Source organism: Diabrotica undecimpunctata, chromosome 6 (assembly GCF_040954645.1).
Source record: "Diabrotica undecimpunctata isolate CICGRU chromosome 6, icDiaUnde3, whole genome shotgun sequence".
In the NCBI taxonomy this organism is placed as follows: domain Eukaryota; kingdom Metazoa; phylum Arthropoda; class Insecta; order Coleoptera; family Chrysomelidae; genus Diabrotica; species Diabrotica undecimpunctata.
Window position 1 is genome coordinate 45,415,381 of NC_092808.1, and position 986,821 is coordinate 46,402,201.

General features: G+C 32.8%; 7 protein-coding genes and 2 long non-coding RNA genes across 9 annotated transcripts; 4 read left to right on the plus strand and 5 right to left on the minus strand.

Annotated features, from left to right (window-relative positions):
• Positions 1–29,399: 29,399 nt before the first annotated feature.
• LOC140444326 (uncharacterized) lies at positions 29,400–34,811 on the minus strand. The gene has a single exon (XM_072536075.1). It carries the CDS (start codon positions 34,809–34,811, stop codon positions 29,400–29,402), a length of 5,412 nt encoding a protein of 1,803 aa, XP_072392176.1.
• Positions 34,812–121,507: 86,696 nt separating this feature from the next.
• On the minus strand, positions 121,508–126,916 carry LOC140444327 (uncharacterized). Its single transcript, XM_072536077.1, has one exon. It carries the CDS (start codon positions 126,914–126,916, stop codon positions 121,508–121,510), a length of 5,409 nt encoding a protein of 1,802 aa, XP_072392178.1.
• A 6,422-nt stretch (positions 126,917–133,338) lies between these two features.
• Positions 133,339–279,236, minus strand: LOC140442644 (uncharacterized). The gene is made up of 3 exons (XR_011951094.1): positions 278,838–279,236; positions 278,235–278,348; positions 133,339–133,642 (listed from the first exon to the last, which is right to left on the minus strand). It is a non-coding gene; the product is annotated as an uncharacterized lncRNA (long non-coding RNA).
• A 40,945-nt stretch (positions 279,237–320,181) lies between these two features.
• On the minus strand, positions 320,182–322,304 carry LOC140442645 (uncharacterized). The gene is made up of 3 exons (XR_011951095.1): positions 321,914–322,304; positions 321,552–321,861; positions 320,182–320,320 (listed from the first exon to the last, which is right to left on the minus strand). It is a non-coding gene; the product is annotated as an uncharacterized lncRNA (long non-coding RNA).
• Positions 322,305–344,008: 21,704 nt separating this feature from the next.
• On the plus strand, positions 344,009–344,518 carry LOC140444328 (uncharacterized). The gene has a single exon (XM_072536078.1). It carries the CDS (start codon positions 344,009–344,011, stop codon positions 344,516–344,518), a length of 510 nt encoding a protein of 169 aa, XP_072392179.1.
• A 66,513-nt stretch (positions 344,519–411,031) lies between these two features.
• On the plus strand, positions 411,032–418,013 carry LOC140443403 (uncharacterized). Its single transcript, XM_072534645.1, has 2 exons — positions 411,032–412,074; positions 417,522–418,013. Exons 1-2 carry the CDS (start codon positions 411,301–411,303, stop codon positions 417,948–417,950), a joined length of 1,203 nt encoding a protein of 400 aa, XP_072390746.1. The 5' UTR covers positions 411,032–411,300; the 3' UTR covers positions 417,951–418,013.
• Positions 418,014–436,234: 18,221 nt separating this feature from the next.
• On the plus strand, positions 436,235–449,059 carry LOC140443405 (uncharacterized). The gene is made up of 2 exons (XM_072534647.1): positions 436,235–437,078; positions 448,507–449,059. The coding sequence occupies exons 1-2, from the start codon at positions 436,305–436,307 to the stop codon at positions 448,933–448,935; spliced, it is 1,203 nt and encodes a 400-aa protein (XP_072390748.1). The 5' UTR covers positions 436,235–436,304; the 3' UTR covers positions 448,936–449,059.
• A 131-nt stretch (positions 449,060–449,190) lies between these two features.
• LOC140444329 (synaptogenesis protein syg-2-like) lies at positions 449,191–970,094 on the plus strand. The gene is made up of 6 exons (XM_072536080.1): positions 449,191–457,368; positions 812,717–812,858; positions 854,707–854,915; positions 937,720–937,833; positions 962,627–962,830; positions 969,916–970,094. The coding sequence occupies exons 2-6, from the start codon at positions 812,803–812,805 to the stop codon at positions 970,092–970,094; spliced, it is 762 nt and encodes a 253-aa protein (XP_072392181.1). The 5' UTR covers positions 449,191–457,368; positions 812,717–812,802.
• Positions 457,362–474,099, minus strand: LOC140443404 (uncharacterized). The gene is made up of 2 exons (XM_072534646.1): positions 473,139–474,099; positions 457,362–458,215 (listed from the first exon to the last, which is right to left on the minus strand). Exons 1-2 carry the CDS (start codon positions 473,910–473,912, stop codon positions 457,781–457,783), a joined length of 1,209 nt encoding a protein of 402 aa, XP_072390747.1. The 5' UTR covers positions 473,913–474,099; the 3' UTR covers positions 457,362–457,780.
• Positions 970,095–986,821: the final 16,727 nt, after the last annotated feature.

The following is a 986,821-nucleotide window of genomic DNA, read 5'->3' on the forward strand; positions in this document are numbered from 1 at the left end:
TGTCTAGGAGTACATGAATGTAGCCTATGTGGCTACATTCATGTAGAATGTCTACGTCCTCGTAGACACACCGTCTCAGGACTTGCAACTTCAACGAGTAGTCATATGTCGCCATGTTACCTAATCCAACGGTAACTTTAACATCATAAGTATTTATAAGATATAATGTCGAACAAATGTAACTAATTATTTGTTAACGGGTTTTTACCCATATATTTAGTGGCTACATTCATGTACTCCTAGACACCGATGATGGAATGATGTATTCCGAAAACGTTTTGTCTAACACAGCCCGTTTGGGTTTTTAAATATATACCTTTTACAAAGGATTTTAATTAATTTTTTAATATATGGTATACAGCCAAATACAGGAACTTAGATTCCTTGTGGAATGCATAAATAGGTTACAGTCCTTTGAAATGTGGTATTACAGGAGGATGCTTCGAATAGCATGGACACAGAAAAAAAACTAACACGGAAGTATTACGAGAAATGGGCAAAGAAAGCGAAATAATAAACACAATAAAAATAAGAAAGTTACAATATGTTGGACACGTAATGAGGGGACAGCAATATGAACTGCTAAGGCTGATAATATAGGAAAAGATAAGAGGAGGAAGAAGAGTGCCATGTTTGAAGAATTTAAGGGACTGGTTTAAATGCAGTTCTATAGAACTCTTCAGAGCAGCAGTAGATAGAGTAAAGATAGTGATAATGATATCCAATCCGATCATGAGACGCCACGTAAAGAAGAAGAAATTTGCTGTCGTAACCATGCATTTTGTCTTTTTTGGGGAAATTATCGTGTTAAATTTTCTGGAGGTTATATTAATGAGGTGCAGCATACTTTGTAAATCATCTTCACTTTATACGCATGTCTGGTTGATTATGAGAAAGCGTTTGATCGAGTACAGCACGCCAAGATGATGCAAATACTAAAAGAAACTTTGTTGAATTAACAACCAAGATCTGAAAATAATTAGAAATCTTTACTAGAATCAGATAGCTAATGTCAGAGTTGAAGGTAAACACACTGACTATATGTGAAAATCATGTGTGGAGTATGGCAAGGCTGTATTTTGCCTCCTCTAATCTTCAATCTGTACTCTTAAAGAATATTTATCGAAGCTTTGCACGAAACTAAGAAAGGTATTCCACTAAGTGGTTATAATATGGTATAGGATATACGTGTCAATAGAGGATATGAAATCGTCTCCGATCATTACTTGGTGGAAGCAAAATTAAGATAAAAGAAAATAATCCTATAGGAGACCTACAAACGGAAACAGAAAATAGATACAAAGTTCCTAGGCTCTGCAATTGTGGTCTTGCTTGGCCCGTCGTTTCCAGACGTAATTGGCTGAAGATTGTGCAACTCGATCTTCCAAATCTCCGGTAAGCGACTTTTAGTTATATTTGCGTTTGGGTGAACATTGTGTTTCATCCTTACCATATAAAATCATCCTAGTACAAACCTCCTCTCTAGTAGAGCTAGGAATCCATATTCGTTGGATCAGAAATACGAGCACTTTTTAGAGCGCGTACTCTGATTTGGCGAATAGTGATTCCTGATTGTACAGGGTGTGTCCGATTGGTAATGTGCACCATATTCAACGGTCCCTGTGGGATCCTTGACTCAACGCATCAGTGCAGTTACCATCCAGTCGGGTTTTCGAACTCTTTTAAGGCTGTACACCCTTTCAGGTTCCTCGAAGCCTAGTTTTTAGAAAAGCGTAGATCCCAAATTATCTAAGTGGTGGGTAAGTTATTTTTTCCTACTCATCCAGCTATTCTACTAACCATCGAACTAGATGGTCATCTGCTAACTGAAACAACAATGAATGAACATATAGATATTGAAAGCATATGGAAACTGTTCAAAAAAACAGTGTACCAAGTTTACTTTAGGTAAATTTGTAGAATTTAGTTTGTTGACCTTACGATAGTCTTTTCCTTCCTAGGCCAGACCCAGGCCTAAGAAGGAAAAGACTATCGTGGTTCAGAAACATCCGACAATGGACAGGGCTAAATTTTGAACAGCTAATAAGAACAGCTGAAGATAGAGAAGATTTTAAAATTGTAGTAGCCAACCTCCATTGAGGAGAGGGCACTTTAAGAAGAAGAAGACCTTACATTAAACCTTATTAACAAAAATAAAAGGCATTTTTTCTTTCCCAGAAAAGCCTAAGAACAAATACCTACAAAATTTAATTTAGTTTACAATTGGGACAGTACTAAAAAGAATGGGTTTTACAGATACGTTTGTGACATATACAACATAAAATATTAGTCTTGTTCATAGGTCATAGACGATTCACAGAATTTCCATCTTCTCTACTCGCTTCTGTTTATGTTCTTTTTACCAGTTCTTTTGAGTCATTAGTTCTTGGTAAATTTTTCCTGGAAAGGATAAGTGGTTTCACCAGTGTTTTTCTCAATCTCTCAAGAAAAATTCGCCGTTTTGTAAGTTTGTTGGTGTTCCAGTGGGGATTTATTGATGTCCATAAAACGAACGCGCTGTAGGCAGAAATGTTCAGTATATTATAAAAAACAATCATAGGCCAGCGATGTGTCTTCTTTTTACATGTATATGTACCAACAAGTTGATCTAGAGTATCCACTGCTCCCTTACTGGAATTGTAATCTAAAATAATTTGGGGCTTTTTATCATTTCTGTCACTAATAGCCTTATCATGATGCAAAGTACTCATAAGAATAACATTTTTTTTAGGAATATAGTTAACAACAGTGGTAACTTGCTTGAAGTAAAAAAGACGAACTATGAACTTCTTTATTTGTAATTTGTGCTGGAAGCTCTGGCTTATTTTTCTTATAGTCCCCAGCATTGTATTTTTTCTTTTTAGAAGAAGTTGTCCTAAATTGTATGATGTAAAAAAGTTATCACAAGTAATATTGTGGCCTTTCAAATCACCACACAAGTCGCACACACGCATTCCCTGATTCCGTTCCGGCGCGGCACCTGCTTCCTTTTATGTATAGATCTGCAATTTTAGAGTATATGAAAAAATGAACTTTTATTGTCACATAAAGCCCAGGTTTTAATGTCATATTTTGCTGGTTTGTTTGAATTTGAAAATGGAATTTACTGTTTAAAGGGACAGCAACTCTAAAGCTCCAAAGGCAACTAATTGCTCGTCGACGGTAACACTTTAATCAGGGTTAAAAAAATTTCTGTTAGATTTTCTACCCATTTTTTCCAAATTTTACGTATTGCAGAAAGTTTATTAGTATGTCTCCTATCCTGTCTAGTAGTCTTTTTAGCAAAACGTAATACTTGCGAAATTTTTGTAAATACTTCCAGGGACATTGTTGCTCGAAATACACTACGACCCGTTTCTTCATTCCACAAACTGATTTGCCATGGGACTTAAAAACTCCAGCTAACAATAAAAGAACAATGTATGCTTGAAAACCCATTTTATTCCAGTCTTTCCAATTGGATTCAAAAACACGCTGTCCTGCCATGTTGATCATATTTATAATTTGGTTTGCAACTATGTCAGAGAAGAGTGCGTCAAATGAATTTTTGATATCGAAAATTCGTGCACATATGTACTTTGTAACTCCTGTAGCATTATTTATAACATTGGCCGTGGAAAAATGACCACGTTGATAAGGAGGATCTAGAGACCACTGGATATTACCGTCTTTTGAACGACCTGTTACAGAAGGTTCTACAGGATGTTGTACGTAGAATGGAACAGCAGAAACATCACTACTTTCTTCCTCACTTTCACTACTTCTATTGTTTTCTGTTTCTGATATGCACTCATCATTCTCTGACACGTTCGCGAGCTCGCGAAGCTCATCTTCGGTTAGCGTTCTTCGATGCAATATTATCAACATGCAAACATAGACTGAAATTTGAAATGTACATGATTGCGCTTGGCATATCAGTGTCCTACCAATCTACCACTTGTCTATCACCCCCACTTCCTTCTACGTGACATGCCCTTCTAAATGACATCGTCCAGCTACACTACACATTTGTTACAAGTTTTAGCATGCAGAGACTTGTTTCTATTTATAGACGTACCTGACTGACAAACTGTTAGAAAATACATAAAATATTGCCCACTAAACATACGTACACAGGTAATTTTTAAAGGTTTAAATACGCGGGCCATATGAACCCGAACGTACTATGGGTAACAATTAATTTTTATCAAAAAAATCAGGAAGTTGATTTTTTTATCTCGTATGCAATTGAAAGACCTCATATTAGGTGATAAAGTCAATATTATATTACCAACTGTTTTCGCGAATGTAATGCCCTGTTATTTGTAGGTGATTTAAAATGCTTTAAATTTATAATTAAATACTACGATGTTGTCATAATTGCAATTAGAACAATATACTACCATCGTTTTTATGATCATCATTTTTAAAGCCTTCTTAAACTACCATCTACCCGTGCATCAAAAATAATTAGAAGTTACATTGACCAAAACTTAAATGAGAGCAAATAAATTGAACAGCAAAAAGCCCTTTTGCCTAATTATTGAAAACGGAAAGGTTTCCCACATGAATACTGGACCCTGACCGCTTAGGAGTTATAAACCAATTTAAATTATTTAATTGTTTTATAACTGGTTTCAGCAATAAAAGGGTCAAATATTGAGGGAAAATAAAAAAAATATGCAATGGTGTATATCGTTCGAGATTTCTCCATACAATATCCAGTATACAAGGTTTTTAAATAAATCACAAACATATTATACTCACGTGGCATTATTTAGCACATAAAAAATATTAAACAATCAAAATAATATTGTTTATAACCACTACAAAACAGTACAGGTAAGTATGGGAAGTATATCTAAGAGTATTTTAATATCCATAATAAGATTATCAAATATGTATCTTTAAAATTGCTATTGGAAACATTATTTTACTACACCAAACTTTCCATTTTTTTTTCTTTGTAACTTTGTAACTAAAAATCGGCTATTTTGTACATTATAAATTACGTCTTTAAATTGTCTAGCTATACTTAAAATCATCAGAACAACTAAGTTTTCCGTGATTTTTTTCTATGAAATTTAATATATTGTAACGATATATTTTGCCTACCGCATGGGTTATTACTATTAGGGGTAGAAAATTGGGGACAGAAACTATGGGGGCGAAGATAGGACAAGTAAAATAATCGTTACCTGTGCGAACGGCACTCAGGGTTTGTTAGGATAGCTGGGGTCGTGGATAAGTAAATGACAAGGAGTTTGGATTGGGGCAACTACAGAAAATATGAAACAAAAGGGCATAAATCTCTTGGGACAAACAAAACAAAGAAACAGGAAACACCTCCAATAATTTATAAAGAGCGTCACTTCGAGGTGCCTAATTATAACCATTACAACAACTAGTTGTAACTAGGGAAATAATTATCAGAAATGCAAAACATATCTTTTTCTTATTAAACTCGAAAAAGGTTAGTTAAAAAAATAAACAAAATGTTAAGGAACAAAATTTAACATTTATTCTTGTGTCACCACAAACATATACAAAATAGACAGTGCAAAAATGATACAACAAATAGTCGCAAAATACAAAAATACAAAAAAGACTTACATGTGTCATCTGTTTACAAATTCCAGGAGTTGGAGATACTATTATAAACTTACAAAATTTACCGCACAAAGATTAACCTTTTTTTAAAACAAACAAAACAAATAAATATCGAAAATAATAAAGCTAGCTGTCATATGTTAACATTAAATAAAAAAATTAAAATGACAGCTAAGTTAAAGCATAAAATTTACAACTTATTAATTATTACAAATCCTTTTTTATTATGAAAGCAATTAGTACTTTTTTAAAAAATGTCTGCTTTACTTTAAATTTACACAAAAAAATGTTACATGGATTTCACAATAACACAAAAACAAATTCCTGAGGTTGGAAACTGGAGTAGAACTCTGGACACGAACACACGAACAAAAGGACTGCTTCTCACACTGCGAATTAAACCGACCATTTGAGGCCGGAGCCGGCACTGGACACAAAACTTATTACTCTGCCTCTTAAAAAACAGGAACAGATAGAATTAGACTGCATTAACTAATTAACTGCTACTAAAATTGTTTCCCATAACGTAAGACGAAGATTTTCCTCAAAAGGGAAAAAGCAAAAAACAGAAAACTACAAATTCGACGTGAATTTGGACATAACGCTGGAGACCACCACTCTTCACCGCGGCTCCAACGAAAGTGACTAAATATTATCTTTAAAAATTGATCGCGTAAGTTAGAATAAACAAAGCACTTTGGATATAAACAAAACACAACAGAAATTAAGACTTAAATTATTAATGTGAAAACGCAATATCGGGCGGTTTGAACAAAGAAATATCAAAGAATTTGCGCCTGTGACATAAACAAACAATAAAATGATTTATTATCGACTTGGCAACGTGAAAAGTACGAAATATTATTTGGGTCTTAAATTTAAAGATACGAACTAAAAAACATTGAAAAAATTCTTCGTTATTATAATGCATATATAAGGGGATTTCATTTAATACATATACGAGGGGATTTCAAGAAATTTACAAATGCTACAATATATACGTATGTAGTCATTACTACATTACATTACTGGGTTTTTAACAAGGCAGCTTATTCTATTCATATTTTAAAAGGTTGAATTTATTGGTCGATAAAATTAAATCATATTATGATATTATTTTAAATATTGTCGACCAAGTCCAAACTACAACAATATATATATATATATATATATATATATATATATATATATATATATATATATATATATATATATTTAAAAACCTTTCTACCATATGATGATGTACGGTTTAATTTTTCGTGTCAACCTTCTTTTGTCTGTCAATGTCACTCCTCTTCTCTCCAATTACTTTATCCCATGTATGTCTAAGTCTCCCCTTTTTTTGTTTTTTAAATTCTTGGTTCTCACACTCCTCTCACTGGCACAGTGTCTGTCATCTGGTGTATATGACCTCACCAACTGAGCTGTCTTTCTTCTACAAGCTCTAATGTGGATTGTATAAAGCCTTTGACTCTTCTTGAAAACTTCATCTGTATAACACGTAGCTTGCTCTTTTGCCGTTCTCTTGGTATCCATGATTTGCTGCCAAAATTCAGGAGAGGTCTATATGCTGCTTTGAAAACATTGTATTCCACGATACTTTTTTTCTACATATAAATATTTTGTTTATAGTATAATACAGTTGTAGCGTTTTCTCCACTCTGCTATTGATTTCTGCTTCTAGAGATTCTGGTTTTTTCTATTAGTACTCCTAAGTATTGTAAGTTTCAACTTGTTCCATATTTGTTCCTTCAATTTTTACTTTTGTTTTTCTTTTGTTTCTCCTATCTGCATAACTTTTTTTTGTTAATTAACATCTTTATTTCGTTTTCAGTGAGTACTTTTTTCCATATTTCCAAATTATTCTAAAATTCTTTTTCAGTTTTTGCCATTATGTAGCCCCAGATCGCCAGCAAATACGTCTTCCAAGAAGAATTCTACTCTTTGCAGATTTCTATCACATACATTCAGTTTTTTACTTCTTGTTGTGCATCTCTTGATAATTTCGTCCATATATATATATATATATATATATATATATATATATATATATATATATATATATATATATATATATATATATATATTATAAAAGTGTTGGGCTAAGAGCTCTTTGTTGTCTTAAGCCTCCATTAATTGTAAACGTATCTGATGTTCTATTATCAGTAATTAGGGTATTGTTGTTCCAATTGTATATTTTTATTATCATTTTTGGTATCTGTCTTGGTACTTTAGCGAAGGCCTTTTCTATGTCAAGGAATGTTATGTACATTTTTTTGGTTCTCGCCTTTTATGGTATCTGTTTTAAAGTAAATATATGATCCTGTATACTTTTACCTCTTCTAAATCTACTGTATGTTCCTTTAATGTGTGTTCAGTCATCGTTTTTAATCGTTTGTTTATTATTTTTTCTAAGAGTTTCATATATGTACATGTACATAGCAACGTAAATCCTCTGTAGTTATTACATTCTCTTCTATCTACTTTTTTGTATACAGGTACTATTAGGGACACTTTCCAATCTTCCGGTATATCTTTATTTTTCAATATTTTTATAATATTTATGTGATAGTTGTTCTCCATTTTCCCCATGTTGTTTTATAATTACTGTTGTTATTCTTTTTACTCCAGGAGCTTTCGCATACTTCAACGTTTTTGATTGCTTCTTCTAGTTCTTTCTCATTTACTCAGTTTTCTGTATTATCTGCCAATATATTATTTTGTTTTTTATTAATGTCATCTTGGTTTATATCCGTTAGCAGTTCTTCGAAGTGTTGTTTTCGTTTTTTAACTATTTCTTTTGCTTCTGTTCTTAATCCTCCACTTTCATTTTTAATGCTGTATATTTTACGTTTTTTGTGTTTTTATCGTCTTCAGTATTTCGTAGCATAGCTTTTGGTTGCTTTTGCTATCTTCTTCCATGTTGTTTCCGATCTTTTCCCAATTGTGTCTCTTTTCTGCTTGTTCGGGGATCTATATTTATTTTAGTTAATTTAATATTGAATTTCTTTGGGGTTTTCTAAATTACATAATGCAAAATAAACTTATGTATTTAATTGCTTTCATTCAATTTTTATACATTCATAAAGAAGCGTCATATATTCTTAATTTTGTGCGCACACATCCTTACAATATTCAAGGGCATGCTTAGTAAGCAAACTTGTGACGCCTAAAAAGGTTCTGCTAGACAGTGTTATTTCTAAGGTTAGTGATTTGTGCGAACCAATTGAAAATATTTTTTTCTTTTAAATTCAATAATAATTAAAGCTTCTTAGTTGTTTTCATATTTTCTGCTGTTCTTTTCACTGCTGTTACCAATATTTCTACTTTTTTCAATATATACCAATATAAGTTTTATGGATCAGCTAACTGCCATCTTGTAGTTTTCTTTGAAATAAAGTTAACCTTGATAATTAATAAATAATTAAAAAAAGTTTACTATTTCATTTCGACATATAGTAAGTATCCTGTATATACTATATTATTTATGTGTGGTCAGTATATCCTGTTCTGTCATTTAGTACATAACCATTATTTTAAAGTCTGTTTTGTTAGAAGGTTAAACTTAATGTAAGATTTGTTGATAAATTTGATTATTTTTATTTGTACTAACTGTTTATGTAAAATAAAAATGTAATGTAAAAAAGAAAGAAAAGATTTGATTTCACGTTCAAAGCGTCTATGTATCTGTTGATACGTATTTCGACTTATTAAGTCTCATCAGAACAGTTATTCATAGCCGTTCTTAACGTGAAAAATAATCTTCTCTGTCTTATTAGGAAGCAACAATAAAATGGCTTCATTATGGACGCAATAGCGACATCTGATAGAAAAATCGGTAAGATAGTTTCGAAACAAATTCAGATTTCTGCTTAAATCTGGAGCCTTCTAAAAATTTCAAGGCATAGCCAGACGTTGATAAAGATGTTAATAGAGACATGGGGAATCTAAAATTTGCATTCCACGACATGTCTCCTCAACTAAGCAGAAATCCTTAACGAATTTGACTCTTGTACTTATACAGAGTAGATCCGAATAAAATGAAAAAGGCAGAAAAGATTTGATTTCACGTTCAAAGCGTCTATGTATCTGTTTATACGTATTTCGACTTAATAAGTCTCATCAGAACAGTTATTCATAGCCGTTCTTAACGTGAAAAATAATCTTCTCTGTCTTATTAGGAAGCAACAATAAAATGGCTTCGTTATGGACCCAATAGCGACATCTGATAGAAAAATCTGTATGTAGGAAATATATCGGAAAAAATAAGTGTAATGCTTCTTTTTACACCAGGAGTTTAAAAATTATTTCTTTTAAAAAGATATTTACCCTTGAAATTTTGTTAGAGAGAAACACCTTTCTTTCTTTCCAAGTAGTAAGAGACTTTGTTTAAATGGTGTCCTTTTTTAAATAGTTTAGAAATCTTCTTGCGTAGTGTTGCACAACGCATCTCTGTAAGTATTTTTTGATTTCTTTTTGGTAGTTAATATTCCAGTCCTCCCCAAATAAAAGAATCCTTATCCACGACTCAGCTCTCCAACCAAAACACGAGTAGCCATTCGCAAACGTTTTAATTTATTTGCTTACCCTATCCCAAGCCCAGTAAGCCCTTTCAATCTCCTATATGCAAAATATAAATTGTTACAATATACGATAGATGATTAAGCTTTGCCACATCAGTAGTATTATTTCTGATGCTAAAACCTGTGTCAGTTGAGTTCAATAGCGGTGATAGGCTACTCATCGCTAGACAAAACTACAGTGGACTCAACGAATATCTTTGGAATATGCCCAGGTTGACTATATATTATATTATTAATATTATATTATATCTTTCCTGAAAATAATTTCTCGGATTAAAAAAGGGTTATACTGTTTGAAAAATAATTCAATACGCTTTAATATGAGTATAACATTGTCATGGATTGCTTATCATTTATGTGCGTAGCAATCGATAAATACAGACAAGTAGTGTGTATTTGATGTTTGTAACGATACTAAGAAATTTGTCAAAATTTGTTGTTATTTCTTTTGCAACAAAAATATGCGTATTGTTCTGTTTTTCATAATTAAATAATGTTTAAGTGTTAGTTTGTAAGTTTAATCGATGCTACATTAGAGAATGCCGCCCAAGTTATTGCATTAATACATTAATAGAAAATGGTCTTAGTCAGCGAACTGTTGCTGTACAACTGGATATAACACGCTCAGCGGTTTGAAGAGTTCTCCAACTTTATGAGGAAACTAGATCCTTACGTAGACGTCCTGAAATAGGTAGAACAACTGCTTGTGATGATCGGTTTTTTGTATCAACAATATTAAGAAATCGTCACGTTAATACAGTTTAAGTGCAATAATAGCTGCGCAAAGTAAGAAAGTGGTTATTATTCAGTGGACAGTAAGACGCAGACTGCAGGAAAATAATCTGACCTCTCGAGTATCTGCGATTAATCAAAAACTTTCTGCAGCTCGTCGTCAAGCACGCCTGTGTTTTGCACTGGATATTATGAACTGGAATTTGGAACAATGGAGATCTGTTTTGTTCTCAGTTTAGACTAGAATATACCTCTATCGTCTTCTTTTTCTTCTTTTTCAGCCTTAAGTAATCCAACTTAAGACATAGGCCTTCCCCAAATCAATCCAGTGTCTTCTATTTTGCGCCACTTGCTTTCAGTTGTGTCTTTCGATCTTCTTAATGTCATCAGCCCATCTATGAACCAAACAGGAAACTGTGCCGAAGATGAGTAGAGCGATTTAGCATTGCGAGCATAGCGAGCATTGAAGAGCGTAGTCCTTATGGAGGTGGATCCTGGGGTGCAATTTCTATGAGGACACGAACCGACCTTGTTTTTATTCGTATGGCTAACCTTCTTCAGGAGCAAAGAGATTTAACGGGTGCTTGATATAGCGACAAGATTACATTAGCGAAGTCGGTTTTCTGATCATGAAATGTCCAGCGTGCAGTTTAGACTTCAATCTAGAACATTTATGGGATGTGCTAAAACAAGCAATTCGAGCTAGACTTTATACCCCAAACTCGATCCAAGAGCTTATTGACGCAGTAGAAGAAACATGCAATTAACATCCCACAAGAAACAATAGCGAACTTGATTAAATCTATGCCTAATCGTACGAGAAAAGTTATTAATGTAAGAGGAGGTCATACCCAATATTAAAACATTATTTATTAAATTTTTAATTGTCAAATGCTATTTCTGTGTTAATAATAAACAGGGCAGGCCTTAGATGGTCAGAGGGTGCGAAGAATCTCCCGGTGCCAAATAGATGATATCCAACGAATTTCAACATGGAATGTTAATAGTCTTTACGAACCAGGAAAACTACACAACCTTATAAAGGAAATGAATCGGCTGAAAATAAATATAATGGGAGTCAGTGAAGTCCGATGGACTGGATCTGGACAGTTTACGAAAGATAAAATTACTATGTATTACTCGTGTAGTGACCCAACAGATAGACATCATCGACATGGAGTGGCTATTGCTCTTGACAGGAAGACCAGTAAATCGGTGACAGATTTTGTTCCAATTTACGAACGAGTCATGTTGATCAAAATGACAGGCAAACCAGTAAAACTAAATGTAACACAAGCATATGCACCAACAGCAGATAAGTCAGAAGAAGAAATAACTAAGTTCTATAAAGATCTGGAAAAAGAAATAAGACTAACAAAGAAAGAGGACATAAACATAATAATGGGCGACTTTAACGCCAAGGTGGGTAAATGAAGATATGAAGACATAATTGGAGAGTACGGCCTTGGAGTTAGAAATGAAAGAGGCGACCTGCTGTGTGAATTCTGCCAGGAGAACGGTTTTGTCGTCATGAACACATGGTTTCAGCTCCCACCTCGTAAGTTATATACTTGGAAATCACCAGGAGACCGTCCAAATCGAATAATTAGAAACCAAATTGACTACGTTTTAATAAACAGAAGATTTCGTAACGCTATCAAAAGAATCGCAGCATATACAGGTGCTGATATTGCATCCGATCATAATCCGCTAATAGCAGATGTGGGGTTAAAACTAGCAAAAATTAAGACAACAAATACAAACACCGGTACGCCTGTAAATACAAGAGAACTGATGAGAGACGAAAATTTGAAGAAGAGCTATGCAAATCAAATTAATTAAAGAATGCGAATAATAGAACAAAATGATGATATCGAAGAGATGGTCAATGATATTAAAGGAACGATTCTGGCAGTAAACAGGGAAGTTAAAACACAGATCAGAAAGAGAAAGCATAACGAATGGATGACGGACGAAATTATGGATTTAATGGAAAAGCGAAGGCAACATAAACAACAACGTAATCAAGACAAATACAAACAGATACACAAAGAAATTCGCCAGAAAATTAAGAAAGCAAAAGAACGTTGGATGGTGGAAAGGTGCAACGAAATAGAACAATTGCAGGGAAAAGGAGATAGTTTTGGACTACATAAGAAGATCAAAGAAATATCGAATATACACAAAAGCCACCACAGAACAAGAATACGCAACGACAGAAACGAATACATAGAGTCAGAAGAGGAGATAGCAATGGCGTGGGAAGAATACGTAGAAAGACTTTTTAATGACGAAAGACCAACACAGCCAACGCGCAAACTTCCTTCCGAAAACTTATCAGGGCCATCAATAATGCGAAGTGAAATAGAATATGCAGTTAGAACCACAAAGATGCATAAAGCAACAGGTCTAGATGAAATTATTATAAAAGCAATAAAACTACTAGACGAGGAGAATATCGAAATCTTGGTAAAGCTGTTCAATAGAATTTATGATACTGGTTACATTCCGCGAGAATGGCTGCAGTCATCCTTTGTGATGATCCCAAAAACAGCTAATGCCACAAAATGCAATGAACACCGCTTAATCAGTTTAATGAGTCACCTGCTGAAGCTCTTCCCTAGGATATTACACTCAAGAATGTACAAGATACTAGAAGAACTTAGCGGGTCAACACAATTCGGTTTTAAGGGAGGACTAGGAACAAGAGAGGCAATTTTATGTTTGAACACTTTAATACAAAACTGTTTAGATCAACGAAAAGATGTCTACCTCACCTTCATCGACTACGAGAAGGCATTTGATAATGTTAAACATGATATCATGATGGAACTACTACATAGGGCCAACATTGACCAGAAGGAGATCAGAATTATTCAGAATCTATACTGGAACCAAATGGCGGGGATTGATCAAGACCAATATATCGATGAATTTAAAATCCGGAAAGGTGTCCGCCAAGGCTGCATACTCTCTCCGATGCTTTTTAATTTATATGTTGAAAATATGTTTGCGGAAGCATTAGAAGACACGGAATTAGGCATTAAGGTGAACGGCATACCAATTAGCAACCTACGCTATGCGGACGACACAGTGATTATAACTGATAAATTGGAAGATCAGCAGTTATTACTTGATAGGGTGAATAGCATAGGTAAAAAATATGGCATCAAAATCAACATTTTGAAAACGAAATATATGGTCATTAGCAGAAACCCTCCAGAAAACCCGATAATATGCATAGGTGACGATCGCATAAAACGCGTGAAAACTTTTAAATACCTTGGCACCACAATCAATGACCAATCGGATCCACAACAAGAGATAAAAACCCGAATACAAATGGCAAGACAAGCTTTTGTGAAATTCAGACCGCTCCTATGTAATCAAAACCTAAATTTCGAAATACGCTACAGAATGGTCAAGTGCTACATATGGTCCATCTTGCTTTATGGCATGGAAACGTGGACTTTGAAAAAAACATCTATCAACAAACTTGAAGCATTTGAAATGTGGTCATTACGAAGAATGATGCGCATACCTTGGGTGGATAGAGTTCGAAACGATGACGTCCTTAAGAGAGCCGGCGTGGAAAGAGAACTCTTTAAATTAATTAAAAAACGCAAGATTGGTTACCTTGGGCACATATTGAGAGGAGCCAAATATGAAATACCACAGTTAATCCTACAAGGGAAGATCGAAGGTAGGAGAGGAGCCGGCCGCAAACAATTATCCTGGTTAAGCAATATTAAAGAATGGACTGGAATACACAATACAGGCGAGCTGTGTCACGCCGCCAAGAACAGAATTCTAGTAATGAGATAGTCGCCTACGCACTTTGGTGTATGGCATGTTAAGAAGAAGAATAAAGAAAGTTAATTTGTCTCATGTAACAATTATACAATGTTAAACATAAGAAGTCGACATAAATTTTTTATAAATGTTTACTCATATTTAAGCACATTAAATTACATACTTTTAAAATGCATATCATATTTTTTGACTGGAGTAATAGTTTCCGAAAAATATATAGTTCACGTCAAAAGTTTTAAGTGGGCCTATTTCTATGCACGCTAGTTTATATGTAAAAAAAATAAACATAAAGGAGCTTTTCAATTTTTGGGCGTATTTCAGAACGATCTCTATTAGGAAAAGTAAAATGCTGGATTTTCCACTTAAAACAAGAATATTGAAACCGACACATGGTTTCAAAAGGTCAACTTGGGTGTATGCATCAGAATAGACAGTAGCCGCTGGAGGAACCATTTTAAATTTACATATAAATTGTATGTAATGCTTCCACCGTCAAAAGATAAAATAGACGTTGGACGCTTTGTTGTGAAATGATTTTGGTATACGTTTTTGATGTATTCCAAGCTACATTACATCACTCGAGAAAATTTCAGCTAAAGAAATCGATATGTTTGAAAATAATGTTCTAGCGAGGTAAATTATTCTTTAATGTGAAACCCTGCATAAGCTGCTTTCTGTTTTCCAGATATATTTTTAATGGAAGTATCAAAGTTTAAAAATAAAAGGCAGGTATTCCCTAGATAATGCGGAAAATCACAGCTTATGCAAGTTGAATCTTAACAAAAATTTTCCAGTTAATGTATACCTAGTTTTATATCTCCAGCATTTTTTTTTTAGTATTTTATAAAGTTCGGTAATATAAATCGGAAGACCTTTAAAATATTTTTTTTAACTTTCCATTTATTTACAATCCAATCACTTGTCATCTACAGTTAGTCATTAAATTTTTGAAAATATTAAACTTTTTGTATATAAACCATGTAAATATAAAGTATGGCCTGATATGGCTTTTTACTATATCCTGTATATGTATATATATGTATGTATATATATATATATATATATATATATATATATATATATATATATATATATATATATATATATATATATAATTTATATAAAGTGACATCACTTACATTTAAAATTTCCAGAACGTCAACCTTAGAGTTCAAATTTTTCTAACACAGCTAATAATACGAAACCCGTACGGAACTGCACGATCTTTCATAGGCGTCAACATGGTGTAATAATCAGAAAAATGTAATCATCATTATATTGGAAATTTTAGAATTATATTGATTAAATAACCAAAAACATTTGTTATTATTAATAATATAAATTTTATGAAATAACTCTTTAAATCTAATATTCCACAAAATAATAATTTTAATTAAATAGATTAGACAATTGTACGCAGCTGATACAGGAATACTTCAAATTTTACTGACAATTCAGCGTGTGGCAAAAGCGTATAAAGTGTTGCCCCTTTTTTAGAGTAAGAATTTTGTTTATGTTTTGATTTCTTACACAATTTGATCATAATATAATATATATTAATAAATTGTATTTATAAATACATAATAAATTTAGATTAATAGCTTTAAAAACTAATTATTGTTGTGTATTGTGATTATGCTATGCCAAAACAAATAAGTATTCTGTAGAAAGCTGATAAGCTTTCATATAAGATAGATTATTTTAAACAAGAAATAATGGCGGGACGTTTTTACTATTAAAAGAGTTCAGATTAAAATTTAGAATATACAATTTTGCATTAAAATGTTTTCTATGTATTTTAGTGTGTTCCAGTAGTCTTAAAACTAAGTTTATTTACTGTTTATATAATGGTTTGACAAATAGTTGACATTTTACAAATTCCTCACTTACTAACTATTCTTATGTTTTGGCAACGCGGTGGGGTTCTGACGTCGTAAATCTTGAATGACGTGCAATCATTTTTATATGAAAAATGATATATATATATATATATATATATATATATATATATATATATATATATATATATATATATATATATATATATATATATTGTAAAAACTACGACCGTCAATTTATATTTCTAAAGTATTCAACTAGTGAATTCAGAGGTTTAATCGGTCATTCAGGTTGGCAAATAAAAAAAGAAGTCAACTACTTCAATAAGTTTATCGAAGACGTTTCGCTTTATATTTCTAAAGCTTCATCAGTTCTCTAAAATAAAACAAATGACATAGAGTTTATAAGAAATACAGATGTTTATAGTTCATAACTTACAACTCAATATGTAGTATATTATCGATGTTATCATATATCTACTGTACACTTTACTCATTATTTAAAACTAACTTAACCAAAAAAAGAAAAAACAAAAAACAAAAAACAACACACAAACTTTGTCGAAAATAATGTTCATATTCATAGATATGAATATTTAAAAAATTTTAAACGAACATTTGGCTTCATTTAGATGGTTCTCCGCTGAAGACCAACAAAGTTCTGATTTATTGCAATCTAGCAAACAACTTGACGCGATACAGAAAATTTTTTTATTTAAGGGCCATGTGTCACCAAATTCCAAGGTTTGAGACAATTATGAACTTCTACAGGGGACATTGCATAATTAGTTGGACGGGTGGAATTTGTATGGCGGAAATATTTTGATATATTATTTTTAATTTAAAAATTTTCATTAAAACATAAATTAAAAATAATATATCAAAATATTTCACGCCATATATTCCGCCATACAAATTCCACCCGTCCAACTAATTATGCAATGTCCCCTGTAGAAGTTCATAATTGTCTCAAACCTTGGAATTTGGTGACACATGGCCCTTAAATAAAAAAATTTTCTGTATCGCGTCAAGTTGTTTGCTAGATTGCAATAAATCAGAACTTTGTTGGTCTTCAGCGGAGAACCATCTAAATGAAGCCAAATGTTCGTTTAAAATTTTTTAAATATTCATATCTATGAATATGAACATTATTTTCGGCAAAGTTTGTGTGTTGTTTTTTGTTTTTTGTTTTTTCTTTTTTTGGTTAAGTTAGTTTTAAATAATGAGTAAAGTGTACAGTAGATATATGATAACATCGATAATATACTACATATTGAGTTGTAAGTTATGAACTATAAACATCTGTATTTCTTATAAACTCTATGTCATTTGTTATATTTTAGAGAACTGATGAAGCTTTAGAAATATAAAGCGAGACGTCTTCGATAAACTTATGAAGTAGTTGACTTCTTTTTTTACTTGCCAACCTGAATGACCGATTAAACCTCTGAATTCACGAGTTGAATACTTTAGAAATATATATATATATATTGATGGCACGCTATATACTTAATAATGATGTGTCATATGCTACTATTAGGCTTCTTCTTCTTCTTCAAGTGCCCTGTCCGTTGCGAACGTTGGCTATTAACATGGCAATTCTGATCTTGTTTGCGGCGCTTTTGAATAGTTCGACCGATGTGAGCCCGAACCACTTCCTCAGATTTTGGAGCCACGAGTGTCTTCTCCTGCCTGGCCCTCGCTTACTGTCTATTTCTCCCTGGACAATCAATTGCAGTAGACGGTACTTATCGTTTCTCAATATGTGGCCTAGATATTCAAGCTTTCTTTGTTTAATTGTATTCACGATTTCTTTTTTTTTCCGATTCTTTGGATTACCTCTATATTGGTGACATGTTCGGTCCAGGATATACGAAGAATGCGTCGGTACACCCACATTTCGAATGCTTCTAGTTTTCTCGTGAGCGTCTCCGTCAGCGTCCAGGCCTCCACACCATACAGTAAGATCGGAAAAATGTAGCATTTAACTAGACGTAGTTTTAGGGGAAGAGACAAATCCCTGCTTATGAGGAGCTTTTTCATATTGCTAAATGCTGCTCTAGCTCAAATCAACGATTAGGCTAGTTGATTATTTTATATTCAGTCAGAGGCCTTCTCCATGTCAATAAAGCAAATTTACCTTATGCTTTATACATAAAGCAAATATGTCTATTATCGTCCATAGTGTCATGTTATATGTCGTATGTCGCTATATGTTCCTTAATAACGAAAATATTGTGTAGTGCCCTTTTGGTAGCCTCTTTGTTTGTTTTATCTATTTGAATATATTCTTTATATCCCTTTCATTTGCTATGCCGCATGTTAGGATTAGATCAGTTGTTTATTTTGTATTCAGCCTGAGGCCTTCTTTAAGTCAATAAATCAAAATTTGTCATGGTAAATATATTTCTATCCATTATCATCTCCATCACTGGCTCGACAACCCTTTTTGGGTCTTGACCTGTTCCAGGATTCTTCTCCATTCTGATCTGTTTCGTGCCTTTTTTCTCCAGTTTTTTATTTTTAAGGTTGTTATATCATTTTCTATTTGTTCTAAGTATCTTATCTTCGGTCTTCCTCTTGTTCTTTTTCCTACTGGCATCTGTTTGAATATTTTGTTTGGTATTTCGCCTTCTTCCATTCTTTCTACATGTCCTATCCAACGCAGCCGTCCTATTTTAATGAATGTTATAATATCCGGATCCTGGTATATTTCAGAGTTGTATCTTCTTCGCCATATTCCGTTTTCTTTTGTGCCCTTATATATGTGTCGCAAGATTTTTCTTTCGAAGGTAGCTAACAACGTTTCCTCTCTTATAGTGAGTGTCCAGGTTTCTGAGCCATATGTGAGTACCGGTCTTATTAGAGTTTTTTATATTTGGCATTTTGTTTTTCTTGCGACGTTATCTGATCTTAGTTGCCTAATTAAGTCATGGTAACATTTATTTGCAATAAATATTCGCCTCTTCACTTCTTCTGTAACGTTATTATCAGACGTGACTAGGGATCCCAACTATATAAAGTTTTTTACCCCCTCAATGTTGTATTCTTCTATTGTTATATTTTGTGGCTGCCTTATTTCTGCGTTTTTAGTTCTGCGATTTACAAGAAAACGGAGATTTGTTTCTGGAAATTGGAAATTCCTAGTGATGTAATTTGTGACGTTAAAAAAGTTGTCTACTAAATAAGTTAAAGTGTGATTGGTTGAAAATACTGGCGTGGTGTAAATGATGCTAGGTGATGGTTGGTCAAAAGTGAAAGAGTGGGACCTGAGAGACGCCGAGGGAGTTTTGCTGGCATGATAGCGACATTGTGTTCTGAAGAGTGGAACAAGTGGTTTGAAAGTTGGGCAGCTATAGACTGTAGTACCAAGAAAAAAAGGTTTACATCTGAATGATAATAATAATTATGCATATTGTTTTAAAGTGTCTGTCGAACGTACCTCAAGAAGTGCATAATAGTTCACAGGAAAGTTACAGTCTGAAAAATTATAAACCGGTATAGCATAGATGTGTAATGCTAATTGGGGGAGTTAAAGCCCTTTTAATTAGTAAGGAAGTGTGTCCTATGGTATAGGTTTATCCAGGAGGTATTGGAGATACTGTAGATGTGAGAGATTTTCAAACAGCTCAGGAGAACGGGATTTTTGCATAGCATCCAAAGATACAGCATCAAGCCGGCAGGACATATTCATGGAGCCATTAGGAAGAGTGTGGGAATTAAAAAAGATCAGTCTGATTTAAAATAGAACAAGGATTTTTAACCACATTCATAACGGTCACACAATCAATCTAAATTTTGTCATTTTAGTCAGTTTTTTTGTTTTCATAACAGATATAAAATTAATTTCTGAGATCTTCTTTTGTGTACGAATCAAAATTAATATTGATATTTGGTATATAAACAGTAAAGAATTTTAGATTTAACTATATGTACTAGAGCATAGGGCATATGTTTATGTTATAATTAAAATTTAGACTTGATTTGTTAATTTAATAAATGGTACGATAATTTATTTTCATAAACTTATTGAATTTCATTTATCTTCCCATTTGTTCATTTTTTTCTCAAAAGACACATCATATATATATTACTTGGAACCGGAAATCTTTATCCCTAAGATCATTAATTAATTAAAGCAATTTTAATTTGTCTTGCAAAATTAAGCCTTAAGCAAAATTAAAGTTTGTATACAAAACTGTAAAAAAGGGCACAGTTTGCAATTCATAATAATATAATCGGTATCATTAGAGTAACTCGTTATTTCTGCATGATCTTGCTTCGTCAGAGACTTGGGTAGATACAGACTGACACATAGAATAGCCAGCACATGTCTCTGCTAATTGCCTGCTGCCTGCATGGAACTGGATAGCTACAACAACTGACATCTATTTTAATGGCCGTGAATAAAACACAATTTAATAAAATCATTTGCTATCCTTTTGAGCTGTTCGAAAATTGCAAATATGACGTTTAAGCAAAAGCTCGTTTTCGCTTTGATAAATTAAAATCAAAATATGTATGGCGCAAAAGCACAATTCGTCAGGCGTTCTTTGTATGAATCGGTATCATTAATGTCTTATGACGCGTTATTTTTGCATAACTTTTCTTCTTCAGAGACTCACGTAGAACGTACAAGTAGATATAAACACTTACATAGAACAGTGTTGACAATTCTTTGACATAACTCTTAACCTGTTATATCTATATTTAGTTATGCTTTTACCTTTTAGCATATTTCATTACATCCGTTACTTACTTTTTAACGTTACGGTCCTGTCAATAGGGTCTTTGAGTATATTGAGTTTAGATCAATTTAAGAATATTCTATATAATTCATTTTAAGACAAATATAAAAAAAATAAGCTATTTGTATTTTTCAGAAGGTTGTTAAATTACTTTTAGAATAAAATTATCGCGGATAGTAAAATAGGTTATTTTAATTTATCTATAAAATCGTATTTTCAAAGAGGTAGGTAAATGCTTATTGAATTGAACACCATTTTCCAATTACATCTGAAAGTCAATTTAAAAGTTTCGTTCTTATCTACATCAGTCCCTGTTTTGCTTTTCTCTTTCAAACAGCGATAATATTGAACGAAACCCGCAAACAAACGAAAAACAATTTACATCTCAAAGTTCTCTTCTGATTAAAACAATAGAGTGCGATGTCTCAATCAATTGCTATTCTACAGAACGGGATACAAAACGTAAGATAAACTTCAATCTGCATCGAAAATTTGAATAGGGTTTACGTAAGAGGTACTGGAAAACGTAATTTTCTTAAAAGGTTCACACTTCTCGCATGAAGCGGCCTCTCCTAGTTATAGGGCGACAGCCTGTCAGCTGGATCTCCTCTTGTCACTACAGAAATGCCGATAAAGCATAAACCCGAAGGACGGCATTATCTGTTTTCTGCAAAGTGAACACTAAGTGTCGACCTTTTTACGTCGCTTTTTTTCTCTATTTGGTTCATCTTCCGACCCAAACTCTCTGCGGCAACGAGAACTTCATAATTGGTTTTATTTCTGCACAAAAACAATCATTTTTGTTATCGCCGTTGGACAGATGTAGGAATTATTTTTACTTAACATGTGGAGAAACTAGATGGCTTAAACGGACTTCAACTTGAAATTGTTGTTGTAATGAAATCGGAATTTTTTATCGTTACTGCAATTATGAGAAAATTGTAGCTCGGTCTCGGTCAAAGAACCTGTTGAATATTTTATTTCGAAATGGTAATTACGTACAAGTTTGTCCGCTATTTTCAGGAAAATATGATAATAACAAACATTATTAGATAATCGGCATGTAATTTAATGTGTTATATTACAGAGTTTTTGGACAATAAGTTTGGACGCATTGGTATTTATAACAAAACAAATTAAATCTACAAATAGTAAATTTATTTAAATTATTGCCTTTTTTGAAATATAACAAACTAACGTATGTTAGAATAAGTAGCTGTTATATTGGCCGAACAAAAATGAAACAGAGGCATTATTAGGAACTATGACAACATTTTTAAAAAACCCAGCGACAGATCAAGTTTGGTTAAAGGGGGACACAATTTTCCTGTATTTTTAATTACTATACCTTAGCCTCTAAGTCAGGGTAAAAATCAGACCAACATTTTTAATGGCAATGGACACAAATAAGATATCGTTTAAAAGCCCTTTCAATTTTTTGATTCTTCTTCTTCTTCTAGTTCCATGACCGTTATCGATCGTTGGATATCATGTTGGCTACCATATTCGCTATCGTGACTTTATTGATAGCAGCTCTAAATAACGATGTAGTTGATTTTTTATACCATTGCCTTAGAGTTTTCAGCCATGATGTTCTTCTTCTACCAGGACCACGATTACCTTGAATCTTTCCTTGAATGATCAGATGTAAAAGATCATATTTTTCAGGATGTCTCATAATGTGACCGAAGTATTCCAGCTTGCGTTTCTTTATTATATTGACCAGTTGTGTTGTTTGGTTCAGCCGTCTAAGAACCTCTTCATTTCTAACTCTGTCGACCCAGCTTATTTTCAGTAGTCGTCTGTATACCCACATCTCAAAGTCTGTCAAGCGTCTAAGGATAGCCTCAGTTAAAGTCTACAGCAAAACAGAAAAGATGTAGCAAGATGTCATTCGAACTCCAAGGTCAATGCTAAGATCGTGACTGCAAAGTACGTTTCTCATTTTTACAAAGGCAGCTCGGGCTTGTTCTATTCGGCTTTTAATTTCTTCGGTTGGATCCCAGCTCCCATTGATATTACTGCCAAGATACACGAGTTTCTCTACTCTGTCCAGTGTGGCATCTCCGACTTTTATACCGTCATCCTGTATATAATTTTGTTTGCTAACTATCATATATTTAGTTTTCTTAACGTTGAGTTTTAATCCATACTGATCACAAGTCTGTTTTATTTTGTTCATTAGATTTTGAAGGTCTTCTCCGCAATTAGCAAGCACTAAGGTATCGTCGGCATATCTAATATTGTTGACGGTTACTCCATTCACAATAATACCTTCGGTTGTCTCCATTAAGGTTTCCTTAAATATTTTTTCGAATATAAGTTAAAAAGTAAAGGCGACAATCTATAGCCTTATCTCACTCCTCTTTTTATATTTATTTCATCCGACAGTTCTTGTTCAAACTTTATTATTGCCACTTGATGCCAGTATAGATTTGTAATTATTCGTAGATCTTTATCGTCCAATCCAGCTGTTTCTAATATTTCTAGCATTTTGTTATGTCGGACTTTGTCAAAAGCCTTTTCAAAATCGATTGCACAAATGTACACATTTTGATTTATATCTCTGCATCTCTGTACTAGCACCTGTATACTAAACAAGGCTTCTCTTGTACCCAAGACACTCCTAAATCCAAATTGAGTATTGCTATTTTTGTCCTCTAACAGCGTGTAAAGTCTGCTGTGTATTACTCGCAGGAAGATCTTTAAAACGTGACTCATCAGACTTATTGTCCGATAATTACCGCATGTCTTAGGTATTGTGACAAGTGTCGACTTTAACCAATCAGTTGTTAATATCCCATTGTCATAAATTCTGGTAAAGAGATTACACAGAGCTTTAATTCCATTTTCTCCCAAAAACTTTAGTATTTCAGCACTTCATCGGGGTCAAGTGCTTTTCCATTTTTTCCGTTTGTATTGAACGTGTAACCTCACTTTTTGTTATAGATGGACCTGATATAGCAATCGGTGTATACTCTCTCATCTTCAAATAATTCAGAAATGTAGTTTTCCCATTCTTTTAACTGTTCATTGATGTCTAATATTCTGTGTCCGTTTCTGTCTTCTAAACTTTGGGATACTTGTTTCCGTTTGTGTGTTTCTTTTCATATTGTTTAATTTCATTACATTCTTTACTATTTAATTGTGTTTTCCCGTGTCTTATCTTCTGCCTGATTATTGCGTGGATCCTCTTGTATTCGTTTTTTTTTGATAATTATTTCAATTTAATGGAATTAAAATGACTTAAAACGAGAGGAATATTTGCTGCTGGAACTATTAGAAAAAATCGCATGGGAAACTGTACACTTCGTTCCAAAAAAGAACTGAAACTATCAGGAAGAGGAAGTTCACACTCGAAAATTACTTTCGATCAAAAACTGTTGCAGTTAGATGGTTCGATAACGAGGTCGTAAATATGGCCTCAAATTTTATAGGCTTAGAGCCTATTGATATTGATATTGTCAAACGTTGGGATAAAAAGACAAAAACATATGTACAAGCTGAATAATAGTAATATTTAAAGTCCAGTTTATCCAGTAATAATTAAACTTTACAATCAAAGTATGGGTGACGTAGATAAAAATGAATTCCTTGTGTCACTTAATAGAACGTTTATTAGAAGTAAGAAGTGGACTCTACGGGTAATGTTTCACTACTTCAAGGTGGCAGAAAGCAACTCCTAGTTAGAGTATAGTAGTGACAATCAAAATAAACCTAAAAATAACAAACTAGATTTATTGGAATTCACGTTTTACGTTGCAGACGCTTTAGCTTTCTCTAAAGCTCCACTGAGAACACCGAAAAGAGGTCGTCCTTAAATGTGTCACCTGGAAGTTCTCCTAGAGATTCCTCTTGAAGATATATATATATATATATATATATATATATATATATATATATATATATATATATATATATATATATATATATATTTATATATATATATATATATATACAATATATAAAAGAATTAGGGAAATAACAGGCACTAATATTAAGAAAAAATTAAACATACTGCTGGATAAAAACCGCAAAATAATTATAGATGTCGGTAAAAGGCTTAAAAGATGGCAGGAATATATTCAAGAGCTATTTAAAGACGAACGGACTAAGATAGTACTAGAGCAGGAAAAGTTCGACAACGACCCAGACATAACAGAAGATGAGGTATTAAAGGCGATAAAACGAACAAAGAACAACAAGGCAACAGGTCCTGACGAAATACCTGTAGACATGATACGATGAATAGAAGAACAGCAAATTGGAATATTGGTCGACTTATTCAATACAATATACAGTAGAGGAATCATTCCCAGAGATTGGCTGATGTCAACATTCATAACACTACCAAAAAAACAAAATGCAAAAGAATGACCAAGACCACCGGATAATAAGTTTAATGAGTCATACGCTCAAAATATTTTTAAAAATTATACACCGGATAATACACAAAAAGCTTGACCAAGACATAAGTGACACAATTTGGATTTAGAAATGCACTGGGAACGAGGGAAGCCCTGTTCGCTGTGAATGTACTTATGCAGAGGTGCATGGATGTTAATCAGCCAGTATATATGTGTTTGTTGGATTACAACAAAGCCTTCGATAAGGTCAGACATAACCGTCTTATCGAATTACTTGAAAAGAAAAACTTAGATAAAAGAGACATCAGGATCATGAGCGCTATGTATTATAATCAGATCGCCGTAGTGAAAGAGAACAACGTCTTTTCAAATGAAATACAGATTGAGAGGGACGTCAGGCAGGTCTGTGTCCTGTCTCGTACTCTGTTCAATTTGTATTTAGAGGAAATAATCCAGAAAGCACTAGAAGAACTAACTATGGGAATAAAAGTAAATGGCCGACCAATCAATAATATACGGTTTGCCGACGACACTATTTTATTAGCGGAATGTCTTGAGGATTTACAACAAATGGTTGACAGAGTGGTAGAAGTCGGTGAAGAAAACGGAGTGTCCCTAAACACAAAAAAGCATAACAATACATGGCAATAGATTAAGGCAAGAATAGGACAGGCAAGAAATTCTTTCAACAAACTGAAAAAATTACTCTGCAGCAGGGACATTTCAATTTCTTTAAAGATAAGACTTCTGAGATGCTACGTGTTCTCCGTATTATTTTATGGGTTGGAGGCTTGGACATTAAAGAAAGATGTTTCAGACAGATTAGAAGCCTTCGAGTTATGGGCCTACACAAGGATATTAAGAATAAGTTGGGTGGATAGAGTCACGAATGTCGATGTGTTGAGAGGGAAAAGATAAAGAGGTTTTAAATATAATTAAAGTCAGAAAACTGCAATATCTGGGACATGTCATGAGGGTCGAGTGTTATAACTTGTTGCAATTTATAATGCAAGGAAGAATACAGGGTAGAAGGAGTCGCAAAATAAGACGCATCTCCTGGTTAAACAATTTGAGAGCTTGGTTTAACTGCACTTGTGCTGACCTCTTTAGAGCAGCGGTATCAAAAGTGCGAATTGCCATGATGGTTGCCAACCTTCTTAGAGGAGATAGCACATGAAGAAGAAGAAGAAGTGAGATATGATGAAATTTCTCATTGGCCAATTCCTACAAAAGGTCACGAACAACCATGCGGTTTTCGAGGATGCAGCGGAAGATCACGCACGATGTGAGAAGTGTTACGTCTTTCTGTGCTTGTTGAAAGACAGAAATTCTTTCAAAAGTTATCATATAAGACGTCAATAAAACATAATATATTTTTATACATGCTTTTTCTGTAATAAAATATTATATATAATTTTATGTTTATTTATGCCTTAATAACCTCTTGGTGGCAGTTGCCACCAATTTGTAAAATGAAAAGTGGGGGGTCAAAAATTTTATAAAACATATTTTCCGTATTATTTAGATGTCCAATTAAAGAAAATATCAACAGAAAAACTTTATATATATATATATATATATATATATATATATATATATATATATATATATATATATATATTTAGGGATTCTACAGTATTCACTGCCTTCCCTCGCTCAACCGTTTCCATCTCTCTCTGTTGTTCCATTCTCCATCGTTTAGGCCTCTCTTACTCATGGCGTCGTCTACTTCGTTCCTCCAGGATTTTCGGGGTCGTCCTCTTTTGCTCCTTCCTATGGGGCTCCATTCGGTTATTCTCTTTATCCATCTGCTTTCGCTAGTTCTTCTTACATGTCCATACCACTTTAGTCTTTTTTGTTCTATATATGTTAGTATGTCTGTTTCTATTGATGTTCTTTGCTTTATTTCGTCATTACTTCTCCTATCCATTCTTGTTACTCTGCAGCATCTTCGCAGGCATTCCATCTCTGTTGCTACTATCTTACTGCTGTTTTTCTTGTTTATGATCCAATTTTCAGCCCCATATGTCATAATACTTCGCACTAATGTTTTATAAATCTGCGTTTTTGTCTTTATATTTAGGTGTCTATCCCACCATACTGAGTTAAGTTGTCGGATTGCTATTCTTGTTTGTCCTAATCTTTGTGTAATTTCTTCCGCTGTTGTTGCCTTTTTTGTGATTATAAACCCCAGGTATTTGAATTTATCCTTTCCTTTGATTGTTACGTTGTCATCAATCTGTAGATCTTCTATGTCTTCTTCACTTGTAGATAGGTACTCTGTTTTCGCGAGGTTAATATCTAGGCCAGCCTTGGTATATTCTTCTTGTAGTTTCTTCATCATGTAGCTGAGGTCGTTTTGGTCTTGTGCAATCACTACTTGATCGTCTGCAAAGCTAAACGTATATAGGTATTCGTTCCGTACTGGTACTCCCATGCCTTCACATTTTCTTTTCCATGTAGTCAAGGCTTTCTATCTAAGTATATTTTGAATAGGGTTGAAGATGTGAAACAACCCTGCAGGAGCCGTTTTATTGTGGTGAAGTCTCCTATGATTCTTGTTCCCATTTTATTGGACACTTTATTTTCTTTATACAGAGCTTTTGTAGCTTCTATGAGTTCCATCTGTATTTCTAATTTGTATATTGCCTCCCATAGTTCTGACCTTGGTACAGAGTCATACGCCTTTCTCAGGTCCACAAATGCCAAGTGTATATCTCTATTTTTGCTTTTTTCTTTTCCAACAGTTGTTTCAGTGTGTATATGTGGTCTATGCATGATCTTCCTGCCTTATCCTCACCGATTTTGCCTTTTATTGCTTGCTCTATCTTTTCTCGCACTATCTTCCCATATAATCTTCCTATTGATGATATTACGCTTTTTCCTCTGTAGTTTTCGCATCGTTTTCTATCTCCTTTCTTAAATATTGATGTCATATATGCCTCCTGGTAGAAGATAATAGCTGATACTATGGTTTAAATGGTTCCTCATCTACTCGCAGACGACCAACAAAATGAAACCAATTAGGAAGTAAATCTTCTTACCATTTAGAGCATCTTAAATCGTAATGATTTCCAACGTTGAAGGACCACCCACTTTACATGGGAAATAAAACCACAAGCGTTAACAATACTTAATTTAATGATTGATTTTTTACTACACTAAGTTGATATCTAGCCAAGGGTTTGTTATGTAAAGTTCTTTTATGTAAACCGCCCGTCACTGTTCAATCCACACTAGTCCGATAAACACTACACGAACACTGATACAATTTAGATTATACTAATACTACTTATTCTTTTGAACCAAGGATATTTCTGCCGTGCTAACCAAGTAATATGCTACAATTATTACTAAGCGGAGTTATACAGAACTCAAACTAACAAAGAATCGACCCATTGGGTCTTAAACTAAATTTGTAAGTAAAGCGTCCAGCTTGGCTGGTATACAACGTGACACTTTGAATATTACAACGATACTCCTGGATTGCCATGCCTAACTACCACCGAGGGGTTTGAGGGGAACCGGTTCTCGCTTTCTAACAGGGAATTAGTCGGAGAATTTATCTAGGTAGATTTTAAGAATTATTAGCTATTTAATGCCAGTGGCGTAGCAACGCTTGGATACATTTCTTACTGAAATTTATCCATACTGGGGGGCGCGCGGCTAGGTGAAGTATAACTTCAGCTAGAAATATCCTAAACTTACTTTTTAAGCACAACTACAATGCTACAGAAGACTATCGGCTTCCGACAATGGAAGAGGAATCAGCTTAGTGATAGGGCGAATATATTCTCCATCAGCAGTTCGAACACGGACAATTCTAACTTTTCCATCTTTGCTGCTTATTGATTCTATCACTCTTGCTAGGGGCCACCGTAACGGAGGTGTATTTTCACTTGTGATTAGAACTAGATCATTTACTTTAATATCTGTGTTGGGAAGGAGCCATTTTGGGCGATGTTGTAGATTATTTAAATAGTCAGCAGACCAACGTTTCCAAAAAGATTGCTGTATTTTCGAAATTTGTTTCCAGATAGAAAGTCTGTTAACAGGCGTATTTGTAACATCAATCTCAGGAAATGCGGTTAAGGGAGTACCGATTAAGAAATGCCCCGGAGTTAATGGTTGTAAATCATTAGGGTCATTAGATAATGCATAAAGCGGTCGAGAATTTAAAATAGCTTCTATTTGGGTTAAAACTGTATATAACTCCTCGAAAGTCAATACAGAATTACTCATTAAACGTACTAAATGAAACTTGGTACTTTTTACTGCTGACTCCCAGAGTCCACCCCAATGAGGTGATCTGGGAGGAATAAACTTCCACTGAATCTCGGTTTGAGCTAAATAAGCTCTAATTTTGTCAAATTCAGAATTTGATCTGAAGAAATTATTTAATTCCTTAAGTTGATTATTGGCACCAACAAAGTTAGTCCCGTTGTCACTATAGATAGTGTGAGGATTGCCTCGACGGGAAATGAATCGTTTGAACGTTGCTAAAAAAGCGTTAGAAGATAATTCACTAACCAATTCTAAATGAATGGCTTTTGTAGCCATGCAAACAAATATTGCAAAATAACATTTAAGCGTTTGCGCCTTTCGTAATCTAGAAGCCCTAATAAACAGAGGACCTGCAAAATCTACACCTACAGTGTAGAAAGCGCGCGAGATTCTAACTCTATCCAATGGGAGTGGAGACATAAGTTGTGATGCGGTTTGTGCATTGAATCTATAACATGTAAGGCATTTTTTGCTAATGCGTTTAACATACTTGACCCCACTTAAAGGCCAATATCGTAGGCGCAGATTGCCTAACACATTTTGAGGACCACTGTGTCCTAGTCTACAATGTTCCTTTTTAATGAGCAAAGAAACAACATGATCATTTGCTGGCAGCAATATAGGGAATTTATTATTAAAGTCCAAATCTGCATATTGCAAGCGTCCTCCAACACGTACAATTCCAGAGGAGTCTAAAAAAGGATTAAGAGGGAGCAATTTTTTGTCTACGACTAGTTCTTTTTCTAATAAGCGGGCTATATCGGTTGCAAAATATTGTTGCTGAATAGTTTTGATGATGAAATCATGAGCGTTCGAAATTTCTTTAAGTGTCAAAGTACCCTTAATTTTTTCATTACTATGTTTCATATTATACACAAACCTAAATACGTAAGCTACTGCGTTTTGTAATTTTGAAAAGTTTGAAAATCTCTCAAACATAGTTATCCAATTCTTTGGTGCATGATTAACAACTAATAGAGCTATTTTCTTTACTTCCGGCAAATTCTCAATTTGCTCAAAGGTATCAATTTCATCAAAATATATTTTGGGATTTAGCAAAAACTCAGGTCCATGAAACCAAAACGAAAATGTTTTTTGATTAAATACACCGCGGGACAAGAGATCCGCGGGATTTAATTGTGATTTAATATGTCTCCACTTTAGATTTTTACCAATATTCTGAATGTTGGCCACTCTATTCGAAACAAATGTATTATAATTATTAGCGGGTTGTTTAATCCAGCTGAGAGCAATTTGCGAATCTGACCATGCGTTTATAGAATTAATCTTTGCACGGTTTTTAAAGGTCGTTATAATTTTTTCAATCAATTTGACTAAGAGTTCCATGGCTATTAATTCGAGTTTAGGAATGGTAAGCTTGCTTTTCAAAGGTGCGACACGCGATTTTGCGGCAACAAGATTTGATGACAAGGAATTATTTGCATATCGTGCCACTATATAGATACAAGCACCGTATGCAACTTGACTTGCATCACTAAATCCATGTAAATCTATGCTAAGAATGTCTAAGTCAAAAAAGACGAACCGCGGAATTTTGATATGAGCGATTTGAGCTAAATTTTCATTAAATTTCTCCCACTGATCTATTATGCGTAAATTAATTATCGGTTCGTCCCATGAAACCTTCATCTGCCATAGTTCTTGCATTAAGAGTTTTCCCTTCACAATTAAAGGGTTTACCAAACCTAGAGGGTCAAAACAAGAACTAATACATGAAAGAATTTGACGTTTTGTAATGCGGTCTAATTTAGTAGCGTTATTTACATCAATTTTTAAATGATCCGTTTTTGAATCCCATTTTAAACCCAAAATTTTGCAAGGTGCATCATCCAAATTCAAATCCAGTTCCACCGCGTTTTGATCAGAAATCTTATTTAAAAAAAAAAGAAGCGAATTAGAAGACCATTTATGTAAAGAGAAACCATGCTGGTTCAATATTTGACTCAATTCTCCATAAAGTACTTCAAGCTCAGAAAACTGATCGGTTCCACCTAAGATGTCATCCATATATGTTTGATATAACAAAGCGCTAGCTGCTAGCGGAAATTGAGGGTTATTTTGTGCAATATCTTTAATGACGCGGGTGGCTAAAAATGGAGAACAATTTTGTCCAAAACTGAGACGGGACAATTCAATGCATTTAAAATCCTCAGAGGGTGAATCTCTCCACAATATATTTTGTAAATAGCGGTGTTTGGGTGACATTTCAATTTCTCTATACATCATCTTTATATCCGCAGTCAAAATAAATTTAAAAGTCCTAAACCGGCAAAGAATATCAAATAAATTATCCTGTACTTGATAACCTTTTAGTGTAAGATCATTCAGCGAATATCCCGAGGTAGATTTGGCAGAAAAGTCATATACGATGCGAAGTTTCGTGGATGTTGCCTGTTCTCTGATCACTGCACGATGTGGTATAAAATATTTTATTTTGTTAGTGACATTATCATACAAGTTTAAAGGTATAACTTTTGCGTGTTGTAGCGTTAGATACTCTTCAATAACTTTTTTATATTCATTATAAAAATTTTGATCATTTCCAAATTTTTTCTCTAAACGTAAAAATCTTTGTTTTGCAGTAACAAAGGAACTGCCCAATTTTTTATTTTCCAATTGCCGAAGAGGCATTTCCACTTGATACCGCCCTGAATCCAAAATCCGCGTGGTGGTTTGGAAAAGAGTCTCTGCAATTTTGTCTTCATCAATATGAGACTGCGTATATGGAAGTTCTTCGACTTCCCAAAATTTTTCTAGCATTGTGTCGATTTTTGCGTTGTTTTCTTCCTCTTTATCTCGAATATAATGCGTATTTTCTCGAGATAAAAAGGAGAAAGTTTGTGTTACAAAGGATGCGTTGGTATGACTTAGATATTTCTTTGATGTGAGTGGGCCCGCAATAACATATCCTAATTGAGTGTTCATTAGCGTAGGGAGATTAGCCCCTAGCGAGATTATTTCTCCTATTAAAAGTTGGAAATACAAATTCGCGCCAATTAATAAATCAATATTATTAGGTTCCCAGAAGTAGGGGTCCGCTAAATCGCCATTAAACTCTAGTGGAATTTGAAAAGACTGCGGATTTAACGGAATTTGTGGCAAATTTTCTGTGATTTGGTCTATTATTGAACAAGAAACATTAAATTTGTTGTAAGGGTGTACTCGCGAATGTATTTCTATATCAATAATTTCACTACTTTTGGTTACAATGTTATTTCCTATACCAGAAATATTTAACTTTTGAGATCTTGTGTCGTACTGTAATTTTTGGGCCAAACTTTTTGTGACAAAACTTTGCATACTGCCTGAGTCCAACAAAGCCTTAATTATTAAAGGTTGGTTGTCTCGCGTATAAAGTTTAACTAGTGCAGTAGGCAGAAGAACATGATTATTATTGCGATTCACAGCAGACAATGATGTAGACCTGGTTGGGTCCATCTGAAGATTAATAGGGGAATTTTCATTTGGAGTAATATTATTGGACACAATATTATGGATAGTGCTATTGGGATTAGAATTATGCCTATGTAAGTTTTCGCTTTGTTGGTGAGAACTATGTGGAAAATTAGAAGAAGCGTAGGTTCGAACTTGCGATTGATATCGCTGCTGACCGTTATTGTCTAAATGGAGTAAAGAGTGATGATTTTTCGTGCATACTTGACACCGGGACAACGATTTACAGGAAGACAAGATATGCAAACTACTCAAACAATTAAAACATAATGATTTGGCTTTAACAAATTTATGTCTTTCCTGTGGAACTAAATTTAAAAATTGTTGACATTTATATATCTGATGAGTGCGCTCTTTGCAATAATTACATGATTTACTATAAAAATTTGTGTCACGACGAGATTCAGCGGCGTTTGTGTGTAATGATACTCTAGATGTGTTCCTATCAAAATTACTATTATTATTACTTCTAGGTTTTGCGTTAGATTCAAATATGTTTAAATTATCTAATACATTATACCGTTTTTGCAAAAATTCAAAAAACCCATTAGTAGATGGCAGTTCGTTTGGATTGCGTTCGTTTTCAAAAGCGCGTCTAGTCTGATAATCTAGTTTTCTTTCTAAGATAAATACTAGCAATGTGTCTAAATTAATTTCAGCCGTTAAGTTTAAGTTTCTAATTAAATCTAATGTTTTTTTACATGTGATATGAAACGTCCTTAGTTCAATAGAATTACATTTAGTCATAGTTTTTTGATCGAATAATGTACAATACAAAGAATTTAAAAGCTTATTTTTGTCTTCGTAATTAGTTTTAAGCGTTGATATAGCAATTTCTAAATTTTGATTAGTCACAGATAAAGATTCAATTAATTGTAGCGGTTGACCTCTCAGAAGCGTTTTTAAATAATAAAATTTTTCGCTATCAGATCTTAATTTGGCATTATTTAACACAAGTGCTTGGAACAAATCGAAGAATGATTGCCATTCTTGAGCTTCACCAGAGAAGGGTTTAATATTAATATCTGGTAGCTTTACATTAGAAAAATGATTTTGAGAAACTCTAGAATCATCAGCGTGATTTATTAAATTTAATAATTTGGCCAAAATGATCTCAAAACGGTCGATAGTTTCCATTGCTGATGCCACAACTTCGTTTTGTGATGATACAGTATCATCAGTCGTTGAACCATCAGAACTTAACTCTTCCGCATGATCTAATAAATCTTGTAATTTCCTATAAGTTCCAAATAAACTATCATATTTTAATTGTATTAGCTGTTTATTATTCAAATCATCTGAATTAGTATTCAAAAAGCTTTCAATACGGGTCAATTGAGATTTAAAACCCCCAATTTGCTTGGTTAAATTCTGAGAAGTCATTATAGAAAATTTTACAAATTAGTACAATTGACAACAATAAAATGATTAAATCTTTTGAGTATAAAATTTTCTATGAAATATTGTAAATAATAAATTTAACGATACCAATAGAAAACAATAAATGTTGTAAACTTGCGACCTTCTTTGGAATTTCCTGGGAACAATAGGTCACCGCTGCTCGGTCCGATAAGAATACACAGGTATGCGCCTACAAGATGAATTCCTCAATGGCGTAACTTGATGGCTCACATATATCACTACCGACGCGGTTTAATTGTTTTTCAACGAAAAGTTCTGAAATTAAATATTTAGAGCGGCGATACACAACTTTGGCTAGAATGCGGAAGTCAACTAATTTAAATTTTTTATTTTTAGCGAAAGTTTTTCAATAAAAGTGAGATTTCACTTGCAAATAAATTGGTTCAAAATCCGGTCGAATGACCAACAAAAATGGTAGAAGATAATAGCTGATACTATGGTTTAAATGGTTCCTGATCTACTCGCAGACGACCAACAAAATGAAACCAATTAGGAAGTAAATCTTCTTACCATTTAGAGCATCTTAAATCGTAATGATTTCCAACGTTGAAGGACCACCCACTTTACATGGGAAATAAAACCACAAGCGTTAACAATACTTAATTTAATGATTGATTTTTTACTACACTAAGTTGATATCTAGCCAAGGGTTTGTTATGTAAAGTTCTTTTATGTAAACCGCCCGTCACTGTTCAATCCACACTAGTCCGATAAACACTACACGAACACTGATACAATTTAGATTATACTAATACTACTTATTCTTTTGAACCAAGGATATTTCTGCCGTGCTAACCAAGTAATATGCTACAATTATTACTAAGCGGAGTTATACAGAACTCAAACTAACAAAGAATCGACCCATTGGGTCTTAAACTAAATTTGTAAGTAAAGCGTCCAGCTTGGCTGGTATACAACGTGACACTTTGAATATTACAACGATACTCCTGGATTGCCATGCCTAACTACCACCGAGGGGTTTGAGGGGAACCGGTTCTCGCTTTCTAACAGGGAATTAGTCGGAGAATTTATCTAGGTAGATTTTAAGAATTATTAGCTATTTAATGCCAGTGGCGTAGCAACGCTTGGATACATTTCTTACTGAAATTTATCCACCTCCGTCCATTCCTTTGGGAGCTGTTCTCCATTTATGGCTTTCTGAAATATCCATTGTATCATCCGGTGTAATTTTTTTGATCCGTATTTTATAAGATCAAGTGAGATGCCTCCAGGTCCCGGTGCTTTCTTATTTTTGATTGCTTTTATGGCCGTTCTCATTTCCCTATCTGTTATTTATATTTCTTGTTAATAGTTCCTTGTAATAGTCCTTCCATTCTTTGTCCTGTAAAAAGATTTTTACAGGATTTTTACAGTAGAAAAATTTTACCTTTGAAAAAAAAATCAGGGATGAAAGGGTTAATAGAAACATTGGTCAAAGAAGAAGAGGAAGACCCAGAACAGGGTTCCTTGATTTCATCGACAAAGATTTGAGAAATATGGGAATATGTGCTTGTGTGTGGAAGAACGGCGATAGATAGGGACGACTGAAAAAAAATTCTTGAGGAGACTAGGACCCATGCAGGATTGTAAAGCCAGAATGATGCCAGCAACTATGGAAGATACCAAATTATAAAATCATCATATTCTGATCATGTCTATAAAATGCAGAAAATCATAATTTGTTTAAATTTAGATTATACCATTAACATTTATTGGCCGATCTCGTAACGAACTAAAATATCCCGTGCATCCATGAAACTAAATATTCGGAGCAAATTCAGATTGGAATCTATTATAGTAGAAACCCCTTAATTCAGAAAAGTGATTTCATAGTTTAAACGCCGAATATCCTCAAATTTAAATGTACACAGCGGCCCTCGAAAACTGCCTGTTTTCTCGATTGCAATTTGCGTTTCCTCATAAGAAAGTACAGAATATATAAAGTAGTATATTTATTTGTGCTTCTCTATAGTAGACTTGACCAGAAGTTGTCGTACAGTGTAGCCAATTCTTGTTTACAAGTAGTAGTTATGGTCATACAAAACCTGTATTCTTCCACGCAGCGATTATTACCGTCATAAAAATACAAAAAAACATGATTTTTTCAATAGTAAAAATTAAGCACAAAATTGTAATGAAATAAATTTTATTTTGTAACGATAAGACTACCAAAGAGAATTGAAGTACTATTGTAAAAATAATACCTCAATCAACCATGGGAGCCTATCGTCTATACCTTGCCTAGCTCAGTATCTCAAGGGTGAGTTCGTCTTGTCTTAAACTAGGGATTGAACCTGAGTTCTCACTTGATAGCAAATAAGACAAATTTTAACCAATCATATTTATTTAAATCAATAAAAAAAACAATAATTAACCCTGCCAAAGCTTAACAGTTATAAGTGTTACTTATTGCTTCGATGGGCGGCTTGTGTGTTCTAGCTGTTGGATCCTCCAATTAGAAGTTGTGGCTTCTGGAGAGCTGCAGTCACACGTGGCTGTATGTCCTGACTAAGTTTTGGTGTCCAATAAACCAATAAATTCAATAAATCCAATGAAATGTCCAGTAAAAATAAAATGTCCAGTAAACCAATAAGTTTTATATCTCCAATAAACTAAAAGGATAAGAAACAACTTGCATTAGAAACACATCAAAAAGAAAGGTTTAACTTCCTTGCCATCTTACAAAATTACACTTAAAACAAATAGCATATGGCAAGGATAAAATGAAATATGAATGTTACTACTTAGTTAAATTCTGTTAGAGTCCTAATGCATATATCAGAAAAAAAAATGTGCTTTGGAAAGAAAGTAAGGTTAGAAATATTGGAAATGTGGTCAGAATTATAGAATAAATATCACAATGAAAGTACTTACCCCAAGAGAAGTTGTAGACCATAAAAATGAGTCTTATAATAATTTTTGCCTTCTTTTATAAATTTCAAAAAGAGGCAAAAAATAATCCCACTACAGAAAAGTTGTTTTGACAGAAAGTGGGAGACTGAATGAAGTTAGCACAGATGTCATAGAATGTTGGTATAGATATCATGAAACTAGCTTGTCAGTCAACACAGAACAGAATAGTCTGCCGAACAAAAGTGAGAGGGCAAATATTTATTCTATGGGACAGAAAGAGAGAAAATAAAGACAGAGGAAGAAAAAAAAAACATTTTGTGGGCGCCAACTATTTTTATGAATAAAAAAATAGTAAAAATTAAACTAAAGATAAAGAAATTAATAAATTAATAAACAAATTAGAATGAAATAATTATTTAAATATAAATTAATAGAGATGTGACGTTTATAACGTTACAATTTATATGTTCCGTTTCGTTACATATTTAAATTTATAAAATAAAAATCGATATTTTAAAACATTATTTTTTAATCGTTTGGCAATGTTGGAATTAGCGAGGAAATTCCGTTTTACAATTCGGACCCAGACATGCCATAAAACTAGTTTTTATTATTTTTTCGCCGGAGGAATGGTTCTTTTACATGGGCGTTTCTATGGGTAGTGTATTTTGTGAGTATGTTTTATGTGATAAGTTTGTAAACTTATTGTTATCAATACTGTTTTAACAATACTGTATTGTAGTATTGATAAAACGTGTTATTGATAATAAGAGTGTTATAGTTTGTCGTTTTATAGTAAATTTTTAGTTATATTCTTATACAGAATTGTTGAAATTATTGTATATATAGTATATACACAGATTATTAAAATACAATGGACGAAAAACCGAGTTGTTCCAAGAGAAGACAACAAAATTCTGATGTTGATTCCAAAAATGAAAAGCCGCAAAAGAGACGGAAAATGTTAACGTCCGAAAAGAAGGTAATGATACGAAACGTTTATGAAGAAATTGTCGGCAGAAAAATGGCATTAAATGTTAGCCAAGCGGTCGACATTTGTAGAAGTTTAACAAAAGTATCCGTAAGCTGTATTTATCGTGTACTTAAAAATACATCGGAAAATAAAAAGCAAGTAAAAGGTAAAACTAGAGGTAGGAAAAGCATTGTTTTCGATGACGAGACAAGGAATATTATACGTCGAAAAATTCATTCATTTTATTTTCGGATTGAAATTCCAACACTGAAAAAAATTTCTCAAGAGCTCAAAAACGATGACTCTTTACCCAAGATATCTCATAGTGTCTTAATCAGAACCAAGCGCGAAATGAACTTTCGAAATGTAAAACGCAACAGAAAAAGTATGCTATTAGAAAAAAAATGAAATTATTCTGTGGAGAAGAAAATATTTAGAAGAAATACGAAAAATTCGCAGCACTGGATGCAAAATATATTATTTGGATGAAACCTGGATTAACGAAGGTCATACAGTTGGAAAAGTTTGGCAAGATTTAAATGTCAAAAGTAAACGCGAAGCATTTATAGAAGGCTGGTCTACAGGATTAAAAGCTCCTTTAGGAAAGGGACGGCGTTTAATCATCACCCATATAGGAAGTGATACAGGGTTCTTTGATGATGGTTTGATTCAATTTGAGTCGAAAAAAACAGGTGATTATCATAAAGAAATGACTTCCGAAGTATTTGAGCGCTGGTTTAAGAGAATCTTACCAAAATTGGAATCTGGGTCTGCGGTTGTTATGGACAATGCGCCATATCATAGCCGCAGACTAGAACAATTACCGACGACGGCATGGCGGAGAGGGAGAATTCAAGAATGGCTTACAGAAAAGGGGATTGCATACGAAGAATCAATGCTCAAAATTCAACTACTTGACATTGCACGGTTAAGGAAAAGTGAATATCTTAAATATGTTGTGGATGAAACTGCAAAAGATTATGGTGTCAAAGTTCTACGTCTACCACCTTATCATTGCGAACTTAATCCCATTGAACTTATCTGGGCGCAAGTGAAAGGAAAAGTAGCACGCAATAACAAAACGCTCAAATTAAACGAAGTTAAGGAACTTTTGATTTAAGCAATCCTCCATGTAACTCCAGAGAAATGGGCTAAATGTATAGGCCACATAATAATTAAAGAAGAATATCGTATGTGGGAACTTGACACTCATGTCAAAGTTTTACTAGAGCCAATTATAATTACACCAGGTGAAGATAATGACAGCGATAGCAGCACTGCATCTTCAGATTTAGACAGCGAATAATATTTTCTAATAGTTTAGTAGGCATCAGCATAAAAAAACCAAAAACAAAAAAAAAACGAGAAGAACATAGTAAGTGTGTATAGTGTTTGTGTTTAAATAGAATAGTACAATGTTTTGTTACATTAAAAATTATTTTTATTTTGTTTTTATAGAATTTTATTTTATTTTATAGGATTTAATTTTGTTTTGTTTTATACTGTTTAAGTGTTTTGTTTATTTTATTTTTGTGACGCGCCACAAGACATACCTCTCGGGTGGTGTGTAAACTGTCTTAAAATTTGTTTTTAAAAAATTTTATTGTGTAACTCTTTAAGGACGGGTCACGTCAAAAGACGTTTTAACGTAACTTCCGCGACAGCCTGGTGGCATCAGTAAGCTTTCTGCAAAATTACTTGTTTTTTATAGCTTTTTGTTTGTGGCATTCTGTATTTTTAGGAGACTGTATGGAATAAGCCACAAAATATTTATTTATAGGTTTAATTTACTGCTTTTTCGATCTCTATATAAAGACATCGTTTTCAAATATACAAGTGATAGTAATATTTATTTTTCTATGGCTTTTTGCTTGCCGTTCTGTATATTTAGAAATATTGTTGGGAATAAGTAACAATATATTTAATTGAAATGTTTAATTTACTGACGTTTCGATCTCTATATAAATCGATCGTTTTCAAATATACAAATGATAGCAATATTTATTTTTCTGTGGCTTTTTGCTTGTGGCATTCCGTATTTTTAGGGAGAATGTTGGAAATAAGCCACAATACATCTATTTACATGTTTATTTTACTGACGTTTCGATCTCTAGTACAGAGACCGTTTTTAAAGTTAAGAAAAAAAAAAGAAAATAATATAAGAATATATAAATATATAATAATAAACAAATAAAATAAATATAACTATAATTTATATCTTTGAAAACGGTCTTTGGATATAGAGATGGAAACTTTAGTAAAAACCTGCAGATCAATATATTGTGGCCTATTTTGAACAATAATATTTAAACAATATAATATAATTAACGTTGAAATAAAAGTGAGTGTACGCCACTGGATTTTCATACGTCTTTCCTCACTTCTACTCCTTCAAGCGTTGACTCACTCTCCCAAATAGTGAAATTAGAGTTTAGAGGTAATATCTATCACATTTCTCGGTTTTTATAAATGTAATGTTTCATTTAAATCGTATTTCATGTCCATACACTTCAACTAATGGTATTTGATCGTCATTTATTTATAAATCGGACGTGTAAATATTAAATATCGCAAAAAACATGAAAAATAAATGCTATGTTTGAAGTAAAAAATATTGTATATGTTTTCCAATGTAATTATTTCATATCTGCATAGGTGGAAATATCAAACGAATTACTAAAACCAATAAAAAGCCAAAGTTTTGTGTTGTTATGATTGCTCTTTAATAAATAAAAGGTGTAAAAACATATATGAAACAGTCATATACATCTAAAATTGAGGCTACATTACTGGAATTAGTGGAATAAAATTTTCATGTATAATATTTAATTTGACGGAAAAATTATTTTTAGATAAATATTTTAGACAAAGTTAGAAAATTATTGGTTATCGTCACCGTTACTCCAATAGGTCGTATGTCAAAATAAACGATATTTCAAAAGATAAAAAAAATAATATGAATTGTAGAACTTTCGTATTTTTGATCTGCTGTTTGGGACAGACTATACTTTTGTCGAATTATATTAATGTTATATTAATAGATCAACTAACTAGGGCTTAGAAACCCGTTTTTAATGACATAAGATAATTTGCTTGCTACCGCTTGGTTACATTTTTTGACATATGATGTATTGTAATCGGCACCTAATTGTATGATATTTAAATGTTTTATTTTCTTAAGTAATAGAAGGTAAACATAAGGCATAAAATACAAAAATATTTCTTTATGTAAGTGCAAAATTAAAACTTATTTATGCAACAAATTTTCATAAAATAATCTGCAATCTGCAAGAATAAACTCTTTTAGTTCTTGTAAATGGGCATACTTAGTACGCTGAAGATGAGGCATGACGACCCAAGTATCTGAGAACTGCAGTTTATACAAAATTTTTCCATTTGGATTGTATTGGAGAGCGCAGATATCGGTCACCGTTGGGTCTCCTGTTTTACGGCTGGCCTATAAAAATCTGTGTGCGTCAATTCAACTACCTAAAAAGGATAGGGAGTATACCTTGCTTTTTTCATAATACGCAAATAATCATAAGCGAGGTATTTCCTTTCTGCGTTTCAACTTTCGGTCTATTAGACTATGTACTGAGTCTACCTCCATTTGGGTATGCCCTACTTCCAGATATTTCTGCTCTTATGGTAACTGAATACTTTTTGAAAATATGGAGTAAGACGTTGGATAGTTTGATGTTTCTATTTTGAAGCAACGGCCATCGCTCCAAATAATGATCTTTGTAGGACACTGTTCTTTAATCGTGATTAATAAGGTGTTAGAAATTAAAACAGCATAAAAAGAAGAAAACTAGAATATTTGAATCACATAACCAGAGGAGAAAAATATGAGCTGCTGAGAATTATTATGCAAGGAAGGATCCAAGGAAGAAGAAGCATAGGAAGAAGACGCATCTCCTGGCTGAAGAACCTTAGAGAATGGTTTAACTGTAGTTCACTACAACTTTTCAGAGCAGCAGCTAACAAAGTGACCATAGCCGTTATGATATCCAACCTCCGATAGGAGATGGAACTTTAAGAAGAAGAAGTTATTCACTGAATACATATGATATATTGTTTCCCGTGTAGCTGATAAATGAAAATTCGGTAACACCCGATGGGCACCAGAATTCTTTCTTTTTTTTTTTCGCAACACTGGACCGTCCTTTATCCGTATAAGTTCGTACACAGTGGATCGTGGCACTTGTATAAAAAAAACCGTCTTTTTGATCGCTTCTGATTTAACCTTCGTCGAAAGAAGACCTAAGAAACAATATGTAATATTACTATTTTTTTTATGTTTGGTTTTTTTATAAAGTAATTAATCGGTAAATATGATTAACCTTCCTAATACCGGGTGGGGCGAATTCTTGCCCAGGTCTAACGTTTTTATTAATATCTGTAATTAAGTTTAATTAATCGCTTTGATGGTTTAGGACATTGGTAGTTGATGTATTAAGAGCACAAATAAGTAGCAAAACCTCAAAATACAGCGAACAGAAAATTAAATATTTTCGTCGGATTTCGCGGAAATGTATGTGGGGCGAGAATTCGCCCCACGTGGTATCGAGTATTTTCACGTTCTACAAATCTGATTTTATCAGTTTAGACGAAAGTTTTGGAAAATGGTTAATAATAACTGTACTAATTACTTGCCATGATGTGCATTCGCATTCTTTACATATTAGCAGTTGATTGTAATGTATTTCCTTTATCTTTGAAATTCCGTTCTTGCTATTACACATTATTATTGATTATAATATAATTGAGATTATATTATAATTGAGAATTTGTAAAGTGCAATTAGCCCTAAGTACGTCTGATCTCTGGTAACTGCTAAAATTACCTGTTTATTTGGTGAGTTTCTGAATGTGACTATCTTTTGTCTTTGATTTTTAATTTCTTGAATTGGTACTAAACAAATATACAGACAATAAAGAGTTAAAAAAATGGTAAGATTAATGTGATACATAGAATCTTTGCTCTTAAAAGTGAACCAAACTACTAGGGCGAGAACTTGTCCCACCTGGTACTGGTCATTTTAAAATTCACCCGGTATTAAGAAGGTTAACTAAAGAGTATTTTTAACGAGTACTTACCATTGTAAATGTTAAGCACGATTTGCTTTGCATCGTGTGTGAGATGAATATAACTAGAACGTTTTTCTGGTTCAGACTCGTCTTCACTTCCTGAAATAGTGGCAGGAATGTACAGAACATCGTCACTAATTATTTCTATATCACTTATATTTATAGTTATTACACTGAGTTATGTCTTAAATGAACGACAAAAGAAACATGAAGATCTTTTCAAATAAACTTTCTTCTCATAGAAGCCCATTTAGTGATAATTTGATATTAAGTAAACATTATCCTTTTACCTGAATAAAATTCCAAGAAATTTTCTAATCTCTTATAAACACTGGCTTTACGTACCTATATACTTGTAATTCTGAATTTCAAGTACAAATGCAATTGACTGATTAAATTTAAATAGGTACACAAAATTATGCTTAAAATTTTATTTACCAATCGTTAAAAACTCAAAATTAAAATACGTACCTGGCTACACCTAATTTGTATCATTTAGTAAAGTACCTTTAAACTTTGGATAGCATTTCAAATTGAACCTAATATAACAAAAGACTAAGGGTGACTATTCGTTACAGCATTAAGGGAGTACAGTCATTTTGTGTTTGATGTCGGCCCAGTCTCTTAATCTGTGGAATTCCATCCGAATTATCTCTCAACGGATAGTACATTCTTCTTAAACTTAATATAAATAAATAAACGTATTCTTTATTTTTCTGTAAATATTTCTTGAATATCCCGAATTTTTAGACAGATATCTTATGTATCCCGAGTACAGTACGTGCCTCTTAGTAGTGGGATACTAGCCACAATGTATTGTCTACTGGGCATTTCTTACAGTAGGGATACTATCCTATACAGGAAAATACAAGCTGGTGTGGGGTAATACTGCACTTTTATGGCATTGGTGGTGTGTTGGTTAAATCGTGCAAGATATGATGCTGATAGAAAAGTCATTCATGCATCAAAAGTGTGCAAATCTTTTCACGCTATAATAATAAAAAGGCATTCTTCAATGTAATAAAAATTATACTAAAGTAAATCAAACTGATCTTTCGTTCAGATTGCCAGGTGGGGACTATTTCATGGAGAACACCATGGCAGGTTAGAATTATTAGGATAGGATCGTGGAATCCCGTAACTCCGTTATTTTTTTTATATCGTGATATTCAAACTTAGTGCTTGGATTCAGCTATATCTTGAATTAAAGCTGATTGAGGAAAAGTATTTGGTCCAGCTACTCTAAAATTGTAAGTAATTATTTTATTTTTATGTGCAAGTCATTGTCAATACATGATTCGGTAAAAAAAAACGTGTGCATAAGCTTTAGCTTTTTGTTTCAAATTTCTTTTGATAAAAAAATTTTAAGCCATTAGCATGCAAAGATATATTCCTATCTAAAAAAGTGCAAAAAAGCTCCTAAAAGGCTCAATTAAAACAAGCGATTGACAATGGCGTAGTGCTGAGTGACTCGAAAAACCGAGCAGCAGTTTTTTAACCAGGACCTTTGCGATGCCTCGTTATCTTTGGGAATTCCAATTTCAACAGTGAACAATGTCATTTTTACCTCATTTTTGTAGATATATTGTAAATTTAACTTTTCGTTTAAAAGTATCTTAGGAAAAAAATATATCGAGATTTGCTACGACGACATCGTACGAAAAAAATGAAAAAAGTGTTGCCGATAACTAAAAAACAAATAATTAAAAATGTAACACTAGAGTATGGGCCTCTTGGGCGACCCCCCTCCACTCCCACCTGGGGATGGGGCTTGTGACATCAGTGGGCGGGGCTTGTGACGAGCCCCACTGATATCAAGCCCCATCCACCAAGATGGCGGCTGACAGCTGTCAACTGTCATGTCAACTAGACCATCTGTTTATAAGTCAATGCGGCTATTCAGAATAATACACTTTTTTAACAATAGAATACAACGAAGATAAGAGAAGTCAATAATAGAAAAACAGATTCTACATACTCACTTCACCTTCTAGATCATAATCATTCTTTTAGTGACGAATTTAAAATTCTTCACATTCAAAATAAAGGCCTTAAGCTATCTTTGTTAGAATCTATGGTAATCAACAAATTAAAAAACACAGATATAATTCTGAATGACCAACTAGAGACAAACAGTTCTCCCCTCCTCAACCTATTTCATTAGAGACTATAAAGTGTAAACGCATGCCAAAAATACCATTGCCACTTGAGAAAAGCAATCAGCCGAAACAGCTGTAGTGATAAGAGATTAAAATAAATTTTGTGGAAGTTTTGAAAACAAAGTTTTCAGTGTTTTATTGTTACATATTATGGGAAAACTTAAGCTAATATAATGTCATTCCTTATACTACAAATTTTCATTTTTACTTTTGTGTTATTTTTATATTATGTCACGTATCAATGATTTTATGATAATTTGTCTTATTAATCTTCTTAGAGGCTGTTAATTTTTATTCATATTCTCATGTTCAGTCTTCGTGAAAATTAAAAATTTTATTCTAGCATTAAAGTAATTAAAATCACCGCTTTAGTAACTTTTATAGATTTATTTTATTAAGAAAACCTTTTAGTTTTCCCGTTGAGATAAACATTGTTTTGCTTTACTCGACTTAAATGCACATAATCCTATCTTACTTTATCTTGGTAGTTCTTAAGACAATTAGAATAATAATGCATTTAACTAGAGTCTCGAATTCTAGTAGTAAACTAACTTAGCTATTCTCTTGTACTACTTCAATCATCGTTTTTTGTTAACACATGTAGATTTATGGAAATGTAACTAAAAGCACACAGAATACAGTGCAGTTAACATTTAACATATTGTTACGTAAAAATATGAGTCATAGTTTTTAACCTTTAAAACATGTTTTTATTCTAATATGTTGTAGAGATTACGAGAGGCCTCGATTTACCTGAGCGACCTTCCAGAACCAGTGCGAGGGAAATCCAGTTTGCCTTTACCGTTTCGCCATCGAAGGTTTTGGATTTTTCGAGATAACGGCACTGGTATATAATAACGGAACTTTATTTGGAAGGGACAGTTAATTCGGACGACGCGCTCGCGATAAAATGTTACGTTCGCTTTTTAATAAATTATGTATGTTTAGTGAAAATAAATAAATATCAGTCATTGTGCTTTTTAATGAATTAAGATAAGAACAAGACATTATAAATTAAAGACTTAACAATTAATAAATTCACAACAAATGGTGTCAGAGTGAGATCGAACATAAATTAGACTTATAATAATAATACAAGTGAATATAAAATAATTGTGAAAATGGCTACGATTTATGAGCTGACAGTGACTAATTTAAGAAGACATCTCGAAGACAGAGAATTAGCTTCTACCGGAAAAAAGGCTGAGTTAGTCCAACGACTAAAGAACGCTTTGCTAGAAGAAGGACTAGATCCAGAGACTTATATATTTGAAGATGCTGTCATCTCGTCGATTTCGAAATTAGAGAACAAAGTTTCCGGCGACATCGCATCATTGGAGAACAAAGTATCCGGCAACATCGCTTCTTTAGAAAGCAAAGTTTCTAACGAGATTTCTTCTCTGGAAAGCAAAGTTTCTGCTAACATCTCTAAAGTCACTTCAGAGATATCTGCTCTTGACGATAGAGTGTCTTCGTTAAAAAACCAAGTTGCTGCCGATATGTTGGCCTTCGAAGAAAAGATTAAAGAGATGGAAAGGAAGATGGAGGAAACAGGGACAGCAGAGAGAGGAAACAATCCAATTACAGTGGAGACAAAAGAAGAAGAGACGAAATGTAAGTTGGAAACACGGCCGAAATTTGAAGGAAGTGGAGGTTCTGTCCATGTGAAAGTCCCAACTTTCGATGGAAAATCGTCATGGAACAACTACATGAAACAGTTCGAATCAGCCGCAAGAGCAAATGGATGGTCTGAAACAGAAAAGGCGGTAAACCTGACTATCGCTCTTCGAGGAGATGCCTTAGATGTGCTTCAGACCATAGCAGTAGAGGAGACCGATGATTTCGAACAACTGAAGAAGAGGTTAAATATGCGATATGGCCACGAACATTTGGAGCATGTATATCAGTCGCAGCTTAAAAATCGTAGACAGAAGAAAGATGAGGCTCTTCAAGAATATGAGGTAGATATTGCCAGATTAGTACGATATGCTTATCCAACAGCTCCCGAAGACATGATGGAAAAATTGGCCGTTCAAACGTTTATTGATGGTCTTCGTGATCATGAAATTCAGAGAACACTACGATTAGCTCGTCACAAGACGCTGGTTGATGTCTTATCCGCCGCCCTCGAATACGAGTCAGCTACGCAGGCCTCTGGCGGGTACAGTAAAGTTAGGACTGTAAAAGAGGAAGGAGATGAAGATAAACTTGACCAGCTCGTTAATATGATGAAAAGCATGACATACAAGAAAACGAAGACCATCAGATGCTGGAATTGTGGCGAAATAGGACACGTACGAAGCTCCTGTAAGCACCCTAGGTACGACGCAAATCAAGAAACTCACCATCAGGAAAACTAGAACGGGTCAGCCTTAGGGGGGCAGCTTCGACCCAGAACTTTTCCAAAGACCCTCTCATACTAATAGCTTCTTTGAAATGTCGTGAAGATAGTGTATATGTAGATGGAGACATAAATGGTAAAAAGCATACGTTGTTGGTGGATACCGGAGCGACCAGAACCATTATACGCCCGACAGTTATAAACAGCCGAAAGAAACTGTTACCAACGAGGTTACGACTTCGGACCGCTACAGGTGAAAATGCCAACATTCATGGAGAAATCCAGGTACAATTGGGAATTGGAGCAGAAAAGTTCGTCCATACTGTTATAGTTGCTGACATCGAAGAGGATGTTATATTAGGAATGGACGTAATGAATATGCATGGATTCCAATTGGATTTTAAGAATAAGGTAATCAAAGTTGGCAACGAGGAGGTATTTCTCCATCCACATAATGACAACACTGTGCAAGCAGCCATTACAGAAGATACAGTCGTGCCTGCGAGAAGCGAAACGATCATAGTAGCGCGGCTACAGGGATTTGTGGACGAAGGGAGACCTGTTATGATGGAGCCTTGGAACCACGACGATGAGGTTGGCCGTGGAATCATAATTGGAAAGGAATTGGTGACTTCGGCTAAGGAAATTCCTGTGAGACTTATCAATGTCAACGACTACCCAGTGACCATAAAGAAAGAGACAAAAGTAGGAACTTGTGTACCTGTGACATCCATAATCCGTCAGGCGACAACATCTGATAATTCCAACGATAAATTCGACCAAATGGTTGCAGTTGCAGGACAGTCTCTAAATCAGATGGAGAAAAGGAAATTAAGGGAATTTCTTCGGCAGTATCGTGATATTTTCGTACCGAAAGGAGGAAAGACGGGAAGAACTACGGTTGTTAAGCATAAAATTGATACTGGTAATGCTAAGCCAATTCGTCAAACAGCTCGACGATTACCACAGGCGAAAAGAGAGGAAGCTGAAACGATTGTTCAGGAAATGAAGAAAGACGGGGTGATAGAACCTTCTACGAGCCCATGGGTCTCTCCGGTGGTTCTGGTTAAGAAGAAAGACGGAACGACGAGGTTCTGTGTGGATTACCGTTTGCTGAACAACGTTACCAAGAAAGATAGTTATCCTCTGCCTCGGATCGATGACACATTGGACACATTGGCTGGAAGTAAATTGTTTTCTACTTTAGATTTGAAGTCTGGATACTGGCAGGTAGAAATGGACCCAGTCGATAAAGAAAAGACAGCCTTCACCACAGGATCTGGATTGTGGCAATTCAACGTTATGCCATTTGGACTTTGTAATGCTCCTGCGACATTTGAGAGGCTTATGGAAAATGTGTTGAGAGGGTTATCTTGGAAAACATGCCTGGTTTATTTAGATGACATAATCGTCTTGGGGGAGACATTCGAAGATCATTTGAGGAATTTAGAAAACGTTTTTAATCGACTTAAAGCTGCCCAATTGATGCTAAACCCCAAGAAGTGCCAGCTATTTCAAGGTAAAGTCAATTATCTGGGTCATATAGTCAGTAAAGAAGGAGTGGCCGTGGATAAGGGAAAAATCGATTCCATTAAGGAATGGCCAAAACCAACTGACAAACATCAAGTGAGAAGTTTTCTTGGACTATGTACTTACTACCGGAGGTTTATTAAGAAGTTTGCAGATATCGCTAAGCCATTAACGCGACTTACAGAGGAAGCAAGAGAATACCGCTGGGATATAGACTGCCAAAATGCCTTTGAAACGTTGAAAAAGCATTTAATAACCGCACCAATTTTGGGGTATCCACTGCCAGAAGGAGAGTTCATCTTAGATACGGATGCAAGTAACGTGGGAATTGGAGGAGTGCTGTCTCAGATTCAAGGAGGACAGGAACGAGTCCTCGGATATTTTAGTAAAGTCCTTTCAAAACCTGAGCGGAATTATTGCGTCACGAGAAGAGAACTTCTAGCAGTAGTTAAATCAGTAGAGCACTTCTACCAATACCTCTATGGCAGAAAGTTTCTAATCCGAACCGACCATGCCGCCCTTAAGTGGTTGATGCAGTTTAAGAATCCAGAGGGTCAGATAGCCAGGTGGATCGAACGACTCCAAGAATACGATTTTAAGATTGAGCACCGGGCCGGAGTTAGCCACAGAAACGCTGATTCTCTTTCCAGAAGGCCATGCCCAGCAGAGTGTTCCCACTGCAACAAAACGGAATCCAAGGAAGCAGCAGTGCTAAGAACGACGATTGTCAACGACGACTGGACGCCTACTAAGATAAGGGAAGAACAAGAGAGAGATCCAGTTATACAGAAAATCCGAAAATGGAAAGAGGAAAACCGTCGACCACCTTGGCAGGAAATATCAAACCTATGCTCAGTAGTTAAGACGTATTGGGCCCAGTGGGACTCATTTATCATCGAAGATGGCTTGCTCAAACGAGTCCTGGAAAATGATGACGGTTCAGAGAAGAGAAGACAGTTGGTGATCCCAAAGAGCAGAATAGCCGAAGTACTTCGTCAGTTACACGACAGTCCATCGGGAGGGCATTTTGGTGTAAGGAAAACCCTTCAGCGAATTCGGGAACGGTTTTATTGGATGAACAGTTCCGACGACGTAAAAGACTGGTGTAAGAAATGTACTATTTGTGCTACGAGTAACGGGCCTCACCGGAAAAGGAGAGCTCCTATGAGACAATATAATGTTGGAAGCCCGTTTGAAAGAATAGCTTTGGACATTGCAGGGCCATTTCCAGAAAGTGAAAATGGGGGCAAGTACATGTTGGTAGTAATGGATTACTTCACTAAGTGGGTCGAGATTTACGCACTTCCAGACCAGAAGGCCGCCACCGTTGCAGATAAGTTGATCCAAGAATATATCAGCCGATTTGGAGTGCCTTTGGAGATCCATAGTGACCAAGGCAGGAACTTCGAAAGTGATCTATTCCAAGGAATATGTGATAGACTAGGCATGAAGAAAACAAGAACTACCGCGTATCATCCGCAATCGGATGGTATGGTAGAACGAATGAATAGGACAGTTGGCAAGTATTTGACAAAGATGGTGTCCGATCATCAGCGAGACTGGGACCAATACCTTCCGTTCTTCACAATGGCCTACAGATCTGCTGTTAACGAATCAACGGGCCAGACACCAGCCAGAGTCCTATTCGGACGCGAAATGCGACTACCTTGTGATCTAGAATTTGGGTGTCGACCTGGAGAAGATGTAGCAGGTGAAGATTATGTGATCGAATTACGAAGAAGAATGGACGATGTACATGAGTTGGTCCGTTCCCACCTTCAGATCGCTAGCGACCGAATGAAGAAACGGTACGATACACAAGCCGAAAAGGGTTGCTTTAAGAAGAACGACAAAGTATGGCTGTATAATCCCAAGAAGCGAAAAGGTTGTTCTCCCAAATTGCAGCAGTTTTGGGAAGGTCCATACCTCATCATGGAGAAGATCAACGATGTCATCTACCGAATAAGCAAGATTCCGAGGGGAAAACCGATGATAGTACACCATAACCGGTTGGCATCTTTCGAAGGTGACCACGACGTAGATGAAGAAGTGGAAGTAAACCAAGTCCAAGATGTGTCTGACCTCACGTTTGAGGAATTCATGGGTGCCTATGGAGGTACCGGTAAAGCGAGACATGGTGTTACCACTGAAGAAAAGCAAGATCTACTCGCGCTCCCCGATGACTACTCGCTGGCCCTTACCATCCCGGCCAGTATCAAAGACGCACCAGGGTTGGCATCCGTCTTTCGAAGGAAGTTTGGTCGAGTTGCAGAACTTCAATGCCAAGTGCCAGCTCCCGGTAAAACCTTGAAACTCCAAGATGCATCACGTTACCTTTTCTACCTGGTAACAAAAGACACTGCCCGTGACCAACCTACCTACCGAGATGTATGGGAAGCCTTACTTCAATTGAGAGGGCACGTACTAGAGTCCGACGTGCAAAAGTTAGCCATGCCAAAGTTGGAGTGCCGCCAATTAGATTGGAGAGTTATCCGAAATATGGTGGAGGAGATCTTTAAAGACACCGAAGTCCAGGTGTTAGTCTGTTGCAATCCGCATAGTTACTGGTGCGGAGAGAAAACCGTCCCTTGTCATTTTTATACAACTGGAAGTTGTAAAAGAGGGTCCAGTTGCCGATACCAGCATACCGTTCCAGTTCTAGTCCCAACAAGGTTCCAGGAGGAACCATCTTTTGAGAGGGGGGCAATGTTTCGTAAAAATATGAGTCATAGTTTTTAACCTTTAAAACATGTTTTTATTCTAATATGTTGTAGAGATTACGAGAGACCTCGATTTACCTGAGCGACCTTCCAGAACCAGTGCGAGGGAAATCCAGTTTGCCTTTACCGTTTCGCCATCGAAGGTTTTGGATTTTTCGAGATAACGGCACTGGTATATAATAACGGAACTTTATTTGGAAGGGACAGTTAATTCGGACGACGCGCTCGCGATAAAATGTTACGTTCGCTTTTTAATAAATTATGTATGTTTAGTGAAAATAAATAAATATCAGTCATTGTGCTTTTTAATGAATTAAGATAAGAACAAGACATTATAAATTAAAGACTTAACAATTAATAAATTCACAACAATATAAATCCCAAGAGAACTTAGCGTATATACAATCTTCTCGTTGGCTATTACATAAGCACAAGCGTATCTAACTGGGCTGTCAGTTTTAAAAAATATTCACATGAAGATTTTCCTCGAAGTTTACTCCGCAGGGTAAACTGTTTTTACGTTGCAGAGATTCACGATTAAGGAGCAGGAAATGAAATGTTATTGTAGGCTGGAAGAATATTAAGTTATTTTACGATAATCTTATACTGAATATTTTTTATAAATTAAAGATGAAGAGAATTGATTTCTTAACTATCCTTTGTTTATTACATATTATGAAATATATTTTTTTACGCGATCGTTAATTCATCAAAAAACTAATACCCAAATTTGAGTAGCCCCTTGTCGCATATATTCTACTATACATGTCTCCCGCTTACTTGATAAGTCAATTACACGACCACGATACACAAATACCGGTATGCTACTCAAGGAATAGAAATGTGTACTTCGACGCGCATGACGTCACCTGCGAAGCAACAGTACAGGGTACTACGGTGTTCGAGATGTATGATTCCCTGTCCCGGTAGATGTATATTTGTTCATCGTGCGGTAGATGAATTGTTTTTACAAATTAATCACCCCTGTGATAAGTCTTTAAATATTTTTGTTTCTGCAAGATTAAACTTGTCCGAAACAATGTAATTGATCACGGTTTTATTATTGACATTAAAATAATCAACAAGGATTACGTTGAAGCGCTACTAAATAAGTATACTACTAAATAAGAAAACTTCAGAATTGACAATTGCGCATAAATTCACACTACATCATCTCTATTTAAAATGCTGTGTGAGGCAAAGAGTGAGACCTGCAATTCAATTATTATCAAATTATGTGGCCAAAGCTATTAGTTATGCTGGAGAAAATGGACTTATACCAAAAGATAATTACTGAAAGAAGCTGCTGTGAAAGAAGATTTGTTCGTTACCAATTCTCCAACACGAAATGCATATAGTACAGATTAAGATTAGCAGTCACGTCTACTGGATGAAATGTCATTAATGGTCAATTCAATGCGGGTTGGTAAACATAACGGACTTATTCCATTTCAAAAAGGGTTATTGCTTACTAATAGATGTCTGAAAGAGTTACTTTCTTACCTACAAGCTAAATACAACGTTGACTATATTTTAACTTCGAGGTTAAATCAAGACGTGCTAGAGAACGTTTTTTCTTATATTCGAGAAATGGGTGATACAAATGATTATCCCTCATCAATAGATTTTAAATATAGATTAAGGTGGTACATTTTAGAAAAACATTCGGCAGCGAGCTACAGAATGTCGGAATATTATTAAAACTATGAATCCTGCGTAAGTAACAGCTCAATAGAAAGTCCTCAATTGTCAAGCGATATTTTGACGTCAGAAGATATTTGCTTGACACAAAAAATGTTGTCTAATTTGGTAGAAAAAATTGAAGGTTGGAAAGAATCTTACTATGAACAGGAAAAATACTTCAAAATACATTTATAGAAGCTCACTACTTGGAGGATCATATAATTGACGATGGCGTTTTGAAAGTCGCAGACAATTATGACATATATGGAACCAGATACAGACAATCTCTAGAGGTTCTCTTTTGTATCCAAATGAAGAATTATTGAAAGCTACAATTAAAATGAAATCATTGTTTTGTGTAATCCATGAAAGCTCGGGGCGTCGGGGGAGTGCCGACAGAAGTGAAAACTGGTTACAAAGTTAAGTTATATATGTATATATATATATATATATATATATATATTTATATATATATATATATATATATATATATATTTATATATATATATATATATATATATATATATATATATATATATATATATATATATATATATATATATATATATATATATATACACCAGTGATAAACATTTTTCTTCACGTGTTTACTTTATTTTCAGACGTCTAATAACAAATTATAACAATATATAATTTTTGGTAATTCACATTAATAAGTTAATTTTATGGCACAACATGTTATAGGTACTCAAATTAAATTAAATTAATCAAAAGAAACTGTATTATATTACACATATTATACTGACCTTTTGTAATTTTATGAAATGTACACCATCTTGAATGATTATACGATTTTGAAAACAAAAATAAGAATAGAAAAAGAAAAAACGTCGCTAAACAAGTCATCTGCGCAGTAAAAAAAAACGTGCTGTTTATACTTTTTGAATGACGTATACACTGCAGTAAAAGCACATTATATATATATATATATATATATATATATATATATATATATATATATATATATATATATATATATATATAGTAAGAAAAAGTAGTCCAAAGTTTTTTGACTAGTTTGGAAAAAATATATGTAAATACTTTTTTCTTTTTGGGTGTGGTAGTCAATAAAAAATAGAGCTTTGCTAAGGCGTACTATTTATTCTGAATCCAAGCTTTCGGTGGTTTTTTGCCACCTTTATCAAGGTCTACAAAGAAAATTACTATGAAGTAACAAACTGAATGGTGCCAAAAAGGCTGTAAAAAACTATAAAAAACTTACCCGAATGTAAGATTCGTGGCATAAACAACAACGTTAAATAACATGATAAAACTGAGGTTGCAACTAAACTTAAAAATGTTACTGTTAAAAAACACTTTAAAAATTACTAAAAACGTTAAAAGTTAAAAACAAAATGTAGGACGACATGTTGAAAACAGTCGTCGTTGCAGGCTTGATTTCAGTCACATTTCACGAGCAGAAAGAGAAAGTGAGTGGATAATTATTGTTTAAATAGTTTGGAGAAAATACAAAAAACAACTTTGAAAATAACGTCTAACAGAATACTGTTAGTGAATTTTTAGTACTGCCAACTGTATTACCAACTTGAAATTAAGCGGGAAATTAAAAATGTAAATTATAACATAAGCAATCGAAAGAAAATAGTATTTAGTAAATAGGTTTAGAAAAAACAACTCAAAACAAAACAAAACTGAATTAGTAATTGCAGTTTGATCGTAAATATTCAATTAATAATGATATTTCAAAAAAGGAAAGAACCAAAGAAAACTCTGATGCAAAATAGCTCAGTCAAAAGTCAATATAAAATTGTAAATTTTGCTAAGATTCTGGATCTCAGATCTCTTATTAAGATTGTTATTATCACTCTTGCTGATATGTACCATCTCTAAGAAAGTTCTCTTGAATTTATTTTTCTCTCTGGCTAATATTTTTACAGTTGTTAATAGAAACAACATACTTACTATGTCACAATCAGTGCCCTCAGCACAAAATATTTCTGCTCCAACAAGTGTGTATTTTTATGCCCTTCCATATATTCCGAAACTAACCGTTGAACTCACTAAGATTTTTAAAGACTTTAAGAATATCAAAATAGCTAACAAGAACATCAAAACCATACGTCAGCTGTATAGCAAAATAAAACAACCCCTAACCACTCTAGAGACTACAGATGTTGTTTATTGCATTCAATGTACTGAATGTCCATCCACGTACATTGGTGAAACTGGAAGGAATCTGTCTAGCCGTATTATTTCTCATAAGAGTGATTGTAGATTAAACAAACCTACTTGTGCTTTGGCAGAGCATACTATCGATCTAGACCATAAGATAGATTTCAACAATGTAAAAATATTAGCCAGAGAGAAAAATAAATTCAAGAGAACTTTCTTAGAGATGGTACATATCAGCAAGAGTGATAATAACAATCTTAATAAGAGATCTGAGATCCAGAATCTTAGCAAAATTTACAATTTTATATTGACTTTTGACTGAGCTATTTTGCATCTCAGAGTTTTCTTTGGTTCTTTCCTTTTTTGAAATATCATTATTAATTGAATATTTACGATCAAACTGCAATTACTAATTCAGTTTTGTTTTGTTTTGAGTTGTTTTTTCTAAACCTATTTACTAAATACTATTTTCTTTCGATTGCTTATGTTATAATTTACATTTTTAATTTCCCGCTTAATTTCAAGTTGGTAATACAGTTGGCAGTACTAAAAATTCACTAACAGTATTCTGTTAGACGTTATTTTCAAAGTTGTTTTTTGTATTTTCTCCAAACTATTTAAACAATAATTATCCACTCACTTTCTCTTTCTGCTCGTGAAATGTGACTGAAATCAAGCCTGCAACGACGACTGTTTTCAACATGTCGTCCTACATTTTGTTTTTAACTTTTAACGTTTTTAGTAATTTTTAAAGTGTTTTTTAACAGTAACATTTTTAAGTTTAGTTGCAACCTCAGTTTTATCATGTTATTTAACGTTGTTGTTTATGCCACGAATCTTACATTCGGGTAAGTTTTTTATAGTTTTTTACAGCCTTTTTGGCACCATTCAGTTTGTTACTTCATAGTAATTTTCTTTGTAGACCTTGATAAAGGTGGCAAAAAAACCACCGAAAGCTTGGATTCAGAATAAATAGTACGCCTTAGCAAAGCTCTATTTTTTATTGACTACCACACCCAAAAAGAAAAAAGTATTTACATATATATATATATATATATATATATATATATATATATATATATATATACATATATATATATATATATATATATATATATATATATATATATATATATATACATATATATATATATACATATATATATATATATATATATATATATATATATATATATATATATATATATATATAAAGTAGTGTTAATTACTGATTAAGTTAGAAAATAAACTTTGAGACTCTTTGGGTAAACACAGTTGAAAGAATAGGCTAAGTGTACTCTTGTTCCTTTATTATTCCAATATTTCGTCGATAGTCATCGACATCATCAGGGATGAGCTACAAATAGTTATACATGAACATTTGACAGTCTATTTAACTAAGTTACTTACGATTTGAGATTATCGCCGTAAAGAAAGCTGGTCAAAGTTATAAAAATTTTGTAAAAAAAGTTTTTTTTCAGAAAGTACATGTATTGTAAATTTACAAAGACTGGTACAAAGACAACGCACAATTATTACTGTTGTGTATTGGGCAGAAAGTCCTTTCTAGAGAGTTTTACATCTTTTTTTATTTAATTATTAATCTGAACTTTATGTCATGTAAGCCGACAATGTGGTTGATTTTGCAGGTTTGAAAACTCTAACCTCTAAAATCTTCTTCTTTCCTTGATGGTCAAAGTAGAATGGAGATTTTAGTGGTTTTTGTCTTCATTAGGTGTCTGAACCTGTATTTGATTAGAATCTCAAGTTGGAGCTATTTAAAAATTGAAATTTTTAAAGTGATTGAAGATCACTTTCACAAGAGTTTGATAATTAGATCTTGGTTAATTCCAAGACCTAGTTATTATGTAAAGGTTGAAGAGTAGTATCGAATGATGTTGTATTTAAAATTTTTTTGAAAAGAAAAGTTGATTTTTGTAATTGAATGTGTAGTATGACTTTTTACTTAAGAGTCTATTGTTAAACTATGTGATAATATGGTAACATAATAATCTTATTCTAAAAAGGAATCTGTTGATTTATTGAATTTCATATGCTGTTTGTCTACTGTTAAAAGAAAGGAGTAGATTTCACTGAGGTGGTGGATGTCTGTTTATTTATTTATGTTGTTCTCTGTTTGTGCTATACAAGCCATTTCTAGGAAAGTCTACTGATGATGTCTACTCGTCCCAGCGAAGTTGTGTGTACGTCTATGATCTTCTGTTATCGTGTAACTGTTGACGGCTGCACGTCTAAGGTACCCCTCAGTGATCGTCTGTGCCATTCTGTTAGTGGGTGTCTGATGATATCTACTAGACTCAGCGTGTCTATTCGTACGTCTATGGCCTTTTGCTCGGAATTCTGATGTGCCAGAACCTATATATATCTACTGAGGTCCCAATTTTAGTAGATAATCCTGAAGTCTTGCACCCTGAATGGAGCTTAAGATAACTGCTTGATCCTTGTTTGGATATTTGTAGACATGTTCGGAGACAGTTCTTGCATAAGATGCATTGGAGGTACTTGTATTATTCAAATTGGTCTATAATTGGTCTATATTGGACATATAATTAGTCTCCAAAACATGTTTATAACGCTGACCCTGCCTTTTTGTTGGAGTTCGCTAACCACCGAACGACTTTTTTGAGATAGGTGATTAATATTCGACTTTGTTTGGATTTGAAACCTCAAAATCGGATTATAAAGGCATTTTGGATGCCGTAAATATCAAAAATTTTAGTCGCAGTCGTTTTCTTAAAATACTTTCTTATAAAACTTAACTATTAAATGGTTTTAATTTAGCGATAATTTCGCTTAAATCGACCGTAAATTGCAAACGTATATTTAAAATCAAGTTCGTCAAATGACATAATATAATTTTAATATGTCACATTAGTTCGTTTATACTATTAGCATATTGTTAAATAATTTTAGAAAAAAATCATTATTTTAGTGTTCATTGATTGTAGAATATATCATTTAAGTTGAGTATATTATCTCCAATGAATGGATTTTCCCGCTTGAACTCTATCGACATTCATTCATGTCAGTAATTATGTGTCAGCATTAAGTAGTCAGCCACATATATATCTTTAATATATTAGGACGCACCTGCCCGCAACAGAAACCACCTAATAGGTAATTGTTGTGACTCTTCCGCAGTGATTAACCCCAAATTGGATTAACTTTTGGCATTACATTGAAGTTACGACGCCAGCTAAGACATTAAATTTACTGTTATTGTTATTATTTAAGTTTGCTTTTAGGAAATATAGCAAGGGCGCAAACGGATCATTAGCGTGGCAGAAAATATTATTATAAAGGATATATCATACAATGTTTTAAATATATATATATATATATATATATATATATATATATATATATATATATATATATATATATATATATATATATATATATATATATATATATATATATATATATATAATCATAGTAAGAAAAGAAAGCTTTTATTTTTGCAGCATTTATCGGGATGCCTCTCCGTTCCTAATGTTCACATAAATCATAGCAATTTGAACACTTTATTTACTGCTAAATAATACAATTACATACTTACTACATTTACATATTACATTACTTACAATATTATGAGACAAACACCAGTAGGAAGAAGGTCAAAGGAAAGACCCAAACTTAGATACATGGAACAAGTGGAGCAAGATCTGAAAACACTTAAGATTACCAACTGGAAAAACAAAGCAAGGAACAGAACAGAATGGCGGAAAATCCTAGAACAAGCTTGGACCCAGAAAGGGTTGTCGAGCTACTGATGATGATGATGATGATGAAATAATACAATTAGTTGGTTATCATATTAAATAAAGTTCTGGGATTTTCAGATAGAAAATTTGTTTTCATATGATCTCCATTCTGCTCTTCTACTTCTTACCCAGTGCTTGATGTTCTCCACCTTACATCTACGTTGTATATACTTCTAGCTCTGTACCATAGTATTTTACCATCAGTGTTTTCATCTCTGCTGTTTTAACATCCTTTTAGTCATCTTTGTGTCAGGTCTTGTTTCTGCCGCGTAAATCATTATTGGTCTGATTACTGGTTTGTAAATCTGCCTTTCATTTCTTTCCCGATATCTTTATTTCTCCATATGGTTTCATTCAGGCAACCTGCGGCCCTTTTTGCTCTATTCGCTTGATCTTACACTTCTGTTTCGAGTTTTCCACAGCTAAATAATGTGACGCCTAGATATTTAAAACCCATCACTTGTTCTATTATCTAATCTTCCAGCTGCAATCTATATCTTAGTAAATTAGCTGTATTAATCATGCATTTTGTCTTTTTTGACATACAAGATATCATAGGGCACTATGATTAAAAATAAATTTACTATAAGCAAATTTTGATTTACCGACTTAAAGAAGGCCTCTGGCTGAATCCAAAATAAATAACCAATCGAATCCTAACTTGCGACATAGCAAATGAAAGGGGAAGTATATAACAAATATATTAAGATAGAAAAAACAAACAAGGCGATTAACAAAAGGGCAGTAGAAAGTATCTTCAATGTTAATGAACGTATATCGGTAAACGAGATCATAGGTGATTTAAATAAAAATAGATTTACTATAAGACAAATTTTGATTTATTGGCTTAAAAAAGGTCTCTGACTAAATTCAAAATAAACAACCGATCGAATCCTAACATGCGACATAGCAAATGAAAGGAAAGGATATAACGTATATATTCAGATAGAAAAAGCAAACAAGGCGGCTACTAAAAGAGCACTATACAGCTTTTTTATTAATAATGAACGTATAGTGACATACGAGACATTATAGAGCACTATGGATAAAAATAGAAGACATACAATAAGACATATTTTGATTTATTTACTTAAAGAAGTTCTTAGGCTGTGTACTAAATAAACGACTAATCGAATTCTATCATGCGACATTGCAAATGAAAGGAGAGGATATAATGAATATATTCAGATAGATAAAACAATCAAAGTGGCTACCAAAAGGGTACTACACATTATCTTCGTTATTAATAAACATATAGCGATATATCACATGACACTATGGATGATAATATACATATTTGCTTTATAATATAAAGCGTAAGGTAAATATAAGGTAAATTTGCTTTATTAACCTAGAGAACATGCTCAATGCAAAATAAACAACTCGCCTTATACTAGTGTATGACACATTAAATCAAACGACGTGAGACGTATAGTACATGTTGTATACAGTCATGAGTGCATTAATAACCGGCAAAATAACGCAAAAGATAGAAAACATAATACGTTGTGAAATAAAAAGAGATGAAAGTAGTAGAGGTGGAAAATTATCGATAGAAACCTCTAATTTACATTACATTACATTAGGACTATCGATAGTTTCCCACCTTTAGACGTTAGCTTATGAGCTAGTTGACTTCAGTCATAATATTACAAGTATAACGTCAAACATTAACATTTTTTAAATTTCGCATAAAGTAAAAACTGATTAAAGGCTATAAAGCAAAGCTTAAGTAAACAGTTTAATTAGTAGTAATTTGATAATTAATTCTGTGTTGACGAATACAGAATAACAAGCTATGATAATTCTGTGTTGAGAAGAGTGTATGCGACGTCTCAAATCACAGTTTATTATTGATCAATACTTTAATTTTGGATAAAAACATACTCATACTTAAACTGTTTTTACTCACATAACGTAATACGTATTACTATGACTGAAGTCAACCAGCTCATAAGCTAACGTCTAAAGGTGGGAAACGTTCGATAGATCTTATGTAATGTAAAGTAAATTATAGGTTTATATCGATAATTTCTCACCTCTACTACTTGCATCTCTTTTGATTTCACAACGTATTATGTTTTCTATCTTTTGCGTTATTTTGCCGGTTCTTAAGGCACTCATCCCCAGAGATATAACAGCTATTGCTAGTATATTATATTACATATATTTATTTTAATTACATACATTCGTTGATTATGGCAATAGCGTATATAATTCCAATGCTGTTTATACTCAATATACGGTCGGTTTGATTACGATGTGTTTTGCCTGAAAAAAATTACGTTTTAATCATAATTAATTTTTAAGCCTTTTGGTAAAATGTTTACAAAGCAGGCATCGAAACAATAACATGGAGTAAAGTTTAATTAAAAAATACAATAAAATACCAAGCTTTGAATGAATATACGCTGCTGAAAAAGCTCTAATTAAGTTTAAAAAGTCGTAATAGCTAGACCACAAAAGGGTAAAATAAAGTGTATTTAAGGTGCAATTGATATATCAACTACAAATCTTTTAGTTCTTAAATGTTAAAAAATGACAAAATTATTCATCTACAAGCTTTTTAAATTTAAATATTAAAACAGGAATTTAGTTAACTACAACGCCCCTTTCTTTGGTATTAAACATAATCATGAACTACTTTTGTAATATAGTATACAATAAATATGAAATATTTTTATTCGTGAAATCGTTTATTTCCGAAGTTAAAATCAAAACGTCAAAATAAACTAACTTGAAGTAAAATTGCGGCTTATTTCCAAGGAAAATAATAAATTGTAGACAAAAATAAACATTTATATAGTATAAATGCCAAAAAAATACAATACCATGAAGGTCAAATATTTTTAAAACTATTTATTTATAAGTATAAATAATAATATTATTAATATTTGATAACATTAATAACATTATAAATAAATATGCAACGTCATTTTCGTTAAAATAATAATGAGTGGCTCCTCCTTCTTTATATTTTTTACACTCAGTCACTTTATGGAACATTGATTATGGTAATCACAAGTGGTAATGGATTGAGGTTTTGTCCTACCATATCCCACACATTTTACGTGGGTGATAAATCTGCTGATCTTGATGGCCAGTCCAAAGTCTTTAGATTCTTGTATGAAGTCCATGGTTTCATGGGGTAATATGAGATCTTATGTTATCATGTTGAAAAATTGCATTTGGTACGGTTTGTAGGTGGGAATGTAAAACTATTTGCAGTACGTCACCAATATATTGTTGAGCTTTCATAGTGCCGCTAATAAGAGCTAGAGGTGACCTGCTTCTCAAGCGTATAGCAACCCATACCACAATGCTTGATTGTCTTGCTATATGGCGTTCAACAGCTAAGTCTATATTTCGTCTCTCATCTCGAAAACGTCTTATCCTTATGCGCCAATTAGAGCTACCCAAACAGAATCTAGCTTCATCACTGTAGCAGATAAAATTCCATTGGCCATTTAAATTTTGCTGAGTTCTGTACCGTTCTAAGCGTCGAGCCTAATGCTGTGGTGTTAAAGATTACATTAAAGTCGGACGATAAATTCTTAGTTCCATTCCAAGCTTTCTTTGATTACCTTTTTTGCTTGAGACTACCGTTCTTGCAGCCAAATCATGGCCTTGCAATAATCTAGGACGTCCAGATCCTCCACGACGTCCAGATCCTCCACGACGTCCATAAGTCTCATCTTAAATAAACCAAAACCGGCCTCTTCCATGCCTACAATGTGTCCTTTTTCGAAGTCAGTTAAAGTACGAAATTGCTGACGACCGCGAACTCTTGCCATTTTAAATTTTTTTTGTAAATCAAAAATAAGAGAAAATGAATGAAAGTTACAAATAAACTACAGTTAAATTCACCGAAATAAGCTGTCTTATCTTTTGTGATTTTGCGAAAAAAAAAAAATTCAGTTAAAGAAATGATAGCGAGGTAAAAACTTTATCACATGCATATTTTTAGATAAAAGTTACAAATAAAAATTTTTGGTCCAAATAACTAACCAAAGTGTTGTATTTTTTTGGCCATCAGTATATTAAATAATTTTATATATAATGTGTTAAAGTAGCGAAAAGTATTGCATTTTTAATTCAAATGAATTATTTTGCAATAAAATTTAACAAAAAATATGAAAAATAGATTTTTCATAAAAGTTTTATATTTATCTAGTATATTCTCTTTTGTTGATTAAATGAGTTGGCCCTATCTTTCCAGCCTTTATGCTTCCACTGCTGCATGTATGTTTATTCCAATTGTTTATGTTATTTTAGTTTGACTTAGTGTAACAATATAATTTTTAGTTTGATTTAGTATAACTTAAGATCCCACATTTTGGACTTTTTCTTTATAGTATAGTTGATATCAAAATGCGGAGTTATAAAATTTCCTGTAAAAGTCTTGAACCAGTAAGTTTATCACGACGGCTAACTAGCTAACTTTTTCTTCTTAAAGTTTATGTTGAATTCAGACCGGAATGTATGTATCTTTATTTGCTACTAGCACTTCTACTCTAGAGGAGTTTTGGGTGTTATCAATGATTGATTCTCTTTAATTTAACGTCTGTTTTTATACAAGTATGGATCAAAAATTCTTGGCTTATATTGTAATATTAAATATAACTTGAAAGCAAAAGTAGATTATTATTTAATGTACTCTCCTTTTAATTGGATACGTTTATTACAACAACTGTTCAAACGCCTTTAGAACGTTCAAAGCCATTTTGATTTTACTCCGCTTCTATTGTGTCACCACTTCTCCATTTTAGACTTTTTTTCTAGTCTTTTTATGCCAGATAAAAGTTATAATATTAGGACGGAGCCAGATCTGGTAAATAAGGAGAGTTTTTTGGTAATTCGAACCTTACAGCACAAACTCTTTGCTCAGAAACATGCGAATTGTATGCAGTGGCATTGTTCTACAAAAAATGGTTTTAATAACTTTCTGCATGTGTCTTCTATCATTTCGTCTTGTAGAGTAATCAGTAATGTCGAATTATAATTCTTAGTTAATATTTTAACTTCGTCCACAAAATAAATTAGAGTTTCTCCAAAAAAACTTTTGCTGTATAAAAAAAAAGAGTTTAATCTTTGTATGTAGGTATATTTAAAAACCCTTAAAAGGGCTACATCCAAAAACACAAACGTTTTCGGAATAATAATTCCATCATCAGGTTAAAAAGCAGGTTAACATGCTTGAGCCACCAAAATATTAGGGTACAACCCTTTCAAAAAAATGAAGTTAGCAAAAAATGTACATGTTATTGTTTAAAAGTAAGTGATGTTTAATACTTTATTAGATTTAACTTCAGGCAACACATAACCATGCCTCACGTGAGTTCCAGAGTCCGGAGAGTAAACCTCTTCCTCTATTTTGGTGGCTCAGGCATGTTAACCTGCTTTTTAACCTGATGATGGAATTATTATTCCGAAAACGTTTGTGTTTTTTGATGTAGCTCTTTTAAGGGTTTTTAAATATACCTACATACAAAGATTAAACCTTTTTTTTTGTGATACATGGTATACAGCCAGCTGCAGAAATTTATTTTCCTTGTGGATTTTGCTGTATATTATTAAACACAAAATTTCTTAGACCTTTAAACCAGAGTTTCTATATTTTCATAAAAATCTTAGCAATAAGGTTCACAAGACCACAAAATAAAATTAGCAGATTGATGACCATCTTTTGCTTAATCGAAAAATATTGGGAAGATAAAGGATGCTGGACTAACAACATGATATAGGCCTAGAAAATAACCTTTTTAATAACCGTTTTATTTTTAATGAGCTATAAAATTCATTTGTTTAATAAAAACCGTGAGAAAAATATATCAAGGAATTTAGGAAAGAAATAATTAATTTTCTATTGCTCATGATAAATTCCTAAGCTATGGTATAAATCTGTAATAGTGGAACTACATATTATGAAAACGTGTCAACCAAAAAATCCAAAAATTTTGACCAATTTCTTGAATCTTGAAATGTTAAAATGAGACACCTTTTCTTGATTTTTTAACGAATTATACCTAATAAAATCTCTACCAGTATTTATGACAAACTGATTCCCGAATAAGCTAACTATAGAAAAATCTTGAAATCCTACTTTGATCAAATAATAAACCTTGTACAGGATTTCTAAAATAGGTTTGAATTAAAGGAAATAACTGTCTACTGCTACTTATGACACTATAAACTAACAAAAATTGTTAAATTAAAGTCTATATAAGCAGGGATTTAAAAATGTTTGGTTTTTTAAAATGCATTTACTGTACCTTGCCATATAAGAAAAGTTGATGGAGACATTAAAAAATGATCTACCTTACGGAAGTGCATTGACACTCCAAAGCAGACTTACTGAGCTGACCTGGAAGGAGACACTTTGTCTATGTTGATAAAACTAGCTGTCTAAGTAAAATGGTTCGAAGAAATAGAAAAAAAAATATAAGCTGCACCAGAAGAGGTAACAGAGTACTATAACAACAGATTTCTAAAACCAAACCATTTAAAAACAAAAATGATTAGAAAGAAAAAATTAAACATAATATGGGGAGATGAGCTATAAGTTCACATCAAAGTGATTGTTCAAAGCCGAGTTAAGTCTCGTATTCATACCCGGTTATAAGAAATGCTTTTCGGCTAAGAGAGTCATAGTTACGACAGCACCAGGGGAGCTTAGCCCCTCAAAGTTACAAATTTCAAATGTCCGATTTTGTGAGATGGATGCAATCAACATTCCAACTTCCAACTTGCTAGCAAGTCTGTCATTCCGCCCTTTTGCCTATTCAACCAAGTCCAAACTCACCTAAACGGCATAGCTAGATAGCGGGCATTGTAAGTCGGTATCTTCATTTGGATTACATTTTCAGGAGCACTATGACCCTTAAACAATACAAAATTTTCTGGGCTAGGGCCAGACCCGCTGCACGCATCCTGTGTTGGCAAGATGTATTTACGCAGCAAGCGGAATTCACAGTCCACAGAACCCCAAAAAAACCTGAATCCCATACCAATTATTAAGGAATCTGTATCAACACAAATGACGACCCGATAAGCCCTGTTTGGGTAGAGTAAGGAACGTAAAGGGTATGACCAGCATCCGAAAGGAAGTCTATCCTATTCTGACAGACAGACAGAACTATTTCCCCTGAAAGTCCATCTTTAGATCAGAGTGGCACGGTAGCCATACCGTGGGGCTCTCCACATTCCCTGCAGTACCCGTGTTGCTGTACATATACCTCCCCGTGATCCCTGCGAGATCAAACAAGAGCACGCAGGCAGTGCAGGCAGGCAAGTACGTTTGACAGGTCACCATCGAGAACCGTATTGAACTTGCGAAACCTCCCACAGAGGTTATGTGGAATAAAAGCAGAGTGGTCTCACATGAGCTCTTTTCGGATATTAGGAACATACCCCCTTGTCCAGTACAACTTATGAAGTCGTCTCACTTCTAGTAGCCCCCATACCGACTACCGATACCTCAAACGACAACCACATTACTGTTTCTACGTACGAGATGTAGGAACTACTTCGCGCTCTGTCCTCGTTGCTGCGATCCCGAAACCTCAAACGACGGCTCACCAATGCTTTATTTCATCCCATTAGTCGCCTCTTACGACTGGTGGGACCAGCACCCTAGCGTTATTCGTTTCGTCCTTTCGCTCTTAGGAATTTACCAGGACTCGGTTGCCACTAGATAGCCGTAGATTGCAACATCAAAAGATCCTTGGTTTCTGAAATTAAAAATAAAAAACAGCAAAGTACCATCGCACCATTTTTTGTTTGGTCAAACAAACACAATTAATGTTGAACAACGTTACCTTTAACTTTAGAGAGAAACTTGTTCTGTTGATTCCATATATCCTAAAAAGACTGGCTATGAGTTACGAAATATCTTACACCGTATGAAAATCCTTCAAGAGGCCCAGAAAAGTTAAATCTCTGGGAATATTTACAGAATGACGGATGTGATTTTTTGTGAAATATAGAATACTAAGTAACTATTAATTTGTATGTACTTGGGACATTTTAGATGACATGGAGATTTTAACGCCAAATTGGGATTCAAACAAGATGATGCAGAATCTGCTATGAGAAACTTTGGATTTGGTGAGAGAAATGAAAAAGGTAACAGGCTTCTTGACTTCTTATATCAGGAAAATCTCTTTGTGATGAACTTATTCTTCGGAAAGAAACCCCAACGTAAGTGGACATGGAAGAGTCCGAACCAAAGAACAAAAAATGAGATTAATTTCATAATATCAAATCGGAAAGATATTGTTCAGGATGTAACAGTATTGAATAAATTTTCAACACGGAGCGACCATAGACTAATTAGAGCAAAACCCACTTTTAACACTGAAGTTGAAGGAACAAAAATGATCCTCAAAAAGAAAAGTGGAAGGTGCCTGTTCCCAGAAGATATAACACTTTACGAAGAAAATATTAAGACTAGTTTGGATACACACGACTTAGAGAATATCAGCATCAATGAAATGAACAATAATGTTACTCAAATATTGAAAAAGCTGAAAAGAAATACTGTCCTCATCCAGAAAACAATAACAAAAAATTAAGCCACAACACAAAACATCTTCTAGAGGAAAGAACAAAACTTAGGTAAAATCAGAATCATAACCAAAATGAACTAAGAATTTTGAATAAGAAAATTAAAAAGGAAGTTAGAAAAGATCTGAAGCGATACAATACGATGGAAATAACTAGAGTAATAGAAGAAAACAAAAGCTTGAAAGTACTCAAAAAGAGCATGTCCATTGGAAGAAAAAACGTCCACAAATTAAGAAATGAACAGGGGCAAATCATTGAGGATAGAGTGTTCAAATTATGAACACGATAGAGAGTTTTTATAGACAACTATACAAAGAACAGCAATGTAACCGGAGTGGATCATTACCAAAGATAATCAATCAGGGATCTGAAATTTTACCGGACGTAACACCCAATGAATTTCGAAGATCAGTGCAAGAAATGAAAAACAATAAGTCCCCCGGAGGCGATGAAATAGTGGCATATGCCTTGAAAGTGGCTGGAAAAAGATTATGGCAGGTCCTTGGCAAACTATTCACTAGATGTTTGCAGGAAGCAATAACACCAACCCAGTGGTATAACGCAGAAATTATCATACTTCATAAAAAACGGGATGCTACCGACCTCAGCAATCACAGGCCCATAAGTCTACTTTCACATATTTATAAACTATTTACAAAAATAATTACGAAACGACTAGAAAATAAATTGGAATTTTATCAGCCTATGGAGCAGGCGGGTTTTAGAAAAGGCTATGGAACAAACGATCACCTACTGGTAATAAAATTTTTTATAGAAAAATGCACTGAATGTAATAAACCACTAGCTTTAATATTTGTCGACTGTGAAAAGGCATTCGACACCGTAAATCAACAAAAAATGTTGGAAGCCTTGACAGAATGCCGAATTGACTGTCGGTATATAAATATAATTAAACACATATACCAAAACGCAACAGCCAGTGTTAGAGTGGGTGATCGTCAAACCCAGAAATTCCCGATACAACGTGGAGTACGCCAGGGGGATACCGTATCGCCGAAACTGTTCACTACGCTTTTGGAATATATATGTAAAAGGGCAAAATTGACCGACAAGGGCATAAACATAAACGGAGAAAAGCTTAGCCATCTAAGGTTTGCAGATGATATTGTACTAATAGCTGATAGGATAGATGAAGCCAAAGAACTTTTAAATCAGCTCCACCTTTCCTCGCTAGAAGGGTGATTGAAAATAAATATATCTAAAACCCAGATGATGACAAATCTTGTAGTCAGCGAAGATATATGCGTAAGAACAAGATCCATAGACCAGGTAATGGCCTATAAATACCTAGATCATGAGATTCGCATAGGAAAAGATAACCAAACCGTTGAGCTTCTCCGTCGTATAAGACTGACTTGGGCAGCCTTCGGCAAGCTGAACCATATTTTCAAATCGTCTGATATACCAATATGCCTTAAAAGAAAAACGTTTAATCAGTTTGCCAGTGTTAACTTACGGTGCGGAAGTGGTGACCATGACAAGGAGAACAGTTCAAAAGATCCGTGTGTGTCAAAGGGCAATGGAGCGTGCTATGTTGAACGTTTCACTACGAGACAAGATCCCAAATCGCCAGCTACGACAAAGAACAGGAGTGGCTGATGCAGTAGAGAAAGTAGCAACACTGAAATGGAACTGGGCAGGTCACGTGGCTCGAATGACAGATAATAGATGGACAAAGCGGATACTGGAATGGAGACCAAGATATGATGCCTACTGAAGCAGAGGTCGTCCACCAACACGTTGAACTGACGATCTAAAAAGTTGTCATAGGAATTGGATGCAAGAGGCACAAGATCGAAATAGATGGAAAATTATGGGGGAGATCTATGTTCAGCAGTGGATAAGCGAAGATTGAATGATGACTTGGGACAAGAATGCAATCTGCTTGATTTACAGAATGGCAGCTAATCCTTAAGGCCACCCAAGTGACGAAGTCTTGCCAGTATAACGATGTGATCCGGATACAGAAAGTAAATAGATACCTGGAAACTAATTAAAAAAGATACTCTTCTTTATAAGAAGTGTTATCGTTATTGCTTTGGTAAATACTTAGATTTTCCTTTTTCATGTCTATGACTGTTAGTGCTTCAGTAAGTTTATATTTTAACAATATTTAAAAAAGCACCCGAAACACTACAAACATTTAAAATACACACATTGCCAAAAGTTTGGAATATGTACAAATAATATATCTACGCCTATGGTGGTTTTAAAATTGTTGTTGATATTCATTCTAGAACGTTTTTATATGAAAATGATAAAAAATTTGAATCGTTTTTGTATGATTTTGGCCACATTCAACTGATTAGCGTATTTACACATTTTTTCAGTCATTGTTGAAATTTGAATTGAACCGTTTAAAAATGCCTAGAAACGTGATATCTCATTTTAACAGATCTAGACTAGTTACTTTATTACAACAGGGCTTTATTTAAAGTTATATCGCGAATATTGTTGATGTTACTCAGAATGCTGTATCAAAAATTAAAAAAAAATTCAAGATACAAATGACGTCAAGGATCGTTCCAGAAGTGGTAGTGGAAGTCGATGTACAACAGCCGCACAAGACCGGCAAATAACATTGATAGCTCTTAGAAATCGTCTGGAATCTACAAGTGGTATATCCAGAGAAATTTCTAGGCTTCAAGGACTGAATATTTCACGACAAACAATAACATGCAGACTAAATGCGGTAAATTTGTATCGTAGAAGACCGCTACATGTTCCTAAACTAACCTACCAACACAAAATAGTAAGGTTGCAATGGACTAGAGAAATGGTGCATCATGGTCCTAACTAGAATAACGTGATGTTCTCTGATGAGTCAAAACTTGTCTTGGTATCTGATTCGCGAAAAACACTGGTTTGGAGGGCCCCAGGACGACAAGCCCGATTAAAAACAGCCCAACCGAGTGTACCATTTCAAGGTGGCAGTATTATGGTTCGGGGTGGTTTTATAAGTGGTACATGGACGCCACTGCTGGTTCTGAAGAGAAGAGTCACTGGTGCTGTGTACATCGAGGAAGTTTTAAATCCTGTCGTACGTCTATTCCAAGGGGCAGTAGGTGATGAATTTGTATTTATGTATGACAACGCACCTCCTCATCGAACAGCAGCAGAACAAAATTTTCTGGAAGAAGAAGGAATATCTACATTACAGTGGACCTCGACTTCCCCGGAAATGAACGTTATTGAACATGCTTGGGACATTCTCAAAACACGTATCAAGAAGCGAAACAATCCCCCTATTACACTTCGAGAACTAAAAGATGCTGCTCGTGAAGAATGGGAGAGAATTCCGCAAGCCCAGCTCGACCAGTTAATCGGCAGCATATCAAATCGCCTACATGCATGCATACAGGGCAATGGAGAAAATACTAATTATTAGTTTTATTAAAAATTATTTTTTTCTATACTAATTTATTTTTAAATGTAACTTCTACATTGTAAGTTTTTCACTCCAAGAGAATAAATCATTTTTCTGCATATCGTCTATCTGGTTTTGAGATTTATTTAGTATTGTTGAGAATTGAAACAAAATGATGTTTAACTATTCAGAAGAGTTTATATATAAAAATCAATAAAAAGATAAAATATTCCAATATTTCAAACTTTTGGACATATGTGTATATTTTGTTTGCTAGCATTGTCTGTTTATAGAATTAAATTTTTCATTAAATTTTTATTTGAATTTGGTATTAACAAAACTCAGTTAACAAATCTTCATGCCATACTTGTTTTTTTTACTTTTAGTTCAGTATTAAGGTACTACTACGGTTTATAAAATACATCGCTTGAAAACTGAAACAGAAAAATCAAACTAAAAAAGATTTTACAAAGGACAAACACTCTCATCACTTGTTAACATAATACGTTTAAAGTGCACCACCGGGAGACACCGAATATAAATTTAACATTTGTAGTAATAACAGCTGTGCATACTTCTCGTTCACAAATACTCACCTACAATCATTGCAATAGTGTTAAGCACACACCAATTCACTTTGCACCTCATGTCATTGCAGAATTAGTTCAATTAGGATCAGCGAAATTCGATTTCATGCATTTTGGCGACATGTTCTCTTAATTGTTAGATGTCCACTATCCACTACAATGAACACTCCTGAAATAGGCGGAGATATTATAGAATTTATCGAGATTAAAAGTTTGACTAAACAACATAAATACATGCGCCGAAGTTTAGGTGGTCCAGAATTTGTACGAACTTTTCCTATTATTTTCTTTTATGTTTTTTCAAAAAAGCAACAAAGTTGTTTTATAATTTTACCGAGTCCTGAGTAGACTACATCCTGAGTCTACAATGTCCTACAATCCCGATGTCATTAGTGCCAAACGTGTATATAATTTTTTTAAATATTTCAGTAAAATAATGTCGATAACTGCTATCAAATCGATAAAAGATTGTCAGGACGTTTTACGTGAAATAGAATAACAAAACAATCTTGCTTGTTTCAAAACCAACTTTTGTTTTATGAGGAAACAATAAAATATTTGGGGAAACAGCAATTTTGATTAGTTGAGTCGAACCAAAAAATCAACAGTTTTGAAAAAAAAAATGGAGAGTATCCCTGAAAAAATTTGGTCAGATAGTATTTTTTTTTAGTTACCGTATTGCCAGATTCCAGTAGAAGCCTAAGAAAGTATCCATTGAATAGACACCCTGGCATCTTTTGGCCAAGTAGGATAATAGGCCATAAGATCCAGAGTAGTGCCGGATTAACCGTGTTCCAGCTAAGACCTTAACCACCACGTTAACAGACGTTACAGAGAGGTGGCCTTGCACTCAATAAACAACTAAAATGAAAAATTAAAAACTTACAAATAACCATACCTATTACCGTAAATCAGAAAATATTTCCGTTGGACCATAAACTAATAAATAATAATTACCATAAATTTCAGATCTCGGGTTCAATTTACTTCTCTGTCCTCCGGTTCCTTCTTCTTCTTCACCCCAGAAATCGGACAATGTACTTCTATCCATTCTTTCTCTTCTCTCAACATTATGTTTACCATGTTTCTTCCATCCAGCCCGAAACTTATTCGCCTCTCGAAATCTCCCCTTTTATTTGCCCAACTCTGGCAGTTAAAAATGTGGGCGGAGGCCTCCGGTACCCCACAAACAGTACAGTCTACCGAGTCAGATTTGCCTATTCTATTTCTGAAGGTGTCAAAACTGCCATGCCTTGTCAAAAACTACGTCAGGAAGTAGTCTAGTTTACTGAACTTACATTTCCATTATGGCCTCAGATCGGGAATAAGCTCCTTCGTCCACCTTGCCTTCCCGCTATATTTCGCACATTCTCTCTGCCAGTCCACTATCGTTCTTTGTATCTCATTCTTATCTATTATATTTCCATCCATTCTCCTCGCATACATCCTCGCTTGCTCTTTGTACAACAAAACGATCGGTATCACCGCTCCAATGACATAAAGAGCATTATTTGAAACCGTCCTGTATGCGCTAGATACCCTGAGGAGCATTCGCCTTTGCAAGTAGCGAAATTCGGAGTATTCAGTGTGCTACACCACACGGGGGCAGCATAGGTTACCACCGACTGGAAAACTCTATTTAGCAACCTTTCTTTGGTGCTACCTGGACTTCCAATGTTTGGCATCAGCCGTATCAACTCCTCCAGATTTGAATTAGCCTTCTCTACCGTCTTTTGAATGTGCACTCCGAACCTCAGTCTTTCCGACAACCCGACTCCGAGATACTTAACCGATTTAACCGGTTCAATCTCCACACCTTCCACTATGAACCAAAGAGAGGATTTGTCCTGGCTCCCTTTGAGAACTAACACCTCAGTTTTTTGAGGCGCAAGCTGTAGATTGTTCTCTCTGATCAACAAACTAATACGACGCAGGGCTGTGTTAGCCGCATTAGCCATGTCCGTTTTCTGACTCGCCTTCACAACCAGCGCGAGATCATCGGCATAAGCTGCAAGAGTGCATTCACTTGGCATCTGTATCCTCAACACTCCGTCGTACAGAACATTCCACAGAATGGGACTTTATTCGGACTAGTCCAGGCTGAGAGCGTTCTGAAATTGTAACCAGTCACTTGGACACATTCCTGAGCAGTATGTCTGATTTAAAACTGGTATTAGGAATCTAAAAGTGTCATTATCTACTTTCGGTATAATTTTTAAATATCTTTAGTCCCATTCGAATAATACAACTGAATCCAGAAAACCAGAGATGCTAAAAAAATTGGAATAAGTCCATGGGATATACGAACAATAAAACTAACTCCAGAAGAAAATAAACAGATGAAGAAAAGCAGAGAGTCTGAAGAAATTAGAGTAATTTTTTAAAATTGTAAAAAAAGTTTTTTAATAAAATAAAAAACAAAAAATATTTACTTTAAAGTAAAAACTTCTTTTGTAAAATAGTATAAAATTCAATTTTTATATAAAATTAAAAAATATATATATCCATAACGGATTTATACATTTTGAGAACGTTTTCAATCCTATCGAATCATCATTAGTGAAAAACCTACAAATAGGTACTATTACTTAAAAATGAGAACATAAGGGTGAAATTTTTATTCTTAAATTAAAAATGGTATTTTATTAATAAAAATTTATTTTTATACCATCTTACAAAAGAAGTTTTAACTTCATAGTAAGTGTTTTAAAACTATGGTGTACAGCCAGCCACTGGTAATTTCCCTTTTAAATAAAAAAAAAGTTAGCAAGGATAGCTATGTCATTTGATTTATTAAAATAACGATCTTTCAAAAAATCTTTAGTCTCATCTTACATTAAATATCCTACTTAATGTAGTTGTAAAACAATTAATAGTTTTTATTTTGTTTCAGGTATGTATCAGCTGCAGTTTATTCGTAAGTTAAAAACTAAACAGGTTTGGAATTATAAGGAAATATGCTTTTCGAAGAAATAGGATAAAAACCAAGGTAAAATTATAATTACCTATATTGATATAGAGAAAGTATTTATTTTAGCTCAGAATAGGCCTGTAAAGCATAGGGCAAAACATATTTTTTTGTGTTTTTAAAATAAACATAATTTTACCTTTATACGTAATCCAATTACATAATATACATATTAAATTGTTTCCCATAAAGTAATTTCTTTATAACTTATGATGACTTCTTCTTAAAGTGCCTATCCGTTCCGGATGTTGGCGATCATCACGGCTATCTTTACTTTATTTATTGCAGCGCGGAACAGTTCAGTGGTAGTCGTGTTATACCACTTTCGTAAATTTTGAAGCCAGGAAATGCGTCTTCTTCCCGGTCCTCTCTTACCATTTACTTTCCTTTGGAGAATCAGCTGTAGAAGGCCTTAACGTTCTTGATTTCTCATTACATGTCCTAGATATTCCAACTTTTTAGTTTTGACGGTCATGAGAATTTCACATTCTTTCCCCATTCTACGCAGGACCTCCACATTAGTAACTCTGTCAACCCAGGATATACGTAAGTTGCGCCTATAACACCACATTTCGAAAGCTTCGAGCCGATTCATAGATCCAACAGTCAGTGTCCATGCTTCCATTCCGTAGAGCAGAACTGTGAATATGTAGCAGTTCAATAGACGGCATTTTGTTTTTAATGATATCTCTCGACTGTTGAAAATGGTTTTCATTCTAACGAATGCTGCTCTTTTGCTTTTATTATTCGCTGTTTAATTTCTGTTGAGTGGTCCCATTGGCTATTTAAATTGGTGCCTAGATATGTATATTGCTCGACTCTTTCGATATTCTGTTGGTTGATTGTAAGTTGAGCGTTTAGTATTGGTTTTTTACTAATTGTCATAAATTTGGTTTTCTTTATGTTAAGAGCTAGTCCGTATCTGTATCTGTATCTTATGATGACGTACATTATATTTATATTCTCTTATGTTTTGTGAGTTTTTCATCTATTCCTTTATTTGCAGGCAATTTATATCTTCTTTTACTTTTTTCCGTTATCTCTTTCTGAGCATTAAGTACATACAACTAGTCTTGTATGGCAGTTTTACATTGAGTGGGGGATATGGCTTTTCGTTTAAGAAGATTAGAACTTTGTTTAAGTTTAGAAACTTATGCTTTATACACTCAACTCTTATTTGCAACATGCGGGAGTTGAGAAAAATTATTTTTAAGTTGCTAAGCAATTTACGTTTATTGTGTGTCGCGATTTTGGCATAAAATGGATTTTTGCTATATACTCAGCTTCTTTAATTGTGTTATTTTCAATCGCCATTATTTTTTTATATTGTAATAGAAAAATAACGAATTTTAAATATTTTTGATGCTCTGATTTCAACACTGTCTTTTTTTTTTCATAGTAGTTTTTTTTGGAATCGATTGTATAATTTTAACTTCGCTCGAAAAGATATACACAAAGGCACCTGAAAATCACCTAACGACCTTACTGTAAATATGATAGATAATGCTATTGTAGACTCAAGACACCTATCGAAAATAATATTTTATACAAAGAAGAACAAAAACTAAACACTGTTTTGACGAATAATGTCAGATTATAACAGAAGAAAAAACAGAGCATATTTATTGATGCAACAGGGGCACACAATCTGACAAACAGAGGAAAAATATAAATAATTACGTAAAGAAGAAAGAAAATCCGCCTCAGAAAAAATTTTTGGATTTTTCATTTTATTCGGATCTACTCTGTATGAGTACAAGAAACCAATTCGCTAATGATTTCTGCTTAGTTGAGGAGACATGTCGTGGAATGCAAATTTTAGATTCCCCATGTCTCTATTAACATCTTTATCAACGTCTGCTTTGCCTTGCAATTGTTAGAAGGCTCAGATTAAGGCAGAAATCTGAATTGTGTTTCGAAACTATTTTACGGATTTATTATTTTTGAATTCACCAAGGACTTAGATTTAAGTTCAAACCTTGTTCTATTATTTTTCGATACGTATTTTGGGCCTGTTCTATTTTAAAACATTGTTTTTTATGAAGCGTTTATGACCGCACGGACGCTCCCTTGGACTTAGACAGTGACTTACTTAGTGCAGAATGATCCAAAAGATTCAAAACAAAGTCTCCGGGCCAAAAAAATTGATTGTTATAATTTGTTAAAAAATGTTTAATAAAATTTAAACAACTTTTCGTCTAGGCGACCTCTTCGATGTTATTTTGGGGTATCTTATAAAAATGTTTATTCAAAAAAGTCTCATAAGAATATTTTTCCGAACGAACCGGAGCTTTTTGGCTTGTCTAGATAGACTCGATCAAAACAAAATACAGACATATCGATGCTAGCACACATCTCATGTATTAGTTTAATATATACTTAAGATAAAAAAAATATATTACTATATACCAGTGTTTCCCAAAGTGGGGGTCGCGACCCCCTGGGGGTCGCCATGAGGTACTAGGGGATCGCCGAACATTTCCAAAATAAGACAAAAGCACCACTTTGTTAGATCATGTATTTTTATTTTAACAACGCCGTAAAAAGAAATTAACAATTAATTATCAGACGAAATATAAAACTAAATATTAAAGTCCGTAAAAATAAAAGAGTAAACAAAATCAAATAGTATAATCTTAATGAGAGCTATGCTCCTGTTTCTGTGAAACTAATCTTTCAAATCTAGGCTGTGTATTTGAGACACACACAATTATATCATTTTCAAGTATGAGACGATTTCTAACTCTTGTTTTAATGGCAGTCATAGACGAGAAACTTAACTCACACAAATATGATGTTACAAATGGAACTAAACATTTTACAGCTTCACTCGCCAACTGGGGGCATTCCTGCATCTTTTCGGTCCAAAATTGGTCCGAGTTCTGGGAAAAAAATTGGAGCTTCAACATTCCATCACTTGTAATTTCAATAAGTTTTTCTTTCATGTTTATTGGTATTTCAACATGCTGAAAGGAATCGGCTAAAAACGGATTTAGTATCCATCTGCAACTGTCGTAACTGTTTTGAATTTCTTCGGGGAAATAATCACAGAGTTGTTGTTTTAAATTGAGCAAAGTAACATGCATGTCAGCAAAAACTTGTTCAAAATTTGTAGCACTGTAATTGGATACATTTTCCATAATTTCCTGAAGGCACTGGAATAAATCGAGTTGTTTTTTGCCAAGTGAGGTCGACCATAAATCGATTTTTCTTAGAAACGCCTTAATTTTATCTGTGGCTGTAATTATATTAATGTCGCGACCTTGTAAATTACTGTTCAAAATATTTAATTGCTCGAAAATATCAGCAAGGAAACCTAGTTTCAGAAGCCAAATAGGATCGGAAAATAGATTTTCATATGGGGACTTCTCATCTTTCAAATACATTAAAAGCTCTGCTCTTAAGTGAAATACTCTTTTTAAGACGTTGCCCCTTGAAAGCCACCTTACTTCGGTGTGATAGAGAAGATTTTCAAATAAAGCACCCATGTCTTCGCAAATTTTTCTAAAAATACAGGTCTGCAAAGCTTTTTCTTTAATGGAATTTACAACTTTAATGATGGTTTTCATAACACAGTCCATTTCAGGAGGTAAAGCTTTGGACGCAAGAGCTTCTCGATGTAAAAAACAATGTCTCCATTTGGCATTATTTCTTGTAATTTGATGACAAGACCAGATTTATGTCATAGCTTTAGCGCCATCTGTGCATATAGCAATACATTTACCCCAGTCAATATCATATTTACTTGTACGTTTCACAAAAGTGTCGAGTAAACATTTTCCAGTGGTATTGGTCTCCAATGGGGAACAAAATAAAATATCTTCTTGAATGCCATTATTTGTATCATATCTTACAAACGTAATGAATTGGGCACAGTTAGATATATCTGTGGATTCGTCCATTTGAAGAGAGAAGTACGTGCATTTATTAAGATTTTCCACAACTTGCGCTTGAATATCTCCTGCCATATCAGTAATTCTTCTTTGGATAGTATTATTTGACACAGGTATTGTATTTAATTTTGCAGCCTCTCTTTCCCCACACATTATATGTACCATTTCAACAACTGCTGGAAAAATCAGATTTTCAGCAATTGTGTGCGGATTACTAGTTTTGGCAACAGGATAAGCAACTTTATAACTTGCTAATAATGCTTTTTCATTAGTAGTGGTTGCCAAGGGAAAACTGTCTTGCTGTTTGTGAAGGACGTTCAGCTTTCTTTCAAAGAATTCAACGGGCTTGTCTTTTTTATCTGGATGTTTGCTATTTAAATTTCGAAGTAACTTTGATGGCTTCATGCTTTCTTTTGACAAGACTTGTCCACAACTAACACATTGTGGTTTATTGGAAATAACGGTAAAACCGTATTTAAGATATTCATCAATGTAGAATCTGTTTTTCTTTTTATTGATGCTACTGCCACTTTCAGACGTAGATGGTTCTGCACTTCTTTTTAAAAACTTATGCATAATTTTTAATTTATCGTAGACGTAAATACGTAAACGGGAATACGTAAGTCGTAAAATATTTACTCATGGGTCATATTACTCAACACCGCGTTCGCCACCATAGGCTGTTTGGATTCGAACTGAGGTTTCGTTGCGCATCGCCGCTTATATAAAGCCAAAACGAGGCTACGAGAACGTTCCAGAGTGCCATCTAGTAGCGAGCGCTTTCGCGATTATCATGGAAGAGTTTTGCGATGTAGACACAAGCTAATATGTCGCGGTGTACAATGTGCAGTCGACTTCTTATTATTTATTTTTATTGTAAATGCTATTCTGGCAGAAGTACCTACTACTAATTACTAGTGGGACATATCGCAATCATTAAAATAATTGTATTAAAATAAAATAATTGTTTTTGATTTAAACTTAAACATTAAAATAAAATTAAATTTGAGAAACCATCAGATAATTGTAAATTAGGCACGCCATTTCTGTCAAATAATATTGAATAAATGTGTGGGGGGAAATTGGGGGGTCGCGAACAAATTTTTTAGCAAAAAGGGGTCGCGGTTTAGATAAGTTTGGGAAACTCTGCTATATACAACTGGTGACGGAACCAATTCATTTTCACGAACGTACAAATTGGACTATTTGCAATATACGAGAAAATATTTGCATATTAATATTTTGTAATAATTATTAAATGATAAGAAGAAATTTTAGAAGTTTGTACATTAAAATAAGTATTCTTAGATATTTATAAACACATATTCGCCCTATAGCTGTTATTCCAAATATATACATTCACATCATGCGAATTTATTTGCTAGCCGCCGACAGCTAGACAAATTGATTGTTGATGAAAACAAATGCGAATCCTACCTGTGAATATTTCGAATGTGACATTTGCAAATAAATAGCATGTATAAATAACAGAAGGAAAGGCAAACTCAAACTGAGCATCCGGAAATTTACTGTCAGAGGGAGACTTTGAAAGTATTGAAGGGTGCGACTAAAGGAATGACACGTAATCTTACACATTGCTTGACATCCCGATTTGAATACTAAATCTACGTGATTTGTATAAAGAATTATAAGAAAAATAACCTAATTTGAAAAGAACATAATATTTTCTTGTAACAATTTTCAAAACAAAACATGATTGAATTTTTTAATCTTTCTTTATGCTAGTTGCTAATAACGTTTTATGTCTTATATAATTTGATGACTTCAGTATACATTCAAATACAACACATTCAACATTATTTTTTTCCTTAACAGGTTCACTGTCCACTGACCACATATGGTCTGTGGACTAAAAGCACTACCAGTTTACAGACCATATGTGATCTGTTCGTTAATATAATTTTCAGGTTGTTTATAAAAGTGGACGTGAGGAGAATGGCCTTTATTAGACGTGGACTTGATAGAACATATCCCATATATTATAAATAGTGTTGGGGCAAAGAGAAAAAATGTGCAATTTTATCGTAATTGCGATAAAATGTAATATCAAAACTAAACTAACCTATATTTTATTGCGTTTTCACTTTTAGCTAACTAAATAATGGATATGTGAGATAAAATAATATACAATATAGTGAAAAGTAAATAGTTATTGAAAAAGAAAAAGTATCAAAAAAAGTTACATGTTCAATGTACATTTTGGAAACATTGTAGACAATACGGTTTGGTACAGATGTTGCATATTTCTGAAACTCTTTTAGCTCTATTAGTTGCAGCTGCTGATGTTTCTCCTTTTTGTCGAATTTCATTATAGCATCCGACACACCTACGTCTCGTAATTTTTTCATCTTTTCTATCCAGTGGTTTAGGCAAATGCTGTACTTGTGACGTGGACGGCATAGGTATGACAGGTCTCTGAACAACGTTTACACCCAAAAGTATTTTCACAAAACTCATTTGGGCCTGCAATATTGTACATTTATTTTTGCTGGTTCAATTTATTGAACAAATAAACTGTATTTATGATACCTACTCCAAACAGAACATCGACAGAGACTTTTTTGTACCATGTCAAGGTCTTGCGAATTGGTGAATAGTAGCTAGCCAATAAGTCAGAAATATCGATACCTTTTTTTTATTATTGTATTTCAATATCATATTAGGCTTTGGACGCGAATTTTGACCTGTACTCATCGTTTGTTTATCTGCGTGACAAGTAGATATCATAAGGACGTACCTCTTGTCCTTCCATTTTAGGAGCATCACATTATTTTTCTGTGCAGCAATTTGCTCTCCTCGCTTCAGTTTCTTGTTTTTGGCCAATAAAGGTAAGTTTTTACGATTTTTCTCAATGTCCCACAAAAGTCAGTTTTGCGTTGAAGCAAGTATTCAGCTAATGCAATACTGGTATACTAATTATCTTGCAACAAACAGAGGATATCAATTTTTACAAGAACATAACTGGACTTATGAGCACTTTTCAGTCTAAAATCTGGACAGTGGACCTGTTATTTATCTATTATCAGTTTATAAAAGGAGATTTTAAAATGAGCCAGGTCTGATGTTATATATTAAGTATTCTCTTATCTTACCCAAACACTTTCTTAAGTTTCTTATCCAGGACATTCTTGTATGGCCCGGATTCGTTTGTTCTCGCACTTTTCTACCTTATTCCTTTTCCCCTCATCTCCCTTCAGTTAATAAATCAAAATATTTGTTTCTATTTAATATTATTTTCGTCATGTGCCTATCCGTGACTAATGTTGGCGATCATTATGGCAATCTTTAACTTATCTGCAGCAGCGCGGAAAAACTCTACAGATCTTATGTTGAACTAGGTTCTAAGGTTCTATAATCATGATCTTTTTCTTCTTCCTGGACCTCGCTTTCCAAATATTTTCCCTGCAGTATGGCTTATAGGAGGGCATATATGGATTCATATAACTTTCGATATTTGATGGTGGTCAGTACTTCTCGGTTCTTTTTAATTCTTCTGAGGACCTCGTTATTATTACTGGTTCAGTCCACGAAATGTTAAGGATTCTCCGATATAGCCACATATCAAATGCTTACAATATACTGCACATATATCTTCATTCAATGTCCAACACCGTAAAAAAGAACAGAAAAGACTATTACTGCAGGATTCTGACATTTAAACCAAGCGAAAAATTGTCGCTTTAAGAAAAGGCCCCCACCAGATTGAAGGTGGATCTAGCTTTTCCGATGTGCACTCTTATCTCCTGGTTGTTGATCCATTCTTCATGCTGAGGTAGCTATAGTGCATCATTCTTTCTACTGGGATTTGGATGACGTATATTTCACTTTCTGTTATCTTTTTCTTTCTAATTATTATGAGCTTGGTCTTCTTTACCTTCCATAATGTTGACTGTAATAAGCGATTTTATTTATAAGGACTTCTAGTTTAGCCGATATCCATTTAGTTTTCATATATTCGGGGTGTTTACCTTTAACTCTGGGATTTGCAGTCTGACTTCAGTAAAGGTTTCTAATTATTTTTGGGTCTTGGTTGTTAATTTCTGCTTCTTTTGATATTTGCGTCATCTTGGCGTACTGTAGTCGATGAAACGCTTTCTTATAATCAATTAGACAAGCGTATACGTGGTGATTAAGGTCTCTGCATAATTAGAATAAGACTTGTATTGAAAACAAAGTCTCTCTCGTACCAACAGTATTTATAAACCAAAACTGGTTGGGGGAGATTTGTCTTTCACACAGCTTGTAATTTCTTTTATGGATTATCTTCAGGAACTATTAAGTAGATGACTCATGCTGCTTATCTTACGGTATTCTTCGTATTTTTTGGCTTTTGTTTTTTTTTGGAAGTGCAACCATTCTGTTGGTCATTCTGTAAAGTTGTATATATTGTTGAGTTTCTTTGTGATTATTGCAATTCCTTAGTTGTCCATTAGTTTCAGTTGTTTTGTTTGTGTATTACCGGGGCCGGCTACTTTGCAATCTTCAACCTTTTTTATTGCGGAACAAACTTCCTACTGTAATATTCTTGGTTATCATTAACCTTTTCTTCTAGCTCTAAGATGTTATCTCTTGTTATCTATTTGGTCTTTAAACAGTTTCTCTAGGTATTCTTTACATATTCTTATTTTACTCTGTTTATCCAAGGATGCTATTTCTGTTGGAATAAGTTATATTTTCTTTCTTTCTCCGTCTTAGTATACTTATGAGTTCTTAACTCTTCTATGTATATTGTGACTATCGTAATTTGACTGTAGAGTCTTAATTTCTTTACATTTTTCCATTGACTTTCTTTTGCATCTCTGATTTTCCTTCTTATTGTTATTTTTGTGGTTTTATATCTGTTTGTCATTTATTTTCGGCTTTTCTTCTTTTGTCCATTAGTTTCAGGATCTTATCTGTCATTCACGATTCTTTCTTGATTATTTTATTTGCCTTAAAGTGTTTATCCCCTACATTTTGAACTATTTCTGTAATCTGTTTAATCGTTTGTTCTTCATTCTTCGATTTGTATCTAATTGCAGTAACTTAACTTGCTGGTTTAACGTGAATTGGACCATCATTTTCGTATTAATGTCTTTAAGAATTCGTAGATTGTATGTAGATGGTGATTTTCTTTTCTGTCCTCTTTAGAGTTTAACTTAAAATACTCCCACCAGTAGAACGTGCTCTATCTCCAAGTCTGTTTTAGGATAAGTCTTGACTGATGTAAAGCGGTTTCAGAATCTTTTATTAACTAAAATGTAATTTATTTGTTCTTATGATTTTTACGGGTCTCTCTTGAGGGTATTTGGTGTACGTGTACAGGTTTTACGGTGGAAATTCTAAAAGTGTGTTGGGGACAACTAATTCGACGTCAGCAACACATGTCAAAACTTTATATAGCCATAGTCAGCGATACATTTCCCAAGTCTACAATACTTCATCTTAGCATTAAAATATCCCATTACTGATGAGCTGTATTCAATCTCGTTCTGATCACCTCTTCTAAGATGTTATAAAGTTTATCAGTTTCAAGAACAAAGTTAAAAAGAAAACGGTTTCTTTAATATAATTACACCAGCTCCGTAGCGGTGAGCTACGTTGTCGTTTCCGGCGTAGTGAAACACTCTGTGATTTTAAATAGAACATTTCTAGATCCTGTTTATTGTGTTTCATTGATACTCAATATGTCTTTCTTAAGTCACTCCATTTCCTGTACGGCGTGGTCCAATTTTCCCGTCAAGAGCAAACTTTTCATATTTCTTAATAAAAGAATTTCTCATAGTTACGACGTTGCAATATTTTGAAGTGTCTTATAAATTATTAAACGGTTTTAAAATATGGATTGTTTTATCTGTGTATTTATAAGAACAAATAGAGCGACATTTTTCAACTTGAGCCAATTATGTTCGGTTGAAGTGTTATTAATTACGAATTAATTTACATAACAATCGAAATAATAGGTTTATTTACCAAAAACTTACAAAGTGTATGACTAAATGAATTTAGTCAATAAAATGGGTTAGAACTGACCAAAGTAGCTCGAATTGCTGGGAAGTTATTTTCAAATACTAAATAAGGTTCATTATAAATTGGTCTACCGCTAATTATAAAGCATCGAGATATCCAGCCATGTCATTGGTGTCCTGTAGTAAAGCCGTGACTATTTTTAAGAATAAATTTATTTAAATAATTGTGATAAATTGTTTGCAACTGTGAGGTAAGAGGAAAAAAACTTACTCGCAATAGCTTTTACTGAAATCTAGACGACCGGCTTCAGGTTACAGTTCTTTAAACCAACTTTTTCTTCGGTTTAACCAATGATGTCACGAAAAATGATTAAAAATTTTACTAACGAGTATTCTCGTTATTTCCCGATAGTATTCCCGTTATTTCTCACCTAACATACCTAGGAGTAACAATTGATAAAAAATAAATCTGGACAGAGTACATAAAAACGTATTAATTTAGACGAGACAGTATTAAATATATTAAGAGCTGTAAGTTCTTACAGCTAGGGAGCCGATCCAGAAATGTCCCTGTTATTACACACGTCATTTATTACATCAATTTTGGATTACGGATGCTTTCTATATTCTAAAGCAGCCTCTAGTATCCTTAAAAATTAAGATAACTTAGTGAATAAATTGTCTTAGATTGTCACTTGGAGCCTTTAAAAGTACACTGTTTCAACTCTTTATGTAGAATGTTGCGAAATGCCTTTACAGCTAACAAGAAAATACCTCTGTAATATTTTTTTGTGAAACATTTTATTTAAAAATAGTAGTCAAGTTAGTAAAGATCACAACCTAATTTGTTTTATTAATAAGGGCTGGAAGAAAAAAATAACTGGTTTTATGTAAACCATATCAAGACCGGCGGGCGAACTTTCGACACCAAATTGTCTTTGTACCTGGGGTAATCGAAGGGTCAAATTTTATTATAGGAAATTTCGACACCGCGGCGTAAAGCAGGGCATGGACATTTGCACCCAAGCAGGACAAGCGGGTTTTCCCAATATTTATTGTCACGACGGGGGGCGTGGCACTTGTGTACTTGTGACTAAATTATTTCAGTTGTAATTTATTTCTTGTTTGACGTTGACTTGTGCACGTATACGGATATTTAAAAAATGAGTTTGATAAAAAGTTCCCGTGGTCGAAATTTATTAGTGGTGGAGCATCATTCGTTCTCGAAACAGAAAGTGTTAAAAAGCGGCGAGATATTTTGGCGCTGCATCCAAAGAAACACTAAGTGTTCTGCAAAAGTGTTTACAATAGGCTGTGAGGACCTCACCATCACAAGAAGTGATTTGGTACATAATCATGAAGCCGATCCAAAAAAGCTTGAAGTAAAGATGGTAACCAATGCATGTAAAAGAAAAGCCCAAGAGGACATATCGAAAAAGCCTGCCAAAATTACAAGAACTGCTGTTGCTGAGTGTGATGCCAATTTGCTGACGGTTCCTGACATAGCTAACATAATAAAGAACATTTACAACTGTCGTCGTAAACTGTTACCAGGTCCGTTACCAAGAAGCATATCAGAAGTCCATAACGCGGTTAGTAATTATTCTCCTAAAACCTGTCGCAATGAAAGTTTTTTGTTTTTAAATCATCCTGAATTAAATGTAATTGTATTTTCATGCGAGACAAATATTCGTTTGTTGTGTAAATTAAAAACTTTGTATATGGATGGTACATTTTCATACAGTACCAAATATTTTCTACAATTATTTACTATACATGGCTTGGAAAATGGACATTATGTTCCTTTAGCATACTGTTTGTTAAAGGACAAATTGTCAATGACATACAAAAATTTATTTTCTTTATTAAGGTCTAAGATTTTTGAAACATTTCAATTATCATTAGGGCCAACTGAAATAGTTGTGGACTTTGAAAAAGCAATTCACTGTGCTTTATTGTATATGTGGCCCAATGCAAAAATTAGTGGATGCCGTTTTCACTTACACCAAAACTGGTTTAAAAAAATTCAATCTTTGGGTTTGGTACAAGAATATAAGGATACAAATTCAGAAATTGGAAAATGGTTAAGGCATACGTTTGGTTTAACTTATTTAAATCCAGCAGAAGTTGAAGAATGCTTTCTTTATGATTTAATGTCATATAAACCTATAAACGCAACACTTGAGATATATGCAGATTATTTACTGGAAAGTTACATTTTCGATAGCGCTCTATTTCCACCACACATATGGTCTAATCAGAATCCGTCTATTGCGAGGACCACAAATGCCTGTGAATCCTTTCATTCGAGATTTAATTCTTCTTTTTATTCAACACATCCTTCCATTTTTATTTTTATTGAAAAGTTAAAAGAATTTCAAGTAGACACTTATGTCAAAATAAATAGTTTACATATACCAGCAAAAATCAAAGATACTACTGTTAAGGCTAAATTGGCATTTTTGGAGAAAATGATGGATAAACTACGATTTCAACAAATACGTAGGTTAGATTTTATAAAAGCTGTATCTTATCATTCCTATAATAGCAAATAAATCATTGTATACAAGTATATTAACGGTAAAATGTACAAAAATTAGGTACTAGTTGTATTATATTTAGATATTATTACAGTTATAAAGAAATAAAATGCACATTACTTTTATTAAAATAAATAAATTAATTAATTATGGTATTTTATTTATGTCGCAGCTATATTTATTTGGTGTCGAATATACCTGTAAGATAAAAACGGGAATTGGGGCTGGTGTCGAAAATTGCCATTAAATTTTAGTCGCTACCTGCTTAGTGTCAAAATTTCCTACGCCCATCAAGACTGCACACAATATAAAGACGATGTGTATAAAAACTGACTGTTATCGCTATACCAAACTAACTTAACTGATGTGCCTGAGATAAAAATACGCTTTCTTAGAGATTATTCTAATTCTAAGTCGTTGAGAAATGTGTAATGAGAAAGAATCCCCAAAAAAGATGCAAACAAGTTTACGACTTTTCCCCTGGGCTTCCCCTAAAACCCCCTCGCAGGGTGGTAAAAACGTAAAAAAATCGATTTACCAAGAATCTGTACACCGCAGAAAAAAAAGTTTAAAGCAAAAAATGTAGCTGAGATAATTTTAATCAAAAGTGTTTATTAGCATTTTTTGTGTAGAATGAACCGTTCTCTTATAAACAACGCTTGAAGCTACCGACGATTTTGCATACTAGTTACGAGCGCGAAATCAATGTTTAATAAAATTTTTATTAGCTGGACGATAAAAATTTGATATATTTTGATCCAAATGTCCTATCGACAAAAATTAAGATGCGTTTTAAAGACAAAGAGTGCAGCTTTCGTATTACTTACTTTACTTACTTAATCAGTAGACCAATTTGTACCTTTCGGTGTTGGGCCGTTTACAATACAATTCATTAAATTACAATATTTGACAGTCTTCTGAGGTGTCCTAGCTCTTAACGAACTTTCTCCATTCCTTCCTATTGGATGCCATCTGTGTTGCCTCCTGCCAAGTCTTACCCTTACTCAGCAGTATCTGCGAGATGTCACTGTTCCATTCTTTAATGGGTCTTCCTCTTCTGTTCTTCCCTATTGGTTTGGCGTCCCACACTCTTTTTACTTGTCTATTATTGTCCATCCGGGTTAGATATCCGAACCATGCCAATTTTTTCTCTTTGATTGACTCGAGTATCGGTTTGATTTTGAGTCTTTCTCTTATTTCTTCATTTCTGATTCTATCAGTTCTTTTTACTCATATCGTTCTTCTGAGGTATTTCATCTCTGCTGCCTGAATTCTGCTCTGATGTCTTTTGTTTAATATCCAATTTTCTGCTCCATATGTCACTGTAGGTCTATATATTGTTTTGTATATTGTCATCTTGGTCTTTGTTGATATTTCTTTGTTATTAAGGAATCCTCTATTTAGTGCTTGGAATAGTTTTCCTGTGTTTTCCATTCTGTTGTTAAGATCATCCTCGATGTCTCCTTTGTTGTTGATTACTGTTCCTAAGTATTTGTATGAATTTATCTTTATTATTTTTTGTTGGTCTATCATTACTTCTTTTTGATTTTCCGTCCCTTGTTTCCTTGATATTTTCATTATTTGAGTCTTCTCTTTGTTTACGTTTAAGTTGTATTTGCTTGCTTCTAGGTTCCATTTCTCTAAGTTGTATTTCAGTTTTTCTGCAGTTTCCGCAATTAATACTATGTCGTCTGCAAATATACACATCTCAGCATTTATCATTTGCATTTTGTTCCAACCGATGCAGTATTTCTTGAATGTTTTCTTACATTCTTTCACTATCTCATCTATTACATTTATGAATAGTACTGGGCTGAGACTTCCCCCTTGTCTAACTCCTTGGGTTGTTTTAAACGGTTCTGACTCTATATTTAACATTCTTACTGTATTTGTTGTTTTCATGTATTATTGTGATATTTAAAGTCTTGGTGCGCCAAGCAATAATTAGCTAATTAATTTGTTTTAATAATTAATATTATTTAAATGATATGATTATGACTCTATCACAATTTTTAATTCTTTTATCTCAGGGTTCAATTCGTGCTTCTATATCTATGCTATTACATGTGAAAGGTAAGGTCCAGAGAATACCGGAACAATAAAAAAACACATATGATCTAACACTATATATTGAAATAAAAATAATGAAATAATTCACACTCAAAAGTTTTCAATAAACAAATCTCATATAAGGATTCTCAAAATTTTGTTCTCCGTACGTGAACAATCAAAAATTAATGGTACAAACAATATTAATTGAAATCTCAAAATCCCAAACTATTCTAACTCTCCTAATCCAAATATTTATATCCTTTCTAAATTACGTGTAAAAATTGTGTTATCAATAAAAGAAAAAACTGCAGAAAACAAAATTATCTCTCCCTGATGATGAGTGGTCCAAATCCTTGTTCCTTGTAGATTATATTATCTCCTCTCAACCGCTCCCTATGTAATCAGCAATCTTACATCAGATTGTTGCAAATATATCGTCCTTAATGATCTCCTTCAAAAGCACAAATCATTCAAATTATGATAGCCTTTCTCCTCTCGATAAACTGAATCTCTCGTTGGCCCGAGTGAAAAATTGACTCTTGGAATATCTTCTCTTTACGATAAACTGAATCTCTCGTTGTCCTGAACAGTGACTCTTGGAATATAAGTAGAGAAATATGACTTACAATATTTTGTTGTTTCAGCTTCTGTCAGATACACTAACTCCACAAAAACTCACTAACATTCAACACTACTGCTTGCTACATTTCGGGAACCGACAGAGAACAAACACTGTTCTTTCTTGAAGACTTGGAAACCAACTTCTTATATTTTCTCTCTCCTCAATCTAGCTAAACTTTCCTTATCCCACCTTTTTCAATCTCCGCCAATCAAAACTCGTCACAATTCCCCATTTTTTCATTTCGATAACAAACAAATTTTTACCTATAATTATAAAATTTCCTAAAACTTATTTACAAATATTATTTTCTATAATTCTTAAAACTAACAAAAACTTCTTTCTAAAATATCTTCTATTGTCTTTAATCACTGCACTAATGTATTTGTAAAAACCCGTTTCAATTTGTCTTTTGTTTCACTTAAACTTATGCGGGTCAACTGAAATATTACAAAGAAATAATTTATGTAAAGCTTACTTTTTGTTTAGTACAGATAATCCAAGAATTTAATAACTTTCCTTCTTAGAAATGTTTGTTGGTTATACTTTCTGAATTATTTTAATTTTTTGTTGAACTTTGAAATATTTTAAACAAACCAATATTTTCTTGATTTTACATATCATAACAAATCCCCGCCATTTGATCTGCCGAAAACTCTTTGTTAAATTTTAAAATGACAAAAGTTTTCTAGGATCAAATTATTTCACTATGTTATTAAAATCTACTTATGATACTGACAAATGTCGTGAATGTTAAAATACCCCGTATATTGCCTGTCTTTATACGGGATTGGATATATTTTCGTTTTAAATTTTTCCAAGTATTTTCCCTTCAAAGAAAGTTCATAATTTTTAGCCACTCGGTTTACTTTATTAACAAGATCTCCATGGTTTCTTAAAATCTTCTCTATGTTTTCTCCACAATTTATTTTTCTTTCATCCTCCTTTTGTTCATATGTGTTCACTGTCCATAATACTTCTTCACACAATTCTGGATTCTCGTCCATTAGTGCCATTTTTTCTTCTGTTTTCCTTTTATCCTCTAATTCCCTTTGGTATTCCGAGCACCATGTTTCTATTCCTTTCATTTCTCTGATGATACTTTCTTTTTCTTCCTGCTTCCATTCTGTTTTATCGTCGGTTGCCGACAATTCTTCTGTACCTTCTATTTCCTGTTTTTCTCTGGTCTCCATCTTATTTTCCTGCTTTCTTTTCGAACTCTTCTTCTTTTTCTTCCTTCTCTTTTTCTCTTCTGTTAGATCTTGTTCTTGTACTTTCGGTTTATTCTCTACAGTCATATAGATTTCTTTGTGTTTTTCCTGTGCATTGATCCTTCCAGAATTTGTTTTCCTATCTGTTTGCTTTTCTTCTCCTGTGTTGTCTGGTTCTGCTCTGATTTCCATTTTATTTTCCGCAAAATTTATGGTGATATCTTTTTTCCTCAATTCATCAATTCCCGCTATCATATCATGATTTAAATCTTCAATCACCACACATTTCATAATATGGAATTTGTTTCCCACTCTTATCTGTACTCCCAAACCTTCGTTTACTGTCGTCAAATTTTTATTGTTTGCACCCACTAAATCAACCCTAGGAATCTTATACACAAATCTGTCCAAATTTAATTCTTTTACTAGTTTTTTATTGATTAGCGATATCTCCGAGCCAGAATCAATCACAATTTTAATTGCTTTATGTTTTATAAATGCATCTAAAAATATTAGATTAGAATTAGAGATTTGTCTTTCGTTTCCTATTGCTACATGATTCATCTCCCTTCTATTTTGTTGTTGGAAGCTCTGGTTATTTCTATCATCCCTTTGTTCGTTAGTATTCCTATTCGGAGTATTTTGTGCATCTCTATTCCTGTTGTGATTTTCATATGTTCTATGTTGTGTGTCATTCCTGTTATCGTAATTTTGTTGTCTATTGTAATTATTGTAATTTCTCGGCCTATATTCGTTTGTTGATCTGGGATGTCGGTTTCTCTGGTCATAATTTGATGAATACCTTCTTTCCGGTCCATTATATTGGTCATGTTGTCTTCTATTTCTCATTTCTTTTCTTTTTGCTTCTTTTAATTGAAGGAATTGGCACAAACTATCAATATCTTGATAGTTTCTCAAAATCACGTGATCTTCCAACGTTTCCTCAAAATGTCTGCTGATCATTTCTACCAGCTGTTCGGTAGAATATTTGTATTCTAGATATTTTGAATTGTTATATATCTGCAAAGCATATCTTTCTTCAGATATTCCCATTTTTTCGTGATATTTTCCATTCTGTAGCTCTTGGTTGATTTCTCTCTGTTTATTTTTCCCCCAGAAATAGTTGAGAAATTTATTTTCAAAATCTGTCCAATTTTCAAACTCATCTTCCTTGCTTTCATACCATAACGCTGCTCCTTCTTTCAAATGGTTTCTAATTGTTTCTTTGCAATCGTCAAAATATCTAATATGTTGTAATTTGGTTTTCAGATTTTTAACAAACGGTACTGGGTGTGTTTTCCGAATATCCCCGCCAAATTGTATTTTCGCCTTGCTTGTTCCATGGATGATAACTTCTTTTCTCTCTACCCCTCTTAGTTCAATTTCTGCCATTTGTTTTTCATTTTGCTTTAATCTTCTTTCTACGTCCTTCCTGTCTTCTTGTAGCGCCATTTCAAATTTTTCTTCTAACTGTTCTAATTCCTTTTTCTGGACCATCTTTATTTCCTTCATCGTATTTTGGATATCTTTTATCTCTGTCTCTTGTTTTGCATTCTTTATGGTTATTTCTTCTATCTGTTGTATCAGTTCTTTCTTTATCCCCTCAACACATCCTTTAATTTCTTGTTCATAGTTTTCCAAACGCTGCTCTATATTCCTGTTATTTAGTGCTATTGCTTGTCTTGTTTCCCGTTGGTTTTCTTCCATTGTTTGTTTTGTTTCCCGTTGGTTTTCTTGTTGATTTCTCTCCATTTTATCCATTTTCTTTGATGTTTCATTTTGGTTTTTCTCTATTGTTTGTTTTGTTTCTGCCATTGTTTGTGACTGGAGTTGCATTAGTTGTAATATTTTATCTATTCCTGATAGTTCTTTTCTCTCCTCAACTATTGTCACATTTCCTTCATTATCCGATACTTCTTCCAAAATTGTTTCATCTTCTCTGTTATCCTCCTTCCTTTCCTGCATTTTACTTTGTCTCCTTGTGACAGACATGTTGTTACTTTTTGTTATTGTTTTTGTCCCCGCCAAATGTGAAATTTTGCAACACTCTATATGTTTCAGAACACGACAATATTTCTCCCCAAATGTATTAAATTTTCACGACAAATATCAAATATGCAATCAGTAAAATTCAAATAATTCAAAATAAATATCAAATGTACGATTGGTAAAGAAAATAAAATCAAATAATTCAATAGCAGTAAATATCCACTAACTACGATCAATCAATAAATCAAATTTATATTCCCTGGAAAAATTGTCAAAATATTTTCAAATTCAAATTCCCTCAATGTTATATGTTTTTATCTCTGGATCACCTGTACTTATTCCAGATCTCTTTCCCTTCCTTCAAATGTAAAGCTGCGATATTTTCAAGCCCCACGTTTTGGAAGCCAGTTATTGTTTTTTAAAGTCTTGGTGCGCCAAGCAATAATTAGCTAATTAATTTGTTTTAATAATTAATATTATTTAAATGATATGATTATGACTCTATCACAATTTTTAATTCTTTTATCTCAGGGTTCAATTCGTGCTTCTATATCTATGCTATTACATGTGAAAGGTAAGGTCCAGAGAATACCGGAACAATAAAAAAACACATATGATCTAACACTATATATTGAAATAAAAATAATGAAATATTTCACACTCAAAAGTTTTCAATAAACAAATCTCATATAAGGATTCTCAAAATTTTGTTCTCCGTACGTGAACAATCAAAAATTAATGGTACAAACAATATTAATTGAAATCTCAAAATCCCAAACTATTCTAACTCTCCTAATCCAAATATTTATATCCTTTCTAAATTACGTGTAAAAATTGTGTTATCAACAAAAGAAAAAACTGCAGAAAACAAAATTATCTCTCTCTGATGATGAGTGGTCCAAATCCTTGTTCCTTGTAGATTATATTATCTCCTCTCAACCGCTCCCTATGTAATCAGCAATCTTACATCAGATTGTTGCAAGTATATCGTCCTTAATGATCTCCTTCAAAAGCACAAATCATTCAAATTATGATAGCCTTTCTCCTCTCGATAAACTGAATCTCTCGTTGGCCCGAGTGAAAAATTGACTCTTGGAATATCTTCTCTTTACGATAAACTGAATCTCTCGTTGGCCTGAACAGTGACTCTTGGAATATAAGTAGAGAAATATGACTTACAATATTTTGTTGTTTCAGCTTCTGTCAGATACACTAACTCCACAAAAACTCACTAACATTCAACACTACTGCTTGCTACATTTCGGGAACCGACAGAGAACAAACACTGTTCTTTCTTGAAGACTTGGAAACCAACTTCTTATATTTTCTCTCTCCTCAATCTAGCTAAACTTTCCTTATCCCACCTTTTTCAATCTCCGCCAATCAAAACTCGTCACAATTCCCCATTTTTTCATTTCGATAACAAACAAATTTTTACCTATAATTATAAAATTTCCTAAAACTTATTTACAAATATTATTTTCTATAATTCTTAAAACTAACAAAAACCTCTTTCTAAAATATCTTCTATTGTCTTTAATCACTGCACTAATGTATTTGTAAAAACCCGTTTCAATTTGTCTTTTGTTTCACTTAAACTTATGCGGGTCAACTGAAATATTACAAAGAAATAATTTATGTAAAGCTTACTTTTTGTTTAGTACAGATAATCCAAGAATTTAATAACTTTCCTTCTTAGAAATGTTTGTTGGTTATACTTTCTGAATTATTTTAATTTTTTGTTGAACTTTGAAATATTTTAAACAAACCAATATTTTCTTGATTTTACATATCATAACAGTATATACTCTTTGTTGCTTCTATCAGTTCTTCACTTTCGTATTAAAGGTGTTAAATAAATTAACGTGGCGCGATTTTTGTCATTTTTTACGATTCTGGTGAGATCGATAAAATTAATTACTTTAATTGATCAGTTGTAGTAAACTTTCCATTACTAAAAATCAATCTTTAAAACCTATGGCATTACATTACATTTACATTACAAACAATCAGACGTCATGAAAAATGCATTTAAAAAGACTGTTTTTTTTTAATGTAGATTATTGCAGTAGTTTTGTTGTTTTGAAAAATGTAATATTGTAATTGAAAAAGAAGTTTTAAATGGTTTAGATTGTTTGTTGTGTGAAAGTTTATAAATCCAACGTTTTAAAGCATATTTCAAATACCTCACATTTGTTGCCAAAACTCAAAATTCAAATTTCATGCCATAGAATTTTAACGCTCCAGTAATTAAAACTTTATAGTAGCCAGTTAATGAAAGGGATAGATTGTACTGATCTCGTGAAAATCATAAAAAATGGCAAAAATCGCGCCTCCTTTATTTATTTAACATCTTTATAAAATCTGAGTTTTGTTTGCGGAAAATACAAAAACTGCATACAAAAGCCAAACGCTTTAACTTTAAAACGCATATTAATTTTTGTCGATAGGTCACTTGAATCAAAAGATATTAAATTTTTACCGTCGAGCTGATACAAATTGAACATTGATTTCGCGCGCGTAAATGGCATGCAAAATAGACGGTCGCTTTAAGCGATGTTTCTAAGAGAAGTGTTTATTCTACACAAAAAATTCTTAATGATATTTTTGTTTAAAATTATCTTAGCTATTTTATTTAAAAAAATTTTTTCTACAGTTTACAGATTCTGTGTAAATAGATTTCTTTTGCGTTTTTACCCCATGCGAGGGGGGTTTTAGGGAAAAGCCTGGAAGTAAAAGTTTTTGCATCTTTTTTGAGGTTTTAAAATTAATAATCTCGGCAAAATTCAGCTTGTTCGTATGATTTTTAGCAGTGGCATTTTCGTCTCTGATGACTGAAGTACATAGAAAATGATTTTAAAAATAATTCTAGATATTATATTTACAGATGCATCTAAAAAAGGCGATAAAACGTCTTGTGCATTTTGGGACCCTATACAAAAATATTTTGAGGCTAAAAAACTTCCGACTGAATTTTTAAAAAATTCAGCTAAAGAACTGCTATTAAAAGTATTCAAATATATTAAAACTATTTTATTTCTGGATCAGCCTCTCTCCCACTTCCTGTAAGTTATTTGGTTGGATCGGTGTCGCTCTTAATCGCCTACCAAGGATATTCCACAAATTTTCAATCGGATTTAAATTCGGACTATGTGCTGGCCATTACATAGTGTTAATTTCTACCTCTTCTAGATAATTTCTGATGATCTGTGCAGCGTGAGGTCTGGCATTATCTTGCATTAGTAAGAAATTTTCACCGATATAAGGAGCGAATGGTACTACATGTTGCTCCAGGATCTCCAATATGTACCTTTCAGCTGTGACAGTTCCATTTTTTATGACCACTAGGTCCGTACGTGCGGTCAAAGAAATACCACCCCACACCATAACGAATCCTCCACCAAAAAATGTGGTGTGTGAGATGTTACAGTGAGCATATCGTTCGTTGGGTCGTCGCAACACACGAACACGTCTGTCGTTATTGTACAAACAAAATCGGGATTCATCAGTAAATAGCGCTCGTTCCTAGTCAGCCTCTAACCAATTAACGTGTTCTCTGGCAAAATGTAGTCTCCCCCTTCGATGCTCTGCAGTTAATAGAAGACCTCGGGTGGCAATCCTAGGTATTAAGTTGTATTCCCTAAGTCGCTGTCAAACAGTTTCAGTACTAATTTGTATAGAATGCACGTCTCGAAGCTGAATTTGTAGACTTCGATGTGTTACACAACGTTGTCGAAGAGCAGAAATTCTTAAAAATCAATCTTGAATAGGTATAGTTACCCGGTTTCGTCCTTGCCCTGGTCTGCGAGTATGATCCCCTGTTTCGAGGAATCTTTCTAACACCCGTGAGACGGATGTGTGGGACACATTTAACCGACGACCAATTCTTCGGTAACTCCAACTTTCTTCCGACAGTATCACTGCTTGGGCACATTCATCTCGGGTTAAATTACGTGATTGACGCTCCATAATAAACACAATTAACAATAATCAACAATTAAGCAGTAGCCGAATAAAATTCGTGAACACTTGGAAATTAGTATATTTATAGAATTAGTACATTTTTCATGGACATCGCATACCTCAAACGAAGAAGTGCTGCATAGAATAGGCAAGGAAAGAGAACTTTTTAACACAGTAAAAGTTAGAAAAACATCATACCTAGGCCACATACTGAGAAATAATAAGTACCAATATGCCCAACTTATAGTGAAAGGAAAAATCGAGGGAAAGAGAGGCCTAGGAAGGAAAAGACTATCGTGGCTCAGAAACATCCGACAATGGACAGGGCTAAATTTTGAACAGCTAATAAGAACAGCTGAAGATAGAGAAGATTTTAAAATTGTAGTAGCCAACCTCCATTGAGGAGAGGGCACTTTAAGAAGAAGAAGTACATTTTTCGCTTCTTTTTGTTTTGTTGCAAAAAAAAACTATAGCCATAAAACACAGTCAATAAATATAGAGTGTACGAATAGCATATACAAGGGGCTTGCAAAATATAACATTCCAATGAAAATTTTTATTAACGCTAATAAAATATTTTAATATTTCAAAGTGGTGCGTTAATTTCTTGGAGGAGTGTATATCTACTAATACACTTCTCCAAGAAATTAACGCACCACTTTGAAATATTAAAATATTTTTAGAGTTAATAAAAATTTCAATTGTAATGTTATATTTTGCAAGCCCCTTATATATGCTATTCGTACACTCTATATTTATTGACTGTGTTTTATCGCTATAGTTTTTTTTGCAACAAAACAAAAAATGTACTTATTCTATAAATATACTAATTTCCAAGTGTTCACGAATTTTATTTGGCTACTGTTTAATTGTTGATTATTGTTAATTGTGTTTATTATGGAGCGTCAATCACGTAATTTAACCCGAGATGAATGTGCCCAAGCAGTGATACTGTCGGAAGAAGGTTGGAGTTACCGAAGAATTGGTTGTCGGTTTAATGTGTCCCACACATCCGTCTCACGGGTGTTAGAAAGATTCCTCGAAACAGGGGATCATACACGCAGACCAGGGCCAGGACGAAACCGGGTAACTAACTACCCCTATTCAAGATCGATTTTTAAGAATTTCTGCTCTTCGACAACGTTTTGTAACACATCGAAATCTACAAATTCAGCTTCGAGACGTACATGCTATACAAATTAGTACTAAAACTGTTCGCCAGCGACTTAGGGAATACAACTTAACACCTAGGATTGCCGTCCGAGGTTCTCTATTAACTACAAAGCATCGAAGGAGGAGACTACATTTTGCCAGAGAACACGTTAATTGGTTAGAGGCTGACTGGAAACGAGTGCTATTTATTGATAAATCCCGATTTTGTTTGTACAATAACGACAGACGTGTTCGTGTGTTGCGACGATCCATCGAACGATATATTCAGTGTAACTTCTCACACACCACAAAAGGAACTAGTGGTCATACAAAATGGAACTATTACAGCTGAAACTTACATAATGGAGATCCTGGAGCAACGTGTAGTACCATTCGCTCCTTATATCGGTGAAAACTTCTTACTAATGCAAGATAATGCCAGACCTCACGCTGCACAGATCGTCAGAAATTATCTACAAGAGGTAGAAATTAACTCTATGGAATGACCAGCACATAGTCCGGATTTGAATCCGATTGAAAATCTCTGGGATATCCTTAGTAGGCGATTAAGAGCGACACCGATCCAACCAAACAACTTACAGGAAGTGGGAGAGAGGCTGATTCAAATTTGGAGAGAACTAGCCAAAATGAAATACGACAATTAATTTTAAGTATGTGCCAACGATGTGAGGCTGTTATAAGTAGTAGAGGTGAAAGCACTCGTTATTAAGACTTTTTTCATATTTTAGTATATTTTTGTTATCATTATTTTTTTAGAATTTTCCTTTTTATTTTTTTTTTCTCCTGTACTTCAACATGTTCTGATGATTAGACAAATTGTTATAATTACTAATAAAATGTAGAGTAAATCTGGTGAAGTTTTATTTTTTATTCTTTGCCTGTTTACAAATAAAATTAATTTATTGAAGTGGTGCGTTAATTTCTTGGAGAAGTGTATTAATATTAATTCTATCTTAACAAATATATTAACCAATTTTAAATACCTGTAAAATAGAAACGAATTTTTAAAGTAATTAATAAAAATATAAAATAGCGATGATGGTAGCCAACATCCGTAATGAATAGGCACTGCAAGAAGAATTTATTTTTTGAAGTCGCTGTTAAAGCTTTTATGGTTTTATTGAACATATTTTATTCTATTATTTAAGTAATTTCTCGTAACTGATAGGAGTTGTTATATAAAAATCCAATAAGTAATAATACACTTTTATAACATTAAAAAAACACTAGTTGAGCAATTGATAGGTCCCATAAAAATGTTTCCTCTGGCGATTTTAATAACTGAGATTGGATATGATCATATTCCGGAAACTGATCACGTTTTAGAATCTCATCTGTACACATGTTCAAGGATAGTGCACAGTGGCGTACAGGTTTATCAGTAAATAGCGTAACATATTTTTTAACTGTCTTAAAATTAATCGATATGAATATTATTTAAAAAAGTTAAAGATAACTGGACGGGGGATGTCCTCAACCTCGACACGGCACGTCCCATATGGCTGATAGGGAAAGTTCCTGCAGATATGCAGGACAGGTACGAATAAGGCATTGCCAAATAAGTACCCGCGGATCAACTGAAGATATAACATTAGGCAGCAGTAATGTCATTACTGGATTAAGGCTATGGGAACTAAAAATCCAGTAGGCTTAATTCCAGATACTCACAGGCGTCGCTCACATTATGAGTTAAGCGGCTGTGATACTGCGACAGCAGCAGCGTCTGACCCAGAGTGGGCGGCTGCAAATAGCGTCTGTTCCCAGAGTGGGCGGCTGAAACTAAAACCTTGCCAACACGCAGTGGCTCGCGTGGCATTGAACTTAGCCAAAAACCCTTACAAATGTCAGATTTTAAAACAAAACGGAAACTACCCCAGGTGAGTAGACACTCTCACACTAATTTACTAGTCTGTCCCAAGGATTCTGGGGGGGACACAAATTTGACAAGAGTATGCTTTAAAAAACAAACAGTTTTCAAAATTGCAACCATGAATACTAGAACTCTACTTTCTGATGAAAGCTTTAAAGAAATGGAAAAAGAATTAGAAAAGATTAAATGGGACATCGTCGGAGTTAGTGAAGTGAGAAGGCGAGGTGAAGGCCTCAAGACCCTAAAATCCGGTCACTTGTTTTACTATCACGGAGAACAACATAAGTCAGTAGGAGGCGTCGGATTCTTCATAAACAAACAGCTAGCAGGAAATCTAAAAACTGTCCAATCAGTGTCCACTAGAGTTACATATGCCACATTCAAAATAAATACTAGATATAATCTAAAAGTTATCCAAGTATACGCTCCAACAACAGAATATACAGACGAGAAGATCGAAGTCTTTTATGATGATTTAAGCACAGCCATCACAAACAACCGTACACATTTCACAGTTATATGTGGAGACTTCAACGCCAAAATAGGAACAAAACTGGATCCAGCAGAAACTGCTCTTGGAAATTTTGGAAGTCAGGGACGGAACGACCGTGGCGACACTCTTTTAAACTTCTTACTAGAGAAAAACCTATTCCTAATGAACAGTTACTACGACAAGAAACCTCACCGCAGATGGACGTGGAAGAGCCCAGATGGGAAGACGACAAACGAGATTGATTACTTTATCACTGATAAAAGATACATATTTACAGATGTGACAGTGCTAAATAAATTTGCGAAATCAAGCGACCATCGTATGATGAGAGCCACCATTGTGTTAAATACCAACTATGAACGACACAATATGATAAAAAAGAAGCAAATAAACATATGGACACATCCAAACAACGAACAAAATTTTGAAGATCATATCGGTAAATTCCTTCAAGAAAAATCATCAACAAATGATATTAACATCCTAAATGACATAATAGTAGAAGCAATAACAGAAGCTCAAAAGAAATGCTGCCCAAAAAGCGTGAAGGAAGAAAAAATTAGTCTGGAAACACAGAAAAAAATGGAACAAAGAAGAATACTGAGAAGCGACGAAAACTCTAGTAACGACGATATAAATAAAATGAACAAAGAAGTATCAAGAGAAATCAGAAAAGATCTAAGAATATACAAAGATGAGAAAATCATCAAAACTATTGAGGAAAATAAGAGTATGAAAATAATGAGACGCAAACTCACAAATGAAAATAAATAAATAGTCAAACTCAAGGATAGAAATGGCAACATCACATCAAACAGAGAACATTTGTTACAAATTGTGGAATCATTCTATGAGACATTATATAGCAACCAATCGACTCTAGATATAGTTGAATATCAGCAGAGGAAGGTTCAAAATCAGGGTTCCAAAGATATCCCAGAAATCTCCTTGGACGAAATTTACAAGGCTCTAAAAAAGATGAAGAATAACAAAGCTCCGGGGAGGACGGTGTCGTCACGGAAGCGATAAAGATAGGAGGCTCAGTACTGATACCAAAATTCAAAAGCTCTTTAATCTATGCCTATGGAATCAAAATATCCCAACACAGTTGAATAATCCAACAACTGTACTCTTACAAAAGAGTAAGGTTATGTTACTCATTTATGCTTTATTTTGATGTAAATCCCCTTTTCTCGTTGCATTAATTTGTATTTGGAAGTTGGAAACCGATAGAACTTGAATTTACTATTTTTTATTGTATTTTTACAATTTATAATACAGCATTTGCAAAATCCCATTTTCTTCACTAACTACTTATGAAATATGCTAACAAAGTTGCAAGATTTCACCACTAGACGCTTACGATCGTTTTTCGTATCCCCTCCAAGTACTTGCACCCAGTGAATATAGTTGAATTGGTATTGAAGTGGCGATTTCAATAAAGGTTCATAAAACAGTGGACTATATTAAAAAAAAAAAAACAAAATTTACTAATAATATCACAAAAATAGTAAATCTGGTAACTTTGCACATATGAAATGTCAAATTTTCATATTGCAAAATAAGTATATTCCTGTTTTTGTATAATTTGGACTATCCATTTAAGAGATAATTAGACGTTTTCAAACTCTTGGTTTATTTCGTTAGGTAATTTACTATTTTATTCATTGTACCCATTTCAATTCATTATTAATTTTGAAGCCTATACTACTATAATATTTTTCCCTACATCTCCAAACCCACCTTAAAAGAAAACCTCCCCACTAAGACGTAACAAGTTATTTAGCAGTCTCAGTAAAACACTAAAGAGACCCTTATAACTCCCTCTATGCCTTTGGCGTTTTTTCTCGTAATTTTTCCTGGGAAATGCCTCAACTTTGCGGTCAGCACGGTCAAATAGAGCCTTTTGTAATAATGGCATTTGCCTCTGGCAAAAGAGGAGTAATTCAATGTTACTCGACTTTAATGTTCAGTTTTAAAAGAGGCTTTTCCGGTGTATTGAACATAAAATAAAATAGTATTCTCTATCGTTTAAATAGGTTTCGATGAAAAATAGATTATTGGAAATACTAAATACATTTTATCTACGAATGGAGTTTAAATTTTATGTAGGAGTGAAGTAGGAGATTACCGCGTGTTGTTAGAAAGGCTTCAAACAACACAGAAATTAGAAAATACAGGGTATTTGATTAAAAATTAATGACTTACTGTAGTTTGATAATTACAGAAATGGCGTATCATTTGTGAACACTCTGTATTTAAAAATTTAATTAAGATATAAATTCCTAAAAGAACGTTACCTACTCTTTATGAGCAAAGTTTTTAAGACATTCCGATCGTAAATAGATGAGATAAAACCTTTAAAAATTTTGTCCCTGTCAAAATTAAAAAAAAAAGATGAATAACTCAAAAAATATGAAATTTTAATCCATGATACTCTTTACAAATTTTATCTAGAATCTTATACAGAATCTAACAATATAATAATATATAGGGTGTTTAATTTAAAATAATAAAGGGTATAACAAGAAGTGACATGCCTGTCAAAATATTTCCTTTAAGTTTGTTATAACTTAAATATAACTATAAAACCAATTTACATAAATATCCTGTAAGTAGTTTCCGATATATAGATAGTCTAAGCCCGACATGATACACCCCGTATAAAATAATCAAATAAAGTGATTAAATGGAGTAATTAAATATAATATCAAACATAAATAAAAACTAACCTAAATTTCCTTTGCAAATGATTAACTGTGAAAATAAAACAAAACATGCAGTAAAATGATTAATACGAAAAAGAACAGAATATTACTTTCGATTTAAGCATGTTTAGATAAGAGACTGTCTTTGAATATTAATTAACATTAAATATGTAATAAGGAATCATGAAATGTGCACTGTCAATAAAATGTGCACTGTCAACATAAATATAACAAAAGATTTAAAAAATTGCATAACTATATCCAGCCTTTTGCATTTTTATATAAACTTTATTCTTAACAACGTCTTGAACTTCGGTACAATCAAATTCTGTATGATAAGAGCTCCATACTTAGATTACTCCATACTGAACTCCCAAATATAAAAGGGTGCAAAAAATATCTTACCCTCAACAGGGGTCTCAAAAACATAAGTCAAACTTGACTTACATCTTGCACAGCGGAAAATGAAAAGGTATGTCTCGCTATAGAAAAATAATATTATCTGGATGGTCAGGATATTTTCTGTAAATTCTTTAGACGATTATGCGGTATGCCTGAATACTTGCAAACAAAAGGTGACGATATAGAAATCTTCCCAACTAAAGCCAAGTTATTCTAAACATAACGGGAATTTATACATACGCTTTGCAATACAGTCATAAAACGATAAAACACAGGATATATAGGTAAGGATTACACTGGGTGGTAACAATATATAACGGGAATTTTATTGACACGGTCAACAAAATAATTTCGTGAAAAAATACTTACAATATATACAGGGTGTTTTTAATAAAATTTAATAAAACAAAGGAAGTCGTTAGAACCTTCTCCATTAGAAGCTTTTGTATATCTTTTAACAAGATCCTTTATTTTATGTCATCTTAAAGTTTAAATTTTGATTTCATAATTCTACTTGCCTCACTCTCTCTCTATATATTTAATCTTGACCCACCAGAGGAAGTGTAGTGGTCATCGGGATGTCGTGTGTTGTCCGTCTCCAAAGATCTTGGTCTCTTGTCATTTCTTCTAACTCATGCATAGGTGTTTTGCATATTCCTGTAATTTGATCGATCCATCTTGTTGAGGATCTTCCTCGTGATCTTCGGCCTACTATTATTTCTTGCATAATAACTTTTTCCATGTTTTCTATGTCTGCTCTCATAACATGTCCAAATGTCCAAAGTATCTTAATTGTTGGAGAATGACTTTGCTGGATTGCCGTTTGCTGTTATCGGTCCAAGGAATTCGTAACATTCTTCGCCAACAGAACATTTCTGTGACTTCTATTTTTCTTCTGTCCGCTTGTCGTAGGGTCCAAGATTCACATTCGTATGTCAGTATTGGAAATATTAAGCAGTTAACCAACCTCATTTTTAGAGTTCGTGAAATTTGAGAGACCTTCTATATTTTGGCCATCGTTGCTAGGGCGACTTTTGCAAGATCACATCTACGTTTTATTTATTCCTGTAGTGACCCTATGTTTCTGATCAATGATCCCAGATATAAATATGAGCTCACAACCTCAAACCAGTAGTTATGCGTGCACTATTGTTATGTAGTCTATACACTATTATGATCTTTGTATTTAATATGTTTAACTGCAGACCAAATATTTGACTTTCGTTTTCAATTAGTTGTATGACAATCATCAATTAATTCTTCTTGACTATTGGCAAGGCTGTGTCGTCTGCAAATCGTAGATGGTTTATTTTTCGGCCATTTATGGAAACGTCTTTTTCCCATCCTTCGAGCGGTATTCTCATAATATGCTCCCCATACATATTAAATAATTGTGGAGACAGTATACATCCTTGTCTAACACCTTGTTCTAAATGAAATTCGTTTGAGAGTGTATCAAGCACTTTAACTGTTCCAGTAGTGTATTCGTATAGTTTAGTTATAATATAAGTGAAATTAAGTACTGTGGTACGTCTACTTCTTTTGGTATCTGCCATAAGTATTGCCATTTGACCCTGTCATTTGAATCATATTGAATTCCCTAGATTTTTCTATTATTTGTCTTATTTTCGGAATATGTTCTCGAGCACCTCTTCCTTTGGTAAATCCAGTTTGTTCTCGGGGTAGTTCTCTTTGTAGGAAAGTTTTTAGTCTCTCATTGATTATGTGTAACATTATTTTGGGCATGTGAGATAAAAGAGATGGTTCTATAGTTGTCGCATTTATGGAAGCTGCCTTTTTTATGTATTGTCGTGATTTTCGATTTTGTCCGGTCATCAGGCCATTGCTTGGAATGCCATATTTTGTTACAAAGCAAGTAAACAATTTTTTCATGGTTTTTGTTCTCTAACTTTGTGCATTTCAATTGTTATTATATCTAGACCTGGAGCTTTTTTATACTTCAGTTTACTGATCATATTTTATTTTTGAGTAGGTATGTTAGGTTCTTTTTCGATTTCTTCACGAGTTGTGTGAACAAGTTCCTGGTGTTGATCATCTTTATATAGATCCCGGCAATACAATATTCATGTCTCTGCTATGTCTTCTTCTTTGAGTGCCTCTCCTATCGGACATTGGATATCATTAGAGCGATTCTAATTTTATTTACTGCTGTTTTGAATAATTCGTTAGTGGTACAGCCAAATCACTCTCTTAAATTTCTCATCCAGGACTTTCTTCTACGGCCTGAATTTCTGTGTCCTTGGATTTTTCCTTGCATTATATTTTGTAGGAATGTGTACTTTTGTCCTCTCATTAGGTGGCCTAAGTATTCAAGTTTTCTCTTTTTTATATTCAGTATAACTTCTGGATCGTTATTTATTCTACCTATTACCTCTTGATTTGTAATAATATCCACCCAACTTATTTTTAGTATACGGCAGTAGCACCACATCTCAAAGCTTTCAAGATTCTTAACATTCCTTTGTTTAAGAGTCCATGCCTCGACACCGTAAAGCAAAGTACTGAATACATAGCATTTTAACATTCTAGTTCGTAGCTGAATACTAGTATCACGATTACAAAATAATTTTTTCATTTTTATAAAGGTATACCTGGCAATTTCAATATGTCTTTTTATCTCGTGATTTTGGTCACCTGTTTCATTGATGAGGGTACCCAAGTATTTGTATTCGTTTACTTGTTCGAGTTGGGTACCGTTTATTGCGATACTAGTGTCATGTATTGGATTCTTACTGAAGGTCATAAATTTGGTTTTTTTGACGTTCATCCGTTCATCCAATTATACTTTCAACTAGATGTTGTAGATCTTCCGCTGTTCTTGCCATTATCACAGTATCGTCAGCATATCGAATGTTATTGATAACTTCTCCGTTGACTATTATCCCTTCGTTTTCATGTGAGAGAGCGTCTTGGCATATTTGTTTGCTGTAGATATTAAACAAGAGCGGTGACAATATACCAGTACAGTGTACTAATAATGAGATCGAAGTTTGTACATTAAGTAACCTGGTGTTAGTAGACAAAATTCCTATGAAGACATGGAGGGTTTAAGCTGCTAAAAAATATTAGCTCTAATAGAAGACAATACTTTATTGCTTTATTCTAGACTTTTAGAAACAGATATTGATATAGGAGGTTTTTGAAGCATGTGTAATGGCTAAATGATTATATTGCAACAAAAAAACCAGAGATTCAGTCAAAATATACTTCTGAGGTTTCCATTCTACACCTTTAACAAGCTCTTTCAAAGAAAATTTATAATAAAAAAGTATAGTATGTAGTATATTTTGAATTATATCTTTTGTACCTGCTGACATAAATTTGCTTAATTAACTTATTTATTTTTTAATAGTAGTAAGTCACATCTTTGTAGATAATATCCACATTTATAATTTCAGGACAAGAATATCCTATAAGGGAAACAAAGTGAACTAAGCTTGGGTTTGTGCTTAATAACAAACTAATGCCTGCTCACATATAGCAATATGCATGCATCGCTTGTTAAAACTGAGCAAACACGGGAATTAAAGAGAAACGCAAATGAAATAATGTTATTTCGGTGTATGTGAATAACACGATGCGATACAGATGCTCGCTTTAAGCAAACTGTATATATTTTTTTAGGAAAATCAATCTACGAGGTGTTTTATTAATTATTTAAACAGGTTTACGAAAAATCAATAATGGTTTAGATTGTGTCATTGGAGAAATATAATTAATGTTTTATTATTTAAAATTAAAATTTAAGCATATAGTAACGAATTTTCAGGAAATGTTTCTATTAAGTCGATGATAGTGAAATTCTTTTTCACCATAACTGCTAAACTCCTGAGATGTCGACGATTAACATTTAAATATGACAACAGTGGCTAATTGTCAAAATACCAATAAAATCAACTTCAATTTGGTGATAATGGTTACGAATCTACAATTTTTTTGAATGAGAATGAAACCCAAAAAAAAATAAGAATTAAAAAGGTAGTTTAACGTTAAAATAATAACCGGTATATCTATGGTTTGTAGACATTAAGAAGGAATTTGACCAGGTCAAATTAAAGGACATTATCCTCCTATAAAGGTAAGCAAGAGAGACACATTTAAAAATAATCAAAACAATTCAAAATTTTTACCAAAACCACACAATATAAGTACAGTATACTCCCTCTATAACGAACACGGTTATTACGAGGTTTCGTTTATAACGAGATACATTAGATGTCCCGTGAAATTTCTATTGAACTATAACCGTTTATAGCGAGGCAAATTTGGTTATACCGAGAGAAAATAAGATGCAAAAACGTGTTTTTTACGTTTTTAGTCCGGTCGTGGCTATAAATAAATACCTTTTCAAACAGCCCCTCAATAAAATTAACTGCAGCCCGCAATAAACTTCTTTACAATGAATAAATACAACTGTTTCACATCTTTAGAAAATATATGATACAATGATACTGGACCATTTAAAGCAGTTAAAAATGACAGAGTTCTTAAAATTGCAGAAGCAATAGTTTATGTTATCCTTGAAAATACGATTTATACATTATGTAGTTGGAAAAAAATATAGGTACAGCTTTTTTGTTTTAACGTATATCATTGATAATAAAAGTAAACAACTCTTTTATGTTTTAATATATCTCATTAACAATACAAATAAATAAACTTTTTTTCAAAAACGCCATTCAAACAATATTTATTAGCATCTTATATTGCTCCGAATGGATTCACTATAGGAAGTTAATGGTTTAGAAAACTACAAATTCATATGTATGCACAGTATTATCATTGTCTGATATGACGAGATCGGCTTATAACGAGGTAATTAGTCTGTCATTTCAGTTCTCGTTATAGAGGGAGTCTACTGTAAAAGTAGAAGAAGAACTAACTGACCCTATTGAAGCTGACAATGGGGTAAGACGCAATACTACTCTCTTAAAGTGAAGATGATTAACAACGTGTGCTGCACTAATTTAATATAACCGCCAGAAAATTAAACATGTTAATTTCCCCAAAAAAGACAAAATCCATGGTCATAACAGCAAATTTATTAAGGTATAAATTGGAACTGGAAAGTCAGGTAATATAACAAGTAATGGAGTTTAAATGTCTAGGCATCACTTTATCTAGTTACGGAAAGCTCGAAACAGAAGTGGAAGATCAAGTGAATAGAGCAAATAATTCAAGTTACCTCAATGAAAGAATATGGAAAAATAAAAATATCGGGAAAGAAATGAAAGGTAGAATTTACAAAAACAGTCATCGGACCAATAATGATATATGCGGCAAAAACACGACATAATAAAGGACAAAAAGGATATTATGAAGAGCAGACATGAAGACACAGAAAAATTAATGAGAAAACACTATGGTGTAGAGCCAGAAGTACATATATACGACGTAGATTCAGTGTGGAGAACATCAAGGACTGAGTAAGAAATAGAAGAGTAGAATGGAACTACCAAATAAGCCCAATGAAAACAAATAAAGCAGTAAAGATGGCAATAGACGGTTCCCCAATAGGAAGACGATCCTAAGGAAGACCACGAAAACGATGGAACGTCATAGAGAGACTCTCACAGTACACACTCGAACGGAACAGTAACGCAAAACAGAGATTACTTACCGAAATAAGATATCATTCCGTTTGCGGTCACGTCATACGCGTAGGTTTTACCCCCAAGGTATACCAGTTTTATATTAACCAAAATACATAAGAATGTCTAATGTTTCGTCCACATGTTTTGTGTTGTTGTATACCTTTAACATATATATCCAGATCTCATAACAATGTTTATAAATAAATAATACTTAATACTCTAATACTCGTATAAAAATACTGTTCTTTACTTCGTAGAATAGAAGGGAATTGAGTTAGTATACCAAACTTGTGTTTATTTTGATAGTTCAAATATAGATATCAAATCATTTTACTTCAAAATAAATAACATTTCCGCTCTGTATGTCTTCAAAACACCCATTCCAAATATAGAGGCAAACAGTGCGGTATAATATTAGATTAAACTACCACTTTAGTTATTATATAGGGTGGTCGCTGGAGGGATGTATATGGATAATAAAAATATATAACTTTATTAAAATACATTTATGTATTGTATTTATCATACGGCAAGTATTTTTGAAAAAATTATTTTTATAAAGAAAATATTTAACGCGTTTTAAAAACTCTAAATTTTTTACGTTGGTACTATTATACTTTTTAGTAAAATTTTAATTTTTCTCATGTTCTTCTTCTTCTTCTTCCTACTTTATAAATACGCTTAATGACTGTTTTACTTCGGTTTTTAGCCTCAATTGACGTTGTCTGACCATCTTTTCCTCGGTCGTCCCAATGATCTTCTTCCATTTGGCGATTTGTCTCTTGCTATTCGTACTATTTTCTGTCATTCTTTTAATGTGTTGATTCCATTTCACTTTTCTTCTTTTGGTCCATGCGTTTATTTCCTCTATACCACATCTCCCTCGTATTTCCTCACTTCTTACTCTGTCTCTTAGAGTTTGGTTTGTTATTTTTCGTAAGACTTTCATTTCTGTTGTTTCCAGTAGTCTTTGTGTTTTCGCCGTAACTGCTCTTGTTTCCGCTGTGTGGCTGCTCTTTTTGCCATGTTCACTTGTTTCTGTACTTCTTCCACTTTTCCGTAGCTTGACAGTTTTATTCCCAAGTATTCAGTTTCCATCACTTGTTCTATTATTTTGTTATTTACGACTAGTTTACATCGTCTTGGTTCCGCTGATATCACTATCGTTTTAGTTTTCCCTGTTGAGATCTCCATTTTGTATATAAGTGCCGTATCTTCGAATTTTTTAATTAATCTTTGTAGGTCATCTTCATTTTCGGCTTTTATTATGGCGTCGTCGGCGTAGCATATTATCCTTATTTCCTTTTCTCCCATTCTATATCCTCTTCTTTTTTTAACTTTCTTTATGATTTCATCCATTATCATATTAAATATTAATGGGCTCAGCAAATCTCCTTGTCTAATGCCAGTTTCATATTTGATAGGTTGCGATAGTTTTCCTTTACATCTTACCATAGCTATGTTATTTTTATATATATTCTCAATGGTTTTTACTAAATCCATTCATATTCCCTTTTTATATAATAAATGTATGGCGTCCCGAATTCTCACTCTATCAAACGCTTTCTTCAAATCTATCAGACTTTTCTTTTATTTGTCTTGTTACAAAAACTGCATCCGTGCATGATCTTCCTGTCCAAAATCCTTGCTGTTCCTCTTGTAGAGATATTCTTTCGTTTATTTTTGTCGCTATTATTCTTGTTGCCAATTTGAGTGTTGTATTTAATGGATTTATTGCTCGATAATTATTGGGGTCTTTCTTATCTCCTTTTTTAAAGAACATCACTATGATCGCTCTCCTCCATTCATCACCCGTATTCTGTTCGTGGTGATTATTTTATTAATAAGAAGTTGCAGTTGTTGTACAAGGTGATCACCTCCATATTTTAAGAGTTCATTTGGTATTTGATCTTCTCCTGGTGACTTTCTGTTTTTTAATTTGTTTATTCCTTCTTTCACATAGTTTTGTGAGATTTTGGTCTTTTCCTCAGTTATTATATTTGGCGTTTCTGGTAAGGGTTCTTCGTTTTGTTTTTTAAATATTTCTGTCAGGAAGGCCACCCATGTATCCTCTTGTATGTGTTCTATTTCAACTAGTTCTTTCATTTCGCTTCTTTGTTGTCTTATGAAGCGCCATACTTGTTTCTGTTGTTCATAGAAATCCATCTCTAGTCCTTTTGTGAATCTTTCCCAGTAATCTGTTTTTGTTTTTCTTACCAATTGATGAGCTTCAGTTCTTATTCTTTTATATTCTTCATATGATTCATTCGTTTTTTCTGACATATATTTTAGGAAAGCTTTCTTTTTTTGGTGACATTTTTGTTTAACCTCTAGTGTAAACCATGGTGTTTTCGTTGACCACTTTTTGTTTATTATTTTCGTTCCAAGGGCTTCTCAGGCAGCATCCAGAATATTTTTTTTAAGTTTTCTCCAGCTAGTCTCTACATTGCTTTCATTTTCAATATTCTCCATTTGTATTTTCTGTTCTAGCCTTTTTTGATATAATGATTTTATGGAGTCATCTCTTAAATTTTCTATTTTTATTATTTCCTCTGCATTGGTTTGTTTAAGCTTCTCTTTTCATCTTTCATTAAATCTAATTTTATCAAGTACCAAATAGTGATCGCTTCCCACATTGGGTGACGTTAAACTTCTCACATCCACTATCTGTTTATGGTGAATATTTCTGTTTGTGACCACATAATCTATCATTGATCTATGTCCTCTTGTATTTTCAAAAGTGTATTTGTGTTGAATTTTATGATCAAAAAACTTGTTGGGTATCCTTAGTTCATTTGATGTGCAGAATTTCACCATTCTTTTTACGTTTTCATTGATAACTCTTTCATTAAACCTTTGTTTTATGCCTGGTATTACTTCGTTTCCTATTCTGGCATTGAAATCTCCCAATAATATAAGTAATTCATTTTGCTTCACTTTTCTTTCCACTAATGTTTGTAGCTCATCATAGAATTCTTCTTTATCGCTGTCAGGTTTGCAGTCTTCTGGTGCATATATCCCTATTATGTTAATAATTTTGCTGTTCGCCCTAATTTTTACTAAAAGTATTCTCTGAGATATGTACTGGCACTCTTTAATTTGATCTTTATATTTTGTTATGATCATTATTGCTCCACCTTCCTTTGCTCTTTCTTGTTTCGGAACCCCACTATATATTAGTAAATATTCTCCAAGCCGCGTCTGCCCTTTACTTTTCCTCTTTGTTTCCTGTAGGGCGCAGATATCTATTTGATATTCTCTCAACTCTTTTTCTATTTCTTGATCTCGGTGATTTAGGCTTTTTATGTTCCACGTGAAGGAATACAGTGAAAACTGTGGAAATCCTTGTATATATATATATATATATATATATATATATATATATATATATATATATATATATATGTTCCACGTCGCCACTCTCATTATATTTTTCGTTTTCCAGTTCGTCATCTTTTTTCTCGCCTTTGTCGTTACCATATTTTCTGTCCTTGGCCGAGGCTCGTCACCGGTTCTTTAAGCTTTTTTTTTTATTTTTATATATGGCAGGCTGCTAACCTAACCCTACAACCCTCCTCCTTTATCCGGGCTTGGGATCGGCAAAATCACCCACTAAGCTACTCGATCCACCTAGTAGGCAATGCAGGCGGAGTTTTTTTCTCATGTTATTCTGGTTAATTACTGGAGAGTGATTATCATAATGGCCAGTGTAACTTTATGAATTGCTCCTCTAAATTTTTTTACACTACGCTAAAAATTACAGCTATACCATTCACGTAAGTTCCGTAATCAAAATTTTCTCTTGAGCTGACACTCATTTTTCTTTGTGATAACTCGTTATAATGTTTACCAAATACGGAAGTATGCTTTTAATATTTGTTAAAGCCTCATTATTTATTAAATCACTATAGTGCCTCTTTTTCTATTAATCTCATCGTCCACGATGTTTTTAAAATAATACTACATTTCAAAAGCTTTAACGTTTTTATTTTTTTTCAGTTTTGAGGTCCATTCCCCAATACCATACAAAAAAGTAAATACACTTTGACACACTATCAATGAAAGTGATTAATTTTATCAATCTCACGAGAATCACAAAAAAATGACAAAAATCGCGCCACGTTTATTTATTTAAAACCTATATAAAATCTTAGTTTTTTTTTGCGGCAAAATATAAAAACTGCATACGAAAGCTGAACTCTTTACTTTTACATACAATGCATCTTGATTTTAGTCGATAGGTCACTTGCATCAAAAGATATCGAATATTGATTTCGCGTGCGTAACTGACATGCAAAATCCACGGTCGCTTCAAGCATTGTTTCTAAGAGAACTGTTCATTCTACACACAAAATGCTTAAAAACAATTTTGTTTAAAATTATCTCAGCTACATTTTTATTTACAACATTTTTTTCTACGGTGTACAGATTGTTGGGAAATCAATTTTTTTACGATTTTACCCCCTACGAGGGGAGTTTTAGGGGGAAACCCGGGGGTAATAGTGGTAAACTTTTTTGAATCTTCTTTGGGGTCCCAAAATTCATATACTCGGTAAAATTCAGCTTGTTCGTAAGATTTTTAGAGGTTCAGTGGCATTTTCATCTCTGACGATTGGAGTATTTAATTAACAGTTTAAATAGTACCAACTCTATTTCTTAATTAAGATTAAAGTTGATTGCTTTGTTTCAATTTTAATTTTATCCCTTGGTTTGTATTAGGTTTTTATTTTTTTATGTTTTTTTTTTATTTTTAGTTTTTGTTAGAACAAGACCAACTGTGGCCTGATAATGGGGCATATATTGTAAGCCTCATAAACCTAGAAATTTTACAACTGTAATAAACATAGTTAAGATTGTGACGATTGACCTATCTCCTCTACACTAGTATTATCGATTCACATTGACAATATTTTCATCATTTGATATCTGTCATTATTTTTTTTATGTACAAAGTGCAGTGCAGTGTTAGTGTTTTTTACGGGGTGTATAGATTGTAAGAAGAATTCAACATATTATTATCATATTTATAATAATGACCTAGGAAAATTTTAAATTTAATTTTTTGTTAAATAACATTTAACATTATGATCATTGTAAAGTATTTTTACCAGGCCATGGTGTTTTACCAAGGGTCCCCTTAACCTGAAAGCGTGTTTTATAAATAAAATCATAGATTACTCTTTCTTCTCCTTCTTTGTGTTATAGTTATAGCCTAAGCATTTTGTGTTAGAGACTGTCCGGTCATATTTAAAAAATTAGTTAAATTGGATGATGCAAATACTATTTTAATTGTTTCACAACATAATATAACATTTTAGGCTTAAAATGAATTGACTGGTTAATTTTGCACACAGGATATTAATTTAAAAGCAACTGCTATTACACATAATTAGGAAATTTTACAACACATCAACATTTAACCAACAACTAATTATATGGATGCCTAGTGGCTAAATGATAAAAGTTAATTAGATGTAAACATGTTCATTTTGAAAGTAACGATTTGTTCAGGATTCATACTGTGGTCTGCTGTTTGTCACTTTTATTTAGAATTTTAAATTAAAACAGAATTATTTTCTAATTTATGAGAAAAAACCTTTTTTATGTAATCATACGTATGAATCTTTCAAAAAATCTTGGTTTAGATAAAATAATTGTTATAAAAACTAAGTTTCAGATGCCGAAGTATCCATTAAATGTATCCATCTACATATTACTGGTTAAATATCTTCTTCTTTCTTCTTCTTCTTTCTATATAGACATGACTCTGTTTTTCAATGTGCCTCCAGTAAGTTGTTCCATCGCTTTCGTGGTCTTCCTACTGATCGTCTTCCTATTGGGGAACCGTTTCTTGCCGTTGCTAGAACTACCTGCTCTTTACTACTTTATTTGTTGTCATTCTGCTTATATGATCGTTCCATTCTACTCTTAACACCAATAAACGTACATGTGTATGCCAAGGGTCAAATAATAGAACAAGTAAATTCCCTAAAATATTTAGGAGCAAATATCAATAGTCAGTGTTATCCAAAAAAAGAAATTCTATCAAGAATCGAACAAGCAAGGAAAGCATTCATGAGCATGAAAACATTTTTTACAAGATGAGACATTAGTTTGTAGCTTAGAATCCGAATGATCAGTTGTTACGTTTTTTCTGTCTTACTGTATAACTGTGAAAGTTGGACAATGCACTCTGAAATAGAAAAAATAATAGATGCTTTTGAGATGTATATATACAGACGAATGCTAAGAATTCCATGGGTACAAAGAGTTGTACAATGTAGAAACAAAAAGAATTACTAAGAACAATCAAAGAGAGGAAAATGCAATACTTGGGTCATGTGTTGAGAGGCGAAAGATACGAATTACTTCAAGTTATACTAGAAGGAAAAGTCCAGGGCAAAAGATCAGTAGGAAGACGCCAGAACTCGTGGTTGAAAGACCTGAGGAGATGGTTCGACCTCTCATCCGCAGAAATGTTTCGCGCAGTAGTTTCCAAACCTACAATTGCCATTTGGATCGCCAACCTTCGAAAGGAGACGGCGCCATGAGAAGAAGATCCTTCTTTCCAGGTTTCAGGTTTATGATCTCCGTTCAAATATCTATAAAAAATTCGGTCAGTATGTTGCACCAAGCTTTGGTGTAGCATTTATTATATGCTAATAGTTCAGCTAGGTTCCCTATGATCCATAGGCTCTTTTATTTTTCATGGTTTCTATAAGCTTTGGCAGTTAGGTCGCCTCCAATGGTAATTTCTGGTCTATGAGTTTTGTATCTTTACTTTAGTAAAAAAGATGTTACCACTTTAATCAAGTGAAACTTGGGATAAAAAATATTTTAACAGAAGACGAGGCAGATCAAAGCTAATGTGGATAGACGGCGTAACACAGGATGCTGAGAAGATCAGTACTGCCAACAGAAAAATTCAAGCAGGAGACAGAGCAGAAAGTCACAGAAAGATTGAGAGGGTTAAAGCCCTTTAAGGGGGCTATAGCATTGGGATGATGATGATGATGAATTTTGTATTTTCTGGGTATTTAATGAAGATATTAAGGTTTGAATTTTTGTTGGTATTTGTTTTTTTCTTAAGGCATTATATGCCTTTAATTGCTTCGTTTAGCGAATCTTATATCTTTATGCTCTATGAGCATAAAGTATATATATGTTCCGTGGTTTATTTATGTACTATTAGGTCTCTGCTATAGTCTATTTTGATACAGTTTACGTGTAACGTCTATATTAAACTTTGTCTTTCAATAAGTAATGTTCCGATCTACATTGTGTACCCCTGTATACTTTGATATCTTATATTTTACTTCAGATATTTGCCTAACTTTAATATAGTCAATTACTGTTAAAGTAAAATATATTATACAAAAAAATCTTAACAGTACCTTAAAAGAAATAGATGCTGGGTGCGTATATTATAGATTCTAAATTCAATTATTTCTTTATTTTTCGTGTCTGTATTTTCAAATTTTTCGGCCCAGTATTGGACTACGGCCAATGCCTTGTGCTTTTTAAGCCATGAATCATTCAGGGTGCTATTATTTGGAAGTTAGGGTATGTCAGTATATATTCCATATTTTCTATTTCGATGAGTGTCAGGTGGTTAATTAATTTTCTGTTTGGTCCGTTAAATGAATTTCTGTTCTTTTCCGGGGCAACTAAGGCTAGCAAAACTGACGGCTCCATAGACCTTATCTGTTGGACTTCACTTCATACAGCCTGATGATAGTCTATTTTCTTTAAAAGGACATTAAGATGTCCGAGTAGTGTTTCTGGATACCACTTTTTTGATGAGTTTCCTTACAGTAATATCTATGGTAGATGTAGTAGATCTTTATTAATAAATTTTAGAATAAAATTGTTTAATTTTATTTTATTGATCAAGAATTTGAGTATAATAAACTTAATATAATTACATTATTATAGTGATAATAATCTACTGGATAAGAATTTAGTTTTGTACTTACTTTTTGATAAATTTTTGTTCCCTAGTCTGGATGAGAGCTGTCTATGACTACTGGATTCCAATTCTTTAAAGTTAATTTTTTTTGTCAGTATTTATAGCTTCTTACTTCTTCTATCTTTATTTGTATTACTGTAATTGTTAGTTTTTCTTTCATTAGCACGATTTTGGCACATGATTACTTCTCTCTCTCGCTAGTTAAAAATAGTTTATTTCACGAAACATTTTAGGAAGATGAGCAAAATGTTGAGTTCATTGAAATTATTATTAGATAAATATGTATTACAAAGTAAACGCTGCATATTCGTTTCGAGTGTATATAACATATTGCAACCTATATAATACGTATTATTTCTCTTTCGAACAATAGTTCAGCACAAACATAGTCATCCAGTAGCAGAATAATCAAGTTAATTACATGTAAACATTTCCAATTTTAAGGTAATGTGCCTGTATGGAACGTGGTGCGATTATACGCAACACAACAATTTTCATGGAAAATCCAAACAGTGAACGAGGGAGTTTGCTATATACACACATTTTGGAAATTTGAAACAACTAGTTATTCATGTGTATGTACCTGGCTTTAAGATGAAATTAACTATATATTTCTGTCAAAGCCTGTAAGTATTCAAGAGGTAAAATAGACGAAAAAAAGGACTTCTATTCTTTCATTTTGCCTCTTGAAAATGAGCTTACATTTGCAAATAGTACATCATTTTTAAGTATTGCCGAAGTATAAATCAAAACGTCAAAATAAATATATTCTTAACCGAAATAGTGGTTGATTTGCATCAAAGGTAGTAAAAAGTACTTATATATTATGATGTATTTTGAATTAACTTTATTCCCTATAATGAAAGAATAATGTTACAGGTGAAAAATCTCCCAATAAACATAAACATAATTCAAATTTATGCCCCAACATCAAGCAGCACTGATAATGACATAGATTAGTACAATATTATCAAGAGAAAGAACTAGTGATCACAAACACCTGTTATCAATTACCACCAGGGAGACTTTATACATGGTGTGCACCAAGAGACAAAGAAAATAATCTGATAAGAGACCAAATCGATTACATTCTCGTTAACGAAAGATTTAAGAATGGGATTAAAAGCGTGAAAACATATCCTGGTACTGATGCAGACTCCGACCACAATTTACTTTTTGACAACGTTAACAATAAATTGAAAAAACACCAAATAAAAAGTAAAATTGAGATTAGATTTGTCAAAGCTGTCAAAGATATTAACAGTGCTTGGAACGAAATGGAGGCGACAGTACTTAACGCTGGCGAAACATTAGTGGGTATAAAAGAACCAAGCGCCAAAACAGTTATTTATGTACCAAGGGTATTAAATAGATGTTTATGCCCAGAGGGCGACGATGTTACAAATCCGAGGGCCTCTGGCCCGAGCGTTTGTAAGTCGCCCGAGGGCATACGTCTATTAATACCCGCGGTGCATACAAACTTTTATATCATACTAGTTCGTTATAGCATGTATAAATAAACATGTTCTAAAAAATCTAAAAATTCTACTTCTTTTTGACAATATATTTGCTAGTAGACATTCTATCGCCGTGTTATGTTGCTACGCTACGGAAATGCTATCAAAAGAACTAAAGTAGAAACCCTCAATTTAGAAGAGTGATTTCATAGTTTAAACGCCGAATATCCTCAAATTTAAATGTGCACAGCGGCCCTCGAAAACTGCCTGTTTTCTCTATTGCAATTTGCGTTTCCTCATAAGAAATTACAGAATATATAAAGTAGTATATTTATTTGTGCTTCTGTATGGTAGACTTGACCAGAAGTTGTCGTACAGTGTAGCAAATTCTTGTTCACAAGTAGTAATTATGGTCATACAAAACCTGTATTCTTCCACGCAGCGATTATTACCGTCATAAAAATACAAAAAACATGATTTTTTCAATAGTAAAAATTAAGCACAAAATTGTAATGAAATAAATTTTATTTATATGTTCCGTTTCGTTACATATTTAAATTTATAAAATAAAAATCGATATTTTAAAACAATATTTATCAATCGTTTGGCAATGTTGGAATTAGCGAGGAAATTCCGTTTTACAATTCGGACCCAGACATGCCGTAAAACTAGTTTTTATTATTTTTTCGCCGAAGAAATGGTTCGTTTCTTCGGCGTTTCATTGGCGTTTCTATGGGTAGTGCATTTTGTGAGTATATTATATGTGATAAGTTTGTAAACTTACTGTTGTCAATACTGTTTTAACAATACTGTATTGTAGTATTGATACAACGTGTTATTGATAATAAGAGTGTTATAGTTTGTCGTTTTATAGTAAATTTTTAGTTATATTCTTATACAGAATTGTTGAAATTATTGTATATATAGTATATACACAGATTATTGAAATACAATGGACGAAAAACCGAGTTGTTACAAGAGAAGCAAAATTCTGATGTTGATTCCAAAAATGAAAAGCCGCAAAAGAGACGAGAAAATGTTAACGTCCGAAGAGAAGGTAGTGATACGAAACGTTTATGAACGAATTGTCGGCAGAAAAATGGCATTAAATGTTAGCCAAGCGGTCGACATTTGTAGCAGTTTAAGAAAAGTATCTGGTAGAAGATAATAGCTGATACTATGGTTTAAATGGTTCCTCATCTACTCGCAGACGACCAACAAAATGAAACCAATTAGGAAGTAAATCTTCTTACCATTTAGAGCATCTTAAATCGTAATGATTTCCAACGTTGAAGGACCACCCACTTTACATGGGAAATAAAACCACAAGCGTTAACAATACTTAATTTAATGATTGATTTTTTACTACACTAAGTTGATATCTAGCCAAGGGTTTGTCATGTAAAGTTCTTTTATGTAAACCGCCCGTCACTGTTCAATCCACACTAGTCCGATAAACACTACACGAACACTGATACAATTTAAATTATACTAATACTACTTATTATTTTGAACCAAGGATATTTCTGTCGTGCTAACCAAGTAATATGCTACAATTATTACTAAGCGGAGTTATACAGAACTCAAACTAACAAAGAATCGACCCATTGGGTCTTAAACTAAATTTGTAAGTAAAGCGTCCAGCTTGGCTGGTATACAACGTGACACTTTGAATATTACAACAATACTCTTGGATTGCCATGCCAAACTACCACCGAGGGGTTTGAGGGGAACCGGTTCTCGCTTTCTAACAGGGAATTAGTCGGAGAATTTATCTAGGTAGATTTTAAGAATTATTAGCTATTTAATGCCAGTGGCGTAGCAACGCTTGGATACATTTCTTACTGAAATTTATCCATACTGGGGGGCGCGCGGCTAGGTGAAGTATAACTTCAGCTAGAAATATCCTAAACTTACTTTCTAAGTACAACTACAATGCTACAGAAGACTATCGGCTTCCGACAATGGAAGAGGAATCAGCTTAGTGATAGGGCGAATATATTCTCCATCAGCAGTTCGAACACGGACAATTCTAACTTTTCCATCTTTGCTGCTTATTGATTCTATCACTCTTGCTAGGGGCCACCGTAACGGAGGTGTATTTTCACTTGTGATTAAAACTAGATCATTTACTTTAATATCTGTGTTGGGAAGGAGCCATTTTGGGCGATGTTGTAGATTATTTAAATAGTCAGCAGACCAACGTTTCCAAAAAGATTGCTGTATTTTCGAAATTTGTTTCCAGATAGAAAGTCTGTTAACAGGCGTATTTGTAACATCAATCTCAGGAAATGCGGTTAAGGGAGTACCGATTAAGAAATGCCCCGGAGTTAATGGTTGTAAATCATTAGGGTCATTAGATAATGCATAAAGCGGTCGAGAATTTAAAATAGCTTCTATTTGGGTTAAAACTGTATATAACTCCTCGAAAGTCAATACAGAATTACTCATTAAACGTACTAAATGAAACTTGGTACTTTTTACTGCTGACTCCCAGAGTCCACCCCAATGAGGTGATCTGGGAGGAATAAACTTCCACTGAATCTCGGTTTGAGCTAAATAAGCTCTAATTTTGTTAAATTCAGAATTTGATCTGAAGAAATTATTTAATTCCTTAAGTTGATTATTGGCACCAACAAAGTTAGTCCCGTTGTCACTATAGATAGTGTGAGGATTGCCTCGACGGGAAATGAATCGTTTGAACGTTGCTAAAAAAGCGTTAGAAGATAATTCACTAACCAATTCTAAATGAATGGCTTTTGTAGCCATGCAAACAAATATTGCAAAATAACATTTAAGCGTTTGCGCCTTTCGTAATCTAGAAGCCCTAATAAACAGAGGACCTGCAAAATCTACACCTACAGTGTAGAAAGCGCGCGAGATTCTAACTCTATCCAATGGGAGTGGAGACATAAGTTGTGATGCGGTTTGTGCATTGAATCTATAACATGTAAGGCATTTTTTGCTAATGCGTTTAACATACTTGACCCCACTTAAAGGCCAATATCGTAGGCGCAGATTGCCTAACACATTTAGAGGACCACTGTGTCCTAGTCTACAATGTTCCTTTTTAATGAGCAAAGAAACAACATGATCATTTGCTGGCAGCAATATAGGGAATTTATTATTAAAGTCCAAATCTGCATATTGCAAGCGTCCTCCAACACGTACAATTCCAGAGGAGTCTAAAAAAGGATTAAGAGGGAGCAATTTTTTGTCTACGACTAGTTCTTTTTCTAATAAACGGGCTATATCGGTTGCAAAATATTGTTGCTGAATAGTTTTGATGATGAAATCATGAGCGTTCGAAATTTCTTTAAGTGTCAAAGTACCCTTAATTTTTTCATTACTATGTTTCATATTATACACAAACCTAAATACGTAAGCTACTGCGTTTTGTAATTTTGAAAAGTTTGAAAATCTCTCAAACATAGTTATCCAATTCTTTGGTGCATGATTAACAACTAATAGAGCTATTTTCTTTACTTCCGGCAAATTCTCAATTTGCTCAAAGGTATCAATTTCATCAAAATATATTTTGGGATTTAGCAAAAACTCAGGTCCATGAAACCAAAACGAAAATGTTTTTTGATTAAATACACCGCGGGACAAGAGATCCGCGGGATTTAATTGTGATTTAATATGTCTCCACTTTAGATTTTTACCAATATTCTGAATGTTGGCCACTCTATTCGAAACAAATGTATTATAATTATTAGCGGGTTGTTTAATCCAGCTGAGAGCAATTTGCGAATCTGACCATGCGTTTATAGAATTAATCTTTGCACGGTTTTTAAAGGTCGTTATAATTTTTTCAATCAATTTGACTAAGAGTTCCATGGCTATTAATTCGAGTTTAGGAATGGTAAGCTTGCTTTTCAAAGGTGCGACACGCGATTTTGCGGCAACAAGATTTGATGACAAGGAATTATTTGCATATCGTGCCACTATATAGATACAAGCACCGTATGCAACTTGACTTGCATCACTAAATCCATGTAAATCTATGCTAAGAATGTCTAAGTCAAAAAAGACGAACCGCGGAATTTTGATATGAGCGATTTGAGCTAAATTTTCATTAAATTTCTCCCACTGATCTATTATGCGTAAATTAATTATCGGTTCGTCCCATGAAACCTTCATCTGCCATAGTTCTTGCATTAAGAGTTTTCCCTTCACAATTAAAGGGTTTACCAAACCTAGAGGGTCAAAACAAGAACTAATACATGAAAGAATTTGACGTTTTGTAATGCGGTCTAATTTAGTAGCGTTATTTACATCAATTTTTAAATGATCCGTTTTTGAATCCCATTTTAAACCCAAAATTTTGCAAGGTGCATCATCCAAATTCAAATCCAGTTCCACTGCGTTTTGATCAGAAATCTTATTTAAAAAACGAAGCGAATTAGAAGACCATTTATGTAAAGAGAAACTATGCTGGTTCAATATTTGACTCAATTCTCCATAAAGTACTTCAAGCTCAGAAAATTGATCGGTTCCACCTAAGATGTCATCCATATATGTTTGATATAACAAAGCGCTAGCTGCTAGCGGAAATTGAGGGTTATTTTGTGCAATATCTTTAATGACGCGGGTGGCTAAAAATGGAGAACAATTTTGTCCAAAACTGAGACGGGACAATTCAATGCATTTAAAATCCTCAGAGGGTGAATCTCTCCACAATATATTTTGTAAATAGCGGTGTTTGGGTGACATTTCAATTTCTCTATACATCATCTTTATATCCGCAGTCAAAATAAATTTAAAAGTCCTAAACCGGCAAAGAATATCAAATAAATTATCCTGTACTTGATAACCTTTTAGTGTAAGATCATTCAGCGAATATCCCGAGGTAGATTTGGCAGAAAAGTCATATACGATGCGAAGTTTCGTGGATATTGAATGTTCTCTGATCACTGCACGATGTGGTATAAAATATTTTATTTTGTTAGTGACATTATCATACAAGTTTAAAGGTATAACTTTTGCGTGTTGTAGCGTTAGATACTCTTCAATAACTTTTTTATATTCATTATAAAAATTTTGATCATTTCCAAATTTTTTCTCTAAACGTAAAAATCTTTGTTTTGCAGTAACAAAGGAACTGCCCAATTTTTTATTTTCCAATTGCCGAAGAGGCATTTCCACTTGATACCGCCCTGAATCCAAAATCCGCGTGGTGGTTTGGAAAAGAGTCTCTGCAATTTTGTCTTCATCAATATGAGACTGCGTATATGGAAGTTCTTCGACTTCCCAAAAATTTTCTAGCATTGTGTCGATTTTTGCGTTGTTTTCTTCCTCTTTATCTCGAATATAATGCGTATTTTCTCGAGATAAAAAGGAGAAAGTTTGTGTTACAAAGGATGCGTTGGTATGACTTAGATATTTCTTTGATGTGAGTGGGCCCGCAATAACATATCCTAATTGAGTGTTCATTAGCGTAGGGAGATTAGCCCCTAGCGAGATTATTTCTCCTATTAAAAGTTGGAAATACAAATTCGCGCCAATTAATAAATCAATATTATTAGGTTCCCAGAAGTAGGGGTCCGCTAAATCGCCATTAAACTCTAGTGGAATTTGAAAAGACTGCGGATTTAACGGAATTTGTGGCAAATTTTCTGTGATTTGGTCTATTATTGAACAAGAAACATTAAATTTGTTGTAAGGGTGTACTCGCGAATGTATTTCTATATCAATAATTTCACTACTTTTGGTTACAATGTTATTTCCTATACCAGAAATATTTAACTTTTGAGATCTTGTGTCGTACTGTAATTTTTGGGCCAAACTTTTTGTGACAAAACTTTGCATACTGCCTGAGTCCAACAAAGCCTTAATTATTAAAGGTTGGTTGTCTCGCGTATAAAGTTTAACTAGTGCAGTAGGCAGAAGAACATGATTATTATTGCGATTCACAGCAGACAATGATGTAGACCTGGTTGGGTCCATCTCAAGATTAATAGGGGAATTTTCATTTGGAGTAATATTATTGGACACAATATTATGGATAGTGCTATTGGGATTAGAATTATGCCTATGTAAGTTTTCGCTTTGTTGATGAGAACTATGTGGAAAATTAGAAGAAGCGTAGGTTCGAACTTGCGATTGATATCGCTGCTGACCGTTATTGTCTAAATGGAGTAAAGAGTGATGATTTTTCGTGCATACTTGACACCGGGACAACGATTTACAGGAAGACAAGATATGCAAACTACTCAAACAATTAAAACATAATGATTTGGCTTTAACAAATTTATGTCTTTCCTGTGGAACTAAATTTAAAAATTGTTGACATTTATATATCTGATGAGTGCGCTCTTTGCAATAATTACATGATTTACTATAAAAATTTGTGTCACGACGAGATTCAGCGGCGTTTATGTGTAATGATACTCTAGATGTGTTCCTATCAAAATTACTATTATTATTACTTCTAGGTTTTGCGTTAGATTCAAATATGTTTAAATTATCTAATACATTATACCGTTTTTGCAAAAATTCAAAAAACCCATTAGTAGATGGCAGTTCGTTTGGATTGCGTTCGTTTTCAAAAGCGCGTCTAGTCTGATAATCTAGTTTTCTTTCTAAGATAAATACTAGCAATGTGTCTAAATTAATTTCAGCCGTTAAGTTTAAGTTTCTAATTAAATCTAATGTTTTTTTACATGTGATATGAAACGTCCTTAGTTCAATAGAATTACATTTAGTCATAGTTTTTTGATCGAATAATGTACAATACAAAGAATTTAAAAGCTTATTTTTGTCTTCGTAATTAGTTTTAAGCATTGATATAGCAATTTCTAAATTTTGATTAGTCACAGATAAAGATTCAATTAATTGTAGCGGTTGACCTCTCAGAAGCGTTTTTAAATAATAAAATTTTTCGCTATCAGATCTTAATTTGGCATTATTTAACACAAGTGCTTGGAACAAATCGAAGAATGATTGCCATTCTTGAGCTTCACCAGAGAAGGGTTTAATATTAATATCTGGTAGCTTTACATTAGAAAAATGATTTTGAGAAACTCTAGAATCATCAGCGTGATTTATTAAATTTAATAATTTGGCCAAAATGAACTCAAAACGGTCGATAGTTTCCATTGCTGATGCCACAACTTCGTTTTGTGATGATACAGTATCATCAGTCGTTGAACCATCAGAACTTAACTCTTCCGCATGATCTAATAAATCTTGTAATTTCCTATAAGTTCCAAATAAACTATCATATTTTAATTGTATTAGCTGTTTATTATTCAAATCATCTGAATTAGTATTCAAAAAGCTTTCAATACGGGTCAATTGAGCTTTAAAACCCCCAATTTGCTTGGCTAAATTCTGAGAAGTCATTATAGAAAATTTTACAAATTAGTACAATTGACAACAATAAAATGATTAAATCTTTTGAGTATAAAATTTTCTATGAAATATTGTAAATAATAAATTTAACGATACCAATAGAAAACAATAAATGTTGTAAACTTGCGACCTTCTTTGGAATTTCCTGGGAACAATAAGTCACCGCTGCTCGGTCCGATAAGAATACACAGGTATGCGCTTACAAGATGAATTCCTCAATGGCGTAACTTGATGGCTCACATATATCACTACCGACGCGGTTTAATTGTTTTTCAACGAAAAGTTCTGAAATTAAATATTTAGAGCGGCGATACACAACTTTGGCTAGAATGCGGAAGTCAACTAATTTAAATTTTTTATTTTTAGCGAAAGTTTTTCAATAAAAGTGAGATTTCACTTGCAAATAAATTGGTTCAAAATCCGGTCGAATGACCAACAAAAATGGTAGAAGATAATAGCTGATACTATGGTTTAAATGGTTCCTCATCTACTCGCAGACGACCAACAAAATGAAACCAATTAGGAAGTAAATCTTCTTACCATTTAGAGCATCTTAAATCGTAATGATTTCCAACGTTGAAGGACCACCCACTTTACATGGGAAATAAAACCACAAGCGTTAACAATACTTAATTTAATGATTGATTTTTTACTACACTAAGTTGATATCTAGCCAAGGGTTTGTCATGTAAAGTTCTTTTATGTAAACCGCCCGTCACTGTTCAATCCACACTAGTCCGATAAACACTACACGAACACTGATACAATTTAAATTATACTAATACTACTTATTATTTTGAACCAAGGATATTTCTGTCGTGCTAACCAAGTAATATGCTACAATTATTACTAAGCGGAGTTATACAGAACTCAAACTAACAAAGAATCGACCCATTGGGTCTTAAACTAAATTTGTAAGTAAAGCGTCCAGCTTGGCTGGTATACAACGTGACACTTTGAATATTACAACAATACTCTTGGATTGCCATGCCAAACTACCACCGAGGGGTTTGAGGGGAACCGGTTCTCGCTTTCTAACAGGGAATTAGTCGGAGAATTTATCTAGGTAGATTTTAAGAATTATTAGCTATTTAATGCCAGTGGCGTAGCAACGCTTGGATACATTTCTTACTGAAATTTATCCAGTATCCGTTAGCTGTATTTATCGTGTACTTAAAAATACATCGGAAAATAAAAAGCAAGAAAAAGGTAAAACTAGAGGTAGGAAAAGCATTGTTTTCGATGACGAGACAAGGAATATTATACGTCGAAAAATTCATTGTTTTTATTTTCGGAGTGAAATTCCAACACTAAAAAAAATTTCTCAAGAGCTCGAAAACGATGACTCTTTACCCAAGATATCTCTTAGGGTCTTAATCAGAACCATGCGTGAGATGAACTTTCGATATGTAAAACGCAACAGAAAAAGTATGCTATTAGAAAAAAATGAAATTATTCTGTGGAGATGAAAATATTTAGAAGAAATACGAAAAACTCGCAGCACTGGACGCAAAATATATTCTTTGGATGAAACCTGGATTAACGAAGGTCATATAGTTGGAAAAGTTTGGCAAGATTTAAATGTCAAAAGTAAACGCGAAGCATTTATAGAAGGCTGGTCTACAGGATTAAAAGCTCCATCAGGAAAGAGACGGCGTTTAATCATCACCCATATAGGAAGTGATACAGGGTTCCTTAATGATGGTTTGCTTCAATTTGAGTCGAAAAAAAAACAGGTGATTATCATAAAGAAATGACTTCCGAAGTATTTGAGCGCTGGTTTAAAAGAATCTTACCAAAATTGGAATCTGGGTCTGTGGTTGTTATGTACAATGCGACATATAGCCGCAGACTAGAACAATTACCGACGACGGCATGGCGGAAAGGGAGAATTCAAGAATGGCTTACAGAAAAGGGGATTGCATACGAAGAATCAATGCTCAAAATTCAACTACTTGACATTGCACGGTTAAGGAAAAGTGAATATCTTAAATATGTTGTGGATGAAACTGCAAAAGATTATGGTGTCAAAGTTCTACGTCTACCACCTTATCATTGCGAACTTAATCCCATTGAACTTATCTGAGCGCAAGTGAAAGGAAAAATAGCACGCAATAACAAAACGCTCAAATTAAACGAAGTTAAGGAACTTTTGATTTAAGCAATCCTCCATGTAACTCCAGAGAAATGGGTTAAATGTATAGGCCACATAATTAAAAAAGAATATCGTATGTGGGAACTTGACACTCATGTCAAAGTTTTACTAGAGCCAATTATACTTACACCAGGTGAAGATAATGACAGCGATAGCAGCACTGCATCTTCAGATTTAGACAGCGAATAATATTTTCTAATAGTTTAGTAGGAACATCAGCATAAAAAAAACCAAAAACAAAAAAAAAAACGAGAAGAACATAACATAACATTTTACTAGTATTTTTAGTTCTTCGCTTAAGTCTTAATTAGTTAGTATTCTTTTTATGTTTGTAAAGAACATTCTCGCTTCTTTAATTCTTATTGCAATTTCATTCGTCTAGTCGTTCCTTTTATTCACATATATTCCTAGATAAAAATGTTTATTAACTTTTCTAATCTGCTCATTTTTAATTTGGAAATTGATATTATTAATGATTTTCTTCGATACAATCATATATTTAGTTTTCTTTAAGTTGAATATCAGGCCATATTCTTCTTCAACTTCTACTATTTTGTAAATAGCTTTTAAAAATCATTAAAATTTTTAAATGACATTTAAAAAATACCTTTTTGAATGACAAAATAAACAACTTTATATTACAAAAATCCATTTTTGATATTGTTTAATGCCCACACCTACAATTATTTCAAACCAAAATGTTCTAAAAAGGTTAAACTTTTCAAATGACTGAATATCCTTAAACTTTTAATTAAATGGGAATATATTTCATGCAAACAAGTATGCTTTCAAAAGTATTTAGAGTATTTTACAAGCTTTTATGTGCAACAACTTTAGTAAGTTAAATACTGATATTTCTGTAGTTATAACCGAGCTTTGCATGCTTGTAGCGTATTTTATTTAATTTCATTAACTACTAAACTTTATTTTTACAGTCAATTAAATAGAATTTCTGGTAACGGAAAAGTTTTTAAAAAACGTACAAAATGTTTTTAAATAAAACTAGAATAAGAAAGGTGCCAAGCAAAACGAACTATAAAAATATTATGGACACGAAACACAAAAGGATACCAAAATGAAAATGTTGGTAAAAAATATTTGTAGACATTTTGGAAAACGTCCAAATGGAGCTATCTAGATGAAACCAAATTTCCATGTCATTATATAAAACTTATTTCTCCGAATTTACTGCAAAGAAGTACATGGAATCATATGTATGTGTCCCTTATAGTGGAATTTGTATTTCCTTTCTATTACTAATTAATATTACTATTACTATAACTAATTTAATAGTATATTAAATTGCCTTCTATCTTTTATTTCTATTATTTATTACCGAAAGAAAGCAAGGGACCAATTCCTATGATTAAAAAAAATGTATAGTTTTAATATGATTTTTGGACTTACCATGAACCTTATCAAGAAACCAAAATATACGCATATCAGTTAGAATTCACACAAGATCGATCAACAACAAAACAACTTGTAGAGAATTATAAGACAGAGGAGAAAAGAAAAGAGGATACACAAAAGAAAAAAACGAAACCACTTAAAGGAACTGAAATATATAGAAATCCTTAATAAAGAGAAGAATTCAAAATATCAACAGAAAACGGTTCAAGGCAACCACAAGTCATTGCAGAAGTCAGAATGGTCATTTATTTACAACAAGGAAAGATTATAACAGACGAAGAAAAAAACCTCGAACACAAAAGAGATAAGGTAAGCGGAACAGACAAGAGGAAAGAGGAATCACTAACGATTTTTGAAGTTAAATACGCAATTAAAAACTAGTCAGAAACCAACCACCCGGAATAGATAATCTCCCAGATGAACTATATAAGGAAGGTGGTCACGATACCATAAGGGCAATACAGCAGCTCATAAAAGGAATATAGACACACATATCACTCCCCAGTAATTGGAATATTGGAATACTTTTTACCATACACAAAAAAGGAGATATCTTTGAATGCTCTAACAACACATGAATTACGCTTTTAAATGGAGCGTATAAAAATTTTTTACAGTATTATCATACCGTATGGCACCGTATGTAGAACGAATAGTAGGAAAATAACAGGCTGGTTTTGGAGATGGTAAATCAACAATTAATCAGATTGCAACCCTTAGACTATTTAAAAAAACACTGGCGTATGGTATAACTAGTCATCACATATTTATATAATAAGAAGTAGCCTACGACTCTGTAAATAGAATAGAAATGTTCAAAGGAATGAAAGAGCTAGGAGTACCAAATCAGTTGGTAAATTTAACAAAACTAACTTTTGAAAAAGTTAAATGTAGAGTAACAATCCAAGGGGAACTGTCTGAACCCTTTCAAACAAATAATGGGCTGCGCCAGGAAGACCCTCTCTCTTGTATACTGTTTAATCTGGCTCTGGAAAAAGTAATACGTATGTAAAAAATTTTATTCAAAACATTCCTTTATAAAAGGTATATTAAGATAAAAACCCTGTCGGGCTACATCGCAAAACGTTTTTGGAATAACTATTCGATCATCAGTGCTATGTGGATTTACATGTTTGAAACCATTAAATGCTTGGGTAAAAACCCTCTAAACCTAGTTAAATTACCTTTATTATATCTTTGATGTTTAAAACTAGGATGTTTAAGTTATAAACAGAATTAGCTACATGGTAACGTAGGCGTCCACTGTGGTTGCTAGCCTTTAGACGAAGTGTCTGTGAGTCTTTGACAACAATCATCTCTTGTCCGATGAATCAAATACACCATTTCAAATGAACAACACGAAGTTTATGAAATTTCTTATGCAGACTGCACCCGATCTTATATAGGCCAAACAAATCGTAGAATCCAAAATAGGATTTATAAGCATTCCATTTCTGTTCTCAATTTCGATTGAATTTTAGCTCTAGGTCAACACCATATCCATACGGTCTTCCTCGTTTTCTCTTTCGTTCTGGTTGTCACTTTAGTATTTCTTTTGGCATTCGTTGTTCGTCCATTCTTTGTATGTGTCCGAACCAGATAAGTTGTTTTGTTGTTAGTTCATCTGTGATTGTTCGTTTGATTCCCATTTTTTCTCTAATGCGTTCGTTGGTAATCCTTTCTTTTCTAGATCTTCCTGCGGCTCTTCCCCAAAAATCCATTTCCGTCGCTTTCAGCGTTGACAGTGTTCTTTCTTTCAGTGGCCATACCTTACAGCTGTATAAAGTGATACTTTTTACTATAGTCTCATATATCCTCTTTTTATTTTCTTTGCTGATGGATTGGTCCCATAAAATGGTGTTTAACATTGTGATGGCTTTTCTCCCTGACGTATTTCTCTCTCTTATGGCTTTGTCTAATGTTCCGTCTTGTGAAATAGTGATACCTAGGTATTTGTAGTCACAGCAGTGCTTTATCGTAGTGTTATCGTCTAATATGAGATCTTTTTGTTCTGCTCCAATGCACAGGTATTCGGTTTTCTTTTTATTTACTTCTAGACCCCATATATCATACTCTTCAATTAATTTTCGTGCCATATAGTTTAAATCGTCATAATCTTGAGCCAATATTACTTGATCATCTGCAAAGTTAAGTGTATATACCATAGTATTGGTGAGCGGTATCCCCATTGTCCTGCATTTTTGTTTCCATCTGTTTAAAGCGCTTTCGAGGTATATTTTAAATAAAGTGGGAGACAAGCAACATCCTTGCTTCATAACATCAATCCTTTTGATGTTATAAATGCTGTTGTTATTTGTGTCCCTGCTTTTATCTTTGTTATTGGTTGGTTGTATAGCACTTTGACGGCTTTTATTAATTCTATATTAATATTCGTGCTTTCCATAAATGTCTTGATTCCTTGCCATCTTTTTCTCAATTATCTGGGTTAAGGAGAAAATGTGGTCAATAGTGGATCGACCCGTACGAAATCCTGCTTGTTCTTCTCAAATAGAAGCACGCAAGTTAGACTTATTTTTCAGCTTCTCAAATAGAAGCAAGTTATAGTTCTCACGCTTCTTAAATAGAAGCAGTTTTCAGATAACTTATTTTATTAAATAGTTAATTAACCATATTAAATTCAGAGCCTGTGCATCAAATATGTAAGTACCTGAAATTATTCTGTTGTACAAAAGAGAATCTACAGTTTTGTGCCAACATTTCATAAATACCGGTCCGACAAATTACAGGGTTGCCGGATATACAACAAACAATAAACTTTCTTATTCTATAAATCGCATATATTTAGATTTAGGAACAATTAATACAAAAAGTTGTAAGATTTAAGAACATTTTATATGAACATTTATGTTTTATTATTATAAAGGGGTGATTTGTTGGCGATTCTGCTAGTTCTAATTATTTCTGTTAATAATATAATAAAAATATTTCTAGCTTAATTCTTATTTTAATTATTCTATTTTTAATTTTACTACTCACTACATTATTACTAATCCGCAATTTTGTGACCTATTGGTCGCTGGTCCTTCGAGGTTTTATTTATTTTTTATCTACCAAATGTAGGACGGTGGGACTATAATTTTTCAAATATTTACTTTTAAATCATCGAAGCAGCTACCTCATCCTTTCCCCTACAAAAAGAAAGACAGTTAAGATTTTGAGATGAAAACGGTTGAGCGAGGGAAGGCAGTGAATACTGTAGAATCTCTGAATATATATATATATATATATATATATATATATATATATATATATATATATATATATATATAAAAATACTGTAGAATCTCTGAATATATATATATATATATATATATATATATATATATATATATATATATATATATATATATATATATATATACAGTTAAGATTTGTTTTCACGTATAGTACCTGAAAATGGCTTCAGTATGGAAGCTATAGCGATGTCTGATAATAAATCACGAAAGTAAAAATCCGAAAATTTTTATCGACGAAACCAAAATCCAGATTTTTGCGTTAATCTGTGTCTTTTAAGAATTGTAAGGCAAAATAGACAATGCTAAAGATGTCAAGTGAGAAAAGGGGAATCTAAAACTTGTATTCCACAACATAGCTTCATAGCTTCGGTAACAGTCACTCTGATGAGTCATTAGGACGAAATACATATAAGCGAATATACAGAGGCACTGTACGTGAAATCAAATCTTAACTGTCTTTCTTTTTATTTCGATATACTCTTTATCAGTACAAGAAACCAATTCGATAACGAGTTTTGCTTAGATGTGGAGGTATGTCTTGGAATAAAATTTTTAGAATTCCTTATTTTCTTTCTTTACATCTTTAGCATCGTCTGTTTTGCCTTGCAATTCTTAAAAGGCACAGATCAAAGCAAATTTCTGGATTTTTGTTTCGTCAATAGAAATCTTCGGGTATTTTCGTGATTTACAAAATTAATAAATAAAACAAAAGTGGTATGTACAAACTGTCTTATAGGGATTGTAACATGATTCTTGTGGGTAAAACATTGAGAACCCTGACTTTACGAATCAAAGAACATCTTAATAACACAGATAAATCAATCTTTGGACATCATATCTAATTTAATAATCATTCATTTTATTGTCCTATTGTAGCATAGCTCTGAGTAATCTTATATATCTCTTAGATTTCTTTGTAAGCCGAAAGCGCTCATCTGGGAATTCAAATTTTTACATACTTCAAAAATACTTTTTTTTCACAAGGTTTCTTATGCAAAAGATTGCCTGTTATCTGTTACACTTCTTGTTTACGTAGTAGTCTATTAAATTTAGAAGTTATTTTAATCTAATTGTTTTAAAATTTAACTGATATATTTATTTTGGGGTTATGATGAGTAGCCTATTAGACGCATTTGCCAATCTTAACGGATTTGATATTTAAAAATTCAGCTGCATAGGTTTTAGATTTTGAACTTTTTAATAAAAATATTTTCGATCGTGTGTTATTTTCTATTATACCGAAAATAATCCTCAACTTTTTTATTCCATTTTTCTTCCACGTTGGCTCAAAGCGTAATCAATTATCAGTTCAGTGTCCATGTATAAGGAGCAAGTGCCAATGAAGAGAATTTTTTCTTTTTTGCATAGTTGGAGGTAAGTATCAATAGAATTTAGTAGAATTTCTAAATACCAGTCAACCTTTGCATTTAATATATCCGGATTTTCATTTTTCTGTCAGATTAGCAAACCTTAGCGGTGTACATGCATTTTATGGTCTTTACCTCTTACGGGATGAAGGTAAGCTAGTGATTAGTTTAAAAATCTCTCTAGGTCCATTTTAAAATTTGGTTTTATTGTGGTGATGAATTTGTACTATCTACCAGCGCATTTATTATAATTGGTAAAGAGTTTACCTGTACACATAGCCGTTTTGTATTGCTGCGTAAGTAAAACTTACGCAGCCTGAACATTGTAGCTTCCGCATCACAAATACATTATAATATAAATAAATAGAATACAACATTCATTTATTAAAAAAAATTGAAATTAAGTCCTAGACCAACTAAACATCATTAGAATAATAATACCTGAATACGTTAGTTTCAAATATGTACGGAATTGAGACTGTTATGTTCATCATTAGTACAAATCGCTTGTATTACGCGACAGTCTACACTATTAAGCTGTAATTTATGGTTACAACATCATAAAATTGAGACCATAAAATCTAAATCAGGCGGTTACCTAAAGAAACGGAAGAAATTAGATTCATAAGCTTCAAACGATATCACGTTCGAGGTCTCAAAATACTCGTAATATTTTAAGTGTCAATAAACTTGCTAACTCAATTAACTGATAAAGTAATAAACCGAAAACTGTGAAAACTATTTCGCTTTAAGGTAAATAACTGATAGTAGGCAACGAACTTTTTACGCTATATGGTATATTTATCATTTTACGAACTAAACCTGAAAGTTGCATGGGTAGGTATTTTTGTACAGGGTGTACACATTTTTATTATAATATATACAATACAACTATTTTATTAAAAAAATACAAAATTTGTTTAACAAAGATATATGACCCCGTAAATTTCATCGGATAAATCTTATTAATATGTTGATACGCGGATGGTAAAAAGACAAAGTTCGAACCCGAAGGAACATTACTTAATTAGAAAATTATTATATACAATATAGTATAGTATATTAAGTATACAATAACTTATTGTTATAAGACTTTAGTTGCCTGAAAATAGTCGAAAATAGGAGAAAATGATTCTTTAGGACATGATCTGTTTAATAATATATTTCATATGTTGTGAAGCAGACGTTTCTGCCTCGAATTAGAATTATTTAATTTTTTTATTTTTATTTTTATTTTTATTTTTTATTTTTTATTTTATTATATTTTTTATTTCAACCACTCAACCACTAAGGTTAATCTGCACCCCCCAACAGACAAACTACACATTCAACAAATTTGAAAAAAATTAAAGAGGTATATGTGATTATTAGAATTATCTTGACACATTCTGAGCAAACTTCATGTTTACGTTTTCGAAAAAACTTTTAAAAACTGCTTTTTTCCAAGTATAAAGCGGGAAAACCAAACATACAATTTTGTTAATTTTCTTACATCACAAAGATATAATCAATCCTAACAAATACTTATGAATTTTTTGAAAATTTTTTAATGTATAATTTTGCCACAATAGGAAAACATAATATGTTACGGCTTATAATAAAGCTAAATGTAGGAAACACGACAAAATTTTAATAACAACATAAATATGAAAATGTAAAAATGGAAAATATTTGCAATAAAACGTTGAATATTTTTTCCTAAACATAAAAAAAATCTCGTTAAACAAGAACTATATCTTTGAAATCCATTGACGTATATAACTCGAAGCTCGATTTTTTAAGATGTTAATAATTTAACATTGGAGCAGTGGTATGCAAGCGATTTTTTTTAATTGTTTTAGTTTTATATTCTACACATTTTTCAGAGAACCCGTTGCATCATTCAGTGGTCACACAACTCCAACATTATATTCTAATACAGAAGATTTGGAAATTCAAGTAGTGCAAGTACCGGGTGCGTACGATAATAAACTAAATAATCTTTCTGGAAGAAGAATAGTCGATATCAGCCACTTTATAGCCGAAGTGAAATCCTTAGAGAGCCATGTAAAAAAATTGGATACTTGGCATTTAAAAAAAAAGTCGCCAGGAGTTTAGATTCTTAATTTGTTTTCAAGTGTGCTGTAAACAAGATTGTAAACAAGATATTGCGTAAAGTTTGGAAAAAAAATGATAATTGCTTCAAGAACAGTTCTATGGAAACTAGGCTCAGAATAATGCGAATTTTAGGAAACTGGGGGTATGTCATTACTTTCATAATGTCTTCTTTAAAAAGTCTAAGATAAGTACTGTAGGCTATAATCTGGAATGTATTGAGTCTCTTATGATTAAGATTATCTTCACCAAATTGTTAGTAGTGTCGAGGATCTAGATCTTGTAATTTTGAATAATGGAGAGCCTACCTATCTTCCTAGATATGGTACGCAAAAATCGATGATTGACATTTCGCTCTGCACAGCTAATATAGCTAGTAAAATCACCTGGTCAGTTTTATCTGACACCTTAGGCTCCAATCGTTTTGCTATAGCTATGAACTTTTCAATAACCAACACATCGCAGGAAACAATTTATCCAAAAAGCAAATGGAATGTCAAAAAAGCAAATTGGTCCCTGTATACATGCTTAATTGAAAACATGTTTTCCAATAAAAGTAGCTCCCTTAATACTTATGAAAATTATAACTTTCTAATAGATTGAATTAATGATGCTGCTATTAAATCTATTCCTCAATACAAAATTTTTAAATTCAAAAATCGATCCCCTCCGCCATGGTGGGACCCAGAATGTGATCTGATAATTAATACCAGAAAAGAAGCATTAGCAGTTTATAAACGTTCACCAAGCCTTGATAATTATCTAAAATGTCAGAAAAATGTTGCTCATACTAAAAAGCAGCTGAAACAAAAAGCCAAAGCTAGTTGGATCAAATGGTGTTCTAAGCAAAAATACTTCTTCTAAAGAAATATGGTCACAAGCTACCAAAATGAACCGAAAATCACATAATAGTACAAAACCCTTCAATGATACTTTATTAGAAAACTTCTTTAATAGAGTATCTCCTCCATGGGTTCAACATTCGCCTAGACAGCCTACACAAAGTCATCATTCAAATAATCACTTTCTGTTAAAACCTTTTACATAAACTGAATTAGACTTCGCCCTTAAAAACCACATTAACATTTCTCCTGGAATCGATCATGTAAAATACTCCATGTTAATCAACCTACCAGAGGTTGCAAAAAACCATCTTTTACATATCTTCAATGATATCATCCAAAATAACAAAGTTATCGATTCCTTCAAAAATATCTTAGTCGTTCCTATCCTTAAACCCGGAAAGGATCCAAATATTGTGAGTTCATATAGACCAATATCCTTACTTTCTTGCGTATTCAAAACCCTAGAAAGACTTATAAAATTTAGATTAGATTGGTGGATACAAAAAGAGAATTTACTACCAGTAAACCAGTTTGGCTACAAAAGAGGTTTGGGAACTCTAGACGCTTTAACAACACTTGTTGTAGATATACAGAATAACTTAACTAGGAATAACTATTTAACAGCCCTATTCTTGGATATTGAAGAAGCATATGAATCAGTTTGTTTGTCAACCTTGAAATTCAAAATGGTAAATTTCTTTCATTTGCCAATTGCTTTTGTGAACACAATTATCGGTTTCTATACAGACAGGATAATCTACGTCAGAGACCATAATAACAAACTAATAGGACCTCGACACAACTATCACGGCATACCACAAGGTTCGGTATTATCGCCAATTTTATTTAATATGTACACTTCTGACATACATAATATGCAAATAAACAACATTCCATTTAAAATAATACAATATACAGATGACTTTTGTGTCTATACAGAAAGTAAGAAATATGAAAACAGTATGCAAAACCTAAGCAGAGTATGGAGTTTTTTTTTTCCATGGTACTTAGAGAACGGCTTAAATTTATCAATTGCCAAATCAGCAATATCTGTCTTTACAAGACACAACCTTTCTCTAAATCAAAATATACTTCTTGATAATCAATCTTTTACATTTAAAAACTATGTCAAATACCTGGGCCTTATACTGGATAAAAAATTGACTTGGAAACAACACATACAATATATGCTGGATAGATGCAACAAAGGTATTAATTTTCTTAGAATGACAACTAAAGTGTGGTGGGGTTGCGATGTTGAAACATCCTTATTGTTTTACAGAGCTTATATACGATCCATTATAGATTATGGTTATACTCTTTATGGTTCCGCGTCTAGAAATCTTCTAAGAAAAATTGACATTTTTCAAAATTCTGCCTTAAAGGTCTGTTTAGGTGCTATGAGATCTACCCCTATAGAACCACTACATGTTGAAGCTTATGAACCTCCTCTTGAAATTAGAAGACATTTATTAAGCGAAAAATGGTTACTCAAAGCCCACTTAACAAATCCCAAATTATTTTTCAGTATATGTCAACTTAACGAATCAGACCTAACTCACAAATATTGGATTAAAAAGCTATCTCCACCTTTGTGCACTGCTTTACAGAACAATTCTATTTTTTCAAAGAATTTGGCCAAAGTGGACAAAAATTTAGACTTGTTTGCTTTCTTCCATAAAACTGAAGTTATAATACCCACATATAGTGACAACATCAAATTGAGTAACAATATTCTGAGATCTGTTTTGAACTGTTATAGTGATGCCACAGTTATATACACGGACGCATCTAAATCAATAGAAGGGACTAGCTGTGCCTATTTTCTACCCTCAGGAGGTTCTGAATTTAAGTACAAACTTTCCAATGAGTTCTCAATTTTCTCGGCTGAATCATTGGCCATACTCGAAGCTTTAAAATATGTTAAAAACTCTTATATTAAAAAATCGTTAATTCTTTCGGATTGTCTTTCAGTTTTACAGAACATAAAAAATACTTGTTTGCCCAAAACATTTAGTAATCCTGATATTTTTTTAATAAAGGATCAATTAAAGCACTTAGCAGACTCTGGCTTTAATATAAAATTTATTTGGGTTAAGGCGCATATTGGATTCAAAGATAATGAATATGTAGATTACTTAGCTAAAACCAGTATAATATCATGCACATTATTATCATATTCTTTATGTGTATCAGATGTCATTGCGATTTTTAAAAAAAATCAGCTATCGACATGGAAAGATTAATGGAATCTTTACTGCTTTACAAACCCAACAAGATACACCACTTTACAACCAGTTATTCCAAAAACTACTTGGTTTAAGAATTTTAAATCTCCACGTAAATATATAACTACCATAAATAGACTACGCTTTGGACATGCTTGTTATCCAAGTCATTTATATAAAATAAATGTGATTGCAGATGATAATTGCAAACATTGCGGAAAACTAAGTGATCTTGATCACATCTTTTTTGAATGTCCTAAGTTTCAACAGCATTCAAACTCTCTCTACAAAAAATTAATTGAATTTAATATGTATGCACCATTCAATATCCAGTCGCTACTGGCTACAGGCTCACAACAAGTATATAATATCATTATAGATTTCTTGTCAGACACATGCACAGTTCTATAGAATTTGTACGCGAGAATGGAATTTTTCATGATCGTGTGGAAATTTAGATTTGTATCCTTTGTTTACCCTAAATGTTATAACACCTTATCCGTGTCTTGATGGGCCCCTAGACTAGAAGCAAGTGACCCTGTAAGTTTCCTTGTCGTATATTCTTCTATTAATTATCCGTTAATTTTCGATTAGGGATAGAGTTGTGTATTTGTCTGATTGGAAAATCAATTGCAACTGGCTGAATGACTAATGTCTATGCCATTAAAAAAAAAAGATTATCTTTAATAATAAACTTGTTATGCACCTTCTTATCATCTATAAACCAAACATTTCTTTTAGTCTCACCACATCAATGTGTGAATTTATTGAAAAAAATGTAGCAGTGAAAAAGAAAGTTTTTATTTATTTACTATTTGTGGATACACGTACTAACGCAAAGCTACGACCATGGCATAGCACTACACATATTGTTTATCGACTTTCAACAGGCATTCGACAGCATATACAGACAACAGTCATCAAAAGAAATGAAAAGGATGGAAATGTCAGCAAAGTTAATAAGACTGACTAGGATGACAATAAAGGACTTATCAGCAAGAGTTAAAACAACCGAAGGAGATACAAACGACATTAATTAGAACTTGACGTAATACAAGGAGATACTCTGCCAATGGCCTTGTTTAATATGATACTGGAAGGATTATTCAGAGATCCAGAGTTTGTAAATATTACATAGTCATCATTTAGAAATCTACAATTAAGTTAAAAATTTTACCACAGCAGCATCTCTAGGATCAGAAACAAATTAATTGAGGGTGCAGGCAGATAAACCTTAAACAGCTTTGCTTCAGCCTAGCAGTGGCTAACGGTTTTATTATTATTATTAACTGAACATTGTTTATTAACAGCCCCGTCTTCTTCCAGGACACTTAGGTTGGTAACAGTTAAATTGTCACTTAAAATTTCGAACCCTCTATACAATGTGTCACATTCTAACCCCTCTATTATTTATTTTAACATTAAAGTCGCACTGCTCGTTACATTATCAAAAAGCTTCATATAATTTTGTCATATATAATAGTTTTCATTTTCTCAAATTTCTAATCCAGATGTTGAGGCAAAATTTTCCTCCATCCATTCTTGTAGTTTGACACTGTAAGAGCAGCCCATGCACTAACTACATCCTAAATAGCATTCGCAACACTGTATCATTTCCAAAATGCATTTACAGGTTTTTGGTTATCAGATCAAAGTGAAATTGCATATAATATTTTATATAATTTTGTTTCATATTATCAAGTATGTCTTGGTCTATAGGCTAAAAATGAAATTGTATTTGCTTGAAGAGGGCACCTTATTTTGCCATTGTCACTTTTTTTTCACTATTGCAATGCAATAACAACAATGCTTTCTGTGGTAATTGTTTTTCAAAAGAGGCAAACCTTGAAGCAGGAACTGTTTTGAATTTGTTTTTCACTGTTTCTGAAACCTATATTACATATATGTGCGAGAGAAAAACCCAGTAACATAACATAACAAAATCTGCAGAAGTAAGATGAAGTCGGAAAAATTAAACTAAATACAACAAAAAATTTTTTTAACAGAAATAACAGAAATATTCGGCATACGATAAGAAGAAAGCTTATCTACAAGATTGTAGTAATCAAAATAACGTAATAATAACTAAACTGCAAAAGATGGACGACAATAAATATTTACCAGAGATTTATAAAAGACTCAAATTTATTATAAAACATAATAAAATTTTTACATAAACAAATTTATGAGAATTGACTTGCTTACCTATATACTGCAAAAAATTTTATTGTCATGTGTACATGTACATGTGTATGTATTTTTAAACTTAATAATAATTTAACACTTAAAAAATGTATTTACTCGTTACTCAAAAAAAGTGTCACTCAAAAAGAGTGATAACATATTGACAAAGGGTGGCTCCGTAAGTAGCCTGACAATAAAACTGCATAGGTGGTGACATATTGATGAGCACGGCTACTGAAAGCCAGCCTCAGCAAAAGCAACTCGCTTGATTGCGAGTTCTCGATCACACAAAAGTATTTAAACAAACTAATTATTTAACATCCGTAAACTAATTTTTGAAACCAAATTCAGATTTATGCTTTAATCCGTGCCTTCTAAGAATTGCAAGGCAAAACAGACGTTGATAAAGATGTTAATAGAGACATTGAGATCTAAAAATTGCATTCCACGACATGTCTCCTCAACTAAGCAAAAATCCTTAGCGAATTTGGTTTCTAGTACTCGTACAGGGTATATCGTACGCACCATTTTTTTGTAGAATTTTTTATTGGCAATACGTTAAATTTTTTTTAAATCTTTGCATTTTTTAACCAACCAGAAGGTATTCATCATTATCATGGCTTATTCACTCCTGGCGGAGTGTTTGCCGCCCTTTTGGGCTCTCTGATTCATTTATTGCAAAGAATCAGTCTGCTGTTGTTTTTTTTTTATTATTATAGCAGCGTGTGTGACTTGGCCCTGTCTACAAATTTCCTCCATTCTTTCCGGTCCTGACAGCCCTCCTTCCAATTGTAGATTCACAGCTTCTTTATGTCTCCTAAGACTTGATCTCTCCATCTTGTTTTGGGTCTTCCCTTTGGTCTCTTTGTTGTTGGTCTCCATCCAGTTTTTTGCTTTAGCGTAGAGTCTGAGTTAGCTCTTTCTGTGTGTCCCAGCCACCTGAGCCTTTGCGTCTTCACGAACTTGATTATGTCTTCACCCTCGATGACTTCTTTAATTTCTTTATTGGTTAATCTTCTTAATTCGCCTACACTTATCCTCACCGGTCCCATTGTTCGTCGAATTATCTTTCTCTCTAAGATTTCCAACCTCATTTCATCTTTTTGTGTTAGGCACATCGTCTCTGCACCATAGGTGATCACTGGCCTGATTGCAGTCTTGTAAATTTTTAATTTGGTTTTCTTACTAATGTGCTTTTCTTTCAGGAATTTTTGGTAGTTTCAGTAGGTTTTATTACCCAGTAGGATGCGTTTATTTATTTCATCCGTTCTATCATTTCTGTCATTCACCATCACTCCCAGGTATTTGAAACGGTGTACTCTTTCAAATGTATATGCACCAAGCTTAATTTCTTTCTCTATGTTCGAATTCTCTCTTGAACACTTGAGGTATTTCGTTTTGCTTTGGTTTATTACTAGCCCTCTCTTCTTTGCTTCTTTATCTAGTATTAATATATTATTATGTTCTGCATGGTTTTTAAATCTCTAGTAACCAGTGCAATATCGTCTGCATACGCTATCAGTTGGGCTGCTAACCAGAAGGTATTAGTGTAACTAAATGTATGTTTCTTTAATTTCCCAACTCATTTTATTTTTACAAAAACATTTTCCAAATATCCGACATTTTAATCCTTCGACACAACTTTATTTTTAGTGTAGTAATTTTATTGGTAAAATACTTTTGTGATCGAATAAATTAAAACTCGATTTTTTTTTAAACTAGCTGTATGTCCAGCGTTATAAAAATACAAACAAAACATTTTTAGTCCAATAAACAATATCATAGTTATCCAAGAATACAATAGATGTATGTGCGGTGTTGACTTACATGACATCGGCATAGCAAATTACAGCACTGCTCTACGAGAAAATAAATGGTGTTGGCCACTTTTTAAATCCGTTATTGATAGTTCCATTACAACAAGTAGAATCAGATTGTCGAAAAATAGCTTACCAGATAAAATACGAAAAGATGCAAGAAAATGGTGTGGGCAGTATTCTAACCATACTGATTTTGTTTTTGTCAAAATGCCACGTTCATTTACACTCTAAATGTGTTAAGACTTTTCGCGAAAAAAAAAAATTTGTGTATTTCAATTTGTATACTTAGTTCTGCCAAAGGTTCGAACATCGAAAAAGAACCATTTTTTTGTTGTAACAGCTGTCAGTATCAAGGTGTAAAACAGTATTTTTACGAATGTTTAAGTTTATTTACCCTAGTTAATAAAATATATTACATACTATTGCAGTATTCCTTTGATTGGCGGTTAATGGGTTAATTGCAGAAATACGACTGACTGTCTCTTGTACCAAAAAAAAAATATCGTGTCAATTTAAAATGGTGTTTGTAAGAGTAGGCAGATTAGAATGAAAATTATTGTTGTTAATTTGATACTTAAACATAATTTATATAGGTACGCTATATTATTTAACGAATCTTTGTATTTTTCTTTATTCGAAACCATTGTAGATACGTCCAATAAAATGTAGACTAGTTAACACGGTTTTTTTGCAAAGATAAAGGAAATCATAAGGTTCTATATATTATACTGACGCCCACATTTATGGTTTACGTTAGGTGTGGTCTAAATAAAAAGAATAATTTATTACCAATACAAATATCCTTACCCATTTTCGTAGAAATGTAATTGGTGCGATAAAACGCAAATTAGCATATACACGATATTTGTACAAGGTCATTTAGACAAGATATCTGACTGTTACATGAACAAAAATATAATAAAAAATAAACATACAATCACGTCTAAAACAGTCGCCGAATAAACCTAATAAACCAGATAGCACATTCTCTATCGCTGCTGTGACTTGTTTTTCCATTCCTCTTCGGACTTATCCCTGGAGATAAATAGTAAACGGCGGTAATAATTCGAATCCAACGATATAAAGTCGAGTGGAAGAAGACCACACCAATAAAGAACATGCACAATGGTTTGGAAATCGGTTTCTATAGCCGGCGTTCGATGAACGATCACCGAGGCCACTGATGCCGGGACTCCGGGCCCGGGACCCTCTTCCGTTTTCGGGAATTCGCACGATGATCCTCCGCCTCCCTCGATTGCCTTTATTTTCAGAATCCTCCCGCCCCTCTACTAGTGACCTTTAGCTTTACGTATATTATCGACGAATAAACATTTTTTGCTGGTACACGGGTGGGTATTGTTTTTGCGTATTGTTTCGCTTGACATAAAAGAAGTCGATAACGGCTTTTGAAATGAGCTGACCCCACTCTTTTTTTAATACATACCTTGATCAATGCTGTAATATTTTTTTTGTGTTCCTAGTTTCTTCAATGCATATATTGAACGATATGATTTATAGTTCAATTTAATATTGTAGTGTGATGCTTGTTTAAACTATTTATAAGTTACATGACAATATTTAAAAAAACTCATCTTTTACATATTTTATTAACTATAATATTAAAAGTAGGGCACTGTGCCAGTGGCAACACATTTTTTTTTTAATTGGACTTTGCTCCCTATCCTTTATTTTTTAAATTTCAAAAGTCACACAGACGACTTCCAATAGGTACGTCGGACTTAAAATGAATATGACAAACCCAAAAACAATGACTAACACAGACGATCTCAGACGTATAACTATAAATGGCAGTAAGATAGAACAAGTCCAGAAATATATCTACCTAGGCCAAATTCTGAAACTTGACAAACAAAATCAAAGTGCGAAAAAATCACTAGAAGAGCAAGACTGGCATGGGCAGGATTTGGAAAACTTAGTTGAATACTGACAAACCGCAAAATACCTCAATAGTTGAGGAGCAAAGTGTTCAACTAATGCATTCTTTCCATCATGACATATGAATGTCAAACCTGGACCCTAACTAAGGCAAATATGAATAAACTAGCCACAACAGAAAGGGCAATGAAAAAAACAATGTTAGGTATACGACTGTCAGATAAAAAGAGAAACGACTGAGTAAGATCAAAAACAAAGGTTGAGTAATCTCAACAAAAATTGCCAAACTTAAATGGAGCTTCGAAGGTTACACTGCTGGATAAAAAGATCAACGTTGGAACGCCACAGTACAACATTGGGGACCTTACAACGGCAGACGACCAAGAGAACGACCACAGATGAGATGGGTGGACGACATCAAAAGAATAGCCAGAAAAAATTAGAGGTTTGTTGGTCAGGATAGAGATCAATGTAAGAAGTTGGGAGAGGCCTATGTCCAAAAGTTGACAAGAGAAGCCTAAGAGGAAGGAAGAGGAAGATAAATATACTGAAGTTATCTACCATAAGTTTTCTAACGCAAGTAGTACGCTTTTTGCATGATCTCATAAAGATCTTTGCTAAGACCAAGCTGCTTGATGCTCTCTAGAAACTCTTAGAGGATAAATAGATTAAAGAAGAAGAATTAGAGAAGATAAATATAGATATTGTCTGGATAATTTACAATCTCCACTGTATATTTTTTATTGTCGATCTATGTAAAAGTGTTGATCGATAACAAGTGTAGTAATTAAATGGTAAAACTTTTTAGAAATTAAATAAAAAATATAAATTCTTCTAGTTTTTCGCTCCTACTCTCTAGTTCCATTCCTACAGCGCAGTAAGATGACAGCTAAATTTAAAGCGTCAGCTAGGCGACATTCTGAGTGATCTCAACCAGATAGACGGAGTTCTTCAGTTTTTTAGAAAAATATAATTATTGTATCATAAACTCTGAATTATGTTTATATGATATAACTTATTAGTACCTCTTTTAATGTTGTTTGTTATCGCCCTCGTGTGAGTGGCCATAGTTGCCGAGCACGTTAACGTAAATAAAAAAAAAATTATATAACTGAACTTTTTTCCAAACTTCATAAAGCACCTCTATAATTAGCATGGTGAAAATAAACAATTTTCTTTTAATTATCAACTTGCTAAAGCAGGTAATATATTTTTGTCCTGTGGCGTTTAATTTCATATGAATCCTTCAGAGTATATAATTGCATCAAGTGCGCTTGTACTATGCAATTTAATATTATGATCTAGGTATTCATTTACTATTTAGAAAATCTGTTATGGTAATATTGTTGACTCCAGACTTGTTATGACATAATGATATATTTCTTGGTTTCTGTAGGAAGTACTAAATAACTAAGTACAGTATTATTATCATACTGATGTCTTTGTTTTTAAAAATAAGATAAACTGAAAGTAATAAAGATTATGTTTCATTTATAGAACATGACAGTAAAAAGAGTACTTCACAGCGTACTTCACAGAGTACTTACTTAAAGGAAAATAAACAAAAATGAAGAAATAATTGGCCAGTTGTACCGAATAAAATGTTATGCCTATTAACAATATTAAATTGGGCAATATAAAAAAAAATTATCTTGTTTCAGTTTATTTAAAACCGTTTAGTAGAATAACACTGATACAATTTCTTATTTTTTTTTACCATACCAAAACCATGTATAATTTTACTTTAATTCGCATTATTCGGCTTTTGGATCAGATTAAGAAAATTTTGAAGAGAGAAACCTGTTACAGGCAATAAACTCGTTAAATCTTGTATTTTTAAACACAGGAGAACCAACACTTGTCACTAGACCAGGTCAAAGAAAAAGTGCTACTAATATTACGATATGCCCTTAAAATATCACTCAAATATTTCAGTAGAAGGCACTTCAAGATCCCGATGAGTCCAACCATTTGCCAGTACTTATGAGATGTCAGCTTAAAGGAAGCCCCTGCCAGAGAAGAGTCATAAAATATGGAAAATTAACAAGGCAGACTGGACGAAATTTGGGAGTTTCCTATATGAAAAAGCATTTAATGTAATCGACGATAGTTACGACAAATTATTAAAAGATATAAACTTGGGAAAAATGCAAACCATGGTGGAATAATGACTGCAAAAATGCGGTAACGAAACGCAAACAGTTATTTAGTAAGTATAAAGAGAATCCAAATTTGGATAAAATTCTTCTTTTTCTTCAGGTGCCATCTCCGCTACGGAGGTTGGCAATCATCATAGCTATTTTAATTTTTGAGGCAGTAGCTCTAAATAGTTGTTTTGAGCTGCATCCAAACCATTCTCTTAGGTTCTTGGGCCATGAAATTCGTCTTCTTCCTATGATTCTTCTGCCATCTATCTTTCCTTGCATTATGAGTCGCAGGATGTCATACTTTTCGCCCCGTATCACATGTCCGAGATACTGTAGCTTTCTTTCGTTAATTGTAAGTTCAACTTCCTTCTCTTTACCTATTCTTCTCAGTATTTCATTGTTCGTAACTCTATCTACCCAGGAAATTCTCATAATTCTTTTACAGGTCCACATTTCAAAGGCGTTAAGTCGTCTCATTGTGTCTAGATTTAACGTCCATGATTCCACTCCATGTATAGTACACTGTATACGTAACATTTTGTTAGGCGTACTTTAAGAGCTAATGTTAAATCTTTGCTACATAGGACCTTTTTCATTTTTATAAAACTAGAATGTGCTTTTTCGATTCTGACTTTGATTTCTGTAGTGTAGTCATTATTTTCTGTTATAAGTATTCCTAGGTAAGTGTACTTTTTTACTCTTTCGATCTGCTGGCCTTCCACTCTCAAGATTTCGTTAGTATTATGGTTGTTTTTACAAATTTTCATAAACTTCGTCTTTTTAATATTGAGCGAGAGTCCGTACTCCCTACTACACATTACTCTTTTACTTATGAGTCTTTCCAGGTCTTGTAAACTATCGGCTATTATTACTGTATCATCTGCATATCTGATGTGGTCAACTAAGACTTCATTTACTCTTATGCCGACTACTGTTTCATCTTCCAGAGTTTCTCAAATTAACTCTTCAGAATAAGCGTTAAATAATAGAGGTGATAGTATGCAGCCTTGCCTGACTCCTCTCTTTATTTCGATTTCTTCAGATGTCTCTTTTTCAATTCGTACTATTGCTCGCTGATTGTAATAAAGGTTTGTTATTAGCCTTAAATCTCTCTCATCTAGGTTTTTGTTTTTTAGAATCTCCATGAGTAGGTCATGTTTTACTTTATCAAACGCTTTATTGTAGTCTACAAAACAGACGTAAAGAGGACGGTTAACATCCAAACATCTCTGCGTCAGTACGTTGAAGGAGAATAGTGCCTCTCTGGTATCCATACCATTGCGGAACCCATATTGTGTGTCACTAATATTCAGCTCCAGTTTAGTGTGAATTCTGGCGTGGATAATTTTCAACAGAATTTTCCAGGTATGTGACATTCTTCTTCTTTGTCAACCATTTTCCATCCACTCCTGAATGTAGGTCTCTCCCAATTGCTTCCATCTTTCTCTATCTTGCGCTAATCTAATCCACTGTTTGCCTGCCACTGTTCTTATGTCATCTACCCATCTTTTTTTGAGGTCTTCCCGTGCTTCTTGTTGTCGTCCTTGGTCTCCATTCTAGAATTCTCCGTGTCCACCTGTTGTCATTATATCGGGCTACGTGACACAATATCTCTAATCTTCGTTCTACGTCTTATCTCGGTGTTTCTAATCTTGTCTCTTAGTGATATTCCAAGCATGATTCGTTCCATTGCTCTTTGCGTTGTTTCTAATTTTTTAGCAGATTTTTTGGTAAGGGCTACTGTCTCCAAGCCGTAAGAACAAACTGGTAGTATGCATGTGTTATACACCTTTTTCTTTAAGTTTACAGGAATGGAGGTGTTTTTCAAGATATATGCTAATTTGCCGAAAGCGCCCCATGCCAGTTGTGTTCTTCTTTTAATTTCAGCATCTTGATTTGGTTTTCTTAGTTTGATAACATGACCTAGATATACATAATGTTCAACATTTTCTATGGTATGATTTTGTATTGTTATATTTGTCTGGTCTCGGCTCAGTATTTTTGTTTTGCTGTAGTTCATTTTTAAGCCTACCGCTCCTGAAACTGCATTTAATTGTTGTAACATATCATTTAGTTCTTGGATATTATCGGCTATTAAAACTATGTCATCTGCGAATCGCAAGTGGTTTAAGTATGATCCGTCGACGTTGATACCCTTATTGTTCCATTCTAGTTTCTTAAAAATGTCTTCTAGAGCAAGGGTAAATAGTTTGGGAGAGATGGTGTCTCCTTGTCTTACTCCCCGTTGTAGTCTTATGGGATTAGTTTTTGTGCTTTCGTCCAGCTTTATCTGCATGGTGGCATTTTCATATATGTTTTTAATTATGTTAGTGTATCTTGAATCTATACGTGTATTTTCTAGAGATTCAAGCACTGCCCATAATTCGATGGAATCGAATGCTTTATGGAAATCGACGAACGCCATATGAATTGGAACATTATACTCGGTGCATTTTTCTATCAGTGTTCTTACGGTGTGCAAGTGGTCTATGGTACTAAAATGTTTTCTGAATCCAGCCTGCTCGATAGGTTGATAGAAATCGAGCTTATGTGTTAGGCGGTTGGTTATGATTTTAGTTAGTAATTTATACAGATGTGAGATCAAGGATATTGGTCGGTAATTCTCGATGTTTGCTTTGTCTCCTTTCTTGAATAGTAAAATGACTTCGGAGTTGTACCATTCTTGAGGAATCTTTCCTTCATCAATTACTTTATTAAATAAAAAGTAATGTAATTAATTAAGCTTAATGTGACATTAAGCTTATGGTTCGATAGTCATTGCACTCTTTGGCATTCACTTTCTTTGGTAAACACACAAATGCTGATGTCAAAATTTCTCTAGGGATGATTCCCGTAGTATAGATAGCGTTGAACAGTTCTACTATTATGTCTGGGTTTTTCTCGTTGACCAACTTTAATAGCTCGCTTGGTAATTCATCTGGACCAGCAGATTTTTTGGTTTTCATTGAGTTTAATGCCTGACTAACCTCTGATTTGGTTATCTCTGGGTCGATCTCCCGTTTGGCTATCTACAGATGTATTAGCTTCTCTCTGGTCATGAAATAATTCCTTGATGTACTCTTTCCATCGTCAAAGTTTTTGTTCTGTCTCCCATATATTATTTTCATTATATGGATAACCTTAATAAATATCAAAATCAAGATGCGATCGTTAAAAGAATTACAAATGATGTAAAAAGGGCTAGTTGGAAATCGTATTGCCAAAGTTTAAACAAAAATACTTCAATGAAAAACGTCTGGTCTAAATTAAATAGGTGCAAAAACAGAAAACAAGCAAATATACATTAAATGAAGTGAGGAGACTGGACAGAATATTTCCATAGTAAAATTTGTCCAAATTGGGTTAACGAAAAACCAAGAGAATTCAAAAATTATTATTCAAGTGAACATATGCTAAATAAACCTTTTACAATGAAAGAGTTACAACAAGCTTGTAAAAACAGAAATAATATGTCTCCTGGAATAGATAATATCCATTACCCAATGATTGCTGAAATCCCAGTTTTATAACTGAAAGCTGAAACTAAGCAGCGCTTATTAGATATTTACAACAATGTATATACAAACAAGAACATAGTACATACCTATTCCTAGACCTAATAAATCTAAAGATTTTCCAGACTCATACATACCTATTTCATTGGGATCTTGTGTTATGAAAACTTATGAACGACTTATTAAAAATAATCTTGGGCAAGATTTAATTAATAAAACTGTGTTCGATATCTGCCTTCATTTCATCAAAGTTTATTAAAAATAGGTTAAAACACTGGCTGGAAAAAAATCAGTTATTACCAATAGTCCAGTATGCATTCAGAAGAGGACGCTCGACTCAAGAAGTTACAGCATCATTGGTTACTGATGTACAATTAGCATTTACTCGAAACAATTCAGTATCCTGCTTATTTTTAGACATTAAGGGATCTTATGATGCAGTTAATCTATACATACTTACAGATAAATTATATGCCATAGAAATTCCAGAAGGTGTTATTGCGAACCTAATGAAATTGTACCGAGATAGAAACGTGCATCTTAAAATTAATGGAATGATAGGTATGTCTAAATCAACATCAGTTGGATTGCCACAAGGAAGCATCCTTAGTCCATTATTATTTATGTTATACACTGCGGATGGTACCAGGTCTATTACTGAAGAAACCAGATTACTTCAATACGCAGACGACTTTTGCATTTATACGGAAAATAAGTAGATCGAAGCTTCCATCAATGCATTAAGAAATGCCACGGAAAAAATTGTCGAATGGTCGCAAAGAGATAGATTCTGCATTTCTTAAGAAAAATTAGTCATGTATTCATTTACAAGAAGACGATATCAGCTTCCTAATCAAATTAATATAGGACCATTGACATTTCCATACAAAACATCAGTTAAATACCTTGGCATAATTTTAAATCAGAAGCTCTCTTGGAAATAACATATTCATCATTTGTAAAAAAAATGTGAAAACGCAATAAATGTACTAAGAGCTTTTAGTCATACAAAGTGGGGAGCAGACCCAAATATCACCAATCTTCTACAGAGCGCTAATACGTTCAGTCATGATACTATGATTAAGAAGTTAAGATATTGCATAAGTCGTGACGTAATTGGAGAGTTGCACGTTCGTAATGTCAGTTTTTTGTATGTGTTAATAAATAATCTTTAATAAATAGTTTGGAGATATTCTTTTGTATACGATTATTGTAATTATTAAACCTTTATTTAATATTATTATTTTGCTAATTGAATAATTTCATCACAGAATGCATAAAAATCCCATTTAACTTTAACAAGAATTCAAATTCTACTCTCCAATGACGGCATGCGCGAACACGACCGATTTTGTGCTACGGGAAGATCCTATCTTGTTAGTCATAGTATCATGCGTTCAGTGGTAGACAATGGATGTATCTTATATGGAAATGCAAGTTTGACTCAACTGGAGATATTAAAAAAAAATAAAAAATAAAAATAAAATAAGTGTTTACAACTTTCTCTTAGATGTTTAAGAAGCACACCAACAAATATTTTAGAAATCGAAGCAGCAGAGCCTTCTTTGTATTTTATACAACAATTTTTGTGTGATGTTTTTATGTCAAAACTCCTAGCACAAAAAAGATCTGACAAAATACAGGAACTCAATTCCAAAATAAATAGTTCCTTCTGGCGACGTGAAAACCATACAAAAGTGATAAACAGTTATCAGCACCCAATTCAATTTAGTAGAGAGTTTTACAGAAATGGCATTCTTCCCTCCTATTATTGTGATTATAATCTATTAGAATTACATATTTCCTACTATTATCTAAATATTGAATCACATGTAAATGCAATTAATATAAATGCGTTTATTAACCAAACAATTCTAAAAAGATGGCCCGAGTCAGACTGTATTTATACAGATGGATCCAAATTTGACAAGTCTACTGGATGCGCTTTTCATCATTAAAATCAAAATATATCCAAAAAATTCAAACTCCCAAGTCAAATGTCTATTTATACTGCAGAGCTCCTCGCAATTCTTCAGGCTTTGAGCTATATTAATGTCCATCACAAGAGGAAGTTTGTTATATTAACAGATAGCAAAAGTTCGGTAGACACAGTAATACAATTTAAATTATCAAGCTCTTCATCAGTATTGATTATAAGAATTTTAAAAACTGTCCATTCACTTGCAAAAAAAGGTAAACAAATTTCTTTGGCTTGGATTAAGGCCCATTATGGAATTAACGGAAATGACATAGTGGATAGACTAGCAAAGGATGCTACTACAACAGGGGAAACGATAGAAGAACCATTAATGCCAGTCACTGATCTACGAGAAATGATTAAGAAAAAACAAATGGAACAGTGGCAACAGGAATATGACATATTATTAAAAGGTATAAGATTTTATGATATCCAACCAAAAATTTATAGAAAACCATGGTTTTACGATATTACAAATCGGCACTTCATTAAGACCTTAAACAGAGCAAGGAAGAAACATGGTTTATATCCATCCCACAAAAATAAACTAGGGTTGGTTAATTCTCAAAACTGCACTTGCGGATAGATGGGTACATTAGAACATTGATTTTCGATTGTGCAAGCTTCCAAATGATAAACCCACGTTATACAAAAATCTACAAACAGCAGGAGCTACTCTCCCCACCAATTTAAATGCCATTCTAAGTACACGTAATATAATTTTTTACAAAATTGTTTATAACGATCTGAAAAATATAAAAATTGATATTTAAAAAAAAAGAAATAAAAAATAAAATTAAAATAAAATTAAATAAAAATATAATAAAAAAAATATATTTAAACAAAAATAAGAATAAAATAATTATATACAATAAAAAAATATATAAAAACAATAGATACAAAATAAATACATATATGAAAAACAAAACACAAAAAGAGCTTAAACCTCTGAGAGAGGTGCTGAATCGGGTTTAGGTTTTCAATTGTTTTTTTTTTTATACTGAATTGTATATTTTTATCTGTAAATTAAAAAATTTAGGTGAGAGTGGTATTAAAATTTCATTAGTACTAAGAACTAGTTGATAACGGAAAGCAAGTTGGGATATTAAACAGATTTCTTGGTCGTGTTATTGCAGCAATTTTTTAAAGCAAAAGTAACAGCGAGTACGGTGAGCTCGTGATTGTTTTCATACCATTAAGTTCTAAAATTGGAAGCCCGATTGGAAGAAGAAAGAGAGGAAGACATCGAAGGTCATTCAGAGATGAAATCGACGAGGCTATGGAGAAAAGAACCCTGCGAGATGGAGACTGGAATGACAGGGAAAATTGGAGAAAACGGTTGAGTGAAGGAAGACAGTGAAAACTGTGGAAATCCTTAGTAGTAGTAGTAAGTTCTAAAATGCATATGTTGCTGCTTTCCTTGAAGCAAAACACTAAGTAATGTTACATAAAATTCACAGAAAGTACTGCAATATTGTGGACATACTAAGGACAAAGGTGATGGACAAAATAAAAGTGGTATTTACAAATTGTCTTGTGGTGATTATAAAATGACTTATGTGGATAGAAAAATGGGAACCCTGGCTTAAAGAATCAATGAACATCTCAATAACACAGATAAATCAAACTTTGGACATCACAATAAACTTATTAATCATTCCTTTTCTCCTACCAAAAACTGTAAAATTTTACAGAACATTACAAATAAAAATTTTAAATGAAACGTTCTATTGTAGCATAGCTCAGAGGATTGCTTTGTAAGCCAAAACCGCTCAGCTAGGAATTAAATGTTTATACCGTTTAAAAATACTTTCCTTTTTCCATTATATTATCGAAACCATCTACGAAAATAATACGTTACTAAAGAAGCGGGCGCCGTAAGAACCTTGCTTGACAAAAATAGTTGTTATCCTAAACAAAAAAGTTGTTAAGGAAACTTACAATTAAGTGTAAAACTGTATATCTATGCATAAGTTGATATACTATAAAATATATATCCAAAAGTATTACCAAAACGTTTAAAACGTTTTTGATCCTATAAGACCATCACCAGTAAAAGTAAGTAGTTCCACTTTAATGTAATAAAAAAAGCATATATCGTCGGTATACTGCGAAAACCAGGTAAATGTCGGAATACCGAAATCGAGAATTCGTTCCTCCAGGATTTTCGGGGTCGTCCTCTTTTCCTCCTTCCTATGGGGCTCCATTCGGTTATTCTTTTTATCCATCTGCTGTTACTAGTTCTTCTTAGATGTCCATACCACTTTAGTCTTTTTTGTTCTATGTATGTTAGTATGTCTGTTTCTATTAATGTTCTTTGCTTTATTTCGTCATTACAATGTAGATATAAATATATTTTTTTAAAGAGTTGTGTATATCTCATGTTTATCAATTTATTCATATCATTGACAAAAACTGTCCAGCAACCAGTTTTAGCTTATTTTACATAACTTCTCTGATAATCTTGGTTATAGTTACATATTTAAAATAATTTTTTTGTGTAACATCTGATTTACTATCATTTGAAAAAATATCAGCAATAACATGCTGAACGTTCCTGGTATGTAATTTAATATGATACGATTGTATTATGTATTCATTACCTGTAAGTAGAAACTGTTATATTATTTTATCTTTAGTTCCTTAATGATATAGTAATCAATACATTCCTTCGTTCTTTTAGAAAAGGGTCGCTTAATATAATGTTATTATAATAATGTCTTCATTTTCCAAAACTAGGTGTGTCACCGTTTCTACTTAGTAGCTATTTTATTAATCAATTATTTTAATATTAGACGACTTACTAAAGCTCCTTTAGGGCATTTACTAAGTGCTAGGTTATTTTGAACTATTAAATTACACACTGTGCTTCCAAAGTTATTATTATTTATTTAATTTTGAAATTTCAAGCCTTCAACCGTATCAGACATACATAAATAATAGATTTTTTACAATTTATTCGCCCTCTTTCACGAGCACTAACAATCATTAACACTAGAAGCGCTGACATTTCTGCCAGTCCTATAAGCGCGAACGGGTCATTTTTGACCGTATGATCTAAGTCGAAAATGTAAAAGGAAACTTGCAACAAAATATCATACATTAATTTGATAATTAATAATAGTAATAAACAAAGTGAAAATCCAATAAAAAACATTACTAGATAGTGCTCTTACCTACATAATGAACATACAAAATATTGTGTAGAAGTGCATTTTTTACAGACTGTTTTTTTAGACTCATAGCATTTTACAAATGATTTGTTTCCAGAGCACTCTGATTTTATTTCACAACGTGTTCGCTTTTTTTGAGGTTCATTGATTTCATCTGGGATGGCAGTTCGTTTGACAGCAGCTCTAGTCCCTGCGTATTTTTCTGAGAGTTCTTCTCCTAGCTTTAGAATATAATTTCTGCGACTTATACAGTGATTTATATAAGATCCAGGCATTTATTCCAGCTAAGTCCAGTAAATTGTAAAATGTGTGAAGTGGCCAACGCCTAGACGATGCTTTCACTAAATACTTGCCATTTGATCTCATTATAAAATTTAATAGTATCAGGTTTCTTTTTTTCAGTGGATGCAATTTGTACATCCGAGTGCATTGTTCTAAGCATGACCAATTTTTGTTGCTTTTGGCCTGATAAACGGTTAATGAGATATCACCTGTCTTTAGAAGTATTGTAATGTATAAATTTTTTTTCGCGTACTTTACACAAGTCGGGATTTCACGTCGAGCTTTATTCATAGTACCAAGGAGACTAGTACTATTCGCTTTCAAAAATTCAGCCAATGATAGCGACGTGAAGAAATTGTCGCACGTAACATTTCTTCCTTTTTTTAAATATGGTTGCATCAAATTTTTTACCACATAATCACCGAGGTGCTCGTTATTTGGTCTCGCTTCGTCTTTCCTTAAATACGGAAAGGCGTTGACAATGTAGTTTGTGTCTTTGTCCACGGCCATCTAGAATTTTTGACCATATTTATCGGGTTTTAAGGCAATAAACTAAGTAAACCTACACTTTGATGGAAACAGTTGCTCGTCGACAGTGATATGGTCCTGGAACGTAGCTGCTCTGTAAATTTGCAATGAAATTGTACCAAATTGCTGTCGTCTTTCAGTCTTTGCGATCGTGTAGACCTGACATCGAATCTTAAATATTTTATTATTTCTCGAAATTTGTCGTGACATTGCCGCTTTTACAAAAGCATTGCCCCACTTCTCGGACCACAGCGAATCTAAATCTATACCTTTAGCACCCATGGCTCCTCGTACATATATTATAGCTATAAATGCTTCTAACTCTTCTATTGTTAGAGACCAAGTGTTTGAATGAACTTGGCGTGCTTCTTGAATAGTACAGTTGGTGATATGTTTTAAACTTTTATCGTGAATAAGAAATCGCCAAGCACTGTTACACGTTTCATCGACATGACGTTTGGCATATGGTTTAGGCCCGGAAATATCTTTGAACACGTTTTGATGTGCTCTTCTACGAGCAGATGCATTATACAATGCTTCGATCTTCCAAAGTGTACCATCAGGAGCTATAATTTCTGAGCCAACAGGAATTTGTGAAAGAATATCATAATTACATCCTTCTGCTCTGACCGGTGGTTGACTACGGTCACGTCTACTTCCACGTCTGCTTCGTCGACCACGTCCTCTGCTTTCTGTGGATAGGCTGTCGTTATTCACTGAAAAAAAAATACATTCTATATCAGAACGACAAAATACCTACCTAAAACTACGAAATAGTATCATCATCTTATCACATAAGAACATATAACATACCTCCAACAACGTTATTCTCAGACTGAGGCACTATCGGTTCCGTGTCGTCATCGGACGTAGAATCAACTTGGGCTGGTTGTTGCCACTCTTCATCAGATGAAGAGTATAATACTTCTTCTTCTAAGATCTTATTCACTGCATCAACAAGTTGTTGATGAGTCAAAGGCCGATTATTCTTGATCACGACACTTTATGTAGTCAATAAAAGTAAAAAAAGAGACGTATTACCACTTGACTGAACTCGACTTCACTGAACTTATTTAAACTCGACTAAACGGAACGACGCGAGATCGTGATGCGATGGACGATCTGGCGAACGTAAGTATGGTATCCCTTCCATTCAGACGGTATTATGTAATTCGACATTCTGATTCTATTGCCATTAGTTGTAAGTAGTAAATCCCTAAATTCCAATATAAATTAGTATGTATCAATTGTAAATAATTTATACTAATATAGATAGCTAAATAGTAAAGGGCCAAAGTACTGATTACAGGTGTGTCAGCCGCTGTATCTCAAACTTCAATTGGCTATATCTCTATTATTTTTTGAGCTACAAGAAAAATAAAAATATCAAAATTGTTGTTAAAAAAAAACTACATTTTGGTATGGAACCATTTTTACGTATCTCTTATAGTTTTAGATTTATTTTGAAAAAATGTAAATTTTTATATAATTAAAAAAAAGATTTTTTAATTTAAACATGATTTTTTCAAAAAATACGCATTTTAAACAGGCTAAACTTTTAAAACTTATAAATAACACTAAAAAAATTAATTGTAGAAGATATACGTTTAATTTCAACTCTGATCGAAAGAGTGTTACTTATACTGCTCGTTTTTTTTTAAAACGCTAGAGTAATTAAAATTCTTTCCTTCGTATTTCGCTTTGTTTTAATCGAAATGGCTTTTAACATAGCTCATTTTAAAGGTTTTTTCTATCTCTTTAAAAAGTGTTGTATGAGTTTTTATCAAAAAAGATGTCCATTTTCCGATATTTGATGTTAAATGCATCGAGTATAGTATCCCAAAAATAAAAAGTTATCTTCAAAGAATTATAAATCGCTTAGTATTGTACTTATAAAACTTAATAAAAAAAAATCTCTTTGTTTTTTTATAAGCTTTATTTTTGTTCATTACAGATTTTTCAATAAAATGCTTTGTTTTTGAGTTATTCGTACAAAATCATTGGAAAACATGTTTTATTTTGCGAAAAGTTTACTTTTTCAAGTGCGTATAACTCAAAAAGTATTGATTTAGCGAAAAAAATTTATATGACATTTTTTGTTTAATATTTGATTCTCTGTCAATTCCCGGGGTTATTTTGAGTTTAAAAAGTTCAACCCCTAGATGGAGTGCCAACCACCGCAGGGGTAGAAGCACACATCGGCACCATATAACTTATGTTTATTGAGTAATTTACTACCTACTGTAAAAATTTCGGATAAATCGGTGCAGTTATAAAAAATTTAAAGGGAAAATGCCACAGTAACTGGACTACATAGACTTTCAGCGTTTTTGTTATGAATGAGATTATTTAGTTTGTCAATAAGTCTTTTAGACTTTAGCGATACTGCCAAGCAGCCCAGGCGATTCGAATCTACTTTTTACAAGTAGTTTTTTGGTACAATATTCCATTTTACCATAAAAATTGAATTTCATCGTTTTTGCCGTGTGGGCTTCAGTTAGTTCTCTCAGTACTCCCAAGAGAAATCCTTATCAACAACCTTGCCCTCCAACCAATACACGAGTAGCCGTTCGCAAACGTTTCAATTTTTTTGCTTATCCTATCTTCAAACCCAGTCATTGTTTAGTCTCCTGTTTTAGCTCCAAAAAGCAAAATATAATTTTTACAAGTGTTGTTGTTTGTTCTTACCAACTTGAAAAAGGATCACTACGGGAGCAATGCAATCATTTTGTGACAATAATGTCAGAATATCTAAATTCAAGAGGCAACAACTAACAGATCCACCAACAAAGTTAAAGCTACCTGAGAAGAGAAACGCCTGGCGTTACATAGCTAAAATAAAATTTTATTTCCGCTATATTTAACCACGTATAAATAGTAATATATAATTAGCTACGGGTAAAAAAATGAAGTTTCATTGTCACATATACGGAAACAAATGGTGGCTGATGTGAATTAAACTGGAACTGTATCTATATTGTATTTCGTTAGGTCCCATTTACCCCATTAATGTCAATTCGTGTGCCAAAGTGGCTAGTCGGTTAAATTAGCCGGATGCTAGTTACCCAATTAAAGAATTTATGTAGTATCGGGATCGCTAAAACCACACAAAATAAATTGTTCATTACTTATTAGACTTCTTTGGTTTTGCAAACTAATTAAAATTAATGAGCTAAATAAACACAATAGGGAAAATTAAATTAGAAGTGGTTGATTAGATATTTTATTTGGTTATGGATTAAACCATTAAATTGGGACGTTATCAAATTATGATCTAGTTGATTCTTGGTAATATTGGATAAATATAGCAAAGCATATTAGTTGTGCATATTAAATTACGTTTATTAGTGTTTTGAACAGTAATTTGATGCAACTGGTACTTTGTGGTGTAAATGTATAACAATGAATTCATCAATATCTACGACTACATAATATTTACTATACTTCATTGTGAAAATAGTATACATTGCGACGGCTATGATATTATAGACTAAATATGAGATACAGTTATAGCAATAATAAAAATTAAGGTTTTACTAAAGGCAGTTCTATCTAATAATGTACGTAAGTTTAAAACATAAAAATTAAATGTAATTGATAACAAACTAATAAAAGCTTTTATTCATATAATTTATCAACTTTTGTTACCTCCTTTAGGAAAAATGAAATATATTATTTTCTTAGTAACAAATACTTATAATCTAGCAAAGAAATAATGAAATGAGTCATACGCGTGATATACGTAAGTTATTATTTTATTTTATTGGTCAAACTTGTACAAGCAGAATCCTTTTATGATGAAATTTTATGTTTGTTAAATGATAAACCATTAAACAAAAAATCCAGATTGCTTCATCTGTCTCCCATATTAGATAAAGGATTACGTAAAGTAGGTGGTAGACTTATCCTTTCAAGATTGCCAGATAATGTAAAAACACCAATCCTATTGCCGAAATTTTATGTATTAACCAAGTTAATTTGTAGACACTACCATGTCAGTTATATGAATCCTGGATCACAGCTTCTATTGTCATTAATCAGACAACAATATTGGCCTATTTCTTGCAAGGTATTAGTGAAGCAAATTGTAAGACAATGTGTTAAATGTTTTCGTGTGAAACCTCCTCACAATTGTGTAAAAATGGGACCTTTACCCAATGAACGCATTACCACTGCCTATCCTTTTGAAAATGTAGGACTTGATTATGCAGGTCCATTTCCACTGAAAGAAAAAAAGGGTCGTGGAAGTAAAATGTTAAAATGTTATGTTTGTGTTGTAACAAAAGCTGTACACTTGGAATTACTCACTGATATGACAACTGAATGTTTTTTATCACGAAGAAAAATTTTTACTAATGTTTACTCTGACAACGGTTCAACTTTTAGAGCCACTAGTAAAGAGTTAAGGACTATCAAAACCTCTTTATATAAAAATAAAAAAAAATTCATGATTTTGCTTTAACAAAAAATTTGATTTGGAATTTTTCCCCACCTTTTAGCCCAAATTTTGCGTGTTAATGTGAATCACCATCATCAGCCTCTCTCAATCAACTGCTGGATATAGGCCTCCCCTGTTTGTCTCCAAAATGTTCTATCTTGTGCTTGCTGTATCCAGTTTTTTGTTGTCTTTCGTAAGTCGTCTTGCCATCCTGTTGGCAGTCTTCCTCTGCTACGTTTATCGGCTCTTGGTCTCCATTCAATTAATTTGCGAGTCCATCTTCCGTCCTTCATTCTGGCAACGTGTCCAGCCCATTTCCATTTTAAGTTACAGCTTCTTTCAATGACGTCTATGACTTTGGTCTTAACTCGTAGATCTTCGTTTCTTATCCTGTCTCGCAGAGTGGCTCCTATCATTGATCGCTCCATTCTTCTCTGCGCTACCATTAGTTTTTTTCCTGTGCGTGTCATCACCGGTAGCACGCATTGGTCGAAAACTTTTTTCTACATATTAGTTGGGATGTTACTCTTAAAAACGTTCCTAAGAGCACCGTATGCTGCCCATCCTTGTATTATTCTTTTGGATACTTCCAGTTCTATTTCTTCATTTTGTATTTCAAGGTGTTTACTTGGTACTGAGTTCGCCATATATTTTGTTTTTGTTATATCCATTTTTAAACCTATTTTATAACAGGCTGTACTAAGTTCTTCCAACATTTTCTTTATTTGTCCCAAATCGTCTGCAATCAGGACTATATCGTCTGCGTAGCTTAGGTGGAGTAGCATCTCTCCGTCCACATTTATTCCTTTGTCACCCCATTCGAGGGTTTAGATCGCTTTTTCTAGAGCCTTTATGAAAAGTTTAGGTGACAACGTATCACCTTGTCGGATACCTCTTTGGATTTTTATTTGGTTGCTGTTAGCGTGTAGTTGTATCGATCTTGTCGCATTTTTATATATATTACATATTAGCCTCGAATATCGGCTATCAATACGGCTCTAGTTTAGTGCTTCTATAACACCGAGTTCTACTGAGTCGAATGCTTTGTGGAAAGCTACGAATGTTAAAACTAAGGGCTTGTTATATGCTATAGATGTTTCGATGAGTTGTTTTATTGTTTTTAGGTAATCGTTGGTTCCAAAGTTTGCTCTGAATCCAGCTTATTCTCTACTTTGATATAGGTCTAATTTCTTGTCTAATCTTGTGGTGATTACTCTCGTGAAAAATTTATAACGATGGTTTAACAGACTGATTGGTCGGTAATTTTCCAGATCAGTTTTTTCTATTTTTTTATGCAGAAGAATTGTTTTGGCACTATTCCATTCAGATGGTTTGGATTTCTTTGTCAAACATAGATTAAAGAGATCTTTTATTTTCCTCATTAGAGGTTCACCGCCAGTCTTACTAGCCTGGACTACAATTCCATCGTCTCCTGGTGATTTATTGGATTTCATTTTATTCATCGCTTGTCTAATTTCACTGAGAGTTATTTCTGGCATGAGTTCAGAGCCTTGATTTAATATTGGTTTGCTTATTGCATCTTTTAGCTGTGTTTAGTTCATCCGTCTGCTTTTATAAAGTTGTCCAGAGAAGTCTTCGACTATTGTTAATTATTTATTATAGTATTATAATAGTATATAGTATTATAGTGGGCAAATATTATTTGCCCACTATTATTATAAGGTTTTCATTTTGGCAACCCTTAGCATCTGTTTCGTTTTGTTGGTATCTTCGCGCGTATTTTTTCGGAAAAAATCACAATCGTCAGTAATGGGGAAACGATAAGAGAGAAAAAGAGAGATCCTTCGCACCTTGAAGTTCTTAGCTCTCCACTATGCTTTAATACTTTGCCCCATTTATTTTTATTGCGTAATTATATTGCTTTTCTAAGCAATGGCATTGACTGAGCATATTATTACACTATAAAAGTAATTCCCTAGCTAATAGAACACGCGCAATTTCTTTATTGTAATAAGCAATTTAATAGTTGCATTATTGATATTATCCACATCTGCTACAGGTTATCTTAAGTTGTGTTTTTGCTTTAGAAGTACATATACTTTTTAAAAGATCTGGGCAGGTTGAATTTTTTTATAAATTTGGTAAGGGATTAGTATAAATTTATAAAAGGGATGATAAAAAAGGTGTATCGTATTGAGAAGAGTATTCCTTCTCTTAATAATATTTTTAGTAATTACGGTGGCAATATTGGGAATATTAGTGATCAATAATTGGTTTAAAGCCTAATCTCTAAAGTAAATTAGGTGTATTTTCCAAAAATGTTTACCACTTTTAGCGAAATAAAAACGTATTGACAACTAGCGATGGATAAGTAAATGCATATTGTATCGGTTGGATATCGTCAGCGTTGATTTGTTATTTGTAAACATTGTCCATTTATCCTTTAATATTGACTATTTCGCTTTTTCCGCGACCAACGTTTTGTCCCAAACTGTATTCACCTGTCAATTCCGGCATGAAATGCATCCCATGTTTCGTGCTTTAGAGTAATTTCACGGTAAACCGACCACAATTTATGCAATTTAAAGTGGATACCGCGTCCGCAGAGAAGCGCATCGTTTTTGACAGAATCGCCAGGATCGCATGAATAAATGGCAGTTTCGAGGGCTGATGTCGAAACTGCAGACAAAAATCATGCTCGCAGACGAATTTAGTTAATTTGGAGTGAATGCGGTTTCAGTTGCAGGACGACGTTATGCTAATTGTTAGATCGTATGACACTGGAAAATGTTTACAGAAATTGGATCATACCAGAACACATGGCAGTAAAATCAACGTCGATGAGAGCTAAATCAATAACACAAACTACTGACTAGAGTCTGAGTATAGAGAGTTTTTAAGTTTTGTTGGTTTTTGAGAAGCATTAGTCTTATGTTAATTGGATTTGTGTGTGTATTTTTTAATCTTTTATCATTCTAAGTCACTCATTCGATAAAAATCGGGTACAAGTTTATTTTACGTGTTCAATATTTATACTTGGAGATGCCCTTTATAAAATAGAAAAGTTTTAATTGGCCGAGAACGCCAAACAAAAAAAAATTCAGGATATAAAGTTCAAAGACATACAAACCAATGAGTTAAAACATTTTTTAGAAACCATTGACATAAGTCAATGCTTAACAGATAATGAAAAAGAAGAAATTTTTTCTTAGATTACATACCTATTTGTGAACATTTTGGGATTTATCCGCAAAATCATTTAATTAAATATTTTTAAGTTCAATAAAGTTTTGTAAATGAAGACATGAAATAGATAATGTGGTAGGTGCCAAAAAATCTCATTTTTTATTTTATAATTTTAAAATGCTCCAAGTACAATAACCAACAACCTATACATATAATGCGCTAAGTCGCCGGGTTATTATTACATACTTAAAAAAAAGTCTCCGTTAAAAAATGTGGTAAGTGCCAATAAATATGACAGTTTCAGTACTGTTTTGATGTTGTATTAGAAAAGTTGTTATTGTTAATCTAGTTCTGTATAATCTTAAAATCATATAAGAATGAATGCTGGTGCTATTTCTAGAAAGGGCAATAAGCAAAAGGAAAGGCAGAAAAAAAATGCTGGAGAAGAGTACTATACAAAGAAAAATAAAAAAAAGTTCCTGCCCAGCAGCCTCCTGAAAATAAGGTTAGGGCAATATTGTTTTTCTTTTTGGGCATTCTCAAATTTTGTTTTAGATATTGTGCAAATGCAACTTCGAGTGTAAAGAAATACAATATGAACAAAAATTGAGGCTTTTTCACGAATTTTATAGTTCGAATGATAATGTGCGGCAAAATACGTATGCTATGAATTTTATCCATGTGTGTACTATCAAGAGGAGAAGGCATGGGAATTATAAGGGACAAGAAGATAGTAAGAGACAGGTTACGCTTTCCTTCACATCGTCCAACGGAGAAGGCAACATTTTACAGTTGTGTAGGAAGACATTTTGCGCGGTATTTGGAATAACTCCAAGACAAATTGAAACATAGATAAGTTGAAAAAAAAGGAGATTTAGTTTATAAGTATAGGAGAGGTAATAATCTGCAGTTTAGAAAGTTCATGCGAAAGATAGAGCATTGGTTATCGAGCACATAAACAAATTTCCCAAAAACGTGGGACATTACAATCATTTAAAAAGCGAGAAACAGTATCTGAGCTCCCAGATCTCAATATAAATAGGCTTTACTTGGCGTTTAAGGAAGCTCACCCTGATTCAGCAGTGATCTATCGTTTTTACTTTCAAATTTTTAAATAGAATTTTCCCATTGTAAGCTTTCTTAAGCCTAGAATGGATAACTGTGCTGCCTGTGATTTACTGTACACGCAAACAAAAGATCCCACACAGAAAGATGCTCAATTTAAGTTAAAACTTCACCACCGAAAAGTTGAAGCAGCTGTAGAAGCGATGAGAAAAGACCAATTGTCAGCAAACCACGAGTGACACCATGACAGTTTCTATGGATATACAGCAGGTCTCATCATTGCTAACTCTAACTTATAGTCAAATGTATTATATGCGACAGCTTTCCAACTACAACCTTTATGTGGTGCACCTAGGCGACAATAGCACTGGCTTCATGTTTTTGTGGCATTCGGGTATAACAGGACGTGGAGGGAATGTAATTGCGTCGTGTGTGTTGAAAGCATTCACGAATATACGGACACAAAAATGAAAAGTAATAATTTGGAGCGACAACTGTGCCGGACAAAATAAAAATAAAATGTTAATGTTTTTATGGATTTATTTAGTTTCCAAGGGGCATTTCGATGAGATAAATCACAAGTATCTAGTATCGGGTCATTCATTTTTGAGTTGCGACAGGAATTTCGCCCAAATTTAAAAGCGAAAAAAGCAAGAGAATTGTGAGGTACCTATGGATTTGGTAAGAATGATGACAACATTCTGTTACATTAATAAACCGTAAGGACTTCTTCTAGTACATCTAAGCTTCAAATTTACGAGAAATAAGATTCAAATTTACGAGAAGCAAAATACGAGAGACTCTGAGTGAATTGGACACTTGGAAATCAACAAAGGTTTTAAAGAGAAATGTTACAATTAAAACTATTGCAGAAATGACTCTTCCTAACTTGACCTGCCAGAGTAGAATTTCAGAAGAAAAAAAAACAAAACTTGTTGGCAATAGTTCCCTATTTGAAGAAAGAAAATAGAAAATTTTATGAAGACCTATTTAATCCCAATACTCCTTAGAACCTACATGTTTTGTGTTTTTCATTATTACTTAGGTACCCCAATATTTTATATTTTTGTGATGGCACTTAGCACATTCTAAGATTTTATAGATGTTTTATTTTTTTACAATTATTTTACAAAAAGTTCGCAAAATTATTTAATGCACAAAAACATAATTCACTTATATAAACCTATGTAAAATTTTGAGAAAGGATTTCTAATACATTCATTGTGGAAGAAAAAAATTCGATTATTTCGAAATAATGATTTTGGTACATAAAGTCTTCAAATATCTATGACTTTAGGAATATAATATTGCGTTATTGAGATAGGAATTTTTTATAGCTTTAACGGTATCTTTTCTTTATAATCATATTTATTTTTGTCTGTACTGTGCAGAAATAGATAAATACTTCCGGTGCCCAAATAGTTAAGTTCTGTCTTTTTTTTTATTTGTGTATAAATTCTCAAAAAACATCAAGTAAAACAAGAGTGGCACGAAAAATGTTTTCAAAATAAATTGCTAAGGATCTGGGGACCTCGAGTTTCTCGAGCACAAAACATGACAGCTTAAACATAAATAGAAATGTTAAACAATTGTCAGAACTACAATAACTTACTCAACCAATACATTATGCAATATAAATATCAAAATATTCACATAATATATAAAACAAAATCTAAAAAGATACAAAAATTATAGTCCAGTCTTTAGAGATTTGACTTTTAAAATGTATATCAACAAGCTTAATTTTGCTAAGAATGTTTATCTTGGGACCCCAAAAATAGTTTACCACTTCTACCCGGGTTTTCCCTAAATTCTCCTATCGCTCGGGGGAAAATCGACTGATCAATAATCTGTACACCCTAGAAAAAAATGTTTTAAATAAAAAATATAGCTGAAATAATTTTAAACAAAAATGTTTATTATCACTGTTTCTGTAGAGTGAACCGTTCTCTCAGAAACAACGCTTGAAGCGACCGGCGATATTAAATGTCAGTTGCGCTCGCCAAATTAATAATTTTAAATAAAATTGGTATAAATTCGATATCTTTTAATTAGAGTGTCCTATTGACAAAAGTCAAAATGCGTTTTAAAGGTGAAAAGTGCAGAATTTTTATACAAGTTTGTTGCGGTATTATTTGCCTACCACCTTGGCTATCACTTACAGGGGGTTAAAAATGGGGATAGCAATTACCGAGTTAAAGATAGGATGAGCAAACAAACCGAAACGTTTGCGAACGGCCATTCTTGGTTTGGTTGAAGAGCGGGGTCGTAAGTAAGTGAATAAAAGAGGGACTAGAAGGGGTAACTACAAAGAGAGAAATAAAAAAAACATACTTAAATAGATTTCCTGGGCAAGACACACAAGAAGGTTTCTAAACTATTTGAAAAGGGCGCCGTTTACAAGAATCTTCTCGCTGGATGGAAAGAAAGGCTTTTCTTTTTTAAATAATATGAAAAGGTGAAAATATTTTTAAAGAAAATAAACCTACAACTGCTGGTTTAGAGGAGAAAATTACATATTTATTCTGACTTCACATCAACAGTTATTACAAATTAAATTAACAAAATTTAAAAACAAAACTTACAATGGCGCTATTTATAATGATTTACAAGCACCAGACATTAGGGACACTATAGGAATTTAAATTATTAAAATGAAAATATCTAGATTTTTCAACGGAGCTTACATTGAGTTTAAACTTTAAACAAGACAATTCAAATTTATGGTTATGTAGCAAATGTCTGATAGGGATAATACTAACTGTTGTATAGTATGTCGAAATGAAATATTAATCCTTTTGGAAACAATAATTTTAATTATAACAGTTAACTTTATTTAAAGAAAACTAACATGATAATTAGCTAATCCAAACAACCTTGTAGTTTGTCATGAAAGCAAATGTTTTATGAATGAAAAATATCTATTTTTACTTGGAAAATTTTTTAACAAAAATTACCTTATAGCATTCTGGCTTATGTATTTCCTTTAAGAAAGTTTTTGGGATTGGGATTGGATCAAAAAACTGCAAAATAACACACAACTGTGTATGATCTGGAACGATATGGAACATAAAAATTGACAGATCTTGGGAAGTTGGACTACTGATTCGGGCTTCGGATTATCCTGGATGACAAAAAATTGCAATCTTCAAAACTCAGCCTCTCAAACGCTCCTGCTTAAAATCATGTAGACCTCTCAAACTGTTTTAACGCTGCTTTACAAATCTCCCACATAGGGCACAACACAACAAATCGATTATTAACTCAACAAAAACTGCCACATTGCCTTTTGAAGACTACACACGCCGAAATCTTTCTCCTTCAAAATCTCAATCCAAACTTGACTGTTTTCTTTGTCTCGGTGTTCTGGCCTTCTACCAACCTTCAGTATTTCCGATAACAAAAACGCATAATGAAAAACAATAACGAATTTGATAAAGAAAAATCTGCACTAAACAATGAACTGACCGCTTTAGCGATTCTTCGTAGAGTGATGTAATTCTCTTCCCCGCAATACTTTCTCACCAACCTAAGTGGATATTTATTTGATGCGCAATATTAAGCGGCATCACGATCAAAGAAATACTAAAGGAATACGCGTATGTGTTATATAAACAAACTTAAAATGTTTATATTATCAATCTCAGTGACGCTAAACGATTGAAAATATTTTTCGGTGTTACAATACATACAATAAAAAAAGTAGAAATGCTACAAGTTTTGTATTTAAGTTATTGAGTGGAAGTTGTAGATGGAGGTATGCAGTTTGGAACTTGTGGACATATGTAATTGAAAGGAAGCATTTTTAAAAGTTTTAGATCGTTTTTAATATGAAATTTTAAATTCAATGTCTTTTATGCATATTTCAATAATATATTTCGAAAAAAGTAATAAATTTTCTTGATTTTTGATGAGAATAGAAAAAATAGCAAAAATCGCGCAACGTTTATTAATTTAACACTTTTATAAAAACTCACCTTATTTGCGGCAAAAACAAAAAATTATAATCAGATGCTGCACTCTTTACCTTTTTAACTTAAACGCATTTTGATTTTTGTAGATAGGACATTGATCAAAAGGACAATATCATATTTTTACCGTCAAGTTAATACACAGTTTAGTTAAAATTGATTTGTTTCTGAGAGAACAGGTTACTCTACTCAAAAAGCGCTAATAAATATTTTTGTTCAAAATTATCTCTGCTACATGTTTTCTTTAAAATATTTGTTCTACGGGGTTTCTACGGAGATTCTTAGTAAATCGATTTTTCCGTTTTTGCATACCATGTGTTCTGCCAGTTATATCCCACAAATGTTCGATCGGGTTAAGATCTGAACTATAGGGTGGCCAAGTCTGAAGATTTACCTGTTGTAAATATAATGTTACAGTTCATGCAACGTGAGGTCTTGCCTCTTGTCTAATTATTACGAATATAAGGAGTGAAAGGTACAACATGCTTAGATAAAATATCAGTTATGTACCGTTCAATATTTAAAGAACTTCCACGTATAGGAACGAGATCTGTCGATCTATGTTGCACTAGACATTCCGCTTATTTGGTCGTCGGATTACTCTTCAACGTCGATCGGAACTATAGAGGCAAAATCTGGATTTTTCTTTAAACGGTTGTTTTCCCAGTCGTCATTATTCCAGTTTACGTGTGCTCTGGCAAATTTCAATCTGCCTCTGCGGTGGTTTGCAGTTAATGCTGGGCCTGTAAAGCTAAACCAATAAAAAATGTTCTATATACAGACTATGCAATAGTAATCTTTGATAACGAAGATTGTCTAGAGTGGACAGTATAAATATTAACGTAACCAGTTAAGCAACCAGCATGTCACACCAGACCACCAAAATCGCGATATAGCTGGCAGTTAACGTCACAAATACAATTACAGCCTTAAAATCTATCAAGAATAGGTTTAAGGATTAATATAAGAATAAAAAAAAACTTGACATTATTATACTGTTTTTATACTTTACTCCAATATGAGTTATATAAAGAAACTTAATTATTTTCTGGAATTTTCATAAAAAACGTTTCCCTAACGACCTTTATTTGCAGGGTTTTAAAATGTATACCAATTTCAAATAAATTAAATAAAAGTCTTTGTTACCGTAAAATAATAAAATGTTGACCACAAATTCGAGCGAGTTTGTACCGAAACAATAAAACGCGTGTAATAAGTTATTCCGATTGGAACGAATTCTCAGTAGATGGAGTTCAAAGGCAAAGGTAATTTTTATTTAACCTAACAGGCAATTTACCTCAATCGTCCCTTCATACTCGTCGATTTTTTTTCAAAACCCGATCAAGATTAAATAAACCTTTTCGGTTGTCGACTATATAGCAGCCTCTTTCTAATTCCGTAAATTAGATATTTTTCCATTGATCTAAAAAAGAAACGCGTGAACGAAGAGTGAGAAAACGGTCACCCACTTTGGACCTCTGCAACCTTTAGCAACTCTCCTTTATCTGATTTGTGCTAACTCGGTTCTCCAGCTCACTTCAAAGCCCTTCGATAATTATCTTTGTCTGGAACGTACACGAAGTGTGAAATGTAACTTGGAGGGACACAAAGCAAACGCAAATTGAACTGTTTAATAAAGTTCCTCTACCAATTTTATACCAGTGCAGAAAATGCATAATCATATTATTTTGCACCAATAGATTGCTAATTTATCGTCTTTGATATTTAGTTCAAAGGGTTTTTTAATAATATTTTATTGCAATATGTAGCATTACATTAAGACTAAAAAATATTAAAAACGTCAAATAAATGACTATGCACACACTCACACACATATATGTTCGGAGAAATTTCCTTGGTCAGGTAAATGAAAATTACTAAGTTTTCTGGAAGAACTGCGTTGCGAATTTAGAAATCGACGTTTCGGCACCAATTTTAGAGCCATTATCAAGAGTAATATGGTTCCGCTTGAGCTCGGGGTCTCAATCTGCCTACTCCCCTCACTCCTGACGTATCTTGTTTTGTAGAAATACAAAAAGCGTCAAACAGTACTGAGGTCTCAATCTGCCTACTCCTCAGGGTCGAGTGACAGTGTCACAAGGCGTGTCTGTGTTATTAATTCCTAGCCGCCATTTAAGCTAACGGACAGATTGTAATTGTCAGAAAACAAAGATGCAAAAAAGGGAACAACCAAGCTCAACAAGTGGAGAGAGATGACATATATCGCAAAAAGTTGAAATAGGTAGTGTATACTACCCCGACACTATGCTGCATACGACTATAATTACTTTAGTATGTTTAAAAATAATAATTAAAAAATAACTGCTATTATTAATTTTAAATAAAAATGATCTCAAACAACAAATAAATTGTCAGAGTAGTCCCAAGAAAGAGTACCGAGTACAGCACCCACTTCGTTCATGACCTCCATGAAAATGGTGATTTTTTAAATTTAAGTGTTGATTTAAAAATTGATTCAATCAAATTAGTGATTTTGCGAAATTACTAAAGTGTTTGCAGTTGAATAATGTGACTTACCCACATGAAATGTGTAACAGTGATGAACTGTTGGGGAACCGTCTCTTACTCTAAAGTTGACCTTGGAAGGTAAAATAAGTGTTGGTCATAAAATGTTTAATCAGGGATAAGTGATCTTGTTGGAGATTCTATTTAGTGTCCAGGATATTGAGGGTTTTATCTGTAGGATTATTTGCAAAAGTAAAATAATGTCAAAACATACTAGAATATCTGAGACGATGTAGATAGGATATTTTTAAAAAGATCGATACAATGTAAAGAATTTTTGACTAAAAAAGTTGAGTAACTTTCGCTAACTCAACTTATATAAAAAAGAATGAAAATAACTTTACAACATAAATATTACTTAAATTACAAAAAATACTTAACCGATTTACTATTAATCGAATTGAATCGAAAAATATTATGGACGGCAAACATTTATATTTTAATATCAGTCATAAGTACGAGCCTTTAAGTAGAAACAATAAGATACATACTTAGATAGATTACCTAACTAATAAAATGCTTATTCAACGAACAGAGGTAATGACAACAAATGATACATCTTCTCTAGTGCCAGATGACAAAATGACTGGGTTCGAAAAATTATTAAATAAAAACAATTACCTTGTTTGAATTACCATGACAGCGTTTACGTTCAACAAATGTTAAATTAAGACCGGGTGGTCAAAGAATATCACTGTACTCTTCCTATGCAGTAAATGACATCTTTAACGGGATCATTAATAAAAGAAATATGTCGATATAACCAAATGTACTAAATTAAACTATTAATGCTATTCCTGTGCGCTATTTTTGTTTAGCTGAGAAGTACAGTATCTAGAATACAGTCAATGTTATGATATGTATGAAAAGGCAAGGTTTTGAGCAATGTTCGCTTATTGTTAACTTGTGGTTAAAAAAGTATTATATTTACCAATAATCAGCAAGCTTTGATCCAGTCAATATTGTAATTAACGCAAAGGTACAAAGTTAATTGTAAATGTAATTATAAGAGCGGGAATATTAGATACTCTAGAGAGGATAGCACACATAAAGTGGAACTGGACATAATGAAGTAGCATCCAAGATTTCATGCATATAGAGGTAGGAGTATAACCTCTCCGACACGATGAATATGTGGTTATAAAGGGGTTTACACGAAACTGGCTTTACACGGCATAAGATCGGAAGCAGATCATTAAGGAATTCCTATACCTAACGGTGGCCACGATCATCTATATTATGGTATTGATGACGATTAAAAAAGTCAAAAAAACGGAATAAATAATTATGGTTATTCATTATTTACTTGTCAAGAATAAGTAATTTTGTGTGTGATTTAAAGAAATTATATAATAGATCGTAAAATCCCCCTCAAAATGTAACAATAAGTTCCAAATTCAGGTCCATATTTTGTCGAAAGATCCCTCTCCATGTTTCTCTTAAGTGAGAATTTGACATTATGAATGACACAAGACAAATTGATTCATCCTTAAACATATAGTTGGCTAATTGCAGTATTAGCGACAGTCCGGTGTTTATGCTGATTAGCTCAAACTCTACAGCTAACACGATTGGCCTTTACAACCTGGAGATGTCAGGCACGTATTCTGGGTCTAAGTCTATTTTATTGTAATTTTCGGCAGATGGTAGACAAACGTACAATGTTGCTAGTGCGTTTTCCACGTATCGACAATATTATATCACAAAAAACTGATTATAATGGTAAACTTTTACGGAAAAATGCTTCGTATTAAACATCGACATAAGAACAGGAATAAAACTGGGTTATCTTTAGTGATGAATCTCGATTCTATCTAGGGATATATCATGGTCGAGCCAGAATCAGAAGAGGCCTTGTGAAAGACAAAATCCACAGGTTTTGTCGAATATGCACCACACTGTTGACGTTATGGTGTGTGGTGCCATCGCTTATGGTTCAAGGTAACCTCTAATCTTCGTTAAAGGGAACATACAGCTCAGTAATACCCAGAAACCTTCTGGAATCTCATTTAGATGCTTCAACATCCAATTTTTCAGTAGGATAATGCCAGGCCACTCACTGAAAGAGTCACTATAAATTTCTTTGAACTAGCTGGAACCAATTTTTGCCTTGGCACTCGAGATTCTCAAATTTATTTCCAATTAATTCTTTAGATGTGTGACAAAAATGAGCCTAGGCGCATCCAAGAGTGTGTTGCCTACCGAGATGCATCAAAAATTATTAATTAAATTACCCCTCTAAGTTGCGTACAAAATTATTATAACTTATAATGTGGGTTCGGATTTTTATGTTACTTAAATAAAATTTTTGGCAATTTGTTATTACCTTCAATATCAAATTAATGTAGGCTTAACCTTTTTTATATCTTATATAAATTTTTTCATCTTGTAACTCTTTTTGCAGCATCAACCAATTGCAAATTTATTTCCATTGATCAACAAATCCCTTAAATATTTGTTTACTAGATATATTTCGTATCGGATACATAATATATACGAAAATCTTTGGAAGGACTTACTATATAATGGTCTCCTCCAAACAAACATGTTGACAGCAATATATGACCACAGCAGGAATTCCTGCTGTGTTTACCAATTACATGTACATTCTAAAACAAATAGCTCACGTTTATTTGCTGTCTGATATTTAAATGAATCCACATATATCTGGTAATGGAATCCTTATTGATGTTGTTTTCAATGAAACAATAAACAATTAATATTATTTTAAAGGTATCTTCTTGTGACATGTTAAAATTATTTACTATCTTGAATGAAAATAAACTACAGTTTTAGTTTAAAATACGTTTATTTTGACGTTTCAATTACCACTTCGAAAATCGAAATGTATTTTGTGAACGATTTCCAAAGTGGAAATTTCTGTTGAGTGATCCCGTTGGCTAGTTCGATTGGGGCCAAGATATGTATAATATCAGTCGGCATTATACTGCTTAATTATTAGTTGTAAGTTTAGGGTTAAATGTTTAGATGACCAATTGTCAAAAATTTTTTCTTATGTGTAGATTTAGACCGTATCTACAGTTGATATCAGTTAAGCTATTTTCTAAAAAAATCATGGTATCATGCATTAATTCAGCCCTTATTTTGGATGTTATTTTCATTTACCGTTTAAATTTATTTCTTTGTTCCAGCCTTCCAGAGCTTGCTAAAGAAATGTTCAGGATAAATGTTGAATAGCAGGGGAATCAAAATACAATCCCGGCATACTCCTTGTTTGCAATTTTATTAGTAAACTGATCTTCTATTAGGTTATTATGTCCAAAAAAGAGGTCTAACAGAAAGTCTAAAGTTAAAGGCTTTTATTGTTTCAATTCCTAAGTGTGAAAAAACCGCGGTGTACCATTAAAAGTGGGTCGTTTTTGGGTAAGGGTTGAATTAGTCAATATGCACTAGGGTGCATTTGGGTGAATTTTATGCACTTTTCGTACATATACATTTACAAAAAAGTAGTTCAAAATCAAATTTCCTATTAAAATGTCACCTCTAAACCTTTTTGACAAAAATATATTTAAAAAACGAAGAGAAGAAAATACGAAAACACGCGCTTTTTCTTTTTTGCCCCATGTTTGGGAAAGTATGTGGTATTTATTTTCATATTTTACATTGAATATTTTTGTTTTACTGTACTCTAATGCGATCTAGTTTAATTATATAAATCTAACGACATTGCTTTAAAATATATTGTTCCTGTATTCTATTTCGTAAAATTTAGTAAAATTGTTAAACTGACTTAAACACATGTCTGGTTTTAAGTACGGAGAACTTGACTTTCTCTTTTCTTATTTTGTGTCGCCAATATATACAAAACCTGTAAAGAGTTATCGCCAATCGGTATTAGAACCAGACAGCAACAGTACGTCTTCAAAATTTCAACGAAACAAAAGATTTCTCCATTAAAAAAGGAGTAAGGCAAGGTTGTATACCGTCTCCAATGCTGTTCAATTTATACGTAGAAAAAGCCTTCGCAGAAGCAGTGGCAGACTCTAATAAGGGTATTAAAGTTAACGGCATATTGATTATAAGTAGAAATGATTACCCCAACGCAAAGATATATGTCTCTGGAGAAGGAATCGAACAGGTCAGGCAATTTAAATACTTGGGTTGTTTGCTGAACGAGGGTTGGGACCCCGAGAATGAAATAAAGAGCAGAGTTGAACAAGCCAGAAATGCTTTTTTGAGGCTTCGTAAGCTTCTGACTGATCGAAAATTGGACTTCAACCTCCGATACAAGATGCTTAAGTGTTACGTGTGGCCTGTTTTCTTGTACGGAATGGAAGCATGGACGTTAAAGGCCAGTTCCATTAACAAACTTGAAGTGTTTGAAATGTGGTGCCTGCGTCGAATGCTTAGAATATCATGGACGGACAGGGTCAGAAATGAGGAAGTACTCAGAAGAGCGGGCTTACAGGATAGGGAACTTTTTAGTTATGTAAAAAGTAAAAAGACTGCATACTTGGGACACATATTACGAGGAGACGAGAGGTCTGGGACGTAAAAAAATGTCATGGCTGCGCAATATTCGACAATGGACAGGAATCCACAGCTATGAAATGCTTCGCAATGCTGCTAAAAACAGAATTATTTAATCCTGACTATTTAGCATCTCACCTGACAAGACGATGTACGGTGGACGCCTACGCAAGAAATGCACGGCACCTTATAAAGAAGAAGTGTAAAGTATCGTATTACCGTGACAATTAACTTAAATTATCGCCATTCAAAATCGCAATACAATAGAGTGATTTATTGGTATACCCTCTTGGTATACGGACCACCTTGAAGCGTGGCCAGCTTCAGGAAGTTAACACTAACATAATGATGACTTTTTAAACATGATTTTATCATTACATATTTTTTAGTAGATCGTATAGTGTTTCAATAAATCAGTAAATTGAAGATGAAATCAGTAGATCTACTAAAAAATCAGTAAAGCTGGTAACCCTGCGAGAGGTAGTAATGGGCAACGTACAGGCACCAAACATGGCGGTCAAATCGAAACTGGCTTCACTGTTCGAAGGTTTATTAAATAAGTGTTACCTGTCCTCTCTCTTTTCTTGTCTTAGCTTTTACCTTTACTAAAAATGCTGTATACACGAGTTCTGATGGCATGTAAAGTTAACAATTTGGGTTTAATACTAGTGGCTACTGTTTCGCTCATTGTGATGTAATAATCAGAATCTTTTTGGATACCTTTATGTGTCAGTCGTCTTACAGTTGGCAAAGAAAATCCTAACGCCTTAGCAATACGCTGAAATAAATAGTAGGTAAAACAATTATATTTTTTAGCATAATTTTAAACTTACGTTCTGAACGACAACTATAATTTTCACCCCTTCACACTTTGAAAGGATGCCCAACATGGATAAAGTTTCACGTCAAATGTTCGTTTTTGCGTACTTGATTGGGTTTTGAAAGCGTGCATTTTAAATGTTTATATTTATACAATATTTACTTATGTATGTAACGCTGCAATACTTTTGTGTTTAATCACGAAACTACCGATGTTTCTATCACCTTCAACTTAATGCGTTAGAAAGAAATCTAACAACTGTAACGCACTGAAACAAGGCTCTGAGAAGAGCTCTAAAACTGCGTAGAAAAAAGTTATAGAACAATATTTGCGAAAAAAATTTGAAAACGGCCAAAAAATGGTGTGAGGCGAATTTTTAATCTCAGATACTGTGACACCTAAGTACATCTGCCAAACCTTACTTTTAAGAGAAAGGATAGAAGTTTCTGTGTGAAGAAAAATCGCTTGTTTTTGACTTGTTTTGCTTCGTTTTTTGAATATATTTTTGTGAAACAAATATTTTTACGTAAATTACTATTTTCAGGATCTATTGCTTTACCTATTGGTATGTAATATATTAATCAAGTCATGTCGTACATCTTAAAAACTTTCTTCTACTTATTTCGTCCTATATAATAAGTATAATGAAACATTCACATTATTTACATTGACTAGTCTCTATAAAATCCCACAACACATACTAGACTATTAATTAAAAAAGGATAATGTCATTTACGTTCAAAAAGACGCCCACATTTTCCTCATATTATTTCTTTAAAATGTAGACAAAATCACTTTACGTCATAGCTTATTTTGGTTTTGGCTAGCAACCGCAGCTGCCGTGAACAGTTTATAATACATCGACGAGATCTAATGAGCGGTAGAAATAGGAGCCATTTAGCTTACTAATTTACATTGTAATTAACTTTAGCTGAGACGTTCGGGTTTCATTAATGTTCTAGAATAATTTGAATATAGGGACCTATTTTCTTCTGGAAAAGCACTTTCGCAGAGATTACCGACAGCTTCCCTGTGTATACTGACGGTGGAATGTCGTGGTGATTAATATCGAATAAATTTTGTTGTTCATATTGAAGTCTATATTAACTCGTGCTAATAAATATGTTTATTAATTCGTAGGTTGAGTTTTCTTGCCTTGGACATATTGAAGAGCTTTAAAATTTATACCTATTGTAATATTGATCAGAAGTGATTTATTCATATTTTATTCTTGACGTCTAAATTTCCAAGGTGCCAATCATTCTTAAAATAATATGTAACCAATAATAATAATAATAAGTCCACTGTGGTTCGGTCCAGCGTTGAACTCACTTCTGAGGTACTAAACTCAACTGACACAGGTTTCAGCATCAAAAATACATCTAATGTAGTGGCGAAGCTTAATAATCTTTTAAATGTGAAAGACTCACAACTATTAGCTTCATGAAACACTTCAAACATGATAAACAACAGTGATAGAGAGGTATGTGGTTTGATAATCAACTTACTTGGAAAGAACATATTAGACAATTAGTTTTGACTTGTCATAAGAAACTTAACCTAATGAGAACACTGTCAAATAGATATTGGAGCTCTGATCTCTCTACATTACTTACAATCTAAAGAACTCTAATTAGATCAAAAATTGATTGTGGATCAATCGCTTGCGCCTCTGCTTCCCCCACATTGTTAAAACAACTAGACTCTATTCACAACACAGCACTTAGACTCTCTCTTGGCGCATTTCGAACGTCACCGGTGGAAAGTTTATATTCTGAAAGTGGGGAGCCTTCATTATATCACCGCCGAATTTCCTTAATACTTTTACACGCAACGTCAATAGCCTCCAATGTAAACAAACCTCTATTTAATAACACGTTCACTAATAAATATATAAATCTCTTTACCAATAGTACCAAACATAAGCCTTACTATGAGCGAGTACGGTGTTACCTGAGATGTCTTAATATAGAATTCCCAATTACCTTTCCAATCAGTATTAAAAGCCCCTCTCCTTGGAAAATTAATACCCCAAATTTAAATACTTGTCTAACCCAATACAACAAACATATTAACTGTTACGCAGAGATTAAGAATAATCTAGATCTAATTCTCCGTCAGCATTACGAACATTGCTATAAAATTTTTACAGATGCATCTAAGTGTGATAAAGGAGTAGGTGCTGCATTCGTTACTCCAAGCGATACATATCAATTTCGTCTTCCAACCTTCTTTTCGATTTTCTCCGCTGAGCTCTATGCAATGTTTAAAGCTATCATGCATATAAATTATTATATTATATATTATATATTATATATTATATATTATATATTATATATTATATATTATATATTATATATTATATATTATATATTATATATTATATATTATATATTATATATTATATATTATATATTATATATTATATATTATATATTATATATTATATATTATATATTATATATTATATATTATATATTATATATTATATAATATATATTATATATTATATATTATATATTATATATTATATATTATATATTATATATTATATATTATATATTATATATTATATATTATATATTATATATTATATATTATATATAATAAATTCTAATAACATTCCTAACTCTGTTATCTTAAGTGACCCTTCAAACCCTTAAACAGATCTATCCTAAACGTCCCCTTGAGAAACTGATAAAACTAGAACTCATGAAGGCTCAAGAAAATTCTAGGAGTATCAGATTTATGTGGATTCCATCCCACATTGGCATTGTTGGCAACGAAAGTGTGGACCAGTGCACGAGTGAAATTGCTAAATGTGCCGATATAGAAAAAGCCGAGAATCGAAATACCGCGAGTGATATAAAAGCTTGTATAAAAAATCGAGTTTTGTGCAAGTGGAAAAACGAATGACAATCTTCTCAAACATCACTGAAGCAAATTAAAAATGACGTTACAGCTTGGCAACCCTCAACCAGGAACAGAAGAGAACAATTGGTGATAACTAGATTACGAATTGGACACACGAGACTTACTCACTCATATTTACTGTCCAAAAGTGATCCACGTATTTGTGAAACATGTAATGTACAAATAACCGTTAACCATTTATTAATTGAATGCCATATTATGCGAAAATTTGCCAATTTTCGTCTTACATTTAACATACCTAACAGTTTAGGTAATTTATTAGGCACTACTTTTTCAGTTAGTAATATCGTAAATTTTTTAAAATCTATATGAATATTTTATAAACTCTAATAACCATTAAATTAACCAAATATATGGCCTAGGAGGACAAATTCGTTAAACTTCCCGTGCTCGAATCGGTATCAATAAAATGTTATGATCATTTCGGCCTAGCCCAGCCTCATCAGACACTTTGGGCTGATACAAATTCAAACTCGGAAAGTCCAACGAATGTCTCCCAAAACTTCACTACAACAGTAGTTAGCTTACAAAGGCGCCACCTGCTTTGGCGGCCGTGAACGAAAACGATATGATAATATCGTTTTCTGTATCCTTTGCGCTATGCGAAATGTGTAAAAGATAAAATCTTTTAGCGAAAGCCGCTATCGCTTTATTAAATTGAAAACCAAATATATGGCCTAGGAGGACAAATTCGTTAAACTTCCCGTGCTCGAATCGGTATCAATAAAGTGTTATGATCATTTCGGCCTAGCCCAGCCTCATCAGACACTTTGGGCTGATACAAATTCAAACTCGGAAAGTCCAACGAATGTCTCCCAAAACTTCACTACAACAGTAGTTAGCTTACAAAGGCGCCACCTGCTTTGGCGGCCGTGAACGAAAACGATATGATAATATCGTTTTCTGTATCCTTTGCGCTATGCGAAATGTGTAAAAGATAAAATCTTTTAGCGAAAGCCGCTATCGCTTTATTAAATTATTATTATTATTAATTATTAAATTAATATTAATAATTTAATAAAGCGATAGCGGCTTTCGCTAAAAGATTTTATCTTCTAATAACCATTATGGTGGATGCGGCTGTAATTTCTAAAAAAAAAACAAAAAAAAAACATAAAAAAACATAAAAACATAAAAAAACGCATAATATATCGACGCTCGCAAATAAGGACATCGCAACTCTATATTCACAACTTTTCAAAAAAGTTGTTTTTATTGATACTAAGTTTCTATTGGTTTAAACGTAAATTTTGGTTAGAGCTAAAAGAAGATTCGTCGCCCTATGTCTATTAATTATGAAATTGAAAAAATACTTAAATATTTGTAAATTTTAACTTAAAAACATACGATGTAAGTATTTACTTATTTTGAAGTAACTAAAGGCGGGTACACATATGCGAGCAGCACTGTTCGCGAACCGTTTGTGAACGCTATATTCGTTAATTTGTACGACGGGACGAACCGCTTGTGAGCTGTTCGTTCGTTGCTCGTCAGGAACCGCGGCCTGTCGGTTTTTGGGACGAACACAAAGAATGTTCGCAGTTAAATTTGGACGGTGTTCGAGACTATAAATTGTTTCTGCTAAGTGTGCGATGAGATCATTCGGTTAAACAAAATTGCTGAACGAGCGCGGCTTATTCAAAAGTAACGAGAGAAATTAATAACAGATAATGTAAACAAAATACTGAAATGTTTAGAATAACGAAGTAAATTAATTCTCGGTTTGTTATTAGATACTTAGGGTATTTGATAGTCTGAACATAAACATATTTTCAACGAACTCTTCGCGAACAGCCAATCAGTCTTCCAATTTCTATCATTTGTTACTAACTGTTTCAAATCATATATATATATATATATATATATATATATATATATATATATATATATATATATATATATATATATATATGCAGGGATTCTACAGTATTTACTGCCTTCCCTCGCTCAACCGTTTCCATATCTCTCTGTTGTCCAATTCTCCACCAATTAGGCCTCTCTTACTCATAGCGTCGTCTACTTCGTTTCTCCAGGATCTTCGGGGTCGTCCTCTTTTCCTCCTTCCTATTGGCTCCATTTGGTTATTCTCTTTATCTATCTGCTGTCGCTAGGTTTTCTTACATGTCCATACCAATTTCGTCTATTTTGTTCTATATATGTTAGTATGTTTGTTTCTATTAATGTTCTTTGCTTTATTTCGTCATTACTTCTCCTATCTATTCTTGTTACTCTGCAGCATCTTCTCAGGCATTCCATCTCCGGTGCTACTATGTTACTGCTGTATTTCTTGTTTATTATCCAATTTTCAGCCCCATATGTTATAATACTTCGCACTAATGTTTTATAAATCTGTGTTTTTGTCTTCATATTTAAGTATCTATCCCACCATACTGAGTTAAGTTTTCGGATTTCATGATTATAAATCCCAAGTATTTGAAATTATCCTTTCCTTTGATTGGTACGTTGTCGTTAATCTCTAGATCTTCTATGTCTTCTTTTCTTATAGATAGGTACTCTGTTTTCGCGAGGTTAATATCTAGGCCAGCCTTGGTATATTCTTGTTGTAGTTTCTTCATCATGTAACTGAGGTAGTCTTGGTCTTGTGCAATCACTACTTGATCATCTGCAAAGCTTAGCGTATATAGGTATTCATTTCGTACTGGTACTCCCATTACTTTTCATTTTCTTTTCCATGTAGTCAAGGCTTTCTCTAAGTATATTTTAAATAGGGTTTGAGATGTGGAACAACTCTGCAGGAGAACCTTTGGTTGTGGTGAAGTCTCCTATGATTCTTGTTTCCATTCTTATGGACACTTTATTTTCTTTATACAGAGTTTTTGTAGCTTTTATGAGTTCTTTCTGTATTTCTAATTTGTACATTGCCTCCCATAGTTCTGACCTTGGAACAGAGTCATACGCCTTTCTCAGGTTCACAAATGCCAAATGTATATCTCTGTTTTTTGCTTTTTTCTTTTCCAACAGTTGTTCCAGTATGTATATGTGATCCATGCATGATCTTCCTGTCGTGAAGCCTATCTGATCCTTTTATAGCTTGCTCTATCTTTTCTCGCAGTATCTTCCCATTTAATCTTCCTATTGATGATATTACGCTTATTCCTCTGTAGTTTTCGCATCACTTTCTATCTCTTTTCTTAAATATAGGTGTCATATATGCCTCCGTCCATTCCTTTGGGAGCTGTTGTCCATTTACGGCTTTTCGAAATATCCATTTTATCATCCAGTGTAATTTTTTTGAGCCGTACTTTATAAGCTCAGGTGAGATGCCTACAGATCCCGGTGCTTTTTCATTTTTAATTGTTTTTATGGATGTTCTAATTACCCTATCTGTTATTTCTATTTCTTGTTGTGGGGATCTGCTTCGCCTTCGCCTGTTTTTTTTCCAATGAATTGTGGTCCTTGTTCTGTTAACAGTTCCTTGTAATAGTCCTTCCATTCTTTGTCCTGTATATTTCCCAATTTATTTTTTTCTTTCGAGTTTTGTTCCAATCCTCTCAGTAATTTTCATGACTCCGAAGTTCTTAATTAAGATAAATTAATTCAATAATTATTTTCGTTAATCTAGAGATAAATTAACATTGAGATTTGCAAAGCGTTTTAACCGGAATTGTACAGTTTTGTTAAAAACAATAAGTTTAACTATAATTTGTGGCTTACAACATGTTACCTGTATATGTTTCGAGACTCCATGTGGGATACAACATTTTTTTACTAAAGTACAGCTTTCCGTTATTTGAAACTTTTGTATTTTTAACAGTAAAAAAACATTTTTATTTATTGCTAAAATTCAGAAAAATAAAAAAAACATCAATCAAGTAATTAGTTCTGAATCTGTTGACTCATCATCAATACCATCCACTTTCGATGTACTGGAGTGTATTTCAAGGTATTCTTTATGATACCTTGAAAGAATTATCTTTTTTTAACATCATGTGGTTAAATCCTTTTTTTTTGCACCACGGGCAGTTTTACGTATAAATTTTTTTTACCATGTTCGAAGAATTACGCCTGCCTTGCTGGGCACGTACTGTTCTAAGAGTTTCAGCGTTGTCCTAGCTATTGTACAATAAAATTTGGATGCTACATCATTCGTACATTACGAATCCGGTAGGCTGCGCTAATACTTTCTTCTTGCACTGATTTCCAATTTTCAAAATTTTTATGAGTACGAGTGATCACCTCATAGGTTTTGGATTTGTTCTTTGGTTCGTAATAATTGTTTGTTATTCTGTGGGGGCTCACACAATTTTCTTTAAGTAGTTTGATTTTCTTATGGCATTCGTAGAATCGGCCGGTATGTAGGTGTATCTCGGAAGCAAATGGGTAAGATTTACTTCTTCCACGGTTTTAGATCCCTTGACAAAATAGTGTAGGATTGCCAGCATAAGGCAATTTTTATTTTGTCAAGGCAAGTATCTTAGAAGAACGATATTATCTTCATGTCAGGATTTCGGGTCTCTAATCTTTCAGATAATTATATACATTGTAGCATATTTCATTCGCTCCCTTCTTGCCATTAGATTCTCCCCATAAACAACAGAATCCATTACGTGTCCCGCTTTCGTGCAGTTTAAAGTTATACATTGCCTATTTCCTTGAGTAATACAAAAGCATATTGTCACCTTGAGGGGTATTCAAAATTGGTGGCCAATGCACTTAATTTCCAAATCATAATTAATAACTACTTATATATGTTAAAATAATAATTAATAAAGGTAAAAACATAACTAAAAACAGTTTTAGCAAATTATTATACGCGTAGGCAAAACAATATAAAAAACTTGTATTTTTGTAACCGGCACGGGACCATTATATAAATGAGGCGCACGTCATAGAGACTCGACTGATAAGAGGTTGTATCGCACTTACAACCTTTTACTTGTCATAATCTACAACTCTTGTGCCTTACAAGAGATAAAAACGTTAAATTAATAATTACTGCAGTTATATTTTGGCTACAATATTTTTCCAGTTGAAATAAGAATGAACAAGTTTATTTGGTATTTTAACCCATTTTACACGAATTGTGGGTTACAACGTTTTACTTTTCAACCGTTGATAGTCATCTGGCCCGCGCAGCTAGCCCCGCCCAAAAGGAGAATCCGTTTTAAAAAATTCGACGCTTGAAGAGGATACTAATCATCTGACACTTAATCTTTTTTCGTGTAGCACTATTTGGTTTTTACCTTAGAAATGTACTCGAAATGAATTAGGGTACCTAAACAATAATAACTGTGTATTCGTTTGGTTTAACGTGACTCTTCATTAATTGCACATCTTACGATTATGGGACTCCTGATTGGATTCGGCCGATTTCGTGTCTCATAATCATTGATTGATTGTAAAATAAAGGTTGCCACTTCAATCGACGCGTTGTATATGCGGACTGACTAGTTCTGAATACAAATTGCTAATTTTGGATGATCTCTCGTAGATTTTGCCTGTTTTCGGATTACTGGTCGTGGACTGAAATTAACTCATCCTGACATTTCATCTGCGAAATTTACTTGCAGGCTGATGCTGACCTTAAAGTTTTTCTTAGTGTCATTGTTCTCTTATTTCGTTATTTTTACTGATTTACAATATTTTGCTTCTCTTTTAATATTTATTTATTTCTTCTGTTGGTGGTTTCCCAATAATGTGTAGTTTGCATTGGTGAGACATAAATTCTTTTAACCTCAGATATTAAAATTATGAGACAAGCAGTTCTCTCCAACAACATTATGAGTCATTACTATAAGATTGTCACGTGTTTTATATATTGGTGAGCCATGATTCAATTGTGACTATTGGAGACTTATCAAATAGAGGCTAGGTTGGAATATTAAATGGAGCCTAGAATACCAATATCGTTCGTAACCTATTGTACTTATACGATTAAATTAAATACTAAGGTAAAATTAATCTTAAACACTCGCGATCATAAAATCCGGGCCACCTTGAAAATTTCAAGTTTCTGGAATATTTTTGCCTCTGGTGCAGTAATAACCTTTTTTTTAGGCTAACGTATTTTTTATTTGTCCTCAATGTTTGTTTTGAAAGAAAAAAAAACGGTTTTTTATTGTTTTTATTGAAAAAGCAGAAAACAAGCCAAATTGTTGATAAAACAGGCATAAGAAAAGAATGGAAAATACAGAACGTGTAAAATGTCAGTGAAATTTCAATGACTAATATCGTGTAATTCCTCCACTTGCCCTAATGACCTCTTGCAGACGACGGGGCATACTCTCAATGTTTCTCTGGATTACATGTTGTGGTATGTTATTCCACTCTCTCACTAACATATCCTTAAGCTCCTGTTCGTTATTAGGAGATGTTAGGGGTTGAATACGTTTTTTCAAATCGTCCCAGATATGTTCGATAGGATTCAGGTCCGGAGACCTAGCTGGCCAGGGTAACCTCGTAATTCCAACCTCGTGCAAGCATTGCATACTGATCGTGGCAACGTGCGTTCGAGCGTTGTTCTGCATAAAAACCGTGTGTTTTCTCCAAGCCTTGTCATGGTATGCATAACTTGTTCTTCCAGAATCTCCATAATGTCCCTTCGTGCAGTTAAGGACCCATTTTCGATGAAGGGTAATTCTGTGTGGAAGTCGTAAGATACACCTCCCCAAGCCATGAACGAGCCTCCACCAAATGGCAGTCTTGGAGCAATGCAAGCTTGTGAAAATCATTCACCGGTTCTCCTTTAAACTCTTACACGTCCATCGGATCCAGTTAAGCCGAAACGGGATTCATCTGAGAATAACTCTTTGCTCCAATCGTTAATTCCCCAATGCGCGTATTGTCGAGCAAAAGCTTGTCGTGCAACTCGATGCGCCAGGCGAAGTGGCGGTCCTGTAGCCATTACCCGAGATGATAGTCTAAAAGAACGAATTCTTCTCCTGACTGTTGCAGCGCTAAAATTGCGATTTCGTACTTTTTGTAGACGATTTCGATATATAATCACAGTTGAGGTCCGGTTTCGTAAAGCCTGAATCACAAGAAAACGGTTATCTCGTACCGTGGTCATTCTTCTTCGTCCAGAGCCAGGTCGTCTGGATTACAAACCCTTCTCCTGAAAGCGTTAAAGCACGAAGAAAGGCTTACGCCAACAGTTCTTGCCATTTGTCGTTGAGTGTGACCGTCTTTCACAAGCGCAACAATTTGTGTCATTTCAACGACAGTCAAGGGTATTTTTGGCAAAAAATAAACAATAATAAACACTAATAATGGCACTAATAAACACTAATAGTGGCAATAATAAACGTTTGTTCGTTGCGTTTGAACAGAAAGTCGAAGCACAAATGAGACATTTAAAACAAGCGGCAGTTACAGGTAAACTTCATTCACAATTATAAGAACTGACTTATGCAGAATTTAAAAGTATCCCGCTGATAAAGTCGAAGCCATAAAGGGATTTGCCTCTTCAGGTAAATAGTAAAAAGGGCCGGCTTAACGAATTTTATATTTTATTTGTCATTTACATTACATATTTAATTTAAATAAATATCTAGATAATTAAGGGAAAAAATACATAAACTGATGGAGTATTAGAATTAATTAATTATTATATTTTCTGTGTCGATTCTTTATTAAATATATCCAAATTTTGAAAGTAATAAACAGTTTTTGTTTTGTTAAACAAATTGCAAGTGAAATAATAAAATGGTGAAGTGAAAATTAAAATGAATTAATGTAGGTATATACATATAGCTAAATATGATTATATTTTATACTTCATGTAAGGGAAGTAGTTTTTCAATTGTTAGTAAGGTATAAAGTATATCTGAAAAAGTTGGCAACAGATGGGAAATTTCTTTATTATTAATTTCATGAAAAAAACTATTCTTTATAAACATTTCTGCATTGCATAGAAATCAATAATCAATAATCAACTTTATAAAATTTTAAGTGGTATACAGCGAAAATCAAAAATATTGATTTATGCTTAAAAGTGAAGTGCTTTTAAATTTAGGTGCAGCTTGTAGGAATTAAAAATTATTTTTAAATTTAGATGCAAAAGAATTTTTTTATTTACTTTTTACTTTAAATGTATTATTTAATTATTAGAAGGCCATGAATCTAAACTTTGACATAATTTTTAATACCTACAAACATTTTAAAATTAATTTTCTTGCATATCTTGATTTAAAATCACTTTTCTCTTCAGTATTAATTAATAATTTTGATTTTCCCTATCTACCACTTAATATTTTATAAGATTATCAATTAATGATTTCTATGTGATGCATAACCTTTAATGAAGAATAATTTTTTTTCGTGAAATTATTAATAAAAAAATTTCCCATTTTTTGTCAACCTTTTCAGACATGAAACGGAAAACTTAAACATAACAAGTCAACATGAATAAATATGAACCTTTTAAAACGAGTAAATCGGTACTCACCGAAGGGACCTCAGACGTTCAGATACAATTAGCGTCTCTTAGTAAAGACAATGAAGTCGACTTTACTAGAGTAACAAGACAGTTACTCAACACAGACACTACACATTACTCCCCTGAGTTAGTGATAAGTTATAGTCTAAAAAAATCATTATGAAATTGACTGGCCTGTGTGAAAACCAGTGCCAATAAAACACAAAACACACACACACAAAACATTTTCTTCGTTGAGACTTAAAATAATGATTAATAACAATAATTATGGGAAATTTGTATGTTTATAAAAAGAGTTTTTTGACATTATGCTTGAATGATAATATTTGATCTGATTATATGTACCTATATACAGTTGTGCTATGCTTGGCTATTATGCCGGTCCTGGCAGCTTTGGCAGCTGTGATAATTATACAACAATAGAGTATTTACAAGGGATTATTCAGTTTTACAGCTGTTATTAAAATAACTTTTATAATGAGACACTAAATTTCTGGATACAGTATACCGTTCATTTTGGGAAGTGTGCGCTTTCCCGCGAAATCGGCACTATTGAAATTCTTTGTTGCAAAGGAAACCGCTAAGCCGAAAACAATTCCCAGAAACATGCATTAGTTTGTATTTGTGTTATTATTATTTACGATAAAGCTCGTTAAAAATAAAATATCAGTGATTTTCAAGGTGTCCCGAATTTTATGATCGCGAGTGTATAATTATTAATAATAATTAATAAAATAAAGAATTTTATTAATAAAGAATTGATAATAATTCTTTAAAAAAATAATTCAAGACACTTCAGTACATAACTTCATTTTGGCATTTTCAAAACTCCCAGAATCACCTACATTTATCATGTTGCTGTATCTTTTAATATGTTTCCTTGTAATTAGTCAAGTTATTTATCTTCATGGAGTTAAGTTTTATTAGTAGAAAAGACTTAATGTGAAAGATCTAATTATCTTATTCTATTCACAAAATTATTTTTTTTTTAAATAATTGGCCAAACTTTAATCACTTATTTTTTAATTATTTCAGAATTTTAGTACAGGACGAATTTTAATACGAAGGTTTGGGTAGAAATATTTATGGCAAAGTACATTCCATGACCTATTTATTGCATGTTTCTATTTTCTTCTGCGAAACTGCTTCGTGATGGGCAGCGACAATTTGAAAGTGCTCTTAAGCTTTGCATAACGATGCGGCGCCGGCATTTGTCAAGGGTTGCAAAAAATTCGTAATGACGTTGTCGTCGTCGTTATTGGGAATTTTAGAGTTTAATAAAATCTCGAATATGTCTGAACACAAGTGGATGGTACGTCATATATAAATTGATTGCATGTCATTTAAAATATATTTCTGATTTGGATTTTATCTTATCAAGTAAGTTTTTATTTAAAAATTTTATTAAGCTAGAAATATATATAAGTTTTGTATTTATCATAGCTTACAGATTTATTCGTAGTTTTGTATAAAGATAGATCTGTAAGGCTGTAACAAAAGTCAATTATTCTCGGTACACCCTGTATGTTTTGCTTGCAGTTGTCTTTGAGCGCAATACAATCATATATCTACCATAAGGATACACTTTGAAATTAAATTATTAGAATGGTTTTGTATCTAGTTCTTTAGTAAACCGATTATTGTTTTTGTACTTATTAGGTAATTCTTACAAATTATTTCATTATTTAGTTTTAAATGTTTTAAATGTTTTTAAGTAATAATGTCGTAAAAGCTTTAAAAATGGATAGAAAACGTGAACTTTACAAATTACTGCTACAATTGAGAAAGGAATCATGTTTGGGAGAAAGATGAGGTCAAGACCGGACTTACTAAAACCAGCTACTGTAAATAAGGCTCAAAATTGAAAAATTGAAAATTTAGTTCTCAACATAGTCTTCTTTTTGTTTGATACTTTCCCCATGGACCCATTTGGACTGATTTTGACTGTTTGATACTTTGGACTTTGGAGATGAACATTAATTATATTAATGTTCATATATTACACTTTATTTCCGTTATATGTTTACCAAGAAGTGGAAAGTTTAACTTTAAGAGAAATGTCAGTGATAGTTGGATTACTTTCGATTAGTGGTTTATTTTTCACTGGATTCTGCTATTGGATCAATATCGACAAAAAGAGACGACAGATATGTTTCTGGGTATTATGTTGAGTTGAAGCCTTCGATATTTTATGCTTGCTGATTCGAACTCCAAGCAGGTCTTAATATTTGGAGCGATTGGAGTGATTCTCGACATAGCAACATTACAGTATGTCGGAATGCCTATTTTAGGTTTGCCATTAAGAGGAGAAACAAGTAAACAATTCTCTGTCATTAGTACATTAAGCGGCTGTGTATTATTGATAATTTTAATATTTGATATGACGTTCAAAACGTGATTTAAACTATTGGCTTTACTTTCAGGTACTTTACTTCACAGGCGCTGTCTGGTTTGCGAATTATATATATATATATATATATATATATATATATATATATATATAAAATATGATCCAGAATAAATTATCCAACTAATACGCTTTTGTAAATATAAGCTAAGTCAATTATTAATAAATTAATATATAATGTTATACCTACCTTTATTTTTTTCCATATTTATTATTGGAAATAAAATATAAAATGAGAAATAAATTTAACGGTTGAATTTGGCTACACGTTCAAGTTCATCCTTTTTTTTGATAGCATAAGAATTTGATGATTCCTTGGCTGCGTTGATTAATTCATCAGTCAAACACGTTATTAGTCGAAAAAAAAAACGGAAATAGTCAATATATATTATTTAAACCCACGAAAATTCACTGGCCTCTGAGTAGGACACGTGTTAAATCTCTAAAAACAGGTGTCCCTTTAGATGTAGAAAAAAGGTATATTCGCCTTCTTTTGCAAAAACATTGATAGAGGCGGTTGGTCTCGACATTGACAAAAGGGGGTGGTCTGTGTAACCCTAAATGAAAGATGAAAAAAATTACGATAAAGATTACCGACTTTATATAGACTCACAAAGGATAACTATTATCAACTCACCACATACATTGCAAGTTTTGTCACAACTAAACAGCACGAGATATTGGCTATGAATATGTGGCGTACAAAACCGAATCTATATAAAAAAATTACAAAATGTACCAAATATAAATCAGACGTACACCCGGAAAGAAAAGTACTATACGGTGACAGTCTGGGAATGGCTCGCGGCTAGACAAAACAGTGGAGATGGTCGTGAGGTCCAGAAAACAAAAAAAATCCGAAGTTATATCAGGGGCGCCAGGTAAATTGGCCCACAGCCTTCCCTACGTTACTATTCAATAAACGACCAACTTACCAATAGGTTTACTACTAAAATACTAAGTAACAGTATACAACCTGAATAAATAAAAAAAAATAAATGAAATTGTCAGATTAGAATTTAGTCAATTTTAATAAATGGATTCCCAAGATAGTTGAAAATAAATACAAATTACAATATTATTTAATTTTACCATAGGCTTAATAAAAAAATAATATAAAAATGCGGCTTCTACTTGCCTAACAAAAATTCATAAGTTATTTCTATTTAACAGAACAAAATGAAAGGTAAGACGTATCAAAAGTACCGGACGCTAAGGGGTGTGCGGTTCAATACCAATCAAAAAAAAAATAATTAACGCAAATAGGACACCACGTGAGCTCAAGTGCGTGCGCAGAAAATGATATAAAAAAATAAATCTCAAATATATAACCCCCCCTTAGACGCAGTTTACAAAATTAAAATAGGTATGTGTAAATATTTAATTAATAAAATAAACCGCAAATAATCTTTAAAAAAAATGTAAAGTATTTGTAAATATGAAACTAAAAACTAACAGCAAATAATCTTTAAAAAAACTATTGTATTCCGTAAACAAATTAGACGGCGCTTAAATCTTCCGTTGAAAATTAATTATCGATCCATACCTCGAATTTTCATATACTTCACCGCGTGGAATTCCAGTTACAGTTCAGCGTGTCTTCAATCCAAAATCCCATATGATTGCCGATGTACATAGACTTGTGTGACAATGTTGAAAAGTTGAAAATTACAGCCAGACGGAAAAATACGAAGAAGAAGAAGCAAAAAAAACAAACAAACCAACCCTGAAGCAAGAAAACATTAATTACCATCTGTGTCTAAAATAATTATTTGGAAATAAATATATTGATTTTAACACTTTGTTTATCTGCCTTTTGGTGATAATGGAGCAATACAAAAAAAACTTGTCTCCGAACTTGAATGTATGAAAACTGATAAAAATGTGAATAGCTTTTTAGAGATGGGATAAAAAAATAACTATAACTTTTTAATTAATTAAAAACGAAATGTTCTAACACTCAACCTTCTTAGCCAGATTAGGGGTTTGAAATATCCCAAATTGGACCGAAACGTAGTCGGCTATTTGGACTCGTGATTAAGGCTAATTTCTTGATCTAAATGCGACTCCCGGTATTCACGTGTACTGTAGATCCGCTTTTTTTAGCGAAATTGTGGATATTCCAAAAAAACCCTTCCAAGAAGGCAGCAAATCCCCTTGAATATCCACACGGTTCGGACTAGTCCAGATCCCACATGGAACAGCAGCAAAAAACAAAATGCCGTTTTTAATCTAGCCCAACCTTTCAGTAACACCGTCAAACCTAGAATCACTTTCTTTCCGTCGTCTTTCCGATCACTTGACAACTTGACACACGGAGGTCACCGAATAATACCGAGATTCAAACATTTCAATTTTATGATCCCAATTTTTCCAAGATGACTCTAGAAAGAACGATCTAAATTAGTTTCTTCACAAAAAAGAGGACGTTTTCCCTTAACTTCAGCACAATTTGCCAGACATTACCCCTATTTGAAAATTACTAATTTTATTTTCGCCACCTTGCTTATAATATATTATAGGCAACCGCTCTTACACGTCTTGAATTATTTAAATTTTGATAAAATAGAGGTGGGACTTTCTACTTTAAATTTGGAACGTAACAAATATGAATATCATAGGCCATTTTCGGCAGACAGCTAAGAACTAAGAGTGAAAATGGAAGTGGTATTTCTTTTATAACCTTGCCAAAGTTAATTAAAAAAAGAGGTGGTTTTCGTTCACATCTTAACTCTTTTAGCTTTAATTATGGACAAAACTAATAAAATTCTAAGAGTAATTATGTATAATCGCTCTGAGGTTGACTAAATTTAAGAGAGAACCGCGCAAGTTTGCATGGGAAATTTTAATACTCTTACCCTAAACATAATTTATTACCAAAAGAGACTTTTGAGTACACACTTTACGTATTCGAAGCGATAAAAATTTCAATCTCTAAACAGAAATCCGAAATCCGAAAATACAGTCTTGTCAAAAGTTTTAAATTCAAGAAACTCAAAATAAATTTAACATGATACACTATGGGACAAAAAGAGACACCAGACAAGGTCTCAAAAAAATTAAAATGACATTTCTGTCAGGATAATTAAACCAAAAATTAACAATGCGTCGGTTAAAAGTGTCCACTCTTTGGACCTTTTGTGATTTTTGCCTAGTCATAATGTAGATAATATTTCTCATTATATAGTGAAATCTGATAACTCCGTTTTGTTGATATTTTAGTACAATTTGGTCGCACGAAATTATGGTTAATATTGTCGCCAAAAACGTAAAGTGTAATTCTGACAAGTCCGCTGTTACTTAGTCAGTTTTTATGGTAAATCAATGCCGTACAGACAGAAGTTAGTGCATAGTGCAATAGTAAGGTTATAGCCATATTTTATCAAATTTATTATTTCAAAATAGCGTTCGTTGGTGTAAAATACTGAAACGTGAGTATTTCTTTCATAAAATAAAATAATATGAATATTACTATGATTTGTATTCTGTTATTTTACTGATTTGAACCACACGTGTTTGTGCATGGACTTGGTAGCTTCTATTATTTATTAATTTCTCATGATCAGAAAATGCATGGACATCGATAGTTCGTTTTCTAATTACTAGCTATACATTTTTTTGATTAAATCATTATAATATTGATATAATAGTTTTAAAATAAATAGAGTTTTCTTTTGGTTATAAATGTCTCGTAGAAAAAAAATTTTCGATTTGGTTACTGCTCTTCAAAATGATATTGACATCAATGAAGAATTTCAAGCTCAATCTCCTCTATTGTTAAATTCTACATTTTCTGTAATAGAAAATGTTGTAATTGAAGAAGTTTGTAATAAGTTTTTAACTACAAAATTGAGTAATGGCGAAAAGTTTTCTGACGAGATCTCAATAATAGAAGAAAACACATTAGTAGCTGATTCTAATGTTATCGGCAGTGATACGAGTTCATGGCATCAGGATACAACTGAGATTGAGAAAAACTTACGTATCAGTGACATTGAACATGAAAGTTCATTAAAACTGGTTCCATATTCAGATAGTTCTGATAGTGATTGCGTATTTGAAGGATATCCAACAAAAAGCCAAAAGAGAAGAAAAAGGTTTCAAGTAGATAAAGAAAATTGGGCTTCACAACAAAATCTTAAACTTAGGGAACATGGATCTCCATACCTAGGTCGAGGTCTTAAAAACGGTAAATGGATGTATAAGATAAAAAGAGAACCACATACCATAAAACCGAGTTGCTCCTGTAAAAAAAATACTGACCAAATGAAGTGCACATTAATTTCAGAAACAACTCGAAGAAGTATTTTTGATCATTTCTGGAGTTTGGAATGGGGAGCCAAAAAAACAATAATTGATGTCGTGTCATTTGTGTTGTGTTATTTTTACCAATTAACAGACCAAGAAATAGAAAAAATCGTGACACTTTCAAAAGATCTCAATCAATTCAATATCATTTAATAATCGATGACAATAGCCTAAGAGTATGCAGAACCATGTTCCTTAACACTCTCTCGATTGGTAGAATGACCATATTAGAATGGAAAAAGAAATCAAAAGAAGCTAAAGAAAATATAGGAAAAACAGAAAGAAACGCGAAAAGTAAGCCATTTGAACAGGAGCGGTCAGCGCTAAAAAGTTTTATAGTTTCAATTCCTAAAATGGAATCTCATTACTGTAGATCAACTAGCACTAAACAATACCTTTTACCAAAGTGACAGTCTTAAAAAAACTTATATAAATTTTATGTTGGTGACTGGTGTAAAACAAAATCTATCAAACCACTTTTTGTTACAACTTTCAATGAAGCATTAGATTCCGAAAAGATTTCTTTATTACGACCAAAAAAAGACCAGTACGAAAAATGCGCCGCATTCATAGTAGGGGATATATCTGAAGACGAATACAATTTACATCATATTAAAAAGAATGAGGCACGTCAAGAAAAGGATCACAATAAAGCTAATGAAACTCTTGTTTTCACTCTTGACTTACAAGCTGTACTGATGGCCCCTAAATCAAAAGTTTCGAGCCTTTACTATAAAACAAAATTCTCTGTACACGAGATTTGTTTCTATAACTTAAGGAATAAAGATGGAATTTGTTACGTTTCTAATGAGACGGAAGGTAATGTTTGTGCAGAAGAGTTTGCCACCATCTTTTCCGACTTTATCACCAACAAAATTTTGCCTACACTTCTTCGAACTACTCATTACGGAGACACAAAAATAATTTTTTATAGTGATGGCTGTAACTACCAAAATAGAAACGTAACTGTTTCAAACGCCTTACTGAATACAGCTGTGAAGTAAAACATTACTACTAAGCAAAAGTACTTAGAAGTTGGACACACCCAAATGGAGGCAGACTCCATGCATTCCACAATTGAAAGGTGTTTAAAGAGCAAAACAATAAACGTGCCAGCAGATTACGTGGGAATATGTCTATCTGTCCGAAAGATCCCCAAAAAATATAATGTAACTTATTTAAATCATACATTCTTTAAGTTAATGAAGAGACTTGAGTTCCTGAAAAGTATCCGTCCCGATATGAAAAAAGGTGACCCAAAAGTAAGTCTTCACAGGTATTTATTTTATGTAAATTCTTATTGTGTAATTATTTTAGGTTGTAGATGTGCGTGTGTTAAGATATAATGCAAACGGTCAAATTGATTATAAATTACGGTTTGGCGATGATTGGAAATTATTACCTCAGAGGCTCAGCTCCGAAATTGTATCTTGTTCATTACTTCAACTAGACCAACTTTATTCTGAAAGACTGGAGATTTTAAGTAGGAAGTATAATGACCTACAGGATTTAAAACATATTTTACCTAATGACTATCATACTTTCTACGATGATTTACCTCATGAATAATATTATGTAAAACAATAACGACATAATGAAAATGATTTTTAGTCAACAACACTCAAAAAGTGTAAATAAAAATTAATTGCGTTGATAAAATCGATTTATGGATATATACAGATATTACTTGGAATTATGTTTGATTTTATAAACATTGCTAATTAATAGAACAATGATTTTTCATTGCTGCTACAGTTTTTATGCTCTCCTGTAAAATCTGTTATAATGGACAGCAGATTTACACTCTTAACCGACGAATGGTTAAACATTCTCAAATAACTGTTCGTTTAGTCAGTATCGTATATTTTTATATAGTAGGTATACTTTTTTAAGTATAATTTAAAATAGTAACATTGGACTTTTAGTCCCGTTGTACCCTACTCGAATCTACTTTTGTCATTATATAATCAGTATTTACTGACTGCATTAACTTTTTCAACATTAAATAGGATTTATATTTGTAAACATTTTCTATTAACCATAAAAATGGCTTTCTTAGTTGATTTTAAAGTAGCCATAGCTTACATTTACCATCGCGAAATATTAAGAGAAATAAGCTTACATCAAAATCTTAATTTCGGAAATTTTTAAACCCCGTCTCTGCCATGCATTAGCGAATTAACGCAAAGTTACTTGAGAAGATTTTTTGAAAACAGTTTTTATATTAATTAGTTGCAGCTCCCGAGACTTTATCTTCCTCTTCATTTAAAAGCCTATTAAAGAAGGAATAACTAAAATGCATTAACGAATTTTTTCTTTTAATTTCCCATTTAAACTGCAATTTAAACTGAACTTACATTTTAGCTGGAGATGTTACAGAGTTAAAAAGTTTTAATAGTCAACCTTTGCTAGGAAAGTTTCGCAAATTGCATTTATATTCAACAGAGACTATGTTTATTTTTGTCATGTCGTATAAAACGGTACTTTATATGGTGCACTGTAAAATACCGCAATGCATCAGATGAAATAATTTTTATTTCGCTAGAATAAAACTCGCAGATTTGATGTCAATAAAACTTGAAACTGCACATTGAGGACTTGAATATTTCTGGAGATTTTTATTGCGGTTTACTCCCTCTATGCAATGTTGACTTTTAGAGTGATATATAAAATCCATAAATTTTAAATTAAGATTTGATTATATTGAAACTGATTTATTTCTGCGATCTAACATGTAAAATCTTCTTGGATGATACTATACCATATAAGATAAGTAGATTTCTAGTATTGAGGTAGTGGCTCCTCAACATATGATATAAATAAATAAATAATAATAAAACTTTATTCATCCTTGCAAATTATTTACATAATATAGGACATGTCAAAGTAAAAGGAAACGTTAAAGACTACCTATACAATATAAACATACACATAAATATAGAAACAACATACAACATATCTAAGACATAAATTCCGAGACACTATAAAAACATGACTCGATGAGATAAGTCTTCAATTTATTCTTAAATGCCCTATCATCATCTGCTTCACTTTTTAATTTGGATGGGAGCTGATTAAAAAACCTTACGCCGCTATAATCAGGGTTTTTTTCAAACATAGAAGTGTAATGTTTAGGAGTCCTAAAGAAATCTTTTTTTGTGGTACGATAATTGTGTACATCTAAATTCAATCTATTGATATTAGCTTTTGTATACAGAATACTTCTGTATATAAAAATTGAGGGAACAGTGAGTATTTGATATTTTCTAAAATGCTCTCTACACGTAGGTCTATATGGTAAATTAAAAATCAAGCGAATTATGCGCTTTTGGGCTATAAAAACTTTCGAGACATTTGTTGCACTGCCCCATAGAACAATATTATATGACAAATGTAAATAGATGATAGCGTAATTAATTTTCGAATATACATTATTAATATGTACTCCCAGCTCATATTACTGTTTAAATGTAAAAAACATACTAAAAACTTTGTAGTGTCAGATAAAGTGATAAAATCATTGTCGACTTTGACACAGAAATTTTCCTTTATTGGAGTTTTTATATAAAATTGCATACATACTGTTTTACTCGAATTTACTATTAAGGAGTTTTTTTTGCACCAAGACGTAAACTCATGGGCTAAGGTATTGAGTTTTAACCTCAATTCCTCAGCATTTTTTGCAGATGCCACCAAAGTCGTGTTATCAGCATACAAAAAAATATTTTCCGTACTCATATATTTAGGCATATAATTGATATAACAAAGAAATAACAAAGGACCCAGTATTGATCCTTGTGGAACGCCAAGATCAAGGTCATACAAATCTGATTGATAATGACCGACCTTGACATACATCTGTCGATATTCTAGAAAGGATTGTAACCATTTTAAAAAATTACCTCGAAATCCAAGTCCGTTTAGTTTACAAATTGCTACATTTAAATTTATAGAGTCAAAAGCTTTAGTTAAATCAAAAAAGAGGGCTACAACAAATTTCTGTTGATCTAATGAACTATAAATGAATTTAAAAAATGTTGTTGATGCACTCTCGGTTGATTTACCTGGAAGAAACCCATTTTGATATGAACTTATTATGTTATATTTACTAAGAAATGACAACATCCTTTTATGAATGCATTTTTCAATAACCGTACACAAGACAGTTGGTACGGTAATTGGTCTATAATTTTCTAACATAGTTTTGTTTCCTTTTTTAAATATTGGGGAAACGATACCAATTTTCAAATCAGTGGAAAAAATACCCATCTCTTCAGATTTAGTTATTAAATCAGTTAACGGTTGAATACTGTACACGCTCATATGTTTAACTAGCTTTGTGGAAATGCAATCATTACCCACTGAATTTACATCTTTTAAGGATGAAACAGCTTCGGCAACATCGCTATAGTCAATAGGATAGAAGAAGAATGTTTGGTTAACATTTAAGGTCGTATAGTTTTTAAATTGTGAATTTCCATATTTGGCATTTAATGCATTTTTTGAAAATGATGAAAAGAATACGCCGACAGCATTTGCCATCTCTTTTTTATCGTTTATGAACCTTCCTAAGTGTTCGATTTTTTCTATGTTTTTATACTGTCCTTTTTTTTCAATCTTGATATTAAATGTTTTCCAAATAAATTTTTGCTTTTGATGGTTATTTTTGTTGTGAAAAGTATTCTGGAAACAATGCTTTTTTGCTTCTTGAATTTTATCAGTATACTTCTTTGTCTTCTTTATATTTTAATTTTACATCAGGGCCTGTCGAATTTTTTGTCAACCAGAAAAGGTTTTTTAAATCAACTCCCATCTTTAAGATTTCGTTAGAAATCCAGTTGTTAGTATTATTTTGACTTAATTTTTTTACAACCATAGGACAACATATATCAATATGATGCAATATAGTATTTACAAAAACAGTATAAGCAGAGTCAATATTGTTGAGATTTTCATAAACAACCTTAAAATCCTCATGATTCAAACTTGTTTGCAATGTTGATATACTTGGTTCAGACAAATTTCTAAATGTTATAGCATTCGTTATGTCATTTGTGTGGTGATTTGCTATTGAATTTATATTTGGTATTATAAGTTCCAATTCACTATGATCTCCAAGATGAAAATCTTTAACTGTTTCCTCATATGGTAGGGAATAATTTGTAAGAAAATAGTCAATTTTAGATTTTGTTGTTCTGCCATTTTTATTTGTGAAAATTCTAGTAGGTTCTAAGTTTTGACATGTTAAATAAAAACTTTCAATAATGTCATTCAGTAAAGACTTTTCCCGAGACATACTCAGGTAATTAATATTAAAATCACCACTTACAATAACATATTTAAAATGATCATAACAATAGTTTAACGCTAAAAATAATTTGTTCATGAAAATCTCTACATCACCACTAGGTGCTCTATATATGTTTATCAAACAGTATGTACTTGCATTTAAATTGAAGGTTATACAACAACACTCGAAATTAACTTCTTCTGCTAAACTATTTATATACTTTGGTACTTTAAATGATATTAACTCTCTGATAAATATTAGGACACCACCGTGGATTTTTTCAAGTCTATTATATGAAGCAGCTTGACAGTAATTCTCAAAATTAATACTATTTACACTTAACTCATTACACCATGTCTCAGTAACATAAACAATATCCGGACAGTTACAATTTAAAATTAGCTCAAATGCACATGTTTTGTTTGTTATTGACTGTGAATTTACACAAATGATTTTAAAATGTTTGAACTCTGAACTAATTGCCGTTAGGTTTGCGATATAATTCGCCAAACGAATGCTTTTATAAATTTAGATTCTTGTTATTTCATGTCACATTATTTGTTGTCATTTTCATATTACTATAAAAAAAAAACGACTAAACATACATTACGAGCTCCCCAAAAAAATAATAGTGCCAACAATGGTGTAAATTTCAAATCACGATGGAATCCCACCGTTGCGTTAGCCGCCATCTTGAATTAAAAGGAGGACTGTTCTTGCTTATATCTCCACCATTTTCGACTTTTCGACAAAAACGGTTGGGACTAAAATTGTTGCAAATGCGATTTCCTCCTCCTTTTTTCTTTTAAGAGTGCCGTCTTACTACGGAGGTTGGCAAGCATAATGGCTTCTTTTATTTTTGAACTTGTTGCTCTAAAAAAATCAATAAATCTGCATTGATACCAATTTCCTAGATTCTTTAAGCAAGAATTCTTCCTTCGACCAACATATCTTCTTCCTTAAATCTTTCCCTGTATTATGAGTCTCAAAATTTTATTTGTTGGTCCCCTCGTCACGTAGTCTAGGTATTAATGGTTTATATAGTGTTGAGAGTTATGTTTTTTTACTACCCTCTCCAGTACTTCTTTATTTTGTTGTAATTCTATCAGTCCATATTATTTTTAATACTGTGTGACAAAAACGTAGTTGTAAAGCCTCAATTCGTTTTAAATTGTATTTTTTCAATGTCCAAGTCTCAGCTCCATATAAAAATATTGAAAATATACAGCATCGAATGGTACGTAGTCCGATTTCCAAATTATAATTTTTCATGTTAGGAGTGGCTTTATTCGTATAAATGCTGATATGGCAATTTCTATTCGCCTGTTTATTTCTGAAGTATGATCATTGGTTTCATTGATCAAAGCTTCCAAGTACTGATATTTTTCTACTTCTATCACGTTTTATTATTTGTCAATATGTGGTGTATATTTTGTCATCTTTTATAATTAACATGTACTTCGTTTTTTTAGGTTTATGGTAATTCCTATCTCAGTACCATTCATACTTAAGCATTCGTTTAGCTGTTGTAGATCTACTACAGATCTTCATTTTTTTGACTGTTGTCCATCAATTTGAACTATGGCATTTTGGTTCCAATATATTGTTTGGATTAACTTTATGATTTTACAGTCAACGTGCTTATTCATAAACAATGATAATAATTTTTCATGTGTTACTCTATCGAAAGCTTTTTCGTAGTCAATATAGCACAACTGTAGGTCAAAGTTCACATACCAACATCGCTGAATCAGTACGTTCATGGCAAATAGTCCTTTTCGAGAACCCATTTCATTTCGGAACTCAAACTGCGTCTCACTAATATCATCCTCTAATCTCCCCCTCCATATTAGGTATTATGTATTACTGTAATGCTTAATAAGTGGCGAGAGAAAGATAAACCAAAAACATATTCTAAACTTGCCGTAGAAGAAGCAAAAGCGAAAGAAACGGAACATAGAAATCACAAGGGAATAGTAATAGCCAAGGAAAAAGTAAGAGAATATTGCAGGTATTTATTTTATAATATAATAATAATAATATTGTGTAGTATTGGATTCTTACTGTGTGCTTTTTTTAGATGCAAATGGCACTGTTTCCAAAAAGTTTCTGTGGAAGAGCATAAACATATATTTACTGAATTCTATAAAAGGCATGAAAAAAAACGAGCAAGACGCGCACTTGACTGGTTTAATAACAATAAATCATAAACAACGACATAAAAAACGTTATGAAGGAAACAAACCGATTGTGCTGCATATTCTTACAAGCTGCGATGTTTTGGTATAGAAAAGTCTATTTGTCAAGCATTTTCTAGCATTTATGCAGTTACACTGCCTCGTCTAAAAAGAATTCTAGATAAAACAGGGTTGTGCACATAGAGATAAGAGAGAAAAACAGAATTGCCTACCTAGAATCTACAGCAATAAAGCTAAAACCCTCACAAGTCATCATATACATACATTTTGCTCCTATGCAGTCACATTAGTCATTGCGAAAAAAATCCGAATCAGCTCTAACTAGCATCAGAGTTAGCAGTAAAGATATGCACAAGGCCCTTCTGCAGGTCAAAAATTGAATATTAAGTTTGGATTTTTTTGTATCGACACATGTGCGGAATGTGTCAAATTTAAACATACCTTAAGCAACACGAATATTTCTGAGGCCGATGCAGCTTCTTGCAAAATACAAAAAGACCTTCATCTAATGCAACCACGCCAAAAAAACGCAGCTACAAGGAACAGGCAAGGAAAGTCGAAATTACTTGCATTACCTTTGATTTTATGCAAAATTTACCACTGCTACATATACCTTCCAATCTAGTATTTTTTGCAAGGCAGATATGGTGCTATGGTTTTTGAAATCCATGATTTGAGGAGTAATCAAGCAACAACGTGTATTTATAGAGAAAATGAAGTAAAAAAGAGATTACTCAATGTTACGTTGATGTTATTAAACTACTTTAATACCAATAAATTATGTAGAAAGTCGGGTTTGAGTAGTGATGGCTGTCCGGCCCATATTAAGAACTATAGAGGTAATGAATTTTCTAAACAGCTATGACGTTGTAAGTAGTTGCGTAGATCTAACTCTCAATGATGCACTGAAAAGTTAAAGTTAAAACTAAAAAAGTCCGACACATTTATGGTTCCGTATGATAGCCCAGGCAAAGTGGGTTAAAAGTAACATAAGAATTTAATTGCAAAAAATATTTTAATCAATGAGATATTTAATTGCAGAAGATTAAATTTGTGATTATAGATCAAATATAAAATTATAAATGAAATATTTCTAATAAATATATCAGGAATATTAAATATGATAAGAGGCATTGTCTACTACCAGTAAGCTTTTTTTCTAAACATTAGGAATGAATTTGTTTTAACCATTTTATAAAATTGGTGCTATTAATTTTGTCGAAGTGGTCTCCGCTGTTTGTCCCTGATTTAAAAATGATAAGTGCCCATGCACAGATTCAGCTTCACCGCCAGCATAAACAATAATAAGCCTTTGACCTTTAGCTTTAGGTCATTTGGAAAATTTATTATTTAGACCATTGTCCCACATAACATTTTTATTATTAAATTTAACAAAATACCATAAATCAAATTTTAATTTATTAAAAATGTAATAAAATAAATACATATTTTACTATCTAATGAATTATTTCACCAACCTAACAATTAAAACTAAAAACTATAACAACTAATTATGCTATTAGCTATTAAAAAATAATAACAAATTTTACTGCACTATTAAAAGATTTGGAGTAGAAACAACCAGTACTAAGAACCTGCCAAAATATGAAATTTAACGGCTCAAACTTTTAGGATAATTATTACAACTTATCTCAACTTGTTTTCTGCATCGATATGACTCACAACTCTTTAGAAAATCCATTACCTCTACCATGTTACACTTTATATATATATATATATATATATATACATATATATATATATATATATATATATATATATATATATATATATATATATATATATATATATATTAGTTTATGTGTTGAAAATGTTTGGTGCCACAACTTACCCGTTTCCTCTATTTTCCCAATGACCAGGGTTTTTCCCTTATTTCAAGAAAAAAGCGAAAAATCGGACGTGTTGTCCAGAAGGTTAGGATAACCTCATTTTACAATCAAGAGCTAAACCGTTTCCTTTTCTCGTTTAAGACTTATCAAAGTAGAAGTTTCAATGATTTTTGATATAAAAAGTGTAACTGATAAATTTTTCTTAAAATATCTAAAACCAGCTATTAACATAAAAAAAAGGAATGATACAAATCGAAAATAGTAACAAATTCATTTTTCTTAAAGATATCTATCGTGGTATATGGCGTTCATCACTTGTAGCATCAAAATACCAAAAAAAACGAAATAATTGCAGCATGCATATGCTCTACCAGTACCCATTAGGAAGACAAAACTGGATACTCTTGAAAAGCCTATTCCTCTTTTACATAACCTTATCAACAGAATATTTCATAAATACTTGCTAAAAAGCCAAAAGACTATTTATAGGACCCGACGGTTTTGATAACATGGTCGAAAACTCAGATTCATCAGTGGCTAACCAGACTAATTATGGTAGTAGTAAAGATTTTAATAGTTTAATAAGTTTGTATTTAGTTTTTAGTATTTGAATTCAGGACACTTGTTCGTTTTTCTTTAAAAACCTCACATGTGTACCTATGTTGTTTTAATTTTCTTTATATTCTTGTAAAAAAAATTTCGAGTGAGATAATACAAGCTATCTTATATTTTTATACCCCAACTATCAATAAAAGAATCTAATCCAAAATGGTAATGCAGGAGAGGTTTTTTCATTTGCCCAAATATGCTAATTTTGGACTTATGAGATTTTTCCGAGGAACGCTTCAATTTTTGTAACATTCGAGGCATCTGTCGCTGTCAACAACAAAACATCGATCATGATCCAAAAATGGTTCTTGTAAATTTTGGATGGATTCTCTCTTTTGTTATTTACAGCAAGAGATTAAATTAAAATATTAATTTTATACTTCAGCTATAAGGTAAATCCGGGTAACTTTGACACATCTTCACAAAATATTTTTTTTCTTGCATATGAATATACTTAGAAATTTGAAATTACGCATATTGTTAGGTTACCATATTAAGAGTAAATTGAGAGTAAAATTTTTATTGTAAGTTTAAAATTTTTATACACTTTTTTATTTTTGTAAGATACCCTATATTAATTATAAGGTTATTATATTCTTTATAATCCAATATTTATTAATGACTGAGTAAAATTTACATACAGTAAATTATTTTTGCACTGTTTTTTGTACAAAATTTATACAAAACTCAAAAAATTCGAAAATAATGAGAATAAAATTTAACAAACAGTGATCGCTTCTATTAACGCAAAATCTAAATTTAACACGTGCATCCCACGTCTGACTTCTTACTATATCTTTTAGCAAAACTGTGGCTTCGTCAGCAACGGTAGGAAACACAAAATATATTTCTTTCTTTCTCAGGAAACTAACTGCTACTTCAATACCTACGAAAATAATTTCTGTTACCTTTCCAATGTAATGATGGATTTCATTCCTACCCTTTTCAACTGTAAATTTTACCAAAACCCAAAAGTTAATCCCAATTTTGGTAGAATTGTGTTCTTTTGTTTTTGCCACTGTATTGGGAATAATATCTTCATTTTCCAATAGAGGCACATCTAAGTCTAAATCGTCATCCATTCATAAAATAACTTCGCTCTCAGAACTTGATTCAATTGTTTCTTTTTTCACCTTTATCAGCTTTTTACTGGTTTTTTTCAAAGTTCTTGCAGTGCTTTCTGAACGAATTCTTTCCAAAACCTCTGCGCTAGTAAGACATTCAGCAAATTTTCTTCGAACTCTATTCCGTTTGTGCTGATAATAATAAGAGTTCTAAGTTTTTTTCGGTATCATATCTTTCTGTATGGTGGCTAGACGTACTGGTAGAATTTGAATCATCTGACTTAAAGTTACAATTAACCTAAAGTTATAACTTTTCTGAAAAAAAAAAAATGGAGCAGCTCCTCCTTGTTGTAGATCTATAGTGGACGTGCTGATGACACTTTACATTATTATAATATACTATCATCATACCTACAAATCCGACAATTGCATTTGTTCTAGAGAAGCGTCGTATTACGACCAATATTTTAAGAAATGTAGGACTTGTAATTTTGTCTACATTTTTGCATTCCGTAGCACAATATTAATCTTTGCGCCAGGATTGCTTCACGCTTTTAAACGCTCCCACGTCTAAGGGTTGCAAAGCATTAGATGTGTGGACCGGTAAACAAAAAACTTTAATATTATTGACACAGGCGATTTCAATCAATGGCACAGTCAAGTGTTAATTATGACCATCAAATATTAAAAACTTAGAGCCTTCTGAACTGATTTCATCCATCCCGATGGCGAATGGTTAAATACAACATCTTCAGGGTCATTTTGGCACCAGGTAGAATACAAGTGTAAACCTTTATGATTTACAAACAAAGATAAATACTCTTCTATTGCACTACAGCAAAGCAGAACAGTGAACGTTGATTTTGTTACGATATCTAGAACTTTATATGGTTTTTTAGATACTTTTCGACATAAAATTTTTTGGATTCCATCGTCTGTTTGAAAGCCAGACTCGTCACAGTTGAATATATTTTGTGGTTTATTTCCTAAACCATTATTTTCAATAGTGTTTTTCAGCTGTCCATAAAATTCGCCTAACACTTCTGCTGAACATGCTCCAGCGCTCATCTTGGGAACGTTTTGAGCAATTCTACAACTTAACAGGTGCTTCCAACGTCTCTCAAACCCTGATATAAAAAACGGGTGTGGCAGTCCAGTGGGACTGCTGGTAGAAGTTACACTTCTATACACGCATTTGCCGTTACAAATTTATTTGGGAGTTAATCTGCATAATCATTACATATGTAATGCTATAGGTAAGACATAGCAGAAAGAGAAACAGAATTAATAACAACTTACTAACAATTAATAAACAACATTTGACCTGTAATAGGAGTATAGTAAATGAAGGATTGAATCAATATTTTGATGAAAATGTATATTTTTATTTTCATATATGTATGAAAGAAGTTACATGCAAAAATTTTTTTACGCATACTCTGCAGTAAAATTCATTGTTTATTTTGTTATTAATATAAAAATACAATACAATACAGTGCAACATAATTCAATATAACAATACAATACAAATTAAAATGCAATATTCATAAGTATTTAAAAAAGACAATAATATACATAACTTTTCTACTTACGAATATGTTTAATTTACGATGTAATAATATTAATAAAAAAGTCCTCCCCGACTGGGAATCGAACCCCGGTCTCCCGCGTGACAGGCGGGGATACTGACTACTATACTACCGAGGACATGACATAAACGTAGTTCAAAATTGACAGTTCTGGGTCATACAGTGATTTATTAAGATTATTATTTTGAAATACAAAAGACTAATATAATTATTATGAACATTTAATAAATAATACAAAACATATCACATAAATAATGACATTAATAAATATTATATATATATATATATATATATATATATATATATATATATATAATATTATATGTATATATATAATATATATACAAAAGGAACATTTTTATATTCGAGAGAGGAAGAGAGAGAAAATATTTCTTCTGCCTCTCTCACTCATTATCTTACATATGTAATGATTTCACAGATTCACTCCCATACAAATTTCCAACTTGGAGCGCGCGTATAGAAGTATAACTTCAAAAAAACTTGTTAAATTCACCTCAAATTCAAAACAAATATGTTACTAGCAATCCAATCTTTTCCCGGCAATCCGTTTTTAAAAGAATTTATTCTGTCAATGTTTTTCTGTCTGTGAAAACAGATTATCCGTTTTGGATAATCTTGAACACACATTTTTAAATGCATTCGATCAAATTAAATTCCCCGGTCTGCTCATTTGGTTAAGGCATGAACTATTAGTCGCTCTCCTTCTTTGATAAGTACAGTAGGTTTTTCAACATCTTTACTTTAAAAATTATTTACATGATTTAATAAAGTTTTCCCATTAATGGCATTTCAGCAGTTCGTTTTACGCTCATACCATGGTTCTTAACAGCACTTACGGCAGATTCAATCCTTTCTGTAGAGTATAATTTGTAGGATTTCTTTTTTTCCGACATTGCTGCCGAAAAAAAAACTTAGATGTAATCAAGTAGGTATTTAATAATATCAAGATTTTTGAAACTATACAGTAGTGTATCGTTCATATGGAAGTTTTCTTATAAATAATGCAAAATATAACACAATATTTTAATAAGTTCATTAATAAAGATTTAAAACAACTAACCTTATACAGAAAACGCAAAAATTCACCAGGATGACTAAAATTTAAAATACACTATTTAGCAACTTTTGCTTATTGTTACAAGAGGGCGACACTACATGTGTAATTTTAAAACCGTCAAACTTCCATTTTTCTTGGGCGTACAAAACCTAAGCGGGATATTTGAAACTGTGTCAATGTTTGCTCCTTGTCATGCTACCCGGTTTGTATTTTACTTATTTTATTTATATTCATTTTAGCCTTCTACGGTTAGCCGCTGAAAGATACCAACCTATATAAATTATTTGTACAGATAGTCAGTTAAATGATTGCTTATTTATTCATCAAATAGACTTTACACCAAATCACTGTAAGTACAAAAATATTGGATAAAGTACTTTAAGTTTTAAATTCGGTATATACGCTTTAGTGAAACAGGCGATATTAAGTGGCCTGCGCGATCTCCAGATCTTACACCTATGGACTTATTTTTTTGACCCAAAATTTGGATAAATTAAAAAACCGAATAAGAGAAGTCTATAATTCTGTTACAACAGAAACTCTTACATCTATCCGCAGAAGTTTTTATGACAGATTGGTGTACTGTTCAGCCGTAGAAGGTCAAATAATTGAATAATTTCTGTAGGGCATAAAGAATTATTTCTTATTTTATTAGGAATTATTTTTTATTTTCAATAAGAGTATATTTTGTGTTTTATCTATTTAAACAAATGCATTTTTAGTTTTAATTCAATTACAAAAAATTGTCCATTATGTTGATAATGGACAGAGATTAATCACATTCGCAATTGAAAACAGGATGAAGATAATGAGTACTCATTTTAGGAGAAAAAATATATATAAAGGACCGTGGAAAATTCCGGGGTCAAATGGAACTAATCAAATAGACCACATCTTAATACAAGAGAAGTTTGCGAATTTAATAACAAATGTGAAAACGTGCAGAGGGGCTGACGTAGACTCAGATCATTTTTTGGTTAGAATTAATATGAGAGAAGCAATAATTAAAAAGCATAAACGGAAAAAGAAAGTGCAACGTAAATTTAACTTTGAAAAACTTCGAAAATTTGAGGTAAAGCAGGACTAACAAAAGGATATACAAGAAACCTACGCCAAACAAGATAGTACTACTGTGAGTAACATACAACAAAAGTCCTTGAAAATGACAAACACTATAAAGAAAGCTACGTCGAAGAACATACCAAGAGCAAAAAGATTTAGAAAAAACCACTGGTTCAATGACGAATGCAGAACAGAGTTAAAAAAAAAGATCAGATTTGAGATTAAAAAGTTTACGTTCGCACGTACAACGAAAAAAAGTAAAGAGAATCCTAAGGGAGCGGAAACGAAAGTATATGGAGAATAAAATTAAGCGCATTGAAGAAAATTACAAGAAAAATGAAATAAAAAATTTTTATAAAGAAGTAAAATACATTCAAACTGGGTACCAGGGAAGAACGATGAATGTAAAAGATAAGCAAGGAAACCTGATAGTGGATGAAGACCAAATATGTGAAAGGTGGAAAGAATATTTCGAAGAGATACTAAATGACGAAGTGACTACTGAAGAAAATTGTTATGTTCCTAGACCTCAAATAGTAATAGAAGAAATACCAAAGCCCACAAAAGAAGAAATTGAAGAAATAATAAAAGATATGAAAAACCAAAAAAGTCCCGGGGAGAGCGGCATTGTGGCAGAGAACATAAAATATGGAGGAGAGGTTTTAATCAACAAACTTGGTGAGCTAATACTAGAAGTATGGGATGCCGAAGAAATGCCTCAAGAATGGAATAAGTCGATTATAATTCCTATACACAAAAAGGGAGATAGAACTGAATGCACAAACTATAGAGGAATATCCTTATTAGAAGTAATGTATAAAGCCATACTCGCCATACTAATTAAAAAACGATTAGAAATATATATAGAGAAGAATCTAGGAGAATACCAGGGAGGATTTCGGAAAGGAAGATCAACAACCGATCAAATTTTTATGCTAAAACAAATCCTGACCAATTGCTATGAATACAACATTTCAGCACAAGTACTTTTCATTGATTACAAAGCTGCCTACGATACAATAAACAGAAACAAGTTAATAGAAACACTAAAAGAATTCCAAGTGCCAGAAAAAATAATAAGATTGGTAAAAATCACAATTAGACAAACCAGTTGTGCTGTGAGACGCAACGGTACAGTCTCAGAAGAATTCGAAGTGAAAAAAGGTGTTCGCCAAGGAGACCCGTTGTCTACATTGCTGTTCAATATAGTTCTAGAAAAAATTGTAAGAATTAGTGGGATAAATAGGTCCGGTACTATTTTATACAAGGAGCACCAATGCTTAGCATACGCTGATGATGTGGTTCTCATTGCAAGAAATGGAAAAGAACTATCAAATATAAACAAAAAGACTGATTCGAAAAAGCTCTAAAATGGGACTGAAAGTTAATATTAATAAATCCAAGTACATGGAGATCTCGAGCAAAAAAGGAATAAGCACCAGGGGATCCTTTAAATTGGAGGTGGAGAATGGATCAGTTGTAGAATTCGAGAAGGTGGATGAATATATGTACTTAGGTACTCTTATTGATCAGACATGTAAAGAAGAAACTGAAATCAACCTGAGACTGACCAAGAGCAACAGGTATGGTGGAGCCATGAGCAAAATAATTAAGGCCAAAGATATATCTCGTAATACAAAAATAAGAGTATACAAAACTATAATTAGACCCAGAATGCTATACGCTGCCGAGACATGGACTATGAAAAAAACCGTACAGAAGCATGGGAAACAAAGATACTTTGCAGAATATTTGGTGGAAAAGTAGTAGAGGGAGAATGGAGAAGACGAACTAATGCAGAAGTGTATCAGTTGTATGCTAACCCTACAATAACAAAAGTGGTGAAAAAACGTAGACTAGAATGGCTCGGCCATCTAGAAAGAATGCAAGGTAATAGACTAGTCAAGAATATTGCTTGGAGAGTACCCGAGGGCAAAAAAAAGAGAGGAAGACCAAGAAAGAAATGGAGAGATGCAGTAATGGAAGATGTCAGAAAGATGGGAATCAGAGATTGGAAGCTGTTAGCTAAGAATAAAAAACGATGGAAATTATCCATCCAGCAATGGGCCTAAAAGGCCTGTTAACGCTGTACATACATACATACAAAAAATTGTTCATATTATTAAAAACTGATACAAAAGCACTGCCTTATAATTCTCAGTATATTTTTATCGAGTTTATGTTATAAGAAATGGTGTACGGAAGCAAAACAAAAATCTACGGAGGTAGATGCATATCCCTTGCATTGTTATGTGTTACTAAATGGTTTTCGTTTTCTGTCTAGAAGTCTAAGGCTAAGGTGTCACAGGGCATCAGAGAATTACAATTACCTCGTACGAGGTAATGTTGCCGATTTTAGCACTTTATGTAGTTTGCAGTATCTAATCCAAAACTTAACAGACTATATTATATTTGCATCTATTTTCTGACTCTAGAAACTAATAAGATATCGGAGAAATTTAATAAAGGTGGAAATAAATTATTTGAACAATTCCAAAATATATAAATTTAAGTAGTGCAAAGTACATCAACGTAAATCAGAATTTGGACCAAAATATATATACGAAGAAAATAATTCAGTTTAAATATATGACTGAATCTAAATAATGGGAAAAAAATAGGTGCATGACGGACAGTTAATCAGTTTAAAATGATGTTTTATATTTTTTATAAAACATAATTTTTCGATTTTCGGTAAATATATTATCTATATTACTTAAGAAACGGAAGAAGATTAATGGATTTAAAAGATATTTGGAAGATTACTTGAAATTTTGTATAAGTTTTATAAGTATTTATGTGCAGTACTTTTAACAATCCGAATAAAATTTGTGAAATGAGGAATGTACCTTCGGTTTTTCAAATCTTCACACATCATGCGTCCCGAAATCCTTTCCTATTGTTCGACCCTTATTTCGTATTAAGTATCACTACAAGCCACATTCAATTTATATCCTTAAACCCTTCAACTAAATAAAAGAACCACTCATTGATTAACAAAAGGAACACCTTTAGATTCGTAATGCCATTGGCGTAGCTGTAAATCAAAATAAATTATTTCCTCTATTACGGGAGTTTGATGAATAATGCGAATATGCTTCCTTTAAAATAATATATTTAATATTTTAATTTTAATGTGAATTACAAAGAATTTAAAAAATATTTTTCACCTGTGGTAGTTCCGTTAGGGGCCAAGGGGACGAATGGCTCGATCGTTGTCTTAAATTTAGTTATAAGAAAATTAGTTAATAAAGAAGATTTGTTTGCTTGGCAGTAAAAATCATTGTATGAGAAATAATATAAAAACAATACAACATATTGATTACAAGGAATAAATATTGAAATACAAAAAAGACATTTAAGATTTTATTTCAGTATAGTGCTTCCGCTATTCGCTCATACGCATTTCGTCCTATCATGACTCCTCAGAGGAACTATGTAGAAGCTTTAAATGTAAAACCAAATCTTTTTCGTTAAAAGAAGTAATTATTATAAAAATAAGTACATACGGACGCTATGGCGCTATCTAAACAAAATGGTCGAAATTTGAAAATTCCGTATTCCGATTCCGTATTATGCTTCCTGGTTGATCTTGCGAAGAGGTCCAAGTATATAAACGTCTAGGTGGTAGTTTGAACAACTTATTTAGTATTACAAATTCTTTCTCCTTTACAAATAATTTTATTCTGTCTTCCCTTTCATTTTTCTTCCCTAAACCAAAATCATCAATGAATTCACTGCTTTTCTTTTACCAAATTTTGCATTCAAGTCACCAATAATAATAGAATTGCTCTATTCCCGTTTCTGGTTTATCGCTGGTTTTTGGGGCATATACTTGTAAAGCATTTAATTTGACCGGAGTAGCATTCAGTTGGATTTTGATTATTCTTTCAGAAGCAGGTCCTGGGTACAAGAACTCCCACATGAAATACTTCTCCTAGTTAGGTTAGTTAGGGTGGAAAGCGTGAGGTGCTATAATCCCGCTATTATCTTAATTAATATATCATCATTTGGCTTTTGCTTACCTGGGCGCCTAGATCCCGCTCCGAACTTCTCTCAGTTCGACAACTCAGCCGAAGCCTTAAGCTATGTATCGGGGCATTTTCTCTATTTCCCTCTAGAATTTGTTATGAGCTGTTCGTTTCTTCCTGTCTTTCTGGCACATGTGTCTCCATGCGAGCGATGATTTTGTTTTTAGTTTGATCTTTGTTGTTGTTGTTAATTTACTTTTTCTTTCCTTGAGTCCTCTGATGGCCGATCTTGGTTTAAACATTAGGTATTTATTCGATATTATTCCTAGGTATTAGGCCTTGTTTTTTCATTCGATAAGTCTCTCTTGTACTATAAGCTCTTCATCTGGGTTGTCACTTCTCTTTTCGAAGATAACTGAGTTTTCTCTGGATTTATTACTATTTTCCATTAGATACACCAGTTTTCTATTGTATTTATTCCCTTATGTAGATTTCTCGTGGCTACATTCAGCTTTATATGTTTCGCAGCTATAGCAGTGTCGCCTGCAAATTGGCAAAGTAGATTTGCGGGTGTTCTTGGAACGTCAGCTCTGTATATGCTGTACAGTAGGGGTGACAACAATGTTCTCTGTGGTACCGGGGCCTTAAAAACACCGTGTTTGGACAGGACTTTATTTATCACGTCCACTGCAGGACATAGGTCGCTATGTGTTGCACAACACCAGCAATACTCATCCTTCTTCGCAGAAATTCGATTCTTATTCGGTCACGCAACGTCACTTCCAGCATAGACCGTTCCATTCGTATCTGTGTCACTCTCAAAACCGTAGTCTTGTTTAGAGTCATAGTTTCTGCCCTATAGGTCATGACTGGAAATACGTATTGGTTAAATACTTCTCTTTTGAGACTAGTTAGTATGTTGGCTCTAAGTGTGTCTGGCAGTTTTCCAAAGGCTGCCCACGCTAAAGTAATTCGTCTTTTGCATGCTTAGTTATCACTGCTGATTCTTATTTCATGACCCAAATACGTATACTTGTCCACCAGTTCTACCACTTTATCTTGAATAGTTAAATGGTTATTTAATAGTTAAATGGGAACCAAATTTGTCATAAACTTTATAACTATATAACTTTAATAAGTATAAGTTTATGACAGGGTTTGATTGACGTTATCAAATTTAATATTGTTGGCTGGTAACTTCAGATTGACCCAGACGTATTTGTCATTTTCAAGTAATGGTAGAGTAATATGTTTATTTTATTTAAAATCCATAATCATCAACATTATGTCATTAAATTTTATGTTCAATAACATTTTATATAATAAAATTAGGATTTTAAATGGTTTTGTAAGTGGCTTTTTACAAATGTTTAAGTCTCTCTGATAATATTTAATAAATTTAATATGCCAATTACATAATAAGTTTTATACGTCCTTGTATATTCTTTTAAATTATGTTACAGTTGTACACTGGAAATTTTCCCTTTATAGGGAAAAAAGTTTAAAAAGTATAATTTTTTTTTGTTTTTCCCTTTATTTTTTATTCTTTTAAATACGTATGAACGTTTATGATTCAATCCTTTAAATAAAACTCAATAGGTGGTACACAATACGATCTAAATGATTTAACACCAGTCCCGTTTATTCTAACCATTTGACATACCTGACAGTATTTGGTCGGCAGGGAACTAATTCTTTGTTTTATTCCTGTGTATTGTTCACTTCGTGTTTTAAATACATAATGAAGTACCCTCTAAATTTTTTGTATTTTGAAATGGATGTATTGTCCTTTAAAATAGCATCGGTTTGGAAATGAATGTTAAAAAATGTGAGTGGTTAAAAAATAGATTCGGTATAAAAATTTCAATATATGTATATTTAGACCAGAGAATTGAGGATTTTCCCATGACGCTCGTTAATAAATGTATCTAAAAACTGCTTTTAATAAATTTGGTAATAACAATATGTAATAAACAAAGTAGGTATGCAAAAGACTAAATGCCATTTTTCACTTATATACAATATATATAAACATAAAACTTATTTCATTTTGTTTTTAAAGCATGGAAATATAAAGAAATTATATTTTCATTTTTTCCAATTATGTGGAAAATTATATTTTTCATATAATTGGAAAATTATACATATTTTGTGTAGACCTAAAGGTGAAGACCGGTAAATTATATGAAAAAGTAACATAATTTTACTTAAAAAGCATAGAAAATCTTTTAAAATTAATATTTTTAAAGTTGTTTTTATTATTTCGTTAATTATTTATTGCAATAATTGCTTCAAAAGTTGATTTTTTGAAAATTATTAATACTTTCCTAGAAATGCACAAAAAACTTTTGATTTTGCTTGAGAATAAGAACAATATCATTAATATTCTGCTTTTAAAATTTTAAGAAGTTTTACTTAATAGTTATTGCAAAATTAAAATTGTTTATCCTTACAAGCTTTTATCTACAACGTTATTAAGCGTAAACTATTAGGTTTACATAAATTCTGAAAGCAGCAGATTGAAGAAAAAGGCTCATTTTGTCAAATGAAATCATTTAGTAATTTAAACGTTTATGTTAAATATTAAAAAATAAATTAGAAAAAGTACTATTATTTAAAGCTTATAAAGAATTTGTATAATACGCAGGAAGGTTTTTTTTTGTATTCGTTATGTTGGTATTTTAGACGAATTATAAAAAAACCTAATATTCTACTACCCTTAAAACCTGAGTTAGTCTTTTTCTTTTAAAAATTCACTGCGGCTTTGTTGATAGGTAATAGTAATGACATGTTAGAAATGTTCTCACTAACCCCCGCGCCAATTCCCGCGCCAATCACCACGCTAATCCCCATGCCAACGTCCACCCAAACCACGTCACCATCGATGGTATAAATGAATCGTTCTCTGTTCCCAGTACCAGTAATGCATTAGTTCGTGATTTATGTAGTAGTGTCTGGGGGCTTGGGAGACTGAGATCTTGAAAGCCCTAAAGAAGATACCGAAGAGGATGTCGAAAGCTCGGCGCAATGATAATCGACGCGGTTCAACCTGGAAGACTGTTGAGTTTAATATTAATTTCTGTAATAGTATTAATATTAGCCCTAATCCTCAGCAATCCCCTTTAATTCTTGCCATTAACACTACATCGTCCGCAAAGGCTAAAACCTGGCTTCTATTGTCATAACTCATACCTTTTGTTCGTACTCCTCTACTCTCTCTCATTATTGCCTCCAGCAAGAAACTAAAGAGAATTGTGGAGAGTGGAAGTGCTTTAGTCCCCTTATTAGTTCAAATTTCCCTAATAAACTTACTTCTATCCTAACTCTATTGTCGGTCTTCATTAAAGTCATTTTTACTGGTCTGATTATCTTTTCCGAAATTCCAAGTACTCTTAGGGCATGGTACAGACGCCTTCTTATCACAGAATCGTAAGCTTGTTTGAAATCTATAAAGAGGAGGTTTAGCTTCATCTGTTACTTATACGTACTGCTCTGAATAATTTTTAACGCGAATATTTGATTTATGGTGGATCTGTTCTTTTTTAATAGTCCATGATATTCACCAGCCTGCTTGTTTAAGTGCCTTTCTAGTTTACTGGCGAGTACCTTATATGTTACGTCCAGAAAAATGATACCCCTGTAGTTTTCGTACACTAATTTATCTCACTTCTTGTGAATGAAAAATACTATTGCCTCTCTCCATACTTCTGGTATTTTTTCTCGCCCTCAGATTTCCGTCAGCAGGCTACTACATACCCGCGTTATTTGTGATTCTCCCCCATTCTTGATTAGTTCTACAGAAATACCATTGCTGCCTGCACTTTTATTGTTTTTCGTACTATATATGATTTCTCTTATTTCTTCTGCAGTGGGAGTTTCTATTTTTTTTACTCCTCCTACCATTTCCACTTGCTCCTAATCATTTTCATCAAGTTCTTCATTAACCATCTCTCTAAAATGCCTTTGTCATCTATCTAGCTTCACTAGCTTATCTTTTATTAGATGCCCTTCTTTATTCTTCTAGTAATTCTGTTTTCTTGCACTTGAGTCACTTCACCTTTTCGTCTTATGGTAGAAGTTTTTCACATTTTTATTAATATCATGTTCTTCAATCTCTTGGAGCGTTTTATCTATATGCTTCATTTGCTTCCTCCTACACACTTTTTTCGCATTCCATCTCTCTGCTTCATATTCACATCTATTTTCATCACTTTATCTCTCCCTTTTTTTACTTGACTTCACCGGTGTCTTTCTTCCTTAATTTTTTCTTTTTAAGGTGCCTGTCCGTTCCAAACGTTGGCGATCATTCTGGCTATGATGACTTTGTTGGTTGCTATACGAAATAGCTGTGTTGAGGTCTTTCTATACCATGCTCTCAGGCTAGCAAGCCAGGATATTCTTCTTTGTCCTGGGGCCCTTTTTCCTTTAATTTTACCTTGCAAAATGCATTGGAGTAGCCCATATCTGCCTTGATTTCTCATTATATGTCTCAAGTTGCCGTCATATTTTTCGACTTGGTTGCGTGTTCTACCATCTGGAGCTATCCATGTTTCTTAGAGGATTTTCTTGCGATTAAAGTAAGTGCTCAGAATTCTCAAGTTTTTTTCTTGTCTCAAAGCCTAACAACAACTTCCCATTCTCTTTGCTTTCGTCATATTTGCCTTTAGCTCATGTAGTTTTTCGGTACGTCTCTTCATTCCCCACCTTGGCATTTAAATTACCTATTGCAATTTTAATATCATATTTTGGAATTTAATTATAAATATGTAAGTTTAATCTTACTATAGAATTTATTCTCTGAAGGAGCATGCACACTTAATATTTATTACATAGAGAAAATGTAAGCATAATATTTCTTTACAACATAATCTTTAATGAAAGCTAGATAATAATAAAGAAAAAATTTACACACTTGTTATATACAACAAAAGATTTTGGGTAATAAAGAATAATTTTATCATACCTTAATCTCGTTATTACACAACAATTAGTAATACAATTTTACTAAATGTTCTCCCAAAATTGAAATATGTTTTCGGCGGTTATGAAAATATTGAATATAAAATACAGCCGGAGTAATTTTGATTTTAAAATTCCCTTTAAAAACCTCTTCATAGCGAAAACCTTACGACATCGTTACCGGAAATTTCCTCTCGTAAAATAAATTTGGGAACCTTTGAGGCGCGCATTACAAGCCGTGAGAAAATCTAACAAATTTTGCCGCAAAGCAGAAATTCCATATCGGAAAGGTTACTTAGACTTTAATAAAGTCAAGTTTTAAAGTGATGATGGAAGCCGCAAAATCGAAGTAGAGTCGACCTACCGAACGGAGGAATTTGTTATGAGTAGTGATGGGAATACTTCGATAAATTAAATACCGTTACAAAATACCTCACAAAATTATCGTGTTTTTAAAACGATAAATAAAACAAATTTATGTTTTCACCACTTTATAATTTCGCTTTGAACTTTCCGGCTTATTTAAAAACTATAAAGAAAAATTTAAAACAAATTTTTGCATCTACTTGTTTTTCATTGTTTGAAACGCAGTTCGTTTTACATAAGATAAACATACCTAAATCCCACTCGATTATCAATAACTGTAATTAATGTTTAATCGCAAATTTTACTGTTTTTCTGTTGATTATTTTTTTCGATTTATTTTCACTTGGTATCATGTACATACTAAAAGTTGTTATAAATCGGTAGTTGAGCTGTTTTTTTGGTGGTTTTCAGGTGCACAGTTTGGGTTTGTCATGTCCAACCGTGTTTTCTAGTATCTCTATTTCGTCAGCCAATGTAAGTTTGGTGCTGGTTGTCTATACAGCGTTCCACGTTAAGAAAATAACATTGCGGAGATAGGGCTATGTATTTCTTATGGACGATAGAAGCGCAGCGATGCCACGATGAACACAAGCAAGATTCAGGGTTGTATAATTTTTATTTTCGTTTTTACAGATATGAATTAAATTAATGTTTTTTAACGTAATTGACCAAAAATTCCCATTTGAAACAAGAGATGAAAAGTACGGAAAATGATTTTAATTAAATAAATACCTACCTATTTACAAAAGATAATTTTATTTTATCTTATTTTAATTATAGTAACGACAGTTTATTTGTTTTTTGGTAAGAATATCATGAATTTTGGTACCATGAATCATAGAAATCAGTAGAAAATATTGCTTAGTTAAATCATGCACTTTGCCGGCTATTAAACATTTAAAAGCAAATAAACGGACCGCTTGGAATGCATATATCTAATTACTAATTGCAACTTAAAATAATACGGTGTGCGTATGTCAGCGATTTTATGTCGTTCCCTGAGATTACATAATGATAATAAGGCTTTGTGCTTTGTGGTTCTTCAGGTGTTATTCTGACTTTACAGTTAAATGTTAATTGAAAATGGAAATTCGAAAAATATATCGACAATCTAGTAAACCGCATGCCTGAGAGTTTTGGCAACACTGATCTCCATAAGCCTAATGTTATTTTCTTAACTTGGAACGCTCTATAGGTACGTTTCGAGTACAGCACCCAATGTAATTTCTCATTAATTTATGCAAGTTACATATTTAATGTAAGTTTTTATTTTTAGAAAATCAAAATTTTTGGTAAACAAAATTTGCAGAGAGGTGAAACGTATGAGTCATTTTTACGATGAAGTTTTAACCTATGACGAACAAAATTGTGATAATTCTGCTGAGTCTTATGCTGGCGCATCTAAATACAAAGATGTATTTATAACACATAGTCTAGATTAGATCTTTCAAACATCGAAAGTAACGTAAAATAATGTATTCCACAAGTTAGATCAAACTAATTACGAAATCCAACAACTAAGCAAGAAAATATTATAACGAAACCTCTTGGAGTTCTTCGTGGGGCCAAAAGTTGCAAAACTTCAAAAGTTTTTTAATGAAATAAGTCTGAAAATAATGATAATAAGTCTGAAAATGCCTAATTATCTCCTAAAGATGGATAGTTCGAGAATAATACACCTATTTTGCAATATGAAGATTTGAAATTTTATTTTTCCAGATTTACCATTTTTCTGATATCATTTAGTCTTTGGCTTTTTAAATAAAATACTCTGTATATTGTACCTCTAATAAAATCTTTGCTTCAATACCAGTTCAACTATATACTGTTCAACTATATACTGTAGTTCAACGAAAATTTGACCCTCCCACCCACAGAAACTCATAAACCAAGAGTTTCTTCAAAATTTAAGAAAAGACGTCAATTTGTATTGGACGGGGGGCGAATTTTTATGCAAAATTGATGCCCTCAAATGTAACCCCCTACTGGTTCCGCGTCAACCTGGTTCAAGTTTTTGAAATAGCAAGTGTGATCGAGTGACACATTATTTGAAAGGTAATTTTTCTCTACATGACACTTTTTTTTTGATAATACAAGATTATTTTGAATGTTCTTGTTGGATCTGGGTTAAATAGTGACAATTCATTGTCATTTGACATAAAAAAATTAAATTTTTAACAAAAAGTAGGTGTACTCATGGTTTGAAAGACGGTTTGCAAAGAATAATGTCGCGTGTATCAGATATAAGTAGAGAACACAGACTTGATCTTAATACGAAGAAAACAAAGTACATGGTAATCAGTAAGCGCGAAATATTAAATACACAGCTTTTGATTAACCAACATTAAATTGACAGAGTGGACAGCTACACATACCTTGGTACCAACATTAACAGCCAATGGGATCACTCCAGTGAAATAAAACAACGCATAGGAAAAGCGAGATCGGCGTTCATAATGATGAAGTCTCTTTTCAGAAGTCACGATTTACCACTTGCTACCAAAATCTCTCTCATTAGATGCTATGTATTTTCTACGTTATTATACGGAGTAGAGGCCTGGACACTTTCCGAAGCTTCTTTAAGAAAACTCGAGGCATTCAAAATGTGGTGTTACAGACGTATTTTAAGAATTTCATGGGTGGATCGTGTGACTAATGTTGAGGTCCTACGTAGAATAGGCAAGGAATGCGAGATTATTAACACCATCAAAGACCGCAAACTAAAATATCTTGGCCATGTTATGAGGAATGAACAAGGATACGGCTTGTTGCAACTGATTCTTCAGGGCAAGGTATTTGGAAAGAGAGGACCAGGGAGAAGAAGAATATCTTGGCTTCAAAACCTGAGAAAGTGGTTTAATACATCGACAACCGGACTATTCAGAATAGCAGCAAGCAAAGTTAGGATAGCCATGTTGATCGCCAACATCCGGAACGGATAGGCATCGTAAGAAGAAGAAGGTGTACTCATACGAGTACAATGGGCTGATCGGGAGTTTAAAATATAAAACATTGTGTAAAAATGAAAATATTCTATTTTCTTACAATATAGGTACATACTTGGGTATATCCTGTATTATAATCTAACTATAGTACATTTGAAAAATAATCTGGAGTAACTTCTCAGAATACGAATCTTCGAACCTCGAAATATATAGGCGTGCACATCTTCTAACTAAAACGTAATATTAAAAGAAGAGTTTGCGTTAAATTTATTTGGATATTTAGAACAAAGAAATTAATGCAATCCAATACTGGTTTAAAATATATAAATACACATAAAAAGAATAAAAATTCTATTAATTGTGAAACATACAGTTAATACAAAATAATAAAATACAATAAATTATACTGAAACGTAAAATACATACACAAAAACTGTGAGTTTTTATATATTCCTATTAATAATTATTAATATTCTTAATACTAATAATATTGGAAATAAGAATGAAAATTATATTAGCAATAAAAAATAAATAAATAAAAAATAAACAATGAAGTTGACGGTAATTAGTTCAAATGTAAAATAAACTCATATTTTGTTTCAGACGAAGTGTTATCCGATCCGGGATGAATTATTTTAGGTTCTATACTGCTATCTATTATATGATCAAGCTCCCACATATTTTTCTCAATATCCATTACGTGATTAATACATTTTTGCCAATGTTCAGTCTTTACTTCGGATATTGATTGACGAAAAAGACATTTCTCTGACAATTTAAGTTGTATTATTTCGAGCAACGTTACCTTTAACTTCGGCCCATACTAATTCAATCGGATTTAGCTCGCAATGATACGGTGGTAGGCGAAGTATTTCAATTCCTCGTTTTTTGGCTATCTCCTCAATGACATATTTTTTATAATTTTGTTTATTACTTTTAGCAAGCTCTAATAATTCCGCTTTTGTCATTGTATCGTCAAAGATTAAATTCTTAGAAGTTAACCACATTGCAATTTCATCTTTCCTCCATTGAATAGTTGGTAAACGTTCAACTAATCTAGAGTGGTAACTTGCATTGTCCATCACAATAACTGAATTTTTAGGTATGAATAATTATAAACAGATTTATATAAATATAATATGTTTTGAAAATGGTTTAAATATCTAATAAACCGAAACAAATAATGTAATTCCCTTAAAGTACGTTTATGACCAGTTGAATAATCCCTAGGCTACTGTTCTAACAATAGCAGGTAACTAAATTTTACGATAGTCCATGTGACGTGGAAAATTTTTTATCTAAATAGTCAAACCCAACGTAAAATGAGCTAAAATTTTGACGTTATACGAAAAGCACACCTACTACAATATGCTTAACAATTTAGTTTTTTTTTCTGAGAATTTACTCCAGCTTATTTTTCAAATATTCTATAGTATGAAATTGTACAAAACAATCACGTTCAATACACAGAGTAACTTCACACTGTATACAAATCCAACGTAGGTACTTTTTGATGGCATATGCAACATCGAAATAGTTGGTCTATTTTCTTTGGAAAATGACCGCTTCATCCATTTTTAGACTAATTGGTACAGAGCCTGCTAGTCGTTTTCTAGAATAAGTAGATTTCCCAAAACTTCTTAAATAATGACGTACATCTCGTTGAAAAGCCAAAAGATCCATTTCTTTATTTTCAGTAAATATTTGTAACCTCCACGAGTTAACAAGAGCTGAGTTGAGCATGTGGGTAAAAATGGGCCATCACCATTTTTTACCTTGCATACTGACTTAGTAGTTATTAACCGATTGGTCAAAGAGATCAACACCGCCTATTGAAAAGCATTGTATGATAAGAAAAGTTTTGATTGGGGTACATCAATTTTTCGTTTTGCAGCAGCACACCAACGATTCACTTTTAAAGGTGTTTCAATACTATCGTAATTTGATGCTATTCTTGTCCCTCCATTTTACAAAAAGTAGTAGACTTGTTTTGTCAAAGCAATATTTGAAATATCCCACGATTCTTCTTTTTCATTACAGCGGAAGGTAACAAAGGACATTATTTTATACGATTTTCTCTTGCTGTGCCTGTTGCCCTAAGGCCCTTCTCTTTCAGAGTTTCCATCAAATTGTAACTAGTAAAATAATTGTCAACAAATACTTTGTGGTCAGTAGGCACATCAACGACATCAAGCATTTTTAGAACAACTTGTGATCCTAAAGGCAACGCCGCGAGTTTTGATTTATCCATTGATGCTCTACAATATGTGTCAAAATTGTAGCAATAACCAGTTGAACTACAAAGCATCCAGTCCTTGTACCCAGATCTTACTAGATTTCCACTTATAAACTTTAGATGAGTTATGCCCAAAATACTTTATCACCGCTTCATCAATTGATAAGTCTTTGTGAAATATGCCAAATTGTTGAAATTTTTCATTTAGTTTGTTCATGAGAGGCCTCACTTTATGCATTCTGTCCCTTGTATCAATTTGCGAATTATCTGCCAAATGTAGGTATTTTTTAATTTCTTGAAAACGGTTCCTTGAAACTGCATTAGTCACGAGGGGAACCTGAAGATCCTCATCTAAACACCAATGGTTGCGCTCTCGTGGCAAGCTGTGTTATCCAGTAAAAAGTAAAATAGCCAGAAATATCTTTATCTCTTCCTGCGTTACATGAAATTGATGATTATTATTTTGAGCGACATATAAATTTGTCCGCTGTGTAATAATATATTCAATAATTTCATTGTCGAAAAATTTCTCAAATATTTCGATAGAAGATTTACCTCGGATTTGTTCTTTCATATTATCCAGATGACTCTCGTAACTCGTTAGATGTCATACTAATATCAGTAATTTCTTCCCTCCAGACAGATTTCTTGGTTTTATTTTGACCTTTCAGTAAATTTTCAAAAATCAAAAATATACGCCACTCCGCCTGCAGATCTTGCAGAGTTGCGACAAAGAATTGTGACAGAACGCCGATTATTAACACCGAAGGTATTTGCAAATGTACGAAGGGACTTTGAAAAGTGACAATATTGTTGTATGGAGGCCACAGGAGGTCATTTCGAACACTTATTTAGTTAATTTGCAAATTATGTGCAAAGTCATTCGGTTAATTTAAAAAAAAATAGAGTGTCGTGTAGAGAAAACAAATACCTTTTAAATGATGTGCCACTTGGCACTTGCTTTAAAAAAAAACTGGTGGTTGATGCGGGGCAGTAGAGGTTTACGTTTGAGGGCATGAATTTTGCATAAAAATTCGTCCCCCTCCCAATAGAAATTGACGTGATTTTTTAAATTTTGAAGAAACTCTTGGTTTTTGATTTTTTTGGGGGGGGCGTCAAATTTTCTTTGGAACACACTATATTGACAGTATTTCAAACGATGGTAGAATGCGTCTATTTATCTATATTTCTCTAGAAATGACTATGGTCTATGGTTTAGTTTTTAGTTTCTACCGTTTTTATATTCTACTGTTTAAGTATTTCCAATAAAATTATGTCCAAAATGAGTTTGAACTTCGTCTTGCTAAAACTATGTCCCATTAAAATGGGCTCCAAACTTAAAGTAGCGTTTCATAATTATTACTTGTTAAATTTTCTTTTATAGAAAATGGCCCAATTAGTGTTGCCCAAATGCAAGAACAAGACGAGACTTAGACAGTCTTGGTCTTGGTCTTGCGCCAATACACCTGGTCTTGGTCTTGGTCTTGGTATTGCACTCCCGGTCTTGGTCTTGGTCTTGGTCTTGCAGCAAGAGTCTTGCAAGTCTTGCAGTTACCCATTAGCCTATTGCTATTTATTAAACGTGACTAGGGGAGTTTGAAGCCACGATCTAAGCGATCCGTGCCTATGCTCTAACTAACCCAGCTATCTACGATGCCCCACGAAAGTCAATCAAACATGGTTAAAACACAAAAAAACCAAATTAATGACATAAACTTGACTGTATTTTAAAGAACATTTTCTGTCTAGAAAGGTATTGATAGACCTCCATCATATATGAAACGGAAATCTTAAAAAAGATTGGTACGTGGCAAAAATCCACATACAAGTATCAAGGGCACATATTCTTTAGGTGATAAGATAACAAACTATAATCTCCACTTATTAAAGCAACATAAATGTTATTAACAATCTTAGCTCTACTTTTATATAAAAAACTAACTTGAAAAAATAAAGAATGGGTAAGAAAGCAATGATAATCAAAAGAAGTTATTTTAAATCAAGGAGATATCTACTTAATAAATACATTCATTTACCAAAATAAAGTAGTAGGAACATTTTTTTAGGAACCAGAATTTTGGTATTTCAGGAAGAAATATTTGTAATTCTTTTTTGTGAAAAGATATTAGATGCTTCCTTAAACGTGAAGTGTTTCTGTTTTTCATTTTCATTTTAACCTTTCCATGTAGGCACAATTTAAACAAAGCAATTTGGGATGCATGAATTATTTCGAAAAACTCATCAAATTTGCTTTTAGGTCTTTTAGATCTATAATTCCAACACTCACTACTCCGACTAAAACTATTTGAATCTTTGTCCCCCATGTCAAATTGTAAACTTGTCAAATGAAGTTTAGTGATGTCAAAAAAGTAACTATAAAAATGTCCGTTACTTTCAATACCCTAAGTATCTAATAACAAACCGAGAATTATATATCGTTACTTTGTTATTCTAAATATTTCGGTATTTTGTTTACACGGCAAGCGACATTATCTGTTATTAATAAACGTTTGAATATTATCGCGCTCTTTCAGCAAATTTGGTTTAACCGAATGATCTCATCGCACACTCAGCAGAAATAATGCTTAGTCTTAGGCCGATAAGATTTGTTTATTTAGATTCCTCCTAACTAAATTATAATGGGAAAAAAGTTGAATTATTAAGTGGGTGTCCGTAATAATAAGTGTTATATTTTTTATTAGCTAAGGTGACATATTTTTAAAAAAATTCGATAAGATATTACTGTCGGCGTAGCAATGAAAGATTATTTTATGATTAGAGGGCGGCTATTCTCAAAATCTGGACAATTAATTTCAGAGCGAAGAAGTCGTATGCTGGAAAAAAATGTACAAAATATTTTATTTTTACATTGTAATTATGACCTCTGAGCACGTGTCAAATATGTTGTTTTTAATGAATATTTTGATTGATGATTTTCATGTATGTTTATTACATATTTTTTTGCATCTCATAGAGTCTTTAAGCATATACCCGAACTACAATACTCGCTAAAACGACACTCCGTCCTAACTGCAAGACGCAAGAGTCTCGCAGGCTTAGTCTTGTTCTTGCGTAAATCTTGCAGGGTCAGTCTTGGTCTTGGTCTTGCTAAAATTAGGCGGTCTTGGTCTTGGTCTTGGTCTTGCGAAAACGCAAGAACAAGACCAAGACTGCAAGACCAAGACCGATTTTGGGCAACACTAGGCCCAATTATCTAACTACCCGCTATATCCGACCATACATTTAGTTTTTGCGATTTTAGAGTATTTAATATATAATAATAATAATAATCTTATAAATTATTCAAATCTAGAAGAACATAGTACGAATTCTCCTCTTCCAATTAAACAATCGAGGAATTTTTATTTAATAGAAATCTTACTTATCGCAGGAGCACCATCATGTTGGAACCAACAATTTAATCTATTTGCTAACGAAAATAGATCGAGCAATGACAGTGGAAAATTGTTGGGTAGATGATTACATTAATATTTAATAATCCAGCCAAATATTTACCGAACATCTTATTTGGTGATATATTTTACATATTAAGTAAGGGTTTTGATTTCTCTTTATTCCTGCAAATTATGAGTACTTGTAACCCCTATCAGCCTAAATGTACACTCATTTCAAAACAATATACACACAACGCAAAAGTGTAGGGATATTTTTATAAATAGACGTATTTGGTTTATCTGTAATCAACTTAAAAAAGTAATATAAAATTTGTAGTTTAAATTGTTGTTTAATATGTCAAAAACCATAAATTGCAAAAAAAAACAGAAAATTGGAACAAAAAAAATATATTGCAAATCACCAATGATTCACGTACCACCATAAAATGTCAAAAATACGAAATATAAACTTAAAATAAAGTATGTCCACCACGTTGGTTTATCACTGGTCTACATCTACTGTTCATGCTCCGAATCACATTGTTAATGTCTGCTTCAGGTAGTTGTGTCCATTGTTCTCTCAGAAGCTCTTTTAATTGAAACTTATTATAGATATTGCCCATATGTGGAGTAATTCTTCGTTGGAGCATGTCCCATACATGCTCAATGGGATTCAAGTCCGGTGATTGTGCTGGTCACAGCAATACATCAATACCCTCGTTACCCAACCAGTTTGTTACAATATGCGCAACATGTGGTCGAGCGTTATCATGCATAAAGTAAAAATTTTTTTCAACAGCAGCTGCAAACGGGCGCACAACAGGTTCAAAAATAGTATCCAAATATTGCTGACTTGTGAGAAAGCCACGTGTCATTGTCAGTCCAATTCTGAAACTCTTGACACCAGGTTAATCTTGCAGCGCAATTGCTTTTAGATAGAGGTGGACATCTCAGTGGTCGCCGACTACGAAGATTGGCTTCATGGAGACGATTCCTCACAGTACTGCTGCTAATTGTTACATTATGTGCAAGCTGTAATTCATTAACCAGTTTGGGTGCTGCCATTGTTGGCTACCTTCTGGCATTTAAAATTAACTATCGGTCTTGAGCGACGGTTGTAGAGCGATCACGTCCTGGATGTTGCTCGGCTGGACTCCCAGTGTCTCTAAACCGACGCCACAAATGACTTACAACGCTTTGAGAGACACCCAGCTGGTCAGCAACTTGAGTTTGTCGCGTAACAGCTTGAAGGGGGCCCACGGCTCTATTCATCTCATTTAACGTTAAATGTTGTCATTGCATGGTAAAAAGACAATATCTTTAACTCACCTATTAAGAAAGAATGGTATAAAGCGACTAAAATTAAAAATAAACAAAACATAAAAATGTCGATTTTTTTGTCCTTTATAAAAAACATTCTAAAACACGTATTGCTATCAGTTTTACAATTTTGTTTTGATAAGAAGTGAGTGAAATTTCTGTCATTGGTATTGTCAAATTATTAAAATATCCTTAGACTTTTTCGTTGTGTGTATTTTTTAAAATGTATACCATCGTTAAGTTATCCAATAACTATCAACAAAAGTTATTCTAAATCTCGTTATAATCTCTGAATGTTTTATTAAAGTAATTTTTTTCGATGTAACTCGAAGACTGAAACAAAACCATGAATTTGCCCTTCTTTGACGACGTTGAGCGTAGGAGCCTAGGATGACATCGCCATTATAATATAGGATTTAAATTACCTACTTCCAATAATCTTTGTTCAACCCGTCGTATAGTTTTTGGATCAGGCTGCCGTCAATATGGAAATTTGAGTGCATATTCTCTAGCTGCAACACTGGCATTATCATAATACGTACCGAAATAATGTATTCATGATTAAGACAGATGCGAATTATCTAACGTATTAGATAACATGAATAACGTTTTATTTGTAAAACAAATAATCCATTCTAAACATTTGTTTTAAGATTAATTCGTTACTAAAGCTTAAAGATTAAATTTTGTATTTCTGATTTTTATTAATAATCCGGTGACCAAGAATAAAACACAAAAGTCTTTAAGTCTTTTGATTGAATTTAGTTTATTCCGCTGATTTATATTCGCAAAGGATGGGAGTCAATTTTGATATAACCTTAACTTTTTAACATGTTTCGTAATATTGTATCACCATACAGTTGTGATAATCACTTTATCAACAAACATTTGGAAATATCTTGACTTAGCGATGTGTTAAACCGGATAACGGTTATTAAATAATGTAGCCCATCGCTATCTGAAATGCATGTGCCATTTTGCCCCGACACAAAGTCACTGGGAAACTACTTTAAGGCAAAATTTCGGCAGAATTAGGTTACAGGTTTTTGTTGTGCCTTGTGGCGTGCAGAATTCAATTTTCCGCGTGGAAAATAAACATGTCAGACGTGAAAATGTGGTTTTCTATTTTTTCACTACTAATATTATAAGTTTGTTCTTATTTACAGAAATAGTTAATGTGTTCGTACTGAAGAATTTCTTATTCAAAACAATATAATATAATTCAAACAAGAATTTTTTGAAATTAAAACTTACACAGAATACTTCAAATAGCGAATGAAATGTCTATATAATAACTAACTCACTCTGGGCCAAAATTAATCGGCCACCTTAAAAATGGGTAAATTTTTATGTCTTATATTTTCTAAACCTGTTATCCGATTTAAATGATTTTTTAAATTTGTTATAGCCTTATTCCTGGACAATATCCCTATAATAATATTGTTGCTAAACATGTAAATTTTCATTGTATACCGGGTGTACAAATCAAACTGTGTTTTTTCTTAAAGTTTGCATCACCCTGTGGATATTCTAGCATCTGTAGAATATTGAAATTAAATCGTAATTATAGCCTCATGATTTCTCAACATTTTGTTTTTTGATTGATTCGCTTATGTTGGATAATACAAAAATTAGGTGCTTTAAAAACTATTTGTCCTTATTTGTTACAGTAAAAATCCAATGAATAAAATTTTCGATGACAATTCAAATAAACAATATTTTGGAAATCAAAGTCTAATTGGGTGTCAATAATGGGTGTTGACACTTCTAGCCCTTAGGACTTTTTGGAGCCGGTTTGGCAATATATTCATGAAATTCTGGTTATCAGATTGGGGGATATTATGCCACTCCTCTACAGCAGCTGTCTTCAGCTGTTCAAAGGATGCAGTGACTGGTACTCTTGCTCTTGTACGTCTTTTGATGTTGTTCCAGATATGCTTAATTGAGTTAAGATCGGGACTGTGTGCTGGCCATGGTAAAACTTGGATCCCGACCTCATTAAGGTACTCACGGGTAGATCTTGCTGTATGGCAAGGTGCATTCTCATGCATTAGTCTGAAGTTATCATGTCTGGAGGCATAATATGGTCTTGGAGAACTTCTTGCACGTATACTTGGGCATTCACACTGCCTCTACCGAACACAACAAGATCAGTACGCGCTTCGTAAGAAATACCTCCCCAAATCATTATTGACCCTCCTCGGTAAGTTACTGTAAGTTACGGTTATAGCGCCTGCAGCAAACCTTTTATTTTGACGCCTATAGACACGTTAGCATCCATCTAGACCTTTTAGGACTATTCTGCTCTCATCTGAGAACAATATATTCTTCCATTCCGCCATAGTCCGGTTAGCATATTCTCTAGCAAAATGAAGTGTAGCCCTACGGTGTTGTGGGAGCAGTGGTGGTGCGCAAGCTGGACGAAAAACCCTTAAGTTTATTTCTAACAGTCTTTTTCTAATTGTTTATCTACTTACACTAACGTTTCTCACCTCAAGAAGAGACCTACGAGCTTCAAGAGCGGTGCAAAAGCGATTTCTCAATACTTTGGTGACAATGAAGCGGTCATCTTGAACTGAAGTGCATCGTTTTCGGCCTTGACCTGGCCTTCGGTTGTACGATCCTGACTCCTGAAATCGTCTGATGGCATCTTGTACCGTAATTCTGGGTAGGTATATCGAGTATACCAGCGATATGACGTTGACTGTAACCAGCATCAACAAAAGCCACTGCCCTAGCAGCATCAGTTATAATGAGTGGCATATTTAAAATCACAAACAATAAATAAGCACTAAAATTTCAACTTAAATATTATTCGCTCACAATGATATAAAATTACAATTTTTATTGTTAAGTTTAATTACAAATTTAATTTTAATTACAAGTTGTTCAGGAATTGTTATTAACACGGAAACAAATTTGCAACAATGTCGTACAACGACTATTTATCAAAAATCCTTCGATGCCACAAATTTACGAAACAAACTGTCACAGGTAATGTAAACAAAACAATACTAAAGGTGGTGGGGTTAATTTTGCTGGTGAGTTAAATCGTCTGTATTGATGAAAAACATGGCTAGTTGTTAAACTAACTAATTTTTGTATTATTCAACGTAAGCGAATGAATCAAAAAACAAAATGTTGAGAAAACATGAAGCTATAGTTAGGATTTAACTTCAATGTTTTATAAATGCTAGAATATTCCACAGGGTGGTGCAAACTTTAAGAAAAAAACACAGTTTAATTCGTACACCCGGTATACAATAAAAATTTACCTATTTAGCAACCATATTACTGTAACGATATTGTCAAGGAATAAGGCTATAACATATTATAAAAATCACTTAAATCGGACGACAAGTTTAGGAGATATAAGACATCAAAAATTACCCATTTTTAGAGTGGTCGGTTAATTTTGGCCCAGAGTTTATGTATATATTATTTATAATAACGAAGAAACTACAATAAATAAACTGAAGGTTTTCACAACTTGCATCTGTTTTTATTTTTTCATATGGATTATCGTTATCCTTTACTTGATATTAAAGCTGCATTCTGTCTATTACTTTTTCTTTGAATGAAATCTGTGTATTTCCTCCACAATAAAAAAGTTTATACTATTTTATTATTCATTGCTTTTCATAAGCTCCTGTTTCGTTCTCTAGTGACCTTTAGCATTTTTAAGGTACAGTTTTTTACAAATTTTTATAGTTAATTTGGTTCCTTAAAATAGAATATGTTAATCAATTCTTTTAGTAAGACATCTTGTTGTGTGCTGTATAGTTTGATTTGTTTATCACTGTAGTTATTTTTCTTAACGTCTATCATGCGTAAAATGTTGTATTGTAAAAAAACCTAGTAAATAATATAAAATAACTCGTAAGAGTGATTATACCCTACAGTTATCACCAAATTATATATGGTCTAATTCAGTTCTTTCAATAAATATATTAGCAATTTTCGAGGTGGAAATTTTTTATCCACCCTTGGGCAAACATGGAAACATACATATTATTAATCGCTTAAGGATTAATGCAGGAGTACCAGGTTCAGTTTTATATCTGCTTTATCCCAGTGATATTCCGAAATGGACACATGGCACTTTAGCCTCCTTCGTAGACGACACTGCTCTCTTTGCCTTAGGCAAATATTACAACAAAGCAGCTAGAAATCTACAAACTTCAATTAATCAAATTAATGAATGGACTAAACTGCGGCGAATTAAGTTAAATGAAACTTTTTTTTTTCGTCTTTATAGAGGGGGTCTGGATTTTTCAAAAGACATCTCAGTCCAGGACGCCGTCTGACTGACCTTTGTGCAGGATTTGTTCTTCGTACTCCCGGCGATAGTTCCGGAGATACTTTAAAATGCCCTCTCGTCGCTGCGTTTACGCTGAACGCCTACCTGCTAAACTAGACCCTCCTCTGTCACCCAGCGATCCGAAAGCGGAATTCGGAAAGCCAGAATCCGAAAGGCTGGCATCACTACCAAAGCACTAGTGTAACTCATATAGTTTGACTCACTTTTCTACCTTCAACTTCCAGCATCGTTCACTTTTGGTGAACGTTGGTCCAGCTGTCTTTCTTTCTCTTCTATTTTCTTTATCAATGCGCGGATATAGTTGTGTACACTAGTCCAACCTGCTTTATTTTTAATAATTTTTTCAATCATTTCTCTCACTGTCACAAAATTCACACCTGTCTCTTTTTTCATTCTGTTCCTTTCTACTATCCATCTGTTGTTCTCTAACATCGTATATGTCACAGTGTCCGAGTGTACACAGTATATGCATTCATCTGAGTCAGCCTTTCCGAATCTAGAGAGGACATGGTCCTAAAACACCCATGTCTTGTAAACACCTGGGTTAGAAAATAATCCAGTCACCTCTGGCCATAGTCCACCCAATCTCTTATGTTTAGGATCAACATCTTTGTCCACTGTGTCAGATTCTCCATGTTGTTCCACTATTATTGCTATCTTTCGATTGACCTTTCCCTTTCCTGTCTTCCCTCGGCAATAGTAGGGTTTAGGTCTCTTCTCTCATAGAGCTCTTTTCTTTCCACCGCCAAAACATGCAACCAAACACATCCATTGATGGTCCATGAGGCTGCCGCAGACACATTTCTGTAGAAGTATGCAAATCGAAACAGTCTTGTTCTCTCCAATCGTGTCATAAGCCTCCCTTATTTCCCTAACACCGTCTAAGACCCAGACTGCACAAAACCGTGTAAATTAAATGAAGCTGAGTCCGTCCCTATTAAGTTTACAAAGAAAAATAAAAAACACACTCCGGTTAGCCTAAATAATACTCATATACATTATGCAAACACAGCCAAATATTTGGGTATCACCCTAGACGTAAGGTTACGCTGGAAGCCACACGAAAAGAAAAAACGAGAATAGCTCGGCTTAAGGTACAAGAAAATGTACTGGTTATTAAGAAAACATTTTACCATGCCATCCGCAATAAAATTATTTTGTACAAACAAATTCCTTAAGGACATGTGGACAAATGGTAACCAGGTGTGGGGTTGTGCCAGCTAAAGCAATATAGGCGTTTTCAGAATAATGTGCTGAGGAACATCGTTAATGGCCTTGGTATTTCAGACACAATGGCCTAAATAGGTCTGTGTAGTAGTGTAATGAGTTAGAGAAAAACTGCTTATTGATTTCTACAGATCAGATTGCAGTTATAATAAATAAACATACCACAAAAATTCTACTTCATTTTGCAGGATTTCTATATGCTTCTGACTTTTAAAAATACTTAAAATAGAAAATATACAAACAAATAAGGTTTGGCATTGAATAATCTCCTTTATGAGTTTTATGACAATACTGGTCAATATCTCTGGTATATATGTTAGAAAAGTAATATAAAGGGCTTAAAGTGCTTTACACTATCTTATTTTCTTTAAAATTGTAGCTTAGAAAGTCTGACAATTGTATACACAAGTTAGGTTATGTAATATTTATTTTGAATTCTTTCTGTGGAATAGATTAACTATCCAGAAGACAGAAAGTTTATTCCCAAACCTGCCCTAATTACATTTTTTTCAAAGGCGTTGTATTATTACTAACAAATCTAATTCTATTTTTTAACCAGTGCTAAGTTTTAAAAGAAAACAAATTAAAATTTAACTTTCTATTGTAGTGTAAATGAGCTTATATGCAATACATTTCTTTAATATTAACATTTCACATACTTTAAACTAATTAGTTTTTAGAAAATAATTACAAAGCGGCGATTTATTAAACTCTTTTGCTAATAAACAACATCAAAAAACAAAATTTCACTCAATTTTACCCACTTGAAAAGGGAGGTAGCTAAAATTTAATCCCAATTTATCTCCGGATCTAAATTATTAGTTATATTCCGGTTGTATTCTGATGGAATATTTTGCCAAAGCGGGAGCGGGCCTTTTCAAGGGCCCAATCCACTTTTGGGATTCACTATTATCCATGAGTTTATCCCAACAGACCCGAGTTGTGCATCGTACAAAAGAGACTTGACAAAAATGGCTGCTGATAACACATATTATGGCCCTAGGCAACCACTGCCGGGTCTTCAATAAAACGTTTACGTTACCCCTTTTTTGAATATATATTATACACTAAGCATTTCTTAGAGAGGAATAATCATGAGTGCATACGTTTGGGAATGTTTGGGTGAAACGAAGTTTATAAAATTAAAAATTCAACACTGTGTTGATAAAGAAGACCTGAAATTTGTTGATTATTTTTTCCAACATTAGATAATTTCTAAAGCCATTATCTTATGGCATGTTTTACATTAAAGACTATATTTTTTGAGACTTTAAGATACACTAGAATAAATGTAATTTTTTTTTATTTTTTTTTTAAGTAAAACTACAGCAGGAATCTTATGGTTATTGCTGTTTGATCAGTACTGCGATCAATAGGCAAGTTAGTTCTATCTTGCATTTAATGCTATGGAAGAGTGATCTAAGCTTATATTCTTCAATAGTCAGTAGGCTTAATGAATAATTACGCTATTAACTAAGGTGTACACTTAAGCCGCAACCAGCTCCAGATTTAACTTTTTTTAATCCTGTATAATATGCTTCCTTAAGTTTGACTTAAAATGATCTGTCGGATATATGTATAAGATTATAAAGGGTGTTTTTTAAGAGATGTAGAAATGTAAGTTGGTAACACTTTTTTAAATGGCGGCCATCTTGACAGCTGTCAATCGATTTATGTTAAGTTGGGTTTGGCATTTCAACATGAATATACATAACGACTAAACAACGCTACCAAATTCTACAACTTTAATTTGAAAATTGTGGTTCTGTTCGAAATACGTATCGCTCACTACGTTCATTTTATGGTCAACATAATAGTCCATCAGAGCAAGTAATTCGATGAACCATGGAACGTATTGCACCACGTTTATACTAACTGATAACATGCATTCACAAACACGTCGTACAGTGCGTACAGCAGAACTTGTTGCAGCTGTAGAGCATAGCATACAGGAAAACGCAAATTAGTCTATCTGCCATCGTGAATAGCAGTTAGATACGTGTCCATCCACTTTATGGAAGATTTTGTGAAAAGATTTATTTTGCGTGCTTACAAAATCCAACTCATGCAAGAATTGAAGGTATATAATCACCTAGCAGGGCGTAGATTCGTAGATTCGGTGAGTGGTTCCAAAACGAGATTGTCGTTGATTCCGATTTTCATAAGCGAATTTTGTTTAGCGATGAAGCTCACTTTTTGTTAAATGTCTACGTCAACAAACAAAACTGCCCTATTTGTAGTTAAGATAATTTTTAAATGTATATTGAAAGACTATTATATCCAGGAAAACTGACTGTTTGGTATGTTTTATGGTCTGGTGGAATCTTTCGACCATACTTCTTCAAAAATGAAGCTGTCCAGAACGTTACGGTTCATGGTGACCACTATGGAGCCATGATTACTGCCGTTTTTATTCCCCACTTGAACAACCGTAATGCGCACAAGCTGTCGTTTTAATAAGACGACGCAACATATCAGACAGCTCATGCCATAATTGATTTATTGAAGGAAACGTTTGGTAATCGCATAGATTCACGTTTTGAACCGTAAATTGAGCTTTAAGATCGTGCGATTAGCCACTGCGTTACTGCCAATATACGGCGACAAATATTGGAAAAAAGGGATCGAAAATTGGACCTCCAGATTAGACCACGTCCGAGACTGCCTTGACGGGGATATGCCAGAAATGATATTTAAATTGTAATGCCAAAAGGTTATATTTCGAATAAAGTCAGTTGCATGTCAATTTAAAAAATTGTCTTTGTTTTATTCCATTTCAAAGTTCTATACCTAGAAAAAACCATCCTTTAGTAGTTAAGATCTTGGTCGCCGGCATAAGGATATAGAAGGTAAGCGGAAACTGCTACATTAAAGATCCACATGGATATCCCTAGTACAATCATCATGGTTTTAGAAACTAATAACGGCGTCACTGATCATGGCCATCGGAAGACAAGATCCGTCAGGGAAGAAGAAGACAAGGACTCTTAGGTCGTTAATTAGCGAATTCCTTTTCAAAAGAAAGCAGATGATAAGATAAGACTGTCCAATACTAGAATAGGAACCTGGAATGTTCAGAGCATGTTTCAGTCTGGTAAAATGCACAATGTTATTAAAGAAATGAACAGGTTGAATATCAATGTACTGGGTGTCAGTGAAGCCAGGTGGCCCAACTCAGGTTGTTTTTTAATAGACGAAGTCACACCATATTATTACGGTAGCGAGAATAACCAACACAGATAGATACGGCGTGGCAGTAATAGTCAATAAAAAATCTAATAGAGCGGTGGAATGCTATTTCCCTATCTCAGAAAGGATAATGGTACTGAAGTTGGTGACATCTCATGCCAAAGTGAATTTGATACAAGTTTATGCTCCTACGGCGAATGCCGACGAAAAGGAAGTGGAATTATTTTACCGAGGTATCGAAGACGCACTTAGAATAACGAAAACAAGAGAAATCACGATAGTACTAGGTGATCTGAATGCAAAGATTGGAAAGGGACAAAGTGCAAAGTGTATAGGAAACTATGGTCTGGGAAATCGAAACGAGAGAGAAGACCGTCTGTTACAATTCTGTTAAGAGCAGAACTTGATTATTACAAACACAAACAGACGACTACATACATGGCGATCGCCTGCAGATACATCGGAGAAAGTAGTCAGAAACCAGATAGACTACATTATGATCAATGAAAGATACCGTAATGCTATTAAAGCCGTGAAAGCATATCCTGGATCAGACGTGGCCTCAGACGACAATCCACTTATCTCCAAGATTACACTTACCCTTAAAAATATTAAAAGACATCAAAGAATTCCTACAATAGACACAAGAAAACTTAAAAGACCTAAAGTACAAGAATGCCTCCTACATGAGCTGCATGTGAACATGTAAACACCAATGTTATTGACTAGTACTGAGATCGACTAAAACATTGTCTACTGCAACCCTATAAAGAAATACTAAAGACTTCCGCAAGGGAAAAAGAAGAATGGATGAATGACGAGATACTCAATACGATGGAACAACGGAGACAATTTAAAAATAAAGACAACAATAACGTCCGTTTTCTTTTTAAATTTCACAAGAGATGACTAGCGTATTAGCTAAGGTATTTACAGAATTACGTAGAGGTCAGGGCAGGCTCCTGTTTATAACCCATGCTAAATTACAAACAACATACGTTTTACTTTTTTAACAGTACCGTGTAAAATACCTTTTTAAGCGTATTAAAATATGTTTAACATACTTTAATTTTCAATTTTCTACTTAATGAAGGCAAAAATTAAACTAATCCAAAATTGCATTAATTTGATTAATAATTGTAATTGATTACGCGGAACAATTTTAGGGCCACATACCATACTCATCATATTAATATAACACATTAACACGATATTGGATATAAATTTTATGAATTTTACTTTTTAATATAAAAAAATTAAAACTATCATAACAAATTTAACTGTTTCCCATAAATGAGGATTGTTTCTCTGGAGGTTTGGTATTTTCGTTAAACATCCCTCAAATGCGTATGTTTTTGTGACGATACAGAAGTATTGTATACCTTACTTAAAAGGCAAGTAAGTTTTTCCTAGAAAAAGAAAGATAATTATGACCTCCAAAAATGAGATATGGGATAGAAGGTGCAGAGAGATAGAATCTTATATTGGAGGACGACAATGCACTGAGGCGTGGAAGTTTATAAACTCTGTTAAGAAGCCGACTAACGAGAAAGTGATTCTAAATCCCACAAATCCCGAGGATTGGACACATTATTAGAAACATCTATTAAATGAGAACAGAGACTAATTTAAAGAAGATATGAATTCATCAAGAATCGAAATTCTGGGAGAGCATATTACCATAGACATCAACATAGCTCAAAAAGCTATAGCAGGGATGAAGAATGGGAAAGCAAGTGGACCAGAGGGAGTAACTACGGAATTAATAAAGAATGGCTCAGAGAAATTACACAGAATGATCACGGTGATATTTAACGAATATATTAATGGGCATCCAACACCAGATGAATGGAAAACAGCATATATGACCCCAATATATAAAAAAGGTGACAGGAGAAATTGTAAAAACTATAGAGGGATATCGGTCACAAGTTCAATGAGTCGACTATACGGTCGAATACTACGAGACCTGATAGATGAAGATTATCAATCGTCTGAAGACGAAGAACAAGGAGGATTTAGAGCAGGTCGTTCATGTACAGATAACATCTTCTGTCTTAAACAAATTATAGAAAAGAAAATTGTGACAAATAGAGAGTTACATATGACTTTTGTAGATCTTGAGAAGGCATATGACACAGTCCCGCTAAATAAACTATGGGAAGTCCTGGGCACATCAAACATACATCAAACATTGGTTAGTGCTCTCAAAGATCTATATTATGGTTCAAACTTCCAAATGAAATTCGGAAACCTCTTAGCTGAAAAATTTGCAGTTACTAAGGGTCTCAGACAAGGATGTTGTATCTCTCTGACTCTATTTAAGATTTATATCTCTGCAGCTCTGAAACAATGGAAAAGGAAAGTCAAAGGAATGGGTATACAATTGAACGATCAGGATTACATATATACTTTACAGTTTGCAGATGATCAGGTGGTGATCTCAAATGACAAAGATGACATGGAATACATGCTTAGAAAACTAATTGAAGAATACCAGAAATGGCGATTAAATATCAATTTAGAAAAGACAAACTACGTCTCAATTGGAGCCGAAGCAGAACAACTCGATATCGATGACAATTAAAAAATAAATCCATGCAACGAATATAAATACCTGGGCGTCATCTTTGACCGTAGTGGAAAAGACGAACGAGAAATAGAACATCGAATTGTACAAGCACGAAGAGCTATAGCATGTTTGAACGGAATTCGTTGGAGTAAAGAAATATCAAAGAAAAGAAAATGGAACATCTATGAGACAATGGTTAAAACTAGCCTACTTTATGGAGCTGAGACATGGAGAATAACCGAAAAATATAAAAAGGTCGAAGCCACGGAAATGGATGCCATCAGAAGATCGATGAGAATATCAAGAGCCGACAAAATACGGAATGAAGTGATAAAACAACAAATGGGTATAGACGGCACTATAGTTGAGGATATTGAGAGAAAATAGCTCATATGGTATGGGCATATGAGCCGAATGGGGGACGAAAGATTGCCTAAAAAAACGATGATGTGGCAACCCCCAGAGAAGAGGAAACGAGGAAGACCACCACAGAGCTGGAACCTGGGAGTTAGGAAAGCGATTAGCGCTCGAAATCTGGACGAAAACCTAACTCAAGACAGAATACAGTGGCGTCGGACAACGTCGTAAGACGTTATAAAAAACCGAATAAATATATATATATATATATATATATATATATATATATATATATATATATATATATATATAAGTTTCTCCTAAATTGACAATAAACTTATAAGTTATGCCAAGGGCTTGCCCTATTTTTCGATTACGTATATTCTATAATGGTATTTATTATTTTAATTAATTAACCATCTAATTTTATTACTTATTCCAGTAATAATTAAAGTATTGGAATTCTTGTAACTTGGAACTCATAAAGAAATATAGTATTTCCGCTGTTTTATTTATTTAGTTTGCTGAATTATTCTATGTGATTATTTCTGTCTGTGTTAATTAATATAGATTATTATAAATTTACCTTCCCGTTACTTGTTAAATAGCAAATGGACCAAATGTAGTTAATAGATTATTTTTAACGTCCATTTTTCGTAATTTAGCTATTAAGAGTGCTCATTTGACCGATTTTAGTTTCCTTAGAGATTATACCTTAAACTATTAGACAATTAAAATGCCATCAACGCTGTGACTTGCATTATCCTCCGTTGACAGAGGATGCAGTATTTACAGTTCAATACACTTGCTTCCATCGAATTCAGCAGATAGAATTCCTAATATCAATCGATATACCAGTAAAGTCATTGGCGAGAATACAGTTCCATAGATTAAATTCTAAATACAGACTACTAAACTGAATTTGTTATTAAATATTTGTTATCCACAGGTTTAGTATCAGCTATTGTGTTGCATGCATTAAAAAGGATGACGGTATAATGAACTAAATGGAAAGGAAATCACAATAATAAAATTGATTTAGTAAGCGAACAATAAAAACCTGTAATGCTAAGTTAAAGAAATTATGTTTTTGATTGTCACTTATACAGGGTGTTTCAAAAAAAGCTAACCCCGTCTCTAGAGTAGGTAAAAAACTAAAAAATAATTGGGGTTTGCTTAATAAAAAATTTTTGTAACGCCATCCGTTTTCAAGATACAGGGCGTTGAAGAAAAAAAAATTTACGCATTTTTTACGATTTTGTCGAAACTACTGGCAACATTGTAATGAAATTTTATAAGAATATGTTTTGGAAGCTGATACATCCCATGAATTTGTTTTTATATCTGATTCTCATAGAGGGCACTAGTTACACGGATTGTACTAAGTATTAGTCAATATAACTTTTTTAAGAGTATAATTATTAATCAAAATTTCAAGTAAACTTCATTCAATTTTACACGAAAACGGTAGTCTTGGTAAAACTTAATACTGTGTACCGTTTTCGGAATATTTTGATTTGAAAATTATGAAGTAATAATTGATGCTGGTAGTAATGATAAAGTTCTAATAGGTATACCTCTATTTTCTCCAAGTGTGTCATGGAAATCTGATATCTATTGATTGTTATGACGATAAATCAACAATAATTAGAGTTTCGAAACCTTGTTATCTGTAAAATCAAATCAAAATGTACTCAAATGTTGAATACACTGACATGTTATTAACCTTAGGCGAATGTTTAGGATGTTCTAGTGCAGCTGTGACACGTTATGCAGAAAAGTGTCCTAGAAGAAACTTACCAAGTAAAAAAATATTTAGAGCCGTTGAACGACGTTGTCGAGAAACTGGGAATGTGAGACCAAATAAAATAAATTCTGGTAGACCAAGAACAACAAGAACAATTAATAAAGAAAATAATATTTTAAATTTACTTGATCAAGATCCAACAGTTAGCTTAAGGAATATAGCAAGACAAACAAATACTTCTTCTTCAAGTACTTGGCGGATACTGAAAGAACAGCAATTACATCCTTATCATTACAGACAAGTCCAAGAGCTCTTGCCAGATGATCTACCGGTTAGAGTGGATTTTTGTGAAACATTGCAACAAAGGACAGCCCACAATCCAAATTTTTTAAAATGCATTCTTTTTACGGACGAGGCCACCTTTACGCGACAAGGTATGTACATCCTTGTGTGCTTGTATGCTCCCATAATGCACACTACTGGTGTAATGAGAATCCACGAGTCAAAAGGGTATCACATTACCAACACTCATTTAAAGTTAATGTTTGGGCAGCAACTTTAGGTAACAAATTAATAGGTTATCATATTCTACCTCGAAATTTAAATGGTGATATGTATCTTGATTTTTTAAACAATTCCTTATTCGAGATATTAGAAGATTTAACGCTAAACGAGCGAAGATCTTTATTTTTTATGCACGATGGAGCTCCACCACACTTTGATAGAAGGTGTCGTAATTGGTTGAGTAATCATTTTCCGAATCGATGGATTGGTAGAGGTGCAGAAGCTCCGATTCATATGCGATTTTAACCCTTTGGACTACCCAGTTTGGTCGTATATTAAGGAAAAAGTCTATGCTACAGAGGTAAATTCACGCCAAGAATTGGAAGAAAGAATTCAACGTCAATTTAATGACATCATAGCTGATCCCCTACCGTTTAGCAGGTTAATGGAATCTTTAGAAAAAAGAATAGACTTGTGTATTCGCGAAAATGGAGGGCATTTTGAACACTTACTGTAATTGAATTTTATTTTATGTTCTTAGTCAATAATTTAATTTTCTTCTTGTGAGTTTTGTTTAATTACTATTTTATACCAGCATCAATTATTACTTCATAATTTTCAAATCAAAATATTCCGAAAACGGTACACAGTATCGAGTTTTATCAAGAGTACCTTTTTCGTGTAAAATTGAATGATGTTTAAGTTTACTTGAAATTTTGATTAATAATTATACTCTTAAAAAAGTTATATTGACTAATACTTAGTACGATCAGTGTAACTAGCGCTCTCTTTGAGAATCAGATATTAAAACAAATTCATGGGATGTATCAGCTTTCAAATCATATTCGTATAAAATTTCATTACAATGTTGCCAGTAGTTTCGGCAAAATCGTAAAAAATGCGTAAAATTTTTTTTCTTCAACGCCCTGTATCTTGAAAACGGATGGCGTTACAAAAAGTTTTTACTAAACAAACCCCAATTATTTTTCAGTTTTTTACCTACCCTAGAGACGGGGTTACCTTTTTTTGAAACACCCTGTATTTAGTAAAAAAATAGAGTTAAAAAATAAATGAAATTTAAATAAATCAGCAATAAATTAAATATATGACATTACTTAACAAAAATGTAACTTTTATAACGTTACAACCTTATTTTTATTAAATAAAATGAGTCATGCTCTAAAAAACTAATAGACACTAAAATTCAAAATTTCTTTATTTTTTATTTTTAAATGTTGTATCTAGAAAAATATACTCCACCACTGTAATACGGGATATAAAGATATATGCCGAAAGCAAACATTTCAAATATTATTAAATATTTGGTCAACGCATACACTTCTTCGATCGATCTTTCGTTGTGCTTTTAAGTATACTTTTGACGGAAGCCCAAGTTGACACATACTATATTTGCAGCTTTTTATTTCTCTCGGCGAACCTGAATTCAGCAGATAACGACACATTTTTATAATAAAACATTTTAAAACATCTTAGAGCACAAAACAGATTAAAACTAATTGTATTGAAAATATACTCTATAATGGAAATACCCGATTAAGCTTTTGTTATACATGTTATCTTCTCATCGGATCAGTATTTAGATAAATTGCGACTTAACGTATGGTCCTAAAGTTTTGGGAAAAATTTCACCTGGTCTGATTGAGAAGCAAAATGCATTTAACAAAGAAGGCCATGGAATTGAAATGTCATCAGTTATTGACATTTAATAAACAAAGCAGAATATTTTGGTCTGTGCTCTGCAAAATGTCTTATAAAATTGATATTCGTCGAGGTGTTTATAATATGGTTGGGCGAATATCGAAACGAGATATTGTTAATATTTATCGAGATCAAAACATAAGCAAATCGACAATTTATCGCACAATCAAAGAATGTGAAGAAGAGATACCATGTGTTAACTTGCGTAAAAGTGGCCGACCGCGGATTTTGAACCATATAAGAGTGGCAAGACTGATTGAAGCAGCTAAGAACAAAATTGGGGTCTCACAGCGGAAACTGGCCAGAAGATTTCATGTTGGAAAGACTACAGTATACAGAATCCTATCGAGTAACAATATTATCTACCGGAAAAGAAGGAAAGCTCCAAAATACACAGAGGATCAATTAGAGAGAATCCCGAGATGATGCCGCGCGTTAAGGCGAGTGCATTTCGTCAACAAGTCGAAACTTTACTTTACCTTTGTACCGAAAGCAGACAATCACCCCAACCTACCTCAGGCTCGTCCAATTGAAGAGTTCTGGGCAATATTAAGTCGGAAAGTCTATAACTTCGGAAAGTCAGAAATAACGGATGGGAAGCACAAAATCAGGAACAGTTAAGACGCCGCATATATACAAAAATTAGAGAAATTGACGCCGAGGTCGTCCAAAGGATGATACAACGTGTCAGGGGAATTATTAGGCAAATCGAAAATAATGGTCTCTTGTCTGTCATTTGAATTTTGATTTATAATAAGGATAGTTAAGTTAAATTGTTAAATAATTTAATAAAAATATAAGATTATTGTGGTCAGAGTTATATGCTTTTGAAAATTTTCCCAAAACTTTAGGACCATACGTTATTCTGGTTAAACCTAATATACGAATACAAGTACTAACTGTCTTCAGCTCTTACGCGCTTCAGAAATTTTTATGTAAACAGTACAGAATCTGTATAGAATCTGTAATACAGGTGTAGGCGGAGCATATAATAATTTTTTTTATTTTACATCAATATGATGTTTCCATTATAACAGCGTGATGTATAAAAACCAATAATCAATTTAATTCTAGCCTAACTTAACTAACAGAACCTGTTAATACCAAGTTACGCGCTTCAACATTCTTAGTTTTACAATAGTACACAACTTTACCTTGTACACTTTACACCGCACCTTTTCGCACTTTATTTTAACACTCACTCTGCCAGATCAAGTGGTGTTGTTCGTTTCAGTCGTCTAATCACTTTAGTATTGTCTAAAAATTGACCAACCTCTAGATTTACGTGCCGATAAAGCATTTTTTATAGAACTTAGCTTGTTTTTGTATTACCTCGTGTGACAGTTTCTACATTTCAATCTTTATGGAGGCTATCGTTACTAACATAGCAGGGAGCATCGACTATGTCTCGAAGTACTTTGTTCTGGAACCTTTGTATGATATTTATATTACTTTCACTGGTACATTCCCATAATTGGATACCGTAAATCCACATCGGTTTAAAGACTGGATCATAGATCAGGAGCTTATTATATACTGATAAGGTCAAATATCAACTCAATAACCAATAAGTCTTTTTTGTATTTCAACTTGAGTTCTTCTTGCTTTTCCTTAACATGTGTTTTTATCTTAATTTAGCGGCAAGTGTCATACCGAGGTATCTAGCCATGTTGACCTAAGGAATTATATATGATGATTGATATACACACAACCAAAGTTATATGAAATCATCTGGTATTTCCTATTATTTAAAGCGAATTTAAAAAAAATAATATACGGAGTCAAAGAATATTTATTTTAAAGCAATTTAATCACCAACATATAAAAATTAAAGAAAACGGTAAACTTTTGAAATAATAAACTGAAACGGCTTGTTTTAAGGTTAATAACATAAAAAATTTTAATGTGAAACAATTAATGTTTAGATTGATTTTATTAATTTGTGTTTTTTTTAGTAGTCAGTGTAATCACCCTTAACCCGTATGCAAGCTTTAATTTGTATGGGCATGCAACTAAACAACTTGCCAATATTTTGGTGTAGCAGGCTGTTCCATTCTTCAAGAGCAGCTTGTACTAACTGTGCAGTGTTTGGTGATTTCTCCCGGTGAGCTCTAATTCTTCTTTTATGCATATCTCACAATTGCTCTATAGAGTTAAGGTTGGGTGAGCAAGCAGGTCAGCCCAGAAGAGTAATATGTTTTGCTTCAAGTAAGCCTATAATCGCTTTGCTAATATGTGCAGCTGCATTATCATGCATCAAAATTAAATTTGCTCCCACTACTTCTCTCCAGAGCCTAACTACAGTTTCTAAAACCAAATCAAAATACCTACGAGCTGTCAGAGTTGATTGGATGAAATTTAAAGAAGTTTTTTTACTGATCGTAATGTTTCCGCAGAACATGACACTTTATCCTTTATATCTGTGAACAGATCTGTTAATTTCACACACGAATTCGTCGATCATCTGATTTTTCACAAATCCTAGTTTCGACTAAAAATAGCACATTTTGACAATTTCTAATGTTCCAGTTTTGGTGTTAAAGACACCAATTTAAGCGATCAATATTGAGCTTTCTGGATAACTCGTGAAACCGTAGCTATCTACTGCTATATAGTCTTTGGGTACGAAGTCTTTTTCTTATCATTTTAACTAAAAAATTTACACCTGTAGCTTCCAAAAGTTGCCTTTTGGAAGCTACAGGTGTGGGTGAGAAATTGTTGGGTCTCTGTTGGCCAATAAAAAAATCGTGGTGAGCCATTGATACTTTTTGACCACTTCGTCTTAGTCTATTCTTAAGCGTTACTAATTCCTGGTACCTAGCATAAGTTTTTGACACAACGCCCTGTGTCAAACCTACTACTGCCGCTATGTCCCTCTGAGACATTCCTTATTCCACAAGACCATTAATCTTTCCCATTTGCGCCTGCCTTATCACCACATAGTGCATATTTTCGTTTTTAAATGCAAAAGTAAGTTTATTTCTTTTCGTTTAATGTACAACTAAAGCAAATAATCTATAATTTTATAGATTATTTGCAATAATAATCTTTTTTGAAAAGAAATAAATATTGAGTTAAATAAGTTTGGAATACATCGTGATTCCATATAAGTTTGGTTGTTTGTATATGGGTATATGCTCAATATGTTTGTTGCTAAAATATATATGTGCTGATTTCAGTTCATTTAATTTAATACGCAATTTGTTTGTTCACTTCCCCACTACGGCATTTGTATGCTGTACTTAATCTGTTACTTAAATTACGTTGTCACCAACAGCCATAATTGCCGTATCATCAGTAAACGTAGCTACAACACTTTGCTCTGAAACTGGCAGGTCCTTAGTATATAGGAGATATAGGATGTAGGACGGGTCCCAGTTCACTCTATTTCTAGTACCCCAGCACTAATTTTCCTTAGTTTAGAATAAGAAGCTTCCTGTTTAATCTTGAAGTATCTCTGTGACAAAAATAAAATTAAGATCTTTGAGTATTGGACGGGAAGGTCCATTTTTATCTTATGCTTCAGACCTTCTCGAAGGCCTGTGCTACATGCAAAAATAATGCTAAACAAATTTTTTTTCTTCAGGTAACCTTCCGATTACGTTCGTGGACTTGATCAATTATAGAGAGCAGATTTCGGAATCCGAATTGGTGATCGGGGATGAGTCATCTTTCTTTGATAATAGTTACCTTCCTTAGTTGTGGAACATATATATTAAATATATTAAATGAAACGATGTGTTCATTAGATTGATAAGTTTAACCAGGTCTTTTCAAGGTAGCTCCTTAAGGACCTGCAGAGTTATCATATCGTAGCTGGAGTCCTTTTTGGGAGTAACGGTCGTGTCTATTTCGTTTTGAATCTCTTTTGGTGTAGTTAAATGAATAACCACGACATCATCTTGTCAAACAACTTCTGGGAGAGATTCATATGTCTACTATATGGTTGCAAAACACTTTCGAAATAGTTTGCAAATACAAATCCTTTTTGTGTGTTGTTTTTCGTCCAACTTCTTCGTTTCTTTCTGATAGGAGGCGTTTGCGTAATAAGTCTTTTTAAATTCTTTATGGTTTTGAATTTTTGAATATCGATCGATATTGATTTTTTTTCACCTCAGCCTCCAAGTCTTGAATCGTAAAAGATCTCAGACAAGATCATTTAAATCGGTAATATCGCATGTCAAAATATTGTAATTTAAGCAAAGTATAAGTAGATATTGTTGTAATAAGCAGATGTTAAATTTATAGGTAACAAAAATTAGCAACCATTTTAAATTTAGATTAAATTGTTTGTTCTAACTGGATAAACTTCTGTAAGAAATGTATCCAAGTGTTGCTACGCCACTGGTAGCAATTAACTTACAATTCTTAACTTCTACCTAGGTAAATTCTCATGAAAGTCGAAAATGTATTTAAAATATACGTTTACCCGTAGATTAACTTTCTCCGACCAATTCCAAAAAATTTATCTGTTAGACCAGAATTCAAAAGGTCGTTTTTTACCTACCTCTGTATAGAAATATCGAAGTTGTCCCCCGCCGCTTGCAAATCCCTTGCAATAGTCAGGTATTGAAAATCGGAATTTTAAGTCAGAATAATATTGTACCCCAGCTTAGCTGGTTGCTCGCATATTAGTTAGTTTTAGTTTCGACTTCGATATAATTCGACGCAATTTTGGTGTAAGAGTTTTTAGACTATCGCGTAATCAGTATACAATTGTATCCCAGCTGAGCTGGTCGCTTCTTGTTTTTAGAATTTTATCTCTCGCATTTTAGTTATCGTTACATAGCTTAGAGTTAAAAGCTGAACGCTCATTATTTATCAAGTTTATTCATATATAAGAAAACGTCCTTAGTTAAAGTGATAATTAGTAGTAACATTATTTTAATCTGTATCAGTCCTAGTGTTTGTAGTGTTTCGTGGACTAGTGTATAGACAGTGATCTGAGCTATTTCAATAAAGAACTTGCGCTAAAACTTTGGCTAGATATTAACTTAGTAGTAGTAACATTCAAATATTAAATTACGTATTGTTTGAACTGCTAGTGTTCTTATTTTTCACGCCAGTGGGTGATCCTTCGGATTGGAAGTAATTACAAGACTTAGTACGCTCTAAATGGTAGCAATATCGCCATCCTAATTTGTTGAACAAATGTCCGTTTAATTCTACCACTAACATGATAGTGGTCCTACACATTATGGCAGACCAGTGAGAATGAATTAAATTAAAAATTCCCCGACACTTGGATTGAAAGAGGTGGATCTGTAGTATGGCTTCCTAGATTTTCAGATCTTAACTCTTTGGATTTTTTCTACTGGGTTTTCTAAAAGAAAAGGTTTACTTCGAACGTATGAAGAATGCGAAAATATGAAGTCGCTCGTATATAAGCTGATGTGATGTTTATAGACGAAAACATGCTACAGAGGGTTCGGTAACCTAACCGGGTTTTATGTAATTTTAAAAAAATGAGGAATTAAAATAAATATATAATTATTTTGGATATTTAAGGTTATAGTTTACAATTTGGAATATAAGAGTAAGAGTATAATACTACTGGTCTTATATAATACATGAAACATAGATATATAATACAAATAAACTGACTTCTGTATACACTCGCGTTCTCTCAGTACGACAGAGAAAACTGACGCAAAGCAGTCCCTGCCTCTCTTGCTAATGAGCAAGGTTAATCGATCACGTGACCTTTTCATTGGTCACGTGGTCGATAAATCTGGCAAATTAAAAAGAGATGCAGTGACCGCTTTGAGTCAGTTTTCTCGCTGTCCTACTATAGGAACGGGCCTGTATTGCAACTCTTAGTCTATTTGAATTATATGTCTATGTACTGGTATTATAGATTCTAAGTTTTAGATTTTTTACAGTAATTTTAATTTCAGCATTTTATTTAAAGCTTCTGTTGCCTTATTTTCTGCAGTTATTCTGATAATTCTCTTTAACTTTATTGTTGGTATTCACTTGTATGCTCAAGTAATTGTAAGTTTTTAATCCCTCCAGATTGTCCTCGTCCATCGAAATCGAATTGTTATCCGAGTTATCCAGTTATCCCGGTATCTGAGACAAAACTATATTCATTGATACTTCCATGAATTTCGTTTTGTCTGTGTTGACAGTTCGCCAGCTGATAAATTTAACTAATGATACATTACCTGAATAGCTGTCTGAGTTTATTTTGCTGTCCATAATATTATTGTTATCAGCATAAACCAATATTTTTCCCTTGTATCCCTTTTGCTTTACAGAAGACCCATTCTAGTACAATATTAAATAAAAGTTGGGATATAAGTATTGTATATTACATTGATATAGTTCGGTTTATGGGAAAAAATATAAAGTTTTCTCATTTCTTGCCATCTAATAAAGCTTTTTTATCGATCAATAACAAGCAGCGTTTTCTGAGTACCTATCTGTTTTTTATTTGTATGTAATGGCATTTTTCTTTTATATATATATATATATATATATATATATATATATATATATATATATATATATATATATATATATATATATATATATATGTATATATATATATATATATATATATATATATGTATATATATATATATATATAATGAAAAAACAAAGATTTTAATTAGAGACCACTTTACCTGATAATTCCTACGTATTTATAATTGATTTTTATCCTAAAAATATTATAAAACGAATAGTGGTCTCATTACCATTGTTAAAAACAAGAAAAGACTGCGGTGTACTAATTGAGCTGATTAAAATCTTATTACGTAAGGCATAAACACTAAATAGGCATGTAGAGCCGACAAGTTATCAAAGACAATTGTAATTATATGTATAATGTCAGGAAAGTAGTAAGGAGCACGTTTTGCTTTAATCTTCCAAGGCTAATTAGAGCACTAATAGTGGCAAGATTACACATCGTCCTCTTGGAACTCTCAGAAGGCACTTTGTACCGATATTACTTTTATGTTACCCCAGTTTAAATTGGACTGTATCGCTTAAAAATTTTATAAGACGGTATTCACTTACGAGACACTTTGGTTAATTACATAATTGGAACAAAAGTACACCATATACATACATATATATATATATATATATATATATATATATATATATATATATATATATATATATATATATATATATATATATATATATCTAGCATATATTTCGACAAAAGCTTGCTTTTGATAGCTTTGATGAATTAAAAAGCCAAATATATGGCACAAGAGCACAATTCGTTAAACCTCCAGTGTTCGTATTATTAGAGTATTATCATCCCTGTTTCATCAGACACTCGAGCTGATACAAAAAAACACGAAAAGGCTAAAAAATCAAACACAAGAGATTTGACGAATTGTGCTTCAGCGCCATATATCTGGCTGTTCAATTTATATATATTTATATATATATATATATATATATATATATATATATATATATATATATATATATATATATATATATATATCCCAAACAATTGGGAAACACGCGATTTTAAAAAAATGGAAATACATAATATTATGCACGTGTAGATGTAAACTTCGTAGATGGAATACTTCGGTCACATTATGAGACACCCTGAAAAATATGATCTTTTACATCTGATCATTCAGGGAAAGATCCAAGGTAATCGTGGTCCTGGTAGAAGAAGAACATCATGACTGAAAAATCTAAGGCAATGGTATGGAAAATCAACTACATCCTTATTTAGAGCTGCTGTCAATAAAGTCACGATAGCGAATATGGTAGCCAACATGATATCCAACGATCGATAACGGTCATGGAACTTGAAGAAGATGTAAACTGTGCCAGTGTCTTTGAAATTGGTTATTATTATTGAAATATGTCAATTGTTTCTACAATCTTGTATAAGTATTCTCAAATATGAAATAATGGTTATTTATCAAATTATGCTTGGTTAAGGCTGTACCGTTTATTTTTTATTGTGTCTTATGCTCTTATTGTGTACAATAACTTGTCGGTGTAAACGTTGATGCGTCTGTCCAATATATGTTAAGTTACATTCCTTGCAATTTACTTTTGCAAATGAAGTTATAAAACTATATTTTTGTTTTTGTCGCAAACCATAGTTTCCAATGACTAAAGATAAATAATAAACTATAGCAGAATCGGTCAAACAAATTTAAATATTTAATTAATACTTTGTGGATGTAGGACCTAAAATGGCACAGCATATACAAAAAATCAAAATTATATTGAAAAGAAAGAATTTCAGCTTCTAAGTAACTTCATTTTCCCAACAACTAGATAAAATAAGTACCAAAAAGTATTAGGTGTAGGGTGGTTGACTAATTAGGGTGTAATAACATGAAAACACGATTGACACTCGGATACGGAAGTCAAAAAACGTATTAATCCGTCTTTATCGGACAATTCTCAAGTGAGAGGCAGACAAATAAATGAGTCTTTAATTAATTAGATAAAATTAAATCATGTATATTTCCATTAATATCATTTCCATGATTTCCTCTTTCTTATTCTATCTGGATCATTTATTTAGATTCAACTCTGTAGAAATTTATAAGCTTGACATATATTTAACATTTCTTGTTTTATTTTGGTGTTTTGGTAAAATGGTTTTTACGACTGGACGTTGCAAATAATTATTCATCTAATGTTATTGCTGTATTTATATTAATATTAATTTTTTTTTACAGGTAAGCTACATCATTCTAAAGTTTTGGAAAGTGGCAAGTACTTACGTTTATTAGTTTTCAACATTATTATTTAGAAAGAGAGATTCTGTTATCTCATTAATTGTAGCCCAGTTTAATTAAATAGTTTCTTGTTTATTCTATGACTAAATTTAACTTTTTAAGTAAGATACAAGATTAACTAGTTGGTAAACAGATTATAATTAAATCAAATGAAATGCTTTAAAATTTGTTCCAGAGAAAGTCAAATTATTAATTTAAAATAACTAATATATTTTAATGAAATTGAAGTTTGTTATATAGTATTTTTACGAACTTTAATTTTAATTTTAATATTCATAACTACTGTTGTAACGAAATATTTTGCCTACCACATAAGGTATAATTATAGGGGGATTCGAAAACTGGGAACAGAAACTATTGGAGTGGAGATAGGGCAAGCAAAATAAACGATACTGTGCGAACGGCACTCAGGGTTTGTTTGGAGAGCTGGGGTCGTGGATAAGTTGATTGGCAAGGGGTTTGGATTGGGGCAACTACAAAAAAATGAAACAAAGGGGGTTCTTACATAAGTCTCTTGGAACAAACGAACAAAAAAACAACAGGAAGGACCTCTAGCAATTTAAAATGGACGCAGCTTCGAGGTGCCGAATTATAGAATTATAACGATTACAGCAACTAGTTGTAACTATTGAAATAATTATTAAAATTACAAAAATGGTAAGAAGACTTTTCTAAAATAAAAGACAAAATTAATTTAGAGAAATAAATCAAATATTTATTGTTGTGTCACCACAAATAGTTACAAAAATACAGATGGCACAAAAAATTACATTATAAGTTACAGAGATTCATACCAAAATAAATAAAGAAGAAAAAAAATGGGAATTGCTACATAACTTACATATGTATATATATATATATATATACATGTATATATATATATATATACATACATATATATATATATATATATATATATATATATATATATATATATATATATATATATATAAGGGCTATAAACTTTGGCAAATAAAAAAATATTACAAGTAAAGAACTATCTTTAATATACTATCTTTTAAATAATGAAAGCAATTATTATTTTTTTAAAAAATGTCTATCTTGACTTTAAAATTTAAACACAGAAAAAGTTACCTGATTTCACAAAAAAAAGGGTGTGGCAGTCCATTGGGACTGCCGGTAGAAGTTTTACTTGTATACACGCGTTCGCCGTTACAAATTTATATGGGAGTCAATTTGCACAATCATTACATATGTAATGCTATAGGTAAGAGAGAGCAGAACGAGAAACAAAATTAGGTATATAGGTATATGGTGCATCGCTTGCTGTATATAAACAACAGTTGACCTGTAATAGGAGTATAGTAAATGAAGGATTGAATCAATATTTTGATGAAAATGTATATTTTTATTTTCATATATGTATGAAAGGAGTTAAATGCAAAAAAACATTTTTACACATACTCTGCAGATAAATTCATTGTTTATTTTATTATTAATATAAAAATACAATACAATAAACTGTAACATAATTCAATATAATAATTCAATACAAATTAAAATGCAATATTCATAAGTATTTAAAAATGACAATATACATAACTTACTTACGACTATGTTTAATTTACCATAATAATAATATTAATACAAAAATAATAATAATATTAATAAATATTAAATATATTTACAAAAGGAACATTTTTAGTCTCGAGTAAGAAAGAGAGAGAAAATATATTTTCTGTCTCTCCTCTGTTGAAACTGAATTGGAAATCTCTGAAAAGGAACAAGTTCATCTCCGAACTGCCAAAAAGCCTGGGATGACAACCAGGGAGAAACAAAACGAGGATGAGAACAACGATTCTTGTTCCTCTCCTTCTGGAACCTCACTTAAACTGTAACTATTGACAGCTTAATACTACACATTTAACTGCTACTGTCACTTTATACTATATTTCCATGACAAAAAAAGGAAAACGAAAAGATTACGAATTTGAAAATAAATTCGGACTCCAATAAAACTAGACACTCCTTTAACAGCGGCCAGCCTTAGCGAGAGTAAGCAATTATTTTTAAAAGTCATTCGCACAATCTTGGTATAAACAAAACACTTACAACAGTAACGGGAACGCAAAATATCGTAAAAGAGGCTTCGATCAAAGAATACCGAAAAAATACGCATCTTGTGAAATATAAACAAACTATAAAATGGTTTACATTAACTCAGCGACGCAAATAAAAGAAAGTTGAAAGATTGGGTGTTTTAACTTGTAAGAAAGGAAACAGAAATATACTAAGATTATTCTTTAATATTTTAACAAATACGAGGGGATTTCAATATATATCCAAAGAATTTTCAAATGCTAGACTGTTTTAATATTGTATATTGTTTGTATATAGTACGGGTGGCTATATGCCGTCAGGCCCTGGTGACATGAAGGGGGTGAAGAACGATATGGCCCATCTTACCTTTTCCTTACTAATCATCGTTCTGGCGAGATATGCCAATCATTCACTGAGGATATGATTGTTTCTTCAATCGAGTTTGGTGTTGTTGAGGCGCTAGAACTGGGAAAGTGTGTTTTCATCAGAATCTCATCACTTTCACAAAGGTTAAAAGACACCTGACAGTTCTGAATTTTATTCGATATTTCAGCTGTTGCTAGCTTTTGTAAAAGTTTGGATATTTGCAGACAGCCAGAGCTCTGGAGATAGGTTTTGAATAATACGGTGGGTGCGAAAGCAATGAAAAGTGCAATTATTTATATACTTTTCTCATTATTGCGTTGGATTTATTTTATTTGCCTTCAAAGTCATCGATATGTTCTAGACCGGTAGTAGCAATATATATCTTAGATCTAGCAGTTTCGTTACCGTGGAAGGCCACCTACATATAATATCATATAATATAAATAGTTTTTACAGAAACTAAATATAAATTTCGAAAGTTTTTCTGTGAGTAAATTTATTTACAAGTTTTAAACTTTCGTAAATGTTTTTTTACATCTATCAATTTCTTTCTACTTATCCTCTATAAAAAGTAACCATTATATGCACGTTTCGCCATCAATTCAACACATATACGCCCGCTAGTAAAAAAGTTTTTTCGCTGTAAAATATGTCCTGGGCTTCCAACAAACTTTATGAGCTCAGAAAAACCTTTTTATATATTTCTATTATAGGAGACTTCCCAAACACCTGAAAACGACAAAAAGCGCCCGAAAGTGGCGAGCGGTAATATAATAAAGAGTTTCTGTTTTTTTATTGACGGCGAGGGCAGAATCCAAACGATGCATGCTTTTTTTTCAATAGCGAGTAATATCGATACGTTCGAGATGTACACGCAATCATTTACTGCAAAGCGGAGTATTTTTTGATATTAGGTTTGCTTTTTACGGCTTCATCAGCAATAATAAACTCAATCGTAGGGTTATATTATCTAAAATAAAATTGAACTGATCTAAGTTTTCAAAATTATAAAGTGAACTTCTTACAGCGATAGAAGTCAATCAACCAATTAAAATAATATGAAGATGAATGTACTGGGTGTTCCAAATTGGTATGTTTTGCAGGGTATACCGAAAACTAGAGGAGATAAAAGCAGTTAAGATGTCATGACTTATTTTTTCGTTAAAGTAACGATTGTCCAATCAAATCATTAATGGCTCCGCTCATTAGCGAGATACAGGGCGATTATTGAAAAATGTCGAAAACAACAGGGTTAAATATCTTCTTTATTGAGGAAAAATTTAAAAAAACTTTATTGAAACTTTTGACAGATATATTATGGAAGTTCAGTGGCGTACAAGAATATTTTTTAGAGGGTCTCACTAAGGAAATATAATAACAAATTATGTTTTTTTATGTGGTACACCCTATATATTTTGACAATTTTCGTTTTTTGAAGCTACTATGCAAATAAAATGTTTGTAGTTGAAATAAAACACTCGCAACAATGGTAAAACATTTTAACATTTTATTATGAGGATACTTATCAGTTGACAGTTTCATTCAGCAAAATGTAAATACTTACTACCTACCTAACTTGAAAGTAATATAAATACTTAACTGTTTATTGTTCAAAGTGAATTATTATTTTTAAATTTAATTGCATATTTTATAAATAAAATTATTACGAAATAGAACACACTCTATTTTATTAACTTTTTCGTTTCCATTTATAATCTTTTATCCAATTTAATATTATTGCCCTTAATTTTTTTTTATTGTTGTTCTAAAGCTATTTTCATGTGACATCTTAATACAATTTACTATTTTTATTGGGGAGAAGCCACAATTTTACTTAAAACTAAGTTTATTTTCACGTTTTGATTGCCATAAATTGTATTATTTTCTTTATCTAAAATAACATTGCATTGTTACATTTTGTAAAAATGTTCATTTTGTAGAGTAGGTTATATTAAAAGGTAATAGGTAATAATAAAGGTAATAAATATTTAGCGATGAAGCTCGCATATACAATGCAGGAATATTTAACTGACACACTGAACTATATTGGATGGCTCCAATCCTCACTTAGTTCAGAGGATCAGGAGGTAAGGGACTTGGTTTTAACGTTAGTGTTTTGTCGTCCCGCCATTATTTCTTGTTAAAAATAATCTATCTTACATGAAGGCTTATCAGCTTTCTACAGACTATTAAGTTGTTTTGGCATAGCACAGTCACAATACGCAACAATAATTAGTTTTTAAAGCTATTAATCTAAATTAAAATGTATTTATTAATACAATTTATTATTATATAATATATTATGATCAAATTGTGTAAGAAATCAAAACATAAACAAAATTCTTACTCTAAAAAGCGGCAACAATGTTTAAAAAATTTTGCCACACGAAGAATTGTAATTAAAATTTGAAGTATTCCCGTATCAGTCGTGTACACTTGTCTAATCTATTTATTAAAATTATAATTTTAGTGGAATATTAGACTTGTTATTTCAAAAAATTTATATTATGAATAATAACAGATGTTTTTGGCTATTTAATCAATATAATTCTAAAATTCCCAATATAATGATGATTACATTTTTCTGATTTTTATACCATGTTGACGCCTATGAAAGATTGAGCAGTTCCGTGTGGGTTTCGTATTATTAGCTGTGTTAGAAAAATTTGAACTCTAAGGTTGACGTTCTGGAAATTTTAAATATTAGTTATCTATATCTATATTTAAGCGCACTGTAAGCTATCAGCTATAGTAGGATCGTTTGAACCTGTCGCATAAGTAATAAAAGTGTCTATTCAGATTTGCCTCAGGTAGTCAGCGGTTCTCAAATTAAAAATGTACGGTTTTCTTAATTTGATAATACGACATTAGGGATTTGTATTATGTTTTAACTTTGTATTATGTTTTATAAGAATTTAATATCATAATGTAAATTGATAAACATTGAGCATGAAATATACAGGGTCATTCACGCAACATGTGGGTTAAGAGTTTTCAAAGTTCTGGTCGTCACTGGTTTCTGCAAACTTGGAATAGTGGGTTTTGCAAAGCATTCTTCAGTTTTTAAATATTTGCATTCTTCTAGCACTTTCGGTTGTACCGAAAGTCGCCATTAAGTTTATTATTTTAAATAGAAACTGTACTTTTTGTTATTTTTTTTTAGAATCTACGTAAAATTCTAGATCGAATTTTTCATATTACACATGCAACTTCAAAAATTAATATTGTGGTTAATATTTATGCTGAAAAAACAAAAATTCTTTTTTAGCGTGTACTAAACGCTATTTTTATTTAAGCATAAAAAAATTTGCCAATGTTAATACTGGGTGTTCAAAATTTTGTATTATATTTTTATTTTTATATATTTTATAAATATATCTATAGAAATATATATCTATATAAAACAAAGACTTATTCCTACTTTCCACACACACCTTTCCAAACCCACCGAGGCAGGTTGTCCTCCTGCGGTACAACCAGCCCCGGCTTTCCTCCGCCCCCTGGTCTTTGGAGCCAGGTCTAGACTATTTCGCGGTATCCCCCGTCAGGCAATGGGAGATTTCCGTGTATTTACATTTAAGTGGTAGGTTAGCCCATTTGGCTTTATCACTACCGGTCAAAGCAATTGTTCGGCGATCTAATGATGGTTGTGTGTGCCGATACTTGCTTTCCCTTTTCTGCACCAAGTGCAGTCGAGAGCGAGCAAGCATCGAATCCTTTCATCCGTCGTCTAATACCCAGTCATTTGTCCAGTCATGTCCATCTACCTTACTTGCTAATCTAATTTTTGTGCCTCCGGCTCTTTCCTGCATGCGGTTTTTTTTTATTTTTTTTTTGTTTTTTTTTTTTGGTGGTTGGTACCCTTTTGTGTTAATTTTTCTATCTACGTCTTAATTTATGGACAGGTATCATCACTATCTGACTCGCTATCCGATTCATCTGAATTTTCATCATTACGAATAATTAAAGGTCTTACTTCATCAATAACTTGTTCTATTTCATATGACTCTAAATTTTTTTTTTCAGTATGCTCAATACATTTCCGCCATTGTTCCTCATTGACTTGGTTTAGTGCATCTTGCCAGAGTTGTAAAACGCTGGCTTCGTCGGTGGTCTTACATGCATGTTTATCATAGTAGTTTTTAGTGATGGCCCACAACCAATTCAATTGGATTGTACTGGCAGTGATATGGTGGTAGTCTTAGGACCTCATGACCATATTTTAGTGCCATTTGGTCAACGACAAATTTTTTCTCAGTAATGTGTTCTTTGCACTTATTTAATAATTCAGCTTTTAAAACTAGATGTTCGTGTTCTATATTTTTCTCCGACAGCAATTTTCTTAAGTCTTCTTTTTTCCAGCTGCTTCTGGGAAACTTTTTCTCCTCTCTGGTGTGATACGAAGCATTGTCTAAGACTATTAATGACGGATTTTCCAGATTTTTTAATAATATTTGCTCAAACCAATGTTCAAAAATATCGGCGTCCATATTTCCGTGGTAATCATCAGTTCTTTTTGTCGAAGAAAATATAAGACCAGCATTGGGTATAAAACCTTCCGTATTTCCTGCATGCAATATAATATATCTTTTGCCATTACTCGCACTAGTACTCGAATAGCATTTGGTAGAATCATCTTGCCAGGATGATTTGGTATTATTTTTCCTTTCGCAAAAATCCATGTTTCGTCAAGAAACACAAATTGTCTGGCAAATTCGGAATTCTTGTTTAAACAGTTTCTTATAAATTTCCACCTTTTTCTAACAACATTTCTAACAACTCGCACAACACTTTACGATTATTGGTTTTTTTTGTATCTAAAACCCATAGCTTTTATTACTTTTGATAAACTGGTCAAACTCATATCACAAAGTTCTCTGTCCTTTATTTTTTAAATAAGTGTCTTTCTTGTAACATGTTCTTTTGCTTTGTACATGTCATAAATAATATTTCTGATTGAGATTTTAATACCTTCGGGTGGCAAGTCGAGGGTTTTCGGATGCAAACGAATCCATTTATTTTCCTTACTTAATTCATCCACTCATTTTGCGAACTCTTTGCAAGGTCCGTTCTGAAATTCCACAAGCTGCACTTGTCCTTTTTTGAACTGCCAGCAATTGCCATGTTGATTTTTTCTAAAGTAAAATAATTTTCCACTTTCAACACAATTCGACGCTCACCCCAAGTTGTGGTTCAATAAGGGTTATATGTGTGATATGTGGTTATAGAGTTAATATTTACTATATTCTATCTATTTTTCTTGTAGTTATTTGCATCAACCATATAAGGTTATTAGGAGAATTTCGAAATCTAATTAAAGTTATATTTTTCTTAATTGTTTCTAATTTACTTAGTTTTTGATAGAAGTTTCAATATAGAATTGCTATTAATATAGCTAGGAGAATATTGTTTTATCTTTTCCTTATTTCAGTATATATAAATAAATATGAATAAATAATTACTTCAAAGTTTGGAGGCTCCAAACAGTATTATAGTATTTTTGGCTAAACTAGTTTATAACTTGGAGATTGAGATAACTAGAAAGCATCTGGCCTGTAAGTCAATTAACTGAAAATGCTGATGTCGCTCAGAGACATTCTCTATTACAAATGCTACATTGCAAACTATATAATTGCGATTTTCGTCGTGATACAGAAACTTCAAGCAACTCCAAGTCAATCGTTAATACCCATAATCCGACCTACAAAATAATTTTCCAACAAAATGTCAGTTTCCCGAAAGTTTGAAGTAAGTTTCCCTGTACTTCTATTTACGTACGACATACTCGCTCCCATCACACATGATTTGGAGAGAAACTTTAGAGTTTGTTCTCATCTGGGTGTTACACCGAACCTAAGTTGTTTTCAGATAAAAATTTCTTCAACAACGAAAACGTACACGTCCAGATAAAATGAAAATATTTCACGAATTCACAAAATAAAGTAAGTAGATTTTATATTTTATATAAAAACAATATTTGTTTAATTTAATAAAAATTGACCTGAAGAACTTCGTACCGCTATAGAATTAATAAATGTTTTGATAAATTATTAGGTGAGTTTTATTAATTTTTTTTTATATTAAGATTAAATTTATTATTATTTTTTTAATAAATAATTTGAGTCCAAAATAAGCTTATTTTGTTATTTCGATCTAGTAAATCGTTCCGAATTTTCTACAAACATTATTCTTCTTGTTCTTAGCCTTCTGTCGTCCATATTTGGACATAGGATTCTCCCAACTCCTTCCATTGGTCTCTATCCTGAGCAACATATTTCCAATTTGTTCCGGCTATTTTTTTATTACCATCAACCCATCTCATCTGTGGTCTTCCTCTTGGTCGTTTACTTTCGTAAGGTCTCCAATATTGTATTGTAGTATTCCAATGTTGGTCTTTTTGTCTAGCAGTGTGGCCCGCGAAGCTCCATTTATTATTTATGTATTTTGAGAACGATTTCCGAAGTGGAAATTAAAACGTCAATAAACGTATTTTAATCTTTAAAAAAAATAATAAAAAAAAATTCAATTTAGTTTAATAAAAGTTTAAAAAGCAGCTAATTGACGTAGAAGCAAAGTAACAATTAGCTGAGTGGGTAGCACTCATGACTATTTTAATTGAAATACCTTGTGACATACCATATTTTTCGTTTTGTTGCCAGGCGCGAAAATAAACAAAGTGGATGGTTTGCGTAACAAACTACGTACAATTGACGTATATTTAGTCGGCAAACATTAGAGGATTGGCCTTGTCATTTATTTATCGTTATGGCGGTTAAAGCAGATCGGATATTAAATTCGTTTTAATTCCAATGGAATATCGATTAATGTCATCGGATTTCTTGGAACGACAACTTTTTCATCCTTAAATTTTCCTTTCATTATCATCGCGTGTATTATATTGCCTGAGTTTTTATATCAACAAATGCGTCCGGTGGCTATAACGACCTTGCAAAATTTTAGTTGTAAATTGTGCAGCTGTAAGCTAAGTTAAAAGCTGCTAAAAGTTCTTTCACTTAACCAATTGTGATTTTTGTGTTTAGCGATGAAGTTCTGGAATACTTTATTAGTGAGTTCATCCTTCTTTGAGAGAACTAGAAAACTTTGGCGAAAACCAAATTAAACCATTCATTCAACGACACGGATAAGGCAATTACCGATAGGCATTTATTGCTTGTAGAGCTCTTTGGCAGAAAGATCGTATAGCAATGCAACTTTTATGTTTGTTGTCAGTTAGTTTCATTAGCTTATCATAAACTTCTTTTTAATATAGGGTTAACATTGGTACATTCGTTTGAACTAAATGGTTCAATTCATCCATATATTATCAATTCACGATTTGGCAATGGCATTTCTAACTTGAATAACAAAGTGCTGCATATAACGTAGTAAATGTCTTCGATCAAAAGGAAAGCCTGTTTAAGCATCTCCTTATTCATCTCTAGATTGGATGAATAAGGTAAGGTCATTGGGTGAATTCGATGTAAAATGTTATCTGACATGTCATGCTTGTACTTGCTCCACAGTTCACGTGGATTTGACGTAAGACATGCCAAAATAATGATCGCAAGCCTTATACCTTTCGCTTATGGTATTGTTTTTAACTTCGGATCGTTTCTTGGACTTCTCATCATATTCTTTAATAAATGAAAATACTGATGTTTTTGTACACACTTATGAGAAATCAAAGAATGGAAAAAGAAAAGTATTTTTAAAGTGTGTAAATATTTATTTTCCAGCTGAGCGCTTTCAGCTTACAAAGCCATCTTAAAAGCTATGGTCAAGTATTTACAGTATCACTACAAGGAGATATCCCATTTGGTAAACAATTAGAGAAATTTTTCTTTTTAAGCTGGTTTTATTACAAATTTTCCATTGAAACAACACAAAAAAAAACACAAACAGACTGTACACTAGACACCACAAAAAACATTTAAAAAATTTGGTTATGGTACTGTTGTCAGACCCGACCCTTTATTGGAGTTGAAGCAGCAGATAGAATCTATCTATATAGATACAATATTATATGGAATAGAGTCTATCTGCTGCTTTAACTCCAATAAACATTTGGGGTCTGACACCAGTACCATAATATATTAATTACAGGATATATGGTAAATTCGTCAGCTATCAACCTCCAGAACAGGCAGGTCTTCGCAAAGATTACAGCACTATAGAACACATTCAAAATACCTGAACATCGATACAAAAATAGGTACAACGATTACGAAGTCCTACTACATTTAGCCTTTATTGACTGTCACAAGGCCTTAGATTTAGTCAAACTGTTGGCTGTATTTAAAGCAATGGATAAATAAAAAATAACTTTAAAATATTGTGTCCGCAACGAAAAAATACGTAAAAAGACAAAAATATAAGATGTAATAAGTGGTCTTGTGAGTAGAACGTGTTGCCAGATAAGATGATACAAGGTGGACTCAACGCTTACGTCCAGGAATGGACGGTTAAGTTCTGTTAAAAGACGAGAACGAAAATACCCATTTAAACGATTTCCGAAATAGTATTTCTTCTTGTTCTTGCTTCTTGTATGCAGGCTTTAAAGCCTGTTTCTTCTTCAATGTTAGCCTCCTACATTGTTTAAATTACCGCACCATCTTTTTCTTGGTCGTTAAATACTTCTTCGTCCCTTTGGTGACTTACCTGATGCTATTCGTACTATCCTATCATCTGCCATTCTACTAATGTGTTCGTTACTCCTGTTTCCGTTTTGTCACCCATCCATGTACATCTTTTATATTTCATTCTCTTCTTATGTTTTCGCTTCTCTCTCTATCCCACATACTTTTCCCTGATATTAGTCGTATTTTCAGTATTCGTATATAAATATTTTCATCTCTGTTGTTTCTAGTAGTCGTCTCGTTTTAGATGTGTCAGGTCTTGTCTCCGCCGTGTGTGTTAATATAGGACTAATTGCTGCTTTATAGATTCTTGCTTTTGTATCTTGTCTTAGGTGTTTGTTCTTCCAGATTGTGTCATTAAGAGATCCCTCCGCTCAACTTGCTTTAAAGATTTATTGTCGTACTTCTTCAACATCTCCGTAACTAGTTATATCTATTCTCAGATATATAAACATTATTACCATATTCATTATTTTCCCATCAATTTCGATTTTACGTCATAGTTGGTATTAGATGTTGTCATACATTTGGTTTTTTCTATTGATATTAGTCATATTGTATTTCTTGGCTGTTGTATTGAAGATGTGTGTTAATGTTTGGAGCTCGTCTTTCGTTTCGGCGATTAATGCGGCGTCGTCTGCATAACATAATATTTGGATTTCTTTGTTCCCCATTCTGTAACCATGAAATTTACGTACTGCTTGTATTATTTTGTCCATTATTATATTAAACAGAAGTGGGCTTTACGAGTCACTCTATTTGACTCCGCTTTGTACTGGTATACACTGGTAAATATATAATTATGGCAGTAGATGTTTCAAAATAGTATTTAAAACATTAAAATATATGTAATTTTATTGAAATTCTAGTTAATCCCTGGAAATATACAGTACTCAATGTAAATTATGTCATCAGAAAATAATTTCACAACAATATTTATTTGGTTAACCTGTAAGAACATGCGTCGTACAGAAAATTTATAATCAATAGTAAACTAAGGATGAATTTAATAAATAAATAACTTAGAAAATTATAACTCTTTGGATGCCTAATTATACAGCAATACTATAATATAATAGAAACGTTTTATTTATTACGTCTGTAAATAAAATCTTTTCAATTTCTTAAATACTGATTAAGTAATACAAAATTGAATTGAGCTACCTGAGAGTTATTTCCCATTAAAGATGTGCACTTTAATCTCATTTCATATGCTAGACAAATAATCGTCCAGATGATAGTTATATTCAATAGGAGCACGTAGATTCCCTGATTCTGGAGGAATCCATTATACGCCAATTCAATTTGGCTTTGTTCTATGTAACTAAACACACATACGTGGTGTTTGCCAAGCTTACTTATCTCTCAGATTTACAAACAGGGATAATACTGCGAGAATTTTCGTTTAATCCGGGGCAAACAAGCCACTGCGAAAATTCCATAAATTGGGTAGTAAAACGAGACTTTCCAACCATGTTAATGCTTTTATAGACAACGTAATAAATTACTTTGCTAAAAGAAGATAATGCTGGTAGTTTGCCTTATACATGTTCTTAAATTACTCTAATTTGGTTTTAAATTATTGATTGATATAAATGTTTGCAAGTTATAAGAATACTTAAACTGCTTATGAAAATATGGCATATAATAATTAGTAAATCACTATTTAAATGGGAATAAGCCACAATTAAAGGTTAAAGTACGTTTATTGGCGTTTCAATTTCCACTTCGGATATCATTCACAAAATACAAACATTAGTAAATTAAACAAATTTTGTTTTTTTTGTTACTTAATGAAAAATTCTTTTAATTTAATTTTATCTGACTCATCTATATTGACAATTCAGACATACATTATACATTTTAAAGTAGACGATTTTAACATGATATTGCCAATATTGTTCAGTTGCGTTCCTGCGACGACTTTACTTATAAGATAGTTCATTCAATTACATGAAATCAACTTTAACTTGAGAATATCCGTCAGAAAAGATCATAACATGTAATTCGTCTTTAAAAAGACAAATACATGCCATGATGACAGTAAAATTCTCCTGTTAGTGATTCCATAGTAAATTATGAGGAAAAAAACCAGAAAAAAAACCTCATAATACTATCCCGACATGGTAAGTATTTGATCGTGCATTTAGTTTACCTTCAATAAACACCAAATTCCGATTTTTTATGTTTGTTATTTAAAAAACATAAATGATGTATCCTCTATATGTTACTGACTTACCAATACTGGTATTTTCCTTTTAATAACTTCCTCTTTCAACAAGGGTAACCAGATCCTACTACATTCTGCCAAGGAATTCGCTACACAATTGGTCTCATTTAGCATAAATAGAGCCGCTTCTTTGATTTTTTTCTTTTTACCATCCGTTTCTTTTAGGACTATATTTGAATCATTTCATTGAACCCTATGTTCATTATCCCATGCGTGTTTACATATTTGAGATCTATCAAATTCTCTATTTTTAATATAGGATTGATGTTCACTTATTCTAACATTTAATGGCCTTGATGTTTCACCTAAATTAAACTGATCACATTCACAAGGTATTTTATAAACGCAATTCCTTGTCCTTTCTTGTTCATTGTTATTATTATCACTACCTCTCCTTTTTGCAGTTGCCATATGTCATATATATGTATGTATATACATATATATATATATATATATATATATATATATATATATATATATATATATATATATATATGTATACTATATATATGTATACGACGTATATGTATAGTACTAGATCAGGCAACCAGATACCTCGACTATTAATTGATGATCTGGAACTGTAAGGTGTGGACACCTTCGTCTACCTGGGCTCGCTGCTGACCAAAGACAAGAATGTCAGCGAAGAAATTAAAAGAAGAATAGTGCTTGCCAATAAGTGGTAAGTATGGCTTGAGGAAACATATGGCCCCAAAACTACCCAGAAAAATTAAAGTTACCATATATAAAACACTAATAAGGCCAGTGTTAACATACGGGTCTGAAACGTGGTCACTTACACAGAACGACCAAGAATTGCTTAAAGGTTTCGAGAGAAAAATTCTATGAAAAATATATGGAGGAATCCAAGAACAGGGTTTGTGGCATAGGCGCTACAACTTTGAGTGATACAGAAGTTTTGGGGAACCTGACGTAAAATATATTAAATTAGCACGCCTTCGATGGGTAGGACATGTAATTAGGCGAGATAAAGATGCAACGATCAGAAAAATTTTCGAACGAAGAGGACCAGTGGGAAGACGACCCAGAGGAAGACCAAAACTTAGGTATCAAGATAACATAGAGGATAATCTAAAATCCATTGGAGTAAAAGCATGGAGAAGAGTTGCCAGAGGCAGGGGCGAATGGAAGATTGTTCTGAAGAAGGCTTTGGCTCATAACGAGCTGTAATGCCACTGATGATGATGATATGTCATTTATAATTTTCTTATTATATTTATTTTTGTATATTTAGAGTAATTATATTTCATTGTAATCACTATTTTAATGGGAATAAGTCGCAATTATTAAAGTTTAAAATAACTGTATTGACGGTTCAGTTTCCACATCGGAAATCGTTTTCAAAACACAAACATTAATAAATTAAACAAATTTTGTTTTTTGTTACTATGTGGAAAATTATTCTAATAATTTTAATTTTATCTGACTCATTTATATTGACAATTCAGACATATATTATACATTTTAAAGTGAGCGACTTTAAAACGCCAATATTGCTGAGTTGCCAAGATAGTTTATTCGATTGTATGAAATTAACTTAAAAATATCCGTCAGAAAAAATTATAGCATGTGATTCGCTTTTAAAAAAACAAGCACATGCCAAGATGACAGTAAAATTCTCGTGTTAGTGATTCCATAGTAAATCATAAGGAAAAAACACGGGAAAATAAAGCTCATAATACTATCCCGACATGGTAAACACCAAATTCTGATTTTATATGTATGTTATTTAAAAAACTTAAATAGTGGTATTTTTGTTTTATTAACTTCCTCTTTTAATATGGGTAACCAGATCTATTGCATTTGGCGTAGGAATTTGCGACACAATTGGTGTTTAGCATGATTAGAGTTGCTTCTTTGATTTTTCTCTTTTTACCAGCTGTTTCTGACTATACGTAAATCGTTCCATTTAACTTTATGTTTATTTTGCCATGCACGTTTACATATTTGAGATATATCAAAGACAAGATATTTTAGATATACTTTGTTCTTTTTTGTTCATTGTCAAATTTTTACCGTCGAATTGATACAAATTTAAAAAATTGATTTCGTAATTACATTTAAAATCGCCGGTCACTTTAAGAGTATTGTTTGTGACAGAACAGGTCATTCTACACGAAAAGTGCTAATAAATATTTTTATTCAAATTCAAAATCGAGTTTTCTCTTGTTTAAGGGTAGAGTCTGAGGGTAAAAGTAGAAAACTTTTTTGCATCTTTTTTGGGGTCTCAAAATTAATAATCTCAATAAAATTCAGCTTATTCGCCTAGTTTTTATAGATCAAATCTCTAAGACGACTGGACTAGAGACTTGTTTCTACTGATGGTTCTTTTGGTACCGCGAGTTCTGTTTTCCGTTTGTTATTTTAGTTTTTTAGCAGTTTCATTTCATTTTAAAATCTATGTTATCTTAGCAAATATGTTTATCATCTTTCAGTACTTGTTTTAATAATTCTTTGGATGTTTGTTTTTCGTTATCAGTGCCTGTGTCCCTTAACAGTCGTGTTAAGGTGATCTGCTCACTTATCTACTTTTCCTGATCGGAGAATTGTATTGCCGTTTTCTATTTCATTCATCCGGCGGATAATCGTCTGTATGTAACATTTTGGCAGTACGCCATTTTGCCAAGGAGATTTTTCTATCAATATAATCAGAATTACCTTACCTTGTATTTAATGTGTTTTTGTGCTGTTTTTATTACAGATTTCGCTGTTAATGTTAGTATTTTGATTTCTAAATTTGAGTTTAATATAGCAGAAAAATAAAAAGCAATATTGTTTGCTAACTTACAGCTTTACACCTATCCATCTTTAAAATTAGGAAGGTAAAATTTTAAGCAAGTGTAAGAAATAACTGTAGTCGTCCTGCAATTTGTGATCATGAGTAGTTCTTCTTCTTCTTTGAGTGCCTCTCCTATCGGAGATTGGATATCATTAGGGCGATTCTAATTTTATTTACTGCTGTTTTGAATAATTCGTTAGTAGTACAGCCAAACCACTCTCTTAAATTTCTCATTAAGGACATTCTTCTACGGCCTGGATTTCTGCGTCATGGATTTTTCCTTGCATTATATTTTGTAGGAATGTGTACTTTTGTCCTCTCATCAGGTGGCCGAAGTATTCAAGTTTTCTCTTTTTTATATTCAGTATAACCTATGGATCGTAATTTATTCTGCGTATTACCTCTTCATTTGTAATTTTATCCACCCAACTTATTTTTAGTATACGGCGGTAGCACCACATCTCAAAGCTTTCAAGATTTTTAACATTCTTTTGTTTAAGAGTCTATGCCTCAACACCGTAAAACATGAGTAGTTAAATTTGTTATTAACTGTGCAAGAATATCCACAATAGTCCAGTAAAAAATTGCAGCAAAGAACTTACTAAGCAAACCTACAGTTTTGAAATATTTAAAAAAAAAAGTAAGTGGTATCCGTACAAAGTTAATTTAGTTCAGGAACTCAACGAGGACGATTATGATCGAAAGACGAAATTTTGCAAAATGATGATGGTGCGATATAATAATGACATACAATTTGTAAAAAATGTAGTGTTTTCAGACGAAGCAATATTTTACTTAAATGGCATTGTTAATAGGCAAAAATGGAGATTAGTCTGATACTAATCCCCTTGGATGATGTAGGCGCATACGCAATATGAGTAAAAGTTATTGTTTGGACAGGAATTGTTGGCAAAAATATTTTGGGGCTATTTTTTATTGAAGGAACGTTTATCCAGATAACCAAAATCCAAATATGCCTAGTAATTTGATATGGTTTTTAACAGTATGGCACACCAACCCATTATGCGATGATAGTGCGTGATTATTTAAATACTGTTTTTCCCAACACATGGATATGTAGGCGAGGAGTTTAGAGTGGCCAGCAGGATCTCCTGATTTAGCCCCCCTTGATTTTATTTAAGGGGTTATCTTAAATCTTAAGTAGAAAGACAAGGGACTATTGAAGAATTAAAAGATACAATTTGAAATGAGGTAAGACCCATTCTCCCAAAAACATTAAATAGAATTTTTGAAGAATTTTAATACCGCCTTGGTTATTGTCAGGAAGTAAACGGCATACAGTTTCAACATTAACTGTAATTGTATGAGGTATTGTGTTACTCAAAATAAAAAAGATTTGATAAAAATTGTATAAAAATTGTAATAAAATTGTAATAAACATTTCCCTTTAATTCAATCTCTAACTCACGAACTTTTACTCTCTAATTCACTGATTTTAGACTATAAGTGTTTAATATTTTTAAAATCGTTTTTTAAAGCAAAATTCAAAAACGATCAATGAATATTATCGTTTCATTTGAAAAAACATCGATGAAGTTACGCAATCCAAAATATACTTAAATCGACCCATCCGAGAATTTCGTCAAAATATTTTTAGTTACAAAACTATTAAATTTTTGCAAACCTTTACATCCTCACTGTATACCCACTACAATATCCATAATTTTTTTCTCAAAATTCTTTGAAAAAATGATTATCATATCTTTTTTTTTTGATAATATTAAATCAAATTTCATATCGGAAGTGTATAAATCAAATCAGAATAAAACGAAAAATATCTGAAGGAATGTCATTATCTATTTTTAATAATTCAGTAGAGCATTACTTAGTTATCCATCCCCGAGAAAGCAACCGTGCTGGTAGCGAGTTCTTAGTTATTGGAGCATCCTCGAAAGTGCTAAGCAGTGTCTGCATTATTTAATGCTAAACGCGTCGCGAATTTTATGAAATATGCTACAGAAACGAGGCAAAATGCGTCGCTTTTCACATTCCTTTGCCCTATTTTATTGGGAAATATGCTTGAAAATTTAAAATGCAATTTCATGGAGTAGCTCGCTTCTCCATGTTGCATTGTTTTGAGCCGAAATCCAATGTGCTCTTCGAAATCGTGAAATAATAAAATTTGGAGTATAGCGCGTCAAGTTTAAAACAATTTTTTAGTTTGTTCAATGTATGAATTTGGCGTAACTGGCCATAATTACAAAGTACTGACAAGACTGGTTTTGAAATGAGTTTAAACTGCAGCTAAATTTTTTCCATATTTCATAAAATAAAATTTACTATTTTTACTAAGAATCAACCACAACTTTATTTTAAAATATTATTTATTTTGAGGTTTTAGTGTTCACTTGAATATCGTAGAGTAAGGACGTATTCCGCCGAGTGCGATAGCAAAAAGTAACCACCGATAAGAGCAATTAAAATCTAATTATTAAAATTCTAGTTATTAAAATAAACAGTAAAGTGGCAGTGGTGTACCAAATTCTTTTTTATACAATGAACAATTCATTGTTAACAATGAATTGTTAATGTACCCAACTCCCCAACAATATTCTCCACTAGAATACACATCCGAACATGCACCAAACCACATATACTGGCAACCCACAAATAACTCCTATATCAAACATTCCACAAAATCAATCCGCTCCTCCGCCACAACCACAACAATTTTCACCACAACCCCAACCAATTTACTACAATCCAAGCAACCCATCTACTGTAGGGCAGACCTCAAACACAAAGCTAAAATTTGCAATTACACATTCAGAAAACTCGTATATTGAGTCTAGCGAAGACGACGATCAAGAAACCCAAAATAAAAACTCATGGCAAGTAGTCAAAAAACGTAAATTTTCAAAACAAAATAACGATCCCAATTCTCCAAGCTCACCACCAACAAAAATACAAAATCGATACAGTGCAATATCAAATGCCGAAAGCTCTGAACAGCCTGAAACAGAAAAACAACAGAAAATGCCAAAACCACCTCCAATATTCGTATATGGCGTCAAAAACTTTAAAGATATGGTCGATAACTTTGCACAAATTGTGGAGGAAGAAACCTACTATACCAGAACTCTGCCTAACGACACTGTCAAGATTACAACATATACAATAGATATATACCGTAAACTGATAAGACATTTACGAGAAGAAGAAATTATTCACCACACTTACCAAATAAAGAAAGAACGTGCCTATAGAGTGGTAATAAGACATATCCGTCACTCAATACCCACAACAGATATAACAAAGGAACTAGAAAAAGCCGGCCATAAAGTTCGCAATATAACTAACATTCGACACAGACAAACAAAGGAACCCTTTTCTTTGTTTTTCATAGACCTTGAAACAGTAACAACAAAGACATATTCAACTTAGAATTCTTATGTCACACCAAAATAGCAGTCGAGGCACCAAATAAGAGAAACTCAATAATTCAATGTATGCGATGTCAGGCATACGACCATAGTAAAACATACATACTAAACCGCATTACTGCGTCAAATGTGGAGGACAACATAATACAAAAGATTGCAAAAAACCTAGAAGCACTCCAGCTAAGTGTGCACTATGCAAACAAGATCACCCTGCTAACTATAAGGGCTCTGTAGTCTACAGGGAACTAGTAGAAAACAGACATATGCAGAAAAGAGGAAACCAACAGCCTCAAAGACCAAGATTCAACAGCCCACATGTGTGTACTGAAACAAATCAACTAAACACCACTCTACAAAACCATCAAAGAACATATGCAAACGTAACAGCACATCAAACCAACCACGATTCAGACCCTAAAACTAATATAGAACAACAACTATTAACATTCCTAAACAAGTTTAAAAACATGTTCTCGCAACTCATGAGTCAAAATAGTATGATATTAAACTTACTAACACAAGTAATTAACCAAAGAAATTCTTAAACATACTTAGAGTTGCCACATGGAACGCTAATGGCCTGCCAAACCATAAGCAAGAAGTAATTACTTTTTTAAACTTGAATAAAATTGACGTTCTGCTTATTTCAGAAACTCACTTTACCGACCGAACTACATTCAATATTCCGCTCTATAGCACAGCACACCTCATGCCGATGGTACAGCTCATGGTGGCTCGGCGGTAATCATCCGCAGCTGCATATCACATCATGTATTGCCGAAATATGCAACAGAAAAAATACAAGCAGCAATCGTTCAAGTAAATGCAACGCCATGGCACTTTAACATATCTGCAATGTATAGCCCACCTCGTCACGCAATCTCCACAGATGAATACAAAGCCTACTTCCAATTACTTGGCAGCAAATTCGTAGCCGGGGGAGACTGGAATGTGAAACACATACACTGGGGCTCAAGACTCACAACAACAAAAGGTCGTAATCTTCTAAAAGCAATGACCGACAACAACTATGATTGCCACACCAACGGAATCCCTATGTACTGGCCGAGTGACCCCAGAAAACTTCCAGATCTACTGGACTACTACATAAGCAAAGGAGTGTCCAGAAACAACTGTCTAATAGAATCCAGTTATGATCTCTCATCGGATCATACACCGGGTATTATGAGCCTGAGTACCACAGTTATAAACAGCCCACCACCTCCTCGACTCACGTCAAAAAACACCAAATGGGTAGATTTTCAATCCTATCTAGAAGAAAACACCAATCTTAATCTGCGGATCAAATCTACACATGACATAGATATAGCAGCTCAATACTTCACCACACTTGTGCAAAAAGCGGCATGGCAATCTACACCACGAACTGAACGCAAACCAACACACACCACAAATGTTCCTCTGCACATTCGCCAACTCATTGCTAAAAAACGTCGTGCAAGGAGAACTTGGCAAAGATCTAGAAACAACATAGACCGACATATATTCAATAGACTACGTAGACAACTTGGAGTAGCCATCAAAGCTGCAAACAACAAAACCTTTGAACATTACATTACAAATCTTACAGCAAATGACCAGACGCTATGGAAGGCGACTAAGAAGCTTAAGAAACCATACACAACTGTTCCTCCCATCCGTAAACCAAATGGCGAATAGGCCTGTTCCAACAAAGAAAAAGCGAACGTCTTTGCTGAACATCTTACAAACATATGTCAAACAGAGCCAGCAGATCCCCATGAAGTCGAAGAACTAATTAGCGCAGCATGTCAAATGTCCCTCCCAACTCAACTCACGAAAGGCCCCAGGTTATGATTTAATCTCGGCACCAGTACTAAAACAACTTCCTTGCAAGACCATTACTTTGCCAACAGTTATATTTAACCGCATGCTAAGCTTATCATACTTTCCAAAAATATGGAAATTTGCTGAAGTCATAATGATCCTCAAGTTAGGAAAAGAGCCGAATGAAGTAACATATTATCGACTCATCAGCCTACTCTCAACCGTAAGCAAAGTTTTTGAAAGATTGCTGCTACAAAGGATATACGCAGATCATAAATTCCTAACATTACTTCCAAAACATCAGTTTGGTTTTCGGGAAAATCACTCCACTATCCAACAAGTTTATCGAATGATAAATGAAATATCAAAAAGTCTTGAAGAAAATAAATACTGCAACGCTGTATTTCTAGACATTTCACAAGCGTTTGACAAAGTCTGGCACAGAGATCTGCTTTGCAAAGTATCTACTATCCAGTAACTACTTCCTCCTACTTAAATCCTACATATCAAATAGATATTTCTCTGTAAAATTCAAAGACCAACAATCCAACCTCTGCCCTATCAACTCCGGAGTCCCGCAGGGTAGTGTTCTAGGACCGCTGCTTTTCTCACTCTACACAGCCGATATACCAGAGACTAATAATACTACAATCGCTTCCTTTGCTGACGACGTAGCAATACTAGCTGTAAATGAAGATCTCATACAAGCCTCACAAAACCTGCAACATCATCTGAACATACTCAGTGATTGGTATACGAAATGAAGAACAAAAGTAAATAAAACAAAATCAGCTGAAATAACATTCACCAACCGTCACAACATATGCCCACCTGTAAGGTTGGAAAATGTGAGAATACCAACAGTAACAGACGCTAGATACAACGTTTCACTTGGAAGAAACATATCCAGACCAAAAGAAGATAGCTCGACTTAAAATTTCGGCAAATGTATTGGCTTCTTGGACGTAAATCAAAACTTAACATCCAAAACAAAATTCTTCTATACAAAGCCATACTTAAACCTATCTGGTTCTACGGACTACACCTATGGGGCTGTGCAAAGCCAACGTCGCTAAATATTATTCAAAGATTCCAGTCTAAAGTGCTAAGATCGTTAGTGGATGCACCATGGTACATAAGTAATCAAACACTTCACTACGACTTAAAGATTCCTTTCATCAGAGAAGAAATCCATCGAGCCACGGAGTCACAAAATGAACTTACCATTCACCATAAAAATGAGCTAGTAAGGGAACTATTCAACAATGGTCCAGCCACAAGAAGACTAGATAGAACCTGGGCCCAAGACCTACTTCAAACCTAAACCAAAATAGAATAAGGTGAGACATCATTGGAAGTCTCTCCTTCACGCGCAAAACCTGTAACACATTTACTTAATACTCTGTAATGATGTAGATTGTAAATAAACATATATAATAAAAAAAAATTTGAGGTTTTAAATATTGTTCTTTTTTGTACGTATGTGTTTACTGAAACTTTAACAGCGAAGTGAAAACTTCTGTTGTAATCAGTATATATTTAATCCTTTTCTTGTTGTTCTTCTTCTTCTTCTTCTTTTCTTTATACACACATGACTCTCTTTTTCAATGTGCCTCCAGTAAGTTATCGTTCCATCGATTACATGGTCTTCCTACTGATTGTTTTCCTATTAATGAACCGTCTCTTGCCGTCTTTACTACTCTATTTGTTGTCATGCTGCTTATTTGATTGTTTCGTTCTACTCTTCTATTTCTTACCCAGATCTTGATGTTCTATACCTTGCATCTACGTCATATATCTGTATTTTTAGCTGTATCATAGTGTTTTACTATCAATTTTTTTATTGTTTTATCTCTGGTGTTTCTAACATCGTTTTTGTCCTCTCTGTCTCAGGTCGTGTTTCTGCTGCGTTTGTCATTATTGGTCGGACTGCTTTGTAAATTCTGCCTTTTATTTCCTTTCCGGTATTTTTATTTCTATATTGTTTTATTCAGGCAACCTGCGTCTCTGTTGGCTCTATTCGCTTAATCTTCCACTTCTGTTTCGAGCTTTCCGTAACTAGTTAATGTGATGCCTAAATATTTAAACTCCATCACTGTAAGGAAGTATTTTTTGCCTACATAGGGTAAGATTATAAGGGGTAGAAAATTGGGGACAAAAATTATGGGGGTCGAGATAGGGCAAGCCAAATAAATAGGAACGTATGCGAACGGCACTTAGGGTTTGTTAGGAGAGCTGGAGTCGTGGATAAGTAAATGGCAAGGGGGTCGGATTGGGGTAACTACAAAAAAATCAAACAAATGGGTTACTTACATGAATCTCCTGGGACAAATGAACAAATAGAACAGCAAGAAAGACTTCTAGCTATTGAAGAAAAAAAGAAAGGATCCTAAACTTGCTGGATGAAGGAAAAATGGCTCTTCCTTCCTAAAAAAGTAAACACAAAAAAAGTTTAGGAGATTTTTCTAAAATAAAAGACAAAAAAAATTGAGAAATGCAATGAACATTTATTGTGTCTCAAACAAACAGTTACACAAACAGATAAACAAATTACATGGGTTTATACCAAAATAAAATATAAAAAAGACTTCAAAACTATTATTAAGTTATTAATAACTGTGGCAGAAATAGATTACCTGTTAAAATTAAAGATATATCTTTTAATTAAAATAAAACTTCAGAAAGTTAACCTCTTCAAAAAAAAAAATAAATAAACAAACGTCATAGAAAATTTAAGGCTAGCTGTGATATGTCAACATTTATACTGACGACAAAGAACAAATAAATTGACAGCATAACCACACCCTTGATTTACAATATATAATACATATTACATTATTTAAATTGTTATGTATTAATTATTGTTATTTGAAAAAAATGTCTACTTTACTTTGAAAATTTAACACAAAATGTTACCTGGGTTTTTACATAAAATTTGGCACTGAAATTTCTGGCGTTGAACTCTCTGGACACGATAAAAAAACTGCTTCAGGAACAAAACAGGAACAGCGAGGTTGAAGAAGCACTGAACAAAAAACTTGAAACTTTTCTTCTTAAGAAAAACTGGGACAGGTAGAATTGGACTGCAATTACACATTAAATTGCTACTATTCACCGCTACTAAACTTGTTTTCCATAACGTAGGACGAAGAACAAAAGGACATTACATTACAAATTTGATGAAAAATTTGGACCCAAGCTAAAATCGACTACATCTGGTAGCGATCCTAGCGAGAATGACGAAATTATCTTTAAAATTCATTCACATAATTTGGAATAACAAAACACTTGACGGGAATTAAAATGCAAAATATCCTATTTCTATGACGCACAAAAATTGTAAGGCGGCTTCGAATAAAACATTAAAAGAAAATGCCGAGAAAATACACATTTGTAAAATAATAAACAACTCTTAAATGGTTTATATTAACTTGAACCGACCTAAGAAGCAATTGAAATATATTTCGGGTATTTTAACTTGTACGATAGGAACAGAGATACATGGAAAAAAATCTTCGTTATTTTAATACATATATGACGGAATTTAAATTTAATACTTATACGAGGGGATTCCAATATACATATATATATATATATATATATATATATATATATATATATATATATATATATATATATATATATCAAGGAATTTATATACCAAAGAATTTGTAAATGCTACATCACTTGTACTATTATCTGATCTTTTAGCTCCAATTATTTATATCTTAAGTAAATTTGCGGTTATAGCCATGCATTTTGTCTTTTTTGGGGCGGCTTCGAATAAAACATTAAAAGAAAATGCCGAGAAAATACACATTTGTAAAATAATAAACAACTCTTAAATGGTTTATATTAACTTGAACCGACCTAAGAAGCAATTGAAATATATTTCGGGTATTTTAACTTGTACGATAGGAACAGAGATACATGGAAAAAAATCTTCGTTATTTTAATACATATATGACGGAATTTAAATTTAATACTTATACGAGGGGATTCCAATATACATACATATATATATCTTCTTCTTCTCGTGCCACTCCTAGCGGAGATTGGAAATCATCATGGCCACTGCGACTTTGTTAGCAGCGCGCCTAAAAAGTTCAATCGAACTACACCCGAACCATTCACGTAGATTACGAAGCCACGATATTTTTCTTCTTCCCACACTTCTTTTGCCCTTAATTTTGCCCTGCATGATATTTCTTAAAAGTTCGTACTTTTCACCTCTCACAATGTGCCCCAAGTATTCCATCTTTCTAGTTTTTATCTCATTTAGAATTTCGCATCTTTTGTCTAAAGTTTGGAGTACTTGCGTGTTAGTGACGCGGTCCATCCATGATATTCTGAGAATGCGCCTATAGCACCACATCTCGAAAGCTTCGATGTTTTTTGTGGTCAACTGTTTTAGTGTCCAAGCCTCTACTCCATACAACAGGGTAGAAAAGACATAACACCGCAGCATTCGTATTCGTAACTTTATGTTGATATCACGATTGCAAAAGAGTTTGCGCATTCTATTAAAGACTGATCTAGCGATTTCTATTCTACATCTAATCTCTTTTGTTTGATCAGTATCGTCTGTGATCCAAGCACCTAGATATTTATAACAGGACACACGCTTAATCGTTGTATTGTCTATTACAAGATTAGCTCTGATGTTCTTGGATTTCGTGATTACCATAAATTTAGTTTTTTTCAAATTAATTTTCAAGCCGTAACTGTTACAATATATATTGAGACTTTGAACGAGATCTACTAGCGTTCCCGTTAGGAGAACCGTATCGTCAGCATACCTTATATTGTTGATCGTCTCACCATTTATTATCAGACCAAGATCTTCTTCCTCGAGTGCTTGTTCACAAATAGCTTCACTATACAGATTAAACAAAAGTGGCGACAAGATGCATCCCTGCCGGACTCCTCGACGGATTTGAATTTCTTCTGTTAGCCTACCCTCAACCTTCACATTTGCTGTTTGATTCCAATATAGGTTGCATATAATTCGAATATCTCGGCTGTCTATATTTTTCTTTATTAGAATTTGTCTTAGTGGTTCATGTTGTACTTTGTCAAAGGCCTTTTCGAAATCAATAAAGCAGGTGTAAATTTCTTGGTTCATGTCTAAGCATCTCTGTGAGAGAACGTTCATTGCAAACAGAGCCTCCCTTGTACCCAGCCCTTTTCTGAATCCCATCTGAGTGTTACTGATGTCTGCGTCTAATTTCCTATAGATCCTATTATGGATTATTTTCAGGAACAGTTTTAGAGCATGACTCATCAAAGCTATCGTACGATATTCGCTGCATTCCCTTGTATTTGCCTTTTTTGGCAGTAGTATAAAGGTCGAACGGAGCCATTCCCTAGGTATTATTCCAGTTCTATATATTGTGTTAAATAGATCTAGGAGTATTTTAATAGATTCATCGTCCATAAGTTTGAGCAGTTCTACGGGAATTTCATCAGGACCGGGGGCCTTACCACTTTTCGCTTGTTTGATTGTATAATCTATTTCTTCTCTGATTATATCAGGCCCTGTATCATCTGTATATTCGTTTGAGATTTCTTGTCTATCTTTGTCATCAAAAAGTTGTGATATGTATTCTGTCCATCGATTCATTTTTTGTTGTAAATCTGTTATGAGTATACCATCTGTATCTTTGATCTGTCCTATCTGTGTTGTTCTTCTCCTTCCTGTCATTTCTTTAATCTTTTTGTGTACATTAAAAAAGTCATATTTTCGCTCCAGTTGTTCCAACTCCTGGCATTGCTCACTTAGCCATCTTTCTCTAGCTTCTCTTATTTTCTTTTTTATCAGTTTATCTGTTTCTTTGTATCTTATCGGATTATTTGTTTTGTGTACCCTTCTTTCACACATCAACTGTAGTATTTCCTCATTCATCCATTCTTTATGTTTCCTCTCTTTCGGTGTTAAATTTTCTCTCCCTGCCAGCATTACGGCATGTTTAATATTTTCCCATTTTTGGTCTATGTTATCAGTATTTCTATTCAGTTTCTCTATATTTTGTAAATTTTCTTTGATGTTCACTATTGTTTTCTCTTTTATATGTTGTTCACTCAGTCTTCTCACGTCAATTTGTTTCTGTATGTGTTTTTGAATGATCTTTAGTTTTATTCTTAATGTGACTACTACAGGATTGTGATCCGAGCCTATATCTGCTCCTGGGTAGGTTTTAGCTGAGAGTATAGAGTTGCGGAATCTTTGTCTAATAAGGACAAAGTCAATTTGATTTCTGACTACTCTGCCTTTGGTGTCACTCGGAGATTTCCATGTGTACAGTCTTCTGTTAGGTAACTTGAAAAGAGTGTTAGCAACTACTAACTCCTCCGCTTGACAAAATTGTACCATACGGTCTCCTCGTTCGTTTCGTTCTCCTAATCCATAGTCACCCACATAACCGTCCACACATCCATGTCCAATTTTGGCATTAAAATCGCCCATTACTACTGTAGTGTGATGTTTCTTCATTGATTTTAGAATTTGTTCCAGATCGTAGTAGAAACTTTCAATTTCATCATCATCTTTATCAGCCGTAGGAGCATATACTTGTATAATATTTATAATTTGTTTATTTGACTGAAGTTGTAGTGCCATTATTCTATCAGAGAAGGGAGTAAAGCTTGTTACACAGTTACTGATTTTCTTTGATACCAAGACACCGACACCGTAACGATGAGTTGAACTGATGGTGCCTGAATAATAAAGTGTTCCACTATTATTCGTGCATTTTCCTGATCCTGGCCACTGTACATCACTTATACCTAGGACATCAATTTTAAGGTTTTCCATTTCAAGGGCTACATTAGTTAATTTACCTGCTGCAAAGAGGCTTCTTACATTCCACGTCGCTATTCTTAACATCTTAAGGTGATTGACATTACTTACACAGGGATTTCGCTGGTTCACGACCTGAGAGGCCCTATGGTCTGTCTGTGGTTTTCCTCTCCTGCCGGATCTTGGGTTCCGAGGTCCATGATCAGTAACATGAGTGATTGATGTGACATTTGCCATCATGATTATACTAGGGAATCTTAAAGATCATTAATACAGTGGTTTCCCGTTGCCTTCTGTATCCTTACACCGTTGACCATTCCTTGATTCATCCGCCTTCGAGACAGATTTCTCTGTCTCAGGACAAAAGAGTGCCCTACCACTTACCCACTCTTCCGCCCGAAGCCGTTGGTAGGTAAGTGGGGGATTGCTTATACCGGCAATCGCTCGGTGGAATTGTCGCCATATCTGGCTACCCTCACTTAGTTTAGCCTGCAGACCAATGCAGTTGCCCGGGGTGTGGCACGTGGAGCCATAAGTGAGAGTTAGTTGTCTTATGAGGACCAGTTATCAAGAACCATCTCCCGTCTATGACGCTCGATGTGGTCGTTCCGATAAAAGGTGCTACCTCTATAACACAACTCTACACCCTCTTATATATATATATATATATATATATATATATATATATATATATATATATATATATATATATATATATATATATATATATATATATATATCAAGGAATTTATATACCAAAGAATTTGTAAATGCTACATCACTTGTACTATTATCTGATCTTTTAGCTCCAATTATTTATATCTTAAGTAAATTTGCGGTTATAGCCATGCATTTTGTCTTTTTTGGGGAAATTAACATGTTAAATTTTCTAGAAGTTATATTAAATTGGTGCAGCATACGTTGTAAATCATCTTCACTTTGAAAGAGTAATATTGCGTCGTCTGCACAGCAGATTATTTTAAGCTGTTAATGTCAAATGATCTATTTTGAGCTGATGTGAATAGAATAAGATGGTTCAATGTGGTCGCCAACATCTTTAGAAGATAGTTATATTTAGAAGAAACATGATCTTTCTGACCTAAAACCTTGCTATTCTTTTATTTGTCATTTCGTTGGATGTTAATTTTCGTGTTGTGTATAATAAATTAATTCCTCTGTAATTTTCCGGGTCTAATTTGTCTCTCCCTTAAAAGAGAAGTATTAGGATGCTTTTTCTCCATCCTTTAGGAATTCTGTTTGGTTCTAGTATTTTTGGGATTAGTTTTAACAGTTGTTTGGTCAGATCGAATCCTCCGTACTTTAGGAATTCGTTGGGTATTCTGTCCGCTTCTGGTGATTTTGTATTTTTTAATTTCCTTAATATTTTATCCTTTTCCTTTACCTCCTCAATATTTATTTTTTCGTTTGTCGTCACCTCTGGTGTTGGGGGTTAAACGAAACATATTTCCTTCTAAATGTGTTTCGTTTTTATTAGTTTGTTCATCTCTTTTCTTTGTCCTCTGAACATTCTCCATATTTCTTTTTGTGTTTCGTAGAAGTCGTGTTCCATCTGTTTTGAGAAGTTTTGCCAGTGTTCCCTTTTTATTTGTCTAAGTAGCGTATCCGTTTCATTTCTGATTCGTTTATAGTGGTTATATGCCTGTTGTGTTTGTTGTGTTCTATATTAGAAAAAAGGATATATTTAAGTATATATTTAATTCAAAGCACGTGGTGTTCGTGTGTATTAAGGTATAAAAAAATTGCTTATTACAAGCTTAAATTTTTATTTTAAGAAGATCTTTTCGGAATAAAATCATTCCATCATCAGTTAACTAAAAGAGAGAGTAAAAATACCAATATTAAAAAACACAAGTTAAAATTTAAATATATAGAAATAACACGTTGGTTTTTTACTACTTACATAAAAAGTTGTTAAAAAACATTGTATGGCCACTTAAAAAAACTTTCGAAGGACATCCGTATTAAAATATAATCCTCATGGTTTTATCAAGGTAAATGCAATAGACTTAACTTATTGACTATTAAAAACTGAAGATGGGGGCATCTTACATGACCCCCTGTAGCTGGTGAAGTTTTTTCGACTTACATTACCTCTGATCTGTTCTGGAGTCTTGGGCTAACTGATATAAAGATGGTATGAAAAATCAGTTAGTACCCATCAATGTCAAGTGGAATGATGTAGTAGGAGCAAAAGTCATTGTGCTTAAGTTTGTGAATAGGCAGTTTTTAGTGAAGTATTGTGTTTTGTGTGTAGTAAAATCAATAGCAATTTTTGGTATTTAAAAGAGGTGGTAGAATGTAAAACAATGAGTGACTGTGATGTAAAATAAATTTGGTAGACCAGGGAAAGGCAAAATTTAAGTTAGGTAGTTGAAATTAATAAATTATTTGGAAGCGGTAAAGAGAATGTTATTACCTAATTGTTTCCTTGTATGAAGTAGATGTAGATAAAAGTTGGTTTGAAATTTGTGGAAGATGAGTCGAGGAAAAAGAAATAAAAGAAAGAGAAAGAAAAGGAAGTAGGAGATGAATGTAAAGATGTAAGCTGGGGATCTGAAATTGATTGTGATAAGAGATTGACAGATGTGGTGTGAGTATTTATAAGAAAATCTGTGTGATTAGTCAGATGGTAGTTATTGGAGAGGATGGGAAATGGGATATTGGAAACGGGATGTTAGTGTATTAATGGTGACAAGAATAGAGTTAAGTATGGCGGATTAAATAAGGTGATATTAAGATATGGGAAATTAGAAAGAAATGTAGAAGTAAGTAAAACTGGATGTGTAGTTAACAGAAAGAAAGTTAGATCAGGAAAATAATTGTCGATGAAGTGGAACAAAGTCTCTATTGATGCTGGTGTGACGATTAACACAATTGGGACTATTTTTCTTTTCCTTGACTATTTCCAAATCCTCAAAAAGGTCAAGTTTGAGATAATCTCTACCTGGGATGTTATGAAGAAGAGAAATATCATCTGGTACCTTGATTGTGTGATTGTGATATTTGAGATGATGGGAGAAAGAAGAAGTGTTATCTGACTTAGAATGTTCAATGGCCCTGGTTACTAGAGATCTACAAGTTCTACCAATATAAGTGGCATCACAGTCAGAACATTGAAGTTTATAAACCTCACTGCGTTTGCTGAAGTCAATAGAGTCCTTACTATTGCATAATGATCTACTCAATTTATTGTTAACTTTAAAGGAAATCTTAATATTTTCAACAGAATTCAGGATAGTGTTTTTGATTGATTCGGAAAGTGTTGGACAGTGAAATGGTAATGAGAAGTAAGATGGGGAATCTGAAGTAATGTTATGGTAAGCTGATTGTTGAAGCAATTTACGTTTCTTTTTATAAATGAGTTTATGGATGATATCTGGGTTGTAGCCATTATTGAAAGCAATCTGTTTGATTATGTTTAGTTCTTGGATGTAGTTAGTGTTGGATAATGGAATGGTTTCTAAACGATGAATGAAGCTGTTGAATGCAGATAATTTGTGTGAAATGGGATGGTTAGAATTGAAATGTATGACATGATCTGTTTGTGTGGGTTTTCTGTAGATGCTATAATCAAAGACATTATTAATTCTATTGATGGAAAGGTCTAAAAAATTGATGGAGAAGTTAGATTCTAATTCCATAGTGAATTTGATATTGGGGTGAATATTATTGATAGTGTTTAATAAGGAAAAGGCTGTATTTGAGTTACCTTTAATGAAAACTATGCAATCATCAACGTAACGGAACCAGTGTAGAATTGTATTGTTGGTCATGATTTGAGTGGATTCTAGATGATTCATGAAGAGGTCAGCTAAAAAGGGGGAAAGACAACTTCCCATGGCCAAGCCATCAGGTTGTTTATAAAAAATATTATTGAAAGAAAAATAATCTTGTGATAAACAAAAGGAAAGTATTTCTATTATTGGTGTGATGACTGAGGGATTAGTTGATTTAGATGTGAGAAGGTCATGGACTAACTGAATAGTTTCAAGTTTAGGTACAGAAGTAAAGAGATTGCTAACGTCAAATGAAAGCATAGTCATATCTGGTAGGAGTTTTATGTGATTGAGTTTGGATATAAGTTGGGATGAGTTTTTGATGGAAAAAGTGGGAGAAAAACCTGTTATGTCCTTGATTACCCTGAGTATGAATTTAGAAATTATGGAGACCGGGGTGTTGATGAAACTGACTACTGGACGGATTGGAATGCCCTCTTTGTGGATTTTTGGAAGACCATACAGTCTAGGAATTAATGGGTTACTAGGGATTTTGTAATATGGTGCATGAAAATCAGTGAAAAAAGTAGAATATTTCTTTAAAAATGCTTTTTGTTTATTAATGAATCTGTTAAGTGGGTCATGTGGAAGTACTATGAAGCCATTATTATTCAAAAAGGTGGAAACTTTGTTGATGTATTCAGTGTGGTCTAGAATTACTAAGCAATTTCCTTTATCTGATTTGGATATTATTAGATTATGGTTTTTTATTTTCTTTTTTATTGAATTTAAAGTTTTTAAACTATTATGATGTGGATGATGAAAATGTGAATTGGAAGTTAAGTTTTTGTATGCAGCATGAAGTTTTTTGAAACAATTATTTCTAATGACATTTTTTTGTTGTAAAGAAATTGAAAGTTTTTCTATGATTATGTCTATTTCTATGGAAAGTTCTTGTAGGTCTATTTCAGAGATGTCTGTGGGAATAGAAAATTGGAGGCCATGATTCAAGAGTTCTAATTCATCTTGTGAGAAATTTATATTGGATAAATTTTTGATTCTAGGGTGAAATTTGAAGTTAGAAAATTTGGATCTATTATTAGAAGAATTGGTGGACACTAAATGTGACTTCTGTTGAATGAGATTGTGAAGTTTATTATTAAGTTTGAAAAATTTAACTGAAGCACAATGGTTAACTTTGTCCTGTACATCATGCAAAAAAGAGGTTAAGTCTAGATTATCAAAATGTTGTAAAAGTCTATTGTACATTACCTTCATATTACAATTGATGTTATCTAACTTGGAATAATGTTTGCCTATTTCTTTCCTGAGGAGTTTGGTTTGCAGTTGATTAACATATGTACTGGGTACATTTTTTGATGTTTTAACTCTAGCGAATACAGGAACTACATTATTATTAATACATTGGTGAATAAACCATATGTCCAACTCTAATTGTTTCCTCCTTGTAGCCAGACGAATGTATTGGTTAGCCCAAATGACCATATCGTCAATTTAAAATTAAAAGTGAAACTGGAACAAACCATGAAGTGGAAATATCCAGGAGTGGCTAGTATACCTGTTGAATACAAAGCACGTGGTGTTCGTGTGTATTAAGGTATAAAAAAAATTGCTTATTACAAGCTTAAATTTTTAACCTCCTTAACCAGCTACAGGGGGTCATGTAAGATGCCCCCATCTTCAGTTTTTAATAATCAATAAGTTAAGTCTATTGCATTTACCTTGATAAAACCATGAGGATTATATTTTAATACGGATGTCCTTCGAAAGTTTTTTTAAGTGGCCATACAATGTTTTTTAACAACTTTTTATGTAAGTAGTAAAAAACCAACGTGTTATTTCTATATATTTAAATTTTAACTTGTGTTTTTTAATATTGGTATTTTTACTCTCTCTTTTAGTTAACTGATGATGGAATGATTTTATTCCGAAAAGATCTTCTTAAAATAAAAATTTAAGCTTGTAATAAGCAATTTTTTTTATACCTTAATACACACGAACACCACGTGCTTTGTATTCAACAGGTATACTAGCCACTCCTGGATATTTCCACTTCATGGTTTGTTCCAGTTTCACTTTTAATTTTAAATTGACGATATGGTCATTTGGGCTAACCAATACATTCGTCTGGCTACAAGGAGGAAACAATTAGAGTTGGACATATGGTTTATTCACCAATGTATTAATAATAATGTAGTTCCTGTATTCGCTAGAGTTAAAACATCAAAAAATGTACCCAGTACATATGTTAATCAACTGCAAACCAAACTCCTCAGGAAAGAAATAGGCAAACATTATTCCAAGTTAGATAACATCAATTGTAATATGAAGGTAATGTACAATAGACTTTTACAACATTTTGATAATCTAGACTTAACCTCTTTTTTGCATGATGTACAGGACAAAGTTAACCATTGTGCTTCAGTTAAATTTTTCAAACTTAATAATAAACTTCACAATCTCATTCAACAGAAGTCACATTTAGTGTCCACCAATTCTTCTAATAATAGATCCAAATTTTCTAACTTCAAATTTCACCCTAGAATCAAAAATTTATCCAATATAAATTTCTCACAAGATGAATTAGAACTCTTGAATCATGGCCTCCAATTTTCTATTCCCACAGACATCTCTGAAATAGACCTACAAGAACTTTCCATAGAAATAGACATAATCATAGAAAAACTTTCAATTTCTTTACAACAAAAAAATGTCATTAGAAATAATTGTTTCAAAAAACTTCATGCTGCATACAAAAACTTAACTTCCAATTCACATTTTCATCATCCACATCATAATAGTTTAAAAACTTTAAATTCAATAAAAAAGAAAATAAAAAACCATAATCTAATAATATCCAAATCAGATAAAGGAAATTGCTTAGTAATTCTAGACCACACTGAATACATCAACAAAGTTTCCACCTTTTTGAATAATAATGGCTTCATAGTACTTCCACATGACCCACTTAACAGATTCATTAATAAACAAAAAGCATTTTTAAAGAAATATTCTACTTTTTTCACTGATTTTCATGCACCATATTACAAAATCCCTAGTAACCCATTAATTCCTAGACTGTATGGTCTTCCAAAAATCCACAAAGAGGGCATTCCAATCCATCCAGTAGTCAGTTTCATCAACACCCCGGTCTCCATAATTTCTAAATTCATACTCAGGGTAATCAAGGACATAACAGGTTTTTCTCCCACTTTTTCCATCAAAAACTCATCCCAACTTATATCCAAACTCAATCACATAAAACTCCTACCAGATATGACTATGCTTTCATTTGACGTTAGCAATCTCTTTACTTCTGTACCTAAACTTGAAACTATTCAGTTAGTCCATGACCTTCTCACATCTAAATCAACTAATCCCTCAGTCATCACACCAATAATAGAAATACTTTCCTTTTGTTTATCACAAGATTATTTTTCTTTCAATAATATTTTTTATAAACAACCTGATGGCTTGGCCATGGGAAGTTGTCTTTCCCCCTTTTTAGCTGACCTCTTCATGAATCATCTAGAATCCACTCAAATCATGACCAACAATACAATTCTACACTGGTTCCGTTACGTTGATGATTGCTTAGTTTTCATTAGAGGTAACTCAAATACAGCCTTTTCCTTATTAAACACTATCAATAATATTCACCCCAATATCAAATTCACTATGGAATTAGAATCTAACTTCTCCATCAATTTTTTAGACCTTTCCATCAATAGAATTAATAATGTCTTTGATTATAGCATCTACAGAAAACCCACACAAACAGATCATGTCATACATTTCAATTCTAACCATCCCATTTCACACAAATTATCTGCATTCAACAGCTTCATTCATCGTTTAGAAACCATTCCATTATCCAACACTAACTACATCCAAGAACTAAACATAATCAAACAGATTGCTTTCAATAATGGCTACAACCCAGATATCATCCATAAACTCATTTATAAAAAGAAACGTAAATTGCTTCAACAATCAGCTTACCATAACATTACTTCAGATTCCCCATCTTACTTCTCATTACCATTTCACTGTCCAACACTTTCCGAATCAATCAAAAACACTATCCTGAATTCTGTTGAAAATATTAAGATTTCCTTTAAAGTTAACAATAAATTGAGTAGATCATTATGCAATAGTAAGGACTCTATTGACTTCAGCAAACGCAGTGGGGTTTATAAACTTCAATGTTCTGACTGTGATGCCACTTATATTGGTAGAACTTGTAGATCTCTAGTAACCAGGGCCATTGAACATTCTAAGTCAGATAACACTTCTTCTTTCTCCCATCATCTCAAATATCACAATCACACAATCAAGGTACCAGATGATATTTCTCTTCTTCATAACATCCCAGGTAGAGATTATCTCAAACTTGACCTTTTTGAGGATTTGGAAATAGTCAAGGAAAAGAAAAATAGTCCCAATTGTGTTAATCGTCACACCAGCATCAATAGAGACTTTGTTCCACTTCATCGACAATTATTTTCCTGATCTAACTTTCTTTCTGTTAACTACACATCCAGTTTTACTTACTTCTACATTTCTTTCTAATTTCCCATATCTTAATATCACCTTATTTAATCCGCCATACTTAACTCTATTCTTGTCACCATTAATACACTAACATCCCTTTTCCAATATCCCATTTCCCATCCTCTCCAATAACTACCATCTGACTAATCACACAGATTTTCTTATAAATACTCACACCACATCTGTCAATCTCTTATCACAATCAATTTCAGATCCCCAGCTTACATCTTTACATTCATCTCCTACTTCCTTTTCTTTCTCTTTCTTTTATTTCTTTTTCCTCGACTCATCTTCCACAAATTTCAAACCAACTTTTATCTACATCTACTTCATACAAGGAAACAATTAGGTAATAACATTCTCTTTACCGCTTCCAAATAATTTATTAATTTCAACTACCTAACTTAAATTTTGCCTTTCCCTGGTATACCAAATTTATTTTACATCACAGTCACTCATTGTTTTACATTCTACCACCTCTTTTAAATACCAAAAATTGCTATTGATTTTACTACACACAAAACACAATACTTCACTAAAAACTGCCTATTCACAAACTTAAGCACAATGACTTTTGCTCCTACTACATCATTCCACTTGACATTGATGGGTACTAACTGATTTTTCATACCATCTTTATATCAGTTAGCCCAAGACTCCAGAACAGATCAGAGGTAATGTAAGTCGAAAAAACTTCACCAGCTACAGGGGGTCATGTAAGATGCCCCCATCTTCAGTTTTTAATAATCAATAAGTTAAGTCTATTGCATTTACCTTGATAAAACCATGAGGATTATATTTTAATACGGATGTCCTTCGAAAGTTTTTTTAAGTGGCCATACAATGTTTTTTAACAACTTTTTATATAAGTAGTAAAAAACCAACGTGTTATTTCTATATATTTAAATTTTAACTTGTGTTTTTTAATATTGGTATTTTTACTCTCTCTTTTAGTTAACTGATGATGGAATGATTTTATTCCGAAAAGATCTTCTTAAAATAAAAATTTAAGCTTGTAATAAGCAATTTTTTTTATACCTTAATACACACGAACACCACGTGCTTTGTATTCAACAGGTATACTAGCCACTCCTGGATATTTCCACTTCATGGTTTGTTCCAGTTTCACTTTTAATATATTTAATTCAAAATTAAATTAAAATCAAGATATATCCCGATAGTTTTTGTTCAGAATGAACGTTTACGGACTTATTGGTCCATCTTCAGTAAACCTGAAAAGTAAGTAACCCCAATAATTTAAAATTTTGACTGTTAATTAAAAGTGTGAGTATGATTACTTAATTTAAAGTGCTTACGCTAATAAACCAAATGCCAACGAATATGGATTTAACTCTACGGGAGGAGTATGTCTAGGAGTTTGCTACTACAAATAGCACTTATATCAGTATTGATCTGTAATAGTCTGCCAACTGATCCAAGATGCCGGAAATATTAATTTACTGTTTAAATGATAATAACATTCAGAACGTGCTCGATAGTTTTTTTTAAGAAAATCAAATAAGTTGAAAGAGCCCATTTGTGGCGAGTAGCTCTTTTAGATAGCAGACTCAGTAAAACTCAGTTTTAATTAAAATAAAAATATATTTAAAATAAATAAATAACAAAATAAAACTATATCCGAGATAATATGTACAGAATTTAAATGCCAATCCTACGACGACCTAATGCCAATCCTAATACCGGTAAGGAACTGTCAATATATCAACATTCTAGCAAAGGCTCGGTGTAGTCCCACAAGAGCAGCACTCTGGAGAAACTCAATTCTCTCAAGCAAGTAATTTAATTAAACCCAACCTGTGAGACATGTTCACCCCTAGGAATTTTTTTTCGGGTGTAACAATTCATTGGAGTGAGGTGTATTAACTCGAGTAAAACAGGAGTCACTCCACCTGCTCCAATGCTCCAGACCATCCCTTTCCCCCCTACAGCACTCAGATGCGTGATAGGGGCACAACTATCAGCCAAATGCTCTTTATGTGGGAGTCCCGAGTAATAGAACTACAACATGGTTCCCTAACCAATTGAAATTCAGGACAACGTGACGCGCTTTGTTCCTGTAATCCTCTAGTGACTTGTCCGCGAATCTAAAATTTCTTACTTGGGGCTCAAATATCCACTCCAGACTACGTGTGCACCCTGGTGCTCAAGTGATTGGACCCTACAAGCCCCGGTTTTTATTTTTTGTTTATTTTTTTGGTTGGCTGCCACCTGTGAAGCCAGTTGGTATGGTTGTCCTTCCTTGTCACATCTTGGAAATTGAAGTCCATGATCATCATCATCATTCTGGCTTTATAACCCTATGTGGGTCCTAGCATCCTGAAGAATTTCTCTCCAGTCATCCCTATTCATCGCCTTCCTCCGTCAAGTACGTATTACCATATTTCTTATGTCTTCATCAATGGTATCAAGAAACCATGTTCTGGGTCTTTCTCTTCTTTTTTTTGCCCAATTATTCTATCAAGAAGCATTTTTCTAGCAAAGTTATTGTGTTCCGTCCGTATTACATGTCCTATCCACCTCAGATGCTCTATCTTAATATATTTGACGATATCTGGTTCCTAGTATATTATATAAAGTTTGAAGTTGTGTCTTCTTCTCCACACTCCATTGTTATTTACCATTCCACAGATTCGTCTTGGTACGTTTCTTTTGAAACATACTAACATGTTTAATTACTATTTGTTAGTCTAGGTCTAAGAACCATATTGGAGAGGATAAATTTATTACCAAACTTTCCACATTTAAGAGAGGCGTAGTTGAACAACTAATTACTTCAAAATATTTATTAAGGACCACTGAAGCAATAAAATACTTATTATTTAGATTAATTTATAGTGAACTTAAAGGCTGATTTTACATTGATAATTATCGCAATTCTGATAATACTAAAAAGAGTTATACAAATATCATCAGCTTTACAGTGCTAGGAGGCAGTAACAAAGATACAGAGTATTGAGAGCGACAAAACTGGTATACGGTTTAACACAAAACACCGGGTTTACAAGCGCATCTATCACTTACGCATCCCATCTTTACGCCCGTCTTTACTTGCCGAGAGGCAAATTTGCACTGTCCTAAGTTATATAATGCGGGGTGAAGAGATATTATGAAGGAGAGGGTCGCAAACTTATTAACACGAGAGCTGCCGATCTGAGCGCACAAGTTGATAAAATAAGTATATTACGATTACATTATAAATAGGTTGTTTTTACAACACATATGTTATTAGGTCTGGGCATATTATTGTTCTATGGAGTTTTGCCTTTAAACTTCTCGATATAATTAACGATTTAAGGAGAAAATTAATACAAAAATAGTATCTGTTGACCGAGAAAATTCTGCTGTTTAACTCTGCGGTAGTCTTATTTTCAGTGTTAGCGAATGCTCCAGATATACAAATTCGTTCACTGTTTGGATGACGTTGTTTTCTATAACAGGTGGCCGTTAGATTTGTGGTTGCGTACTTATTTTCATGTACTTTGTTTTGTTGGTATTTATTATTAAACCCATTTTTGTAGTCGATTCTTTTAGTGCTATATACGCCTCTCGTACAGCGTTTTCCGTTCTCCCAACAATATTGATATCATCAGCATAGGCACGGATTTGCACTGATTTGTTATACACTGAACCGGTGGCTGGAATTTGTGACATACGTATTACTTTTTGCAGAGCTAGATTGAACAGTATACAAGCGAGAGAGTATCACTGGTGCAGTCCGTTATTTGTTTTAAAATGTTCCGACAGTTTTCCTGGATTTGTATTCTACATTCAACTTTTTCAAAAATTATTTTGTTAAAATTATCACCTGGGTTTTGGTACTCCTAGCTCTTTTATTACTTTGAACATTTTTATTGTATTTACAGAGTCGTAGGCTGCTTTAAAGTATATAAATTTGTGTTATAAGTATCTAATGATGAGTGGTGAGGTCCATGATCAGTAATTTGTTATTTTTTTCATATGTCAGCGCTTATCAATGCCATTGCCATTTTTACTAGGAAAAAATATTAAAGTGGTTTTTCCTTGCCTTCATCATAGCGTCAGAGATATAAATTTTTATGAATCTCACAGTGCTTTTTGCTAGCTGTCTCATACATATATGTGAAGCATTTCCATATCCGCGGCTTGGAAAGTACCCAGTGGAAGACTAGCAATCCGACACGGGTCTTTAAAACTAAGATTGTTAAATAAACAAATGGAGGCTACGGCCTAATGCGACGAAAACCGAAGTGTGCTGTTTCCATCTAAATAATGCCCAAGCCAACAAAAAACTGTCCGTTCACTTTGAAGACAGACTACTAACTCATAACTCAACACCAAAATATCTTGGAGTGACTCTTGACAGAACTTTAAGTTTTAAAGAACACCTACAAAGAACGGCAGCAAAACTGAAAACGCGAAATAATATAATCCAAAAGCTATGTGGTACCACATGGGGGTCCTCAGCCTCCGTACTCAGATCATCTGCTATCGGACTTGTATACTCGACAGCTGAATATGCTTCCCCAGTATGGCTCAATAGCAAACACACGAAGATTATTGACACCCAATTAAACCAGACAATGCGAATGATTTCAGGTACAATTAGACCAACACCCAACTATTGGCTTTCCATCCTGAGTCACATTCCACCGCTGAAACTACGAAGAAGTCACTCCCTTCTCAGAGAATATCGAAAAATCCAGTCTAACCATCAACTACCCATCCACCATGATAAGCTTGATATCGAAATGAACAGACTGCGCTCCAGATATCCTGTCATGTTAAGAGCCACCTCCTTACATCAGGAACATTTCGACCTCACCAACGCTTGGAGAAGACAATGGGAGCGCGACTCACCACAGGAAGCACAGCAAATGGCCTGTATCGATCAGAAACCGCCAGGCTTTGAACTGACCCGGAGTAAATGGACAACGCTAAACAGAATAAGAACAAGAAGCGGTAGATGTGCTGACAGCTTACATAAATGGGGAAAAGCCCTTACTCCGGAGTGTGACTGTGGTGGGCAACGACAGACCGTCCGACACATTGTTGAAGAATGCCCCCGAAGGCGGTTCCCTGGAGTTTTTGACGAGTTCCTGAATGCGACCGAAAATGTTTTAGACTATATTAATGCATTAGATGTTCGTTTGTAATACTCCATGTAATGTTTTATATTGCTTTTTAAATATATGTTCTTATTGTATGCCATACGGTAAATAAATAAATAATGTTAAAAACCGTGAAAGAATTTTGTAAAGAAAATAGAACGTGTTTTTAAAACAATTTTAAATAGATTTTACACAAAATTGGCAAATTTGGACAAATATATTTGGAAAAAAAGAAATAAATATTTTAAAAATCAAAATGAGTGATGAATATGAGTTTATTTAATTAGTTTAAAATAAACTTTTTATGGAAGCATTGTTATGGCTTTCATAAACTACAATTTCAAATTTTTGATTAATGGGATATGACAAATTATTTAAATTTTTTGGTTTTGTTTGTAAATGTGAAAAGCGAGGCTGACATCAACTGCTAAAAGCAAAATAAACAACGTGAAAATAATAATAAAATTGTTTGAATATTTCAACAGATTTGGGTCAGTTTGGAAATGGAAGGTTCGCAGTGTTTTAGAAATTTTATAATTCGAAATTAGAAAGTTTGAAGGGTACAGAAAATGAATTTTCTAACGGAGTTAGACATTAATTATAAAACTTATCTCCCTAAACAGACCACTGTCAATCAAAAATATTTGTTCTTGCAGTTTTGGGTGTATTATATTTTCTAACCCTTAGTGATGATACCGCCTAAAATGCTGGATGAAGGGAAAGACCAAATTTTACAGTTAATTAAAAATTTGATTAAAAAGGAAGCTCTCAAAGGATTTAAGCTGTTCAAAGTATGTCATTAGTTTATTTTCAAAATGATGAACTGGTTTATTCACGCAAGAGGAGGACAACATATATTTTCTGATAAATTCAATAATCTATAAATACAAGTGTTGACAACTTATTTCTAAAGATTAATTTTACTGCATTTTAAGTAACTTTGGTCGGAGGAGTTAACGTATCTCGATCTACTACAGAAAAAGTTATATTAAATATAAATATGTAATTGTTACGGAGGATAAAAAGAAGATGAGCATGTTTAATATAAATCCATGTAAACTGTATAATTTCTCGTTATGTGCGTTTGATTTTAAGCCATTGTTGTGGCTTTGTTGCGAAAAAATTCACAATGTTACTACAAGATTAACATGTTAAGCGCCAGGGCTGGTAAGTTGGTAAAGTAGGTTTCTTTTTTGTTGGTGGTAGTTTTTCTGTAATAAAATATGATTTATTATGCAATTATTATTAAAGGTTAATTATAAAAATTGTGACAGCGACCATGAAATTATTTTTTCAGTTTTTGTGCTTGAGCCCAATTATTGGTGTGCACATATGGGCCAACATCTTTAACTCACAAGTCAACACAGTAACGCTGTAGATTGTTTTAAACTGTTTTTAGATTGTAAAATGGTAGATAAAATAGTTTTGCTAACAAACATATTTGCTAAGTTTTAGTTAGTAATAAAGATGTCATTACTTCATCTTAATTACGTTACTGAAACCTAATATGAATTAAAAAATAATTTCTTTGAACATTGGCGTATATTGTCATTATTAGTCTAATAAACCCATGTTTCCGATAATTGCAATTTTTTTAAAAACAAATTGAAACAGGTTTGAGTTATTGTCCAAAATGGGGCACTTTGGTGATAACTAAAAGAGCCCTGAAGAAGATTATGCTGCGCTTTATAAAAATTCAGCCGCTCATCAACATATTTGTTGAAAATTGTTAAGAAGTATACACACCTGGTCAGACATTTTGATTACGCATGTATATGACTACACATTAGTACCTTTTAGATGCTGTTTAATCATTAAACAGTATATACTTAGAATATGTGGAGAGCTACAAACATTTTTCATTGGAATGTTTTACAAATTACAACAAAAAAATAAACTTTGTCCCTGTTTAAATAAACTATTGTTTTTTATGTACTTTATTATAAATAAATAAATTTAGTTTATCTATTAAAAAATATTTTATTTTTTGTGGTTTGGTTAGGATATTTAAGATATTAGTATTGGCAAAAAAAGTCAAAAATTATTGAATTTTACATTTTGCTATTTATTTTATGTATTTCATTACATATAAAATAAGTTGAACTTTTAAATATTCTCCTATTTTGTGGTAAATAATATTAGCAGTAATACCTCAGTGTAAGTTTTGGGAGCAAAAGGGCGACAAAGGTCATAAGAAATATTTAAACTAGATGAAATAGCGGTTATCTGTTAACTTTTTTATTCTATAGGATGTGATGGCATAATGCTATTCTAAATGTTTTCCATGGGAAAACCACGGGAACCACAGCACATAATATTACAAAAATTTTTCTAGATAAGTTTGAACCAGTTTTATTTGTTTTTATCTAAAAAGTATCTCTTACCAATATTATCACTACCACTTTCTGAACCGCTTGAAAATTCACTTTCTTTTTCAGTTTCCACTTTTTCAGAATCGTCCCTTTTGTGTGCTGTCTCTCCTTGAGCATCTTTTCCTATCTATTAGTCTTTTGACTTTCTAATGCGGTTTGTTCTTTCGAAGATTCACTATCAATGAAAGATTTTTCCTATTCAGAAATAGTGCCAAACTCCGCCAATAAACGTTTTAACCTTTCCTGCTCTTGTTCGTAAGACACAATTATTGCATAATTTAGTATCTTACTTACTTACTCCGTGGCGTTACAACCCTTCGTTGGTTTGAGCCGACTCGACAACATGCCTCCACTGTTTTCTGTCTTGAGCAACCTCCATCTAATTCTCCACGTCCATAGTGCTTAGGGCTCCTGCTATATTATCTCGCCACCGGTGACGATGGCGTCCGCGTGGTCTCCTTCCAGTTGGGACTTCCTCCTACACCAGTCTTACTGTTCGTTCGTTAGAATGTCTTCTGAGGTATCCTGCCCGTTGGAGTCTTCTGAACTTTATTTCTTTTATGATGTTGGCGTCTGGGTAAAGTTCTTCGAGCTCTTTGTTAGTTTTTATCCTATATTGTCCTGATGCTTCATCCAGCACAGGGCCAAAGATCTTCCTTAGGATTTTTCTTTCCCAAACACATAGTCTCTTTTCGTTTGCCTTTGTTATCGTACACGTTTCGCTTCCATACATTACAACGGGTCGTATGATTGTTTTATAGACCTGTATCTTCGTACGTCTTGTTAGTTGTTTCGATTTTATAAGGTTTTGGAGGGCAAAAAGACATCTGTTGCCGGCCTGGATCCTGTTGTTTATTTCTTGTGATCCGTTATTGTCTTTAGTTATTGTTGTTCCAAGATACTTGAATTCTCTAACGCACTCAAAGTTAACGTCATCGATGGAGGACCGATTCTGTCTCTGCTTTGGTTATTGCGGCTCATATACATACATTTCGTCTTTAGTATCGCTAACAGAAAAATAAAAATCATAGTACATCTCGAAAAAATATAAAAAATATCATGTAAATTTACCTCTAGAAAAAAAAACAATTAAAAGTTACAACAGTAGTGTATCGCGGTATTTTTTTTAACCTATTCTCTATCCTTCCATTGATTGTTGGATGTAGGTCTCCCTGTAGGTCTCCCTGTTCTCTGCCATGTGGGACCTCCTTGTTTCCTGATGTCATCTTTCCACCTTATCTGTGGTCTGCCTCTTGATCTCTTTGCATTGTATGGACGCCACTTTCCAATGGCATTGTTCCATCGTCCGTCTTGGAGACGTTCATTGTGTCTAGCCCAGTTCCATTTCAGTTTTGCTGCTTGTTCTATCGCGTCTACTGTCTTTGTTTTGGTTCTGATCCACTGGTTACGTTTTCTATCTTTAAGTGATATACCCAGCATTTATCTCTCCATCGCTCTTTGTACCTTCCTTATCCTATCCAAATTGGCCTGTGTAAATGTCCAGGTCTATGCTCCGTAGGTGAGCACCGGTATTATACAGGAGTTATATACCTTGCTTTGTAAGTATAGAAGGATTGTTTGATTTTTTAGAACGTAAGAAATTTCTTACTCGTCTCAATATTTCAGCTGTTTGATTTTCTCTGTTAGCCCTGATTGCTTGTCCTAGATAGATATACTCATTTACCTGTTCTATTTTTTCTGTTTGTATTTTTATTGCCTCTTGGTCTTTCGTGTTCCGCGGTATAACACACCCCAACTGTCTTTGACCAACTCCTAATTGAAACTGAAATTCTATGTATAGTTGGCAACAAGGTTATCGCGAGAAATCATGTATAAACTATAGCTACTAGATGCTAGAAGGTACTATTTCACCTACTTTCGATAACACTAACCGAGGGTTAAATAAACAATACTAATTTATTGAATCATCAAAGTTAATATTGTATCAGTCATAGTCATCTGAATGTATTATTTAAACTTCGACGAAGGTAATGTAAATGTAGCAATAATTAATAAAATATGGCATTAAGGTACAGCAAGCATACATGAAAAATAATCTGTTTTTTAGGAACTTCAAAATGACAAAAAATATACAAGGTAACTATTTGAAATAAAAAAGTTTATTACATTTTCAGAAAAACTGAAGATCTGACAACAATGTAAATACCATCACAATATCTGCGTCATTGCAAAACCCCTGCAGACCAAAATACAGGGTGTCCCATAATTAATTAGGTAAAATGTTGCTAGGTTTCGTTCTACAGGTTGATTCATTAATATTGTTTTATATTATTTTTAGGGATATATTATTGAAAACTATTTAACCGATTTAAGTGAAATTTGGTATCATGCTGTATAAACATTCTAGGAAAAAATAGGAAATAACATTCAATTCTACACAAAAAAGGTATTCTTGTTTCAAATGAAAAAGTACACCGTTTTCGAAATAAACGTATTTTTTAGAAACGTGCATAAAATGAAAAACATTTACAAAAACTTAAATACCAGTAAATAATGTATTAGTAGTAGATAATTTTTGCAAACAAAATGCATATGATTAAAAAAAATATTATTTTAATTAAACCTTTTACACAGTAACAAATAAAAAAAAATCAGAAATTAAATTAAATTAAACAATGAAGTGAACATAAAACAATATTGACAAAGTGAATAATATAAAACACAAAAACGAAAAAAAATTACAATAAGTATTCAAAATGTTCACCATGAGATAAACTACATAATCTAAATCTGTTGTGTAAGTTTTGTCTTATTTTAAATAAAGAGTTTCTTTGGGCCCTAATTACATTAACTCCCTCTACAATATTTTACCATAACTCTTGATGGGTATTTATTTATTTTTTTATAAACAAGTGACTTTAGGTAGCCCCACAAGTAAAAGTCTAGGGGATTTTGTTCGGAACTGCGAGCTGGCCATGAGTATACACGACCTCTACCAATCCACCTTTGAGGATAAATTTCATCTAGATAATTTATAACTTCTAGGCTATAATGTGGAGGTGCACCATCATGCATGTACCAAGAGTTACGTCTCAAATTAAGAGGTATGTCTTCTAAAAGAGTTGGTAAATATTCTCTCAAAAAATTTAGATACGTTTCTCTGTCAAGCCTAGTTGGTAATTCGAATGGTCCTACAATGCAATACCCAAATATGCCACACCAGCTATTTATGGAAAACTCATGTTGAAAATAATGTTCTTGAAATGCATGAGGATTTTCTGTCGCATAGGTATGGCTAGTGCACCAGTTAAACACATCTCTTCTAGTAATGTGGCTTCATCGGTAAATAAAATTTTATTATAAAACATTGAATCGTCTAAATGCCGCCCTATAATAAACTGACTAAATCGGAGCCTTGCTGAAAAATCCTGTGGTAAAAGATTTTGTACTGGAGTTAAACGATACGGATACATATTTTCTGTCCGTATTATTCTTGACACCGTAGATTTGCTTATACCAGTGGCCGCAGAAACAAGCCTTAAACTGATTTCTGGATCTTCTGCAACACGCACAACAATTTCATCCTCCATATCCGCATTAATTACTCTCGGTCTTCCAGCATTTTTGTTTTTGGGATGAAATGACCCTGTTTCGCCTAATATGTCGAACAATGATCTAATAGTTTTATGGTTTGGCTGACTTCTATCGGGATAAAGTTCTAAATAGCGTTGAGCTGCTTTACGGGAACAAAAATTTTCCTGGGCATACAAACAGATCATATCGCGTATTTCTACATTAGAAAATTTACTATGACGTGGCATTTTACCTTGATCTTAAGTGGTTTATAAAAAACTTAATAGCACTTTGACAAATAATGATTCGCACTGCACTTTGACAACTAATAATAAATAAATTCGTAGTTACGTCTTGACGTTGCCGTTAAGTTCAAATCATACATGTTTTGCAAAATATTAAATAGAGACAATTAACAAAATACGTTTATTTCAAAAACGGTGTACTTTTTATGTGAAAGAAGACTGGGTACTTTTTTTGTGTAGAATTTTGTGTAGAATGTTAGTTCATGTTTTTGAAGTTATACTTCTTTAGGTGCAATTGGGAAAAATGTTGAGAGTGAATTTTTATAAAAATGACAGTATGCAGTACCTACGCGCTCACCGGCAGTATAAAGTTAGTTGCTAAATCTTTAAAGTTGCGTATGTATGAGTGCAAATAAAGTGTGAAAAAATAATATTTTATAATTTTTGTGTCTTTTAATTTGTCTTCGTCGGAAGTAGGATAATAGATATAATGAAAAGACGATTAAAAGGCAATCTTGATATTATTTGTAGATATAATCTGTCAAAATAATTCATTTTAGTAGATATGAATTTTACGGCCATAGCACACTGGCTTACACCAATTGTTGCTCCAAAACAGGAGAAAACAGTGTCGACCGGGGTCAAGCTGTGGATGGGTGTGAGTGACCTCTTAGGAACATGTCATGTTATTGCCTTGCTTTAAAATATATTTATTTCGTTGAAATCATATAAAAGAAGTATAATATAACTCCTTACCTGCGTACAAAGTACACACATATTCTTTTTTTTATAATAATAGACTCGCACTGCACTTTGACAACAAATAGTAAACAAACTCGTACTTATGCCTTGACTTTGCCATTAAGTTCACAGCATACCTAGGTACCTGCTGGTTTTGCGAAAATTTAAATACAGACATGCCTATCATTAACAAAATAAGTTTATTTCGAAAATGGTGTATTTTTTTGATTTGAAACAAGAATACCTTTTTTGTGTAGAACTGAATGTAATTTCATGTTTTTTTTTCTAGAATGTTTATATAGGGCGGACAAAAAAATTATGGCCACATTATTGAACTAATGTTATAGTAGGTGGCGCCCCCTAATGTCAATGGTAGATTAGATTAAGAGAGGTGGCCTTTCGGCCTATTCCACTGCGACCTTTTCAGATCTATTGTGGTCCTCGAGTCCTAGATAACATTCTCTAGCCTGACCCTTTTTATAAAGTCTAGTAGCTTCGAGACTGTACCTTTCATGTAGCTATTTGCAGGTGGATTTTCTTCTCCTAATGCAAAGAACCGCACATTTGCCAGACTGTCACACTGACATAAAATGTGCTCTGCTGTTTCTTCTTCGAGGTGACAGAATCTGCACAGGTCATCATCTGATAATCCCATCAGCTTCAAGTGCCTATTCAGCTTACAGTGCCCTGTTAGAAGACCTACTATGACCTTGACTGTTTTCCTGTCTTTGCTTATGAGGTCTGCCGTAAATTTTCGCGAATGTTCTGTAATGAACTATTTCGCCTGTCTTTGTCCTGGTGAATTCCTTCACCATTCCAGAGATTTGCGAGCTACCCACTTCCTTGTAGCCGTTCTTGTTACTGATTTAGCAACTCCGCAGAAGGGTTCCGGTCCAATGAATGGCAATGATGAGCCTTGTTTGGCCATTTCATCTGCTTTTTCATTGCCCTTATGACCCTCGTGCCCCGGTACTCAGGCTACCGTAACCTTGCTACGGTCTCCTAGTTTATTAAGGGCACACACGCAATCCCATACTAGCTTAGAATTGACCTCTACAGAATTGAGTGCCTTAAGCGCTGCCTGACTATCTGTGAAGATGGCAACTGAACAGAACGTTCTTTCCTGCCTTTCTATTTCTTCCACACAGTGATGGATTGCAGTTATTTCCGCCTGGAAAACTGTCACATCCTTAGATAGACTTAGCGGAAAATCTATACCTTGATTTGTCCCTACTATGCCGGCTCCCACACCCTCCGATGTTTTTGAGCCATCCGTGTACCAGGTAGCAGCAGCTTGTATGGGTACACCTTTATTCCAGTCTTCCCTGCCTGGTATCTTAATTGTGAACTGTGAAATGTCAATGGTAAAAATAATATCATTTTCATATTAAGCATACTAAATAATAGCAAGATACCAAATTTCACTTAAATCGATTGAATAGTTTTCAATATATCCTTAAAAATAATATAAAAAAACATTATTGCAACACCCTGTAGAACGAACACATTTTGCATACGCAATTTGAGCTCATACGCTTTATTTTGATGTCAGCTATCAGCCATTAGCTAATGTCTAACTAATTATGGGACACCCTATATTCTGTTATAATAATGATCGTGATGAATGAAAATTGATAGACGTATTTTCCTGCATTTATTTTACTTTAGGTAAAATATTAATGCAATGAAAAGTTTTTAGTGCACTTAGTAAACATATATTAAATATGAATAGAACAATCTTGTGTACTTTTGTTTAATGTTTCTGTGGTATTTGCTTGGTATTGACAAGACCAACAAAACTTGAAAAACTTTATGAAAAATCGTAAACCAATCCATGTCAAATAACATTTAAAAATCATACTGTGGAATAGCGGTAGGTCTATTTACTTTTTAAGACAAACATCGTTCGAGGAAACTTTCCAAAGTTTTAATTATACTAGAACTTATTGTTCCTTTAGAAAATAATTATTAAGATGTGTTCCGATGATTACTCGTAACAAAGGAACGTTTAAGGTGTTGAGGTGTACCCTTTGAAATTTAACTTATTTTAGGTAAAACTTTATTAATTTCGTTGTTTGTACCGGAGGTTGAAACTTTTGCTTACAGTTGGGAATTTTGAGAGTTTTAATACGTCTCTTACAAATTGAATTCGAGCAGAACTAAAGAAAATTTACACAAACCTACTTTAAAGCAATATAAAATTTAACTTTTGTACAGTTCACTGCTCGTATTAGGAAATTGAGAGAAGTAATACCGTAGTAAATGAGATCTTCCCAAATCTCTTTATTTTTGGTATATCACGTCTCTTCTATAAATCTTTAATTACACGTCAAAGATATGTATTATTTATTATCTTTAACAGTTTGGCTACCATATGAATCGTCGCTTTTATAGCGGCATAAATTTGCATAGACTTCTATCTGGTACCAAGCACACTGCTGCTATAGATTTATTCTTTGATTCATACACTCTGGACAACTTAAATATGATACCGGAATAACTTTTAGGTAATATTTGCTTGTAATTTCCGGGGATTCACATGGTATATGAATGAACCAGAATAGCAGATTTTTCGTGTTTTAATTAATTGTTTAGTTATTTCGTAGTGTAAGAGTGTTTTTATTGTAAAATATAGATCCTAAAAATAAACAAAAATTACTTCATAGGTACAATGAGCTGGAAGCAGAAGGTAATAAATTTAAGTTTATATAAATATATTTAGGAATAATATACGTACATTTTTTCTCTAGACCCAATTGTTGAAAGTGATCAGAGGGACATTTTTTCGGAATCGGAATACGAGCCCAGCTCTGAGTCGGAACGCGAGTCAGATTTAGCAATAATTAATGAAAATGACAATTAACCTACTACAATTTCGTCGAATATTGTAGATGGATCATGTTTTAAGCAATTTGCTTTTACTGATTCAGGCAGAATAAATGTTCCTTGCAATTTACGACCTGTGAAAATTTTCAGACTTATTGTTGATTCGGATATTTTAAAACTTACTTTCTTGGAAACTAACAAAAATGCTAAAAAGTATAAACCAAAGTAGAATGACGTGTCTTGTGAAGAAATCGGAAAGTTCTTTGCGATTATGTTGTTATTGAGACTAGCTAAATTACCTTTCCTCGCTAAAATAAGGATTATAAATTAATGTATCTAAAACTCAGATGATGACAAATGTTGTGATCATAGTTCAGGGAATGGCCTACAAATACCTAGGTCACGAGATTCGAATAGGAAACGATAACCTAACCGTTGAGCTTCTCCGTCGTACAAGACTTGGGCAGCCATTATTTTTTACATTATTTTACTTCCACTTTATTGGTTACTTTTCTTGTAGTTCTTGAAAAAGAATTAGCTTAAGTACTAAAAAATAGTCTTTTAATAGCTCTTTTATTGATTAGAAACCCATCTAAACTCACTATTGTTTTTCTCAAACGAGTCAACAAAGTACTTCTTGTTTCTTTATACACATATATATATATATATATATATATATATATATATATATATATATATATATATATATATATATATTGTTGTGATCTGCTTTATGATGTTAGTATACACTACCTCTACCAATCCACCTTTGAGGGTAAATTTCATCTAGATAATTTATAACTTCTAGGCTATAATGTGGAGGTGCACCATCACCTTGTTTCTTTATACACACATATATATATATATATATATATATATATATATATATATATATATATATATTGTTGTGATCTGCTTTATGTTTTATTATTAATTAACACTAATTTAATTAATCCAATTATTTAATTAATTAATTCACTAATTTATGCAGAGTCATACAAATCAATTACTATTAAAAATTCTCAGGGTGCCTTTTTAATTTTACTTTAATCAGTTTACTTTATATATCTCTTCTAGTGGGTTTAGTATCTCCTAGTTGCTCATAATCGGGATAGAACAGGAAACGGAACTAAGATTAAAACAACATACATATGCACACAAATTATTATTTATTTTCAATAAGCAATACGATGAATATTTATAAATAACTTTTGTGGGCAATTATCTTTCCCAACAAACTCCTATACTTTAAATTTAATTTTTGATTACAAACTATCTATTGATCTGTTTTATAATAATATCTACTAAAAAAATGACCATATAAAAATATAATTTATTCACAAAAAAAATAACTCTTTGAAACTTGGAATCTTAGTTCGTATGCTTATATTTGATTTTATCTTAAGAATATCTTAAAATTTTCTTTCATTCAAATTATTTGACTGACATTTATTTTTTTACACCAATGATGTCTCCTCTCGATCAAACCACAGTTCCTTCCTTGATTGATTATGTCCGGCTACCATCAAATCTTTCCCGTTTTCAGCATCGATCCAAACCGCATACCAGCAAACTACTCCTCCGAAAACACAAGCCCAAGCCTCTTTTGACCGGTACTCTATTCACAAATTCTCCTTTCTTTCTCAATTATATCTCGTGAACTATGCAAACTCAAAAGAGGTATTAATCTTCTCGATTTTGATCTGCTCTCAGCTTCCACCTTTTTCACTAACAAACGAAAACACTGGTACTCAGATTGACTACACGAAAACACGTCTTCTCTTCTGGTCTGCCGGTAACATAATAATCCTTTCCATCTCTCCCAGACAACCTTCTCAACTCTCTCATTCCCACCATTCCCTTTTAACCAATCATAAAATCTTTCCCACTTATTTTCGATTTAGAAAATTTCCAACATGATATTTAAAACAAATAAACTACTTTCACTCAAATTACTTTTCAGAAACCATTAACAATTTTGCCTTTTTCAACAGAAATAAGTTTCCAAATTCTTGTTATCTCATATCTAAATCTAATTCTTATTTACTTTCGAAAAATGCCCACCGCAAAATACAATTACAAGTTTATTCCTAAATCTATAATTATACGGGTTCCATTGTCCTTTCACTATTCACTCAGTCTTTCACGGAAAAACTCGTCAGGGTCCCGTCACGGAACAATGTTTTCTCTTATTCTAACTATTACAAATAAGTACAGGGTTGTATTTTAACTTATATGTCCGCGGTATATTAAAATAATAAAAAAACTCTTGATTCTATTTCTGATCGATAAACTGATCCATAACAATATATATATATATATATATATATATATATATATATATATATATATATATATATATATACATATATATATATATATATATATATATATATATATATATATATATATATATATATATATATATATATATATATTGTTATGATTGTTTATTTTGAGTTTAAACTTAGTTTATTGAGCCAATAAAAAAAATAATTATAACTTATTTGTTATCAAAAGTAAAATAATCCTTATATTTCCTGTGTTCGATGGATTCAAAAGATTTTCTAGTTGTCTTTTATCGGGTTAGAGAAGAAAAGGATAAGAATACAAATATATTATATTACGAAGATTTACGTTTCTTTATTTTATATGAACGAATAAAACAATTATTAAATTCTGTCGTTATCTTATCAATCAGCATACAAGAAAATAAATCAAATTACCATGATAATAAGATTATAAAGCTACATACATTTATATTACGTGAAAAACCAATTTTACTTAAAATTTTCTTTACTTGAAAAAAGAAACCACAAAACTTTAAACTTTTGATTAGCCTAACAAAACCTCAGTTCTTAAATTTGAATGCTAATGACCATGATGTCGAAACGATCCTTCACAGATATAAAATTCAATTGTACAAACACTTACAGTTTATTTTATTCTTGAGTTGTATGTTGGAACATACCCAGAAACGTCCAGTCTCCTCAAAGATGTGATCTCCCCTTTTTGGCACCTCGGCTCCTTCTTTACGTCTCTGCAAACCTCCTGCAGACTACACAAAAAACACCTGATTCACTTCTCCAAACTCCGCTACTTATTTATGACACCAGGACCTCTTTTTGTCAACTTGATGCCGTAAGAATACTTTCACATATACTTTATAAAATGCCCACGGTAGATACAAGGACCTCTTTTAATCTACTTGTTATCTCCTTCTTCAAACTATTCACTTCTTTTCGTTACGCCGGTATCCAAACTCACGAACCACACCCTATCTTGAGACACACGACTGTTTCCTTTCGATGACCAAAATATGACTAACTTCTCCTCTCTCATGATCGACTCACCAAATTCCCATTTAAAAACGACCGTCCAATCAAAAAGCTTAAATTGTGTTTACCATGATTTTGGAAAAGACTAATTTCGGTTTCAGAGAAAACTAAATAGCTTACTTTAAAATTGGTTTTTTTCAATACATCATTTATACATATTTCAAAAGATTAAAATATGGTCATTTAATACTCGACTATACAAACAATGAAAAGATTAACTTACAGGTAAAATGTCTTCTAATTCTAAACAAAGGTTTTTTGTTAATTTTGTTTGAAACGGAAAAGGTCGTTTGCCAAACAAATTTCTTTTCTTATCTACACTAAATCTTATCTTAAATTACTATATACAATTTGTTTATATTGATATCTTGAAATTTTATTTCGATGGATTTTTTTATTTATTTTTCTTTGGTTGGGAAAGAAGAAACATAACAATATATATATATATATATATATATATATATATATATATATATATATATATATATTTGAAATACTGAATGTCAAGATTTTTATTTGTGAAATCTTTTAATTTTTTTTACTCCTGATGAAGTTATCAAATAAATAGCGAAATATTGAGTGTCTTAGAAAAAGGAAAGATTTTTATTAGAGACCACTTTACCCGATAATTCCAACGTATTTATAAATTATATATATATATATATATATATATATATATATATATATATATATATATATATATATATATATATATATATTAATGTGATATTAAAAGTCAGAGGTGCGCCAAGCAATTAATTAGTTAATTAATTAATTAAACTTATTTAAATAATGCAATTATGATTTTATCACACTATTTAATTCTCTTATCTCAGGGTTATATTCGTGCTTCAATATCTATGCTTTAAATATGATAGGTAAGGTCTAAGGGATTTCGGAATAATAGTCATATATGATACAAAATTATATATTGAAATAAAATTTACACTCAAATATCTTAAACAAAAATATCTCATATAATGGTTATCAAAAAAATTTTGTTCTACGTACGTGTTATTAACATGTTAATCGTTTCTACAAATTCTTAAAAACTAACGGAGAAACATAATTTCTAAATTCTACCCTATTGTCTTTATTCACTGTACAAGTCCATTTGGAAAACCCGGTCGTATTGTTCAATTCACTACGTTCACTCAAATATATTTTACAAAGAAAATAATTTATGCATATCTTAAATTTTGTTTACTACAGGTAATCCAAAGATAATGGACTTTCATTTCTTTGAAATATCGTCTATAGTTTATCGGTTGAAATATTTTGAATTATTATATTTTATAATTTGAAATATATTACGAGCAAACCAATATTATTTTCAATTTTACATAGCATAACAATAAATATATATATATATATATATATATATATATATATATATATATATATATATATATATAATATATATATATATATATATATATATACATATATATATATATATATATATATATATATATATATATATATATATATATATATATATATATATTATATATATATTGTTGTGAATTTATTAATTGTTAAGTCTTTAATTTATAATGTCTTGTTCTTATCTTAATTTATTAAAAGGCACAATAATTTATATCAATTTATTTAAACGAATAATACACATAATTTATTTAGGCGAGCGTAACAATAAATATCGCGGCCGCGGGTCGTCAGAATTAACTGTCCCTCCATATAAAAATGTTGTATTTATATACGAAATCCTGATATACTAGAATAGTTGAGAACATCTAGTTGGAGGATTCACCATAATTTGAATCTAAATCCTTCGCCAAGTTTCTACAACAAAACAGAATTATTAGTCATCATATATTTAGGCCAGTACCTATATTTATCGTAACAATATATATATACATATATATATATATATATATATATATATATATATATATATATATATATATTGTTAAGCTATTTAAATTATATTATATTGCTTACTTAGGAAAAATCCTGTCTATATTTATTAAATGATCTAATCTCCAATTAATCACAATAAATCAGCATTAATTAATTACAATCTCAGGCTATTTAAATTGTACTATTTACCTTTGATCGTGAATTCAAAATATTTTCCAATTGGCTTCCTAATCAGGATAGGTAATATGACCTGAATAAAATACATAGAATTTCAACTGAACTATATGTGAGATTTCCTTTATTTTAATGAAATTTTATATAACAATCAATCCTGTAATATTTGCAATATACTAACTTTAAATATATGAGAAGTTGTTTTCTATCATGCACCCAAATGTTATTTTACATTGATTTTTAATATGTGTTATAACTAAGCTCTTTTTATAATTCTTTTTTTTTAAGTGATCGCAAAATTAACTGTCTCTATTATTTATTCAATTTATTTAATTAATAAATGAAAATCACACTCCGGCTCTAATGAAAATTGACTGACCTTTCCTTCTCTGCCGTTGCAATTCTATGGCCACGCCACAACAAAAAAATCCTTTCTCTGCTTCTGCTCCTATTGTGGTCCAGATGACGTACACCTTTCTACTATCTGTCCTTGTATCTGCAACCCAACAACTCGTGTTAGTCTATGCAGCCTCTTTTTGAGCCAATCTCCGCGCCTGTTTATAACTCCAAATGTTTCCGGCTTCGTCTGCTATTAATATTCTTATGCCCTTTGGTTTTCTATCTCTCTGTACCCCGTTCCTCACACTGGTCAGCTTTTACACCGCAAATAAACACACCCGGTAAATTACGTCTTCGGGACTTTAAACAAACACAAATCACAAAGCTCCTTCCTTCTTGGACGACGAAAACTGACTAACCAACCTTTTTTTCTCTCTCCTATCTCATAGCCAAAACCAACCTCCTTGCATTCAAAAATTGACCAATAAAAATCATCCCCCTCTGTGACGTATATCGTTACCAACCAACTCTCTCTATAAAACGTCATTCGGGTAATTCCAGAAAACAACCTTCTTTAATTATTCTAACTAAATCTATCTGCTTTACAAATATTTCTTACTAATAGCTACAAACGATACCTGTTTCTCAATTCAATGTCTTTTGTTAATAAACTTTTACCGATATAATCTTTCGGGGAGAAAAACCCCCGCAAATCCCGGTCTATTGTTCCAACACTTTCTATATACACTTTAATTCCGGGTAAATCCATTCCACAATAACCGACTTATTTAAATTTCTTATCGATAATATTTGAAAGTCTTGTCTCTGAGGCCTAATGAACAATTCTTCGAACAACTTAAAATACATATTTTGTCTTATACAGGATGTTTGAAAATTTATATGCCCGTGTCTTTATGAAATATCAATAATTTTAATTTTTATTTAAGTAATAAAATTTGTATATCGGTTTTTTATTGCTTATGGACATTCAAAAGTACAACAAATCCCCGCCTTTGTAATCGATAAAATTTATCAATTTATGCAACTAAATTTTCTCGAGGCAAACTAAACGCACTTCCTGTATGCTAGCTGTACTTATGCTACGTATTATCCTATCCTACTATCTACTTTATACAAATTTAAATCTTCATTCGTGATATTTATATACATCATGGATATTATAAATACCTCTGATCTTTTCAGAATCCATATGTTTCAACTCATAGCTGTTTACTCCATCTTCGTTGTTTACTATGTATGGCCCTTCGAAAACAGGCATCAATTTTGCGCAAATACCGGTCTGAAGATTTGACACTCTTAATGCTCTTACCATTACTTTGTCACCCTTTTGGAAAGTTACTGGTCTTCGTTTCCTATTATGACCCTGTCTCTGGATGTATTTCACATTGCTTCTTCTTAATCTCCTCTGAACGGTTTCTATAACCTGTCGATACTCTCTTTGTTCTGGATCTTCCCACGGTCTTATCGGCATGACGCCTTTCATGATGTATTCTGGTGTTTCTTTCGTTACTGTACTTGGCATGGAATTTAGGTACATCTCTATTTCTCCCAATTTTCTGTCCCATCGCCGATGTTGACCATCCGTTGCAATGCGAAGAAATTTCGTTACCTCTTGTATAAATCGCTCAGAAGGATTACTTTGGGGATGCCTGATGCTTACAAAGTTCGTCTCGATTCCCCGTCCTCTAAGCTGTCCCTTGAAACGATCATTTCGGAAGTACGTTGCATTGTCTAGTAAAATTTTTCTTGGGGTTCCTACCGTAGCGATGAAATTGTCTATTTTTCTCAATATTTCTTCCCCTTTTGTGGTGCGGCAACTATATAATTTTACGTATTTTGAGAACACATCCACCATCACCAGAATATGCTTGTTCCTTTGCGTGGTCACAATTAGATCGCTTAACATGTCGATGGCTATAATGCCCAGGTTGTTCCGGGATACAATGCTCTTTGCAATATTTTCGTTTTTAAAATTCCTGCTCTTGTATTTCTGGCATACTTCGCATTTCTGTGTGATCTCTTTTGCAATGCGGTAATCTTGTCGACTGATGTAGTTTTCCCTAAATACAAGCCATACCTTTCTACTGCCAATATGTCCATTTTCCTCATGTAGTTTCTTGATGATTCTTTCTGCCAATGTCGGTGTCACTAAATATAATTCCTTTCCGTCTATTCTCTTAAAAAATATCTCGTTTTCTAGCTCTGCTCTTCTCTTTTCTCTTTCTTCTAGGCCTTCCTGGTCGGTCCTTATCTCATTTAACGAAAATATCCCTTCGTCTTGTGTCAATATATTCAATCCCACATGTAATGTAATTGTCTCCTTTTTTCCTGTATCTTCGTCCCGTGTTAAAGCGTCAGCTATTATGTTGTCTTTCCCTTTGATGTATCGAAATTGGAAATCATACTCTTGTAAGAGCAGAATGCCTCTGTGTATTCTGTTATTTACCAATCGATTCTTCATGATGTGTATCAATGCTGCATGATCCGTTTCGATGGTGAATTTAGCTCCCAATAAGTAAAACCTTAATTTGTTTACGCAAAATAGTACACTGGCGAATTCCAACTCGGTGACACTGTATTTTTTCTCATGTGTTTTAGTCACTCGAGATATAAAACATATCGGAACCTCTTGGCCGTTTTGTATCTGCGACAACACTCCTGCAAATTTCTGTATCGACGCATCCGTACGGAGTATAAACGGCAAATTGTAAATAGGGTGATATATTTTTGTTCCTTTAGCAAATTCTTGTTTCAATATTTTGAAAGCTTCCTCCTGTTCTTCTTTCCAATTCCATTTTGTCCCTTTCTTTAACAATTTTATTAAAGGAATTTCTTTTTGGCTTAAATCGGGAATTAATTTCTTGAAATAATTTATCGTACCGAGAAACCCTCGCAATGTTTTTAGATTTGTTGGTCTTGGGTATTCGTCGATGAGCTTTACTCTGTCCTCGGCTAGACTTACAGTTTCGGTGTCAAGTTTGAAACCCAAATAAATCACTTCCTTTTGAAAAAATTGACATTTTTCAATGTTTAGTTTTAATCCCGCTGTGTCCAATTCTTTCAAAATTATTTTGATATGTTCCACATGACTCTGCATATCTTGTGAAAAAATTAATAAATCGTCGATGTAATGGACGATGAACTCTTCATGGTGATTCAAAATGGTATGCAAAGCTCGTACAAGTGCTGCACAGGCGCTTTGTAATCCAAACGGAACTACCTTAAATCGGTATACTATACCATCAATTGAAAAGGCAGTGTAGTTTCTACACTTTTCAGCCAAAGGTATTAACCAAAAACTATGCTTTAGATCAATTTTTGGGAAAATATGTGATCCCGTGATTCTTCCAAAAATGGCCTCGATATTTAACGGTGATTCATATTGTGATACTGTGTGTTGGTTGATATTTCGGGCATCTAAACAAAGTCTTAACTCTCCACTGCTCTTCTTCACTATCACAATTGGGTTAATATAGGGTGAGTCACATCTCTCAATGATTTGATCTTCCAACATTTTTTTGATTTCTTGCTTTACTTCTTGCCGATACTTATAAGGAATTGGATAAGTCTTCGATCGAAAATTTCCCAAGTTTTTCACCTCAAATGAGTGCTCGTATTTTGTGGCCACTCGGTTTTCCTCATTTATCAGCGTTTCATAGTCTCTTAAAATTATACACAAATCATTTTCTTTGCCTTCTCCACAAATCAATTTTTTGTCTCTCCCATCAAATTTTTCGCACATATTCACCGTGTACTCCGTGTCTTCTTCAAACACCACTGTCTCCATTGTGTCCTCTTCATTTTCCTTTGTTTTTTTTTTGTTGGGCTCGTCTCTTCTTTTGAGGAATCCCAAGTTTTGCTTTCATTTCTTGTCAAAATTTTTCCATCTTCTTCTCCTGAGCTCTTCTCATCTTTTGAGGAATCCCAGGTTTTTTTTTCTTTGATCTTTTTCAGACCTTTTCCCCTCTTTCTTCCTTTTCCTTTCTTCGTCGCCAGGTTGATTTCCACCGTTTGTTCTTTCTCTGATTCGTCCGTAATTTGTTTCTCTTGTTCCTTATCCTGTTCTTCTTCTTTTTCCTTTGTTATTTTCATCGTATTGGTTTTGAAGTCGATCATTACATGTTTTTCCGTTAATTCGTCAACGCCTACAATCATGTCATGTGACATATTCGGCATTATTACACATTGAAGTGCATACATATTTTTTTTCAATCGTACGATTACTCGTATACCTTCATTTATTGTTGCCAATGTCCGTTTATTTGCGCCCACTAAATTCACCCTAGGTATTTTATAAATTAGACTTGTTAAACTTACTTCTTCGATTAATTTTCTGTTGACCAGTGTTATTTCAGATCCTGTGTCTATCATAATTTTAATTGGTTTCTCATTTATAAATCCATCCACAAATTTTAAATTAACTCCATTTCTCTTTTCATTGTTTCCTGCCAGTTTAATAAATTCCTTGGGGTGACAAAAAATTCCTGTTTGTTTCTTCGTTTTTAGTGAGCGCCTTCTTGAAAACACGCCTGTTGTTCTTCTGTGTTTTCTCTCCCGTCATCTTCTCTCTCATATTCATTTTCTTCTCTTTGCATATTATTTATTTCTCTTCTGTTCTCTTTTGGTCTATCATTCCCGTATCGGTTACCGCGAGATTCCTGTTCATTCCGTGGGTTATTGTATCTGTTTCCTTGGTATGGGCGGTTATTTCTACTCTGATTTTCCCGATCCCTGTTTTCATTCCATCTCTGGGTTCTGGGTTCATAATTCTCTCTTCCGTTCGGTCTATTTTCATATCCCCGTCTAGGTATGAATTCTCGTCTTGTATAATCTCTTCTAAAATTTTGACCTCTATCTCTATATTCTTGGTTTTCTCTTTGTCTATAATTTTCTTGCGGTCTTCTTTCTCTTCTTTCATGCCTACGTGATTCTCTCATTTGCAAAAATTGACATAAGCTGTCAATGTCCTTGTAATTTTGGAGATTTATGTGGTCTTCCAAGGTATCTTCAAAATGTCGCGATATCAACTCTACCAATTGTTCTGATGAATAATTATATTGCAAATGTTTTGCATTATTATAGAGTTGTAATGCGTACATCTTTTCTGATACGCCCATCCTCTCATGGTATTTTCCATTTTGTAACTCTTTATTTACTTGTAGTTGCTGGATTTTTCCCCAGAAATAATTTAAGAATCTTCTCTCAAAATCTTGCCAATTGTCCAATTCTTCTTCCTTGCTGACAAAACAAAGATTTGCCTCTTCTTTGAGATGGTTTCTGATGGTTTCCTTTGCTGTTGCAAACGGTCCTATGTATTTGACTTTTTCCTTTAGGTTATTTATAAAAGGCACTGGGTGTATTTTCCTTATATCCCCGCCAAATCGTACTTTTACGTCTTCTGTGCTATGTACGATGACTTCCTTTCTTTCTACTCCCCTTATCTCCATCTCTGCAATTTGTTTAAATCTCCTTTCCGTTTCTTTCCGGTCTTCTTGTAGCGCATTTTCAAATTTTATTTCTAATTCCTCCAAATTATCTTTAATTCTCATTTCTTGTTCTTTCATATTGTTTTTAATTTCATTAATCTCTTCTATTTGTTGTATCAGTTCTTTCTTTATCCCCTCAACACATCCTTTAATTTCCTGTTCATAGTTTTCCAGACGCTGCTCTATATTGCTCATTGTTTGTTTTGTTTCCCGTTGGTTTTCTTCCATTGTTTATTTTGTTTCATCCATTATGTGTTTTGTTTCCAGTTGATTTTTATCCATTTTTTGTGACGATTCTTGTATTTGTTGTGTCTGTATTTGCATCATAGCTAATAATTTTTCTAACATCCCTGTTTCTTTTCTTTCCTCCATTATTGTAGCATTTCCTTCATTATCCGATCCTTCATCAATAATTGTTTCCTCTTCTATCTTATCCTCTTTCCTTTCTTGCGTTTTGCTTTGACTCCTTGTGGTCGACATGTTCGTTAGATTATTTATCCCCGCCAAATATGAAACTTTGAAATTTGTGCAATAATATCCCCGCCAAATATAAAATTCTACTGGTCTGTTGCAACAAACGGGACTTTTCCTGTTCAAATGTAATAACTCTTGAGTACGAGTATCAAATTTCAATATCCCACAAATAAATCAAATGGTAAAATATCAAATGTCAAAATCAATCAAATAATTCAAGTATGGTAACCTATAAATTGTCAATATCACGAATAAATCAATTATGGTAAATTGTATCTTAAAAAAAATATATAAATCTTTATGTCCTCAATTTTTACATATTTCACTTTATCCCCGACATATAAACTTTCAAATATCTGCTCGTCTACTCTTATCCTTTTAAATTTGCCAACTAGAAATATTTTTCAAAGCTTTACACGTTGGGGGCCATTTTGTTATTAAATGATCTAATCTCCAATTAATCACAATTAATCAGCATTAATTAATTACAATCTCAGGCTATTTAAATTGTACTATTTACCTTTGATCGTGGATTCAAAATATTTTCCAATTGGCTTCCTAATCGGGATAGGTAATATGACCTGAATAAAATACATAGAATTTCAACTGAACTATATGTGAGATGTCCTTTATTTTAATGAAATTTTATATAACAATCAATCCTGTAATATTTGCAATATACTAACTTTAAATATATGAGAAGTTGTTTTCTATCATGGACCCAAATGTTATTTTACATTGATTTTTAATATGTGTTATAACTAAGCTCTTTTTATAATTCTTTTTTTTTTAAGTGATCGCAAAATTAACTGTCTCTATTATTTATTCAATTTATTTAATTAATAAATGAAAATCACACTCCGGCTCTAATGAAAATTGACTGACCTTTCCTTCTCTGCCGTTGCAATTCTATGGCCACGCCACAACAAAAAAATCCTTTCTCTGCTTCTGCTCCTATTGTGGTCCAGATGACGTACACCTTTCTCCTATCTGTCCTTGTATCTGCAACCCAACAACTCGTGTTAGTCTATGCAGCCTCTTTTTGAGCCAATCTCCGCGCCTGTTTATAACTCCAAATGTTTCCGGCTTCGTCTGCTATTAATATTCTTATGCCCTTTGGTTTTCTATCTCTCTGTACCCCGTTCCTCACACTGGTCAGCTTTTACACCGCAAATAAACACACCCGGTAAATTACGTCTTCGGGACTTCAAACAAACACAAATCACAAAGCTCCTTCCTTCTTGGACGACGAAAACTGACTAACCAACCTTTTTTTCTCTCTCCTATCTCATAGCCAAAACCAACCTCCTTGCATTCAAAAATTGACCAATAAAAATCATCCCCCTCTGTGACGTATATCGTTACCAACCAACTCTCTCTATAAAACGTCATTCGGGTAATTCCAGAAAACAACCTTCTTTAATTATTCTAACTAAATCTATCTGCTTTACAAATATTTCTTACTAATAGCTACAAACGATACCTGTTTCTCAATTCAATGTCTTTTGTTAATAAACTTTTACCGATATAATCTTTCGGGGAGAAAAACTCCCGCAAATCCCGGTCTATTGTTCCAACACTTTCTATATACACTTTTATTCCGGGTAAATCCATTCCACAATAACCGACTTATTTAAATTTCTTATCGATAATATTTGAAAGTCTTGTCTCATGGCCTAATGAACAATTCTTCGAACAACTTAAAATGCATATTTTGTCTTATACAGGATGTTTGAAAATTTATATGCCCGTGTCTTTATGAAATATCAATAATTTTAATTTTTATTTAAGTAATAAAATTTGTATATCGGTTTTTTATTGCTTATGGACATTCAAAAGTACAACAATATATACATATATACATATACATATACATATACATATACATATACATATACATATACATATATATATATATATATACATATATATATATATATATATATATATATATATATATATATATACATACATATATATGTACATATGACTGAAGAGAAGCAAACACTACTTGGCTTGCATCCCGAGCAAAAAATCTATTAAAGTTTGAATTCGAAAAAATTACGCTTCAGTTAGTTTATGCCCAATTTGATAAGTTCTTTTAATATTTATACGAATTCTTTCAGCATGCGACCAAATTTCCAAAGAATTTTTCCATCTTTGACTACACACATTGCACCGTCCTCCGACCTGGAATTCATCCCTAAATACCTTGGAATGTGTTTACTGTTTAGAAGTTTTTACAAAATACTTACCTACTTTAAGCAGATATAACAAAGACAAGTGGTTTGTTTTTGTTATATTTGCATCTGAATACTTAGATATCTGTTGGTAAAGAAATATATGAAAATTTTAAGAAAAATAAGAAAGATACTTTTTTGCATAAATTTTGTAAAACCACCTTTGCCTTTTATTCTTTTATTTTTTTTATATTTCAGCCACTATTCATTGTTTTGTAATGTTGGCTTACGAAACCTTATAAATATTTAATTCAGTATAGGTCCACAAAAGGAAAAGGGAGGGAAGGTAAATAATTGAAAAAAAAATTGGAGCACGTGTTTTTATTAAGAGCGATTACAGTCTAAATATCATCTTATCGTCTTACTGGCTTTAATTAAAGACTTCCCTTTATTTAATGAACTGGATTATACTGACCCAAACAAAGGGCTTTAGCGACAACAAATTTCATTACAGTATACGGGTAGAGCTCCTTTCTATAGCATTTCATTTTGATGTTTAATTTAAGCATCTACAACAAAAAATATACAATTAGAAGAATTTTTTCACATAATTTTTAGATATTTAGCACATAATAGGTGGTAACAAGTCAAAATTAAAACTAATTAATTTTAATATTCATTATTGATAGTTACAATATACTTAATATTACACTTTAAAACAACAAAAAAGAACTGAATGGTTTTTAAAGACTAAAAAGACGACAATATTTTGAAAAAATAATAAATTACATATTAAACATGATTATAATAATATAATTTGATTTTAACACGTAGCGTTAAAAGCACATTAATATTAAGTTAAAAATTTAGAAGTAATTGAGTTAGTTAACAACAGATGAAATTTTCGTTATAAAGCAGCTAATGTATGTATGAAAATAGAGAAGCAAAGTTTCGCGAGGGCGAATAATCTTGATAGAGCTTATAAAAAATATTGGAAGAGATTATGTAGTGAAAATTGAGTAAAGCTAGATTTATAGTTTGACGGACGTAAACGTAGACGCACTGGAAAAAGATCAACATATAATTTTGCGTACTCTTATTTATAAGTGAACGTAAAGGCACGACAGAACGCAAGTGAGGCGCACTGGAACAGAAGAGTTGGCCAACTTTCATCTCTTACAGTGCGTTTCTTGCGTCTGGCCAATCATAAGAAAGAATTTTGTGCTGTCAACCAAAGTGGCCGGCCCTCCATTTTGTAAAGTTATTTCTCAACATATTCGAATTATGTTGATTATTTGTTACAATGGACGGTAAGTTAATAATTTATAAAAAATTAATAATAAATAATTAAAGGATATCATAGTACCATGGTAACCAACTCTAGCCACTGTTTCTACTCATGCGCAAAAATTCAAGTCCGTAGATTTATAAATTGAGATAATATTTAAAGTCCATTTGTTACGTCTACGGTGCGTTTACGTCTACAATCCGTCAAACTGCAAATCCATCTTAAGAAATCTGTTAAGTGTGAGTATGTGAATCTTATGAGGAATAAGTATGATGGAGTAAAAACTCGTGTTAGGACAGATATAACAGAGGCTAATATACTTTATAACAAAAGATTGCGTCAAGGTTTAGTGTTTGGTCTCTATTTGTTATTACTAATGGATTAAATATGTAATATATATATATATATATATATATATATATATATATATATATATATATATATATATATATATATATATAATGGATCTATTTGTTATTATTAATGGATAAAAATCTTGTTCTTATGCGTACATCCTTTGTGTAGGATTTTTGTTAAGAATGCTCCTGGTGTTTATAAGTCTTGTTGTGGCTCCATGTAAGAAGTATTTTGTCCTTTTTTTAGCCAGTGGTGTGTACTGAAGCCTTCCTTTGATGGTTGCATTTGTTCTTCACTCTTATCATGTTGACCCGTCAATTATTCTGTCATACGATGTTTCTCTTCTTTTAGTTTTTTCCAGTTAGTCTTTACTGTGGAACTTCATACTGGGACTGTATGTAGTAGTACCGATCTAACGTAGACCTGGTAAAGTTAAATTTTGTCGGCCTTCGATAGTGGGCAGACCTGAAAATTGAATTAGTTGAATTAGGTTGAATTAGTCTTTTTGCGACATTACCTTTTATCTTTATTTGTTGTGTGTTTTTTGTGAAGTTTAGCTTCATGTCGAATTGTACTCTTAGGTATTTGACTGAAGCTTCTGATGGGACGATGTTTCTTTTCATCGTAAGTTTGACTACTAGTGGATTATGCTACTGTGTGAAGATAATCAACTGCGTCTTTTCGGAGTTGATCTTAATTTTTCCTTTCTTTGTAAAGTCTGCAGTTCTTTATAATTGATTTTTTAGTATCTGGACAATTCTGTCATCCTTTTTTGATGCATACAGGGCTGATATCGTCTGCTTATAGGGCTATACTTTTTTTGCATCTGTTGGTAAATCTGGAACAATTATGTTAAATAAAATGGGCGATAAAATACTGCTCTGAGGCATCCCTTCTTGGATATCTTGCATACGGGACATCCTTTGGTAAGCTGAAACTTAAAAAAATGTTATATTAGTTATAGATTGCACTAAAAAATTGAATGTTTATTTTGCCTTCAATAATTTCTTAAATTGTTTTTATAAGTATAAAAACTTTCATCACTTTATTTTAAGGTTATCTATTGCTTGTCTTAATTTTTGTATTGTACTGGCCTAAATAATTTCACAAACCCGACGTATATAAACAATATACTACAAGTTGACATAAACTGTTTTTACTAAATTAAAAGTTCATTTAACTATTTTTACTATAAAACCAAATAATTTTATTTTATTTAGACAAGATATATACAAGGGAAAGATATACTTTTAAAGTCTTCTTCGACGCAAATAACATTTTGACCTTTGCTTCACAGTGAACTATTTAAATAAATGGCTTTTACTTATATTCTTTTTATCGAACACTCTAGATATATTGTTACCAAAAATGATTAATCAGCGATTTTGTGCATATGTGAATATTATTGTAAGGGACAAGATCTATGCGAAATTTTAAAGACCAACCTGCTGACAATCCGCTATTGATACCTATTGTAACACACATTCCTAGTTAGACATTACAGAGTTGTACTAACCTTTATCCAACATTCAAATAAAATTACCGGAGCAGTGTTGAATTTTGAGTTATTAGTTTGTTTAAGTGATTTAACAAATTGATGGGAAGAATGGTTTTTAGCAGTAAACAATCTCGCAATATAATATTAAAAAAATACTTGCGTTCATCTCTTTTCTAAACTTAGGACTGGCAAAATAAAATATTTTTCAGTTACGAAAATAAGTTTTGTGGACATTTTGTTTTGTGGTTTCGTCAATGAACACTAATTATTGATATACACAAAAAGAAGTAAAACTTATTCCAAATCATCGTCATTAAATATTTTTGTGAAATGTTGTTAAAAATATGTCTTTGTTTCTAACATTTAAAACTAAAAAATTTTTGTTATAAAAGGTATATAAAATAAAAAACCCAAAGTGGCTATGTCATGAAGACAAAACGTTTTCGGAATCCATATTCCATCATCAGTGTCTAGGTGTACATGTTTTGAGCCACTAAATATCTGCGTAAAAACCCGTTAAAAGTTATATGTTGCAATTTAGTTTACATTATTAAGTCTTATATTTTAGGATGTTAAAGTTACCAGTACGACTCCACATGACGTTGCTGGTCCTGAGACGAAGTGTCTACGAGGACTTGATGATAGCAAAATTTTTTGTGATACATGGTATACAGCCAGCTACAGGAACTTAGTTTCCTTGTGGATTTAAAAATAATTGAGAGAAATTCCTGCGGTTGACCTAAATACAAATTTACAAACAAGTTTATATTTCTGGTAATGGCTAAGCACTTAATAAGTACATTTTCGTAGAATAATTAAATGGGGCGGGATCATTGTCACAATATTTAAATAACGAAATAAGTCATTCTTAAGCAGTATATTTTGTGGTTCTTTCAGCCAGAGTTTGTCAAAAAAAGTGTTGTGATTAGTATTTATCAAAGAAAAATATGTGGTGGCCATGGGAAAGTGATGTGTGTTAACCTGACGAAAATGAACCCACGGATAACTTAGAAGATGAAGATGAAAGTGCGGAGCCAAGTACTCAGCAAAGGAAGAATTTGTGTGTAGCTGAGCAAAATATGGTGTTAGATATATTTAATGGACTTTCTAAAAAAATGACCAAATATAAAGCTGTTAAGCAAACGGCGGTTTTAACAAAAATTTCTTGTGCAACTGTGTACTGTTTAATAAAGACAGGTTCGAAAAATAGAACAACAAGAAAGGATTTGGGAAGCTCTATAAAGTGAGACAATATATAATATGTATGCAGCTAAAGTTATGCCTAACCTAAACAATATCATGGCAAAATTAAAAAAAAAACGTATTGTTGATGATTGTTCTACAAAGACTTTGGAAATATTTTTGACCAAAAATGGTTTTAAATAAAAAGCCTGAACAAACGGTACAAGAAATTGCCAAATAGACGTTCAATGTAAAATAGATTCAAGTGAATTTGCATATTACATTGCAGAGGACAACATGGATGGGTGAACGATGCGTTATTGTTGAGTTCCAAAAATATTAAAGACAGTTCTCTAGACTACCACCAAGACATCAGAGGGACGCTTTTTGAATCGTGGTTTGAGAATACATTACTCCCAAATTTAAAAGAAAATAGCATGATTGTTATGGACAATGTATCATATCACTCCAGATGCATTAAAAAAATTTCAACCAAACAGAGTAGGAAGGATGAAATTCAAGAATTTTTAATACCCGAAGACCTATATTTTGAGGACCATTACATCAAAGATCAACTAATCTAGGTTCCTCATACAAAACTCGTAACTAAAGAACATATAAAGAACATAAATTAGCCATTAACAATGGATATATGGTTTTAAGATTACCTCCATATTACTGTGTGTTGAATCCCATAGAATTGCTATGTGCTTAGTTAAAAAACGATGTTCGGAGGAACAACACATCTCTAAAAGATGCCCAAAGTGTCGAACTAATAAAAACAGAGTTCAAAGATATCAGTGCTCAAAACTGGCAAAATGCAATAGCAATAGAACATGTGTAAAGAAGATTGAAAAAGATTACATTAAAAGTGTCTCAGCTTTGAAGAAAATTATTATTAATTTGGCTGAGAGTGATGAAGTGAACGATAATGACGATAAGTTGGAGTAACTGTTAACTCTAACTGAAAGATCCCAAATTATTTTAAATTTCCAAAGTGGCTAGTATACCATTTAATTTAAAATAGTAAAAAAATCAATGCGTACCTTTTTAGGTCATTACATGTGACATGTTAAGTAAATAAACTATTTTTGAAGTTATACTTCTTTAGGTGCGATTGGCAAAAATTGATGAGAGTGAATTTTTATAAAATTCACAGTATGAAATACGCGCATATTCACAGCATGGAGTTAGTTGCTACGTCTAAATCTTTTAAGTTAGGTATTAATGCAAATAAAGTGTGAAAAAAAATATGTTGGTGTTTTTGTTAATTGGGTTATATTAGGACGGTGGTAGATATTTACTGATGATTTTTATATTGTATATGTATATTTTTGTGTGTAAAAATCGACCTGGTTCAGTAGTTTTCATCCACTTTATAATTACGTAGAAATTACATTTATCCATTACTTTATTACCTCACTGTATATCTAATATATTAATATTAAGTATTCATTGACGAACTTAGCACGGTTAATAAAAAAAACTTGGAAATCCGCCAACCACCACCAACTGAAAAAATATTTTATTTGCCAGTCTTCATTTTGAAAAAAGATGAATGTAAATTCTTCTAAGTACTATATTATGAGGTAGTTTACTTTAAAAATAATCAGTATTTCGATCAGTTGGTAAAATCATTTATTTGAATGTTGGATACAGATTAGTTCAACTCTGTAAATATCTCTGGGGGTCTGTGTTATAATAGGTATCAATGTCGGATTACCAGTAGGTCGGTTTTTAAAATTTCGCATAGATCTTGTCCCTCACTGTACAATACCATTTAAAAAAACTAACCCGAAACCAAAACCAAACCCAACAATGTAAAATAAAGATCAAATAATGATAACATTGATCAATATCTATATATAAATACCTTTTAGTGAATGTGACAATATCTGCGTGAAAAACTTTATAGCCACTAAACGAGCATGAATTCTATACCAAAAACAGAGAATTTTACAACAGATTTCTTTTTCTGGTAATTGAAATTTCCTAAATATAAAAATTGTTAACAATTTTATTTTAGGAATTTCTGTGGAAACGATTGTCACATTTCATTGTGATTTAGTCCCATGCATAAAATATTTAGTGGAAAAAGTGCCGCAAAAAATTTGTTCAGGTAAAAAAAAAGCTTATATTTAATTAAAATAACATCGTTTAAAAATTTGAAGTTAGAATTTTAATTCAAATTTTTTAATAGTGTAGTGGACGATACACGGCAGAATAGAAAAAGCACCGCATAGTCGACAAAGTCGCTGGCTCTGCAGTAAAAGCTCGACGAAACCTTTGACCCAAGCTGCGTGCGACTTTTATTGACTCGTTTTTGTTTGAAAGCTCAGGTAGACAACAGATTTCAAACGGTGTTAATTTTATTGAATGAAAATTGAAACTTGCGAGGTTATTGCTTTCGAACTTTAAGTGGTGTTTGCCAGTGGTGTCCTTATTAAACTAACGGTAAACGTAAAGGCATGCTATAGTGGTCTGGTTTCTGCTAAAGGAAGAAAAATGCAGAACTAATAAATCAAATTTATAGCCTTAATAGTATGTAATAGATAGAACACAGTAATACTCAGGTAAACCAGGATATCAATAAACAAGTTTGTCCATAATCTTAAATAATTAAGTATATCAAAATCATTGAATATATTATTAACAGAAATTATATTTCGTTGTGCAAAATGCTCACCATAGTGATGTAACCAATCTAACTAAAAATTATTTATACCATTAAATATAACTATATAATTCGATGGGTAATAAAGGATAAAAATATATTATTAATTGCTTTCATAGTTATCTAATATTTCGTGACATATTTTTTGATCTAAATATTGAATTTTCATCCCACCCGTAATCTAGATATCAAGCATTATTATTGCATTACAAATTTCGCACGCATTTAATGATATTTAAACTTTTTACAACCGCTATAAAATTATTCCTTCTTCACTGCTCGTGGTGGTAAGTAAATTTATTATTATTATTGTTTTTAAAAAAATAAGATCTAACTACTTATAGTCAAACCCCAACACAAACGTTTAGTTGATAGCTATGGAGAGGTTTCCCGGAACTAACATCAGATCATGCCGATTTTTAAACAGTTAAGGTAAATGTGATTTTTATGATACTATCTCGATTATATCATTGGTTAAAATTTAAATTAAGATTCCATTTAGGAAATGTCAAAATGTTGTAAAACATGAGTTTATTAATCTGCTACTCTTATACAATTATTAAACTTAGCATTGTTAAATTCTTGATGATATTTTTCTTAGATTTTTTTAAAAATAAACTAATAATGACTTATTAACCTTTAATGGGTGTCTTGGACTCTTCCTAGATTTTTATATAATAATTGGACTGTGAATTATGTGGCATCGTACAGTACTTACAAACATTTAAAAATCTACCAAAGCAATCGAATTAACGATCCAGATTTTAAATATAAAAGAAGTTGTTTATTAAACAAAATAGTGACTATAGTGATTCTACAAACTTATGATAATTCTATACATAGTATCGATAATAGTGAACGTGAACAAGAAGTAAATTTAGTAGATTGTCACTGAAATAATATTTAAAGTATATTTAACCTTCCATGGCTGACGCTTATAATCTGGACATTGCCGCTGACGCGCGGAGTATTTGTCCGCATATATTTTTGTTAAACCTAGTGGCTGTATTGGTATTATTGGGACCTACTGGCATTATTCCTGGTATACTTCTTGTTCTCACCTACGGTTCTCAAACTTGGACGTTTACAAAGGAAAACATGGAAAAAATAGCAAAGACCCAAAAAGCCATTGAAAGAGAAATGCTAAACATCAGGCTATCAGACAAGAAAAGAAATACTTGGATCCACAACAAAACAAAAGTGACCGATGTATTAACGCAGATAGCAAAAACTTAAGTGGGAGTTCGCTGGACATACCATAAGACAGAAAGACGACAGATGGAATAAGATGATTATACTGGAGACCATATAGTTACAAAATGAAAAAGAAAAAGGCCACAAACGAGATGGTCAGATGACTTAAAGAAACACGCAGGCCCGAAGTGGATACAAACTGCCTACAATAGAGAGACGTGAAAGAAGGAAGAGAAGGTCTATGTCCAAAATTGAAGAGCAAGGGCTGTACATTTTATGTCAGCTCAGGTACCCAAACTGAATTCCCTCAACATTTGAAATCAACAGAGAAAAAGCCAAAAATTACAGAAGATAAATGCCATTATCTAGTTGTTGCCAACTTAACCCCAATTTACGCCCCTGTACAAGTTGTTTACTTTATTAAAGAGAAGCTGGGTATCAAGAAATATGTTAGATGGTATGCCCTCCTTCAAGATTCCGACACAGCGAGTGGTTCCTCATTCAAAATAGGCATAAAATCTAAAACCTCCATTGACTTGGCCAAGGAAATTTGGCCATCTGGTGTAAACATTGGTGTACAAACAGACCTTCATCTGAGTCAAATATGAGTTCGAAGAACATCAGAAGCCCCGTTAGCTTGGAAAATCCAATTACCATTACCAACAACAAAAGTGAAGTGGAAAATACAAGAATAGTCACAGACACGCAAACCATCGAAATTTGCAAATCGAAGAATGTTTTACATTCTCATATTAACTTCATTAAGAAGGATACTTTGAAACCATCGATAAATCTGGATCGTTTGACCCCACCAAGAGTTAGATTAGCCAATAACTCGAACAGTCGATATCTTCTAGTAAGATTAAGGGAACCGAGTATCTTGAAAGCCATTAAACTTTATCTTGATTTTCTATACAACCAACCTGTTTCAGTATGTTACGAAGGATTCACCAATACAAGCGTTAAGCTCTTTTTGGCTTCCGAAGATCGGAAGACTCCCCACTAAGACTGAAGATCTACGAAAAAGCCTTCTAGAATTTAACGATGCCTATGGAATTGGTAAAACTGAGGTGGAAGCTGATCTTGCTGCTTTTAGGTGCTTTCTCACTTCGAAAAAAATTTTTCACCTACAAAAATGAAGGGAAAGTCACTGAAACTACTATGCCTCTCCAAAACCAAATTTTTAAATAATATGACGTGTTCTGTGGGACTAGAAACCTCACATTTTTATGGTGATGACAACTTTAGCATGGTTCTTATTAATATTCGTTCTATAAGATATAAAACAGATGAAATATTTTTGTTTCTGGAGGAATTATATTTCCCCGATAGTTTCGGTTACCAAACATTGGCTTGAAGTTAACGAGTCTTTTTTTGTAGAAAAATATACTACAATTGCTAGATATGATCGTCCAAGTTCATCTCTTGGTGGCATCCTTATTCTTTCTACAAATACTGATTTCTCTCCTATAACAAAATATGACTTCCTGTTGAATAAACCCTTTTTTGAGTTTTTATTGGTTTATAACAAGAATCCTAATCTATACAGTCTTTGCATTTGTAGATCACCTGACTTTTCTACGGAACTATTTTTTCAGAACCTATTAAATTTGTTAGACGATCTGCCCAATAAAAGCAGAAAGATTCTATGCGGTGACTTCAATATTCATTACGCTGTTGCTTGTGTTACCCAAGTACCCTTGGTCAATATATTCGAATCGTATGGTTTCACAATTCACGTTAATTCTCCTACAAGAGTTACTAAAACAACATCTACCATAATTGATTATATTGTCTCAGATTTCTCACCAATTGATATACGTTCTACAATTATTAATGCAGGACTCTCTGACCATGAAGCAGTATATACCAAGTTTAACATTTTTAACAAACAATCCTGGAAAACCCAACGTTTAGGTAGGATTTTTTCAGCCCAGAACTTTCGTAAATTCCAAAATTTTTGCTTGACTTCTGGATGGCACTTTCGCTCTGTGGACGTGAACTATAATATCAGTAATTTTTTAGATAAGCTTGTTTGTATTTTTAATAAGGCATTTCCTTTCATTAAAATTAAGTCAAAACATCACAAACCCTGGACTACCAAGAGTATCCGCATATCAGCCAAGAATATGCCTTCACTACTGAACATCAATAAATTTACTACCAATGTCGTTGTCACTGAATATATCTCCGAATACAGAGGAACCTATCTAAAAGTTAATAAAACAGCTAAAAAAATGTACTATGAGAATAGTCTGTTACGCTCTAAAAATGTTTCAAGGAAAACTTGGTTTATAATAAACGATGTTCGAAATAAAACTAACACAGCTCAAACATTTTCTCTTTCAAACCCTGAAAATCTAAATTAATACTTCATTAATGTGAGTAAAAATATAACACCAGCTGTTTTGCCACAACAAGATTCTATTTCCTGTCTTCCCAATTCAAAAAAGGTCTCGAATTAATTATTTTTAAGACCAGTTAATAAATCTGAACTGATCCAAACAATCAGTAGTATCAAAAGCAAATATTTTTGTAATACTGATGGACTATCCACAAAAATTCTCTTGAATCTCACAAATAATGTGTTGGAAGTCCTGGTCTCACTAATTAATGATTCCTCTGAAAAGGGTATATTTCCAAAGTGCGTATAGACAGCCATATTGTTTTTTTTTTTCATAAGGGTGGTGATAAATCTAATGTCTGCAACTGTAGACCTATTGCCTTACTACCTGTCCCATCCAAAATTATTGAGAGACTTATAAAAGCCCGACTTATGTCATTTCTCGTTGGAAACAACATTTTTACCAGCGATGCTATGTTTTCTATACTACATAAGGTATATCAAGCACTAAACAATAATCTTTATACTGACACTGTTTTTTGTGACTATGCCAAAGCTTTTGATTGTGTAAATTATGACATTTTGATAGAAAAACTAAATTTCTACGGAATTCGAGATATTTCATTGAATTGGTTCTAATCTTAAGGAATGGGAAACAACTAGTTCGAGCAAATAATACTGACTCTAGTCACAAAAGCATTGTATGTGGAGTACCACAACGTTCAGTACTGGGTCCTCTACTTTTCCTTATCTTTATAAATGACATCACTAACTTAATAATCGATGAAAAATTTTTCTTTTTGCTGATAATACCAGTATTACCTGGAAGAACTCTAATATTGCAACGCTTCATGCAATTATAACTTCTGATCTACTTAAAATAAAAACCTGGTCCGACTCTAATTTACTCTCTTTTAACGTGGATAAAACAGTAGCATTATCCTATAAAGGAGCTCTTCAACCCTTGCTTCTTAATAACGGTCAGATCAGTATAACTGATTCTGTAAAATTTCTTGGTGTTTTTATAGACAGCAACCTTAAATGATCCCTTCATTTTTATATATATTTGGGTATCACATGCAGCAGCTTAAACTTAAACTTATTCGTAAACTGGTACGTAAGGTTTTATTATGCAATTTACAATATAGTGAAATTTTGCAATGGATTGTATATTTTATGTTTTATTTTGTGATATTGACGATTTATGTAAGTTTAGTAAATTTTAATTGTTATTGTTATTATTACTTTTTTTTAACTTATGAAAGCTTTGTCAATAAAATTGTAAAATTTTCAGTGACAATAAAACATATTTCATTTTATTCTATTCTAATCAATTATTTGAACATGATAAACTTCTAAAGCACTTATTCTTAGTAAAATGTCACACTCCCGTTTAAATATCATTGTTTGTTATCTGTTTTCATCCAAACGGTGATATCATGCATTTTCAAATCAAATATTGGATAAAATGGGTGCAGTCAATCTATTTTTATCTCCAATATATGCATTTTATTTTAAAAGCTATTTTGCTATACATTGTATATCGATACACCAATTTAATCAGAAATAAGAGCACTTAATATTGAAACTATTACAGATAAGTGCTCAATGTATCCTTTACAATCTTTTAACACGGCAATTTTATTATTTTTTCGTGACGCCTGTATATAGAAGTACATTTTGACAAAAGTATCAAACTAGTCGATATGTGACACGGGTATAAAGTCTAATAAGAACGATCAATATGTCCATTGTCCATTCCATTTCACAGTTCGGACAATACTGCTGCATCAACCATTCCTCCTTGAAAACACTCTCCAAAGTCAATATCATAAAGCAAGTTGTTTTCATTGTCCTTATTGATTTCTTCTCTCTTTAATACTTTTTCCTCACTCGAGAAATATCGAAAGCTGGAGGTTTTTCTTATAGGCGACAGACGAAATGGATTGTACACAATGGTTTTTCCCGTCTTACTATTTTAACGCAGAGAATTCAGATTTGTAACTTTTTTGTTTGCCGTTTTTGTTCGTTACTTATATAAATCGGTAGAATTTATTCTTAGTTTTTTTTTTTTTAACGTAGACCTCTCTACTTAATTATTTTCATTACTGGTCTAAATCTAATAAATCCAAAACTACGTTTTGTATTAAAATTTGACTGTCGTCTTCTTTTCGATATATATATATATATATATATATATATATATATATATATATATATATAAATATATATATATAATACATATATATATATATATATAATACATATATATATATATATATATATATATATATATATATATATGTACCTATATAATGCAGTCAATTTGAGCTGATATAATTTAAATTTTTTGACTTTAGTAGATGTTTTGGAAATTTTGCTGTCTTTTTAAGACTAGATAATAGAAGAAATACTAAAAAATATACATCTTTAATGAGAGTATTTACATTTAGATAAAAGTTTAAAAAAACATACTCGTGGTTTCAAATTAATTGCATTCACTTTGATGAACGTCAAGATTTTAAAAGCATAACAATTCAACATAATACAGTTTTCACATTACACTAATAGACCTATGGGACATTTTTAGGCGGTCATTTAATCCAGCATGAATCATATAAAAACCATTACTACAGTATGTAATAACAGCTATAGAAACTATGCTGCCAAATCTTATCGGTACTAAAAGCATGGAGGTTTCACCTTAGATTTCTCACCACTATTCCAACCTAAATGTAAATTAATCTTTACAGGGGAGAGGCTCATCATTAGAATACAACAAACCGGCATATCTATGTTTCGTGGACCTTAAGAAGGCATTTAACTGGGTCAAATTAAAAGACGTTATCCACTTACTGTACGTAAGAGAGAGACCTCTAGGAATAATCAAAACGTTCGAAAATATCTACCAAAACAACACAATGAAAGTAAAAGTAGAAGAAGAACCAACCGACTTTATTGAAGCTGGCAATGGGATTAGACAAGGAGATTCTCTGAGTCATCTATTATTCAATATGAATATAGATGAAATAATAAACAAATAAAAACTAAAAAAAGGATACCAAATGGGAGAAAAATAACTTAAAATCATCTGCTATGCAGACGACGCAATACTACTCTCTCAAAGTGAAGATGATTTACAACGTATGCTGCTCCAATTTAATATAACCACCAGAAAATTTAACATGTTAATTTCCCCAAAAAAGACAAAATGCATGGTTACAACAGTTAGTTTACTAAGATGTAAATTGGAACTGGAAGGTCAGATAATAGAACAAGTGATGGAGTTTAAATATCTAGGCATCACATTATCTAGCTACGGAAAGCTAGATACTGAATTGGAAGATCAAGTGAATAGAGGAAACAGAACCGCAGGCTGCCTGAATGAAACAATATGGAGAAATAAAAATATCGGGAAAGAAATTAAAGGCAGAATTTACAAAACAGTCATCAGACCAATAATGACATAGGCGGCAGAAGTAGAATGGAACGATCATATAAGCCGAATTACAACAAATAGAGTAGTACAGACGGCAAGAGACGGTTCCCCAGTAGGACGACCACGAAAACGATGGAACGACAAAACAGGCAGGATCATGTCTATATTAAAAGACGAAGAATAAGAGGGGAGAGGCTTGTACCTTGGACAGAATTTTTTTAAACAATCGATTAAAATACAAAATTGAAGTTATCTTTTTAAAATTTAAACTAAGACAGGTATAATCTCTTGTATTACTTAAAATAAAAAGAACAACAGATTGTATAAGTTGGTTTTATTAAAAAAAAAAAAATTCTTGAGCATCTAGAATTGGATCAAGGTACAATAAATATGTATTTTATCTTGGGCCACCAAGTGTTGTACTTTGGGCCGTTGATAAACATAATTACTTAAACATTTATTTTAATAATTACCTGGACATGTTAAAAAAATAACAAACAGTTTAAATATCGTGAAGTTTATTCAACCAAATGCTTCTGAAAATTTAAGTTAAAAGTGTAAAAATATCCTGCTGATGGTTTGTAGATCCATCTTTCTTAGGAACTTCCACGAGCCTTTTAATAATGTCTTCCCTTTCAATTTCATGTGACTTTATATCACTCAGGCAGAAGTTTTCAGATAAGCGGATTCTCTTCAGGTAATTAACCATTATCGCTGAAGTTAAAAATACTATGTTAGCAAGATAAAAACGTATGGACCTCTTTCCAATAAGCTTTGTTAGGTAGAATCTGCCAATTTCTAGTGTAAACTTGTTCCTGTGTCTGGTTCGTTATTTTTAGACAGATATTCTTCAAAATCCATATTTGACTCATGCTCAGAAAAAGTATCCGAACTATTATCGTGAGTAATGCTTTCAACCTTATCATTATCATAAGATGATGAGTTTAGGTCCTTCGATTGGGGAAAGACTGGTCTAGTTAGTCTTGTTAATGTTCTGTCTGTATATTTCTTCTCTAGTTCTTTATTTCTGTCTTCTCAGGTGTATGAGTTAAGATTAGACACTTCCCTGTTTTACGACCTTTTTGTATGTTTGTTCTTGGTGGTGCCTTAGGTAAAGGGCGTACTACCTCTGGTGACTTATAGGGCAGCCTAGGTTCTTAAGTCTCAGCAGTTATTTTGGGATAATTAATAAGGCGTCTGAAAGAAAAGTCTTCGTTGTTATTATTAGGATTATCTCTATCACTGACCAAAGAAGGATATAACTAGTGTTCTTGAAATACATTATTATTTCTTGGCCAGATCCCTGAAACTCTAAATCCAAATTCAATATTTGTGCGGATAAATCCTGCCTGGCCAGAAATTTGAGCGACATCGTAAATAGATATGGTATTTTCTGGCTTTCTTATCATCCATTCGGTGCAAGCATTGTTATATGTTTTATATGGGCCAAAAACACTGCGATTATAAATAACGCACAAATACGTTCGGTCAAAAAAAAATCGTACCTCCTTAAGTGGTAAGTCTCTCTAACCTGTAACACACCTGTACCGATAAGAATTGAATTCTACCGATGAGAATATGGCATAGTTTCTGCAGTTGTTATTGCATATTGTAGTGTTCTTTTATAAGTGATTCATGCTGGATCAAATGACTCATTCAACAAACTAATATTTTGTTTTTTTTTTATTATTATATTTCTCCTTTGTTACTCCCCTATTAAAATTTATGTAATTAATAAGACAAAATGCTATTGTAAATGATACTTAAATTATTAATTTCAGATCTTTTATTCATACAATTTGATTTTTTTATCCATACCATTTCTTTAAATTCCCTTTTACGTATATTAATTTCCCTTTCCAGAATTTTTTCTTCTCGAAAAATGAAAACATGATTCTCATTGATCACATGATCTGGCAAAGTACGTTATTTGACATTTCTTGATATCACTTCTATGAGAAGTTAATCTAAGATAATACGTGAGGTCTACCCAAACAGTTACCCCACGTGCTAGACGGTATGGACTAATAACACAAGTTTTCATTTTTGGTAGTGTAATCTTTGTTTTAATTTACAAAATATTCACTTAATAAAGATACATTTTTAAAATGTCTTAAAAATTCAAATAAAATTTCCGAAAGCTCGACTAAGCTCAAAGATATTTACTCATATCAGCCCAAACAAATTGACCGCATTCCCCAAGAATAAAAAAGTTTACATAATTGTACAGTCACGACATAATCATATATGTTATTATCATCAAAGCCTTCTGCGTCCAAAGTTGAGCCTGGGCCTCCCCTAATTTCTTTTAGTTTAGTCGATCACGAGCTTTCTGCAGCCAAGTCATAGCGACTCTTTTGACGTGTTCTTTCCATTGTGTAGTTGGTCTATCTCTTCTTTTTCTGTCAACTCGTGGTCTCTTCACTGTAATTTTTTTGGATCCACCGGCCGTAATTCATTCTGGCCACATCGCTCGCCCAGTTCCACTTCAGCCATGCTACACGGTCTATGACATATGTGACGTCTGTCCTTCTTGCTATTTCTTCGTTTCTAACTCACTCTGTATGAGCGATCGTTCCATTCACCTTTGGGCTACTCTGAGTTTGGTTGCTGTAGCCTGGGTTAAGGAAAGAGTTTCGGTGCCATAAGTAATGACTGGAAGCACACATTTATGTTCAAATCAACTTCGTTACATCTAACTTCGTAAGCATAGTTCCAATCTCAACAATGTCGTCCGCAAATCGTAGTTGGGAGAGCATTTCACCATTTTCTGCAGTTTTCCTAGTTTGAACCCGCCTAGAATAATTATGGTTTTGAGAAAAGTCGTTGTTTTGACGAAGTTTCGGCAAAGTCGAAATTAGATTGTTAATTTAGTAATGTTTCTTGCTGTTGTTTAATGTAAACTTACAACTATTTTCTTACAACTTACATCCAACAATGGAAGAAACTTTCATTTTCGTTGAGGTAACAAACATAAACAAATAGCTTATCCCCAAAGTATCAAAAGTACACGGCGTCCTAGTACGTTGTCAATATTAAGCCTGCATCGAGCAATCATTAAAATAAAAATATAGTATAATATATAAAAATATAATATAATAAAAATATAATAATAGCGCGTGTACTAGCACGCTGTATGGTTGTAAGTATGCAAGGGTAAAAAGCCATTTGTTTATTGCTTTTTAAATCAATAAAAAAAAGTTTATTTAATTTTTTTCAATAGTAAATTGTCAAAATAAGTTTAAACTTTCTATTTATGTGCAGCTTTTAGAGAAATATGCACCATGTAAAAAGTTATAAGCACTAAAATTTTGTCTCAATCTCTCTTTCGTCTAAAAATTTTAGTTTAATATCTGACTAGTGTTTACACTGAATTAACGTTGGGAAAAATATAATAATTTGATTATCTTTATGAACTGAAACTAAACCCCTTGTATATTTCCATTTCACTTTTGCTATAGGACAATCCATTTGTCGTGATTCTATTGTATCTTTATAAAATCCCTCTTCTTTATTTACTTTTATTTCCGGTTTATTAAATAAACTTTTATTTACAGCAGACACTCTTCATATTTTTGGGTCAAAATACTTCATATTTCAGGTAACAAAGTGATAAGATTATGCCCGCCCGACTTGCCGGCCTTAACTTATCTCGGTCATAGAATCTTCCACCCTCATTGTAAACAAAAATTGAGTTTGACACACCTTCTGTTAGTCCAGGGAAAGATGTGTTTGGTTTGTTATTAATGACTTGTATTTTCTTTTTACATTAATTTTAATTTCATTAAAATCTTTTTCCAGGTCAAGATTTTTATCTTGGCTGTTTCTTCTCATAAAGTTCAGTTCAACTGTTTTTATTTTATTTCGTATTGTTGTTACCATTGCCCGTAATGATATCCATATTCACCACTATACTCTAAAAGATTTTTTTTTGTTTTCTTTGGTTTGAGTGTTGTTCCATATCACTCCATGTGCTATTTTGATTTTTATATCTTTCATATAAGTACCAACTGGGCTTATTATTGACCCCAAATTCTTAAAAGTCGTACAACTCTTAAACACGGTCTTACACATAATATATTTTGTTGTACTGGTATGTACATTATTCCGCATTTCTTATGCCATATTATCAAAGCCTGATCTACGAGCAATATATATATATATATATATATATATATATATATATATATATATATATATATATATATATATATATATATATGTATATATATATATATATATATATATAGATATCCGAAGTGTAGGTGATAGGTAATACCACCAGATATCTCATAAAAGGGAATACGGAAAAAATCTTATGGGAATATTTATGGGATTTAAGTACCGATCACGAAAGTCATAAACAATGGAATCTCTAAAAATACAGAAATCAATTTTGGACGATTAAAAAATCAGATTAAGAAAACAAGACCATGATGAAATCATTGTCTGGTTATCATGATGAAATTATGGTGTGGTTCATGAGACTTTTTGTTCCCAAAAATTTTGTCCTTCAGTGAGTTTGTGTTAGTTTATGTAATACTTGCTTTGAATTACACCACATAGTGTTTTTGCGTAGATTACAGAGCTTCCAATTGTGAATTTTCAAACTCTTCGTTGTTCTATCGGAAGCTCGGCAATTCTAAACTCGGAAGTATATTACAGAAAATGCGAAGTACAAATTTTTGCCAATTAAATATAATCAGTCTGAACTAGTTTGGAATAAAAAATCGCAATATTACTTTCTAGTCTAACAATGGAATCACGTTTTTCGTCTAACGAGGATTCGTTAGCAAGAGCACGGCTGAAGCCCAGTGGCGTCCGATATCTTAATTAAAAGTTTTAGCTACTTTGCGAGCTGTTTTTCGTCATAGATTTCTTATTGTTGCAGTGAAAAGTAGCGGAGAGAAGAACTTTGATAATTACGTTTTCCAACATTTTCAACATGTTATTTCTTTGGGTTCGGTATCAATCTGACTTTAATGAAACAAATTCAATAACGATGAGATGAAGTAAACTTTAGTAAAATATTTTTTAATGTAGGGATGCGTTGGGGTATTTTTAAACCCATCTAAATGGTTTACATCCATGTACTCAGTTCACGATGGAGGTGGAAACTGATTCTTCTCTACCGTTTCTCGATGTTATCATAAAGAAAAGCCAATCCCAACGTTTTCTTTACGCTGTTTATCGAAAAGCCACTCATACCAATCGTTATTTGCATGTCAACTCTCTTAATCCACCTTTACAAATTAATTTAGTCATGAATACCCTTGTCTCCAGATCAATACGCTTTTGCGATGAAGCAAGTTGACCGGCTGAGCTATCTATGTTTTTTATTAGTATTTGTGATTCCGTGCTTATTTTATATACTTCGTTTTGTTGGTGTTTATTATTAAACCAATTTTTGTAGCTGATTCTCTTAATCCTAAATACGCCTCTCGTACAGCGTTTTCCGTTCTCCTAACAATATTGATATCATCAGCATAGGTCAGGATTTGCACTGATTTATTATATATTGAACCAGTGGTTGTGATTTGTGACATATGTGTTACTTTTTCTAGAGACAGATTGAACAGTATACAGGAGAGAGGGTCTCCCTGGCACAGTCCGTTATTTTTTTTAAAAGGTTCAGACAGTTTCCTCTGAATTCGTACTCTACATTCAACTTTTTCAATAGTTGCTACTATTCCATTATCGCTACTGATATTATGTAGGCGATGCTTCTCTATCGTAGGCAAGAAAACTCGCTCTCCTCCTATTCTTGCATTCATGTCACCTAATAAGATCTTAATGTCAGATCGAGCATATCGACATATCGAGCATAATTTTTTTATTAAATCTTGCCCAAGTACTTTCGATCTCAGAGCTTCTTTAGGGGCATTTCGTCAAAAATGTTGGCTATCCAACACGCCAATGAATGTTATATACATTAAATACATTTACACAAAAATTAACACTAGACAAAGGATAACAATGTATAATTATTTTAAATAGATTATATAGATACAAATGTTTCTTAAATTCACTTTGAAATACACTGATTGTTCTTAAATATTTATTATTTATTATTTAAATATCTACAATCGACCTTTATCATATGATGTACGTATTTTCAATGCTTTCTATTAAGTTTGTTTCTAATATTGCTTTGTCATTTCCTTTCCGTGCTAATTTTAATTGGTTTTCTAACTTTGATGTTGTTGTTGACGTTGGTACATCTTACAATTACGATAAACAACTTAAGGATGTTTTAAGTATATTTAACTTTTCCAGTTCTTATTGTACTACCCAGATAGTTGAATTTATTTTAAGACCAAACTGTTACATTGAATATTAAATGAGAGCCACATTTTCACGCTTTAACGAATTTAATAACCGATGCTTTTAAACTGCGTATAAAATATTTTATATGATTTCGTAGTAACTGAGGTAAGTCTTAGTTTGTTCACACACTGTCAGCAAACGATTTAATTATTTACAGCTACATTTCTGTGGATTTGACGAAAATGCCCTCATGGGACGCTAGATGGCGCTAAGCTAACATAATCCTCTTGGTACACATTTTTTCAAACTTCCACAGTTCCTTAATCCCCCTTGTAACATTAGCGAGGTATACACGAAGAACTACATGAAAAATGAACGGGAAATTCTGGAATAGCATAAAAAGAGCGAAGAGCTCAGAAATCTCGGGAGTTTGTGAATAAAGTGAATAATTAAGTAAAAGGGTAAAATATTCATGTGAAGTTCTGTTCTCTTAGTCTATTTCAGAAGATTTGATGCCGATACGTTTTGAGAAATTCCCAATTTCTTATTTTCGTTTTGTATAAAATCTTAATTTACGTTCAAAATAATTGTATCGCAGATATTTTTTATAATGTTCACATCAGATCGTTATTCAATTATTTATAAAGCAAATATAATGAAAATGAAATGTACAAAATAAATTACAAATAAAACACCAACTGTCTTTAAAGTAGGTAAATTACAACTCACTATATGAGTGTCAATGCCGCATCGTTTTCGATTGAAGTATCTTATAAGTGATGAACTAATTAATAGTCGGATAGCTGAGCGATAAAAAATGTATGTTTTTGAAAGGCTAATTTTTTTAAAATAAGTTACAGTTGTGGCAAAGAGCAATAATCTGATGTCATTTTGTTATCTGATGTCATCAAGTTACGTTAGCGTTTGGAGGAAGGCGCTCTCAGATTTGTAAAATAACTGTATATGTCGCAACTGCTTTCTAAAATCTAAAAATTGATTTTTGAGTTCTATACTAACTAAAAAACCATTTTTCCACAGTCAGTCTTGCAACGGAGCTCGTCAGTCAACCGGAGCTCGTCACCAAAAATTTATATATCGTGAAAGTGCTTTCCAAAATATAAAATTCGGTTTACGAGTGAGAAATAATATTACTTCATAATAAAAAATATTCTTTTTCTTTTTCATTTCGTACCATGTCCTCTACCGAAGTACTGAAAGAAAAACTATATTGGCTATCATAATTTGATTTACCGCAGCTCCCAAAAGAGACAGCGAAGACTAATTAAACCACTCACGTCTTAAATCACTCAATCTTCGTATTTTTACGGTTTTTACTACATCGGGTTCTTTTAAACGTTGCAATACCTCTTCATTTGTCACTATCTTAATCCAGCTTATGCGTAACAGTCTTCACTAGACCTACATTTCAAGAACTTGAAGTTTATTTAGCGAGCGTCCAACTTTTAACTCTATACAATAATGTCGAGAAGATGTAACATTTGACAATTTTTATATCCAGGTTATTGTTAATATTTCGTCCACATAATACTTTTGTATTGGGAAAAACACTGGTCTGGCCTTTTCAATGCCCGAAAGAATTGCCTGGAAAATAAAATATCATCATCATTTTGGCTTTACAACCCTGTGTGGGTCCTAGCCTCCCCAAGAATTTTTCTCCAGTCGTCCCTTTCCATCGCCTTCCTCCGCCAAGCACGTATTTCCATATTTCTCATGTCTTCATCGATGTTATCTAGGAATCTTGTTCTGGGTCTTCCTCTTCTTCTTTGACCAATAGGTCTATCAAGGAGCGTTTTTCTAGCTGGGTCGGTTTGCTCCATCCGCATTACATGGCCTACCCACCTCAGACGTCCTATCTTTATGTGTTTTACGATATCTGGTTCCTGGTATATCCTATAGAGTTCGAAGTTGTATCGTCTTCTCCAGACACCATTTTCATTTACCGCTCCATAGATGCGCCTTAGTATTTTTCTTTCGAAACATCCTAACATGCTTTCATTGCTTTTTGTTAAAGTCCAGGTTTCTGAACCATATGTTAGGACTGGGCGTATTATTGTTTTGTAGAGTTTTACTTTTGTATTTCTTGATATAACTGTAGATTTAAAAAGGAGATTAAGCCCAAAATAGCATCTATTAGCCGTGCAAATTCTGCGGTTTATCTCTGCGGTAGTGTCATTTTCAGTATTGACGAGCGTTCCCAGGTATACAAATTCGTTAACTGCTTCGATGACGTCATTTTCTATAACAAGTGGCCGTAGTGTTTGTGGTTGCGTACCTATTTTCATGTATTTTGTTTTATTGGTGTTTATTATTAAACCCATTTTTGTAGCCGCTTCCTTTAATGCTACGTACGCCTCTCGTGCTGCGTTTTTCGTTCTCCCAACAATATTGATATCATCAGCATATGCTAAAATTTGCACAGATTTGTTATATATTGAACCGGTAGTTGTGATTTGTGACGTACGTATTACTTTTTCCAGAGCTAGATTGAATAGTATACAGGAGAGTGGGTCTCCCTGACGTAGCCCGTTATTTGTTTTAAAAGGTTCAGAGAGTTTTCAAGGGTTAGTTTGGTTAAACTTACCAACTGATTTGGTTCTCCTAGGTCTATCATTGCTCTAAACAATTCTCTTCTATTTACAGAGTCGTAGGCTGCCTTGTAGTCTATAAATATGTGGTGCGTGTCTACACCGTATTCCAGTGTTTTCTCTAGAATTTGTCTTAGGGTTGAAATCTGATGAATTGTTGATTTACCACCTCTGAAACCAGCCTGGTATTGTCCTATTATTCGCTCTGCATATGGTGCCATACGATGGCATAGTATATTGGAGAATATTTTATACGCTGCATTTAGGAGCGTAATTCCTCGATGGTTAGAGCATTCAAAGATATCTCCCTTTTTGTGTATGGTGCAAAGTATTCCAATATTCCAATCATTGGGAAGGGACTTCTGTATCCATATTTCTTTTATAAGCTGCTGTAGGGCTATTATGATATCGTGGCCACCTTCTTTATATAATTCCGCTGGGAGATTATCTATTCCGGGTGATTTGTTTCTGGCTAGTTTGTTTACAGCGTCTTTAACTTCCAGGATCGTTGGTGGATCCTCCTCCCTCTCGTCTGCTCCGCTTACCTCGCAGCTTTCGTCTTCCGGGTTTTCTTCTTCCTCTATATTAAGTATCTGGTTAAAATATTCCGTCCATCGGTTTAGTACGTCTGTTCTTGTTGTTAAGAGATCGCCATTTAAGGAAAATAAAATAATCAACGGTAATAATGAGCTTCCATCTTACATAGATATGACTGTAATAGATTAATTTTTTTTCTGCATTTATTGAGGGATATACCAGTGACGTTTGGAAAACATATCAAAACAAATTTTACAGGCTGTCTTAAAACAAAAGAATCGATATATTATAATAGCTTTTGACAAATATATTTCGCTTTGTATTAAAGAGATACAAGTGAAGAGCAGGATAACATTATTGGGAAATAGCAGACGTCCTGCGGATTTCAATAAAGAATAAAAGAACATAAAGCTCAACGAAGCATTGGTTCGATTTTTAGTCCAAAATTGTGAAAAAGCTGAAATAGCACCTTTTTTCTGTAATTAAATAGTATTTTTGAATTTTTATTGTTGCCATAAATATACTGTTAACCCCTTCCGCCCCATCGTATCCACGTATGGATATTTTTAGGTATGGCTAACTTTACCACGATATCCACATACGGATATTCATATAGAGAATAATAATGCACTCTGTATAAGTGGTGTAGGGCTCTGTAGATTAATTTGGATCGCAGTAGGACATGGATATCCATACGGCGATATTATGGATACCCTTTAAAAAAAATCCAGAATAATGTAAACGGCTCAAGCTCGACGTTTAGTCTGTTGGCAACCCAATGCAGCAGCAATATATTTATTTAGTGCACGTTTAGAGTTCGTGTTCTTTTTCTTGTCTATTGGGTACGTAATTGTGTTTCATATTAGTAAAAATGGATTCGGATCTCGAGAGTGAAAGTGATTTGTGTTATGAAATGTCTAATAGTGACTTCGAGAGCGATTCAGACAGCAACTATTCATCAACGGATGAGGAAGATGTCATTGATTTGACACAAATGAGCGACTGGATAGCCATTATGGATCCGTTTGATAAGCTTTCAACAGATATATCCGAATTTTGCTTTGACTATAACTTTCACCCAGCTATTGTCTTTCAAGATTGTATGGAAACTGTAAACTGTTTGGAGTCATTTGTAAGTAGCAGTATTGTTAAAAAACTATGCGAATGGACCGATCAAAGAGCTGATAAATATTTTAATGATAATCCACACACCGCCAAGAAAGTTTTTGGTCTGACTTCTAAACAAGTGACAACAGAAGAAATGTATGTATTTATAGCGCTATATTTTCTCAGTGGATTGACCAAGTATCCGCAAATTTCAGATTATTGGAGTACAGATAATATATGCACTGGTCCTTCAGTTTTCACAAATCTGTTATGAGCCGAAATCGTTTGTTGGCAATTCTTAAATTTCTTAGATTTTCACCACCAGAATTTGTCAAAAGTAATGCACCGCTTAGTAGACTAGGCATTTTTATGGCTCTTATTAGGGTTAATTGTCTAAACTTAGTGGACCCAGGACCGGTTTTCGCGATAGATGAGCAACTTTCATTTTATAAAGATTGACTCAGAAGCAAAAGAAGTCGATTTGGCATCAAAATATTTTCTTATGTCCCAGTGCGTCTGAACTTCGAGAAAATCGAGACAATAGTAGTTTATCTTTGCCAAAACCTACTGGACAGTAATTGTGAAGTGATTGTAGATAATTGATATACATCCGTTCGTCTTTGCGAGTTTCTATTGACACAAAGGACTTTTCGTACAGGCACTATTCGACCAAATAGAAGTGTTTCAGGAGAATTAACATTGTTTCCTATAAATAGGCAACAATCATGTTTTGTTCGCAAGGATATGCTCATTCTAGTTCGCTACAAGGACAAGAAAGACGTTTATCTGCTTACCAGTAAACATACGGCAGGATTTTGCCAAATAGAACGATATTTTGTAGGAGCAAATATTCTCTATTATAACAAACCGAGACATATTGAATTCTACAATCAAAATATGGGATCAGTTGATGCAGTGGACCAAGATGTTGAAACGTACAGTCCTTTGCGGAAATCCTACACGTCGTCCAAAATAGGTTTGCACCTTTTACATCTTATGCTATTGAACTCCAGAGTATTTTACAGCCAAACCCATCAAAAACAAGTTTCAATGTTTAAATATACAAAACTCTGCTGCCGGGGGATATTTCTGGAATATAGTAAAGGATACCAAGAAATGAATGATAAAAAAAAATCAACCTACTACATCTGGAAAATCGTTGCATGCAATGGTAATGGCAAAAAAGAGGGCTATACGAAAAGTTTGTGTAATTTTTAAAAGGCGTGGAGTACGTAAACTAACGAGAAAATGTTGCATTGCTTGCTCGGACAAACCTGGACTTTTCTCTTTGTCATATAAATTCAAATTGCTTCAAACATTTTTTTGTCCCCCATAGGTGAATATCTCTTCTATTATAAATCATAACTGTCGTAAAATGTATTTTTATTAAAAAACTTTTGCTGGTAGGCAAAGAGCCTATACAGTTCTCTACCTCAGAAAATGGCCTGAAGCGAAAGGGTTAAAAATGGCACGGTCATAAAAAACATTGAAGATGTTTTTTCATGCCCTTTACATGAAGCAGTAGATACAAAAATTGTACAACAAATTTGTAATTTGTAATTTGCTGGTAATATCTGCATCAAGTGCTTTGATACTGATATATTAATAATAATGTTTAGAAATATAAACAAATTAACGAGCAAAGTGAAGATTTGGATGAAATCTGGGGCAATGGCAACGCGTTACAATGTTTCAGAACTATAATATGCAGTGGTAAACGCGAAATCTCACACCGCAACAAGCTATCTTGGGCCTGTGTTGTTTGCTTATGCTGTCTCTTTGTTATAGTCATAAATATAGTACCTATTAATACCGCCAGGAGGTGAAGTTAAGGAGTTTACCAAAAATAAATAGGAAAATATTTGTATGCGGGCTTACAGTTTTTCAAGCAATCATTTAAAAAACCGGAAGATATATTTTTGCACTTATATTTCCTTACATTCTTGTTCACGTTGAGTTTTCTAATTTTTCACTATTATTTTGCAATGGAATAAAAATGCTGACTTTAATAAATATCATTCTCCTGTTATCTTTCGTAAGTTCAAAGTATAAATCGATGTGACTCTCGAAATCTTAGATCATCACTTAAGCTCCCCAACTTCATCAACCGGATATCTATGTGTCAGCGAACTGAAAGCGTGCTCTGCAAAATTTTATTTTATTCGGAAAGACTATGGGATGAATGTTTTAAAAATATTCACAAACTGATTAGTAATAAACAAATGTATAAATAAATAAATTTTAATACATCATTTTAATTCATCATTTTAATAAAATATAAGAAAGATGTGCGTATAATTGGACGATGAAGGTCAAATTTAAATGAAGTTTACAGTTAGTTAAATGTTTTTGGATATTTACGATCTGAATATCCATGGAAAATTGTCCACGAATATTCAGATTCACGGGGAACTATTATAATAGTTTGCATTTTTTAATTTATTTGGATTACCCGTGGATAATAGTTCGAATTTTTTAATGAATTTTTACTATTGTGATTATTAGGTGTGTGACTAAAATTTGATGTTTGTATATCAGTATCGTATGATAAAGCTTTATCTTTTACAATCATTAAGTAAGAAAGTATTAAGTATTGTTTCAGATAGATATATTAGGGATGGCAAAATTATTAAAAGTTTTATACATCAAGGATAATACGCGTATAGAGCAGGTTTCTCTATAAAAACAGGCAGTGCACCAACTCGTACAGAGGGTGGTGTATGTTCTGGAAAACCAAGGGGTGATGCTGGGTGTATTTCTCGATATAGAGGGAGTGTTTGCCAACTCCAGGGTGGTCTGAGAAGGTTGATGAGCCCACCCAATCCAAAACATTCTAATGTCTGTTTTTAAGAGACGTAAGCGATCTACTCGAGTACTTTTAGCAAAGTTACACCGCGCTTCACGTACTTAAGGATCCTAGCAGCACGCATTGGAAGGCGGTATCACTACTTGGCTTGCATTTCCAGGAGCAACTAGACTCTTAAACATTACTCAATTTTTAGGCTAAGTTACTGACCCACCACACGCATCTTGTGTTGACAAGACGCACCTGCATGGCAGGCGGGATTCAAAACCGGAAAAATCCAAGTAAATATAGACCCCATACCCACTTCAGGAATCCGTATCAACATGAATAGATTTTGACAAAGATTCCCCTCCCGAGTGGTGAAGCCCCGAGAATCCCTGAACGCAGACAACTTAACAAGCCCCGATTTGGGTAAAGCAAGACACATGTGAGTTTTGTCAATCGCCCAGGAGGTAATCTGTCCCATTGAAGACAGAACCAATACCACTACGAGTCCATCTTCAGATGAGGGTTCAAACCGTGGGGCTTTACTCTCCCGTTAGTATCTGTGGTGTTACACGAACACCCACTTATTATCCCTGTGACAGCTGACCAGTAAACGCAGGTGGAAATAAGGTCCCAACTTCGCACATTAGACAAGCCCCGTTGAGGAGCCTACTCCCCTACCACTCATCTTTAAATTGGGCACGTCTTATAAGCGCACGTTCAGCTTGGAACTAGACTATATAAGCTTGCGGTTCTCCCCACAGAAGTTATATGAACTGAGAGTAGAATGGTCCCACGTGAGATCGTCTCGGATAATCAGAGCATAGTTTGTTAACTAGTACAACTAATGAACTCGTCTCGCTTGTAGTGGCCCATATACCGACCAGCGACACCTCAAATTACGGTCATATTACTGTACCTATATTCATAGGCGTAAGACAAATCGCGTCCTGCGTTCGTTGCTGCGGTCTCGTTACCTCTTTGACGACGGCTCACCACCTTTGATTCTATGCCTCCTACGACAGCCAGGGACTAGCAGTATTCGGTTCGTCCGTTCGCTCGTAGGCCTAGGACTAGGACATGGCAGCCGCCACTATTGCAGCGGATCAATACACGAACTGCATAAATACGAACTGCATGACTACGAGGCTCTAGACCGCATAATGTAAACACTTTTTGGAGACTACCAAGTGAATCCAAAAACAAGTTACAGCCATACTTTAGAACTGTATAAGCTAGTACAGGTTTTCAGAATTCTAGAATGGTCATAATGAATTATTGGAAGATGTGCAATAACTCAATTGGCTTTCTATGACAGTTGAAGTATAATACGTTAAGGTTTTTTTTGACTAATACTTTTGTCTGGAACGTTTCATAACAAACACATAAAACAATCAGAATTTGATATCATCTTAATGGTAAATATATCAACTTCAGAATTATCAACTTAAAGTGTGGCTGTATGCCTACAAGATCGAGGCAAAGTTATAAAACAACTTGGTTATAAAAACACCACACCAGTTTAAAACATTCTTTTTTGATAACGATTTCCGCAGTTAAAATCGAAACGTCCAATACCAAGTATAAAATGTTATTTTCATTACAATGAATTGTGGATTAATCTCATACACATATAATATTTACCATGTTTAGTACAGTTTTATTATTGATAATGATTAAAAAGTTTGAGAAATATTATACTAAAATACACAGTAATATACTTCTAAATAAACTTGAAGGTACACAACGCAATTAAAGGAAAATATGTCGTACAAAAAAGTGTGATTATGGCTCCAAAAATTAATCACTTTCTTTTTCACTACACAAGCCGATCCGTGTTAGGTCATTTTCGCTGAACGTCACCCACAATTTGTCGTGTAGACGTCGTAAAGAGTCGCCTAAATTGTTCGAACAGAAAAAGCCGTGATTAATGAATTTAACAAAAATGGTCTTGATGAAAAAAGCCCGAAGGGATTACTAATTTTTCTGAAATTAATTGTCGTCCTAAATTTATTTCACGTTTTTTCAACAAACAAACCACTACACGGGTTATTCATACAGATGGACAGGATTGTGTATTATAATATTATTTTCTGCTAACGTAAATTTTTGTTAAAATACAGTTTAGAAAATATAAGTTAAACGAATATAACAAAAAAAAAACAAATTCAGCATGAAACTACATCAAAGAATTTTTTTGAATTTGGTGCCTAGACGACGAATTATATTTTACATTTTGTTCTGAAGGTGAATATCTTTTCCTGACTAGAATTACTGCAATTGTTTAAAAGGTCTTTTTGTGGGGACTCCATATCTCCGGACGATAGCGTTGTTCTGTTATATATATATATGTTATATATATATATATATATATATATATATATATATATATATATATATATATATATAGAAATGTTTCTTCAACGTCGATATTCCCAAAAAAAAATCTTTATTTCGAAAAAGTTACAATTTTTGAGAAATTCTACAAACTACTACATTTAATGATTTAAAGTTGACTATTGAAACATAATAATTACAATAATAATAAAAATATTGATTTCTTCCTATTTATAACGTCGGATATCGGAATTTGCTGATTCTTAATAGTAAGGGAGCTTATGGCTACATTTCTCCTCCCTCCATTGGTTGGGACTTCGTCCTCGAAGTTTTGGTTACTTCGGCTATCAGCTCGTCTAGTATCTGGATCTGGGCAGGATGCAATTTTTCTCCAAATAGGATTTTGGAAATTCGTTTTCTTTTCCTAATTAGGAAGATTATTAGGAAAGCTAAAATAGTTAAAAATATTATAACAGAAGTGGTGCTCAGTCCTATGGATAATCGGGGTAGTACTTCTATGGTATCTATTGGTTGAATTTGGCCATGTGTCTCTGGGATTGTTAATTTTTCAATTTTCATCTCATGGTTTGGTATTAATTTTATTGGAACAATTTTTGGAATGGAAATATCTTTAGACGTCTTTTTATTAAATTGGATACCTTCAATCATTATTGGTACATCTGTCGTCAAGAGGCTGGTTGAATTAATTTCTATCTGCTGGATTCTCATTGGGTGAACTATTCCTAGCAATATGACTTTGCTGGTTTCTTGGAAAAAGTTCTCTGTGATTAATGTTTTTGTGCAATTATCTACATTGGGTATGTTACATTTGGATTGTACATAGTTGGAACAAACTATGTTATCGCCTTGTCTTATACAAGTGTTGAACCATTTATTATTTGTATAGTAGCTTGCAGGTGGCAGAATCATAACATGATCTTTGTTTGGAATGGGATAGATTTTATAGGTAGTGTAAGGAGTTTCATGGAGTATAGGGATTTTAATTATTATGAGCATTGTATTTGAAGTTACACAAACTAAAGTTTTTGTTGACTCTATAAGTTCGTAAGGGTGTTCATTACTATTGGGAATTGAATTTCTGGGATAAATTTTGAGAAGGTTCTCTTTAAGGTCTATTATTTCCTTTAAAGTGAATAATTCTATATTAGAGATATTAAGTTCAGATAAAGTAATGGTTCTTATAAGTTTCATTAGAAATTCGTTTATATTTTGGAGATTTATTATCTCATTGTGTAGAATGATATAGCTGTCAAAATCAGCTGATAATTTGTTGAGTGCAGGTATGAGAATTGAATTATCAGAATTCAGTTTTTCTAAAAGTTTATCGAATCTCGTGTTAAAAGAGTTTCCATAAGATATTTGGTTATTAAATTTTTTTATGATTTCGTTTTGTTTATTTTCTAAAGAGATTATGTGTGATTTTAACAAGTCTAAGTCAGAGTCGTCTGGATTTCCAGTCACGTATTTGATGGCTGTACCTAGAAAATTAAAAAGTCCGCGTTTCTGTTTTCGCGTAATCTTGTGTAGATCGTCTTTTGTTTGTTCTTGTATGTGGGTGTATTGGGAGTACAGTAGCGAGAGAGGTGCATTTTTGAAGTGATCTTTGAAATAGCTTGTCGGACTAGCGTCAATACTGTCGGATAATTTGTCTAGTGGAATGTGAAGAAAATGTCTGTGATAGTGGGAGATTTCTCTTGATTTGCCTATCTCTTCAGCATAGTAACCATTATTCGGAATCTCCTGAATATTGAGTGGATGGACCAGGGCAAGGATTGTCCTGTGAAAAATTTGGGTCTTGAGTAGGTTTATCTACATGTTTTCGTATTCGTTTTACATATTTAAGGTGAGTGCTTGTTAAATTTTGTTTATCTGTTTTACCGATTATTTTTGTTTTGTCTTGCGTTTCTGGATGAATAGTGGAGAAAGGGGCTTGTAATTTGGACTTATGTTTTTTCTTAGAAACATATAGGGATTTTGTAAGGTCTATTTCCGGAATATCTTCGGCATTTTCGTTTTGTCTATCTAAAAGTTGTTGTCTTTTTTGTTTTTGTTTATTATATAGTTCTGCAATAAAGGGTTGGAGTTCTTCTTTATGTCTTTGATTATATGTTTCGTATATCGGAAGATCAAAGTCGAAATGTATTTCTTCTGCATAGGGTCCGTACAGAATTGAGAACGGGGAATAATCTGTGGAACTGTGGATTGATTGGTTGTAAATAAGAATGGCGTGTGTTAGAATGTCATCTAACGAATCATTTGGATTTTGGGCTTGTAAGGTCCTAAGTTTTTCAATAAGAGTTGAATGAAAGCGCTCTACTGGAGAGTTTGAGGAAGAATTGTTTACTGTTGTAAAATGTATTTCGATTTTGTGGATATTTAGGAATTCTTTAATGACTGCGGAATTAAATTCGGTGCCGCTGTCGCATACAATCTTTTTTGGGTAATTGTGGTGCGAAAAGTAGTGTCTTAATTTATTTAGTATCGAAATGGAAGTTTTGTCGGTGAGCTTATAGCATTGACCGTATTTGGAAAAAGAATCTATTATTGTGAGATACAGGTTTTTATTGCAGTGGGAATAGATCGATATGTAGTATATCAAAAGGTTTTTGACCTAACAACGGTCCTAATTGGGGAAGTTTATAAGGGCGTCGTTCGTATTTATTTTTTAGGCAAATTTCGCATTTATTGATAAAATTAGAAATAGTTGTCTGCATTGAGGGCCAATAAAATTTTTGTTTTAAATGTTTGTAGGTTTCAATTATTCCGTTGTGATTTTCTACGTGATATTTCTTTATGCATTCTATTTGTTGGTTTTCTTCTTCTATGTCCTGAAGTAGTATATTGCAAAATATTGCTTTGACTGTGGAATTTATTTTTTCTTTAAAATAGTTACAGATAAAAGGTCTAAATTCGTGAGGGATTGTTATTGCAAATTTTTGATTTGGTCTAAGGATATTTTGGAAGGTATTTGCTATTTCTGTTTTCCAATTATTTGTCAAAGTGACAGTGTAACGGTGTTTGTTAAAAATTCTTTTGTATTTAATTTCAAAATTATTTGACTCTGGTTTAAAAATAATTTGGTTTGAGGATAAATTAATTGGTTCAGGTGAAATCTCTATTCCAGTGCTAGGGTTCTCAACTGATGTATGTTGTGTGTTAGTACTGTTTTGTAAGTTGTCAAAATCGGCAAGGAAATCGTCTATGTCGAAATTGTCGGGTGGTTCAGCACATTCTGAATTCGGGGGTTCAGCACATTCTGAACTCGAGCTTAGGGCATTTATTTGGACTCGGCTAAAAGCATCAGCAACTGGATTCTCTTTGCCTTTTTTATATTTAACTTCAAAATCATATTCTTCTAGTTTAAGTCTCCATCGGGCTAATCTAGAAGTGGGGTCTTTAATTTTGTAGATCCATACGAGAGGATTGTGATCTGTTTCTACAGTGAATTTTTGGTTGTATAAATACATACGGAAGTGTTTACAAGAATCTAGTATGACTAAAAGTTCTTTTTCAATAGTGGAGTAGTTTCGTTCTGCGGAATTTAGAGTTCGAGAATAGTAGGCAATAGGGTGATTATTTTGAGATAATACTGATCCTATAGCTATATTAGAGGCGTCTGTAGTCAGTACAAAAGGCTTTTCGAAGTCTGGATATTGTAAGACTGGAGAATTAGTTAACAATTGTTTGCATTTTGCAAAACATTCTAAATAATTTGGATTTGTGGGGTCGATAGTTGCTCCTTTTCGAGTACATCTCGAAAATGGGGATGTTATTTTTGCAAAGTTGGGTATGAATCTTCGGTAGTAACCGATTAAACCAAGAAATGATTTAATTTCTTTTACTGTTTTTGGTAGAGGATATTTTTGTATAGCTTCGATTTTTGCTGGGTTAGGTTTGATTCCTTCGGTTGTCACTACGTGACCTAAGAAAGAAACTTCTTTCGTGAGAAACTCAGATTTGTCTAACTGAATTTTTAAATTATTTTTCCTGAAAGTGTCAAAAATAGTCGCAATATGAACTAAGTGTTCTTGCAGTGACTTGGAAAAAATAATGACATCGTCCATGTAGACGAAGCAAAACTTATGAATAAAGGGCCTAAGAATATTGTCCATTAACCTTTCGAATGTTGCTGGGCTATTCTTTAAACCAAAGGGCATACGTAAAAATTCAAAGTGGACCATGCGGAACTGAAAAGGCTGTTTTCCGAATAGAATCCGGATGAACTTCAATCTGATGGTAACCTTGAGCTAAATCTAATGTTGTGAAATAACTGGCTTTTCCTAAGTTATCCAGTATCTCATCTATCTGAGGAAGTGGGTAGCGATCACTTTCAGTATGATCATTGAGCTTCCTGTAATCAATTACTAATCTAAATTTTTTCTGACCTGAGGCATCAGCTTTTTTTGGTACTATCCAAACTGGAGCTGAGTACGGTGAAATTGACGGTCGAATTATCTTATTATCTAATAAATTATTTATTTGTTTTTTTATTTCTTCCTGCATTGCTTTGGGATGCCGAAATCCCTTAACATAAATTGGATTATCATCCTTCGTTTTAATTTCGTGTCTAACAGCTGACGTGAAAGTTAAATTTTTGTTTTCGTCGTAAAATACGTCTTTAAATTTTTTGCAAAGACTTATAATTTTATATTTTTCTTCGTTATTTAAGTGCGAAGTACGGATTTTATTTTCATTAAAATGCGTCGTTGGAATTTTTACTATATTATAATTACAAAAGTTCTCAACTTCAATTCTCTTATTAAATTTCATAGGCATAGGTAAGTCGAAAGTGTCTAGAAAGCCGTTTTTTGCAACGTGAATAGAATGGGGAATTTTGATACCTTGAAAGTGTCTTTCGCGCAATAAAACTTCGCCATTATGAACGCTTACTGGAATTTTTTGGTATAATGTTTCAAATGGAATGCTAACGTGAGGATTCTCAAAGGTTAAAGTATGAAATGCGTAGCTAATTGTGGCGTGGAATCTTTTCAGATCGTAAGTTCCAAGGAGGATATCAAAGTGTTGACTAAAATCGGCAACTTTTACGTCGAATGTTTGTGGAATTCCATATTCTAGGAATAGTGGCGTCTTAATATTTAAGTCGTGCTTGGAAGTAATTTTCATTGACGTTAGCGAAAAAGGTTTTCGATAAATATGATTTTTATCAAATAGTTTGAGAGCTCGCGGATTTAAAATTGAATGGGAACCGCCGGTATCGATTAAAACGCGTAGATGTGTTTTGGGTGTAACGAAGCAGGGTAACCCAGGGGAACTTTCAATATTATGTAGGTTTATACAGGGGGTGGATGATCGTCTAACGGGATGGCTTGAAAATCCTGATGATTTTCATCATGCAAATCGGGCTCTTGTTCGGATTCGTAATTTTCGAAATCATTTTCGAAATATTGGGTATCATTTGAATCTATGTGAAAATTGTGGCTTCTATTAGTTGTAATTGTCATGGGCTGATGGTTTCTGGTTGTGGTAGTTTGAACACCGCTCATTGGAGTAGCAAAATTTGGTTGGGGTCGAGGAGCTTTATATTTATTTAATCTTTGTTGGTTGTTTTTCGGAACATTGTTTCGTTGGAAGGATTGATTTTGTTCGTGAGAACTGAAATTTTGTCTCTGAGGAAAATTATAGTTCTGTTGTGGAGTGAAGTTAAAATTGGGCTCTGTGTTGTGAGTTGAAGGTCTCACATAATTTGAATGCGTGGGTTGGAAGTTTGAGTATGTGGGTTGAAAGTTTGTGGATCTTTGATTATTCGAAGATTGATAGGGTTCATTTTTGAGTAAGGCCTTTTTGTTTTGTTGGCTCTTTAGGAAGTTCATGTATTGTTGTTGATTTTTGTGGTTATCGTAGGCAATACACTTTTGAAGGGCTTCTTCTAGGGAATTTAATTCAAAATGCGATAAGTATTCGCAATAAGGCTCGTTGATTCCGGTACAGAAAGTTTTGAGGGCAATGTTTTTGAAGTATGGAGTTTTAAAAGTTACTGTCGCGGGATTATCGTTTAGGGTGATGTGTTGGAGTAAATCTTTCAGATTTGTAGTTATTCTCTGATGATAATTGTCGTAGGATTCACTATGTTTTTGGACGGTGGTGGATAGTTGTGTTACTAATATGTCTTCGGAACGTCTGTCTCCGTATTTAGTTAATAATGTTGGACGAATTTCTGTCCAATTGGTTTTATTAGAATAGTTTAAGAAATTTCTAGGTTCTCCTTTAATTCGAGATACGATATGGAAATTTAAGATAAATTCTTGGGACGGATTTAAATCTTGGGTGCCTAAGAAAACTATTAAATTATCTACTGCTTTGATAAAGGTGGAGAGGTTGTCTCCAGAAGAGAATTCGGGCAGAGTTGAGCAAAGGCTAGCAATATCGCTATTGGTCATCGGCATTTTGGAACGTAATTTAGATGCAGGCTTAGATTTAGAGGTTTGTAGATTTCTTTTTATTTTTAAATTTAAATTGTCGAATATTAAACTTAAATTTTCGATACTATTTTGGGAAATATCATTCAATGTACTCATAAAATATATGCAAAAATATAAATGCAAGTATATATAAAAATTCGTTGAAGTAAAATGTTATAAATAATATAAATTCAATAAACAATAAATAATAAATTCAATGTAAATGTTTAAGAATTCAATTAAAATAATAAATGCTCATAAACAATGGTAAAGAAAGGAAAAACTTACGCAAGGATGATCGTGTTTGATTTCCAATACATTTTTCTCTTTTACCAGGTTCTTCAGGATTTCATTAAACTAATGTAGACCAGGAAACGACTATGTTTCTGTATGAAATATCCTGTGGTTCGCAGCGCCAGAAATGTTTCTTCAACGTCGATATTCCCAAAAAAAAATCTTTATTTCGAAAAAGTTACAATTTTTGAGAAATTCTACAAACTACTACATTTAATGATTTAAAGTTGACTATTGAAACATAATAATTACAATAATAATAAAAATATTGATTTCTTCCTATTTATAACGTCGGATATCGGAATCTGCTGATTCTTAATAGTAAGGGAGCTTATGGCTACATTTCTATATATATATATATATATATATATATATATATATATATATATATATATATATATATATTAAATTTGCAAATTTACAATCTGCTATTACAAGCTATTAGTAAATGTGAGTCTTGCAAATTATCCACTGATAACACTCCCAATACTAACACTAACAAATTAAATTATTGTAGGAGTATAATTTGAAACTGAAATTGAATTAAATTAAAAAATTAAAATTTAAAATTGAAATCAGTTGGCCACTGTCTTCGTCTGACTTCTGGTTGGAGGTGTAGTTGTCTTGCTTCCTCGTTGGGGTGGGCTGGCAGATGTTCTAAATAATTTCATTACTGGATTTATTTATTACTGTGAAAAGTATGTTTAAAATCACGCTATTTTGATTTATTAGTTGTGAAAACATAGCTTTGAATTCGTTAAGGAAACTCTTCATCATCTCTCCAATGTCACTGTTTGTATTACTTACATGTGTTCCACTTGTTATTTGAGCGTAAGTTGCATGATTTTGGTTGTATGAGTTCATATTATTATGGACATTATTTACATTTGTTCCACCTGTTACTTGTGTGTAAGTCGCGTGATTTTGATTGCTTCGGAGTTCGGATTATTATGTACTGTATTTCTGTTACATTGCAGTTGATTGTTTGCTGCAGTGTGCGATGATACTCCTCTTGTTCTGTTTCTACTGCTAATTACCTCTTTATATACCATGCATCATTGTAATTTGCGGTGTGTGCTCCATTGTAGACAGCGCATATGGCAGGTGTGTCCCTAGGTTTTTTACAATCAGCTGACATATGGTCGCCTCCACATTTGACACAGTGATAAGGTCTATTACAGTATGTGTATGAGTGCCCATACAATTGGCATCTGGTACACTGGACAATATTATTCTTTTTATAGGGTGGTTCAATAACTATTTTCGCGTTGTTTATAAATTGAATTTCATATATTTTTTTATTATTTTGATAAGTTTCTACATCGACGTAGAACATCGTTAGAGGGTCCTTACTTTGTGTTTTATATTTACAATATTGCGTACTAAATGCCCATGTTTTTCTATTTCACTTTTTATTATATTAATGGGCACTGTATGATGTATATTACGAATTACAACTCTGTATGCTCTATCCTCTTTCATTTGGTACGTATAATGTAAAATTTTTTTGCATAATTTATATTTAAATGGGAATAAGCCACAATTAAAGGTTAAAATATGTTTATTGACATTTATTAACCTTTAATTGTGGCTTATTCCCATTTAAATATAAATTAATTTAAAATGCCACAAGAAAATAGCTTCAGAACAATAATTTTTTTGCTGTTTAAATGTCTTACCAGTTTTCGGGATATTTCAGTCCCGGAAGTTTATTTTTATTGTGTTGTTTTTTAATGCTGTACAATAGTATGTCTCTGTTTTTGTTACTTCCGATAGGTTATTAACCATTTTATTGCATTCAGTAACACCATATATAAAAATTGGTGGGGGTTTAGAGGTTGTTGGATTTTCATTGGTCTTTTCTGTACTATTATTGTTGTCGTTTTCGTTTTCATTTTGTAGAATCTGAAATTTATTGCTGGTTACTACCGTGTCTTCGTTTTCTGTTGGTGTCGGAGGATTAATTTTACGTTTTTTGTTACTATGTTGTATAGTTTGCCATTCGTGGATGTCCGATGACTCAATGTCGCTGATTTTCCCTGAAGATTCTTCACTTTGTAATGTATGTGTCATTTCACTAGAATCAGAAGCTTTATTTTGAGGTGTAGATAATGTGGGATTCATTTTAGGATTGTATTGACAGTTTAAGGAAGATTGTGATAGTACTTGGTTAGGAACATACTATATTGTTGTTATGGGGTTGTTTAAAATTTGTGCTGAATTTGGTTGAACATTTTTTGGAAAAAGGACATTTGGGCATTCTGGTTGAATTTGATGTTGCTGATATTCAATATTTATTTTTTGATATTAACAGTAGCAGTATAAAAAGGAACACTCACCGATAAAACTAGTGGAGCACTCATTTTATTTGTTAAAACTGTATATTTTAATTTTTAAATAGTTTATAAATAGTATATCCACTTGATACATGATAATGACGGTAACAACGAAGCTGGAGCCCGTTTTTAATCACTACCATAAACTTTCGCCTAATTCGTATCGATGTTTACAGATGGAGAGTCAAATGAATACATATAATATATATGCTACGGTTAACACGGTAAACTTATGTGTTTTAGCCATTCGTTCGGCATACCGATTGAGTTTCCAAAATATTATTTCATCGCCTTAATCGTATTTGACTTCATATATTGTTGTAATGATCTTCGTGAATTGCGGTCTTGTTTCAGTCAGAAGTTGAGAGTAATGTTCGATCCAAGATCTTTTTTCTATTAAGTCTATTTTACTTCTTTTTTTTTATTCTCAGGTCTTCTACCATTTTCCATGATTCTTGATCTTGTTGACAGTATATATTTCTTGAACTCTTCGCTTTTACTTTCCCAGAAAATATTTTTTCTTTAGTTACTAGATTTTATTCTTCTCTGTTTGACTTAACATATTATGCTATGTGGTTCATCTATCCGTCTATCATCTGGTTCATTTGTTGGCAGCCACTTTTAATATACTTGTTTCTTATTGTGTACTGCAATAGCGATGCCATTTTTCACACCAAAAACTACAAATAAGATTGCATTAAAACAATCTACAAACCAGTCAATAAAAATCAGTTCAATACTCAATTAAAGAACTTTACAGTAACTTTAAATTTGTGAATAAGAGAAATTACTTCAGTCGACCCTACAAGAGTTTCACAATTAATGGATAATATACGAATTCTTATACAAATAACATATTGTCAAATGCTGTAGTTTTATTCTTTTGATAATTCATGTATTAATATACAAAACACCATTTCCTTTCTCTCGCTTTTTCAAGTTGTTTAAAAATTGCATTTCCTTTGATATTAAATCACATTTGATGTCTAAGCACATACCACATAGCTTGACTTGTTGCTAACCCACAGGGGTAATTTATTTAGCAATAAATCTATATTCCTTCTACGTGGTCAAGTAGTAGATGCCCTTAGGGACGATTCGTCCGCGGCCGATATTGCCTCTTCGTTTCCCTCGATTTCCATAAGTGTCCTTCTGGATTTCCTATTATCGACCGGAAATTCACTGGAGAAACTATGGAAATCGACAATCTGACTCAATGACATTGCAACACTATTACAAACGACTAGTAAATTCAAAGTTATTATTGCCAACGCCAGGGTGACTTAATAAACGAGTGCTAGGTTGATGAGAATTACTAACCTATTAATTTCTGTCACTACACATTTTTATATATCATCATTTTAGCATAATTATTATGTTAGAGAAGGTATTTTTATTATTATAGTCTAAAAATATTTTTCGAACATTTCTTTTCTATCAACATCGTGTCCAGTATCATTTGGCCAACTTAACAACTGCCAACCTATATATTGTTGCCCGTATGCTACTTTATATGGTAATTATAAAAATATCAAATAAACTAAAATTCAAATTAAATAAATGTGTCTCATATTTTCAGCAACAGCTTCAATTGATACAAAAATTTCAAATACACATAGTAAACATCGTCAAAGAAAAAAAGTTATATAGTTCCGATGTGTACTTTTGCTCCAGTGATGAGTGACACCAATTCTCGGGAGAAAAATATTTAAACACATAATCGTCAATCTGTCCTTTAAAACTTTTATGCTTTCAGCTTTGTCACCTTGGAAACAAAAGGTGCCAACTGGAGTATCTCGGTAATAAAGCGCAGTTTCTTCACAATTGTACACTCACGCCGGTTTATAATTTTTAATTAATGAAGGTAAAACCCATCCATTATCCCTGTATTTGCGGCAGATACATCGGCACTTTTTTTTGAAGGAAACTTGTGAACGATTTTTCCATCTGCAAAAGCATTCGTGTGACGTTTTGAAGTTTGCATTACACAAATTTTCGGCTATTTCTTCAGCTTTTTCTTTTAAAACTTAACCGCTGATAGGAACATTTTGGGTGCTCTTCTTAGTAAACCATTTAGCTCATGACTGCTCGACCTCCTAAGTTTTTGCACTGCGTTTTCATTTTTGGGTTAATTTTAAATTAGCTCGCCAATCGTTAATGAAACTGTCTTATTTTTTAAAAGTTTGCTAACCTGAGCTTGTGAAATTCCAAACTCTCTAGATACTTGGAATGTTTTGTGTATTCAATAATTACATTATTTATTATTTTAAAGTTCGATCCTTTCTCTTACAATCTAACAATGCCATCATTTACTTGCGAACAGGTAAGTGAATTTGGGTGAATTGTAAATTAACATTTTTAGAAATTATAAATTAACATTTTGAGAAATTTTAAATTAACATTTACAATTTCTAAAAATGTAATAACAACAGGCAACGAAGTAGGTAGGCCATAGAAATTTTTAGAGAGTTAAAAAAGTGCTTAATGACCTGTGGATGTTTCTAGGAGGTATCGAAGTGGTGCTTAGAATAAAGTAATGAAGTATTTATTACCTGAGATTATTAAATTTTTAGGAAATTATGTATAAAAAGTTTTTCTTTTATCTGAAAAATATTCTCTTAAGCTGTAATATTTTATTAAAACGTGTTCCTATAAATGGAAAATGAGTAAAAGGAAACGTTTCGGGCCTCAAATTTCTATTCCTTAAACCAGGATATCTCTACAACCGGTATTCTAATAAGCGGGTTCAAATATACTAATAAAAAAAAACTTTGAAAATAACAAATCAACTGGCTATACATCCCGAGGTACAATCTCGAATAAATTTGAATTAACCTGCAATGGAAATTTTTATCATCAGATAACGTAAAAACAGGAAGTTTTTTAAAAATAAATGCTCATAATATTATTAAAAGTATTTAATGAAATTCACTAAAGTGAATCGGATAAAATACACCCGAGTTATTAAAAAAAAAGCAGAACGATTACTTCATTAGAAAAAAGAGGAATTAAATTAATGACTTAATTAATGAATTAATCCACAAAAAAAATCAGTTAAAAATACCTATGATTTGAAAACAATTAAATTTCGTAATAAATTAATTTTTGAAATTTAATAAGATTATTAGATTTTTCCAAATTACTCTGAAATAACGAATATATGACAATGTACGAATACGAAAATGTGGTATGTTTTTGCTGAAAATGTTTAATTTTTTTATTTTTATACTATTAAAAATAATTGAGATGTTGACGTTTACGTCAAGTTTGTATATATAAGTGTGGGAAGTTCCTTTTTTAAACCCCTTAAATCGCATGCTTTAAAAATCTAAATCTTTAAAAAAGTTTAACTTCTTAGATCTTTAGTGCTCAAAATTCCCTACAATATGAGCTTTGGATCAATTTGGAGATAGCGCTTGTTGATAAAACACCGGTTTTCTGTTATGCACGATTCAAAAAACCCGTTTATTCCCAAAAAACGATGTTTGGTTTTCTAATCAACAGGCAATATCCAATAGGTTACAATGTGTAACGTTATAAACGTCACACCTCTATTAATTTATATCTAAATAATTATTTCATTTAATTAATTTATTAATTTCTTTATCTTCAGTTTAATTTTTACTATTTTTTATTTACAAAATAGTTGGCACCCTCTGTTTTTATCTTCTTCCTCTGTCTTTATTTTCTCTCTCTCTTTCTGTCCCGTAGAATAAATATTCGCCCTTTCACTTTTTGTCCGGCGGAGTAGTCTGTTCCGTGTTGACGGACAAGCTAGTTTCATGATATCTGTAGCAACATCCTATGACATCTGTACTAACTTCATTTAGTCTCCCACTTTCCACTTTCTGTCAAAACAACTTTTCTGTGGTGGGATTATTTTTTGCCCCTTTTTGAAATTTATAAAAGAAGGCAAAAATTATTATAAGACTCATATTTATGGTCTACAAATTCTCTTGGGTTTATTAGCTTTATTGGCTCTATTGGGCACGTCAAAACTTTATTGGAAATATCAAAACTTTATTGGACATATCAAACTTTATTGGCTTTATTGGCATATCAACAACTTTATTTGGATTTATTGACCAGTTCAAATTGATTGGCCATATTGGATTTCAACAAGTAGTTAGTACATACAGCCACATGTGACTGCAGCTCTCCAGAAGCCACAACTTCTACTTGGAGAACCTAACAGCTAGAACACACAAGCAGCCCATCGAAGCAATAAGTAGCACTTATTAACTGTTAAGCTTTGGCAGGATTAATTATTGTTTTTTTATTCTTTTAAATAAATATGTTTGGTTAAAATTTGTCTTATTTGCTATCAACTGAGAACTTAGGTTCAATCCCTAGTTTAAGACAAGACGAACTCATCCTTGAGATACTGAGCTAGGTAAGGTATAGACGATAAGCTCCATGGTTGATTGAGGTATTATTTTTATAATAATATTTCAATTCTCTTTGGTAGTCTTATCGTTACAAATGTTACATTTACATTGCTCCTTAGTTTTCGATACACTATTAGAATCGATATCAATATTATCGATATCGATACTATCGAATGAATAATTATATCGATACCAAGATAATCAATCGATTCATAAACAGCAATTTTTTACCAGCAAATTTTATAATCTGGTGGAGCCATAATAAATTCTAAAATCACAATGTAGCACAAAAAATCCAATTCAGGAATGAAAATTTTAATTTAATAAAAAAAATATTGGTAAAAAATACAAAGTTTTAATAGTTTATTGTAATAAGTATTAATTATCAAAACCGTCTTCCAATTACAGATCAAAAAGAGAAACTGAAGAATGATAGTTCTTCTGATTAACACTAGAAAGTCGGGCTTAGCATACCTACCTAGAAAGCCCGAAGGGATCATTTTGGCCCCAAGTTCCTAAATCAATAAAAACCAAGTTTAGAATTAACTATTTATTTGGGAATAAACAAAGAATAAAATTAAACAGTTTTAAGAAATTATATAAACTCTTGACGATAGAATTTGATTTAATTTTTTAGTTTCATTTTAAACATTTGGAACACCATCCAGTTTGCAGTTTTTGGCATTTGCCACACATTGCCTTGTTACAGCCGTGGCACTCATTGGAAGTATGATTTCCTTTACAAAACATTTTTAACTGACATTTTTTTCTTTTTTGGCTAGTAACAGTGCTGGTGGTTGGTAAATCCGGTGGTGCTGGATATAGTACCAGATTTCGGGAGGCAAGGTATGGAGCCCGTAATTCTTCACACAGCTGAAGAATAAACTTACGATGACTGATTTTACTTCCAGTAACTTCTTTATAAATAATCCATGCATTTATTGCTCCTAAGTCAAGAATGTTATAAAACACGTGCATTGGCCATCGTCTTGAAGCAGCTTTTGTAGTATAAAGACGCGCCATTTGGTCCACTACATCCACCCCGTATTTTGTTTTATTATAAAAACTTACAGTTTGAGGAAGATTTTTTCCATCGACAGCAACATCTACTGATTGATGTATTGAGCTCAACAAAAGCACATTTTTGTGACTCTTGGTATGCAGTAAGTGTTATCTTTTTGTCGCTCTGGAATATATGGGTAACATATAATTCTCCATTTTTACTCTTTACGCTTAGAGGAACTTCCTTTCTGTTGCGATTCAAAGTACCCACAAGACTTGTTGATTTTTTTTGCAATGCCTTGGCCAATTTTAACGATGTAAAGTAGTTATCTGTCGTAACATTTTTGCCCTTTCCCAGTTGATTTTCCATTAACCGCAAAACAACATGTTCACCAACACTTGAATCTTTCTTGCGTAGATGATCAGTGCCAGTATAAGGGTAACCATTTACAATATATTTTGATTCCACGCATGTCAAAAGCCAAAATTGTATGCCAAACTTATCCATCTTATTTGATATGTACTGTGTGAACGGGCACCTGGCTTTAGAAGGCAGTAGTTGTTCGTCCACAGTAAGGTTTATTCCCGGTTTATAACATGCACCACTATTTTCTATAAATCCATTCCAAACCGCAGAGGCTAGAGCAAATTTGTCGGTTTTCAATCGTTCAGATCTCGTTTGCTTTATGTCAAATCTGAGATATTTTATAATATCCTTGAATCTGTCTCGTGGCATAGTTTGCCTAAAAAACTGAGGACCTCATACTGTTGACCACAAGCTGTTGGTTGGGAAATTTTTGGCGCCGTAGACTCCTATTGCGTACATAATAGCAAGGGCAGCTCCAGTTCTTCCAAAGTTATAGTCCATGTGTCATTTTTCAAACATCGATGTGCTTCTGCAATAGTGCATTCTTTTATATGACGTAACATGCTGTCGTTGATTATTAGATGCCAAGCACTTATCACACAATTGTTCCTCACGTTCCTTTTTGCATACGACGTAGGACCTGATTCCTCTTGATAAATGTTGTGCTGAGCGCGGCGTCCTGTAATGAATATGAAGATACTAAAAATCATAATCTTACCAGGTAGTGATCTAGAATCAATAACTTTCCACGTTGTTTCGTTTTTCGATTGTTCTGTGTCTCCGATTGAAATAGTTTTTCCTTGTTGACTTCTTTTTCTCTTGTGACTTGGCTTAGATGCACTTGGATTCACGATAAAATTAGCTGACTCGTGCTGTTGAGTTGTAGAAGCAGTGTTTACATAAATTGGTGAGTCTTGTACAATAAAACTTTCTAACTGCTCTGAAGCATCAGAGTCACTTGAATCATTATTTTGTGGTGGTACGTATTGTTCATCGTCTGACTCATTATTTTTTGCAAATTCAGATTCACCTCCCGAAACATCTTTTTGTATTTTTCGTATTTCTTTAAAAAGTTCAAGCTCTGATAGTCCACGACGAGACATCTTTACAGTCGTCTTGAATTTTCACAATTGAACGAATGTTTCAATATTCTAGAAACGAGAGTCAGCAGAACCTAATAAACCGCTCAATAAACAAAATACTTTCAAGGAACAAACAGTATGTAACAAAATACCTTCTAGGAATATAAATATAGGTATATAAACATAATTTTATCTATCCGACAGAAAGTTAAAAGAAATCGTCAAATTTCCGAGAAAACGATAATAATTAATACAGGGCCAGTTAGGCCCCTTCAGACTTCTATGGTAGGTTTGTTAGAAAATCCATTTAATAAATTTAGTAAACAATATTTTTTGCGTTAAATAAGACTTTGTATCAAAATATTAAAAGTAATAAAATATGAAATTATTATTGTGTCAAATAAAAGAACTACAATAACTTCAAATTGCAACAACTCCGACTTTCTAGTGTTAAAGTGAAACCCCTAAAAATTTATTACATTTATACATACCTCCTTAATTTTTTACCTTTATAGACGCTTTCATGTTTTTAGCTACAATACACAAAATATATATTCTTTAAATTTTATCTAGTAGTTTAATTTTTTTAGGGTGAAACCTTAAGAAAGGGTGAATCTTAGAAGTTGAAACAATGACATTTTTAAGCAATCATATTAACAATAATGAGGAGATAGGGAGCTTTTGAGTGATTGCACTCAAAACATTGTACAATTTGAAATTATAGTAAGCAATTTTTATACATAACTCAATAACGGGTGGTTTTTAAGTGTTCAATCAATGCATTATATTTCAAAATTAATTTGTAATTAGCAAAATAATTTTAATTTATCACAAATAGACCATTTAAACGTTTAAACCACCGATTTTTTTTTAATTTAAATATAAATATAAAATGCATTTTCATATGATAAACATTGTAGTTTTCACCCCTTTAAAACAAAAACCACACATTTAAATCATAAAACTTTTGAGCAGAACGATAAAATTTAACTTACTTGAAAAATTTCATAAAAATCGGTGCGATTCTTAAAAATTCTGAGGTTTTACAATATTTTACCGTGAAATGATGGACAAATAGTCAAATAATGCATATCCGCTAAATAGATTAGATCACTTTTAGTTACGTTAGAAAGCTAGTTACGTTGAAAAATTATTCGTTCAACATCGATTAAGGTTATAGAAATAATTTTTCAGGATCTTTTTCCTCCAATTTTTTTCTCCAATAATATTCTCTCATAAACAAAAATTCGCTATTTGATTAAAATCAATTTTTTTATATAAATGAAGCTTTTAGCTGGATACCATGTAAATTTTAGTTCTCAAATGAAATCATCAGTTTTTAAATATGCAAAGAGCTTTAAAAAAACATAGCTTTTAACTACGTTTCACATGCAGATATTAGTTCCCTATTTAATTATTTGTCGTTGAATATGCACAAAACTCATCGACGTCCATGACAAAACCTTTAAAAATATTATTAAGTACATTTTTAATTATTTAAATATTTATGAGAATCATTTTTTTTTAATTTTAAGCTTTTAACCATATGTTTCAAATTTGTTGATTTTGTTTTCTAAATATATATTTCTACCGTAAAATATATACATATAAAACTTGAGATTTTCATATTTGACTAAATAATTAGGGGAAATGTGTACAAAATGACATAATTTGGTTTTTGTGTCATAACTTTTTATTGGTAGTTCACAGAACATCCATAACATACATCAATCATCTTTGGTCCTTAATGTATTAAAGCTAATAAATATTGTTCTGAAGCTATTTTCTTGTTGCATGTTAGAGTAATTACAATTTAAATGGGAATAAGCCACAATTAAAGGTTAAAATGCGTTTATTGAAATTTCAATTTCCACTTCCGAAACCTTTTTGGGAAAATTGATTTCCGAAGTGGAAATTGAAACGTCAATAACCGTATTTTAAACTTTAGTCGTGGCTTATTCCCATTTAGATAGTAATAAATATTGTTAGCTAAAAATCTATAAAAAAATATTTAACTGATATAAATCATAATCCATTTTGTCCATATGCTTTGAACAAAATGGCATATTGCTAATAGATAATATGACATACACATAATAGCTTCTAAATATTGACATAATTCGCAAATTAAACGCCTCTTCTTGGAACATCAGCCCTAAAAGCGTGAGCCCAAATCGTACATGGTAAGCACCGTAGTCAGCCTTTTTAAGGCTTATATCTTGAATAAAGGTCGTTAGAGTAAATGCTAATACAGTCCTGTTGATCGCCATGAGAAATATTAAAAAAAAGTCTTACTCCTCATCATTTCCTTCAAATAATTTTTTGGTGGCATTGCGTTTTTTCTTTGTTGGAGGAGCTTTTGGCGAATTTTTAGATTTTAGTTCCAACCTTTCAGAAGTGCAAGTCAATTTTAACGGGCTCTGTCGAATTTTTGGTTTGCGTTTCCTTAAGCCATTAATTAAACATTCTTTTGACACCGGAGAAAGCAGCTTAATAGGAACAGCAAGAGTAGTAGACGATGTACGTTCATGGGTCATAGCAAAATCTAAAACAACTTATTGACCGGAATTTGTTGTTTTAAACTGAGATTAAGGGTCAGCTTGTGGTCATAAAGTGCTGTTATTTCGGCTGCATTATTTTCTTCATATAACAAATTATGCAATCTTGGCTGAACGGGGGGTAATGCAGCATCTACAGCGACCTGAGACGTATTTATCACAGGAACTGAATCATCGACTTATTTTGAAGGTTGTGTTAAAATCTGTTTAGACTTAACAAAGCTCATTACTGTTGCAGACTGAGGAGTCTGTTCATTGGAGTTGTCTTTCAGTGCTGTGTTTGTGGTTTCATGAGACATTTTATATGATTTCCGTGACATGCATTTTGTGTCGAAGCTGCCTTGCCATATACTTCTTTAAAGAAGCTGGCAGTCTAAAGATGCGTAACAGCACGTCCAGGATGTGCCTTTAGCTATTTAGCAATTTCTTGGTTAGACTGTATCTTTAAAGGCCTAAAAAAGGAAACGTCAAGAGGTTGCATACAATGAGTGCAGTGTGAAGATATAAATACCGTTTTATTTTGCATATTTTAAAGTTTCAATGCCTTTTTGACCTGCATGTTCATTAACAATTAAAATTACTTACTTAAAGTGCCAGGAAAATCTTTATCCATAAGTTAGTTTTTTATATTTTTCTAGAAAACATTACCATCGGCAGAATGAAAGTTGCAACGGCTTTAAAACAACAAACAACAATGATGTTGTCTCCCCATTAGTTATAACTTTGACTTGTTTCCTTCTCTTAGTAGCTAAAATCTTTTTATGTTTTTGTATTGCAGATAGCCCAGATTTATCAGCATTTTAAATACGGTGTAAAATATAGCTCAAACAGATTTTAGCAAGCTTCCGTTTAACCAAAATTTTTGGACTTGTGGTTGATTAAAAGCTGCTGCAAAGTTTTATTATTGCCTAAAACATGCCTGCTAGTTGCGTGAGAAAAACCAAATGTTTTTGAGGTCAATGTGTATATATATATATATATATATATATATATATATATATATATATATATATATATACATAGATCGGTTTAAAACGTTCTCCTGCGTCTTTCGATACCCAGTTGCCACTCCTCTCGATTCATCCATAAGTCTTCTTCTATGTCTCTGTCTTTCATTTCTCTATTGATACCTTCTCTCCAACTGTGGGGTCTTCCTCTTTTTTTTTACCGTGAGAGGTCCACATTAAGACTCGTTTTGGGAGACGTTCTTCAGACATTCTCTGTATAGGACCGTACTATCTGAGTTGTTGGGTACCAATATCGTCTACTATTGTATGTTTTACTCATAATTTCTCTTATTCTGTTGTTCGTTACTCTTTCTAGTTTTTTCTTGTATCTTTCCTTTATTTGCCATACTTTACTACTGTAGGTAATTATACTTTTAATGATCATGTTATATATCTTGTGCTTGTTATTATTAGAGATTGATTGATCCCAAAGGATACTATTGAGAAGGAAAATTGCTTTTCTTACTTGGTTGTTTTTCTTCTCGATTGTGTCGTCTACGTCGCCTTCTTTTGTTATGATCATACCTAAAAATTTATATGCGTTGCAATTTTTGATAATTTCTCCATCTTCCAATATGACGTCCTGTTATTTCCCGCCAATACACATATACTCGATTTTTTGGATATTATAGACTCAATACATATACTCAATATCTTCATAATCTTGTGCTATCACTAGTTGATCATCTGCAAATGACAAATTGTATATGCTATTGTTTTTAATCGGCATTCCCATATTTCTATATTTGCGCTTCCACAGTTTTAGAGCTTGTTCTAGATAAATTTTAAATAATGTCGGGGAGAGACAGCAGCCCTGCTTAAGTCCTTTATTCATTTGGAATCTACTTGACAGATTATTTTCAACTTTTACCTTTGAGTTAGCATTAGCGTACAGTTCCTTCGTCGTATTTATTAAATTCATGCTTATGTTTGTTTTCTCTAACGCTTCCCATAATTTATAATGTGGTACGCTATCATAAGCCTTTCTTAGATCTACATACAATAAATGTCCGTCTTGATTAAAGGCTATTTTCTTTTCAATAATCTGTGTAATTCAAAACATATGATCAACAGCAGATCTACCTGCCTCTTCCTCAGGCTCTAAGTCTTTATATTCGCTTTCTATTATGTTTTTAATTACTTTTCCGTATATTTTACTGATCGAGTTTGTCACAGCAGTGCCTCTGTAATTGTCACATTCATCCCTTCTGCCTTTTTTGTGTATAGTGGATATGATTGATGTCTTCCACTCCTCTGGGGTTGTCATTTCATTAATGCAGTTTTGGAACAGTTTCGCTAAACTTGCATTGTTTTGGTTGTACCGTGTTTAATTAATTCTGCAGGGATGTTACCTGGACTCGGTGCTTTGTTAATTTTTAGAGATCTACATACATCTTCCACTTCTTTCGTTGTTATTCGTATGGGCGAAGTTAAAATATTTACATTTTGTGTTACGTTGCTGTCTTTAAATTGTGGTCTATCTTCATTTAGGAGTTTGTCAAAATATTGGTCCCAGTCATCCATTGTTATTATTGACACTATGTCTCTCTTCTTATCTTTTTGTAAAGATTTTAAGACTCTCCAACTTTCTGCGCTTCTTCGTCCTCCTAGATGAGTTATCATGTTACACTTTTGTAACACATTCCAGAAAGTATAACATAAACAATATTAATGAATGCCCTGAAATCAAAGAAGGGAGACTAAAATAACCTCGCGATCATATCAAATTTATACTATAAGCAGCGATCAAAATTACGTGTTAATGAACAGATGTCACAGTAAATTTAAACTAGACGTCAGATGAGACGGGGATGCGTATTGTCGCCAATTCTTTTTATTACTAACTGGGAAGAAATTCTGAGAAAAGCTGAAATATTAAATATAAAGAAATCAACTTACCTCAATGAAGATTTAACGATGTAAATGAATGTACTAGCAGAAGTTCGCTTTTAGTAAGTGAAAAATAATAATAAAAAAAGATTCCCCTACTATATTGAAGTAAAACTGATATGACAGAAGTCAAGAGTAGCCAACTGTCGAATGGCGTTTGTAACAACTTAAGATCATAGACATCTCATGTACGAGTATATGGCATAGTGGCATATAATAGAATGGGTTCTGAATAAGAAAAATAGAATGTAGTAAATGAAAAACTGAACAGAATATTTAAATAATAGAAGAGATAATCGCCAACTATTTTTAAAATAAAATATAAAGTTAATGTTGTAAAAACAACCTGTATAATATTGTAATCGTATAGTTATTTTATCAAATTGTGCGCTCAGGTCGGCAGCTATCGTGTTAACGTGTGTGCGACTGATTTCCTAGATCAGGGACCCGTCCTCCCCTCGTTATGTAACTTAAGACAGACAGTGCCAATTTGCCTCTCGGCAAGTGAAGGCCGGGTGTGTGTGATCCCGAAAAGTGCGTGGTGCGTAAGTGATAAATGCGCTTGTAAATCCGGTGTTTTGTGTTAAAACGTATATAGTTGGTCTCTCTCAATTTTATCATTTCATGTATATCTGTTACTGCCTCCCCGCACTCACTGTAAAGCTAATATTTGTATAACTCTTTATGTAACTATCAGAATTGCGATAATTGTCAATGTTTGAACCAGCCCTTAAGTTCACTATAAATAAATCGAAGGAAAAATACATTTTAATTGTTTTATTGCTTCAGTGGTCCTTAATAAATATTTTGAAGCAATTAGGTGTTCAAATACGCCTCTCTTAAATGTGGATAGTTTGGCAACAAAGTTTACCCTTTCCAGTTAACAAAAGAATAAAATCCAAAGGAATTAAAATAAAATATTTATTTGAAGTCAAATAACAAATATGTGACATTTATAACGTTACAAGAGAAATCCCAAATACAATCAAAACAAGAAAATTTTTAATATATCGGACATGTTTCACGTGGAGAGACATACAACTTACTCCAACTAATTATACAGGGAAAGATCAAAGCAGAAAGAAATGTAGGGAGACGTAGAATACCATGGCTGTGCAACCTGAGGGACTGATATGGATATACATCAAATGAACTTTTTGGAGCAGCCGTCTCTAATGTCTGAATAGCCATGATGACTGCAGGTCTCCGTTGCGGGGATATCAGATAAAGAATATGGAGTTATCTAATAGTCCTTGGGCCCCAGTCTAAATTTTTTTTATGAACACACTCTCCAAACTTTTTCAGTTGTTATTTGGGTGGAGTCGGACAAATTTAGAGACTGGCGCAATATGGTAGTGGGGCGTTTGTCTGTGAAACTGTCAGGAACATGTTAATTTTATGTAAAAAAAATTTACGACCACATTGGTCATTTTATTTTAATCAATAGTTTTTATTATAAAAACACCGAAAAACATGCTGTCGGACAAAAGTAATGGGCCATTTGGCGCGTCGGACTCTCTAAACATGTCAAATTTATGAAAAAAAAATGTATTACCACACAGCTGTTTATAACACAATTCATCATAAAAACTGTTTAAAAAATTATGGCAACCTTGTCGGACAATTTTCACGGGGCATGTGCGCAGTCGGACGTGCCAAAGATGTCAATTTTATGCAACATTTTTACTTACAACCATTTTTCCGACAAAAAAAGGAGGTTGTAAGTAATTATATTTTAAACCAAAAAATCAAATTGTCTGACAAAAATATTGGGGCAAATCGATAGTCGGACAAAAAAACGGAATTTTTATTCGTAATTGATGTCGTTAATCCATGTATGGTTCGTGTATCCCTTATTTTTACAACCATTTTTCCGACAAAAGTAGGGGGTTACAATTAATTACATTTTTAAATAAAAAATCCAATTGTCGGACGAAAATATTGGGGCAAACGAACAAAAAAATAAATTCTTATTGGATATCGCCGTTCTTAAACTTAAAGGTGAGTTAATACATATTATTTTATGCATTCATATATAGTGAAAAAAATTTATTTAATGTTAATGTAATTAGAACAAAAATTCAATTAATAATTATCATCCTCATCAGACCTTTCGGAGTCACTGGCGGATAAATCCCCTATCTCTTCGTCTTCAGTTTCATCGGAAAATCTCTATTTGCCTCCCAATCATTCGGATCATTAGAAATGGATCCTGTAAATTAAACACTACATAATAAATTTAATGGAATCTTTTGAAAGTGATTCAACTGAAATAATTTTAAAAAATAACTTATTAGAAGTAATTGTTTTCATTATTTTTATTTTCTCGACAATTTCTCTATATGTAGAGTCATTTGCACTTTAATGTTTACACAAAAAACACTGCATTTTTAAATTATTAAAACCATTAAAGCCACTATACTTTACAACTTTTTTATAAAATATTAAATAATCTTGGAAACTAGAATGAAAACGTGCAAGCGTGAGAATCAATGGAAAAAAAACTAAGGTGTGCTCTATATATTACATGATACCTCGCAACAAATGCTCCGAAATGATATTGGAGAGAGGGCATTCATTTTGGAGCTACAAGGTTACGCAGCTCACCTGGCCTGTGGCACTTTCTATGTGTATAATATATTCAAATGCATATTAAAATGTATAGAAAACGTTGTGTACGTATCTGTGACCTTAGAACAATTGGTGCTTTTACTAATTTATATTTTTTGGAGATTTTAATTCTAAAATTTTTAAAAAATAGGTATTTAAACTACAGGGACAAGTAAATTTTATTACATATAATATGTATATAGAAAATCATAAGCATAAACTCACCTTTACAGTTTAAGAATGGCGATATACAATAAGAATTTATTTTTTTGTTCGTTTGCCCCAACATTTTTGTCGGACAATTAGATTTTTTTATTTTAAATATAATTATTTACAACTTCGTATAAGTGTCGGAAAAATGGTTGTAAAATTAAGGGATGCACAAACCCTGTGTAATTTAGACTGATGCATTTCTTTTTAAATTGTATCAATATGCCCCATTGTGTTTGTCGGACATTGATTAATATTAATTAATTGATTAATATTAATTAATAATTAATATTTATTAATTAATGACATTAATGAATTAATCAATAAAATGATTTAATATGCATTACACATGCAAACAAACAGAAAAAAAAACAAACATCTGTGGTAATAAATAAAAGAGTTTCATAAAATTGACATCTTTGGCGCGTCCGACTGCGCACATGCCCCGTGAAAATTGCCCGACAAGGTTACCATAATTTTTTAAACAGTTTTTATGATGAATTGTGTTAAAAACAGCTGTGTGGTAATAAATTTTTTTTTCCATAAATTTGACATGTTTTTAGAGAGTCCGACTCGCCAAATGGTCCATTACTTTTGTGCGACAACATGTTTTTCGGTGTTTTTATAATAAAAACTATTGATTAAAATAAAATGACCAATGTGGTCGTAATTTTTTTTTACATAAAATTAACATGTTCCTGACAGTTTCACAGACAAACACCCCACTACCATATTGCGCCAGGCTCTAAATTTGTCCGAGTCCACCCAAATAATAACTGAAAAAAGTTTGGAGAGTGTGTTCATAAAAAAAAAATTAGACGGGGGCCCAAAGACTATAAGGTCAAAATCGGGTTATTATCTTTAACAATCTATTCCAATAAAAAGAACGATTTTAATGACGCAAAATTATTATCAAGTTCTTACTATTTTAGAAAAGTAGCTTAGCTACAGTTTTATAAAAGTACCTATTTAAAATTGTATATACTGGTTCTTTGCGTAAACAAAAGCGCTTTGTAAATTTTCTCTACATAAAATCCATTACACGGCAACAACAGTTACTTCTTAAAATATTCAATAAAACATAAAAAATTATTGTTCCCCCAATATAATAAAATCAGCAATATAATGAAGATAAATATACCGTCCTACCTTTCTCCCTTTATGTAATCCAATTTAGCAATATTATTTCAGTACTTAAGTTAGAGTACAATTAAACGGTGCCCTGAGGAGCAAAGGCAATAAGGCCAAAAGTTAATAAAGCACTGACGACGTTATTTATTTATATCAAACGGTTTCTTGGCGAAGTGGAACGTCTTCTCATTAAAATGTTGCTTGTTACTCCGAACGTTTTCCTTAAAGAATAAAAAAGTAATCACGTTACATTAAAAAGCTTAATAAGTAATTTGTGAATTTTCTTTTACCTCTTTTTTATGAGCTAATTTTGATATATAAAAATTTATTAGGAATAAAAAATAATGATGGAACACTTCAGATACAATAAGTGTTTTGGTTTATCTCTAGAACGGTCTAATAAAACGGTTTTGGACTGTTTATCTACAGCGCAGTCAAAAAACATGTTATAAGACTATTAAATGTAAAATTAACAAAGCTAAATGCAAAATCTTATTGTGAATTTTTAGATTATCTTACCTAAATATCCACGTGTCTATCGTTGTTTTTGTTGGAAATATCAGAATAAACTGGTTAATTAATTAAGGTAGTAAATAATGAAATCAAATATAGGATTGTAAATAATAAAAAAAAATCGACTAGCATAACTCATAAATTACACAGGCCAACAATGAAAAAACTTTTGATAAAATTACCTCCATCTTATGTATTTTATTGTGCTGAGTCCGAAAATCATAAAAAAATGCATTATCAACCAGAATTCCTTCACAATTCAATATATCAAATTGCATAATTAAATTTTATTTTGTTTAACGAGCAGAGAGGTCTAATGTTACTTGGTTGGTAGCACTATAATTGAATTGTACAACACTCTTTGTTATTCTTCCTCTTCACTAACAGCCGTATATTCTTAGTTCCTTTATTCTGATCAACATAACCTCACTTTTGAGTTGACTCATACGCTTTTAATTATGGCTAGTCGCGGATGTAAAAACTATCCGACTACATTTTGTTACATATGTGGTGGTTTTAATATTTAAACACATCAGAGAAACATTACTGACATTGTAAAAAGGATGTATTTTGCATCTTTAGGTGTAAAAATTGGTGACCAAGACAAAGATTGGGCTTTTTGGAATCTATGTTATATTTGTGTTAAGGATTTAAGGAAGTGGTCGAACAAAGAACAAAAAGCTTTGAGATTTGCAGTGCCTGTGGTATGGAGAGAGCAAAAAAATTCAAATGATTGTTATTTTTGTACTGTCGATGTTTTGGATCTAACTCCAAAAATAAGAAAGTAATTGTTTATCCTAACCTTCCATCTGCTATCTGTCCGGTAGAGCATGAACCTGAACTGCCAGTCTCTGAGCCTCCTCTACGTATTGATGATATTATAAATACTAGTGAATTAGAATCTGATGAAAGTGGTCCAGGAAGTGATGGCGAATTTAAGTGTCCTTTAGAAAATTTACAATCACAGCTGTATACACAAGCTGAGTTTGATGGCTTAGTAAGAGATTTGGGTTTAACAAAGGAAAAATCAGAATTGGTTTGCTCAAGATCAAAACAAAAAAGAATTTGTTGTCGTTTGGTATATCTATTTACAAATAAAAGTACAGAGATCAACAGTTTGCTCAGTTTTTTAGACAGGAAGGGGTTTTGGCCTACTATCATGATATTATACTCCAATGAATGAGTTTTTTATTGAGTATAATAAGGATGATTGGAGGCTGATTATGGACTCTGCAAAAAGAAGTTTAAAAGCTGTACTCTTACACAATGGGAATACTTCTGCTTCACTTTCTTTTACTCATTCAGTCCATATTAAAAACACATATAAAAATCTTGACACAATTCTACAGAAAATCGGTTACTTAGCTCACAATCTCACAATTGGATGATCTATGTAGATTTAAAAGTTGTTTGTATGCTACTTGGTCAACAAAAGAGATTTACAAAAGTGTCCATGTTTTATTTGTGAATGAGATATTAAAGCAAGAGATAAACACTAGTCCACAAAACAATGATCCGTAAGAAATGTTTTAACACATAGCGAGATGAAAATTATGTACAAAACTTTGTCAGATTCAAAAAGATCCACCTTTTATCTTTACACATTAAGTTAGGCTTAATAAAAAAGTTTGTCAAGACTCTGCATAAAGATGGAGAATGTTTAAAATATTTAAGTGAAAAGTTTCTCCATCTATCAGAAGTCAAATTGAAATAAAGTGTTTTTATTGGACCAGATACGCTTAAAATAATGTTCAACTGCACGTTTGAAACTAAGATGACCACTTAGGAAAAATAAGCTTGGATTACATTCAAAAAAGTTGTACCCAAGATTTTAGGTAATGTGAAAGACCCTAACTATGAGCTTATAGTAGCTAATTTATTAGATAAGTCTGGGAGATATCAGTAAAAAAGAAGGCGAACGATTCCACCGGGATATCAAGGTGATCGAGAACCGATACCAGGGGCGTTGAAATACTAACATGATGGGTGGTTACTGTTGGTCACTTTAGCGGGAACAACAGAGTGCCTCGCATAGAAGAAAAAGCTAATTGAGAAGTTATACAGAAAAAGAGAGAAAATACAAAAGCATTGAGTCGTGAAATGATTGTACAGACCTATACTACTACAAGAAAAGAAGATCGAAGGAAAGAGAAGCGATAATTTTAAATGATTAGTAGTTGTTGGCATACTTCTACACTATAAGATGACATAATTAGCATTTTTATAATTTAATTAATTTCCTCTTACATTTATAAAAACTTTACATTTTCTTCTAAATGTGCCCATCTTCTAGAGATGTTGACAACCACATTGACCCATTTTATTCTATTCACAGCAACTCGAAATAGATCAGTTGATGTTAGACCAGTCCATTTCCTAAGATTATCCAGCCAGGATATACGTCTACTTCCAGGGCCTCTATTAGCCACATTTATCATTACGCATAATGTGGCCGAAGTAAGCCAATTTTCTGTTTTTTATGGTGTTAATAGTTTCTTTGTCTTTTCTTAGCCTCTGGAGAAGAGTTATGTTACTTGTGTTGGGTATATATAAGACCCTTAACATACCTCGATAGCATCATATTGCAAATGCCTCTAATCGCTTTATGGCATCTTCTGTAAGGCTCCAGCTTTCTACTCCATAGAGTAAAACACTAAAGTCGTAACATCTAAGAATTATTTTGCGTATATTGCTACTCAAAAGATAAGTTGCAGAGATTCTTCCTAAGGCTGTTTAAAAGAGCTTCTGGCTTTTTAAATATGAGTTTTTATTTCGTAGCTGTGATACCAAGTATTCTTAATATTGCAGCCCAAATAGCATATTTTTTCCACACTTTCTAACGGTGTATCGCCTATTGTAATTTGGGCGGTTATGTTGGTGTTCTTACTAATGATCATTATTTTTATCTTCTTGTAATTTAGTTTTACGCCGTATTTTTTACATGCTTTCACAACGTTATAAATTATCCTTTGAAGCCCCTGCGCACTATCAGCCAGCAACACTGTATCATCTGCATATCTAATATTGTTTATAAGTTGGCCATTTACAGCAATCCCATCTTCTGATTCGCTCAACGTCTCTCTAAAGATGTTTTCAGAGTATATGTTAAATAATGCCGGTTACAATATGCAATCCTGTCGAACTCATTTTTCGACTGTGAAGATTTCGGGCAGTTCATTTTCTAATCGTACTATTGCTTTTTGTGGGAGATATAAGTTTGAGATCAGTCTTATATCCTTACCATCGAGTCCTGATGTTTTTAGGATTTCGATTAGTTTACCATGTCGGACTTTATCAAATGCCTTCTCGAAATCAATGAAACATTCATAAACATCACAGTTGACATCCCTGGCTCTCTGTGTTACAACTTGCAAACTAAAAAGTGCTTCTCTCGTTCCTAGTCCTGCTCTGAATCCAAATAAAACTTCACTCAGGTGTTCTTCTAATTTGGTGTACATGCGCGAGTGAATTATAGAAAGGAATACTTTAAGTACATGGCTCATTAAACTAATTAATCTATGTTCTTTACATTTTCTGCCGTTTGGGTGGTAAATTTCGTAAAAACTTTACGATGGACTATAAATAACCCCCCTTGGTCCATTATGGAACTGACAATTATCTAGACTACTCGGTAGTTTAAGGCCCTTCTTCTTCTTCTTCTTCTTCTTCGGCTTTTCCCATTATGAGTTCGCCGTTTTCGTCCCCCACAGCACTCTATTCTCCCAGTCGCCTTCTCTGAGGTCTCTATCTGTCATAGCATTTCCGACGTATGTTTTCCATCTTGTAGTAGGTCTTCTTCTAAGTCTGCTTCCCGGCGGGTCCCAGTTTAATATTCTTTTCGGCCACCTATGCTCTGGCATTCTTTGTACATGCCCGTACCACTGCAGGGCTCTGTTTTACAACTTTTTTGTAATTGAGCATTTGACTTCCATTCTGTTCCATATTTCCTCCGTTCTTATTCTATCCGCTCTTGTGATTTGTAGACATCTTCTCATAAAGTCCAGTTCAACTGTTCTTATTTTATTTCGTATTGTTGTTGTCATTGGCCAAACTTCCGCTCCATATAGGGTAATATTCGTCACTATGCTTTGAAAGATCCATTTGTTTTCCTTTCCATCCTCTTTTTGTTTTCTTTGGTTAGAGTGTTGTTCCATATCACTCCAAGAAGTGCTCTTGTGGCTTGTTTTCCTCGTGCTATTTTCATTTCTATATCTTTCATACAAGTACCATCTCGGCTAATCATTGACCCTAAATACTTAAAAGGCTTACAACTCTTAATAGTCTCTTCTTTTAAACTTAAGTTCAAATCTGCAACCTCGGGTCCAATACATAAGTATTCGGTCTTGCACATATTTATCTTGAGTCCCCAAAGTTCATATTCTTTCTTTAATTTCCTTATCATATATTCCATATCCTCCCTGTCTTGTGCAAAAATGACTTGATCATCTGCTAAAAGTAATGAATGTAATATATTCTCTTGTACTGGTATGCCCATTGTTCCGCATTTTCTATACCATCTTTTCAAAGCCTGATCTATATATATATATATATATATATATATATATATATATATATATATATATATATATATATATATATATGTGTTAAAAAGTGTAGGTGAGAGACCACATCCCTGTTTGAGGCCTTTTGTTGCGGTGATTGTTTTTGTTATTTCATTACCTAACTTTATTTGAATGCGACGACGAATACAAAATTAAATCAGATATTAATATTTTTAATAATGAGACTAAGGGAGGTGTTGATACTTTAGATTACATGGCGAGAAAATATACGTCCTGACGGTACCATAAGAAAATGGCCACTATCAGTTTTTTTACTTTGTTGTATATTTCAGTCGTTAATGCGTTCTCTCTATTTATTCCTAATTTTACAAATTGGAACGAAAATAAGAGTAATCCTCGTCGTTTGTTTCTGCAAAAATTAGGATTTGCCTTAACGCTACCGCTTATTGAAAGAAGAGCTGAAAATTTAAATGGACCTCATCATTTTGTAATGAATGCTATGGAAAATATACTCGAATGCAAACTTTTCCAAGTTGTACCTTTAACATCATTATAATATGGAAAGGGATGATGCCATTCATGTTGCAAATTAGAAAAATCTAGAAGAGAAAAGACCAATAAGTTGGCAAAAACAACCATAGTTTGTTCAAAATGCCAGAAGTATGTATGCTAGGAATACTTTTTTATTTGTAAAAGTGATATCTTTAAATTACTTTTATTAAATAAGTACGTTTTTGATTAATATATATCTGGACAGTTATTGACCACTCTTGGTCCTTGCTGTTTCTAATAAAAGGTTCGTTCTGCAAGGGTTAAGGCATACGTTTGGTTTAACTTATGTTAATCCAGTGGAAGCTTAAGCATGCTTTGTTTGTGATTTTATGTCATATAAACCTAAAAACGCAATACTTAATATACATATATACAGATCATTTATTGGAAAATTGCGTAATCGATAGCGCTCTAATTCCACCACACATAATATGGTCTAATCAGAATCCGTCTACAGCGAGGACCTCGACTGTCTGTGAATCCTTTTCTTCAAGGTTTAATTCTTCTGTTTATTTAACGCATTTTTCTGCTTGTAGTCTTTTTTTAAAGAATTTTATATCAGCAAAAATTAAAAATATTATATTGGCATTTTTTGAGAAATGGTAGATAGCAACAGATACCTAGGTTAGATTTTATAAAATCTATATCGTATCATTAATATAATAGCAAATAAATCATTGTATACGTTTATATTAACTGTAAATTGTACAAAATCTACTAGTTGTGTTATATTCAGATATTATTTCCGCTCTAAAGAAATAAATTGTCTATTATTTTTATTAAAATAAATAAATTAACTGTTATATTATTTAATTAGAGCATTTTATTTATACTGCAGCTAGATCTATTTGGTGTCGAATATACCTGTAAGTTAAAAACAGGCCTTTAGAGCTGGTGTCTAAAATTGCCATTAAATTTTAGTCACTACCTGCTTAGTATCTAAATTTCCTACGCCCATGTTAATACCAAATTTAAAAATTGAAAGAATAGTTATAATTATAATACATAATATATCCAATTAGTTAAACAAATAAAAAATGCAATTACGAAAGTAATGAAATAGAACAAAGCTACTAGAAACCTAAATTTATACCATTTAAAATTAATCCATTTCAATTGAATTTTCTTGAATAAAAGTTGTTATCCATTATCTGTATATATTTCCTCCCTGATTGTATTACCCAATAAACCAATTATATACTTGGCAAAGAGGTCAAAAGTCAAACATTTCCATTAGCAAGCGCTGCTATAAGTCTTCTTTTATTTGCCGATGTTCTATTTTATTTGCCTGATCGGGTTTCGATTGTTTTTCTTCTGACCCCGGCCTCCTACAAATTTAATGTCAATCCAATTTTCTGGCTCATAGCTGATATCATTTCTGTTATTTTGCTTTTGGTATGTACATGTAACTTTGTTTGTAGAAATTCTACGGATGCTGAAAGCTAGGCTAACGGATGAATCCAATATTCTGGCTGTACATACACTGGGAATTGGATATTTTCTAAAAGAATATTACTGTAAACATTTCTCATCCTTCTGATTTTCTGGATGGAAGTCAAGTTTAAACTGACCGCTTGAACACAATTCTACTGATTTCCTAAACTATTTACTTTTCAAATATCTTCAATAATGCAGTCTCAAAATTCTCAATGTTAATTAGGACTGTTTATACAATATACTCGACGCACAAACGACAGACAACGTTACAATTTTTTCTTTATATATTTCATTTAATTTTTATTATTTTTTCCTACTTTAGCCAACAATGAAAACACCCTAAATAGTCCAGTCGTCAGAGATTTGACTTTTAAAAATCATACGAACATGCTCAATTTTGCTTAGAGTATCAATTTTGGGATCCCAAAAAATATGCAAAAAAGGTTCGTACTCCTACCACGGCTTCTCCTTAAAACTCCCTCGCAAGGGGGAAAATCGATTTATCAAGTAATAAATTTTATTGATCTCATGAAAATCGCAAAAAATTGCAAAAATCGCGAAAAATTTATTTATTTAACATCTTTATAAAAACTAACCGACAAAAAACAAAAATTGCGTACAAAAGCTGCACTCTTTACTTTTAAAACGCATTTTGATTTTTGTCGACAGGATCTCTTCTTTGTATTTTTAATTTTCTATCAAATATATCATTAATTAATTCCTTAACCTACTTTAAATTTTTAGGTTTCTTTTGGCAATGCTTGTTTTTAAAGAGTATCAATTTAAGGTGAGATGTAAATCGAAACTTAAATTTCCAAAACAATCTCTAAACAGGTCGAAAAAATCAGTTTAAGGTTTCAGTGTGACAAGTGTGACAATTCCTTAACCTACTTTAAATTTTTAGGTTTCTTTTGGCAATGCTTGTTTTTAAAGAGTATCAATTTAAGGTGAGATGTAAATCGAAACTTAAAGTTTCAGAACAATCTCTAAACAGGTCGAAACAATCAGTTTAAGGTTTCAGTGTGACAAGTGTGACAATTCCTTAACCTACTTTAAATTTTTAGGTTTCTTTTGGCAATGCTTGTTTTTAAAGAGTATCAATTTAAGGTGAGATGTAAATCGAAACTTAAATTTTCAGAACAATCTCTAAACAGGTCGAAAAAATCAGTTTAAGGTTTCAGTGTGACAAGGTTTTTTTTTATTTCGAAATATTTGTCTAGACTGCTAGTAGTTATTGACAAAGGTACAGTTTACGTTTATATTTACATTTTTAATACTTTTACATTGCGGATAATATTAGCTACAGTACACTTTTTGGAATACATTTTTTTTTTTAATTAAATTGTATAGCTTTGTATTTCTTAAACAGTTTAATACATTTTTGGAGTTGCTGCTGTTCGAAATAAGAATGTCTTTTAGGTTGTTACCAAGATTGTATTTACTTCTGGACGTTGGAGTATTTTGTTTTAGATCTGATGATGTTTGAATTTTTGTTCTTAAGTTTAGAGAACAGGATTGTTTTGCTGCTAGATCGACTTTTTCATTACCTCTAATGCCAATATGTGTGATGGAACCTACAAAATTGTTATTTTAATTCCAGTAGTTTGAAAACGATTACATATACTTTGAATTTCTTGAACTACTGTGTGGATAAAATGTAAGTTTCTTGTGGAGTGCATCGATGATAGAGAGTCAGTACAGATTACTATAGTTTTATTGTCGTTGAGTAGATTTTCTAAGCTTGTAGTATTCCATACAGTTCAGCAGTATAAATACTACAATTGCTAGAGAGTCGTCTAAATCAGTTAACATTAGTTGTAGCTGTTGTAACAACACAGCCACACCTTCTTTACTTTTAGATGCGTCTGAGTAAAAGATCTTATCGAAATTGCATTGATGTAGTACTTCATGGAAACTTTGTTTGATTATGGAAGGTGTTATTTTATTCATATTATATTTGGATAATTCGATATTAAGATTCGACCCTAAAAGGGATGGCGGACAACATAATGATATTATTTAAATAAGACATTGACATTTGTATAGTAAACGGTACCATTTCAGAATTATTGGTAATTTTTAATTGTCTATTATATATGAGATTTCTTGTGGGGTTTGTGAGATTTGCTGAAACTTTATCAAAAAACAGCAGTAAAAGTTTTTGTCGTCTTAGATGAAGTTCAAAACATTCTTTGTGAATGCTTTCCACCGGACTGAATCTGAATGCTCCTAGACAGAGTCGAGGAGAAGTATTTTGGACTATATTTAGTGAACGTAGTAGTCATTTACTTGAAGATATGTAGAGAACATTACCATAGTCAAGTTTGGAGCGGATAAAAGCTCGGTATATTTTTAGTAGTGTTTCCTCTTCGGCTCCCCAACTATAATGACCTAGTGATTTAAGGAGATTCATTTTTTTAAGCCAGTGCCCTTAAATTTTCGAATGTGTCGTCTCTAGGAAAGTTTTTAATAAAAAATATTGCCGAGAAGCTTTATTTCATATACTAGTTGGAGAAAATTTCCATTCTCAGAAATTATTGGAGATTGCATGTTTTGTCTTCTGGTAAAATGAATATGATGAATGAAAGGTTTAAAACTCTTGGTCTGCTGATTTTTCTTTCAATTAGTATATTTTAAAATTTTGCATACGCGTCTTTAATACTAATTCACATTGTATATATTGTATTCCACCTTATAGCTACATGATGTTTTAAAGGTACTGAGAGTCTTCTGCTTAACACAGAGTATTGTAGTAAGTTGAGAGTTGTTTTGATTCATTTACTACAACTGGTGATTCCGGAACTGTACGATAGCTTCCAAAAACATCGTGCATAACTAAATTTAAGTTATGACAGGTACCTTGCAGTGTCATGTAAGCCGGAAATGCTAGAACTACATTTGAGACTTTGTCTGTAACAATTGTACCTATATATACCTTTTAAAATTTTATCTTCAGCTTCATCTCCATAATTATTTTGATATGTATATCAATTTTAAATTTTTGTATGTTCATACTGGTGCTTTCTTCAAATTCGTGAGTTACAAGTACAGATTTCTAAGATACATAATTGCCATCGACAAAATTAGATACCGATAAAGTAAAAAACTACAATATATGACCTTCAACCTTTCGACATAAAACAAGTTTTATTTGTTACTATGAGATGATTTATGTATTGAAGAGTGACGAGTGAAAGGAGAGTTGGTAAATTCAGAGGTTTTATTTTTAAAGTTTTTATAATATATTATATTTTTAATATTATGCTATATTAATACCCAAGATTTTAAACTTGTAAAACAAGTTGAAAACTTAAAAGTAAAAAAAAATTGATGCCAGTAAAGTGAGTAGACTAAGTATACAATGTTAAGTAGGTCACTAGATCTTAAGGCAAATAAGATAAAACTAAAAACAGTATTTTTTTGTTTTCTTATAATTATTAGTAATTTTTAGTACCTAATTTATTTTATATTTTCTTTTACAATATAATCTGTCGCCACTGCTCTAATTTATATTTAAGCACATTTTATCTACAAAATATTAAATTGTCTATATGACCTAAAAATCTAGTTGTTTTCGTCGAAAAATCATTTATAATTTATTTTATGATGGGCAAAGCCAGTGCTTTTGTTCTCCACACTACACAAAACGCTCTATTCATCAAAAAAGATGGTCGACCAGATATTTCTGAACGTCATATATTTCTCCCAGTTTTTTTTCAGCCTTTGTCCGTTCGCTGACATTGATAAAATATCATTTATATAGTTTTTATGAGTTCATAAACAGCATCCGAATTAAAAATTCATTATACTGTGACAGATGGGTTTGAACTGACCAAATGGGATACTTAGCAATCAAATTCGTTTCTACACGCAAGAAAACAACATAATTGAACATACTTTACAATGATATAAGTGGTCCTACATTATCTTAAATATACGTATGTGTAAATATTATGCAACATATTAATATAGTTACATTTTATTTTTAAAAAATAAACATTTTCACTGGGCACTTTAAGGAATATTATTATATTAGAAACTTTGAAAGCTTCATTGCTAGGTAGAACGTGAACTTTTTTACAGAAAGTGTTTTTCGCTAAAAATTGACGTTGTATTGGCGGCATTAAGATATGTGTTCCTTAATACAAGTGAAAGTTGACAATGATTTAATGTAACAATTCGTTTTGTGTTAATTTATAGCTCGACTTTACCTTTATTTTTAATTAGATGAATTTCTATATCAAAAACAATAAAAAACATAACTTTTAGGTTTCTACATTAGAATCTACATTATTTCGATGTTGTTTTCTTTTTTCATTGAACTCTTTATCTACAAACAGTAAATGTGAGTGAATCTCATTTAAGTGGCTGATATCAAATGTGGTTTTCAATCGCTAATACATTGGCTTCTATCTAAATCATTTTGTGATCTTTTTGGTTAACGTGCATAGATAAACTACACCTATCTGGACATTTCTTCGAGTCACTCTTGGGGTAGGTAATACGGTCATTTAATCGCCTTGATGAATGGCCAATGTATTGAAAATTACAATTTGTGCAAGGATTACTATAGACTCTGTCAGACATATTATCTTTTAATGCTTTATCTTTGAGTTTAGAGAAGTATGAATTTAGTATAAAAACTGTTTTATTTGCAAACTTAAAGTCACCAACAGGGTTAAATATTCGTGTCAGTTTTGATGTGATATTTTGTAGTGTCACATTCCTCATTCACAGCTACAGTGTTAATAGAGGAATGATTTTGTGTAGTGTTATATGTTTCAGAGAGTGTGCTAAATAAAATTTTCTTTAATAGAACTGGTGGATAGTTATTATTTAGGAACAGTTGGTATAGGATTCTAAGGTTTTGTTGTTGTAGTACTGTATCTAAAATTTGTATGACCCTACATTTCATTTGTGTAACTAAGTTTAATTTTATAGAATGATTGTGGTAGACATATAATTAAATTACCTCCCTGAGGCCATAGATTTTCTGTACCAATGTACCAATATTTTGTTATGGTTTGAACGACTTAACTATGTCTAAAAGAGGACAGATTGTGATTCGTCTTCAACATTGGTTGTGAACTGGATGTACGAGTCATAATCATCAACATACCAGGTCATCCTCCTGCAACTTTAAACAGTTTTGATCTATGTGTCAAAGTTAAATTTTTGCTACGTTATACAACTAGCTCACTTTAACCGATGAATCAGGGAGTCATTAATACTCAAAGCTTATTACACCAGACGATTATTTGTACACCTACATGAAGTTGTAAGAAAAAACAACGAGGTCTTTGTTCAAAACTTTTAGAAACAATTCAATATTTTAGATGCAGTAAAAATCATTATACAATCTTGGAATGACATCTCAAAAAAAAAAACTTTCAGTGGCACCTGAAAAATCTGGGTCTTTTTTTAATTACTAACAATAAGATGAAATTGACGCCAAAGTCTGATGAAATCAGTAAGGTTATTACGGAAGTTGTTGATATAACCATACAAATAAATTTAGAAGTGGATCGTGATGACATTCAAGAATTTGTGGCTTTCCATAATTAGCAGCTGACGATTGATGAAATTATAAAAATGCATGAGTCAAAGAAAGATATTAAAGACCTGGATTGTTTGAATCCAGTTCAACTTAAAAAATATCGACTTTAAGAAAGAAAGCATTTCTTCTACAAAAAATTATTAGCCTGCTATGAAAAAATTTTGCAAGAAAAAAAAAATCTTTGGAATCGTCAAACTACTTTTTTAGATCTTATGAAACCTTCTACTTAATAAATATTTTTGGTATAAATTGCTATTTTCCCAACTTTTGGTCCCAATTTAAAATAATTTATATATATATATATATATATATATATATATATATATATATATATATATATATTAAACTTAGAGCTAAGATTAATATTATTATAAAAATTAATATTAAACTCACCAGTCTTCCGGGTTGAACCGCGTTGATATCTATTTTGCCGAGCTTTCGACATCCTCTCTGATGTCTTCTTCAGGGCTTCCGAGGTCTCAGTCTCCCGAGCCCCCAGACACTACTACACTCACTAGTCACTTCTAGTTCACTCACTAGTTCACTACTGTAGTAACTATCATATTAAACACATACAAGAACCACCAAACTGGCATTTTTCTATTGTGGAGCTCGTCGAAATATAATTATTACTTCCCGGCTGTCATTGAAGACTTTCTTATGAAATGCGACACCACGCCGAGATGTTCGACTGTTGACACAGTCTTTCTAGTTTGGTAGGTCGGAGAATTCTACTGATTCGACGCTATTTTTTTCCAATTGATGACATTGTACGTGCTGTTAATCTAAGCATAGCTTCAGATGGCATCCAACAATGTCCTGTGGTCAAAATATGACCGCCGCTTATTTATCAATTCATATTTTATTCTTACCTAGTTCTTTATTAGTATGTCCATCTTTTCATGTCGATTGTTACACTTATACTTTCAGCTGTTCTTAAAAACATTCGTTTTTGGAGCGGTAGAATGTTTGGGAAAGTATGTAGTATTTATTTTCATATTTTTACATTTATTTTACTTTCTTTTACTGTACTATAATATGATCTAATTTAATGGAATATTCTAACCACTTTGCTTTAAAATATATTGTTTCCTGTTATTCAATTAAATATCATTGTTAAACTGACTTAAACACATTTAATTAGTTCAAAGAATATTTGACTTTCTTATGTTATTTGTAAATTATGTCGCCATTCAAAAGCGCATTACAATAGCGTTGATTTATGGGATGCACTTGTTCCATGAACCACCTAGCGGTCAGAGGGTTCTTTCTGACTATCTCAAAAAGACACTTCATAACGAGACAGCGTACTGAAAACATTAAGTTTATCGGTTAAGTTCTCTTTTGAGCCTCGGCGCCGGGCGTCCCTTAACGTCGTGACGTCGTACTAACGCTAATCCATTAACTACGAATACATTAATATTCCAAAGGTAAGTCGATTCTTGTCATTAAGATAACAGTAATGAGTAAAGCTAGTTAATTCTCGTAATTTATTTACAATCGATAGTTGCTACTTTTCGCTAATATATTTATAGTCAAAATATTGCATTTTTTCTCCGTTATTAATCCCATATCATTTAACCAGCGACCTCAGAAGGTCGCTGGTTATAATAAGTTCCCTGCACTTGCAACTTTCTTTTCTTTTCTTTTTCACATGTCATTGTGAATTTTTTTAACAGTGAATAGAATATTAACATTAAAATTCTTGATCTTTAAAGATGAACTTTAAAGTTTATCTGTGTAAAAATATTTCTAGATTTAAAACCTAAACACTAAAAACTACAATCTAATTTAATTGTAGTAATGCTTTTTCGAATAATCTGATTGCCATTCAGCATATTTTTTAATAAAGTCAAAGTTATAAAAGACCTCAAATTGGTTTGAAATAAACCCTAAAGAACAAACCGAAGCAGACCGAAAAGGAAAATTTTCAGGACAAATAAATCATTAAAACTTTTTGCAACACAAAAAAGCTTTTATTTCAACAGGTGAAGTCAAAGATTCCATTAAATTTTCAGCCTCAATTGATACGCCTAATATTTCAAATTAAAAGAAAACTCAATACTGACGTCGCGGGAGCTTATCAATGAGAAACGTCTTTGTGGTGAGATAAAGGAGCCGTCGTGTTATCCATGACCATAATAAATTAATATTTTTGCAATAAGTTTAGTTGACAATCAACCACTTCTTGGTTTGTTTTTCTTTAAATATTTTTAAATAGTTTTATTTCCATTTTTTATTATAAATTGCAAAATAATATTTTTTGAATTTACAAAATACGATTTCAGTCGAAGATTTTTAATGTAACTTAAATTATTTCTTTACACCATCTTATACTTACATTTTATAAATATTTAAACATTTCTTGTAATTAATACGGTTTTGTTCTGTAAATATGTTTCCTTATGGGTGATTTTACATTTTAGATGATATTCTACGTATATCTTCAAATTTAAAGGAGATTTTATTATACAGGATGGCCGGACGAAAACAAAACAACATTATTATTTCAGCACTTAGTTTATACAACTATGCCATCTATCAGCAGAGCTCCTAGGGATTTAGTGAAAGTTTTGTAAATGGTGGAATTCTTTAATTTTATATCTTCCAATTTACAGTAATAAAATAAATTTATATTAGAAGATAGATGTGCACTAAATAGGGAAGGTATAAAATGACATTTGGTGATTGGTTATATTGAAGTCTATAAGTCTAAAAGTTTAGGAGCGAATTTGCGGACTTACTTAGACGAAAATAATTTATAGAAATATACTTTCAAGTGATTTGTTACTTACCTTTAAAAAAAAACATAAAAGACGAATGTTTAGTTTAAAAAGTCAGTAGCTTCAAATTCTGGGCTTAATTTGTCAGTGGGAAGAGATATTTCCATAAAAAGTGGCATATATTTGGAATACCAGATGGAATTTTTGTGTAATATGCATATCATCACTGTATTGAGATCTAAGTTCACTATCCATTTAATCGGAACGTTTATCCAGTTTTTAGTTTGAAAATTAAGTGTTTTCTTACGTAGTTAAGTTGTAAAATGTTATTCTGAGAAAAGTAAATAATTCTTTATAATATTGTTTACTGCTTCTAGCCATCAGGTAATATAATTCTACAACTGGTATCTAAGCAATATGTTCCTCACATTTTGTTTAATAAATATACTTTGTTTGGACGGTTTACACGACGGCCTTGTTGATCATGAATGTTGAATACAATGAGTTCCTTGAATATTAATTTTTTATGAATAGTATATTTTATCAGTCTTAATAATTCATTAGACACTAAAATATAAATAAATATAAGGTTGAATGCTCGAATAAATGAACTTTGATCAGATAAAAGGCATATATCGAGCACAGTTTAATTTAATCTTGCCCACGTACTTTCGATCCCTAGATCATCTTCAGGGGCATTTAAAATAAACCAAGAAACGTTTTTTTATAACCAAAGAAATTGATTAACTTCGATAAAAACTCGAAGTTTATGGTTGAAAAAGAGTTTTTATGTGATTAACGTTTATAGACTTACTTCGTCAATTGCGGCCTATCCGGCAAGAACAAAATGTCATTAACATATAAATGTACATCACACTACACTACAAAAGGACAAACAAACACTTTAAAATTATTTAAGAAAGGCTACATTACTTGCAGAAGCCGGAGACAGAATGGCTCCTGATCTAACGGAAATGTTGGGGTGACATGTGACAAATGACAACTTGGATGAGCAGTCACAATCATAGATATGTGATCTGCACCTTTTACAATTCTATGAAACTAAGTATTGACCAAAAGTCCAACTGACACTACTATAGGAGGTCACTGGTGAAATATAAAATTATATAGAATATTTTTTAAGTAGATTAAATAATCCAGATCTCACACTCAAACATGTCTGTAATAATTAAGGTGTTAGTTTGAGAGCAACTGAAATCGACGTAAAGTAAGAATGCAAGAAAAGGACTAAACAATATATTAGACAGTGGGTAGTTGACTACAATAAAATGGTCTACCAAGCACTATCTGTAATGTAGAAAGGAAGAGATCTGACTATGTAATTAAAATACTAAAAATTGAAAATCAAAATTGAAAGCAAAGTATATAAATGGGATGTAATCCAAGTAGTTCAGTTGAACCCACAGTCAATGGTATAACTATAAAATTAATATGGATGTGCTCAGTGCAGGAAGTCTAAACAGTCAAGCTGGGTCTCCTACGAGGTGAAGCTGTAATAAAGTTTTTAAAAATAGGTTTAAATTTAGTACAATTTAAATTAATTTGAGTATTAACACAGTGAGAGTTTTCATTTGTTTCCCTTGTAATCTCCAAATCTTCCAATAAATCCAACTCCATATAGTTTTTCTTTCTACTAATGTCATCTAAGATAGATGAACCAGTGTTGATGTTAAAATTGTGTTTACTGGATAATAAGTGTTGACCAAAACTTGAAGAGTTTGGTCTTTTCAAATGTTCTGAAACTCTAGTGGATAACTTTCTAATGGTTCTACCTACATAAGAGGCATCACAATCATCACATTTTAATTTGTAAATACCACTTTTGTTAAGTGTGTTCATCCTATCTTTGGTGTTGATTAAAAAGGAACCTAAGGTGTTGTGTGACTTGAAGGAAATTTTAATGTTATCAATTGTAGAAGTAAATAGTTTAGATATTTTATTGGAAATGCTGCTAATGTAGGTGAAGGAGAAATATCTGGTGTTATTTGAAGCAGTAGGTTGAAGAAAACATTGTGACGAATATGAAAGCTTTTCTGCAATTTTTAGTTTACCTCTATTTAGAAGCTTATAGATAATGTTAGGATCATAACCATTATTGAAAGCAATTTGTTTAAGAGTATTAAGTTCTGAATTAAAATTATCATTAGAAAGTGGAAATTTGAGTAACCTATGAATGTAACTGTTGAAAGCAGCCATTTTATGTTGTTAACTGCTAATATTAATAATATTTTTAAGGTACAATTTAATACAAAATAATTTAAAGTTTTATGTTAGTTTAGATTTAAAATTCTAACGTCACCTAGGAAAGAAATCTGAACAAATAAACTGGCTGATAAAATAAATTAAAATTATCTGACATATAAAATATAAAATATTTAAACAACAAGAGAAATCATACGATTTCCTACCTGGCGAAACTCATCTAAATCTAATACCGTCATTATGTTTTATAAAATATTTATTTGCCAAATAAATTACTGAATAAAAAGTTATCTGAAAAATAAATTGTGTTTATTGTAATTCATTATTATGTTGTGGGTTATCGCAAAATAAAAAATATAACCTAAATATTATTGTTTAGTGTAGGTTAGAGATACGGTTAATAGAAGGTTTAATGAAATCGGAGAGTATGATCAGTAAGATGTTTAATGTTTATAAACTTAGGGCGAGAATACAATATTTGATGCAGAATTGAACATTTTAATTTTTGTAATGATAAAGACTTTTTTAAAAGGTTAAGACAGTGAACTATATTCTGAGAATATGTTGTAAATAGTTGTTAATAAAAGTAGGTGTATACATATTTTCATTTACTTAGTTTAGGGACTCAATATTTTCATAATCTTGATAATTTAAAAAATAGATTAATTAACCTTTTTAAGAGATATTGGTGCTATTGATTCAATAATAGTAGTATCGGATTCCAAAATGAAAAATATGCACATAGTACCTAGGTTGTCACATTCTTTTGATAATTGTAAAATTCATTCAATTATACATAAAAAAAGACTCTGAGTAAGTATACAAAATATCCAGAGTGTAGTAGGAAATTTTCAAAACTTTCAATAAATCTGCTATATAATATACCTATATAGAATATTGATTTTAAATTCTGATAATTTCGTATTACTCCTTGAATATGTTTTTCTAGGTACCTACCAGGTAGAAATAAATGATTCTGTATTCTTAATAAGAAGTTTCAATGGAGATAATAGAAATGGGCTCTTGCAAGGAGATTCTAATTAAAGTAAAGCCATTTTTAAGAAGTCCACTAAACAATCCAATTTCTATAATGAATTTCATATTAGAACCAGATATGCAACATAACTTTTTATGTATAGAAGAGAAGGTTTAGGTACTATTTCATCCAGTGGAAGTGCTTGTAAGGTTGAATATGTTGAAAAATAATCTACAGCAACATTCTACGAGTATAACCTAGCGCGAGATCAGAATTAACCTATTTAGTGGGCAGAAATATTTACAGATATGTTAAATTCTTGTAACTGATCATTGGAAAAGGTATAGTTTGTTTCACGAAAAATAGTTGAGTGCTTAATAGTTACCTGAGTTGATCCTATTGTGTATACAAGAGTCTCTCAATATACTACCAAAGTGCACAGGGTCGCAATTCAGAAAGTTTGTTATTTAATATATTTCATTGGTAGCTGTGTAATACACGATTATAAAAATTTATTAAATTATTTCATATGGTATTTTCAGGTTGATCAAGTAAATATACTTGATAATTGAATAATTTTTAACATGAAAAAAGTAGTTTAAAAATGTACAGTAATAATAGTTCTATTAACAGTATATACATACAAACGAATACATAATGTACAAAAAATAGATAAATTGAAAAAAAAATACAGAAAAATATATACAAGTTAATATTTACAAAAAATATCCAAAATAACCAAAATATATTTATGAATTCCTAAATACCTAATTCTGTTTCGCTGTCTCTATCCTCTTCAAGATTAATAACAATTGGTTTAATTATGTGATTCAAAGTAACATATGAATTTTCTACGTTCATTACATGGCGTACTGAATTTTTCCAACTTTCTGGGGAGATATCATCAACACATTTCCTTATTAATTCGACTACACTACCACTTAAAGTTGGAGAAACATTTTGTGACCTAACATTTGACTTTAGTTGGTGCCACACATGCTTTATGGGATTAAATAAACAATAGTAGGGCGGAAGCCGTAACACTATATGTCCCATGTCCTCGGCCAATGCGTCAGAAACATATACTTTTTTAATAGAAAATGATTTTAACACTTCTAACAGTTCATTTTTCAAATAACTTTCTTCAAAATATATATCGTTTTCTAACAGGTAGTTTTGAATTTCAATTTTCGTGTTATTTGCACTTGGAGACTTATGTAATTGACGACTGTGGTAACTTGCATTGTCCATTACTATCACACTATTTTGAGGAAGGTTAGGTATAAGACAATTCTTAAACCATTGCTCAAAAAGCTCTGCCGTTGTATCCTCATGGTAGTCCACGCAGGAGTCTTTAATGTTCTTTGCAGAAAGCCATAAGGCATTTGGGACCCAACCATTTTCTGATCCTGCATGTAAAATTGTTATTCTTTTCCCTTTGTTTGATGGAGCTTTTGTTTGACACCTGTTGGAAGAATCGGACCATCCTTTGGATGGTGTTTCATGAGTGTCAAACCATGTCTCGTCCAGATAAATTATTGGTCGATCTTCTGTACGGTACTTTCTTATGGAAGTTATCTATTCAGTACGCCACTTTTGTAAACGATGGGACTCTATAAGAACATGCCTTTTGTCAATTGTACGATATCTGAAGCCCATTTTAGACAAAATCCTCCAAAGACTAATGCTCCTACAGTTTATTTGTGTATCATCATTAGTAAGCCGTTGTTTTAAAGCATCTAATGTAGGTATCCGTTTCTTCGTACATTGTGTAAATTTTTCGTCTTATTAAGTCCTTATCACTTTCGTCAATATATTTGGTAGAACCGGCATCCTTGGGCTTCCTTCTTGACTTAATGGGATTTGATGTAATTCTTTTCACTGTGGTTAGAGGTATTTTCGTTAAATCAGATATTTCACTGGCAGCAGTATTAGCAGTAAGTCTTCTTGTAAGTAAAGAACTATATATTGTTTTTACGATTTCTCTAGCGTCAGCAGATAAATACTTTTTCTTTGCTGGAACACTGGAAGAAGCACCATCAATGTTTTTCCACGGACGCCACATAATGCTGTTTTATAGGTATAAATAGGTATAACACTGGTAACACTTGTAACACTTTCAACTAAATGAAACAAAATGTATATTTAAAAATTTCTCATCGGTTTTATATACTTTTACAAATTATACAGAATAGGGGGAACCTGTATAATTAATTATTCCAGGAAATACTTAACGATCAACAAATTTATTGTGGTCATTAAAAGATCAACCATTGATAGTGAAACTCACTGTTAAAATGTTTACAACTTTATGAAATAAAATGTATTCTAATCGTTTTTATAATTTTATACGATTTTTAATCGTTTTTATATTACCAGGAATTTATTATATAAACAAGATAACTAAACATCGTTTTTCTGTCATCATTTGATAAAATATGGGTGTTTCTATAAGTTTGTTTCTTGATAAAACATACTGCTTTTGGGCTTTTGAATAATGGACTGCAGAAATAAAATTCCTAACAACAATTTTATTTCAGATGCGTTAGTAGGAACCCAGTCTCTGTCTCTAGCCCTTCTTTTCATATGTCCTTGGTCAGTTTTTCCCCGAATTCTATTTTATGCATACTTATTAGTTTCTGTTGCAATAATTTCTGCAAATTCGTCATCAATAAAATACTCATAAAATTCTAAGTGTGCTGTGGCTAACATAAGATCGTGGTGTACCCCCATATTTTCATTAAATAGGAACCTTTCCCTTTCATTTCCAGTCTCAGTCCATGTATCATTTTGCGTGATAGGGAGAATCAACTCTTGCTCATCTTCAGATGATTCATCTTCTGAGCTAGTAACTGTAGCCCTTCTACATCGATGTAGCCCTTCAATTAACCCTTCTCTAATAGTTCTCGGGACTGAATGTGCAGGGTCTTTCAATTTATCATCATCAGCTGAGTCAGAAAAAATATAGTCCGCGTCTCCTTCTGCATCGCTAGCTTCAGCCATTTGCTGTAACAGCTCTATGTCCCTCCCATCATCAAAACGAAATGCTCGCTTCATTTTTATGATTATTCAGTCCAATTTATCGAAAATAGAACACTTGTAAAAAAGTTTTTATAATTACCTACATAAATAAATTTATATCACTAATTGAATTTGTGGCCTTTTAGAAAAATAATATAATCACTTACATATCACGTATTCATTAGGTGCGAATAGAAAAGGCTTTCACTATGAACTATAAACTCACGATATTTTATAATTATGTTTTAAAACTACAATGAACGTAATAGTAAGCGAATACACGAAAAGACAATAGCTGTTACTATTTCTAGTTGTCAAAAAGTGATTTAAGTAAAATCTCAAAGACAACTTGCTGTTCTTGAGAATTTGTAAAAACTATAAAAATAGTACAGACAACGAAATTAATGAATTTTACCATGTATTAAAGCAAGCACTAAATAACACAAAAAAACACGAAATTTGTGTAATAATGGGAGACTTCAACGCTAAAGTAGGAGAAGACATAACTCCCGGAGTTACTGGAGGATTCGGTCTTGGGGAAAGAAACGAAAGAGGTGATAGATTTGTGGAGTTCTGCCAAGAGCAAAACTTTGTTATCACCAACACATGTTTTAAACAACCAAAAAGACGTCTCTATACATGGATATCACCGAGAAATGGCCATGGTAGTGTAATGCGTAACCAAATAGATTATATCATGATTAACAATAGATTTAGAAACTCATGTAAATGTACTAAGACATATCCAAGTGCCGACGCAGCCACCGATCACAATTTACTGGAATCTATAATCAACCTAAAATTAAAGACAATCAAAAAGCCTTCCATTACAAAGAAATACGATAGACAAAAACTAAAAGAAGAAGAATTTAAACATCACTTTGAACAGACAATGAATGAAAAAATTCGAGACAACATCACACAAGTATACAATGTACCAACAGTCGAAGAAAGATGGGATAACATAAAGAATGGTATCATCGATACAGCAACGCAAAGTGAAACTGTCACCCATTATAAAAAGCAAGCGTGGATGACAGATGAAATAATCGAAATGATGGACGAAAGAAGACAACTTAAAAATAGAAATAACTCAGAGTATAAACGAAAGCATAATCTGATTCGAAGAAAAATCAGGGAAGCCAAAGAGTTATGGATGCGAGCAAAATGTGAGGAATTAGAAGAATTGCAACGAAAACATGACGAATTTAACACACATAAGAAAATAAAAGAAGTTACAGTACACAAAAGAAATACACCCATAACATTAACGAATAATGAAGGTCATGCACTATCCCTAGAAGACGAAGTAATGGAGGAATGGGAAAACTACATTAAAGCATTATTTAAGGATAATCGAGGATCACTACCTAACTTAAGTGCAAATACAGGACCATCAATCTTAAACGCTGAAGTGGAAAAAGCCATACACCAAGCCAAAAACAACAAAGCCAGTGGACCAGATCAAATATACAGCGAATGGCTAAAATTACTCTCAAATGACAATATAAAAGAACTCACTGTACTTTTCAATCAAATATATGATACCAGTGAAATTCCATCGGACTGGCTAAAATCGATCTTTATTCCTCTACCTAAGAAACCAAACGTTAAGAAATGTAGCGATTGTAGACTCATTAGTTTAATGAGCCATGCCGTTAAAATACTGTTGCATATTCTTCTAAACCGAATTAACAACAAGTGCGAAGAAATAATTAGTCAAGAGCAGTTCGGGTTTCGGAGATGCCTTGGAACTAGAGAAGCACTATTTTCTATGCAAACACTCCTTCAACGATGTTGGGAGGTAAGAAAACCCGTATATATGTGCTTCATTGATTTTGAAAAGGCATTTGATCGCGTTCAGCATACGAGACTAATTACCGCCTTGCAGAGCATCCAACTAGATGAGAAAGACATCAAACTTATTGCCAAACTTTACTGGAACCAAACAGCCATTATTAATACCAACAACAGAGAATCAAAGCCAATCAGTATTGAACGAGGCGTAAGACAAGGCTGTATACTATCTCCCACCCTCTTTAACGTGTATTCTGAGAATCTATTTAGGGAAGTTTTAAAAGATCAAAAAGGAATTATCATAGGAGGAGAAATAATTAACAATATACGGTACGCCGACGATACTGTGATTCTAACTGAAAACATCGACGATCTGCATGAGCTAATCAATAGAGTTAACATGGAATGCACAAATTGGGGACTGTTGATAAATATCGATAAAACTAAATACATGGTGACCAGTAAAGTGGATATCGGCGCAACCCAACTGATATTAAACCAACAACCGCTGCAGAGAGTTCAGAGATTCAAATACCTTGGATGTTGGATTACCCAAAATCTAGATCCATCCTTCGAAATTCGATGTAGAATTGAACAGGCAAGAAACTCATTTCAAAAATTCAAGCCTTTATTATCCAATAACTCATTAAATTTGGAAATCCGTGAAAAGTTTACAAGATGTTACGTGTGGTCTGTACTTTTGTATGGATGTGAAACTTGGACTTTAAACGCCGATATCATGAATAAAATCGAGGCGTTTGAGATGTGGTTGTATCGAAGGTTACTAAAAATTCCATGGACAAGCAGAACTAGAAACGAAGAAGTTCTTCGAAGAATGGGACATCAACGAACTCTATTAAATATTACTAAGAGGCGTAAACTAGAATATCTTGGACATATAATCAGAGGACCAAGATATGAGTTCCTTCGGCTAATTCTCAACGGTAAAATCGAAGGAAAGAAATGGACAGGACGGAAGAAACTCTCTTGGTTGAGGAATTTGCGGCAGTGGACACGTTTGACAGCGGACCAATTGCTACACGTAGCGCAAGACCGAGATCAGTATAACAATATTATAAGCATGGTAGTCGCCGACGTTCCGTAGGGATATGGTACTCTAAGAAGAAGAAGATAAAAATATTCTAGTTTTGGGTTAATTTAGAGGATATATCCTGTATATTAATAAATATTTTCTTTGTGGTTTCTTTTCTCTTCTGTATGGTTTCTAATATAGCACATATATCAATTTGATCGGTGCTCAGCTGAGTGATTTGGGTTCGAATTCGGCCAAACCTCCAAGCAGTCACAGGCATTCAAATATAGCAAGTATCTCATTTTAAGTACTAAAACCGTATTCAATTAATAAATAACATGGTATCGATACCTTTTTGCCATAACATCGTAAGTGACAAAATTAGGGAAAACAGTTTTATTGAAGAATCGTATCTATCAAGCCGCCAGGCACCTCCCAGCAAAATTATCGTAAGGTATAATAGCATAGTCTTGGAGAAAAAACCGAATTTGCTGTAACGTAAGTCACATAAAAATGTGAACAAATCTATTTTGTAGTTGTGAAAACATCGCATGGTCACCAAAACATCGTAAGGTGCAAGTCACGTGGTACAAAAATTGCTACTTACGATGCAGCGAAGTGCGTTACGATCTATTAGTGCACTGTCTATAGCCGCAGAATCAGAACGTAAGTACCACAAAATAATTTTTTCGGTAATTATTTATGGTTTTTACTTTTGCTTTAGGCATAAAAGATAATAAAACGTCAAAAACGAGAGGCTGGAAGAAGCAGAAGACAATGTTCGTACAAGTATATAATTAGGTGGAATGATGTGGAACACGAGGTGTGCCAACAATTTTTATTGAAAACCTCGGATATTTCACAAATGACTTTGAGATATACGAAAGAAAACTCTACGTCAGCCTCATTTTCCAAAATAGATCCGAGAGGTAAGCATGTTCCACATAACAAGACTGGGAAAGAGCAGAAGCAGAATGTTTTAGATTTTATCACGTTGCTACCCGCTGTTCTACCTCATTATTGCAGAAATAAAACATCGAGAAGACACTTACCCACTGAATTTCGTAATGTATCATTCTTATACAAACTTTTTAAGAAGAAACAGTTAGAAAATGGCATAACTAAGAACGATATCGTTTCCCTGTAAGTGTTCTGAAAGATTTTTAAGGCAGAATTTAATATCGGATTTCACTTGCCGAAAAAAGATAAGTGCAAAGTATGTGAAGTGAGAAAAGACAAAGATTTTGAGGAAACAGAAGAAACAAAGCAATTGTATGAAAAACATTTGGAAAACAAAGAAAAATGCAAAGACTCATTTCTAGCTGATCAAAAAAAACTATCTTAGATTCAAAATTTTTATGTGCTAATTTCGACGTACAGAAGGTGTTAAACACACCACATGGAGACAATTTGCTCTTGTACTACACCAGAAAGTATGCTTATTACAATCTTATAGTTTACGAAAGTGGAACCCAAAATGGGTTTTGTTATTTGTGAGAAGAATATGACGGAGGACGTGGCAGTAACGAAATATCTACCATAATCTACAAATATTTGCAAGAAGTTGCATCTAATGATCCCGACTTTTCTTAGGGATTCTGTTAATATAACTTCAATCAGTGTGCGATACTTACTACCAGGCCATACTTATATGCCTGTCGACTCAGTTCCGCAACAATTGAGCGGTTTATCAAAAAACGCGTAGTATGGGCTCCATCAGAATGGTGTACATTGATATCCAACTCTCGTACCAAACCTAAACCATTTATCTGATGATGTACTTAAACCGAGTAAATTCAAATGTAAGAACGGAAAACCTATAAAAATCAGTGAAATTAAAAATGTAAAATTTGAGAAAGGTAACCCAGATATTATGATAGAGGTTGAATATTTAAATAATGGTCAGAACTGCATCAATTTCTAGATGGAATTAAAAGGAAAAAAAAACCATAATGGCTTTAGCCTCAAAAATTGTCCATTTCCGTTGCAAAGAAAAAAGACTTAATTGATCTCTGCGACTACAATATAATTCCTCTCAGGTTTCAAAAGAATAAAGAATATAGGCTAATGAAAACGTCAGCTACGCCAGATAAGCTAGCAGAATCCGATGAGGAAGACGAAAGCGATGAAGGGCCCCAAGATTAGATTTCTGCTGACTAGCTATGATTCACATTTATTATATCACATGCAATAACATTAGATATTATGACTATTTGTAAGTTTATGAGTAAAGCGATTTGTTGTTCAGTTAAATGCCTATTGTACTTTTTACTTTTCACAAATAAATTACCTTAAATAAATGATTTTTGGTATTTTTTTATATATATTTATGTTACTTTATGAGGCTGTGTCTAAACATACTTTTTATCGTAAGTGCTGCGCTTACGATAACAATCATAATGTGAAATTATTTCTGAATTTACCAAAATTATCGTAAGTGTTGGACTTGTATAAAACTACAGTAGCAAAATTATTTTTAATGCTTCCAAACTAACGTAAGTCCAACTACAAAAAAACTGAAACTATTTTAAAGAAAAATCATTACTTTACTTCAAACACTCATCATAATAGGTCCGGATGCCAATTTTCACTTCAATTGGACATTTCTAAACACGTTTATTGAAAAAACTGCCGTACTGTAAAATTTACTAAACGAGACTTACGATGTTATGGCAAAAAGGTATCGGTATGTACTTAACACAAACATGCTACTCAAAATAGCTTCATGGCCTGTGAGATTGATGAAGATAATAATTAATATTATTAAAATAAAAATCTGATCACCTACAAAACAAAACAATTATTTTACATTTTTTTTTTCACATGTGTACTTTGTATTCGTTTCTAAGTATTAGTAATTTTAATTTTTTTCTCAAGTAATTCAACTTTTCATTATTGTAGAAAAACCGATTTTATACTACATTAATTCAAAGGTCAAATGCTCGGTATGATAATTATGCTAATGTCATAGTCATCGGTTGGAATGTAATAATAATGTTATTAGTATTTTTATATAAACAAAATTATGGACTTTATATTAGAATCAATATTTAATTTTAAAAGTTTCTGAATTAGTACCCATTAGCTTATCATTTCTTATTGTCAAACATTTTGGACTAAGAATAATTAAATATTATGTAGTATAATTTTTTTTATTCTCCTTATAAAATTACTTTAAATGATACTTTGAACTTTATATACAACGTAATAAATAAAAAACATGTAACTAGATAGTAGTTAATTAGTTCATATTTGTTTTTAATTTGTTAATTACATTCATCCTCATACAAAAGGTTCTCTATTTTAAACGGTGTTGAAATATGTGATATTCTACTCTTATCTTTTGTTCTTGGCTTGTTCTTTTCCTGGATTTTCTAATTCTCATGTCCACTCAAATAGTAAAAAGTAGTAGGCTCAACCTATCTCTGTATTTAACTCATGTATCCATTCCATACTGAATTGATCTCATGATCCACTTTAGACTGGATGATCCTTGTCAAAATTTTGTGCAGACTTTGGATAACAGTTATAATTTTCATCGATACTTCGAATCGTTCTAGACATTTCCATATAGTCCTCTCGGATTATACGAAAAAAGACCTAACCTTGCATAGCGAGCTTCCCCAAATGGTATTATTCTAAACTTTGCCAGTAACAAGCCTAACGGGACACAAGCAATTAACGAATCCTAGTCTTGAACGTCACCACCAGCAAGCCATAAACGGATCGAATCTATGATCTTAAATATTGATTTTAGCAAAGAAATGGACGCAACGATGGAATTTAGTCGCAATTTTAAATTTACACTAATAATAACCTCACCTAAAGATTAGAACAATAAAATTTGGGGCTGCTCGCCATGCAAGGTCAAATGCTATCCCGACTGGACTAAGGTGATATCCCGAATATCTATGTTAACCTCAGCCGTCATGACTGTCAGCGTCAAAATTACTTTCTTTTGGTTTCTAGTTTTACACAGAATAATTTTATTATCAATTGCTTGCTTATCAGCTCTATATGCGGCTGCTTCTTGTACAGAGTAGTAAGTAAATGGCTACAATTCGACGAGTCCAGGAATGACTTTTGAAATTTTGCCCGTCCACGTAGAGAGCAATTCAGTGAAATAAAACTGTCTTGTCTCTGTTGGCTTGCTTAGTTCTTGTAGTTTTTAGATTTTACGTAGTAAGTACTTTATATTTCTGTTCTGCTGGTCGGGATCTGTTGCATCAGTAAATATGCCATGTTTTTCTTTCTGTGATAATTTGACATCTTTCATCGAACCAGTCAATGGTTCTTTTTCATTTTTGTTCACTTTTTGTCCCTAATACTTTTTTAGCTATTTTTCTGACGTTTCTGCACACTGTTTAGTCCTCAATTATGTTTTCATGTAGTCTATTTCTAGTTTAATATGTGTGTTTTAATTATATTCTCTATTTTTGTTCGTATATTTGGGTCCGTCTACATTGCATCGTTTATGTGTAGGACATCTTTCCTTGTTGATGTTTGAAATTCTAACCCTTGCAGAATCCTCATTTATCCTTCTCTTTGCATTTGATCGATTGTCAGCAAACGCGGCACCCATCGCGCGGATAGCTTTTGCATGTCCAAATGATGGTGAATGATGTTGTGTACGCGTTCGTAGGAAATGTTTAGGACCTCCATCAACTTGCCTAGGTTAATTCGACGATCTGCCATAATCATGTCATGGACTTTGTTGATCATTTCCGGCGTGGTGACTTCATTTGTCCTCCCGGGACGCTTATCATCAAAAACACTCGTACGACCACGAACAAATTCAGCTTTCCAAAATTTTACTGTTGCTAACGAAGGTGCAACCTCACCATAAACTTCGTCCAGATCGGCTTTGATTTTCACATTCGTTTTACCCTTTTTGTGGAGGAACTTAATCACCGAACGATACTCGATTTTTTCCATTTCTCCGAAAACACAAAATTTACTTGCTTTTGACGGCTGTAAAAACCAAACTAATTGTTTTTAAAACTTAAAATTTTGACAGACGTCATGTCGTGAATGGCAAATGTCAAAACTGAAACCAATTCGGTATCAAGTAGCGCCATCTATTAAAGGCTAGTGTAATATCAATCTATCCTCGTACTTGGGCTGGTACAAATTCATACTCGGAAAATCCAACGAATGTCTCCTAAAACTTAGCAATACTTAATTGTAAGATACAAAACGAAATTTTCATTAAACACCAAATTTTTCGACTTAAAATGACACACCACTCGTAGTTGCATTGGTTATTATTCGCACATTCCTTGTAGGTAATTAAAATAAACTTTTTTTTGTAACGGGCAAAGTAACACCAACATGCGCAAAGTAATCTCCAGTGTGGATATGTGGATTACATTACTACAATAACATAAATTTTTGGCGATTTACAAAATATGTGTCGATAACAAAGTTCTCGTCAATTACAATCTTATTCATCATTATCTCACTAAACTGTAATCTATGGTCGTAGTCATATTCAAGTAATTCTTGTAACGATTGGATTTAGTAGGGTTAAAACGAATTCTTATATAAACACGCAACAGTGAAGAACGACCTACATCATGTATTCGTGCAATTTACATAGTAATAACAATCGTAAAATTCTTACACTGCACCGCCATACAGTGTTAGTGTTATAAGTTCATTGTGAATCGAAGAAATAAGATCTGTGAGTACATATTTTATTATCAACAAAGTAATCCGAGATCACAATATCTTAAAAACATAGTGCATAAATTATACATATACATATACATAATGTATAGTACATAATTATAATATATGTATATATTATACCAGTTTTTATCATCAAAGGCAATTAGCAAAATATGAAGCGGAACAGGTCTGTATTTAGGATAAACAAATGGTTATTAAAAATGAAATTTGATGTTACTGAAAATAACAATGAATTATCTAAATCTACTTCACAGCTACCTTTCCCCTACTCAGCTGCAACCAATAAACAACAAGAACCAATCTATCCATCCAAACTACAAGCAAATGTTTTCAATTATTGTCAAGAATCACCAACAAGCGTATCTGTATTTATTTGTCAAGCAGACATTTCAAAGATAATTTTTTTTCAAACAATGGTGGAAGGTTTCATCATTGTAAGCAATATACAAATTTAAGTCCACAGACTAATTACTTCAAGAAAAAGAGTCTTAATATCCAATGTATCTTCCACTATTCCGCATAAGATAATAGAGAAAGAACTTTTATCTTTGGGGCTAAAACTAACTTCTTCAATGTCATTTTTGCAAATAGGAACAACCAATCTGGAACACAAACATGTATTTAGTTTACGTCGACATATTTACATATTATGTAATACCCACCTAATATTCCAATTCCCGATTCCATTGTTATAACGTATGATGACATTAAAAATCGAATTTTTTGAACGCTAGACAATGTATGTTTCCATTGCAGACAACATAGTGTTACGATAATTATCATGGCCTGAAATAACTAAATATTATGACTAATTCTGTTTTGTTGTAGAAATTTCGACGAAGGATGTAGATGAATCATCCGATTCAGGTAATGCCTACCTGACACACGATGGGTCCCCCTTTGTTATAAAAACAACGATTCGAACCTTCTGGACACGAGCCGATGTATATACCAGTTTTGAGAGACCATTTCGCCGCTCTGTCTAGTCGAGAGGGCCGTCGACTTTTCGAGTCTAACGGTACTGAGTATATAACAGGACATTTTATTTGGAAGAAGTTAGTTAACTCTGAAGACCCGCGGCCGCGATTTTAATTGTTACGCTCGCCTTTAAATAAATTATGTATTTTTAGTGATAAATAAATGAGTATAAGTTATCGTGCTTTTTAATAAATTAAAATAAGAACCTTTTAAATAAAGACACAACAGTTAAATAAATATCATTTCAATAGCCATATTGCCAGTAGCTGCTCAGTAACTGTAAATACCTTAGATACAGCCACCCCAACTACCACATTTTCAAACAGAAATAAATCTGCAACAGTATCTTTAGCAGCAAAGACTGCTATGATATCTTCAACAACGAGTACCTCTACACATATATCAAATATCTTAACGTCATCTTCAAAAACATTATCTACAACCCACCTAATAACGCACGATACATCGACTACAGTTAATGCAATATCAGTACTATTTAAATCAAATATATCCAATTTACCAACCATATCATCCCACACAAGCATTACTAAACAGTCTTCATCTTCCAGTCTACACAATAATTCTAGCTCTCTTTATGAAAATAAGGACTGTCCGGAACCACAAGAATTTAGCATATCCAACGAGGAAAATACATCAAAATCATTCTCCAAACGAACTATATCTGAAGCAATATCAGCCCCCATTGAGACAGCAGCTAGTGACAATATATTTTCAATGCCAACCCAGAAACAAAAAAACGTAAAAACAAAAACATTGACAGTGTCTTTAGAAATCCTAATGCAACTAATTATTCGATTCCGAAAAACAAATATTAACCTTTAAAGAAACAGTTGATTTATTTGAAAACATTCAAGGAGCTAAAGATGTTATCAGTGTTACAAATAAATATACCTCAGAAACTCAAGCATGTATATAACTCCTATCCAAAATCCGTTCATGTACATCCGAGCGTCCACTAAAATTGAAATGTACAAAGTTAAAAAAGAAACTGACGAAACAACTCAGAAAAATCAAATACGAGGATAAAGAATTCGACACGGATAGGTCGAGTAGGTTATCCCGGGAGCTCACCATTTAATTAAAAGCAAAATAAACATTCAATTTATTACAATACAACATATTTACCGATCCTTTTAAAAACTTATATACTGAAAATAGGAATCTGAAACCACCATTCTACGAAAGAGTTACCCAAACTCGCATGGCTTTACAAATTCCGATACAAAGTACTATTCCAACTGCATAAGAATTCTTCCTCCTAAGATAATAAGCATTCTTCAATACGATGCATCCTTAAATATCTTTAGAAAGAACGATACTTCCTACTCCTTAATAAAAATACCTCCATAAAAGAACTTACAAAATTTTCTAACTTCTATCACGTATACACAGATGCCTCTAAAACATCGACTGGACTTGGGGCAGCTGTCGTTACTTCCAATGTGACACTTGAGTATAAACTATCATCTTTAAGCTGCATACATACCGGCGAGCTACATGCCATCTACCAAGCTCTCACTCATATTAACTCCGGTAATATATACAAAGATCTTATAATTACCCATTCTCTCAGTTCCATCGATACCATTAACCAGCTTTATACAACACATCCAATTGATCTGCTAATTAAAATAAAAACTAGCTACAATACAAAACAGCAAACAAACTGTACAATTTATATGGGTTCCTGCACACATTTGAATCCAAGGGAATAAAGAAGCAGTCCGCAATTCCGCATTGCAAGAAGCAGTGAACCGCGAAGTGCTAAATGACTTAAAATATTTTTTTTAAGTGAAGGTTGAAACTTTGTGGCAAAACCAGTGTGACAGTTCAACTTCAAAACTTCGCAAAGTGAAAACATACGTAAAACCGTGGAAAGATCAAATTTCCAACAGAGCTCATTAGGTCGTTATTACTCGACCTCGACTAGAACATACCCGACTTACACATGGGCATATAATCGGCCACACTAATCCTACTTTATGTGACAATTGTAATGTTCCACTCAGTATAAGCATGTCCTTGTAGAATATCAAGATACCAGTTACAAAGACAGACCAACCACATCATCGGATTAACAAGTGAAAATTAAATCTAAAGATTAATTGTAATTTATAACAGTTTTTGGTCTACTTACCTGTTCGAATTGCCATCTTTACTCGTCCATTTTCCCCAACGCGCCTTACATACATTTTTTGTACCAATGCATTATGTGTATAAGAATGATTTGGAAAAGTATTGTTGAACAAGTTGGCTACTTAACTATAAGATCTTTTTCTATCGGATAGCCCCTCATCATTAAAACAGTAATTCGCTCTTTTTCATTAAAAACTATCCTTACTATTTGTAGAGCTTTTAAAAACACATAAAACAACTGCCAGCTTTAGTAGTCAGTACAATTTATTTTACAAAACTTTTTAATAAGCGTCAAGCTATTGTTAGTTTTATGAATTAATGACATAATCACAGCGTTTTATATTTACTGAATAACTTCAAAACTATTTGGTACTGAGAAGTTTTATTTACTTAATACCTTCGTTACTAGATAAAATACCAAGTGTTAAATATGGTTAAACTCGTATTGAAATAAGGATTACAATAATATTATAATATACAAAGTATTGTATTAAAAAAAAAACCAAAGCAATTAGTGAATTCAGAAAAATGGTTTTTTTTAATGACATAGACATTAGTCATTCAGCCAGTTGCAATAGATTCTCCAATCAGACAAATGCATAACCCTATCCCTAATAGAAAACTAACGGATAATTAATAGAAGAATATACGACAAGGAAACTTACAGGGTCACTTGCTTCTCGTCTAGGGGCCCATCAAGACATTCTTAGTAGACAAACAAAACTGGACCACGGATAAGGTGTTATAACATTTAGGGTAAACAAAGGATACAAATCTAAGTTTCCACACGATCATGAAAAATTCCATTCTCGCGTACAAATTCTATAGAACTGTGCATATGTCTGACAAGAAATCTATAATGATATTATATATTTGTTGTGAGCCTGTAGCCAGTAGCGACTGGATATTGAATGGTGCATACATATTAAATTCAACTAATTTTTTGTAGAGAGAGTTTAAATGCTGTTGAAACTTAGGACATTCAAAAAAGATGTGATCAACATCACCCAGTTTTCCGCAATGTTTGCAATTATCATCTTCAATCACATTTATTTTATATAAATGACTTGGATAACACGCATGTCCAAAGCGTAGTCTATTTATGGTGGTTATATATTTACGTGGAGATTTAAAATTCTTAAACCAAGTAGTTTGTGGAATAACTGGTTGTAAAGTGGTGTAACTTGTTTGGTTAGTAAAGCAGTAAAGATTCCATTGATCTTTCCATGTCGATAAGTTTTAGCTAAGTAATCTACATATTCATTATCTTTGAGTTCAATATGTGCCTTAACCCAAATAAATTTTATATTAAAGCCAGAGTCTGCTAAGTGCTTTAATTGATCCTTTATTAAAAAAACATAAGGATTACTAAATGTTTTGAGCAAACAAGTGTTTTTTATGTTCTGTAAAATTGAAAGACAATCTGAAAGAATTAACGATTTTTTAATATTAGAGTTTTTAACATATTTTAAAGCTTCGTATATGGCCAATGATTCCGCCGGAGGAGGTTGTGATGTATTATTTGATGATATGTTTTGATTTCTGCGCGTGACTACTTGTGTGGCAGCAGAAGGGGTTGAATTTTTTGTGAATGTTGGCAGGGGAGAAAAACTATTTCTGATATTTTCTAGTGTGGAATATCTATTCTGAGAAAACAATCCCGAGAAGGATGATTCACAGTAAGTTTTTGGCTCGATGAAAGAAGTATTTTGCTCAATTATTACGTTTTTGATCTTCTTCTGCAGTTCATATTTTGGACATTTCTTGGAAATGGATACATGATCCTTACTATTGCAATGGGTGCACTGAATATCATTATCCTGGCACGCATGATCTTTATTTTTGGTTTTTCTGCATTTTATGCAATGTGCCTGTGTACTGCGACATTGCTTGGAGATATGTCCAAATCTTAAACAATTATAACACTGAGTGACCTTGCCAATGTAGGTTTCCACAGGAAAAAATACACTTTTTATTGTAATGTAGCTAGGTAAAATAGTTCCCTCAAAAGTGACTATTACAGTCCTTTTCGGTACATAGTTAGTTTTTCCTTCCATGTCAACCCTTCTAAACGTTCGTTTGAAACCTAATATGGGGGAGGGAGATTCACTGTTATGTAACAAATAATTTTCATCGTATTGGGTATCAACATCTCTGATTAGATCTTTAATTTCTAGTAGATGATTAGGAATATAAGCTACCAAATTTTCATTTTTTAACTCTAAATTTTTAACCAAATTATTTGCATCAGAAATTGACCTTAACAAAACTTTAATTCTGTTTTTTCCAATGCCTTTAATTTCGATAATATTAGTAATATTTAACTTTTTATGCAAAATATGCGCGACAGTTAAGGGATGCAAACGGTCTATATTTTGATTGTTTGTTTTTTCTATGTAAACATAAACATTATTAAAATTGTACTTATCTGATTTGACGTTGAAAATTTTTATCGCTACTGCTTTTTGTATTGTTTCTGGTTCTTGCAAGGTTGTAGTACAGTCACTGGTTTTATTCGCATTTTTCGCAGTCGAATCATCAAAATTTTCGATTAAACTGGATTCATTAATATGCATTTCACTGTTATCACTAACACATGAAAAGTTTAAATCACCTATTGGCGTCTCTGGGAAAATCGCCTCCCCCATCGGGGGGTAGGGGGGGGGGTCGCTTATAGACTTATTCATTATACTGAGTTAATGTCAAATGTCGAATCACCTGTACTAATTTAAAATCGAGTTAATTAGTAGCAAAAGACACTGGGCGCTTATTATTGTCGACCTATCACTTCGGAAGTTCGAATAATACTGCAGAAAAATGGTAAATCTAACAACATTGTAGGTATCAAATTTGTAATCTCAATATTGCAGGATAGGCGTATCCTGGTTTGTGTACAATTCGGACCATCCATTTCAGAGATAATTAGACGTTTCCAGACTTCTGGTCCACTCTGTATAAGACGATTAATCTCTTCTGAATACTGCATTTAGGTACTTGTACCACCTTGAAGGTTAACCTATACATGTAATTTAAAGTCAAGTTTATTGGTATGTATTACAAACTGTTATCAGTTTCACAGAGTAAAATACAATATGATAATAGATAATAATTATATCATATCATATCAACATAAAAATATCCCACTACTTGCCTGAGTATAATACGGTATTTTTGTCTATAATTTTATCAGTAATTATTAAAGCAGTGAGCAGTTATTAAAATACTATTTACTTATAATTTAGTGAATATTACGCCATACAGTAAAATACACAAAGAAACGTACAATTAAATCAGGTGACACGCCGAACTGTGTTGTTAAAAATAATCAAACTTCATTTCAGCCTTGAGCTAGACGCTCTCAGTTCGATTATATAATTGCGTTCATTTCAAACACAGTTTAGTTATACACGTCTGTTTTTATTGTGTACTACGATGACTCTGCTTTCGGAGGATATTTGTGAATTAATTCAACAATGTTTTAAAGAAAAAATCGAAAATTTTGATATTAAATTAAACGAAGGAAACAAAAAAGGTGAGGGGTATATTGGAGAAATTATTTTTGCTTCTCTGGAAAATAAACTAAACGGCAAAGAAGAACATTTGGTTATAAAAAAAGTATTTAATAGTGAAATAGAAAAGACGCGTGAGTTTTTGTCATCGTCATATTTAAACGAAATATTCTTTTACAATGATGTGTGGCCTAAATTAAAGAAATTCCAGAATACGTTTCCGGAAGTTACACCTGTGGATGTCGCAGCAAAATGTTACGGAACGTCTAGTGTGAGGGGAAGCGAAAAAGTGATTTTGGAAAATTTAAAGTTCAAAGGTTATGAAATACACCCTAAACGGACGCCGTTAAGCAAGGAATTATTTGAAGATATATTTGCTTTATACGGAAAATACCACGCAACGTCTTTTGCATTCAAACATTATCATCCAGAAGAATTTCATGAATTGGCATCGAATTTAAAAAATAATTGGTGTGGTTTTCAAGAAACCGAACTCTGCATTACAGCTATTAAACACAGTTTTGGGGGTGTCAAAATGATTCTGGAGTTTACTAAAGAAGAAGATATTTTAAGAAAAATGGCACCTTATATTGAAAATGGTAGAAAGATTTATTCTGACAGTCTTAATTATGAAGGTCCAAATTCAGTTATAATACATGGTGATTGCTGGAGCAATAATATGATGTTTAAGTACAATGTAAGTATTATATACCTAATGAATAAATATTTTTAGTTGCACAATACCGATTGTTTTAGATTATAACGTTAATTTTTCTTTCTTCAAATTGAATACATTTGCTCTGTTTGATATTGTTTCTTAGTGGCATATCGTTTTTTTGTTTTCAAACATATTTTTTGTAACAAACCGAAAATCTAAAATAATTTATTTTTTGACGCTTCGAGTTCTAGACCAAACAAAAGTCCTAAAGTCTATTTTTAGATATATATCAACCTTACCTAATACTTCATTATGAATGAAAACTCCTCTAATCATGGGCGGCGTCAGGATTATTTTCAGGGAAGAGCATCTATATCTATACAGTGTGTCCGTAAAGTATGGAATAAATTTCCTAAATGAAAAGCCTTTTTAAAAAACTCTAAAACACGTCGATTTTTAAATTTAATGTTCTACATTTTACAATAAAATTTTATTATACCATATACATTGCAGTGATGACGTCATCGGCTCTTTTTTTAAATGTAACACCCTGTATTTTAGGACATTTTTAGATCGATAAAAATAAGCTGATTTCAATAAAGTGTAATACTTGGGTCTAATGGATATAATTTGAAAGATATGCGCTTAGAAAATAAATTATTTATTATCAATTGCAAAAAAGTAGCATACTTCTAGTTTTTGGTAAACTGTAATTATTTTTAGTAACGTTCAATAACAATTAAGTAGTACAATAATTGTATTAATTCGTGAATGTTCTGTAATATTGCTTAGCATTAATTTTAAGTAGAAATGAATTTGAGTGTAAACAAATAATTGAAATACTCATGATGATTGGGTATAGAGACAAATCGCGAACTCAGATGAAAGTGTGTAATTTATTTAATGATAAATATTCAGAAAAACCCATCACGCAGTCAACAGTAAGTAAGATTGAAAAGAAATTTCGAGAAACTTGTACGGTTGAAAATGTACGCAAATCAGGTCGTCCCTCTGTAAATTATGTTACATTAGATATTCTACTTGCTTTTAAAGAAGATGCGCCGCACACTTCTGTTCGTAAGGTTAGTAGTAATCTCGATGTTTGCAAAACAACGGTACACAAAGTACGTAAAAGTAAGTAAAGTAAGTAAAATGCACAGTTGTACAGGAATTAAACGAGGATGTTCCAGATAAGAGAATACAATTTTGGGAAATAATGATGGATAACAGCCACCGAAACCCTCTCTTGGTTCAAAATATTATTTTTTTTGATGAGGCTACATTCAAATTAAATGACGAGGTCAACCGTCAGAATTGTAGATACTGGGCAAAAGAAAACTCCAACTGGATGCGGGAACATCATACACAAGACTCGCAAAAGGTAAACGTATGGGCTGGCATTGTAAGAAATAAAATCATTGGACCCTACTATTTCGAAGGTAATTTAAACGGGCCAGCATACCTTTAGTTGTTAAGTGGGTATCTCGTACCTACTTTAGTTAATTTATTTCCCAGTACAATTAATCTTGGAGGTTTTGATAAAAGTTTATGGTTTCAACAGGATGGTGCGCCTCCGCATTATGCTTTAGATGTTAGAAGGTACTTAACGAAATTTTTCCGAACAGGTGGATTGGAAGACGTGGAGATATTAAATGGCCAGCGAGGTCGCCAGACCTCAATCTTTTGGATTAATTTATGTCTGGTCATTTAAAGAATATTGTTTATAAAACGAAACCTGCAAATATTGGAGACCTAAAAACAAGAATATTTCTCAAGAAAGCATAAACAAGGTTTTACAAGAATTTGTACAACGTTTGGGTTACTGTCAGATACAACAAGGGCTACAGTTCGAACATTTAAGATTAAGTCATGTATTAATTACTGGATTACTTTTAAGTTATTTATTATGATTTATTTATAATTTATTAATATTATAAATCAATAAAAATTTAATTTTTAAGCGCATATCTTTCAAATTACATCCCTTAGATCCCCAGTATTATACTTCTTTGGAATCAGCTCATTTTTATCGATCTAAAAATGTCCTAAAATACAGGATGTTAGAGTTAAAAAAAGAGCCGATGACGTCATCACTGTAATGTGTATCAACTTATATAATGAAATTTTGTTGTAAAATGTAGAACATTAAATTTAAAAATAGACGTGTTTTAGATTTTTTTAAAACGACTTTTCGTTTAGGAAATATAGAATTTATTCCATACTTTACGGACACACTGTATATACTACATACTATTAACCAATACAAAATATAGTGTATAGCTATGTACTTTTTTTCGGACAGAGGGTGCAATTACACCCCCTTGCACTTCGCTGCCGGCACCCATCCCACTAATAGTCATTTTCTCTCGTATATAATTATTCTATAATTTATTGCTCTAATGTTCTCAGATACATAATATACACTTCATCACAATGTGATACGAAAGTTATTAAACTACTATTCTCAAAAGTCCGTTTGTCATTGGTGTTGTTTGCCTTGTTTAATCACTTTTATAAGGGAATTTTTTGTTTATAATTCAAATTATAACAATATCTTTGTGTTGTCAAGGTATTGATGTTTGCAAATATTAATAAACTGTCCTATTCGAGATTATTTTCAAACGTCAAGTTTAATGTACGCCATCGCATTTGAATCAATATAAAATCAATTTTTTTATTTGTGCAATCTCTATCTTGACTAATACCATTATCAATTCTTGTCACAGAAATATCCTACCTTAGCATCTTCCTTAGTGTTCATTGGTCTGCCTCCTCCATTTCATCTATTGTATTTAATCAGTTCTCTTACTTTATTAAAAATTGCAACTGTTGTTTATGTGCGTTGCTTTGATCCAAACTGATTTTTTGGATATTTTAATTTCTTTATGTGTAACAATTATTATTTTCTTTATGGTATTGATAAGTTCTATTTCAAAATGCTACTAATTTATGTATTACTCTATATTTCTTCTTAGGTTGACCCACATTTACAATAATTATCTCCTAATATGACATAACTGCCATAGAAAGCTTATATTTTATTCCCACCTGCAGCGAATAACGGAGCATACTTATATACACAATTTTCTAAACAATTATAAATTTAGCTGAACTCTCCGTAAATGATTTTTGCAATTAGCAGTAACCAACAAAGCAAGGCTTTCCCTTTGGATATGTCCATGAATATGAGGAAAAGCATGGGGTATGAAACCAAAACAGATATACTGGCTACATATATAATTGTAATCAGACCTATAATTATATAGACGTATAGTGCACTAGTATGGTGATCTGAATGCCAAAAAAAGAGCACTAAAGAGAAGTTGAATAAACTTACACGACAAGCATGCTTCATCATGACAGGGGCAATGTCGATTACCCCGGCCCAAGCACCTTCATAGATGTTATATTTGACCTTCCTCAATGGAGATCATCCTAATATATGGATAGAGAAGGAGGCCAAGGTAAAAGCATCGAGATAGCGGATAAGACACCCGGAAGCAGGGTAAAACGATACCGTTATTAAATTTAATTAGACAATTAAAAATCACCCATAGTTTCAAATGATACCAGATAAAATGCAATCTAAATATAATTTTAAAAAGTCATTCTGTATGCCATTTCCAGGAACGGACTAATGAAAGTCGAATAAAATGAATCTCATAATGTCGGATCAATATTAAGTCAAAGCTAAGGTAATGTTTAATATGGAGATGAATCTGAATATGAATCTAATAAGGAGATGTACCTGTAGGAACTAATAAAGAGAGACAGCAGGGACAGATCGATAAAAACTATATCGGATTGCAAGGCGACATTAAAAGCACTGGAATCGAATGGGATTAACACCAAATTAATTTAAAACTGTCTTCAGAAAAGGATTCGTACCGAAAAAAGTAGCAAAGTACGTTCCATTTGGGTACTTGGACATATGTACTGGTGTTAAAGAGAACAAAGAAGCGGACCTATTTGCCAAAGGAGAGGCAAAGAAACATTCATTGGCCCAGAACCTTTTGTTGGAATAGCAGCAAGCACAGAAAAGAAGACAATATCGGACTGGCTGAAACAGATGAATTGTAACCACCAGTACGAACAGACAAAGTAAAAACAGTCAAAGGCTTTTATACATGAACTTTTGAAAAAGAGATCTACGAATTATCGAAAATCTCCTTACAGGACAATGTCGCCCCAACAGACCCACAAATAAATTCTTACTTACAGAAAGTTCCAATTGCAGATTCTTTCAGGTTGATGTCAAGAAGGCGAAACACGTTCTGTGTAGCTGCCTAGGGTTAAATAGGATAAGGCTCAATACATTTAAGCAATATCAGCTCGTGCACGACTACTTCGTAGAAGTGTCATCTAAAGTCATAATAGATTTTGTTAAAAAGGTTGGGCTGAAAAGACAAATTCAAGCTAGGGATGAACCACAACAGGCATCTTAGGTTGAGTGGAAGGATGATTAAATGCCGACTCATATTAAACCTTACCTAACCAGCAATTTTGTTTTAAGTCGACTCTACTATGTTAAAGATATTGTCATTACCTTTTTGTGCACAGTGAGCATAGGAGCATAAACTTTAACTTTAAGAAGAAAATTTAATCTATAGTCAAGGATCTATAGTCTATTTAAATCAATATCTGAATAAAATCTTTAGAAGAATATTCTGAAATAGTTATGATTCAATAATGGCATAGACATTAAATGATGTCTTTAGTTGACCATCAGGTGTTTCCATCCATTCTTTAAATAAATCAGATTGTCTGTATCATCCATTATTACGCACTATGCCCGATTGATGGTTTCTTCAAATGGTCTGTAATCTTGTTTGTAGTATTAACCAGTCTGCACTCTACTCAGAGGTTCTTCAATATACAAACTGAAACCACCACGGCAAAGAATCATAACCTACAAAAATATTTTTGGCACATAATTGAAGAAAAATAGTTATAATCATACAGCAATTGATAATTTATTACAATGCGAAAATTTATTACGTGGATGGTCAAATGGTCTTTCATATATAAATTCAAATTGTTTAGTTATAGACAAAACCTGAGAACAAATAAAAAATTTATAGCTGATAAAATTAGTAGTTCTTAAGTCTAATTCGCAAAACCAATAGAACACAACTGAACAGAGGCTTCTACGATCCTAAAAAGTAAATCTCGTCACGAATGACGATCATACTGTCTTTATAAGAAAAGAAGTATACAGTGAAACAGTAAAAAGTACAAGCAGTAGTATTAATAAAATAAATTATACGTTAAAAGTAGCCCTGCTTACCAATAGTATTCTGAACGAACTAATGATTTCGGGAGACCTCTCTTCGATAGCGAGTTAGGTGAACCCCAAATTCAAAGCTTCTTACTGAAGGCTATTGTTTAATAATGCTAAGAAACTATATTAATCAAAATATATCTTATGATTATTTTATTTCTCTATTTTTATTTTATTTATTTAATTACCATTTTTTCCATTTCAGGATAAAAAGCAACTCGAAGATATAAAACTAATAGATTTCCAAATGTCAACAGCATCAACTCCTGTATTTGATCTTACATATACATTTTACTCCGGGGCGGGTCCGGAGGAACTTAAAAATTGGGAACATTTTTTAAAAGTTTATCACAACAGCCTCAAATTATCGCTACAGCAGTATAACCTCGATGTTGATAAAATTTATCCATATGAAACCCTTAAAGCAGAATGGAAAGAGTATATTCAGTTTAGTTTTATTATGGGCATTTTGATTTGGGGTGCAAAGTTTGTTGAGGAGGACGAAATAATTGACTTGGATGTTACGGAAAATAAGGAGGAACGAACAAGCTTGAAAGCAAAAGAACAATATGCTTTTCATGTCTTAGCTTTAATTGAACATTTTTATTTAAATAACTTTTTCATTGAAAGTTGAGATTTTTTAATATGTTATATATTTTTATATTCAGAAAATAAAGACAAAGATTATTCTTCGGCAGTGAGCGTTTTTTCTTTTTCTTTTGCGATCGGATAATGCTTATTAAATATTAACCAACATAAAATGCATATAAGTGTACTCTAAATAGCTAAACGAAGCGAAAAATAGCAAAATTAAAAAAAAAAACAAGCAAAATTTAAAATATTCCATTTAATGCCAAGAACTTAACTCTTAATTAACTTAATTAAGGTCTTAATATAATTTAAAAGGAGAAGATAATTTTAATAAGTTTTACTAGATATTATAAAGGCTATGACATACACAAATTCAAAAACTGGACAAATTATCGAAAACTTTAAAGAATTTCAAATACCATTGACAGTATGTTTTGTATTCTTCTTCTTCTTGTTATTGTAGGACATGGTTCTGTTTATTCTATCATCCCAGAACTTGTAATGTTAATGTCCAACTGCTATACTACCTTTTCGGGGGTGTTCCTAGAGGTCTTTTTGTATATGGATTTATGTGTTTTGCTTATTTCGCGGTAACTTTTTACGTCCATTTAGTCGACATTATCTTAAATATCCTTAAGTCCAGTTTCACTTAATGTATCCTCATTCCGTATTAAATCTTAAAAAAATTTTCCCTATGGTTGTTAATACTGTCATTTCCGTAGTTCTCATTAATATTTTGTAAGAGATGTTTCAGCTCTTGTTTCCACTGCAGATGTTAGTACTGATCTAGCACATGCTTTATGTGACCAAATTTTGCTGTCTATGCGTATATATTTGTTCTTATTTTATTATAAATTTACCATTTTGTAGCCAATTTTGGTTTTATTTACGCTGTTTTATTCTACTATGTTTCGTAGACTATAAAAAAGTATGTACAAATATATATCCTTATTTTAATATCAATACTGTCTGTTTTTCGACGTTCCTCCAGAAAGTTGTCGCTCTTTCATTTCTTTCCCGATATTTTTATTTCTCCATATTGTTTCATTCAGACAACTTGCAGCTCTGTTTGCTCTATTCACTTGATCTTTCACTTTTGTTTCGAGCTTTTCGTAGCCAGATATTGTGATGAGAAGAATTTACATCTTGGTAAATTTGCTAGTATAATCATGTATTTTGTCCTCTTTGGGGAAATTAACATTAAATTTTCTGGCGATTATATTAGATTGGTGCACCAATCGTTGTAAATAATTTTTACTTTTAGAAAGTAGTATTACGTGGTCTACGTAGCAGATTATTTTAAGTTGTTTTTCTCCTATTTGGTATCCTTTTTTAGTTCTTACTTTTTTTATTATTTCATCCATAATCAGGTTAAATAGTTGAGGACTTAGAGAATCTGCCTGTCTGATTCCATTACCAAGTTCAATAGGGTCAGTTAGCTCTTCTTCTACTTTTACTTTTCTGTACCTCAGAGCTAAACTGTATTAACTTCCAAAATTTAAATTTTACAGGAGAGCAGATTAAAAGAAATATAACGAGTAAATTTTAAATATAATTTTTGTTTCTTTTTCTTCGAATATGTGATAAAGACCATTTGAGAGGTATAAATGATACTATATATTATTGTATTTGTTATTTAGTTAATACTGTTTAGCATGAAAACAATTACAAAATTACAACTTACAAGCAACAACACTTATTTTATTTAATTAAATGATGATACCAAAGCCTGGGAAACCCCCCAATGAGGTGACATCATATAGACCAATATCACTCCTACCTGTGATGTCCAAGGTGTTTGAAAAACTCCTCCTGCGAAGAATCCTGCCAATAATTGAAGAAAGTGCATAGAATAACTGCTATAATTGAAAGATCATTAGAGAAAAGAAAAGTCTGTTCTGCAACCTTCCTAGATGTGGCACAGGCGTTTGATAAAGTCTGGCATAAGGGTTTGATACATAAACTTAAATCATTCATGCCTAAACAATATTCAAATATATTACAATCATATCTAGCGAACAGACATTTTAGAGTTAAACAAGAAGATGCATACACTGATCTCAAGGATATTGAAGCAGGTGTTCCAGAAGGGAGTGTATTGGGTCCAGTCCTATATCTAATATACACGTGTGATATACCTGAAGTAGAAGACGACACCATAGCTACCTTCGCAGATGACACTGCTGTCTTAGCGGTAAGTGACACCGTCGAAGAAGCTACAGAAAAACTACAAAATTCAATAAATAAAATCCATGAATGGACCAAAAAATGGAAAATTAAGCTAAATGAGAATAAATCAGTCCATATAAATTTTACCAATAAGAGAATTAATAATTTTCCTATTAGAATAAATGATGTCCAAGTGCCTATTGCAACATCAGCAAAGTACTTGGGGATCACTCTTGATGCGAAACTTCGCTGGAAAGCTCACGTAAAGAAGAAAAGAGAAGAACTAGGCATCCGCTACAAGAAAATGTATTGGTTAATGGGAAGACAATCCTCTCTATCCATAAATAATAAACTTCTAATCTATAAACAAATACTGAGACCAGTATGGACCTATGGCTGCCAACTCTGGGGTTGTGCCAAGCCTAGTAACATCAAAGTAATCCAGACATTCCAGAATAAAGTACTGAGGAACATCGTAGATGCGCCTTGGTACGTTAGGAACAACGACCTTCACCGGGACCTCAAGATGGAAGACGTCAATCAGATAATCAAGAAATTTGCAGGGAGCCATGAACAACGACTCCATCATCATGTAAACGTCGAGGCTATCCAGCTCCTCGACAATACGAACCTAGAGAGAAGGCTCAAAAGAACAAAGCCTTTTGAATTGGTATGAGTGAGTGAAAAGCAGAGTAAAGTGTTGTGCGAGTATGCATGCTAAATTTAATGCTAGTTATTAGAAATAATAAGAAAGATACTAGTGAGTAGACACCTAATTTTAAGATCTCATTAGTAATTTAAGTTAGAAACAAATTGATAATTGGTCTTACTGACCAGATTTTAATGTAAGTACACTTCTGTGTCTTAAGTAAAAAAAAAAAAATTAAATGAAATAAACAAGTCATATCTATAAAACAAAATGAGTAAACAAAATTAACAAAAAACGAAACTCAAAGGATCATGACTGTTGTGCACTTAAAATTGTTTTGGAAAAATTTTATAAATCCTCGTCTACTTTAAGTGTGATAAATTTTTATAAAAATTATCAATTCACTTGGCATCCAGGTGATCGATCAAACTTTGCAGATGTGTGTATTTTTTTGTAGATATTTCCTTGGGTTATCGCGAATCACAGGCAGGACCACAGGAAACACAACATGCCTAGTATTTCTGTTAAGATTAACAGATTGGAATGTTTTCGAATTAAAATTAGTTTTGAATAAAAATAATCCTAAATTATCGCTGCGTATTTGCAATTGGACAACATCTGACACGCGAAAGTCTGTATTTTGCTGAGTTTTTTTCCTTAAATAATAAAAGGTGCAGTAATCTCACTTACATTTTTATTTATAGCTTCAGTCCACCTCAAAAAGCCCGAAGCCATTTCGTTTGCTCCACGTCCAGACTTTGATTCCTCTCACATCATGCAAGACGTAACATTACCTGAAGTGTCTGAAATCGTATAATTGTGTTCATAACTTGAGCTTATAAAAACTCTGCTGGTTACTTAGAACAGGCGTTGGCAGACATTTCTGTAAATCCTTTGTCAATAATTTTATTGTTCCACCACTTGTTGCTGCTCTTTCCTTATCAAGTCTTTTTAATTCATACCTGTTATTAGCCTCCAAAAGATGTTGTTGATAAGCTTATTCAATATATTCTTCTCCTTCTATCGTCTGAATTTTGGCCAAATTTAATCTGTCACATTCATTACACGTGTCATTGTATGGAAGTTTAAATGAAAGATTAAATTCTGTGTTAAATATTTCGGAATACATCCAAAGTTTAGCAATGTTTTCTTCGGATGTATTGCTTTCCATTAACTCAGATCTGTATATCTCATACATTCTTCTAATATTTAGTACACAACCAAGATTCTGAGAACGCTCTCTAGAATAATGCGAATCTATAGTTGGGAACTTGCTAATATGATCCCTAATGCCGTGTTTGATGAATTCGAGAATTTTATTGACAGGCTCACGTTTACCCCTTTGATCTGTATTAACTACTCCATATTCCTTTTTCTTCGCAAGAGCTGTTGTAACGAATACATATTTTTATAAAAGTATAGGGGAGTACCATTAGGACCACAACTCAATGTATTATTTTAATGAGAAACACCATCCAAGATTTCCTGTAATGTAAAATTTGTGAACGGAATATCAACAGACTATCTCATATTACTTACAAATTTCAATGGATCATTTACGTGATTACTTCATGAAGACAAAAAGTATTCAGTTAATAGTTTGGCAATGCTATCGTTAGTAACCTAACATATTCTTAAAAGTCATCACATTAAAAAGCCCAAAAATGTTTTTTTTTAATTACAAAAGTATTTAAGATCTAATTGAACACACCCATTAACCCAAAACAAATACATACCTCTCAGAATATTTTTTATAAATAAATTTATATATATATATATATATATATATATATATATATATATATATATATATATATAATATCTAAATCAATATATATATATATATATATATATATATATATATATATATATATATATATATATATATTTAAGGATTCTACAGTATTCACTGCCTTCCCTCGCTCAACCGTTTCCATCTCTCTCTGTTGTTCCATTCTCCATCGTTTAGGCCTCTCTTACTCATGGCGTCGTCTACTTCGTTCCTCCAGGATTTTCGGGGTCGTCCTCTTTTCCTCCTTCCTATGGGGCTCCATTCGGTTATTCTCTTTATCCATCTGCTGTCGCTAGTTCTTCTTACATGTCCATACCACTTTAATCTTTTTTGTTCTATATATGTTAGTATGTCTGTTTCTATTGATGTTCTCTATCTTACTGCTGTTTGTCTTGTTTATTATCCAATTTTCAGCCCCATATGTCATAATACTTCGCACTAATGTTTTATAAATCTGCGTTTTTGTTTTCATATTTAGGTGTCTATCCCACCATACTGAGTTAAGTTGTCGGATTGCTGTTCTTATTTGTCCTAATCTTTGTGTAATTTCTTGCTCTGTTGTTGCCTTTTTCGTGATTATAAACCCCAGGTATTTGAATTTATCCTTTCCTTTGATTGTTATGTTGTCATCAATCTGTAGATCTTCTATGTCTTCTTCACTTGTAGATAGGTACTCTGTTTTCGCGAGGTTAATATCTAGGCCAGCCTTGGTATATTCTTCTTGTAGTTTCTTCATCATGTAGCTGAGGTCGTCTTGGTCTTGTGCAATCACTACCTGATCGTCTGCAAAGCTTAACGTATATAGGTATTCGTTCCGTACCGGTACTCCCATGCCTTCGCATTTTCTTTTCCATGTAGTCAAGGCTTTTTCTAAGTATATTTTGAATAGGGTTGGAGATGTGGAACAACCCTGCAGGAGCCCTTTTGTTGTGGTGAAGTCTCCTATGATTCTTGTTCCCATTTTAATGGACACTTTATTTTCTTTATACAGAGCTTTTGTAGCTTCTATGAGCTCCGTCTGTATTTCTAATTTGTACATTGCCTCCCATAGTTCTGACCTTGGTACAGAGTCATACGCCTTTCTCAGGTCCACAAATGCCAAGTGTATATCTCTATTTTTTGCTTTTTTCTATTCCAACAGTTGTTCCAGTGTGTATATGTGGTCTATGCATGATCTTCCTGACGTGAAGCCTGCCTGATCCTCCCCGATTTTGCCTTTTATAGCTTGCTCTATCTTTTCTCGCAGTATCTTCCCATATAATCTTCCTATTGTAGATATTACGCTTATTCCTCTGTAGTTTTCGCGTCTTTTCTATCTCCTTTCTTAAATATAGATGTCATATATGCCTCCGTCCATTCCTTTGGAAGCTGTTCTCCATTTATGGCTTTCTGAAATATCCATTGTATCATCCGGTGTAATTCCGGTGTAAAATAAATTTACACTGTGCATTTAAATTTGAAAAAATATTTATATACCATCTACAGATCTATATTTTTCATATGCTTTTTTGGATTAAATATAACTCTTTATAAATTAGGGACACCGTAGGTACTTGAAATACTATTCCTTTGGATATTGTTTTCTGCTATAAAACAACTTTTATTTATACTGATTTGTTAAAAGGTTTCAACTGAGTTATATACATTACTTACAATAAAAAAATTCAAGAATAGAAAATTAAAATAATTAGAAGCTAGGGGAGAAAGACCAACCACAGAAATTAGAGAAGACCAACATTTTATTTTGAAATTTAAAATAGTATTCCTCAAATATTATAATGTTTAACTGGGTCTGTTATCTGTATATCTTTAATAAATAGCAAATAATAGCAAATAAAAAGCAGTAAATTAAAAGATTTGATAATAACTATAAATATAATCTATACAGAGTGAGTTTCAAGTATGGAACGCCTCAATTATTTAGGAAACGGATCACACGATTTTTATAAATTTTAGAGTCTGATGGAATTGAAATGCGGACTATATTATTACGATATTTACATTGTTGTTAGAATGTACGTTTTTCTGGAAATATGTTTTTGAAATACAACACTTGTTGTATTTCAAAAGTATCTCAGAAGGTATATTTTTTTGCTTTTTGTAGTCCTTAAGAAATACTGATTGTTATTCATGTCATGTTCCCTATACCCTAGATGCCATAATTTCGAAATTATTGCTACGTTGCATAATCTTTGCCGAAGTTAAAATAATTCATTTACAGCTTTCACTGTTACCGTAACAACTTATACATTTCAATAAATTAGTATTGTTGGTGTTTATTAAAAGTCACAATGGATCTTATACATTAAAAAATGAATTAAGATTTTAATGATAATCAGGATATGGTGATATGCGTAGAGGTCAACAAGAGATATGTAATATCTTTAATATTATATACTCTTTCCGAAATCCCATAACAATATCTACTGTCAGAAAATTGGTAAAAAAGTTTAATGAAACTGATTCAGTAAAAGATTTATTTAAATCAGAGCGCAGTAGAACTGCATCATCTGAAAACAACTCTTTAAATGTTTGGTCCTGTTAGAAGCCGATCCACACTTGACTACTAGACAAACATCCAGGAAACTTGAAATTTCTCAAACATCCGTAATAAAAATTTTACTTGAAAATTTATACCATTCATACAAAATACGGTTAGTTCAAGAGTTGTCAGATGATGATTTCGATAGACATGAAGAGTTTGCATACATAATCATGGAAAAATGTTACAATCAAAACAATCCAACTTTTTAAGTAATGCTATTTTTCGCAATGAGACCACTTTTTAATTAATGTCGATACTGGTTACTTAGCAATCCTCTTTGGATGCGTGGATACCACACGCAGTATCCAGAAAACCTAATGTATGAGCTGAAATAGTAGGCGACGAAATAAGCGACTTTTAAATTAAGGGAAATTTAAATGGTCCGCGTGCTTACATTCTACAAAGTTTGTGTTTACAAAGAACTTTATGGCGTAGGAGGTAATAATCACATTTTACCAAGGCATTTCTAGCCATTGCTACTCCTATCTTCACTTTCCGATTACAGTCCCACTTGCTGTTTTATGTAGCTCCTCTGTATTTATATCTTTCTATCCGTTCAACAGCTGTATTACTTCTATTTTTCATATAGAATTGTCTGCCGATTACCATATATTTGGTTTTTGCTAAGTTGACTGCCTAGACTCTCTTTTCACCCTTAAGATTCCTAACAAAATTTAATTGTTTGGGAAAAATTGTAAAAGTTTTATTTAAAAATCCTTTAAAAAAGGTATATAACTAAAAAAAACCTTTTTGAACTACATCACAAAAGTCCATCATCAGTGTATTACCAGGTGTACATGAGTAAAGCAACTAATGTACACGTCAATGTACTTTAAGTCTTGTACACCTGGTAATACACTGACGATGGACTTTTTAGTCCGAAAAGCTTCTGTGATGTAATCCGAAAGGGTCTTCTAAATTATATACCTTTTATAAAGGATTTTAAATAAAACTTTTGTGATTCATGATATACAGCCAACTACAGGAATTTTATTTTCCTTGTGAATATAAATAGTGTTTGATATTTGCTAACAACATTTTTAGCCAGTCGTATCTTACAGAAAATTCAATTATCGCTATTTTATTTTATTACGACTTTATTCCAAAATGAATCGTTGTAAAGTTATAAGATAAGCAAGGAAAGTAGAAAAAATAATGTTTGTAGTAATTTTTAAAAAATTGTTATTAATACTCCTGAGAGATTTGAGAGGGTCCTGCAAAAATCAGAATTCCACCTCACATGTCCACCTCAAAACAGATCCGCTCTGGTCTACTACACTTTTCTATCTTCCTCGTCTTGTGAAACTTCTTGATGTTACTTGCGTTTATTTAATTTACTATAGATGCGTAGAAATAAACTTCACAAAGCAGAAAGGTTGAGATTTAATTGTAATGAAGGTTCTCTGCCATCCGCTTATTTCGATCTTCTTTGGTCTCCATAGAGCGCCAAGTGCAAAAGCTCTGAATTCAAAAAAAATCTTTCCCGTCACAAAAGTATAACAATAATAATAATTATATATTACGTTACAACGCCACCTAATAACAAAATTAGTAGAAATCCGAAAATTTTTTACTTGGTGAAAGTAGAATACAAATATTTGTCTACTGCGTTGTTTACAAAATATTAAGCAGACATATTAATAAATTTATCGACAAGGGGAATCTACAATTATTTGCATTCTACAACCTGTCACCCACCATGGCAACTATCCTTCGCAAATTAGTTTATACTACTCTAAACATGAGTAAATAATCAAAGCAGAAAGAAGGTTGAGATTTAGTTTTAATGCAGGGCCTCTGCCATCCGCTTATACGTATTTCGACCTTCTTAGATCTCCTCAGAGAGACATATGCAGAAGCTCTGTAGTAATTAGTAGAAAACTTCAATTGTGGTTTATTAACTCTTTCACTGGGAACTGGAATAAACTTGGATCAGTCAAGTGGTAAACATTTTTTTGGGCAATTAGTTATTTTTACTAGTATAGCATAAAAATAATAATAATCACTATTATTTTAGATATATCTAACCGACTGTAAGTGCGAATGTAAAAAAAAGAACTCGAATCCGCGTCGTGAACACTGAGGTACTACTGGTTTCTACACATTCTCAAAGACGCGTTTCCGCGTTTTTAATTGTGTAGAAAAAAATGTACTGCATTTTCAGAAAATCCAAATTATTATTACAAACTAACCAATTATTGCAAATTATTATAAAATTTAGTGATATAAAGCAAAGCACTCTCCAATGCAAAGCCCAGGCCTATCTTAACATTTGGTACACTCGTACACCCTCGTACGCAGTATCTCGTCTAACATTTTTTGTCGCACAAAAACTAAGAGGAAATCTTTTTCTTTTAGTTTTACCTTTTGCATATTTTAATGGTATTTTAGTTGGAATATTTTAGTGACTATCTTCTGTTTTGGTTGTTACAGCTGTTTTGTTGAGTAGTTGTGTAATTATTTTTAAACGAAAGTCGTAAAATGGCATTGCGATGGCTTAACTTGCAAAGCGGCTAACTCCATTTTTTACCGAAATACAGGTTTTGGCGTTGTCGACTGCGTCTAGTTGTAGCTCACATTATGATCAATAAAATATCTCCCTAGTTTTTAAAATAACGGAGAAAACGGTGAACACGTAAAACGGTCAACTGCTAACACTAGCATAACAACACCGAAATGTGGCTAACTCCAAGGTCAACCGCCAGTTTATTTGTATTTGACAGTGAGTAACAAGTGCCACGTTTTCAGTGCGCGGTCTTTTTTAGAAAACTGTGAATTACCAGATAAAATAAAGTTGATTTGATAACGAAACAGTGTATAAGAGTGGCGGTAAGTAGTTTTAATCAAATAATATAACTTTTTGTGGCAATATCCTAGTTATAACATAAAAAATGTGATGATGGAGTTGTCCATTTTTAACGTAACTATTTACTATGTGAATTTATGAGTTATCCAATATACCAATTCTGTGATTTTACAGTCCTGTAGTCTATAAATTAAAGTTGTTGTTCATTTTTTACGATTTATAATGTAAAAAATAGTCCAGTGCATAGATACAAGTAAGATCTATACTTTTCTTCTTCTTACTTTTTAGAAATTCTACATATTTTATGTTTAATTAAAAATTCCAAGTTATTTAAAAATATGATAATTCTGTGTAAAGTATGTTTTTAGAAAAAGTAGGTACAATTTTAAAAATGTAAGAAGAAAGGATAGATATATGTGATTTATGTATACACTGAAATTTTTCCACATTTGAATTTCCAAAAACATTGCCCAAAGTAGACTACGATTACGACTGTATGCAAAAAATATAGTTTTCAAGGTAAATATTCCCCTTGAGAATTGCTATATTATTGCTCTGCAAATTGTTATAGTGAACGTGCTCATAAGTTATAGTGTAAAAAGTATATAAAATAAACGGTTCGGATGTTAATAAGATTATTGTTACAGATAGAGGATGTCGAGGGCAAAAAAACTTGTTGAAGCTGCACTGAAGCAAAACAATGAAAATTACTTAATTCTCACAGAAGAATCTATTGAAGATATGCCTATGATACTTTTTGCTGATAGTACGTCAACATCTGATACTCTAACAGGAAATATCATGGAAATTGAGCCACTTGCCAGTGGTACATCTGAGGCTGCCACAGAGGTGTTCATCAATACTGAGCCATTAGATATCATTACGCCTATATATAATGCTCATGCACAAGAGATTATGACTGTTGCGAGTCTCAATAATGATTTCTCTGTTTTCTTGAAATCTGTTACTGAGGAATGCTTAGCTCCAGTTACAACGTACCATTATACAGCACAGGAAGACAACAATACTGGCTTGATTGACAAATATTTAAGTGATGATAGCGACTGCATGAATGCACAACTTGTACCTTATTCTGGGCACTCTGATTCTAACAGTGAAGAAGAACGTAGTAGAATTAAGAGAAGAAAAAGGTGTCAGGTAAATAAAGCTACATGGACAGATCAAATGAACAAGCTTCACAGGGAAAATGGGCAACAGTATACTGGGCGTAAAAAAATTGAAGGGAAATGGGAAAAAACACAAAAAAATAAACGAGTTCTTAAACCTCGATGCAAATGTAGGACAACTAACAAAAGTGCTTTAAAATGTAGCAAAGTTTCAGAAGAAGAAAGGAAAACTATATTTGAGTTGTTTTGGAGAATGACTTGGGGGGAAAAAAAGGTTTTCGTGAATGGTCTTGTGCAAGAGATACCCACAAAATGTCCAAGAGACAGAAAGGAGCCATTATTAACAAGAAGAAAAAGCACAATGGTATTTAACTTAAACTTAACTAACGAATGCCGCGTAAGAGTTTGTAAAACGATGTTTCAAAACACTTTGTGTCTTACCAAAATGACTATCTGGAACTGGAAAAAAGGCAAAGAGAATATTTCTCATAAAACAAATCAACACGCAACAAAAAATCCCTACGAAGTAGAAGTGAAATCACTTAAAGATTTTTTGAACAATATTCCAAAAATGGAATCCCATTATTGCCGCAAAAGTTCGACCAAGCTTTATTTGTTGCCAGAATGGACATCAAAAAAAGCCTTGTACAATTTCTACACATTAGACTGGTGCACGCCAGGAATACCAAACCTGTTTCAATTGCTAAATTTAGCAACACTTTACAAATTGAAAATATATCACTGTTTAAACCAAAAAAAGATGAATGTGAAAAGTGCCTCTCTCACAAACTCGGAAATATACCTGACACAGAATACAGGAGCACATAGAAAGAAAGAATGAAGCTAGACTTGAAAAAGAACAGGATAAAAATACAGAAGAATTTGTATTCACAATGGACACGCAAACTGTGTTATTGGCACCCAAATCTAATGTGTCATCTCTATATTATAAAACTAAGATATGCACGCACAATTTTTGTATATTTAATATAAAAAATAAAGACGGATTTTGTTATCTCTGGAACGAGACCGAAGGTGGGTTATCCTCTGGCAATTACGCTACCATAATTGTCAAGTTTATCACGGAGAAACTTTTGCCGAGTATCCACAGAGAATCTGGACAGGATACTAAAATTATATTGTACAGTGATGGATGTACAGCACAAAATAGAAACGTAATATTGGCAAGTGCATTACTAAACGTGGCAACATTAAACAATGTCACAATTCAGCAAAAGTATCTAGAGGTACGCCATACCCAGATGGAAGCGGACTCGATGCATGCCACCATAGAGAGGAAACTGAAAAACAAAATAATTCATGTACCAGCTGAATATGCACAAGTTTGTGTTGGAGCTCGCAAACATCCTAAACCTTACAACGTATCTTACCTAACCCATGAATTTTTTAAATCCTTCGCAAGTTTACAGTTTTATAAGTCAATTAGATCAGGAAAAGCCATAGGAGATGCCAAGGTGCCAAGTTACTTTTAATGTTAATTTTGTTTGGTCTTCTACAGACACAGAAGACGAAAAAATTGTTAAATTATTAATGTTTTGTTTTTAGGTCACAGATATTCGTGCCCTACAATATAAACAAGGGAACCTGTACTTTAAGTTACGGTTTACAGATGAATGGCAGTTTGGCAGTTACTGCCACAACGATGTGATAAAAGGGTCTCGGTTAAACCTATTGAAAGCTTACCGAATCTCCATGAAAATCGGCTTAAAATAAGTAGTCGTAAATTCAAAGACTTACAACAACTAAAAAGTACCTTGCCGGTGGACTACGGGGACTACTATGACAATGTGCCACATGAAGACTGATAAATAAAATACTCTATGGTATAATAAAAATAAAATACTTGATTATAAAAAAAAATAAACAAAAATATACTTACATATTGATTTTATTTTTCTATAGTGGTTCCATAATACGATGCAGAGAAAAATGGGCAACTCCGATTATTTAATATTTTCTTTTAATTACAAACAGGGTAACTCCAAAAATTTAAATAATTGTTATTTAATCAAAATATTTTTTTATGCTTTTTAGTAACTTCAAAGTGCAAAATAAATAGACAACAAATAGATTTTTGGAATACTGATATTATAAGTATTAATTTTTTTAAGAAGTTTTTTTGTGTTCCTGTAAAGTTTTAAAAAACGGAGTTAGCCGCTCTGCAAGTTAAGCCATCGATTTGTCTTTCCCAAGAATTTAACAAATAAAAAATATGCGTTAAAAACCATTACTTGACATATGTATGAATAGCCTTTTGGACCATTTCACATTTTTCCTTTCACACGAAGAATAACCAAGCATCTGATCTTTACGATCAACGCCGCCCATATACTTATTATATTCTAAAATTGGTAAAGGTTTTGCCAAATTTTTACCCCTTATGTTTTCGAATAGGTTCATTTTGTTTTTGAATTCTGTGCACTCTTATTGGACTTTTATCTCTCCATTTTCCAACTAAAATATCCTTCTGGTATTTTCCAATTATAACACCAGGTTGAGCACTTTTAATTTCTTGAGGAATTCCTTGACTTTTCATGTTTAGGGTTCTAGTTCAGAAGGTGTAATTTATTATAAGTGCTTTGGCAAGTTCAAGTCCAGTATACAAGTTATCTACAAAAAGTGAGTGACCATATCCAAGATAATTTTTTATCAATTCACAAATAACTTTCGTTAAGTGACCTTTTCCACCTACGGAATCTTGTAATCCAGTATATACATGTATGTTTAAAACCATACCATCAGATTCAGTTAAAACATATAGCTTAATGCCATACTTATGTCTTTTGTTCTTGATGAACTGTCGCCCTAACCACAAAAGCATTGATTCATTGATCCAGAGATTCTTTCCAGGTTGATAAATCGGATGCATCCTATTATTAAAATAATTTAATATAAGCCGTAGCCTGTCCTGAATAACTTCACTATCAGCAGGATTTTGAACAAAATGTAGTGTTCTAAGAATAATTAAAAACCGATTTCGACCCATATTGTCATGAAAACATCTTAAATTAAAAAGCGGATCAGTCCTCCAATAATCATTAACTCCATTTGGTTTCCAGGTGCGCTGTGAAGCGCTCCTAGAGCAAAACATTGGTATGAACATTAACGGAGAGTTAATTAACAATATACGATACGCTGATGACACGCTAATATTAACAGATAACCTAGCAAATTTACAGTTTTTGATGGAAAACATAAACACCCATACCAAAAAGTATGGTCTAAAACTGAACATCAAAAAGACTAAATTCATGATTGTAACAAAGAAGCTGTACACCAATGTGAATTTAACCATAAATAATCAGCCAGTTGAAAGAGTTACGTCCTACAAATATTTAGGGGTTTGCTTCACTGATACTAATGACCAGAAAAGAGAAATCAAGGGGCGAATAGAGATAGCGAGACAATCGTTTGTCAAAATGAAAAAGTTTCTATGCAGCCGGGACATAAATATAAACTTAAGAACGAGAATGTTAAGGTGCTATGTTTTCTCCGTTCTGCTGTACGGCATGGAAGCCTGGACACTGAAAAAGATAAACATCAAAAACATTGAGGCATTCGAGATGTGGTGTTACAGGAGAATGTGGAAAATACCATGGACAGAAAAAGTAACAAATCAAGATGTTCTGCTGAAGATGGGGAAGGAATGCGAAGTCGGAAGGAAGTAGGAGGATTTCCTGGTTGCGAAATTTAAGGGAGTGGTATGGGTGCAGTTCAATACAGTTGTTCAGAGATGCAGCCAACAAAGTAAAGATTGCTGAAATGGTAGCCAACCTCCGATAGGAGACGGTACTGCAAGAAGAAGAAGGTTTCCATGTTCCCAAGTGGAGCAGTAACCCTAGAAATACTTTCAGTGCAGAAACTGCCATTGGTTTCTATCTTGTTATTTGAGATTGTTCATCACGTGGAGTCAAACATATTTGTTTGGCATGTTTATTTGTTTCATCCACAATCAAGTTAAAAACTCTCATCTGAAATGAGAAAAAAATAATCAATTGAAGTATTTTTTCTGGCCTTTCAGTTTTCTAGCCCTGAAAAAATTAAAAATTTTCAGGTTAGGTTCATCATTGTCCACTTAAATTCACGTTTTTGCCTATACCAACTTCTTCATTATTAGATTGATGTTGATCAATATTTTTTCCGTCATAATCGTTGTCAGCTAGAAAAACAATCACAAATTATAAGATAACTCGTCGCTCTGGTTGTCTTCTTGGGCCTCTACAAGTTTTTCCTCACTATCTTAGTGTGTAAGTAAATATTCAAGTTCTTCGTTTGTGAGACATTTTCATATTTCGTGAGCGATTTCCAGTAAGAAATTTTGGTTATTTAGCACGTGAACTTCCCGACTGATCGTCATCGGCCATTTTGAACTAACAGGAATACTCTCCCCAACATTATGCTAATTTTAGTAACGTAAAATGGTTTAGCTATATGCTCCCGAAATATGAAATAGACCACTTAAGTGCTCATCGCAGTGGCGGCTCGTGGCTTTAGAAACAGGGTCGGCAAGGTTTTTTTGTCTCTTCAAATAGGTATGCAATCATCACAGGAAACTTTTTTTTGGTTTTTTTTTGGTTTTTTTGTTTTTTTCTTATAAAGTTTGAACCTAAACATGTTTATAAATTAACTCTAGTCTACGTTGTTAGGAAGTAGCGAAATGGATTATAACGCCATCGTAAATTTTATTAGAGTTTTTGAGAGATTTAAAAGTTTTTTTTCTATTGACATTTGAGACAAGCTTGACATTCTCTCTTGTTTCATGGTGTTTGGAAAATACGTTTTGATTCTATTGAGGCAAGAGAAATCCCCTTCATTTGAGGCAGAAGTTGATGATAATGAGAGAATTAATGACAATAATTTATTGATTTAGATAACAGTTTGTTATGATGAATTGCAATATAGAAAATTATACATATCTTGTAACTTATCCCATCTTCGGAAAATATTTGGATCAGCTTATAAAACTTTTAATTCATTTTCTAATTTTATTTTAATAAAAAATAATGGATAATTTTTAATAAACTTTCCTAATAGATATCTTGAATATTCTTTAGCGACCCTTTAAAATTTTGAATCGTTAAAGAGGTCAAAAATTTGCAAATCTTCAAAATTCGAAGAACGAGAATCTATTTGCATAATAATAGTATCCAAAATTTCAAAATGTATTCGTTTTTCGAGATTACTATCCCTACGAAAATTAATGATTTTACGCGTATCCTGCAAAACTAAATTATTATATGCCCATGACAATCAGTAAATAAAGCTTGCGGTGCAATAGTTTTAACTTTTGCCTGAAGACCATTTAATTTACCGGACCATACGGTAGCGCCGTCATAAGTTTTCCCTGCCAATTTATTTTTGATATCAAAAATATAGCCTAATGGCTGTTACTCAAGTTTGTAAAACCTAAAAATCTCCCATAAATATTACCAAGTAACGCGTATCGAACAACCATTGATACTAATTGTGAATGACCTGATATATCAGTAGTTTCATCTACTTCTAGCGAAAAGTAAATGGTTTCCTGAATCTCATATTCAACGTTAGTCAAAATGTAACTAAATGATTCTATTAATTAATTTATATCAATTAAACTACGTGAAACTGCGTGATTATTTTTTACAATTTCGTTATGTTTAATAGCATATTCACGTTGGGCATTATCTAATGAAACACAGATATTTTGTTTTCCAAATAAATCTAGCTGTATGTATGATCTTTCGAAATATCATGTTTCTGTAAAGCCTTGAATAATTCTTTTAAATTATCGTAACCAGATTCACACCACCAATTTTGATGTTTGCCCTATTTGTCGAAAATAAAATGCAAGGCCAACAGGAAAGTTTGTTTTTTATTTCACTCCCGGTAAGCCATATAAGGATGTCCCTTATTTTTAATATCAATTTGTTTTTTTTTTATTTTTTATGGAATAGATGAAATTCCATTTTGCAAAATTTACCATATCAGATTTATCAGTGCCTACAGTTTCTAACATATCTTGCATTTTTTAGGTTAATTTACCTGAATTAGTTTACAGTTTAATTAAAAAAAAAACTTTAAATATATCAAAAAACCCTTTAACTATTTATGGCAACGATAACTTATCGCCGTTTTACTTATAAAATTAAAGTAGTAAACTAGTAAAAAATTAAAACAAATTAATACAAAATGAATCGATCGATACGGTCTCAGGAAAGCCAGTCAGTGCACTATCACTTCTCTACTTAGGTACTTATTCTTCTTATCCCGAAATAATATTTCATTTGCGGTCAATACCAATGAAGCATCGGCAAATTCAATTCTGCCGTATTCATGGCCGTACCTACCATTTAAGTGCGTACGGAGAGAAATGCATATTTGGTTGCCTATCGGCTAATATTCCCAAAGAAACAAATGACATCAACTTACTACCCGCGATAATTAATTATTGAAATACTGATTAAATTAAATATTAAAAAAATCTCTAATATCTCCAAATGTATGGGTAGGCACAGCCGACCCTGACCGGCCGCCACTGGCTCACCGTATACTGAAGTGTCATGATACTACAACAAACAGTATCATGCAGAAGTGTTAATTATGACAAAAACGCGGATCAGCGTCGTGAGCACTCAGCGATGGATCGGTAAAAGGCGGGACCGCGTTATGCGCAGTGATAGTGTTAAACCAATCGTTCTGTATTCATTAGATTTTGAGTTTTCTGTAATCTATAATAACAATATCTAGCTATCAACCTAACCAAAGATTGTTTTGTAGACCTACCTAAAAGTTATAAATCCGTACAAATATGTTTGGCCAAAACGTCTCCCCACCCCCTTGAGTGGTGAGTTTATCTTACCTGTACCGATAAGGATTGACGGTATAATTTTTTAAATACATTGTGTAAGTATTGATTTATATGTGATTCATTCTGGGTCAAATGATCCACTAAAATTTTCTCATGGGTTTTTAGTCTATAAGTATGGGCAGTGAGTGCGAATTTTTTATATAAATAAAAAAATAAGTATTTCTCATTGAAATACATTGTATCCTAATGACAAACATTTATGTAAAAACGCAACATATATTTTTTTAATTTATGTCAATAAAAGTTTAGGTATGTTGTTAACCTTGTACGCCGAACCTAGGGCAAGAAGACGAATGTAATCGACTGTATTACATAATGACTTATTATTATATATAAGTGGATTCAGCTTAAATGATTGGAAATGAATTCAGTACAGATTTAGTTAATAGAAGCGGCAGTTGTGTGTGCTTGATTAACTGTATACAACTTTTTTTTATAAAAATGACAAACTTACCACAAGATGTGTGTCAATTGGTCGAAAAGTCATTAAACCAATCGTTGGACAATTTAGATGTAACTATACATGTAGGAAATAAAAAAGGCGAAGGATATATTGGAGAAATAATATTTGCGTCTTTCAAAAATAAAAAAACATTGAAAGAGGATCATCTTGTCATTAAAAAGGTGTTTTCGAGTGATAAAGAAGAAACAAGAGCTTTTTTATCGCATTCGTATCTCAATGAAATTAACTTTTATATAAACATCTGGCCAGCTTTCAAAACATTTCAAAAATCGTTTATTTCGACAAAGCTTTTAGACGTAGTACCTAAATGTTATGGAACGTCATCTTTGAGTGGTAGTGAAAAAGTTATTTTAGAAAACTTAAAGTTTAGCAATTACGATGTACATCCGAAAAAAGTTGTAGTTAGTGATGCATTGTACGAAGAAATTTTTAAATTGTACGGCCAATTCCACGCAATATCTTTTGCAATGAAACATTATCAGCCAAAGGAGTATGAAAAACTGACAGAGCCTTTGCACAATAACTGGCTGGGATTCTTGAACACGGACCTTTGTACGAGGGGCATCATTGATACATTTAAGGCCCTGGAAAAAATTCTAGAATTAAAAAACGAAGACGATTTGTTGAGAAAAATTCAGCCATATGTCAAAAATGGCGTCAAAATATATGAAGAAGGTGTAAAATATAAGGGAGCTTATTCGGTTATTATTCATGGAGATTGTTGGAGTAACAATATGATGATAAAGTATAATGTAAGTTAACAGTTTTTACAACCAGTAAGTATTTTAGATTTTAGAATTTTCAAACACATTATCCTTTCGAATTGTGTTTTCTCGTCTTATCACACTCTGAGCTGGATTAGTCCTTTTTCTCTTTGTTTTAATTACAATCTTAAAGTATTTACTTACTTTACTTACTTTTACATGTCTGATTTTTAAATAGAGATGCAAAAATATTTAATCGGATCGAAAACAGTAAGTATTCTTAATGTATTTGAATTTTTTACTCTGAGGCTCATGCGCACAGCACTCTCGCGCACATACTTCTGGTTAACTAATTTTTGTGTTTGAGGGATGTTTGGTCATTTTAATTTGTCTGACTGATTAAATATAACTTTATTATAGTTCCATGAATAACATATTTAAAAATCAGACATGTAAAAGTAAGTAAAGTTCATTTAATTTTAGTGGAGCTTTAAAGCGTCTGACAAAAGTTCTGGTCCATGACAAGTGTCTGACACTTATTACAGTATGTTCAAAATAATATTCTACAAAATAGGTATAAAAATCAGTTATGTAAATTTAAGTTAAATAGCTCTTATTTTTAGTTACCTTTCTCACCTGGTACCTGCCCAGGTGTCATTCAGCAAGTTTCATAAATACGTAGGTATTCAAAGCACATTTGTCTCCAAGCTGCTCTATCCAGTAGTTTTTGTACCCAGTTCATTATTTCCAGTGTCCTTAAATTTCTTTTAACTTGGTCCTGCTTGCCTGTTCCTATAGTAGGTCTGTCTTCCTTTTGGTTTTTCTCCTTCTGGTGTCCACTCGGTTAACCTTCTTTATGTTGCGGTTTTTTAATTTCCTGAGAATATATTAATAACACATAATCCTCTGTACTTTTATTATTCTGACAATATTTTCCCTGTTCAGTATATAATGTATTTCAGAATTCATTAAAATTTTTTTTAATTTGGTTGTTTTTCTTTTTCTAAATATTCTAATAATTTTTCTTTTGTATATCTTTACAATTTCTTCTTATTTACCAGTGGGACTGATTATTCTCTGTCGTATTTATGTTCTTCCATTATGTGTAGTATTATTCCAAGGTATTTATCTGCTTTTATTTCTTTAAGGTAATTCTTATGGTAATTTTTTGAGTTTGTTCTTCCTCTTACAATGACCATTATGCTATTTTTGTTGCTGTTCCCATTTGGTGTAACAACTTCGTAATCGTTGACTTTTTCAGTCTATCTAAAGCCTGTTTGTAATAAATAAATAAATGTCGTGTGTTTCTACAGCATAGTCCCATAGTCGTACCATTTTTTATTTATTTGTTACATGTGGATAACGTCAGTCGTGGATTGTGCTCTTTCGTATCCTATCTGATATCCTACCAGCCTGTTTTTTAGAATTGTAAATAATATTTTATAGGTGACTTTTAATAATATAATAGCTCGGTGGTGTTTTCACTTAAAAAGATCATCTTGTTTAGTTACTGGCACCATTGTCTTATTCGTCGGCCATCTTTTCGTTCATCCATATTCGTAAGGTGAGATCTTATAAAGCTCCATTTTTAGTAATTTTGAATTTAAATAAACTATAAATAAATAATTCTTGAATGAAATTATTACTGTATAACGTTGAAATGTTGTTTTTTTTATTTAATTAGAAAATTGCATTGACCAAATGCCCATTAGCGAAAAATTAATGGATTACATTAGGTACAATTACTGCATTACAATTTGGTTTATTAAATATTGTGGTCCTTATTAATGTCTTTCAAGAAATTCAGAGTATTGTTAAAGTTACAGTCTGCACCTAGAGCTTCTAGAAGTGCTCCTGGTATCTTGTTGTTACTTCGTTGTTGATTATAGAGGGGACATTCACATAGTATGTGCATTATCGTAAGTGTCGTATTACACGTTTCACATCGCGGCGGTTCGCACTTTTTAATTAAGTAATTATGCGTTAACCTAGTATGTCCGAGTCTGAGGCGCGTTACTATTATTTATTGACTTCTTGACGTAGGTAACACATTCCATGTCTCTATGCTGGGTTTCACTTGTTTTAATTTTGAATTCGACACATTCCATTTATTTTTCCACGCACTTAAGATTGATTTTTTTATGTAAGCTTTTATATCCGTTGATACTGATGTGTTTACGATTTCGGAAACGTCACTCACTATCGCGTCTTTCGCACTATGGTCAGCAGTTTCGTTGCCTTTTATTCCTATATGGGATGGGATCCAGATAAAATTTATCTCATTATGATTGATATAAGCCTGAAGAAGGACCGTTTTAATTTTTATTAAAAGCGGGTTTTTTGGATACAGTTGTCCGATGCTTTGTATGGCACTAAGTGAGTCTTTTAAGATAATATATTTGCAGTTTGTTGTCAGATTGATTAGTTCTATGGCGCGATAGAGAGCATACAGTTCAGCTGTATATACTACTAACAATAGATAGTTTAAATTTAAGGAACTTCTCTTGAGTTACTACAGATGCTCCCACACCTTCGGATGATTTTGAACCATCAGTGTATATCTGGGTATGATTTTTATAATGACTAAGGATGTTTCTAAAATGGGAAATAATTAAATCATGATTAGTGAAGTTTTTGTCAAATGACGTAAGTTCAAAGTTATATGATCGTATGTTTTGAATCCAAGGTGGATTATGGTCATATGTGTATGGAAGACATTCAGGTATGACAATATCACACAGATGCAAATATTCTTTTATTCTTTTGTAGAAAGGTTTAACAGAACGGTGATTTGCATTGAGGTTTGGGAAATTATCAATAAAAATATTTCTATAGATAGGATTTTTTGCATTATCCTTAATTTTTGTTGCATACGTTAGACTAAGGTAAGCTCTTCTATTATTTAACGACAATTCATTTGCTTCGCAAAGTAAACTTTCAATTGGTGTTGTACAAAAGGCTCCCAGACATATTCTGAGTGCTGTATTGTGAATAGTGTCGAGCTTTTTAAGTACTGATTTCGATGCTGAGTCGAAAGTTATAGCCGCGTAGTCTAGTTGCGATCGTATAATAGTTCTGTATATAATTAACAAGATACTTTAGTCTGAACCCCAATTCTTGTGTGCTAGAATTTTTAGTAAATTTAATCTTCTGTAATATTTACATGTTAGATTATTGATATGTTCTTTTCAATTCAACTTTCTGTCAAAAGTAACTCCTAGCAATTTTAGCGAATCTTTTTGTTGTGGTGATTGGTTGTATAGATATAATGGGATTGGTGTACTGACTTTGTTTTTAGAAAATACCATATATTTAGTTTTAGTTATAACTCTGTGCAAGTTGTGAGAGGTTGTTTAAGTTTTTGTTTTGACCAAATATTACGAGATCGTCAGCATATAAGCGGCCTTTAAGTGCAAGTTTTAAATTTCGTAGAACATCATTTATGGCAATTATAAATAGCGTAGGACTTATAACAGATCCCTGAGGAATTCCATTTTCTAATTCCACTTTTGAAGACAAGTTACCATTTACTCTAACTTGCATATACCTTTTATATAAGAAGTTTTTTATAAATGCAAGGCAGTGTCCTTTAATTTCTAAATCGTACAGTAATCTGATGATACGGTGGCGCCAAGCTGTATCAAAAGCTTTTTCAATGTCGAAGAATATTCCAATACAGTTTTGATTAAGAGAGAAGGCTTTATGTACACTGCATTCTAGGTCTATAATATTGTCTAGAGTTGATCCATTTTGTCGGAAATGTTTGATAAAGTATTCGAAATTTTTTGACAATTTTGTTGTTGCACTGGCTAAAAGTAAATAATAAATTCGAGTTTAATCGATTCCAATATTAAAAATAACTATTTCTAAATATATTTATTAATTTATCTTGACAAACAAATATACGGATATACAGGGTGATTGATTACTGTGATATAACTCGGTAGGTCCATTATAATACTAGATAGCAATAAAAGGTAATGACCAAAAACTGTAGCCAACTGTGGGGTTTACATTACAAAATTGATTAGGGTTTCACAGGGTGTTTGACAAAATAGTGGCAGAACAAACTTTAGTTTCTTTAAATGGGACACTCTATATTTTATTCTATATTTAAAATATTCTTTACTTCCTATCACAACAATATAAAGTTTTGTTATGTGATATAGGGCATTTATAAAGTTGTAACCAATTTTCTATGAAAATGGTAAGAAGTTTAATAACAATGATCCATTTCTGCCATATTTTATTATTTATCGTCAAAATTTTTAAAAATAATTGATATTTCTAATTTTTTTTTATATCGAATACAGAATGTCCAAAGGCAAGTACATTATTTTATCCGTTAAAAGTTCCGTTAACATACTTTAATTTTTATTTTAATGTTCCCTATATCTAAAGTTATTATTTTTTGAGATATTTTCATTTTTCAAAGAAATTATTAACCCTCTCAGGACTGCAACTTGCAATGCCACACAGACGGCGGTTTTTAGCGTGTCTTATGGACGGATGGCACATATATCGGTCAAAAACAAAATGTTCGGATACATTTCCGCGGTCAGATTCTCGGGAAGAACCGCGTTAAGAATTTAATACTCGACGTTTCGGCACCCATTTTGGAGCCATTTTCAAGATGAATACGGTTTTGTTCGAGTTCGGGGTCTCAATCTGCCTATTCCCCTCACTCGTGGCGTCTATATATAAGTATCGTGTTCTGTATAAATAAAATAATCGTCAAACTGCACTGAGGTCTCAATCTGCCTACTCCACAGTGTCGAGCTACTCCATTTTTTTAAATTTTTTGGTAGAAATGTGCATTTGTTTTAAATTTTCTTTAGTATGGTATATCTCGAAGCATGAAACCACACACAAACCTACATCACATTCTTTACACATGTATCTCGATACCTTGTGTTTTTGTCCGTTTCTTTTGTATGCGAACTCACAACACATCTTCTAGAGGCAGTTTTTGTCCTTTCGGTTACTGAAACAAATGAAGAAAACTGCTTTTCCTTTAATCTAGATGTCACCACTGACATGGATGTTGGTTTTTTTCACTTGTTATTCATATCTGAAATTAAAAAAAACTATATTAAATGTAAATAAAGATTGAAAAACCAAAACTTACCTTTTAAAAATCTAATGTATAAGACTCAGTTGAAACTTGGCAAGCGGCATTGGCATAGTCTGGTTGGTCAAAAACAGCATGGGCATTTAGTACACAGATATCTACTGTGTGAAAAAATATTTTTTTATACCATTTTGTGATCTTCCTCATGCAATCAATGCTACCTATCATCATATCCGAGCGTTCGATTGACCACATTTGTTTATTGTACTCAATAACACAATATAGTTTCCTTGCTGATTCTTAAGTAGCAGGATCAATTTTGTCAAGAAGAACCATTTTATTTTCATGCATTGTTGTTATCATCGTAACATCTCTTCTACCTTTTAATTTAAACACCAAGCAAATGTCAGAATTTCTCCAATATACATTTTTCAATTTTTTTTTTTTGCAAAGAAGGCCTATGAAGTCTTTTAGATCTAACAGTCTTACACGAATAACATGACAAGATTAGACCGCTATAAAAATTGTCAATAAATAGTGAGTGGCCTTGGTTTAGATATGGTTTCGTAAGCAGATCCACAATATTTCCAGTGGCACGCAAACCTTTGATAGATTATTTGGTAGAATACGTATTCTTCCCAATATAAACAATAAAATCCAGAACAAAATCAGTCTCGCAGTCACATATAATATAAAGTTTTATACCAAAATCGTGGCGTTTGGTTTTTACGTACTGTTTAAAAAGGATTTTTCCTTAAATAATATCATACTCTTATCAATATTGAGGTTTCCAAAGGGATATAATTGTGACTTAACTCTTTGTTTTATTTGTGTCAAAACCTCCTTTATTTTATACAAGCAATCTCCAGCTTCTGCATGTTCATTGTTAGAGAAATGCAAATATTTTATAATTTGTAAATATCTGTTTCTTGACTTTTTTTGGTAAAAACTAAGGAGTACCAAAGAGGATTTTTTGACCTATTTTTCTTTACTTTAAGCTTTTTGTTTCTGGACATAAGCATAGTCAATCCAAGAAATGTAAAGAACTTATTTAAATAAAGATTTTTCTATTTTTATCATTTTTTTGCAAAGCTTTCGCAAATCTTTATTTGCATCATCAGGGTGCTACAATAAACAAAATTAGTACAAAATACAGAAAAGGAATTATTTTGCATCTTACACTAATTGAGGTTGGTTGGTTAATTTACAGGCAAGATACTCACACCCATCTTACGAGAACTTTTATTAACAAATTAGGGTATAAACTTTTAACTATTGAAATAAACATTAATCATAAACTAATAAAATCATTAGAGAATAAATTAAATACCCTTAAGTCAAATATAATTAGTAGTACTCGTGAACATATTTGTAATAATTTTATTCAGAAACAAATGAAACACTATAATTTTTCTTTTCATAAGATAAAAAATAGTAATATTAATAAATTCAACAATTTAAAATCTACTATGTTGAACAACCAACTTATTACTAAGGATGCTTGAATAAAAAATATCTCCCGAGTTGAAATTCCATCAAACGTTATTAAGTTTCTCTCGTTAGGTCCTAAGTTTAGCATTGAACCACGGTTAGGTATTGATTCTCCTATTAAACCGCTTTTATCAGATATTGATTTTATATCATCATTTATTCCGGATCCTGATTGTAGAAATATTGCAATTGCTAGATCGATTAACATAATCACTAATAACTCGTTTAAACGTAGGAGTTCCCCTTCTCTCCTACAAAATCTCTTTGAAGAAACTAAACGCTTCCTCAAATCTCACCCTGAGTTTGTAGTGACTCAATCCGACAAAGGTAATGTTACCGTAATAATGTTGAAAGATGATTACTTTAAACTTTCTCAAGAGATTCTTGATCAGGGTTCATCCTACATAACCCTCCCTAGTGACCCAACTAGTAATATTCAAAATAAATCTAATGCCATAATAAAACGCCTTTGGCAACAGAAACAAATTGATTTGAACACAAAAAAGAGACTCTCATCCTATAAAAGTGTTGTTGCAAAATTCTACACCCTCCCTAAAATCCATAAACCTAGCTTAACTATGAGACCTATAGTTTCCTCCATAGGCTCACCAACTGAACATATTGCAGGCTTTCTCACCAATATTTTGACCAAAGCTTATGATTCAAATAATGATTACTACATCAGAGATTCTTTTCAAGTTGTTGAGTTATTTAACAGAACTGTATTACCACATAATTATGTTCTCGTTAGTCTAGATGTGGTCTCCCTCTTCAGTAATGTTTACTTAAATGCCGTTCTCCGATCTATTCATAAACACTGGAATAAAATTTTACAAGTATGTAGCATCGATTACGATATGTTTATTGAGATGATAGAGTTCTTGTTTAATTCCACTTGCTTCTCTTTCAATAACAAATATTATAAACAAACCTTTGGCACTCCTATGGGAGCCAGTATCTCTCCAATTCTAGCTACATATGTAATGGATGATCTGTTGGATATTATTTTTCAGGTTGTTCCTTTCAATGTTTCTTTTATTAAAAAGTATGTTGATGACATTATTATGTCGTGCCCACAAGGTTTAGAATTTGAGCTCTTAGACATTTTCAATAGCTATGACCCCCACATTCAATTTACTCTTGAAAAAGAGGATCAAAACCAATCTGTTCCTTTTCTCGACACAATGTTTATTAGAGAACTGGATAACATCATTACAATTGATTGGTATAAAAAAAAGTGTAACTCTGGAAGATATCTCAACTACCACTCTTACCACAAGTCAAGCATGAAAATTAATCTAGTCAAACAAATGACTACACGAGTTCGTAAACTAGCTGACCCTGTTTTTAGAGAGAAGAATCTCAACATCCTTTTACAGTTGTTCCTAGATAATTCTTACCCCGAATCCTTACTTAGGAAAATCATCTTTAACACATCCTCTGTCATACTCAACACACAAGTAAACCCTCCCCAAAATACAGGTGCTATGAAAGTTAGCTCTGATTCCCACTCACAGACTAACAATATTTCTAATATATCTTTTGTATCACTTCCATTTATTAAGGACGTCTCTCCCAAATTGACCAGAATTTTTGCTCAATACCTACCAAATGTAAAAATTGCTTATAAAAGCACTCTAGTTGTGGGATCTTTGTACAAGTCATTGAAAGATAAAGTACCAAACTTAGATAAAAGTGATATTGTCTACAAACTTAATTGTTTGGGCTGTGAAGGTTCTTATATAGGTCACACCTCCCAAAAAGTTTCTAGCCGCTTGACTCTTCACAAGAGTGACATTAGGTTACACCCTGATAGATGTTCTCTAGCCACACATGCTAACACAACAGGGCACTCTTTCGATTTTCCAAATGTAAAAATCCTATCCACGGAGACCAATTATTTAAAAAGATTGTTTCTCGAGATGGCTTTCATTTTTCAAGAAAAAGAAACTATTAACAAAAAGACAGATACCAATAATTTAAGCAACTTATATTCATTATTGTTAACTTTGGATAAACATGAATCTACTAATACAGACAATTCATCATCAACAATATAAGTTTAATTATATATGATATATACAATACCTCTACTACTTCTTCTAAAATAAGTCTTTTTACCTTTTCTGTTTCAAGTTCAGCGTCTATCAGGTATACTATTACCTTTACATTGTTATCATTAAGATCTAACGTTCTATCGTTTTAAGTTGGCAGTAACGAATTCACAACCAATTCTTTGTTTCTGATAAGAATGTTTATAACCTAAATTTTATTTTATGACATGTTCTGTAATTATTTTAACATAATTTTATTTAAGTGTTCATGTATATGTGTTTTAAAGTGTTTTAAATATGTATTTGTTAAAGAACGTTTTTTAAAAAACAATTTTGGATAGTTTTCACCATCATTTGTAGGGGTCAAATGAGTTGCCCATTTCATTTGATAAACATCACGACAACCAACCTCAATTAGTGTAAGATGCAAAATAATTCCTTTTCTGTATTTTGTACTAATTTTGTTTATTGTAGCACCCTGATGATGCAAATAAAGATTTGCGAAAGCTTGGTTTACTAAAAAGAGTACTTCTTTGTCCTATCTTCCGCTGCACACCCAAATATTTGACTTTTGTATATATATATATATATATATATATATATATATATATATATATATATATATATATATATATTGATACGATTAGGGTTTATAGAAAATAATTTATAAGTTATATACTACATAATATTAGATATTTGGTTGTTTTAAATAAGTTATATACTAGAGAATTTAATAAAAATTATTTATGTGAGGGTATTTTTAAGAAATTATCATATAATAATTGTAAAAAGTTGTATTTTAATGTTGTAAATATATTTAAGTGAGCCATGTGCATAGGCAACCAAAAATACTCTCGAAGTGACAGATAGAAATTAAGAATTATAACGAATATAAAGTGGGGTTATAATAATATATTGTTTGAAATGTGTATTTTATTAAATTAGAGTGTTAGTTACTAATTTGAATGTTTATTCTGATCTGAAAAGCCTAAATGTCAACAAAATTATCAATGGAACATTAACGAATTCTCCAGAGTGAAGAGTGTGACCATTGTTTACGGTCGAACATTCTGGAATAATGATTATGTGGGTGGATGGAACAGATATTTTTTCGAGAACATCCATATCGAAGAAATAGAACGAAATTGGAACATGATATCTTACCAGATGGTTCTAGAATATCCAAAAAGATATAAATACCCGTGATTTGGATTCAAGATGGCAGTTTTTAGTCAGAAGTCAGGCCAGTTCATTATGAAAGTTAGTAGACACATTTAGTTAGTGAATAGTGAAGTAAATTGTTCAGAATTTTCAAGAAGTCAGTCAGAAAAGTTTAGTAAGAAATATGAAAGTTAGTTGGAGTCAGTAAATCAGGTACAAATAGTCAAATTGTTTAATATAGTGAGTTAAATGAAGATTAAAAATTATGCATATAATTTAATGCACATTTATAATTATACACAAATATTTATTGAAGATAAAAAAAGGTATATTGGAAGAAATTAAATTATATTATGGTTGGAGATTAGTATAAATCAACTTATAATAATTGGATATTGGTATATTGAAAAGAAGAATAAATATAAATGCTGTTTGCTGGTTTGGTTGGTGGTGTATAAATGCTGGTGAAGAAAACTATATCTTAAATTGGTAGAAGCTGATAATTGGAAAAAGTAATTTCACAAAAAACAAGGATAACTGAAGTACGAAGACATTCAGTGGTGATTAGAATCTATATAGTAGAAAACAGTTCATTTAGGCATTCAGTGAAAGAAAGGTACAAAATTTTGTTAATATAATTTAGTTAGTGTCATAACAATTTCAATTTTGAAGATAGTTTTGTTTAAATTTTAGATTGTCTATAGAATTTAATTAGTTTTATAAGAATATCAATTTAAAGATAGTTTATTTTAAATTTACATTGGCTAGGTTAGATATTTATATGTGTGTTTCATAATAGTTATAATAAAGATAATTTAAAAAAGTACTTACAAGCTAATTCTTTGAGAACCGCGATAAAAACCCTATATATTATATTATTAAAAATACTCATTGCTCATCATTCAAACAAAAAACACATCATAACAATATATATATATATATATATATATATATATATATATATATATATATATATATATATATATATATATATATATATATATATATATATATATATATATATATATATATATATATATATATATATATATATAATATGACCGTTTAATTTAATATAAAAAAATGTGCACTCGTAAGTGAATGGGATATTTTTGGTCAATTTCGAGATAAAAAAAGAAAAGAGTTGTGCTACTTTACCTTTTTATTGAATACGTTTCGCCCACTATTCAATGGGCATCATCAGTTCATCTTTAAAAGATCTGTAGCATTAAGATAATATTATGGTGAAGACACATCAAAAATTAATTTACTAAATAAATCAGCAAAAACACAGAATGCCGGAAGATTCCCAATTTAAGTAATTTTATATTAATTTGTTTTATAATTTTAATTATTAATTTTAATTTAATAAAGAGTTTAGATGTGTCCTAAGCTATTTTATTTTTTTTTAATTGCTGTTTCAAGAAATTATATAAGCAGGTTTACATCAATTATCAGGTTATGTAGTACTTAGTTATATTTATTTTAAATTAGTTGTATGGGAGTGACTAACCAACGAAAGGAGGAAGACTTATTCCAATTCTTGCTTTAATTTTATTTTGTTTATGATAATATAATAATAGTTTTTGTTTATAATAATGGTTAATTATGTAAATAAATAACCAGATAATTATTAACTATACAAATTAAATTATTACTTGTTTTTTGCAATCTTACTGTTTATCCTGGCCTTTTTTAGAGCTTAAAGAAAATAGAAGATATAAAGTTTATAGATTACCAAATGTGTATGTCAGCCTGTCCAGTGTATGATCTATCCTACAGTTTTTATTCCGGAGCAAGCAAAGAATCATTAAACAACTGGGAAAAGTATTTAAAAATATACCATAACTCATTGGAGAAATCCTTAAAGGAGTATAACCTGAAAGTTGATGATATATTCCCATACACAGAGTTAGTAAAGGAGTGGAAAAACAATGTACAATTTGGATTTATTATGAGTCTAATGATATGGGGTGCTAAGTTCGTTCAAGAGGATGATATCCGCGATTTGGATGTAACCGAAGGTGATGTAGATTTACGACATCTTAGTGAAGCAGAAGGCTATCAACAGGCTGTATTTAATTTAGTTAAACATTTTGATAAAAACGGATTTTTGGTTTCTTCTTAGTAGCTTTTTTTTAACAGTTTTTATATAAAAATAATTGTATACCATAATCCTATGTGATATTTTTAAACTGAATGTAAAATTGTATATAATTAAAAAATATGGAAGAATATTGTTTTTTTTTTCTAATAATAACCGGCAATCTACGATATTTTTTGCAATTAAATACGATGTTAATGGGGAATACGAGGTTATAAAACAGGTGAAATATTGTAAAAAAAAATATAAATTTTTTTATTGTTTATTTAAAAAAAAATTGGTTGATTCATATTTAAATCACTTCGCAATTGCAATACATACTACGAAAAATTAATTATTGTGGAATTCTGAAAAGCAGTTGTCCTTGTTAAAATATAATGCTGTCTAGCACTTTTTACACACAGCGTAAATGTAGGCATGGCGGTGGGGCAACCAAGTTAATTGTTGTGTTATTCCATTTGGGAAAATGGTTTTATTTGTCCACACTAATATCCAATGAAGACGGAGATGAGGTGTTAGGCTTTATTTTATTAATTTTAATTACTTTCTGTATATCCTTTCGCTGTTCCGGAAGTATATTGACACAACTGTAATATTTTGAAAAATGACTTTATTGTATTAGAGGAATCAAAACTGCATTTTCTATATATTGGTAAATGCTCATAATTGTACTTACAAAATCCTCTGTATTGCCGAAATTAGTAAGGATTTACAAATATTAGGATTTACAAATATAGATCTTATCAACTTGAAAAAAGAACTCAAGAACAAGAAGATTTAGTATTATTGTTAAAACTAAAAAATACTAGGTAATTCAATTTTGCAACATGTACCGCCATCTATCACTAAAATATTAAATTATATTAAAACATCAACAAAAAATACAAATTCTAGAAAAAGTGAATATAAAATAAACGAGCAGAAAATTGTCTTGGCTAACGAACCTGAAAAAAAAAACCTGAACAAAATATTGGTTCAAATACAAAACCGATAGGAGTTCCGAAAATTTTGTGGAATTGTTCTACAAGATACGCGGTTGTATTGGCAGTGTATAGATCGAGTAAATGTAACGATTTTAAGTCTTTTTTTTTACAAATTTCGAAAATTTATTAGGTTCCATTATAAGGCCAAATTTAAAAGTAATAGTTTTGGGAGATTTTAATATTAATTTTATTGCGATAACGGCAAATACTAGTGAGCTGACTTCTATAATATCATCATTTGGAATAAAACAAACAATCCATGACTATACTAGAATTACTGATACATCTGCTACTTGTATAGACAATATTATGACAAATGTTGAAGAAGATCAGTTTCGAGCAAATGTTCTTAAACCTTGTTTCTCTAATCATCGCGGCCAGTATATCAGTATAAGCTTAACATCAGTTCAGAAAAAGTCAAGTGTTTGTACTAAAGCTTTTATGCAGAAGGGTATCTTAAAAATGCGGAACTTTTTATCCGTGTTAGACTGGAACATTTTTAACGATAATCTTGATGTAAATTACCTAGCAAAATTTCTAATAGATAATTATAATCTTGCAGTATCGCAATATTTTCCACTTAAAAACTGGTTATCAAAGACAGAAGATGACCGGTAAACTGGACTGGACATAAAAGATATGAGAAATCATTTGCAAACATATAAAATACGTGCTGATTCTACTAAAAACCCAGTACATTACAGCGAACATAAAAAATATAAAAATCATTACAATGCTGAGTTGAAAAGAACGAAAAAGCTGGCATATGATCAATTGATATTAACTTCAAAGAGTAGATCCAAGACGTCTTGGAAGGTATTTAACTATGAGCGAAATAAAACAAGTGGTTTACATAATTCAACAACCAATATATCTTGTGACTCTTTCAATAACTTTTTTGTTGAAATTGCTGAGAATATTATAAAATCCCTTTAAAATACACCAGACGACACAATTTTGAACTATCAAAAATTTCCAGCTCCATTGAATTCATTTTTTCTATCTCCAACCAATCAACAAGAAGTATCCACAGTCATAAAAACATTAAAAAATTCAAATTGTTTAGTTACAAATGAGCTAAACGCATCTTTTATCAAAAGCACTAGCGAAATAATTACTAAACCTTTAACACATCTCATTAATAGCATTGTGAAGAAGTGTCTTATATCGTACTTCGAAACAAATAACTTTTTTACTAGTTCACAATATGGCTTTAGACAGGATCGTTCCACAACACATGCACTTTTAGATGTAATGAGTGCCATAGTTGATGGACTTCAGATGGCCGAAGTTTCTTAGTTTTGTTGTGTTAAATGTAGACGATGATGTTGATGGTTTATTAGATATTTGCTCTGCAATTGATCCTTGCTCCAGTCTAACAACATTAGCTTCTATTGTCTCTAAAAATTTTATGTATATTATGTTCTGCGACAGAATACATAACTTCATCGTCACTATTATCTAGCACATCTTTACTAATTTCATGAGTATTTTCACTCTCCTAAAATGTACTATGTTTTCAATGTAATCAAGTAATTTATTTTCATGAGACATTGTATGTATATTGTTTTCTACGACAGAAGAAATGAAGTCATCGTTACTATTATCTGGCACATCTTTATCAATTTCATGTTCTCATCTCCACTCTCATAAAATATGGGCATGCTTTCAATAAAATAAAATAATTCATCTTTATCAGACATTTTATATACATTGTTTTCTAACACAGAAGAAATAACGTCATCGTCACTATTATCTAGCACATCTTTATCAATTTTATGTTCATCTTTACTCTCATAAAATGTGATATGTTTTCAGTAGTAATATCCCTAGGACATTGATAACAGACGAGATAATTTCATGACAATCGAAAGCTCGTTCCTTGGTAACAGCACGAAGCCGAAGGCTGAGTGCTGTTACCAAGCAACGAGCTTGAGAAATTTGTCATGAAATTATGAGGCATTCATCAATGTCCCAGGGATATTCGGCGGATAATTTTTCGAAAAAAAAAATCATAACTTAACATAACGAAACATTTATTTATTAAAAGTACAGTTAGTGAAAGTACAATTATTAAAATTTAAGTTAACATTAGATTCGTTGCTGTTCTCTACTATAGAAGATCTATTACCACGCATAATATTTATAATCTTGTTGTGGTGTTCTTGATCGATTTTTTGACAACATTCTCATTGCCGAAACGTGATATTTTGAAATTTATTTGGATGAAGTTGTCAAACTCGATCGTGTTGTCAAAAGGATTGAAAATTGCACTAAATGCAATTATCAGTCTAATGTTGACCTGATTGGGTGAAATTGTTCCACATGACACAAAATGACGAAATTTGAATGGTTGTTAGAACAGTCGAAAAATTATCAATATAATCAAATACTTCATTTTCATCAGACATGGTATGTATATTGTTTTCTGCGACAGAAGAAACCACTTCATCGTCACTATTATCTAGCACATCTTCATTAATTTCATGTTCATTTTCACTCTCATAAAATATGATCGCCTCTAAATCCACGTATTCTGATCCTTTTTTTTATCTGTAAATGACATCTAAAAATAAAAAAAAGGTCACCATAATATAAAAAACATCAAATTTATTCAATAATATATATGTTTTCTTAAATTTAAATCATCGTCATTCTAGCCATTAATATCGTGGAACATGTGTTGTGGTTCATCATTGAGTTTTAACAGCATATAATTATATGTTTAAATATTACTTTCAATATTAATTTTATCTGACAAAATAATTAATAAGTACACTTAAATATGATTGAAAAAGAAAATTCACCTTACCTTGGTTTAAACTGAGGCAATTATTTGATCTCGTAACAGGAAAAAATGTTCAGAAGACTCACACTCAAAATGAACTGTCAATTTCGTCGATAAAACAGATTGAAAAGAACAATGTTTTTTTGTCAAATAAAACTGGTGCCGATTTTTAGAATAGTATTAGGAACGAAATTCTTAGATGTATTCGTAATTTTATTAGTGGGTAAGTTTTTCTTTTCGTGCTCCACTTATATTATCGAGGGTCTCAACGAAACCATCAGCGCTTACTTAGTAAATTAATTTTAATAAAAATAATTAGAAGACAAGCAACGCATGTTCCGATTAGATATAAATTTTTATTTAATGTCAGTTAAATAATTATAATTTTTTATATCTATTTTTTATGATGAAATTACCAATTGTTCAATAATTATTAATGTAACAAATTAATCATTTGTATCTCTTTTATACGATATCAGCCAAAACAAACAGTATAACATTTTAAAATTTTAAGAGCAAAAACATTGTTTTTGCAGGCTATAGTTTTTGCAATGGAGTATTATTTACAGTCACATGGATTTAAATGAACTAACGGAAAAAAATTAAAAGTAGTAGAAAAAAATATCAGTTATACCTTAGCGAAAGCTCAAAAAAAAATCAAAATACAATAATATAGTTACAAAAAATGCAATGATTTGCTTACGTAGGAATCATAAATATGACTGCCATCACTGCATATAAATGTTAAGAGTATTGCTCTAGAAAATAACTTAAGATTAATACAACTCAGTATGCAAGACACGCCAATAAGACGTAAACACATCCGGATATTTTAAGGATTAAAACAACAGGATCATTGAATAAATCTACAGATAATATACCTGTAAAACAAGATTTCAGTATAAGTTAACACTAAACAGATTGGCTCAAATCATAAAACGTGTCCTTACGAATTACACTAATGCTTTATAGGTTATACTGTGAAACTGCTTAAATCTAAAAATAATACAAACACAATAACACAAATCATATTTGAACAAATATCGATGCAAACCAGACCGGAACAATTCTGCAGTACCTTAAAAAGGTATATCGTGAAAAATATCTGAAAATGGGATAAGAAACTTTGTACATTCTGCTTTTCAATTTCTTCTTCTTAAAGTGCCCTCTCCTCAATGGAGGTTGGCTACTACAATTTTAAAATCTTCTCTATCTTCAGCTGTTCTTATTAGCTGTTCAAAATTTAGCCCTGTCCATTGTCGGATGTTTCTGAGCCACGATAGTCTTTTCCTTCCTAGGCCTCTCTTTCCCTCGATTTTTCCTTTCACTATAAGTTGGGCATATTGGTACTTATTATTTCTCAGTATGTGGCCTAGGTATGATGTTTTTCTAACTTTTACTGTGTTAAAAAGTTCTCTTTCCTTGCCTATTCTATGCAGCACTTCTTCGTTTGAGGTATGCGATGTCCATGAAATTTTGAGCATTCTCCGGTAGATCCACATTTCAAAGGCCTCCAATTTATTTACAGTTGATGTTTTTAGGGTCCACGTTTCAACTGCATATAGAAGAGTCGACCAGACGTAGCATTTTGATAAACGTAGTCGAATTTCGAGTTTTATTCGAGAATCACAAAGCAGAACTTAGCAGAGCAAAGCAGAAATTAGAACTGCAAAAATATGAAACGTAATTACAATCACTCAATAATGCCCATTCAGATATCGTCTTTCTCTCCAGAAGAGAAAAAACTGGTTTCAAACCACCAATTTGGCTTCAGAAATAAACAATCTACTATTAATCAAGTACATAGAATTACTAACATAATTAAAAAATCGTTAGAGGAAAAGAAAGTCTGCTCTACAATATTTTTAGACGTAGCTAAGGCATTCGATAAAGCTTGGCATGAAGGTTTACTGTATAAACTGAAATCATTTATGGCTAGACAATATTGAGAAATTCCACAGTCATACATATCTGATAGATACTTCAGAATCAAACAAGAAGACGTTTACACAGATTTAAAAGAAATTAAAGCAGGAGTCCCTCAAGGAAGTGTATTACGTCCGGTCCTCTACCTGTTATACACATGCGACATACTTGAACTAGAAAATGATGTTATAGCCACCTTTGCAGCTGATACTGCTATTCTAGCAGTAGGTGATACCAGTAAAGAAGCAGCAGAAAAGTTACAGTGGTCAATAGATAAAATCCATAAGTGGACAAAAAAATGGAAAATCAAACTAAACGAGTCTAAATCAATTCACGTTAATTTTACAAACAAAAAAATCCAAAACATTCCAATTAGAATAAATGATGCCCAAATACCGCACGCATCTACTGCAAAATACTTGGGTATCACACTTCAAGCAAAGCTTCACTGCAAAGCCCAGATCAAAAAGAAAAGGGAGGAACTAGGCATCCGTTACAAGAAAATGTATTGGTTGATGGAAAGAAATTCAGTTTTGTCCACACATAATAAACAACTGATATACAAGCAAATACTGAGACCAGTATGGATGTATGGTTGCCAACTCTGGGGCTGTGCTAATAAAAGTAATATCCAGATTATCCAGAGATTCCAGAATAAAGTACTAAGGAACATCGTTGATGCTCCTTGGTACATCAGAAACGTCGACCTCCACAAGGACCTTGAGATGGAATATGTAAATAAAATTATCAAGAAGATGGCAGGTAGTCACGAACAACGGCTCTATAAACACGTAAACATCGAGGCAATCCAGCTTCTCGATAATACTGGGTTAGAAAGAAGACTTAAACATACAAAACCATTTGAGTTAGTGTAATTAGTGTAAAAGCAGAGCATAGTAGGATAGTGCTGTGCCTAGTGTGTTGTGAATTTGCATGTTAGGTATTAGTGCATAACTATAAAATAAGAGGACGCCATAGGGTAAGCTCTTATAATAAATCCTTAATTAAATTAAAAATTGATAATTGGTCAGCGTTGACCAGATTCCAATGGTATAAACACGGTAGGTGTTTAATATAAGAAAAAAAAAAGATATCGTCTTTGTAAAATAGAAACAGTGAACAGAGCAACATGCAGATTATACCAACGACATATATTTAAAAAGTATTTTTTAAACGTAATCAGGTAACAAAGGTAACTTTGAAACGAATCATATGCTTTTTTATCAGTCTAAACCTTGAAAGAAGTTCAAGATGGAAAGACCTTCAAGGTCTATCCTTATCCTCATTCTGGCTTTGTAACGCTGCGTGGGTCCTAGCTTCCTCAAGAATTTCTCTCCAGTCGTCCCTATTCATCGGCTTCCTCGGCCAAGCACGTGTTTCGATATTTCTCATGTCTTCATCGATGTTAACAAGGTAGCTTGTTCTCTGTTTTCCTCCTCTTCTCTGACCATTGGGTCTATTAAGGAATTTTGTTGTATCAGCAATAAATGCCCTATCCACCTCAGATTTCCTATCTTAATATATTTTATAATGGTTTCTGGTATATTCTATAAAGTTCGAAGTTATGTCGTCTTCTCCACACTTTATTGTCAGTCAACATTCCATAGATTCGCGTTAGTACTTTTTCTTGAAGACATTCTAATATAACATATCATCCTAATATAACATATCATTCTAATATAACATAGCAAGTTTTAAAAGGCACAGTGGTAAAAATTTTAATTCCGTCTCGCCAGGTAGAAATCGTTTGATTTCTCTTTTTGTTTTTAGATGGCGTATATTTTGATAACTATTGTCTAGGACGGGAAAGATTTTTTTTTTTTGGTTCAGAGCAGTGGCTATACCGCTCTGAGAAGACTTAATGAGGTAGAAATACTTACTTTTTGTTAAAGTCTAGGTCCCTGAACGACGGTTTATCGTCGTTTTCTATAATAATTAGCCGTAGGATTTTTAGTTGCGTGCTTATTTTCATGAACTTTGTTTTGTTTTATGTACTTTGATACTTATTTTAAAAGGTTCAGACAGTTCCACTTGGATTCGTACTCTGCATTTAGCATTTTCAGAAGTTAATTTTGTTGAATTTACTAACTGATGTGCTACTCCTAGATCTTTCATTGCTTTGAACATTTCTTTTCTATTTAGGGTAGGCTGCTTTGTAGTCTATAAATATGTGACAAGCATTTACGATTTTATTTTAGTGTTTTTTTTTCTAAAATTTTTCTCTAGATTGTAATCTGATGAATTGTCGATTTACTGCCTCTGAAACCAAACTGGAATTGTTCTACTATTTTTGGGGAGGGATTTTTGTATCCATGTTTCTTTTATGAGCTGCTGTAGTGATATTTTCTATCTGTATCTTAAATTTTAAGAATCGTTGGTGGTTTCTCTTCCTCCTCATTGTTCTTCTGCGTATTTATTTCTTTCGTCTTTTAAGTTTTATTTTTTCCCTCAATATGTTTAAAACCTAATCAGGTAACAAACGTAGCTCTGAAACAAATCATGCTTTCTTAGAGTCTAAAAAGAAGTCTGATGTGGAAAGACCTTCAAAGTCTATACTTATATAAAATTGCAATAATATATTGTTTTTTGGACATACTTGACATTTTTGTTGCTATAATGAAATACAATGATATCTTACTGATTAAAATTTATCACTGAGTTAGCGATTAGTCATAAGTTATCTATCAAACTCACTTATTGAGACAATTCCGGCCATTGCAACATCATCTTTCTGGTCACTGCAGCAGCATGTGAGAAAAGGTCAGTAAGAAATAAAATATTTTTAGACTAGCAAGCCCGTAAAACCACGTATTACAAAATATCGGCCATGAAACGACTCCTTTATAAGATGTGAATTTGTTTAACTTTTCTTGTAAAACTTGTTACATTTTTCCTTTCGCGAAATTAGCAATTTTATAGTAAATAAATTTGTGGAGCGACAAATCACAGTCTAATGTTCTACAAAATTGCTTCAGTTATTTATAAAAATAAATGACAGATTAAAATCTTGTCATTTAAGCTCCAACTATTGCCTAAATTTGCCTACTTATTTTTACGTCCTTGTGATGAAATTTTAAGGACCTGTGAAATTTACAAAAATGTACACAACTTATATATTTGATTCTGTTTGTGTTAACTAATGCTATATGTTAATTATGTATTCTACACAGAATTAAGATGAAATAAAGAAATTATTTTCATTGAAATGTCTCACGAGGTTTAAAATAGCTTGAACATAATTTTGATTTGAGTAACACGCTTCCAGATCCATATATGCATCTACACCTGTAACTGCCAAGTTTGCCACATCACCTAGATCAAGATATTTACTACCCCAAATTATAATACTCATGATAAAACCAAACTGAATATTGTCCTTCCATTCCTTTTTAAGTGTCTCATAAGGATAAATGTTCTCTACTTCAAGATCATAATCTTTGAGGGATTTTGATAGACTATTATAATATATTTTTAAAAAATGCTCCCAATTATTTAAGGTCTCCTGGTCTGCTCCAGAATAAAATGCGTATGTCAGGTCGTATACTGGAGTTCCTAATGCAGCCATTTGAAAGTCAATTAACTTAATATCGTCTACTTCTTTTGATTCCTAAAAATAACGAAGAAAATAACATTAATAATGAAATCTTAAATGTACTCAAATGTTACAAAATTATTGACAATTCGAATATTCAATTTTATTCAATATTCTTAGAAATATTCAATATTCTTATAAATGGAGTATTTTTTTATTATACCTATTAGAAAGACAATTTTATTTAAAATTCTGAGAAACAGAGTATTTCTTATTACTAAGCGTCCTTCGGCTAAGTACTTTAATTGTCGATTTCTTTTAATTATTTTCTAGTACATCTCGCATTTACTACAAGTAAATTTTAAGATCAATGTTAGCTGTGTTACTAAGTTAGGAATTAAACTAGCGGACAAACTCGACATCGAGTTTTTTAAATGAAATTTTTATTTTGCGAGAAAAATATACAATATATACAATGACCGGAAGTAAAAATATTTTTATCAATAACTCAAAAACTATAAATGATAATTTCGTGAACTTACATTTTTGAACTCTACGTTGAATTCTCTATTGATTTGACTAATAAAAACGAAACCGGAAGTCGACCTCAAAACCGGAATGTAATTTTTAGTTCATCAAATGACATGTATATCATTTAGCAGTTAATTTTGCATGCTGATCACGAATCCGGTGTCAGATTTGCTCTATCTTGACGTTTTATGCGCGTTTCGGGTCACTTCCGGTGTCGGATCGCAACCGGAAGTACATATTTAGATTCTCGAAAGACGAGACCTTTCGATCCATATATACATTGTGGGGTCTAAAACTTAAAGTAAATTTTAACTTCCGGTCATCTCAAAACCGGAAGTGTATTTTTGTACCAAAAGTATATCTTGACAATCTCATACGTAATACTAATAATATTCCGAAAAAATATTTTAATTATCTAATATGGTTTTTGAGTAAAGTGGTGGACAAGAAAAGGGCTTAGCGTTTTAGTATATAAGATTTTCTTCGTAATAATAAACTGTTTGTACTATAATCCAGTGTTTCTGTATTAACCTGTTTTTGGTTTATTATCGTAAAATATAGAGCCTTCGAAGAAAGACCTAATCAAAGGAGTCTGCCACCTTTAGCCACCTTCATAGACTAATATTTCCTTAGACTAACTTGTTGTTTACCATTTTATTATAAAAATTTGAATAAAATCTGCTTATACACAGTGTTTATGTTAGGCTATTGATTATTTTGTTAAAAAGGTAAGTCTAAAAGGAACTACAACGTTAAAAGTATTTTATTCTTTCATATAATAATATGGGGTTCATACCCCAAAATGTGAAAAAACTGCAGAGTGCTACCATTTAAAGAAGTGCTTTTTTGAGAAAGGGGTGAGTTTGTCCCTCAGCACTAGAGTGCATTTGGTTGAATTCTATGCAGTTTTTGTACAAACACATCTACAGAAAAGATCAAAATTAAATTTTATATCGAAATATCACCTTTTAAGGTAAAAAAAAAGCAGAAACGCACGAGATTTTTCTTTTTTGCCCTATAACTTTTTTTCACGGTGGTAAAGCGATAGCTATTACTGCACACAAAAAAAAAACTTTTATCCTTTCTCTTTAAAATGGTGTTTGGTAAATGTAGTTAGGATTAACAGTATCCCAGATACGATTTTTTGGCACACTTTTTGGCCATTTTCCCTATTTTTTAGCAAACATTGTTCTGTAACTTTTTTCTGCGTAGTTTTAGTTGTATGCAGTGGTACATTTAATTAAAAGAAAAACTATTTACCTCAAAGAACATCAATAGAAACAGACATACTAACATACATAGAAAAAAAAAAGGCTAAAGTGGTATGGACATACCACTTTACATAGCATCGACATACCCGTAAGAAGAACTAGTGAGAGCAGATGGATAAAGAGAATAACCGAATGAAGCCCCATAGGAAGGAGGAAAAGAGGACGACCCCGAAAATCCTGGAGGAACGAGGGACGAACGACGCCATGAGTAAGAGAGGCCTAAACGATGGAGAATGGAACAACAGAAAGAGATGGAAACGGTTGAGCGAGGGAAGGCAGTGAATACTGTAGAATCCCTGAATATGTATATGTACTATTTACCTTTAAAATATACTCAGTGACATTAGAAGTGTTACACCCAGAAGGAATAATTTCTTGAACTTAATTTTTTGGCAACATGGTAGATTTACATCAAGAATGATACGATAACGTTGTCAAGAATTTTTATTAACAAGTAATCAAAAAAAAAATTAATAATGTGTTTGAGGACCCCGCAGCTGAATACACTCCTGTATACATCTAGGCATTGACAAAATGAGATGATCAATGTCTGCTTGTGGCACCTCGTTCCGAACAACTTGAACTTCATGTATTAACTGTGCCAGAGTCTGTGGAGGAAGGTGCAAAGTGGACAGTCTCCTTCCCATCATATCCCATGCATGTTCGATAGGATTTAAATCCGGAGCACGGGGCGGCTACGACAAAACATTAACGCCAGCTTCTTGGAGAAAGTCCATAGTTTGACAAGCAATATGGGGACGCGCTTTGTCTTGCTGAAAAAGAACGTCTTGACGGCCGTCGGGATAAGGCAATAAAGTGGTTTGTAAGATGTCATCATCATAACGCGCAGCTGTCATATTGCCTCGAATAAACACAAGTGATGATCGGCTACCATAGGCAATAGCCCCCCAAACCATTACTCCAACTGTCCTGTGTACATGCCTCTCAATAGCAAACCCGGTATCTCGTCGTTCTCCACGGCGGCGTCTTACCATGCTAACCATCATGCATTCCTAAACAGAATCGTGATTCATCGCTGAATGCTATATTACGCCATTCTGACACCCAATGATGCTGTTCTCTGCACCAATTCAAACGTTGATGACAGTGGTCCACAGTCAAAGGAAGCACTAGTCATGGGCGGAATGAAACCAGTCCAAAGGCTCGAATGTGACGGTATAATGTACTCATACTAACAGGTCTACCTACTACTCCAAACCATTAGTCAGCACTTTGACGCGTAGTAGCAAAACGGTATCGCAGAGCCAGTAATCTAAAGCGCCTATCTTGACGCTCTGTGGTACGCCTCGGTTGACCAGTTGGTCTTCTTCGTGTTCCTCTACCTTCGTTTTCCACACACAGCAGATACGCATAACCGTCATTGCCGTACAATTAACACGACGGTCAACTTTGCGATATGACAAACCCATATCTGTATACGCAATAATTCTACCCCTGTCAAAATCGCTAACATGGTGGTAATTTTGGTGTCTTCGAACTCGAGGCATTTTCTTACACTGAATACAATTAGACTGAGGAATAATAACTAAAAATTTCTATACGAACCGGTTTTTACAAATCAGTCTCTTCACAAAAAAATTTAAAGATAAAACTTTATTTTTACAAAAAGTAGAAAAGATAAAACATTGGTATTGTTATCATAGCATGTTTTAAATATAGTCATTATGTTGCCAAAAAATTAAGTTCAAGAAATTATTCCTTCTGGGTGTAACACTTCTAATGTCACTGAGTATAGTATAGCAGAAGGTTGTAAGACTAATTTTAAGATAGATATGGTTCTTTAAAGTTTTCTACTTTAAAAGATTTTTGCTACGTTTGACGGCTATTTTTTTAATTTATCATTATAATTGTTTTTCTTGTACATTTAAGTCTGAACGTTATTAAATAAAAAAGAAAACTTATTTTCTGTACTTTAAAAAATGACCTATTGAAAATCTTTTAAGACTAACGGTAACGAAGATTGTAGCATTTGTAAATTCCTTAATAACAATAACAATAATAAAACACCGAAGAGTAATTTCAGTGTATCCCTTTCCTTTCGAAAAAGTTAAAATACCGAAAAATAATCTTAGCGTCGCTGAGTTAAAATAAACCATTTTAGAGTTTGTTTATTATTTCACAGATGGGTATTTCCTCGGTATTCTTTGATCGTTAAGCCGCTCGATATTGAGTTTTAAATAAATATTCCCGTTTAGTGTTTTGTTAATACCGCTTTTTGTTCGCTTAAATTAAGCGAAGGATTTTTAAGAACTTACTCACTCTCGCTGAGGCGTTGTCAGCGTTGACAGCTGCTTCTAGTGTTTATCCAAATTTTTCGAGTTTGTCGAATTTGTATTGTTTCTTCGTCCTTCGTTTTTTTATGGGAAAATGTGTAGCAGTGTAAAGTGCAGTTTTTCTTTAGGTACCGTCTCCTCTAAGGAGGTAGGTAATAATCACAGCTATTTTCACTTTTCACAGCTCTGAACAAGTCGACGGAACTGCAATTATACCACTTTCTCAGATTGTTGAGCCAGGAGAACCCGTAAAGTGTAGAAGTAGTTCAATTAATTGTTACAGTTAGAGTGAAATTTTAAAGATAGCCACATGTTGCCATTGTGTTCAGTTGTACCTGTGCCAGTCTTTTAAGGAGACGAGTTTTCCAAAGTTTGTGTTCCAGTGCTAGCTTCCACCCTCATTTTCTTATCCTTGGTCGTTGTCCCCGTCTATAGATACAGTTTTTTGTGTGACAGTGAAGGTCCAGTTTCCAACCACAGAAATATGTTAAGTAAAGACGTTTAGTGAAATCAAGGTAACTTTTTTTTTGTTTAAATTTCAAAGTAAAAATCGACATTTTTTAATATTATTAATTGCTTTCAATAAAAGTTAAGAATTTGTAATAATTAAAATTATATTTCTTAGGGCGTGGTTAGCTGTTAGTTTAATTGTTCTGTTTTAAATTTAATGTTGACACATGACGCTCGTTTTATTATTTTTGATATTTATTTCTTTGGTTTTTTAAAGAAGGTTAACCTCTCTATGAATAGTTTTATTTTAAAGATATTTCTTTATTTGTAGTAGTTTTTTTTTTTGTAAGTTTTGTAGCACTTCTCACTTGTAAACAGAGTTTGTAAACGGATGGGACAAAGTAAGTGTTTCTTTGTTATTTTAGTATTTATCTCTGTAACTATCTATATAGTAATTTGTGCCATTTTTTTTGTAACTGTTTGTGGTGAGACAGTAATAAATGCTTGATTTATTTCTCTACAACATTTTTTTTATTTATTTAAAAAAAGTTTATAACTCCTTTTTTGAGTTTCATTTAAAAAGATCTATTTTGCATTTCTAATAATTATTTCAGTTACAACTAGTTGTTGTAATCGTTATAATTTGTCACCTTGAAGCGGCGTCCTTGTTTTAAATGGCTAGATGTCTTTCTTGTTGTTTTGTTTGTCCATTTCTTCCAGGAAATTCATGTAAGCACCCCTTTGTTTCATTTTTGTAGTTACCCCGATCTACTCCCCTTGCCATTCAACTTATCCACGACCCAGCTACTCCAAATAAACTCTGAGTGCCGTTCGCATAAGTTTTGTTTATTTTGCTTACCCTATTTCCACCCCAGTAACTTCTGTCCCAATTTTCAACCCCTTGTAGCAATACCCTATGTTGTAGGCAAAATATTTCGTTAAAAGATAAGGTTCGACAAATTAAGATGCTTGCAACGATTTGTATATATCTACCTAAATGTACAAGGAAAGAATACTCCAGTCGCAGTGGTCATAGCAAAAATGGCTGTGAATCTCTAAAAGACATACGAACAAGCTGAATTTTGCTGCGAATGTTAATTTTGAGATTCCAAAAAAAATGCAAAAAAGGGTTTCCCCCTTAATCCACCTTTCGTAACATCGAGAAACGAAAAACATCGATTTAGCAAGATGTTAGCCGTAAAAAAATATTTTAAACAGAAATGTAGCTGAGACAATGTTAAACAAATATGTTTATTAGCACTTTTTCAGTAGAATGGACTGATCTCTCTGAAACAACGCTTGAAGAGAGCGGCGATTTTAAATGTGTTACGCGTACGAAATCAATTTTTTAAATAAAATTTGTTTCAACTCGACAGTAAAAGTTCGATAGCTTTTGATCAGAGATTGACAAAAATAAAAATGAGTTGTAAAGATCAAAAGTGCAGCTTCCGTACGAATCTTTTACATTTTGCCGTAAAAAGGAAAAATCGTTAATGGTAGAAAACTTTGTAGAACCGTATTCTGCTTTAACTTAGCCCTAGGACCTTTTACTACAAACTGTGTTAATGATTTTTCTTCTAATCCAACACACCGTTGTATATACCTAAAACTGCAAAGAAAAGGGTTATAGAACAGTGTATGTAAAAAAATATAAATAATGGCCCAGAAATTGTGTGAAGTTCGAACTTTAAATAATTGTATCTCGGGTACTATGAATCGTAAAGTCTTCTGCCAAATGATATTTTAAAGAGAAAAGATAGAATTTTTGTTTTACTTTAAAGTAATGTCTATACCCTATACCTCTGTGGAAAAAAGTTATGGGGCAAAAAAGAAAAATTAGGTGTGTTCCTGTTTTTTTTTGGTTTGTTTTTTTGTTTTTTGAATGTATTTTTGACAAAAAAAATATTTTTGACTTTAAAAGGTGACATTGCGATAGAAAATTTATTTTAGACAACTTTTTATAGATATACATATACGAAAACAGTATCGAATTCACCCAAATGCATCCTAGTGCATAGGAACAAATTTATTTTAAATGGTAGCACTCTTCGGTTTTTTTATATTTGGGAGTCCGTTGAACATATGAAACAATAAAACTCATTTAACATTGTAGTTTCTTTTTACAGTACATAATCAATAGCCTATTGAGGATTTTTTAAAACTCTAAAATGCCAACCATCGAGATTTAACACTTTAGCTGCGGAAGTCGTCACATGGCGTCTTTTTATTTTTCAGTCTGTGTGGACAATGCCATTTGGCGTTATCTACGTATTACGTATACTATAAAAAAAATCATTACGCACAGGAGAACGTTCGGTAATAAAGTTTGGCAGCGAAAGTGTTAAGTGTTTTTAATTACTATTTTTTTCGATTAATCTTTACTAAAATTGAAATTCATCTATTTATTATTCGTTTCTTAATTGGAACTAAACAATGAGCATGTTTAAAAATATATTTAAAACTAAAAATAATGATTACTATAAAGAAGATCTTGGATTAGCCATGTGCTCTTCAGTATCTCCATTATTAGGAAATGTTTTCATGAAGTAATTAATGAGAGAGAAACTCTTTTTTTCATATCACTTATTATCGTCAGATCAATACCAGTATACACACAGCTCTTCAACCAATGAAGAAATTGTAGTTGAATTGAATGTATATGAAGGAAAACCAAGACCCAGACAAGAATGAAACATTCATAGTTTTACAACCTTTCATTACCACAGCCAAAATAACGATATCGAACATTCATATCTACTAGATATAAATCCAGGGTTGCATAGGATAAGGCTCAATACACTAAAACATTATCAACTCGAGACCTACGACTTCATGGAAGAATCACCATAATATATAAAGGCCATAACAGACTAGATAAAAAGGCTGGACTAAAAGGACAATTTTAATCTAGGGATGAGCCACAATAGACCTCTTAAATGTTACATGCGTAAATGATACACTATGATTTCACTGTATTATGCTAATGAATTGTGAAGACGAGGAAGTATATAGAGATTCTGAATTCTAAACATCTCATGGGTGAATTAAGTTTTCAAGTTTTAGCCATTGGAGTTTTAACCATGACCACCGTGAAGAAGGAAAAAACGTGTATATATATATATATATATATATATATATATATATATATATATATATATATATACTGTGTGTCAGCCAAATAGAATAAATTATCTAATAAATAAATAAGGGAGTATTACAAAAAAACTGTTGAACACGTCAATTAGTATTTATAGTTGCGCATTCTTTTCCATAAAAACTTTTTATACGGGGTGTATCAGATAATAGTGGCCAATACCAACTTGCATATTTTAAATAGAACACCCTGTATATTAATTCATTTTTAAATTTCTCTGATAATTTTAGATATTTTTTGAATAGAATGTCCTATACCTGTCTTTGATGGTTTTGGAAATATTAAGTAAAATGCAAAAATTCACATTTAGAAAAGAAAATTATCTATTTGCCGAAAGTCGCTACAACATATTCAAAAACTTTTAAATAATACAAATCTAAACAATAACGTCAATGTAGAAGATGTTTAAAATGCTCCACGAACATCTTAGCAACCCCCTAACCGTGAATAGAAATTTCTTCTAACGTTACTCAACATCTCAGATGTGATCGATCTACTCGCAAGCGTTATTCGTCTTCGTAAGTCAGCTAAGTCAGTGGGTTTAGTTTTGTATGCAATACTTTTCACATATCCCCATTAAAAAAAGTCTAACAGTGTCAAATCGGGGGATCGTGGTGGCCAATCCTTCGATCCTTGCCTCCCCCTATCCACCGATTTGGAAATATTTGGTTGAGGTACTGCCGGACATGGATTTGATAGTGGAGTGATACTCCATCTTGTTGAAATCATATTATATTCGCTGGAGTTTGTGGATTTCCTGGATAAGGATACAAGTTGGCCAACCTTGGCACTAAATTATTTTGGAGCAATGCTAAATAATTGTCGCCATTCAAATTGCTATCTATGAAAAAGAGACCTATGATCTGATCTTTAATAATTCCTGCCCATACGCCAATACCTTCTCAAGGTATTGAGTATTGCCTTCTCTCATTCAGTGAGGGTTTTCCATAAACCATTAGCGGCAATGTTGCCGATTAACATGACCATGAAGAATGAAGGTGCAATCATCAGAAAACAAAACATGTTCTTATTGGAACACATTGCTGTCTAACATTGCCATCATTTGTTCACAAAAATACGTTCTCGTGTCAAAATCATCTTGTGTGAGCTCCTGAGTGTGTATAATTTTATAGGGATGCAATTTGTTTTCTTGTAATATTCGAATAACCGATGAATAGCTAATATCGAGTACTGGGGCTGCTTTTCGAACAGATATTGTGGGTGTTTCTTAAACTTAAGTATAACAGCCAATTTGGTATCCTGACTTAATTGCATTGGCAGCTTCTTTTTTTACCGTCCTAATATGGCCCAGCTCATGGAATTGCTTCTCTATTTTACTAAATATCCCTTGAGATATGTGCGGCAAAACAGGAAATGCTTCGTAAAATAAACGAGTTACTTAAATTGCGTCCATGTTTTATCTGCATAGCGTTATCTGTATAATTGTAATTTTGTGCATTTCTGTTAAATGATCCATTTTTCTGGCTTGCGGTAAATGAAAATCAAACGACTTTAGCATTGACAACTATTTCTGTCATGGAACAATAAAACATTGGCGTTTTAAACCAAAACAAACAATTTTTGGAATGCTTAATTAGTTTTTGCTTACTTTATCATTACCAAGACCTAAATGGTCAAGAAGTAATAAAACAAATAAATAATTTTCTTTTCTAAATGTGAATTTTTGCATTTTACTTAATATTTCCGAAACAGTCAAAGATATGTATAGGACAGTGTATTCAAAAAATGTCTAAAATGATCTGAGGAATCTAAAAATTAATTAATATACAGGGTATTCTATTTAAAATAAGCAAGTTGGTATTGGCCACCGTTATCTGATACGCCCCGTATAAAAAGTTTTTAGGGAAAAAAATGCGCAACTATAAATACTAATCGATGTGTTTGACCGTTTTTTTAATACTCCCTCATTTATTTATTTATTCCATTTGGCAGTGTATATATATATATATATATATATATATATATATATATATATATATATATATATATATATATAAGAAAAAGGCAGATAATGCGAGATAATAGTAAAATAAAGGTAAAAGATATCGACATATATTTTATTATATATTTTTTTCTTTGTTGCGAGCTATGCCGATAGCTTTATTGTATATATATATATATATATATATATATATATATATATATATATATATAAATATACATATATATATATATATATATATATATATATATATATATATATATATATATATATATATAATATGTATTGGATATATAATGGGTGAAAAAATATCGCATCTTGCGGCTTATACTCTAAGTTAAAATATTAGGCAGAAAGAATATATTTAAGGTTGATCTTCACCCTCGATTAATTTGTTTCTGATCCTAGAGATGGCTCTACTGCGGCATACTACTATGGTAATTTTTTTAACTTAATCGTAGATTTCTACATGATGACTCTGTAATATTTCCAAACCCAAACATAAATTGCAGTTTTCTATCATTATATCAATTGGCTGAGTTGCCAAGTTGTGTAAAGTTGTGTAAACAGTAATTTTATCAAATACCTACGCTATAACTTATAATACTAGTAGACCAAGTAAGCAAAGATATCTTTAACACCATCTTTATGTATAATACTTTACTGCTCTGCTGTGTCACTCGGAATATAATAATTATCTAAACAGTTTTATCGACAAAGAAATTATTGCGGCTATATCTGTGAATATCATATTACCATTAAATTGGTACATCATATTATATTACATTTTTGTTGATATATAGTTAAAAATTAAATGATCTGGTATTATGTAATATTTATACTATCTCAGTCTTTATGGATTAATACACTTTACTATGTCTTCGTCTTCATCAAATTAGTTCATTTGTTTATTGTTTGTTTGTTCTTCATCAAATTAGGTCATTATTTTTAATGGGACTGAGTGTACTTTTATTTTAATTTTGTTTAGGCTTCTTAATACCATAGTGAAAAGTAATCACATTTTTATCTCAAAAAAGAAAATATTACGATCACATCACAGCTACAGAGGGAAATTAATTACATTTACTTTTAAGTAAAGTGCATACTCAATTTTTAATTGTAATTAATTTGTTCCCAGCTCTGATATCTAATAAAAAGTCTATATTGTACCAAAGTATCGTTATATTATACGCGTTGACAGTACACGCAAAAATTTTAACAACGCATACATTTGCCTTTAGGTACTGAACGTAAGAGAGTATGCAAAATATTCTTCATGAATACCCTAGATATTTCCGAGAAAACCATCAGATCTGTTGTGAAAAAGAACAATAACTGTACTGTCAAAGGCATTCAGGATGAAAATTTTAGAGGAAGACACAATAATCATCACCAGATTAATCCATCTCTACGACGACGTCAGGGATCATATTAACTCCATTCCGAGAATCGAGAGCCATTATTGTAGATCTCGTTCTAAACGCGAATATATAGAAGGCGGTCTTACCATTGCTGCTTTACACCGAAATTATGTTACTATTTATAAATGTGTTTCTGAGGATAAACAATATATTCCACACCAAATGCATGATCACATTTTTGTGATAGACTTTAATATCTCCTGTCAGCCCAAGAAAGACCAGTGTGAAGAATGTACATTCTCTAATAATGCTGACGATAAACCAAGTTTACAAGCGAAACAAAAACCAGATGAAAGAGAAAATTCTTTCAAAGTCAGAAAAAGAAAAAGACAAACAAAAAGTTACTGAGATATTTATAGTTGCAGTATATGACTTGCAGGCTGTAATGCCTTGTCCACAGGACGAGGTCTCTAGTGTTTATTATATTTGAAAGTAAATGTACTTAATTTTACAATTACCAGTTTGTGGCTCTTTTGTATTGAAGTAGCGATATATAGCGAGTATATTTTAATATACAATACATACAACACAATACAAAATATACAAAATAGGGGGGTTTTGGGGGTTACACCCCCCTTCCCCAGAGCATATAAAGTAAAAAATATATAAAGAATAGTAGGAAAATGTAACTTGTCTTTCACATACAATACAAAAAATTCAAAACGCTAATTGAATAATTAAATTACCACGTTAAATATGTAGAACATAATAATTATTGTATAAATACACAATAATTAATAATATTTTTTGTTATATTTAGATACAGATACTTAATATTAGGCTTATGACAAAAGTAGACAGGTCGTAGACATTGTGGACTATCACGGGTTGCGTTTCTCTGCATGTGCTAGCAGTAGAAAAGACACATCTCTATGAGAAAAGAGAGCATTTGACAACAGCTATAAAAAAAAAGAAGAAAGGGAAAGATCAATGGAAAGATGGCAAGAAGAGGAGAACAACAAGGCAGATGTTGCCCAGTGGACCAAGATGCTGATCCCGAGCCTAAGGAGACTGGTTAGATTGTCTGTTTTAGGGCGTATCTTCACAGGTTCAGAAAGACAGATACAGATAAACTCCTATACTGCGAATATTCCGACATTGTTACTCACACAATGCTGAAGTATAATAGATCTACAGTGGAGAAAAACAGAATGTATAACGAAATAGGTATAAACCCTGCGACCGTAAGAGAGATAATCGTGAAGATGACGGGAAGTACGGAGGGATGGAATAGTGTTCACAATTACATCCGAGCAGTCATTAAAAAGAAAGAAGAAGAATGGAAACACCAACCGGGCCAACGACTGGATTACTATTTTAATGGGAATAAGCCGGAAATGAAGGTTAAAATAAGTTTATTGACGTTTGAATCTTTGATCTTTGATCTTGCACTGATAACTTGTTTATACTCCAACAATTAATGGAAAAAAGAATAGTAGTTGGTACCAAAGTACATCTAGCCTTCATCGACCTAGAAAAGGCATATGATACAGTTCCAAGACTTAAATTGTGGCAAGCTTTACAACTACTCGACATTAGTCCATACCTTTTAGGAATAATTACAGAAGTATACAGCGATAACACTACTTACCTAAAAATCGGAAATAGACTCTCAGAGTCAATAAAAGTAACTAAAGGACTAAAACAAGGGTGCTGTATGTCACTCATTGCTAAGAACGGCTTGGGACAAACCGAAATTAAACACCGAATTTATCAAGGACGTAAAATTGTAGTATGTCTGAACTCCTTATGGTGGGATCTCAAGATTTCCAAAAGGAACAAAAAAAGAATAGGGCAAACCATGGTTGAATCAGTTCTTTGTTATGGCTCTGAAGTATGGACAATTAATGCAGACCTCAAGAGAAGATTGTTAGCAGTTGAAATGGATTATTTGAGAAGAAGTGCTAGAACATCAAGGCAGGAAAGGAAGACCAACGAATATATAAGATAAAAGATAAATGCTACAGAAACGGTCATTGACAGAATAGAAAGAAGAGGTTAAAAATGGTTTGGACACCTATTGAGAATGCCTGACGAACTTTGGCCCCAAAAACTTCACAAATTGAAGCCCCCTGGAAGAAGAAAAAGAGATAGAACTTGACGCTCATGGAATGAAGGAATTAGAAGAGCGATGGAATCAAAAGGTCTGGAGGAGGAGCATGCCTTAAACCGGCAGGATTGGCGGAGAAGAACGGGAATACGGCGATAGCTGTCTCCAAAATGGAGTATTATAAGTTGGATTAATGTCAAACATTAATAAACTTATTTTAACCTTCAATTGTGGCTTATTCCCATTAAAATAGTAATTACTTTAAAATGCCACAAGAAAATTGCTTCAGAACAATAGATAAGATTTAGATAACAGAAGGGAGTGTCCCAAAAAGTGAGTGTCATCAGTCTTACAGTGACCTCCCCACCTCTTTCGGAGTACGGTACGTGTCTCCACACTCCTTTCGGAGTACGGTACGTGCGACAGTCAAATGCACACAAGTAAGAGAGGGTGGTTTTAGTTGGTAGGCAGGATAATGAATACCTGAATCTTTGGCACTGCTATCTTTAGTACTTTAAATTAAACTAAAACCCAAATTTTAGGGACTCACAATGGAGGTAGCATAAAAAAATTTCAAAACCCAACCCTCAGAAAAATTGTGAGTACGCCACTGGTTATGCAAGGAGCACTATTGTTTATAAATACTAAAATAATTAACTAAAAACGCCTAAATAGTTTTGTAAAACTAAATAGGTTTTTTATAGATATATTACTTACGAGTGTAAATTTTATAATATCGTACTTTCAAAATAAAAGTTGCAGTATCTACTATTGTGTAACTCTGTAAGTTTCAGCATGACCGGTTCAAAATTCAAATCGATAACATTTATATTAAATTTTGTTATAATCTGCCAAAGTGTTGTACAAAGTAATTGATATGACAACCCTGTTAGTATGACGTTTAGTTTGAAGCGTTTCGAAGCCGAACGTAATGCTATCTATCGATGATAAATACTACCATTGTTTCAGATGGAGCCATCTCCCTACATTACAATTTGAAGGCGGTAGTTCAAGACATAATTCTTGTTTAACGCGATTTTTCATATGTTTAGGAAAAAATATTTAAGGTTTTATTGCAAATATTTTCCACTTTTACAGTTTTATATATGTTGTTATTAAAAAAATTTTCGGTTTCTTACCGGTAACTTTATTATAAGCCGAAACATATTATTTTTTCCTATTGGGACAAAACTGTAAATTCAAAAATTTTCAAAAAATTCATAAGTATTTCTTATAATTATATCTTGATGCTGTAAAAAAATTAACAAAATCCTATGTTTGGTTTTCCCGCTTTATACTTGGAAAAAAGTAGTTTTTTTGAGTTTTTTCAAAAACGAAAACATGAAGTTTGCTTAAAAGTTGCCAAAATACTTCTAGTTATCACATATACCTTCTAAAATTTTTTCAAATTTTTTGAATTTACAGTTTGTCTTTTGGGGGGTGCAGATCAACCTTAAATATATTTAATCCAATATACGGAATATATTTAATCCAATATATTAGGTACGGAAACTAAGGTGTAGTTGCAACTTTTTTTATTAGTATTCATTCATTCAGGATTGTACAGGGAGGAGACTTTTTACGCTCAGGGTTCATCAGAGCGACTTCATTATAACACACAAGACATAAACTACGGTTAGATAGGTGGGCAACAAATAGGTACACATACAAAGGAAATATCGATTCAAACGATCAAATTTTTCATTCACATCTTTATAGCTGAAACTTAATTAATAGCTTTAGAAAGCCGCTTCTAAAGTTAATATAACATCGATGATTAGACTAGATTATATCAAAAATGTTAAATTACTTGACTTAGTTAAGGAAAAAAGTAGGGAAATAAGTAAATATGGTTTTAACTTACATTATATTTTAACATCATGTTGTTGCTCCAGCAGTCTCCATGCACGACAACGGAATTTGGTCCTTTATAATGTAGACTACGTCGGAAAATTTCTACACCATTTTTAACATAGGGTTGAATTTTACTAATAATATCGTTTTCATTATTCCGCCGTAAAATTTCCTCTATCATAGTAAAATCGTCTACAATTTCTGTTTTAATTATTTCTAGACCTAAAAATCCTTCCCAGTTTTTGGACAAAGGTTTTACTAATGTGTGAAATTTTTCCTTTTCGTAATATTTAAATGCGAAAGAAAGGGCATGGTATCGACCATATAACTCAAACATTTTTGAGTATAATTCTTTTGAAACAGGCACTGTTTTTGGATGTACTGCATAGTTCTTGTATTTTAAATTCTCTAAAATAATTTTCTCTTTACCTTTTACCCTATATTCCCCATAACAATAAGCTAATATATTCAATGGTAACACTTTGGTAAACTTTTCTTGAAATGCCCTCAGCGTTGGCCATAATTCTGTGTAAAAATAAATTTCGTTCATATATGAAGACGACAAAAAGTCTATAGTGGTTTCGACTTCACTTGGCAATACTATTTTAACAACCAAGGGATCTTCTTTACCAGATATTTTGTGTTTTAGAGACACGAAAAGTATTTCTCCAACAAATCCCTCACCATTATCATTGGTACCATGCACTGTAACTTCAAAATTATCTATTTTTTCTCCTAGGGACTTTTGAATTAAATCACTAATATCTTCCGGGAGGTTGCTCATTGTTTAAATAAACTGTACCTATCAGTCGTAAACACGCAACACAACTGTACAATAAATGACCTTCACTCTGTGAGATTCGCAATCCCAAAATATGTCGGCAAATTGGTAGACTTATTTTATAATTTATTATAATGATATAACGCAGATTACGAAACTTAAATGTGAACGTAAAAATAAATGTGAACGGCCGCAGTTCAGGGTCTTTTTATTTAAGGTGACAGGTTATATTTATGTAGATAGTGCTATACTTTTGCTTGACAATATAGTTTGAAAGATAAGATAAAAGATATTATGAAAATTTATACAAAATTGTAACATTATTAAATTTAATCTTTTTGAATGAAACTTAATAAATATTTAAAAGGAAATTAATCTTTCAGAATTGATATGATAATCTATCTTAAGATGCAGGTGCATCTTTAACTAGAATATAACTTTTAAATCTTATTTTGACGTTTTCCAAATAAATATAAATATACTCTCATAGTCATAGTTTTAAAAACGTTTTCATTCAGAAGATCTTACGCTGCTGCGTTTTTCTGTAGATCTCAGAGAAATGAAAGAAAAATATCAATTATTTATTTCACTATCACTTCACTTTGGGTCTCTGCTTGGAGAAACATTATGGAAACAAATATTTGATAGACCTGATGAAGATGTACATAAGCAATGGAAAATGTTTATGCTAAAGTACTAATTATTACTTTTAATTATTGCTTTCAATAATAAAGGTGATATCTCATCGAATGAACGTAATGTATTATGACAGTATTGAACTGTATAGCAATGTATAACCTTTAATATTTTGATGTAGTTAGAAACGTCACCAATTGATATAATGCGAACTGGAGCTACATGGGTGGTGGAGAGCGAGTTGTGGGTTCGAAACTAACTTTTGAAATTGGTATCTGGTTCAACACAACAAATTACCACAGATAAGGAGAAAAAGATAGAAAAAGTGCGCCACTTAACTTTCTTTAAATAAAGGGAGAAAGTTAAGGAACCTTAGATCTTTAACAACTAACTTTGTTCTGAAAACCAAAAATGTAAAATATATTAATGTTGCTTAAATTTTGCCAACAGATTCTATAACTAAATAACAAATATTTTCAGTGGAAATGGTCCACACACTTACTTGTCGCTTATATAGTCTGACCTTTCTTTCTCTTTGTAATAGAACTATCAAATTGTTTGTAAATTTAATACTCAATCAGGGGACTTCTTGTTAGTAGAAAAAATAAATAAATTAGTTTAAAACACAAACAATTTATTTCACCAAATGGTTGAATTCAACTAAAAATAAAATAGATAAAAGAATTTATAGATTTTGTAGGTAGTAAAGTACAATATCGATGGAGAAAACCAGCGGGGCTCTGCGACTGCGGGCAGGTGCCTTTGCTAGCTACTCGTGGGAATAGTATGAAAAAAAAATTATTCCAAAAAACCGGTGGCAACCCGTAAAGTATAATAAGAAGATTCAATAGGGAAAGAGGCCGCAGAAACTCTCGTCCTGACAGCCTCGATGTTTCTAAGACTCCAGGGGCTAAAACTTACATAACTAGCCGAACTTAGACTCCAAATTATATATAAAAAGGAGAGTTTTGAATATCTATCCCTAATCGTAAGCACAGAGGTGCAGGAGAAATTGATCAAGGACCTCTTTAAATTAATTGTTGAGGTACCTAATACTCTCAATAAACTAAAAGATGTTGACCAAAGACTAAAGAGAAATGCAGCAATCTTTAAAAGGGAGTCCATTAGAAAGTGGTTGAAAAATTACACATTCGAAGCGCCAAAAAATGCTTTATGAGGTAGACGTGCATAATGAAGGTCATACCGTCGTGTCATGCGCAATTGACACAACGTGTCAATTGGCTAACAAAATAATATAGGCAAATCCAAGCCTGCCTGGGGGCAGGCATGAGACCTTTCAGAAGCGATACATAGGCGGCTTGGAGATCCTTTCTGAGATAACCACGGTTATTCTTCTACAGAGCGAGTACCTGCGCGTAGGCATGTTAAGCTGCAAATTATAAAAACGGTTGAGCGTGCTTAAATATCCCAGGTGTTGGTCTTTAGATCACACTCAGGATAACTGTAAGGGGCCGGACAAGAACGGGTCGTGTTTCAACTGCGGTGGAATGGGACACTAATCTAAATTGTGTAAGTCAACGGCTAGGTACGTCCTTTGTGATACACCGCATAGAGGTGGCACCACAAACTGCCTTAACCCTAGAAAGGTGGACTATCGTAAATTTGACGACGCTCCTCGGTTTTCGCCGCAGTTCGGGTGCAGTCGCGTAACCTCTGCCCATACACTTCTCAGTAGCTGTTTCTTTAGTCTTGATTTAACAGGCGGTGTGTGCGTTTCTCCACTACTGTATTTATGTATTAGATTTTTTGAGGGCACGTCGTCAATTTTACGAAAGTCCACCTTCTACGTTAGTTTTTTTCTCTCAAGTTTATTTGGACGCCGGTGACGTTTTTGGTAAGTCATTATCTAATTCTTTTTTATATTTGTAGTAAATATTATTTTATTTAATTGTATCACTATGTCATCACGAAAACCTTTAACGGCAAGTGAAATAAACGATGAAATACAGCGTATAATGAATGGTGAAGATAGTGAGCAGGAACCTTTTGAAGATAGTGGAAGTGACTGGGAGTTAGAAGAAGATGCTTTGGAGTTTGAATCGGACGATTCAGATGAAGAAGATGACTCTAAAAATAGTGATAATTCCAAAATTTTCCAGCCATCCAGTGTATCCAGTTCATCTGTAAATTTAATGGATGCAGATATAAAAGCAATAGTGGTGGAAAGCGAAAAATCTACAGAAGAAGTACCTGGAACATCAGGTGAGAACTCCACTGTTTCTCAGTTTATTGTAAATCCGGGAAAGGCTCTAAAAGGTAAAAACGGGCATAAGTGGTCAAACAAAATACCTTCATTGTCAAAAAGAAAGCTAGAAATATTATTCATTTTATAGCTGGTCCCAAAGGAAATGCCAAAAACTACACAAAAGTTGAAGAATATTTCTTACATTTTTTTTCAGAGGATATATTATGTCGTACTCTGTTACACTCAAATACTGAAATTACAAGACAATCTAAAAAATATGCCAGTCGTCCTAATATTTCTGACATGAGTAAAAATGAGCTACAAGCTTTATTGGCAATTTTGATAATGTCTGCAGCAAATAAAGACAGTCATCTATCTGTGAAATATATGTTTGACAGTAATATATCAGGAAAATTTTATCAGGCTTGCATGAGTGGTCAGCGTTTTAAATATCTCATAAACTGTCTTAGGTTTGATGAAAAAGAAACACGAAAAGAAAGGCAGCAAGATGATCCTTTTGCGCATATACGCGAAATATGGGACATTTTTATTACCACCTGCAGAGAATCATATACACCTTCATCCTATTTGACTATTGATGAACAGTTAGTAGGATTTCGAGGACGTTGCCCTTTTCGAATGTATTTACCTGATAAACCTAATTCGTATGGTCTCAAAATCGTAATGATGTGTGACAGCTCTTCGAAATATATGATCGATGCTATTCCTTATTTAGGCAAGAAAACCAATACAAATGGTTTGCCGTTGGGTACATATTTTGTAAAGGAACTTACAAAATCAGTTCATGGTAGTAACAGAAATATTACCATGGACAACTGGTTTACATCAGTTAGCTTAGCAGAGGAGTTATTAAAAGATCAGTACAAACTGACAATTATCGGAACTCTTCGCAAAAATAAAAGAGAAATTCCACAGGAATTGTTAAATGTAAAGAACAGAGTCCCCAATACATCTATGTTTTGTTTTGATAAAAGAAAGACATTGGTATCATATATACCAAAGAAAAATAAGGTAGTTTTACTTCTTTCAACACTTCACGAAGGTGCTGATGTTTCCAAAATAAATGGCAAACCCACTATAATAACTGATTATAATGGAACAAAAGGCGGAGTGGATACATTTGATCAAATGTGTTCGAATATGAATGCGGGTCGTAAAACGAGGAGATGGCCTTTGTGTATCTTCTATAATATGATAAATATTGCAAGTATTAACTCGTATGTTATTTACACCACAAACACATTAAAAGCAAACAGAACAGTTTTATCCAGATACGAATATATGGTTGAATTGGCTCGTCATCTCGCCGAACCCTGGCTGAGAGAACGATTGTGTATTCCAACTTTACGTCGAAATCTTAAGCAAAATATTAAAGATGTCCTCAAAATTTCCGAAGAAGTTGAACGTCCGTTACCTGAAAAAAAGAAACGCAAGGCATGTTTCCATTGTCCGAGTAAAAAGAGGCGCATGACTACCACATATTGCAACCAATGCCATCACGCTATATGTGGCGAACACCGAGGTAATATATGTACAATGTGTGCAAACGAGTAGTGTACATCGACTTTATTTATATGTGTACCACTTACTAATACTTACATTTTTTCTAATTTATTGTAATAAAAGTGTTTATAATTATATTTGTATTTTTTTTTTTCAATTTTTTGTTAGATGTCGTAAAAATTACGATAGTCCACCATAACTGTCAGTAAATAATAGTCCACCTTTCTAGGGTTAAATTCAGGATTGTACTTTACACTTATACTTATTGTTCTTGAGTCAAACAAAAACATTACTAAAAATAAAGATAGCCGATACTAACAAAGATGTTGGTATATACATAATGAATAAGAAAGTGTTCATAAATAAGATTGTCAAGAAAGAGGGGCACGTTGTTAAAATAGGAAGCGTGGCTATCATTGCCTGCTATATCTCACCTTACATCAACCTGATGTGCTATTTGGAAAGTCTTGGAACATTTCATGAAAATCTAATTAAAAATCGCCTAGAAGACGAATTACAGATAAACAGAAGTATATCTGACAAATAGAAGGGATTCAGGGAATTTAGATCTTCTGTCGATGCAGTAAAAGAACTAATTTACACTTTATAAAGGACAAGGAGGAAGAAATAGGCCACGCTCGTGATGTTTAATCTGAAAAATGCTTAACTCAGCTAACTGGGGTCACATCATCACCGCACTGAAAAAAGCAAATGTGTCAGATTATTTGATTAATCTAATTAAGAACTACCTTAGGCAGTGAAGATGGGTCAGTACACAATAATTCAACGATCGAACAAGTTGTACCTGATTACTGCTCAGAGGGTGCTTATATATTAGCAAATGCGTATATGAATATAATTTTCTAAATCAAAACATATTTAGATCAAAACTAAAACTAAACTTAAATTCATTTAACCGTTCAGTAGATAAAAATATTATTAATAATATATATATATATATATATATATATATATATATATATATATATATATATATAATAAAAATAATATTGGCTCAGATATTTTGACGTTTTTCGTTTGACAAAGAACCTTCCATTGTTACGGTGTTAGGTCTACAATAGGACTCTACGACTGATTACCCATTTTTCCTATTTTTCTAGTCTGTTTTCCAAACATTTTTTACAACCCATATCAACTTGGTTTTATTTTTACATGTCTTCTTGCTAAACGTCTGATACAATAGTTGTGGTACTCCAATGTATCTTGGAGTGAAACATCTAAACAGATACAACAGACAAATGTACTTGTATATGTTAAGTTTAGAGTGTCATTTTTACGCAAGGCTATCTATCGCAAGATCTGAGCTCGCGGCAGCCGCACTGCTGACTGATCAAGTCACTTTTGTCAAAGAGTCTCGACCAATCTTCATGCTTGGCCTGATTTGACAAGATTGGAACCCTTGGCAGCCGTATTGTTGACTGGACCAATAACTTTTGTCAAAGACTCTTGTCGAATCTTCATGTTTAGTCAGATTCGGCAATTGTGCTCACTCGAGCTAATTTTTCTACTTATAAATTGCCAATCGTATTAGACACATAAAAGAATATGTGCCTTTTAGTCAAAACTGCTTCGATTGTGCTAGTCGTATTTTAATACTGGCACAGTTGGTCCAATTTTTACTAAACTGCTCCTATTTTCGTACCGTGGAGCTCGTCGAAATATTACTCCCCAGCTGTTTTTTTTTCTTTTGACGCTATTCTTCTTATTGTCTGTCATACGCCACGGAATTCTTATAGAACAAGGTGCCAACGGCATTCTCCTTAACACAGTTTTCCTAGTTAAGTAGGTCGGCTTTGAACGCGTTGTTAATCTGAGCACAGTTTCAGATGACATCCAACAATGTCTGGTGTTCAAAATATACCGACGGCTTATTTGTCAATCAATAGTTTTATTATTACTTCGTTCTTTATTCTTATATCATCTTTTCATGTCCATACTTTACACTGACACTTCAAGTGGTTCTTAAAAACTTTTTTTTTGGGGGGAGGAAAAATTTTCAGGAAGTATTTAGTATTTACTCAAATATTTTATTTTTAATATTCTTTTTCTTATTATTTAATATTATAAATTTAGTATTAATTTTTAACATACTTTACTTACTTTCTGTGTCCGGAACACCAACAGCTTTAAATTTTGTGATTCCAGTGGTTGGCCACATAGATGGCCCTATCATTCGCTAAGAATAGGTCTTCTTCTGTGCAAGTCTCTCATTTTTAACATAATATGATCTGATTTAATTATATGGTTGAACTATTTAAATTATACCTTCATAATTTTAAATTCTTTCTGTAAATTGGCGTTATCATATGTTTTGAAGTTTTCAAGTTTAAGGAAATACACTTATCTTTAATTAACTGTTAGGCACAGAACTCTTAAAATATCAAATTTCTGCGGAAATTATATACAGAATTTGTTATCATAGCGGCAGAAGGTAAAAGTTTTTAAAACCTAATGTATTAGGTTACGTTTTCTTTAGACGTACTATCGGTAAGTGGCCCTTTCGTGATAACGGGGTCGCGTCCCCAATCCGAATACCAGAGACAAAGGTTGAAAACACATCGAAGCGTGCATATCTCAAGTTTTAACGTGAACGCCGACCATCCTTAGCGTCGCTGCGCGCGCTGATGCCAATTTTCTACTTACCGAGGGGCTCAGACGCTACTTTTCTACCCTAGCACAATTCATTCACCTTTTGACGAATAGAACCTCCTTTCTTTATACAAGATAACATTTATATCTAGTATACTCACTAAAGTATAATATAACCAGCATTTCTATCTCTGATTGACTTAAAGAAAGCGTTTGACAGAGAAGGACTCAAAGATGTAATAAAAGTTCTATATAATAGAAAAGTTCTTCTAAATATTATAAAAACTATCGAAAACATCTACCAAAACAACAAGATGGAAGTCAGAATCAATGAACATCTTACAGAACCTATAGAAATAGGAACAGACAATGGAACTCATTGAGCCCCATGCTCTTGAATTTAATTATGGATGAAATCACCAAAAGCGTTAAGAAAGAAAGAGGATACAGAATGGGAAATAAAAAAATAAAATTACTCTGTTATGCAGACGACGCAATATTGATAGCCCAAGATGATGATAGTCTGCAAAGACTGATCCATAGATTTCAAATTAGAGCCACAGAATTAAATATTATGACAATCTCATCTCAGAAAACTAAAACAATTGGAGTCAGCAAAGAATCAACCAGATTTAAAATAGAAATTGATGGCATCAGTATTAAACAAGTATTGAAAATAAAATACCTGGGAATTACACTGTCCAGCTATGGAGACCTGAACAAAGCAGTAAGAAATCAAGTACAAAAAGCAGATAGACTGGCAGGATGCCTTAATAACACTATATGGCAAAACAAACACATTAATACTGAGATGAAGTCAAGAATTTATTAAGCCAGTTTAAGACCAATAATGGACGTCCGAAACGATGACGTCCGTAAGAGAGCCGGCGTGGAAAGAAAACTCTTTAAATTAATTAAAAAACGCAAGATTGGTTACCTTGTGCACATATTGAGAGGAGCAAAATATGAAATACCACAGTTAATCCTACAAGGGAAGATCTAAGGTAGGAGAGGAGCCGGCCGCAATCAATTATCCTGGTTAAGGAATATTAAAGAATGGACAGGAATACACAATACAGGCTAGCTGTGTCACGCCGCCAAGAACAGAATTCTAGTAATGAGATAGTCGCCTACGCACTTTGGTTTATGGCATGTTAAGAAGAAGAAGAAGAAGACAAATAATGATATATGGCTCAGAAACAAGACCCGGCATAGCCACAACGCAAAGGATACTGGAAACGAAAGAGACGAGAAACGACTGAGAAGAATCACAGGAAATACGCTGAGACATAGAAAGAGAAGTGAAGACATTAGAAGAAAATATTATACAGTAAAATTATACAACGTATAAATAAATGGACACAAAATAGAAAAAAAAGAATGGAGTAACCACATAAGCAGAATGGCAAAAAAAGTAACGGACGTCCGCGAAATAGATTGAGTGACAACTTTCTATAGAGTCTATATATCCGCAAATAAATAGGTAAAATTGCTTATTAAGAGGAAGAAGAAGCAGAAGAAGAAGAAAAAGAAGATATTATTTATGACTTACGCTAAATATTTTTTCCTTATTATTTTCAATTGATTGCTAATTTTGTTCACAATCACCTATTGCATTTTTCGTTATTTTCAATTAAATATTAAACCAACGACCTCAATAAGTTTTACATAAACATAAATCAAAATTCATTTTTTGATTTATTGAAAATAGGGCAAATGAGTAATATGGTAGCTATGTAAACATTGAGTTTTTTTAATTTTACAAACCATGTCCATTAACATTATTCTTTTGTTTCGAAACTTGCTACACTTTAGTGCATAAATACGTCACAATATGTTTTTTAACTTACCGATTTTACCTAGATCAATAATTAGAAAGTATAGTCATAATTTGATCATCCGAATAATAACACAAAGAATTTCATATTGTGATTACTACTGACAACATCTGTTCCTTTGAGAGAACATAATTTTCCCAATTAAAGATATAGTCCGGTAAAATAAGGATGCAACCTCGGAATGAAAGATAATAAGCTGAAAATTTGCATACGTCTTTATTTTGATGGTATAAAACTTATCTGAAAAGTCTTATATAATCACGTGTCCGCGACTTAAGATATTTAAGGTCAAAGGTCACGAAAATGAGTTTTCTGCAAATATCTCGTTTCCCTTACACTTTATGACATTTAAGGTGGTAAGAAAAATTGTAGAATGGAAAATTCTCTTCAATTTTTGTCTCAAGTACTTTTATGTACCTTCAACCTTTCTTAAGATAGAGCGCAAAGAGTGGGGGACCGCTTACCTGTGTATACGGTAACGCGAAGTCAGCCAGTGGGATTCAATAAATAATAAGTTATATAGTTAATTATTCACTTAAAATACTATAATTATCATTAAATTTTTTTTATTTATTATTTAATAAACTATATTTATAGATATTAATTATAAAATATATATTTTTTATATAATATTTATTTTTAACAAACATACAATATTAAATGAAATATTTCAAATGAATTTTAATGATATTTTTAACAGCTGTATATACGATAAATTAAGATCAAGTGCAGACTTCAACAATAATCATTTTTATATTTAATTAAATACTGAAAAAATCATATTTATTATTTTTTTAAATTATATATTTATTTATTAATCCAATAATCGATTTATTAAAGTTACAAATATAATATATATATTCTTTTATTATGTATGGTTAATATTTTTGTATTAATTTTCTTCTTCATCGTCTTTTTCTTCTTCTACTTCTTCCTCTGACTGCTCAATATCGGATTCATCATCATCATTCTCGTTTATTAAAGTATCAGAATAAAAATATTCAAGAATATCAGGTGCATATTCACTTTCTTCATTAAAATCATCTGAAGTTGATGAAGCGTATAGACATGATTGTCCATTATACTGCCCACAAATTAAAGTACATTGCAATCCTGATTTCCTGCATCCGCAATTAGAACCACAACCTTTCTTGCAATTGCAAAATATTGTATTCAGCAGTTCTTCTGGTGCTGGCGGTATTGCAGCAATTGAATGTTTACTTATATACACTTTTCGACACTCAATATGCACTATTACATAAGTCAAAGTATTAATATAATACTTTGACTATATAATGAAGTAATAATTTATATGACCGTCATTTCTTTCAATACTTGCAGTTTTTAATGTTTGTAAGCCACGCACAACACTCACAGAGACACCTTCTGATATTAACTTGTTACAAATAAAACACAAATCAGCCATTGCAATTAAAAATATTCACTCAAATTTATACGTCTGTCGATGATAAGATGTTTTCAACTGAACGATAAAATAAATTTTTTTCGGTAAAGAAATTCTAACGCAGATAAATAGCTCTACCCTACCATTCCCATCATCAAGTGAAATATCCCTCCACCGCTATTGTGCGTATATACATAGAAGTCCCAAACTCATTCGCCACGGTGTGTAGAAAGTCATATTAAAAAAAAACCGGTTAGGTCATATATAACAAAGGAGCATCTGCTACAGCTTCGCAGAAACAGCAACCGCCGTACAAGAGATTTGTATTTCGAGATATAATATTCGTAGTAATATGGACGAAAAGTATTTTATTTAATATTGTATGTTTGTTAAAAATAAAATAAATATTATATAAAAAATATATATTTTATAATTAATATCTATAAATATAGTTTATCAAATAATAAATACTAAAAATTTAATGATAATAAAAGTATTTTAAGTGAATAATTAACTATATAATTTATTATTTATTGAATCCTACTGGCTGATTTCGCGTTACCGTATACACAGGTAAGCGGTCCCCCACTCTTTGCGCTCTATCTCAAGAAGGGTTAAAGGTACATAAAAGTACTTGTGACACAAATTGAAGAGAATTGTCTATTCTACAATTTTTCTTGCCACCTTAAATGTCATAAAGTGTAAGGGAAACGAGATATTTGCAAAAAACTCATTTTCGTGATTTTGACCTTCAATATCTTAAGTCGCGGACACGCGATTATATGAGACTTTTGAGGTAAGTTTTATACCATCAAAATAAAGACGTATGCAAATTTTCAGCTTATTATCTTTCATTCCGAGGTTTCCCCCTTTTTTTGCCTTATTTTACTGGATTAATAATAAAAAAAAAAATAGAAACATATTTATCGAGTGTCTGTGTAATACTCCTTTAATTAATATCGTAGATTGTGCTTAAACTATTATCACATTTAATGATATCAATTTTAATGTCGATTTCTAGTATTTTATTTTTTTTTATCAGTTGAAATGGAATGGAATTGTAAATTGGTTAATGATAACTTTCTGGTGACTTTATAATTTTTCAGAAACTGTTTTTCTTTATATTTGCAGTTAAATTTAAAACATTTCTCCAGTAACTTTTTTGTTTGTTTAAAAAAAATCTTTTAAAAGGGAGTCCTGAAGTTCCAATTCAATTAGAGTACGCAAGAAACTGATGAAAAACAAAATAAAACAGCTTAGACCGCTCTCATTAAAAGGTTAAGACTGGCAGATAATTAAGCCGGATATCAGTTGAATGAAGACAGAGTGTGAGTTATAGGGGGAAGCAGAAATCAATCGATATTTCGTATTTTACTTTTGGAAAGTCAAAAGCAGATATACAGAACTGTTCATCCCTGTGTAAATCCAGCGCTATGCTTAGAGCAGTAAATTGAAAAATAATTCACACAACCCTTTTGGTTGAGTGTTTATATTTATATTTTTTAAGGTAGAGTCTTTTACGCATAAAAGTAACTAATTTTAAGTTTGTTGCAAAGGCCTAAGAAAGATTATCTGCACATATATTTTTAAGTATCAATATATGCATAAGAATTCTTAGATGTTACGTCTTTAGTTTCCTCGTCTACGATCAGAAAGCTGGAGTCTTCCAGAACATGTCATAAACGGTTAAAGTCATTTGAAATGTGATTCTATCGACGTATGTTAAGGGTTGCATATATATACCACACAACTAACATAACTATTCTACAGAAGCTAGGAAACGACAAAGAAATATTAACACCGTAAATAACACAAAATTTGTTTACTTTTGCCACATTATGCGTCATAATGAATTCCGATTTCTGCAGTTGATCATACAAAGCGAGATTGAGGGCAAGGAAGGCCGTGGACGTAGACGTATATCCTGTCTGGTCAATCTTAGAAAATGGAAAACGTCAACTGATCTATTTCGAGCTGCTGTGATTAGGGTCCCATGAAATGGGTCAATTTGGTCTCAAACATCATAAGAAGAAAATTGAATGCAAACATTATCAATGTACAATAAAAACATTTTGGATAAAGAATATATATGTAAATGATATGAAATTGTATCAGATCACCATTGAGATAAGGAGAAACTGGCCTTCAGAGAAGATATGACACCTGAAGCAAAGAATACACCATTAGTTAGTAAATTGGTTAATTTAAAATTTTATTTAATTCTGTTTGTTTTACTTTACATACATATGTTTGTAATACTTTGGTATCCGTTGATTTTGTATGAATTAAATTAAGAATTTATCTTCATTAAAGAGAAATGTCTCAAAAACCTTTTTTATCCAGCATTTGTACTGTATGTATACAACACTATATTCGTCCAATCAATAAAACTCATATCTCCTTAGCCATATAACACAAAATTCCTGTTAATTAAAATCTTGTCAATCGATTACGGTTCATCAGAGACATTTTTAATTATATCCCGTCTAGCACTAACAACCAAAAACGAACCCTGTAATTATAATTGAAAATTAGCCCTTCTTTTAATTGTGTTAACTCGGTCCTTTTGTTGGTTCATTTTTTAGCGCTGCGTCGATGTATAATTGGCGGCATTGTTGGCTGGAGGTCAATATGTGTCAATAGAAGAGAATGAACAAAGAGAATGCTTTTGGTTACAATTAAGCTTTAGTAGTTTCAGTAATATTACTTTGAATTCGGAGTTTCGCATTTGACGACAAAGGTTGATATATTGCTACTCTTGAAATAATTGGCGAAGGGCTTTAAGGTGAAAATATTAAAGGTGCAAATAAAGGATTTCATTATTTTAATGTTTAATAAATAAATACGTTTATTGATTAACGTGTCTACTTATTGCTTTTGCAATAACATCCTCATTTAATTTAAGTCTCTTTCTATGTAACAAGGAATTAAGTATGATAATAATCCATCTTTTAACATTTGTAATGAGTGTCTCAGGTGGAATTATTAGATAGTTGATTTATTAACTATCAAAAAATAATAAATTAACTTAATAGACAATATTAAAATAGATAGAGATGAAATGACGATAAAGAAGACAAGATCGAAAAGTCACACCAAATGCACATACAGCTAGGGAAAAATAGTTAGTAATATAAAACTAGCAAGAAATACTAACAGAAATACTGAAATTATATTTCCACTTAATAGGCAGAGATCAAAATCACATTTCACTTAGTCTCTATATAATTTTAAAGTCATCTAGTGTACAAACAGGATATTTGGAAGAGAGAATAAATAAATTAAAGCGAATGCAGTATGAATACAAGAATGAGATAAGAAGACATAAGCGAGAAAGTTTTAGTAACCTGCTTCAGGATCTCTAAAGGGATATCTGAAGGCAAGGTTTCAAGATTGTGTGTACGGAATTGAAGGGGAAAAAGACACCCTACCCCCTGCCTGAGGATGAGAAACTCCGTTTAATACGGGAACTCTTTCCTCATGTGGAGGATAGGCGTGAAAGGGTTATTGGTTTCGTAGATGCAGAAGCTTTTACTGAGTTGGAACTCGACGAGGCTGTTGGACGGATGAAGATCCAAAATGCAGCTGGCATAGATGGAGTCATGCCGAAGACTGTAAGATACCCGCAGGTTTTCCTTGAATAACAGCAGTTTCCAACAATGTTGAAAGAAGCTAAGGTTGTCCTTATCCCGAAAGGTAGAGGTGAAGAGGAAGAGGTACGATTTCGACCAATTTGCCTTCTTAGTTCGATAGCAAAATTGTACGAACAGCTTGTAAAAGGCCGCCTTGAGCAAGAACTAGAAGAAAAGCATGCGCTGAGCGACCGCAAACATGGTTTTAGGGCCAAAAGGTCTACCATAGATGCGGTCACAGAAGTAACCTCTTTAGTTACGCAGGATACAAAGAGACGGTTGGCTCTTATCCTGCTTGACGTCAAGAATGCGTTTAACCTTCCAGCGGTCGCGCGTATGTGGTAGATACACGGGTAACAGATTTAGTATAATATCTATTACCTACGCTGCGCTGCGATCGGGTGCTTTTCGCTATTCCTACTCCATTACTAAAGCAACCTTCCAGTGCACAAATAACCTGTCAAGGAATAGTACGTTGCTGAGAATTTTGCATTTGTATTTCAGATATAGGCGCGACTTTTTAGGTAAGTTTTTTTTCTTATAGTGTACATTATTCTTATTGTAATATTGATAACATATTACGTTGAAAACTTTCTACGTTGATATAAGAGGTCTGTATCTGCATATACACGCGACCATTTGTGGCAATTAGTTCCATTTTGTTTATTTTATTTTAGTAATGACGGATAAGAAGAAGATTTAAAATTCCAATGATCCCACTGATATAGAAGTTGTTACAAATTTGATGTTTGCTGAGTCGGATGACGATATACGTATAGACGATAGCGATACACACGAAGAGGAACATATTTCGGAACGTGGTGACGATTCTGAGTCCGAATTGACTGAAGACTGAAGCTGCTAGTTCCAACGAGGTTTATATAGCTCATCTAAAAACAAATGGAAAAGTTTTCGACTCATGGATTTGGCAAAAAAATACAAACAAAAAAAGTAAGCGACCGCCTCGCAATATATTACTCCGTCTCCCTGGGGTCATTGGACCAGCTAAAAATCTCACAGACATCGTTGGTATTTGGAAGTGCCTCATAACTGTTCCTATGATTGAGAGCATCGTGAACTTCACAAATAAGTACATTAGTTCTGTAAGATCTAATTATTGTCGTCCAAGAGATGCCAGGGATACAGACAAACTAGAAATAACAGCCCTTTTGGGCTTGCTTTATTTGGCGGGCATTTACCATGATAATCAAGTTAACCTTGAAGAACTATGAAGAATGGATGATTTCAAAACAGTGATGAGTTGGAGAAGATTTCCATTTTTAATGAGAGCATTACGTTTTGATGACATAGCTACGAGAGTAGAACGTAAAAGAATGGATCGCCTGGCATAAGGAATATTTTCGAGGAATTTGTGTCTAATTGCCAAAAATGCTACTCGCTTGAGAACAATGTTACTATTGACGACAAACTAGAGGCATTTCGCGGAAGATGCTCCTTTATTCAATACATCTCCAAAAAACCCAATAAATATGGGATCAAAATTTATGCCATGGTTGACGCTCGCATCTTTTACACTTATAACATGGAAATTTATGCAGGGACTCGACCAGATGACCCATTCTCCATAAGTTACAAATCATGAGACGTAGTAAAAAGGTTGGTAACACCTATATTTAATACGGGGAGAACACTGACCACTGACAACTGGTTTTCTGGTTTTGATTTGATAAATGATCTTGACGAGACAAAAATTTCTTTTGTAGGAACGATGAAAAAAAATAAGGCCCAAATTCGCAATGAACTTAAAGTTACAAAAAAGCGTGATACCAATACCAGTATTTTTGGGTTTCAGAAGGACATGACTTTTGTTTCCTACGTACCTAAGCGCTATAAAAACGTAATATTAGTTTCAAGCCTGCATGATGACGCAGCAATCGACGCCGACGCCGAAACAGATGACCAAAAGAAACCCGAGATTATAACATTCTATAACAAGGCAAAGGGAGGTATAGATACAGTAGACAAACTTTGTGCTTCTTAAAATGTTACCAGGAACACCAGAAGATGGCCGATGGTATAATTATTTTCCATGTTAAATGTAGCCGCGATCAATAGTTATATAATCTATTCCACCAGTAAAAACGAAAAAATACTTAGAAGAAAATACCTTTGACTACTTTCAAATGCTCTTGTGAAAGGACAGGTCGAACGAAGAACACAATACTCCCTTCAAAATGAGCTCAAATAGAAAATTTCAAAAAGAAAAGCAGAATTAGGTGTCGAGACAGCAGAGGAGGCCACAGCAAGTAAAAGAAGATGTAAGCCTTGTCAAAATGATAAACGTTCAAGGATCACCCGCTTCAGCTGTGAAATTTGTCAGAAATTCATCTGTATGGAACATTCAAAGCATATTTGTCAAGACTGCAAAACTGCAATACAATAATATATGTAATGTGCAATATCTAGGAGACATCTGGGATTTATTACACCGTTGTTGTTTTTATTGAAATTCAAAAAAAAATTTAAGATATACAGTGTATTAATCTTCTACCGAATATATTTTGTATTAATATTATAATATTTCATTACCTACATCTTAGAATAACTAATTAGCGTTTAGCGTATCTAGGAAATACGCGCGACCATTCTTGGTTGCGTAGAAAGGCCGCGACCGCTGGAAGGTTAATACGGCTCTATGGGAAAAAATCATGTTCAGGCTGAGAGAATTGGGCATTAGTGAGTACCTGGTCAATGTAATTGACAGATACTTTACTGGCAGGTCCATAAGAGAAAAATATACCACCATCAATTCGTCGCAGGGTGTTCCGCAGGGTTCAGTATTAGGCCCATCCTCTGGAATGTCCTGTACGACGAGATGTTGAGGCTACAGATGCTAAGGGGATGCACTTTTGTAGCTTATGCCGATGATGTCGCACTGGTTGCGAAGGCGAGTCAGAAAACGGAGATGGCTAATGCGGCTGACACAACCCTGCGTGACATTAGTAGGTAGATAAGAGAGAACGATTTACAGCTAGCGCCTCAGAAAACGGAGGTGTTGGTTCTCAAAGGGAGTCGGGAAAAATCCTCTCTTCGCTTTATAGTGGAAGGTGTGGAGGTTGCACCGGTTAAATTGATTAAGTATCTGGGAGTCTGGTTATTGGAAGGACTAAGGTTCAGAGTACACATCCAAAAGACGGTAGAGAAGCTGAATCGAAATCTGGAGGCGTTGATATGGCTGATGCCAAACATTGGAGCCCAGGTAGCACCAAAAGAAAGGTGTTAAATACAGTTTTCCAGTCGGTGGTAACCTACACTGTCCCCGTGTGGCGTAGCGTACTAAACACTGCGAAATACGCTAAGTTAATGGAGACTTCACAAAGGCGAATGCTCCTCAGGGTATCTAGATATAGGACAGTTTCAAATGAGGCTCTACATTTCATTGGAGCGGTGATACCGATCGTTTTGTTGTGCAAAGAGCAATCGAGGGTGTATGCGAGAAGGATGGATGTAAATGTAGATGAAAATGAGAGACAGAACGATAGTAGAGTGGCAGAGAGAATAGGCGAATGATGGCGGAAAGGCAAGGTGGACGAAGGAGCTTATTCCCGATCTGAGGCCGTGGTGGGAATGTAAGTTCAGGAAACTAGACTACTTCCTGATGCAGTCTCTGACCGGACATGGTTGTTGCGTTCTGTACATACGATGACCTCAATATAACAATTGGGTCATCAGAAAGAGAGAGAATATATTCTGTTCAATCCAGAACTCGCTGGTTTCCCCCTTTCGGATTGGGTATGTATATTAAAATAAAAGAAATGAAAGTTTGGGGACTGTATAAAACTCTATTTTAACAAGAAGTAAAACCAATCATAGATATACATAATTACATACAATTATAACTAAAGAAAAATATATACAAACTTAAATATTAGTCAATACGAAAAACGACACACAAAAAGAGAACCATAAACAAAGAAAACTGTCGATTCTAAAAAAAATTACTGACCGAAAGCAGTAAAATAATTTGGTATATATACCACGTTATACAGAGAAATAATATTATAAAAAAAATAAAAATATGAATATATATGTCATATAAAAACAAATTAATAAACTCAATTCAAACGTATACTTATAATACACATTATGAGTTAATATATATAAGGTAATAAACTACACAACGCTTTGATATACATACAAAAATAATAGTGAAATTATTATAATCTAATAAATATACAAATCTCCGTAAAGGTAATAACGTTTAATGTTCTCAATAAAGTTCAAAAGTTCATAATCGCGACACAATATGTAATAATTGGGCACCAAATAAACGTACTTAGCCCATGCAGCAACAAAATTATGATGTATTGTAGCTTACCCAATGAAATTATTTCAGCCACGATGAGATTGCGAACCCTCTGGTTCGGTGAAAATTCAGGAATAAAAAACTCGCCTTTTTTACAAGACTTAAGCGAAGTTTTTGTGGTAGGATGCACAACCCTCAAACCAAAAAAACACGTGTCTGTCGATTGGGTGTTGCCGAGAGGGGGCATTTGGGCCTGTAGGACCCATCGCCGGCTCTTCGGGCTTCTTCCTATCCCCGGAATTGGATCGGGTATTCACCATCTTCGGTTTGTCGCTGGTAGAAAGGTTACCGCTGTTATAAATAACAGTTCCAGTGACAAATATCTGTTATAGGTAGCGGTTCCAAGGAACAGTTACAAAGTAACAGAGCAAAAATGGAAAACAGATAGGTAAAAATGATCTAAGTATTCCTTGACTTACGGAAGGAATAACTTAGTAAACAATTAAATTAAATGGTATAAAAATATAATGCAAAGAAAAAAATGTTTCTAAGTGTTTCTTGACTTACGGGAGAAACAACTTAGGACAGAAATATAGATAAATGAAATATGTAAATGTGAGAGTAAAATATGGAAATATTTCTAAGTGTTTCTTGACTTACGGAAGAAACGACTTAGAGTGGAAAAATAAAATACTCAAAATATAAAACGAGAAATGCAAAAATGAAACAGATTATAGAAATATGTCTAAGTGTTTCTTGACTTACGGAAGAAACAACTTAGAACAGTAAATAAACAAGAGAATCAAATATAGTAAAATAAATGCACAAATATTTATAAGTGTTTCTTGACTTACGGAAGAAACGACTTATAATAGAAAATAAGAAAAATCAAATATAGAAAAGATGTGAAAATATTGCTAAGTGTTTCTTGACTTACGGAAGAAACAACTTAGCATAAAATAGAAAATGAAAGAAACAAATGTATTAAGTATTTTCTTAACTTAAGAAAGAAAATATCTTAGATAAAGTATCGGAAATAATAATGCAACAATGATTATGAAAATATTTCTAAGAGTTCTTTGACTTACTGGAAAGAACTACTTAGACAAAGTACAAATCAAAATATAAAATAGAAAAAGCAAGATAAATATTTCTAAGTGTTCTTAACTTACGGAAGAACAACTTAGACACAAAATACAAGAAAAATAAACAATCAGTACATGAACAAATATAGATCAATGTAATATCCTAACCTGAAAAGGTCTGAATATACAATAATGCTAAAATAAAAAGGTATACAGAAAATCAGAAATAAAACTATAACTTAGTTGAAACAATAATAGCACCGACTAGGTCTACAGTAGAAGAGGCAAGCTCGACTGATCGATGAGAGAAAATCTACCTGCTTTTATGTAAAACAAATCCTTTGTTTTACGTAGCGAAAGTGGAATTTCCCTGCATCGAATCAATTAGAAATTTGGATTTGGCCAAACTTGGAATTCCCAAGTATTTTGACCGATATCCAAATTCCTTGATACGTCCGGCACGGCTGTCAGCTCCCGGCTGACACGCCTCCGGAGGACATGGGAGACAAAACTCGACTCACTTACATGACCGCAATGAAGTGTCTCGACGCGCTGATCTTAACTTCAAAAACACATACCCTTATATGGCATATGGAACTCGCCCTTGTTATCTCGCAGATGGCTCGTCTTGGAATGTTTAGCCCTTAAAACTGCTGTGCCCTTGTACACGCAAATCTCGTTTAAATATACTACGGGGAGAATCAAAACTAACAAAAAAAAGTCTGTTCATATTTTATAAATGTTTATACACTGTTGCGAAACTACAACAATGGTAGTTTCGGCACCTTCACAAATAGAATAGGCAAATCTGCCTCGGCAGACTGTACTGTTTGTGGGGTACCGGACGCTCCTGCCCACATTTTTAACTGCCAGAGAAGGGCAAATGAGAGGGGAGATTTCGAGAGGCAAATGGGTTTCGGGCTAGATGAAAGAAACATTGTAAACATAATGTTGAGAGGAGAGAAAGAATGGAGAGAAGTACACTTTCAGATTTACGGAGTAATGAAAAAAAAGGAGCTAGAGGACAGAGGAGGAAATTGAGCCAAGTATCTGAAATTTATGGTTAATATTATTTATTAGTTTATCGCCTAACGTCTAAAACATTTTTTGATTGACAGTAATAGGTATGGTTATGTATAAATTTATAGTTTTTTATTTTAGTTGTTCATTGAGTGGCAAGACCACCTCTCTTGATCTTCTGGCCTAGTATCCTATTCGACCGAAAGATGCCAGGATGTCTTGTTCCGTGACGTAGATGTGCAAAAAAGATTTTCCCCGCCGTTGCCTGTGAGAATTCAATGGATACCTTCTTAGGCTCTTACTGGAACTGTCGATATAAATGAGCCAGATACATTTAAAGTATAGTAAGAATTTCAAGTAAAAGAAGGATCAAAAACAAAAAAGTTTAATTTAGTAATATTTTTTAGAGTATACGCATAAAGCAAAATTGTGGCTTATTTCAAACAAAAATAGTTAGCAAAATTTAAATATTTAGCAAAACATAAAATGAAGATTACTGCGTTCACTGCCAATAGCACTCGATGTTTCACTATAATTGTGCGGCTTTCAATATATTTTATTTTTTTTTACAACACAATTCATACTATTAATACATTTATGGTTGATATAATAACAGAAATTAGGTTTAATACTGTTGAAGATATAAATAGAATTCATTTAATATAAACCCTTTATCATGTACCGAGTCTATTACTGCCTTAACGTTTGCGGTTTGACTGACTTTAGTTATAACTATGTAAACAGGCATAATATTCTAACTATATCGTCAGTAGAAATAAGCGGAACCTATTGATGTGAAACACTATACTTAATCCACATAATTGATTGAATCCTAAGCGGGATACTCACAGGGTTAATATTAGTTTGGGGAGATAAATATATACGTATATATTTGTAGTTAGATAAGATAGTTAGACAACTATCATCAAAGTATAAATTGGTGATTTGGCATTTACATTATTTGAATTACATGCTCTGTGCATTATGTTTATGCAGACGATGTATAAACAATATAGTAAGTTTTTCAAACTTGAGGGGTTAAAAGGTTTAGATTAAATATATAAGTACACAATGGTGGCGGTCCTGTAATTTGGTCATTCGGACGACGAAATCCTTAAAAGAATTTTTTAATTTCATGTAAACTATCAGAGTGGAAATTATCCCTATTCACTGTATTTAATCCGTATTGATCACAAATCTGGTTTATTTAATTTATCAGATAAGGAAAGGTGGGGGAATATCGACTACTTAAGATAACTTATAATATGGATATTTATTTCATTCAGTTAACCAATTACTGTTTCAAAAATATTATAAAATAATTACAAATATTTAAAAAATACATATTTTTGAAACTCAAAAAATTCGGGTAATACCGATCAATCGGGTAATATCGACAATGGAGATGGGTAATATTGATCTAGGATGGGAAATATCGATCACAGATGAACAAGTTTAATGGTTAAGTTTACTTATGTTTAAGTATTTAATGCATATTTCTTTAATTACATTTACAGTTTGTGCAAATATAAAGAGTAGCAGTATCCGCTTACGTGCAGTCTGCATGAGCCCAGAGACCATAGAGACGACATCTCCACCGTAATTCATTTGATCCAAACTCCGAATATACTGCATATAGTTTGCTTTCTCATGTTTGGTATGCTTTCACGCCATAAGGCCTCTTCGTGACTAATTTTTCAGTTTTTATCTTAGTAGCTCCAATCGTTCGTTTAACTTAACCTCATTCTTCTTTTGCTTTTTTTGTTCCTTATTTTCTAATTGTTCTTTTAACGGTGTTGATGTTAAAATGGTCGAGTGTTGAGTTTCATTAACTATCTAATTAGAAATTTAAAATATGTTCTGACAGAAAATCAGCTAATTATGATTTATTATGCACTCGTAGAGTCCAGGCTAAGATACGGGATGTATGTTTTTGGGGTATGTCTGGTTATGCAAATGGTATTTTCGTCATACAAAAGAAAATATTGCGTTGTGTCGCTGGTGTCTCCCGACTAACTAGTTGTAGAGAATATTTTAAAAAATATAAAATTTTAACATTGGCGTGTCTATACATTTTTGGATTATGTGTTTTTATTGTTAATAACTTACATCAGTTTAAAACGAGTGGTGATATGCATAATTTCAATACTAGATATTGTAATAAACTTTATATACCATTTTCAAAAGGTAACATTAAATTTAAATCGCCCAGGGTATACGGGCTACAGGTGTTTAATCATTTACCTACAAAAAGAGAAATCAAACGATTTCTACTTAGCGAAACCGAATTCAAATCTTAACCACTGTGTTTCCTAAAATTTGCGAAACAAACAGCTGGATGAATTAATCGGCAAGGGAATCTAAAATTGCATTCCACAAGCCGTTCATCCTAGTCAAAATTCGTAGTGAATTCAGTTTCTCGTACTTCCAACGAAGTAAATAACAAAACAGAATGACGGTATTAGCAGTGGCTATACCGTTCTGAAGAGACTTAAGGAGGTCGAAATACGTATCAACGGTTGTTGCTGCACTTTATCAAAACAAAAATCTAATACCGTCATTCTGTCATTTACCTACAGTTGTAAAGTCCACTAGTTCAATAAATGTATTTAAGAGGAATCTTAGGCAATTTTTATGTGAAAAAGTGTTTTATACAGTCGAAGAATTTTTTAGATCTTAGATATTAGCTGTATTTTATTTAGCTTTTAAATTCATTTCATGTCTTGTTTAGTCTAGTTTAGTGTTTAGTTTTTAGCAATGTATATTTATGACTAATTCTATACAAACTATGTTTGCCAGAAAGAAAATAAAGAATTTAATTTAATTTAGTTTAATTTAGTTTGCCTGCTTCTAGCAAGCAAGCAAGCAATTTAATTAAACCCAGCCTGTGAGAAATGTTCACCCCTAAGAATTACGTTCGGGTGTAACAATTCATTGGAGCGAGGTGTATTAACTCGAGTAAAAACAGGAGTCACTCCACCGCGCTCGAATGCTCCAGACCATCCCTTTCCCCCCTATAGCACTCTGATGCGCGATAGGGGCACAACTATCAGCCAAATGCTCTTCATGTGGAGATCCTGGGTAATAGAACCCCAACATGGTTTCCTAACCGAATTCAAAACTCAGGACAGCGCATTGTCGCTATATTCCTGTTATCTTAATGTGGCTTATCCGCGAACTAAAATTGCTTACTTGGGCCTCAAGTCTCCGCTCTGAGCTAGGCTCAGTTCGGCGACTTGGTGCTCAAGGGGTTGGGCCCTACATGCCCGAGTTTTTAGTGGTTTTTGTTAATATTTTTTTGTGGCTTGCGCCGGTTTTTGTTAGTAGTTTTTTGATTTTTTTGGTGGCCGAAGCCGTTGTTTTGTTGTTTTTTGGATTTTTTTTGTAGGATGCCTGAAACATAAAATCAGAATTAGTGCATATTTATATAATAAATTATCTACATAAAATTTACTGGGTCCACGCTGTACGTTGCGATTGTCCACAAGGGTTATGAGCTACGAACTATCTTCATTGTGCGTTGTTGTTGTTTTTTGAAGTGTTTTCTCTCTGGTGTTTTGTTTTCTCTCTGGTGTGATTGTTGATTTTCTCTCTAGTATTATGATTTTATTCTACTATTTGTTGTTTGGGTCTTTTGTGCTTCCATCTGTGGAAAGCGTCATACCTCAATATCTCTCGCAATATGTGGTTGGGGTGGTTCTCTATCTCCGCGAACTTTGTCCTAGCTTTTTCTTTCATTGTGTCGGTCACTCTGATTTGTTGTAGTTCTCTAAAGAGAAATCTTTCTGCTACGTATCTCGGTACGTTGACTGCTTCTCTTAGGCTGTTGTTATGTGCCGCTTGTATTTTCTTTTTTGATGTATTGCATATGTGTCCCCATGCGAGAGATGCATATGTTAGTATAGGAAGAATTATACAATTTATTAATCTTATTTTTGTTTTCAATCTAAGTTTGCTTTTTCTTCCTGCTAGACCTCTTATTGATGCTCTTGCCATGTTGGCTTTTTGTACTGTAGCTTCTACATGTTTGCTAAATGTTAAGCCTTTGTCCATGATTACTCCGAGGTATTTTGCTTCACTTTTCCACTCGATAGGATTGTCTTGCACAGTTACCTGTTCTTCTGGTTGTTGGTGCCTCTTTTTGAAAAGTACAGCCTGTGTCTTTTCGGAGTTTATAGCGATTTTCCATTTTAAACTCCATTCTTCTATGTCATCTAGCGCTGTTTGTAAGTTGTTTACCGCTATGTCTACATTTCTGTGTTTGGCCGCTATCGCTGTGTCGTCGGCATAGAGGCTTAGTAGTGTACCTGGTGTTCTAGGTATGTCTGCTGTGTATATCGTATACAGTAGAGGTGACAGTACCGCTCCCTGTGGCACTCCAGCCTCCGGGTTCCCGAGTTCGGATAGGACTTGTCCTATCCGGACTCTGAAACTACGATTGCCTAAGTACGAAGAGATTAGTCTTGTCATTGCTCCGCTGTAGCCGTATCGTCTCATTTTGTAGATAAGTCCTTTATGCCAGACTCTGTCGAAAGCTTTGCTTACATCTAGGAAGACAGCTCCTGTGAATTGTTTGTCATTAAATCCAGCTGCTATGTACTCTGTTAATCTGAGTACTTGTAGCTCACTGGAGTGTTCTGATCTAAAACCGAATTGGGCTTCGGGTATTATATCTAATCTGTCTGTTTCAGCTTGGAGTCTGACGAGTATTATTCTCTCTACAATCTTGCTGATTGCAGGTAGTAAGCTTATTGGCCTGTAGTTTTGCGGGAATGTGCTGTTTTTTCCGGGCTTTGGTAACATTATGACATGAGCCTCTTTCCATCTGTTTGGGAATTTCTTGAATCTTAGCATCGCGTTGATAATATTTGTTAGATATACTATGGCTCTCGCTGGTAAGTATTTTAGAGCCCTGTTCGTTATTTGATCAGGACCAGGTGCTTTTTTCGGCGAGCTATTTTTAATTAGCTCGTTTATCTCCTCCGGTGATGTAGGAGGGATGATTTCGTTCGGGTTTTCGGGTCTTCCTCTTTGTCTTTCGACTTCTTCTATGAAGTCGATGTCCTCATCTGGGTGGTAATTTAATGTACACTCTCTTTCGAGAGTACTCCTCATTACTTCTGCTTTTTCCTCTGTGGTATAGACTATTCCGTTTTCTCCATGTAATGGAGGGATTTGCTTTCTGTCGTTTCTCAGTATTCTCTGGAGCCTCCAAATATTTTGCATATTTGGTCCTTGCTCCTCCATGTCTCTTATGTGGTTTTCCCAGCTTTCACTACGGTGTTGTTGTAGTGCTGTTTTGACCTCTCTGTTTAGCCTATTTGCTCTATTTTTGTCTGCCTGGTTCCTTGTCCTTCTCGCTGTCTGCTTTGCTCTGTTCTTTTCCCTTATTAAGTCTTTTATTGCTTGTGGTATATCCTTAAATCTTCCCGTGTGCATTTCTACTTCCTCTTCTGTAGTGCTGTTTCTGAGTGCTTGTTGGATGATGTTTTCCAACTCTAGGACTCTGTCTTCTATTTCTCGTGGGTTGTCTATCACTGGAACTATGTTAATTCCAGTGCTCACGAGTCTTTTAAAGTTTGTCCACTTTGTTTTCTTTTTAACTCTTTTGATTGTACTTTCTTCTTCCCACGTTCCTAGTTCTAATAGGATGGGGTTGTGGTCCGTTGTGCCTTCGTTTAATGTTTGTATTTCTGTTTGTAGTCCTAGGTTTCTTGCTACTACAATGTCTATGTGTGTAGGAAGTCCGTTTCCTGGGTAATGCGTTGGGTCTGTGGGGCCCATTGCCATAACGTCGTCATTATTTTCTATGTATGTGTTTAGTAGTCTTCCGTTTCTGTTCGTAGCTCTGTCGTTCCAGTTTGGGGATCTTGCGTTTAGGTCTCCTATTATGATTGAGGGTTCGTTGTTTAGGAACATATTTAAGTCGTCTTCAATCAGTAGGTCTTGTGGTCTTACGTAGGCGGAGGTAATTCTGACTTCTCCTTGCCTCATTTGTACTCTTATTGTTGTTGCTTGCATAGTATTTAGTTGTGGTGTTAGAATTCTGATGTGACCTATGCCTTTTTTCACTAATATTGCTGTGCCACCTGATCTTGCTGTGTTGTCGTTCCTGTATATGTCGTAGCCTGGAAACTTGATGTTGATGTTGTTCGTGAGCTTTGTTTCCTGTATTGCCACGACGTCCATTTCATATCTATTGACCAGTTCGTCCAGTATATTCTGGTTGGTCCTTATGCCTCCTGGGTTCCAGGAGCCTATCCTCAAGTATCCCCTGTTTGCTTGCACTAGTTCAGTGCTAGCTTTATATCTGCAATCGCCTCGTGGACAATTCTAGTGACCAGTTCCTTAACTGAGTTCACTAGGCCGTCTTGCTGTTGTTTCGAGATCAAGATGGTGTTCTCGGTATTTTGCGCTTTTGCTGCCTGTGCGTAGGAAGGTCCGCTTGATGTTTGTTGCGGCCTTGTTTGCGGGGCTTGTTGTCTCTGTGGTTGTTTTCTTCCCCAGGTTGGGCATCTGGGGCATCCTCTGAAGTTTGCCGGGTGTTGACCCTGGCAGTTGGCACATTTTGCCTTTTGTTCTCGGGGCATTTGGCAGTTTCTTGTGGAGTGATTTTCTCCGCATCGTACGCATCGAGGTGTCTTAAAACACGCTCTCTGCGCGTGGTGGTACCCCTGGCAGTTGAAACACTGCGTGGGCCCAGTTGCTTTTCTGAGGTCTTCGATGTGAACCTTCATATGCATCAGATTAGTAATGCGCCTGGCTTTTTCCACGTCCTCCTTCTCCAGTGTCAGCACAAACATTGGTAGATTTCTTTTATCACTCTTTCTGGAAATCATATTCTTTATTGATTCACATTCGATATCATACTCTTCTTTGAGAGTATTGAACATTTCTGTAACGTCTGTGTTTGGAGGTAGTCCTCTTAAAACCATTCTTGGTTTTATGTCTTCCTCTAGTGGGAAGGCAATCCACTGTATAGGTGTATTTTGACTATACTCCTCTATGATTTTTACCATAGTCCTATAATCTTCTGGATTTTTCGCTTGTATTAACGTTTCTCGTCCACTTCTCGATAGTCTATTCGACGTTATCACCTTCTTTTTCTGAGCAATGTCTAGTATTGCTCCTGTCTGGCTGACGCTCTGTAATTTAATTACAGGCGGCTTTGGTTTCCACGTTGGTTTATCTTGTTTCGTGGTTTGTTCTCCGTCGGTTTCCATTGCTTGTGCTTGGCATGGAGTCGGAGGGCGTGGTGTAGCGCGCGCATCTCTTTCCTAATGACACTCTAGTTCTGTTGCACTAGGGGTCGCTAGTGGAGGGAAGTCTTCCTTCACGGCCTTCTTCTTGCTGTTTTTGGGTTCTTCTGCTTGTTTTCCCTTTTTTGTATTTTCTATTGTTGTTTTTGTCTTTGGGATTGTTCCCGTGGACTTTTCTGCGGTTGCTTTTGTCTTTGGGATTGTTCCCGTAGACTTTTCCGGTTTTGACGCCTTTTTGGCTTGGGTTTCCCAGGTATCTTCTTTGCTGCTCTCTTTTGAGACCGTTTCTGTTGTCTTCTTGGTTTTTTTATTTTCTTTTCCATTGCTAAGTTCTTGGAACTTTGAGTCAATGTGGCCAATTATTGTTTTTTGCGAGGTTACTATCGTATCCTGCAGTTCTTCAATTTTCTGTTTTAGTGCTGCTATTTCGGCGTCCTTTTCTTTCAATATCATCTTCATCTTTGCCAGTGCGGACTTTTCGTCCTCACTGCTCCTCTGTCTCATCCTTTTTGTAGTGGCTCGTTTTTCGAGGGGTACGTCGTCGTCAGTGGAGTACATTTCTTTTTCGCGGTTTCCCTCCGCGCGGTCTTTTGTTCGTTTTTTCTTGGACTTGGGGCGTTTGAAGTCCCCTTCGTGTATGTCCTCGGTGGGGAGATTTTCAAAGATCTCGTAATTTGTGTCCTGGTCTTCTAGGAGGGCATCATAGATATTATAGTTGAGTTTATACCTCGAACTATAACCATTGGGGCTTGGAGTGGCCTTTCGGCAGGGTGGGGATCGTGACCGATCCATAATCGCGTGGGGTGGAACTCCTAATCTTTGGAGGAAAGCTTATTTTTTTGACCGTCTGACCCGTTGTCAGCACGGCTTCTGGGTGCCACCCAGTACCTTTACTCGGAAGTTCACGCTCTAGGCAGAACTAGAGTGGGATCCGCTTGAATTTCTTACCTCCCTGACCTTGGGGCCGTGTCTGCCAGGTGTAATTTCTAAAATATTACACCTCACAGTGTCATCCCAATCGTAGTACAGGAAGTATCCCGACGGGCTAAGCCCGTTTACTTTTTCACTTGCCTATGCCTTGATTTTGGCCTCCGTGAAGATTCGATTAATACAAATCTCCCCGGTTCAGCTTTGTCTCGGCATAGGCTTTTGCCTCTAGTGGCCTCGGCCGCGGCTAACGCAAGTCTCCGCTCTGCCGTGCTTACATTCACGGCACAGACTGATAAGTCCGGCTTCGACTCAACGCTGCAGCTCCTCGGCGGTCTTCAGGTGTCGCTTCTACTGCACGTCCGTACTGTTCAGCGGCTGACGCTGAACTGCCTGCTTCTAGTTTTTGTATAAATGCTCACTGGTAGTGCCGGTAAAGGGCATAGTTCATAGAAAGATATACGGGATAAACTTTCATTTTTTAGCTGCACAAATTTATCCTTATCGTCGCTCAGATCAATGTCTGAAACTTTCTCTAGTTCTGATTCAAGTAAAGAATCTTCCAATGATGATGCTGCTTTTGGTCTCAGTTTTTTATTTTGGACTCCACTGGGCCCTGGTAGTTCATCTAGAGGAACTGGTGTTGGCGATGGAGTTTGATGTGCATCGGACAGAGAAGACGCGTTATTTGGATATTGTTCAACTACTGGTATGGATATTAATTCTTCTTCACACAAAACATCAGGATTGAAGGGACAGATCCTATGATTCGAAAACCCTTTATAGCCTTCTCAACAGGCGCAGTCCTAATAAAGGCATTTTTAACAAGTTCCGCAACGTCTGTTGTATTGATTTTCCCATTTTTTGTCTGTTTAATATACTTGTGACATTCTTGGTAGTACGTGATATCTAGAGAATGGAGACAGTGGGAGGTGTGCGGTGGCAGTGAAAGGAGATTTATTCTGGTGTCGCGACAAAAATTGTAGGATGCCAGACTTGAATGCGTTGACATTTCAAAAGTGGCTCTGTAATAGACGTAACGATACCTTCGTTATGAAGACCTTCTCGCTCTCGGAAGATGTTCTGTTTCGATTGTCTACTAATTCTTGCAGAGTGAGCCGAGTATACCCTACCTGTTTTACTTATATATTGATGAACAAAAATTACATCCGTTGTTATTCTAAAAATCATCAATCTCAAACTCTTCGTTATGAAGATGTGGTGAAATACAATCTTTTGTTTCGCTTACATCGGAATCCTAATCGTCATACTCAATGTCTGAATCACTTTCAATATTCTGTATCTTCTCTATTTCTAATTCCAACTCGCGTTCTAACAAACACTTGCTCATTTTAAATCAATTGCGTTCACTACAAGCCACAACTACTAAATATTATAGCGGATATAATTTGCCTACCACATTAGGTATCACTTATAGGGGGTTGAAAGGGGGGACAGCAATTACTGGGCTGGAGATAGGGTAAGCAAACAAATCGAAACGATTGCGAACGGTCACTCTTGATCTGGTTGGAGAGCTGGGTCGTAAGTAAGTGAATAAGGGAGGGACTAAATGGGGTAACTACAAAGAAATCAAAAAAATACTTACAGAGATTTCCTGGGCAACACACACAAGAAGGTTCCTAAACGATTTGAATTTGGACGCCGTTTAAAAAAATTTCTTTGCTGGGTAGAAAGAAAGGCTTTTCTTATCCAAAAGGAAATAATTCTACAACTCCTGGTTTAGAGAGAAAATTACATATTTATTATTACTTCGCATCAACAGTTATTATAAATAATATTAACAAAGTTTATCAACAAAACTTACAATGGCGCTATTTGTAACGATTTACAACAAGCTCCAGGCGTTGGGCGATACTTGTAGGAATTAAAATTATTATTATTAGAAATGAAAATATCTAGATTTTTCAACGGAGTTTACATTGAGGTTAACCTATAAACAAAACAATTCAAATTTATGGTTATATGTCATATATCAAAATGAAATATCAATTCTTTTTGAAATATTAATTTAAATTATTGTTTACTTTATTTAACAGAAGACTAATATGACAATTAGTTAATCCATAAAACTTATAATTTCATTTATTCACAATTTTTTTAGTTTTCATGAAAGCAAATTTTTTATAATGAAAAATGTCTATTTTTACTTAGAAAAATTTTAAGAAAAAGTACCTTATATCACTCTGGCTGATGTATTTCCTTTAAGAAAGTTTTGGGATTGGAATTGAACCAAAACAATGAAAACAAACACAACTGTGTCCCTCACAAATCATGGGACATAAAAATGGACAATTGGACCGTGGAAATGGCCAATTCTGGAAAAGTTGGAACTGATTTGGGCTTCAGATTTTTCTGGATGACAACAAACTGCAATTTTCATAACTCTGCCACTCAATTTCTTCTTTAAACCATATAGATCTCTCAAATGAATGAAAACGCCGCCTTACAAATCTCTCAGATAAGGCACAGCACCAAACAATCAGTGATTAACTCAACAAAAACTGCCATATCGCATTTTGAGTACAAATTCACCTTTCAAATTGAAAAGATTTGCCGGCTTTGAAGACTACACCCGAAAGCTATCTCCTTCAAATCCTAACTTTAACTGCTACATGCTACTAAACTTCACTATTTCCGATAGCGAAAACGAAACACGAAAAACAATAACGAATTGTTTTTTTTTTAATCTGGACTCAAACAATAAAACCAAACGCTTTAGGGTTTCATAGTTGAGTAAATCACTTTGGACTATATTTTCATGACAAAAACGAATAACGAACATACAATAACGAATTTGAAGAAAATCCGGACTAAACAGTGAAACCGACTCATATCGTGGTCTATAGCAGAATGACATCATTCATAAAAATCGTTCGCCCCTTGCATAACTTTCTCAAAAAGTTTAATTGGATATTTATTTGAAGCGCAATATTAGGCGGCATCACGATCAAAGGAATGCAATTTGTGTTAATATAAACAAAAAATGTTTCAATTATCAATCTTAGCGACGCAAATAGATTAAAAATATTTTTCGGTGTTTAAATACATACGAAAGGAAATAGAAATGCTACAATATATATATATATATATATATATATATATATATATATATATATATATATATATATATATATATATATATATATATATATATATATAATATATATATATATATATATATATATATATATATATATATATATATATATAAATATATATAACTATATACGATATAAATAAGCTTATATTCTAATTAAGTTTAAAAATTTTCGTTTTACTGTTCGTTTTGAGAATAAAAATTTCTGATAAAAAACTTTGATAAAAAGTTTTCCAATGTTAACTAAAGCATATATTAATGCTATATACTAAAGCATAATGCATCTACTGTTCCACTCTGCATGTTTACATTATCCTAATAGATAGTGATATTTTTTCAATTCAAAAATTTTCGTTGATAATTAAAATCATTCCCTATTGGCGATTCAAACAGTATTTTAGGCAGTGTCAAATTTGTAACTATTACTGCCAGGTTCAATACTGCAATTTTTGTAAAATAATACGATAAAACTCTATTGTAAGCTTATTATATTTATTAGAATTCCAAAAATTATTAGAGAAAAAATATTTGTGCACACACGCGTGCACGAATTCGTACTAGCATTAATCCTTACACTCTTGGCCGCTCGGCGGTACATTTTTTTTGTGGTGAAAAAACTGTTTCAATTGCTAATAGATTTGAAAAGTGACAAAGAAGTTTTCTATATGCTACAAAATCAAAGTTGTTCAAAATTTACCATAAACTTTCACTTTCACAGATTTAATACCCTGAATTATAAAAAAACGTTTTAACAATTCAAACTTTTGTTTTCGCGATCACCTAGAGAATTTTACCATCACTTAAGGTAAAGCTCTTGGTAAGTACTTTTATTATCTATATTGAGAAATGATGATAAGTATGATGATGATGATGAATATGAAATTGATTCAAGAATGCCAAAACTGCCGAGTACTTTGGCTTACTTTAGATGTATAATACTAGATTTTTCCAATTTTTGAAGCAGTTAGATAAGGTCAATAATGGCTAAAACACCAAAAATAAAGAGTTACAGGTTTTTGTACATATGAAAAACTATCATCACACCAAGTTTCGTTACCCTAAAAGTTCAAAGATTTTTTTGCTGCTAGCTTGAAAATTCGAAAAAACGCGATTTTCACGAAAATGATCAATTTTAAACAGCTCTAACTCTGAATCTACTCGATAAATTTTAATTTACCAAGTCTCATTTTAAAGGTAATAAAAAACTAAATGAAAAATGAAAAACCTTTCAAATAAGACTTATCAAAAGTATTTCTAATTACCCATTTACTATTTATGATTTTGTAAAAATAACCAAAATCTTTAAATTTCGTCCGCACTAATTTAGTCCCCGACAATGGATCTTGGGATCTAGGATTTTGAAAATTGTTTTGTGAATAGCTGACGTTATAACAAAAAAAATGAGCTATTCTAAATTAAAATCGGTTTATAGGACATCGAGATATAGCTTTTTGAATATAGGCTAAAAAGGGCCTTTTTTGGGCCTCTGAGAAGGGATTTCTCGGGCCCTAGTGTACCTAGAGGGCTGAAATTTGAACTGTAGTCTTATTTCATAAGGTATATATATTAAAGCATAACATATAAATAAGCAATAACATCTCCTACGCATTCGTACAAAACAAAGAAACGAAGCCTAAAATGCGCGCGACAACTGCAATTCTAACGGAGAGTCTAATTTTGTGAAAACCGGGGCAACTCGTAAACAAATTTCTGCCAACGAGAAATTATATAGAAACCTTTAGTTACAAATTTACGAAGGGTGGATATTTTGTGCCCATCCAAAATTTTATTTTTAAAAATATCGATAGATCCAAATTAACATTCAATAAAGGGCCGTTTGTTAACATTAAATAATTTTTGAAAACACGTACTAAATATGTTACAAGAGAATACGCATTAGGTGGACATTTTTTTACCCACGTTTGAGGGTTAAAGAAGTAGATTGTACACTTGTTATATTTATTCGTATTGCCCATTTAATTACTCTAAAAAAAACTACAGCTGCAAGTTTACTGCATACCTATCAAGGCACAAAAAATCTATTGTATTGATGAAAAATATTAATCTTAAGACATGTTAACTAAGAAATGTAATATTTGTCGTTTGTAATTAAACCCGAGAAAATTTTTAGTATATTCCGAGAAGGGTTTCTAATGACTTTTGACATATAAGAACCAACGGTTCGCTCTTTTCTTTTAAGGAACAACCGGAAAACTTAATTTAAAAGCTAAATTAGAATTCCACCTACTTTCTTGACTTTAAGTAAACAAACGACAAGATATTGCCTACTCTTTTAATGTAAAAAACTCAAACTCATTTTGATTAAGGTCATTGAGATGGAAAAAGCAATTCTGGAATAAAAAACAAAGTACTCGAAATATACGATTCCGAACTAATAAAACGTTATTAGAGATCGTAGCCTACACAGACGAAATAAAGTAACAACATTTTAGCGATTAATATATTGATATTTACTATGTGCCAATTCTTTTATACGTTATATCAGAACATAAAGTCCGTAATGTATAAATCGGAATATCCTAAAATTTCCACTGATTGGCTTTTTCAAAAAAATTTCTAAAATGTTCAGTGATCGCTTTTAAATGAGAAAATTCATAGGGTTGCTATAAAATCCACTTTACATTGCTGCTGCAAATTAGAGCGACTCTAAAATAGTTTTTACAAACCACTGTTTTGTATAGAGGCATTTATTTTTTTATATGCTCTTCTGCAAACTCGTGTACATATATGTATTTTTGTGCTTTATTTTCATCTGATATAAATTTTCAATTTGTTTGATACTATTATAAAAAATATTTAAATAGTTTTAATAATTTGTCATCTCATTAACGTTTTACGGAAGAACTAGAGTTTAGGATATAATTTTATTTCTTAAAATTTTCTCATAAATATAACGCCTACTAAAATCAATTTTTATTAAAAATTTGCATTTTCTGTTCGATTTCATGACGTTGCTGGTAAATCTGCATAAAGTTTGAGGTCCTGTTTTCAGGTACTGAGATATAGATAATAAGCTTTGAAAGACAATTTATTATCCTCAGGCTCCAGTTCGGACACTTTGGGAACAATCTTGACAAAAAATGAATAGACTAGGTTAAATCCATGCTTCCACTTTCATCTAATTTAACCATGGACATATGTATAATAATTTTTTTATCACTATGTGAGGAATATGCAAACAGACACCGGAGGTAAACATTTTTGATAGCGCTGGGTCGGTAAAGCTAAAAACCCCTTCAGAATGACGTCTACCAGCTTGGCCCTGAGTCAGACCTCCTTACCCTTTGTAACTCCGCTGTTGCCGGGATGAGCTAAACTCTACCCCTCTCATACTAAAGCATCGGGATTGTCCGTTAGAACATAACTTCTCTTCAATGTCCTTCTTTTGCCCGATTCTCAGTTCTTGTCATCACACATCGGATTTTGTCTCTCGCACTCATACGACCATCACGTCCGCGTCTACCTAACCAGATTTTCCCCTTTGCTTTCCTTCCTACGCTTACATACATACCTTCCGATCGTCGTTTTTTCAGCCTCATTGTGGCCCCGCCTCCAAGTAGAACGCAGAGCCGCTATAAGCTGTCCTGTGTGCTATTTGTAGTCGTCAGTCTCAGTCCACACTCACCTCATTCCATTTGCACTGTAGCTCTCTCATGCCTGACGCGATTTACCTCTGTCTCACTCTCTTATTCATATTTGCCTTTACCCCTATGTTATCAACCTCTTTCTCTTACTACCTCTGCAGGCCCAGTGTTGCCTCAGCAGTACCATTCTCACATAATTATTGATTTTGTTTCACCAGCGCTCATCCATCATCATCTTCTCTCAGCTATCTCACCCACTCAAACAGTTTCTCTATCTCATCATTTCTCTTACTCATCTGACACACTCTAAAAGGGTATGGCACACAGTGACCGAAGCCCCACAATATAGACAATTGGCCGATTCGGCCTTTCTGAACCTGTGCAGGTAACTACGGAAGCTGCCGTGTCATGTGAGAACTTGCGTCACATAGTAGTCCAAGCGCCTGTGTTGGAAGTCCAGCCAGCTTCGCAGATTCGGTATCAGTGACTTCGTTCACTGTGCCACATCCCTTGTTGCATTTTACGCATCCTGCCACATCCCAATGGATGTGTCCTTCCCCTCGCTTATAACGTTCTTCCCTTATATCTCCCCATTCTTCTTTGAAATATAATTTCTTTTTCTCTCACTAACACATAAGAGGATACAGCCGGTGATTATCTACGGGGCAGCAGCAGATACAATTTTGTCAGCACTTGCTACCCGCAGCAGACTAGTTCTGTTGCAACCCTCCTTTCACGTCCTTACGGATCACCTCCCGGACGTACTCCCCCTAACACCCAATCATATGTAAGACTATCAACAAGTACTTAAAAATACTTAAGAGTGATGTGCTTCTTCTTCTTCATGTGCCTTGTCCGTTCCGAACGTTGGCAATGAACATGGCTATTCTGACTTTGTTTACGGCAGTACTGAATAGTTCTGCAGATGACAATCCGAACCATTGCCGCAAGTTTTGGAGCCACGAGTGTCTTCTCCTCCCTGGACCCCTTCTGCTGTCTATTATATCAGCTGTAGTACTCTATATTTATTATGTCTCATAACGTGACCCAAGTATTCCAACTTTCTTTTCTTTATACTTATTCCTACCTCCCTCTCTTTACCTATCCGGCGTAGTACCTCTTCGTTGGTCACGTGCTCAGTGATCTGCGTAACCGCAAAATCAAACACAAATCTATCTCTTTTTCTAGTGCTTTTAAGTACTACCGCCTTAGCTTTCTCTGCCGCGAGACTCAAACCCTGGTCATTCATCCAGTCCTAAATCAGGACATTTGTTTACATATTCAGAACAAGAGTTCCTCCCTTTCCCACGCTGCTACCAGCATCGCGAGATTATCCCTAAATGCGTTCCACAGTACCGGGCGATGGACGAGCATCTGGGGGACTCCAGCCATAACGTCTATAACAAACTGTTTTGCTCTATATCGTGTATAAAAATGTATAATTTTTGTGTACTGTTAATATTATATATCCCATAAAAGAATACTGTTGGAATATAAATAAATATACTCCTACGTGTTTTTGACAAAAAAAAAATATTTTTTTAGCTTCATTCTGTATAACACGATCTAGAAGATAAAACCAAAGAAAAACAAATAAAATTCTTGAATAAATAAATGAAGTAAAAGGGTTAAACATATTTTTAACGCTACTCCTAGAATAAAAAAATAGCAAATTATCCTTTGACACTCATAAAATTGTTGACCCTTAGCATATAATAACGCTTAATGTAAACATGTATATCGAGAAATTAGTAGCTAATAGTTTAAAAATAACTCAATAATAATAAAACCTCATTTATTAGCTAACCTTTGATACTAATACGCACGTAATTTTGTGTAACATAAAATATTATCACTATTTAATTAATCTTTAGTCGACAAATTGAGAGTGGATTTTATCTTTTAAACTATAAAATAAAAATTTAAACAAAAGTAATACTGTTAATTTTGCTTGAATACTTAATACAGCAGTTTTAATTATGATTGATAAATGATAGATTTTATACAAACTGATGATAATGATTTTGAAACTTTAGAAAAAGAAGCAGAAAAAAATAAAAGATTTTACAGATACGAATGATAAAAATAGCAGAACATACGCGTACTATTTCACAATTAAATTTCAAAATATGAAACAAAATTCAGTGCCAAAAATTTAGTGTCAAAACATTTTAACAACGATAATATTTTTTTGTTATAAGTATGCGAATCTTTAATTAGCAACATTAAAAAAGATCATAGGGATATGAAACTATTAAAAATAAATTCAAATCAATTTTTTTAATAGTGATGTTAGTGACTCTCAATAGAGGAATTAAAATGTTATCAACAAGATTTTAACAATGCAGAACCGAAAACTGAAGTATTGCAATAATTTAAGACTTACTAGTAAACAAAATATTATTTCGCCTGAATCTATGTGGTCATTTATACAGGAAAACAATAATATTGCAACATTCCAATAAGCAATGCAAGCGGTGAAAGATCATTCTCAGTCACGATCAGATTAAAAAAAATTTTAGGATCCACATTAAGTTAACAGAAAAAGAGTAAATAACACCACTAATGATGACAAACTGATTAAGGAATTTGAGAGTGTATTGTTGTGAATTTATTAAAAGGTTCAATATTTATAACACTTACGGATTTAATTTATTTCTTTATTTATATTAACTTATCTAACAATAATTTATTATATCCGTACGTAACAAATTCGCAAGCGCGGGTCTTGAGAATTAACTGGCCCTCCATATAAAAATGTTGTATTTATATACGAAATCCTGATATACTAGAACAGCATCGAAAGATCGCATTGTCTTGCATCGAAAAATCGAGAAGCATCTAGTTGGAGAATTCACCATAATTTGAATCTAGAACCTCCGGCGAAATTTCTACAACAAAACAGAATATTAGTCATCATATATTTTACAGTTATTTTTAGGCCAGGATTTTTATCGTAACATTGCCCCCCTCTTAAAAGATGGTTCCTCCTGGAACCTTGTCGGGACTGGAACCGGAACTGTATGCTGGTATCGGCAACTGGACCCTCTTTTACAACTTCCAGTTGTATAAAAATGACAAGGGACGGTTTTCTCTCCGCACCAGTAACTATGCGGATTGCAACAGACTAACACCTGGACTTCGGTGTCTTTGAAGATCTCCTCCACCATATTTCGGATAACCCTCCAATCTAATTGGCGGCACTCCAACTTTGGCATGGCTAACTTTTGCACGTCGGACTCTAGTACGTGCTCTCTCAATTGAAGTAAGGCTTCCCATACATCTCGGTAGGTAGGTTGGTCACGGGCAGTGTCTTTTGTTACCAGGTAGAAAAGGTAACGTGATGCATCTTGGAGTTTCAAGGTTTTACCGGGAGCTGGCACCTGGCATTGAAGTTCTGCAACTCGACCAAACTTCCTTCGAAAGACGGATGCCAACCCTGGTGCGTCTTTGATACTGGCCGGGATGGTGAGGGCCAGCGAGTAGTCATCGGGGAGCGCGAGTAGATCTTGCTTTTCTTCAGTGGTAACACCATGTCTCGCTTTACCGGTACCTCCATAGGCACCCATGAATTCCTCAAACGTGAGGTCAGACACATCGTGGACTTGGTTTACTTCCACTTCTTCATCTACGTCGTGGTCACCTTCGAAAGATGCCAGCCGGTTATGGTGTACTATCATCGGCTTTCCCTTCGGAATCTTGCTTATTCGGTAGATGACATCGTTGATCTTCTCCATAATGAGGTATGGACCTTCCCAAAACTGCTGCAATTTGGGAGAACAACCTTTTCGCTTCTTGGGATTATACAGCCATACTTTGTCGTTCTTCTTAAAGCAACCCTTTTCGGCTTGTGTATCGTACCATTTCTTCATTCGGTCGCTAGCGATCTGAAGGTGGGAACGGACCAACTCATGTACATCGTCCATTCTTCTTCGTAATTCGATCACATAATCTTCACCTGCTACATCTTCTGCAGGTCGACACCCAAACTCTAGATCACAAGGTAGTCGCATTTCGCGTCCGAATAGGACTTTCGCTGGTGTCTGGCCTGTTGATTCGTTAACAGCAGATCTGTAGGCCATTGTGAAGAACGGAAGGTATTGGTCCCAGTCTCGCTGATGATCGGACACCATCTTTGTCAAATATTTGCCAACTGTCCTATTCATCCGTTCTACCATACCATCAGATTGCGAATGATATGCTGTAGTTCTTGTTTTCTTCATGCCTAGTCTATCACATATTCCTTGGAATAGATCGCTTTCGAAGTTCCTGCCTTGGTCACTATGGATCTCCAAAGGCACTCCAAATCGGCTGATATATTCTTGGATCAACTTATCTGCAACGGCCTTCTGGTCTGGAAGTGCGTAAATCTCGACCCACTTACTGAAGTAATCCATTACTACCAGCATGTACTTGCCTCCATTTTCACTTTCTGGAAATGGCCCAGCGATGTCCAAAGCTATTCTTTCAAACGGGCTTCCAACATTATATTGTCTCATAGGAGCTCTCCTTTTTCGGTAAGGCCCGTTACTCGTGGCACAAATAGTACATTTCTTACACCAGTCTTTTACATCGTCGGAACTGTCCATCCAATAAAACCGTTCCCGAATTCGCTGAAGGGTTTTCCTTACACCAAAATGCCCTCCCGATGGACTGTCGTGTAACTGACGAAGTACTTCGGCTATTCTGCTCTTTGGGATCACCAACTGTCTTCTCTTCTCTGAACCGTCATTATTTTCCAGGACTCGTTTAAGCAAGCCATCTTCGATGATAAATGAGTCCCACTGGGCCCAATACGTCTTAACTACTGAGCATAGGTTTGATATTTCCTGCCAAGGTGGTCGACGGTTTTCCTCTTTCCATTTTCGGATTTTCTGTATAACTGGATCTCTCTCTTGTTCTTCCCTGATCTTAGTAGGCGTCCAGTCGTCGTTGACAATCGTCGTTCTTAGCACTGCTGCTTCCTTGGATTCCGTTTTGTTGCAGTGGGAACACTCTGCTGAGCATGGCCTTCTGGAAAGAGAATCAGCGTTTCTGTGGCTAACTCCGGCCCGGTGCTCAATCTTAAAATCGTATTCTTGGAGTCGTTCGATCCACCTGGCTATCTGACCCTCTGGATTCTTAAACTGCATCAACCACTTAAGGGCGGCATGGTCGGTTCGGATTAGAAACTTTCTTCCATAGAGGTATTGATAGAAGTGCTCTACTGATTTCACTACTGCCAGAAGTTCTCTTCTCGTGACGCAATAATTCCGCTCAGGTTTTGAAAGAACTTTACTAAAATATCCGAGGACTCGTTCCTGTCCTCCTTGAATCTGAGACAGCACTCCTCCAATTCCCACATTACTTGCATCTGTATCTAAGATGAACTCTCCTTCTGGCAGTGGATACCCTAAAATTGGTGCTGTTATTAAATGCTTTTTCAAGGTCTCAAAGGCATTTTGGCAGTCTATATCCCAGCGGTATTCTCTTGCTTCCTCTGTAAGTCGCGTTAATGGCTTAGCGATATCTGCAAACTTCTTAATAAACCTCCGGTAGTAAGTACATAGTCCAAGAAAACTTCTCACTTGATGTTTGTCAGTTGGTTTTGGCCATTCCTTAATGGAATCGATTTTTCCCTTATCCACGGCCACTCCTTCTTTACTGACTATATGACCCAGATAATTGACTTTACCTTGAAATAGCTGGCACTTCTTGGGGTTTAGCATCAATTGGGCAGCTTTAAGTCGATTAAAAACGTTTTCTAAATTCCTCAAATGATCTTCGAATGTCTCCCCCAAGACGATTATGTCATCTAAATAAACCAGGCATGTTTTCCAAGATAACCCTCTCAACACATTTTCCATAAGCCTCTCAAATGTCGCAGGAGCATTACAAAGTCCAAATGGCATAACGCATTTCTACAACTACAACAAAACAGAATATTAGTCATCATATATTTTACAGTTATTTTTAGGCCAGGATTTTTATCGTAACAGTATTAACAGTGAGGGAAAAAGGCAATATAACTAATACACCAGAGTATATTTGTTTAGGTATTATTGTGTGTATTAATATGTATTTTTTTTTGTATTTTGTAATTTTTGTATATGTATATTATTGTTTTTCTTTTTTTTTTGATCCGATAACTAAATAGAATATATATATATATATATATATATATATATATATATATATATATATATATATATATATATATGTATATACATACATATATGTCTATGTGCCATCTCCTCATTGAAAAATAGGCCCGGAAGAGCAATGTTGCCTAGGCCCGCTTTAGCCTACCGCTGGGGTCTGAACTTTGTCCGATTAATGAAGGGTTAAATATATATATATATATATATATATATATATATATATATATATATATATATATATATATAGCGCTACAGGCCATGGAGCCAGTGGCTTCTATTTTCTTCGGGTCGTCATCTCTTCATTTTACCACTTATCTTCTCCACAAAGCACCTTTTTTACACAACGTTTCTCTGGCATTCGAGTGATGTGACCTAACCATCTGTCTCTCTGTGCTTTGACTTTTTGTACACTTTTTTGGGATTTTCCATACATATCCATTCCTCTTTATTTGTTCTTTTTCGCCAGTTTCCGTCTTCCGTCCTAAAACCACCAAAAATCATTCGCAACTCCTTCCTTTCTCAGGTTTCGATTTCTATTTTATCTTTCTTATTCATAGTCCGGTCTCACAGGCATACACTGCCACTTGCCGAATTACATATTCGCAATTTTGCTACCCTCCATCCTGTTTTTGCTTTTAGAATATTGTTTATTGAGCCCATTGCTCTACTTCCTTCTAATAGTCTCTTTTCTTTTTCTTCTTTCCCTACATTCGTTATTGTTACACCCAAATACTCGAACTGGCTAACATTTTCAATTTTGTAATCCTTTTCTTTCGTTTTAAATGTCATAAATTTATTGTGTTCCGTAAAATAGTTTCGAAACACAATTCAGATTTCTGCCTTAATCTGAGCCTTCTAAATTGCACGGCAAAGCAGACGTTGATAAAGGTGTTAATAGAGACATGGGGAATCTAAAATTTGCATTCCACGACATGTCTCCTTAACTAAGCAGAAATCATTAGCGAATTGGTTTCTTGTACTCATACAGAGTAGTAGATATTAACATCTTTATCAAGCTTGGTATTTATCTGTCTGCTTGGTATTTATCTACTATGCCATTCGCGTATTTTTTTAATCTATCGGGTATGATCTTTGCTAATATTTTGTACACAACATCCAGTAGCGCTATCCCTCTGTAATCTTCACAAAGGGTTCTGTCACCATTCTTATGTATTGTATTGGGTTAAATATGTTTTGTTAAATGTCTTTCATATTATCAATTTATTAATTTTGACAATGTGTTTGTTGTGTTGCAATAATGAATATACACATATACATAAAAAATATTAATTAAGAAATCTTAAGGTGCACTTGTCTATTTAAATTTTTAAAGCAATTTTTTTGATTAAAGTGTTTTAGGTAAACCACTATAAAGATAAATAGATACTTCCAAAAAAGTCCTTGTGACCCATAAGCATAAGGTAATATTAATAAATATAAAGCTCTACAAAATCGTGTGTTTTGTGTAAGACTTAATGAGGTCTCTGGTTAAGTGGAGATGTTTACAGTACGCTGTCTCGATTCAATGTATCTTTTCTTGGTATAAAATAGTCAAAAACTCTCTGACCAACCTTCTTAGGTGGTCCCTGGGTTAGTCCGGCAAGTGCATCCCCATAAATCAGCGCTATTGTAATGCGCTTTTGAAAGACGGTAATTTAACAAAATGGTTCACAGAAATGTAATATTTTGTAGCGTTTTTTGAACTTGCGAGGCAGTTAACAAGGACAAGTAAATTTCTTTGAACTTAAAAACAGATTACCTATGTTAGCCAGTTACAATAAGAATTTAGTGAATAGAAGAAAAATAATCTACTGTAATTTTTTAAAGTAAAGAAGTAATTAGAATATATCATTAAACAAGATCATATTAAAATACAATAGAAAAATACTAAATGTGAAATATATAAGTAAATACTAAATACTTTCCCAAACATCGTATATTAATGCAATCTTTATGAAAATCTACATAAAATGTGTAATTTATATCCAATTAATTAGAATATTTTTATTTTTTAGGTAAGAGATAAACGTAGTCACTTCTGGTAAGCTTATTCTTTATAAATATTACTCTTATTTAGTTCTAAATAAATAAAAAAAAATATTTTGTCGAAAATACTTTTATAAAACTCGATTATCGATCCCAAAATATATTCAAGATGTCAACATTAATTCTTGGGTTAGTATATCCAATTCTAGCAAAAAATTACTACCGAAAAACTTACCGCTGCAAAAAAAACATGTTCCCCAAAAAATTGATATTCAGATATGGCACATGATCCCATCGGGCTCCCGATATGTATATACAATGAGAAAGAACCGGGAATCATTTCAGCAACATTTCCCCAGAGGTTTTCTATCTTTCTTTCATGTCAGACTCGAATATTACGATTATGCGAAAGTAAGTCCGCATTTTACGCAGCTTTTCACGCATTAAATAAACGTTGGGGTTGTATCAGTATTTTTTTAAATCCAAGTTAATATGTTTGCTGTAACTCCGATTATCTCTACATATTTTTTTCTTTCTTTGTGCCGATTCTGCAGGATAAATGGGTTTCATATAATCAATGTGTCTTACAATTATTACCAAACTTAGACTTTTTTATATATTGCATTAGATAACTGTAGTTTTATAGTTACAATATCTACAATATTTAATTTACATTTACTAACTTAATGCTTAAATTCTTATAATTCTTCTTCAGTTTTTTATTTGCATTTTTGTAATTTTCACAGTATATGCTATTGTTGGTTTTGTTTCATCATCATCATCACCCAGCCCTTTGCGACCACTGCTGGACACAGACCTCCCTTTTACTTGTCCATTGTGCTCTATCCTGAGCACTTTTCATCCAATTTATTGACATTTTCTTGAGATCGTCAGTCCAACGAGTAGGGAGTGTTCCTCTATTTCTTTTGTCCAACCTTGCACCCCTCAAGCAATTTCTTCGTCCACTTTTCATCACTGATTCGGGCGACGTGTCCAGCCCAGTTCCATTTTTGTGTGGCAATTCGGAAAATTACATCGGTAACTCCTGTTCTTCATCTTAAGTTCTCATTTCTAACTCAGTCACGAAGCGATATACTTTGGCATTGACCTTTTCATTTTACACTGAGCTATTTGCAGCTATCTGGTTCTTTATAAGCATATTCTAGTACTGCGGTAAACAGTTTGGGCGATAAGGTATCACTCTGTCGGACACATCCGCCGATTGGGATATGATCCTTATTTTTATGTAGTTTCACCGACATAGTTACGTTCTTGTATGTATAGTAAATTAATCTTGAATATCGATAGTCAATGCTGCATGCTATTGTTTATTCTATATTAAATATCCTTTTATATGTACATAGAGTGCCAATTTAATAGCTTGATGCTCAATTTTCTTTATACGGGGTGTTTCAAAAAAAGGTAACCCCGTGTTTAGGTTAGGTAAAAAACTGAACAATAATTGGGGTTTGCTTGGTAAAAAATTTTTGTAACGCCATCCGTTTTCAAGATACAGGGCGCTAAAGAAAAAAAAATTTACGGACTTTTCCGATTTTGCCAAAACTACTGGCAACATTGTATTAAAATTTTATACGAATATGTTTTGAAAGCTGATACATCCCATGAATTTGTTTTTATATCTGATTCTCATAGAGGGCGCTAGTTACACGGATCGTACTAAGTATTAGTCAATAGAACTTTTTTAAGAGTATAATTATTAATCAAAATTTCAAGTAAACTTAAACATCATTCAATTTTACACGAAAAAAGGTACTTTTGGTAAAACTTGATACTGTGTACCGTTTTCGGAATATTTTGATTTGAAAATTATAAAGTAATAATTGATGCTGGTATAAAATAGTTAGTAATTAAACAAAACTCACAAGAAGAAAATTAAATTAATGACTAAGAACATAAAATAAAATTCAATTACAGTAAGTGTTCAAAATGCCCTCCGTTTTCGCGAATACACAAGTCTATTCTTTTTTCTAAAGATTCCATTAACCTTCTAAACGTATGGGATCAGCTATGATGTCATTAAATTGACGTTGAATTCTTTCTTCCAATTTTTGGCATGAATTTACCTCTGTAGCATAGACTTTTTCCTTAATATACGACCAAACTGCGTAGTTCAAAGGGTTAAAATCGCAAGACCGAGGAGGCCAATGAATCGGAGCTTCTGCACCTCTACCAATCCATCGATTGGGAAAATGATTACTCAACCAATTACGACACCTTATATCAAAGTATGGTGGAGCTCCATCGTGCATAAAAATAAAGATCTTCGCTCGTTTAGCGTTAAATCTTCTAATATCTCGAATAAGGAACCGTTTAAAAAATCAAGATACATATTTATCACTATTTAAATTTCCAGGTAGAATATGATAACCTATTAATTTGTTACCTAAAGTTGCTGCCCAAACATTAACTTTAAATGAGTGTTGGTAATGTGATACCAACTTTTGACTCGTGGATTCTCATCACACCAGTAGTGTGCATAATGGGAGTTAAACATACGTTGTCGCGTAAAGGTGGCCTCGTCCGTAAAAAGAATGCATTTTAAAAAATTTGGATTGTGGGCTGTCCTTTGTTGCAATGTTTCACAAAAATCCACTCTAACTGGCAGATCATCTGGCAAGAGCTCTTGGACTTGTCTGTAATGATAAGGATGTAATTGCTGTTCTTTTAGTATCCGCCAAGTACTTGAAGAAGAAGTATTTGTTTGTCTTGCTATATTCCTTACGCTAACTGTTGGATCTTGATCAAGTAAATTTAAAATATTATTTTCTTTATTAATTGTTCTTGTTGTTCTTGGTCTACCAGAATTTATTTTATTTGGTCTTACATTCCCAGTTTCTCGACAACGTCGTTCAACAGTTCTAAATGTTTTTTTACTTGGTAAGTTTGTTCTAGGAAACTTTTCTGCATAACGTGTCACAGCTGCACTAGAACATCCTAAATATTCGCCTAAGGTTAATAACATGTCAGTGTATTTAACATTTGAGTATATTTTGATTTGATTTTACAAATAACAAGGTTTCAAAACTCTAACTTCAATGCATTTTTCAGTTTTTTACCTACCCTAGAGACGTGGTTACCTTTTTTGAAAACACCCTGTATACACATTATTATACAGCTTTCGCAATTGCAATATTATTAATTTGATTTTAAAATATTTCATTTCTGTTATTTTGTTTACTAATTTAAATTTTGAATTATGTCGCAAATATTTGTAAAAATAGCTATATTTTGGACCACGTCTTTAGGATTAGAATAGGAACTAAAGGACATTAATGCATTCGTACTACAAGATAGTGTGGTAACAGCTCTATTGTAGCTGTTATAAAATTGTGATATCACTAACTTATAGAACTTAGATCATAACATAATATCTAGCTTTGGCGTGGAACGTGTGATGAAACTGGCGTTTAAAGATCGTAAGGACATAACAAGAAAACTGAAAAACTATGTATGTATATACGGGGTGCGCCAAAAGTCTAGTTTTCTTTTTACGGCTAAACTATGGAATATATAAAAAAAATTGTAATAAAACTGATGTATATCAAAGACATCTATAGTATGAAATTAATTTCGATTTTTAAATATTAATAAATTAATTATTTAATTAGTTAATTATAAATATTATTAAATAAATATAAAGAGGTTGTATAATGTTTTATTGGTCTCATTTCGAATTTTCGAAATGTCAAATGCTTCGACTCTCTTCAGTGATGCTTCAGTTAAAGTTCATGACTCCACGCCATATAAAAGAACGGAGAATACGTATCATTTTAATAAACGAACTTTTATTTCCAATTTTATATCGTGGCTGTTAAAGATTTTTTTCATTTTGACAAAAGCTGATCTTGCCTTCTCGATCCTTATCTAAATTCCCTCGATTGGTTCCACTGTTCATTTAAGTTTGCACCTAGATAACAAAAGTTGGTGATTTGTGTTATAGGTTGTTGGTTAACCAGTAATTGACCAGGTTGTATCCTGTTTTTGCTTATGACCATGTATTTGGTTTTTTTGACGTTAACATCAAGCCCAAACCTGCTACTTACTTCTGCCACCCTGTAGGCAAGTGTCTGCAGACCTTCAAGACTGTCTGCAAAAATAACAGTATCATCAGCGTATCTTATGTTGTTCAAATCAGTACATTCTAGTTGAGGGTAAACCACATATGAACAACCATGCACCGAAAAACTGTTCTACTTCGTTCTTTACATTCAAAGATTTTTCGATATTCTTTTGGGTAGAATACAAATTTGTTTGATAAACGTCCAAAATATTGTCATCTCTCAGAGTTCTAAAATACTGAATTGGAGTATACGGGTTTTCAGGTCCTGGTGGTAAATTACTTTTCCAAGGTTGAATTGGCTGTGCAGAACGACTACTATGTCGTTTCCACGTGATATTCTGATGACACGTCATTTTCGTCGTCAACCTTTTTTTTTTTCATTATTTTTTCCATATCTCCCACGCTCACTTCTTCCGAACAAACATTTTCTGAAATATGTAGGTACCACTGCATAATCGTCACTGTCGAATTCTAGAATGGAAGCTTCAGAGTCATATCCACAAATGTCTCTAATTAATTATTTCTTCCCATAAAATAATTTTACACAAATAGATTCTATTTCTGTTACTACCTGCAAAAAAAATTATGTAATAGATTATAGATTATTGTAACTTTAAAGTTACAAAACATTTTTTACTTACAAAATACCTAATATTTTATTATCAGCTTATTTGCTAAAATAAGAGTAAGAATGTACTTAGTTTTAGTTTTTTTTTTATTTCGTCAATACAGAAAGTACCTGAAATTGTGATCAAAGTCACCTATTACCACGCTGCAACACTATGCATAAAATATGACCTTGTGTATGATTGAAATGTTCTTTGGTAGACAGCTGTCTGTATTCTTATAGAAACAACGTAGATTTACGGAAAATATCAGGTTTAGAAAGTATTTTGTGACTCTTATTCAATATGTAATTTATGAGTTACAAGGGTTACTAGTTATATCTGTACCTTTTTAACTCTTTAACACTAACCCATATTTTTTTATATCTATTAGGCGTATAATCATTGGGTTCATATCGTTACTTTACAGGAGAGTATATTGTTTTGAGTGATTTCAGTTTGACCACTTTACTTGATGTTTGCAGTATAGTAAAGATTTGCATTTTTTGTAATAAGCTGCCAGTTGCACACAAATAAAGTATAGCAACCCTCTGTTTATATTACATTATTGTCCTATAAGCAGAAAAACTGTATTGTTTATGTCGAGCTAAGACAAAATACTAAGGTCACTCTCTTTTTTTATTATATAATAGATTTGGTTTAGCCAATTACCTATAGTTCACTCTTAAAAAATCCTTTTTAAATTACAAATGATTACTGACAACTATTTAATAATTTCAGTTTATACTGAAGTCTATAATAGAAATTTTGATAATACATTTTGGATTGTAATGTACTGCATATATGCCAGTAATAAAAAGGAACGTACTGTACAATGTACATGGAACACGTATTCAAGAAGGAGATATCAACCTCTGGTAGTATATGAGAATCGGGATATGTAAACTGAAAACGAAATTCCGTTCATTCATTATCCGAATAGTAGACATTTCTCCCCTGCGGCAACTCTCAGCCTGGCATCGACATTTTTACAGGTAAGGTATACGTAGGATTATTACATTTCTACGGAAACAGGAACTGATCCAAAAGCATACCGCGAAAGAAGTACGGTACGCGGTAATCAAATCAGATTTCCTTGAGCAGCTTCTTCACTCACCTAAAATGGCGGAAAGGCAAAGATGAAATTGAATAAAAATTTTCTTTTGTACCCTAATTTTATTTTCCGTATGTTGTCAACTAAAAAAGAACACACTATGTATAAGTAATATTTAGCTCGGCTTTTATTTTATCCTTCCATTAGGAATCTCTGACTTCTATGACCTTTAGTATGTAATCAGAAATTCAAAAATACTTTTTTTAAACCTGATAATATTCCACAAAGGGAAAATATGAATACTGTCTGTTTCACCCTTTTTGGCTCATTTGGTATTAAAAACCAATGAAGTACAATGAAACTATCAAAAGAAATATATTTTCAAAATTAAAATTAATCAATCGTAATTGATTTTTAAAACGTACAAATAACAGATGCTTATTTACAACTAGGTAATAAATATTTATATGCCAAATTATAAACCAAAAGCATGATTTGACATTTACAAACATTACTTCGGGACTATCACAATATTTTATTGGGAGAACTGTCAATAATTTCAGCTCTGGATAATTTGAGTATCACATGCAGCAGCTTAAACTTATTCGTATTTATTTATTTATTTAGCGTATGATGGCTCAATACATGGAGTAAACACAGTAATAATTGTAAAAAACGTAAGTACATAATTTAAAAATACAAACATAAGATTATATAAAAACGAGCATAGACAAAATACAGATAAAATACAAGATAATACAAACAGATAAGGTTATATCTTTAAGTCAAGTTGAGCTATCCATTCAAGGCTTGCAGGCGTAGTTTTGAAAAAGTCTTTTGGGTCCCCTCGATATTTCCTCAATTTACATGTCTCCACTATGTGTTGGATGGTTTGATCTGGAGCTCCACAGTCGCAGCTGAAGGTAGGCGGTTTTCCCCATTTATGTAGGTTGTGTGCGCATACTGCATGTCCCGTTCTAATTCGGTTTAGGCTCTTCCATATGTTTCGTGGCTGGTCGAAGCCATCAGGCTTTTGAACTGGGTGAATAAGGTTGGATACTTCAGGTGGGGCTTCCTCAGTCCACAGCGTGCGCCATCTGAGGGTAACATTAAAATCATCTACTTGTAGCTGTTGGGCTGTTCTTATGAATGGTTTTTTGGATGGGAGTCGGTTTGCTGCTAAACTCGGGATGTCTTCATGGATTGGTAGTTGCAAGTTGCTATTTACTTTCGAATACTCCGTTGTCAAGGCCTTTTGCCTTCCTAGAATAGGCGGAGGAATACGGCTAAGGATCAGAAGTCAATATAGTGGAGTAGTCTTGATGCAGCCGCTAATCATTCTCATTACCATATTAAGCTACGTATCAACTATTTTCACATGACGACTATTTAGCCAGACCGGTGCACAGTACTCTGCTATAGAATAAACAAAACTTAGCACAGATGTTCGTAGTGTGTCCGCAGATGCGCCCCAGTTGGTACCACAAAGGTTCTGGATAAGGTTATTTCTACTACTTATTTTTTGTGCAGTTATTTGTAGATGTTTTTTAAACGAGAAAGTCCTGTTCAAGGTAATCCCCAGATATTTTGAGTAGGGTTGGTAGGGTAATGCTACATTTTTCATGTTGACCTCTAATTTTTGGTTTGCTCGTTTGTTACTAAGGTGAAAACAGCTTACCTTAGTTTTATTTAAGTTGGGTACCAGGCGCCATTTTGTGAAATATTGATATAGTTTGTTGAGGTCGTTTGTCAGCACGTTTTGAGTAATTTTAAGCTGTTTGTATTGTACTGCTATTGCTAGGTCGTCAGCGTAGCCAAATTTATATATATATATATATATATATATATAAGTTGAAAAGCATCGGAGCAAGGACCAATCCTTGGGGTAGTCCATTATTTAATTTCCTCTGTTTGCTTATGTCATTACTGTGGATTACCTGGAAGTATCGATCAGAGAGCATGTTGTTTATTAGTTGCAATATTCTTTGGCATGAGATTAGTTTGGTCAGTTTATAGAGGAGTCCCTCCTTTCATACTGTGTCGTAGGCAGCTGTCAAATCTACAAAGACTACAGCCGTCTTTTGTTGCTTTTGGAAGCCTGCTTCTATATGCGTAGTTAGACTTAGAACCTGATCTGCGCAGCTTCGATTAGGTATGAAACCTGCTTGTTGAAGTGGGATATTTTCAAGAATTTGTGGGTCTATTCGGTTTAGGGTAAGTCGTTCCAGCAGTTTATATCAGCAACTGGGAAGTGCTATAGGATGGTAGCTTTCAACGTTGTCGTGGGGTTATTGGGTTTTAATACAGCAATTATTTTGCTCTTTTTTTGCTTTTAAAAGCTTGTGGTATGTTTCCAGTTCTAAGGATCAGTGAATAGAACGCAGCCAACCATTTTCTTGTCCTTTGACCGAATTGTAGTAGAAACTCAGGATGTACCCCTTCAAAACCAAGCGCCTTGCCAGTTTTCATGTCTCGGAGGGCTGATGTTATTTCTTCGTTGGTGAATTCGTGGGAGAACTTTGGGTTATGTCCAGCTGTTTGACGTAAGTTGTTGAGTTCCTTTTTTATATATTTTGTATGTTCTTTGTCACGTGGAGCCCTAGATGGGGTCACTATTCTGCTAGCTATTTAGTCGGGGGACAAAAAGTGGGGTTTTCTAACGAGCGGGGCACTTCCACCTAGCTTTCTAAGTAGGCTCCAAGATTGTCTGCTTGATCTTTTAAAGTCCATTTTCTCCGTTGTTTTTATCCATTTAAGTCTTTAGACTTCATTTAATGTTTGCAATAGGTCATTAGCTACATCTGGGTCACCATTCTCTATATAGTCATTGTAGAGTTCTTCACATTCATTATTCCAGCCTGGAATATACTGTTTGCGGTAACCTCTTGGTATACACTTTTTTGCAGCTGATATCCCTGAACCTACAAATCTATCGTAGCTTTCCGGTGTGGCTGGAACCCATCTAATAACTTTATCAAGTTCAATAGAGAATTTTTGCCAGTCTGCTTTCTTAAAATTCCATCTTGGTCTGGGAGTGGATCGGACTATCGGGACCTGGATACCTACTTTATATATTATTGGGCGATGTTGGCTGTGTGAGAAATTCTTCAAGACTTTTCTTGTTATATTGACAGGTTGATTTTGAGAGTTTTCGGTTGAGAAACAGAGGTCTGGGTTGTATTCCTTTCTCCACGCTGCGGATCTAAATGTTCCCCTGTGTTTTGCATTAAATATTAGACTAAGGTTGTTTTTTTTTGCCCACTCTACAAGTGCTTTGCCGTTCTGGTCATTGCTGTGATATTTTCACATCGTATGGTGGCTATTAAAATCTCCCATATGAACTGCCGGATGGCAAAGATGAGGCAATACTTCTGGAGGCCACTGGGTTTCTGGGGGCTTATATATAAGCAATTGTAAGTTCTTCGATTATTACTGTAATGATTTGAATGTTTCCGTTGGTACTGGTGTCCACTAGATGGGCATTTGTAATGTTGCTGCGGATGTATGTTATACAGCCGTATATATGGTGATGTTACACCAATAATTTCATATCCTGGTACTTTGCCCCTACGTTTTAGATCAGTTTCATCACCTACATGAGTTTCTTGAATGGTAGCCACGTCAGTGTTATTTTCTAGCAAAATTTTAGATAGCACCTCACACTTTGATCTACTAAGTGCCTCTATATTTAGTTGGCATATACGGAGGATTGGTCCAATGCTTCTTGTCATATAGTTCTGAGAAGAACTAGTTTTTGTAACTGTTTCCATGTATATCGATGACTAGGAGATCTTTAAGAGATAGACTAGTAGCCAATGGGTAATGCTAAATGAGCTAGCGCGATAGTTGGTAACTTATTCGTAAACTAGTTCGTAAGGTTTTATTATGTAATTTGCAATATAGTGAAATTTTGCAATGGACTGAATATTTTATTATGTTTTATTCTGTGATATTAACAATTTATGTAATTTTAGTAAATTTTAATTGTTATTGTTATTATTACTTTTTTTAACTTATATAAGCTTAGTCGATAAAATTGTACAATTTTCAGGGACAATAAAGCATATTTCTATTCTAATATAGCCAGCGGAGGAGTTGTTATGTATATAAGTCAAAATTACCAAACACTTTTTAATTTTATATTCATAATTACAATTAACCTTATAATATATGATCCCACTGCACTACGTTCAGTTTTGCATTTAAATTTTTTAACTTCAATGACTACGTTCATAACGTAGTTAATTAAACTCACATTTTTACATTTTGCCAGTAAAAAGTTACCGCAAATAGTTTTAATTCAATTAATGGTAATTTAAAAGTTTAATAATTAATTACCATTAATTAAATTCAAACTATTTTATATATTTTTTTATTATTAAATTGCATGTTTACAATCTACTTTATGCACAGAGTAATATGTAAATAGCCTGTAAGTAAATTATCATGAGTTAGGTTAGGTTAGGTACCGTCCAGTGACAGTTCTCTAAGTATTATTGCGGTAGGTCTTCTGGCCATACCCTCTTCAATCTTCTTTCGGCAAGTGGTTGGGTGAATAAGTTATTTGTTAGTTCGTTGTTGTGATAAGTGGTGCGATTTCTATATTTTATTTAGTGATTCTTTGTTATTTCCCTCAGTAATGGGATGTCCAGATCATTGTGAAGTATTTGGTTAGATACATATCATGTAGTTTTACTTTTGATACGAAGTATTTTGGATTGGAATGTTTGAAGTATCTTCGTATTTGGAGGTTTATTTCAGCCCCATAGTTCTATTCCATATGCCCAAACTGGTATGAGTATAGCTTTGTACAGAAGCAGTTTATTTTCAAGAAATAACCGAGACCTTTTGTTAAATAGCCAGTTTATATTCTTTATTTTAAGACCTAGTTATTTCCGTTTGGATTTAATGTGCGTTGTCCATGTGAACTTTTCATCCAGACGCAATCCTAAGTATTTGACAACTGGTTCTATAGGAATGAGAGTATTATTAATATAAACTTGTGGACATGTAGATTCTCTTGTTGTAAAAGTAATTTGTACGGATTTGCTAGCATTAACACTTATTGTCCATCGCTTAAGCCAGTTCTGTAATTGGACTAGATGATTTTGTACTTTTTGTGATACTACAGTAAGGTCGATATCCACTGCCAAGATTCCCGTGTCATCGGCTAAAGTAGCTAAGAAGGTATCATCGCTAGTTGGACATGCTGTAAATATCAGATACAGAAATGGGCCTAAAACGCTACCTTAAGGTACGCCAGATTGTATGATGTGGTAATTTGAGTAGCTGTCTTCAATTTTGACTTGAAAGTAATGGTCAGTAGGATACGATTTAAGTATAAAGTATAATTAGTATAAAATATAAAGTTATGTGTGATTTTAGTTTGTAGAGGAGATCTTTATGCCATACTATATCAAATGCCTGTTGTATATCTAGAAACACTCCAGCGTAAAAATTTTTCTCTTCGAGAGTTGTTTTAATTATATTTACTATTCTGTGGCATTGTTGGATGGTTAAGTGTTCACGTATAAATCCGAATTGGTGTTGTGGTATAATTTCGTTTATGGGAACAACTTGCTCGATTTTATGTAATAGTAGCCTTTCTAATACTTTCGACATTATTGGAAGTAGGCTTATAGGGCGATATGAATTTTCTTGCGTTGTGGGCTTACCAGGTTTTGGAATCCTAGTAACTTAAGCATTGTATTTCAATGTAAATTTCCATTGTATTAAAAAGTATTGAAGACGTAGTATGCTGCTGTATATTATTGTTAATAACATCACTGCTTTTCTCGGTAGCTTCTGAAGTAATTCTCCTGTTATCAAATCATAGCTTTCTTAGGCTTTAGCATTTGTTGTCGAACCTCCGTCGGAGTGAATGTTGTCAAAGGAAGAGATAGTTGACATTTAGTTTCGAGGTACATTCTTATATCATTATCCTTATCGTTATTCGTATCTGGTGCTGGGACTACAGTTGCTAAATGTTCTGCGAATACTGTTGTTTTTTTTGCATTTGTGCTGGCCCAGGTCATATCTGTTTTTCTTAAAGATGCATTTGTTATTGTCGGTCGTTTAAAGCTTTCTGTAGCTTTCCATATAGAGTTGTCTTCATGTAAGAGGTTTCACACATAAAACTGGAAAGAATCGTTTTTTTTTCTTTATGTATTGCTCTATTTAGTTTATGACTTATCCTGTTAAGGTACATTTTATTTAGTGGATTTCTCGTTTGTTGTTATATGCGTCAAGCTCTTCTTTTTTCTGCTATAAGTTCTCTTATAATGAGGGGATCTTATGGTTTTTTGCACACTTCTTGGGCGCTGTGGTGTTGGTGGACATCTTGATTTTCTTTTATCGTAATATCTATTAACAGTTTAATTCTTTAGTTGTAAGTTTGGGTAGTGGTGTTCTCCATATTATGTGTGTACTTAAAGTTATTACTATTTTCAGCTATCCCTTTTGTTACAGCAAAATCTACCAAATCTGGGATTTTGTTCGGGTCTGTAGGCCAGTATGTGAGTTCTTCCGTTGATAAATATCTTAAGTTATTTTGTTGGATGATATTCACTAATTCTCGACCTTTAGGCGTGATTAATCTGGCACCCCATGTGGTGTGTTTGGCATTCCAGTCTCCTGGTACTATTAAATTCCAACTATTTGCGGCCACTTTTTGACTGGCAACCTATTATTAGTGTATTCTCCTATTCTTAAATGTACGTAAAAATCTGAGTTTGAATAACTAATTTATGAACGTAATAATCGCAACCACCCACTACGGTTACACCAACGTTAAACTGACTCTATGGGAAAAAGAGATTGCTCAAGACTGTCGACAGCTCGACGCTTCTTTGCTTTTTCTTGTACAGAACCACCTAGATCTGGGGTTCTGTACAGTCGAATTTTTCAACCACGGCTATCTTTTGGTGCGAGTCTCTCGCGACACACAGAGAACTCAGTGGTTGCTTACACTGAACCACCAGCTTTGGGACTTTACTAAATCAGTTCGCGCCTCTAGGTAGTCTGAAGACAGACTAGTATTGTCATTATCATCGTTTGCTGTTAAATAGTTGATAGTTGAATAATCGCTGCTGTCGTCGGTACGAAGCGCATAGAGGTATGAGAAACTACTATTGTATTGCTATATGTATGGCTTTCTCTATCTAGATAAGCGATGTGGGGACTGCTGTTCGGTTGCTTCATTAATCGTTCGATGTAAACTGACTTTTCATATCTAATCCGCTCTATGCTAAGCTTACATACCTTCCAAGGCTTTCGCAACTATCAGAATATTTAGTTCTAAAGGCGCGTACAGACCTACAAACGCATGCGATGAGCAGCCACGAATACACATACGTGTGCAAATGTGGACGGCGCTTTCGTAACCTCTCGCCGCATGCGTTGCTTCTCGCGAATGACTTGAGCACACATGCTGCGAGTCAGAGTTGTGTCGGTTTTTTCGTACACATCAAAGAAATATACGTGTGGTTCGCGCTCAGTTTAGACGGATAGCGTGGGGATTTGTTGTATTTGCAAGACAAGTTCGGATTTATTGAGTTTTATTCATTTTATTGATTTATGTGTAAAATGAAGTGGTCAAATGAACAATGTTTGCAATTAATAGATTTGTATGAAGAAAACCCTATATTATGGGATTTTAGACTCCTGAGACATTTTTTCACGAATGGATGGGGCGCCTTGAGCACGCATACATATGCGGTGATTTCTAATTTCCACGAATGCTCTGAGCGCGAATGGTTTGAGTACGCACGCATATGCGTGTCTTCTTACCGCATGCGTGTGTTAGTCTGTAGGCGCCTTTAGGTTGGGTTATTGCCTAGAAGTAAGTAGATCTGATTTGAGCATCTTACACTGTTTTTTATTTAGATAACCATTATTGTCCTTTCTGCTGTTAAAAATGAAGCAAAGTTTCTTGAAATTGTCCAATTATTATTTGGCTTTTACCACGTTGTTTTCATTTAAAAACCAATAGATAATGCTATGAAGCAGTCATAATGACATCCTTACAAAAGCTATTACCCAAAATATAGGCAAAACTAACTTTAAAAATCGACCTGTCTCGGCATTTCTTTCTAATACGTCGCACTGCTGAAATATTGAAACTGAATCATTTTCAAATAAACACATTGTATATAACATTGCATAAGAAAAATATTAGATTTCTGCAATTTTGTTAAAATGCCTTTTAAAAAATATATATTTTATTACACAATTTCTTATTAAATTTTTTCCTTTACGTAATTGTGAAGATAACTATATTTTGCAGATAAATGAAAACAGTAGCGACCAAACAAATGAGGAACTTTCTCGTCTGGAACAATAATAAAAAGATGGTATTTTCCAACATCGGCTTTAAATGAAATGAAAGATATTCTTTTCTTCTGCGGTTATTGTATTATTCTGCTAGTTATTATTTACTAAGATATACTTTTAGATATATAAAAAAATAAGAGATAAAGAAACTTGCTATAGAGGGTAATTTTATGCACCAAAAAGAATAAGTCTAGCAAAATATATTTTTAAGCTTCTTGTTAACGGTTTAAAAAAAGTTAAATAAGAACATTAATAAGCATCATACCATCCGCTTTCAACAATGGTAATTGCAAGTAACTGTTTTATTACTACATAAAAAAAGCTTTTGAATCATATTAAAAATTAAAACTTCTATCTATAAACAAAAATATTTTATTTCAATTTTTTTATAACCACCGAAAGTAGTTAAATTATAAACTTAGTACTAATATGTACATATACACTCGCGATCATAAAATCCGGGTCACCTTGAAAATCGCCGATATTTCATTTTTAACGAGTTTTATTGTAGATAATAATAACACAAATACAAACTAATGCATGTTGCTGAGAATTGTTCTCGGCTTAGCGTTTTCCTTTGTAACAAAGAATTCCAATAGTGCCGATTTCGCGGAAAAGTGCACACTTCCCAAAATGGACGGTACCTGTAACTGCCGGTTGTTTTAAATGTCTCATTTGTGCTTCGACTTTCTGTTCAAACGCGACGAACAAACGTTTATTATTGCCACCAATAGTGTTTATTAGCTTCATTATTAGTGTTTATTATTGTTTATTTTTTGCCAAAAATACCTTTGACTGTTGTTGAAACGGCACAAATTGTTGCGCTTGTGAAAGACGGTCACACTCAACGGCAAGTCGCAAGAACTGTTGGCGTAAGCCTTTCTACGGTTTAACGAGTGCTTCAACGCTTTCAGGAGACGGGTTTGCTATCCAGACGACCTGCCTCTGGACGATGAAGAAAGACCACGGCACGAGATGACCGTTTTCTTGTTTCAGGCTTTGCGAAACCGGACCTCAACTGCGATTATGCATCGAAATCATCTACAGGAATTACGAAATCGCAATGTTAGCGTTGCAACAGTCAGGGGAAGAATTTGTTATTTTGGACTATCTTCTCGGGTAATGGCTACAGGACCGCCACTTCGCCTGGCGCATCGAGTTGCACGACTAGCTTTTGCTCGATAATACGCGCATTGGGGAATTAACGATTGGAGCAAAGAGTTATTATCAGATGAATCCCGTTTCTGCCTAACTGTATTCGATGGACGTGTAAGAGTTTGGAGGAGAACCGGTGAATGATTTTCACAAGTTTGCATTGCTCCAAGAATGCCATTTGGTGGAGGCTCGGTCATGGCTTGGGGAGGTGTATCTTACGACTTCCGCACAGAACTACCCTTTATCGAAAATGGGTCCTTAACTGCACGAAGGGACATTACGGAGATTCTGGAAGAACATGTTTTGCATACCATGGCAGGGCTTGGAGAAGACGTCGTTTTTATGCAGAAAAACGCGCGAACGTACGTTGCCACGATCAGTATGCAATACTTGGACGAGGGTGGAATTACGAGGTGACCCTGGCCAGCTAGGTCTCCGGACCCGAATCCCGTCGAACATCTCTGGGACGATTTGAAAAAACGTATTCAACCCCTAAAATCTCCTCCTAACAACGCACGGGAGCTTAAGAATCTGCTAATGAGAGATTGGAATAACATACCACAACATGTAATCCGGAGAAAAATTGAGAGTATGCCCCGTCGTCTGCAAGAGGTTATTAGAGCAAGTGGAGGCAATACACCATATTAGTCATTGAAATTTCACTGATATTTTACCACGTTCTGTATTTTCCATTTTTTTTGGTATGTCTGTTTTATCAACAATTTGGTTTGTTTTCTACTTTTTCAACAAAAACAATACAAAACCGTTTTTTTTTTCTTTCAAAACTAACATTGATGACAAATAAAAAATACTTTAGCCCAAAAAAAGATTATTACTGCACCAGAGGCAAAAATATTCAAGAAACTTGAAATTTTCAAGGTGGCCCGGATTTTATGATCGCGAGTGTATTTCCAAGAAATCCAAATTGCAAAAAGATAATAAAAGATATAATAAAAACTAATCAATACTGAGACGAGTTGCACATAAAATAATGAAAAATACAAGCCATGTAAATGCTAACTTCTATACAGGCCACTTAACAATCTAAGACTCTAACAAGAGTTTCAAGCAAATAAATAATGGAAAGATGGTAACAACACTTGAAAAATACACAACGTGGACCAACGCTCTGCAATCTTCTTAGGGAACGGTCCAAATTAAACAGTCAAAGGGATTTATATTTTGCAATATAAAGATTAAAAATTTGGTGTTTGAAGTGTTGTAGCAATATGTGCACGGTTTTTCGCTTATACTGGGTGACAATCGGGAGCCGAATGTTTTTAGAACGCATCGTACGAAGCTTAAGGGGATGCGAGTGGGACAAGGGCGGTATTACTAACCTCTGTAGCAGTGTGTCATTTTAGTGTAAACATGGAGCAGTGGAAGAACATCGTAACAAGGTCCGAATAGGATAGTAAGAACTCCTGTAAACCTACAGTGAGTGAGAGATGCCGTCGTCAGAAGCCTTACAAGGAAAACATGATATTGAGCTAAACATTAATCGGAAATTGTTTAGAAAAATGTTGCATAAGGACCTAAAATTTTACCCCTACAAATTGCAGATTGTCCAGAAATTAATGAAAAGAGATGTTGAACAACGTAAGGATTTCGCTACGAGAATGCAAGTTCTTTTGTAGGAGAACTTAGGTCAGCATCTTCTAATGAGCAACGAAGCTAATTTTCATTAGGACGGAACCAATAATAAACAGAATTACAGGTACAGATACTGGGCTCCTAAAAACCCACGAAATCTCCATGATCGTCTTTAACATTTTTAAAAAGTTACAGTGTAGTGTGCCATTGGTTCGACTGGCATTATTGGGCAGTTCGACTGGCATTATCTTGATGACAATATTTTCCATACTTAATTAGATTGTAAATGGCATAATATAAGCTTCATTTTAATGTTAATAACATAGTATTTCCTTGCAAATTTTTTGTGTACCATTTAGTTAAAAATCGTCCCATTGTCAATTCTCACCCGTTATATGAAGAGGTACAGTACGTTGTTCAACTAAGAATAAAAGGAAGTTGTACTTTGGCGTTGAAGTAGGTGTGTAGATACGTGTTTGATGATAGTTTTTAAATTAATGACATCGAGTAACAGTTCAGAAGTGAACCCCAAATAAGTATTTAACCTACGTAATAGTTGCAGACAAAGGTTTTCCTCTTCATAAGCATTTAATGAAACCGTTTCCTAAGACACAAACATTAGATGAGGACAAAAAATATTTAATTATAGATTAAGTAGAACAAGACGGGTTTCAAAAAATGCTTTTAGAATTTTAGTTAAGAAATTCCGCCTATACCAAATGTCCTCAGAACATTTGGATAAAGTATGTTCTAACTGCCTTCTCTCTAGAATGTGATGGTGTATCATCTTGCATGAACCACATATTTTGGGTTTTGAGCATTTTACAATAGAGAAAAAGTAATACAAAGCCACTATAGAAATTTAAGAAGCGATAGCAAAAGAAAATTGTAAACATGATGACGGCCGACGTCTGAATAAGGACACGGCACCTAAAGAAGATGAAATATCTTTTCTCCAATAAGACATTTAGCACCCATAACAAAGCTTTTTGTGATGTTACATTATCATCTTTGAGTTAGTTGTTTTAATAAGAATAAACTATGAATTATGCTTATCTACAGGTATTCAGTGCTTTACCGCACAAATATCAAAATAAGAATTATTGTGCAGCTGACTTATAAAATGCATTTATCTCGAAAATGCTTAAATTTTCAGGTTACTAACAAGTATACATTTTATTTGTAAACATATGTGTCCTTATTATTTTTTAACACAAATAGAGCTTACTTAAAGAGCAAAAAAGTTAAGCGCAAATTTACGCCACACATGTGGCATATGTGGCGCCCTCTATTAGTTACAGTAAAGAAAGTATAAAGATATAAATTATCCTACTCAAAAACATCCAACTGTAAATTTTTGTCCAAAAATGTTTACAAACGTAAAAGTTATAGCTAGTAATAAAATTTTAAATTTCCACTTTAACACCCTGTATCTCTCTTAATATCAACATTGTATTAAAGCAAGTTGGCTTAAATCGTAATATTTTAAAGTGCAGAATCTACGGTTTCTGTTTGTACAATTACTTAATTACTACCCTGTATATTATATACATTATGTCCTAAGCATATTTTTAATTTCCATACTCCAGTATTCAGAAAGTCTTCTTCCACTTGCTGTCTCCATCTCAGCTTAGGTCATCCTCTGGTTCTTTCTCCTGCTGGTATTCATTCCGTTATAACTCTTAATGGATAAATCTTTTTATTGTGTGTCCGTACATATATTTTTCTATGCTTTTATTGCTCTAACTATGTTCTATTGACCCACCCATTCTAGTATTTCATGATTAATCCGTTATCTTAAATCCTCTTCATTTTCTCTCTTTGGTCTCAGTATTTTTGTCATAATATAGTATTTCTCTCAAAAACTTTTACTTGCTCTTTTTCTCTTGTTGTTAATCTTTGAACATTTTAAACTCTTTGAAACTGTATGCGTGTATTATCAGTTCTGTCATTTATTTCTTCTTTTTCTTGCTTACGTTTATTTATTTTGTTGTATTTTCATTTATTTCCAGTCGGCTCAGTTTGGCTTCGTTTTCTATTTATTGGTAGGTTTTCTTAAATGACCTTTTATTTGTTGCTACTATGGTTATATCTTCAGCATATCCTATTATTTCTACTGCAATAAATAGTAACGTTGATAGCACATCTCCTTGTCTTACTTCATTTTTATTTTTTTTTTATTTTTGTTCTTTCTCTTCCGGTGTTTGTTGCTTGGGAGTTTCGCATTGTCATTTTTATAATTCTTATAATTTTATTTGGTGTATTAATCTCTTGTAAGTCTTGGACCATTTTTCTCCTGTTTTGTTTGTAAAACGCCTGTAAAACGATGTTGGCCAATCTGTAAGATCCAACTTCATTTATCGATTGTGTGTGTCTGTTTAATTAATACGTGGTGTTTTTCATTTCCCTCTAGACTTCCTGGTCTCATCCATGTTATTTTGTGAATGTCTTTGTGTTTATATCTCGTGCTACTTATGTCTTTCTTCATTATTGTTTATTGACTTATGTATTGAGTTTTCACCTACAACCTCTCTTTGCCTATTTGAGCGTTGGGATCTTCTCCCGGGATTTTCTCGGCGATTTATTTTAGTGTTTTATAAAATTATCACTAAACCTTTTGTTTTATAAAATTATCACTGTGTTCTGTGGGTGCATGAAATTGTTTAAAACAAGTTTTACACAAGGTTACAATACTTTTTTGACAATATATTAGTGATTTGGCTTTACAATTTTCTCGTATACATCGTATCATCGTCTATCTTTCCCATCGAATTTGATGTCCGTAAATAATTTAGATGTTGATGTTCTAGATCTTCCTACTATACTTCTTGTACTAAGAATTTAGATCAAGTTTAGGTAGGAATCTGCTACAGATCCACGAAAATCATTGACACAACGAAAATATTTTACTTATTACCTCGATTTAAGAGAAGCCATGAGTTTGTTAAAACCATATCAATCAGCCTTGTGAATATTGGCCAATAACACTTCTTAACTTTGATTTTAGTTACATAATTTCCAACAAACCAGTAGTGTTTATCCATGCCTCCTATGTATGTATGTTATACTTGCGGTCAAGAAAGAGACTTTGTCCTTTGAGTTTGTGGTTCCATCCACTAGCTTGTGCGAGAAGTTCCACAGTTTCAAAATTAGATGCTATGGTAACACACTTACTATCCTTTTATTATATCAAAAATGTTTCTCCATTTACATAAAATCAAACACCATCATGCCCCACAAGCTTATTTACTAAGTGTTTTTGTATCTTGTATAGGGCACTTCACTAATATATTTTCCCGCAAGGTTTTTGGTGTTTGGTATTCACATTTTTGTAAATGAAATTATAAATCTATGCTCGTAAATTAATTATTCAAACATACCCAGCGGCCTACAGGTTCAGAAATACAATTTAACATGTGTAGCTATTGTGTAGCCGAATCGAATAAGCTTTCCAGGTATAAATTGCTTTAATGAGTTATGTCTATATTATTTCACAACCATTTCATTTATTTCGTAATATTAGTTAATGAAGTGTCAAATAACTGTGAAAGTGTAAAAACGTATTTTAGATTTTTCAGCAAATTTGTAAATTTTGTGCAGTAATTATTAAGAGTTTAATTCGTTTAATTATAAATAGTTAAGTAATAATTATACGAAACACCAGTTAGTGATCACACACATCGTATTACTTAGTTTTGATTACAATAACGTAGTAAACTAGTTTTTGTAATTTAACAACCTTCAATAAGGTACGACTTCAGTTACATCCATTTTAGTTTCATTACCTTTTAATTACTAGTCAGGTTCGTATTATTTTTGAACACATATCTCGTGTTAAAATCAAAGATATAACCTAATATTCAGAGTCTGTCTGAGACACCACATGTATCACAATTACAGTCAAATACTAACAAAACTTATTCGTCAGCAACTTCTAGATAATTTTCCTCAAAATATCTAACAATTATATTCAGCGCTGAGCGCAAAATTACTTAATTCCTTCGGGCAATCTAATTCATGCCATAATATTATATTTTCCTCTCGAATATCTAATAAGCGGATTTTCATATACCGTGCAAACAAACAAATTGTTGACGAATTCATGCAACACTATGAATAAATAAAAATCCAGAGCAATATTGTACAAGCTGGAAGACTGATTTTGCCAGCGAAACGCATAGTTTTCTCAACGTATGTCCCATACTACCACACAGCCTGTTAGTTGATTGTTTACAGAAAATTTGAATTAAAATAGTTTCACCAGTCACATCTTTGAAAATAATTTCCAATCTTTCCAAATATAATCATATTTTTAGTTTCAGTAGACAAATATATGTTAGTTCTCATATTATCTCCTTACTTGACTCATTTACTTTAGACTTCGATAATACAACATATCAAATATTCATATTTTAAGAAACTATACATGTTATAACTGCAAACACTCTGAACATATCTCCACCAACTGTCTCGTTAAACTAAAATCAACAAAAAAAACAATTGATTCAAATAACAGTCAACCCATTTGTTCTTCCTCCCATAAATACAGGTCTTAATTTTTAGTTTCATTCGTATCAAACGAACACATTTCTATCGAAGACAAGTCAGAAAATAACTTGAACAATCTTAACATAAATTAAAGTCAACGATAAAGTTAACACCGTGAAGTAATTAAAATCGATCTTCAACCGAAACTTAGGATTAATGATTTTCTTACGTCTCCAAAAACAGATCATACATCTACAGCAACTTAATCATTAAGTTGCTGTATTTACATCTAAACTCAGAGTTAAAAAGGATAAAAACAAAGCGGAACACATATCAATAACATCAACAAAATATGACCTTCAGCTTGCTCAAAGTTTTATTCAAAATCGTTCACCCATATTTGTTCTTAATTACAACCAACTGAATCTACTTCTAACCAATGTTATCGGCGTATAAAATCCTTCTAATATAATTCAAGATTTTACTTCTGACCTACTGGGATTAGTCCATATTCTAACTAAAGTCCATTCACAATTCAAAGATAGATTAACCAAACGTTGTATCACCTCTTTAAGGAAGAAAATCTACCGACGCTTAGGTGACGACATCACTGAATCCGAGGTCAAGTCATTTCCAATGCATTCAAATGTGACAGAGAAGTAGTCGCTGCATTCGTTACCCCAAACTATAGATATCAATTTTGTCTCCCAACTTACTTTACTATTTTCTCCGTTGAGCTTTATGCAGTGCTCAAAGCTATCATGCATATAAATTCTAATAACTCAGTTATCTAAGTGACTCACTAAGCGCCCTTCAAACACTTAAACGTATCTATCCCAAACGGTCCTCTTTAGACACTGATAAAACTCATTCAGGCTCAAGGAAATTCTAGAAGTATTGGAATTATATGGATACCTTCCCACATTGTCATTGCATACAACGAAAATGAAGACCAATGCGTGAGTGAAATTGCTGTATGTGCCGATATAGAAAAAGCCGAGTATCGACATAACGCAAGTGATATAAAAGCTTGTATTAAGAATCGAGTTTTGAGCAAGAGGAAAAACGAATGGCAGTCTTCTCAAACATCACTGAACAAAATTCATACATACGAATATATACGAATTGGACACACGAGACTTACTTATTGTTCGACTTACGATTAGTGTACCGTGAGATATGGTTGATATAAAATACTATTTTATCAAATTAAAATAACATACGACAACAATTTTGATAGAACTTTTATTCACTAAGCTAAACGTGTGTACAGAACTGAGTTTCGAATGGTACTCCCAAAAATACATTACAAAGCGTCTAACAGAAGCCCCTAGTGGAGGGGAGGTCGTTTCTAAAAACTATAAAATTTTATCTTGGGAAAGCAAGTATTGTCCTTCTCAGAAATCCATAAATAGATAGGGATTATTATCTACAAATTTTCCCCAGAAATATGTAAAACTAATAAACATTTTAATCTTTTAATATATTTCTGGAAGCTAATTTACCCAAACTTTAAGAATTACAGATATCAATCTAAATAATAAAGTAAAATCGACAAACAACATGAAGTAAGTTATAATGAGACGGAACACTTATTCATATTTATTTTTTAAAAGTAATCCACCTATTTGTGAAACATGTACTGTACAAGTTACTGTTAACCATTTATGTATGGCCCTCGTTTGGTTAATTATCATGTCCCATTTAACATACTTACAGTATAAGTACTTTCTTGGGCACTAATTTGTTAGCAAATCTTATTGTAAATTTTTTAAAATCTATTAGTTTATAAATAAAAAAATATTAGTTACTTACGAAATAAAATATAAATATAAAACTTTGATGCAAATAGCTATAAATAAATGTAAAATAAAATTAAATACGACTTTTGTAAAACTCATTTTTAACTGAATACTGAAATACTGCACATTTTTATAATGTTAAGTACAAGTTTCCTATTTATAGGTCATTAAAATAAAACTCTTAATGGGAATTCAACAGTTTTTATTTCCAAGATTTATTCATGAATATAGTTTATAATAAACACTAATCGACAAGAATAATCCAGTAAACGATAAAAAAGTGCCAATATGAAACTTTTATTATTAAATGTGTAAATTTAAACGAAATTAGCAAACTTTTCGGATGTTTATAATTTTCTTATCGAAATGATATTACAAATATAATACAAAAAAATTAGTTTTGTTTACTACTGTCTAAAATATCTATGGGAAATTTTTCTTTGGAATTTTTGAAAATTTTTGAAAATTTTGAGCGTTGAAAAAAATTAAATTTTCAGTGATTTATAAATAAGAGACTGGCTAAAATATATTCAATAATGCTTTCGATATCTTCATAAGCAGGCTTAACTATATAAATCTATTAATTTATTTTTCCTTGTTTGAACTTTTTACCAATTTACCAACCCATATTATATAATGATGAGTTATATAACTAAAAATTTTAAATTTACTCAACTCCCCATCCGTAACATTGATTTATTATGTAATTTCAATTAAAATGATTATCATGTAAGTAGCTTGCCTGAACGAACTTTAATGTAATCGGGGTTGTAGGCCCATAAGGATAATGGGCGCTGTTAGAAGCAGGCATTGTTGCCATCTGGCTTAGTTGTTGTCCCTTTGTTTTCGATGGTCTAGAAGTGCTCATGATGATTAAATTACGCAGAGATCAACATCGATAACAAGCGATAATATATAGAGTTGGAATGTGTCTCTTCGTGAACGACTTTTTGTTTTTATTGGTTGTTTTGTTGCAGCTTTTATCGCCATTAATTTTTCATGTGTAAAGAAAGAAACAAATAACGTGTTTTGCCGGAGTGAAAAAGTGGGTCTTTGGAGAGTTCCATCAACTTCACTTTTATTTTCTCTGCTGTTTTTTACACACCTACTCATTTCAGGCTTTTAGGAAAAGTTAAAGCTCTTGCTATGTTTTATTTATTATTATTAACTACGTTAATTTGTTACGTAACAAATCAACAAACTTATGAATATTTGTATTATGTTGTGTTTATATTTACTTTTAAGTACAATTAAATTTCTTTTAACCCATAAATGTAAATCATGTTGCTCTGTATCATCTTCTGTAAAAATTTTAGTTTATCTCCACATGATATTTTGTCTCCCCATTTATTTTACTCCATTTTTTTCCACTAAGCTTTTGTTATAGAGTAAGCGTGTTTGCACCGTATAGTACTACTAGTAGAGGGTATTGAACAAACATTTTTTGTTCAAGCATTTCGCAAGTTCATGTTTAATAAAAGTTTCTTACAATATTCTACACGTTGTCCACTCTCGACCTCGATATTTATTTATTTATTTATCGTATGGCAATTACAACACATTTAGAACAAATACACAAATACTAGTAATAAGGTATTTGACAAACTTTAAATAGTTACAAACAAACATCAAGTGTATTGATATAATCAATTGACTCTGAAGTTGCAAACAGAAAGTCTTCAGGGCTACCGTTGTAGGATCTTGAGGGACACTCTTCAATAATGTGGTCGATGGTTTGGTTCTCCTCACAGTCACATTGAGGGGACGGGTTCTTTCCCCATTTATGTAGCATGTATGCTCATCTGCCATGTCTGGTTCGGGTGCTATTTAGAGTGGATCATGTTTTGCGTGGAAGATCAAAACCTGGTGGGTTGTGGGTAATGCAGGGTATGTTATTTTGTCATTCGTTTCATTCTTGGGACCATGCATTCGTGATATTGAACTCCTCATGTATCATTCTTGCCGTTTTCATTGATGATTTTCTAGAACGGAGATAGGTATATCATGCATCCTCGGTATCTTGGTGGATCGGCAGGTTTATATTTTTCATGATCTTTTTGTATTCACCTGTAAGTGCGTCGACTGGTCGTAAATGTGGAGGTGGGATGTGACTTAATACTGGAAGCCATTGGGTGGGAGTTGATTTAATTTTAATTGTACCAGCTATCATCCTTATAGTGCTGTGCAGATGATTGTCGACCTTTTTGACGTGTGGACTGTGTAGCCAGACTGGAGCACAATATTCAGCGGTCTAAAAAACAAGGGCTAAGGCAATAGAGCGGAGAGTGGAAGCCGATGCTCCCCAGGTGGTACCGCAGAGCTTCTGTATATGGTTATTTCTTGTGCTCAACTTTTGGGCAGTTTTTGTTAAATGCTCTTTAAATGATAGCGTTCTGTCTAGTGTTACGCACAGGTACTTCGGTGTTTTGTTGTGGGTAAGTGTGGTATTTTCAAACCGTATGTTAAGTTTATTTCCAGCAAGTTTATTTCCAGCAAGACACCACTTCCTAATTTTCTTAGTAATGACCATGCCTGTCTGCTTGATTTGTGGAAGTTTAGACTTTTTACTGTTTCGGTCCACTTTTGGCCTCTAGCAGCGTCTAGGCTGTACAGCAGTTCATCCGCTATTTCTTGGTCGCCAGTTTCAAGAAAGCTCTGATATAATTCCTCGCTATTTTCCGACCAGCCAGGGATATATTCTTTGCGATAGCCTCTTGGTATGTGTTATGTGTATGTTTTGGTTACACTTAGGACGGCACCAACAAATCTGTGGTAGTTTTTAATATTACTTCTACTTATTCTATTATTACTGGTGGATGTTTGTTGGCTGTGTGGGAAATCAGTTAGAACTCTTCGTGAAGCCCCTAGAGGTATGTCTTTGTTGTCGGTCGAGACGAAGCATAGGTCGGGGTGGTATTCCGGCCTCCATGCCGCGGATCTGAAGGTTGGTCGATCTTTGGCATCAAACAAAAGGTACAGGCGTTCGTCTTCTGCCCATTTTATTAAAGCATTCCCGTTCGCATCATTATTTTTGTACTTCCACTGTTCATGATGGCTATTGTAATCTCCAACGTATACGTAGCAGGTGGCTTGTAAATGTTGGACACGGTAATGTTAGCGATTTTTGTGACCACATTATAAACACAGTCATCAGTGGAAGTAGAGATTAGCGAAGCATTTTCAATATCTTCTTTGACATATGTGGCTGTGCCGTATGTTCGGTGGTAAGTTGCGTGTAATAGTTCATAGCCCGGTATTTTGCCCCTTTTTTGTAGTTGCTTCTCTGTTTCGCAGTGGGTTTCCTGTATAGCAACTAAGTCAATGTTGTCATCCTTTAATAGTTTTGATAAAAACTGGCTTTTAGCATAGCTTATGCCTTCTATGTTTATGTGGCAAATTCGAACTATAGGTCCGATTGGTCTGGTTGTGCGGTCTTCACAAGGGCCGTTTATTTTGTTTATCATCTTTCGTTGGAAGTGTGGTTTGGTCAGGAGATCCTAAGGATTGTCTGACTGCCAGTATGTGATAGTTCATTTAGCGTTACTCAGGGTACACGTGTAGTATTCTACTACGGAAGCGAACTAGGTCTACACCCCTCGATAAACATTGTCTGACATTTTCAAAAAAAAAAACAACAAAATTAAAACAACAAAATTTTTATTAAGAAAATTGTGTACTTCTAAAAAAAGTTCGTAAACTGCTGAAACTTCGGAGTTAATTATTTTCTTTTTATTGTTAGACAGTACATAATTAATTTCATAATTTTCTACTGATTTTTAGAAAGAACTACATATTTTATGATTTAACTGATTGTGTATAAATAATTTAATATTCTTCATAGTTCTTAAAAAAAAATCTAAATTAAAAAAACATCTGTTAATTTAAAATTGGAGAAGAAGGTAATAATTATTAAAAGTAAATATAATTACAGACTTTATTTGTTATGTAATGTCGTTTAAAATATATTTTAGGCCCAACGAATTTTTAAAAATAAAAAACTTTTATTGGGTTGATGGTTGTTTACAAGCGTAAAAATCAATCATTTTCATGTGGTACACTCTATTACTAGATGTTTTCAATCACCACATCAAAATCGTCTCGATTCTGTGCCGCTCTTAGTAATGGTTAAACGTTTATGCCCATCCAAGCTCTGATATTGCAAAGCCATGACATCGTTCTTCTGCCAATTTCGCTTTGGACTTCTATTTCCTCTTATAATTCTTAGTAGGTTATATTTTTCATTTCTTATTAAATGGCTTTTTTTGTAATGTTTGTTATAAGTTTTAACTCTCTGTTTATAATGTTTAATACTATTCGATTCATTATAATTTTAGTGTTACGATTCAGAGGAAAGTTTATAAAAATATTTATTAATGTAGTTTAAATTCAATTAAATTCAGAAAGCAGTAACTTTTATTCGACCCTGTATAGGTTTTAAATCTGCATCTTCTGCTTATATATTCGAACTTTTGTTTATTATAAACATTTGAATCCCGAACATAGAGACGTATATTTATTTGTACGTCTTAATTGCTCTTAATGGCTCCTTTTTAAATAGTTTTCTCTGTAAGAATTTCGCTTAACTTATAAGCACAACTTGAGACTTTACAAATTGCCAAATGCTCTTATATATTCCTATAAATTCGACCAATCGCTTGCTAGATAGAATGGATCACGATATTTGTTTTATCAGCAAAAATCATACACGTGTGAAAATTGAGATCATTCAGAAACGGAAGCTTGAAGAAAATTGGTTGATTGAATTCAAAGTCGTACTGCATTTAACTATCCTCTGGCAGTTACCATTCTAGTAATATTTTGGTATATCTACTGTCCTTCATTTTCGGTATGTTGGGACCACCTAAATATTTTCTCCACTTTTAAAATCGCTTTATTTTTCTGTTACTCTTAAGTTAGTATCTAAAGCATTTTTAAGTGTTTCTTAAAGTAGAACCAGTAGAACCAGTAGAACGAATTGATCAAACACATTTCTCGTCAAACATATATGGGAAGTTTACTTTAAAAACGAGTTCAACAACACGTTGCCCACTCTAAGCGTTGCACAGTAGGGCGAAACGCTAAAAAATTATTAAATTCTCAGAAGATTGAAGTTATCCTGAAAGTTTGGAAGACTTTTTTGTGTTACCAAGTAATTGGGTAGTATGTATTATAAAACAAATTCGAGGATAATAAAATGTGAAGTATGCAAGACGACTGTCAAGAAATAGAACACATATTTTTCAATAAAGTTGTGCGAGGTATCATTCTTATATATATGGTGGAAATCACTTATGCAATAAAAATTTTTCTATCATTGTGTTAAAAAAGTATAGAAAATACTGAAACTCGTCTCATCTTTTTTAAACATAAATTTAAATGTACATGGTGACTCACGCAAACATAGCATAGTTCAAAAGCTTTCTTTTTCATGGAACGCCTTGCATATTTTTATATTTTTAAAAGCTCCTTAACAACCTGTTCTAAATGAACTATATCATATTGCGTCTGTCCAAATTTAAATGTACAAAGTGATTCACACAAGTCTTGCATAGTCCATCATCTTTATTTATACGGGAACACCTGTAAATTTTTATGCTCTTAGAAGCCACTTAAAAGCTACTTTGACAAAGTCAAACACGATCAGCTAATAGAATGCTTGCAAAAAAAGAACCTGGATCCAAACGACATTAATACAATACGTGAACTCTACTGGAACGAAAACGCCTCTGTCAGAACTGAAATGGGTGATACTGAAACCATAAACATCCAAAGAGGAGTTAGACAAGGTTGTATACAATCACCATTATTATTCAACTTATACTCAGAGGACATCTTTGCACATGCTCTAGATGAAGCACAAAAAGGAATAAAAGTCAATGGAAAAATCGTGAACAATATCAGGTATGCCGATGATACAGTACTTGATTGCTGGCAGTGAAGAAGAACTACAAATTCCGTTAACCAAAGTAGTACGAGAAGGAGAACTATACGGCCTTAAGATGAATGTAAAAAAAAACCAAAACAATGGTAATTTCAAAAACACACACACCAGTTATAAACATACTAGTCAGCAACAATCTAGTTGAACAAGTGAAAAAGGTTAAGTATCTAGGCTGTTGGATACATGAAACCTCAGACCAAGAACAAGAGGTTAAATGTAGAATGGAACAGGCAAGAAACACCTTCTTAAAGATGCGACAGTTACTCACTACCCGTAATCTTGATTTGTCGCTACGATACCGCATGATAAAGTGTTATGTATATGGTGTATTATTACACGGCGTGGAAGCTTGGACGTTTACAGTCAGCTCGTTACGACGTTTAGAGAGCTTTGAGATGTGGGTATTTTGTCGTATGCTGAAAATTCCATGGACCGACCACGTTAGAAATGAAGAAGTTTTAAGGCGTATGAACAGAGAACGTGAACTCTCAGAAATTGTCAAGAAGCGTAAAACGTCTTATCTTGGACACATATTTAGAAACGACAGGTATAACTTCCTTCAGCTTATTATAGAGGGGAAAATAGAAGGCAGACAAATGACCTGGCTGCTCAACATCAAAGATTGGATAGGACTAGATTTTCAAAGTTTAATAAGGAAAGCCCAAAATAGGGAAGACTTTGTAGAGGTCATCGCCAACATTCGCTAAGAAGACGACACCTAAAGAAGAAGAAGCTACTTAACAACGAAAATACATACTTTCTGAGTTTACTTATTGTGAATAAATAAATTAATATCTCTTTTCTAAAAAACTTAAAATTTACAAATAATATAAAAATGCAAAATTTCTCAAAAAAAAACTAAAATTAAATAATGTTGAAAAATTCCGTATAATATCGAAATATTTTCACTGAAAAAATTTGGTTAAGTAATTTCATTATTGATGTCGCTTAAAATATTTTTTTCGAACAACTTACTTAAAAATGAAATACTTTTAATGAGTTGATGGTTGTTGCGCAAGTGTGGAAATAAACCTGATATTATTTCGATTAGTTCTTCTTGTGATGTACTCCATTACTGGAGGTTTGCGATCACTTCATCAAAATCTTTTATTCTGCGCTGCTTTTGATAATTAATGTAAGGTAATGCCCCACCAAACTCGGATATTGCAAATTAATGACATTATTCGTCTGCTTACACCTCTTCGAGCTTCTATATTCCCTTCAATTATTATACCTCATAGGTTAGCCATTTCTCATTATATGGCCTAGGTACGAAGAAATTCTTTTTCTAATCGTTGTTATAAGTTTTAACCCTCTGTTTATGTTGTTTAATACTGTTCGATTTGTTATGTGTTGTGTCCATGATATTCCATACATTCTGCGATAAAGCCTTATAAGGTCTGATGGTATATATGGTATGTATAGTGTTAACAGGCTTTGTAGGTACGTTGCTGGATGAATATTTTTCATCGTTTTCTATTTTTAGCTGTCAGCTTTTATTCTCTGATTACCATCTCTCTGACATCTTCCATCTTCTTTCTTGGTCTTCCTCTCTTTTTGTCCTCAGGTACTCTTCAACCAATACTCTTGAGTTGTCTATTTCCTCGCATTATTTCTAAATGTCCGAGCCATTCTAGTCTAAGTTTGTTATTGTAGGGTTAGTATACAATTGCCTCTACTACTTTTACACCAAACACACTGCGAAGTATCTTCTTTTTACATGCTTCAAATCTGTTTTATATGGTTTTGTTCATAGTACGTGTCTCGTCAGCGTATAGCATTCTGGGTCCAAGTATAGTTTCTTATATTCGTATTTTTGTATTATGAGATATATCTTTGCCTTTAATTATTTTGTTTATGGTCCTCGCACATCTGTTGCTTTTGGTCAGTCTCATGTTGATTTCTTGTTCTTCCTTATATGTCTGATGAATAAGGGTACCTAAGTATATGTAATGGTTTAAAGCATTTATCTACCTTCTCGAATTCTACAACTGATCCATCCTCTACCTCTAATTGAAAGGAGCCCCTAATTATTTTCATTTCTGTCAATGAAAACCACATTATTAGCGTACGCTAAGCAACAATGCTCTTTTTTAACTGTATTAGTAATGATTGACATCGTCACTTGCTTTCTAAAATTCACAAAGCACAAATACACATTCTCATTACCATCTCCACACTGCTGTAGAGCACCTGGATAGCGAAAACTTCTTCTCCAGTTCCAATGCTTTCTTAAATATTTGACTTACATTTTTCATATATATTCTTTTATGAAAGGCCCTTTCATTTCTTCACGATTAGGACAAATGACTACGGATTTTTCCGCCATTATATATGTTGTTGCAAAAGACTAATGCATAAGTTAAAAGAAACAGAGACAGAGATCTTTGGAGACAGACAATATACTGATCACGATAACCACAACACTTCTTACGGGACTTCTTCAGAACTGAAGAGAGAGGGAGATAACTAATATATGTTTTCAAAAAGTGCAATTGGATTATCAAAAATAATCTAGTTCCGTTTGTGTAATTTCCATACGATCTTTAGTATTTTGTAGTGTATCTTTCTTGGACTTGTTGTTTTGTAGTACTGCAATGGCATCCTCTATCTATGATTTAGGGATAAAAGGTCTAGTTTCTCCTTCTTTACATACCTGATCATTAGTCGTGTCCGATAAAAATACTTATTTTAAAATAAGTATTTTTCTATGTGTCTTTAATGTCTCGAGATAAGACTTCCACCTCAATCTTTTATGCTTGTGGGTGGTATTGAATTTGTTTTTTCTTGTCATTGATCTTCTTTTTTATGTGTATGTATTAACTGTCGTATTTACTTTCGCGTTGTTCTAATTTTCTGCATTCCTTTGGAAACCGTTTTTCTTTGGGTTTTAAAGGAATAACATTGAAAATTTGCGAAAGTTTCATATAATTTTATATATTTTCAGAACTTTTACGAATATTAACAATACAGAGAAAAGCTTATATTCCTTTTAAATTTGCAACAACTGTGTTTATTAGACAATATTTTAACTGGACCCTGTTCTGCAACAATGGTGTAACCCACAATTTGTTTACAAATGTGATATACATGCCAACAAGTTTATTACGACTGGTTTGACAAAAAACAAAAATGGTAGAAGCCGTATCTGGTACTTTAGCGACATCTATTAACCAAAGTTCTAATCCACATTCGTCAAACTAGTGATAATGCATAAATCTACAACAACCAGGTAATCCACAGTGCGGGTTACATTGTTGTTGAAAAATATTCAATGGGTATATGTATCAACATAAACTACAATAATTCTTTTTCAAAACAGAACACGTTTTACGTCCGTTTTCTGAGTAGTTTAAACTACTAGTAGTATTTAAAAACATTTATAAAGTGGTTCGTGTAAAAGACAAGGTATGCATTATAATATTTTTAAACTATTAATCGGTAGGGTTTGCAAAAAGTAAATTAAACAAAAAATTCTGTAAAAATAAATTAAACATCACCTCTCAAAATGTTTTTCATTAATATCAGTATTTGCACTGGCAGAAAAAGTAAATCAATTATTTTATACTTGCCGCATGTGCGATATATACGCTGCCAAAATTCGTAGTACACAACAAGATGAAGAAAGAGCAGACCTGGAAGCAGATCACAAGAGACATCTTGACATCGCGGAAGAGCTGAGACAACAAATGAACGATGATCTAAAAGCTGCAAAACAAGATGACACATTGGAGACGTTGACTTTTGATCTACAAAAAACTCTCCCCACACCTAAGTTGCCGACTGGAATCGTTTATTATAAAAGGCAACTCAATCTGTTTAATCTCGGTATAAATGTTGGTAGTACAGGAAAAGGTGTTTTTAATATATGGTTAGAACACGAAGCTGGCAGAGGCACACAAGAGGTTGGTTCGTGCTTGCGTAAATACATTAACGAACATGTACATGCCCCCATTAAAAAACTTATATTGTGGTCCGATTCATGTGGAGGTCAAAATCGAAGTATTAAGCTTGTTTTAATGCTTATTCATGTACTACAGAATCATACCTCCCTCGAAACGATTTCATTAAAATTTTTACTTTCTGGGCACAGTTTTTTACCCAACGGCCAACATTTTGGAGACGTCGAATACTCCCTAAAATCACAACAGAGAGTATACTCAGATACTGACTACATGACCATCATGAAATCCTGTCGAAGAAAACAAAAGTTTATCGTAAACCGTATCGCAACTAATGATATTGTATCAGTTAAGGAGTTAGAGAGGTCGATTACAAATCGCAAGATCGACTCAAATAATAAACAGCGTATTAATTGGATAAAAACCCACGTTATAAGAGTGAAGAAGCATGAACCCACTATTTTGTACATGAAAAATCACGTTAGAGATCCTTCTTTTTTAGCAGTAAACATCGAAAGGGCAGGAAAGGGCAGAAAACCTTTACTTGGAAACATAGAACTGCCTCCACTGTGGCCAAATGGTAGACAGCTTTCTGCTGAAAAAATAAAAGACCTGAAAGACATCTTGGATTTGGTACCTACAGATGCAAAAGGCTTTTATAATTTCTTAGATAAAGTCGGAAGTGAAAATTTCATAGACGATGTAGAAGGACATGGACAGATGCCAGATTTTACTATTGATGAAGAGCAATTTGACGTTGTATATGAATAATAAAAATAACTGTATCTACTTTTTCTCAATAAAAATGCTTTCTGATTATCTTTTGTATCAAATTGTATTATAAACTATTTTGACACAATTAACTATGATCACTTACTCAATTTTGCAACAATCATGTAACCCAGTTTTTATTGTTTTTTTATACCATAAATTAAAGGTTATTCTTTTATTTCGATATTTTCCGTTTATATGTATTATTGTAAAAGAGTAAAACATATTTAAAAAAAAATATCTCAGCAAGGGAATTTTCTATGATAACGAAATACAAAAAGCTAATTATCTCAGAACAACATGCCGGTGGCTTACACCATTGTTGCAGAACAGGGTCCAACTAACAATCCTCTTTTCTAAGAAATCATGTTCAGATTGTTATATCTGAAGAATATTTTTCAATACTACAAACAGTTTTCTTATCTTATGGCAACATAAACAAGATGACGATTTTTTCATTTCATTATTAAAAGAAAACAATGATGCGCTCAATTCGTTATGATTTCCCAGATTAGATAAGTCTTGTATTAAATTTCTTGAGGCATTCTAACAAACAACAAACAAATCACGCCTAGTAATTTTTACCAAAATGATTCCGTTCTTACAGTATTCATACAATTCTAAAAAAGACTACCTAAGTGTTACACTACGTTTACAAATTATGTCAAAAATGTTAATATATGGTTATAAATATAATGTGTTAACCAGTCGTAAATATCAAAGTTAATGCTATATATTTTTGTTTGTATAGATTTATCTGTGAATTTAATTTATTTTCACGATAAATCTCTGTGATTACAACCGATTTGTACTAATCTCCGTTAAATTCTCTTACGAGGCACAGCTCCCTTCATAAACAGTGATTTAGTTGATTACGTTTTTGTACTATTTGTCACTCTTAAGAGACAATAACGGCTTATCATTTATACAAAAAGAAAATCCATTATTTTCACTCGCATACTCCAAATTCGGCACTTCCAAAGATTGGCTTCTCGTAAAATAGAAGCGGGCCGGCTCAAGTTACCGAAGACTTAACCTTTATATACAAAAGAAAAAACCTACGAATAAAAAGATTTTGGTAAAAAAGAAAAACAATCAAATAAAGTAAACATACCCTTGACTTGAAAATATCGACGTATCCATTCACAAAAATGGTATTTATAACTTCAACAAGATTATTTCCTTAAATATACAGTGGTAGCCGAAGGTCTCTTGTATTTTTAAAAAGATTCTACGTATAACAGTGAAGTTTAAAGAAAGAAAATAAACGGGCGTAAGCTTCTCAACTAGTCATAACATTAAATAAGATTTTAATGATATCTCGTTTAAAAGATATTGAAAATACATAGTTAATCATACTGATTATGTTAGTATTTAAGTTGATTTTGATAAATAAATTAAACAAATACTATAGTTGTAATTTCGCATGTAATTTAAAGATTTAAGAACCAGTTTTTATATTACGTGCTTTGAATAGTTAGCTTCCTGACAGCATTACTGTTATGAAGTTGCTCCATCAACTTCCTGACAGTAATGCAATCTAATGCTGAAGTCTTGTACTCGTTTAAATGTCTTATTTTTCTCCTATTTATGTAGCAATGACGCCGTCTGTTTTTCAATGTACCTCTAGTCTGGGAAACCGTCTCTTGCCGTCTTTACTACTCTATTTGTTGTCATTTGATATATGATCGTTCCATTCTACTCTTCTGTTTCTTACCCAGTCCTTAATGTTCTCCACCTTGCATCTATGTCGTACATCTTACTTTTAGCTCTGTCTCATAGAGTGTACCATTAATTTTTCTAAGTGTTTTTATCTCTGCTGTTTCTAACATCATTTTTGTCCTCTCTGTGCCAGGTCGTGTCTTTGACGAATATGTCATTATTGGTCTGATTACTGTTTTGTAAATTCTGCCTATCATTTCTTTCCCGATCTTTTTATTTCTCCATACTGTTTGATTCAGACAACCTGCGGTTTTGTTTGCTATACTTACTTGATCTTCCACTTATGTTTCGAGCTTTTCGTAGCTAGATAATGTGATGCCTAGATATTTAAACTTTATTAGTTGTTCTACTATCTGAACTTCCCAGCTCAAATTTGCATCTTAGTAAATTTGTTTTTATAATCGTGCATTTTTTTTTGGAAGAAATTAACATGTTAAATTTTCTGGCGGTTATATTGAATTGTTTCAGCATACTTTTTTAGTTCTTATTTTTTAATATATCATCCATAATCAGGTTGAACAATAGAGAACCGGGGAATCTTCCTGTCTTATCCCATTGCTAGTTTCGATAGGATTAGTTAGTTTTTTTTTTCTACTTTTACTTTTATTGTGTTTTTTTGGTAGAGATTATCAATCGTTTTGATTATTCCTAAAGGTATCTCTCTTGCGTACAATAAGTGGATTCTTCTTTAAGTGCCATCTTCGTTCCGAAGGTTGGCGATCATCAGGGCTATACGTATTTTCGAAACTGCTGACCGAAACAATTCGTTGCTGCTACAGCTATACCATTCCCGTAGATTCTTTAGCCAGGAGTTTCGTCTTCTTCCTATGGACCTTTTTCCTGATATTTTCCCTTGCATAATTATTCGAAGCAGTTCATATCTTTCGCCTCTTGTAATGTGTCCCAAGTATTGCAGTTTTCGTTTTTTGATCGTAAATATGACTTCCTTTTCTTTATTCATTCTTCTCAAGACCTCGACATTTGTGACTCTCTCGGTCCATGATATTCTCAGGATTCTGCGATACATCCACAGTTCAAATGCCTCTAATTTTTTGGTATCAATCTTTTTCAACGTCCATGACTCCATTCCGTAGAACAGCACAGAAAGTACGTAACATCTCATCAGGCGAAGTTTCATTTCAAGGCTCAAATCTCTTCCGCAGAACACTCTCTTCATTTTAGGGAATATGGATCTGGCTTTTTCTATTCTTATTTTGATTTCTGCTGAGCTATCGTTGTCTTCATTTATAAAAGTGCCTAAATATTTGTATTTGCTAACTCGATCGATAATTTCATTGTGTAAATAAGTGGATAACATCCTTCAATTTGCCCCGGTCAAATACCTTTTTAAGGTCCACGAAACATAGATATGTAGGTTTGTTGTATTCTAATGATTTTTCTTGGACTTGCCTCATTATAAATATAGCATCGGTGCATGATCTTCCCGACCTAAAATCTTGTTGTTCTTCTGCTAATAGTGTTATAATTTCAAGTGTTAGTGTTCAATCACAAATTAACCCCTCTTATTATTCAGTTTATTTGTTATCACTTGGGGTGTTAATATTAATAATAAATTAATTCCTCTGTAATTTTCCGGTTCCTATTTGTCTCCTTTTTGTCCCAAAGTGTCGGGACACTTGCCATACTATTGCCATACAATTGTCAATAATTCGTTGTTTCAAAATGTCAATACTGTCGATTGCTGTAGCGTAAACCGTAGATTTCAAGTAACCTCACAGAAAAAAATCTAATGGTGTGAGATCCGGTGACCGAGCTGGCCATTCTATTAAATTTTGTCGTCCAATCCATTTATAATGATATTCTTCATATAGATAGAATCTTACTGCACCATAGTAGTGTACATAACTACCATCTAAAACGTTATTTCCAAGTTGCCAAATTAATCTGGATTATCTTTCAGAATTTCAATAGTTAGAGACTCAATTCCGTTTTGTCTCTAGATACAGTTTACCGGTTAAGTTAACATTGTTCTGAAGCTATTTTCTTGTGGCATTTTAAATTAATTACTATAAATGGGAATAAGCCACAATTAAAGGTTAAAATACGTTTATTGACGTTTCAATTTCCACATCGTTCTCAAAATACAAACATTAGTAAATTAAACAAATTTTGTTTTTTGTTACTTAGTGAAAAATTCTTCTAATAATTTAATTTTATCTGATTCATCTATATTGACAATTTAGACATACATTATACATTTTAAAGTAGACGACTTTAAAATGATATTGCCAATATTGTTGAGTTGCGTTTCTGGGACGACTTTACTTATAAGATAGTTCATTCGATTACATGAAATCAACTTTAACTTGAGAATATCCGTCAGAAAAGATCATAATATGTAATTCATCTTTAAAAAGACAAATACATGCCATGATGAGAGTAAAATTCTCCTGTTAGTGATTCCATAGTAAATTATGAGGGAAAATTCAAAAAAAAAACCTCCTAATACTATCCCGACATGGTAAGTATTTGATCGTGCATTTAGTTTACCTTCAATAAACAATAATAAATGTTTACCTTAAGTTAACATTTACAAAAACAGGCCTCACTGTGTGGTTTCCCATATATATACCCAAATATTTACTTTTTCTGTAAATTGAGAATGTTTTTACGAAAGACGTGATTTGTGTCAGTTCAATACCTCACATTTTGTGTGTTTGTGAACATTTCCATCCCGGCGAAAAGTACTTTTTTTACTAAAACAAATATTTTGTATGTATTTTGGCTGTTGTTTTATTTGATTGAACATATTTTTACAGATTCTAGTCTAAGGTCGGGGTCATCATCTGAAAGTTTATGCAATTGAGTGCAATTTGTGGATATTTCCGTGTATACCGGTGCTCATTTTATGGACCCACTGGTTAAATTTTAATACATATGTTTTATTTTGTTTTATATTAAAGATACTACAGGACGTGTACGAACTCATCACCTTATAGCCCTTCATAAAATTATTAGACCATCTGAGACGGAGCAAACTGCAGACCTGTAAACTCGTTACCGCAGTTCGGTAAACTCATCAACGTAGATAGGTAAACTCATCACCAGCAGTTTTGCCCCAAGGCGCTGATTTCTAATGTGGAAATGCTGTTACACTTTTTGTTTACCTGGTCATTTATTAAATTCAAAAATTACATATTTTAAGCATACTAGTTTAACTCATAAGATATTCATTTATATGAATTGTCTCGCGGTGAGTAGTCTATTAAACGTATTAGCGGTAATCAATGAGAAATTCACCATCCACGGTAAAGAAACAAGGGCAAGTGAAGAGACATTTTTCTTTTTGCATAGTTTTAGGTAGGTACCAATAGAATTTAGTAGATTTTCCAAATACCAGCGAATGCATTGCGTTTGCACTTAATACATCCAGACTTGGGTTATTGAAGCGAAGCTTCTATACTGACATATTACTTTTTTCTCCATAGTAAAATGCTGTAGCAAGCGTCGCGGACCTAGCGCCATAAGATAATATCATCACGGAACTAGCGCCACAAGATAGGGTCGTAACGGCTAGCGTCATAAAATAGCGGTTCGTCGACTCTCGATAAATTCGTTTTAGTCATCATATATTTTTTTTAAGCAGGTTTAAATTAAAAACGATAAATTTTTTTCTAGTCATCATCAACTGCATAAAAAACAATAACAAAATACAGACATTAAATGAGAAGTAAAAAATTAAAAGAATATTTTTCAATAAAAGATTCGATTTGCAACGATTGTGCAAATTTAAAAGCCATAAATGTCATCCGATTAATAACAATATTGAATCATCTATTTAAATTTTTAACACACTATTCGGTTTAGAATACTTTTTTTATAAATACAATTATTATTTTTGCACATATTATTTTAGTTTATATAGTAATTAAATTTGCTCTCAAATGATATTTATTTCTATTTTATTATAATCTAATATTTTGTTTCAATGACAGGTTCGTATGATTCTATGCTTTGTTATAACTTTAACAGATGGCGTTAAGAGTAAACATAATAATTCATTGAATCATTTGAATATAATTTAATTTGTTTAAAATATAAATAATAACTAAATAATAAAATTACATTAGTCAATTTTAAAAATATTTAAATTTTCAAAATATAGAAAACATAGTATAAAGCTTTGCGCTGGTCTAGAGTACCACCTACTTTAACATCATTTTTCTTTTAAATTATCAAACCTTAGTAGTTTGCAAGCACTTTATGGTCTTTACCTACCACTGGCTATACGTAGTCCAGCGATCAGTATGCAAATCCTCTAGGTCCATTTTAAAATCCCCAGTTTTTTGCGGTGATGAATTTGTGTGGTCTACGAGTGCATGTATGCTATTTAGTGATAAGTTCAAGCGTCAAACCGTCTATAAGTTCACGTGTACATGTTGCATGTATCATCTCTGGCGTAATCAGGGTACATTCTTGTCTTATCTACTTTTTACATCGTGTACATCTGTAGGTTCTTCGTTTATGACTGCTTTTAAATACCTCGTACAAAAAAAAATTAAGGGTGATAGCATAGGCGATCTTGGAGGCTACCGGAAGGATCCATTAGTTCCAATTCATCTGTTTGGAAATGTGTCATTAAGGTAATTGATTACAATACCGCTATTAGGTCGGGGTAGGCCATCTTATTGCCATACCATAACTTCTCTTTCGCGTAAAAGATATTCTCCAATAACAAAGGTAGCTTATTTTTTAGAAAATTCAGATATCTTTGGCCATTTAAATATTCTTAAAAAAAATATGCACCTAATAAATGCTAATTAGATGACCCACACCAAACATTAATTCCCCATCTAGTTTGAAAGCGAGTTTCTATTAACGAATTATCTATTGACTAATAATGGGAGTTTGGCGATTTACAATCCTTTTATTATGAAAACGAGCTTCATTACTCCACAAAATTCTAGTTAAAAAGTGTCTTAGTGGTCATGAACCAAACACAGTTTAAATGGATGGCAATGGTGTTTTTAAAATCCCTTGATCCGTATTTAAAGACACTCCAGTTTCTGCAGCAACGGATCCTATGGTCATATGTGGATTAATCATAACTGTATGGAAGTATTAGTGAGTAAACAAAAGAAATAACATTAGCTGTTACTATGGACAGTTGTCAATAGACGATATTAATAAAATGTCAATTACAACTTGCTTTTATGTGGATTTTGAATTTGTGAATTTGCAAAATCTATAAATATATGGTAGTTTCAGGTTAATTTGTAGATGATAATTGCGCCATTAATTTTTAAATATTTTTTAACTTCGAAAATAAATTTAATGATTTATTGATTAAAATAAATATATAATAAATTTTGAAATAACCCCGATAAAAACAAAAAAAAAATAACTTGAAATAACCTTAAAATATGAACATTCATAGTAAACATCTTAATAGTTTGATATTCTAACCTCACAAATTCACAAACAAAAAATAATACCAATCGCACAGAAAGAATGTTCATCACCAAAAGTCCTTTTATTCTTTAAACTATTTAAAAGAAAACAATATTTCGAACTACTTATGGGACAAAGACACAAAAAATAGAAATGTTTGGAAAGGTTTTTAAAATCCTCGCCCATAGTGACGTCAAAGCTTAGATAGTCCATTGATAATATTGTAGGTCCAATTGACATTTCCCAATTTTCAAATAAAAATATTCATTGCTTCCTGAATTATGTATAGGCTGTTAAAAACATCTTGGAACACCCAATATATTATGATAATCGTTATATATGTATATACCTAACCTTAGTTGGCCTGGTCACTGATAACAAATTGTAGAGTTAATTTCGATTTTATTATTATTAACAAGTAAATAAACTTTGGCACATTATTCACCGTACGTCCCTGTATTAGGGGCTTTAGAAGGGATCCAAGAAAATCCAGGGAATTAAAGCATCCGCGAAACAGAATATGCCGAAATACATGTTTCAAACTTATTGGCTGTCGGTATTATTAATGTTCGATAATACAGATTGAAAATGGACTTTTTCAAAATTTATTTCTCTGTTCTGAACGAATTCTTTCGATTTACATTCAAGATAGAAGCATGCAGGATCGCAAACTCACAAACAGTTCCGCGGTTTAGGTTTTTTACAAGGGTTTTACGGCTTCAACATCTAATGTGACATTACATATTTAAATGAAAGATTTTTCTGGCATTATTGCTTATGCTGTCAAAAATATGTAATAAAAGAGTTTATTTATTAATAAATAAACTCACCTGTGGCTGTATAAGTTATTTTGAATAAACTGTACGTTATTATATATTTACACACATATAAGTACGAGTTATAAATAATAAAAATAATTTATTTATATTGTATTTAGTTATTAAAAAAACTTCTATTCTAAACTAACGAAATTAAGGAACATTCTTTTTTTTACCATAAAACTTATATTATACTATAATCATTTTTTGAATGTTTTTATTACAAAGTGAATAATAAACATATATTATATATAATAGGAACATAAAGTTACATAAAAATCAGTAGTACACAGTTTTGGCACATATCAATTTTATGCTCTCGACAAATAACTTTTGTGCATTTTTTTCACGATTCATTTTTCTTTGGCCCTATTTAGAGGGATGATAATATATGTCCAGTAAATGCTTCTTTTTGTTACTGACTCTTGGGTATCGTTTGCTGATGTACTCGGCACTTGATGTGATACCATATTGTCGCGCAAATAACTCTTCGAAGTAGGAGCTTGTAAACGTTTACGTATAAACGATGATGACAGTGCCTTGCTCAGGTTTTTCATGATTTTTTTGCGACATCGAGCCTTTCACCTTTGCTGGTAACTTTGTGGCTGTAGATAATATAAGCATTTATGCAGGCAATGTTTATCATTCCATACAATAAATCCTTAGGCTATTTGGTCGTCTTCTTATTACAGGGCATCAGAGAACACATTTAGTCTAATGTGTAGACTCCGCCTTTTGTCTGATATAAATGCTTAAACATTTTTGGTTTATCAGTAATTGATTGATCCTCATGGGTAGCATCCTCATCACAAGATCATAATAAGTAAATTATTTTACACAACTTTGGTTTATAGGAGACTAATGTAAGAGATCCGTCAACACAAAATATTGATGTTTTTGACTGACCTAGAGCGAATGTTTTTTCTCGCGTTTATTTGATCACACGCTTCCCACAATGAACAATTTATACGGTTCTTGAATAAAGCTATTTGCCAAAAGGATTGAGGTAAACCACTTGTCATAGGTAATATTACGATATTACAACCACTACCACCCACCGACTTCTTCTTTACGTAATATTAACCGACGGGTACCCTCGTTAGTGTGGGTTCCTCATACTTACTTGGCTTGTTAGGAATATACATCCTATATCGACAACGTCCTTTAAAGCCAAGTAACTGTTTATCTATCGTAAAGTGATTCCATATAGTATATGTATTCATTGGTAGATAAACAGATCCAATATTTTTCGAATAGGAGTAAAGACATCGTTTGCTCGAAGTGTGGACCGTATAGTTTTGTCATCCATTCTAAGACATCGTATCAAAAAAAAACGAGCACAACTTATTACAGAGACGTACACCATCGACGAAGATCGATCAAAAAGTACATCGGTGGACAACGGTTGTCTTTTCTCACTGGTTTCATTACTAGTACACCAAATAAGGCTCGGATTTTAGCCTAATTCGTGTTAGGAAATGTAGCACCAATCATAAATTCCTATCGTTTTAGTAATATCTCTGCATTTACCCCTTTTATGATTTCCATAAACATCTCGTCCGTAAAAAAGAAGTTGAAACATAAGACAGTGTCAAATATCTTACGGCACATGCGCGTGTGTCCTCTTTGAGATCTATCAATATTGTGTGCGATTAGAGTATGATTTATCAAAATGCTTTTAATTAGACATTAGAAGAATTACTAAAAGTTGAATTTTATTACGCTCAGTAATAAGTTTACCATAAAATGTGACGAGAACAACGCAATATGAGTACAAGCGCATTAAATACGGATAATCTTCACATTTGTTGGTTAAAAGATTTCAAATTCTATTAAAGTATGGTTCTGCTGCCATTTTCTAGTGATATTTTTTTTACGTAATATACTAAACAAAAGTGTCTAAGAAACACAATGTTTTTTTTTTCATATATACGTCAATTTTGATTGGATTTTACAAAGTGACATACTGTTAATGCCTGGTTAGTCAGCAATAAATATTTATCTTAATTAAAGTTTAATATGACTTCTCTATGATGAAATAATCAAACAAAAGTTAAGAAGTGCCCTAATGCAATGGAAGTTTTTAATATACATAAGTTAATATGAAACATAAACATCTAACAACAACTATGGTTAATAATCTGTGTTTCCTCCAGCAACATTAATTACAGTTTGACACCGCCTTGCATTGCTAAAAATTAAATTATCAATTTCGTTTTGAGGCAATATGATCCATTCCTGTGTATGAATATCTTAAAGACCTTGTCTAGTATGAACACCGTGCATATCAGGAACAATCCATCTCTGAAGCATATGTCGCAGATTATAGATGGAATTAAGATCTGGTGATTGTGCTGACCAAGGAAAAAGTGGAATATTCTCATTATGAAACTAATCTCTTACTGTTGCTATAGTATGTGGTCTTGAATTATCCTGCGTTTTATGTAAATCAGTACCTACAACATAGCGCATAAAAACGGGAACTATTCGATGATGAAAAATTATTCCAGTCGACATCATAACTTGTAGGCCACGATAAAATCCAGTTTTATCTGTGAATAAAACAGAACTTCATTCTTGTACGCCCCAATGTACGCGTATTTGTTATTATGTCCTGCCTAATGCGAGCCTACGATTTGCATAACTTGACATGGAAACCCACAATGTACGTATGGCGTGCAGGCCACATTCATGTAATATATTCCCCAAAGTTTAGTCACATACAGTAATGTTGTGAGTAGTGTACCACATATCACTTACCAACATTACCAAATTATTCATACCAACTTGTGAAAGACACAACACTATTTACAGCACTAGGTACTACACAGCATTAAGGCTGTTTTAGCAGTTCAAACACACTGCGATTTGAAATGGGCGTATCACTTACTTTTCTACACTGCTTACGCCAGACCATCTTTACTCAGTGCCGCCGGCCGACGGGTAGTTTAATAACAACAAATACATTATTCTCCATCCAAATTAGTTTTAATACGAACTAGCTGACCGTACGTTCATGAGATTTGACGCCACGAAGGCGATAACGATGAAACTAAGCGCCAATGATGAGTAACACGTTTCACTATTAGATTTTAGTATTTTTTAGCAATTTTCTTCAAAGTTGGAAGACGCTTTTCTCGATTACTACTGGACACAGAAAGGTGAAACAAAAATCAACGATTACAGGGAAAAAAAACTCTTTCAGGTGATGGGCGTAAAAAGTTTGGTTATAATAGAACGTTTAACAGTCTAATCCAATTTTTCAACAGAAGTTTCAAAAAATAAAAAATATAAAACGATCATTTTAAAGGCAACATAATTTCGAATAACGTGTCCAAATTTCGAGACATTTTGTCGGTAAATAACAGAGAAAACACTGTCCCTAGGTTTTGGTGCACCGATAAAACAGCCTTAAGTATTACGTTTTGTTACTGCGCCATGCAGAAATATGCATTCACTCTGTGTTTACGAAGGTGCTCTGAGTGGGTTTCTTATAACTTCTTTGAAATATTCTCGTTTTTATTTTGATATTAATTAGCTTTATGGACTAAGGATAGGCATTTGTTTAAGTTTTATGGTTAGCATAGCTACTATTTGATTTAAAAGGATGTTTTTCCCTAATTTTCTTCGAAATACATATCATCTTCTTCGAGGCGTTAATATATGGCACTTGGTTTTTTGAACTAATACTTTTGTACTAAACCTTGTTTTTTCCAACAGTTTCCTTATTGATATTTTAAGGATCTCTTCTTGTTTAATCCCTAGTTGACCAGTGAATTTCTGCCTAATATTACTTAGCCTTATAGCACAACAGGTTATTAAAGTTTGACATTTTTTATTTTATTATGGAGAACAAAATAAAATAAAAATAAAATAAAAAAAAAAATTCTAAGAAGATCTAAACCTCCGAGGTGTCGAATCGGGTTTATGTCTTAACGTAGTAATAGAAAAAAATAAATAAAACAAAATAAAAAAAAAAGTAACAAAAAGTAAAAGAACTCAAAACCAATTGACTGGCCAGTTGGTTGTCAAAACCAGTGCCAACAAAACACACACACACATACACACACACACACACACACACACACACACATACACACACACATAATCTGTCTGTGATAGTTATTCTTATTATGTGCCTAAATAGACTAAATAACATAGACATTTGATTGTTAATGGCATACACAAACAGCATATTTCTTTGTAATTCTTTTTTTCCAATATAAGTCTCTCACTTGTTAACTTCATGTAGGTATAAATATTAAAATATTTCTTACTTACTATCTACTTCAATTTGTAGATAATATGTGTCTACTGCGCCACTGAACCGGAGACAAATGTAGACCGCTTCATGGCTTTCCAAGATATTACTGCTAAAGGCACTCTGGGTGAATTATTTTAGAAGATGGGTGAAATAATGGGGAAAATGGTAATATTGGATTTCGTAGGCTTCGTATATGTTCTGCTTTAATGAGCGTGAAAGTAAATGTGATTGAAACTTTTGATTTGTATGCATATAATGTGAATTATGTACAGGTAGAGTACTTTTTCATAAATATGCATGTCTACAATACACACACACACATATATATATATATATATATATATATATATATATATATATATATATATATATATATATATATACACCAGACATCTCGCCATTAGATTTTTTTCTGTGGGGATAATTGAAATCTAAAGTTTATGCTACAGCAACCGACAATATTGACATTTGAGAATTGTTGAAAAATGTAGGGAAATTTCCCCCGACATATTTAAACGAGTATGGCAAGAATTTAGAAATAGGATGTATTCGTCCATCTAAGAATTATGATGCAAATATTATCACTGAATAATAACTTCCAAACCTGCAAAGGGTCTGTCTGCATTATCTCCAATTTCAGGTGCAGGACGTAAAACAGGTAACTGTAAAACTATATTTTTTGTGGACCCCGGCCTCTATCTGATGTGAGAGGATTTTTGGACCATTTGTATCTATTTCTATCATAGATATAATTCCTTGTCTCCTCTGGATCGTCTTCTTCACTGCTTTGGTCAACATTATCTTCTCTATAAGCCTGTTCTAATTCATTTTCATTTTCTGGAACTAAAAATTGAACTTTAGGTAATGCTATACTATGCGGTCTACCTTCACGTTTCTACTATAGCTTACGGTCTACCCAGGGATGCGGTGTATACGCTGTATTCGACAAAAAATCTTTACAAAGCGAATAAAACACTAAAATCATAAGAATTTCTATTTTAATTATACAAATCAATACTTTCAATAAATAATTCTTCTACATTATGCGTAATATACATATATTTATTCACTTTGTAAAGATTATTTTTGTTGGTATTGTATACATGTGCGGCTAATCACCATATTCTTTTCTCAGAAGGGTTTGCAAACCAAAGGCACCTTTGTAGACAAATTGGTTATTGCTAAGTACAATAAACATTTATACCACTATTATTTAGCAATATAAAATAAACTATGTAAATTTAGTTTCTTTACTAATATGCAAATAACCCCTCTTTTTAAATAACATGGCCTTATAGATTTACTTTCATTTTATTTTACATTGATTTTGCTCCAAATGTTTATTATTGTGAATAAATAATTTTTTCTACAAGATTTTTCTTGCATCTCATTATTTTGTGCATCAGGTAGATCGCACCCTCAAGGTTGACCGCATACTACAGTAATACCGGGACCGAGCTTTAGTACAATAATACCCACTTAATAATTCCAAGAGATTTGACATCCTCTATTTCTGATTCCGTTTCGTGATCGCCGTCAATAGCAACATTTCCATCACAAATTGATTCAACTTCACTTATGTCTTTATTTACCTCATCAATCTACCACACTTTGAATCTAAATATCTTTGGAATAACAGTGTGCGCAGCAAACTGCCGATCTCAATACTAATAAATAACAACTCAATTTGGAAAAGTCATAAACGAGCGACCTTCAAATTTTTTGTAGGTAGGGAGATATCCCATTTTCGACAAGCGATGCCGTCTGAGAGAGGGGGTGTTAGTACTTAAGGATTAATTATACAGACTATTTCACTCATCTTAAAATTTTCACATAATCTGACCAATCACAAACCAAAGACAGCTTGTGTTATCGCAAAAACACCAACTGTCTTTCAATTCTGATTGGTCTATCAGCTTCGTGTTTTCAACGACGTAACCATGGATACCGATCGCAAAGCAAAGTTTGACGGTTCTCAAAAAAATATTGTAGCTGTATACGTCAAAATGAGTCGTTTCGGTGGTACTTCAAATATTATAAACCAAAACATTGAAGAAAATATACCGAGTAACACAAGAAAATCTAAATCTTATATATGGAGACAATTTATGATGTTCTGTGTGGATCGCAACTACAAATTAGATGCAGAAAATAACAACGAAAGATTAACTAAATTCCTTCCTCTCATTCTACTGAATTTTTGACCTATCACTTTGTTCATGAAATAGTCTAATAAAATACCACTCGTGATTTAATTTAGCTTATAAGTCTGTCTTTTATTTCTAAACTCAACTGAGTTTCTTAAAGAAAATATGATATGAAGATATGACAAGAAAGAAGGAAAAAATCAGAATAAGAATCGTTTGTACTTTTGAATAAAAAAAAACAATAAAATTCTTCCAAGCTTAAACATAAAAAATACTACCTTATTACAAACTTCGTAAAATGTACCTAACAAAAAATAAAAATTTGGAAAGCAGATTATTGAATTACGGGCTCAAATATTCCACCTCCTTGTGCTAAACAGTAACTAAATCTCTCATATAGATTTCTTCTCATATCTTGGAGTAGGGCTGGTGTAATGCTTGCAAAAAAATGAAGTATTTTTGCGCTTAATTCGACTAGGTTTGTGGCCTTTCAATTTGATGCCTATAAATCTTTTCTTTGAGAAAACCTCAAAAAAAGAAATCGTTAGGCGCTAAGTCACAGGATCTAGCGAGCCATTTAATTGTACCACGTGCACTTATCAGTCGATCAGGAAACGTTTGATTGAGGAAGTCAATAGTTGCTCTAGAGTTGTGAGCCGAACACCCGTCCTCTTGGAAACAAACATCCTGAAAGTTAACGGGAAGGCATCGAACTGCCGGAATGATCTTATTCTGTAAAAGTTGTAAATATTTGGGCCCGTTTAGGTTTCCATTGATAAAAAATGAAACTTTTTGACCGAAAACATTTAACTTTTGCGCATGCTGCGTTCGCACTGCAACACGGATGGATTATACGGATGGAATAATACCTTGCAACGGATGGATTGTGTCTTTTATCTAATGAAAATGAAGATTCGTCAGAAAATAAAATATTTTTTAAAAAGTGTACATTTTCATTCTGTTTACCTAACATAAATTCACAAAACTCTATCCGCCTAAAGTTCTCTTCCGGAAACAGTTCTTGTGTTGGTTGTATCTTAAAACAGTGATACCCATTCTTTTTTAGAACTCGCTGGGCAGTTCGAGCATTCACGTTAACTTCCCTAGCAATTTGTACACTATTGCAGGGTTCACTAGCTGCCACATAAGCACATATATCAATATCCCTGTTTTGACGCTCCTCATTGACAGGTCTAACACTTGGTTCATTACCTTCATGACACTTTTTACAACTGTTTACACATCCCGAAATTTGAAAATGTTTAATGGTATTTTTAACTGTTGTAACACTTGATGAGGGTCTATTTTCGAAGACTACAATAAATAATTCAATTACTTCGCATATCGAATGACTCTGAAAGTACCACGTTACAAGATGCAGTTTTTCTTGGACGGTATACAACGTAATAGGTATTTTATTAATTATTTGTTTATTCTTTTAGAACTTCTTTTGAAATTTTTTCAAAACCCGACAAATCCACTTTTTATGAATTTTGAGCTATTCATGTCAAAAGATTTGTAATCTGGCCCTCTACAAGTTTATAGTGAATTTCCGATGCAAAACCCTCCTAATCTAATCTTAATTTGCATTTGAAATATTGGGTTGGTTTCAAAATGCAGCAAATCCAAGCACATGTTGAAATCAAATACCAGCAAATCCGAGGCAACCAATCACAGTCAGGCAAGAAAGTGACGTTAGAGAAAATGTTTGTTAGTGTTGTTAAAACCGTTTAAAAACGTTTGGTTGTAATAGAAGTTTGCCCTGCAAAATTTGTGTTGTTTGAATTAAATCAATGTAGTTTTATAGATAAAATTAGTTGTTAAAACGTTTTAAAAGCAAAATAGTTATGGAAAATTTCATGGTTCCCCAAGAACTGATGTTTGTTCTACGTGCTTTCAGCTAACAGAAAAGATAAAGGTTGAAGAAAATAATGAACTTAAAAATACATTATTAACCGAAAAACGCATACATAAGTTACGAGCAAAAGCTTTTTTTAGTTTACTCCAAGAAGAAAAGCAAAGCCTTAAAACCATATCCTTTGATTATCAAAAGAATCAGGCTATGCCGAAGATTCCTGATCAGTCTATTTATTACAGCCGGCAGTTATATACGCACAATTTTGCGGCTATAACAGGTTCATCCCATTCGCCGTTGACTAAGGAAAATGTTTTTGTATACATGGACAGATGATCAACATTTAAAAGGAGCAAATGAAATAGTCAGCGCCGTTTATCACAAGCTTTGCCATACAAACTTCGATGACGATATACGCACTGTACTTCTTGTTGCAGATGGGTGAGGAGGACAAAATAAAAATTCTATCATGATAACTATGTGCACTAAATGGCTTAGTGTAGATGCACCTTCATTTATAAAACACTTGGAGATTATGTTCCCTGTGGCTGGACACTCATTTATTCCCCCAGACAGAGTATTTGCAAAGATCAAAAAAGATATTAAAAAAAAAGACACCATCGTTTCTTCAGAACAGTTCGTTGAAATTTTTAAAGACCATGGAACTCTCTATATCTTGGGTCAAGATGTGACAGCGTATGACTGGAAAAAGGATTGCCAAACTGCACTTAAACCTCCTGCAAAGTGGCACTTTCGATTTAATATGAGCAAAAGATTTCTATTAAGTCGTGGAAAAAGCAAAGTTGTAACTATTAGTAACTATTAGAGGAGAACAGTCTTATAAATGTGATCTAGGAAATATAAGTCTGTATTTAAAAAAGGAAAATCCGTTAAAAGTATGCTCCAATCTACAGTCACGGGTGGTGTACGTCCTAAAAAAGAAAAACTTAAGGATGTAAAGAGCTTATTGGAAAAACATTGGGGAGAAAATTGGCAACAACTTGAAACTCTAAAATACTTTGATGATATTTATAAAATATATGATAATGTTGAAGACGAGATTCCAGAGATAACCACCAATGACCATTTGTGTGAATCAGTTGACGAAGTTCCGGATTTAATAGTTTAATTTAATGTTTTTTGTCAAAATAAAACCAATTATATGATTAAACAACAGTGTTTGTTTTTGTTTTTCACTAGATATAATTCAAACTCCGACAATTCCATACATGTTTGTTTCAAAACCCAACAAATCCGTAAGTAAAAACCAAACCTGACAAGTCCATTTTTGTTTTTTAAATTTTATTTAAAATTACGTATTTCCAGAATAATTACAAATGGTTTTTAATTCAGAAACATATCATTTGACTAATAAAAAAATATAAATACCCATAAGCTTAACTTTCATACCAAAATAGTTTTTTTGAATTTCCCAACATTTGACCTCAGTGGATTTGTCGGGTTTTGATACTAGACGATTTAATTACGACAATTGGTACTTACTGTGAAATGAATATAGAGGTGGAAACGTGTAACTTGTCACAGCGATTGCCAATGTGTATGGTCAATAAAACAATGTCGTGATCTGTATAGACAGATTATGTAAAAAAATAATGGTAATTGAAAGTTAACTCAGAGTAGAGACAACATGAACAGAACAACATACTAAAACCAGTAAACAACGTAAAGAACAAGCTTAAAATTCCCACTTTGCTTATTTTTAGTTTATCTTTATTTTTTCTATACTTCCTGTTAAATATATGTCACCAAAGTTGTTTTAATATTTAATAAATTACAAACTAAAATTAACTAAAAAAGAACAAAGTGAGCGTTAGGTTTTCAGCTCTCACACCCTTCACAGATATTTTTTATGATTGAATATAAACCAACCGGCCTTCAAAACTAACACATTAACCAACTAAATACATAACCGTAAACTTTGGACAATATGGGCATAAAACTTATCTCTGACATTTTTAATAGCATGCATCATCAATTCATGGTCATTATCTCTGGTAAATAGACTAGTTCTTTTATAAAAATAATCAATTTACAACACTTGTGGTTAAGTGCCGGCAATTTGGGCATAGGCGGACCTATGAATTTAAACAGGCGTAAGTAGGATATCCGTTTACGCAATACAAGAAAATGTCATAACAGATACCCAGTATTTTTAAATTACTAAAAAATAATTAGATTACCTATTAAAAAAAATTACCCTAAAATTTAAAATTTAATATTCGTACATTTCACAGATCTACAAAAACGAAAAGATTTATTTGCTTAATTGATCAAACGTAATTTAACACGTTAATCCCCGGACATTTGTGATATAGGTTTTCTATAATATACGCTACAGGTATTTGTTAGTATTATACAGGATAGTATTCCGATAATAGCATAGTAGGAAAAATCAAAACGATCGAAAATATCTACCAAAACAACACAATTAAAGTAAAAGTAGAAAAAGAACTAACTGACCCTTTTGAAGCTGGCAATGGGATAAGTCAGGGAGATTCCCTGAGTCTCCTATTGTTCAACCTTATTATGAATAAAATAATAAAAGAAATAAGAACTAAGAAAGAATACCAAATGGGAGGAAAACAGCTTAAAATAATCTGCTATGCAGACGACATAATACTACTCTCTCAAAGTGAAGATGATTTACAACATATGCTACACCAATTTAATATATCCACCAGAAAATTGAACATGTTAATTTACCCAAAAAAGACAAAATGCATATCTATAACAGCAAATTTACTAAGATGTAAATTGGATCTGGAAAGTCAGACGATAGAACAAGTGATGGATTTTAAATATTTACGCATCACATTTTCTAACTACGGAAAGCTCGAAACATAAATGGAAGATCAAGTGAATAGAGCAAACAGAGCCGCAGGTTAAATGAATAAAACAATATGAAGAAACAAAAATATTGGGAAAGAAATGAAATATAGAATTTACAAACTAGTCATCAGACCAATAATGCCATACACGGCAGAAACACGACCTGACACAAAGAAGACAAAAAGGATATTAGAGAGAGCAGACATGAAAACACTTAAAAAAATTGATGGTAAGACACTATGAGACAGAGCTGGAAGTACAGATATAATGACGTGGATGCAAGATGGAGAACATCAACCACTGCCTAAGAGATAAAAGAGTAGAATAAAACTGCCGTATAAGCCAAATGAAAACAAACAGAGTAGTAAAAACAACAAATGACGGCTCCCCAAAAGGAAGACGATCAGTAGGAAGACCACGAAAACGATGGAACGACAACTTACTGGAGGCACATTGAAAAACAGTCATGTCTACATAAAAAGAAGAAGAAGTTGGTAGTTATAAAGCCATTATTACTCTTTAGAATCTTAAAAAATAATGTTTGAACTTCAATTTAGGCAGTTGGCAACGCCAAAAATAATAATTTACATATAAGTTTTCGTAAATCGCATATTACTTAAAAATTATCAACTTTAAAGAAAAATTACACAAATTTTTTTTGGCTTCCTGTCCAGTGGTTACTTTGTAAGAATACTGGTTTGTATAAAATAATGTAATACTGTACTTTGGTTGGATTTTAGGCAAAATCGTGTTAAATATAATATTAGTATAAGGCATTCAGACATCCAGGAGCATTGCTGTGATTTAAGAGAAAACATATGAAGGAATGAAAATAAGAAAGCCAGTAGTAGCATTAAAGATAAAGATAATAATAGGGTTTTTAGCTTCTAAGGGAATTTCTTCTTCTTCTGCGGGTGCCATCCTCTTAATAGATGTTAGCGATTACAATAGCAAACTATGCCTGTGCTCAGATGTTCTGATTTATTTTGTGAAGCCTAATGCTGTCGTTTCTAATGCTAAGAGTGCTAATGTTACCTAATGTCACCATGAGAGTTTACTTCATTCTCTTTTTCCATCTATTTGACCCTGTAGTATTAATCGAGAAATAGTATTTTGATAATATAATAATAATAATAGAGAATGACAACTACAAGCTATATGATAATCGCACTGTGCTCAAAGACTAAACAATAGCACATAATAGACCAGATCTCGTACTAGTTAATAAACTAGCGAGAAAAACAACACTAATCGATGTAGCGATACCTATGAACAACAATTTGCTTGTTAAATACAACGAAAATATCACCAAGTATAGAGATCTGGAAATTCAAACAAGAAGACAAAAAGGAGAATGGAGACAATACCTATTATTCTTTCTACTACTAGCTTCATTCTACAGAACCTCCTATAAAACTTAAAAAGCTGGGTTTGAATGAACATCTCTATAAGAGTATGCAGAAAGCTGTACTCCGTGTACTCGTGTTTTCCATCCTTTGGATGTGTCCCAACCATCTCTGTCTTTGTGACTTTATGATCCCTACGATATTCGGTTCTGCATACATCTCCTCTAATTCCATATTTGTTTTTTTTTATCCATATACCATTTCATAATTTACCTCCAAATATTTTCCTGAGGATTTTTCTTTCCCAGACTTGCAGCAAGACTTGCTCGGAATTGTTCATTGTCCATGTTTCACTGGCATATAATACAATAGGTCTTATTACTGTCTTATATATTCTTATCTTAGCCCTTCTAGATATGTTTTTGCTTCTTAATAAATTGTTTAGTGCAAAAATACAACGGTTACCGGCCATAATTCTCGCTTGGATTTCTTCCTTCATATTTGGTCTTCTCGTGAATGTCGCTCCTAAATACTGGAATATTTCTACTTCTTCGAATTTATATGTTTTTTCATCTGTTATTACTGTCAGATATTGTTCTTGTAGGTAATCTCTTTCTGTCCATTCCATATATTTGGTCTTTTCTTCATTTATGTACATCCCTTTCTTTCTCGCTTTCATTTCTAATCTTTTTATTATTTCTTTTAATTCTTGCTTACTTCTGGCTATCAGTACAATGTCGTCAGCGAATGCTAAGCATTGGTGTTTTCTTTGATATATAAGTCCTGACCTGTTGATTCCAGCTTCTCTGATGGTAACTTCGAGGACGATACTGAACAACAGCGATGACAGTGGGTCTCCTTGTCGCACCCCCTCACTGACCTCAAACTTATCTGTTTCTTCGCCATTTATTTTAACCCTATTCTCTGTTTTTCGGAGTGTCACTTTTACCATTCTTATCAGTTTTTCACTAATTCCCATTTCACGTAGTGCTTTGTATATTTCTTTGCGTTTTATCCTATCGAACGCTTGTTTAAAGTCGAGAAGAAACAAAAACCTTACTAAATAGTAAATAAACATAAAAGCTCACTAAAGTAGAGCTACCATAAAGGTAGCATCGCTTGTGCATGAGACTTAAAAATATATATGTACTTAAACAAAAAGCTAATTAACAAATGTATAAATATAAATAGTAAGTTACATATGCGTATTTACAAAAGTACATTAATTTTAATTTTAATAATCAACTGTCAAAGTTAAACTTAATAATTAAAAGTTCTCCTATTAATTTTTAATAATTGTGTGTATATTAAACAGTATTTAATAGTTATATTACAATTAATTAATATTCAAGATTCCCATTGATGTAGCCAACGAGTAAACATTACCTTGTGATGTGATAATTCGAATTATTTTGTGTGTTATGGAAACAGCAATTATTATTGGACTATAATATTATTATATTCAACTGAAGGAAAACTGCAGATACAGGTAACTGTTATATTCCTATTATTTTATCCACAGTGTCCTAATAGGACGACTGTTGCAATACTAAAAATTAAGTGAAGTGTTTTTGGTATCCAGGAACACTCACAAAAATGAACTCAAATCAAAACCTCACAACTCCACAAGTCCTCCCCACAAAATCATATGCCGCTGCTACTTTATCCAAACCTCCACCTCCTACTTTCCCACGTAAGGAGCAAGCCATTTTAATGCACGCTATTCCAAATACTGTTTTATTTGATTATGTTAAAGCTATAGGGGACATTGTTATCCCAAAAAACATTACCTTTGCATCACGTATTCCAAATAACCGCATCTGTATTTATCTTTCCTCGCCTACAGTTGTCGATAACCTTCTAAAAACACATCAAAATATCTCTATCAACTCTACAGTAGTTCCCATCAGAAGACTTATCACCCCAGCTAAACGCCTTCTTATATCTAACGTATCTCCTTCAATTCCACATTCCATAATTGAGAAAGCCCTTAAAGATATTGGATTACAGCTGGTCTCTCCTGTGTCATTTGTGAAATGTGGTGCACTCGGAGAAGGTTATGCACACATAATGAGCTTCCGAAGAGTAACGTATATTATCCCCGATAAAGAGAACTTTTCAATAGATAGAAACTTCGTTATTACATACGAAAACACACCTTATAGAATATTTATTTCTACGGATAAATTGCATTGTTTTTTATGTAAAGAGGTCGGACATACCGCTGACTCATGTACCAATAATCCAACTACTTTTTCTCAAACTGAACTACCCCATCTAGAGCCCTCTACATCTGAAATTACTGATATAATTTCTGACGTAAACACTCCTGTTCAATCAGACCTAACTACTTTAAATTGCACAGAAACCCACACTGAAATAGATACTGAAACTATACACCCATCAATTCCACCCACACAAGGACAAAAAAGAGCTATATCAACAGACAGCAATTCTGATATTCCTTCTCTATTATCTTCAGCAAGTACACCCGAACCAGCGTCTAACCAAATGCTTCCTCCGTTATCCACAAAAACAAACACTATCTCCAAACCTCACAAGAAAAAAGCAAAAACTACAAAATCAGAGGAACATAATCTAACAGCTAGTTCACTACAATCCGTAGCGGCCATTTATAAAAATAATCCATCTGGTCTAACTTTGACCGAGACTCAGTTTATTGCTTTCCTAGAAAATACACATGGTAATCCTAGTCCACTTAATGAAGCTTTTGTTTTTACGTCAAATATTGAAGGACTATTACAAGACATAACAGTTCTCCATTCAGAAACTAAGGAAAGATCCCTTAAAAATCGACTTACGAGACTTCAAAAGAAAATCAAAAGACAGCTAAACCCAGATGACTCTGATAATATCAGCGTCTCATCTGAACTCCTAACCGATGATGAAACCAAAACCCTTATCTCCCAACAGCCAGAACAACCATCTCAGTTGCCCCTTACCCCTTCAACTCAAGATTCACCTTCAATTTAATCCAATGGAACTGCGATGGGTTCTTTCCCCGTATTAAAAGAATCCAACAACTAGTGACAGAAAAACAACCCGATATCATATGTCTACAAGAAACGAACTCAAAAATATCTAAGCTTCCCACACTAAAAAAGTTCGAAGGATATCATTATATCAGAACTAATTGTGACAGAGCCAGTGGTGGGACATCTATTTTTATTTTAAGTGAAATATATTCATCCCATCTTCTCATCACCACCGAACTCGAGGCTATCGCCGTAACTACTTGGTGTCCTAATAAACTTACGATATGCAGTGTTTACATTCCTCCTAACTACCCCCTTAAAGAAATTGAAATTCTAAATCTTATATATCAGCTCCCCGTTCCATATATTCTAGTAGGTGACTTCAATGCTCATAACTTTATGTGGGGGTCAAACCATACTAATGGCAAAGGTAAAACTATAGAAAATGTTATCAATTGCACAGGCTCCTGTCTACTAAATACAGGCTCTAATACGCATCTGAACTTTTCCTCTGGCACATTTTCGGCGATAGATCTTAGTTTTAGCGACCCAAAAACATATACTTCACTAACTTGGAAAACTTCCGATGATCTATATGACAGCAACCACTTTCCAATATTTGTATCATCTGATATCTCCAACCATGAACAAACTATAACCAGAAACTTCTGGCGGCTAAAAAATGCCGACTGGACAGACTATACTTCACAAACAGATAACACCTTACCTTCTCTATCCCTATCCGACAATATTAACAATAATCTATTATTAATCACAGATTCCATACTTAAAGCTGCAAATTTGCACATAGGCAAAAATAGTATTTCCCATAAAAGAAAGGCAGTACCTTGGTGGAATACATCTTGCCAAACTGCAACAGAACAACAAAAATTAGCTCTTAAAAATTACCGTAAAAACAAAAATCTGGAGAATCTTATTGAACTAAAGAAAACCAGAGCCAAAGCCCGATTTATTATAAAACAAAGTAAAAAATCATCTTGGAGAGAATATGTATCCTCTATTAATTCAAGCACCAATCCGGCGGACCTCTGGAAAAAGATTAGGCAAATCCAAGGAAACAACACCAACCTCAAAATCTCTAGTATTGCTGTAAATAACACTACAATCACTGACAATCAAGAAATCGGTGAAACCCTAGCAACACACTTCGACACTAAATTCAAAAGTAAAATAGATGCCTCCTTACGAAAACCATTACCTAACGCCCCACCCTGTTCCTCACCTGAAACAATAATGGACATCACACATCTTAATTCTCCCTTTCTTTTTGAAGAACTAGTATCAGTTATTCAAACTTGTAAAAACAATGCCGCTGGTCCTGACGACATTCCTTACATATTAATCAAAAAGCTCTCAAACTTTAGCCTACTCAAAATACTTGAGATGTATAATTTAATCTGGTCATCTAACCAATTTCCCAATCAATGGCAAACCTCTATCGTAATACCTATTAAAAAGCCTAACCTAGAACGTTCCTTGGCCAACTCTTATAGACCTATATCACTAACTTGTACGATGTGCAAAATATTCGAAAAAATGATTAATAAAAGACTCCTATGGTTCATTGAAAAACATAAGATATTTGCTAGTGAACAGTCAGGATTTCGTCAGAACCGTTCAACCCAAGACAACCTTGTAATCCTCCAAACTCATATATCAGAGGCCTTAAACAAAAGACAAGAAGTCGTAGCTGCCATATTTGATATTGAAGGTGCTTTTAACACTATAAGTAGGCAATGTATATTAAACAAACTTATCCTTCTTAATATTAATGGTAATATATTTAACTTCATACGAAATTTTCTATCTTCTAGATCGTTCAGAGTCTCTGTCAACGGTATTTTATCTTCTACTCATACTCAAACTGATGGCGTACCTCAGGGATCGGTACTAAGTCCTACACTTTTTAATCTAGCAATAAGTGATTTATGCTCTCACCTCATTTCCCCTATTAAACATATCATGTATGCTGATGACCTAGTAATTTACTGTCATGGACAAAACTCTTCTACCACCTCGAAGCTTATTCAAACTGCTGTTGACACACTTTTAAAAAAAACTAGTGACATGGGGTTATCTTTATCCAATATAAAATCTAAAATTATAAACTTTAGTAGACGTCCCCCTTCTCCATCTCCACTTATTTTGATCAACAATGTCCCTCTTCCTGTTGTTAAACAATGCAAAATTCTCGGATTAACGTTTGACTCACGACTAACTTGGAAGCAACATATATTTGCAATAAAAGGAGAAACGAGCATAAGACTAAACATAATAAAAACTCTATCACATCATTATTGGGGATCTGACGAAAACTCACTTCTTAAAATATACAGATCACTAATACGCTCCAAGCTAGATTATGGTTGTCACATATATATATCCGCCTCCAAAACATATATTAACCTTCTAAACTCAATTCACAACACAGCCCTTCGTCTTTGTACTGGCGCTTTTCGATCTAGTCCTGTAGATAATCTTTATTGCGAAGCTAACGAACCTCCTCTTTGTATAAGACGAAAACAACTGCTACTCTCTTATGCAGCATCGGTATCAGCTAACCCCTCTAATCCAGTGCATCCCTTATTTGTAATGTCCACGTATAATTTACACAATACCAATTTCTTACCACCAATAAAACCTATTCCACTAATTTTAGCACAGACACTTAATGATATCTCTCTTACACATACCCTTCCTCTTTATCTCCCTCCATCTCCTCCTTGGATCATGTCCACGCCCAAATGTAACACCTCGCTCACCAACTTCGATAAAAATAAACATCCGAAAGAGATCATTATAAATGCATTTAAAGACATTATAGATACAAATAAATACGACCTAATATTATACACGGATGCCTCAAAAAATGACACAGGAGTAGGCTGCTCTGTTACAACCTCTCATTCACTAATTAAGTCATCACTTATACCAGCCATCAGCAGCGTTCATACTGGCGAATTATTTAGTATATTGCAAGCTTTTAACCATATATCTCCACCTAATAAGCAGGTTGCCATATGCACAGACTCTTTAGCATCAATCTATTCTATCAAAAATATATTTACTGATCATCCAATCGTCCAAAAGATCCTAGACTCTTACCAAATTATCTTGTCCCAAAACATAACAGTTACCATAATCTGGCTGCCATCTCATATTGGTATAGAAGGCAATGAAACTGCAGATCACTATGCTAAACTTGCTACAGCATCACCTGAAATCACCGATAAAATTCAAATTTGTAAGGACCTAAAATCATATATTAAAAGAAGAACCAGACTCCTTTGGCAGCTGCATTGGAACTCTAACCGTTCGATCTTACACGAAATACAACCGTCAATAACCAGTCAGCCTACATTTGACTATTCAGCCCTCTCAAGACGAGATCTCATTGTGATAAGACGACTTCGGATAGGACATTCAAAACTCACACACGGCTACCTAATGTCCTCTAGCATCCGTCCCTCCTGTCAAATCTGCCAATCATATTTGACAATCAAACATATTCTCACTGAATGCCATCAACATTTGGCCAGAAGATTACAATACAAACTCAAAAGTGAAGTACGAGATATCCTAAACAACCCTGACCAAATAAAAGCTGTGCTACAATTCCTTAGAGATGAACACTTATATCAAGAAATATAATTAGATTTTAATTTAGACATTGTATAACATATTATTATCATTCCGTATTATTGTAACATATTCTTAATGTAACACTTAATGTTTGTGTAATGAAAATTCATGTTATTGTACCTGTGTAAGTGGCCATAGTAGCCGAGCACGTTAAAGTTGAAATAAAAAAAAAAAAAAAAAAAAAATTTTAATAATGCATGTGATACAAATGTGAGTACAAAAATGTGAGTACATGATATTAAGTGCAGTAAATTTAAGAAATGTTGTTGCTGGTAATAAAAGTCTATTTAGATATTTATTATGTATTACTATTATCCAATAATCAGTTTTTCATATAATTGTGTTAGTTTTTTTCAATCCATTAATTAATTTCATATTTATATCTATTTTTTGCGTCTTTATGTTTTATGTCGTATGTCTTTTTATAATTTTTAATTTGTTTTAAATTCCGCGGTAGATAATTATTGTATAACTCCGTCCCTATGTAACCCACATATCTCTAAATTACGGATTTATTACAGTTAGGTAAAATTGCATTAATCCTTTGAATGCCTAGTTTGATTGGCATGTTAAAGACTCCATAAAATATAATTCTTAATTTACTAAGTTCTCCACCTATATAAACATATTGTTGCCTGTTTAGAAGATAAGTATTTTGATTATACGATAGATGGCTTAGAATACTCTTCGTCTGTTTTTCTTAATTTGATTCTTAAGGTAAGTTCTCCGTCACTGTATAACTTTTCGCAGTAACTTTTAGTTGCGCACTCTTGTGGTCTATGTGTGATATTGGAAAGGTTGATAACGATACTGGTAATAACTTTATATTAAAACTACATTTTTAATTTACGAACTTTATGAAAACTTTTCGAAATTTTACAAAGTCTAATTATAGTAACTTAATTATCTAGCCATTTGCTTTTTAAAGTCTGTCTTTCATTAACTAATTCACTTATTATGAGGATAGTGTCTATTCTTTTGAACTTTATTTATGTTTCTTGAAGATCTAACCTACATTTGCCATTTATATTTACACTTTAATTGGATTAATTATTTACTTCAAAGATCTCAACTGACATTTACTATTTACAATTTACAATTTATAGTGTCGGCAAAAAAGTTTGTAATAGATACTCCCTCCAAACTTTAAGTATCGGTTTATTAGGCCGAGTCTGGCACAGACTTTCTCTGCGAGTTTTTTTTAATTCTTGAGCATTTTTCCTCTAATTTTCCCAAAATATTTTACTCAAATTCCGTCAGACAATAGGAAAAGTTGTTTTTGCTGCTGTTAATAAAAGTATCCTAAAAATATTAGCTGGTTATCTATGAATTTCGTCACAATCGTTTTTTCAACATGTTTGAGTCATCCGATACGATGAACGACCTGTATTTATTATTAGACAGTTTTATTTTCGTGTGTTTGTTATAGTTTTAGGTTATGTAATTAAAAAAATATATTGCCTGACGGAACTTATTTTCCGATTTTTCTGTCTGGCGGGTGAAATTTGGAGGAAAATGCCCCAGAATAAAAAAACCGCAAAGGGAAACCGTGTCAGACTCGGCATAATAAAGCGATACACAAAGTTTGGAGAGAATATCTATAATAAACTTTCTAGCCGACGGGCATTCTAACCATTACATTATTTCTATGATTGCTACTTTGAATTTTTACTTGACTTTAAGGACAACTTTGATGTGGCGTAGTATATTTTTTCATATACTTTCATTTATTCACCTATAGGGAGATGTTTCTATTCATTTTTGTTATTTATTCTCACCTGTTATTATTTTAGGTACTCCACAAATACATATTTCTACATTTTTTAATACTTTAGTACTTTTAGTACTGTACAGTGCACTTTTTAGAAATAATATCATTCATGTATATCTTTTATTCTTTTAATTCCTTTAGTCTCCATAAGCCAACATTTGATCCAGATCAAAGTGGTTAAAATCGGAAGGTAGTTTTTAGCAAACTTCATTTCTTAAATTTTGCTTCGATTGAAGCACAATGAATAGTTTATATACGCTTCTAATTCTTCCATATTTTTGCAACCTTTATATCCTGTTTTGATCCATATGCTCATCCATAACGAGACACACTTATCTTCAGAAGACAGAAAGGGTAGTTTATAAGCTTCCAAGCTTCTGGAAGTTATTTAGTGGCTTTCTAACTATGACAAGAGTAGTGGGTTTCTGATACTGTTTTATTGTCTCCATTTTTATTATAATTCAGTCCTCTTATATAGTTATTTGTCTAATCTATATAATATTTTGTATAATAAAAAATTTATTAAAATCCTTTGTAAAAGGTATATATTTAAAAACCCAAACGGGCTATGTTAAACAAAACGTTTTCGGAATCCATCATTCCATCATCAGTGTCTAGGAGTACATGAATGTAGCCACTAAATATATGGGTAAAAACCTGTTAAAAAATAACTAGTTACATTTGGTTTACAGTATTTCTTATAAAATATTAAGATCTTAAAGTTACCGTTGGATTAGGTAACATGGCGACATATGACTCCACATTGAAGTTGCTAGTCCTGAGACGGTGTGTCTACGAGGACTTTATGGAAGCAACCTTATAATAATTTTATAAGAAATACTGTAAACCAAATGTAACTAATTATTTTTTAACGGGTTTTTACAAATATATTTAGTGGCTACATTCATGTACTCCTAGATACTGATGATGGAATTATGGATTCCGAAAACGTTTTGTCTAACATAGGCTGTTTGGGTTTTTAAATATATACCTTTTACAAAGGATTTTAATACATTTTTTAATATATAGTATACAGCCAACTACAGGAACGTAGATTCCTTGTGGATTTTGTATAATAATTTCTTTTCCCAACATTATTTTTTAAAAATACAATTATTATATATTTAAAAAAAATCATGTAAGTTCCATTTACCAAAATAATACTAATATTTAGGTCACTCTTAAAAAAAATTGACATAAAAAAATCAATAATAATGTATCATAATATTTGGAAGTACAGATAGTACCAATTCTTAAAAATAAACTAAATTCTTACACACATACTATCACTTGTGTCTTCCATCTTCCATTCATGAGTTCTGGATTCGGTGGGTTCAAGATTTTTCCAATTTGTAGGCCCTCGATTTTCCGCCTCCATTTCCAGTTGTTGAACAATATTTTTATTTTTCTTCTCTCTTCGTCACCTTGTCCCTTGTGATTGGTTCTTGTCCTTTCGTTCCCACGATCGCTATGTTGTAATGGAATGGTTGATATTGGTGCTTGTAATAACTTTATATTAAAACTGCAGTTTTAATTCACAATATTTGTATAATGATTTTGTTTATATTTACGCATGGTGAACAAACGTATTTGTAAATACAACAATACTAACCAACGCAGACGTTTGTGACGCAATACCCTGATCATAACAGTACTCCTAATACTGTACTTGTATTTATATTTCTTTATACCAAGTACCCTTGACTTTCCAATGTCAGTTTGTTTATGATTATTTATGTACAGCATTCATTGCCTTTGGCCAACAACCAGTTTAACTCATGCTATTAATATTTAAGAATTTATATTATTATAAATTATTTATATTATGTTGTATAGTAAGATTTTTAGTTAATACCTAAGGGTTAATTATTTCAATACACATGGTATTTTAAGAATACGTTGATAGAGCCACGTTTCAAAGGCCTTTAATGAGAGACTTCTTTGTTTTATGGCCAAGGTCTCTACTTCTTGCAGTAAACCTGAATATATGCATCAATTGTTTAACCTTCGGGCCAGCACAACATAACTGTTTTAAAACTATGGCTTAGAATCGATCGCGCTCGAAACTGTTTTGTCAGTTTTATGATCCCATTAGCGAAAAAGCCCGCGTGTTCGCCTACGAGGTGATCTGGTTTCTGGTTTCCAATCAGTCTAAAATCGATTTTACTGCGAAACTCTTCCCGTGGTTTCAGTTGCGTTGAAATTTGTGGTGTAGCGTTAGTACCTGGGTATTTATTTAGGATATAAACATTTTAAGATGAGTCAAATTATACAAAAATTTTAGAATGGCCAAAACATTTTCTTAAGATTATTTTAACCCATGAAGGACGAAGTTTTCGAAAATCTTTATTTTACATAAATAATACAAATAACTCTCATGAATGGACAAAATTTACTTAGAAAAAGACAAAAATAATTATTAAATATATTAAAACCTAAAAATATTGCTTGTTGCCAAATGGCAACGCTAGGTTCCTATGGCTACATTAACCGAATGAAATAAAAGTAAAAAATATTCTATGAAATTGAGAGATAATCGGCAAAAAATTTCTATAGCTGTGTATGAAATTTAACATTACACTTTGTGCACAAACCTACTTCACATTTGGCGCATCTTGTTCTCATGATCGACCTGCATTCTTCACCTGCACACCTAATTTTCTTTTTATTTGGTACTGGTTCCAGTAAATGCCCAACTCCATCGTATCTAATAACATCAGATACTCTATGAAAGGAACTACTTGAGAGTGAACTAGACGGTCGGCCACCTTGTTTTTCAGGCACTCCGTATTTGGTCAGATAGGCTTACACAATTTCACGCCTAAACTCTAACTGTGTCAACTTGTTGCCGGATTTTTTATGTAGCACCCACGCATTTTGTATAGTCGCATCTAGCATCCAGGTAATCAAGCTTCAGTACCATTTTTTTGCCCTCATTCCTATTCTAAAGCGGTTTATATTTTCGTCCATTAGGTCGGTGCCCCCCATTGCATTATTATATTTACCAATCAGGCATGGACTTTGAACCTGGATGATTTTCTTTTCAGCTTGTGAATATCTTTTCACGAGCGATTGTGGTTCCACCCCATAACATGTTGACGCTACACTTACGACGCTGTTATCCAACAATCTTACAACTATAATACCAGTTTCTCTCTCGAGAATCGACTCTACATCACCCCTTTTGTGTTTCTGCATATTAGCTTTCGATTCTATAGGGCAGTTTTTGGGAATGCGATTTTCCCGTATTGTTCCGGTAAGGCTATAGCCACGATCCTTTATATGTTTCAAAAGGTGGAGGCTTGTAAATAAATTGTCGCAGAAAAATTTGTAGGGTAATCTTGATTTATCATTGGGCAGTTCATCCAGCATTGTGACGAATGGAGCCGCACATGCTCCAAAAACTTTATAATAATGATTATTTGCTTTGAGATCGGTTCCTTGGTACATGTTGAAGCTTACAAGATACCCACTTTTAGTGTTGAGGCACCAAACTTTGTATCCGAAACGAATTGGCTTTCCTTTTATGAACTGTTTACATGAGTGGCGTCCAAAGTATTTCACCATAGATTCGTAATTTAATTCGCCTTCAGGGACGTAATATTCTTTATATTTTTTCTGTAAATAGTCAGCTAAGGGTCTGATCTTGTAATATTTGTCCCTTTCATCGATGGCTTCATTATTTGCAGGGTGGAAAAAACGCCAAATTGTAAGGAACCGATCTCTTTGCATAGCGTTCATGACCATTGCATTACCCATATCGCCTTTCGTATCCCAGTAAAATTTTTTTCCCGGGAGCCAATTATACCCCGATAGAATCAAAATGGCAAAGAAACACCTCATTTCTCCTGCGGAAATTTTGGGGTCGGGAAAGTTCTTCTGTAGTGCATAACTCGTGCATTGATTGAGAATGTAACTAATTATATCCTCGTCGAAAAATAATTCGAACATCTCGACAGGTGTCAACGTATTGAATGGTTCGTAGCTATATTCTGGGAAACTAGCGGCATTGTCGACCAAATCACCCGTTATCCAATTTAGGGACTCGTATTCAATTTTCTTCACTTGAGAGGTAGTTTGTGGGATGAAACTTGAGCTGCTTTCCTGGGAAATATCCATCGCTTGAACTGCATCTTCTTCGATGTCGTCATCCTCCTTGTCTGCTTCTTCGCCATACATTTGCACCTCAACATTTGCTTCCAGCTGTTTTCTAGACAGATTGTCGATGAATCCTCCCCCATCCTCCTCGCCAGAATCTTCATCAGTGAGGTCTCCAATATTTGGGGGCTCAACATAAATATTTCTAACGTTGACGTCATCTTCGTAAACCATGTTCAAAGCTTCTTGTAGAGAGAAACCCCGCCTGAAAAAACAAGATGCCTGTAGATACTAGCGTTGCCATATGGCAACGCGATGAATAAAAACAAAATATTGTAAAAGATCGTTTTTTTTTTCAAGGGTTGTCAAATATTCACAGAGGGAAAATGACATTTCTATTAAAGCATAATTGTTACTTTAGCCACTTAGATGTAATAGTTATTCAGAAGTAATTGACAAATTGAGCTACTTACACAAATCTTATATCCATTTTTACAACTATCAAAAACGGTGACTATAAAATCTCACAAACACCAACGAATTAAGTTTTTGTTAGGTGTATATCTTCAAATCACTTATTTTCTGCAGACCGGCACGTTCTTGGAAACAAAACAAACTAATATAACCTCAAAATAATAAGATTTGTACGTCAATACCAGTGTTGCCATATGGCAACTCCAGTCCCTCATGGGTTAATAGTATAAAGAATTTATGTTTACTAAACATTTGACAAAAATTACGGGTATTTATATTTTAAGATTTTCTTTCCATTTTATGTAGACATTACAATTCATTGTCAGTTCGATATAAGTAAAAATAAAAAGGCTATTACAAAAAAATATGAATCCATTTATTTTTCAGAATATCGAATAACTTATGAAATTTTAACGAAATTTATCGAAAAATCTAACCATGATGAAGTTTGCTCACATATCTGCCATAGCCGACAAATACAGTTCTGACTAAAACCACTGCCTTTTTTGTTCTTTTTTTTTTTCTCGAAAAAATAAATAACTATTTTTAAAGTTAATTTTTGAAATTGATCTTTTTTATACCCACAATTTAACCACATTTAACTTTGTATTATAACAAAACTGATCCAAAACCAGTTTTGGATTTTGGCTGAAAACTGGTTGTTACCGGATTGCAAATGTACTTAGATTTGAATAGTTGTCTTAAAACAGTTGCTTCGTAGGCGCTGTACCTTAGAATCTTAGACTATTTATATCAAGATGTGGATTGCGAAGAGGTCCCCTCAGTTTTATAAAGCTATTCCGGGCTTGGGCAGTTCTGCAATTCGCATTTTAAAACCCTAAAAATTTATAGAAGTGTCCGCAGAAATAATATTTAATACCTCTATTCATACTAGGAATGGAAAAAACCTACCGGTTTTAACCGAAAACCGGTTTTTTTACTTCACAATAACCGGTTTTATCGGTTGTTTTTTTGTCCCGGTTATAACCGGTTTTTTATTTTTAAAGTAAAAACCGGTTATTAGGTTTTTACGGTGATTAGGATTAGGTTAGGTATTATTTTGGAGAAGTAATAAACCTGTATTAGATATATTTTTTATCACAGAATTACCTGGCAATCCCGAGAATAAAATAATCGTTGTTATTAATAAAATAATTTTTTGGAATTACGCCATTAGTAAAAACTCGATATTTATAATTTCAAATAAGTGTTCAAAACTTAAAGTTTTAAATAAAAAACCAGCTATGTAATCATTTAGCTAAGAGATAAAAGAAAAATTCACCCGCTCCTGCATAATAGCAATGCCCTTATAACAACAATACTCCAGCTGACGATAACAAATTCGAGATAAATGAAAAACTACAAAATTGTTCGTTCTGTGTGCTCGGTTTCGTTGTAAGTGCATGTTCTGGCATATATTAGACAGCTTGATGGTTATAACACACCACGCCACTTCACACAACTGCAGCGGCACACTCACACTATACTTTGATGGTCGGTCAGATAAATGAAAAGTTGGCTCACTTCTCACTTTGCATTGTCAGAATGTTACTTGAGTTTGTTAAAATAAAAATAGGAATTCTATGTGGCATTTCCTTTTGAAATTATTGAACGCAGTATTCTTGGTAGGCTCTTTTAGATAAAATCAGGGACTTAAAGCATCATATTTTTTAAAACAAAATCTAATTGAAAACCAATGAATCATATTTTTGTTTTCTGTAAAACGATCTAAGGAAAGGATGATAAGAATTAGCAAAAAATATGACCGTTGATTAAATTTGGAATATATTCAATGGTTGAATAGCAGAGGTTTTATCGGTCAATAATTGGCAAATAAAAGTCGTTAAATACTTTATTGATTTATTTGAATACGTTTCGCTTTTATTTTTAAAAGCATCATCAGTTCATATATATATATATATATATATATATATATATATATATATATATATATATATATATATATCTATCAAGCCTGGCGGCTTGATAGATACGATTCTTCAATAAAACTGTTTTCCCTAATTTTGTCACTTACGATGTTATGGCAAAAAGGTATCGATATATATATATATATATATATATATATATATATATATATATATATATATATCGATACCTTTTTGCCATAACATCGTAAGTGACAAAATTAGGGAAAACAGTTTTATTGAAGAATCGTATCTATCAAGCCGCCAGGCACCTCCCAGCAAAATTATCGTAAGGTATAATAGCATAGTCTTGGAGAAAAAACCGAATTTGCTGTAACGTAAGTCACATAAAAATGTGAACAAATCTATTTTGTAGTTGTGAAAACATCGCATGGTCACCAAAACATCGTAAGGTGCAAGTCACGTGGTACAAAAATTGCTACTTACGATGCAGCGAAGTGCGTTACGATCTATTAGTGCACTGTGTATAGCCGCAGAATCAGAACGTAAGTACCACAAAATAATTTTTTCGGTAATTATTTATGGTTTTTACTTTTGCTTTAGGCATAAAAGATAATAAAACGTCGAAAACAAGAGGCTGGAGGAAGCAGAAGACAATGTTCGTACAAGTATATAATTAGGTGGAATGATGTGGAACACGAGGTGTGCCAACAATTTTTATTGAAAACCTCGGATATTTCGCAAATGACTTTGAGATATACGAAAGAAAACTCTACGTCAGCCTCATTTTCCAAAATAGATCCGAGAGGTAAGCATGTTCCACATAACAAGACTGGAAAAGAGCAGAAGCAGAATGTTTTAGATTTTATCACGTTGCTACCCGCTGTTCCACCTCATTATTGCAGAAATAAAACATCGAGAAGACACTTACCCACTGAATTTCGTAATGTATCATTCTTATACGAACTTTTTAAGAAGAAACAGTTAGAAAATGGCATAACGAAGAACGATATCGTTTCCCTGTGAGTGTTCTGAAAGATTTTTAAGGCAGAATTTAATATCGGATTTCACTTGCCGAAAAAAGATAAGTGCAAAGTATGTGAAGTGAGAAAAGACAAAGATTTTGAGGAAACAGAAGAAACAAAGCAATTCTATGAAAAACATTTGGAAAACAAAGAAAAATGCAAAGACTCATTTCTAGCTAATAAAAAAAAACTATCTTAGATTCAAAATTTTTATGTGCTAATTTCGACGTACAGAAGGTGTTAAACACACCACATGGAGACAATTTGCTCTTTTACTACACCAGAAAGTATGCTTGTTACAATCTTATAGTTTACGAAACTGGAACCCAAAATGGGTTTTGTTATTTGTGGGGAGAATGTGACGGAGGACGTGGCAGTAACGAAATATCTACCGTAATCTACAAATATTTGCAAGAAGTTGCATCTAATGATCCCGACTTTTCTTAGGGATTCTGTTAATATAACATCAATCAGTGTGCGATACTTACTACCAGGCCATACTTATATGCCTGTCGACTCAGTTCCGCAACAATTGAGCGGTTTATCAAAAATCGCGTAGTATGGGCTCCATCAGAATGGTGTACATTGATATCCAACTCTCTTACCAAACCTAAACCATTTGAAACAATAAAAATTGATTTCAGCGACTTCTTAGAATGGAAAAAAATATCTCATGATGTACTAAAACCGAGTAAATTCAAATGTAAGAACGGAAAACCTATAAAAATCAGTGAAATTAAAAATGTAAAATTTGAGAAAGGTAACCCAGATATTATTATAGAGGTTGAATATTTAAATAATGGCCAGAACTGCATCAATTTCACGATGGAATTAAAAGGAAAAAAAAACCTAAACGGCTTTAGTCTCAAAAATTGTCTATTTCCGTTGCAAAGAAAAAAGACTTAATTGATCTCTGTGACTACAATATAATTCCTCTCAGGTTTCAAAAGAATAAAGAATATAGGCTAATAAAAACGTCAGCTACGCCAGATAATCTAGCAGAATCCGATGAGGAAGACGAAAGCGATGAAGGGCCCCAAGATTAGATTTCTGCTGACTAGCTATGATTCACATTTATTATATCACATGCAATAACATTAGATATTATGACTATTTGTAAGTTTATGAGTAAAGCGATTTGTTGTTCAGTTAAATGCCTATTGTACTTTTTACTTTTCACAAATAAATTACCTTAAATAAATGATTTTTGGTATTTTTTTATATATATTTATGTTACTTTATGAGGCTGTGTCTAAACATACTTTTTATCGTAAGTGCTGTGCTTACGATAACAATCATAATGTGAAATTATTTCTGAATTTACCAAAATTATCGTAAGTGTTGGACTTGTATAAAACTACAGTAGCAAAATTATTTTTAATGCTTCCAAAGTAACGTAAGTCCAACTACAAAAAAACTGAAACTATTTTGAAGAAAAATCATTACTTTACTTCAAACACTCATCATAATACGCCCGGATGCCAATTTTCACTTCAATTGGACATTTCTAAACACGTTTATTGAAAAAACTTCCGTACTGTAAAATTTACTAAACGAGACTTACGATGTTATGGCAAAAATGTATCGATATATATATATATATATATATATATATATATATATATATATATATATATATATATATATAATAAATGATAGGCGAAGTACATATACAGATCTGTAATCAAGCAATTAAGATTCATGTTGGGTCAATTACCAATATAATAGATCAACTATACTTGCTGCTTATAACATAAGCGCTACTTGAGAAAGTATTAAGTTTCCTGTAAACTTGAAGTAAGTTATTTCGACAAATCAAAGATAATTGCCTACTTAAACTTGACACCCAAAATGAGACAAGAGACAGTTCAGATTAGTATGAATATGAATATTAAAGCAACTATAGTGAGGTAGGTATACAAATATATTATATATAATATATACAAGCCCCTTTCCATATCAGTTGGCCCAAAGTTATTCAACAGAAAATTAAATTTAAGAGAACAAAAATAAAAGTGCAGCGTAAATTTTAGAAGTTTTAATGCATCATACATTTTTGAATTTCCTAATTATAGAAAATATTTTATAACCTAATGAAAACTATTAATTATACAGAATAATAATAAATTTAAAAGAACGCATAGAATATATAATAATAAAAAAAAATGTGAATGTTTACCACTGAGTTACATCCCCTTTATTTTTAATGACACCCACAATTCTTCGAGGCATAGTTTTACGAAGTTTTGACAAAATTCTAATGTAAACGAATTCCATATTTCTTTCAATTTTTTCTCAATTCGTTGACGGACCCGACAGGATGTTTTCTCAGAGCTTTTTTCATTTCGCTACACAAAGTCTCTGTAGGGGACAAGTCGGGACTGTTAAAAACTCATTCCAGAAGTACTATGCCATGGTCTTCAATCCATGTTAAACTCTTTTTTGAGGTATGACTACCTGCACCATTCTGTTGGAAGACAAAATCTTCCGCTGATGTTAAACAGTGTTCCATAATCGGTAAAAGAGATTCTTCTAAAATATTCAAATATTTGTTTGTATTTACAATTCCATCGATAAAATATAACTTTCCACACCTTTAGACGACATGCTACCCTAGATCATGACAGATGCAGGAAATTTGACTTTTCTCTTCAGACAGTCGCGATGGAAAGCTTTATTTTTCCTGAGAAAGACGCAACTCATTCTGTCTCTAACACACACTTCAAATCTGGTCTCATCACTCCATTGTATTGAATCCTATTGTGACTAAGTCCAATCTTTATGCTCTTTTGACCATCTTAGTCTATTTTTCTTTTGTTTTAATGTTAAAATTGACTTTTCCTTAGCCTAAAATAAAATGAAATTTATTAAAAACAATTCTTCTTTTCATAAAATAACTACGCTTTTTGCCTAACTAATTAAGTTCTTAGTATTTGACAGCGTGGACCGACCCATAACAAGATGTTATGTTATGTTGATGTTGCAATGCGAAAGGCACAGTTTTTTATTATTTTTACTTTTTTGCACGTTCCCAGATATTCTGCAGACACCGGCAACGTCGCAAAAGACTTGACGTACTCCTGTCTGCTAATTTGTTTATCGTTTATAGTAATTAAACAGTGATTAAAGCTTAATTATACATTATAAACAGGGATGAAAGTTTTTGTTATATTCAATATGTTTACTGCATATCTTGTGTACAATATTTTAATAATAATTTTGCAAGACTCGTCTTTTACATTAATTAAATGAGTAAAGAGTTACTTTATAATTGCAGGTTGTGACTTATTGCACACTTTGCGAAAATTTCATCAAAAACTGTGAGTTCTGAAAGGTATTTCAGAACTCACAAAAGTAGTCTGAGATTAAAGGTCGCGGCATATTATCGTGCACGTATAGTTTCCGGCACGTAGCGTTTCCACTCCAGCAATTGGGCTGCGCGTTCACATTTTCATACATAGAACGTTTCAGTTTGGTTCGATGAAGATATGATCTCGCTTTTCTCGACAAAAATTATGTGCAATTGCTTTTCTACTTAATCATGAAGAATGAAAAACTGTGTTAAAAAGAAGGTTTGAAGTACATCCAATGCTAAGAAAAGGAAGGAATGTGAATACTGGGCTTTATACATAGAATTAATTGATGACGATGAAAAATATTATGGATATTTTAGAATGAATAGGATTTAGTTTAAATATCTAAATTTAATTTTACATTCAGTTAAAAAACAAATTATTACATTTAACGAAGCCATACATATCAAACCAAAAAGTATTTTTAAAAAGAAGAGGTATCACTTCCGTACAAAAGTCCTAATTGTTTATCATTTCCGTGATTAATTGTCACAAAGCAATAAAACACATGCATAAATGACAAAATAGCCTCGAAAATTATTTTTTTAAATACTCTGTATCAAAATCAAACAAATACCTAAATAAACAATGGGAAAACGACGGACATCTAATTCATATTATCCTTACCAACCGGTTACGACTCGTTACGTAGCCGTCGGCATCAGTAAAATATTGTTTTCAAATATACTGAACGTAAACGTTAAGTGTCTGAAACGCTATGTTCCGGACAGTGTGCGTTGAACAGAAAATTACATTTAAGCGAACAAAAATAAAATTGCAGCGTAAATTTTAGAAGTTTTAATGCATCACTCATTTTTGAATTTCCTAATTATCACTTCCGTACAAAAGTCCTAATTGTTTATCATTTCCGTGATTAATATTCACAAAGCAATAAAACACATGCATAAATGACAAAATAGCCTCGAAAATTATTTTTTTAAATACTCTGTATCAAAATCAAACAAATACCTAAATAAACAAGGGGAAAACGACGGACATCTAATTCACATTATCCTTACCAACCGGTTACGACTCGTTACGTAGCCGTCGGCATCAGTAAAATATTGTTTTCAAATATACTGAACGGAAACGTTAAGTGTCTGAAACGCTATGTTCCGGACAGTGTGCGTTGTTCATATTTAAAACCGTTTAAATTATATTTTTCGGAAACTAATATGCCACGACCTTTAAAACAATTTAAATTATAATTTTTCGGAAACTAAACGCTGCGTGCTGGAAGCGCAACGTGCACGATAATCTGCCACGACCTTTAAGAGCGTAGGCGCAAAATTTCGGGCCAATGCTTTTTAAATGCATTCATTTTTTTCGAATCCTGAGGAAACTAACAAATATTTTTGAAAAATCGAAACGCAGAATGAAAGATTACATTATTTCCGAGTGCCGAAAGTCCCTCAGAATAAAGAAAAAGTTTTTTTGAACGAGATATTTAAAATTAAAAATAACACTAAATTTTCTATTTGTTTTTTTTTCACCCCTGTAACTTATTAAAATAAACATTATAGATGTTTTCAGAGACTTTCGGCCCTCAGTAATAATGTATTCTTTCATTCTGCGTTAAAATTTTTCAAAAATATTTATTAGTTTTCTCAGCATTCGAAAAAAATGAATGCATTTAAAAAGCATTGCCCCGAAATTTTGCGCCTACGCTCTTAAGGTGAACATCTGATTCACGATTGGCGACTGGAATTAAGATCATTGAGATATTTAATATATAAAAAACTGATCAACTTATTGTTATTGTTTGCTTAAAATTATATATATATATATATATATATATATATATATATATATATATATATATATATATATATATATATCTATATGTATATATATATATATATATATATATATATATATATATATATATATATATATATCTATATGTATCGTTACGATATTATTGATTACCGCAAAAGCAACCTTATACGGTTTTCATATACCAACGAATATTTGGTATAAATTGCCATTCTGTCTCTCCCTGTGTCTTCTGTACCCTCTTTTGAGATATTATTACAAGACAGTAGGGCGTGGATGGTAATAAATCAAAATCAAGTAATCTTGATTTAATGAATTTCATGACTCATCACGTTTGTAATGAATTAAACTCCTTGTATCCGTATTTCTGGAACATATCAAGATTGATTGTTTATATTGGGGAGATTTTATTAATATTATTGTTCTTATCTCATAGATTTACTCATCCAAATATATTATCCATTTCAAAGGATGCTAATTTCCTCCAGCTATTATATAACTACCATAATCAGAGGTCAACGATACACACTAATTTCAAAGTTCATAGAAAAAATGAAAAGTAAATAAGAATGTAACATGACTTTGCTATTTAAAAAAACACCCAATGTTTTCACCGGGAATACGGGTCAGTATCCAGCGGATATTAGAGTGTTTATTGACAATCTATTATCGGCCCAATGCCACACAAACAAAGAAAATACATGAATATTTGTATTAAAACATAGTCCCAAAACACGACCAATTTTATGACGTCAAGATATATTTAACTAAAAAATTTTCAGACACGCTGTTTCTATTTATCTCTCTGAGTGTGTGAAGAAGACGATTATTGGAGTTCAAAATCTGTTAGAAATTCTAAACAGCTTTGTTAAGATTAGGTTATTTTTTTTTTTTTTTGGCATTGACTTTCGTCATTCAGCCAGCCTCGAAAGGTTATAATATATTCCTTAAAAAAGTATACACAGATAAGTACAGATTATTTCTCTCAGACAAATGCACAGCGATATCCCTAAAACGAAATAGACGAATAATTAATAGAAGAACACGTCGAAGGAAAATACAAGGACACTCGCTTCTCGTCTAGGGGTCCGTCAAGACATTTATTTTAACAGACAAACAATACTGGACTACGGATAAGGTATTGTTACATATAGGATAAACAAAGGGTACAAGTCTAACCCTATACACGCTCATGAAAATTTTGATGAACGAGTACCAGATATATAAAGCTATGCATGTGTCTGACAAAAATTCTATGGAGATTCTATTATATGGAGTGTATGTATTGCATTTAGTTAATTTTGTATGCAGGGAGTTTGAATGCTGAATAAATTTAGGACATTCAAAGAAGATGTGATCGAGGTCAACTAGCCAGCCGCAATGTTTGCAACTATCATCATCGATGACTTTAATTTTAGATAAATAGCATGGGAAGCATGCATGTCCAAAGCGTATTCGATTTATAGTAGTAATATATTTACGAGGAGCTTTGAAATTCTGAAACCAGGTTGTTTGAGGTAGAGTTGGTTGTATACCTTTTATGGTTTGTAGAACAGAATGTTTCCATTGCTCTTTCCATCTAAGTTGCTGATTTTTTTTGAAAATCGTAGTAACATCTGATGTGTTAAGCATATATTTCAACGTAGAGATTAGGTTATAGATTATATTTTTATATATCCTAATAATAAAATTTGTTATGTCTATTGTTATAAATATTCTCTATTTAATTTTATATGGGTTTGTATTAGTTTATTTTCGTTTGCAAGAAATATGCTTTAAATATGCAAAATAAATATAAGCTTATTTTGATTATATCTATATATCTACAAAAAGTACGTATTTAAAATGTTGTTTTCTATTCTGGAAGTTATTTGTTCTAATCCGACCAAATTATCTTCAAACTCTCCCCCTCCCATAGCAACAGTAGGTTCTGAGAAAGATGCCTTATAATTCTAAAGGTTGGCCTGTAAGGCTCTGATTTCAGTTATTTGGATAAATTTGGGAAACAGGTCCACCGCGGTTTTTTCTCCGCTGGTTCACTTGAATTTTTATCTCTGGGCTGAAGAGTCGCACATTTATGAGCCCCATTCTGTATCCATTTTATTCCCGCTGCTCGGGATAATTGGTGTAAGGCACGGTAGTGGGCTCATACTGTGAGAAGGCTGTAATCCCAAACTAGCTCTCTGGAATATAACGTCGGCTCGCAATTCTCTGATGTCTTAGCTACGGTTGTGGTACAGCTGTCTGCTACGTTCATGTATGAACGTACATTTTGTGATGTAAATTATAAAATTATAACAGAGTTTGCCCACAAAAGACAAATTTAATATGCTATAAAAAGTACCATTTTGCCCCCTTTTGTGTGATTATATATGAAAAAATTGTTTTTTCAGATGTTGAGTAAATGTCATTTTCGTAGTGCATAGTAGATACTATTAGTAAAACATGATGATTATTCTTTGGTGTGTAAGAAGCAACTGCTGTCTGATTACCAAATCCAAACATCGAGGAGCCGATATGAAGACCTAAATTTATAGAAAATTCCAAAGGGAGCTGTTTATTGTTTTTGCGGATAGTTAGTTCCTAATAAAGGCAAATTATTTGATTTTATGCTGCCTGCAAGCTGTATACTAGTGAACCAGTTATCTGTGGTTATATTTCAGTTGGTGCCATTTATATGCTGAGAAAGTCTTTTGACAACTGCTTTTACACTGTCTTCTATTGGGAAGGGTCCATCTGGTTGTTTACCCACATACACTTTTAAGTGCCTGATATAAAATAATTTGACATTATATATTTCGAAAATTTTAATTCCATATTTGTTCGTCTTGGAAGGAATATATTGTCTGAAACTACATTTTCCACGAAATACTTAAAAATTTTCATCTATTATAAAACATGAAGAATGAGGATAGCATTTTTTCTGATTTAAATTGAACTTATCCATATCAGTTCTCCCAACGAAGCCAATTTATCTAACTGAATTCGTTCTTGCTCATCAAATCGGACATATCTCATAAGGAATTGAAATGTTGTTTTAATCATAATAAGTCCAAAGGCTTCAATCCCCATGCCATCATTTTTTCAAAGATCCTTGAAGTTCATATTATTGGCCTTTCTTAGTCCAGCAAGGTAGAGAATACCAATTAGCGCCATAATTTTAAAAATTTTTGTGAAGGTTTTGCGTCCCTCTTTCTGTTAAAGTTAGATGAGTCATTTTTAATTTTTATGTTTGTATAGTTCGTTATAGCTGACAGAATTTCTTGATCTTAAAAACATTCCGAGATATCGTTTTTTAGATTTTACATAATTTTTTACTCCCGGTAATTGTAGAATAATATTAGCAGTACGAGCTCTGACATTTTCGGTCGACAATATTTTTTTTCCATTTTGTTATATTTTCTTTCCTTCAACCTCACCTTGTTCATCGTCATTATTATTACCATAATTTTCACGTCACTTAGGACTTCCTCCATCAATTTTAATCTAGGCTGTTCTTTGTCGTTATCCATATCTACAATAGTTTATGACATCAATATTGAAGAAAACTACCAAAAGCAAAAAGAGACTTACCCAATGTAACTTTCTAAACATGCAAAAAATAAAGTCAACCAGAACTGTGAAATTGGCAAATATTCAACATCGCCTTCGGATACTTTATTTAGACATAAATCTTACAATCATCGTCCTAATTTTAAAAAAGTTAATCCAGATATAATCCTTCTTATACATCTTTAACCTATTTTCTATTTTGAGGAAGTTATATTGTTTGGTAAATACCTTAAGCAAAAACTTTTGTAGCAGCTTTAACCGTTACCTACTGCTTTAACTTTGGATACAAATCCGATAAAAAACATGTTTAAAACAATTATAAATAACAATACAATAATACAATAATACAACAGTAATTGTTGTAAAAAAGTTTCCATGTAGTTAGTTATTTAAGCTCTTAGGTACATATTACCTAGTAAATACTTTACTGCTTGTTTTTTAAACATCCAAATTTTACATAATGTTTTATCATTTTTTACCAAACTTTTTCAATTAATAGAAGTTTACACAGAAAATATCATTCTATTTCAAAATAAAGACTAGCTTTCCATTTTTGGTTGAAAATTATTTTCTGAGTACTTTGTAACAAACGCCCAAATTTTTGACTGTTAATTACGCAATGGTGCTTTTTTATTTGAATGCATACCTCCACTTTCATTTAGAATCTACTACTGAACAAAAAGTCTAGACAGCTATATTTTTTTTTAATTAGAACTCTCAAGCACAACTACCAATATTTTTAGAATGGTTTCCAATGGCAAAATATCAACAAAGCATCAAAATACAAAAAATGGAGCAAACTAGGATTACATTAACAAAATTAAAGTTATCAAAACAAGAAAAAACATATATTAACAATTTTAGGAATACATTGAACCATTAATTAATTGTAAGATTTTGTACTTTGCCAAATAATTATTCGCTAAATTAATTCTATAATCATGACTGGCCTTTTGGCCTTGCCTTAAACTTGTCTAGAAGCAGGATATCTTAACTGTCATACAGTTTCATTTCTTTAAACATTACACTGAAGAACGTGCATTAGGTCTTCTTTAAATTTACTTCTTCGTCCAGCAGTTTTGCTTGCTTACTTAATACAATGTTTTTATGTTTGCTATATCTCTTAAATCTTATATTTTAAGCTAATTAATTATTTTTAAATTAAGTTCTCTTAATAACACGCGACAATTTATATAAGATAATAATTAAATAGTAGATACAATTTGTATTGTTTTATGACTCATTTAGATATCGAAATTAGAAGTGCTTAGAAATTAAAAACAGAAATAAATATTTCAATTTTGTTTAAAAAAAAGATTATGTAATATTAAAATCCTTCAACGCCCCCGGTGACCATACGATCATAGTTATATGTTTTAATTTGTTCTACCTAATATCTGTGAGTATTAAAGTGCCTTCACACGCAACGGAAAAAACCGTAGATATGCCTCAAGGCCTGAGTTATTCCTGAAGGTATGATGCATGGAGGCCGGAAATTACAATACAAAAATCTCATTCGTCTTGCCTTAAGGCCTCTGTACCTCGAGGCAGATCGCAATTTATAAACGGTGTAAGACGTAGGCCTCAAGGTGATTCTTTATCAGTTGTATTAGTTGTGTTGTTAGAATCATTTTTCTCTTACAATCATGGCCCGTCCAAAACAAAATCAAGAGGAATATATTAATCTGCAAATGATTGTATCAATCTCTCGGACTAAACCTCAGTTGGTTTAAGAAATTTACATGGGAATAAACCTTCCATTACTGTATCCAGTCTTTAGTCCACAACTTTCGCTTACCTGTTGGTCAATAGTTTCGACAGCTAACGATAAATCGATAACACCAAGAGGACCATCAGTTGACGCCATTAGGCGAACAAACAAACTGAAGTTTCTTAAGACCGCACATTTTATATTTTGTAGTGTGTGGCGACCGTCTTTTTAGGATCAACTCAAGGCCTGGCGCCTCAACGAATGCCTACGGTTTTTCCTTTGTATGTAGAGGCCCCTTTACATTGGAATCTGAAGCAAAGTATCCTGTGTTGCGGTACTTATTGAAGGAGTCCTATAGTGTTACAAAAGATAATCGTGAAAGTAAAGTGTTGATTAAAATAATTTTTATCTTGTAGCATTTTGGTCAATTTATCACAAACAAGGAAAATGTGCATACAGTATGCTAAAATTAAATAAAATAATAAACTTTATCAATATATAATTTACGTGAAGATGTGTAAGAGATAAAATTATTTTGTAAAATTTTGTGAAAGACCCTGGAATGTCGATATTCTAGATCCACAAGATCTGGTAGTGTTCAGTTTTTTAATTAGTAACTCATATAATTTGTCCTGGATAAACGGATATAAAATCATTTTTGTTGTTAAGTTATTGCTAACATTATTAAGTACACATGTAGGACCTTTACAAAGTAAAATATTAGAAAATATGATCGATACATGAAATTGAGTTATTTGCCACCCTAGTTGACCAAAGGTCATTATCAGTAAAGTGATACAGTAAAGATATTTCTACAAGTTTCTTGCAGTTAGAATTCGTTTTATATAAATCGTTTTATAATATATATTAGGCATATATAGATAATTAAATATATGTTAGTTTTGACCATGTTCTCCAAAATCGCTTCTAAGGATTTAAATAAGTTATTAGCATTATGAGAAGGAGATGAATAGCAGTTTAACAATACATACTGGCTTTTATTTACATAAGCTTAAGTTGAAATACCATTTATTTAAAAATTCTTCAAGTAATCTTATCAAGTATTAGTAAAATATTTGTCAAGGTTTATTACATTACAGACAGTTACTCAAATAATCAAATTGCAGAATCACCTCAATAACTGAGCGCCATAATTTGCGCTAGATAAAAATCACTTATACATTAATGAATTAGATGCTAAAGGGTTTCATATTTCAGAAAAATGCAAGAAATTATTGGTTTTCAAAGATTTTATATTTTAACTGGACATAGACGTTAATAATACACAATTTGGTTTCCGCAAAGGCCCAGGAACACGTGAAGCTCTTTTTTCACTTAATATACTAATACAAAGATGCCTGAACGTCAATCAAGATATATACGCATGTTTTATTGACTATAATAAAGCATTCGATAAAGTACGACATGAACATTTAATGAATGTCCTGAAATCAAAGAAGATTGACTACAACGACCTCAGGATCATATCAAATTTATACTATAAACAGCGAGCAAAAGTACGTGTTAACGAACAGCTGTCAGAAGAAATTGAAATTAGATGTGGAGTAAGACAGGGATGCGTATTGTCGCCAATTCTTTTCAACGCCTACTCCGAAGAGGTCCTGAAAAAAGCTCTTGAGGGTGAAACAGCTGGAATAAAGGTAAATGGAGTTCCCATTAACAACATTAGATATGCGGACGACACTGTGATTTTAGCCGAAAACATTGAAGATCTTCAGAGACTGGTGACCAGAATAGCAAAGTATGGAAAAGAGTATGGTCTAACAATGAATGTCAAGAAGACGAAATTTATGAGAATATCGAAAACTCAAAGAAATAACGAGAGTCTTCTAATAAACGAAACCAACGTCGAACAAGTGGACAAATATGCATACCTGGGAACAATGATTAACTCCACAAATGATTACAATCAGGAGATAAAAATAAGAATAGAAAAGGCTAGAGCAAATTTCAACAAAATGAGAAGAGTTCTATGTACCAGGGATTTAAAACTTTAACTAAGAGTTAGGTTGGCGAGGTGCTATGTTTTTTCGACCTTATTTTATGGAATGGAATCTTGGACCTTGAATGCTACATCAACGAAAAAACTGGAATCATTTGAGCTGTGGGTGTACAGAAGAATTCTGAAAATATCATGGACAGAACACGTCACAAACAAAGAGGTTCTGAGAAGGATGAACAAAGAAATGGAAATTTTAAATTCAATAAAAACAAAAAAATTGGAATATCTCGGACATATTACACGTGGAGAGAAATACACCTTGCTCCAACTGATCATGCAGGGAAAGATCCAAGGAAAGAGAAGCATAGGGAGGCGTAGAATGTCATGGCTGCGCAACCTGAGAGAGTGGTACGGATGTACATCAAATGAACTTTTCAGAGCAGCCGTCTCAAAAGTTCGAATAGCTATGATGATTGCCGACCTCCGCCGCGGAGATGGCACTTCAAGAAGAAGAAAGATTTTATTAAACTTTTACCCAAATTCGGTTGTCGTTAAAAATAATTCATCTTACCCTAGTCGACAATTGGAGCCGTCACAAACAAAATTTTGCCTGGCGGAAAGCTAACATCCTGAAGTGGCTCTCATGAAAAGAACATAACTGTTTAGCGCATCCTTCCTATTCATTGTAAGCTGAATCCTATCGAATTTAAATGGGCTCAAATAAAAAATCAAGTATCGACGGAAAACTAAACTTTTAAAATGAAGGATGTGAAAGGTCTGCTAGCTCCTGCTATAGAAAACGTCACGCCAGACTCATCGAAAAATTGCCTTACACATAGGTACACATACCGGGTGGTCCAGTAAGCCGATCTCTCGGCTATATATCAGAAACTATTCATGTTATAACTTTAGGAGAAAAAATTCCTTGGTAAAAGTGGCCAAGAGAAATCGCAGGTAATAACTTTCAAGTTTCTGGGTTAACCGCTAGGGGGCGTAACCTGTGAAGAAAACTTTGAAAACCAGTTTTTTGGGAAATGTGCCCAATTATACCAAGTGTTAAATAAGTAAACTAGAAAAAGGCCTAAATTCTGCACAAAGCTTTTTTAAGTACTTTTTTTTATTTTTTCAAATAAAGGGTGGGGGAGAGTGGGAAAGTATTTGTGGATAAATATCTATAACTTTGGTTTGGATTAACCGATTTTAACGAAATTAGTGTAATTAGAAAGAGTCTGGATGAATTAATTTACATCTACTATAAAATAATTGCATTTAGTTTTAATTGTCATAGCTAGAGGGTACTTTCGCATAGTATATATTCGAAAAAATTAAAATTTGTTTTTCTTTAAAATGTTTAGTGGAAACACCTATTTATTGTAAATTATAATGGAACTGGATTAAATTCGTAACAAAATGGTGCAAACCCTATGTTAATAGCTTTTGTCGAACTCGAGATATGAATAAAAACTCATAAACATAAGTAAGTATAGTATTAACTCACCCTGTACTATAAATTAAATTAAAAAATAAGTCAGTAGGTGCTTTCAAATTTTTTTATAGCAGAAGAATCTTAATGTTGATACCTATTTTAACCATTGTTATTTCATATGATTAAAAATAGTTTTTTCGAAACTAAGTAGGCTACGACAATGAAATTGACGGGGAGTTCATATTGTTTATTTATTGACAGCAGTCAAAACATTTTTAAGAAGTGTTATATTATAATTCGAATTGAAGATTGCACTTTTTTCATTAGATATTAATATTGGTAATATTAGTAATTAATTATCAGTACTAATAATTCGTGATGAGTATATCAAATGCAGAATTGTATGATATGATTGGAGTTTATTTCGAATGTGACCAAAATGCCGCTATTGCCTCACGTAAATATTCTGTAAGATATCGTGACAGGAGACATTATGGCAAAGAAGTATTTGAAATAAATGTAAGAAGATTAAGAGAAACTGGTAGTTTTTATCTTCCTTGTTTTAAACGACGTAGTAGAGGTATGACCGAAGATAATTCAATCAATGTTCTTGCTTTTATTCAACAGAATCCACATATAAGTAGTCGGCAAATCTCTATAAAATTAAACATACCCAAAACTACTGTTCTAAGTATTTTAAAACATCACAGGTTGGTTTTTCATATTATATTATCCTTTTACCAGTTTCTTAAAAATACTTATGAACGATTTATCTTGTGAAACAATTGTGGATTTTTCAAGGCTTTTTGAGCTTTAGTAAATATAGTGGATTCTTTTTCACCAATATTTGTTGTTCTGTTTTTTAGACTGCATCCTTATCATGTAGTTCTCCACCAAGCTTTACATGAGAGAGATTTTGATGCAAGTCTGGATTACTGCAATTGGATGTTAGGTCTGCTAGAAGAACAACCGCATATCATGTCAAAGATTTTGTGGACAGACGAGGCTACGTTTAATAGTGCGGGTGGTGTTAATCTGCATAATATACATTATTGGGCTGAAGAAAATCCGCACTGGATACATGAGGTGCAGGTTCAAGGTAGATGGAGTCTTAATTTTTGGTGTGGTATAGTTGATGAGAAGATCGTAGGTCCATATTTCTTTGATAGAACTTTAACTGGCAAAACATATTTGGATTTTCTGGAAAATCAGTTGCCTGTTTTATTGGAAGATATTTCCTTACAAACAAGAAGATATATGATATTACAACATGACGGGTGTCCTGCGCACTTTTCCAGACGAGTTCGAGATTATTTGTATGCAAGTTATCCAAATAAATGTATTGGAAGGGGAAGTATATTTTCATGGCCAGCTAGATCTCCAGAGTTAACATGTCTGGACTTTTATCTGTGGGGAAGATTGAAAGACTTAGTGTACCAAACTCGCCCAACTACGCGAGACGACATGAAACAGCGCATTATAAACACAATAAATAGTATAATATCAACAGCTGACATTGAAGCAGCGGTTATGTCTACGCGCGAAAGACTACATCTTTGTGTGGACAACGATGGAAAACAATTTGAACATTTAATAGGACAATAAGTTTTAATGATCGAGATATGATCGATATATTTGTATGATCTTTCACATATTTAATTGTAAGTTATATTAAAGGGTGAGTCAATACTATACTTACTTATGTTTATGCGTTTTTATTCATATCTCGAGTTTGACAAAAGCTATCAACATGCGGTTTGCGCCATTTTGTTACGAATTTAATTTAGTTCCATTATAATTTACAATAAATAGGTGTTTCTATTAAACATTTTAAAGAAAAACAAATTTTAATTTTTTCTATTCGAAAGTACTTTTTATCCATGACAATTAAAACTAAATGCAATTTTTTTTTATAGTAGATGGAAATTAATTCATCCAGACTCTTTCTAATGACACTAATTTCGTTAAAATCGGTTAATTCAAACCAAAGTTATAGGTATTTATCCACAAATACTCCCCCCCCCCAACACCCTTTATTTGAAGCAATAAAAAAATAGTACTTGAACAACTTTGTGCGGAAATTAGGGCTCTTTCAAGTTTACTTATTTAACACTTGGTATAATTGGGCATATTTAACAAAAAAATGGTTTTCAAATTTTTCTTCATAGGTTACGCCCCCTAGCGGTTAACCCAGAAACTTAAAAGTTATTTCTAGCGATTTCTCTTGGCCACTTTTACTAAGGAATTTTTTCTCCTAAAGTTATAACATGAATAGTTTCTTATATATAGCCGAGAGATCGGCTTATTGGACCACCTGGTACATAAAAAAGAAAAAAGCAGAATGTGGGATCTGGACATTAGCGTGAATGTTTCCGTTGAACCTTTATTTAGCAATCTGACCAATAGTGATTGCAATATTTTTTTATCATCCGACAAGTTTTCTTTAGACGATAATTAATATTTTGACCTTTTGGGAATGTCAAACTACTCTGTCAATTTTGCCTCATATAATAGGTAAGTTAATTTTGTTTACATAAATATATGCTTTGTATACATACAATTTGATAAAATTAATTTTTTAGTAAATATATAATAAATTTTTAATATTTACTGAACAGCGTAAATGAAACGCTACTCAGTTTGTAGTGAACATCCAGACTGAGTAATATATATCTCTTTCTCTAGCTTACGGCTTAGATTATATACTATCTTTTTTCTACTATTCGGTTTTGTCATGTTGTACGAGACACTTTAACAAGTTCGTTATTTTATGACTGTATGTGAATTAATAATATAGAAGTTGATAACTTATCTATACTCACAACCTGGCAATGCTGTTATTGTTAAAACGTCTAACAAATGTGTCACTTTTCTCAGTCGTTCCAATCCAGCCGTAAGTATAGACGAAATTAAGTGCACATTAGGCATGCTGCTTCTTTTTGTGTTTTTATCTAGAAAACAATATTTTTGGGGTTCTGGTAAGACATTCATATTACTTGAGTACAAGAAGCTATGACACCGAATGGATTTCTACAAATAATTAGGTTCCTGCATTATGCAGATAATACATCGTTCCCGCCGATAAGTAAAAATTACCTCTATTGGACAAGTTCTCCAATTACTCTAACAAAAAGGGTTTATTATAACGATGAGTCCATGGTAAAATACTATGACCGTTATAGTTATAAACAATTTATTAAAGCAAAACCGATACTTTTTCGTCAAATCCAAAAGTTGATAAAATATTTAACTCGCAATTTGGTACATTAACAGCACCGGTTGTACAAATGTTAAAGCTTTGCCACAAAAAAATTACAGTAAAAATTTTTTCTAGAGAATGTCTTTATCGGCTTCGATCTTTTAACACGTATAAACATTTTTAAATATGGAGTAACTAGTACTATCCCGTGAAACAGGATTCCTACAGATTATCCTAAAACTTATAAAGAAACGCTGACAAAGTCACAACGAGGAAGTTATGAAAGTATAATAAATAAAGACGATGGATTGATATTTATGCAGTGGGTTTATAATTCTTTCAGAACATTAGCCTCAATATCCTATGCTATTCAACCTACGTCGAGTTTTTCGAGGTATTCTCAGACCGAGAACCAGAAACCAGTGTTAGCTGTCCAACTCTATATTTGTATGTTCAATATGTTCAATACAAAATAATAAAAGAAGATTTGCTGTAGACAACTTCCCTTTAATGGGTCGGACCCAATGTAAAATACGATGTAGGACTATGTGTTGACTGTTTTGAGCCACATCAAAGGACAAAAAAAATCAGTTTAATTTTATTTGTTTTTTTAAATAAAAGTACATTCTTAAAAAAGTTTTAATATTCACAATATGTGAATTTATACATAGACCCTCCATAAACAGTGCTATTCCATCTAAAAAAAATAACAAAAGTTTTTAACCAACATCAAAAAATTTAAAATTTGAGCGCTGGATTGTTAAAATTGATATCAATCACCTTTTCATCTTTTGATATCAATCAGTGACCAATAAATTTAATAGTTACATCTCTAAAATCTTAAACAATATCACTATTATTATTTCTATTATATTTTTAATCTCTTAAAAATTTATTACAATCTCACCAAGGATTTTTGAAATCAAAAATTTCATCAGAGTATATTCTACTCGATTATTTATTTCACGTTATACCGTACAAACAACGTAAAAACTTTATAGTAGGGAAAAATTAACATACAAGGCGTTTACACTTGACAATATCCCCGAGAAACAGTAAACCGTATTTTATCTGCAAATTAAGAGACGAATTAGACAGACAGATTTTCCGGGCTTAACCTAACTAAGAGGCCTTTCCTTAACAAGATTTTCTTTAGCCTAATTACAGCAATTCCATTGTTGGATTTGTCCTTTTTATTACTGGACTCCTAATCTCCTTTTTATTGTTTTGTCTCCCGTTTCGCGACACAAGATGAATAGAGGAAAAGTACTTTCTCTTTCTTTTTTGCTCCAAATTTAACGATGTCTATTATTAAATGATTAGGGGATAATAATTATTTGAAATAAAAAAATAGCTTTAAACGAACAACTGAAATTATCTGGAAATATTATTTTAAGTCGAGAATTATTAATTAAGTTAGGACTAAAATCTATATTCGCTACACAAAAACATTAACATTAGTACTTTTTTCAAAATATCATTTTTCTAATCCATTTTTCGTGAAATATATCTTTGCTTTGCATCTTCCGGCACGTTTTAAATAACGCATGTATAATATTCACAATGATATACATGCAGTTGAGAAAGACGGTTGGTCATGATCACTCGAATATTCAAGTTACCTAGAAAAGAAAACCAACAGGCAGTGGATCACCACCGATGTGGTGTCCCTTTGCATCGATTTTGTTGAGCTTTTAAGCGAAAAGTACAGAATTTTGTTTTAAATCGGAGATGGGATGTTTTTTCTTAATATAATATTCCCTTCCTCTTTCTCTATATTCTCGGTATATTCACGTAGATGTTTGAGAGACTAGAGAAATTCGTAAATTTTTTTAAGTAATCCTAATATTTTCTTTCCAAAAATCTTACTTACTCTGTCTGTGACAAAGCGAGTGTGGCACAGCAAAGAGAGAGGTACAGGAATAGAAGGAATGGAGGTTAGGTGCAGCAAAGTAATACAACTGACATGTCCTCTAATTTTTGTGTTTACGACCTATCATTGTTTGCTGTTCTTGTTTGGTCTGTGGACTGTTAAGAGAGTATTGTGACATCACGTTTCAATTGACGGGATAGTTGTTCTCCATCCTTTTTTATCGTGAACTGCCAAGGAAGCGTTATGTAAATGATCACCCATAATTCCCTTGGCTCGATCCACTCATCAAGAGGACGACCTTCTTCACAGTCATTTGTCATTAATTTTATCCTCGAGGAATAGTTTTTCAAAATCTCTAGTAGTTTTAGTTTGGTCCGATGTTCCTGAAGTAGGACTGATTTATTTTTTTGTTAGTCTTGTGTTCGCTTTATTTATTCTAGTAGTTATAATTAAAATGTTACTGCGATGGTCTGTATATGATATTTCCAATATTTTTTTGTAAGCCCATACTTCGAAGCTATCTATTTTGTTTACGTAAAAATTAAGATTGTTCCTATTTTGTAAGGTTAGGTTATATTACGTTTAATATTAGTGAGCGCTTAGCCACTCTTCCACTCGACCTAAGAGGACTATTGTAACTTATCACCAAATTAAAGTTGTCCTTTCAGCCGAGCCACTTTATTGAAGTCTATTACTGCTTTATGTGACACTTCTATAAAGTCGTAGGACTCTAGTTCACGATGTACAAAGGTAGTGATCCTTGTCCTATCCAACCCTGGACAGTGCACAGAACTTGTTCTGACGTCTTGTCATCAGCCCGACTGAATTCGCCTTCTAATGTTTGAGACTCATTTTTTGTACCAGTGGTTACGTTTTATCCATTTCACCCAGTCCGACATTGTTCTTTTGGTCGTACTCCTTGCTATACTAATGAAAGCTTCTGGTCTATGAATGTTTTCTTTCCCTTCATTACTAATATGTCCAGGCAATCAGAGTCAACTTACTTTGATACTTTTTTTCCGGATGAGGACAGTAAATGCATTTTTAAAATTATATTTAGTTTGCATGGCATCTGATGCGATTTTCAACTCTGGAAGATTTTTAATTATCCAGATTTGAACCCGGTATCCTTTTGACTTGCTCTCTGTCTTATGTATACTCGTACCTTGGTCTACTTTTCCATCAATATATGAAATGTAGTGAGGTCAAGCATGGTCTCCATGAAGGTGGTTGTGGTGGTCGACATCTGGTCGTTCCTGTTATAAATAAACATGCTTGTCGTTAAAGTTTATTTAGGTTCTCTTTGGTGTTGGCTTTCGGAGAAGCATATTAATGCGCCACAAGTAATCATAGATCTGATAACAGACATATATAGCAAGTACATCTGTTTGAGTTTCAAATCCAATGTTTTTCCACATATCCTTCGACATGTCTGTAGAGAAAGCTTTGCTCTGTTGGTTATTCTTAGTAAATCGGTGTTCCATGTAAGCTATTTATCTAGAATTACTTTTAGATATTTGACCTCATTTGCCTCTTTGACAGGTTTTCCATACAGAGCGCGCATCCAGATGTTATCTAGTTTTCGTCTCCTTGTGAAACTGATTACTATTATTTTGTCAGGACTGACAGAGTTTTGGCCTGTCGCTCCACCTAGTAAAGATATTTTATGTTGATTGGAGTATGCTAGATAGAACTTTGCTATATTTTTCTCTAACCATAACTTCCAGTTCATCCGCATAGGCATGTACTTGTACTCCCTATCCGTCAAGGATCAAAATCAAGTCAACCACTAGAAGTGACCACAGGAGGGGAGAAAGAAAGCACTCTTCCCTCTGGGTACCCCTTCCTTTTTTGACTGAAATCTCCTTTCCTTGCAATTTTTGTAAAATCAGCATATTTTCTAGGATTGCTTTGATCCGGTAGCGAATATCCCTTTTAATGCTCCTGGATGATGGAGAGAACTTGGTAGTGCAATATTAAATGCGCGTTCTACATCTATAAAGGCGGTTAATACAATCTACATTATTAATGTAGTCACTGATTTTTTAGACCAATTCTACCAGTGCTGTTTCTGTTGATTTTCTTTCTTGATATGCATTCTGCTTGCTATTAAGGGTCCTCAATAGCAATGGCCCCTCCTTAATGTCTGATCGAAAGACTGATCGGCTTATAGGATTTAGGTAGGGCGTTGTCTTGTGGTCCTATTCTGTCTATATACACATCCTTATATTTGTGTCTTTGGTAAATAACCTAGTGCTAGTCTAAAAATCTTTGTTACGATTGGTATTAAAATGTCCAATATTTTTGTAGTGTAGCAGGAAATAGTCCATCCTATCCTAGAGATTTAAATGGAGAAAACTTATTTATAATCCACTTTACATTCTCCAGTTTGATGTATATTGCAAAGAATTCCCAGTCTTCTTTCCCAGAACGTTAAGGTCGTTCTAGGTTCTAGGTTTTTTCTATTTTTGTCTCATTTTGCAAATTTTTTATTATTCTTTATTATCTTTATTATTCGAAGTATTTCAAAACGATTTGCACTTTACCAAAGTTTTTGACGTACGTCATAGCTACGATTTTCTGAGCTATTTAACCTTTCAGGGATAACGTGACATGATGGCACACAAAATTTAACGTCGGTCTAGCAGTCCCCAATTCTAGAAAAAGTCCAAAAAAACAAATATTTTCGAAAAAACAGTCTGAAAACTTGTCAGTTCTTTAAAAATTGTAGCGTGTTTAAATTTATATAAATATATTTATTTATAAGTTTACAGGAAGAGTATATCTTATCAACTAACTCAACTCATAACATCGTTACATATGTATCTATTCGCCTCGTCGTAAGCGTCTCTAAGGCAGGCGCTATTGAGAACACCATCAATTGTATATTCTAGATTTATCCTTTTATTAATTGTGACACGTATAATGCGTCAGAGGTGTACTATTTCGTTACAATCTATAATTAAAATGGACAAAAAAAAACACACAAATTTATTATAACATGTTTTTAAACTCATGCTTTAAAAATAAAAGTTAACAGAGATATCTTTTTCACATTTTGAGTACTATAAAACACAAAAACTAAAATGAAACAAATAAAAAACAACTATTTCTAACAAACTAAACAAAGACCAAATAAAACACAAATGTTTGAGATGCGCAAAGTAGATATATGAATAAACTGAAATAAGTCAATCTTCTCTGCTGTCTTCGGAAATACCATCCTGTAAGCAAATGCATTTTGCGTGATCTTAGCATACCAATTTTTGTCATTTTTGACAGGTATATCTCGTTGGCCTTCTAGAAAATGTCTTTATTTATCCTATTTGATTTATATTTGTTTATTACAAATAAATTGATACCGGCTACATTCATTGCAGTATAAAAAATGACCATAGTCGATCAGCGAGTGGCTTGAGCGCATTTGTAGGCGGCACACATTTTATCAACTAGATCTACTCCTCCATTGGATTTATTATAGTCAATGATGATTTCTGGTCTAGGTTTTTTTGGGTATATACGACACAATCGTACATTTTTCTCTAAAAGCAAACATACTTATTTTTTTTGTAGTGGAACCTCTCTTTTGTTTTTTATCATAGTGCCTATCATAGTTAAATGATATTCGTTCAAAAGAAGATCGTCCAAGCTGAGGCTCGTAAAAAATATATCGCTTTTCATATATTATGTCGCACTTCCCTAGTTACTCCAGAAATTTTTACCTTTATCAAATTGTCACTGCTAGTTCGTAACCGGCGGTTTCCTTCATGTTTCTTCCATTTAGTTGTTCCGTTCTTACCAACGAAATTCGGCACTCTTTGTGGAACATTCAAGGCTTCTGAGATTGGCTTCCCAATTTCTTTTTGCATGTCGGTGTCGTGGTCCTGTATCTCTTTAAAACCTCCTTCCAAACTAGAATCGTTATCGTCAGGTATAAAACTAAGTTTGTATCAATTAAATATAAAGAAGACATAATCAGTAGATCACTCCCAATTATAAATTACATAAATATTTCTTATTTACTTCAGAAATAAAATATTTTAAAATTGAACTCATGTTCAGCAATTCAATATAGCAGCAGAACTAAATGCACTAGACAACTCTCACAACTGTACTGAATAGAGTATCCCCTCGCGTGAAGCTAGTGAGCACGCAACAATCGAAATCATAATTAATCTTCAGAATTCGACAAATAATTTGACAAGCGGACTCATAGTCCGCACGTTAACACTGAAAGGTTATTATTTTGACTAGTTTTTCGTCCGTTTTTTACAATAATTACCTCTTTTGATGGTTGAGGATAGTTTTTAGAAAGTCTTCTTTTATTTGGTCTATTGCAGTCACTGTTACTTTGATTATCTAGATCTGTTTATAGGACATATAATTTTTAAAACATTATGAATATTGCGAAAAAAATTTATTTTACTTTTTAATTATAAGCACGTAACTTATTTTATAATTAGACAATTATTTTAAGAACTAAATTTTTACAGATCATAAAAACCAATAAAACTATTTTTTCTCGTAGAAAACCAGAAAGTATCATTCGCCAGAAATCGTAGGCAAAAAACATACGTCCCCTTTCTAGAAAGCCTTAAAATTGATCTAAGATTTCCCTTATCCAGCGAATCGCAATCATGAAAAATTCCTATCCGATGTAAAAGTTCCAATAACAATTTTAATAAACGACCTTACTCACACAAACTACCAAAGCATCCTTCGAATTTTTCACCTTTTCGTAAGAATATATCACGGGCCTTTGATGTCGCTTGGAAAAACGACCCGACTGCTCTCGGACAGGACGTCTTAAAGTTGGCGAAGGAGCCCTAATGGAACTTGGGGCATTTGCACGTGATTTGTGGCACGAACATTGGCAATATCAAAGGATCCGATCACTATAAGAAATCTCAAAGTTTCTGTAATAAGTCAAGAGGAATTTCTCACGGCACGCGGCCATCGTGACAGTTCAAAGTGTAAACGTGCCTACGCGTCCCTCTAAGGACTATCTTTGAGAATCTGTCGACGAAATGTCGGGATTCTTCCGGATCTACTTGCTATCACCTACAATGGAAATTGTTCGGAAATATTACGATCCACTTTTTGTGTCCCTGTTGTGAGATAAAACTGCCTCACTGTCAGTTTAAAAAGAAAGAAAAATGTCTTCTCTGTGATGTCACCTATTAATCAGGTCTTAAAGGTTAGTCGAGTAACAAAATTTTGTTAGCATCCTTAGTAGAAAACTGCAATATAATTATAATCTTAAATAAAAATAAAAAGACTATTTTACAAATTCATAAAATTAATGATTTAGAATAAAAAGTCTTTAAACATTTGCATATTGCAAAAACAAACATAAAACCAATTAAAACTAGTCATTTTTATATACGTTAAGAATAAACAGGATGGTTATAATTTTGTTGTTCGAACAGAAAAATGAATTTAAAATATTTAACCTTTGGGTAGTGGCGTCACTGTGTGAGAGAATGGGTAGACTGTTTTTTTGGTATTAAACAGTTATTGTAAGACGCAGAACGTTTTAATACCTTCATTTACCGTTGTGACTGACGGTTAGTCGTCGTGTGACCATTACAGTGTAATAGTATGGTATAGTAAACGAGCTTTCGGGTGTCTCAGACCGGCGCCACTAATATCGTTACAAAAATATTCCGAGTTAAGCTATCAGATATTTGTGAATTTCTCTAATTCTAGTTAAAAACTTGTTAGATTTTAGCAATGAGGTATTACAAGCACGGGCAAGCTTACTTGCAAAAACTTTTAGGAGAAGTAGGACTAGATAATAGTGATATTAAATCAGTGGCATACGAAAATGAATCAGAGGAAGAGGAACAGGATATTGAGGAAGTTATAAATCACGACAGTGAATCAAAACAGGATATATCAGATGCACTTACGTTTCGTCAGTCTGTCCATCTTTTCTATATAGATATGTTGGAAAACTAGAATATGTATTAGCAAGTCATGCTAAATTTTTATTGTTTTAGGCAAGAACCATACAACTCATTGGAAGAAGCATCCTCCAAAGCCAATAACCACTCGAACCAAATAGAATAACATATTAATTCGCTTACCAGCGCCTACAAAAATACTAAAAATTTAAAGTACGCTCTCGGGATTTGTAATTATTTCTTGAATGTCACGATAATTGGTATCATTTTGGAAAATACAAATAAATTCATAGCCCTCCATTCAATAAAACTATTCACGAAAGCAAATGCTAATCTCACTGATAAAATGGAAATCCGTGCTTTATAGGACTCTTGTATTTGTCTAGGCTAGGTCACTGTAATCGTGCCAGGGCAGAAGATGTTTGGAGAAAAGATGGTTATAATATAGAAATTTTTTATCTTACGATGACTCTACAGAGGTTTCGATATCTTCTTCGTTGTGTTAAGTCTGATGAGAAGAAATCATGTGCAGAGCGATCAAAAATTGACAAGCTAGCTCCCATTCGTGTGGTGTTTGACCAGTTCGTAAAAAAATGTCAAAATAATTATAACCATTCAGCATTCGTTATCATTAATGAGATGCTTTCTGCTTTCAGAGGGAAATTTTTGTTCTGTTAGTTCATTTCCTCAAAACCTAATAAATAGGACTCAAGATATTTGCAGTTTGGGATTCAAAAGTATTTTACGCCTAAAAAATGGAAGTCTACGTGTTTGGAGAAAAGATGGTTATAATATAGAAATTTTTTATCTTACGATGACTCTACAGAGGTTTCGATATCTTCTTCGTTGTGTTAAGTCAGATGAGAAGAAAACATGTGCAGAGCGACCAAAAATTGACAAGCTAGCTCCCATTCGTGTGGTGTTTGGCCAGTTCGTAAAAAAATGTCAAAATAATTATAACCATTCAGCATTCGTTATCATTAATGAGATGCTTTCTGCTTTCAGAGGAAAATGTTCGTTCTGTTAGTACATTTCCTTAAAACCTAATAAATAGGACTCAAGATATTTGCAGTTTGTGCTTCAAAAGTATTTTACACTTAAAAAATGGAAGTCTACGTGAGATCCCAACCCAAGGGACCAAGTTTTTTAACAAACCTAGTGATGTAGTTTTAAGATTGTGCAAACACATTTCTAGTTTAAGCGTTAACTGGACAATGGATAACTGGTTTACATCAGTTCCACTTGCGAAAAAGTTGCTTCGGAATTGCAAAATAACGACAATTGAAACGCTAAGAAAAAATAAAAAAGAACTGCCAGTTGATTTTTCAAACCCCATTAAATTTTCAATCCGTACAAGCATTTTTGAATTTAAAGAGGATATCACAATCGTTTCTTATATCTCAAATCAACTGCAAAACGTGATTTTAATATCAGACATGGAGCAGATTGACATAAACAGTGGTTATAAATCTAAACCAGTAATAGTTACTACTTATAATATTACAAAAGGGGGTTTTGACGTTGTAGATAAGTTGTGCGCTGGTTACAACTGCTCCCGAAATAGCAGAAGATGGCTTATGGTAATATTCTTCTTCTTCTTTAAGTTCCATCTTCTATCGAAGGTTAAAAATCATCATGGCTATGCGGACTCTGTTGACTGCCGCTCTAAAAAGTTCTGCACTACTGCATTCAAAGTATTCCCTTAAGTTCCTAAGCCAGGATATTCTTCATCTTCCCACATTTCGCTTTCCTCGGATTTTGCCTTTCATAATAAGTTGTAATAATGCGTATTTTTGCCCTCTCATCACATGTCCTAAGTACTCAAATTTTCGTCTTTTGATAGGTAATATTATTTCCGCCTCATTTTCTATCCTTCTAGTTACTTCCACGTTTGACATTCTTTGAATCCATGATATTCGTAGGATTTTTCTGTAACACCAAAATTCAAAGGCGGCCAACTTATTCAGATGGACTTGTTTTAGTGTTCACACTTCCGAGCCATATAGAAGAGTAGATAGCACGTAACATCGAAGCATTCTCAGGCGTAGTTCTAACCTTACATCCCGACAACAAAGAAACTTTTTAAGTTTATATGTGATATTCTGCACATTATTAAATGTTGCAGGAATTAATACTCAGGTGATCTATAAAGCAAACAACCGAGACTCAAATATACGGCGACGACATTAAGGGATTTAGCAAACGCATTGGTTCATCTACATGGACTACTTAGAAGGAGAGCAACTCTTAGCATTCTTCCGAGGACGCTGAAGCTGAGATTTATGGAAGTAACTCGAAGTGATCTACCGAAAAATCAAGAAATGCTATTTTCTGCTTTAAGGTGCATCTGCTACGGCTGAAAAAAGAATAGAAAAACTCGTTTTTACTGCTACAAATACACTGCATTTATGTGTTTAGAGCATATCACAGGTGTATGTCAAAAATGTAGGAAACTACGATAAAAGTTTATCGTTTGGTTTTTTTGTAGTTATTTGTTGCATTTATGTTCATTTAAAATTTTCTAAATTGCTGGTGTGGGAACGTAAAATTCTTCGAATGATATATGGCCCTTGCAGAGACAACGTGACAAACGAATATAGGGGCAGATACAATAACGAGCTAGAGTCTCTAGTCGGAAAAGAAAATCTAGTCAGATATATAAAGGCCAATAGACTCAGATGGGCAGGGCATGTGATACGTAGTTACGACAATCGCCTTATTAACAATGTGTTCTGGGAAAGGCCAGAGGGAAGAAGGTCTGTAGGGCGGCCTAGAAAAAAATGGAAAGATGCAGTCAAAGAAGATCTATCTATCTAGAGAAAATGGGAGTGCGACAATGTGAATTACTGGCACAGGACCGACAAACATGGAAGGCAAAAGTAAACGCGGCAAAGACGCACGAAGAGTTGTAGCGCCATTGATGATGATGATGATGATAAAAATTTTTTAAGTATGTTTGTTTTGTTACGTTTCTTTAATTTAATTTTATAAGGAAAATTATTACACATGACATTTTTTTTTCAATAACTATTCAAATCGTTCAAATGTTCAGTTTAGTTTAATAAGGTTTTAATTATTTTTTTTTCTAAATCGTCTTAATATATTTATCTATTCTAAATTCCTACAGTATAAAAAAGAAAAATCCTCTTTCTTTTTAGCAGAATCTAGAGCGCCACTATCCGAAGGTTAAACTATTGCAGTAGATATTACTTAAGCTTTCCGTGCTTGCTTTGTAATTTATTGCAACTTTTTCTTTATTAATATTACACATTTCTGAAAACAACCTTTTCATAAATATTTACTTGTTGTAAAACCCCAACATTTAATTTTTAAATACTTAAAGTGGCGCCGAGTTTTTAAATGATGGTCATCTGTCGCACACGTATTTTTTTTCTGTAATCGCTTTTGTTTTTTTGTTTGAGACATTGTGAAGTTTGACTGATATAACAACTCTGAAAATCTGAACAAGGTAAATTGCAGAGAACACTGGTTTTATAAACAAAATTAAAGTCTTGTATTTTACTTTTGAAAATAGTTTTTCTTATTCTAACATCCGTATATCCGTATATCAGATAGTTTTTGTTCCCGTGGTTTAAACGTCAATTGTAAATTGTTTGTGTAGTATTGTTACTCTAGTGTATTATAATGAGCAAAAGTTCTGTTGTGGTGGCAGGAATTGTGGCGGCCTTAAAAGATAGCCATGGTCAGCGGAAAACTGCGCAATACGTTGATGTAAATCTCTCGTGTGGAGTAAGTAAGGTGACGGTGTACGAAATACCGGTCTAATTACTCGAAGACCTCTCTGGTCAAGGCAGAATAACAACAGCTAGATATAACCGCTTTATCGTTTCTAGTATTTGAGAAACCAAACGGTCACGGCAGTTTCCCTTTAAAATCAACCGCAAGAAGTGAGAAATGTAAACCTAAGTGAATGGATACTTGGGAGGCGACTTCATCTTGCTGATTTATCTTTTGCCAGGTTAAATTTTGCACGAGAAGTCTTGGCTTGAAGAATACAGGATTAAAGTTGTTTATTATTTTCTGATGAATCGAAATTCTGTCTTGTGGGCTCATACAAACGTGTAAGAGTATGTCAACGTCCAACGAGAGATGTGCTTAAGCATGTAATGCTGAGCGACTTCCATTTGGTGGAGGCTCAATTATGGCATGGGGGGCATACAGTTTAACGCTCTTACAGATTTGGTCTCCATCGAGAATGGGACATCGACTGCGTATAGGTACCTGTCGTAGGTTTGAGAAGACCACGTTTTACTGTTTATGGTTATTCTTGAATACGACGCAACATTTATTCATGTTAATGCACGGCCCCACACTGCTCAGATAGTTATTGAGTATCTTGATGAAGTTTAAATCACACGTTTTGTTTAACTTTGCTGGCGTTAAAAATTTAAGAGAGCTTAAAGACATATTGGTGCCGGAATGGAACAACCTTCAGCAGATCGTTTAGTAATCTAATATATATGAACAATAATATTTAGAGCATAGTTTCATTTTTCCCATTTGGCAGGGAACGTTTTAAGTGGTCTTCTTGGATGTCTCCAAGCTACTTGCTACTTCTTTAGGATGGTAGTAGTAGTAGTAATAGCAGTAGTAGCACTTAGTAAAAATTGCCTGATTGGTACAATGTTTTAAAGTAATTCTGCATACTGGATTATTAGGTTTGCGAAATAAAGCCTTGAGCAATGAAATGGAAAACTCCCATAAATGTTTGTTGAATTTAGTCTTTAGAACCTGCAAAACCATAAATTTTAGTTAATAATGCTTAATAAAAATTTAGTCAAATATGTATAATTATTGCTAAGAAAGTACTTAATTATCAAATAAGGCTTTTGATTTTTTCTTTTGTGCATTTGGTTATGTAAGATAATCTGATATCCCTGTGAATAAAATCTTATGTATATTTATTGGTATTATATGATGAAATCTCATTTATATATCTGTAAAACGTAAAAAATAATTTTAAATGGAATTAATTTCCAGAATAATAGATCAGATCAGATTTTATTTAATAACATTCATCTGCCGTTTTGAAATGGACACTTGAACTTGTACGAGAAGAAGAGAAAGATGGAATTGATAAATGCAAATCAACGCCATTTATTCTTCAAGAACGGGAGAGTGGCTCTAATTTAAGACAAACATATATTTACTTAGGAGCAAACCCACAATGAATTTTATGCAATTAATCTAATGGATTTTCCGGGTAAAGTAGAAGCATAGGGATATAAAGATAAAAAGAAGTATTTCTTTTTGTGATTTCAGTGATTGAATAATTCAGTAAATCTTACTGATGTACGAACCAGCGGGGTGAAAAATTGCGAGATCTAACTTTATCGGAAAGGGCGTCAATTAAAGTACAATGCTTCTTAATTTCCTTACTTATGAAGCATTATATTTTTGATGTTTTATTGCTCATGAGTGTACTTTGAAAATATTTTAGTGGAGTATAATAGAACTTCTGTATATATACCTGTTTATTTTTGTAACAATATCGACTATAGTACTACCTATAAATTATTAACTGTAAAATAAAATTCAATCGAAGGGGAAAAAGGGACCATTAATATTTCTGTTTTGTGATTGCGTTTCCCAAAAGTAGATTTGTCTTAAATGATTTCAGCTATTTTATTTTCTATAATATTATTGTTCTGAAGCTATTTTCTTGTGGTATTTTAAAGTAATTACTATTTAAATGGGAATAAGCCACAATTAAAGGTTAAAGTACGTTTATTGACGTTTCAATTTCCACTTCGGAAATCGTTCTCAAAATACAAACATTATACACTAATGTTTGTATTTTGAGAACGATTTCCAAGATTTAAAATAAAATTTAACCTATTCACTAAAAATTGTACAATGGGAATTCACTCTATAAAATATTGCGGTTACCATAACTCCTAAATAAAATCAAACAAATATGTCATTTATTTAGATATGCTAAAAAAATTTAAATTTTTATTCTTATAGTTGTAAGTATTAAAATATTCACTTTGTTTACATATAATAATTAATTATTCTAATAAATTTACAGTTTTCTCCTGAAGAAGTCACAAAATCGTGACGAAATATTTAGACTCAACAAATAGAGTTTTATTTCCTGTCCGATTGCTGATACTATAAATCAATATTTAAAACAGTACGGTCGAAAATATATATATATATATATATATATATATATATATATATATATATATATATATATATATATATATATATATATACTTCTAGGAGATATTTAATATTTTTATATACAGTTGGTTTTGTGCAAATCCCGATGCACGTCATCCGCATCATAGTGAGATAGTGAGTGACGTCACATGATACCATTACAAAATATTTTAAAATAATAAAACAGTAAAAGTCTTAGGTCTATTCCTTCTTAGAATCATTTAGCCAGGTACACTGGAATTGCAGCCACTAGACATATGTTGTTATATAAGCGTAGAAATAATATTTGAAGATTTATATTAATGTAGAAATATAATGTTTTCATCGTTTTTATGTAGCAAATTTCTCAAGATCACACTTTAACTGCGATTGAACGAAGGTGATATTTTGGCATAGATTGGTAACACTTTGACACAAATTTGACAGTTGCGGTGTTGTCACTTCCTTGTAATATTTGCCTTTCTTTACTGTAATACTTATCTTTCAGAAATATTTAACTTTTTGGTATTTTTTTCACATATTTATTTGGCAATTTAATTACGCAAAATATGATGAAACGCAACTCTTTCTATGCGGTATAGTACAAAAACAGGCAGTCGTATATTTTTCAAATAAAATAAATATGTCCGCTGCACTGTTCTCCTCTCCCGATGACATGAGAGTTTTAGCAGAGACGCCGGCCTGGTTAGTCTCTACGTCATTCATCTTCAAATGCTTTCTGTCAAGTTCAACAGTAGCCATAACTAGAATTTGTCAGGTCCGAACTATGCTGTATTTTCAACCCTTTTCCTAATGTTTTGCACAACATGAGAAAGAATGTATTGATATTTTAATATGCTTTTATGATTTATATTTAACTTAAAGGAATATGGCAAATGCATCAAGATATATCACAGAACATTATATTAAAAAAACTTTTAACTAAACATTTAAAACGTTATTTAGCTCTAAATTAGTTTAATTTTAACTTCTGGAAAGCTCAAAACAGGCTAAATAAAATAAAATAAATATTGTGAACACATTAAAACTTATGTTTATGGCATTGATGATGATTTTGTTTAGTGTTAGTGCAGCTGTGATAAAATGATTATATCCCATTCCATAAACAAAATTTTCTTCTCTTCCTAACCTTGAGTTACATATATGTTTTGTTTTATCTTTTTTCAAATGATTAGTTTTACTGCACAAGGACAGTGAAACAAAGATTATAGCAGAGTAGTTTACTATTTCCTGCGCTAACAGTATAAAAGTGTCAAAGGTTACAAGGTCAAATGTCAAAGGGCTATTGTTACTAAAATCAGTGATTATTATCTCTAGTTATCATCCAATGTACACACGTTGTTAAGGCTAAGTCGACCTGGTAACTTCTGATATTTTCAAAGACATCTTAATGTTTTTTTAAAATTTATTCTCTAATGTTGATTTTAGTATTCTTTAGAGAGGATACTAAAAATAGGAGATGGGATGCAATACCCTTACTTAATACACTTATAACAATTAACATAGGAAAGGATGTATCTTACAAATACTGAGATAGATATAGTGATTCAAAAATATTAGAAGTATCCAAAATATTGTATTGCAATAAATATTTGTTTACACTAGAAAACTGAAGCACACATATTGGATACCATGCGTGTAGTGTTTCATAACATTTCAATACGCTTTCAGTCAGCTATTTTGTATAAACACACTTGTCCTAGTAACAAAGCGATGTATAATACAACGTTGATGTAATAAAAGTAAAACAAAGAAGAATCAAGTCACTCAATATTAGTAATGTAGTTAGTTGGTCAGTTAAATTTTAAATTAAGTACTATATAAATCATTAATTATAAAATTGTTAATAGTGTGTCAACAATAAAGATGTAAAAACTTATTATACGTATATTCTTGACTTTCCGCACCCAAAAGATGAGATCCTGAGATAGCAAGAGAATGACTAATAGGGCTGAATGCCTACCCCAGATTATGTCGATCCAGTGTTTAACCAAAACACTAAGAAATTTATCTACTATATTCAACACGATGGCTCGACGACCCTCTAGGAATTGCGACCAAATGAACAGCAGAAATGCAGAATAAAGATAGATCGAAATATCTAGAGAAGGCTTATGTTCAACAGTGGATAAGCCAGGATTAATTGATGACGATAATGATGTGCAATCTTGAAATGAAATGTGAATAACGAAGGTAATAAGTAGACAGCATAATTAATACCTAACATATTATATTAAGAACCAACTTGGTAAATAAAACGAAGCTAAGAAAGTGACACCCTCAGAAAATCCATTTGAATAGATGAGATGTGTGGAGAACGTTCTTCAAAATCTATAAAATACAGACCTAGTAAACTAAATGATAATGCTAAGGGTAAACGGAGAGATTAAATATAAGCTGAAATTTGAAATACTTGTTATGTATGACTTCCTACTCACTGTATAATGTTTTAAAAATGTTGGATTTTGTATTTCAATGCATATTTTTTTCTATAATTCTCATTTAAAAATTTCCTGCTTTTGATATCAATTTTCAAATAAATCTTTCGTCTTTTTTTGTGCTGTTACTTTATGTCCATGTTTATGTAAGTCATGTTACTTGTTAACAAATGCTGCCATATTTTCAAAAAATATTGTTTCTTGCTAAATTTCGTAAAAATATAAATGTAACAAAATTGTAATTTGAAAAAGAGAAAGTGTAGATGCGTTAGGTTAGTTTTGGTCGGGTTATGTTTTGTCACTAAGATATATTGAAAAATATAAGTCTTTTAAATTTCCGTTTTTCAAGAAACTTTTGGTTTTCTGTTTGCTGTGTTTATCGTCTAATTGATTACGTATATTGTTTTTCAAAAGTTTTTTTAAAGAATTATTGAATAAAACTTTTATATATTGGTTATGTATATGTTTTGTTTTGTATAAGTGTTAGTTTTTAATAGATAATTATTTTGATTACATTGCATAAACTGCAACTTCTCCCAACCGTTATTCATAGACCAGAAACAGACCTGTTTTCAGAAAATTCAAAAATTACTTTTAACTGATTAAATTTTGCTGGCACTCATTTGTTTGTCAGGATTGGATGTTCCTCCTTCTAACTCCAAAAACAGATCCTATGCTTCTCTCCTTTTAAGTCTTCTTTCTGTATTTTAAAAACAAACCAAACTTTCCAATTTCTCGAGAAATCAACCAACTTTCTTATTTTCTGTAACAATAAATCTCAATAATTACCTTTCTAAAAATTACCGCAGTTTTTTAGTTCATTGCCTGGCACAAAAAATACCACCCGTGAACGCTTATGTCTTGTTTACTCAAACTACGAAGAAACCAGATCCACGGCTTTTTCCATGAATTTGATAACGAAACAAATTGTCAATTTTACATAGTTTTAACTAATATTCTAAATTTAACCATACATCATATAAAGTTTGAATAATTTTTCACACACACACACACACACACACACACACACACACACACACACACTCAAATGAACATATGTACCTAATTATAACAATATAATACTTCTCTATTCTTATCTACATGTAGAAATATATTAAAATTACTTCAAGAAAGGTAAAAAAAATAATAAGTTAGACTTACTCACAATCAATTTAATTTAACTAATCGGACGACCGGTTTCGCTTTCTATAATATGCAAAGCATCTTCAGGTCACGATACAAAGTTAAAATGCTGAAAATAATAATCCCATATTAGGGTATTGTCTAATAAAGATAAAACATAGGTAGGTGATATAAATTATATAAATTACAGTAATTATGCCAATATTACATGTCTGTGGTTTTATAAATGAATAAAATGTTTAAGCAGACAAGGTAAGACTCACAAATTGGTAACATAGTCTATTAAACTGTAATGAATTAATAAATTAACAAATAAATAAACATTACTTACATGCCGGTACTCTATTAATTGATGGTTGAAAGAACATGTACAACAATACAAGATAGTTTGAACCATGTTCTTTCAACCATCAATTAATAGAGTACCGGCATGTAAGTAATGTTTATTTATTTGTTTATTTATTAATTCATTACAGTTCAATAGACTATGTTACCAATTTGTGGGTCTTACCTTGTCTGCTTAAACATTTTATTCATTTATAAAACCACAGACATGTAATATTGGCATAATTACTGTAATTTATATAATTTATATCACCTACCTATGTTTTATCTTTATTAGACAACACCCTAATATGGGATTATTATTTTCAGCATTTTAACTTTGTATCGTGACCTGAAGATGCTTTGCATATTATAGAAAGCGAAACCGGTCGTCCGATTAGTTAAATTAAATTGATTGTGAGTAAGTCTAACTTATTATTTCTTTTACCTTTTGAAATGGACTCACACAAGCAACACATTCATGATTACTTCAAGAAAACTTATTTTTATCGTTAATTGGGACGAGCTTTTGTTTAGTCGAAAATATCGCAAAATGCAATGCCAGCCCTGGCAAGAGTAGAACAATTCTTGTTTTCTTTTTGTGCACTTACTTTGATCTAGATATTATCAAGATGGAGGATTATTGAAAGACCAGCATTTTGTCAACTTCATATGTTTCATAGAGTGTGACGTGGTTGTAGATCCATAACGTTTCGTTATTTCTTTACAGGAATTTCAGTTTAGACAGAAACCATATAATATAATCCTTTATTGTTGGTGGCAATTCACAGTTATAGTTTTCTGACGTTGCTGTAATTACTAGCCTGTTTGAGAAAATACTGAATTTATTAAAAAATAAGTTAAACTCAGTATGTTTGTAATATTGACGAGGCGGTGACTAAAAGGAATTAATAGGCGGTTAAAATTTTAAACAATATAAATAACGATCTTTTGTTAATATCTTTTCAGAATATATATATGTACATACATGTATAAAGTGAACATGTAAAGGTTGGAGTAAATTCGTTAAACGCTTGATTTAGCCATTGGGTAAAAAAACTGACAAGTTGATTTTATTTTTCAGTTGCGAATTTTTTATTGAATTAATTTTTTTATGACGTCATCACTGTTCGCGTTATGACGTCATTATGATTTTTTTAAATAGTAATTTCTTATTTTGACACTATTATCGAAAAGAACGTATTTTTTAAATATGAATGTCATATTTTTTCTTATTATTTGAGGAATAAAAGATATTTTACTCATATTTGAACGTAATTAATAAAATATAAACTGGAGTAAATAAACCTACAAACTATTAAATTAAAATGCGCAAATTGCAGACCATTTGCCTCTTGACAAAATGCAAGACAATGTTGAAATTCTTGGAAAACGTTATTAAGGGTATCAGCATTAATTAAATTAATTTCGGTCCTAATTCTCTCTTTACGTTCAACAATACTGTTAGGTCTGTTAACGTAAACTTTAGACTTAAAGTATCCACATAAAAAAATCTAGAGGGGACAGATCAGAATATTTAGCTGGCCACTCTAAAAATCCTCGTCTGCCAATTCATATATTAGAAAAAATATTATTTTAAACATCTCTTTCGAATACACATTAAAACGTAGAGGAAATAGTACACATCCTTGTTTTACTCCTTTTCTTATAGTAGTCTTTTAAGATTGTTGTTTTTCTATTTGTATTATGGCTTTCTGATATCAGTAATGATAAATTTGTAATAATTCTCACATCCTGATTAACTATTTCGATGTTCAGTAATATGTTTGCGAGCCTTTTGTGTTGCATTTTGTCGAAAGCTTTCTTAAAGTCAACTAGATATATGAATATGCCACAGTTAACATCTCTACAGCATTATTTAAGTGTTTGTATATTAAATAATGCCTCTCTAGTGCCAAAACTTTTTCTAAATCCCAGTTGGTTTCCTGTTATTCTATCGTTTAGGTTTTTGTAGACATCTTCATGTATTACTCACAACAAGACTTTTAAAACATGGTTCATCAAGCTGATCGTTCTGTATTTTTCACATTTCATTGCATTGAGTTTTGGGTATTGGGATGAACTCAGATATTGCCATTCTTCCGAAATTTCTTCGGTATAATTTTTTCTTTGAATACTTAATATCGTAGTTTTAATGTTAGTTGTGCTACGATGTTCCTTAGGATCTTCTCTAATTCTGATTTTATATATATATGTTTTTAAAAAAAACATAAATCATGTATTCTCGATGTGTTATTAAGTTACTAATAGTGGTATTTTCTTTTTATTGACTTTATTTTTAATATAGCTAACCAGATCCGACTAAATTCTGCCGAGGAATTTGCGACGCACCATACTGGGATGACTTATCATGTCGGGATAGTGTCATGAGATTTTTTTGTCATGATTTAGTATGGGATCACTATCATCCTTGCATGTCGTTCTCTTTTTAAAGGCAAATCATGTTGCTATGTTAAAGTTTAAGTTGATTTCATGTAACCGAATAAACTGTTTTTCAAGTCTTCCGAGGAACGCAACTCAACAAAATTGGCAATATTATTTTAAAGTCATCTACTTTAAAATATATAACGTATATATGAATCAGACAGATGAAATTAAATTATTGGAAGAATTTTTCACCACCTAACAAAAAAAAGTTGAATTTATGAATGCTCCGAGAATAATTTCCAAGGTGGAAATCAAAACGTCAAAAATAAACTTATTTTAAACTTAAGTTAAGGATTATTGCCATCAAAAATAGTAAATTACAATAAAATGTCACAAGAAAATAGCTTAAGAACGATGTGTGTATATTTTAATATTTATATTTTTTAAAATTAAACCAAAATAGTCAGCAATATTTAAGTTTTTAACCTTAATATAAAAAGTTAAAATGAAATAAAATGTAAAATTACACAAATACCAACCTTAAAATAATTTTAATATTTCAACAAAATTAAATTGTCCGCCCTTTGTCGATCAGGTCGGGTTTTAATTTGTGCTAAAAAATTAAATAAAATGGAAAATAATTAAGTTTCTCATTTCTCTTGTAACTCTATAGCTCGTTACAAACCACCTGTAATTACCGCATTTGGCGTTGGTCAATCAACCAATCGCGAATGAAGGGTAACAGTTATTAATCAAAGGATTTACACTAATTACAGCTTCCATCAATGCACCGACTAGTCGAAAGTGTTAATTATCCAATTTCTGAGTTTAAAACGTCGACATTTTATTACAGAAAATCTCAAACTCGTTTACTTGATTCACTGGACTTTCGATTAACTGATTGATAGATAACCTCCTGGATTTAAATATAAGATGATAGGGTGCTATGCGTTGCAATTTATTTGCTACATTACTAGTGTTTTAAAGAGATATACGAAATCACAATAAAAATTTATATATAAATTTATATATATATATATATATATATATATATATATATATATATATATATATAGATATATATATATATATATATATATATATATATATATATATATAGAAAAGAAATTTAATCTTTGCAGATAAGTTAAATAGTAAACTCTTAAATATTGGGGAAATCTGCAAGAAAGACTCTAATGAGTATCAATTGTTTCGCCGAACGTTTTCGCCAAAGAGAATTAATTTGGCTTCTTTAGGGCTGAAAGAGAATAAATTATAATTAGCTACCATATATTATCTATTAAAACATTATGGATCTTACCGTAACTTAGAATTGTAGAGTTAGAATATTAAAATTTTTTTTAGCACTAGCAAAGTTTTTTAGTTACTAGCAAAGTTTTTTAATATTCTAACTCTACAATTCTAAATTACGGTAAGATCAATAATGTTTTAATAGATAATATATGGTAGCTAATTATAATTTATTCTCTTTCAGCCCTGAAGAAGCCAAATTAATTCTCTTTGGCGTTCGGCGAAACAATTGATACTCATTAGAGTCTTTCTTGCAGATTTCCCCAATATTTAAGAGTTTACTATATATATATATATATATATATATATATATATATATATATATATATATATATATATGTATATATATATAGTGTGTTCCAACGAAAATTTGACCCCACCCCCCATAAACTCAGAGGTTCTTCAAAATTTAAAAAAAACACATCAATTTATATTAGGAGGGGGACGAATAATTTTTATGCAAAATTAATTAATAATAATGTTTGTATTTTGAGAACGATTTCCGAAGTGGAGATTAAAACGTCAATAAACTTATTTTAACCTTTTATTGTAGCTCATTCCCACTAAAATAATAATTACTCAAATGTAACCAGCTACTGCCTCGCATGAACACCCCGTTTTTTTATAGGAAGTGTGGTAGGGTGGCACATTCTCCGGTATTTTTTTCTCTACACGACACTCTATTTTTTTTAATTTTCGGAATAACTTTGAAGATCATTTTGGATTTGACTAATTTATTGGATGAACACATTAATAACAAAAAACATAAAATTGCATCGAATTAATTAATTAAATGTTCTAAATGACCTCCTATGATCTCCAACAACTATAGCATATTTTCAAAGCCTCTTCGTACATTTGCAAATACTTCTGTTGACAATAATCGGCATTCTATCACAATTCTTTGTCACAACTTTGCAAGATCTACAGGAGAAGTGGTTAGGTATCCCCACAAAAAATCCAAAGGCGAAAGATCCGGTGATCTGGCCGGCCACTCTATTTTACCCCTTCTGCCCATCCAACACTCTTAAAAATGTTGATTCAAAAATTAAAATCCACAAGGAAAATAATTCCTGCAGCTGGCTGTATACCACGTATCACAAAAAGAGGTTAATCTTTGTATATGGGTATATTTTATAAAAACCCTTAAAAGGGCTACATTAAAAACACGAACGTTTTCGGAACAACAGTTGCATCATCAGGTTAAAATACAGGTTACCATGCCTGAGACACCAAAAAAATATTTTGATGGCTCAGGCATGGTAACCTGTATTTTAACCTGATGATGGAACTGTTGTTCCGAAAACGTTCGTGTTTTTAATGTAGCCCTTTTAAGGGTTTTTATAAAATATACCCATATACAAAGATTAACCTCTTTTTGATTCAAAAATTGTCTTACGCGTATATCATGATTTGGAGGTGCCTCGTCCTGTTGGAAAATCAGTTCATCCTCTAAAAGATTATAAGATTCCAATGTGTCAGTGGTGAGCGGATCAATAACATCTTCTAAAAAATTTAAATAAGTTGTTCCGTGGAGATTTCCTTCAAGAAAAAAATAATGGTCCAATAACGTATTTCCTAAATTGCCAATACATACATTTAATTTCTGAGGTGTTTGTGTAGGTGTCTCCATGAGTAAATGAGGAGTACTGTTACTCCGATAACGATAATTATGTCTGTTTAATTCACCATTTAACATAAAATACACTCGTTGGAAAAACACGTATTGTACAATCGATGTTGGTTGTTATTTATGATTTCACTAAATTCTTCACAAAATTGAAGCCAACGATCAGGATAATCTTCGTTTAATTCATAAAGTAACTGTATTTTATAAGGGTGAAATTTATTGGATTTTATAATTCGATAAATACTAGATGCTGATAGACCAGATGCATGAGATAGTTGTCTGATAGACTGTCGATTATCCATTTGTAAATGACCCAATACCGCCACTTCAACTGTTGCATTTTGCACTCGACGGTCTACTTCGTGCTTTGTGTTGTTAACGTCACCTGTAGATTCAAAATTATCATTTCAATGTTTAACGTATTGGTAACTTACCTTAAAGGGTCCAGTGTTCTAGAAATAGTACTCAGCGTCTGCTAAAAAATCCTACCCGCTGCTGCACACAAATAAAATTTCCCACGAAAATACTAGACAGGACATTTCAATTTTATATCTAACTGCATTACTGATATAATACTAATTTATTAATAACTGTACCAGCCTGTTCAAAGAACACTTTTCCTAATAATACTTCTCTACATGGCAATGAATTGATTACATGGCAACGTAAGACTACACAGCGGTTGCTAGTCCTTAGACGAAGTGTCTGTGAGGACTTGTTGATAGCAACTGATTAAAGTGACATGTTAGGACGGAAGTCGGAACAAAGCAGTCACTTTAACCGGATGTATGTGTCTAACAGTAGTCAGCAATATGTAATATTAAATATGTTAAAATTTGATTAATAATGACAGTAGCAACCATCAATATGTTGTAATTTAAAGTATGATTTATCCTGAAAGTACGTTGAAAAATTTGTAAATTGGCTATTAATGTAGGTGGACTAAAGGTTGGTAAAGGTTATGAGTACAGGTAGGCAACCAGCTATACAGATATCTGAATTCAATCGTGGTGGAATAAAAATTTTTATAAAAGGCCCTATATATTTTTTAACATTTGGTGCCTGAAATATGGATAGCATATATTTGTAGGAAGTTGTTTATTTTTAAATTTAACTATTATAGAGTAAAATGTTAAGTGACGTATTTGAGTGCGTTATTGATATGGAAGGTGAATAGAATAAATAGTGTAATGCACTGTTGTTATATTACTTAACTCATATTAAGACATTTTAACAAAGTATGACTCCATACAAATTTTTACCGACTCACGACTTCTAATTAAATTTAAACGTCAAAGTAAACGTATTTTAAATTGAAATTGTGGTTCTTCTTCTTACGGTGCCTATCTGTTACAGATGTTGGACACTAACATGGCTATTCTGACTTTGTTGACTGCTGCCCTGAAAAGTCCGGTAGTGGTTAAGTTAAACCATTTTCGCAGGTTATGCAGCCAGGATATTCTTTTTCGTCCTGGACCTCTTTTCCCATGCACTTTACCTTGAAGTATGGTCCGAAGTAGGTTGTATCGTTGTTCATTGCGTATTATATGGCCCAGGTATTCTAGTTTGCGACGTTTTGTGGTTATGTGCATTTCGAGCTCTTTACCCATTCTATGTAGTACTTCTTCGTTGGTAACTCTGTCTATCCGAGAAATCCTCAACATGCGTCTATAGCACCACATCTCAAATTCTTCGAGTCTCTTCAGTGATGCTTCAGTTAAGGTCTATGACTCCACGCCATATAAAAGAACAGAGAATACGTAGCATTTTAGTAAACGAACTTTTATTTCCAATTTTATATCGTGACCGTTAAAGATTTTTTTCATTTTGACGAAAGCTGATCTTGCCTTCTCGATCCTTATCTTAATTTCCGTCGATTTGTCCCACTGTTCATTTAAGTTTTCACCCAGATAACAAAAGTTGGTGATTTGTGTTATAGGTTGTTGGTTAACTAGTAATTGGCCAGGTGGTATCCTATTTTTGCTTATAACCATGAATTTGGTTTTTTTGATGTTAAAATCAAGCCCAAACCTGCTACTTACTTCTGCCACCCTGGAGACAAGTGTCTGCAGACCTTTAAGACTGTCTGCAAAAATGACAGTATCATCAGCGTATCTTATGTTGTTCAATCGTTCTCCGTTTATAAGTATTCCCTCGTCTATGTACGTTAGCGCTAGGTTCATAATGTGCTCTGAATATGTATTGAACAATAATGGGGACAATATACATCCCTGTCGCACATTATTAAATTGTGGTTAATTACCATTAAAAAAAGTAGATTACGTAAAAATGTCACCAGAAAATAGAACCATATTATAATAATTTACCTTTCTCTGTTGATATACAATGTTAATTATCTAAATGATATGTCTGAACAATGATTTTATATCATTATTTTACTGTGACTTTTATATTATTAGTATAATTAGGTTACGTGTTGTAATTCTGCATTTAAGTTAATTTTGCAATTAAAAAGCTTTTAATTTTGTGCACAACTACGGTTGTGATTAAATAAATAAATGCCAGTATTCGAATACATTGGTAAAATTGTATTAGTATTTAAATTAATTTCGATTTGGGGAAATAAATAATCTAAAATCTACAGGCATAAATTGAAATTTTAATTCGAAGTTCGTTGATGTGACGACACAAGAATAATTAATCAACATACAAATATAATTAATACATTACTAATCAAACACTAGATTTGTAGGTTGTATGCGTATATTTTTTATATGCCCTTCTTGTGTCACCATAGCCTCAGTTTGACCCTTGAAACGTAGCTAGCAATTTAACCATTTATTCAATTTTACCTATTATGTAAAATATATTTTGTTTGATTACTATTTAAATGGGAATAAGCCACAATTAAAGGTTAAAATACGTTTATTGACGTTTCAATTTCCACTTCGGAAATCGTTCTCAAAATACAAACATTATTAAATTAAACAAATTTTGTTTTTTGTTACTTAATGAAAAATTCTTCTAATAATTTAATTTTATCTGACTCATCTATATTGACAATTCAGACATAGTAGACGACTTTAAAATGATATTGCCAATATTGTTGAGTTGTGTTCCTGGGACGACTTTACTTATAAGATAGTTCATTCGATTACATGAAATAAATTTTATCTTGAGAATATCCGTCAGAAAAGATCATAACATGTAATTCGTCTTTAAAAAGACAAATACATGCCATGATGACAGTAAAATTCTCCTGTTAGTGATTCCATAGTAAATTATGAGGGACAAACCAGGAAAAAAACCTCATAATACTATCCCGATATGGTAAGTATTTGATCGTGCATTTAGTTTACCTTCAATAAACACCAAATTCGGATTTTATATGTTTGTTATTTAAAAAACATAAATGATGTAATCTCTATATGTTACTGACTTACCAATACTGGTATTTTCCTTTTAATAACTTCCTCTTTCAATATGGGTAACCAGATCCTACTACATTCTGCCGAGGAATTCGCGACACAATTGGTCTCATTTAGCATAATTAGAGCCGCTTTTTTGATTTTTCTCTGTTTACCATCCGTTTCTTTTAGGACTATATTTGAATAATTCCATTGAACCCTATGTTCATTATCCCATGCGTGTTTACATATTTGAGATCTATCAAATTCTCTATTTTTAATATAGGATTGATGTTCACTTATTCTAACATTTAATGGCCCTGATGTTTCACCTAAATAAAACTGATCGCATTCACAAGGTATTTTATAAATGCAATTCCTTGTCCTTTCTTGTTCATTGTTAGGTTTGGTTTTGGACAAAATAGATCTAAACGTGTTTGTTGTTTTGAATGTTGTTGAAATGTTGAATTTATTTCCTATCCTTTTAAGCTTTTCCGATAATCCTTTTATGTATGGTATTGTTATTTTCCTCGTAATATTCCTTGTATATGCTGTAGGATCTCGTTCTAAGTTGTTTTGTTCTATTCGATCGATTGTTGAAAATTTCTTATTTATAAACGATAAAGGATAATCATTTTTTAATAAAACAGATGTTAACAAATGTTTTTCCTCCAAGAACGAATTTTCGTTAGAACAAGTAATTTTGGCACTATCGTATAAGGATTTAATGATTGCCTTTTTAATAGTAATGTTGTGATTTGATTTGAAATTTAAATATCTGTTGGTGTGTGTTGGTTTTCTATACACCGGAGTTTCCTATCCAGTATCGTTCTTGGAGATTCAAAAATCCAGAAAAGGTAATGTGTTATTATATTCCTTTTCCATGGTAAATGTTATTGTCTTTTCTTTATCGTTTATATCATTTAGGAATGTGTCCAACAACTTTGATCCATGAGGCCATATTGAGAATACATCATCTACATATCTCCACCATACTGAGGGTTTTAAATTTTGTTTACAAATAATATTTGTTTCAAAATCTTCCATAAATATATCGGCTAATAATGGAGATAAACTAGAGCCCATTGCTAGACCAAAACTTTGTTTGTAGAATTCATTATTTAGTTGAAAATATGTATTATCAGTACATAATGTAATTAACTCCATTATAGCTGATTTATTTAGTCTTGTTCTAGTTGCCAATGTATCATCACTCTCTAATTTTGTCTTGACTATATTTAAAGTCTTATCTAATGGCACAGTCGTAAATAAACTATTTATGTCAAAAAGATCTGGAAATTATGCGTATCGTGAAAATCAGAAAGATGACATGAAAGATGACAAGGCATGTGATACGCAATGAGAAGTATCACCTAACTGAACTAATTTTACAAGTCAAGATAGAAGGCAAAAGATCTCAAGGGCGCAGAAGGACATCGTGGTTGAAGAACATCAGATAGTGGGCAGGAATGACTACCATACATCTATTTAGAGCAGCTGTCAACAAAGTTGTATGGACCAACGTGATTGCCAACATCTACAGAGGATAGGCACCAAAAGAAGAAGAAGAAGCTCATAAAAAAGCGAGGTAACAAAGATAAAGTAAAAGACAGCTAGCACGCAACGCTACTGGCTTAAAGTGTCAATAATTTGTCTGTTTTTAAAGTATGCGTCAATAGAAATATAATATACATATTAGTGTGGCAGTCCCAGAATAGATTGATTAAAATTAAAAAATCAAATTAAAATAAATCTGTTTTACAAAATGTCACAAAATGGTAATTATAGAACGAAATTTTTTTGAATAAGATACATTTTATTTTAAATCTATTTTATATTTAAAGATAAAGAGTAACACAATAATTATTATATTTATAGGAAGCCCCATGTTATGTCCAACAATGCTTGCTGTTTTGATGTGTTAAAGGAATTATATATTATTCAACTCTTGATGACAGCCGTTCGGTACCAGCCAACAGTTTTCCTCAGAGGTGAGAAATAGCTTACGAGTTGATCTGAGACGTCAACACCATTTTTTTCTTTGTTGTAGTCTATATTTGCTTCAGGTTTAATTATAGCTACACCATCTTTCCTATGTTTAACTGTCTCATTCATATCTGGTCGTCAAGAAGAGGACATCACGTTTATCGTGCCATTTGCCTCTTACAGTGCCGTTACAATCTTCCTTTTCAATTATCTTTCCTTTGTTTTAATTTTGCGGAAAGTATATATTCTGGAATATATTTTTTGTTTTTAATTAATGTCCCTAATAAGTGACTATTAGCATCTAATAATTGTTTTGCCAAAGGCAAAGTCTTTTGCTAAATCTAGTACAATTTTTCCCGATAAATCCTGTCCTTTATTAGCCATTTTTCCGGTATACATAATTATTTTTAGAGTATCCTGCAGAATTACATCATTTAAACAGTTTCAAGCCACAGCGGTGACGCTTTGAAAAGTAGTCTTTCTCGAAAGGGAATCCTACTTTCATCAACAACTAGTATTGAGCAAGGATTCCATTGTTGGGCAAAACGTAATTGTGTCCGTTCAAATAATTTTCTAATTTTATGGCAACGATCGTTTGGTAAAGCAGCCGTGTTATCAGCAAAATCTAAGAATCTCAAAAGAAGTTGAAATCTGTTTCTGGTCATTACAGAAGAAATAAAAGTAAAATTATAGAATGGTGACTTACTCCAATAATCAGCAATTTTGGGAAGCTTGACAATTCCCATATAAATAAAACAACACACAAATTTTAAAATTTCTTTTTTATTGGTAGGTTTCCATGCACGAATTCTGGATGATCTGCTATAACGTTGTGCATTTTTACTTGCGCAGCATTCGGTTCGGTTCCATTTTAAGGATAACTATCATCATAGACATATGATCATTACCAGAAAACTATATATCGAGACGTAAATGAATACAGTAAACTTCGTACCCTTCATCGTCATTATTTTGATGGTCGTTAGATTCTACCAATTGATATGCATTTTTATTCAATAAGCTTGAATCACTGTTACATTCATCTTCTTTATCAGATTCTTCTTCGTCACTCGGGTTGTATTCTGAACCGGATAACAAAAATTCATCAGAATTCTCCTCCTCTAACAATTGGAAGCAACTTCGTATCTGTCAACTTTTTATTTTTAGTTGCTAATTCCACTTAAAATAAGTAACTTTACTAGCACCATTTTTCGTTAATTAAATGTAATCAAAAACATTTGAGGTTATGTAAAATAATTACTGTAATATTTTGTTTATCCTTACAAATAATCTAGCAACAAGACTTTAAAACCGCATATATTTACTTCATATAATTTTAAATTCACCAAAAAAAAAACTGCTAAATCCATAGAAAAACTTGATAATGAATGCCACTAATCGTTTCTACAACACCTTATTCTCAACTGTTGTTACAAGATATTTACTATCTAGCTTAACAAAACACCATAAGCAACATTACAAAAGTGTGTCACAGTAAAACTATTTGAGCATCCTCACAGTGCCGACCGTTATAATAATTCTGAAAGTAAAATACGCACAAGTAACATCGGTGATCTCACAATGGCACAATTATTATAATCGGTTAGGGTAAGAACGCCGGCGAACCGGCGCGCTTATTGCTGGTGCTGACAAGCGCTTATTTTCAGTGCTTGCCTGCTTTTACGTGGACAAGTAAAAAGCTGGATATCAGCATCAGTTTGTTTAAAACTTTTCGTAGTGAAAGATGTCGTTGGATTCCCAAACTGAAGATGAAATATTTTTATTAAAAAATGTCCACTTAAAAATTTTACATAGAAGGAAGGATGGTGTGCATGAAATTATTCGTGAATGGCGGGAATTCGGGGAGTATCACCACCTCTTTCCGCAGCTAAAAATGGACAGTCAGATATTCTTTAGATACATGAGGATGAAGTTGGACACATTTAATTACATCCTGGGTAAAGTAGAAGAAAGTTTATCAAAAAAGTGGTGTAACTGGCATCATCAACCCATACTTCCAGAAGAACGATTAGTCATTTGTTTGAGGTAAGTATAACTTTATTGAAATTGCTCTTTTTTTACAAAATAAAGCAAAGGATAAAAACTACATATAGTATTTATTGGTCGCTGTCCTCCATAAATCCATATGTACTAATATAAAACTGTGAGTCTTGTTCCGATGCAATACTGTGAGTTGTTGATGGTGTTGAAGCATGGGACTGTGGTGCGGAAGGAGATAACACGGGTAGTAATTCCTGACTGGTAGTAATGGCTGAATTCTAAGCAAATTACTTGGGTACGCAAATTCTTGAACTTATTGTTGGATTCTCCCGCGAAATTCTAAAATTCTTTCTGGCATAATTTTTTTACGTGCGGAAGAATGCTTTTGAAAAAATACAAAACTTTTGACATTCCGGAACCCTTATTCTTACCTGGAACGAATGTGAAAGTTCGATATGTGTTTGTTGAAGACGAGGCATATCCACTGTTCCCTTACCTCATTAAACCATATGCAAGAGATGCTTTGGACATTGATGAGGAAAATTATAATAAACGGTTGTCTCGAATGAGAAAGTCAATTGAATGCGCATTTGGAATTTTATATGCAAAATGGCGTTTGCTTTCGAAGAGCATTGAAACAGATATTGAAATAGTAGATAGTATTATTAAGTGTATATGTATTTTGAACAATAACCTTATTGATACGGAAGGCATAACACATCATTTAGCTGATGCAGCAGTAATTCCTGTGTCAAACAATAAAAAAAACTTCTAGGAAGATCGACAAATGAGGCAAAAAGTGTTTTATTTACCACGTACTTAGCCAATAATCCTTTAGTTTATGATGTGTAAACAAATTTTTGTAATAGTGCAAAATCTATTTGACTTATGTATTTTTGCTCTAAATGTTATACAAGATCGAAATCATATTGTTTAATTAAGAGTTTCTAAAATATGTATAAGGACCGACAGGCCGTATGTAACAACAAAAATTTAATAGATACTGTAATATAATAAAATAATAAAATCATTTGTTTACTTTCAATTTTCATTTGAACATTCACGTCCTTCCAGCACTTTTCCACATAATTCCTGTTGGAATGTTGTTTGACTCGTTTATCCCATATAGCCCGTCTTTCGTATACCAGACTGATCAATTGATCGTTGTCAATCATGTTAATAAATGCTTTTATAGCCTCAAATATTGTGTAAACGCACAAAAACAAACACTCCCAAATACGACTACCAGCGTCCTAGACGCTGGAAAATAATGTATTGAACATTCTTGTTTGCTGGTCAGCGCATATTGCAAATGCCGACAAGTTCAGACAAGCGTTCTTTGTGTACCGTTCCATATCAAAGTATGCTAATATACACATGCGCCTGTTGGCGCTTGTCAACGCTTGCTCGCCAGCGCCGGCAACACGCGTTCTACGAGTTCCTACCCTTAGTTAGGATCGCCGGTTATCCTTGTGGTAGCCAATGTGTTAATAGTTTTTTATTTTATTTTTCAATATGCGCAAATTGTTTGACAAGCACTTTGACATTTACGATTTGATGATACTGCGATTTTACAGTATTACAATGTAAAAATGGAAGTGTAAACTATTCAGTGTGCGCAGCTGTACCTACTCTATAATATCATGATTTTTTTTTGTAATTTTGAATGTGGTTTTTAACTTCTAACTTTTAACACCTAAAACCACTGTATGTATATGTAATTGCTTTACATTTGTATGTTACTTTATAATTATTAGAACCGAATAAGTACATCTAATGATGTAACCTAAAATGTATGGAAGAATTCTTTAAGAAAATAGAACAATATCGTGACTTAAATCTAATAACTCACATCCGTTAAATGAATATAGCATTCCAAGAAGAAAGAACCTTTAGCTCTTATAGGCTTTGGACTACATATCAAGTTAAAGGGAAATCTAAGTTTCCTCTTTGTCTGTTGCCGAAGTTGTCTGTAAATGAGGTGACCTTTAACATATTCAAAACAAACTCAAAAGCTTCCTTCCCTAATAACCCTAATTACAGTGAGATTTTTATCTCACTTACTTTGTATTTAAATTCAGACGGTCGCACTGCTTACAATATATACATATACCATTTTTCAAAGTAAAAACGTTGCACGTCACAATTTATATAAAGTGACGTAACTTATATTTAAAATTTTCAGAACGTCAACCTTAGAGTTTAAATTTTCCTAACAAAGCTAATAATACGAATCCCATACGGAACTACTCGATCTTTAATAGGCGTCAACATGGTATAATAATCAGAAAAAATGTAATCATCATTATATTGGAAATTTTAAAATTATATTGATTAAATAACCAAAGACATTTGTTCTGATTAATAATATAATGTAATGTACAAAATTGTATAAAGTGTTGCCGCTTTTTTAGACTAAGAATTTTGTTTATGTTTTTATTTCTTACACAATTTGGTCATAATAGGGGAGAGGTGGGATACTTGATCCCCATTTAAATTTGGCGCCCAATAATATTCTGTTACTGTTCTGTTGACCCACTTGAGTAGAGGCTATACTGTTTACTTTGTTTTGACAAATGGCTGCTACTTCAGAACACGCTTGACATTTTAACCAAAATTATTCTATTTTGTGACATTGAAAGTTTATTTTACGCGTGCGAGGTAAGTTAGAACAACTTTAATTCATTTAGTTTATAATTATACTGCCCAAATAGGTGAAATATTTGTACTTTTATCCACTAAATACTAAAACATTGATATTTAAATTGTAACTGTTTTAACCTAAAATTTGCACTTGTTAGAAAAATGTCATTGCAGGGATAGTTGATCCTATTAAATGGGGGATAATTGATCCCAGGATCAAGTATTCCACTTTGTGTTTCTTTTAATCTCGTATTTAATGTAATTAATTTTATTCATGTTTATTTTTTCAGATGCCACGTAAGTACTCAACTAAAATAGGAGCAACGAAAAGAGTTCCACCTGATACAGAAAATTTTAAAGCGGCTGTAAATGCGGTAAAAAATGGAGGAAGCTACAAAACATCCGCTAGGCAGTTCGAAATAAATGTCATGACATTGAAGAGGTTGTGCAGAAAAAACATGATATCTCTCCCAGGCTACAAGGTGCGGCAGGTTTTTACACTTGACCAGGAAAAAGAACTTGGTATGTTTTCGAAAGATATGTCCAAGATGTATTATGGTCTTACTGTGGTGCAATTGCGCAAATTGGCATACTCCTATGCTGCAACAAATAGGATATCATATCCCCCTGCCTGGGATAAAACAAAGCAAGCTGGCCGCGACTGGTACCGAGGTTTTCTTGATAGAAACCCTACGCTGTCATTAAGGACACCAGAAGCCACAAGCTTGGCACGAAGCTCAGCTTTTAATCGTCACACAGTTGGTACATTCTTTAATCAATTAACAAATATTTATACACGGTACCAGTTTTCTACTGAAGGTATATGAAATATTGACGAAACTGGCCTCACTACAGTACACGAACCTGCTAAAATAATTGCTGTGAAAGGGTCGAAGCAGGTGGGCAAAATTACATCTGCAGAACGAGGCGAACTGGTTACGGTATATGCTGGCATCAATTCTGCAGGGGGTCACATGCCTCCTTACATGATAGTTCCCAGAAAAAACTGGCAGGACAGGTTTCTAAGCCATGCACCTCCTGGCAGCAATGCAACAACATATACCAGTGGATGGATGACTTGCTTTGGTTTTCTGAAGTTTTTGGAACACTTTATTCGTTTCGCTCAGCCAAGCTTAGATCGGAAACATTCGCAACAATTGTTATGGACAACCATGAGAGCCACTGCTCATTGGAGGCTGTAAATTATGCGATAGCCAACGGCATCGTATTTCTTACAATTCCGCCGCACACCTCTCATAAGTTGCAGCCATTGGACCGCGCGGTTTTTGTTCCACTAAAGACTTACTACTCCCAAGCAGCTTCCAATTTCCCGGGAGAACTATTACCATTTACGACATTGCAGAACTGCTTGGAGATGCGTTCCCCCGAGCCATGGCTCCTTTAAATATCATAAGTAGGTTCAAAGTATCTGGAATATGGCCGATAAATCCAAACATATTTACTGACGACGAATTTATGACCAGCGCTGTCACGGACCGTCCAGACCTAACTTTGATTCAGGAATCAGTTCTGGATCCAATGTAGCCAACGCCTAGTGCTAGTACATCAATTTCTATCGAACCAACGTTGCCTGGGGCCCTAAAACCTTGTACTCCAACATCGGATATAATGTCTGTGAAACATTTTTCTCCACAAGACATCATGCCCTATCCCAAGGGAGCACCTCGTACCCAATCTTCTCGAGGTAGAAAACAGGGACGCTATCGCATCCTAACTGATACCCTGAAAAAGCGGAAATTGAAGAACTTGCTCTTCAGAAAGCCGCAATCAATAAGAAATGAGCAGAAAAGCTTCCAACACTTAGAAAGTTAAATTCTTAAGGCGAAACGGACTAGAAGGAAGCTGTTTCACTTTTCCAACAGTAGAGGACGTCAGCGAAGTGGACCGGACAGACGTACAAAAGCTGCCGCAGCCGTCCGTCAGCAGAACGGCCAGGACTGCTGACATTATAAAATTTAACCATAGATTTGATGCTAATGTTTTCTAAATAATTGTTCTTTTTTGGTTCAATTTATTTTTATATTTTATGTTTTTATTTAATCAAGTAGGTAGTTTAATTTGTTTCATTGTTTAATTTAATTACCTTTCATAATTGGCAATAATTACTTATGCTATGCATCATAGGTGGGATACTTTATCCCAGGGATCAAGTTGCCCCCTCACGGGGATCAAGTATCCCTCATGGACAGGGGTTCTTGAACCGCACTAGTGTTTTACAAGAACTGATCTACCTTATTTGTTCTACAAGAAAGAGATTCTAGGTAAACACCCAGTGGAAGGAGATAACCACATTATAAACCTGTTTAATGAAATTAAGAAAATAACTATTATGGTCTGAAATAATCTTTAAATACTAAAACAGGGATCAACCATCCCACCTCTCCCCTATATTGGATATAAATAAATTGTATTTATAAATACATATTAAATTTAGATTAATAACTTTAAAAACTAATTATTGTTGTGTATTGTGATTGTGCTATGCCGAAACAACTAAATAGTCTGTAGAAAGCTATCATGAGGTATGAGACTCAGGTGTATAGAAAACCAACTCACCAACAGATATTTAAATTTTAAATCAAATCACAATTTTAATATTAAAAAGGGAATCATTAAATCCTTATACGATAGAGCCAAAGTTACTTGTTCTAACGAAAATTCGTTTTTGGGAGAAAAACATTTGTTAACATATGTTTTATTAAAAAATGATGATCCTTTATCGTTTATAAATAAGGAATTTTCAACAATCGACCGAATAGAACAAAACAACTTAGAACGACATCCTACAGCATACACAAGGAATAATACGAGAAAAATAACATTTTCATACATAAAAGGATTATCAGAAAAACTTAAAAGGATAGGAAATAAATTCAATATTTCAACAACATTCAAAACAACAAACACATTGAGATCTATTTTGTCTAAAAATAAACCTAATAATGAAGAAGAAAGGACAGAATTGCATTTATAAAATACCTTGTGAATGCGATCAGTTTTATTTAGGTGAAACATCAAGGCCATTAAATGTAAGAATAAGTGAACATTAATCTTATTTTAAAAATAGAGAATTTTATAGATCTCAAATATGTAAACACGCATGAGATAATGAACATAGGGTTCAATGGAATGATTCAAATATAGTCCTAAAAGAAACTGATGGTAAAAAGAGAAAAATCAAAGAAGCGGCTCTAATTAAGCTAAATGAGACCAATTGTGATGCAAATTCCTCGGCAGAATGTAGTAGGATCTGGTTGCCCATATTAAAAGAGGAAGTTATTAAAAGAAAAATACCAGTATTAGTAAGTCGGTAACATATAGAGGATACATCATTTATGTTTTTTAAATAACAAACATATAAAATCAGAATTTGGTGTTTATTGAAAGTAAACTAACTGCACGGCCAAATACTTACCATGTCGGCATAGTATTATGAGGTTTTTTTCCTGGTTTTTCCCTCATAATTTACTATGGAATCACTAACGGGTGTTTTTTACTGTCATCATGGCATGTGTTTGTCTTTTTAAAGACGAATTACATTCTATGATTTTTTTCTGACGCTTATTCTCAAGTTAAAGTTGATTTAATGTAATCGAATGAACTATCTTACAAGTAAAGTCGTCCCAGGAACGCAACTCAACAATATTGGCAATATAATTTTAAAGTCGTCTAGTTTAAAATGTATAATGTATGTCTGAATTGTCAATATAAATGATTCAGATAAAATTAAATTATTGGAAGAATTTTTCACTAACTAACAAAAACCTAAATTTGTTTAATTTACTAATGTTTGTATTTTGAGAACGATTTCCGAAGTGGAAATTGAAACGTCAATAAACGTACTTTAACTTTTAATTATGGCTTATTCCCATTTAAATAGTAATCTTTTTTATTATTTTTATTCAAAATCATTTTGTAGTTTTCTTCTGATAGTGCTAATAAATAGAATGTTGTATAAATAAAAATATACCAAAAAACCATACCCATTTGTATACATAATTTAAATTTGGTCACCATAATAATTAACTAATCTCACTGCTTTGTCGTTTAAAATAATCTGTTTCCATTCGACATACGGATTACTATTTTCCTGTTTTTTTTTTATCCACCGGTCTGTTTTTAGTACCAATGATTTTCGAAAGAAAAATCACCATGAAAAACAGAATGCAATTTTAGTTTTGCCCGACGAACCGAATTGGTTGCATTTGTGTTGAATTTGCATGTCGAATTTATAGCGCATCAAAGTTTATGTTCGCCTTTAATTGACTCGTAGTGTGATAGAGGCACGTCATTAAGGACACATTCATATAATTACTACAAGCTATTACGCTTCTGATAGAACAAATCGTTTGTACCTACACTACAAAAAAGATAAAAGTGCCAGCGTTTGTTGCTGTTTTACATTCGAACAAAACACTTTTGTATTGACGTTAGTAATTTATATAGAGTTAATTACTAAAGTGTTCTGTGTACAGTCCCTGCTCAATTTATTAGACTCACAATAAAAATTTTTTTTAGAATTGTCAAAAATTTACAGATAACAGTAGCAAAAATGTGCTCAAAGTGTAAAAAAAACTAATTTTTTTAAATTTTAAGTTATTTTACTTAAAACATAGATTTTGTGGTCAGTTTATTTAAAATTTGCAATAGTTAGTATCGACATTATTACAAAATAGTGTTACTGTTGATTTTGGTTAATTCTTAATCATATAAGAAGACGATTATTATTGGATTGGAATTTTAAGATAAGTAAATTTAAAGATCTTTATGTTGAGAAAATCTCGTCTATTACTGCTCTATTAGAGAATACATCAGAGAGAGATAGCACGAAAATGTAGTGTATTCCAGTTGTCAGGGAGAAGATTAAAACAAAAACTCAAAGAGAAACGACTTGTGACGTCAGTTCGGAAGGGCCGATGTGGCAAAAAACCTACAGTCACTCCCAGGGCGCAACGAATTTTAAAAAATTTAGCTGTAATACACAAAAGACCCACCCATAGAGATTTAATAAATAAGTTAATAAACCAGGGTCCTCAGTATCGGTGGCCACCGTACGTCGAAATTTGTATGGCATGGGCTTCAAATGTCGCAGGCTTGTTAACAACTAACACCACAAATGCTCAAAAAACGTTTAGTTAGGGCGAAGATCCACAAAGACTTGTCTATTGATGCTTGGCGTAAGGTACATTATTACAAATCATTTTATTTCCGCACTTTATAATAATTGTTATTCACATTCACAGATTTGCTTCAGCGATGAAGCCACATTTCAAATTATGGATGACAAGGCCCAGTTTGCCCAAAGACGTTCAGGGGAAAAATATGAAAAGGGATGTGTTATTAATACAATTAAACATTCCACCTCAGTAACTATATGGTAAGTGATTAGCGGCAAAGTATGGGACGTGTATATGTCGTAGAAGAAACCATGCGACAAGACCAATATAAAAGGGTTTTGCAGGCAAAGTTGAAGAATTGTTAAGAAGTTACAGAATTGTTAGAAATCAAATTGACTTTATTTTGCTCAATAACACCTTTAAGAAGTACATACAATCTACGAAAACATACCCTGGAGCTGATATACATAGCGATCACAATCCAGTTATAATGGATTTTAGATTAAAAAGATTTCTCAAAGTCAAAAAGAAAACAGTGACAAGAAAAATAGACATCTCACAACTGAAGAACCCTAAACAGAAAAAAGAAATAAGTATCAAGCTTGAGGAAGAAATAAAAACGATCGAAAACTTGGTACAGACAGACATTGAAGTAACATGGACTGCTCTAAAAACAAAAATAACAAAGATACAAGAAGAAGACATCGGGTTCATAAAACACAACAAAAAACAAGAATGGATAACGCAAGAGATCATGGACCTCATGGACGTAAGACGAAAACATAAAACAAGCCCAATAGAATACAAGCGAATCAACAAAATCATTAGAAAAAAGTGCAGGGAAGCGAAAGAAAACTGGATGTCAACAAAATGCCTAGAAATCGAACAACTTCAGGAAAAATACGACACCTTTAATATTCATAAAAAAGTAAAAGAAATAACAGGTAGACCCAAAAAGAGACAAGCAACAAAATTAAAAAATGATAATAATGAAATAATTATGGGTACAGAAGACAAACTAGAGAGATGGAAAGAATACATACAAATTTTTTTTGACGATGATAGACCTTGTTCTCCACCATCCACAGATAATCGAATAAATGAAAAAGGCCCAGAAATAACCAAAGAAGAAGTGATTCATGCAGTAAAATCTGAGAAAGATGGAAAAGCCACCGGTCCAGACAATATCAATGTCGAAATACTTAAACTAATTGCAGATAACGAAAGTAAAAGCCTAGATTTAATAACAGCACTATTCAATAAGATATATGACACAGGTAAAATATCAACAGACTGGCTAAAATCAACATTCGTAGCATTACCAAAAAATTGAATTCCTCACAATGCGATGATTATCGAATATTGAGCTTGATGTCTCATGTCCTTAAAACTTTTCTCAGAATTATCCATACACGAATTTACAAGAAGTGCGAGTTCCAGATGAGTGACACTCAATTCGGATTTCGAAACGGATTGGGAACACGAGAGGCTCTTTTTGCTTTAAATGTGTTAACGCAACGATGCAGAGACATGAATGTAGATGTATATGCATGTTTTATTGACTATCAAAAAACCTTTGACTGCGTTAACCATCAAAGGATGATCGAAATTCTGAGAACAACGAGTTGACGAACAAGACTTGCGAATTATCTCAGAACTATACTGGCACCAAACGGCAACAATTGAAATAGAGCACACAACATCGGAAGACATACAAATCCGACGAGGAGTAAGACAGGGTTGCGTCTTATCACCGCTACTCTTTAATTTGTATTCGGAGTCTATATTCAGAGAAGCATTAGACGAGGTCCAAGGCGGAATTAAGATTAACGGAATCAGCATAGACAACATCAGATATGCTGATGATACCGTCTTAATAGCAAGCAACGCACAAGAACTACAAAATATAATAAATGCGGTAGTTCACCACAGCGAAATGTTCGGTTTACATCTAAACGTTTCCAAAACTAAAACTTTAGTATTTTCAAAGACACCAATGTTACGTTCCAAATTTAAAGTAGAAAGTCCCACCTCTATTTTATCAAAATTTAAATAATTCAGGACGTGTAAGAGCGGTTGCCTATAATATATTATAAGCAAGGTGGCGAAAATAAAATTAGTAATTTTCAAATAGGGGTAATGTCTGGCAAATTGTGCTGAAGTTAAGGGAACACGTCCTCTTTTTTGTGAAGAAACTAATTTAGATCGTTCTTTCTAGAGTTATCTTGGAAGAATTGGGATCATAAAATTGAAATTTTTGAATCTCGGTATTATTCGGTGACCTCCGTGTGTCAAGTTGTCAAGTGTTCGGAAAGATGACGGAAAGAAAGTGATTCCAGGTTTGACGGTGTAACTGAAAGGTTGGGCTAGATTAAAAACGGCATTTTGTTTTTTTTGCTTTTGCTGCTGTTCCATGTGGGATCTGGACTAGTCCGAACCGTGTGGATATTCAAGGGGATTTGCTGCCTTCGTGGAAGGGTTTTTTTTGGAATATCCACAATTTCGCTAAAAAAAGCGGATCTACAGTACACGTGAATACCGGGAGTCGTATTTAGATCAAGAAATTAGCCTTAATCACGAGTCCAAATAGCCGACTACGCTTCGGTCCAATTTGGGATATTTCAAACCCCTAATCTGGCTAAGAAGGGGTTGGTTTGTTTGTTTTTTTCTGCTTCTTCTTCTTCGTATTTTTCCGTCTGGCTGTAATTTTCAACTTTTCAACATTGTCACACAAGTCTATGTACATCGGCAATCGTATGGGATTTTGGATTGAAGACACGCTGAACTATAACTGGAATTCCACGCGGTGAAGTATATGAAAATTCGAGGTATGGATCGATAATAATTAATTTTCAACGGAAGATTTAAGCGCCGTCTAATTTGGTTTGCGAAATACAATAGTTTTTTTAAAAGATTATTTGCTGTTAGTTTTTATTTTCATATTTACAAATACTTTACTGATTTTTTTTTAAAGATAATTTGCGGTTTATTTTATTAATTCAATATTTACACATACCTATTTTAATTTTGTAAACTGCGTCTAAGGGGGGGTTATATATTTGAGATTTATTTTTTTATATTATTTTCTGCGCACGCACTTGAGCTCACGTGGTGTCCTATTTGCGTTAATTATTTTTTTTTGGTTGGTATTGAACCGCACACCCCTTAGCGTCCGGTACTTTTGATACGTCCTACCTTTCATTTTGTTCTGTTAAATAGAAATAACTTATGAATTTTTGTTAGGCAAGTAGAAGCCGCATTTTTATATTATTTTTTTATTAAGCCTATGGTAAAGTTAAATAATATTGTAATATGTATTTATTTTTAACTATCTTGGGAATCTATTTATTAAAATTGACTAAATTCTAATCTGACAATTTCATTTATTTTTTTATTTATTCAGGTTGTATACTGTTACTTAGTATTTTAGTAGTAAACCTATTGGTAAGTTGGTGGTTTATTGAATAATAACGTAGGGAAGGCTGTGGGCCAATTTACCTGGCGCCCCTGATATAACTTCGGATTTTTTTGTTTTGTGGACCGCACGACCATCTCCACTGTTTTGTCTAGCCGCGAGCCATTCCCAGACTGTCACCGTATAGTACTTTTCTTTCCGGGTGTACGTCTGATTTATATTTGGTACATTTTGTAATTTTTTTATATAGATTCGGTTTTGTACGCCACACCAATAAACCTACAGGTGTATGCCAAGGGTCAAATAATAGAACAGGTAAATTCCATAAAATATTTGGGAACAAATATCAATAGTCAGTGTAATCCAAAAAAAGAAATCCTATCAAGAATCGAACAAGCAAGGAAAACATTCATAAGCATTAAAACATTTTTTACAAGATCAGACCTTAGTCTACAGCTTAGAATCCGAATGATCAGATGTTACGTTTTTTCTGTCTTACTGTATGGCTGTGAAAGTTGGACAATGGACTCTGAAATAGAAAAAAGAATAGATGCCTTTGAGATGTATATATACAGACGAATGTTGAGGATTCCATGGGTACAAAGAGTTACTAATGTTGAGGTACTTCGTCGCATGTGTAAACAAAAAGAAATACTAAGAATAATCAAAAAGAGAGGAAAATGCAATACTTGGGTCATGTGTTGAGAGGCGAAAGATATGAATTACTTCAAGTTATACTGGAAGGAAAAGTACAGGGCAAAAGATCAGTAGGAAGACGCCAGAACTCGTGGCTGAAAGACCTGAGGAGATGGTTCGACCGCTCATCCGCAGAGATCTTTCGCGCAGCAGTTTCCAAAACTACAATTGCCATTTGGATCGCCAACCTTCGAAAGGAGACGGCGCAATGAGAAGAAGAAGGCAAAGTTGGTTCCACAAGTAAACGAATTATTTGGTAATAGCCATAAGATATTTATGCAGGATGAAGTACCATGCCATATGGCTCAAAGTTTTGAAAATTTTTTGTTAGAACAAGAAATTCCTCACTTACCATGTCCCGGCAACTCACCAGACATGAACCCCATTAAAAATATCTGGCAGTGCCTAAAAAGAGATTTGGCCAAGGAAATAATTACCAACAATGTTCATTTGATAGAAAGAATCATTTTCCATTGGAATCACACCGAAAAGTTAAACGAAATCGCAGGAAAATGTATCAACAGCATGTCTAGGAGAGTAGCTGCTCTGCTTAAAGCGAAGTGTGCCTTAACAAAATATTAATTTTATAGTAAAATTTAAAATATTTATTAAAAATATTGTAATAATTTACGTTGTTTTTGTTTACTAAATATACAAAATATACAAAAATTACTTTATCAGAAATCTAGTATTTACTAAATTAGACTAATAAATTGAGAAGAGACTGTAATCCACAGAGATACCACACACAGTACTTCTGAGTGTATGTTTTAGTTGTTTTAAAATATAAAATGAGATATGTAGGATATATAAGATAAGATATACTAGTCAAAAAAAAAATAAAAAAAAGTAAATAATGTAATAATATAATAAAAATTGGTAAATCAAAAAATATTGACATGGTACTAAGTCAACAAAGATATCTAGTATAAACCTCTAATTAAAAATATCAACGTTTAAAAAATAAAGGGATTATATAAAGAGAGTCAAAATGGGCAACCAATAATACTTGATCATTTTTTCCGGCTGTATAAATATGTCATATGAAAGATTAAAGATAATGTTCTTTAGATAGTAGTATTAAATTTTAATCGTTATAGCCCCGATACATATTCTTTACGCATATATTGTATATTTTAATTTGTAGTGATTATTATGAAATTAAGAAAATCTCCAGGTCCAGGCGGAATACATCCAGAGTTGATTAGGTATGGATCATCAAAACTGTTTAAAAACTATAGAGCGATCGCAGGGATTGCCACTGTAGGCCGACTATACTGAAAAGTACTACGAAACCTGATAGAAAATGATATTAAAGACAAAAAACCCGAAGAACAATCGGGGTTTAGGGCCGGACGCTCCACTATGGATAATGTTTTCACGTTAAAAATTGCAATGGAAAAACTAGTGCAGAGAAATAGAGAAACCCATATAGCTTTAATAGATTTGGAAAAAGCATATGTCAGTGTACCGATCTCCCAACTATGGATAGAAATGGGTAACTTGAAAATAAACCCAATTCTTATTAACGCCACTCAAAAATACTACGAACAAAACTTTGCAAGAAATAAAATGGGACAAGAAATCACCTCTCCTTTTCCAACAACAAAGGGACTAAGACAAGGCTGCTGTCTGTCACCCACCCTATTTAAAATCTATTTGGACAGATCCTTAGTGAAATGGGTACAAAAATGTAGACACATGGGAATAACGGTGGAATAAAACACGCTATATACACTTTTCTTTGTGGATGACCAGGTAGTAATTGCCGAAGACAGCTACGATCTTAGCTATATAGTAAGAAAATAGCAAGAAGAATATGAGGTGGCAGGTCTAAATATGAATATGACAAAATGTGAATATCTTTCAGTGGGAACAGATGAAATATGTGACCTATTCTTGGAAGACGACAAAATCAAAGGCGTGCAATCCTGCAAATATTTGGGGGTCATTTTCAACAAGAAGGGAAATAGCGCAGATGAAATCAGGGAAAGAATAAACAAGGGCAGAGCAGCGACCCGTGCCTTAAACTCTCTTCTCTGGCAAAAAACAATTCGACGAGATACCAAAAAACACATTTACGGTAGTATAGCCAAAGTATTACACTTTACGGTTCGGAAGTATGGGACGTCACCAAAGCTAATAGAAACAAACTTATGACGACAGAAATGGATTATCTGAGATGAAGCTGCGGTAGTTCGAAACCGGAGAGAGTTAGAAACTAACAAATAAGAAACTGAATGAAAATGGAGCGAAATATCAATGATGACATAGACAGAAAACAATTAATCTGGTTCTGACATATTAAAAGAATGATAGAGTACAGATGGCCTAGAAGAGTACTGGAATGGATCTTTCCTGAAAGAAGAAAGAAAGGACGACCATGGAGAAGTTGGCGCAACGATATTGATGAAGCAATAGCGGCAACAGACTTAGAAGAGGCAACTGCATATGACAGAAAAAGATGGAAATTGGGGACGGAAAGCGGCGACTGCCGTAATCAACCCGTTATTATATATATTAATGTTAATATTCTTCTAGGATTATAGTTGAATTTTTAATGCTGGCTCTGCGTCTTTCTTCTCTAAGTTGTTCATAATAAACTTGAGAAGTTTATGATTAGTAATTTATCTACTGTATCAGTCCATCTGGTTAGTACCTGGAGCACTGCACCTCTCTTTTTCGTAGTTATGGTTATTTCTTGCACCATTAGTCTCTTTATTTTCGTAACGATTCAATCCGAGCGCATTGTTTAAATATTTTTTACGCTGTCAGTAACGCAGCCATAACTATTTGGTGCCATTAACGGACTACCTCTGACATCACAATGTGCGGGGGTTTTAAAAAGCTTTCCAAACATTTCTAATTTGTTTGTATTTGTCACATTAGAAGTTAGAAATAATGGTTTTTTAAATTGTTTGAAGAATAAATAAATACTTTTGGTTATGAATGTTCTGTGAGGTAAGAATATGAAGTAAGAATATCAAAATATTAAGATATTTACTCTGAATGCTTATATTTTAAGGTTATGTTATTGTTTGATTAAAATTTATATTATTTTTTTACTGTATGTCAAGGTATTTTGTTGTTGTTTTTATCAGAGTTATTTCATTATTAATCAATAAATCACTAAATTTATTTACGAAGTTGAAAAATATTTTAATTAATGTTCTTGATTTTTAATGTTTTTATTTCACATATTCACTGACAATAAATAATACCAATGTTACAGAATGATATTCATAACCAAAAGTCCCTATTTATTCTTGAAACAATTAAAAAAAAATTAATGCCAACTTCTTATGGGACAAACCACAAATACACATAAACTAGAAACGTTTGGAAAGGTTTTTAAAATCGCCGCCCATTGTGACTTCAGAGGTTAGGTAGTACATTGTACAAAAAACATAATCACGCCACTGTCCACTGTCGGATACAGTCAGCATACGCCACATGCATCAGGTTGGATCTTTCTATGTGGCGTTTACAATAATCAATATTCAACATAGTCAAAAAGTGGCCGCAAATATTTTTAACTCAATTAGTAATTAATTATTAAACAAAAATTTTATTTAGTTCATTTATTTTTTAAATATTATACACTGCCCATGATATATACCTACACATCAAATTAAAGATACTTTTAATATAAGATAAAGTAAAATAGAGTTAGCTGGCCACGACACTGGTTTGAAGTAATAATATGTATATTATTATATAAAAATATATCGACGCATGCTTTAAAAACTCACACAACTGACACTTCAAACCAGTAGCGCTGCGTGCTAGCTTTCTTTTACGTTATCTTTGATACTTCGCGTTTTTAACAGCTGACAACCCTAATTTGCGACCATTTTTTCTCAGGCAACCTTATGTCATCATGTTAAAAAAAATGTGCTTTAATTAGATACAAAAAACATGTATATACGTCATAAGCATTTACGTATTTTATTTAAAAAAGAAGTGAACGAAAAAAATTTGCTCAAAAATTAATTACTATTAATTAAATTAAAAATATATGCGACCTCTCTTTGACTTACACCTTATTATCAATGTATTTTCCTAATTTTAGATGTATGTAGTAATGTAAGTTTGACTAACTACGTTATGGACGTAGTGATCCTACAGTGAGATCTTAAACTATAATGTTCTTGTTAATATAGACAGAGAGAGGCCATGGGGTTTTAAGCCCATTAAGAGCTGTTGCCCTTGTCTATTTGCTTTCCGAGTTATTATAAGATTTCTTCACCGTCTCCACTATTGAAGGTTGGCTATAACCATTGCAAATTCATCTCTACCTTCTGATTTTATTAAGAGCGTCTTTGTGTTTAACCCGGTCCAGTCGCGAATGTTTTTCAGCCAGGATATTTGTCGTCTACCAGGACCCCTTTTTCCTTCTATTTTACCCTTCGTAATCAGCTGCAACAACTCCTACTTATCATTTCTAAGTATGTGCCCCAAACATGCTGTCTTTCGCCTTTTATTGGTGGTCAAAAGTTCTCTGTCTCTTCTCATTATGTGCAACACCATTTAGTAGGTAATATGATCGGTCCATGGTATCTTTTCATTTTTTTATCAAAATTCTTTTAAAAAGCCACATCTCCAAAGCTTCCAGTTTTCTCACTAAGTCAACATTAACAGTCCAGGCTTCGACACCATAAAGTAGAATAGAGTGGATATAACATTTTACCATCCGATATCGGAAGTTCAGATTGAGTCTTTGGTTACTCAGAAATTTCCTCATCTTCAAAAAGGCTGCTCTTAATTGCTCTATTCTTGAGCGAATTTCTTATTTCGGATTCAGATCTTCCGTAATCCAGATTCCTAAGTATTTCATTTTGTCCACTTGAAGCCTTTGAACTTTGGATATACCGGAGAATGTTGAGAATTTCCTGGACTGCCAGGGTCACCAATGAGGAAGTGCTGAGAAGGATGGGTCGAGACAAAAAATTGTTGAGAACAATCAAAGTTCGCAAGACTGCATACCTTGGACACATACTGAGAAATGATAAATATAGTCTTCTGCAGGTCATCATGCAGGGTAGAGTCGATGGCAAAAAGGGAATAGGTAGAAAGAGGAAGTCATGGCTGCGAAATATTCGAGACTGGACAAACATGACTGTAGACGAATTATTCCACGTTGCAAAAGACAGAGAAGCTTTTAAATATGTGGTCGCCAACCTCCGGTAATGGGGACGGCATAAGAAGGAGAAGAAGAAGACTTGCTCAATATCTTCATTTTTTATCTGGAACCTTGTAATGACTTTGCCCCTCGTACTGTTAACCATGGTTTTTTTTTCTTTATGTTTATTGTTAAACCAAACTTATCCCCAGTATGACAAATTGTGTTTAGTAACGTCTGCAGGTCTCTCCCACTTTCAGCTATAATGACCCTATCATCAGCATAACGGATGTTATTTATATTTTCACCACTTGAATCTTGATCCTTTCTGTACAGTTTTCAAGTGATTACGGAAATAACTCTTCAAAATATATATATTAAATAGTAATGGTGAAAGTGCACAGCCCTGTCTCACTCCTCTACTTACCTGTTGCGCATCTTTGCTATTTCCATCTAATGTTACCACAGCCTGTTGGTTCAAATAGAGATTTCTCACTATGTTAATGTCATTTTTGTCGAGTCCTTTTCTTTTTAGACATTCCATGAGAATTTTATGTTTAACTTTGTCGAATGCTTTCTCATAGTCTATAAACGCAACGAAAAGATCTTTTTGTTGGTCTCGACATTTTTTACAAGAGTTGTTAAACTATACAGAGCTTCCACTGTTCCGAAGCCGTTACGAAAGCCAAACTGTCTATTACTCATATCCGCTTCGCACTTTCTGAATATTCTTGCATGTATAATCTTTAAAAATGTTTTTAATAAGTGTGACATTAAGCTGATTAATTTATAGTCATTATAGTGTTTGGGGTTCTTGGTTTTTGGTAGCGGAACAAAGGTCGATAGCAGCCATTCTGTGGGTATCTTACCAGATTTGTATATGTTGTTAAAGGGTATAGTTATTCAACTTAAATTGTCTTTGTCTATAAGTTTAATCAGCTAGATATGAACTTCATCTGGCCCAGGGGCTTTGCCAGATTTTGAGTTGTTTATAGCATGTTGGACTTCAGATTTTAATAATATTGGAGTATCCTCGTTTCTTGTGTCCATGAAAAGATCTTCAATATATTTAGTCCATACTTGTTTTATTTTAATTGGGTTATTAATCGGTTTATTCTTTTTGTCAATTAATCGGTTAGGTGTATCTGTTCGTGATTTTCCAGATAGTTCTTTCACTTTTTTATGTAAATTATAATGATCATGCATTTTCTGCAATTCTTCCACTTCGATGCATGTTTCCATCATCCACTTTTCCTTTGTTCTCTTTTATTTTGTTCCTTATTAATTTATGTTTTTCTCTGTACTTATTTGGGTTTTTGTATCTTTATTTTCTTCTTTGTTCCATGATTTCCAGTATTTCTCAGTCATCCAAGGTTTTCGGCTTTCTGTTTTCTTTTGTAGAGTTTCTTTCTGTATTTTTATAACAGAATCTTTGATTTTGCTTCACATAATGTTCACATTCTCAGTGTTTTTTACTTCTGAAGTTAATTTCTTCATTTTTTGATTGATACGAGTTCAAGCCTCAGCACGGATTTCATTTATCTTGAGCAACTGAGTAGAGTCTAGTTCTTAACCTTAGAACTTTTGGATTTTATTATCTTTTTTTTTTTAACCTCAGTTTCATTTTTGATACAAGCAGGTTATGGTCTGTGGGGATATCTGCTCCAGGAAAAGTCTTAATGCTTACAATGAAATGTCTAAGTTTTAGATTGGTTAGAATAAAATCGATCTCATTTTTAATGCAATTTTGTTCATTATTCTGTGGGGACCTCCAGGTATACAGTCTACGGGATGGTAATCGAACCATGTGTTCATAATCGCCAGGTTTTTTTCTTGACAAAATTGAACATTCTGTCACCTCTACCATTCCTTATTCCTAAACCATAATCACCTATTATATTGTCGACTTGGCCTTTTCCTATCTTTGCATTATTATATTATTTTTTTCCTTTCTTGTGTATTGTAGAACTTGTTTGAGTTGTTCATAAACATGTTCTATTTCAGCTTCTGATTTATCTACAGTTGGAGCATACACTTGTACTACATTAATGTTCACTGGCTTACCCTGTATTCGTAATACAGGGTAAGCCAGTAAGCCAATACAGGTAATTTATCCTATACGCTGTTTTAATATATTTATTACCACCTTTAATGTGAAAGTACCCAATGTTCTTATAGTATTTTTTAATTTTGATCACTTTGACAACTCTTCTCTGTGATACTTCTTTGGTGATATTAGATACTTTTTTTTAATTACCTCACGTACCTTCTTATCAAATTTAGGAAATGTTTTTGCATGCCTTATACGTCAGCAAATTAACTGTATAGGATTGAAAACACAAAAATAGGGGATAAGTGTAAATATAGTGTGTCCCTGTTTTTCGGTAATATACTCTAGGGCGTCTAATTTGTTAAACTGCTTTGAGTAGAAATTCAACAAGTTGTTTTTTGTATAAAAATCTTCGGCACACAGATAATTTTCCATTCGAAATCTTTGCAGTTTAGCTCTCTTTGAAGATGTATTTGTTGTCTTAGGTGTCGGATTTTCTTTTTACCCTGTATATCATACAACACTAAAAAATATTGTTACAAAAAATATTCTATTTTTATAAATTAAAGGTGGTAAGTAGTCGGACCAGCTCTTTCAGATTTGGTTTAAATCCAATATATACCCGGAGAGTGGGGTGGGTAAAATGTTATGGCCCAATTTTATCGAATAATGCCGCGTATCAGACCATTAGCCATAACCCAGCGGAGGTGTTGTTGTCACCTATCTGTGGTTGTCACCTGTCAAGAACTACACTTTATGTTTATAGTTTAAATTTTTATTAAATAGTGAAGTTAATTGTAAGAATGCTTAGAGCAAATAATATGGATTGTTACAAAGATTTGAATAACCCCAGCGTATATATATATATACCTTAGGTGTACACTACTTTATCAACGGTAAGTTTCTAACTTAATATTATATCACACCGTTTGTATTTTGTGGTAATTTATTCCTACTAAGTTTCTAACACTAACTTTACTTGTGATCTAACTTAATCTAATTATACTTTAAACTGCTAATTATAATTTAAGGTTACTTTTATTTCAGATATCAATAGTTTCAATTATCTAAACGTCTGGTGGAAGAGAAGGTTATTATAAATACATCAGTTGTATGTAACCACAGATAAACTATTTGAATATGTGACTAGTATTATCCCAAATATGATAAGGTAGACAAGATGGTTGCGGGGAAGGTAAAATGGTTAATTCTCACCAAGTTTATTGTTCACTTTCCTTCTTAGGGTCTATAGCTTGGTCTTCTTTATATCCAATAACCCTACAGCTACATATCAGCTTCTTGACGTTGTAGATCCAAACGATGAACAGCTTATATGGAAGCCAATAAAAAGTAAACAGCAGATAGAAGATTTGAAGGAGGAGAAGAATATAAAATAAAAGTATAAGGTCTGAAAGTAAAAGAATAGTCTTAGAAAGTGTTTAAGTTGTGATTGATGGAATAATAGGTCTTAGATAAGACTTACCGTTGATGTAAGGTGACCTTAATGTAAAATAATTCTCAATCAAGAATTTAATCCGCTATAAGCGCCTATTTTACAAATAGAATTGATTCCTGATCCTGTTGAGGTGAAATTGAGTTTTAAATCCAGAAATTTCCTGTATATTCAGTACCCTTGGCACATGTGAACCCAAAAATCTCAACTTTTTTCCTCCAAAAAAAAAAACAACTCAAAAAACCCACAAATCCAACTTTTAAACGAACTGATGACAAGATATCCTGTCTCCAACCTATTAGGACCAACAATTCAAAGTACAACTTTTAGTTCCATGAACCAATAAATTGACCTTTAGAAGTTGATGTCAAATAACCTGTAAGAAGAGGCTAAATGTCATGTCACTCAAGATAAGCATACCCTGCCATTAACCTAACATGTGACAGTTTTGATAAAGAAAACAATAACCTAAACAAGAACAATTTGAAAGATACATGAAGATGCTACCAGAAGAAAAATTAATTAATATTAAAAATAACCTAAATTAACTATAACTAAGTAAGTTTTTATAAAATAAATTCAAAGCCAATTTATTGTCTATTTTATTTCTAGTTTCATTGACCACATAAGGAAAATAAACAAAGGAAATATTAAACCTGTAACAATATTCTTAATTTTTTTGCGTCTATGAGATTTATAATCAAAACAATTTTTTTAAGTTGTTTCTATCAATTTAATTAATTAATTAATAATTAATTAATTGAAGAATGGCAGCCACTGAGTAGTAAAGTTCGTTTTTGCAAAGGTTAAAAAAACGGCAAAGTTATCGCTTAATACTATGTGTGTATGAGAAGTTGATTTGAGCTCATTAGGCCATATGGCAATCTTTGTCTCTCAAAGAGAGTTAATCACCGTTTGTTGTAAGGTGTATTCTGTAACAAGGAATTTTATAACAGCATCCTGAGGGCTAAGTAAGCCGACATGGTTTAAAGTGAAAAATAACTAGCCGAATCAGAATAATCACCTATTGTTATTATCCAGGATCACCTGAAGCCCAATTATGGTATTTGATTTGATTTATCCCAGGATTTGTCCACTCTCAATTATGTGTCTTCCATAGGTCGGCCCATTATTTTGAAGTTAGTGGGACAATGTTGTTTGTTCAAATCTAAAGTAACAAACTGTTTTTAATAATTTAAAAATAAATGACTAGCTAGTGAAGCAAGTAATTTAAAAAGTTGCAGTTTCTTTTAAATAAAATTAACCTTTGATAATTAATAATTCAGAAAACTTGGGCAGCTGCATTTCGACATTATGACAGTTAGTTTATCTTTTTCTGCCATTTGGTACATGACCATAGTTTGAAGTATATTTCGTTGGAAGGTTTAATTATTGTTTGTTCATAAATTTAGATTTTTTTTGTGATAACTGTTTATGTACAGCTGGTTCCTAAAAAAATTGATACGACTCTTAGTAAGATTTGATCATTTTGAGCAGTGTATTTGATTAGTCCATGCCCCGGAAACTTATATGCATGACCATGGAACATCCCCCCATCACTTTGACCCCAGCCAGTTATTAAAGAGAAATGACAGCCTATCTCTCTCACAAAGACTTTAACCAATCATTTATTTTAAGACAATGTCGGGAAATCACAAATAAAATAAGCAAATGAAGCTTAATTCCGCAATGTCAATTCTGTCAAAAGTAATAACAGAGCTTCCGTTAGTTTACAAGCTTTCAATTTTATTTTATTATTTTTAACTTTCGTTTGCATTTATTCTTAGTAATTTTAATTTAAGTTGGTTACTTAGTTTTTAAAGTTTAGTTTTAGTTACCTATTGTAGCAAAGAATTTTTCTGTTGTGCTAGTAAAAAAACTAAACATGGTGAATTATTGTATTGTTCTGTTGTGTATAAATCATGGAAAAATTACAAAAAGGATGATGATAGTAAGTTGTCAAATAGTAAGTTGTCAGGAAGCAAACAATAATAGTATATTTAACTTTTGTTTCTGAAAATATCAGTGTAATAAATATTATGTAATTAATTTATAACTGTTTTATCTTAAACAACAAATAAATATACGTATATCTAGAAAAAATTATGTATCTTTTATATATCCTTTTATTTTTTTATAATATATGTGAGATTATTTCATCGGAAAATAATAAGATATTTTCCAGTAAATTTTAATTAGTAACGAAATAGCCCGCAAGAGGCGCTAAAGGATATTTATGCAAGGGGTGTCCATTTGAATTTCCCGCCAAAAGATGATAAGTAATGATCCTAGTCGCAAGTAGTGCTCATGAACGAAATTTATACATTGAGTTGCCTATCTATTTCTATATACTAGGTATATTATTTATCTATGGATTGGTGTGACATTATATTATATTTATTATGACATACAAATAATAAAATAAACAAACAAACAACAAACAATTGATTACATATGTTATTTCATAAATTGTAATAATTATTAAGGTCTAAATTTGGATATTATTTTGAATTCCTGCATTTTATAAAGAACATATAAATTATAGTTTTTACATAAAGGAGGAAGTTGTTATTATTTTTATTATTGTTAAGGAATAAAAGAAACGACTTTACTCAACAATATATTAAAGCAAGAATTGAAACCAAATTAAAAGATAACTGGGCACTATCAGAGATACCAAAACATTTTAATATAAGCAGAACCACAGTTTTTCTATTAAAAAAAAAATGAAGGGGACAAGGAACTCTCGAACGAAATAGAGGGTCTGGAAGACCAAACCTATACTAAATTCAGGTATGTAAAAATAAAATTAATATTTTGAAATATCTCCGTCAGCATTGATAACAGCTTATAGTCTTCGGTTCATCTGCGTGAAAGGAACTATGAAATTGTCTTCTTCAGAGAGCTCTTACCAAACCTGTTGTATACCGTGCAATAGCTCTTTAGCATTTTGTGGTATAAAATTACACTGATACAACCGTTTTTTAATAACCCTCCACACACTTTCGATTAATGTTTAAATCTAGACTGTAGCTGTGCCATGGGAAGTTTTGGATGTTGTTATTCTGGAACCACTCGTTTATTATATTTGCAGTGTGAACAGGACAATTATCTTGTTGGACGATAAAATTATTTTCTGGGTACAACATGCTTTGCTAGCATGTGGAACCATTTTTGGGGTTGAACAGAATAAGTTATTTGACAAATTTTAAGATTTGGCAGTGACAGTGACAGTATGTAAATAATAAGTATTTTTCCTTTAAAATACACTGTTCAATTTTTTACAAAATACGCTCAGTAAGTCGTATCAGTTTTTTTAGGAACCAGCTGTGCAATAAAAACAAATGTAATTTTTAGGAAAAGAAAAACCTAAACCTTTTTTTTCTAAGCAGCAGGAGGTGCCGTTTTTACGGCGTCCTACTTTTGAATAGTTTAGAAATTATCTTTTTTAGTGTTGCCCAGGATATCTCTGCAAGTATTTCTTGATTTCTTTTTTGTAGTTAGTTCTTCTAGTTCACCCCAAAAAAGGAATCCTTATTCACGACTTTGCTTTTCAACCAGAATGGTAGGTAGCATTATTAAGTACTATTACACTTTTTTGCTCCAGGTTTGGGATCAGTGAGTTTTCATACCAATCTTTAAAAATATCAGCTTCTATACTCTTGTGGTAGTCAACATTACAATCCTCTATTTTCTTCACAGAAGTTTAAATCATTCGTTACTACGCAATTTCTCCGCAATGAACAATAATTAGCAACGATCCTTTATTTGAAGGCATTTTTTATAAGCAAATGTAAGAACCTTCTGTCCATTCTTTAGGAACTCTATGTTAGGTATTAAATTTCGTCTAAATAGTAAATTCATCTACTTTCTTTTATTCTTTCTTTTTAGTAATTTATTTTAGGTCTATTAACTACTCTTTGGCTTTCTATAACTGCTTGACGTTCACTTTTTGTTTTAAATTTAAGGCCCATTTTCTTTATTCAACCTTGAAGAGTTTTTCCACAGCAGTTCATAGTTTGTCCAATTTTCAATTCCTTCCTCATTATTTCTATTGTAGATATTCCATTGCTTCCGTACCAATTCTATATTGTGGTTTTCACTAGTTTTATAAGTGATTCATCTATACGTCTTGAAAATATGTAGTCACATCGCTTTTTGAAATGATTAATTTTGTATACAGTTAAAAATAGAACCATTTTACATAAAAATCTTAGTTTTGAAAAAAATGGCAGATAAAAAATGGCAGACAGACCCTTGTTATTCTGACGGAACGAAAAGTGGAATTTTTGCTAAATCAAGTTTGCTTGTATTAACAGTTTTTCATCGAAGTCGAATTTATTATGTAGATTTTTATTCATATTGAAATATACTTGCTGTGTTTTATCATTGAAATTAATTCCAATCTTCTTTACAAGTACTTTTTTTTAGAAATTACATTCACACCGGTACTGACACTGGCACTTTGTACAAAATCAGTGCTGTTATCGTACGAGACATTTTCAACCACACGGTACCACGGGCATCACATCACTATTAAAAATAATTAAATTACAGCAAACAACACTCTACATTCTACTAAACAACTGCTGTGTTACTATTCAAAATAATAATTAAATTTCAGCCGGCAATACTCTACACTCTACTAATGAACTGCTTCCCAACTAAAACGCTTAGCAGAGATATCCGGCCGGTTGTAAAAGAGAGGGGATTAAACGTCACCACATTTAAAGCTTTCTACATTGTATGTTACCGGGACTATAAAATACTTGTAAATAATGTAACATTTTTTTTAAATTTTAGTTTTTAGACGTTTTAGATTTACATGAAAGATAGTTTGGCGGTTACATAATAAATTAATTTGTAAATTTGGTTAAATTAACTTAAATTTTATATTTAAATAAATTTAATAATGAGTTTATTATGTTACAGAGGAAATACACTAATTGGATTTACTAGTAGAATATATTCGCAAAAAATAAAAACAATTAAACACTAAAATTTCATTTGCACACAAATGTACTTACACATTTAAATAAACTGTTCATGTAATTGTGTTTAATTTCGATTATGAGTTAATGTTCAGTTAAAATGGTCCACAAACCTGCATAATGTTTGTGCAGAAAAAAAATGGAAAATAACAATAAAGAAGTATTTAATTATCCCATGTACACATTCGCTACAAAGCTATGACAGTTGTAATGGAAAATAAACAACTTGTTTTCATAGAAAGCAATGTACATTTGCATGTTTCAATATCGTTTTTGCAACGCATATCGGTTTTAATAATGTAACTGGGATTTGCATGCATATGTTTTTTCTAGCTTTTGGGAAAATTGTATTATCTCACCATCGTGAAAAAAGTGCACACTTTACGTATAACAAAATACAAAAATGGCGTTTCAAGTGTCTCACAGTAACGCATTAAATTTCACATTAGAGTTACATAATTACCTGATGTATTTCGAATACAATAACTTTATTGTACTCTTTAATTTTGTAATCAATCTATTGTAATCTTTACTTGTCAATTTTCTTATCAAATAACCGAAATAATTATAACAATAATAATTGTTTAATAAAGAGGCACAAATTAATGAAAAGTTCAACTTCTTTAATAGACTCTTTAGTTTATCACATCTATCTATATAAAAGGCTAGGACGCCAAGTCACACTGTTTGTCCAGTAGGGTAACTAACACCACTTAGGAACGAAATCTGAATTACTAACATCTGATATTTAAATCATGTTTTGTTCTCGAAACGACACTGTTGATTTATTTATATATACTTGGAAATTTTACTACTTCATCAGTAATTAATTTTTTCGCAAAATTCCTAAAAATATAACCTACTGTATTTGTAATGAATGTAAAAAATAAAATTAATTAAACTTAAATAAAATTCAATACAAACAAATACAAGTAAATAAAATTGAATTAAAATTAAATAAAATTAAATAACGTTAAAAAGAATTAAATTAAATTAAATGAAGTCTATCTATATAAGAGGCTACAACAACCCACAATGTTTGTCCGGTAGCATAACTCCTAGTACCGCTTTGGAAATAAGTCTGAACTACCAACTGACATTTCAATCATATTTTTTTCTTGAAACGATACCTTTAATTATTAATACTAATAATATTAATTATATATTAATATATAATTAATAATATTGGTTATTGTAATTTAAAAGGAAAGATCTAATAAGTAAAATAATTTAAAGCTTTATTTTAGTTTAGATTAAAACTCCTAGCGCCACCTAGGACAGAATTCTGAACTACTAATTGACATTTTAGCCTACATATGATTCAACCATATTTTGTTCTTGAAACGATAAGGTTGATTTATTGCTAATTCATTCTAGAAATTGATGATTCAAATATTCTTTACCAGGAAATTTTACTACTTTAGTCTTCTTCTTCTTATGCCGTCCCCATTAACGGAGTTTGGCGACCACATTTTTAAAAGCTTCTCTGTCTTTTGCAACGTGGAATAATTCGTCTACAGTCATGTTTGTCCATTCTCGAATATTTCGCAGCCATGACTTCCTCTTTCTACCTATTCCCTTTTTGCCATCGACTCTACCCTGTATGATTACCTGCAGAAGACTATATTTATAATTTCTTAGTATGTGTCCAAGGTATGCAGTCTTGCGTACTTTTACCGTTCTCAACAATTTTTTGTCTCGACCCATCCTTCTCAGCACTTCCTCATTGGTGACTCTGGCAGTCCATAGAATTCTCAACATTCTCCGGTATATCCAAAGTTCAAAGGGTTCAAGCTTCTTAAATATTTGCGCTTTTAATGTCCATGTTTCTACCCCGTACAATAGTTGCGACCAGACGTAACATTCAACAAACCTCAGTCTCAGCGCAGTATTTAGATATTTTGATCTCTTGGTCTGGATCTAATTCTGTGTTGATGTAATTATTTTTTACTTCTTCAGTAATTATTTTTTTCTAAAAATTGTAAAAATATAGGTATATTAGGTACTGTAATTGTACTATAACTATTCCAACCTTCGATCGGGAGACGGCACTTAAAGAAGAAGAATTGTATTATAAGGTTTCTACTAAGCAAAATATCTTTTGAGCGTTTTGTGGTCGAGTTATAATAGTTAGTCGGATCGACATGACTGGCTGAGCACGAAATGAACGACTGATCGAATCCTATCATGCGACATAGCAAATAAAAGCGGAGGATATAAACGATATACTAAAATAGAATAAATAAACAAGGCGACTACCAAAAGGACACTATACAGCATCTTCGTTATTAATAAACATGATAAAAAGATTCTAACAGCGCAACTCGTGGGAATGAGAAGACAAGGTAGACCAAAGCTGAGGTGGATGGACGGGGTAACACAAGATGCCGAGAAGATCGGAGTCGGCAACTGGAAAATGCAAGCGAGAGACAGAATAGAATGGCGTAGAAAGCTTGAGAAGGTCGAGGTCTTCTAAGAGCTGTAGCACCAAGATGATGATGACGTTATTAATAAAAGTATAGCGACATACGAGATATCATATGTCACTATAAATATTACACACTGATAGATGATTAATACATATGAATGACACAATATGGTAAATTTGCTTTATTAACCTTAAAAATGCCTCTTCCTAAGATATGACACATCAAATCAAACAATGTTAGACGTATAGTACATATGATGTTTATAGCGTGATATCCATATATATATATATATATATATATATATATATATATATATATATATATATATATATATATATATATATATAATATATTTATACTGATCATGTTTAATATTTACTTGTAAGAAGCTTCACATGTATGAAGTTTATTATTTTAAAAATTTAATGAATGACTATTAATAGCCTTGATTAGATGAGGAATACTCTGTATGAAGGTGTATCTGTTGGCAAAACGAAAAAATCTATTAAATTATATTATTTTCAATTAAAGTATTTATTGTAGAATAAAAAACCATCTTGTGCTTTGGCAGAGCATGTAATTGACAAATATCAAATCATGGACTTTAATAACAATAAAATTTTGTGTAATGGAGGTAATAAATGGAGTTTTTTTAGAAACGGTTTGTATTAGCAAAAGTAATAATAACTTGAATAAAAGATTAGAAATTCAAAATCTAAGAAAAATTTATAACATTATTTCTTCGACCGTCCATTTCTCGACCGTCGATTTATGATCAATTTTAACACCCTCAAAATAATTGATTAATGACCCCTATTAATGAATGATTTTCTATTAATGAACGATTTCATTATAGGCAACCCAGCATACATTGCTTACATAAATTAATTAAACGCTCTGTGATTGGCAGTGACATGTGGTGTAGGCAACCAAACATATACCTATTTATATACCCACTAAAAAATTTAAAATAAAATAGCCGCTGTTAGTACTATCTGTCATTGTATGTCATTATTTATCGTTCAGTAAATAAAAATTTAAACTAAGATATCTTTATTTCTGAAAAGTACGGTCGACAGAAAAGTTTTGTAACGAACTCGTGAATTAAAATGGCGATTAACAATCTCGAACATTAATGCGCTCGCTCCGCTCACGCGTTCAAATATCTTAATTGTTATTCGCCCTTAATAATACACTTGTTGGTTAAATTACTATTTAAAATACTTATTTCGGCATGCAAAAACAAATTATACATTATAAACTAATTTTCTCTCAAGGTTGGCTTTTTGACATTACCGGTTATTTGTACTTTCTATTGGTTGCTATCTTAATTTGTTTTTAATAATTTATCAACATTTAATTTTTTTGTTGGTTTGTTTACCACTCCGCCTAATACAAAAAATAAAATATAAAAAAACCTGTTTAGGTAAAGTTGTGGGTTACATCAGTTAATCTAATATTAAATAAATAGTTTTTTTAAGTTTTTTAGTATTGATGTTTTATAGAATTTGATTTAGGTTTGGCCAATATAGTAAGCCTTTTTCTCTCTTGTAATTTTTTACGTATCGAAATTGCCCAGTATCTGTTTCGTTTAAAATTTGTTGGCAATTATCGTCTTTATTAAACAGTAGGTAATTCCTTTGTTCAATGTATAAATCAAATTGGCCGAAATTTTTTTGGTGTATTTTAGCACGTTTGTATAGTAGTGTAATTAAAACGGTAGGTTTATGATTTTTCATGTTTTGTTTGCTTTTCAAAATCGAGTTTTCTCTAATTGGCTTACCGTTGAATTAAACGGATTGATGGAAATTATATTTTAAAACTGTTTAAATTGTTGATAGGTGAAATGACAAAATTAACATAAGCGTGCAATTGAAAGCTTTAAAAAATCAAAACAAATCACAAGTCAAATTGAAAATCAGTGATAGGTACATAAAAATAGACTAGGTCTAAAATCGATAATAGACTCAAAAATAATAAGATAACATACTTAACTTAGAGTACAAGTTGTAAATGTAAAAGTTAAACGAAAAAAAATAAATAAATAAAAAGATCCTAAAAACAAATGAACAAATAAAGAATAAAGAAAGGATAGAGATACAAATTGAATAGGTAGGAGATACAATTAAAAAAATGAAATTTAAAATTTCCAGGCCTAGTGGAATACACCCAAAACTATTAAAATATGGTACACAGAAACTGTTTGAAATGCTTCATAGGTCATTTTACGGGTGTTTAAATGCGAAAAAATACCAGAAGAATGGAAACAGTGCTATATTTCTCCAATACATAAGAATGGTACAAAACTGGTCCAGCAAATTATAGAGGACTAGTAGTTATACCAACAGAAGGCAGATTATACTTTAGAATATTATTTAACATATAGTAGAAGTAGATATTAAAAAAATAATATAAATAACAAGCCATGATCCAACTTGGAAGATTCACCATAAAAAATCTATTTACATCGAAAATTACCGTAAAATGTTTCTTGAAAAATTGCAATGTTCTGATGTCCACTATTGTAGAGAAAAAAGTAACCGAACTTAGAACGTATTCTGATTTAACTATTAATAAACTGTTGACAATATTTAATAACTAATTACCTGGAAACTATTTATATGTTAAATTTTTTTTTTTTAAATATATTATTTTGTCTAGAATTTAATAGTCCGTCGGATTTTCGACGAAGTTTGTCCACGATTTTATCTCTTATTCCTTTAAGAGTATTGAAAAAAGAAACCAAGGAGAGTAAAATATAAGAAAACTGTGTTCGTGGGGAACTTTTCGTGAAAATTGAGTTTTCTTTTGAAAAAAAAATTTTCCTTTAAAAAAATGTTTTCTCTGTTATGCTATTTTACGATTTTATGATTCTACTTTTAAAAATTTTTCCCCAAAGGGCTTTTGGTGCTCTAATAGTTGTAATTATGACCTAAACATATATTTTTTTAAGTCGATGTCCGTGATTTTCACCTTCATGTTACTTGAAAGTTTGTTAGTTTTCATGATAGGAAACCTGCAAAAAGGCATAACGGCGGGTCGTGAAAACGAAAAATTTTACCTTGGAAAACTTGCAGAAAATTTGGGAAATTCGATTTTTAGAAAAATGAAACCTGGTTCAATTCTAAATTTCTTGTTTTTTTGTTTATCTATTATGATTTTCATTACACAAAAAAGGCCTAAGGGATAAAATAGTGGTCGAAATTCTTATTGAATTCCAATGGTCTATAACAGGGCTCCCCAAACTTATTCGTACTGTGACGCCCTTGGAACGCCCGTTCAACCCAACCTTCAATAATAGTTACCAATTTTAGTACTAGCCTAGTAACAGGTTATACTTATAACAAAGACACTATTTGAACATTTATATAATTAAGAACCAAATCAAAACATAGGCACAAAACTGAAAAGGGATGTTTATTTATGTAACTAGCTGGTTAATGTAGGGGATGTGCTTTCTTTTTTGTGCACTGTTTTTTGTTTATGTTTGACCGGTACTTGTTTTTAATTACTGCGACTGCAGAAAAGCCCGTTTTTGAACTTGTGATAAACAAATGGTAATAAAACATTTAATGCAGCTGAACTGATCTAAGTGCCAAAATTAAAATTTGCCAGAAATCAAAAAAAACTTGAAAATCCAAAAAAATAAAATAAATATGTAATTGTTTATCGAAATTCCACTTTCTTAACAAGTAAGGAAATATCATATATAAAATTTTTGGTGTAAATACACTTAGTAATTCACAATAAATGAAGTAAAAATGGAAATGATTTAAGTCCACAGAAATAATATATGATTAAAAATCTAAAATAGAGGTGAAAAATGCTCCTCTATTTTCCTGCTTAATGAATTCTAGCATGGCGCGAAGGTCTTTTTTCTTACTTTTATTTATTTGCTGAACACCAGGAAAGACTAAGAGCTCCGTTGACTTTAACTTTTGGACATTCACACTTTTTTTGCTTTAGTAATTGTTGCAGTTTCGCAACGATATATAAACATTTGTAATATGAACAGACTTTTTTGTGTTAGTTTTGATTCTCCCCGTAGTATATTTAAACGAGATTTGCGTGTACAAGGGCACAGCAGTTTTAAGGGCTAAACATTCCAAGACGAGCCATCTGCGAGATAAGGGCGAGTTCCATATGCCAGATAAGAATATGTGTTTTTGAAGTTAAGATCAGCGCGTCGAGACACTTCATTGCGGTCAAAATCAGAGTCGAGTTTTATCTCTCAAACCACACACATGTGTGTGCGTTTGGGTTAAGAGTACCTTTGACTTTGCATCGGTCCTTTGACCGAGGAAGTCGGTTTGATGCAGAAAAGTTGCATGAATTTTGTGGTTCCTGGTGTTCGTCGGTGAAGACATCTTTTGTGATAGCCGGGTATTTTTGCTATCTTTTCAATGGGTAAGGAACAATACACCATTAATCTATGTTGCTGGATATATCAAGTACGTACATTGGTATATTTATTTGATATTTGCTTCGAACTTTTTATCAGTTGTGCCGCGATCGCGATTGAACTTGATTGAGAACATTTCATTACCTTTATGTAGATTTGTATATTTTTCATATTATAATAATTTCATTATTCTTTTTGTATATATATCACAGTGTTGTGTATTTTATTACCTTATATTAACTCATAATGTGTATTATGAGTATACTTTGCATTGAGTTTAATAATTTGTTTTTATATGACATATATATTCATATTTTTTATTTTTTGTATATTATTTCTATCTATAACGTGGTATATATACAATCGACAGCTATGGTTTGTTTATGGTTCTCTTTTTGTGTGTAAGTTTGTACTACATATATTCTTCTTCTTTTAAGTTTATATTCTTCTTTATTTATAATTGTAGGTATATTGGGTTATGTGTATTTATGTTTAATTTCACTTCTTTTTAAGAATAGAATTTTATACAGTCCACTGGTTTTCATTTCTTTTCTTTATTTGAATATACATACCCAATCTAAAAAGGGGGAAACCAGCGTGTTCTAGATTGAACAAAATATCTTCTCTCCCCCTTCAGGATGACCCCAATTGTTATATTGAGGTCATCGTATGTGCAGAACGCAACAGTAATGCCAAGTTTAGATGTATCTATACATTTTGATGATATTTTATCGAAATCAAAAAAAGTACATTCTTTTATATCTAACACTTTGTAAGGCCTGGAAGGTCTAGCATCAGCAATTACGGCTTTTACATCGTTTACTGTTTGAAGCTTGGAACGTTTTGCACGTTTCTCGATAAGAGCAAAATCTCTATCTGAAGATAAAAAGCTATGACCGGAAACTAAAAATTTATGATCGATGTTATCAAAATGTCCATTGGCCACTAAGAAAATGTAAAAGAAAATAAACATTCGGTTTTTCAATTGCCCTGCACAGTTGTCGCTCCATATACATAGTTTTTGCTTATAAGTTAAAAACTTTCCTGTATTCAAGGGTTGTAGAAGACATGATGCCATTTGGTTCCCACCACGACCCGACTGTACTTCATGCCAGATGAACATTATCCCGTCTAACGTATCTTGTACGTGTATTCCAAAATTATAGCATGACAATTGGCGGCTGTAGTACATACAACTATGCATCAATTTAGGAAGCGAAAATACTTTTTGAAGATCCATGGTAAGGGTGTAGGTATCGCTACCTGGAAGAGTACTGCTCGTACTGTTTTGTTGGATAACATTAAGAGCTTTTTCTATGATGTAATTCCAACTCAGTTTTAGCTTTTCTGGATACATTAAGGTCTTTGTCCTAGCTTCTTAAAAAAAGTAAATCACAAGTCTTGCAGGTGTCAACTCTAGGTTTTCTAAAAGAAAGATTCGGAAAATCGCTCATAAAAACTCTCCTATAAAATTTTTATGTTGTGGTACAGTCAGGATGTTTAATTTTAAAAGCGTTGAATAGCTTATTAACATTGAGGTCCGGACTGAGATAATCTTTTTCACTTTTTGATCGACTGTAGTGGCTCTCGTCCCTCGGGAAGCTATTGATGTGATCTTTTACCATCTTTTTATCATAAAGAGTGTACTTAAATTTTTTAACACCTCCTTGTTTATCCTTGAAGGTTGTGTGCCCCTCCTTTTTACGCCTAACAAGCGTAGTAATATTTTGCGGACTTATAGCAAATATTTCCAAAATCGTTTTTGTTACAAACTCTTTTCACGTTACTTTGCCCATCTGGAACTGCAAAAGTTACGGTACAGTGTCGTCTACTTCCTGATGAATCATCATAACTACCATGGCGGCGACGTCGAACTGGTAAAACTTGGTTGTAATAGTCCCATGAGATAACTGCCTTGCTCGTTGAGTTCAAGGCCATGTTATAAGTCGAAAAGCTTATTCTTCACATCAACCACGTCCTTACAGCTAAATTCACATTTGCATGTGATCTAAAATAGAAAAGTTTCAGGATAACATCATATCAACAAAGCCAAAGTAACAATAAAAAAAGTTTTAGGTTGTAATATAGAATAGCATTGTTAATATTGTTGAAATACTTTTTAAAAATTTCGTACTAACCTCATGTTTTGGAACGGCTTTTCCAGGTTTTTGCAACTTACATTTTTGTGTAACATAGGGTTTTCCACTCAATCTAGTTTCACTCTGTTTTTTCCTTATTGATTTCGTATTCTTTTTGTCGCCAAACGCCCTAGAATCCATTGTATTTATGTTAAAACGCAAGCACATACACAATAATAATCGATACTATTGACAACCGTCAACCTATTAATACTGACACTTAGATCAATTAGCAAAGTACATGATGCTCGACTTACAGGCGGTTCCATCTTTGGGCTTCGTTTGCAACCACTAGAGTGAAGTTGGCAGTTAGATCTCATAGGGGGATAACAAAATTTATGTTTTGGCACTTAGATCACTTAGTTCGGGCACTCTTCATATCCTCCTGAGACCTGAGGTCCAATTAAATGGACATTTACGTTTTATATATTTTTTTGGAAAGAACTAAATTTACAGCGCCGAGTCCCACGGTCCATCGTAGTTTATATACAAGTGACCCTGACAACAGCGCGCAGTATTACTGTGACCACATTATAACTTAGTTAACCTGTTAATCTTAAGTGACAAAAATGGCGGGCAGTTATAGAAAAACAATTGATGGTAAGTAGCTAATTTTATTAGATTATTAACCTAAATGTTGCTTAGTCTAATAACTTTAGGATATTATAAATGCATTCATGCGATGTAGTTGTCTTATCAAACCATTTTTAAATTGTTTTTTATTTAAAACGGGGATGTCCTTTTTTATGGACGTCAGGTCCTTAGGCATACATAAAATATTATATTAGACTTTTTTGTTTCAGCTGTGTTTGGTAATAAAAAATATTTAAGACCCGAAGTTGACATTGAAAGACTTCTTGAATGCCTGGAAAATTCAGATATAGACGTTTCAGATTCTGAAAACTCTGATGACGGCTTTGATCCAAATGAAGAATCGTATCAGCCTCAGCAATCAGATTCGGCCCAACATACAGATGATGAACAAGATACAGAAATGCCACCAGAAGATGAATTAGATAACGTGCCACTCAGTGAACGAAAAAAAAAGGAGAACCGAAATACATGGAAAAAAATGGGTGTTTTTGTCCCTCAGCATATAGACTTTACTGGAATTGTCGATACAGTCTACTAGAGGCAAAATTGGAAAGTTGAAAACTATGTCGGTATGTATTTTGATGATTCAGATTTTGAGAATATTTGTAATTGTACAAATATTAAATTTTTGCAAGAAAAAGGAAAACCTTTGAACGTTACTCTAACGGAGGTGAAAAAATTTTTTGGAATATCTATTCTAATGTCCTGTCTGAATTATCCACAAATTAGAATGTTTTGGGCTAAGACAACAAAAGTCAACAGCATTGCACAAGCCATCACTCGTGATAGATATTTTCAAATCAGGAGCAACTTAAAAGTAGTTATTGACGCTGATGTGCCTCAAGATCAAAGAAATGCTGACAAATTATTTAAGATCCGGCCTTTAGTTGACAGAATATGAAGAGGTTGCTTGACACTTTCAAGATACAATGAGGTTGCTGTGGACGAACAAATGATACCTTTTACGGGCGTGTGTAACATGAAACAATTTGTTCGAGGTAAACCTAACCCAGAAGGATTAAAAAATTTTGTCTGTGCCACTCCCAAAGGATTAATATTAGTCTTCGATATTTATCAAGGGAAAAATACATTTCTGCAGAATGATGATGATGTTAAGAAGTTAGGTGTTGGTCCATCCGCAGTTATTAAGTTATCTACAACGTTATTAGAAGGAACACATGTGTTCATCGATAGATATTTCACCACCTTACCTTTACTTGAGTACATGTTAAACAAAAATATTTTTTTAACTGGTACAATAATGAGATCCAGAATACCCAAAGCAGTTCATGTAACATCGGATAAGGTGATGACTCGATTGGGTCGTGGTTCATCTGAGCAGGATGTAAGAGCTGATGGAAAAATTAACATAGTCCAATGGTATGATATGAAATCAGTTATGCTAGCGTCAACTGCATTGCAAATAGAACCTTCAGATGAATGTAAGCGGTGGTCAAAAAAGGACTCCCGATATATTGAGGTACCTAGACCAAACATTGTTAAAAAGTATAATGAATGCATGGGGGGAATAGATTTAATTGACAGGATGATAAGTTATTATAGAATGGGAGCTAGAAGTAAAAAATGGACAGTCAAAACCATTTTTCACTTATTTGATCTTGCGATTGCCAATTCTTGGATTCTATACAGAGATAAGCAACTTGGTGATGCTAATAAAACCGTTATGAAGTTCCTGGAATTTAAAATAGCTGTTTCCGAGTTGCTCCTTAAAGACAACATTTCTGAAAATTCTGATTTTGGGAACACTTCAACATTAGTAACTAGAAACAGTTCCAATCCTAGACCATCACTTCAAACTTCTACTAAAAGAAAGATACAACACATTCCTGCAATGGCATCCGAGTTAAAAAATTCTGTTAGATGCAAGCTTCCAAGTTGCAAGGGTAAAACAAAAGTTTATTGTGAATCATGTGACATATTTTTATGTTTAACGGGAAATAACAATTGCTTTAAACAGTTTCATTTATAATAATTTTGTATTGATGCGATCCTGATGTCCTTTTGAATGGACATAATTTTTTTCATATTTAACAACAAAATAAAAATTTAGAAAAATTTACATGTGTTTTTATAATCAACATCATACGAATTTTACTATTTAATCAAAAAAAAAACAAAAAGAATCAGCTCAGGTCTCAGGAGGATATAGATTTAGAAATATTTTAATTTAAAAACAAATAAATTGAATTATTCAGTTAAGCTCTAATTGTTAATTTTAACATTGCTAAATGACTAATTATTATCATTACTATAATTTTTTTTATTTTATGGAGAATCTAACAAACTTTCCGGTACCTACTTATATTTTTATTGTCGTAATTTTTTAAACATTTATATAGTTTTTTTTTTTTGTTTCAGGTAAGTTTACGACAACAAACATATTATAAAAGTTGTGAAAAACATCTTTTATCTAGATAAGTTTTTAGGTAAGTTACATCTATTAAATCTTTTTTTTTTTTCAAAATACAATACGTTGATAAATATTTAATGTTTTCCTACATCTTAGAGTAGGTTCACTGACAAGCGCTTAATGCGCGTTGAACGCGCGCTCCATTTTTTTCTAGTGTACAAATGGTTCGCGTTTATCGGGTGTTGAATATGCGGTTCCGTTTGTATTCTGCATTTGTCGACGATTGAGGTAAAAATAATTGATTTGGCGGTGATTTAAATGATGTAAACACATATCGTTAATCCTGCACGAATACCATGGTTCTGTGTTATAACTACAAACATTATTCTTCGATAGTTTTATTGGCGCTAGCGGATGCAAAGTATTATTTTGTGTCGATTGACGTAGTTGCCTTTGATAAAAACAGTGACTCAGGTATATACAAGAATTCTTTATTGCATAAAAAGCTGACAGAGGGGTCAGTAGACCTGCTTGAGTCAAAAACATTGTTAATTCAAAAAGAGACCACCAGTGTTGCCCTACATAATAGTGCTTAGTGAAGTTATTGGCATAATGGAGAATTTAATATGCCTTTATGGCGGAGGGGCTACTAACTTATGCTAAAAAATATTTAATCACCGTTTGACATTAGCACGTCGGTATGTCGAATGAACTTTTGGCATAATGTGAAATAAATGAACGATTTTGCAGAAAAGATCAAAAAATCGATATATACAATACACAATTATGTCAGGATAAGGGATGGTAACAATTATTAAGATATTCTTTAGAGAGCCTAGTGTTATTTTAACCTGATTTAGCCGGAGCGCCTCTTTAAGGTGTAGGCTCCCTTACCATGGAGAGAGTTGGACCAAGAGCAGATATCAGTCGAAGAATGTAATTTTTGTGTTTGTTGTTGGATTCATTGGGAAGACGAGTCGTTTACCAAGAAGCAGTAGTCAGAATCAGAGTTAAGTCAGAAAGGTTGTTAGTCAATGCCGTCTTGAGAGATACCTTCGCATATTACCAGTTATACTTGTGCAAATGGCTCCTTTGGTTGATCATTTTGGCTTGCAGATTATTAAGGTCTGCGATACCTTAATGGCGTTGCATCTAGGATTTTAAAGTACTCATCAGGAAGCTCGTTTTTGGCCAAGTCGAGAAGTTTGGCCTGGAGAAAAGGGCAAGGTACCCCTCATTCTGCACTACTTCAATACTTATATCTTACTGTAGGTCGGCACATGCCGTTAGATTGGATCTAATGCACATTTTGAATCGCTTCAACCCACCTCTCGTTAATATTAAAAATTTGATATTAACGATTGTACTGAAAGTGTTGGTATATCATTGTTTTCCAAACAGATAAATATGCGACACTTGCAGACAATCGCATTTTTCGGCACCAGTGTTGAGCCAACCCGTTGCCTAACCAGGCAATCTCGACCATGGGCTTTATGTCTTGGAGAGCTCCTTCGGGGACGCTGCTGTTATAGCAAGTGCTGATATTCCTCTCTTTGCTTTCATTTCTTTCTCGTTATAGACCACTCTACGTTGGTTTAATGTTATCGCTTAAAAAGCGTTGTGAAGTTAGTTGCGTTCAAGGGCGTACAGATTAAAGTATGTCGTTATCGCATCACTGTAATAATTCAAGTAGAACGTCATCATAATTTGCGAAAATATTCTGAAAAGTTATTAATTTAAGTATTCATGCTTTGTGTTCATCAGAGTGTAAATATTTTTTATTTATAAATATCCAAGTTTTTTATCTGTGACTGAAAGAGTCTAGTGTGTTAATAACCATAACCTTAAAACGAATGTTTCTTTACGATCCGTTAGACTTTATAACAATTAATTTAGAAATATAACGACTGTGGGGCACATTTAGACAAGTCAGGTTGTAACCGTTTCAAAAGATTTAAAAGAAAATCATTATAATTTCGATTATTTTTTTTTAAATAAAACTACTAACCCCATCTATCTGTCAAGTACCTGTAGCCGACTCAAGGATTTTTCTGTAATTCCCAAATATATCCGGTAGATGAGCCTAGTCATCAACTTGTCACTCACGCCCAATTTCAGAGAGCGCAAGAATAGCGTCCCCCTCTTTTCTGTTAAGAACGTCCAACCGTTAAGACGTGTTTCCGAAGTGGGTCTCATTTCGAGGTGAGCTAAGAAATCCTTTTCTTGTCCATATTTCAGATAGGTATTTATTTTTAGACCCTTATTGGAGAGGCTATAATGCTGATATATTTCTGATACATGTCTCAAGATAATATTGGTATGGAGTTATTCCAAATCCTGGTCCAATAGCCATATTTTTTTTATAGAATACCTAACCCCTCTTATCTAGGATGGTGGTGGATTGATATAGAATGTAGCCGAATCAATGGTTTCATTTGGTTGACTGATTAAATAAGAAAAGAAAAAGAGCAGATTCAGGTTGTACCAATTTTTATTATATCTTCTTTCAAGAAAACAGAAATGATTATGAACTCGAAGAATGAAAATGTAGTGAAGTGTTTTAATTTTATTTAAAGGTTTATTTTCTCTATTATTCCTAGTTGATAAATAACTATATTATTTTCAATGTAAACAAATATTTCATATATATATATATATATATATATATATATATATATATATATATATATATATATATATATATATTCATTTACTTTATAACTAATTCTTAATTTAATACGATACAAAGCTTTTTTGTTTATGGTAATGTAAACATAAAATGGTATTTTGGTATCCCTTTGGGATGACATAACTTTTAATGTTTTCTTTTTGTTCATTACTAAGAAATAATAAAGTATAATTTTCTTGTAAACCTTAGATAAATCTTAATTTTTTTTTGCTCGTCCCCTTCGAGGATAAACCAGGGGTGGCGTCCAATAATAAATTATAATTTCGTATTATCTAATTGTGCTTGGATTTAAGATACGATATAGTTTCTATATGTTTAAAAAAAAAACCCGCCCAACACTCTTCGACAACGAGCGATTCTGGCCTTGCATATATCATTGTAGTACGCAGTGCTACAAGGTGGGACAGATTTGGACTAGTCCAATTGTGCGCCACTCCAAGAAAATGTATTATTTGTCGAATATTTTTATATATTTAATAGATTCAAACCAAAACTAATTGTTGAAATGGAGCAATAATGTAAATGAGCATCATAGATTCACAAAACTGCTTAGCTATGCGCATGCTAACTCAAACTTTCTCTTGTTGATAACCATGAGACTGGATTTCACTGGATGACTATTTATTTCACTGGATGCAATCAATTATTGCAGAGACCATGAAAAAGTAATGCTTTCCTTTCCACCTCACTGCATACAGAGGATGCAGCAGCTGGACATTGGAGTTTACGGTCCCTTCTAGTCAGCTTTTAGGCTGACTTGCGCCCTGGCAAAGCAATAATAATCTACGACATTGCGAGTTTGAGAGTCCAGCCATATATGATATCATTTACTCCCATTAATATAACAAAGGCTTTCGAAAAAGCTGAAATCTGGCCAGTAAACAGCCTTAATTTTGACGATTCTGATTTTGCTGGTGTGCTCACATATCAACCTTCCACAAGTCTACAAGTGAAAACTAAACCTTGCGCCAATCATATCTTATGGGGATTTTAAAAAAAATGCTACGAACTATTTATCTTTTACTCATACTCCCGAAATGTCTCGAAAAGAAGCTGTTATGCTGGAAGTTATTACGGACTTAATAGAAGAGGTGCTCACAAATGTTTTGAGCCAAGCTTCTTTCCTGAAAATAATACAATCTACTCAACGTACAAAATCAGTAGATATTCTATTGTTTCCAACATTCCAACCAAAGCAGAACAGGCGTAGTAGAAAAAAGGGAAAGTTATGCATATATTAGTACACCAGAAAAGAATAGAGTAGAAGCTCAAGAGAAGGAAAGGAATAACAAACGAGTCAAAGTTGTAAAAAAGAAAATGTACGGTAGTGAAAAATTAAAACTTTCACAAAAAAGAAGGCTTAAAAAAGACCAAAGAAAAATCATCTTACTCTAGTTACCCAGAATCTGCCATAGGTTCGACAATGTTTGATTGTAATTCAGATTTTGACATAGACCTGCACAGTGATCAAAAGGAAATAAAGGGCCTTTTAGATAATAAGGAGGTTTTTTCAAACGACTTTGTGTTGGTAAAATTTTCAACAAAGAAAACGGTTGTTCACTTTATGGGACGTGAAGAAAAACTAGTGGATGAGGAACTAACAATTAAATTTTTACTATACAAACTGAACAGTGGCTTTTATTATCCTACTCAAAATGACATTAGTACTGTACCTAGAGCTAATATTGTGGCAAAACTTTCCATACCTTTAGAAACCATAAGAACATCTCGGCAAACGTCTTACTTATACTTATACTTATAAAGTTCACTACCTCATTTTTTCCTTATAATATTAAAAAATAACTTCTTTGAGTAACATATTTATGTTGTAAACAATAAATATCGTTCGTAAATAGTTTGTGTATGAAATAATTTGTTGTTTATAAGGCTTTATTTGTCAGACAGATGGAAAGAGTATATTAAGGAACTGTTTAGTGATAAGAGGCGCGAGCTTGAAATCAACGAAGTAGTTACAGGACCTGACATTACTATGGACGAAATTGAACAAGTAATACGATTAGCAAGACCAGAAAAGCGACGGGACCAGATGTAATACCAAGTGAAATAATAAAGATCTTCGAAAGTTCAGGTAAAATATCTCTCCTTCATCTGTTTAATAAAATTTATGAAACTGGCTATATACCAACGGATTGGCGGCTGTCGACTTTTGTGACGATACCTAAAAACGCAAATGCAAAAAGATGTAGTGACTACCGAACCATCAGCTTGATGAGTCATATTTTAAAGATATTTCTACGAATTTTGCACTCTAGGATGTACCAAAAAATAGAACAACAACTTGGTGACACACAGTTTGGATTCCGCAATAACATTGGAACAAGAGAAGCACTATTTAGTATTCAGGTTATGGTACAGAGATGCGGAGATGTCGGACATCCAGTTTATATGTGTTTTATTGACTTTGAGAAGGCCTTTGATCAAGTAAAACATAGTGAAATAATAGCCATTCTTCAGCAGGTAAATATTGATAATAAAGACCTATGCATTAATAAAAATCTTTACTGGCATCAACGTGCAAACATCAGGATTGGCCGGGACACTTCTTAAAATCTTCAAATACGAAGAAAAGTAAGGCAGGGCTGCATTTTGTCCCCGCTACTATTAAACATCTATTCTGAGTTCATTTTCAATAAAGCAGTGGATAATGTTCAATGTGGTATAAAAATGAATGGCGTCAATATTAATAATTTGAGATATGCGGATGACACAGTGTTAATTGCAAGCAATTACGAAGAATTATAAACAATGTGTTCTGGGAAAGGCCAGAGGGAAGACGGTCTGGAGGGCGGCCTAGAAAAAGGTGGAAAGATGCAGTCAAAGAAGATCTAGAGAAAATGGGAGTGCGACAATGGGAATTACTGGCACAGGACCGACAAACATGGAAGGCAATAGTAAACGCGCAAAGACTCACGAAGAGTTGTAGCGCTATTGATGATGATGATGAATTAAGAAGAACTTTAACATCTAATTAATATGATTACCACAATGTGTGATGAATATGGCCTTAAACTAAACACTGTAAAGACAAAGGTGATGGTCGTCAGTAAAACGCCAATACAACCGGAAATGGTAACAGCTTATGGTGAACAACTGGAGAGTACTAACAGTATCACTTACCTTGGTTGTAATCTAAATGAGAACTGGGACATGAGCAAAGAAATTAAAATACGGATAGAGAAGGCCAGAGCAGCATTATTTAAGATAAAGAAACGGTGTCGAATGGTTGGACTTTGACGGATACACTTCTTAAGAAAATGAAAGCCTTTGAAATCTGGGTGTATCGGAGAATCCTACGAATAAGTTGGGTGGATAGAGTTCGTAACGAAGTTGTTTTGCATCGGATGGGAAAAGTTACGGAAGTCGTCCAAACAGTTAAAAATCGCAAACTTGAATATTTTGGCAATGTTATGCACCACCCAGAGAGATATAATGTACTCCATTTAATAATACAAGGCAGGGTAGACGAAAGAAGAGGGCCAGGTCGAAGAAGAACGTCATGGCTTAGAAACCTGAGAGATTGGTTTAACAGATCCTCTGCATCTCTTGTCCGAGCTGCCGAAGAAGATATGTCAAAATGCTTATTTAAATTGTCCAAATGTGCTCCACAGCTGTACAAATCTACCCCATAGTGCGGTACAATTGGACAAATATACTGTTTATTACAAATACAAAATTTGATTTTTTTTCTATGTTTCCGTGGCTTATTAGCAGTTTCCTCGATAAATATTCAAAGATAACAGATACAACTATTGATTTGTCCATCATCAGTTAAAGAATATTAAAATATCTTGAAAATATTCCCTGAAATAAATATTTCCCAACTGAAAATATTGTCCAAATCTACCATACCCTCTCTTCTACCTATAATCTGCACGATCTTCATATTTTCATAGAAAATAGAAATTTGTAGAGTATGTAACATTTTATTCAGTATTTGGTATATTTTCGATTGAAACCAAATAAAATTACAATCCTTTGTTGTTCTTATATAAGTTTTCCACGATCTTAATTTTATGTTCATTGGTATGCTTCTACGATATAATAAATGTATTCCATATTTTTTTTGGACTATGTTAAATGCTTTAGTTAAACTTAATATCAGATATTATGCCGTTTTATTATATTTCACATATTTCTCTTTTATTTATTTTACTATGAACACTGCATCATCCAACTGCATGATCGACTTGCTTTAAATATCAGCTGCTTTTCTTCTAGTGTTGTTTTTTCGTTCATTTTCTATATCGATATTCTGGTGGTTGCTTTAGACTAGTGTTTAATCAGTGGCGGATCCAAGGGGGGTGATCACGGGGGTCATGACCCCTCCCAAACAAAATTAAATGTCAATTAAACAATCCTAAAAAAATAATTTAAAACCCATCAACCCTATAAGTAGGAAGTCATGAGTTACAATGATTCAAACTCATTTATTCTAAAAAAATGAACAATTCCGAATATAGTAATACCTCGACTACCCAATGTACATGATATGACTTTTCGCACGAAATCAGCACATTTTTATTTTGTATTAGGTATTTCTTATCTTCAGTTTTGCCTACGAATTGGTTGTTTGCAATTTGAATATGTATTATAATTGTTGAGACTGTGCTACATTTTATAATTTGTCTATAATAGTCCAAGGAAGAATCGACAGTAGGAGGGGACCGGGAAGAAGACGACACTCATGGATGCATGACCTGCGACAATGGTTCGGACTAACATCGACCGAACTGTTCAGAGGTGCCGTAAACAAAGTCAAAATAGCCTTGTTAATAGCCAACGTCCGAAACGGATAGGGCAAAGGAAGAAGAAGAAGAAGAAATATCAAAGTAAATATTGTTGTTGCATTAGCTCTGTCTGATACGTTAGTGGATACAAATAAAGGTTCTGGGGGCTGCTGTTCAAGGTATTTGTTAAACTCGTTGGGTTGAAAGGCATGAAGGTCATCTTCAGTTTCAGGGCGAATTAATCATCAAAATATACAACGCTCTTGAAACGATTTCTACGTAGAAGGACAGTAAAATGTCAGCTGATGCATTTTCAATAATGCAAACTATTAGGAGCCCAGAATTTCTCATTTCAGTAGTTTGGTAGTTTGTCTTAGTGATATTTTAGGTATAACTGTATCACTTAGTCGTCTTCTTCAATCACCAAAATTAGATTTGAATCTATAGATAGAGGCCATAGAGGACATTAAATGCATTCTTCAAAATAAAAGATCAAATGCTGAATCTGTTTTTAGTAAACTTTACTATGAAGTAAAGGAAATAGCTGAACAACTACACATTCAACTGAAGATGCTTCGTATAGTTTCTCATCAAACCTGTCGTGAAAACCAACTTGCTAACTCTTGCGAAGAATATTTCCGAAGATCTATTTATTTACCCCTTTTAGACAATATCTTAACATATTTAGAAAAATGACTTTCACCGAAAGTTATAAATCTATTTAATCTTCGAGTTGTTTTACCTAAAATTGATAACACACCAAAAGATAAAGTTGCATTAAAAAATATTGTTGACACCTTCCAGGATATTATTGGACCATCTACTGCATATTCCACAGTAGAACAAGAGTTTTCACTGTGGAAAAAAGTCGTGCAAAAGAATGGAAAACTTCCTGATTCTATTTTAGATGAATTAGAAAACTGCGATATTCATATGTATCCAAATATCAGAACATTTCTGCAAATAATAATTACACTTCCAGTCAGGGCAGCAACAGCAGAGAGTGTTTCTATGCTTAAGCGTCTAAAGACTTGGTTCAGAAAGAGAACTTCGGAGGAAAGGTTAACTGGTTTAGTACTCATCAATGTGCATCCTGAAATTTCTCTAGATGTTGATGCAATCATCGAGGCGCAAAGAATACACTTTATAAAATTATATAATATTTACTTATCTTATTCTTATAATATTTTTAATCATTGAACTTTTATTTACCACTCGTTGCCGGCTGTTCAAAAATTTCAATGCCGAGTAAAAAAATATTTCACTCACTTGTAGCATAATATGCATAATTATAGAAATATCTATTCTTAATAATATTAACATAATATTATATTTTTTGTTGAATAAATTAATTTAAATAAAACGCTGTTTACACTTCTCCTTAAGGTTCCTCCTTCATTACGGAGGGGTCGCTAGAACTACAGCAAATTGCTCTCTATCTTGAGCTGTTCTTAGTATCGAATGTGTGTCCATGCCCCTCCAGTCTCTTACATTCTTCAGCCAGGAGCATTTTCTTTCTCCTGGACTTTTTTTCTTTCTACTTTCCCTTCTATTATGAGTCGTAGAAAGTTATATTTTTCTCCTCTGTAAATATGTCCTAGATAACTTGTTTTTCTGTTGTTTACAATCTTTATAAGTTCTCTCTCAGTCCTCGTTGTTGAGAGTCCATGTTTCCACTCCGTATAGCAATGAGGAATAAATTAATGTTTTTACAAATTAACATCGAATATCCAGCGATAAGGTAGAGTTGATTATGGATGTTTATTATATACATTCATTAATGTTTACACTTACATTGAGTTATTGCATTTAAATTACTTTACTTTGGTTTATACTTATTTATCCTTGGTTTGTTCTTGATTTTGTAGCCATAGGATAGGTGGGATTTAAATTAATTGTCTTTAAAATGCATAGTTTAAATTGACAGTCCTTGATTTTTCAGTATTTATATTTTAATAACTTTCCTTTGGTTTAATAATCTTGTATACTTGATTTTACTGTCATAGAGTATGTGTAAGTTTAAGACCCCTTAATGTTGTATTTTTCTTTGCACCCGTAGGATATTTGGGGTTTAATAACTTCTCATTTGTTTTAATATATCCCCTCAAATAATTATTGAAAAAATAAGGCACAAATCATATCAATCGTAAAGGTGCAAAAATCTAAATCCTATACCAAAATCACCCTCATGACCCATGACCCCTTCCGACAAAAATTTCTGGATCCGCCACTGTGTTTAATAGGTTTATTCTACAATGGCAATTGGGCTTTTTATAATTTTCTGTAACATTATATCTATTTCACTTACAAATAGACAAATTATTTGGAAATTTATGCCAGTGCACTGTGTGACTGACATACTAGGAACATAGGCATTTAGGAACATTAAATCCGCATGGAAATCATAAAATCATTAATAACGTAAAATATAAATAATTAACTAATTAATAATTAATATTAATATTATATATTATAATAATTAACTAAATAATTAACGGTAAAATATAAAAGCTTAAGAATATGTAATACTAATTTAAAATTCTTTTAGTATTTCTTAACTGGAAAAAAATAAATCTTTTCAACGGTAAATACTTTTGTAGTCGATAAATACCAAATTAAACAAGAAAGAACAAATCTCCTTTCATCTTATTTTCACAAAACTTTTTGCACTAGTCATCGTTGACGCAATAAAAAATCCCAATGTCCCAGTTTCCGTAAGATTCAGGAAATTTGAAAAGTTAAAAAGAAAAAGGTATTAAGATAATCTTATTTCTTCTCTCACGACACGGTAGAGTGGTAAAAGCTCCTCTAAAACCATTACATTCCCTAAAACATTTTGTAACAAGACATGCTAGGTTAACTTTTCTTTTTGTCGTGTTTTTCCAACAGTATACTTCGCCGAAACTCAAGTAGGTTTTCAGTTTCCTCGTGATATATTAACGGTATTTCATTCCAAAAAACAAGCTCCGTTAAATTTGAATACTTGCAGTCAGAAGTCAAGAAACGCAAATATAAAATATAAACTAATCATTAGAGTTCTAAAAAATTTTCTTTGTTTTTACTACTAATGTATGCAGGACAGGGTCATTATTATTTTGATAATTTACACAAAATAATATATCCACAAAAAACTTACCTAAAATACTAGAAAAATATTAAATTAAGGATGTTTTATAGAACAACAAAAAACAAATAAAAAACTAAAAAATATTAAATAAAAGGCTTCTTCTTCTTCTTCGTGCGACTAGGATTACTTCTGTTTGTCTGCCTCTTATTCTGTTTCAGTCGTTGTTGACTGTACCTTATCTTTCCACCTTTTTGCGGCCTTCCAACGGGTCTTCTGCTACACGGCTTGTTGTTTTTACAGATGTTCGCTAATCTATCTGGTCCCATTCGGTTTACATGTTCGTTCCAGTTTTTTTTTCTTGTTTTTATCCACCTGTTAATATTTTGAATTTTGCATTGTCCGCGTATACTTCTGTTGGTTTTTCTGTCTCTTAATGATAATTATAAAAGGCATTTTATTTATTGATCTCATAAATTTTTTTAGATTTTCTTGGAAATAGTACAGATAGTATACTAATTGTTAATATACTAGATATTCAATTAAAAATTTAAATTAGGTAAGATACGACGTACTTCAATCGATTATACAAGGGAAGGTCCAGGGCAGGAGAAGTATAGGAAGAAGAAGAATCCCAGGGCTGCGTAACTTAAGGGGATGGTACGGATGCATATCAATCAGTAACCACATATAAGATCAAAATAGTGTTACGATAAATAATGACGCATCATATGACTCAAAACTGTAAACATATTTATTACTAATATCTTTTCTATTCAAGTATTTTCTAGATCATACACCAGCCGGCAGACACCCCAGGTAATAACCGATGGGCCATCTCCGATAAAAAAATCGGTTGCCTGTAAAGTCGGTTTTACGGGCGAAGATTTTACGTGACAACGTCTTTTTCTCGGTAGAATATTTATTAATATGAGTATTATTAAATTGCACAATAGGAACAAGGAATTGAATGAAAATAAGAATTGCACAAATTTTAACTATAGAAATATATATACTAAAACATTGTACATGTAAACTTAAACTTAACTAATTTCTATTTGAGTGATTTTCACCGATTCAACGCGCCTAATTCTCTAGTGCTGCGCGCGCAGCGGACCGATCATGTTTGAGTGGGAGAGAGACGCAAGGCATTCGCCGGTCCGGCGGGCCTCTCTCTCGTTCGGTGACTCATCGTAACAGACGTGAGCGGGCGTTACACTTTTTCATGAGTGACTCCGAGCCACAACCTAATTTAAGACGTTGTCACGTCAAAAAACCTGCTTTTGATAGAGTTCCTTCGATGGAAGGTCATCGATTCTTCGCCGTAATTCCAGAACTAACGGTTATTTATATATATGAGATTTTAGTTAAAGGAACAGTTAGTTAGTTTTTGAACATCGCGTCGAATTTTTAAAATGTAACGCACGTAGATAAATTATATAATTATTAGTGTAAAATAAATTAGTTATATTGTACAAATAAAGACGTTCAATAAACTTGTAAGTGTTATAAGTGTAGAACCTTTGATAATAAATAAAAACAATAAATTAGATTAATAATAATATAACAATAGCTATGATTATAGTTTATTCGTCTTCCGGGTTTGGACCGTGTCATTTGTGAGTGACCCAAAAGTGGGTTCATCTCGACGTTTCGCTACAATTGTATGTAGCTTCTTCAGGAGAACAAAAAAGAAAAGAAACAAAAAGACAGGAAGATGGGTAGTTAGCAACGGTAACTCAGTTACTCAACGCAACCAGAGGCGAATACTAACTACCAAGATGGGCATTGGACCATTGGACCATTGGGCGTGAATCCCTGTCCTGGCATTTGGTTTTCACCTCTGGCTGCGTTGAGTAGTTGAGTCTAACTACCAAGATGGGCATTGGACCATTGGACCATTGGACGTGAATCCCTGTCCTGGCATTTGGTTTTCACCTCTGGCTGCGTTGAGTAGTTGAGTTACTGTGACCAAATGCCCATCTTGGTAGTTAGTATTCGCCTCTGGTTGCGTTGAGTAACTGAGTTACCGTTGCTAACTACCCATCTTCCTGTCTTTTTGTTTCTTTTTCTTTTTTGTTCTCCTGAAGAAGCTACATACAATTGTAGCGAAACGTCGAGATGAACCCACTTTTGGGTCACTCACAAATGACACGGTCCAAACCCGGAAGACGAATAAACTATAATTCTGACTCTGGCCGTGGAAGCCTACGATTTCAATAGCTATGATGATTGCTACACTTCATCGCGGAGATGGCACGTAAAGAAGAAGGATAGAATGAAAAAGAGTCACAGGTCACAGGTAGAAAATAACATTCTTGGCTGCGAGATATACAAGACTGGTACGGAGTTCGAACTGCAAATGAAATTTTTACGTAATAAAGGGGACAATATTTCGTTGCTTTGGAATGACAAAGTTCTATGTTGTGCAAATGCCATTTTGAATTACAGGCGATCAAAGTTTTAAAGTTACACATTTATTTTCTTGTTGATACTGCAAGATTACATAAGTGTAAATTACTAGAAAAAATAAGCTAACATATATGTACTATTTTGCTTACATATATATATATATATATATATATATATATATATATATATATATATATAAACAGAATAAACAAAAAAATAGCATCAAAACGCAATTAGAACTTTGTTTCTCAATCTCAATGCTCTCCAGTTATTTAACATAGTTCTATCTTCCACATACACTCTTGTTTTATAAATGAGATTGAAATTATACAGGGTGGTCCTAAAGTAATTGTACAAGCAGAAACCATAGATTCTGCACTTTAAAATATTACGATTTAAGCCAACTTGCTTTAATAAAATGTTGATATTAAGAAAGATACAGGGTGTTAAAGTGGAAATTTAAAATTCTATTTTTCGCTATAACTTTTACGTTTGTAAATATTTTTGGACAAAAATTTATAATTGGACGCTTTTAAGTAGGATAAATTATAATTTTATACATAAATTAATGTTACTGATAGATGGCGCCACATATGCTACAGGTGTGGCATAGATTTGCGCTTAACTTTTTTGCTCTTAAAGTTACCTCTATTTGTGTTAAAAAATATTAAACATACATTATTTTTACAAAGAAAAGGTATACTTGTTAGTAACCTCAAAATTTAACCGTTTTCAAGATAATCGCATTTTATAAGTCAGCTGCCTCATAATTCTTAGTTGTGATATTTGTGCGGTAAAGCACTCAATACCTGTAGATAAGCATAATTCATAGTTTATTCTTATTAAAACAACTCAAAGATGATAATGTAACATTACAAAATTTTTGTTATGGCTGCTAAATGTCTTATTGGAGAAAATATTCTTCATCTTCTTCTTTAGGTGCCGTGTCCGTATTCAGACGCTGGCCGTCATCATGTATACAATTTCCCTTTTCTATCGCTTCTTAAATTTCTATACCTACTGGCGTTGTATTACTTTTTCCCTATTGTAAAATGCTAAAAAACCAAAATATATGGTTTATGTAAGATGGTACACCACCACATTCTAGAGAGAAGGCGTTGAGAACATAGTTAAATATACCTTTTCTAAACGTTGGATTGGACGTGGCAGTCATATTCCTTGGCAATGTGGTGAGATATTGATATAATTATTTAATTTATAAAAAAACCCAAAATAATACTTATTATTTATTACGTAAATTGTTGTTTACCCATTTTTATTATGACAAATGAAAACTAAAGCACAGGTATGAAATAACACACGTGTCTTGTTTCATAATACTTTTGCTACAAATCTTACCTTAAAGACTCAGCATTTTTACAAAAACATCATCGTTGGCCTAATAACCGATATTGTTATAAATATAGTAAACAAACAGGCAATTTAGTTCAGCATAATATTAGTTCGTTAGTTTATAATATTATCATCATTATCATAATAGTCCATTTGTTCGATATGTAATTATAGTTACTCGTAAGCTTATATGAGTGTATATAAGTAACCAATGAATGAGATACATCACAGTTTAATACATTATTTAACCTTTGCGACATAATATACTATAAGATTTGGATATAGATTCGTCGATTATACATTATAGCCACCACGTAGCCCAGAATTTAATCCGCTTGATTTTGGTGTATGGGGCGTATTAAAACAACGTGTCTATAAGAATGCCATAAACATTTGCAACCAAATATGGGAAGAAATAAATACTGCAACAGTTTCTTTAGAACCAATGATGCTATTTAATATGAGATGATTTTTATGGAATATATTGACAAATGAATTAATGAAAATGGTAGACATATCGAACACTTATTTTAACAAAAAGTTTAGTAATTTAGTTTAACTATTTCTTAATTTGGTTTGTAACCAAAATGTTTTGATTACGACTTTAATTTAACATAAAATATAAAACGTTTAATGTAAAATCCTATTATTCTGTTTTTTGTCATATCCTATTATTAATTATCCTGCTGATATATTTATTTTGTTTAATATTTCGTTAACTATTAACTTTAGTTATTGGTATTTTATACCAAAATTTAGATTTATTAATCTTTTTGTCTATTTTTCCTTCGTTGCCTGGGGTAATTGCCTTAACTCAGAAATATGCAGCTGATTTGTAAAATGCGATTATCTCGAAAACTATTGAGTTTAAAAGTTATTAACAGGTATACCTTTTTTTTGTTGAAATAATGTATCTTTAATATTTTGTATCATAAATACAGTTCACTCAAAGAGCAAAAAAGTTAAGTGCAAATTTATGCCACATATGTGGCATATGTAGCGCCCTCTATCCGCTACATCAAAGTGTGCATCAAATTATAATTTCTCATATTTAAAAGTACCCAGTTGTAAATTTTTATGCATAAATGTTTACAAACATGAAAGTTATAGCCAAAAATAAAATTTTTAATTTGCACTTTAACACCCTGTATCTTTCTTAATATCAACATTTTATTAAAGCAATTTAGCTTAAATCGTAATATTTTAAAGTGTAGAATCTACTGTTTCTTTTTGTACAATTACTTAAGGACCACCCTGTATATCACTTACTAAGAGAGGAGAAAGTAATACTAATAATTATATTAAAAAAAAATATGTTTATTTTATACGAGATCATAATACGAGATGGAAACGAAATAAATGTTACCTACTTAATGTATAATATAATTATATTTGAAAATAAAACAGTTTATTTTAAAAAATTTAGAAACGCTTGAAAACTTTTTTTTTATTTAAAGAAACAAAGTCGCATCCACCCAAAGGTTATTAGCGACATTCCTGTAACATTTGTAATAATATTAAATTTAACATTTATACCAATCAATAATTCTAACAATTAATTACAATTTGTGAACAACTGAACATTTGTAACAATTAATTAAGTTCAATTTTGTGTAGTAAAAAAATTTTTAATTAAAAATCTTTTTATATAAAGCTTATGAGCACGGTTTATTTTGTTTAATTTTAATTTAACATTATAATTTTAACTTTCATATATATTTATGTACAATAAACATGATTAGTTAATATCTTAGTTTAGATGTCCTAGCCAAACTCATTTTTCATAATTACTTCTTAGATAAGACGTTCTCACCTGAGAGACTGAGCTGAACGAGGTCTAACAATTGGCTCGTAAAGTGAGTTTTATTGTTCTACATTGGCTCCAAATATTTAGTGAAGCCTTGGAAAAATGCGAACATGGAATACTTCTTAATGGAGAACGCCTAAACAACATCCGTTATGCAGACGACACCGTTATTTTTGCAGACAGTTTGAACAGTTTACAGCAACTGATAAACAAAGTAAATGAAGTAAGTGAAAGATTTGGACTTCAAGTAAATATAACAAAAACTAAATTTATGATCATCAGCAAAAATAAAGTTAGAGACGCTAAACTACTTATCAATAATACACCAGTGGACCGAGTAAAACAGTATAACTATCTTGGAACAACAGTAAATGAACAATGGGATCACTCACAGGAAATAAAATGTAGAATAGAGAAGGCTAGGAGTGCATTCAATAACATGGCCAAACTCTTTAAAAGCCACAATCTTAATCTGGAGATAAAAGTAAGGCTCCTACGATGTTATATCTTCTCAATATTGTATTACGGAGTTGAATCCTGGACACTAACTGAAGCAATGGAGAAAAAATTTGAAGCCTTCGAGATGTGGCTATACAGGCGAATTCTAAGGATATCATGGACAGACAAGATAACCAACGAGACCGTATTACGAAGAGTGGGCAAAGAAAGAGAGGTGATGTATACCATTAAAAGGAGAAAGTTGGAATATCTCGGACATATAATGAGAAACAGCACTAAATACAGATTACTGAAGGTAATCCTACAGGGTAAAGTATTCGGAAAGCGAGGAATTGGTAGAAGGAGAATGTCATGGTTAAAGAACCTGAGGAAATGGTTCTCCACAACAACAACGAATCTATTTAAAGCATCAGTCAATAAAATAATTATAGCCAGAATGATTGCCAATATTCGGAACGAATAGGCACTGAAAGAAGAAGAAGACATTGGCTCCAAACTTTCGGTGGTAGTTATATTACCCATTGACACCCATTGTTTCTGATGGGTCGTTCAATGGTTACACATTGGCGCCCAACCATACATTTTGTAGGTCTTAAACCTCCATCCTTTCCTTAGCATCTTTGAAATCGCTGGTAATGGCATCCTTTTCTTCGTTGATATTTTCTTTATTGTTATTCACTTCTGAACTAGGATAATTGGGTTCCTCATCTAAGTTGTCGTCCACACAGTTTTTATATTCTTCTAAAAGTAACATTTATTAGGTTTGAACAATTACAGATTTTGCAGTCACACTAAGTAAAAGTTTATTTATTTTACTCACCAGATTTATAAGCAACTTCTGCCAACTGCAAATTTTTTCTTGATGTTGAAGAAAAAGATGTCGTCATTTTTAAGATGCACTTTAAATACTTTCTGAATTTCCACACAGTCTGTATTGGTTTTTCATATTTTCTATGTATACCGTTTGGAAACCAACCTTCTCAAGTATATATCAGATAATATTGTAGTTCAAATTGCCATTTCCCAATTTTTAGTTCAAAGTATTTATTATTTTCTCAGTTACATATTATAAAAAACATCGTAAAACATCCTGGCATCAATTAGCCTATATTTGTCCACTGCTGAACGTAGGCCTCCCGTAAAATTTTCCACTATTCCTATCTTGTGCTTCTTGCATCCAGTTCGTGGTGATGCGTTTGATATCATCCGTCCATCTAGTCGGTGGTCGTCCTCTGCTTCGATATGCGTCTTGCCTTGGTGGCCATTCCAGAATCTTTCTGGTCCATCTATCATCCGTTAATCTGGCAACATGTCCGGCCCAAGCCCATTTAGCCATTGCTATTTTTTCCACTGCATCTGTGACTCTTGTTCTTCTTCTTATTTCTAGGTTTGGTACTTTATCTCTGATGGTAATACCTAATATTGATCTTTCCATAGCGCGTTGTGTAACTCTTATTTTTTCTATTGTTCTTTTTGTCAGAGTCAGTGTTTCTGCACCATATGTAAGAACCGGTAAAACGCACTGGTTAAAAACCTTTTTTTTTAAACAAACCGGAATAACAGACTTGAAAATGTTATTCAATCTATTAAAGACAGCCATTGTGAGACATATCCTTCTTTGTATTTCAGTTATCTGATTATCTCGGCCTAAGCGAATCTCATGCCCTAGATACTTGTAAGCTATTAATTGATCGATGCTATGGCTTTCAATCAGAATTTTACCGCTGACTACAAAGTTGGTCATAAATTTTGTCTTTGAGGTGTTAATTTTAAGACCAATTGTTTTTGACACTTTATAGAGCATGTGCAGCATTTTTGTAGCTTTATTAACTCTATCAGATATTAAAACGATGTCATCGGCAAATCTTAGGTGGTTCAGATCTTCCCCATTTATATTAATTCCCATGTTATCCTCTCGTTCCATTTGCTTGAACATATATTCAAGAACAGCTGTAAATAATTTAGGGGAGATAGTATCACCCTGTCTAATTCCACGTTCTATTCGAAATTTCTTGGTATCCTCGTGAAGGCGGACACAAGCTGTACCAGTTTCGTAAATACTTTTAATCAATGCGATATATCGGTAGTCAATGCGGCAGTCAGCCAATGCTCGAAGCATTTTATGATGATCTATAGTATCAAACGCCTTTTCATAATCTACGAATATAAGAAAGATAGGCTTGTTATACTCTGTACACTTTTCTATTAGCGTTTTTATAACTTGTAGATGATCATTTGTGCCGTATCTGGAGCGGAACCCAGTCTGTTCACAAGGTTGGTAACTATCCAGTTTGTTCACAAGTCGTTTTGTTATTATCTTCATGAACAGTTTGTATGTATGGGAGAGCAAACTAATAGGTCTGTAGTTCTTTAGGTCTGAAATGTCACCTTTTTGGTGCATTATGGTTATTATTGCATTATGCCACTGAGATGGGGTTACGCCTCTCGTCAAATAAGTATTGAACATCTTTTTCAACACATTTACTAACGTTTCTCCTCCTTCTTTGATTTGTTCAATGACTATCCCATCTTCTCCAGGTGATTTATTGTTTTTCATCCCCGAGAGAGCTGATTTTAATTCCTCTTAATATTGTTCTGAAGCTATTTTCTTGTGGCATTTTAAATTAATTACTATTTAACTGGGAATAAGCCACAATTAAAGGTTAAAATACGTTTATTGACGTTTCAATTTCCACTTCGGAAATCGTTCTCAAAATACAAACATTAGTAAATTAAACAAATTTTGTTTTTGTTACTTAGTGAAAAATTCTTCTAATAATTTAATTTTATCTGACTCATCTATATTGACAATTCAGACATACAGTATACATTTTAAAGTAGACGACTTTAAAATGATATTGCCAATATTGTTGAGTTGCGTTCCTGGGACGACTTTACCTTATAAGATAGTTCATTCGATTACATGAAATCAACTTTAACTTGAGAATATCCGTCAGAAGAGATCATAACATGTAATTCGTCTTTAAAAAGACAAATACATGCCATGATGACAGTAAAATTCTCCTGTTAGTGATTCCATAGTAAATTATGAGGGAAAAACCAGGAAAAAAAACCTCATAATACTATCCCGACATGGTAAGTATTTGATCTTGCATTTAGTTTACCTTCAATAAATACCAAATTCCGATTTTATATGTTTGTTATTTAAAAAATATATAAATGATGTATTCTCTATATGTTATTAATCAAAGAAGCGGCTCTAATTATGCTAAATGAGACCAATTGTGTCGCGAATTCCTCGGCAGAATGTAGTAGGATCTGGTTACCCATATTGAAAGAGGAAGTTATTAAAAAGAAAATACCAGTATTGGTAAGTCAATAACATATAGAGAATACATCATTTATATATTTTTTAAATAACAAACATATAAAATCGGAATTTGGTATTTATTGAAGGTAAACTAAATGCAAGATCAAATACTTACCATGTCGGGATAGTATTATGAGGTTTTTTTCCTGGTTTTTCCCTCATAATTTACTATGGAATCACTAACAGGAGAATTTTACTGTCATCATGGCATGTATTTGTCTTTTTAAAGACGAATTACATGTTATGATCTTTTCTGACGGATATTCTCAAGTTAAAGTTGATTTCATGTAATCGAATGAACTATCTTATAAGGTAAAGTCGTCCAAGGAACGCAACTCAACAATATTGGCAATATCATTTTAAAGTCGTCTACTTTAAAATGTATACTGTATGTCTGAATTGTCAATATAGATGAGTCAGATAAAATTAAATTATTAGAAGAATTTTTCACTAAGTAACAAAAACAAAATTTGTTTAATTTACTAATGTTTGTATTTTGAGAACGATTTCCGAAGTGGAAATTGAAACGTCAATAAACGTATTTTAACCTTTAATTGTGGCTTATTCCCAGTTAAATAGTAATTAATTTAATTCCTCTGTTGTGATATCTGGGATGTCTTCTGAGCCTACATTTTGAACTTTTGGTATTTGATTTTAATCAGGATCTGGAAGATCTTCTTGCTTATACAATTCTGAGTAAAAATCTTGAGCAATTTTAAAAATATCTTCTTTATTTGTTGTAGTTTCTCCTTTTTTATTCACAAGTTTACAAATATTTTTCGATCCTTCAGTTATTTGTCGGCGCAGAACTTTAAACTTTTATTTTTATCAATGGCTTGAGTTATGTAATCAGTGTTGTAATTTCTGACATCTTTTCGAATGGATTTTATGATATCTTTGTTTAACTGTCTAAGTGTTATAAAATTTTCTGTGTATTTGTCTTTCAATTCTCTTCTTTTGTTTATAAGATATTTAGTAGCTTGAGTGAGTTTATCCATATTGTTTTTTCCTTTTTCCTTATATTTTCTATGAGCGTTTCGAATCGCACTGTTTATTATTCGCATGTTTGTCACCTCTATATCTAATGCATTTTGATTTAGATGTTCTACTTCTTTCAGTTCTGAAGTTATGAGATTCTGATAAGCTACTCTATCTTCTATCGATTTCCATTTATTAGAATGCCTCTCTGTTATCATTGCTGTCCTCTCTCGTCTAATGTTGATCATTATTTTTGCTCTAACCAACCGATGGTCACTCTCAACAATGATTTTATTAATTACTGTAACATCTTGGACAATATTTTTGCTATTTGTGATGACGAAATCAATTTCGTTTTTTGTTACGCCATCTGGACTAGCCCACGTCCACTTACGTTGTTGGTTCTTTTTGAAAAATGTGTTCATCACATAGAGCTGATGATGCAACAAAAAATGTAGTAGCACTCTTCCTCTATTATTTCGCTCACCGTATCCTAATGAGCCCATAGCCACTTCTGCGTTATCTTCTTTGAATCCAAGCTTATCGTTAAAATCGCCCATTAAGATTAGGTGGTGGGTTTTATCTTTTTCTATAGCTCTATTTATATCTTCATAAAAGATTTAGATTTCTTCATCGCTATGGCTCGTCGTGGGTGCATATACTTGGATAATTTTAATAGAGCGTCTCTCATTCAGTTTTAATATGAGGTACCCAACTCTTGAGCTTACACTCTCTATTTTTATAATTTTATTTAGGTGTTTCTTGTGCACGAGAAAGCCTACACCGCCAACTGCTTTATCGTTTTCTATAATGGAATGTAGCAGATGTCCTGATTTTAAAACTAATTGGTTTTCTCCTTTTCTTCATATTTCGGAAAGTCCCAATACATCCCATTTTATGCAGTTAAGTTCTTCCTGTAATTCAATGAGCTTATCTTCAGTTGCAAGCGTTCTTACGTTATAAGTGGCAATATGTAATGTTCGTTGTCCATGGTAGCCCTGTCTATCCCGGTGATTCTTTGCACACTCTGCCCTTGGTCCAATCTGGTGGCTACCGTCACCAGGGACCGTTGGGCCGCCGGGAACTAAGGGTCTTTTTCTAGTTTGTGCCATGTCATTTACGGGGAAAATTAGCCATTTCACTACGCGGGTTGGTAGCGGGATATATCGGGATGTGGTAAGGATTGGAAAATGGGTAGGAAGATAGGTTAGGGACCTGGCCTCTCCTAAAGGCTTGGACATAGGAGAAAGTCAGTAGCTAGCGTACGGCAGAGACGCCACTCCCTGTAGCAGCCTGTCCTCTACCGGGATCGTAGAGGAGTGCTACCCGCTACCGCAAAACATTCTGTATATGCATTTAAAAATTTCCTTTTTGAATTTAACACTTAATTTCGGCCGTACTAGAACATATTCAAGTAAATTCATTCTCGAATTTAATCACAGAGTTCACCACAAACATCAATGGTATGATTGGAATTATGAATTCTAAGGTAGTTATATCTTTTGTTGGTACATTTAGCACGATTTTCATATGCTTTAGAATTGTGAAAATAATTAAAATAGACAACATAAGGGCAAATATAATTATTGGACTAAAACTCTGACTTACATATTCGTTCAGCAAAAATACTTGTTTGTATTTAACAGATTGTATTTTAAAACGAATAAAAAAATCGACTATACTATGCTATATCAATATAAACTAATTATTTTACATTACATTAACAGTTTAGAGTCCAAAATAATATAATTATTGTGACATTTGTATAAAATGTTTTAAGCAAACAGAATACTATGAGCCATCACGAAATTTAAATACTTAACCATCCGTTCAACATTATTTTAGTCGACTAGATTATTATAAAATTATTTGTTCATTGTTATTTTATAATTAACTATTTGTCACGTGATATAGGTAAAATAAACGATGCAGAAATTAAATTGTATAGTCTAATTACTGTCAACCCGAATAGCTTATTGCCTATTAAGTAATATATTGAACATTGTTTTATATATCTTTCAAAAAATATGGATCGAATACAAGCAGATAGGGTCAATCTCACGTAAACTCTTGGAAAATTGAATTGACTTATTCATCCAAAAATGCAGATTCGTCTATATTCATGTTCCACTTCTTTTCATTTTGCCTTCAGCGCATCGCAATAGTGGGATGCAATCGAGCGGGCTATATTGCTTTTAGCAAGCTAAAGATTTAGTTGGACTATGGCCAAATACAGCGTTGTAAATCAACGAGGGGTCGGTCGAACTGGCTCTGGCTACCTACGTACTATTCACACATCACATACCAATGCGCTCGCTTACCCATCTCGCTTTTCTCTAGACCACAATTGTTGCAGGGTGTAGCGTAACACGCTACCCGACAAAACAGGAAACGGTGTGTGCGGTTTTTTGTTTTATTTTTGTGCATCCCTGCTGCAAAAATGACTCGCACATGTTACTTTTTAATCTAGATCCATGTAACTGAATAATAAAATGCAAGTGAAAAATGCACTATTGTATTGAAAAAAATTATGTTTTTTAATTAACAACATACATTACTTTATTTGGCATAGGAAATCTTACCCAAGTCGACAAGGAAATCACGTTTAAAAGAATCCTAAACTATAAATTTTTACATAAGTATGGCAGCTATTTAGTTAATATACAGTGTTAGCCAAAAGTCCCTTTCCTCTCGTTACTGTTACTTATACTATCATAGTGAAATTTGTAGGGAGCAAATAACGGATGTAGGCTTCTCAACTAGTCATAACAGTTAACGTAATAGTCATAAATGGCTTTACAGAGTCACTGTCTGTGTTAACATTTACATAAGGGAAAAAAGTACTTTGATTTGACACATTTTCACAGAATTCTAGTCTTTGTTTGGGGTCCTTTTTTAAAAGTTGGTGCACAATTTTAATTTCTTCTTCTTCAGCCTTCATTCATCCATTGTTGGACATAGGCCTCCTCCAATTGTTTCCACGCTTCCCTATCTTTTGCAATTCTCATCCATTGCTTTCCAGCTACAGTTGTTATATCGTCTATCCATCTCTTTTTGGGTCTTCCCACGCTTCTTTTTGTTTCTCGAGGTCTCCAGAATGTCACTTTATGAGACCATCTGTTGGTGTCTTGTCTTGCTACATGTGCTACCCATTGCCATCTCAATGTCGCTATTTTTTCCATGATGTCGGTTACTTTAGTTCTTCGACGTATTTCGGTGTTAGGAATTTTGTCTCTGAGGCTTATATTTAACATGGCCCTCTCCATGGCCCGTTGAGTTACTCTTAATTGTTCTGCCTTTTTTTGTTGTTATTGCCATTTTTAATTTGTATAGATGAAATTTGTTAAATACTTATACTATCATAGTGAAATTTGGAGGGAGGAAATAACGGATGTAGGCTTCTCAACTAGTCATAACAGTTAACATAATAGTCATAAATGTCTTTACAGAGTCACTGTCTGTGTTAACATTTACATAAGGGAAAAAAGTACTTTGATTTGACACATTTTCACAGAATTCTAGTCTTTGTTTGGGGTCCTGTTTTGAAAGTTGGTACACAATTTTTAATTTGTATAGATGAAATTTGTTTTTAGCTAATACTCGGTTTACTGTCCTTTGACTGGTTTTACAAATAGACGCAACTTAGAATGAAGAAGTAGGATTTACTACCTTTTCTTTAATTATGTCAATTGTTTTGTCATAATTTTGGCATCGTTGAGAATTTGGATCGTTAAGTATCTTGAACACTAGCTGTTTCTTCAAATTTCCAAAGAAACTCCCTTAAATATGTCCTGCAAAGTTCTGGTGTTATGTCCGTAAAAAAATAATGACAACAACATTCCAATCTTGGTTTAGTGTATTCTCCAAATGAAAAACTATAGCCTTACATGTCTAACTATAATCCTGCTGTCAACTTAGGCTATATTTATATGGATTTAATGGATGCATACAATTGTTTCGAAAGTGTGAATGTTAAGCTGGGCATTCACGTTCTGACTTGCGGTACAGTAGGACTACTAGTTGGATATTCGTCTCCACTCACGCTCCGACTTACTATCGAACTAGCGGTCCAACTTCGGTTCTAGTTTGATTTCACGACGGTGTACATCGTTTAACCAAAAAATGTATCGAGTAAACATTACGCAAAATATAATTAGGAAGAGGAAAATGGCATTGTGCTTGTTATCCTTATCATTTGAAAAATAGAAAAAAAATGTTGGATGAAGAAATTATTTGTTGATCGTGTGAACTATTGTGACACGAAATTGCTCAAGGTCATTGAGGAGGATGATTACAAAAACTACCTCAGAATGAACAACTTCACTTCTTCGCTGTTGCTGAAAAAAGTTGGTCTACTCATTTACAAAAAAGATACCGACATGCGTTAATGTGTCAGTACTGACACCTGTGAACAACGCCTTGTAGCAACTTTACGCTCTCTGGCCATTGGAAGGTCATTTGAGGAGATGAAGTTCAGCTGTAAAATATCTCCACAACTATTGGGAAAGGTGATACCAGAAACTTGCAGGACTACAATAATTTTTCTTGCAATTAAAAGTTATTTTCTATTATTTATTTGCGAACTGGGGATCTTTGCTCAGCGATGTCAGAGAGACAGCACCAACTGAGATTTTGTTTGGAGCTGATGTTGTAAGCAATTTGTATTGTATCTATGTATCTGTATCTAATAATTCTATTTTATCTATTATTTATGTATTAAAAGGTTCTTATTTTAATTTATTAAAAAGCACGATAATTTATATCAGTTTATTTAACCACTAATAATACATAATTTATTTTATACGAACGCTACAATTAAAATCGCGGGCGCGGGTCTTCAGATATTCACTAACTGTTCCCTTCAATGAAAGCTCCTTTATTATATAAAAATACAGCCGGTCGAGAATTCCTCTGATTATACTAGAAGGTAAATCCGGGTCATCGTTTCGACCGGTTTCTGGAAGCTTCCGTTCAGGTAAATTTCTGCCAGCTAATCGAAGGGTCTCGTAAAATCTAAAACATATAAGTGAATAAACAAGATGTTTACAGGTTTTTAATATGCCTCATATTTTTACGTTACAGTATACAGGGAGGAAATATCAGTTACAAAGTGATCTTGTAGTAAATTTAATATTTTAATTTGGAATAAGCCACAATATGAAATAGAAATTAAATGTATTTGACGTTTGGACTTCCACTTCGGAAATCGTTATCAAAATATTCCGAAGTTGAAGTCGAAACGGCAAATAAATTTAATTTCTAACTAATATTCAGGTTTATTTTTAATTATATAGTAAATTTCCATAAGATGCCACAAGAAAATAACTTCAGAACAATATGAAGAAACAGTTACTTCTAATTTCAGTACAACTATGATCTAATTTTCATTGTTTGTTGATAATTCTTCTGTAGCCAATCCGGAGTGTTCAAAATTGTACCTGTGGGGGAGCGTCCAAAATATATCTACAGAAATGAAAATTATTTGCCCTAAGAAAAAGTAGATGATGATGATGAATCATGTATTTCAATAGGGGTAATTTTCGTGCAATTGAAAGTTTATTTTCTATTAAATATTTACGAACTAGGGATCTTTGCGTAAAGTAATTCATAGAAATCTCATACGTAACAGGTGCCGAAAGTCAACTGAATGAGGAAATGTTCGATCCGATTTTCAACTTCACCATTCACGCTCTCACTTTGTCACCAGTCGGAAGTCGGACCTTCAAGCCGTTCCTCTAGATGTTCCGACTCGTACCACTAGTTGTCCAACTAATCCAACCAGCCCACTCACGGTCCGATTTCAGATCCAACTGCGGAAGTTGGACCACTAGTCGGACTAAAAATCGGAACATGAATGGTCTGTTTTAATAATTAGAAATTTCAAAGAGCTTTTTATTTAGTAAAGTATTTGAAAAAATTGTTTCTCATTATCTAAAACCAACGTTTAATAATATTTTATGTGAGGAACAACACGGTTTTCGCTTGATTAGTTTAACTATAACTACTCTGCTGGTTTATGAAGAATTCTTGACCGATTTCTTGAAGAATAGAAGTAAAGTACATGCTATTTACACCGACTTCTCGAAGGCGTTTGGCACAGTAAATCATTCTATGTTGATGAGTAAATAATCGTCTTTGGGAGTATTTGATTCATTGTAAAGTTGGATCTCATGCTTTTTATCAAATTTTTTACATAAGTGGTGTTCTCTCAAAATTATATAAAGTCTCCTTAAAGGTTCCTCAGGGGACGCACCTGTCAATATTTTTTTTACCTGTTTTAATAATGATATTGGTAACTGTGCCTTGAATAGCAATTTTTTTATATGTTGATGATTGCTTTTTAAAAAAATTGACAATGATTAAGACCTAAATTGACAATGTTTAAGAGTTTAAGACTGAGAACTGCTTTAAGAGGATTTAAATAGATTTTTACTTTGGTGGTAGCAAAACAAACTTTCCATAAATATCAACAAAGGCTGCTGTATGTGTTTCTCAAAACGCGAATTTCTTTAAATGATAATTACACATCAAATAATAACGTGTTTAATCATGTTACATCCATAAAAGACGAGGGACTAACTTTTAAGGGATCTTTAAGGTTTGATACTTTTATCATTGACGTAGTCAAGGCGATGTCCAGGAGATCCAGACACCCCCGAAATATTATCAAATATTGATGATATTACAATTCAATAAATACGTAATAAATATTAACTTAGACAATTTTATTTTAAATTTAACAAATACTTCGATTTTTATAAAGATTATTGTGAATGTGCAAATCGAGTAATATTTGACAGATTTCACTGCAATTTGTGCTGCAGAAGAAGTAGTGTTTTACCATTTCCGCAATTATGTAAATTTTTTTGTCATCACTAATTGTTGGTCGACCAGATCATTACTTCGACTTGAACACTACCTGTTTCTTCAAACTTCCCTCAAATAAGTCATCGATACAAAGAAATGAAAATTGTTTCTACATTCACCAATTAATAAGACAGCTAATACTTTGTCGGCTACAGAGCGTACCATTCGGTCTATGTAAACACTTAAACGTCTCGTTAAACAATCATGATCATTAAGCTTTACAGTCCCTAGAGATTATAGCTAACGCCATGGCGTTCAAAATCCTAGTCTTGGGTGAGGTGGATTATTCCTTTATGTCATTTATAGCTTGCTGCGTGTCTTTGCTACTGTCGTGACTCTTTTCTATTTTTTTCTGGCCTTGTCGCAAACTTTTCCGCCTTTAACATTCATTGTTCTTATATCATCCATCTATCTTTTTCTCCATCATTCCTCTACAGCAGGCAAATAGTAGTGTCCAGTTAGTTATCTTTCTAAGCAAATCTGAGTGTGGACGTCTCTGTATATGCTTTATTCATTCTAAGCGAAGAGATTTTATGTATCCGACTATATTTTCTCCCCTTAATTTTTTATCAATTTCAGCATTTGGTTTATTACTTTTTTCTATCACTGTTGTAAGGTTGAATCCCAGTGTCGTTCTTATTATTTTTCTTTCAAATTACCGTAGGCTATCTTCCCTTTCTAGTTAGTCGTCGTTGTTTCCATCCTATATGTAACAGCAGGTCTTTTTATTGTGAATATGTTTATCTTTGATTTTTTACTTAGAATATTGCTTCTCAACAAGTTTCTGTTCATTTCATATGTTTTTTTGCCTTTCAGAATTTTTGTTTTCAATTTCAAATTTGTGGTTCTGTGTTATTAGATATTTCTGATTTGTTGTGTCGTCCTTCCCTATTGTCATGTATTTTATTTTGTTCTGGTTTATCTCTAACCCTATTTTCTTTACTTCCTAACTAGATTATCCTTCCTTACTAGAATACTAGATTATCTGCACAAGAACCGTTTTATTATTTCGCAGCTGAGTATAATATTTAACATTATTACCATAAAGTTTGTTAATCAATACACGTCATGTCAAGGTTTCAAAATATGTTTTATTTAACAATTAAATAAGCAACTAATTTTTGTGGGAAAACAATAGCATATGTATAATATTCTAGTGGTTATTTGTTTATTTTATGGAGAAATGTTTTTCTGTTTATGATGGAAATAAATGCGTTTCCAATCCGATCCAATCCGCGATATAGTTGATAATTTCCCATTGCGAGATTTATCGTTTATGATATATATAAAAATTTATTAGGTGGCATTTGTTCTGGGAAATGGGCCAGCGGATTTTGTTTATTGTATGTACGGATGGGCCAAATTAATCATTATTATGTTTATGGCCTAATTTGACGTTATTTGACTTTATTTACGATGAATGCGAGGATAATGGACCCTGCAGGATTTGACAGTGATATACAAGTGCAAAAATTTATAGAACGTACTGAAATCAATCATCTTGATTGCTTTTTTATTTTCAAATGGAGTAGATATGTTTTAAGAATTTATAAAACTATGTTATATTAAGTATTTTAGACATTGTTTTTTGTTAAATTTATGTCAACAATTTTAAAATAACAATAAAGTACGTCTATATATCTAGAGTGTCCGCCGTGCTTCTATTTTTATTTTAATGATTTTTACGTCGTTTTTTATGTCATCACACCTCCTTGTTCTCGGTATCACTTGGCTTCTTCGATAGATTGAAGTCCATCTCGTAGAGTTTTTGATCGTCTCGTTTTGATGATATGTAATATTCACTGTAATCATTTTGGTTTTGTAAATCTCAATATATTTTCGTCTCCTAACTCAATTTTTATGTTTTTGTTTCTCTTTAATCTTATTGCTCTGTATGGGTAATATCAGGTCCTAGAATGGTTTTCATTATTTTCGTTCAAATCTTCTAACCCTTTCGTTCACAACTAAAGAAAACCGATTCTATAATTTTTTGTATGAAGTTCCATATGTATTTACACTTGTAACACATTGTCTTCGATTATGGACATACTATTCCGTTTAATGAGTATCTACTTTTGCTGCCATCTAACGGCTTTTAAACAAAATATTTAATGTGTTCAAGTCTAGGTTTCTATAGTTACCTATGACTGGTGTATACATCACCAATTCATTTTAGTTTATTTCTTTATAAATATAAACAATTGGTATTGAATGTGTCGCATGGTGTTGATCAACAGTAGGATTTGTTAAAAAACTATTGGTTAGAGCGGTTTTGGTTAAAATTCGCTACCACGGATATTTTGGAAAGCGTGTAGTCCTAGTGGACGATGTAAGTCAACGGAAAAATTAATTTCTACGTAAATGTAACCTTATTTTTTGTTTCATAGTGTAAAATATTTAAATATTTTAGAATAGAACTAGACAAATAAAATCAAGAAGGCCCTTAACCGACGAAGAGCTCTTGCGGCTGACCAAAGAAGGACTATCTGATATTAAATATATGAGTGACGAAGCCGAAGATAGTGGTTGGAAAGAACAAAAAAATGAACGTAGTAATGCTGAGGAGCAGCTTACATAACTGAAATTGCAAGATAATGTGAAAAAACTAGAAGCGGAAGCATCTGAAGCAATAGAGTTTGCTCATGAAGAAGAAAAATCGCAGCCTAGAGTTATAAAACAAAGTAAAATAAAGAGAATAAATGATGTTATGGAAAATAACGATGCAAAGAACGAGATATTGACATGGAGCTACTTCTAACGTCTTTGAACTTAAATATCATTTTTTTATCCATATTTTACTGATGATTTTTATGAAGAATTGGTGACATGTACTAAGTGATTAGGATTAGGTTAGGTATTATTTTGGATCCCAATCATAATTATTATTCTCAAGTAATTATTCCAAACACAACCATAATTCAAAATTTCTTTTATTTTATAAATACAGAAGCAAAATGAAAGTGCAAACTCACCTCAGCCAGAAACAATTTTTTTATAATGTTTCGTTGAAAACGTATTTGTAATCATAATATTTACATTAGAAGTGATCGTGTACATCATCTATTTTTCACACTAGACTCTTGACATTGAAAGTGGGTGAATGGCTTTTTCTGATTACCAAATGTAATGTTCTGACTACGAATACTGAATTAGGTACCTATTACAAATACGAATTTCCAAGGATTCCCCTACGTTTTTAAAACGATACACCCATACATGATAATTTTTTTTTGATGGTAGTAAAAATAAAAGATGAATTGCATTATCCAATTTATTTTTAAGTAAAATATTTATGTTGATATTATTTTTTTTAAATCCCATTTAAAAGAATCTGCGAAATTTTTTATACGCTGAAATGGTTGGGGTAACAGGAAACAGGGAAACAGGAGAGAATCTTTCTCCTGTTGCCGACTAGAATGTAGCTTCGACTATTTTTTAAATAATTTTAAACTGTTTGTCCTTGTTTATTATAGTGTTATGTATAATTTTATGTTTAATTTTATGTTTACGACATTCTGCGATTGTTGAATAGCCCAAATTTGACAAAATGCCCCTGAAGATGCTCTAAAAGCCGAAAGTACTTGGGCAAGATTTAATTAATAAAACTGTGCTCGATATCTGCCTTTCATTTTATAAAAGTTCATTTATTTGAGCATTCAACCTTATATCAATATACATCCAATTTAGGCTCGGAAGTTAGGACGTACCTTACCGAAATCGGAAAACTTTCTCCTTCCTGCTCCTTCAAGAATGAAGAAGCCAAAGTGAGTTTAAAATCTAACCCTCTTTGGTCTTCACACGATCTGGAGTTGGTGAACAGTGATTACAGTTCAAGTTCTCAGGACACACGGATTTAAAGTTCTTTTCCAAATGGACTGACTCCATATCTGCAGCAGCCTTTGCTGCCGAGATTAAGTGATCCGTTTTCATTCTGGGAGAAGAACAGAACCTGTATGCCAGGCTCGGCTTTTATAGCTAAAAAATACATGTCGTTGATCGGAAGTTCGGTGGCATCAGAGAGACTGGTGTCATCATTGAATGATATTGTGTCAGATGAGAGAAGCCGCTTAACCGATCAACATATATATGAACGAGTTTTTCTCAATAGGCTTCATGAAAAATACTGGCCAACACAATGCTAAATCCATTTCATATAATATAACCTATTTGTAACCTTCTAACCTATACTTTTTTACTTAAAATATTACTTCATTCTACTTATATTATACTTTTATTGTATATTATTGCATTATGTATATATTAATCTTACGCTATATTATATTTAATAATAATCAATAAATATATAAATAATAAAATAATAAATAAATATAATAATTAATAGAATAAAATGGTTTTATTAAAAATTGTGTTTTATTCATATTGATATTGATGTTCTTTCGGTAGTACCTTCTAATTTTGATCATATTGATATCGATTCGAATGAAGTATCGCAAACTAAAGTGCATTGTAAATGGAATTTTGTAACCTATTGGATTAAAAATGCCGAAAACCGGTTTTTGCAAAAACCGTTTTTTTGGCCGGTTATAACCGCCAGGTTAAACCGTAAGCAAAAAAAAACGGTATAACCGAAAACCGGTGTTGTGTCAAAAACCGCCATCCCTCTGTACCTATAAATAATATTATTATTATCATATTTATTATTTTTTATTTATAGATATTTACCAAAAAACGGGAAGAAGGAAATCAAAAAAATGACAATTTGTTCTATTGCACTCTTGTCTAGATCCGATGGCAGAGGAGATTCTGGAAAAAGAAAATGAAATTAGTTAAATGTAAAATTCGTTTGACACGTATAATATTGTAACATAAATAACTAAACGAAGTAATCTATGGCAAGTAGTTGATACGATTAAAAGACAATAGGAAACGTTAACGTAAAACATTGTATCATATACATACGACATAATTTTTATTTATTTTTCGGTGTAAAATATCTCATTTAACGCACACGATATTTTTTTAACAGCACAAACAACGTAAAGTATAGTTAATATAACTTACAATATTTTTCATCGGTAAAGATAAAAATTATTACTTTTATATTAAAATACTCATTTTACTACAAATTATCAATACACAATAATATTCATTTCTTTCATTTTCTTCAATTGAATATTCGCCCCTCCCCCCCGTATAATATCGGTAGTAGAACATACGATTGAATACTTGGACAAAAGTAAACATACAACATTTTACATTCTAATTTTGAAGGCCTTTAATTAGAATTAATAGTATTTTGGAGTATATTTAAATTTACTTCATATTTTTCTTCTTCTCTGTGTACTCTATATCTGTATATGATTATAAATTGGTAATTATTAATTTTCCCACTTCAGCCGACACAGGAAGTCGGGGATTTAGTTCTTACCTCACGTCTCATAATTATTAGCAGCGCGAGATCAACTTGGCATCACGACTTCCTCCGGAGTTATATATCGAGGTGAAGACATTGATACGGTAAATTACCGCAAACTAATAGTGCCCCAAAGTTGGTACCCATGCAAATTAGTTTGGGAAATCGATCTGCAAGTTAATAGTGTCTTATCTACGGTATAAATTAGAACATTTAAGTCGCTTGAAACAGGCGTAAGTTGGTGTAGACACGTGACCAGGAAATCGAAAGACAAAAGGGCAAAAGGGTAATCAGTTCATACAGGAAACGCACACGCTCGGTGTTGAAAGTGATACTTTTATGGCCGGAAGTTGTTCGCAACGCCGTAAACAGCTGTGGTTGATGGAAAAACAGGCGCTTTCGCACGACGATAACGTATAAATATTTGATGTCCTTTTCTAATTATATAAGAGCATCCGTAAAATACCCGCAGAGGACCGTGTGTGTTTTTTATTTGTTTGGTTTATTGTTACCGAAATATTATACGATTTAATCTTATCGTTTTTTGTTATTTCGGGATTAACATTGTAATGGTCTGATATCATACTTGATAATGAGATCGAAAACTAAAAGGTATAACCACTAATCACAACAATTTTTATTAAAAAAATCCTTTATCAAAGGTATATAATATAAAAACCGTATCGGGCGACATCACAGAATGTTTTAGGAATGACTATTTCAATATTAGTGTAGTTACTCACGACTAGTTTGCCGTGAGGTATAATTGCAAAAACTATTACTTTATTAAAATCATGAATGTGTTGCTTGTGTGAGTCCATTTTAAATAGGTAAAAGAAATAAAATTAGACTTACAATCAATTTAATTTTACTACCAAAACGACCGGTTTCGCTTTCTAAACTTTGCAAAGCATCTTCAGGTCAAACGGTACAAAGTAAATTAAATGCTGAAATTATAAAAAGCCTATATTAGGGTGCTGTCTTATAAAGATATAGATAAAAAATGGTTATAGTAATTATGCCAATATTACATGTCTGTGTTTATTAATATGCATAAAATTGGTTTAGCAGACAAAGTGAAAACCCACAAATTGGTAAGAGATAATCTATTAAATTGTAATAATTTAGAAATAAACAAAATACTACTTACGTGCCGGTACAATAATTTTTAGATAAGGATTCGTGATACATAGTTCAAACTATCCTGTATTGCTGATAATGGGTGATCTTCCGTTAATGTTGTAACTGTCTGACAATTAACGAGGAAGTTTTTTGAGGGAAGAGATGTTAACAAATGAAATAGGAGTAAGGTATATTGTGATTGTTTGTTAAATGAAAATGGTGTTTTATAATATTCAAATTATTAAAGTTATTTATATTTATTCAAGAGATATATTTTAGAAATGTGTGTTAATTTATTGAAATTTTTTACAGTAAGAGGACAGTTATATGACAATGAATGAAATTAGTTGTACTATTTTGTGGGTGTGCAATTTCTTTGACTTATAATTATCAGATTTTTGATAAAAAATTTTATTAAAATGATTTTATGCAATTCCACAATAAGGTTCCGGTCTAATTAATGGCATTAACAGGCCTAGTTTGCATAATTCATCTGCTTTTTCATTGCCCTTATGACTCTCGTGCCTTGGTACCCAAGCTATCGTAATTTGTTTACCGTAGTTTGTTAAGGACATAATCCCATACTAGCTTTGAATTGACCTCTATAAAATTGAGTGCCTTAACCGCTTAACACTTTATCTTAAGTATGCTCGGAAAAACAATTTTTAACAAAAATTATTAATCCGAGATATCTTGCGCTGAATATTGACTGAAAAGCTGAACAGTAGCAAACCGTTTAAAATGCAAGCAAGCAATTTAATTTATCTCAGACTGTGGGATATGTTCACCCCTAAGAATTACGTTCGAGTGTAACAATTCATTGGAGCGAGGTGTATTAACTCAAGTAAAAACAGGAGTCACTCCACCGCGCTCCAATGCTCCAGACCATCTCTTTCCCCCTATAGCACTCTGATGCGCGATAGGGGCACAACTATAAGCCAAATGCTCTTCATGTGGGAGTCCTGGGTAATAGAACTCCAACATGGTTTTCTAACTGAATTCAAAACTCAGGACAGTGCATTGTCGCTATAATCCTGTTATTTTACTGTGGCTTATCCGCGAACTAAAATTGCTTACTTGGGCCTCAACTCTCCGCTCTGACCTAGGCTCAGTTCGGCGACTTGGTGCTCAAGGGGATGGGCCCTACGTACCTGGATTTTTGGGGTTTTTTGTTGGCTTGTGCAGGTTTTTGTTAGTGTTTTTTTGGTGGCCGAGGCCTTTTTTGTGTGTTTTTTGATTTTTTTGTAGGTAGCTCTGAAACAAAAAGTCATAATTAGTACAATATCTATATTATAACATTAAAAAATATATGCAAATATGTGACAATATGAGTTTGTCCACTTAAGGTAACTGGGCCCACGTTTTATTTTGCGATTGTTCACGAGTTTTATGAGCTACGAACTATCTTCTTTGTGCGTTGATGTTGTTGTTTTTTGATTGTTTTCTCTCTGGTGTTTTGTTTTATCTCTGGTGTGTTTGTTGATTTTCTCTCTAGTATTTTGATTTTATTCTACTATTTGTTGTTTGGGTCTTTTGTGCTTCCATCTGTGGAAAGTGTCGTACCTCATGATCTCTCGTAATTTGTTACCGTTTAAAATCGTTTTAAATAGTGGCTTAAAATATATTAAAATGTGTTATCTCGTCTATTTTGTTGCCACAGATTTTGTTGTCGCTGTATTATACACGATAGTAAGGAAACTTGCTGTGCCAAGCCACCACTCACCACGCTAAGCGCAGTGGTACGGATAGCTAACGGTAACGATTTAGTACATGTCTGATCATTGAAAATTGAGAAAGGTGTATCGCAGTTTACCTTTTATTTACGAATACTGTGTGGCATTCATGGAGGGTAATAGTGAAGACGAACATTATCTGTACGAAAGTAGTGAATTAGAATATAATATAAGCTGTTCAGGTTCTGAAAGTTATACCAGAAGTGTTTTTGATGGATTTAATGATTCAGATGATAGTGATACTGATGTAATAGCAGCACGTAAATTGTGTGAAATAAATATTTTATCGCCACCGCCACCACCACCTAGATTTTCGTTTCATGGAAAATCTTCTATAAATTTTGAAATTCGTGAAACACACAACGTCTTACACTTATTTAATAAATTTGTTGACGATAGTATTATTGCTCATTATACCACCGAAACCAATCGGTATGCGGAAGAAATAATTAAAAATGCTCCAGCTACGTCGAATGGATTACATTGGAGGGAAACTACAGGTGCTGAAATACATATTTTCCTTGGTTTAGTTATTCTACAGAGCCTCATAAAAAAGCCAGACCAACAACTGTATTGGTCAAAACAATCCACAATATCAACTTTATTTTGCAGAGAAGCTATGAGCTATGAAACAATACATTCCGGTCAAGAGAGCTCGATTTGGCATAAAAAGATATATGTTGTGTGTGTCTAAAAGCGGTTATGTTTGATCATTTATAATAAATACTGGCAAAGGAACTGTTATCAACCAAATTTATGAACGTACGGATTTACATCGCAAATTGTACTATCTCTTATGGAGCCGCTATTCGACTTAGGCCATTGTCTCATAACTGACAACTTTTATTCTTCTCAACTGTCTAATTTTCTGATTACAAAAATAACCGACACTTATGGAACCGCAAAAGTTAATAGAAAAGAAATGCCACCACTCATGCACATAAAAAAAGTCCCAAAAGGAAATATCATTGGTTATCAACGTGGAAAATTATTAGCATTACGATGGCAGGTAAACGAGATAGTTATGCTTTCCATTATCCATACCACAGATACTAAAGTTAAAAAAAAAAAACGAAATGAGGAAAGGGTAAAACCAATAGTAGTAAATAACTACAATTCTACGGGACATAAATGTGATTAAAATGATGTTTGAAACCTATCACTATAATCGTACCAAAAAGTGGTCGGCCTGGATCGACTCTAGCGCCCCTTCGATTATATAATAGACTTTTCCCAGAATATGTTCCTCAAACACAGAAGAAAAATAATCCGATACGTCAATGTGCAATGTGTAGCAGAAGAAGTGATAAGACTGAAAAAGAGTTCGAAAAGAAACGAGATATATGTGTCCTAATTTTCCTGTGACGAGATAACTCGGAATAATAATTTTGGTTTTCTTAAAGGGTTAATTTTTTCTTTAATATGTCTTATGTTTTAGTTTTTTTTTGTTATTTTGCATTACTTTTATACATTAAAATATGCCAATAAAAAAACTCACATTTTTCACAGATTTTTTCAAATTGATTCGTAAGGCAAGCGGTTAAGCGCTGTCTGGCTATCTGTGAAGATGGTAATTGAACTGTGCGTTTTTTCCTGCCTTTCTATTTGTTCCACGCAGTAATAAATTGCCGTTATTTCCCCCTGGACAATTGTGACATACTTAGATAGACTTACTGGGAAATGTATCCCTTGCTTGGTCCCTAATATACCGGCTCTTACACTCTCAGATATTTTTGAGCTATCAGTATACCAGGTAGCTTCTGCTTGTATGAGTACACCTTCCTTCCAGTCTTTCCTGCCTGGTATATTAATTTTAAATGTATTGTCATAGCTTTATCTCACGTATAGCTGTTGCATCAATGGATTACCCTATTACGATATCTGCTTTTAGCTCCTCAATTAGCTTTCTATTGTCAGCTTTATGCATCTGGCTTATGTATTGCTGGTTATGTATTAATCTGTGTATCACACATATGGCCTCGCCCTGTTTAAAGAAATGATCTGGTGGAAGATTCAGCAGGACTTCCAACGCCAATGTAAGAATTGATTTTATGGCCTCAGTAATGCACAGACGTGCTAGCTTTTGTGTATTACTTAGCAGCCTTATTACTCCCACTTGCTGCGTCTTGGTCTACCACGTCAAAGACCCATAGGTTATCACGGGTCTAATAACCCTTGTGTATAACCAAAGGGTCCTTTTGGAGTTGAGCCCCCAATTTTTAGCACACATCTGCCCAAGGACATGATAGTTTTCTATGTAGTTTTTACTATGTGAGTATTCCATGTAACATTATGATCTTAATATACTCCTACGTACTTTGACTCTTTAGGCCAGCAACAAATATATATCTAAAACGTTCCTGAGTATAATAATGTCTTCTTTCAATAGATTTTATTTATAAGCTTTAAATATATCACTAAAGATATTTACTGGCACCAATCTTTTACTTATATTTTTTTAAGTCGCACTTCCATTTATGAGAATAAAAGAAGTAAATAATCTTTTTGAACAGCCGTTGACGTTTGCATAATTCACTTAATTACCGAAACTTCTGTTACTAAAACTTATTGCTTCTTCCAGGTACGTATTAATCCTTGTTATTTATAAGATTTTTTTTTAAATCTCTATAAAGCTTGTGCGTCAAATATTGTATATATTTCGGTACAACTTTCTTTGATAACTGTGTAACTGTCCTGTTATATTGTTCATGTTGCCAGTAAATAAACCATGTGCTTTATTATATAAAAAAATGATATCGTTGTAATAAATATAATTATTTAGTGGCATCGTATAGAGTATTTTTAATTAAAAATGGTGATAAAAGTCAAACTATCATTAAGTTTTTATTTAAATTTTTAGAAAGTAACGATAATCCTCTTACCATAGCGTCAGCCGACTGGTTCACTAAGATATTCCCGTCAAAAATATAACTCCCTTTCTGTTTGACAGAGTATGATTAAAATTGGCCCGCTGCAGTAATTCTCATAAATATTCATTGAAAAACGTGCCTTTGTGACCGGAAAATACTTCGAAATTATCAAATACCCATTCTGGAGCTATTTCAGTTTAATGCGTAAGATCAAAGTCAAATAATGCATTTTAAATTGGCTCTTATTTGTTGGAGAACTACCAGATGAGCTATTCCTAAATGGGATAAGTTAATTAAGAAATTCCGTTCGAATGTTTGTAGTGAGATTAAAAGAATAAGAGACATAAAGTACAAATAGAAATGATAAAGTCATATGTAGACTACAAAAATAAAAAAATGTTTAAATAAATTATATCGGGTATACCGTTTTTCTATCTCAATTAAGTCCACAAAGCGTAAAGCGATTTCTAATTTATTTAAGTTGTTTATCTTCTGACACTGACTCATAAGATTTTTTTTTAACCATTGCCAACTATTTTTCGACTTTATTTACCCATCGTGTTAAATAAATGTGTCTTATTCATTTATCTTTTTTTATGATTACCCCAGGTTATTTATGAATATCTTTCCTCTGGAACTGTGTCGTAGTTACTACCAAGTTATTGGTTACATTAAATTTCATTAATCAGCCCCAATGATTGTTATGGTATCCTCCTATAAATGCCAATCACTGCCTCTATTGTTATTTTTTGTCTAGTTTACCATTAAAATCATTTATTTAGTAAAAATCTTATACGATTGTGAAAAAAACAACATAGAAATAAGATGAAAGCAATAGAGATAAGGAGCCCATAAGAGATGGCTGGGAACACAAAATAGGACAGAACAAGAAATAGTATAATTAGGGAAATGTCCAATTACGAGCCATTAATGAATAACGTAACTGTAGTATAATGCAGCTTATTAGTTACCCCACTATTTCTCCTACTAAAATGAGTTAAGTGTGTACTGTGTTTGTGTCTAATATCAAGCTTAATATCAAGCTAATATGAGCCGTTTTTTGCATCATAATTTCTTTGTCAAAGCAATCTTTAGTTTTTAAATCTCTGGCGGTCATTGCATCGTCGACATTCTCTCTCCAGGTTCATCTTGGTATATCTCGTTTTCTTCTTCTAGGTGGAGTCCATTTTTCTATTTTTTTGTCAATCTATTTTCAGGCATTTTTTGCAGATGTCCATAAGAGTTTAGTCTTTTGGTTTCAACATTATGTCGAGGTCAATTTCCATTTTTCTCCAAATATCTTCGTTCTTTATTCTATTAAGTTTGGTGAGCCGGCAACTTCATCTCTCCAATGGTTCATTTTTATGACCTTAATTTCCGATAGGAAGAAGAAAGAGAGGTCGATCGGATAGCCAAGCGGGCTGGGCGGCTGGCTTCTCCTTCGCTTCAATGCGAGAGATGTCAGTTCAATCTCCAGCTCGGTGTACAGAAAAACAAAAAGGCTAACGCAGCAGTTTAAAATTCTAAATGAATCTGCGGCTTAGTCTAGAATATGCTGGTATCTGATCGGCCTATGGTGGAGCAGTACGGCAAGAGATAAGGGCTTGCGGCTCGGTGATACTCCTCCATAGATCCCTACAGGAAGGGCGTGTGCCGCCTTAATACCGGGTATATATATATATATATATATATATATATATATATATATATATATATATATATATATATATCTAGAAGAAAGAGAGGCAGACCCCGAAGATCTTTTAGAGATGAAGTGGACGAAGCAATAAGTAGAAGAAACCTACAGGAAAGGGACTGGTTAAACAGGAAATATTGGAGAAAACGGTTGAGTGAAGGAATACAGTGAAAACTGTGGAAATCCTTGTATATATATATATATATATATATATATATATATATATATATATATATTTTTGATTTGTTTGTTTGATCTAAATCCCAGAGTTTGGCGCCATAGAATCCAATACTTTCTATTATTATTTTATAAATTGTTTTTTTTATTTTTTATTAAAAATTATTTTTATTAAAATGTTTAGTAAAATGTATTTAGAAACAGTATTAATAAGACATATCATCATCGTTATCATCCAGCCTTCTGCGTCCAAAAGTGAACATCCTAATTTCTTTCAGTTCTGTCGGTCTTGAGCTTGCACCCAATTCCCTGCGATCCTTTTAACGTCGTCTGTCAATCGTGTAGGTGGTATACCTCTGCTTCTTCTGTCAGTTCGTAGTCTGCTCACTGTAATTTTTTGGGTTCACCAACCGTCATTAATTCTGGCTACATGACTCGCCCAGTTCCCCTTCAGCCCTACTATGTGCTTTATGATATATGTGACGTATAAGTATATAAAAAAATTGACTGTGTAAAAATATTCGTGTGTTTCAATTTTTTTAACAGTTCTTATATATTTTTTTTGTCGTGCCTTTTTCCCTTTATCTTCGCAACCACTAGAACAAGCTGGATTTAGGACTGGCTTTGGAACAAATGACCACCTACCTGCAAGTAATAAAATTCTTGACAGAGCCTTATAGAATACAACAAGCCATTGATATTAATATTTGTAGACTTTAAGAAATCATTTGACTCAGTCCAGCATAGCTCCATGTTAAGAGCTCTTACAGATTGCAGTATTGATCATAGGTACACAACTCTTCTTCGAAATGTATATAATAAACAGCTACAGTGAGAATGTAGCCGACACAAATAGATTTTCCTTGGATAAGGATTGGATAAGGATATTAGGCAAGGAGACATCATCCGTCCTATACTATTCACCGCTTTATTACAGAGTGCCATGAGAAACAATAATTAGAAAAATATTGGAGTCAACGTAAATGGGGAACTTGAGATTTGCAGACGACATAGTCTTTATTGCAGACTGGGTAGATCATGCTTTTTATCCTCTTTAAGACCTTCAGAGCTCTTGTACTCAAGTTGGTCTTAAAATTGTTTTGTTGTTTTTTTTAAATAAATAATTTTAATAAATTTTAGCCAAATGGCAAGACTTTATATCCAAAAAACTACAGTATAGTAACATTGGCTAATAGAGGTATATATATGAAAATATAGCTGGCGGAGAATGTGTTAAACTTTCTTTAGTTAAAGTTGTTTTTTTTATAAATACGTACGTATTTATAAAATATAACTACAATATACGTACGTACCTGTACATCATACTTGTATATTTTAATCAACATCCATGTATCTTTGAATAAGCGAATACAAGCCATTATACCGTTACGAATGGAATGATCAAAATGTCAAAGAAAATATCGCAACAGCAATGATAAATTACCTCTGTACAATGTTCCTTTAGAGAAAACAGTAAATTACATAAAGCCCTTATGTATTCTAGCAATAATTGAAAATGGCTTGTTTGTTTTAAATTAGACCCAGGTGCTGTAATTTCTTCCTTTCCATGTAACTTTTCTGAAAACATATTAAGTAAAATACTATTTTAGGCTTATAGTATTAGAAACTTATTGCAGATAATATTTTTAACGTCATCTTTTTACCGTTAATATTTTAGACTTTCTAAAAATGAATTCCGAATTGGAAATCTAAACTTCAAATACATGTTGCATATAATTCTCATTACAATCAATTGTGGTTTAGTACAATAATATAGTTTCAGAACCTTTTAGATTAAGATGACTTTAAATAATTAGAATCTATATTGCCAGTATTGAATAGATATAAACTAGTCTAATTAATAAAGAAGGATTAGTCCTTAATTACTGTTAAACTTAACTAAAACAAGGAAAGTAGCCTATCTCTGATATAATAAGCCTCACGAAAACAAAATTATATACAACATGCACCTTTAGAAAAGATAGATTGGACAAAAAGCTAAATCGTAGATGAGAAACATAAGCGACGATGCAAACACCAACAGCCAAACGTCACACACATATATATTTCAAAATAAAATCAAATTTGTTATCATGATCAATCTGTTTTCGGTTATTTAATTAATTGTGCCCAAAAAGTTGTATACCAGACCCCAATATTTGTTGTAAAATACAATAAGTATTTTACAACACACAAAAGTTGTAAAATACCCCAATAGTTGAGGAGCCAAGTGTTCAACCAATACATCCTTCCTATCATGACATATGAATGTCAAACCTGGACCCTAGCCAAGGCAAACATGAATAAACTAGCCCCAACAGAAAGAACAATGAAAAGAGCAATGTTAGGTATACGACTGTCAGATAAAAAGAGGAACGACTGGGTAAAGTGGCGGCCACAACGGCGCACAGCACATCGCACTGCACCTAGCCTTGACCATAGCCTCGCTGAAGCAAAGTAAATACAAGCATTGCCGTAAATGTGCGTGGCCACAACGACGCACCGCTCCTTCCTTCGCACATGGCTGGGTACCAACGCCTCGCCTACGTAAATTGAGCTTAGTATTTTCTGAATAGGAAAGAAGTGGCAGAGGAATGTGAAACAACAGGTAAATAAAACAATAAAAATGTATAATGAATTACATTTTAATGACTACAGAAATAAGTTTTAAAGTTTTCTCGTATCCATTTTGCTTCATTATTGAGCCTTCCATGGGGAACCTGTATATTTTCATTATCATTACCAAATAAATGTGCGGTGCACGGTGCATCAATACGGCCACTAATGTGCAAAGCAAAGGCTAAGCTAGGTGCGGGGTATGGTGCTGTGCGTTGTACTATGCCATGTGCGGTGCGCCGTTGTGGCCGCAGCTTTAGATCCAAAACAAAAGTCGAGGACATACCAACAAAAATTGCCAAATTTAAATGGAGCTTCGCGGGCCACACTGCTAGACAAAAAGCCCACGTTGGAATACTACAATACAACATTGGAGACCATACGAAAGTAAACGACCAAGAGGAAAATCACGGATGAGATGGGTTGATGACATTAAAAGAATAGCCGGAACAATATTGGAAATATTGGAATCAGGATAGAGACCGATGGAAGGAGTTAAGAGAAGCCTATGTCCAAACATGGACGACAGAAGGCTAAGTAGAAGAAGAAGAATACCATAGTTTTAAAAAACTCACGTAGAAGTAAGAATTTCTTGTGTATAATTGTATATTATTTATTAAAAATAATTTAAAAATTATATCCAAAGGGATTACAAATCTTCAAAACGTTTTCAGTCCAGTCGGACCATCATCAGTGGAAAAACGTAAAAGTATATTTCCATTTTAAAATGAAAAAACATAAGATAAATTTTTGACTAATTAGTTACAAAAGATGTGGAAAATACTTACAATAAAAGTAGTTGAAACTAGCTACAAATGAAGCTTACATGGAAATCATTGTGAATTATAATATATAAATGACACTAGCTCGTTGTAATAAGATTTAACATGACGGGACCACACATCTTCCCTGTTCGAAAGAGTGGACGTCGATCCCACAACGTGCGGCATAGGAAAATAAATATGAAACTCCGATTGGTCCTAATTTAAACGTCGTCATAAATAAAAAGAATATTGAGTTTTGATTGAGTTTTATTTTTTCGCTAGTGAGTATCAACAAAAATTCTTTATCCTTTGTATATCTTAAACGGATTGCTTGATATGTTTCTTGTATTTGCAGCGTAATACTGTTAGCACTGTAGTCATCAAAGACTTGAGATTTGCACAATTCTATGCTCAATTTTTTTAATAAACTAAAGATATCAAAATCTAAAAATGTTCTGGTCCTCTTCAGTTTTATTACTAACCGGGCGAAATTGATGTTTTTTGTTCTTGGAACCAACGTAAGCTCATGCATTAGAATTAAAGGAGAAAACTCTACGTTCCTTGACATCAATAATGGTCTAAGACAGGGGAACGCGCTGGCTCCTCTTTAATATTGCCTTGGAAAAGGCAGTCAGGCAATTAAATATTAGAATAAATGGAACTATTTGTAATAGATCGACGCAAATTCTTGCATTCGCTGACGATATATTTATAGTAGACAGAAGTATGAGAGACATTGTGCAGTGTCTTACAAGGCTTGTGGACGCAGCAAGAGAATTAGGACTTGGTGGTAAACGAAGAAAAAACCAAATTTATGTTGGTTTCTAAAAACCCTCAAAATATCCAACAGAGAATTCAAATTAACAACCATACCTTTCATACCAACATACAACCAACATATCTTGGATCGCTAGTAAACGCAACAAACATGACAAGCGACGAAATAAAAAGACGCATAGCAATAGCAAACAGAACTGTTCACGGTCTCCAGAAACATTAAAAAAATAGTATATTACATAACGAGAGTTGTAAGAAGCTTATTACATGCCAATAAAAAAGTTGCGAGCGCGCCGCGTAGCGGCGAGCGCAGTAATTTTACAAGCATGTAATAAGCTTACAACTCAAGTTGAGTACTATACTTTTTCTACGATTATTTTCATTTATGATTATCAATAAAATTTGATATCTTTTGATCAGAGTGTCCTATCGACAAAAATCGAAATACGTTTTAAAGATAAAAACCCAGCTTTGTTATGCAATTTTTGTATTTTGACACAATTGAAGTCAATTTCTATAAAACTGTTAAATAAATAAACGTACGATTTTCGTCACGTTTTGCGATTCACCTGAGATCATTAAAATTTATTACTTTCCATTAACCGGTCACTATGGAATTTCTAAATCAAACCGGTCCTATCAAACTTCGGTTTAGATTTTTGGCAACAAATGTGTTAAATTCAGCGTTTTTAGGCATATTTGAAATATCTCACATTTGTTGTCAAAAATCAAATACAAAAATTTATGCCATAGATTTTTACAATAAAAATTTGTTAAAAAATTTATATTTGACACAATTCTGAATGACCCTCTTAAGACAAACAGTTCACCCCTCTTAACCTATTAAGTTAAATACTATAAAGTGTAAACACATGCCAAAAATAAATAACTTGAGAAAGGCACTCTGAGAAAACAGAATTTATGATAAGAATTTATAATAAATTTTGTGGGAGTTTTGAATATAAAAGTTTCAGTGTTTTATTGTTATATAAAATGAATTACCATTAAGTAACTGTCGAATCCATCACTTATTTCTTTATTTGTTTTGTGGCCATATTATACAGCTTCCTTTTATTCACACCCTTTGGTGTTAATTCATTTTATAGATATTATTTTTACAATGGTTTCATTACATTGTTTCTACTTTAGCATCACAAATCAACTACCTCTAGCTAGACGCTTCACGACAATACTTTAGTCAGATTTGAAATTCAGCGCTCCAAGAGATTTGTATCGGAACTAATTCAAGCGGGAAATTACGCGGGAATTTGAAAATATAATTTTGTTGGGAAAATTTAAATAAAGCTTAATTTAAATATAATTTGGTATATTTGAAAAAAAAATTGCATTTGAAATTTTAAAATGTGCAAATTATTAGTTCAAATGTAGACAATACCATTTATGAAAAAATAAGTCAAATAATAATTTATTTATTTATTTAATACATGTTAAACAACTTTGTATATAAATTTAGAATACAGTAGAAATATGCTTTATTACCACTGAAAATTGTACAATTTTATGGACAAAGCTTACAAAAAGTCAGAAAAATAGCAACAACTTAAAATTTACTGAAATTACATAAATCGGCAATATCACAAAATAAAAGATAGTAAAATACACAATATATTGCAAATTTTAATAAATTGCAAATTGCATAGTTCAAAGTTACTGCACGTGATACTGAAATATATATATTTATACAAATTATTTAGTTACTTGTACATAAAGCTATTCGTTCAGAAACTCTTCTACTGAATAACATGGTCTTTCAGATAGATAGGTTTTTGTCCGTTTACGGAACTTAAGGAAAGAAGTTGAAGATTTAAGTTGGAAAGGGAGATAGTTGTACATTTTTTTTTATATTAACATAGATTTCTTTACTAACTCAGTGGACGGGTTCAGTAAATACAAATCATAGGTTGAATTTCTGGTGGATTAATCATGATTAGCTCTGGCTGGAAAAACATATAGGCATTTACGAATTAAGCAAACACTTTTTAAAATATATAAAGAGGGAAAAGATAAAATCCCTTGATTTTTGAAGTAGCTTTTTCAATAATGTTATTCTACTGAGACCAAAAAGATACTGTATTGCTCTTTTTTGAAATTTAAAAACAACATCAGATTGGGGCAGCTGTTCTAAAACCCCCCCAAAAAAAAAACCATATCGAAGATGAGACCCGAACAAAATAAAATATGTTATTTTGCAAGATGCTAAATTGATTTCCTTCGAAACAGATCTTATTGTATAGCAGGCTGAGGCTTCTAAGAAATTAGAAATGACTTCTACCAACACGTTTTTAATTCGAAGGGATTTTGCACCACCTCTGCTACAAAATTGGTATGAAATAGATAATTTGTACTATTTTCTTAGAACTCTCACCATAAAAATGAGAACATAATCTGTTATATATGAATCTCTGTCATCTCCCATGTCTTCAAAACCATCTATACACCTACTATGCTCATTGTAACGAAGACTTGGCGTAATCCCCATTTCATCAAATATTATAGCTATATGCTTATCAATTCCTTCCATTTTTGATATTGTTGCTTTTAGTGACTCAAATATTAACTTATTAATCCCTAGTCCCAACAATAGTTTGAGCCAGAAGTTTGTTTCATGATGACTTACTGGGTAAGATAAATAGATTGGAAAGAATACTATATAAACGAGCACTTTGTTTTTATAAAGACAAAGTTAAACATTTCTCATTAAGAGTAAATCGTTTTAGCTTTTTTGCTTTACAACTTTCTCTGTACTGAATTTGAATTAACAGAACTGCCATTGTATTAATGTTCTGAAGATCAACCAATTTATTTTCTTTATAAAACTCTTTATCTTCAAACAGTCTGCGTTTAAAAGACTTTTTACTATTTCTTTCCAAAGAATATTTATAATGTAGTTGTTTTAATGCTTCATATAATTTTTTCTTTTTAGGGGTAATTGTACTTCTTGATATCTTACACTGCTGCAATATTTTCAGCGGTGTGATATTCTTAAGGGAAACACCTAAAAGTAAATGTGATGTTAATTTCTTTATTCAATACTTACAAGGCAAAATATATTCATTATATTAACCTTCTTGTAGTGGCATTACTACGTGAGAGACTTAGTAGACTGTTTTTTTATGTGAGTATTAAACAATTTATTGTAAGTACTAGAATGTTTCAGTACCTTCATATATCTTTGTTAGATTTTAGCAATAGGAGATTATGAACACAGGCAAGCTCCTATTTCTAGTTTTTAGCCCCAGCTAGTCTATGACACGGAGGCAACTAAACTTATAAAAAACTCTAGTATCACTATTCGAAGGTTAAGCAAACTGTAAATTTTATAATTAATCTTATTAGATAATGTTTACAAATCTGCTGATGACAATACAAAATCTAAAATTTTAACTACAATTACCTTTTAAATCCTTACTCTCATCAGTTTGTACAATTAAAATCTCTCTGGTAACTGTGCATAATTGTGTTCTGCAACTAAAAAGTTTAATCAAATAATAACCAATTGGAAAATTATATTGTTATCTTCTCAATACTTACTAAAATAATGATTGAAACATGTGTGTAGATTGTGCATCTCTACTTGTTGAAGAACTTTCAACTAAAAGAAAAAGTTAATATAATAATTTATACCATGATTCACTTTAAGTAAAATAAAATTTTTATTACTTACATATCAGGGTTACTTACTTTCTGTTATATTTGCTTTCGCACACAACATTAAAATACTTCTGGGATGTAAATTGGAAGAGGAATCTAAAATCAATTAGCTATTTGTTCTCGGGAATTGCATTTTGGTACAAACTATAATTCCATGTAAAAGCAAACTTATCTTCAACGTGACTGGGATATTCGTTTTGTTTTAAAACTGTAGTGGAATTGTGGAATTCATCATATCTAAATTAAGACTTTATAACACTAAGCCACTTCCTAAATCGTATAATGTCTTTATCAGGATTTGGAAAGGCATGTCTAATTGTTGATGAATTGGTACATCGTAGGATATAACATTTATTGTGAAAAACCATATTTAACTAATCATTATTAATCTGCACAATACTATTTGAACTCCAGGAACATTAATTTAAAACACAGACCACTGACGTAGGTGATTTGTAATTTACAAACTAATTTGAGGTTAATGCTAACAATAACTCAGAGATATTAAACCAAGTTTAGTTTGAATTCTTTATGCAATAATAACCATCAAATCAAACAATTTAGTCGAATAATAATCATCTGAAATATGATTATATAGACGCTAATCAATTACTGACAATTGGCGATTGACAATTATAATTTTTAGTTTGGTTCTAAACCTAAACTGCAGAGTATAGACTATATAGAGTATACCCACGGTTCGTAGACTTACTACGGTTGCCTCTTCCGACTGCGGTGGGGATGCTTGAGTTACGTCACCAGAGTACACAAGAATACAAAACCCATTTATTATCAATTATCACAGTTTGTCATCATCATAATCATTTTGGCTTTACAACCCTGTGTGGGTCCTAGCCTCCCCAAGAATTTTTCTCCAGTCGTCCCTATCCATCGCCTTCCTCCGCCAAGCACGTATTTCCATATTTCTCATATCTTGGTCTATGTTATCTAGGAATCTTGTTCTGGGTCTTCCTCTTCTTCTTTGACCTATCACAGTTTGTTCGTGGTAATAATTATCTTTCAGTTTATTATTTGCTTTATTATTTATCGTTTCTTAAATATCTCAGTTTACTTTATATTTTTGTATTTGAAATTTTGGTGTTGTTTTCTATAAAAACTTATTTTGAATTATCGAAGAAACGTTATTTATTGTAGTTCTACTACGTACCTATTGTCTTCGTATCTTTTTATAAGGTAGGTTAAAACTTTAAAATTTCATTGTGTATTAATGTAATAATAATGTTGATGAAATTTTAGAATGCCAGGCACAGGTTGTAGTGTGAAGAAAAGATATTAAAAAAATGGAAAAAATAGTTATGTAATTCGGTAATTCATTCAATAGTTAATCCAGTATTGATGGAAATTCAGTATACGCGACAAATTTCCAGTGTAAAATGGAGATTGAAGTCCTAGATTTACGTAAATCCTGCATTAACATTTGATAAACGTTAACAACCGGTTCTGATTAATTTTAAGTACCAAACTGCCTACATATCAACAGTTTTCCAAAATTAGGTATTATATTCCACTAGACATCTTTATTTCATAACTATCTTTACGATTTTCCACACATCAAAGACATAAAAACGACTCTCGTGACGTAATTTCGGGCTTAATGTTCATTGTTTAGTCGGAAGAGGCAACCGTAGAAAGTCTACGAACCGTGGAGTATACCGACATATAGATTTGTATCGGTACTACAAATGACATTTAGTTTAGTTTGACCTTGAGCTACTTGCGTGAAACGTCTAGTTATTAGTGGTCTGTGTTTAGCATTGTTTTAGTTTTTAGTTGATATAATAACTTAATATAAACATCATTTCTACCTGATCTAAGAATGGCATTCCTGATTTTTAAATTTACACGTCAAAAGTTTGTATCAACAAGCCGTGTCTAATTTAATTAAATAATATATTTTATTTTAATCCAAGTAAACACTTAAATGCATATAATGTTGACCAAACTGTTTTATGTATATTTTAAATTTTTAGTTAGTAAGCAAAAGCGCATATTTATCAAGCACTGTGAACTTCGCTACATTGTCCTAATGTCTTGCGTCTTAACTATAATTTCGAGAGTAAGTTCTCCCTTTCAGGATTCCAAACGCGCTCCCAAACTCGACGTGCATATTAAAATGTCCTCTTCAACCAGCATCTATCCGCTTCTGGCTCTCGCACTTATTGTTATTCTTCTCGCTAGGATTGGCAAATGTGCAAAAGACATTCGCGAATAGATAAGAGGTTAACGGTAAAGTGTCTACGAGGAATTCAACTATCCATGTTGTGCATTATGCAAAACGACGGAAATTTTAATATTGCATGCGCAACTAGATTACACTCCTTAACTAAATTAAGTAACTATACGAAAAGTTAAGCACAAATAAAATATAAGCAACAAATGGATACATTTGAATATACACAAAAGATTCAGATTTAGAGACTACGTCTGAAATGAAATCAGATTATGTTGTAAAAAATATTACAGTAAAATTAAAATATACAGTAGTTGTATACAATTATACATATAGTTGTATAAAATAAAAACGTTTCGAACGTTTTAACATCAGAGAGCGTCACTAAAAATATTGCACAGATACACCGGGGCGGAATAATAATCGACTTATTCTTCTTCTCAAATAGATCTTCCTCTTCTTCTTTTTATATAGACATGCCTCTGTCTGTTTTTCAATGTGCCTCCAGTAAGTTGTCCTTCCACCGTTTTTGCGGTCTTCCTACTGATCGTCTTCCTATTGAAGAACCGTCTTTTGTCGTCTTTACTATTCTATTTGTTGTCATTCGGCTTATATGATTGTTCCATTATACTCTTCTATTTCTTACCCCCTTCTTGATGTTCTCCACCTTACATCTACGTCGTATATCTGTACTTCTATATATATATATATATATATATATATATATATATATATATATATATATATATATATATATATATACAGTAAAACCTCCGTTAACCGAAATAATTGGTGGGGAGGCCGTTTCGGATAACAAGAATTTCGGTTAAAAATAACATTGTTTTTTATAATATTCTTGATCAAAGTATTGGTATTTAAAAATACTATGAGTTGATTTCGTAATGTTTTCTAATAAGTAAATCCAAAATAAAGTAATAAAATTAAGGAAAATGAACAAGCTTAACATGCTTTTTTAAAGAAATCTGCTATTTTTTTTGAGTTTTCGTTTGACAACGATGTTTCTCTCTCCCTCCATCGTTAATTTGCAGAACGTCATGAGTTTGCCTCATTCGATTGTTTGACGAAACGTAAAGCAATCTGAAAAGGACAAAACTATATGTAATGACAACAAAAATTAAGAATCTAGTCGTGTCCCCAACTAATTAGGCCTACTGTATAAAATTCTTTCCTCAAAAGCATTGAAAATCTCGTCGACGGTCTTGTGCTGCCTGTTGGCTCTTGGGTCGTCATCTTCGTCATCTGATATGCTCAGGTTGTCTTGATAAAGAACCATATCAACGATGTCCTGGTCGATGAATTCACGTTCTGAGTCATCAGCTGCTAACCAGTCACGTATCTCTTCTTAGTTAATTTCGTCATGTCCCGGCAAATTTTTAATGAAAGGTTTAATTTCTTCTGTCGTTTTCTTACCATTTTCTTCTTCAGGATCGTCAATCAAAATCTTATCAAAAAGTTTGTTCCAGAATTTTTCCAAAGTTGAAGATTTGATCTTGGCCCACGACTCAGCTCACCAATAAAAATGTTTTATTGTTAAAGATTTGAGAATTTCGGGAACACTTTTGGATTAATTCGTCTCCTGTAATAACAGATGTCTTAAGAATGCTTCTCTATAATGTCTCTTGAATGTCTCTATGACTCCCTGGTCTAACGGCTGGATTAAGCTTGTGATATTCGGTGGCAAAAATCTGACAATTGTCACCATTTTGTAGATTTTGAGGGTGAGGGCGCATAGTCAACAAGCAACAATGCTTTGATGAGAAGGTTTTTTGATTTTAAAAAGGATTTTACACTTGAGACGAATTCATTTTCAAACCATTCTAAAAATAAAGTGGTCGACATCCATGAACTTTTTTGGCTTCTATACCTTAAAATGCCTTTTCGAAAATATCTTTTAAAACTCTTGGTTTTTGTGATTTCCCAACACACATAGACATCAATTGGTGAGTGAAATTAACGGAATTGTTTACGTTTTGCGACAAACATTTACTTTTTATTGACGAAATTATTAAAACTGTCAGCCGTTTCGGTTAAACGATGTTTCGGTTAAGGGAGGTTTTACTGTATATATATAATATATATATAAATATATATATATATATATATATATATATATATATATATATATATATATATATATATATATGTATATATACATATATATTTATATACATATAATTTTTTTTTTGAACCTATTCTCTATCCTTCCATTGTTGGATGTAGGTCTCCCCCAGTTCTCTCCATCTTTCCCTATCTTGAGCTCTTCTCTACCATGTGGGACCTCCTTGTTTCCTGATGTCATCTTTCCACCTCATCTGTGGTCTGCCTCTTGATCTCTTTGCATTGTATGGACGCCACTTTCCGATGGCATTGTTCCATCGTCCGTCTTGGAGACGTTCATTGTGTCCAGCCCATTTCCATTTCAGTTTTGCTGCTTGTTCTATCGCGTCTACTATATATATATATATATATATATATATATATATATATATTACGTGTCAATTTAAATCGACAATAATAGTAAGTATGTCGTGAATATGATGAGTTTTTTGTTATATATGGATATGCGACAAACTCTGTTTGTCTCTGTCATTCTCTGTAGAGAACTAACAACAGGAATAGCTGGGAATGTGTAACGATAAATGATAATACTGACATATTAGTCTAATTAGATAATATATAATCTAGATAATATAGTCTAAAATGTTATTTTTTTTTTAAAGGTTTATACGGTTATTAATAAACTAAATATGTGATTCTTATCGTTAATTTAACTTTTTTGTTCCGTCATATATTTTTTAAGGATGAATTGATAACAATTAAGTTATACCCCCTGCAAGCACTTTTCATAAACAGTTCGGGGTGGTCTCACATATCACGTGGAAACATAAATATTATTGAAATATCGCGGTAGATCCGCCAAGAAAACCCCGCTAAGGTCAAAATAGAGAGTTTCCGTCCCGATTTACGATCTTAACCGGGCCATGTCGGCTGGCGGATCAGAACGGGTTGCTGTGCATTCGACTCTTAGCGCCTCATTAACTCGCGGTTGGTGGCCGAAACTGTGGAACACCCGCCTTAATAGATGTTTGAGTCGTAATAAATGTTTCTTTTTGTGCGGCTGGAAGCAAATTAGACAGGCACGAGGTAATTTGAAAGCTTTAAAAGTGTATACGGCTACGTGTTTTTGCAAATTATCGCCTAAATTTCGTGAGGTTGATTCAGCGGGCGACATTTCTCCTTGATGTTTTTCTTTTGAATACAAAAATTATATATATATATATATATATATATATATATATATATATATATATATATATATATATATATATATATATTTAAAAAGCATTAAATTACTACATATCTATTTAATAATTATTTATACACTAGATTTTTATTAAAAAATAACTAACGGGTTTAATAAATATTTCAATTACTGTATTGTATTAAAATCAAATTAAACGTTTGCCGAAAAAGCTTAATTCATTAGTCTAATTTAACAAAAATTCAATTCAAATTTTGTTGTCGAGTGTTTTATAATATTAGATATATACAGTGAACGGCTAAATTATGGAATATTATTATCATTATTTCGAGAATTGTTTTGAGGAAAATCCCGAAACAGGTCGATTTTTGTTAGAAACTACCCATCTTATAACGTACATGGAGTAGGGATGACGTCAACGGTGTAGGCGTAGTGTCGTAATCGTTAATTTTTTTAAATAGATATCGGTATAATGCGACACCTCGTTTTAACGAGAATTTAATTCTCTATTTAACGACATTACATTTTTAACTAAAATATTTTTTTTAGGGTACAAAAACCATTTTTTTTAAATTTAAATTCAACTAAATTACAACTAACGATTTAATTCATAATGTACTTTAAAGTAACCAAATTATGCATATCAATTACTTTAAATTAAATGTTCGAAATGCCATCCATCGATTCCTGCCATGACTTTCTGAAGTAAATACTTAAAAAAGCAAAAATAAGTAAAAATAATAATGGACACAAAAAGTTATCTCATAAACACTGAAACTTTTTGTCAAATGTTAATTCAAGCAAGTGATAGTGGCATAGTTACTGTAATATTATTGACGTAAATATTTTGATTTTGTGAATTGTCATCAGTTGTCAATTGTAATTTTTACCTTTGAATACTAATTAATGGCTCACCTAAATAAAACACAACGCATAGAAATATTAATTCTTAGCGGATGCGGAGATAAAGAAAGAACACAGAACGAGGTGTGCAATTTATTCAACGGAAAATATCTAGACAGACCCATCAGCCAATCAACAGTAAGTAAAATAGTCCGAAAATTTGGAGAAACTGGGCACCTTAAAAATATTCCAAACGCTGGGCGTCCTGAAATTGAAGACAATGTGAAACTTGATATTTTATTAAATGTACATGACAATCCTCACAGCAGTTCAACATAAATGGGTGAATATGCTGGAGTTTCCTAAAGATCGGTATTACGTATTTAAAAAAAAAATACCATCCCTACAAAATTCAACTACATCAGGAATTAAACGACGACGATCCCGATCGCTGGCTTCAATTTTCTGAAATTATGCAGGATTTATGTATCCCCAATCCACATTTCATCAATCAAATTCTTTTTTCCGATGAAGTCACATTTTTTATACATGGTACTGTGAATCGTCAAAATTGCAGATATTGGAGTCAAGAAAACCCACATTGGATGACCGAGTCACACACGCGATATCCTCAGAAAGTAATGTATGGACAGGTATCATTAATGACAGAATCATTGGCCCTTTTTTCTTTGAAGAAAATCTAACAGAAGAACGTTATTTAACTTTTTTGAGGAATCAACAAAGTATAGAATAAAGAATAAAGAATCTACAGTTATATCAAGAAATACAAAAGTAAAACTCTACAAAACAATAATACGCCCAGTACTAACATATGGTTTAGAAACCTGGACTTTAACAAAAAGCAATGAAAACATGTTAGGATGTTTCGAAAGAAAAATACTAAGGCGCATCTATGGAGCAGTACATGAAAATGCGTCTGGAGAAGACGATACAACTTCGAACTCTATAGGATATACCAGGAACCAGATATCGTAAAACACATAAAGATAGGACGTCTGAGGTGGATAGGCCATGTAATGCGGATGGAGCAAACCGACCCAGCTAGAAAAACGCTCCTTGATAGACCTATTGGTCAAAGATGAAGAGGAAGACCCAGAACAAGATTCCTAGATAACATCGATGAAGACATGAGAAATATGGAAATACGTGCTTGGCGGAGGAAGGCGATGGATAGGGATGACTGGAGAAAAATTCTTGGGGAGGCTAGGACCCACACAGGGTTGTAAAGCCAAAATGATGATGATGATGAGGAATCAACTTATACCTGTCCTTGCTAACATGTATCCAAATGCCAATAATCCAAATTAACCTAGTGAAAAGATCTGGTTTCAACAAGATGGAGCCCCTTCGCATTACGCACGTTAAGTACGTCAATTTTTAAATCATTGCTTTCCCAGGAGGTGGATCGGAGGACGAGGCTTTATAGAGTGACCAGCAAGGTCGCCAGATCTAACACCTCTAGACTTTTTCCTGTGGGGTTACATAAAATCAAAAGTTTATGTCAATAGACCCCAAAACTTACAGGACTTGTAAGATAAAATTAGGCATGAAATGAGTCTTATTACTCCAGAAGTCATCCACAATGTACTTGATGAATGTGTCCGTAGATTCGCATATTGTCAAGAAACCGATTAATGACATTTCGAACATTTAATTTAAAGTAATTATCATGCATAATTTGGTTACTTTAAAGTACATTATGAATTAAATCATAAGTTGTAATTTAGTTGAATTTAAATTAAAAAAAATTGTTTTTGTACCCTTAAAAAAATATTTTAGTTAAAAATGTAATGTCGTTAAATAGAGAATTAAATTCTCGTATAAATGAGGTGTCGCATTATACAGATTTCTATTTAAAAAAATTAACGATTACGTTACTACATCTATACCGGTGACGTCATCCATACTCCATGTACCATGTACGTTATAAGAAACAAAATCGAGCTGTTTCGGGATTTCACTCAAAACTCGACGGTTCTCGAAATAATGATAATATTCCATAATTTAGCCGTTCACTGTATATATATATATATATATATATATATATATATATATATATATATATATATATATATATATATAGAGTACGGTTTGAACTTGAATTTAGGCACTTGGTAAATTTCAAAAATTGAAGAAGACGTTATTCTTCTTCTTTTATGTAGACGTGACTCTGTCTGTTTCTCAATATGCCTCCAGTAAATTGTCGTTTCATAGTTTTCGTGGCCGTCCTACTGATCATCTTCCTGTTGTTGAACCGTTTCTTGGCGTCTTTTCTACTCTATTTGGCATTCGTCTTATATGATTGTTTCATTTTACTCTGCTATTTCTTACCCAGTTTTTGATGTTCTTTACTTTGCATCTATATACTTTTAGTTCTGTTCCATAGTGTCTTACCATTAATTTTTCTAAGAGTTTTCAGATCTGCTGTTTGTAACATTCTTTTTGTCCTCTCTGTGTCAGGTCGTGTTTTTGCCACGTATGTCTACGTATTGGCCTGATGACTGTTTTGTAAATTCTGATTTTCATTTCTTTCTCGATATTTCTATTTCTCTATATTGTTTTATTTATGCCAAACTGCGGCTCTATTCACTTATCTTCCACTTCTGTTTCGAGTTTTCCATGGGTCGATAGTGTGATTCCTAGATATTTAAAATTCATCACTTGCTCTATTAACTGATAAGCTCCAATTTACATCTTAGTAAAGTAGCTATTACAACCATGCATTTTTTTTTTGAGGAAATTAACATGGTAAATTTTCTGGCTGTTATACTAAATTGTGGCAGCATATGTTGTAAATCATTTCACTTCACATGAAGAAGTTGAAATGAATAAAAAAAAAGAACTTTGGCTGACCAAAGAAAAAAAATTAAGCATATTTATCGAAGGCAGGTGAGTCGTGTAAGAAAAGGTTCTAGAAAATCGAAATCATAAGGAAAAGTAATTGCTATATGTATGATTAAGTCTAAAAGTTTACATCTAGTAAATGTTTGCTATCGCTTTGATGTATTGAAGATTGAAGATAGCATGTCACAGAAGCATGATTTTTAAGTCTCTGTGTTTGAATTGGTAAAGAACACCGCAACAGTATTGTGTCTTTGTCACAGAATTAAATTAATATTGTAGGTGTATCAGAAGAACAACAAGAATTTAGGACCAATAAATCTAAAACCAACGCTATCTGTATACTAGGAAAACTAGTAGGCAAATCAATAAACGTTTTATTTTAAAATCCTTTTTAAAGGGTATATAAATTAAAAAGACCCTTTTGGGCTATATCACAACAGAACATATTCGGACTAACTAGTTCATCATTAGGGTATTGACCAGGTGTACATGAGTCAAGCCACTAAATATGTGGGTAAATGTGTGATGTTAAAGTTTTTAACAGATACTCTACACGGCAACGTAAGACTCCCAATTTGGGGGTTGTTTTGAGCCTGAGACAATGTTTCTATATAAGCTCTAGATGGCAACGGTTGAAGCGTGATGATATATTTTGTTGACTAATACGTAGTCTCTTTAGTTATATATTACCTTTTTTTTGTTATTTTGTGGTGAATTATAAGTAAATAAATTATGGAAATATAATGAAAAATGAAAAAGACAGAAAAGATTTGATTTCACGTTCAAAGCGTCTATGTATCTATTGATACGTATTTCGACTTAAAAAGTCTCATCAGAATAGTTATTCATAGCCGTTCTTAACGTGAAAAATAATCTTCTCTGTCTTATTAGAAGCAACAATAACATGGCTTCGTTATGGACGCAATAGCGACATCTGATAGAAAAATCGGTAAGATAGTTTCGAAACAAATTCAGATTTCTGCTTTAATCTGGAGCCTTCTAAAAATTGCAAGGCATGGCCAAACGATGATAAAGATGTTAAAAGAGACATGGGGAGTCTAAAATTTGCATTCCACGACATGTCTATTCATCTAAGCAGAAATCCTAACGAATTTGTTTCTCGTACTCATACAGAGTAGATCCGAATAACATGAAAAAGACAGAAAAGATTTGATTTCACGTTCAAAGCGTCTATGTATCTATTGATACGTATTTCGACTTGAAAAGTCTCATCAGAATAGTTATTCATAGCCGTTCTTAACGTGAAAAATAATCTTCTCTGTCTGATTAGAAGCAACAATAACATGGCTTCGTTATGGACGCAATAGCGACATCTGATAGAAAAATCGGTAAGATAGTTTCGAAACAAATTCAGATTTCTGCTTTAATCTGGAGCCTTCTAAAAATTGCAAGGCATGGCCAAACGATGATAAAGATGTTAAAAGAGACATGGGGAATCTCATGTCACATCACAAGTCTCATCAGAATAGTTATTCATTCATCAGAATAATTCTGATGAGACTTTTTAAGGCGAAATACGTATCAATAGATACATAGACGCTTTGAACGTGAAATCAAATCTTTTCTGTCTTTTTCATTTTATTCGGATCTACTCTGTATGAGTACGAGAAACAAATTCGTTAGGATTTCTGCTTAGATGAATAGACATGTCGTGGAATGCAAATTTTAGATTCCCCATGTCTCTTTTAACATCTTTATCATCGTTTGGCCATGCCTTGCAATTTTTAGAAGGCTCCAGATTAAAGCAGAAATCTGAATTTGTTTCGAAACTATCTTACCGATTTTTCTATCAGATGTCGCTATTGCATCCATAACGAAGCCATGTTATTGTTGCTTCTAATAAGACAGAGAAGATTATTTTTCACGTTAAGAACGGCTATGAATAACTATTCTGATGAGACTTTTTAAGTCGAAATACGTATCAATAGATACATAGACGCTTTGAACGTGAAATCAAATCTTTTCTGTCTTTTTCATTTTATTCGGATCTACTCTGTATGAGTACGAGAAACAAATTCGTTAGGATTTCTGCTTAGATGAATAGACATGTCGTGGAATGCAAATTTTAGATTCCCCATGTCTCTTTTAACATCTTTATCATCGTTTGGCCATGCCTTGCAATTTTTAGAAGGCTCCAGATTAAAGCAGAAATCTGAATTTGTTTCGAAACTATCTTACCGATTTTTCTATGGGAATATAATTTAAATCATGTATTCGCCGCTATCATGTTGTATTGTTGACAGAATTGGATCATCCTCTCTCTCCTGTCGTTCCTTACTTTAAGTTCAAAGTCTCAAATTAATCCAGAAACCTTTTGTTTGCCCAATTTAGCGTAAAAGTAACCTAAGATCGTCTTATTTTTTGGTTATCTTTATAAGTTTTTCTACCTTAGCGTACAACTCTTCTAACTCTACCATGAGCTTTTCAGTGCTAAAGGAATAAGTCTGAATGATGTTAATATTTACTGGCTTTCCGGATAGTTGAATAAGTAGACATCTGTCAGGAAATGGCACAAAGTTTAGTCTTTTAATGTTACTCCGACACAAGTACGATGAACTGGATTATTATTACCAGAGTTATAGAAAGTTTTTTTCGTGGTTTTAACTTTACCTGAACCTGGCCATCTAACTTCGGTCAAAACTCAATATCTATATTCCTAAATGTTTTATCTCATGGTATGCATTTTTCCAGTTTTCTCATTTCGAACAGATTTCTAACATTCCATGTTGTAATCTTAAAATTCGTATTTAAAATATTTGGATTAATGCGTTTGAGGATTTTTCGCCGGAAAATTATATTCATTTACTGCAGAACATCCTGTAATTTGTAACCGTTTACTTCAAACAGTATTATTTAATGGTTTAATATAAACTGAGTTATATTCAAATTAGTAAATCTTTTAGTTCAGAAAATAGTTAATTTATTCTTAACTTGTAAGATATGCACTTTGCCATCTTAGCTTTGTTTTGGTGCGCAGGTGGTCCAAATAAATCTTTTGCTAATGGTATTCTAGTCTTAATCAGATAACTTATTTTGTTTGTGACTAAGATCTAGAAAAAGATTACGTCAATTATTAGGATCGGAGAAAAAAGTATACTTTTAACATTTGGGGCACTGTATATGAAAGAATTTGTTCTTCCTCGTGTCTTGTAATGGTAGTTGCTTTTAATTTTTATTCCTTATTAATTTTTAATTAATTTTTGATAGCCTAACTCTATTTTTAAAATTTTCGTTTCTCGGAAGTCTTTTTGGTTAATTTCGGAAGACTATTAATTTTATTATTAAAAAACTAAACTTTATACAATTTTATAAATCTTGAAAATAATTATCTAAAGTGCCACTTTAAATAAATTAGTTTATTTTAATAGAACTAACACTTTCTTTACGTTTATATTAAGGTAGATTAATTATTAAATTGAACAACACAGTATTTTATTTTATACGTCGTCTTCTGAAGTTACTTTTACCCTTATAACTTTTGTAACCACTGCTCTTCAATTTAAATAACTAACTTGCATTCGAATTAAATTTAATTCAACGTCTGTATTGCATTACTTACTTGTTAGCAAAGATGTAGCTTAACTTAGTTACTTCACTTCTGTGTGTTCTTGGATTATGGTTATGCGGTACCTCCGCAGCAAATAAATTGTGCAATTCGGTAACTAACGTTCTCCTCTGTCTAGTGGTTGTATCTTGCAGGCAGGGTTAATAAGTGCTCTTTCAGGCAACTGGAGGCTGTGTAAGAGGCTGTTTACATAGACGTGCTTATTTCATTTGCACGTACAACAGCAATAGATGACAAATATTTGATTACAGAAGGTTGATGGCGGTTTTAATTTTAAAATTTCCAGTGTTTTTTAAATCATATTCTTTAAAAAAAATGTTTAATTTACAAATTTTTGTATTTTGAGAACGATTTCCGAAGTGGAAATTGAAATGTCAATAAACGTATTTTAACATTTACTTGTAGCTTATTCCCATTTAAATAGTGATTACTTTGAAAAATATGTTTCTTAAAAAGTTTATTCTAACTTTGACTGCTTTATCTTCTTCATTTCTTCATTTTTTAGTATTCTGTCCACAACGTTTACCTATGGGGTCGATCTTCTCAAATTTTTGATCAATATGCTCTAAGTTGATGCTATAATTGCCGTATCATCTTGATATCGTATATTGTCTATTAGAATTTAGTTAATGTTATTTCTTTTACATTCTCTCCTCCAGAACCAGTTGAAACATTTTTTACACGCATATTTTAAAAGGTCACCATTACGATCCAGCCTTCTGCAACCAAAGTTGAACATAGGCCTTCCTTAATTTCTTCTAATTCTGCCGGTCTTGAACTTTCTGCAGCCAATTCCCAGCGATTATTTTGACGTCGTCTGTCCATCGTGTAGGTGGTCCACTTCTTCTTCTTCTGTCTGTTCGTGGGCTCGACACTGTAATTACTGGTCCGCCCAATTTTACTTTAGCCATGCTATATACTCTATGATATATGTGACCCCTGTCTTTCTTCTTGTTTCCTCATTTCTAACCCTGCTTCTTATAGCCAGTTCAAGTAGCAACCATTCTATTCGTCTTTGGACCACTTTGAGTTTGGTTGCTAAGGACTCGATTAAGGAAATTGTTTCGGCGCCGTAAACTAGAATAGTGGCAAAACAGACAAAAGAAAAATGATGCACCAGAAGAAGCCGACGACTTAAACCAAATATGGAAAGAACTTAAGACTTTGTTTCTAAAAGCTGAAGACCACCTTAAATACACGAATCAAAGAGACAAGAAAGCATGGATAAGTAATGAAATATTAGAAATGATGAATGTGAAACGACAACAGAAGAACAAAGACTGGAGTAAATATAAAGAAATACAAAGACTAATAAGAAAAAAGATAGTGGAAGCAAAAGCACAGTGGCTTGTAGAAACTTGCGAAAAATAGAAGACCTACAGAATAAACATGATGATAGAATTCTCCATAAGAAAATTAAAGAAATGTGTGGGATCAGAAACGCTAGGCAGTGTGGCACAATAACAAGCACGGATAATAGAGTCCTGACTACAATAGAAGAAATAAGCGTTGAATGGCGAACATACATACAAAACCTATTCTCAGACGATAGAACAATAAATATTGATAGACAAACAAACATCGAAAATAACGACTTGCCTATCTTAACATCAGAAATAAAATAGGCCTTAAAACATATGAAAACTGGAAAAGCTTCTAGACCTGACTACGTTCATAGTGAAATTATACAACTTTTGGAAGAAGACAATTTAGAACTATTATTAAGCAAATCAAACTACGCAAAAAATGTAACGACTTTCGATTAATGTCTCATGCCCCATAGTCTAAAGCTATTTCTAAAAATTATCCATAACAGAATTTACAAAAAATACAAAGAAGATATGGGTCCGGAACAATTTGGCTTTCGAAATGGTATGGGAACTCGAGAAGCTTTGTTCAGTTTCGTTGTTCTCATGCAAAAGTGTCGGGATCAACAAAAAGATGTCTACTTGTACTTTATAGATTATGAAAGGCTTTTGACAAAGTCAAACACGATCAGCTAATAGAATGCTTGCAAAAAAAGAACCTGGATCCAGACGACATTAATACAATACTTGAACTCTACTGGAACCAAAACGCCTTTGTCAGAACTGAAATGAGTGATACTGAAACCATAAATATCCAAAGAGAAGTTAGACAAGGTTGTATACTATCACCATTTTTATTCAACTTGTACTCAGAGGACATCTTTGCACATGCTCTGTAATTTATCATGCACTCATGTAATTTCAAAAAAACACACCAGTTATAAACATACTAGTCAACAAAAATCTAGTTGAACAAGTGAAAAAATGTAAGTATCTAGGCTGTTGGATACATAAAACCTTAGAACAAGAACAAGAGGTTAAATGTATAATAGAACAGACAAAAAACACCTTCTTAAAGATGCGACAGTTACTCAATACCCGTAATCTTGATTTGTCCCTTCGATACCGCATGATAAAGTGTTATGTATATAGTGTACTATTACACGGCGTGGAAACTTGGACTTTAACAGTCAGCTCGTTACGACGTTTAGAAGCTTTGAGATGTGGGTATTTCGTCGTATGCTGAAAATTCCATGGACCGACCGCATTAGAAATGAAGAAGTTTTAAGGCATATGAATAGAGAACGTGAACTCACAGAAATTGTCAAGAAGCGTAAAACGTCTTATCTTGGACACATATTTAGACACGATAGGTATAACTTCCCTTAGCTTATTATAGAAGGAAAAATAGAAGGCAGACGCGGCCTGGGTAGACGACATATCACCTGGCTGCGCAACATCAAAAATTGGACAGGATTAGACTTTCAAAGTTTAATAAGGAAAGCCCAAAATAGGGAAGACTTTGCAAAGGTCATCGCCAACCTTCGCTAAGAAGACGGCACCTAAAGAAGAAGAAACTAGAATAGTAGTAGCTAGATTCTCTACTAGAAACACACATTGGCCGAATGTCTTCTTTTTTAAATAATTTGGCATGTTGCTTTTGTAGATATCTGGTAGAGCTCCATATTTTGCGGTCCATGCTGAAGTGACCCTTCTTTGAAGTTCAGCTGTCTAATTGTCGTAGTACCAGATTTTTTCATGTATCGTGTCTTTCCAAAATTTATGTTTAAACTAACTCTCTTACGTAACTAATTTAGTAAGTATAACTACAATATATTTTATAAGTTATCAGAACTATGTCTGAATTTGGGAGATGACATATCTCCTTAACTGATTCCTCTTTTGATGTTTATACATTTTGTATTTTTTTTAAATTTTACAGTCATGGCTGCATTATTGTATTTTTTTTGTTCAGTTTGGAGTACCGATAATCTATAAGACTTATAATTTATGTAGCCTTAACTTTTCCTTTACCTTGATTAAAGATACTTTTGGATATATCTCTGTTGATTTTTGTTTCCGCCGTTTTGGTCCCAATACAGCTCTAGTATGATTGTGATATTTTTGGCTTTTATTAGTAGATAGCGTAGTCTATTTGGTAGCATATTCTGTTTAACATTGTAGCTTTGTGATAACTTATTAAGCACACAAAAACATTTTTGAATCAAAAGTTTAATTTTACACATTAATTTAAAGTTTTTTTTCTACCTAACCCTTTCATTAAGTCACATCAAAGAAAACTTTTAAGATCATGACTTACAAGGCTAAAAGGTCGATATTCACTACAGTTGTTGAGATAAATATCTTTCAAAATTTTTACAAAGATTGATATTACCCAGGTTATTGGAATTTTGCCTGAATCATATTTTCAGTTAAACATATACGTGTAATGTTCTTGGTCCAATAGTTTAAAAAAATTTAAATGCAGATTGTCATAACCAATACTCTTTCGTTTCTTAAATCCTGTCATACTTGCTGATCGTCAGTCTTCAGAATTTTAAGTATTCAAGTGTATAACCAGAAAACTTTAAATCAATATTTCATATAAATTATTTTCTTTTGTGATATTTTTTTGTATTTGTATAATTTTTCCCGCTATAAACGTAATTATCTACCAAAATTACAGTATTTACCGATATTTATTTACAGATTTTTAATCATTTAAATTTTCCTCTGATACGACTGAGGAGGGAAGAATGCGAATGTTAGTAAGTGTCTAACAGAATGTGGAACTAGAGAGAGGGTGAAGGTGCAAAAAATCTCAAGTCTGAGGTCGTTGACAAACAAAATAGGGTGAAATACGTAGTTGTAAATAAGTTGCTCAGATCTTTCCCCCCAGTGTTCAAATGCGATTTAGAGACAGATACAGAGCGTACAATTTTAATTGTAGCTAATACTAAGCCAAACATGAATCTTAGTTTCACATGATTAATTCGTCTATATGTATATATATATATTATATATATATATATATATATATATATATATATATATATATATATATATATATATATATATATATATATATATGTAAATGTTATATACATTACTATCTTTTAATAATTTAATAAATTAATATTAGTACAGATAAAAAAGATAAAAATAAAATATTATTTAGAAATAAAACAAATAAAATAATTCTTAAACTGACACAGGTAACTTATTGGGCTAATAAAATATACCAAGGTATTATTTGCTAATTATTTTAGCTATTTTTCAGCTAATTATGCACTGAATGGCAAAAAAAGTGGATACCCTTTAAATTTTCGAAAATAAAAATTCATTGGAAGTTTATGCACGTATGTATGCTTATTTTGACAGTTTTGGCGTTTGTGTTGTTATTTTCTGTAGTCGCTGATTATCTTCTAATTTGAAAATATTTAATTAAACAGTAATTTAGCTTTCCAAACGTGGATTTCGACTAAGCTAATAATTAAGATATGATGTTATCTACAGTAGATGTTGCTTAAATTAGTGTATTGCTATAAGACGGAAGAAGTCAAGTGTATGTATCCGAAACTTTAGGTATTTCGAGAACTTCCCATCGCTTTATAGAGACTGGTACATACTTACGTCGAACTGGTTCCGGTCGTAGAAGAGTTAACTTGCAAAAAGATGATCGTTTTATTGTGATGGAACTTTTAAGAAATCGCCATTCCACTCCAATTGCTGCAAGAAATCGTTTGCAGGAGGTTTCAAATGTGAATGTTAGTGAGAAAACGGTTAGAAGATGCCTCAATGAAAGAGGACTTATGGCAAGAAGTCCGGCTATCGTTCTCGAATTACAAGCCATACACTGTAGGAATCGTTTAATCATTGATCAATCGACAACATCAACATTGGGATATACAGGATTAAAGCGGAATTCTCTTTACTGATAAATCACGGTTCTGTTTGAATTCTGACGATGGCCGACAGACGGTTTAGAGACGAAGAAATAAAAGATAAGCTTAAGCGTGTATGTGCAGAGAAAAAAGTTTGGCGGTGATGGTGTCATGGTTTGGACTGGAATCTCATTTGAGGCTCAAACTGAACTTATTTTCATCAATGGTCGTTTGAATGCTCACCGGTATAAAGAGAATGATTTGGCAGAAGCAGTAGTTTTCTTTGCACAATTTTTTTGGGACAATTTCGTCTTTGTGCATTATAATGCACGGCCTCATACTGCAAGAATGGTGACAAATTACTTGAAACTGCAGCTCTGATCTGAATATTATCGAACATATTTGGAATGAACTTCATCGTAGGTTTAGCAGTCAACCAGGCTAGCCAGAAAGTCTTGTAAAACTTCAAAACTTGCTTTGTGAAGAATATGAACGTATTCCTCAAGAATTTACTTAAAATGTGTTCTTTTTCGTTCCAAATCGTATGCAAATGGTTATTGATGTTTTAGATCATAATAGCCGATATTAGACAATTTTGTTTAAGTTCGCTTGTAATTTTTATTGTTTGTAGTTCGTTTCTAGATTACATTATTTTCTTTTGTAGCCTCCTAATCAAATAAATTATGCTAAGGAATCAAGCAGTAATGGCCATTTTTTCTTTTAAAAATGCAAGATGTTGAGTATAGAATATGAAACACTGCATAAAACTTCCAGAGAATTTTTATTTGTGGAAATTTATAGGGTGGCCACTTTTTTGCCGGTTACTTTATTATACTCAGAAGATGTGATAGAGTTAAATATTTTATTAATTATCTTTTTGTCAATATTTAACCAAAATATTTATGAGTTACTTAGGGAAAAATGTTGTGAATAATGTGTTTACTGCGGTTTGTATCCTTATGTTACGACAGCTTCTACACCAAATCTTTAAAGCTCATTTTAAATAAATATTAAATTTGACAAAAGAGATGCTGTTTCCTTTTCAAGGATCCTAAATTAATTTTAACACTCATTATAATTGAGTCCATTGCTTAACAAATAATAAATTATTGTTACCTAAAGAACTATAAAACCGACGAAGTCATCATAATAAGTTGACGCTACAGCCCTTCGTCGCCTTGAACTGCGTCAAAAATTCTTCCAACCATTTTCTTAATCGAGGTTCTGTCTTCGCCATTTCCTCAGTCCAATATATATTAAATCTTTCTGCTCAATCTTTCACATATCTGACTTCAGGTCACCCCCTTCTTTGTCTTCTGACAGGCCTATTAAGCATAGTTATTTTTGCAGGTTACATCCGCATAACGTGGCCCACTCAACTTACACAGTTTATTTTAATAACTTTCACGAAGTCAGCATCACGAAAAGGTCTGTACAGTTCGAAATTATACTGCTTGTTCATAGATTATGTTTATTAACTCTGCTATGTATAGTCCTCAATATTTTTCTTTTAAAGATTCGCAGTATCTCTTCATTTTGCCTCGTCATTGCCCATGTTTCCGATCCGTTAATCAGCACTGGGCGTATTATTGTTTTAAAAGGTTTTCAGTTTGTTGCTCTTAACATAATTCTATCTTTTAGTTGAGAGTCTAGGCCAAAATAAGAGCAGTTAGCCACGCATATTCTTTTTCTTATTTTTTATGTGTTGTTTTGCATTCCAACAGTGACCCTAAGTGGCAAAAGTCTTCCACGGTTTCTATAGTTTTTTGTTACACATCTAAGTTGGTGTTATATTGTTGTATTCTTAATATAGCCGATAGGTATAAAGTATTCTGGGTGTTTGTCATAAGTTTTATTTTTTCTGCGTCTCTGTTAATTCGCCTGAAAGCTTCAATTGCTTCATTTTAAGTTCTTCCAATTATCAAGATATCATCAGAATATGCCCGTACTTATATACTACGGGTCCACATCGTACCATTATAGTTAATTCCCGAGTCTCTCATAACTTTTTCTAATGCTAGGTTAAATAGCGTGCATGATAGCATATCTCACTGCAGCTGTTATCTTTTAGTTTTAAATAAATTTGAAACATCCCTTTCTACACGCACTTTATATTTGACTTTTCTCCTTGTTAAGTTAGTTAATTCTACCAATCCTTTTGGCATTCCAAACTCAATCATAGCCGAATATAGTTGGGCCCTGTCAACAGAATCGTACGTTGCCTTACTTACGTAAGTCTACGAAGATGTATTGATACACTATGTCGTATCCATTATTTTTACTAACATTTGCCTAATATAGGATACTATTATATTGTCAGTTTAGTGTACCAATCGTTTGTTAAGTACCAGGCAAAAAATTTTATATGCCATCTTAACAAGGGAAATCGCTCTAATATTGGAACAGTTAAGCGTGTTTTCTTTTTGTGTATATGGCATATAATTCCAGTAATTCAATCTAATAGTTAAGTAAGTTTTTGCGCCGTACCTATATTAATAGTTTCTGAAAGAGAGTTACCAATGTTTGACAGTCACATTTAAATAATGCTTTATTTATTTCTTACATTCAGTTTCCAGTTTTGTTTTTAGTAGTTAAATTTTCTCCTGTTCTAAATCTACATTATATCTACCTTCAGCTCTACTAAAACCATTTAGTACTCTACTAAATGGTCCCTTTCCTGGGACCTTTTTGGTACTTCCACCTCTCGTTCTAAAGAGTTTTAATATGAACCTTGACTTGATTGACTTGTGGCTTGAAAAACTTTTTTTTGTGCTTGTGTGTAAAAATTTTTTTGCTCCAGTTCTCTATTTAAGTTTTTGATAGTTTGTTGCTGATTTTTCTGTTTGTGTGTTTTTCTCTCTTCTCTGTACTCGATATTTTTCAATATTGCTCTTAGTCGTTCTGATTGATCGACGTGTTCTAGAACTCTCAGTAATTAAATAGTGATCGGGGAGAATATTAGCGTATCTATAACGCAGTCTAGTATATTTAATTTTTATCTTGAATCAATCAGTAAGCGGTCTATCTGATTTTTGATCTGTTGATCTGAAAATGTCTACGTCATTTTATGTATATGCTTATGTTGAAAATATGTACTACTAATCGCCATGTTTAGAGATGCCGCCAAATTTACAATACTCTTCCCATTATCATTGCATTCTTGGTGTATGCTACAAGGTCCAATAATTGGTACATCTTTTCTATGGTTGTACATCCCTTTTTGTCCTACATTGGCATTCAAGTAACCAAAACCCACTTAACGTCGTTATTGGGACATTGTCTATATATTTGTGTTAACTACTTATAAAATTCTTTTTTTTCATCTGTGTTTTATTCGCGGTTTTTCTAATTTTCGAAGTTTATTTTATTTTTAACAATTTTTTAAAACTATTTTTTTTTTCGTTATGCCACCGACACGCCGAAAAACTCTCCGTCAGAACGGCGGATCCATCAGACCCCAGCTCACAACAAAAATAAAATTTGAATATTTACTGCTTAGTAATATGAACTGCTAATATTTATCGAAAATAAGTCAAGTTGGTGTCTCTTTTTTCAATGAAGGTAAAATCATATATAAATCAACATTTATTCTTCAGAATATCTTACGAAGAGGAGCAAGTTTCCTCTCGAAAATGAAAAAAAAATTCTCCGAGTTTACCGGAGAAATAGCAGACCCCGATGAAAAGCAGTAGGAGCTTTCTGAAAGCAGCAATGATGAAAAATATATTATATTGGACGATCTTACTACCGAAGAAGTGGGAACCTAACCTTGAGGAAACTCCAAGCAACTAAATTTGTGGTCCACAGTTTGTGGTGAAAGACAAAAAACTAATTGTTAGAGAACAGAAAATGCTCGGGTCGGTATACGTACACATAATATAAATAAAAGACCAGGACCTGCAGGACTCTCTCATGATTAACTTAATGATGTTGCTATTTGGGAGGGCTTCATATTCATTGAAATGTTAAATTTACTTGTTGAGAACACAAATATTTATACTGAAAATATGAAGAAAAAATATTCAGGATAAAAAAAACGAGGTATAAGGTAAATAATAAAACATTAATGTACTGAGAACGTGCATCGGACTGAAATACTTGGCAGGACTTTGTAAGGCAAATAATAAAAATAATGGAAATTGGAAAATCTTTGAGCAACTGATGGAACAGGTGTGGAAATTTTTTATTTGACTATGACTCTCCCAAAAATTGAGATTTTTTTTAAGTTGCTTACGATTTAACAATATACGCACAAGGACTAACCGATGACAGTCTGATAAGCTCATGTAAACTAGAGAATTTTTTGAATTGTTTTTCAAGATTTGTTTTCAAGAATAATTATACTACATCTGAGTTCGTAAAATAAAGATTTTTATATTGATTCCAAAACATTTTATGCAATAAATATAAAGGTATATACTGGTAAGCAACCCGATGGGACTTTTTCCCTCAGCAATTCAATCAAAAACATCAATTGTAATGTGACCCTAGATAACTGGTTTACCGTTTACCAATATTCCTCTACTTCCCAAAAGTATGCAATAATATTGTGATTATCAGTACAATGCATCACATACCAACAGTCAATAATATTTCCAAAATGAAGCCAGAGATGATAACATTTGACAACAATACGAAAGGTGAAGTCGATACTCTTGAACAACTATATAGTTTGTACCATAACTTTAGAAATAGTAGAAAGTACCAACTTAAATGTTTTTAAGGGTATTTTGAGAGAATAAGATGAAAAATAAAATGCAATTCCGCCTGTCAAAACCAAGAGACGCAGATGTAATTCATATCCTCGTGGAAACAAACGATAATTAAAATATTTTTTTAAAATGTGTAAAAATAGCGTCTATATAAATATAAATAATATGATGCAGCACTTGTTATAATAACAAAAATTTTTATTTTCTATTTTATATTTTACAACTGTTGATTGTAACAAAATAAATTATTTTAATTTAATTTATCATATTGTTATAAATTTATGTTTTACTTATATCCTTTATATAGAAAACAAAACTTCGTAACATAATAAACTATTTGATACTTCAAAAAATACACAAAATATAAAATGGGAAATTTGAAGTATATTAGACCTAGACCCCCCGTACTAATGCCGCAATAAAAATCGGCTGCACTACTGCAAGTTTAGGAATTAATAATTAAGTTTGTTCGTTATATTTTTTTTTAACTTTTTAAATATTAAACACTTGTTTTGAATAGGTTTTTGATTAAATAGGGCTTCCATGACAATATACTTAATATATTCACGGAATTACGCCCTCTTGAGATGAATCTAATTTTGCGCTTCAGCGTTATTGATCGTCAACTTAAAACCAGCAAATACCAAACTCGCGAACCGTATTTGCGTTCTAATTCGAAATTCAATGAGCCCTCACTACTCAACACTAATCGTGTTAACTTCTTCCTAGCAATTTAAGCTTTATCTAAGCACGCGATCTGATCTGCTTAGCATGTCTACCACGCATATTGATATATCATTACTACAGATACAGGTAATGCATTAAAGGGTTGCCGTGAGATATAAATCGCGGTAAAAGTCGCTATCCTTTGTTGTAATGGTGAGTAATATGGGCCGAAGAACATTGTAATATAGTTAAAACTAACGATTGTGCAAGTGATTATAAAGCTAGAAAAAGTCATTTGCTTTTAGAGAATGTTAGAGTTTTACATAAAATTATGCTAACGACCTTCTATAGGTCCAAGTATTAAAATACTACCAACAGGATTTTGTAGTTGTAGAAAGCAGGAATTGAATAATTTTTTAAGATTATCAACTCTGTAACACCATGGGGCCTTTGGATGGTTTTATCTAAATTAAAAAACAATAGCTGCTCCTAAATTGTTGTTCAACGTCTTTTAGCTTAGGACTGCTTGTTGTAATTTGCACAATTCTGTTAAAAAAGTAATCAAATCGATGTAATCAAATTGGGATTAGCAGCGACTCTATCTCTTAAAAAGGTTATTTTCTACCGTCTATTTTTTTTGTTTTAGTAATATCCTGATTTATAACTAGATATGTTTTGAAGAAGCATCATATCCGTATTCTCTCCGATGGCGTTGCACCGGTTTCTCTGTGATTAATAATTTGACTGAAAAATCCCATTTTTTCCTAGTCTCTAATTATCCGGTGTGCCCCTATTTCTATCTGTGTTTTTGGCTTTCGTTTAGTTATTATACCGGGAAAAAGTTCTACTAAGGTAAATAAAAGGTTCCAAAAATAGTTTACTGCACTTACTTGAGTAGTATGAGAGTGATGATGTATTTGAAGAGAATGGTATAGTTCATTTGAAAATAATTGATAGTACAAATTTTATAGCAAAGGTCTAAACACAGGGTTGGTCAATTCAGAAAAAATGTAATACTTAATACCATTTTATCTAAATTTTCTATGGACTTTAATATGACCACCCCGACAAACCTCAAATATCATAAAATACAAATGAGGAAACCCTAAGGGATTATGCAATAACTGAACGAATTAGAGACGGAGAACATAAAATTACTTCAATATAAAAAACTATTTTGAAGTTTAAGTCTTGAAGTTGACGAACATCTTGAAGTTTAAATACGACATATCTCTTCATTTAAGCCCAGATCAGTTCTATGGTAAGTTCACAGTTCTTTTGTTATTTCATCTAGACTTTACTTCTTAAATTTTAGTAAACATTGTTTGCATAGCTGCAATAACTCTTTTTTGAGTAAACCTTCTGCTGAAACTACTATTTCTTTGGATATTAGCCAATCCAAGAGTTCTAGCTTTCTCCATTTAATGTTAGGTAACGGTTCCTTAGACCTTTATTAAAATTTGTTTAAACATTCTAGGTAAAACCCAAACATCTTTAGAAGAATGCTGAATATTTTATTTTAGAAAATCTCCGTGATCGTTTTATGATGTTATATTGGGTTTTATCTCACCGCAATAAAATTTATTCTATCAATCATTTTCAAACGTGCTATACAAAAAAATTATATGGAATGGCAAGGAAGATCTTAAACCACAGTTTTACTTTTCTAAGTAACAATAAAATTACTTGAGATATTTATTAACGACGGTTATCTGAAGACACTCCTTAAACAATTCATTTACAACTCGCACAATTATGATGGACAATTGGGTAGATATGCTCCACAAAACTTTAAAAATAAAAGATTGCTCTTCGTTGGTAACCTGACAAATAAGATTATATATCTCTCCAAACTATACACTAAGATCAGAATCGGTAGGTACAGCAGCATTAATAACAAAGGTTTTTTTTCTCGTATTAACAATAAGACACAAGTAATGTACACTAACAATACAATCTAGAAAATACCGTGTTAAGGCTGCGAAGGTTGCTATATTAGACAGACAAGCCAATGGTTAAAATAAATTATTATTCAGCACAAAAGTGACTGCAATAAAGTTAGAAACACATGCGTTGTTGTTAGACACTTCATCAACACAGGTCACAAGTTTAACTATACTAATGTCCTACAAGCAGTAACTAATTATAACAACAGGCTGATTCTTAAAATGTGTTATATTACCAACTTAAAAAATGTAATAAATTACAAAGCAGATACGAATTAGTTAAGAAGAATGTACAGCAATATTTTGAATTGTTGTAGGGTATATCTGGATTCATTTCGTATAATGTGTCCGCAGTATTGTAACTTTGGAGATTTGATGGTGACCATTACTTCTCGGTTCGTCTTCATTCTTTTAGGGACCTCCTTATTTGTGACTCAGTTAGTCCACAAGATCTTAAATATTCTTCGATATAGCAACATGTCAAAGGCTTCTTCTGCACATATTTTTGTTTAAATTACAAGATTTAACACCATAAAAACGTGGAACTAGTTTTTCCGATGCGTGCTGTTATCTCCTGGTTGTTGGTCCATTCTTCGTTTATTATGATGCCGTGGTAGTTGTAGTACGTCACTATTTTTATTGCAGTTTGGACTGTAATACTTGATTTTGATGAAACTATGGTATCATCTGCATATCTGATGTTGTTTAGCTGGTACCCATTTAGAAGAAAGCGTTTTTCAGTTTTATGCAAAGCTTTGATAAATATTTTTTCAGAGTAAAGATTGAAAATTAACAGAGACAAAATATAGCCTTGCTTTATTTCATGCATGATTTTCACATAGTCAGTGTGTTCAACATTAAGACTAAGATTTGCGATCTGATTCCAAAAAAGCTTCAAAATTATTTTTAGATCTTGGTTGTTAATTCCTGTTCTTTTAGTATTTGCATTATCTTGGCGTGCTGTCCTTAATCAAATGCTTTCTTGTACGCAATCAGTCAAGCATGTACGTCGAAGTTGATGTCTCTGCATGTATGAATTAAGATTTGTATTGAAAACAAAGCCTCTCTCGTACCAACATCAGTTATCAACCCGAACTGGTTGGGGAAAATTTGAGTTTCACATACCTTCTAAATTCTCTTATGGATTATCTTTAAGAACAATTTTAGCAGACGACTTATATGCCTTCTCATACGGTACTGTTCGCATTTTTTGGCTTCTGGTTTATTTGGTAGTGCAATAAACTCATACTTTCGCCATTTTGTTGATACATATTTCTCCAGCGTTGTGTATGTTGTTGAGTATTAAATATTAATATTAAATTAAATTGTTTTAAAATATTTATTAAAATACAGCCCTAACCAAACTTTTCAATGACTCTATTGAAGTACAAATGTCACGTCATTCAGCGTGGTGACTGATATTTATTTAGTTCTTGAGTTTTCGACTCGTTAAAATATTTATCTGAGCATGGATTAGGTCCAACACATGAATCTTCTTGGTTACAGTATAAGGCAGATCTAGTAAAATTTATTCAAGTTTAACTAGAAACATTAAGGTGTCTATTAAGAGAAAATGTTTCATTTCAACTAAAAGTCAATATAACCTCAAGGTTAGAAAGTAATCCATACTGAATATTAAATTAACACAAAATTCTGTATTTTCTGTCGTTTCCTGTAAGTTTTATTCCATATATCTTACTAAATGGTGTACCCCAACCCAATATTCGCTCAGTACATATTTTCTAATATACGAACCCCTTTACTTTATTAATATACATTTCTCAAGGCTTTACAAATTCCACGAAATGGAAAAATCGGATAAATATAAATAAGGATCCCAGTCTAGAAATCCCCTTTACACAACTTTTTCCGATGCCGTAGTTGTTTCCAATTTCCATCCTTTTTTGTCTCTTCTCAACTTTAAAGTCCATATAGTACGTGCCGTATCCGCAATAAAACAAAAGTAATTAAGTCTGGGTGGAATGTATTCACACAGCAAACTAGATTCTGTCGTCCTTCTGGTAGTTTCACAAAAAAAAAGTAATAACAAGAGTGTTAGGGGTGCAGAAATAATAGGGTTCTCTGAACCGCAATATTCCAGTGAGACGCCCTAGAGACGTGGACTAAAGGATTCGATGTCGTTATTGAAGCTGTGTCACGATGTTTTCATTACGCAGAGTCGGGTTTTAGGCGGATTAGCTTTTTTAGGCTTTGGGGTAGTTAACACCAAAACTATGCAAAATAAAGGAAAGATATTGTTGCGGTAATGTCATTAAATTTAATAGAAAATTAAGTCTTGGCAGTCGCTTTAAGAAGATAGAATACGTTAAATAATATATATTTATAATAAATGAAAACGTTTGTAATTAGACAAAATTATTACTTAGAACTATGCTGTGAAATTTGGTTGTTCAGAGCTTGTACTTTGGGGTCATTTAAGTATTACGTAACGCAATCTAGGGAAAGGGAGGTCTTGTAAAATTTAACGGTACATCACAGGGGTAAGAAGGAAGTTTCGAACAACGAGTTAAACAATAAACAATACATTTCATTTCGTTTATGTTTTACGGGAACTCCTTTGACTGTATTGTACGTCCTTTTTATTTTGTCTTCGTTATCAGTAATACACAGAAACATGTCGCTGAAGTCAGTGTTAAATTAAATTTATCTGTATCTGAATTCAATTAATTTAACTGTAGTACTGTTATCAAAAATTGAAAATACCAAACCGTGGAAATTGACAACTACAATATTTTAGCAGATTATAGGAAGCGTGTAGATGATAACTTGTAGCTAGATATAGCATTCACGTCCATAAATCGCAATATTTCTTGCTATAGAAAATGTCACACTGAGAGTGCAGTACGGGTAAGATACGGCAATGCTTTTCTTATGGAGAATAAACGCGCAGGGTTGTCGGTTTTCTCCAGCTGTTGATTGCTCATTGTCTCACAGGACCGGCTTGGATAAACTGCATCTGCCGGCAGTACGAGTAAAATAGTTTATATCATGTATACGTATACAGTAGAATAAAAAGGCATTCATGAGTTATTGACAACGAAAACTATAAATTTTGCATATAAAACGTCAACATGAGATATACAATTGAATCATATTCATAAGAGTAACATTTCAAGAACAACATACAATAACTGTAGTTTTAATGTTTTACATAAAATAGAAAAAACCTACATAAGGTATATTTATAGCTATCCAGAAATGTAATTTAAAATATATTTTTTAGTTTAATAAAGTAAATATAATATAATGTTAAATAACTTACACTATAAACCTTATACCTGCTCATCTGGTCAAGTGTGGGCAAGGAAAACCATTATCCCATATGGAATAACACAAGGTTTCGCTGAAAACTACCAGGTTGCTATGCCAAGGAACTAGGTAAACTTATGTTGTGTGTAAAAAATGCGAGACTGCATTATGTTTTAACAAGGACAAAAACTGCACTTCAGATTTCCACAAATTTCATAGTAGGTGTTAAAATTTCGCAGTGATTCAAGTGCGCAACCTGTTTTTTTAATAACATCGCCGGGATTAAAAAATGTGCAAAGCTTTTTCGATATTCCCGTTCCTGATAATTTTTCACATATTTACAAAAGAAAAAGTTTTTCTTGGATATTGGGCTGGGTGCACGGAAATCGAGTTACCGGAGGTTCCACCCGGTATATTTCTAGCTATCAAGAAATGTAATTTAAAATACATTTGTTAGTTTAATAAAGTATACAGTTTTATAATAAAATTCTCGCTAAAAACTTAATGTCTTTTTATTCAAATTCATGCCTCTTATTTGGCTACTTGAAGGCAATTATTTTATCAATATATTATTTTATAATAATAACAGAGCCCCGCGTAGAGATCTGGGTACGGTTCTGTGACTACCACTTGGACCTGTTTGTATCGCCAAGCACAAGGCGTGAAATCCGGCAATTGTGCATTCCTATATTAGCCGTACTGCACTCTGGGTGTGTCATTTTCTATAGTAGTTATATTTGTGGACGAATACTGCTATTGACGTTCGAGAAGTGCATTTCTTGTAGCAAGCCTACCCAATCCGTCAAATCCCAAGTAAGATCGTGGAACTAGTCAGTTAGATTAGGGATCATGCAAGTTTTTACCAATTCGTATGAGGTAGTCCGTTGATCTGTAACCTCCACTGAAAGAAATACTTAAGAACATGTGCAACCAGTAGAATCTATTTCACATCCCACAAAAGTACATCTCACAGCGATTTACTGCCAAACAGGCAAATGAGCTTCTCTGCATCGTGTGCCATAATGAAACATCGTCTGAGAATGCCGATTGGTTTGACGAAAATGAAGTTAACGTAAGTGGTTTAATAATTCCGTAACCCTCTTTGTCTGCTGTCTAGGTGCCAAAATGGAAAAAATCTGCGGGGATGACAAATCCATGGACAGAAGAGTAGAAACTCTAGTTTTATTGTAATTACTATTTAAATGGGAATAAGGCACAATTAAAGGTTAAAGTACGTTTATTGACGTTTCAATTTCTACTTCGGAAATCGTTCTCAAAATACAAACATTAGTAAATTAAATAAATTTTGTTTTTTTTTAACCTTTAATTGTGGCTTAGTCCCATTTAAATAGTAATTACTTTAAAATGCCACAAAAAAATAGCTTCAGACCAATAGCTATATTGTGTTTCACGTACCTGACTCTTTCTTCATTCTTATTAATAAAAGATTTAGAAACTTCATCAGTAGAGTTATTACATATCCTGGAGCAGATATTGGATCTGATTAAACCCCTTTAGGCGCAAGGACTCGGGCTAAAACGAATAGAGAAAAAAAAACAGCAAAAGAATTTTACCATTTTAGATGTCAACCAAAGGAAAATAGAAAATTATGTAAACAATAAACAAATGAGAACAACCGAAAATGTTAAAAAACAGAAATTATTTCGTAAATATATGACCAAGATAATAGAAGAACAGAGTGAAATAGATTTCATGGATGACGGAAGAAATAATAGACCTTATGGAACAAAGAATTTAATACAAGGGCAAGACAGATAAATAGAGAAGAAAACAAAGAGTAATAAAACAAAAAATACGAGCGGCTAAAGAAAAGTTGATGTTTATATTGATATGATTTCTTAAAAAGTATTTTAAGAAATGGAAGAATTAGAGCAGAAGCATTTCATGTTCAATTGACAGAACAGGAATGTTCATGATCAGCAATAATACTTTAGTAGATAATGCAGGAAAAGTTATCTTTGACGAATGAGAAATATTTGAAACATGGTGTAACTATACAACTGAAATGACAATAACAACATAAAATCAGTCAAAATTAATAAGCCGACTGTACCGAAGAACATTTCAGCTGAACTCTTAAAAATAATATAATAGGACTAAATTAGTGCTTTACTTAGGCATTTTAATAATGTATAAACCACTGGTGGAATACCTGGAGGAATGGCTCAAGTATGCTTTTATATAAATTCCGATTTTTCTAGCATTTTTTATTGCGAAAGAGACCTGGATTCATCCCAGATTGGATCCTTGGGTTTCAACCCAGTTTGAAATTAGGAATGCGCTGGGTATCGGTAAGGTACTTTTTGACTTATATGTTCGTCTCTTAAAATGCCAAAACCAATGTAGAAATATTTATGTAGCTTTTATCAATTTTACATATAAAGGAAGTGCCAAAGAACTATTCCGATTAGCTGAAGACCTTGAATAATTCGCCAATGTAATTAGTAACATTAGGGGGATCTAATATGGCACCGAAAGAAGAAGAATCCTACCTCTGGATTTCATTTTTAATTTTTCTTAAGAATTCGATTCTGTGTTGAATAAAATATTTTATTTTATCAAAAATATCAAAAATTAGGACTGTGTATTTTATTTATTTATATAATTCGTATTTAACGTGTATTATATGTTTGTATAATCTGGTATTTCCTATGTATTGCACATAATATTTGTAGATGCTACATGCTACTTACTTTAATCGCCATTAATGTTACATTCTTGTTGTTGACTCAGACTTTTAGCATTATATATATATATATATATATATATATATATATATATATATATATATATATATATATATATATGTTTCTTTCATGATTATTGATGCATCTTTCCATTGTACTCTGTGCGAGTTATCCCAGGCATGTTTGCATCTCTGAAATTTGTCCAAGTTTCTGTTATTGATGTATGTTTTATGCTAGTTTATCCTGACATTAATTGGTAATGCGGTTTCTCCCACATAGAGATTGTTGCATTCACAGGGTTTTTTTATATATGCAGGTCTTTGATCTTTTATGTGAGTTTTTGGGTTTGGTCTTGGACAGGATAGATCTCACTGTATTGACTGTTTTAAATTTTGTTATGTTGTACTTATTTCTTATCGTTGTCAATTTTTCTGATAAGGCCTTTACATATGGTATTGTTGTCATCTTGGAATCATTTCCTGTGAGTGTTTCTATTCCACTGTTTTTAGTTTCTAGTTTTCAATTGCTTGTCGTGTTTTGTTTTTGTTTTCCTTTCTTCAGTCTTCTAAAATTCCTTGTTTATAAATGACAAAGGCCGTTATTTTTTGTCAAATCCTTGGTTAGCAGGCTTTTTTCTTCATTAAATGTATTTTCATTGGAACAGATGTTTCGGGCTCTATCATATAATGATTTGATAATTCTTTTTTGATATTTACGTTACGGTTTGTGTGGTTATTTAAATACCTGCTGGTGTGGTTTGGTTTTCTGCAAACTTTGGTTGCATCTCCTGTGTCTTTTTTTGTGGTTAACGCATCCAGAAAAGGAAGCTGCTACATTTAGTTCGTATTTTATTTTAAATTTAACCTTCTCACCAATTTACCATTATAGAAAACTTTAAAACTAACAGTCAAATGATAAAGAAATGATATCAGAAAGATTGAATCACAGTTGCATGATGGTCTAAGGTGCAGTTGAAAAGTGCCATCCATTTAAGCAAAGTATAAAGACTTACTTGTCTTATAATCACAATAACCATGAAAGGTACACCGACGGCAATGATGGAGGTCTTACTGGACCTCACCTCAGTTATCAGGGGGACGGCGAGAACGAGATGGTATATACTACGAGAAAACCTAAGTAACGTCATCATAAATTAAAAATTAAATCAAGGACACCAAATAGATAACGACTTCTGACCATATAGTACCCAGATATAGAGTTAAACAACTTTTAATGCTCATTTAGATTATACTTATCTATTGTACTAAGAGAATGTATATATTCCGCTATATTCTCAAATCTTCGCAATTTTGCACTGTGCAGGAGACTAACATAATGAGTTTCCCATTAAAGCACGACAGTATGTGCACAGATAGCTAGGGTAGGTGTAGGTACGGTGGTTTTTATAAACTTTAAGGTGAACTCCTAATCAATACTAGTATGAAAACGCCAAGAGGAACTCGAAGTCTGGCGGAACATAATAGTCTTACACTGATGTAGGTTTAACGTTATTAAGAAATAAGCGATAATAAAATAACTGATTAACTGGCCAGAAAATCATCGGCTACAAAATACTTGGAGACACTGGAGCTAAAGTCAAGATACAACTGAATACAGTGGGACTATAGACTGTAAACTGCAGACTTTGAGCTATGGTTGACTACTTCAGGTATCAGAGTAACTGAATTAGTCAATAATATCTTGACTGTAAGTTATTAGGTCGCAGGTGAAACTTTTAGGGGACTAGCGAGTGAGTTTAGAAATATATGGTACTCATCGTCTGGATCTTTATAAGCTGGTATTCTTTTCTCTTATGACAGCAGTTCTTGACTGTTTCCTTCTGGACGTAAGCCTCCTCTTGGCGTTTTCATTTTAATTTGTTCGGCCTTCTGGCCTTTTCTTTAATATCTTCCAGCCATCTGTTTGGAGGTAGACTCACAATTTTCCTATGTAATCTTGGTATTCACTGTACCATGTCAAGTTTTGTCCAACTGGTCAATGATCACTGATCATTTGTCTGGTAACATGTCACGAGACCATTTCAATGCAGCCGCACGTTTATTACATCCTCTACTTTTGTTCTTCTACATATTTCTTCATTGTTATTACCAGTATAAGTCGTTTCATTGCGCGCTTGGTTATTTTTTTTTGTTGGCGGCTTTCATGGTCAACGTAAGTGTCTCTAGACTATATGTCATCATTGAAAGCAAGCAAAAGTTTTTGCTTTGAGATTTGTAGAATATTGGAATGGGTATAGGAGTAAATAAAAGATGTACTATAAGTCAACTAGCTGTAGTGCGATCAGTTAACACGACAGCCTCTATAAAAAAATATAATTAGAGTATATTACGAATAGACTCATGTCACTACATATAACGAAAATAGCAGTAGGCTCAATACACTGTCTTGTGAAAATCCATATTTTATACAAACAAATAACGATTTGTTAAGATGATTTAAGGATTCTTAAATAGTTCAAAGGTATATCAGGTTTACATAGAAAGTTTATACAGAACACCACGTTGCAAAACATTATTAATAGATTGTGTTATGTCATGAAATACCTTGGCGCAATATAGCCTCTAGTAACTGTATAGCCCATTTTCCATTTTTGTGTCTTTGTCTTTCTAACTAGTGCGTGGGTCTCATTATTAACTATCTTGTACTATTCATTGGCTTCTCGTGTCATTTCTGGATTATATTTCAAGTAAGCGTTATTTTGGCATTTGAATTTTTCTTTATTAGAGTAATAAGGAGTGTGCTTTTTCTTGTTTAAATTTTTTTTGAGTTTTCTTTTGGTAAGAGCTTACTTTGCTGATGTTTTTACATTGCTTTAAATTTTTTCTAACGATCGTCTATATTATCTTCCTATGGGATTATTTGTTGTTTTATTTTTTAGTATAGTCTCTACTGATATAAACTTTCTCGTTAAGTCATTGTATAGTTTATCTAGGTTGAATTTTTGTTATATTACTAATTGTTTGTTTTGTAAAAAATATGTGAAATTATATGATATATTTATAAATAAGTTTAATTGAGCTCGTTACCATTTTTTTCCAATTTAAAGTTAAATTTTCAAAAAACTGAAAATTTTAATAGTGTAGTATAAAAACAATCTTCTTGTTTTCCTCTATAGCCATATTAAAACCAATGGCTTTATATGCGTGTTGGTATAAAAGGGGATAGAACTTTGTGACACCCAACACTCCTGAGTACACAGTCACATGCGATTCAAATGATATGTAGCATACTTCAAATTGTTCTAAAAGTTTATGCTGTTAGACTAATTTTAATTTGATCTGCTTGTATGCTTGAAAAACTTGGGTGGCTTGTTGAAGAGACTCAAAGCGAGGTTAAAACAAAACTAAGAGAGAGTTTCATTTGGGGTCCCTCAGAGTGTATACAAGAATTTAAAGAAGGTAACGGCTAATTAAGATAAACCGTATGATAAGCGTATAATAAGTATTATCTAATTAAATGGTGTTTATGGAATCTCTGCTTGCAATTAAATTATATATAATTGATATATATATATATATACACTTGAGTGCAAAAAAATCGACTCAAAATTATTTTGCGAAAGTACATCTCCTGTTTCAATCTAAAAGGTGTAAATTTAAGAATATTTATTGTACAATTATTATCCTCATTATTGAGATTGAAAAAAGTTTTGGTTTTTGGTAAATCGGGTGACGTATTACAAATAAATAATGCAACACTTAGAGAGGAGGCCAAAATTTGACTCATTGAAATCGACCAGCACCGACTTAACGCGTTCGGTTAACATCGTAGGCATCAATTTCCATAGCGATGCACTAAAACATGAGTCAATTATGTTTGCAACTGCATAACGAATGGATACCACATCTGTCAAAGCATCTCAAGGAGTAGCATTATTGAGAGAAGACTTTAGCCAGAGGGCCATGGCAAATCGACTAAATTTAAGCCAATCTGCTGTGTCCCGAGTAAATCGTCGGTACCAAGATACTGGTGATTATGTCCGCCGACAAGGAGGAGGCCGTAAACGAACAACAACGGAGAGAGATGATCGATTTCTTGTATCTAAATCTCTATGAAATCGACATTTGACTGGTGCTAATCTCAAAGAAGAGCTTAGAGAGGTCCGAGGTGTGGTTACTAGCGTTTGAACAGTCAGAAGGAGACTTAAAGCAGCCAACCTGACACCAAAAAGGGCAGCTACGAGTCCCAAGCTAACTGCAGCCCAGAAGTAAAGGCGATAGAATTTGCTCGCGAACATCTGGTTTGGGACAACTATCAATGGAGTCAGGTATTATTCTCCGACGAAACTAGGATCTGCCTACATGGCAATGAAAAGAGTCTATAGAAGGCCAGGAGAACGATTTGCTCAAAGTTGTATACGAGAAATTGTGTCATATGGAGGCGGTTCTTGTATATTTTGGGCAGGCATTTCCATGGATGGGAAAACCGAGTTGGTTTTCGTGTCTGGTGGAGGACGTGGTGGAGGTTTAACGGCGGATTGTTACATCAGAGATATTTTGGAGGAAATGTGGTTCCATACGTGGGATTTATTGGTGATGCCTTTATTTTATTGCATGATAATGCATGATGTCATACCGCATGAGTCACCACCACCTATCTGACTGAGATCGGTATACCTACAATAAATTGGCCTGCGTTGAGCCCGGACATAAATCCAATAGAGTATGTTTGGGATGAGCTTAAATAAAGGGTCCGAAACAGAAATCATGCAACAAGGAGCATAATGGAATTGAGGGCTACGCTTAATGATGAATAAGACGCAATGCCTAAAGAATTTATTAGAAAAGTCATCCGATCCATGCGAAATCGACTGAAAAGTGTAATTAGGAATAGGGGTGGTAATATCAGATATTGAAAAATAAAAAAATTCATTTCGTAATTGATCATTTCGTTGTTCATTACGTCTTTCTTGGGATAGTTTCAATGATGAATATTTAAGAAACTCTGTTCGTATAGCATATTGTTTGTATAATGCGTCTTCCAAATAATGAAATAGCGGTTTTTGTAAGTTCAATAATAAAGTTACTGTTTGCACATTACATCTTGTTATTTTCATACTTCTTACATTAAAACAGAAGGTGTAATCTCAAATATCGCTTTTGAGTCGATTGTTTTGAACTCAAGCGTATATATATATATATATATATATATATATATATATATATATATATACATATATATATATATATATATATACATCTAGCGGTTAATGTAAGCTCCGTTCTAAAACGGTATTATACTAACTCCAGTAAAATATACACCGTGTATACTATTATCTGAGTAGCGCTTTATGTAGACTCCGACCAACATGTAGGATTAAGTGGACTCCACAAAAGGATAAACCATTTATGGGATCCGTATTTACCATTCTGTGTACATTTCTAAACTCCTGCGATGTTGCCAATAATTGTATTAGTAGTAGATTTTCAAATTTTAAGCAGGTACACTTTGGAACTTGAAATTTATTTAAATATCCATCAATTTAGTCATGGAGGAATTTCAAGATTATTTGGCTAATAAAGTTAAATATAAATTGTTAACCGACACATAACTTTAGTTTACTTTTTAGTTTTAATAAACAAGACGGTAATTTATATTACTTGCTTTATATATTTTCAAAAATAAAGTGTCTATTATAAACTTGGAAAAGTTAAGTTTCCATTTTTATTAATTAGTATTTTTTGTTAAAATGTATTGGCACTGAAACATTTAGTCCATAAATGTACGTACATCGGATAGAGTAATCGTGTAACAGTTTATGAAAGTAGAAGCCCCTTCGGTAGGATTATAATGTTTGTTACCCTATTAATTCAAGAAAACTGTACAACAGGAAGGTCTTTGTAATTTTTCGATTACTGTAGATTATGACATACAATATTTGTTTTATATCGTAGTTGAATTTAAACTACAATAATTTATAAATCAATCTTTAATGACATAATTTTTTACTGTCTAATTTCAATAGGTATGTCGATTTTTAATTAAAATATTTAATGCATTAAAGTCGCGTAGAGATTTTCACTAAACATTTAATTTTAAAGATATTATTATAAAAGTCCAAAAAAAGTATAAAAGTCTAGGGAATTTAATATCCCACTAGAGATTTGTTTTATAGATTATCGTAAAGCGTTCGACAGAGCCAAATGGATACACTTATGACTGATACTAAAAGAATTAGGTGTACAACAACACCTAATTTTGCTTATAACTGAACTGTTCGAATACACTACTGGACCATTTAAACTAATATTAAAAGAAAATTGAACTTCAAATGGTAGATTAGCTAACGAAATATAAGTATCTGGGAAAAATTTCTCAAACGATATTAATATTGAAAGAGACTTTAAAGAGCATCTGACACAGCATGCTAAACCGTAAGGCGCCTTAACCAAACAATATGGATATTTGAGAAAAATTATAGCTCGTTTCAGAAAGAATTGTAAATATAACATTAATCTAGATTAAGAAGAAACGCTGAAGAAAAAAACAGTAGCGGTTAGCCTAAATAAAGAAAGGCAAAAATAGATTATATTTGATGTTTTGAAAAAATCGATCCGAAAACCGTATGAAAAACATGTCATAGTATGGACATCGTGCGCGGCGATGCCTCTGCCGTCTGCCTATATCGGAAACTTTTACTACCATTTGACTATTTGTGTACGATTTTGTGTAAGGTTAAGTGGCACACCACAAAAAGTGTTTTTATTTTCTCTTTTGTTTAATAATTAAAATGTATTGCTATACTTTTAGATGTTCCAAAAAAAACAAAGGATAATAAACATAAATTATGAGGTACAAAATTCTATTATTTTCTATGCGTAAGTTATTATAGACACATAGGCTATCACACAGTTAAAAACTATGAAACCTACGAAAAAAATACAGTAGACTATGACTACATTTGTGTTTTTGTAATGCAATGTAATTGAACCCATTTTGTGAGCTATAACACTCTTATGCGCTTTAGGAGCACAACTATCAGCTAAATGTTCTTCATGTGGGAGTCCTGAGTAATAGTACTCCAACATGGTTCTCCTGTAAATTGTCAAACTTAGTCTTAGATAACAACGACAACCTTCTTAGTATTTATGTACAAGATACCGTCTACAATTATGTGATTATGTGTACGTGCCAATATTCTTTTAAAAGAGATTAATAAAATTCGCGGGTAGACACCGCGACATCGGTATGTCCCGTAGCGATAAATTTACCATTTTATTGTAATTAGCATTTAAAAATGAAATTTTCATCTTTCATACAAACATCGATAGTTTTTAGCTATGGATGTATTTGGGTCACACAATCCTGTAGCAGATTTAGTCTAAAAAGTTTTATTTTACGCACAATTAGCACATTGGCTCTGGAAATGACCTATACATATACATTATTAATTATTTCCAATCAAGATTTTTAAGCAGCTCTGCACCATTGGTTCATTTTTGTTGCTTTTTTATTTGCCCTTTCTTTTTATCGTCATCATTACATAGCGCTACAACACTGGGTGAGTCTTCGCTAACTACAACTTTTCTCCACGTTGATCGGTCTTCTATGAATCTGCAATCAAATGAAATATTAATTTTTTGAGATATCCGATTTTGTGTCCGATCTAACTTAGTCAATAAAATTAATTCTCCTGGACTTATAAGAGCTTTCTTCATTCAGTATCTGTTCCTAATCTATACGGATTTGTAGCAGTATAGTAATAAAACCTTATTTGTTTTAGTCATTCTTCATAATTCGCATCACTTTATTAAAATAGGTCTGAAGTTGTTCTTTATTTCTTCAGTGGCTTTATTATTAACTGTGATTATTGATCCAATATATTTAAAGTCTTCCATACTTTAAAAAACGTAGTTGTTGACTTTAATGTTTTATCTAAATTCATTGAATTGGTCTCTTCTGTGTATTTGCTTGTATTTGGTTTTCACCTCGTTGATTTTAAGTAAAACTTTTTTCATGCTCTCTGGACTTTGTTGAAGATGTCGTTTAGGAACGGGAGAGAGTTTCCTATGAAATCTATATCATAAGCATCATTCTAGGAGCTGCTTTGTTAATTGACCGTTAATGGATTACGTGTTAAAAGGACGTTATTTCTATTTTGGTAAGCTGTTCGTTCATTTTTGATTTATTTGAATCGAGAATCTGTATTTTATTAGATCTCTGGTTTATTTATTTATATCTCTGGTGTTTTGTTTCCTGTATCGTTATTACAAGGAGTTTGCTGGATACCGAAATAGGGAATCCAGTGGTACGTACATGATCTTTTGATTACCAACATTAGAAAATTTGTCTTACTGTAAAATCGTGATGATTTTACTAGAAAATATAATGTTGTTTAATAATAATGAAGTTGTTTCGCTTTGCCTTCTCCATCGAGGTCGCAGTGAGACTGCTATCGTTATACCTTCTGGTATTTAATATTTTGCCGGTCAAGCAACAATTCCAAGAGTTATTAACTTGGTACTGATATCTCTGCTTCCCGATTTTAGCAAGCCATTAAAACTGCTACATTCATGCTTTCTATTATCCAACGACCAGCCAGACGATTATATATAATAGCCAAGGAAGGTTTTGGCAATTTAATAGGTTTTTTGTGTGTTAGAATATAATTTCTCCAAAAAAGTAAAGATTATCTATCCGCTATCCGGATTTAATCCATCGATTAAATATTAGAATACTATTGAGTAATGCTATTACATACCAGCAAAAAAAAAAACGGTATAATAGTCAGTAACGAGAAAACCAGATAAATGTTCATTAAAAGACAAAAGAGGCGATGTAGAATAGGGCATATAACGTAACAATAGACCCATATAATTTTGAAAGGTTTGAAAATTTAAATCCAGAAGTGTAATACAAACTACTAAAATCAGGATATAAAAAAACAATGTAAGTAAAACTCACAAGAAAAGCCCCAGAAATGTTTTACGACCGGGAACTAATGCTAAGGTCAAACAGGAAAATAAAGATTGGATTTAATTTTTTTGCTTAAAACTTAGCATTGCCAGCTTGTATTCTGTTATTCTCTTTTGTAGTGTTTTTGTTAAAAGTGCTCTTAAATCCCAACTATTTAGGCTGATGAACCATTTTAAAGTTGTACTGGTCTATTAAAATATTATGTCCTATTCTGTTTCGTAGTGCTCTTCTTATGATAGCCATATATTTTTTTTATTATCGTTGATTTGGAGGACCCTTTTCTGCGCTTTTTCTATTGAATGTATTAATGTTTTTTTGTTACTAATAATTATACTCGCTACTATATTAAACTCATCCTCGAAAGTCCGTATAATCTGAAGACCTTGATTATTAAACTGTGAGATTTTTTGTATTAGCTTTCAGGGCGATGCTTTCCAAAACGATCGTAAACACGATTGGAGATACGGCATCTTCCTGTTTGAGGTAACTGTACATTTGAAAGTAAGTTGACAGTTATTTCCTTAGGTATGCCTAGTTCTTCCATAGCATTTTAGTTACAATCTTATAATTATATCATATGTTTGTTTAAAATCTATAAATAACTAGCTTAATGTTTTTTTATTCCCATTTCATTTCCCATAACATTTTTCATTAAGTATATAATGTTCCTAACTTCACATTAATCTTTCCTGATTTCACATTTGTGGTTGCTGTATGTCAAAGAAGACACCATTTTCCATAGCGGGTGCTATGATTCCAATGGGATAAAGTACAACCTACATATTTATTGCCAAAATTACTTTGCTGCTGTATCGAGTACCGTTTACTGGTATATGAATTTTGTTACGAATTTATCTTGTGTGCTGAACTCTATCAAATCTTTTACCGCGAATTGAAAAGCACCTTTATTTATAACATTTATTTTTAACGTTCTGTGGAATATTTTACGTTTATCTAAATAAGTATTTACTATAGTGTATAATAGTTGTAATTTTATTTTACTATTTGTATCTATATAGGTATAATTTATAATATATTAATTGTCTTATATTATACAAAATCATCCTATTTGTGTAAAGTGATATTTATGTGGCAATTAGTTGTAAAGTCATTAGTCTGTCCTGTCGTATCAAATTTTCCTGATAATTTTTGTAGACAAGCGGTTTAGTTTATGTAATATAATATCCCCAATTGTTCTCATAATATTTAGGTTTCAAAACAGCTGTTACCTACGCTAATTCATTCACCTTTTTAAAGCACTTTGTCCAGTTTTCTGTAAAAGCATATTTATTTTACTTGTAGATTACTCCTTGTTAAAATTAATTTCTTAGGTAAGCCTTGTTCGGCATTAGTATTCTATGGTTTCATTCTTATGATTATATTATGTGTTTGTTTAAAATCTATAAATAACTAGTTTAATGTTTAATGTTTTAACTGCCTAATAGTGAATAATTGATCAACGATTTATTAAGTTGTTCTAATTCCACACTAATGGTCTCCTATTTGCTAGTTCACCTATTCACTCAATCGTTCCAGGTGTATTAGAAAAAATACTGTATATCCTAATTATTAATATATAGCTTATATATAGCTTTTACCGCTACAGTTTGTGCAGTACATTTTATCATCACTTTTGTGTATGGGTATACTTTTCAGCAAGTTGGTACTTGCTCTTACTTCTAAATTGACAGATCAGCTGTTTAACTGCCTGTACTGAACTTTCTTTTTCATTTTGCAAATATATATAAAAATTAATAAAAACCACTCTGACATACCGTTGATTGAAATATTGGATACCCTATACTATTTATTCAACGGAAATACTAAGATCACACGGGGAGAATATTATGGGTTATTTCTGGTTTGGTCAAAATTTACACTGAAATTACTAACAAGAGAGTGTTCTCACTTCCACATGTTGAAATTGATATATAGTACCAACAGATGCTAGTCATTTACCACCAGCACTAATAAAATGGAAACTATCAAATTAATGTAAATTTCATTTAATTTCATTTAAGGAAACACACCTCAAAAATATTGAAAATAAATTAAAAATAGCTTAAGCGTTATAAAAGTAACAGAGCAGCAAAGCTCACAGCATGAGAATAGTGCCTCGTACTTTTATATAGAAATTTGTTGACAGACAAATATTTATTTTTTTATATACTAGGTTCTAAAAAAAGTGTACTCAAAACAAATAAATATTATCTAACAAGTGTTTTATTCCAGTTTCATATGAAAGCACCAGATATTAGATATTATAAATTTCGTCATAGGTGCAAATTTGAAATGAAAACCAAATGATAGAGCATATAGTGAAATATAAATATCTTAGCCCTCTATTGCCCGACTTTTTTGTAAACTTTTTTGTTTATAAAATGTTTTAATTTGTATATGTGCTCAAATATCCATTTACAACAACTATTAATTTTTTTAGATTTTTTAAATTTCGTTTGGGGAGAGTTTTGGGAGTGTTTACCAAAAACTAACGAATTAAGTTTTATACTTATTTATTATGCAATTCAAAAAAACAAATATTTGTAGTTGTAAAACATAAAGCAACTTTACATTTATCGCACATTACTTTAGAAGTATTACAGCATCCTGGTTTTTCGCATCTTCCCTTTTTTTCAGAAATTACTGGCCAGTGAAGGGTTTAGTCAAGCCTAACTTCCTTTGGTAGGACAATAGCAGTAGATCCTCTCCTCTGTTTTTTTACAATTTCGTTCTCAATTTCACTGAGCCTGGGACGTCCTTTGTTTTTGATCTGGTCATTGCTTGCTAACAGTACGCTACATAAGTGGTACTTAAACTGTAACAAAGGCAACTTCTTTTTAATTTCAAAGTAATTACAATCACGACAGCAAGGGTAATCACAATCACGAGGATGCAACAACCAGCTGTTAACAACAGCTAAATCCAGAAGGTGAAAAAATATTTTTAGATAACACTTTTTAGATCTTATGTCTGTTCGGTAAAAAGCAATTAGTGAATCCATAAGATCGACACCTCCAATAAATTTATTATAAAATTGCACTGAATTTGGACAGCATACAATAATTCTTGATTTTTGTTTCTTATTCCACATCTTGACTAACGAAGTAGGCTCAGAACCAACAAATGTACTAAGCAAATGAACCGGTTTATTATCGTACCACTTTAACGCTGTTTGTCTTATGCCATCTACTGTAGCGTGCTTTTCTTCTACAGTACCTCTGCTCTGTTTCTTTATATTCTTGTCATCAGAAAAATGGCAATAAGGCAATCTGTTTGGAAGAACAGTTCCCAAACATTGCAGTTCACGTTTTTCCATTTCAATCTGCAACTGAATGCTATTGAACCAGTTGTCAAAATATACTTTATAGTATTTGTTTGGTTTGACTATCTCACACAATCTTATTACTACATTACCGCTGGTGTCTACATTAGGCAAATGAAGAGGATGTTTAACAGTTCCTGTATATAATTCCCAGTTATAAACAATACCGTTGCTATCACACAAAACAAATGCCTTGTATCCCCATTTTTTGGGTTTGTTCTTCATATATTGTTTTAAAGAATGTGCCTCTTTGAATGGTATCATTTGTTCATCAATACACAATTTTTCACTCATTGGAATACTTTGAAAATTTTAAAATAGACCGTTGATGAATGGTCTAATTTTGTATAACTTATCATTATTGTTGACCATATTTTCGTTATTATTGAAATGCATTTTAGTTTTTATTTCTTCCCAGCGATTCCTAGATATAGTATCGACTATTTAAGCAACACGTGTTTCCTTCTGCCAAAATGATCTTGTCCTTGGCAAGCCATATATTGACATCAGTAGAACATATCCAATAAATTGGTTTAATTCTGCTAGTGTCATATTCAATGGTTTATTTATATTCTTTTGCAGTGCATACAAATTACTTTGTTCTACTATGTTTTCCAGCATATTGGTAGATATCATCTTTTTAAAATAATGTAGAGGGGATTCCGGTTCTAATAATTTGCATGTTGGTGAATTACCTTTCCATTCTGGAATTGGAAATACTGTTCGGAAACCACTCTTCCACTGAATGTTTTTTACGATCATTTTTGACCTTTTGAGCACATTTTGTTCAGTGTGTTTTTCTGTTTTATCGGTATCGCCCTCATCTTCATCTTGGTCCAAATCTAAATTGGTATCCTGGTCTAAATTTGCTTCGTACAAATCATCTTCATTTTCCATTTTATTTGATCCTGGATCGATTGATATCTGAGTACCTCGAAAATTCATTATCACTTTCTTATTATCTAAGCAACATACCTGTTTTTTATCACAGTACTGAAACAACACAATAAAATAAACAAATGTCAACGGTAATCAATATCTAAATGCTGATATAATGCCTCTGTATGTATTTTAAAATATATTGTACACAATTTATAACAATAAATCACGATCGAAAATACAAACTAATAAGGCAGTCATGTCCATTTGACATACTGTTAAACATTTCCATATAGGTTTTGTCATAGGTTCATCGAGTGTATTAAAATGTATAACCAAATGTTGCCTGAAATTAACAGAGGGCATACTAGAGTCGTAAATTGTTTTAAAAAAGTTTTCTGCATCAAAAACTCCTTTGTTGCCTTGAGTACACACGGGGCTATAGAGGGTTAAAATAGCTGTATTGAGCGAGGATAAGGTTATTGATGAGGAAAAAAAGACCTATCGCTGAGGAAGTGAGAAAGTAATTGGCAAACACAAAGAGCACTTTAATTACATTAAATGAAATATGCATTACAATCTATCATGACACACATATCTTGATACACATGAAACAAGACAATTAATAAACACGTTAAGAGAATCTTAAGAAATAATAACCAAAATTTAATTTTTAGTACACAAAAGAAATAATGATAAACAGAAGATACACAAATTAAAAAAACGTTATCCCCTTATTGTACGCAAGAGAGATACCTCTAGGAAAAATCAAAACGATCGAAAATATATACCAAAACAACACAATAAAAGTAAAAGTAGAAGAAGAACTAACCGACCCTATTAAAGGTGACAATGGGATAAGACAGGGATATTACCTGAGTCCTCTATTATTCAACCTGATTATGGATGAAATAATAAAAAATAAGAATTAAAAAGGGATACCAAATGGAAGAAAAACAAATTAAAATAATCTGCTGTGCAGACGACGCAATACTACTCTTTCACAGTGAAAATGATTTACAACGTATGCTGCACCAATTTCATATAACCGCCAGAAAATTTAATATGTTAATTTCCCCAAAAGAGACAAAATGCATGGTTACAAGAGCAAATTTACTAAGATGTTAATTGGAGCTGGAAGGTCATATAATAGAACAAGTGTTAGAGCTTAAATATCTAGGCATCACATTATCTAGCTACGGAAAGCTCGAAACTAAAGTGGAAGACCCAGTGAATAGAGCAAACAGAGCCACAGGCTGCCTAAATGAAACATTATGAAGAAATAAAAATATCGGAAAAGAAACGAAAGGCAGAATTTACAAAACAGTCATCAGACCAATAATGACATACGCGGCAGAAACAAGATCTGACACAGAGATGACCAAAAAGATATGAAACAGCAGAGATGAAAACACTTAGAAAAATTGATGGTAAGACACTATGGGACAGAGCTAGAAGTACAGATATACGACGTAGACGCAAGGTGAAGAACATCAAGAAATGGAAGAGTAGAATGAAACGATCGTATAAGCCGAATGACAACAAATAAAACAATAAAGACGGCAAGAGACGGTTAACCCATAAGAAGACGATCAGTAGGACGACCACGAAAACAATGGAAAGGCAACTTACTGGAGGCACATTGAAAAACAGACAGAGTTATGTCTATATAAAAAGAAAAAGTAGAAGAAGAAGAAGATACACAGGATAAACATTAAAATAGTTGCAAGAAAGATAAAATAAATCAGTCATATTAATGTAGAATATCAGAGGACAGAGTGTTTAGAGAAAATAATGAATGTCATATTAATGTAGAATAGCAGAGGACAGAGTATTTGTCATAGCTTTGGACAAGTGCCCAATTGAAAAAAGAACACAGATCGTTCAAAAAAGACGGAACTCTAGAAAGAAAATAGAATAGATTTAAAAAAATAAAAGCATAAACATGTCTTTTTCTACTTTTTTAATATTGAAGATACGTAAGTAGAACATTGAATTAAAATGTCACCTTTGATATTTGTGCTAAACCCATCACCTGAACAGTGGCGCCGATGTATGTAGTTAAGATTGTTTACAATTATTTTAACTGTTTATTTTTTTATTATCTATATATGAGTTGTGACAGATATCACAAACTTATTTATTTTCCACAAAGAGGCTCTTTAGAACCTAAAATTATTACTATACAAATCTGATTCGACATATCTTCAAAAAGTAATACACGGCATGTAAAATTTAAATTTTTAATAAAAAGTAAAAGATTACGCATTACTTATGGGGTTTAAAAAACGAGCCTTTAGGTAGATTGAAGTACTAATAAGACCACCGCAATCGGGCATACCCCGGGTAATGATTAATTAATTAATCGGCTAATTCTTCAGTCACCCCCTTAATATGATTTTGTCAAATTGGTCCTTTTTAGAACCAACTATTCTAATAACATATATCTATAACTGTTAAGGGGGTAAATCTAAAAATGAAGAAAGTTTACTTTACTTAAACTTATCAGACATATGAGCTAAACACGAATCTGACTAATTTCTAGTACAAGAAACACATATAGGGCCTAACCTAGGGTATTTGGTATATAGCTGATCGCTGAAAACCACATTATAGATATAGACATATTATTTCTATCGGAAAAAAAGCAAAGAATAACTCAAAGTAAGAAAGGACAAAACCAGTCAGCTGAGAGAACCTTTTAACGATTTTGAGCTTGGATCCACCATCTATATATTTAATGAAAAATAATACAAATACCGACATTGAGGACCTGAGCACAAAGCTTATTACGACATCTGGACCAAAAACACTACAATGGCTTGTCCAGATGATGAACAACTGTATTCAAATTAGGAGATACCCAAAGTCTAGAGACATGCCAAAGTTGTTACCTTGCTTAAACCTGGCAAAAACTCCAACGACCACAAAAACTATCGGCCAATATCTTTATTTTGTCAGCTATTCAAAGTGATGTACATCACAAATACTAAATCAAAGATGGGTACGAAAAATATCGGGTATCAGTGGTGGTATTTTTCAATCTAAATGCCGCTTACGACACCTTAACTTACAGAATATTTTTTGAAAAACTATATGGTATCCCCTTAGATAACAAACTCACTTATAATTTCTGCGTATGCCTACACAAGAGAATATTTTTTATATCACTCAATGGTAAAAATAGCAGATGAAGAACGGTCTCGCTTGGGGTAGCATAAAGGCACCTACACTGTATAACATTTACACAAACGAATGATCCATACCGGTAGATACTAAGACTTCTATTATATAAACGATACACCTATTATTGCACAATAAAAATAAACTATGAATCAATTTTTAGCCAAAACCCCTAAAAAGCTCGTGTGTGTTCCTTCAATTTCCCTAACATAGACGCCTTCACAAAACTGAACATCCAATAATGTCATGAAATTGTTGAACGTAGACTCCCTATAAATTCCTTGAAAATAGTTTGTATCGCACGGGGTCAGTCACAGATTATTTTTAAAACTAAAAGGTAAATTGAGGACCAGAAATAATATTGTTCGCAAGCTTGTCAGCTAAAAATGAGGTGCACATCCTTCCGCCCTTAAAACATAGACGCTTGCACTATATGCATCTGCTGCCGAATATACCTTGTTAGAAAAATTATTATATTATTATGTTAGACATATTTATTTTGAGATAAACTTTTATCGAGATATCATATGTTGTACATAAATAAGACCAGAACTAAAATAATAAAAAAGCTTTATACAAGATATCGCAGAAGATTGGATGAAATAAAATTAGTTTTTATTAATCGGATGCTTACATAAAACGTACAAAGACATACTCACGTAAACAAAATATATTACGAAATTTTTGTAATTAAAAAAAACATCGAGTTTGGCATTGAACTAATAAAATTATATTAAATAAAAGAACAACATTTTTAAAAATGCAGACAAAATAAAATTTCCTATGCAACCGAATATTACATTAAATAATAAGCCCAAATCCTTTTGTATCTATATACCTGTTTTTAAAGAACCAGTTACCTTTCAGTACGTAGTTATATCAGGTAATAAGATATCCTCTGTTACTCGGTGTAATGCGTATTAGATTACACTGTCTACGAACAGTAGATAAAAATAAGGAGCCCATATGAACCGTTCAGGGTATATGTTGAAAATATACGGTATAATCACACAGTTGCCAAACTCTCAGAGCTTACTTAAACCGATAAACGTATGGTTCAAATATACATTGAAGAAGATCTGTACGACCCCTATAATATATACACGTGAACTAAACGATATACATTTATGATACAGGGGTATTTACGGGCTCCAAAAAATTTTTATAAATTATTAAACTCTACATGTTGACGAATCGACAGAACCAATATTATGGAATGGTGAAGTGAGCTCCGTATATCGGTATCCACTTGACCACGGAGCTCAATTGAACCTGAATTTTAACATGGGCGGAGTCCACTTTATGCCGTAGATATATATATATATATATATATATATATATATATATATATATATAATTCTTTGGTAAGTAACTTTCGGGAAAGCGTCAAATCAAGGATCGGCTAGAGATGGTATAAGCCAGTTTGGTGTAGAACTTTATTCCAACCAAACGTATCACTCCATATATAGGAGTGATACGGTTTCGTTCGAGTTCGTGGTCTCAATCTGCCTACTCCCCTCACTCGTGACGTACCAGTATCTTGTTCTGTATAAATACAAGAACCGTCAAACGGCACTGAGGTCTCAATCTGCCTACTACTCATTGTCACTTGACACTGAAATGCGCTTTTTGTACAATTGAATCCCCTTTTTTTTTCATTTTTTTCTATTTTAATTTGATGCGTGATTCTCATGCATGTGCCACGTACATCTGAAGCAGGTGAAGAAAAGCCTTAATTAAAATCCTTTCAGAAGATTCTTGAAAACATTAACAGTGAAACTTGTTTTTTTTTTCGAACTTTGTGTTAGCTTATGTAATTTTGAAATATTTAAATCGTTGTCTAAATAAAATTTTTTAGACTTTGATCTATTGTAATGGCTTTCTCGTCCTCTCAAATTGCTGGTAAAATCTTTAACGTAAGTCTTATAGGTTATTGTTTTTTAGGACTGTTGATCTCCTCCTCTCTTGTCTTTTGGTACTTCCCCTGCATGAATGGTATTTTCAACTCTGGTTACGCGACGTGCTGATAGACCCATAACTGAGGTAAAAAATTGTTGACAAAATCTCAATGGATGTTTATATTTCCTTTTTTTTAAGTAGTATGTTACTGCTATCTTAAAAGATTTTAAAGGCATCGATTTTCTTCTTTTGTTCACTTCAGGGGAACTCATCATATGACGCAATTTTACATCTTGCTTATTTCTATTAGTTGAGTTGTAAATTTTTTCCTGATTTCTTTTAATATCACCCCGTGTAATATTATTACACTGGTAACTACGGCCGTCTTTTGAAATTTGTCATAGCTACATCTGAATCACCATATCAAAAACTGCAAAGACCTAACTCTAAACTGGACATCTCATGTAATGAAAAAAACATTTTACCTTAGGCGCTTCCTACTCGCATGTTTAGAAACATTGTCACTCCTAACACCTTTTTCTTTAAAAATCACATTTAATTCCTCACAATCGCTCATTTTAGATACAAAATGAAACTACAAAAATAATATTAACACCACAAACCAAAAAACGTGTCATATTAAATAAGTTTTAGTTTCGAATTATAGAGACAGAATATCGCCACCAGTTATCAGGGAGTACTTGCCCCATCTAGTAGACAAATGCCAGATTATTCTATATTACTTTCTTCAAATACAGGTACCTATGGTGGATTTATGAATACTTTGATTGACGCTAGGAATACAAATGGATTTCTTGCGTTTTGATTGCTTTGCACACTTTCGATATCTATTTTCTATTGGAAATATTGCGTTTGGAAGAAATTGGCTGTGACCACTGGATATATTTCATGATAAAGCTATTGAGTATTAATTTAACATAAATTCTGAAAAAAAACAGGATTTATTGCATTTTGATTGATTGTCAAGAACAAGAAAATATAGAAATAACACTAGTTCAATGGCGAATAGAGCAGAGTTAAAAAAATATTAGATTGGAGATCAAAAAGTTTGAAATCGCAAGATGGAGTAAAAAGGTATGTTGAACAACGGAAAAAAGTAAAGAAAATCCTAAGGGAGCGGAAAAGAAAGTACATGGATGATAAAGTAAAGCGTATTGAAAAACACTACAAGAAAAAAAAATAAAAAACTTTTTAAAAAAGGTAAAATTCATTAAAACGGTACCAGGGAAAAATAGTTACTGACACAAAAGAAGCTTGGGTATTAATTTTTCTTTCTATTTTAACTATTTGACTTTCTAAATTAGATTTTAAAACTGTTTACCTATTTTAATTATGTTGTTCTATTTTATTTTCTAAGGCAGTTTTATTATATTTCTGTTATTCTCTTTTTATTTTCTAAAATGGTTTTAATATCAATATGTTATTCTTCCAATTTATCTATTCTAATGGTAATTTGACTTACTTTTAAATTAAAATTTTTTCTTAGTTTGTCTACTCCTCTTTTCTTCCTCTTATATACACATATCCTTCATCTCCTTACGCTTCTACTTTTCCTCTTCCATTTTTAAAAACCATGTCGGTGGTCCAGACGTATGCATTTCTTTATTCGTAGATCTCTTATTAACCATTTACAATTGTTTAATATCTGTTTAGTCCCACCGATATCACCAATATTAAAGTTCTTTAAAATAACTTTATTCAAACACCAACTTGTTTACTTTATTCAAACACATACATTGCAAAGACGTACATAAATATAAACATAAATTACGTTTATTGTAGCTTCTTACAATTTAAATTTATTTTGTATAATTATTTAGCTACTTTCACTGTATAAGTTAATTCGTTTATGAACAAAATGAGCCACGTCGTTTTACGTTTAGCGTTTCTCACTTAATATATCAGAGTTTTATTAATAAATTTCTGAAACTAGTAAACTTCGTTTATAACCTCAAAACAAAGCAAATCTAAATTGTTCCAAGTTACCAAACTAATATGGCTGCTGTGAACAAAGACCTACACCACAATACAAATTTTCGAGAACAAAACACAAACTGCGGCTAGCGGCTAGTCAAAAAATAAAAAAAAACGAAAACAATACTACCACATTGTGATCGCGCCCATTGTCAAAGTATTCCATATCGCTTGAATGTACGACGATTTAATGCTGGCCCAAGGCCGGCCCAATCGCTATTCAAATGTCAAACACGATCATAGGTGAGATATATTACGTTTTTAGCACAGTGATGGGGTTTTAAACCACCACTTAAAATGAATTTTCCATAGCGGTATTCGTAATGCTCTAAAGAGGTGGATAATGTACAATTGCGGTTATTGAGGTTTACCTGATGAATTCGATTTTATTATTATATCTGCGTTTATTGCTGCTTTTTGTTTATGGGCGTTTCGTGTGCAATACACAAAGATTTACCATTTTAAAGTTATTTTTTTATTTATTACCTACTGATAAAGAGAGGAGAACAACAAAATATAATTTTTATTTACTTAGTTATTTTAAAGCCTTTCATGCTTTGGCAGATTATTTTAATATATTTGATTATTATCTTATCTTAATGCTTCTCTATTTTGTGAACTACTGTAAATTTTGTATTGTCCAACATTTTCTTAGTTTGATTTTTGCCTTTGTGGTAATGCTATATATTAAAACAATTTCTGGATTTGTGTACCTACTTATAACTAGAAAAACGTCAGTTTCATACCGCCCAAATTTTAAATAGTAAATATACCATATGTGATAGACATAACTAGACAGGCAGTTTGACGGATATTCTAATATTCATCACTTTCTTATTCTATACGAAGTTAATTTCGGTAAAGAAATATTAATTTACCATAGAGTTACACTCCCTTGACGTGAAGTTGTAAATTTTTCAAAATCTCCCAAATGAAGATGTCGAGTTTTAACACAAAATTACCCTAGATGAGTTATGTTAATACACAAAATCTTTTATGAAGCAGTCAGCCTCATTGATTATAGATACAATAAATATTTTTTCTTTGATCAAATAAAAGGCATATATCGAGCACAGTTTGATTTAATCTTGAATGAAGCCGGAGACAGATTCTGTCTCCGGCTTCTGCACGCAATGTAGCTTTTCTTCGATAATTTTAAAGTGTTTGTTTGTCCTTTTGTAGTGTAGTGTCATGTACAATTATAGGTATGTTTATGACATTTTGTTCTTGTCAGATAGGCCGCAATTGACGAAATGCCCCTGAAGATGATCTAGGGATCGAAAGTACTTGGCAAGATTAAATCAAACTGTGCTCGATATACGCCTTTTATTTGATCAAAGTTCATTTATTCGAGCATTCAACCTTATATTTAAATATTTTTTCACCTATCACTATCCAATGTATATATTTCCTGGCTTCATTGTAGGGAGAAAAGTCGTACTTTTTGTTGTTTTAAGTTGTTAATTTGTCCTGAATTTATTTTTAAGAACATGGTGGAAATTGTTTTATTAATTAATATATGTGGTGAGAAAATTGTGTGGGTATTGTTAGGCAACCAACTATACATACGTCTTAAAGTGGTGTAAATTAGAGATTCTAATATAAGGCCCCTTATGTTTTTTCAACATTTGGTACCTGGAAAATGGAAAATAGACATATGTGGGAAGTTGGATTCTTGAAAATTTATTGTTGATGAGTGAAATTCTTCTTCTTCATGTGCCTTGTCCGTTCCGAACGTTGGCAATCAACATGGCTATTTTGACTTTGTTTACGGCAGATCTGAATAGTTCAGCAGATGATAATCCGAACCATTGCCGCAAGTTTTGGAGCCACGAGTGTCTTCTCCTCCCTGGACCCCTTCTGCTGTCTATTTTCCCTTGAACGATCAGTTGTAGTACTCTATATTTATTATGTCTCATAACGTGACCCAAGTATTCCAACTTTCTTTTCTTTATACTTATTCCTACCTCTCTCTCTTTACCTATCCGGCGTAGTACCTCTTCGTTGGTCACGTGCTCAGTCCAGGATATACGTAATATACGTCGGTAAGCCCACATTTCGAAGGCCTCTACTTTTTTCATCAATGTTGCGGTCATTGTCCACGCCTCCATTCCATATAACAAAACCGGGAATACATAACATTTCAGAAGTCGAATTTTGAGAGGTAGGGTGAGGCTTTTAGAGGTGAAAATTTGCTTCATGCTAGTGAACGATGCTCTTGCCTTTTCTACTCTTATACGTATTTCCTTCGCTTGATCCCAATTTGAGTTAACTGTTGTTCCCAAGTAGATGTACGAATCCACGTGTTCAATTCTTTCATTGTCTAATATAAGTTGCTGTGGTGGTTGTTGGGTTTTGCTTACTAACATCCATTTGGTTTTTGTGATATTTAGTCTGAGTCCGTATTGTGCACTTGTTTTTTGTATCTTACTCATTACGCAACTCAGTTCCTCCATGCTACTTGCTAGAATCACAGTGTCATCAGCATACCTTATGTTATTAATTATTTCTCCATTTATCTTTATGCCTTCTGTGCTTTCCTCCAGCGCTGTCTTAAATACTTCTTCTGAGTATATATTAAAGACAATAGGAGACAAGATACAGCCTTGTCGTACCCCTTTCTTGATCTCAATTTTATTGGTCAATGTAGATCCTACTTTCACTTTAGCTGTTTGGCCCCAATAGAGACTCGCTATTGTTCGAATGTCTCTGTAGTCGACTCCGATCTTATGGAGAACTTCAATTATCTTTTCGTGCTTTACGTTATCGAATGGTTTTGAGTAGTCTATAAAGCATATGTACACATCTTTGTTCATATCTCTGCAGCGCTGGATGAGTACCTGTAGACTAAAAAGTGCTTCTCTTGTCCCAAGAGAATTCCGAAACCCAAACTGCGAATCTCCAATGTTATCCTCACATTTTTTGCTTATTCTGTTGTAAATAACCTTGGTGTATGCCTTCGAAATGTGGTTAATTAGACTTATCATCCGATGTTGATCACAAGACTTTGCTTTTGGTTTTTTCGGTATGGCAACAAAAGTTGACTCTAGCCAGTCTTCAGGAAACTCCCCGCTGTTATAAATATTGTTAAAGAGTCTAACGAGTGAGTCTAGAAATTGACTGTTTGTTTCGCACAGCATTTTCAATACTTCCCCGTATACGTTATCGTTGCCTGGTCTTTTGTTATTTTTAAGACCCTTTATAGCATTCTCCACTTCTGATTTTAGAATAGAAGGGCCAGTATCATCATTGCTCAGTGTATACCCACTAGGACGGTCATCATTAAACAGTTGTTCCACATAAGTTTCCCAGATTCTAACTATTTTGTCGGGGTCTAGTTGTAGATTTCCATTATCATCGCATAGCCCTTTCGATAAAATATTGTAGCTTTTCTTTGTTGTGAGTTCCTTTATCTTCTTATGCATATTGTGATAGTCGTATACCTTTTCGCACTGTTCGATTTCTTCGCATCTCTCCGAGAACCATTTCTCTTTAGTTTTTCTTATCTCAGCTCTAATTCGTCTATGGGTTTCGCGGTATTTGGCAGTATCTTTAGTTTTATATATCCGTCTCTCTTCCATCATGTCAAGGATTTCTGCAGAATTCACTGCATGAGTGAAATAGGAATTAATATATTTTATATTTGAAGGTGGTGTTGAGTGAATAAAATAAAAGTTTATATAATCTAATGTTCATGTAATATTTAACTTATAACTTAAGCATAGAAGGCCCTGTATGTTAAATAGCAACATTTGGTACCTGGTAAATGTAAAACTTTTTAAATTACAAGTTTATGAACATGAATAACTGATTAGGTGTTCACGGAAGAAGTTGGTTAGTTGTTTTGTGTGTGTTGACAAATATATGAGAACAAAAATTGATGGTTGGGACGTGGTTTTTGTAATATGATGATCGTACAGTATTCAACGTCAGTATTAAAAAGAAAAGGCCCTATCTGTTATAAAGCAACACTAGGTACATGAGAAATATAAAAGGATAAGTTATAAGTTCATGAGCTTAATAGACTATTGGTATATCTTGACAAGAACTGTAAAAATGAAATGGTTGTGGGTGGCTCTGTTAAATTTAACTAAAAAAGAAAGTTATGATGTTTTTAAAATTATGAGAAGAGATCGATTTGAAATCGAAAATGCAGATCAATCGTAAATCGAAACTCATTCATTAATCAGAATACCTAGTTATAAAAAACAAAAGAAAGAGTTAAGAAGCTGGTTACTTCTATAAAAAAAGAAAAAGAAGATTATACTAGTGAAAATCAACCAGTACAAGAAAAAGAAACTGATAAAGATGACTTAAGTCCATGGTGTATTTTTGATGAATTAATTGGACATGACTCATCTAAACATACACCTGTATCAAGACATATAAGAGAAATCCACATGTATTTGTCTGATGATATATTACCCACAAAAAATTTTGAACGGAGATTGGAACTGGGTTTTCTGAACCATCTGGTTTTCAACATATTGTCTGTATTTCTTACAATTAGTCTTTCACCCATTCTAAGTAGCTAGGTCATGGATGATGTTATCAGTGATTGTATCAGCAATTGCACTTTTTTCATTCCTTTTATTAAAAGATATGTGGATGATTTAGTTTTGGCACTTCCTAAACACAAAATTCATGAAACAGTCAACATTTTCAACAGTCAACCTTTTATTGAGGAAGAGGTAGATAATTCTTTACCATTCCTTGACATAAGAATTGTAAGAAATACAGACAATATGTTGAAAACCAGATGGTTCAGAAAACCCATATGTAGTAATAGATTTATAAGCTATTACTCTCATCATCCAAATAAGATTAAAATGAACGTTATAACAGGATTAAAGGAACGTGTTTTAAGACTTTCTCGACCAGATTATCTACAAGAAGATCTTCCATTGTTAAAAAATATTCTAATTGAAAACTCTTATCCACCAGATATGCTACATAGGATGCTTTTTTCTAATATTGTTAATATAAATAACTTAACACCATTTTTTGCTAAATCTCAAAACATTGTATCTAAGAATCAGAACATCTATTATCATTCACTACCTTTTATACCATCATTAACACCTAAATTAATACAAACACTAAAGGTTCTTGACAATATAAAAATAGCAACAAAGAACATCAAAACTATTTCATCTTTATATTCCAAAACTAAATATCCTATAGACAAATTTGAAAAAACGAATTTAGTATACAGCATTAGTTGTACTCTGTGAGGCTGAATATGTTGGTGAGACCGGAAGAAATCTTTCAAATCGCATTATTTCTCACAAAAGTGATTGCAGAATAAAAAACCATCTTGTGCTTTGGCAGAGCATGTAATCGATAAAGACCATATTATGGATTTTGATAACATTAAAATTTTATGTAGTAAAAGTAATAAATTCAAAAGGACTTTTTTGGAAATGCTTGTATTAGCAAAAGTGATAATAATTTAAATAAAAGATCAGAAATTCAAAATCTAAGCAAAATTTATAATTATATTCTTTCTTTATAATTTATGTATAAAACTTGTAAAATGTCACATTTTGATTTAATTTTCCATATATCTGTTACATTTTTTCAGACATCTATCAATGGTGAATAAAGCTTCTTCTTTTTTGTTACTAAACAAAAAAGAATTTTTAAACAAAATTTTATTTTTGACAATATAATTGTCAAAAATAAAAATTTTAAGTTGGCATTTATGACATTGAGGCTTATTTGTAATTGGTTGCTATTTTAACTTATTTATAAATTCAATTGTTTTTGTATTAAAAAAATGTTTTCAAAATTATACTAAAATTTTAGAGAAGCATTTATTAGATTAGGACATTTTTATATTAATTATTTTTGAGGTGTATTAGCAGCAATTTTTATTTACTAAACTAATTTTATTTGGGAGTTAACAAAAATTGTTTTTTCTTTCTAGTTTAACTTTGTAAGATATGTTGTCTTTTTTAGCAGCTCTTGATAATAATTGTAAACACAATTGAAAGCTCGAGATAAAAAATAGTTAACCAATAGCCCTTTTATTGACTCCAACCCATCCAAACAGAACAGAACTGTTGTGGATGGGTTGGAGTCAATAAAAGGGCTATTGGACTATTGGTTAACTATTTTTTATCTCGGCTTTCAATTGTGTTATATATATATATATATATATATATATATATATATATATATATATATATATATATATTGCAAAGCAGGATAATATTATATACATATATATATATATATATATATATATATATATATATATATATATATATATATATATATATATATTACATAATAATATTATCCTGCTTTGCAAATAACGTTTTCTAGTAATATCTATAAAAAATCACGAAAGTGATTTTCAGAATAAAGAATAACCTCTACACACAATCTTCATTCGACGAAAGGAAATATAAGGAAATAAAGTGTCTAATTTTCGTCCTTTGACAAATTTTGATGATACAGCAAAGCTCGTTAAATCGGTTTAATTTGCACATTTTCTTTCTGGCAATGCTGACAGTCAAAAATAAATTATATTTTTGAATGTTTCGCTTTGTTTATACTTCGTCAGATCAAAAAATTATGGTAAAATTAATTAGTAAGAGCTCGTCGCGAATTTCTCTTTTTAATTAAATGGAATTTGATTTAACTAGATTATCAAAATAATTGAAAAGGAAAATGTATTTTATATGCATAAGCAGCTTTAATAAAAAGAAATATATGTCAACAAAGGCTATTATTCTAATCAGAAAAAAATATTTTTCGTAGATGTATTGATTTCGAACAAAAATGTAAAGAGTGTATTTAAATATCAGTTCTTTTGTAATAACTGTAAATAACAGATTTTATTATACATACATTACATAGAGCAATATCTAGAATACAATAAACCTGCTTACTTGTGTTTCGTGAATCTGAAGAAGGCATATGACATGATAAAATTAAAGAACATGATTCACTGATTTTACACAAGACGGTCTTATAAGAATAATCAAAACGATTAACAATATGTACTAGAATGCCACAACAAAAGTAAAAGTTAACTAACTAACCTGATTATGAATGAAATAGTAAAAAATAGTAATAACGAAAAGGGAATCTCAAATGCGAGAAAAACAAATAATATGCAATGCAGAAGATGCAATACTAATCTCTTAAAGTGAAGACGATTTACAATGTTTGCTTCACCAATTTAATATAATAGCTAGAAAACCTAACATGTTCATTTCTCCAAAAAAGGCAAAATGCATGGTTAGGTGACGCCGTATAGGTCTGGGACGTTCATTATTAGGAAGAGTAATGCTGGGGATAAAAGAAAAGATATGATGCCAAATAGTATAGTGAGAAAGAAGACTAAAATAACAGATGCCATAGAAATAAAATTATTCCAAAAATTTTTAGTATCGGTAGGGGAAGGATATAGAATCTGTTTTACAGAGTATTCTCAGAAGTTTCTGTTCTCTCTCATCTGTTTCCCTTACCTCATCTCTGGTTAAAGTATGCCACTCATCTATTTGGTACATCTTTTCTTGTTGTTTATAGGTCACCATTCTGACTTCTGCATTGTCTTGTGGTTGCCTTAAATTATTTTTTGTTTATGTCAACTTTCTTATAGAATACTCTGCATTCTTTATCTCTGTTGAGGTTTTCTAAATATTTAAGTAACTCATTTAGATGGTTTCATTTTTTTCTTTTGTGTATCCTATTTCCTTCTCTTCTCTATGTCTGGTAATTCTCTACAGCTGTTTAGAATTACTCAGCTTTATTAAAATAATCTCCATCTTTCATGGACTACAGTTTGGTTTTATTTACTGCTTACATGAATAAAGTAATCTTATTAATGTTCCTTTTGCAAATTCTCCAGTTTTAGATGAGTATTCGATCTTACTGTCCTGCATATTTCTCTAGTTATATTATCAAAAGGAAGATTGCTTAGCATTACATAATGCTCACTTTTCACAGTTGCTAAACTCTGTTAGTCTTTCAATTTGTTCTTTTCTATTAATCAGTGTGTACTAATATTGTAGTTCCTAATCTAAAAAACTTGGTAGTGATAGTTGTCTCTGATTCATTATTGGTGCAAAAAGCCAACATTAATTCCGTATTACTGTTTACATTTTCATGGTACCGCTGCTTCACTCTTCATATTAACGACTCTTGACTCCTGGCTTTGATGTCGCCAAGATAATCGAAAACTCTTTGTTTTTTATTTTGTCGATTACATTTTGTTTGATTATTAAACTATTCCCTTTTTGGCTTTCTCCGGCACATATACACCTAGTATGTTTGCTACCTTTTTGCTTAGTTTAAAATTAACTGTGGCACAGATCTAAATAATATTATTGTTTAAACCTGTTTCTGTTCCGTCCGTCAACAGGTATTTAACATTTGATGAAAATATTACTGCAATCCAAAATTTGGTTTGGACGCTGCTATCAGTATTGTTCGAAAAGTCAGTTTAAACGCGTTGATAATTACAATTTTATTGTGAGTAAGACACAATTAAGGGTTAAAATAGGTTTATTGACGTTTCAATTTCCACTTCGCAAATTCGAAATCGACAACGATTTACCAATAAAATAGTAATTACTTTAAAATGCCAAAAGAAAATAGCTTCCGAACAATATTAATAAACGCATCGATAATTATTTGTCGAAACGACCACGTGTTATATCAAATATAATTTTCATTCTAAATATCCAATGGACTTTTCTTTGGTAAGGGAATTTGAAATTTCTTTGGTAAGTAACATAAATGTATTTTATCAATAAAAATTATTAGTTTGATTACAGTAAAAAACAGTTGAAAAAAATGTTTGAAAAAATGAAGCGTTCTTTGACGCGCGGTTGCCAGTTCAAGAAAAAAAAATAGTAAAACTATTTTTTGTTTTTTTTATTTTAGAAATGGATTTTTCACGTATGTTTCACAACATTTCACGTATGAACAGCTCAACGGAATTGGGTTGAAATGGATGAAGAAACGGATTACCATAGTGATGATTGATGATAGGGTCGAAGATCCCAATTTTGTTGTGGATGATATGAAAACAGTGGGCATTGCTAAATGTTTGAACGAAATGAAAAATGCTGACACTATAGATCAATTTCTAGACGGATTACAAATAAGAGCCTAAAAACTTAATAAGCCTTAAAAGCGCTTGTAAAAGGCCGCCTTGAGCGAGAGCTAGAAGAAAAGCATGCACTGAGCGACCGCCAATATAGTTTTAGGGCCAAAAGGTCTACCATATATGCGGTCACAGAAGTAACGTGTTTAGTTACGCAGGATACAAGGAGATGGGTGGCTCTCATCCTGATTGACGTTAAGAATGCCTTTAATACGGCATCATGGACAAAAATCATGTCCAGGCTGAGAGAATTCGGCGTTATAAGTACCTGGTCAATGTAATTGACAGATACTTTACTGACAGGTCCATAAGAGAAAAAGATACCAGCATCAGTGTTCCAGAAATGAACATATCATTTTAAAATATAAAATAAAAATATAGTTCTTTACACTTTTCTTAGTGTAGAATAAGTAAAATATTCACTAATATCTAGTTTGCTCGGGATAGCCGACGTAATGGCGCCACCACAGCCTCTTAAATAGTTTTCACACCTAAATACAAGAGGGGTAATCTACACTTTTACGCACCAAGTATTATTTTTTAGTTCCTCACACGCCCTTAAGGCAAGTGCAGTTTAAAAACACTCTCAATTCACATATAAAATATTTCTCTACGCCGAAATCGGGCATTTTTTCTCATAAATACGTTTTTCTCCTTTACGTGTGATAAAGAAAGAATTATTTGATACTGTACTGTCAGCTACGGTCGTTTTGAATCTCTTTACTCTAAAAATAGTTAATTATAAGTCGATAAACTAAAGGTGATTTTATTTCTCTGGAGTTATATTTGCTCACATTAACAATCCTTATCCTTCAACGGTCACTGAAGAACCAAACCTATGGAGATACATCCATTCACAAGTCCTTTGAAGTAAGGCTTGGAATCAAAAGATTTCCAACCCTCGAATATAGGGAGCCAGTTACAATGCTCCCACTCAATCAGTTTGTCGCAGGTGTTCCGCAGGGTTCAGTACTAGGTTATCTCCTGTGGAATGTCCTGTACGACGGGGTGTTAAGGCTACAGATGCCAAGGAGATGCACTCTTGTAGCTTATGCCGATGATCTCGCACTTGTTGCGAAGGCGAGTCAGAAAACGGACATGGCTAATGCTGCTAACACAACCCTGCGTGGCATTAGTAGGTGGATCAGAGAGAACGATTTACAGCTAGCGCCTTAGAAAACTGAGGTGTTAGTTCTCAAAGGGAGCCGGAAAAAAATCCTCTCTTCGCTTTATAGTGGAAGGTGTGGAGGTTGCACCGGTTAAATCGACTAAGTATCTGGGAGTCTGATTGTCTACTAAACACTGCGAAATACGCTAGGCTGGGAAGGCTTCGCAAAGGCGAATGCTCTTCAGGGTATCTAGCGCATATGGGACAGTTTTAAATGTGGCTCTATATATCATTGGAGCGGTGATACCGATCGTTTTGTTGGACAAAACGATCTAGCGAGCTAGGGTGTATGCGAGGAAGATGGATGTAAATATAGATGAGAATCAGAGAGAAAGAACGATAGTAGAGTGGCAGAGAGAATAGGCGAATGATACCGGAAAGGTGAGGTGGACGAAAGAGCTTATTTTCGATCTGAGGCCGTGGTGGGAATGTAAGCTTAGGAAAAGACTACTTCCTGACGCAGTTTCTGACCGAACATGGTAGTTGTGACACCTTCACAAATAAAATAGGCAAATCTGCCTCGGCAAATTGTACTATTTGTGGTGTACCGGACGTCCCGCCCACATTTTTAACTACCAGAGGTAAGCAAATAACAGGGGGTTTTAGTTTTTTATTTTAGTTGTTCATTGAGTGGGAAGAACACCTCTCTGGAACGGTGGTTAAGGTTTTAGCCGGAACATGGTTAATCCGGCACTACTCTGGGGTCTTCTGGACTAGTATCCTACTCAGCCGACAGATACCAGGGTATCTTGTTCCGTGACTTAGATGTCCAAAAAAGATTTCCCCCACCGTTGCCTGTCAGAATTCAGTGGATACCTTCTTAGGCTCTTACTGGAATCTGGCAATACGGCAATAAAAAAAAAGGCTAAAGTGCTAAAAGGCTAATTAAAATAAATAAAGAAAGTGTAAGCTTTGCAAAAAGTCACAAACTCAGTCCGTCTGTTTAAAATGTGACCTTCATTTATGTAACTCCGCCGCCAAAAAGTGTTTTTATTTATATCATCATGGAAACCATCGAATATTTTGTTACCACTTTTATATAATAATAAATGTATTACTGAAAACAACTTTCTGTTGCTTAATCCGGCAAGTGTGCTTTAAAGAACGCTTCAACTTTTTTACCTAGAAAGTGAGCCTTTTTAACTGTTTTATTGCTTTTTTTAGTTTCTTTTGCCAATAATTGCCTAGAGAAAAATTCCCAACATTCTATCTCTATTATTTCAGTTTTGCCTGCTAGAGGGTTAAAATAAATTTTCTAAATAGCATGGGCAGCGGTTTGTACCTATCTAAATCCTATCACGCATGTTTGGAACAGACGGAGCAGAAATATTTAAGTCCGCATGTATGTTTCTTTTATTTCAGAAAAAAGGTCGCGGCATATTATCGTGCACGTATAGTTTCCGGCACGTAGCGTTTCCACTCCAGCAATTGGGCTGCGCGTTCACATTTTCATACATAGAACGTTTCAGTTTGGTTCGGTGAAGATATGATCTCGCTTTTCTCGACAAAAATTATGTGCAATTACTTTTCTACTTAACTACGAAGAATGAAAAACTGTGTTAAAAAGAAGGTTTGAAGTACATCCAAGGCTAAGAGAAAGGAAGAAGGAATGTGAATACTGGACTTTATACAGAGAATTAATTGATGACGATGAAAAATATTATGCATATTTTAGAATGAATAGGAGTCAGTTTAAATATGTTTTAAATTTAATTTCACCTTCAGTTAAAAAACAAAATACTACATTTAACGAAGCCATACATATTAAACCAAAAAGTATTTTTAAAAAGAAGAGGTATCACTTCAGTACAAAAGTCCTAATTGTTTATCATGATTAATTGTCACAAAGCAATAAAAATACATGCATAAATGACAAAATAGCCTCGAAAATTATTTTTTTAAATACTCTGCATCAAAATCAAATAAATACCTAACTAAACAAGGGGAAAACGACGGACATCTAATTCACATTATCCTTACCAACCGGTTACGACACGTTACGTAGCCGTCAGCATCAGTAAAATATTGTTTTCAAATATACTGAACGGAAACGTTAAGTGTCTGAAACTCCATGTTCCGGACAGTGTGCGTTGTTCATATTTAAAAACATTTAAATTATATTTTTCGGAAACTAAACGCTATGTGCTGGAAACGCAAAGTGCACGATAAGTGCACCTTAACTCCCTCAAGCAAATAGGAAACCATCATACAAAAAGAAGTTTCATAGTTGTCACTGACTGTATGTCCAGTAAATTAAATTTTACTACGTCAAATTTCACTACGTACAATAACACGAGGTATTATTTATGAAAAACAGATTAATTACTGTTTATTTTGTTTCTTATAATAATTGTGTAATCTTAAAAATTTTTTTTGTATGAATATTAATATCACATAAAATGATGATATTAACATTCATACAAAACCATCACCACCAAAGTGTACTTATAATATCAAACAATCCGTGTCAATTTCTGCCATAACTTTAACGAAGCAAAAGTTTGGCTAATTTTATGAGAAAAATGTAGTGTTTCTCCCTATAATTTTATGAATGTGAATGTATAAGAATAAATTAACTTTCTCATCGATAAAACAAACTGTAAGTTCAAATAAACACGACGACAGCTTAGCCTTAACTAATCCTTGCTAAATTAATCACTCTGCTCTGCTTCGGAATCGGTTGCTGGCGAGCAGTAATTTGCATCTAGTAGTCGATGCATAGAATACTGTCTCTTTATCTTTCACTCCCATCTTGTCAGCCTCTTACCGCTTTTTAATTCACTCCGTTTGGGTTATAAATTGTTTTTTTGTAAACATCTTTCGCATTGAGATACTGTGCAAACATAGGGATTTGAATAAAAATGAGAAAGTGATAAATTGCATCACTTTAATCCAATAATGTCAATATATTAATTTTTTTAAAGATAAACTTTGAAGGTTGAGATCATTGTCTGAAAACTTTTCGATATTATTTAACTTATTAAATATGTAACACGGATTAAACTTTTTTACCCAACACATTTTTTTATGATTTTGGTTTGTTGATTCTATGATCAACTTGTCTTACGCCTGAGAAGTGGAAAACCGGTATTACCACGACTTCAGAAATTATATAAAAATAAACTAAAATTAGTATAAATTCTAAAGACAAAAACATAAACAAAAGGGACCTACAAATAATAACAAATCTTTACTGCAATCAAAGAGCACAAATTATAATAGATAACTAACGCAGTTCAGAAATTGAAATCAAGAGAGTTGTGAGGAAAGGATAAAAGGTGACTATAGTAAATATATTTTTAAAGAAGCACTGCTATAATTATTAAATGTGTTGAACAATATGTTCAATGTTTGTTTTACAAAAGGTGTAACCCCATCATAATGATGTAATGCAATAATAATCTTAATGCAAAAAGGTGACATTTCAGACCTAACGAACTACAGACCTATTAGTTTGTTCTCCCATACATACAAACTTTTCATTAAGATACTAACAAAACGACTTGTGAACAAACTGGATAGTCAGCAACATTGCGAACAGGCTGATTTTGGTACTAAGTGGTAAATCGTGACTTCTGAAAAGAGACTTCATCTTTACGAACGCTGATCTTGCTTCTCGAGTACTAGAAACTAATTTAATTTCTGTAACTAAAAATTTTTGCCGTGATGAACGACATGTGATAATAATTTAAATTTAGTTTCGCACAGTAGGAAATCTTAGGATTTCTAATGTTGGCCTTATATTCCAGTTTGTTCATAAAGAAAGGTTTTTAACCAATGTATTTTACCGATCCTTGCATATGGTGCAAAAATACCAACTCTGACAAAAGAAACAATAAATAAGAGTTACACCACACGCTATCGAAATATCAATGTTAGGTGCTACTATCAGAGATAAAGTATCAAACCTAAAAATAAGAAGAAGAACAGGAGGCACGGATGTAGTTGAAAAAATAGCCATGGCCAAATGGGCTTAATCCGGACATTTCGCCAAATTGACGGATGATAGATGGACGAGAAAGATTCTTGAATGGCGACCAAGATAAGAGGCATATCGAAACAAAGGACGACTACCGACTAGATTGATAGATAATATCAAGCGAATCAACACAAATTGGATGCAAGAAGCTCAAGAGTGAAATCGGTGGAAAATTTTATGGGAGGTCTACGTTCAACAATAGACAAATATAGGCTAGTTGATGATGATGATGACTGCTATCTCACAGTGATGGAATTATAATTAATGGAAGAAATATTAAGAATATAAGGTATGCAGATGACACCGTAATATTATGGCAAGTTCTGCTGAACAACTTTGACTATTTTATTAAAATGCGTACAAATACGATAACAACAAAAAATCACATATTTAAGCACACAAATCAAACATATGATAGTCAAATGAAACATACATTTTCATTTCAGAAAATAATTATCAGAAAATAAAAATCGCTTCTCCAAAGCATAGGAGATTAACTTTTGGCTTAAGTCGACCCTTATATTTAGTACGAGACATGTTACAAATGAGAAAGTTATAGAAATCATGATTAGAAATAAAAACAATTATTGAAGAGATCCAACAAAAACAGCTCTGTTGATATGGTCACATATAAAGAGTAAGAATCAAAAAAATTATATAATGTCAATCGCTTAAAAGAAAGAAATGGTAAAGACCCAAAAAGACGTTGACTTACTTCTGGAATCCAAAAGCCATTTTGGAGAGAGACAATGGAAACTGGAAACTGGAAACTGGACACTGAAAGGCATAGAACCCTATAAACCAGTACTTATGTGTATATACGTACCTACATATATTAATTAGATTTTGAATTAATTAGAAATTAAAAAAGGACAAATTGTCTCAATAAAAGATATGACGGCATAAGGTTACCTTCCACTTGGAGACCTCTCATAAAAAAAATATCGTCCGCTTCACTTGTTAATCAAAATCCAACTGTCGGTAATGTTCGCGCTAACCCTCGCGCCAATACCTATGCTAAGCCTCACGTGAACCTACACCCAAACCACGTCACCATCGACGGTATAAATGAACCGTCCTCTCTTCCCAGTACCAGTAATGCATTGGTTAGTGACCAGTGTAGTAATGTCTAGGGGCTCGTGAGACTAAGACCTCGGAAGCCCTAAAGAAGAAGTTATATTTATCGGTAAAAGACATGTTAGCATTTTGTTTAAAGAATTGGAATTTAAATACGAAACGGGCAATAATCAAAGAGCAGTAATTGAATGTACCAGTATTTCAGCTTTATGAGCCAATTTCCTTCGTAAATATGTGGAAAATCCTAATAGTGTGCATCACTATACTGAATTTATTCAAAGGAAAATAAAACAACTTACTGGCAAGATCATGTGGTGAAGTGTATGTAAACTAAAAGGGAATGATGGTAAATGTTTTATAATTGCTCACACTGGTTCTTTGAAAGGATTTGTTACTGAAGTAAGTTTATTATTTTGCTTAAAATCTAAAGTAGCTGATTATCATGGGAAAATGAACAATACAATTTAAATTTCAAAAATGAACAGAACAGAGAATGTGTATATAATAAAATTATTGATGAGCTACTAAGAGTATACGGCCATAAAGTGTTAAGACTACCTCCTTACCACTGCGAATTGCTGCGAACTCAGCGATATTGATTTAGTTTGGGCAAACTGCAAGTCCTATTACAATAAGTATGTTGGAAGAGATGGACATTCTGATAGTACCTACTGTTAATAATTTGCGAGGCTCAAAGCTGCTCTTTGATTTAGAAACCATCAATTTCCCCAATAATAGTACAACCAAAATCATTAATTAATTCTAAAAACCATATTTAACACTGAATATACAAAATGATGGAGCCCTAAGGTAGATTTCTACTAAGTTTTTTAGAACATAACACATATATTTGCGTATATGCAATAAAAAGAGTTTTATTTCTGATTCCTACGGTTTAAATGTTTATTTATTGACATATAATAATATGTTATTGCACAACCTGTGGATTTCCAAAAACTGGAAAGTCACGTTAATAAATATATACCTAGACAGTTTTTAAAATGCAATAAATGAAATAAAAGAAAAGTATAAACACGTCCAATGTAATATTGGCTAGTTTCTAATTTTTATAACCGACGTAAGTTTGACTCAGATGTTTTGGCTTTTTTCCTATAATACGAATGATGACAATGTGCAAAGTACCAGCGGATCTACTGTAATTGTTGCGCGTTCTATATAAAGTATTTTCAGCCCTTTATTGTATACTAAACATATTTAATTAGTTACTAAACATATTTAATTAGTAATAATATATAGATATATATATATATATATATATATATATATATATATATATATATATATATACACTTTTTTATTTTCTGGGCTTGTCAATGTACTGTAACAATTACTTTTTTTAATTTAAGCTTAGAATATAACAACACTAACCGACTGATAACAACTAACTGGTGTTTACAAAAGATATTTGGTCCGGAAGATATCTAAATTTTAATACCAACGCACCCATAGCCCATAAAAGAGGTGTTGTGTTCAGTCTTACTGACAGCAATTAAACTATCTAGTTCAGAGTACCATTCCACAAATTTGAGAAAAGTTAAAGATATTTTATTAAAAAAATAACTATCCACCAGAATTTTACAATCCTCTTATTAAAAAAAGAAAATATTATATTATCAAAAATCAATCCAATTCCAATACCATACCAAAACAAACCCAAACCATACCTAGCAATAATAATAATAATGTCACTAACTCCAACAAATCCTATATACCATATATCCTTACCATACATTAATGGATTTTTTTAACAACTGTCAAAATTGTTTGCATGCATATAATGTTGGACATAAATCATCAAAAACATCTGGAAAATATTTTTCAAAATTTAAACCTAAAGTTAATAAAGACATTCAATCAAATGTTATTTATAAAATAAATTGTAAGGACTGTAATACAACATATAATGGACAAACACGCCAATACCTACATAGAAGAACGGTGGCACACAAACATAGTATACAAACCAATGCATTAAACAAAATAGCCCTAGCCAAACATTCTCTAGAAAATAGCCATTCTTTTGATTTTGAAAATGTACAGATTTTTGACAAAGAACAAAAAATACAACAAAAGATGCATATTGGAAATGATTCAATTTCTGGAAACTTTTAAGCAAAATTTAAATAGTTTTATTTACATCAGACCGACAAACCTAGGAAATAAAAAAGTTTCTATTATATTTCTATTTAATTTTTAATTTAAATCAACATTCTTTTTTCATACTACTCATTATCAGAAACCAGGCAGTTTACTCCATGTACAATATCATCGAGTGCGTGGTTTTAGACTTTACGAGGCTGCAGTATTAACCAAGCTTTTCCATTTAAATACTAGTGTACCATGTAGCAGTTTTGCTTCTGGTATATAAAACATTTGACCAGGCCATGCTCGTAAATTCTACCGAAACCATTCGAGCCGTAGTCTCGGCTTTGTGCCAAGAGAGGCAACACAAGCGACCGTTATGTAGCTCGTTCGATTTCAAATTTACAAGAATGTATCGTTTAAGTGGTTTAAGTGCACAGAAGCGAGAACACAAATGTCAAATATTTCAAGTTCGAATGCAAGAAGTATGTTCAGTATTACTCGAAAATTACTACAAAGTACAAAGAATTACAATATTTCGCATTTTTAAAGATCATTATGTTATCTGTTTATAGTAGGTAATGAACTTAATTTTAAAGTATCGTATGACATAAAAATTATGTATTTTTTTCTTCTTCGTTTAACCCTTGCAGGACCAACCTTTTATTAGAGATATCGAGGACCAAGGGGGGTCAATAAATGTCCACATAAACCTATATACGAGGCATGTTTTTTAAGTAAGTACCGTTTTGCGATTCCGCCGCAGCGCTACGGTCGGCGTTCCGCGCTGGTTACCTACATCTCTTGTCTACGCACTGACGCCATTACAGTCTGATTCTTCATTGTATACTTGTTTACTCCAGTATTTAAGATGCCTCCAACAATCGTGAGTCGCGCTGATTGTGAAGTACGGGCTGTTATAAGATTTCTTAGTGCTAAAGGCGTAAAACCGATCGATATTCATCGTAAGATCGTTGAAGTTTACGGACAAAACATTATGAGTAATGGAATGGTAAGGAAATGGGTGAGAGCATTTAAAGATGGCCGCACAAATGTGCATGATGAAGAATGGAGTGGGCGTTCTTCGGTCGTTAATGAAAATTGGGTGCAGAAAGTGGACGAAAATGTGAGAGAAAACAGACGCTTTACAATTTCATCATTGTCCGACTGCTTTCCTCAGTATTCTCGTAGTGTTTTGTATCGCATTGTTACCGAGAACTTGAATTACGGAAATTGTGTTCACGTTGGGTTCCAAAAATGTTGACGGATTTGCACAAAACCCAATGTTTAGGCAGTGCATTGACTTTCCTTGAGCGGTACCACAGTGAAGGTAAAGATTTTTTAGACCAAATTGTTACTGGTGACGAAACGTGGGTGGCCTACGTCACACCAGAATCGAAACAACAATCCATGGAATGTCGACATTCATCATCACCCAAAAGAGTGAAGTTTAAGCAAACAATTTCTGCCCGGAAAATCATGTGCACAGTTTTTTGGGACAGAAAAGGAGTATTGCTAGTGGAGTTTCTGCTTCGTAATGAGACAAACAATGCAGCGTCTTATTGTGAGACATTGAAAAATCTGCGTCGTGCAATCCAGAACAAAACACGTGGCAAGTTGAGTAAGGGTATCGTTTTGCTACATGACAATGCCCTTCCACATGCCCTTCAAACGGCCAAACTAGTTGCCAGCCGTAGTCCGTTTGAAGAGGTTTACTCTCCGGACACTGGAACTCACTTAAGCATGGGTGTATGTTACCTGAAGTAAAATCTAATTAAAATATTAAACATCATATAATATTATCAACATCATGTACAATCTTTGGTAACATTTTTCATTTTAAAGGGTTTTTACCCAAATATTTTGGTGGCTCAGGCATGGTAACCTGTATTTTAACCTGATGATGGAACAGTTGTTCCGAAAACGTTCGTGCTTGTAATGTTGCCCTTTTAAGGGTTTTTATAAAATAAAATATACCCACATACAAAGACTAACCTCTTTTGTTATACGTGGTATACAGCCAGCTACAGGAATTATTTTCCTTGTGGATTTTAATTTATAATATGATTTGTTTCATTATCTATCATACTAACACTAGGCTGATCACAAACAATTTGAAAGTCTCTTGCTGCCTTTAGGCCTAATAGAGATTTTTGTTTATCATTATCTAAAATATAGAACAGACAATCTTTAAATATATTCTTGAAAGAGCAAGGTATATAAATTTTACCAACAACATTAATAACATGTCCAGTATAGCTAAATAATGAACTATTAGTATTTTCAAGCATTTTATAATCAATATTTAAATTTTTAAAATCACTACTGTTCAATATATTGACTTCACTTCCAGTATCAACTTTTAAAATACTCTCTTTACCATTAATAATGATTTTTTGGAACCATTCTGAAGAGTTCGGATTAATTTCATTAACAGTCCACACTAGTACCTGTTCATCAGTTAAATCAGTGTCAGAATTGCTACAACTACTATCGTTATCATTGATTTCATGGACTTTGTTGTTATTATCAGGACAAAATTTACGGTAGTGTCCTTTTTTGTTACACAAAGAACAATATCTGAAAAATGCAGGACACTTACCCCTAATATGCTGAAGTCCACATTTATAACACTGAATATAATGGTTACCTGTATTTTTGTCAGTAACTTTGTGGCTTGTAGACTGCTCCTTCTCATACTTTGAACCATACCTTGACTGTCCTGTAGATCCAGGTCTGTTTTCTTCATTTCTTTTCTTCACAACACTAACACTTTCACTTTCTTTGGATATTTCACGTTGAGTAACAGCACTATTTTCCATAGCCCTACAGATGTCTATAGCTTGTGCTAGTTTTAAATCAGCACATTGTAATAATTTTTCTTGAATTCGTAGATCATGTGTACCCAAAACAATCCTGTCCAAAATTAAAGTATCCTTTTCTTTAAACTCACATGTTGATGCTAATTGTTTCAAGGCAGTTACAAACTGATCGATACTTTCATTTTGTAATTGATCTCTTTTAAAGAATTTAAAATGTTCATAAATTAAATTCTTAAGAGGGCTGCAGTATGTATCAAACTTACACAAAACAACATTGTACTTCTGATCATCTCCAACATTTTCATACTCGAAGGTATTGAATATCTTCAGCCCTTCATCTCCCAGCTGATTTAGGAGAATATCGATTTTTATGTGGTCTGGTTTTTCACTTTTGCCGGAGGCTGTTAAAAAATAACTGGAACTTTTGCTTCCAAAATTTCCACTCGTGAGAAATATTATTTCCTTGGAAACTAAACGGTTCTAAGCCTTTACAAGTATCTGTCATCTTGATTCGAGCACAGTATAGCTCCTTTACTTACATATATTTTTTATAGGCTTTTGTCACATGCACCGGCTTTCAACACAACTTAACCTATCGTCACTTTTCCGCTGCCACCATGTAATGTATTCCTCTTTAGGACTGTTGGACATAACATAAAGCTACTTACGATAGGTTTTATTAATTTATTAAACTTTATAAGAATTGTATAACTTAACCTTAATTCAGTTCACATGTAGTCCATGACCTAAATCTCTTGTCATGTGTGGTTGTCATGTCACTGCTGTCACTTGAGGTTCCGTTTGCCAAGTGCAACGTTGCCAAGTATATCCGTACATGAAAACCATACATAATACAGCCAAACTGATTTTTTAGATTTGCTACTAAAATAAGACGTTATCACACCTGAGAGACTGAGCTAGATGAGGCCTAAAAATAGGTTCCCAAAGAAAGTTGTGAGTTTTATTGTTCTACATTGGCTCCCAATTTTCGGAGGTAGTTATTTTGTTATCCATTTGGCACCCACCGTTTCTGATTAATCGTTCGATGGTTACAAACTTCAGTCTATCTTTTCATGGGACACTACACTTTTCCATTTTTATACTAGGATTTATTTCATGAGTTGATTTTCATCCATTTTAGTCTTGTAATATCTTTAACTTTTTTGAAAAAGCTCATTTGGCTAGTTTGGAGTCTAGAGTTATCTTTGTATATCATTACCCAGCTTTCATATACATATAACAGAGTACTACTCTATATTATGTTACCTAATGATTATACTGAATGTCAAAAAAAGGTAAACATCTATTTGTAGATATTGTATTTATCCGATTTTGATAATTTTTTGTATATCTGTTCAGTGCCTCTTACCAGTAAAATGATTAAGATTCTTGAAATGATTCTTAGATACTTTACACGCCCGGGTATCAGTCTGATGAGGTGGTCGATATCCTGTTGAGAGTATCTCATTCCAGGCTACTGCAACTTTTTAAGTAAGAGCTGCTAAATTATATAAAGGGTATTAAAAATTTAAGAACATGCGAGCTATCATGTTCCAGAAATATTCAATTGAACACAAACCAAGTGAACCCAGTCAAATCTTCAGTCAAGAACTTCATTCAACTCCATTGGCTCCCTAGGTACTCTACACAGAGCTTCGGTTAGTCAATCCGAAGTTGCCTCTGCGTTTCCATCTTAATTAGACAGGATGGTAAAATAAAACTCGGTTTTGTAGTCGAAAAAGGTTCTATTAAAAGAGTCTTAGGACAAGCAGGGAGCAGCGCCCCGTGAAGAATGCCCCCAGGCGTAGTACACCTGCCGTGGTTCCATAGTAAAGCTAGGCTTGACTCACTACGGCTTGGAAAATGCACTCTTTTTATACACTTTATTTCGTATCGATACGTGCATTTCCAAGTCCATCGACCAATAATAAATTCCGTATGAGGTAGAAAGGCAGGGCGATGTGCAGCGAAGTATGTACTAGTCCTCAGACTATGGCACTCGATGACAGATTTCGCGCGCGGAACTGACATTCAAAATCTCCGGTCACCTAAAGCGTTGTTTCTGAGAAAACGGTTAGTTCTACGCAAAAAGTACTAATAAACATTTTTGTTCAAAATTATCTCAGCTATATTTTTTATTTAAAATATTTTTTTTACGGCGTACAGATTTTTGGTAAATCGATTTTCTTGCGTTTTTACCCCCCTACGAGAAAGGATTTACGGGGAAGCTCGGTGGTTAAAGTAGTAAACTTTTTTGCATATTTTTGGGGTGCCAAAATTGATATTCTCGGCAAAATACAGCTTGTTCCCATGTTTTTAGGGGTCAAATCTCTGACGACTGGACTATTATGGTGTGCTATTTGGTTCTAATTTCGTTCCTTCTTTGGCAATCTCTTCAATTTAAAACCCATGTTTGGTTTAGGTATTACTTCTAAATAAATATTTTTAATATTTCATTTTATCTTCAAACTTTTTTAGTGAATTTTCTTAAACATCATATTTAGAATATCTGAAAATTAAATTAATTATACATTTAAAGAATATTATTGAAATTATTTATACATTATACAAATACAGTTTTATCTTATTTTAGTGTTTTATCGAACTTCCGGTTTCTTGTTCTATTTCAGACACGCTCGTGTTGTTGCTTTGAGTTATCTGTATTCCTTCTCAGTTGTTTGCCAAAGTTAAATGAAGTTTTAAATTATGTATATGTTTCGCTCCTTACAATTTTTTATACTTTTGTGAGTTTGACACATGTATTTGCTTATAAACCTTGATGAATTGCTTTATATCGTGACTCACGTTTGGCTGTGTTTGAATTTCGTCAAAACAGTTTCGGTAACTTTGAGTAACATTTTCTAATAATAGGTTTTCAGTATATACGTTCTTAAGATTTAATTATAGTAGTATTTGCTAGATATTTGAACACTTATTATTTGAACTTTTAATATTGATTCCAACATAAATATTAAATAAAAACAAATAACTATTAGGCACGATTTAGTGCGCCAACTGCACAAAGTGTTTATTGCAGCCAACGTGCAATAATTTTTTTGCTATGTTTTCTACCTTAGTGCATATATGAGAAAAATGTATGGGTGGCCTTGTCGTACTTATATATTGATCTTTAATTAAATGGGAAACCTAATATATGTACAATATTAACCCTCCGGCGGTCGCACAAAATAAAATTCCATGGTAAGTCGCGTGGCGGTTTTTACACCGCATTAGATAGTTTCGATTTTTAGATCTTTAAATAAGACATTTCATTGTTTTCTTCAGTATGTATTTACAAAAAAAAATAAGTTTTTAGTTTCTAAATTTCATTTATTACCATTACAAACAAGTTACCTATGATTACAAAGAAAACATACTCATCGCTATTTTCCATTTACTCATTATTATCACAATGGATAAATTTAACAGAGATGTGGCTATGTTTCTTACATACGTTATTTTTAAACTGCTGACAAATTGCTTTCGTGCGATTATTTTTGTGTTTACCGCAAATGTAACAAATTCCAGGTTTGACAATGTCTTGAACGGTTTCGTCATTATCTCTATATTTTTTCAAATAAACATAAATTTCTTTAGGAAGATTTTTTAGTGTTGCTCTTAATTTTAAGTGGTCATTTATAAGTTCATATGCCAGATCTTTAAGGAATACTCTTCGTCCTTTGTTAATGTCAAGGTTATTAAATTTAAAAATAACATAGGCATTTATTGCTGCTATATCTAGATGTCTACAAAAATACTGAAAGAGGTCATTTCTGGGTAATTCTGGAGCTACTATAGGATGAACACATCTGGTCGACGGTATCTACCCCTGCTTTTGTAGCATTATAATCCAAATTTACTGCGATTTTTTGGTTCCTTCGTCCACATGATTGTCATCGTCATCATGCTTCGTGGAAAGAATAGTACAAGCTTGTTTTTTTTTTGGAACCGTTGAAACTAGACTTTGGTCATATTGGAAACCAAATAGGCTTGATTAAAGATCTCTGGATTTAGTTTCTAAAAACTCTTGCGGTATCTCCTTCTTATTTTTTTTTAAAGTTCCCAAAAATGTGAGTCCTTTTTCTAAAAGATATTCCGCTAACGGGACGCTACTATAATAATTGTCAGTTGTCACATTTCTATTTGATTTTTTAATTGGTACAACCAATCTTTTTACAACATCAATGGCTTTATTAGATTGTAAATATGGCCCAGGAACTTGTTTTCCGCAATATATTTCAAAGTTGTATGTATAAAAAGTTTTTGCATCGCATAGTGCGTAAATTTTAATTCCATACCGAGCTGACTTAATCGGAATATACTGAATGAATCCGCATCTTCTCCTAAAGGCATATAGCATTTTATCAATTGTAACAAATTCGCTTAAGTTAAAATGAGAGTTACAATTCGTGAAAAATTGTTTATGACATTCTCGTATGAGTGCCAGTTTATCAGTTTTTTTGCTCGGCTCTAGTACGTAAATCATCAAATCTTATTACTCGAAGTAAAAATAAAAATAAAAAATAGATTTATTATTGTTCCGTCTGTGTCTCAGAGCTTGGCACAGTTTGTATGTGCTCCTTTTTTAACACCAATAAGAAGTAAAGCTCCAAAGAGAGAGTTTGTTTCAGATTTTGATACTTCTCTACAATCCCTGTCTCTTGAATATTTGTACATTTTTAATTCGATACATATTTTTTTATTGGATACAATTTTTTCTATCATTTTATTAGTGATGAATAAACTAAATGCTTCCACACCGTTTGAAGCATTTCTAGCCAATAATTTTGGTCCGGATAATATTTTAATAATATTTTTTGACTTTGTCTTACCTGAAGTAAGAGGTTTGCTTATAAAAACATTTTTATCATCTCGTCCAATAAAAAATCTGTAATCTCCAGGAAGGTCTTAAAGCCTCCAGGAAGGTATGCATTTTTTATGATCATCTTCATTAGCAGATTGCTTGGACTTACTATCATGATCTTATCTCACTATACATTCTACTTCTCTCGCTATACACTCATCATCGTCAGTGTCTATTTCACTTTCACCGTGCTTTTATTGTTCATTCAGCCTTTCTTCTTGTAATTGTTGTGAAACTCTTTCTGCTTCCCTTTCCAACTAGTTAGGTTTTAGAGTCTTTCGATTCCTAGAACAAAAAATCGTTAAGAATATCTTAAAAATTGTAAAAAATAAAACACATACATTATCGGTCGCGTAGCGGCAACTGCACCGCAAACGTAACACACCCACAAAAAACGTAATATCAACGAACTTGATGTGATTTAAAATCTGACTGCACTCCACTAGCTGCTCATGCACACTGAAAGGAAAGTGTTATACAGTTTGAAACAAATTGTGCGGTGTGTTTGCCGCCGGCACGATCGCCGGAGGGTTAATAAAAGTATACTATAAATTTTTGAAAAAAAGTTTTAAAATTATTAAGAGTAGTACATTTTTTATAAGATACACCTATAAAGGGTACCAGACCTACAAGATTTTGTCTAAAATTCTTGTCAATAGCTCTAGGAATCAGTGAGCGGTACTACAGTTTGTAAAAAGAAACACAATACTTTTGCAATAAAAGAACCAAAAGGGGGGGAGATAAGGTTTCTCTTAAAACAGTAAAGATAAAGAAAAATATTCTAGAATTTATTGAAAACCTAAAAGGCTGCGAAAGTCACTATAACAGATCAAAATCAAAGAGGATCTATTTATCTGCCAACCTAAATATATCGAAATTACATAAACTATATAACTGACAATGTACAGATATTGACTATATCTACAGTTTCACGATGTTTGCCAATATTTTTAGAACAAAATTCCATATCGGATTTTCTTCTCCTGCATCTGATTGCTATTCTCTGTGTACTCGATTAAAGCAAACAATTAAAATAGCAAAGGATGACAAGAAAAAGCGACTTGACGTTGTAGTTCAGAATTCATAATGAAAGAGGCAAGGCTTTTTATGAGTTAGTAAGTGCAGCCCCTTCCACGAACATCTATTAATGAGGATTTTTATGCTTAATAAGTAAGTTTTTACGTTTTATGCTGTGTCGATATGCACGCTAAAAGTCCCGTATGCTGCACATGGACAGAAGGTATGGCTAGACCAGTATCGATGGAAGTATCATCTGCTTTACTTTGTCATCTGGAGTCATTACTCTACTATTGGCTAAAGAAAAAATTGCCTGACAACTTAACGTTGAAATTCATCATACATTCCCTGTTAGAGGTCACAGCTTCTTACTAGCTGACATAGTATTTGGGCGCCTTGAAAAAGTATTAAGAAAATGTTGTTCTTTAATGACAATATAAAAATATGAAAAAATTTACCACTCTCTTGGAGATGTAACACGCCTTAATCTGATTGGATTCTGTATGTTAAACAATTGCAATCATAGAGATATTCCATTAATTTAAAAAAGAATTATAGTAAAGAAAAATCATCCTTTACCAATAATCATAACTTGATTTAAACAATTTAGGTTCTAAAGTAACTCTGATGTTTCTAAAACGTTGCTTAAGAAAGGTAAAAACGACTCACAGTTGACACTAGAAACCGCGAGATTAGGAAGACCACTAAAAGAAAAGAAAAAAAAATCGTTCATACATTTACTGATACAAGAATGCGGAAATACGTCTGAAGAAGAAGAAGACCTTAAATGGTATAAGCTAGAAAAAGATGATATAGGTCTACATATTTAAGAACTTTTATAAATAAATAATAGTACTTTTGTATACTAGGATTTTATTCTCGACATTTAGGTATCTACTTTGTGTGTGCTCCTAATTTAGGAAAATGACATAAATCCAACCAATGGTTAGGCAAATCGAAATAAATCCATTCATATGGAGCAAAATGCTATAAATCCATACAATTTTTAAGCAAACTGAGACAAATCCAAAAAAATGAAAGCTTTAAAAACTCAAAAATTTAAGACAAACTCTAACTTTCTGTCAGAAATAATGTTATTAATAAGTTTCTATAGTCAATAAAATATTTACTTTTAACTAGGTTTAATTCAATTAATTTTATTGTCGATAACTCATATAAATATAAAATCATATATTTTAGATTTAATACGTTTTGCTCAGTTGCTACTACAAATTTTGTAATTTATTTATAAAGTGTGGTAATAACATATGCTTAACAATAATTGTAGCTTTCATATCGTTTACATTTTTGGTTTTTAGAACGGAGTTTGTCGTTAAACTTTCCCTTTTATATTCAAAAAGTTGAATGACGCAATTTTTCTATCTTTTTTTTCTTATTTGCAATAAATTGTTCTACTAACCAATTGCTATTTGAAGTAAATACCAATTTTAAAAGCTAGTTTCGAAACTACGACTCGCATTTCACCAAAAATGTAGCTGCCGTTCGCGTTACATTAATGGGTGAATTTCTAGTACCTTCAAAATAAAAAAGATTACACATATATGGTATATACTTACTGAACACATTATATGGTGGACTTTATTTCCTCTGTCTCATATTTATTGCAGATGAAAATAAATCTAGTTACAAATTTTACTTTTTCTATTTACTCTTAATATTTGGCAAAAAAACTTGTTTAATTAGATGCAATCTAAAAAATTTCTTTGTCCACGAAGTCTTTTGTTGAATTCAAATCACAAACTATATTTTTTATAAGGGCTAATCCGTTTTATCATTTCGTGAAATTCGTAAAATGATTCAAAGTTTAAAACAAACTCTATCAACGAGAGCTCATTTCAGAGCATCTTCAAACAAGAGACACTTTTCAAGCACAATAGGAAGGACAACAATTAAGAAACTTTTCTCATTTACCAATTATCTCACATAGAATTTCTTATCAATCTGTGACCCTGTATACAGTCGCGCACATAAATTCCATTGTGTATAACAACCGTCTGGATTCTGGATATCTTTAATTAAAACTGGCATTGTGCTGCTCTTGAGCCTTACTCAGCTTCAAAAAGAAAGTATTACTACACCTCTTAGAAAGGCTTTCGCGCCAGTGGGGTACATTTCCAACAAAAAATATACAAAAAATAATAACGTGAAAGCAATTCTTAACATCATTAAAGGTAAATATTGTGTTTATATGAGATTAAACCACAAGTGACTGTAAAAAAAGTTATTTTACGATTGTTTTTAACCTTTCAATTTCCTCTATGGAAATCGTCTATCGTTAGCCCTGAAAAATATTATTTAAAAAAATAAGGAGTCTATTTAAAATGTGGATGTTTATAAATCAGCACTTTATTATTGCAAAGCACCAGACATATTATATTACCATGTATATAGTGCCCTCACATGCCTGGTCTATCGTTTTGTAAAGCCTCGTGTAAAGCGTGGACCTTATACAGTCCATATGTGAGCCTGGTTTTTCTTTATAGGAGCTTTCTGAGATAGCAGCCCAGAAATCTGGCAGCTTTTTGGATTGACTTAGTTAGATGAATGTTCATATTAATGACAATCATTTTAAAATTGACGCTTGTCTTAAAGAAAATCTGCCCTGAAAAGACGGATAGTCGAAGAGAAAAAATCATTAAATTTAACGTTATAAGCAGAATGATTGTAGATAAATCATAGGGCAAGAAATAATTCTCCAATTTCTCAGGTATGAGTAGACCAATAATAAAACTATGCAATAAAGAAATTTTTTTCTTTTGTTCTTTAAAAATTAAATGGCACAACACTTTTTTGAAACTTGATCGTGAGGTCATGTCACAAAAGACCACAAATTTTCGTATGGGTTGTTTAATGATTTCTTCTGGACAATACTTATTGCATACCCACCTCCTGTCACTAATTATATTATATTAACATACGACATGTATGTTACGACACAAAAAGAAATATGGAGAATGATCAGAGAACAAAGAAAAGAGATGGACGGACTAATAAAAACGAAACACATTCAGAAGGAAACATGGGTAGACTACTTTCGATCCCTATTTGCTAAATGTGACGATGATGAACCATCCAACCAGAGGTGATGACAAACGAAGAAATAAACATTGAGGAGGAAGAGGTAAAGGAAGCATTAAGGAAATTAAAAAATAGAAAATCACCAGGAGAGGACAGAATACCGAACGAACTCATAAAGTACGGAGGACCAGATCTGACCAAACAACTATTAAACTCATCCAAAAAATAATGGAACAAAACAAAATTCCTCAAGAATGGAGATCAAGCATCCTAATACCTCTCTTCAAAAAGGGAGACAAATCGGACCCGGAAAATTACAGAGGAATTAATTTATTAAACATAACATTAAAATTAACAACCAAAGTGATAACAAATAAATTGAATAAAATTATAACACTAGCAGAAGAACAACATGGTTTTAGGTCGGGAAGATCATGCACCGACGTTATATTTATAATGAGGCAAGTGCAAGAGAAATTATTAGAATACAACAAACCGGCATATCTATGTTTCGTGAACCTTACAAAGGCATTATCGTTATCCACTTACTGTATGCAAAAGAAATATCTCTATGAATAATCAAAACGATAGAAAATATCTACCAAAACAACACAATAAAACAAAACAAGTAGAAAAAGAACTAACCGACCCTATTGAAGCTGGCAGTGGGATAAGACAGGGAGATTCCCTGAGTCCTGTATTGTTCAACCTGATTATCCTGACTGATTAAATTAAAAAAAGATACGAAATGGGAGAAAAACAACTTAAAAAAATCTGCTATGCAGACGACGCAGTACTACTCTCTCAAAGTGAAGATGATTTACAACGTATGCTGCACCAATTTAATATAACCGCCAGAAAATTTAGCATGTTAATTTAATTTCCCCAAAAAAGACAAAATGCATGGTTACAACAGCAAATTTACTAAGATGTAAATTGGAGCTGAAAGGTCAGATAATAGAACAAGTGATGGAGCTTAAATATCTAGGCATCACATCTAGCTACGGAAAGCTCGAATCTGAAGTGGAAGGTCAAGTGAATAGAGCAAACAGAGCCGCAGGCTGCCTAAATAAAACAATATAGAGACATAAAAATATCGGGAAAGAAACGAAAGGCAGAATTTACAAAACAGTCATCAGACCAATAATGACATATGCAGCAGAATCAAGCCCTGATACAGAGAGGACAAAAAAGATGTTAGAAACAGCAGAGATGAAAAATTGATGGTAAGACACTATGGGACAGAGCTAGAAGTACAGATATACGAAATAGATGCAAGGTGGAGAACATCAAGAACTGGGTAAGAAATAGAAGAGTAGAATGGAACGATTATATAAGCCGAATGACAACAAATAGAGTAATGAAGACGGCAAGAGACAGTTCCCCAATAGGAAGACGATCAGTAGGAAGACCACGAAAACGATGGAACGACAACTTACTAGAGGCACATTGAAAAACAGACAGAGTTATGTCTATATAAAAAGAAGAAGAAGAAGAAGAAAAAGAAGATGTAGTAGTATTTTTTTCTGTTTACCGTTTTATTTACAATGTTGTATCCATCCTACCTATGTTGCGGAAGTGTTTTCTCAGCTTATAATACCCAGTTGCTATCTCTTAAAGCTCGTTCAGATTTCGCTTACTGTGATTCATTGAAGTAGGTGCAAATTGCCTGTTAATGTTGTTAATAATCTTTTTTGTACAAGTTTGCTCCTGTATAGCTCAATATTTGTTATTATGACTTATATTTAACGTTTATATAACAGTATTTCTCGTGCTTTAATAAATTTGAGAAGTATTCTCGTTTTTTCCCAATTTTGATTAAGTGTATCATTATTTTTGATATCGATCTACAGGCAATCACATAATTCTGGAACAGGTTTAAAAAGTAAAGAAACTTTATTTTTATGAAAGGAAATGAACAAAAAATAAAACAGCTTTTTTTTTACCTTTTATTTGAATTTCATATTTTTATATAGATTTGTAATGAGAATTTTGGATTTGGAGTTTTAGTGACTTTTTATTAATTTTAGTAATTTTAATGCATTTTTAATCGGTATGCCAGTTGACCTTGCATCGCAAGCTATAACAAATTTTATTGTGCTTACCTTTAGGGGATTCCATAGTAGTGTAAATTTAAAATCGCGACTAAATTCCGCTGCCGTGTTCACTGCGAACTTGAATTTAAAGGAGAAATTTTCCTCAATATTTTAGATATTTTCAACTTTTTGACAAAAATGGTACAATTTCTCTTTGACAAATTTTTTTGTGCGATCAATGTTTTCGAGTTACGAGGGATAATAGTGACAAGGCATAATTATTAAATTATATCTTTAATTAATAACTTTACGACATGAATGTACCTAAACAAAGATGAAGAAAATTATATTTTATACAATTTTGATGTCTTTGATGTTGTTGATGATAATGATACTCGAGATGCGCCGGTGTTTCTTCTACGTGGCAATTCCGGTAGCTCCTTGTTTGCATAACTTTTCTGGTACGTTTAATGTATGACCACGCTGTCAGCAAGTGCTTACTTGTGGTTTTCATCGCCACGAATAATGCTTACTAGCAAAAGAGTTTGAACAGAACCTTGTTTTACTATAATAACAATATTTTCATTTGTGGCTTCTCCACACCCAAAACACTGTTCCATTTTGATTGCAAAACGTCTATCTCGAAGAGCGTCGATCGGCAAACTGAGTCTTTGTTTACGAGATAGGTTTGTTCGTGTGCATCGCCTGTTACTAATGACGTCAGTGCCTAGGGTTCGTTATTCGCTTGTGACTCGTTAGGCGTTCAATAGGCGTAGGAACTTAAATATTGATTGTAGCATAAAATATGACCTATAATTATATCATAAACATAATAATAAATGAGATAATTTAATAATTACACTTAGTTACTAGTTTCCCCTTTACTCCGAAGATATCGACCGCACAAAAAATTTGTAAAAAAGAAATTGTAGGAAATCGCAATTGCAACAGATTAAGGTTTTGTCGAAAAGTTAAAAATGACCGAGATATCGTATAAAAACAATTACTTTATAACCAGTCCGCCTTAGGTCTTACGCTCGAGCTTTTACTGCATACGGACGACCCTGAATATTTATTTTAACAAAACAATAGAAGAGATCAAAGGTGTTTAAAATAGAATACTACCATGTATTTTTATACATATTTATGTCATAAAGGGAATAACAAATGAGATAATTTATTAATTATTGTGCTTTGTAACTTGTCACTAACTTACACAACTGTTGACCTCCTAAAGGGTATAATAATAAAATTTGGGGTATATTACATTATTATTTTAAAGTTTAATTATTTTTGTTTAAACTATAGTTTTACTAAACCTACTTATTTTTCGTTAATTGTGCCCCAAACCTCAAATACCAATTAAACACTTTAAATTAGAAACCAAATTTATTTAGCGTCATGTAATGAAAATTAATTTTCGGCGTTCCGAACACTCGGAAATATTTATTAGTTGTATATAATAGTATACGCCACTGGTGCATTTCAGTAATTAAAACGCCTTGCCGTGTTTCTGCTGATTACAGTTGTAAACCTCACTTACAGAGTTCCATGTCGCTTTGCCTCCAACCGACTTTAGATATTTGCTCCAAGTTGGCTTTTGTTGTGGCAATTGTTCTGTCCAGTTGTGACTAGACCAGATTTAATTGTTTTACACTCATTGAGTAATCAACAAAAGAACAAAAGAGATGTTAGCGACAAATGAGAAAATCAATTTCGGATGAACTAATTTGCATGAGCAGTTAAAAGTTTATCATTGGTCTTTTGGTAACAAGTATATTCCTGAATTAAAATAGTGTTTAAACCAATTTATTGTTAAAATCTAATTTACTATTTTAAATTTTTTCACAGTTTTTCTATCAGTTCAAGACTTGTGAAAATAGGCCATAGACAAACTTGGAATAGAAAATAACGTTGTAAGAAGATTTTTCTTCTTGTAGTGCCTATCCGTTTCGAATGTTCGCGACCGTCATGGTAATCTGTACTTTGCACAGAGCTGCTCTGAAAAGATTTGTGGTTGTTGAGTTGAACCACGTATGTAGATTTTTCAGCCAGAAAATGTTGCGTCTTCCTAGTCCACGTTGTCTTTCTACTTTTCCGTATAAGAAAAGTTGCAGCAATCAATATCTTTACTCATGATGCGACAAAGATATTTTATTTTGGTTATTTTTATTGCTGTTAACAGCTCTTTTTCTTTTTGTAGTCTTAATAAAACGTCTTGATAGTAACGTAGTTAGTATAAGATATCTTTAGAATTCGGCGATAAAGCCACATTCCCAAAGCCTTAATTTTCGTGCATGTAGCGTCTGTGAGAGTCCACGACTCAAATCCGTACAACAACAATGAAACATATAACATCGTAGTAACTTGATTTCTATGGGTATTGATAACTCATTCATAACATTGGAATAGCTCAGCCCTTTTTAAATTCCTCTACATATGATTTCTAAGGAATGGTTATAATTTTCTTTGATGATGTGTTTATGTCTTTCTTCTTCTTCTTATTCGTTGACCTGATGCAGGTATGGTGATATCATGAAGCTATTAGCTAAATTTCCCAATGTTCCTCCACGTTTTTCTATCTTCTGCCATTCTAGCACATTCTGACAATGGAGCGCCAATGGTAGCAACAATATGGTCCGTGTATCGTGTGGGAGATCTACCTCTATTTCTTTTGCCTTCTACTTTTCCCTGAATGGTAAGTTTTTCAAGACCATTTCTTCGAAGGACATGTCCAAAATAGATTATTCTTTGTTCTGATATTTGTATTCTTAGTCTTTTCTTTATGTTTAGCTGGTCCAGTATGGATTCATTTGTTCTTCGGGCCACCCATGGTATTCTCAGCATTCGTCTCCACCAGTACATCTCAAATACATCTATGTTCTTTTTGTCTTTCTCAGTAAGGGTCCAGCATTCCGATGCATAAGTAAAAACGGGAAAAACTAGACTTCTTACTAGTCTCATTTTTGTATCGGTAGTTATTTCATGGCTTTTCCAAATTTTTGTTAATTTTGCCATAGCACTTTTTGCGATTGCTGACCGCCGCTTTATTTCTTCAGTACAGCCTCCTTTGTTGGTTATTAATGAGCCCAGGTACACAAATTTATCTACAACAGCGATATTGTTTATTATGACCAGATGATTTTGATTGTTGTTAGCTCTGTCAATTATTATGATTCTCGTTTTATCTCTGTTTATTTTAAGGCCCATCGTTAAGCTTACGTCTTCTATCCGTTGTAGCAGGTGAATCAATTCAGCTTCAGAACTAGCGAGGATAGTAGTATCATCTGCATATCTCAAGTTGCAAATCTTCTTCCCGCCAATGGTGATGCCACCGTTCCAGTCCTCAGTAGCTTTCCGCATTATCCATTTACCATAGATGTTAAATAGAATTGGGCTTAGTATGCAGCCTTGTCTCACGCCCTTTGTGACCCTGAAACTATCGGTTAGTTCCCCATTTATTCTAACTCTGGCATAATTGTTGTTGTACAGGCTTTTAATTAGCAGTATCAGATGATTGGGGACTCCCATTTCAGACAAAACCTGCCACATTTTACTCCAGTTGACCAAATCGAAAGCTTTAGTATAATCTATGAAGCACAAATATGTTGTGATGTTAAATTCTCTGGATTTTTCTACAATCTGCCGTACGTTTAAAATTTGTTCTCTAGTACCACGTCCGGGGACGAAACCTGCTTGTTCCTCCGCAATGTTAGGTAGTTAAAAGGGCTTTATCCTCTCGAGAATTATGTGTAAGAGTATCTTACTGCAATGCGCAATTATAGCAATTGTGCGATAGTTGCTACATAAATCTTTCGCTCCCTTTTTATGTATGGGGATATATAGTGATTGTGTCCAGTCCTCCGACCATTTACCTGTCTCCCACACCCTTTGACAAATTTGATGTATTATATCCACTCCAACGTCATCTAGGGCCCAAATCATTTCAATAGGTATGTTATCTGGACCGGCAGCTTTCTGACTTTTTTGCCTCATAATTGCTGCTTCAACTTCACTTTTGAGTACGTCAGGTTCCGTCGCCAAACTGGCATCTTCTTGTTGTGATGGGGCGTTTGTGCTTTCCTCCATCATCAGTCGTCCACAGTATTCTTTCCATCTGTGTAAAATATCTTTTTTAGAAGTGAGTAGAGTTCCGTTATCATCTTTGATAGCAAGGTAGTTTGGTGTAAAGGAACGTGTTATCTGCTTTATAACATGTCTCTGGTCTCAGTTTTGGTTTTATGCCCTTCTATTTCCATGCGGATTTTGTTCAAGTGTGTGTTCTTGTCCTTTTTGCAGAGTCGTTTTATTTGACCGTTCAGTGCTTAATAGGCCTCGTTATCATTTTCACTGTTCAGTCCTGTGGCTTTTAAGCACTTCCTCTCCTGTATTTTAGTCCACGTGGAGTCTGTTATCCATTGTTTCCTTCTTTCTTCTCTATCACTCTTAATGTTTTTCGCAGCATTATGCAATATGGATTTTGTTTTTGTCCATATGCTATTTGAGGACTCTTCTGGATTTAATAATTGTTTGAGGTCACATATCTTTTGCGTTGCGGCTTTTTTGTACGGATCGTTATATCTTAGATGCCATTTAGTTGTTGTATTTCCTGTTTTTGGACTGTTTCTTAACTTCAACTGAATTCAGCTGATAAAAATTGATGGTCGCTATTACAATCTTTTCCTGGATAGGTCTTAACATCCTTAACAGCGCTCCTCCAAAGGGTTTTTACCAGTATAAAATCTATCTGATTTCTGTATCTATTTCCTGGTGATATCCAAGTGTATAGTCGTCTTGGGTGATGTTAAAAGCCTGTATTAGTAACAAACAGGTTGTTGTCTATACAAAAGTGTAGCAAGCGTTCTCCTCTGTCATTTCTTTGGCCAAGTCCATATAATCCGACGGTCTCTCGCAAGTAATGATCTCCTGTAGTTACACCAATTTTAGCGTTGAAATCGTCTACGACTGCTGTGATTTCTCTATTTGGAAGCTTCCTAAGCGTCTGCTCCAACGTACTATAAAATGTTTCGATCTCTTCATCGTGAGCTTCGCTTGTTGGGGCATATATTTGTACTACATTAAGATTAACTGGACTGGCATTCATTCTGACAACAATTATCCGATCGCTGACGGTTATGTATTCTTTTACGGAGGTTTTAATGGCATTATTTACTATCACTGCTACGCCATTCCAAGATTCTTTATCATTGCCGGAGAAATAAATATCATTGCCATTTTTTGACGTATAATGTCCTTTATCCTTCCAGAAGTATCCTTCCTTTATGTCTTTAAATTATTATTTTTAGATTTCGGTTTTGTATCTCTTCTTTTATGTCTTTGTCTTTTGATTGATCTTTTTGTTTTAGATTAGGTTTAACATGTTTCTGGTAAATAAAACTATTTTGCATAAGTTCTTTAGTAGGTATAGTTTTTTCATAACTAATTTGTTTCGTTCTCTTTGTTTCCTTTAATTTTTTACATATAGTTTTTGCTCCTAATCTGTCACTAAAGTCACTTCCCAGACTGAATCTATTGATTAACAGTAGATATATGTTACCTAAATATATCTCTGGTTGGCTATTATGTAATCAGTTTCGTTGTTAGTTTTCTTGTGTGGGCTTATATAGATCTACTTTCTATTATTTGGTTTACTAAAAAATGTGTTCATACAAAATAGATTTTGCTCTTGTGTTTAGTAGGTTAGTAACCGTTCTTAAGTTAGTACTTTAAAATGATTCTAAAGTGTATTTTAGTTGTATTAGACAATAAAAGTAATGTGTACTGTTTGCACCATAGACATTAGACATTTAATATAAATACGCTGAACGCTGCAATACAGGCCAGTTGTACAGGCCTAAATGCTGACATAAAGCAGACCCTGCATGTTTTTCTAATGGGCTAGGTTTATTGATCACATGACCTAAATGATCAATAAGAAGGTAACGTGGTCGATAAACCCGGCAATTGCGTTAGTTTTCTCTGTCGCATTGGGGGAACGGGTCTGCATTTCAACGCCTAGTTTATTTGTATGATCTGTCTATCGTTTGTACATTTTTTTGGGTTATATATTAAACGTTCATGCCACTCTTTAATAAATACTTAGCAAGATCAAGGAAATAGTGAAACTTACTTTTACGTTCTGTAGCGTATTTTTAATATTATTTGTATTGCTCTTGTTTAACTTTAAGCGCTTATTGCTATCCAAATTAATGTGAGAAAGTCAGATTTTTTATTTCAACAATTGGTTTAATTTTTTTGAATATAAGTTTTTTAAAGATCTTGAATATTTTATATTCTAAAGGTTTGAGAATTACAGGAAGCAGCCATATTAGTCTTCATAAAAATTCTATATGCCGCTTCTCGCATTTCGACCGCCATTGGTTTCTGTCCATTCATTCGTCTTCTTTGATGGCCCTATCTCTCATTATGTGCCGTACATTTTCTTCACAGGCAACTGAAGGCCTTCCTCTTCTTCTTTGTTGTGGTATGTAATTTAAAGCTTTCTTTGGCCATCTAACTTCATTCATTCGCTTCACGTGACCATACCACACTAGTTGTCTCGTTTCAATTCTGTCTACAGTGGAATATACAGTATTTGTTCTCCTTCTAATCACACGCTCTCCTTCGAAAATCCATTTCTACTACTTCTATCTTTTTTCGTAATCTGCCAAACTTCTGCCTTATAAGTCATAATAGGCTCTACCAGGGTTCGATAGATTGTCAATTTCGTTTCTTGTCTAATATCTTTAGACCATAGTAGAGAGTTTGGAATGTTTACCGCTTTTTTTCCCTGCTGCGTTCTGTTTTCGATGTCTCTTATGGTAGTTCCCTCTTTAGATATTATAGATCCGAGATATTTATATTCATTACATGTTTTTGTGTTTCTAATTTCTAACTCTGGATCTTCTTTATCATCTTCTATTTTAAGATACTCTGTCTTTGACATATTCATATTAAGGCCCCATTTTTCATATTCTTTCTTTAGTTTTCTAAACCTGTAGTCCATGTCTTCCCCATCATTCGCTACGACTACCTGATCATCTGCGAAAAATGAAGTTGTTAGACAATTACCACCACCTATGTCTATTCCCATTCCGGATACTTGTTTCCTCCACTGCTCTAGCTATTATTGAATTTATATTTTAAATAAGGTCGGAGATAGACATCATCCTTGTTTGAGCCCCTTTGTTATTGGAAATAATTCAGATATAAAGTTTCTTTCTTTAACGACACTTCTTGCATTTTTGTATATATTTGCGATAGCATCTACATACTCTCTACTGAGACCTACTTTCGTCAATGTTTGAAACAGTTTTATCAAAGGTACCGTATCGTATGCCTTCTCTAAATCTACAAGCAATAGGTGGGCAGATAGATTCCTTGCCTTTGGTTGTTCGATTGCTTGCTGCAGAACGAATATACCATCAGTGCACGATCTTCCTGCACGAAATCCATTTTGTTCTTCTATGTCTTCGTATTCTGATTCTATTCTTTTTTTTTATTATTCGACCGTATAACCTCCCCACTGAGCTGATAACAGTTATTCCCCTATAATTAGAGCATTTGTGTTTTCCCCTTTCTTGAATATTGAGCTGATGTGTCCAACATTCCAGTCATCAGGGATATTTTGTCCTTTTAAGCATTTGTTAAATAGTTAAACCAACATGTAATGTTTTTGGTCCATACTTTACCAACTCAATTGAGATATCTCCAGATCCTGCTGCTTTACCCTTTTTCCGATCTTTTGAGGGCATCGCTGAACTCCGTTATTTTTGTATGTTCGAATATTCCATTTCGATCTCTTAGAATTTACATCTATCCTCTGTCAGTAAGACCTCATAATGGTGTTTCCACTTTTTTAGATCTATTCTTAGAATTAGAAAATTTACAAATTCTTATAGAAATCATTAACAGAGAAAGCAAAAAGGTGGGACTAACAATAGTTATAGAAAAAGCCAAATACGTGATGATCTCGACAACTCCTGTTGACAACATGCATCTGACATAGGAGGGTAAACCGTAAGTGACGGTAGACAAGTATAAATACCTAGGTGCACTTATAAAGTAACAGTTAGATCAAGATGAAGGGGTATAGGTTAGAATTGAAATAGCCCAAAAGGGATTTATGAAATACAAGTCAATGTAAATAAGAAATTAAGTACGGTTATCAGATTGAGGTTCGTTATGTATGGTCACAACTGCTATATGAAGTAGAAGCTTGGACTGAAATCCCAATCCGTAAAAAATAAAAGGAATTTGAAATGTGGCCATATAGGTGTTTTCTGAAAATTTCTTGTACTGCAAAAGTCTCAAACAAAGAAGTGTTAAGACGAACTGGACATGGCAGAAAGCTTATGAAATCAATTAAAATAAAAAAAACATTTTATCTGGGCCACATATTTCGAAACAATAAATACTCTCTTCTGCACATCATCATGCAAGGATGAATAGAGGTAAGCAAAGGCTTGGGAAGAAGGAAGACGTCTTGGCTGAAAAATATCAGAGATTGGACTACCCTCAGTGTTGAACAGATATTGTACGTTGCAAAATATATGGAAGCCTTTAACGAAGTGATCGCCAACCTTCGTTAGAAGACGGCAAAATAAGAAGAAGAATTTTATTATAATTTTTTAATTTTTTTACCAATCTCTATAGTTTTAATAATATCGAAAAAGTTAAATGTTGTATAATGGACTCGCCTCGTCGCTTAAATAGACTCTTCCAACTGTGACTGCGAATCACGAACTGCCTTTTCGTAGCGCTACTTCTGTTACGCCGTGTCGTGGCGCTAGTTCTGTGACGCCGTGTCGTGGCGCTTCTTTTATGACGCCCACCTCAGCATTTTACTATAAAGAAAATGTAATACAACGCCAGCATAAAACATTAGCTTCAAAAAGTCCATCTATTAGAGATCACGAAACTAATAGGAAAGGCTGATAATAAACTGGAAATATATAAACATCAGAAACATGTAAAAATAACATCAGAAGAAAAGGCTTGGAGAATAGAGATAAAGATCCCATTTTGTATCAACATTTCATAAACTAAAACTTATAAATCCGACATTTTTAACCTATTTTGTTTTTTAACATTTAAGTATATTTTACACTGTATGTGTATCTATTTACTTAAATAATATAAATTTAACTTTTATATTATTTTATACTATTCTAACTAATTATTTATAGTTGGAATGTTTTTGAAAATACCATTAGTAGAACGTGTTTATAAAGTTCTACTTTGTATACAAAATACTGTATAAATTCACATGCTACGGTTATTTTAAAGATTTTTATTTCTTTTCAGTAACGTCTTCGTACGATGTGGAAGCTGTTCAAGGGGGAGTTGCCAAGTTGCCATGTGATATAGAGCCCTCTATACCCGGTGATAAAATGCATATTGTGATCTGGTTCAAAGACGGGGAGAACAGAAAAACACCCATCTATTCGTAAGTACAATCGACGACAAAGGATTCAGGGTACTTACCCTAACAATGTAATATTAGTAATAAGGGATGCCGGTTTTTCGTATAAAAGCTAGGGATATGAAAACTTATGGCTTGTAAAATTTTTTGGATTATAGCTAAAGTTAAATCTGCGGATTTTATTGGGAAATTATTCTTTGGGTTACGAGGTTAAATAGATATTGTTTTCCTTCTATTTCGATTCTTAAAAATAAACGGCGTTGTATGAGTTTGTAATGCAAAAATCAAATCTTAAACAGTTAAACAGTTAGTAGACAATTGATGATTATTACGTAAAATTGCTAAATAAAAATATTTTTTTTTTTCTACAGGAAAACAAAAGAAAAATCTAAAATCGTCTGAATACTATTCTGCCCGATTTCACCAACGATACCTAAATAGTTGCCTTCGGAAGTAGTTCTTATCTAGAGAAACTTCCTAAGTCAATACTTAGGAACAATCGGAAAAATTGGAACTTGCTAGAATATACAGACCAGGATGTGATATATATATATATATATATATATATATATATATATATATATATATATACTCAGTGACATTAGAAGTGTTACACCCAGAAGGAATAATTTCTTTACCTTAATTTTTTTGGCAACATAGTAGATTTACATCAAAAATGAAACGATAATGTTGTCAAGAATTTTTAATAACAAGTAATCAAAAAAAAATTAATAATCTCTTTGGCGACCCCGTAGCTGAATACACTCCTGTATACGTCTAGGCATTGACAAAATGAGATGATCGATGTCTACCTGTGGATCCTCGTTCCAAGCAACTTGAACTTCATGTATTAACTGTGCCAGAGTCTGTGGAAGATGGTACAAAGTGGACAGTCTCCTTCCCATCATATCCCATACATGTTTGATAGGATTCAAATCCGGAGCACGGGGCAGCCACGGCAAAACATTAGCTCCAGCTTCTTGGAGAAAGTCCATAGTTTGACGGGCAATATGGGGACGCGCGTTGTCTTGCTGAAAAAGGACGTCTCGACGGCCGTCGAGATAAGGCAGCAAAGTGGTTTGTAAGATGTCATCAACACAACGCGCAGCTGTCATATTGCCTGGAATAAACACAGGTAGTGATGGGCTACCATAGGCAATAGCCCCCCAAACCATTACTCCAACTGTTCTGTGTACATGCCTCTCAACAGCAAACCCGATATCCTGTCGCTCTCCACAGTGGCGTCTTACCATCCTACGACCATCATGCATTCCTAAACAGAATCGTGATTCATCGCTGAATGCTACATTACGCCATTCTGCCACCCAATGCTGCCATTCTCTGCACCAATTCAAACGTTGATGACAGTGGTCCGCAGTCAAAGGAACCACTAGTCGTGGACGGAATTAAACCAGTCCAAGGGCTCGAATATGACGGTATAGTCTACGCATACTAACAGGTCTACCTACTACTTCAAACCATTAGTCAGCAATTTGACGCGTAGTAGCAAAACTGTCTCGCAGAGCCAGTAATCTAAAGCGCCTATCTTGACGCTTTGTGGTACGCCTCGGTTGACCAGTTGATCTTCTTTGTGTTCCTCTACCTTCGTTTGTCCACACACGACAAACACGCATAACCGTCATTGCCGTACAATTAACGAGACGGCCAATTTCGCGATTCGACAAATCCATATCTCTATATGCAATAATTCTCCCCTGTTAAAATCGCTAACATGGTGGTAATTTTACTGCCTTCGAACTCGAGGCATTTTCTTACACTAAATACAATTAGACTGAGGAATAATAACTAAAAATTTCTATACGAACCGGTTTTTACAAATCGGTCTCTTCACAAAAAAATTTAAAGATAAAACTTTTTTTTACAAAAAGTAAAAAAGATAAAACATTGGTATTGTTATCATAGCATGTTTTAAATATAGTCATTCTGTTGCCAAAAAATTAAGTTCAAGAAATTATTCCTTCTGGGTGTAACACTTCTAATGTCACTGAGTATATATATATATATATATATATATATATATATATATATATATATATATATATATAAACTATTAAGTTCTCAGGAAGAACCGCGTTGAGAATTAAACACTCGACGTTTCGGCACCCATTTTGGAGTCAATATCAAGAGTGATACGGTTCCGTTCGAGTTCGGGGTCTTAATCTGCCTACTTCCCTCACTCGTGACGTACCAAATCTCTGATATTGACAAACTAGAGATATACCTAATAAATTTATCGAAGTAAAGATAGGAGTTGTTTAAAGTTGTCTCCTTTTGATTATACACTGCCGAAAATAAAATTAGGTCACCCTGCAATTTGTATTTATTTTAGAAATTATTATTCGTTTTTAATTATTTTGGGTTGTAACATAGTTTATTTACTGATTATTTAAAAAAAAAACATTGTTTCCTTCAAAAATTATTGAAAGTAATGAAAATGAACAATTTTCCTTTGAAATGAACAAACGGGCAATTTTAATTTGATGTGCTATTTGCATGATGTGAATAGCTTGCAAACGACAAAGAATGCTTTGGATAGAATTTCGATCATATTCTGCTGAACATTGTTTGATTCCTACACCAATATGTCGCGAAGCTGTCTTGATATTGTAAGGGCCGGCCATGACTCCATAAACGTATATTTATCTCATTCCAAACATGCTCTATGGGTTTAATATCTGGATAGCGAGCAGGCCCAATAAATTAAGTGATTTAAACCTCATCAAGATACTCTGTAACTATCCGATTAATGTGGGGCCGTGAATTATCAGGCATAAATGTGGCATCTTCTCCAAGAATATTAATAAATATTGATGTCTTCTAGAACGTGTCTCAGGTACCCATGCACAATCAATGTGCCATTCCTGATAATGACTGACTCCATGTAAGTGTTAAACGATATGCCTTCTCATGTAATAACTGAACCTCCATGAAATGAAAGTCTCTCGGCAATACATGCTTGAGTATATCTCTTGTCTGGACGTCACCACATTCTTACACGTTTGTTTGAGCCCCTAAGATAGAATCTCGATTCATCGGAAAATAATACAGGACTTCAAGCTTGTATAGTCCAAGCCAAGTGTTCTAATATAAATTCAATCTGGCAGTTCAGTGTTCGCGGAAAAGCAGCGGTCCACTTACTCTAGTTCTAAAAAATGAACCAGCAGCATAAAGTCGCCTTCTTATTATCCATTCACTTATACTTGCATTTCTCACTTCTTGCTAATGTTTTTAAAGGGAATCTGTCTTGACCCATCTCTAGCTGCTGTAATTCTGCCTTGACCTGCACCAGGTCTTTGAGTAAGCAGACCGGTCGCTTCGTATTGTCACCATACTCGTTGTACACTCAAGAGACTTTTACCAACCTTTTTCGCAGTTTCGCGTCAACCGTGACTATCCTCTAATTCTTACCGCAACAACTTATGTTTATTGCAATACAATGATAGTGACAATACTACAAAACCCTTTTACAATTGCTGTTTAAATAACACAAATAAAAGCTATGCTGATAATGGTTTTTTAAAATTAGGATAGAGCCTAAAATGAGCCCGTTTTATTTTCAACGCTTATCGAAACAGCAACAACAATTTTTTTTGTCAAGCAATCCATTAGTAAACTATGTTACAACAAAAAATATAATTTCAAAAATAATTTTAAATTACATGGTGACCCTAATTTTATGCTCGGCAGTGTATGATCGAAAGACATAATCAATAAAGGATTAAGACCACAGTATTGAAGTTTATGAAATATAAAGTTAGTTACAATATGTTCATTGCACATGATAGAGAACCGATAGTCTTAATAATTCAAGACCAGCTATCGCTTATTAATGCAACTCTGGAATGTTGGAAGTGTAGACTGAAGTTGTTAATTGATTTTTCGTTAACAATAACTTCCTCTTTGATGTTATTAAGGGTGTTTTTAAAATTTTCCTAAGAATATAAGTTAACCCTTTCAGTACCGCTTTTTTTTTCAGCAAACGAAAAAATATTTTTTACCTAAAATGACGCTTATAAAACATAAAAAAGCAATTTCTTTCTTTTTGAAGGTACAAATGGACATTGTACTTCTAACATTTTCATCTTGATTTTCCTTTACAATCAGGATTTTTGCATCTTACAGGTAAAGGTAGCTGTTGGTGCTCTGGAAAATGTCCAATATTATCAAATTGCACCTCAGTAAGAGGTCTAATTTTTTTGTTTTGGCCTTTAGCAGCTACTGCTGGACTAAATGTATTGCTTGAAGGTCTTCCCCGTTTTCAGTTATTGAAAGAGTTAACTTTTATAAGGGCTTCACCAATTTTCATCTTAAAGTGTAGAAGGTCCATGATATCTTTTCGTGGAACTCCCAAAGTATGCAATTCTCTAGTATACTATAACCAAGAGTTTGTTAGGGCCATGTTCAGTTTCTGCAACGATTTTTTTTGTTCTGTAAAACGCAATAAGAGCATCTATCTTATCTACGCCACCCATGGACTTATTATACTTTTGTATAATTTCGGGTCGACTTACGTTAATGAAATAGTTTGTTTTCTTTTATTCCAATGTTTTACAACATCTTCTGTACCAACCACAACCAAGTTGGATACCATTATCACTGGCTTGTTATCTATCTATCTGGTTACGACAATTCCATCAGAAGAGATAATTTGTTCCGTTGATCTTCTCTCGTTTTTTGAAAAATCTTTTTCATCATTTAGAAGTGGTTTAGAAACTTTAAAACATTTGTTTCTGTCTGCCATTCACTACATCTTAAGGACTGATTCAAAAACTGGTCGAACTTTCCATAGTTTTTGTTTCCATTGTATCTGAGAAAATATCAATTTTTAAAGATTTGTCCCAATACAGTCGCAGTCTTGAAAATTTTAGACAGCCTGTTAGAATACTAAGGCTAAAAAACAATTTTATTTTTTGCAAGTTACATGGTACACATTTCTTAATTCCAGTTTGCAAAGCATACATATTCGTGTATTGAACGAATAAACTTTCGCAGAAATGTCTCAGAAAATATATAACTGATATTATTCAGAACAGTTTTCATTAGACTTCCAAGGTATTGTATTAGGTAATTGTTATGTTACATATCGAACATTCGAACATTCTGTTCGTTCGTCGCTCTGAACGTGAAAATAAATCTTTTCTGTCTTAGGAAGCAACTCTAACATGGCTTTACAGAGAAGATTTATTTTCACATTCAGTGCGACTGTGAATATCCGTCTCTGAAGAGCCCTATTAGGGCGAAATACGTATAAGCGGATACACAGACGCACAGTACGTGAAATCAAATCTTAACTGTCTTTTTCCTTTTATTCCAATATACTCTGTACAAGTACTAGAAACCAATTCGTTAAGGATTTTTGCTTAGTTAAGGAGATATGTTGTGGAATGCAATTTGTAGATTCTCCATGTCTCTAATAACACCTTTATTAACATCTGTTTTGCCTTGCAATTCTTAGAAGGAACATCATAAAGCAAAAATCTAAATTTTGTTTCGAAAATTAGTTTACGGATTTTAGTATTGATATTAGTTTTTAATCTCTTACACTATCGAAAGCTTTTCGTATTTTTTAGTCGACAAAGCACAAGCGTGGGTCAGCGATTACATCACGACATCGCTAAATTAGTATATTAATGACAAATAGTCCTTCTCGAGTACCCATTCCATTTCGGAACCCAAACTGCGTTTCACAAGATATTTTCCTTCTCTTACTTTTCATATATTTTCTTATGTATTACTTTAAGCAGTATTTTTAAAGTTCGACTTATGAGGCTCAATATCAATCTGGAATCTATCAACTCCACCGTTGTCTAATCCTAAGTATAGGATAAGAAAGGAGACGGGTTAAGCGAAGCACTAACTATTCCTTCTTATAAAAAACAACCAGTTATGAAAAGTCACATGCTGCGAATAAACGAAAACCTCTTTTGTTGTCTATGGACCTTTCACTCAACAGAAAGGTGTCATTCCATCACCATAAAACGTAATTCAAAGATTACGACAATTTCGGAAATAACAATATTTTTTTGTACAAATGCGTCAGTCACTATAACTTCTATATTTTTTTTTACGTACGTTTTTATTTATCACGACAGTCATGCTTTTAATTAAAATCCTTTTCACAATATTCGGATATTGTAATTTTAAGCATCTTTTCGGTTTTATTTCAATAATGAATATGCAGACCTCATATTTTTCCAAATTTGAAAGCTCGAGATAATAAAAGCACAGAAAACAAATAAAATACCGAACAACACGTTCGCCTACTCTGCATTATAATAAGAACAACAAAATGAAAATAGAGTGGATTAAGCTCTTGAAAATAGGAACACTGCTACCTTTTACCTATATTTATATCTATTTTATAATTTTACTGCAAACATATTATAAGCTTATTGTTACTAAGTACACTATATAGAGATCATTTTTAGAAAGAGATTTTGGTATTTAATGTAATCAGAAATATGAAAATAAATTTAATTTTTAATAAAGTTTTAAATTTTAAATTAATAATAATTAAATTTATCATTCCCATTGCCATTCTTATCTTAAATAATTACATTTCTCCATATGTCGTCATAATGGGTGTTACCAACATTAACTCGCTTCATAAACTTGACTCGTGTATATGTCTCCCATCAGGTCTACTTTGGACTTTATCGTCTACTTTTTTAAAGTGCTGTATCTAATCTTTACATATTTTGACTTTATATGAGGATACTCATTTATTCTTCGTATTGGTTTTTTTGTTATTTTGGAGTTGATTTAGACTGTATTTATTTAACTACTTAAAAAATACAAATATTGTTTGAAGCAAGTCCAAAATACATAGTACATCAAACTTTACCTTACTTTACTTTACTTTATCGTGTCCGGACATGTCATTCATACAATTTCGGCCCACTATCGGGCTACGTCGGTTCCATCTTTGTTGGCGAGTCACAAATCTTCGAGGGTACATCGATGAGGACAGTTTCTGCATGTAAGAAGATGTTCCATATTCTGTGTTTCTCCACAGTTACAGTTCACATCATCTTGGTCGATTTTTCCCCATTTTGCCATGTTTGATTTTACTGAAGCGACCCCCGTTCTTATCCGATTCATAGTTTTCCACGTTTTAAAGTCTAGGGACTGGCCGGTCCATTGAACCTGGGGAAGAGGAAAATACTCAGGCGGTTCATCCTGCACTGTTCCAAGTATGCTTTTCCTAGATTTTAGTCGGTTTCGTGGTGTTAGAGCTTTGTATAGGGCATGCCGCTCGTCCGCGATCTGTTTAATTTTCTCTATGTGCTCTGCAACGCCTCTGCGTGTTGAGGGTTCTGCAAAACCCGTTGCTTTATATAGATTTGAGAGCGGCGTTGGTTTCATGCACCCCCTTACGATCCTGCATGTCTCACTTAGCGCAGTATCAACTTGTTGATATATAGGTTGGTTTGTGTGTTCTAATGTATTACCATTCCACACAATTTGGAGTTTTCGCTTGGCTTCCTTTGCGCGAAGGTGGAAAGCGCAAACTTGGGTTTTAGAGGGATTGGGTCTCAGGAAATTCTGCAGTACGCTGTCATTGTTTTTAAGGCAGTTTCCAGTTTCTTCTCCACTTCTTCAAAACTATTTCCTTGAGCACATATTGCAAGATCGTCAGCATAGAGAAATTGCTTGGTTTCGGTCGGCGTAGGTTGGTCGTTTGTATATATATATATATATATATATATATATATATATATATATATATATATATATATATATATATATATATTGAAAAGCATTGGTGCTAAAACACTTCCTTGTGGAAGGCCATTTTTTTGAACTCTCCACCTACTTACTTTACCCTCCAGCATAACGAAAAAACGTCTGTTTTGCAGTAAGGAATATACGACCTTTCCCAGATGGTGGTCATTGAGAGTGTCGTATAATTTGTGGAGCAATGTTTTGTGCCTTACTGTGTCATAGGCTGCTGTTAAATCTACGAAAACAGCCCCTGTTATAAGTTTTTCTTCAAAGCCCTCTTCAATGTGTTCTGTTAGTGCGAGGACTTGACAGGTGCAAGATTTGCCGGGCCTGAATCCTGCTTGTTGTGGGATGAGATGCTTGTCGACATTTTTTTCTCATTCTGGCGAGTATGAGTCTCTCGTATAGTTTAAAAAAGTGACACAACAGCGAGATAGGTCTGTAGCTATTGGGGTTTTTTGAGTCCTTTCCTGGTTTGAACAAGGCTACTACTTTAGATTTCCTTCATGATTTTGGAATTTCGCAGGTTTTGCAGCACGTGTTATAAAATTGCAAGATCCAGTTTTTTGCTCCTTGGCCTAGATGCTTTATTTGTTCACTGCATATATCATCCACACCTGCATCTTTCTCGTTTTTTAAACCTGTTCATACCGTCGTAGAGTTCTTTTAGTGTAAAAGAAGTACCTAGGTGGTTTGTCTCCGAATCCAATCTTATTCTAGTGTTTGGGCTCTTATATCGGTTCGTAGTTCTTCAAAAAAAGAATAGTACATCAAAAAAAGAATATAAAATGTAATACGCAAACGTAAAATTGAATATATCACAAACAAGAACACATATTAAACAGAAATAGTCCAGTCGCCAGAGAGTTGACGCCTAAAAAGCATACGAACAAGCTGAATTATGAAGATAATATCAGTTTTGGAACCTCAAAAAAGACGCAAAAAAGTTAGCTAGTTTAACCCCCTGGGCTTTCCCTAATACCCCCCTTACAAGGGGTTAAAAATGCTGAAGAATCTATGTACCAAGAATCTGTACGCCGCAGAAAAAAATGTTTCAAATAAAAAATGTAGCTGAGATAATTTAACCCTAGAATACGGGTCATTCGTAAATTTGAGACGCTCATAATACATCGGGCATTTTCGCCCACTCTCGTTTATTTTAACGATTTCCCCAATTATTGAGTACCTTCCTGATTAGTATCGAGCCACAATACATACCCAATAGTAGCGCAAGTGGAATAGGACGGGTGGGGAGAGTAATTTGCATTAGCCCATCTGTTCGTAATGCCGGCGGCGCTACTAGTCACGTTAGGTGGGGGGTATGACATAGCAAAAGACTTATGACGTTGATGTAAGTGCTGTTGCCATAGTTTCACTAGTTTTGCACATTTTCCCAAATATTGATTGGATGAATATTTTTTGCATTTTTTTCTGATAATATATTTGATATAATTCTGCAATATACAAATGCAGAGATTGCCGATCAAGCTCGAAAATACAGTGGCCATCACAATGTTAGCATAGCAACAAAAGACAAATTGAAAGCTTTATTTGGTATTTTAATTCTTTCTGCGGCAAAGAAAGACAATCATTTAACAGCAAGGCATATGTTTGATGCCACCATTTTAGGCAATCATTACAGATCTTGTATGAATTGTGATCGCTTTTTATTCCTGCTAAACTGCCTTAGATTTGATAACAAGGAAACAAGAGAAGGGAGATAGATAAAGGATCCCTTTACACACATTCGAGAAATTTGGAACATTTTTATCGATACGTGTAGAACATCGTATTCTCCATCCTCATACGTCACAATTGACGAACAGCTTTTGGCATTCCGAGGACGCTGCCATTTTAGGATGTATATTCCTAACAAGCCCGTGAAGTATGGGACAAAAATTGTTATGGTATGCGATTCCTCAACCAAATATATGTAGATACAAGCCCTTACTTGGGAAAAAAACAGAAACCAACGGTTAGCCTCTAGCTGAATTTTATGTAAAAGAGTTGACTAAATCAATTCATGGTACGCATCGTAACGTAACTATGGACAACTGGTTCACATCGGTTGCTCTTGCTGAACAATTGTTACGAGATTTTTAAAAACTAACCATGATAGGCACTATTCGTAAGAATAAAAAGGAATTTCCCAAGGAGTTCTTGAACGTAAAAAACCGAAACTGTAATACGTCAATGATTTGTTCGATCAAAATCAAAAAAAGACGTTAGTATCTTACATGCCAAAGAGAAATAAAGTAGTTTTGTTACTTTCAACAATGCACGAGAGAGCAGAAATCGCAGAAAAAACTGACAAGCCACCCATAACTCATAATTATAATGAAACCAAAGCAGGTGTAGATACCTTCGACCAAATGTGTTCTAATATGAGTTTCAGCAGAAAAACACGCAGATGGCCATTATGCGTATTCTATGGAATGATAAATATGGCCAGCATAATTAGTTATACTTTTAATATGTTAAAGAAAACCGAAAAACCTATCTCCAGATATCAATATATGATTGAGTTAAGCCTTTGCCTTGCAAAACCATGGATGCTAAACAGATACAACACTGCAAGTTTACGTCGAAATATTCGCCAAGACATAAGAAATTCTCAACATAACTGAAGGAGATGATGAAAATATGGCCCTGAAAAAGAAGAGAAAGACTTGTTTCTACTACCCAAGCAAAAAAAGGAGCATAACCACCAACTATTGCAAGGAGTGCAAGGAGCCAATTGGCGGAGAACACCGAGGAGATATATGTACCACTTGTTCCTAAAAATACTCAAATATGTTTGTTTCATAATTTTATGCTTTTGTAAGATATACTAAGAATCTTAATTGTTTTCTATATAATGAATAAAAAATTCAAAGTAAAAAATATAGGCTTTTTTCTATGGAGTACTAAAATTTACGATAGTCCCGTATTACGTAAATACGATAGTATTTACGTTTGGCAAAAACGATCCCGTATTCTAGGGCTAAACAAAAATCTTTATTAGCACTTTTTGCGTAGAATGAACCGTTCTTTCAGAAACAACGCTTTAAGCGACCGGCGATTTTGAATTTCGCGCGCGGAACGTCAGTTCTGCGCGCGAAATCGATGTTAAATAAAATTTGTATCAACTCGACTGTAAAAAATCGATATCTTTTGATGAGACAGTCAAATCGACAAAAACCAAAATGCGTTTTAAAGGTAAAGAGTGCAGCTTTTGAACGCAATTTTTGTATTTTGCCGCAAATAATGTCAGTTTCTATAAAAATGTTTAATAAATAAACTTTGCGCGATTTTTGCCATTTTTTATAATTCTCGTGGGATCAATAAAATTTATTATTTTCATTGACCGGTCGTAGTGAAATTTATATTATCGGAGACGGGTCTTTAGCAACTATAACATGAAAATTCGATTTTCATTTTTGGCAACAAATATGAGGCATTTGAAATATGAATAAAAACGAAGAATTTAAAATTTTAAAAAACTATTTATTATCTCGAGCTTTCAATTGTGTTTACAATTATTATCAAGAGCTGCTAAAAAAGACAAAATATCTTACAAAGTTGAACTAGAAAGAAAAAAATTTTTGTTAAGTCACCAAATAAAATTAGTTTGGTAAATAAAAAAAAAAAAAATCTACTTCTTTTTTCTTATTCTTATATATTCTTATATACATATATATATATATATATATATATATATATATATATATATGTATATATATATATGTATATATAGTAATATATATTTTTATACTTTTAGTTGCTTCTATCAGGTGTTCGCTTACTTTTTTCAGGCTCTCCCATATAGTTTTTCTCTCGATCGAATAAATATTTTTTCCATGTCTATTAAAACTTTATTTATTCTTAACTTTATTTTTTTTTAAGGCTTTCTTCGTTACCTGTGGCATAATGAATATATGGTCGTAAGTGTTATGTCCCTTAGATTTTTCTTTTTATTATTATTTAGTATAGTATTGCTGCTGCACATAATAGGGATATGATATGAGGGTGTTTTCCCTCTTGTGAACTGGTACGATTATTGCATTTGACATTTTTTCTTCCATAATAGATTTAGGATGTATATTAATCTTTTTTCTACTTTTTCTTCTATAAATTTTAACATTATTTGTGGACTAACTTTATCACTCCTATGAGTTTTTCCAGTCTTTATCTTTCCTATTGCTTACATTAGGTCTTCTTCCTGTATAGCTTTTGTTTACTGACTGTTTTTCTCTGCTTCACCAATTATGTTGTTTTTATTTTTTTTTTTTTGATTTTCCTTGTCTGTCCTTTATAGGCTTTATTCTTAATATTACTGCTGTTTGTTAGCGATATGTCTTTCTTTCGTTTTGTATTATAATTTGTCGCTATATTTCTTTAATTTTACGGAGTTTTTTCCCTTGTTTTAGTCCGTAATTTCCCTCGTATGTACAAATTCATTTACTGTTTTTTTTTTTATTTGTGTTATCTTTCATACTTTTCTCTGTAAACCGTAGATGTCATGATAACTTGTCATATACGTCAAATAACTGTCAAAGTGAAAATTTGAATTTAAAAGTTCTCCGAGAAAAATTATAGTTTTTAATAATTTTAAACAGTATTGATTTAAAATTTAAGTGCAAAAACCATAATAAACCAGTCGGTTTTCTAATTAGTATTGTGATTTACTTTTTATGTATAATTAGGATTTTAATTTTGACCATATAGTTAAACGACAAGTGTTTTACGGTTGTAAACTTATATTTTGTTCCCCCAATGGGGGACTCTAGTGCAGGGACGTCCTCGTTGACGCAAATGTTAGTAGATAATAGTGAGGACCATTTAAAAATAACTAATAATCAAAGCATGATCATAAAAAATGTCAACAGTGTAGGTGCTGTCATGGAACCGGAAAAGAAAACCTTTAATTTACGCTCAGATAAGTATAATATTAAAAATATTTGGGTTTATATTGAAAAAGTAAATGTTGAAAATTTAGGTAGATTACATCCGATGACTGTTGGTCACATATTATTCAAAAAATTAAAGCTTACAAATATTTTAGAAATTAAAAGCATAGGTAGAAATCGCATCAAGGTTTTGTTAAAGTCTTTACTGGAAGCAAATAATTTAGTAAATAATCAAGCATTAAAATTGGAAAATCTTAAGGCGTACATACCTAATCATTTGTTGGAAATCAAGGGTTTAGTACGGGACGTAGATACTCAGTATGACGTAGATTATTTAATAAATACTATAGAGTCATCTTCTAAAGTTATTAATATATATAGAACTAAACGTAAAGTTGTTAATGATAATAAAGTTGAATTCATAGATAAAAAGACAATAATTATCACATTTGAAGGCAACGTTCTGCCAAATTATGTTTCTTTTAATAAGGTATTTTGTCCTGTTGAACAGTATATTGGAAAAGTCGTTCAGTGTTATAAATGTCTTAGATTTGGACATGTATCCAAACAGTGTAAAAGTACACAAGAACGGTGTATTCAATGTAGTGAAATTAAAGAAAAAGATCATAATTGTAATAGAGAAGTTGTATTTTGTATACATTGTAAAAGTAGGAACCATCTGTCGATATCTAATAAATGTCCACAATATGAAAAACAGAAAAAAATAAAAAATATAATGGCTGAACATAACATATCTTTTGTAGAAGCACGTAATTACTGTGAAAAGTCCTTTTCAAATTTTGTAAGTAACAACTCCTTTGAATGTTTAGCAGAATATGAAAAAGATTTTCCTAGTTTGCCTACAACTAGTAAAATTATTCCGGTATCTAAACAAGTTTCACACAAGCCAAATTCTGTTTTTACTCACACTGATTTAAATATTACGAAATCTCAAACAAATAAAAAAAGAAAAGTCAATTCACCAACTACACAGTCGTCTACTGAGAAACCAATGTTTCCTTTTGTTTTTGGACCTGATAAACCTTTACCTGTTAATCGAATTGTACCAAATTATGAAAACGTTGAAATTAAAAGAAATGTAACTGAAAGTCTTTCTACTTTTATATATCAGCTTTTACAGAGTATACAAACTTTTGATGATATACGATCTATAGATAAACAATTAATAGTCAATAATATTGAACAGGTATTGGAGGGTACTCTGATTAATACTAAATAAAAAAATGTATTGTCAACCTAAGTTAAAAATAATGCAGTGGAATGCTCGTTCTGCTGTCTCAAATAAAAATAGTATGATGCATTATTTAGTAACTAACAAAATAGACATAGCTCTTATTAGTGAAACATGGTTTAAAAAAAATGTATTATATGATTTTAATGGGTATAATCTTGTTCGTAATGATAGGTTGGATGGTTATGGTGGAGTTGCTATACTGATAAATAAATCAATTTGTTTTACTGAACTAAAAATTGAAAATAATAATTACAATACCGAAATACAGTTATGTGCTATAAAAATTAAATATGCAAATAGTCAAATTAGTTTTATGTCACTATATAGAGCCCCGAAAATAAGATGCACGATAAATGATTGGATTAATATATTTTCCCAGTTACAAAAACCAATTATAATAGGAGGTGATTTTAATGCCCATCATACTATTTGGGGTTCAAGTACAAATGATGGAATCGGAATACAGCTGATTAAAATGGCAGATGATCTTGAATTTACAGTTTTAAATAATGGACAACCAACAATACTAACTCAACCTAACCAAAATTACTCAATGATTGATGTAACTTTCTGCAGTCCGGATCTTGTTAGTAAGACTGAATGGTCTATCTCTTCAGACACGCTAGGATCAAATCATTTTGTTATACAGTTGGAAATTTGCATTAAAGCCGAAACAGAAAAAATATTACCAAAAAATAAATGGAACATCAAAAAAGCTAATTGGCCTTTATATACTTCTTTAGTACAAAACTTTTTTAACCAAAATACTGAAATTCCAAATACCACATCAAGCAAATATGAACATTTAATTAATAGTATAAATTATGCTGCTCACATTGCAATACCACAATATAAACCTTTTAAGCCAAAAACTCGAAACCCGCCACCTTGGTGGAATTCTGAATGTGACACTATTATTAAAAACCGGCAAGATTCACTCATGAATTATAAAAAAGAACGTAATTTTGAGAACTATATAAAATGCCAATCAAACATGGCAAGTACAAAAAAACAACTAAAAAGTATTGCGAAACGAAGCTGGGTCAATTGGGTTTCTTCTCTTAATAAATCAATACCATCATCAGTACTTTGGACTCAAGCTAGAAAGTTATACAGAAAATCACCAACAAAAAAAAATCTTTTGAAAATATTTGGATAGAAGAGTTTTTTGATATAATTGCTCCTCCAACAGTGATATCTATGCCTAATAAACCTAAGAAAATAGTAACCGACAAAAACCACTTTTTACTTCAACCGATTAGACAGACAGAACTAAGCTATGTTTTAAATAATCGTTCTAGCACAAGTCCTGGTTATGACCACATTAAGTATCCTATGCTTGATCTGCTTCCTCCAATCGCTAAAGATCTTTTATTGGAAATATTTAACGAATTTATGTCTGCAGGTACGGATGAATTTAAAGAAGTTATTGTAATCCCAATTTTAAAGCCAATGAAGGATCCGAATCTGGCAAAATCATACAGACCAATTTCACTTATGTCTTGTGTTCTGAAAGTATTAGAAAGGATACTAAAAGTAAGGCTTGAATGGTGGTTAAGTGAGAAAAAACTACTTCCAAATTCTCAGTTCGGTTACAGACAAGGATGTGGTACTTTGGATGCACTCGCTACCGTAGTAACTCACATTCAAAATGCATATTCTCGCAATACGTATGTTCCACTATTATGTTTGGATATTGAAGGTGCATATGACAGTGTTAATTTAGATATGCTAAAAGAAAAAATGATTCAACAATTCCAAATACCTTTCCTGCTTGCCCAAAATATTGTCAATTTTTTACTTAAACAGGAAAATATATATTAGGATGGAAAACAATCAACTCATTGGACCACGTTTTAATAGTTCGGGTCTTCCACAGGGCTCAGTTTTAAGTCCACTTCTATTTAATCTTTACACAGCCGATTTTCATAATATTAGTATCGAAAAAATTTCATTTAATACAATACAATATGCAGATGACTTCTGTATCTATACTGAATCTAAAAAATACAATGACGGCTTAAACACATTGGAATGTGTTCATGAACATTGCTGTAGGTGGTTTAGAAAAAATGGTTTTGAGTTGGCAAACAACAAGTCTAACATTTGTATATTCACTAGACATAACTTGCCTCAAAGAGAACAAATAATATTAAATGATAATTATTTTCCCCTCTGTAAGTCGATAAAATATTTGGGTATGATTTTGGATACAAAACTGACCTGGAAACTGCATGTTGATTTTATGCTTGATAGGTGTAATAAAGCACTAAACTTTCTCAAATCAATTACAAAAACTTGGTGGGGTGCTGATGTTGAAACATGTCTTCTATTTTATCGTTCTTATATCAGGTCCATTATAGATTATGGCTCTGTACTTTACGGATCCGCTAGTAACAATATTTTAGGCCGTATAGATGTTTTTATAAACACAGCTTTGAGGTGTTGCATGGGTGCTATGAGATCTACCCCTATTGAACCACTTTATGTTGAGACAATGGAACCGCCCAGTAAATTTAGAAGAGAATATCTCAGTCAAAAATTTCTCCTTAAAGTTCGTGGTTACAACACTTGTTTATATAAAGATATTAGTAGTTTAAACTATTTCGACTTAACAAATAAATATTGGACTCACAAGAATTCTCCACCCTTATGCGAAGCATTTCGAAATACTGCAAATAAAGATAATGAACTTACAGTTGCAAATAAAGTGGTAAATTTTATAGATTTCTTTGAGTTACTGGATCAAGTACATATAATACAACCTATTTATCATGAGAACCCTTTAATAAGTCGTATTGTTTTAAACAACTATCTAACAAATTGGCCAAAATCTGTTTGTATTTATACAGACGCATCTAAAAGTTCAAAGGGTACTGGTTGTGCCTTTTATATTCCAGATAAATTTATAGAAAAAATGTTTAAGCTGCCCACAAATTTCTCTATTTTTAGTGCCGAGGCTGCGGCCATATATGAAGCTTTAATTTATTTTAAATTTGCATCCTATAGTTCAGCAGTAATTTTATCTGATTCATTATCTGTACTTACAGCTATTCAAAAACCGCAACTACCATGTAGTACTTCTAATCCATACATTTTTTTAATTAAAAAATGCTTATTTGAAATTAATAAATACACCCAAAAAATACAATTGATGTGGATCAAAGCACATTCAGGACTTACATATAATGAACACGTAGACCAGTTAGCTAAAAATTCCATCATTCATGGAACACTAACCAACTATCATCCTTGCATTATAGATGCTTTTGCTTGTTCAAGAACAGAACAAATGAACAACTGGAAAGCACACTGGGAAAAGTACTGTAGTATTTCAACAACACAATATAGTTTGATACAACCAAATATTCCAAAAAAACCTTGGTATAACAATTTCATCCTCCCTCGCAAATATATAACTACCATCAGTAGACTTAGATTTGGTCATGCATGTTATCCTGCACATTTATTTAAAATAAATATATTAGATTCCGATATTTGTCAAAAATGTCAGATTAAAAGTGACTTAAACCACATATTTTTTGAATGTCAAAAGTATAAACAACACACCAACAACCTTATTAAAAGAATGATGGACAAGAACATCCCACTTCCTGTTAATATTCTCTTTCTACTATCACTTAATGAAAAGAAAATGTTTGACTGCTTGATAAACTTTTTGTCTGATAGTAAAGTATGCCTGTAATTAGATTTGTAACCTATGTTTGGAAAAAATAAAAAAAAAAGATTAAAAAAAAAGGAATATAAAAAAATACTTAAAAAAATCGATTAAAAAAATAAATTAAAAAAAAAATAAATTAAAAAAAAATAAATAAAAAAAAAGGATTATAAAAAAAATATTAAAAAAAAAATTAAAAAAAAAAGAAAAAATAAATAAAAATATAGTAAAACAATCACTAAGAGGATCTAAACCTCCGAGGTGTTGAATCGGGTTTATGTCCTAACGTAGTGATTAAAAAAATATATATATTACCATAGTTGTATTTATTAACATAGTAGGTAGATATTTTTATTTGTAAGATGTATACACTATGTATTTCACGTCTGTCAATAACTGAATTATAATTAAGGTATAATATAGTATTTATTAACATAGTATGTACATTAGCTAAGTACGGAATAATTATATTATTATTATTATTATATTAATCATGTTTCACTAATTCTTTAAATATTTATATGCATATTTAAATTCGAAAATAAAGCTCATGCTGATTGTGACTGGCTGAATGACAATTGTCCAAGCCAAGAAAAAAAAAAAAAAAAAAAAAAAAAAATGATAACTTGTGAAATTATCCCATTTTTTTTATTGTCTTTATGTATGAGTTAATTATATTTCTAATTTCTGTGTAGATAGCACGATAGTCCTTATTACTTGAACTATTACGTTAGTAACTATGTAATTAACATTAGTATTAACGTTAGTAATTATGTAGCTTTCATCATTTTTTTGGATCTACTGTCGCAGAACTTATAATATTGGTGTTCTTCTTTCTGTGAGAAGTACATGTTATTAACCCTCATCACGTTTCTAGTATGGAGATCAACCGGAACTCTCCATTCTCATTGATGGTATCTTCGTTGAATTTTTCGTTTCACTCCTGGCAGTGTATGCCTATAGCATCATTTAGGTCTCCTGAAATGACTAGTTTTTTTGGTTATAATTAATTTTCTTCATTGGTTTCTTCTAGTTTGTAAAATGTTTGTTTTTTTTTATGGATTTAGAAATGTCTGGGGACTAGGCACTTATTAGGTGAAAATTAGCCTGGTTAAGCTATAGTTGTACCTATAGAATTCTGTGGTTTACGTATTCTCTTTGTTCAATACTGTTTATCTATTTCTTGTGTACTGAAATGCCTGCTCCTGAGTTGCTTTGTCTTGTTTGGGTTTACCACTATATATTAGGAACTATTATATATATGAAATTGTTTATTGGTCTTTGTTTTCAGTCTCAGATAAACCACACACCTATTCTATCCTTGAGTCTATCTCTCATATCTCTCATTACTGCTTTAGTTTCTTCTCTCCAATCTTATTCATATTCAGGTCTTTCTCTTCTTCTTCTATTCCATGGAACATAGTTAAAGGCCGGATTTGGCCATTGTTTCTCTTTCATTTGCATTACATGTCCGTACCATAAAAGTTGTTTGTCTGTTGTATCTACGGTACTGTAAACTCTTTATGTTCTTTTTGTTTTTTTATTTGGGACGTGATTAAGTCTAGATATTCGACACTCTCCTTTTATATCTAAAAACCCTTTCTACCACTTCCAGTTTTTTGTTCCCTTTCATTATCATTTTTGTTCGTAAACTAATTTTACTAATTTTAAGAACTAAAAGCAAGAATTGTAACGAAATTAGAAGATGGTTGGTCACTATCTGCCGTAGCGAACCATTTTAACGGATTCAGAACAACAGTTTTCAATATTAATAAAAGATGGACAGAACAAGAAACACTCGAAAGAAAGCAAGGTTTTGAAAGACTAAAAATATCTACCGCTCATGAAGATCGTACGCTTTTGGAGAGATTAGAAGAGAATCGTTTTGAAGATGCGAAAACTGCAAGAATTGTCACAGTTTCCGGGAAGAAAACAACAACTTGGCGTAGAATTAAAGCGTTGCGTCTTGGGTACCGAACTGCAGCAAAAAAATAAGCCTTTACATCACAACAGAAGCAATTAAGACTTATCTATGCTTTACACCATCAGCGGTAAAGATTTTTGGGACAGGGTAATATTTACGGATGAAAAATTTTTTCAATCTTCTAAAAAGGGCAAAATTGGGATGTATAATTGGGCAGATAATAATAGATTTAATCCTCGATATGTTGATAGATATCGAGCAGCTGGTTATTTTAGCGCCAATGGCTGGGAATGGATTTCATCTAGAGGAATGGGGATGGTATAGGTTTGTTGGACAGACTTATCTGAATATTCTAGAAAACATCATATTTCCCAGTGTAGAACAGTTGTATCCAGCAACTAATTTTATCCTCCATCAAGATAATTATCCTGTTCACACTGCAAATATAATAAACCAGTGTCTTCAGAATAACAACATCGAAACCTTATCATGGCCCAGCTACAGTCCAGATTTAAACTCAATCGAGGATGTGTGGGGAGTTATTATAAAACGGTTGTATTGGCGTAATTTTATACCTCAAAATGCTGAAGAGTTGTGGCACGGTTTACAACAGGTTTGTTAAGAGCTCTCTGAAGAAGACAATTTCATAGTTTCTTTCACGTAGATGGACCGAAGACTGCAAACTGTTATCAATTCTGATGGAGATATTCATCATTATCATCATCAGCCCATAGTCGTCCACTGCTGCATAGGCCTCCTCAAAAACCTACATTCAGATGGAGATATTACAAAATATTAATTTTATTTTTACATACCTAAATTTAGTAGAGTTTTGATCCTTTTTGATCTTTAGAGAGTTTCTTGTTCCCTCCACTTTTTATTAAAAGAAAAGCTGTGGTTCTGCTTATGTTAAAATGTTTTGCTGCCTCTGATAGTGCCCAGTTATCTTTTAATTTGGTTAAAATTCTCGTTTTAATATATTGTTGAGCTAAGTCGTTTTTTATTCCTCAATAATAATAAAAATAATATCAACAACCCTATTTTATGTAAAAAGTATCATTTATATACTCTTTATAACATGGAGTAGTTCAAAATAATATCAAAATTTAGATCTTACTAATTATTACAATTTATGAATTAACATATGTAATCAATTGTTTATTGTTTGTTTATTGTATTATTTGTCTGTCATAATAAATATAATATAATGTCAGACCAATCAAATACACTGCTCAAAATGATCAAATCTTACTAAGAGTCGTATCAGTTTTTTCAAGAACCAGCTGTACATGTTCGCTATACTGTTGACGTGTGTATTACGTAATCCTGCCTTCGTCAATATTTCGAACAATCCTTTTAAGGGTACCGTATCATAGTCAACGAAAACTACAGGAGTTGAAAGATTTCTAGCTGTTCTTATCTCTATAATTTGTTGAAATACAAATATATTGTAGTGTTGCCCAAAATTGGTCTTGGTCTTGCAGTCTTGGTCTTGTTCTTGCGTTTTCGCAAGACCAAGACCAAGACCAAGACCGCCTCATTTTAGCAAGACCAAGACCAATACTGACACTGCAAGATTTACGCATGAACAAGACTAAGCCTGCGAGACTCTTGCGTCTTGCAGTTAGGACGGAGTGTCGTTTTAGCGAGTATTGTAGTTCGAGTATATGCTTAAAGACTCTATGAGACGCAAAAACATATGTAATAAAAATTTGAAAAACTGGACTCATGCGCATTACGAACAATACGATAAACATACATCAAAATCACCAATCAAAATATTCATTAAAAACAACACATTTGACACGTGCTCAGAGGTCATAATTACAATGTAAAAATAAAATATTTTGTATATTCTCTTCCAGCATACGACTTCTTCGTTCTGAAATTAATTGTCCAGATTTTCAGAATAGCCGCCCTCTAATCATAAAATAATCTTGCATTGCTACGCCGACAGTAATACCTATCGTATCCAATTTTTTTAAAAATATGTCACCGTAGCTAATAAAAAACACTTATTATTACGGACACCCACTTAATAATTCAATTTGTTTCCCATTATAATTTAGTTAGGAGGAATCTAAATAAACAAATCTTATCGGCCTAAGACTAAACATTGTTTCTGGTGAGTGTGCGCTGAGATCATTCGGTTAAACCAAATTTGCTGAAAGAGCGCGACGAATATTCAAAAGTTTATTAATAACAGATAATGTCGCTTAGCGTGTAAACAAAATACCGAAATATTTAGAATAACGAAGTAACGATATATAATTCTCGGTTTGATATTAGAGTATTAAATAGTAACGGACATTTATAGTAGTAGTTACTTTTTCGACATCATTAAACTTCATTTGACAAGTTTACAATTATTTGACACGGGGGACAAAGATTCAAATAGTTTTAGTCGGAGTAGTGAGCGTTGGAATTATAGATCTAAACGACCTAAAAGCAAATTTGATGAGTTTTTCGAAATAATTCATGCATCCCAAATTGCTTTGTTTAAATTGTGCCTACATAGAAAGGTTAAAATAAAAATGAAAAACAGAAACACTTCAGGTTTAAGGAAGCTTCTAATCTTTTCACAAAAAAGAATTACAAATATTTCTTCCTGAAAAACCAAAATTCTGGTTTCTAAAAAAATGTTCCTACTACTTTATTTTGGTAAATTAATGTATTTATTAAGTAGATATCTCCTTAATTTAAAATAACTTCTTTTGATTATCATTGCTCTCTTACCTATTATTTATTTTTTCAAGTTAGTTTTTTAATTAAAAGTAGAGCTAAGATTGTTAATAACATTTATGTTGCTTTAATAAGTGGATTATAGTTTGTTATCTTATCACATAAAGAATATGTGCCCTTGATACCTGTATGTGGATTTTTGCCACGTACCAATCTTTTTTAAAATTTCCATTTCATATATGGTGGAGGCCGATCAATACCTTTCTAGACAGAAAATGTTCTTTAACATACAGTCAAGTTTGTGTTATTAATTTGGTTTTTTTGTGTTTTAACCATGTTTGATTGACTTTTGTGGGGCATGGTAGATAGCTGGGTTAGTTAGAGCATAGGCACGGATCGCTTAAATCGTGGCTTCAAACTCCCCTAGTAACGTTTAATAAATAGCAATAGGCTAATGGGTAACTGCAAGATTTGCAAGACTCTTGCTGCAAGACCAAGACCAAGACTGTCTAAGTCTCGTCTTGTTCTTGCATTTGGGCAACACTAATATATTGTCAAAGTGCTTATTTTATAATTATCCCCATCGCCAGGAATATATATAAGAGTTGATATGCCGCACGCAAGAGATTTAGAAAAATAAATACTTTTATTTAATACGTGTATAATTTAACAAGTAGATTGTTTTACATAAGAAATTTGTAAATTTATCTAATAAATTTATTTTCAAATTATTAGTCTTTTATATATCATGTAAATTTTTTAGTTTGTAAAATATCTAAAAGTAATTCATTTTGAATCTTTAATAATGTAATTTTATTTTAATACGACTTCCACCGGCTGGGTAATTTTCAATAATTTCTAATTTAAAAATGACTGACATACTCCCACCTACATATCGGTATCCTTTTAGGATATATTAAATCAAGCAATCAACTAAGTGACTATATACAGCTTTGATATGTTTCAAATTAGGTTAGACGGTCCTCGGGGAGCATATACAGTTAATGTATGTTTATTAAGGAACCAATTAACGCTTCCTATTAAACGGTAAACTGTATGAGGTAACATTCACCTCGACAATTACCTCTCGGTCTATGTCTCTCCAGGTTTCAATATTGAAACTTTTGACGTGACCATATTGTTGACCTTAAAACGTCTCATGCTCTTAGAATCTATCAAAGTATACCTTCAATAAAAAGAAATTAAATATTAGTAAAATAATTCCTAAAGTTATTAATTATATGAAAAGATGCAAGATCAAACAGAGAAGTAAAAAATTTAGTAACTAAAGCAAAAAATATTTCCTGGGAAAGTAAATGCGAAGAACTCAACAAATATATAGGGTCAACAAGATCAAGAGAAGCATGGAAAACGGTAAAAAATCTGAGAACAAACAGAAAAGAAACGAGTAGAATAGATTTAATAGAAGAAAGATCTTGGATCGAACACTACTCACAACTTTTGACTAAAACAAGACCACAATTCACGAACATCAGCACAACAACATATGAACTGGAATTCAGTGAAGACGATGAAATAACAGTACAGGAGGTCGAGAATGCAATACAAACTCTAAAAAATCGGAAGTCATGCGGACCACAAGGTATACCAAATGAATTATTAAAACATAGCCCACAAGTATTACGGGAATTACTGGCGTATGTCTTCACCTTATTCTATAATGAACACGACTTACCACCAGAGTGGACAAAAGCACATATTAACAACATCTACAAAAAAGGAGATAGAAAGAATTGTTCAAACTACAGGGGGCTAAGTGTCATAAATTCACTCTCAAGACTGTATGAAAAAATAATAAAAAACAAAATTAAAAAGCTTCCATTCGTAAAAAAATCTGGCCCATTAATGGGTGTCAGGTGGTTTAAAAATCGTTCGCGATTGCATTATCTGTTGCAAGGTTACTCCTAAATTAGAAACCTAACTTATGTCTCCTTTACCCTCTTCAAGTCTTGTTTCCTCTATGCCATTTTACAATAGTGATCTTACTACTACCAGAAGAATAGGAAATGAAGCTGAAATAATATTGTCCGAAAAGAAGAGAACTTGAGTACTTAGGCCATGTTATAAGAGCGCAAAGATGCTTAATATTACAGGTTATAATGCAAGGCAAAATTTGAGGCAAGTGATATGTAGGAAGACAAAGAATATCGTGGCTTAAGAACTGAAGGGAATAGTTTGAACGCATTACTGCAGAAATATTAAAAGCGGCATCTAACAGGGTGCGCATAGCCATGATGATTTCAAATCTTTGATAGAAGATGGAACTTAAAGCAGAAGAAGAAGACCTTGCTATGCAGGACATCTTTTGCAAAAGGATCGACACACCAAATTATAAAACTATTAAACGTTACGTAGCTCTATTCCTTAGGTTTAACTAAGGCCATTCATTTAGAAGTCGTGAGCAGTTTTACTACGGAAAGTTTTCTAGCAACGCTAAAACGCTTTATTTCTCGACGACTAAAATGCGCTTCTATCTTTCCAGACAATCGTAGTATCTTCGTTGACGCGAAAATGAGCTTATCAATTTTTTTTGAAATGTCTAGTTCAAACTATTAAAAACAATTTAACTACCAAAGGTGGTATTATTTGACAGTTTATTTTGCTAAGATCCCTTCACTCTGAAGGAGTTTGAAAGGCGAGAGTAAAATCTGTCAAATTTCGCCCAATGCAAGTCATTGGAATACATTTTTTTATATGAAGAATTGTCCACTATTTTATGTTAAAATTAAGCTTTCCTAAGCTCACGACTACTCTCACCAATATCTTACGACCCTTTCGACTTAGTGCCTCTTGTATCACTTTTTAATTTGATCCACATTAACCGCTATACCCGAACGGAATTTCTTAGATATCAAGGAAAACAGCATTAGCATATTCCAAAGATTTCAAAAATAATCCCAATAACCCCAACACTCGTAGGCCAACCCATACCTTGAAACTTTGGGTCAAGATAGTTGGTATGTATCACACAGGGTATCAGATTAGTTGCAGAGTACATTACTTTTGTATGGTAAAATTATAAATTTCTTGTTACGTTGCGTTATCTCAAGTGATTAGTAAAGTATTTTTTTTTTTGGACTGAGGTGGAAACGTTCTAAACGGACTAGGGAAGGTGTCCCTAGTACTGTTGGACTCGATCCGGAAGGGACACATGCTAACGCACGCTACTCAGTGTAGGGCCTCGTGCCCCGCATGCCCCCCTGGCCGGTCGCCTACCAACTAAAACCACCCCTTCTTCGACCCAGAATATCCCCGGACGAGTTCCTTAGAGAACGAAACATGGGAGTATCCTGCGCTATCTGGACGGAATGTGCTAGGACTGTGCCAAGATTATCGTACAATTTACCTATGCTGCTATCCTGATAACGGGTAGCAGATAGGGAAGGTTCGGTTTCCTTACAGGCGAGGAAGATGTAATATAATACTTGTCGTTGTTAACCGGGAGTAGTGATGGTGTACACAGACTAATGAGAGAGAGAGAGAGAGAAAAGGAAAAAAGAAAATATAGTAGGGTACGTGCTTAATGGTTAGTAGGGCCATCACTTTTTTTAGAACCTTTATTATCAATACATAGCCCAGTTTATGCGTTATCACGTACTTACGTTATTATGTTACGCGGCGATTTTCGAAGATTGCGCAGCACGTGCCGATAAAATGTAAGGTGCGGGAAGACACCTCCCTCATCTTGCTTGTTCAGCTCTTTCTATCATGGTCTTTCTTTTTATTATCTTTATGATGTGGTCTATTATGTACTCAAAATTCTGTTTATTAGGCATCGCGATCTGCATTATGTTATTGGGCGTTATCGCTCCTAGCCTGTTCAGCAGCCTATTTTGTTCGGGTGCGAAGACATTACATTGGAAAATGCAATGCTTCGCGTCATCGTTTACGTCGCATGTTGAGCACCTATCATCGTTGGATTTTTTGATAGTATGTGTGTAAGACTTGAAAGATCCATGTCCAGTCAGAAACTGTGTAAAGTAGTAATTCACTCGTTTAAACATACATTAGTACCACGCCACCACATCAGGGATGAGCGTTTTGGTCCATTGAGCTTTCGTCGTCTGTGCCTCCCATTCCGTTTGCCATTCTGTAAGCATTTGTTCCCTTGTGGTAGCTCTAGTCTGTGGGATGTGGCCGTTTTGGTTTTCATAGAGCAACTGCCGCTCTCTGGCCAGAAGGTGAATGGGGAGTGTACCCGCGATTGTCTGTAGGGCCACCGTGGACATGGTTCTGTACGCACTCGTGACCTTAAGAAGAGGTTTTCTCTGTGCTCTTGTTAACAAATCTTTATACTTTTTATATCTAAGGACATCGATCCAGACGGGGGTTCCATATAGGAGGGTCGACTGCACAATATGTAGGTAAAGTCTTCTTTTATTGCTGCTTGGCCCTCCTAAGTTTGGTATTATTCGCTGGATGGCTGCTGTCTGTGCTTCCGCCTTCTTGGTCACTCTTGAGAGATGGCTTGAGAAACGCAAGCCTCTGTCCAAATCTATACCTAAATATTTAGCACAGTTGGTTGCTTTAAGCTCATTGCTACCTATCCGGAAGATCAATTCCGGTCCGTCTCTCGGGGCTTTAAGGATGACCGCTTCGGTCTTTCCACCCGACAATTCTAAGTCATTATTCATCATCCACCTATTTACTTTATCAAAGCAGTTGTTTACTGCATCGACGACTTCCAAATAATTGTCACCCGTTATTAAAATGGCTAAATCGTCAGCATAGGCTATTGCCATGCTATTTCTACCGTAGTCTATGTCTAGTACCCCATTATATAACACATTCCATAACGTTGGGCCTAGTACGGATCCTTGCGGTACACCGGCTGTCAGACTGATTTCTACATTTTTTGCCACAATTAGGTGTCTATCACTTAGATATCTTTTTATGATATTTACCAGGTATGCCGACACCTCGGCGATCTCTAGTCTATTAATGATGTGAGCCCAGTTTGCGGAATTAAACGCGTTCTTCACATCAAACATTGTTAGGACAGCCCATCTTCTTCTTGTGTTTTTTACGGTGTCTGTAATGTGTTTGACCGCATCTATCGCCGACCTTGATTTCCTAAATCCGTACTGTCTAGTCGAGATGATGTCTTTTTCACTCAACTCCTCTTCAAGGCGATTTTTAATAATGTTTTCGTATAGTTTCCCCATGCAGTCTAAGAGACAAATCGGTCGATAAGAGTTGGCTTCGTCCGGATCTTTGCCGGGTTTCGGTATGAGTGTCAGTGTCGCACGTTTGAGGTCTTCGGGAAACTCTTGTCTCACAAGCAGCTGGTTAAAGATGCGTATTACCGTTTCTGGTTTTAGCATTGTGATTAATTTGATCGCCTCTGGTGGCACACGATCTGGTCCAGGGGATTTACCTATCTTAATGGACTCTACCGCTCTGGTGAATTCTGCAGTACTAATGCCTGCCGGACAAATCTGTTCATTCTGTATGAAAGGTGTAATCTGTTTTGTGGGAAAGAGGGTACACACAATTTCCCGTCTTTTATCGTGGCACAAATCGTACGGGACGGGATCTCGGATCTCAGCGTTTTTGTGGCTATTTTGTACGCTTGGCCCCATACATCGTTTTCCAGCGCCTCGCACAGGTTCTTCCAACAGGTACGCTTGGCTCTTTTTATCATTTTGTTTAATTCTTGTTTGGCGCTTTTGTATTCCTCCTTGGTCTGCTGACTCCTCTCTCTTTGTGCGATCCGCCTGATTCTCAGGCATTCTGCCCGATTAGTAAAGTATTAAAATTGTTATGCATACTGTTTTTATTTTTACTCTCATATACATATATCTTAAAAGAGAAACGATTTTTTTTTATATACGTTTTCCCGAGTATTAATATTTTAAAACTTGTATTTTTTAACGTACCGTTCGTCGAGTTATATCGATGTATTTACTGAAAATATGTCGCTTCCAGTTTTTTAGATTGTTTATTCCTTACTTTTCGTACGACATTTTTTCAATTTACCGGCCTGATTTGTACAAACCGTGTTCTAGAGGCTGTAGTATATTAAGGGAAATAAAGAAAAGAAAAGCTATTAAAATTCAATTGAAGAAAATCACGAATAAATATATTTGTCCGGAGAAAATACTTTCTGTCCTTTTCAGGTCTCCCAACCGAAATCGGATTCTACCTGACTACACTACAAAAAGTTGGTCTTTAAATATTTAACAAGTAGGTTTTCGTATATTGGTTTCCGAATGTCTTAAAAAAGTTTATTTTTGGAAATGGTTACTATCTTGTACATAACATAAATTGTCATTTGTCTTCAATGATAATTTAGAAAAAGTTTTAACCTATGATAACCTGATATTAACCTATATTTAATCGGTAACCCATATAATAAAAAAGATATTTTAAGAAAACGTGTTTTTGGAAATAAATTAATTAAATATTTTTTATTATTTTTTATACAAAAAAACGACTTATGTGTTTATGCGCCACTGGTAAAAAACAATAATATTTTTCAATTTTATCGTTAATTAATTTCATGAACGGTTAATTGGGTTATTTTTTTTTAACTAACTGTATGTTTCAATATTTAAGCAGGTTCTTTCCCATTCTTCATTCTTTGGTTGTATTATTTTTTTTGCACTTTTCTATCTTTTTCTCTTTATTCTTTATAAACTTGATCGTTGTTTTTAGTCAGCCATTTTCTGTATAGTTGCTTTTTTTCTTCAATTATTCTGTTTGTTGGTTCATTTATTTCATATTAGTGCTGTTTATTTGTTATATGTTCTTTCTTTCCAAGGGCTTCGAATGTTGCTTGTCTTATTCTCGCCTTTATATGCTCGTATATTTCTTTGATGTTGCCGTATCTAAATTCTATTACTTTTTGTTCTAGACGTTGTTTGTATAGTTCTCTTATTGATTGTTTTTGGAGTAGTTCTATATTGTATTGTTTCTCTCTTATAGTGTTCTATAACTAACGGTTCTTCTGTAAAGGGGGTCTTGTTATGTTTCCAATTAATGCCCATTTTTGCTGTCAGTAGTTTATGGTCAGTTGCACATTCTGCTCCTCTTCTGACTCTCACATCTTTTATCTTTATTTCGGTATCTTGTTTGACTATTACGTAGTCTATTATTGATTTCAGCTTTCGTGTTTCTTGCGTTCATGTATATAAATATTAATATTTTTATGTATGAAGAATCCGTTGGTGATTTTTAGGATGTTTGATTCGCATAATTCAATCAGATGTATTCGGTTAATATTTTGTTCATCCTCTCCAAATTTCTCCACTAGTTTATCGTTTTCTTTCCTTTCGGTTCTGCCGTTAAGGTCACCTGTTATAATTATCTCCACGTTCTTCTTGATTAGCTGTATTTGGTGTTGAAGGTGTTCCGTGAAATTTTCTTTTTCTACTCTCGGGGAATCGTCTGTTGGTGCATATACTCCGAATATCACTGTCTCTTTACCTTATATGTCTATATGCATTTTAATTATCCTCTCGATCATTGGATCCCATGTTCTAACCCTGTTCTTCCACTTATTTTTGATTATTATTCCTACTCCTGCCTTTGTTCTACATTTCTTATTAACTCCGCTCCAGCAGTGAATATGTTTTTCTATTGTTTTCGTTCCATTTCCTTTCTTTTTGGTTTCTGTTGTCACTAGTATGTCGATGTTGCTTTTTCTAAACTCCTTGATCACTTCCGTCGCCTTTTTGTCCATATTTGTATATTCTACCTATTGCCTATATGAACGCTCTATCTTTTCTTCGTTTTGATTTTTGGTTGAGCTTTGATAAGACTGGGTCCTCCGAACTCTTCGCAACATTGCCCCCCGTATCCGTTGAGGCTCCCTTTATCAGAGATGTGGATTTCCATCCGGAGATATGTTTCCGTATTAGGCTTTTTCATCTTGCGATTTTCGTTCTTCTTACCCTTACGTTTTTCTGTGTGTTAGCTGGTTAATTACTTACGCCACAACCCTCGTTTGGAGAACCTTTTCTTCAGCCCTCCATTCTGGATCAGACGCTGTTAGTTCTTTCGCACTCTCGACCATTGTGACTTTTTTAGCTATCCTCTGCTCTTGAGACCGTTGACCGGTTTTCACCTGTACCCCAGGCAGGGACCCTCACAGGGTACTATCAGCCGGGTCAGCTGAACCCTGGTTTTTTTAGAGGTGTTACTCCTCTGTCTCTTCTCTTTGATCTGGGCTTGGAACCGGCTGCATCGGTTATAGAGCTACTAAATTCACCTAACACCAATACAGGCAGAGTAAGAGACAAATTGTTAATAAAACTATTATGATTGCTCGATTTTTCTATTTTTGACAGTAGCTTTGATACTGTATCACCACCGAAACCGTAATCAAATTTCTTACCCTTTGATTCTCCTCCATACGGTAGGTATGTTATAGAATAAAAAAGAGCCACTCGAAGAAAAGATACACCAAAGTTTAAAGCCAAAACATTTCTTTTAGTAACATTTAGCAGGATGTCTTCCAAAATAGGGAACCTTCTTTTAATCAGTTGATAAATTGTTTGCAGCAATTCCCCCATACTTGTTTCGTGTGTTTATTATATATATAAAAGGTCTGATTTTGGTATACATGCTTATTTCGGTTCGTACAATTTTTTACAATTTTTACACCAATATATTATTTTTGGTTACTTAAGTACAGTTGTGTTTGTAATAGGTATTTTTTCTCCTCTTCTTCTTCTTTTTTAGCTTTTTCCCTTTTTAGGGCTCTCTATTTCTAACTCTTCCTTGCCACTCATTTCTGCTCATCGCATCTCACTTATTAAAACCTTACTCTCTTCAGTCCTTTGCTACACAGTCGCCTCATATTCTCCTCGGCTTTTCTCTACCTCTCTTTCCCTTAACTACTAGCAGCTTTATCCTTCGCCCTTCATAGTCTGACATTACCAAACCATTGCGTGTTGGTTCTTGAAACTTTTATGAGACTGTAGCCATCTTTACTTACAGTTTCTTTCACTGATCACCTAGTTCCTATTTTTTTCCCTTCTGTTGTTACGCAACGTACTCCATAAGATTTTCATTTCAGTAACCTCTATCTTCTTTTCTTGAACTTTTTCTTACACCAATGCAGGCCTCATCACACTTTTGTATATCTTTTCTTTCAGCCATTTACCGATGTTTTGATCACAAAATACTCCGCCGATTCACTTTCAGTTAAACTAACCAGCCTGTATCTTGTAAGCAATTTCTCGATCTAGTGTCCAATTTCCCGTTATTAAGGAGCCAAGGTATTTAAATTCTCCTACTTATCCTAGATTTTCCCCAAAAAATTCGATTTCCTCAAGCATTTATGTTCTTCCCAATCAAATATACTCCATTTAGACTTGCTTACTTATGATATCCGAAAAATAAAAGAATTGAAGGAAGTTCAAAAGGTAATTTGAAACTCTAAGGACTAAATCAATTACTTGACTATCTAAAAATATAAAAACAGTTCGAGCGGGGTTTTTTCCTTAAGATCGTGTACCTTTGCTTTCGGCATCGTCTTTTATATTCAATTGGTCTTTTTGTTCACTGTACCTGTCGCCTCGGACGTCGAGAGTTGTTTCTAGATTTAGATAATATCTATCTTTTCGTTTCCAAAATCTCTGATGGGTTATAATCAGTTGAAGGAGTTGTACTTTATATACAGTGTACATATTGAAATTGGGAAATAGTGGCAAACGTCCGACAAACATAGACGGTAATAACCATCTTTTATGTTTTCAACGCAATTCAAAACGACATTCTATTTAGGTATTTTTCTGTGTAGCTGATAGGAGGGGATATGCGCCACGTTTAAAGCGCTCATATCGACCAAATTTCTCATCATCGTAAGATTTTTTAACTTATAATAATTATACGTAATACAGTTGTTTAAAATTAGGGTAGGTAATATTTCTTGCATCGCAAACTGCTACAGTAATAGTAAAAGTGGTTGCACTTTTTATGAATTTTCGGGTCAAAATCATAAATAGCATCGATATAATTTATACATTTACAACATTAAACCTGTATTCGCAATTGCTCAAAAAGTAAGGCTAGAATTAGGATCTCAAAAAATAATTATTGAAATAAATACTTAAGATCGTTTTTAGTAGAGATAAACTGTGTAAATATATAAATTGGTAACATACAACACCATACTTAAAAGTGTAATCACATATCAGCGAAGTTTGGCAAATGAAACAAAGAACAGAGAAACTGTTACTAGCAACAGAAATGGACTTCTGGAGAAGAGCAGCAGAAAAATCAAGAAGAGATCGGATACCAAATGAGAGAATACGTGAAATGATGGGAGTCAAGCATACAATAGTTGATGACATAAAAACAAAACAGTTAATATGGTACGGCCATGTACAGAGAATGCCAGATGACAGGATTTCAAAACAAATTTTGACGTGGACACCACAAGGGAGAAGGAAAAGAGGAAGGCCGAGAAAAAGCTGGAGAGAGGGAATTTAAAAAAGAACTAGAGGAAAGAGAAATCCCTCCAGGCCTATGGCTGAATAGAGAAGAATGGCGGTTAGGAGTCGGAAGGCGTCGGAGAACGCTGTAAACCGATAGTAGTAGTAGGTAACATAAATATAAAAAATATATATTGGTATTATATTGTTGTTAAAAAATATGCTTAATAAACTACTAAAATGTTTATATTATATAAATTTAACTTCACATATTTCCAATATGCCAATTTTGAATTGTCGATAAATCTGTTTTTAATACATAAATTTTACGATAACTTTAGCTATATATAAATAAATATAATTTATTGTTTAACATATTTAAAATGTGTAATAACATGTTTTAAATGAGCGACGGTACTAGAATTATGAATTAAAATTAAATATGTAGCAAAAAATCAGGGTATAATAATTATCAAAACAGATAACACAATTAAAAAAAAAATGTCTATATCCAGTCTCTCCTTCTATTTGCAACTTTCTTAAGAAAGAGCTTCACTTAGATCGCCAAAAAAAGGATATGTACTAAAATTACCTCATATTGAGCTGTAAAATAAATCGCGAGAACGTTGACCTTCTGTGCAGCCAATTTCTGGATACAAGAGGGATTCCATACTAATCTAATGGGAAACTCTATTGCCAATTAGGGCATTACCTGGGACTAACAGTGACTAAACATGGATTGACCGTAGGCCAACTTAAGAATCAAAGCTTTGGATCATACTTAAGATTATGTTTAAAACTCCCATTGAAATATACCGAAGATTACGATGGACTAAACGTTAGAATTACTTATTAAATAAGAAAATACAAAGTCAAAATAGAGCAAAGAAATGCAAAAGATAAAAATAAAAAGAAATACGAAAGAAATATCGTACCCTGGATAGGGGTTTTGGAAACCATGGAAACTTTAAGTTAGTTCCGCAAACTCCCAATGGCTGGCTTTGCAATTTATTTATTCTCATTACACTAACCAAAAACGCGGGAAATTGTAAGCGTTTAAAATCAAATGGTACATTCGTTGGGATCATCGGTATACGTGGGATAGTCAGTCCTCTTTTTTGATTTTTCCATGATGATCGTTGCCTTAATGGTATTATTCATTAGACTTTTCACAGTCAGTCTTATTCCATTGCACAGTCGATGATTAATGTTACGTAGCATAACGATATTTCATCCTACTTTTAATTGTAAATTGTTAGGTGGAAGTCCTTGTAATTCCAATGAATTTAAAAAGTCTGTAGGAGAGTTGACTGTGTCATCCTGATTTATAACTTGGTCAACTGATTTAAACGAAAACAACTTTCCTGGAAAAAATTCAATGGTGTATTCAATCGAATATACATATAAAATTTTATAAAAATCGATCAAGCTGTTTCGAAGGAGTGTGGACTTTCCTGGAAAAAATTAAGTGGTATATTCAACATACATATATTATACATATAAAATTTTAACAAACATCGGTCAAGTAATGCCACATCATAAAAAAATAAAAATAAAAATTTTTATCGAAAAAATGTGATGGGTGTGAACCAATCTTATTACTTAGGGGTATGAAAAATTTATAATGTCTTATTATCAGTTCCAACGAATATACACATTAAATTTCATCTTCTCTTCTTCAAGTGCCATCTTCGTTCCGAAGGTTGGCGATCATCAGGGCTATACGTATTTTCGAAACTGCTGACCGAAACAATTCGTTGCTGCTACAGCTATACCATTCCCGTAGATTCTTTAGCCAGGAGTTTCGTCTTCTTCCTATGGACCTTTTTCCTGCTATTTTCCCTTGCATAATTATTCGAAGCAGTTCATATCTTTCGCCTCTTGTAATGTGTCCCAAGTATTGCAGTTTTCGTTTTTTGATCGTAAATATGACTTCCTTTTCTTTATTCATTCTTCTCAAGACCTCGACATTTGTGACTCTCTCGGTCCATGATATTCTCAGGATTCTGCGATACATCCACAGTTCAAATGCCTCTAATTTTTTGGTATCAATCTTCTTCAACGTCCATGACTCCATTCCGTAGAACAGCACAGAAAGTACGTAACATCTCATCAGGCGAAGTTTCATTTCAAGGCTCAAATCTCTTCCGCAGAACACTCTCTTCATTTTAGTGAATATGGATCTGGCTTTTTCTATTCTTATTTTGATTTCTGCTGAGCTATCGTTGTCTTCATTTATAAAAGTGCCTAAATATTTGTATTTGCTAACTCGATCGATAATTTCATTGTGTAAATATAAATTTTGAACATTTTGTGTTGATTTCGATATTACCATAAATTTAGTTTTCTTTATGTTCAAAGATAGTCCATATTCTTCGCTGCAGTCTGCTATCTTATTTACCAATGTCTGTAGCTCTTCAAGTGTTTCTGCGATCAGAACGGTGTCGTCGGCAAATCTCAGATTGTTTAATCTAACACCATTTATTTTAATACCTACAGATTGCTCAGAGAGTGTTCTATTCATTACGTCTTCGGAATAGAGATTAAACAGGGTTGGTGACAGTATACACCCTTGTCTCACACCTCGCTTTATTTCAATTTCTTCAGTGGTATTATTCTCTACTCTCACTACTGCTTTCTGATTGTAGTACATATTTGCTATTAGTCGGATGTCTCGTTTATCTAAATTCTTTTCTGTCAGGAGTCTGATTAGGTGATCATGCCGCACTTTATCAAAGGCCTTGTTGTAACCTTGTTGTAATTAAATTTCATAAGAATCGCGTAAAACTGTTTCGGGTAAATATGGCTGTTTAAAATAGGGGTTGGTGATAGAAGTGTAAATATTAAGTGCTGTCTGTATTTTTAATCTCAAATTATAAAAAAATTAAATTAAAAAATTTTGTACAAAAAATAACAAAACTTTTGGGGTGAAACACCCTTACCCCAAAAACAGATTATCACCGATTCTGCTACCTCCTCAGATTCTCCGTCAAGCCAAGCAACTAACACTGTGACACTAATATGGCAATTAAAAAATAGAAATTATTAGTAGAAGGTCTACTACCAATCACATAAAAGATATTTACAAAGATTATTAACAACAGATTAACAAACGCACTAGATGCTGCACTGCTGAGATAACAAGCTGGCTTTAGAAGTAGATTCAGTACCATAGATCATATTCATACACTTCGAGAACTAATGAGTAGAACTAAAGAATATAAAATACCGCTAGCATTAACCTTCATTGATTTCGAGAAGGCTTTCGATTCTATATATTCCAAGGCATAGAAGCTTTAACCAGCCAAGGTATTGACAAATCGTACATAGAAACTTAGCATATATAATATACAAACAAGCAAAAGCTAAGGTAAAAATTTATGAAAACACTCCAGAATTTTCCACTACCAGAGGCGTCCGATAAGGAGACAATATCACCAAAGCTCTTCACTGCAACTCTAGAAAATATATTCAGCAAAATTAACTGGCAGAACAAAGGAACATCCATTGATGTAGAATACCTCCGGTATCCAAATTTGCAGATGACATCGTTCTGATTGCTAATAATCGTGCAGAACTGCAAGAACTTGCGACCTAAATTCAGCTAGCAATGAAGTTGGCCTAAAAACGAACTTGACAAAAACATATACAACCATGTACAACGAGCTAGTGGATGTCCAAGATGTAATAATAAACAACACCGCACTTGAGAAAGTAGACGAGTATGTATAACTGCGACAATTAATACATAAATCTGGCTTTTTACTTCCAAAAATCAACAGAAGAATGAAACTAGCTTGGACATCTTTTGGTAGAAAGGCAGTTACATTTAAATCAAACGTGCCAATCCACCTGAAGAGAAAAGCATTCGATAAGTGTATACTACCAATCATGACATACGGCTGCTAAACTTGGACACTAAAGAAAGAGATACTATTAAAAGTCAATGTCACTCAAAGATCAATGAAGCGATGCATGCTAGGTATAACAAAGAGAGATCGAAAACGAATAGAATGGATCAGAAAGAAAATCAAGGTTATCGATGTAATCCATAGAATTAACTCTTTATAATGGCAGTGGGCGGGACATTTAGCGAGAAGAACTGACAATAGGTGGTCCACTAGAATTACACTGTGCTATCCAAAAGGCGTCAAGAGAAAAAGAAGACGTCTAAATTTAAGATGGGACTATGTCATAAGGAAACAAGCCGGTACAACATGGCACAGAAAATAGTATAGTTAAAATTAACAAAACTCAAGTAAAAACTAAGACAGCTAATCATACTTGAAGAGAAAAAACTCGGCAACGAGCTATTCCAAAAGCTAATTGATTCAGTAAAAATTTAAAAATCAATTTGAAGGTTAACATTATCATGCTTATTCATTACTACATTATATAACAGAAAGAAGGCTAATAATTGAGGTAGAAGAAAAACTATACAATGATCAAACAGCAGTCGTAGTAAAAAGACAAATAGATAATAATATAAACACACTACGGCATATATACTGATGAGTCAAAATGTCAAGAGTTCGCGGTCGTCGGCAACTTCGTCATTTAAGCGACTGAAAGAACGCATTCTAGGCATGAAAGAGAGCGATTTTGGTAAACGAAAAATTTTATGATAAGTTAAAGCTAATGCACCAACGGTGTTAAGAGTTTAGAGAAGGTGGTCCAATGATGAGAATTATCAGCAACGTGGAGGGTTTGGACAGCTTAGAATATTGTAAGGCCTCAATTTGCCCATCTTAGACCTTTTGCTCTTGGAAATAGACGGGACAGTGTAAATCAAGTAAGAGATGCTTTAGTTGCAGCTACAGGAAAGTTGGTCTCAAGAACAATAGTTTTCTTAGAACTATAGAAGTCTCAAGTAGAAAGATTTCTTGGAATGTGCCTGAGAGATTGCCGTCTGCTTTGCGTTTTACCTTTGACAGCAAAGCATAAAGATCTACGTAAAGAGCTCGTCAAAACTGAAATGTCCAATGGAATTTTGTTTGGGTGGTTCTGATGGACGCTAAGCGTAAGACGTTTTCGAGGCGAGGGACGAAATATAAACTTGGCAATTAAACGTCACACAGCAAAAAAAACAGGCATTCTGGTATTAGGTGCTTTATGCTTGGGAAGCAGATCACCTCTAATTCTTATTAACGGTACTTTGACAGCTCGATGGTATATTGGTAAAGTACTACAATCGGCTTTACATCTCTATCTATAAACCATTACAAATGCATCTTTGTCACCTATCGAACATGTGTGGAATATGGTAGGTCGAAATATAAATCGATTACCACGTCCTCCAGAAAACTTAGATGACCTGTGGTATGCCATAAAAAGAATCTAGATGATACCACTTAATTCGATTAATTCGACCGGAGTCAGGAGTGTATAGAAAATCATGAAGGAGCAACTCATTATAAAGTTTTTGACAAAAATGACGTTGCAAATTTGTTTATAATGTTATCATCATCAAATAAGGATATTATACTCATTACTCATTATAAAGTATACTTTGATAAATAAATATTTAAAATAATATTTGTCCTTATAGGTGTTACATTTTTTGATCAGCAAAACAACAAATATATTACCTTCATAGGCCTTTAAACTGCTAATGATAACATGAAAATGACATTTTCATCGTGAAAATAAAACAATGATACAAGTAGATTACAAGATGACAGTTTCAGAAATAATAAGGAGGAATATTGTTACAACGTAATTTAATGATATTAGCCGCTTGATTTTTAAACAGAAGTTTCTTTATCATATTGTAGTTTGTGTTATAGTTATATAAAGATTAGATTAGATACGCACGATTCAAGGGAGCAGAAAAGTGTAAAGAGAATTTACATAATAAAAAGGTCGACTACAGCGATGCGAGTTGTGTGAAGATGGATGCATTAAAATTCTAGGAGGATATTCAGCCTAAATAGCTCCACGCAGGTGTTCCCAAACTATCACATCGACCATTAAATATTTAGTATTAGTTTAAGTATTTCAGAATATTTATAAAATTATTTATATTGGCAATATTTTCATGCACATAAATACATTTAAGCATTCTTAGTTACTATATTTTTGTTCTAACAAGCGATAAAGCAATTAATGTAAACTCAAGAAGTGTACGTTTACGTTTATATCTAAATGATTAATTACATACTAAATTCTAATAAGAACCTCGACAATCGATGCTCTTAGAATTATAAAAAATTTAACGTAGTTTTAAAACTAACAAATATTATTGCTTTTCGGGGTCTTCTTCTTCTTGTTGGCCTATTCGTTACGGATGTTTTTTACTAGCATGGCAATTCTAACTTTATTGACCGCAGCTCGAAATAGTCCTAAAGTGGCCAAGCAAAATCATTTTCGTAAGTTCTGGAGCCAAGATATTCTTCTTCTTCTTCCTGGTTCCCTCTTTCCGTAGACCTTTCCCTGTAATATAAGTTGCAGCAGGTTATATCTATGATCGTTTCACATTATATGTCCAAGATATTCTAGCTTGCTGGTTCACAGTGGATATAATTTCACATGTTTTATCCATCCGACGTAGAACCTCAATTTTCGGGGTAACTCGGTGTAAAATATGTTACTTAATAATACATTTTTATTTGAAACAAACCGTAAAAAATAGAGTTAAGGATCGACTTTTAGAATACGTAGTATATATTTTAGGAGGCATCCAACGTGTTATTGTCTATTTTATTTGGTATATCTGTTTTATCATGTGTTTGAAAATTTCCTTATTTCCCTATTTACTTAAAGTTGTTATTTATCTAAGTCTTCTGCAGTATTTAGAATGTCCATGTGTTACGTTATATCTTAATTAATTTCCAAACCCCAGCTTCCAAATTCTTCTACCAGCTTTTTTAGCATGTAGACGATGTCGTATTCTGCTAAAATTATTTGATTATCGTCGTTAATTGATCATTGTCGTTAATTTTTACTTCAATCTGTCCACATTTTTTGTTCCAGTTTTTTATTATTTTATATACATAAAGTTTAAATCAACAAATAACGGTCAACGTCATGAGAATGCAGAAGGCAAAGGGGAACCACTGCATTAACGGCTCATAGAGCACCCCCAGGAAAATCACCATAATTGAAACTTCAATTGCAAACCGTTACTAAACAGGAAAAGCGGAGGCCAATATTCGACAGGAGAGGAAAAACATATCTATACCACGAGGCCTCTCAGGTCGTAAAAATGCGAAAACCTTGTGAAGAAATCCTAAAAATAAAGAAATTTAATTTCAGAATGTGCACATGGAATGTTAGAAGCCTATTTACGACTGGAAAAGTTGACAACGCAATTCAAGAAATGAAAAGAATGAAAATAGACCTACTGGGAATCATCGAAATGAGATGGTTACAGCCAGGATCACGTAAAAAAATCATTCGATAAAGTACAGCATGTAAAATTAATGCAAATACTGAAAAATATCGGAATAGATGACAACGATATTCGTGTCATTAAAAATTTGTACTGGAATCAAACAGCTATCGCAAAAATTGGAGATAACTACACCGATGAAATCTCCATACAACGAGGAATCAGACAAGGTCGCATTTTGTTGCCAACATTTTTCAATGTTTACTCGGACCAGTTATTTAAAAAGGCACTTGAGAGACAACCATATTTAATAAAAATCAACGGCAAACTACTTAATGTGATTAGATATGCAGATGATACATTAATTCTGTCAGATAATACTAAAGGTCTCCAAATTCTGTTTGATCGTACTCACTAGGTAGGAGAGGAAATGGGCAATAAAATAAACTCAAACAAAACCAAATTTTTAGTGTTTAGTCGTTACCCACATCCCGATGCAAAGCTTTAATTAAACGGATTTCAAGTTAAGAAAGTTCATAAAATGACATATTTGGGAACTGTGATAACGCACCAACTAGATTCAGACATAGAAAGAAAACGTAGAATAGCAATGACTAAAACTACTTTTATGAAATTGAAGTCATTTCTTTGCAATAATGATCTCAGTTTAGAACTAAAACAAAGAATGGTTAAGTGCTATGTTTGCTAAAAGTATCAATCATGAACAAAATTGAAGTATTGGAACTGTGGCTTGTACCTTGGACAGCAAGGAAAACTAATGAAGAAGTACTAAGGAGCGTCAACAAAGATAGAGAACTGCTAAAGACTGTTAAACATCGAAAAATATCTTATCTGGGACATATAGTAAGGGGAAGTCGATATAAAATATTACAACTGATCCTTAAAGGCAAAACGATCTTATATAGGCCAAACAAATTGTAGAATGCAAAATATAATTTATGAACATTTCATTTCTGTTTGCAGTTCTGTTATACTAGTCATAAAATTGATTTTGAAAACTCCAGAACCATAGCCTCCATCTACTTCTATAAACCAAGAATAATGCGAGAAGCCATAGAAATTCAAAAAAGGCCAAATTATCTCAATAAAAGAGATGACGGCATCTGGTTACCTACGACATGGAGACCTCTCATAAAGAAAATATCGTCCGCTCCACTCTACAATCAAAATCTAGCCTTCAGAAATGTTCACGTCACCATCTGCTGTATAAATGAACCGCCTGCTAAAGTAGCAATATTGCATTAATTAGTCAATAGTGTGGTAGTGTCTGGAAGCTCGGGAGGTCAGCACAATGATCATCGTCAATATTGTGTTTTGTGAAGTTGAAAATCAAATAAATAAAAATATCTACTTTTTCTAAGTTGTATATTATCAAGTAGGTTCGTGTTGCTCTCTACGATTGACTTTTTATCAGGATTTTAGTCTTTTTTGTATTTATTGACAGACGTATTCGTTTAGCCCTATAAGTATTCTTACCCGCTGAACATGCAGCAAGTGAAGAATGAAATTAGCTAAGGATAAAAACCAAAAAAACAACAAATGGAACAAATACAACTTAGGTGGTTATACACATCAAACTGAGGTGGTGTATCTGTATCGACAGATCAGTGTAGATTTTTATCTGTCAAACTCTATCAAGTAATTAACATTTACAGGTTAACAGCATTTCTTAATTTTTAATTTATAATATTTATTAATCTTTATAATTACATTACAATTAATTTTCGTTTATTCCCATATACATACAGTATTTAATTTCAACCTCCCACAAAAAAACAGTTTCAGAATTCCCTTATTAATCGTATTCGTCCAGCTAATGCAAATACAACCAAGCAATTCGCAATAAAATTATCTCGAGGCAATTTAAATCTTTTATTTTTAACAATTTATCACGACTACTTTGGTGTTTTCTTTAAGCTTATTTAAATTTATTTTTGTTTTAGATTCGATTCACGAGATAAATCATTGGAGCAAGGAAAACACTGGGCGGACGAGAGTGTCCTCGGTGGCAGAGGCTATTTCCGGTATCAAGACAAACCAGCTAAATTGACTCTGGAGACAGTTAAAGACAGTGACGGTGGAATTTATCACTGTAGAGTTGATTTCAAGCAAACACCAACAAGGAATATAAAAGTTAACCTAACGATTATAAGTAAGTAATCATGTTATTCTTTTTAATACTTTTAATGCGGGTATTATAAACACAACCGATTATTTTATGATAAATAGCTTTTTATGCATTCTTAATAAAAATAATCCCTAATAATTATAATGAACTTTAAGTATATATCTATATAAATTATATATACAAAAATAAATAAATATGTATATATATATATATATATATATATTGTTATGATGTATTGTTTGTTTGTGAATGATGAGCAATGAGTATTTTTAATAATATAATATATAGGGTTTTTATCGCGGTTCTCAAAGAATTAGTTTGTAAGTACTTTTTTAAATTATCTTTATTATAACTATTATGAAACACACATATATATTTAACCTAGCCAATGTAAATTTAAAATAAACTGTCTTTAAATTGATATTCTTATAAAACTAATTAAATTCTATAGACAATGTAAAATTTAAACAAACTATCTTTAAAATTGAAATTGTTATGACACTAACTAAATTATATTAACAAAATTTTGTACCTTTCTTTCACTGAATGCCTAAATGAACTGTTTTCCACTATATAGATTCTCATCACCACTGAATGTCTTCGTACTTCGGTTATCCTTGCTTTTGTGAAATTACTTTTTCCAATTATCAGCTTCTACCAATTTAAGATATATTTTTCTTCACCAGCATTTATAAACCACCAAGCAAACCAGCAAACAGCATTTATATTTATTCTTCTTTTCAATATACCAATATCCAATTATTATAAGTTGATTTATACTAATCTCCAATCATAATATAATTTTAATTTCTTCCAATATCTTTAATATTCCAATTCCAATATTCCAATTTTTAATCTTCATTTAACTCACTATATTAAACAATTGGACTATTTGTAACTGATTGACTAACTGAATGCACTTACTTTCTTACTAAACTGCCCTCTTGAATCCAAATTACGGGTATTTATATCTTTTCGGATATTCCAGAACCATCTGGAAAGAGATCATGTTCCATTTGTTCTATTACTTCTATATGGATGTCCTCGAAAAAAGTATATGTTCGTTCCACAGACATAACCATTATTTAGAGAATGTTCGACCGTAAACAATGGTCAAATTCTGCATTCTGGAGAATTCGTTAATTTTCTATTGATAATTTTGTTGACATTTAGGCTTTTCAGATCAGAATAAACACTTAAATCAGTAAATATATATAAATTAAACATTTTAAACTAACATTATTATTATAACCCCACTTTATATTCCTAATTATTTAAAATGTCACTTGGAGAGTAAGTATATCTGTCTGTCACTCACATATGTATAGTTGGTTGCCTAGTCACATGGCTCACTTAAATATATCTACCACATTATAATTACTAAAATACAACTTTTTACAATTATTATATGCTAATTTCTTAAAAATGCCCTCACATAAATAATTTTTATAAAATTCTCTAGTATATAACTTATTAAAATAACCAAATACTTTTCATATCTAATATTATGTAGTATATAATTTATAAATTATTTTCTTTAAACCCTAATCGTATCAATATATATATATATATATATATATATATATATATATATATATATATATATATATATATATATATATATATATATATATATATAGGTCTACAGCTTTAAGCCATTTTTGACTATGTATTCAAATTCTCATCATGTACTTAGACGTACTTATCCATTGTACAGGGTGTCCAAAATTGGTATGTTTTACAGGGTTTACCAAAAACTAGAGGAGAGAAAAAAAAAGTAGTTAAGATGTGTTAAGTGTCATGACTTCTTTTTTCATTAAAGTAACGATTACCTAATCAAATCATAAATCGTTTCCCACATTAGCGAGATACAGGGCGATTATTTAAAAATGTAGAAAACGACAGGGTTAAATATCTTTTTTATTAAGAAAAAATTTAAACAACTTTATAAAAACGTTTGATACATATATTATGGAAGCTTTGCGTGGCGTACGAGACATTTTTTTAAATGTCTCACTAAGAAAATATAATAGCAACTTTGTTTTTATATGGGATACCCTATATATTTTGACATTATTCGTTTGAATTTTTAATTCTCTTTCACCTGATATATAATATATCCATTTTCAGTCGTTGGAGCTACACTGCAAATAAATTCTTTATTTAACATCACGTTATAGACACATAGAAAAAAAAATAAACGCTCAGTATACCATTCTAACATTTTATTATGGGAATAATAATCCTTCACAGTTTAATTTACCAAAAGTAAGATCAATCAACTTAAAAAACGGAAATAACACATCTACGAGTAACAAAAAACTACTTAACAATCAGAATTAATTTTACGAAAATATTAACATTATAATAAACATAAAACAACAATGACACAAATGTACAAAGAAACAACTAGAATTAATTTTACTTACTAGAATTAAGTATAAAAATTTTAATAAATATCCAAAATGACCCCGTTTTGTCATAATAATAATTGACACTTTTTTCCTACAGATCTTACTGAATTCAGTATATACATTGGCTTTATTTTTCTAAATGCTTGATGAATGCTTTGGAATTATCCTTCCTTAGTATTAAAGCCAGTTTTATAACCACTGTTTTTTTTTTAATCGCCAAATAAAAAAATTAGGAGGATTTAGTTCTGGTGAACAAGAACCATAGGTTCCAATTCATCAATTATAAAATTGTCCATTTAAATAATTTCCAACGAACTCGGCATTATGGGCAGGTGCTCCATTTTGTTAAAACAAAAATGTATTCCTCTCGGCCAAATATGTATTTCTCTTAAATATGTTATTTAACTTCGTTTTTAAGATACCTATATATACGACAGCAGTTAGTTTATCATCAAATACAAGATAAACTAATTTATTGTGATTAACAAAACAATAACTTTAAAACCGAATCTCTTATACCTCCTGATCCCCTGAACTAAGTGAGGATTTGAGTTATTCCAATATAGTTCATTGTGTCAGATAAATATTCCTGCACTGGATATGCAAGCTTCATCGCTATATATTACCTTCACTATTAGCTATTACCTTTTAACATAACCTAGTCTAATAACGAAATTAATGTTTTTACATGTAACAAAATCTTACTTTATATAAAAAAAATTATGCAATTTACGGAATTCTAAACGTCAAAATAAACGAATTTTAAAGTAAAATTGTGGCTTATTCCCAATAAAACTAGTAAATTATAATCGCAAATTGTATATGTAAAAGATGTCACAAGAAAATAGCTTCAAAACAATAATAAAAAAAATAGAAGACAATAATATTATATCGGATAAAACATTATGAAGAGAAACAATAAAAGTAATTAAATACAGTGTGTTCTATTTCATGACAATTTTATTTATAAAATGTGGAAACAATACTTTAAAAATAATAATTCACGTTAAAACAACAATTAGCAGTAAGTATTTACTTTACTTTCAAGTTAGGTAGGTACTGATTTTATTTTTGCTAAATAAAATGCGCTGCGCGTCACGAAAAAGAGGCCACCTAAAATGTTTGCCATTTTTTAATTTTTACAAATCATACCACAAAGTGATTCTTATTAGATGTTTGTGTAATGTTTAAAAATATATTATATAATGTTTAAAAATAATGATTATTTCTGCTCAAATCATCATCATCATGCAACCTCTTCTGTCCACTGCGGACATAGATCTCTCCCATTTTTCGCCACTCTTCACGGTTCTGTGCTTCTTGTTATCATTTCTTGGATATTCGTCTTGTCGTCCATCCAGCGTGTTGGTGGTCGTCCTCTGCTGCGTTTGTCTTCTTGTGGGCGCCAGTCAATTAGTTTTCTGGTCCATCTTGTGTCTTTCAGTCTTGCTATGTGGCCTGCCCAATTCGATTTCAGCTTGGCTATACGTTCGACGACATCACTGATACATGTTCATTTCCTTAAGTCTTGATTCCTTATTTTATCCGTTTTTATCACGCCGAGAATTGATCTTTCCATGCGCCTCTGTGTCACTCGCATTTTTAGTGCTGTTGTTTTTTTGAGCGCGAGAGTTTCTGCTCCGTATGTTATAATAGGAGGAACGCATTGGTCAAATATCTTTCGTTTCATAGCTATCGGGAAGTTGCTCTTAAAGATGTCCCTTATTGAACCATACGCCGCTCAAGCAAGTGTTATTCGTCGTTGAAATTCGCAGGTCTAGTTGTCTTTGCTTATTCTGATTTCATGGCCAAGATATATGTACTTTTCTGTCAATTCTACCACTTGATTTTGGATGATTAAGTGGTTGCTGGGAACTAAATTTGTCATAAATTTGGTCTTACAATAAGTTTGGTCATAAGTTTGGTGTACACCGACAACTCTTCTCATAACCCACACTTCTCAAATTTACCCCATCTTCTTTATCTGACCTCCCTCCATAAACGTCAACACCTTAATCCTTCTCAACAATTGTCGCTTTTTAAAACAACCATTCTCTCTACACTACTGTTACAACACTCCCTCCAAAAGAATTTTTCAGCCCCCTATTGTTAACATCATATCTTTTATACCTCACTATTTCATTATTTTACAATCTTCACGTTTACATCATATTCCTGTCCATTCTTTTTTCTTTTGCTAGTTCTCTGTCTTTTCATATATCTACCATCCACTCATTAGTTCTAAACTCAATAAACATTTAAACACAATCCAGCAATTCATCAGAATTCACTTTCTCTCACTTTACCTAAACCCTCAATCAACCATTGCTCCACCCTCTCTTAGTCAACAACTTAGTACACCATAATCACAAATAAAATTTCAGGCTTTTATGTATCGAATTTAATATAACCAAAATATATTTTGTTCAGGGTGCTAGATGCTTTAAGCATGAAGGACCTCTATCATCTCTAATTTTGTTGATTAACTCATTCATTTCCCTTTAACCCACTCTCCTTTATTCTTTAGTCATTCCATTTACTTTTATTCCTGCTAAGTCTCTGAGGATCTCAGTCTTCCCAAAAAAAAAATTTTTAAATTTAATCACATATATTATAACTTTAATTCCTTCAGCCGGAAGATTTTCAATCCCTTTTCTCAATCTATTGGACTCACTTATATTAAAAAATTTTTTACGATACAAGCAGTATTAAACAATTTCATCTACATACGAAGTCTTACATTAGCTACAAATATATACTATTTATTTATTTATTTTTCCTTGTCCTAGATGTAAGCAACATAAAAAGACATTTCCATATATTTCAGCTAATTCTTCACAAATTACACCTTTTAGACCACACTCCATACGATAAAGAGTAACATAAGCTGCCTAATGCATACGTCATCCTCTTAAACATGACCTTAAACAACACCAGTAATTTACATCTTTTATATCCAATATTAAATAATTATAGAAAAATTTTTAAATCCCAACACCTGGATTGCTGTTATCATTTTAACATCATCAAAGTTTTTTAATCTTTTGGCTGTAGTAATATAATGTTTAACTAACACTATTTCATGGTTCATTGACATTTTGTTTTTGACACTGTTCATAGGTATTTTATCAAACAGTTGCCAGCCGTAGTCCGTTTGAAGAGGTTTACTCTCCGGACACTGGAACTCACTTAAGCATGGGTGTATGTTACCTGAAGTAAAATCTAATTAAAATATTAAACATCATATAATATTATCAACAACATGTACAATCTTTGGTAACACATTACATTTTAAAGGGTTTTTACCCAAATATTTTGGTGGCTCAGGCATGTTAACCTGTAAGTATAACCATTTTATTGTTTTTTTAACCTTAGTCAAAATTTTAAACCACGTTTGCTGTAATTAAATGGTTTATACTTATTTTAGGTATTTTAACCTGATGTTGGAACAGTTGTTCCGAAAACGTTCGTGCTTGTAATGTTGCCCTTTTAAGGGTTTTTATAAAATAAAATATACCCACATACAAAGACTAACCTCTTTTGTTATACGTGGTATACAGCCAGCTACAGGAATTATTTTCCTTGTGGATTTTCAAACATAATAATTTATTGAATTTATTTGAAAGATAAAAGATAAATAAATAATAAAATTACTCTATTTAATTTTAATTTATTCTTCAAACTTTAAAAATACAGAAACTATAGTATGAAGTTCCCCCAGTCTACAGTACCGCCTACTGTTCCACTTTTTTTGTTTATTATTATTCACATTCTGAAAGTCTATGCTTCCCTTGTTATTTTTTACCTAGTTCGTTTTATTTTTCTTATCATATCTTATCTCTTTTTATTATCACGTCAGATCAATCTGACACGAACTACGTTAAGGTGCATAATTTGCCTATTTTAAGGAAACTGGAGGCTTAGCATGAATATCGGTGTATGTTCGACTGAGAGTGACATCAGCCCGGGATCAGTATACGACTAATTTCACCCGGAGACAAAGGGGAATCACATCAAATGCCCTACCAAGTCATTTTTTGGAAATATATTAACGGATAGATTTATTTTATAGCCTGAAAATGTTTAGGCAAGTAATTCAAACGAAAAAAATCAAAAAGTCAATTTAACCAACTAAAAAAGAGCCAATTATACACATTAAAGTATATACAATATTTTTATTATTACCAACAAAAAAAATAATCGAGATTTTTTTTATCCGAGTGGTGTTTTATTTGTTATTATTAAAAAAATTGTGATATTAAAAAAGGTAACCCAATGTTCTATCATTTTCACTCATGTTTGAGAACATTCTTACTCACATACGGATTCTTAAAGTTCGTATTTAGCACCATATATTATTTTTGAGTTCCTGCAATTATTCTCGAAGATTTAGCCATTAAAATTAATTAAAATATTAAATTTTTTTCTAAGAAGTAAAATAGAAATATAAGTAATTGATTTTTCAATTATTTCAATCACCTTTTAACTATATATTGCTTTTATATCAAGGTTATAATCAAGCGAGGATCGATTTCACGTTCGTGTACGTAATTTCCATAATAGCTAATAATCATAACATATCAGTTTAACAAGAAATAATATTAAAAAAATTTATCAATTTATACTCACTTATGCCATTCATCCTCATTTTATGCCCTGTGCGGGAAATAAAAAATAATGGTATTTTTTATTTAAAAATTAACGAGCTGAATGGAAGGCTGACTACATTTAAAAAAATAGTTTAAAATATATTTCTTAACAAACATCTTGCGACAATGTACATACGATTCCTTTAGTATAAACTATCATACGATTTTTTAAAATTGACAATTTTTGGCCTCAGTCGGCCTCAAATCATCCATAACTAAAAGCTACTTTTTTTGTAAAATGACGCAGTTACATTTAATAGAAGGAAATTACTTTTTCCTTATATTTAATGTACCATTAGATAATTAAAAAGAGTTAATAAAGTAAAAGGTTATAGAACAATTTTTGCGAAAAATAGGGACAATGGCCTAAAAATGGTGTGAGTGGCAAACTTTGAAAAATCGGACCTTTTTTTGTCTTCATAGCGGAAGGGGGTCTGGAATATTCAAGAGACATATCAGTCCAGGACGCCACCTGACTGACCTTAGTGCCAGCACTACTCGTTCTTTATACTCCCGAGTACCGATAGTTCCCGAGGTACTTTAAAATGCCCTCTCGTCGCCGAGTCTACGCCGAAAGTCTACTTGAAAGCAATTAGACCCATCTCTCTTATCCGGAAGCCGGCATCTTTTCCGAAGCGCTACATTCATTCAACCACAGACTGTCAGCAAGAAGGCTCCCTGTCTCGTTCCAGTTAGCGCGTGGAAGACTCTCATCGCTTCTCGTACGGCATCATTCCCAGACGGGCATTTCATTCTTTCCAACAGTTTGACTCACACAGTCTAACTAATACAATCTGACTCACTTTTCTACCTTAACTTCCAGCATCGATCCCTCTTACCTTTGCCGTCGGTTAAGCTGTCTTTCTCTTCTTTTTCTTGATCGAAAAATCGTACTTGGGATACTGTGAATCCTAAAGACTTCTCCCATGTCATTTTAAAGAGAAAGAATCTAAGTTTTTTTATGCAAAGCAATACCTATACCTATATCCTCAAAAAAAAAGTTATGGGGCATGAAAAATTGTGAGTGTTGTTCTTTTTGCTTTGTTATTTTAATATGTTTTTGTCAAAAAAATTATTTTTAACTTTAAAAGGTGACAAATTGATAGAAAATTTAATTTTAAATAACTTTTCTGGAAAAGTATATGTACACAAAGTGCATACAATTTACCTAAATGCACTTTAGTGCATAGAGACAAATTCACCTCTTTTTCAAAAATACACCCTGTAAATTGTAGCGCTCCGCAGTTTTTTCATTTTTGGGGTTCCTTGGGGATCTGTTAGGGTGTGATTCATCCTAAAGCTTTTTGCTACATATATGGAAAGTACATTTTAAAGGAAAGTAGAAAATTGGGTTGTGACTTTGTGAAAAAGGCATATCAAGCCTATTTTAGTATTCATTCAGGAGACCAAGATAAATTCTGAACTCCATATGTAGTGTGCAAAATTTGTGATGAAAACTTACGTCAGTAGACAAAAGGACAACGGAAATTATTTAAGTTTGGTGTTCAAATGTATGGAGGGAACCAATAAATCATTTTGACGATTGCTATTTCTGCAAATGTAAAGGGGCATTAATCGTAAAAATCGACATAATGGACATATCCTATCCCGGATTCAACAATAAGACTTTTTTTAAATCAGCGTGAGTAGATACGGATTTTAATATTTACCAGCCTAATTACGTTGGCAGGGGATAATGTCCAAACCTCGGATGACGAAGTATAGACTACTGTATTTGAAAGAATCGACAGTAACTTTGAAGGGGATTTAACATGTCCTGAACTCTTTACGAAAAACGAGCTAAATAATCTTATTAGAGATTTGAACCTTCCAAAGAAATCTTTTGAATTGCTTGCCTCCAGACTATAGACACAACCGTCTTATACAGTTACTTAAAGATAAACACATTGACAAAAAAGACTTAAGAATAATAACTCATCTCTACTTTAACCAAACAGCAAAAGTCAGAGTAGGCAAAGAACTTTCGAAGGAAGTAGAGACAAAAAGAAGCGTAAGGCAAGGTTGCACACTCTCCTCCTTATTGTTCAATCTATGTTGGGAAGAAATAATTAAAAGATCACTCGAAAATGTAACAATTGGATTAAAAGTCAACGGCAGACCGATAAGAAATATCAGATATGCCGATGATAATATACTAATTGCAGAGAATATCCAAGATCTACAGACACTTTTAGATAATGTAGTAAATGTTAGTGAGGAAAGCGGACTAACGCTTAATGCTAATAAAACAAAATTTATGACAATTTCCAAAACACAACAACAAGACATTTTAAACATAAGAGGGGTTCCAATAGAAAAAGTAAAAAAATACAGATATCTTGGTGCAATTATTAATGAAAATAACGAGTATAGAGAAGAAATAAAAATGAGACTTGGACAAGCTAGAGCAACATTTAATAAGATGAGAAAAGTATTATGCACCTATTATAGACCTTAGTTTGCAACTCAAAATAAGAATATTATGTTCCTATGTGTCTTCGGTGCTACTGTATAGGGTGGAGGCCTGGACCTTAAAGAAAGAGGTGAGCGATCGACTTGAAGTATTCGAGATGTGGACCTACCGAAGAATATTAAAAATAAATTGGGTAGACCGAATAACAAATGTTGAGGTCCTCAGAAAGATGACAAAGGAAATGGAAATCATGAATACGATTAAGATAAGAAAGTTACAATATCTCGGCCACGTTATAAGAAGGGATAAATAAGTGTCGCTACAAACCATAATGCAGGAAAAAATGCAGGGAAAACGAACTATTGGAAGAAGACGCATCTCCTGGCTTAACAATCTGAGAAAGTAGTATAATTGCTGTTCCGTCGACTTGTTCAGAGCTTCAATCTCAAAAGTGAAAATAGCTGTGATGATTACCAACCTCCTTAATGGAAACGGTACCTAAAGAAGAAGAAGACTATGGGAAAAGAATCTTCTTCGTCCGGGCTCCAAAATCACATATTACCGTAACAAAGGAAAAGTTATTTTATTCGTTGTTTTCTGAGCAAGATAATATGGTTTTTTGTAACAATGTTAAAGGAGAGTTAAAAAAAAAATTAGTATATCAGAGTATAGATCAGATCACTGGCGATTGTTTTTCGACATTTAGAAATGAAGTTTAAAGTGTATCCTTTTACATAATGCAAACAGATTTGAAGTTACACCAATTGGACGTTCTACAAAAAGGAAAAACGAATGTAAAACAATATTGCTGGTGCTAAAAACATCAACTATGACCAACACCAATAGGTGATCTGTGTTGATTTCAAGATGATGAATTTGCTTCTAGAATAACTAGGTGGCTACACAAAATATCATTGTTTTTATGCCTTTTGAGATAGCAAGACTAAGGACCAACAATAAAGTAGAACAAAATGGCATTTTAAAGATGTTTTAGTTAAAAAAAATCTCACGTAATTAACGATGCATTGGTCCAACGAGAGAAAATAGTATTACCTCCGTTGCATATGGGGCTTATGAAACAATTTGAAAAGGTCTTACACCAGAAAGGTCCTTGTTTTACACACTTGTCTAGCAAATGCCTAACACTTAATACAGAAAAATTAAAAGCCGGAATATTGGATTGGCTTCAAATAAGATAACTTATAAAAGATTTGTATTTTAGAGAAACAATGGATGGCTGAAATTGAGTTTAATGCTATTTTTCTAAAACTGTGCCACATTTTCCTGTAAACAATAAATTGAAAAATTACCGAGATATGGTGGAAGCCAGACTCATCAATTTAAAAAAACACGGTTGTCATATGAGCATTAAAATTCATTACCTCCACAGCCACATACCGTTTCAGAGTAAAGGTATTGGCGGAGATGGGACACTCGATGGCCGATTTCTACTGTTTTTAAAGTGACGGTCCTTTTAAATTTTTTGCAAGAAAATCACCTAAAAAAACTTTTTAGGTGTTGCCAAATAATAGTTTTTTGCTGTGATGCTGGTTAGGTTAGATGAAAAGGTTCTAATTTTTTGGCAAATATGTTTCATGATTTTTGTAACTATATTATTGCATAATAAACCTTTCTCTTTATTCGTGTCTTGTTTCTTTGATGTGTGGCAGAACTACATATGTGGGTAACGCTTAGTTAAATTATTCGATATGTTAAAAATGTTATCTGTTTTCATAATTTATGAAAACGATCTAATGGAGCATGTCTGATGGCATTTTTTCGTGAAGAGACCCAAATTATCCAGAAACAGTGAAAGAAATTTCGGCAGCAGATTGTGTGTAACATTGTATTAAGAACACGATACTTAAAATCTCAATTTGATAATCTGATTTCTATAATTATAATGCTACAATAAAGTCTTTTTCTCTTTATTTATATTAATATGTGTGTTTACGAATTTATTCCTATTAGTATATCCTTTAATCGCCGTCCGAAATGAATTGGATATTGGTTTCTCTAAATAACAAGATGTACGTTTGTAAAACCGTTCATACGTTTATCATTTTATAATTACATAAGCTACGTATTTAGTTATTAATGCTTGTCGATCGTTTACTTCAATATGAAAACGGAAAAGCTCGATATGCACCCTGCAAAAGGAAATTCCATTAGACTTCTCTCTCGAGTGCCGCCATTAATTTTGCACATATTCCTTGGCAAATCGTATTAAAGCTTTTGCATTACTCATTTGTTTCTTGTCAGAAATTTGCATACTCTGATGAAAATGTTTACTAAAGTAAATATGTGTTCCTGATGAGTTGAAGAACTTTTGGTTGATTTCATCATCAACGTTGTTGTGTGCTTGTTATTTTTGTGTATATCCAAGATGAAAGACAAACACTTTTAATCTATTTATTGGCAAACTGCTCGACAAAAGATTGTTAGCTCCTTTAGGAGTAACTACACAAACTTTGTGATCATAAATTAACTTTCAAGTTCCGTTTCCATTAAAGTTTTTAAATCGGAACCGCCAGGTTGCATTTTTCCATTTTCCATTGATTCAGAGTGATGTAGTTCTGTCGCTGTTGGTGCTGTAATGTAATATGCAGAGCCGGTATCGCTAAAAGTGTCATTATCATGTACTCGTTGACAAAAAATAAATCCGTGTATTTAAATATTGGTCGCTTTGGCTAATTGTTAACATTTGGTTTATAACTTTAAATAATATATGTACATTGTCGTACTACTACCAAAATAATCTGCTCTAAATGAATACAAAAATGTTGATATTAAACACTTTTTGGGCGATCATTCTATAAGTGAAAATAAAGACTACTCACTATGAAAACTAACAAGTAAACTGAAATTCTAGCAGCACACTAAGACTACTATAAAAAAGCGATGGTATCTCGACTTTTCTGAAATATTTTATGTCTGCATTCCAAACTTAATAAAAAAAACTTAGGTATGTAGGTGACGAGAAACCCATTTTAGACATACTGGACGTCCATATCAGATGAGTCTATCTATCAAAAAAAAAAAAATTAAAATTTGCGAAAATATTTCAAAATCATTGCAAAGTCATTGCAGAAGTCATTGCAAAAAAAGAAACAAAAAAAAGCACCCAGTTATGATCTCATTATGAGTTTAATACTAAAAAAATTACTTAAAGAGGATAAGAAGCTAACACTGTATATTTTCAACGCTCTTATACAAATTAGTTACTTTCCTGTCATATGGAAAGTAGCTAAAATAATTATTATGGTGCCAAAGACCTAAATAAAGTCACATCATACCGTCTGATAAGTCTTTTACTAACTACCAACTCTCGCAAATCTTTCTGAAAAAATCCTTATGGTTAAAGTTAAATTTCTTACCTTGAAAAATAACTTAATACCAAATCACCAATTTGGCATTAGACAAAGAAATGGTACCATCGAGCAAATACATAGATACAATAGTCAGAACAGCTAGAAATGCCCTTGAAAATGAATCCCACAGTACAGGTGCCTTCCTAGACGTCTCTCAGGATTTTGACAAGGTTTAGTATGATAGTATAACTTTAAAAATATAATCACAGATATTCTTTCCATAGTCAAACTTCTACAGTCATGTATACCAGATACTTAGATCCTTTCTAATTAATTGTGACGAAGCTTGCACTTCTTAATATTCGATCTCGGTAGGAGTCCTTCAAATTAGTGTACTCATTAAAACTCGTAATTACGTTTTCGTTAAAAAAAAAAGAACTGCCCTCTGGTACCTATATACCGAAAATTACTACATGCTAGGAAAAATGTCAAATATCTGGGTATCCACATAGATCTTATTATTCTTCGTCCTTCGTCCTACGTCCTTTTTGTACGTAGGCTTTAAAGTCTGTTTCTTCTTCAATATTAGCCTCCTAAATTGTTTAAATTGTCACACCATCTTTTTCTTGGTCTGCAAATACTTCTTCGTCCATTTGGTGACTTATCTTGTGCAATTCGTACTATTCCATCCTCCGCCATTCTACGAATGTGTTCGTTCCACTCCTGTTTCCATTTTGTCACCTTACCATTTCTGTCTTCTATATTGCATGGTCTTCTTATGTTTTCGCTTATCTCCCTTTCCAACAGACTTCTCCCTAATATTCGTCGAAGTATTTTCAGCTCTGTTGTTTCTAGTAGTCGTCTCGTTTTAGATGTGACAGGTCTTGTCTCCGCCGTGTATGTTAATATAGGTGTAATTGCTGCTTTATAGATTCTTGTTTTTGTGTCTTGTCTTAGGTGTTTGTCTTTGTCTTAATTGTGACATTAAGAGATCCCGCCGCTTTACTTGCTTTAAAGCTTTGTTGTCGTTGTTTTTCTTTAACATCTCCGTAACTAGTTATTATCTATTCCCAGATATCTAAAAATTGCTTCCTGCTTTATTATTTTGCCATCAATTTCAATTTTACATCGTAGTGGGTATTTAGATGTTGTCACACATTTGTTTTTGTTTTCTGCTGATATTATCATGCATAACATAATATTTGGATTTATTTGTTCCCCATTCTGTAACCATGGCTTTTACGTACGTACTGCTTGTATTATTTCGTCCATTATTATATTAAAGAAAAGTGGGCTTAATGAGTCACCCTGTCTGACTCCGCTTTGTACTGGTATACACTGTGTTAGTTTTCCATTTATCTTTGCCTGTATTCGATTATGGAAGTGGATGTTGTCGATGGTTTTTATAATATTTATTCGTATGTTTCTTTTATACAGTAGGTGTAAGACGTATTCACCTGCGAGAAGTATAGGTTTTTAATATCGTATTTGACAGCTAACGTTATTTCTTGTAAATTGCAGTCGGTTTCTTTAGTGATCGTCTTAAGATATCCTAGTTAAAATCTAACTTAAACGTTCCGTCGTTTATATTAACTAAACATTTTGTAGTTTACTGTCATTCTAGCATGTAGAGTGATTTGTTCGTTTATTTTGATTAGTATTATATAACAACACATGATTCTTTTTTTTTCTAATTACGCTACAACTCTTTGTGTATCTTGGCCTGCTTAATAACGTTCTTGCATTCTGCCCTATCGGATACTTTTTTTCGTCACTGCCTGATGTTCATGGTTTTAAGATCTTCCTCTACATTTCCATCTCTGGATTACTTTAACAGCTCGATTATTTTGCATTATTTCTAAGTGCCCAAGCCAGTTTAGTCGTTGCGATTTTACAAATGTAACTGTGCTAAATATCTGCGCTCCGCATTAATTCATCCAGCTCATAGTTCATCATTTTTATTCTCCAAAAACCATCGCTACAATGGGTTGGCTCAAATATCTTTCTTAATATTTTGCGCTCAAATAATCTCACATGATTTTCATCAGTGGTTGAAAGGGTCCACGCTTTACATCCATATGTGACCACTGGTCTAATTGATGTTTTGTAGATTTTAAACTTAGACTCACGATTCAGTAACTTACTTTTCAATTAAGTCTCTGTATACGTAGAAGCACTTATGACCGATAAGAATATGTGCTTGTATTTCTTGACTGACGTTGTTGCTGTCATTTATTATTGAGCCTATGTAGGGAAAGGTATAATCATAGGTCCGGTTATCTACCTGCACATTCTCATATCGATTCAGTTTTGTGTACTCCGTATATTTTGTTTACATTTTATTTATATTTAGACCAAATGCAACCACCTTCTATTTCAAATTTATAGTTTTTTTTACTTAACTTGACGTGGGATCCTTTTGTGACCCCAGGGCTATATTTTTCAACCTCCAGTTTTGTCCCTGAAATCTCTTATAGCTGAGTTTTTAAGGTTTATACTTCTACTTTACTTTTAATACCTTTCACCAAGTTTCAATTATTAACATCCATGAAAACTGCATTTGGATCGTAAAACTGCACGTAGTATTTTACGTTACATAATTGGATATGTATTTTTTTTTAATTTTGGGCGCTAATTAATGCTTATAAGTACTGTTAACGATATAGTATATAGAAGACTAGTTTTTGAATGTCATTGACATATTTCTTTCATGTTTTTGTTATTAGCTGGCACTGTGAAATAATGTATTAGTTGACAGGAGAATAGGTGTATTAAAATTGTTACAAAAACATTTTATATGTTAGCAGTACAAAAAAGTCCAAATGTTACCGAAAACTCTTTTCTCAACCCTACGAAATAATAAATGATTTGAGTGACTTTGACAGTGACGATCAAAGCGATAAGCAAAATTAAACTTATGATGACGCTTATGCTTTTAAAGGAAATTGCCAATTCAAGCAGTATGTGAGCTTAAAGCTTGCAAAGTGTGCACTAGCAGACGTGAAAACAACATATAAGCATAATTTGCAAATTTACACCAGCATGCAACCAGGAGCGCAACCTGAGAAAAATCATAGTTTCAGAGTAGTAATATATTTAGCGTCTTGTTTATATGTCACTGGTCAAGCAGTTACTACACATAATTTCTTTATGTCCCTAGTCTGTACCGAATTTCTTTTGACCAAAAATTTAACTTTGCTTAAACCTGTTTGCAAAAACAAGCCAGATTGTATAATGAAACTAAACACTTCTAGAAACCAAGCTATTTTGTCATCTAAATTTGCCTTCACAGAAAAAGTTGCCATATTATCTTGTGTAGCAAAGAAAAACAAACTGGTATATGTCATGTCTACGCAGCATCAGGATAAGCCTGTTTCTGATGAAGAAAATATAAAACCAGAAATGATATTATCATACTACTAAAGGAGCATTTGATAGTGCCGACAAAATGATTTGGGACACGTCTGCTTAACGCACTTCTCGCTGGCTTTATCGACTGTTTATGAACCTTCTTAATATCACTTTCCTAAACAGGATCGTCACATATGTAGCTAAGAATTTAGGTTTCTTATCAAGAAAACCAGACTTTTAAGTACTAGGCAAGCAGCTAGCTATACTCAACATGCAACGGATACTGGCATACAAAGATATACATTTATATAGTAAAAATTACACGTTTCCATAAAAAAGGGCCCCACGTAGTACTTTACGTAACAAAATTAATATCCTTAAAGGGTTAATATCCTTCTATTACGACAATATTATCATCAAATGCGCATATTTGAGTGGATCTTGTATTAATATAGTCGTTTATATCTAGGTTTTTGCTAATAGCTTCCAAAGTTAAATTAAAAAGTGTTGTTGATAAGGCTTCACCTTGCTTAACTCCATTTTCAGTATCAAATACCTTTGTTATATCTTCATCTATTCTCACCAATCTCAATACAAGATAATTATTTTAACATTTTAACATTCTGTTTATATGTCCGTAGCATATGAGTTGCTTCTGGCTATATCGGCAATTAAAAATCTTTTTATTTTAGATATTCTTCTGATGTCTTTATTTTTATTTATGTTTAGATTAGATATTTCCTGATAATCTTCTGAAAAAATCAACTTTTTTTTACCAGTAATTCGTTTTTATTTATTTCCTTATTATCTTCCTCAAAACATTTATAGCTCCCCAAAAACGTGTTTTGCTAATTTTGCAAAGTGCTATATTATTATTTAAGAGACCGACATACGACATATATGCGATATACACCATAATTTATATATCCAGCTATATTTGTCTATAAATTTTATTTGTTTGACTGCAAGATCTTATATATTAAAGCCTAAAGATAGAGCTTTTTATGAGCTCTTTTTTGGTTCATTTACATTTCGCCTCGTATGTCGTTTAAATTTTATGTGTGGTTCAGCTTATTAAACTTTGATAAAACTCTGAAATATGCATCTTCTCAAGCTGAATCCTCTCCTGCTTTGAGTTTTTCGCTAAAGGCGACTTCCAGCATCACGACTTTGAAAGGAAAAAGTTTGAATTGAATAATAAAGGTAATTTTCTGGCTACATCGTCTTTAATTTCAAACTTTTGAACTTCAAAATGGAATGAAGTGACACTTTGTTTATAAAGAATATATCTAAAATATGTTAAAGAAATAAGTTTAAAAGACTAATTTACTTTTACCAAAATGGTTATAATGAACTAGTATAAACAGAAAGTATTTCGTGTATGGTTGAGCAGTATAAACGGTATGATGTTGGACTATCTATTGGAAGATAATTGTTGAATCCGTAACGAGAAAATACGTCAAATCATTATATGAATCGCTTATTTCTGACAGGCCTTTCGTCACAAAATGTAAATTTTGGGAAACAACAAAAAACTATTTAGTTTTATGAAAAACCATTTTATACTTTTCTGATTTTTGGAAACATATTAAGGATCTTAAAACTGAAAATAAATCATGTTAGTTTGTTTTACGGAGAAAGTTTAAATTAATGGATGAATTTACACCGTGTTTATTTATAATTAATATTACTTTAATAAAACAGTTCTAACACAATACAATTAGCTAAAATTAATTGCCATTTTATACATTTTTGTTCATTTTTTGCTTGCAACCGTAGGTCATTGGAAAGGCTCATTGTAAAACCACTCGTGTTCTTGAGGGACATACTGCTAAAGTTTCTACAGGTCGTTTATTTTCTCGTTATTAACTGGTACCTTTGCTTCAAAAGTTTTTCTTGCTAATGAGAAAGGGGGAGATGGCTCAGCAATACACAGTGGGTTAGATAATAATTTAAAGGTTTTCTTAAGAAATACACCTATAAAATCAGCTACAACAACTATTCCTTTTTTAAATCTTTCGCAAATAAATTCGTGGTAGGAAGAAATAGTAAAATTTCTTTTTTTTGTTTTCGTTAATTTTACTTTCTTCTGAAACAGTATTTTTCTTGTAAAATTTGGGCCACCTACTTTGAAAGTCCAAAACATTGCACTTTCCACTAAATCATCAGTAAACTTACCCTGTTGTGTATATAAACGTATTTTTTCTTATATACACGTATCTTTCATAGTGTAGAATCTATCATGTTTTCTTAGGTTTCGTTTTACAAAGCCCAAGACCCTGTCATATGGCAAATAGAAGTGACGCCTTATTAAAAGTCTATAGACAACTGTCTATAGAAATTAGAACAAGAAATTAAAGCGAGAATTGCTCAAGCTAGAGATAGTTTCTTTAAGATGCGCGTTCTATTCTGCGATACACATATAAATATTAAATTGAGATTAAAACTTGTAAAATGTTTTATCTGGTCTGTTCTTCTCTACGGAGTCGAAACATGGACTTTAAAAATAAAGAGCCTGAATAGAATCGAGGCATTTGAAATGTGGGTGTACCGTAGAATTTTAAAAATTCCTTGGACAGCACGAAAAACAAATGAAGAAGTACTAGCGAGACTCAATTTAGAAAAAGAACTATTGAGAACAGTCAAAAGAAGAAAAACCAGTTATTTAGGGCATTTGTTGCGCAACGAGAAATACTACATCCCTCAGTTGATAATAAAAGGCAAAATAGAAGGAAAGCGAGGAATTGGAAGAAAAAAATTGTCCTGGTTACGTAATATCAGAAACTGGACAGGACTTGGATTTGAGGAACTCTTAAGAACAGCTGAAGATAGACAAACGTTTGCCACCATAACCGCTAACCTCCATTGATGGAGACGGCACTTGAAGAAGAAGAATAGACAACTGTTTTGAATCTTACACTATCTGTAAGTTGCATTAAAAACCTGATCATCGTGTGATTTCTGTTTTGTCCTCTACAGTTGTCACTGTATACGTACAACTCATCTATATTAGCTGGAACATTCTCCGTTAATATACTACTTTAAGACAGAGCAAACTTCATTACTTCTCTTTCCAGCTATTCCCTGGTGGTATAAATAAAATGTTGCAGTGTCATTATTACTATTTTAGATGCCAAACGGATAGATGAACAGTTGTCTAAGGTAATATATTTCCTGTACTGGAATCGTAGGAAGCGATATGTTTGCCATATAATCAAAATATAAAGCATCGCATTTTGATGTTCGGTACAGTATTCTTTCGTCTGTCGAAGAAATGAATAAAACTTTTTGCTACGCCTCTTGTCCACAAGTAGCTGAGCAACTGCAACTCGTTTGGCTGTATCATTCCGCTGAGGATTTTTTATTCTAGTACTGAGCATATAAACAATAATGATAAACACGAATAATTATGCTTGTATAAACAAACGTCCACTAGCAACAGTTACTGTTACAATAAATTCGATTACCGACGATTGTCATCGAATACACCCGATGAAATATTTTCTTAGATTAGACAAACATTGTACGCCTCAGTCCCGTCAGGAATTACGCCAACTTTTACCGTAATAAGAAAATCATAACGATTTAAAATTTTGGGACTTCAGAGTCCCGTCGGTCAAAAGGGGTTAAAACGAGGTTTTATTATCCTAATTTTAAAACATCCTGTGAAATAATTCCGTTTGCGAATTTTTGTAACGCCTTATTTTTCGGTTTCAACCATGTCTCCTTAGCATTGTGTTTTTTGTTTCATGTCAAAATATGCTTTGGTTAATTTTTTAGAGCCAAATAAATTTACAACCCACAATTGAGGACTTTTTTAATTATGATTATTTTAAAGTAATTTGGTAATACGACGAGGTGGCTTTGGTGACTGTCAAGATTATGTCATAGTTACACTTAAATTTTGTTTACCTATAATTGATCAATGATCATGGTTCTTAGTATCGAAGATTGTGCGAAAGCCGTTGCTCTGGTAGAAAATTGGCGAAATTATGAATATGTGGCTAGAGTACTACACACTCATCGCTCTACTATCCAAAGGGTAGTGGAACATTTTATACAAACTGGAACATATATATATATATATAATATATATATTCAGGGATTCTACAGTATTCACTGCCTTCCCTCGCTCAATCGTTTCCATCTCTCTCTGTTGTCCCATTCTCCATCGTTTAGGCTTCTCTTACTCATGGCGTCGTCTACTTCGTTCCTCCGGGATTTTCGGGGTCGTTCTCTTTTCCTCCTTCCTATGGGGCTTCATTCGGTTATTCTCTTTATCCATCTGCTGTCACTAGTTCTTCTTACATGTCCATACCACTTTAGTCTTTTTTGTTCTATGAATGTTAGTATGTCTGTTTCTATTGACGTTCTTCGCTTTATTTCGTATTACTTCTCCTATCCATTCTTGTTACTCTGCAGCATCTTCGCAGGCATTTCATCTCTGTTGCTACTATCTTACTGCTGTTTTTCTTGTTTATGATCCAATTTTCAGCCCCATATGCCATAATACTTCGCACTAATGTTTTATAAATCTGTGTTTTTGTCTTCATATTTAGGTGCCTATCCCACTATACTGAGTTAAGTTGTCGGATTGTTGTTCTTGTTTGTCCCAATCTTTGTGTAATTTCTTCCTCTGTTGTTGCCTTTTTCGTGATTATAAACCCCAAGTATTTGAATTTCTCCTTTCCTTTGATTGTTACGTTGTCATCAATCTGTAGATCTTCTATGTCTTCTTTACTTGTAGATAGGTACTCTGGGCCCAAATTACCTCCACGACACAGAGTGACTAGACTACAATTTTCTAAGGAACATTTATATTGGAATTTAGGACAATGGAGTAATGTTTTCTTTTTACGGATGAGTCGAGATATTGTCTTCACTCATCAGATTGAAGAGAACGAGTTTGGCGTCGAACTGGACAGAGATTTGTGTAGTGCACTTACAGTCCCCGTGTTGGCCATGTAGGGGGTTTGGTGATGGTATGGGCAGAAATATCCCGACAGGCGGACACTGAATTGATATTTATTGAGGGTTCGTTCACTGCACACCGGTATATTGAGGAAATTTTAGTGAATCACGTAGTACGCCTTTCTCAATATATCGGCGATGATTTTCTATTATCGCAAGATAGTGCGACCCCACTCTGCAATGAACTGGCCAGTGTGTTCGCTAGATCTGAACCCAATAGAGCACGTTTGGACATGATTGGTAGATATATTAGAGGTCGCGAAGTCGCACCAGCCTCATAAACAAACTTCGCTTGGCTCTAGAAGAGGATTGACAAAACATTCAACAAGATGATCTTCGCAACTTTATAGACAGCATGAGACGACGTGTACAGGCAGTTAGAGAGGCAGGGGGGAGGCAATACAAAGTATTAAGTTATTTTTTAGTAGTTTTTTTTTGTTATTTGGGTACCTACTTAGGTAAAGTTAAATTTAAGTTGTTTTTTTTATGTTTTGTTATTGTTATCATTGTTCATTAAAATCAAAATCATGTCGTTGCTTTTAATCATTATTTAAATGCAGTGCATCTGGTATGTCGATATGATATTCCTTCGATATCAGTCACCAGAGCCCACTCGTCGTATTACAAATTAATTCAAAAGATTATGGTAATAATAGGAAAAGTCGTAAATTATGGGTGGCATTTCGCTCCTAAAAATGTACCAATCCATATTTTCACATAAAACAAAAAACGTAATATTTAAAAGACACGTTTGCAACCGAAAAATAAGGTTTTACGAAAATCCCATGACGGAATTATTCCACAGAATGTGTCAAAGTTAGTATAAAAAACCACCTTTCGATTAACCCCGTATAATAAGACAAATGCAAAATTTTATCAAAAAACTCATTATACTAAGTTAAAATATATAAATTTTTACACAGTGTGCTAAAAAATTTTAAAAATGGGGTTAAAGATAAAAAAACTGAAATACTTTGAATTTGACCAAAATTTTTTTTGTTGCGTTTTTTTGCACCTGAGTGTAATATGTCATAGTATCGAAAATATACATAGCTACTGTAATCTTATACTTTTTGACACATCTCGTATAGAACTGAAAAGATTTTAAATCTTTTTCGTTGGAGTTGGAATTTTTTCTTTTTCTTTTTTAAAGTGTAGCGTTACAAAAATCTTCAAGGCACGACGATTTTCCTGCAAGCTTTTTATAAATTGACAATTTCCTCTTTCATGTTTATTCGCTCTCAGTTGTTGTCGGTATTGTTTTTCTTTTGGTTGTTATTTTTTAACTATATTAAAAAAACTATTTTTAAAAGTTACGTTGTGCTACATACAATTTAATCATAAATTTGATTATTAAGTTTTATAAAATAAAGGATTCGCGTTAAATTAAAACATACTTTATATTAAATATAAAGACTAAAAAAGATATGCAATGAAAATAAAAGGAATGTGTTTGCTTGCTTAAGTAATGCATTTAATATTACATAGAGAGTAGATGCATTTTTATCTGTACAATGACAATTACGTGGTTTGAAATTTGAGTTATTATTGTAGCATAATAACTCAGCAATGACTGGATGAATGTTATTGCCATAGCTAAAAAATAACCGTTGCAAGTGGTACGAATTAATAATGAGTAAAGTGAATGAAATAACATCGCTTGGTAGTTAAAAAACGTGCTACAGAAGGCGGTGCTGTAGACTAGCTTGAAGCTGTATACTTGCCTTCTTCTTCTTTAAGTTCCATCTTCTATCGAAGGTTGGAAATCATCATGGCTATGCGGACTCTGTTGATTGCCGCTCTGAGAAGTTCTGCACTACTGCATTCAAACCATTCCCTTAAGTTCTTAAGCCAGGATATTCTTTTTTTCTCTCAAAGGCAGTCAACTTATTCAGATGGACTTGTTTTAGTGTCCGTACTTCCAAGACATAAAGAAGAGTAGAGAACACGTAACATCGAAGCATTTTCAGGCGTAGTTCTACCCTTATATCCCGACAACAAAGAAACTTTTTAAGATGTTATCCATGTTCCTAAGTTCAATAGTCAATTGTATATTTGCATGTGCAGATTTAGTCATGATCATGCATTTAGTTTTCTTTAAATTTATCTACAGTCCGTACTCATGACAGAGTTCATTAATACGTTGCATTACGTTCTGTAAATCATTGTTGTTATCCGTCATTATTACTTTATCGTCTGCAAAACGTAAATTATTCAAAACTTCTCCATTGATAGATACACCTTCTATTGAGTCTGAGAACGCTTTTTGAAATACCGCTTCACTGTAGACATTGAAAAGTAATGGGGACAGCAAGCAACCCTGGCTGACTCCTCTCTGTATTTTGATATTTTGGGTATATTGGTTGTCAACTCTTACCTTGACAGTTTGATTCCAATATAAATGAGATATAATTTTCATATCACGACTGTCAATATTTTTGCTTTTTAATATATCCACAAGCTTTTTATGTTGAACCTTATCAAATGCCTTTTCAAAGTCTACAAAACATAAGTACATGCCCTGATTCATGTCCATGCATACTTGCCATGTTCTCTGTATTTTTAAATGTTGAATAATATTTTTAAAATTGAATAAGGTAATTTTATTACTGATTTACTATTTCAATTACATGTCGTGTAATTTTAATAAATACGTTTTGAATCATTAGATGATTCAAATAAACAGATGATTCATAAAAACAAAAAAAAAGGTGGTACATTATGCGGAAGTGTAGATTACCACAAAGTTTTGTATCATTCTGTCTGGTATTTGTAAAATTTAAATATTATTTTTAAATTTTAATAAAGTTGTTTTATTATTTGTTTATTATTTCTGTTTTAAACAAAATACGGTCTATTAAAATAATTTTATTCTATAAATTTAAGTTAAATTTTGTGTAATATGTTTATATATTTTAAGTAACTTAATAAATTATCCGGATCAAAATTTTTATCGAGCAATACTGTCAGGTTATTTGGAAAATTGTAGGAATGTTTTTGTTTTACATATTTAGGACACTCTATCAAAAAGTACTTTATACTTTCTACTATATTGCTTGTTTCGGATTTGTAAGGTTGACTATTTAAGAAGAGATAGGCCTGAGTATACCTACAGTGTCCAAGTCGTAGACGTTTAACCCTTAACTACCATGGCCAAAAATAGTAACATTTGTACCATGGCAGGGTCAAATTTGACCCCCATTGTTTTTTGTATCAAAAAATATTCTTTTTTTAACTTGTTTTATTTTAAATTATTTTGTTTACAGCTACTTTTACATTTATATAAAAATAAACGAATTTGGTTAATTAGATATAACTTTATTTAAAAAAAACTTTTGTATTCAGTCAAATTAACATAGCTATGCACTTTCTCGAATTATAAGAAAAATAATAACAATGTGCAGTTTTTTTATATCCAATGGTGAAATCTAGGTATCATAGCTCCTACCTAAAATAAAAAAAAATCGATTTAGATTTCGTATCTCAAAAATGACAAGCATGATTTTACCTTAATTTTCAACACAGCTTATGCATAACGTCTGTATGCGGGAATGATTTTTGCAAATAAAATCTCGACATTTATCGCACGATGAGCTTTCTTTCTTTTGGTTTTTGGAATATGGACATATTTTACACCTTCCCCGTTTTTTTTTCGTCGTTGTGGCTCTGGATTTGCGGCAGGCATTGGTTCCTGAAGTCCGGAAACTTTAAAAATGGCACTACGAATTTCTCTCGGTAAACAAGTTTGCTGAGCACTACGAGTTAAATGGGCCTTAATGAGTTCTTGACCTAAAGTGGTTAGAAACAATATTCTTTCCATTATTTGATTTTGCTGAACTCCATTAAAAATTACGTTAGCATTAAATCCTGCGATGTCCAGAATGCGAAACCATATTACTTGAGGCCATCTACGAGTTCTTCTGCCAGTTTTATAGCATGCACATTTCTTTTCCAATGAATCCACCCCACCTTTTGTCTCGTTGTAAAAATTTATAATCTCTGGCTTTCCATTAACCATTGTATTGGAATGATGCATAGTTGACACTAACAACACTGCACGATTTTTCTTAGGAATAAAAGATACAAGGCTCTCGCTTCCTGTAAAACCAAATAAGGCAGAATTAGGTGGCCTGTTTTTTTGGAGTTGAAATTCAGTAGGAACCTCTCTTTTATTTCTTTTTAGAGTTCCAACATATGAAATTGTATGGCTTCTCATTTCTTTTATGAGCTCAATGGACGAAAACCAATTATCTGCTGTAATGTTTCTATTTGTACCAGAAATTGGTGGAATAAGTGTCAAAACATCTAGACTGGAGATGGATAACTTTTTTGGATTTGCTCTGCGTGTATCTTTTCCAGTATATATAAAACCATTTAGCAAATAATGTGTCTTAGAGTCTACTAAACACTGCATTTTCAGACCGTATTTGTCTGGCTTATTTTTGAGATACATCCTGAATTGGCACCTTCCTCTAAATGCAATAAGCATTTCATCTATTGTGAGATATTCACCACAGCTATAATTGGACTGACAATGAATTATAAACATATTAAAGGCTTCCAAGCAAAAAATAAAATCGGTTTAGTGACATGGTTGCTCGAAATATATCACGGTCAGTACCATTCGTAGCAAATAAAGACCTTAAATCTTTATTATTGGATTTAAATACCCCAGCTAAATATAATAAGCCTAAGAAGGCCTTTAATTCAATTATGTCAAGATGATTGGTATATTGACACGATAAATTGTGTAAATTATATTTAGAAGCCATATTAGTTATTCGTTCATTGGTTTTCTCAAAAATTTCTTGCAATATATCGTGGCTACTAATACATTCCCAAGCATCAACTGGTTTCTCTGGCATACTAGCTTGAGCTTTTCCAATAACACCAGGTAAATGACTAATTAAATTATGCTTACGTGTACGAGAAAAGGTGGGAGAAGTTTTAGACCACTTGTACCTATTTTTGCCATAAAACACATCACTTGAGTCAGCTATATCACTTTCTTCACCCGAATATTCACTACCAGTTTCGGAATTAATAATTTGCCAATTTTTTTCGTCATCATCGTCCCATTCCTCTTCACTGTCTGTTTCGTGATCACTGTGTTCACTAGCCTGGTCTAAAAACTCACTGTCACTATCTAGTTTATTGTCCATAATTTTTTTCCCCCCTCTTCAAGTTCTTTCTGTATCAGAGGACGTTTATTGCGACTACACCCCGCCATTTCAAATTACTCGTTAATTGCACTAGAAACACTTATACCATAAGCGGGTCAAAATTGACCCTATGCGTGCCTAACTCTGCAGTAGTAACAGATAAACTAACGGAATTTTCGTAGATCGATAAATCACCTACCGGTCGAAGATTCGCAGAAAGCGCAATGCTCAATCTATGTTTCGGTAGCGAAACTTGGCATTAAAAACGCGGGGGGTCAATTTTGACCACGCCATGGTACTTAAGGGTTAATAATAATTTGAGATCTTTTACTTTTGACAGTGGATTTACATGGAAAAATGACACTTTTGGTGGTTCTGAGTTTATAAATAGAATCATTTCACTCCCGATTCCACGTTACCGTTACTCCGATAGCGTTATGCCTACTAGTATTTGCTTGTACATTCCCTTCTATATCTACATGAGATCCACGGTATCCACAGGCGGCAATGTATTCTTCTGAAATTGTCTTATACTTCCATTAGTTTAGTCTTGATCATTTTCTCAATTGGTATGTTTAAGGTATACATACATTTTGCATAGCTTTTACTGTACTGAGAATGTCGAAACGAACTAGATAACAAAGGATGTTTTTAATATTTTACATTAGGAGATTGTTTACTAATTAGATGTTCAAACATAGCAGGCTGATTAAAAAATCCATTAATATTTCATGTATTCTAGTAAAGATTTGAATCTTCATCATCATCATCATAAGTGGCTCGACAATCCGTTGTGGATCTTGGCTTGCTCACAAAGAAGTCGCTACTCCTGTCGATTTCTGGCAACTTCCCTCCATCTTCTAACCCCTAGAATCTGTAGGTCTTCTTCCACATCATCAATCCATCTCATTCGTGGTCGTCCTCTGCTTCTTGTGCCCTCTGGTTTTGAAAATGTTAATCTCTTCGTGTATTCGTGATCTGACATTCTAGCAATGTGTCCAGCCCATCTAAGTCTCTGCACTTTAACGAATTTGATTTGAATCTTAATGTTGGCTTAATTGAGATGTGTCACTTTTCCAGTCCGATGCTTTATTACCAAGGTATTTATAAATTTTTTGAAGGACATGAATTTGCGTTTTATGGATGTTTCCTATAAATGGGGTAAACTTAACTGAGCATAACGGATAAGACTGGTAGGTCAGTGGTATATTCTTGAATCGTACTTATAGGATCTGTTGATCCAGATATATAGATATATTCATTATCAGCATGTTAAGTTGGTCAAAGTTTAGAGCGAAAAGTAGAGAGTTATTTTTAATCAATTTTTCAACAGGTTCCATTAAGAGAGATAATAAGCATTTAGAAGTGATTTTGATTTCTGAACTAATTTTAGTTTTTTTAGCTTTTATTTGAACTTGAGGTGTAAAAATGTTACATTGTTTTAAAGATGAATCTGCTTCAGGTGAAATAATTTCATAGAAAGCTACGTTTTGATTAATTGATTATGTGACTATCCTTATTTGATGCATCTACTTTGTTCGGTACCTCTGGGTCATAAGAAACAGACATTTGCTCACATTGAGAAGGGTTTGTATCATTGGATTTTTGCAAAGATATTTTTGTTGTGCTGATAACGATGTTTCATTGCTTTGGCTGGGGTCAATTTAGCTAGTGGTTCAGAGCACTGTAAAACAATGTAACCTGTCTTCTTGCAGTTATTGCAAATTATACTGTCTTTAAAGATGAATATCCTATATGGCGTGGTTCCAAAAACAGACGTAAATGATCCTGGTGGTGTTAGACTATGAGGGCTGATATATATTTGTCTTCGAAAACTAGGAATGTGATTGTACTTTAGAATATAAGCACTATTTTTTAGGAATGTCATGAGAAAGACAAGAATTATGCCGATTTTTTGTAACTCATTGCTTGGCAAGTCGTGTAGGACATCCGTTGTAGAGCACAAGACATTCCGATGCTGTAACTAACCTTCCTGCTCTGAAAATTTTACCTTGTATTGCTATTTGGCCATGATTATTCATAAAATAATTTACCATTTGTTAATTGGATAAATACTTACATATACGATTATTAGATAATTCAGAAAAGAAAATTATATTTTTCGGTTGAATTTTATTTTCCAGTGGGAGAAGGTAGTCTTGCAATTTGGTGTTTTCTAAGGTATTTAAAATAATTGCGTGTTCTTTGGAAGCAAATGGCAGTTTCGACGCTAGCGAAGAATATTTTTGTGATGACATGAGTTTATTCGACCTTGATGGTTTTGAATTGTTGTGTGATTCCATGTTTGAATTCATTTCGATAAATGTTATGTTAAAAGTAAGTCCGATCCTGCACATGTGCTAAAATAGGTACAATCCATCTAATTTAGATAACGATTTACGTCATTATATACGTCAGAGATTGAAGTTGACATAGTTGCCAAAGTATAAAAAAATCCTGAATCCATTTTAAATCAAATAGGTCACATAATTATTAATATACTCTTTACAACGACTATTTAAATTCTTACATGACATTTTTGAAATAAAACACACTAATTTTGTTCTAAAAAGAACAGATTTTATTAAATAGTTAAAAATATAAAACAAGAGGTATTCACTTTAAGATTTAAAATAATAAAGTACAAAAAGTGTCAACACCGCAACTGTCAAATAGGTGTTACCAATTTATGCCAAAATTTTACCTTCGTTCAATTACAGTTACAGTGTGTTCCGAACAAATGTTCTTGATAAAAACGCTTTATAATGCATTTATACAACTTAAATGAAACATATTATTGTGTATTTCTTTAAGTTAACATTAATAGAAACTTTTAAATATTAGTTCTACGCGTATATAATAAAATATGTCTAGTGGCTGTAATGCCAGTGTACTCGGTAAAGTGATTCTAAAAAAGAACACACCTACACCCTAAATATTTCGTGTTGGTATCATGTGACGTCACACGCTATGACGCCGATGACGTACATCGTTAACTAAATTAGATGAAGTGTATATGGGCCTTAATTAATAGTGGTTATTTTGCTGATAAAACTGAATTTGTTTATTGACAACAATAACAAATAATTGCAATCTAGTTGACTTTGACTTTGCTATATTAATTTAACTGGATATTATATAAAGAGTTTGTACACTTACAGTTTACTTCAATATATCACTGAGATTTACAATTTATAACTGATACTACACTTCGTTAATATTAAAAATATTCGGAACCCACATTTAGTACAACATTTCAGTTATCGATGCAGAACCGAACTCCAAGTAACTTCTTGTTACTGCTAAACGGAACGCCAAGCAGTGTTCATACTCGTATCAATATATTGTTTGAAAACTGACCAAACTATTTAACCTATACATATTGACAATTGTGGATATAACTAGATAAAAGTGAACACCGTCTACAGACGGTTATAGCGGTTAGTGGGATGTTATAGCTTAGCTGTTTTGACTTGCAATTATCATTATGGTGAAGGTAATCGTAATGCTACCACCAAATATTGAGATTTAAAAGTAGAAAACCAGAAAAAAAAAACAAAATTGTAGCTACCATTAAATGAAATTTTCCAACTATAGAATGTAAAAAATCGGGTTTTTCAGATTCGATACCTTGTCCTTGCATTAGATGTGATACACCTTGTAGCAAAATATCGAATGTGTCACATTTATAAAATTTCACAACCCGAAAAAAGACCTTTGTTTGTATCACTTATGATGGTAGTCCAGATGACGAAAAGGTTTTAAACCGCGAAGCCCATCACAAACACATCGGAAGAAAAAACGCAGCGAGAAAAAAAAAAGGTATGAAGATAAACAGTCGGCTTTGGAGGATAGGAAAATATGAGCATTTAATTTCGTTCTGTAATTTTGTCAACACCTACAGGAGCAGCACCTACAGGACCATTTATTATTTAGGAGACGGGACATCCCGTGTTTCATATGGGATGAAATCGAGGGAAAACCGCGGTAGTACTGAAATTGTTACATGTATATGTAAATACATCATGTCTTAGCCTGATATTGAACATGTCAAAATGATGTCCGACAATTGCGGTGGATAACACAAAAAATTTGCTCTTTTTGTCATGTGTCAATATGTTGTCATTGTAACCCAAATTTAAAAACAATTGACCATCTGTTTTTTGTATTGGGTAACTCGGGAATGGAATTCGATTCTGTCCATTCAAAAATTGAATCAAAGTCAAAAACTTCCCCTGTATGCACCCTTGAAGGATGGACACAAATCTTAAGACTTGCATGCACTATGTCATGTCCACTTGAAGTGACATTACCTACTTTATGACGAATTCTTAGATTTTAACCAAAGAATAGTGACATTTGCACTAGAAAATAAAACACTCAAAGAACAAGCAAAAACAATATGAAAAAGAAAATGCAGTAAAAGATAAAGAGCAAACAAGTAATGAAAATACTAATTTTAAATAGAGTGATGGTATATGGTACCAGTATCAGAAAAATGAAAATAGCAAACTTTTCATAAAGATTAGCATTGACGGAAACTTTTATCTCTTGAAACCAAACAAAAATGAGGCAAACAAAATATAAACCCCGTTAAAGAATACGAAAAAAGGCTCCCAATTACGGATACGAAGAGAAAGAAACTTACAACCTAGGCCATACACCAATATTACCAATGTTTAACAACATCTAGTACTGCCAGAGATTGTCTTCCAGAACCTGACGCAACTGAAGACAATGATAACGTTTAATTCAAAATTTAAAACTTTTAATATACCATTATCTTACAACATGACGAGTCATAACTGAGTACTTGAGGTATCTACAGGACGTGAAGTTCCATAATTTACGTATTGTGATTATTTTAACTTTTATGTTTTTTACGTTTTTAATTACATTAATTTTTTAGTAATAAATACTTTCATAAAAATACTTTTAATAATTTCTTTAAACATAATTTTCTCATTTTATCCTACAAAATGATTTTAATTTTCCTTCTTTTCAATTAAGAATTTGAATGTGTTAAAATTAGACCAATATGAACTGTCGAAAATGCCACATTCGCAATTTTGAAACATTGCACCAAATGAATATGTTAAAATTACACCAATATAAACTCTGGAAAATTCCACATTCGCAATTTTGAAACATTGGATCAAAACAAATCGTTGAATAACACAAAAAGCAAAGTAACGAATGTGATTTTTTGGAAAGATAAAAACGGCAAGCAGTTTAATTTTTTTATCAATCTAACAGGGATTAAACATTACATATAAAAAACATAAAAAAATTTCCATTTGTCAAGGTGCTGATTTAGGATTTTTAAAAAAGAGTTATCTTCCACTCCTAAAAAGTACAGTTATATTAAAAAAAAGGGTACAAGTATTAGAAAGAGAAGTTAACGTCATCCTATTTGTGTAAAACCGGCTAAGATTTTTGGAGGTTATCAAATGTCATAAGTGATCAAAAATGCAACTCATAGACGTCAAAGACGTTTAATTTGATATTTATTTTTATTTATGACGTTTCATCGATGGGAATGTTGGTGAATAAAGAAACAATGTCAAAACTGACTAGTATGTCTGAGGGTGAAATAGAAAAGTTTTTCAGAAGATCAATGAACTGAAAAGAGTTTTTGACAAAGGACGAGGCGTTTTCGGCTAATGGTTGTAAGGATGAAGCGAGATGTTTTGCCAATTTCTGAGGGGGCAGTTGTATGCAGTGACGATGGGCCTTAGGGGAACATTGGGCTTATGGATTTTTGGAAGGCCGTATATCTTTGGAATTCGGGATGATTTTTCTCTGGGTATAAGGGATTTTTTGAGGTCTGGAGGTAGAGTAGACTTATTTATAATGGATTTGGTCGTTTTTTCTAGATATGTGGTTGGATCATTTGGGACATGTTTGTATTCTCTGGCATTCAGAAGTTCTTTGAGGGCACGTCATAAAATGTTCGGATAAGTTTCCGCGGTCAGATAAATGAAAATTACTGAGTTCTCGGGAAGAACCGCGTTGAGAATTTAAAACTCGACGTTTCGGCACCCATTTTGGAGCCATTATCAAGAGTGATACGGTTCGGTTCGAGTTCGGGGTCTCAATCTGCCTACTCCCCTCACTCGAGACGTACCAGTATCGTGTTCTATATTGCAAGAACTGTCTCTCGGCACTGAGGTCTCAATCTGCCTACTCCTCAGTGTCGAGTGACAACCGGTCTTACCCTGTGTGGCTACATGGCTAAGATATCTAAATGGAACATTTCGAAACAGTAGCCTTGTCCTCGTCAAATCTCAAACCCACCTGCTGGTTACGGTACGTTGATGACACCTTTATCATTTGGCCCCATAGTAAAGACACATTAGATCTCTTCCTCTCCCACCTGAATGGAATACATCCCAGCATTCAATTCACGATGGAAGTTGAGTCTAAAGCGTCTTTGCCATTCCTTGATGTTCTTATTCAGAAAAATCCACCTCACAGTTTTTCCTATTCCGTGTACCGGAAACCCACTCATACAAACCGCTATCTCAATGCCCAGTCACATCATCACCCCGCCCAACTTAATTCAGTCATCAACACTCTTATTTCCCGTTCCATAAGACTTAGCGACAGCAATCACAGGTCATCTGAAATCAATTCAATAAGACAAACACTCCTACAAAACGGCTACCACAAAACCCAAATCAATAGAAGCATTCAAAAACTTCTAAACCCCATTCCATCCAAAAAAGAAACCTTGCCGCCGGATCAACCCAAAATCTTTCTACCTTTCATTAAAAGTATCACTGACAAGATCAGTAAAACTCTTATCCCTTTTAATATTAAAACCATCTTCACCACTTACTCCAAATTGTCCAATCTCATCAGATCCGTAAAAGACCAAATCCCCAATGAAGACCATGGTGTCTACGAGATACCTTGTTCCAGTTGCCCACGTACATACGTAGGACAGACAAACCGACGAATCCATAACCGTATTTACGAACATTCTCTATCAGTCAAACATTCCGATACCACTTCAGCCCTAGCCCAACATCATATTCAGATAGGCCACAAAATAGATTTCGAAAAAGCAAAAACCATCGCTCCCATCCGCTCATTAAAAGCGAGAATCATTCGTGAAGCTATCGAAATCGAAAAACGGCCTAACAGTTTGAACACGCGCGATGACGCGAAACGATTGCCGGCAATATGGCGACCCCTGCTTCACCGACCTCCCGCCCACACCGCTCAGGCCACGTCAGTTCAGACCACGTCAGCACATACCGTTCCCGCGCATACAGCGAGTATAAAAGCAGCCACACAGGGTAAGACCGGTTGTCACTCGACACTGAGGAGTAGGCAGATTGAGACCTCAGTGCCGAGAGACAGTTCTTGCAATATAGGACACGATACTGGTACGTCTTGAGTGAGGGGAGTAGACAGATTGAGACCCCGAACTCGAAGCGAACCGTATCACTCTTGATAATGGCTCCAAAATGGATGCCGAAACGTCGAGTTTTAAATTCTCAACGCGGTTCTTCCCGAGAACTCAGTAATTTTCATTTATCTGACCACGGAAACTTATCCGAACATTTTATTCGCCTCTACGGGGAGGAATTTTTCATTCTTACTAAATCTTTTTCTAATCTTCTAACACGCAAATACCGTCTTCTCTGTGATCTTGCTTTTCTTAAATCATGTCGTGACCATCAAATCATTCCAAAATCTTTACAAGTTAAACATCACACCAAAATTTCCAAAATTCTTAGAGCCACTGGTTTTTCGCTTCTTAGAAATTCAATTCATTCCACCCGACGCAACTTAGATACAACAAATTCCCAACTTCTTAAAACCTACAATGACATCCACTATTTCAATATCCATCCATTATTATGGGACACTTTCGATCGTCTTTCTCACCAAAAAGCCCAACACATTTCTGACAACAAAACCCAAACCCAGAAACGCAAACTGAACCAACTTATCTCTCAGCGAAATCCACCGCCCATTTCAAATCAACAACCTTCTACTGTTGTTCACAATTTCTCAGATATTCACATATCCGATTCAGGTACCAAAGCTCTGTCAAAAGGCTTCAATTTCTCTGTCACTCCTCTTTCCATTCCAACTGAGAAAATTATTTGTCAAGCCGAAGAAGCTATTTCCCATCTTTCTTCCGACCAAGCCGAAGTTGCCAGACAAGATGTCGCCAGAATTCTCTGTACTTCCAAACCCCCACCTTCAAATATTAGTCTTTCAGAAAGACGTGCCCTCAAAGAACTTTACAACAACCCTGACATCGTCATCCTTCCGGCCGACAAAGGTAATGCCACCGTCATTCTCAACTCTTCTAACTATTTCGACAAAATGTCCGAACTTCTGAATTCCACAGAATACAAACATGTCCCAAATGATCCAACCACATATCTAGAAAAAACGACCAAATCCATTATAAATAAGTCTACTCTACCTCTAGACCTCAAAAAATCTCTTATACCCAGAGAAAAATCATCCCGAATTCCAAAGATATACGTGAAAAAATAAGTCTACTAGGCAAACAAAGGAAAATCAAAGAAATAAATCATCTCATCTTTCTAAAGAAAGAAACTTCTTCTTCTTCTTCGTCTAGCCATTCACGTCCACATCTGAACATAAGCCTCTTCAAGTCTTCCTTTCCATTGTTTTTTATTGTACGCTACTTGTAGCCAATTTTTCCCGGCAGTCCTTTATAGATCATCTGTCCATCTCATAGGCAGTCTGCCTCTGGGTCTTTTGTGTTGGTATGGTCTTCAGGTTAAAATTGATCTGTGCCATTTGTTTAGATCGCTCCTAGCTACATGTCCAGCGTATTCCAATTTCAACTTTAATGATTTTTGCACCACATCGGTGACTTTGGTTTTCTGTCTTATCCATGTGTTTGTTTTCTTGTCCTTAAGTGATATACCTAGCAAGAAAACAAACACATGGATAAGACAGAAAACCAAAGTCACCGATGTGGTGCAAAAATCATTAAAATTGAAATGGGAATACGCTGGACATGTAGCTAGGAAAGAAAGAAACATGTGTAGCAAAATCATAAATAGAATGAAGCAGACTCTGCTAAACAATCTGAAAGAAGAATTCTGCACTAAGAATATTCCAGCAATTATGAGTTTATAGAAGAAAAGAGACACATAATTTATGATTACCTAGATAGAAAAAGAAAGATTAAAATTTAATATCAATCAGAGGATAAAAAAAACACCTCTCAGAATTTTAGACACCAAGATTGGTGCCTGCCATGGCCTGCAAGATTGACACCAAGTAAGTCAACTATCTAATAGGCTTTTGACACCTAGCACCAATTCATAAACATTTACAGGTTAAAAGTAATATGTAGCTTTATAATTTAAAAATTTTTTAAAATTATTTCCGGATTGTAATTCATATTATCATCAACTGGGATCGAATCCCATATAAAATAATAGTTAATAGAAGTAACAATTTTACGTCAGACACATCAATAATACTGTTTACGTCTATTGAACTTAATATTTGTTTGTTTGTGATTTGCTGTTATACAATATGAATTTCATTTTGTAACGGATAATACGTTGAAATATTCTTTGATTCTTGGTTAATCGACAGACCTAATCACTAGTTATATACCTACGATATTCCAAACCCAGCCAACATACATCAATTAGAGATAACTCTATGTAATACATAGGCATGATGAAAACACATCAATAAACCCCAATGCGAAGTATATAATCAATTAGGAAATTATTCAAAAGCAATTTGAGAAGCGACCATTTTATGATTCTATGCAAATTTGAGTATTAATATTTTATATTAAAGTTCCCAGAGCTGTATGGTATCTTGCCAAAAGGCAAATTTTACATATGTCATCATATATATTCAAGTTGGCCTAGGCCGCATTCCCGTATATGCTCAGCCAAATTTATGGACAACAATTAAACCTAGAGAGAATGAATTTCTAGATTCAGTTTGGTCCGCTTTCCGAAAGGATGTTTTAACATTACGTAACGGAGTAATAGTGTATGTTTATCGTTCAGTAAAATCAATTTCATAATTTATTTATTTTTATATTTTATATATTAAAATTGCTAAAACTATAGGTTACTGTAATTGTAAGGTAAGATCAATGACGTGTAATATAAATTTATTATATGTCATTGGGTAAGATAAACATACACTTACTATAAAAATATAATGGCATTTAATAAACGTCAACCTTTTACCAAAATAAAATAAAAATAAAACTAAATAATAATAAATAAAGATAAATAGAATTAAATAAAATTAAAACAAGTTAAACAGAATTACGTAGAATTAAATAACAATTAAATAAAATTAAGTAAAGTTATATAAAATCAAGTAAAAGCTATACGTGTAAAAACGCTGCTATACCATTTCTGGCTTACATTTCCCATGTAAAATCCCATAAGAAAATGCTAAGGTGCATTTGCTCATGCTTAGTTTTTTAGCGTTTTTTGGTATGGTAGAAGAGTCCGTCAGATCGTGACGTATGATGCCTCATTGGAAAGGAGAGGAAGTAGCAAATATGATGAGACAGAAAACATATCATTGCGGTATCGCTATGAGCGAAATACATCATACTCCTTTGTTTGTTCGTGTCTCAGGACACAGTCCGATTGGAGCGTGTTATACGTTAAATGAAAAGGAAGGAGATAATAAATATATTAAGATAGAAAAAACAAATAAGGCTACTACCAAAAGGGCACTACACAATGTCTTCATTATTAATGAACGTATAGTTACATATGAGATGTCATAACGCACTATGGATAAAAATAGTTTAACTAAAAACAAATTTTGATTTATTGACTTAAAGAAGGCCTCTGACTGAGTACAAAACAAACAATTGAACGAATCCTAACATGCGACATAGCAAATGAAAGGAGAGGAAATATTAAGTACGACGAATATATTTAGTAAGAAAAAACAAACAAGGCACCTACGAAAAGGGTACTACACAGTATTTTTATTAATATTGAACGTATAGAGACATACAAGATAATATAGGTTAATATAAATACAAATAGATTTACTATAAGACAAATTTTAATTTATTATATAACTAATAATACTTAAAGAAGGCCTCTGGCTAAATACAAAATAACCAACTGATCGAATCCTAACATCCCTCAAACGACGTGGGACCTATAGTATAATAATGTATATAGCGTGTCAGCAATATATATATATATATATATATATATATATATATATATATATATATATATATATATATATATATATATATATATATCTGTACCCTGGGATCAAAAATGGTCAACTCCATTTTTACAACAATGGAGATAAACACGTATATGTGACAAACACAATAGACTGGCATTTCGTGATACATTCTTATTTTCTTACTAATATAAGTATGTATGAGTGTAATTTATTAAAGAACAACATCGATTTTATCGTTTGAATACTTTAATGTACAGAAAATGCTACTAATAAATTGGATTTGACCAGTTTTGAAAATTTGGTACGGGATGTCAGAGGATTTGACCCCTTTTGAAAATTTAAGTAATAGATTTGCCTAAATCTGAAACTAACAAAATACCACTATAAACAGGTACGAATTCTACCATTTCTTATACTATATTATCATGCCGTGATACTTTCAGATTTATTAATAGGATTATTAAATAAATGCAAACTAGTACTACAAAAATTAATTAGGCAGACTGGTCGGGAACTTTGGGGAGAACTTGGTTTTTTTTCTGGCAGGCAAACATTATTGTTTTCAAATCCAGCTTCTTCTCTTTTAACAATTGACAAAAAGTTTTTGCCCTTTGTTTATGGACTCGTTTTTCCACAATTAAATTTGTCTTCCCATGCACATTTTGCTCAGACTTAATTTTTCCGTCCAGCTCCAAACACTTAGAAAACAGGTCTGTCTGGGAATTCCAAATCCCAAATTAAACTTTGTATTAAATACATGACGAAAATATGAGAGCTTACAAAGAGTATTTGGATATGACTCTTTGTACGTCCTGTCCATTTTGAAGATATTGAGTTAAGAAGGTAAATACTCTCGAATCAGTTTTGCTCTATTGTAATGAGATTCAACACATTTAAAAGACTTAATAAATTGTAATATATTACCTTTCATACTTTGAAACATCGTTGTTTTTCTATCACCACCTTTAATTTCAGTATGCATTTCTCCGGTACGATGATAACGATGAAGGATTTCCCTTATTCGGCTTTTCTTTATCAAAAGTATTTTTAAAAATGTACTTCTGCATACGGGTATAATTTGTACTTCACAAGTTCTAACAAAATATGTAAATGATAATAATCGTTCATTACAGTGTCCATTCACAATAAGTTTTCGTTGAACTGGAATTGCCTTGCAATATTTAACAATGAAACTGTCTTGAAAACTTTTCGTTTTTTGTGCATAAAAAGCATCATGGAATTGTTTTGTATCTCGCATCGTAAGCTTCTGACAAGAGTATGCCTTAGAATTGTGTTTACAAGTTATCTGTTCTGGCAATGTGATGAGGCAGAGTATCTGTAAGAAAAAATTTATAATAATAGTTGAAACCGGAGAGATACCATTATTAAATCATAAGGTTTGTTCCAACCCGTCACATTACAGTTCTTAAATGGTTACGAGTATGAGCAGTAACAAATTTTTCGTTACTGAGTTACCCTTACATGTTGTATGGATGAAATTCATTTTCACATAAAATTTTTATTACGAATATTTACGAAATCTCAAGTTGCCTTAATATTTGACTAGTACTCATATGTGAATCGTCTTCTACACAGGACACAAACATCTAAAGATTTTGCAACCATCACTTTCTCTCACTCCGATTTTTTGTCTACTTTTGATATGAAATCGGTCTCTTATATTGGATTTTACGATTTACGGTCTCTGGTGCCTTTTTTAAGGACAAGCCATATTTTTTTCCATTTTTTATATTCCTTTTTTTTAACAACAGGTATTCATTCTTTATTTTAAGTTTTAGACAATCAAATTTCATTTTTTTGTACATAATTAAACCTCACATTACCTATATATGTTACGATTCAAAACATGTTGTTCCTACACAGTTGTAACAGTTTACCTCAAACATTATTAGCGTTACTAATACACAAATTAATCATCAGTCAGTTGTCTTTGTCATTGGATTTAGTTAATTAGAGCTCTATGTTAATTAGTGAATAATAAATTAATCACTGTTCATGGAATTAATATAGCTTTTGGTGTTTAATGCCAAAATATTAGTAATACTTGGTTTTATTTTAGTAATAGAAATTGCCTTTAATTAATTACTAAATTAAAACACACGGCACTTATTTTCTATGATTTATATCAAAACTATATATGCCAGTATAGTTTAACAAGTCAAGTTACCCCCATTAATTCCAATAATAATTTTTATAAAAATTGCTTATTTTCTGCGTTGCATAGTTAATTCTGAGTTACATTAAAGAACTACTCAAATATATTTATTTATATATTGCAAGATAGATAAATAATTATTCACTATTTATTATTAAAAAAAAATAAAACATGGGATAAGGCAAGGAGATACCTTGTCACCTAAATTATATATAACGGCATTAAAGCATGGCTTTAAGATGGTCAATTGACACCACAGAGGAGTAACAATAGACAGCGAAACTTAACCATCTCCGTTTTGCAGATGACATTGTCCTTATCACAGATAATTTAGGAGAAGGCACAGATATATTAAATAAATTGGACTTTGCATGTTCGAAGGTGGGCCTCAGAACGAACTTCTCGAAAACTAAGGCTATGACAAAAAATATGGTCCCCAATAACCATTTAACTATTCAAAACAAAGTGGTAGAACAGGTGGAGAAATATACGTATTTGGGTCACGAAATAAGAATTACCAAGAATAACCAAACATGCGAAATCCAAAGACGAATTACTTTAGCGTGGGCAGCCTTTGGAAAACTGCGAGACACACTTAGGGCCAACATACCAATTACCCTCAAAAGAAAAGTATTTGACTAATGCGTATTACCGGTCATGACCTATGGGACGGAAACTATGACTGTAACCAAGACTACGGCTTCGAAATTGAGAGTGCCACAGAGACGAACGGAACAGTCTATACTGGGAGTGACGTTGCGGGACCGAATAAGAAACGAAGATCTGCGAAGAAGGACGAGTTTTGCTAATGTTGTGGAACGCATAGCGGAACTAGAATGGAATTGGGGAGGCCATGAGGCCAGCTAGAATGCATGACTCGCGATGGACGACCAAAATTACACATTGGAGGCCAAGAGCAGACAAACGTAGTAGAAGAAGACCACTTACACGTTGGGCTGACGACATCAGGCGTATCACGAAAAATTGGCAACAAAGAGCACAAAATCGCAAAAAATGGAGGAGTATAAGGGAGGCCTGTGTCCAGCAATGGACGTGATAAATAAGGGCTAGAGGATGATGATGATTATTTAAAGGTACTTCTTTGTTTTTGTAGAAACAGATTCAATTAACTAAAAAAACAAAAATTTAAACGGTACATTTAGCAATGCAAGACGGGACCGTTGTTTTTATTTAACAAAACTGTATACATATAAGAAAAGAAATTATGGGTAATATTACGAAATTATATATATATATATATATATATATATATATATATATATATATATATATATATATATATATATATATTTATATATATATATATATATATATATATACAGTGTGACCCATTTAGATTGGAAACACCATTTTTTTGGAAACATTTTTTAATGTCATGTAATAAAAGGTCTATTGCGGAACAAAATATGAAATATTTATTTAAATTTTCAGGGCAGTCTACGATACTTTTTCTTCGTCGAAAATGGAGAATTTGTATTAGCGATTTTTTTATTAAAAAAATTTCTACGCCACTGGATTTAGAGTAGCTTCAAATAGCTATGACAAAAATTTCATTACGATATATTTATTAATAACGAAGTTATGACAACTTAAAATTTTAAAACTCACTAAGCTACGAGTCAAAAAAGAACACCCTGTATCAACAGATAACCATAAAACTAATTATTTTTCAAATAATTTTAATAATAAACTACTACTAGACAAAAAATAAATAGCATAAAAAGTTTAAAATAGCATAAAAATTTAATGCAAGTAATGCACTTACATTATTATTAACTTTACATGCTACAACTTAAATCTCAGTTGACATGACAACGATATTACTGTTTGACATTATTTGTGGCATACAAATTTCAGTGCTAGCATTTTATGCATAATATCTGCAACAATATTTACTTCAAATTCTTTTAATAATATTTTGTGTCATGGCTGCAAGATTAAGTTTGAGAGAAAAAAATTGAAATTTTACGTCTTTTGGGCTGGTGTTACAGGAGAATGTGGAAAATACCATGGACAGAAAGAGTAACAAATCAAGATGCTTTGCTGAAGATGGGTAAGGAATGCGAAGTTATAAAAACCACACAAACGAAAAAACTGGAATATCTGGGCCACATAATGAGAGGAGAAAAGTACTCTCTGCTTAGACTCATAATCCAAGGAAAAATCTCGGGAAAGAGAAATGTGAACGTAGGAGGATTTTCTGGTTGCGAAATTTAAGGGAATGGCATGGGTGCAGTTCAATACAGTTGTTCAGAGCTGCAGCCAACAAAGTGAAGATTGCTGTGATGGTAGCCAACCTCCGATAGGAGACGGTACTGCAAGAAGAAGAAGATAGAAGGGGCAGGGAAGTTTGTACAATATTTAATGACAGACATGTGGATCGTCCTAATATTAGCTGCGGTACGGTAAACAAAATAAATATAATATTTAATGAATATGGTGCAGTATCAAAACTAATTTTAAAAAATAACCCGTTACAAAAAAGAAGAGATGATCAAATGATCAAATCATTTTAGATCATTTCAGAAATAACCCTAATGCCAGTTTAAGGAATGACAGTTTATATTTGAATGTGCCTCGAGAGAGTATTTGGCGATGTCTTAGGGTAAATAATATTAAACCTTTCAAACCAAAATGCTGACACACATTACAAGAAGGCGACGAAGCAAAACGTTTAGAATATTGTTTATGGGCCCAAGGGGAATATTTAAACAAAATAAATTTTCTAAAAAACGTGTTGTTTACCGACAAAGCCACTTTCACTACAAATGAAGTAGTATTATCACAAAATTGTCGCTATTGGACAGCAGATAATCCCCATTGGGTAATAAACTGTAAAAGCCAGTATTCTCAAAAAATCAATATCTGGTGTGGTATACTGAACGAGCGAGTTATTGGTCCTTTCTTTTTTGAAGAAAACTTGAACTCACAGAACTTTTTAGAATTTTTAAACACCGACTTGTGGGATGCTATTCATGAACTCCCAATTAATGAACGATTAAATTTGTATATCCAGTTAGATGAGTGTTCTGTTTATTACGCCAGAACCGTGATCAATGGCTAAATGAAAATTTTCAGAACCGTTGGATAGGTCGGGGTAGTCCGTTGATAGATTGGCCACCCCGATCTCCAGATCTCACAATTTTAGAGTTCTTTCTCTGGGGAGTTATCAAACAAAAAGTTTACCAAACCCGTGCAAGAGACGTAAACGAACTTCGTGCAAGAATTCGACAGGCATGTGCAGAAATTACTCCCCAACAACTAAGAAATTTAATTAGAAATATTCATAAACGCTACGACAAATGTATCCAATTAGATGGTGGATTGGTAGAGACAACTAGGATTTAAACTAAAATTATGTTTCCATGTTTCTGTTAATACAGAGTGTTTTTTTAACGTTAATACAGAGTGTTTTTTTCTTAGTGAGTTTTAAAATTTTAATTTGTCATAAGTTTGTTATTAATAAATATATCTTAATGAAATTTTTTTCATAGCTATTTGAAGTCACTCTAAATCCAATGGCGTAGAAATTTTTTTAATAAAAAAATCGCTAATACAAATTCTCCATTTTTGACGAAGAAAAAGTAACGTAGAATGTCCTGAAAATTTAACTAAATATTTCATATTTTGTCCCACAACAGACCTTTTATTACATGACATTAAAAAAAAATTTGGTTAAAATCGGCTAACGACTTCAAATTTTATAGAGGTGTTTCCAATCTAAATGGGTCACACTTATATATATATATATATATATATATATATATATATATATATATATATATATATATATATATATATATATATATATATATATATATATATATATATATATATATATATATATAATCGAGCACCTCTCTACCCTAAAGTGTGAGGTAAATACAAATACAGGTTACAGATATACATTACATCTCAAATCCAATGAAAATACAGAATTTTTTTTTTCCTATTCTATTCTGTGCACGAATTTTGTCCATTCTTTCTTGTTTTTTGCCTTATTTTGAGCTTCTGACCATTCCATTCCCCTACTTTTCAAAATCTGCCCTACTTCGTCATCCCAGGTTTTCCGTGGTCTGCCTCTGGTTTTAAACTTTTTCACTTTAGCCTTCCAGACTTGCTTAACGGGTCGGTTGTCGCTCATTCGGCACAGATGACCAAACCATTTTATTTGTTGTGTTTCAATAGCGTGTAGTACAGATTCTATGCCCAGTTCTTCTCTAACATCTTCATTTCTTATTTTGTATCGTCGTGTTATTCCTTTGACTCGTCTTAGATATTTCATATCAATGGCTTGTATCTTGCTTTTTAATTGCTTTGTTAAAACCCAGCTCTCGCTTCCATATATCAAGATTGATCGGAATACTGTCTTATAAACTGTCATTTTGGTTCTTCTGCTGCTTTCAGGTTTACCTATGAATGCTCTACTAAGATTATGGTACACTTTTGAAGCACTACTTATTCATTCTGTTATTTCACTCTGCATGGTACCTTCTCTGTCTATTGTAACCCCTAGGTATTTCAATGCATCTACTTGTTCTATGAGTTGTTGGTTAATTTCTATGTTAACATTTCGGTTAGTTTTCGCTATTAGCATCACCTTGGTTTTCTTAACATTAGTCTTCATGTTTCTAATTGCCAGCTCATTATTCCATCTATCTATATTTTTCTGGAGGTCTCTCTCGTTGGAAGCGCATAACATGAGATCATCTGCGAATGCACACTCAGCTATACCAACTGGTCGTAGTTTACTATATCCGATATGTACTTTGTGTATACTTGCTTTTGTTTCCTTAATTATGTCGTCAATAATCAATATGAACAGTGTGGGGCTCATAACACCTCCTTGTCTTAGACCCTCGTTTATTGCAAACATCTCTGATTCCAAGTTATCCTTACGCACATAACTCTTGTTATTTTGATACAGACTTTTGATAGCACCTGTTAGTTGATGGTCAATATTTCTATTTTGCAGACTTTTCCAAACTGCTTCCTGGGACACGCTGTCAAATGCTTTCTCAATATCTAGAAATGCCATATATATTTCTGTGTTCTTTATTCTAGCTTTCTCAATTATTTGTTTCAACGTAAATATATGGTCTTGCGTACTGTGTCCCTTCCTAAACCCACTTTGTACTTCATCCAGATGTGGTTCAACGATGTATCTTACTTTCTTTTCTAGGATGCTTTCATATATTTTGGAGACGATACTGAGTAGATTAATTCCTCTATAATTTTCACAAGAACTTGGGTCTCCTTTCTTAAAGATTGGTAGTATTATGCCAATTCTCCAATCTTCGGGGACTGTACATCGGTTCCAAGCCACGTTCATAATTTTGGTTAAAAATTTAACTCCTTTCGGTCCCATTGTCTTTAACATTTCAGCAGTGATTTTGTCATGACCAGCTGATTTACCTCTCTTTTTATTATTAATTGCTTCTTTGACTTCTTCTATTTGAATATCATTTTCTTGTCCATGTTCTCCTTCTACTTCTATCATTACAGTTTCCTCTTTCGGTTGTCTTGGTGTTAGGAGTTCGCTGAAGTATTGTCTCCATCTTTCCATGTTCTCATTTGGTCTGATAATCAGTGTGCCGTCTTTACATTTCACCTGTTTCACCGTTGTTTCTTTACCTTTTCTTAGCGTCTTTAGTGCCTTGTAAAACAATTTTTGGTTACCACGACTATCTGCCTCCATCTTCATTCCAAACTCATCCCAGGCTTTCTTCTTCTTCTTCAGTACCATTTCTTTCACCACCTTTCTTTGTCGTTTATATTCTTCGTAACTATTTTCTGTTTTCTTGTTTAAGTATATTTTCCATTTCTGTTTTTTATATTTTATTTGGGCTTTTAATTCATCGTCCCACCATCGTGTTTGCTTCTTATTTCTGTTTACATGGTTTATTCCACACGTTTCTTTTGCTGTCGTCACGATGGTTTCTTTAAATTGTTTCCAAGTTTCCTGTAAGTTGTCAGTACTATGTGCATTCGTTAATTTGGCTAGTTTTTCTTCTATTTTACTTTTGAACATGGCCGCGACTTTTTGGTCATTTAGTTTATAGTTTTTAATATTCTCGTTCACTTTATTATTTTTCGTTCTTTGTTTAGTGGTTTTAGGGGTTTTTTGAGGTAATCTTATCTTTGCCATTACCATATAGTTGTCACTATAGATTTTCGGGCCTCTTTTAACTCTGATATCAGTGACCTCTTTCCTAAATTCTCTATTAATGAGAACATAATCTAGAATTGATTTTTCATTTCTGCTCCTGACTTCTCTCGTGAACTTGTGTATATCCTTGTGTTCAAAAAATGTGTTGGTGATAATCAAATTATTCTCCATGCAAAAGTCTATCATCCTTCTTCCATTATCGTTTCTTGTATCTTCCCCCTGCATACCCAAAATATCTATGTTATCATCGTCTCTTTTACTAACTCTGCTATTCATATCGCCTAGAATGACTATTCTACCTTTCACATTTTCTATAGCATCATTGAGCTCTTCCCAATATTCTTCTTTAACTTTCAATGGTTTGTCATCATTAGGGCCATATGTGACTAATATAGTTGTTATTTCTGAATTATCTAGTGTTATCTCTATCTTTAAATTTCTTTGTGATATAAATTTCCGATTTTTAACATATGACATATGGCTTGCTCTCATTAGGCATCCTACACCTTCTGCCGCTCTACTATCGGTACTGACTCCACTGTAAAAAAATACATGTTCTTTATCCAATTCATCCATTCCTTGACCTTTCTTCTTAGTTTCCGTGATTGCCAAAAAATCTAATTGTGCTTTGTCAAATTCATCTATTAATTCTTTCTCTTTTCCATTGAGGCTTCTGACGTTCCAAGTAGCCATTTTTATGTACGTTTGTAGTTTATTTGCACCTTGATCTTGTAATAAATTTTCTTTGTTACAGTTTTCTTTTTTGTTCAATTCAATTATATCGTTAAACCTTATTACGAAATTAACGAGATAATTAACAGAGATACCAACATTATATTTCCACTTAATAGACAGAGGTCAAAATAATTTTTTCATAACTTTACATTCTGCATCAACGCCCCAATGAAGCGTTATACCGAGCGATAAACTCGATTGTTTCCGAACTAATTTAACATCTCCCATTTATTTAAGAAGTAGCTACTAGATGTAACAATAAAAGTACATTATGCAGACTGTTTACAGCACTGCAAAAATAGTACACATGAAGACCTTGAAGTAAAATGGTATAAGTGACAAAAAGTAAATTTTGAGTAAACGCCATTTAAAGCTGAGCCTTCAATGTATTTGCCTTGATTTTTTCATACTCGTTTTTCTCCTCTCCAATTTAGTAACTGTATGCGTAGTTATTTATATTTGTAACAACAACAACAAACAATCATAATTTTATTGACTTTACTCATTTTTGAGCTATTTCTAGATTGCTAAGTAGCACTTGTACATTTTACATCCAAGAAATGCAACGCAAAGGTAAAAAATGTAAAAATATCATAAAGTCTTTGTACAAATTTATTCTTTATTATAACAATCATACATAATTGACTTATAATTCATCGACATAAGTGTCGTAATGCTGATCCAAATCGTTATTTTTGACTACTGTTACTTCTAAGTTTGCTAGTTATCTAGCTTGTTGACCATTATGTCGCAGATTTATGAAAAACTCATGAGTTGAGTAACTGTTAAAGCTCTGAATAGTTAGCTTGCTTAATAAGAGGCCTTTCGTCAATCTGTACTGGTAAGAGATTTGGCAGAAGGGTACAGTTTTTGTCAGCTCGAGTGGGTTTTATAGATAGCTCACTAAACTCTTCTGTGATACCTTTAGCTGTTTTCTTGTGATATAGGGTTAAAGGTTTATCCAATTGAAAATGTAAACATTACATGCTCTATATTTCACTTATGCTCTTCTTGAAGTATGGCGCAAGTGTTTGGAAGTCTAAAAAATCAACATTTTTCATGTGTACTGTAAAGAACTTTCTATTTGTAGAAGTTGCCAGCTCCTTACAATGTTGAGGTACATACAGGTCCTTTTTTGTTTTTTTTTTAACTCTATCAAGCCGAAGTCTTGTTCACACTCATTATAAGAAAAGAAATGATCTACTGTTTGAATGTAAGTGTTTTTGACAATCTAGAGCTAAAATTTGACTGTCAGATGAAATCTTGTTTTGGACTCCACATTTGTCGCTAAACGCAGTTATGTGTTTCACAGATGGGCGAAGCCTTCTGATATATTTTAGGAGACATTCCTGACATCTACATGATGCCTGACCTTCGTGCCACATAAAAAATGAGTCGTTCCAGTCTGTAGGTTATGGACCGATATTTGATACGTCCATGGTTGCATTAAATAATATTCTTTAGAAGTTGACACATCAGAACTTGGCATAGTTTTTGGAAAGCCTAAGATGATTGCAACTTTACTAGCATCCTTTAGGTTATGACACTCATCTTCTGCTGTTCATACGGCTTCCCTCTCGGCAAATGCGCTGTATTACAATGTAATACTCGAGATTGCAACGTAAACTGCTCTAGTTGCCTTGGCTATGATAAGCAATTCTAATATTGCATGCGGATGTGCTTAACATGCCGATTCAAACCAATACAAATTTGGTACAGTGCTGACCGAACTGACCGATGGTAGCGCGGGAAGAATGGTCTATGAGATTGCATCCAAACGTACACCAGTCACTTTCCGCTGTTGCCAGTAATTGTCATTCGTAACGTATTAATGATTACTTTAAAAACAAATTTTATTTTTAATATTTTAATTAGTACAAATCAATTTGAATTATAATTACAGTGGGTGATCAAATTATTAGAGCCACCTAGTAAAATTCAATATTTTTACCAAAAGGGTATATAATTGAGCTGCATAATAAAGTAATGGGTTTGTTTTCATTTGATTATCTTGCAACACTGTAAACACTCAGAGGACATTGTTTGTCAGTGCTGTCCAGCCTAGCTTGCAACTCGTGTGCATATTATTTTGTATTCTTGGTGTTAAGAGTGATAAAAAATAGTTTCCATTACTCTCTATCGGTATTCTGACAGTTGTTGTAAACTATTTTTTGTGAATTTAGCAAACATCGCGTATTCGTTACACCAGTGGTACCAGAACATAAATCTCAAATAAAAAATAAAGACATCTCACCAAAGAAAATAGCGGAAATAAAATCTTTATTATTGACTATTAATCACTCTATAGCAACAATTTTTAAAGTTTCAAGAACAATTGTGGACAGTATAAAGGAAAAAAACTTGACGAAACTTTGGATTTATCCACGGCGCAAACAAAAATGTGGTTGAAACAAAAATTACAACACCACGAGATAAAAAAAAAATTCGAAATATTGTCTTAGCCAACAGAAAACAGAAAACAACCTCGAAGGATTTTAACGAAAATGGTGCAGGAGTCTGGCATTAATATTTCACCGACAGCTCTTTAGCAGGAAAAGGATCTGGGGTTTTCAACCTGTCGCCCTGCTAAAAAGCTGTTACTTACACCAGCCATGAAGAAAAAAAGGCTTCAATTGCTAAAGATCATAAAGGTTGGACCATTGTTGATTGGAATCAGGTAAATAACATAACTTAACATTATTTTTCTTGTATGTAATTTACAGTTGATTAATTTGTCCACAATTCCAAAATAATAATACTATTCCAGGTTTGTTTTTCGGACGAATCTTCTATGCAGATCCTCATGGATATAACTCAATTTGGGAGGAGAAGGCCTGGGAATAATACAAAGCGTATTTTATTTTAAGCACGGTAAAGCACCCCCTGAGCATCATGGGGTAGTCTATCATAAGCAGTCAAGGAACTGGTAGACTCTACGTTGTTGAATGAACAATGCAGCAGGACCAGTACTTAAGAGTACTGCAAACAAAAATGTTTCTTTAGGTCCAGGAGTGGTTCCCGAATAAAGTTTCACGTTTATGCTCAACTCGGTTCCTGATCATAAGGCAAAAATTGTTATACGATTACTTGCTGACAACCAGGTTCTTGATTGGTCTGGCAATTTGCCAGATCTGAGTCCAATTGAAAATCTTTGGAAGCTCATGAAGAAAGAAGTTTCTAATGAAATTATAGCCACAAAGTGCCAATTAATCAAGCGCTTAATAACAGTATGACACAGGAGTGGAACAATTTAGCAAAATGGCCAAAAATGCATAGAAAGTATGCCAATAAGGTGCGAGGCAGTCATTGCCGCAAAATGTGACACTACCAAATATTAGGCTTAAGACATAATTTTAAGCGTTTTTATGTAATAACTTGTTTCTTTTTTAATATTTGTAAACTTTATAAGGTTTTAATCACAGTAAAATAGAATTTAGCACAAAAATATGTTTTATAGCTCAATTATATACCACTGTATGTAGTTCATGTAGCATCCGTGGACTGCATGCCCTTGGGTTTAGCTTACCCTATATATTTAAAGTACCGTATTAATATTAGTAGTACATTAGCTACCAAGAATGTGTTCTTTTTTCCTATTTTTAAAATAAATGGTTTGACTATAAAATTTTGAAACTTATAATTTTTTTAATGCATATTACATTAAGTAGTTTAATTATCCGTGCAACAAATACTAAAACAATTTTAGGAACATAACCTTTCTCACATTCCGAGCACATCCCCAATCATGTGGTTAGTTATAAATCGATGCCATTGTACGAACGCTAATTTCCAATTTTTGTGTCCACTGGCGGACCGTGGGAATGCCCAAGGGAGAATCTCAATATAAAGGAAACTTTGAGAAGGGTGAGAACCTTTGGGGAGTATGAAGTACTGATTGTCAAGAGTTGTTGCTGGCCTTATCGATTGAGTAAGAAGTCGACAGTTCATTGATCAATTCCGGATGCCTTAGGGATAGTAATAGTTATTAACTTATTACACATAGGAATTCAAAAAGTAAAAGAAGTCGGACTCGATATGTGAGAATGAGAATAAAAGGAAACAACATTTTACGTTTGGTGTGTAGGACATTTTCCTTAACATTTTAGTTTAACCGCTACAACAAACATATATACAAATACTTATGATACAATACACAGCTACATATGTATTAGTTTGTTACTACAGGTTACAGAACATCAATATAATTTTAACCTAAAACAAGAAAGCTCCAACCTTACGAATACATTATTATACTTCATTAAAAATTTGAATTAAGGGTCTAGGTATATTGTAGTTGGCTGTATACGAACTATCACAAAAGTTTATTTAAATATCCTTTATAAAAGGTATATAATTTAAAATCCCTTTCGGGCTACATTACAAAAGGTTTTCGGGCTAAACAGCACATCATCAGTGTTTTGTTACTAGATGCACATACATAAGTCAAACCAATAAATACCTAAGTAAGACGCTTTAAAACGTACAAAATTTAATATGTCTTACATTTTATTTAAAAATATGTTGTGATGTGAAACATTTTTACACAAAAATAAATAACTTTTTTGTCTGACACTCAAAACACCGGCCGCGTTTTCATCTTGTATTGACTCCATTGGTTATGTCAGCTGATCTTGTAAGATTTACAGTGTTGGTGCCATAGTTTCTAAAAGCTAACATTACATGCAATTTGTTTTTTTTTATATTAGCTTCTAACTGTAGCAAGAAAGATAGTCACCAATCATCAACACTTTTTTTCTAGTATGTATTTTTCAACACAAAATACATAAGCTGGTTTAGAGCACAAATATTTAAAATTAATATCCCATATGGCCGACAAGCTGTTTTTTTTGCAATAACATTCTCTGATCATTTTATCAACATCACCTTTAGCTTTGTTGTAGTCTAGGATCATATATTCTATAGACAAATTACATCATTATCATGTTGACTGGAAAGAACATGTATCATTAGAGTTGTCTTAGTCTTGCAAAAAACAAGCGGCATCCATATATCTGGTAAACTTAAACATTGAAGTTTCTGCTGGTCGACAAAACTGTGCTGGTGTGTGGTTTATTCTTTCGACACATTTTGAGAATAGTCTCGAAGAATCTTCGAGAATTTTTAGCAAATAAACCTTGTGGGACAATACCCAAGAGATTAAATGTCGAATCGGAAAGGTAAAAAGTGCATTATTGACTATGGGTTCTGTGTTCAAGAGCCATGACCTTACTCTAGAAACAAAAATAAGGCTCCCTGAATGTTATGTGTACTTAGTGCTTCTGTACGGAGTAGAAACGTGGACATAGAAGGCGGAAACTCTATCAAAACTTTAGGCTTTTGAGCTATACCTTTGAATCATACAGAACGATCCTAAATATACCATGGACAGACAAAGTCACCAATGAAGAAGTACTGCAGAATATGAACACAACTGCGGATTTGGTCAACATCGTGAAGAGCCGTAAGCTGCAATACTTGAGACATATAATGAGAAATCAAGGCAGATACGAGCTACTTCAATGCATTTTGCAAGGTAAAATTGAAGGAAAAAGGGCCCCAGGACGAAGAAGAATATCCTGGATTGCTAACCTGAGAGCATGGTGTAGAAAGACCTCAACACAGCTATTTCGTATAGCAACCAACAAAGTCATCATAGCCAGAATGATCGCCAACGTTCGAAACGGACAGGCACCCTAAGAAGAAGAAACTTCTTGTAAAAAAGTTATCTGTTGTGATTAATTGCTTACTTCTATGATAATCCAAATCTTTCACTACACAATAAACTTGAGTCCATTCTACTACAACACCTAGAGCCTTTCCAGTGTTAAGTTGAAGGCGACACAAATATAATGTTTTAATATTACTGATTGTCCAAATGTTGATGCCATATCGGCCTTGCTTGGACTCAACATATTATCTAAATCGGACCTTCCTCTGAAGCACACTAATCTTTTATCAATTTTATCATATTCATAAAATTCATAGTTCTTTTACATAACTATTTAACATGTCCCATAATTCCTTTATTTCACCAAGTTTATCCTAGTTTTAAAAAACAGTTATTTTATGATAAAATCGAATAAACACTTATAGTTCTTTAAATCTGTTTCTTGACACAGCATTCATAATAATCGAGCACCAAATAAAAGAAGTATTAGAAGACCACATTTCTCTGTAGAGTCTTTTGTGCCTTTATGTACTTCCGCTTTCAGAAGTATTCGAAGAAAACTATCTAATTTATCATTGTCTAGTGTTTTATAGTTTTTTGGATATCTGGGTATTTTTTTACTACTTATATAATATAAAATTATTCTTTTTTTAACAAAAGAAGCTTAAGAGAGAATGTTACATGAGCAGTGCCAAGAACTGGAAGAAATTGTAAAAAAAATATATGACTTTTTAAAATGCATAAAATAATTAGAGTACTAATTGGAATGACAAAAATACTTTAAATCATAACTAAGAGAGGAATGTGGTGTACTTATATTTAAATATATATATATATATATATATATATATATATATATATATATATATATATATATATTATATAACCCAGAAAATGTAGAGATGGACACAATATATAACACAGCTTTTTGAAGATAAAGAGAGAATAGTAGCACCAAAAAAATTTAAATATGACACTGGGCCTCACATTATACGAACAGAAATTAAATATGCAGTAAAACAAGCTAAAAGTGGTTAATCCTCCAGGCCTGATGTAAATCACATCGAATTAGTCAAAATTCTGGATACTGAATATATTGAACTTCTTATGGATCTATTCAATACCATTATATTGAACAGGTATAATACCTAAAGAATGGTTCCAATCGACATTTATACCGTTTTTCAAAAAAGCCAATGTGCATTGAATATCACAATATAGCCTTCATGAGTCATGTCTTAAAACTGTTTTTAAAAGTAATTCACAATAGAATATATAAGAAATTAGATGAATGCATAAATAATGCACAAATGGGATTTAGGAACCCGTGTGTCATTGCACTTATTACTAACAATTTAAGAAACGACAAACACACTAAATAAAAATATAAAATCATGAAATATCGTCATAATAAGTAAATGCCCTGACTAAACTATTACTATACTGTAAAAGCTGTCATTTGATTTTAAGCTTAAAGTGAAAACTTTTTACTTCATCTGGCAAAAAGTTATAAAGACCAACATCGGTCGAATTTTTATGCTCTTTGTCAACCTAAAACGTTGTGCTCCAATAGCATCTCTATATCCTGTAATCGTGATCATGGAAGTTGGAGTTTATATTAAACTTACCTTTTGACGTGACAACGTCTCATAAGAAATTACGGAATATAAAAGTAGTCTATTTATTTGTGCTTCTCTATAGCAGACTTGACCAGGAGTTGTCGAACAGTGTAGCCAATTCTTGTTCACAAGTAGTAATTATGGTAATTCAAAACCTGTATTCTTCCACGCCCGTCATAAAAATACCAAAAAACATAATTTTTTTAATAGTAAAAATTAAGCACAAAATTGTAATGAAATAAATTTTATTTATGTTCCGTTTTGTTAAATATTTAAATTTATAAAATAAAAATCGATATTTTAAAATATTATTTTTTTGCACGAATTTCAATTAGACTCTCATATATATATATATATATATATATATATATATATATATATATATATATATATATATATATATATATATAGAGTAAAGATAGTGTCATAATACATGTATCCAGAAATAAAGGTATACAGTGTCCCCTATACTCTGCAAAAGAAGGCATTTTCTACCGGTTTGTACTAGAAGAAAAAATTAAATCTAGAGATATATACCATCGTCCAAAAATAAGAATTTAACATTTAGTCACAAGACTTACAATGACATATTCATGCAAACACTATGACAAAACAAAATGCGAATTGACTAAAAATCGCCGAAAGAAGAATATTAGAGAGATGTATGCACCGAGAGCACACAGCAGTATAGACCTAATCAGGAATTGGAAGAAATGTATAACCAGTCAAATATAACAAAAATAATAAAACATAATGACGGTATTAGATTTTTGTTTCGATACAGGGCAGCGACAAGCCGCTTATACGTGTTTCGACCTCTTTAGGTCTCCTAGGACTGCTCAGAGCAGTGGCTATACCGTTCTGAGGAGACCTAAAGAGGTCGAAATACGTATAAGCGGCTTGTCGCTGCCCTGTATCGAAACAAAAATCTAATACCGTCATTATGAATTTTGACCATGATGAACGGCATGTGGAATGCAATTTTAGATTCCCTTGCCAAGTAATTTATCAAGCTGTTTGCTTTGCAAATTTTAGAAAGCACAGTGGTAAAAATTTGAATTCGGTTTCGCCAGGTAGAAATCGTTTGATTTCTCTTTTTGTTTTAAAAATAATAAACTCAAAAAGATAGAGTCTTTAAAAGACAATTGAAGGCAGATTGTGAAGTCAGCAAAGACACACTCCAAGTTACAGTACTACAAAGATGAAGAAAAAAAGATAAAGAGAGAGAGGGAAAGAGACAGATAAATAACTGCTATTATGATTGGTACACAATTTTTAGTTGAGACCGTGATTTGTTTGTTCTTTCGCAAACTTTCATATTATTTTTTATCTAGTTAATGAGGCAACTCTTGCTGCATCTTTTATTTGGTTTGGTTTTATAGTTCACGAAGAAGTGAGTATTCCACTTTTATTATGAAGTCATAAATTTTTTGTAACTAAACTTAGTTAAAATCCTTTTTGTTCATAAAAAGTGTTAAATTATATTCGCTTATCTTAAACTAACACAGCCAGTTATTTGTGCTAACACATTGATTTTATGGTTTATATATATTCTGATTCAAACTTAAGCTTCTTAGTCAGAAAATTATTGTAGCCTTAAAAACCATAATTTTTACAAAATATTCCTTACACCTAAATATAATAATATTTTCCATAAAAAGATAAGGTAATAGTTTTTTAACTCGGCCTCAGATAAATTTTAAAGTGAAAACATTTCACGAATTATAAATTTGTTGGAATTGGTGATAAACAAGCGTACTAACATTTTAGCAAAAATTTGTTGGAACGGGCGACAAATTGCCAGATTGAGATGAGAAATGGTCTGGAACCAAGCGAGTTTCAGCAATTCGCGTAAATCAGAATTAATACCCAGATAAATTTCATCTCGGCACTTTCAACGATTCGGGGCCCAGGACCACAGGCACAGGGCCGTTTTGCCGGCGACGGATCGTCAAAGACGAGGGAGGTCTCGCTAAGTCCTATTCAACCAGGAATTTGTACTTACTTTGTTAGTTACTGCTCAGACAAAGGGAGAGATGATATAATGCTTCAGTATGAGGTTTGAAGTGATTTCCTGAGTTAGACATTTTCAGATATCTGGACGGATGATCTCTTGACGAATTAAAAGACAAGGACAAATTTTAAATTAAGTTAGCAGTTTATAAATAATTAATAAAATCAAAAGAGGTTAAATCTTTGTAAATGGGTATATGTTTACCCATTTACAAAGATTTAACCTCTTTTTTGTGATACGTGGTATACAGCCAGCTGCAGGAATTATTTTCCTTGTGGATTTTAATTAATAAAATGTATATATAGAAAAAATGTAAAAATTCTGTTAACTTAGAATATATTTTTTAGAGATTTTATTAATATTATGAAAATTATAAATTATATACATAATAGTGCGGTATTAGTGCGAGGAAGATCAATTACTCTTGTCGTAAGAGATACGAAAAAAATATTTAGGTATAAGTTGGAGATAGATAGGACCATACTTAAAAAATATTTTTAAGTATACAGGTGCAACCATATTGTAAGGGTGGAACATCCCTTTTATACCATTGCTTTCATTCTCCAATTTGATATGTTGAGTCCTGTCAGATCATCTACATCCATTTTCGATCTGGTTTTTGGTCGATCTCTTCCCTGAACTCCTCATATTGTACTTGACAGATTTGTCCAGTAGCATTTTCGGTAGTCTATGATCTAGCATCCTCCGTGTGTGTCCTAGCCATCTTAGTCGTTGGGTTTTAATTACTCCTAGTATGTTGGGCTTCCTATGTAACTCTTTCAGAGTAACTCTCTTACCATCATAGCTATCTTAATTTTATTCAGTGCCCTCCTAAATATTATGCTTGTATCAATACCATACCAATATTGGAAGTTATCCAACAATGAAGGACCTCCCATTACATATCCGATGTACTCCAACTTTCTCTTCTAGATGCTATTTATAATCTCAGTAGTCTTCCTGCGACGTTATAATATTGTAGAATTTCGAATCTTCTCCACCTAAGAAATTTTTAAAATTCTTTTATAGCGCCACATTATAATCGAATACCAAAGTAGGCAGATACGTAATACTAATTTTATGTCTTTGTTACCTTGGCTATCCATTTAAAAAAGGCCCTGACCTGCATAATTCTGGATCTTATTTCACCGTCAATCTCTGCGTTATAGTTAATTGATATCCAACCTAAACAATTTGATGAACTCGCTTAAGTTTGGTACTTAAATATATATACAGTTTTTATTTTTATATTCTATTATTTTCTTATTACGAGTACTTTGGTTTTCCGTATGTTCAGATCAAGACCTGCTTGATTACAGTTCACAATTATTTTTATTGTTTTTCAGAAAGTTATTTCTAAAAATTCTTTCGGAGTAAACGTTAAATATAGAGGCGACAAGAGGAATTCCTGCCATACTCCTTTTTCAATATTAAAGGCCTGTGATTTCAGACCGTCTACTAAAACCGATATTGTTTGATTTTGCAATTATGCAAACGTCTCTGCCATCAAAGTCAATTTTTCTTAGAAGTCCGAGCAATATATGGTAATTAACACGATCAAATGCCTTTTGGAAGTTAAAAAAAAACAATAGTACATGTCTACAGATATATCACGACATTTTTGTGCAAGTAAGTTCATCTCAAACAATTCATCTCTCTTTATATGATATAGACCATATTAAGATCTAAAATTACATGACAGGAAATCATTAGAATAATACCATTTTTTAAAGTCAAAAAAATCGGTAATAAAACCAGACAAAAATGATATTAATAAACGACAACATATCTCGCACCCATAAACAAAAATAAGGTATAAATCAACTGCATCTAATATAAGGTACAATTGATAATTTTCTGACAGAATAATAAAAATTAAGATGAAATTGATATCATAACAAATGTAACGTACTCCAAAAATGAAAATTAAAGAACAACAAATCAAACAATGACAATTTCTTCCTGATTTTATACGATTATTTTTCAATTGGTAATTACTTTTTCCTTTACAATTCTCCTCTTCATTCCTTGAAACCTTGTTAGGGCGTAGTGACACTCTACATATTATTGGCTTGCTGCCTCTATTGGCTGTGATCCTGTGGTATATGGACGGCTTCATGTAGGGATTTTTCCGCTAGAGTCTTCATTTGCTCTGTCCATCGTGCTGGAGATCTTCCTCTTGGTCTTCGACCTTCTACCTTTCCTTCCACTACCAATAGTTCCATGCTCCCTGCTCTTCTAGCTATGTAGCCGAAGTAAATTAGATATATTGGGTTTACTTTTTTTAATAGCCTGTCTTTTATATGAGCTATTCAGAATTGACCGGTTGGTTCTATGTTCTGTCCAGGTTACGCGTAGAATTCTTTTATAGACCCACAATTCAAAGGCTTCGATCTTATTCCTATCGATTTTTTTGAGAGTCCATATTTCAGCTGCGTATGTAGCAAAGAGAAAAATGAGGGTATTGACTAACCTGAGCTTAGTATTTCTTGTTATAGTTTAATCTTTCCATATTTTAATCAGTTAATGGGGCAATCGCCATTGTTGGTTATCAGGGAGCCCAAGTATATAAATCTGTCTACCACTTCGAAATTTGTCACTTGGTGTATGTGTGGTAGATTATTATTTGATCTGTATACGATCAGTGTTTTTGTTTCTCCGGTGTTGATCTGAAGCCCCAATTCTTCGCTTATCCATCTTAGCCATTCAGTGATGGTAATCATTTCGACCTCATTCTTAACTAAGTGGTTAGTTCTCACATATTTTTATTATATTCCAGAGGTGATCCCACTTTACTGAATCGAAAGCCTTTGTGTAGTCTACGAAACAGAGCAGCATTGGTATGTTGTATTCTCTCGCTTTCTCTTACACAACAGAGTCTGACAAAACGTTTAATCTAAGTGGTAATTGTAGGTCTAGGATAGCACCATTTTGTATAACGGGCAAGATTGAAATCATGTGGTAGTATGCCGGTTTTAACACAAGAACAAAACAAGAAACTTATTACGGTTCCAACAAGTGACCGCTCTAGCTTGATTTACCTGGCGAGATGAATTACTATTGGACATATATTCGGATTGTCTCTTAAAAATGCCATTTATCTTACTAACAACAGAAACATGTGGATTCTCTTTTTTTATAAAAAATGCCGGGGTATTGATTTCTAATTTTTCGATAACAAGGGCTAACTCTTCTAGAGTGTTTATCCTGCAGCACTATCATTGGCATATACTGGGAATATTTGGGTAATATATTTTGACGCATGTATTTCACAAGAGTATGTTCTAATAAGCAAGAAGGAAGTCGTTTGGCAAACGTTAAGATTTGTTCTTGATATATGATGAAATATTAATTTCTTTTTTTTTTATTTTTTATTTGGTGCCAAATTCCTTTTTTATAGTCATGCGACAGAACGGTAGCTTTAATTAGATTAACAACTTGAGACCAATTAGGAAGAGATTCTCGGACACTATGCAACCAAGTAACTACGCTACTAGAGAATAACTTTATAGCAAACCTAAACAAAGTATCATCGTCAATTTTTTGGTACTCAGCAATGTCCTGAACCCTTACAAGAAATGGGAACACTGATTTAGAATTACCAGGGAATTTATTGTTGCAATCTGAGAAATTTGTTACAGTTGATTCATGAACTATAGAAGTGGGAGCGACATAAAAAACTAAAGTAGAAGTCGTACCTTTATTTTTAACCTCATTTTAATAATTAGAAACGGTTTTTTTTATCTAGCTGGCTTTCTAACAAAATACAGGTAGCTAATGCTTCGTTTTTAAATTCTGCTTTATCCTTTGTCGTCTGGTCTGTTGGTAGTTAGCCAATTTTAAGTGACAGGTTTGTAATGGGGGCTTTAGTTTTTCTGTATTTTAAGTCATTTACATTTTCTTTAAATTACTCCATAATAATAAACTTTTCCCAGAATTTACAACAAACATAGAAATTGCCAACACGTTCGGGGCGCCATTTTTTCAGCCTTTCAGAAATGACCATTATATAGTCGAACATAGATAAAAAAAAAGGTAAAATTATAGTGTAATGTATAAAAATCCAAATAACAAAAGTAGATGAATAAAAAGCTAATCGTTTGCCAAGACTTAACGAAAACCATGGTACTCAAGTCTGTAGATTCACTGGAAGTGGGTAAGGATATAGATAATAGTAAAGTGCAGATTAAAGACAGATAGGTAAACGATAGATAAATTAGATAACAGTCTGACAAAAAAAAACAAGAAACATTGAATACAGCCTAACTGCACAATAAAATTGTCGCCAATGAGTTTTAAACTAAAACTTACGAAGACACTCAAGAATTAATAAATTAAACATTAGAATAATATTTAGATATAAAAAAATACGTCAGAAAACATAACAAAGAATTATAAACAAAAATCATAAAAATTGACATATTTACTCATAAGCTATAAAACAAGTTATATTGTCGCTACAATGTTATTGTTTAAATAAAATATTAAACTTATAAATTACTAACTACTCCATAAATGGAGAACAGCTCCCAAAGGAATGGACGGAGGCATAATATATGACATCTATATTTAAGAAAGGAGATAGAAAACGATGCGAAAACTACAGAGGAATAAGCGTAATATCATCAATAGGAAGATTATATGGGAAGATACTGCGAGAAAAGATAGAGCAAGCGATAAAAGGCAAAATCGGCGAGGATCAGGCAGGCTTCACGGCAGGAAGATCATGCATAGACCATATATACACACTGGAACAACTATTGGAAAAGAAAAAAGCAAAAAATAGAGATTTACACTTGGCATTTGTGGACCTGAGAAAGGCGTATGACTCTGTACCAAGGTCAGAACTATGGGAGGCAATGTACAAATTAGAAATACAGACGGAGCTCATAGAAGCTACAAAAGCTCTATATAAAGAAAATAAAGTGTCCATTAAAATGGGAACAAGAATCATAGGAGACTTCACCACAACAAAAGGACTCCTGAAGGGTTGTTCCACATCTCCAACCCTATTCAAAATGTTCTTAGAAAAAGCCTTGACTACATGGAAAAGAAAATGCGAAGGCCTGGGAGTACCGGTACGGAACGAATACCTATATACGTTAAGCTTTGCAGACGATCAGGTAGTGATTGCACAAGACCAAGACAACCTCAGCTACATGATGAAGAAACTACAAGAAGAATATACCAAGGCTGGCCTAGATATTAACCTCGCGAAAACAGAGTACCTATCTACAAGTGAAGAAGACATAGAAGATCTACAGATTGATGACAACGTAACAATCAAAGGAAAGGATAAATTCAAATACCTGGGGTTTATAATCACGAAAAAGGCAACAACAGAGGAAGAAATTACACAAAGATTAGGACAAACAAGAACAGCAATCCGACAACTTAACTCAGTATGGTGGGATAGACACCTAAATATGAAGACAAAAACGCAGATTTATAAAACATTAGTGCGAAGTATTATGACATATGGGGCTGAAAATTGGATCATAAACAAGAAAAAGAGCAGTAAGATAGTAGCAACAGAGATGGAATGCCTGCGAAGATGCTGCAGAGTAACAAGAATGGATAGGAGAAGTAATGACGAAATAAAGCAAAGAACATCAATAGAAACAGACATACTAACATATATAGAACAAAAAAGATTAAAGTGGTATGGACATGTAAGAAAAACTAGCGACAGCAGATGGATAAAGAGAATAACCGAATGGAGCCCCATAGGAAGGAGGAAAAGAGGACGACCCCGAAAATCCTGGAGGAACGAAGTAGACGACGCCATGAGTAAGAGAGGCCTAAACGATGGAGAATGGAACAACAGAGAGAGATGGAAACGGTTGAGCGAGGGAAGGCAGTGAATACTGTAGAATCCCTAAATATATATATATATATATACATATATATGTTAGTTTTGATATTTCCGCGGGAGCTGTATGTTACATCAATGGTATTCCGGGTTTGACTCCGCGTTAAATGTTGTTGGTTTTGATAAAAACCATTTTGACGACGTTTCGGCAAGATCTCACTTGCCATTTTCAAGTCTCTCTGGATGGTCTGCTTCTTGTCGATGTTCGAGTGGAAGTGACGCTACGGGTGTTAGGCAGCTGGCTTTTGTAGTTACTGCGTGTTGCGCGCGCTCTTGTAATTGGTCCGGTGCGCAGGTCAGTGGGCGGGGTCTTGGTCGATTCCGTTCTTGCGTTATTCTTCGGGATAATTGTTTTCCATGTTTTTGGCAATCTTTGGGCATCGTCTCGAGAATTTAAATTATTTTCTTGTTTTTCTATTTCTATTGCTTCTCTGATAATTCGTTTTCTCTTGTTTTCGACATTCGCTAACATTACCGTATGTTTGAGGTCAATTTTGTGTCCTGTAGCTAAAGAATGCTGGGCTAGGGATGACGTCGTTTCTTTTCGTTCGATGGCATTGCGATGTTCTTCTTGTCTTACTTGGATCCTTCTATTTGTCTGTCCAATATAGGCTCTATCGCATTCTCCACAGGGAATTTTGTATACTCCTTGGTTTTCTAGGGGAATCTTTGTCTTGGCAGATGGTAATATATTTGCGATTTTTCTGTCGGTGTTGAAGACAGTCTCTATTTTGTGTTTTCTCAACACCCTGCTTATCTTCTCTGTTGTGCCTTTAATTATAATTATATATTAAACATCTCATCGAGATGCTTTTGTTCGTGGTCTGACAACAGGATTAAAAGCTCCAACAGCTCGTGGTGCACAGTTCGTTTTATTGCACGCAGGATCTACCAGAGGATCTGTTGATGGAGCAGAGCTCATGTTTTTGGCAAAGAAAAATATTCAGGACTACCACGATGAAATGGATGGACCGACCTTCGAAGATTGGTTCGAAAATAACTTAATGCTAAATTTGCCAGAAAAAACTGTTGTGGTAATAGACAATGCCTCCTATCACAAATAAGTCAGAACAAATTTCCAACAGTTCAACACTAAAAAAAGATATTCAAGAATGGCTTCTGTCAAAGGACCTATTTTTTGAAGAAGGCTACCTAAAATGCAAGTTACTTGAAGTTGTCAAGGTCTTCAAAGCAAAATATGACAGGTACATAATATAAGATATTGCCAAAATGCACAATGTGAAGATTCTTAGGCTCCCGCCCTATCACTGTGAACTCAATTCCATCGGAATTATTTTGAGTGAAGTGAAACGGTATATAGCTGGACACAACGCGAATTTTAAAAAAGCTGAAATGCGAAATTTAAATACAGCAGCGTACCAGGTCATTACGCCAGAGAAACGGAAAAACTACGTAAACCACGTAATAGCAACAGAAAAAAAATGTGGGAAATTGACAATTTGTTGGATGATATCGAATCAATTATTATAAATATAAATAACGGAGATAGTGATGACAGTGAAGATTATGATCATGACATGATGATGATGATAGTGAAGCAGAAACTAAATGTGACAGCGATTGACAGAAAAAGGAACTAAATATAATAGTATATATTTACGATTACTTACACACGAAATTAAATACAATGACTTATTTTATTTGTTCTATAAGTTGTTCATTAGTTTTATTTTCGGATATTTCTACGTTTTGTTACTGCCAACATATACAGTGCGGTTTTTAAAAGTTCTTCCCCATTAACTTTTGAACGGAACAATACATAAATAAAATGTTTCTTTATATTTTAGTTTTATTTTATTCGATTTTATTTAAATCTATAAACAAATGGTTTTTATCGCTAGCACATACTGTAGAATTAAAAACACACTGCTTGTGTGACATAAATAAAAGGCATTTCTTAATTTCTATTTTATTTTAATTTAACCCAATTATGTTGTAGCAAATATTATTTATGTTTGAGTACCACTGACAAAAGGAAGCCAGGCAGGGTCGTTGGTGGGCATTAGTACTTAAGCTACCCTCAACACAAAAGATGGATTAGACTAAGTAGTAAAAAGTGGCGTTTATTTTAATACAAGTTTGCAAAGAAGTATGGCATCGATGTTGTGCATTTACCCTGTACAGACTAGTCACTTTGAGATAATCTATAGGTGATTTTTAATACATACGAAAGAAAATACAAATGCTACAAACATATTAAAATGAAAATTAAATGAATTCTCTACAACCTAAACCGACTCCAATAGCAATTGTTTCGTTTATCTAAAAATTAACGTCACAGAGAGCAAAACAAGAAGCACTACCGAGCTGAGAACGCTTACCATCCAGATGGACTAACGACTTGAACCTTATAAGACAGAATCAGATGGAAGAGCTGAGGGATACCTACGTTCTGCAACGGACTCAGGTATATTGATGATGATGATGATAATGATGTCTTCCAAAAATAGAACTTTTAATAGTCTTTCATCCCTAGTTTTCACATTAACTGCAGATAACATGCTGGAACGTTTCCTTAATGGAACCAGCTGGTTTTCATAATGACTTGTACATTTTAAAGGTAAAAATATTAGCGAACCCATTAAAATGATTCAAATAAATTATTTTTTAATAAAGTTATTGAAATTACTTTAAAGCTAAAACAGTTTAATGAACAAATACTTTAAAATTTGTGAATTTTCGTTACATCTTATCTTCGAATGATCAAATTGTTCTCTGAATATAACGTCCTTTTTCTTCCTCAGCTTTGCATAGTTTAGTCCTTTCATCTTCTTCTTTGTTCTCCTCCCTTTCCATCAATAGCTCAGTGCATTTCTACATCTGAGATCACCAAACGATTGCTGTCTTTGTTCTTAAATCATTTTTGAGACTGCAGTTACCTCAGCTCTTTTTTAAATTAAGTCCTTCCTGATCATGTCCCTTCTAGTTTTACTTAACATCCATTTTCAGTTCAGCTAACTCTTCCTGAAGCCTCTTTACAGACCAGATTTTACCACTGTACACCAACGCACGTCTCACCTCACTCTTTTATATCTTTACTTTCAGCCCTTTCCTGATTTTTCGGTTACAGAGTATCCCGCGCATTTGCTTCCAGTTAAACCAGCCAACCTATCTACTGTGGGAAATTTCGTTATGTATTGAAATTCTCTAGCTCGTACTAGTTTTTTTTAAACAATTCGATGTACACTATTATTCCTGCTTTTTCCTGATAATAAATAATTTCCCATTTTATTTTAGCCTTTATAAAAGAAATTTCTATATATATATATATATATATATATATATATATATATATATATAATTTCGGTTTACAACGTTCTTCGACGTCTTCCGATTTCCAATCTCCATCTCATTCTATCGTTCCATAGATCGTCTTCCAGTTCTCTTTCTCTGATTTCTGTATCAACTCCTTCTCTCCAACTTCTTCTAGGCCTTCCTGGTCTTCGCCTACCTCTTGGTTGCCATTCAAGAATTTGTCTTGGTATTCTATTTTCCGGCATTCTCCTTACGTGTCCTTACCATCTGAGTTGTGTCGTTTTGATGTCATCAACAATATTATGTGTAACCCCCATGATTTCTCGGACTCTCTCGTTTGTTATTCTGTCGCGTCTGGAGATTCCCGCCGAGCGGCGCCAGAAGTCCATTTCTGTTGCTCTAAGCATTTTCTCTGATCTGTCTTTTAGGGGCCACACTTCGCATCCATATGTTGTGATACTTTTTATTATGGTGTTGTATATTCTTCTTTTGTTGTCTTTAGAGATGTTTTATCCCACAGTACGCTGTTTAGTAAGGCTATGCCTTTCCTTCCCTGTGTATTTCGTTCCTTAATGGCTGCATCTAATTTTCCGTCTTGAGTGATTTTTACTCCTAGGTATTTGTAGTTATCACATAGTTTGATCTCTTGATTTTCCTCTACGAGAAGGTTATGTTGATCTCCTCCGATACTCATGTACTCAGTTTTTTCCATATTCACTTCCAAACCCCACTCTGTAAACTCTTCTAATAGTTTTCGCATCATGTAACTAAGGTCTTCAGAGTCCTGTGCGATGATGACCTGGTCATCTGCAAAGCACAGAGTGTACAAAGTTAAGTCTATTAGTGGTGTGCCCATATTCGTACATTTTTTCTTCCATTTGTTGAGTGCTGCTTCGAGGTATATTTTGAATAATGTTGGGGATATACAGCATCCTTGTCTTAGTCCTTTAGTCACTTTGAATCCCGGTGTTATCAGATCTCCTGTTTTAATTCTTGTTGTTTGTTGGTAGTACAACGTTTTTACTGCTTCAATCAATTCTATATTTATATTTGTTTTCCCCAGTGCCTCCCATAATTTATCAAGCGGGATACTATCATATGCTTTCCTAAGGTCTACGAACGTCAGATGGACTTCTTGGCCACGAGCAACTTTCTTTTCAATTATCTGAGTAATAGAGAAGACATGGTCTATTGTAGATCGACCTGCACGAAAACCAGCCTGTTCTTCGGCTTCCATATCTTGGTATTCTTCTTCTATTCGATTTTTTATTATTTTCCCATATATTCTGCTAATACTACTAGTAACTGCAATTCCTCTATAGTTTTCAGGTTTCGATTTATCTCCCTTTTTATGGATGGTGCTCATATGCGATTCTTTCCATTCCTCAGGTATTTCATGTTTATTTATGCATTCCTGGAAAAGTTGTCGTAGTCGTTGAATTAGTATTTTGGGTCCATGTTTAATGAGTTCCGGAGCTACATTTCCGGGGCCAGGTGATTTGCCATTCTTTAGATGTCTGCATACGGTTTCGACTTCTCTCTCATTTATTCTGATTGGTGACCCTATCAGCCTGACGCCTTGTAAACCATAGTTCTCTATCTGTTTGAAAGGATAAAAGAAATTTCTCTGGTTATAATAGTCATAAAGTCAAATTGGAGACTGGTTATCTATAATCAATAGCGATTGACTTAATTAAAGAAAAAATATTTAAAGAGATATACTAAAATTAGTGTAAATTACAAAACGTCAAATCTAAAAGCCTCTTTAAACGCCAACTAGGATTCAAGCATAGTAAATCCTAATATTATTCACAAATCGAATTGACCTTAATGTACAAAAGACATGCTAGCAGAATCGTGATGAAAAAATTGAAATGTAAAGAGCGAAAAATAAATACTAGGAAAAATTTTCTTTGCATACAAAATATATTTAACTGGGAAATTTTAAATTACAACCGCCTTTGATCTTACTGCATTCATACTCAGTAGTTAAACACAAAACCCACTGAATAAAATTTCAATTTTCATGGAAAACTCATACACTCACAGCGGTTAGCAAATAATTATGAGTCCGATAAAATGGTTCATTGCAGGAATTCACACTTTATTCTTTGCAACATAGTGTTATAAATGGACAAATGGTTTTTTATTACTTTGTAGAAAAAATTTAAATATCGGCTATTATTCCTTGATATGTCTAAAGTCAACCAAAAACAGCAAAATAGGTTGACTTTGAAATTAGTTAAAAATAAGTAGTGTTGGTATTTTAGTCACTACTAAATTTCGCTGAATGACCATGGACGTATAAACATAGATGGACCCAGCAATAAGATACCTTAAACACACACTGTTTTGAAGCTTTGATATTCCTGGACAAGAGGGTAAAGGGGAGTAAAACGGGTATCGATAGACTGTGATACTTCCTCAATGAGCATAAGCGTGCTTGAATTTTTACTCGCGGGGATAATTATTCAGACGTTAATAATTGGAAGTAGTAATAATGTATAAAAACACGTTTTTATAGAAAAAATAAAATACAATTTTATTTGCTTTAAAATTAATACAATAAAATATAGTTGAACTCAAGTTAATTTTTTAATAGGTATCAAATAATCCTACGATAAAAAAAACAATTAAAAAATATACATTTGTCAAATTTAAGTACATACCTATATTTATTGATAATGTGTTAAAACATATTTTTTTAAATTGTGACAAATTTGTTTTAATACAATATCAATAGATTCCACGTAGTAAGGGTTTCTGCTACAAAATTATTTATTGATCATTCCAAAGCTCTTGCTGGCATTTGACATAAATTATTTGCAAATATACCTACTTATTAAAAAGTAGGCGTGAAAATGTATAAATTATTGGAAAGCTATTTACCGAACAGAAATATTAAAGTAAAAATAGTAAATAGACATAATAGAAGACGTTGGTATAGAAATAAATTTTTATTGATTGCGAAATAAAACAGTCTTAGTAAGAACGCATCTTAGGCGCACGGTGTTAGCATCTAAAGTAGTCCTCGTTTCATGATGAATTCCAATTTTAAAATATTTCTCAAGAACCAATTTTAAAAGTTGCATAGAGTGACCATCGATTGCATCTTCATTATACATATGGTTACCAAAATGCTCATAGATTGATTTTGGGACATTTTGTATGGTTTTATTAATCAAAATATTCATAAGGTTTTTAACTAGTCTGTTGTAGATATTTATAGTTTTATTAAAAAATCTGAAATATTTTTTAGCTTCCTTACAAGATTAAATAACCAAAAAGGATGCTTTTAAAAGGTTTTTTATACTGTTTTCTCTGTTGAAGTTTAGAGTAAGTTTCATCATTAATCAATATTATTTGGAAACCTACATAGAAAAATAAATGAGTTTTATTCATTTCAATAATTCATTGTTAATTCATGAGAAATAATAAATTAAAAAGCTACTAAACAGATCTTTTTAATCAGATGATGTCTACTTACAATTTAAAAATGTCTATACTAATTTCATGAACTAATATCTTGTTCAATACATTAATTAATATGAATAAACCCAATGGTACGCCTATGAAAGACATATTTTAAAATGTAAACACACAGGCTTCCTCAGTTCCTCATCTTAAATAATGTAAACAAACAGTACTTACAAATTAAATGAGACATTGGGATGTAGATATTTCGTTTTTTTTGCAAATGCAAAACTGTAGCACCATTATTATAATTTGTTTATTTCACTATTTACAAATATCACTTAAAATACAGCCAAAATATCGAAAAACAACTTTTCCTCATCTTGGGTAAAAAGTAAACAAACATGGATATGACATGGAACAGCATTTGAAGTTTGACGTAGAGCCATAAGACAGAGAAATGTAAACACTGTTGCCATTAATAAATAGGTTTCAGTGCTTCTACATATAAAATAATTGATAGATAATACGCTATTATTAAATGATATGAATGATTAATTTCAATTAAATATATTAATATAAGTAATAAATTATTATTTTGGTTTGATAGCACCTGTAGAGTATAAAATAAATATAGTAATATTTTCAGCGATACGTGAATAAGATATTTTAATAAAAAAATGTGACAACATTTGAAGGTGCTGAGAATGTGACCTAGTCAAATAATTTTGGCTTCACATTTTTATGTAAATAACTGAGTCCATCTGTGTTTATACGTCCATGTGAATGACCTTCTTACCTTTATGAAATGGAATTGTCAAAATAAATTTATAAATATCATGAATGTCATAAAAATTTTTTTTGGAAAACCAAGTAGCCATTATATTTAACTGAGCTAAAAGCAAAATTTATAGAATAATTATTCCATATAGATAAAAAAGTGATAATGTTAATCGAGATACTTCTAAAAATTGGCACAGGTCATATAGGACATAAAAACTGTCGGTTTTTACTCGGTTCAAAACGCAACTATGGTAAAAGAACCCTAAGAAATGGATGAGACTATAACAAGTTAAATAACTTTAGATATTTGGATGATAAAATCAAGGCTAAAAAACAAATTAAAGTTGAAAATATTTTAATATTGTTTTAAAGCTATTTTCTTATGTCATGTTAGAGTAATTACTATTTAAATGAGAATAAGCCACAACTTAAGATTAAAGTACGTTTATTGACGTTTCAATTTCCACTTCGGAAATCGTTTTTGAAAGATATTTATTTTGATATCAGGTTAAATGCTCGAATAAATGAACTTTGAAAAATAAAATCAGATATCGAGCACAGTTTTATTAATTAAATGTTGCCCAAGTACTTTCGCTCCTTAGAGCATCTTCAGGGGCATTTCGCCAATTTTAGGCTATCCAACAGTTACAGAATGTCGTACACATAAAATTAAACATAAAGTTGAACATAACACTACACTTAACAAGGACAAACAGTTTATAGTTATTTAACCAACAAGTGTATTAATAAGGGCGATTAACAATTGAGATATTTTAACGCGTGAGCAAAGCGAGTGCGTTAATGTTCGAGATTGTTAATCGCCATTTTAATTCACGAGTTCATTACAAAACTCTTCCGTCGGCCGTACTTTTCAGAAATAAAGATATCTTAGTTTAAATATTTATTTACTTAACGATAAACAACAAATTTTTCAGCTTTCATTGACTTTATTCAAAGTTTCCTTAGTGGTAGTTTTATTATAGTAAATGGTGCAATTACTGAAATTAAAGGAAGATATTGATAAATGATTATCTGCTGTATAGCATTTTGACAAATTTATATTTAAGTCTTCTTGGGCCTCTGTAAATTCTGTGATAGAAGAAGAAATTCTGGTGGAGTTAAATTAAACTCTTCGTCAATATCCATCCTTTGATTTTTCAAATACACAAAATTTTAAACAATAAAGTAAATAATGACATACAATGACACTAATGACAGATAGTACTAACAGCGGCTACTTCATTTTAAATTAATTTTTTAGTGGGAATATAAATTTAGGTATATGTTGCTTACACCAGAGGTCACTGCCAATCACAGAGCGTTAAATTAATGAGCAGTTTATGCAAGCAATGTACGAGTATGTTGTGTTGCCTATAATAAAATCGTTTATTAAGAGAAAATCATTCATTAATAGGGGTCATTAATCAATGATTTTGAGGGCGTTAAAATTGATCATAAATGGACGGTCGACGGAAAAATAATTTAAAAAGTCGAAGAATCTACATTCTGGTCGGCATCAGGAGAAAGAAATTTCTCTCTCTTTCTTCTACGGTTGTAATCGTATTTATTGTATCAACGTTTTAGAATTTTTCCAATTATTCTGTCATTATGTTTTCTATTTAAATTTCAGGTAATAATTAATTCCTGATTATGCGTTCCCTTGTCTACTACTTCCTCAAGTTGTTTTATAAATTGTTTCTTTCTTTATATCATATGAGTAATCCAAATAAAAAATAAAAGAAAATACATTTTACCTCTTTATAGAAGATTCATTAACACGCACAAGTATAACAGAATAATTACGGGTCTAATAAAGAGGTTTATTAAAACAGAACACTCGCTGCGCTCATTACATTGCCTTCGTTTTTACATTAACATGAATAAATTTATTAATCGCACCTTTCGCTTACCTTTATATTTTTGCTTCCCTCGACTATAAATACTGCAAATTCTTAACATAACTCAGGAACTTATGTTCCCTATATCATATCCGGAGCAATAATTTCGACATGATTTAAAACAACGGCATGGCGCTGCTTTAATAAGTTATGCGTTTTTGTACAAAGTGAACGCAATACAAACAGGATAACGTATCTTAAAGGCTTTTAAAGAGGTATCAAATAATTACGCTTTTGAAGTATTTAAATTTTTAATATGATTATTAAAAAGTAATTAATGGTACGAGAAAATTAACAATTATTATAAGAAGATTGAATAAAGTCTAGAATATGTCCAATATATACAAGGAAAATCAAAATCTATTACCAAAATTTATAACAAAATTGTTTAGTGTATTATAACCAGATCTCGGATTTAAAGGCGATTAAAAAAAGAGGAAAAAGGCGCTCATACAGAGTGTCCAGAAACTCTGCTAACAAACGTAGACTATAGATTCCTTAGATAATAGTAAGATTATTTAATCCTATTAACCTAGTCCGAAGCTTCCTAAGGGAGCTAGAGCTCTTTGAAGATGGCGCCTTGTAATTATAATCTATTTCTAATGAGTGTAGAGTAATAAAATCTCATGAAGTATTCAAAAGCGCTACAGGGTATTCCGTCAATAATCCGTCAATAAATTCCGTCCGCATTGCAAAATTCTGTCGTTTCATAAAGAGCAGATAGGTATCACCCTGTTTTAAGGGATTAGTCCATTGTTATCGACAGATAAACACTGAGCCAGAGGCGCGCTAGTGGGTTAATTGACAAAAGAATATGCATTCTTAAAAATCATATTAAAGGAAATAAAAATGTAATACAGCAGAACAGTGTTATTAAAAAAATATAAAATGTAACAATAAAATATATACGAACCGAAATCGGGAAATACTCACAAACACACACGAATGAACTTTACATATTGAAACACTTGTGGGGAGTTTAAATCAATTTATTCACAAAAACTACAAAAACTTTACTGGATACGTTATTACAATTCTACATCACTATAGTCTTCATCCGAAGAACTGTCATCATCCCCTGGTGTTATAATTATAGGGTCAACCACCTGATCGACCAAGTTGTCCAGTTCCCACATTTTATCTTCCTCTTTTAAAACATGCTGGATTGCTTTTTGCCAGTTTTCTGATGTGATTTCCATAATGGCTTGATCAAACAATACCTTGACATCTTTCATTTTAAATGTGGTATTGTGCCTTGCAACATATCCTTTAACTTGTGCCCATATAAGTTCTATGGGATTTAATTCGCAATGATATGGCGGTAGGCGTAGCACAGTTACTTTATACTTTTCTGCTACATCTTCTACGGCATATTTTATGAAGCGAGATTTATGTTGTTTTACTACGGCTAGTAGTTCCTTCTTTATTGAATTCATCTCAAACTGAATACCTTTATTTGACAGCCAGTTAATAATTTCTTGCTTTCTCCAAGCTGAAGTTGGTACCTTCTCTATGCGCCTTGAATGGTAGCTTGCATTATCCATAACCACGACCGAATCAGCTGGAAGAAATTTTAACATTTCCCCGAAGTAGTCTTCGAAGACATCCGAATTCATGTCCTCATGATAATCTCCCGTCCGACACGACTCAAAGCTTAACAAACCTTCTTTTAAAAATCCTTCTTCGCTTCCAATGTGAGCAATTATAAGCCTCTTCCCTTTTCCCGAAGGCACTTTAATACCCGTCGAAAGGCCTTCTATGAAAGCTTGGCGAGCACTTGTTACATTTTTATCTTGCCACATTTTTTGGACTATATAACCTTCGTTTATCCACGTCTCATCAAGATAAAAAATTTTCTTGTGCTCTCTGCGGTACTGTTTTATAGTTCTTAAATATTTTCGTCTCCAGCAAATGATTTCATCACTTTCCAGTAATAGTGCCTTTTGATTGTGCTTTTCCCAGGAAAAAATCATACTTTTTAAAGTTTTCCATAAAAGTTTTCTGGATATCAAAGGAATATCGTTATCTTGGCTTATCTCCATTAGTATTTTGTCAAGGGTGGGTATTTCCTTTTTAAAATAAAACGAATGAACTTTTCTTCGAATGTCACGTTTGGTGTCTTCACCTAAGATTTTTATTGGTCTTCCTGATTTTCTCTTGCATGGACTTAACTGGCCTGATATCTTTCTTTCTCGCAATAATTTGAAAATCGTGGACTGTCCAATTCCAGTCATTCGGGCACATCGCTCAACACTTTCTTGCACAGACAAACTAGGGTGATCGTGTTTTATGCAATCATATACATTTAAAATTATAACTTTTTCACTAACAGATAGCGGAGAATTTTTTACACCTCTTTTCTTTGGAGTAAATGTCGCCATTTTATAACTTTTTCACTATTTCTATATCACAATATTACTGTACGTTTAATTGGTGTAGTAACAATTACTAACTCGAATGTCGAATGTCGAATGATAATAATAAAATAAAAGAGGGATTATAATGAAAGTGTAAGTAAAACCTCATTACGCGTTATTAGTCTTCATGTTGATTTATTTTAGTTCTTAGTAATATTAGGAGGTGCGTCATACCCTTATCAGTTTCTTCTAATGCTTTTATTCGTTCAGTAAGGAAGTGAATTTGTTTTTATAAATAAAAATGTAATTAGCTTTAATGACCATATAATGGAATACGAGTTTGAAGAATAAGTTAATCGAAAAATTAAATAAAATTGATTATCACAAAATATCCAAAATATGATATTTTGAGGTACATCAATTTTTGACGACGAAGTTGACATCCGTCCATTTGCCTACGCCCATGACGACACCGAAATTCAGGCAAATTTAATGACACTTCATGATTTATTACTCTACACTCATTTGAAACCAATTATAGTTTTTTTTTAATACGTTCAGAACCGTTTTAGTTAGAAACACTAAAACTGGTACGCCTATTTATCATCTAGATTTGAATTGATTCCATTAATTTCGAATTTCTAGTACCGGTCCTAGGCGTCCGTTTTGGGTAGGTCAACGGTTATTTTAATGGATAATTTTATTTTCTTTAACTTTTAAGCATCCATTATACTAGATTATTAACTTTTCAGGTATTCTAGTACTAAAAGGTACTCTTACTTTATGTCCATAGAATACACTGTTTGAAAAATTGATTTGAAATTTTTTTCATTTTTTAGTCATGAAAGTTAAATTAATATTTTTTGCACCAGTTGGCTTTGACCTGTCAACATAAGTATAACTTACGTTTTTCAGTGTCAAATTGTGATCAGTTCGCGAAGTTTATCTTTTAGTTTGCTACTTTGTGACATTCAAATATAACAATTTTAATTCAACAAAAATAGTTTTTACTAATAAGAAATACGCTGATATGCTTTAGTTTTTGGCGGCATGAGAGTAACGCTCCAGCAGCACAGATACCCTGAAAACTTCTCTAATCGTGATTCCACTCATTCAATCGTCCCAAAAAATAGTGAAAGAGGACAACATGATTATGTAACAACAGCACATGAAAATGTTCAGCGTTCGAAGACTATTTGCCATGTATCCCACAATTTTAAAATCTTCTATAGGAAACATCTTACACAACCAAAAATTTAATTTTTTTTTACCAAGTAGTACTGCGACAAAAAGAGTTTCCTGCTCATGAAGAATTCAATAGATGGTTACAAAATCAGAAAAATCAAAATAACAATTTTTTTCAGGTATATTTTGTTTTCGACAAAAAAACATCCACAAAAAATGAAGTTTTTAATGTGCATAATGCACAATATAATTTGTATGTTGGAGACAATCTCCAATATAAGTTACAGTCCTTTGAAATGTGGTGTTACAGGAGGATGCTTAGAATAGCATGGACACAGAAGAAAACTAACACGGAAGTATTGCGAGAAATTGGCAAAGAATGCGAAATAATAAACACAATAAAAATAAGAAAGTTACAATATCTGGAACACGTAATAAGGGGACAGCGATATGAACTGCTAAGGCTGATAATACAGTAAAAGATAAGAGGAGGAAGGAGTATAGGAAGAAGGAGAGTGTCATGGTTGAAGAATTTATAGAACTCTTCAGAGCAGCAGTAGATAGAGTAAAGATAGTGATGATGATATCTGACCTCCGATCGGGAGACGGCACTTAAAGAAGAAGACAATCTCCACGTTTTTCAAGAAATTACGCATCAGGATGGGTTTAGCATAAACGTCTGGATAGGAGTAATTAACGAAAAACCTTCCTTCTTGTCAAAATCATATTTAAATTTTTTGCTAAATTAATTACCATTACTTTTAGGTTTAGGATTTAATTGTTGACTGAAGATTATCTCCTAACTTTACTGACTCACATAAATTTACCTCTTGGAGTATAATTGCTAATTACTAATAAAGTAATTGGAGTAACTATTATTGTATAATGGTTATTGCTATAGGATAAATTAGGGAGAGATGCTGAGAAAAATTCTAAATAACGATTTTTTTTTATAATCACATTTATTAAGAAACCTGAACATGCAATGACATCGTCTGTTAATATAGTGTAACTGAGTCTTAAAAATGAAACAATATTTGGTTCCTAAAAAATTATATTACACAACAAAAATATTTTAGGATTCACCATCTTACCCATACTACTGTGGCTACTGTGGATTAATTAATGCGTAATATATGGGTGAGATAGTAAGTCAACAGTATGAACGGCATGATATTTTTTTGTTTTTAAGTAAGAAGTTTATTCTTCTTACTATTAACTAACTACTTACTATTCTGTTCCACCCACATTCCAGAACTACGTGAATGGATATGATGCAGTTAATGACAGAATTATACATCTGAGACTAAAGTGCTCAACATCCATCCTTCACATCATACAAATATATGCCCCGACAGCCACGGCAGAACAAGCAACACTAGAAGACTTTTATATGGCTCTCGAAGGTGTACTTGATGAAATACCAAACAAAGACATAGTGGTGATTCTAGGCGACTTTAATGCCAAACTTGGAAGAACGAATCTAGATGACCACATGAAGATGATTGTAGGGCCATATGGTCTAGGAGATAGGAATGAGCGAGGAGACCGACTATTAGAATTCTGCAACCAAAGGAAATTTTCTGTAATGAACACGCATTTCAAGCATCATCCGCGTAGACTCTATACCTGAAAATCACCTGGAGATAGAACAAGAAATCAAATAGACTTTATTCTGATCAGTTCGAGATGGAAGTCTTCAATTACCAACGCAAAAACATTTCCAGGAGCAGAATGCGGAAGCGATCACCAGCTCTTGATGGCTGATTACAGAATTCGTTTCGAATACGTTTCAAGAACATACGCAAAGCTTCTCCCCGTTCTTTTAGGCTAACGGACCCCGAATTAGCTACCTTTAAAGAGAGAATTGAACCAGCACTAACCAGAATAGAGAACAATCAGGAAGAACAAAGTGTGGATGAAGCCTGGACAGATATTAAAGAAACCATCGTAACAACATTTTATAGATTGTCCTCAACTCTTATCGCTTGTTAGTCTTAAAGTTCCTAGTAGAAGCAACAGACAATCAGAAATCTTTTCAGTGCCATTTCACCACACTAATTATGGTATCAATGAACCAACTACACGATTGGTCCGGAGTGCTAATAGCCTACCAAGACAAATGGATATTTTTGACTCAAAAATTAGTTTGTTTAAAAAACAACTAAAAAGTATCTTACAATAAGTTTGTTGTACATCTGTATTATTTTTATATGTTTGTATTATTCTGAGGTGTTTGTTATTTTAATAATTTATTGTTGTTAAGGTGTAACTTTGTAAAACTTGTGATTGTTATTTTAATAATTTATTGTTTTAAGACGTAACTTTGTAAACAAATTGTAAGTAAATGGATGCCGTATATATAAAATAAAAACAGTGAACCAATGTAGCCAACCATCTATAAATAATAGCATTAAACCGTGGATCAGCAGAAACACGTGGAAAGTGATTGAACAAAGAAAGCAACTTAAAGTTGGCCCCTGTGATCAACAGACATATAAAGCTCTCTCCAGAGATATTCAACGAAGATGCCGAAAAGACAAACAAGAATACATCTCTGAAATCTACCAAGAAATAAAAAATCACGGATATCGAAATGAAACCAAAGACCTTTTCCGGAAAGTGAAAATTCTTGCGAGAGAATTTAAACCCAAGAACTATGCAATAGAGGACAAACATGGTATTATCATAAGTGATATCGACAGAGTGTTGGAAACATGAAAAAACATTGTTCAGAGCTCTACAGGGAAGAACACGTAAATCTAGGCCACACTTCAGCCCTCGAAAACATCGCATACAACCCTGAACCTGAAATTCTGCTGTCCGAGATTGAAGAAGCTGTAACTCACCTCAAGAAAAATAAATCCCCTGGCTGCGATGATATCACGGGAGAGCTCATTTAGAACATGGGAGACAAAGGTAATGTGGAAACTTTGTAATAAAATTTGGAGATGCGGAAAGTGGCCCAGAGAATGGCGCACATCATTGTGCATACCAATCCATAAAAAAGGAACAACTACAAAGTGTAGTAATTATCGTACCATCTCACTGATTTCCCATCTAAGCAAAATATTACTAAGAATCATTAAACGCCGTTTGCAACAATACTTAGACAAACAAATTCCCCAAGAATAAGCAGGCTTTGTCAAAGGGAAGGGTACGAGAGAGCAAATCCTTAATATGCGGCAGCTCATAGAAAAGGCCCGCGAATTTAAAATTCCAATAATAATCTGTTTTCTAGACTACCAAAAGGCATTTGATTGTGTGAAGTGGGAAGTTCTCTGGACAGTTCTTCATGAGATGGGAGTTCCAGATCATTTGGCAATATTAATTAAAAACTTATACGAAGATAACTCAGTTAAAATAAGAATTGAAAACCAGCAATCTGATACCTTCAAAACCAGCAGAGGTGTACGACAAGGGTGCATACTATCTCCAGACCTGTTCAATTTATATGGAGAATACATTATGAGGAACGCACTCGATGGATGGAGAGGCGGCATCTCCATTGCAGGAAAAAAGATCTTAAACTTAAGATTCGCAGACGATACAACACTGATAGCAACATCTGAAGAGGAGATGTCGAGACTGATAAAGAGAGTAGAAACCGAAAGCAACAAGTGTGGGCTCAAGATTAATAATCAGAAAACAAAAATCATGATTGTGGACCACGCGAATATCCTCCAAACAACAGGCGCCCTAAATCAATTCGAGAAAGTAGACGAGTTCACGTATCTAGGATCTTCCTTAAGGAATGCAGCCTCCTCCCATACGGAAATTCGCAGAAGAATAGGGATGGCCAAGAACGCGATGAGTCGACTGTCAAAAATATGGAAGGACCGCTTTTTATCCAAAAAACTCAAAATGAGACTGGTACGGACACTCATTTTTTCAATCTTCAGTGCCGAAACATGGACAATAAAATCAGAGGATAGAAAAAGGATTGACGCATTCGAAATGTGGTGCTGGAGACGAATGCTACGCGTCTCGTGGACGGAGCACAGATCCAATCAGTCGATTCTCGAAGAGCTAAACATTCAGACCAGACTCTCCTCTCAGTGTCTTGCAAATGTTGTAAAGTTTTTTGGCCACATTGCGAGAAGAGACAATGACAACTTAGAAAGACTAATTGTGTGCGGAAACGTAGAAGGACGTAGAGGCAGAGGACGCTCACCTATCCGATGGTCAGATCAAGTACAGAAAGCCACTGGAGAGACGTTTTCCGAGTCCATAAGAGCAGCCCAAAATCGCAAGAGATGGAGAGAATAGACAGCCCGCATTGTAGGAAATCACGATCCTCAGCAATGAGGAAACGACAAGAGAGAGAAGTAAGAAGTTTACAGACATATAATTCTTTCCATATTTCGTACAGTCTATGTGTTACCAAATCTGCCACCGAGCACACTTTATCCAGTCAACAACTTTTTTAGTATATTTATATTCGTCACCACATCCAATACAGTATTCCTAATCGTCTTCTTCATCTTCATCGACATCATCATTATCCAGTTCTAGTTCACTTTTCCCATCTGATGTATCAGACATTTCTAGTTTCGCTGTTTTGGATTTAGTTTGTGACTTCTTTCTTGTTTGCTTACTGTTTGCTTGTTTTATCTTCTTGCATTTCTGTTGAATTTTTTCCTTTAGATCTTTTTGGGCCAAAGCTAAATTTCTTGACCTTTTGCAAACCACTTTGACGAAAGAGAGGTTAGGTACTGGAGAAATGTTTTCCAATATTTTTTCCGATGTAACGTCATCATTTGGGTTGAAACTATCAGTTCAATGCAAGTCTCGGGTCTATCCGATTGTGGTGAGTCAATTAAAGGGATATTTAATGGTCCAGGTTCATAAAAAATGTTTGTAGTAGATGCCTGAGCAGAAGGGCCTAGTTGGGGAATACTTAAATGATATGAGAGTTAAATAGTACAATACCGATGACGCAAAATCCGGAGATCCCATTGCTTACAGTTTCTGCTTTTGACCAAGCTTTTTTTTTACCAAAAATTTACACATTACTGGTGACCTCGGTCTGTTGGTCCTATAGAGACATATCGCTTTATATATCCTTATAATCACGCATTGTCGAGACGTTTTTTAACACAAAAAAAAATTTTTTAAGCAGAAATTGAAAATCTCTCAAATCATGCATCTGAAATCATGATCTGAAAATGAATCCGAGAAAAACCTCATGCTAATCAGCGAAAAAAATATCGCTGATCTTCTCGAGCGTTGTTCTACGAGAACGGTTTATTATATAACATTATATAAAAAGTGCAAACACTTTTGATTAAAATTATCTCGGCTATATTTCTTGTTTGAAACATTTTTTTTTCAACAGCGCGGCATACACATTCTTGGTAAATCGATGTTTTCCCTTCACTCAAAGGGTGTGGTAAGACAATCTTGGCGGTTATACAGATTGAACGAATTTAAAACGGAACATACGAAATCAATGTATTTCGGCTCAACTCCGCTCTAGGTGGTTGGCCAACAAAAGGTTGTCAAATAATTATATTATAAAAATCCAATACTTCAGCGGGCTACTGGATTCGGAACTCATTCAAGAACAAGTCAAAACTCCACCCCAAATAGGTTGCCTAGAATCACTGAAAAAACTATACTAAACAAGCAGTTATTATGCTGTCAAACCACTTATCGCTTCCTTATAGTCCAAGAGATAGAGCCGAATTTATAATGTTAACTATTAAATATTTTTGATATAACAAATAGTAATTTTACTTATTTTTTATTACAATAAACAGGTTTTTAAATTTATATTGCATAAATAATGATTGTTCAGATATAAGAAAAATTTGATTTATTAGTACATTAATAATCAAATACAAAATATATTATTTCTATTTATCAATAGGTAAAATTCAATTTGTAGAATTCCTTTAACATTTTACAAATAATTATTAATAAAAATCAATTTAATAGTGGAATTATCAATTTTTTAAGCTTTGAAATTTACTTTGTAGATATTTTCAATATTTTTTTTTTAACTTTCAAATTGATTGAATTTTTTTTCATTAGTTAATTATAATTTTACAAATGCTGTTTGGACATTAATTTTGCATCATTATTATTTTAAAATATTAAAATAATAATGATGCGCGTTCATTTAGATCAGTAATTCTAGACGCATGCGCTAAATGTAATAAGTATCATGATGCTTTTATTCAACTTGGTGAAACTGACTTCGATTGTAATGAAGTTTTTGAAACCTTAGTCACTTATATGGAACAGGACTGACGAGAACAATTCCAAAAAGAAAAGTAAACGATGTCAGATTTTTACTATTTAACCGGCAGTATAAGTTGCATGATGTGAACGAGCCTTAAAAAAAAACTAAAAAATTTCGATGCTTCAAGCTTACCACCATGTCAAGATGAATTACAACAACATCTACTGCGAGCTCATTATATTTCAAATATTTGGACAAATGCTCATAAAAAAGTACCAACAGAATTGATTGTTGAAGAACATGGTTGGGAGTTTGAAGATGAAACATATAAATTCAAATGGTTTAGTGGACCTCAGATGCCAGAATCAGTTCGAGAAGTAGTGATTGAAAATGAAGGAGATAATGAATGTGATATTATTGAAAGTGAAAGTGACGAAGATGATGAATGTGATAACATCAATGAGAGTGAGAAAAATGACGAAGTTTTTCTAAATTTTTTTTTCTTATCAATCGGTATAAAAATATCATAATAAAATCAGTTTGAAAATTGTTACCGAGACCTAAAATGCGCAGGCAAGTGGTACATTTGACCCCGTTTTGTGGCTCTCTGTACCAACCCAGCTGTCCGCCCTTTTGGATTTAGAGTTTTTAGGGGCTAAATAATAAGCCATGAAAATGGCGGACATATTACTTATCGTTAATTTTTCCCCAAAAAATTGCAACTTCACCCCTGTCCGCCACCCCTTATGTATCCACTCTCGCGTCCGCCCTTTGGGATTTCGTCTAGTTATACCAAGATCTTACTCTGGGCAAATTTTCAGCCATATTATCGATCGTTAATTTTTCCGAAAAAAATTTCAACTTCATCCCTGTATAGCCACCCCCTCTACCACGAGGGACGTCCGCCTGTAAGGCAAAGTCTTAACCCAGTTACAATGAATATATTCCAATAGAGAAATGTCATATTACTGATCAGTTCAAAATTTCGGCTCTATCTCTCCGACTATTAGGCAAGCTCTTCTTTCCTTTAAAGGAGACAGATAGTTGAACGATATTTTATACAATGTCTATCACCAGGTATGTATTTATTTTTGTCCAAGTTTTATATTGGTCCACTATTTCAAATGCAGTTCAAACAGACATATATTAAATTGTATGTTCCGTTTTAAATTGGTTCAATCTGTATACCATTTGTTAGCAAAATTATTTATTATTTTTTTTTTTAAAAACCGATTAGCGGAGTAGAAATCGAAACTTCAAATTTCTGGGTAAAATGTATCTGTCATTACAATCAATTGTGACTTATTCCCATATAAACATAGTATTTAACTCATATCATTAAGTGTGTTTAAGAAATTCTTATGATAGATAATAATAATTCAAGACAAGATAGAATATACAAAATATTCACAATATCATTTTAATGTCATCTATTTGAAAATGTTTAATATAATGTCTGAATTGTCAATATTAATGATTTAGATAAAAATAAATTACTGAATAAAATATTTTTTTTACCAAGTAACAAAAACAAAATTTGTTTAATTTATTAGTAATTTGTATTTTGAGAACGATTTCCGAAGTGGAAATTGGAATGCCAAAATAAACTTAATTAAAAGTAAAACTGTGGTTCATTCCCAAAAAAAAATAGTAAAATGCATTGTGACACAAGAAAGTAGCTTCAGAACAATATTAATATTTAACTTTAGAAGTAGTGGTAGTACAAATAGTAGAAATTCCGATAAAGTAATTTTATGTTAAGAAAGTCACTTATATGGATCCATAACCTTGTGTAAAAGTTAGTAATGTCCCCCGTATAAAATATTTTGTATCTGACTTTTAAAATACTTTTTATGTACTTCTTAAAAAAAAAAAAAATTCACGTCTGTGAGTAAAATATTATTTTATTATAAAACGGAAGAAAAATATAAGGACGAATTATAAAACAACCTTTTCTGATTTTCTTAAATTGTTTCAGTTCCACCGGAGAAACTGAGCGTACTAGACGAGACCGGAGTCCACATCCCGGATTATATCCTGGGACCCTATAATGAAGGATCTTCCATCAATATAACATGTGTTGCCACAGGAGGTAAGATAATATAATAATCCTCTTTGAGTCCCTCCGCAAAGACCTACCTTATGTTTCATTTAGAACGCCTCATTTCATTTTCTCCTAATATAGTGAAGTAGTTTACGAGGTGGATGTTTAATATACTGTGTAATGTTTGCTTTGTTGCAGCCGAGATTTAAAATAAAAAAAATAATACAAATAAAATAAAAAATATCAATATAAATGTTTATTATATATATATATATATATATATATATATATATATATATATATATATATATATATATATATATATATGTAAATACTTTTTTCGTTTTGGGTGTGGTAGTCAATAAAAAATAGAGCTTTGCTAAGGCGTACTATTTATTCTGAATCCAAGCTTTCGGTGGTTTTTTGCCACCTTTATCAAGGTCTACAAAGAAAATTACTATGTTGTAACAATTTGAATGATGCAATAAAAAAGCTATAAAAAACTTACCCAAATGTAAGATTCGTGGCATAAATAACAACGTTAAATAACATGATATGCACTGAAATTGCAACTAACCTTAAAAATGTTACTGTTTAAAAAGACACTTTGAAAATTAATACATACGTTAAAAAGTTAAAAAACAAAATAAAAGACGACATGTTAAAACAGTCGTCGTTAAAACAGTAAACGAGAAAGTGGGAGGACAATTATTGTTTATAGTTTGAAGAAAATACAAAAACAACTTTCAAACTGTATTTTCTTTTTAGAATTTATTGTTTTAGTTTTTTCTCTTCTTTTTAGAATTTAGTGTTTAATTTATTAAGCAATATTAATAATTATCCTTTGACGTTAAAAAAAAACTTTATGATATTTGCAATATGAATCAGAAAACTTTATATTAATTTTTTTTTAAAACTTTTATAAAATTTATGGTATTTTAAAATAGCGATAATTTTTGATCTTCTGATCCTATAGAGTCTTTTATTTGAAACATACAAAAAATTTCTGTCATAAAAAATTATTGACTGACCTTTTAATTCACACACGACGATGTCTTCTTTCGACCAACACAGCTCCTCCTTATTGATTATGTTAGAATCAAAGCCTTCTCCCTTCTAAGTATCAAATTATCAGCATACCAGCAACTCTTTCCCCAAAACACGAGCAGGCCTCTTTTACCATTACTCGTCCAACAAACTCCAAAATTCTCTCCTCTCTTTCATATACTAACAATCTCCTGACACCCAAGTATTTTTTTTACTTGGTGTCGCAAATATTTTTAATAGTTATAGTTCTTGTGACTTACTCACTTGGACTTTATAGAATCAAGGAGGTATTCGACTTCTCAACTTTGACCTATCTCTCGTTCCACCTTTCAGTCACCCACTTCTAACTATTAACACCACTGGCATTGCTTCTTAACTGACTAACTTTAACTGATTCTTTCGGATGACCATCACATAATAATCTTTTCAACTCCAAACTTTTAAAACATTCACTCTCTTTCATTCCCATTCCAAACTTGCTAACCAATCAAAAAATTCCTATATCCCTCCTCTTCTATTTTACATCAGAAAAACCCAAGCATCGCTTCTGAACATTTTTCTTTAAAAATGATAACGGTTTTATCTTATACTTTCTAAATCCAATAACTAGCTGGTGGCTTTGATCTTTCCAGCGAAACAAAACCAAAGGCTTTTAACTAGAAAGTCGGGCTTAGCATACCTACCTAGAAAGCCCGAAGGGATCATTTTGGCCCCAAGTTCCAAAATCAATAAAAACCAAGTTTAGAATTAACTATTTATTTGGGAATAAACAAAAAATAAAAATAAACAGTTTTAAGAAATTATATAAACTCTTGACGATAGAATTTGATTTAATTTTTTAGTTTTATTTTAAACATTTGGAACACCATACAGTTTGCAGTTTTTGGCATTTGCCACACATTGCCTTGTTACAGCCGTGGCACTCATTGGAAGTATGATTTCCTTTACAAAACATTTTTAACTGACATTTTTTTCTTTTTTGGCTAGTAACAGTGCTGGTGGTTGGTAAATCCGGTGGTGCTGGGTATAGTACCAGATTTCGGGAGGCAAGGTATGGAGCCCGTAATTCTTCACACAGCTGAAGAATAAACTTACGACGACTGATTTTACTTCCAGTAACTTCTTTATAAATAATCCATGCATTTATTGCTCCTAAGTCAAGAATGTTATAAAACACGTGCATTGGCCATCGTCTTGAAGCAACTTTTGTAGTATAAAGACGCGCCATTTGGTCCACTACGTCAAGCCCGTATTTTGTTTTATTATAAAAACTTACTATTTGAGGAAGTTTTTTTCCATCGACAGCAACATCCACTGATTGATGTAATAAGCTCAACAAAAGTACATTGTTGTGACTCTTTCCTTGGTATGCAGTAAGTGTTATCTTTTCGTCACTCTGGAATATATGGGTAACATATAATTCTCCATTTTTACTCTTTACGCTTAGAGGAACTTCCTTTCTGTTGCGATTCAAAGTGCACCCACAAGACTTGTTGATTTTTTTTGCAATGCCTTGGCCAATTTTAACGATGTAAAGTAGTTATCTGTCGTAACATTTTTGCCTTTTCCCAGTTGATTTTCCATTAACCGCAAAACAACATGTTCACCAATCTTTCTTGCGTAAATGATCAGTGCCAGTATAAGGGTAACCATTTACAATATATTTTGATTCCACGCATGTCAAAAGCCAAAATTTTATGCCAAACTTATCCGGCTTATTTGATATGTACTGTGTGAACGGGCACCTGGCTTTAAAAGGCAGTAGATGTTCGTCCACAGTAAGGTTTATTCCCGGTTTGTAACATGCACCACTATTTTCTATAAATCCATTCAGGCTAGAGCAAATTTGTCGGTTTTCAATCGTTCAGATCTCGTTTGCTTTGTCAAATCTGAGATATTTTATAATATCCTTGAATCTGTCTCGTGACATAGTTTGCCTAAAAAACTGAGGACCTCATACTGTTGACCACAAGCTGTTGGTTGGGAAATTTTTGGCGCTGTAGACTCCTCTTGCGTACATAATAGCAAGGGCAGCCTCCAGTTCTTCCAAAGTTATAGTCCATGTGTCATTTTTCAAACATCGATGTGCTTCTGCAATAGTGCATTCTTTTATATGACGTAACATGCTGTCGTTGATTATTAGATGCCAAACACTTACCACACAATTGTTCCTCACGTTCCTTTTTGCATACGACGTAGGACCTGATTCCTCTCGATAAATGTTGTGCTGAGCGCGGCGTCCTGTAATGAGCAAACATTCAATGAATATGAAGATACTAAAAATCATAATCTTACCAGGTACTGATCCAGAATCAATAACTTTCCACGTTGTTCCGTCTTTCGATTGTTCGGTGTCTCCGATTGAAATAGTTTTTCCTTATTGATCTCTTTTTCTCTTGTAACTTGGCTTAGATGCACTTGGATTCACGATAAAATTAGCTGACTCGTGCTGTTGAGTTGTAGAAGCAGTGTTTACATAAATTGGTGAGTCTTGTACAATAAAACTTTCTAACTGCTCTGAAGCATCAGAATCACTTGAATCATTATTTTGTGGTGGTACGTATTGTTCATCGTCTGACTCTTTATTTTCTGCAAATTCAGATTCACCTCCCGAAACATATTCTTGTATTTTTCGTATTTCTTCAAGAAGTTTAAGCTCTGATAGTCCACGACGAGACATCTTTACAGTCGTCTTGAATTTTCACAATTGAACGAATGTTTCAATATTCTAGAAACGAGAGTCAGCAGAACCTAATAAACCGCTCAATAAACAAAATACTTTCAAGGAACAAACAGTATGTAACAAAATACCTTCTAGGAATAAACGTACATAAACATAATTTTATCTATCCGACAGAAAGTTAAAAGAAATCGTCAAATTTCCGAGAAAACGATAATAATTAATACAGGGCCAGTTTGACCCCTTCAGACTTCTATGGTAGGTTTGTTAGAAAATCCATTTAATAAATTTAGTAAACAATATTTTTTTGCGTTAAATAAGACTTTGTATCAAAATATTAAAAGTCATAAAATATGAAATTATTATTGTGTCAAATAAAAGAACTACAATAACTTCAAATCGCAACAGGGCCCAAATTGGCCCCTCCGACTTTCTATTGTTAAAATATAACATCTACAAATACCGAGAAACAACTGTCTATTAACGTTTAAGTATTTACTAATGTTTTTTAGTCCCTCAAGGTAAAACTCTTTGTGGATAAACCCACTGCTTAAAACTAGCTTATAACAAATATTTACAAATCGATGTACAGGGCGTTGCAAATTGAAGGGGTCAGAAGCAAAACCGCCTAAGTAGCATAATACACATTTTGAGAAATAAAGCATCAAAGTTTTTGCTCCTTTAAAAATTCTGGATGTTCAAAATTAAAAATTTTAAAGTACTAAACAATTCAAAATAAGTATAAAATTTTAAAGATACCTCTGGTGAGAAATTTTTAAAATTTTTTTTGCCTCTTTCGACAAAAAAATGCACTTAGGTTGTTTTACCTTTAAGCAAAAATGGCTTTATAGTACACAAAAAGAACTAAGCAAAAGCTTAATTTTCAATTAATATTTATTTTTTCTTAAAAAAAAACGAAAATGTTACTCTTTTAGAACACTAGAGTTACTCATAATCTGAGAAAAAAATCTATGTAGTCGTCTTGTTCGTCGTTGGCATCTTCTTTGGAAGACTTAACAGCAGTGCTTCCTTTTTTCCTTGTTTTTCTGCTGCTTTGAATCATGCGGCAAATCATTATAAAATTGATGGTAAATGGGGTGTATGAACTCTAGCAGCTGTTGAAAATTTTCCCATTTTTGATACTTAACTTGTCTCGTACTTCTTTTTTTCGTCTTCAGTTGATGATGAGATTAAGTTTACCAATCGATCGCATTACTTACAAGTGTATGAATGAGGATGGTGAAATTTTAAATTTTATTGAAAATATGACGGTGATATAATTTCTCAACTGGGGGTTCATCGTTATCAGTGCAATTATTATCTCTGTAGAGTGGATGAAAGGTATTTCGTATTTGGATATTGATTATAAGAGTAATGACTCCTATAACGTAAAAATCATCTGATATGTTCAATTACTCTTTTTCTTGCGTTCTCTGATACTTTGTTGGTTGGGACATATTTATCAGGCTCCACAAAATTGTCGTTGTCAACTTTTTTACACATAACCTTAAAGTGACTATCGCTGATATCAAAAGTTTTTAGGAAAAACTCTGCATACAGAGCGATCAAGAAGTTTAATTTCTGTACTGTAATCCTTTTTGCTATTAGCCAGTTTTTTTTAGGTTCAGTTTTTCTGATGTATGAAGCTAAAATAGCTATTTGCAGGTAGGTAAACTGTACAACTTAGAGAAGAGTCGTTGTCTTTCAACCTCGTTAAATATTTCACATTGGTACCTACACATATGCACATACGCCTGAACACATTTCGTTCTCTTCATTTTTCTCTGCTTTCATATTCCCTTCCAGCGAACCTCTTATTTGTGCTTTTATTCCTCTTCCATGCATGTATGTTACGCTTCCTTTTTCGGGTAGTTCTAGGAGTTACTGAAAAGAAGAAATATGTTAACCCCTTAAGTTGAACTTGACTTCGAAATTTCTAAAAGTATATAACTAAATTTACCGGTATCTACAAGTTTAATATTTACATAATAAAATAATTTTTGCTAGGGATATCACGCTTAAATTAAAACTAACAAGCTAAAACACACACTTTTACTACTCAAATATTATACTCCACATGTGTGCTTGTAGTTGCTTCCTCGGCAGATATTATGGAATTATCGCTGTCGTTATCTTCTTCATATTCACTCGGAATAAAATCAGATTCTCCATCTGTAGCGTATGGATCACTAGCTGACTCTAAAAATAATATAAAATTAAAATTATTTAACTAATAGATTCTTATTTTATTTTTTTTTCCAAAAATCATTATAACTTACCTGACTCAAAAAACATGATCAAAATATTATAATGAGAAAATATATAATTTCTGCCAACAATAGTATTACTTAAAACACTGCTATTAATCCAATAAAGAAGTATAACTTTCACACCATAAACAAATCCAAACCGTTGAGTGAAACCCAAACAACATACGTAATAAAAATATATTTATTTCCAGTCGCTTGTTTCGAAGTAAAACAGCCTAGGTGCACTAAGGCGATTTCTGCTCTTAACGGTTGGTGAATTTCATTTTGGTTGTTTTTTCTATTCCTCAAAAGATGGCGATAAAGTAGGATTAGAGCGTAGTCGATTTTACTACCAAACAATATAAGATATTCAGAACGTGAAACAACACTAAAGTCGTTTTGGTGAAAATTTGACTTAGGCGGTTTTACTTCTAACCCCTTCAATTTATGTGCCCGCGTTCTATAAGAAAATAAAATTTTTATTCTATCTTTGATTGATAAAATGAAACACAATATATATATATATATATATATATATATATATATATAATATTTATTAAACTTTTTTATTACAGAATATTCAGTTCCAAAATACTAACAGATATGTATTATAGTATCTTTAAGTTTGTCCCTTAGAATTGGGTTGTGAAATAATACGATTTTATAAACCCAGACTACTTATCTAGTCGTATCGAGATTTGAAACTACATCAATATTAAATTGATTAAATTGTGTATATTTGCACTAGTGGATAGTGGTCGTCGTAAATCATTAACTGCAGCAAATTCGTCCGTTCGTTGTTGTGTAATGTTGTCAAAGCACCACTTGAGCTGCTCGAGCGAATCATAAAACTAGCTTTAGGCCACACCAAAAACCGATTTTCCATTTTATCCTAAAATCTGATGTTAATAAATCTTCTAGAGGAGCTGTTGACTAAGTGATATAATCACTAAATCCGGAATGAAATTCAGCTTCATTTCGCATCGAGTTCGATATAACGTCAATATTTATAGCCGAGAGGAAATATTTCCAATTATTCATAGTTAATCTAAGCTACTAACTCTCACTTAATGAAATGGTGGATCGTAATCGGATAATAATAACAAAATTGAACCGTAAATATGAACCAGAATTGGATCCACTTGAAAACTGAAATTAAATGGGCGTTAAAACTGTACTTTGGCGAATACAACACACTCAATAATATAACCAATGAGAGAATCAAACCAAATAATACAATTAACTTTTATTCAAGTTTAGTCGTTATTAACTATCACGGAATCATATAACTTTAAACCAAAATTAAAACTACCAAAGTATTAATTATTACAGTTCCCATAATAGGAATTACTACCAAGATTCGAACTTTCATAAGTCTATTACTGGTTTAAGTATTTTTTTTTGTTGATTGACTTATTTCGAATTTTTTATAAATTTTAAAATTTTTATATTATTTAACCTTTCAGTAGACATAATTTAATTTTTTGTATCAGTAGTCGTACACGGTCTACTACACCGCTCATAAAAATTGTCCTCTGGTTTCAAACAAAGATACTTTTTACAATTCAAACAAAAATAGTTCGTTTTTCGATTTTTTTTCCATCCACAGTCACCACACCTCCCAATTAGTCTCGGAGTTCTTTGAATGGAATTTGGAATGTTACAATTGTAAATAACAAAGGAATTTATTTCTGTAACAATTAAAAGGTTGTAAAAAACAACCATGGGCCATCTTATACTAGAACGTGCCCCATCATATTGTGCGCATAATTTATCTACGGTATCAACACTGCTTTTTGTGCTGTTATATGCTAATATTATTACAGGTTTTCCGGTTACGGGATCAACGTCTTCTCCATAGTACATAGTGGAATGTAAGAAAACCTTTCGGTTTTTTTTTTTGGTTTATATCACACTAGTATTTCTTTTGCTATTTCTTTTGCTAGAGAAGCAATTTTCGCTCTCCAGGTGCTTATACAGCGGTGTAGAGACGTTGATAAGGACGTGTATTTGTGCTTTGTGGATTTTAGAAAAGCATTTGACAATGTCAATCATGAACAGTTGATAGATATTCTGCGAAAGACAGGTATTGACGACAAGGACATTCGAATTGTGGCAAACCTATACTGGGGTCAAACAGCAAGAGCAAAAATTGGCAACGAACTCACTAAAAGTGTGCAGATCAAAAGAGGTGTCCGTCAGGGTTGTATATTATCCCCACTCCTATTCAATATTTATTCCGAAGAAATATTTAATAAATGTATGGAAAATGCAAATGAGGGCATAAAAATAAACGGCGAGTTAACGAACAATATACGACAATGCGACGACACGGTGATCCTTGCCAGTACCATAGACGAATTACAGCCTGCTCGACAGTTACGGATAAGTAACATACTAATTGACCATGTAGAATCTTATGTGTACTTTGGCACCAACGTAAATGCAAAATGGGAACAGGCCACAGAAATTAAGGCGAGAATAGAACGAGCTAGAGCAGCATTTAGCAATATGAAAAAGCTCCTCATAAGCAGGGATTTGTCTCTTCCCCTAAAACTACGTCTAGTTAAATGCTACATTTTTCCGATCTTACTGTATGGTGTGGAGGCCTGGACGCTGACGGAGACGCTCACGAGAAAACTAGAAGCATTCGAAATGTGGGTGTACCGACGCATTCTTCGTATATCCTGGACCGAACATGTCACCAACACAGAGGTAATCCAAAGAATCGGAAAGGAGAAAGAAATCGTGAATACAATTAAACAAAGAAAGCTTGAATATCTAGGCCACATATTGAGACACGATAAGTACCGTCTACTGCAATTGATTGTCCAGGGAAAAATAGACAATAAGCGAGGGCCAGGCAGGAGAAGACACTCGTGGCTCCAAAATCTGAGGAAGTGGTTCGGGCTCACATCGGTCGAACTATTTAGAAGCGCCGCAAACAAGATCAGAATTGTCATGTTAATAGCCAACGTTCGCAACGGACAGGGCACTTGAAGAAGAAGAAGAAGTATTTCTTTTGCATCAAACCCATATCAAACCAAGATCAACGCTGGTATATCACTTGTTAGTAGTAACATTTCTCTTAAATCCATAGATATGTTGACAGACCCGTTCCGCCACTGCCTTGGTACTAGTGTCTAGATAAGTATGTACCACCCACTTGGTTTTTGCCAACGTATACTTCCATGTTAATGGTATTAAATAACTTGCAAATATTTTTTACCATATCTATTGAGTTTGCTTGGTATGTACTGGCGGAACAAACACAGTCCTCTAACAGCCATCAACTTTTCGTCTACGGTTACGTAAGTATTGCGAATGAGAGAAAGATTTTTTCCGATTTTCGTTACACTTGGTAATAAGGTCTCTTATTGGCGATAATTTAGCCAAACTAACTCTATCATACCTTGTATTGATATCATAAGTTCACATTTACCTTAGAAAATTTCTGAATCTCGTGATGTTCATTTTCAGTCGTCGAAAAACATCAACACCAGTGCCGTCCGTTTTCTATAAGTCAGTTGTTTTAAGGTGACTTGCCTTTCTTATACCTGCAAGGCATAAGAGAACTAAAATGGCACGAATTTCATCAATGTTTGTTACGTGTATATCTCGATGTCGACAGAACTCAAATAGATTGTTACAGATATCTAAAATATCGGTTTTCTGTCTGACACATTGTTTTAAACCCGAAAGCTGCAGAACAATATTTTCACTTCGAGGTCTGACGTACTTAGTGGCAATATGCTTAGCCCATTTTGTTTTATTATATTTGCCCAAAAAATATAGACCAATTGTAAAATTTGTCTCATTATCTTATTCCTGTTCCGTATCGCTTCCCTCCAAGTTTTCTTCTACATGATCTTCTTCTCCCGATTCCTCTTCATCATCATATTCATCACCCGTCGAAACTTCTTCAAAAAGTGCTAACAATCTGTTTTGTTTTTTTTTCATAATCCATAATATCTAAAAAATAAAGCTTTATTATAAAACAATTATTTATAAGTCATAAAATTTTATTAATTCTCTAGACGCACACGGTCTACTGCACCGGTTTTACAAATTACAAACTTACAGTTCGAGCATCAACACTGCAATGATACACAGTCGATAAATATACCTATCAAAAGAAGGTACAGAGCCGGAGAAACTGGAAAGCTTCCGATTGGCTTTAGAATTGACCGTTATGGATCTCCACCGGTCTCCTAGACAAGCTGCGTCTACTGAAAGCTTGAAACTTGACTAATTTACGTACATATTTAATACTCTTAAATAAAAAACCCCAGAACCAGTGAGTTTGTTGCAATAACAACTATCTAGTAAAATAATAACAGATCAATTGTCAGTGAAAAACTAGGATTCTGAACACATGAAAAGAAAACTTTCATAAGTAAAGCTCGGATTTATAGGCAAACTTCTCTCAACATCTGAAAGAACATAATCACACCCTCAATATCCCAGACGACGTATCTCTTATTCACAATATTTCCCAAAAAAAAATCCTAAAACTTGACTTATATGAAGATCTTGAAATCAAAGATAAGCGAAGAAGTCCAAAATGTATTAATCGTCATGTCTAATTCAATCGAGGCGAGTCGTAGGCGATTTCAACGCTAAAATTGGTGTAACTACAGAAGACCATTACTTGCGAGAGACCGTCGGATTATATGGACTTGGCCAAAGAAATGACAGAGAAGAACGCTTGCTACACTTTTGTATAGACAACAACCTGTTTGTTACTAATACAGGCTTTCAACATCACCCAAGACGACTATACACTTGGATATCACCAGGAAATAGATACAGAAATCAGATAGATTTTATACTGGTAAAAACCCGTTGGAGGAGCGCTGTTAAGGATGTTAAGACCTATCCAGGAAAAGATTGTAATAGCGACCATCAATTTTTATCAGCTGAATTCCGCATGAAGTTAAGAAACAGTCCAAAAACAGGAAATACAACAACTAAATGGCATCTAAGATATAACTATCCGTACAAAAAAGCCGCAACGCAAAAGCTATGTGACCTCAAACAATCATTAAATCCAGAAGAGTCCTCAAATAGCATATGGACAAAAACAAAATCCATATTGCATAATGCTGCGAAAAACATTAAGAGTGATAGAGAAGAAAGAAGGAAACAATGGATAACAGACTCCACGTGGACTAAAATACAGGAGAGGAAGTGCTTAAAAGCCACAGGACTGAACAGTGAAAGTGATAAAGAGGCCTATAAAGCACTGAACGGTCAAATAAAACGACTCTGCAAAAAGGACAAGAACACACACTTGAACAAAATCTGCATGGAAATAGAAGGGCATAAAACCAAAACTGAGACCAGAGACATGTTTAAAAAAATAAAGCAGATAACGCGTTCCTTTACACCAAACTACCTTGCTATCAAAGATGATAACGGAACTCTACTCACTTCTAAAAAAGATATTTTACACAGATGGAAAGAATACTGTGGACGACTGATGATGGAGGAAAGCACAGACGCCCCATCACAACAAGAAGATGCCAGTTTGGTGACGGAACCTGACGTACTCAAACGTGAAGTTGAAGCAGCAATTATGAGGCAAAAAAGTCAGAAAGCTGCCGGTCCAGATAACATACCTATTGAAATGATTTGGGCCCTAGATGACGTTGGAGTGGATATAATACATCAAATTTGTCAAAGAGTGTGGGAGACAGGTAAATGGCCTGAGGACTGGACACAATCACTATATATTCCCATACATAAAAAGGGAGCGAAAGATTTATGTAGTAACTATCGCACAATTGCTCTAATTGCGCATTGCAGTAAGATACTCTTACACATAATTCTCGAGAGGATAAAGCCCTTTTTACTACCTAACATTGCGGAGGAACAAGCAGGTTTCGTTCCCGGACGTGGTACTAGAGAACAAATTTTAAACGTACGGCAGATTGTAGAAAAATCCAGAGAATTTAACATCACAACATATTTGTGCTTCATAGATTATAGTAAAGCTTTCGATTTGGTCAACTGGAGTAAAATGTGGCAGGTTTTGTCTGAAATGGGAGTCCCCAATCATCTGATACTGCTAATTAAAAGCCTGTACAATAACAATTATGCCAGAGTTAGAATAAATGGGGAACTAACCGATAGTTTCAGGGTCACAAAGGGCGTGAGACAAGGCTGCATACTAAGCCCAATTCTATTTAACATCTATGGTGAATGGATAATGCGGAAAGCTACTGAGGGCTGGAACGGTGGCATCACCATTGGCGGGAAGAAGATTTGCAACTTGAGATATGCAGATGATACTACTATCCTCGCTAGTTCTGAAGCTGAATTGATTCACCTACTACAACGGATAGAAGACGTAAGCTTAACGATGGGTCTTAAAATAAACAGAGATAAAACGAGAATCATGATAATTGACAGAGCTAACAACAATCAAAATCATCTGGTCATGATAAACAATATCGCTCTTGTAGATAAATTTGTGTACCTGGGCTCATTAATAACCAACAAAGGAGGCTGTACTGAAGAAATAAAGCGGCGGTCAGCAATCGCAAAAAGCGCTATGGCAAAATTAACAAAAACTTGGAAAAGCCATGAAATAACTACCGATACAAAAATGAGACTAGTAAGAAGTCTAGTTTTTCCAGTTTTTACTTATGCATCGGAATGCTGGACCCTTACTGAGAAAGACAAAAAGAACATAGATGTATTTGAGATGTACTGCTGGAGACGAATGCTGAGAATACCATGGGTGGCCCGAAGAACAAATGAATCCATACTGGACCAGCTAAACATAAAGAAAAGACTAAGAACACAAATATCAGAACAAATAATAAGCTATTTTGGACATGTCCTTCGAAGAAATGGTCTTGAAAAACTTACCATCCAGGGAAAAGTAGAAGGCAAAAGAAATAGAGGTAGATCTCCCACACGATACACGGACCATATTGTTGCTACCATTGGCGCTCCATTGTCAGAATGTGCTAGAATGGCAGAAGATAGAAAAACGTGGAGGAACATTGGGAAATTTAGTTAATAGCTTCATGCTATCACGATACCTGCATCAGGTTAACGACTAAGAAGAAGAAGAATTCAATCGAGACATTTAACTTCTCCACCACCAACTATTCTCATGACCTATATCCTCTACATCTTCTCTTACACCAAACTTTCACTAATCTCCATCCTTTTGCCACTTGTTTATCTTTCTCAGTCTTCTCCAAGCCACTCTATCTATGTGCATTTAACTTTTATCATCACCCCAACCTTTTTTCAGTATTTTTAAACTTTACCTCTGACGCTTATGCATAATATTCTTCATCAACGAATGCTCCACAGATAGATCTCAAATCAGATAATTCTATTCCCTCTCTATAAACTTTTAACAATCACAAAATAAGAATAATCCCTTACTTATATACATCCCCTTACACTCATATACTCAGATAATTTCATGGTTTATCTAAAGCCAAGCCACATATAAGTATCTCCTATTTACCATTTACAATATTTTAATAACATCCACACTTTAAACATAACTGCTCTAACTAAATTCGCCAACCACCCCCCTTAATTTTCCTTTACAGTATACTTCTTTCTTTAACAACAAAAGCTTTCCTTAGGTTACGGTTTCAGACATCCAGAAGTCTTAGTCTCTTATCTGGTTAATTTTCCTATTAAAACAACAATAAAACATTACAAATTACAACTTTAGCAAAATATATTTACCCTATACCCATCAATTTTGTTGTGCTTCCATATCTTGTCAACACACATTAATTCTAATCAACTCTCGCTTTTACATACATTCATAAACTTATAACTTAGACATCTCATATTTTTCAGGTACCAAATGTACTTTTTTAACATGTAGGGCCTTTTTACCAAAGTTGTAAGTCAAGTAATATACTAACAGTATTTTACAACGCTATTTTGCATCAATTATTCTGATCACCTTCTATATTAATATAAATAATATCTACAATCAATATATCATGTCTAAACCATTTTTAACATAACTGCTTCAACTAAGATTATCACTCCCCTTCATTTTCCTTTACAGCATTATTTCTTTCCTTATTCACACATGTTCTCCTTAGGTTATTGTTTTGGACCTCTGGAGATCTCAGTCTCATATCCAGTCTACTCTCTTCTCATATTAACATTAAAAAATGATATATTACAACTTTAGCCTAACAGGGCCAACCTTCACCCATCAATTTTGTTGGTTCCACATATATTATGTTAACACACTATAACTCTTTCTAACAAACCTTACATTTTTCAGGTACCAAATGTTGTTTTTTTAACCTGTGGGGCCTTTTTTACTTAAGTTATAAGTCAAGTAATATACCAGCAATACATTTCAACATTTACTTTGTTTACCTTTAATATTCTATAATTCTACTATTCAAAAAAGGAGATAAAAAAGAGCCAGAAAACTACAGAGGTATAAACTTTTTAAATACTACACTGAAACTTACAACTTAAATTTTACAAGGGCTAATAAATCAGAGGATAAGTTTAGCAGATAAACAACAGGGTTTTCGTAGTGGAAGATCATGTACAGATGCAATATTCGTTATAAAGCAAATTACTGGCAAATCACTAGAGTATAATAGACCAGCATTTCTGTGTCTGATTGACCTAAAAAAAGCGTTTGACAGGGTAAAACTCAAAGATGTAATCCATATTCTGTATAATATAGAAGTTCCCCTAAATATTATACAAACTATCAATACTATCCACCAAAACAACAAAATGGAAGTCAGAATAGATGGACAACTTACAGAACCTATACAAATAAACAGCGGAATAAGACAAGGGGACTCATTGACCCCCATTCTTCTTTACTACTTTACCCATAAACCTTAAACAAAGAAAGAGGATACCGAATGAGAAAAAAAGAAATCAAAATACTCTGTTACTGTGTCACTTATGTCCTGCTCAAGTTTGTTGTGTATTCTCAGGTGTATAGTTTTTAACAATATTTTGAGCGTATGACTAATTAAACTTATTATCCGGTGGTCTTGGCATTCTTTTGCATTTGGTTTTTTTGGTAGTGTTGGTAGTTTGGTAGTGTTGGTAGTTTGGTAGTGTTTTGCTAGTGGACATCAGCCAATCTCTGGGAATGATTCCTGTATTTTATATTGTATTGAATAAGTCGACCAATATTCCAATTTGCTGTTCTTCTATTAACCGTATTATGTCTACAGGTATTTCGTCAGGACCTGTTGCCTTGTTGTTATTTGTTCGCTTTATCGCCTTCTGTTATGTCTGTGCCGTTGTCGATCTTTTTCTTCTCTAGTACTATCTCAGTCCGTTCGTCTTTAAATAGCTCTTGAATATATTCCTACCATCTTTAAAGCCTTTCACCGACGTCTATAATTATTTTGCAGTTTTTATCCACCAGTTTGTTTATTTTTTCTTAATATTAGTGCCTGTTATTTCCCCAATTTTTTAATGAAAGTTTTAGGTTATCATTTTTCTCTACCAACTATTCAATATCTTCACATTCGTCACTATACCATTTTTCCTTTGCTTCTCTGATCTTTCTCCTTATTTCTGTGTGTATAATACAATATATCCTTCCAAGACAACCACTTACAACAACTTACAATACAAGACAACCTTCCATAGAGGTATTAATCCGTTAATGAACAAGCAGAATTGCTTATAAAGAGGAAGAAGAAGAAGAACAACAAGACCTTCAATATCAATCACATACTGAAACAAGTCAATTAACATTTTATACTGTAATAACAAAATTTTAAAAAACCCAACTTCCTACACATATAATTATTTGCTTTCCATATTCCAGGTACCAAATGTTGAAAAGACATCTAGGGTCTTCTATAAAAATCTTTAGTTCTCCACCAATGAATTCAGATGTCTATGTAGTTAGTTGCCTACCTCTTCACAACTTTTTTCATTTAGTCCACCTACTGTTAGTATCAATCAAATTTTAACATATTTTATTTTACATATTTTACAAATTTTAATTATCAAAAATGTAACTCAAAGTTATTCATATAATATTTAAAGGGTTTAAACATGTACATCCAGTAAGTATTAACCACACTTTTTGTAATCACCTCTGTCAAAATCTTAACTTTCACCTTTAATTTAATTAAAGTGGTTATACTTTTCAGGATAGCACTGATGATGAAATAGTTATTCCGAAAACGTTCAATAATGTATCCCGATAGGGTTTTTTTTATTATTATACCTTTTATAAAGGAATTTTTAAATAATATTTTTACAAATATCTTTAACCCTAGATTATCGAACTTGTTCAGCCGAACGTGATTACCAGACTATCCTAAATTCTACTACCTATAAAAAAATGTCTTGTAAGTACAAAGACCAAATAAGTGGGTTTTAGTCACTATAATAACATATTTTAAATGAATAAAACAAATAGAATTGGTTAATGTTTTCGAAAACTCGGTGCAAATTTCTCCACGATGCTCATATCTCATATCTCATGTTTTCATTCTTGGCAATATGTAGTTTTCATTCGCCCTTTTTGGCTCGGTCAATAAAAGCAAATTTTTCGTGACGAATATTTGGACCCAGAGCAGCAGTTGCGAATCTTTGTCTCGTCCGTGGTTCGGCAAGAGACTGTCTCAAATCAACCATATACTGGTAACGAGAGACGGGCTGTTGACCTCGTTTTAATGTGTTGTATATGTAAATGACATAGGAATTAATACTGGTTGCATTAATATTATATCATAAAATATACGCAACGGTCATCTTCGGGATTTTCTGTTACAGCTAATGTTTGAACACATTTGGTCAACAGTATCTACCTACGCCTTATTTTGTGTTATTATAATTTTGTATAATTACAGGCTTGCCTGTTTCTTTCGATACGTCTGCCGTTTTATGCACAGTTAAAAGCAGGAAAACTAATTTCTGTTCTTTAGGGACATAAGACACAAAGTTTTCTTCTGATCAAAACAGAATATCATTTATACCTTTTAGTGCCAACATTTCTGTGGAAACCTATTTTTTGTTTTTCCGATAAGTACCTATTTCTGTTATGTTATATAGCTCTTGTAATACTTCATCGACTAGCTTTACTGACATAAACCTGTTGTCTATGGTTACTTACCGATTTGATTCATGGACAGATTTTGTTAGTTCTTTGAAATAATGCTCTGCTTGTGGAAAACCATTGGTATTAGTTTTCTTTCCCAAATAGAGCTTACCAACATGTATCCAACATATATGTACTGGAGGAATCCCATACGATAACAATTCTAATTCCGTACTTTAAAACTTTAATGGGGATGTACATCCAACGGGCATCTACCTAACAGTAGCTAATCAATTGTAAGATGTGATGATGGAGTAAATGAAGTGCGGCATATTTCAATGAAAATATCCAATATTTCGCGGATATACAAGTTATAGTGTAAGCTGCAATAATTTTTCATTATTGAACTGTTCCTGTTTTTGTGGAAGGCTCCTTAAATCAATCTCAATATATTGAGAGCCTGTTGTCCTTCCATATTCCACTGCTGCAGGTCCTGATTTTTTTACATACAGGATAATGATAGGCCACATACTAAAGCAACAGTAAGATATTGGTTTCATGATAGGGATAGAACACTTTTATCATGGCCAGGACAATCGCCAGATCTTAATACCATCGATAATGTATGGGATATGCTTCAGAGACAGATTGCATATCACAATGTTTCTAATAGATAATGTTTTTAAGATTTTCTTTAATAATCTATTGCTTCAAAACAAAATTGGATAATTTAATTTGAAGCATGCTAATGTTATGTCAAGTTGTAATCAATGCTGCTGAAAAAACCACGGATTATTAGTAACATTTCTTATTAGATATCCTTTTTAAAATCCTTGTAAACTGCTATAACTTTTGAAAAGATACACAAAATCTGAAAAGGAAAAAATTACCATAAAAATGGCATCAAAAACTTTTGTTATCACAAAAAGCTCTTTTTTGAAATCATGACTGAATCGAATAATCAATCTGGAATCATACAAAGATATTACTTTTGAATTTTCATAATGAATTTTTATTAAAATATTAAAAAGTCAATTACTTCGCACACACTATATACGCAATATACAATAAGCTAATTGGCTGCAGTACAACAAAAAAAGTGGCTGCAACTTTCTACACTCATAAACGAACACATTCTTTTGAAAAATCCGATGAGTCCCGAGCATTAAATGTTGTGCTCGACCCGAAATCCAGGTATAAAGACCCCGGCGCTCCCCTCCTCAACTACGTAACTGTAACCGGCAGTCGACCAAATGCTTGAGTACTGGTTAGTTGTCTTTTAAACAGTGTGCGCGTCTAGTATCTTATGTTGTAAGATATTTCGGTTGAGCAGTATTAGAAAAACTAGACAATAAACAACTATTATTGTGCATATTAAAGATTCTGTGGGTGGATTTGTATGTGCATGAACATCTTTCCATTCCATTTCCGAAAAATCCATTTCGGATGATGCTGTAACGGTTGGTCTAGAAGCTATACAAACTTTAAGCAATTGCAGCAAAGAACGAGGAGATGGCAAACACCAGTTACTCAGCGAAAGTGAGTAACTGGTATACAAGACCAAGCAACGTGAAAGCGGCGGGGAAGATACTTTTTGATGATAAAGCATCTACGTCAAAATGGTCACCAACAAAAAAAAATTAAGATCTGAATCATCATTTGATTTTAAAAGTACATGCTTTTTTTGTACGGAAAAAATAGATGAAGCTTTTAAAGAAAAACAGAAAAAATTAAAAGATTATCTCTTACCAATTTGTGGGTTTTTACTTTGTCTGCTAAATCAATTTTATGCATATTAATAAACACAGACATGTAATGTTGGTATAATTACTCTAACTTTTTTTATCTATATCTTTATAAGACAGCACCCTAATATAGGCTTTTTATAATTTCAGCATTTAATTTACTTTGTACCGTTTGACCTGAAGATGCTTTGCAAATTTTAGAAAGCGAAACCGGTCGTTTTGGGTAGTAAAATTAAATTGATTTTGAGTAAGTCTAATTTATTTCTTATACCTGAACCTTGAAATGGACTCACACAAGCTACACATTCATGATATGGACAAATATGTACGATACCTGCATAGCCAATCTGTAAAAATTATTTTCGATGAATGAGCGTCATGTACGGACAATAAAAAAAATATTTGTCAAACGATAAAAATAAAATCAGATTAATTTCATTGTTAACGAAATTTCTCCAAAATAAAAAATTTGTTGTAAAGCAAGCATTAGATGATGCGGATACATGGTACAATGAATACAAGGTATGATATTGCGCATGACATTTGACAGCTGGCCCAGGAGTGTGACGTAGTCAAGACCGCTCGAACCCATTATTACAGCTTAACGTACACATGAATTTTGAAATTATGGTCAACAAATGATCGATTTTTTTTTAAATGTTTTGTTTTGGTTATAATTGAATAAAAAATATATTTTCAGTAGCGTAAAACCTTTACTTTTCCTGGGGATTCAGGCGAAATATTTATTTTTGTTTTCATACATATACTAATAATATAAGCAATCTTTTTGTATGCAAATCCGTTGAAATTTAAAAATTTTGTGCAGAGGAAATAGTGTGAATAGGTAATTAGTAGTAGATTTGCGTATTCTGATTCACTGTCACTCACTTTCAAGCAGTTTTACTGAAGTAAAAACAAAATAGATTATAGTAAAGAAAAATCTGATTTATAATTCAATACGGTATTTTAGATGAGTAATAATGAAATTTAGTAAAATAAAAAATATACACATTACTATAACCTATCAATTATTATATGCAAAATTTACTTCCAAACAATATAATATGAAAATAAAGCACAAATTAGTTAAAACACAATAAATATCTACTTCAGACGACTTTACACCGACAAGACAGAAGGCTTGTATTAAAACAAAAGTTCGACAATAATATCGGTTATCAATTGTGACGATGCAAATTGCAAGTTATGAGATAATAAATATATTTTAAAGTAACTCAATACATCAGCTAATAATGTTGATTGTGACGATAATGTAAAGACACTTTTCTTTAGGTCAAGAATGTATTTCAGAATTAGAAAGGACAGTAAGGCAAAAATTAAAAGAAAAATGCCAAAAATTGTAAACTAATGCTTGTCCATAAAAACTTTATCTTTTTATTTGCCAACTTCTTTTTCTTTTTCTTCTAATGGCACTACAACCCTTTGTAGGTCTTGGCCTGCTTAACAATGTACTTTGCTTCACCACTGCCTGATGTTCATGGTTTGAAGATCTTCCTCTATCCACCTTTTATTGGGCCTACCTTGTCCTCCGGAGGCGTGTCAGCCGATAGCTGACAGCCGTGCCGGACGCATCAAGGAATTTGGATATCGGTCAAAATACTTGGGAATTCCAAGTTTGGCCAAATCCAAATTTCTAATTGATTCGATGCAGGGAAATTCCACTTTCGCTACGTAAAACAAAGGATTTGTTTTACATAAAAGCAGGTAGATTTTCTCTCATCGATCAGTCGAGCTTGCCTCTTCTACTGTAGACCTAGTCGGTGCTATTATTGTCCCAACTAAGTTATTGTTTTATTTCTGATTTCCTATATACCATTTTTTTTATTTTAGCATTATTGTATATTCTGACCTTTTCAGGTTAGAATATTTGTTCATGTACTGATTGTTTGATATTTTGATTATTTTGATTGTTTATTTTTCTTGTATTTTGTATCTAAGTTGTTCTTCTGTAAGTTAAGAACACTTAGAAATATTTATCTTGATTTTCCTATTTTATATTTTGATTTGTACTTTGTCTAAGTAGTTCTTTCCGGTAAGTCAAAGAACTCTTAGAAATATTTCTCTGAATATTTGACTTGTTATTTTAATTGTGCGTCTTAGCCGTTCTTTTCCGGTAAGTCAAAAGAACAGTTAGAAATATTTTCATAATCATTGTTGCATTATTATTTCCGATATTTTATCTAAGATATTTTCTTTCTTAAATTAAGAAAATACTTAATACATTTGTTTCTTTCATTTTCTATTTTATGCTAAGTTGTTTCTTCCGTAAGTCAAGAAACACTTAGCTATATTTTCACATCTTTTCTATATTTGATTTTTCTTATTTTCTATTATAAGTCGTTTCTTCCGTAAGTCAAGAAACACTTATAATTATATTTGATTCTCTTGTTTATTTTCTGTTCTAAGTTGTTTCTTCCGTAAGTCAAGAAACACTTAGACATATTTCTATAATCTGTTTCATTTTTGCATTTCTCGTTTTATATTTTGAGTATTTTATGTTTCCACTCTAAGTCGTTTCTTCCGTAAGTCAAGAAACACTTAGAAATATTTTACTCTCACATTTACGTATTTCATTTATCTATATTTCTGTCCTAAGTTGTTTCTTCCGTAAGTCAAGAAACACTTAGAAACATTTTTCTTTGCATTATATTTTTATACCATTTAATTTACTTGTTTACTAAGTTATTCCTTCCGTGAGTCAAGGAATACTTAGATCATTTTTACCTATCTGTTTTCCATTTTTGCTCTGTTACTTTGTAACTGTTCCTTGGAACCGTTATCTATAACAGATATTTGTCACTGGAACTGTTATTTATAACAGCGGTTGTATTTAACCTTTCTACCAGCGACAAACCAAAGATGGTGAATACCCGATCCAATTCCGGGGATAGGAAGAAGCCCGAAGAGCCGGCGATGGGTCCTACAGGCCCAAATGCCCCCTCTCGGCAACAACCTCTTGTCCTATTTGCTTGGGGTTTTAATCTCTAGATTACTTTTACAGCTCGATTATCTGGTATTCTGCTTAAGTGGCCAACCGGGTTTAGTATTTTTGACTTTAAAAATCTAACTATATTTGCGCTCTGCGGTAATTTATCCAGCTCTGCATTAATTCATTTGTATTCTTCATGAACCATCGCTATTTTTGAATGTTTGTTATGTGTTAAAAATAGGTGCTTTTAAAAACATTGGGATAAACTGAGTAATGTGCATAGTTATGCAACTAGAAAAAACTTTATTATAATATCTTTAATTTTGTAGATTAACGAAGACCCAGAATTCATATGAATTTATCAGTTTAAAGCTTTTTAACATGTTACTATAAAATTGTTGGTATTGTTTTAGACAGCAACCCTAAATGGTTCTTTTATATCGATTTGTTAAGTAAGAAACTAGCCTCAGTCTGCTATGCAATTTGCAATAAGAACTATTTAGGAGGAAATCAATTTAGCATCTTCCAAAATAACATAAGTATTTTTCTTTGTTAAATCATGTTATCATTATTAAAATATATAATGTTATCATTATTATAAACAATACCAAGATAATTTTATGTGTGAAAATATTACAAAAGATGTCATTTAAAATATTGTGCAATATTGTGTGACCTCACTACACTCATATTCGATGGCCAGCTAGCTCGTCCGATATAAATAAAGTTGAATTTATCGTTATTTATTTTGATTTTGTGTTTAGTTCAGTAGGTATATACGTACAAATTTTGTGTACCTTCATTACCACTTTTTTGTATCTTTTTAAACAACTGAAATATTGAACTCTGGGGTATAAGTTGATTAACCTATACCTACGTGTAATAAAAGATAATTAAAAATTAAAACTTGTTTTATAAAGGATATCTATGTTAACAAAATAACTGTACCAAAAATCAATAAACTTAAAAATTGTATTTATGATTAAATATTATAACATAATTTTATCATGTCTTTATAATTACTATAATTAAATTAGCCAAATTATATAAAAAAACTTAACTATACAACTACATACATTCAAATGTTGCGGGAATAAGCGGTCTTGGCTACGTCATGGGCGAAAGCGAACCGATTTTGGAACATTATGTATCATACCTTGTATTCATTGTACCATGATGCGGATACACTTATTGTTAAAACCGCAATAGAAATGTCGAATAATGGTCGAACATTTGTAGTCGGCGAGGATGTTGATCTACTTGTCCTCTTGATCGCATTATCACCAGAAAATAAAGATATATTTCTCATCAAACCAGGCACACTTCTTATTATTTTAGATCTTAGGATGCTAAATTTACCAAACTTGTCGATATTTATAGTGATTTACATGAAAAAAAAAATCAAAAAATTGTGGTTCTCTGAGAGACCCGTTGTACTGCAAAAGGTTAAGCGTGGCCACTCCAGCACACCCTTTATGGCTAGCGACTCCTTGGTTTCTTGAAATATATACATTTTCAAAGGTCTATACTACGTTACAGCCACTTCGCAATTTTTTTGTTTATTTTGGACAATTTTATTGGAGTAGAGGTACACAGTACCTTAATAAATCAGGGTTATTTGGGATTTTATTAATAAATGCACATTGAATTCTACTTTTTGCAATATAACAAGGAAGGTTTTGCTTTTTACAAGTAGTAGCATTGAAAACAAAAACGGCATAATATATCAACCGGTTTTACCATATTTCATGTTCATAACTTTTATCAAAATAATTTGATATTCCTAATTAAACAGTGTCGTTTCCAGCATTTCATGAAAATGACCGTCAGCAGTAAATAATCCGATGCCAAATATTTATTTTACATACAATTCACATTAAACCCTAAATTAATTATACATTTATTTAAAACATATATTTTACAAAAGTAGAGCTAATTTTTGCATACGTAATATAAAATTGTTACAAAGAGTATAAAACTAATTTTATTTAGCGGATGGTAATAATACCGCAGTAGGGAAAATGTAGATTGATAATTAATTACAAACTATTAAATAATATGAATGTACACAAAAGGAATACAAATAATATTAATACACAGGGTTGACCACTCAAAAGAGTGTACCTTGATATTTGGCAATATTCACTGGATTTTGTGAAAATGTTGAAAAATTTTGATTTTTTTTCCAAAACGGTCATCTCACAGGACAGGACAGGTATTTCGTTGATCAATTTAGAAATTCATGATTTTTCTTTAGATATTTGAACTGTTGTTGGTAGCGTTTAACAGCGATATTACCAAAGTGTATTTTTTAAGTCATTCGAAATGGTCTATTCTATCGCAGAACACGTTAAAATTATTTCCATATTTTTTAAAAATGGAAATTGTGCAAGGAGAGCAACAAACTTGTTTAATTAACTTGATTAACATAAGCAACTTTACCACTTACACATATTGAAACTAGTTAAAGAAGTTTATAAAAGGAGATCAATAGCTAATATTAGAATAAAGAAAACTGATTATAAATAATAGAATAAAATAAACTAAACAAAGCAGTTAAATACTTAAAAATGTATATTTTTTCATTTATAAAGAAGTAAAAAAGAAATTGTTAACATCCTATTCACACTAACGATAGAATAAAACCTATAGAAAAATTAACACGATTCACCCGATGGACATTTTTTCAACTGGCACGACGTATGATTTATTTTGCGTTTAGGTATAGAATGCCGTTATTTTTTGACAACGATGTTACCTGCCCATCTAAATTAAGCAAAATACTGTGTGATCTTATGATTAGATCTGAATAATAAAAAAAAAAAATTTTAAGACGCAATTAAAAAAACAACGATAATTGCTTCTTGCCACTTATGAGTTTTAAAGAGAAAGTGTTCGGCTCAACTTAGTTGGAAACTTTGGTTTAGCCTTTGTTTGAGTAATTTGAAAATAAACACCAAATGGTTTTTCTTCGAAGATTTGTTATACGTAGTTTAAAACCTTATACAGAATGGAATTTGAAACACGTAAATTAAAACTTTGTAGATTTTTGCATCGTTATATATTTGGAAATTTATTATTTGTTAAATTAGTTTTATTTATAAGATTATTTATAAGATTATTTTATTTAAGGTCGTCCCCCGCCCAAAGTAACTTGGTGGCAAGAAAACGCCCTTCTTGACGATTCTTTCGAGTATTTGTCTGAAAGAAGAGTACGGAATATTCTTCACATCGATAAACTTGAACGAAAACACCTTCACACTGTGTTTACTTGCCAGGCGTCCAACAACAATCTCGTTGCCCCCATTTCCAGCTCCATCACCTTGGATATAAACCGTAAGTTTTTTATTATATGTATATAATATTTTGTATTTAGGCTATTTGTGATGTTATAATGCAGTTTAAATTATTACATATTTTACATTAAACATCTCCACTGGAAACGTAAATAGCATGTATCCGTCGTAAGAATACCCAATATAAAACAAAAGATAGATAATAACGCTGAACATAGCGCACCTTGAAAACAAAAGTGACATTATCCTAAAATCTAGATATTTCAGTATGACCGTTTAAAGTTTTTCGAACAGTTCTGTAATGGATATTGAACTAAAATAACCGAATTAAATACTATAATTAATGTTATTTAACAGTTTGATTAAAGTGCAAGGTAATAATGTAACTACTAATTTAGAAAAAAATCTTAAAAAAAAGAATTCTTTATAGTTCACTTTTGTTTTACATAAAAGTTGTAATTATTAGTATAAAAAGTCAAGTTAATATTTACCTTATGATAAAAAAAGAGAAAAATAAAACGAAATTGTGTCATATTAACAAGAAAAATCGTTTATTTGGTAGAAGTTAACAAACTATTAATAATACGTAATGAAACTTAAAATTTTTTCGAACTTAAAATAATTAAAAAACTTAAATATTATCAAAACATACTTTCATAATAGGATTTGTAATAATTGGGAATTAAGCCAGCATCAATAAGACTTCTTACATCATCGTTCTTTCTCTGTGATATATCCAATTTACGCTGATACAGAGGTTTGATTTCTGAAGAACGACTATTTCGATTGGTTCTTTTATTTAAGTCAAGCTCTTTAAAATCATCAAAGTAAGATGTTTTGTAGCTTATTTTTATCTCTTTATGTTCGTTTTACTCAACTTATAGGACTTTTAAATCAGACAGTTTTACAACTTGGCCATCTACGCTCTTATTCAGCCTCGAAACAGGTAATTGTTTTATATCCAAGAAATCGCCATAGCTCATTTCATTTACAGCGAAAGGTGTCCCTCTTTTTTTGCGCTTCGAATAGAACAAACATATTGCGAAGGTACGTATATTGGTCCTGACCTAAGACATCTTTTGACTTGTTTTTTAATCAAAGAATGTACAGCGTCTCCTTCGTTCTGAGTATGGCCACGTATTAAAAGTTTATGGGTAATAGATTTTATTTTTAACATAGGACAGCATGTATGTACATCCCAATAATGAACTGGTTTTTTTGCTGTCCACAACAGTTATCAGAATATAAGATGACATTCAATTCTTCATCAACAGTTAGAGATTTTTTCTGTAGATACTTTAAAATACAACTACCTATCTCATTAGCTCCTCGATTTCCTTGTGATTCATACCAAAAGCATTCAGTTGTGTTCTGTTTGAGTTCAGAGATAGTGAAATTTAAGCAATTTACTTTAAACTTATAATAGAAAGTTGATACCTTACCATTTGGAACTGGCATTACTCCTTGCAAGTCATTACATGCCACAATAAAAAGGTCCGACACGTTCTCTTTATCATTAGCTTATTCCTCGCGCCACTTTTCTTTTTCAGCCAAATGTCGCTCATAATTTTCTTTTCGTACATCTTTTTCACAACCTTCAGCAATCTTGTATTTAGTATATTGCTCACATTAATACTTCTTTGGTACAAAAAACCCAATTCTAAATTCCTCGTTAAATATTTTTCGATATGTGTGTATCATTACATAGGGTGATCTTTGTTGTATACAGTCTTCTTTGTAATCAAAATAAATATCTGTTAAGGTTTTTCAGCCATCTACATATTCCATCATTGTTTGTTTCCGCAAATAATGACTTTCAATTCGAGGTATACTATTGATGTGTCGTTTTACTCCTTCTGTCAAGTCAATTGGCACTTTCCGATGTTTTCTATATTCATCTTCTGTTCTCTCTGTCTCTGTTCTCTCTGTTCACCTTCTATTAGTTACACAAAACAGTATAATCTCATTGCACTCCTTAAAAAATGGTACATAACGAAAAATGCTATTATTTAATTCGTTGATATAAGAACTTAGTCATTTAGGTTATTCAAAAACCGACACTATACTTAAAATGTCAGTTTTTCATTCATTAACTATGCAGAATAAATGTACATAATTTACGTGAAAACCGGCACTAAAGAAAAAATGTCACTTTTTTACTTACCACGACGTGCTTCTCCCTCAACAATACGCCGGAAACTGATATAGTGCCACTTTCTAAATTACCACTTTGACAAAACACCTAAAAGTCTTAAAAGTGACACTAGTGACTTCTAGGAGAAACTATGTGAGCTATTAGAACAGAAGTCTCTGCGAGAGGAGCGTTTAGTCAAAAGTAATGCAGATGTCGCTATAACTAAAAATTGATGTTTTCAGTATAGTGCTATTTTGTTTTCAAGGTGCGATAGATATATTAGACGGAAGCAACATATTATGATCATACTCAGAGCATTTTACTACTGCTAACTACTTTGAAAAGCTTTCTTATATTGGTATTGAATTTCTTGTGTTCCTAAGAGTCATTTTCACTAGCCTTGTAAGTTTTTATGGTATTTATAACATGCTCATGACCTCATCTAGCATCCTTCTACTTATGGACTTATATGCGTTTAAAATCGATAAATAATATATGTACTCTACTAAGAATTATTCAGATTTTGAATTAATTTTAATATATCCATCTTTCCTCGTTGAAGGTGGCTAAAAGCATACTCTGGTAATTATTTTCCTATAATTGCCATACTATCCGGTGCATTTTGATTTGGTTTCAGTCTTCTTACAAGTCTCCCTGATGACGAGTAGAACCAGAAACAGGTATAATAGCATGATAAGAGACTCAAACTAAATCCAAACGTAACCGTCTATATATATTTATTTAATTTTAATATACTTTTTCCTGATCTAAAACCTCCCTAGCGTTTTTCGATATCTTTGTTTATATATTTCATTGCACGTTTCCGAATAATTTTTGCAAGTGTTTGCAATTATAGTATATACACCTTCTGCTCATATTATTAGACTTACTTTCTTCCAGCAAATTTTATTTTACTTTATTTCATAATCAATTATAATTATAACTATGTTAGTTATATATGAGGATTACATAAATGATAGTACTAACCTCTTTATATATTTATTAAACAAAAAATTTTAACATATCACATAGTTTTACTACAATGCTAATACTTTGTTAAGCCACTCTTGGATTTAAGTGCAGCTACTCTCCTAAGAGCGGTACTTATTTATGCATATTGCTGCTATTATCTTCAAAAAAATGGTTCTCTCTATCAACTGACCGTTGCCTGGCCTTTTCCTTTTAAGGAACTCCCAGACATTTCCGATAGGGTATAGGTCTGGTAAGTTGCTGGCCATGATCATAGAGGAATTTTTTCCCGATTGAAAAACTTTGAATGCTTTTGGACTTATGAAAAGGTGCTTTGTCCTGCACAAAGACCTTGCAACTATTACCAAACCATTCGGTTTATTTATGGAATCAATCTTGTATGCAAAACTCTTTTAACTTGTCCTGTCGCATGTTCCGTGTACCACATATAAACGTCTCATTCCTATGCCACTTATTACAGACCAGATTATTGCTAATGTGGGATGGTTAATTGTTTTTTATTACATATCCCTTTTTATAATTTTTCCCTTGTCTTCGGACAAATTGGATGGTATCATTGACAATTTGAAATGTTGCTTCATCACTAAAGCAAACATGCAAATGTGAATAAAAATTATAAAGCATAAAAACAAAATGAATTGTATTAACTTACTTTTTGCCAATGATCATTAGTTCAATATTTATGCAAATCGGTCCAAGCTAAGCGGTTTTTGAGCATTTGTAGTGTTATTTTGAGCATTTTAATAGGCCTATGACATTTGAATTCCATACTGTACATATTTCGGCATACAATGGCCACCGATACTGAACAGCCAGATTCTTCCAATTTATTCCTTAGATCTATATAGGTGGCTCTTTGGCGTTTTACAGCCCAATTCTTTAAAACTCGTTGCCCTATGGGGAATACTGAAAGCTTTCTGCGACACTAAGCCTTCTGAACCGAGGTAACAGCACGTTTCTTTTAAGTTTTTTTACTGCGAACTGATAATTGAGATACACTATATTTTCTTGCTATTTCTCTTTGACTAAATGTGTTTTTTTCTAATAGGGTAGTAACAGAAGTGATTTGCTTTACATAAAGATATTTACATTTACTCATCTGAAAAAATTCCAATCGGAGATTAATAGTCTTGTTTACGAATGCTGGCGATTATCATGGCAATCTTTATCTTATCTGCAGCAGCGCGGAAAAGCTGCACACATGTTGTATTGTACCAGATTCTGAGGTTTTTTAACCAAGATGTTCTTCTTATTTCTGGAAATACGTTTCCAAATATTTTTCCTTGTAGGATTGTTTTAGAGAGAGCATATCTGGATTCATTTCGTATAATATGTCCGAAAAATTGTAACTTTCGAGATTTGATGGTGGTCAGTACCTCTCGGTTCTTATTCATTCTTCTGAAGACCTCCTTATTTGTGACTCGGTCAGTCTACGGGATCTTAAGTATTCTCCGATATAGCCACATCTCAAATGCTAACAAAAATATTAAACGACATTATATTTAAACGGAGTAATACCAACATCATTGCTGAAGTCAACGTTTATTGCTCTACCAAAGAAAACAAAATCCGTATCCTGCAATGATTTCCGGACCATCAGCTTAATGAGCCACATTTTAATGTTATTTCTAAAAATCATACATCAAAGGATTTATGACTATGCGAAGAAAAACTCAGCCGTACACAGTTTGGTTTTCGAGAGAGAGGCTTTCTTTAGCATGCAAGTGCTATTTCAACGATTTAGGGATGTGAATTGCGATATTTATGCATGATTTATTAATAACCGTAAGGCATTTGATACAGTAAAAAACAACAAGCTGATGAAGATATTAACAAATATTGGAATAAACAGCTGTGATCTAAGAATTATTAGCAATCTTTACTGGAATCAAACATCGTCTATCCGCACAGAGGCAGGAGCATCCGATGATATTAAAATAAAGCGTGGGGTCCGACACTGATATATACTATCACCGTCGCTGTTTAACATATACTCTTAGGAAATCTTTTAAAAAGCAGTAGAAGATGTTGAAGCGGGAATTCGAATTAACGGAGAATGTATCAATAACATCAGATACGCGGATGACACAGTGGTATTCGCTGACAGTTATGAAGCCCTCCAGGAGTTAATTAATAGAATCACAGAAGTGAGTCAGAGATATGGACTTTTACTGAAGGAAGAAGGAACAGCAAATTAAAAGAATCAGTGTGAATGGTCAACCAATAGAAAGAGTAAAAACATACACCTACCTTGGTACGAACTTCAATGAAAATTGGGACCATTCCCCAGAAATAAAATCTAGGATAGAAAAAGCAAGATATGTCTTTCAAAAAATGGCTAAGCTATTCAAATGCTACGATTTGTCAGTATCCATAAAAATCGGGTTACTACGATGTTATATCTTTCCTATACTGTTGTACGGAGATGAGTAGTGGAGATAAAAACAGACAAAATTGAATACCTCTGTCACATTATGAGGAACAGCGAAAGGTAGTGGTTTCTACAATTAATTTTTTAAGGAAAAGTAGAAGGAAATGAGGATAAGGAAGGCGTAGAATTTCCTGGCTGAAATATCGACGTACGTGGTTCAACACAACAACCACGAATTTTTCAGAAGCGCAGTTTGCAAAATACAGATTACCATGAAGGTCGCCAACATTCGAAACGGATAGGCACTACAAGAAGAAGACATTTTTATAAATATTATGTAGTATGATATATTAATCCTGAACTCATAATAGTATGATAAATTAAAATCCAGTTTGGTTTTTACATATTACTTTTTGATTTTATAATTTGTTTCCGATCTTTATAATACAGTGGAACCTCGATTATCCGTCTATCTAATAACCCTCACCTCTGTTAACCGCCTGGTCCATACATAAGTTATATTGACAACGTAAGTAAAAATTTAGTCTTCAATTCATTTTGTTTGAGCATTGCGATAAACCAAACGAAATTCGTTAAAATTTGCACGTGAAGTTATGCCACCACCACATTATTTTGTGTAAATAATTATTGTTCTTATTCAGGGCTCTGGATTAAATTTCAATTTAAATTGGTAATGATAAATGATACCGTGCTTTTAGAGTTTCATTTTTAAAATCGCCAGCTGAAAATAAAAACGCAGAGCACAATAATTATTACAGTCAATATCCGTGTGTCAACATAATTCAGTTTAATTCAAATTCGAACATTGATTGTGTCACTTAGTCGCACTAAGCAAAAAGTATGATGTTCCGAGAACAACAATCGATGATTAAAAAAAATGCTGGTGGAATTGAAAAGTATGCATCGCAAATGGAATGGTTGGATGGCCGGATGAAACATAGTTAGACAATGAAAAAAAGCCACAAATGAATCACTCGACACGGCATGACACTCTGTATTTGTGGTTCGTTCAAAAAAGAAGCGAAGGTGTACATTTGTCTGGACCAATTGTTGCCGAAAAAGCAGTGTTTTTCAACATGAAATTGAATGGCGATCCTTCATTCAAAGGAAGCAGCGGTTGGTTGGAAAAGTTTAAAAATCGCCACGGTATACGGGAACTGAAAATCGAAGGTGAAAAATTGAGCGCCGCAAATATTGAAATCGTTGACGAATATAAAAGAAAGCTTCAAGATATGATCGATGAATATGGTTTAACATGCGATCAAGTGTTCAATGCGGATGAAACTGGTTTAAATTATAAAGCATTGCCAACCAAAACACTCGCTGTACTGTCTGAAAAATATAAACCAGGATTTAAAAATCAAAATCAACGAATCACAGCAATGATATGGTCAAATGCAAGTGGTGACCATCGCCTTTCTATATTATTGATTGTTACAGCAAAAAACCACGCCGTTTCAAGGGCATAAATATGAACGCGCTTTTCGTTAACTACTACGCAAAACATAATACATGGATGTCACAGGAAATATTCGCTGACTGTTTCAACAAGGTATGTACTGCAAACCAAAATTTGTTTATCTATTTTTCTAACATCTTGTTTTTTAAGTTTTTATACCGGACGTTCGACAATACTTGCAAGCAAAAAATTTGCCACCAAAGGCGATTCCCATTTTGGACTATGCACCTGCCAATCCTGAAGCCGGTATGCTGCGAAGTAACTATGAAAATATCACGTGCTCTTTTCTGCCTGCGAATACAACATCATTGATACAGGCAATGGATTAATCGGTCATTAAAACATTCAAAAAAATATACGGAAAATAATTTATTCAAAACCTAGTTATGGAAGATGAATATTCTTTGCCAAAATACTGGAAAACATACAATTTAAAACACGCAATTAACAATGCTGCGGATGCTTGGGCTGATGTTTGAGAAGTAACGCTGAAAAGAGCGTAGAATAAATTATGGCCTAAATCAACTCAAGATAAAATGCCCCCATGACAGCCGAGCGTGATGCGGTAACAAATGAAGTTATGGCTGAATCAACTGTTTTGTTTTCGTTGCCTAAAAATGACATAAATGAATTGCTGATTCGATTGCTGATAGATGATGAAATCGTTGAAATGGCAACAGAGGCGGCCGAAACTGATTCAGAAGCTGACAGAGACTTCGATGGTGGTGATGTTGATGATGTTATTACACCTCACGAAGATTGAGGTAAAGAAGCTAGAGAAGCTGCATCGCACATACAACAATTCATCCAGTGGTATTCTCGGCAGGAAGAAGCAAATAAGGTAGATTTGATGAATGTACGTCGATTAAGAAATTCAGCCGTTGCAAAATGTGAAGTAACAATAAAACAAAGATTTCGGAATATTTGAAATCAAATTGATTCGAATGTACTAACATCAATCCCTCTTATATTGTCAAATAAAACATATAAATAAAATTTGAGAGTTATACTATGAATTTTTTTTTGTTCTGTTAACCGTCTTTTCGATTATCCGTCATACCCTTGGTCCGTTGCCCTGACTAATAATCAAGGTTCCAGTGTAATAGTAATTTATTTATTGTAGAATATATGTCTTTTATTGTGAACTATTTATAAAACTAACAGATTTTCTACAAACCGCTTTAGCGTAAATATTTATTGTTGTAAATGTAATCAATTTATTTTCGACGTATTAATATTTTTAAATTGAACATTTTCCATTCATAAATTGGCAGTATTTTTGTCAAACTTACCGCAGTAACTTCACCGGTACATAAAGAATAATGCAACGTGACTGAGATTCCAAAGGAACCGAGCTACTAACTTCGATGATTGGTAGGCGAGTCCGTGATCTAACAAGTCCTCGGAGACCAGTCGAGTCAGGAGTCGGTGCAATTACAGAATGACATGTATATTGTGCTGAGAGTAACCTCCTTAAGATATCCTTGTATCGCTGTGAGGAAGAATTCCGCTAGGAATTGTTTATATCCTCCGAGTACACGAAAGCAAATTCTAGGTGTTTGGATTAACAGCGGTTGAGCGGTCTTATAGGGGTTAGCTGGTTATTGATGTTTATGTAGTTGAGAGTACAGTTGAAATGTTTATGTTGAAATATTGATGTCGAGGTGGAACATTAAGACTGAAATCTCGGCAGCGCCGAGTTGTTGACAAACAAACTTCATCAAATTATCATATTTAACTGTGAAATAAGTCATTTTATGAGAAATAAAAATTTAGGATAGTCTAAAATTTTAGTTGTCGAATTTAGTTTAATTTAGGTAAAAGAGAACCTGAAAAATATACCGGTTTAATCAAAAATATTCATATGTTTTTGAAAATGATTACCTTCTTCTTCTTATAGTGCCGTGCATCTATAGTGTGTTGGCGAATTATCTTAAGGCCAGACTTCTGTCTTTTGCGGCATGCAAAAGATCGCCAGTGTGATTTATGCCTGTCCAGTTTTTTATGTTCTGTAGCCACGACGTTTGTTTGTGACCTACTCCTCTCTTGCCTTCAATCTTTCCCTGGATGATTAGTTGAGGGATTGCGTATTTTTTTCCTCTCAGAATATCCAATTAGCCGAGGTATCCAATTTTTCGTACCTTGATCAAATTGAGTATAATGATTACCTACAAAATCAATTATTTTATTGAAGACATACAGAGATACTGAATACAGTATTTATCTTATAACTTTTAAGATATTACTAAATATTTATCAGTGGCGGCTCGTGACTTGAGAGACAAGGTCGGCAAGGTATTTTTTGTCTCCTTAGATAGGTATACCGTCTAATAAAGACTTAAGTAAATCATCATAGGAGATTTTTTGTTTTCTTGTTTTTTGTTTTTTTTGTTTCTTCCTATAAATTTAGAACCTAAACATGTTTATAAATTAACTCAAGTCTACGTTGTTTGGAAGTAGCAAAATGGGTTATAACGTCATTGTAAAATTTATTAGAGTTTTGGAGAGATTTTAAAAGTTTTTTTTCTATTTGAGACATTTGAGACAAGCTTGACATTCTCTCTTGTTTCATGGTATTTCGACAATAATTTTGATTCTTTTGAGGCAAGAGAAATCTCGTTCATTTGAGGCAGACGTTGGTGGTAATGAGAGAATTAATGACAATAATTTATTAATTTCGGTAACAGTTTGTTGTAATGAATTGCAGTATATAAAATTATACATATTTTGAACTTATCCCATCTTCCGAAAATATTTGGATCAGCATATAAAACTTTCAATTTATTTTCTAATTTTATTTTATTAAAGAATGATGGATAATTTTTAATTAACCTGTCTAATAAATATCTTGGAAATTCTTTGGCGTAACTTTTAAATTTTGTCATGCCTTTTTCTTTTTTTTTGGGGGTTCGGAAATATCAAGCGAGTCCAAAACTTCACTGGGTATATACTGGAAATTACTATCATTACGAAAATCTCTGAGATTTTGCACCAGTCTTGTTATTCTATTTTTGGAATGAATAATGTCAGTTAACTGATTTTGAACAACATTCAATATCAAATCGGTTTGGGTAAACACTTTTTTAAAAATATTTAAAAGTATGTTAAAAGAATAATTATTTAATAAAGTTTTCAAACCGATTGCTTCACGGATCGAGATATCATCACTTTGAAAATCGTCGCATTCAATAATAAAATCAAAAACTTCCAAAAGCTGTTCACGAAAATCTGCTACAGTGAAAACTAACCGAGATTTAAAATTCCATCGCGTCTGACAAACTGTTGGCATTTTTTTCGAAACAAACCGTTCTAAAACATTAGTCCGTTTAGGCGAGCTTGAGAAAAATAAAGCAAATCCGCTTAAACTGGCAAAAAAAAGACGACATTCTTTAATTTTTTTACATGTATCCTGCAAAACTAAATTCATTCTATGCGCATGACAGTGAGTAAATAAAGCTTGCGGTGCAATAGTTTTAACTTTTGCCTGGAGACCATTTAATTCACCAGACATCACGGCAGCGCCGTCATAAGTTTGCCCTACCAATTTATTTTTGATATCAAAAAATTTTAATCTGTCCTTTAAAACACCAAAAATATATTCTGCCTTATGGCTTTTACTCATGTCTGTAAAACCTAAAAGCCTCTCATAGATATTACCACGTAACGCGTATCGAACAACAATTGATAATTGTGAATGACATGATATGTCGGTAGTTTCATCTACTTCTAGTGAAAAGCAAATGGTTTCCTTAATCTCAGATTCAATACTAATTGATTCTATTAATTCATTCTGGATTGTTTTAGATACACCGCTAAATGTCTTCGAATCAGAAAGTAAATTAAAAAATTCCAAATCGTATTTCTTAAACATTTTTATTAGTTCTCTATAATTACCTTGATTTAACGAATGCTCCGATTCATCGTGTCCCCTAAAAGATAATTCCTGACAACTTAAAAACATTACAATATCAATTAAACGACGTAAAACTGCGTGATTATTTTTTACAATTTTTTATAAATAATTCCTTTAAATTATCATAACCAGATTCACACCACGGATATTTTGATGTTTGCCCCTATTTGTCGAAAATAAAATGCAAGGCCAACAGAAAAGTTTGTTTTTTATTTCACTCCCGGTAAGCCATGACCAATTATCTGAAAATGATCTATTACTTCCCTTACCCGCACTAATATTTATAAGCCGGGACATTTTAGGCAAAGGACGCCCCTTATTTTTAATAACAATTTGTTCTTCGTATGGAATAGATGAAAACCCATTATGCAAAATATAATTTACAATATCAGACTTATCAATACTTACAGTTTCTCCCATGGCTTGCATTTTTTAGGTTAATTTACCTGAATTTGTTTACACTTTAATTCAAAAAAAAAACTTCTATGTCAAACCCTTTAACCTTTAACTATTTACGGCAGACGTAACGTATCACAGTATTACTTTAGAAAATAAAAATAAATCACATAAAGAAAGGCTAGTTCGTGCACTGAATATCACTTCACTTTACTACTTACGGTCTTATATGAAATAACATTTCATCCCGCGCTCGCAATGTACAGTTCGCGACCAATCACCAATCTAAATGAAGCATCGGCAAATTTAATTTTGCCGTAATTAAGTTCATATGGAAAGAAATGTATATTTGGTTGCTAATCAACTAATATTCCGTTGATTTTTACAAGTAAATCGTCAAGGTTGGGATCGGCTTGCTGAAAACGCAAAACGTGCCTTTTTAAGAATCCACAGGCGGATGGATGTCTCCGATATCGGATCATCAATTCGAAAAGTGTCTACGCAGGGATCACTTAACGCTCAGATTGGACGAATTCTTTTAAAAACCATGAATAAAATTTAGTCTTTATTATCTCATTATCTCACAGATATTTTTTTATTTCACAAAAACAAATGACATCAACTGATTACCTGCCACAATTAATTATTAAAATACTGATTAAATTAAATATTAAAAAAATCTATAATATATATCTCAATTTCTTTATAGTTTCAAAAAAGTGTTACAAATAAAATACAAAAATTTGGTTGTACAAAAGGTTGGTATATTTTTATATATAAAATAAAAATATTTCATAACTATACTAAATTCAGGCTCAAGCTACAGACGGTGTAAACAAATACACGCTGGAAACACGCGTTTGTTTAGGGCCGAGCTAGCAAATTATAGGTACAACATAAAACTTTTTGTGGCTTGTCGATGTTTAACAGATACAGATTATAGTAAATGAATGTTCTAAATATAAAAATAAAAATAAAATATTAACAACAAAATAAAGTATACAGGAAAAAAGTTTACAAATTCACTATATTTTATCTTAACTTTCAGATTCTGATGTACTGCTATAATCATTAATGTTAATAATGAGATGGTCAATTTTTTGTGCTTCAATCAAATTGTCTCACTGCCGCATTTTGGGCTCGACTTCTGTTACATGTTTGAGGCAGTTTTTCCATTTTTTCATAGTCACAGCAGATATACCTTCATGGAATAAATTTTTAAATGTCAGCAAATTTAACTGTTATGAGTTTTAAATCTCCTGTTCTCTCTCCTATTGTCACCTACTATGTAGCTTCTTCAAATTTAAATTTTTTTAAACTGTTTGTCGTTTGTATAGTGTTGAGAAAATGTATTATTTAATGTTTATGACATTCATAAAAGTGCTGGATAGCCTCTGAAGATGCTCTGAGAGCAAAAGTACTTGGTTAAGATTTAATTAAAGACTGTGCTCGATATCTGCCTTGTATTTGATTAAACTTCATTTATTCGAGCATTCAACCATATACCACTTTCTTGTGTTTTTAGCTGCAACATAATTCTTGACTTTCGCCCATACAAGCTCGATTGGATTAAGCTTGCATAAAACGATGGCAACCTTAAAACTATTCTATTTGTTCTTCTTGTTAGTTCATTTACTATGTACGTATTATATTTTCATTTATGTTGTTTAACGATTTCTAAAAATTATACTTTAAACAGCGTTTATTCAAAGGGAATGTCTTTTGAGCGAAGCCAATTTTGAATATCTAACTTTTTTTGTAGCCATTATGGGCATTTCTTTAAATTTTCTGAAATGGTACTGGGCATTGACCATAACAATTACGGTATTTTCTTCCAGTTTTGGTAAAATATTTTGGAGCCAACTTTCAAATGCTTTCCATTCATCTCCTCATGGTAGTCTCCACTTTTGTTCGATTCATAAGCCCACAGTGCATCCGGAAAAAAACCATTCTCACATCCGATGTGACAAATTATTAATCTTTTACCTTTTTCTAAAAGGAATATTAAAGAGAATAATTAAAAAATGAAAGGATTATTTAATTTGAATTACCTGAGGAATTTCTTAAACCGGTCGACAGCCCATCCAAAAATGTATGTCTGTATATTGTCTTATCTCTTGCAAATAATATCTTTGTTATAGCACAATTTCATTTTTGTCCAGTAGCAAACTGTTTCTTTCGCGTTTTTGAAATTTAAAATTTAATTTTCGTAAAAGTTTGTAAAACGTACTTCTCTTAAAATTTAGTAAGTCATTATCATTATTTACATCTCTTAGAACTTCGTCAATTGTAGAAATTTGATTACAAAAAAAATAATGATGAACCTTTCTTCTTATAGCTGACTTATTAAAGTCACCTACAGCATCGATTTATTTTAAACAATTTTGGTTTGTTTTCGGTGTAGATAATGCATGGCTCATTTATTTTCTTTAATGACATTGAAAACACTTTTTGAAAAAACTCAAACTTTCCTGCAACCCTTTGTTGAATGTCCGTTAAAGCTAAAGTAGGATGATTATCTTGTAATTTAAATTTGTATGTATTAGCCATTACTTTTTGGTTCTTATATCTATTTGATGTTTTAATTCTTTTCGTAGGAGGACTTAGTATCAGAGATTTTTAATAAATGTAATTATTCCACTTTTCTTAACTAAAATAACAAAATTTGCATTTTTAAAATTTGCTGTTATTATAAATAAATAAGTTCTTAAAAAATGCTTGCACTATATCAATACACGATCTGCGATTAACAAAGTGCGTGCCTCTTAGCCCAAGCGACATGACTAAGACGTGACATGTTCGTCACGTGCAGACTCAAATATCACGGGGTGATTTCTGTTTATTCTGTCGGTAGCTTTGAGTTGAATATAGTTTAAGATATATTACTCCTATATAAGAGTATTTAAAAAAATACACCAAGGCTTAATAATATTTTATGTGAGAAATAACATAGTTTTTCTCCAATAGATCAACTATAACTAATCTGCTGGTTTATGAAAGTAAATAAGTTTATGTTGATGAGTAAATTATAGTCTCTAAAAGTATTTTTGTCACTGTTAAGTTAGATTTCAAGCTTTTTATCAAATCGTCAACAAATTTTTAACATAAGTAATGTTCTCTCAAAACCATTGGATGTTATCTCAGGGGTTCCTCGGCGGAGTCACCTTTCAAAATTTTTTTAACTGGTTTAATGATGATATTGGCAACTTAGTCTTAAATAGCAACTTTTTATTATATGCTGATGGTTTTTAGCTAAAAAAAAACAATGTTCAAGACTATGAACTGCTTCAACAGGATTTAAATAAATTTTTACATTGGTGTTAGCAAAATAGACTTTCCCTAAATATAAAACAATGCTGTTAATATGAGTTTCTTAAAACACAAATATCCTCTAAGTTATGATTACACATTAAATAATAACCTGCTTAATAATATTACATCCATAAAAGATTTGGAAGTGTGTTTTGATAGATCTCTAAGGTATAATACTCATATACCTAAATGATATTTCTAACATTTTTCCCACATCTACACCTTCAAAATTCTTCATTGGTTTTTAATAAGTTTTATTTTGGAATATGCATCCATTGTGTGAATATCACATAGTGATGTGTATGCTACTAGAACGGAAAGAGTTCAAAAAAACTTTCTAAGGACTATTACTTATAGAATGAATATTCACTATGATAAAATTAATTTTACGTTATTGCAGGGTCTATTGAATATCCTTCTTTTTAAGGATAGGAGAACTTATTTGCATATATGTTTTTTATATGAATAATGTAAAAATTTACTACCCGTAGTTCCGATACTTTATTCCGATTACTCCCTGATCTTCCGGGTAGTCTGGATCGTTCTCCGAGTCATATATCTTCCGGCTTTTTATGGTCAATTGCTATATCTTCTAATTCCAACTCGTTCAGACATTTTAAAATTTTGTTCATCAAATTTAAGATATTAATAACAATTTACTATCGCCCAAACGGTCTAGATTTTTACACATCATTCGCCCGACACGATAAAATGGCTAAAATTATACCTTGTTAAAAAGAATACCATTTTTAAGATAGGTTAACTACTCTTACTCCTAGAATAAATTTTTGTTTTATTTTTTTTTTACGTTCTATGTGATTAAAAAATAAGACTATTTTTTTTTGGTGGAATGCACTCAGTTTAAAAATTAAAAAAATACGTGCCTAGTAGAGGCTTTTATAAAACATGTCTGTTTTTTATAAAATCGTAGGTTGAGTGAACATAATCTAAATATGCAGCTTTTCATTTAAAAATATGATTACCCAGCAAAAACTTACAAAAACTCTTAAAAACTTTGATAAAACATACGTTTTTGGGAGTTTTAAGATATTTCGTATTAACATTTACAACCATTGTCATCGACCTAGGGGCGTATTATAATTTAAATTTAAATATGTGAACCATATATTGATGTCTACACTGCAATTTTAGTGGTAGCTACAAAAAAAATGGCACTGAAGATGATATGAGCTAGATCGAAAACATTATGTATCTATAAAATTTGAACGACACTTTTAAAAAGTTTTAATTAAATGTTTTTAGACCAATATAAGTTTTTTACTTCTGTATAAAGGCCATGATCGACAGGCGAGTAAAACTGCGGTTTTGTGGCTCGTCGGTAAAGCTCGTCAGTGTATCATTGCAATACCGCGGTTTTATAGACCTACGAGCCTGGCTCGCGGCTCGTCAGTTTGTTTTATTTTTTACTTGGCTCGTCATTTAAAACCGCGCGTGTATCACTACTGGTGAGCAAAACCTGCACTTTTCAAAGACCGTTAAAGTGAAAAGATCAGTTTTTAATCACGGATATGCGAACTCTCAGCCACGACTTTTTATTAGAATTTATATATTGTTTACGAGACTGTTTGTTTATGGAAATGTACATCGCCAGAATACAAAAACAAAACAACTCGACTTACCGCATATGTTAAACTTTTAAATACCCCACGTCTAGGGCGTCTCCGCTTTTTTTTATAATTTCGTAGTATGCTATAGCGAGGTAACATAAAACTTCACTTTCAGTTGAACACGACATGTTAGCTGTGGACGGTTGACAATGACTGTTTTGTTCGCTAGTCGATCAGGACCAACGAGCCGCGAGTAAAACCGTCGTTCTTAAAACCGCGGTATTATGGCTCGCTCGTGGATCACCCACTTAAGTTTTTTAACTATGGTATACAGCCAACTACTAGAATTTTCCCATTAATTTTTATAATAAATTAGATATTTCAGTAATTATACTTACTCCCTATTTTCCGTCTTAACTCGGAAAATATCCGCACGACCGCACGAAAAGAATTGCAAATTTTTGACTAAAAATGCCATGTTTTTGTTCATTGGATTACAGTATCTATTTATTAAGATTTGCCATTATTCATTACTTACTTGCTTAAAAAAATAAAATTCATTTTTTAGCAGAGGGTTGTGACAATATACTAATTAAAACACGTAATGCAGCTCTATATAAAGGAACTTGTTACCAATGTACAATTGTACAAACTAATCTAGTATGTTTACATAATTAAAAATTATATATGTATTATTATTATGGGGAGCTAGCTGATCTACAACATATGATGTTAGAATGTCCTTTACATTTTATTCAAATATCAATTTTTGTTTACCAAGCTAGTTCAAGTTAATGTTCAATTACCTTCTAATCTAACACATCTTTTAGAGTCAAAGAATCTAGATGTATATAAAATTTTATATAGTCATATTAATTGCTTACAATTAGGGCTCTGACAAAAAAAAAAACAATAAAAAAATAAAGAATAATAAAAATGGAGAACAAATAAAAAGGAAAAGTTACTAAGAAGATCTTAACCTCCGAGCTGTCGATTTGGGTTTATGTCTTAACGTAGTAATAAAAAAAATAATAATTAATAAAAATATAAAAAAAAGTAAAAAAAAATAAAATAAAATAAAGATACAAAAAACAAAACAGCAAAAACAGAGTAAACTAGTAAGTAAGTTTCTAATATTCCATGTCTTGACTGTAAATACAACACAATAGTTTTAAATGTAAATACTAACCCTATCTTGTGTAAAGAGAGAACTCAAAACAAATTAACTGGCCAGTTGGTTGTTAAAACCAGTGCCAATAAAACACACACACACACACACATGTATTATAAAAGCACCATAGGATCTAAAAGTCGAAACTTTAAAGAAATTATTTTACATTTTGTCGTTATTTGCTTTGCTTTTGTTAGAAAAAACGTCGCACCCACCAAAACATTATTAGCCATGCTTCGCTATCGAAAAAATATAAATAACAAACGTAAGTAACTACAGATTATAGAAAATGTTTATAGATCTTATATATTTAACTCTATCATCATGGAAGCACTTTTGACCTAGGGGTTCTGCTAAAGAGTTCGAGATATTGTAACGATATCTTTCTTGATTATATTTACCATAATACATAGTAAATCTTTATTTTAAACATTTTTCGCTGTTTTTTATTTTATTTTTGAAAAAAAACTTATTTCATGTACTACTCTTTTTATACTTATAGGTATTTTGTATAAAGAGTGTTTAGAATTTACTTGTTAAACGGAAATAAATATAAATTGTAAGAACTTAATTTAATTACAAAAGTCCTCTTTTTTTTGTTGCGCAAACCGAAAATACATTTCACATTGAATGATGTTATATTTCCACACTTTATTACCAAAGATGTATATTCGCAGCAATAAACGTACGAGCGGGGACGTACGGTAGAAAATAAAAAATATATATTTTGTATGAGGGGGAAGATTTTATATTGCGTAAAAGAAAACCAGTGACCGAAAATTTATGGGTTATCATGTAGATAATTCAAATAAAATTTGGAGATAAAATATTCAGGGCTAAATAATATAGACAAATAAAATTTGGATTGGGAGATATTCGGAAATGCAAAAGTGGCAAATATACGACCTTTGGCGGTATCAATAATAGATCAATCAAATAACATTTTCTACGGTTTCTTTTAAACAAGATTTAAATAATTTTGGTCCAGTAAAAATTATTTAGTTAAAAAATAATATAAGAGTGTAATATTAAAAGCTGTAGAACAAATATAAAAATATACTTTGATATTTACAACGTAACACAGTAAAACGAATTGCTGAAAACCTGGCCATAAGTCTAAATATACAGTGCTAGCCAAAAGTCTTCTACCATCCTCGTATCTTTTAAACGATTATAATAGTAAAATTTGAAGGAAGGAAATAAACGTACGCATGTTTCTCAACTAGTCATAACAGATGACGTAATAGTCATAGATGACGTTACATAACCCTACGGGTATGGAAATGCTAGTAAATTCTACTTCTTCTACAGCATACATTGCGTCTATTTGTGCAATCACTCAAAATACAGTATACCGAGTATTGGCTAAAAACAAATTACATCCATACAAATTAAAAATTGTGGACCAACTTTCAGATGATGATCCCGACCAAATACCAGAATTCTGTGAAAATATGTCTAATCAAATTAACCAACAGCTAGATCACATAAAAACAATTTGTTTAAAAATCGAAAGTATTTTTTCTCTCAATGGAAATGCTAACACACACAGTGTAAGGTATTGGAGTGACACAAATCCTCACGTCTTTAGTAAAAAAACGTACTCAAATCTAGAAAAAAATGTTCGGGAAGGGATTTTGGGAAACCACATAGTTGGGAATGTTTTTCTCAATGCTAACTTAACCGGGTTAAGTCTATCTGGAGATGTTACAAAACGCGTTTAACTAATTCTTGAAATACGAAAGATAGTACAGATGAATTCGGCAATTTGGTATGCCGCATCCTTTAAGGACATTCGACATCATCATGGTCTATCCTCTAAACGAGGACTAGGTGAAGCATGTTTAAAATTTCCTCAGGTATTCCTCTCAGAAAATTCTTGATTCTTCTATGAAATAACCTTCTCAGTCACTATAAGAAAGTATAGTATAGGAAATAAGACCTCACCGGACTTGTCAATTAAGTACCATTTTTGCTTGGTACTCTCCAGCAAGTACTCCCCCTATTTTTTAACCCTAGTTGGTGTACCCATTTTCGTTGTGGTTTCTGTTGCATGCGATTGTGTTCATCAAACGGCGGTAAGTGTAATTTCAATTCACCATTATCCATCTATCTTCATAAAGTGTTTCCTACAGCAAATTTTCTCTCTTGTCTAGTCAACTCTGTTTGCTGTTCCCTTTTGTTACCTGATTTAACGTTTAGACGTACTTCCCTTTTGTTACCTGATTCACCGACGCTGCTTTAGACGTACTTTCTCTTTGCTGCCTGCCTTACCGACGCCGCCAAAGACGTCCTTTTTCTTTGTAGCCTATTCGACGCTCTGCCTGAATACCTCAATGGAGCACCAACATGTACTTCTTGTACGGCATCTGCCACGAGCCCCATTGTGCTACTTCCTACGTTTATGGTATTAATAAAACCAGAAGTAAAACTAGCTGAGGACTACTCGTGCCCATTCTATTCTGTACTAGTAAGTAGTGTCTATTTACAGCAAAGCGAAAAACTGAATTGTTTATGTAAAAGAGTTTATTGAGATAAATCTCAGAAATTTAATTTACGACTGATAGGATACCTCCTGTGCTGAAGAGCCGTCTGGAATAATTTATTCTACTGTAATGAGAATTATGACTTTATTTTTTAATTAGTATGATTATATATGTATATATATAAAATGTATATGTATATAAAATTAACTCAAAATGTGATATTTTACTGGTTTCATATATAAACTCCTTCTTCTTTAGATGCAAATCCACTAATGGATGTTAGCGATCACATTTTTCATTAATTCTCTATTTCTTGCAATATGTATCAGAGATTGTATGTCGTTAATCCCTGTCCATTGCCTTATGTTTCGGAGCCAGGACATTTTCTTGCGTCCCATTGCTCTCTTGCCTTCAATTTTACCCTCGATTATAAGTTGGAGGAACTGGTATTTTTCATTTCGCATGATGTGACCTAGATACGCCGTTTTCCTTTTCTTGATGGTTTCGAAAAGTTGGCGTTCTTGGTTTATTCTTTTAAGGACATCTATATTTGTGATTTTCGCTGTCCATGGTATTTTTAGGATACGGCGATAGAGCCACATTTCGAAAGCTTCTAATCTGTTTATATCCCTCGTTTTGAGTGTCCAGCCCTCTACGCCATATAGCAGCACTGACCACACGTAGCACTTAGTAAACCTTAGTCTCAGTTGAAGATCGAACTCTGAACAAGTCAGTACCTTCTTGAATTTTACGAAAGCTTGTCGAGCTTGCTCAATGCGACATTTTACTTCCCTGTCCGATGCCCAGTCTTCAAAAAGCCACGATCCCAGGTAATTAAATTTACTCACTCTTTCAATGGACTTAGTATTCAGTGTTATGGTGGAGTTTTCAAATGCATCCAAGTTTCTGGAGATGATCATAAATTTGGTTTTTTTGGTATTAATCTCTAATCCCATTCGCTTACTGTATTCTCCGATTATAGTGACAAGTTGTTGAAGATCGACTATGTTGTCACAAATTAAGACACCATCATCAGCATATCGTATGTTGTTGATCAGTACTCCATTCACTTTGATTCCCATCTTTGCATCCTCCAGAGACTCTTGAAATATGGCTTCCGAATAAATGTTAAATAAAAGAGGGGAAAGCACACATCCCTGTCGAACGCCCCTTCTTATATGTATGGGTTTGGATATAGAATTGTCTATTTTTAACTGTGCCGTTTGATGCCAGTACAAGTTTTCAATGCATCTTATGTCTTTTTGGTCTATATCAACTTTCTTGAGGATCTGCATTAACTTATGGTGTTGGACACGATCAAACGCTTTTTGGTAATCTAAAAAGCATAGGAACACATCCTTCTTCTGATCGTAACAATTTTGGACCAGCACCTGTGTTGCTACTATTGCTTCTCGTGTTCCTAAACCTTGCCTAAACCCGAACTGGGAGTCACTGATGTCCCATTCACATTTTTTGTATACCCTTTGATGTAGTATTTTTAAGAATATCTTTAAAGTGTGACTCATCAGGCTAATGAGTCTGTGATCCTCACATTTTTTTGCATTGACTTTCTTGGGCAGGGGAATAAAGGTAGAGCGTAACCACTGTTGAGGATAGCAGCCAGTTTCATAAATTAAGTTAAATATTTTGTGTAGTGCTGAAATTCCCCTTTCATCCAGTAATTTGAGTATTTCTGACGGTATTTCATCTGGTCCAGGTGCCTTATTGTTTTTTGAATTGAATATTGCCTTTTCTATCTCCTCTTTGGTAATTGAAGGGCCAGTCAGCTGGTCGTCTGTATAAACTTCACTCATGGGTCTTTCGTCATGGAAGAGCTCCTGGATATAATTTTCCCATATATCAATTTTTTCCTTTTCACCCAGTACTATCTGGTTATCCTGATTAACTATGGTGGTTGGTCTTCGTTTTCTGAATATTCCAGCAGTCTCCTTAAGCTTTTTATGTAAATTACGGTCGTCGTGCTGTCGTTGTAAATGTTCTAGATCGATACATTGTTGCTTAAGCCATTCATTTTTTGCTATTCTTATTTTTGCTTTTATTTGCCTGTTAATGTTTTTATACATATTGCTGCCATCTTGTTTATTCTTGTGTCTTCGTCGTTCTTCCATTACTAATAGTATTTCGTCTGTCATCCATTTTTGCCTCTTGTTATTTCGTTTGTACCCTAAGTTGTTTTTCATGATGTCTGTTACAGCACTTGTAATCGTATTCCATGTTGGTGTTAGATCTTCGGCAATGTTTGTCGTCAATATTTGAATTTGTGCGTTTATTTCATTGCTTATTTCTGCTTGTATCATTGGGTCTTTCAGTTTGTCCAGTGCTATATGTTGTTGAGTTTCAGGCTTGTCCTTGCATGAAAGAGCGATCTTTATGACGGCCACTAATAGTACGTGGTCAGAAGGGACATCTGCTCCAGGGTATGTGCAAGCTCTTTTGACAGTTGTGCTGAATCTACCGTTGATAAGAATGAAGTCTATTTGATTTCTTATTATGTTCTAAGCTCTATCGGCTGGAGATTTCCAAGTTTAAAGGCGACGGGGGTGGAGTTGGAACCATGTGTTGGTAACTCTCATGTTTTTTTCTTGACAAAATAAACTACAAAGAAATAATATAATTATAATTCTGATTAGATTTTGAATTTCTGATCTTCTGTTTAAATTATTATCACTTTTGCTAATACAAACCATTTCCAAAAAAGTCCTTTTGAATTTATTACTTTCACTATACAAAATTTTAATGTTATCAAAATTCATAATATGGTCTTTATCGATTACATGCTCTGCCAAAGCACAAGATGGTTTTTTAATTCTTCAATCACTTTTGTGAGAAACAATGCGATTTGAAAGATTTCTTCCGGTCTCACCAACATACTTAGCTTCACACTGAGTACAAATAATGCTGTATACTACATTTGTTTTATCTAATTTGTCTATAGGATACTTAGTTGCTATTTTGGATATTGCTATTTTTATATTGTCAATAACCTTTAGTGTTTGTATTAATTTAGTTGTTAATGATGGTATAAAAGGTAGTGAATGATAATAGATGTTCTGATTGTTGGATACAATGTTCTGAGATTTAGCAAAAAATGATGTTAAGTTATTTATATTAGCAATATTAGAAAAAAGCATCCTTTGTAGCATATCTTTAGGATAAGAGTTTTCAATTAAAATATTTTTTAACAATTGAAGATCTTCTTGTAGATAATCTGGATGAGAAAGCCATCTGGTTTTCAACATATTGTCTGTATTTCTTACAATTCTCATGTCGAGGAATGGTAGAGAATTATCTAAGTTAGAAACAAAGTTGATAAGTGTTTTGAAATGTAATAAGTCAATATTAGTATGTTGCGAAATCTCATTCCAATGTTTTTCAACACTACTTATGATTAAATCTAAAGGTAAATTGGTAAAAAGAGATGCTACACCAAAACTAACTAAAACATAATTTTGTAGTAATTGGAAATATAAGAAAGAACTAAAATCAAATGAATCTTTAGTGTAAAAATTGTTGTTTAAATTATAAGCATTAGTTACGATGTCAGTGAGGAGCTGTGCTATTGGTCCATTAGGAGGGCATAAAGATGAAACAATTGGTCTCATAGATAAAGTTGGTTTATGTATTTTAGGTAGAGCATAAAATCGTGGAGCAATAGAATTATAAATTTTGAGCTCCTTTGCTTTTCTATTATTAATAAATTTCTTTCTGTTTAATTTAGATACTAGACAATTTGCTTTTTGTTGCAAAGTACAAACAGGACTCCTTCTAAGTGTAGTGTAATACTTAGTATCATTTAAGAGTTCTCCAGTTTTTTGTAGGTAATCCTCTTTATACATTAGAACAGTTACGTTACCTTTGTCGCTTTTGACAATGTAAATTTCAGGATGATTTTAGAAAAAGTTTAGTTTGAACGTAGTGTTTATTTAAAAAATGATCTTTGACTTCTTTATGTAAAAAGTTTGTAATAACGTTTCGGTTATAATATCTTAGTTAATTGATATGCCTTCATTAATGTCTTCTAGTGCCTCTCTGTTCTGAGCACATATTAACATTTTCGCTGCGCATGACTCCGATCAGACTCAAAGTGGTCCTTTGCTAGGTGTGCATGACTTCGATCGGGGACAGTAACCCGTTGATTTTTAAGACGATTAATTTTACTTAGTACGACATCTACGTTAGGTAATGTTTA

Excerpts from the sequence above, each read along its gene's own strand:
- LOC140444326 (XM_072536075.1), bottom strand. The coding sequence starts at position 34,811 with ATGACTTCTCAGAATTTAACCAAGCAAATTGGGGGTTTTAAATCTCAA.
- LOC140444327 (XM_072536077.1), bottom strand. The coding sequence starts at position 126,916 with ATGACTTCTCAGAATTTAGCCAAGCAAATTGGGGGTTTTAAAGCTCAA.
- LOC140444328 (XM_072536078.1), top strand. The coding sequence starts at position 344,009 with ATGGATTCGGATCTCGAGAGTGAAAGTGATTTGTGTTATGAAATGTCT.
- LOC140443403 (XM_072534645.1), top strand. The coding sequence starts at position 411,301 with ATGACTCTGCTTTCGGAGGATATTTGTGAATTAATTCAACAATGTTTT. Across the intron at positions 412,075-417,521 it reads ATATGATGTTTAAGTACAAT|GATAAAAAGCAACTCGAAGA; the intron begins GTAAGTATTATA and ends TTTCCATTTCAG.
- LOC140443405 (XM_072534647.1), top strand. The coding sequence starts at position 436,305 with ATGACAAACTTACCACAAGATGTGTGTCAATTGGTCGAAAAGTCATTA. Across the intron at positions 437,079-448,506 it reads ATATGATGATAAAGTATAAT|AGCTTAAAGAAAATAGAAGA; the intron begins GTAAGTTAACAG and ends GGCCTTTTTTAG.
- LOC140443404 (XM_072534646.1), bottom strand. The coding sequence starts at position 473,912 with ATGAGCAACCTCCCGGAAGATATTAGTGATTTAATTCAAAAGTCCCTA. Across the intron at positions 458,216-473,138 it reads ACATGATGTTAAAATATAAT|GAATCAAAAGAAGTAGACGA; the intron begins GTAAGTTAAAAC and ends CGTTATTTTTAG.
- LOC140444329 (XM_072536080.1), top strand. The coding sequence starts at position 812,803 with ATGCATATTGTGATCTGGTTCAAAGACGGGGAGAACAGAAAAACACCC. Across the intron at positions 937,834-962,626 it reads AACATGTGTTGCCACAGGAG|GTCGTCCCCCGCCCAAAGTA; the intron begins GTAAGATAATAT and ends ATTTTATTTAAG. Across the intron at positions 962,831-969,915 it reads CATCACCTTGGATATAAACC|TTTTTATACCGGACGTTCGA; the intron begins GTAAGTTTTTTA and ends TTGTTTTTTAAG.